This window comes from Lonchura striata, chromosome 4 (genome assembly GCF_046129695.1).
Source record: "Lonchura striata isolate bLonStr1 chromosome 4, bLonStr1.mat, whole genome shotgun sequence".
Lineage (NCBI taxonomy): Eukaryota > Metazoa > Chordata > Aves > Passeriformes > Estrildidae > Lonchura > Lonchura striata.
This window is the reverse complement of record NC_134606.1, coordinates 680,969-1,813,001: the sequence shown is the minus strand read 5'-3', so window position 1 is coordinate 1,813,001 and position 1,132,033 is coordinate 680,969. Positions and strand designations below refer to the sequence as shown.

The window sequence follows — 1,132,033 nt, the reverse complement described above, 5'->3', positions numbered from 1 at the left end:
ATCCCATCCCATCCCATCCCATGGATCCCATCCCATCCCATCCCATCCCATCCCATCCCATGGATCCCATCCCATCCCATCCCATGGATCCCATCCCATCCCATCCCATCCCATGGATCCCATCCCATCCCATCCCGTCCCGTCCCGTCCCGTCCCGTCCCGTCCCGTCCCGTCCTGTCCCGTCCAGTCCCGTCCCGTCCAGTCCCGTCCCGTCCCGTCCCGTCCCATCCCATACCATGGATCCCATCCCATCCCATCCCATTCCATGGATTCCATCCCTTCCCATCCCATGGATCCCATCCCATCCCATCCCATCCCATGGATCCCATCCCATCCCATCCCATGGATCCCATCCCATCCCATCCCATCCCATCCCATCCCATCCCATGGATCCCATCCCATCCCATCCCATCCCATGGATCCCATCCCATCCCGTCCCGTCCCGTCCCGTCCCGTCCCGTCCCGTCCTGTCCCGTCCCGTCCCGTCCCATCCCATCCTGTCCCATCCCATTGCATTTCCTCCCCATCTCATTTTGTTCCACCCCGTTTCATCCCAATTCCATCCCATCCCAAATCAATCCCAAATCCTCCCATCCCAATTCTGTTCCATCCATCCATCATATCCCATCCCATCCCATCCCATCCCATCCCATCCCATCCCATCCCATCCCATCCCGTCCCCTGGCGGGTCCCGCTCACAGCAGACGCGCAGGGTGACAGCGGGGGACACGCTGGTCCCCGCGGAGCCCCGGGCCCGGCAGTGGTAGAGCCCGGTGGCAGCGCTGGTGGCAGGGGACAGCACGAGGACGCTGTCGGGACCCTCCTGGAGCCACTTGCTGTCCTTGTACCAGGAGTAGATGGTGTCACCCGGTGGCTCTCCGGCCACCTGGCACATCAGGGACACGTTGTCACCTTCCAGCACCTCCGAGGACGGTGAGATCAGGACTCGGGTGGCTGGAGCGGGGACAGCGCCAGCTCAGAGGGGACAGGGCAGAGCTCGGCACTGCCGGTGTCCCCTCGTCACTTCCGTGACCTGTGGGGTGCGATATTCCCACTCTGTCCAAGGATTTGGGACAGCTCCGATGCAATATTGGGGCTCCCTGTCCCCTTAGGGTGTCCCCAGCTCCTCCTGGAGATGCCCAGGGCTGAGGTGTTGGAATATGGGCAGGGGGTGGCACTGGGGGGGACCTGGTGGCACTGGGAGTGCAGACGTGATCATTCCCATGGGAAAGGACGCTCCGATCCCTGGGTGGGATCTGGTGGCCTTGGGAGGGATCTGGTGGCACTGGGAGCATGGACATGGTGTCATTCCCATGGGATGGGTCACTCCAATCCCTGGGTGGGATCTGGTGGCCTTGGGAGGGATCTGGTGGCACTGGGAGCACAGACATGGTGTCATTCCCATGGGATGGGTTGCTCTCTGATCCCTAGGAGGAATCTGGTGGCATTGGGAGCACAGACACGTGGTCATTCCCATGGGATGGGACACTCCGATCCCTTGGAGGGATCTGGTGACCTTGGGAGGGATCTGGTGGCACTGGGATAGATCTGGTGGCACTGGAAGCATGGACACGGTGTCATTCCCATGGGATGGGTTGCTCTGATCCCTTGGTGGGATCTGGTGGCACTGGGGGAGATCTGGTGTCACTGGGAGGGATCTGGTGGCACTGGGAGCACAGACACGTGGTCATTCCCATGGGAAGGGATGCTCTGATCTTTGGGTGGGATCTGGTGGCACTGGGAGTAGATATGTGGTCATTCCCATGGGAAGGGACGCTCCGATCCCTGGGTGGGATCTGGTGGCATTGGGAGTGCAAACTCGTGGTCATTCCCATGGGAAGGGACGTTCCGATCCCTAGAAGGGATCTGGTGGCACTGGGAGCACAGACATGTGGTCATTCCCATGGGATGGGCTGCTCTGATCCCTGGGTGGGATCTGGTGGCCTTGGGAGTGCAGACACAGTGTCATTCCCATGGGATGGGTTGCTCTGATCTGTGGGTGGGATCTGGTGGCACTGGGAGGGATCTGGTGGCATTGGGAGCACAGACATGTGGTCATTCCCGTGGAAAGGGACGCTCCGATCCCTGGGTGGGATCTGGTGGCACTGGGAGCACAGACACGTGGTCATTCCCATGGGAAGGGATGCTCTGATCCCTAGAAGGGATCTGGTGGCACTGGGAGCACAGACACGTGGTCATTCCCATGGGAAGGGACGCTCCGATCCCTGGGTGGGATCTGGTGGCATTGGGAGTGCAAACTCGTGGTCATTCCCATGGGAAGGGACGCTCCGATCCCTGGGTGGGATCTGGTGGCATTGGGAGTGCAAACTCGTGGTCATTCCCACGGGAAGGGACGCTCTGATCCCTAGAAGGGATCTGGTGGCACTGGGAGCACAAACACGTGGTCATTCCCATGGGAAGGGACGCTCCGATCCCTGGGTGGGATCTGGTGGCATTGGGAGCACAGACACGTGGTCATTCCCATGGGAAGGGACGCTCCGATCCCTGGGTGGGATCTGGTGGCATTGGGAGTGCAAACTCATGGTCATTCCCACGGGAAGGGACGCTCCGATCCCTGGGTGGGATCTGGTGGCACTGGGAGCACAGACACGTGGTCATTCCCATGGGATGGACCGCTCGGATCCCCGAATCCCAGTCTCCCCACCTTGCACGCGCAGGTAGAGCCGTCGCTCCGCGGAGCCGTGCGCGTTGGCGGCCGTGCACCGGTAGCTGCCGTCGTCGGCTGGCGTCACCTCCCGCATCTCCACCCGCAGCGAGTTGGGGACAGTGGAGACGCTGACCCGCGGGCTGCTCCCGCCGGCGCTGGTGGCCACCAGCTCCTGGTCGCGGAGCAGGGCCAGCCGGGCCGGGGGGTTGCTGGCCACGGAGCACTGGAAGATGGCCAGGGAGCCCTGCTCGGCCTCCAGGAAAGCCGCCAGGAGAGGGTCCCGAGGGGGGTCTGTGGGGGGAATGGGGTGAGAGGCTGGGAACACCACCGGGAGAGGGGTCCTGGGAGGGGTCACTGCTCTGGGGGTCTGGGAAGGGTGGGGGGAGAGGGAAAGGGAAAGGGAAAAGGGAAAGGGAAAAGGGAAAAGGGAAGGGGAAAAGGGAAAAGGGAAAAGGGAAAAGGGAAAAGGGAAAAGGGAAAAGGGAAAAGGGAAAAGGGAGAAGGGAAAAGGGAAAAGGGAAGAGGGAAAAGGGAAAAGGGAAAAGGGAAGGGGAAAAGGGAAGGGGAAAAGGGAAGGGGAAAAGGGAAAAGTGAAAAGGGAAGTGGAAAAGGGAAGAGGGAAAAGGGAAAAGGGAAAAGGGAAAGGGAAAAGGGAAGGGGAAAAGGAAAAGGGAAAAGGGAAAAGGGAAAAGGGAAAAGGGAAGGGGAAAAGGGAAAAGGGAAAAGGGAAAAGGGAAAAGGGAAAAGGGAAAAGGGAAAAGGGAAAAGGGAAAAGGGAACAGGGAAGGGGAAAAGGGAAAAGGGAAAAGGGAACAGGGAAAAGGGAAGGGGAAAAGGGAAAAGGGAAGGGGAAAGGGAAAAGGGAAAAGGGAAGGGGAAAAGGAAAAGGGAAAAGGGAAAAGGGAAAAGGGAAAAGGGAAAAGGGAAGGGGAAAAGGGAAAAGGGAAGGGAAAAGGGGAAAGGGAAAAGGGAAAAGGGAAAAGGGAAAAGGGAAAAAGGAAAAAGGGAAAATGGAAGGGGGAAAAGGGAAGGGGGAAAAGGGAAAGGGAAAAGGGAAGGGGGAAGGGGAAAAGGGAAGTGGAAAGGAAGAAGGAAAAGGGAAAAGGGAAAAGGGAAAAGGGAAAAGGAAAAAGGAAAAGGGAAAGGGGAAAAGAGAAAAGGGAAAAGGAAAAAGGAAAAGGGAAAGGGGAAAAGGGAAAATGTAAAGCAAAAATGGAAAAGGGAAAGGGAAAAGGGAAAAGAGAAAAGGGAAAAGGAAAAAGGAAAAGGGAAAGGGGAAAAGGGAAAAGAGAAAAGGGAAAAGGGAAAAGAAGGAGAAGAAGAGAGGGAAGGAGAAGGGGAAGGGGAAGGGAAAGGGAAAAGGAAATGGGAAAAGGGAAACAGAAGGGGATGGTGAAGGGAAAGAGAATGGGAAAGGAAACAGAAAAGGGAAAGGAAAAGGAAAAATAGGAAATTGAAAGGAAAATGGAAAAAGGGGAAGAGAATGGAAAGTTAAAAAGGAAACAGAAGGGAAGTGGGGAGGGAAAAGAGGAAATTGAAAGGGAAGGGAAAGGAAAAAGGGGAGAAGTGGAGAAGGGGAAGAGAAGGGAAAGGGGAAAGGAAGGGGACGCACAGAGCACGTCCAGGAGGACGTCGGGAGAGCTCCGGCTGCCACTGGCGGTGCTGGCCTGGCACCGGTACAGCCCGGTGTCCCCGCTGCGCACCGGCCGCAGCTCCAGCGACGTGGCCGAGCCCGTGGAGATCTGCTGCCCGTTGTGGTACCAGGTGACATTGGGGACAGCCATGGAGCCGCTGCTCAGGTGACAGGTGAGGGTGGCATTGTCACCCTCCAGCACGTGGCGGGAGGGGGACACGGTGACATTGGCAGCTGTGGGCAGGAGGAAACGGGGTCTGGTGTCAACGGTGGGGTGACAACCCCTCAAAGCCACCAAAGGACAGCGTGGCTACCCCAGCGGGCAAATTGCAGCTGATCCCACAGTGCCATGGTGGAGACAGCTCTGAGGCTGGAACTGCCACCAGCCCAGGGACATCCCTTGGCCACGTTTTGCTCGGTGTTCCTGTCACACAGAGCCAGGGAATCCCCGCCAGGGGCTGGAATGTCATGGGGGAGCCACCATGTCTGGGTTTTGTGGACATGTGGCATTGCCATGTCTGGATTTCATGGACATGTGGCATTTCCATGCAACATTTCCATGTCTGGATTTCATGGACATGTGACATTTCCATGTCTGGATTTCACAGACACGTGGCATTGCCATGTCTGGATTTCATGGACATGTGGCATTTCCATGTCTGAGTTTCATGGACATGTGGCATTTCCATGCAACATTTCCATGTCTGGATTTCATGGACACGTGACATTTCCGTGTCTGGATTTCATGAACATGTGGCATTTCCATGTCTGAGTTTCATGGACATGTGGCATTTCCATGTGGCATTGCCATGTATGGATATCATGAATGTGTGTCATTTCCATGTGGCACTTCCATATCTGGATTTCATGGACACGTGTCATTTCCATGTCTGAGTTTCATGGACATGTGGCATTTCCATGCAACATTTCCATGTCTGGATTTCATGGACATGTGACATTTCCATGTCTAGATTTCATGGACATGTGGCATTTCCATGTCTGGATTTCATGGACATGTGTAATTTCCATGTCTGGATTTCATGGACATGTGGCATTTCCATGTGGCATTTCCATGAATGGATTTCATGGACAGGTGGCATTTCCATGTCTGGATTTCATGAATGTGTGTCATTTCCATGTGGCACTTCCATATCTGGATTTCATGGACATGTGACATTTCCATGTCTGGATTTCATGGACACATGGCATTTCCATGTCTGGATTTCACAGACACGTGGCATTGCCACATCGGGATTTCATGGACACGTGGCATTTCCATGTATGGATTTCATGAATGTGTATCATTTTCATGTGACACTTCCATATCTGGATTTCATGGACATGTGACATTGCCATGTCTGGATTTCATGGACACATGGCATTGCCACGTCTGGATTTCACAGACATGTGGCATTGCCATGTCTGGATTTCATGAATGTGTGTCATTTCCATGTGACATTTCCATGTCTGGATTTCATGGACATGTGACATTTCCATGTCTGGATTTCATGAATGTGTGTCATTTCCATGTGGCACTTCCATGTCTGGATTTCATGGACATGTGACATTGCCACATCTGGATTTCATGGACAGGTGGCATTTCCATGTCTGGATTTCATGAATGTGTGGCATTTCCATGTGGCATTGCCATGTCTGGATTTCATGGACAGGTGGCATTTCCATGTCTGGATTTCATGAATGTGTGTCATTTCCATGTGGCACTTCCATATCTGGATTTCATGGACACGTGTCATTTCCATGTATGGATTTCATGGACATGTGGCATTTCCATGTCTGAGTTTCATGGACATGCAACATTTCCATGTCTGGATTTCATGGACATGTGACATTTCCGTGTCTGGATTTCATGAACATGTGGCATTTCCATGTCTGAGTTTCATGGACATGCAACATTTCCATGTGGCATTGCCATGTCTGGATATCATGAATGTGTGTCATTTCCATGTGGCACTTCCATATCTGGATTTCATGGACACGTGTCATTTCCATGTATGGATTTCATGGACATGTGGCATTTCCATGTCTGAGTTTCATGGACATGCAACATTTCCATGTCTGGATTTCATGGACATGTGACATTTCCGTGTCTGGATTTCATGAACATGTGGCATTTCCATGTCTGAGTTTCATGGACATGTGGCATTTCCATGTGGCATTGCCATGTATGGATATCATGAATGTGTGTCATTTCCATGTGGCACTTCCATATCTGGATTTCATGGACACGTGTCATTTCCATGTATGGATTTCATGGACATGTGGCATTTCCATGTCTGAGTTTCATGGACATGCAACATTTCCATGTCTGGATTTCATGGACATGTGACATTTCCGTGTCTGGATTTCATGAACATGTGGCATTTCCATGTCTGAGTTTCATGGACATGTGGCATTTCCATGTGGCATTGCCATGTATGGATATCATGAATGTGTGTCATTTCCATGTGGCACTTCCATATCTGGATTTCATGGACACGTGTCATTTCCATGTATGGATTTCATGGACATGTGGCATTTCCATGTCTGAGTTTCATGGACATGCAACATTTCCATGTCTGGATTTCATGGACATGTGGCATTTCCATGTCTGAGTTTCATGGACATGTGGAATTTCCATGTGGCATTGCCATGTACGGATTTCATGAATGTGTGTCATTTCCATGTGGCACTTCCATATCTGGATTTCATGGACACGTGTCATTTCCATGTATGGATTTCATGGACATGTGGCATTTCCATGTCTGAGTTTCATGGACATGCAACATTTCCATGTCTGGATTTCATGGACATGTGGCATTTCCATGTCTGAGTTTCATGGACATGTGGAATTTCCATGTGGCATTGCCATGTACGGATTTCATGAATGTGTGTCATTTCCATGTGGCACTTCCATATCTGGATTTCATGGACACGTGTCATTTCCATGTATGGATTTCATGGACATGTGGCATTTCCATGCAACATTTCCATGTCTGGATTTCATGGACATGTGACATTTCCATGTCTAGATTTCATGGACATGTGGCATTTCCATGTCTGGATTTCATGGACATGTGTAATTTCCATGTCTGGATTTCATGGACACGTGGCATTTCCATGTATGGATTTCATGAATGTGTATCATTTCCATGTGGCACTTCCATGTCTGGATTTCATGGACACGTGGCATTGCCACGTCTGGATTTCACGGACAGGTGGCATTGCCATGTCTGGATTTCATGAATGTGTGTCATTTCCATGTGACATTTCCATGTCTGGATTTCATGAATGTGTGTCATTTCCATGTGGCACTTCCATATCTGGATTTCATGGACATGTGACATTTCCATGTGACATTTCTGCCCCTCCTGCCACCATCTCCTGAGCTCGCCTCCTTCCCCAGCATTCCCTTCCCGTGCTCCCCTCCCTCAGAACATTCCCAGATGCCACAATCCCGTCCCCTGTCCCCTGTCCCCACTCACTGTCCGCCTTGAAATCCACAGTGGCACTGGCGCTTCCTTGGGAATTCCCAGCCTGGCACACGTAAATCCCCTCATCCTCCACCACCACGTCCCGGATTTCCACCTTCAGGCTGTTGTAGGACCTGGTGACGAGGACTCTGGGGCTGGTGGCTTGGGGACAGCCCTGGGTGCAGGCGATGGCATCGTCCCCTCTCCGGAGGGTGAGGTTGGACTCGGGATCGCTCTCTACGGAGCACTGGATGATGCCCAGGTGCCCACCCTGGCTCTGCAGGAACGAGCTCAGCACCGGCTGCCTCGGGGGGTCTGTGGGGGAGAAAAATGGATCCGAGAGGTTGGGAAAATTCCCAGAATCCAAGGGATTGATGCTTCCAGCACTGCCTGATCATCCAGGTTGGATGGGGTTTGAAAGAACCTGGGACAATGGGAGGTGTCCCTGCCAAGGGAAGAGGGCTTGGAATGAGAAGGGCTTTGAGGTCCCTCCCAACCCAATCCGGGGACAAAACACCACTGGATCCATTGGGAAAACCCTCAGAATCCAAGGGATCGATGCTCCCAATGCTGCCTGAGAAACTCTCGGACATCCACGTTGGACCTGGTCTAGTGGGAGGCGCCCCTGCCCATGGCAGAGGGGTCAGAACGAGATGGGTTATGAGGACTCCCAAGCCCAAACCATTCATGGTTCTCTGAGCACCTATTGTTCTTGAAATTCTTGGGAAGGTGGGAATTCTCCAAATTCCTCCTCCCACAAAGCACCCAGATTTACCCGCCAGAGGGAATTTTTCACCCTCCCCACATTCCCGCCCAAGAGCTCCTTGGCTGTGGCTGGTGGGGATGGGGGAAACCTCAGGGTGGGAGCACCCCCAGCTCAGGACCCTTTGGAATTCCCACGGGACACTCACAGAGCACTCGGAGCGGGACAGCCTCTGACGTGTCGCTGCCGTTCCTGCCCCGGACCTGGCACTGGAAGGCGCCGGCGTCGTCCCCGCGGACGGACGGGAATTCCAAGGTCGGGAATGAGCTCTCCTGGAGCCTCCGGCCATTCCTGTACCAGGTGTAGAGCAGCTCCTCCTCCATGTCCCCTGTCCCCACGCAGGTCAGGGTGACCGCGGTCCCCTCCGTCACCTCCGCCGAGGGCTGGACCAGGAGCCCTGCAGCTGGAGGAGAGGTGGGAGAGGGATTTCAGGGAAGGAGGGAAATCCTTCCCATGGATCCATCCAGATACAATTCCTTGCTGGGCTTCCTTGAGTCCTCTTCCTCACCGGAGCCCGTGGGGTCTGTGGGTTTTTGGGGAATGACATTCCCTGGGAACACTGCACAGGCAAATGGGGCCTTTCCTGACCTTTTCCCATTTTTTCCAAGTGCCAGGTTCATCCAGGTGACTTTTTCCCAGGACAGACCCTGTCCCCTTTTCTCACTGGCTGGGCCTTGTCTGACTGCCAGCTCCCCACTGGGACACACAAATCCAGGTTTGGTTTCTCTGGAATTGGACTTTGGTGTCTCTTTTGGGCTTTTTTTTTTGGGATCCTAAAGGATTTTCCTCTTGGACGTGGATCTTTTCTCTCCTTCTGCTGCCTCTGTCACCCCAAACAATCCAGACTTGGGGGGCAGGGGACAGCGACTGGTGGGGACAGATGGGTGCAGAAAAATTTGCATAAATTTACTGATTTTTGGCATTTTGGGAAACAAAACCCGGGAGCCTTTCCAGCTCCCAAAGCAGCTCTGACCCTGCTAAGGAGGGGGCACCACACAGCCCCCAGGACACCGATGTCCCCCAGTGCCACCACAGGGGTCCCGCAGCTCTGTGGGCTGCGTGTCCCCCAGATTTTGGGGGGTTCATCGCCACCCTGACCCCAGGAGCAGCCGCGTCACCGCGGGACTCACCGCGGGTCACCAGGACCTTGGTGGCGCTGGCGTTGCCGTGGACGTTGGTGGCGGTGCAGCCGTACTTCCCGCCGTCCCGGGGTCCTGCATCCCGGATTTCCAGCCGCAGGGAATTGCGGGAGGCGGTGACACCGAGGCGCTGGCCCAGGGCCACCTGCGCCCCGCTGGTGGCCAGCACGGTGCCATCGCGGCCGATGGCCAAGGTGGCCGGAGGGTGGCTGTCCACAGTGCAGCGGACAATGACCAGCCGGCCACCCTGGGTCTCCTGGAAGAGCGTGAGGGTGGGAATTCGGGGTGGATCTGTGGGATGGGAGAGGGTGCTGAGGTTGGGATGTCCTCGTGCTGTGGTCACGGGGACAATCCCGGAGCGCTTTGAGTTGGAGGGGACATTAAATCCCAGCTGGTGCCATGAGCACCTTCTACTAGCCCAGGTGGCTCCAAGCCCCATCCAACCTGGCCTTGAGCACTTCCAAGGATGGGAAATGTCCTCCCACTCAGCCTGGATGTCGCAATCTGCTTGTCCCGTGTGTCACCGGGTCAGACTTACCCCAAAATTGTCACAACCAACCCGTGGCTGGGTTATTTCCCCCCCCGAAAACCTCCTGAGGTGTTCTTATTCTGCTGGATTCTCCATGAAAAACCTCCCCAGATCTTACGGAATGGAGGAGATTAGTGGGAGATGCTGCCATGGACACATCCCAAATGTCACTTAATGTCACCTTCACACTTGCCTCATGGCCAAAATTTGTTGTATTCCCATAAAATTTAACCAGCAGGGTTGACCCCCCCCTCATCTACCCTTGGGGTGCTCAGAAAGAGGCTTTGCCATGAATTTTTTGGGGGGATCCCCTGGATTTTGGGGGGTTTGCACGGCCCCGTGTGGCAGGAGCTGGTGGCACTCACACGTCACGCTGAGGCTGATGGCCTGGGCCGTGTCGCTGCCCTGGCTGTTGGTCACTTGGCAGGAGTAGTAGCCGGCGTCAGCGGCGGCCACCGCGGGGAAGAGGAGGGTGTGGGCCGGGCCCTCCTTGAGCCAGGCGCCGTTCTTGTACCAGGTGTAGGTCAGCTCCTCGGGATGTCCCTCCCGCCCGGGCACGTCGCAGGACAAGGTGGTGGCTGTCCCCTCGCGCACCTCGGCCGCGGGGCTGGCCGAGATCTCTGCGGCTGAGGGACAAGGGGCACGTTCGGGATGGCCCTGGGGACGGGAGAACTGAGCGCCCGCCCCAAATCCCCCGTTGCAGAGCCTGGGAGAAGATGGAAGCCCCAGCGACAGAGCTGGGGGACATTTGGGTTTGTCCCCTGCCACCAGCTGGGGACACCTGGATTTAGAGCAAAGCCCCGAGGGCCAAACTCATGGTGGGTGGGGAAGGGTCTTTCACCCCTCAGGGTGAGATCAGGGGGAATTTGGGGGGAGAACAGGGACCCATCTGGGGGGAGATGCTCCCTGTGGGGCTCCAGCTCAGGCAGGGAAGGCTGGGATTTGTCTTGGCTGCGAGAGCTGGTGGGAAGGGGCTGGGCTGGAATTCCCAGAGAAGCTGGGATCCCTGGAAGTGCCCCAGGCCAGGATGGACATGGCCTGGATCCACCTGGGATAGCGGGAAGTGCCCCTGCCCATGGCAAGGGTGGGAATGATCCCTAAGGTCCTGTCCCACCATGGCTCTGGATCTCCACGAGCTCCCAACCCCTTCCCAGCTCTGCTGCCTGTCCTTGGCTGGAAATCCCTCCCTGTTTTCTGGGATCGCAGAGACAAGGGACAGAGGTGTGGCACAACGGGGCCACCACCCTCCTCCTGCATGGACACCCCAATTCCCGAACCTTCAGCAGCACTGGCCACCTCCACCCCAGTCCAATTCCTGAACCTCCAGCAGCACTGTCCACCTCCATCCTGGTCCAATTCCCAGACCTCCAGCAGCACTGGCCACCTCCAACCCAGTCCAATTCCCAAACCTCCAGCAGCACTGGCCACCTCCATCCCAGTCCAATTCCCGGACCTCCAGCAGCACTGGCCACCTCCATCCCAGTCCAATTCCGGGACCTCCAGCAGCACTGGCCACCTCCAACCCAGTCGAATTCCCAAACCTCCAGCAGCACTGGCCACCTCCATCCCAGTCCAATTCCCAAACCTCCAGCAGCACTGGCCACCTCCATCCCGGTCCAATTCCCAAACCTCCAGCAGCACTGGCCACCTCCATCCCGGTCCAATTCCTGGACCTCCAGCAGCACTGGCCACCTCCACCCCGGTCCAATTCCCGGACCTCCAGCAGCACTGGCCACCTCCATCCCAGTCCAATTCCTGAACCTCCAGCAGCACTGGCCACCTCCATCCCAATCCACACCACCCCAGCCTGGGACACTCAGCGATGTCCCACCCCGGCGGAGCTGCTGTGGCACTTACAGAACACGTGGAGGGTGACAGGAGGTGACACGCCGGTGCCGAGGGCGTTCTGGGCCTCGCAGTGGTACCGCCCGTGGTCCTCACGGCGCACCCCGCGCAGGGCCAGCACCCGCTCGGTGGCCACGGCCACCCCGTCCTTGTACCAGCGGTAGCCCGAGACCGGGGGGTGGCTGCTGCCCACCTGGCAGCTCAGGGTCACCGTGTCACCCACGCCGATGTTCCCCGAGGAAGGGCTCAGCGACGCCTGCGTGTCCTTGGGGGCATCTGTGGGGGACACAGAGGGACGTGGTGGGCGCAGGGTGCTGTCACCACCCCGGGGGCACGGAAAAGGGGAGGTGCGTGACAGGAGGTGGCACCTAAGGGACAGATGTGGCCAGGGAGCAGGAAAAGGAGGGAGAAGCGGGAGGAAAATGCTGCAGGGAAGGAGGGGGGTGGCAGGAGTGGAACCTGGCTGCGGTGGCCGTGACAGAGGTGTCCTCTGTCCCCACCCCACGTACGCCTGACCCGCAGCACCACCTCCGTGCTCGCCCGCTTGGATCCGTCGGAAACCTCGCAGAGCAGCTTCTTGGAATGGTCCTTCCAGGTGAAGGAGCTGGTCAGGGTCACCTGGTGGCTGACCCCGCTGGTGTCCAGCTGGACGTGGCTGGACACTTCGGACACCTGAGGGTCGTAGCCCTCCCAGCGCAGGACGGTGTCACCCCTGGGACAAACGTAGGGCGTGGAGCACTCCAAGGTGGACCTTTGTCCCTCGGTCTGCTCGTCGCTGCCGGTGACACTGGGACGCTCCAGATCCTCTGGGATGGAGAGCGGAGGGCAGGATGACCGCACGGAATGGGCAAGAAGGGAATTTTTTTGGGAATTTCGGTGTTTTACCCACCCGAAACGCTCAGGGTCACATCCCGCGACGCCGACCAGCGGTCGCCGTTGATGATCTCGAAGCGGAACCTGTAGAGGCCACTGTCCCCCGGCGTCACCCCCTGCAGCAGCAGGGTGCAATTCCGGGCCATGGGGTCCCCCAGGAGCTGGGCACGACCCCCAAAATGCGGATCCACATCCTGGGGGCTGGCGGAGTGGAACACCAGCGTCCGCTGGCCGTCGTAGTCCTTGTACCAGATGGCCACGATGCCGTCGGCGGTTGTCACATCCGCGGGGTAGCTGAAGGTGCAGGGGACAACCAGGCAGGACCCACCACTGGCCTGCAGCGACTCGGGGTAGGAGACCCCCCAGGAGCCGAGGGCTGTGCCAGGGAAAATCGGGATCAGGGAGCCAGAAGTGTCCCTGCTTCCCCCAGGACACGCTGGGGACGCGTCACCTGTGCTCGGTGGGGAAGGTGGGAGAGGAGGCGGGATTTGGGATGAACCCCCCACCCAAAAAGGAGGTTCTGGGGTGGAGAAGAGGGAGATAACTGGGAAAAGCTGGATCTTTTGGGCCTAAATAACGAGGAAAAAGGGAAGGCGACCTCCTGGCCTCCCGAATTTATTTTCTCACAGTGGCGCCTTGTCCTTGCTCCCATGGCCTGGCTGTCCCTTTGTCACCCCATCCCTGCCCGTCAGGAGTGTGGGATCGTGGCAAACCCCCCAGGAGCAGCCTTGGGATCCCCCGAATTCCCGCCTGGCTCCTGCTCCCACCCACTGGGGCCAGTCCCGGCCTCCAGTCGCAGAGGGGACAAGCCCCAGGGTGTCACTGTCCCCATACCTGGCGGGACGAGGCTGGCCAGGAGCACGAGGCAGCGGGGCAGGCGCATGGTGGCACTGCTGGGGGACACCGGGGACGCGGGGTCACAACCCTGGGGACAGGAGGAGGTGGCTGAGGGCCTCGGAATTGGTGGGATGGATCCCTGCGGGATGAATCCTGCTGGAATCGGGACAGGCCTCAACACGGATGGGGGGAAAACGGGAAGGGAAAAGGGAGGGGAAGGAGGAAGGAAGGAGGGAGGGAAGGAGGGAAGGAAGGAAGGAAGGAAGGAAGGAAGGAAGGAAGGAAGGAAGGAAGGAAGGAAGGAAGGAAGGAAGGAAGGGAGGAAGGAAGGAGGGAAGGAGGAAGGAAGGAGGGAAGGAAGGAGGAAGGAAGGGAGGAAGGAAGGAGGGAAGGAGGAAGGAAGAAGGGAAGGAAGGAAGGAAGGAAGGAAGGAAGGAAGGAAGGAAGGAAGGAAGGAAGGAAGGAAGGAGGAAGGAAGGGAGGAAGGAAGGAAGGAGGGAAGGAAGGAAGGAGGGAAGGAAGGAAGGAAGGAAGGAAGGAAGGAAGGAAGGAAGGAAGGAAGGAAGGAAGGAAGGAAGGAAGGAGGGAAGGAAGGAAGGGAGGAAGGAAGGAAGGAAGGGAGGAAGGAAGGAAGGGAGGAAGGAAGGAGGGAAGGAAGGAAGGAGGGAAGGAAGGAAGGAAGGAAGGAAGGAAGGAAGGAAGATGCAAGAGGAAATAAAGAAAAAGGAAAAAAAGAAAAACAAAGAAAAAAAGGAAATATAAAAAGAAAAGAGAGAAAGAGGAAAAGAAGAAGAAAAAGAGAAGAAGAAAAAGAAGAAGAAAAAGAAGAAAAGAAAGAAAAAGAAGAAAAAGAAGAAGAAAAAGGAGAAGAAAAAGAAGTCAAAAAAGAAGAAAAAAGAAAAAGAAAAAGAAAAAGAAAGAGAAAGAAAAGAAGAAAAAGAAAAAGAAAAAAGAAAAGAAAAAAGAAAAAGAAAAAGAAAAAGAAAAAGAAAAAGAAAAGAAAAAGAAAAAGAAAAAGAAAAAGAAAAAGAAAAGAAAAAGAAAAAGAAAAAGAAAAGAAAAAGAAAAAGAAAGAAAGAAAAAGGAAAAGGAAAAGGAAAAGGAAAAAAGAAAAATAAACCAAGAAAAAAAAGAAGAGGAAAACAAAGAATAAACAGAATTATTGAAAACATTTTACAGCTTTTTGCAGCTCCAGGCAAACTCCTGACATTCCTTTCCGTTTCGTCCCTCGTCGCTCCATGACAAACCCGAATAATTTCGCCCTGAACTTTTCCCCGATATCCCGAAAATCAGCGACGGGATTGCCTGAGCTCCATCCTCCTCTGCGGCCTGCTGGGTCTCTCCCTGAGGAGCGAGGCCTCTCCCAGCCCCCTCTCCGGCCTTTCCCTCTCCACCATTCCCTCCTTCTCCCATACCTCCTTTTCCCACATCTGTATCCAATTTCCTCGCTGCTCCTTGGATTTCGGGGTGGATTTCCCGCTCCGGAGAGCTTTACTTGGGATTTTTTTTTTTTTTTCCCAGACTGTGAGCACAGAGGATGGCCGGGATGGCTCCTGGGTGTCGATGCTTGGAAGGGGGGGGACGATGTGAGGCCACAGATTGTCACGGGATTTGTGCCGGAAGAGGAAGGAAGAGCCGGGATCCAGGCTCCGACTCGTGCTGGTGCCAAGTTTCGTTTCTTCTCCGGGTTTCTCCCGGTTTCGATTCCCGAGGGCCCCTGAGGGATCCCTCGGGATGGGAACCCAGCAGGAACAGCGGCCCGTGGTGGGGCCCTGCTGCTCGGAATTCCAAGGGTTGCAAGGATTTCTAGGAAAACACTTTTGGTGTGGGGCTGGATGGGGCTTGGGGCCACCTGGGATGGGGATGTGTCCCTGGTGTCCCTAAATGGGATTTAAGGAATGGGTTGGGATGGGAGGGATTGAAATCTCATCTCATTCCCATGGGCAGGGACATCTCCCGCTATCCGAGGTGGCTCCAAACCCTGTCCAACCTGGCCTTGGACATTTCCAGGAATGGGGCAGCCACAGCAAATCTGGGAATTCCATTCCAGGACCATCCCACCCTCAGAGGGAGGAATTTTTTTCCCAATCTCCCACCTATCCCTGCAGTTCAAAAGTCACTTTTTTGGCGCAGGAATGAGCACGGGGAGGGGACATTCCCAGTGTGGGACCCTTCAGCTCCATCACATCCCAAAAAACAGAGAAACAGGGATGATGGTGGGGGGGGTGTGGGGGGGTGGGACACCATTCCTTGGGATAAGGGATGGATGTGACCCCCCTCCAAGCCTGCATCTGATTCCTGGAATTCCAGGCACTTCCCTGGCTCCTGGCAGGAGATGAACTAGGCTCATCCCAAAGGGATCCCCCACGAGCCTCCCCCACCCCTCATCCCAGACCTCACCCCCTGTCCCCAGAATTCCCGTCCTTTCCCATCCCTGGAGAACCACGGCGGTACCTGGCGGTGGTGGCGGCTCCGGCAGTGCCACCTCGGGAGCGGTGGCATCGGGAAGCCGCCTGTCCCCGCGCTCAGGGACGTCCCTTTATGGGCTGGGGGAGGAGGGTGAGGAGCCCCAAACCGCAGAACTTCCCCTTCGGTGTCCCTGCTCTCATTTTTGGGAAGTGGCGACGGCGGCAGCTTTTCCCTAATTCCGTGTTTTTGGGGCCAGGGTGGGTTTGGAGCACGCCAAGGTCTCCGGGTTTAGGGTCCTGCTGGTGGGGCTGGGGCAGGGTTGGTGTTGTTCCCTCTGGGAACGGTTTGGGATTTGTGCTGATAACTCGGGAATGTTTTTTGTTGTGGCTTGGATGGAATCGAGGGCGGCTCTGCTCTCACCCTGCCGGGAAGGGGTTGGGGTTGTAACGGGAATTGGGGGTGACACGGCTGGGAAAACCAATCCCAACCCACCCCCAGGATATCCTGGATCGTGGGGCTCCAGGATAAATGGGAAAAGAAGGAAAGGGGAATGTTTGGAGTGATGGTGTTTGTCCCCTGGATCACCAAAATGGATCCTGGTTGTCCTGGGAATGCTGAACGCTCCAAGAGCTGGAGCACCTCAGCTCTGGGAGAGCTGGGAATGTTCCCCTGGAGAAGGGAAAATTCCAGGGAATGCTCAGAGTGCCTGGAGGGGCTCCAGGAGAGCTGGAGAGGGACTGGGGACAAGGGACAGAGGGACAGGAGCCAGGGAATGGCTCCCACTGGGAAAGGGGAGCTTGGGCTGGGATCTTGGCAAGGAATTCCTGGCTGGGATGGAATTCCCAGATTTGCTGTGGCTGCCCCTGGATCCCTGGAGTGCCCAAGGCCAGGTTGGACATCGGGGTTGGATCCACCTGGGGTGGTAGAAGGTGCCCCCAAAGTCAGGAGAGATCTCTGCCAGCGGAAATCCCGAAGGAATTCTCAGCTGGACACCGCGGCTCTGGGGATGCAGAGGCTGATCCAGATCTAAGCTCTGCCACCTAAAGACACCCGGGTGGTGGCACTGGTGGCCCGTGGTGACCACTCGGGGTCAATGCCCGACCTTGTGCCCCGGGAGTGTGGGAAAGTGCCCGGCCGGACCCCGGCCGTGCCAGCGGGGTGCTGAGTCAGCAGGGAGATGCCCACGGCCCCCCGGTGCCCCCCCGGCTGCGCTGCCCACCGGGAAACGGTGCCAGACCCCACTGGGAACACTGGTGTGGGGCTGTGCCACGCCTGGGGATCCTGGATTTGGGAGTTCTGCCAGGTCTGAGGGATCCTGGATTTGGGAGCTGTGCCAGGTGTGGGGGATCCTGGATTTGGAGCTGTGCCAGTCCTGGTGGGCTCCTGGATTTGGGAGCTGTGCCAGGTGTGAGGGATCCTGGATTTGGGAGCTGTGCCAGGTCTGGGGATCCTGGATTTGGGAGCTGTGCCACACCTGGGGGATCTTGGATTTGGGAGTTGTGCCAGGTTTGAGGGGTCCTGGATTTGGGAGCTGTGCCAGGTGTGAGGGATCCTGGATTTGGGAACTGTGCCACACCTGGGGGATCCTGGATTTGGGAACTGTGCCAGGTCTGAGGGATCCTGGATTTGGGAACTGTGCCACACCTGGGGGATCCTGGATTTGGGAACTGTGCCATGCCTGTGGATCCTGGATTTGGGGGCTGTGCCACACCTGGGGAATCCTGGATTTGGGAGCTGTGCCAGGTCTGGGGCATCCTGGATTTGGGAGTTGTGCCAGGTTTGAGGGATCCTGGATTTGGGAGTTGTGCAAGGTCTGAGGGATCCTGGATTAGGGAGTTGTGCCAGGTGTGAGGGATCCTGGATTTGGGAGCTGTGCCAGGTCTGAGGGATCCTGGATTAGGGAGTTGTGCCACACCTGGAGGATCCTGTATTTGGGAGCTGTGCCATGCCTGGGGGATCCTGGATTTGGGAGCTGTGCCATGCCTGGGGGATCCTGGATTTGGGAGCTGTGCCAGGTCTGAGGGATCCTGGATTTGGGAGCTGTACCAGGTCTGGGGATCCTGGATTTGGGAGCTGTGCCAGGTGTGAGGGATCCTGGATGTGGGAGCTGTGCCACACCTGGGGGATCCTGGATTTGGGAGCTGTGCCAGGTTTGAGGGGTCCTGGATTTGGGAGTTGTGCCAGGTCTGAGGGATCCTGTATTTGGGAGCTGTGCCAGGTCTGGGGGATCCTGGATTTGGGAGTTGTGCCAGGTCTGGTGGATCCTGGATTTGGGAGCTGTGCCAGGTTTGAGGGGTCCTGGATTTGGGAGCTGTGCCAGGTCTGGGGGATCCTGGATTTGGGAGCTGTGCCAGGTCTGAGGGATCCTGGATTTGGGAGTTGTGCCAACACTGGTGGGCTCATGGATTTGGGAGCTGTGCCAGTCACGGTGGATTGTTGGATTTGGGAGCTGTGCCAGTCCTGGTGGGCTCCTGGATTTGGGAACTGTGTCAGTCCCAGTGCTCCTGGATTTGGGAGCTGTGCCAACGCTGGTGGGCTCTGGGATTTGGGAGCTGTGCCAACACTGGTGTGCTCTGGGATTTGGGGCCTGTTCCAACGCTGGTGGGCTCCGGGATTTGGGAGCTGTGCCACACCTGGGGGATCCTGGATTTGGGAGCTGTGCCGTCCCTGTGCCAGGAGCCCCGTGCACTGCCCTGGCACCAGCAGAGCTCCGTGCCATCCACGCCGGGGCCATCCCAGCCCTGGGCAGGAAGGGCTGGGGCAACCTGACCCAGCTCCAGCCGCTCTCTGCCCCCGCTTCCGGAGCCTCCCCTTCCCTTCCTCGTGCCCGCGGTGCCCTGGCACTGTCGGGGGCCTGCGGTTGCCCTCCCTGGAGCTCTGGGTGCTGCCAGCTCCGGATGGGACCCCTGGATCTCCTGGCATTCCCGTGGTGGGCAGCAGTGGGATCCAGATGGAGAAAGGCTCATCCCCGTCCCTTTCCTTGGATACCTGCACCCCTTTCCAGGACATCCCAGAGTCTCATCCCATGCCAGGTTGACAGCCCACATTGTCCCAGCTCCAGAAAAGCTCGGGAGCTTCTGGAGCTCTCCAGCCCTGGGCTGTGCATGGCCCTGTCCAGTTCCTCTTTCCAGGACCTGGGTGGGACCAGCAGGAAAAGGGAAGCTAAAATCAATGGAATATCGGGGAAAAGTCACACAGGGATGGAAAACCACGTGGGTGCCTCCTGCGGAGGGAGGGATGGCTGTGCCATAGCCTGGGGATCAGATCCCTCCTGGGGCCAGCATGGTCCTGAGAACCAGGATCCTTCTGGGAATGAGAAACTTCCTGGGAATGAAAGCTTTCCTGGGAACCACCATTCTCGTGGGACCAGCATCCACCTGGGAATGAGAACTTTCCTGAGGACCAGCATCCTCCTGGGACCAGCATCCACCTGGGAATGAGAACTTTCCTGAGGACCAGCATCCTCCTGGGACCAGCATCCACCTGGGAATGAGAACTTTCCTGAGGACCACAATTTTCCTGGGAATGAGAACCTTCCTGGGAATGAGAACTTTCCTGAGGACCACAATTTTCCTGGGAATGAGAACCTTCCTGGGAATGATGACTTTCCTGGGAACCACCATTCTCCTGGGACCAGCATTCACCTGGGAACGAGAACCTTCCTGGGAATGAGAACTTTCCTGAGGACTAGCATCCTCCTGGGATCAGCATTTTCCTGGGAATGAGAACTTTCCTGAGGACCACAATTTTCCTGGGAATGAGAACCTTCCTGGGAATGAGGACTTTCCTGGGAACCACCATTCTCCTGGGACCAGCATTTCCCCGGGAATGAGAACTTTCCTGAGGAGCACCATTCTCCTGGGACCAGCATTTCCCCGGGAATGAGAACATTCCCGGAGACCAGCGTTTTCCTGGGACAAAGCCCCGCCCTTGGCCCATGGTGTCCCCACGCCGCGTGTCCCGCTCTCATTCCCGGGGCGGGTGGAGCGAGGTGCGGGAGGCCGCGGCTCATTCCATGCCCGGGAGGAATGTGGGATGGGCGGCGCGCCGGAGAGATAACCGGGAATTCGGGTGTGCGAGAGGAAAACAGCGATGGGAAGAGTGGGAATAAATCACTCGTGCTTTGGCGGGTGTGGGCCGTGCCAGGGACTCCAAATCCAGGGCAAAATTCCCTCTTCCCGGGAAAACCCTTTCCACTTCCCAACACGGAGCGGCGGCCGTGGAGGGAGCGGGAGGAAGAGGAGGCAGCGCTGCGGGATGGGGCCGATTTCCCTCCAGCCCCTCCCGCATTCCTCCCTTCCCTTTCCTGGCGTGAAAAGTTGAAGGAAAAGGACAAATCCGATAAATCTGGGCTCGGGCGGGGACACCGCGGTGACAGCCGCGTCACCGTCCCGGCGCTGGCACCTGAGTCAACACAGACCGGTTTGCTTTGGCTGGGAGGACTGGGAAGCGCTGTGGGGCTTCGAACCGAGGGGAAAACTTGGGAATTCCGGCTGCTGGGACATTCCCGAGCGCCCCATTGCCGCTTCTCAGCCCCGGGCAGATGTTGGGGACAGCGTACCCCGAGCACATCTGGATTCCCTGCGGCTGGAATGCGCGGGGGTCCCAAGGGTGGGTGGCAGGTATGGAATTGTCCCGTCCCCGCGGCCAAGGGTCACCCAGGCCTGGGAACGCCGCTCCAGGGAAATGTTTGCTTTGGCACGGCGGAGGCTCCCGGCTCCCCTCGGCTCCTCCCGGATCCCGCTGGGCTCCTCCAGCTGCCCCAAATCCCCTCAATCCCCTCCCAATCCTCCCAGTTCATCCTCCTGGCTCTCCCAGCTCTGCCCAGTTCCTCCCCCAGCCCAGTACTCCCAGTTCGCCCGTGCTGGTTTCTGCTCTCCCCCCACAGCTCCCCCTGGCTCCAACCCCTCCCAGTCCTCCCAGTTCCCCCAGTCCCCTCCTGCCCTCTCTGGTTTCCCCCCCAGATCCCTTCAGCTCCTCCCAGTACTCCCAGTTCCACCCAGTTCGCCCTGCTCGTGCTGGTTTCTGCTCTCCTCCTCCAGCTCCCCCTGGCCCCAATCCCCCCCAGTTCCCCCAGTTCCCCCCCCCCAAATCCCCACCAGTCATCCCAGTTTGCCCTGGACCTCCTGCCTCCTCCTGCTCTCCCCAGCTCCTCCCAGTACTCCCAGTCCTCCCAGTTCCCCCAGTCCCCTCCTGCCCTCTCTGGTTTCCCTCCCAGATCCCTTCAGCTCCTCCCAGTTCCCCCAGTTCCCCCAGTTCTCTCTGGTTCCCCCCCAACTCCCCTCAATCCCACTCCAGTACTCCCAGTTAACCCTGGCTCCCCTTCACCTCCCCCAGTTCCCCCCCAAAATCCCCACCAGTCATCCCAGTTTGCCCTGGACCTCCTGCCGCCTCCTGCTCTCCCCAGCTCCTCCCAGTACTCCCAGTTCCTCCCAGTTCACCCTGGCCGTGCTGGTTTCTGCTCTCCTCCCCCAGCTCTCCCTGACCCCAATCCCCCCCAGTTCCCCCAGTTCCCCCCCCCAAATCCCCACCAGTCATCCCAGTTTGCCCTGGACCTCCTGCCTCCTCCTGCTCTCCCCAGCTCCTCCCAGTACTCCCAGTTCTCCCTGGTTTCTGCTCTCCCAATTCCTGCCCAGCTCCCCTCGACTCCCCCCAAATCTCCCCCAGTTTCCCCTGCCCCATCCGTCCCCAAACCCCCCCACCACCGCCCATGGCTCCCCTCAATCCTCCCAGTCTTCCCAGTTTCCCCTGGCCCTGCTGCCTCCTCCTGCTCTTCCCAGCTCTCCCTGGCTTTTCCCAGATCTCCCCAATTCCCTCCAGCCCCCCCAGTCCCTCCCAGTTGCCCCCAGTCGTGGTCCCAGTTCCCCTCAGCTTCGCCCAGCTCCCACCATCTCCCCTGGATCTCCCAGTCCTCCCAGTTTGGGTTCCACAGATCCAGAGGTGGATCCCACACTGATCCCTCCCCATCCCAGGGGTGTCCCAGCCCCGCTGGTGTCACCGCGTGTCCCCAAATCTGTCCTGGGGTGTGACTCAGCCCCACGGTGTGGGAAGAGAGGAGGGAATGTGGAGTGGGGGTTTTGGGGTCCCTGGGATGGGATGGGATCCATGGGATGGGATGGGGGAAGGAGCTTCCTCAAATCTGGGGGAGCACAAGTCCAGCCCAGTGTCCTGGGGGTGTTTGGGACCCCAAAATCTGGGGGTTCACAACCCCCAGCTCCAATTTCCACCCTGGGAATGTTTGGGAGCCTCCGAATCCAGGGATTCACAACTCCTAGCCCCAATTTCCACCCTGGGAATGTTTTTGATCTTTCAAATCCAGGGATTCACAACCCCCAGCTCCAATTTCTACCCTGGGAATGTTTGTGACCCTCAAAATTCAGGGGTTCACAACTTCCAGCTCCAAATTCCACCCTGGGGATGTTTGGGACCCTCCAAATCCAGGGATTCACAACTCCCAGCCCCAATTTCCACCCTGGGAATGTTTGGGAGCCTCCGAATCCAGGGATTCACAATTCCCAGCTCCAATTTCCACACTGGGGGTGTTTGGGGCCCTCAAAATTCAGGGGTTCACAACCCCCAACTTAATTTCCACCTGGGAATGTTTGAGATCTTTCAAATCCAGGGATTCACAACCCCCAGCTCCAATTTCTACCCTGGGAATGTTTGGGACCCTCCAAATCTGGGGGTTCACAACCCCCCACCCCAATTTCCATCCCAACTCCTGGGCTTATTCCAGCAGGAATTTCAGGCTGAGCTGGTGCCCGGCTCCAAGGAACCATTTTGGGTTGGATTCCTCTCATCCCGGAGCCTTGTCCACTCCCACGCGTGGGAGCTTCCAAGCAGAAAATCAATCCCTAATGCACAAACCTGACTTTTACATTTCGGGAATGCCAGGATGGAGCGGTCTCGAGCCACTGATCCCAAACGCCTCATTAGCTCCGGAGCGAGCCGGGCTCCCCGAGGAGGAGCGGGACGTGAATTATTCCTGCGACACCGGGGGCGATTACGGTCCGAGGTAATGGGATATGACACGGCCCCGCTCCTGCCGCGCTAATTCCCGATTCCCTAAATGTGCTGCAGTGCCGAGGCCAGGCAGGGACACTCTGGGGATGGCAAGGGACCGGTGCCACCATTCCAAAATCCCAGGGTTTGCTTTTCCCGATCAGTGTCTACCTGGACAGAGGTCCCTGTCCATGAGGAGATCCCAAATCCAGCTGTCACAGCCCTACCCGGGCTTGGGATGATGTTCCAACTTCCCAGATCTGGAATGATGACAGTCCCATCCTGGCTTGGGATGATATTCCAACTTTACAGATTTGGAATCATGACAGCTCCACCCGGGCTTGGGATGATGTTCCAACTTCCCAGATCTGGAATGATGACAGTCCCATCCCAGCTTGGGATGATGTTCCAACTTTACAGATTTGGAATCATGACAGCTCCACCCCAGCTTGGGATGATGTTCCAGCTTCCCAGATCTGGAATGATGACAGCCCCATCCCGGCTTGGGATGATGTTCCAACTTCCCAGATCTGGAATGATGACAGTCCCATCCTGGCTTGGGATGATATTCCAACTTTACAGATTTGGAATCATGACAGCCCCACCCCAGCTTCGGATGATGTTCCAACTTCCCAGATCTGGAATGATGACAGTCCCATCCAGGCTTGGGATGATGTTCCATCTTCCCAGATCTGGAATGATGACAGCCCCATCCTGGTTTGGGATGATGTTCCAGCTTCCCAGATCTGGAATGATGACAGCCCCATCCTGGCTTGGGATGATGTTCCAGCTTCCCAGATCTGGAATGATGACAGTCCCATCCCAGCTTGGGATGATGTTCCAACTTCCCAGATCTGGAATGATGACAGCCCCATCCTGGCTTGGGATGATGTTCCAACTTCCCAGATCTGGAATGATGACAGCCCCATCCTGGCTTGGGATGATATTCCAACTTTACAGATTTGGAATCATGACAGCTCCACCCGGGCTTGGGATGATGTTCCAACTTCCCAGATCTGGAATGATGACAGCCCCACCCCGGCTTGGGATGATGTTCCATTATCCCAGACCTGGATCCAGGACAACTCCATCATTCCTCAGGGTGATGTTCCATCTTCCCACCCCTGGAGCCACAAAAATCCCGCCTCCCTCAGGATGATGCTCCAACATCCCAAAGCTGGAGCCAGGATGTCCCTGTATTTCCTTGGGATGATGTTCCAACTTCCCAGACCCAGGGCCATGACATTCCCAACCTCCCTTGGGATGATGCTCCATCCTTCCACACCCAGAGCTGTGACATTCCCATCCTGGTTTGGAATGAAGCTCCATCATCCCAGCCCTGGAACCACAACATTCCCATCCTGGTTTGGAATGATGTTCTATCTTCTCACCTCTGGAGCCACAACATTCCCATCCTGGTTTGGAATGTTGCTCCATCATCCCAGCCCTGGAACCACAACATTCCCATCTTAGTTTGGAATGATGCTCCATCTTCCCAGCCCTGGAGCCACAACATTCCCATCCTGGTTTGGAATGATGCTTCATCCTTCCACACCCAGAACTGTGACATTCCCATCTTGGTTTGGAATGATGCTCCATCTTCCCAGCCCTGGAGCCACAACATTCCCATTGTGGTTTGGAATGATGTTCTATCTTCTCACCTCTGGAGCCACAACATTCCCATCTTGGTTTGGAATGATGCTGCATCCTTCCACACCCAGAGCTGTGACATTCCCATCTTGGTTTTGAATGATGCTCCATCATCCCACCTCTGGAACCACGACGTTCCCATCCTGGTTTGGAATGTTGCTCCATCATCCCAGCCCTGGAACCACGACATTCCCTCGGGATAATGCTCCATCCTTTCCGGAGCTCCAAAGGCATCCTGAGGAGCATTCCAGGAGCTCCAAACACCCTCCAGGTTCCATGCAGGGTGACAAAGGCGCTTCGGAATGTTTTGCTCCAAGGCCTGGGGTCGGATATGGGCTCACTCCACCCTCACAGGCAGAATCCGGCTTTTCCCAGCTCCGGGGTGGGACTTGGGTCGGGAATGCGGGGATCCCAACCACTCCAGCATCCCTCAGTGCTGGTTTTTGGTTTCTTTCTGCTGAGATCGGCATTGAAGGCACTCGAGATGGTGTTTCAGGTTCAGGCTCGGGTGTTTATTTTTTCCTCTCTGTGCTGCAGTCTCGCGGCCGTGAGCTCTGCAGCATTTCCCCAGCAAGGCACAAAATGTCCAACTCTCTCTTGTTGCGAGGCCTTTCAAGGCTAAACTGTCCATTCCAGAAATGACACCTAAATTATTTTCACTTTTAACCCAATAACTGATCACTCGAAATCCGCAATGGGGGCTTTTTTATCCAATTACACAAAACCACCCAAACCCATGGAGAAGGTGAGGAAGACTCCGTCTTGCACCCTGTATATCGGTATATTCTAAAACCTTAAACTTTACATTTTCCACACACTTCCCATCAACTCCACACCCACAATCCCAATTCTATCATTCAATTTTGGAAGCCTTCTCCACAGCCTCAGGTCAATGCACTGTTCTCCTGGGGGTCAGTGCCTGGCAGCACAGAAAATCTGGAATTCTCAGCATCCAGGACTCCAGCACCGCAGGCCATGGAATTCTGGAGCACAGGGGTGCAGAGCTGATTTTGTTCCATCCCGGCCCCAATCCTGAGGGATCAAAACCTCCTCTCCCAGCTCAGCTCCAGGGGGACATTCCCATCCTCTGGAGATGTCTGGCACCACCAAAATTCCCCCTCGCTCCCACTTGTGGTGCTGCTGGGATGGGATTTTCCCATTGGAAAATCATCCCACAGACCCAAGAATTCGTTTCTTCTGGGGGTCGTGGCTCTGTCCCTTTTTCCCACCCACCGGACCCCCAGGAGCCGCTTGGGATCCTTGGGATGAGCCCCTCGGTGCCGAGAGATCCCGGTGCGGCGATTTGGGAGGCCGAGGGATGGAGCGTGGGATGAGAAATGGCTTTTCCCATCCGTGGGAGGTTCGGCGAGGAGCAACAACAGCAGCTTTGGGTTGGGAACATCGCAGTCTGGCAGGAGAAGACCGTTCCTGCCAAAACTCCTGGCAGGAAAACCGCGGCTTGGAACTCCCGGCGCTCACGGGGGAGTTCAGGGAAAGCAGCTTGGCTGGGAATGTTCGAGGCGTCCTCCCTCATCCCGGTGTTCCCTGAGGAGTGCCCAGCTCCAGGGGGACACCCCAGGGCTGTCACCCCGTGGGACACGGGGACATTTTTCCCCTCCCAAACCCCTCTCCAGCGCTCGGAGCCAAAACTTTGGGAATCTTTGGCTGCTTGCGGGAGAAGGTCCAGGATGTTCCTGGCTGCTCCCACCCCCTCCTGAACATTCCTGGGATAGGGATGAGGATCCCAAAGTGCAGGGTGTGTTTAACATCACTCAGGGATGGCCGCTGTCACATCGATGTCCCCAACACCGCTCTCACTTCCAGCACTGCCGGGAACGGGGGAATTGCGGCGGCTGATCCACGCCGGATCCGTGTTGCCAATCCGTGTTCCCGCTTCGCGACATCGTTTTGCATTTTGCTCCTCATTTTTGCACTTTTCACGCTTTTCAGGACCTGAACCATCAGTCCTGGCAGCTGGAGGCGGCGGGAGCTCCCCCCTTTTCCTGCCGCAGCGATGTGAGGGAATGGGAAGAGCTCTTTTACTCCCAAATCCTCAATTTTCCTCCCAAAGGAGTGACTGAGAGGGGCTGTGCGATCCAGGGGGAATTCCCGGCTCCCCAAATCCCTCTGGCCTCATCCAGCTGGAGGGATCCCTGAGTTTGGGGTGCTCCAGAGGGGCAGGGGCACAGGGAACGCTTGGGATAGCAAGGAGTGGGATATGTGGGAAATGGGAACGCTGCTGTGGGGTGGCAAAGCCACAGCGGGACAATGGGGACAGATCCCAAACAGGGTGGGGGTCACTTTTCCCTCCCTCATCTCCAGGATGGGAATTCCTGGATTTAACCCCTCACAAGAGGTGATAAAGATCCCTGATTTCCAGGCTGCAGCCCCCACTGGCTCCTCCATTCCCAAATCCCGGCTCCCGGTGGAGGGAAGGGTCCCAGCGCAGCGCCCAGGGGTGGCTTTGCCGGGTCAGGGACAGCGGGGTGGCGACTGTCACCGCGGAGACACACCTGGGCACACCTGGGCACGGCGAGGGTGCCCTGGAGACCCCAATCCCCCCCCAGGTGGGGACCCCACCGAGGCAGCGCGGCTGCAGCCCCCCCGTTCCGCGCCCCTCACGGTTTGTTTTCCTTTCCCGGAGAACTCCGGCTGACCCGGGGCCGGGAAGAGCCTCTGGAGCGGGGGGAGCCCGGCGGGACCCCCGGAGCAGCCCCGGCCTCTCGGTAAAGGTTCGCAGCTGCCTCCTCCTCACCTTCCTCTTCCTCAGGAGGGGCTGGGGGACACCACGGCACGGCCAGGGACACCCCGGGAGGGGACACGGGGACCGGGGGGGCTTGGGGACATCATGCCACAGCCAGGGACACTTGGGGAGGGACACGGGGGGCTTGGGGACACCACGGCACGGCCAGGGACACCCCGGGAGGGGACACGGGGACAGGGGGACAGGGGGGCTTGGGGACATCATGGCACGGCCAGGGACACTTTGTGAGGGACACGGGGGGCTTGGGGACACCACGGCACGGCCAGGGACACCCCGGGAGGAGACACGGGGACAGGGGGACACTGTGGCACGGCCAGAGACACCCGGGGAGGGGACAGGGGGACACCACGGCACGGCCAGGGACACCCCGGGAGGGGACACGGGGACACGGGGACAGGGGGCTTGGGGACATCATGGCACGGCCAGGGACACCCGGGGAAGAGACATGGGGACACGGGGGGCTTGGGGACATCATGGCACAGCAAAGGACACCCGAGAAGAGGCACGGGGGCAGGGGGACACCGTGGCACGGCCAGGGACACCCCGGGAGGGGACACGGGGACAAGAGGGTCTGGGGGACACCACGGCACGGCCAGGGACACCCCGGGAGGGGACACGGGCACCGGGGGGACAGGGGGGCTTGGGGACATCATGGCACGGCCAGGGACACCCCGGGAAGGGACACGGGGACACGGGGACACTGTGGCACGGCCAGGGACACCCGGGGAGGGGACACGGGGACAGGGGGCTTGGGGACATCATGGCACGGCCAGCGACACCCCGGGAAGAGACATGGGGACACGGGGGGCATGGGGACATCATGGCACAGCAAGGGACACCCGAGAAGAGGCACGGGGGCAGGGGGACACCGTGGCACGGCCAGGGACACCCCGGGAGGGGACACGGGGACAAGAGGGTCTGGGGGACACCACGGCACGGCCAGGGACACCCCGGGAAGGGACACGGGCACCGGGGGGACAGGGGGGCTTGGGGACATCATGGCACAGCCAGGGACACCCCGGGAGGGGACGGGGGGGCTTGGGGACATCATGGCATGGCCACCCCGGGAGGGGACACGGGGACACCACGGCACGGCCAGGGACACCCCGGGAGGGGACACGGGGACAGGGGGACACTGTGGCACGGCCAGAGACACCCCGGGAGGGGACAGGGGGGGCTTGGGGACATCATGGCATGGCCACCCCGGGAGGGGACACGGGGACACCATGGCACTGCCAGGGACACCCCGGGAGGGGACAGGAGGGGCACCAAGAGGGGAAGGGTGGAGGTGTGTGTGCCCACGGCGCGCGTGTCTGTGTGTGCACACGTGTGTGTGTGTGGGTGCACATGGCTGCGGTGTCCAGGTGTGTGAGCATGTGTGTGCACATTGTGTGTGCACACGGGGTGTATGTACGTGTGTGTGTGCGCACACGTGTGTGCACATGGGTGTACGTACACGTGTGTGTGTGAGCACATGGTCTGTGTGTGTGCACATGGGCGTGAATGTGTGTGTGCACATGGTATGTGTGTGCAAGTGTGTGTGCACACGGTGTGTGTATGTACACGTGTGTGTGTGCACATGGTGAGTGTGTGTGCATGTGCACGTGTGTGTGCTCACGGCATCCATGTGAACACATGTGTGTGCACTGTGTGTGTGCAAACGGGGGGTGTGCACACATGGAGCGTGTGAATGGGTTTGTGCGTGTGCGTGTGTGCACATGGAGTGTGTGAACAGGAGTGCATGTGCATGTGTGCATGTGTGGGAATGGGCGTGTGTGCACGTTTGCATGTGTGTGCAGGTGGAGTGTGTGAAAGGGTGTATGTGCAGTTGTGTGTGTGTGCACACACGTGTGTGAATCAGTGTGTGCAGATGTGTGTGCACACAGGTTGTGCACATGTGTGTGTGTACACGGGATGTGCACAAGTGTGTGTTTTATGTGTGCACACGTGTGTGTGTACACGGGGTGTGCACACGTGTGTGTTTGTATGTGTGTGCACACGTGTGTGTGTATACACGGGGTGTGCACACGTGTGTGTTTGTATGTGTGTGCACAGGTGTGTGAGTGTGTTTGCATGTGTGCGCATGTGTGTGTGTGCACATGTGTGTGTACACGTGTGTGTGTGTTTGCATGTGTGCACGTGTGTGTGTGTATACATGGGGTGTGCACACGTGTGTGTTTGTATGTGTGTGCACAGGTGTGTGAGTGCATGTGTGCGCATGTGTGTGTGTGCACGTATGCGTTTGCATGTGAGTGTGTGTGTACACGGGATGTGTACATGTGTGTGTTTGTATGTGTGTGCACACGTGTGTGTGTATTTTTGCACGTGTGTACATGTGTGTGTACACGGGATGTGCACACGTGTGTGTCTGTGTGAGGTCATGGGCTGTTTGTGCAAGACCCCGTGCGTCTGCAAGAACCCATGCGTGCATGTGTAGGGCTGCGGGCATCACGCGTGTGTGTGTACACACGTGTGTGTACACGCGTGTGTGTGCAAAGGCGAGGGGAGCCGAGTCCGTGTGGGCGTGCAAGAGCGCCCGCGTGTTCCGCTGGGCGTGCAAGGGGCCGTTCTGAGCGCGTGTGCAAGAACACGCGTGTACACGAGACCCGCCCCGAGGGGAAACTGAGGCCGGCGCGCGGTGCCCGCGGGTGCCCCGGAGCTCGGGGCTTTCCGGGGGCTCCCGGGGCTTTCCAACCCCAAAATCCCCCAAATTTCCCCTCGCCGGGAACAGCGCCGGGGTGGCTGGGGAGGGGACAGCGCGGGGAGCCGGGCGGTGTGGGAACGGCAGGTTTGGGATGGGACGGCGGGACGGCCGCCGGGAATTTGGGAATTCGGGTGGCACCGCGTCGCCTCCCCGCTGGCACCGCGTCCCCGCGGGCGCCGTGCCCTTGGCGGGGCGGGGGAAGGAAGCGATCCAGCCCTTCCCGGGCTGGCCGGGATCCAGCCCTGCTCCCGGAGCTCCGGGACCGGGGCTGTGGGCGGGTTTTTGGGGGGTGTGTGGGGGGGGCTGCACCCCCCTCCCCGCGGGGTCCCCTCGGCCTTGGGGTCACCTCGGTGTGGTGGGGGGGGACAATGTCCCTCATCCCGGTTTATCCAGCTCTGCCAGCTCCGTGCGGGACATGCGGGATGGGAGTGATGGTGGTGGTGGAGATGATGATGATGGTGATGATGGTGATGATGATGATGAAGATTCCCCTCAGCCCGTTGCGGGTCCCAGCCCGGGAATGCCCAGTTTGTCCCCAAAAAAAGCTGGGAAGGAGCAAACTGGGAGCACTGGGCGGGACGGGAGGGGCTGTCCCCACGCTCTCCCCAGCTCCCCGGTTGGGGACGCGATGCCACCCCCGTGTCCTGGTGGGGGACATCGCTGTCCCCACCGGCTGTGGGACTGGGCTGGGCCCCGGCCTCGCTTCCAGCCCCGTTTCTCCGTCCTCATCCCGGGTTTCCTGTCCCCGCAGCACTTCCATGGGCCGGGCCTCAATTCCCGGAAAGCGCTACCTCATCCCTGTCGGGGCGCCAGGGACGCAAACACGGGCGGAGCCCCCGCCCTTGTCCCTGTCCCCCCGCTGCAGAACCTTCCCCGGCTCTGGACAGCGGTGCCAGGCAGGGCTGGGGGGGTTGGATGCCCAAAAAATCCCGGTAGAGCCCTGGGATAATCCCAAATTCTGCTCCAACATCCCGTGCCTGTCCCCTTTGGGGTCCGGAGGTCCCCTGGCTCAGGAGGTGACCCTTTGTCCCCTCAGCGGTGTCACCCCCGTGGTCACAGCTGGCACGTCCCGCTCCAGGCCACCGCATTCCCGGCCAGGGCCTTCCTGACCTTGATCCGAATGGTCCCAGGGCCTTGATCCCAATGATCCCAATGATCTCAGTGTTCCCAGCAAACGAAATGATTCCAGCCCTCAATGATCCCAAATCCCCAATGATCTCAGCGATCCCAATGAGCCAAATGATCCTAACGATCTCCGTGATCCAAATTATCCCAATTTTCTCAACATCCCAAACGGTCTCGCTGATCCCAATGTTGTTACGGATCCCAACGACCCCCAATTATCTCAGTCGTCCTAAAAATCTAAACAATCCAAATTATCTCAGCGATCCCAGCAATCTCAGCAACGCCAAAGATCCAAATGATCCCAATTATCTCAACCATCCCAATTATCTCAGCGCTCCCAAATACCTCAACTCAATGATCCCAAATATCTCGATTATGGGGAACGATCCCAAATATCTCGAATACGGGAACAATCCCAATGTTCTGCCCGTGCTTTTGAGGCTCCCACGGGTGAATTCTTCCCATTGTGGAGATTTTTGGGAATGACAGGACAGACCCTTTGTGTGCTTCCTTCCTTTGGGGTCCCACAGATCTGATCCCAAATCTGGATCCCAAATCTGGGATCCCTCGGCTCTGATCCCACCCTCAGGATCTCCCAGCTCTTATCCCAAATCTGGGATTTCTGGATCAGATCCCACTCCTGGGACCCCCTGGCTCTGATCCCAAAACTGGGATTCCAGGATCAGATCCCAAATCTGGGATTTCTGGATCAGATCCCACTCCTGGGACCCCCCGGCACTGATCCCAAAACTGGGATTCCCCGATCAGATCCCACTCCTGGGACCCCCCTGGCTCTGATCCCAAATCTGGGATTCCAGGATCAGATCCCAAATCTGGGATTTCCAGATCAGATCCCACTCCTGGGACCCCCCGGCTCTGATCCCAAATCTGGGATCCCCCGGCTCTGCTTCCACCCTCGGGACCCCCCAGCTCTGATCCCAAATCTGGGATCCCCGGCTCTGCTCCCACTCCCGGGACCCCCCGGCTCTGCTTCCCGGATCCAGGATCCCCCTTTGGGAATGGGAACGGCGGCGGGGAGGAGAATCCCGGGATAACCCCGAGCTCTGCAGCCGGGATGGGGCTGGATGTGGGGACAGAGCCGATGTCCCCCGGGACACGCGCAGCGACAAACCCGGCAGAGCGATTGACACAAATTCAGGGGGGACACTTGTGGGGGTGGCGTGTCCCCCATCCCGGCCGGCTCGGGACCCTTGTCCCCCCTCAGTGGCCGGGCGGGGAGCGGAGGTTCCGCTGCTGCGGGACTGGGGCTGGCCCTGCCTCCTCCTCCTCCTCCTCCTCCTCCTCCTCCTCCTCCTCCTCCCGCCGCTCCCGCTCCCACATCTGCAGCTGGAATTGCAATTTGAGGCGCTGCCTGGGCCGGGACAGGGAGTGGGAGGAAGCCGGAGCGCGGGGGGCTGCGCGGGGCCCCGACGGGGACGGAGCCGCGGGGACGGAGCCGCGGGCACCGCCCGGCGGGTGACACAGCGGGGGCTGCACCGAGGTGTCCCCAAAGCCCGTGTGCCCCCAACAGCGGTGAGTGGCCGGCGGGGGTGGCGGGAGCCGGGCGAGGGGACGTGGGGAGCAGCCCCGAACCCTGGCCGAGGTGAGGGTGGCATCGTCCCTGGGGTCTCTGCCCGGTTTGGGGACACCGGGGTTGGGGGGCGGTGGTGCCAGGATTCCGCTGCCTCTTCCCAGTGGGAATTGGGGGGGCTGTGGGCACGGTGGGGAGTGGGGATGGACACTCGGACACTCGGACACTGTCCCCGTGTGTCCCGTCCTGGGGGACACCGCTGGGACCACCGGGGACACCGCAGGGACGGTGCCACAATGTGCCAGCACCGTGCAGGGGACACCTCTGGCTGCCTCCTGTGTCCCAGTCACGGATGAGAGGACCGGGAAGGGCTCCAGGGAACCCCAACAGCTTCCAGGGAGGATTTGGGGGGTCGCCAACCCCAGAGCCATGCTCAGCCCTGGCACAGCGGGGATGTGGGGACAAACAGCTCCGTCTGTCCCAGCACAGCTGGATCGGAGCCCCACAGCTGCCCTGAGCCTCCCAGGTGTCCTGCGGGGTCACCCCGAGTTTGTGGGGTCACCCCGAGTTTGTGGGGTCACCATGCCCGGTCAAGCGGGTGTCCCCGTGCCACTCCTGGCCGTGCCACAGCCCCGGTGTCGCTCCTGGCTGCTCCACCCTGATCCCGTCCCAAACTTTGTTTCCTCTCCCCGTTTCCGTGAGCCCCCGTGGAGACGGAAATGGTGGAAAATCCTCAAAATCGCTGCTCCGGCCGGAGGGAGCCCGGGAGCCACCGGGATCCTGCCCCGGGAGGGACCCCCAGAGTCGGGGGCTTCGTCCTGTGTCCCCTGGGTGACCACAGCGTGGTCACTGCCCGGTGCTGGGGGACACTCGGGGGCTTGAGGCCACCCACCCTGCTCGCCTGGGAGGGTAATGGCACCTTGGGGACAAAGGTGGCTGCTGGTCACCCCCTGCCAGGCCTGGAGAAGGAGGATTTTGGCCACCTGGAACCTGAGGGTCAGCACAGACCCCAGAGTGACCCCCTGGACACCCCCCTCCAGGGACAGGGAATGAAGCCACCGAGCCACCAAGGGCTGGTGTGTCCCTTTCAAACCGCGGGGCTGGGGACACTGGGGACATCCCTGCACATCCAAACCACAACCCGAGCCCCAGGCAGCTGGAAAAGGACACAAATCCCAGAGCTGGGGGCTGACTTCCTGCAGGAAAACCTCCTGAGAAGCCCCATTTTGGTGGAAAAACCCCATTTTGTTGGGAAAAAACCCCTGGACCACCCCCAGGACCCCCCCGTGTGTCACCCCAGGGCCACCAGCATGGCCTTCCCTGCCCACAGCTCTGGGGTGGCCAGAGCTGGACCCCCCATTCCAGGGAAAGGCTCCCCACCTGCCGTCGGTATCCCGAGGGGGATTTTTTTGGGAAGAGGGGAGGCTGTGGGGCCGGCAGCTCGTGGGTGGGTTTGGCTGGTGGCGAGGCCTCTCCCGATGAGCTCAGCCCTATCCCGAGCCTCTGAATTTGTGGGATGAGAGCGGCCGGCGCGGGCCGGGGGGCTCGGGGGTGGTGGGAGGCTGTGGCCTCGGGAAGGGAGCCAGGAGCTGGGGTGTTATCCCGGGAAGAAGATTTGGAGCTGGTCCAGGCCGGGTTATAATCCCTGGGAAGAGCTGGGATCCCTTTGGCCACCGCGCTTCCATCACGAAAATCAATTGGGATTTTTTCCAAAACCGAAAGGGCTTTGGTTGAGGGTAAAAATGTGCAGGAGCAGCGATTTCCAGCCTGCACATCTGCATCCTGCACATCTGTCCGACCTGCTTGGTGACAGGAACTCGGGTCCCTGTCCCCGCAGTGGTTGTGACAGCCGGGGACACCCTGGACGGTGACAATCGCATGTGCCCCAAACGGGGACAGCCGCACCCCATCGCGAGCTGGGATTTGGGGTCCCCTCCTGCCAACCCTACGGATCTCAGCCTCATCCCCGGTGCGTTTTTGGGGCGGTCAAGGCTGCAGTGACACTGAGGGGACACCGTGGCCACCGAGGGGACACAGGGATGGATTTTGTCCCTTCCTTTTCCAGGCGGGCAGCGAGGCCATGGCGATGCTGCTGGAGCCCGGGATGCAGAGCCTGCGGATGGGTGAGGATGTCCCCGGGGGTGGCACGGGCTGAGATGTCCCCTGGCCCCCCCTAGATGATCACTCCGTGTCCCTTGCTGTCCCCTCTCTGTGTCCCCTCCACAGCTCCTGTGCTGGGTGAACCAGAACCAGCTGTGGGAGGAGGCTTGATCCCACCATCCCAAACTTGATCCTGCCATCCCAAATCTGATCCAGCCATTCCAAACCCAATCCCACCATTCCAAACCAAATCCCACCATCCCAAACCTCATCCCTCCATCCCAAACCTCATCCCAAACCTGATCCCACCATCCCAAACCTCATCCCTCCATACCAAACCTCATCCCACCATCCCAAACCTGATCCCAAACCTAATCCCTCCATCCCAAACCTGATCCCACCATCCCAAACCTCATCCCAAACCTAATCACTCTGCCCCAAACCTTATCCTGCCATCCCAAACCTGATCCCACCATCTCACACTCAATCCTGCCATCCCAAACTTCATCCCGCCATCCCAAACCTCATCCCAAACCTCATCCCACCATCCCAAACCTTATCCCAAACCTGATCCCACCATCCCAAACCTCATCCCAAACCTAATCACTCTGTCCCAAACCTCATCCCGCCATCCCAAACCTCATCCCGCCACCCCAAACCCAGGAATGTGGAGGCTGTGGCAGGATTTACCCTCCCGACCCCGATCCTTCTCCGCAGGAATGAGGTTTCATGTCCGAGGCTCTCCAGATCTCCCGGGGGGCCACCGCTCCCGCCGGCTCTGTCGCACGTGGAGGCGGCGCAGAGCCCGTTTCCATTTGTCTGGGATCAAATATTTATGGGACAGACACGGATACAGGGAAAGGCACTTACGGAGTGGGCGTAGGGGACAGCAGAGGTGTCACCAGCACAGCTCTGGGGTGGGGGGACACGGCAACCGCTGTCCCCAGCTCTGTGATGTGGCTCTTCCCCAGACATGGAAAATCGGGATCAGACTGATCCCAATCAAATCTGAATCCCAATCCAAATCTGAATCCCAATCCCAATCCCACAGCTGCTGCTGCTGAGGGATCCCAGAGCATTCCCTGGGGCTCCTGAGCTTCCTGAGGGTGTCCCAGTGGCTGTCCCAGGGCAAACTGGTGGCACTGGGAGCCAGGGTGGGTTTGTCCGGACACTGGTGAAAGAGAGATGGAGTTTTGTTATTCCTGGAGGATCCTCTGCTGTTCCCAAATCTGTCCAACCACGGAGTCTGATCTGTTCCCAAAACTCTCCAACCATGGAGCCTCCTCTTTTCCCAAATCTGTCCAACCATGGAGTCTGATCTGTTCCCAAAACTCTCCAACCACGGAGCCTCCTCTGTTCCCAAATCCCTCCAACCACGGAGTCTCCTCTCTTCCCAAATCTGTCCAACCATGGAACCTCCTCTCTTCCCAAATCTGTCCAACCATGGAGTCTGATCTGTTCCCAAATCTCTCCAGAGCCTGGCTGGGGGCGGGCGCTGCTCATCCCTGCTCCCACAGCCCTGATCCCGGCAGGATCCCGGCTGGATCGGCAATCCCAAAGCGCAGGTTTTAGAGCCGACAGCCCCTTCACCTCGCCGGAGTCACCGCCCGGACCCCACAGCCCCTTCCCAACGCTTCACCCCATCCCAATCCCTTGGGAAAGCCGCTCCGTCAGCTCCCCCAGATCCTTCCAGCTGGAGCCGCTCCAGCGGCTCTTTCGTGGGCGGTGATTAATTAATGCCGGCTGCTAATTGGAGCCAGGTGCCCGGGGCAGCGCGGCCGGGACAGCCCCGTGTCCCCGCTGTGGGGTGGGGACTCTGGGGCTCACCCCATCCCGATTCTGGGATCATCGGGGGTCCCCGGCGCTGGAATTCTGCTGCTGGAGGGGACAGGGATGTGGTGGCTTCAGGAGGAGAGAAAATCTGCTGTGGCCATGATCCCCACCCCCAGATTTTGGGATTACCACGGGCTCACGCAGGAGCTTCCAGGGTCTCCAGGAAACAGGGATGTTCTGGAGCGTGGCCAGGGGTCTGATCTGGACCCACCCTCCCTTTCTGGTTCTCCATGGATTTCAACCACAGACACTTCCTTTTCCTTCTTTCCAAGTTTTCCCTCATTCCCACTGAATCCAGACCTTCCAGCTGCTGGTCCCGAGCAGCTTCCCCTGGAAGTGTCCCCTTGGACACATCCCTGGAAGTGTCCAAGGCTGAGTTGGATGCACCTGGGATAATGGAAGGTGTCCCTGCCCATGGACGGGGTGGCACTGGATGGGATTTAGGGACCTCCCCAACTCCAACCATCCCACAATTTCATGATTTTAGGAACTCCACTTCTGGAGACCCCACAGCGACTCTGTCCCCTCCTCCACCACATCCACCCTGGATCCGTCTCCAACGGGATGTCCTGGGTGGTCTCTCCTTGGGGAAGGGTCTTTGGGAAGGGCTGGGATCCCTTCCCACCTGGATACATCTCCAACGGAATGTCCCAGGTGGTCTCTCCTTGGGGAAGGGTCTTTGGGAAGGGCTGGGATCTCTTCCCACCTGGATCCATCTCCATCGGGATGTCCTGGGTGATGCCTCCTTGGGGAAAGGATTTGGGAAGGGCTGGGTTCCCTTCCCACCTGGATCCATCAGGATGTCTGGGGTGGTCTCGCCTTGGGACAGGGTCTTTGGGGTCCCCCAGACTCTCCCATCCGTGTCCCCAGGTGCCAGCGGCGAGCGGTTCCCGACGCCGTCCCCACCCGGCTCCCCGGGGACACCCCACGACAGCTGCAGCATCGCCCCACTGACGCCTTCCCAGTCACCGGTGAGTGCGGGACCAGCGGCACCAGGGCGGGACCAGTAAGGCCAGTGTGGGGTTCCCAGTAAGGCCAGTGTGGGGTTCCCAGTAAGGCAGCTTTGGGGTCCCAGTAAGGCAGCTTTGGGGTCCCAGTAAGGCCAGTGTGGGGTTCCCAGTAAGGCAGCTTTGGGGTCCCAGTAAGGCCAGTGTGGAGTTCCTAGTAAGGCCAGTGTGGGGTTCCCAGTAAGGCCAGTGTGGAGTTCCCAGTAAGGCCAGTGTGGGGTTCCCAGTAAGGCAGCTTTGGGGTCCCAGTAAGGCCAGTGTGGGGTTCCCAGTAAGGCCATTATGGGATTCCCAGTAAGGCCAGTGTAGGGTTCCCAGTAAGGCAGTTTTGGGGTCCCAGTAAGGCAGCTTTGGGGTCCCAGTAAGGCCATTGTGGGGTTCCCAGTAAGGCAGCTTTGGGGTCCCAGTAAAGCCAGTGTGGGGTTCCCAGTAAGGCCAGTGTGGGGTTCCCAGTAAGGCAGTTTTGGGGTCCCAGTAAGGCCACTGGGGTCCGTCCCCCTGTCCTTTCCCCCTCTGGTCCTTCCCCAGTTCCTTCTCTCCTTCCCCTCCACTCCCCTCCAAGTCCAGCCTCCATTCCCCCCCAGTCCCACAGGATGGGTCAGTCTATCCCCAGGACCTCTATCCATGGGATTTTTGGGATGGAGGTGTTTTCCAGCTCTGGAATGACCCACCAGGAAAAGTCCAACCCCCACAATACTCCTGTCCTCCTCCGGGGCTGGTGGGTGTGGGAGGCCGCGTTCCAGAGTCGGATCCTCCCTGGAGTTCCTTGTCCCTGCACATTCCTGCGCCGGCCGCCTCTTCCCTGCTGATCCCGGCATTTTTCCCGGCCAGCTCGTGTCCACATTTAAAACTGGGGACATTAAAAGTTAACGAGGCTTTTGGCTTCCTGTGGTGACATGGGGACAGGGCCTCGTCACATCCTTACGGATTCTTCGGCACGAGGAGGGAGGGGACACGGAGTGGGGACAGGAAAAGTGTGGGAGCAGTGGTGGGAACATCCCAAAATGCCTGGGCCAGGGGGATTTCCAGCTGGGCAAGCCTTGGGGACACCTGGGACAAGGTGAGATTGGACACAGGGAAGGATTTTGGCTGGGTGACCCTGGGGACACCTGGGATGAGGTCACCTCGTCCAAGATGAGGAGCAGGGAATGGTTTGGATTCAGTGACCCTTGGGGACACCTGGGACAATGTCCCCTGGAATGAGACCGGACACAGGAAGATATTTTAGCTGGGTGACACATGGGGACACCTGAGATGATGTCACCTAGTCCAAGATGGAGAGCAGGGAATGGTTTGAGTTCAGTGACCCTTGGGGACACCTGGGACAATGTCCCTTGGAGCAAGACTAGAAACTGGCAAGGTTTTCGGCTGGGCGACCCTTGGGGACACCTGGGACAATGTCCCCTGGAATGAGACCGGACACAGGAAGATATTTTAGCTGGGTGACACATGGGGACACCTGAGATGATGTCACCTAGTCCAAGATGGAGAGCAGGGAATGGTTTGGATTCAGTGACCCTTGGGGACACCTGGGACAATGTCCCTTGGACTGAGACTGGACACAGGGAAGGATTTTGGCTGGGTGACCCTGGGGACACCTGGGATGGTGTCACCTAGTCCAAGATGAGGAGCAGGGAACAGTTTGGGTTCAGTGACCCTTGGGGACACCTGGGACAATGACCCTTGGAGCGAGACCAAACACAGGCAAGGTTTTTGGGAATCTTGGCTCCAATTTCCGGGTCCAAGTGAGGGGGGCTCAGCACAATAAAAACAGGGGCCCCCAACCACCCTGGCTGCTCCCATGGGCACCAATCCCCTTCCAGGGCTGCCCAAATCCCTGCGTCCCATGGGAACCACCTTTGGGAACGACCACAGCCACCCCGTGGGACATGGGAGATGCTTTTCCCAATGAGCTGAAGATGTGTAAGGAGAATCACTCATCAGAAATCATCAAACTGAGTGAAAATCCAAGAAAAATCCTGAAAATCCTGGGGAAATGAGCCTGTTCCTGGGGTTTTTACTGCTTTTCTGGAATCGCCCAGTCCCAGCTGAGTGCTTGACCCCATTCCTTGCCTTCCAGCGGAGTGAGGCGCGTTCCAAGCAGACCCCGTCCTTCTCTGTGGTGGTGGCCATCGACTTCGGCACCACCTCCAGTGGTTACGCCTTCAGCTTCACCAGCGATCCCGAGGCCATCCACATGATGAGGTGAGGACCTGCCAGGGGCCTCGGAGCTGGGAAAGGACCTTTATGGCCCCAAGATGGTCAGAAGTTGGGTTGCTGGGAGATGGTTCCTGGAAGCGGTGGTTGGGAGGTGTGGGGTGAGGATACTCCAAGGGCTGGAGCCCCTCTGCTCTGGAGCCAGGCTGGGAGAGCTGGGAATGTTCTCCTGGAGAAGGGAAAATTCCAGGGAATGCTCAGAGTGCCTGGAGGGGCTCCAGGAGAGCTGGAGAGGGACTGGGGACAAGGGACAGAGGGACAGGAGCCAGGGAATGGCTCCCACTGGGAAAGGGGAGCTTGGGCTGGGATCTTGGCAAGGAATTCCTGGCTGGGCTGGAATTCCCAGATTTGCTGTGGCTGCCAATGGATCCCTGGAAGTTCTCAAGGCCATCTTGGATGGACCTGGATTCACCTGGGATTGGAAGGGATGGTGGCACTCAGTGGCCTTCAAGGTCCCTCCCAACCCAACCCAGTCTGGAATTCCATGATATTCCTCAGAGGATGGAGCGGGATCACCCCTCCTCCTCCATCCTCCTTTAAGGTCCTTCAGACCACGCCCACAGAAATTAATTAAACCTGGCAGGACCCATTCCCTGGAAGTTCACCTGCTCCGGCTCCTCTTGCAGGAAATGGGAGGGAGGGGACCCGGGCGTGGCCAACCAGAAGACCCCCACCAGCCTCCTGCTGACCCCGGAAGGGACATTCCACAGCTTCGGCTACACCGCCCGCGATTACTACCACGACCTGGACCCCGAGGAGGCCCGCGAGTGGTTCTACTTCGAGAAGTTTAAGATGAAGATCCACAGCACCAGTGTGAGTCGCTGCTCCCATCCTGACGTTCCTGGTGTTCCCAGGGGGATCCTGGCCGGGCTGGGAATTGAAATTTTGGGAAAAATTCAATTTTAGCCCATTTTAGGGGGTGAATTTGAGGTTCTTCCATCCGAGCTGCTCCGGGGTGGGTGGATGTGGTTGCACAAAGCTTCATGTGCTGGAGCAAATTCCTGAGATCTGGTGATGGATCCGGCCACCTCCCAGCCCCTCGTGTGATCCATTTGCTGCTCCCGGCAGGATCTGACCATGAAAACCGAGCTGGAAGCTGTCAATGGCAAGAAGATGCCGGCGCTGGAGGTGTTCGCCCACGCGCTGCGCTTCTTCAAGCAGCACGCGGTGCAGGTGGGGCCACCTCCATCCCTCCTCCTCCATCCCAAATGGAATCCTTGGTGTCCTCCTTGTGCACTCCATGTGAGGGTGGGGAGATCCTGGAATGGAATTCCCAGATTTGCTGTGGCTGCCCCGTCCCTGGGAGTGTCCAAGGCCGGGTTGGACACTGTGACTTGGAGTGACCTGGGATCACGGGAGGTGTCCCTGGGTGGGACTGGATGGGATTTAAGGTCCCTCCCAATCCAAACCATTCCGTGATTCACCGGGAGCCCTCAGGTGTCACCTCCTGCTTGTCCCCTGGCAGGAGCTGAAGGACCAGTGTCCGTCCCTGCCCGAGAGCGATGCCATCCGCTGGGTCCTCACCGTGCCCGCCATCTGGAAGCAGCCGGCCAAGCAGTTCATGCGGGAAGCGGCCTACAAGGTGGGGGGACTCCAGAGGGTGACCACGTGGTGACCCTCGCAGTGGTTGTGGTCTCCGGGGCATCCCCTTCCTCCCTCAAACGGAATTCCCACTGTCAGAGGGTAGCGTTAGGTGGGATCTTGGGATGGAATTCCTGGCTGGGATGGAATTCCCAGATTTGCTGTGGCTGCCCCTGGATCCCTGGCAGTGCCCAAGGCCAGGTTGGACATTGGCGATTGGAGCAACCTGGGATAGTGGGAGGTGTCCCTGCCCGTGGCAGAGGGTGAAATGGGATGGGATTTAAGGTCCTTCCAACCCAAACCTACCAAAAATTGTTGGGTGAGCAGGTGGATAATTTGCCAGGTGGGTGGTTAAGTGGATGGTTGGGTGGTTGGTTTGGTGCTAGGTCATTGGTTGAGCAGTTCTCTGGTTGAGTGGTTGGGTTGTTGGTCAGTGTGTTGGTTGAGTGGTTGGTTGGTTGGTTGAATGGGTGGGTCATTGGTTGGGTGGCTGGTTGAGCAGTTCAGTCACTGGTTGGGTGATTAGTTTGGTGGTTGGGTCATTGGCTGAGCTGTTGGTTGGTTGGTTGTGTGCTTGGTTTGGTGTTCAGGACATTGGTTGGGTCATTGGTTGACTGGTTCATTGGTCGAGCAGTTGGATGATTGAGTAGGTGATTGGTTTGGCAGTCAGGTCTTTGGATGTGTGGTTGGTTGGACGTTTGGTTGGGTGGTGAGGTCATTGGTTGGTCAGTTGGGTGGGTGGGTGGTTTAGTTGGGTGTTTGGTTGGGTGGTGAGGTCATTGGTTGGTTGGATGGTTAGTTGGCTGGTGAGGTGGTTGGTTGGTTGGGTGGTTGGTCTGGTGGTCAGGTCATTGGGTGGTCAGTTGGGTGGTTGGTTTGATGGTTGGGTGGCTCTATGGCAGGTTGAGTGGTTGGATTGTCACCTGCACGCTTGGGCTGTTGGTTGAGCTGCCGGGTCACGGGTCGGGCGGCTGATTGGTCGGTTGAGTTTCTGGGTGCACATTCCCATCTTGGCGAGCGTTGGGTCCTCCCGCGTTCCACAATTCCAGATCCGCGTGAGCACCGAGGGGACGGGGACACCCCTGGGACCCCCCCCCATCCCCTGTCCCCTCCCCGCCCTGTCACCGCGTGTCCCCGCAGGCCGGGCTGGTGTCCCCGGAGACGCCGGAGCAGCTGCTGATCGCGCTGGAGCCCGAGGCCGCCTCCATCTACTGCCGGAAGCTGCGGCTGCACCAACTGATCGAGCTGAGCTGCCGCCCCCCGGCCGGCGGGGCTGAGCCCCCCCAGCCCATCGACTCCAGCTTCCGGCAGGGTGAGGGGTGGGAATGGGGAATGGGGAATGGGGTGGGGACAGGGCCGGGGGCTGGTGGAGCAGGGAATGGGATCCGGCCCCGCGTGCCAGGTCTGGAGGGTCCATCAGCTGCCGTGGCTGGGAAAGTCCCCGGAGACCCCGTTCCCAGAGATCCCCTGTCCCCAGAGATCAACCCTGTTGCCAGAAACCCCATTCCCAGAGATTCCCCATTCCCAGAGATCATCCCCGTTGCCAGAAACCCCATTCCCAGGGATTCCCCATTCCCAGAGATCATCCCCATTGCCAGAAACCCCGTTCCCAGAGATTCCCCATTCCCAGAGATCATCCCCATTGCCAGAAACCCCATTCCCAGAGATTCCCCATTCCCAGAGATCATCCCCATTGCCAGAAATCCCATTGCCAGAGACCCCATTGCCAAAAATCCTATTTCCAGAGACCTTGTTGCCGAAGATCCCAATCCCAGAGATTTCCTCGTTCCCAAAGACCCCCTGTCCCCAGATATTCTCGCAATTGCCAGAAACCCCATTCCCAGAGATTCCCCATTGCCAGAGACCCCCAGTTCCCAGAGGCTTCCAACCCTCACACCCCCATTCCCAGGGATCTCCCATTCCCAGAGATCCCCATCCCCAGAGGCCCCTTATTCCCAGACCCCCTCATTCCCAGATCTCCCCATTCCCCGAGATCCATCATTGCCAGAGACCCTCCCTTCCCAAGGACCCCATTTCCAGGTTCCCCCATTCCCAGAGACCCCATTCCCAGACCCCTCATTCCCAGAGATCCCCCGGCTCCAAAGACCCCATTCCCAGACCCCCCATTCCCAGAAACCCCATTCCCAGACCCCCCCATTCCCAGAAACCCCATTCCCAGACCCCCCCCATTCCCAGAAACCCCATTCCCAGAGATCCCTCAGCCCCAGAGACCCCATTCCCAGAGACCCCATTCCCAGACTCACCATGCACTGGTGGCAATCCCAGATGGAGATTTGGGATCCCATGGGGGATTTATGGGGTTGCTCGAGCAGATCCCAAGGATGAGGAATTATCCACACATGCCAAAAATATCCCAGGACAACCCCACCTTTCCCAACTCATCCCGGCCCTTCCGGGCGGCTTTGATGTCCCTGGGATGGGGGGAGCAGAGGAAACCCCACCCGGGCTGTGGGGTGTGAGCTGGAGGTGGCATCGCCCAGGGTGGGCACAGGGTGATCCCATGGGATCCGGGGGGATCCTTTGGGATCGCAGCAGGGCAGAGGGAAAGCTGGATCAGCCCATCCATGGTGGAGCTGGGTCATATTGGGGTCCTGGCTGGAGAAGGGCGGTCACCAGTGCTCCCAGTACAGACCCCACAGTGGGAATGGGATGGATCCTGGGGAATGGGGTGGGTACCATGGAAATGGGGTGGATCCCACGGAAATGGGCTGGATCCCATGGAAATGTAGTGGATCCCATGGAAGTGGGGGGGATCCCACGGAAATGGGCTGGATCCCATGGAAATGTAGTGGATCCCATGGAAGTGGGGGGGATCCCACGGAAATGGGCTGGATCCCATGGAAATGGGTTGGATCTCATTAATGTGGGGGGGATCCCATGGATGTGGGGTGGATCCCATTAATGTGGGGGGGATCCCACGGAAATGGGATTGATCCCACAGAAATGGGGTGGATCCCATGGATGTTGGGGGGAGGATCCCACGGAAATCTGATAAATCCCATGGAAATGGGATGGATCCCATCAATGTGGGTGGGATCCCACAGAAATGGGATAGATCCTATGGAAATGGGGTGGATCCCGTGGAAGTGGGGTGGATCCCACAGAAATGGGGTGGGTCCCATGGATGGGGGAGGGATCCCACGGAAATCGGATAAATCCCATGGAAATGGGGTGGATCCCATGGAAGTGGGGTAGATCTCATGGAAGTGGGGTGGATCCCACGGAAATGGGGTGGATCCCACAGAAGTGGGGTTGATCCCACAGAAATGGGGTAGATCTCATAGAAGTGGGGTGGATCCCATGGAAGAAGGGTGGATCCAATGGAAATGGAGTGGATCCCATGGAAATGGGGTGGATCCCATGGAAATGGGGTGGATCCCACGGAAATGGGGTGGATCCCACGGAAATGGGGTGGATCCCATGGAAATGGGGTGGATCCCACGGAAATGGGGTGGATCCCACGGAAGTGGGGTGGATCCCACAGAAGAAGGGTGGATCCCACGGAAATGGGGTGGATCCCACGGAAATGGGGTGGATCCCACGGAAGTGGGGTGGATCCCACGGAAATGGGGTGGATCCCATGGAAGTGGGGTGGATCCCATGGAAGTGGGGGGGATCCCATGGAAGTGGGGTGGATCCCATGGAAATGGGGTGGATCCCATGGAAGTGGGGGGGATCCCACGGAAGTGGGGTGGATCCCATGGAAATGGGGTGGATCCCATGGAAGTGGGGGGGATCCTGGCCCCGCTGCCGACCCCCGGCTCTGTCCCCCAGCCCGGGAGCAGCTCCGGCGATCCCGGCACAGCCGCACCTTCCTGGTGGAGTCGGGCGTGGGCGAGCTCTGGTCGGAGATGCAGGCAGGTACGAGGCTGGGGACACGGGTGAGGGGTCCCCCCTGGGGATTCCCAAATCCCGGGGTCCCCCTGGATGTCCCCTCCGTGTCACAGCCACCCCCAAGCACCCAAAGGTGACACGGTTGGGGTCTGTCCCTGACCACACACAAGGGACGAGATCTCCGTGCCACCATCCCATCTCTTTGTCTCTCCGCCCGCCCCGATTCCCGATATTTTGGGAAAACGCAGCTCTGGGTCCTCACGGGTGGGTGTCGTGGGGACCGCCACCCTGTCGCTGTCCCCCCCCCGCAGGTGACAGGTACATCGTGGCCGATTGTGGCGGGGGGACGGTGGATCTGACCGTGCACCAGATCGAGAAGCCGCAGGGGACGCTGAAGGAGCTCTACAAAGCCTCGGGTGGGATGAGCATTCCTGGTCATCCTTTTGTCCCCCGCTCCGGGACCCTCCTGGGACCCCAAAGCCGGGCAGAGACCCCAAATCCTGGCCGGGACACCAAGCCCGGGCTGGGACCCCAAACCCTGGGTGGGACCCCAAATCCTAGCTGGGACCCCAAACACCGGTGGGGACCCTAAACCATGGCTGGGACCCCAAACCCCAGCTGGGACCACAAATCCAGGCGGGGACCCCAAATCCTGGCTGAGACCCCAAACCCCGGCTGTGACCCCAAATCCGGGCTGGGACCCCCAAATCCCGGCAGGGACCCCAAATCCGGGCTGTGACCCCAAACACCGGCTGGGAGCCCAAACCCGGGATGGGACCCCAAACCTGGGCTGGGACCTCAAATCCGGGCTGTGACCCCAAACCTGGGCTTGGACCCCAAACTTTGGCGGGGACCTCAAACCCGGGATGGGACACCAAATCCTGGCTGTGACCCCAAATCAGGGCCGGGACCCCAAACACTGGCTGGGACTCCAAATCCCGGCTGGGACCCCAAATCAGGGCCGGGACCCCCAACACCGGCTGGGACTCCAAATCCCGGCTGGGACCCCAAATCTGGGCTGGGACCACAAACCCGGGCCAGGACCCCAAATCCGGGCCGGGACCCCAAACCCGGGCTGGGTCCCCAAACCTTGGTGAGGACCTCAAACCTGGGCTAGGACCCCAAACCCGGGCTGGGACCCCAAATCAGGGCTGGGTCCCCAAGCCTGGGCAGGGACCCCAAATCCCGGCAGGGACCCCAAACCCGGGTAGGGACCCCAAGCCCGGGCAGGGACCCCAAATCCCGGCAGGGACCCCAAACCCGGGCAGGGACCCCAAGCCCGGGCAGGGACCCCAAACCCGGGCTGGGCCCCCCCGCCCCACGAAAGGGTGGTGGGTGGGGCTGTGGCTCCACCTGGTGGCGGCGGGGGGAAGTGCAGAGGGACGGGGGACAGGGGACAGAGGGAAGGGGGGACGGGCTGGGGGGACAAGGAGGGACAGGGGTGGATTAGGGGGACAAGGAGGGACAGGGGTGGATTAGGGGGACAAGGTGGGGCAGGGAGGATGGGGAGGGTGGGTTTGGGGGGACAGAGGGACAAGGAGATGGGGTGGAGGGGACAGGGGCGTGTGGGGGACTTGGGGACATGGATGCCACAAGGACATCGAGATGGGGGACATGGGGACATGGTGATAGGGGTGCCTCGGGGATGTGTGGGGACCTGAAGATATGGGGGACATGGGGGAGACAAGGACGTGGGGATGAAGGACATGGGGACATGGGAATATGGGGATATGGTGTGGGGGGGACATGGGGGATTATGGGGGATGTAGGGGTGTGGGTGCCATGGGGACATGGGGACAGAGGGAAGGGGGGACACGGGGACATGGGAATGTGTGGGGCATGGGAACGTGGAGATGTGGGAGAACGCGGTGATGGGGGACATGGCTACCTCAGGGTCACCTCCTGACCCCACCCTGGTCCCTCAGGAGGTCCCTACGGGGCCGTGGGTGTGGACCTGGCCTTTGAGAAGCTCCTGTGCCACATCTTTGGGGACGATTTCATCACCACCTTCAAGGCCAAGCGTCCGGCAGCCTGGGTGGACCTGACCATCGCCTTCGAGGCCCGGAAGCGCGCGGCCGCCCCGAGCCGCTCCAGCCCCCTCAACATCTCCCTGCCCTTCTCCTTCATCGACTTCTACCGCAAACACCGCGGCCACAACGTCGAGACCGCGCTCCGCAAGAGCAAGTGAGGGGTGACGCGGGCTGGGGACGCCTTGGGAGCATGGGGACACGGTGGGAGTGACTTTGGGGTGGAAAGGGCAGGAGAGGGGGGAAAAGGTGGCATAGGGGTGGAGGTGTGGGAGCGGAGAGGACAGGGAAGGACCAAGTGGGAGTTCCGGTCACCCTCGGGTCCCCTGTCTGTCCCCAGTGTCAACCTGGTGAAGTGGTCGTCCCAAGGGATGCTGCGGATGTCCCCCGAGGCCATGAACGAGCTGTTCCAGCCAACCATCACCCACATCATCCAGCACATCGGTGGGGCCTGGGGGCACGCCCATCCATGGGGAACCCCTGTCCCTGTCCCAACCCCGTCCCTGGGATCACTCCTCGTCCCTGGGACCTTCCCTGTTACTGGGAGCCCTCCATTCCTGGGATCATTCCCATCCCCTGGGGGATGCCCCCCGTTCCTGGGAGCTCCTTCATCCCTGGAAGCGTTCCTGTCCCTGGGACCATCCCTATCCCTACGAGCCCCCCATCCTTGGGACCATCTCTCCCTGAGACATCTCCCTCATCCCTGGGACAATCCCACACCCTGGGATCCTCTTTGTCTCCATGACCCCACTCCTGTCCCTGGGACCCTCCAATGCCTGGGACCCCCCTCTTCATCCCTGGGACCTTCCCTGTTCCTGGAACCCTTTTTGTCCCTGGGACCACTCCTGTCTCTGGAACCCACCTTGTCCCTGGAATCCCCCATTCCTGGATCCCCCATTCCTTGTCCCTGGAACTCCCTGTGTCCCTGGAAACCTTTTATCCCTGGAATCACCCTTGTCCCTAGGACCAGACCTTGTCCCTGGAACCCACCTTGTCTGGGAACCCCTCTTGTCCCTGGAACCCTCCCTTGTTCCTGGAACTCTTCCTTGTCCCTGGAACCCCCATTGTCCCTGGAACCCTCCCTTGTTCCTGGAACTCTTCCCTGTCCCTGGAACCCTCCCTTGTTCCTGGAATCTCATTTGTCCCTGGAAAACTTTTATCCCTGGAACCCCCCCCTTGTCCCTGGAACCCTCCCTTGTCCCTGGAATTCCCCTTTTCCTTGGAAACGTTTTATCCCTGGAACCCTCCCTGTCCCTCAGCCCCATTCCATCCCTGGAACTGCTCCCATTCCTGGGCTCCCCTCATCCCCGGCCCCCCATCACCCCCATCCCTTCCCCACACCCCTTCCTCCACCATCCCAACCCTCCAAACCTCCCCTTTCTATCCCCGCTCCAGACACCCTCCTGAAGAAACCCGAGGTCCACGGCATCAAATTCCTGTTCCTGGTGGGCGGCTTCGCCGAGTCGGCCATGCTGCAGCGGGCGGTGCAGGCCGCCTTCGGCCACCGCTGCCGCGTCATCGTCCCGCAGGACGTGGGGCTGACCATCCTCAAAGGGGCCGTGCTCTTCGGCCTGGACCCCGGCGTGGTGCGGGTGCGCCGCTCCCCGCTCACCTACGGCGTGGGGGTCCTCAACAAGTTCGTGGAGGGCAAGCACCCCCGGGAGAAGCTGCTGGTCAAGGAGGGCAAGAACTGGTGCACCGACATCTTCGAGAAGTTCGTCACCGTGGACCAGTCGGTGGCGCTGGGCGAGGTGGTCCAGCGCAGTTACTGCCCGGCCCGGCCCGGCCAGCGCCGGACCATCATCAACATCTACTGCTGTGACACCGATGACGTGGTGTACATCACCGACCCCGGCGTCAGGAAGTGCGGCACCATCAGCCTGGAGCTGGGGGACGCGGGGGACGCGGGCCCGGCGCGGGGCCGGCGGGAGATCCGCACCAGCATGCAGTTCGGGGACACCGAGATCAAGGTGACGGCGCTGGACATGAGCACGGCGCGCAGCGTGAGGGCCACCATCGACTTCCTGTCCAACTGAGACCTTCCTGGAGACTCCACCATTGAATTAATCTCCAACTGCGACCCTCTGCCATCATGGGGACATGCTCAGGACGTGCCACCATCGACTTCCTGTCCAAATGGGACTACCCAGGATGTGCCACCATTGACTTCCTGTCCAACTCAGACCTTCCTGGAGACTCCACCATTGAATTCATCTCCAACTGTGACCCTCTGCCATCATGGGGACATGCTCAGGATGTGCCACCATCGACTTCCTGTCCAACTGGGACTACCCAGGATGTGCCACCATGGGGGACTACCCAGGATGTGCCACCATTGACTTCCTGTCCAACTCAGACCTTCCTGGAGACTCCACCATTGAATTCATCTCCAACTTCGACCCTCTGCCATCATGGGGACATGCCCTGGATGTGCCACCATCGACTTCCTGTCCAACTGGGACTACCCAGGACGTGCCACCATCGACTTCCTGTCCAACTCAGACCTTCCTGGAGACTCCACCATTGAATTCATCTCCAACTTCGACCCTCTGCCATCATGGGGACATGCTCAGGATGTGCCACCATCGACTTCCTGTCCAATTGGGACTACCCAAGATGTGCCACCATCGACTTCCTGTCCAACTCAGACCTTCCTGGAGACTCCACCATTGAATTAATCTCCAACTTCGACCCTCTGCCATCATGGGGACATGCCCAGGAGGTACCACCATCAACTTCCTGTCCAATTGGGACTACCCAGGATGTGCCACCATCAGCTTCCTGTCCAACTGGGACTACACAGGATGTGCCACCATCAACTTCCTGTCCAACTGAGACCTTCCTGGAGACTCCACCATTGAATTCATCTCCAACTGCGACCCTCTGCCATCATGGGGACATGCTCCGGATGTGCCACCATCGACTTCCTGTCCAACTGGGATAACCCAGGATGTGCCACCATCGACTTCCTGTCCAGCTCAGACCTTCCTGGAGACTCCACCATTGAATTCATCTCCAACTGCGACCCTCTGCCATCATGGGGACATGCCCAGGAGGTACCACCATCGACTTCCTGTCCAATTGGGACTACCCAGGATGTGCCACCATCGACTTCCTGTCCAACTGGGACTACCCAGGACGTGCCACCATCGACTTCCTGTCCTACTGGGACTGCCCAGGATGTGCCACCGTCAACTTCCTGTCCAGCTCAGACCTTCCTGGAGATTCCACCATCGAATTAATCTCCAACTGAGCTCCTCTGTCATCATGAGGACAATCCCAGGACCTGCCACCATCAACTTCCTGTCCAACTGAGGGGCCCTGGCATTGTGGGGACATCCCTGGAATCTGCCACCATTGAGTTCCCGTCCATCTGAGACCCTCCTGGAGATGCCACCGTGGACTTCATCTCCACCTGAGGGATGCTGTGATTGTGGGGACACCCTTGAGAGATGTCACCATCAACTTCCTGTCCAAATGAGAGTCCCTGCAATTTGTGGGGGCAATCCCAGGACCTGCCACCATCAACTTCATCTCCAAATGAGAATCCTGTCGTTGTGGGGACACTCGTGGGAGCTGCCACCATCAACTTCCTGTCCAAATGAGACCTCCCTGGAGATGCCACCATGGACTTCCTGTCCAACTGACATTGGGACCACCATTGTGGGGACCACTGGGAGATGCCACCACTGACTTCAACTTCAACCGAGGCCATCCTGGGATCTTCCACCACTGAATCCCATCCAACTGAGAGTCCCTGTCATTGTGGGGACATCCCCAGGAGCTGCCACCATCAACTTCATCTCCAGCTTAAAGCCTGCCAACATCATGGGGACCTCTGGAGATGCCACCATGGACGCCTCGTCCAACTGTTACCTTCCTGGAGATGCCACCATGGAATTCCTGTCCAACTGAGATCTTGCTGGAGATGCCACCACGGAATTCCTGTATAACTGAGACCTTGCTGGAGATGCCACCATGGAATTCCTGTATAACTGAGACCATTTTGGAGATGCCACCATGGAATTCCTGTCCAACTGAGACCTTCCTGGAGATGCCACCATGGAATTCCTGTCCAACTGAGACCTTCCTGGAGATGCCACCATCAATTTCCACCCCAGCTGAGACCTCCTGTCACTGTGGGCACCACACCAGGACCTGGCACTATCGATTCCCTCCCAGACTGAGACCCCCACCCTTATCCTGGGGACCCCAGTCCCTGCCCCTCACCCTCTCCCAGCCCCCTTTTAACTGGAATTTCCCTCATGATCCCTTCCCATCCCCCATCCAGGACTATTTGGGATTGTCCACCCGGGGTTGTCCCCTGTCCCTCTGGGCAGGTTCATGGAGGGGTTTTGGCTCCCAGCCCATTCCCAGTGGGATTTTCCTCCTTCCCGAGGTGGGATTTTGTACTTTAACCCCCCCCCCCCCCCCAGGCATGTAAGATATCTTTATATTTAAATATATATATATATATATATATATGTAGGCACATAAAACTTCCTGAAACTGCTCCTGGTCCTTGTACCACGAGGAAAAAAAAAAATGGGAAAAGAGGGGGAAAACCCCAGGAAAAATCGGAGAAAAATCGGAGAAAAAACCCAAAAAAGAGGCGCTGGCAGCAACACGAGGACACGGCCGTGGGACATGGCCCCAACCCCGAAACCACGGGGGACTCCCCACTCCCACCCCACATTCCACGGGCAAAATTCCTCACCCACCCCAGAGAAGAGGAAGATTCCCACCCCAAGAGGCACAATTCCCCCAAAACCCCCCCCCGGGGCTGCGGGGTGAGGGCGAAGCAGCGGCAGCAGCAACAAGGGGGTGCCCCCCGCCCGCTTTTGGGGACAGTCCTTGTGCTTTTGGGGACTTCGGGGTCCCCCGGGGTGGGGTTTGGGGTCAGTCGAAGCCGTGCCAGTCGCTCTGCTCCGAGTCGTATTCCAGCTCGGCTCCCACGCAGCGCACCCCGTCCAGGAGCATCGGCGTCCCGTGGTGGCGGTCTGGGGACGTCGGGGGACAGGGCTCGGGGACAGCTCGCTGTCCCTTTTGAAGGGGTTTTGGGGGGTTTTAAGGGGTTTTGGGGGGTTTTTAGGCTCGCAGGGGTTGGTTCATCCCAGCAATGTTGGGCCCGGGTGGGTGGGGGATGTGCTGTCCCTTGTGTCACCGCTGTGGTGACCATCTCGGGGGGCTGGGGGTGGCTGGGATATGGGGTGGGGGACACGGGGAGCAAGGGGGTGTTGGGGTTTTTAGGGAGGGTCCCAGGGATGGGGGAATCCCAATGAAAAAGGGGTTCCAGGGACAAAGGGGACATCCCAGGGACAAGTTGGGGGTCCCAGGGACAAACCCAGCCAAGCACAGGGACCCCAGGGACATTGGGGTCACCCCTTACCCCCTCCCTTCACCCCTTCCCGGGGCTCTCCTCAACCCCCAGGCTGGGGAACTTTTGGGATGAAATCACCCGTTTTAGGCAATTCCTCAGCAGGGACAGCGCCACGCCTGAACTGGGACAACTGGGAAGAGTGGCTGGGCCTGGGGTGGGGAGAAGGGGACAGGGAGGGACCCCGGGACCCCCTCCCAGAGCCCCTTACCCATGACCCGGGCCTGGACGGTGACCTTGATGTGGGTGGGGCTGTGTCCGGCCAGGAGCAGCTCCTCCTTCAGCACGCCCTCCTTGTGCGCCGTGTACTCGCAGCGCACGTTGTGCCCTGGCACCGGGGACACCCAGAAGCTGCCGGAGCCCTGCCCGTGCCCTCCTCACCCTGCCCGTGCCTTCCTCACCTGGTCCGTGCCCTCCTCACCCTGCCCGTGCCCTCCTCACCCTGCCTGCACCTTCTGGAACCTTCCCTGAACCTTCTCTGCCCTGCCTGTGCCCACCTCACCCTGCCGGCACCTTCTGGAACCTTCCCTGAACCTTCCCTGCCCTGCCCGTGCCCTCGTCACTCTACCTGCACCTTCCAGAACCTTCCCTGAACCTTCCCTGCCCTGCCCGTGCCCTCCTCACGCTGCCTGAACCTTCCAGAACCTTCCCTGAACCTTCCCTGCCCTGCCCGTGCCCTCGTCACTCTACCTGCACCTTCTGGAACCTTCCCTGCCCTCCCTGAACCCTTCCTGTCCTTTTCTGCCTATGCCTTTCCTGCTCTCCCTAAACCCTCCCTATCCTTCCCTGCCTGTCCCTTCTCTGCCCTGCCTGTGCCCTCCTCACGCTGCCTGAACCTTCCGGAACCTTCTCTGCCCTGCCCGTGCCCTCCTCACCCTGCCCGCACCTTCTGGAACCTTCCCTGAACCTTCTCTGCCCTGCCCGTGCCCTCCTCACCCTGCCTGCACCTTCTGGAACCTTCCAGAACCTTCCCTTCCCTGCCCTGTGCCCTCCTCACGCTGCCTCTGCCTTCCTGAACCTTCCCTGCCCTCCCTCAACCTTTCCCACCCTGCCTGGGCCTGCCTGCACCTCCCGGAACTTTCCCTGCCCTCCCTGAACTCCCAGCTGCAATCCCATCTCCAATCCCGATCCCAGCTCCAATCCTGATCCCAGCTCCAATCCCAATCCCATCTCCAATACCAATCCCAATCCCAGATCCAATCCCGATCCCATCTCCAATCCTGATCTCAGCTCCAATCCCAATCCCAGATCCAATCCCGATCCCAGCTCCAATCCCAATCCCGGCTCCAATCCCAATCCCGGCTCCAATCCCGATCCCGTCTCCAATCCCGATCCCAGCTCCAATCCTGATCCCAGCTCCAATCCCAATCCCAGATCCAATCCCAATCCCAGCTCCAATCCCGATCCTGGCTCCAATCCCGATCCCGGCTCCAATCCCGATCCCATCTCCAATCCTGATCCCAGCTCCAATCCCCATTCCGGCTCCAATCCCGATCCCAGCTCCAAACCCTATCCCAGCTCCAATCCTAATCCCAGCTCCAATCCCGATCCTGGCTCCAATCCCGATCCCAGCTCCAATTCCAATCCTGGCTCCAATCCCAATCCCAGCTCCAATCCCAATCCCATCTCCAATCCTGATCCCAGTTCCAGTCCCAATCCCAGCTCCAATCCCGATCCTGGCTCCAATCCCAATCCCAGCTCCAATCCCAATCCCAGCTCCAATCCTGATCCCGGCTCCAATCCCAATCCCAGCTCCAATCCCAATCCCAGCTCCAATCCCAATCCCAGCTCCAATCCTGATCCCATCTCCAATCCTGATCCCAGTTCCAATTCCAATCCCAGCTGCAATCCCAATCCCAGCTCCAATTCCAATCCCAGCTCCAATCCCAATCCCAGCTCCAATCCCGCTCTGATCCCATTCCCGGTCCAGATCCCAGCTCCAATCCCAGCCCCAATCCCGGATCCCCATCCTGGTCCAGCCACCCACCCCTGATCCTGCTCCTGATCCCGATCTCGATCCCAACCGCTGTTGGGACTCTCCAAACAAACCCTCAAGCTTTTTTGGGATGGAGCCAGTGGCGGGTGGGAAAAGCCCTGCTCCCACCCTGTCCCCACCCTGTCCCCACTGCCGGGAGGTGACACCGATGGCCCCGAGGGGACAGGGATGTGGGACAACTGGGATGGGACCAAGGTGGCCTCGGGGACCTGCGGTGTCCTCGGAGCGGAGCCCGTGTCCCCAAGGAACTGCCACCCCACCCAGGGTGACACTCAGCTGTCCCCAGGCTCCGGGATCCCGTGGATGGATGTGGCAGCGCCCAATTGTCCCCAAAGTGGAGGGTGGCACCTCTTGGAGCCATCCCTGTCCCCCCGGGAAAGGAAAATCCCAACAACAACAAAAAAAGCGGAGCTTGGGGACATCAGGGACCTTGAGGAGAAGGAATTGTCACCTCGCCGAGACACTGAGGGGACACCTGGGGGTGGCCTCGGCCCGTTTGGGGACGTTGGGGACAAGGAGGGGACACGGTACCTTCCGGCAGGGAGGTGACGCTGATGATGCGCAGGTTGGGGTTGGGGACAGGGAGGGGACAAACGTCCTTGCCCAGGTTGGGCACGGGGGGCAGCTGGAAAGTGATCTCGTACTTGTGGAGGATCTTCAGGAATCCCACCTGGAAAAGCGGGATATGGGGGTGACACCACGGCTGGGGTGTCATTGTCACCCCCGCCTTGGGGACAAGGGACACTGGAGAGTCCCCAAGGAAAGTGAGGACCACACCTGGAGAGGGGGAATTGTATCCTAAACATTCCCCCGCTTACATCCCTGTTGGAGGGAAGGGATTTGTGCCCTAAAAAAATCCAGGAAATAGTAAATAGGAGATAATTTAGGGAATAATAGGAATGATTTAGGAAATAAATCAGGAAAAGGTGATTTTGCCCCCAAAAAAACGCTGTAAAAATATGGAACATGGACAAAATTCTGGGAATAACAACCCGTGGATGTCACAGGAGCAGGGAGAGCTTTTCCAGCTGTTCCTGGAAAAGGCTGGAGCGCCTCTTCCCGTGGAATTTTCCTGCTGTCATGACAAAAAGCAGAGCCCTCCAGAGCCTTGGAAAAATCCATTTTGGGAAGGGAGAGAGCTGGGAACGATCCCTGAGGGGAAAAAAAAAAATCCGGGGCCAGGATCCGGAGGGTGGAATTCCCAAAATCCCCCCGGGGCTGGGATCATCCCAAAGAGCTGGAAAAGGATCCGGGGAGAACCTTCCAGAGCTTCAAAAGGCTCCAGGAGAGCTGGAGAGAGACTGGGGAGGACAAGGACACAGGGAATGGGGACATTTGGGGTGGGATTTTGGGAAGGAATTGGGCTGAAATTCCCAAATTTTCAGTGGCTGCCCCATATCCCTGGAAGTGTCCAAGGAACCGCGATGAGCTCCAAGCTCTTTCCCCACTCCCCCCCACCAAAAACCATGCTGGGGATTGATTTTAAAGGGATTTATCCCTTTAAAATCCCGGGAAAAAACAAACGGGATCTTCTTTTCCCAACGCCACGGGGGACCCGTCCCCGTGTCGCCGTGGGTGGCACTGCCACCCCCCTCGTCATGCGGTGGGAAAACAACGGGGGCAGCGCCGGATTTGGGATGGAATTCCGGCCACGAGGCTCTGACTCAGCTGCAGGTGCCACACGTCGGTGGCACCGCGGGTGGCACTTTGTCCCCCACCCGCTGGCACCGCCCCCGGAGCCATTCCACCCGCGGGATAACCGGGAAAAGCTGGGAATGGCCCTGCTGGCATCCGGAGCGGCCCCAGAACGGGGCGGAGGGGACAGTGCCACGTGTCCCCCGTGTCCCCAACACCACCCAAACGTGGCGCTGGATTTGGGGGACAATCCGGAGTTGGTGCCCTCAGGAGTGGCCCTAGGGAATGACATGGAATTGTGGCGTGGGAATGCCTCAAAATCCGGGAATTTTGGGGGAGCTGGCAGCCCCGGAGTGCCCAGGGGACGGTGACACCCCCCTGTTGTCCCCCTGTCCCCCACCTTGACCAGGAAGTGGCCGTCCTTGTCCTGTGTCACCATCACGGCCGAGTCGTGCAGCTGCTCCTGGAAGTGGACGTGGCCCTGTGTCCCCTCCTGGGGGTGGCCCTGTATCCCCTCGGTGGTGAAGCGCACTCCTGTCCCCTTCCCCTTGCTGCCTGCAGGTGACAAAGGCCACCCCGGTCACCGCCGTGTCCCCAGGGGAGGTGGCCTCGAGGTGGTGGCACCAGGAGAGGCTTCCCTGTCACCCCCTCCCTGTGTCACCTGGGACACGGGGGACCTGTGGGGACAGCCAGCTCCTCTCCGAGCAGAGGCCTGCCACTGGCTGATGTCCAGAGGGTCCCCAAGTGTCCCCAAGTGTCCCCAAATGTCCCCAAACGTCCCCAAGTGTCCCCAGGCTTGGCAGACTCCGCTCCCTCCTGTGAAGCCCTCAGGACAGGTGACACTGGCTGGGGACATGGGGACATGGGGCAGGGGACAGGTGAGAAGGGAGGAGAGCATGGAAGTGCCACCAGATGATGTCCAGAAGGTCCCCAAGTGTCCCCAAATGTCCCCAAGTGTCCCCAAGTGTCTCCAGACTCAGCAGACTCTGTTCCCTCCTGTGATGTCCTCAGGACAAGTGACACAGGGACAGAGGGACACAGGTGACCAAGTGACCACAGCCAGCTTCCCTCTGAGCAGGGGCCAGCCACCAGCTGATGTCCAGAGGGTCCCCAAGTGTCCCTAAGTGTCCCCAAGTGTCCCCAGGCTCAGCAGACTCTGTTCCCTCCTTTGATGTCCTCAGGACAAGTGACACTGGCTGGGGACATGGGGACAAGGGGCAGGGGACAGGTGAGAAGGAGGAAGAGCATGGAAGTGCCACCAGCTGATGTCCAGAGGGTCCCTAAGTGTCCCCAAATGTCCCCAAGTGTCCCCAAGTGTCCCCAAGCGTCCCCAGGCTCGGCAGACTCCGCTCCCTCCTCGGGCTGCGCCGGCGAAGGTGACACAGGGGAGGTGACAGGGCTGTGACAAGGCCAGCAGGACAGGCCAGCAGCTTGGGGACAGCGCTGTCCCCACGGAGGCCCAGATCCCGTGGGATTTTCCACGTGCGCCGCTTCCATGGAAAATCCTCCCCTTCCTCCTCCTCCTCCTCCTCCTCCTCCTCCTCCTCCCGCCGAGCCCCGCTCCCAGCTGGCAGCAGATTGTCACCGCTGCCAGCAGCAGATTGTCGCCTCCCTTGTCGCCTGAAGAAAAGGCTCTTTGTGCTGGCAGCGCCGGCAATCCCGGCCTTTAATGAGCCGGGCTTTAATGAGCCGGGCGTTAATGAGCCGGGCGTTAATGAGCCGGGCTTTAAGGTGCCGTCGCTGTTCGGCCCCAAAATCCGTCCCGCACTCCCGGGGGGACAGCGAGGGACACGGTGACAGCGTGGGGACACACGCGGGGACACGCGGGCCACTCTGCGGGGCGGCGCCGCGGCCATCCCGAAGGATCTGCGTGGATCCCAAATCCCGAGCCCAGCCCGGCAATCCCGATCCCGAAGCCCTGATGATCCCAAAGAAGCCTTTGGCGCCCTGGTGGCACTTGGGGACATTTGGCCGCCCCCTCGCCGGGCGCGGAGCCCCCGGGGAGAGCGGGATGGGAGCGGCGGGAATGGGGGACTCGGGATTTGGGGATTGGGGGATTTGGGGACAGCAGGGACAGGCAGGGGTGGCAGCCAGGGATCCGCTGGATCGGGGATTGGTGGGGTCTGCTGGATCTGGGATTGGTGGGATCAGGGAATCCCTTGGATCTGGGATGTGTGGAATCCGGGATTTGTGGGATCTGGGGTGTCTGAGGTTAGGGAATCCGCTGGATCTGGGATTTATGGGATTAGAGAATCCATTGGATCTGGGATTTATGGGATCTGAGATATATGGGGATCAGGGAATCCCCTAGATCTGGGATTTATGGGATCAGGGAATCCCTGGGTCTGGGATTTGTGGGATCTGGGATTTCTGCTATCACACAATCCCTTGGATCTGGAATTTATGGGATCTGGGATTCCCTTGGATTTGGGATTTCTGGGAGCAGGGAATCTCCTGGATCTGGGATTTCTGAGATCGTGGATTTCTGGGATCAGAGAATCCCTGGGTCTAGGATTTGTGGGATCTGGGATTTGGGGGGATCTGGGATTCCCTTGGATTTGGGATTTCTGGGAGCAGGGAATCTCCTGGATCTGGGATTTCTGGGATCAGGGAATCCCCTGGATCAGGGATTTATAGGATCAGGGATTTGTGGGATCAGGGACTCCCGTGGACCTGGGATTTCTGGGATCTGGGGTTTCTGGGATTTGGGAATCAATTGGATTTGGGATTTGTGAGATCAGGGAATCCACTGGATTCGGGGCTTGTGGGATCTGGGATTTCTGGTATCACAGAATCCCTTGGATCTGGGATTTATGGGATCAGGGATTTGTGGGACCAGGGATTCCCATGGACCTGGGATTTCTGGGAATCTGGGATTTGTGGGATCTGGGATTTCTGGGATCAGAACCTGCTGGACCCTTGGGGTCACCGCGTCCCCCCAGGGGGTCTCAGGGTCCCCTCCAGGATGTTCCCAACTTTTTTTTTTTTCCCGGGAATCTCCTGAGGCTCTCTCGGCCTCATCCCACCGGGAAGGAGCCACCCCCGGACCCATTCCCAGGGAAATTCCCGGAGCGGAATCCCACAAAAATTCCTTGGTATTTGTCTCACCCCAACTTTTGGGGTCCCTCAAATCCCTGGAGAGGCTCAGAGGACCCCAAAAGCTCCGGGAAAACCCCAAATCCCGGGATCCGGGGACAGGGAGGGGATTTGGGGACTCACCCTTGCCGGCTGTCGCCATCTGTCCCCTGCGATGTCGCTGTCCCCAATGTCAGCGGCCGGGGGGCATCGTCCGGGAATTCTGCGGGAATGGGATGGGAATAGGGTGGGAATGGGAAGGCGCCAATTCCGTCCCGTATTCCCATCCCATTGCGGCGACAGTGGTGGCCCCGAGGTGGCCGCGATGCTGGCGGGGAGGAGGAGCCAGCGGGCAGCGCCAGGCCTGGAATGGGCGCCGAGCCGGAATGGAAGGGGTGTGGGGGAAAATCCCGGGATCTGATCAAGCCACACCGGGGGACAAGCAGCGCTGTCACCCAGGAGGGGACACCGCGCCCGCCGCTGTCCCCGCCCCCCTTTGCCGAGCGCTCCCAGCCGCGTTTCACCTCCGCCATCACCCGCGGCCCGCCAGCCCCTCCGCGGGGCCGGCCCGGTCCCCTCTGCCACCCCCCGGGTGTCCCCGGTGTCCCCCGTTGTCCCCCGTTGTCCCCCGGTGTCCCCCCGGTGTCGCCGCGCCCCGCTCACCCCGCCGCTCCCGCCGCCCGCTTCCCGCTGCGGGGACACGCCCCCGGGCTCCTATTGGCCGGCGCGCCCACACCTCGCGCTCCCATTGGTGGGCGCGCACGCCGGTCACGCCTCCAGGCCACGCCCTCAATGGGCGTTGCTAAGGGGCGGGATCGTTGCTAAGGGGCGGGGCCAAAGGCGGGGCACCAATGAGGGAGGGCGCGCGCGCGGCGGGGCGCCCCCTTGCGGGCGGCGGGGAAAGCGCGGGGGCGTTGCCATGGGAACGGGGGTAGGGGAGGGGCCTTTCCTTTCCTTTCCTTTCCTTTCCTTTCCTTTCCTTTCCTTTCCTTTCCTTTCCTTTCCTTTCCTTTCCTTTCCTTTCCTTGCCTTGCCTTGCCTTGCCTTGCCTTGCCTTGCCTTGCCTTGCCTTGCCTTGCCTTGCCTTGCCTTGCCTTGCCTTGCCTTGCCTTGCCTTGCCTTGCCTTGCTTGCCTTGCCTTGCCTTGCCTTGCCTTGCCTTGCCTTGCCTTGCCTTGCCTTGCCTTGCCTTGCCTTGCCTTGCCTTGCCTTGCCTTGCCTTGCTTGCCTTGCCTTGCCTTGCTTGCCTTGCCTTGCCTTGCCTTGCCTTGCCTTGCCTTGCCTTGCCTTGCCTTGCCTTGCCTTGCCTTGCCTTGCCTTGCCTTGCCTTGCCTTCCTGCCTTGCCTTGCCTTTCCATTTCATCTCATCCCAATTGCATCAGATTATCTAATCCCGAATTATCCCAATTCCTTCCTGTCCCATCCTAATTCCTTCCCATCCCATTTTAACTCTGTCCCATCCCATCCCATCCCATCCCATCCCTCCATCCTCCATCCCATCCATCCATCCATCCAATCCATTCCCCCCCCCATTCCCCGTGTCCTTCCTGTCCCCATCCCAAGCTCCGTGTCCCTTCCCACGGGGACAGGGAACGTTCCCATCCCATCGGGACGCGGCAAACGGAGCCAGTTCCCATCCCGAGATTGTCCCCCGGGAATGTGGGGGGACAGCGGGGTCAGGGGACACGTGAGGGACACAGGGGACAATGCCACCCCCACTACTCCAGCTGCTGGAACGCTTAAAATCCCGGGATCCGCATTCCCAGAAATCTGGGATCCACGTTCCCAGCGGTCCCCAGAGCCCCGGCGATGTCCTTGTCACCACCACGGTGACATCACAGCCGGCTTGTCCCCACGGGAGGGGACACCAGGGCCCGGCTTGTCCCGACGGGAGGGGACACCAGGGCCCGGCTTGTCCCCGATTCCCACATCTTGCGGAAATTCCATGTTTTCCCTAAGAAGCCACTCTGGCACAGGGACGGTCCCCAGAGCCACCCCCGGGCGTGTCCCCGTGGCTGGGGATGTCACCTGGGGGTGGGGACACCGGGGATGTCGCTGTCACCTCCCAGCGCCGCCGCCGGGCGCGGATTTGCTCCGGGATTACGAAAACAACGGGATTTGGGAAGGGATTAAATCCCGGCGGCCACCGGGCAGGAGGAGCAGCCACCGCGTCCCCAGGGTGTCACCATGGTGTCCTCAAGGCATCCCCACCGTGTCCCCATGGTGTCCCCATGGTGTCTCCATGGTGTCCCCACAGCAACCCCAGAGTTGTCCCCACATGTCCCCATGGTGTCCCCAAGACATTCCCAGAATGTTCCCAGAATGTTCCCATGGTGTCCTCAGATTGTCCCCAGAATGTCCCCATGGTGTCCTCAAATTGTCCCCAAGGTGTTCCCAAGGCATCCCCATAGTGTCCCCATGGTGTCCCCACGATGTCCCCCATGGTGTCCCCATAGCAACCCCATGGTGCCTCCATGGTGTCCCCAGAATGTCCCCATGGTGTCCCCATGGTGTCCCCAGAATGTCCCCATGGTGTCCTCAGATTATCCCCATGGTGTCCCCAGAATGTCCCCATGGTGTCCCCAGAATGTCCCCATGGTGTCCTCAGATTGTCCCCATGGTGTCTCCATGGTGTCCCCAGATTGTCCCCAGCATGTCCCCATGATGCCCCCATGGTGCCTCCATGGTGTCCCCAGATTGTCCCCATGGTGTCCCCAAGGCATCCCTATGGTGTCCCCATGGTGTCCTCAAAGCATCCCCACGATGTCCCAAGGTGTCCCCAAGGCATCCTCACAGTGTCCCCATGGTGTCCTCAGTGTCCCCATTGTCCCACAGTGTCCCAGGTGCTGTCCCCACAGTGTCCCCATGGTGTCCCCAGTGACCCTACAGTGACCCCAGTGTCCCCACAGTGTCCCAATGTCCCCAATGTCCCCAATGTCCCCAGATTGTCCCCAATGTCCCCAGTGTCCCCACAGTGTCCCAATGTCCCCAATGTCCCCAGTGTCCCCAATGTCCCCAGTGTCCCCAGTGTCCCCAGTGTCCCCAATGTCCCCAATGTCCCCAGTGTCCCCAATGTCCCAATGTCCCAATGTCCCCAATGTCCCCCGTGTCCCCTCAGTGCCACTCTCTCCCCGCCAAGATCCAACCCTTTAATTGCAGCCGTGCGGGACTTGGGGCGAGCTAGGCCACACCAGGGCCACCAAGGGCCACCAGGGGCCACCAGGGGCCACTGGGAACAACCGGGAGCCACCACGGCGGTGCCACCCCGCGGTGGCGACGGTGTCCCTGTCCCGGGTCAGGGGCGGGGTCCCTGTCCCGGGTCAGTGTCCCTGTCCCTGTCCCCTCTCGGGCTCGCTGTCCCTGTCGCCGGGGCCCCGCCGCTGCTGCAGCCGCCGGCTCAGGTCGTCGATGCGGAGGTTCTTGAGGAGCAGGAGCTGCTCCAGCCGCCCCACCTTGGCCTGCAGGATCTGCGGGACCGGGATTGGGGAAAAAATCCCAAATCCTAAACCCCCTAAATCCCCCAAATCCGAAAACCCCAAAATCCCCAAATCCCGAACCCCCAAAATCCTGAAATCCCAAAACTCCAAAATCCACAAAACCTAAAATCCCCAAATCCCAAATCCTAAATCCTAAAATACTGAAATTCCAAAATCCCCAAACCCCCAAGCCCCAAAACCCTGAAATCCTGAAATCTCAAAACCCCAAAATCCCAAAATCCCCAAATCCCAAATCCTAAATCCTAAAATACCGAAATTCCAAAATCCCCAAACCCCCAAGCCCCAAAACCCTGAAATCCTGAAATCTCAAAACCTCAAAATCCCAAAATCCCAAAACCCCAAAAGCCCTAAATCCCCAGAACTCCAAAATCCCCAAATCCCAAAATTCCTGAACTCAAAACCCCAAAATCCTGAAATCCCAAAACTCCAAAATCCGCAAAACCCCAAATCCCCAAATCCCAAAACCACAAAATCCTGAAATATCAAAATCCCAAAATCCCGAAATCCTGAACCCCCAAAATCCTGAAATCCCAAAACCCCTAAACCCCAAAATCCCCAAAACCCCAAATCCCAAATCCCAAATCCCAAATCCTATATCCTAAGATACCGAAATTCCAAAATCCCCAAACCCCCAAGCCCCCAAACCCCGAAATACTGAAATCTCAAAACCCCAAAATCCCGAAATCCCCAAACCCCCAAATCCGCAAACCCCAAAATCCCCAAATCCCCATACCCTTGTCCCAGGAGGACGAGGAAAATTTTAGGGAAGGAAGGACTGGGATAAAACAGGATTGGGGGGGAGGGAGGAGGGGGGGCAGGGAAAAACCGGGAAAAGCTGGGAAAAACAGGAAATTTTAGGGAAGAAGGGACAGGGAAAAGCCGGGAATAGGGGACAGGGAAAAGCCGGGAATAGGGGACACGGAAAAGTTTGAAAGGGGAACAGGGAAAAGCCGGGAAAAGCCGGGAAAAGCCGGGAAAAAACTGGGAAAAACTGGGAAAAACTGGGAAAAACCGGGAAAAGGGACAGTGGAGAACAGGGAAAAGACAAGAAAAACCGGGAAAAGCCGGGAAAAGCCGGGAAAAATAGGGGAAGGGAACAGGGGAAAACCGGGAAAAGCTGGAAAAAAAACGGGAAAGGAGACAGGGGAAAACCGGAAAAGCCGGGAAAAAACGGGAAAAACCAGGGAAGGAGACAGGGGAAAACCGGGAAAAACCGGGAAAAATAGGGGAGGGGAACAGGGGAAAACCGGGAAAAACCGGGAAAAATAGGGGAAGGGAACAGGGAAAAACCGGGAAAATCCGGGAAGGAGGATAAAGAAAATTTTAGGGAAGGAGGAGCCGGGAAAAGCCGGGAGAGGGGGACGGAACAAACCCGGGACAAGGCGGGAAGGGGGGACAGGACAGTGCCACAGTGTCGCGCGTGTCCCCCGGGATGTCGCCGCGGATCCGGGATTTGGGATGGGCTCACCTGGATCGTGTCCCGCGCCAGCTGCAGCGCCTGCTCGCGGTCCGCCAGCTGCTGTCGCATGTCCCCAGGGCCACCCCCGGGCTGCTGCGCTGGCACTGCCACCGCCCTGCCGCGGGGACACGGGGGGACACAGCGCTGAGCCCTCCCTGCGGCTCGGGATGTCCCCAGATCCTGTCCCCAAATCCTGTCCCCAAATCCTGTCCCCAAATCCTGTCCCCAAATCCCGTGGGAATGTCCTGATCTCCCGTGGGGACAGCGCTGAGCCCTCCCTGCGGCTCGGGATGTCCCCAAATCCTGTCCCCAAATCCTGTCCCCAAATCCTGTCCCCAAATCCTGTCCCCAAATCCCGTGGGAATGTCGTGATCTCCCGTGGGGACAGCGCTGAGCCCTCCTTGTGCCACCCCCCGAGGGGATGTCCCCAAATCCCATCCCCAAATCCTGTCCCCAAATCCTGTCCCCAAATCCTGTCCCCAGATCCCACGGGAATGTCCTGATCTCCCGTGGGGACACCCAGGGGACACCCAGGGGACACTCGGGGACACCCAAACCCCAGAGTGAATCCCTGACCCACACAAGGACCCCAAGAGCCAAAGGGGGATGCCCTGACCCCCATGGGGACACCCCAAACCCTCACAGTGACACCAAACCCCCATGGGGACACCCCAAACCCCACAGTGACCCCAAATCATCACAGTGACCCCAAACCCCCATGGGGACACCCCAAACCCCACAGTGACCCCAAATCATCACAGAGACCCCAAACCCCCATGGGGACACCCCAAACCCCACAGGGACCCCCCCAAACCTTCACGATGACGCCAAACCCCACAGAGAAGCCAAACTCCCATGGGGACACCCCCAACACCACAAAGGTCCCGTGACCCCCCTCAGGGACCCCCAAAACACGGCAGTGACCCCAAACCCCACAGGGACCCCAAACCCCACAGTGACCCCAAAATCCACAGTGACCCCAAACCCCACAGGGACCCCCTGACTCCCACAGTGACCCCAAACCCCACAGTGACCTCAAAACCCGCAGTGACCCCAAACCACCACAGTGATCCCAAACCCCACAGTGACCCCAAACCCCAGAGTGACCCCCCCAAACCACCACAGGGACCCCAAAACCCCACAGTGACCCCCCCAAACCCTCACAGAGACCCCAAACCCCACAAGGACCCCAAACCCCACAGAGACCCCAAACCCCACAAGGACCCCAAACCCTCACAGTGACCCCAAACCACCACAGGGACCCCAAACCCCACAGGGACCCCCTGACTCCCACAGTGACCCCAAAAAGACCCCCTGACCCCAAAAGGGCCCCGTGCCCTGCCCAGCCCTCACCTGTCAGCGCTCTCCTGGCTGCAGCCCCTTCCCAGATCACTGTGGAGCTTGGGCTGGCCTGGAAAACCCAACGGGATGGACGGACGGACGGACGGACGGATGGATGGATGATGGATGATGGATGGATGGATGGATGGATGGATGGATGGATGGATGGATGGATGATGGATGATGGATGATGGATGGATGGATGGATGATGGATGGATGGATGGATGATGGATGATGGATGGATGGATGGATGGATGGATGATGGATGGATGATGGATGGATGATGGATGGATGGATGGATGATGGATGATGGATGGATGATGGATGGATGGATGGATGGATGGATGATGGATGGATGGATGGATGGATGGATGGATGATGGATGGATGATGGATGATGGATGGATGGATGGATGGATGGATGATGGATGGATGATGGATGGATGATGGATGGATGGATGGATGATGGATGGATGATGGATGGATGGATGATGGATGGATGGATGGATGGATGGATGATGGATGGATGATGGATGGATGATGGATGGATGGATGGATGATGGATGATGGATGGATGGATGGATGGATGGATGGATGATGGATGGATGGATGGATGGATGGATGGATGATGGATGGATGATGGATGATGGATGGATGATGGATGGATGATGGATGGATGGATGGATGATGGATGATGGATGGATGGATGGATGGATGGATGGATGATGGATGATGGATGATGGATGGATGATGGATGATGGATGGATGGATGGATGGATGATGGATGGATGGATGGATGGATGGATGGATGGATGGATGATGGATGGATGATGGATGGATGGATGGATGGATGATGGATGGATGATGGATGGATGGATGGATGATGGATGATGGATGGATGGATGGATGGATGATGGATGATGGATGATGGATGATGGATGGATGATGGATGATGGATGGATGATGGATGGATGATGGATGGATGATGGATGGATGATGGATGATGGATGGATGATGGATGGATGATGGATGGATGGATGGATGATGGATGATGGATGGATGGATGGATGGATGGATGGATGATGGATGGATGATGGATGGATGATGGATGATGGATGGATGATGGATGGATGATGGATGGATGGATGGGATCACCTGCCCAGACACTTCTGTCCCCTCTCAGGGACCCCAAAAAGTCCCAGTTGGGGATTTGGGGATCCTTTACCCCCCATCCCTTACCTGTGTCCAGGTACCCGCCCTCATCCAGCGCTGCCGGCTCCGCTGGGGGCTGAGGAGAAGCAGGAAAACCCCTGGGACACACCTGGGACACACCTGGGACACACCTGGGACACACCTGGGACACACCCTGCCACCAGCCCCGGTGACCCCAACCTGGCCTTGGGCACTCCAGGGATCCAGGGGCAGCCCCAGCAAATCTGGGAATTCCAGCCCAGCCAGGAATTCCTTGCCAAGATCCCAGCCCAAGCTCCCCTTTCCCACTGGGAGCCATTCCCTGGCTCCTGTCCCTCTGTCCCTTGTCCCCAGTCCCTCTCCAGCTCTCCTGGAGCCCCTCCAGGCACTCTGAGCATTCCCTGGAATTTTCCCTTCTCCCGGGTAACATTCCCAGCTCTCCCAGCCTGGCTCAGATCAGAACCCAAGAATTATTTCTGTTGGGAACAACCCTAAATCCCACCCATGGATCATTCCCCTATCCCATCCAGAACCCCGATATCCAACCTTTCCCGGGATTCCCATTCCCAGGAATTCCTCATTTTTAGGATTTCCTCACCATTTTTGGGATTTCCTCACCTTCCCAACGCCTCCCTTGGTGTTCCTCTGCTTCTGGAGGATTTTGGCCCTCAGGAGCTGCAGGAGCTGCTCGGCCGTTCCCGGCCGGCTCCGCACCAGCGCCTGGATCATCTCCTCCGGGAGCCGCAGGTTCAGCTTGCTCAGCACTTTCCTGGAATTTGGGATCGATGGAACACCCGGGGAGGTGACACAGGGACACAGAGGGACACGGGGGATGGAGGGACACAGTGGGACACAGGGAGATCCAGCACCTGGATCATCTCCAGGCGCCAAAAATTCAGGTTACTCAGCACTTCCCTGAAATTTGGGATCAGTGGAACGCCCGGGGGAGGTGACAGAGGGACACAGAGGGACACGGGGGACAGAGGGACACAGTGGGACACAGGGAGATCCAGCACCTGGATCCAAAAATTCAGGGAACCAAGAATTCGGGGAGCAAAAAATTCAGGTTACTCAGCACTTTCCTGGAATTTGGGATCGATGGAACACCTGGAGTGGTGACACAGGGACCCAGAGGGACACAGGGGGACACAGGAGGATCCAGTGCCTGGATCATCCTTGGGAGCCACCTTACTCAGCACGTTCCTGAATTTTGGGATTGATGGAACAGCCGGGGTGGTGACAGAGGGACACAGGACACAGAGGGACACAGGGGGACACAGGAGGATCCAGCACCTGGATCATCTCTGAGAGCCAAAAATTCACCTTACTCAGCACTTTCCTGAAATTTGGGATCGATTGAACACTGGGAGTGGTGACAGAGGGACACGGGGGGTCACGGGGGGACACAGGGGGACACGGGACACATGGGGACACAGAGGGACACTGGGGGATACAGGGAGATCCAATGTTTGGATCATCTCTGAGAGCCAAAAAATCAGCTTACTCAGCACTTTCCTGAAATTTGGGATTGATTGAACACCTGGGGTGGTGACAGACAGACACAGGACACAGAGGGACACATGGGGACACAAAGGGACACAAGGGGACACATGGAGATCCAGTGCCTGAATCATCTCCAGGCGCCAAAAATTCAGGTTACTCAGCACTTCCCTGAAACTTGGGATCAGTGGAACACCCGGGGGAGGTGACAGAGGGACAGGGGACACAGGACACAGAGGGACACAGGGACACAGAGGGACACGGGGGGACACAGGGGGACACCAATCCCCACCCGCAGCCCGCCACCGTGGCTCTGTGGCCACACGGAGCTGTCGGGTGGTGACAAACAGGGGCGACACCGCCCGCAGGACAGGTGGGGACAACCTGGGGCCACCCCAGATGGGCCGTGGGGAGTGACACGGAGCTGGTGGCACCCGTCCCTACCTGTTGAGGTGGCCCCAGTTGGCGACTTTCTGCGCCGTGGAGCTGGTGGGGACAAAGCTGTGCATCTCCACCAGCGAGGGGAAGAAGAACTTCACCACCTCGGCCGCCAGCACTGCGGGGACAGCGGGGACACGCTGCGGCTGGCACCACGGCCACAGCCCGCCCCGGCCACCCCGCCGCGTCCCCTCAAGGCCAACCCCCGTCGCTGAAGTCGCGGGCGATGTTCCTGCGCGGCCGTGACAGCGGCACCGTGTCCAGCCAGCGGTACAGGGACACCAGCGACGAGTCCGGGCCCGGCTCCGGCCCCTCGGCCGCCATCAGGGCCCGGCCGCAGCGTCCCCGCTGCCATGGCAACGGGGGCGGGGCCTGAGCTGAGCGTCCGCACTGCCATGGCAACGGGGGCGGGGCTTAACGGGAGCGTCCCGTTGTCATGGTAACTAGGGCGGGGCTTAACGGGAGCGTCCCGTTGTCATGGCAACGGGGCGGGGCTTAACGGGAGCGTCCGCGCTGCCATGGCAACGGGGCGGGGCTTAACGGGAGCGTCCCGTTGTCATGGCAACGGGGGCGGGGCTTAACGGGAGCGTCCGCGCTGTCATGGCAACGGGGGCGGGGCTTAACTGGAGCGTCCGCGCTGCCATGGTAACGGGGGCGGGGTTTAACGGGAGCGTCTCCGCTGCCATGGCAACGGGGAGGGGCTTAATGGGAGCGTCTCCGCTGCCATGGCAACGGGGGCGGGACCTGAGCTGAGCGTCCGCACTGCCATGGCAACGGGGGCGGGGCTTAAGGGGTGCGTACCGCTGGCATGGCAACGGGGCGGGGCTTAATGGGAGCGTCCTAGTTGTCATGGCAACGGGGGCGGGGGCTTAACGGGAGCGTCCCGTTGTCATGGTAACGGGGGCGGGGCTTAACGGGAGCGTCTCCGCTGCCATGGCAACGGGGCGGGGCTTAAGGAGAGCGTCCCGTTGTCATGGTAACGGGGCGGGGTTTAACTGGAGCGTCCGCGCTGCCATGGCAACGGGGGCGGGGCTTAACGGGAGCGTCCTGTTGTCATGGTAAAGGGGCGGGGCTTAAAGGGAGCGTCTCCGCTGCCATGGCAACGGGGGCGGGGCTTAATGGGAGCGTCCCCGTTGTCATGATAATAGAAGTGGGGCCTGCGGGAATGCGTGCTGTTGCCATGGAAATGGGGTGGGATATGAACACCGGGATGGGATACCAGCTTTGGGGTGGGATATGGACGCTGGGATTGGATACGGACAGCATGGGTGGGATATGGACATTGGGATGGGATATGGACATTGGGATGGGATACGGATACTGGGAATGGGACATGGACACCATGGATGGATATGGATATTGGGATGGGATATGAACACCATGGGTGGGATATGGACACTGGGATGGGATACGGACACTGGGATGGGATATGGATACTGGGAATGGGACATGGACACCATGGATGGATATGGATATTGGGATGGGATATAGACATTGGGATGGGATATGAATACCATGGGTGGGATATGGACACTGGGATGGGATATGGACATTGGGATGGGATATGGACACTGGGAATGGGACATGGACAGCATGGGTGGGATATGGATATTGGGATGGGATATAGACATTGGGATGGGATATGAACACCATGGGTGGGATATGGACACTGGGATGGGATATGGACACTGGGATGGGACATGGACCCCATGGGTGGGATATGGATATTGAAATGGGATATGGACACTGTGGTGGGTTATGGACATGGGGATGGGATATGGACACCATGAATGGGATATGGAGACTGTGGTGGGATATGGACACTGCGGTGGGATATGGACACCATGGATGGGGATATGGACACCAGGATCAGATATGGACATTGGGATAGAACATGGACAGCAGGGACAGGATTTGGACACTGGCATGGAATATGGACAGCATGGATGGGCTATGGGCATCATAGATGGGATGTGGACATTGGGATGGGGTAGGGACACCATGGATGGGACATGGACATCATGGATGGGTTATGGACACTGCTGTGGGATATGGAGACCATGTATGAGATATGGACATTGGGATGGGGATATGGACACTGGGATCAGATATGGACATTGGGATAGGACATGGACACTGGCATGGGATATGGACACTGGGATAGGATATGGATGCCATGGATGGATATGGACACTGGGATGGGGATATGGACACTGGGATGAGACATGGAGGTGACAGTGACCCCTCAGACCAGGGCCCGGTTGTTATGTTGGTGAATGTGACCCCCCTCAGGAAGAACCGCCCCTCCCCTGCACTTGTGGGGGTTCTCAACTCCCACCCCCTCCTTGTCCCTTCCCCACCCATGTCCCCCACCTTGGCTGGGCCGTGTCCCCAAAATCCCCCCTAAAATATCCCCACCACTTCCTCCCCCTTCGCCCCCCGCGCCTCGCAGCGCGTTAAGCCCCGCCCCTTCCTATAACCCCGCCTCTCTACTCCATTCCAGCCTCCAATTGGCTGCCCCTCCCGTCAATCATCCGGCCCCGCCCCGCTCTCCTTTAGCCACGCACCGAGTACTTCCGCACTTCCTCCAGCTCCACCCTCCTCGCTCTCCTATTGGCTGCATACCCCGCCAATCACCTTTTTAACCAATCACCTTCCGCTCCTCCCTATCCCCGCGTTCCCATTGGCTGGCACCGCCTTCAGTTTTTCATAAAAGCAGCGGCCCTTTTTAGTCCCGCTTTTTTAGTCCCCCCCTTTTATTTCCTCCCTTTTATTTCCTCCCTTTTCATTTCCCCTTTTTAATTTCCCCCTTTTTATTCCCCCTTTTATTTCCCCCCTTTTTTCCCCCTTTTCCCTCTCTTTTGCCAACCCTTTTTTCCCTTTTTCATCCCTTTTTTCCCCCCGTTTATTCCTCCTTTCCCATTTCTTTTTCCCTTTTCTCCGTTTTTTTCTGCCCTTTCCCCCCCATTTCTTCCCCCTTTTATTCCCCCCTTTTTATTTCCCCCTTTTTTCTTCTTTCCTCACTCCATTTTAGGGGTATTTTAGATTATTTTGTTTCTTTTTTTTTTTACTTTTTTTGTTTCTTTTTTTTCTTTTTTTTTCCCAGCTATTTTGGGGTTATTTGGAATTGGTTTGTTTTTTGGTGTTTGTTTCAGGTTTGTTTTTTTTTTTTTTTTTTTTTTTTAAATTATTTTTTGGCTATTTTGTGGGCTGTAGGGAGTTATTTTGAAGTTGTTTGAGTTTGGTATATTTTGAGGGGATTTGAGGTGTCTTGGGGGACTATTTTGGGCCTCTTTGGGTTTTTTTGGGTATTTTATGTTTTTTTATTATTATTTAGGGGTGATTTTGGCCTTGTTTGGATTTGTTTTAGTGATTTTTATGGTTTTTTTTGGGGGGGGTTAGTTGAGGAATATTTTGGGATTATTTTGGGTGTAATCTGGGGCAATCTGGGGATTATTTTGTTGTATTTTTGGGGTTTTTTTGCCTTCTTTTTTGTTATATAAAGCCATTTATTCTCTGCTCAGCCGTGCTTAATTTGAGGGGGGCGTCCCCTATTTGGGGGTGGGGGGGGGAGGGGACACTTCAGTCGGGGACAGATTTGGGGTCATGGCGGGGGTGACACCGGGATTTGGGACAGGAGAAAGGAGGGGTGATCCCAAGGGATAAGGGGGATAAATCCCACTGGATTGGGGGATGAGATCCCACTGGATTGGGGGATCAATCCCACTGGTTTTGGGGGATAATCCCAGAGGTTTGTGGGGATGAGATCCCTGGATCAGGGGAGATGATCCCAATGGTTTTGGGGGATAATCCCACTGGATTGGGGGATAATCCCACTGGTTTTAGGGGATAAATCCCACGGGTTTTGGGGGATAAATCCCCCTGGTTTTGGGGGATAAATCCCACTGGATTGGGGGATAATCCCAGAGGTTTGTGGGGATGAGATCCCTGGATCAGGGGAGATGATCCCAATGGTTTTGGGGGATAATCCCACTGGATTGGGGGATAATCCCACTGGTTTTAGGGGATAAATCCCACTGGTTTTGGGGGATAAATCCCACTGGTTTTGGGGGATTGATCCCCATTGGATTGGGGGATAATCCCAGAGGTTTGTGGGGATGAGATCCCTGGATCAGGGGAGATGATCCCAATGGTTTTGGGGGATAATCCCACTGGATTGGGGGATAATCCCACTGGTTTTAGGGGATAAATCCCACTGGTTTTGGGGGATAAATCCCACTGGATTGGGGGATAATCCCAGAGGTTTGTGGGGATGAGATCCCTGGATCAGGGGAGATGATCCCAATGGTTTTGGGGGATAATACCATTGGATTGGGGGATAATCCCACTGGTTTTAGGGGATAAATCCCACTGGTTTTGGGGGATAAATCCCACTGGATTGGGGGATTGATCCCCATTGGATTGGGGGATAATCCCAGAGGTCTGGGGGGATGAGATATCTGGATAAGGGGAGATGATCCCAATGGTTTTGGGGTATTGATCCCTCAATAGGGGCAATGATTCCACTGGATTGGGGGATAATCCCACAGGTTTTGGGGGATAAATTCCCTGGATATGGGGGATTGATTCCACTGGTTTTGGGGGATTGATCCCACTGGTTTTGGGGGATGAGATCCCACTTGTTTTGGGGGATGAGATCCCTGGATAAGGGGGGATGATCCCAATGGTTTTAGGGGATAAATCCCACTGGTTTTGGGGGATAAATCCCACTGGACTGGGGGATAATCCACAGGTTTTGGGGGATAAAATCCCTGGATATAGGAGTGGTGATCCCACTGGTTTTGGGGGATTGATCCCAATGGTTTTGAGGGATGAGATCCCAATGGATAAGGGGGGATGATCCCACTGGTTTTGGGGGATGAGATCCCACTGGATTGGGGGATAATCCCAGAGGTTTGGGGGGATGAGATCCCTGGATAAGGGGAGATGATCCCAATGGTTTTGGGGGATAATCCCACTGGATTGGGGGATGAGATCCCACTGGATTGGGGGATAATCCCAGAGGTTTGGGGGGATGATATCCCTGGATAAGGGGAGATGATCCAAATGGTTTTGGGGGATCGATCCCTCAATAGGGGCAGTTATCCCACTGGATAAGGGGGATGAACCTCTTGGATGTGGGGGATGAGATCCCTCAATAAGGGCAATGATCCCACTGGATATGGGGAATGAGATCCCTGGATATGGGGGATGAATCCCCTAAATAGGGGGAACAATCCCTGTGGATTGGGGAGGGGGGGTGAGATCCCTAAATAGGGGGGATGATCCCACTGGATATGGGGGATGGTCCCACTGAATATTTTTGGAGGGATCGTCCCATTAATTTTTTGGGGGATTGAGCCTCTTAGATATGAGTGGTATCATCCCACAGTTTTGGAGGGATCATCCCACAGGATGGGAGGGATCATCCCGCTGATTTTTGGGGGATTGAAGCTCCTGGATCTGAGGGGGATCATCCCACAGTTTTGGGGGGATCATCCCACAGTTTTGGAGGGATCATCCCACTGATTTTTGGGGGATTGTAGCTCCTGGATAGGACTGGGATCATCCCACAAACCACTGATTTTTGGGGAATTGAACTTTCTGGATCCGAGTAGGATCATCCCACAGTTTTGGAGGGGTCATCCCACAGGATGGGAGGGAATCATCCCGCTGATTTTTGGGGGATTGTAGCTCCTGGATAGGACTGGGATCATCCCACTGAATTTGGGGGATTGAAGCTCTTGGATCTGAGTAGGATCATTCCACAGTTTTGGAGGGATCATCCCACAGGATGGGAGGGATCATCCCGCTGATTTTTGGGGGGTTGAACGTCCTAGATCCAAGCAGGATCATCCCACAGTTTTGGAGGGATCACCCCACTGATTTTTGTGGGACTGAACCTCCTGGATCTGAGGGGGATCATCCCACAGTTTTGGAGGGATCATCCCACTGATTTCTGGGGGATTGAACCTCCTGGATAGGACTGGGATCATCCCACAAACCACTGATTTTTGGAGAATTGAACTTCCTGGATCCGAGTAGGATCATCCCACAGATTTTTGGGGGATTGAACCTCCTGGATCCAAGTGGGATCATGGCATTCTTTTGGAGGGATCATCCCACAGGATGGGAGGGACCCTTCCACTGATTTTTGGAGGGATCACCTCACAGTTCTGGAGGGACCATCCTACAGTTTTGGAGGGATCATCCCATAAAATCGGAGGGATCATCCCACTGAATTTGGGGGATTGAACCTCCTGGATCTGAGTAGGATCATTCCAGAGTTTTGGAGGGGTCATCCCACAGGATGGGAGGGATCATCCCACTGATTTTGGGGGATGGAACTTCCTGGATCCAAGGGGGATCATCCCACAAGATGGGAGGGATCATCCCACTGATTTCTGGGGGGTTGAACCTCCTGGATACGAGGGGGATCATCCCACAGTTTTGGAGGGGTCATCCCACAGGACGGGAAAGATCATCCCACTGATTTTTGGGGGATTGAACCTTTTGGATCTGAGTAGGATCATCCCACAGTTTTGGAGGGGTCATCCCACAAGATGGGAGGGATCATCCCACTGATTTCTGGGGGACTGAACCTCCTGGATCCGAGTGGGATCATGGCATTCTTTTGGAGGGATCATCCCACAGTTCTGGAGGGATCTGCGCCCCCTGGACCCAGGAATCACCCAGGATTCACGGGATCACCCCACAATTCACAGAAACCCCCCAACCCCCCGTCCCCCAGCTCTCCTCGGGGCGGTGGGGACGCTCAGGGGGCGCCGAGGTCCCGCTGGCACACCCAGGGGAAGCTGAAGTTGCAGTTGTGGTCGTTCCAGAGCCCCGAGCCCACCGGGTGGATCTGGGCGCAGCTCTCGCCGCCCCAGCGGCCGTGGTCCGTGCTGTCCGGCTGGCCTGGCGCCCAGAAACTGCCCCCGAGGGCGGCGGTCAGTGCCGGCGCCCCGCGGGAATAGCGGGGTCATCCCGCGGGAATAGCGGGGTCATCCCGCAGGATTAGCGGGGTCATCCCGTGGGAATAGCGGGGTCATCCCGCGGGAATAGCGGGGTAATCCCGCGGGAATAGTAGGGTAATCCCGCGGGAATAGTGGGGTAATCCCGCGGGATTAGCGGGGTCATCCCGCGGGATTAGCGGGGTCATCCCGCGGGATTAGCGGGGTCATCCCGCGGGATTAGCGGGGTCATCCCGTGGGAATAGCGGGGTCATCCCGTGGGAATAGCGGGGTCATCCCGTGGGATTAGCGGGGTAATCCCGTGGGAATAGCGGGGTCATCCCGTGGGAATAGCGGGGTCATCCCGCGGAATTTAGGGGATCATCTAATGGGATTAGCGGGGTCATCCCACGGGATTAGCGGGGTCATCCCGCGGGATTTAGGGGATCATCTCATGGGATTAGCGGGGTCATCCCACGGGATTTAGGGGATCATCTCATGGGATTAGCGGGGTCATCCCGCGGGATTTAGGGGATCATCTCATGGGATTAGCGGGGTCATCCCACAGGATTTAGGGGATCATCTCATGGGATTAGCGGGGTCATCCCACAGGATTTAGGGGATCATCTCATGGGATTAGCGGGGTCATCCCGCGGGATTAGTGGGGTCATCCCGCGGGAATAGCGGGGTCATCCTATGGGATTAGTGGGGTCATCCCGCGGGATTTAGGGGATCAACCTGATGGATTAGTGGGGTCATCCCACAGGATTAGTGGGGTCATCCCGCAGGAATAGCGGGGTCATCCCGCGGCATTAGCGGGGTCATCCCGTGGGATTTAGGGGATCAACCTGATGGGTTAGTGGGGTCATCCCACGGGAATAGCGGGGTCATCCCGCAGGATTAGGGGATTATCTCATGGGAATAGCAGGGTCATCCCGCGGGATTTGTGGGGTCATCCTGCGGGATTTAGGGGATCAACCTGATGGATTAGTGGGGTCATCCCATGGGATTTAGGGGATCATCTCACGGGATTTAGGGGATCAACCTGAGGGGTTAGTGGGGTCATCCCGGGGGATTTAGGGGATCATCCCATGGGATTAGTGGGGTCATCCCATGGGATTTAGGGAATCAACCTGATGGGTTAGTGGGGTCATCCTGCGGGATTTAGGGGATCAGCCTGGTGGGTTAGTGGGGTCATCCCATGGGATTAGTGGGGTCATCCCGCAGGATTTAGGGAATCAACCTGATGGATTAGTGGGGTCATTCTGCGGGATTTAGGGAATCATCCTGTGGGATTAGTGGGGTCATCCCGTGGGATTTAGGGGATCATCTCACGGGATTTAGGGGATCAGCCTGATGGATTAGTGGGGTCGTCCTGCAGGATTTAGGGAATTAACCTGCTGGGTTAGTGGGGTCACCTGATTGGGTTTAGGGGATCCTCCGAATGAATTAGTGGGGTCCTCCTGCTGGATTTAGGGGATCAACGCACTGGGTTAGTGGGATCATCCCACGGGATTTATGGGATCTTCCCAATGGATTAGTGGGGTCACCCCACGGGATTTAGGGGATCAACCTGCTGGGTTAGTGGGGTCACCCCATTGGGTTTAGGGGATCACCCCACTGGATTTATGGGATCCCCCCAGTTGGGTTAGTGGGGTCACCCCATGGGATTTAGGGAATCTACCCACAGGGTTAATGGAGTCATCCCACTGGTTTTAGGGAATCATCCCACTGGATTAGTGGGGCCACCCCGCGGGATTTAGGGGATCATCCCACTGGATCTGGGGGAGATGAACCCTCTGGATAAGAGGCATCATCCTACAGGACGGGAGGAATCATCCCGCTGATCTTTGGAGGGATGCGAGTGGGATCATGCCACAGGATTAACGGGATCATCCCATTGATTTCTGGGGGACTGGACCTGCTCAGGGACAGTCGTGTCCCCAGGTGTCCCCAGGTGTCCCCAGGTGTCCCCACCCCGCTCACCTGTGCTCGGGGGAATAGGGGGTCCCGTCCGACCAGCGCCAGGAGCGCCCCGGGCCTGTGGCCGCCAGCCCGATCCAGTAGGTGCCACCTCGGGCCTCCCGCGCCAGGTAGGCCTGGGGACACGGGGAGGGGACAGGGGACAGCTGAGGGGACAGGGGAGGGGACACGGGGAGGGGACAGGGGAGGGGACACAGAGGCAGCTGAGGGGACAGGGGACAGGGGAGGGGACACGGGGACAGGTGAGGGGACAGGGGAGGGGACACAGGGACAGGGGAGGGGACACGGGGACAGGTGAGGGGACAGCTGAGGGGGACAGCTGAGGGGACAGGGGACAGGTGAGGGGACAGGTGAGGGGACATGGGGGCAGCTGAGGGGACACGGGGACAGGGGAGGGGACACAGGGACAGGTGAGGGGACAGGAGAGGGGACACGGGGACAGCTGAGGGCACAGCTGAGGGGACACAGAGGCAGCTGAGGGGACAGGGGACAGGTGAGGGGACACGGGGGCAGCTGAGGGGACACGGGGACAGCTGAGGGGACACAGGGGCAGTGAGGGGACACGGGGAGAGGACATGGGACAGGTGAGGGGACACGGGGACGGAGGAGAGGGCACGGGACAGGGGAGGGGACACGGGACATGTGAGGGGACACGGGACAGGGGAGGGGACACAGGGACAGCTGAGGGGATGGGAGGGGACAGCGGAATGGGGGACAGGGGAACAGATGGGATGGGGTGGGACGGGGGACAAGTGAGACAGAGGAGGGGACACGGGACAGTGTGGCAGGGGACACCGGACAGGTGGGGGGACGTTGGAAGGGGTGGGCAGGAGGGTGTGAGGGTAGGAGGGGTGGGGGACGAGGGTTGGGGACAAGCACGGGCAGGGACAGGGGCACAGGATGGGGCTTGGGGACAGGACAGGGTTTGGGGACAGGATTTGGGGACAGGACAGGGTTTGGGGATGGGCTGTGTGCAGGATTTGGGGACAGGACAGGTGCTGGGGACAGGATTTGGGGACAGGACAGGGTTTGGGGATGGGCTGTGTGCAGGATTTGGGGACAGGATTTGGGGAGAGGGTCTGGGCCTGGGATTTGGGGACAGGACAGGATTTGGGGACAGGATTTGGGGAGAGGGTCTGGGCCTGGGATCTGGGGACAGGACAGGATTTGGGGACAGAGGCTGTGTGCAGGATTTGGGGACAGAGGCTGTGAGAAGGATTTGGGGACAGGATTTGGGGACAGAACAGGGTTTGGGGACAGGGGCTGTGAGCAGGATTTGGGGACAGGACAGGATTTGGGGACAGGATTTGGGTACGGGACAGGATTTGGGGAGGGGGTCTGTGCCCAGGATTTCGGGACAGGACAGGGTTTGGGGACAGGGGCTGTGAGCAAGATTTGGGGACAGGACAGGATTTGGGGACAGGACAGGATTTGGGAACAGGGGCTTTGAGCAGGATTTGGGGACAGGATTTGGGTACGGGACAGGATTTGGGGAGAGGGTCTGTGCCTGGGATTTCGGGACAGACAGGATTTGGGGACAGGGGCTTTGAGCAGGATTTGGGGACAGGATTTTGGGACAGAACAGGGTTTGGGGACAGAGGCTGTGAGCAGGATTTGGGGACAGGACAGGATTTGGGGACAGGCCCCTGCAGGTGCCCAGGCAGACGCTGCTCAGGTGGGAGGGGACAGAGCAGGACAGGACAGGCGTGGCCGTCCCCGGGGGTGTCCCCAGCCTCACCTGCTCCTCGGCGCTGGTGACAGAGGCCAGGTGCGCGTGTGTCACCGCGCAGGCGGCCTCGGCCGCGGCCCAGGGCTGCCGCTGCACCGAGAACAGGTAAATCTTGCCGCGGTGGTAGCGCCAGCCCAGCGCCAGCGCCTGCAGCCACTGCCCTGCGCGGGGACACGGCGACACCGCTGTCACAGCCCCTTGTCACCACCCCTGTCACTGCCCTTGTCACCACCCCTGTCACTGCCCTGCCACCGCATCTGTCACATCCCTGCCACCGCCCTTGTCACACCCTTGTCACTGCCCTTGTCACACCCCTGTCACTGCCCTGCCACCGCATCTGTCACATCCCTGCCACCGCCCTTGTCACACCCCTGTCACTGCCCTTGTCACCGCCCCTGTCACACCCCTGTCACCACCCTTGTCACACCCTTGTCACTGCCCTTGTCACACCCCTGTCACTGCCCTGCCACCACATCTGTCACATCCCTGCCACTGCCCCTGTCACACCCCTGTCACCACCCTTGTCACCTCCTCGTGCCCGGTTCCCCAAAGCCACTGCCCTGCGCAGGGACACGGCGACACCGCTGTCACACCCCCCTTGTCACACCCCTGTCACTGCCCTTGTCACACCCCTGTCACTGCCCTTGTCACCACCCCTGTGCCTGGTACCCCAAAGCCACTGCCTTGTGCAGGGACATGGTGACACCGCTGTCACACCCCTGTCGTCGCCCTTGTCACACCCCTGTCACCGCCCTTGTCACCTCCCTGTCACCGCCCTTGTCACCTCCCCGCGCCCGGTTCCCCAAAGCCACTGCCCTGCGTGGGGACACGGCGACACCGCTGTCACACCCCCTTGCCACATCCCCGTCACCGCCCTTGTCACTTCCCCGAACCCGGCACGCGGTGACACCCCTGTCACCTCCCCGCTGTCACCGCCTTTGTCGCCTCCCCCTGTCACCCACCGAGCCGGTCCTGCCGCCGCTGCGCCGCTGAAGGGATGCGACCTGTGGGGACACGGGGACAGGGACGGGAGTGGGGTTTGGGGACAGGGGGCACGGGCTGGGGACCGCGGTTGAGAACGGGACTGGGGGACAAGGGCTGGGGACAGAGTTTGGGGACAGAATTTTTGGGCAGGGCTGGGGACCGGAGCTGGAACAAAGTTTGGGGACAGGGACTGAGGGCTGGGGACAGTTTGGGGACAGGGGCTGTGAACAGGATTTGGGGACACGGGACAGGATTTAGGGACAGGGGCTCAGAAGAGGATCTGGGGACATGGGACAGGGTTTGGGGACAGGGTTTGGGGACAGGACAGGGTTTGGGGACAGGGGCTGTGAACAGGATTTGGGGACACGGGACAGGATTTAGGGACAAGGGCTGTGAACAGGATTTGGGGACAGGGTGCAGGATTTGGGGACAGGAGGCAGGATTTGGGGACAGGGGCTGTGTGCAGGATTTGGGGACAGGGGGCAGGATTTGGGGACAGGGGACAGGATTTGGGGACAGGGGCTGTGTGCAGGATTTGGGGACAGGGGACAGGATTTGAGGACAGGAGACAGGATTTGGGGACAGGGGCTGTGTGCAGGATTTGGGGACAGGGGCTGTGTGCAGGCTTTGGGGACAGGGGCTGTGTGCAGGCTTTGGGGACAGGGGACAGGATTTGAGGACAGGAGGCAGGATTTGGGGACAGGGGCTGTGTGCAGGATTTGGGGACAGGGTGCAGGATTTGGGGACAGGGGGCAGGATTTGGGGACAGGGGCTGTGTGCAGGATTTGGTGGCACGGAACAGGATTTTGGGACACGGAACAGGATTTGGGGACAGGGGCTGTGTGCAGGATTTGGGGACAGGGGGCAGGATTTGGGGACAGGGGCTGTGTGCAGGATTTGGTGGCACGGAACAGGATTTGGGGACAGGGGCTGTGTGCAGGATTTTGGGACACGGAACAGGATTTGGGGACAGGGGCTGTGTGCAGGATTTGGTGGCACGGAACAGGATTTGGGGACAGGGGCTGTGTGCAGGATTTTGGGACACGGAACAGGATTTGGGGACAGGGGCTGTGTGCAGGATTTGGTGGCACGGAACAGGATTTGGGGACAGGGGACAGGATTTGGGGACAGGGGCTGTGTGCAGGATTTGGGGACAGGGGGCAGGATTTGGGGACAGGGGGCAGGATTTGGGGACAGGGGCTGTGTGTAGGATTTGGTTGTACGGAACAGGATTTGGGGACAGGGGCTGTGTGTAGGATTTGGTTGTACGGAACAGGATTTGGGGACAGGGGCTGTGTGTAGGATTTGGTTGTACGGAACAGGATTTGGGGACACGGGACAGGATTTGGGGACAAGACACAGGCTGGGGACAGGACGGGAGTTGGGGACAGGGGCTGTGCATGGCATTTGGGGACAGCGGCTGCAGGCAGGCTTTGGGGACAGGGACCGGTGACAGGTTGGGGACAGTGCCCGTGCCGGGGGTCCCTCACCGTCGGGGTCGGGCCCCAGCGGGTCGGTGGCCGCTGCCAGCTCCGCCCGAGCCTCCTGCAGCTCCCGCCGGCTCTGCGCGTCTGGGGGAGGGGACAGGGGAGTGACAGGACCCCCGACCCTCCCCGGGGTCCCTGCCTGGGGTCCCTGTCCCCTCCTGACCCCATCCGAGGTCCCCCGACCCTGCCCGGGGTCCCTGTCCCCTTCCTGGGGTCCCTGTCCCCTCCTGGCCCTGCCCGGGACCCCCCAACTCCTCCCGACCCAGAGACCCCCGCCCCTGCCCGGCCTGGCCGTGCCCATTTTGGGGTGGGGACAGCGCTGGGAGGGGACCCCCGACTCCTGCCCGGGACCCCCGCCATCCCCTCTCAGACCCCTTTCCAGCCCTTTTCCCAAACTCCAGCCCTTTCCCAACCCCCTTCCCGGCTCCTCTCTAAATCCCAGCCCCTTTTCCAATCGTTTTCCCAAACGCCAGCCCCTTCCCAACCTTTTTCCCAGCCCCTTTCCCAAAACCTAACCCCTTTCCCAACCCCTTTCCTAAATCCCAGCCCCTCTCCCACTTCCAGCCCCTCCTAACCCCTTTCCCGGCCCCTTTCCCGAACCCCAACTCCCTTCCCAATCCTTTTCAAAGCCTTTTTCCCAAACCCCAGCCCCTTCCTAACCCCCTTCCCGACCCCTCTTTAAATCCCAGCCCTTTCCCAACCCCTTTTTCCAAACCCCAGCCTCTTTCCCAGCCCCTCTCCAAACTCCAGACCCTTCCCAACCCCTTTTCCCAGCCCCCCTCTAAATCCCAGCCCCTTTCCCAACTTTTCCCAAACCCCATCCCCTTTCCCAAATCCTTTCCCAATCCCAGCCCCTTTCCCAGCCCCTCTCCCACTTCCAGCCCCTGCCAGGCCCCTTTCCAGCCCTTTTCCCAAACTCCAGCCCCTTCCCAACACCTTTTCCGGACCCACTTCAAATCCCAGCCCTTTCCCAAATTTTCCCAAACCCCAACCCTTTCCCAAACCCCTTCCCAGCCCCTCTCCACCTCCAGCCCCTCCCAAACCCTTTTCCAGCCCCTTTCCCAAATCCCAGCCCCTCTCCAGCCTCTTCCAACCTCATTCCCAAAACCTCTCCCACTTCCAACCCTTCCCAACCCCTTTCCCAGCCCCTCTCCACTTCCAGCCCCTCCCAAACCCTTTCCCAACCCCTTTCCCAACCCCTTTCCCAGCCCCTCTCCACCTCCAGCCCCTCCCAAACCCTTCCCAACCCCTTTCCCAGCCCCTCTCCACTTCTAGCCCCTCCCAAACCCTTTCCCAGCCCCTTTCCCAGCCCCTTCCCCAACCCCCAGCCCCTGTCCCAGCCCCTCTCCAGCCTCTTCCAACCTCATTCCCAAAACCTCTCCCACTTCCATCCCTTCCCAACCCCTTTCCCAACCCCTTTCCCAGCCCCTCTCCACTTCCAGCCCCTCCCAAACCCTTTCCCAAACCCTTTCCCAAACCCTTTCCCAAACCCTTTCCCAAACCCTTTCCCAAACCCTTTCCCAGCCCCTTCCCCACCCCCCAGCCCCTGTCCCAGCCCCTCTCCAGCCTCTTCCAACCTCATTCCCAAAACCTCTCCCACTTCCAGCCCCTCCCAACCCCTTTCCCAGCCCCTTTCCCAAATCCCAGCCCCTCTCCAGCCTCTTCCAACCTCATTCCCAAAACCTCTCCCACTTCCATCCCTTCCCAGCCCCTTTCCCAGCCCCTTTCCCACCCCTGCCGCCCCTGTCCCCTCTGTCCCCACTCACAGAGTGCCCCCAGCGCCGCCAGGGCCGCCACCAGCAGCAGCAGCGCGGCCGTGCCCAGCGCCCGGCGACACGCGTGACACCGCGGGGACAGCGCGGGCGGCGGCGCGGGGTCCCCGCGGGCCCGGGGGGGCGGGTACCGGATCTCCAGGGTCTCGTACAGGTCGGGGCTGTTGGCCATGGCCCCGGCGACACGTTGGGGACAGGGACGGTGCTGGCCCCGCTTCCTGCTCCGTGCCAGCCGGGGGAACAGGAACCCCGCTGATGCCACCCGCCCGGCGTCACGCGTGTCCCCACGCCCCCAGGGGACAGCCAGCCCGCCCTGGGGACGGGCAGGGGGTGAGGGGCTGGACCCCGCGGCCAGCCCTGTGTCCCTGAGCGTCCCTGGTCCTGTCCCCATCCTTGTCCCCAGTCCTGAGCCTGGCACTGGACTGGTCCCTGAGTGTCCCTGGTCCTGTCCCCATCCTTGTTCCTCTTCCTGAGCCTGGCACTGGACTGGTCCCTGAGTGTCCCTGATCCTGTCCCCATCCTTGTTCCTCTTCCTGAGCCTGGCACTGGACTGGTCCCTGAGTGTCCCTGATCCTGTCCCCATCCTTGTTCCTCTTCCTGAGCCTGGCACTGGACTGGTCCCTGAGTGTCCCTGATCCTGTCCCCATCCTTGTTCCTCTTCCTGAGCCTGGCACTGGACTGGTCCCTGAGTGTCCCTGATCCTGTCCCCATCCTTGTTCCTCTTCCTGAGCCTGGCACTGGACTGGTCCCTGAGTGTCCCTGATCCTGTCCCCATCCTTGTTTCTGTTCCTGACCCTGGCACTGGACTGGTCCCTGTGCCTGATCCAGTGACAGGGTCAGGACTGGGGACAGTGACAAGGATGGGGACAGGATCAGACAGGAACAGTCAGCTCCCATCCTTGTCCCTGATCCTGTCATTGGACTGGTTCCTGTCCCCGAGTCTGTCTCTGATCCTGTCCCCATCCTTGTCCCTGATCCTGTCACTGGACTGGTTCCTGTCCCTGATCCTGTCCCCATCCTTGTCCCTGTCCCCTGTCATTGGACTGGTTCCTGTCCCTGAGTCTGTCCCTGATCTTGTCCCCATCCTTGTCCTCGATTGTGTCCCCAATCCTGTCCTTGTCCCTGACTCCGTCCCTTGTCCCTGTCCCCAGTCCTGACCCTGTCGCTGGACTGGTCCCTGTCCCTGATCCTGTCCTCATCCTTGTCCCTGCCTGTCCCTGATCCTGTCCCCATGTTTGTCCCTGTCCTTGTCCCTGACTCTGTCCCTGTCTGATCCTGTCCCCACCTTGTCCCTGCCTGTCCCTGATCCTGTCCCCATCCTTGTCCCTGTCCTTGTCCCTGACTCTGTCCCGGTCTGATCCTGCCACATCCTTGTCCCTGTCCCCAGTCCTGACCCTGTCACTGGACTTGTCCCTGTCCCTGAGTCTGTCCCTGATCCAGTGACAGGGTCAGGACTGGGGACAGGGACAAGGATGGGGACAGGATCAGGGACAGGCAGGGACAAGGATGGGAACTGACTCTGTCCTTTTCTGATCCTGTCCCTTGTCATTGGACTTGTCCCTGTCCCTGGGTCTGTCCCTGATCTTGTCCCCATCCTTGTCCCTGTCTGTGTCCCCAATCCTGTCCTTGTCCCTGACTCTGCCCCTTGTCCCTGTCCCCATCCTTGTCCCTGTCCCCTGTCACCGGACTTGTCCCTGTCCCTGGGTCTGTCCCTGTCACCAGACTTGTCCCTGTCCCTGTTACTGATCTTGTCCCAGTCACTGTCCCAGATCCTGAGCTTGTCCCAGTCCCTCTGTCCCCAGCCCTGTCCCCGTGTCCCTGAATCCCTAAATCCATCTGTCCCTGTGTCCCTGTGTCCCTGAATCCCTGTGTCCCTAAATCCCTCTGTCCCTGTGTCCCCGTGTCCCTGTGTCCCTCTGTCCCTCTGTCCCCATGTCCCTCTGTCCCCGTGTCCCTCTGTCCCTGTGTCCCTCTGTCCCTCTGTCCCTCTGTCCCCGTGTCCCTCTGTCCCCGTGTCCCTGTGTCCCCGTGTCCTTGTCCCCACTTCATTCACTTCTCCCACCCTCAGACACCGAAATCCCAGAGAAATCCCGGAATTCCAATGGGCCAGTGACCCCAGACTGGCCAAATTCACCCCAAACCTGGGTGAATTCAAACTGGGCATGGGCAGCACAAAATGGGGAAAATTCACCCCAAAAATGGATCCAGTCACCCCAAAACGGGGAAAATTCACCCCAAACCTGGGTGAATTCAAACTGGGCATGGACAGCACAAAATGGGGAAAATTCACCCCAAAAATGGAACCAGTCACCCCAAAACGGGGAAAATTCACCCCAAACCTGGGTGAATTCAAACTGGGCATGGACAGCACAAAATGGGGAAAATTCACCCCAAAAATGGATCCAGTCACCCCAAAACGGGGAAAATTCACCCCAAACCTGGGTGAATTCAAACTGGGCATGGACAGCACAAAATGGGGAAAATTCACCCCAAAACGGGGAAAATTCACCCCAAAACTGGGTGAATTCAAACTGGGCATGGACACCACAAAATGGGGAAAATTCACCCCAAAAAATAGATGAATTCAAACTGGGCATGTACAGCACAAAACAGGGAAAATTCACCCCAAAAGGGGAAAAATTCACCCCAAACTGGCCAAATTCACCCCAAAATTGTGTGAGTTCAAACTGGGCATGGACACCACAAAATGGGGAAAATTCACCACAAAACTGGGAAAATTCACCCCAAAAAATGGATCTGGACACCCCAAAACGGGAAAAAATCACCCCAAAACTGGGTGAGTTCAAACTGGGCATGGACAGCACAAAATGGGGAAAATTCACCCCAAAACGGGGAAAATTCACCCCAAAACTGGGTGAATTCAAACTGGGCATGGACACCAAAAAATGGGGAAAATTCACCCCAAAAGGGGAAAAATTCACCCCAAACTGGCCAAATTCACCCCAAAATTGTGTGAGTTCAAACTGGGCATGGACACCACAAAATGGGGAAAATTCACCAAAAACTGGGAAAATTCACCCCAATTGGGAAAAATTCACCACAAAATTGGATGAATTCAAACTGGGCATGGACAGCACAGAACAGGGAAAATTCGCCCCAAAATTGGAAAAATTCACCCCAAATGGGGAAAATTCATCCCAAAAATGGATCTGGTCACCACAAAATGGGGAAAATTCACCCCAAAATTGGGTGAATTCTAACTAGGCATGTATACCAAAAAACGGGGAAAATTCACCACATAATGGGAAAAATTCACCCCCAAATGGGAAAAATACACCCCAAAAATGGATCCAGTCACCCCAAAACGGGAAAAATTCACCCCAAAATTGTGTGAATTCAAACTGGGCATGAATAGCACAAAATGGGGAAAATTCACCCCAAAATTGGAAAAATTCATCCCAAATGGGGAATATTCCCCCCCAAAATGGATCTGGTCACCCCAAAACAGGAAAAATTTACCCTAAAATTGGATTAATTCAAACTGGGCATGTACACCACAAAATGGGGAAAATTCATCCCAAATGGGAAAAATTCACCACAAAACTGGGAAAATTCACCTCAAAAATGGTTCTGTCACCCCAAAACGGGGAAAATTTATCCCAAAATTGTGTGAATTCAAACTGGGCATGGACAGCACAAAATGGGGAAAATTCACCCCAAATGCAGAAAATTCACCCCAAAATTGGGCAAATTCACCTCAAAAATGGATCCAGTCATCCTGAAATGGGGAAAATTCATCCCAAACAGGGAAAATTCATCCCAAAACTGGGCAAATTCACCCCAAAACTGGATCTGGTCACCCAAAATGGTAAAAATTCATCCCAAATGGGGAAAATTCACCCCAAAACTGGATCTGGTCACCCAAAATGGGGAAAATTCATCCCAAATGGGGAAAATTCACCCCAAAACTGGATCTGGTCACCCAAAATGGGGAAAATTCATCCCAAATGGGGAAAATTCACCCCAAAACTGGATCTGGTCACCCAAAATGGGGAAAATTCATCCCAAATGGGGAAAATTCACCCCAAAACTGGATCTGGTCACCCAAAATGGGGAAAATTCATCCCAAATGGGGAAAATTCACCCCAAAACTGGATCTGGTCACCCAAAATGGGGAAAATTCATCCCAAATGGGGAAAATTCACCCCAAAACTGGATCTGGTCACCCAAAATGGGGAAAATTCATCCCAAATGGGGAAAATTCACCCCAAAACTGGATCTGGTCACCCCAAATGGGGAAAATTCATCCCAAATGGGGAAAATTCACCCCAAAACTGGATCTGGTCACCCAAAATGGGGAAAATTCATCCCAAATGGGGAAAATTCACCCCAAAACTGGATCTGGTCACCCAAAATGGGGAAAATTCATCCCAAAATGGGGAAAATTCACCCCAAAACTGGATCTGGTCACCCCAAACTGGCCGAATCCTCCCAACCCGGGGAATTTGGGGTGCGGGGTCCCCCTGGGAGCACCCCGGGATCCATTTGGGATCTCCCGGGATCCGTCCCCGGCCGGGAGATCCCGTCCCCGCCGCGTCACCCCCCGTCCCCATCCTGGCCTTGCGCAATTCCCGTTTCCTTCCCCATTCCCGCGGGCCCGGATATTGGGGAACGTCCGGCCTGAGTCACCCCCGGTGCCTCCGGAACCCCCCGAGGTGCCCCCGAATCCCTGGGAATTCCACGGGGGAAACGGGAAAAGTCCCGGAGTTCCAGCCGGGATTTGAGGGTTTGGGGTCCTTTTTATGGATTTTTTTCCCCAATCCATCCTCTGGGATGACGGGGTTGGTGAGAAGCTCCATCCCAACGGTCCTGGAATCTTCAAGGGGTCGGTTTGGGGGGAATTCGTTCAGATTTGGGGTGGGTTTTCCCAGCTTGGAGTGAATCTTCCCAATTTGGGGTGAATTTGTTTAGTTTTGGGATGAATTTTCCCAATTTGGGGTGCATTTGCTCAGTTTGGGGTGAATTTGTTCAGTTTGCGGTGAATTTGCTCAGTTTTGGGGTGAATCTGCTCAGTTTTGGGGTGAATTTGCTCAGTTTGAGGTGAATTTTCCCAGCTGTTGGGTGAATTTTCTGAACTTGGGGTAAATTTTCTGAATTTGGGGTGAATTTTCGTAATTTGGGATGAATTTTCGTAATTTGGGGTGAATTTGTTCAATTTGGGGTGAATTTGCTCAGTTTGAGGTGAATTTTCCCAGCTGTTGGGTGAATTTTCTGAATTTGGGGCAAATTTTCTGAATTTGGGGTGAATTTTCCCAATTTGGGATGAATTTGTTCAATTTGGGGTGAATTTTCCCTATTTGGGACAAATTTGTTCAAATTGGGGTGAATTTTCCCAATTTGGAATGAATTTTTTCAGTTTCAGGGTGACTAGATCCAGTTTTGGGGTGAATTTGTTCAATTTGTGGTGAATTTGTTCAATTTGGGGTGAATTTTCCCAACTTGGGGTAAGTTTTCCAAGTTTGGGGTGAATTTTCCCAGTTTGGGTTGAATTTTCTGAATTTGGGTTGGATTTGTTCAGTTTTGGGGTGAATTTGTTCAATTCTGAGGTGAATTTTCCCAGTTTGAGGTGAATTATCCCAATTTGGGTTGAATTTGTTCAGTTTTGGGATGATTTTTCCCAGTTTGGGTGAATGTTTTCACTTTTGGGATGACTGGATCCAGTCTTGGGTGACTCCGTCCAGTTTTGGGGTGAATTTTCCCAATTTTGGGGTGTTTTTTCCCCATTTTGGGGAGAATTTTCCCAGTCTGGGGTGACCAGATCCAGTTTTTGGGTTTCCATGTCCAGTTCTTGGGTGTCTGCTCCCCGTTTGGGGTGAATTTGTCCAGTTTTGGGGTGCCCGGACCCATTTTGGGGTGAGTGGACTGAGTTTTGGGATGAATTTTTCTAGTTTGGGCAAATTTCCCCAGTTTGAGGTGACCTGACCCAGTTTGGGTGTAACTGTATCCATTTTTGGGGTGAATTTTCCCAGTTTGGGGTGAATTTTCCCAGTTTGGTGTGAATTTTCCCAGTTTGGGGTGAATTTGTCCATTTTTTGGGTGACCAGATCCAGTTTGGGGTGACCGGATCCACTTTTTGGGATGAATTTGCTCAGTTTTGGGGTGAATTTGCCAGGTTTTGGGACGCATTTTCCCACTTTGGGGTGTCTGTGCCCAGTTTGGGGTGAATTCACCCAGTTTAGGGCAAATTCACCCAGTCTGGAGCGTATTTGGCCAGTTCTGGGGTTCAGCAGCCAGTTTTGGGGTGAATTCTCACATTTTGGGATATCAGTGCCCAGTTTGGGGTTTTCTGTGCCCATTTCTGGACATTGGGATGGACAAATGGACACTGGGATGGACAAATGGACACTGGGACGGACACAGGGATGGACACCAGGGTGGACACTGGGATGGACAAATGGACACTGGGATGGAAACATGGAAGTTGGGATGGACAAATGGACATTGGGACGGAGACTGGGATGGACACCAGGGTGGACACTGGGATGGACAAATGGACACTGGGATGGACAAATGGACACTGGGATGGACACTGGGATGGACAAATGGACACTGCCATGGACACCAGGGTGGACACTGGGATGGACAAATGGACACTGGGATGGACAAATGGACACTGGGACGGACACTGGGATGGACAAATGGACACTGGGATGGACACTGAGATGGACAAATGGACACTGGGGTGGACACTGGGATGGACAAATGGACACTGGGATGGACACTGGGATGGACACCAGGGTGGACACTGGGATGGACAAATGGACACTGGGATGGAAACATGGAAGTTGGGATGGACAAATGGACACTGGGACAGAGACTGGGATGGACACCAGGGTGGACACTGGGGTGGACAAATGGACACTGGGATGGACAAATGGACACTGGGACGGAGACTGGGATGGACACCAGGGTGGACACTGGGATGGACAAATGGACACTGGGATGGACACTGAGATGGACAAATGGACACTGGGGTGGACACTGGGATGGACAAATGGACACTGGGATGGACACCAGGGTGGACACTGGTATGGACAAATGGACACTGGGATGGAAACATGGAAGTTGGGATGGACAAATGGACACTGGGACGGAGACTGGGGTGGACACTGGGATGGGCAAATGGACATTGGGGTGGACACTGGGGTGGACAAATGGACACTGGAGTGGACAAATAAACACCGGGATGGACAAATGGACACTGGGACGGACATTGGGGTGGACAAACGGATGCTGTGATGGACAAATAGACACTGGGATGGACAAATGGACACTGGGACAGAGACTGGGTTGGACACTGGGATGGGCAAATGGACATTGGGGTGGACACATGGACACTGGGACGGACACCGGGGTGGACAAATGGACATTGGGACGGACAAATGGACACTGGGGTGGACACTGGGATGGACATTGGGGTGGACACTGGAGTGGACAAATGGACACTGGCATGGACACTAGGGTAGACAGATGGACACTGGGGTGGACAAATGGATGTTGTGATGGACACATGAACATTGGGATGGACACTGATATGGTGAAATGGACACTGGGATGGACAAATGGACACTGAGATGGACACTGGGGTGGACAAATGGACACTGGGATGGATACTGGGATGGACACTGGGATGGACAAATGGACATTGGGGTGGACAAACGGATGTTGGGATGGACACATGGACACTGGGATGGACACTGGGATGGACAAATGGACACTGGCATGGACACTGGGATGGACACCAGGGTGGACACTGGTATGGACAAATGGACACTGGGGTGGAAACATGGAAGTTGGGATGGACAAATGGACACTGGGACGGACACGGGGGTGGATACTGGGATGGGCAAATGGACACTGGGGTGAACACATGGATGGACACATGGATGGACACATGGATGCTGTGATGGACAAATGGACACTGGGGTGGACACTGGGATGGACAAATGGACACTGGGATGGAAACATGGAAGTTGGGATGGACAAATGGACACTGAGATGGACACTGGGGTGGACACATGGATGGACACATGGATGCTGGGATGGACAAATGGACACTGGGATGGACATTGGGGTGGACAAACGGATGTTGGGATGGACAAACGTGCACTGGGATGGACAAATGGACACTGGCATGGACAAATGGACACTGGGATGGACACCAGGGTGGACAAACAGATGTTGGGGTGGACAAATGGACACTAGGGTGGACACTGGGGTGGACAAATGGACACTGGGGTGGACAAATGGACACTGAGACACTGGGGTGGACAAATGGACACTGAGACACTGGGGTGGACAAATGGATGTTGCGATGGACACATGAACATTGGGATGGACACTGGGATGGACAAATGGACACTGGGATGGACAAATGGACACTGAGATGGACAAATGGACACTGGCATGGACAAATGGACACCGGGGTGGACAGGGTCACGGATGGTTGGACATTGGAACAGGTGGATGGATGGACATGGCAGATGGACACTGGGATGCATGGACGGATGGACACTGGGATGGACAGATGGACACTGGAATCAATGGGTGCATGGAGGGATGGATGGACATGGGGATGGACAGGGGGACAGAAGGATGGACGGAGGGATGGACAGATGGACGGATGGATGGATGCTGAGATCAGTGCAGCAGTTCTTGAATGGACATCAGGGTGGACAAGGTCATGGACAAATGGACACTAGGATGGACAGAGATGCGCACAGATGGATACTGGGATGGACACCAGGGATGGACAGATGGACACTGGGATGGATGGGGACAAGAATGGATGGACACCAGGATGGACACAGGAATGGACAGACGGACACTGGGATGGATGGATGGATGGATGGGTGGATGGACAGATGGACACTGGGATGGATGGAGGTGTGCACAGATGGATGTTGGGATGGACACCGGGATGGATGGACACCAGGACGGACAGATGGACACTGGGATGGATGGGGACAAGAATGGATAGACACCAGGATGGACACAGGAATGGACAGACGGACACTGGGATGGATGGACGGATGGGTGGATGGACAGATGGACACTGGGATGGATGGAGGTGTGCACAGATGGATGTTGGGATGGACACCGGGATGGATGGACACCAGGACGGACAGATGGACACTGGGATGGATGGGGACAAGAATGGATGGACACCAGGATGGACACAGGAATGGACAGACGGACACTGGGATGGATGGACGGATGGGTGGATGGACAGATGGACACTGGGATGGATGGAGGTGTGCACAGATGGATGTTGGGATGGACACCGGGATGGATGGACACCAGGATGGACAGATGGACACTGGGATGGATGGGGACAGGGATGGACAGAGGGACACCAGGATGGACACTGGGATGGACGAGGACATGGACAGGGGGAACCCCTGGGACCTTTTTGGGATCACCCCGGGGTGTCCCTGGGGACACACTGGGGTCACCTTGTGCCATCCTTGGGGCTGGTTTGGGGTCACCCTGGGGACACACTGGGGTCACTTTGTGCCACCCTGGGCACCCATTTTGGGTCACCCCGGAATGTCCCTGGTGCCCATTTGGGGTCACCCCGGGATGTCCCTGGGGCTGGTTTGGGGTATCCCTGGGGACACATTGGGGTCACCTTGTGCCATCCCCAGCACCCATTTGGGGTCACCCTGGGGACACATTGGGGTCACCTTGTGCCACCCCTGGCACCCATTTGGGGTCACCTGGGGACACATTGGGGTCACCTTGTGCCACCCCTGGCACCCATTTGGGGTCACCCTGGGGACACACTGGGGTCACCTTGTGCCACCCCGGGCACCCATTTGGGGTCACCCCAGGGTATCTCGGGGGACACATTGGGGTCACTTCCCGCTACTCCCGAGCCCCATTTGGGATTTCTCCAGGGCCTCTCCACGGCCTCATCGGTCCCTCCCGGGGGTCTATCCCGGGCGTCCCTCCCGGGGGTCCATCCCGGGGGTTTCTCCCGTTGGTCCATCCCGTGGGTCCTTCCCGTGGGTCCATCCCGTGGGTCCCTCCCGGGGGTCCCTCCCGGGGGTCCCTCCCGTGGGTCCATCCCGTGGGTCCCTCCCGTGGGTCCATCCCGTGGGTCCCTCCCGGGGGTCCCTCCCGGGGGTCCCTCCCGTGGGTCCATCCCGTGGGTCCATCCCGGGGGTCCCTCGGGGGTCAATCCCGTGGGTCCATCCCGGGGGTCCCTCCCGGGCGTCCCTCCCGGGGGTCCATCCCGGGGGTTTCTCCCGTGGGTCCCTCCCGTGGGTCCATCCCGGGGGTCTCCCCTCGGGGGTCTATCCCGGGGGTCCATCCCGTGGGTCCCTCCCGGGGGTCTCCCCTCGGGGGTCCATCCCGGGGGTCCCTCCCGTGGGTCCATCCCGGGGGTCCCTCGGGGGGTCAATCCCGGGGGTTTCTCCCGTGGGTCCCTCCCGTGGGTCCATCCCGTGGGTCCATCCCGGGGGTCCCTCCCGGGGGTCCATCCCGTGGGTCCCTCGGGGGTCAATCCCGGGGGTCTCCCCTCGGGGGTCTCTCCCGTGGGTCCCTCCCGTGGGTCCATCCCGTGGGTCCATCCCGGGGGTCCCTCCCGGGGGTCCCTCCCGTGGGTCTATCCCGGGGGTCCCTCCCGTGGGTCCATCCCGTGGGTCCCTCCCGTGGGTCCCTCCCGTGGGTCCATCCCGTGGGTCCATGCCCGGCGTCCCTCCCGGGGGTCCATCCCGGGGGTCTCCCCTCGGGGGTCAATCCCGTGGGTCCCTCCCGTGGGTCCATCCCGGGGGTCCCTCCCGTGGGTCCATCCCGTGGGTCCCTCCCGAGGGTCCCTCCCGTGGGTCCATCCCGTGGGTCCATCCCGGGGGTCCATCCCGGGGGTCCCATCCCGCGCGTCCCTCCCGGGGGTCCCTCCCGGGGGTCTCCCCTCGGGGGTCCATCCCGGGGGTCCCTCCCGTGGGTCCATCCCGGGGGTCCCTCCCGTGGGTCCCTCCCGGGGGTCAATCCCGGGGGTCCCTCCCGTGGGTCCCTCCCGTGGGTCAATCCCGGGGGTCCCTCCCGTGGGTCCATCCCGGGGGTCCCTCCCGGGGGTCCCTCCCGTGGGTCCATCCCGGGGGTCCCTCCCGGGGGTCCCTCCCGTGGGTCCATCCCGGGGGTCCCTCCCGGGGGTCCCTCCCGTGGGTCCATCCCGGGGGTCCCTCCCGTGGGTCCATCCCGGGGTCCCTCCCGGGGGTCTCCCCTCGGGGGTGCCCGGCGCCCCCCTCGCTGCGCGGGGAGGGACCGCTCCTCCCCGGAATGATGTCAGCCTGGCCGGCCGCGGCCCCCGCCTCCCCCGGCGGCTCCGGCCCTGCCTCCCCGGGGAGGCGGCGGCGGCGGTGCCGGGATGGCCCGGGCCGGTGCGGCGGCGGCGGCGGCGGGGCGGCGGCAGCGAGCGCTGCTGCTGCTCATGGTGCTGCTGCCCGAGCCGGGCCGCCGGGGCCGGGCCGGGGGTCGGCGGAGGCGGCGGGGAGAAGGCGGTGACGGCGTTCCCGGGACCCCCGGGCCGCCCCCCGCTCGCCCGCTGCTGCTGCTGCTGCCGCTGCCGCCGCCGCCGCCGCCGCCCCGCGCCGCCGCCGCCCGCCCGGTAACGGAACCGAGAGCCCCCGCCCCCGGCCGGGCTCCCCCTCCCGCCGCCGCCTCCACTCCTCCCCTGCGCCTCGGCCCTCCCTCCTTCTCCCCCTGCATCCCTCCGGTGCCGCGCTCCATCCCTCCCCCGAGCCTCCCTCCATCCCTCCCTCTGCCGCGCTCCATCCCTCCCCCGAGCCTCCCTCCATCCCTCCCTCTGCCGCGCTCCATCCCTCCCCCGAGCCTCCCTCCATCCCTCCCTCCATCCCTCCCCCGAGCCTTCCTCCGGCCCTCCTCTCCCTCCCTCCCTCCATCCTTCTACTCCTCCTCCGGGCCTCCCTCCCTCCCTCCATCCCTCCCTCCATCCTTCTACTCCTCCTCCGGGCCTCCCTCCCTCCCTCCATCCCTCCCTCCATCCTTCTACTCCTCCTCCGGGCCTCCCTCCCTCCCTCCGCTCCTCTGAGCCTTCCTCCTTCCCTCCCTCCTTCCTCCCCATCCCTCCCTCCACTCCTCCCTCCCTCCCTCTCCCCCCGCGCCTCCTCCCGCCCCTTCCCCTCCCCTCCCGCGGCTCCGGGGCTCCTCCAGCTCCAACTTCTCGGGCTCTGCCCCCTCCTCCCTCCCCCCGACACCCCCCCGGAGCCTCCCCCTCCCTCCCCCTCCCCTCCCTCTCCCCTCCCTCTCCCTCCCTCCCTCCGCAGATGCCGCTTCCCCGGCGGCCGGGACGGCGGCCCCCGGCACCTGCCCGGTGCTGAGCGCGGGGCTGGGGGCTGGGGGGGTGCGGGGGTCCCCCTGAGCCCCCGGTGATGTTCTCGGTGCAGGAGGCGCTGCCCCGGGGGGGGGTCCCCATGAAGGAGGAGCCGCTGAGCGCGGGGCTCCCCGCCGGCCGCTGGCTGCAGGGCACCGGCATCCTGGACGCCAGCACGGCGGCGCAGAGGTAAGGGGACAGCTCGGGGACAGCTCGGGGACAGCTCGGGGACACATTTGGGACACATTCGGGACAGATCCGGGACGACCCGGGGACAGCCCGGCGGCTCTGGGGGTTGCGGGATGGATGCAACCCGAGCTCCGTGGGTCGGTGCGGGTATCCCGGGTTCCACGGGAATTCCAGGGGCTGTGGGCATCCCGGTTCTCTGGGCATTCCAGGGCTCTGCACATCCTGAGCTCCTCGGGTATCCCGGCTTCCGTGGGCATTCCAGGGGTGCGGGCATGCCAGGGGCTGTGGATGTGCCAGGCTCCGTGGGCATCCCAAATTCCACGGGCATCCCTGGCTCCGTGGGCATCCCAAATTCCACGGGCATCCCTGGCTCTGCCAGATATCCCAAATTCCACGGGCATCCCTGGCTCTGCCAGATATCCCAAATTCCATGGGCATCCCTGGCTCCGCGGGTATCCCAAATTCCACGGGCATCCCTGGCTCTGCCAGAGATCCCAAATTCCATGGGCATCCCTGGCTCCGCGGGTATCCCAAATTCCACGGGCATCCCTGGCTCCACAGGTATCCCAAATTCCACGGGCATATCTGGCTCTGCCAGAGATCCCAAATTCCATCGGTGTCCCTGGCTCAGTGGGCATCCCAAATTCCACAGACATCCTGGGCTCTGCAGAGATCCCAAAGTCCCAAATTCCACGGGCATCCCGAGCTCTGCAACCCTCCTGGGCACTGCGGGCATTCCAGGGGCTGTGGGCATCCTGGGTTTTGGGAGTGTTCTGGGATCCACGGGAATTCCAGGTCCTGTGGGCATCCCTGGGCATCAGCTGTGGGAATTCCAGGGTATTCCATGCCCCGTGGGCATTCTGGGCTCCTGGGTCCCACGGGCTCCAGGGGCATTCCAAGATGTGCCCCCCATTTTTCCTGGCATTCCTTGGGCCTCTGGATCCCCTGTCCCGGTGCCCTGGGCATCCCGGGATCCCGGTGGGTTTCAGCTGCCAGGGGTTTGTGCCACCGGGAACGGGATCTGTGCCCATCCCTGCCTTTTCCAGGGGGCTCAAATCCCATTCCTGCCTTTTCTGGGGGGCTCAAATCCCATTCCTGCCTTTTCCGGGGGGCTCAAATCCCATTCCTGCCTTTTCCGGGGGGCTCAAATCCCATCCCTGCCTGTACCAGGGGGTTTAAATCCAATTCCTTGCTCTTCGGGGGGGCTCAAATCCCACTCTTTGCTCTTTTGGGTCTCAAATCCCATTCCTGCCTTTTTTGGGGGCTCAAATCCCATTCCTTGCTGTTTTGGGGGGGGCTCAAATCCCATTCCTGCCTTTTCTGGAGACCTCAAATCCCATTCCCTGCCCTTTTGTGGGGCTCAAATCCCATTCCCTGCTCTTTTGGGGGGGCTCAAATCCCACTCCTGCCTTTTCCGGGGGGCTCAAATCCCATTCCTGCCTTTTCCGGGGGGCTCAAATCCCATTCCTGCCTTTTCCGGGGGGCTCAGATCCCATTCCTGCCTTTTCCGGGGGGCTCAAATCCCACTCCTGCCTTTTCCGTGGGGCTCAAATCCCATTCCTGTCTTTTCCAGGGGGGTTAAATCCAATTCCTTGCCCTTTTGGGGGCTCAAATCCCATTCCCTGCCCTCCTGGAGACCTCAAATCCCATTCCTGCCTTTTCTGGGGGGCTCAAATCCCATTCCTGCCTTTTCTGGAGACATCAAATCCCATCCCTGCCCTTTTGGGGGGCTCAAATCCCATTCCCTGCCCTTTTGGGGGGCTCAAATCCCATCCCTGCCCTTTTGGGGGCTCAAATCCCATTCCCTGCCCTTTTGGGGGGCTCAAATCCCATCCCTGCCCTTTTGGGGGCTCAAATCCCATTCCTTGCTGTTTTGGGGGGGCTCAAATCCCATCCCTGCCCTTTTGGGGGGCTCAAATCCCATTCCCTGTCCTCCTGGGGACTTCAAATCCCATTCCTTTCTCTTTGGGGGGGCTCAAATCCCATTCCCTGCCGTTTTGGGGGGCTCAGATCCCATTCCTGCCTTTTCCGGGGGGCTCAAATCCCAGTCCCTGCCCTTTTGGGGGCTCAAATCCTATTCCTGCCTTTTCTGGGATGCTCAAATCCCATTCCTGCCTTTTCCGGGGGGCTCAAATCCCATTCCCTGCCCTTTTGGGGGCTCAAATCCCATCCCTGCCCTCCCTCAGTGTCCCCTCTCCCCTGTCCCTCTCTCCCACATGTGCCCAGAGGGGTCAGTGCCACCCCTGTCCCCTGTCCTGCTGTCCCCTCTGCCGTGTTTGGGGTGTCCCCAAATGGTCATGGCGGCTCCCTGGGGTCCCCCCAAAACTTCGGGGTGCCGGAAAACCTCAGGGAACACCCCCAAAGGGACTCCAGCACGGCCACCACCGCGGTGACAGCCACCCCCGGGGGTGACAGTGTGACACAGCTGAGGGACGGCAGTGCCAGCCTGGGATTCCCAGGGAGCTGCTGGCCTTGTCCCGGTGTCCCCAAAGGCTCCGCGGGACACAGGGACACAGCGGGGGCTGGCAGCGGTGACAGGGACGTGTCACCCAGCGGAGCCCTGGCCACTTGGGGCTGTCCCCTCCCGCCCTCCTTGTGCCACCCTGGTGGCAGCTGGGCGTGTGCCACCACGCCTGGGGACACCTGGCTGTGGTGGTGGTGGTGGTGGTGGGTGTCACCAGCGTCCCCAAGGCCACCGCAGTGTCCCCAAGGGGTTGGCACCCAGCTCCTGCAGGTGCGGGGTGACCCCCGCCGTGTCCCCGCGGTGGGGTGGGGGTCCCCAAGCCCCCCGAGCCCCCCCCCCCCAAACCCGGGCTTTCCTGGAAGCGCCGGGGCCGCGGCTGCTTGGAAATGCTTGATTGCCTTTAATAATTAATTAACGCGGCGGGCGGGGCTGGCGGCGCGGGGGGGACACGGCGGGGGACAGCGGCGACAGGCAGAGCCACCCCCGCCTGTCACCGAGGCGGTTTTGGGGGGCGCGGAGGGGAATTTTTGGGGTTGGAAGGAGCCGCGGGCGCCGCTGTCCCGTTGTAGGGGGGGGACAGAGAGGGGACAGAGGTGTCCCCGCGGGGTGGGACCCGGAGGGGACAAGGGACACGCCGCGGTGGCCACGGCAGGTGTGGGGACATGGTGTGACCCGTTTGTGGTGGCCGCGCACAGGTATTGTCACCTCGCCAGGTGACCCTGGGGACAATTTGGGACCCTGCCCGTGTCCCTGGGGACAGTTTGGGACCCCTGCGGGTGACCCTGGGGACAGTTTGGGACCCTGCCTGTGTCCCTGGGGACAGTTTGGGACCCCTGCGGGTGACCCTGGGGACAGTTTGGGACCCCCCGAGTGACCCTGGGGACAATTTGGGACCCTGCCCGTGTCCCTGGGGACAGTTTGGGGCCCCACGGGTGACCCTGGGGACAATTTGGGACCCCCCGAGTGACCCTGGGGACAATTTGGGACCCTGCCTGTGACACTGGGGACAATTTGGGACCCTGCCTGTGACACTGGGGACAGTTTGGGACCCCACGGGTGTCCCTGGGGACAGTTTGGGACCCCCGCGGGTGACCCTGGGGACAATTTGGGACCCCCGCGGGTGACCCTGGGGACAGTTTGGGACCCTGCCCGTGTCCCTGGGGACAGTTTGGGACCCTGGGGAGCAGCTGAAGGATTTTTTCCTTGGGGAAATGTCCCCAGAGTGTCACCAAGGTCCCCAAGGGCTGGGTTTGTGCGTGGCTGTGGCGGGGGGTGACACTGGGGACCCGCTCTGCTGCTGCCAGGGGGACACCGAGGGGACAGGGGCCACCAGGGGGTGGGGACACGGTGACAGTGGCGGGGATTGTGCTGGAGCCGTCGTCTCTGAAGTGGCTCTGCTGTCACCGCGGGTGTCGGGGCAGGGACAGCAGCGGTGACAGCGGCGAGCCCAGAGGTGGCACTGGGGGATGGCAGCGCGGGGAGGGCTCAGGGGTGTCCCCCCTGTCCCCTCGTGTCCCCGATGTCAGGGGCAGGGTGTCCCCACCTGTGTCCCCTACCCGGGACAGGGAGGGCCCCACGGAGGGGGTGTTGGGGACAGGCTGGTGGCCTTGGGGACAGGCTGGTGGCCTTGGGGACAGGGTCCTGGTGGCCTTGGGGATGGAATCCTGGGGGTCTTGGGGACAGACTGGTGGCCCTGGGGATGGACTCCTGGGCATCTTGGGGACAGGCTGGTGGTTTTGGGGATGGAATCTTGGTGGCCTTAGGGACAGGCTGGTGGCCCGGGGGACAGGGTCCTGGGGTCTTGGGGACAGGCTGGTGGCCTTGGGGATGGAATCCTGGGGGTCTTGGGGACAGACTGGTGGCCTTGGGGATGGAATCCTGGTGGCCTTAGGGACAGGCTGGTGGCCTTGGGGACAGGCTGGTGGCCCTGGGGATGGACTCCTGGGCATCTTGGGGACAGGCTGGTGGTTTTGGGGATGGAATCTTGGTGGCCTTAGGGACAGGCTGGTGGCCTTGGGGACAGGGTCCTGGGGGTCTTGGAATCAGGCTGGTGGACCTGGGGACAGGCTGGTGACCCTGGGGATGGAGTCCTGGGCATCTTGGGGACAGGCTGGTGGTTTTGGGGACAGGCTGGTGGCCCGGGGGACAGGGTCCTGAGCATCTTGGGGACAGGCTGGTGGCTTTGGGGACAGGCTGGTGGCCCGGGGGACAGGGTCCTGGGGGTCTTGGAATCTGGCTGGTGGCCCTGGGGATGGAATCCTGGTGGCCTTAAGGACAGGCTGGTGGCCCTGGGGATGGGGTCCTGGTGGTCTTAGGGATAGCCTGGTGGCCTTGGGGACAGGCTGGTGGCCCTGGGGACAGGGTGCTGTAAGTTTTGGGGGTGCCAGGCCCGGGTGCCGGGGGTCCCGAGGACTGGATTTTGGGATTTGGGGATTTTGGGATTCTGGGGACATGGTGCTGGGGGGTCCCATGGAGGAAGGTCTGGGGGTCCCGGTGCTGAGGTTTTGGGGGCCCCAGTATTGGGGTCATGGCAGTCCCCAGGATGGGACGCTGGTGTCCCATGGAGGAGATTTTGGGGGGTCCCTGGGACGGGGTGCTGGGGTTCGGGTGTCCCATGGAGGAGATTTTGGGGGTCCCGGGGTGAATTTTTGAGTGTCCTGGTAATGGGGTGCCGGGGGTGGGGGGTCCCCAAAATTTGGGTTCTAGGGGATGGAAATCCTGGCAATGGGGTGCTAGGGTGTTGGTGTTCCATGGTTTTGGGGTTCCTGGTAATGGGGTGCTGGGGGGTCCCTGTGCCAGAGTTTTGGGGCTCCCAAGGATTTGGGTTCTTGGGGATGGGGATCCCAGGGATGGGGTGCTGATGATCCCGGTGTTGGGGTTGCCCTGGACGGGTTTTGGGGGTTCTGGGGCTGGGGATCCCCAGGTGTGGGGTTCTCGGGGATGGGGATCCCAGGGAGGGGGTGCTGGGGGTCCCCGGGATGGGGCACTGACGGTCCCAGTCCTGGGGGTCCGCCAGATGGGGTTTGGGGGTTCCCGGTGCTGGGGATCCCCAGGGTTGGAGTTCTGGTGCTGGGGATCCCCAGGGTTGGGGTTCTTTGGGATGGGGATGCCCGGGATTTGGGATTTTGGTGCTGGGGATCCCCAGGGTTGGGGTTCTTTGGGATGGGGATGCTCAGGATTTGGGTTCCCGGTTCTGGGGATCCACAGGTCTGGGTTTTTTTGGGACAGGGATCCCCAGGATTTGGGTTCTTTGGGATGGGGATGCTCAGGATTTGGGTTCCCGGTGCTGGAGATCCCCAGGATGGGTTTTTTTTGGGACGGGGATCCCCAGGATTTGGGTTCTTTGGGATGGGGATGCTCAGGATTTGGGTTCCCGGTGCTGGGGATCCCCAGGATTTGGGATCTCAGGTCTGGGTTTTTTTGGGATGGGGATCCCCAGGGTTGGGGTTTTCAGGCATGGGGATTTTTTTGGGATGGGCATCCCCAGGATTTGGGATCTCAGTGTTGGGGATCCCCAGGATTTGGGTTCCTGCTGCTGGGGATCTCCAGGACTGGGGTTTTCAGGGATGAGCATCCCCAGGATTTGGGTTCTTGGTGCTGTGGGTCCCCAGGGTTGGGGTTCTTTGGGACAGGGATCCCCAGGATTTGGGTTCCCAGTGCTGGACATCCCCAGGATTTGGGATCTTGGTGCTGGATATCCCCAGGATTTGGGATCTCGGTGCTGGACATCCCCAGGATGGGTTCTTTGGCACAGGGATCCCCAGGATTTGTGTTTGGGATCTCGGTGCTGGACATCCCCAGGATGGGTTCTTTGGCACAGGGATCCCCAGGATTTGGGCTCCCGGGGCTGGGGATCCCCAGGAGTGGGGTTCTGGGGGCTCGGCGTCGCGGCCGCGGGCGGTGCCGGGGTTGTGGCCGCGGCGCCGTCGCGGCTGTCCCCTCACCGTGGCCTGTCGCAGCGGGGTGTCGCTGGCCCGCGCTCACTTCGAGAAGCAGCCGCCGGCCAACCTGCGCAAGTCCAACTTCTTCCACTTCGTGCTGGCCATGTACGACCGCCAGGGCCAGCCCGTGGAGGTGGAGCGCACCTGCTTCATCGACTTCGTGGAGAAGGAGCGGGTGAGAAACCCCCAAAAAACCCAAAAAACCCCCAAAACCACCCCAAAAAAACCCCCAAACCACCCCAAAACTCCCACGGGGCCGCTCGCAGCGGGGAAGAGCAGCCACGGCCCAGCCCGGAGCACGGGTGAGAAACCCCCAAAAAACCCCAAAACCACCCCAAAACCACCCCAAAAAAATCCCAAAACCACCCCAAAACTCCCGTGGGGCTGCTCGCAGCGGGGCAGAGCAGCCACGGCCCAGCCCGGAGCGTGGGTGAGAAACCCCCAAAAAACCCCAAAAACCCCCAAAACCACCCCAAAAAAACCCCAAAACCACCCCAAAAAAACCCCAAAACTCCCATGGGGCCGCTCACAGCGGGGCGGGGCAGCCCGGAGCGCGACCCCAACTCATGGCACGAGTGGCCCCCAGGTGGGGTGGGAGGGACACAGAGTGACCAGGAGGGGACACGGAGTGACCAGGAGTGGACACGGAGTGACCAACTGACCCCTGGCCGTGAATTTTGTCCCCCCGCCTCAAGGAGCAGAACGGGGAGAAAACCAACAACGGGATCCACTACCGGCTGCAGCTGCTCTACAGCAACGGTGGGCGCGGGGTTTTGGGGGGCTGCGGGTGGCTTTTGGGGTGTCCCCAAGGGGAGGTGACAAGCGGGGTGACCCCTCCGCTGTCCCCGCAGGGCTGCGCACCGAGCAGGATTTGTACGTCCGCCTCATCGACTCCATGTCCAAGCAGGTACCGAGACCCCAAATCCCGCCCCCCAAATCCCCGCCGGGAACATCTGGATGTCGCTGCGGCCACATCTGGGCGGGGCGGGGAGGTGGCGCAGGTGACAGGGCTCGGGAGCGCCTCCCCGGTGCCACCCCGGTGTCGCCGCTGTCCCCTCGGTGTCCCCTCCAGGCCATCATTTACGAGGGGCAGGACAAGAACCCCGAGATGTGCCGGGTGCTGCTGACCCACGAGATCATGTGCAGGTGGGCTGGGGACAGCCGGGGGGTGACACGGGTGTCCCCAAGGTCCCTTCAGGGCCCGCTCGTGCTTAACGGCGCCGTGCTAATTAACCAGCAGAGCCAGCGCCGCTAATTAACCCCACGGCAGCGGACAGGCCACCCCCGGTGTCCCCCGCTCGTGGTTGGGGACTGCGGGTGGCCCTGCTGTGTCCCCTGGGGGTGACACGGAGCCCCGGGGTGGGTCCCCAACCCCTTCAGAGCCACCCGGGGGTGACACGGAGTCCCCGGGCCACCCAAATCTGTCCCCAACCCCATAAAGGGGCGGAAAAGTGACACCCCTGGGTGTCCCCTCCCCGCCCTGTCCCCTCCCTGGTGTCCCCTCTGTCCCACCCCTGTGTGACGGCACGGTCCGAGGGTGGGACACGAGGACCTGGCGCGTCTCCCCGTGGCGTTTGGGGGTCCCTCAGGCCTCGCTGTCCCCTGATGTCACCTGCTGTCCCCGTGTCCAGCCGCTGCTGTGACAAGAAGAGCTGCGGGAACCGCAACGAGACCCCCTCGGACCCCGTCATCATCGACAGGTGCTGGGGACACCGGGGACACTGGGGACATCAGGGGACACTGGGGACGCTGGGGACATCGGGAGACCTCGTGGCCACCTGGAGGGGGTGGCAGCCACCGGCGATGTCCCCAGGCTTGGGGACATGATGCTGATGAGACAAGGGACAGCACAGGGCGCTCCGGGTGTCCCCAGGGGGTGACAGCGGTGACAGATGTCACATCAATAATGGAGGTGGCACTGGCACGCTGGGGACACCTCAGGGTGGCTGTGTCCCTGTCCCTGAGGCCACCGTGGTCCCTCTGTCCCTGTCCCCACCGGGGTCCTCCTGCCTGTCCTGGTGTCACCTCCCTGGTGTCCCCAAGCCAAGCCCAGGGTTGTCACTTGTTGTCCCCTTGTCACTGCCACTGTCCCCGTGTCCCCTGTCCCGCAGGTGTCCTGGGGCTGTCCCCACCATGGCGCTTTTGGGGTCACAGGACCCCCCTGGGACCGGTGTCCCCGTGGGAGGTGACACCCCGATGGTTGGTGGCAGTTTCCTAAATGTCCCAAATGTCCTGAGCCCCCTGACTTTTGGGGTGTCACCCAGTTTCAGGCATGTCCCCAGCCCGCCCCAGGACTTTTGGGGTGTCCCCAACCCTCATCCCCATCACTTCTCCGGGGGGTCACCCACTTCCAGGAGTGTCCCCAACTTGTCCCTCAGCCACAGGACTTTTGGGGTGTCCCCAGTCCCCTCTCCCTTTTCCCAAGACTTTTGGGGGTCACCAGTTCCAGGAGTGTCCCCAACCCACCCCAGGACTTTTGGGGTGTCCCCTGTCCCTATTCACAACACTTTTGGGGTGTCCCCAACCTGCCCCAGGACTTCCAGGGTGTCCCCATTCGCAGCACTTTTAGGGTGTCCCGTGTCCCCATCCCTGTCATTTTTGGGATGTCCCCAACCCACCCCAGGGTTTTTGGGGTGTCCCCTGTCCCCATTCCTAGGACTTTTGGGGTGTCTTCAGTCCCCTGTCCCCATCCCTGTCCCTTTCAGGGTGTCCCCAACCTGCCTCAGGGCTTTTGGGGTGTCCCTGTCCTCATCCCCATCACTTTTGGGGTGTCCCCAACCTGCCTCTGGGCTTTCGGGGTGTCCCCTGTCCCCATCCCTGTCATTTTTGGGGTGTCCTGTGTCTGCTCTCCTCACCCCTGTCACTTTTGTTGTGTCCCCTGTCCCCATCCCCAGGACTTTCGGGTTGTCCCCTGTCCCTGTCCTCAGGACTTTTGGGGTGTCCCCAGTCCCCTGTCCCCATCACTTTCGTTGTGTCCCCTGTCCCCATCCCTGTAATTTTTGGGGTGTCCCCAACCTGCCTCAGGGCTTTTGGGGTGTCCCCTGTCCCCATCCCTGTCACTTTTGGGGTGTCCCCTGTCCCCATCCCCAGGACTTTTGGGGTGTCCCCTGTCCCCACTCCTATTACTTTTGGGGTGTCCCCAGTCCCCTGTCCCCATCACTTTCGTTGTGTCCCCTGTCCCCATCCCTGTCACTTTTTTTGTGTCCCGTGTCCCCATCCCTGTCACTTTTGGGGTGTCCCCAACCTGCCTCTGGGCTTTCGCGGTGTCCCCTGTCCCCATCCCTGTGTTTTTTGGGGTGTCCTGTGTCCCCTGTCCCCACCCCTGTCACTTTCGTTGTGTCCCCTTTCCCCATCCCCATCACTTTCGGGGTGTCCCCTGTCCCCATCCCCGTCACTTTCGTTGTGTCCCCTGTCCCCATCCCCAGGACTTTTGGGGTGTCCCCAGTCCCCTGTCCCCATCATTTTCGGGGTGTCCCCTGTCCCCATCCCCGTCACTTTCGGGGTGTCCCATGTCCCCGTCCCCGTCCCTTTCGGGGGGTCACGCAGGGCCAGCCGTGTCCCCATCCCTCCCGCGGGTCCCCCCCTGTCCCCCGTGTCCCCGTGTCCCCCCCCGGGCCAGCCCCGCTGGTTTGAGAGCGCGCTAAGTGCCCCTCTCGCGGCGTTAATCAAATTACCCGGCAGCGAAAATTGACGCTTCTCATTAATTAGCCACGATTATGCTAATTGCGCATTCAAATTTATGCGCCGCGAGCAGAAGGTGCTCGGCAGCGGCGCCGGGCATTTGCATATTCAATGGTAATTAGCGATGCTAATTAATGCGCCGGCCCCGTATTTTTAACTCGCGGGGGTTCAGCCCCAGCCCCCCTACCTGGGGCTGGGATTTGGGGGATTTAGGGGGATTTTTGTGGGGTTTTTTTGGGGGGAGGTTTGGGGTCCCCCCGGCCGCGCTGTGCCGGGGATGGCGGGGCCGTTTTCGGGGTGGTTTTTGGGGCGGTTTCCGGCGTTTTTGGGGCGTTTTTGGGGCGTTTTCCCACCCCTTCCTTGCCCTGAATACCACCCGGGAATGGAAATGGGAATGGGGGGAATGGGGGGACCCCCCCTTTTCCTGTGTTGTCCCATAAGGTGGGACCCCCTTTCTGTGGGGTCGGGACCCCCTCAGTGTGAGATCCTTTTTAGTGGGGTCCCCCTTTTCCATGGGGTCCTAGAAATGAGACCCCTTTTTCTGGGATCCCCTTTTTCCATGGGATCCTATAAATGAGATCCCTTTTTGTGGGATCCCCTTTTTGTGGGATCCCCCTTTTGTGGGATCCCTCTTTTTTTGGGATCTCCCCATTCCATGGGATCCTCTCTCCTTGTGCCCCCTCCTTCCATGGGATCTAATTTTTGTGGGATCCCCCTTTCCATGGGATCTGCTTTTTGTGGGATCCCCCTTTCCATGGGATCTGCTTTTTGTGGGGTCGCTGCTTCCTGGGATCCTCTTTCCCTGGGATCCCCACACCGTGGGACCCCCTTTCGCCAGGATCCCCTTTCTGTGGGACCCTTTTTCCATGAGATCCCCTTGTTTTTTGGGATCCCCTTTTTTTGGGATCCCCCTTTTCCATGGGAATCCCCTCTCCGTGAGGCCCCTTTTCCATGGGATCCCCTTTTTGTGGGATTCCCATTCCCTGGGGCCCCCTTTCCATGGGATCCTGCCCTCCATGGCAGCTCCTTTTTGTGGGATCCCTTTTTGTGGGGTCCCCTCGTCCAGGGTGCCCCTTTCTTGTGGGATTCCTGGGACACTTTTTTCTGGGATCCCCTTTTTGTGGGATTTCCTCTCCCTGAGACCCCTTTTCCATGGGATCCTCTTTTTCTGGGACCTCCTTTTGTGGGATCCCCTTTTTTGTGGGATCCCCTTTTTTGTGGGATCCCCTTTCCCTGAAAACCCTTTTTTTTGTGGGATCCCTTTTTTTTGTGGGATCACCATTCCCTGGAATCCTCCTCCATGTCCCCCCAGCCTGACCCGGGGGTGACCCCACCTGGGGTCCCGCAGATGTCCCCAAACCTCCGTGTGACGATCCCGGTGTCACCTCCAGCGGGATGGGGACGGGGAGGGACACTGGGATGGGACATGGGAATGGGGACACTGGGATGGGGACAGGGAAGGACACTGGGATGGGGACGGGGAGGGACACTGGGATGGGAACAGGATGGGACACTGGGATGGGGACACTGGGATGGGATGGGAACAGGGTGGGACACTGGGATGGGGTGGGACATGGGAATGGGGACACTGGGATGGGAACAGGGTGGGACACTGGGATGGGATGGGAACACTGGGGATGGGGACAGGGAGGGACACTGGGGTGGGACATGGGAATGGGGACACTGGGGATGAGGACAGGGTGGGACACTGGGATGAGGACACTGGGATGGGATGGGGACAGGGTGGGACATTGGGATGGGGTGGGACATGGGAATGGGGACACTGGGGATGGGGATGCTGGGATGGGAACCTGCGTGTCTCCCACCCCATTGTCCCCAACAGTGTCACCTGTGCCACGGCAGGGGGGACATTGGGATGGGGACACTGGGATGGGATGGGACACAGGGATGGGGACAGAGCAGGACAGAGGGGTGGGGACAGGGTGACATTGTGGGATGGGGATAGGAAGGGACAGCTGGATGGGGACAGTGGATAGGGACAAGATGGGGACACTGGGGTGGGGACAGGGTGACATGGTGGGATGGGGACAGTGGAAGAAGGACAAGATGGGACATTTGGATGGGGACACTGGGATGGGGACAGAGCAGGACAGGGATGGGGACAACGGGATGGAGACAGGATGGGGACACCAGAATGGGGATGGGGAAGAGGAACTGCAGAACAGGGACAGGATGGGACATTGGGATGGGGACAGGATGGGGACACTGGGACAGGGACAGGATGGGACATTGGGATGGGGACATTGGGACAGGGACAGGATGGGACATTGGGATGGGGATGGGGACATTGGGACAGGGACAGAATGGGGACACTGGGATGGGGACAATGATGGGGTGATGACAAGAAGGGACAGCAGAACACAGACAGGATGGGACACTGGGATGGGGACACCAAGATGGAGATGGGGACAATGACGGGTGGTGACAAGAAGGGACAGGATGGGACACCAGGATGGGGACACTGGGATGGGGACAGGATGGGGAACACTGAGTTGGGGATGGGGACAATGATGGGATGGTGACAAAAAGGGACAGGATGGGGACACCAGGATGGGAATACTGGGATGGGGATGAGGACAATGGGATGGGGACAACGATGGGGTGGTGACAAGAAGGGCCAGTAGAACAGGGACAGGACGGGGACACCGGGATTGGGGACACCATGGGGACACGTTTGTCCCCTCTTTTTTTTTTTTTTTTTTTTTTTAATTTTTTTTTTTACCCCATTCCAGGTTTTTCCTCAAGTTTTTCCTCAAGTGCAACCAGAACTGCCTGAAAAACGCCGGGAACCCGCGGGACATGCGGCGCTTCCAGGTGACACTTGGGGACATCACCTAGAGGGTGGAGGGGACACCAAAAAGGGGTTCAGGTGACCCCAAAAAGATTTCCCCAAAGGGGTTGAGTGGAATCGAGTCCCCAATTCCCATAGATTCCTTTGAAAAATCCTAAATTTACTGCCATCCCAAAAAATCCACCACCACCCTATAAAAGGTGACACTTCCAGGTGGCATTTGGGGACATCATGGAGAAAATCCCAAAAAGGGGTTCAGGTGACCCCAAAAAGATTTCCCCAAAGGGGTTGAGTGGAATCGAGTCCCCAATTCCCATAGATTCCTTTGAAAAATCCCAAATTTACTGCCATCCCAAAAAATCCACCACCACCCTATAAAAGGTGACACTTCCAGGTGGCATTTGAGGACATCATGGAGAAAATCCCAAAAAGGGGTTCAGGTGACCCCAAAAAGATTTCCCCAAAGGGGTTGAGTGGAATCGAGTCCCCAATTCCCATAGATTCCTTTGAAAAATCCTAAATTTACCGCCAGCCCAAAAAATGATCGCCACCCTATACGAAACCCCAAATTTTGACCCCAAAAAATGGGGGGTGAGGTGCAGGCGACCCCAGAAAGATTCCTCAAAGGGGTCGAAGGGAATTGGGGACTCGATTCCCCCCGTTCGGGGGGAATCGAGTCCCAATTCCCTTCGACCCCTTTGGAAAAAAAATCCCAAATTTACCGCCACCCTATAAAAAAAACCCCAAATCCGGCTTGGAAACCCTAAAATCTCCGCCCCCACCCCTCAACCCTCCACCCCCCCTCGGTCGCAGCTGGGTCCTGGCCCCCCCCGAAGTTCATCAGGGCTCGGTAACGAGATGTTAATTATGACATTTCGGTGATTAACGACCCCATTTGCATCGCGGCATCGGCGGCGGGAGAGCAGCGGGGAAAAGTGGGGGGGGGGTTTGTGGGATTAGGGGGGGACGGGAATTTGGGGGGGGGGTTTCCTTTTAGGGGATGGGGGACTGGGGGTGGTCCTAAAAGGGGTTTGGGGTCTCCTGGAGGGGTCTCAAGGGGGTTTGGGGTCCCCTGGGGGAGTTTGGGGGGCTGGGGGTGGCCCTAAAAGGGGTTTGGGGTCCCCTGGGGGAAATTTGGGGCACTGGGGGTGGCCCTAAAAGGGGTTTGGGGTCTCCTGAAGGGTCTCGAGAGGGCCTCAAGGGGGTTTGGGGTCCCCTGGGGGAGTTTGGGGGTGACCCCAAAAGGGGTTTGGGGTCTCCTGGAGGGGTCTCAAGGGGGTTTGGGGTCCCCTGGGGGAGTTTGGGGGGCTGGGGGTGGCCCTAAAAGGGGTTTGGGGTCCCCTGGGGGACATTTGGGGCACTGGGGGTGGCCCTAAATTAGGTTTGGGGTCTCCTGGAGGGGTCTCAAGGGGGTTTGGGGTCCCCTGGGGGAGTTTGGGGGGCTGGGGGTGGCCCTAAAAGGGGTTTGGGGTCCCCTGGGGGACATTTGGGGCACTGGGGGTGGCCCTAAAAGGGGTTTGGGGTCTCCTGGAGGGGTCTCGAGGGGGCCTCAAGGGGGTTTGGGGTCCCCTGGGGGAGTTTGGGGGTGACCCTAAAAGGGGTTTGGGGTCTCCTGGAGGGGTCTCAAGGGGGTTTGGGGTCCCCTGGGGGAGTTTGGGGGGCTGGGGGTGGTCCTAAAAGGGGTTTGGGGTCCCCTGGGGGACATTTGGGGCACTGGGGGTGGCCCTAAAAGGGGTTTGGGGTCTCCTGGAGGGGTCTCAAGGGGGTTTGGGGTCCCCTGGGGGAGTTTGGGGGTGGCCCTAAAAGGGGTTTGGGGTCTCCTGGAGGGGTCTCAAGGGGGTTTGGGGTCCCCTGGGGGAGTTTGGGGGGCTGGGGGTGGTCCTAAAAGGGGTTTGGGGTCCCCTGGGGGAAATTTGGGGCACTGGGGGTGACCCTAAATGAGGTTTGGGGTCTCCTGGAGGGGTCTCGAGGGGGCCTCAAGGGGGTTTGGGGTCTCCTGGGGGAATTTGGGGGTGACCCTAAAAGGGGTTTGGGGTCTCCTGGAGGGGTCTCAAGGGGGTTTGGGGTCCCCTGGGGGAGTTTGGGGGGCTGGGGGTGGCCCTAAAAGGGGTTTGGGGTCCCCAGGGGGAAATTTGGGGCACAGGGGGTGACCCTAAATGAGGTTTGGGGTCTCCTGGAGGGGTCTCGAGGGGGCCTTAAGGGGGTTTGGGGTCCCCTGGGGGAGTTTGGGGGTGACCCTAAAAGGGGTTTGGGGTCTCCTGGAGGGGTCCTGAGTGGGCCTCAGGGGGTTTTGGGGTCCCCTGGGGGGAAATTTGGGGCACTGGGGGTGGCCCTAAATGAGGTTTGGGGTCTCCTGAAGGGGTCCTGAGTGGGCCTCGAGGAGGTTTTGGGGTCCCCTGGGGGAATTTGGGGGTGACCCTAAAAGGGGTTTGGGGTCTCCTGAAGGGTCTCGAGGGGGCCTCAAGGGGGTTTAAGGTCCCCTGGGGGAGTTTGGGGGGCTGGGGGTGGCCCTAAAAGGGGTTTGAGGTCCTCTGGGGGGAATCTGGGGGATTAGGGGTGACCCTAAAAGTGATTTGGGGTCTCCTGGAGGGGTCCTAAGGGTGCCTCAGGGGGTTTTGGGGTCCCCTGGGGAGGAATTTGGGGCCCTGGGGGTGATCCTAAAAGGGCCAGGGGAGGTCCCTGAAGGGGTGGCCCTAAATGGGGTTTGGGGTCCCCTGGAGGGGCTGGATGAGGGAGGACCTGGGGCAATTTGAGGGGCTGGGGGTGATCCTAAAAGTCATTTGGGGTCCCCTGGGGAGGAATTTGGGGTGGTCCCAAGGGGTTTTGGGGGACTCGGGATGACCCAAAAAGGGGTTTGGGGTCCCCTAGGTGAGGCTGGGGTGGGGTTGGGGGTGGCCCTGAGGGGTTTGGGGTCTCTGGAGGAATCTCAGGGGGGTTTGGGGTCTCTTGTGGGACTGGGCTGGGGTTGGGGATGGCCCTAAAAGGGGTCTGGGGTCCCCTGGGTGTCCCCTGGGTGTCCCCTGGGTGTCCTGGGGGAAGGAGCTCGGCAATCTGGGGGTCCCCTGGGTGGGCGGGTGACCCCAGGCTGTGGGGGCCACCCCTGTGACACCGTGGGGACACCACAGCTGGCCCCTCCTGTGGTGTGACAGGGCTGTGACAGGGGTGGGGACATCGTGGGGACATCTTGGGGACACCACACACAGTGTCCCCGCGATGTGACAGGGCTGTGACAGGGGTGGGGACATTGTGGGGACACCTCGGGGCCAGCACAGGGACGGCACACACAGCGTCTTTGTGGTGTGACAGGGCCACGTTAGTGGAGGGGACACCTTGGGGACACCACACCCAGTGTCCCTGCGGTGTGACAGGGATGGGGACATCATTGGGACATCTTGGGGACACCACACGCAGTCCCCCTGCAGTGTGACAGGGATGGGGACATCATGGGGACACCTTGGGGACACCACGCACAGTGTCCCTGCGGTGTGACAGGGATGGGGACATCATGGGGACATCATGGGGACACCACACCCTGTCCCCCTGCAGTGTGACAGGGATGGGGACATCATGGGGACATCTTGGGGACACCACGCCCAGTGTCCCTGCGGTGTGACAGGGATGGGGACATCATGGGGACACCTTGGGGACACCACACGCAGTCCCCCTGCAGTGTGACAGGGATGGGGACATCATGGGGACACCTTGGGGACACCACACCCAGTGTCCCTGCAGTGTGACAGGGATGGGGACATCTTGGGGACATCTTGGGGACACCACAGGCAGTGCCCCTGTGGTGTGCCAGGCCAGGGGACAGCGCGGGGTGACCGTGTCCCTTGTCCCCGCAGGTGGTGGTGTCCACCACGGTGCACGTGGACGGCCACGTCCTGGCCGTGTCCGACAACATGTTTGTCCACAACAACTCCAAGCACGGCCGGCGCGCCCGGCGCCTCGACCCCTCCGAAGGTCAGGGGACACCTGGGGACATCTTGGGGACATGTGTTGGGACCCTGCCAGTGTGGCCTGGCACCCCCCGGATGATCCCTGTGTCCCCACCCTGCTGTCCCCAATGTCTGGTGGCCCATCCATGGGTTCCTCGCCATCTGTCACTGTGGCCACCTTGGGGACATCTTGGGGACAAATTTTGGGAGCCCCCAGCCGGGCCTGGCACCCCCAGGGTGATCCCTGTGTCCCCACCCTGCTGTCCCCAAGTGTCCCCATCCAGGATGGGTGTCTGTGAGTGCCTCTGTTTGTCCCCACCTGTGTCACCATGGTCACACGTGCATGTCCCCAGCCATGTGCATGTGGCCACCTGTGTCCCTCCCCAGCCATGTCCATGTCCCTGTGTCCCCGTATCTGTCCCCATGTCCCTGTGGCCACCTGTGTCTGTCCCAGTCCATGTCCGTGTCTGTCCCAGTCCGTGCCCTCGTGTCCCCACGTCTGTCCCAATCCATGTCTGTGTCCCCATCCACGCCCATGTCCCCATGCCTGTCCCCACATCTGTCCCACCCCATGTCCTTGCCCCTGTGTCCCCATGCCTGTCCCCGTGTCCCCGTGCCTGTCCCCACATCTGTCCCACTCCATGTCCCTGTGTCCCCATACCTGTCCCCATGCCTTTCCATGTCCATGTCTCCATCCATATCCATGTCACTGACTGTCCCCTTGTCCCCATGCCTGTCCCTGTGTCCCCATACCTGTCCCCATGTCTGTCCATGTCCATGTTTTCATCCATATCCACGTCACTGACTGTCCCCGTGTCCCCATGCCTGTCCCCTTTTCCCTGCTCCCACCTCACTGTCCCTGTCCCACCCCTCTGTCCCCACCATCGCTGTCACTGTCCCACCCCTCTGTGTCCCTGCCATCACTGTCCCTGTCCTGCCACCCCTCTGTCCCTGTCACCCCTGTCCCCTCCACCCCTCTGTCCCCACCATCACTGTCCCTGTCCTGCCACCCCTCTGTCCCTGTCACCCCTGTCCCTGTCCCAACCCTCTGTCCCTGTCACCCCTGTCCCCTCCACCCCTCTGTCCCCACCATCGCTGTCCCTGTCCTGCCACCCCTCTGTCCCTGCCACTCCTGTCCCTGTCCCACCCCTCTGTCCCCACCATCCCTGTCCCCTGCACCCCTGTCCCCACCATCGCTGTCCCTGTCCTGCCACCCCTCTGTCCCTGTCACCCCTGTCCCCTCCACCCCTCTGTCCCTGCCATCGCTGTCCCTGTCCCCTCCACCCCTCTGTCCCCACCATCCCTGTCCCCTGCAACCCCTTGTCCCCACCATCGCTGTCCCCGTCCTGCCACCTCTCTGTCCCCACCATCCCTGTCCCCTGCACCCCTCAGTCCCTGCCACCCCTGTCCCCTCCACCCCTCTGTCCCCACCATCGCTGTCCCTGTCCTGCCACCCCTCTGTCCCCACCATCCTTGTCCCCTGCACCCCTCTGTCCCTGCCCTCCCTGTCCCTGTCCCCTCCACCCCTCTGTCTCTGTCACCCCTGTCCCTGTCCCGCCTCTCTGTCCCCACCATCCCTGTCCCCTCCACCCCTCTGTCCCCACCATCGCTGTCCCTGTCCTGCCACCCCTCTGTCCCTGCCCTCCCTGTCCCTGTCCCCTGCACCCCTGTCCCCACCATCGCTGTCCCTGTCCTGCCACCCCTCTGTCCCCACCGTCGCTGTCCCTGTCCTGCCACCCCTCTGTCCCCACCGTCGCTGTCGCTGTCCCCTCCAGCAGCCACCCCCTGCATCAAGGCCATCAGCCCGAGCGAGGGCTGGACCACGGGCGGTGCCACCGTCATCGTCATCGGGGACAACTTCTTCGATGGCCTCCAGGTGCTCTTCGGCACCGTGCTGGTGTGGAGCGAGGTACGGGCCCGGGGGTGGCTCGGGGACAGCTCGGGGACACCGCGGGCCAGGCTGAGGCCGTGTCCCCCCCGCAGCTCATCACCCCCCACGCCATCCGCGTGCAGACCCCCCCCCGCCACATCCCGGGGGTCGTGGAGGTGACACTGTCCTACAAGGCCAAGCACTTCTGCAAGGGCGCCCCGGGACGCTTCGTCTACACCGGTGAGGGACGGGGAGAGGGGACAGCGGGAATGGGACAGCGGGAATGGGACAGCGGGAATGGGGACAGCGGGAATGGGGACAGTGGGAATGGGGACAGCGGGAATGGGACAGCGGGAATGGGGACAGCGGGAATGGGGACAGTGGGAATGGGACAGCGGGAATGGGACAGTGGGACTGGGGACAGGGGGAATGGGGACAGCGGGAATGGGGACAGGGGGATTGGGGACAGCGGGAATGGGGACAGCGGGAATGGGGACAGGGGGATTGGGGACAGGGGGATTGGGGACAGCGGGAATGGGGACAGCGGGAATGGGACAGTGGGATTGGGGACAGTGGGAATGGGGACAGCGGGAATGGGGACAGCGGGAATGGGACAGCGGGAATGGGACAGTGGGATTGGGGACAGCGGGAATGGGGACAGGGGGATTGGGGACAGGGGGATTGGGGACAGCGGGAATGGGGACAGCGGGAATGGGGACAGGGGGATTGGGGACAGCGGGAATGGGGACAGCGGGAATGGGACAGCGGGAATGGGACAGTGGGATTGGGGACAGTGGGAATGGGGACAGCGGGACTGGGACAGGGGGAATGGGGACAGCGGGAATGGGGACAGCGGGAATGGGACAGCGGGAATGGGACAGTGGGATTGGGGACAGTGGGAATGGGGACAGCGGGACTGGGGACAGCGGGACTGGGGACAGCGGGAATGGGGACAGCGGGAATGGGACAGCGGGACTGGGACAGCGGGACTGGGGACAGCGGGATTGGGGACAGCGGGAATGGGACAGCGGGACTGGGGACAGCGGGAATGGGGACAGCGGGACTGGGACAGCGGGAATGGGAACAGTGGGATTTGGGACAGCGGGACTGGGACAGCGGGATTGGGGACAGCGGGAATGGGACAGCGGGAATGGGAACAGTGGGATTTGGGACAGCGGGACTGGGACAGCGGGATTGGGGACAGCGGGACTGGGACAGCGGGAATGGGAACAGTGGGATTTGGGACAGCGGGACTGGGACAGCGGGATTGGGGACAGCGGGACTGGAATGGGGACAGCGGGACTGGGGACAGTGGGACTGGGGACAGCGGGACTGGGGACAGCGGGAATGGGGACAGTGGGACTGGAATGGGGACAGCGGGACTGGGGACAGTGGGACTGGGGACAGCGGGACTGGGGACAGCGGGAATGGGGACAGTGGGACTGGACTGGGGACAGCAGGAATGGGGACAGCGGGACTGGGGACAGCGGGATTGGGGACAGTGGGAATGGGAGCAGCAGGATTGGGGACAGCAGGACTGGGGACAGCGGGACTGAGGACAGTGGGACTGGACTGGGGACAGCGGGACTGGGGACAGCGGGAATGGGGACAGCGGGACTGGACTGGGAACAGCGGGACTGAGGACAGTGGGACTGGACTGGGGACAGCGGGAATGGGGACAGCGGGAAAGGGGACAGTGGGACTGGGGACAGTGGGATTTGGGACAGCGGGAATGGGGGCAGCAAGATTGGGGACAGCGGGAATGGGGTGGGGACAGTGGGACTGGGGTCAGCGGGAATGGGGACAGCAGGATTGGGGACAGTGGGATTGGAGACAGTGGGACTGGGGTGGGGACAGTGGGACTGGGGAGGGGACATCTGGGTTGGGGAGGGGACATTGGGATTGGAGTGGGGACACCTGAGAATGGGATGGAGACATGGAGATTGGGGTGGGGACATCAGGACTGGGATGGGGACATTGAGACTGGGATAAGAACACCTGGGATTGATCTGGGGACATTGGGAATGGGGTGGGGACATCAGGATTAGGATGGGGATACTTGGGAATGAGATGGTGACACCCAGGAATGGGATGGGAACACCTGGGATTGAAAAGGGGACACCCAGGAATGGGATGGTGACACCCAGGAATTGGATGGGGACATTGGGATTGGGATGGGGACACTTGGGAATGGGATAGAGACCTGGGAAGGGGACACATAACCCCATAAAGTGGTAGAGACCCCCGAGAATGGGATGGAGAATCCTGGGAATGGGATGGAGACACCTGGAGTTGGGATGGAGACACCCAGGAATGGGATGGGGACACCCAGGGATGGGATGGGGACACCCAGGAATGGGATGGGGACACCCAGGGATGGGATGGCGACACTGGGGATTGGAATGGGGACACCTGGGGACACCTGGATTTGGGATGGGGACACCTGGGACACCTTGGATTGGGATGGGGACACCTGGGGACACCTGGATTTGGGATGGGGACACCTGGGGCCGTGACACAGTTGGTGGGATGGGGACGCAAACCCCAGGAAAGGAACGCAGACCCCGGGAAGGGGACAGAGCCCCCTGTGACAGTGACACAGACACCTGGGACAGCGCCCCAACCCCTTGGGACAATGTCCCCGGCCCCGGGCCACGGTGGCAGTGACGGTGACGCCGCGGTGTCCCCTGTCCCCAGCCCTGAACGAGCCCACCATCGACTACGGCTTCCAGCGGCTGCAGAAGGTGATCCCGCGGCACCCCGGGGACCCCGAGCGCCTGCCCAAGGTGGGGGACAGCGGCACCCCCGGGGGACAGCGGCACCCCCGGGGGACAGGAGGGACACCCCAGGGACACCGGGGTTCCCTGGCAGTGCCCCGGGGGCAAAGGGCAGGGAGGGGGTGACAGTTCTTGTGTCCCCCGGGTATGGCAGGGCTTGGGGCAGGGAGGGACAGAGGGGGGGTTTGGGGACACGGGGGGGTCATTGGGGACACAGAATGGGGACATGGTGGGGGTCATTGGGGATACGAGGGGGTCATTGGGGACATAGAATGGGGACACGGGGTGGGGACACACAGGGGTCACTGGGAACACAGAAAGGGGACACAGAATGGGGACACAGGGGGGACCATGGGGACACAGAATGGGGACACGGGGGGGGGTCATTGGGGACACAAAATGGGGACACGGGGGGGGGGTCATTGGGGGCACGGGGGGGTCATTGGGGACATAGAATGGGGACATGGGGGGGACCACGGGGACACAGGAATGGGGATACGAGGCAGGTCACTGGGGACACGGGGGGGGTCATTGGGGACACAGGATGGGGACACGGGGGGGACCATGGGGACACAGGATGGGGACACAGGGTGGGGACACACAGGGGTCACTGGGGACACAGAATGGGGACACAGGGGGGACCATGGGGACACAAAATGGGGATACAGGGGGGACCATGGGGACACAGGAATGGGGACACGAGGCAGGTCACTGGGGACATGGTGGGGTCATTGGGGACACGGGGGGGTCATTGGGGACATAGAATGGGGACACGGGGGGGGTCATTGGAGACACAGAGGGGACACGGGGGGGACCATGGGGACACAGAATGGGGACACGGGGGTGACCATGGTGGAGAATACAAGAGGGTCATTGGGGACACAGAATGGGGACACGGTGGGGACACAGAATGGGGACACAGGGGGGTCACTGGGGACACAGGATGGGGACATGGGGGGAACACAGGTGACACGGGGGGGACCATGGTGGAGAACACAAGGGGGTCACTGGGGACTCGGGGGTCACTGGGTGGGGACACGGGGTGGTCATTGGGGACACAGGGTGGGGATCACACGGGGTCACTGGGGACACAGGGGGGACACAGAATGGGGACACGGGGGGGGGACACAGGGGGACACAAGGGGGTCATTTGGGACACAGAATGGGGACACACGGGGGTCATTGGGGCTGGGCTGGGGGCGCAGCACCCCCCGACCCCCCTGTCCCCTGCCCTGTCCCCTCGCTGTCCCCAGGAGGTGCTGCTGAAGCGCGCGGCCGACCTGGTGGAGGCGCTTTATGGGGTCCCCCACAGCAACCAGGTGTGCGGGGACCCCTCTGGGACACCCCGAGACCCCCCTGGCACCTCCCCAGGACCCCCCAACCTGGGACAACCCCGGGGACTCCCCAAATGTCCCCTGGGAACCCTCCAGACCCTTCCAGGACCCCCATCGTGGGACACCTCCCTGGGACCCCCTTGGGGACACCCCTGGGACACCTGGAGGGTCCTGGTCCCCTCCCCAGCCGTGTCCTGGCCCGGGTGTACCCCGGGAGGTGACACCAGCTGGGACAGTCCCTGGGAGGTGACACCAGCTGGGACAACCCCAGCCACCCCTAGCCCATCCCATGGTCACCCCAGGCTCTGTGGGTGGTGGGGTGACACTGAGGGTGACACCGAGGGGTGGCACTACGGGGCACCACCGAGGGGTGACACTGTGGGGTGGCATCGAGGGGTGACACTGTGCCGGAAGGTGACTTTGTGGGGTGGCATCGAGGGGTGACACTGCGGGGCACCATCGAGGGGTGACAAAGAGAGGTGACACTTTAGGGTGACACTGTGGGGTGGCACTGCAAGGCACCGTCAAGGGGTGACAATGAGAGGTGACACTGAGCATCACTGAAAGGTGACATGCTGTGCGGGAGGGTGACAGGATGGGGTGACACCGAGGGGTGACACCGAGGGGTGACATGATGGGGTGACACCGAGGGGTGACACTGAGGGGTGACACTGAGGGGTGACATGATGGGGTGACACTGAGGGGTGACACTGAGGGGTGACATGATGGGGTGACACCGAGGGGTGACATCGAGGGGTGACATGATGGGGTGACACCGAGGGGTGACACCGAGGGGTGACACTGAGGGGTGACACTGTGCCGGAAGGTGACTTTGTGGGGTGACATCGAGGGGTGACAGGATGGGGTGACACTGAGGGGTGACACTGAGGGGTGACACCGAGGGGTGACATGATGGGGTGACACCGAGGGGTGACACTGAGGGGTGACACCGAGGGGTGACACTGTGCCGGAAGGTGGCTTTGTGGGGTGACACTGAGGGGTGACACTGCGGGGCACCATCGAGGGGTGGCAATGAGAGGTGACACTTTAGGGTGACGCCGTTCTTGACGGTGACACTGCGGGGTGACACCGAGGGGTGAACCGTGAGGTGACACTCCGAGGCGGCACCGCGGGGTGCCACCCAGAGGTGCCACCGAGCCGTGCCACCCTCCCTCGGTGACGCCACTGCCGTGTCCCCAGGACGTGCTGCTGAAGCGGGCGGCCGACGTGGCCGAGGCGCTCTACAGCGTCCCCAGGGCCCCCGCGCATGTCACTGTCCCCTCCTTCGGCGGGGGACAGCTCGGCCTCGCCATGGGCGACTCCCCGCAGGGCTCCGAACAAGGTGCGCGGTGGCCTCGGGGTGGTGGGAGGGCTTTTGTCACCTCCCGGGCAGGTGTCACCTGTCACTGTCCTCTCAGGGCTCTGACCAAGGTGCATGGTGGCCTCATGGTGGCGGGAGGGCTTTTGTCACCTCCTGGGCAGCTTCCACCATGTCACTGTCCCCGCAGGGCTCTGACCAAGGTGTTCAGTGGCCTCATGGTGGCGGGAGGGCTTTTGTCACCTCTCCTGGAGGTGTCACCTGTCACTGTCCCCTCAGGACTCTTACCAAGGTGTTGGGTGGCCTCGGGGTGGCCTCAGGGTGGCCGAGAGGGCTTTTGTCCCCTCTCCAGGAAGAGCCACCATGTCACTGTCCCCTCAGGGCTCTGACCAAGGTGTGCGGTGGCCTTGGGGTGGCCTCAGGATGGCCGAGACGGCTTTTGTCCCCTCTCCAGGAAGAGCCACCATGTCACTGTCCTCTCAGGGCTCTGACCAAGGTGCATGGTGGCCTCAGGGTGGCTGGGAGGACTTTTGTCACCTCCCGGGCAGGTGTCACCTGTCACTGTCCCCGCAGGGCTCTGACCAAGTTGTGCAGTGGCCTTGGGGTGGTCTCGGGGTGGCAGGAGGACTTTTGTCACCTCTTTAGGAGGTGCCACCATGTCGCTGTCCCCTCAGGGCTGTGACCAAGGTGTTTGGTGGCCTCGGGGGGTTGTGTCCCCTCTCCAGGAGGTGCCACCATGTCGCTGTCCCCGCAGGGTTCTCGCGCAGCCCCGGGACGCCCCCGGCGCGGGGGTTCGGCCCCCCGGGCTCGGCCCCCCAGCAGGGCTTTGCCGGGGCCACCGGCGGCTTCGGCGGGGCCACCATGGCCGGGCTGGGGGTCCCCGGGTCCCCTCCGAGCTTCCTGAACGGCTCCACCGCCACCTCCCCCTACGCCAGTGAGTGACACCTCTGGGGACACCCCTGGGGGGGGGACTCGGGTTTCTAGGGGGGTCCCCGAAGCCGTGGGACAGCACTGGGGGGGAGTCCTGGAGTCATGGCCCCTCCCAGGGGGTCCCCAAAGTCATTGTGGTGTCCCAGGGAGTCCCCAGAGTCATGGGCCAGCTCTGTGGGGTCCCCAAAGCCGTGTGACAACCCTGGAGTGTCCCCAAAGCCATCAGTGAGGGCAGGAGAGGGAGCGGGGACATGGCCAGCAGAGGTGGGACAGCCCTGTCCCTGTCCTTGTCCCCATCCCTGTCCCTGCCCATCATTGTCATTGTCCCTGTCCCTGCCTCTCTCCCTGTTCCTGTCCCTGTCTTTGTCCCCGGTCCCTGTCCCAGCCCTATCCTTGTCCCCTTCCTTGTCCTGCCCTTGTCCCTGTCCCCATCCGTGTCCTGGCTCTGTCCCTGTCCCCATCCCTGGGACCATCCTGGCCCTATCCTTGTCCTTGTCTCTCTCCCTGTCCCCATCCCCGTCCCTGTCCCCTTCCCTGGATCCATCCTGTCCCTGTCCTTGTCCCAGTCCCTGTCTCTGCCTGTCCCTGTGTCCCATCCCCGTCCCATCCCTGTCCCCATCCCTGTCCCCATCCCTGTCCTTGTCCTATCCCCATCCTTGTCTCTGTCCCCATCCCCATCCCTGTCCCATCCCTGTCCCTGTCCCTTCCTTGTCCCTGTCCCCATCCCTGTCCCCATCCCTGTCCCTGTCCCCATTCCTGTCCCATCCCTGTCCCTTCCTTGTCCCTGTCCCTGTCCCTATCCCTGTCCCCATCCCTGTCCTGTCCCCATCCCTGTCCCTGTCCTATCCCCATCCCTCTCCCATCCCTCTCCCATCCCTGTCCCTGTCCCCATCCCTCTCCCATCCCTCTCCCATCCCTGTCCCATGTCCCCATCCCTGTCCCCATCCTTGTCCCCATCCCTGTCCTGTCCCCATCCCTCTCCCATCCCTGTCCCCGTGCCACCTCCCGTCCCCTCGCGGTGTCCCCCGCTGCCACCCGAGCCGTGTGTGTCTGTCCCCTCAGTCCTGCCCGCCAGTCCCCCGCTGGGCGCCTCGTCCGTCACTGTCACCTCGGGCCCGGGCACGGCCACCTCTCCCGGTGGCTTCTCCTTCTCGCCGGTGACGATGATCTCGGCCGTGAAGCAGAAGAGCGCCTTCGCCCCCGTGCTGCGGCCACAGGGGTCCCCCCCGCCCGCCTGCGCCAGCGCCCTGCAAGGTCAGACTGTCCCCAAGGCCACCGAGGCCACCAAGCTCTCTGACACCCCGCCCCGGGTGGCCCGTGCCCCGTGGAGGGTCCCCGCTGTCACCACACTGCTGATGTCCCGTACCTGGCCGTGGTCGGCTCTGCCCTGTGCCACCCTTGTCCCTCTCTGTCCCCAGTGTCCCCAGTGTCCCCGAGGTCCCTGACATCTGTCCCCAGCCCCATGAGGGTCCCCGGTGTCACCACACTGCTGATGTCCCGTACCTGGGCATTCAGGTCGGCCCTGTGCCACGCTGGGGCCTGTCCTCAGTGTCCCCATGGTCCCCACAGTCCCCGAGGTCCTCAATGTCCCCAACACACACCCCAGGTCTCCCTGCCCCACGGAGTGTCCCAGATGTCACCGTGCCCCCTTCCTGATGTCCCTGCCCATGTGACACCCATACCTGGGGTTGTCCCGTGCCACCCACGTTCCTGTCCCCAATGTCCCCAACACACACCCCAGGTCCCCCCTGCCCCACGGAGTGTCCCTGGTGTCACCATGCCACCTTCCTGATGTCCCTGCCCATGTGATGCCCATACCTAGGGTTGTCCCATGCCACCTGCATCCCTGTCCCGCTGTGTCCCCAATGTCCCCAACACCCACCCCAGGTCCCCCTGCCCCACAGAGTGTCCCTGATGTCACTGTGCCCCCTTCCTGATGTCCCTGCCCATACCTGGGATTGTCCCATGCCACCCACGTTCCTGTCCCCAGTATCCCCAATGTCCCCAGTGTCCGCAACACCCACCCCAGGTCCCCCTGCCCCACGGAGTGTCCCTGGTGTCACCATGCCCCCTTCCTGATGTCCCTGCCCATACCTGGGGTTGTCCCATGCCACCCACGTTCCTGTCCCCAATGTCCCCAGTGTCCCCAACACCCACCCCAGGTCCCCCCTGCCCCACGGAGTGTCCCTGGTGTCACCATGCCCCCTTCCTGATGTCCCTGCCCCTGCGACGCCCATGCCTGGGGTTGTCCCATGCCACCCGTGTCCCTGTCCCGCTGTGTCCCCAGTGTCCCCAACGTCCCCTGGCTGACGCTGTCCCTGCCCTGCCCAGAGCCGGCTTTCGAGGACTCGGACAAATTCCACGCTCCGGCGCGGCCGCTCCAGGGATTGGCCTATTCCTAAGGACGGCTCCGGACCCCCATCCCGCCGGGACAAGGACTGGGGACATCCCTGTCCCCTGGGCCCTCCCCTCAGAGATGGGTGGGGCCACCAGGAGCAGCGGGACCAGGGGACCCGGCCCCACGATGTCCCCACCCCGGGTGGCCCCGGCCTGGCCCGGCTGAGGAAATCCTGGAAGGAGCCAAAATTCCCGGGTTTGGCCTCGGGAGGAGGTGGAGAGAGCCGGGAATGGGGGCAGAGGAGGGAGCGGGGTGGAGGTGCCGGGATGGGCGGGAGGGGTGGTCCAGGATGGGAAGGATGGAAGCTCTGGAAAGGGATGGATGCTCCAAGGTGGGATGGAAGCTCTGGAAAAGGATGGATGCTCCAAGGTGGGATGGATGATCCAAGATGGAATGGAAGCTCCAAGGTGGGATGGATGATCCAAGATAGGATGGAAGCTCCAGGTGGGATGGATGTTCTAAGGTGGGATGGAAGCTCTGGAAAGGATGGATGCTCCAAGGTGGGATGGATGTTCTAAGGTGGGATGGAAGCTCCAGGTGGGATGGATGTTCTAAGGTGGGATGGAAGCTGTGGAAAGAGATAGATGCTCCAAGGTGGGATGGATGATCCAAGATGGGATGGATGATCCAAGATGGAATGGAAGCTCCAAGGTGGGATGGATGATCCAAGATAGGATGGAAGCTCCAGGTGGGATGGATGTTCTAAGGTGGGATGGAAGCTCTGGAAAAGGATGGATGCTCCAAGGTAGAATGGATGATCCAGGTGGGATGGAAGCTCCAGAATAGGTTGCATGATCCAGGTGGCATGGATGATCTGGGATGAGATAGATGCTCCAGGTTGGGATGGATGTTCCAAGGTGGGATGGATGTTCCAAGGTTGGATGGAAGCTCTGGAAATGGATGGATGCTCCAAGGTGGGATAGAAGTTTTGGAAAAGGAAGGATGCTCCAAGGTGGGATGGAAGCTCTGGAAAATGATCCAGGATGGGATGGAAACTCCAAGGTGGGATGGATGCTCCAGAATAGGGTGGATATTGAGGATTAGAGGGATGATCCAGGAAAAGATGGATGCTCCTGGGTAGGGGGAACAATCTGGATGGATGGATGGATGATGGATGGATGGATGATGGATGGATGATGTATGGATGATGGATGGATGGATGGATGATGGATGGATGGATGATGGATGATGGATGGATGGATGGATGATGGATGGATGATGGATGGATGGATGATGGATGGATGGATGGATGGATGGATGATGGATGGAAGGATGGATGGATGGATGGATGATGGATGGATGGATGGATGGATGGATGGATGATGGATGGATGGATGGATGGATGGGTGATGGATGGTTGGATGGATGGATGGATGGGTGATGGATGATGGATGGATGGATGGATGGATGGATGGATGGATGGATGATGGATGGATGGATGGATGGATGGATGGGTGATGGATGATGGATGGATGAAGGGATGATGGATGGATGATGGATGGATGATGGATGGATGATGGATGGATGATGGATGGATGGATGGATGGATGGATGGATGGATGGATGATGGATGGAGGGATGGATGGATGGATGGATGGATGATGGATGGATGATGGATGGATGATGGATGATGGAGGGATGGATGATGGATGGAGGGATGGATGATGGATGGATGGATGGATGGATGGATGGATGGATGGATGGATGATGGATGATGGAGGGATGGATCCATGGAGAGATGGAGGGATGGGTGGATGGATCCATGGAGGGATGGATGGATACTCCAGGGCAGGATGGATGATCTGGGACAGGATGGATGCTCCCAGGAGAGATGGATACTCCACGGTGGGACGGATGCTCCAGGTGGGAATATCCTGGATACCCCAGGATGGGACGGATGCTCCGGAGGGACCCGGCTCCTTCCGCCTTTCCCGGCTCTCTCCCCACTCCAATCCAGAGCTCACCCACAATTCCAGAATCCGATCCCAGAATCCCGGGTCTCTGCCTGTCCGGGATCAGGATCCTGGTGCCACCCGGGGCGTGGGGACACCGCGGTCCCTGTCCCCTGCCATTAATTATCGCCATTATTATCGATATTAATTATCAGAATCATTTTGCCCACAGGGAGGGGGGAGGTCCCTGAGTGTCCCCTCCCCCAGCCGGGAATTTTGTACATAAAGCGGGAAGAATTCCCACCATTCCCCCTTTTCCCCGCTCGGGGGTGGCTCGTGTCCCTCCCTCCCGTGTCTGTCCCCTCTCGGTGTCACCGCGTGTCCCCCCCACCCCGGGCTGGGGGGTGACCCTTGGGGACAATGTCCCCCCGCCACTCGCGGAGGTGGCGCAGGGCCTGAGTAGGAATTAAAGACCTCGTGGAAAAGCCGCGACTCCTCCCGGGATTTGTCACCCGCCTCCCCGGGATGGTGACACCGGTGTCACCCCGCTGTCCCCACCCCTTGGGGACACAGCGGGGATGTCCCCGTTCCCGTGTCCCCTCCCTGCCCAGGCCACCCCCCTGTCCCCTCCAGCTGCGGTGTCACCTCCTGTCACCTCCCCCCGCCCCCGCGCCGGGATGAGCGCAGGAGGAGCTGGAATTAATTGCGTTAATCAAGAAAGGTTAATGAGGAGGTGGCGGTGCCAAGGCGCGGGGGAGTGGGGGGGTGGCACAGCTGGCACCGGCGCGGGGATGGTGACACGGGGCTGGCACCGCGCCTGGGGACACCGCGTGGGCCCCGTGGGGACGGGACACGCGTGGTGGGGACGGGGGTGACACCGAGACCAGCCTGGGGTGGTGGCACCGTGAGTGAGCGCGTGCAGCACGGGTGGTGGGGACAGTCACGGGTGTTGGGGACAGTCACGGGTGTTGGGGACAGTCACAGGTGGTGGGGACAGTCACGGGTGTTGGGGACAGTCACGGGTGGTGGGACAGTCACGGGTGATGGGGACAGTCACAGGTGGTGGGGACAGTCACGGGTGATGGGGACAGTCACGGGTGATGGGGACAGTCACAGGTGGTGGGGACAGTCACGGGTGATGGGGACAGTCATGGGTGATGGGGACAGTCACGGGTGGTGGGGACAGTCATGGGTGATGGGGACAGTCACAGGCGTTGGGGGACAGTCACGGGTGATGGGGACAGTCACAGGTGGTGGGGACAGTCACAGGTGGTGGGGACAGTCAGGTGTTGGGGACAGTCACGGGTGGTGGGGACAGTCATGGGTGATGGGGACAGTCACGGGTGTTGGGGACAGTCACAGGTGGTGGGGACAGTCACGGGTGCTGGGGACACACGCAGGTGTTGGGGACAGTCACAGGCGTTGGGGGACAGTCACGGGTGGTGGGGACAGTCAGGTGTTGGGGACACACACGGGTTGTGGGGACAGTCACGGGTGATGGGGACAGTCACGGGTGTTGGGGACAGTCACGGGTGTTGGGGACACACACGGGTGATGGGGACAGTCACGGGTGTTGGGGACAGTCACGGGTGGTGGGGACACTCAGGTGTTGGGGACATAGACAAGTGTTGGGGACAGTCACAGGTGTTGGGGACATGCGCAGCTGTTGGGGACAGTCATTGGTGATTGGGACAGTCACGGGTCTTGGGGACATGCAGAGGTGTTGGGGACACACGTGGCACATGTAGGGGGACACTGGCATGGCACTTGGTGACACACACAGGAGTTGGGGACAGTCTCAGGTGTTGGGGACACGCAAGTGGCGCATGCCGTGGGGACACTCCCAGGTGTTGGGGACAAGTGGTGGGACACACATGTGACACGCTGAGGTGGCACTCACAGGTGCTGGGGACACTCACATGTGGTGGGGACACACATGTGACACACCGAGGTGGCACTCACAGGTGCTGGGGACACTCACATGTGTTGGGGACATACATGTGACACGCTGAGGTGGCACTCACAGGTGCTGGGGACACTCACATGTGGTGGGGACACACAGGTGGCAGAGACATGGTGGGAACATGCACATGGCACATGTGATGGGGACACACTCAGGTGTTGGGGACACGGAAGTGGCACTTGGTGTGAGGACGTGCAGAGGTGTTGGGGACACACGTGGCACCTGTTTGGGACATGCACAGGTGTTGGGGACACACAGGTGGCACTCATTGAAGGGACACACGTGGCACTTCCCATGGGGACATTGACAGGTGGTGGGGACATGAGGTGGGGACATGCATGTGGCACAGGTGGTGGGGACACACATGTGGCACATGGGAACATGCATGTGGCATGTGCTGTGGGGACACTCCCAGGTGGTGGGGACAAGTGGTGGGGACACACATGGCACTTGTCATGGGGACACTCAGGTGGTGGGAACTTGTCCAGGTGTTGGGGACACGCGTGTGACACGCTGAGGTGGCACTCACAGGGCTTGGGGACACACGTGACACACTGAGGTGGCACTCACAGGGCTTAGGGACATTCCCACGTGTTGGGGACACATGTGTGACACGCTGAGGTGGCACTCGCAGGGCTTGGGGACACACGTGTGACATGCTGAGGTGGCACTCACAGGTGTTGGGGACATTCCCACGTGTTGGGGACACACATGTGACACACTGAGGTGGCACTCACAGGTGTTGGGGACACTCACATGTGTTGGGGACACACACGTGACATGCTGAGGTGGCACTTGCAGGGCTTGGGGACACACATGTGACACGCTGAGGTGGCACTCATGTGTTGGGGACATTCCCACGTGTTGGAGACACACATGTGACACGCTGAGGTGGCACTTGCAGGGCTTGGGGACACACGTGTGACACGCTGAGGTGGCACTCCCAGGTGTTGGGGACACTCCCAGGTGTTGGGGACACACATGTGACACACTGAGGTGGCACTCACAGGTGTTGGGGACATTCCCACGTGTTGGGGACACACGTGACACGCTGTGGGGACACTCCCAGGTGTTGGGGACACTCGCATGGCACAGGGCTTGGGGACACGCGCCGCTGGCCCTTCCCATTCCCGTGGGCACCCTCGGCTTTGACCCCTCCCAAATCCCAATTTCCCCAAATCCCGAATTTCCCCCAAATCCCGAATTTCCCCCAAATCCCAAATTTCCCCCAAATCCCAGGTCCCAGTCCCAGCTCTGTGTGGTTTGGGATCACGGCCAGTCCTGGGATTTTGGGCTGGGAAAAGCAGGAATGGGATAAACCCAAAGAGGGAAAAGTGGGAATGGGATAAACCCAAAGAAGGAAAAGTGGGAATGGGATAAACCCAAAGAGGGAAAAGGAAAGAGGTGATGGATCAGGGGGATATCAGGGAAAAGGGGGATCCCAGATCCTGGATCCCATCCCAGTTTGGGGTGGGATTGGGATCCCAGATTCCAAATCCTGGATCCCCAATCCCATTTTGGGGTGGGATTGGGGATCCTAGATCCTGAATCCCAGATCCCATCCTGGTTTGGGGCGAGATCAGGAATCTCAGATCCTGGATCCCATCTCGGGTTGGGGTGGGATCAGGAATCCCAGATCCCAAATCCTGGATCCCATCCTGGTTTGGGGCAGGATCTGGAATTCCAGATCCCGAGTCCTGGATCCCATCCCCATTTGGGGTGAGATTTGGGATCCTAGATCCCAAATCCTGGATCCATCCCGCTTTGGGGTGAGATCGGGAATCCCGGATCCTGGATCCCATCCTGGTTTGGGGTGAGATTGGGAATCCCAGATCCCAAATCCTGGATCCCATCCTGGTTTGGGGCAGGATCTGGAATTCCAGATCCCGAGTCCTGGATCCCATCCCCATTTGGGGTGAGATTTGGGATCCTAGATCCCAAATCCTGGATCCATCCTGCTTTGGGGTGAGATCAGGAATCCCAAATCCTGGATCCCATCCAGGTTTGGGGTGAGATTTGGGATCCCAGATCCCAAATCCTGGATCCCATCCCCATTTGGGGTGAGATCGGGAATCCCGGATCCTGGATCCATCCCGCTTTGGGGTGAGATCAGGAATCCCAAATCCTGGATCCATCCTGCTTTGGGGTGGGATCGGGAATCCCGGATCCCGGATCCTGGATCCATCCCGCTTTGGGGCGGGATCGGGAATCCCGGATCCTGGATCCATCCCGCTTTGGGGTGGGATCGGGAATCCCAGATCCCGGATCCTGGATCCCATCCCGCTTTGGGATGAGATCAGGAATCCCGGATCCCGGATCCTGGATCCATCCTGCTCTGGGGCGGGATCTGGAATCCCAGATTCCAAATCCTGGATCCATCCTGCTTTGGGGCGAGATCAGGAATCCCAAATCCTGGATCCATCCCGCTTTGGGGTGGGATCGGGAATCCCGGATCCCGGATCCGTCCCGCTTTGGGGTGAGATCAGGAATCCCAAATCCTGGATCCATCCTGCTTTGGGGCGGGATCGGGAATCCCGGATCCTGGATCCATCCCGCTTTGGGGTGGGATCGGGAATCCCAGATCCCGGATCCTGGATCCATCCCGCTTTGGGGCAGGATCGGGAATCCCGGATCCCGGATCCCGGATCCATCCCGCTTTGGGGTGAGATCGGGAATCCCGGATCCCGGATCCTGGATCCATCCCGCTTTGGGGTGGGATCGGGAATCCCGGATCCTGGATCCCGGATCCATCCCGCTTTGGGGCGGGATCTCCCGGAGCCGCTTTCTGGGAAAGGCCCGGGCTGGAAAGAATTCCCAAAAATAGCCGGGGCGGGGCCGTTCCCGGCTGTTCCCACCGGGAATGGGAATCCCAGAGCGCGGCTGGGGACCCCCAAATCCCCCTGGGGACACCAAAAGGGAGTTGGGAACCCCAAATTCCCACCCCAGGGAAAACTGGGGGGGATTGGGATCCCAGCATTTCCTTCTTAGGGACAAGGAGGAGATAGAGGACCCCAAAATCCTTCCCGATGTCCCCAAAGCGGGGTGGGGACCCCAAAATTCCCTATTTTGGGACAATGGGGGGGTGGGGACCCCAAAATCTCTCACAATGTCCCCAAAGGAGAGGTAGGGACCCCAGAATTCCTGCTTTGGGGACACTGAGGGAGTGGGGACCCCAAAATTCCCTTTTTGGGGACAATGGGGGGGTGGGGACCCCAAAATCTCTCTCAATGTCTCCAAGGGAGAGGTAGGGACCCCAAAATTCCCTTTTGGGGGACACTGAGGGAGTGGGGACCCCAAAATCTCTCTCAATGTCTCCATGGGAAAGGTCGGGACCCCAAAATTCCCTTTCGGGGGACACTGAGGGAGTGGGGACCCCAAAATCGCTCCCGATGTCCCCAAAGGAGGGGAAGGACCCCAAAATTCCCTTTCGGGGGACACTGAGTGGGGACCCCAAAATTCCCTTTTTGGGGACAATGGGGGGGTGGGGACCCCAAAATCTCTCTCAATGTCTCCAAGGGAAAGGTAAGTACCCCAAAATTCCCTTTCGGGGGACACTGAGGGAGACGGGAACCCCAAAATCGCTCCCGATGTCCCCAAAGTGGGGTGGGGACCCCAAAATTCCCTTTTTGGGGACAATGGGGGGATAGGGACCCCAAAATCTCTCTCAATGTCTCCAAGGGAGAGGTAGGGACCCCAAAATTCCCTTTCGGGGGACACTGAGGGAGTGGGGACCCCAAAATTCCCTCTGGGGGACAATGTGGGGCTGCAGTGTCCCCAAAATCCCCGCAATGTCCCCAAGGGGCGGTGGGGGACCCCAAAATCCCCCTCAGGATACAAAAGAGAGGCTGGGGAACCCCAGAATCTCCTCCTGGGGACAACGGGGAGTTGGGGACCCCAAAATCGCTCCCGATGTCCCCAAAGTGGGGTGGGGACCCCAAAATTCCCTTTTTGGGGACAATGAGGGGGTGGAAACCCCAAAATCTCTCTCAATGTCTCCAAGGGAAAGGTCGGGACCCCAAAATTCCCTTTCGGGGGACACTGAGGGAGTGGGGACCCCAAAATCGCTCCCGATGTCCCCAAAGTGGGGTGGGGACCCCAAAATTCCCTATTTGGGGACAACGGGGGGTTGGGGACCCCAAAATCTCTCTCAATGTCTCCAAGGGAAAGGAAGGGACCCCAAAATTCTCTTTCGGGGGACACTGAGGGAGTGGGGACCCCAAAATTCCCTCTGGGGGACAATGTGGGGCTGCAGTGTCCCCAAAATCCCTCCCGATGTCCCCAAAGTGGGGTGGGGACCCCAAAATTCCCTTTCTGGGGACACTGAGGGAGTGGGGACCCCAAAATCGCTCCCGATGTCCCCAAAGGAGAGGTAGGGACCCCAAAATTCCTGCTTTGGGGACACTGAGGGAGCGGGGACCCCAAAATTCCCTTTTTGGGGACAATGGGGGGGTGGAAACCCCAAAATCTCTCTCAATGTCTCCAAGGGAGAGGTAAGGACCCCAAAATTCCCTTTTAGGGGACACTGAGGGAGTGGGGACCCCAAAATTCCCTCTGGGGGACAATGTGGGGCTGCAGTGTCCCCAAAATCCCCGCGATGTCCCCAAGGGGCGGTGGGGGACCCCAAAATCCCCCTCAGGATACAAAAGAGAGGCTGGGAACCCCAAAATCTCCTCCTGGGTACAACGGGGAGTTGGGGACCCCAAAATCGCTCCCGATGTCCCCAGAGTGGGGTGGGGACGCTAAAATTCCCTTTTTGGGGACAATGGGGGGATAGGGACCCCAAAATCTCTCTCAATGTCTCCATGGGAAAGGTCGGGACCCCAAAATTCCCTTTCGGGGGACACTGAGGGAGTGGGGACCCCAAAATTCCCTTTTGGGGGACACTGAGGGAGTGGGGACCCCAAAATCGCTCCCGATGTCCCCAAAGGAGGGGAGGGACCCCAAAATTCCTGCTTTGGGGACACTGAGGGAGTGGGGACCCCAAAATTCCCTTTTTGGGGACAATGGGGGGGTGGAAACCCCAAAATCTCTCTCAATGTCTCCAAGGGAAAGGTCGGGACCCCAAAATTCCCTTTCGGGGGACACTGAGGGAGTGGGGACCCCAAAATTCCCTCCAGGGGACAATGTGGGGCTGCAGTGTCCCCAAAATCCCCCCGATGTCCCCAAGGGGCGGTGGGGGACCCCAAAATCCCCCTCAGGATACAAAAGAGAGGCTGGGAACCCCAAAATCTCCTCCTGGGGACAACGGGGAGTTGGGGACCCCAAAATCGCTCCCGATGTCCCCAAAGTGGGGTGGGGACCCCAAAATTCCCTTTTTGGGGACAATGGGGGGGTGGGGACCCCAAAATCTCTCTCAATGTCTCCAAAGGAGAGGTAGAGACCCCAAAATTCCCTTTCGGGGGACACTGAGGGAGTGGGGACCCCAAAATCGCTCCCGATGTCCCCAAAGGAGGGGAGGGACCCCAAAATTCCTGCTTTGGGGACACTGAGGGAGTGAGGACCCCAAAATTCCCTCTGGGGGACAATGTGGGGCTGCAGTGTCCCCAAAATCCCCCCGATGTCCCCAAAGTGGGGTGGGGACCCCAAAATTCCCTATTTGGGGACAATGGGGGGTTGGGGACCCCAAAATCTCTCTCAATGTCTCCAAGGGAAAGGCAGGGACCCCAAAATTCCCTTTCGGGGGACACTGAGGGAGTGGGGACCCCAAAATCGCTCCCGATGTCCCCAAAGTGGGGTGGGGACCCCAAAATTCCCTTTTTGGGGACAACGGGGGGTTGGGGACCCCAAAATCTCTCTCAATGTCTCCAAAGGAAAGGAAGGGACCCCAAAATTCCCTTTCGGGGGACACTGAGGGAGTGGGGACCCCAAAATCTCTCTCAATGTCTCCAAAGGAGGGGAGGGACCCCAAAATTCCCTTTTTGGGGACAATGGGGGGGTGGGGACCCCAAAATTCCCTCCAGGGGACAATGTGGGGCTGCAGTGTCCCCAAAATCCCCCCGATGTCCCCAAGGGGGGGTGGCGCCGCAGCCCCGCCCCTCCCCCACCCCGGGGCCGGGTCCCTTTAAGGGAGGCGGAGCTTTGGAGGGGGGAGGGGGGAAAATCCCGGGATTTTTTTTTTTTGGGAAGTGGTGGGGGGGGGTGGGATGCAGAGGGGTGGGGAAGGGGACGATGCTCCGGGTCTTCGTCCTGCGGGCCGAAAATGTCCTCACGGGCGACAGCGACATCAGCGACACCTACTGCTCCTCCGCATTCCAAGGTGGATTTGGGGCGGTTTTGGGGCATTTTGGGGAGAATTTCGGGGAGGTTCGGCCACGCCCGGCTCGGTCCTAAAAGTTGGGATGAGGTTGGAAGAGCCGCGGGTCCCCCCCTGTCCCCGTTGTCGCCGCCACCCCTTTGGTGTCCCCTCCCCATTCAGCTCCAGAGGGGGAAAAAAAAATCGGGATTTAGGGGAATTTTGGGGAATTTTGGCGGTCCTAAAGGTTGGGATGGGGTTGGGAGCGCGGCCGGTCCTCGCTGTCCCCGTTGTCACCGCCACCCCTTTAGTGTCCCCTCCCCGTTCAGCTCCAGAGGGAGGAAAAAAAATCAGGATTTATTGGAATTTTGGGTTTTTTTTCGGAGGGATTTGAGGGAATTCTGGCCCGAGAAGTCGGGATGGGGTTGGAAGAGCCGCGGGTCCCCCCCTGTCCCCGTTGTCGCCGCCACCCCTTTGGTGTCCCCTCCTCGTTCAGCTCCAGAGGGGGGAAAGAAAAAAAATCAGGATTAATTGGAATTTTGTTTTTTTTTTTCGGAGGGATTTGAGGGAATTCTGGCCCGAGAAGTCGGGATGGGGTTGGAAGAGCCGCGGGTCCCCCTGTCCCCGTTGTCGCCGCCACCCCTTTGGTGTCCCCTCCCCGTTCAGCTCCAGAAGGGGGAAAGAGAAAAAAAATCAGGATTTATTGGAATTTTGGGTTTTTTTCGGAGGGATTTGAGGGAATTCTGGCCCGAGAAGTCGGGATGAGGTTGGAAGAGCCGCGGGTCCCCCCCTGTCCCCGTTGTCGCCGCCACCCCTTTGGTGTCCCCTCCCCGTTCATCTCCAGAAGGGGGAAAGAGAAAAAAATCAGGATTTATTGGAATTTTGTTTTTTTTTTTCGGAGGGATTTGAGGGAATTCTGGCCCGAGAAGTCGGGATGGGGTTGGAAGAGCCGCGGGTCCCCCCCTGTCCCCGTTGTCGCCGCCACCCCTTTGGTGTCCCCTCCCCATTCATCTCCAGAAGGGGGAAAGAGAAAAAAAATCGGGATTTATTGGAATTTTGGGTTTTTTTTTCGGAGGGATTTGAGGGAATTCTGGCCCGAGAAGTCGGGATGGGGCTGGAAGAGCCGCGGGTCCCCGCTGTCGCCGCCACCCCGGTGGTGGCATTTTTTGGGGACCCCCCTAAAGCCACCCCGGTCCCCGCGCGGTGCCGGCGCCGCGGTTATTTTGGGATTTTCCGCGCGGGGGGGGAGGGGACGATCCCAAATTTGGGAATTGTCCCTTCCCGGGGTCCCTTCCCGCTGGGGACAAAAGCGACACTGAGGGGACAAAGGGCAGTGACGTCACGGGTTGGTTGGGATATATATTTTTTTTTTAAATGGGAAAAAAAGCGGTTTTTTTGGGATTCCCCGGGTGTTCCTGGATGTGGGAGCGTTCCCGGTTTTCCATGGAATTCTCCCGGTGTGGGTGTGGCATTCCCGGTGTGCTGCTCGTCCGGAATTCCCAGGTTTTGGGGTTTTGGTGCTCCCGGAATTGTGGAATTCCCAAATCCCGGTATCCCGGGGCTGGGGCATCCTCAGGCCGTGTAGGATCACGAAATTCCCAGGGATTTATTTCCCATCCCTGAGGTTCCCAGTATTCCCAAATCCCGGGGTTTGGGGGATCCTTGGGGTTCCCAGCATTCCCAAATCCCGGGGTTTGGGGGATCCTTGGGGTTCCCAGCATTCCCAAATCCCGGGGGTTGGGGGATCCTTGGGAATTGCAATTCCCTGGGAATTGGCAGCATTCCCAAATTCCTGTGCTGGGTCATCCTCAGGCCTTGGAGCATCCCTGAATCCCAGGGGTTTATTCCCCGTTTTTGGGGTTCCCAGCATTCCCAAATCCCGGTGCCAGGTTATCCCTGGGGTTTCCAGAATTCCTGAATTTCCAATTATTAAATTCCCCATCCCTGGGAATTGCAGGATCCTCACATCCCAGGATTTTATTCCACATCCCTGGGGTTACCAGCATTCGCAAATTCCGGTGTTTGGGTATCGCTAGGATTCCCAGCATTCCCAAATCCCGGTGTTTTGCCATCCTGGATATTCCCAGCATTCCTGGCTCCCAAGGATTTCATTTCCCACTGCTGATTCCCTGGATGCGGTGATTGATTCCCCATTCCCGGGATTTGCAGATTCCCTGGATCCCGGTGCTGGGGTATCCTCGGAATTTGGAGCATCCCTGAATCCCAGGGATTCATTCCCCATTTTTGGAGTTCCCAGCATTCCCAAATCCCCGTGTTTGCCATCCCTGGGAATCGCAGCCTCTCCGAATCCCAGGGAATTATTCCCAACTCCCGCCCTCCCCATCTCCCCCCAATCCCAGCTCTCCTTCCCACGATCCCGTTTTTTTCCCAGCCCCTCCAGGGGCGTTCCCGTGCTGGGAAGGGCCGGACCGGGAAAAGGGGGTGGGAATGGGATAAGGGAGCGGATCCTTCTCCCGGCTTTCCCGATCCCGGCTTTCCCGATCCCGGCTTTCCCGATCCCGGCCATGCTCCGCTGCCTGCTCCAAAGAGCTTCCCAACTTCCCAACCTGGAAAAACGGGATAAACAAAGCGATCCCGTGGCCAGCCTGACATTCCGAGGTGAGGGAATCCCGATTTTTTTTTTTTTTTTTTTTTTTTTGGGAAGGAAGGGAGGGTTTGGAATATTTTTGGCTGCTTTGGAAGAAGCTCCCAGGAAAATCTGGGATCTGGGAATCTCCTAAAACTTTGGAAAATCCTTTGCTTTGCAGCTTTTATTCCCCTGATCCCAAAGTTTTTTAAACGCACGCCAGAATATCCCTGGGAATTCCATCCCTTTAAATCCTTGGATTCTGCACTGGGATGGATGTGAATGATCCCGCATGGAGCGGGGGTTATCCCATTCCCGAGGGATGGATTTCCTGGGAAAACGGAGGGGTTTGCACTCCCAAAATTCCCGCTGGAGGACGGCGCTGCCCTGGCATTCTCCTGGAGCACGGGAAAATGGGAAAAATCCCAAATTTTAACAAACATTTGGGAAAAGGTCCAGGTTTTCCATTCGGAATTGGGGGTGCTGCTGATCCCATTCCCGCCGGGATCCCTCGGGAGAATCCCGGGAGCTCCATCTTCCACCAAATCCCGATCCAGGGCGATTCCAGGGCTCGGAATCCCGGGGAAAATCGGGAAGGAGATGGGAATGAACCTCTGGATGAGGAAAAGCAGCGGGATGAGTTTTCCATCTTCCCAGAGCCGGGCAGTTCGGCTCTTCCCGATCCCAAATGGGGAAGGGGTCACTGAACGGTGGGAAAAGAGCGGAAACCCGGGAATATTTGGAATATCCCGGAGTCTCCCGGGATTTGAGTCACCTCCATTGTTTGGCCTTTTCCTCTTCCTCTTCCCGCGGGGGTCCCTCCCTTGGGATGCGGCGACATTCCAGGAGGGATGAGGGGGGCGTGGCTTTGGGAAGGGGGTGGGGTCTCTCCCCCCTCACGCCCCTGAAGCATTCCCAGGGTTGGGAATGTTGGATCTGGGGGAATCCCGGGATTCCCACCCACGGCGCTTGGGGAAACTGAGGCAGAATCCCGAAGTTTGGGAGTGGAATGTTTGGGATCTCCCGTGGCTCTTCGCACCCCGAATTCCCAGTCCTTGGAAACCTTTGGGTGCTCCTGGGGAAACTGAGGCACAGAAAAGAGGGAGTCCCATGGGATTTTCCAGCCTGGAACGGTTGAGGATCCAAGTGGGATCGTGGATCCAATCTCTGCATTCCCAACCCTGCTTGGGAACAGGGAATGGGGCTGGATCCTGATCCAGGGAATTTGGGAATCCCTGGAAGCTCAGCTACCCTTGGGAGCAGAGAATGGGATTCAATCATTTTTCCTAGGAATTCTTGGAAGTTCAGCTCCAGCTGGGAGCAGGGCATGGAGCCTGATCCTGGTCCTGGGAATTCTGGGAATCCCTGAAAGCTCAGCCCCAGCTGAGATCCGAGTTTCATTCTGGAATCCTGATCCCTGGGAAGCTCCCGATCCCCGGGAATATCCCAATCCTGATTTTTCTCCTTCCAGGTGTCAAGAAGAGGACAAAGGTCATCAAGAACAACGTGAATCCTGTCTGGAATGAGGTGAGAATTCCCAATCCCTGGATTTATCCCTGTTCCCAGAGGACACCTGAGTCCAGGTGACTCCCTGGAGCTTCTGCCCCCAGGAAGTTTGGGATCGTTCCCTTTCTTCTCTGGAATTCCAGGTAGAATTCCAACCTCTTCCCCTTCCAGCAAGGTCTTATCCTGACTCAGCATGAACGTTACAAGAAATTTCCATGGAATGGGAATTTTTCCAGCACTTTCACCCTTCCAACCCTGTCCTTGTGGTCCTATGGGCCGAAATTCCAAACAAAAAAAAAAGGGAATTTGGTGGGAAAACGGGCACAGATTTGGTGCTGGAGCAGCTCCTGGGATTTGTTCTTTCCTGGTAATCCATGGCCAAGAAAAACTTTTCCCCAAGGCAATCTTCCCGGTGGACTTGCTGGGAAATTTGGCTTTGGGAACGCTGTGATTCCGAAGGGGTTTGGATTCTCCACTTCCAGGTGCTGATCCTGGCCTCTCCCTCCTCTTTTTTCCAGGGATTTGAGTGGGATCTGAAGGGAATCCCCCTGGATCCCGATGCCGAGCTCACCGTGGTGGTCAAGGACCATGAAACCGTGGGAAGAAACAGGTGGGAAAAATTCCGGAGCCGGACACGGCCCCTTCTCCCTTTTCCCATTCCCGGGATTCATCCGGCTCTTCCCAGACTCCGCGGATTCCCTCCGTGGGATGATGGCCGTGGGAGGCTGGAGCCGCATTTTCGGGCTGCTCCGCTCGGAATCCGCGGGGAAATTCCAGCGTTGGAGGGTTGGGAATACACGGGGGGGTGGTTGTCTGGGGATGGACACTTCGGACGCTTGGCCGGGATTTGGGAAGCGTTGCCAAGATCATTCCCAAGGCACCGGCAGTGCCGGGAAAGGCGGCGGGAGCGGAGCCTCCGGTTTCCTTCCTCCGGCTGATCCCGGTGCCTCCCCATTCCAGGGGTTCCCCCGCGGATTGGGGGCTCCTGCTGGGTGAGGAATGCGGGAATTCCGGTGATTCCCAGCCTTTCCCGGCTCTGTGGGGTGGGAGAACTGCTTGGAAGAGGGAAAAAATAGAGGAAGGGATTTATTTTTAGGGGTAAGAGGTTGGGAATGCAGCCCAGGGAGGGAAGGATCCTGATTCCAGGGCTGGAGCCGAGGCTGGAATTGCTGCTGGGCTGAAATCCAAGGGAACTGGAATTTGGGGCTGCTCCAACTGCTGGGTGCCCATAAATAGCCACGGGAAAATGGGAGGAGGGTCCTGGATCCCGGAGCAGGAAGATTCTGGCTGACACCTCCCAGGCTGCTGCAAGCCCCATCCCAACCTGGCCTTGGATATTCCCAGGGATCCAGGGGCAGCCACAGCAAATCTGGGAATTCCATTCCAGCCAGGAATTCCTTGCCAAGATCCCAGCCCAAGCTCCCCTTTCCCAGTGGGAGCCATTCCCTGGCTCCTGTCCCTCTGTCCCTTGTCCCCAGTCCCTCTCCAGCTCTCCTGGAGCCCCTTTAGGAGCTCCGAGCATTCCCTGGAATTTTCCCTTCTCCAGGGGAACATTCCCAGCTCTCCCAGAGCAGAGGAGCTCCAGAATCCTGGAATGGTTTGGGTTGGAGGAACCTTAAATCCCATCCCAGCAATTCCACCCCATCCCTGTTCAGGGACACCTCCCACCATCCCAGGTGGATCCAACCCCAATGTCCAACCTGGCCTTGGACATTCCAAAGGATCCAGGGATTCTCTGGGAATTCCATTCCAGCCAGGAATTCCTTGCCAAGATCCCAGCCCAAGCTCCCCTTTCCCAGTGGGAGCCATTCCCTGGCTCCTGTCCCTCTGTCCCTTGTCCCCAGTCCCTCTCCAGCTCTCCTGGAGCCCCTCCAGGCACTCTGAGCATTCCCTGGAATTTTCCCTTCTCCAGGGGAACATTCCCAGCTCTCCCAGCCTGCCTCCATCTCTGTGTCCTCCTCCAGACTCCCATCCCTGGCTCTGGAACGGTTTGGATGCCCTTGGATCAGCGCTGAGCCCTCTCCCTGTTTCCCACAGGTTTTTGGGAGAATCCCGGGTGCCGCTCCGGGAAGTTCTGGGCTCTCCCAGCCTGGCGGCCTCGTTCAACCTTCCCCTGCTGGACTCGCGCAAGGAGAGCACCGGGGTGAGCGCCCGGCTCCCAGTTTGGGACCAGTTGGGGCTCCCAGTTTGGGCTCCCAGTCCCAGACCAGTAAAAGCCGTGGGATGGCCAGGGATCTTCCCAGTTTGAGACCAGTAAAAGCCACAGCATGGCCAGTTTGGGCTCCCGGTTTGGGACCAGTCTGAGCAATGTCCCTTCCAGTGGCAGCTCCCGGTTTGAAACCAGTCTGGATCCCTTCCTTCCCAGTTTGATCCCAGTCTGAGTCACATCCCTCCCAGTCTGATCCCAGTTTGAGTCCTGTCCCTCCCAGTCTGATCCCAGTCTGAATCCCATCCCTCCCAGTTTGATTCCAGTTTGAGTCCTGTCTTTCCCAGCTGGATCCCAGTTTGAGTCCTGTCCCTCCCAGTCTGATCCCAGTTTGAGTCCTGTCCCTCCCAGTCTGATCCCAGTTTGATCCCAGTCTGAATCCCATCCCTCCCAGTCTGATCCCACTCTGAATCCCATCCCTTCCAGTCTGATCCCAGTCTGAATCCCATCCCTCCCAGTCTTATCCCAGTTTGAGACCAGTCCCTCCCAGTCTGATTCCTGTCTTTCCCAGCTGGATCCCAGTTTGAGTCCTGTCCCTCCCAGTCTGATCCCAGTTTGATCCCACTCTGAATCCCATCCCTCCCAGTCTGATCCCAGTTTGAGCCCTGTCCCTCCCAGTCTGATCCCAGTTTGAGACCAGTCCCTCCCAGTCTGATCCCAGTCTGAATCCCATCCCTCCCAGTCTGATCCCAGTTTGAGTCCTGTCCTTCCCAGTCTGATCCCAGTCTGAATCCCATCCCTCCCAGTCTTATCCCAGTTTGAGACCAGTCCCTCCCAGTCTGATCCCAGTTTGAGCCCAGTCTGAATCCCATCCCTCCCAGTCTGATCCCAGTTTGAGCCCAGTCTGAATCCCATCCCTCCCAGTCTGATCCCAGTTTGAGCCCAGTCCCTCCCAGTCTGATCCCAGTTCTGCCACCCCAGCCTCTCTGACACTCATTCCCTGTTTTCCAGGCTTCCCTGTTCCTGCAGGTGTCCTACATCCCCCCTCCGGGCGCCATCCCGCTTTTCCCAACTCCGGCGCCTCCGGAGCCGGCCCCGGCTGCAGCCGAGCTGGACACGGTCACCGGTAACCACAACCCCTCCCCATCCCGGACTTTGGAATCCCAACCAAACCAATTCCCAAATCCAAACCCATTCCCAAGCCCCACATTTTCCTTCTCCCGCTGGGCAGAGACGGCCGGGGAGGAGGACACGGAAGATCCGGAGGCCACGGGGGACACGGAGCCCTCGGCGTCCTCGGGAGCACCGGGCTCGGAGCCACCCTCATTCCCAAGGAAACCGTCTGGGAATCACATCCAGGGGGTGAAGAGAAGGAGGAGGAGCTCTCCTAAAAAACCTTTATCCAACAAACCACAGGATTTCCAGGTGGGAGGAGCTGTTCCCAAAAAATCCTGCAGGTTGTTCTGGTGATTCCTTGTCATCTATCCCATGGGATGATCCCGGTGATTCCCTGTCCTCCATCCCATGGGGTGATCCTGGTGATTCCCATCCTGGTGATTCCATGTTCTCCCATCCCATGGGATGATCCCGGTGATTCCCTGTCCTCCATCCCATGGGATGATCCTGGTGATTCCCATCCTGGTGATTCCATGTTCTCTCATCCCATGGGATGATCCCAGTGATTCCCTGTCCTCCATCCTGTGGAATGATCCTGGTGATTCCCATCCTGGTGATTCCCTGTCCTCGATCCCATGGGATGATCCCAGTGATTCCCTGTCCTCCATCCTGTGGAATGATCCTGGTGATTCCCATCCTGGTGATTCCCTGTCCTCCATCCCATGGGATGATCCCAGTGATTCCCATCCTGGTGATTCCATGTTCTCCCATCCCATGGGATGATCCCAGTGATTCCCTGTCCTCCATCCCATGGGATAATCCTGGTGATTCCATCTTCTCCATCCCAGATCCTGGTGATTCCCTGTCCTCCATCCCATGGGATGATCCCAGTGATTCCCATCCTGGTGATTCCCTCGATCCCATGGGATGATCCCAGTGATTCCCATCCTGCTGATTCCATATCCTCCATCCCATTCCAGATCCGGGTGAGGGTCATCGAGGCCCGGCAGCTTCCCGGGATCCAGATCCGGCCGGTGGTGAAGGTGACGGTGGCTGGACAAACCCGGAGAACGCGGATCCGGAAAGGGAACAGCCCCTTCTTTGATGAGGTCAGCGGGAATTCCCACTCCGACAATCTCCAGGGATCGGGATGTGGGAATGTTCTCCAAGGGGAAAACTGGGATAATGCCTCATCCTCATCCTGGTTTTCCACAGACTTTTTTCTTCAACGTCTTTGAATCCCCGTTGGAGCTGTTCGATGCTCCCATTTTCCTCACGGTGAGTGTTGGGAAATTCTGGAATATTTCCCAGGGAAACCCCACCCTGTTCCCCAGGATCCTCCATCCCAGCAGGATTTGGGTTGGATCACCCATTTTTTCCTCATTTTCAGGTCGTGGATTCTCGATCGTTCCGCACGGATTCGGTGATCGGGGAATTCCGGGTAAGATCCCATTCCCCTTTTCCTGGTGTTTCCCGCTCTGGATGAACTCTGGAATCTCCTTTTCCTTTAATCCCGCAGATGGATGTGGAGACCATTTACTCCGAGCCAAGTGAGCCTTGGGAAATTCCTTTGGTTTTTTTTTGGGAAATGCGCCCACACATCCCAGCTCTTCCATAGAGGAACCCCAAATCCATGACCATGGAATCCCGGAATGGTTTGGTTGGGAAGGAACCTTAAGGATCATCCGGTTCCATCCAGGGAGAAATTCCATTATCCCAGGTGGATCCAAGTCCATCCAACCTGGCCTTGGGCACTTCCAGGGATGGAGCATCCACAGCTTCTCTGGGAATTCTGTTCCAAAGACCTCTCCCTCTTCCCTGGTCCCTTCCTAGGAAAGGAACTGGAATATTCCTGTATCCCATTCCATGATTTTCATTTAAACCCCACCCAGGAGCATCGCCAACCACCCTGCACATCCAAGGAGTAATTCCCAGTTTTCCATGTTTTCCCGCAGAACACGCTTTCCGCAGGAAGTGGCTGCTCCTCTCGGATCCGGAGGATTTTTCCGCGGGAGCCAAGGGCTACCTGAAGGTCAGCGCCTGCGTGCTGGGGCCTGGAGACGAAGCTCCCGTGAGTATTCCCACTGGGAATGGGGGGGACATTCCAGCCCTGGGACATTCCAGCCCTGGGATATTCCAGACCTGGGATATTCCAGATCTGGGATATTCCAGACCTGGGATATTCCAGCCCTGGGATATTCCAGCTCTGGGATATTCTGGCCAAGAGCCACCAACTGCCACGGCCATTCCCAGGGAAGCCACAGCTTGGATTTTCCTCTGTTTTGGGGGAAAAGTGCTGGATTTTCTCATGGAATCCTGGAATGGTTTAGGCTGGGGAAGATCTTAAATCCTGTCCCATTCCCACCCAGGGACACCTTTCCCAATCCCAGTTGGATCCAAGCCCAGTGTCCAACCTGGCCTTGGGCACTCCAGGGATCCAGGGGCAGCCCCAGCAAATCTGGGAATTCCAGACAAATCCCAGCCAGGAATTCCTTGCCAAGATCCCAGCCCAAGCTCCCCTTTCCCAGTGGGAGCCATTCCCTGGCTCCTGTCCCTCTGTCCCTTGTCCCCAGTCCCTCTCCAGCTCTCCTGGAGCCCCTCCAGGCACTCTGAGCATTCCCTGGAATTTTCCCTTCTCCAGGGGAACATTCCCAGCTCTCCCAGAGCCGAGGGGCTCCAGAATCCTGGAATAGTTTGGTTTGGTTAAATCCCACACAATCCATGTTCAGGGACACCTCCCACTATCCCAGGTGGCTCCAAGCCCCATCCAACCTCACCTTGGACACTCCCAGGGGTGGCAAATCCACCCAGCCTGTGTCTTTTGGGATTCTCCTGCCCATTCCCGAATCCAGGGTGACTTTTCCCGTTGTCCTCTTCCCACAGCTGGAGAAGAAGGAGGTGGCTGAGGACAAGGAGGACATCGAGGCCAATCTGCTGCGCCCCACCGGGGTCACCCTCAGGGGGGCCCAGTTCTGCCTCAAGATCTTCAAAGCCGAGGATTTGCCCCAGAGTAAGTTTTCCCTTCGGATCCCTTGGAATCACGACGTTCCGGGCAGGAATTAGGGCCCAGAGAAGGGAGGGATCCATATGGTAATCCAAGGATATTGGGCAGTTTTATGGAAGAGGAGGTTCTTACTGGTCCAAACTGGTTTTATCCCCCTGCCTTTCCCGCCTGGAGAGTGTCTGCTCCATGGGAATGCTTGTCCCACTGGTGGGACAGCTGGGACCCTCTGGATGCTGCGGAATTCCATGGATTTTGGCATCTCCCTCTTTTCCCAGTGGATGACGCCGTCATGGACAACGTCCGGCAGATCTTCGGCTTCGAGAGCAACAAGAAGAACCTGGTGGATCCCTTTGTGGAAGTCAGCTTTGCCGGGAAAACGGTCAGCGGAGCGGGATGCTCTGGGATCCCGGGAATGGCAGCGGGAGGAACCCGGGATTGGGATGGCAGCGGGGTGCTCCTGGGGCTGGGATAACAGTGGGATGATCTTGGGACTGGGAATGGCAGAGGGAGGACTTTGGGATTGGGAATGGCAGCGGGATGACCTCTCATGGTCCTCAGGGTTGGGATGGCAGTGGGACATTCCCGCCCAGGTCTGCGGGATTGGGATTTCAGTGGGATGTCCTCGAGGCTGGAATGGCAGTGGGACATTCCCTGTGGATCCCCAAGCCTGATCCTGGAACGAGGATATTCGGTCTTTGAATGGAGGAATTTGGTCTTGGATGAGGGAATTTGGTCCTGGAATGTGGGAATTTGGTCTTGGAATGGGGAAATTTGCTCCTGGAATGAGGCAAATGTGATCCTGTGGGTCCCAAGGTGGGAAGATCCCTTGGGAAATCCGAAACATCCTCTGCCTCCTGCACTGGGAGGTTTAGGAACCCCGTGGAATTGGGGGATGGATTTTAGGGAATCTGAGGCTGGACTTTGTGGAACCTGAGCCTGGATTTGGAGGAATCTGAGTCTCAAGTTTAGGGAATCTGAGGAAGAATTTTAGGGAATCTAAGGCTGGATTTTAGGGAACTTGAAGCCAGGTTTTGAGGAGCCTGGTTTTGGGATTTTGGGAACCTGAAGCCGGATTTGGGGGAATGTGAACCTCAACTTCTGGGAATCTAAGGCTACATTTTGGGGAAACTGAGGCTGGATTTTAGGGAATCTGAAGTTGGATTTGGGGGAAACCTGAGCCTCAATTTTTGGAAATCTGAGGCTGGGTTTTAGGGAATCTGAGGCCAGATTTTAGGGAAGCTGAAGCCGGATTTTGGGAAATCTGAGGCTTCCCAACTCCATGAACTGGGCCAGCAGCTGCTTTCCTGGGACGACCCCAACTTTTCCCTCTCCCCATCCCTCCCTTCCAGCTCTACTCCCGGATCCTGGAGAAGAACGCCAACCCCCAGTGGAACCAGTGCCTGACGCTGCCGGCCATGGTGAGCACTGGTGTCCCCGAGGTCCCCTCCCGGTGTCCCCAGCACCACTCACCCTCTTCCCGTATCCCTTTTCCCAGTTCCCTTCCATGTGCGAGCGGATGAGGATCCGTGTGACCGACTGGTGAGCGGGAAGGGGCATTCCCAGTGCCCGGAGAGGCGGGATGGGCATAGGGACATCTCTTCCCCCCACCACGGTCCCCAAAGTGACGATGTCGCCTCACAGGGACCGTCTGACGCACAATGACGTCATCGGCACCGCTTTCCTCGGAATGTCCAAGATTTCGGCCCCTGGCGGGGAGCTGGAGGGTAAGGGTGGGAAGCAGGCCGGGATTTGGGATGCATGGCCTTGGAGGAGCTGCATGGCGTGGCTGGAGGTTGGTGGTGGCTTTGGGGAGGTCACAGCGGTCACCGTCCCCGCCTGGGGACACGGGATGGGGCGCTGTGGTCACTCCGAGCTCTGCCCCATTCCTGGATGGATCTAACCCCTCTGGATTTAGGATTTGGAGGATTCTCAGGAATGGGGGAAGGAAGTTGCAGGTCCATGGCATGGCTGGGAGCTGGTGGTGGCTTTGGGGAGGTCACAGCTGTCACCACTGCCACCTGGGGATGTGCGATGGGGTCCTGGGGTTACTCTGAGCTGTCCCCCATTTCCAGATGGATCCAACCCCTCTGGATTCTTGGGATTTGGTGGATTCTTGGGAATAGGGCCTTGGAGGAGCTGCATGGCATGGCTGGAGGTTGGTGGTGGCTTTGGGGAGGTCACAGCGGTCACCGTCCCCGCCTGGGGACACGGGATGGGGCCCTGTGGTCACTCCGAGCTCTGCCCCATTCCTGGATGGATCTAACCCCTCCGGATTCTTGGGATTTGGTGGATTCTTGGGAATAGGGCCTTGGAGGAGCTGCATGGCGTGGCTGGAGGTTGGTGGTGGCTTTGGGGAGGTCACAGCGGTCACCGTCCCTGCCTGGGGACACGGGATGGGGCCCTGTGGTCACTCCGAGCTCTGCCCCATTCCTGGATGGATCTAACCCCTCTGGATTTAGGATTTGGAGGATTCTCGGGAATGGGGGAAGGAAGTTGCAGGTCCATGGCATGGCTGGGAGCTGGTGGTGACTTTGGGGATGTCACAGCAGTCACCACTGCCACCTGGGGATGTGCGATGGGGTCCTGGGGTTACTCTGAGCTGTCCCCCATTTCCAGATGGATCCAACCCCTCTGGATTCTTGGGATTTGGTGGATTCTTGGGAATAGGGCTATGGAGGAGCTGCATGGCGTGGCTGGAGGTTGGTGGTGGCTTTGGGGAGGTCACAGCTGTCCCCACCTGGGGATGTGCAATGGCGTCCACTCGCTCCAAGCCGTGCCCCATTTCTGGATGGATCCACCCTCTCTGGATTGTTAGGATTCTTGGGATTTGATGGATTCTTGGGAATGGGGTATGGAGGCTGCAGGTCCATGGGTGCTGGAGGTCGGTGAAACGTGGTGCTGGTGGCACCGCTGCTGGCAGCCACGTCCCCCCAAGGTGACATTTAGGGGTCGTCACAGGGTAGGAATTCCCATCCAGCCCATGCTGTTCCAAATCCCGGGAATTTTCGGAAGGACCCACAGGCATGGCAGTGTTCAGCCGGGTGTCACTGTCACTGGTGGAAGGTGGGAATCTGGGACACGGCTTTGGAGCTGCTGAGGGCTTGGAGCTTCCACCTGCATGAGCTTTTCCTGCTGCCAGCGCTTCCATGGAATCCGTGATCCCAGCGTGAATTCCACACTTGGCTTTGTGACCTCCCCATGAGCTGGAGGGACATGGGATGGCCACGTTGGAAAAAGCTTGGAGCATGCAGGGATGTGTCCCTGCCCATGGAATGGGATGAGCTTTAAGGTCGTTCCAAGCCATTCCATGATTCCATGGATCAGGGCACGATCCAGAGGCTCCACCCGTGTCCCACCCCTGGCACTGCCCAGTCCCCTCTTCCCAATCCCAACACAAATCCTGGGATGGGCTGGAGAGAGACAGAGAGGGAGGATGGGAGTGGTGAGATCCAGGGCTGGCATCTCCCTTCCCACCGCTGGCATCTGCTTGATCCTGAGGAAATGCCTGGGAATGCAACGCAGGGACGCTCCAATCCTGCTCCACCCCAATCCCACAGCCTCTGGAATTATCCAAGGCCAGGCTGGACAAGGCTCAGAATGACCTGGGATAGTGGGAAGTGTCTGTGGATGAACCTGGATGGGCTTTAAGGTCCCTTCCCACCCCAGCCATTCCATGATTCCTTGATTCCATAATTCCATGGTTGCATGAAAAGCCTCTCCCTTTCTCTCTCTGTCTCTCCACACCCAAACCTGTGGGAATCTCCCCCCTCGTTCCCATCTCCATCCCTTTTCCATGCTCCTCTTCCAACCTTTCCCAACCTCTCTCCCTCTCTTTGTGCCTCAGATGAGTTTCCTGCTCCTGTGAAGCCTCTGAAACCCTCGGATCGTACGTTCCCAGTAACATCCCAGTTTTCCGGCACCTCCCGGGACTGGTTTTACTGGTTCCGCTCTCTGGACTGGGGGAGGATCAGCTGGGATGAGTTGGGCACCTTGGGAAAAGGGAATGGCTCCGGTTCGGTCCTTTGGGGATTCCCGGGATGCTGTCGTGTCGGGAATGTGGAGCCAGCTGGATGCACGGAGCTCAGGGCAGGATTCCCTCTCAAAATTCCATAAAAATGAGTGGTTCTCCTCATGGAATCACGGGATTGGAAAATCCCTCTGATCCATTGGCTGCCAAGGCCACCCCGTATCCGTGTCCCCAAGTGCCACATCCGCAGGGATGTTCAGTCCCTCCAGGGATGGGGACAGCCCTTTTCCTGGAAGGAATTTTCCCAAAAATCCAACTTAAACCTCCCTTGGCACATCCTGAGGCTCTTTCCTCTCTCCTGTTGCTCTTACTCTTGTCCGACCCCTCTCTGACCTCGTCTTTTTCCATGGAGACTTTTCCTGGGATTGGGAATTCCCAGGATTCAGCACCATGCCCTCTGTATCTTTCTCCTGCTCCAAGGTGAGGTTCTGGGGTTCAAAAGGGGTGGAAATTCCAGGATTTTGGTGGCCTTCAGCTTTGTGATCCCTGGGATCCTACAGTGAGCGTGACACATACCCAAGGTGCCTCCAGGAATCCCTAATCCCGCTTTTCCCTGACATTCCCAGTGGATGACGGGCTGGGATTCCTTCCGACCTTTGGACCCTGCTACATCAACCTGTACGGCAGCCCCCGGGAATTCACCGGTTTTCCTGATCCCTACGAGACGCTCAATTTGGGAAAGGTGACATCGGCTGCTTCCCGGCACATCCCAAAATAACCTCCGGCTCCTCTTTTCTCCCAAAAAAAAGCTGCTTCTAACCCAACCTGGCTTTGTCATCAGGAGCCCGCGCTGCGTTTCCCGCTCCCGGTTATTCCTGCTAACGCCTCCCGATCCCGCTCTGCTCCCAAAAATTCCACCTTGGAAGCGCCAGCTGGAATTCTTTGCCTGATCCCGCTGCTCCGCGATGAAGCTCCTTGGAAAGAAAGGCAGAGCTTGGCCTTGGGATGGGATTTCTGGGATCCTGACTCCTGTTCCTGGTCTATCCCAAGGGCGAGGGGGTCGCGTATCGGGGCCGGATCCTGGTGGAGCTGGAGACCAAACTGGTGGAGCACATGGAGCAGAAGGTGGAGGAGATTCCTGCCGATGACATCCTGAGGGTGGAGGTATTGGGATTTCTGGAAAATCTCTGGGATTGGCACGTGGGACACTATGGAAGGGATGTTGGCCATGGGTGGGGGTTGTCCCATGATCCGTGAGCTCCTGGAGGAGTCTCCTGCTGGATTTCCATTCCAAAGTGTCCAGGTTGGTCCATCTGAGCTGGTCCTGGTGAGCTTGGAATTGTGGGGTCATGGAATGGTTTGGCTGGGAATGGATCTTGAAGTTGATCCCGTTCCATGGGCAGGGACGACTTCCCCTATCCCAGGTGGATCCAAGCCCAGTGTCCAACCTGGCCTTGGGCACTCCAGGGATCCAGGGGCAGCCCCAGCAAATCTGGGAATTCCATCCCAGCCAGGAATTCCTTGCCAAGATCCCAGCCCAAGCTCCCCTTTCCCAGTGGGAGCCATTCCCTGGCTCCTGTCCCTCTGTCCCTTGTCCCCAGTCCCTCTCCAGCTCTCCTGGAGCCCCTCCAGGGACTCTGAGCATTCCCTGGAATTTTCCCTTCTCCAGGGGAACATTCCCAGCTCTCCCAGAGCAGAGGAGCTCCAGAGTCCTGGAATGGTTTGGGTTGGAGGAACCTTAAATCCCATCCCAACAATTCCACCCCATCCCTGTTCAGGGACACCTCGCACCATCCCAGGTGGATCCAACCCCAATGTCCAGCCTGGCCTTGGACATTCCCAAGGATCCAGGGATTCTCTGAGAATTCCATTCCAGCCAGGAATTCCTTGCCAAGATCCCAGCCCAAGCTCCCCTTTCCCAGTGGGAGCCATTCCCTGGCTCCTGTCCCTCTGTCCCTTGTCCCCAGTCCCTCTCCAGCTCTCCTGGAGCCCCTCCAGGCCCTGCCGGGGGCTCCGAGGTCTCCCATGACATTGTGGGAGATTTTCCTCCATTCCGGCTCTCTCAGAATTCCTCCTTTTGCTCCTCTTCCATGAGAAGTTGCAGCCTCCTCTTCCATCTGATTTTCCTGAAATTCTCCCAGAATTCCTGTGCTTCAAAGTTTGTTACTCCCCCTGCAAGAAAATTCCCATCCTGGGATCACTGAGGTTGGAAAATCCCTCCAGGATCATCGAGTCCAATCTGTGCCCAATGCCCACCTTGGCTCTGAGTGCCACATCTGGGAATTCCTTGGAAACCTCCACGGATGGGGATTCCAAAGCTCCCTGGGCACTTCCAAGGCATGACCACCCTTTCCATGGGGAAATTCCCGCCGATGTCCAATCTGAACCTCTCCTGGGACGACTTGAGGCAATTCCCTCTTTTCCTGTTGTTCCCTGGGATCAGATCCCAGCTCCCACCTGGTCCCAATATTTCAGGCAGTTGTGCAGAGCCAAAAGGGCCCTCTGGATCCTCCTTTTCTCTGGAATGAGACCCTTTCCCAGCTCTCTCAGCTTTTCTTGGATCTCCAACCTCTTCCCAATTCCCTAAGCTTTTCCTGGTCCTTCCCAGCTCCCTCAGCTTTTCCTGGATCTCCAACCACTTCCCCACTCCCTCAGCTTTTCCTGGCTCTCCAACCACTTCCAAGCTCCCTCAGCTTTTCCTGGTTCTCCAATTCCCTTAGCTTTTCCTGGATCTCCAACCACTTCCAAGCTCCCTCAGCTTTTCCTGGATCTCCAACCACTTCCCCGCTCCCTCAGCTTTTCCTGGTTCTCCAACACCTTTCCAACTCCCTCAGCTTTTCCTGGATCTCCAACCACTTCCAAGCTCCCTCAGCTTTTCCTGGATCTCCAACCACTTCCAAGCTCCCTCAGCTTTTCCTGGTTCTCCAATTCCCTTAGCTTTTCCTGGATCTCCAACCACTTCCAAGCTCCCTCAGCTTTTCCTGGCTCTCCAACCCCTTTCTAACTCCCTCAGCTTTTCCTGGATCTCCAATCCCTTCCCAACTCCCTCAGCCACTCAGGATTTACCCTCCAGCCTCTTCCAGCTCCACCTGGAAGATCATTAGCAGCATCTCCTCACGTCGAATTCCCGTTCGTATTCCAGAAATACCTGCGCCGACGGAAATATTCCCTCTTCGCCGCCTTCTACTCGGCCACGATGCTCCAGGGCGTGGACGGCGCCGTCCAGTTCGAGGTCAGCATCGGGAATTACGGCAACAAGTTCGACACCACCTGCCTGCCCCTGGTCTCCACCACCCAGTACAGCCGGGCCGTCTTCGATGGTGAGCACGGCACGGATTCCATCCTTTGGGATGATCCAAACCCGGCCGCTGGAAGAGAACCCTGGGATTATGGAATGGTTTGGGATGGAAGGGGTCTTAAATCCCATCCTGGTCCAGCTCAGGGACAAATTCCATCGTCCCAGGTGGATCCAAGCACAATGTCCAACCTGGCCTTGGACACTTCCAGGGATCCAGGGGAAGCCGGAGGTTGTGTCCAGGGGATCCCGCTGAAGGTGTCCCTGCTTGGACCAGACAACTCCAGAGAGTTTTCCTGCCTCAAGCGTGGGGAATTTTTGTCTGGGAAGGATCAGGGAAGCCAGGACTTCTCTTGTCTCCATGAGGTGGTTTTTGGGGACATCCTTCCCTGCCTTTCCCTGGCTTCCACCTCATCCCACCAGGAATGCTGAGCTGTTTTCTGGCCTCACTGCCAGAGCCATTGGTGGTATCTCAAGGATTTGGGAGACACCACTCCCCTCTTTCTCCCAGACGCCTTCCAAGGGGAATTCCCACCCCAGTCACGCTCTTCCCCCTTCATCCCCACTGCCGAGGGGCGGATCCCGTTATCCCAACATCCCAAGGTGATGCCCTGCTGTCCCCCCCAGGCTGTCACTACTACTACCTGCCCTGGGGGAACGTGAAGCCGGTGGTGGTGCTGTCCTCCTACTGGGAGGACATCGGCCACCGCATGGACGCCCAGAACCTCCTGCTCCACGGAGCCGAGCGGCTGGTGAGTGACCGGGGACATCCCTGGGGACACCGGCAGGGGACAGAGGCCACCCCCAAGCTGAGGAGTGTCCAGTGACACCTCTGGGGACATCCCTGGGGACACCAGGAGGAGAGAGAGGTCACCAGGAGTGTCTGGTGACGCAGCCGATGTATCCCCTGGATAAGGAACTTCATGGAATCATGGAATGGTTTGGGTGGGAAGGGAACTTAAATCCCCCCCAGTTCCACCCCATCCATGGGCAGGGACACCTCCCACTGTCCCAGGTGGATCCAACCCCAACGTCCAGCCTGGCCTTGGACATTCCCAGGGATCCAGGGGCAGCCCCAGCAAATCTGGGAATTCCAGCCCAGCCAGGAATTCCTTGCCAAGATCCCAGCCCAAGCTCCCCTTTCCCAGTGGGAGCCATTCCCTGGCTCCTGTCCCTCTGTCCCTTGTCCCCAGTCCCTCTCCAGCTCTCCTGGAGCCCCTCCAGGAGCTCAGGATTCCCTGGAATTTTCCCTTCTCCAGGGGAACATTCCCAGCTCTCCCAGAGCGTTCATTCCATCCTGGAGTGGTTTGGGTTTGGAGAAACTCTAAATCCCAACCCATTCCATGTTCAGGGGCACCTTCCATGATCCCAGGTTGCTCCAAGCCCTGTCCAACCTGGAGACAATTCCAACCATCCAGGGGCTGTCCTTCAGCTCCTGTGAGTCGGAGATTTCCCTTTGGATTTCCCTGTTGGTTCCCCTGAACCTCCAACCATTTGGATGCAGATCCCTGGAGGGACCCAGAATGGAATCTCTGACCCCTGGGAATTTTGGGAATTTCCCCAGCCTCTTGCTGGGAATATCCTGGAAGCAGGATGGGATCCCTCAGCTCCTGGTCTCCGCTTTTCCTGCAGGAAGCAAACCTGGAGAAGGTCCACGTGGCTCTGAAATCCAACCGCTCTCCGATCGAGCTGGAGGCCCTGGGATCCCAACTGCTCGAGGACGTCATCGCCGACTGCAGGTACTTCGGGAATTCGGGATGGGAAACCTTTCCTGATGTTTCTTCTTCGTCTTGGAAGGATCCACAGCCTCCACTCCTCTTCTCCTTTCTTTTCCCCCTTTTTCCCCTTTCCCCTCTGCCTTTCCCTCCCCTTTCCCCCTCTTTTCCCTCTTTTTTCCTCTTTTTTCCCATTTTTCCTTTTTTTCCCTCTTTTCCAATTCCCCCCCCTTTTCCCCCTTCTATCCTTTTTTTTCCTTCCCTCTTTTATTCTCACATTTTTTCTTTTTCCTCTTTTCTCTCCCTTCTTTCCCTCTTCCCCCTTTCCCCCTTTTCCTCCCCTTTTCCACTTTCCTTTTATTCACTTTTTCCCTTTATTTCAGTTTTTCCTTTCTCCCTTTTTCATTTTTCCCCCTCCTCCCTTTCTCCTTTTTTGCTCTTTTCCCTTTCCCCCCTTACCCCTTTTTTAATATTTTTCTTTTCCCTCTTTTTCCCCTTTTTGTCCCTTTTTCTCCCTTTTCACCTTTTTCCATTTTCCCCATTTTCCCTCCTTTTCTACTACTCCCCTTTCTTTTTTTTTTTCCCTTTTTTTCTGTTTTCCCCTTTTCCTCTTCCCTCCTTTCCCCCCTTTTTCCTTATTTTCCCCTTTTTTCCATTTCTCCCAATTTCTCCCTTGTTTCTCTTTTTCCTGTTTTTTTCCCTTATTTTCCCTTTTCTTCCATTTCTCCCAATTTCTCCCTTGTTTCTCCTTTTCCTGTTTTTTTCCCTTATTTTCCCTTTTCTTCCATTTCTCCCAATTTCTCCCTTGTTTCTCTTTTTCCTGTTTTTTTCCCTTTTTTTGTCTTTCCCCCTTTTATTCCCTTCCCCCTTTTTCCTCTTTTTGCCTTTTCTCTCCTTTTTATTTTTTCCCTTTTTTCCTTCCCTTCCCTTTTTTATCCTCGCTTTCTTTTTTTTCCTTACTTCTTTTCCCTCTCCTTTTTTCCCCTTTTCCCACTTTTTCCCACCTTTGCACTGCTCATTCCCCCTCACTCCAAATCCTTATCCCTGGAAGTGTCCAGGGCCAGGCTGGATGGGGTTTGGAGCAACCTGGGATAGCGGAAAATCCCAAACCATTCCATAATTCCATAATTCCATATTCTCCCTATTTACCTGCAATAAAAAATGAGATTTACAGATCCCAATTCCCGAGGTGGGAATGTCGCATCCTTAAAAACCTCCTTCCAAACCTCTCCTTGGCCTAAAAATAAATTTATCTTTGGCTCCATCTATTTTTTCCGGAGGAAATCTTGATTTGTGTCTCGGGAGCTGGGAGCAGGAAGTTCATTTATAGCTGCGGATCCATAAATCCTTGAATTTTACAGGAAAACCTCCCAGTTTGGCACCTGATCCATTTTTCCAGGAACTTGGATAATGGATATTAAAATGTGGGCGTGGCTCATTCCCATCCTGATTCCAGGGGGAATTCCGGCTGTGGTTGGAAGCTCTGTTGCTCTTCCTGATCCCAAATATCTTTGGTGGGTTCTCAATTCCTTGGAAACTCACAAAAACTATGGAAAAACCATTAAAAAAAGGCCGGAAAATCCCACAAGAAGCTGGATGAGCTATTGGGGGTGGATTTGGGATGGGTTAATGATAACTAATGATGATTAGTGGCTATTAATGACCTGTAATGATGATTAATGACCATTAATGACCATTAATGACCATTAATCACCATTAATGATGATTGGTGATCTTTAATCATCTTTAAGACCTTTAATGAAAATTAGTGACCATTAATGACCTTTAATGATCATTAATGAACAATTCATGATGATTGGTGACCATTAATAACCATTTATGGCAATTAGTGACCCTTAATGACCTTTAATGATCATTAATAACCATTAATGATGATTGATGACCATTAATGATTGTTAATGATCAGTAACAACCATTAACAGTAACAACCATTAACCATTGATGATGATTGGTGACCATTAATGACCACTGATGACAATTAGTGACCCCTAATGACCATTAATCACCATTGAAGATAATTGGTGACCATTAATCACCATTAATGATCATTAATGACAATTAGTGACCACTAATGACCATTAATCACCATTGATGATGATTGGTGACCATTAATGACCATTAATGACAATCAGTGATCACTAATGACCATTAATCACCATTGATGATGATTGGTGACCATTAATCACCGTTGATGATGATTTGTGACCATTAGTGACCATTAATGACAATTAGTGACCACTAATGACCATTAATCACCATTGATGATGATTGCTGACCATTAATGACCATTAATGACCATTAGTCACCACTAATGACCATTAATCACCATTGATGATGATTGGTGACCATTAATGACCATTAATGACAATCAGTGACCACTAATGACCATTAATGACAATTAGTGACCACTAATGACCATTAATCACCATTGATGATGATTGGTGACCATTAATCACCGTTGATGATGATTTGTGACCATTAGTGACCATTAATGACAATTAGTGACCACTAATGACCATTAATCACCATTGATGATGATTGCTGACCATTAATGACCATTAATGACAATTAGTGACCACTAATGACCATTAATCACCATTGATGATGATTGCTGACCATTAATGACCATTAATGACAATTAGTGACCACTAATGACCATTAATCACCATTGATGATGATTGCTGACCATTAATGATCATTAATGACAATTAGTCACCACTAGTGACCATTAATCACCATTGATGATGATTGGTGACCATTAATGACCATTAATGACAATTAGTCACCACTAATGACCATTAATCACCATTGATGATGATTGGTGACCATTAATCACCATTGATGATGACTGGTGACCATTAGTGATCCCTAATAACCACTAATGACCATTAATCACCATTAATGATCACCAGTGACAATTAACAACCCTTAATGACCTTCAAGGTCCATCCTGATCCACCCCATCCCTGATTCCCGCCTATCCCTGCAGCCTGAAGCTTCCCGATGTCCTGGGAAAGGCATCCAGCACCCACCTGGATCAGAGCCTGTTCCGCTTCCGGAGCGCCCACCTGGAGCAGATCCTGAAGGTGGCCCTGAGGCTCAAGCACGACAATTCCGACCTTTCCCAAATCCTGGATCAGGCGGAAGATTGGCTGTGCCGGCTCCGGGCCATGGCGGAGGAGGTGACTCTTCCCAGTTTTCCCATCCATGTTTTGGTGGGAAGCAGGGGTGTTTTTCCATCCTGGCTCCCAAATCCATGGATTCTCCCATGGCGCCAGGTTTGGCTCCGATGGTTGAGGTTGGTCTCGCTCATGGATGGGTTGAGGTCAACTCATGGATAGGGAGCAGCCCTGGGAGAAGGACTTGGAATGTTGGTGGGTGGGAAGCTCCACGTGCTCCGGGCTAATGCCACAGAAGGAAAAGTGGGAATTCTGACCCTCTGCCGTGGAGCCAGGCTGGGAGAGCTGGGAATGTTGCCCTGGAGAAGGGAAAATTCCAGGGAATGCTCAGAGTGCCTGGAGGGGCTCCAGGAGAGCTGGAGAGGGACTGGGGACAAGGGACAGAGGGACAGGAGCCAGGGAATGGCTCCCACTGGGAAAGGGGAGCTTGGGCTGGGATCTTGGCAAGGAATTCCTGGCTGGGATGGAATTCCCAGATTTGCCTGGGCTGCCCCTGGATCCCTGGAGTGCCCAAGGCCAGGCTGGATGGACTTGGATCCACCTGGGATCATGGAAGTTATCCCTGCCCATGGAACTGGGATGAGCTTTAAGATGCCTCCCAACCCATCCCAGTCCGTGATTTCACAATCCCATTCTGGGCTGTGCTGGTGGATCCCTCCTAAAGGTATCCTATGGATTTGTGTTTTCCAGCCCCAGAACAGCCTCCCGGACATCATCATCTGGATGCTCCAGGGGGACAAGCGCGTGGCTTTCGCCCGCATCCCGGCCCACCAGGTCCTGTATTCCCGGAACATCTCCAACTGCTGCGGCCGGAACTGTGGGAAGCTCCAGACCATCTTCCTCAAGGTACTTTTGGAAGCACGTCCAGGTGGAATCTTGATTTTCCAAACAGTTTTCCCACTAAAAAGAATTAAAAAGATGGAAAATCCAGCAGGGAAAGCTCAAATCCCAACACAATGTTCAGCTTCATGGAATTGTGGAAAGTTCTGGGTTGGGAGAGACCTTAAATCTTTGACCTGGTCTGTGTTCCTGTCCTTGTCCTTGACTTTGCCCATGTCCCTGAGTTTCTTCCTGACCCTGTCCTTGTCCTTTTCCCTGGATTTGTCCCTCGTCCTTGTCCCTATCCATGGCCCTGACCTTGTCCATGACTTTGCCCATGTCCTTGAGTTTCTTCCTGACCCTGTCCTTGTCCTTTTCCCCGGATTTGTCCCTCGTCCTGTCCTTGTCCCTATCCATGGCCCTGACCTTGTCCATGTCCTTTTCCCTATCCCTGTCCATGTTCTTGTCCCTGTCCCTGACCTTTCCATCGCCTTGTCCTTGTCTCCGATCCTGTCCCCGATCCTGTCCCTGATTCTATCCCTGGTCCTGTCCAGGACCACTGGAATTCCGAAATTCCTCAAGGTCACCTGGTGTCACATTTTAGGGATGTCGATGGTGCCATTGGGATGATCCTGAAGGTCTTTTCCAACCTCAATTCCATGATCCCAAAGTGTTCCACCCATTCCTGACTTTATCCCGTGACTGCGCCATGTCCCACCTTCCCCATCCAGGGATCCTCATTCCCACCCTTCCGGCCTCCCAGAATTCCTGTTAATCCCTTCCCGGGGACCTTTTCCTTGGCAGTATCCGCAGGAAGAGGTGGCGGGACCGCGGATCCCGGCGCAGATCCGCGTGCGGCTCTGGTTTGGATTGGCCGTGGATGAGAAGGAATTCAACCAATTCGCCGAGGGAAAACTCTCCGTCTTCGCCGAAACCGTGAGCATTCCCGAGGGATCTTCATCCTGGTGGGAAAAGGGGTGGGCTGCACCTAAAACCTCCTCGTTCCCTAAAAACTGTGGGAAGGAGGAGCTGTTTCCACCAGCTCAGCCTGGAATGCTGGGGGGAAAGTTGGGAATGAGCCATGGATGTCCCTCACAACGGGAAAATCGGGATGCCGTGGAATGGGTTGGGCTTTTCCCAGGAAGTATGTCCCTCTGCAGGGATTCTTCACGGGATTCTGTGGGATTATTCATGGAATTCTGTTATTCCAACCCCAAATCCATCTTTTTTTTGGCTCTCCCAGTATGAGAACCAGACCAAGCTGGCGCTGGTGGGGAACTGGGGCACCACCGGCCTCACTTATCCCAAATATTCCGACGTCACCGGCCGGATCAAGCTTCCCAAGGACAGCTTCCGGCCTTCCGCAGGATGGACCTGGGCTGGGGATTGGTTCATCTGCCCGGAAAAGACGTGAGTGTGGCTTTTCCACCAGGAATTCCCGGGAATCCCGAAATCTGATGGCAAAATCTGGGATGCCTCCGTGTTTCCTTGCCTGTGCCCACAGATGTGATTCCCGCTTATTCAAATCTTGGGATGTTCCAACACTGAGGCGCTTTGGGGTGGGATTTTCATCCTGGGTTGGGTTTTTCCCGAGGAGGAACTTTCCTTGGAAGGGTGGGAGAAGTTTGGGAGCGCTGAGGATGGCACAGGAGGAAGGTGGGATGTAGAATCCCTGATTTTTGGGTATTCCCGGGATTCAGGTTGTTGCACGACGTGGACGCCGGACACCTGAGCTTCGTGGAGGAAGTGTTTGAGAACCAGGTCCGGCTTCCCGGAGGGCAGTGGATCCACATGACCGACTCCTACACGGATGTGGTGAGGGAAAACTGGGAATTCCGGGAGCCGGGCTGGAATCCCAGGGGAAATTTAGGGATCGGTTTGGGTGAGAATTCCCTGCGTCCCACAGAACGGGGAAAAGGTCCTGCCCAAGGATGAGATCGAGTGTCCTCCAGGCTGGAAGTGGGAAGATGTGGAATGGGACACGGATCTCAACAGGGCTGTGGATGAGAAAGGTACTAAAGATGGAATTTTGGGATCTGGGATTTCAAAATTTTGGGGACGCTGGAGTTTTGGGATCTGGGATTTGGGAAGTTTTGGATTTCTTTCCATGGTCTGTGGATCAAAACATTCCCATGGCTGTGGGAACTGGGTCAGGAGAAGGGATCAGGCTCTGGGGGATCCTTTGTCTCTGCCTGGAACTGTGGGATGGAAATTCCCAAAGGCAGTGCTGGGATAATCTGGGAAGATCCTGGTGGAAAAGAAACAGAAAACACCAGGCTGGAGAGTGATGGGATGGTCCTGGGGGCTGGAATGGCTGGAGGGAAGGCGGGAAGAGCCTCCAGGGTGGGATTTGGAGCCAAGGACACCACGGATCCATCCCTGGGCATTCCAGAGGGATGGATTGTCCCCTAAGGAAGGAAATCCAACTGGGAAGTTTTGCCGGATTCAGCCACACCTTCACTGTTGGAAATTCCTGGTGGGAGCCAAGGTGGGAGGGGAGGCTCTTCTCCCACCTCCACCAGGCGTTCCCTTCTTCCCAAGGCTGGGAATACGGGATCACGATCCCGCCGGAGCGCAAGCCCAAGGCCTGGGTGCCGGCGGAGAAGATGTTCCACACCCACCGGCGCCGGCGCTGGGTGCGGCTCCGCCGGCGCGACCTGGAGCACATGGAAGCCATGAGAAAGGTGGGATTGGCCGGGAAAAGGTGCCACCGGATCGGGATGTGGCCCTGAACCCTCCGGGTGGGTGCCTGGCTTTGGCAGGATCTGCTTTTCCTTGGAGGTTGAGGGGGGCTCATCCCGGTTTCCACTGGAAAATGCCACATTCCCAGGGGTGGAGGACATTCCAGAGGGATTGACTGGGATGAGGGGTGGGATGGGGACATCCAGGGGAGTCCCCGAGTGTGGGAAGTGGGAGAGGGCCGATGTCCCCAGCCTGTCCCTATCCCGATTCCCTCTAGATGGTGCCATTGGACCGGGAATGCCGCTTCCGCTCCTCGGTCCTCCCCGCCGCTTCCCAAGGCCATTTGACTCCCTTCCCAAAAAATTTTCGGGATAACTGTAGCCACTGTCACCCCATTTGCTGTGGGAGTCACCGGGAGAAAAACCTTCCAGGATTGGGGTGGATGATCCAGGGAGGAATTCCAGAGGTGGCAGAGCCATGGGAGGGGTCGGGATGATGGGAAAGGGAAAAGCGGGATGGGAAGCGGAGCTGCTGGAGCTCCACGGGCCTGGGCAGGATCTGGCCCCAGCCCAGCGATTCTGCTCCGAGTGGGATTCGCGCCAGGGATTGGTGGAGGGCCGCATTCCCAGTGTGGATCCCATAGCAGCAGCGATAATGGTTGGATTGGGAGACTCCAGATCCATCCTGGGAATTGTCCAAGGCCAGGTCGGACACTGGGGCTTGGAGCAACATGGGATAGTGGGACATGTCCCTGAACTTGGATGCGGTGGAATGGGATGGGATTTAAGATCCCTTCCCATCCAAACTATTCCAGGATTCTGGAGCCCCTCTGCTCTGGAGCCAGGCTGGCAGAGCTGGGAATGTTCCCCTGGAGAAGGGAAAATTCCAGGGAATGCTCAGAGTGCCTGGAGGGGCTCCAGGAGAGCTGGAGAGGGACTGGGGACAAGGGACAGAGGGACAGGAGCCAGGGAATGGCTCCCACTGGGAAAGGGGAGCTTGGGCTGGGATCTTGGCAAGGAATTCCTGGCTGCAATGGAATTCCCAGATTTGCTGGGGCTGCCCCTGGATCCCTGGAGTGCCCAAGGCCAGGTTGGACACTGGGGCTTGGATCTATCTGGGATAGTAGGAAGTGTCCCTGGAATTGGCTGAGCTTTAAAGTCCCTTCCATCCCAAACCATTCCATGATTCCATGACAATCTCCAGGGCCTTTCCCAACTGAAACCAAATGACCTCAGAATCTTTCCCAACCTGAATATTCCTACGATTCCCCAAACAATTCCGTGACCCCATTCCATTATTCCAACCTGGACGAGACACAGGGAAAAGCTGAAGTGGAACAACCATATCCAACAACATCTTGCAAAACCTAAATCCAACTTTTGGGTCAATCCTGGCAAACCTGATCCCTGTGATCCCTGTCCGGCAGCACAAGCAGGAGGAGCTGGATGGGGATGGCTGGGAATACGCTTCCCTCTTTGGCTGGCGCTTCCACCTCCAGCAGCGCCGCTCCGACTCCTTCCGCCGGCGCCGCTGGAGACGCCGGATGGAGCCTCTGGAACGCACCGGCCCCGCTGCCGTCTTCGCCTTGGAAGGGGCTCTGGTAGGGAACAGCTTCTCCCATTCCCAAATTTCCACCTGGGAATATTATCAGCCGCTCGTGATCTGCTTCCCGTTATCCACCCTGTTTGTTCCCTGCTTTCCCTCTTTATTCCCGGCTTTATCCACACTCTGGATTTCCCAGCCACCACTTTTCCAACGATTCCATGAGAGCCAAAGCAGCACAAAGCTCCCATTCTGAGTTTTTATGGAATTCTTTTCCTCTCCTGTTTGGCTTTCCCCCCGCTTTTTCCTTGCCCTGCTTTTCCGCCCAATCCAGAGTTGATCCCTTTGGAATAAAAGCGGCTCCGTGGCGTTTTCCATGAGCTGTTCCCATCTCAGGGCATCCTGAGTGCTTCTCACCCCCAGAGCTCTCGCCGGGATTTTTCCCTAGTCCCTTTTTCCCCACGGGATCTGCAATTGGAAACCGCTCCTTTTCCCGCAAATATTCCAAAGCAAATGGGGAATTAGGAGAACCTGGGAATCTCCAAGAGCTTTTCCAATCTAAATATTAGGATTCTGGGGAATTATGAAGACCCAGACTCCTCTTGGACACCTCAGAGAATTCCATCCCAGTGAGGAATCCCGGCTCTGGAGTTGATCCTGTTATCCCGACTTCCCATTGTTTTCCTTGCAGGGGGGAGTGACAGATGACAAGAGCGACGACGGAAAATCCGACGGAAAATCCGCGTCCACCCTGAGTTTTGGAGTCAACAGGCCCACGATCTCCTGCATTTTTGACTGTAAGGATCCCAGGGGAGCAGGAAAGGCGTTTCCCATCCTTTTCCCAGAAAAAGATGGAAAAAAGAAAGGTGGAAAAATGGTGGAGGGGAGGACAGTGCTTATGGGAACATCCACAGGCTCCAGGATTGGAGCTTGGGATATCCTGGGGGGATTAAGCTGGAATTCCCTCAGATGGGAGACTGGGAGTGATGGAATCACATCCCTGGGATCTTTTCCATGTTTCCCGTTCTTCTGGCAGCCGGGAACAGATTCCACCTGCGCTGTTACCTGTACCAGGCGCGGGATCTCATGGCCATGGACAAGGACAGCTTCTCCGGTGAGTCTGGATCCACACCGGCATGGAATTCCGGGAACAGAGGAACCATCCATGGGCCAGGACATCTTCCCCTATCCCAGGTGGATCCAACCTGGCCTTGGACATTCCCAGGGATCCAGGGGCAGCCCCAGCAAATCTGGGAATTCCAGCCCAGCCCCTCCCCACCCTCCCAGCCAGGAATTCCTTGCCAAGATCCCAGCCCAAGCTCCCCTTTCCCAGTGGGAGCCATTCCCTGGCTCCTGTCCCTCTGTCCCTTGTCCCCAGTCCCTCTCCAGCTCTCCTGGAGCTTTTCAGGCTCTGGAATTGGCTCCAAGGAATCTCTGGAGCCCTCCTTTCTCCAAGCTGTCCATGATGGAGCACAGGGAGAAACTTCCATGGGATGTGCCCAGGGAAAATTCCAGAGGGTGACAGGATTTAATCAGGACCCCAGCACAGTCCGGCCCCTTCTTCTCCAGCATCCTCAGGAAATTCCTTGTTGGATTCGATCCAGTGGAAGGTTCCCAGCCCATGGGGATGGATCTGGATGATCCCTAAGATCCCTTCCATCCCAAAACAATCCGTGGTTCCATGATTCCATAATTCCTTAGCATCCCCCTTCTCCCAGCTGCACAGGGGCCAGCAGTCCCTGGGGTTTGGGATTTAGGGGGGGGAATTTCCATGGAAAAAATGGAATCCAGGTGGGAAACAGGGGCTGGCCTTTGTGGAGGAGTTTTCCATGTCCTTCTGCTCCATCCTCTCCCAGCATAACTCCAGGGATTTCTGAAATTCCCAGGATTGTGCTGGTGTGGCTGGGACTTTCCATGCTGGGTTTTTTTTAGGATAGGAAAGAAGTTGGAATAGGAGAAATCCTTTTATCCATGGGATTTCCATGCTGGAGCTGCTTGGATGGTTGGATGCAGGTGGAGCATCCCTCTGGAATGTGGTTGAGAGGGGGATGGAATGACTGGAATTTTCCCAGCAGCCGAAAAATCCCACGTCCTCATCCCTGGAGGCTGGGCCATCCCAGCCAGGTATTCCCAGTAATGCTTTGGAGCTGGAAAAGCAGGAAAAGGGAATGTCACCTCCTCTGGATCAGAGCTGGGATAATGTAGAATGTCCCAAATCCTGGGAAAAGGGTCCACTGGCGTGAGAGATCCAACATCCCTCCAGGGCTATCCCTGCGTGATTCCCATGAGAATTTACAAAGGGATTCGGGTGGGATTTCCCTCCAAATTCTGGGATTTAAACCCCACTTGGAACAACACATCCCGGGAATGATGGGAAACGGGGACAATCCCAAAACTGGGGAAGCGGCTGGACCGTGATCCCAAGGGAATCCTGCTTCTCCCAGTAGCTGGAATAATGTGATTATTGGGAATAAACACCCCAGAGCATCCAAAAAAATCCCCCAGTGCCTGCTCCCACCTGGAATTCCCACAAAAGGCTCCTTGTCGGGATGAGGAGGTGGGAGCGAGGTGAGCTCATGGCCCGGGAGGGGAGTCCAGAATCGTTTTCCTTTGGAAAAATCCCGGCCAAGGACAACACGAGCAGCAACGTTCCACAATGTGGGATTGTGATTCCCGCTGCCGGGAATAAAGGAGTTCATTAAAGGGGCTCGGCAGTTGGAAAAATAAACATTCCCTGCTCCCAACAAAGGGGCTTTAGAGAGGCTTCCATGAAAAAAAAAAAAAGGAGGAGAAGGGAGGGAAAAATGGAGGGAAAAAAAAAAAAAAGGAAAAGCAGCTCCAAATCCGGGGGTTTTTGTTTATTGTAATGGATTTGGATGAGGAAAAGTGGGAAAGGCTCTTCCCACTTGGGAATGTCTGAGTGGTCCTGGATTGTTAGGTGTGGATAGAGGGGGAAATCCAACCCCTGGTGCCCCAATTCCTTGGAAAAGGGGGGGAAAAGGGGGAATGCTGCTGGGATCAGCTGGCCCTGCTTCCAGGGGGTGTGGGATAATCCTGGGATATCAATCCAGTGGGTTGTGGGATGATCCTGGGATCTGAATCCAGGGATGTGGGATGTTCCCGGGATCTGAATCCAGGAACCTGGGATTTTCCTGGGATCTGAATCCAGGGATACGTGTGGGGTGTTCCTTGGATCTGAATCCATGGGGGTGGGATAATCTTGGGATCTGTACCCAAGGATTTGTGGAATAACTCTGGGATCTGAATCCAGGGGGGGTGTGGGATTATCCTGGGAGCTGCATCCTTTGATTCCCACGGAAGCCCTCAGGGATGTGTGGGATGTTCCTGGAATCTGCATCCAGGGATGTGTGGGATGCTCCCCACCCTCCCAGCCAGGAATTCCTTGCCAAGATCCCAGCCCAAGCTCCCCTTTCCCAGTGGAAGCCATTCCCTGGCTCCTGTCCCTCCATCCCTTATCCCAAATCCCTCTCCAACTCTCCTGGAGCTCCTTTAGGCCCCAGAAGTGGCTCCAAGATTTCCCTGGATCTTTAGAACAATCCCAACTCTCAGACTGAGCCTTTCCAGCTGGAAAACCACCTGGAAAACCAGGCAGTTCAGGCTTGGAATAACGAATTCCAGGTGGGATAGACTGGACAGCTTCTTCCTCCTCAAGCAAGACCTGAGGAACCTCAGGGTGAGATGGAGCGAGCTGAGAATTCCCAAATTCTTTGGGAACTGGTTCTGGATGGAGCTTGGAATTCTGGGAAGAGCCAGAGCTGGGATCCATCCCTGAATCCCAGTCCTCGAATCCCATTCCCACAGATCCCTACGCCATCGTGTCCTTCCTGCACCAGAGCCAGAAGACGGTGGTGGAGAAGAACACCCTGAATCCCACCTGGGATCAGACCCTGATCTTCTACGAGATCGAGATTTTTGGGAATTCTCGGGATGTGGCCGAGTCCCCTCCCAACATCCTGGTGGAAATCTACGATCACGACACCTATGTGAGTGTGGCAATTCCCGCCGGGAATTCCCAGCCTCTGGAATGCGGTGTCCGGCACCTCTCAGTGGTTCAGCCTTTGAGGTGGACATTCCATAGGGGAAAAATTCCAGGGAAAATCCTGTGGTGTCCTTGAGGTTCCATTCACTGAGCTTCCTCATTGCCATATAAAGTGGGAAAAACAATGGAGTTTCCTCATGGAAAAACCTTGGGATAAAGTTGGACACAGTTGTGGAAGTAGGGAAATGCCCTCTGCTGTTTGCCGTGTCCAAAGGGCCTGGGAATTTATGGAATTCTGGGGGGTTGGTGGCAGGAACTCGAGGTTGTTCCCGGAAAAACCAGGCTGGAAAAAAAACCAACCTAGAAAAACCAAGTGCAGGAGGGAATTCTGTGGGAAAACACTTGGAATGCACCTCGGGAAGGGCTCGGAATTATCTCAGGAATCTTTTTCCCTCTCTCCTGCTCCTTCCCAGCAAGAGGCAGGAAAGATTCCAAAGATCCCAGTGCGGAGCAGGGAATGGGATTTTTAGGAGCTGCCAAAGGCTCTGAGCTCCTGCTCTGGAAAAACTGGGATAGAAATTCCTAAAAATGTGTTTTTCTCCTAAAAAAAGTATTTTTCCAGCCTTTGGAATTCCTGGGAAAAGTTGGAAAACTGGAGGCTCCATGGGCACCAATCCCATTTGTTTTCCCTGCCCCGATCCTATTACGGGATCATCCCTTGCTCCCAATTTTTGGCTGAGGCGGGGAATGGAGTTGTCTGGGAAAAGGGATCGGAAGGATGATCGCAATTCCCATGGTTCCCAATTCCCTGGAATTGCCTTTCCAGGGTGCGGATGAATTCATGGGACGCTGCATCTGCCGGCCCAGCCTGGAGCGCTCGCCCCGCCTTTCCTGGTATCCTGTCCTCAAATCCGGCCGGAATGTCGGGGAGCTCCTGGCTGCCTTCGAGCTGATCCAGAGGGAAAAGGTGAGATCCACCCCTGAGCCTGGAATGCTCTGGAATTCCGGTTCTTCCCCAGCATCCAGCTTTTCCAGGTATTGGGTTTATTCCATTGGTGCCTTTGGAGCCTGCGGATAGCCAGAGGGATTTGGGATTTATCCCTTTTTGAGGGATAATTCCATAGGATGAGGTTTTCCAGGTGGGAAAAGAGGTGGTTTAGGGTTGGTCTGATGGAAAACTGCAGAATTCCAGGTGGGATGAGCTGGATGGATCCTTCTCTCCTTGGACAAGTTCTGGGTGGGGTCTCAGAGACATTGAGGGAGCTGGGAATTGCCAAATCCCTAAGGAATGCTGCCCTTTCCTTGGAATTACTTCTGGAGGGGGTTTAGGAGAGCTGAAGCCATTCCGGCTTTTCTAACAGCTGTATCCCAGATGTGCCAGGCAAGAGGGATGGGCTGGAAAGATCAATCCCTGTATCCCATTCTTCCTTCCGAGCCCCGAGGTTTGTCTGGGAATGGGAATCCTACAATTCCCTCTTCCCTGGAAATCCCAGCCCAAACACCAAGACCAGGCCCAGATATCCACACGTGGCCTCTTCCTCCTCCCCATTCCCTCAGAACTGGGTGGGAAAGGCCTTGGAAAAGCCTTGGAATGAGATGTGCTCCTGGAGGAGCTGTTTGATCCTAGTGGGAATCATCCGGGTGGATTTGGTGCTTCCCGGCTGGATGAGAGTCCAGGATTTTTGGAGCTGGGAACTGAAGGGGCTGAAGTTTCCCTGCTGGAAAAAGAGGAATTAGCAGTGGGAATGTTAATGGGAATTGTGTTCTTTTTCCCTGCAGCCGGCTGTTCATCACATCCCTGGATTTGAGGTAATTCCTGACTCCTCCTTGGAAATCCAGCACCATTCCCAGCTTTCCCGGGGATTTGGAGCCCTGCAGTAATCCCTCCATCCTGTCCTAGGGAATTCTTTCAGGATGAAGGGATTCCCGCATAGAGATTCCTCTTTTCCTCAGCTGATAAGGAAAACTGGGAATGGGGCAGCTCCTTCCTGACAGGGCAAATTCATCCCATTCCAGGATCCAGAAGATCCCATGGAGATGCTCCAAAGGTTCTGGAGCCAGGCTGGGAGAGCTGGGAATGTTCCCCTGGAGAAGGGAAAAATCCAGGGAATGCTCAGAGTGCCTGGAGGGGCTCCAGGAGAGCTGGAGAGGGACTGGGGACAAGGGACAGAGGGACAGGAGCCAGGGAATGGCTCCCACTGGGAAAGGGGAGCTTGGGCTGGGATCTTGGCAAGGAATTCCTGGCTGGGCTGGAATTCCCAGATTTGCTGGGCTGCCCCTGGATCCCTGGGAATGCCCAAGGCCAGGTTGGATCACCCTGGGATGGTGGGAGGGGGTGCCCCCGGATGGGATTTAAGGATTTTCCCTCCCCAGACCATTCCGGGATTCCCTTTGGGTGTCAGCTGCAATTATAAACCTTGGGATGGGTTTAGGGATGAGAATTCCTCTAATTCCATCCTCTCCTCCTCTTTCCCAGAGTGAGCTCTCCTCCAGCCTGGATGAGGTGAGTCTTTGGGAATTCCTTCTTTTTCCTCTTGGAATTGTTCAAATTTGCTTCCTTGGGCAATCCTCTTTATCACGGATGGGTCAAGCCAAGAGCATCAGGATTTTGGGAATGTGAGTGAGCTCCGGCTGGATGGGCTTCTCCTTGTGGCTGGGAATGTTGGGATCCATTTACCCTCTGGAATGAGGTGTCCCATCCTTTCATCCCAGGCGTGCCAGAGCCGGAATTTTGGGCTGCCCTTGGGAAATCCCAATTCCAAACTTTCCATAGGGAATTTGCCATGAATTGAGGATGTGCTGGACTGTTCCCGTTGTTCCAAAGGAGATTTTCATCCCTTGTCCCGGGAAAAATTCAGGGATATGTTGGACGGGGCTTGGAGCAACCTGAGATAGTGGAAGGTTCCCTGCCCATGGAATGGGATGAGTTTTCCAATGGAAACTATTCCATGAGATTCCATCATTCCCGTGACTCTGATTCCACACCTGGAATCCCAAGACTATCCTTGTGCATCCCGTGGGGCCAATCCCAGTCTGAACCAAGAGTTGGGATCTTGGAAATCTCCAGGCAGGGAAAGGGAACAACTCTTGGAATGTTGTGGTGGCCCTCAGAGCCATCAATCCCAAAAATCCAGGAGATGAGCTAGAAAACACCGAGCCACATTCCCAGGAAAGGTTGGATCGGGTGGGATAAACACATTTTTCCAAGATTTTTTTTTCCCACCCAACCCAAGCTGCCTTTCCTTGGGAGCTCATCCTGCTGTTCCGTGTGTCCATAATCATCTCTTTCCTCTTTTTTCCTCCCACCGCCGGAATTCCGGGATGGGGCATTCCACAGCTCTGCATCCCTGCCTTGTTCTCTGAGGGGCTCCTCCAATGGGTATCACTCTCTTCCCTTCCCTTCTCCCGGAATCCAAGAAAATCCCGGCAGAGCCTTCCAGGGCGAGCAGGATTGCAGGAACCCCATCCCAACAAAATTCCTGAGGCTGCATCCCAAGGATTGGTGCCGGCCAGAGCCTCCGGTGCCTCATGGATGCTCCTGAAGGACCAGGCTGGCTTCATCCTTGTCTACTTTTTCTTGGGAATGGCCTTTTGGGGTTCAATTCCCACTGAACTCTGGGATTTATCTTTGGATCACATCCCAGCTTCCATAAAAACTGGGAATCATTTCCAGCCTTTATTTATTTATATTTTTTTTTGGCCTCATCCATGTTGATTTTCACTCATCCTGGATCCAAATCCGGGTTGGAATCCATCATCTCCAGAGCTCCTTGCCACCTGGATTCCCTTGGATTTATCCTTGTTCAACCCATCCTGGCTCCCAGCAGGATTTTCATGGATTTTCCTCCCTCCAGGCGGCTTTGCCCGGGAATTCCTTTTCCCCACTCCCATCCTGATCCTTCCCTGCTCCTGCCTCATCCCCAGCATTCCCTGCTCATTCCCACCCATTCCAACATTCTCTCCTCTGACATTCAGCTGGAAACCAGGAGAACACCCGGAAAACCACTGGGAGAGCAGCAGGAAGGACTTTAAAAAACCCGGAATGACGCAGGGTTCAAATCCAGGTTGATCCTGGAGAGGATGGATGGGGCAGGATTTCTTTCCCAAGGACTTCCCATTGGATTTGCTGAAGGATTGATCCCTAAAATCCCTTTCAACCCAAACCATTCCATGATTTTAGGCCTGAACAGCCTAAAATGAGGGTTTTTTTGGGAATTAGAGTTCCAGAGGTAACCCAGGGAATGTGGGAATTCTCTGCAGCTCTCCCTTCTCCTTCAGATTATCCTGGATAAAATTCCCGCTCCCTGCCAGCACTAACCGCGCTGGGGGCAGGTGGATCATGGGATGGAGTTGTGGCTGCTCCATGTGGGAATTCCAGGCACCTCTTCCCACATGGAATTCCTGAAAACCTTCTGCTAATGAGCAGCTGGACTCAGGAACCAGCAATTCCCAAGGAAAATTAAGTTTTATTGGGAATTTTATGGGAAAAAAATTGGAATTTTATGGGAAGTTGAGGTAGTAATTGGATGATCCTTAAGGCTCTTCCCAAACCCAACCATTCCACGATTCCATCTGGAAAATCCCTTTGGACAGCCAATCCCTCACCCACACATCATTGAATCCAATAAAATTCCAGCTGGGAGAGAATTCCATGCTCCTGGGATGGATTTCCAGAGATTTTGCTTTCATTCTGGCTTTTCTGGGGGCTCTGGGAGATGCAGGAAAAGAAAAGGGGAGGAATTCTGGCTCCCACTTTCCTCCTCCAGAAAGGCAAGTTGAGAATTCCTTGGCTGCCTCCCGGATTTGGGATGATCCCAATGGAATTCCCGGGTATTTTCACCCGAGCTCTATCCCACGGATTTCTGGATTATCCATGAGGTGTGGGATGAACCACAGCCCCTTCCCAGATCCAGAGGTGTTGCCGATCCCCATCCCACGGTGCTGCTCCCACTACATTTTTTGGGAATCGCCCAACTACTGATCCTGCTGCTGCTGCTGCTTCATCCCTTTCTTCATCCCGCTGTGATCCCGGCATGGGATAGAGGCGGTTCCATCCCGTCATTCCCTAAAAAAGGTTTAACCTTGGAGGGCAGATTCCTGGGAAAAGCTCAGGGATGTCGGATCTTCTCCAGGGTGGATTAAAGAGGCAAAACCACTTTTCCGGCACCTCCATCCTGACTTTCCTCTGGCTCTCCTGGATTTCCTGGGAGAGATGAGTCTGGAAAGGATGGAGATTCCGGGTGGATCCAACATGGAGAGGGGGTTGATGTCCCATCCTGGCGCTTCCTGATGTTTTCCTTTCCCTCTCGGCTCCCGCAGTCCGCGGATTCCGACCTTCCCTACCCGCCGCCGCAGCGGGAGCCCAACGTGTACATGGTCCCGCAGGGAATCAAACCCGTCCTGCAGCGCACGGCCGTCGAGGTGAGCCACGGATCCGGGAGCGGGAGCCGGGAATGGGATCCCAGCTGGATTCTGGGCTGCGATTCCAAAGAAAACGGAGGCTCCAGGGGGAACTTGTGGCTCTTCACAATTCCCTGACAGGAAGGTGGAGCTGGGGGGGTTGGGGGTCTGCTCGCAGGGAACCAGGGATGGGATGAGGATGAAGCTCAGGGAAACAAGGAATGGGATGAAGATGGAATTTAGGGAATGAGGGATGGGATGAGGATGAAGTTCAGGGAACAGGGGATGGGATGAAGATGGAATTCAGGGAATGAGAGATGGGATAAGGATGAAGCTCAGGGAAACAAGGAATGGGATAAGGATGAAGTTCAGGGAACAGGGGATGGGATGAAAATGGAATTCAGGGAATGAGAGATGGGATAAGGATGAAGCTCAGGGAATGAGGATTGGGATCATGATGAAGTTCAGGGAAACAAGGAATGGGATGAAAATGGAATTTAGGGAATGAGAGATGGGATAAGGATGAAGCTCAGGGAATGAGGATTGGGATAATGATGAAGTTCAGGGAAACAAGGAATGGGATAAAGATGGAATTCAGGGAACAGGGGATGGGATGAGGATGAAGCTCAGGGAAACAAGGAATGGGATGAAGATGGAATTCAGGGAATGAGAGATGGGATAAGGATGAAGATCAGGGAAACAAGGAATGGGATAAGGATGAAGCTCAGGGAATGACGAATGGGATGAAGATGAAGTTCAGGGAACAGGGAATGGGATGAGGATGAAGTTCAGGGAAACAAGGAATGGGATGAAGATGGAATTCAGGGAATGAGAGATGGGATAAGGATGAAGATCAGGGAAACAAGGAATGGGATAAGGATGAAGGTCAGGGAACATGGGATGGGATAAGAGTGAAGCTCAGGTTGGATATCAGGAGGAATTTCCTCATGGAAAGGGTGGTCAGGCATTGAAAGTGCCCAGGGAGCTTTGGAATCCCCATCCCTGAAAGTGTCCAAGGAACTCCTGGTGTGGAGACGGGGGTCGGTCACAGGTTGAACTCCATGACCTTGGAGGTCTTTTCCAACCTCAGGGGTTCCATAATTCCCACCACTGCTTGTCCTACATGGTTGAACCTCCAGGTTCTCCTCCACTGCTGAGGAGCTCCATGGAAACCTGGAAGCAGAGCTTTGGATCAGGATTAGGTGTCCCCTCATCCCACAGATCCTGGCCTGGGGGCTGAGGAACCTCAAGAGCTTCCAGCTGGCCAGCGTGACCTCGCCCAGCCTGCTGGTGGAGTGCGAGGGGCAGCGCGTCCAGTCCGGCGTCATCAAGAACGTCAAGAAGAACCCCAACTTCGACGTCTGCGTGCTCTTCATGGAAGTGGTGAGGTCCAACGGGACTGGGGTGGTGCGGGGGGAAGGGAAGGTCCTCAAAAATGGGGGGAAGGACCTTAAAACCTATAAAAATGGATCTGGTGAAGGACCTCCAAGTCCCATAAAGGGCCTGGAGGTCCCATGAAAATGGATCTTGTGGTGGAGGACCTCAAAGTCACATTAAAATATATTTCGTGAAAAACCCCAAAATCCCATAAAAATTGATCTTTTGAAGAGTTTAGAGGTCCCATAAAAATGGCTCTTGTGGTGGAGGACCTGAAGGTCCCATAGAAGTGGATCTTGTGGTGAAGGACCCCAAAATCCCATAAAAGTAGATCTTGGCCTGAAGGACCTTGAAGTCCCATAAAAGTGGATCTTGTGAAGGACAGTCCTATGAAAATGGATTTTACGGTGAAGGACCTCAAAATCCCATAAAAATGGATCCGGTGAAAGACCTTAAGACCCCATAAAAATGGACCATGTGGAAGTGTCATGAAATGAGTTCTTCTGATGAAGGACCTCAAAATTCTATAGAAATGGTTCTTCTGGTGAAGTTCCTTCTGCCCCTGGTTTTTTGGGGGTGGTGCAGAACCTCTGCCCTCCCTTTCCAGCCTCATTCCATCTTCCCTTCCCTCTTCCTGCAGCGTCTGCCCAAGGAGAGCCTCTACAGCCCCCCCATCATCCTGAAGATCATCGACAACCGCCCCTTTGGCCGGAGACCCGTGGTGGGACAGTGCACGGTCCGCTCCCTCCAGGAATTCTACTGGGATCCCTCCCAGCAGGACACGGGGGCACCCCAAGAGCAGCCAGGTACGTGGGAATGTTGGGATTGGTGTCCTTCATGGAGTCATGGAATGGTTGGGTTGGGAGGGAACTTAAAGGTGACCCTGTTCCACCACATCCGTCGGCAGATGGACGTGGGCAGTGGGACATCTCCCACTGTCCCAGTGGATCCAACCCCAATGTCCAACCTGGCCTTGGGCACTGCCAGAGATCCAGGGGCAGCCACAGGAAATCTGGGAATTCCAGCCCAGCGCCTCCCCACCCTCCCAGCCAGGAATTTTTTCCCAATATTCCATTGAAATGTCCCCTCCTTCAGTTCAATCCATTCCTCCTTGTCTTGGCACTCCATATCCTTGTCCCAAGTCCTTCTCCTGGCTCCTTGAAGCCCTGGATGGGATGGGGATCATGGGATTGGGATCTTGGAGATGAGCTTTGGGTGGTGAGTAAAGTCTGGATGATGTTGGGATCATGGAGATGAACTTCATGTGGTGGGAAGGATCTGGGAGATGTTGGGATCGTGGTGATGAACTTTGGATGTTGGGAAGTGTCTGGGATGAGTTTGGGATTGTGGAGATGAACTTTGAATGATGAAAGAATCTGGGATGAGTTTGGGATTGTGGAGATGAATTTTGGATGATGAGAAGTGTCTGGGATGAGTTTGGGATTGTGGAGATGAACTTTGGACGATGGGAAGTGTCTGGGATGAGTTTGGGATTGTGGAGATGAATTTTGGATGATTCTGGGATGAGTTTGGGATTGTGGAGATGAACTTTGGACGATGGGAAATGTCTGGGATGAGTTTGGGATTGTGGAAATGAATTTTGGATTATGGGAAGTGTCTGGGATGAGTTTGGGATTGTGGAGATGAATTTTGGATGATTCTGGGATGAGTTTGGGATTGTGGAAATGAACTTTGGACGATGGGAAGTGTCTGGGATGAGTTTGGGATTGTGGAGATGAATTTTGGATGATGGGAAGTGTCTGGGATGAGTTTGGGATTGTGGAGATGAACTTTGGATAATGGGAAATGTCTGGGATGAGTTTGGGATTCTGGAGATGAATTTTGGATGATGAAAGAATCTGGGATGAGTTTGGGATTGTGGAGATGAATTTTGGATGATGGGAAGTGTCTGGGATGAGTTTGGGATTGTGGAAATGAATTTTGGATGATTCTGGGATGAGTTTGGGATTGTGGAGATGAACTATGAATGATGACAAGTGTCTGGGATGAGTTTGGGATTGTGGAGATGAATTTTGCATGATTCTGGGATGAGTTTGGGATTGTGGAGATGAACTTTGGACGATGGGAAATGTCTGGGATGAGTTTGGGATTGTGGAAATGAATTTTGGATGATTCTGGGATGAGTTTGGGATTGTGGAGATGAATTTTGGATGATGAGAAGTGTCTGGGATGAGTTTGGGATTATGGAGATGAATTTTGGATGATGAGAAGTGTCTGGGATGAGTTTGGGATTGTGGAGATGAACTTTGAATGATGAAAGAATCTGGGGTGAGTTTGGGATTGTGGAGATGAATTTTGGATGATGGGAAGTGTCTGGGATGAGTTTGGGATTGTGGAAATGAATTTTGGATGATTCTGGGATGAGTTTGGGATTGTGGAGATGAATTTTGGATGATGACAAGTGTCTGGGATGAGTTTGGGATTGTGGAGATGAGCTTTGGATGATTCTGGGATGAGTTTGGGATTGTGGAAATGAACTTTGGACGATGGGAAGTGTCTGGGATGAGTTTGGGATTGTGGAGATGAATTTTGGATGATGGGAAGTGTCTGGGATGAGTTTGGGATTGTGGAGATGAACTTTGGATAATGGGAAATGTCTGGGATGAGTTTGGGATTCTGGAGATGAATTTTGGATGATGAAAGAATCTGGGATGAGTTTGGGATTGTGGAGATGAATTTTGGATGATGGGAAGTGTCTGGGATGAGTTTGGGATTGTGGAAATGAATTTTGGATGATTCTGGGATGAGTTTGGGATTGTGGAGATGAACTTTGGATGATGAAAGAATCTGGGATGAGTTTGGGATTATGGAGATGAATTTTGGATGATGAGAAGTGTCTGGGATGAGTTTGGGATTCTGGAGATGAATTTTGGATGATGAGAAGTGTCTGGGATGAGTTTGGGATTGTGGAGATGAATTTTGGATGATTCTGGGATGAGTTTGGGATTGTGGAGATGAACTTTGGACGATGGGAAATGTCTGGGATGAGTTTGGGATTGTGGAGATGAATTTTGGACTATGGGAAGTGTCTGGGATGAGTTTGGGATTGTGGAGATGAATTTTGGATGATGGGAAGTGTCTGGCATGAGTTTGGGATTGTGGAGATGAACTTTGGATAATGGGAAATGTCTGGGATGAGTTTGGGATTCTGGAGATGAATTTTGGATGATGAAAGAATCTGGGATGAGTTTGGGATTGTGGAGATGAATTTTGGATGATGGGAAGTGTCTGGGATGAGTTTGGGATTGTGGAAATGAATTTTGGATGATTCTGGGATGAGTTTGGGATTGTGGAGATGAACTTTGGATGATGACAAGTGTCTGGGATGAGTTTGGGATTGTGGAGATGAACTTTGGATGATGAAAGAATCTGGGATGAGTTTGGGATTGTGGAGATGAATTTTGGATGATGAGAAGTGTCTGGGATGAGTTTGGGATTGTGGAGATGAATTTTGGATGATGAGAAGTGTCTGGGATGAGTTTGGGATTGTGGAGATGAACTTTGGACGATGGGAAGGGTCTGGGATGAGTTTGGGATTGTGGAGATGAACTTTGGATGATTCTGGGATGAGTTTGGGATTGTGGAGATGAACTTTGGATGATGAGAAGTGTCTGGGATGAGTTTGGGATTGTGGAGATGAATTTTGGATGATTCTGGGCTGAGTTTGGGATTGTGGAGATGAGCTTTGGATGATGAAAGAATCTGGGATGAGTTTGGGATTGTGGAGATGAGTTTTGGATGATGAGAAGTGTCTGGGATGAGTTTGGGATTGTGGAGATGAATTTTGGATGATGAGAAGTGTCTGGGATGAGTTTGGGATTGTGGAGATGAACTTTGGATGATTCTGGGATGAGTCTGGGATTGTGGAGATGAACTTTGGATGGTCTGAGGGTTCTGGATGGGATTAGGATCATGGCGGCGGTGTCTGGGAGAAACTGGGATCACTCCTGGAGGTCGATCCCAAGGTTTTTGGGCTCTGGGATTCCCAAATCCTGGGATCATGGTGCCGCTCCACTCCGGTTGCAGATGACGTCAGCCTGACGCCCAGGGACGACGTCCTCATCGACATCGATGACAAGGAGCCCCTGATCCCCATCCAGGTATGGAAAACGCGCTGGGGAGGTCCCGGATTCTTTCCGCACTCCGGTGGATCGGGTGAGGATGGATCCAAGGTGCCGATGTGAGGATGGATCCGGTTGGATCCATTCTTTTCCAACTTCCATGTGTTTTCCCTCCCTCTCCTCACCTGCACAACCCTGAACTCCTCCTCATTCCATAGGCTGGGAATGAGGGGCTGGATTTGCTTTCCCGATGGAGAGAAATCCATGTCAGGTTCTTCCCAAGGAAGGCAAAAATTCCCTGAGGCTCCGTCGTTCTCGGTCCATGGCCGGGTCTCCTTTTCCCAGTTTGGCTCCTGGCTTGCTGGAATTTTACTGGACTGGGGTTGCAGAATCCCAAATCCATGGTGGTGGGAGTGGTGAGTTGGTGCAGTTCCAGTGATTTTGCGGGATCTCAGCATTCCTTTGGGAATGGATGAGGAATGGCCACATCCCTGGAGCTTCCGTCTTTCCAGTAACTTCCCGTGTCCACAGCCCTCGGGCAATCCCGGTGCCTCTGGAGCAGCTGGGAATAGTGTCAGGAATGTTCGGTGGATCTTTTCCTGGTCTCCCATCCCTTGGTTGGGATGTCAGGGGTTGGGATTTCCCTCCTGCCTATTCCTGGATGCCACAAGGCTGGAAAAGCTGGAGTTTCCAGAAGGAATCAGCCTTCCGAGTGTTTCCTGCCTCAGTTTCCCTGGCCTTGAGCGGTTTCAGCGATGGAGGAGCTGCTTAATCCGAGATGTCCAACTTGGGCATGGATCCTGCTCTTTATTCACGTCCTTGGTGCTCCTGGGGCTTTCTATTCCCAGGGATTTTCTGGTGCTTTTGGATATTTGTGGTGCATCCCAAGCCAAGCTCGTGCTGGGTCCCACATCAAGCTGGGAATCAGGAATTTGGCTAATTCCCAAAAAAAAAATGTGGATGTGGCCCTGCTCATTCCTGCTCATTCCAAATCCTCATCCCTGGAAGTGTCCGAGGCCAGGTTGGACGGGGCTTGGAGAAGCCTGGGGTAGTGGGAGGTGTCCCTGCCCATGGAAAAGGTGGAATGGGATGAGATTTAAGATCCTTCCCACCCAAATCATTCCATGATTCCGTGATTTTATTCACAGCTCTGTTGGGATCTTGTCCTGAAACCCTTCAGCCTCCACTGGGAATGGGACAGGAGAACTGGGGAAAGTTGGCTCCAGTGAAAAGTGTAGAAAGGGAAAAGCAGCTCCCGAAAATGCTCCTGATTGGAGCATTGGGAAATTGGGAGAGCAGCCTCATTCCCTCCTTTTTGCTTCCCATTTAACGATTTATCCTTAAAATTTACAGCTGGGCTTTGTCCTTTATCAGGGAAGTAACTGGAGCTTGTCCATGGAAAACATGGAATTTAGGAACGGGACTTTTTGTAATAAAATCCCCCTTTTTTAAGTCCAGGACAGAGAAACTTGGGAGAAAACTGAGGGAATAATGTGGGAATCTCTGGGATCCCAACTTGAGATGTGGAGCTTGATCCCAGTTTCCCATGACCCGGATACGGGGTTTCCCATGATCTGGAATCAGGATTTCCCATGGTCCAGTGCAGGAAGTGCTTGGACATTCCCACTGGTGGGATTCCCAGTTTTTCTGAGTGGTCAGGATGGGGGAACACCCTGGGAAGTCCAGAGTGGGATTGGCCGTACCCGCAATTCCCTGGAATCCTCTGCTCTGATTTCTATGATTTATTAATGGAAAACCGCATTGGTGGCAAACCTGCTCCCATTTTTTCCTTTGGGAATAAAACCTCTGGATAGAGACACACCTCCCTTTATACCCCCTGGAGCTCTGGAAGCTGCCCCCGGGAATGCAGGATCCCATCCCAAAGATTCCAGAGGAAGGAACAAGAGGGAGCTTTGGAATCCTGGAGCTTCGTTCCCTGGGATAATTTTATTGGAAACGTCTCCAAACTCCGATCAAGTTTAGGGGGGAGTTTAAACAGCAGGAAAAGGGGGAGACAAAACCATTCCAAGGTGGAAAATTCCAGAATTTTTTTTCCTGGAAAAAAACATTTCCCAAACAATCCCCCTGCCACCAATGGAGTTCTTCAGTTTGACCCCAGATTTGTCCTTCTCCATTTGTTTCTTTCCTTGTTTTTCCTGTTATTTCGGGAAAGGAGGGAGCTTCTTCCTGGGAAGCCAACCCAAAATTCCCACCTCGGAATTTTGGCCCTGCAAGCTCCTCCTCTCCTGGAGGTGGACATGGATTGAGGCATGGATGGACCACTGGGATCATTCCACCCATCCAGGGCCAGGTTTAGCAGGTCGAGGAGCAATCCCGGCCCGCAGGGACCATCCTGCTCCACTTTCCCGGGAAAAGGGACGGATCCCAAGCCAGCAGCTCGTGCTTGGGGCTCTTCGGAAGCGGGAGCCAGCATTTTTCATGGATGCATTTCCTTGTGTGGCTCCGGAGTTTTTCTCCCTCCTTGCCAAGCCTGGCTTTGGTCCCTGCTCCGAAGGATTGTTGGAACAAAGGATCCCTTTGTGCTTTCCCTGGAAAATTGGGAAAGCAACGAGAGGTGAAATCCCTCTGCTCTGAGGTTCGGGAGCGCATTATCCATCTCATCCAAGCGGGATCAGGAGTTCAGCCGGAGTTTAAAACCAGTTTGAATGCATGGGAATCACAGCCCGGTCACCCAAAGTGAGGAAAATCCTAAAAATCACAGAAAAGAGATTTTTCCTGGCTAATCCCATCTAGTTTGGTTCTTAGGGAAAAGGACATGGAGTGGGGTTTGGGAAAGGTGGAATTTGTGGAAGAGGCTGCTGGATCAGGCCTTGTCCTGCCTGCTCTGCTCCCGGTGTTTTCCGAGGGTTCATTCCCATGGGAAGAGGCTCGGGAAGGACTCCCACGGCTCCATGGGATTTGTTCTGTCTGCTCATGGATAAACCTGCTGGGAAGGAGCTGTTCCCGGCGACTCTGGGAGCCGCGAGGGAATCCTGGTGGAAAATGATCCTCAGGGAATTGTTTTCCTGTGTAACAGCTGGAAATTGTGGAGTTTGGCCCAAGGATGCTGGTCTGGATCTGCTGGGATCACAGCAGGGTTTTGGGAACAAGCCTGAGCTGGAAAACCGGGAATACTGTTGGGATTGACCTGATCCCCAAACCTGGCTGTTTTCTGGGAAGAACCTCTCATTCCTCCCCTTTTCCACATCCAAGGGATCCTTGGAATCCTGGAGCAGTGCTGCTGCTTCCTGCCCACAGAAAGGATCCTGGGTTTTGGTTTGTCCAGGGCGAGCCAGGCTTGGACCTGGACCCTGATCCTGAGAATTCCCAATCCTATTCTAAATCCCCCTGGCTCAGATCCTTCCCTGGATTCTGGGATAACTCCCTGAGTTTGCAGCCCTCGATATCCAGGGAAAAGCTTCTCCTCCTCTGGGAATTACTAACAGCTTTTCCATATTTTTCCCCTTTAATATCCCATTTTTCCTCTACCTCATTCCAGCTGTTTGCCAAACCTCCCTAAAAACAAACCCTGCGCTGATCCCAAATTTGCCTCCTCCTGGGAAACCCCAGGGTTGGGAATGTTAGTTTGGATTAATCCCTTTAATTGTTGCTTTCGCTGCTGTGTGTTCATCCTGGTTCCTGGAATTCCTTGGATAACGGATCATTTTAATTTGTAGCTTCCTGAGGGTTTGACGAGCTCAGCACTAATTAACATCCCGGATTCCCGGGCCCCGCCTCATGTAGGTATCGCTTCCTTTCTAATTGCTAATTAATCGCTTAATTAATTAACTGCTTAATTAATGACCTGAGTCCATGAGAATATGAGGATAAAGATGGAAGGAGGCGTTTTCCTTCCGGGAATGATCCTGCTTGCTGCTTAGGAAAATGGCAATTCCAGCTGGCTGCCAGTGTCTCCTTGGGTTTTCCATTCATTCCAAAGGGAATGAGGGTGGTTTTGAAGGAATTCCGTCCCCAGCTCTGGGATCCCAGCACAGAAAGGACATGGAATTGTGGGAGTGATCCAGAGGTGGCACCAGGATGATCAGAGGAATGGAGCAGCTCTGCTGAGAGGAAGAGCTGGGAGAGCTGGGAATGTTCCCCTGGAGAAGGGAAAATTCCAGGGAATGCTCAGAGTGCCTGGAGGGGCTCCAGGAGAGCTGGAGAGGGACTGGGGACAAGGGACAGAGGGACAGGAGCCAGGGAATGGCTCCCACTGGGAAAGGGGAGCTTGGGCTGGGATCTTGGCAAGGAATTCCTGGCTGGAATGGAATTCCCAGATTTGCTGTGGCTGCCCCTGGATCCCGGGCAGTGCCCAAGGCCAGGTTGGATCCACCTGGGATAGGGGAGGTGTCCCTGCCTGTGGAAAGGGTGGAATGGGATGAGATTTAAGGATCCCTTCCCTCTTCCTGCTCCCTTTGTGTCTTTTCCATAAGAAAAACAGATATTGGGATTTTCCCGGGTTTTATAGGGAGGGCAGTGAAGCTGCTTCGCCTTCTCAGGGAAAAGCTCCAGAAGAGCAATTCCCTTCATCCCAAATTCACCCTGACCAGATTCCCCATGGAATCATGGATCGGTTTGCGTTGGAAGGATCTTAAATCCCATCCCATTCCACAGTTTCCATGGGCAGGGACACCTCCCACTATCCCATGTTGCTCCAAGCCCATTCCAGCCGGGCCTTGGATACTTCCAGTGATCCAGATATTGTCCAGTGAATTGATTTTTCCATCCCAGAGAGGTGGCAGTGCTGGGATCCTGACTTCGGAAGCAAAAATTCCTGAAATAACCCCCCCATCCAGCTGTCCATCTGTGGTTTTAATTTCCATGGATATGTTTTTGGTTTAGGACAAAAAATCCAGGGGGGAAAAAACAAAGAAGGAAAAGCTGCAGAGCGTTAAAAATCAAATGACAGGAATATTAGGTGGGAATAAACCATCCCATTGTCCAGATTTTTCCAGGATCCTCCAGGAATGGGAGACAATGTGATAAGCCCCAGTTTGCAGAAAAATGGGAATGTTTCCTTGGGAAAACCATCCTGGTTTGGAGAACTAAGTTCCCATCTTCCTTCCCAGCTCCTTCTCCTTTATGGCTCAGGAGCTCTGTGCAAAAGGAGGAGCTGGGAATGAGGCCCAGGGGCTGCAGCTGGGGAAATCTTGGAAAAAAGCTTTTTCAGCCAAAAAAATCCAGCTCCGTGAGGAGCGTGTGAGGGAGGTCCCGGATTTCACTGGGATCTGCCTCCGGCTGGTGCGTTAATGATGAGAGGGAAGAGTTTAAACTGCCCGAGGGCCAGGACGGGTGGGATTTTGGGATGGAATTCTGCCCTGTGAGGGTGGGGACGGGCTGGGCTGGAATTCCCAGATTTGCTGTGGATGCCCCTGGATCCATGGAAGTGCCCAAGGCCAGGATGGATCCACCTGGGATGGTGGGAGGTGTCCCTGCCCATGGATGGGGTGGGAATGCAATGGGATTTAAAGTCACTTCCAACTCAAACCATTCCATGATTCTGGAGCCCCTCTGCTCTGGAGCCAGGCTGGCAGAGCTGGGAATGTTCCCCTGGAGAAGGGAAAATTCCAGGGAATGCTCAGAGTGCCTGGAGGGGCTCCAGGAGAGCTGGAGAGGGACTGGGGACAAGGGACAGAGGGACAGGAGCCAGGGAATGGCTCCCACTGGGAAAGGGGAGCTTGGGCTGGGATCTTGGCAAGGAATTCCTGGCTGGGATTTGTCTGGAATTCCCAGATTTGCTGTGGCTGCCCCTGGATCCCTGGCAGTGCCCAAGGCCAGGTTGGACATTGGGCTTGGATCCACCTGGGATAGTTGGAGTGTCCCTGGATGGAAGTGGATGATCTTTCTTGTCAATTCCCATTCCATAATTCCATGATTCCTGGGTACATCCCAGAGGAGAGGAGCTCAGGAGGAACTCTCGGACACCTCTGCTCCTGCATTCCCTTCTGAGGAGCCCTACAACGCGGTTACTCCGCCGTTACTCCAGCTCATGCTGCTTTCCAAATCCCCCATCCCGGGACATGTCAACGCAGTCGAGCGGAGCCAATTCCAGCTGATCCATGTCTGTAAACCATTTGGGATAATTGGTTGTTTGCTCTGTTTGCTCCGTCCAAATCCAAGCCGACATTTTACGGCTTCTCCGGTTACTGCTCCTTGGAGGAGCTCTGGGTGTTGGATGATTCCTCCTGGGAATGGTTCCCATCCCAGCACTGACCCCCCATCCCCAGAATGTTCCTGATGGTTTTGATATTCCCAGTTGGGATCCAGCCAATGGCACTGCCACCAGGGGACGGGGTGGGGGAAGTATTCCCGGAGAAAACTCCAGGATTTCCACAGCTGGGGTTTGTAGGATCATGGAATGGTTTGGGAGGGAAGGGAATCTGAAAGCTCATCCCAGTTCCATCAGCAGGGACGCCTCCCACTATCCCAGGTGGATCCAAGCCCAGTGTCCAGTCTGGCCTTGGACATTCCCAGGGATCCAGGGGCAGCCCCAGCAAATCTGGGAATTCCATCCCAGCCAGGAATTCCTTGCCAAGATCCCAGCCCAAGCTCCCCTTTCCCAGTGGGAGCCATTCCCTGGCTCCTGTCCCTCTGTCCCTTGTCCCCAGTCCCTCTCCAGCTCTCCTGGAGCCCCTCCAGGCACTCTGAGCATTCCCTGGAATTTTCCCTTCTCCAGGGGAACATTCCCAGCTCTCCCAGCCTGCTTCCAGAGCAGAGGGGCTCCAGAATCCTGGAATGGTTTGGGTTGGAAAGGACCTCAAATCCCATCCCATTCCCACCCCGTCCATGTTCAGGGACACCTCCCACCATCCCAGGTTGCTCCGAGCGCCAATGTCCAGTCTGGCCTTGGACACTTCCTGGGATCCAGGGGCATCCACAGCAAATCTGGGAATTCCATCCCAGCCCCTCCCCACCCTCAGACCCAGGAATTTTTTCCATAGAGGAGAAATTCTCCTTCCTCCAGCCATGCTTTGTTGCAGGAACTGCTGCAGCTCCTGGAATGATGGGATTGGGTCAAATGATCCCGTTATTCCCAGGATATCCAAATGATGGGTCCCTCTTGGGAAAAAGGTTGGAATTCTAGGGTGGTGAGAGGGAAGAGGGATGGAACAGAGTTAGGGAGACAGGAAAACTCTGGATAACCATGGCAACAGCTTTCCAGGTGGGAATAAGCTTCTTTTCTGGGAAAAAATCAGGATTTGGTCACTTGAGGTTAAATTTATCCAGAAGGGATTCTCACCCGGGGGCTGTGTCCAGTGGGATCCATGAAAAAGCTGGAAAGGGAGCACAGATTCCCAGTCTCAGAGATCATCTGGGCCATGGATAAACCCCTGGAGATTGTTTGGGATACCTGGAGGGAATTTTCTCCATCCCCTGGATGAAGGAAATTCCTCAATCCATCCTTTGCCGATGCATTGCTTTCCATGGCTTTCCCATTCCCAAATGGAGTCATATCCAGCACCATTAACATTCCAGCCACTCCCCTCCCCTCCTTTTGATGTTTTCCCTGTTTTTCATTGGAATATTGGTCCAAATCCATGAAAATCTCTAATCCAGCTCTTTCCCTTGGGGCTGCAGAGGAATCTGTGGGTAAGTCCTGGGATGAATCCAAGCATTTTCCTTGTATCCCAATACCTGTGGAATGTCACGATGTCTGAATGGAACCATTGAAACAATAAAATGGGAAGTGACAGAAGGAAAATTGGGATTTCCCCCCCATAAAAAAAGGAGGTGGCAGAAGCCTCGGAGTGAATTTCCAGAATATTCCAATTAAAGCCAATATCTGTCCATTAAATCCCGTGCCGTTGGCTTCAAATATAAATCCAATAAAACTCCATTTGGAATCCTCCGTGAGGTCACCGAGCTGGAATTCTGCAGCCTCCTAAAAGGAGACCCCAGGATTTTCCAGGAATTTTTCATGGATTGCCAGCAAAGCGGTCTCAAAAACGCGATTCCTATAAAATCCATGGAATATTGAGCCGGCGTGGTCTGGTTTTCCTCCTGGAACGGTTTACACTGGGAATAAGGAATAATGGGAGTTAGAGCAGAGGTTTTGTGGGATTTTCCCGTTTTTTTTCATCTGAGGCTTGTGTTGTTCCAGAGACCTGAGCACTGTTGGGTTTTAATGGAAAGATGGGAATTGCATGGATTTATTCATTTATCCACAGGTTTTGTTGGGATGGGGAGGTTGGGAGGTGCTGGGATACAACCAGGAAGTCAATCCCTGTCTCCCAAACCCCAGAAATTTCCAGGGAAATTTCTAAAATTGGAGCATTTCAAGATGCTAACATCAGAATTTTTGGTTCATTCCCTGCATGGAAATCCAGGAAAATCACCCCCTGAGGCTAAAAAATTCCCTAAAAATGCTCCAAATTCTTGGAATGTTCTTCTTGGAAGGCTTATCTTCCCATGAGGAATAATCCTTTTGGGATTATCCCCAGTGGCTGTAACACCCATATTTGGGCTGGGAGCATCCCAAAAACCCTGGAAATCAGGGATGGGGTTGATGCAGCGTTTGCTTCCCAGATCTGGGAGCTGATGCTGTTTTCCTGGGATTTTTTTTTTGTGGAAAATGAGTAACTTTGGGATCTCTGGCTGCAGGAGGAGGAATTCATCGACTGGTGGAGCAAATTTTACGCTTCCACGGGAGAGAGGGAAAAATGTGGATATTACTTGGAAAAGGGATTTGACACCTTGAAGGTGAGAGACTTCCATCGGGTCTGGATCTTTGGAATTCCACTCTCCATGATTTCTTTGGGATTTTCAGCTTTTTTTTCCATCCGGGTGCAAAAAAAACCAGAACATTTTCCCCAGGTGTGGAAAATTTTGTTTCCCTTGGAAAAACCTTTTGGGAAACTTCCAGAAATTTTCCCTTGGGAAGTGGTGGAGGGAGTGGGGAACTGTCATGCTGGGAAGGGTTTGGGAAGGAGGGAAGTCAGGGATTTCTCAGGGAAGAGGGAGATTAAGGCACAAGAAATGCTAAATTGAACACAAACTCCCAAACAGGGAAGATTTTCCTCGGTTTTAAGGAAAATATTCCCAGCTGTAAGATCTCTATCCATGAAAAAAACACCAGGAGACTTTGGATTTGTCTGGGTAATTGGGATGGGCTGGAATTTATTGTGGGATTCCCAAATTCTCCTCACCACTCCGGAGGGAAATAAAGGGGAAAATTCCCAGAAATTTCTCCCTGTGGGATGAATTTTCCCAGGATTGAGGAATTTGGTTGGAATTTTTTTCCCCGCTCCATCTTTTTGTCCTCAGGTCTACGACACGGAGCTGGAAAACATTGAGGAATTTGAGCATCTCTCTGACTTCTGCCACACCTTCAAACTGTTCCGGGGGAGATCCCAGGATTCCAACGACGACCCCTCGGTGGTGGGGGAGTTCAAGGTGGGATGGGCCCTCTCCCCATGGACTGTGTCCATAGGGGTGGGAATTGTGGGATCTTTAAAGTCCTTTCCAGCCCAAGTCGTTCCGTGAGTCCAGGAATTGTGGGAGTTGTGGAATCCTCATCCATGGAAGTGGCCAAGGCTGCTTGGAAGGGGCTTGGAGCAACCTGGGACAGCGGGAGGTGTCCCTGAACATGGATGGGGTGGGAATGGATGGGATTTAAGGTCCTTCCCACCAAAACCATTCCAGGATTCTGGAGCCCCTCTGCTCTGGAGGCAGGCTGGGAGAGCTGGGAATGTTCCCCTGGAGAAGGGAAAATTCCAGGGAATGCTCAGAGTGCCTGGAGGGGCTCCAGGAGAGCTGGAGAGGGACTGGGGACAAGGGACAGAGGGACAGGAGCCAGGGAATGGCTCCCACTGGGAAAGGGGAGCTTGGGCTGGGATCTTGGCAAGGAATTCCTGGCTGGGATGGAATTCCCAGATTTGCTGTGGCTGCCCCTGGATCCCTGGAGTACCCAAGGCCAGGTTGGACACTGGGCTTGGATCCACCTGGGATTGGGAAAGGTGTCTCTGCCCATGGAATGGGATGAGCTTTCAGCTCTCTTCCCACCCAAACCATTCCATAATTCCATGATTCATTCCGCTCATTCCAAGCCTGCTCCCGTCTCCGCGTGTTCTTCCCTGAATTCCCGTGTCCTTCCCAGGGTTCTTTCAGGATTTACCCCCTTCCCGACGATCCGCGTGTCCCGGTGCCTCCCCGGCAATTCCAGCAGCTCCCGGCCAGGGGACTCCAGGAATGTCTGGTCCGGGTTTACATCATCCGCGCCTTCGACCTCCAGCCCAAGGATTCCAATGGGAAGGTATCCCGCTGGGAAAGCTCCGGGTTGGCTCCTGTGGTGGATTCCTGCAACAGGCTAGCCATTATTGCTCAAAATTGGGTTAAAATTTGGGCAAAATTTGTCAAAATTTACAAATTTGCCCTAAAATGTAGGAATTTGTTCCTGTTTTCTTCCCCGTTGGAATATCTGGGAATTCTGGGAGGAAACTCTTCCTTTGTCCACTGGGATTTTTCCAGATTAGTTCCATGAGTTTTGAGTTTGGCTTTATCTTGGTTTTTTAGTTTGTTTTTTTTTTTTTTTTTTTTGGTTATTTTATTGCTGAAGGGCATAAAATCACATTTTCCCCAAAATTCCTTCTTGCAAAGGTTTGCTGGTCTGGAAGGGAAATTTTGGGAAAATGGGAATTGTGTAGGTCCAAAACTCCCCAAAATTCAGGGAAGGGGAAAATCCTTTAAAATTATCTTGGTTCCACTGGAAAAAAAGGGGAAAATTTCAGGAATACTGTGGGAAATACACGAGAAAATATCTAAGAAAGCTAGATGGGAAAATAGTAAATACGCATGGAAAATTTATGGAAAAATAATGAATAGAGATGAAAATGTATGGGAAAACATATGGAAAAAAGTATATGGAATATGGGAAATATATATGGAATATATGGAAAAATAGATGCAGAAATTCCAACAACTTTTGAATTTTCCCCATTTTTTAAAATGGATTTGGAATGGAAATGTTTAATTCCTAAGAAATCCCCCATGAGTAATTCCTGAGGATTAAAAAGAAGGAAAAAAATGTGGGAGTTTTTCCATTTAAAACCCCAAACCTACCAAAACTGATCCCAGATTTCCCCTGGGATGGGAATTTTACGGAGGCTGATCCCAGCCCAAGGAATATCCGGGTGCTCATTCCATTCCCTGAGCGCTGTTTCCCATCCATTCCTTAAAAAACAAATCAGCAGGAAAAGGAAAATCTGGGAGAAGTGATGAGAAAACTTGGCAGGGGCATTTTTTCCAGGGAATTCTTGGATGTGACTGGGATGGTGGATCCCTGTAGATCCAGGTAAAATCTTTTAGGTGGAATTGGATCTTTCCCTTGAATTTTTTCCCTTGTCCTGGCAAAAAACCCAACTTGATTTAAATTCCCCGCTTTTCAAGTTGGAGCCGAATTCCCAGAATAATTTTATCTGGGAGAGGGATGGGATTTGGAACAGCCTACGGAAAAGGGTGGGACTGGAATCCCACGGGATTTTTGTGTTTGTTTCCGTGCCCACCTCCAGTGTGATCCCTACGTGAAGATCTCCGTGGGGAAGAAATCCATAAATGACCAGGAAAATTACCTTCCCTGCACTCTGGAGCCTGTCTTTGGGAAGTAAGTATGGATTCCGTTTGGTATCCATGGAATTTCTTGGATGTCCTAGTGAGGGAATTGTGCTGGGCCAACTGGAATTTCCCATTCCAACAGCCAATTCCAGGTTGGAGCAACCTGGGATAGTGGGAAGCATTCCCTGCCCATGGCAGGGATTGGGAATGGGATGGATTTTAAGGTTTTTCCCATCCCAATCTATTCCATGATTCCCTTGGCTCTTGTTCATCAATCTGTGGGATTTCTGAGGTGTGGATTGGGGAGCTGGAATTCCATAGTGGAGGAATCTGGATCATCCCATTGTTGGGAAAGAGTTTAGGGAACTTCTCCTCATCCAGGACTTTTGATCTAATGTCTGAAGGGAAAACGTGAGGAATGGGAAGGAATGGGACACATCCACATGCTCTGGAATAGGATTATCCATGGATAATTGAGTTGTTTCCCTCAGAAATGGGATAAAATTCCAAGGATAATGGTTTGTTCAGGGAAAAGGTGTTTGGCAAGGCTGGAAAAGGAGCAGGGAAACTGAGGAAAGCTCAATTCCATGGGGTTTTGTTCTCCCAGAAAATCAGAGTCATGGAATAGCCTGGGTTGGACAAGACCCGTAAGGATCATCAATCCGACTCCTTCCCAGGACAATTCCAACGATCCCACCCAGTCCCTGGGAACACTGTCCAAATGCTCCTGGAACTCTGGCAGCCTTGGGAATGTGGCCATTCCCTGGGGAGCTGTTCTGGTGCCTCACCACCCTCTGGATGAGGAATCTTTCCCTGATTTCCAACCTAACTCTCCCTGGAGCAGCTCCAGCCATTCCCTGGGCCCTGTCCCAGAGATCGGAGCTGCCCCTTGGGATGAGCTCCAGGCTGCCAAAATCTGGGACTCGGGGCAAAAACAGGGATGGAATCCCGCTTCCCATAAAATCCATCTGATCTTCCAAGGCTATTCCCACCATTCCACACCACCAATGCCGGGATACCTTCCCAAAAAAGCTACAGGGAGAGGGAGATGAATTTAAATGGGATCTTGGGAAGGAATTCCTGGCTGGGAGGGTGGGGAGAGGTTGGGTTGGAATTCCCAGATTTGCTGGGGCTGCCCCTGGATCCCTGGAGTGCCCAAGGCCAGGCTGGATCCACCTGGGACAGCGGGAGGTGTCCCTGCCATGGATGGGGAGGAATGGGATGGGATTCAAGGTCACTTCCAACCCAAACCATTCCAGAATTCTGGAGTCAGACTGGGAATGCTCCCCTGGAGAAGGGAAAATTCCAAGGAATGCTCAGAGTGCCTGGAGGGGCTCCAGGAGAGCTGGAGAGGGACTGGGGACAAGGGACAGAGGGACAGGAGCCAGGGAATGGCTCCCACTGGGAAACGGGAGCTTGGGCTGGGATCTTGGCAAGGAATTCCTGGCTGGGTTGGAATTCCCAGATTTGCCGTGGCTGCCTCTGGATCCCTGGCAGTGCCCAAGGCCAGGTTGGACACTGGGCTTGGACCCACGTGGGATCATGGAAAATGTGGGATGAGAAGGTCATTAAGGCGTCTCCTGATCCAAACCATTCCATGATTCCATGATAAGCGAAGCCAGCACAACACCGCTGTGGCCTTGCTGGATCAAGATGATGCAGCAGCTCAGGAACTCTGATCCATCCCATCCCCATTGGGTTGGGATGGGCTCCATTCCCATGGAATTCCAGCGGCGTGATCCTCTTTTCCCAAGCATTTCCCCATTCCCTTTCCCAGGATGTTTGAGCTGAGCTGCACCCTGCCCCTGGAGAAGGACCTCAAGGTCGCCCTCTACGACTACGACCTCCTGTCCAAGGATGAGAAGATCGGCGAGACCGTCATCGATCTGGAGAATCGCTTCCTGTCCAAATACGGGGCTCGCTGTGGCCTCCCCCAGACCTACTGCGTGTAGGTTCCTCCGTGCGCTTGGAATGTCCGTGAATCCTGGGATTGGGAGGCTGAGGTGGCCATGGGATCACAGCAGGGTTGTCCTGGGGGACTTGGCTGGAGCGGTGCTTCCCAGAGTCCTGGTTTTTATCCAGGGAGGTCCTGGTCCATCCCTGGTGGCTCCTGGTGACCTCGGGCTGAGGACACCCCCACAGATGTGGCTGTCCCATCCCAGGAATGGGAGGTTGGGGTGGGATCTTGGCAAGGAATTCCTGGCTGGGAGGGTGGGGAGGGGCTGGGCTGGAATTCCCAGATTTGCTGGGGCTGCCCCTGGATCCATGGGAATGTCCAAGGCCAGGTTGGACACTGGGCTTGGATCCACCTGGGGCAGTGGGAGCTGTCCCTGCCCACTGCACTGGATGAACTTTAATGTCTGTCCAACCCAACCCATTCCACAATTCCATGATTCCATGATTCTGTTCGGTTTCAGCTCCGGCCCCAACCAGTGGCGAGACCAACTCCGCCCTTCCCAGCTGCTCCACCTCTTCTCCCTGCAGCACAACTACAAAGCTCCCACCTACAAATCCGACCGGATCATCTTCCGGGATCAGGAGTACGTCCTCTCCGAGCTGGGTAAGATGTCAGGGATGCTTTGGGATAGCAGAATTTTCTTGCTCCAGAGAAAGGGATGGAGCTGGATGTCACGGAGACGTCACCAGGATTGAGTGATGGCATTGTCCACGTCCTCCTCCTCTCTGTCCTCTTTGGCTCTGAGCCATTCCCAAACTTGGCCGTGCTCCAAATCCTGGGATCGAGCCCAGACCTTCAATACAGGAATGTTGACCTTGGGTTTGTGGGAAGCTCCAAACTGATGTTCCGAGTGCATGGAGACATCATGAGGAGCATTATGGAGGCTGGGATTGGGTAGTGGATGTGTCCTCCTCCTCCTCCACACTGGCCGTGTTGGCTCTGGACTATTCCCAATCTTGGCCGTGCCCCAAATCCTGGGATTGAACCCAGACCTTCAATCCAGGGGCATTGTCCTTGAGTTGGACCAAACCCAACATCCCTGGATTGGGAGTGAGAAGCTCCAACCTGATAATCCAAGTGCCGCCCGAGCCAGAAGAGCAACTCTTCCATTGGAATCTCATTTTGGGAATGGTCACTAGAGGGAGACAATATCCCACACACAGACCTGGGAATTCTTTTGGGATTTGGAGCAATCAGGGAACAAAGCCAGCTTCTACAAGGAGGAGAAAAGCTCTGGACTTTTGGGCAGGAGTTTTTTGTGTGCCCATGGCACCTCCCCCTGACCCAACATTCCTGAGGCAGGAGGTTTTTTTTGGGAAAACGCTGCTTTAAGGCACAAAAAGAGTTTTAGTCCCAGGAGGAGGTGAAATCCAACCGGGCCTGGCCCAGGAGCTGCAGTTTGGAATCATGGAATGGTTTAGGTTGGGACCATAAAGATGATCCCATTCCACCCTCTCCATGGGCAGGGACACCTCCCATTATCCCAGGTGGATCCAACCTGGCCTTGGATACTTCCAAGGATCCAGGCGCAGCCACAGCTTCTCTGGGAATTCTCTTCCAAGGCCTCCCCACCCTCAGAGCCAAGAAATACCAATATCCCACCTAAATTTTGGTTGGAATTTTAAAGCCACCATACCTAGGATGTCACCAGAGACACAGAACAGGGCACAGCCCGGGGCGATCCCTGTCTCGGGAAACAAAGCGCAAATCCCTTCAGGAATTCCAGTTTTCCCCCGGGGCGAAGGGAAGCAAGGAATCCTCCTGGAAAAGTTTTCCTGGGAGAGCTGGGGAGGTGTTAAAATGTGTCCCCGCCGTGGCAGCGCCTGCTGTCACCTTCTGTGGCTTTAACGGCAGCGAGTTCAAAGAGCAGAACAAAGCCCGAGGCTTGACCCAGAGCAGATCTGGAATCCAGCTGGGAGCTCCAGAGCCGGACTGGGAATAAACCGGAGCCGTTAAACACGAGAGCCGGGATTTTACTAGCCCCTCCCCCCGGCCCGTTATTCCATAACTCCCAGATTTTGTTGTTCTCCGAGAGGGGCTCGTTCTTTTCTCGGCACATAAAGCCACACGTGTGTGCATGCGCCGGAATTCCAGGGTTTGGGAAACGGTTGGGAATTAGCCCTGGCGGCTGGAGTTCAGTGTGTCCTTGCCGAGGAAGGAGCTGGGATATCTCACCGGGATTTGGTGGAGTTGGAATGATATTTATGGAATGATATGTTATGAAATTATATTTATGGAATGATATTTATGGAGCATGTTGTGTTTCAATTGTCCTGGAAGGTGCACGACCAGAGTGGGGTGAAGTCCACCAACCCCAGCCTGGGATTTTGGGATTGTTGGGGTCGGAGTCAGAAAATCAGGGAATCTTTTAGGTTGGAAAAGACCTCGAATGTCCTGGAATCCCAGAATTCAGGTTGGAAAAGACCTCCAAGATCGAATTCAGCCTTGTCCAAATTTCCTGTTCGGTTGTTCTTTGGACACCTCCGGGAGTGGGGACTTCACTGCATCCCTGATATCCAAGGATAGGGAATCATGTCCCATCCCAGGAATGGGATGCGGAGGCAGGAGTTGGACATTGGCTGTAGTGGGATGGATGATGGATGGATGGATGATGGATGGATGGATGGATGATGGATGGATGGATGGATGATGGATGGATGGATGATGGATGGATGGATGATGGATGGATGGATGGATGGATGGATGATGGATGGATGGATGATGGATGGATGGATGGATGGATTGATGGATGATGGATGGATGGATGGATGATGGATGGATGGATGGATGGATGGATGATGGATGGATGATGGATGGATGGATGGATGATGGATGGATGGATGGATGGATGGATGATGGATGGATGGATGGATGGATGGATGGATGATGGATGGATGGATGGATGGATGGATGGATGGATGATGGATGGATGGATGGATGGATGGATGATGGATGGATGGATGGATGGATCCAGACCAGGAAGAGAAGGCAGAAATGTCCATTATTGAGGAATCTTGGCCCATGTGTGGCAGGATCAGGGTCTGGAGATAATTCCAGGTCTTCCATGGATGAAGAACCACAAATATCCTGGTGGGACTGGAGCAGTGACTTGGACCAGAGTAGGAACATGGAGCAACCTCCAAGCTGTACTGGTGGTGTCTCCATGTCCTTCCTCCTCATACTCCCATTCCCGTCTTTCACCCCAAATCCCACAGAGAAGAAATGGGATCCCACTGGGACCTCATTCCTGTCTGCCCAGCTGAAGATCCTGGATGGATTTAAACTCTGGGATAAACTGTTGGGAGTGGGAGCATCGGCAGAGGATTGATGGGAATCCTGATTTCCAGGACTTTAGGAGAGCTGGATTCATTGGATTCTCCTTTCCATGGGATCCAACTGGATCCTTGCCATGCTTCCCTGGCTGTGATTTGTGAGGTGGCTACACAAGGGTCTCCATAGGTTTTCCCACTGGGAATGGTATCCCTGTGCCCAGCAGGGTTTGCGGTGATGGATTTGTGAATGGAGACTGTGCTGCTCCAGCTCTTCCTGGCGAAAATCCATCCCCGTGGGATTGACTCTTCTCTCCTCCCTATGGCAGAAGATGGAAAACCCCCGAATCCGCACCTGGGGCCGGTGGAGGAGCGGCTCGCCCTGGCCGCCCTCCGGAAGCAGGGATTGATCCCGGAGCATGTGGAGACCCGGCGCCTCTACAGCCCGCTCCAGCCGGACATCGAGCAGGTGGGTCCTGGAATGTGGCCGGGATGTGCCCAGGAGCGGCATCTCCTGATCCAGCCGTATCCAGGGAGAGGATGCTGCTGGGAACATCTGCCCTGGAATTCCGGATGTTCCCAGGGAGGGGAGGTGGTTGTTCCCTTTGGCATGTGCTCCAATTTTTAAATTGAATTTAACTTAATTTAGTTTAATTTAATTTTAAATTTTTGGTCTCAAAGTCCTACTCAGAATTCTTCTCCCAGAATCCCAGGATCACTGAGGTTTGGAAAAGCCCTCCAAGGTCATCCGCTCCAAGCTGTGTCCGATGCCCACCCTGGCACTCAGTGCCACATCCAGGAATTCCTTGGACACCTCCAGGGATGGGGATTCCAAACCTCCCTGGGTGCTTCCAAGGCCTGAACACCCTTTCCATGAGGAAATTCCTGCTGGTGTCCAACCTGAGCCTCTCCTGGCACAGCTTGAGGCCGTTTCATTTTTTCCTGGTATTCCCTGGGATCAGATCCCAACTCCTACCAAGTTGGGATCAGATTCCAGCTTTCAGGCAGTTGTGGAGAGCCAGAAGGTCACCCCGATCCCTGTTTTTTCCAGGCTGAGCCCTTTTCCCAGCTCTCTCAGCTTTTCCTGGTGCTCCAGCCCCTTTCCCACCTCCCTCAGCCGCTCCTCAGGATTTACATCCACCAACACATTTCCAACTATTCCTCAAATCATTTAAAAATAACTTTTAATGCTCCCCTCCCACCCAAGGGAGCCTCCCTGGGGAGGTTCAGGTGCTCCAGCTGGAATCTCCCAAGGTTTCAGGGCTCTGTTTTTCCATGCAGGGAAAGCTCCAGATGTGGGTGGATCTGTTTCCCAAATCCCTGGGACATCCCGGCCCCCCCTTCAACGTCACTCCACGCAAAGCCAAGAGGTAACTTCCCATTTCTTCCTCATCTTTTCTCTGGGAAAGGAGTTGGGAACGCTTGGAAGCCTCAGGTGGGGATGGATTCACCCACCTGGATGAAGGACAGGTGTGGAATCATCTCCAGGGAAACGGCTTCCACAGGGAAATTCATCAGTGGGACAACCGGGCTTCCAGGTGGATGAGTTTTCCACCTTGTCATGGTTTTATTCCCGGGATTTTCCAGGTTCTACCTGCGCTGCATCATCTGGAACACCAAGGATGTGATCCTGGATGACCTCAGCATCACCGGGGAGAAGATGAGTGACATCTACGTCAAAGGGTGAGTGTCCCGCTCCGGAGCCTCCCAGATTCCAGAGGCTGGAGGTGCAGGAGCAGCCGGGAATGAGTTAAGGTGGTCCTTGGATTGGTATTGCTGGGATAGACTTGGATTCTGCTGGGATAGTGGGACCATCATGGCTCCCCAGTTATGGATCCATGGATTTCCAGCTGTGGATTCATGTCTTCAAGTATGGATCCACACCTCTCCAAGTATGGATCCACACCTCTCCAAGTATGGATCCACACCTCTCCAAGTATGGATCCACACCTCTCCAACTATGGATCTACCTCTCCAATTAGGGATCCACCTCTCCAATTAGGGATCCACCCATCTCAAGCTGTGGATCCACACCTGTCCAATTATGGATCCACACCTCTCAAATCATGGATCCACCTTTTTCCAGCCATGGATCCACACCTTTCCAATGATGGATCCACACCTTTCCAGCCATGGATCCACACCTGTCCATCTCTGGATCCAGAGATGGAGATGTGTCTTTTTGGAAGACAAGTCTCTGCGGAGCTCACAACCTTTTTCTTCACACTTCTGGGATGATCCCATGGCAGTATTTTTCCTTGGAATAATTGGATGTTCCCGTAGTGGGATAAGATTGGGAGCAGCCCGGCCATGGGGAGAGGAGCTCACTGCCTGCTCATTCCCAGCTCCTTTCCCAGACTTTTCCCATGCTCATAGGTTGGATTATTTTCATGGCTGCTTTCTCTGGAATTCCCTTTATTCCTGGAAACAGCCCCTCTGGTCCCTTCCCTTCCCTTCCCTTCCCTTCCCTTCCCTTCCCTTCCCTTCCCTTCCCTTCCCTTCCCTTCCCTTCCCTTCCCTTCCCTTCCCTTCCCTTCCCTTCCCTTCCCTTCCCTTCCCTTCCCTTCCCTTCCCTTCCCTTCCCTTCCCTTCCCTTCCCTTCCCTTCCCTTCCCTTCCCTTCCCTTCCCTTCCCTTCCCTTCCCTTCCCTTCCCTTCCCTTCCCTTCCCATCCCGTGTCCAATGGTGCAATCCCAGCCAAGGGAGTTCCCTTTTTTGTGCTTTTTTGGGATTTACAGGCAGGAAGAGGCAGGATTTGGGAGCAGACTGTAAATCCCTGGTTTACAATCCTGGTTTCCCCCCTGTAAATCCAGAATGCCATGCACTTTTCCTGGTATTCCCATCAAGTCTGTTGTTACCAGCTCCAGTTGAGCTGTTCCGTGTCTTTTGGGGCTCCTTAACGTTGTGCTGCTGGAAGAGTGGGATCATCCAGGGGTTGCTGAGATCCCTTTCCCATTTTTTAGCATCCAAGAGAATCCTGCAAGGCTTGAAATGAGTAAAATCTTGCTCAGCTTCCATATCTTCCAGCCTGAAGGGAAGTCATCCTGAAAAACCCTATTGGGAATGGGTGAAGTGATCCTTTTTGTGCCTCAGGGTCTGCCTCTGGATCGGGAATCCCGTGGGGAATGTTCCTTCCATCCATTGCTGCCTCTGGAACAGGGGTTGGAACCTGCCTGTCCTAGATTGGGTATTAGGGAAAAAATCTTCATGGAAAAGCTGTCGAGCAGTGGAAAGGGATTCCCAAGGAATGTTCAGGCTGGGAGAGCTGGGAATGTTCCCCTGGAGAAGGGAAAAATCCAGGGAATGCTCAGAGTGCCTGGAGGGGCTCCAGGAGAGCTGGAGAGGGACTGGGGACAAGGGACAGAGGGACAGGACCAGGGAATGACTCCCACTGGGAAAGGGGAGCTTGGGCTGGGATCTTGGCAAGGAATTCCTGGCTGGGATGGAATTCCTAGATTTTCTGTGGCTGCCCCTGGATCCCCGGCAGTGCCCAAGGCCAGGCTGGATGGGGCTTGGATCCACCTGGGATTGGCAAAGGTGTCGCTGTCTGTGCCTGGAGTGGGATGGGATGATCCTTAAAACCCTTCCATCCCAAACCATTCCATGATTCCATAGTTCTGGACTTGCTAGCCCCAGCACTGATTCATCTTCCAGCTCTGGGATTGCTGCATTCCCTCTCCCATCTCCAGGTTTTCCCCACCCCCAGCAGCCACCGGGACTGGGAATATTCCATTTCCCACTCACGGATGTTGTGACATCGGGCGAGATCCCAAATCCTTGCCACGATCCCGATTTTCCAAGGGCTCTGTTTCTCCCTGGCAGGTGGCTGGTGGGACATGAGGAGAACAAGCAGAAGACAGATGTCCACTACAGATCCATGGGAGGGGAAGGGAATTTCAACTGGAGATTCATCTTTCCCTTCGATTATCTCCCAGCGGAGCAGATGTGCCACGTGGCCAAGAAGGTGAGTGGTCCTGGATGCAATTCCTGCATCCTCATGGGAATTCGGGGGTGAAATGGGAATTTCAGACTTTCACAAGCAGAGCTGTGCAAAGCTCAGCTTTTCCGTGTTGTTGACAGCGAAATTTTGGGAATTTTGTTAAAAAATCCACATTTGGAAGCAAAATGGGGTTGGAATTAGAGGTGATTTTTTTTGGAGAGACTCATTCCTCCAGGAAAGATTCATCCAGGCTGGAGCAGGAAAATCATTGGATCAAGTGTGGAAATGCTCTTGGACGACAGGGATATTCCAAAGCTGGAGATGGCAATTCCATGGGAATGGTTTGGTAGGAACCTCTGTTTTTCAGCATGGAATAATGAGCGTCATGCTGTGTAAAAACTTCCCAAAAATGCTAAAAATGGGGAAAGAAAGGAGCTGACTCCAAAATCCTGATGGGAACATGGGTTGGGATGTGCCACTGGAAGAAAAGCTTTGGATTCAAGGAGGTGATTGGAATGGGAGTTGAAGTGGATGGGGATTTTTGGATGGGATTTTGACCCCCTTGTTCCTCCAGCTGTTCCAGGTGTTCCTTGGATCGGTTCATGGGAATTGCACAGATGGAAGGAAACAGGAATGGGGTTGGGATGGGTGCTTGGAATGCAGGGGAAAATTGGATGATGGAAATGATGTGAATTAGGGAAAACTGGACACCAAACCATGGAGGAGATCAATTAATTTAAATTTCTTTCACCTGGAGATTGAAAGGATTAAGAGGAACAATCCAATGGAAATTCCCTATCCATGTTAGGGGGTGGAACTGGATCATCTTTAAGGTCCCTTCCAACCCAAACCATTCCATGATTCTGTGATTTTTGGCTCTTTTTGGCCTGTGGACAACAGGGAAAATCCCGGCTTCCTGTGGCGCCTCCCTGGAGGCTCAAAGTCCTTCATCCACCTCATCCTGATCCTTCATCCCTTGAGGATTTGGGACACCAGCAGGAATTTCCCTATGGAAAGCGTGGTCAGGCCTTGGAAGTGCCCAGGGAGGTTTGGAGTCCCCATCCCTGGAGGTGTCCAAGGAATTCCTGGATGTGGCACTGAGTGCCGAGGGGGGCATCGATCCCAAGATGAACTTGATGATCCTGGAGGGATTTTCCAACCTCGGTGATCCTATGATCCCTGCTCCCTGCTTTTGCTCAGCCTCAGTATTCATGGGATACGAGGTGCCCAGAGATTCCTGCTTGCAATGGGACCATCCCCAAAACCAACTGTGATCCCCAAAAATCTCCTGTGATCCCCAAAACCCACTGAGATCCCCATCCCATCTTATTTTCCATGGAACCAGCGCCTCGGCTGGGAAGATGCTGAGCAAATCCCCTGTCCCAGACAATTCCCGACTTCCAAAACCCTTCCCGGGCAGTTCCAATGATTGACAGAATCCCAGCTGGGCTCATTTCACGCTTCATATCCCACAAATCCCAAGTACAGGGTGTACTACATCCAATTATCCCTCTTGGAAAAAGCCAAGACCCCCTCCATAAACCCCTTTAAGCAAATCCATCCCGCTGCGCCGATCTGGAATCTTTTCCCACCACATGGCTTCCAACGCTGGATCCGAAAATAAACACCTTGTAAAAGCTCTCTGTAAAGGCCGGAATAATGAAGGAAAAGCCGGGTGGAGCATTCCGGCCCCGGGAATTTTTTGATCTCGCCATGTGCTGTTTGAACTCCGGCTTGGTTCCTGCAGCCGTAAAAATCCCGGCTGGAAAGGCGGGCGCTGGAAGGTGGAATTTCAATCAAGGGTTGGGAGCAACGGTGGGGAACTGGGAGCTGCTCAAAACCACCTGTGCCCAACCGGGCCGGGAGGGAAAGAGTTTTCCAGTGGCTCTCCTTTGTTTGCTCCGTGCCGGAGCTCCCAGGAGCGTGGCCAGGTGGATTAGGAATCATGGAATCATGGAATAATTTGGATGGGAAGGGAGCTGAAAGATTAGCCAGTTCCATCCAGGGACAAATTCCACCATCCCAGGGGGATCCAAGCCCAGTGTCCAACCTGGCCTTGGGCACTGCCAGGGATCCAGGGGCAGCCACAGCAAATCTGGGAATTCCAGATGAATCCCAGTCAGGAATTCCTTGCCAAGATCCCAGCCCAAGCTCCCCTTTCCCAGTGGGAGCCATTCCCTGGCTCCTGTCCCTCTGTCCCTTGTCTCCAGTCCCTCTCCAGCTCTCCTGGAGCCCCTCCAGGCACTCTGAGCATTCCCTGGAATTTTCCCTTCCAATTCCAGCAATCCCAACTCTCCCAGCCTTTCCCACAGCAGAGCTGCTCCATCCCTCTGATCATCCTGGTGCATCCTCTGGATTGCTCCAAGAGCTCCAGGTCCTTCCCATGCTGGGAATTCCAGAGCTGGAATTCCTGTAGGTGAGGACTCCGTGGGTCATCCCAACTCAGGTTGCAAATACTCTCTCCAAAAAAAAACAAGGATGCCTCTGGATAAGATGGTGTCCATGTTATTTCGGTCTGATAGGAAAGCCTGAGGTGCTTGGGAGCCTGGAAATCCAGGGAAAACCCAGGGAAATCCATGTGCCACTGTTTTCCTGCTTTTCTGAACCTTCCAACCACTCCAGGATGGTTTTCCATAACATTCCTGGCTGGAATAATGTTATTAAGATTTTTCTTCTCCTTATGAGAGGGGAGTTTCTCCCAATCCAAAATTCAATTTCTCCCAATCCAAAATTCCCAATCCAAAAATCCTAATCCCAAATTTCCAAAATATTTCCATGGAAGGGAATTATTGCCATCTTTAGGACAGCTCTTCAGAAAGCATGGAAATGCTTTTTTTAATGCTTTTCTCAGCATTCCTTTCAAATTTCCATCTTTGTTCCCACTTTCTTTTTGGTGCCATCTTTCTCTTCCAGCCCTGTAAAATTCAAACCACGTTGGTTGCATGGGAAGAGCACATTCCCAGGTTTTTGAGTCCTGCAGGAAAATAGTTCCTGGGATGGAAAATGAGAAAATCATGAAATGATTTAGGATGGAAAAGCCTTCTAACATCACCAGCTCTGCCAAGGCCACCACTCTCCACATCCCCAGGTGCCACATCCAGAGAGATTTTAAATAATTCCAGGGATGGACATTCCATCATTTCCCTGGGCAGCCTCTGCATGGCTGGAAAACCCTTTCCATGAAGGAATTTTCCCTAAAATCTAGCCTAACTTGGAAATTTAAACTTTGGATTCCCAGTTAAGCCTGTTACCGGATGGGTCATGGGACAACCAGAACCATCTGAGGTCACCTGGATGTGGATCCCATTTTCCCAGGCATCCGCCCGGGAAAAAAGCTCAGCTCCCATATCCCACAGGTGCCACAGGGTGGAAAATGCATGGAATTGGTTTTGGAGCGTTCAGCTTCCTGCGCCAATTCCAGCAGCAGCTGGATTCGGCTGCCACATCTGGATCTGGGAAGTTCTTCAGGGTAGGAAAGGGTTTGCCTGGAATGTCGGAGCAAACGGCATTTCCATGGATGTGCCGGGTCTGGTTTTGGGATTCTTACGGACATGGAGGGGCTGGAGCATGTCCAGGGCAGGGAACAGAGCTGGGAAGGGGCTGGAGAATTCCTGAGGGAGATGGGAAAGGGGCTCAGCCCGGAGAAAAGGAGGATCCAGAGGGAACTCCTGGCTCTTCACAACTTCCTGGAATGTTTGAACCAGGTGGGAGCTGGGATCTAATCCCAGGGGAAAACAGGATAAGAGGGAACGGCCTCAGGCTGTGCTAGGGGAGGCTCAGGGTGGACATCAGCAGGAATTTCCTCAGGGAAAGGGTGGTCAGACCCTGGAAGTGCCTGGAGAGGTTTGGAATCAGAATCCCTGGAGGTTTCCAAGGAATTCCTGGTTGTGGCACTCAGTGCCAAGGTGGGGATAGGACACAGCTCGGACTGGATGATCCTGGAGGGATTTTCCAACCTCAGGGATGCTGCGACATCCAAGGGGAGTCTCCTGCATATCCAGGACTCCCAAATTCCTGCAGGATGCACCTGAAATGGGACGTTTTGGGAGCAGACTTCCTCTCCTTCCCAAAAATCAGGTTTCCTGCTTTGTTTTCTGGAGCACATCCACAGTCCAGGAGAAATGCAGCCCTGTCAACACTTTCCTGGGAATCTGAGACGATTTTTTCCCCACTGCTTTATCCACAAAAACTCATAAAATATCCCAGAGCCTCCCCTCACTTGGAAAACAAACCCCCAAACAATAATTCCAGCCTTTTTTCCCCGTGGCTTGGACAAGGCCGGGATATAAATTTCGCACTCCAGGTTGTTTTTATAGGGAATGTTCGGAGCTCGATTTAATCATGGAAGCGAATTTCACGCTGCCTTGAAAGGGACCCATAAACTTCACTTGGCATTGAATTCCCCCTTCCCAATTCCCTGTTCCTTTTCCTGCCTTTCCAGGGGAGGTCTGGCTGTCCCCAGCTGGACAGGGCTCAAAGCAGGGAGGTTTTGTCTCCAGCAAAGTGATATTTTATGGTGTTTTTCCAAAAAAAAAAAAAAAAAAAAAAATAGGAGAATTTGGAGAGGAGCATTGAATTCCCGCCTGGAAACGCTCAAGCCCCACCTGAATTATCCCTGGAATGCTGGGATGTTGTTCTGAGGGATTGGGATGCAGAAGGTTTTGCTCCCTTTTTCCTTGGACATTGCAGTGGGAAGGATAGAAGGAGGGATCCCAAAGTCTGCAGGGTTTGCCGGCAGTTCCATGGAATCGTGGAATGGTTTGGAATGGGAAGGACCTTAAAGCCCACCCGGGGACACCTCCCACTGTCCCAGGTGGGTCCAAGCCCTGTCCAACCTGGCCTTGGACACTTCCAGGGTTGGGACAGCCACAGCAAATCTGGGAATTCCATCCCAGCTCCTCCCTATCCTCCCAGCCAGGAATTCCTTCCCAATATCCCATCCAACCTTTCCTTCAGCTTCATTATCCCAAAGGACACGGATCCAGTTGGGATAGGTGGGAGATGATCCCATGAGGTTTTCCTCAGGTTTGGCTCCACGTGGATGGGATGGGGCAATGGGAAATCCCAATCCTTGGGAAGTTGCACCAACCCAAAAAGGACCGTGGGATGCACCTGGAGCATGGACACATCCATGGAATGTGGGAATGATGGGATGGACCTCTGAGCCAGGAATTCACTGGGAAGAAGAGGCACCTGGAGGACATGGAGCTCGTGGAAGTTTCCTTTACAGGGAATATTCCAGCTGGGAAATGAGGTGGTCTCGAGGGTCCCTTCCTGCCCAAACCAGTCCAGAATTCCATATATTTCCCACTTTTCCAAGCCAACCTTAGATGGGTGTCTGGATTTCTCCTGGAAGGGACAATCCGAAGGAGCTGGTGGTGTTCACCTTGGAGATGGATCTTCTGCCACCTAGGAATTTTCCAGCCCCTCCTGAAGTCATCCCATCTTTGTTATCCATGGATCCGTGGCTCCTAGATCCCCATGGATCCCTTCTTTCCCCAGTTTCTGGGAAAGGGAAGAATCAACATCAACTCTTCCCCTTTTTTTAGCAATTTTAATTCAAAACAGCTGGAAAAGCTGGGAGAGATCCCCCTGGATAAACATCCATCCCAACCCACTGCAACCAGCGCAGGGGAGAGAGGGAATTTTCCATGGACTTCCTTTGGGATTTCTCGATTGTCCAATATCTCAAATGCATCCATAAAATGCTCCAATGCAAAATTCCTGGCACATTTTCCCAAAGCCGGGCAGGGAACAGAGCAAACTTGAAACAGAAACATCCAGGGGGATCTCTTAAAATGAATCCAATGGGATTGGAGTGCCCACGGACTCCCAGGCGGAATATTTGTGTTCCTATGGAATGTGACACGTTTTTCTGCCTTTTTAATAATATTGGATGAAATCATGAAATTGAGTCTTGGGGTGAATTTATGGAGCGATGGGTGAATAACGCTGGAGTTTCCTGGTTTTAATTAAATCCCGTCATTTCTGACACTTCCAGGAGGAATTGCCACTGGAACACTCTTGGAGGGGTGTCAGGAATCCTGTTGGGATTTTCCTGCTCTTTGCTGGAGCCAGGAAATACAATCCCAACAATCCCTCAGCTTTGGGTGGGATTTTGTCTTTCTCCTTTATCCCAACATTTCTTTTTGGACATCAGGTGGAATTTTTTTAATGGAAAGGGTGGAAGTGCCCAGGGAGGTTCGGAGTCCCTATCCCTGGAGATGTCCAAGGAATTCCTGGATGCTGAGGTGGGGATTTGGCACAGCTTGGACTCGCTGATCCCAAAAGGCTTTTCCAACCTCAGGGATTCTGGGAGTCTTAATCCTAACTCCCAGGCACCCCAACAGTGGTGTTAGATCCCTGTTGAAAAAAATTCCAATTTTCACACGTGAAAATAGTGATTCCGCAGATTCCGCTTCCCAGGCAGTGGATATTCCTTATTCTGGGGTGCAGAACTGATGGATAACTTGGGAATGTTCCCCTGGAGAAGGGAAAATTCCAGGGAATGCTCAGAGTGCCTGGAGGGGCTCCAGGAGAGCTGGAGAGGGACTGGGGACAAGGGACAGAGGGACAGGAGCCAGGGAATGGCTCCCACTGGGAAAGGGGAGCTTGGGCTGGGATCTTGGCAAGGAATTCCTGGCTGGAATGGAATTCCCAGATTTTCTGTGGCTGCCCTGGATCCCTGGAGTGCCCAAGGAAAGGTTGGACACTGGGGCTCAGAGCAACCAGTGTGATACTAGCGGATTCCTGGGATACCATGGAATCATCGTTTCCATGTCCATGTTCCATAATAAATCCAGGAGCCATGGATGGCCTGAAGCTGGGACTGGCATTTGATGGTCTCAGGTTGTCCCACTGCCTGTGACAGACCTGGGAGAAGATTGAAGCCATGGTGGATCTGGAAGGGAAGGAATCCTTGGGAATTCCCTGCTGGAAGTGCTGATTCAGGCATCAATCCCATATTTTTCCATTTTTAAGAGGAAGGCGAAGTTTGGCAGCACCACCACTCAACACTCATTTTTCTCTTCCCCTTGGAGATTCAACCTCGTTGGAATTGTGGGAATTTCTGTTGCTCCTAAGAATCCTGTTTGGGATCCCATGGAGCCATTTCCTAAATTACATTAAATTAAATTAAGTTATTTAAATAAAATTGATTACATTTACTTAAATCATTAAATTAAGGCATAAGTTTTTGCTAACACCTTCCAGACGCATCTTGGGCTTCCCACTGGTTATCCAAGACTTTTCCAGAGCCTGTGCTCCTGCAGATCCACAGCAGGGCACCCCAGGAATTCCAGGATTTCCGGAGCCCAATTCTCCCAATCAATCTTTAATTTTCCCCCGGTTTCTTTCCCTGTGTGATTTTAGGAACACTTCTGGAGCTTGGACAAGACGGAAAACAAGATCCCGCCCCAGCTGATCTTCCAGATCTGGGACAACGACAAGTTCTCCTTCGACGACTATTTGGGTAAGTTGGGAATTTTGGGATCCATCCCAAAAAAGGGAAAACATGACTGGCACAGGTTGTCTGGACAAGCGGTGGGTGCCCCATCCCTGGAAGTGTCCAAAGCCAGGTTGGATTGGGATTGGAGTCACCTGGGACAGTGGAAGGTGGGACTTTAGATTTGGACGGATGGGGCTGCCCAAACTCCATGGGATCAGGGAGAATTCCATCTTTTAAGGATTTTCCTGCTGAGGTGTCTCACCTGGAATGTTCTTCCTTGCAGGTTCCATCCAGATGGATCTCAACAGGATGCCCAAGCCTGCCAAGACGGCAGAAAAGTGTTCCTTGGATCTTGTGGATGATTCCCTGTCCTCCAGCCGCTTTGTGTCCCTCTTTGAGCAGAAAACCGTCAAGGGCTGGTGGCCCTGCGTGGCCGAGCAGAACCAGCAGAAGATCCTGGCGGTAAAGTGACCTCTCCATGTTTTCCCTTGGATCTTTCACTCCAGTTCCCATTCCTTCCCAATCCAAGCTGTTCCAGAATTCCCTGAAATCTTCGTTCAGTTCAAGCCAGGGCAAGAAATTCCACTTCCAACTGGAGATTTTGTGGTTCCAGCCAGACCAGCTGCTGTTGGCTGGAAGTTTTCCGGCAACATGCAGAGGAATGATCAGTTTTGTGGGATTTTCACCCCGGTTTTTGGAATTTGATACCAAATTTGATTCCGTATCATGACAATCCCCAACAATCTTGTGTCCTAAACACCAGGGAAAAATTCCAGCTGTTCCCAAAGATAGATTTAAATGTGTCTGGGACCCTGTTCCAGGTTTTGGTGGATTGAGGGAATCCAGGAAGGGAATTGGGTCATTCAGCCAAAAAACCCCGAGCTGGTTCCAGGGAAATCAGGAATCAGGGAATTGGGAAAGACTGGATGTGGCAGTCAGTGATGATCAGTCACAGCTTGGACCTGATCCCAGGGGGTTTTCCAGCCTCAGCAATCCTGGGATTCTGTGGTTGCCCAAATTTGGGTGTCAGCGAGATCCGGAATTTCCAGGAATATCTCCAGTGAAGGGTGAAGGATTTCTGGGATCCTTGTGATCATTGTTGGTTTTGTTCTGCTCAAAGCATATTTTCTTCCCCTAATCCCTATTTTCCATCCCACGTTCATTCCCCACCTTTCCCTCTGTTTTTTTGGGATAATAAATAAGTTTTTGTTTAACCCATCCAGGGAAAACTGGAGATGACTTTGGAAATCGTGGCAGAACAGGAGCATGAGGAGCGTCCGGCCGGGATGGGACGGGATGAGCCAAACATGAACCCCAGGCTGGAGGATCCCAAGTAAGAACATCCCGAATGGAAAAACAGCCACTAGGGCATGGAATTCTTGAGGACCAAGTGGGAATTCTGGGTTTCCAGCTGGAAAGAACTGGGCTGAACTGGGTTTGCAGCTGCGCAGGATCCACTCTGAACTGGTGGGGACTGGGAGGGAGGTCTGGAGGAGCAGTTCTGTGGAATTGGGAAGTTGGTCTGGACCCTGAATCCAGTGGGATCTGGAAACTGGTCTGGACCATGAATCCAGTGGGGTTTGGAAACTGGTCTGGACCATGAATCCAGTGGGACTGGGAGACTGGTCTGGACCATGAATCCAGTGGGATCTGGAAACTGGTCTGGACCATGAATCCAGTGGGATTGGGAGACTGGTCTGGACCATGAATCCAGCGGGATTGGGAGGCTGGTCTGGACCATGAATCCACTGGGATCTGGAAACTGGTCTGGACCATGAATCCAGTGGGATCTGGAAACTGGTCTGGACCATGAATCCAGTGGGATCTGGAAACTGGTCTGGACCATGAATCCAGTGGGGTTTGGAAACTGGTCTGGATCATGAATCCAGTGGGATCTGGAAACTGGTCTGGACCATGAATCCAGTGGGATCTGGAAACTGGTCTGGACCACCGGTTCAGTGAGATTTGGGAGACAGGTCTGGACCAGCAAGATGGACACTGATAGGACATCCCCAGAGGGATGAGGAGCTGACACATTCCAGTGGGATTGGGAAGCTGGCCTGGATCACCAATCCAGTGGGATTTCGAGGCTGGTCTGGGACCAGCAAAGCGGGTGGGATTGGGGATCCAGGAGGATGAAGTTCTGAGGTGACCTCCTCTCGGTTCCAGGCGTCCCGAGACCTCCTTCCTGTGGTTCACGTCCCCGTACAAGACCCTGAAGTTCATCCTGTGGCGCCGCTACAAGTGGGTGCTGATCCTGGCCATCCTCCTCTTCATCCTGCTGCTTTTCCTGGGAATCTTCGTCTACGCCTTCCCGGTACGGAGCGGTTGGGAGAGGACAGGGATTGGCTGAGATCTGAGGAGTGGTGGATTCAGGGGGATGGGAAATTCCGTGCTGAGGAACACAACAGCTTCAAACGGGACTTTTTTGGGTTTGGGATCCTCATGGGAAAAATATGGAGGGGTTGGAGCATGTTCAGGGATAGGAATGGAGTTGGGAAGGGGCTGGAACACCAGGAAAAGCTGAGGGAAAGGGGCTCATCCTGGAGAAAAGCAGGATCAGAGGGGACCTTCTAGCTCTCCACAATTCCCTGAAAGTTTGGCGCCAGGTGGGATTTGGGATCTGCTCCAAGGGAGCAACAGGACAAGAGGGAAAGGCCTCAGGTTGTTCCAAGGGAATTTCAGGTTGGATATCGAGGAAAATACCTCATGGAAAGTGGTGTCCAGCCCTGGAGCAGTGGTGGAGTTCCCATCCATGGAATTATTCCAGAAACATTCAGATGTCACATTTGAGGACAGGGATAATGATGAATTTAGGGCTCTTTTCCAACCTCAACAATTCCGTGATACCAGGAATAGTGGAGATCCCAAAAAAACATGGGAAGGTCATTCCTGGGCTGTCCTCAGCGACACAAAGTGCTGGCACTGGGACAGATCCCAAAGTTTTCCAGGATGCAGAAGGAAAAAATTCTGGGATAGCTTTGCCTGTTTGGCAAAAGGCAGGCTTTGCTTTGCCTTTGGCAAAATTCCATGGAGCTGCTGCCTGGATTTGCCCTTGGAATAAATGTGGATGGGGCAGGGCTGGAGGAGCCTCTCCCTGCTGGAAAGCTCTGCATTCCAGAAAATTCCTGGCACAGCTTTGGGAATGCTCCAGGACCCCTTTCCAAAGGGGCAGAACTGGTGATGTGCCTGTAGGAATACACAGCCGGGAGTTGGGTGGTGAATCCATGAGATCTTTGGGAATCCCAGAGGATGGGAAGCAGCAGCAGGATCCAGAGGAGAGGAGGAGGCTCCAGCAAATTAAGGAAAACTGGGAATGCTTCCCACCAGTTGGACGCTGGGATGGGGCTGGAGGGAGGGGCCAAATTTAATCCAAGGGTTTGAAGGGGTGGGAATTTATCTTAAAAAATTTTGGGAAGAGCAACTAAAATACAGGAATGACTCCTGGTGCTTATCAAAATCTTCCAATGATTCCCTTATTTTTCCAATCATTCCCTCATTCTTCCAGTGCTTCCCTCATTTTTCCAATGATTCCCTTATTTTTCCAATGGTTCCCTCATTCTCCCAATCACTCCCTTATTCTTCCAGTCATTCCCTCATTTTTCCAGCAACTTCCTCATTTTTCCAATAATTTGCTTATTCTTTCAATGATTCTTTTATTTTTCTGATGATTCCCTCATTTTCCCAGTGATTCCCATGTTTTTCCATCCTTCCAGAACTACGCTGCTATGAAACTGGTGAAACCATTCAACTGAAGCTGCTCCCTTGCCTGCCTGGGAACTTTGGGAAGGAATTTTGGAAGTGGAGAAGGAACAACCTCATCCAGGCCTCCAGCTGCTGCCAAAGACTCCACTTCCCTTTGGAATTCCACCCGGGAAGCGTCACCTAACCAAAGCCTGCACCAAAATATTCCTGGTTTTCCAGCCTTCTGTGTTTTGTTTGAGTTTTCCTGCTGCTCTGGTTGGTAAATCCCAAATTCCAGTAAAAATCTGAGGAGGGAGCGGGAAAAGGACTTTTCCATCCATAAGTTGGGAATGTGCAGAGGATCCTCAGGGCAGGATTTAGGATTTGTCAGCCTGTGCAAATCCCACAGATTCCAAGTACTTTTTGCTCTCTGATCCAGCCTCGGTTTCACTTTTCCCGGTATTATCCCATTTATGTATTGTAAACCTATGGAAAACGTGTTGGAAAACCGGAATGCCTGGGATGACACGTCGCCTTCCTAAAGCTGAAATCATGGGAACGGGAAAGACTGTGGTGAAAAACCTGGGATTTGGAGCTGGTGCTCCACAAAATCCTATTTTCTCTTGGGTGTTGAGGCCTTTGCATTCCATCATGGAATTCCGGAGCTGATTTTCCCTTGGAGCTGCTCCACTATCCCACAGGTCTCCCATTCCAACTGGGAGAGGAATCCTGGGAGCAGCTGGGCTTTGATTTCTTCTCACGCTGTCTCCCAGCCACTTTTGTGGGAATTCTTGGTCTTTTTAGTGTCAGTATTTGCAGAATCCCAGAATCCCTGGGGTTGGAAAGGAACTTCGGGATCAAGTCCAAGTTGTGCCTGATCCCCACTGAGTGCCATATCTGGGAATTCCTTGGAAACCTCCACGGATGGGGATTCCAAAGCTCCCTGGGCACTTCCAAGGCCTGATCACCCTTTCCATGAGGAAATTCCTGCTGGTGTCCAGCCGGAGCCTCTCCTGGGACAACCTGAGGCCGTTCCCTCTTTTCCTGTTGTTCCCTGGGATCAGATCCCAACTCCCACCCGGCTCCAAATCGTCAGGGGGTTGTGCAGAGCCAGAAGGTTCCTCCTGATCCTCCTTTTTTCCAGGCTGAACCTCACTGATATTCCTTCAAAATCAGCCGTTTTCCCTTTGTATTCCCAAAGATTCTTATGGAAAACATCCCAACCCATACTCGCCTCTGCCAGGCATTAATGGAGCAAAAAACCTGTCCCGGGCGGGATTTGTTTCCTAAACAAATCCATGATCCACAACCTGCTCAGCCTCCCACAGATCTGATGGGAATGCTGGGACATTCCCGCTTTTGCTGTTCCCTCCTTCTGTCCCTGGAGCAGGATGATCCCATGGGATGTGGCACTTGGGGAATTGTGATCTTGGTAGGGTTGGACTTGAGCTCAGAGATCTTTCTCACCCCGGAATGGTTCCGTAATTCCAGGATTCCCGGGGTTTTCCAGTGCTGGGAGGATGTTAATCCTCAGATTCTCATCCCGCAAGGAATCTTCTCCCGTTCTCCCACCAGAAAAATCCCATTAATATCCGGCTGCTCCGACACCTTTGCTGATTTGGGATCTTCCCATCCTCCCTTCAGCAGGATGAGAGTTATCCTTGGTTCCATGTTTTCCTTGGAGCTGTGGCTGCTCCAAACGAGCGAGGAGCCGGGAAAAGTGATCCCGAGGAATCAGTTTCCCGGGAAAAACTGCTGATAGCAGCTCCTGCCCCGCTCTGGCTGGGATTTTAAGCCAGTGCTTAAAAAATTGGGAAAACAGTCCAAACTGCTTTGTTGGATGGGGATATAATCCATGGGGGATTAAATCCCGGGATTCTCTTTGACACATCTCCCGGAATGCACAGGGCATCTCCTTCTCCGTGTTTTCCGCACAGAAAACACACAGCTTTGGGATTTATAGGGATTTATAGGGATTTATAGGGATTTATAACCCCATCCCTGCTGCCGAGCTTTGGCTGATCCATGGCCCCTTCCCAAAAGTTGGAGCGGAGGAATCGGCTCCGGATTTGCACATCCCAGGGCGGAGGTTTCATTTTCTGTCGTTAAACGCTTTGTTTTCCTTCCGTTTTTCCCTAAAAGCTTCCCAACTCCATTTCCACCCCCATCCCTGTTTATAGCCACCATCAAACCACCAGGATTCGCTCCAATTTTCCAGAGGTTTTATTATCCCAAAGGATCTGAGGAGCCGAGGACAAAAGCTGCTTCTGTTTGGCCCTTGCTGGGATTGGGAATTTGGGTTTTATGGGAATGTTGGTCCTGCTCCTTTCCCACCAGGATCCAGCTGTGCCAGAGGGAATCTGGAATTCTCTGAGCGCTCTCCTGGAATCCACAGTGGGAATTCAGGTCCAATATCTCTGGGTTTGCAGCGATTCTGGGATTTTCCATCCTGGTGTAACTCCCCGTGATCCCAACCCCAAAATTCTGGAGCCATGAGCCCCAAATGGATGTGTGATCCATGTTGGAATGCCAAGTGTGGGATGCTCATCTCCTATCCCATCAGGAGCACCACTGTCTATCCCAGAAAAACAAGGAATGAAAATCCATCCACGGGTTTCCTTTGGAATGTCCAAGGCTGCCTTGGATAAGGATTGGAGCTGCCTGGGATTGTGGAATGCCTGGAATGGGATGGGCTTGAAAGTTTGGGATTCACTCCAGAGACACTTCCAGTGGGAAATCCCATTTTATTCCCAGCATTCCCCTGGCAATCCTGGGTCAGCAGCGATGGGAGGGAAGGATCCAAGGCATCCGATTCCATAAAGACAGGAATTTCCAGAAGGAAATCCATGTTCCCAGTCCAGTTTTCATGCCAAGAAGATCCTGGTGGGTAAATTCAGGTTGGAGCATCTGGAAAAACCGACTCCATCCCATTTTTTTTCCCTGAACAGCCACATCCAGCTCCGGGCCTGGTTGTGTCTCCTCCAAATCCAGGTGGGAGCTGTAGAAAGAATTCCCTGTGGCTTCTGGTTATCCAGGGAATTGGACGGAATTTGTTCCGGATCACCTGTGCCTGCCTTATCCGCAATAATGCCCAAAACACTGTGATTCCCAAAGAAATGCTCTGAAACATTCCTGTTCCCGGTGTTTTGATTGTGGGGATGGAATTGTGGCTCCTCTTTGGAGTGGGAATGGGAAAATCGGGATTGTGGAGCAGGGATGGATCCAGGGAATGCTCGGAGCTCCTGGAGGGGCTCCAGGAGAGCTGGAGAGGGGCTGGGGACAAGGGACAGAGGGACAGGAGCCAGGGAATGGCTCCCACTGGGAAAGGGGAGCTTGGGCTGGGATCTTGGCAAGGAATTCCTGGCTGGGATTTGTCTGGAATTCCTAGAGAATCCCTGGATCTTTTGGAATGTCCAAGGCCAGGCTGGACATTGGGGTTGGATCCACCTGGGATGGTGGGAGGTGTCCCTGAACTGGGATGGGGTGGAATTGCTGGGATGGGATTTAAGATCACTTCCAAGCCAAACATTCCAGGACTCTGGAGCCCCTCTGCTCTGGGAGAGCTGGGAATGTTCCCCTGGAGAAGGGAAAATTCCAGGGAATGCTCAGAGTGCCTGGAGGGGCTCCAGGAGAGCTGGAGAGGGACTGGGGACAAGGGACAGAGGGACAGGAGCCAGGGAATGGCTCCCACTGGGAAAGGGGAGCTTGGGCTGGGATCTTGGCAAGGAATTCCTGGCTGGAATGGAATTCCCAGATTTGCTGGGGCTGCCCCTGGATCCCTGGGAATGTCCAAGGCCAGGCTGGACACTGGGGTTGGATCCACCTGGGGCAGCGGGAGATGTCCCTGGATGGATGGGGTGGGAATGGGATGATCCTAAAATTCTTTCCATCCCAACCCATTCCATGATTCCAGGGCTCCCTGCCCATGTATGGAAGATAATTTCCAAATTTTCCACTGCTTGAGCTCTTCCCTGATCCCAGATTTCCTCAACCTGATGCCAGGAGTAATTCCAGCCTGGAATTCCAAAGTGTGGAGACACCTTTGGGACCATCTGCACACAACACCCCTGCTGTGTTCCCATTCCCTCTAGGAGCTGGAGGAGTTGTAAAACTTCCATCCTGCATCGGGGCTGAATTCCCTAAATCTCCAGCATCCATCCCAAAAAAACTGGGAATGAGCTGGATGGATTTTGCTCCCCAGTTTTCCGGGCAGTGCCCAGTTTTATCCGCTCCGAAGGGAGCGTTTTCCATCCACAAATGCGGATTTTGCCGGAGTGGTTGGAAAAGAGGGAGTCAACGCAGGGAGAGTGGGATGAGAAGTGGGATCCAAGTCAAGGCGCTTCCATAAATTTTTTTGGGAGCTGTTGGCAGCTGGATTTGTTGGCTTAACCCCTGCAGATGGGACCTGCCGTGGGTTCTGCTCATTCCTGGGAACACAGATCCAATGGGAGCACTGATCCAATGGGATGTTCCCTAAAAAAACCGTTGTGGCCTCCAGGCTCCCAAGTCCATGAGTTTTCTGATGGGAAGCTGGAGATTTCCCTGGATTTGGGTGACGTGACACATTTCGGCCTTGCCTTGAGGATTTCCCAGGATGGTGATTCCCGATGCTGGAATTTTCCCCCTGGAAAACGCAGTTGTGGAAAAGGTGGTGATGAATTGAAAGGTGGATTGCTAACCTGAAATTCCTGAAATTAGCTTTTCCCATGGATAACTCTGTATTGTGGGACAGCTGCAGTCGGGATTCATCCCAGAAAAGCTGAAACCCCGGAGACTGAGGGATGATTTATGGGGATCTGCAGGAGACTCCCAAGAAATGAGCCGTGAAAATGCCCTGGGTTTGTCTCCATCTGGAATCTGCTTCCAGAGGAAAATTAGTTGAATTTGTCCTGTGTGCTTTTTCCATTCCCATCCCAGCCTTCCTGAATCCCTGGAATGTGCCAGGTATTTTTATCCCTTGTTAAAAAAAAATAAAGGAAAAGGCACTGGATGCATCAGGGGTTTTATTCCAGCTGGAGCAGCAGCTGAGGTTGGATTTGGCCTGGATCTCCCCTCAAGGCTGGAACCTTTTCCATGATCCCTCATCTTCCCAAGATTTCCCAGAATCGTGGAATGGTTCAGGAAAAGGACCTCAAAGCTCCTCCCATTCCATGCGATCCATGACCTTTCATCTTCAAGCCACCTCAGGCCATGGAATTCTGACTTTTGAGAAAGGTTTGGTGGATATTTGGGATATTGAATCGTGGAAATCATGGAATGGTTTGGGGTGGAATGGACCTTAAAGCCCATCCAGAACCTTCCCCTATCCCAGGTTGCTCCAAGTCTTGTCCTTGGACACTTCCAGGGATAGGGAATCCAAACGTCCCTGGAAAACAGGATTTTGAAGGTTGGATTTGGAGATCTTTCCCAACTTTTAGGATTCCCCGAGTGCTTCTCTTTGGCTTTTGGGATGATTCCAGGGAGACTCCCTTGGCCGCTTCATCCTTGTCAGCATTCCTTTTCCCATGGGCTGAACATCAGGAATTTCCATGCTTGGCAACCTTTTTCATGAAGGAATTCTTCCCGATATCCAATCCAAATCTCTCCCGGTGCCATTTCCCTTTGCTTTCCTTTCTTTTTGGACTTTTCCCCAGTTTTTCCTCCATCTTCTCCACCTTTTTCACTTGTGGTTTTTATCCAGGTCCTGTCCAAGTCCAGCATCCCAGGAAAGGGTTGGGAATTACACCCTCACAAATTCGGGAAGTGGCAGCTCTCCCAAATCCAGCTTATTTTCCCTTCCTTTTCCTTCTTCCCAGAACTCATGGGAATTAAATTCATCCCTTCCCTCACCCCAGTGTTGGGATCTCCTGGAGGTTTTCCCTGGAAACAGCCTAACCCCATGTTTATGGAAATCACGGAGCCAGGACACTTTATCTGGATGGAATTGCTGGGGCTGATGGAGGAGGGAGGAGCCTCTTCATCCCGGTTTTTTCCACCCTTTGGAACAGATTCCAAAGGTTCTGCTTCTGTCCCAAGCCAACAAAGACAAATAGGATTTGTTTGATATGGAAAAGTGGGGAAAAGAAATCCCAGGATACACCAGAGATTTACAATTCCTCTTTGCCAGTGAAAACAGCGGGAAGAGTCATCCGCTGGCAAATCCGTGACTGGAAAACAAAGCCTGGATTTGTTGTCTCCCTCTATGGAAAACAGGGAATAATTGGGATGAGTCACCTCCAAAGGGTGGGAATGGCCTTGGAGCTTCCCAGCGACTCCAGAGGGACAGGAAGGTCATTGGAGAGGTTTGGAGTTCTCCATGCTGGAATACCGGGAAGAGCTCATCCCTCTTTTCACCCCAGGTGCCTCCAAATCATTCCTGGTCTTTTTTTTTTTTAGGAATTATGCAATCCTAGGGAAAACAAACAGGACAATAAGTCAAATGCAGGTTGGATTTTATTTCTCTTTTCCAGTTGTCTGAATAATCAGGGATTGGGAATTCCATTATTTCATTTGCAATGATAAAATCCTAAAAATACTCATATTCCCATAGGATAATGGAAATTTCCTTCAATTTCAGCACCGTTTTTTAAAGGAATACCAGAAATCCCAAATTTTGCTGGCAATGGAGATATCTGGGATCATCTCCCTCCAGTCTGAGGTCCAGAAATCCCAGAGGTGTTGAAGACTTTAATCAATTTATTAATTATAAATTAATTTATGATTAATTAATTCATTTTATCCAGTGGAGTTATTATTAATTAATTTTTAAAGTCTCAACTCGATCCTGAAAAATTAACTTGGACAGGATCATTCCCTCTTTTTTACCTCTCCCACCTCCATCCCAGCCAGGAATTAGCACAAAACAGGGATTTGTCCCGAATATTTAATTTTGGGAAATTCCAGCCTTTGCACACAACTGGATGGGAGGGACTTGGACAAGGAAAAAAGCTGGAAAAAAAGACAGGGAAGAGCTCTGGGATATCTGGGAGAAGGGAGACTCCCATCCATGTGGGATGAGATTGGAATTCCCAGGCTTGTTTATCCCATCAGGAACCAGAAAACAGCCGGGAATAAATCCCAGCTAAGCAGGAAAACCAAAAATTGGGATCAAATAGAGAGGAAAAGGCTGTGGATGCATCCCGGATTTTATTCCAGCGGGAACAGCAGCTGAGGTGGGGTTGAGCCTTGACCTTCCCTCGAGGTTGGAATTTTTCCATGATCCTCCATCTTCCCAAGCTGCAGGATCATGGAATCATGGAATGGTTCTGGGAAAGGACCTTAAAGCTCATCCCATTCCATGAGCAGGGACACTTCCCACTATCCCAGGGTGCTCCAAGCCCATTCCAACCTGGCCTTGGACACTTCCAGGGATGGGGAGCTGGAAGTTCATGGAGAACCAAATCACCAAATCCCAGATTCCCATGGTTCAGAGCTCCGCTGGTGAGGACAATTTTCCATCCTCTCCTCACCATTGGGAAAATTCCCCTTGGACAACTTCTGGGCTCCATGGAAAAATTCCAAACCTTTGTGTCCAAGTCCTCCCTGTGTCGAGGAGAAGCCGAGGCTGGAGAGGGTCTGGAGTGGGAATTCCACTCCTGGTGTGCCACTGGGTGGATGAGACATTCCAGGCTGGCTAATTCCAAGAGTTCTGCTTCCCATTAAAGTGCCGACGAGCAGCTGGAGCTCTGGAGTCCATTAAATGCCACTTTTTGGGAATGGGCTTGGATTCCAGCTGTTTATTTTTATATCCAGGGAGCTGAGCACTGGATGCTGAAAAAGGAATAAAAATGGATAATGGGATGTGGGATGGAAAAAACCATCGGAATATCAAACATGGATTCCCTGCTCCGACATCCCAGGCATGGAAAAACCCTTTTAGAAATATCCTCATCCTCAGCACCCAGAGGTAATGGAGAATCCAGAATTCCGGGATTGGAATAACCAGAATTTGTACAGGGAAATGTGGTTCTTAATTTCCCTGGAACGGATTGCCTGGGAAGAGGGTTGGGGATCCTTCTTCCAAAGGTGCAGCTGGGGAGACATAAAAACTGGGAAAAACGGGATGGAATGAACAGAAATGGTTCCAAATTCTTCATTTAGGAAGGAATTCCTGGCTGTGAGGTGAGTGAGGGGTTGGAATGGAATTCCCAGAGAAGGTGGGGAAGTCTCATTCCTGGGAGTGTCCAAGGCCAGGTTGGACACGGGTTGGATAAACCTGGGATAGTGGGAGCTGTCCCTGCCCATGGATGGGGTGGGATTTAAAGTCCCTTCCCACCCAAACCATTCCAGGATTTTGGAGCCCTTCTGCTCTGGAGCCAGGCTGGGAGAGCTGGGAATGTTCCCCTGGAGAAGGGAAAATTCCAGGGAATGCTCAGAGTGCCTGGAGGGGCTCCAGGAGAGCTGGAGAGGGACTGGGGACAAGGGACAGAGGGACAGGAGCCAGGGAATGGCTCCCACTGGGAAAGGGGAGCTTGGGCTGGGATCTTGGCAAGGAATTCCTGGCTGGAATGGAATTCCCAGATTTGCTGTGGCTGCCCCTGGATCCCTGGGAATGTCCCCAGGCCAGGTTGGATCCACCTGGGATTTGGAGCTGTCTCATTCACCGTGCAGCTCCCACCACATTCCCAAACCAATCCCTTGGATCAGGTGGTTCTCCGCTGGACCAAATCCAGCATTTCTCTGCTCCAAGGATCCCACCAGCAGCCAGGAATTGGGACAGCTCCGCTTTTCCGCACCCCACAGAGCCAGAGCAAACGCCGGCAGCCGCTTTTCAAATAACAGTTTATGGGAAATCCATGGATTTACATCAAAGGATCTCTCCCGGCCAGGTGGAAAGGCCGAGCTCGTAACCTTTTATTGCTCCTGCTCCAGGGAATTGTTGTCCCACTGCTGAGCCATGGACATCGGGAATGTGTTAAATCCAGGCCCCTCTGGAGCACCTTCGTCTCCCTACCCCACCATCCCATTTACACAGGAGCCAGGGAATGGCTCCCACTGGGAAAGGGGAGCTTGGGCTGGGATCTTGGCAAGGAATTCCTGGCTGGGAGGGTGGGGAGGAGCTGGGCTGGAATTCCCAGATTTGCTGGGGCTGCTCCTGGATCCCTGGCAGTGCCCAAGGCCAGGTTGGATCACCCTGGGATAGAGGGAGGTATCCCTGCCAATGGATACGGTGGGATCTCTGGGATTTAAGGTCCCTTCCCATCAAAATCATTCCAGAATTCCAAGTCAGAGCTCTCCCAGGTGCAGAATTCCACACCTGGAAGGGACTTTGGGTCCTCCCAGAGGGAACAGGGGGATGCGATCCAAGGTGGCTTCCCAGGGATCATTCAGCACCATCCTCAGGGGAGTTATGGAAAACCAAAGAATCCTAAAATCCCAGACTGGTTTGGGTGGGAAGGGACCTTAAATCCCATCCCATTCCACGGGACACCTATCCCAGATTGCTCCAAGCCTTCTCCAACCTGGCCTCCTGAACTCCTGGAAGCCTGGATCCATCAGCTGATGGTGACATCACAACCCCGAGCCGTCAGGACATTCCTGACTCCCAAAAATATCACTTCTCCAGAGGCTGGGAAGCAGCAGCAACCCATCCATCCTGTCAGCACGGCTATTCCCAGTTTTTTTCTGGCTCTGGGAACACAGGGAGGGTGGGAAGTGTGAGGGAAGGGGGGGTGGTGGCACATCTGGATGCACTCGGAGCCAGGGTGGTGGCAGCTGTTCCCTCATCCTGGTCGCTCTGGGTCTGGAATCAATTTCCAAGGGGTTTTTCCTGCCTAAATTGGAGCCCAAAGTCTGCTTGGCTCCTTCTCTCCCGGTTTTCCAGCTGGGATTTTATTCCTTAGCCTCGGGAGGCTTAAAAATAGAAGGGGTGGAAAAGGAGACTGAGCTGCTCTTCCAGAGGGAGGGAAAGGAGGGAATTCTGTGCTCCTTGGAGCAGGGAAGGGGAGAAATCCCAGCAGGAGATAACCCTGAGCCGGGTTATTCCCAAAGGGATTGAAAATCCAACTTTCCTGATTTTTGCTGGAGGTCACTTAAAGTGAGGTCGAATTCTGGAGGCGAGATGAAATCCAGGATTTTTCCTTGGGAAAATGGCAGTCCAGGCTCTGCTGATGGAGCCCTGCGCTCCAGGGAAAAATCCGGGATGGGATTTGTTTAACTACATCAGAAATTTGTCCGTGTAAATCCCCTGGAATTCCAGGGGGTTCCCTTGGTGTAAAAACTGGGAAAGGGGCACACAAAAGCAGATTTTTGGGAAGGCGGGAAAGGATCTTTGTGTCTGGATTCAGGTGGAATGTGCAGCTTTATGGGAAAAGAGCTGATTTATGGGATTGTAACCAGTGAGGGACAGGAAAATTTGGAATGGCTTCCCACTGGCTGGAAGACAGAGTTGGGTGGGATATTGGGAAGGATTTTTGGGAAGTTTGTCCCAAAAAAGCACCAAATCCCAGGTGGTTTCACAGGTTTTCCATATCCACTGGTCAGATTCTTGCTGGGAATTTATTCCATGGATCCTTCTCCAGCCCCGGGAGAGGGATTCATCCCAATAGGGCTGGGAAGAATCACCTGGAGCTCATCAGATCCGGAGCATCCAGATTTTGGGATCAGGAGCAGCTCCCTGGTGACATTCACTCCTCTGGAGAGGTTCTTCCATCCCAGGAGGAAAAAAAAATGGGATTATGGAATGAGTTGGGATGGGATGGACTTAAAAGCTGAGCCAGTTCCATCCAGGAATAGCTCCGACTATCCCAGGTGGATCCAACCTGGCCTGAGGACATTCCCAGGGATCCAGGGGCAGCCCAAGCAAATCTGGGAATTCCTTTCCAGCCAGGAATTCCTTGCCAAGATCCCAGCCCAAGCTCCCCTTTCCCAGTGGGAGCCATTCCCTGGCTCCTGTCCCTCTGTCCCTTGTCCCCAGTCCCTCTCCAGCTCTCCTGGAGCCCCTCCAGGCACTCTGAGCATTCCCTGGAATTTTCCCTTCTCCAGGGGAACATTCCCAGCTCTCCCAGCCTTTCCCCCAGCAGAGCTGCTCTGTCCCTCTGATCATCCCGCTCCTAAAAAAACTCCTGGAGCCGTCCATGGGCAGCCACTCTAAATCCTGACCTTTGCTCCTAAAATATCCATCAGGAGCCTTGGGAAAAGCTTGGCTGTGGAGAAGAGTTTTTGGAAGTGCTGATGGATCTTGGTATGGATTTGGGATCTTCACATTCCTGCATAAGAGAAAAATCCCTACCAAAAAGCCCTCCCAAAAATTTCCAACAAAAAATTAGGTGGAAATGCTGGAAATCAAAGGATTTTCCACTTCTTCCAACATTCCAGCTTTCCCTCCAGGAGTTATGGATCCACATCCCATTTTAGGGCCTGAGAAGGGAATTCCCAACAGCACCCAATCCTTATTCCTGCACATCCAAGTGCGGGAATTCCACCAGAAAATCGAGATTTCATCCCAAAATCACTGGAAAGGACAGACGGGATCCTTGTAATCCTTAGGAAAACTTGGGATCTGTGTGACAAAATCTGTGTGGAACAAAAAGTTATTTTTAGCCGTGGTCAGGCTCCATTTGTCCCTGGCAGATTTAGGATTTAAAAATCCAGGACCTCTTTCTATCCCAACTCCTCTCTGGAATTCCTAATTTTTTTTTTTTTGGCTGAAACCTCGGCTTTCCCAACAACCTTTTCCTGGTTTTTTGCCCCCAGTCCTGCTCCACTTCTTCCTCAGGAAGAGTTTTCCCGTCTCTGCTCCGCTTTATGGGATTTCCATGCCCTGACGCGACCCCCATTAATTCCCAAATAAAAAATCCGGCTGAAGACAAGAACTCTTCCGGCTTTTCCACCTTTTTTCCCCCACTCCAATCCTTCTGTTTCTGGGCTCATAATTTTTTACGAGCTCGGTGATTCCGAGCGATTTCATTTCCCAGCTCCCTTCATTATTTCCATGTTGGGAATTTTATTGGCGGGGAAGGTAAACAAATAACATTTGTTTTCCCTAAAATCCGCATTCCTCCCTTGTTTTCCTGGTTATTCCCAGTCTGGCTTCTGTTTGTCTCATATCCTGTGGCCACATGGAACGGATGGGGATGTCGGAATATTTTGGATCCCTGTTTTCTTGGGTAAGGTTTGGGTTTGGAATGAGGGGGTTAAAAAAAAAGGGGTTTGGGGGAAAAAATGTTTTTGGTGGATACATGGTGAAAAATTCCCAGAGAAATTTTGGATGTCTCATCCTTGGAAGTGTCCAAGGCCGGGTTGGATGGGATTTGGAGAAACCTGGGATAGTGGGAGGTGTCCCTGCCCGTGGAGAAGGTGGAATGGGATGGGATTTAAAACCCTTTCCCAACCCAAAGCATTCCATGATTTTATGAGGGATACGAAAAATTCTCCCCCAGCAGCTGAACTCCCAAAAGGAAGCAGCACATCCAGGGAATCCCAGAATTCCCACACCGAGCTGGAGCTGTGTGCACACCCTAGAGCAGGACCTGTCCATCCCATCCCATCCCATCCCATCCCATCCCATCCCATCCCATCCCATCCCATCCCATCCCATCCCATCCCATCCCATCCCATCCCATCCCATCCCATCCCATCCCATCCCATTATCCCATCCCATCCCATCCTACCCCATCCCAGGATGGGCAGGGAAAAGCTCCCCATTCTCAGCATCATCCTATCCCAAAAATCCAGATCCATCCCTGGGAAGCGGGAAGGGAAAACTTTGGAGCACGGAACACTTGGAGAGGGTTTCATCGAGCCGCCCCCGTTCTGTTGGCTGGAAATAAATCCATGGAGCACAAAAACGCTCTCAGGGACTCACAGGTGCTCGGAGCCTGTTGAAATTTTCCGGGACTTGCTTTTTTTTCCCATGAAAATGGGATTCAAATCCATCCAGGGCATGGAAGAGCCCTTGAAAAACACCCACGGAGCGGAGACATCCTGCCCTGAGCGTGGATGAAAAGTCCTTGATTGGAGGTTTCTTCCCATTTTCCCTCTTGATCCGTAGGAAAAGCGGCTCCTTTGACGTGGTTGTCAATGCCTCGGGAAGAGGGAATGAGCGCAATTAGCTTGGGAATTGTTGCGGAATAAAGGTCAGCTCGTTAGCGCACGGAATTAATTCCCAAGTGGTTTTTTCCAGGAGGCTCTCCAGGCCCTTGGGAGGCTCAGCCAGGTGAGGCAGGGGAAGGAGGGAATTGTGGCTTCTCCGCTGCCTCCGGCACGAAACAGATCCGGAATTTTCCTCTCGAAGCAGCTGCGCAAGGCAGCACCGGGGGCAGCTATGGGGGTGCAAAAATATCCCTGTTTTCACAGAATCCCGGGAAAATTTGGGATGGGATGGATTTAAAGTTCAGCCAGTTGCAGGCAGGGACACCTCCCACTGTCCCAGGTGGATCCAACCCCAGTGTCCAACCTGGCCTTGGACATTCCCAGGGATCCAGGGGCAGCCACGGCAAATCTGGGAATTCCATTCCAGCCAGGAATTCCTTGCCAAGATCCCAGCCCAAGCTCCCCTTTCCCAGTGGGAGCCATTCCCTGGCTCCTGTCCCTCTGTCCCTTGTCCAGTTGTTTCCAGTTGGATTCTGCCCGGGATCCAATCCCAATCCCTGCTGTCCTCATGGTTAACTGCACCTGCCTCTCAAAAAATGGAAGGAGCTTTATTCCCTCCTGGAATTCTGAGTGGAGCGCATTCCTTTTTTATTCCCAGCTTTCCCACCTGTTCCGGCTGGGCTGGGACAGGATCTAATCCCAGCTTAAAGCCAGGCCTAACCTCCCGCTGGCCTGCATGGAAATTCCATGAGCTGTTCCCTCATACCTGTGAAATTCCTGCTTGGAATGGCCCATCTTGGTGTCAGAGTCCTGGAATTCAAGTTCCGACAACATCCAGGGATTTTCCAGCCACAAAGAAGAAGTTTAACCTTTCCCTCACCTGGGGAACTGGGACAGGGAGCAGGGAACAAAGCTGTAATTCCTCATTTTTGCTCCATGGATTTCCTTTCTGGCTTTAAGGAACTTGGAATCGCTGTTTTCCGACAGACCACGGGGACAGCTGAGCAGAATTCCCTCCAAATTCCAGGAAATGTTTTTCTGGGATGGAGCTAAGAGTAAGAAAGCAAACCCCTAACCTCGGAGTTACCCGGGAATCTTGTCCTGAACTCCACCAGTGATTCCGGCTCTAGAGTGGCTCCTTTGGGATTTGCTGGCAGCAGGTGGGTGTGGATGTTGGGAATTTGGGATTTTTCCTGCGGGGCATGGATGCAGCCTTTTGGGGATTTCACGCCCACCTCGGAGCTGGAATTCCCATGAGACTGTGGTGTCCAAGTTTTCCTTGGATTTTCACTGGAGGAACAACCACACAAGGTTGGATAAGGCTTGGATAAACCTGGGATAGTGGGAGGTGTCCCTGCCCATGGATGGGGTGGAATTGGATGTGATTCAAGGTCACTTCCAACCAAAACCATTCCAGGATTCTGGAGTCAGACTGGGAATGTTCCCCTGGAGAAGGGAAAATTCCAGGGAATGCTCAGAGTGCCTGGAGGGGCTCCAGGAGAGCTGGAGAGGGACTGGGGACAAGGGACAGAGGGACAGGAGCCAGGGAATGGCTCCCACTGGGAAAGGGGAGCTTGGGCTGGGATCTTGGCAAGGAATTCCTGGCTGGGAGGGTGGGCAGGGGCTGGGCTGGAATTCCCAGATTTGCTGGGGCTGCCCCTGGATCCCTGGGAATATCCAAGGCCAGGTTGGACACTGGGGTTGGATCCACCTGGGATAGAGGGAGGTGTCCCTGCACATCCCATTGGAATTTAAAGTCTTTAAAGTCCCTTCCCACCCAAACCCTTCCATGATTCCATGCATCCCAAGCTCTGCCTTTTGCTTTTCCACCAAAACCCGGGGTTGTTCCCTCCCTTTCCCAGAAAAACTCCATGGGGGTACTGGGCAAAACATTCCCTCCTAAAATAGCCGGGAAGGGGCCTGGGAAGCCGCAGGGATCAGAGGTGCTCCAGCGGAGGAGCTGTTGGGATGGATGTGTCCCAGATGTGGAAGGGAACGGCTCCATCCCAGGAAAATTCCTTTTTCCCTCCCAAAACCGACCTGGCAAGGGAGGATTAGTGAATTCCCACTGGATTTTGTTGTTTGTTTGTTTCAGCTTTTATTATTATTTTTTTAATTATTATTATTATTTCTTAATTAAGTTTGTCCTGGTTGCAAAAGCAAATGGAAAAACCTGGAATTCTGGATGGGTCCAGGGAACGGAGCACTTGGAGAGGTCTTGGAAAAATCCTGTTTAACCTGGGCAGGGAGAAATGTGCTGGATGAGAAAAAATTCCATGATTATGGCTATGGATGGGACTGGGATTTAAAAGACAGGAATGGGATAATTCCCATGAAGGTTGTTCTGTGGGTGAACTGCAGGAGGGGAAAATCTTCCATGAAATAATGGAATTCCAGAGTGGTTTGGGTGGGAAAAGAACTTAAATCCCATCTGGTGCCATCCAGAGACATCTCCCACTATCCCAGGTGGATCCAAGCCCAATGTCCAACCTTGGGCACTCCAGGGATCCAGGGGCATCCCCAGCAAATCTGGGAATTCCATTCCAGCCAGGAATTCCTTGCCAAGATCCCAGCCCAAGCTCCCCTTTCCCAGTGGGAGCCATTCCCTGGCTCCTGTCCCTCTGTCCCTTGTCCCCAGTCCCTCTCCAGCTCTCCTGGAGCCTCTCCAGGCCCTGGAAAAGGCTCCAGGTTTTCCTTGGAATCTTTGGAGAACACTTTTATTTGATGATCCTTTTGCTGGGCACTTCTCTTGTCCCTGCATCCCAAAAAAACCTTGGATAACTCCTCATTCAGGGATCTCCTTGATCTGCAGGTTGGCCTTGGAGATGATGCCGTGGCCATGGAAGCAGCTCTGGAACGTCTCCATCCCAAAAATCCTCTCTGGAGCTTTCCCTCATTTTCCAGAGGGAAAAAAGATGCAGGTCCTGTTGGAAAAGGACAGGGATGAAAAAAAAAGCTGGATTCCAGGTTTGGTACTGGGATATTTCCCGACTCGGGCTCCCACCTCAGCGGGCATGGATAAAATTCCCTGGATGGATTCCAAGCATGGAAGTCCATAACACTCTCTGAGGTGGGGATCACTGCCCTGCTTTCCCCGGGAATATTCACCTGGGATTTTCGAATTCAGAATTTTGGGATTCAGGATTTCAGCCATTCTTGGGGTGTCCGTGAAGATCTGGGATATTCTAACGAGGAACTGGATGTTCCTGACTCTAGAAAAGAATTGGGATGAGCTTTGCCCTTTCCCTCTGGAGCAACAAAGGTGATTTTCCTGGAAAAGAGCGAGGGGAAAAGGAGAAAAAAAAAGAGAAAATTGGGAATTGCTGGTGGCACCAGAGGGAGCTCTTCCATTGCAGATGAGGCCAGGATCAGTGGAATCCTTAATCTCCCATTCCATGTTTTTCCAGGATCAGATCCCACCTGGAACAGCCGGAGCCCCTTCCCGGTCCCTGTCACCCGAGGCTCTCAAAAAACTTTATCCCGATATTCCTGGAAAATGTCTCCACCTCTACCCCTTCAAATTTCCTCTCCCTATTCCCTCTAAAGCTTCCACTCCAAGGACATTCCCAGGTTTTTTGATTTTTTTTTTTTTTCCAGAAGGATCCTGGAAAAATTCCTCCCAATGGGACAACTGGAGCCAAAAGGATTCCAAGGAGAAATTCCCATTCCCTGCTGATCTTGGAATGTGAGGTCATGGATTCACTATCAGGGAATAGCCAGGGACAGGTCCCCATGGAATGCCGAGTGCTTGGATCCCTCAGGGCTTTTCCAGGGATTCCCTTTCCACTGTGGAGACATCCCATAATTTCCTCTTGGCTCTTTCCAAGTAATTAAAGGGAAAAAGGATCTAAAAAAAGAAAGGAGAGGAGATCCCTCTTTTCCTTTAGGATTTGAAAAAACTGGGATCTGGTAAATTTTCCCAGTGGCTCAAATATTTGGGACCATTCCATGGATTTCTTCAGGTGTTTCCCGAAGAATTTCCTTGGGAAGGGATGATGGGGATCCCAGAGCTTTTCCTGCTCCCTCTGGAATCCCTGCTCCATATAAAGGAATTTCTGAGCTCTCCCAAATATTTATCCGGGTGTGGATCCATTTGAGGAATATTTTTACAGGGATTTTTCCAGTTTCCCTCATCCTAAGATCATCCTGAGTTCCTCTCTCCAGCCTTTGGCTTTCCCAAAAGCCCCAATTCCTCGTTTCCCTGTCCTTTTCCCGATCCCTGTCCCAGAGCCCTTTCCCAGCTATTCCGAGTATCCCACATTTCCTCTTCCCAGCCCACGGATTGGTTCTGGGTCTTCTCCAACCTCAGTAATTCCAAGATTTTATTCCTCACCTGAGTTATCCCTCCTCAGATCCAGCTGCTCTCACTGGATCTGCTCTTCCTTAGCAGGGAATGTTTGGAACAATGAGCCCTTCCCGAATTTGGGAATTTCAGTGGATTTGGAGCATCCTGGAAATTTGGAATACTGGCCAAAGACATGGAGAAGTGACCTGGAGGAGCAGGAAAAGCAGCCCAGATTCCACAGGCTCATTCCAAAGGGAAACTCCCAAAGAATCGCCTGTGGGTGGGATCAGGTGGGAACAGATCCAGGCAGGATGTGGGATACGGAATCCGTAGGGAATTGCTCCATGTTGGATTGGGGTCATTCCCAGCTCCCTCGCTGTTACATCTCCTGGGCTGGGAATTCTCCGGGGAATGTGGGAAGGTGCTCTGTGAGGTTTAGGATAATGGAAAGAGGGGTCACATCATCCCCAAAAAATCAGGGATGAGGGAGGGATTGGTCTCCAGATTCCAGAGGGAGCAGAGACAGGATGTTCCCATTCCCATGGGAAGATGTGGCTGCCAAAGGGCGCAGCAAATTCCAGGGGCTCCAGGAGAGCTGGAGAGGGTCTGGGGACAAGGAAGATCCAAAGATCCCGCATGGACCATTCCCACGGGAATCCAGGAGCAGCATTCCCTGCTCCGAAGGCTGTGGAATCTCCGTTAACAGTTGGTCTGAATTTTAGGAAGGAAGTTTCTCCCACAGCTTCCAACAATCCTTCAGGTTAGATCCAACCCTTGGAATACTCCAGGAGCAACATCTCCTCTCCCAAGTTTTCCCTATTCCTCTCCTCATACGTGTACTCCCAAACTAAGGAATTGCAACCTGCCAAAATTCCCCAGTTCTCTTCCTGCTGTTTTTTCCAGGGATAGAGCGGGACAGCGATGGGCGCCTTCCACTGCCATCCCCTCTCCCAAAACCTCCCATCTTCCCAGAAACCAGGATAAAGTCCCTGAAAACCCGACATTTTCCGCATCAGCCACTTGAAAGAGCCCAGATCGCCTCCAAGTATTTTTATGGAAGGAGTTTTCCTCTTATTCCCGATTGTAAATCCCTGATGTTTTCCAGCTGTTGGCTCCTCCTCCAGGGGTGGAAGGTGTCGGAGCAGCTGCACCGGGCAGGTGGCGGCCACGGGGAAGCTCCACAGCTGCTGGAATAGGAAGAACTGGAAGCAATTCCCGATCCTAATGGAGACGGTTCCTCATTAAATGGGAAGCTCCGTGGGCCTGGAGCGGATTTGCTTCCAGAGGTAATTCCTGCCCAGATTTTTGGAAGCCAAAAGGGAGACAGGGGGATTTTGGGGGTCAGGAAGGGATGGGAGGCAGCACCGGAGGGAGGTTTTGGGGTGGATTTTAGACACAAATCCATGGATGAGGGAAAACTGGGAAGTCTTTTCCAGGCCGATGGAAGATGATGGAAGACACGAGTGAGGGACTGAGGATGGGATTGGGAATGAGGAGAGGGGAAGGAAAATGTTCCTTCAGGCCGGGAGAATCCAGGTGCTAAATTCTCTAAATCCCACCATGTCACAGGATGATCCCAGCCCACGCCAACGGCTGATTCCACTTCTCCTGCACTTCCTGATCCTGAGATTCAGGACCCAGCAGAATCCTGGAATGGTTTGGAAGGGACCTTAAATCCCATCCAGTTCCAGCCAGGAGCATCTCCTCCTGTCCCAGGTGGATCCAACCTGGCCTTGGGAACTACCAGGGAGGGATCCAGGAGCAGCCACGGCAAATCTGGGAATTCCAGACAAATCCCAGCCAGGAATTCCTGGCCAAGATCCCAGCCCAAGCTCCCCTTTCCCAGTGGGAGCCATTCCCTGGCTCCTGTCCCTCTGTCCCTTGTCCCCAGTCCCTCTCCAGCTCTCCTGGAGCCCCTCCAGGCACTCTGAGCATTCCCTGGAATTTTCCCTTCTCCAGGGGAACATTCCCAGCTCTCCCAGCCTGGCTCCAGAGCAGCTCCATGGCCATCTCTGGATTTGCTCCAGCAGTTCCATGTCCTCCTGAAGTTTGGATCTGGCAGCTGGGATCCACCTTCAGATCTCTGCAGGTGGGCTCTCACCTGAGGGCACAGGGACACAATTCCCACCTTTCCTTTGGGATCTGCCCAGGGCACAGATGAGTCTGGGCTTGGCCATTCCAGCCTCATCCACAACATTCCAAATCCTTCTCCCAGGGTTGCTTCCCATCCCGTGCCGTGGTGGGAAGACCTCGCTGAGCTGGTGGCGCTGTTTCCCATCGGGATGAGATTCCATGCCGGGAAAAGCTCTTCCAGAAAAATTGGCTCCCACTCACCCTTGTGATTCCATAAAAAATGTTGTGTCCCTGTCATTCTCTAATAACCATTATTGGGATTATCCCTAATTAATGAGATCTATTCCCATGGGTTTCCCAGGTCTTACGATCCCAAAATCTTTTAAATATTAGGATTTATCCTCTGTTCCCCCCCCGTCCTTCCCAAGGACCCAGGGGATACCAGGAGATAGGGAAAACCCCTTTTTTTGGGAATTGCTGCCTGGGGCATCCTTGAGGGAATTATAAATTGTAATAAATCCTATTTATGAGTTTCCAAGGTTTCCTGAAGCCACAGGTTTGGATGGAGAGAGCCGGGAAATAATCCCGGGATAGTTAAATCCATACAGGGAAAAGAATTCCTGGTTTGGGATTCAGTGGGATTATTTCAGGTGGAGAAAAAAAGAGGGAAAAGGAAAATCCAAAAGTGAAATCCCGTGGGAATTCCATGATTTTAAAAAAAAAAGTGACCCTCTGGTAGTGGAAGCCATTCCCACTTTTCCTGTTGCTCCAAAGCCTTTTCCAAAGTCCCCCTCCCGCTCTCCAATTAATCCCACCCACCACCACATCCCTTCGTTCCAGGAGATGGGATCTTCCCACAAAACCATGGAAGCTGCAGCTTCCACAAGGAAGCAATGGGAATTCCCCACTTTTGGATTTGCTGTCCCACATCAGCCACTTGGAATGACCTCGGAATTCCCAACTCAGATCATTCCCTCCATTCATCTAAGATCTGTGAAGGAATCCAGGGGAATTTTTTTGGAAAAAACAGAGATTCCATGCGGTTCTTGGCCTCCCAGGAAGGATTTGGCTCCTTTGGGAAAGGTTTGGAACCTTGGCAGCCTAAACCAGTGGGAATTCCATGGGAAATTCCATGGGAAATTTGACTTCCTGGGTTTATTCCTGCTCGACTTGCGCCCGGACAAATGTGGAGAAACTGGGAGAAGGAACGATAACGGAAGTGCTTTCTTTGGGAAGAAGGATTTCCATGGATCTTGTGCTGGATCCTGGATTTCTGGGATTTTGCTTGGATGGGAGATCCCAGATGAAGCTTGGATGTGATAATGGTTTAAAAACAGGGAATGTGGAGAGGAATGTCATTCCAAGCATGGAATTAGGGGTTCGGAATAATGGGGAATTTTGCTCATCCATGAAATCCATTGGGCTTGGAATGGTTTCCAGGGGGGTGGGGTGGGAATGGTTTCCGGTGGGGTGAGAATCCATGGAGACATGGAAGGGATGATCCAATTTGAATGTGTTTGATCCCTAATTTTTTATTGATTTTCCAAGCCAGGGAATAACTGCAGGGAATCGGTGGGAATTTTATCCTGAGGCTTCCCAAACCACTGGGAATTCTTTATATTTTTTTGCCTTTTCCCCCTTTTCCAGCTGGAAAAATTGGGGATAACTGGGACATGAAGCAGTCCAGTTTTTGGGAAATCAGGAAATTAACTTGGATTTCATCATCACCCACTGGAGACGGGGATAAAAATCCCACAACTCATCCCAATTCCTGCCGCATTCCAGAGGGAAGCATCTCTTTCCTCATGGCGGGGGAATAATCGGGACAGGAATGGGAAAATACAATCCTGAAAAAGCAGCGATGCCAAGGACAGAGATTTTTGGGATAGGAGAATTTGATCCCATAATTGGTGACATTCCCTGCTCTTGCATCCCTTGGGGTTTTTGTTTTTTGGGAATGTCTTTGTGGAATCCAACAGGTGCATCGGATTTGGAACAGATTTTTCCCATTATCTGCTGGGGGAGCTTCAAGTTATCCCAGAGATCCGTTGGAGCTGGCGGAGGTTTCCAGGGAGTTTCTGGATGGAATTAGCTGCAGACTGGGGTCAGTGCCAGTGGCCTCTCCATGAACTTGGAATCCCGGACTTGGAGCAGCAACTGGGAAAAATCCATGAGAAGCTCTCCCATTTTTCTTCCTACTTCTTGGGAGATCCATTTTCTTCTCCCTTTTCCTCATTTTTGTGTTTTCTTCCTGAAATGAAGCTCAGGAATTAGGTGGGAAAGAATCCTTGGAAAGAGACGGAGCTGGAATTCCTCTTTGGAGGATTTTTCATCTTACATGGAGTTGAAGAGAACTTGAAACAAATCCTGCTGAGGGATGTCGGGAATCAGAGGGAATTTTCCCATGGAAAAGGTGATTAGATATCGGAATGAACTGCCCAGGGAGGTTTGGGACCCCATCCCTGGAAGTGTCCAAGGAATTCCTGGATGTGGCACTCAGTGCCGAGGTGAAGATCGGGCACAGCTTGGACTGGATGACCTTGGAGGGATTGTCCAGCTGAAATCTTTCCGGGATTCTGGGATGTTTTTCCCTATGAGTGTGGGGCTGGGCTGGAATTCCCAGATTTGCTGGGGCTGCCGCTGGATCCCTGGCAGCGCCCAAGGCCGGGCTGGATCCACCTGGGATGGTGGGAGGTGTCCCTGGCTGGAAGTGGGTGGGATTTAAGGTCCATTCCAACTCAAACCATTCCGTGATTCCATGATCCCACAATCCAGACACTGAGTTTGTTCAGCACCTAGAGATATTTCCACACTCAAATTGGGAATAAGCCACCTGGTTGAGATGGGGAAATCATGGAATTTCTCCAAATTCTGACTTCTGTGGGACAAAATGGATTTGGGCTTGCTCACGTGAATTTTGGCCCAGGGCAGCTCTTGGTGAATCCCTGTATCCCAAAATTCCACGTGGGATTTCTATGGGCCCTCTCCTCTGGCTCACCCAGAGCTCAGGGTAGCTCCAGGGTGTTTTCCATCTTTTCCTTGGGATGAGACCTCAGGGCGTGAGCCGAGCCCTTTGTTCTGAGACACCTCCACATTCCACAAGGATCCATCACAGGATCCAGAGTTAAGCGATGAGCTGAACATGGGACAACTGGAGAAGAGGTGGAAAATCATCAATCTCAATTTATCCATGGAAAAAGCGTGTTTTAAGTAATCCTGGTCTGTTTTGTTTAGAAGGAATTCTCTGGGAATGGCAGAAGCCACTCAGGAAACCATGGATGAAGAGACTCCAGGGTGGGGCTTTGATCCTTGAGGTTCCTCCAACCCCAAAATCAGGAACGGTTTCCTTCATCATCCCATGACTTCATCATCCCTCCCCTCCTTTGCCAGATTCCAAGGGAAGTTGTGGATGTCTTCCAGCCCTTTGGGGTGATGGAAGAACTGGCACATCCATGACGGATCCATAAAATGAGCTCATCCCGGGAATGTTTGCTGTGGTTCAGAGGAGTTCAATTCCCTTTTCCCGCTCCCTTCCTCCCTCCTCCTTCCCATTTTGTGGCTTCTTTGGTGTTTCCCGGCTCCAGCTGGGATCAAAAGCAAGAAGGGGGTGTTGGAAGGATGGATATTTCAGCAGGACAAGGAAAAATGGGGTTCTTTTGGGAAATCTCAGTCAATCCTTTCCCCACAAAATCAAAACCAGGGATGTCTTGGAGCAAGGGATGCTTCCCCTGAGCTGTTGTTTGGGAAAGATCCAGGAATTGAATGTTTTGTTCATTGATGAGCTGAAGGTTGGATTAATCTGTTCCAGACTGGCTTAAAAAGGCCGGGATTAGATCCAGCCCCTTTCATTCAGGAGATATGGGGGGTCCCGATGGATTAGGAAAAAAAAAATCTCAAAGGAAAAGATTTCCAAGGAGAGATTCACCGGAACCCTTTAATGGCACCTTAATTTTCCCAGGTTTTCTGTGGCTGCCCCTGGATCCCTGGGAATGCCCAAGGCCAGGTTGGACACTGGGGCTGGATCCACCTGGGACAGTGGGAGGTGTCCCTGCCCATGGATCAGGTGGAATGGGAATGGATTTAAGATCCCTTCCCAACAAAACCATTCCAGGATTCTGGAGCCCCTCTGCTCTGGAGCCAGGCTGGGAGAGCTGGGAATGTTCCCCAGGAGGAGAGAAAATTCCAGGGAATGCTCAGAGTGCCTGGAGGGGCTCCAGGAGAGCTGGAGAGGGACTGGGGACAAGGGACAGAGGGACAGGAGCCAGGGAATGGCTCCCACTGGGAAAGGGGAGCTTGGGCTGGGATCTTGGCAAGGAATTCCTGGCTGGAATGGAATTCCCAGATTTGCTGTGGCTGCCCCTGGATCCTTGGGAATGTCCAAGACCAGGCTGGATACTGGGCTTGGATCCATCTGGGATAGTGGGAGGTGTCCCTGGATGGAACCGGATGATCTTGAAGGCCCCTTCCAACCCAAATCATTCCATGATTCCATGGACAATCCAAAAACCAGGGTAAATTTTTGCTCCCAGGGCGGATCATCTACTCCTCCCCATCCTCCCCATGATCCTCATGGGGAACAAAACCTCACCTCACCCCAATCCTTTGGGAGCCACAGCTTTGCCAGGAATGCTGGATCAGGGATCGACCATCCATAGTTCTTTAGGAAGAAAAGTTGGAAAACTTCACATGTTTTACTGTAGAGTGAAACCCAAAGCAGAATTAAAAATTCCAAACTCAAAATAATGGAGAATTTATTTCTTCATGTTCTGGTTGGAGTTGGATTTGCCCAGGGGACACCTCCAGGACGACTAATCCCCGGATTTGCTGAGGGCTCCGTGCATCATGGAAAAGGCTCCATGGAGAGATTTATTGGGAACAAATCCATTTCTTTCTCTGGATGCCAAATTTGCACCTTCCCTGGAGCAGCCACTGAAGTGGCTTCGATCCTTTTAACAGCCCAGAGTGTTTGGAGAGTGAGAAACAGGGAATTCAGGCCCGGAATTCAGCTCCTGGCAGCCGAGGGATCACCAGGAAGCACTGAACATTTCTAGGAAAAAAAAAAATTCCGTAGTGTTTCCAGCTCCATTTTGGCTAAAAGGGATTTGATCCAAACAGAGCCCGATCCCAAAGAAAATAGAATTTATGGATGTTCCCAGACAGAGGTGGCACCTCTGTGTCCCCTGAGGGAACTGGGAGGTTCATCCCGTTTTTCTCCTTGAGGGTGAATGTGGAATTATGAAATGGCTTGGGATGGAAAGGACCTTAAATCCCATCCCATTCCATGGGTAGAGACATCTCCTATGATCCCAAACGGATCCAAGCCTGAGTGTCCAGCCTGGCCTTGGGCACTGCCAGGGATCCAGGGGCAGCCCCAGCAAATCTGGGAATTCCAGACAAATCCCAGCCAGGAATTCCTTGCCAAGATCCCAGCCCAAGCTCCCCTTTCCCAGTGGGAGCCATTCCCTGGCTCCTGTCCCTCTGTCCCTTGTCCCCAGTCCCTCTCCAGCTCTCCTGGAGCCCCTCCAGGCACTCTGAGCATTCCCTGGAATTTTCCCTTCTCCAGGGGAACATTCCCAGCTCTCCCAGCCTGGCTCCAGAGCAGAGGGGCTCCAGCCCTGGAGCAGCTCCGGGGCCTCCTCTGTGTCTTTCCTCTCTCTGATCCATCACAGACATCACAGGAATTCCAGGATTCCATGAATCTTGGAGAGCTTCCGCCTGGTTGAGGAACCAGATTCGGGTTGGGTCCACAGCTCTCAGGGGGCTCCGGAGTTGCCACCGGGAACCCAAAATTCCAGTGGTGAGCTGAGGAAAATTCCAGTTTCCGATTGCAGAGCAACATTTCCCGAGTGTCCGGAAATCAGAAAAGGCCTTGACTTGGAGAGGGACTGGGGACAAGGGACAGAGGGACAGGAGCCAGGGAATGGCTCCCACTGGGAAAGGGGAGCTTGGGCTGGGATCTTGGCAAGGAATTCCTGGCTGGGAGGGTGGGGAGGGGCTGGGCTGGAATTCCCAGATTTGCTGGGGCTGCCCCTGGATCCCTGGGAATATCCAAGGCCAGGTTGGATCCACCTGGGATAATGGGAGATGTCCCTGCCCAAGAAAGAGGGTGGAAGGTGATTTCCATCCCAAATGACTCTGGAATTCCATGACTTGGAGCTCATCTAAGATCAGAATTGTTCTGACCAGGTATTTTCCATGAAGACTGCACAGAAAATGACGCTCCGAAAAACATGGAAAAGCAGCAAAACCACCCTATCCCAGGGGGAAAACTTTCAGGACAGAGGTGCAGGAACAGGTTAACACCTTTTCCTTGGAAAAAAAAAAATAAAACCAGAAAGGAGAACTCCGGGTACCGTGTGGAGCCTCTGGAGCTGGGACAATGCCTTTTTCTGTCTCCACCATTTCTCTCTCCGGTTATTCCAGCAGCACATGGAATTCTGCCACCCATTGAGTCACCGACGCCACCTCCCTGCTCCCTTCCCAACGTGCCCGGCTCCTTAATTATCCAATAAATCCACAAGAGCTTTCCTGTCATGCCGGGGCCGCGCTGGGAACGGCTCAATTCCGTGTCTGAGTGTGACTGTGGCTCCTGCCAAATTCCAGGGGCGGCCAAAACCGCGGGAAGGCTGCAGTGAGAGGGAATAGGCTCGGAGCACGAGCAAATCCATGGATTTTGTGGGAGGTGATGTTCGCTGCTGTCTGCAGGGTGGCTTTTCTGCCCTGGAAGAAGAGGGACTTTTGGGTGCAAAGCCTGGGAATTTCATCCCTGGTTTTCCATAGGTGTTTAGGTCTGGGATTTGTCCCTTGAACAGGGAAGGGTCTGCTGGTGCCTCTCGTCCTCCCTGATTTGCTGCCGGATGATTAAAGGTCAGGAGAATTCCTGGATTCAGGAATTTTTCTCGGACAGGACCATGTTTGGGGCCTGGAGAATGGTGGAGGCTCCTGGGTGACAGCTTTGATTGACAGCTCTTCATCCCCCTGATCCCAAAGTCTGCCTCATCCCTGGAAGTGTCCAAGGCCACGTCAGACCCTGGGACTTGGAGCACCTTGGAATACCGGAAGGTGTCCTTGAACATGGATGGGGTGGAATGGGAATGGATTTGAGGTATTTTCCAACCCAAACCATTCCAGGATTCTGGAATGCCCCTCAGCTCTGGGAAAATTTGGAATGTTCCCCTGGAGAAGGGAAAATTCCAGGGAGTGCTCAGAGTGCCTGGAGGGGCTCCAGGAGAGCTGGAGAGGGACTGGGGACAAGGGACAGAGGGACAGGAGCCAGGGAATGGCTCCCACTGGGAAAGGGGAGCTTGGGCTGGGATCTTGGCAAGGAATTCCTGGCTGGGCTGGAATTCCCAGATTTGCTGTGGCTGCCCCTGGATCCTTGGGAATGTCCAAGGCCAGGATGGACACTGGGGCTTGGATCCACCTGGGACAGTGGGAATGGGATGAAATTTAGGTTCCTTTCCCACCCAAACCATTCCGCAATTCCAGGATCCATCCTGATTTCCGGACAACACTGAGGAGCCCCCTGGATACAACATCTCCAAGACAAACTTCCAGGGTGTTGTGTGGATCTTTCGTCTCCTCCATGATGAAATGGAGGCTAAAAAAACCCTGGAAGTGCTGGAGGAAAGAAGGATCATAATCCAAAGCCCTCCTCCCAACCTTTTTGTGCCCCAGGATCCTGGACACGCCTCCAAACGGAGAACGGGGCCTTCCCATTCCTTGTCCTTTTCCAACTCTTTTTCATCCCGAAGCGTTTACAGCAGGAGCATTTCTTTTTATAGCCTCTTCCATCACCGGATGCGGGAGACGTTGACACATCCAATTATCCCGTGGTTTGGGTGGCCCGGGGACACGAAGACGGGAGTGGGAATTTTGGAGCAGGGAAAGAAACCACTTCCATCAAAGCGTTCCCGGGATCCTGCCGACGGCACGTCCCGGCTGCTCCGTGGGTAATGGGAAGGGCGGGAGCTTGGGAGTGTTCCGAGGTGGCCCCGTGTTTCATCCCACGTCTCCTGCCGACCTTCCCGAGGGTGCTCCGAGACTTTTGGTTGTTCCTCTGCTCTTCCCTGGTTGTTTTCCCTGTCTCTTCTCTTCCCTGCTCTGGCTGGAAACTCCGGAATTCGTGCCAAGGAAGTCTTTTCCCATGGTGTCCTGGTGCTGCCCTGTGAGATTCCTGATTTTATCCAAGGGTTTGTCCTGCTTTCAGTCTGGAATTGGGAATAACTCAAGGAATGGAAGATTTTCCCTCTCTTCTCCTGCCCCCGGGGATTCCCTGCAGATCCCACCTCTCTGCTTGGAGCATTCCCAGTGATTCCATTTTCCCGGTGCTTCCCAGATGCTGGATGTGTCCTTGGCTGGGGTTTGTGGCGGGCATTGAATGATGGAACGGTTTGTTTTGGAAAAACTTCAAGGATCATCTCATTCCACCCCTGCCGTGGGCAGGGACAAATTCCACCATCCCAGGTGGATCCAATCCCAAATTCCAGCCTGGCCTTGGGCACTTCCAGGGATCCAGGGGCAGCCACGGCAAACCTGGGCCGAGATCCATTTGGATCCGTGGTGGACACGATGCTTCCCACCTGGAATGAAGGAAGGCGACTTCAAGTGTCCATTCCAAGTGTCCATGTGTTTCCTGGGAATAATTCCCTTGGGAAAGGCTGAGGAGTGGCACAACAACAGCATGGAGTGGAGCGGGGAAGGTTTTTCCATTTTTCCTGTAATTATCCCAAGATTTGTCAAATATTGCCTCCCGCAGGGATTTGCTGCTCTCTTCGAAGTTTTAAACCCTTGGGGTTTGTTGTTCTCCTGTTTTTCCATTGCTAAGTGCTGCGTCCATAAATCCCAAATATTTTGTGGGTGTAGCTCCATTTCCATGAAATTCTGCACAAAATTTGTCCAAACCCCCCTCCCCACCTTGAATTTGCCATTCCGACTTTCCCCTTATTTTTAGGATTGCCCATGGGCTCATTCCCATTTTTTTTCTCGTCTTGTAGGAATTTTTTGAATTTTAGGAGTTCCTTAAATATTTCATTTTCTGGGATGGAAAAAAATTCCTATATTTTAAAAATCAGATCTCCAAGATTGCCTAAATCCAATGTTATTAAATCCAAATATTCCCACCATAATGAAATCAAAGAACTCCGTACTATCCACAAGGAATATTCCACTATTCCCAACTGGAGTTTTTTTGGAAATTCCATTTCCCACAAAGCTTCAGATTTTCACTTCTGGCTTCCAGTTGGGAATTAAAACACAAGGAAAAATGCTGGCAATTTCCAAGAATTCTTGGGAATATTTTGGATTGGAATTATTAAAAATGAGTGTTCAGCCGTAAAAATGGTAGAAAAGGAAGGAATTCCAATACGGACTTCCAAGGATTTTATTTCCCTCCTCCGGACCTTTTTATGGATCCCAACATTCCTTTTTTTTTCCACGGGCTGGAATTTTTTGATGGAGATACTCTGATCCCGATTATTCTTCAATTAACTGGGAAAAAGCTGCTCTGATCCCAAAAATGGAAAAGGATTTGGGTGGAAAACCGGCCTGGAATTTGATTTCTTGGCAAAACACAGCAGCAAATTCCATAACTGCATTACTTTTTGGGATCATGGAATAGCCTGGGTTGGAATGGATCTACAAGGATTGTTGATCCAGCTCCCAAAAATTCCAGGCAAAGTTTTGATTCGTTTTCAGGTAAAAAAAAGGGAAAAGAGGAATGAATCCACCGGGAATATCCCAAAACATGCATGACTGGGCTGTGTCCAGGAGCTCTGGAATTGCATTTCCAACCCTCTGGAATTGCATTTCCAGCCCTTGGAATGATCCATCCCAGAGGATGCCAGAGGGCCTGTTAATATCCCTTTAATTCCCAACAAAACAGGGCTCCCAGAAAAATCCGGTGTTTATTTGACAACACCAACATTGGGAAATGTCAGCGGTCAGAGCCGGAAAATTCATGGATGGAAACAAACAATGGATTTAATTTGGGATTTCAACACCCGGCTGGAATTTGGTGGGGTCGGATCCGACCGGTTTTTTTCTGGGAATTAAACATCTGGGTTTTTTTTGGGATTAGTTGGATTGCCGCTGAACCCAGGCTGGATCCAGCTCCAAGGGGGATGAGATTCCGTCCATCTTTGGGATTCTTAGGGATTTAATGTTCCCTAATCCTATGGGAATGGCTTCTGGAGTGAGTCCTCATCCAATGGGGAATGGGGATAAGAGATTCCTTGTTTTCCTCAGGAATATCCTGTCCCGAAGGATTCAGATTCCCTGTTTTCCTCAGGAACATCCAGTCCAGGTGCAGGAGAACACAGATTATTGGAATTCCGTCTTGCGTTCCTGTGGGAAATATTCCCATCTGCTTATGGATCTTAAGGAAGATTATGGAAAAAGGTTTGGGGTTTTTTTCCTTCCTTTTATTTGAATGGCAGAAATTTCCCATAGGAAAAGTTCCGTGTTCCCCATGGATAAAATAAAACAGAATAAAACAGGATAAAGTAAAATAAAATAAAATTTAAAAATAAAAAAAAACATTAAAAATAAAACAAAGTAAAATAAAAATCAAAATCAAATTAAATTAAATTTTATAAATAAAAAAATAAAAAAGAAGTAAAGTTAAAAGAAATAAAATAGAATAAAATATAAAATTAAATAAAATTAAAAATATAAAATGAAATAAAATAAAATACAGTTAATTATAAAATAAAACTGAACCAAAATAAAATAAGATAAAATAAAACCCCAAAAATAAAATTACATTAAATTGAATTTTAAATTAGAAAAAATAAAAATAAATTAAAAAAATAAAATAAAATCAAAATTTCCAATTTATAAATCAACTTCCATCAACTTCCAGGTCCTGGAAAAATTATTTAATCCATGTTTTTCCAAACAATTCTGCCACATTTAATGGATCTTGTCCTTTTTTTGGCAGGAAAAAAAAGCGGAGATGTTCATGAGCAGCTCCCTACCTTCAAGGCTGCGTAAATATTCCCTAAAAGTCTGGAAATTAAGGAAATCCCATCAGCAAGTGGGAAAATTGGGATATGGGAAGGGAAGATGAGGCACAAACCCAAGAACCAAAGGATTTGGGGGCAGGGATAAAACAGGACAAGGAATTTTCAACCTGCTGCCCATGGAAAGGAGCAGGAAGCAGAGGACAAATCCTGGGAGCTGCCAACATCTCCTGGATTTTCCATGCCAGGGACATCCAAACAAAACCCCAGTCCCGAGCTAATGGAGCTCTTTCCCATAATTCCAGAGGGAAGGGAGAAGGGAAAACCTCGGCTCTCCTCTGGATGTCAGAGCAGGGCTGGAGGGAGCCAAAATTAACGGATCGGGAAAAAAGAGGGATCGTTGATCCCGTGATCCCGCTGTGCTCCGATGGATGGTTTGGAGGCGGAAGTGCTGTTCATGACATCATCCATAAAGGGATTCGGGATGTCACCTCCTGGGTCATCCCCCCATCCCGGATCGTGGAAAAATCTTGGATTGTCAGGAAAATGTCCCAGGTTGGAGAAAAATCTGGCAAAATTCCCGTTTTGTTTGAAAAGGGGGAGAAACGGAGCTAGAGTTGCTGGAGAATTCTATGTCCCAAAATCGATTGGAATTTCAACAAGAAATACAATCCCAGTTTGGATTTTGAAGGTAAAATTCCTGTCTGGGATTAAATGAATTTATCCCCATTTTCTCCATCCATGCGTCCCCGAGTCTGTAAAGGCAGCGAGTGAATTCTTTCCAGCACTTTTGGTGGAATCTGGGATTCCAAGAAAAGTCCCTTCAAGAAGCAGAATTGACTCAGAAGACTCTTCCAGGAAAAAGGCGATCCCGGTGGGATTGCCGAATGTCCGGCATGCCCATCAGGAATGTGATGTCAGTGACAAAATCCTGATAAGTGGGAATTTTTGAGAGGCGACTCAAAAGAGTGGGAAAAGGGCCAAAAACCACAGAGCGCCAAGGCTGGCTTGGGATTGGCTCCGGAATGGGATGTTCTGGGCAGAATCCAAGGGAAATGTGGAGAAATCCCATAAAACGGAGAGATTAGAAAAGGGGATTTCACATCAAAGGCCTGGATGGGACAGAGACGGAAAACACCGCGGTGTCCTGAGATTGCTGTCAGGATCGAGCCTTTCCGAGCAGAAAGGCCGCAAATCCCAAGAAACAAACGGAAGTTTGGGATGGGAAATACAGGTGGAGCGGCCAGGAGAAACTCAGTGGGCAGAGCAGGAGAGAGGAAAGTCATGGAGCAAGGAGATTCCCAGAGAAGCTGCGGCTGTCCCAGGATCCCTGGGAGCGTCCAAGGACAGGTTGGATCCACCGGGGATAGTGGGAGATGTCCCTGCCCATGGAATGGGGTTGGAATGGGACAGGATTGAAGGTCCTTTCCCACTAAAACCACTCCATGATTCCTTGGATTCTACTGGGATAAGAGCTGCCCGGTGTGACCCTGTTTGTTCTCCAAAATCCAATCCAGCTATCCCAAATCCCAATTCCGCTCCCTCAAATCCAATCCCACTCTCCAAAATCCAATCCTAGTCTCCAAAATCCCAATCCTACTCCCCAAAATCCCAATCCCACTCCCCAAAATCCCAATCCCACTCCCCATAGTCCAATCTCGCTCTCTGGAATTTTTTCCCTCCACTCCGGACCACTTCCCCCTTTCCATATTTTTTGCCTTTCCCATGGATTTTTTTTCCCCAGATTTATTCCCTCCCGGGTGTTTTCCAGCCCTGTTTATCCAGGAGGATCAGCTCCACCTCTTCCCTGCCCTGCAGCACAAATGAATCGGACACTTTGTTCCCGGGAATGCTCCAGGGAGCAGCAGGACATTATTTTGGGAATGTTTGTCCATCGGATCAGCAGGTCCAGCAAACACCCACAGGCTGGAAACCCATCCCAATTTTTTTCGGAGGTGTGGGGTTGTTACTTTTTTCTCCCTGCTGGAAACAAATCTGGTTGTTATTAATCCCGGGATTTCAGCGGGGATGGCTCTGCTGCATCCCAGAAATTGTGGGAAGAGGTTGGATCGTGGGGTGGAAGTGAGATCTTGGCTCCAGGGATTTTTAAGTAGCTCGGATCCTCAAAGCTCCTTGTTCTCCATGGACAAAGTCAATTTTGGAACGATGATCCCAGTGGGAATATTTATTCCAGATATTCCCACCCACCGGAGTTCATCTTCTCCTCACCCTTCCAAATTCCAAGAAAACAAAGGGAATATTTCTGTTAGAATAAAACCTGGAGAGAAATACTAAAAAATTAATTTGTTTTTTATCCTCTCGGATTTTGTCCTATTTCCCCATTATTTTCATCTTTCCATTGGTTGTAAAATATCATGGCATTGGAGATTCATGGAATGGCTTGGTTGGGAAAATTCCATCGCATTCCAAGAGCAGGGACACTTCCCACTTTCCCAGGTTGCTCCAAACCAGCTTTGATGGAAAAACCAAACCTGGGAGACACCGGAATTCCTGTCCAGGCTTCCTTGGTATTGATCCATTGGGCTCTAATCCCGATCCCTTGGGATTCTCCTCATGGGAGGATTTAGATTCCTTGTTTGTAGGTGGTGCAGAGGAATCTGATTTTCGGGATTTGGGAAAATGGTCTGTTCTGGATTTACATGGATGAGGGAAGGGAAGGGAAGGGAAGGGAAGGGAAGGGAAGGGAAGGGAAGGGAAGGGAAGGGAAGGGAAGGGAAGGGAAGGGAAGGGAAGGGAAGGGAAGGGAAGGGAAGGGAAGGGAAGGGAAGGGAAGGGAAGGGAAGGGAAGGGAAGGGAAGGGAAGGGAAGGGAAGGGAAGGGAAGGGAAGGGAAGGGAAGGGAAGGGAAGGGAAGGGACAACTCCCACTATTGCAGATGGATCCAAGCCCAGTGTCCAACCTGGCCTGGGGACATTCCCAGGGATCCAGGGGCAGCCCCAGCAAATCTGGGAATTCCAGCCCAGCCCCTCCCCATCCTCCCAGCCAGGAATTCCTTGCCAAGATCCCAGCCCAAGCTCCCCTTTCCCAGTGGGAGCCATTCCCTGGCTCCTGTCCCTCTGTCCCTTGTCCCCAGTCCCTTTCCACAGTTTTTTGACCCTTTATCCCAGATCTCCCAGAAAAATGGTCCAGAAATATTCCCACCGTACCAACAATCACATTCCATAAGGGGGGCTTCCCAGCAGATCCGGATCTGGATCCAGATCCTGACCCTAATCCAGATCCATGCTCGCTCTTACTGATACAGAGCAGAATCCCAAATTTCAGGAAAAAAGGGGCAATTTAGTGGGATTGGCCTTCAGTAAACAGATGAAAAAAAATGGGAAGATGAACCCTTCCATTGTATTCCTTCCCTGGATTTGGAGCCAAAGCAGAACCTGGGTGGTGTTTGTTTGACCTCCTGAATCCAAAGGTTTTTATTCCCAGTGAATCAGCTTCCAGCTGCTCCAGGAATTCCCGGGAGGGGAGAGGCTTCATCCGTGGGTGGGCTTTTTTTGGGATGAGTTTCTTATTTTGTTGTTTTTATTTTCCAGGACTTTGGCCCGTGGATTTTCTGGGATGTCCCAAAATGCAAGGAGTTGAGGTGAAAGGAAAATGTGGAGCGGGAAATGTTTATTCCAACTTTTCTAAACCTGGAATGAGGTTTGGGACGGATTCGCTCCATGTTATCCTCAAGTGCTTCCTTCCCAGCTTGGAATATTCTGGGATTTTGGAATAAAACCCTTTCAGTTCCTCCGGACACAGGAAGGGCTTGGATCTGGATCCTGAAAGAATTGGGTATTGTGTTTTCCACCTGGAATTTCCCAGTCCTTGGAAGCTGCTCATAAAGCCCCCATAAAAGGGAGATGGTCAAGACACCAAAACCTGTGAATTCCTTAAATAAAACTTGGAAAAAAGGAGTTAAAGGTGAGGAAAATCCCTTTTTTCCTGGGGTGAGGAGACCACCAAGAGTCCCAAAACGGGGAAAATTAATGTTTGGAGATACTTTAATGGGATTTTTAAGGAGGAATTGCTACCGAGTGGAAAAATCCATTGGCCATGGAGTGATTCCTGTTTGCCAATTCCGATGAGTCATTCCCGAGTCAGGAATAATCGGACAAAAGGGACCAAAAGTGGCCATGTCCTGCCAAGGATTTCTTAGGGAATGGATTTAAATCCTTAACGGGAGCTCTCGTCCCGGAAAGCTGAAACCACAGCTCTCCATAGAAAGGTCAGGAGTGGATTCCAAAGGAATTTTGACAAAATGCTGGATTTGAAATCTTTCAGCTTTAGCAGTGAACAAAAGCAGGGAAAAAATATTTTAAAATATTTTAAAAAAGGGATTGGTTTTCATCCCCCAGTTTGTCATGGGGGATCCCTGGAGATCCTAAGGACCAGGGAGAGTTTGGGAACACCAGGAGTTGCGACTCCTGAGGGAATGGGAATTAATTATCCTCACTTTTTTGGGAGATTGGATCCATCCATCATTCCAAGCTCCCTGGAGAAGGAGCAGTTGTAGTGGGCAGGGAATCATGGAATGGTTTGGGATAAAAGGGATGGAAAGATCCCATTCCAACCCTTGCCAGATTCCAGGGAAGCCGGGAGGTTTCTCCCAGAAATCTGGGGGGATGGAGAAGAATCCACTCTTGGATCATCCTGATCTCCCAGGATTCCTGGGAAATCCAGCCCCAGAGCCGTGGGAGAACAGGATCTCACATCTCCAAGAGGAGTTGGTCCATGTCCATCCGTGCCTCAGTTTCCCTTCCCTTCCCTTTCTGGAGAAGTCTTCCACTGTTTCCTTTGGAATGGGACATGGCTGTACATGGGAAAGTGGGATAAACTGGGATTCACTCAGGAAATTTTCCCAAATCTCTTTGGATTCCACAGGAATTAAGGAACCATTGTGGAATCCACAGGATCAGCGACTCCTTCACTGATGTATGACAAAAAATTCCTTGGAGGATGTCTTGGAATTCCGCATCACTGCTATTCCTGAAAAATATTGGATGATTGGTGGTGATGGAAAATGGATCCATCAGGGATCAGGAGGTCACGGAGAGGAGGCAGCCAAGGGGCTCCTCTTGGGATCAATGGATTTAAATGGAAATGAAGTAGGAATAGATGGGAATTTTGGAAGGAATTCCTGGCTGGGAGGGTGGGGAGGGGCTGGGCTGGAATTCCCAGATTTGCTGGGGCTGCCCATGGATCCCTGGAGTGCCCAAGGCCAGGTTGGATGGGATTTGGAAAAACCTGGGATAGGGAAAACTGTCCCTGTCTATAGAAGTGGTGGGAAATGGGATTCCAAACCAAAACATTCCAAGATTCTGGAGCCACTCTACTCTGGGAAAACTGGGAATGTGCCCCTGGAAAAGGGAAAATTCCAGGGAATGCTCAGAGTGCCTGGAGGGGCTCCAGGAGAGCTGGAGAGGGACTGGGGACAAGGGACAGAGGGACAGGAGCCAGGGAATGGCTCCCACTGGGAAAGGGGAGCTTGGGCTGGGATCTTGGCAGGGAATTCCTGGCTGGAATGGAATTCCCAGATTTGCTGGGGCTGCCCCTGGATCCTTGGGAATGTCCAAGGCCAGGTTGGATCCACCTGGCATTGGATCCACCTGGGGTGGCGGGAGTTGTCCCTGCCCATGGATGGGGTGGGATTGGATGATCCTTAAAATCCCTTCCAACCCAAACCATTCCATGATTATTACAATGCTGGAAAGGTCACAGGAGAAGCAGGACCCACAGGGATGTTGTGGCTGGATTTGTGGTGGTTTTCCCAGCTGGACACATTCGAGATCCTTCATTTTAGAGGAAAATCCTGGGAGAAGTTCAGGCCCTGCTGGATCATCCTGGGCTGGTGGTGGCTGAACAAAAAATTCCCTTTCCTCACAGTAAAATTGGAATTTTCCCTTTTTATTCCCACATTTTCAACACCTGAATCCACCTCTTAAGCACCTGAAATTCCAAAATCCTTTAAAAAATGGGTAATTTCAAATGCTCCGATCAAATAACTTCCTATCTTTAAGGATTTCTTTTCCAGCATTTATAAAATCCCTTCTTTTCCTTGCCGTTTTTATCCAAACAACATCCCAGACACTTCAACCCCATCCAGAAAAATAATTCCGTGTCTTTCTACAGCCCTTTGATTCCTCGGGACGCATCTGGCCTGCAGGAATATGGACAGGCTGCAAAATTCCCTTGGAGTGCCGCAGCATTTTATGGATTATCCGGACAATGGGAACCAGGAGGTTTTCGACACCTCGTAAATCCCGAATCCCGCGGGGCCGCCCCGCGCTGACACATTCGGAGCTGGAAAAGGGGGAATTTTAATCACGGGACTGATGGCACGACACAGCCACGGGAATTCACGGCCTGGGATGATCCCGTGGCGTGGGCAGCAGGAAAGGTGGGAATTCTGTCCCTCTGTCCCACTCGGCTGCACAGATCCTGCTATTCCATGGATCAGGGATGGACACAGATCCTGTTATTCCATGGAATATCAGAGATGGGCAGAGATCCTGCTATTCCATGGATCCAGGATGGGCACAGATCCTGTTATTCCATGGATCAGGGATGGACCCAGATCCTGCTATTTCCTGGATCAGGGATGGACAGAGATCCTGCTATTCCAGGATCAGGGATGGACACAGATCCTGCTATTCCATGGATCAGGGATGGGCACAGATCCTGCTATTCCATGGATCCAGGATGGACACAGATCCTGCTATTCCAGGATCAGGGATGGACACAGATCCTGCTATTCCAGGATCAGGGATGGACACAGATCCTGCTATTCCATGGATCAGGGATGGACACAACTCCCATTGTTCCTGGATCAGGGATGGACACAGATCCTGCTATTCCATGGAATATCAGAGATGGGCAGAGATCCTGCTATTCCAGGATCAGGGATGGGCACAGATCCTGCTATTCCATGGATCCAGGATGGACACAGATCCTGCTATTCCATGGATCAGGGATGGACACAGATCCTGCTATTCCAGGATCAGGGATGGACACAGATCCTGCTATTCCATGGATCAGGGATGGACACAGATCCTGCTATTCCATGGATCAGGGATGGACTCGGATCCTGCTATTCCATGGATCAGGGATGGACACAGATCCTGCTATTCCATAGATCAGGGATGGACACAGATCCTGCTATTCCTGTATCAGGGATGGACACAGATCCTGCTATTCCATGGATCAGGGATGGACACAGATCCTGCTATTCCATGGATCAGGGATGGGCACAGATCCTGCTATTCCATGGATCCAGGATGGACACAGATCCTGCTATTCCAGGATCAGGGATGGACACAGATCCTGCTATTCCAGGATCAGGGATGGGCAGAGATCCTGCTATTCCAGGATCAGGGATGGGCACAGATCCTGCTATTCCATGGATCCAGGATGGACACAGATCCTGCTATTCCAGGATCAGGGATGGACACAGATCCTGCTATTCCAGGATCAGGGATGGACACAGATCCTGCTATTCCATGGATCAGGGATGGACACAGATCCTGCTATTCCATGGATCAGGGATGGACACAGATCCTGCTATTCCATGGATCAGGGATGGACACAGATCCTGTTATTCCATGGATCAGGGATGGACACAGATCCTGCTATTCCATGGATCAGGGATGGGCACAGATCCTGCTATTCCAGGATCAGGGATGGACACAGATCCTGCTATTCCAGGATCAGGGATGGACACAGATCCTGCTATTCCATAGATCAGGGATGGACACAGATCCTGCTATTCCATGGATCAGGGATGGGCACAGATCCTGCTATTCCCTGGATCAGGGATGGGCACAGATCCTGCTATTTCCTGGATCAGGGATGGACACAGATCCTGCTATTCCATGGATCAGGGATGGGCACAGATCCTGCTATTCCCTGGATCAGGGATGGGCACAGATCCTGCTATTTCCTGGATCAGGGATGGACACAGATCCTGCTATTCCATGGATCAGGGATGGTCAGAGATCCTGCTATTCCATGGATCCAGGATGGACACAGATCCTGCTATTCCATGGATCAGGGATGGACACAGACCCTGCTATTCCTGGATCAGGGATGGGCAGAGATCCTGCTATTCCAGGATCAGGGATGGGCACAGATCCTGCTATTCCAGGATCAGGGATGGGCACAGATCCTGCTATTCCAGGATCAAGGATGGGCAGAGATCCTGCTATTCCATGGATCAGGAATGTGTCCACATCCCGCTCTTCTCCCATGGATCCCACACCCACCCACCCCCTGTTAAATGCAATCCCGGGATTTTCCCCAGCCTGTTCCCCAGACGAGCCAATTAAACAGAAAATTCCACTTTTCCCGCTCATTTCCCACCCTGACACCCCGCCTGGCAAAGGATGGGATTTTCTCTCCCTCTTCCCGCCCTTCCCTTTCCCAAGCCTTTTCCAGACCCTCATCCCGTTCATCCTGGGCGATCCCGAGGTCTCCCCATGCGTTTGCCTGTTCCCCATTAAATCCCAACCCCGGCTTGTCTCATTAGGGAATGAGGGCTGGAATGACTTAAATTCATGGAGCAGTTCAATCCCACATCCCTGGCTGCAGGATCCTCAGGAAAAGGGGGAATTCTTCCTGCCTGGATACACCAGACCCTGCTGGATTTCAGACCCTCACACTCCAGGGATGTGGCTAAAATTGGGAGCAATCCCTGAATTCCTGTATTTATCTGTCACAAACCCTTGGATTGGGTTGGTGGTTCCATTTGGGAATGCGATGATTCCCCTTTCCCACCTTTCCCACCTTTCCCACCTTTCCCACCTTTCCCACCTTTCCCACCTTTCCCACCTTTCTCATTCCCATCAGCATTCCAAGATCTCCCTGGCACCACAGGGATTTAACAAAACCTGTTCTTTTCCATGATGGAATATTCCATTCTAATTTCCCTGTTCCCATCCCACTCATGGGCTGCCACATTCCCAGAATTTCGGGATACCTCACATCCCAGACATTCAGGAATCCAGGCGTGGGTAAAAAATCTGTGACTTTTCCAATCATTTTGGCAGGAATTTCAGCTGGATCCGAGCTCCTCTTCCAAGCCGCATCCAGGGAGTGAGCAGCTGGATTCCAGGGATTCACAGCCGGCCTGGGACCCACCTGGGACAGTGGGAGGTGTCCCTGCCCATGGAATGGGGTGGAATTTAAGGTCCTTTCCCACCCAAAGCATTCCATGATTCCATCCTGTAATTTATTTTATTTCTAAGGAATTTTGGCCCTTCCAGATCCCTGGATTTCTGTCGCTCCAGTGAAATCATCCCCATCCCGCTCCAGCCTCGGCACCACCCTCGATCCCTGGAAAAAATCATCAGGTTTCACGGAATATTGGAATCAGAAATCAGGGAATGGTTTGGCTTGGAAGGGACCTTAAAGCTTCTCCTTGCTTTGTCCCAAGGAAAGTTTTCAAGGATACTCCATGGAATAAACACCATTTACCAGAGTCCTTAATCCCAAATTATCCACACGAGAACATGATTGGGATGGGAATTCTCATTTTTTATCCCGATATAAATCTTGGGTACTTCCAAATCTTGGGGTTTCTCCCAGTGAGGGAACTTTGGAAAACTTTTTAAGGGAAAAAACCCATCAGTCTTGTGGCTGCTTCACTCCCATGGAATTGGAATTTGCTGGGTTTCTTCCATGGGAAAAAATTCCTGAGGCTGGGAATTGAAGAGCCAGATACATTCGGGAATAACGCCACAAAATTCCCTCCTTGGGAGGGATCCTGGTGTGGGATCTCTGTTTTTCCCGGGATCCGGAGCTCGTGGAGCTGTCCGTCAGCTGCAGGCCGGAATTCCCACATAAAATGCTTGGAATGTTTTGAGGAGAGCCGTAATCCTTGGAAAAATGATGTCCTTGGACACTTCCCACCTGTAACGGGATAAAAGCTCTCAGCGGCAGCCTGCGGCTGCTTCCCGGGAGTAAATCATCCCAACCCCTCCTGCCAGGAATTCCAGGATCAGCCCCAGCCATAAATTAGGAGCAAGTGGGAAAATGGGAAAAGCTCCACTCCTGAATGCCGGGACAGGCTTTGGATGTGGGAAATACCCTGGAGGGAGCTGGAATTTTCATGGATCCTCCCGCTCTGGATTTAAACAGGAGCTGCTCCTCCACCGAACATTCCCAAATTCCTCTGGAGAGGATTTGTCCCACTCAGCCCCTGGGGGTGTTCCCAGATCCATAAATTCCCAATGCTTGGGAAGTGTTCACCCATTCCCTTTGCAGGGGAGGTGGGAAAACACTTCAAGCCTTTCTTTTTTTCCTTTATTTTTTCCTTTCTTTTCCCTTTCCCCCCCCTTTATTTTTCCTGTTTTTCCCTTTCTTTTTTCCTTCCACCCCTCCCTTCCTTTTTCCCTCCTTTTTCCTCTCTGGAATATTAGGAAGGTGCTTGGAGTGACTGGCACCGCCTACTTGGAATGCGGGGAGATTCCATGTGGAAAAATTCCCAGAATTGCTCATTTATTATTACTATAAATGATCAATACTGATATTATTTAATTAATATATCATTATATTAATTGATCTATTAATGATTTAAAATAACAATTAATATTAACAACAATAATTATAATAGAATCACTGGTTTGGGTGGGAAAGCTCATCCCATTCCAACCCTGGGATAGCTCCCACTGTCCCAGGTGGATCCAACCTTTCCTTGGACATTCCCAGGATCCAGGGGCAGCCCCAGCAAATCTGGGAATTCCAGCCCAGCCCCTCCCCACCCTCCCAGCCAGGAATTCCTTGCCGAGATCCCATCCATCCCTGCCCTCCCTCTTTTTAGGGAATATCCCGATCCCCTTTTGCATTCCTGATTTTGCAGCCCATCTCAAATATCTAAAAATCCAGGAAGAAAACAATTCCCAAAAATTCAGCCACGCTGAGTAACTCCTTGGGCTCTGTGAGCTTCCTAAAAAATGGAAAACTTTAATATCTTCCTGTGAACATTCCCAAGTTCCCTTTGCTCTTCCCATAATTAAGAAACTCCTCATCCCTCCCCTTTCCCTGGATTATTATCCGTGTCCCTGGAATATTCCGCTCCAGCCTCCCGGAACATTATTAACAACCCCAGCAATGGAGAGAGCCGTAAATCCCGGCATCCCCCGGAATTTTACTGCGCTCCGAAGGGTTGGTGTCGTCAGGCTCCACAAATCATCGGGATAAATCGGATTTCTGGGATGGTGTTTCATCAAAATATTTTATGGCTCTGCCACTCCGAGCTTGGATTTACGGCGGCGGTGGCTCCGCATGGAAATTCAGGGAAAAAAGGGAAAATAACTCCGAGGCAGCTCTGAGTTGGAGAAGTTTAAAGAATTCTTGGTTTTCTTTCCCAAACTTTCTTGGGAAAGGTGGGAGTTTGGGGATCTGTGTGGGTTTGGCTCATCCCGGCTGGCTCAGTGTTTGTTACCGGGAGAAATTGTGGATTCTCCATCCTGGGAATTGTCCATGGATAGGTTGGAGCCACCTGGGATAGTGGGAGGTGTCCCTGCCCATGGATGGGGTGGGAACGGGATGGAATTTAGGGTCTCTCCCACCCAAACCATTCCAGGACTTTGGAGCCCCTCTGCTCTGGGAAAACTGGGAATGTTCCCCTGGAGAAGGGAAAATTCCAGGGAATCCTGAGCTCCTGGAGGGGCTCCAGGAGAGCTGGAGAGGGACTGGGGACAAGGGACAGAAGGACAGGAGCCAGGGAATGGCTCCCACTGGGAAAGGGGAGCTTGGGCTGGGATCTTGGCAAGGAATTCCTGGCTGGAATGGAATTCCCAGATTTGCTGTGGCTGCCCCTGGATCCCTGGAGTGCCCAAGGCCAGGGTCTTGGATCCACCTGGGATAGAGGGAGGTGTCCCTGCCCATGGAATGGGATGGGATTTAAAGTCCCTTCCCACCCAAACTGTTCCATAAATCCATGGAATTCTATTTGAAAAACAATTCCAGGGAAAGTCCAAACCTCTCCTGGAAATCTGAACCAGTTCCTCAGAATAAGGAGAGGATTTCCTGTTTTTTTTTAATTATTTCCTTCTCTTTCTCATTTCCCCGGATCCTGGACACATGGACTCCTCATCCCAGGAGATATTCCAGGGAATCCCCAGGCTCTGCTCCCACTCATTCCCACTCATCCCACTTTTCCCTGCCCTGTTTCACCTTCTCCCGGTGTTTGGCCAGACACACAAAGCCCACTGTCCCTCTTTTCCTGCTTTTCCAGCCCTGATGCACTTTTATTCCTAGAAAACCACATTAGGGGATTTTTTTGGGATCCTTTTTCTCTTCCTCATCCCATCCCATCCCTGTCAATCTCTGTGATTTCCCCTTTTCCATGAGTTTCCCTCCTCTCCAGCACTGGCATGGGATAAAATCCCAATCCTACCTGAAAAGTGGGATGGGAATCCCATGGAAATTCCATCTGTGCCTGGCACAGACTTGGATGGGAGAAGATTCCAGAGGCAGATTCCAGAGGTAGCGACAGCACCTTGAGACCCATGATGGGCGGAATTCCAGCATCCAGCACCCTCTGGAATTCCATTGTTTCATGGGAGAAACCAGGACGGGAGCAGGAAGGACATGGCAGAGCCTGGGGAGAAAATTCCAGAATTTTCCCACATCTTTGAGGGAGAGGGAGAAGATGATGGGAATAAAAGGCTGGAATTATCTGAGATTTAATTTAATTAAAACCGGAGCTTCCTGGGCTAAGCCAGACCTTAGTCCTGGGTGGAGCTGGGTTTAATCTGCCCTTTCCCTGTTTTCCCTGTTTTTCCACACATTCCCGCTTTTCCCAGGAGCCGGGAATCCATGGGCTTAATTACCCCGTTAATTATCCCTGTTAATTATCAGGATACACAACAATTCCCGGGATTCCTTCCAGTATTCCCTGCAGGGTTAAAATCCCTGGAAATGGGGGAAAACCCTTTGGAAGCAGCGCTCCAGGACAGGCTGGGATTTGGGGATCCCAGAGGACTTTTCCAACCTTAAAAATCCTTGGATTTGGGGATTACTCTTCCTTCAATCCCAGCTGGAGGTTGAGCAGAGTTGGAGAGGTGGAGTTATTAAAAACTCCAATTTATAATTTAAAAAAACAGGTTTATCACCATTAAAACCAGATTTTGTCATTTAAAATCAGGTTTAGCCTGATAAAAACTGGGTTTATCATTAAAATCTGGGTTTATATTATTAAAAACCAGGTTTATATCACTAAACTCCAGGATTTAGCATTAAAAACCAGGTTCATGCTGAAAAAACAGGTTTATTGTTATAAAATTTTGTTTTGTCATTATCAAAACAAGGGTTTATCATTATTGAAACCAGATTTTATCATTTAAAACCAGGTTTATCTTTAAAAAAACAGGTTTATTGTTATAACAACCAGGTTTTATTGCTTAAAACCAGGTTCATCATTATAAAGAAACAGGTTTGTATCATTAAAAAAACCAGGTTTATATCACTAAAACCAGGGGTTTAGCATTACAAACCAGGTTTATCTTTATTAAAACCAGGGCTTAACATTAAAAACCAGGTTTATCATTATAAAAACAGTGGTTATCGTTATTAAAACCAGATTTCATCATTTAAACCTGAGTTTATCCTGATAAAACCCAGGTGTGATCCTTAAAAATCAGGTTTTTTCATGACAAAAACGGCATTTATCGTTAAAAACCAGGTTTACATTATTTTAAAAAATGTAGGAGAACCATAGAAAGGAGATTGGAAAATTATGGAAAGGAAAAGGGAAAAGGAGGAGGGAAAACCATGTAAAGGAAGAAGAAAAACCATGGAAAAGAGCAGGCAAAAGGAGGAGGGAAAACCATGGAAAAGAGGAGGGAAATCCATGGAAAATAGGAGGGAAAAGGAGGAGGGAAATCCATGGAAAAGAGAGGGAAAAGGAGGAAGAAAAATCATGGAAAGGAAAAGGGAAAACCAAGGAAAAGAGGAGGGAAAAGAGGAGGGAAAACCATGGAAAAGAAGAAGGAAAACCATGAAAAGAGGAGGGGAAAGGAGGAGCGGAAACCATGGAAAAGAGGAGGGAAATCCATGGAAAAGAGGAAGGAAATCCATGGAAAAGAGGAGGGAAATGCATGCCTATGTCTCCTGCCTTTCCAAGATCCATGTTATCCCAAAAACCAATCCCTGGCCAATTCCCTGCCCTCCAAGGGAAAAGCAGAGCACGGAGTCACTTCCGGAGGCTCCCTGTCCCTTTTCCTTCCAGGGAGAGTTTTCCAAGGGCACTTGGAGCTGGAAATCTCTTGGCTTGAAAAGCTGGGAGTCTCAACCAAACCAAGTTTCCGGCTGGAATCTCAACTCACTCCCATTCCAAGTTGGGAATAGGTTTTTTGGGATCCATCTGCCAAGGAACGGGAGAGAAAAATCCCGGAGGCACCCGTGTGTCCTGTCACATTGCTCCAAGGATAGGCCTGGGAATGTCTGGAATAGGAAGGAATCTTGGATCCTGGGAATCAATCAGGAGCCGGAGGTGCGTGGAGTGGCACAGGTTCCAATATTGGATCCATATTTTACGGTTCCTGGCTCAGCCAAAAGAGGGAATATGGATTTTTTTCCATTGGGATGAGCAGGGATCACATCCATGGGCAGGGACAGCTCCCACCCAGTGTCCAACCTGGCCTTGGGCACTCCAGGGATCCAGGGGCAGCCGCAGCAAATCTGGGAATTCCAGACAAATTCCAGCCAGGAATTCCTTGCCAAGATCCCAGCCCAAGCTCCCCTTTCCCAGTGGGAGCCATTCCCTGGCTCCTGTCCCTCTGTCCCTTGTCCCCAGTCCCTCTCCAGCTCTCCTGGAGCCCCTCCAGGCACTCTGAGCATTCCCTGGAATTTTCCCTTCTCCAGGGGAACATTCCCACCTCTCCCAGCCTGGCTCCAGAGCCGAAAAGCTCCATAATTCTGGAATGATTTGATTTGGAATTGTCCTTAAATCCCATCCCATTCTCACCCCATCCCAGTTCAGGGACACCTCGCACCATCCCAGGTGGATCCAATCCCAATGTCCAACCTGGCCTTGAACATTTCCAAGGATCCAGGGGCAGTCACAGCTTCTCCTTCCCAAAATCCCATCTATCCCTGCCCTCTTTCCCTTTAAAGCCATTCCCAGAGCACAGAATTCCCATAAAACCCTTCTCCAATTCCCAGGTTTTTTCCAGGCCGGCAGGAATCCGATCCCAGCCCGTCTGATGAGGTGAGAGCCGAGCCAGGCCCAATTCCCAAGGTGTGAACTCAAACCAGACAGCGCCGGATCCGTAACGAGGCCCAGCTGCTCCCGACATTCCCGAGGCAGAAAATTCCCGCTCCCTCCGTTCATCCGGCTGGGATGTGTCGGGAACAGGGCAATGCCTGCCCCGCACATGGGATGCAGCCATTCCCATAAAAACGGCATGGGATGAGGGAATGGCTGGGATGGGAATGGCTGGGATGGGCTTGGGACAGCAGCTCCCAGTTAAAGCTCCGGTGGATCCTGGGAATTCGCGCAGTGGGATGGGCTGAGATCCCATAAAACCCATCCCAGCAAAGTTGTGTCCCATGGGAATCTTATCCAAATCCTGGCCCAGGAACTGGGCTGAGCCCAACCTTGGCAGGTGCAGAAAGGTTCAGTTGGAATTTTGGGATGTCCATGGAGAGGAGGAGATCCTGTGCCATGGAGAGCTGGGAATGTTCCCCTGGAGAAGGGAAAATTCCAGGGAATGCTCAGAGTGCCTGGAGGGGCTCCAGGAGAGCTGGAGAGGGACTGGGGACAAGGGACAGAGGGACAGGAGCCAGGGAATGGCTCCCACTGGGAAAGGGGAGCTTGGGCTGGGATCTTGGCAAGGAATTCCTGGCTGGGATTTGTCTGGAATTCCCGGATTTGCTGGGGCTGCCCCTGGATCCTTTGGAATGTCCAAGGCCAGGTTGGATCCACCTGGGATGGTGGGAATTGTCCCTGCCTGTGGCAGGAGGTGCAGGTGACGCTTTCACCTTCAGGACAATTAATTGTCATTAATGAAGGACATTCATTAATAAATTCAATCCCATTTAAGGGCATTTCCTACTCCTTTGATTTGCTTCTTTTCCAAATTTTCCGCTCCCACCGTTCATCCCAAGCTTTTTCCCTGTTTCTCAGCCATGCTTCCCGTGCTCCTGATAATGCCAATGCTGGAAAAATTCCCATCAGAGATCCCAGGAATCAAATTCCCCTAAAAGTGCAGGAAAACCCCCAGTGACAACTCCAGGGATAAAACTAATAAAAATTGGGAATTTTTCAATGAAAAATAGGATATTTTTCCCCCAAAAACTTCACAGGGACCATCCCAAAATCCCACAGATCTCCGGTGCTTGGTGCCTGAAATTCCCGGGTTGGGGGAGGTTAAAGTTGCCACAAATCCCATTTGACCTCCTGAATGGAATTAATGAGCCGGAAAACTTCCCGTGGATAATCCAATGAGGTGGATAAAAAGGTCCTGAACTCCTTGGCATGAAGTCAATTCCAAGAGAATTCCCTTTCCCACTAATCCCTGCCCGCAGAAAGGCCCAATCCTGCTTTTTCCTGGAATTTTAGTGCATTCCCAGCCCTGTGATCAGATTTTTCTGTGGTTTTTTTGGGAAGCAAAATTAATAAATTAATAATGAAATTCATTCCATGCCGATAAGGAGGAAAAATTCCAAGAAAAGGGAGAATTTTGTATTCCTGAATTTATAAATTCCTTGTTTTTTATTCCAGTATCCATCAGGAATCCTTAATTTAGACTGGGATTTGTTGGTGCCAAGTTTAACCCAAATTTAAGCCACTTCAAGGCTTCGGACTGGGAAAATCCTGAATTTTATCCCTGTTTTTAATTGGTTTGGATCTTATAAACTCCATAAATAAATGGAGCCTTTGATGAACTTCCAGGATTTTCTTCCCATCCCAAATCCAAAGAAATCCCTCAAAAACTGGGATCTGCCTGCTGGGTCTCAGTGGAATTTTACACCGGAGAGTTTAATTCCAGTTTGGAATTGTTGTGGTTTAAGCAGGATTTACCAAAGTTTGGGAATATCCTGGGAAAAATCCCTAATTCCAGCTGTTTTTCCATGCTCCTGGAAAAACTGGGATAGAGGATTGGCTGTCTGGGGTGTGATTCCTACAATTAATAATTATAATTATAATTATGATGAATTTTAATTAAAGAATACAGAATTATTGCAATAGATCCTAAAGTTCTCCAACAATCCTAAAATCCATGGAAAATCCCATTATGGTGTGGCGATGCCAAATCTTCCAGGTTATTTTTCCCAGGGATTGATTCAAAATTAATTGGATCAACCCTTAATTAACTCCTACTTAATTAGAATATGCAAATCACCAATAATTAGGAGGGTGGGGAGGCCCCTGGCAGAGCTTTTCCAGAAATTCCGTGGGTGCCTCATCTCTGGAATTGTTTAACCCAGGCTGGGATAATGGGAAAGGTGGGAATGAGGGGATGGATCCCAATCCAAACCGGGAATCATGGAGCTGAGGGAATCATGGAGCAGGGAGGGATGGGAGGGTCTGGAATTCCGAGGTGACATCACCTGGGAGCAGAATTCCATCTGGGAATAATTCTCCGAAGGGGAGGCAGGAACTGGAGTTAAAGGCCGACGTTGGCATGGGAATAAAGGGATGGGAGAGAAATCCCATGGGAATCCGGGAGTTAATGGGAAATCCTGGAAAGGTTCCAGCCAGGAAAACTCTGGGAGAGGTTTGATTTTTGGGCATGAGCTGATCCCAAAGGTTTTTCCCAACCCAAGCCATTCTGGGATTCTGGGATTTGGGAATGATTTGTGCATTACACGGTCCTGGAAAGAAGGGATCTGGGATAATCCCTGTCTATCCCAAATCCCAATTTTTGCTTGGAGAAAGAGCATCAGCACCAATCCTTCCCTAAAATCAGATCTTGGGAGGGAGTTCCTGGCTGGGCTGGAATTCCCAGAGAAGCTGTGGCTGCCCCTGGATCCCTGGAAGTGTCCAAGGTGAGGTTGGATCCACCTGGAATAGTGAGAATTGTCCCTGCCCATGGACGGGACTGGAATTAGACGGAATTTAGATCCATTCCAACCCAACCATTCCATGATTTTTTGCTCCCAAGGATCCCGCTCCATCTTTCAGTCCTTCACAATTCCATGTGCTGAGTCCAGCCCCCCCTCCTGAAACTGCTCCTGCTTTCCTTGTTTTCCGTTGTCAGCTTCCCAAAATTCCAGGATCATTGTCATTGCCCACGGATAAAACCTTGGAGCTCTGGGATTTCGTCCTTCCACGGAATCTGGAAGTTCAGGACCCTCAGGTTGCTCCAGAGGAGGTTTAAGTTGGATACTGGGATAAATTCCCTCATGGAAAAGTATCTCCATGCCTGGCACAAGGATTGAATTCCCATTCCCATTTCTTTGACCCTTCATTCCAGCTCTTCTCTCCCCTCTCTTTTCTTCCTCCTTTTTTCCCCTTTCCCCCTTCTTTTTCCTTTTTCCCCTTTTCCACCTTTTTTCTTTTTACCTCTTCCCCTCTTCCCCTTTTCCTCCTTTCCCCCCTTTCTTCCGTATTTTCCACACTTTTCCCTTTTCTCCCTTCCCCCCTTATTTTCCCTTAGTTTTCCCTTTTTTCCCTCCTTATTTCCCCCCTTTTTTCTCCTCCTTTCCCCCTTTTTTCCTCCCTTCCCCCCTTTTTCCCTTTTTTCTTTTATCCCCTTATTCCTTTCCCCCAATTCTTCCATATTTTCCCCCTTTTCCCATTTTTCCTTCCCCACCTTATTTTCCCTTATTTTTCCTTTTTCTCCTCATCCCCACCTCCTCTTTTTCTCCTCCTTCCCCCTTTTTCCTCCCTTTTCCCCTTTTTTCCTTCCCTCCCTTATTTTCCCTTTCCCTCCCCTTTCTCCCATGATTTTTTTTCCATTTTTATTCCCCTGCTTTGTCCCTTTCCCCCCTTTATTCCATATTTTCTCCCCTCGTCCCATTTTTCCTTCTCCCCCTTATTTTCCTTTCCCCTCTCCCTTTTTTCTTCCTTTTCCTCCTTTCTCCTCTTTTTTCCTTTTCCCTCCCTAATTTCCTTGTTCTCCCCTTTTCCCCCATTCCCCCCCTCTTTTCCCTCTTTTCCCTCGGCATTCCCGGCTGGAAAAGCTCCTCCAGCATCGTTTGCTCCAACACATCACAGGTGAGCAGGGAAGTGGAAAAACCAGGAATGGGACATCCCGGGATGGATCCTGAACCGCCCCTGACCTCCGGCTCCCGGAATTCCGTGCTCATCCTGGCGGATGGCCGGGAATGTCCCCACGGGGTCCCCAAGGGTTACGCAGGGGTGGCTTCCCAATGTGCAAGGATTTGGGATCATTCCGGGAGCGCTCCGAATCCCGGACCCGGAGCCAGGTGTGGAGGCGGAAAATGGGAATTTCACCTCTCCCAGCCCCACGGGAATGTGGTTTGGGATGAGTTTTGGGAGATGGGATTAGGCAGGATCCCAGCATGGTCCCAATTTAATTGAATTCCGTGTCCTGGCGAGGAATTCCTTCAGGAATTCCTGAAGTTCAAGGAGCACTGGCCCAGAAGTTGTTCCCGCGGAAAAGATGGATTTGGGAAAGCCATGGGAGAAGAGGTCATTAGGGGGTGACCTGTCACCTCCGATCCATCACCAACATTCCCAACCAGGAGAAAACCACGGGAATATTCTCCTTTACTGGTGGAAGGAAATTATTCTGTTTGTTCCATTTATTCTGGGATTTATTTATTAGCACCGATTTCAGTGGAAAATGTGGGAATTCCTGATTGATATCTTGGCAATTCCCTGTCTCCAGGAACATTCCCATTTTTCCTAGGAAAGGGAATATCCCTGTGTCTCCTGGGATATCCAGAGTGCATCCACACCATTCCCATTTTTCCTCAGGGTCTTTCGATCGGAAATCCAGCCATTTCCCAAGGAAATCCAGCCATTTCCCAAGGAAATCCAGCCATTTCCCAAGGAAAATCCCCATCCCTCCATGCCATTCACACGGATATTCTCCGAGGAAAGTTCTTGTTCCATGGTGTGATCCTTGGCCTTTTCCCCACTTTTCCAAGTGTGGAGATTCCTTTAGCAGGAATATTCCTTCTCTCCCAGTGCTTCATCCCAAAACCTTTGGAATTATTTCTCCCATTCCCATTTCTTCCACTCCTTTTTTTCCCTTTCCAACAGCTATTCCAGCATTTCCAATGCCAGCACTCAACCCCGTCCCTAATCCAAATTTAGGCTGTTCCCAAGTTTTCCAGGTATTTCCTGGAGTGAGAACCAAATCTATTTCCAAAGGTTTTTCCTGCACTACAAAAAACTGCATTTCTCGGCTCCTCCCTAAATCCCCAAAAATGGGAATGTCTGGGAAATGTGTCCTGGGAATTTCTTTTCTTACCTGAGGAAAACTCCAAGGAAGAGATGCTGGAAAAATATGGGATAAAGATTGGAAAATTATAAATGTTGGGAATTAAAAAAAAAAAAAAATAAATTAAAAATACCAGGAGCTCAAGGCTTCCCAGATTTTGTGGCTGGAGGAGAATTCCAGAGGGTTGGAGGCGGCTGTGCTTCCCTAAATTCTGTTAAATCCCAACACGGATCTGCTCTGAATCATGGGATCCGACCGGATACTCCCGTAAATTTGGGAAGCCCTGATTCCATGGAATTTGTCAGGCTGGAGCTGGGGCGGATAAATTTATCCGGATGGAGAGTGATGTCAGCTCTGGAGATTCCGTTTCCCTTCTGGAATTTCCCTCTTGGGAAAAAACGTTTGGATCCTGCTTTTCGTGTGGGTTTAATGTGGAGAGTGCAGCATCCCAAGAATTTCTGTCATTCCATCTTTTTCCTGGATGTTGGCGCCATTCTCAGCAGTTTTTGGGACAACATCCGTCCCACTGGGCCTCCCTGAGCTCCTCCAAAGAAAAAGCAGGAATTTTTGGGAGACTTGGAGAACTTTATTTTCACCCTGACTCCTCCTCATCCATAGACATAGGAAAAAGGAAAGGAAATTCCTTTGGAACGGGATTTAGGAGCTCCCTGGATCCTGGAATTTTGGCTCTGGCTTTTTATGGATCAACTCCCCAAACCCCAACACATCCACTGTATCCCCACGGGATATTTTCCTGGAATCCCCATGGAGTTGCCCGGTTGGGAAACACATTGGGAATGTCGTTGGGACAGGCCAAATTGGGAATTTTTTCCCACCTTTCTCCTCATTCCCAAATTTTCAGTCTTTCGTTCCAGCTCTCTCTACAAGGAGCATCCAGTGACTGGGATAATGGGATATTTATCCAAGGATTCTTGGAGTCACCGCCAGAGGAAAAACCACCAGCAGAGCCCAGCGCAAACCAGTAAAACACAGTACAACCCAGTATAAAGCAGCACAAACCAGTACAAACTAGAAAAAACCAGCACAAACCAGTAAAACCCAATACAAACCAATAAAACCCAGTAAAAACCAGTAAAAATGAGTATCAACCAGTACAACCCAGTACAATCCATTATAAACCAGTAAAAACCAGTAGAAACTAGAAAAACCCAGTAGAAACAATTAAAACCCAGTAAAACCCAGTAAAACCCAGCACAAACCTATAAAACCCAGTAAAAACCAGGACAAACCAGTAAAACCCAGTAAAACCCAGCACAAACCAGTAAAACCCAGTAAAAACCAGGACAAACCAGTAAAACCCAGCACAAACCAGTAAAACCCAGTAGAAACCAATAAAACCCAGTAAACTCAGTAAAAACCAGCACAAACCAGTAAAACCCAGTACAAACCAGTAAAACCCAGTAAAAACCAAAAATCAGCACAAACCAGTAAAACCCAGTACAAACCTATAAAACACAGTAAAAACCAGTAAAAACCAGCACAAACCAGTAAAACCCAGTACAAACCAGTATAAACCAGCACAAACCAGCACAAACTAGAAAAACCCAGTAAAAACCAAAGATCAGCACAAACCAGTACAACCCAGTACAACCCAGTATAAACCAGCACAAACCAGTACAAAGTAGAAAAACCCAGTGCAAACCATTAAAACCCAGCACAAACCAGTAAAACCCAGTAAAAACCAGCACAAACCAGTAAAACCCAGTAAAAACCAGTACAAACCTGTAAAACCCAGTACAACCCAGTATAAACCAGTACAACCCACCACAACCAGTACAAACCAGTACAAACCAGTAAAACCCAGTACAAACCAGTATAAACCAGTACAACTCACCACAACTAGTACAAACCAGTACAAACCAGTAAAACCCAGTACAAACCAGTATAAACCAGTACAACCCACCACAACCAGTACAAACCAGTACAAACCAGTAAAACCTAGTACAAACCAGTATAAACCAGTACAACCCAGTACAAACCAGTATAAACCAGTACAAATCACCACAACCAGTACAAACCAGTACAAACCAGTATAAACCAGTACAACCCACCACACCAGTACAAGCCAGTAAAACCCAGTACAACCCAGTATAAACCAGTACAACCCACCACAACCAGTACAAACCAGTACAAACCAGTAAAACCCAGTACAAACCAGTATAAACCAGTACAACCCACCACAACCAGTACAAACCAGTACAAACCAGTACAAACCAGTACAAACCAGTACAATCCAGTACCAAAAGAGTTCTTTGCTCTCTACTGGGAGAATTTTCGGGATTATTTTTAAACCCCTTTTTTGGGGCCAGGCGGTCACAATGCCGCAGGGATCGGGATTCCCAGTCTGGAATAAAACCCGATGGAATCGGGGGAGGATTTTGGGAATCGAGTCGTGCCACAGGAAGAAAAAACTTCCCAGGATGCTTCGGGATTGTTCAACCCGGAGAAGAAAAACTTTGGAGTGACGAAACTGGGAAAATCCAGGGCCTGAAGGGGCTCCAGGAGAGCCGGAATTTGGGACAGGGAATGGCTCCCACTGGGAAAGGGGAGCTTGGGCTGGGATCTTGGCAGGGAATTCCTGACTGGAATTGAATTCCCAGATTTGCTGGGGCTGCCCCTGGATCCCTGGGAATGTCCAAGACCAGGTTGGATCCACCTGGGATGGTGGGAATTGTCCCTGCCCATGGATGGGTTGGGAATGAGATTAGAGGTCCCTCCCAGCCCAACCATTCCATAATTCCATGGCTCTCTGATTTTCTAGGATGGGGGGAAAGGAGGGAAAATATTTCTGAGGAGGTTTAGAGGCTTTTTGATCTCAAATCAGTTTTTCCGGGGAAGAGGAACCCTCATCCCTGTTGGGATCCAAAAGGAAAGCATTGGACCATGGACCAGGATCTGCTCCACAGGACACAAGGAACGGGCAGGAACGGACCCCAGGAAGTCCCGCCTGGACAGGAAGAAGAAATCCATGGAACACATCCTGGAGAAGACGCTGTGGTGTCACCTCGCTGGGAATATTCCAGATCCATCTGGACAAAATCTTGGGATGGCCCCATCAGAGCAGGGAGGGGGACAGAGGAACCTTTCCATGAATCTCCTAAATTAGGAATTTTTTACATCCCAGAGAAGTCGCTGATGGACCCTTGGGATCACCTGGATCACAAGTGTGAAATCCTGGATTTTATGCTCACAAACTGCAGCAGCAGCAGCAGGAACAAATTTTCATGGAATTTTCCAGAGAAAAGACAATTTTCTCAAGCCAGCCCCATTTTTCCAAGGTCCTTTCAGTCCATAGGAATTTGTCACTTCCCGCATTTCCTGATCCCATGGTGAATATTAAGAAGTTTCCCTTGTGAGTCAAGTGGAGGGAAGGAATTCCTTTGGATCAAGAAAAGAGGGATGAATTAAAATGGAAACATCCGGAGGCAGCTGGGACAAGTGTCCTTAATAAATTTTACGCTCCCGACATTCCAGAGAGATTCCCTGGGAAGGTCAGGCTGCTGTGAAACCTGGAAAAGAAGGATTTTATGGATGGAATTCCACCACTGCCCTGATCCCCTTTGGAATCTTCCTGGATGCCGGAGGGAGATGGAGAAGGAGAGAACTTCAGGAATGATCCAGGCGGGATAACGTGAATTCCACCAGGAATGTGTCCCTAGGGATTATTTCCTGAAATTCCAGGGAATGGCAAAGAATACCTGGGAAAGAGGGGCCTGTTCCCAGGACCTGACAGTGGAAGAACAAGAATTCTGTGGGAACATAAAATCCAAGGAATGTGGGGCTGGAAGGGATTTCTTCATCCCTTTCCTTTTGGATACAAGTTCAGGGACAGCTCAGGAATTCCTGCCAGGTTTCCACCTGGCATATCCATAAAAAATCCTGGGAAAATCCTTTAAAGAGAATCCTTATCTCTAAATCCTTCAAGTTCCTTTTTTCCCTCTCAAACCTAATCCTGCTTTTCTGGGAATAAAAGCAGGAATTCTTCATCCGCCTGGAGCCAACAGGGACAAGAGATGGTTTCTCCCTTTGGAGATGAATTCCATGGGTTTGAATCCCAGTGTCCCATCTTTGAATCCTGTTTTCCTGGCTTTCCTCAGCTCTACAAACTCTGGAATAAACAGCTCCAGTCTGAACCTTAATTCCAGTTGAGGTTCCTCTTAAAACAAATCACATGGAATTATGTGGAGGTATGTGTAAAAGATTATTTGAGTACATGGAATCATGGAATCATGGAATGTTTCAGGTGGGAAGGGACCTTAAAGCTCATCCCAATCCCATCCCAATCCATGGGCAGGGACACTTCCGTCATCCCAGGTGGATCCAAGCCGCAGTGCACTTCCTTGGGCATTCCCAGGGATCCAGGGGCAGCCCCAGCAAATCTGGGAATTCCAGACAAATCCCAGCCAGGAATTCCTTGCCAAGATCCCAGCCCAAGCTGCCCTTTCCCAGTGGGAGCCATTCCCTGGCTCCTGTCCCTCTGTCCCTTGTCCCCAGTCCCTCTCCAGCTCTCCTGGAGCCCCTCCAGGCACTCTGAGCATTCCCTGGAATTTTCCCTTCTCCAGGGAAACATTCCCAGCTCTCCCAGCCTGGCTGCAGAGCAGAGGGGCTCCAGAATCCTGGAATGATTTGGATGGAAAGGAACCTTAAATCCCATCCCATTCCCACCCCATCCATGTTCAGGGACACCTCCCACCATCCCAGGTGGCTCCGAGCTCCAATGTCCAACCTCACCTTCGACACTTCCCGGGATTTTAGCCCTGCCCAGACCTCCTTTGGTGGGAACAAACCCCAGCCCATCCAACTCAGAGTTAATTCCAACCCTTCCATCCTTCCCACTCCATCCCAGCTCCATTATTTATTTATTTATCCCTCAAGGGCCTCCTTGAAGCTTTTCCAACCATCCCAAGGAGGGTTAAATCCCGGGACAATGGAAGGAAACTAAACCTCGGGAATGTTTAACCACTGAGGGCAACAGAGGGATGAGCGTAAGCGATTCCTGATCTGGAAAACCTCATCCCTTCCCAAAAAAATTCCATCACTCCTTTCGCCATATGAGGGCACAATCTCCTTATTTTTTGGATTCCAAGTGGATTCCACAATGGATATTGTTTGAAGTGCTTTTCCCTGCGGGAATTCACAGAGGAAGCAGAACAGGATCCAGGGAGAAAAGGACCCCTAAAGCTGCGTGGATATTCCCATTATTTAAGGAAAAGCACTTTCCCATGGTTGGATTGCAGGGAATGTTGGGAATAACAGGAGGAAACAACCATTCCCTCCAAACCTTGCTTCCAGAGCAGGTAAAATTGGGATTTAAATGGATTTTCAAGGAAAACTGTTGGCACAGGTGGTTGGTTTGTTCCCTTCAGATCCTGGAGCTGCTCCACAGGTTCCTGAGGTTGGAATTCTTGGACTGTCCCTAAAACTTCGAGTTTAAGGTCATTCCATAGCTCCTCGCTCAGAGGAATTCCAGGAATAAGCAGAAATGTCCAGGTCCTTTTCCCATCCCTCCGGAATCTCCCACTCATTCCTTTGTCAATCATTCCTTAATCCTCTCCTGTTGTTTTTTTTTGGTTTTTTTTTTCCCTAAGGATGTTCCAGTTCTCCTTCCTGCAGGAATCCTTCATTCCTGATATTCCCAACATCTGGCCCAGGGTCTTTTTCCATGCTTTATCTCCTTTGGGAAGAGCAGCACTTCCCACTATCCCTTCCCCCCTCATTCCCACTCATCCCGCTCTCCACATGGAATTTTAACCCCATTTGAAGCAGCTTTGGGCAAAGACGTAGCATTAAATAAAACCACCCTGCTTCATCCCAAAAAATCCCCAGGAATGGTGTAGGTGCTGTTTTTCCACCATGGATTTGGAAGAGGGCAGAGGGAAGAAGCAGAAATGGGGATAATTTATAGGATTGGGAATTTGCTGCTGGAAATGGGAGATATCTGTGGGGATCACCCCTGTCCCTGACAATTCCCATGCCCCAAATGACCTTTTAATTCCACCCCTCTTCCCGTTTTTTTTTTTTTTTTTTTTTTTCTTTAACCCATCAAAGAGGAACCAGGGAATAAAAACTTCAGGAATGAACCAGGGGAAAAAAAAAAAAATCCTTCCCAGATTTTCCACCGTGCCTGCACTGCGGAGTGAGGTCTAATTTTCTTTTCATTTCATTCTTCGGGAACAGAATTAAATCAGAATACGTCACTTTATTTTTTTTTTTTTAGGATCGTTGCACATCCTCCTCTTTCTCTGGGACGGTTTGTTCATCTCCAGGAGCTCCTCCTGCACCCTCCTTGGAAAAGTTGGAATTCCGGCTACTTTTTGGTGGCACTGGGGTGGTTGCACGTGGAAAAGGTCAGGAGGGACGGGAACAGTGAGTCAGGCAGGGAGGGAAAGAAAACCGGAGCTTTTCCAACTGAAATCCCGCCACAGATCCCGCATGATTCCAAAGGCAAATCAATCCCAGGCGTTCCGTGCTGCTGTTGACATTCCCAATCCCAGAGGGATTTGAGGCTGTGGAGAAGGCTCACGTTCGAGTCAAAGTGACCCGAGTGCCCTGAAAAAAGATGGAAGTGGGAATCTTTTCAGGATGAGTCAGCAGCCATGGCTTCCAGAAGCCGTGTGGTGAACCCAAAATATTCCACGGGAACAGGCCGGCTTTTTTAAGGAACGCTTTCATTCCGGAGAGGTTGGATCCAGGGATAAATTTAAGCTCCGAGCCCTCCGCGGAATGAGAACGGCCATTCCTTGCCGGGCTGTGGTGGGAGCTGGGAATTGCTGTCCTGCCTGGAGATGAATATTCCAGCCCTGCCCAGGGAGCTTCTCCGATGGATTTTTCTGCGTTCCCGATGCTCAGGCCTTCCTGATCCCAGCTCCTGCATTCACAGGAACATGGAATGGGGTGGGATAGATCTTAAAACTCACCCCATCCATGGCAGGGACACTTCCCAATATCCCAGGTGGATCCAACCTGGCCTTGGACATTCCCAGGGATCCAGGGGCAGCCACAGCAAATCTGGGAATTCCATTCCAGCCAGGAATTCCTTGCCAGGATCCCAGCCCAAGCTCCCCTTTCCCAGTGGGAGCCATTCCCTGGCTCCTGTCCCTCTGTCCCTTGTCCCCAGTCCCTCTCCAGCTCTCCTGGAGCCCCTCCAGGAGCTCTGAGCATTCCCTGGAATTTTCCCTTCTCCAGGGGAACATTCCCAGCTCTCCCAGCCTGGCTCCAGAGCAGAGGGACTCCAGAATCCTGGAATGATTTGATTTGGAATTGTCCTTAAATTCCATCCCATTCCCACCCCATCCGTGCTCAGGGACACCTCCCACTCTCCCAGGTTGCTCCAGTGTCCATCCATGTCTTCCCTAATCCCAATTTTCTGCTCCATGGAAAAGGGATTGATCCATTCCCAAGGGTTTCTGGGTCCTCAGCTGGGATGGTTCCCACTGAGTTTCATCCAAAAAATCCCAAAAGTTTGGAGCAGCCTCGGATCCTGTTCCAAGTGTAGAACTGAGGAACAAAGAATATTCTTCCCTCATGGAGAACGTGGATTTTCCTGGAAAGGAATTCCCAGGGAAGTGAATGGCATCTGCAGCTGTTTTCCCATTCCCAGAAAAGGTCTGGATGCTCCATCCCCGGCAGTGCCCAAGGCCAGGTTGGATGCTGGGGCTTGGATCCACCTGGGATAGTGGGAATTGTCCCTGGAGTTGGATCCAGGTGGGATTTAAGGACTCTTCCATGATCCTGCTCCTCATTGCCACTGATTTTCCATGGCCCTTCCAGGAGGGAAAGGGTTTTCTTTGGCTTTTTTCTCCCATCCAGCAGCATTTTGGTTATTCCACCACATCCCAAATGGAATTCCATATCCAGCCTCAGGGATATGAACCTTATCCTCAACTTCTCAAGGCATGGGAAACAGCACCTTGGAATTAGGGCTGGAAATGCTGGAGTGCTCCCTTCCTTTCCCATTTCCCAGGAAAACACAGGTGTTCATGGTATGATGTCCAGTTCCTGATCCAGAAAATTAAGGAAAATCCGGAATTTTTACTCCTGGCCAAGATCCAGGTGCTGATTTCGCCTGGACACAAGGAAAGGGATAAGGAATTTGTCATTCCCAAATCCCAGTGTCTTCCCAGCCTTGCAACAGCTCCTTATCCTGCGGGGCAGGTTCTGGAATTTGACTGGAGTGAAACTGCTCCTAATTCTGGGATTATTTCTGCTCCCAGAATGGCAGAGAATTCCAGACGCGGCCTTCGGAGCCCACGGAGCTCAGGGATCCATGGAAACAGCCAGGATCCATCCGGAGGCAGAGATGTGACCCTCAGGAATAGGATGTGACCAGGAATGGTGGCCAAGGTGTCTCCCAAATCTTCCTTTTCCACTGGATCTTGGGAAACAACATCTGCCACTTCCATGATTTTATTCCCTAAATTTGTTGCTTTCTTTGCCCTGCTTTAATTCCAGATAGATCCCTTTTCCTCCATCTGGAATTGGGAATTGGAAGTGGAGACAGCTTATTCCCACTTTTCTCAGCTTGGCTTTGCCATTAATTAGGGGTAGAACACTTAATTGTTAATATTAATTAACTAATAATTTATAATTATTCACCAAAGAGGGAACAACAATCCGGATAAAATTCCAAACTAGGGAAAGTGAGGTGGGAGAGACTCCAGGAAGAGAAGAGTCCAGAAATCTTCAGGAATAGGTGGAAGAATGGGAGAGAAGTCAAGGAAAAATATCCTGGCAGATTTGGGGATGGGAAATAGGGAAAATCCAAAGGGAAGGGTTTCAGTAGGAAAAGCATCTGGATAAAATTAGAGCAGAAAAGTGCTTGAGAGAGGGAAAGAGAGGAACAAAAGTTTTATAGGATTCACCAACAAATCCTGCTCTGTTTTTTTAGGAAAAAAAAAAAAAATCCCAAATCCAAGGGTTATTTTTATCCTCCTTCCCCAGATGAAAGGAGTGAAATTCCAGAAAAAAGCCCAGAGAAAAAGAAGCAGAGAAAGTCTTTCCTTTCTCCTCAACTCCTGTGGAAAAATCCCCCCTGATCCCAACTTTATGAAGCCATAAAAAAACTTGGAAGTCTCCCCTGGCAGATGCCGGCAGGGCCGGTGCTGAAGGCTCAGATTTTTTGGGATGAGAGGGTTTGGAAAAGAGCTCGGCTTTGGAATTGTTCTTAAAGGTCAGCGGGGTGGAGAAGGGAAAAACATGGAGCCGGGAGCTTTTCCTGCTGGATGGAGCCAGGGAGCTCCTGGCGACATCTTGGAATGATGTCTCCTGTGGAGCAGAGAATTCCAGGATGTGCTTTTTCTGGGAATAGCCAAACCAAGGGTTTCCCTTTCATCCGAGGTGCCTAAATCCATAAAATTGCACCATTTAGTTGGAATTCCAGGCCAAATTCCCTCTGGCTTCTCCTTAAATCCAAGCCTGAGGAGGGAGAGCCCAACCTCATTCTTCCCTCTCCAAGAGCTTTTGGTTTTCCCTTGGAAAGAGAAAATTCCCGATTTTGGTGCCTCACGGCAATTCCAAGGTGGAATTCCACAATTTATTCCACACTGCCAATGGATCCCATGTTGCTTCTCCCTAAAAATTCCTTTGGAAAAAAGGAGGAATCAAACCAGAGCCAGGAAGTCACACCTGCGTAGAAACAATTCAGCTCTGGGATAGGAATTCCCAAATTCCAGTTATTCCCAACACTCCCTGCGGAGCCATCCTAGGGAAAGCTGAGGTGGAACTCATGGAGTGGTGAAAGATGGGACCACCACCCAAAATTCCAAGGAAAGTGTCCAAAAAGGGTAAATCCAAGACACTCCAGACTCTTTCCATGCTTGGAGATGCAGGTTTGCTCCTCCAAGGAATCGGGATTTGGGGAACTCCTGTTTTTAGGGAAAAAGGGTGGGAAAAAGAGCTGGAATTCCTGAAATTGAGATACAGACCTGACCTAAGTCTTGTTCCTGATTCCAAGCAATTCCCAAATTCCTGGTTGTGTCCTAGATCCAAGGGAAGGAGCACAGGTGCCTCCCCATGGGCATTATAGAGGAATTGTCCTTTTTTTATCCTTTTTTGTCCTTTTTTCTCTCCTTATTTCCCATTTTTTCTCCTTTTTTTTTGTCCTCTTTCCTCCTTTTGTTCTCTCCTATTTTTCTCAATTTCCCCCGCTTTTTTTCCTCCTTTTTCATTTTAAATTAAATCCCCCCAATCCTAACAGCTCAGACCATTGTGTCCCCTCTTTTCCAAAATTCCATCTGCAATTCCCACAGAAATCCAGCTGCCCTCGCCTAAATCAGAGGCTTTAGGAAGATTTTGTTGGATAAACCCATGGACTGGGTTTGTTGCCATCCTGATGGTTTTTGTCAGGGACACTGGGAATCGTTTTCTCCTGGAATGACTTTTCCCTGCCGAGGCCACTCTGTGCCCTTTTCCCATGGATCCCACAGCCTTTGGGAGTCTCTCAGTGGAGAATCCCATCCCAACCTGGCCTTGGGCACTCCAGGGATCCAGGGGCAGCCCCAGCAAATCTGGGAATTGCAGCCCAGCCAGGAATTCCTTGCCAAGATCCCAGCCCAAGCTCCCCTTTCCCAGTGGGAGCCATTCCCTGGCTCCTGTCCCTCTGTCCCTTGTCCCCAGTCCCTCTCCAGCTCTCCTGGAGCCCCTGCAGGCACTCTGAGCATTCCCTGGAATTTTCCCTTCTCCAGGGGAACATTCCCAGCTCTCCCAGAGCAAAAAGCTCCAGAATCCTGAAATGGTTTGGGTTGGAAAAGACCTTAAATCCCATCCATTCCCACCCCATCCATGGACAGGGACAATTCCCACTGTCCCAGCTGGATCCACCTGGCCTTGGACATTCCCAGGGGCAGCCCCAGCAAATCTGGGAATTGCAGCCCAGCCAGGAATTCCTTGCCAAGATCCCAGCCCAAGCTCCCCTTTCCCAGTGGGAGCCATTCCCTGGCTCCTGTCCCTCTGTCCCTTGTCCCCAGTCCCTCTCCAGCTCTCCTGGAGCCCCTCCAGGCACTCTGAGCATTCCCTGGATTTTTCCCCTCTCCCAGTTCTCCCAGCCTGGCTCCAGAATCCTGGGAGCAGCTCCGGGGCCTCCTCTGGATTCTCTCCAACTCCTCCATACCCTTCCTGTATTCCCCCATCTCCACTCACGACCTCCATAAAAAACCAGGAATTGCAAGGTGGGATTCACAGGTGCCACTGGCTGGGAATCTCCTCCAAAACAAACTCCACCATCAGGAGAACCAGGCTGGAAAACCACGCCGCAATTCCAAGGCCACGATCCCAAATGCCAGGGGCTGGAGTGAGGTTAAGGAGGCTAAAAAATGCCTGGAGGGTGGCCGGAAATAGCCGGAGGGGAAGGATTTGGGATGGTTGGGATGCGTCACAGTGGGAATGAGTCAGCAGCATCCTGCTGCTGCTCTATCCCAGGATTTATAAACAAATTCCTGCTCCCAAGTACACAGAGGGAACTTTTCCGCTCTGGAGCTGGGACAGGATTGGTTGACATCTTGTGGACTGGGGACTCCGTGTCCTTTCCCAAAAAAAAAAAAGGAAAAAATAATAAAAAAAAGAAATACTACAAAATAATTTGAATAACAAAACACAGCCCATGATGAGCCAGGTGTGGTTTAACCCAGAAAGGGAAACAAAAAAAAGGGAAATGAGAATTTTGGGATTTGTGACTTTGCTGTCCTTTTACCGCGGTTTTTGTTCCATTTGTGATGTTTGAATTCCTTCTGATCCATAAAACACATGGAGATTTCATGCTGTGACGTCACTCTGGCATTCCCGCATCCCAGATCCTTGGGATTCCTGCATCTCTGCTTCCTTCCTGCTGTAGGAATTTGGAAAATATCCCTGGAAAAGTCTTGTAGAGGTCACATGGAATCATCCCCGTGGGATCATCCCGGTGTCCGAGGCCTCTTGAGGGTTTGGATAATCTGTTCTTAAATCTTGGAATTCCATCCCTGAATTCATTGCTCTTTTTCCACCTTTCCACAGGATTTGGTCCATTTCCCTGTGGAATACACAAAATCCTTAGAATGCCTTAAAAACTTGGGAATTTTACCCAAATAAACGCTCCAGGATCCTGGAGCTGCAGCTGCCTCCGAGCCTGTGAGGACAGAAATTGGGAATATGTGAAATATGGAACAATTCCCTTCCTTCCTTGCAGGATCCCAGCTTCCAGGGAAAGGACAGGGCCCAGGGGCAGAACAAATCCCAGGGAATGGGAATTCCTGGTGGGAAGAATTCCAGGCAGGGAGAGGAGGGATTTTGTTCCCAGAGAGATTGCAGGACACCTGTGCTGGATTGAGCGGGTGATGGGAGGGACTGGGAGGTGTGAAATAGGGCAGGGGATTCCCAGTGGGATGGGAATTCCTGCCTGGATGTTGCTCCAGGTGCCTGCAATCCATGATTTTGAGTTATCCCAAAAGAAGAAGGAGCTGCTGGAAAAATCCAGAGGAGGCCCCGGAGCTGCTCCCAGGATTCTGGAGCCCCTCTGCTCTGGGAGAGCTGGGAATGTTCCCCTGGAGAAGGGAAAATTCCAGGGAATGCTCAGAGTGCCTGGAGGGGCTCCAGGAGAGCTGGAGAGGGACTGGGGACAAGGGACAGAGGGACAGGAGCCAGGGAATGGCTCCCACTGGGAAAGGGGAGCTTGGGCTGGGATCTTGGCAAGGAATTCCTGGCTGGGATTTGTCTGGAATTCCCAGATTTGCTGGGGCTGCCCCTGGATCCCTGGAATGGGATTGTTCCTCTATCCCAAGGATTTTCTGGAAGCTGGGATAACCTGGAAGGATCCAGAGATCCCTGGAGCGGGGCTGCTGCTCCTGCCCTGGGATTCTCACACTCTTTGGGAATTTTCCAGGCTACAATCCTATTTTCATTCTACCGGGATTTGCCTCCCTCATCCTCAATCCCGACTTCCCCCCACTCCCGAATCCTCCTTTCCATCCTGATTCCAACCCCTTCTCCCCATCCCACTTTGAGCCGAGTGTGCTTTCCTTCAGGAATCCGCAGCCTAATCCAGGGCAAACGAAACATTCCCACAAAATCTCCAACTCCATGAACTCCTGCCCCGGCCTTGACCGCGCTCCCTCCTCCCTCTCTTCCCAACCCCCATCCCAATCCTGGTTTTCACCGGCTCCGCTGAGGTTTCCAGGACGTTTTTTCTCCCTGATGAAGGATCTTGCAAAAACTCTGGAATTTTTGCGCAGCTGCCGGAGCTGGGATTGGACGGATCCGCCTGGATTTGGGAACAGTGGGGTTGGAGCTGGATTTTCACGCGCCGCGCTGGAGGTGGAGAAAATCCCTGGAAAATCAAGAGATCCTCGTTCCTGTGGATTTTAGGGGTGGAGCTCTGTTGCAGGGAACAGCTGGGTTGGGATTGGGAGGATGAGAAGAAAATTGGGAAGAGGCTGTTGGAACAAATCCCAGGATTCCAGTGGCTCCCAGGTCCCTTTTCCAGCATTCCTGAGGAATCGCTGAGCTCTTCCTTGTCTGTTCTTTTGGATAAGGACCCCCACAGACCTTCCCAAATCAAATCCCAAAAATGCTGGGACTGGGGAGGGAGTGGGGAATGTTCCCTTTCCCACTGGGATTGTCATTCCTGGGCATCTCAGCTGGGAAATGGGCCAGGAGAATTTGGAAAGGGCTCTTCCAGCTGAATCCAGGGAAACACTGGGTGGTGAGGATGAGGAGAATCCTCTGCATTCCAGAGGTGTGTCCTGAGAATCATGGAATGGTTTGGGTGGGAAGGGACCTTGGAATTTATCCTATTCCATCCCTCACCTCCCACCATCCCAGATTACCCCAGCCTGGCCTTGGGCACTGCCAGGGATCCAGGGGCAGCCCCAGCAAATCTGGGAATTCCATTCCAGCCAGGAATTCCTTGCCAGGATCCCAGCCCAAGCTCCCCTTTCCCAGTGGGAGCCATTCCCTGGCTCCTGTCCCTCTGTCCCTTGTCCCCAGTCCCTCTCCAGCTCTCCTGGAGCCCCTCCAGGCACTCTGAGCATTCCCTGGAATTTTCCCTTCTCCGGGGGAACATTCCCAGCTCTCCCAGAGCAGAGGAGTTCCAGAATCCTGGAGCATTTTACCACCTTCACAGCGACCTATGGATGAAATGGGAACAGCCTCTTTTTCCAGGAGAGATAAATTTTCCTGAAATTCCAGCCAGATCCACAGCAATTCCCAGATACCGGAATATCTTTGAAGGTGATGTCGTGGGACTGGGGGACTCTCTTCCCTGTCATCCCAGTGGGAATGTGATGTGGCATTCCCACCTCTTGCTCATCCCTGTTTTCCCTCTGGCCATGCCTGAGGTTTTTGCCAGGATTTGGGATTCAGATTCCATCCTGAAACTCGTTTCCCAGCCAAATTCAAGATTCCTGGATTTGTCCAGCCAGGATTCCAGCTGGGAATGCTGCTCTCCCTAAGGAGGCTCCAGATTCATCCCTGAACGGATAAAATCTGGGGAAGCACCAGAAGCCCAGAATTTCTGTTGGAACCATGGCAATGTTGGAATTGCTTCCAGGAATTTTTCACCCATTTCAGGATGGAATGGAGGGAGGGAAAAAGGGAATTTTTCCTTTGTCCTGGCATTTCCCACATGGATCCCAATCCCTCTCCCAGACCCCATTCCCACTGGGAAGCCTCCCAGCCTTTCCCTGTCAGGGATTCTTCCGATCTTTACCGTTCCCAAAATCACAACCAGATGGGCCCGGAGCTGCTCTGACTCAGTCTCCGACATCACCATCCCCAAAATCCGGCTCCCGGCAGGAATTTTTTCCCCCCAGGGACCTCATCCTGCATCTATAAGGAGGTGACTCATGATGATCCATAGGCTGAGCCAAGCACGGATCCGGGCAGGATGAGGCCAAAGGGCATCCAGAGTTCTCTTTTCATGGGAATTCATCCCTTTTTCTCTGAAATCCATATTCTTGGAAAAGCCGGAGTGTTCCCCGTTAGCAGCCGGATTTGACATCCCAAGGGTTGTTCCTTTCATATTTCCATAAATTCTTCTTAATATTTTAAGTTCTCCTTTCTTTTTCTTCCCCCTGTTTTTAACAGTCTCTCCCAAGATGCATTTTCCATTAAATAAAGCTCAGGATAATTTTCCCTGCTTCTAAAAACCAGGGATGGAACTCCAGCTCCTCAACCTTGACCTTAGCTCAGGGAACTCATCCCAGCTCCAGGGCTTTTAGTCCAGGAAGTTTTCCCAGCAAAGCCCTGACTTATTCCTAGAAATCTGATGATCCAAGTCCACAGACAGAACATAAAATTAGGGAATCATGGAATTATGGGTTTGGTTAGGTTGGAAAAACCCTGAAAATCATGGAGTCCAACATCCCTTCCCTTCCCTTCCCTTCCCTTCCCTTCCCTTCCCTTCCCTTCCCTTCCCTTCCCTTCCCTTCCCTTCCCTTCCCTTCCCTTCCCTTCCCTTCCCTTCCCTTCCCTTCCCTTCCCTTCCCTTCCCTTCCCTTCCCTTCCCTTCCCTTCCCTTCCCTTCCCTTCCCTTCCCTTCCCTTCCCTTCCCTTCCCTTCCCTTCCCTTCCCTTCCCTTCCCTTCCCTTCCCTTCCCTTCCCTTCCCTTCCCTTCCCTTCCCTTCCCTTCCCTTCCCTTCCCTTCCCTTCCCTTCCCTTTCCTTCCCTTCCCCCCTTGGAATTCCACCAAAATATCAGCATTTGAATCCAAACATTTCCAAAGCTCCAAACTTTGGAGATTATTTCCTATCATTTTTTTCCAAGGGTGGGGGATTTGGAAAGGGAAGGGACAATGGGATTCCCTCTTTTTTCTCCAATTTAATCCATGGATTCTTCTCTATGGGAGAGACGTGTGATCCAAGATCCAGTCGGGAGTGCTGGATCCAAACAAAACCCTTCTCCTGCTTATCAGACCACCCAAACTCATCCATGCCAAGTTTCCCAGCACCTTTTTTTTGGAAAACCTTCCCACGGCTGATCAGGAATTGCCAACTCTGGTATCCAGACTCCAGCTCCGACATCCACCAGTGATTCCCTGTCTTGATTCCCTTTGTGGTGTCCTCATGGAGACAAAACTTTCCAGGAGTTCTGGGATTGTTGAGGGTTCATCCCGAGTTTTGTCTGCATCCCTTGGAACTCATCCCAGCTCCTGGAAACCCGGGAGAGCCTCGGCTACCTCTGGCTGGCTCCAGTTGGAAGTGAGGGAATCAGGGAGGGTTTGGAAGCACCGGGAAGATTGGAAGGCCCTCAAATCCAGCAGGATTTGACTCTTGGTCCCGTTTTTCATGTGGATCATCCTCAGAGGGCAGAATTCCAGCAGGATTGGGATCCGAGCCGGAGGGGAGCTCCCAATCCAATAGGAGAAGGTCAGTGCTGCTCTTCTGCCGAGTGTTTGGAGCTGAGGTATCCAGAAAGGAAATGAATCCAAGATGAGCTCAGGTTTTGGTAGAGATCCATGAAAAAAAAGGGAGAGGGAAGAGCGGGAGTGTGGGCAAGGAAAGGCCTTTTCACTTGGATTCGTTATCCAAAAACAGGGAAGAAAATGGAATAAACCTTCAAATCAGAATGTGGGGACTCTGCAAGGCCAGGTTGGATTGGGACTGGAGCTCTTTGGAATAGTGGGAGGCGTCTCTGGTCATGGATTGGGTGGAATGGGATGGGATTTGAGGTCTTTCCAACCCAAAGCATTCCAGGATTTTGGAGCTACTCTGCTCTGGAGCCAGGCTGGGAGAGCTGGGAATGTTCCCCTGGAGAAGGGAAAAATCCAGGGAGAGCTCGGAGCTGAAAAGAATGGATAAAGAATGGAATATTCCTCCCAGCTTCGGATATTCTGGGATTCCATGATCAGAGAGTTGTCCCTTGAACAGGATGGATAAACCTGGAATTTCTTTCCCAACTCCAGATATTCCGTGATTTTGTGATTAGAGAGCCGTCCTTGAAAAGAACGGATTGACCTGGAATAGCCTTCCCAACTTCAGATATTCCAGGATTCCCTGATCAGAGAGCTGTCACTTAAAAAGAATGGATAAACCTGGAATACCCTCCAAACTGCAGATATTCCATAATTCCATTACCTCCCCTTTGGAGCTGTCCTTGAAAATGATGGATAAACCTGGAACATCCCTCCCAACTCAGGATCTTTGGGGATTCCATGACCAAAGAGCTGTCCTTGAAAATGATGGATAAAGCTGGAACATCCCTCCCACCTCGAGATATTCCATAATTCCATGTCCTGCCCTTTAGAGCTGTCCCTGAAAAGAACAGATAAACCTGGAATATCCTTCCCAGCTCCGGATATTCTGTGATTCCATTACGTCCTTGAAAAGGATGGTCAAATCCGGAATCCAGGAGAAGTCACTCGGAAAAGTCTCCCTAGAGCTCTGAAATCCAGAGGCAGAAGGAGCCCTTCACTCCATCCAGCCCCAAGCCGACTCCTCATTTACAGGATGAGGTCATTCCTGGAGGATGGGGATGGGATCCCTCCAAAAACGGCCTTTGGAAGCTTTTCCTCTTCCAAGAGAAACGTGGGACCTCTGTCTCCTTTTCCTGGAGGATTCCAGAACTCCAAACAAGCCGGGAGTTGGCTCCGTGCTCCAGCATTACTCAGGAAGCCTGGCAGGAGGGAAAACCAGCGGACACTCCAACAAAATAAAAAGGAATCAGAATTCCTGGTGTTACAACGAGTCCATTCAGTGGGAAAATCCCAGGCCAAGGCCATTATCCCGTGCCAAGAAGATCCAAGTCAGGTAAATCCATGGCTTTGTTTTCCGGGCACTTTGGACTGGGGAGGAATTTAATAGGGATGGATTTGGAGCCGAACTTCCTTCCCTCATCCCGGATCATCTGGGATCCAGAAAAACACTGGGACTGGGGCAGGTAGGGAGAGGAGGAACGACAGGATTACCTGGATTGGGAGCTTTTCCAAGGGTTTATCCCTTTGGATTTTCCAAAGGGAAGAGAGCAAATGCTTTGCTGTTTTAGGGATTATGGAAGGAAGGGAGAGAGGCGCAGGATTTTCGGGAATGGGTGGATTTCCCCTGCATTGGTGGGGGGTGTGGATTTTGATGGAAAAAAAAGGAAGGAATGGCTGATGGTGGATCCGGAGATGTTTGATCCGAGGTTTTTATGGAGTGAAAACAGAAGTTCCACATCCCAAAATTCTCTGGGATGGGTCAGCAAAGCTGTGGAAAATCCCAGAGGGAGGAGCAGAAGGGGCATTGTCAGAGCAAGACTTTGGCCATGGCCACAAATCCAATTTATCCCAAAATTTCTGGATGTTGAGGGAAAATCACAGGGAATAAGGCAAGGAATGGCAGACAGCAGCCAAGCAATGCAGGTTTTTGGGATGGAGGTGTTTGGATTTGTGGGATGCAGCAGGTCCGGATGGTTGATATCTACCTGTGGAAGCTGTGCTGGGATTGGGAATTCCCAGGGATAATTTGGGCAGGAAGGAATCTCAGGAAGTGTCTGGTCCAGCTTCCGAAAACAGATTTCCCAGGGATTTATCCAGCCTGACCTGGAAAACTTCCAAGGACAGGGACTGCGCGACGCCTCTGGGAACATTCCATGATTCCTTGGTTCTGCTGGGATGGGATGGGATGGGATGGGATGGGATGGGATGGGATGGGATGGGATGGGATGGGATGGGATGGGATGGGATGGGATGAGCTCTCCCCAAATATTTCCTGGGAACCTGGGAGAGTCGTCCTATCGTCAGTCTCAAAAATCCTGAGCAAATTCCCATTTCTGCCAGAGTAGGAGGAGCATGGGATTCCTTCATCCCGCCAAATTCCATCGGCATCATTCCCTGGTCCTCACCTCACTTGGCCATTTCCGTCTGATGGGATTTTGTTCCCAAACCCAGCCCCAGAGCTGGGATTAGTCATTCCCTCTTGGGAAAATGGGAAAGGGGCTCAGCAGTGCCTTGGGAATGCTCAAACCTGGAATAGCAGGATAAAACATTGGGATATCCATTCCTGGCTGGTGGCATCCAACAGGATGAGGAAGAGAGGATGAGTGGATGGAAATGGGAATTGGGATTGGGATCAGGATTGGGATAGGAAGAGCCCAGATTTATGGAGTTTTCCACAGCTGATCTCCCCTTGGAATGGGATGTTTGCTCCATCCTGATCCCACAAATCTCTTCTTCCTTATTCCACAGGGATCTGATTCCCACTGGGAGTTCTGGGCTGCCCCGCTGGGCTCTTCCAAACTTCCCAAAATCCACCCAAACTCACCCATTCCCAGCCTCATCCCATATTTGATCTAATCCAGCATTAAGGACTGATTTCCTTGTGGAGCAGGATTTGGGATTCAGGGATTGCTCCTCCAGGATGGCTGGGATTGATCCCATTCATCCAAGACTCAGCTTAAGGCTGAGCCTTTCCTAAAATGGGATTTAACAGGACAGAGCAGCTGCCTCACCATAATTCCTGGGTCAAATATTCCTCAATCTCCAACCTTGGTATTCCCGGGAATTCTTAATCCACCAAATCATGCCTGTGGCTGTGATGAGTGGGAATCCAGTTTGGGATTTGGGACCATTGCACAAATGGATTTTCCCTGGTTTTCCCATGTTTGTGGTGCCAGGGCGGAGAAGGGGATGGAGACATTCCAGCAGCTCCTTCCCTTCCCTGTGTCCGGCTCTGGGGCTGGAAAAGCTGGCGCTCTCTCGGATTCTGCTGGAATTCCTGAGTTGCAGGTTTTTCATTTTCTTTGCCTGTTTCTTTTTTTTTGCAGGATCGTGTTAAAAAAACCCTCCAAACAAGCAGTCATGGAATAATGGAATTTGGGAATGGTTCAGGTGGGAAAGGAATTTAGGGATTATCCCATTCCCACCCCATTCCATGGCAGGGACACCTCCCATAATTCCAAATGGATCCAAGCCCAGTGTCCAGCCTGGCCTTGGGCACTCCAGGGATCCAGGGGCAGCCACAGCAAATCTGGGAATTCCATTCCAGCCAGGAATTCCTTGCCAAGATCCCAGCCCAAGCTCCCCTTTCCCAGTGGGAGCCATTCCCTGGCTCCTGTCCCTCTGTCCCTTGTCCCCAGTCCCTCTCCAGCTCTCCTGGAGCCCCTCCAGGCACTCTGAGCATTCCCTGGAATTTTCCCTTCTCCAGGGGAACATTCCCAGCTCTGCCAGCCTGGCTTCAGAGCAGAGGGGCTCCAGCCCTGGAGCAGCTCCGGGGCCTCCTCTGGGCTCTCTCCAGCAGCTCCACGTCCTCCTGGATTTGGGATCCGGGAGCAGGAGCAGCTCTGCAGGTGGGCTCTCACCTGAGCAGAACACAGGGACACAATTCCCACCTTTCCCGCTCCCCATGCTGCTTTGGAGCAATCCCAGTGGGAATTCAAATCCGTGGGAAGGCTCAGAAGTTCCTGAGTGGGATGAAGGAGAAGTTTTGGCAGGGGAGCCCTGAGCTCACAAAACCCTTTTGTTGGGAATTATCCCAGAACAGCCAACAGCTCCCACCCAATCCTCGGGAAAAGCCACAAGGAGAAGACGCATTAGGATTGAATTGTTTTCCTGTCAAAACCTCCCGTTCCTCCAGGTGAGACCATTCCCCCTTCCCAGAAATCCTGACGGATGGGAAGCCTCTCCCCAGCCAGGCTGATGGCTCTTGGAATAAAAATATCCCTGGAAAAGAGACAACCTGAATGTCAATGAGTGGAAATGACCTTTCCCTGCTGAGGCTCTGGGTATCCACTCAAATTTCCGGATCCAAGAACAAATCCAAAGCCTCGGGAAGGTGAATCCAAAGAAGTGTCCAAAATTTGGAGGTGGCACTGAGTCCTGGCTGCGGCTTCCAGCCTGGATTTGCTCCGTGAGACTTGGAGGCACCAGGATTCTGTGTTTGGGTCAGGAAAGAGCCTCGGAGAAAAGGGGGCTTTGTTTTATCCGTGTTGTTTTTATGGAAAGGGAAGGGAAAAACAGATTAGGGTGGGAAATGAGGGAAGTGGTTATTTCTGGAAGCAGCTCCCTGCCCAGCGTTCCCTCTCTGGGAGGGAAGAGGCGTTTTCCCCGCAGGGCTTGGAAAGGACAAAAAAAAAGGGGGGAAAAGTAGCCATCCCAAGGGATTTTCCAGTCTTTTAGGGGTTGGGATTAGATCATCTTTAAGGCACCCTTGACCCCAAACCATTCCACGATTCAAGAGGAGATTCCAGAGGGACGCAGCAGTGGGAAAGGGAAGGAATCCGTGTCCCGGAGTAATTCCAGAGAACGTCACAGGCTCCTTTCCCAGGTTGTTGTCAGCATCTCCAGGATAATTCACCTCCAAGGTGGGACAACTCCCTGACAGTTCTTGATCCCAGTATCCCTGTTTGGCCAAAATTTCTGGAATCATGGAATGGGTTGTCTTGGAAGGGAGCTTAAAGATGATTTAATCCCAACCTGCCACGGCAGGGACACCGCCCACCATCTCAGGGTGCTCCAAGCCTTCTCCAGCCTGGTCCTGGACATTTCCAGGGATCCAGGGGCAGCCACAGTCCCAGCCCTTTGCAGGAATTCTCCTGCCCTTTTCCAGCCAGGACTGGGAGGAGATTCCAGCTCCAGTCTCAATACTGTGGACAATTTTCCTGGATTTTTCCAGCAGCAGAATAAAATCTGAGCATCCCTGGATAATGGAAGGTGTCCCTGCCCCTGGGATGATCCTGAAGATCTCTTCCAAACCATTCCGTGATTCCTTGTTTTTCTGAACCAGGATCCTGGGAAGTTTCCTTAAAAAAAAAAAACAACCCATCCATCATCTGTATCTGTTCCTTTTCCTCCTCCCAACTTCCAAACCTTCCCAAAATGAGACAAATGAGCCCAGGGATGCCCAGACCATGGAATAAAGCAGCTGGTGCTTATGTTGAAATCAGGGAAAAATTCCAAGGCCTAAGGAAAGATTTGGCTCTCGGGGATAAACAATTTTCCCCTTTTGTTCTGGAATTGTTTTCACCCCATTTCAGGGCCGGGTGTGAACATTGCACCTCATCCGAGAACAAAGGAGTGAAATGTGGGAAAAAAGGGAGAATGAAAAAAAAAATTAGGGATGATTTTTCCAGGGAATTTCTCCAGCAGAGCAGAGCTGTGCTTGGCATGGGGCTGGGCAGAGCTGGCATTGCCAGGACCTCCAGAGTGGTCTCCAGGGAATCCTAAATTGTGCTCACAGCTGGGATTAGCTCCCTCTGGGAATACTCTGGCAGCCAAGGATCCCCAGGGTCTGGTGATTCCCAACTTTGCAGACATGGAGGAGCCCATGGATCATGGATGGTGTCCGGGAGGAGCCCATGGATCAGGGATGGAGCCTGGAAGAGCTGGAGAGGGACTGGGGACAAGGGACAGAGGGACAGGAGCCAGGGAATGGCTCCCACTGGGAAAGGGGAGCTTGGGCTGGGATCTTGGCAAGGAATTCCTGGCTGGGCTGGAATTCCCAGATTTGCTGGGGCTGCCCCTGGATCCCTGGGAATATCCAAGGCCAGGTTGGACACTGGGGTTGGATCCACCTGGGATGGTGGGAGGTGTCCTACCCATGGATGATGAGGTGGGAGTGGGATCATCTTTCCGTCCCTCCCAACCCAAACCATCCCATGGTTCCATGATCCCATTTCCACCAGGTCTGCCCTGCTCCCTCTCACAATTCCACATGGGATACAGGGAATTGGAAGAAATATTCTGCTGCAAAGGGAGTAAAATTCCAGTTATTTCTGGGACAGCTTTGGCATAGACACAATTTCCCACCTGCATTCCCTCCTGAGGTCCTCACCACCCACAACCCCACTGCAAAATTCAACTTTATCTTGAAAATTCCACAATTTTCCCAGCAAAAAAATGGCCAGACCTGCAGCTGAGCTGTCCAAAAAAAGCCCAACATTTTTCCCTGTTTTTCTTGTGAGGAACAAAGGACTCTGGATTTTGGATCCCAAAGCAGCTCCGAATGTTTTGTTCCACTCCAAGGTGCTTTGTTTTGCTTTCAGCTCCTTTAATCCTCCCCAGGAATTGTTTAAATTCCAGGAATCATTTCCACACCGAGCATTTTGAAGGGCTTCAGTATTGTACTTTTAATTTTTTTCCCAAAAAGGCCTCAGTGCTGGTTTTTTTGTTTTTTTTTTTTTTTTTTTTTTCTCCTCACAGAGGAAAATTCCCTGAATTTCTGTATAATATAATCCTGGAGAAAAAAAAAAAAAAAAAAAAAAAGCCCTGATCTGCCCCTGGAAAAATTAACACCAGATGTGGCTGAATCCCAAAGTGTCTTCCCATTGGATTGCCCTTAGGAAAGCACCTTCTTTCCTGGAATTCTTCCATCTCTGAGTGCATGACATCCTCACTATCCCAGAAATGCAGGAATGGCTTTTAGAGGGAGGAGAAATGAGATACAAAATCTTGGAGGTAAGGGCGTGGAATCATGGAATGGGTTGGGTGGGAAGGGACCTTAAAGATCATTCCAATCCCACCCCATCCATGGCAGGGACACCTCCCACTATCCCAGGTGGATCCAACCTGGCCTTGGACATTCCCAAGGATCCAGGGGCAGCCCCAGCAAATCTGGGAATTCCAGCCCAGCCCCTCCCACCCTCCCAGCCAGGAATTCCTTCCCAAGATCCCAGCCCAAGCTCCCCTTTCCCAGTGGGAGCCATTCCCTGGCTCCTGTCCCTCTGTCCCTTGTCCCCAGTCCCTCTCCAGCTCTCCTGGAGCTCCTTGATGTTTCCAGCTTTTCTGGTTTGTTGAACACTCCCAAGGATGGAGACTCCACCCCTGCCCTGGGCAGTTCCAAAGTTTAGTCACCCTTTCCAGGAAGGAATTTTCCTGATATCCAGCCTAAACCTCCCCTGGCCCGGCCTGAGGCCGTTCCCTCTCCTTCTGTCCCTGTTCCTGGGAACAGATCCCAAATCCCCCCGGCTGTCCCCTCCTGGCAGGAGCTGTGCAGAGCCACAAGGTCCCCCTGAGCCTCCTTTGCTCCAGGCTCAGCCCCCTCAGCTCCTCAGGAACTCTCCATTCCCTTCCCAGCTCCTCAGGAACTCTCCATTCCCTTCCCAGCTCCTCAGGAACTCTCCAGCCCCTTCCCAGCTCCATTCCCTGCCCTGGATACACTCCAGCCCCTCTGTGTCCTTTCCATGGAAAAATGTCCTTTTCCTGGCCCAGAATGTTGGGTGTGTTCAGATCAGAGGAATTTCACTAAGGTTTTAGCAGAGGACCCTTAGGACTTGCAGATCTCCCAGGAATATTCCCACCAGCCTTTTTTCCCCTCTGGGATATTCCTGGATGCTGAAGAAAAGGGATGCACCTCATCCATGATGGCTTTTTCCCTCTGAATTTGTGTTCCAGGACATCCATTGCTCTAAGAAACAGGATACAGGAGGGGAAGCTCCAAACTGCTCCCAAAACTGTCCCTGGAAAAATCCTGATCCACCAGCAGGCTCACATCTAATTTAACAGGGATGAAGCCTTTCCCAGTTCCAGGAAAGGTGGGATTCTTTGGGAATGCCGAGTATTCCTGAATTTACAATTGTGTGTCATTCCTGTTTTGGAGCTTATGAAGAGATGGAGCTGGTCTGCATTTCCCAGCCTGAGAAACCTCAGGAAACCTTCGGAGCCATTCCCGAGCATCCACGATGGGGAAAACCGAGGGATTGGTTTGAACTTTCTGGCACGGAAGAAGCGGAGAAGGGAAGAGCCCAGGAGTGGGATTGTCTCCGCGTCCAGAGAAGAAGGAGCTGGAAGCAATTCAGAGCCTCAGCCGAGCTCCAGAGGCCCTAAAATCCCGGCTGGAATCCCAGAGCTCATATCCCGCTCATTTTCAGGAGGCTGTAATGGGAAACAGCAGCCACGGATAAGTGGCTGTGGCCACGTTAGCTCCAGGCTGGGACAATCCCGAGGTTCTCGTGAGCTACTGCTCTGGCAAATCCCTGCTCCCAGGGGCACCAGAGCACGGCAGTTTCCCTGGAAGCGAGAGCAGAGCAGCTGGAATGTTCGCAGAGAGGTGGATGCAGGGATGGAGAGGGGCTGAGAGATCCAAAAGGGAAGGAATGAAATCATGGATCTGACAGCGGGTGGAGTGGGAAGCCTGGAATGGTGGTGGGATCCTCCAGATGCTCCGGCAGCTCCATGATCCAGAGCTCCAACCTTTCCTGCCTGGAATCCCTCCCCGATGTTGTCCATATGGAGCTGAGGATGGAGGAGGTGAAAGGATGGAGCTGGGAAGGACCTGGAGAAATGTGGGAAATCGGCCCAAAAATTGTGAATTTGCATGGATGGGCCCAGAAAAAAATCTCCAAGTACCTCCATGAGTTGTGGCTGGGAACTCGCCTGGAATGTCGCAGTCATGGAATCCTGGAATGTTAAGGATGGGAAGGGAATGAAAGATGATCCCATTCCACCCCATCCATGGGCAGGGACACCTTCCACTATCCCAGGTGGATCCAAGCCTCGATGTCCTACCTGGCCTTGGGCACTTCCATGGATCCAGGGACATCCAGAGTCCCACTCCTCACATTCCTTCCAAACCCGGGTTTTATGGAATTGCTGGCTCGGCCACCAATTCCATGGAAACTCAGCCATGTGTGGTGCAAACCTCGGGATGTAGGTGCAGGATTCCGGCCAGAAGGATGGGACTTGGGAAAACCTGGGATAGTAGGAGGTGTCCCTGCCCCATGGCAGAGGGTGGAACTGGAGGATTTTTAAGGTCCCTTCCCACCACAAACATTCCAGGATTCCATTAAATCTGCATCCAGGCTTTGCCTGGGAAGGAATCTCCAGCCCAGGGAGAGGAATTTTCTGGGAGGTGTTCCCGGCCCAGCTGGATGCAAGGAACATTTCCAGAGGAAGCCTCATTCCATGAACTTTACATGGTTTTGGTGGCATTCCTGGGATAATCTGGGAAGGCTTGGTGCGGGATGTTTGCTATGGATTTGAAAAATTGGATTGGATTCAGAAGGATCTGATTCCATGTTTTTCCATGTGAATCCATGTGTTTCTACCCAATTCCACGTGATTCCATGTGTTACTACGTGATTCCATGTGTTACTACGTGATTCCATATGATTCTACGTTTCCATGTGTTTCCATGTGATTCCATGTAATTCCATGTGGTTCCAACTCTGCTGAATGGAATGTGGAGAAGTTTGCTCCCCGTGCCTCAGTTTCCCCTGGGAAGAAGAACCTCCCTTGGCAGTTGTTCTCTGTTTTCCAAATTAAAGGGAAAATCTTGATTAAAATCCACATGGATTTTAAATCCCTCCAGGAATGGGGTTAGGACAGCTGTTTCTGGGCTGGACAGCCCTTTCCATGAAAGAATATTCCCTAATTTCCAGTCTCAACCATCCCTGGCACAGCCTGGGGCCGTTCCCTCTCATCCTGTCCCTGATCCCAGAGGTCTCAACCCCCGTCAGCTGGGAATTTCAGAGAGGGAAAAGATCCCTCTGGATCCTCCTTTTCTCCAGGCTGAGCCCCTTTCCAGCTCCCTCAGGAATTCTTCAGCCCCTTCCCAGTTCCATTCCCTGCCCTGGACATGCTCCAGCCCCTCAGGGTCTTTGTTGGGAATGGCTCAAACTGCTCCCGGGATTTGGAGTGTGGCCTTGCTGTCATGGGATAGGGATGGGATGGGATGGGATGGGATGGGATGGGATGGATGGGATGGGATGGGATGGGATGGGATGGGATGGGATGGGATGGATGGGATAGGGATGGACGGAACACGATAGGGATGGATGGGGCAGCAGCACTTTGTGTTTTCCATGAATTCTCTGCAGATGATCTCACACCCTGGAGCTTTCCTACCCAAATTCTGCTCCCAAGGGCAGTTCCAGAAGTTCTCTGGATCCACCAGGAAGAGCCTGTGGATGCACCAGCCCAGGACCTTCCTGTGGGGCACGGAATTGGGAGTCCCACCTCAGTGAATTCCTGGAGCGAATTCCTTGCGCTGCCATTCCCGCCGGAGTTCCCACCGGTGGGCACAGCGCTGAGATTCCAAGGGAAAACCACAAATCCTTGGAAGGGTTTGGGTTGGAAAGGGACCTCACCCAATTCCAACACCTCCCACTATCCCAGGTTGCTCCTCCAGTGGATAATTGCACCTTTCATCCCTCCACCTTCCCGTTCCTTCCCATTCCCTCTTTGGACACGGATCCAGCATTCCAGGATCCTCTCCAGCGTTCCCATCCCTTGCTCTTCCCAATGGGAAGGACCAGCAGTGTCCAAGCCAGCCCCGAGCATGATCCACGAGGTCCTGAAGGAGTTGCTGACAGGGGAAGTCCAGAGATCTGAGGGAGCCGCGGGCACTGCTGGATCCAGGACAATTCCCCAGATTTGTCCTGGATCCTTCTCCCGGGGAGTTTTGTTCCCCCATGGGAATTTATGGCTCAGCCAGAGGAGGGAATCCTGTGCCAGGATTTTAACGAGGCCTTCCTATAAATATTTCTCTTTTAGCTTAGGATCAAGGCTGGGTCTGCTCCGATGGAAAGGAGGGAAAAGCCGGGAAAATCCATTTGTTTTCCCGTTTAAGCAAAACCACACAACCCTGTAATTATAAGCAGCATCCCCTGGCAAATATATCCCTGTTTTTTTGCTGGAATTATTTATGTCCTGCAAGTGGGAATTACACAGGGCCTGGTGCACAGTCCCCAGCTCCTGGGCTGCGAAATGGTTCCCATTTGTGGCTAAAAAAGAAGGAAAACGACTGGAAAACAATTGGATTTATGGTTTGTCCGAACATCTGTAGGATTACACTGGAGCTGGTGGTTGGAAAAGGAATTTTTCCCTTTTTTCCCCAAATATTTGGTTTATTTTAGGGGTGATTGTTCAGTGAGGGGGAGTTGTTGTTCTGTTTTGTGGGGTTTTAGGGTTGGGTTTTTTTTCCTGGAAAATCCAACCGGTGCAGAGGTGGCTCTGGGAAAACTCCAAGAAGAGGATAAGGATGGATATTGTCAGTGTGTAATGTGTGCGAGGAATTCAGGGAGGAAAAATCCATGGAAAAGTAGAGATATCCACAGTGCTTTCCCACAGGATATGAGAGCTGGTGACAGGAACATCCCAGAATCCCGGGAAGTGTCCAAGGCCAGGTTGGACATTGGAGCTCGGAGCAACCTGGGACAGCGGGAGGTGACCCTGCCCATGGACGGGGTGGGAATGGATGGGATTTAAGGACAATTCCAAATCAAATCATTCCAGGATTCTGGAGCCCCTCTGCTCTGGAGCCAGGCTGGGAGAGCTGGGAATGTTCCCCTGGAGAAGGGAAAATTCCAGGGAATGCTCAGAGTGCCTGGAGGGGCTCCAGGAGAGCTGGAGAGGGACTGGGGACAAGGGACAGAGGGACAGGAGCCAGGGAATGGCTCCCACTGGGAAAGGGGAGCTTGGGCTGGGATCTTGGCAAGGAATTCCTGGCTGGAATGGAATTCCCAGATTTGCTGGGGCTGCCCCTGGATCCCTGGAGTGCCCAAGGCCAGGCTGGACACTGGGCTTGGATCCACCTGGGATATTGGGAGGTGTCCCTGGATGGATGGGGTGGGATTTGAGGTCCCTTTCTACCCAAAGAATTCCATTAATCTCCAAAGTCCTTTCCAACACCCCGGTGTGGCTGCAGCAGCAGCACTTACTGTTGGCTCTATTAATTAACCTGTTAATTATTTAGACATTGTAATTAAATGATTATTTTTGTTGCCAAATTCCAATTTCTCCACATCCATATTTTTTTGCAGACCGTGTTGACTTTGGGAGAGTTTTCCACAGCAAAAATATTTAAAAATAAGAGCAGTCTTTTTCCTTTTCCATAAAAAGATTAATTTCATTCTCTGCTCCCAAGTGTCATTTTCTTGGAATTTATCCCAATTTTTAAAGAATTTTTAAAGAATCTCTAATTATTCAAATGAAATTCCATAGAATCCAATTCATTTTCCCAACAAGTTTGCAATTCCAAATAGTTTTGGAGATTTTGCTTCATCTCAAGTGAGAGAAACATTTCAATATCCTGAAAATTTTGTCAGGAACTGGGAAAATCACCTCTTCCACTGCCCCTTTTCCCAAGGGACAGAGACGCATGTTATCCAAAGATTCCTAGGAAAAATTCCCAGTTTTGTGTCCACAGCTCCTTCTCCTCCATCCCTGTTTGCCGGATCCTGTGCCACGGGGACCTGGAAAATAGATGGAAAAGTCTTGGATGAGCTGTGGATTTTGACGACTTGCTGGAAGTGCTGAATGTTGCGGGAATTGCAAGGAACGGGTTCTGAATTCCAGCTGTTTATCCCTAATCAATACATGGATTGATCAGGGATAAATCCCGGGATCTGTGCCTTTGGCAGCTGCATTCCATTGTAAGGAAATTCCCTTTCCTTCCCAGAAATTCATGCTGTGGATAATTCCTGAGGGCAAGTTATGGGAATTCCCTGTGGGAATCACTTCCCCTCTCTGTGCTTCACCTCCCTCACCTGAAAACTGGGATTGAATCCATGAAAAGTCTTTCCTGAGGGGTTTGGAGTGATGAGATTTGGGTTCCTTATCAAGGAAAGAGCAGAGAGGCGGAATTCCAGCCTGGAATAATCAGTGCCAACATCCCGGCCGTGAGCACGGATAATGTGGGAAATGCGCTCCAAGTGAAGTCACTTCCCACCTTTCCCTGGGAATCATTGCCCAGGCGGGAGGCAATGGGAAAACATTCCATGACCTCACTCCGATGGGATACAACAGCCCTGGATCCCGAGGTTTTCCGGGAATATCAGTGTTCCCAAGGGCCGGGAGGTGTGACCACATCCGTAATTCCAGCACGGAGAGTTGGCTCCTGGAAAAGACCTTAGGGCATGCTTGGAATTCTTTTCCTTCGGAAACGCTCCATGGCCAGAAGTGCTTCGATTCCTCTTTCCCTGGAATCCAGTCGAGTTCGCCTTTGGATGTGGGAATCTCTTCCATGAACATCAATCACTTCCCAAAGAAAGTCTGGGAATGGGCAGAGCTCCCAAACAATCCAAAGGTTGTGTGTGCTCTTCTTTTCCCAGGAAAAGAGCAGCGGGAATATGAATCCAGCTGTGGGGTAGGTCAAAGCAGGTGGAATTTGGGAAGGTGGCGTTGGAATTGGAGAGGTGCTGGAAGGAGGTTTGGGATCACTTGGAATTTTGGTGCCCTGGAGTAAAGTAAAGGCTAGGAATCCTGGTGGAAATCCCTGGAATTGTTCAATCCGGGTGTCCCCGGCTGTGCCTTGTCCAAATCCAAACGGATCCAGGGCTGGACATCCTCGGCCCGATGGAGTCACCAGGTACAAAGGGATGTTTGGGAATGCGATCCCAAAAAAGCAACCTCATCCCGCTGGGAATTTCGGGTGGATTAACCCACCACGGCCACCGGATGCTCTCACTCAGAGCGAGGTTTGTGTGGGACAGGCAGGGAAGGAATCCCAGAAAAACCAAAAGCCTGGATTTGGAAAAATTCCCTGGACTTCATGAAGGAATTCTGGTACAGAGGGATAGGATGGCCCATGGGTTGGAGATTCCAGTTTATCCTGGATGGATCCCATCAATTCCCCTCCAGACACAACGGCTCCGATCCCAGGTGGTGTCCAAGGAATTATCATAGATAACATTATTATTATTATTATTATTATTATTATCATCATCATTATCATTATCATTATTAATAATATTAATAATAATAGTAGTAGTAGTATTGATATTAATATTAATATTGGTATTGGTATTGGTATTGGTATTAATATTGGTATTAATGTTAATGTTAACAATCTATAACATTTTTATTAATTATAATAATAATAGTAGTAGTAATAATAACATTCTCATTGTTATTACTATCATTATTGCTATTAATGTTAACTTATTATTGATAACCACAGATAACATTATTATAATTATTATGACTGTAATGGATATTATTATTATTATTACTACTACTATTATTATTATTATCATTATTACTAAAAATTCTAATATTAATATTAATTCTAATAATATAATATTAATTTTAATGATTCCAATAATAATAACAATAATAACAATGGCAATAATAATAATAATAATAATAATAATAATAAAATAAATAGGCATTTCTACCTGGAATAACTAATCATAATATTAATATTCCCTTCCAGGATCACTGGGAATATCCCATTCCACCAATGGATATTTGCTCCTGCTCTGGCAAATATCTCGGGATTTAGCCTGTGCTCCTCTTAAAATCCCTGGAAAACATTGTGGCCAACCCCTCAAGTTTTCCTGGGATTTTCCAGGCCCCATTTACAGTGATTTTTTTTTTTTTCCCAAGAGGTAAAATTCCTCCTAAACTCCCAAAATTGTTTTCTCATAGAAAAAAGAGGGAAGATGTGATGATATTTTCCACAGACTTGCCCTTGTTTGGAGCTGGGAGGGCTCTGGAGCTAGCTGGAATTTTGGGATGGCAAATTTTAACAGGAAAAATGAGAAATAATTGGAATTTTGAACAGAAGGAATCCTCACAATCCCGGCTCAGGTTTTCCAGGGAATTGGGTTTGTGGTCCTGCACCTTCATCCCGCTTCTCTGGGATAAATTCAGGGTTCTCCTTTGAAATGACCCGGGAAAACCCATCCTTGGAGACTTTGTTCCAAGTCTTTGACTCCATGAGGAAATCTGGGATCCAGGTAGTGCTGGGAGCAACTTCCATGGGGAAGAGAGACGGGATTTGGCTGAAGATTCCAGAGGGAATTCCTTCATTTCCAGCCCCAAAATCTCCCAGAGAGGAAAAGCTTCCATTCACTTCCAAGCCCTGGCGTGTTCCCAGAATTCCCGGATTTTGCTGATTCCTTATTCTGTGACTTCCACTTATTCCTAAAACCTGGAGAGTTTTGGTGTTTCCCTGCAAATCACAGCCTTAAATCCCATCCCATTTCCATCCATGGGCAGGGACGATTCCCACTATCCCAGGCGGATCCAACCTGGCCTTGGACAATCCCAGGAATCCAGGGGCAGCCACAGAAAATCTGGGAATTCAATCTCCGTCCCTCCCCACCCTCTCAGCCAGGAATTCCTTGCCAAGATCCCACTGATGGTGCAGAATTCCATCCTCGACATCCCAAATCCATGGAAGAGAAGGAATTTCCCTGCTCTGTTTCCTGATGCCGGAGGACAGACTCCCTGTATCCCACCTGGAGCTCAGCCGGGATTTGGAATCCGCCCTTCCACGTCCAAACCGACGTTAGAACAACAAATCCTTTCCTCATCTCTGATTCCCGGGATTCCATGAGCCCTCCTTGTCTAAACTCCTTGGGAAAACATCCAGGGCATGGCCCTGGCCGCGCTTCCGAAGGGATTTGTAGGATTGTGTCGGACAGTTCCGGGCGAGCCGAGATCAAAGGTATCGGGTGGCAGGTTCAGTGAATCCTAACGGGATGCGACAGCCGGGTCATTCCATGGGTTTGAGCTGCCAGGATGGATTGGAGGAGCTCTCCCATTCCAGAAGGTTATTCCGGGATGAGGACAGAGGACGCTGCTGCGAATTGTCCTTAGGGAATATTAGAAATAGAATAAACAGGAAGGGAATTCAATGCGGGGCTGGGAAGGTGAAGGAGACGGGAATTTTGATATTTGGAAGTCCAGATGTTTGGAGGAAGGATGGACTGGAAAAGGGATTGGAAAAGGGATGGATTGGAAAAGGGATGGATTGGAGGAGGGATGGGTTGGAAAAGGGATTGGAAGAGGGATGGAATGGAAGAAGGATGGATTGGAAGAGGGATGGAATGGAAGAAGGATGGATTGGAAGAAGGTTGGAATGGAAGAGGGATGGATTGGAAGAAGGATGGATTGGAAGAAGGATGGATTGGAGCAAGGATTTTTCCCAATGCATCACCTCCGTAAAAGTGACACTTCCAGCCTCAGTGACAGGGCCCAATTTAGGTTCAAAAATTAAAATTAAAATCATCAATTAATAATCAATTAAAATTTAAATTAAATCATTTAAACGTTTGCTACCCAGGAAATATTTTATTACCCATTGCCATCTCCAAAAAATCCGAGGGATGCAGCAGACAAATTGGAATCTTTGCAAGGAATAACAATTTTATTCCCAGACCTCCAAGGCACCAACAACACCTGGAACCAGCGGGAAAGGATTTGGGATGTTGTGGATGAGATCAGACAGGACCCAGCCCAGGATCCCCCCATGCCCCGGGCTGATCCGTGGAAGTTCTTTCCAGAAATAACCAAACCATCCCTGTGTTCCCAAGGCCAAATCCAGCCCGAATCCCAAACAAATTCCAGCTCCTGGGAGGAAAATTAACTCCAGCCCAAACCCCCATTTTTTGGTGGGCCAGGAAAAGCCTTTGGGATGTTCAAAAATCCCAAATTATGGATTTTATCTTATGTGGTGCCACCATGGAGTCTTCCAAGGGAAAAAAGCCCTGGAGAGGATGATCCAAATCCAGGATTTTGGCTCACGGCAGCTCGGGAGCCAAACCATCACCCAGCATTCCAAAATCCAACGGGAAGCTGTTGGTTTGTGAGGAAAATAAGCCAGGAATGAGATTCCCAGCAGTTTCCAGCTCCAGGATTCTCTTTTAGAGAGGAAAAGGTCACCAAAGGTGAATTTTTCCAAAAGGTGAATCAAGACTGGAAAGAATTCCAAGAGGAAATAATCTCATGGATCATGGCAGCTGCTGATAGTCAGGAGTTGGATCCCTAAAAACCAACAGCCCACGGATCCAGCTCCGGCTCCTCAGCTCCCTCTTCTTTTCCACCTTTCCACCCAGATGTGAGGAAAATCCACCAGAGGAGCAAAGATATGCCGGCGCTTTGGGGAGTTAATTCCTTAGGAAAACAAAGCAAACCCCTGGGATTAAATGGAATGAGCTGGTGAGAAATCCTGGGATTCCTCAAGGTTTTGACAACCCCTGATCTCCGTCGGGATGCGACGGAGCGATGGGAAAAACACGGAGTCGGAGCGGCTGCCACAGCAGGTGGAGAAAAGCAGGAAAGGAATTGGCTGGAAAAATGCAAATATCAAAAAAATCCAGATGATTCTGGAAAAAATACAGGAGGAAAGGATAAGGAGGACACGGAGAGGGCAGCAGAGGGAAGCGAGAAATAGAGAAGCTGTTTTGGACTTGGAATTTTCCTCTGTGGTTCCAAAAAATTTGTGGCCAAGAGCCAGACTTGAGGAATGACCTCACTGAGGCCTTCCAGGACCTAAGAAGGAGCAGGAAAAGGAAAAAAGAGGGAATTTTAGGTGGGATGGAGGGACAGGAGCCAGGGAATGGCTCCCACTGGGAAAGGGGAGCTTGGGCTGGGATCTTGGCAAGGAATTCCTGGCTGGGAGGGTGGGGAGGGGCTGGGCTGGAATTCCCAGATTTGCTGGGGCTGCCCCTGGATCCCTGGGAATGTCCAAGGCCAGGTTCGATCCACCTGGGATAGTGGGAATTGTCCCTGCCCATGGAATGAGATGAGTTTCAGGTCCTTTCCCACCCAAAGCATTCCGTGATTCCATGGTTTTCTTCCCTGTGGTGAGCCGTGCCAGAGGAGCCCGGAGCAGTTTGAGGGATGTTTCCACACAAACATTTCTGGAGCGGTTTTAAAGCCAAGCCAACCTTTTCCTGGCTTTTGGAACCGCTTTGAACTTTCGGAGCCACTTTGGAGCACCAAAACCGCAGCGATTCCGGAGCTCCACACAAAACTGGGTGAAGAGAAATCCCAAAAAAAGCTTTTTTGGAGGAAAACCAGCTCCATGTGCCCAGCAGTTTGGGAAGGAAGGAGCTGCCAGCCAGACCTGGAGAGGAGGATCCAATCCAGGGAAGAGCAGCTGGGATTCCATGGAAATAACTCAGCCCCATCCCCAGGTGATAAAACAGCTGAATTCCAGCCCAGCTGATCCCGGAGCAAGGAATAAATCTGGGATGTTCTCACTCCCTTTTTTTTTTTTCTGTGCTGGGGGTGCAGCTGAGCCTGAAAAAAGGGAAGATTTTTTTTGGCAAGGAAGGAATTTTTTCCCTTTTTTTTTGCTGTTGAGAAGAAGCCAAAGGCTGAACATCTCCATCCACAGCAGAGCTGGAGCAGAAGGAGAGAGGGAAAAGGAAGGGAAAGACAGAAGGGAGGGAAAGGAGACCCAGGAAAAAAATGAAATAAAATCTGGGATGTGTGGAAAGGGAGAGAAAAGTGAGGGGGGAGGAATTAAAAGAGGGAGAAGATGGGAATGGAAAGGTAGAAAGGAGAAGGAGACTCCGGAAAAAACCTGGGGGATGGGAAAGGGAAAGAAAATGAGAGGGAAGAACTTTAAAGGGGAGATGTGAAGGAAGAAAGGGAATTGTGGAAAAAAGGGGGAGAAGCTGGTTTGGGGATTGTGACAGGGAAAATGGGAAGAAACTTGTTTGGGAATTGTGGGAAGTGAAAAAGAGGGGAGAAATTTATTTGGGAATTGTGACAAGGAAAAGAGGGAGAAACTGGTTTGGGAATTGTGACAGGGAAAGGAGGGAAAAAATGGTTTGGAAAAAATGAATTGGGAATTGTGACACGGAAAAGAGGGAAAAACCGGTTTGGGAATTGCGGGAAGTGAAAAAGGGGGAGCAGCTTGTTTGGGAATTGTGACAGGGAAAAGAGGGAAAGACAGGTTTGGGAATTGCGGGAAGTGAAAAAGGGGGAGCAGCAGGTTTGGGAATTGTGGCAGGAAAAAGGGGGAGCAGCCTGTCTGGGGAAGATTTGAGGTTTCCAAAGAGGAATTTCTCCCGAAAAATGTGGAGAAGGGCACAGGGAAAAAAGCGGGAGGAGGGAGCGAGGAATCACAGAATCCTTTAAAAACCCTGGAACATCATCCAGCCCAATCTTGGAACAACCTGGGGAAGCAGCGGGGCCGGATCCTTCCCCTCCTTGGGAATGAGGAGCAGCTCCCTGGAGGATTTCCTTCCAAAATCCCCTTTTCCTCACGGCATTCCCAGCTCTGCTCCAGAGGATCCCGATCCCAGCCCTTCCCTGCCATCCACGTGGAGCTGTTTGGAGAGCAAACAATTCCCGAGCTTCGCTGCCCTGCCTCGCGCGCGTGCGAGGGCCCCCGGGAATTCCTTCCCAAACAATCCCGGGATCGTGTCCTTTGGCTGCCCCGGAGTGACCCCCGGGAGCAGTGGAACGAAACCCTTCCCATCTTTTCCACAGACTCACTCCAAGGGGAAGGGAAATGTGGAAAAAATTGCCGGGAGCGGTTGGATGAGGCTTGTCCCCCAAAAAAAATCCAAACCCCCACCGGGATATCTCCCTCCCTTGGGGTCAGCATCCAAGTGGGAAAAAATGTTCCTGCTGGGATCATATCCAGCTTGGAAAAGCCATTATTTATAGGACACAAACATCCAAAGGAGGTTTTGTTTGTTCTTTCCAGCTGTCCTCAAAATCCAGCCGGGAAAGGGATGTTCAGGGCACGGGAGGGGATGGGGATTTGTGGGAAAAGCAAAGGGAAAGGTTTTGTTATCTGGGATTTGACCCTGGAAGAGGCCGCAGAGGTGGAAAAGGTTTTTCCAAACAGGTGAAACCAATCCCTGCCCATCACATCTCCCTGAAAAAGGGCTTCTCCTGGATTTTTTTCTCTCTTCCAGGATCTGGATAAAACCAGACCTCCAGGAAAGCGTGGAAATCTCCAAGTGAGGAAAAAATTCCTCTGTTTCCTCTCCGAGTCCTTCCCGTCTTGGGAAATTCAGTGTAAAAGGGAAAAAGATGGAAGCCGAGGGATAAATTCCCCTTCTTCCTGTGCCTTGCCTTGGAAAATTCCTCCCTCTGTCATGGGAGGTGAAAATTCCTCATGGAAAACTGTTCTTGCCTCATGGAAAACGAGTTTGGAGCAAGTTACCACTGCAGGATCTTGGAATTAGGGGGGAATCACTCAGGACCAGCCTCAGGGACATTCCCAAGTTTCCACGACTGCTCGCTGGGATATTTCCAGGTTTTTTTCTCATGCCAAAACCTTTCCTGGTGCAGCAGGAAGAGCCAAAACCTGGAATTGAGCTGGAGGTTACAAACTTTAAGGAAAAACCGGCTCCAAATTTCTGCTAAAACTCTGGATCAGTTGGAATCCTGCAGAATTCCGGCGGCTGGAGGGAAACTCTTCCCAAAGGGCCAAGGAAATACTTCCCATAGATACTCCAAGGTGGAAAAAGCAGAAATTTGGGAGTGGTTTTAATTTAAAAAAATCAAATCTAAATTCTGCTTTCAGGGTCCAATTCCCAAATCTAGTGCAGGTTCCACTGAAATCTGCGTTTCCATAAGAATAAAATAATCCTGGAATTGTTACATTTGGGAAAAGACTCCAAAATCATCAAATCCAACCCAATTCCCACCACATTCACCACGAATCTTCCCTCAAATACCACATCCGTGAATTCTTTGGACAATTCCAGGCATTTGGATTCCACCACTGCCCTGGGCATTCCAATCCCTGACAGCCATTCCCATTGATAAATTTTTTCCCTAATATTTATTGACCTCCGACAGTGTTATCCTGGGAAAAACAGGCTTGGCTTCATCCCTTTCCTGCAGAAATGACTCTTGGATTGTCCCGTTTTTCCTGTCTGAGGTGGTTCCTCCATCGCGAGGAATTCCAGGGGGGGTATAGATTCCAATCCAAATTAAATCAGCCCAAATAATTGGATTTTTACCACAAATCTCTTCCCTGAAGGATTTTTTTTTTCCCAGGAGAAGCCCAGGGTGGACATCAGCAGGAATTTCCTCATGGAAAGGGTGGTCAGGGGTTGGAATTTCCCAGGGAAGTTTGGAGTACCCATCCCTGGATGTGTCCAAGGGATTCTTGGATATGGCACTCAGTGGCGAGGTGGGGATTGGGCACAGCTTGGACTCGATGATCCTGGAATTCCAAACTCAAGGATCCTGGAATTCTGTGCCAGCGGTGAACCCTGTGGTGGTTCCAGGTGTGGTTGTCCCATCCGACACCTTTGCCAAAGTTTAAACTCCTGCTTTACGTTAGATTTTAAGGAAAATTCCTTCATGGAAAGGGTTGTCCAGCCCTGTCCAGGCTGCCCAGATCCCCAAGGCAACACCTCTGAGTATCCCAAGGATTTATCCCAGCTCCATCAGGGATTGCTGGTTCCTTAAATCTCACAGGAAATCTCCTGCTCCCACACAGGAGGAAAAATCTGCCACCTCCACCTTTTCCTTCCTCTTCCCAAGGCCCACAGAAATCCTGGGAATCACCCGAGCCAACCCCAACTCCTGCCAGCTTCTCCCTTCATGGAATTCTTGTCCCTGCTGCGACAGACAAATCAGAAAATTTGGGCTGCTCTGTGGCCAAAAAAATTCCTCCCTGGAGCCTTCCCTCCTCCGGGGACATTCCCGATGAGCCAACACGAGGAACCACAGGGAGCAGGCTGGAAAATCCCCCCCGGATTTGATGTTTCGCACATTCCCGGCCACTTCAAAGGCCGCATCCCCAAGGGAATTCTTCTGGCCAGGCCTTGGTGACCCCGCTCTGGTTGGGAAATGTTCATTCCAAAGGAAACCTGGATGTACTGGGATAACTCCTGACTCAACTTTCTGGGAGCCAGTGAATCTCTTTTTCCCCAGGAATATGAGGAATGTGGGAATTTTTTTGTTCCCCGGAGCAGTGGTGCGGTCAGCAATTCCTTAGAGGAGCTGAGCAGTGCAGGGAATGTTTGATTTTCCTGGAGAATTCCGGCTTTGCTGAGCAGATTCAGTATTTATCCATTTGAATACTGTTTTATATAAAGACAAGAAAAACATGGGATCGTGGAATGGTTTGGGTGGGAAAGGACCTTAAATCCCATCCCAATCCCACCTCATCCATGTCCAGGGATATCTCCCACTGTTCCAGGTGGATCCAAGCCCAGTGTCCAACCCAGCCTTGGATACTCCCAGTGATCCAGGGGCAGCCACAGCAAATCTGGGAATTCCATTCCAGCCAGGAATTCCTTGCCAAGATCCCAGCCCAAGCTCCCCTTTCCCAGTGGGAGCCATTCCCTGGCTCCTGTCCCTCTGTCCCTTGTCCCCAGTCCCTCTCCAGCTCTCCTGGAGCCCCTCCAGGCACTCTGAGCATTCCCTGGAATTTTCCCTTCTCCAGGGGAGCATTCCCAGCTCTCCCAGCCTGGCTCCAGAATCCTGGAATGGTTTGGGTTGGAAGTGACCTTAAATCCCATCCCATTCCCACCCCATCCATGTTCAGGGACACCTCCCACTATCCCAGGTGGCTCCAATCCCAGTGTCCAACCTGGCCTTGGGCACTTCCCGGGATGAGGAATCTACAGTCACTCCGGAAGAGCCCTCAAACTCCTTATTCCCACTTTTCCACGCTCTCTGGATTTTCACACAGACCTCCTTCATGGAATTGCCATCCCTATCCTGTCCCAAATCCATCACAGAGGTTCCATGGAGTGCTGAGCAGTGGCAGGACCCAAAGGAGCCATCCCTCTCTTTTTGCCATATTCCCAGAGATTTTTTTTTTTTTATTGCTGTGTATTCACAGAGCTTCTTCCTCAGAAAACATGGAATTATTTCTTCATCTTTCAGGAGAGGTTAGGACCAAGCTGACATGAATATTTCGGGAATGGTTCCTGCCAACCTCGGTAGGGGGAAAAGCCACCAGAACATTCCAAACCCCAGCTCTTTCCCAAGTCCTCCTCCGGCTACAAACACCAAAGCCAAATATCCCAGATTTTAAGTGCCGCTGGAATTGGTGGTGCCCCCAGCCAGGCTCCCAAATTGTTTGTGCATTCCCTGAAATAATTTTGGGTGTAGCAATCCCAGCTGGGGGTCGGGTGCCGGCTCAAGCTGGCTCTGGTTGGGATCAAGCCATGGTGTTGTGAGGGAAATTACTTGGAAGCGCAACCCTACGGATGGAATCCATCAAATCTGTCTGGACTTCGGCGCTTGGGGATGCTCCACTGGTCTTTTCATTCCAGAGGAATTTGCGGCCTCGCTGTCTCCAGGGAATCTTTGAAGCTTTTCAGAGTCTGGCTTGGGGATGAGGGATTTTCCTGAGGTGACAAATGGGAGCAGAGTTCTTCTGGTGGGATTAGAAAGGGTTTCACCCGCGGAAAGAAGGAAATTAAAACAGGAACACCTCCCACTGTCCCAGATGGATCCAACCTGGCCTTGGGCACTTCCAGGGATCCAGGGGCAGCCCCGGCAAATCTGGGAATTCCATTCCAGCCAGGAATTCCTTGCCAAGATCCCAGCCCAAGCTCCCCTTTCCCAGTGGGAGCCATTCCCTGGCTCCTGTCCCTCTGTCCCTTGTCCCCAGTCCCTCTCCAGCTCTCCTGGAGCCCCTCCAGGCACTCTGAGCATTCCCTGGAATTTTCCCTTCTCCAGGGGAACATTCCCAGCTCTCCCAGAGCCGAGGGGCTCCAGAATCCTGGAATGGAAATGAAAGGAATCCAAAAGAAGTCACCGAAATAGAGGGATTCTGGAATGCCGCCACAGCTGGAGAACAAGGGAATCTTTCCCCCTGGAGCCGAGCAGAACCTGATGAGAACCAAATTCCTCTTGGTAAGGAATTTAAGGGATAAATTATAGAGAAGGAAAAGGCCTGGATACACTGAGGGGGATTCTGTGGGGAAGAACAGATGGGATAACTCGGGATGATCCAAGATGGGCTGGACACAATGTTCCAACCGCTGGAAAAGCACCCGACTTCCCCCTTACCTTCAACACCCCACTGAAACCAATTAATTTTCATTAATTACCTTTGAACTCACCAATTCCCAGAAAAAAAAACCAAACCAAACCAAACCAAAAAACATTCCTTTTGTCCATTTGGATTGAAAAAATGGGAGACTTCCTTGGGAAGCAGCTAAAAATCCCAAAGTTCCCTAATTTTTTTCTCCACCTCCGATATTTATGCTGGAAATGTTTTTCCTTGGAGTTCCCTTTATCCTCTCCAGGAGCATTTTTTTCCTGTTTGCTCTGAAAGTGCTACAGATGCATTAAAGCTCAAAATCCAGGGAATAAAATCCTTTTCCGAGCTGTTTGCAGGGAGCAGTGACCACATCCCAGGGGGAGAAGGATAAAAATTTGGGATGTGAATTCACCGGGAAAAAAAGAATTTTGGGTTGTGTCCCCATCTTGTGCTGGTCCCAGGTGGGAAAACCATTTGGGATGTGGTCCAGGTTTAAATCCTGAATTTGGAGATCGCAAAGCCCATCTCTTAATCCAGGCCCAGGCAAGTTTAGGGATGGGATTTAGTTCCAAATCCATCCTTCTGAAAGAGGGAAACTGAGGCACAGCTAAGGATTCTTTGGTTTCACATCTGTGCCCAAAACTTTGGAGCAGTTTTTCCAAGGAGTTCGTTTGTTAAAATCCAAAGTTTTCCACAGCTTCCTGGATCTTTTCCAGGCCTGGACTTTAATAAAAATGCTCCATAAAACAAATAAATCCATGGAAAAATCCATGGAAAAACTCCCTCAAGCCCTTTTCTGGATGATCCCGAGGAGTGGAAATGTCACAGCTCCAGCACTGGAGTTTTCCTCTGGTTGGATTATCCTGATCCAGGCTCACTATTCTTCTGGGAATTCTTCCTGGTCAGAGCCTCTGTGATTTCCTGACCTCATCCAGGGATCTTGTGCCCTTCTTTTCCTTGGAAAAGCTCCTTGGTGAAGGGATGCTGAGCTGCGGTTGGTTTGATGCTGCTCCCAATTAGTCTCTTTAAAATTATCCAGAAGATTCCAGGCAAACGGCGTCTTCTGAATTCCATGAATATTTTTTCCAGGAATGACGAATCCTGTGAGTTTATCCGTGCTGTAAATTCCCAGTACAATAAATTCTGATTAACTGTGATTAATTACGATCAGTTGTCTCATGAGCTCCTACCAAATATTTAGTTGTTTAGTGGAAAAAACCAGGAATTCCTTGGAATATTTGTCATAAAAATCCATCACAGATGCTCGAAGGTTGAGTTTGGAGGTGGAGGAGGGACCATGGAGCTCTGGGTTTCACCCCGCGGGGTTTCATGGAAATCTGGGATTGATGGATTATTTCCAAGGAATCTCCGAAGTTTTCAATCCTAGAAAAGCAATTTTGTCTGTGCTCCTTGGAGATTTCCATGAGGAAAATTCCCTCGGGAAGTCGCAGCTCCACTGGGACACCTCTGGGGATCCAAAAGAATTAAAAACCTCGGGAATAAGCAGCCAGACCTCGAATTCCAGGGGTTCTCCCTTCCTTTATCCCAACACAAACCTCATGGAGATCCTCCATGTGCTGAAGATCTTCCAAGAGGAGACCCAAAATCATGGAAAAGGGGAGGGGACGCCCCTGGATTAATCCCCAGGATTGGGAATTTCTGACTCCCCGCAGCAGAGGGCAGCAATGGCCCACACTCCATAGCCAGGCAATTCCAATGGGATTTGGGAAAAAGACCCAGGCGGAAAGTGCCTCGAAAAGAACAAAACCAGAGGGAAAATCCCCTCATCTCCAGGAGAAAGAGCTCCAGGTCCAGGGATTTGCTTCATTTTTGAGTGATTCCTTTAACATCCAAAAAAAATAAAAAGTGGGAAGAGAAAAAGGATGGGATGCAAAAAAAAAAAAAAAAAAAAAAAAAGGATGTGGGTGATCCCGATGGAAAAATGACCCGCAGCCATCCATTGGATCCTTGTGGCTTTCCTGGAGGGCTTGGAATTAGGCACAGCCCTGGGAAAGACTTCCAGTTTCCTCCTACTTCATCTGTGGCTTTGGAAAACTGGATTCTCTTTGGGATCTCCATCCCAACTATCCTGGGAATAATGGAGCCTTGGGGATCCAGCCCAAGCTGTTCCAGGTGTATTTCCTGGGAAAGTGCTTTAGAAGCACCTTCTGGCTGTTTATTCCCGAGGTTTTTAATCCTTTTGGATCCCCAGAGGTGTCCCAGTGGAGCTGTGACTTCCTGAGGGAATTTTCCTCATGGAACTCTCCAAGGAGCACAGACAAAATTGCTTTTCTAAGATTGAAACCTTTGGAGATTCCTTGGAAATAATCCATCAATCCCAGATTTCTGTGGCCCACGGGGTGAAACCCAGAGCTCCATCCTCCCTCCTCCACCTCCAAACTCAACCTTCGAGCATCCGTGATGGATCTTTCCGGCAAATATTCCAAAGAATTTCCGTTTTTTCCGGATGTATCCACTAAACCATGAAGGATTTTGTAACATCCAGGCAGGGCTTGGGAGTTAATTCCTTACGATGAGGAAAGTTGGGATAAGGGGACCAATCCAAGGATAAACATCGGCATGGAGAGAAACCAAACTGGGAATTCAGCTGGGCCTCTTCCCATATGGAAAAGCCAGGGATAACCCTGTGGATGGATCCTCTTGGTTTAGAGGGAGTTTTCCATGTGGATGTTTTTCTCTGGATCATTGGATTGTGTTTCTTCACGGCTTTTTTGGGATGGAAAACAGCACTGGGACATCCAGGCCCAGAGGTCGGGATGTGCCTCTGGAATGACTCCAGAGGTTCTGAGTGAGGGAAGCTCCACTTGGATTCAGGAGCTGCTGGAGAAGATGACATTCCCTTCTCCCAGCCAGCCTGGGAAAAGCTGGGAAGCAGATCCCAGTCTGGGAAAGGGCCACCATTCCCTGCCTGCTGCTGGGAAATGCAGCACCAAAAGGGAACAGAATGGAATTCCTGGGAATAAAAAAGTGCTTGGAATTGGGGGATCAATACCTGAGCTCTGCCTGAGGGATGCAAGGACATGACAGCACGGAAAGGGTTAAAAGCAGGATGCTGGGAAAAGGTGAGAAAAGTGGGATGTTGGATGAGGCCAGGAAAGAGTGGGATCACGATATTCCAGCAGGATGGGTTTTGGGAGCCATGGGTGGTAGCTGAGCTCTGGAAGGGTCGGAGGAAAAGGATAATGGGAATGTATTCCAGAGGTGATCCTTGTTCTCCCCTCTCTGCCGGGATGTGGAACTGGAGGATAATCCCAGTGCTCCGGTGGCAGACAAGGAGCTGCACCTTAAACTTCATCTGAGATGAGAATGTGAATCCCGCAGGAAAATTTGGGATCTGGGACTCTATGGAGAGGATGATGAGGCTTGTCTGGCTCTGGGGCTGTAATTCCCTGATGGTTTTCCATGTAGGAAACAATGTGGATGTGGAGACCTGACTCCACAGGTGATGGTTGAGGGCATGGAATTGTGGAATCATAAATTGATGGAATGGGTCGGGTTGGAAGGGACCTTAAGGATCTTCTCATTCCAACCCCACTGACAAGGAAAACCTTCCACCATCCCAGGGAGCTCCAGGTGAACATGGATGGGGTGGGAATGGGATGGGATTTAAGATCACTTCCAACTCAAACCATTCCAGGATTCTGAAGCCAGGCTGGGAGAGCTGGGAATGTTCCCCTGGAGAAGGGAAAAATCCAGGGAATGCTCAGAGTGCCTGGAGGAGCTCCAGGAGAGCTGGAGAGGGACTGGGGACAAGGGACAGAGGGACAGGAGCCAGGGAATGGCTCCCACTGGGAAAGGGGAGCTTGGGCTGGGATCTTGGCAAGGAATTCCTGGCTGGGATGGAATTCCCAGATTTGCTGGGGCTGCCCCTGGATCCCTGGCAGGGATCCACCTGGGATAGTGGGCAGTGTCCCTGCCTATGGATGGGGTGGGATGGGATGGGATGGGATGGGATGGGATGGGATGGGATGGGATGGGATGAGTTTTAGGTCCTTTCCCACCCAAACCATTCCATGAATCCATGATTTTAGTGTCCAGGACTAGACTGGCTCTGGAAGCTCTGGCAGGTGGGACAGAGCAGTGGAAGGATGGAGCTGTCCCTCCATCACTAAATCCGGTGCTCATCCAGCCCTAATTCCCTGGAGCAGAGCTCAGGACTCCTGGAGCTGTCAGATCCCGAAGATCTCCAAAGGAAAAATCTCTGGGCGTTTTTAGGGATTTCTCTCCATCGAGAGAGGAACCATGGAAGGAAACTGGATCATCCCGCCTTTCCCATCTTCTCCTGTCTTCCAAAGGAGCTGCTTTGCAAATTCCATTTCCAAGATTAAATTCCTGGGGTTCTTCCAAGTCCTGCTGTCATTCCAAGGGCCTCTGTTTATTTATATTTGAATTTTATTTCGCCCTATCCGACATCTTCATTTCCAATCCCATTAATTGCCAATTAAACGCCTCATCCCCGATTCCCGGGGATGGGATGACCTTATCCTGGCATTTTATCCCTGCCTTTGTTTATCTGGAATTTTGGAAAGACATCAAACCTTAATGCAAAGGCCTCAGCCTATGGAGCAGGAGGCACATCCCAGGGGAAGCAATTCTAAAGGATTCATCCTTCTCTCCAGGAAAAAACTTCCAAAGTTTTTTTTTTTTTTTTTTTTTTTGTTTTTTTTTTTTAAATTTAACCCACAGCTGAAGGAATTCTGGTTCTTTAAGGGAAAATCCAGACTTGTTGGAATGTTGGAAGCAAAATCCCTGATTTTTATGGAGAGATTCTTCTTTGTTTTTATTGGCATTTAAAGATCTTAGGTGGACACATCCTAAAGATATTATTGGGATCAGGATTTTGGTTATATAGGATAAATCTTCCTTTTCAATCTTTTAAACATCATTAAATGACAAAATTTCTCATTTTTCCTTTTTTTTTTTTTTTTTGAAAATTACAGGGTTTGAGAAGTTTTGTTGGGAAAAAAGTGGAAGAAAAAAAATTTCTCCCATTTTTGGTGGATTGCCATCCAGCTCTAATTCCAAAGGGAACACACAACTATGGAATTATTCATCCCAAAATTCAGAGGAAATAGGAATCTTTTCCCAGCTGACATACCTAAGAATGCACAGGAACTGGGAAATCTGGGATTACAAGCTCCTCTGCACATCCCACTTTTCCTCAATTGTTTTGGGAATGGGCCAGCACTGCTTCCTTCTTTCCTTTCCTTTCCTTTCCTTTCCTTTCCTTTCCTTTCCTTTCCTTTCCTTTCCTTTCCTTTCCTTTCCTTTCCTTTCCTTTCCTTTCCTTTCCTTTCCTTTCCTTTCCTTTCCTTTCCTTTCCTTTCCTTTCCTTTCCTTTCCTTTCCTTTCCTTTCCTTTCCTTTCCTTTCCTTTCCTTTCCTTTCCTTCCATTCCACGATCTCCTAAAGAAAAAAGTAATAAATGAGGGATTACAACCTTGGATTTTCTTCCATCCTTCCCTAGAAAGGCTATGACCAAGGAATCCTGGGAATATTTGGGTTGGAAAAACATTCCAAAGCCATCGAGTCTAAGGTGTGCCCGATGCCCACCTTGGCACTGAGTGCCACATCCAGGAATTCCTTGGACACCTCCAGGGATGGGGATTCCAAACCTCCCTGGGCTCTTCCAAGGCCTGAACACCCTTTCCATGAGGAAATTCCTGCTGGTGTCCAACCTGAGCCTCCCCTGGCCCAGCTGTTCCCTCTTATCCTGTTACTGAGATTAGGATCAGCTCAAACGCAAACTGAGATTAGGATTGGCTCAAACTCAAACTGAGATTAGGATCAAATCAAACGCAAACTGAGATTAGGATCAAATCAAACACAAACAGATTAGGATCAGATAAACACAAACTGAGATTAGGATCAGATAAACGCAAACTGAGATTAGGGTCAGATAAACACAAACTGAGATTAGGATCAGATCAAACACAAACTGAGATTAGGATCAAATCAAACACAAACTGAGATTAGGATCAGATAAACGCAAACTGAGATCAGGATCAGATAAACACAAACTAAGATTAGGATCAGATAAACGCAAACTGAGATTAGGATTGGCTCAAACACAAACTGAGATTAGGATCAGATAAACACAAACTGAGATTAGGATCAGATCAAACACAAACTGAGATTAGGATTGGCTCAAACACAAACTGAGATTAGGATTGGCTCAAACGCAAACTGAGATTAGGAACAGATCAAACACAAACTAAGATTAACATCAGATCAAACCAGGCCAGGCCTTGGCCAGCAGAGCCTGAAACCCCCATCTTTGATTTGCTGCTAATCCCTCTCCTTAAATCACACATAAATTCCCAGACTGGTTTGGGATGGAGGCACCATGGAGATTTGGGATATTTTATCCCAGATCCCAGAGATCCAAACCCTCCTCACTCCCATCCCTCCCTCAGGTAGCCCCTTCCTCCCCAGGAAGGGAATTGGGATGAACAATCCCATCAATCATCCCAGGAGAGCCTGAAATGGCTGAACAGAATCTGGGCTGGGCTTAGGGTCAGGGTCAGCTCAAACCAGGTCAGGCCTTGGCCAACTGATCCTGAAATCCCGGATTTGGATTTGCTGCCTCCTCAAAACTTTCACAGAAGCCCGACTGGTTTGGGATGGAGGCACCATGGAGATGTTGGGACGTTTTGTTTGATATCTGCAGAGATCCAAACCTTTCCCATGCTCATGTCTCCCTCAGGCAGCCCCTTCCTCCCCAGGAAGGGAATTGGGATGAACAATCCCATCAAACATCCCAGGAGAGCCTGAAATGGCTGAACAGAACCTGGGCTGGGCTTAGGGTCAGGGTCAGCTCAAACCAGGTCGGGCTTTGCCCAACTGATCCTAAAATCCCTGGAGCTGCTCCCAGTGCCCCTCCTAAACCTTTCACTGGTTTGGGATGGAGGCACCATGGAGATTTTGGGATGATTTATCCCAGATCCCAGAGATCCAAACCCTCCTCACTCCCATCCCTCCTTCAGGCAGCCCCTTCCTCCCCAGGAAAAACTGGGATGAACAATCCCACCAAACATCCCAGGAGAGCGTGAAAAGGCACGTCCCTGTGGAACCGACGTGTTGTGGCGCAGTGACAGTCGAGGTGGGCGCAGGCACAGCGCGTCACCGCACAGCTCCGACGGCTTCACCCACACACGGTGACAGCGCACGCCGCAGGAGCTGCGGGGATCTGCCCCTCCTGCTCTCCAGAACAGCTCTGGTCCCCGCGGCTCCACGCCCTGCCCTCTGTGCCCTGTGGGCCCTGTGAGGTTGGTTGGGAACGTTCCAGAGCCTTCTCCTGCCTCTGCTCCAGGGAACGTTCCAGAGCCTTCTGTCACTGCTCCAAGGAATGTGCCAGAGCCTTCTCCTGTCCCTTCTCCAGGGAATGTTCCAGAGCCTTCTCCTGCCACTGCTCCAGGGAATGTTCCAGAGCCTTCTCCTGCCTCTGCTCCAGGGAATGTTCCAGAGCCTTCTCCTGCCACTGATCCAGGGAATGTTCCAGAGCCTTCTCCTGCCTCTGCTCCAGGGAATGTTCCAGAGCCTTCTGTCGCTGCTCCAGGGAATGTTCCAGAGCCTTCTCCTGCCCCTTCTCCAGGGAATGTTCCAGAGCCTTCTGACACTGCTCCAGGGAATGTTCCAGAGCCTTCTGTCACTGCTCCAGGGAATGTTCCAGAGCCTTCTCCTGCCCCTTCTCCAGGGAATGTTCCAGAGCCTTCTGTCACTGCTCCAGGGAATGTTCCAGAGCCTTCTCCTGCCCCTTCTCCAGGGAATGTTCCAGAGCCTTCTGACACTGCTCCAGGGAATGTTCCAGAGCCTTCTGTCACTGCTCCAGGGAATGTTCCAGAGCCTTCTCCTGCCCCTTCTCCAGGGAATGTTCCAGAGCCTTCTGTCACTGCTCCAGGGAATGTTCCAGAGCCTTCTCCTGCCTCTGCTCCAGGGAATGTTCCAGAGCCTTCTGTCGCTGCTCCAGGGAATGTTCCAGAACCTTCTCCTGTCCCTTCTCCAGGGATGTTCCAGAGCCTTCTGTCGCTGCTCCAGGGAACGTTCCAGAACCTTCTGTCGCTGTTCCAAGGAATGTTCCAGAGCCTTCTCCTGCCACTGCTCCAGGGAACGTTCCAGAACCTTCTGTCGCTGTTCCAAGGAATGTTCCAGAGCCTTCTCCTGCCACTGCTCCAGGGAATGTTCCAGAGCCTTCTCCTGTCGCTGCTCCAGGGAATGTTCCAGAGCCTTCTCCTGCCACTGCTCCAGGGAACGTTCCAGAGCCTTCTGTCACTGCTCCAGGGAATGTTCCAGAACCTTCTGTCGCTGCTCCAGGGAACGTTCCAGAGCCTTCTCCTGCCACTGCTCCAGGGAATGTTCCAGAACCTTCTGTCGCTGCTCCTGGGAATGTTCCAGAGCCTTCTGTTGCTGCTCCAGGGAACGTTCCAGAGCCTTCTGTTGCTGCTCCAGGGAATGTTCCAGAACCTTCTGTCGCTGCTCCAGGGAACGTTCCAGAACCTTCTGTCGCTGCTCCAGGGAATGTTCCAGAACGTTCTGTCACTGCTCCAGGGAATGTTCCAGAACCTTCTGTCGCTGCTCCAGGGAATGTTCCAGAGCCTTCTCCTGCTCCTTCTTCAGGGAATGTTCCAGAGCTCTGCTCCTGTCACCACCCCAAGGAACATTCCAGAGCCTTCTCCTGCTACTTTTCCAGGGAACATTCCAGAGCCTTCTGTCACTGCTCCAAGGAACGTTCTAGAGCCTTCTCCTGCCACTGTTCCAGGCTGACCTCCTTTCCCTGCTCCCTCAGGAGTTGTCCATCCCCTTCCCAGCTCCATTCCCTTTCCTGGACACTCTCCAGCCCCTCCATGTTCTTCTTTCCATGAGGAGTGCAGAACCAGAACCAGGATTTGAGGTGTCCCAGCTGTGCCCTCATTCCCTGGTCCTGCTTCCACTCTATTTTGGATAAAGTCCAGCATGCCATTGGAATTCTTGCCCATCTGGGCTTGTAATCAATGGAAAACATCAAGGAGAACCTTGGGAAAACTGACCAGACTTGACCTCTCTTTGGAGATTAAAAAAAAAAAAAAGAAAAAAGAAAAAGGATGGAAAATCAGCCATTGGAACATTTCTGCTTTAATTTTGGTCTTCTGGAAAAAATCCAGTTGGGAGAACATGATCCCACGGCATTGTTAAAACAGAAGGTGAGAGGAGGGAAAAGCATGGAATAAAAAAAAAAAAATCAAATAAAAGGAATATCAGGCAGCCTGGCAGAATTCCAGGATAGTAGGCTCGTGGGATAAAGGGGTAATTAACTGGGAGAAAGGAGTTTGGCACAGGAGGAATTCTAGCAAGGGAAAGGCTGGGAGGAAAACAAAAATATGGGAAACACCAGGAAAATCCATTCTGGAAGGGGACTGGGAGTGATTTTCCCGAGGGTGAGGGAGCTGAAAGGGCACACAAAGGTAATTCCAGGGTAAGTCAGGGAGGAAAAAGGAGGTGGGAAACTCCGAGCGGGAAGCAACAAATAAGAATGCTCCGAGGGGAAAGATTCCAGCCTTAGCTGGAATTCAGGGATAAGCAGCTTAAAAACGTGCTTCGAACAATGTTTCGGGAGAAAAAGGAAGGGCAGGCCACTGGGAGAGCTGGAATTCCTCACAGCATTCCATCAGCAAGGAAAAGAGGCAAACAAAAACAAGGAGGGAAAAGAAAGAAGGGAAATATGTTTGGAAAATCAGGAATTAACCTGTAAAAGTAGCTCCTGGTATGGAAGAAGTAGGGAAATATATCGGAAATTGGATAGGAAGTGGGCTTGGAATAGGAGAGTTACAAGGGAGCAAATTGGATTTCCAAATCTGAGGAAGTGGGGTGAGAGCAGGAGATCTGGGAAAAGGGAAAGCTGTGCCAGACCTTCCAACAGCCAAAAGAATGGGAATCCTGGGAATTCCCATCAAGGGATTGAGAGTTGTGACTCCGGAGTAATACTTGGATGAGTACGAAGGGAAAGGATTTGGGAGTGAACCTGAAGCAGGAAACTGAGATTAAGCATCCAGGAAATCTTCCTGGAAATCAGGAATGTCACCCTCTGGAATAACCATCCCATGCAGAAACAAGGGAATACCAGGAAGTTGTGGCTGGAAGTGTCCAAGGCCAGGTTGGAAATTGGGGTTGGAGCACCCTGGGATAGTGGGGTGTGTCCCTGCCCATGGAATGGGATTGGAATGGGATTTAAGCTCCTTCCCAACCCAAGGAATTCCAGCAGGGATGATGAGGATCAGCATCTCCAACTCTGCTCACGGATCTCCTTCTCCATCTCATCCTGATTTTTCCTCTAAAATGATGGCTCAGTTCATGAGCTCAGTGATGATGAGGCTGGAAAACAAATCCCAGAGTGCACAAGGCTGGAAAATTATAGGAATTTCCCATGGGCACAGCAGCAGCTCAGCCACAGGAAGGGGATGGTGAGGGGAAAAACCTCAGGAATAAGCAGAGTTCCCAAGGAAAAGTGGGATCTGGGACACAGGGAGGATGATGGAGGTTGTCTTTGATCCTGGGAAATATGGGTCCCTCTGTGGCAGCAATCAGGTGGGAATCTATTCCCACACAGTATCCCAGGTTCAGGTGTCACATCCCGGCCTCTGGAATAAACATTCCCAACCCTCCAAGCAGCTGGCAGCCCCACGGATCAGGTAGGACACAGGCGGCATTCGGAGCAACACTGACGGTGCTCCAGCTGTGGTGTGTGTGTGGGGAGGGGGGGGAAATTTGGGAGGTCAAAAAGCCGGGGTGACAAAATTCCATTAAAAAGCCAAATCCTTGTTCTCCGAGCGGGAGAGATTTCATTGGAAGCTCACAGGCAGCCCTGGCAGCGAGCTTGGCCGGAGCAGCACATTCCCTTTCCATGGCTGCATCCCTCACAGCTTTCGCCCATTCCTCAAGTTCCTTCTCCCTGCTAAGCCGTGGCACTCCTGCCTTCTCCAGCCGGAGCCGCCGCGGGATCCTTCTCATCCCGCTCCCTGCGGCGGCCTGGCCTCGGGAAGCGCGGGGACGGCTGCGGCCCCAGTGTTTTTGTAAGGATTGTTTAGCGTTTACTCCTCCGGAGCACTTGTGTATTTTTCTTCCAGCCCACTCACGCTCCCAGCAAGAAAATTCCCGGGCCAGGGCTCCACGCGGGCCCTCGGCACCCCAGGATTCCCCGGCTTTATCCCAAAACTGCGGGAGGCGGCTGTTATTGGAAAAGAAAACAGCCGTGTCAGGCCGTTCCCCACTCCCCTGCCCCAGCCTGAAAGTCCCAACTCTGTGTCCCGAGTCTTTCTTGGAGAGAGGTTTCGCATTCCGGAGCTCAGATCGCTCCCGAAGATGCCAAAGGAATTTGGTCGCTCGGCTCGCAAGGAAATACTTGGAAATTAGGTGTCCACGTATCTCCGATGGCTCTAGATATTTCCACCGATAACATTTTCCGACAGATCCTTCCTTCCCCAGGTTTGCCAGGGGAAGTTTGGCCGTCCCAAGAAGCCACTGGAAAAGCGGGATGTTGAGGAATTGAGAAGTTCCTTTGTCCCGGCATATCCAGGCAGCAGCATTCCCACAGATCCTGGCGGGAAGAGGAGTCGAGGTCATCCCAACCCTCATCTGTTTCCCACCAGAAAATGAGGAACTGAAGGAAAAGGAGAAATTTGTAGGAGAATTAAAGCTTAAGTATAAAGTTGGTGATGTCCCATCCCTGGCAGTGTCCAAATCCAGGTTGGACGGAGCTTGGAGCCACCTGGGATAGTGGGAGGTGTCCCTGCCCATGGATGGCGTGGGATGAGATGGGATTTAAGGTCCTTCCAACCCAAAATATTCCATGATTCTCTGATAAATTCCAGTTTCTCAGTGTCATCACTGTGAGGTGATTCCTTTCATATCCAGGATTTTATTCCCTGTCTGGCCACTGGACTTCGCTGGAGAGAGGGGAAAGGCCCAGGGTCCTTTCCATGGGATTTTTTTAGCAGAACATCCCACTCCTGGGAATGCCATTCCCAGAAAAGCCCCTCACTGCTTCCAACAACCGTGGCCTGCCCTCGGAAGAGATTTGTAGGGAAGGAAGGAGGTCCCTCCACAACCTTTGTCTGCTCCAAAGTCATGGATCACAGGGAATGTGACCCAACCTTAAACAGACACCCACACATCCCAAGACACCCCTGACCCCAAACCTGTGGAGGTGGGAGCAGAAGGAATTCCAAGGACGAGGGTCTCAAGAAGAAATGAGGCAGAAAAAAAGTTGGATGCACTCTCAAGAAAACATTTCTGAGGGAATGTGTGGAGCTTTGGAATGGTGTCCCCATGGGAGTGGTGGAAGGGTGGAAGCCCCTTGACTTGAGGGCTTCCAAAACAGGACAAAGCCCTGGGGGCCGGAGAGTCCGGAAAATCCCTGGGTCAGCGGATGGACCGAGCGACCCAGCGGGATAGGGCCTTTCCATCCCTGATTCCAGCGAGTCTCTGGGAACCCTCCGGACTTTTGGGAGCCATGGAGCCGAGGAGCCACGGACACAAATCCCACAGCAGGAGGTTGATGTCATTCCAGACCTCTGGTCCCTTTGGCAGCACGACCGTCGGAGCTGGGATTCCCTCCAGCGTCTCCCCCGGTGCCTTTAAGGGCTCTGAACTAAATCCTGATCCAGAAGTCTCTGTGCAAGGGTGGATCCAAGAAGCAAGTGGAATAAAAATTCCATAAATTGTTCTTACCCAGTTCATTCCGTGCCTGAAAATGGAATTTTGCCATTCCCACCTGGTGACCTGTTTGGATACTTGAACATATTTGTGGAAGACTCAGGCAGGACTGATGTTTCCTTCCCTTCTCCTGTTTGGGGCAAATTCTTTTGGAATTTTGAGAAGATTTAGTGGAAAAAGGGGTGGAAATCGCTGAGGCCTCCGTGTGGGAAAAATCCCGTTTGTAACAGTGTTCGTTTGTTGCTCTCCTGAGGAAATCCAAGTTCCACAAGGCTGGAATGACAAATGGATACAGTTTGGAATTGATATCCCAAAGGATGATTATTCTTGTGGGGAAAAGGCTCCTTCTAAACAGGAAAACTCCTTGAAAAAGACACCTGATCATCTCAAATTTGAGATTTTAATTTTTTTTGTTGTTGTTGTCTGTATTAATCAATATATTCCAAAGATTTCAGTGATTAGGATTTGTCATTTTGGGAAGCAGAACTCTGTAGAAAAGGACTGAAGTTTTCTGAAGTGTTTGAGGTGAAGCTTTAAAATTAAAAGGAACTGGGAATTTTGAAGTGAAAGCGCCTAAAAATGTTGATCATTTTGGAATATCTTGGTTATCCCTGCATATCAATCCCAAAAAAATATCTCTGGCTTGGAATGAAACTGAGGTAAAGAGCTTTGGAAATTTCTGTTTGGAAAATCTGCTCCCGCACAATTTGCTCAGCTCAGAACATACACCAAGATTTGGAGAGGAGGGAATAATTATCCAGGCAGGAATGAGCCCTGGATGTGTCACAAGAGTCACATCTGGAACACTGAAATATTCCCATGATAGAATTTCTCAGCCTGCTCCAAGGAGGTGAAATTTGGGATTGAAGGGATTAAACTTGGAATGGAAAGATAAGAAGATGTTTCAGCACTACTGAGGGAATAAAATTCACTGCGACCAGGGGAGAAAATGCATGATGTCCAGACTGCCACATCCATGGGAAATAATCATGGAATTGTGGAATGGGTTGGGTGGGAAGGTACCTTAAATCCCATCCAATCCCACCCCATCCATGGGCAGGGACACCTCCCACTGTCCCAGGTGGATCCAACCCCAGTGTCCAACCTGGCCTGGGGACATTCCCAGGGATCCAGGGGCAGCCCCAGCAAATCTGGGAATTCCATTCCAGCCAGGAATTCCTTGCCAAGATCCCAGCCCAAGCTCCCCTTTCCCAGTGGGAGCCATTCCCTGGCTCCTGTCCCTCTGTCCCTTGTCCCCAGTCCCTCTCCAGCTCTCCTGGAGCCCCTGCAGGGACTCTGAGCATTCCCTGGAATTTTCCCTTCTCCAGGGGAACATTCCCAGCTCTCCCAGCCTGGCTCCAGAGCAGAGGGGCTCCAGCCCTGGAGCAGCTCCGGGGCCTCCTCTGGGCTCTCTCCAGCAGCTCCACGTCCTCCTGGATTTGGGATCCAGGAGCAGGAGCAGCTCTGCAGGTGGGCTCTCACCTGAGCAGAACACAGGGACACAATTCCCACCTTTCCTTTGGGATCTGCCCAGGGCACAGAGGGGTCTGGGCTGGGCCATTCCAGCCTCATCCAGAACATCCCAAATCCCTCTCCCAGGGCTGCTCCAGCTCTTCATCCCACCCTGGGTTAATTGTGGACCAGCACCAAGGATCTGCCAAAGTTTGGAGCATGAGACCCCACCAAAGTCCATGAACATCCTGGGTCTGTGTCCGAGGATCAGGAATGCTGCTCCTGGATGGAGCAATGGATCGTTCTTGTCAGTCTCATAATTTTCTTGCTTTTCCAGAGACAATTTTTTTGCCTTTTTTTTTCTGTCAGGCTATGAAATGTTTTTGGGGCCTTTCTGCTCTAAATTTTCCTCTCTCGATATCCTGCTCCGAAGTGGTTGTAGCTACACCCAGGAGTTACACCCTGAGTAGTCACACCCAGCAGTTGGTAGACCCTGAGAGTGCAGAACCAAGCAGGTGAGGATTCCAAAAGCCTGGAACCTCTTCCAAGCTGGGAGGAGGAGACCAACCCATCCTTGAAAAACTTTCCCTAAAAATTCACGACTTACACTGCTCGGATTCCAGAGGAATTCAGCAAAGGTGCATTTTTTTGGGTGGGATTTTGGGGTGGGAACTTGCTCTGCACGCCTTGGATTTTCCAGAACGTGGAATTAAGCAAAGGAGCATTTTCTGGGTGGGATTTTAGGGTGGGAAACAGTTCTGCATAAATTAATTTTTCCAGGAAGTGCCGTCAGTGATTCCATAGAAACTCCTCTCCTCTGTTTGGGCTAAGTTTGTTTGTCAGGATTCATTTGAGGGTCTTCCTTTTGGGAAGATATGAACTGAAATTCTGGTGGCCGCTTCCAGTTATCCAAATTCTCTTTTTTTTCCTGAAAAAAAGGGAGGTGGAAGCTGCTTTCCAGGCCAAAATCTGATTCATCTTTTGCCTTCCCACGCTTATTTTTCCTGTAATTTTTACTGGACACGGTTCTTCCCTTGGATCCAGTATTCTTCTTCCCTTCCCATGCCTATTCCTTCCTAAAATTGTGCTGGATTGAATAAGCCGAGGTTCCAGAAGCTGAGCTCAACTGAGAGACTCTATTTTCTGGGAAATTGGGAAAATTGGGATTGAAAGGGCAAGGAGGGATGAGGGAAAGCCAATTTTTGGGATGGGTGGAAGCCGTGAGTCACAAAGGACCAGGGATGGGAAGACAAGGAGGAGGAAAGGCTGCTCTGATGGGTCATTTTCCATCCCCACATGGATTTGGGAAAGTTGGAGTCACATCCCTCAGCTTCTTTTCTGGATCAAAAGTGGTCACTCAAAATGAAGAAATTCCAGGATTTCGGCCCCTCCTTTTAACCACGCCGTACTGGGAAGCATTCCTGATTTTTTTTGCTGCTTTTCCGCCATCTCCTCACCATCTTCTTTCATTTAACAGGAATATCAAGTTAGAGGCTCGTTAAGCCTCAGGCTCATTAGGAGAAACCGAAGCTCCTGGAGTTTGCCTGGAATAGTTGGGATCTGATGACAGAAGCTGACAGCAGATTGTTTGGGAGTTCTTAGGATCAAGGAGAAATCAGCTGGAATCCTGGGATGAAAGAAATTGGAAACCAGTCGGGAAGAGGCAGCGGTTTGTGTCGGGAAAGGGGAGCTTTTCCTAAAAAAAACCCACAAAATTCTCTGAACTAAGGAATATTTTGTCATTTACGACAAGAAGAAACGGCCTCAAATGTGCCAGGAGAGGTTTAAGTTGGATATTTGGGAAAATTTCTCCCTGGAAAGGGTTGTCTAGGCCTGGAAGAAGCTTCCTGGGGTGGGAATTCCTGGAGGGAATAAAATCCATGTGGATGTGGCACTTTGGGACTTGGGTCAGTGGTGGCCTGGGCAGTGCTGGGAATGGTTAGACTTGGGCTTGGAGGGCTTTTCCATTGTGAATTATCCCGAGATTTCCCGGATTTGTGATGTCACAAGGGGCAGAGCGCAGGTCCTGTGATACCGGCGATTGGAACATTCAGCGATTCCAGCTGGGAAAGGCAATTCCAGGGAGGCCCAACCCAACATTGTCCCCAGTCTTGCCCAGGCCAGGCCCTTCCTCTCCTTCCCTTACATCCAGAAAATCTAGGTCCTGCTTTTCCCTCTGTCCTCCGAGGGATGGATAATCCATCCCCCTGGGAATTTCCACCTCCCTGGAAGTTCAGGACTGCTCCTGATGGAATCAGCACAGCAGGGCCTTATTTCTGCCCAAAAAACCTCCTTTAAGAGGGAAAAACCTTCGGAGCCTTGTCCATCCATGGAAGCTGCGTTTCCACTGCATCCCAGCTGACATTTGCCTGCCTCTGCCTCCACCAGGAATGGGCTCCAGCTTTTCTAATTTTTATTTTCCCTCCTCTCCCCCTTGCTTGTGGGGCTCCCATCCAGCCGACCCAAAACCCAGCTCCCGAGCTCTGAGAGCCCCTCGGAAGGAGGGAGCAGCTGGAGCCGGCAGCCGGAGCAGCACAGGCACGAAGGTCATCCTTTGCATAATGTATTTATCTTGGAAAACGGGATCTTATTCAGGCTATCCAAGAATCCAAGTGCTGAAACCAACACTAAGTCAACAGCACTTAGAGTAATGAAATAAATTCTTCAGGACAATCCAGCCCAAGGAGTTGACAAGGAGGGGGGGACCGGGGTTGTTTTTATTAAAATTCCTTCGTTCCTGCAAACCGGCATTGTCTGTATTTCTTGGATGCGGCCTGCGGAGAGACACCGCGCAAAGCCTAGGCCGGGGTTTATTTAGTCTGCTGCCTGCAGCAAAGGAAAATAAAAAGCTTAATAAAAGATTTCCTTCTGTGGGAGCCCCTGCGATTCGCAGATTGGAAGATAAGGGGGCTGTTCGGAGGAAGGGATAATTCTCCATCCCAACAGCGATGGCATTCCCAAGACAAGGGAATGGGAATTTATTTCCAGCCTCTGGTTAACCACAGGCCTGAGTGAAAGCCACCAGGGCTGAAAGCTTAAACTGTTCTTAATTGTGCTGTAAAGCTCAAAGGAAAATATTTTTGATGCTCCGGCTTTTTAATCTAAATATGATTTAAATTCGGCTGTGCCCGTTCCCTCCCGACAGCACTACATCAATCCTTGATTTCATGACCTCTCGCGTGGAATTCTGCCAGGAATTCTGTCGAATTGGAAGCTGAATTTGGAGCCTAATTTCCACTGGCCCTAAAACTTCGGGATTCGGTTACGCTGCAGCTGCAGCAGCAGAATGTGGTTCCACTCTGATCCTTTCGTTTACCTGGAGAGAGGTTTCATCCCGTTATTCCAAGACATTGTAGCCATTGTTCCTTTGCTCAGGAATTTTGTCTGTGTGGCAAATATTCCAGGTCCTGAAGAATTTTTTTAAGACCTTCAAAATGGAAAATTCCCTTGTTTTTGGAGTTTTCCCCTTCCAGACCTCCCAACCTGCCTCTCCCACCCTGTGGTTCCTCACAAACCAGGGATCCAGAATTCCATAGATCTTCTTCCCCCAGCCCCCACCAGCCAGAAAGTCTCCAGGATTTTGCAGTCCAAAACAACGAGGAGGAAAAGAATTCCCAAATCTTTTCCCACCTTTTTTCCAGCAGGGAAACAAAAGCAGACAGAAGATTCTTTCCACAGATGTCCTGCACAAGGACAAATCCAACCAAAGCCTTTGCAAGGAAAATCCTGTGGAAAATCCAAGGAGATCCCTCCATTTTCCTGCATCCCACAATCCCATTTTTTTCCATAAATCCATGATGCATTTGCTTCCCCATCCTCAAAATGTGCAAGTCAGCGTCTCCCTAAATTCAGGCCGAGATTTGCAGCCTGGCTAAACTTCCAAGGGCTTTCATGGCAAAATCCTTGGAAATTCAAAATAGAGGAAAATTATCCCTATATTTCAGCAGACCATGGATAGGATTCAACCAAATTCCTATGGTACCAAACTCTGGATTAATTTAGATAGGAATATTTTCCCTAAATCCCTCAGGTTTGTTTTTTTTTTCCTTTGTTCCACCTGGGAAGGAATTTGGCTCCTGTGTTGTCTCCAAACCCACAATGGAATTGATGTGGAATTGCTGGCTGTTCCAGAAAATTCCAGGCAGTTGGCCTCCATCTTGATTGCCATTCCTCCCCTTTCCCTCTCTTCCATCTCTCCTTTAGGAATGGGATTCACGCAGTGTAAAATCCCTACCATCGGGGCCATTTGGAGTTGATAATTCCATTTTCCCTTTTTTTTTTTTTTTTGGGGAACAATTTTGGTATCTGTACCTGCTCCAGGCACAACCGGCCCACAGGTGACCTCATTCCCGGAATTCCGGTGACCCCAAGTTTGGATTGGTCCCCTAATCCAGGCCTAGAGGAAAGGTTCTGTCCTTAAAGACTCCATGGGAAAATTTCACCCCTGGATAACTGGAAATTCCAACTCTATTTTATGGAGGAATCTTGTTTGGATTCTCCTGGAAAGTTTGGAGTTTATTCACCTTGTGGAATCTCAGGATGGTGTGGGACAGGATGGGATGGGATGGGATAATGGAATGGGATAATGGGATGGGATAATGGGATGGGATGGGATGGGATGGGATGGGATGGGATGGGATGGGATGGGATGGGATGGGATGGGATGGGATGGGATGGGATGGGATGGAATGGGATGGGATGGGATGGGATGGGATGGGATGGGATGATCAGGCTCTGAGCACCTTATCCTGAAAAACACCAGAGCCTTGAACACAGTTTGAAATTAAAAATTGGGAAAAAATTCCTCCCTCTGAGGGTGGGGAGGGGCTGGAATGGAATTCCCAGATTTGCTGTGGCTGCCTCTGGATCCCTGGATGTCTCCAAGGCCAGGCTGGATCCACCTGTGATCATGGGATGTGTCCCTGTTCATGGCAGAGGGTGGAATTAAATGATCTTAAAATTCCATGATTCCATGATTTTATGATCTCGACTCTCATCCCCCAGGATTTCTTCCCAGAACCCCAGGAATAAATTTCATTTCTATTTTTAGAGGGAAAAAAAAACCCAAAAAACCCTTTGTTTTCTTTCCAGGGCTTTTGTTTTTCCCCAGAGTTTTTTCTTTCCATAGTCTCCGCTTCAGGTAGGACTGTTTTAGGAATTTTGGGGGGTTGGATGAGGCAGGGGCCAGCCTGGGGTAGGAAAATTGGGAGAAGTGGGTCTTGTTCTGGGACTTTCCAGCCAGGACACACCTTTGGATCTGTGCTCCAAACAAACCCAGGCTCCTGGAGTCGGAAAAACTGATGGAGCTGCAGGAAAACTGATGGAGTGAAGCTGCCTCGACCACGGAGCGCCGGGATCCAGCGTGAGGCATGAAAAGCTGGGGGGAAAAGTGAAGGAAATTAATGATTGGATAATGGATTCCAAATGTTGCCGTTCCGAGTGAAATCCTAGGAATACAGGCACTTGAGGGGACACGGCGCTCCAAACCGGATTGTTTTTCAAGGCAGAGCTGCAGAGAGGAGGATGCTGGGTAATGCTTCCCGAATTCCCAGAAAGGTAATAAGGTGAGGATTCAGCTCCATCCAAGCTCCGTTGGCTCCCGTGCGTGCAGGAACGATGGCGGAGCGCTCTTCCCAAGGCTTTGCATCCCGCCCGGACTGTTAATCCCGGTGGCAGGTGGCCGCCGGCCATCTGGAATCTCTTCATCCATTAAGATTCTCCCAAGGAAGAAGGGAAAGAACTTCCTCAGTAGCCGGGCCAGGTTTGCAGGGAGAGCTTCTGTACGGCGGCTCCAGGTCAGCGCTCCCACTCGGATCGTTGGCTCCGACCGCTGGCTCGGGGAACGGGACTCGGCATTCCCCTTCTCCAAACACGGCGGCTCCTCCCAGAGCCTCGCTTCACCTCCTCCGTGAGCTTTTCCTCAAGTTTCCACGGGGCCAAATCTGGGATTGTTCGATGGGGAGGGATGGCATGGAATGACGAGATAAAGGGAATGGCCTGGAGCTGAGGAGGGCAGGTTTGGGTGAGACATCCAAAGGGGTGGAATTATTTGGATAAAGCTGGAACAGCAACGTTGTGGCTGCTCCTGGATCCCTGGAAGTGTCCAAAGCCAGGTTGGACACTGGGGCTTGGATCCACCTGGGACACTGCGAAGTGTCCCTGCCCATGGATGGGGTTGGAACTGGGTGGGATTGAAGGTCCTTTCCCAGCCGAACCGTTCCATAATTCCATGATTATTCCAATGATTATTAGGATGTCCTATTCCCAAGCACTGGCAGAGGGGTTAAACCCCATCCGTGTTTCCTGCTTGGCTCAATCCCAATCCTTCCTCAAAGATCGTTGAAAAAAAACAGTGGAGACAGTTCAGTGACAGCTCCAATTGGAGTAAAAAACGAATGGAAAAATCCCTAAGGAATTTCTTAAAGTGGGGGATTTGTAACATTGGACCCAAGGACAGGGAAAACAAAGGAAAAATTTCCAACATGAGACTCGTTCCTACTGCAGAAAGAAGAGCGAGGCCGTTGGACAGCAAAATAGCCTTTCCCTACTAATCCTATTTTTTGGGGAGGATAATTGCAGTTGGGAGATGTCTCTCCCATTTTCACATGGTCCAGATGGGAATAACAGCATGGACCAAGAGCCCTGGATAACTTGGGAATTCCACAAGGCCGCCAGAAGAAACAGCGTCAAGTTTTCCAACCCAAAATCCAAAACATCCATCCGGATCCCAGCCCCTTGGATGGATCCAGCTCTCCGTGACCCCCAGCGGGGATCAGCTGGGGATCAAAGGAAGTGGCCGGAGTGTCCGAGTGTGTTTAGCAGCATATTTGTGGTGAGAATTATGGAAAAAGGGACTTTTCCTGAAGGGGAAAGTCTAAGCAAGGAAAGGATGGGATGGACATGGATTCCTGATCCTTTGCTCTTCCCATGGGAATACCAAGTGGACACACAGGGATTGCACCGGGGCTGATCCACTGCAAATCACCCCATGATGACCCTAAAGTCCCGGTGAGCTTTGGGATACTCCAAAACTTGGAGAATTTACTGGAATTCACCCTTTGGAATGGGTGTCACTTCTGGATAAACTCCGACCACCTCTCCTTGTGTCCCTCTGGTGACTTCCCCGTGTCGCCGTTGTCCTGCTGAATTTTAGAGAATCCAAACTGATTTTGGAGGGGCTGGAGCAGAGGAATGTGGATGAATCTCCCGGTTTAAACCTTTTTCCAGCTTTTTGGAATTGTGTCACCCTCGTTGGCGCTCTGCTCTCGGCGGATGTGGAACGACGTCACAGGGATTCAAGAATTCCCAGAGATCATCCCTGTTCCTTCAGCGCATGGAGTTGCTCCAGTGCTTAGCATTTTACAGGGTCTGGTCAGGAGGAGGAAAATCCCACAATCCCAGAATCACAGAGGATGAAAAAGCCCTCCGAGGTCATCAAACCCAAGCTGTGCCTGATCCCACCTTGTCACCATCCTGGGAATGCCACATCCCACCCCAGTCCTGGGATCTTGGATCAGGTGGAAGATCCCGGATAAGCACCTGAACCCCGAGATGTGTCCCTGGAATGCTCCCAGACCTATCCGTCTCACTGACAGCCTGTAGAAATGATTCCAGCTAAAATCAGCAGACTTCCAGGGATCCTGAGCATTATCCTGGATAATCTGGATGGGAAGGAGGGGGAAAAATGCCGGGTGGAAAAATCAAAGGTGCCAACTCTTTTCTACGACGTATTTCTGCTGCCTTGACACGGCTCTGCTTCCTCGCACCATTCCTTTATATCCGGTTGACGGATATTTTTCCATAGAGCGGGAATGCTGATCTTGGCAGGGGCTGAGAGCAAATATAGAAGCTCTGATGCGTGCCCGGAGAGTTCCAAGCCATCGGGAAAGCTGCCGGGAGCAGCAGGAGGAAACAGCGAAGAGCCGGAGGACTGGAGAGGGCTTGTTCCGCATCCACAAATCCCGTGGGATTTGGGAAGGTGAGGGGAACCCCGCCATCCCAAACGGCAGGAGCCTGCCAAGGAACACCGCTGGCAAAATTCCGCCTCAATTATTATCTGGTTTCTTTTATTCCTGCTCCTGCTCCGGATCCTTGGCTCCCATCCTTACAATATCCAGCCCCCCGCTGTCCTTAATATCTTCATCTTTTCCACATTATCCAGAGTGGGATCCTTGCGCTGATCCTTGGATTACGGGAGCATAAAAGGACTGGAGAGGCCCAGGTTTAGGATTTAAAACTTGAATTTTCTTTAAGTCAGGCTTTGGAACCCCAAGATCAAATCTCCATCTCCCCACTTAAGGGCCATTCGTGTGAGCTTTATTTTGGGATGGGAAATTCCAGCTAGCTCCTGCTTTTTGGGAATTGCTGGAGCAGCCCCTACTGCTTCAAGCCATGTTCCTTCCTGCTCCAGGGACATCTCAGGGAGGGAATTGCGGGATGTGGTTGGAAAGAAGCTGCTCACTCTCCTGCAAGGAGATCTTGCCTGAAGGGAGCCTCAAAAAAGACGGGGAGGGACAATTCCCAGAGGCCTGGAGGGACAGGACACAGGGAATGGCTTCCTCATGCCAGAGGGCAGGGAGAGATGGGATCTTGGCAAGGAATTCCTGGCTGGGAGGGTGGGGAGGGGCTGGGCTGGAATTCCCAGATTTGCTGGGGCTGCCCCTGGATCCCTGGCAGTGCCCAAGGCCAGGCTGGACATCGGGGTTGGATCCACCTGGGACAGTGGGAGGTGTCCCTGAACATGGAATGGGTTGGGAATGGGATGGGATTTAAGGTCTTTTCCATCCAAACCACTCCAAGATTCTGGAACCTCTCTGCTCTGGAGCCAGGCTGGCAGAGCTGGGAATGTTCCCCTGGAGAAGGGAAAATTCCAGGGAATGCTCAGAGTGCCTGGAGGGGCTCCAGGAGAGCTGGAGAGGGACTGGGGACAAGGGACAGAGGGACAGGAGCCAGGGAATGGCTCCCACTGGGAAAGGGGAGCTTGGGCTGGGATCTTGGCAAGGAATTCCTGGCTGGAATGGAATTCCCAGATTTGCTGGGGCTGCCCCTGGATCCCTGGAGTGCCCAGGGCCAGGCTGGACACTGGGGCTGGATCCACCTGGGATAAGAGGAAGTGTCTCTGCCTATGGAGTTGGAATTTGATGCTCTTTAAGGTCCCTTCAACACAAACAATTCCATTATTCCATGCAGGTCTTTCCAGGGGCATCTTTCAAAGGAACACAAGCCAGGACCACCTTCCCAAGCCATGCTGAGCAGGGCTGGATGAGGCAACGATGTCCAGGTGAAAGGCCATGGATCTCGCTCCCAAGCTCTGGAATCTCCCAGTTTTCCCTCTGTATTTTACCATCAGTCCTTGGACAAAGATGGAGCATTTTTTTTTTTAAGGAAAACTGCCAAAACTTGAATGTTCAACCATCCAGGGATGGGGGAGGAAAAAACCCTTAAAAAAACAAACTCTGGACCTTCCAATGGTTTATTTTTGGAGTCCAGAGAAAAATGTCCTTGGATTTATTTTTTTTCATGGATCTATTTCGGTGGAGTTTTTCTTTCTTTTTTTTTTTTTTTTTTGAAGATGGAACTGATGACTCCTTTCTGCCAAAAAAAAAAGTAATTCCTGTCTCCTTCAGTGTTTCCAGAGGCCTTTTCCAGAGGTTCTCACACCCACACAGGAGCCTCTCCCAGAGCCTGGCCCAGACTCTGGGTGACCCCTCCATAAATCCCAGTAATTTATGGATGAGTATTATTATTATTATTATTAATAGCAGGCAGAAAAAATCCCAAACTCCTAGACTTTCTCTTCTTGCTCCTCCAGAAGAAATCCGGGGGTCTTCATGGAGCTTCCCTCGTGTGCTGTGGGAAGTCTGAGAACTTTTCCATGCTTAATAAGGAGAGTGGATTTAGGGAATAATGACAGAGGGAGTGTGGCAGCTTATCCCTGTTATCCCTGATTTATGAGCTGCCATTCCCAGAGGTTTGGAAGGAGGCTGGGATCAAAGGAATGGTGTGATCCCAAGGCCATACCAAAGTGATGGAGCGGTCTGGACTGAAATCCGCTTCTGGAATTCCAGCTATCCCAAACAAACTCATCCTGCTTTATTCCATCCCTACCAGACCCAAAGTTGGAGCCCCTCTTGAAGCAGCTCCATGGAAAATAAATGGGACAAGCATTCCAAAGTGTGTCCTTGCTGGAATGTTGTCAGCTGGGAAAACACATCCTGATGGAGCTGCCAGGTGTCCAGGGAAAAACCTGGGTGGGAAAACATGGAGAAACTGGGAGAAGGTCTTAAAATGCAGAACGGTCACATTTAAATTCCCAATTGTGGAGGGGATTATCCATGAAGACAATGCTTCATCCCGGATGAACATGGAAAAACTGATGTTATCCACCAATACAGGGGGAAAGGAGCTGGAAGAATTCTACAAAAGGGATATTTTCCTAGGATATGGGACTAACCAGGAGCAGGAGCCTGGAAGTGTCCAAGGCCAGGCTCCACCTGGACCAATGGAAGGTGTCGGGGTTGGGATGGGTGGGGATTTGATTCCATCCCAACCATTCCACAGTTCCACGATTTCCTGGATGTTTCTTCTGAGTGAGACTCTCCACCCTTCCACGAGCCACCGGCTTTTCCCAGATTCTCTCCATGTTTTCTGCTCCTTGGAGAGGGAACCGCTCTCCTTGATGACCTGCGCCTCATCAATCCATGCATGAGCTGATGGAAACTGGGAACATCCCAGTTTTTGACCTGTGGAGGAGCAAGCATGGAAATTCCATGGATTGCCACAATTTCCTGCCCATCAGGGACTAATTCCCAGCTGTCCCCTCCACCTTGTGAGCAGTCTCCTCCATCCCGATGTTCCCTCTATCCCGCTCTTCCCTTTTCCCATCCCACCCTGCCTCCCCACGTCCCCCTGGAACAGCCACAGCTGCTGAATCCATCTGGAATTCCCTCCTTCCCATTCCTCCTGGCTGCCCTTCCCATTCCCTCTCCTCCTGGGCCACCCCAAAACTCCGGTGGCCAAAACCAAGTTTCAGAGACGGCTTTTTTTCCCGAGGCTATGGAAAGCCATTCCTGCCCCGCTCCGGTCCCATCACGCTCCGGCCAAGTGGGATGATGATGACACAGCAGGGCCTGGGTAGAATTTTTCCTCTTCCTTGTCCTGCTGCCAACATCTTTGACCTCTGGATGAACTCCCCAAAAATTGCCTTTGGAGCTACTCCCGCCGCTTTGACATCCGCGACCGGTTGGAATTAAAATTCCTTTTTTTTTTTTTTTTTTTTGTGGGAGAGAAGGAATGAGAGAGGAGTGAGGAAGGGTGAGAGTTAAAATGGAGGAAAAAAATAATTTAAAAGGAAAAAAAAAAAAAAAAAGATGGATGGGAAGAAACCAAACCCAGAACTGAGGGAAATCTTGTGGTTGGAAAAAACTCGGGAAAGAGTGGGATAAGTCAAGAGTTCAGAATATACGGATCTCTTTGTTCCAAGAAAACAGTGGGAAAAGGTAACAGGGCCTTATCTGGAGTCAGTTCCTGCTTCCCACGTTCCCTGGCAGGGTCATTCCCAAGCTGGGAATGGTGGAAATGTCCCTGGCTGAGACTCTGGAACAGCCGAGCTCCAGCCACGTGTCCAACCTTTGGAATCATCCATCCATCACCTCTGGCTGAGCTGGCGGAGCCCAAACTCCGGAATTTTGTTGCTCAAATGCCTCCAACAAAAAGCCAAAATTCCAGCAACACCTGGATTGGGATGGACTGGAGAAGCAAACGGTAAAAAATTGCTGGAAATGGGAAAATTGACTCGATCAGGATAAAATTTTTTGAAGGGTCAACAGTTCCTTCCCAGAGCGATCAGGAAATGATGCTTGGATTCCACTGAATTTATTTAGGATTTGTTTTCACAAAATTCCAGAAAAACTGCACCACATCCAGCAGGAATTCCATGGGATGTGGAACTTCTCGAAATTCTTGGGCTTTTCCTAATTTATGTTCTAACAACGACCTGTGTAAGAAGAGCTACAAATTCCAGTTCAGTCAGAAAATCCTACACTTTCATTTTTAAAGGGTTTGTTCCTAAATGAAATTAAAAAAAAAAAAACCAAAAAACAACCTTTCTGCTCCAAAAATATTTTGCTGGAGACAAAAAAGAGTCCAAATGCTTTAATTTAATTTTGGAGTTGTTTTTTGGGGGAAATTTTGGGAGATGAACAAAGGGAGACCTGGTGGGGTGGAAATTTTGAAGCCTCACAGATTTCCAGGGGGAAACTTCAGACTCTTCACCTGAAAATGGAGGATCCCAAATGCCAGAGGGATCCTGGAGCTCTCCGGAGGCTCCAGGATCCCAGCAGGGTTTCCTAGAGGCTGGAAATCATGGAATTGTGGAATGGTTTGGGTGGAAAGGATCCTCAAAGATGATCTAATTCCAACCCCAACACTTCCCATTATCCCAGGTGGATCCAAGCCCAGTGTCCAACCTGGCCTTGGGCACTCCAGGGATCCAGGGGCAGCCCCAGCAAATCTGGGAATTCCAGCCCAGCCCCTCCCCACCCTCCCAGCCAGGAATTCCTTCCCAATATCCCACCCCAATATCCACTTTTCCAGTTGCCAACCTGGAGTTTTGGAATTTGCCCTACCCTGCTTTGATCCGAGTTTGGAACAGGGAATTTTTGCATCGGAGCTACACTTCCCCTCACCTGTTTCTCCTTCTCCAGTTAATTCCAGACATTCCCAAAGGAGGGGAGGAAAATCCTGCTGCACTCCTGGTGTTTCCTTTATATGGAGAGGGTGGGATTCAAGATTATCCCATTTTCCAGAGGGCAAAAGTTATCTAGTCCTGTGTAGAAATGCACAGGAAAATTTGGGAGACCTTAAACTTGGGAGCAACAAAAATAGCTGGGAATTCAATGGCGCAAAATCACCGAGGGACCGACAACAGGAATAGCAGTGGATTCATCCACTGGGAACAATGGAATTCCAGGAGAAGGACATGGATAGTGTGATAAAATTATGGAAAACCAGGATGGAATAGGTGCACACAGGAAAAAAACTCTATTTATATATATTCCAACCAAAGAGTTGGATTGGAGCTTCCCAGATGGAGCTGAGATTCCAGGAGTTCTCTTAGGACAAGGTTCTGGAGAAGTAGCGGGAATGTCGCTCCTTGGAGCACCGGCCGCGCTCATCCCGGCCGGATTAGTGCCAGGGAAATTCCTGCAGGGATTTGGCTCTTCCAGCTGGAAGGGGAATCTGGGGATTTGTGGAAAGGGGGAACTGGGAAATTTTGGAAAAGTGGGAAAATAAAATACAGGAGTGGAATGGGTGGAGAAATATTCCAACCAAAGAGTTGGATTGGAGCTTCCCAGATGGAGCTGAGATTCCAGGAGTTCTCTTAGGCCGAGATTCCGGAGGAGCAGTGGGAATGTGGAATGTCGCTCCTTGGAGCAACAGCCGTGCTCATCCCGGCCGGATTGGTGCCAGGGAAATTCCTGCAGGGATTTGGCTCTTCCAGCTGGAAGGGGAATCTGGGGATTTGTGGAAAGGGGGAACTGGGAAATTTTGGAAAAGTGGGAAAGTAAAATACAGGAGTGGAATGGGTGGAGAAATATTCCAACCAAAGAGTTGGATTGGAGCTTCCCAGATGGAGCTGAGATTCCAGGAGTTCTCATAGGCCGAGGTTCCGGAGGAGCAGCGGGAATGTGGAATGTCGCTCCTTGGAGCACCGGCCGTGCTCATCCCGACTGGATTGGTGCCAGGGAAATTCCTGCAGGGAATTGGCTCTTCCAGCTGGAAGGAGAATCTGGGAATTAGTTTAGGATTATGGCAGATGGGATTATCCCTTCCCTGATCCCAGATTTGCTGTGGCTGCCCCAGGATCCCTGGGAATGTCCAAGGCCAGGTTGGACACTGGGAGCAACCTGGGATAGGGAAGGAAATAAAATCCTCAATTTTGTAATTCTATTAAAAATTGTATTAAAAATTATATAAAATATACTTCAAATTATGGTTGAAATATATTTTGAGAATTGCATTTAGAACCACATGCAAAAATGTATTTTCAACTAGATTAAAATATATTCAGAATCGCATTTTAAATATATTCCAAATTGCATTTAAAGTTATTTCAAAAAAATATATTTTAAAATTTTATTTCAAAATATATTTTCAAGTATATAAAATATATTGAAAATTATACTGAAAATTTTATAAAAAATCATACTTAAAATAAGTTAAGAATTATATTAAAATTATAATTTTAAATTACATTTAAAATTATTAAAAAACCCTTTAAAATTATATTGAAAAGTAGATTTAAAATGATATATTGAAAATTCTATCAGCATTATATTGAAAATATATTAAGAATCATATTTAAATTATATTTTTAAAATTACATATAAATTATATTAAAAAATAATATGTAAAAATATATTCAAATGCTATTTCTAAAAATACATTTAAAATAGATTTAAAAATATATTTAAGTTATCATTTAAATTATATTTGAAACTATATTTAGAATTATATTTAGTATTAATTAAAAATACTATAAAGAGATATTTTAATTATATTTGAAGTTATATTTGGCATTTTACTTGAAATTGTATTTAAATGACATTTAGAATTATAACAAAATGCAAATTATATTGAAAATTATATTCAAAACATATTAAATATATGTTTTATATGTTTATAAATATATGTTTTAAATATATCTTTAATATTAAAGTTATATTAATATTACAATTACATTGAAATTATGTTTAAAATTACAACAGAAATTCCATTTAAATTACATTCTTGATTATGCCTGAATTTTATTTAAATGCAATTTAAATGTTATTTAAAATTTAAAATTTATAGTAAAAATAAAATGTTGGTAAAAATATATATTTTTAAAAAATAAAATTTATCTTATTCATAAAAAGAATTTATATTAAAAATAAAATATTGGTAAAAAGATATATTTTAAAAAATTAAAATTTATCTTATTTATAAAAAGAATTTGTATTAAAAATAAAGTATTGGTAAAAATATATATTTTTTAAAATTAAAATTTATCTTATTTATAAAAAGAATTTGTATTAAAAATAAAATATTGGTAAAAAGATATATTTTAAAAAATTAAAATTTATCTTATTTATAAAAAGAATTTGTATTAAAAATAAAATATTGGTAAAAAGATATATTTTAAAAAATTAAAATTTATCTTATTTATAAAAAGAATTTGTATTAAAAATAAAATATTGGTGAAAAGATATATTTAAAACAATTAAAATTTATCTTATTTATAAAAAGAATTTGTATTAAAAATAAAATATTGGTAAAAAGATATATTTTTAAAAATTAAAATTTATCTTATTTATAAAAAGAATTTGTATTAAAAATAAAATATTGGTAAAAAGATATATTTAAAAAAATTAAAATTTATCTTACTTATAAAAAGAATTGATTATAAAAATAAAACTTTGGTAAAAATCTCACAACATTTTCCAGGCTGCTCCTGGATAACCGTTCAGGAGACCAGGACCTCCCGAGCCACCCACTCCCCCTTTTCATTCGGATATCCCACCCAGCTTTTGGGAATGCAGGACCAATCTTGGGAGTTGGGAATTTTTCCTTTGGAAAACTTGGGAATGGGCCCCAGCCCATCCCGGATTTTTGGCAGGCACCCCGGGACAGGAGGTGACAGCCAGGCCTGGTGGCGTCACCGAGCGCTCCCGGACATTTTTCCTTGGGAAGAGCCGAGCTCGGGATCGTCACCACCAACAAAGATTCCCTACAAAATCCGGGAGCGGGGACGTGCCGGCCCTTTCCCTGCCTGCATTCCCGGCGCTGTTTGCGCAAAGGAGATCCCAATTAGTCCTTCCTTAATGAACTCCTGGCTCACGGGGCCTGCCTGTTAATGAGCTCCCTGCTCCAGCCTCCTTCGCCTTGGAAAACACCGGGAAGAGGAGCCAGGAATTCTCACCCAGCTCCGGCCGGCTCGGCAGTGGGAATTGTTGATCCCAGAACTGGGAAAATGGGAGCTCCAGTGAAGGGAAAACAAGGATTCCGAAGGTGCCACCTAAAGTGAAGGACCCACTGATTCCAGCTCGTTTTTCCATGCCAGTTCTCCCGGGAGCATCCAGCCCCTCTGGAAACAGGATTTTCCCTCCGAATTTTGGCAGATTTTACTGGAAGTGTCCAAGGCCAGGTTGGAGCAACCTGGGATAATGGGAGCTGTCCATGCCCATAGAATGGGATGATCCTTAAGGTCCTTTCCAACCCATTCCAACATTCTGGAATTTTAGGAAGTGTGGGATCAACCTGCGTGCTCTGCTTAAGGCAAATTATTATTCCCACTTCTGGAAAACAGCCCAAAGAATTGGGAAAAAAAAAGGAAAAATAAAGAGGCTGCAGGAATTATGGATCTGGAATTAATTCAGGATATGGAAAAGCTTGGAATCTGGGAATGTCTCTGCCTGTTGTGCTGATAAATTCCGAAAAGCCCAACTTCGGGATCTTTGGTAGAACCAGACGTGCCACAGTTTATCCTTAAAAACAGAGCAGGGAGAATCCCAAAATTAATTCCATTGCCCATCCAGTGATGCATTCATCCCACCTCGACTGGGAAAAGTAGGAAAATCCATTTGGAACTGGTCCCAAACCCTTATTCCAGGTCCCAGTGGGTTCATGTCCCTCCAAGGAAAATTATTCCTTGGGATTTGTGGGATTCCCTCTGGGAGCCACGGGAACACCTTAAATTCTCACAATATTCCCCAGATCCTGATCCAGAGCCCAAATCCAGCTCTGGAATAACCCAAAATCCACATCCCAAAGAGCCATGTCCTCCTCTCAGCTCATTCCCAGCTTTCCTGCTCTTTTCCCGAGCCTGATTTTCCTCCAGTAGTTCAATCCCATTTATTAGGAATTTATAGTTCTCCATAGGGTTTTTATATTTAGCTGCCTCCCCTGGAAAACCACATTTTTATGGATCTTGGATCCCACCCTTTTCCCTGCGGCTCCTCCAGGAGGATTTTCCCCCATTTTTTTTGTGTTTATATTCCAATTTTGGAGCTTAGCACTGGCTCGCGTCCGTCCTTTATTCCCATTCACCCATCCCAGAAATTCCTTATCAACAGGTCGGGTTGGAAAGGCTGCAGTTTTTCCGGGATTGGGTCATCCTTGGCTCCCGGCGCTGTTTGGCTCCAAGAGAAAAGTGGGAAAAGGAATCGGTTTACAGCCTGCTAAAGGTCAGCTGTGCTGCTCCTGCTTTTTAGAGGGGGAGACGTGAAATCCGCAAAATATCAGGATAATATCCCTAAAAATAAAACCTTGCGAAGCCTGATCAGCTCCGTGCGCCAGCAGATTTTCCTCTGGGATGGGCAGGATTGATCCGAATCCCAAAGTTCTTGGGATTGATCCGAATCCCAAAGTTCTTGGCCCAAAGCCAGAGGAAACCCCTGCCAGTCAATGATTCCCTGCATTATCTGGTTATTTAAAGCTGGATTTTCCATGAGGAAACCCAGGGGAGAGAGGCCGAGGAATCAATCCCTGTTCGATTCCAGCAGGAAAATGGGAATGCAGAGCAGCTCCAGCCTCTGTGCCAAGGGTTCCAGAGCTGGAATTAAGGGGAAAATCCCGTTGGTTTGGGATTTTTTTTTCAGGAATCAACACAAATGCCAACTAAAAGGATGGGAATGACCTCGCTCCATCCCTTTGGATGAGATTTTCCAGAGGAGGTGTGGATGCCCCATCCCGGGAGGGATTTAAAGACGGAGATCTGGGAAAACTGGGAAAGGTGAGTTAGGGATAGGTTAAAAAGGTGGAAAATCAAGCCAAAATCATGGAAAAATCTTTATTTCCTTCTACCCACCCACAAATTCCATGGATTTTTCTAGGATCCCCGCTTGAGAAAAACTTTTCTGGGAATGAGAGAGGATTGGAGCTTCCCAGCTATCCAACATGCCAAGGATTAAAGCAGAAAACTTTGGGATTTCAGCATGTCCCACCGTTTATCTCCTTGGGGAATCATCCTAATTGTTTGCATTTATTTGTAAACACGGAATTACGGCCAGATAAGGAGTTGGCAGTGTGCTTATTAGGGAATATCCATGGAATTCCAGGATATTTTGGTGACCCGGATTTTAAGCCCCATACAGGCAGGCTTGTTCTAATCATGGAATAATCTTGGTTGGAAAAGTTCCTGGAATTTCTGCTCTCACATTCCCAAATTCTCCAAATTTGGAGTCAGATCCAAATTCAAATTGGGTTCCAGGCGTGGATTTTTCCCACTCTGCACTTCCACAGAATTCCATTTGTGGGTGAACTATTTAATGGGGCTCCTAACTTGTTGGTGATTCCCTGAAAAATGGGAAATCAGGAATTTTAGGAGATCTGAAGGTTCTGTCAGGGATGAAAGGGTGAAATTGGAAATTTGGAAATAAAATCCCAGCAAAACTTAGGAATAAATCTGGGTGATGAATTTAAATCCATATCTCTTTTCCCATGATCCATTTTTCTTCCTGAGCCATTCCTCATGAAAGGAAAAAATGGCTCAAAACTATGGAGAAAGTGGAATTTTCTGCTGATTATCCAAAAAAAATCCACCCAGGCTTCTCCAATTTTGTGCATAAATTAGCATAAATTAACTCCAACACCATCCCATGGCTACAAAGAGCCCGAGGATGGTTTTGGAATGACTCCTCCAAGCTGGAAATTTTCAGGAATTATTTATCCTCCAACACATTTCTCTTTTTATTCAAAACCTGGATCTGGGTAAAGATTTCACATCCCATTAATGGTTTTGCCCTTAATTAAATAAACCACCAGCAGCTCATTAATACCTCATTAGGAGGTGAGAATAAAAGAACTTTGGGAAAAAGAGATGGAAAATCCAGCTCCTCCCAGGTAAAATTCCTCAATAATTTATCAGGAAAGGGCAAATCTCCTCATTTTTGGCTCACACACAGTGGCTCCTTTATTTAGGATGAGTCAGCCTGGAAAAATCCTATTTATTCCCAAATTTTGGCAAAACTGCATCTACCAGGCTCGGAAGTGATACCAGCCACATTTCAGGATTTCTAATTCCCGGGAAATTTTGGCATTTGGACATTTGCTTTTTGTCGGGGTTAAGAAAACAGAATTCTTTTCTCCGTTCTTGCGTTGGACCGGAATTTCTGACTCAAAAAAAACCCGGCTTTGGAAATGTTGACCTGGGATCATTGTTCCCATCCATGGAAATGAGCGGGGTTTGGAAGGGAGAGATTTTTTGGAGCAGAACCAAAGCTCCTTCAGGGATGTTATTCCCAATTTTTATTGCTCAGGAGTGTTTTTCTTATCATGGGATATAAAAAATATGGATTTTTTGAACACGTGGGAAGATGAAGGAAAAGCAACAGGAAGTTCCAGCAGGTTTTGGTGATGAATCCTTGGTGTTTTGGGGGTGACATGGGAATGTTCCCCTGGAGAAGGGAAAATTCCAGGGAATGCTCAGAGTGCCTGGAGGGGCTCCAGGAGAGCTGGAGAGGGACTGGGGACAAGGGACAGAGGGACAGGAGCCAGGGAATGGCTCCCACTGGGAAAGGGGAGCTTGGGCTGGGATCTTGGCAAGGAATTCCTGGCTGGAATTTGTCTGGAATTCCCAGATTTGCTGGGGCTGCCCCTGGATCCCTGGGAATGTCCCCAGGCCAGGTTGGATCCACCTGGGGCAGCGGGAGGTGTCAGGGTGGAACAGATGATCTTGAGGATCCCTTCTCTCCCAAACCATTCCATGATTTTCTGTTCATCTCCTGCACCACTCCAGAGTCCTGGTCCATGCTTGCCCAGGCTCCCTTTGAGAGGAAAACACTTATTCCTGATTTCTCTTTTAAGAGAAAAATTCCAGGCATTCCTTCCCAGCCCACCCCTGGCACAGGGTGTGGACACATCCTGTTGCCCAAGCCAATCCTCCAACCTGATCCATCTGGATTTCCCCATCCCACCTCCCACTTTCCATCTTCTTCCCTACATTTGGAGTTTCTCCCAGGGCATGCAACACCCACAGTGCTGCAGAAACTCCTGGGTGGGAGCTCTGTCAGAATTCCAGGATCCGAGTTGTCCCTGTCCCTCCAGGAAACCACGAGGGATGAGTCAAGGTCATGCCCACAACGAGGATTTTGGGATGGAGATTTCAACAATCCAGCCCAGTCTGACCATGGTGGTTATGGACCAGTCTGCACCAGTCAGCCCAGGGATGAGTCTCCTTCCCCTCCTGAATCCCACAAATCCCAAATTTCCAGCCTCACTCCCACAGCCTGGCTGCAGGACCTCCATGGGGTGCAGGCAAACCTCATTTCCCTGGCAAATTGTGTCTCTGCCACTCGCCCAGGGTTGCTCAACAAGCCCACGGCTCGGATCCAAGGTATCCGTGCCCCAAACCACCGGGAAAAGAGCTGGACTGGGTTTCTTCTCCCACATTTCCCAACTGGAGCAGTGAATCCCACACTTCCCATGGCAAGGGAAGCGAAGCCGAGACAACTTCAGAGAAGGAAAGTGGCCAGAGAGCCACAAAAAGATCTGTTCCTGGGGTGGTTTGGGTCATCCCAAAACAATCCAGAGTTTTCAGCTGGCAGGAGGCAGGGCCAGAGCCAGGAATTCTGGAAAAGCAGGATTTCTGGGATAAAGTCGGAATGAGATCGACCACGCACTCACCGTGCTTTGCTCTCCCTGTGAACTTGGCCCTTGCAGGACCCAGATTTTTGGGTGTGCTGAGGGCTGATCCTGGTCCTTGTTAGTCCAGACCGCTTAAACTCGCCTTGTTCTGGGCGAGGGATCCCAATCCAAGGGGAAATGCATCCCAGGATGTGCTTTCCAGAGGTTTTCCCATGGCTGAAGTGCTTCTGCGGGTCAGGCTGGAGAAAAGGAATTTCTGGTTCTCCACAATTCCCTGGCAGGAGGGAGGAGCTGGTGGGAGCTGGGATTTATTCCCAGGGAACAGGGACAGCATGGATCCTTCCCAACATCCCATCTGTCCCTTCCTTGGGAAGCCATTCCCCCTTGTGAACGCAAACTTAGGGAATGAGAGGAGAATCAACACGTCCCCTTCGTGACCTCATTAATCCCAAAAAATAGATGCAGATCCAGGATTTTCCTTGACCCGAAGAAGCTCAAATTCCAACCAACCATTTTTAGAAGCACATTTTAATTTTGGAATTTCCAGGGAAAGATGGAAAGCTTCCATTGTCCTGACAGGAACCAGCTAGGTCCTGAAATCCAATCCTTTCCTTCTTGTTTTCCAAGCCAATTCCAGGCTGTCCTTTCACTGACCAGACTGGCATCAGGAATAAACTTAGGAATATTGCCCTCCTCTGGAAAACAGCCAGGATTTGGGAATCTCTTGTCCTCGTGGAAGAAAATAAAGGAATCCTGGTGCTGCTGTTCCTGGAGCAGAGTCCTCAGCAAAAGTGAGAATTGTGCTCCAGGGGGAAGATTTCCAGCTCCAGGAGTGGATAAATAAATCCAGGAATAGCTGGGAGAAGAGACCATTCCCACGTGGCTGCACCCTCCTGTCAGGGAATTTCAGAGAGTTCCTGGAGATACTCTCAGAAAATCCCTGGAAATGAGAGATTGGCTCTTGGAGAATCCCTGAAATTAAGGGATTGACTATCGGAGAATCCCTGGAATTGAGGGATTGGCTCTTGGAGTATCTCTGGAATTGAGGGATTGGCTCATGGATGATCCCTAGAATTGAGAGACTGGATCTTGGAATATCCCATCTTGTAATATCCCTAAAAATGAGGGATTGGCTCATGGAATATCCCCAAAATTGAGGCATTGGCTCAAGGAATATCCCTAAAATTGAGGGATTGGCTCATGGAATATCCTTAAAATGGAGGAATTGGGTCATGGATTATCCCTAAAATTGAGGGACTGGCTCTTGGAGTATCCCTGGAATTGAAGAATTTGCTCCCAAAGTCCCAGCTCCACCAGCAGGGAGAATAAGGGGCTTCAAAGTGAAAGCCCAAAAACCAATTTAGGGACAGAGGATCCACTTGGGATCTCCATAAAAAGCACACAAAGGGCCGGGAAAATCCCTCAACACCAGGAAAAATTCTTCCCTGTGAGGATGAGGAGGCCGTGGCACAGATTCCCGGAAAAACTTGGTGCCACATCCAGAGAACTGAGTGCCACAGCCAGGGATGGCTCCAGGGATGGGGACTCCACCATTCCCTGGGCAATTCCAATGCCTGGCCACCCTTTCCATGGAAAAATTCCTGCTGATGTCCAGCCTGAGCCTCCCCTGGCACAGCCTGGGGCCATTCCCTCTTTTCCTGTTGTTCCCTGGGAGCAGATCCCAAATCCCCTCCTGTCAGGGAATTTCAGAGATGGAAAAGATCCCTGTGGATCCTCCTCTTCTCCAGGCTGAGCCCCTTTCCCATCTCCTCAGGAACTCTCCAGCCCCTTCCCAGCTCCATTCCCTTCCCTTGGAAACATTCCAGTCCCTCCATGAATGGAGGGACCCAGAGCTGGACACGGAATTCCAGGTGCACCCGGCGCGGAGGGACAATCCCTTTCCTAAGGATAAGACATAGTGGAAATCCCTTTTAAACCTGGAATTTGGAATACCATCCTGCTCGTGCAATTCCAGCCCTTCATCCATGCTGCCTCTTCTGCAGCTCCGGGAATGAGCTCCAAGCCCTCATCACCTGTATCCAAAGTATCCTGGAATGATCCAAGGGAACCAAGAAGTTCAGACTTTACTGGAGCAAAATCTGTGGGGTGGGAGATCTGAGGGACAAGGAACCAGAGGAGAAGGGAAAGGAACCACTTGGACAGGAGGGATGCACAAAACCCACACAGAATTCCCTTCAGACAGCTCCCAGGATCCCTAAAATTGGTGGGATTTGGGCAAAGCCTTCCTTCCCCTCAGTAAAACTGATTCTGAGGAGGCTGGAGGAGTTCATGGCACAAATTCTGGGAAAGGGGGGAAATGCCATGGATGAACCACTGCCCGTGACTCACTCCGGTGACTCATCGGAGCAGAGCCGAGGTCAGGGATAAAGAAGGGAAAGCTGCCGCCTTTCCCTGCTCCTTTTCCCGAGGTCTGGCATCCAAAGTGTTGAGCATTCCCAGGATTTCTGCCCTGGAAGTGGCATGAAATGGACACTGCGGGTGTTATTTCTGGACACTGCAAGGAATTTCCTCCAGCTTCCATGGAAAGAACTTCCCTGTCCTGGCTGCTGCTGCCATCAAATCCCCCAAAAAAATCCCAAATCTGTAGCACAGGGAGAACCCACCTGGGTTTATGTCCCCATTTTAGAGATGGTAAACTGAGGCACGGGGTGGTGGTGGTGGGGTAGGGGTTTGACACAATTGTGAGCCGCTGGCAAAGCCAGGAATCCCACCTGGAATACTGTGGAAGTCGGTGCCTGGAGCAGCTGCTGGAAGCGCCTTCGGATGGTGTTGCAGTGTTCTGGGAATATTACTGGGATTAGTGCATCCCGCATGCCTGGAAAAGAGGAATTCCAGCAAATTGGCTCAATCTGCTGCTCTGCGCCTCCCACCACAGCACAGAATTCCCAGGATCTTCCATTGCTCCGGCCATTCCCATGTGGGTACCTCGGCACAGGGAACTGGATCCTACCCCTCATCATTAACGTGGAATCAGGGAATCCCAGAGTATCCTGATCCATGAGCACCACTGAAGTCCAATTCCTGGCATAAACACCCAGGGATTCAGGGATCAAAGCCTTCCCAGGATGAAAAGAAAGGAAAAAGCAGGAATGCCATCACTTCCTAAACTATTCCCAAACATGGATCTCATCTGGCTGTTTCCCTTGGGAAGGTTTGCAGGGATGGGAGGTTTGTGCTCCGAGGTGGGAACTGAGGAGATCCCAACCACGGTCAGAGAGATTCTGGGAAAATCTCCCCTTGGATCACTGGTTGTTAATGGAAGGAAAATCCCTTCTTCCATCAAAACCTTCCCATGGACAATTTTCCTACAGAGCTCCTGGAAAAACCCTTCCCTCCTTTCCTTCTCCTCACATCCCCGTCATCCCAGTGGCTCAAGGGCTGAAGGAATAAACCATATTCCAGCCAATCCATGAGTTTATGTTCCTCCTATTCCATAATTTGTGCCCTAAAATTGCTCCTGTTCCAAGGAAGAAGTCACAACTTCTGCTCCGTGGATCGGCTAATCCAGGAAAAAAGAGAGAAACAGGAAAGTTCTTGTAGACACCCCTCGTTCCCAAGGGAGATTCCGGCACTTTTTTTCTGGATAAAAACTTTTCCAGGCCTCTGACCTTGGACTAAGTAGCTCTCCAGATGTTGGGACACGATGGCTCCAGCAGGTCTTGGCCTTCATGTGGCCACCGAGCTCCAGATGTTGGCCCCGAAAACTGCCTTTGGAGTCATTTCCTGGAGGAAAAGAGGGAATGGGTATTGATTAGGATGAGTCAAGCAGGGTGTGGAGCGGGACAGAAAAGGAATGTGCATCCAAAGCTGCTTTTATTGCCTCGGCACATGGGCTTTGTCCTGGTTGGACACACGGGTGGAAGTTCAGCCCTCCCGATGGATCTTGGGAAGTCCCTGTGGCCACGAGCCTTTGGGCCAAAGGAGTTTTGGGAAGAGCATTCCCTGGCTGCGTGGAGCTGGAAAAGCTACAAAGATTTCCGCCCTTTGGCTCCCATCTTCCAGATTTTTCTGGACGGGATGGACCCGACCCAGGGGCAGGGACAGGGCGAGAGGAAACGGCTTTGAGCTGGACCAAGGGAGGTTTAGGTTGGATACTGGGGAAAATTTCTTCATGGAAAGGGATCTCCAGGCCTGGCAGAGCTGCCCAGGACAGGGGTGGAGACCCCACCCGTGGGGCTGTTCTGGGGCCAGGCTGGGAGAGCTGGGAATGTTCCCCTGGAGAAGGGAAAATTCCAGGGAATGCTCAGAGTGCCTGGAGGGGCTCCAGGAGAGCTGGAGAGGGACTGGGGACAAGGGACAGAGGGACAGGAGCCAGGGAATGGCTCCCACTGGGAAAGGGGAGCTTGGGCTGGGATCTTGGCAAGGAATTCCTGGCTGGGATTTGTCTGGAATTCCCAGATTTGCTGGGGCTGCTCCTGAATCCCTGGCAGTGCCCAAGGCCAGGTTGGATCCACCTGGGATGCTGGGAATTGTCCCTGCCTGTGGATGGGGTTGGAACTGGATCATCTTTAATTCTCTTCCCATCCAACCTATTCCATGATTCGTAAACTCTCCATAGGCCATCCTACTTTTCCCTGCTCCAGGCTGAGGATCACACCTCGGCCTGGATTTCTTGGGAATGTGTGACAGCACTGAAGTTTTAGTTGATTTTCTGTTCCCGATTTTCCTCTTGGAACAGCAATGGAAATATCCCAGTGCCAGCTCCAGGTTAAAAATAGAGGCCTGGGATGTATGGAAAAGAGTTCATGACCCTACTGGGACAATTCCCACCCTGGGCAGGTTTGAAATTACAGGGAACAGCCTGAAATTTTCCTGGTTTTTGTTGGCGTAAAGGCAGCGAGTTCTATTTATACCGGAGTTAAAAAAAAAAAAAAAAAAAAAAAAAAAAAAAGGAAGGGCAGGAAAAGAAGGAAAACGGGAGACGTGGAGCTCCCCACCATGTCCTGGGTGGAATCGGTCACGCTGAGGTCACACACTGGTGTCCAGGACAGGCTGTGTTTTTCCTGCCTGCTGGAAAAGTCCACTTTGGAGGTGGGAATATCCATGCGCCAGGCTCTGGAATTCCTGTTCCCTCTTCTTCTGGATTGTCCTGAGGTGGTGGCACATCCCACGGAGACCCTGCTGTCACCCCCACCTCAGGCTCTGCTCCTGTAAATCACCCAGCCGGGAAAAGTTTGCATCCCAGCTCCTGGACTGCTCCCATCCCAGTCTCTCCCAGCATTCCAGGGTTCCCAAGTTCTGGGATTGGATCCTGCCCCCACACAGGGATCCAGGAGCTCCTGGGAAGGAAAGACATGGAGCTGAATACCTGGGATGCGTTTGGACAGAGGTGGATCAGTCCAGGATCCACTTCCCAGGTCCATTGGGAGGTCAGATCCCTTTTCCATGTGCCAGAGGTGTCTTCCAACACCTTGGAGTGGGAATTCCATCCACAAGATAAAATATTCCTTTCTCCTGGCATTTCCAGTCAGCCCCTTTGGCTCCAGAGCTTTTTCTCACGGCAGTGGAGATTCGTGGAGATGGAAAAACAGAGGAACAACTGGATTTTCTCAGGATCCGGTGGCTTCCTCCAGAAATGGGAGAGGTTCTTCCTCTTGGATATTATCTTGGATTTTTTTTTTCCTCAAGATGCAACGGAGCAACCAAGGAAGGCTCAATCCATGGAAGGCTCCACATCCATATTTTCCTGAAAATCAAACTGGGATCTGGTTGTCCAGAGCTTGCTTGACCTGTCCTTGACTGCTTTTAGTGCCAGGCCAGCCAGACGTTCACCAGATATTTGTCATTTCTCTCCATCTTTTCCAAAATTTCCCGGGATTTCCGGCACCCCATGGCTCCGAGGGTGGAAAATGTGGCAGTGAGGGGCTGAAATGTTCTGCATCCTCCTGAGTCACCGGCAATTTCCTGAAGCTCCCTGAAATATGGCCTGGATTCCCCGTGACCTCCCAAGGGAAACATTAAAAAAAAAAGAAAAAAAAAAAAAGGGAAAAAATAGGGAAAGAAAAAGAAAAAAAGTTTGAGTAAATGTTTCTCATCCCAAGCCAAGGAGAGGGAGAGGGGAATTCCCCTGGTGAGTGTCAGGTTTTGGTTGCAAAATGAAAACAAATGGGAACTTCAGGGACACCTCGGTCTTCCTGTGACTTTTCCATGGAAAATTACTTGCAGGCAGGGTGGCAGGGACAGCACTTGGCTGCCCGGGAATGCCCACTTCCATGGGATTGTCCCTCGGAATCAGCAGTGCAAAAGAATTCTAGGAGATCTTCCAGTTTGTCCTCCCATTTTTCTTTAGATATTTTTCATAGATCCAGCATCCTCTTAAAGCCTGGAGTGATGGAGATTCCAACTTTTCTTTGGAGCTTTGCCTTCACCTCAGGAAGGTGAACCTAAATTCCAACCTAAGTTTCATTTGGAAAACTTTTAGGCATAAATTATTTCCTTTCTCCATGTAATTCCTGATATATTCCAAGTCTTCAATTGGATTTTCATTCACCTATTTCTTTGGATTCATGCAAGTTTTACTTCCGTGTCATCTCTTTGATCATCCCTCTCATGTTCCAAGGGAAATCTCCAGTTTATCCATAAATTTCGTGCCATGGTTTAGCCAATCCTGAACTGTTTTATTCCATTGGAAGGATATTTTCCTAATCCTTTTTCTATACAGCACCAGGAATTTCTTGATTTGGGATCAATTTGTAATCCATCATTTCCCCCTCCAAAGATCCAGAGTTCTTCTCCAGCTGAGATTTATCCAGGCAATGAATCTTCCTCAAAAATAGTCCCTGCACATGATTCCTTGAAATATTCCCTGCTTTTTCCATCCAGGTTTTTACTGCTTGGCTACGGATTCGCTGCCTGGGCCAGGAGAGGCACAAATTTGGCTCCCAAATTTTCCAGGTTCTGTGGCCTTTCCTAAAAAAAAAAAAAATATACAAAAAAATATACTGCTCAAAATGAGCGGAGCAATCCAGCCTCTCTCTCAGGGCTGATATTCCAGGTGGAATAATAACATCATTCCCAAGTTTTCTTCACTTTACCTAGACGGGTTTTGTCATAAAAATGTGAATTGAACTTCGCGTTAGGATTCTGTGTGATCCATTTGTTAATAAATGGATCTTTTCCCACAAGGAATCTCCTCTGATCCAAAGGAAATGCTCATTCAGAAGGAAAAATTCCTTTCCACCGGAAAGTATCGGGCTGGACAGGGGGAATATCCGAATGTGGGCAGGGAAAATCTGGGAAATTCCCTGTGTGAGGGTGGGGTTTGCAGGAAGTCGCCCAGGGCAAATCATGGATTCATGGAATGGCTCAGGTGGGAAGGGACCTTAAGGATCATCCCATTCCAACCCTCCTTCCACGGACAGGGATGCCCCTCGCTATCCCAGGCTGGTCCAAGGCCTATCCTTGGACATTTCCAGGAATGGAGCAGCCAGGAACTCTCCAGGCCACACGTTAAATTCTCAAAGTGTTTTCCTGCTGGTGGCAACCCAGGAGCAGCGGTGACCCTGCCCTGACTCCTGAATTCCTGAGAAGAATGTGGAAAACCTTCCTTAGGAAGGAAGCACCTTTTTCCTCGGAGACAAACCCCTCCCAGGTCCCAAAATCCCCCGTCGCCACACCCACACCACTTTCACGGAGCCTTTTCTCCTTGCCTGCTTCCCAAAAAACATCCTGGTGGCCAAACCCCCAAATCCCGGAGCCAGCCGTGCTGCCGTGCGTATTCCAAGATGTTTGTGGAGTTAAATCCCAACAAAAACCTCCCCGCTACCTTCCAAAGGCCATCCCCAAGTTAAAAACAGATGGAAAACGCTGGCAACAGAGGGATGGCTTTTCTTTAATCCCCTTTTTTTTTTTTTTTTTTTTTTTTTCCATGAATGATTCAGAAGGCCAGGAACAGCGGCCTAGGCCTGGTTTAGGCCAGGAACAGCGGCCTAGGCCTGGCTTAAGGCCAGGAACAGTGGCCTAGGCCTGGCTTAGGCCAGGAACAGCGGCCTAGGCCTGGCTTAAGGCCAGGAACAGCGGCCTAGGCCTGGCTTAGGCCAGGAACAGCGGCCTAGGCCTGGTTTAGGCCAGGAACAGCGGCCTAGGCCTGGCTTAGGCCCAGGAACAGTGGCCTAGGCCTGTCTTAGGCAGGAACAGTGGCCTAGGCCTGGTTTAGGCCAGGAACAGCGGCCTAGGCCTGGCTTAGGCCCAGGAACAGCGGCCTAGGCCTGGCTTAAGGTCAGAAACAGTGGCCTAGGCCTGGCTTAAGGCCAGGAACAGCAGCCTAGGCCTGGTTTAGGCCAGGAACAGCGGCCTAGGCCTGGCTTAGGCCAGGAACAGTGGCCTAGGCTTGGCTTAGGCCCGGCACATCCTGTTGGGTCATGGCTGATGTCTGCACTCTAAGCTTGGTCTTATTAGGACTTGTCAGCCAGGCCTGGCTCCCAAAATATCCCCCGGCCTGCCCTGGCCCAGGAATTCCAGAATAAATCTTCACCCCAGGCACGGCCAGGAGCGCGAGGGAGGTCTCGGGAGGGCCAAAGGCCACGGATGGGAGGCAGGAAAACACATGGATCATTCCTTATCCTTTCGCCTGTTCTCACTTAAAGAAAAAAAACAACAAAAAAAAAACAAAAAAAAAAGGGCTAAAAAAATGTTGGTTCAGCCAGAAAAAGAGACTTTGAAGTCCCAGCATTCCCAGTTCCAGGCCTGTCACTGATTTTTTTTTTTTTTTCCCCTCAGGATAACGGCAGGAATTTTATCTGCCACTGGGTGATACTCTCTGCCCACGGACACCATGGGAATTAGGGAATGCTGGGGATGGTGATTAATTAAAATCCATCAGATTCTGGAGTGTGTTTAAGTGGCTCTTAACCTTTAATGTGGTCATTTGCTGATCCTGAAAGTATTCCCAGTGGCAGGAAAAGGCTCATGTCCAGCAAATCCAGGCCTTTCTCTGGCAACACTTCCCATTCTCAGCTACATTTTTGGAAATTCCCAAGAATCCCTGAATTTTCCTGCCTGTCTCCTTGCAGAAATCCCACATTTCACCCTGATGTTGATGGACAGATAAGGATCCAAACAGAACGTGGGGATGAGCTGAACTTTAGATTCCCACTGGAAGACTTCCAGGCAGACCCTCCCCACTTCCCAAAATCCCCAGATGGAGGATTTGGGTTGCCCTGGGTTATCAAGATAAAGCACATTTCCCACTGCAGATCCAGCCTGGAGATCAAAACGTTGACGAAAATTCAGGAATGTTCCGATTTGCGGCTTTGATTCCAATCCACATCCAGCTTTCAATGGGAAGATGAAGGGAGATCACTCCAAGATAGCAGCAGATCCACGGATTTGCCCAGGCCTCTCCTATTTTTTGGGCAGTAGCTGAAAGCCTCTGAAATTTCCCTTTCAAAGCTCCGGAGCACTTAGTACTTGGAAATTTTTTCCCGGTGAAACGCTGGGATCTTCGCCACCGCTTTCAGCCGAGCTTGGATTCCCTCCTAAACGTTTAATCCGCCAGATGGGGGAAGGATTCTTTTCCAACTTTTTTTTCTTTTTTTTTTGTGGATGGGGGGGAAAAGGAAAGGAATCGCGTGGGAGCAGCTCATCCCAGGCCACAGCACGGTCAAGGAGAACTCCCGAATTCCTTGTGCCAAGCCCCGGGCTTGGACTTGGTGCCACAGTTTTCCTGGAGGAGAGGACTCTGGAGGCCACACACGGAGAATGTTCCAGCTCTCTTTTCCCTGCTTTCCTGCATCTGGGAGAATCCCAGGCCCCCTGTGTCTTCTCCAGGGTGCAATCCACCCCTCCAGAATGTGCACTGGGACAAAATGTGTCCTCAAATTCCTTGGGAAATGTTGGAGAGTCCCTTTGGTTTTTTTCAAATAAAACTCAAAATTGGGATGCACTGGGATCAAAATTGGCTGGAACTCAGCATCCAAACAGTTTTTTTTTTTTGTTTGTTTTTTTTTTTTTTTTTTTTTGGAAAAACTCTAAGGTGGTGGATGAGATTCTGAAAGCCCAGCGTGCTCCCTGTTTTTCAATCCCAAAATTGTTTTCTGGAGGTGCCCAGTCCCTGCTCCATCCACCAGGAAAATCTGGGAGAGCCCAGCACCAATTTAAGCATTCCAGACAAGCACTGGGAGAGATGGGATGAATCCGTAGCCTAAAAATAGGGATGTGGATGCAGCCCAGTCCATCCCCTGGAATTTGGGAGAGAGGGAGAGACCTAGCCCAAAAATCCTTGAATTATTTTGATCCATTCATCACAAAATCATTGAATAATTTGGGTCAGAAGGGAACTTTAGAGGTCAAATAATCCAAAACCCCTGCCATGAGCATGGATAAGATTCCCAAATGTGTCTTAAGTCCCATAAGAAGGAACCTCTGGAATACTCCAGTTATTTAGGGACAGGGAAAGATAAAATCCTTGTGGATCAGGCTTTATCCCAGACATATTCCAGGAAATTTTTGGGAATAAAAGCAGCTTGCACAGTTAGGCAGGATCCTAATAATGAACCTTTGGATCTCGCTGCCAGGTGTCCCTGGATCCCAGTGGGATCTGCATCCATGGAATACAGAGTTGAATCCATTTGGGAAGGGAAACAGTGCTCCAGAATCCAGGAATGTTTTGGGTGGGAAAGGATCTTAAAGCTCCTCTCATTCCATGTTCAGGGACACCTCCCGCTATCCCAGGTTTCTCCAATTCCCAATATCCAGCCTGGCTTTGGACACTTCCAGGGATCCAGGGGCAGCCACAGCAAATCTGGGAAATTCTGCGATTTCTTGGAATTTGCCTTCACCATGGCATTTTTCCTTGGATCAGTGATCCATTTTAACCTCTTCCTAGAAGCTCCTGTGGGATAAATATATTTGACAGATAACATTTATATTTTATAGGTTTTTATATTGTATGGATATTTTATAGGTATTTATATTGTATGGATATTTATATCTTATGTATATTTATATTTTATGGATGTTTTTCCATTCCCAGTCTAAATTCCTCCACTGTATTAGCAGCAGCAGGCAAGGAGCAAACACCTCCATTTCCCAAAGAATTCCTTGGATTTTAGAAGAGGCCCTGCGATCCCCAGCATCCCAAACTCCCCCATGATCCAGCAGGAAGGGAGGGAGCCTCTCTCCAGGACCTCACTCCGATTCCAGCTCGCTCCCGCTGCTCTCAGGTGGGATTTCCCTGCTCCAACCCTATTTATAAACCTGAACTGTTATCCGGGAGCGACGAGCCGAAAAGGAGCGGAGGAAACTTTCCATGGAATGGTCGGGAAGCGGCTCTCCATGGGCAGACAGAGCGGCAGCCTCTGAAGGAGCCTCCCGGGAAAAATGAGGGATTTCCCACTCCCGAGTCGGGCTTTGTTGAGCTGGACACGGGCACCAACATCCGGGAGGGGAGGTTCTGGAACGGCGGCGAAATCCATGGATTTGGAAGGGTGCTGGCAGAGGATTCACCATTCCAGTTTCCTAGAAGTTCTAAGGGAAATTCAGTTTAATCCTGTCAGCAGCAAGGACAAGCTCAAGACTCACCAATTTAAGCAAGAAAATGGGGTAAATCCCAGGAATCCAGAGGAATTCTGTTTCCGTGTGGGAATCGCAGGCAGACAGGACACAAATCCCTTAAAAGCTTGGATGGGTAAAGGAAAATCTACTTTTCACTGGATCTGCTTTATTTATTTTCATCCAATTAAAAGCATTTAATGCAAATTAAATTAATTTGTATGCTGGGCACTGCTGAGGTCACACCTGGAATTTCTGTTCCCTGGCAGGACATGGAAGGGCTGGACCATGGCCAGGGAAGGGAACAGAGCTGGGAAGGGCTGGAGAATTCCTGAGGAGCTGGGAAGGGAATTGAGAATTCCTGAGGAGCTGGGAAGGGGCTGGAGAGTTCCTGAGGGAGCTGGGAAGAGAATGGAGAGTTCCTGAGGAGATGGGAAGGGGCTGGAGAATTCCTGAGGAGATGGGAAGGGAATGGAGAGTTCCTGAGGGAGCTGGGAAAGGGGCTCAGCCTGGAGAAGAGGAGGATCCACAGGGATCTTTTCCATCTCTGAAATTCCCTGACAGGAGGGGATTTGGGATCTGCTCCCAGGGAACAACAGGAAAAGAGGGAATGGCCCCAGGCTGTGCCAGGGGAGGCTCAGGCTGGACATCAGCAGGAATTTTTCCATGGAAAGGGTGGCCAGGCATTGGAATTGCCCAGGGAATGGTGGAGTCCCCATCCCTGGAGCCAGCCATGCTGTGGCACTCAATTCTCTGGATGTGGCACCGAGTTTTTCCGGGAATCTGTGCTGCAGCCTCCCCATCCTCACAGGGAAGAATTTTTCCTGGTGTTGAGGGATTTTCCCGGCCCTTTGTGTGCTTTTTATGGAGATCCCAAGTGGATCCTCTGTCCCTAAATTGGTTTTTGGGCTTTCACTTTGAAGCCCCTTATTCTCCCTGCTGGTGGAGCTGGGACTTTGGGAGCAAATTCTTCAATTTTAGAGATGTTCAATGACCCAATCCCTTAATTTTAGAGATCCTCCAAGAGCCAATCCCTCAATTCCAGGGATATTCCAAGAGCCAATCCCTCAATTTTAGGGATATTCCAAGAGCCAATCCCTCAATTTTAGGGATATTCCATGAGCCAATCCCTCAATTTTAGAGATTCTCCAAGAGCCAATGCCTCAATTTTAAGGATATTCCATGAGCCAATCCCTCATTTTTAGTGGTTCTTCAAGAGCCAATCCCTCAATTTTAGAGATTCTCCAAGAGCCAATCCCTCAATTTTAGGCATATTCCATGAGCTAATTCCTCACTTTTAGGAATTCTCCACCCTGGGAACAATAAGCACCTTGGAATCAGGTGGATCCTGTCCCTCAGGCTTGGGTGATCCGTAGAGATCGGGATAAGGATCCATTGCTGGGAGATGGATTTAGGTGGAGCTTACATCCATTTCTATGGAAGAATTTGGGGAAAGTGGCACCTGGAGCAGCCTGAGGTTGAATTTTGCTGTTGAAAACGTCAGCTCTGGATCCATGGATGATGAAAAACCTGGAGAAATCCTTGTGGAGAAAGGGAAACCTTAGGGAAACCAGGAATCTTAGGATGCTGATCAGTGCTGGACTCAAAATGTCTCAGTCAATGGATTGTAATTAATTCCATGCAAGGGAATTCCCGATCTTCCTTAATATCCGCCTTTAGATTCCTTGTCCAAGGTTAATTGGGATAAAAACACCACTTGGGATATTTGTGGATACGTTTGGAGGAAAATCTATGTAATAATCCAATGAAAATGAAATCTAACAACTACAATCTAACAAAACCATGGAATTGCAGGATATTTAAAGTCGGAAAAGCCCTCCAGGATCATGTTCCCGATTCCCAAACTTCAAAATCACGGGAATATCAGTGTTGGCCATAGCAACGAATTTATTTGTTGTCACAAAACTTCTCTGTCCAAGAGCTGTTGGAAACAACTTCCGACCTTGGACCTGGTGCCATGGAATGTTGTGGATGTTACTCAGCCCCTGGAATTGCCCAGAATTTCCTGGAAATTCTGAAAGAATTTCAGGAAGCTCAGTGGACAATGTGAGTAATTCCTGATTATTTTTACGATTATGGTTATGAATTTTTTGCGTGGCGGCAAACAAGGGGTAAAAAAATTCCACAATGGTGGAAGAAACTTCTTGGAATTGGGGATTTTCCCAGGTATCCACCAGGTTTGCTCAGCTTGGTTAAGCTCGGCTTGTTTTTGGCAGCTCAGATCAAAACATCCTCCAAGGCCAGGCCAAGGAACTTGAATCATTTTTGTTTATTCCCACATGGAGAAATCCAGGAAATCTGCGCTCCTCAGATCTGCCCCACACAGCTCCAGGGGCTGGTTTGCCTCTGGAATGAGCAAGGAGGAATCCAGGGGGATTTGTGGCATTTTGCTCCATCCTTGGAAGTGTCCAAGGTCAGGTTGGACACTGGGGCTTGGATCCACCCGGGACAGTGGGAGGTGTCCTGGCCTATGGAAAGGGTGGGAATGGGATGGGATTAAAGTTCCTTTCCATTCAAACCATTCCAGGACTCTGGAGCTCCTCTGCTTTGGGAGAGCTGGGAATGCTCCTCTGGAGAAGGGAAAATTCCAGGGAATGCTCAGAGTGCCTGGAGGGGCTCCAGGAGAGCTGGAGAGGGACTGGGGACAAGGGACAGAGGGACAGGAGCCAGGGAATGGCTCCCACTGGGAAAGGGGAGCTTGGGCTGGGATCTTGGCAAGGAATTCCTGGCTGGAATTTGTCTGGAATTCCCAGATTTGCTGTGGCTGCCCCTGGATCCCTGGAGTGCCCAAGGCCAGGTTGGACACTGGGACAGAAGGGTTGGAAAAGGTATTTGGGGAAACTCTGAGGGTCATAAACTGGAGTCAATCCATAAAATATTCCTGAAATCCTGTTCTGTTCTGCACTGGACATTCAATACCTTTGGATTTTGAGTTTCCAGGAATTTGGGAAAATGGGGACATCAATGGGGACCTCGTGACCTTAAGGCTCCTCCCAGAGCTGTAACGAGGGATGAGCCCCTGGATATCGGAATGGGGCTTCCCAAAACTAATCCAGGCTACGGAAATCTGGATTCCCAAATTCACTCGGAATGACCAAATCCATATAGGGTCTGAAATCCCAGTGAGGAGAGTTTGTCCAGGGTGAGTCTGTCAGGGGAGGGGTGGAAACGGAATGAATTTAAGGAAAAGGGAAATTTTGACTGAATCTCAGGAAGAGTTTCGTGACAGTGAGAAACACAAGGATGTGATGGATCCCCCAGGGAAACTCTGGGAAGAGCTCGGTTGGAGCTGGACAGAGCAGCAGAGAATAAAAAGGGAAGGAAAAATCCGGGATTGCTCCCGTGGGATCCCAGAGGTGACATCAGAGGTGTTCTTTCCATCTCCATGATCAGTCTGGGAGTTAAGGAAATGTGGGATTCACACCCTACGGATCCTCGGGACAGAAATTCTTCAGATGCTGGAGGTGAGAATGGGATAATTCCAAAGAGGGTGGGAAGGGGGAATTGCGACAGGATTGCAGTCCAGCAGCTCCTTGTCCTGGAGCACATGGGAAAGAAGGAAGTTAAGGAAAAAGGAAAAAAAAGGAAAAAAATAGGAAAACGGAAAAAAGGGAAAGGAGGAAGGGAAAGGGAAAGGGAAAGGGAAAGGGAAAGGGAAAGGGAAAGGGAAAGGGAAAGGGAAAGGGAAAGGGAAAGGGAAAGGGAAAGGGAAAGGGAAAGGGAAAGGGAAAGGGAAAGGGAAAGGGAAAGGGAAAGTCAATCCCTGGAATTGTCCAAGGCCAGGCTGGAGCACTCTGGGATAGTGGAGGCTGTCCCTGGCCATGGCACGGGGTGGGAATGGACGGGATTTGAGGTCACTCCCACCCCAAACCATTCCATGATCCCACGATCATTCCTTGTCCTAAGTCCCTCCCAGCACTTCCTTAGAGGATTTGTCCCTCCTTGAAATCCCATCCCAGCCTCCAGGGAGCTCCTGAGGGTCCATTTCCCAAAATCCAAGGCACAGATCCATGGATCCATCCTCTCTCGGAGGAGGAGAAACCCCCACAGCCAGACCTTAGGAGCATTTCCTGGGAGTTTTCCACAGGGAATCTGAAGAAGGAACACAGCTGGATTTACACCTGGATAATAATAATTAAAAAAAATATTAATAACACTAATAACATTAACAACATTAACAACAACAACAACAACAACAACAACAACAACAACAACAACAATAATAATAATAATAATAATAATAATAATAATAATAATAATAATAATAATAATAATACTTCTGCCTTGTGCATCCCATTATTTTCCAACCAGCAGGAAGAGAAAACCTTTCCCACGGATCAGGGAATTACACCCGGATCAAGCTGGAGCCTCTGATCTTCATTCCCTTCCCAGTTTGAGTGAAGTGTTTGGGGAGAGGGGAGTTTGGGAAGTTTGGGATTGGGAAGGAATCCTGGAAGCCAGGAGGGGATGTGGATGGGGCAAGTGAGGAAGCCAGGGCATCCAGGAACCGGGCACCTCTTTGGAATATCCACAGCATTCCCGATGCTCTCCCTGCCAGGATTCAGGAGCCAGGCAGCCCCACCACATCCCAGCTAAAATCCTGCTGATTCCCTGGATTCACCTTCACCTCCCGGAGCCTTGGCTTCGCTCCAGGAATTCGGGATCAGACCCAAGGGAGCCGGGCAGATGCTCCGTCCTGTGCAGCCTGAAATTCCCTCCTCTCCCGCTGCCTCTCAGCTGGATCAGCAAAAAACAGGGATTTTGCCTTGTTTTGCTTCCCAGAGAGGCTTGGAAAACTTTCATCCCAAGCACGCGTGGTTGTTTTCCTTTAATTCCGTGGGATGCTGCTGGTTTTGAACTCTGCCTGGCTTTTCTTTTCCTTTTTTTTTTCCAGGGATGTTTTAGTGCTCTCCAGTTTCCTTGTTTACGGAACAGCCGGAGAGCCGGGGCTGGGGGGTGCCATAAAAACCCGATCCAGGATTCTGATGATCCTGATTGTTTTGTTGATTCCGTGCCGGCTGAGCCCCACGCGAGGCAGGAATGAAAAACCTCCGGGATATGTCAGGAATGGGGAGCAAACAGAGACGCTCTGCGGCATTCCCTGAAAAAAAACAGGGATAATAAACCAAGATATCCTTTCAAATCCACTCCCAGTTGGTTGGGAAAACATCTGTGTTTGTTTTATCCCGTGGTGGCAGAGATAAGGATCTGGGACAGGGATAATTTTCAAGGAATGTGTTCCTAATAATCAGTTGATATTTAAACATACGATAACTGTCCTATTAAACCCCTTCCCATCGGATTTATTGGATAAGGATTTTCCTGGGCTGCCATTCCTGGGTTTTGAGGATTATCAAAACCATCCCAAAGATTAGCAAGGGGTTTTTTATCATTCCCGCGTTCCCCTCGTTAATCCTTAATAAATCTGCTTCCAATAATCAGCTCTAAATAAGCAACCGCAGTTTTCTGACTTTGGAACACGGCGACAATTCCCGTGGGAATTGCAAAGCCGGCAGAGCTCCTGTCAGGAGATCCCAGGGAAGGTTGGGATTGTCCTGCTCACCTGTTTGGAAGTTGGTGTCACCTGCAGAACAAATGGGATGGAGGCGGAATTTTGACAGGACCCAGGAAATCTCTTCCCACTGGGAAAGGGGAGCTTGGGCTGGGATCTTGGCAAGGAATTCCTGGCTGGGAGGGTGGGAGGGGCTGGGCTGGAATTCCCAGATTTGCTGGGGCTGCCCCTGGATCCCTGGAGTGCCCAAGGCCAGGCTGGATCCACCTGGGACAGTGGGAGGTGTCCGTGCCATGGATGGGGGTGGAATGGAGTGATCCTTAAAATCCCTTCAATCCAACCCATTCCAAAATTCCCTGACACTGCAAGAGGAGCCAGCTGGGATTATCCCTGTGCAGATCCATGCTGGCAGGACAGAGGGAAGCCAGGAGACCAGGAGAGGCTGGAATTCCATGGGAAGACAGGAGAGCCTCCTGGGGCTCTTTTCCCATTAAATCCAACCCCAGTCAGAACAGAAATTATGGAATTCAGCCACAGAGCCGTGGTGGATGGGGGCGCAGAGCCGGAGTTTTCCATCCCAGACTCTCGGATTGGATTTCCCAACGATGTTTCCCAGTGGAAACCCTCGGGAACAATAATTTTTCCGGCAATCCATGAGCTGAGTGCTGAAGCCGGGGGTTAATTGCAATTAAGTCTCCACACTGGCGGCTCCCTCCGCCACCTCCAGGCCTTTGGAATTCGCTGCTGGCTCCACTGGGATATAAATTATCCTTTGTTTTCAACCCTCTGGAAATCCTCTGGTGGGATTTTGCTGTGGCTGGAGTTATCCAGGGAGAATCCTTAGGGAATATCCTCAGGCAGGCTGGAGGGACCCTGTATCCTCCCTTCCTGGGGAATTTTAGGGATCCAGGTTTTCCTGTCAAAGCCAGGCCTTTAATCCCAGCTCCAGCTGCAATTGGAATTAACAAATCCATCACCAAGAGGAATAAAGGAGATCTCCAGCCTCCAGCCCAGGAATATCTGGAGTTTTTCCCAGGAACAGGAGCAGGGACAATTCCAGTGACAAATTTCAATCCTGGTGACAATTCCATGGCTCCCAGGGGACCCATCTGCAATCCCAGCTACAACCACAACATCCTTCATCCCAGGATTCGCGGGTGATGATCCCTGGGTTTTCAGGGAAGCAGAGGTTAATTGGGAATACCAGACCTTCCTCTCTAGGTCAGCGTCAGTTTTGTCAGGATTTTTTTCCGTGGGTTTTGGGATTGGTGGAGGGTTTTGCTGGCAGTGATCCGTTCCCTGGGAGCCACACCATGGCAAAGGAAAAGGATGGATTCCACGTGGATTCGTGGATATTTGGCACCCGATTCCAAAGTGGGAACCCGGCTCTGCCGCCTCAGCCCAGAGCTGGGTATCCAGGATTTTTATGGGATGAGCCGAGCGTCCTTTGGAATAACTTTATGGGAAAAGGGGCCACAGCTGTAAATCCTTCCCTCCCTTCCCTGTCCAATCCCAAATCCTGCTCAGGGATCACAGGATCATTCCCACCAAAAGGACTGTGAGTGCCAAATCCTCTGGGAATGAATCATTTAATTCCATCAGGAAACACGTGAGGAAATTTTCCCGTCCCTTTTTTCCTGAAGTTCTCGGCCCTCAGAGAGGCCTGGTTCGAGGAACTGGAGAAATCCCTAAAAATTCCTTAATCCAAAAATGAGGGAATTCTGCTGAAGCCCCATTTCTCATCCAGGCTTAATGAGGTGCCCAAGATTTTTCCAGATTTTTGCTGGAAAGAGGACGGATAGTTTGGATTATTTAATATTAAATCCGCTGCATTTTTACCTATTACTTATAATAATTTGATTATTAATTTTAATCCCAGTTTTTATTCCTTTCACTCCGGAATGGAGCAGCCTAAAAGGATTTCTCCCAAGGCAGATTTAATTCCTGGAATGTCAGGATCTAGAACATCCCTCTCCTGCCAGGAGCACCAAAGAATTCCAGAAGAACGGGAAGAACCAAGAGCCAGATCCTACAAACAGGAACAGGTTTTTTGGGAATTATCTCTCCTTTGCTATGAGATTTTTTGATATTAAAAATCCCAACAAATCAGACAAAAAAAAATTCCCATATTTAATATTTTTTGGGGTTTTCCATGTTTTTTTCAGCTCCTGGGGAGACTTTAGGGAATTTCTGTGGATTGGGCACTGTGATTAATGAGGGGGAGAAAGGGCTTCCTCCCACTTTTCCTGAGGAAAACTGGGATTAATTAGAGAAAAACTGGGATTCATTAGAGCCGGATAAATTGGATTAATTCCCTCATTTTCTCAGCTGGGATTGGGCTCCACCTCAGGTGTTCAAAGCACAATGAAAAAGGGTTAATTAAAAAAAATTCCAGTAATTAAAGACAAAACCCCTAATTAATTAAAGGCCAAAAAACCAATCAACTAAGGAAAAAAAAAAAAAGACAGCTAATTAAAGATAAAACCCCAATTAATTAAAGATAAAACCCCCAATTAATTAAAAAAAAAGCCCCCAATTAATTAAAGATAAAAAAAGACAATTAGATGCAAAAACCCCTCCAGAACCTCTGGAATAAAACTCTCCCAGACCTCAGGGATGATCCTTCAGGAATCCGGTGGGGGAGCAAGAAGGGTTTGGAAAATTCAGGCTGGCTCCTCTGGTTGGGATCTGGCCAAGGAATCCGATCCCAAACCCCCTGGAGCTCCACAGCCTCTGGATTCGGGAGTTGGGAATGTTCTCCTCGCTTTTCCATCAATTCCTGCCCGGCTGCAGCATGGAGTCAGGGAATGATCCATCCCAGGATTTCCTGGAACAAGGAGGAAAATTCGTGACCTGGGAGATGGGAATGAATGGATCGATTCCATCATGGCAGGGTCCGAATTCCCACTGCAGAATATTCCAGGCTTTTCTGGAAAACTCCCGGCCTAGCCCGGATTCCAGTTGTCCTGCTGATTTATTAACCTTGGAATTCTGGAGAGGATTTTTCCGGAAAGGACTTTTCCGGTTAAACCAAGTCTCGGCAGGAGAACTTCCAAAGGCATCCCAACATTTTTGGTTTAAAACCAGAGTATAAAAATTCCTTTTTTTTTTTTTTTTGGGGGGGGTCTGAATTCCTGCCCAGCACAGGCCAGGGAATGTCATCCCATAATTCCTGTGGCTGAACCTTGTCCTTGGAAAACTGTCCCAAAGTGTGGGATTCACTGAACGCTTTTCCTTCTGCTCCGGTGTTTTCCTTGTTTATTTGGATGGCCGAGGTTTTTTTGGATGAAGTTCAGACAAAATTCAGACACTTTGGAGGAAACTTGATCCTGGTGTTTCCCGTGGTTGGTTTATTAGGAAAAATCTGCTCCTTGTTTTTTGGAGTCATGGCCTGGACAAATATTTGACCTCTGGAATCCTTCACGTTCCGGATTTGACCTGGGAGCGACCAATTTTTACTGGAAATTCTAGAAAAATCAGGGATTTGTTTTGGAATTCCTGAGCCACAGCTTTTTTTTTTGCTTTTGGAGAACCAAAATAGGAAAAAAAAAAAAAGTTTTATTCTGGATTTGAATTGTGGAATTCAGATGGATTTGAAATCTTTAAAATTCAAATGGGAAAAAGAATTCCAAACTGACTGGAATTTTGAGGGAAAGCAGAATTAGGAATTAAGAATTTGGGAGTTCTGACTTTTTAATTTATTTTTTTTTTTTTTTTTTTTTTTTTGGGATGAGTTAATTGGTGGCACTGAGAGAATTCCCTTGAGCTGCCGAAATTGTAGGAAAAAATTCTGGATTCTTCTGGCGCAAATTTGTACCAAAAATTCCTGTGCCTGGCAGCTTCCCCAGGGAATTCACATTCCAGCCTGGATTTCTCCTGGAGGAAACTTGGGAATGTCCTTTCCTTTCACAAATTCCTTTTTTGTGCCAGCCGTGGAATTTCCTGCTTTTCCATGTGTTTGTGCAATCCCAAATCCAAGTCTAAAGGCCTGATTGGAAATAGGGATGGAACATTCCCAGAGTTGTTGGATGTTCTGGGAAAGTTTCCCTTTTTCTTCCCACTGCTTGGGATTGGGCGGGAAAAAAAAAAAAAAGGCTTGGAGCAGTTTCCCAGGGATCAGCGCTTTCCTGGAGTTAATTCCCTACATTTTAGGATCCTAAGGAATTTTGTCCAGTTGGACAATGAAGGCAGGAGCTCATCCAAGCCCAGCAACGTGGAAAACTCCACTCCGAAGGGTGAGAATTCCCATGTAATTGTTCTAATCCACCAACTTGGATTTATATCCCAACTTGGGACAACTCAAGATTTCCATTTTTTTTTCTGGAATAAAAAGCAAAAGGCACTTTTTGATGGAGCAGCAGGGTGACCTTTCCCAGAAAATCAACCCTGGGCAGCTCCGGTGACATTTCCGAAGCACAAAGCTCCAAGAAATCCGTGGGGAGAGGAGCTGGAATGACGCTGATTCCTTTGGAAAGACCCTGGATCACCGCAGGCCCTTCCCGCTGACAGAGCTCTTCGTCACCTGCTCCTTTCCCAATTTTTTTGGCAGATTTTTTCCCTCCAGATCCGCAGAAAAGAGAAAAACTTTGGAAAACAGGGGTTTGGGGAGGGAAGTGGATTTTCTCCTCCTTCTCGGCTCTCTTTACTCCTTAAATCTTTGATTCCTCCTTTTCATCTCTGCCTCAAATCCTGGGATTTTGGTGGGTTCTCAGGCGAAAAAGTGGCACCCACTAAAATTTGAAAAATTTCAGAATTCCCTTGAATTTATGGAAAAGAGGGGAGTTCTTCCTCTCCCTGAAATCCATGAAATAATGAAATAATTAAAGACCAAAAAAACAAAAAAAAAATTCCACAACACCCAAAAAAGGGGGAATTTTGTCCTGAAAACTCCTAAAAGTTCTTCAGTCTGGAGCTGATTCCAGTCAGGAAAACACCTGGGAAAAGCACTGATTTTTAGGGAATGGTGATTTCTGCTCATTTCCAGGGGGAATTTGGCATCACAACAGATCCCAGAATTCTCCTGACACTTTGGTTTGCCTGCTGTCCCTCCAATTCCAGCGAGGAAAAACGGGATTGGCTCCTTCCCAGGGATTTTCTTTGGGAATGTGTCATCTTCCCCAGGTCTTCCCTATCTCCTGGTGTTATCCAGCCTGACCGGGAACGGCTCGGCTTAGGATTGGTCTTGCTCCCAGCAGGAATAAAAACATTCCAAAGGGATAAGTTTGTTCTACCTAAAAAAAGAAATTGAATTGGAATTTCAGGAAGGCGCTGGAAGCTGGGAAGGGGCTGGGATCCCATCACAATTTTCCTTTGATCAATCCATGGATGGGGGAAAGCAAGGGTTTATTACATTTGCTGTGGAGGACATTTCTGGGAAGTCTCCTCTGCTTAATCCGATAAAATCCGGGCAGGGAATTCCCAGTTTAGCAGAGCCACAGACATCCCATTCCCAGCCCAGGAAAGGGCTGGGAAAAACCTGGGATAGTGGAAGGTGTCCCAGCCCATGGGTGGATGATCCTGAAGGTCCCTCCAAACCCAAACCATTCCAGAATTCCAAGATTCCATCCCAATCTCAGCCTGAAACTCCTTTGGACAAGAGGAGGTTGCAGGAACACTTAAAAATCCCTTTATTTGCCTTTTTTTTTTTTTTTTTTTTTTTTTGGTGGGATCTGGACCATTCATGGAATTAGAGGATAAGGAATCTCTGAAAGGTGGATTTTTGCGGAAAGAAAAAGGTGGAATGGGGTTTTCACCTCTCTGAAATATTTTCACTGGAAAGCATCCTGAGAGGGGAGTGATCCCAAATTTTTGAGCAGTTATCCCAAATTACTGAGCAATCATCCCAAGCTATCAAGCAGTTATCCCAAATTTTTGTGCAGGTATCCCCAGTTAATGATCAGTTATCCCAAATTTTTGAGCAGTTTTCCCAAGTTATTGAGTAGTTATCCCAAGTTATTGAGCAGTTATCCCAAATTTTTGAGCAGTTTCCCAAAGTTATCGAGCAGTTATCCCAAGCTTCTGAGCAGTTTTCCCAAGTTTTCAAGCAGTTATCCCAAATTTTGGAGCAGTTTTTCCCAGACAAGAACTTTCCTGTCCCTTCTCATTTCAGTCCGTCCCAGTTCCTCGCTGCCGTCTCCCAACCAAATTCCCATTTTTTTTTTGTTGCTCTTCCATGGAAAATCCACACAAAAAGCAGGTGGAATGTTTTCCAGGATCATGGAATGACCTCAAAGCCCATCCCCCATCCATGGGGACACCTCCCACTATCCCAGACTGCTCCAACCTGGCCTTGGGCACGTCCAGGGATGAAGAATCCACAAATTCGCTGGGAAACCTCTTCCAGGGCTGGAATATAAATCCACAGACTTGAGCTCTAGGTTCTGCTTTTCCAGGTGGGCGGAATTTGGGACACCCCCTCAATTCCTAAGTGGGAAAAGGGATTTTTTCCTAGAGGTTTTTCCCTGTTTTTTCACCATCTCCACCTCCAAAACCACATTCCAGACCTTCTTCCAGCAGAAAACCAGGCAGAAGTCTCATCCAAGCTCTCCGGTTCTGCTTTGGGAACAATTCCTCATGAATTCCATGAAGATCTCCAGGACCACCAGGCTGATCCCGGCTGGGGAATTCCTGGGAAAAACACAATTCCAAGAATTCCCAGGGAACAAGTGACAGGATAACGGGAAACGGCCTCAAGTGGCACCAGGGGAGATTTGGGTTGGATTTTTCAGGAATATTTCTTCACCAAAAGGCTTGGAAAGCCACGGGAGGTTGGATTTTTTGGAATATTTCTTCACCAAAAGGCTTGGAAAGCCACAGGAAAGGCTGCCCAGGAAGCTGTGGGAATCTTGGACCCCCTGGAAATCTTGGATCCACTCGGAGACAGGGTTTGGTGGGCTGACCTTTGTTCTTGGTGGTCCTGGAGTCTCCTTTCCAAAATAATTCCATGATTCCAAAATAAAAATGAAACTTTTTGCCAATATTCCGAGGTGGAGGAAATTTGTGGCTCCTTCCACGTTGTGTTCAACCCGCTAAAAACCCAAAGGGAGTCCAAAAGGATCTGGGAATTCCACAGGATTCACCCAGGGATAATGGCGGGTTCCGGATGGGAGAGATGGAAACATTTTGGGGAACCAAACAGGAATTTTTTTAAGGAAAATGGGATTCCCTAAGGTTGAGAAGCCTTTTCATGGCGAGAGACATTTCCATGTTCCGGGGAGAGTTTTGGAGCTTTTTCCAGTGGGAATTTTCTCCATGGGGGGTGCCTGGAGCCAGTTTTTCCATCCATATCCATCCATATCCAAGAAAGATTTGGAACTGAGATCTCCGGCCTCGCTGGGTGTCAGGAAATCCTGACTGTCAAATAAATCCCGGGAATAATTATTTTCCATTGAATTTATTTACATTCGATTTTTTTTTTTTTAAAAAAAGAGGGATGAACGGATTCCGACGGCTCTTGGAATTCGTTGAAGGCAACTCCACAACCACCCCAGGAACAGAGACTCCATTGTAATTCCTGACAAATCCCGGCCCCGGAGCCAAAAGCAACAAACAGGATGTCAGGGAATGGATGTGGAAAGGAAGCCATGGAAATTGGCGGGAGAAGCAGCCGGAGAACGATGGGAAGGGAGGCTTTGGAGTCAACTTTTTGTTGGGAAGCAGGAAAAATGAGCATAAACTCCATCGGTTTTGGCTGGATTTTGAGTGTAAGGAAGACCAAAAAATTGTGGATTGATTTTTTTTTTTTTTGGCTAAAAATGACTTGCTGGATTTTTGGGAATGGCACATTCCAGAGGTGGGGAGATCCCGGCTGGAGACACACAAATCTCCGTGTCCCGTGCTGGTCCCCATCACACATTTCCTATGAAATTCCACGCAAAGAGGAGATGAAGTAGCTCCGCTTCTTTTCCTGGATGGCCATTCCTGAAAAGGGCAGGAAAAACGGGAATGGAGGAAATCCCAACCTCATTTCTTGTTTAATTCCAGATGGGAGCTGAGCTTCAGCACCTTGGCCGTGATGTCATTTTATTCCAGCAAGACAATCCCAAAAAGTGGGAATATTCCAGCCGGGAGGGTTTTGGGTTGGCTGTTTGGGAATATTTCTGCGTGGAAAATGTTCCCAAGCATTGGAAAAGGATCCCAGGGCAGGGGTGGAGTCCTCATTCCCAGAGGGATTTAAATCCATGTGGAACACTGGGGACAGGGATCAGTGGTGGCCTTGGACTCAATCCCAGAGGTTTTTCCCACCCTTAACAATTCCATAATTCCAGGATCATGGAACCAAATCTTTCCTTTGGACCAGCATGGAGGGTTTGGTGTCTCTTTAATTCCTGGTTTTCCCACCTCTTCCTCTCCCTAAAAACTGACTGGTTCTTCCAGGAACATTCCACAGGATTTCCCAGATGGATCCCAAACAATTGTGGGCTCCAGCTCCATCCTGGGGGCAAAACAAATCATGGAGCAAAGGAAAAGCGGGAAAAGCTGGAAAAAGCTGGAAAGGAGAAAACTTTTTCTTGGACATAAGGGAGGACGCAGCCAAACTCAATCCTGAGGGAATATTTCCAGGGATACCAAGGTGATTTCTGTGATTTCAACTGGAAAAATGTGGATTTTTTTCCCTGTGCAGGCCAGGAGCTCATCCTAAAGGATATTTAGGCCACTTTTCCAAGGTTTTTCAGCTCTCTGGGGGTTTAAGGGCAGTGAAGAAATTCAGGAATGAAGGAAAATTTCATTTGAGGAATGGGAGAAATCCTTTTCGGGCCTCTTGGATGAGGGACAGCTTTTCCACCTCCACTTTGGAATTCCGTGTTGGCAATTTCTCCTTCATTCCAAAGGATTTTCCTGACTGAAAACTTGAGTCTGGTTTATTAAAACAGGGAGAAGGATAAACATTCCCCCCCAAAACTAAGTGGAATTTTTTAAAGGAAGAAAATCCCAGAAATTGGGGGATAATTACAAAAAACGGGACCTTTTTGTTTAAACAAAGCCGTTTCATCCCGATTTATCCCTTATTTATTTGTCTTTGGGAAAAGGGAAGAGATTTAATGGAAGAATTCCAGGCACATTCCAAGCTTTTCCCGTAAGTATCCAGGAGAAGCTCTGGGGAGTCACTCCCCTGCAAAGGGGGAAAACATCCCATGTCCGTGGAATTCCAAACCTTTGGAACAACAAACGGGATAAATTGGACCTGAGGGAATGAAATTCCCCAGGATGAGGGAACCGAGCACTTCCAACTTCCAAGGAGCTCCAAAATCCTCCCAAAATCACAGCCCTGACCCCAAACTGGTGGAAATCATGGAAAAATCTGGGGGAATCTGAGGTTTTTACCCCAAAATTTCCTTCCCTGGAATTCTGGGATGAACAATCTCACTGCTCCTTTGATTTCTAGATAATAGGGATAAATCGGGAACGGCACCCGAAATTCCTTCTCCCGCTTCCCATCTTTCCGTGGGATGGCTCCAGACGGGATAACTGGAAGTAAATCCTGCTCTTGTCATTGGAATCACGGCCTGGAATCCCACCTGGAATCCATGGATAACAGCAGGGAGATGCCTCAAGTGGGGGTTAATCCATCCCATTCCCGGCTCCCTCATCCCATTGGTCCTATCCAGGCTCTGGGCTTTATTTTTAACTCCTGTGGAAAGCTCTGCTTTCTTTTCCTCACTGCTCCGAGATGAAAGCCGGAATTCCGGCCTTATCCGCTGCCAGCCTGGGATGCAGTTGGATTTTTGAGGGGCATTTTTCCCTCTCCTTTTTCTCCCGCTTGAGGAATTCCTTCCCAATCCTCCCAAAGTGGAAGCAGTCCCGGTTTGTTCTATCTTTGGAAAAAGAAAACTCCCAAAATTCCAGCGTTATCCGTGTTCAGCCTAGGATACAGTTGGATTTATGAGGGGTATTTTTCCTTTTCCTTTGTCTCTCAGTTGAGAAATTCTTTCTAAATCTTGCAGAAGTGGAAATATTCCCAGTTTCCTCTTTCCTTGGAAGAGGAAAAATCCCCAAAATTCCAGCGTTATCCACACAGTTGCATTTTTTGAGGGGCATTTTTCCCTTTTCTCCCAGCTGAGAAATTCCTTCCCAATCCTCCCAAAGTGGAAGCATTTGCCACCCTGCTCTTTCCTTGGAAAAAAGAAAAATCCCAACAATTCCAGCATGGAATTCAACTGGATCCAATCTCTGAGTGCACTGAGGAAACAAACCCACACCGCACGAGGAAAAGATGGAAAACATCCCTGTTTGGGGTGAGAAGCTCCCCAAAATTTCCTTTGTCCCCGAAAAACCTGGAGTTGGGTGGAAAACATGGAAAACATCCCTGTTTCTGGTGAGAACCTCCCCGAAATTCACGTTTTCCCTGAAAAACCTGGAGTTGGGTGGAAAACATGGAAAACATCCCTGTTTCTGGTGAGAACCTCCCCGAAATTCACGTTTTCCCTGAAAACCTGGAGTTGGGTGGAAAACATGGAAAACATCCTTATTTCTGGTGAGAACATCCCCGAAATTAATGTTTTCCCTAAAAAACCTGGAGTTGGGTGGAAAACATGGAAAACATCCCTGTTTCTGGTGAGAACCTCCCCGAAATTTACGTTTTCCCTAAAAAACCTGGAGTTGGGTGGAAAACATGGAAAACATCCCTGTTTCTGGTGAGAACCTCCCCGAAATTCACGTTTTCCCTAAAAAACCTGGAGTTGGGTGGAAAACATGGAAAACATCCCTGTTTCTGGTGAGAACCTCCCCGAAATTCACGTTTTCCCTAAAAAACCTGGAGTTGGGCGGGAGGCACGGCGCGTTCCCGCCACACAGGGCTGGGATCCGGGCACAAAGGGAGCCGTTTCCTGGATTTTTTTCCCTGGATTTCAGGACAGGGTTCAGGCAGGGGCCAAGGCATGGATGTGTCAAAATGAGGGATGGCCTTGGGGGTCACCTCTCCTTTGGACTCCAACGCCGCTTTTCCGTAGGCTGGAAAATTAAGAGGTGGGAAGGAGATTTATTCGTCCCCCCGGCCCGGTAGTTCCTTGTTAGGTTAAATTCCCTGATTTCCGGCTACAAAAGTGCTTGTTAAAATAATCTCCCTGGAAAAATCCCCCCGGGAGCGCTCCATCTTCCCCAGCCCAACGTTCCTGGGGAATGGAAGGGGCGAGGTGTGACGGATTTGTGCAACATCAGATGAACCCCCCCAGAAAAGAGGAGCTCGTTCCCAGGAATTTTTGGGAATTTGGCTTGTTCTGGGGTGTTTCGTGTGGAATTCCAGGATCCCAGCTCGATGCATTCTGTTTCTCTTTTATCCGCAGGGATATTCTGCCTTTCCCACCCTCCCTTTTCCACAGGTAATTCCCACTAATTTTCCCTGGCTTGGCTCCGTCCTCTGTCCAAAACTTCCATCAGGCTTGTCCCAAAGAGGCAGCAGGAAAATCCATGCGCTCGACATTCCCCCTTTTTTCCAGGCTATCAGATCTCAAAACTTCTTTTATCCACATCCCTCAAACTCCAGTGGGAATTCTGAGCCAAATCAGCCACAAATCCCACCCCAAAACTGGGGGTTCCTCCCTATGTCTCCTTATCCCAGAATCCTGCCAGCCCCAAATTCCTTCTTCCCATTTTCCCCAAAATTCCCAAAATCCTCTTTCCCATTTTTCCACCTTCCATGATCCCATTTTCTCTCATGCATCCCACAAAACCCCCCAGTTGCTCTGAGGATATTCCACATTCCTTATCCTGCTCTCCCTTCAACCCAAAATTCTGACCCCATTCCCACAACTCAATCCGGACTCGGCCCCAGGAATTCCATGGGAGAGATGGGACCTGAGGAGCCCAGCCAGGATCAGCCAATCCAGGAGATCGGGATCCCCTCCATGGATATTTGGGAAAGGGAGTGGCACAGCAGCGCCCAGATTGGGATCTCTGGCTTTCAGCAGTCCAGACTTTTCCATCTTTTTCATGGAATCATGGAACAGTTTGGTGGGAAAGAGATTTAAGATGATCCCGTTCCACCCCATCCATGGGCAGGGACACCTCCCACTGTTCCAGGTGGATCCAACCTGGCCTTGGGCACTGCCAGGGATCCAGGGGCAGCCCCAGCAAATCTGGGAATTCCATTCCAGCCAGGAATTCCTTGCCAAGATCCCAGCCCAAGCTCCCCTTTCCCAGTGGGAGCCATTCCCTGGCTCCTGTCCCTCTGTCCCTTGTCCCCAGTCCCTCTCCAGCTCTCCTGGAGCCCCTGCAGGCACTCTGAGCATTCCCTGGAATTTTCCCTTCTCCAGGGGAACATTCCCAGCTCTCCCAGAGCAGAATCCTGGAATGTTTGATTTGGAAGTGACCCTGAATCTCATCCCATTCCACCCCATCCATGGGCACCTTCCACTACCCCAGGTTGTTCCAAATCCCGCCCAACCCAGCCTTGGACACTTCCTGGGATCCAGGGATGAGGAGGAAGCTCCTCAGGATTTTTGCGCACAAACCCTTTAACCCTTTCCCTTCCCTTCCCTTCCCTTCCCTTCCCTTCCCTTCCCTTCCCTTCCCTTCCCTTCCCTTCCCTTCCCTTCCCTTCCCTTCCCTTCCCTTCCCTTCCCTTCCCTTCCCTTCCCTTCCCTTATCCCGCTCCCCCCCGGGGATGCCTGGAACCGACCCCTCCCTCCAGCAAAAATCCCGGCGGCGAGGTTTTAGTCCGGAGCTGGGACAAAGCTCCCATTGTGCGCCTGGATGATCCCGGCTGCCGCAGGAGGGAAAAATCCGGGAATGCCGGAGGATGCTCGGAGAGGCGGGAGGGAGCAGCGGGCGCATCCCCAGCGTGCCCGGTGGGAGAGCGGGAGCGGAGCCCGCGGCACCTCCAGGGAGCTGCTCTTTCCCTGGGAGCGGAGATTGAGGAGCTGCCCGGAGCTCTCCAGACGTTACCTCAGCTCCCACCTCCTTCCCGGGGCTCCCGGGGCTCCGCTCCCGGGACCCGGAGCGGATCCTCCCCGCCGCCGCCGCGGCCCGAGCCATCAATCACGGCCGGCTCGCTCCCGACCCCGGGAAAGGGGGAAGCGACGGGAGGGGCAGTCCGTGTGCTGCGGGCGGAAAAAAGGGGATTTTCCCCGTTTCCTTCCTGTTCCCCCTTTCCCTTCCTTTTTCCCCTTTCCTTTTCCCCCTTTCCCTTCCTTTTTTCCCTTTCCCTTCCTTTTCCCCCTTTCCTTCCTTTTTCCCCTTTCCTTTTTCCCCTTTTCCTTCCTTTTCCCCCTTTCCCTTCATTTTTTCCCTTTCCCTTCCTTTTTCCCCTTTCCTTTTCCCCCTTTTCCTTCCTTTTTCCTCTTTTCCTTCCTTTTCCCCTTTCCCTTCCTTTTTCCCCTTTCCCTTCCTTTTCCCCCTTTCCTTTTTCCCCTTTCCCTTCCTTTTCCCCCCTTTCCCTTCCTTTTTTTCCCTTTCCCTTCCTTTTTCCCCTTTCCTTTTCCCCCTTTTCCTTCCTTTTCCCCCTTTTCCTTCCTTTTCCCCCTTTTCCTTCCTTTTCCCCTTTCCCTTCCTTTTCCCCTTTTCCTTCCTTTTCCCCCTTTTCCTTCCTTTTCCCCCTTTTCCTTCTTTTTCCCCTCTTTTACCCTCCTTATCTCTCCTTTATCTCCCCCCTTTTGCCTTTTTTTTCCCCTCCTCCTTTTTCTCCCTTTCTCCCCTTATTTCCCCCCTTTTTCTCGTATTTTTCTTTTTTTTTCTTATTTTCCCTCATTTTTTCTATTTCTTCCCCTATTCCTTCTTTTCCTTTCCCTTTTTCCTCTTTTTTCCCCTTTTCCTTTTTCCCTATTCCTTTTTTTCTCTTTTTTCCTTTTTCCTCTTTTTTTCCTCTTTCTCCCTTTTTCTCCCCTTTCTCTTTTTTCTCCTTTCTTTATTTTCCTCTTTTTTAAGCCTTTTTTCTCCTTTTTCTCCTTTTTTACTTTTTTCTCCTTTTTTACTTTTCCCTTTTTTCTCCTTTTTTTTCTTTTTTCTCCTTTTTTCCTTTTCCCTTTTTTCTCTCCTTTTTCTCCTTTTTTTTTCTTTTTTTCTCCTTTTCCCCTTTCTTCTCCTTTTTCTCCTTTTTTTTTTTACTTTTTTCTCCTTTTTTCCTTTTCCCTTTTTTCTCCTTTCCTCCCCTTCCTCCACTTTCCCCCCTTTTCCCATTTTTTCACCTTTGTTCCACCCCTTAGCCCTCTCTTTTCCTCCCTTTCCCCCTTTTTTATTTTTTCCTTCCCCTCCTTCTTCCCCCTTTCCCCCTTTGCTTTATACCATTCCCCATTTTCCCTTTTTTCTTCCCCTTTTTCTCCCTCTTTTCCCTTTCCCCCTTTTTCTTTCCCCATTTACCCATTTCTCTTTTTTTTTTTTTTTTTCTTTTTCCAATGAGGAACTCAGTGATGATTTTCCCTTGATGTTTTTTTTCCCCTCCTAGTTTTTTCTCCTTTTTTTCCCGATAAAACAAAATTCCCAGCTCCCTGATTTTAGACCCAGCTGCACTAAACATGAACAGACTCTGTGCCACGAAGGATAAAATTCATCCCAATTTTGTCCCAGTTCTGTCCCAATGCTTTTCACAATTTGTTCCAAACTTTTTCCCAGACATGGAAAACCAGCACATCCCGGCCCCTCCAGGGCAGGAATGGAACCACGGGAATATTTTACCCCCATTCAGGATAATTTACATCCCATTCACAACTGAGAAAAACAGGGATTGCCCCAGGATCCTGCGGGGAGCAGAGGGGTGCTGGGAATTGCATCCCTGGTTTCCAAAACCATTCCAAATGGAAGGAGCTGCTGGTGGGGCTCCAACTGGGATCTTGGTGGCCTTGGGGACTTCTCCAGGGTCACCCGTGCCAGGAATCCTCTAAAATCCCATCTCTGCCTCCTTCCACGGGGACAATTCCCAGGATTCCTGGGTGCTTCCAGCTCCCCAGGAGAAGCAGCTTCCCTGCTTCCTGTAGCTCCATCCCCACCACTGGAAAACCTTGGAAAACCCAGGGATTTCACCCCAAAAGTGTTTTTTTCCAAGTTGAAAAGGTGAAGGCTGTGGAAAAGGATCCATTAAGGAAGTTTAATCTTTCCCTGAGGTCCTGTGGTTTGGGAAGAAGGAGGAGGAGGAGGAACGCTCTGGTTTCTGCATAGATCGGGGCTGGTTTTTCCCATCCGTGCATGAAAAATTTAGGAATAAACCCAGGATTTGCCTCCAGCCCCCCTCTGGATGTTCCATCATTGTTCAGATGCCCAGCGAGCATCCATCAGGCTTTGTCATTCCCAATCCACGTTTTTTACCAGGAAAAACAGCAAATAAATTACTCCGGCTCCTCCCAGATCCTTCTCCACCCCTGTTATTTAAATGAAAATAAATCAGATTTTGGTGCTAAAATCATAGGTTTGGGGTTGTTATCTCCCATGGAAAGTGCTGATTTTGGGATGAATCCTTGTTTTCCTTCATCCCTGGAAGGAAGAGCTGCCCAGGATCCCTTGAAGCAACATTTCTTTACAGACACAGCTCTGAACAATTCCCAGTTCCTTCAACATTCCCAAAGGAGATTGGGAAGCTTCCAGAGCTTCCAAGAACCTCTTCCTCCAAGGATAAATTTGGAGGGAATTCTGGGGCTGGCGTTGGAAACAGCCTCCCCAAAGCTGCCCCAAAAAGCAGGAATTCCTTACGGATAACACCCCGGGGATATCGGGGATGAGCTGCATCCCTGGCCTTTCCCTAATCCGCAGCGGTCACCAACCAGGCGGCTCGGAAGGATCCGTCGGAATCGCGGCGACTTCCAAGAGGAAGCGTTGGGAATGGCGCCAGGAGCGCAGCCTGTTCCGTTTCTCCCGCTTTCCCTCGCTAATGAGGGTGATCCGTGCAGGACAGGAGGCCCCAGAAGGGGCCGGCACCGCCTGGAATCCCGGATTTTTAAAGGACTCTACGGGGATGAACTTCCATGGCTGGGTGGGTCAAGGAAGGGCACATCCTGGGAAAACGGCCGTTCCGTGATTGGTTTTTTTCCCTTTGGAAAGGGGATGGACCAGGAGATCCAGAGGGGATTTGTTCTACCTGGTGGAAGTTTGGGAAATCCTACAAAAAGCCCTAAAAATGCAGCCAGGGGAAATGATGTTGACACCTCTGAGGTGTCTCTGCTTAAGGAACCCCCAAATCCTGGGAATTTGGAGTTTTTAAGGATCTGTCCCAATCCCAGCCAGCAGCTGGATCCCACCAATCCCCTCACTCTATGGATTGGAATGAAAAGAGGGGAGGAACCCCCAGCGCTGCTGACTATGATGATTTTATTGGGAATTTACAATTTTCCATGTTCTTTCCATAAAATCCCAGCTGTTGTGTTCAGGAGATGGCATGGCAAACATCAGGTTTTGGAAAAGAAGGAAAAGGAAGAAAAAACATCGAAAGGAGAGGAGGAAAATTGTGATTGGAACAGGAAGAAATCTGAAATGAAATTAATTTTTCCAAGCTACAAATCTTAAAGAAAAATAGGAGCTAAATCTGGGAATTTTAGGGGAAATCTCAGGACTGGGAGAGGATCCCTTGGCTGGATCATTTCATTCCAAGGACAGGGACACCTTCCACAATCCCAGGATGCTCAGGAAGCGCAGGGGAATTTTGGGATGCAGCTCGTCCCGGTGCTGAGGCCTATGGCATTCCCAGAGGATGGAGACCTGGAGAACACCAGGTGTGTCCCCTTCCTGCCCTTTCCCTTTGAGATTTGTTGGAAACCTGGAGCGAGGGGAGGGGCCGGCGGCTTCGGCAGGTGGCGCTCCTGCCCTGACTAACGCTGGCAATTAACAAATTAACTTAATTAGGCAGCGACTGGGGCCCCATTGAGCGGGAGCTGCCCTTTCACCCCAAGCGTGGTCGGAGCAGCCACGAGAATTCTGGAGGGAATGGAGGGATGATCCAAAGGCAATCCAAAGCAAACACCGGGAATTTTCCTCCCTCACCATTGGGAATTTGCTCTGGAATGATTTATTCCAGCCCAGCCTCCCTGCTGATCCCATGGTTGTCCCGTTGGGATCCCTGCTCAAGGCCAGACTTTCCCCAGCAGGATCCCAATGTTTGGTTCCTTGAAGTCCTTGGATTGTGGTGCAGTGACACCACCACAACCTGAGCTGATGCCTGCAGGGAGGGTCCCCATCCAAGGATTCCCTGGAATTTTGTACCCTTGTTGTCCATGCACCCCTTCCTGTGTTGGATTTTGAGCTGGGATCTTCCCATTGGATACTCCGGACTGGGATCTGGCACTGCAGGGCCCATTCCCGGCTCCTTCCCCTTGTTCCTCACCCATTCCCACCTGGCACTCTCAGAAAATGGGATCAGCTGTTCGGGAATTCCGGAGCTGGAATGTGTGGAATGGAAGGAAATGGTTGGAGCAACTGGGAATGAGCTGGGAATGGGTGCATGGACTGGGAGGGTAACAAATCCCAGTGCCCGGATTTGGGATTCCCAGGTTATTCCTGGTGGCTCCAACCATTTCCTTCCATTGCACACCAAACTCCGGAGTGAATTCCCAAATGGCTGATCCCATTGTCCCAGATTCCAGGTGGGAATTGGTGAGGGATAAAGGGTCACAGAGAGCTGAGCTGCTCCAATGCTCTGATCCCAAAGGAATTGCCCCCATTCCCCAGCAGCTGATCCCATTGTCCTGACTTCCAGGTGGGAATGGGTGAGGGATAAGAGGACACAGGATAGGGTGCTGCTCCAATGCCCTGATCCCAAAGGAACTGACCCCATTCCCCATTCACTGATCTCATTGTCCCAGATTCCAGGTGGGAATTGATGACGGATAAAGGGTCACAGAGATCTGAGATGCTGCTCCAGTGCCCTGATCCCAAAGGAACTGACCCCATTCCCCATTCACTGATCTCATTGTCCCAGATTCCAGGTGGGAATTGATGAGGGATAAGGGGTCACAGAGAGCTGAGCTGCTGCTCCAATGCCCTGATCCCAAAGGAACTGCCCCCATTCCCCAGCAGCTGACCCCATTGTCCCAGATTCCAGGTGGGAATGGGTGAGGGATAAGAGGACACAGGATAGGGTGCTGCTCCAGTGCCCTGATCCCAAAGGAATTGCCCCCATTCCCCATTCCCCAGCAGCTGATCCCATTGTCCTGACTTCCAGGTGGGAATGGGTGAGGGATAAGAGGACACAGGATAGGGTGCTGCTCCAGTGCCCTGATCCCAAAGGAGCTGCCCCCATTCCCCGATCTCATTGTCCCAGATTCCCGGTAGGAATTAGAGAGGGATAAAAGGGTCACAGAGAGCTGAGCTGCTGCTCCAGTGCCCTGATCCCAAAGGAACTTCCCCCATTCCCCATCCAGGATCTGGGAACCATCCCTCCCTGGAGAGGGCATGTCCCTGTGCCCTGGGCAATGTCCCCGTGTCCCTCTCCTCCGCGCTCATCCTCCTCCTCCTCCACGCGCATTTGGAGGCGAGCTCTTAATGGCTTGCTGTTAATTAGTGTGAACTCTGATTGCCCCGCGAGCACGCCCTTGCCTTTGTCAGCTAATTGGCCGGGCTTTCTCATCTATTATGTAAATAGCCCCGGTCTCTGCGGCGCGGTGTCGTAACGCTCCGCATTCCTGGGAGCCTGCGCTCCCGGTTCATGGAATTGTGCTCCCGGGCGAAAACAGCCGCGACAACAACAAAAAGCGGGCGAGCCTTTGGCTGGGCTTTGGGAGGCTCCAGAAATGAGTTCCAGAAGAAAGTGTTCCGGGCAGGAGTTCAGGGCATGGACAGCGGGAGGAGGCAGCGGGAAAAGCTGGATAATCCTGGCCTTGCGTCACCTCCCGCGGCCACACGTGCACAGGTAGGGCTGGGAACGAGTCCAGAGGTTGTCCCGTGTCACATCCCCAGGGAAGGAGCGAGCGAGGAGCAGCTTGGCGCTTCTCTCTGTGCCGGGCACTGCTGGGGCCACAGCTGGAATTCCGTGTCCAGCTCTGGGTCGCTCCATTCGGGACACGGAGGGGCTGGAGCGTGTCCAGGGAAAGGAGCGGAGCTGGGAAGGGAATGGAGAGTTCCTGAGGAGCTGGGAAGGGAATGGAGAGTTCCTGAGGGAGCTGGGAAGGGGCTGGAGAATTCCTGAGGAGCTGGGAAGGGAATGGAGAGTTCCTGAGGAGCTGGGAAGGGGCTGGAGAGTTCCTGAGGAGCTGGGAAGGGAATGGAGAGTTCCTGAGGAGCTGGGAAGGGGCTGGAGAGTTCCCGAGGGAGCTGGGAAGGGAATGGAGAGTTCCCGAGGGAGCTGGGAAGGGAATGGAGAGTTCCTGAGGAGCTGGGAAGGGGCTGGAGAGTTCCTGAGGAGCTGGGAAGGGAATGGAGAGTTCCTGAGGAGCTGGGAAGGGAATGGAGAGTTCCCGAGGGAGCTGGGAAGGGGCTGGAGAGTTCCTGAGGGAGCTGGGAAGGGAATGGAGAGTTCCTGAGGAGTTGGGAAGGGAATGGAGAGTTCCTGAGGGAGCTGGGAAGGGAATGGAGAGTTCCTGAGGGAGCTGGGAAGGGGCTGGAGAGTTCCTGAGGGAGCTGGGAAGGGGCTGGAGAGTTCCTGAGGGAGCTGGGAAGGGAATGGAGAGTTCCTGAGGAGCTGGGAAGGGGCTGGAGAGTTCCTGAGGAGCTGGGAAGGGAATGGAGAGTTCCTGAGGAGCTGGGAAGGGAATGGAGAGTTCCTGAGGGAGCTGGGAAGGGAATGGAGAGTTCCTGAGGGAGCTGGGAAGGGGCTGGAGAGTTCCTGAGGGAGCTGGGAAGGGGCTGGAGAGTTCCTGAGGAGCTGGGAAGGGGCTCAGCCTGGAGAAAAGGAGGGTCCAAAGGGACCTTGTGGTCTGCACAACTCCCTGAAATGTTTGGACCAGGTGGGAGTTGGGATCTGATCCCAGGGAACAACAGGAAAAGGGGGAACGGCCTCAGGTTGTCCCAGGGGAGACTCAGGTTGGACATCAGCAGGAATTTCTCTATGGAAAGTGTGGTCAGGCCTTGGAAGTGCCCAGGGAGCTTTGGAATCTGAATCCCTGGAGGTTTCCAAGGAATTCCTGGATGTGGCACTGAGTGGCAAAGTGGGGGTCAGTCCCAGTTTGGACTTGATGGTCCTGGAGGGATTTTCCAACCTCAGTGGTCCTTGTGCAAGGACTGTGCCTGGTTTCCCTCCTGTCCTGGGATGAGCAAAGCTCCTCACCCCATTCCAAGATCCCCCATTGCCTTATCCATGGGAGCTGTAGGTTTTCAAGGAAAACTTGGATGTTCTGGGAGCCAAGGAGTTGGTGAGGCAGGGAATTGATCTGCTGGAGCAGAGCAGCCAAGGTCTCTCTTCCCACCCACCCCAGGAGATGCTACAGCAGGAGGAGGAGGCACCACCCAGTGCCAGGAGCAGGGAGGAGCCAGAGGATTGCAACAAGAGATCCACAGGCCTGGATTTTCCCAAATTTTGGGGCTGGAGATGGCCTAAATGGGTCTTTTTCCAGTGATCCATGTCCTGCAGCCAGCACAGTTTAGGACAGGAACCCCAAATGTCCTGGCCAAGCAGTGAGCGAGGTGCCTCCTCGGAATATCAGCTGCTATTTTCCATGAGGGAGAAAAGCTTCCAAAGAATATTTATTCCACAGACAGGCCGAGCTGTAAAACAAATGAGCAAAGTCCCTGCTCCGATAAATCCACTTAGAAATCCAAACCCAGTAGCAACAGGATAATTTATGTCCCACGGAGAGAGGTCCAGAGGAAAATTGATGGAGTCTCTTATTTGGGTCATAAATCAGATTCCATTAATGGAACCCATCCACAAATTTATAAACACAGCCCGGGGCCCAGGCTGGTCCTTCAGCTCCTGGGAAGGAGGGACTGGAGCAAAAAGGGGGCTCTGATCCATAAACTCCTTCCTGATAAATCCAGGAAGACAATCTGGGAAAAAATAGCTGGGCCCGATTTATGGCACCTGAAAGGAAGCCAGGGGGGAATAAATCCTGTGTGTGCCGGCAGAAATAAATCTGGGAATGCTCTCCTCTTCTTCCCTGTCTGGAGAGCCACTCGCAAGTCCAAGAGCGTTTCCAAATCCTCTTTGCTTTGGCCTTCCTGCCTCCAGTCCCAGGAATGCCGAGACTTATGGGATTATGGAATGGGTTGGGTTGGAAGGGACCTTAAATTCCATCCATTCCCACCCCATCCACGGCAGGGACAGCTCCCACTGTCCCAGGTGGATCCAACATGTCCTTGGGCACTCCAGGGATCCAGGGGCAGCCACAGCAAATCTGGGAATTCCAGCCCAGCCAGGAATTCCCTGCCAAGATCCCAGCCCAAGCTCCCCTTTCCCAGTGGGAGCCATTCCCTGGCTCCTGTCCCTCTGTCCCTTGTCCCCAGTCCCTCTCCAGCTCTCCTGGAGCCCCTCCAGGCACTCTGAGCATTCCCTGGAATTTTCCCTTCTCCAGGGGAACATTCCCACCTCTCCCAGAGCAGAGGGGCTCCAGAATCCTGGACTGGTTTGATTTGGAAGTGACCCTAAATCCCATCCCATTCCACCCCATCCATGTTCAGGGACACCTCCCACTATCCCAGGGTGCTCCAAGCCCCAAAGTGGCCTTGGACAATTCCATGGATTTGACAGCCGCAGCTTCTCTGGGCAACCACATTCAGCAGATCCAGAACCCTTCCACCCTTCCCAGGGCAAGGGAAGGTGTTCAAATCCATGAAATCCATCAGAATTCCTTGCCCATTCCCCCACAGCTCCCGTGCTGAGCTCCCCAGGATCCAAGAGGAGAATTCCAGCATGTTCCACCCAGCAGGGAACATTCCCTGGCAGAGCTGCTGCCGGCTTTGCCATCCTCTTTCCAAACCCAACTTGCAGCCACTCCACGGGCTCCTCTGGAATGGGGCAGATTGGGAAATGATTTTGGCCTCAGGTGGAAATTTGACTTCACTGGAATGCAATCCCGACAGGGCACATGGGATCAGCTCCTGCTTTTCCCCAGGGATAAAAATTCCTGTGTTCCTTTGTGGGTGCCGCTCTCCGGGACACCAAAGGCAAATTCCGACAGCGGAATAATCCAGAAGTAGGGGAGTCTGGGAGCGACGAGTAAGGATTAAAATCTCCTTTGAACAGGAATTTCATCACCAAATCCCTGCCTTTCCCAGCTTAAAATCCATCAGGGATTGTCTGAAAAGCTTTGATGAGGTGCCCTCAATTGGGCTTGGAATTCTGGAGGCATTACCTGGGATAAAGGTGATGGAATTGCACAAAGAGGTCGGAAAAATTAATTTGGATTAAAATTTGACTTCCTTTTTTTTATTTTTCCCACAGCTTGGTGGAGCTGTGTGAATATTTCCCTTTATTCCAAGAAATTCCCTTTATTTCCCTTTATTCCAAGTTGTGTGAAGATTATTCCTTTATTCCAATGGAAATTTTCCATTATGTTCCCAAGAAAAAAAAAAAGGCAGAAATGTTTTGAGAGATATGTCTTGAAATTTTTATATATTTTAAATTTTTAAAATATTTTAAAAAATATTTAATTTTAAATATTTTAAACACATCAGCTAAAAAAGAGAATTGCATAAGGGAAGGAAATAAAGGGATAATGATGGAAAATCTATCACTTTATCATGGAATGGTCTGGGAAAAGAACTTCCTGTTTTAAAAAATACTGTTAAAATATTTTAATGCTAGTAGTATTATTCAATTATATTAAAATATTAATAATATTATTATTAAGTAATTATAAAACAATTAAAATATAATAATGAAAATCTGTCCTTTTCCAAGAGATCCATGATTTTCGTGCTCGTTATTCCTCATGGATATAAAAGAGGCAGATTGAAGCCAAATTTGGGTCCTGAGAGGAATTTTGAAGCGCTGGGATGGAGCAACCGTGGCTCCTTCCAGATCTCAGACCTGGTTATTGAAGATCATCCAAAAAGTGAAGATTATCCAAAGCCGGGCTTAATCCCTGCCCTGATTTTGGAGGGATATCAGTGACTCTATCCCAGAAAAACTCCGCAACAGCTCAGCCTTTCCCAGCTTTCCTCAGCTCCTCCAGGCGCTGCTGCCCTTTCCCGCTCCGGCGTCTCCCGCCTCTCCCGTTCCCTGTTCCCAGCTCCATCCAGCGTTTCATTGCTGGAGTTTGGGTGGTTTTCACAGGACCATCCCATAGCCAGGAGGATTCCAAGGATCTGGCGGGGTCAGGGATGGGATGAGGGTGGGGTTGACCTTTCCGGCAGCTCGGGATTAGGGAAGCTCAGCCAGTGGTGGGATTCCAGCTTTGGAATCTTTGGGGTGCAGCAAGGCCCCTTCTCAGGGTTTGAAGAGTGGAGGTTGGGAAGCACCAAAACCGTGGAATAATGGAATTGTTTTAGTTGGAAAAGCCTGCTGGGATCAAGCAGCACTGCCCAGGCCACCACTGACCCCTGTCCCCAGATGTCACATCCACATGGATTTTAAATCCCTCCAGGAATGGGGAACTCCAGACTTCCCTGGACACTTCCAAGGCCTGACCACCCTATTCCATGAAGGAATTTTCCCAATGTCCAACCTGAACCTCCCCTGAGCATCCTGATTTTCCCTGGGATCAGATCCCAACTCCCACCTGGTCCAAACATTTCAGAGAGCTGTGCAGAGCCACAAGGTCCCCTTGGATCCTCCTTTGCTCCAGGCTGAGCCCCTTCCCAGCTCCTCAGGAACTCTCCATTCCCTTCCCAGCTCCCTCAGGAACTCTCCATTCCCTTCCCAGCTCCTCAGGAACTCTCCATTCCCTTCCCAGCTCCCTCAGGAACTCTCCATTCCCTTCCCAGCTCCTCAGGAACTCTCCATTCCCTTCCCAGCTCCCTTGGGAACTCTCCAGCCCTTTCCCAGCTCCTCAGGAACTCTCCATTCCCTTCCCAGCTCCTCAGGAACTCTCCATTCCCTTCCCAGCTCCTCAGGAACTCTCCAGCCCCTTCCCAGCTCCCTCGGGAACTCTCCATTCCCTTCCCAGCTCCCTTGGGAACTCTCCAGCCCTTTCCCAGCTCCTCAGGAACTCTCCATTCCCTTCCCAGCTCCTCAGGAACTCTCCATTCCCTTCCCAGCTCCCTCAGGAACTCTCCATTCCCTTCCCAGCTCCTCAGGAACTCTCCATTCCCTTCCCAGCTCCTCAGGAACTCTCCATTCCCTTCCCAGCTCCCTCAGGAACTCTCCATTCCCTTCCCAGCTCCCTCAGGAATTCTCCATTCCCTTCCCAGCTCCCTCGAGGATTCTCCAGCTCTTTCCCAGCTCCGTTCCCTCCCTGGACATGCTCCAGCCCCTCCGTGTCTCTCTTGTCACCCCAAATTTTCCCGGATCCGAGGTGTGGCCGGAGCAGGGCAGTTGTGACCCTGTAGCCACCCAAGGGTTGGTGCAGATGAATCCCACCCTAGGGAAAGCACCAAAAATTGGGATTTCTGCTCCGGTCCGGGATGCCGGGGTGTGTTTTCCAAGATTTGTTGGAAGCTTCTCCTCTGCCTGACGTTTCTGCTTTGCTGGTGCAGGGACCAAATTTCCTGTTTTCCAAGGTCACCAATGTCCCAGAAATGTCCCTCTGACTTTGAACCATGGAGCCAATTCCTTCCGAAAGGACAAAGAAACTTCGGGATACCTCAGAAACCCACAAAATCCAGCTGTGAGGAATAGTTGGAGGTATTTTTAGTTTTTACGTATCCTAGAATTATAATTGGGAATATCTGGAGACACTGAGGGTTGAGATTCAATCTTTAAGGTCTTTTCCCAAATCATTCCATGGTAAAAATCATGGATTTTCCAATATTTCTTTCCCTTATCAATTCCTTTTTTTTTTTTTTTAAGTTGATGTGTTTAAAACATTTGAAAGCCAAAATCATGGAATACTGGAATTGTTTTAGTTGGAAAAGGCCTGGCCACCACCTTGTCCCTGATGTAGGGGCAGAGCAAAGCTCAGGCTGAGGAATTTTCTTTACTATTCCTTGGAAAAGTTCATGTTGGAAAAGTCGGGGAATGGAAGAGTTGCTCACAGATGTGAGCAATGGGGGGCGGCTGGAAGTGAGTTAAGAGCTGTAATTTTTTAAAAACAATATTCTCAAATATAATTTTATCTTAAAAACAGGACTGGAACCGTTTCTGGGTGAACACCACCAATAGAAAATTATCTTAATTCAAATATTGTTTTAAACTTTATTTTAACTGGGAAATGAAACCCTGAAAATCCCAGTACTTTGACGTTCAAGGGTTGTTTCAATAAACCTGATTTTGGCCAAAAAAAGGTTCAGGTCAAATTTGTGAGCATGAACCTGGCAAGAAACGGGATGAAAATTCATCCCTGATTTAAAAAAATGAGAAGGAAAAATTGTAGCCAAGAAATTAATAGAAATAATGAATTAATAAAGGAAATAATACATAAATAGTAATATAAATGATAAATACATATATATAAAAATACTTATAAATATGTAAGTGTATAGAAATATATATTAATATAGAAATAGAAATAGATATAAATAAATATATAAAAATATTAAAATATAAATTTATATTACAATATTGTAAATATAATATAAATATAATGTAGTAAATATAAATATATAGATATAATATGATATAATACATAAAATATATACAAATATATATAAAATATACGCACAAATATATAAAAAATAAATAGTATATATAATATATTATATAGTAAACATAATAAATATATAAATATAATTGTTATATAATACATACAATATATGAAAATATAAGAATAATAATAATAAAATAATATATACACAAATATATAAAAACATATATACAAATATATATAGAAAAAAATTTTAAATATATAAAAATATTTTAAAATATATATAAAATAAATAATACTAAGAGGCAGTGTGGCAATTTCCTTCTGGAGTGTTGCTCACGTGCCTCCCGTGACTCAGGCAAACATTTTTCCACCCGGTGGGGTCTGTCCATGATCCAGCGCCCGTTTCCGAACGATTATCCCGAGGAAAACACGGATTTCCAGGCGCGGGGAGGAAGAGGCAGTTTTGCAATGCTGGCAGAGAGGTCCAGCACGGCCAGGGCAGCTCCGGAGGTGCCGGCGGGGCAGCAAATCCTCCTTGGATTGCGCTGGAGCGGCCAAGGACAACTTTGGACTTCTTAGGGAAGGCGGCAGAGCCTGGGAAAGCTCGGGATTGAGAGAACGTGGATCCAAATCCTTGCAAACAGCCGGAATTCCCTCAGCCGGGGTGGCTGCGGCAAGGACAGAGCACCCGGAGGTGAAACGGGGATGAGCTTGAAATCCTGGGACAGATGGAATTCGGGGAATTTCCACCCTGGAGTCTGGGATGCCTTCAAGGACAAATTGTCCTGGAGAAATTCAGCTGAGCTCTTCTGGATCCTCTCTGGGCTTCGAGCTGGATTTGCCTCTGGAGGAGGAGGAATTTTTTTGGTTTGGAAAGGTTTTCTTGTGCTTGGAGGAATGAGGCTTGGGAGTCCGAAATCCAGTTTAGCCAACGGAAGTGTCCTGAGAGAACTTCCCAGGGATTTTGGGAATACCGTAGGATTTACGTCCTCTTGGAACCATGGAATATCCTCAGCAGGAAGGGACCCACAGGGATCATGGATCCAACTCCTTCCCCGCCCAGGACATTCCCAACAATCCCACCCTGTCCCTTGGGAGCCTTTTCCAAACGCTCCTGGAGCTCTGGCAGCCTTGGGAATGTCGCCATTCCCTGGGAAGAGGTTCCAGTGCCCCACCACCCTCTGGATGAGGAATCTTTTCCTGATCTCCAGCCGAACCCTCCCTGGAACAGCTCCAGCTGTTTCTCCCTGGAAAACGTAAGGTTTCCTACTCTTTTTTTCATTTTTTAAGGAATATTTTCCTTGAGATGCCCAATACATCCAGGTGTTTTTCCTTTTTTCCCCCATTTTTTTCACACTATCTCAATGTCTTGGTTTATTTTTTTTTTTTTTTCCTTTACTGAAGGTAAAAACCCTTTCTGGCAGGGCCTGTCCCAGTAAATTATCCATAAAATTTCCATGTTGGAAATGGATTTTCCCCCATCCCTCACTCCACCAGGCCCGGGGCAGGAAATCTCCCCATTTTTGGCCTCTTGGGGTTTTTGGGGATTGTTCCCTGCTGGGATCCAGAGGATTTGGAGCCACCTCATGATGAGAATTGAGCATTAGGATTTGTCATCTGATTCCTGAGGGAGTCATTCAGGGATTTAATTTTTTAAAAAAGAGGGGAAAAAAATCATCCTGGATTGACACGGATCCATTTCTCAGCCATGCACCAGCAGAGGTATCCCTGGGAATCTTTTATTGAGGAAAAAAATCACCTTTTTTGGGGGGAATTTTGTGGTTTTTGGGTCAGGCCCTTATCTGGTCTCCAATGCTAAGAAATTTTCCTGCTTTTCGCCAGCTGGGATTCAGGCCAAGGATGTGGAATTGCTCCCTGCTCGCTTGTGCTGGTGGAAAAGAGATTTGAGGATGGATTTGAACTCCTGCAGGTGTTTAAAAAAGGAAAAATTGGGATATTCCCTCTCTCTGGAGCGTCGAGATTCTGGATTTGTGTGGAGACAGTGGGACAAAGTGGATCTGAGATTATGGTGGGACAAATCCAGGGAAAGGTCGCGTTCAAAGGCAAATTATTTAGGATTTGCAGATTATTTCCACTTTTTCCAGTGGAGTTCAAGCCTAGCAGGAATCATTGCTGTCCCATTTTCTGAGACAGTGGCAGAGCAGCCAAAAATTTGGGATGCAGCATCTCCTTCCTCCAGGGCCTGGATGGGAATCTTGAAGGAAAATGGAATTTCTGCAGGTCCACCCCAGTTCCTCAGGGTTTCCTGCCTTCCTGAAGGATGATCCCAGAGCCTTTGCTGATCCTGGGGAAGCAGCTGGGTCTGTGTAGGAATTAATTTGTGATTTACACCCATTTTTGGGGTGTTGGGGCCTGATTTTTGCAACCCCAAATCAGCGAGAAGTGGAGATTCGGGGCCTCGAAATGTGAATTTTACAGGAAAGAGGCCAAGAAAAAGCCTAAAAATAGATGAGCAGATAAATCCTGACAGACCAGGACCTGCTGGAAGATCCGAGGGCTCAAGGGCTCCTCATCGAGGAACTCATTAAATGCCAGATCCGTTCGCTGTCATTCCCACTCCTGCTATTTTGGGACACGTGGAAATATCAGGGAAAAAAAGGTCAGAAAAGCAAGGGTGGCTCTGAAGCGCTGCTGGAGCCGGGGCAGAGCAGCTCCAGGGGATCCAATCCCACGTCAGCAGCAACAGGCTTGTCCTGGGACGCCTCCACAGGATGTGTCCCAGCTGGACGTGGATTTGGGATGAGTATCTGGTGCCAGAGATCCAAAAAAAAAAACACAGCAGGGCTTCCATTTCCAACATTCCTTCAGCTCTGCCCTCGAATTCCGAGGCAGGGACACCTCCCACTATCCCAGGTGGATCCAAGCCCAGTGTCCAACCTGGCCTTGGGCACTCCAGGGATCCAGGGGCAGCTCCAGCAAATCTGGGAATTCCATTCCAGCCAGGAATTCCTTGCCAAGATCCCAGCCCAAGCTCCCCTTTCCCAGTGGGAGCCATTCCCTGGCTCCTGTCCCTCTGTCCCTTGTCCCCAGTCCCTCTCCAGCTCTCCTGGAGCCCCTCCAGGCACTCTGAGCATTCCCTGGAATTTTCCCTTCTCCAGGGGAACATTCCCAGCTCTGCCAGCCTGGCTCCAGAGCAGAGGGGCTCCAGAATCCTAGGAGCAGCTCCAGGGCCTCCTCTGGACTCTCTCCATGGCCAAAACCCCTTTTTTTAGGGACATTTTCCTTGTAGCTCAGCGTGGCCGTGCCGGGCCTCCCTGCAAACCCTCACCCTTTGATTTGGGGGATTGAAAGGACTTTTCCAGGTCCTCCAGAGCTGGGAACAGCCCTTTGCCCTGGGGCTCTCCCCACCAGGCCTTGGCCACCGGACCTGGCTTCTGCCAAGGTCCCAGGAGATGATTCCTGGTTTCTCCTTTCTCCTGGAGCTGCTCTGACTCATCCGCAGACACAACTTCCTTGGTCCCATTCCCACCGCAGCAACTGCTGCCTCTGGCTTGGCTTCAAAAAGGCTCCGGAGGTGCTAAAATCCCAGAGAACTGGCAGAGATAGGAGCCCAAAATGGGTTTTATTTTAGAGCTGGGTCTCTGCTCTGAGGCTCTGTCTTGTTGCTCCTGGCACAGGTGGGAGGCTCTGAAGGCTCCGAGATTGGGTTTTTTTGGGAAGGAAGAGAAGAGGATCTATGTGTTGTGTCTCCCAGCTGGTTTACCAGGCTCCAAACAGACTCCGTGAAATTGCTGTGGCTTTTCCTGCTCCGAGCGGGGCTGGGTCACTGAGATGAGTCTCGCTCGATTTCTTTCCTTGGCTGAGGATGGAAAACTCATTTTCCTGGTTTTAGGGAGGGATCCAGCGATGGAAAGTTGCTCTGCTTCATCACCAGATCTTCCCTTCTTTTTTTGGGGGGGTCAGTCTTCAGGAGAACAAGCTCCTGGTCTGGCACAGGGATGGATGAATTCCAGGAATCTCCTGACAGGAGGGGACAGCCGGGGGGGTCGGGCTCTGCTCCCAGGGAACAGGGACAGGAGGAGAGGGAACAGCCTCAGGCTGGGCCAGGGCAGGCTCAGGGTGGACACCAGCAGGAATTTCCCCATGGAAAGGCTTGGGAAGCATTGGGAATGCCCAGGGAGGTTGGGAGTCCCCAATCCCTGGAGGTGTCCAAGGAATTCCTGGATGCGGCACTCAGTGCCAGGGTGGGGGTGAGGCGCAGGCTGGACCTGATGACCTTGGAGGGCTTTTCCAACCCCAGTGATTCCATGAACCTCTGTGTGATCCACACGTTGTTCCTGGGACATGGTGGCCTCCAAGATCTTTTTCTTTTCATGGCCTCATTCCATGGCAGCAGGGAAGGAGCAGTGGGGTTTGGATGGTTTCCAGCACCGGGTACGTCCCTTCCTGAGGAAACAGCACCGGGACACCAATCCCGGATCGCTGAGACGACTTTGCTGCGTGAGGCCTTCTCAGAAAGGAGAAATCTGGAATTAGAGCTGGATTTAGATCTAGAAAAGACCGGGTTTCAGATCTGAGAGGCCTGGTTTAGCGGGAGGTGTCCCTGCCCTTTGCAGGAGCTGGAACGAGATGAGCTTGAAGGTCCCTTCCAAGCCAAACCGTTCCATGATTTTTGTTTCAAGGTCACGGCCTTGTTTAGAAATCTTGCCCCAAAGTAAGCGAGGAGAAAACTCTCGTAGTTTATTTTCCCCTCACTTTGAAAAGCAGCTTGTTTATTTTATTTTATTTTTTTTTTTTTCCTTCAGCCAACAAGGCCAGCAAGGAGGGCTTGGAGGCGCCGTTCCCCTGCCGGGGAAGGGACGGATCAGGGAACACCAGCAAGGAGAAGGTGAGAGAAACAGCAGGAGCTGCTGTGCCACAGCCAGAGCCCTGGAGCCCTGCCCATCTCTGAGTAACACATCCAGAGTTATTTATTCCTCCCCGGAACCAGGACCTCCCGCGGGAGCCTCCATGGAAACGATTTGCAGGAATTCTGGATACCTTCGCCCAGCCATGGGAGTCTATCCCATGGGGGGCTTGGCTTGGGCTCCTCCAGGTCCCTCGTGTCTTCCTGTTAGAATTAATTCCGTTTTCCCCCCCTGTTTTAAATCCAAAGGGATGTGGATCCCTCAGGAACACCTGAGGACTGGCAGGGAGCTGATTTTCCAGCACGCTGGGAGGGCTTGAGGAGGCGTTTGCCAAGCTTGGATTTGGAGATGGAGGATGGAGAGATCCAAACCTGGGAGAGACTCATCCGTGCAGAGCACAGGGAGCAACATCTGGAGCCAGCCACCCTTCCAGCTGTGCCTGGCTTCCAGCTGTGCCTGGCTTCAGCTTCATCCCACAGGATGCTCAGCCCACGGAGAGGCAGGAAGAAGCTGGTGGAGTTGGGATGATGAGGACCATGACCTAGGGGGGGTTTGCTGAGCCATGGGTGCTCGAGATGGTGGTGCTGGACGGTTTGGGTGGTGTTGGTGGACGGTTTGGATGGTGGTGGGTCCTGGTTGAAGTGGTGGTGGATGGTGATGGATGGTGGTTGATGGTTTGGGTGGTGGTGAAAGATGGTTCAGGTGGTGGTGGTTGATGCTTAGACAGTGATGGCAGATGGTTTGGGTGGTGGTGGTTGATGGTTGAGATGGTGGCAAATGGTTTGGATGATGGTGGTGAACACTTTGGATGGTGTTGGGTGGTGGCGGTGGATGTTTAGACGGTGGTGATGGATGGTTTGGATGATGGTGGTTGATGTTTAGACAGTGGTGGCTGATGATTGAGATGGTGGTTGATGATTTGGGTGGTGGTAGTTGATGGTTGAGATGGTGGTGAATGGTTTGGATGATGGTGGTGAACAGTTTGGATGGTGTTGGGTGGTTTGGGTGGTGGTGTGGATGTTTAGACGGTGGTGATGGATGGTTTGGATGATGGTGGTTGATGTTTAGATGGTGGTGGCTGATGTTTGGATGGTGATGGATTGTTTGGATGGTGGTTGATGATTTGGATGGTGGTAGTTGATGGTTGAGATGGTAGTGAATGGTTTGGATGGTGGTGGTGAACAGTTTGGATGGTGTTGGGTGGTTTGGGTGGTGGTATGGATGTTTAGACGGTGGTGATGGATGGTTTGGATGGTGGTTGATGATTTGGGTGGTGGTAGTTGATGTCCGAGATAGCAGTGATGGATGGTTTGGATGGTGGTTGATGATTTGGGTGGTGGTTGTTGATGGTTGAGATAGCGGTGATGGATGGTTTGGATGCTGGCGATTGATGATTTCAACATTCCAGAGGACACCTAGAGCTGGCAGGCACCTCGGGGGACTGTCCCAAACCTTTGGGATATTCTCCGTGGTGGGGCTGAACACCCCCACCATCCCAGCTGCAAACACACCCAAAACCCCAAACCAACCGACCTCCATCACCCCGCTCCGTCCTCCTCCTCCTGCTCTGAACCCGCCCGCGGTGTCACCGCACGGGGCACGTTGTCCCGAGGGATTCCTGGGAAGAGGAGCTGTTCCCGAATTCCCGAGGGATGAGGAGCCGGGAGGTCTCTCCCAGCTCCGGGGCTGTGTCTGTTCTCCCGGGCACGGCCCTGATCTCTTATCGGCGGGCGGTTTCCTTCCCCACATGGAGCACAGCCGGGGCAGGAGCCTGAGAAGCGGGAGGCATTTCCCGCTGCCCCGGCACGGCTCGGGAAAAGGGGAGGCAGAGGGAATGGGATCCAACGTGGCGAGCTCCAGCCGCGATTCCCGAGAAAATCAATTAGCCAGGGAGCGGCGGGGGCTCCTTGGAAAACCGCGGGACTGGGAGGAGAACTTCACAAAAAGGGGGCGGGAGTTGGGAGAGTGTGGATTTGATCCTGGGAGGTGTTCCCAAAAAATTCAGCTGGTAGGGAAAACTTGGGATTTGGGAAGCAGGCTGATAATTAGGGAGATAGGAATGAGTGGCTTTGTTTGTAGGAGATGTTCCTGAAAGTTTCATCAGGAGCTGGTAGGGAAAGCTTAGGATTTGGGAAGCAGGCTGATGACTAGGGAGATCAGGAGATGGGAATGAATGCATTTTTTCCTGGGAGGTGTTCCTAAAAGTTTCAGCAGTAACACCAGCAGGGAAAACTTGGGATTTGGGAAGCAGGCTGATAATTAAGGAGACGGGAATGAGTGGATTTGTTTGTGAGAGATGCTCCCAAAAGTTTCATCAGGAGCTGATAGGAAAAAACTGGGATTTGGGAAACAAGCTGATGATTAGGAGATGGGAATGAGTGGATTTGTTAGTGGGAGATGCTCCCAAATGTTTCAGCAGGAGCCAGTAGGGAAAACTTGGGATATAGGAAGCAGGCCAGTAATTAGGCATAAAGGAATGTGTGGCTTTGTTTGTAGGATATAGTCCCAAAGGTTTCAGCAGGAGCCGGTAGGGAAAAACTGGGATTTGGGAAGCAAGCTGATGATTAAGAGATGGGAATGAGCGGATTTGTTTGTAGGAGGTGTTCCCAAAGATTTCAGCAGGAGCTAGGAGGGAAAAGTTGAGATTTGGGGAGCAGGCTGGTGATTAGAGAGATCTGGAGATGGGAATGGGTTGATTTGTTTGTGGGAAATGCTCCCAAAGGTTTCATCGGGAGCTGGTAGGGAAAACCTGGGATTTGGGAAGCAGAGGACCACACTCATCCTGTGGTGAAAAATATCAGCCAGGACTTGTGGTCTGTGGTGGCAAAGGTTGGGAAAAATCCACATTTGGAATCTCCTCAGCAGTTTGGGAACTCCGGTAGTGTCAGATGGAGCATTTGGGGTAATTTTTTTCCAGGCTTCAGTTCCCTTCCCAGAGTTTGGGAGCCCTGAATTCTGCATCCTGCTCTTTTGGGAATGTGTCCAGAGGGTGCTGTGTTCCTGCTGTTATTCCATGTGGAAATGGGGCACGTGGCGAAAGCCCTTGGACGGACACTCAGCACGGTTGCAGTTGGATTTAGGGATCTTCCCATCTCTTCCTTCTTAGAACGGGCAATTGTTTGAAATTAAATAAATTTTTGGATTCAGGTCCCTGCGTTCCCAGTCACATTCCCAGTTTGGAAGAGTTTCTACCTCCTGTTAGGAAGGAGCGAGGTGTTTTTGGGATATGACTCTCCTTCGGGAGAAGGGCTGCTGCCGACAGGGATTATCCTCATGGAATGTCTCATCCCACAGAATTTGGGGCTTGTATGGAGAGGTGGATTCGGGAAAACCTGGCCTTGACCTCGCCCTTGTCCTGCCAGGGTTGCTCTGGCAGAATTTTGGGAATTTTTCTGCTGGCACAAGGTGAGGAATTTGATTGAGGGTCTGTGGGACACCTGATGATCCCAGATACCAAATTCCCACTTCCCAAACCAACCTGAAGGGAAAACTGAGCTGGGATTGGTGCCAGAGGAGTGGATCCCACTGTTGGGGGGGTGGGTGGGTCACACCTGTCACCCTGAGCCCTCCTTCCCAAAAAAAGGGAATTTAATCCCCTAATCCCCCCTTCCTTGGGAATTGCTCAGAGCAGGTTTGGGGTTTCCTCTGGTTTCTCATTCCACTGGAACAGTACGTTGGGAACAAGGGTGGGAGGGAGCTCCAGGACACTGGGAAGCTCCAAACCCTGTGGAGCTCTGGAGAGGAGGGAGGCTGGAAGAGAGGCCTCAGCTCCTGGGCTGGCAGCTGTGTCCCGGCAGGAATTTTGGCTTCCTTGGGCTCTGGAGCAAGGTTTGAGCATCCATCCCAAGCTGGAAAATTGGGAAGCAGCCCCTCAGGACTGAGAATATGGATCAGCTTCTCTGCCATCCATGTAGGAATGGTGGCCACGTGCATGGGAGAGTCCCCATGCCTAAATCTGTATCGTTATTCCCAAAATATCTTTCCGTGATTTCTCCTGTTGCATCCACCCAGCTTGGAGGATTTGTCTGGTCTGCTCATTTTCACTCCGAGCTTGTTCCTATGATTCAATTCCCCTGGAACTTTCTGTAAGATCTTCCAAATTGTTCCTCTAAATTCCCCAAGAACTTTTTCTAGGACCTTCCCAATGTCTGGTGGGATGGTTCCTCTTGTTAAATTCCCCGAGAACGTTTCCTAGGATCTTCTAAATGGCTCCCCTTGTTAAACTCCCCATGATCTTTTTCTAGGATCTTCCAAACTGCTCTTGGAATGGTTCCCCTTGTTGAATTCTCCTGGAACTTTTCCTAGGATCTTCTGAGCTTCTTCTTGGATGGTTCTTCTTGTTAAATCCCCCTGGAACTTTTCCTAGGATCTTCCAAACTCTGCTTGGATGGATCCAGGGAGATGAACCTGCTGAGGAGAGGGACCTGAGCCAACACTGGGGCAGAAGAAAGGGGTAAGTGTTGTGCACGTGGCTGGGAGAGGGAGAGGATTTGGGAATGAGATCCCGATGCCGCGATAGTGTCCCTGTGGGAGACGGATTGGTCCGGGGGTGTGAGAAAGGAATATTTGGAAGTGTGTAGGTGTGAGGTGTGTGTGAGACTGTGCCTGCTTTTCCCTCCCCACACTCTGAGAACGTTTTTGGGGTGTTCACACAAGCCCCAGCTCCCGAAATAATCCACCCATCCCAAAAAATTCCGGAGTCTGCAGCCCCCTGGAGGAGAAGGATTTGCTCCTGTGCCTCGGGATTGATTTCCCTCAGCTCATGCTGGAAGTCAGGGCGGGTGTCCAGGGGTGTTTGGGGTATCCCAACCCTTCTCCTCGCTCCTTTTGCCATCTTCTGAGAGATGGAGAGGTGGAACATCTCCGATCTCTCCCCACCACTTCCCATTGCGCTCCCGGAAAGCCATGGAAGGGGAAACCAAACATCCACGGGCTGGGGGTGATGTCACAAATGCCTGGAGAAGAGCGGAATCATCCCGATTTTTGTGTCACTGTGACAGCCTTGATAATTATCCCCTTCCAGAGTGCTCCTAAACCCTGGAGCCCTGGACTTTAAGGCAAGGGCACCACATGGAGCACGGAAACCCTTTTGATCCCAAAAAGTGAGTGGTCTGGGATTCTCCTGCTGTCAGCAGCTCCCCTCACCAGCCCCAGCAGGTGGGAAATGTGGGCTCAGGTCCCTTTTCCCTCAGGAAAGGACCAAACCACATCTCCTGCCCTGAGCCCACGTGGTGCCAGGTGCCTCCTTGCACCTTTTTTCCCTACTTTGGGAAAGCCATCCTGCCTGGCAGAAGGAAAACCGGGATTCAGTGGGTCAGCAAGAAAGAACAAGCAAGGCTGGATGCGTTGGCGCTCCGGGAAATTCACCTGGGAGCCGGCGGAGCTCCAGCTCCTGCTCCAAGGACTGTTGATGTTTGGGAAATGAAACAACCCCTGGTGCTGGCGACTGGAATTCAGATCTCCCCACTCCCAGGGGAGTGTCCTGATCCCAAGGCTCTGGAGTCATGCTCACTCTTGCCCTCTGGAGCTTCAGGCTTGGATTTGATGGATTTTTAATTTTTTTTTTTTTTTCCCTTGATGAGGAGTTTCTCCAGAAAAAAAAAAAAGGGGGTGTGAGCACCTCTCCAGCTCTGCTGTCGGGAAGGGCTGGCAGGATTTTGAGGATGGGGTTTTCCAGATCCAGGGAATTCTTGCTGGCATTTCAGTTGTTATTTGGGCTGGGCTTGCAGGAGTTTTGCCTCCTACTCCTGCTCGTGATGGGAACCTGCATATGGAAATAATTATGGAAATTATGGGAGGTGTGGAGCACGGAATGGAAACACCCACAGACCAGGCCTCGGTGGTGTCACCAGGCAGGGACACAGGACATGGACTGAGACACCTCCGACTGTGTCCTGATGCTTTGGGCTTGGGAATTTTCACTAAAAATGGAGATTTTCCATGGATTTTGTTGCCCCCGGGGTGACACAGCAGGTGAGCCAGGGTGTGAGAGTGAAATCTTGGACATCCACGGATAAACACGCTGGATTTGGCCGTGCAGACCCTCGTGGGAGAGTATTCTTCCCGGTGATTTATCCTGGCAGTCTCCAAAGGCAGCCAGCCTCCGGAGAGGCCCCTTGGAAAGCAGCAGGGCCTGGAGCCTGGCAGGAAAATCCACCAAACAGGAAAGCTTTGATATTCCTGGTGTTAGGAATGGCCAGCAAGGAGAGGCTCTTGTGCAACTCCCACTGAGCTTGGTGCTCCTACATCCCCTTCTGGTTTTAAAACCAGAGTTTTGTTTTTAAAAGCTTTATCACCGACCCTAAATCCCTTAGGATTCCTCTCCTGCCCCAGCCAGTGCTGAGCTCCCCTCTGGAATCCCGGAGGATCCCCAAATCCACCGCCGCTCCCCCAAGTCCTGGTAGGGTCCCGAGCGTTGAGTTGGTGCCTGTGGGCAAATCACTTCCACCTCTGTAGGATCTGGCTGTAAAGCGAGGTTAATAACCCCAAATTACCAACCTGTGAGAATTAATGAGCTCAGCCCAGCGCGGCCCTTTGAAGGCAGGAGGCATTACAGGAGCACCGGGCCATTATTGCCGAGTGTGGTTTTAATCTGGGCCTAGTTTCACTTACAAATTGGAGCTCTGCTCCCTTTGGACTGCACGGCACTAATTAGACAGGGAAGGGAGGAAATAAAGGTTTCCAGTGTTGGAAACCAGTTAATTTTAGGGTGCTTTGCTTTAATTGCGTCTGCGAAGACATTGGGAAAATGTGTAATGAGCTGAGAACGCTTGAACTCGGCTTTTATTGGTCCCTAAACCCTCGCTTCTGCTAAGTCACAAAATGCTAGTAAAAGAGTGGAGAGTTCGACCTTTTTTTAATTATTATTATTATTATTATTATTTTGGGGGAATGCTGAGGTGAAATCATTCCTCCTTACCCCGTTCCACGTCGCCCTCCTCCTCCATAAATCCCGGAGCACTTCCCAAGAGCGGGTGCAGCCTCTCCCCTCTCGTTTGGGAAACACAGAGCAGAGGGAGGCGCCGGGATTTGCCCAGGGTCACGTAAACGAAGCTTTGGCTCTGTGAGAAACATGTGGCAATTTATGAAAACAGGTGGAAAACACGCTGTGGACACTTACCTCATTTTCGTGTTTTCACTTTGTCCAACTCCTATCGATTTAAGCCGGTTTGGGGTTTAAAGCGAAGCTTTGCCGTGGTTTGTTTGGACTGGGATCTGTCTGGCTTCGGCACAGGAAGGATGTGGAGCTGCTGGAGGGATCCAGAGGAGGCACCAGGGAGGTCGGAGGGATGGAGCAGCTCTGCTGGGAGAGTTGGGAATGTCCAGCCTGGAGAGGAGAAGCGTTGGGGTGACCTCACTGTGGCCTTGCCGGGCCTGCAGGAGCTGCTGGGGAGAAATCTTGGACAAGGGATGGAAGAACAGGACTCAGGGAACAGCTTCCCACTGCCAGAGGGCAGGGAGAGATGGGATATCGGGAAGGAATTCCTGGCCGTGAGGGTGGGGGATGAAGCCGTGAAACCCCAGGTGGAATCTTTGGGGAAAGCACCCAAAACAGCAGGACTGGGAGAGCTGTGGTTGGGTTGGTTTGAGGAGGTTTTGGGGGATGAACTGGGGGTTGGAAAAGTGCTGGATGCGGTTCTGGACACGGGCTGTGGGCTGGGGAGCATTGGAGATCCAGGGAATGCCGTCCTCCCTCAGCCTCCAGGAAGATCTGGGAACACCTTTGGGATCTGATTGCTGGACCAGTTTGCCTGGGAGCTGCTTGGAGATGACGGTTTGGCTGTGACAAAGGTGAAGAAGGGAAGGCTTTGGGGTGGTTTATAGGAATTTGGGGATCCTGAAGATCTGGGGTTTTTTTCCCAGCTCTTCAGAGAGTCCTGAGTGACCAGAGAGTGTTTGTCTTGTGTGAAGTGGGATCATGGAATGGGCTGGGAGAGACCTTATAGCTCATCCAGCCCCACCCCTGCCATGGGACACCTTCCCCTATCCCAGGTGGATCCAGGCCCTGTCCAACCCGGCCTTGGACACTTCCAGGGATTCAGGGACATCATGTTCTAAAAAGGATTTGCACAGAAATGAGGGGAAATGAAGATGTCATCAGATCTTCCCTTGCCTCTCCTTATCCTCTGGGAATCTTCCTTTGGGGTGGGGAGTTCCCACGCTGGCTCTCCTGGGACAATCCTTGAGGAACAGGGTTAGGGTTGTTGTCCTTGGGGACTGCTCCCCTCGGCTCTCCCTTGCTGGCCTCAGAGACCTCGGCTGTTTTATGCACCACCCTCACTCCCAGTTCAAATATTTAATAATCCCCCACTGAGAATTCAGATCCGGGGACGTTCCCAAAGCAGCTCCAGCTTTCCGTGTGTGGGAAGTGTGATTGTTTAATGGGAATGGTTGTGTTGTCAGGCTTTTCCAGGAAAGCCGCCTTGCTTTTGGTCCTGAAACAAAGCTCCTCATGACACTTTTTATGGTTTGGGGTGTTTCAGGAAATTATTGCATTTTTAAGGCCCCCAGAGCAGATCCTGGTGAGAATTCACCAGCTTGTTCCACCTGGAGAAGGGAAAATTCCAGGGAATGCTCAGAGTGCCTGGAGGGGCTCCAGGAGAGCTGGAGAGGGACTGGGGACAAGGGACAGAGGGACAGGAGCCAGGGAATGGCTCCCACTGGGAAAGGGCAGCTTGGGCTGGGATCTTGGCAAGGAATTCCTGGCTGGAATGGGATTCCCAGATTTGCCGGGGCTGCCCCTGGATCCCTGGAGTGCCCAAGGCCAGGTTGGACACTGGGCTTGGATCCACCTGGGACAGCGGGAGGTGTCCCTGCCGTGGATGGGGTTGGCACTGGATGAATTTTGAGCTCCCTTCCAACCCATCCCGTTCCAGGATTCAGGAACCACGGTGGCCTGAGAGCCAAGCACTCAGCTTGGGGAAATCCCAGCAGGCCGTGCACTTCCCAAGGAAGGTGCCATCCAGCTCCTGCCTGCCTTTGGGAATCCCGGGAAGGGAGCTCAGCCCTGCAGCAGCCCCCGCGGCTCGGTACCATGGACAGCGCTGGCACGGCCCCAGCCCCGTCCCCAGCTCCCGCTGTTTCCTTGTCCCTCCTCTGCTCCAGCTCTTCGGAGGTTTTCCCGCAGTGGCAGCTGTTGTTTGTCCTGGATTAGCTGCGGGAAATCCCTGAAACCCACCCGGATTTCAGAGGGTAGGTTGGTTGTACACCTGACACGGGTACGAGGGGGGTTCTCTGTCTGCCGCAGGGAAAAAAAGGAGTTTTTCCTTCAAAAGCAGGGATTTTGACATCTTAAAAGCCCATAGGGATTGGTGTCCCTGTATCCCTGCAGGCATGGGGAGAGTGAGGAGGGAAAAATCCATAATAAGACGGATTTTTTGGAAAGGGGATTCAGCACAACCAAGGAAGTTGTGGCTGCTCCTGGATCCCTGGAAGTGTCCAAGGCCAAGCTGGATGGGGCTTGGAACAACTTGGGATAGGGGAAGGAGTCCCTAACCATGGAGTGGGGTGGAAGGAGAAGATCTTCAATGTCCCTCCAACCCAAACTATTTTATAACTCTACAGCTGCTTTCTGGAGGTGGGAATTTCCTGGGAATTCTTGCTCTGAAGGTTCAAGGACAGGTCACGGAGTTCATTCCAGGAGCAGAGGGAGGTTCCCTTCCATGGAATCCCCTCGGCTCAGCAGGACAAAGGATTGCTGGGAGCAGATCTGTGACACCTTTCAGGTCCAACCCCTGTAATTTAATGTGCGGAGCAGCTCCACCTTTGAGCCTGGGGAGCAGAGAGCGGCTGGAGATTTAAACCCGGCTTAGCGGAGAGCACAAAACAACTTAAGCTGCAGAAAGGGAGCTTGTTGCAAAACCCCCGGTGAGGATCCCACCTCTGAGCGCTGCTCTGCTCCAGCTGGGATCAGGACATGGGTGCTGAGCACGGGGAATTTGGGACATCAAAGCAGCAGCTCTGCATAACCCAGGAGCACTGAGATTCCCGAGGAACTCGTTCAGCTCCTCGGGAACACGGGAGGGACAAAAGAGGTGCCAGGTCCTCAGCGAGGCTGTGGGGATCACCCCAAGCTCACCTGTGCCTGGTGGGTTTGAGGCTGTGGGTCTGGGATGAGTTGGACTTTTAGCACCAGGTGGACACTTGGCCACCAGCTCGGTGCTGTTGTGGGGGTGTTTCCCAGTGGAGTCAGATTTAAAGGGAAATTTGTGGGTTTAAAGGGAAAACCAGCAAAGGGAAATCAGTGGTTGTGGGATCTGATGGTTTGCCATGACCAGATTTCTACTCCTGGCCACACCAGCCTTGTCTGCAGCTTTAGTCAGGGTGGAGAGTTGGTTCTAAGGCCCAGGATGGCCATGGGGGATGGACAAGGTGATTTTGGGATGTGTCAAGGCAGTGGATCGAGCACTGAAAGGATGCAGGGCCATGGAACAGTTTGGGTGGAAGGGACCTTAAATCCCATCCCATCCCTTGCCATGGGCAGGGACACCTCCCACCATCCCAGGTGGATCCAAGCCCAATGTCCAACCTGGCCTTGGGCACTCCAGGGATCCAGGGGCAGCCCCAGCAAATCTGGGAATTCCAGCCCAGCCCCTCCCCACCCTCCCAGCCAGGAATTCCTTGCCAAGATCCCATCCAAAACCATCCCATCCCTGTCATCTCTTGTCCCGCCTCTACAATTCCTGACAAAGATCCCGTCTCCATCCTCCCTGGAGGCCCCTCCAGATCCTGGAAGGAGACCAATAAATATTTCATCTGTATTTTGGGAGTGTCCAGAGGTTCCATCATGGATAACATGGAATGTCCTAATTCCAGACCTAGTGGACAGTGTCCCTGCCCATGGCAGGGGTTGGAACGAGATGGTCTTCAAGGTCCCTTCCATCCCAAACCATTCCACGATTCCCTGGTCATGGCCTTGTTGTGCTGGGGGCTGGACAAACACAAACTCCTCGTCCTGAGAGGTTTGTGATCCGCAGGGGGATGGAAGGGCTGGATTTTGGATTATTCCCCTTCTCCGTTGGGAAGTGATTTAGGGTTTGAGATACCCAAACTGAGGGATGGAGGAGGAGAATGAGCTGGATCTCACGATCTGTTGGAATCCTGGACCCTCTGGATTAGGACAACCAGAGCTGTCCAGCCTTCCTGAGCCGTGCATCGGTACCGGGAGAAGCTGCTCCTGGAGGGATTTCCTTCCTGTGTTTGACACCTGGATGGTGGAGCAGGGATGAGAGAGGAGGTGGCGATTTGGGGAATGATGATTTCTTGGATTCTTCAATTCTCTGGAGCTGAGGGAACCATCAGGGACTCTGGGAATGACGATTTCTTGGATTCTTCAATCCTCTGGAGCTGAGGGAACCATCAGGGACTCTGGGAATGACGATTTCTTGGATTCTTCAATCCTCTGGAGCTGAGGGAACCATCAGGGACTCTGGGAATGGTGATTTCTTGGATTTTTCAATCCTCTGGAGCTGAGGGAACCATCAGGGACTCTGGGAATGATGATTTCTTGGATTTTTCAATCCTCTGGAGCTGAGGGAACCATCAGGGACTCTGGGAATGACGATTTCTTGGATTCTTCAATCCTCTGGAGCTGAGGGAACCATCAGGGACTCTGGGAATGACGATTTCTTGGATTCTTCAATCCTCTGGAGCTGAGGGAACCATCAGGGACTCTGGGAATGATGATTTCTTGGATTTTTCAATCCTCTGGAGCTGAGGGAACCATCAGGGACTCTGGGAATGATGATTTCTTGGATTCTTCAATCCTCTGGAGCTGAGGGAACCATCAGGGACTCTGGGAATGACGGTTTCTTGGATTCTTCAATCCTCTGGAGCTGAGGGAACCATCAGGGACTCTGGGAATGACGATTTCTTGGATTCTTCAATTCTCTGGTGCTGAGGGAACCATCAGGGACTCTGGGAATGATGATTTCTTGGATTCTTCAATCCTCTGGAGCTGAGGGAACCATCAGGGACTCTGGGAATGATGATTTCTTGGATTCTTCAATCCTCTGGAGCTGAGGGAACTGTCAGGAATTCGCCCAGGAAGACAGTAGGGAAAAGAGATGTGGAAAACCCAAAAGCAGGAAGGTCCTGGGCCTTCCATGGAAGATTCTCCCATCATCTCCTTGCCAAGGAGGCTCCCAATTCCTCCCAATCCATTGGCTGCTCTTCTGCGGTTCCAGAGCTTTTCCTGGGTCCCACCAGGTGCTGCTCGGGATGAGGCAATCCTGGATCTGCCACTTCCATGGGACTTTGGGGACAGGCTCCCTGCGTGCCATGACACGCCGCCCCAAAATTGTTTCTCCGTGCGACTTTCCCACAGCCAGAGGAATTCCTTGCCGGAGCCACACCTGCAGTGAACTGGTTTAACACCAGTTTGTTAAATGGGAGAAGCCGATCGGGACTGGAACCCACTGGAAAACACCCGGCCCAGCCCAAGCTGAACATCTGCACCCTGAGCAAAATTCCCTCTGAGGAGAAGGTGACAAATGTCACCCCCAGCATTCCCAATGTGCCCGTTCCATGCTGGGAAAGGGAGCTGGAATCCCATGGAGAAATCCCAGTGGTGGCTGGAGGAACTCTGCAGGAAGGGGGTGAAAATCGTTCCTCGGTGGAGAACTGGGATGAATCCGATCTCTGAAGCCCCTCTGGAAGTCTTGGGTGGGTTTTTTTTTTGGCCGTGTTTTCCTGGCAACAAATCCGCCCTCCTCGTTTTTCGCTCAGAACAAGTTTTTCCAGGTCTGGAAGTGTCCCAAGTGACAGGATTTAAAAAAAAAAAAATCTCTCTTCTTCTAAAAGGCTCCTGGGAACGCATTTGAGAGGTTTTGATATCGGTTATGCTGAGCCTGAAAACAAAACCTGGGCTGGTTTTGGTTTTAAACCAAGCCTGACATTTAGGGCAACGGGATTGAAGAGAAATGGAAATTTTTAGGTTCAAAATCTTCCTCTCAAGACATGGTTTAACCTACAGGATCCAAAAATATTCCTGATGATGGGTTGGGAAAATAGAATTAAATAAATGACACTTTCCTTGTCCCCTTTTCCAAGTCAGCTTTTTCCTGCTTAATTCTTCAATTTCAGATGAAATTTTTAGATTAAATTCCAATCTTTCACAAGGGCTGAATTTTAAGAATTGGAATTAAGGATTTACTTCAACTTCTCTCTGGGGTCTCCATGAGATTATTTTCCCTTATTAATTTTTCCGCTTGAAAAATGGAAGAGGTTGGGTTATATGGGTTTATTTTTAATCCTTTTGTCTGCAGAGCAGAAGAGTCAGGTCCTGTTGCCATTTAGGGCCCTGACATGAACTGGTCTGGATTTGGGCTGGTCTGGACGGTTGAGTTGCACAAGATCAGGTTCAATTTATGCTTTGAAAGGGTTAAAATGTACAAACCCAAATTTCAAGTTTCCTGAACTACCTGTTTTGTTTTTTTTTTTAATCCTCATTATTTACTGAAAGAGAAGACAGAAAATGTTGCATTTTTGTCTTCCACATCTCTTGGGATTTTTCCCTCCCTCTTAACCTGTTTCAGCCCCTCCTTGTCCATCCTGGTGTCAGCATTGCTGGCTGCTCCCCCTTTATTTACCCAGAACACGGATATTCCCAGTCCAGCTCAAACTTCCCGGCTTTTTTTTGTCTCCCAGGTGACGCCAGCCAGGTGTCAAATCCCTGGAGTCAGCAGAGGTGGGACAATGGAAGGGACAGAAGCCAGGGAATGGCTCCCACTGGGCTGGGATCTTGGCAAGGAATTCCTGGCTGGAATGGAATTCCCAGATTTGCTGGGGCTGCCCCTGGATCCCTGGAGTGCCCAAGCCAGGTTGGACACTGGGGCTTGGATCCACCTGGGGCAGTGGGAGGTGTCCCTGCCATGGATGGGCTTTAAGGTCCCTTCCAACCCAAACCATACTATGAAAATCCTGTGATCCCTCTGTGATCTCCATCAAGATTCCTTAGGCTGTGGGCAGCCAAAAACTGGGGAAAGGCAGACAGGGAATTTTTGTTCTGCAGCGTCTCTTCTTAGTTTGGAGGAAGCTTAAATTCCTGCTTTAACCAAAAAAAAGTGTTTTTTAGGAAACATGGAAAAGGACCTGGAGTTTTCCTGATGGCTGAGGAATGAGTGGACACAGCAGGGAATTGGACAATTCCTCATCCTTCATCCCAACAAACCTTCAGCCATTTGAGCTGGGGACAAATCCCAGTGCTCCCACTCCTTGGCTCCCTTCATCTTTTCCCAGAGCTTCCCTCCCTGGTTTTGGGGCAGCGTTGGGATTTTCCACCTCCTTTTCCCCTCGGGAGCTGGAGGAGGACTTTGGGGTGATCCATCTGGGAACAGGCCCTTCGGCTGGGCTGGATTCTCTCTCACCTCCTCCCACCTGTGCAGGTGAAACTCTCCCTGATTTTGGCCCGGGGCCACCCGAAACCTCCGAGTGGCAAAACAGAGGAAAAGTCCCGAGTGGAATCCCATGGGAACGAAAGGGAACACCCGGTGCGAGGTCCGGAGCTGCGCAGGGCAAGGCATGGAGATCCAGAACAAGGATTTGGGGTGTAGGTTTTGGCAAAAGCTCCTGGAATTCTGCGGGATTTTAGGGAGACGGGAGAAGCTTCCGAGCCTCGGAGCTGCGGCTCCTGGAGCCACCTGCGTGTGCAGGTTTAGGCCTTGCTCAGATCCAGCTGCTGGGCTGAGTCACGATCCCAGGTGAGTTCCCTGAGCCAGGTGGGAATCTTCCCTTTCCCCGTTTGCAGCTGGATCGGGAATGTGTCACTGATGAACCCTCCTGCAGGTGAACGCTCAGCCCTGGGCTTCACCTGTCCCTGGAAAATGAGTAATCCCAAGATTTGAGAAGCTTGGAATTGCTAGGGGCGGTTTTGTGTCCTTAAGAAAACCTCTGGAATTCCAGAGTTAGTGCCAAGTGGGCTGGATACTGGAGGAGGCCCATATTCCCACTCCACATGGAACAAATCCCATCTCCCACCAGGCTGGATCAGGGAATTCGAGTCAGGTTCAGCGTGGTCGTGTCCATGATCCATCCATCAGGAATATCATTCCATGGAAACACCAGGGAGGGATTCACAGGCGTTTATCTCCACACCCACAGTGTGGACACCTTGTAGGATAAGTAGGAAAGTACTTGTGGAACTTAAGCCAAGTCTTGCTCCTGACCCATCCCGGTGGATTTGGGAATGGTGCTTGTACCACCCAGAAGCTTAAAACCCCCTCAGGGGTCAGATTTAATCATTTCTGGATTCACCTCCCTTGCTTTTCCGTGACCCTTTGGAATTCGAGCTCGCCCTGGCTCTGACTCATCCCTGTCTGAGCTGTGCCTGAAACTGGGTCAGGCTGGCAGAGAGGTCCCCACGTTGCTTTCCCTCCTCCAAGCTTTCTGTGGGGAAAAAATCTGGATCAGGGGTCAAAACCCAGGGATTTTTTACTGGAATTGGGACCCCAGAAAATATTCTAATGTTTAAGAGCAAACAGAAATCCTGCCGGGGCGAAGGAGGGGAGGATGGAGAAGAGGAAGGGAATCATGGAGTGGTTTGGGTGGGATGGATCTTTAAACCTCTGCTGTTCCAGCCCCATTCCATGGGCAGGGACAGCTCCCACAGTCCCAGGTGGATCCAACCTGGCCTTGGGCACTCCAGGGATCCAGGGCAGCCACAGCAAATCTGGGAATTCCATCCAGCCCCTCCCCACCCTCCCAGCCAGGAATTCCTTGCCAAGATCCCAGCCCAAGCTCCCGTTTCCCAGTGGGAGCCATTCCCTGGCTCCTGTCCCTCCATGCCTTGTCAAAACTCTCTCCATCTTTCCCGTGTTTCCCTTCAGGTCCTGGAAGGCCACAATCCACTCAGAGCTCTCTGAGCAGGGTCTTTGCAGCTAAACTGGGGCTCCCAGGGCTTTGGGAATGGCTTGGGAAGGAGGAAAAGCCCCTCAGGAACTGAGAAATCTGCAAAATTCCGGAGTTCCCCAGGAGCTTTGCTGGCCCCTGGTGCCATAAGCAGGGAGAAGAAAACATGGATGGTTTTAAATTTAAAAAAAAAAAAAAAAAAAGGTTGATTTGGAATAAATAAGGAATAATTTCTTTCCAGTGAGGGTGTAAAACCCCTGGGAGATGTCCCTTAGAGAGGTGGCGGCCATCCATCCCTGGAAACATCCAAGGCCAGGCTGGATGTGGCTCTGAGCAGCCTGATCCAGTGGGAGATGTCCCTGGGGCTGGAATGGAGGAGCCTCCAAGATCCGTCGCATCCCAAACTATTCCATGATTCCCAGCACCAGACAAGCTCTGCTAGATTCCTCCTGGAATTATTTCCTCCCGCCTGGAGATGATCTTACCTCCCAGCCCTTCAGGCCCAGCTCTGCTGCTGGAGGTCGTGCCTTTGGGGACAATGGGACCTCGGGATCACCTCCTCCAGCGGCAGGAGGAGCCGGCCGGGCGGGAACACGGGTTGGGAGAGCCTTTGGGAATCGGGAAACCAGGAATGGGCTGACAGCAGACCCTGGTTTGGATAGAGCCGAGCCCGTGGAAGCCGAGCCTTGCTCCGTGTGGGATCTGGGCCTCGTGTCGGAACGTGCCTTGACCCCGGGCGCCTCCAGGGAATGCTGAGTCCGGGAACTCCGTGGGTTTGAGGCCCAGGGAGGCCGGGACCCACCCTGAGATGCATCAGATAGCGAGAGCGAGCGAGACCAAGACCTGACGCAAGAGCTGACCTCGGAGGGTGCTGGCTTCCCCAAGGATTTTTTCCTTTTTTTCCTCATTTTTCCCCTCTCTTTGATGGTTTCTTGCAAAGCTTTCCCACAGCTCAGGGTAGGTTTGGTCGCTCTCTAAATGCCCCAACTCCAAATTCGTGTCCTTAGGATGTGTGGAAGCATCAGAGGGATTTCAGGAGGTTTGGGCAACACTCAGAAACGGGGGATTTTTGGGCAGCGAAGGATTTGGGTTGGATGACCCCTGGGGAGTCCTTCCCACTCGGGATATTCTGGAATTCTGTGAGAGAAATGTCCTGTGCCGAAAGTGTGTCCTTGGAATGCGCCACACAAAAATCCGCTCACATTTAGGGCCAAAAGGAGAAATCTGGGGAAGTTTTCTCCTGGTTTGCTGTGGGCCATACTTTAATAGGATATTCTTCCATGGATCACCCTTTTTTAGGGTATTTTTCTGTGGATCACCCTTTTTTAGGATACTGTAGAATATCCATTTTTAGGGTATTTTTTTCTGTGGACCATCCTTTATTAAGATATTTTTATGTGGATCATCCTTTACTAAGATTTTTTTTTTTTGATCATCCTTTTTTAGGGTATTTTTCTGTGGATCACCCTTTTTTAGGATACTGTAGAATATCCATTTTTAGGGTATTTTTTTTCTGTGGACCATCCTTTATTAGGGTGTTTTCTGTGAATTATCCCTTTTTAGGGTATTTTCTGTGAATTATCCCTTTTTAGGGTATTTTTCTGAGGATCATAATTTTTTGGGGTATTTTTCTGTGGACCATCCTTTATTAGAGTATTTTTCTGTGGAGCATCCTTTTTTTGGATACTGTGGAATATCCATTTTTAGGGTATTTTCATTGGATCATCTTTTTTTAGGATATTTTCTGTGGATCATAATTTTTTAAGGAATTTTTCTGTAGATCATCTTTTTTTTGTTGTTGTTTTGGTTTGGTTTTTTGGGGTTTTTTTTTGTTTGTTTGTTTTGGTTTTTTTGTGGAGCATTCTTTATAATTATAATTATTTTGCTGTGGACCGTCCTTTTTTCGGGTATTTTCTATGGATCATTCCCAGTCCCCATCCCTGGAGGTGTCCAAGGAATTTCTGGACGTGGCACTCAGGCCTCTGGGCTGGGGACAAGGTGGGCATTGGACTCGATGATCCTGGAAGTCTTTTCCTCGGTGATCCCGGGATTCTGGGATTGTGTTAAATGGGATTTGAGGGAAATTGTTCCCTGTAAGGGTGAGGAGACCCCAAAATGGAATTCCCAAATTTGCCCCTGGATCGCTGGCAGTGTCCAAGGCTACCCAGGGTCCCTACCCATGAATGAGGCTGGAATAGGATCAGCTTCCAGCCCAAACCATCCTGGAATTCTGGGAATTCTCTAATTCCTCAGCTGCAGCTCCTCTCTTCACTTCAGGGGCAGCAAATAATTAAAAAATAAAATAATGACAACAATCACAACCCAGACCTGATTTCATCCGTGGCACTTGGCGAGCCGGGAAGCGTCTCCTCACGGCTCGGATTTTATTCCCTGTGCATTTCTGCTGGAAAAAGATCAGGAGCCGGGTCGGGTTTTATGGATGTCTGTCAGCAAAGGAAAGGAATGAAGCCATCGGGGGCGGCTCCACCCGGCCGTAAATTTTTTATGCATTGGGAGAGGAAGCCCAAACAACATGGGATTTGCAAGTCCGGAGCCGTGCCAGAGTGGGATCTCGCTCCTGTTTTCCAGGGCAAGCAAATTTTGGGGTTTGGAAAGGTCAGAGAGGAGACGCCGAGCCTGAGTGCTTTTCTTGTGGGAAATGTCACTGTCAGGGCGCTCCCCGGGTTTTATAAAGTTGTTTCTTTCCCTTAAAAGCATCTTTAAATCCCGGCTTTTCTTCTTCATGGGGATTTGTGGGTGCTGGTGCAGGGGGAAAATGAGAAAACAGGGATGGAGCTGGGATTCAGGGAATCGTGGAATCGTTTGGGTGGGAAAGGATCTTGAGGGTCCTTTTATTCCACCCCATCCGTGTGCAAGGAAATCTCACAATAGCCCAGATAGATCCAACCCCAGTGTCCAACCTGGCCTTGGGCACTCCAGGGATCCAGGGGCAGCCACAGCAAATCTGGGAATTCCAGACAAATCCCAGCCAGGAATTCCTTGCCAAGATCCCAGCCCAAGCTCCCCTTTCCCAGTGGGAGCCATTCCCTGGCTCCTGTCCCTCTGTCCCTTGTCCCCAGTCCCTCTCCAGCTCTCCTGGAGCCCCTCCAGGCACTCTGAGCATTCCCTGGAATTTTCCCTTCTCCAGGTGGAACGGTTTGTGTTGGAAAGGGCCTCATCCCATCCCATTCCAACCCCAATCCCTCCAATGATCCCAGGAGGATCCAACCCAGCCTTGGGCACTGCCATGGATCCAGGGATCTGTCCCAACGAATTCCAATCCATTCCTAGCAAATGTGTCCTAATCCATTCCCAGCAAATCTGGGAATTCCATCCCAGCCCCTTCCCACCCTCCCAGCCAGGAATTCTTTCCCAAAATCCCACCTGAACCCTTCCCTTCTTCCTCTTCAATCCCCCTGCCCGTGTCTGCCCCCTCAGGAAAATTCCCTCTCCAGCCTCCTCCGGGCACCGCGCGCTCTCCGCGCTCCCAGAATTTCCAATCCTCCGCGGAAAACCGGGAATGGGGATCCTGTCCTCCCTCGCCCAGCTCTGCGGATTTACGGTCCGGCGGGATCCCGAATCCCTCGGGCGGGGCAGGGGCGCACCCGGGGGGCTCTGGGCACCTGGAGCTGCCGAGGTGGGGGCGCGACCCCCGGTGCCGCCGAGTCTGGCGCATGGAAATCGGGAATGCGGGGCTCGGGATGGGACCGGGATGTGCCCGCTGGGGGGGACAGGGCTGGCAGAGGGGGTTTAGGGGCACAAAGGGGGTGGCAGAGGGGGTTTAGGGGCACTGGGGGTGGCAGAGGGGGTTTAGGGGCACAAAGGGGTGGCAGAGGGGGTTTAGGGGCACTGGGGGTGGCAGAGGGGGTTTAGGGGCATAAAGGGGTGGCAGAGGGGGTTTAGGGGCACTGGGGGGTGAAGAGAGGGGGTTTAGGGGCATAAAGGGAGTGGCAGAGGGAGTTCAGGGGCACTGGGGGTGGCAGAGGGGGTTTAGGGGCACTGGGGGGTGAAGAGAGCGGGTTTAGGGGCACTGGGAGTGGCAGAGGGGGTTTAGGGGCATAAAGGGGTGGCAGAGGGGGTTTAGGGGCATAAAGGGGGTGGCAGAGGGGGTTTAGGGGCACTGGGGGTGGCAGAGGGGGTTTAGGGGCATAAAGGGGTGGCAGAGGGAGTTTAGGGGCACTGGGGGTGGCAGAGGGGGTTTAGGGGCACAAAGGGGTGGCAGAGGGGGTTTAGGGGCATAAAGGGAGTGGCAGAGGGAGTTTAGGGGCACTGGGGGTGGCAGAGGGGGTTTAGGGGCATAAAGGGGTGGCAGAGGGAGTTTAGGGGCACTGGGGGTGGCAGAGGGGGTTTAGGGGCATAAAGGGGGTGGCAGAGGGGGTTTAGGGGGAAAAAGGGGGTGGCAGAAGGGGTTTAGGGGCACTGGGGGGTGAAGAGAGGGGGTTTAGGGGCATAAAGGGAGTGGCAGAGGGAGTTCAGGGGCACTGGGGGGTGGCAGAAGGGTTTTAGGGGCACTGGGGGGTGACAGAGGGGGTTTAGGGGAAAAAAGTGTTACAGAAGGTGTTTAGGGGCATAAAAGGGGGTGGCAGAGGGGGTTCAGGGGGAAAAAGGGGGTGGCAGAGGGGGTTTGGGGGCATAAAGGGGTGGCAGAGGGGGTTTCGGGGAAAAAAAGGGGTTACAGAAGGGGTTTGGGGCATAAAGGGGGTGGCAGAGGGGGTTTAGGGGCACAAAGGAGGTGGCAGAGGGGGTTCAGGGACATAACGGGGGTGGCAGAGGGGGTTCAGGGGCACTGGGGGGTGGCAGAGGGGGTTCAGGGGCACTGGGGATTGGCAGAAGGGTTTTAGGGGCACTGGGGGGAGGCAGAGGGGGTTCAGGGGCACAAAGGGGGTTTGGGGTGCCCGGGACACTGCTGAGGCAGGAGGTGCCCGTGGTACTGACAGAGATTTCAGGGAAGAGGGAAAAGGTCCTCCAGCCCCTCTCCTTGGGAAGATTCCCCCTGCTGCAGACAGGGAAGGCGAATCCCAGCCGTCCGCTCCTAAATCCACCTCTCCCTCTGCTCCTGGGGTTTTGGGGGAGTCCATCCCTGGGGAAATCCACTCCTGAATCCATCTCGCCCTCTGCTTTTGGTGTTTTTGAGGAGTCTGTCCCTAAATCCATCTTTTTCCAAGCTTTTGGTAGTTTTGGGGAGTCTGTCCCTAAATCCACCTTTCCCTTTGCTTTTAGTGTTTTGGGGGATCTGCTGCAGATGGGGAAGGTGAATCGAGCCATCCATCCCCAAATCCGCCTTTCTCCCTGCTTTTGATGGTTTAGGGGAGTCCATCCCTAAATCCACCTTTCCTTCTGCTCTTGGTGGTTTTGGGGGAGTCCATCCCTGGGGGAGTGAATTCCTAAATCCATCCCTAAATCTTTCCCTCTGCTTTTGGTATTTTGGGGGATCTGCTGCAGATGGGGAAGGTGAATCCCAGCCATCCATCCCCAAATCCACCTTTCTCCCAGGTGTATTTGGGGAGTCCGTCCCTAAATCCACCTTTCTCTTTGCTCTTGGTGTTTTAGGGGAGTCCGTCCCTAAATCCACCTTTCTCCCTGCTCTTGGTGTTTTAGGGGAGTCCGTCCCTCAATCCACCTTTCTCTTTGCTCTTGGTGTTTTTGTGGCAGTCTGTCCCTAAATTCACTTTTCCCTTTTCTTTTGATGGTTTTTGGGGTAGTCTGTCCCCAAATCCGTCTTTCTCCCAGCTTTTGCCGTTTTCGGGGAGCCGCTCCCCGGCGATTTTGGCGTTTTTGGGGAGCGCAGGAGGGTGTTGGGCGAGGAAGGAGCCGCAGGTGGCACAGGAGCTAAACAAAACAATTAAACTTTTACTTTTCCCTCCCGTAAACGGAAGCGGGAGCCGAGGCCGGGCTGGAATGCGGCTCCCGATTCCTGTTCCTTAATGAGCTCGGGGGCGGAGGTTTGACAGAGCTGCCCTTGGAATGACAATTCCCACCTTTTACCTGGATAAACATCCCGGCCGCTCCTGGCAGCGGGAGCCGCGGTGTTCCTTTGATCTGCGCGAGGGCTGGGAGCCGCGAGATAAGAGCGGAGATAGCAAAGCGCGATCCCGGCAAGGGCAGGAGCCGCGGATCCGTGCCCGGGACTCGGCCGAGACCTCCCGGCGGTGGCTGCTCCGCCTTCTCCTCGATCCCGACCGCTGGAAGCGGCTTGGGATGGTCCCAAGGATCTGCTCAAGCAGACTTCTGTCTTGTCAAACCAAGACAAAGGGATACAAGGATCGTGGGATGGTTCAGATGGGAAGGGACCTTAAATTCCACCCCATCCGACCCCATCCATGGCAGGGACACCTCCCACTCTCCCAGGTGGATCCAAGCCCAGTGTCCAACCTGGCCTTGGGCACTGCCAGGGATCCAGGGGCAGCCCCAGCAAATCTGGGAATTCCAGCCTAGCCAGGAATTCCTTGCCAAGATCCCAGCCCAAGCTCCCCTTTCCCAGTGGGAGCCATTCCCTGGCTCCTGTCCCTCTGTCCCTTGTCCCCAGTCCCTCTCCAGCTCTCCTGGAGCCCCTCCAGGCACTCTGAGCATTCCCTGGAATTTTCCCTTCTCCAGGGGAACAGTTTGTGTTGGAGAGGACCTCAAAGCCCACCCCATTCCAACTCCAACACCTTCCCACTATCCCAGGTTGCTCCAATCCCCAGTGTCCAACCTGGCCTTGGACACTTCCAGGGATCCAGGGAGAACTGTGGGACCCAGATGTGGCGGGGCTCCCTGGAGCGGGGCTGAGCTTTTGGCTCACTGGGGTCACTTTGCTCCCTGCCCTCCTTCCCTCGGTGCTCCCGGGGGTGGCAGCACCTCCCAGGGCGCCCAAAATTCAGCCGTCACCTCGTGGTGACCTTCTGGCCCCGGGTTTGTGGCGGGGGTGTGGCAGCTGCCAAGCCGGTTCCGGGCAGGATCCGGAGCAGGAGAAGATGGGAATGGCAGGGGCAGGACACAACCTGGTGGCGCCTGAGCCAGGAAAAATCCAGGGAATGCTCAGAGTCCCTGGAGGGGCTCCAGGAGAGCTGGAGAGGGACTGGGGACAAGGGACAGAGGGACAGGAGCCAGGGAATGGCTCCCACTGGGAAAGGGGAGCTTGGGCTGGGATCTTGGCAGGGAATTCCTGGCTGGGAGGGTGGGGAGGGTTTTGGTTGGACTCAGGGTTTCTTTGGGGGGTTCAGCGCTGGTTTTGTCTCCTCGGAGCCCCACCAGGAGATGTTCCAGCACATACAGACATTTGCGTGGTAGAATCAGTGAATCATGGAATGGTTTGGAAGATGATCCAGTGCCACCCCCATGCCGTTTTCCCAGGGTGCTCCAAACCCCAGTGTCCAACCTGGATCCAGGGATCCAGGGGCAGCCCCAGCAAATCTGGGAATTCCAGCCCAGCCCCTCTCCACCCTCCCAGCCAGGAATTCCTTCCTAATATTTACCTTAAATCCACCTTTTTCCACTTTAAATGCATTCCCTCTTGTCCTGATCCCAAGGAATTCCAGCTGGGAGTGTGCAAGCCCGGCTGGGCCCCTCTTCTTCCCAGCCTGAGAGTTTTCCTCAGAAATTCCTGGTGGGAGATCTTGGCCTGGTGGGAGGTTTCCCTGCTCATGGCATGGGGTTGGAATGTGATGATTCTTAAGGTCCATCCCAACCTAACCCCAATTTCCAGGATTGTCCCATGCCCCCAGCGCTGTGCAGATGTTCTGAAGCACCAACAGCTGGAATCCCAACACCTTTGCTGGGATTCCACCTGGGAATTGCAAGTTTTCACCTGAGATCTCACTGCCATCCCTTCTGCCGCTAATTCCACAAGTTATTCCAGGATTTTTCTGAGCGATCTCAGGGATGTTCTCCCAGCGGGATGTTTGGCATTGCCAAACCCGCCAGGGTGGGAATGCCACCCTTGGGATTCATTCCATGCCACGAGGGGCTGGGTGAAACCCTGGAAACCTCACAACTCCCAGAAATTCCCAGCTTTCCTTTATCCCAATCCATGGGGAACCAGGAAAAAAACCTTCCCCCCCCCTTTTTTTCTTTTTTTCAGGTTTCAACACATTTCTTATCACTCGGGGGAAGCTCGTTAAGAGCTTTTTAAATGAAAGATTAAATGGGTTGAATCCCTGACTAATTTTTCTGGTTGCTGGATGGGATCATAAATAGTCGGGGTGTTTATCTCAGAGACAGGGGACTCCGTGCTGGGAGAGATCGGATCTCCCGGAGCGCTCCTGTCCCTCCAGGCATTCTTTGGAAAAAGGGAAAAAAACAAAAAGAAAAAGAAAACCCAAAACAAACAATCAAAAAATCCCAAACCAACCAACCAAAAACAAAAGAAAAAAAAAAAACAGAAGAAAACAAAAAATAATAATAAAAAAGTTATTTATTTCAATCTATTTGTAATCCCTGCCTTAAGAAAAAAAACCCAAATTTGCCTCGGGATTTACAGCTCCAGGTCCCTCCCACTTTGGGAAAAAGCCAAGGAATGCCGGTGAAGGGTGCTGCTCTTCCCAAAAATGTGTGTGGAGTTCTCCTTCTGCTCGGGGTTAATCAGGGACCTGCCACATCCTGGCTGTTGGACACTGGGGATTTGGCACCGGTTTGGAATTTTGGTGGGAATTCTGGTGAGGTTGGAGTCCCTCTGTGACCTCGATCCGTGTTTTTACGCCACTTCCCATGAGAATTCCACTGTTAAAGTTGGCGCTGGTCACGCCAGGGTCACCCCTGAGCTCCGGGCTCTGCCCTTGGTATTGGAGAACTTGGAATTTTTTGGGAAGGACTGCGGCAGATAGGACAGCGGGGAATGGTTTGAAACGGAATGAGGAGAGGTTTGGATGGGATGTTGGGAAGGAATTCCTCCCTGTGAGGCCCTGGAATGGAATTCCCAGAGAAGCTGCCCCTGGATCCCTGGGAGTGCCCAAGGCCAGGCTGGACACTGGGGCTTGGATCCACCTGGGATGGTGGGAGGTGTTGGGGTTGGAATGAAATCATCCTTGAGGTCCTTCCAACCCAAACTATTCCATAATTCCATATCCTTGGCAGGCCATGGATACTCCCAGAACCAGCACTGAGCATCGCGTTTAAATTTTTCCCCCCTAAATTTGAGGGATTGAACCTGGAGCGGCTCCTGTTTCCTTCTGGATTAATGCCAGGACTGGGGATAACGAGTAGGAATGTAATCCTAAATTAATTTCTGTACCTGATGTCCATGAAGTGTTTAATTAATAATAAAACTAGGAATTACTTCTTGGATTTACAGAAGCTGGGATATTTCTCCTTCTGGGAGACAGCTGAGGAGAAGCAGAGGTGCCACCCCAGCCCAGTGTCAAAAAATTCCTCCAAAAGAGGGAAAAAGCAGCTCCTTCCACAGAAACCTTTGGGTTTCCTCTGGCTCGTTCCTCTCGCAGGTGTGGGCTCCAAAACTCTGGGAACGGACAAGGATCTGCATCCTTTGGAGGTAAAAAATATCCCAGGGAGGGTTGGGAAGAGCCAGAAGCAGCCCCAAAGTTTTGTGTCTGCAGGGGATTTTTGAGGTGGGTCAGGGCCTCTCCTGACATCACCTGGAGGAGTGGGACCACCAGCAGGGAAAACCTGCCCCATCCCATTGAATCCTGAGGGGCACACACCTGGAAAAATCTTCCAGACAGGGTTTAGTTTGCATGGAGGGCTTGGAAAGCACTGGGAACAAGGAAGTCCAGGAATTCCTGGTCCATGTCCCCTTCAGGTCCTGGAAGGTCACAGTTTCATAACCCCGAAGCTTCTCTTCTCCAGGATGAACATTCCCAATTCTTACAATCCCTTCCCTTCCCTTCCCTTCCCTTCCCTTCCCTTCCCTTCCCTTCCCTTCCCTTCCCTTCCCTTCCCTTCCCTTCCCTTCCCTTCCCTTCCCTTCCCTTCCCTTCCCTTCCCTTCCCTTCCCTTCCCTTCCCTTCCCTTCCCTTCCCTTCCCTTCCCTTCCCTTCCCTTCCCTTCCCTTCCCTTCCCTTCCCTTCCCTTCCCTTCCCTTCCCTTCTTTTCCTTCCCATTTTCCTTTCCTAGGAAAATCCAGGAATTCCAGGTCCTTGAAGAGCTCCTGACTCGGATTCAGGATAGTCCTGAGCCTGGGATTATTTTTAAGCCTCTCCTTAATCCCTCCCTGCACGTCTGGAAGAGCAAATTGGACAGAGGGAGGAAAGTTCCGGGTGGGAAATAAACCCCTGGGAATTGGGAATAAATGGGGGAAATTGGGAAAATAAAGGGGGAAATTGGGAATAAATGAGGGAAATTGGGAGTGTGTGTGCTCTGACAGGTCCTAAAAAGGAAGAGGTTCACTAATAATTGTTATTAATATAATGATTTGATCACTAATCATTTGGAATAATTCCAGCAGAGTTGCTGGCTCTTTGCTCAAGGCACTGGGCTTGCAGTCAAGTTCAAGACTAATTTTATTATTTTATAAAGTTTTCTTGGTTTTGTTATATAAATCCTTATGTGTTAGTATTTATAATTTTTTATTACATTTCTCTTGTTTCTATTTTATCCAGAATATATTTTATATGTTATTATTTAACTTTTCTTACTGTGTTTATATTATTTCTATTATTAATGTTTTCTATATATATTTTCATATATTATTTTATTTTAATTTTATATTATTTATATTTTATATCCAGTGTATTTTATATATTACTATTTATAGCTTTATTATTTAATTTATATTTTTTTCTATTTTATTTTCTATATAGTATATGTAATATAATATTTATCTTTTTATTATTTTGTTTATATTATTTATATTTTATATCTATTTTATTAGTTATAGTTTATAATTTTACAGTTTCATTTATATTATTCGATTATTTGTGTCTATATAGGATATAGAAGATATATTGTTATTTATATTTCTATTATTTTATTTCTATTATTTCCATTTTACTATTTATTTTATTCTATCCTTTACATTTTATATCCATTATGTTATGGATTATAGATGTTATATATATTATTATATTGTTATATATGTTATTACTTATATTTTTATTATGTTGTTAATAATATTTTTCTATTTATGTTTTATATTATATATAATTTTATGTTTATGTTACATTTGTATACATATAATTTTCTTTTTTATATGCTATGTATTTTATATATTTTTATATATTTTTATTTAAATTAATTATTATCGCTATAATTATCCATTATCTATATAATTAGATACACTATTATGTTATTTTATTCAAATTAATTATTATAATTATTTAAATTTAATAATTTTTATAATTTTATTCCTATCATTTCATTCTTTCAGCATCTTTAATTTTCCAAGGACCCGAAATAGGAAATTCCTCCAGAACTGGAGAATCCAAACCAGAAATTGTGGGGGAATCCCCGCAAAGACTTTTGATAATTTCAAATCTAAATCTCATTTATATCCCCAAAAATCCATATTTTCCATATTAAATGCACATTTATATCCCTAAACTCCAGGCAGGATGGATTTGGATCAAGCACAGTTTGGGGAAGGATAAATTGACCCAATCCTGCTGAAATTTGGGATCTGTATCCCAGATGATGCCAAACCAACTGGGACAATTTGGGATCCAGCGGATCCACCTCCCCCCGGAGCTGCAGCGCTCCCAGGAAATCACGGAATGAGGGATTGGTTTATTTTATCCATGGAAAATCCACCTTTTTCCCCATTTTTAATTTTATTTTTTTAGGTAAATCTGGAAATGCCCCTTCTGGATAACGAGGATTCCCAATCCCTTTGCCTTTGTCTGGGGAGCCACAAAATTTGGGATGGATCCACGCTCCATGACAGGTCCGGGCAGGAAGCGGGGAGGGATCCATGGAAACCTTCGGGGGAATTTCGGGAGATGAAAGGTAATGAACGCCGGTTGGAATTCGGCCGGGATTCCAGAGCTCTGCTGGGGGGATCGGGGATAGGATCTGAATCATTCCGGCTCCCTCATCCCAAACTTGGGATGCAAATTGGGATCCTCAGGAGGAGGACAATGGAATTTGCTTGGCAGATTCCAAGATCTGGCCAAGGAGGTTGGGAAAAAGCAGCTTCCCATTCCTTATCTGGCTGGTTCCTCTCCAGAGGAAGGAAATGGAGAAATTCCTTTCTGGAAATAGAAATAAAAAATATTGATATAAAAGGTGGATAATGAATTTAGGGGGGAAATCCCTGGAAATCTCATGGAATAAAAAAAAAACCCAAAAAATAACAATCCAGTTTTCTGCAGTGTTTTTTCCAAAACAAGGATTTTTTCCCTCTAAGTTTGTTGCTATTCCCATAAAAAGTGGGACTGAGGGAGCAGAGGTGGGGCTTGTTTGGGTTTGGGAGGGCTTGTAGTGCTGGGATCCCCTGGATCAGGGAATTCTTCATTTATTCAGGAATGCCCTGAGCCCATGAACACCAAACCAGACAAAAATTCCGGCGGGATCACGGATCTGCTCCAGATCCGCATCCCAGTGTCCTGGTGGGTTCTGCCTTCCTCGGATCCGCAGCCCAGCATGGAGCGGGGCTTTTCTGGGATGAGGGGCTCAGACAGCTCCAAGAATTCCCCAAACTGTAGGAATTGGGAGTGAGAGGGAAACCCAGGGGTCACTCAGTCCGGCTCCTCGCCCCGGGGCAGGATGAGCATTCCCTGCGTCATTCCTGATCCTGTCGAAATCATTCCCGAAAACCCCCAGCAGCGATGGCTCCCTCACCCCTTCCCGCAAATCCGTCCTTTATTCCCTTATCTCTCTTTTTCCCCCTCCCATCCGTCTCTCACATTGAAATTCCAATCCCGAATTCCTCATCCCAAGGAGGGAGCAGTGATGGGATCATCCTCTTCCTCGCCATCCCTGTTTCCTTCACCCTTTCCATGCTCTCCTCCTCACCCTGGATTTTCTCCTGGCCACCTCCAGGGTGGAATTCCAGGGTCACATCCCCTCATCTGACTGCTGCCACCTCATTCCCGGGGATGTGGGCACAAATCCCCGTCTCCTGCTCCTTCATTCCCACTTTTCACCTCCTCCTGCCCTGTCCATCCCTCCTGTCCATCCTCCAAGGATCCTCATCCCTGTTCCCTCCAGATTCCGGTTGCTTTGGGGAAGGATATCATGGAGCTTTATTTTTTTGTTTTTTGGGGATGAGGGTGATTTTCCAAGGATCAAGGAGCCGCAGGAGCCGGAGATAAGGATCAGAGAAACTCGGGCAGGGTGTGGGAGGCGGCTCCAGCCTTAATCTTGGCCTCTGTGAGTCAGACCCAGCCTCTGCTCAGGTCAGGTTAGGCTTGGATTCAAATCCAGCCTGGTCCGGGGGCACCCAAGGGTGTCCAAGCCATGCTTGGGTCCTGGAATTCTGTGGTGGATCAGGATGTCTGAAACTTTCTGCAGTTAAACCTGGCCTAAAGGAGCAAAAATTCCATGAACTTCACTCCAAACCCCATTCCAGGACCATCCCCATCCCCATCCTGCTGTTTCTCAAGGACAGGGCTGGAGGAGGCAGTTCTGTGTCCTGAACCCAAGTCCCCCTTATCCCATGGGATGTTGGAGCCTCTGATCCCAGGACTTTAGAGCTCCTCTGCCCTGGGAGAGCTGGGAATGTTCCCCCGGAGAAGGGAAAATTCCAGGGAATGCTCAGAGTGCCTAGAGGGGCTCCAGGAGAGCTGGAGAGGGACTGGGGACAAGGGACAGAGGGACAGGAGCCAGGGAATGGCTCCCACTGGGAAAGGGGAGCTTGGGCTGGGATCTTGGCAAGGAATTCCTGGCTGGGATTTGTCTGGAATTCCCAGATTTGCTGGGGCTGCCCCTGGATTCCTGGGAATGTCCTCAGGCCAGGTTGGACATCAGGGATGGATCCACCTGGGAGAGAGGGAGTGTCCCTGCCCATGGATGGGGTGGGATGGGATGGGATAGGATAGGATTTAAGGTCCCTTCCCACCCAATCCATGATTTTATGTCAAGATCTGTGTGGTCCAGAAAAGGCAAAAAAAGGAATTCCCTAAACTGGGAATTTCGTGGTGTTGAATTCAGGGAACTTCCCAACCCATCTCATCCCCCTTTTCCCCTGGATCACTGCTCCTGGAGCAGCACAGGGACCCCTTTGGGTGGCACTGGAGTAGAATCCCTGGATGAGGCAGAAACCCCAATTTTGGCCACTTCTGCAATAATTCCAAGTGAGGATTTTGCAAGAGTGGGTGTGGGACCCCTGGCTCTGCTCCAGCTCTGCTGATCCCATGGAAGCCTGCAAAAGCAAAACCCCAAATCCAAACAACACCCCCCACCCCCTGCTCCTGCAATTTGGGATGCATCCAGGCATCTTCCGGAGCTGCTGCACTGTTGATTTTTTAGGAGTGGATGAGGTGATTATCCAGGCGTTAATGAGATAAGAATTATGGATGAATATTCCAGCATTTTTTTAGGATTTTGCTGCTCTGAGTGATGGGAGGATGGATAAGCTGGGCTTTGCTGAGCTCCTGGCTCTGCAAATTCCCACAATTTTTTGTGCCAAGCTCTGGGATCAAAACTGCTTCATAAATTTGAGTTATTAATAATCGTAATTATTGAATGTTGGAAAATTGGTGCTGGGTGTTTTCCCCTTAAAAAATAAAAGAAGAGGGATAGAATTTCAACTTTTTCCCAGGAATATTAAGTTCATTTATAAAACAATACTAAGGAGTTGCCTCAAGGAGCCTGGAATTTGGGGTTATTCCTGGGGATTTTATCTTGCCTTGAAAACAATTCCCAAGCTCAAAGGGGGGAATTTTCAGGAGCAGGAATTCAATCACAACTTATAATTCCTGACATTTGCGTTGCCCCTTTTCACCCCGACGGATCATAAATCATTTTTCCAGAGCAGGAACGGAGGGATGGGGGTGCTCCCCTCCCATGTGGACGGGGTGGAACTCAGGAATCATCCTGTGCCAGCGGGATGAAGCAACAGCTCGTTTGGGAGGTGAAGTCATGGGATCACAGGAATTAGGGCTGGGAAAAAGCTCATTAAGGAATTTGCTGCATCCCTCTCGCACTACGTGCTCGTGGCTCTGTCCCGAGCTTTGTCCGGACTAGTTGGGAACATCCCAGGGGAGCAGGAGGAACAACTCCAAACGAAACTGCAGCGGGAGCAGACGGAGGGGCTGAAGCCCAGCCAGGAATGGGAATGTTCCTCCTGGAAAAATAAAAAAAAAATTAAAAAAACCCAAAAAATAAAGCCATGGAATCTCCTGTCTGCCAGGCTTGGAATGAGCCTCCAGCAGCACAAGTGTTAAATCCCAGGATCTTTCAGGTCGGAAAACCCCTCTAGGATTGAGTCCAAAACAGCCAGATCCACCGCTGGCTTTTCCTGCAGATTTTCTCTTCAGATCCCGGCCAATCCCATCATTTTTCCATGTGGAAACGGCGCTGGCAGAGCGGCTGTGAATTCCAGGGGGAGCAGGAATGCTGGAGGATGCACGTGCACCTCAGGAATGGTGTCCACCAGCCTGGAGCGAGCGCTGCTCCCACAAAGGTCATTCCAGGTCAGGGGAGCAGCACAGGTTTGGAGATCCATGTGGGAAGCTGTGGAAGTGCTCTTATTGGAATATTGTTCAAAGCAAGGCTGGAAAAGCAGATTCCAGCATGGAAAAGTGTCCTGCATGTCCATGCAGGGGGTGGGGGAGCCAACTGGAGCCCCCAAAATCCAGGATGTGTCGGGCTGGGAAGTGCTGGGGGAAGGACAAGGGATTCTATGTCCACGGAGAATTCCTCACCCTTTCATGCCTCTGGAATGTCACAGAGACAGCAAATCCGAGGCGCTGCTGTTCCCTCTGCCCTCAAATTCCCAGCAAAAGCCCAGCCAGGCCTTTTCCTGGACAAATCCTCCTGCTCTCCCTCACCCTTCCCTTGGTTAAACTCTCCCTGGCCTCAGTGGCTGCTTCCTCCTTTTCCACTCAATTCCAGTGGATTTGGAATTCCCTTGCCCCAAATTCCCAGCAAAAGCAAATCCAGGCCTTTTCTTGGATAAATCCACCCTTTCTCCCTGAGCCTGCCCTTGGCTAAACCCTCCTGGCCTCAGTGGCTGTTTCCTTCTTTTTCTCTCAATTCCAAAGGACTTTTTCCCTCTGGGATGAGCCAATTCCCCAGGCTCCATTTGGGATCCTGGCTGCAGGGCAACTCTTTGGAAATCCGGGAACGAAATTTGGAGTTTTCCTGGAAAAATCTTCCCATTCTTCCCTTGGCTAAACCCTCCTGGCCTCAGTGGCTGCTTCCTCCTTTTCCACTCAATTCCAATGGATTTTTTTTGCCCCTGGGATGAATTTGGTTCCATTGGGATCCCGGCCTCGGGGCGACCCTTTGGAAATCCGGGAATGAACCGCGGTGTCCGGGCGGGATGGGAAGGAATCATCCGTCCAACGCCAGTTTTTTGGGAATGCTGCCTTGCCTCGCTCCTGGACACACCCACTTTTTCCAGGATCAACCTTCCCGCCTCGGGATATTCCACGCACGATGGTTGGCCTCGTTTTCCAGACAATTATGGGGAAGCGGCATCGGAGCCACATTCCGGCTCCTTTGATCCCGGGTGACTCCGGGGCGCTCAATGACAGGACACGGAGCAGGGGAAGATCCTCACCCTCTGGAATCATCCCCGTTCCTGCAGCCTCATTCCTTTCTCCATGTATTTATAGGTAGGATTTGATTCCCTCCCAACAGCCGCTGGAGCTGTTTTGAGCCTCGTTACTCCAGGCCCTTAATTAAAGCGTTAATTATCTCCGGGGACACTCCTTTGGCAATTATATGTTGGAAGGTGAGGATGGCTGCTCCCATTATCCAAAGGCTTGGGAGATGTTCAGCAGGATTGGTTGGGGACTTGGGATTTGATCCTTTTCCATAGTTAATCCCACTTTTTTTCCCATATTCTGTGTTTTTTAGGGATGCAGAAAAGCTCATCCCGGGGCTTTTTTCCTTTTCCCTGTGAGCAGCCAGGTGGAAAAAATCCATTGGTTTTAGGGGATCCATTGGTTTTCAGTGGATCCATCACCACCTGGATTATCCAGGGGAAATCCATGGATTTTTAGTCCATCCATAGATTTTAGTCAACCTCCAGAATACCTTATTGTTTAAATAATTATTCAATTATATAATTAAATAATCCCTTAATTAAACAAACAATAAATGAAATAATTTATTCCTTAAATAACTAAATAAATCCAGTCCTTAGGAAGGGGAAACTTCGGGGCGATATCAGGACAATAAAACAACAGAATGATAAGTAAAAATCCCATAAATGAAATAATCCAATAAAATATTAGGCACGGGATATATTTATAAACTTATCTAGAGGAAAACATCTGGAATATTTGGAGGAAAAAATTCCTGTCTGGGGACAGAAATTGATTTATAAAATTATTGCTTTATGGGATTGTTTATTTGGAGAAGGGAAATGAAATGGCTTTTAAGGACTAAAAAAAAAAAGGAAGGATTTAAATTTTTCCCTGTGTCCGCAGTGGACAGAAGAAGAAATCCTGGATGGAAAATTTGGATTGGGAAGAGAATGGATGGGATTGGGAAGGAATCCAGGTGGGGTCCTGGCACTGCTTGAGCTCCAAGATCCGTTTGGTTTCTCCTTGTCTTGGAGGTTAATGGGATGGCCTGGAGGAATTCAAATTCCAGGCGGGAGTTCCAGAATTAGTTTGAAATTCCCTCCTGGACTTTCTCCCGAGGGAATTATCTTGGAATTCTGTTGTGGGAATTGCGGGGCAGAGGAAGAAGGGGAGGTTGGGGATGGGATTTGTCGCCTTGAGAGGTTTTTCACTGCCCAGCTGTGGAGCTCCCTCTCCATCAGGATTTCAGGGATCAGCTCCCGGGAATTTAGGAGATGACATTCCCTCTTAATGGGCCCAGCTGGCTAAAAAACTGGAATTCCACTGGAGTTATCTGATAACAAATGCCCGTATTAAAAAAAAGTGGTTTACTTTTAACTTTTATTTTTTTAAAAAAGTGTTTTTATTAATCCAGGATGATTTTTCTTTACTTTTTACTTTTTACTTTTTACTTCACTTTTTACTTTGCTTTTTACTTTTAAAGAAAAAGTATTCCTATTAATCCAGGATGTTGTTTTTTTTTACTTTTTACTTTTTCTTTTTACTTTTTACTTTACTTTTTACTTTTACTTTTAAAGAAAAAGTATTTATTTTAATCCAGGATGATTTTGCATTACTTTTTCCTTTTTCCTTTTTCCTTTTTCCTTTTTCCTTTTTCCTTTTTCCTTTTTCTTTTTTCCTTTTTCCTTTTTCCTTTTTCCTTTTTCCTTTTTCCTTTTTACTTTCTTTTTTCTTTTTACTTTATTTTTTACTTTTTTACTTTTTCTTTTTCTTTTTACTTTTTACTTTACTTTTTACTTTTACTTTTAAAGAAAAAGTATTTATTTTAATCCAGGATGATTTTGCATTACTTTTTACTTTTTCCTTTTTCCTTTTCCCTTTTTTCTTTTTACTTTATTTTTTACTTTTTTACTTTTTCTTTTTTATTTTTACTTTACTTTTTACTTTTACTTCTAAAGAAAAAGTATTTCTATTAATCCAGGAGGATTTTTCTTTACTTTTTACTTTACATTTTATTTTTTACTTTACATTTTACTTTACTTTTTACTTTTACTTCTAAAGAAAAAGTATTTCTATTAATCCAGGATGATTTTTCTTTACTTTTTACTTTACATTTTATTTTTTACTTTACATTTTACTTTACTTTTTACTTTTACTTTTAAAGAAAAAGTATTTCTATTAATCCAGGATGATTTTCCGTTAATCCAGGGATCTCCGGGAGTGGGTGATCTCTGTGTCCCCTTGGATTTCTTCTCCCTCATTTATCACTTCTCCGTTTTTGTCCCCCTCCCTGGAGGATTCCTGTGTGTCCCTACATTTCCTCCTGAATTTGGGATCACGTGTGGATCCCGAAGTTCATCCCTCGGGTTTCCTCTGGGAGCTTTTCCTTTTCCCTCCGATCTCCGGGAGAGGCTCCGAGCTCAGGAGCTGAGGACAACCCCAGTGCCCAAACCTGATTGCAAATACAAACCGGAATCATGGAATTATGGAATATCCTGAGCTGGAATTGATCCGTAAGGATCACCTGAGCCAGCTCCTCTCACCCCTCCATCCCTGGAAATTCCATCAGCTCTAAGATCCAGACTGATTTTTCCCGGTGGAAGACATTGGAGAGGGCTCAGGAGAACCCTCAGCGCCGTGTTTCCCTGTTTATTTGTGGGTACGAATCCCCAGTTGGTAATTCCATCCCTGTGGATAGGGAAGGGTGGGAATAACTGGTCCCAGCTGTTGATCCTTTGTTTTCCAGCCCTTTTGAGGTGTCCCGGGGGTCTGGAAGTCCCCGAGCACACGTGGACAGTCGGGATGAGCAGGGAATTACCCCAGGGGCTGCCGCCGTCACTCAGGGCTGGAATTTAGGCTGAGAAAACTCCCAAAATGGGATCCAGGACACAATGGGATTAATTTTCCTTTTTGCTTTATTTTTTTTCACAGTCTGGGATGGATCCGCCCTCTGGAACTTCGTTGTCCCTGTCAATTCTCCCATTCTTTCGGGACAATGAGCTCTTAAACTCCTGACACCGGGGGAAATCCCGACGGCTTTGCTTTGAGCTGCTGACAGAGGCTGGGAGATGAGATGATGATGAGGATGAGGATGATAAATTACTATTGTTGTGGTGACAAATGGTGGTCCTTTCTTCATTCACCTTCTCCAGGACAACTTTGTCCAGACCTCTGCTCTATTCCCAGCCAGGATTTGCTTCCCAAGTTCTTCACCCCAAAGCTCTTCAGGCTTGGAATCACCTCAGGTTTGAGGACTCTTTGCTTTCATCCCCTTGGGTTTGGGGACCCTTCCCTTTCTGCTCTGGATCTTCTGCACCAGGAGACCAGCAGTGCACTCTGCAACCAAGCCACAAATTCCCTGTGCAATACACATTTTAATTTTTTTTTAAATTATTTTATTTTATTTTATTTTATTTTATTTTATTTTATTTTATTTTACTTGATTTTATTTTATTTTACTTTACTTCATTTTATTTTATTTTATTTTATTTTACTTTATTTTATTTTATTTTATTTTATTATTTTATTTTATTTTATTTTATTTTATTTTATTTTACTTTACTTTATTTTATTTTATTTTATTTTATTTTACTTTATTTTATTTTATTTTACTTTACTTCATTTTATTTTATTTTATTTTATTTTACTTTACTTTACTTTATTTTATTTTATTTTATTTTATTTTACTTTATTTTATTTTATTTTACTTTACTTCATTTTATTTTATTTTATTTTATTTTATTTTATTTTACTTTATTTTATTTTATTTTATTTTATTTTATTTTATTTTATTTTATTTTATTTTATTTTATTTTATTTTATTTTATTTTATTTTATTTTATATTTTATTGTATTTTATTGTATTTTATTTTATTTTAATCCAATTCTCAGCATGACCGGCTCCAGGTTACTCCCTCACAGGGAATTGCGGTGCCCTCACTCCCAGAGGCGTTTTCGGGTCCATCCCAGAGCCACGGACACATTCCCAGGGCTGAGCGAGGAGAGGGAACCTCGTGTTGTATCCGTGTGTGTTTGTGGAGGACGGAGCAGCCCAGACTTCCAAGGCATCATCCTGGAGAAATCCACTCCTGGATCTGCTGGAATGGGACAATCGGCGCTGGTCTCACGGCCAAGGCTGTCCAGGTGTGGGATGGAGACCCTGAGGGGCTGGAATTGGGAAGTTTTCCCAGCAGGGCTATCTCAGGAGGCCTCCGAGTTCATCCCTGTCCTCCAGACAGGATTAAACCTCTGGAAAACTCCAACGGATCCCCGCCGGCTCCATCCTGTGGAGCTTCATCCCAAAATCCAGGCTGGCATTCTCCTCCTTGGGCATTATTGGAACTAAACTGGGAAAAAGTCACAGGAAGTTTTGGTTGGAAGGACCTTGAGGATCATCCAGTTTGGAACAATCCTTCCTTCCCAGGAGAATCCGTTTTTCCCTGGGTCTCCCTGCTTGTTTTGTGGTGTTATCCCTGGAAAATTTTTGTATTGGGTTTGGAGATGATGCAAAGGGTTTTTTGGGCAGAGATTTAGAACCAAAGGCCAGGAGAAGACCCTGGGTCAGTCTTTGGATCTTAGAGATCCTCTGGATGTAGGAAAAATTCCTGGATCCACCAGCTCCACCCCACTGATGGGAACTGGGGACATGGAGTATGAAGACCTCTCAATCTTTTTTTTTCCCAACATGCAAATCCACTAATTGGGAATATTAAAGTGAGGGAAATTTGGAGTGGAAGTCACCGATTGTCCATGCTGGGGGGGGTTCTGACCCATTTCCAGAAAATTATCAAATATTTATCATTTATTGACTCAGCCTCCAAGGGATTCTCAGCTTTTCCACCAGGTTCCAGCTTTTCTTGGGAGCTGGGACATGCTGGATACCCAGGTTGTGTATTCCCAGATTTTGGGTCCAGTTTGGAGTGTCTTGGGCAGGCACACAGGGGTTTTCCTGGCATCCTTCGGGGTTTAGGACTCCATAATTTGTTTATCCCAGAAATCACCTGGCTGAGATTTTTTGGGCCCTGGAGTCCTCCTGCGATTAGGGAATGTCATTTCCGGAGGATAGAAGTGTGCCTTGCTTAACCCTGGCAGGGACAACACAACAATTTGGGTTTCCTTAACTTTCCGGAAAGGTTTCAGGAATTCCAGCTGGGATTTCAAGGCATATAAATCCCAGACATCTCTCCCCATTGCCCGGTCCCATTCCTCCTCAGAATGTGAGCCGGGGCAGTGCTTTAACCAAACCTTCTCCCTTTGTTCTTTCCATTATCCATCATTCCATGAGGAGGAACAGCCTGGAAGGAACCTGCGCCTCCAGTGCTGTCCCAGTGCTGGCCCCTCAGCTTGGGAGGACTTGGAGATGTTTGAGCTCATCCAGAGGGGCTGGAGAGGGGCTGGGAGCACAAGCCCTGTGAGGAACCCCTGAGGGAGCTGGGGGTGCTCAGCCTGGAGAAAAGGAGGCTCAGGGTGACCTCAGCACTCCCCACAGCTCCTGGAAGGTGCCTGTGCCCAGCCGGGCTTGGGCTCTTCCTCCAGGCACGGACAGAGCCAGAGGTCACAGCCTCGAGCTGCACCAAGGGAAGTTCAGGCTGGAAATCAGGAAAAAGTTCTTTCCAGAAAGGTGATCGAGGTCTGGAGTGGCTGCCCGGGGAGGTGGGGGAGTCCCCATCCCTGGTGTGTTTGACAAAGCCTGGATGTGGCTCTGGGTGCCAGGGCTGAGCTGAGGTGCTGAGGCTGGGCTGGACTCGGTGGTCCTGAAGGTCTCTTCCAGCCTGGTGGTTCTGTGAATTCTGGGAATTCTGTGCTCCAGCATCCCCCATTTTGGAGAGGCTGCAGTTGGATCCGCCCGGCTTGACATTGTTTGGGAAGCTCATTGATTCCAGGTGCGGAGCCACCGAGGGAGACAGCCCCTCCTAGGAATATTTCCAGCGTAATCCAAAGCAGGATGGTCGGTTTAGATGGGCCGTAATTGCTCTAATTTGGGCAAGATGGGACTTGCTCAGCTCTTAAATCAAAAATGAGGCTTCACGTTTCATCCAGACACAACTCCGGTCATCCCAGGGCTCTTAAATCCATGAGTTGTTGATTTGGGAAATAAACAAGGGGTGGGTTTGAACCAAACACAAGGTAAAACAGAGTTTCTCAACCACCCAAACTCCTAAAATTCCCTTTCAGGACAAATGGATTTCATCCTTTGACCGAGAGGAATTACAGGAGGTTTTCAGCTATAAACATATTCCCATAATTAAATTTCAGGAGGGGAATAAAATCCCAGGCAGGAAAATTCCATCATTTTGCTTGGTTTTTGTTTCATTCCTCTGACTTAAAAAAAAAAAAAAATAAAAAGGGAATTAATTACCTCAAGCAGCTGAAATAATGGACCTGAATTTAATATATTTATGTATTTTTAAAATGTATTTATTTTATTTTGTTGCAAGTCAAATAGTCCCCGAGGGAATGAGTGTCCCAGAGTTGGAGAAAGGATCCCTCAGGATTCCTGTGGCCTCTTTGCTGTTTTCCCTTGGTTTGGATTTTCAGCCTCGTGTCCTGTCCTGCATTCCCTGGATGAGTCCTTGCAGGGAGAGGTGGGAAACGGGGGAGAAATATTCCGGTTTTCCCCTTTCCTTCTGTTGTCCTTGACCTGGCACCACGTCCTGCCCTTTCTCCCGCGCGGATTGCCCAACGCTCCGAGGCCTCTGGCGTTGCTGTGCCTCCCACACCCCGCGCCTCCACACCCTTTTCATCACAATTCCACACCTCCTCCACTTCCCCCGGATCCTTCCCCAGCCGGAGCCGGGAACTCTCCTTGTTTTTCACCCCTTTCCTCACATTCTTTGCTCGCTGCATGTTTGGGACAAACTCTTTCTTCACCTGCCCTGCCTTGACTTGTGGGTTCCTCTCGGCACTGAAATCCCTTCCCACTCCTGCCAACACCTCTGGAAAAGCCATTTATCATGGAATTGTGGAATGGTTTGGGTTGGAATGGCCTTAAAGATCATCCAGTCCAACATCCCACGGGCAGGGACATCTCCCACTGCCCCAGGTGGATCCAGACCCAGTGTCCAACCCGGCCTTGGGCACTGCCAGGGATCCAGGGGCAGCCACAGGAAATCTGGGAATTCCAGCCCAGCCCCTCCCCACCCTCCCAGCCAGGAATTCCTTGCCATGATCCCATCTAAATCTCCCCAATCTTCCCCATTTTTTGGTTTAGAAGCACGAAGCCAACCGGGATTGGTGTCCTAGAAGAAGACACAAGGACACCATTCCTGTCCCAGAGGTTTTCCAGTCAAAGCAAAAATCCTTTCTCTTGGATGACACAGCAAATCAAAATATCCCAGATCCCAGCCTGCGCCAGGAATTTCATTATCCCAACACTGTCCATGGCACCACAGGAGATGATTCCAACACAGTGGTGGCATCTCCACTCCCATCCTGGAGCAGTTTAGGAATCTCATTTCATTCCTCAGCTTCCACATGGACACTCCAAACTGACCAATTAGGTGGCCAGCGTGTGTTCATTAATTAATTAATTAATACCTATTAAGTGTTTTGAGTCACCTGCAGCAATCCCAATCCCACAGCACTTTTCCCTTGTGAATTCCCCGGCTGCAGGGAGCTGGAGTTGTCCTGCTGCTCCATTAAACAGGAAAATTGAGCTGGCAGGAGTTCCTCTCCTGAAAGGTGAGCAAATCCCAGGCTGAAATTCAGGGATTTTCCACTTACTCATCCCCAGTCCAGCCTAAAGGTCCTTACTCAGCTTTTACCACCTGCAAATAAATATTAATGACAGCAGGGGATTCCCTGGAAAGAGGAGAAATCCAGAGGAAAGGACAAAAGTGCAAAGCCTGGTTCCTTCCCAAAAAAAAACCTGGATTGAGGTAAAGCTTCATCCTCCATGGCACAGACCAGGAAGGTTTCCAGGTGTCTCCAGAGCTTGGGGTTTGGAATTTGGGTGGCTCATTTTCTCTTTCATCCCATCCCGGAGAAACAAGGGAAAGGGGATGAGGACGGCTCCGTGTTTGCAGCTGGTGAGTGAGGCTGGAAAAGTCCTGAGCGTTCCCTTGGAGGACACACTGATTTATGTCTGGATTTTTTCCACCCATCCATTGCTTTTTACAGAATTCGGGCACAGCTGATATCCTTAGGATTCCCTTTTCCTGCAAAAAAAAAAACGGGAATGCATGGATCTGGAAGCAGCTGCTGGGTGTTGGCAGGGGAGGGAAGGGATTTCAGGTCCAGCAGGAATCCAGGCACACGTCAAGGAAGAGAAAGTGAAATAAGAGTTGTCCCAAAGTGGAGATGGGACACACAGAGAGCAAAAAACCTGGGGAAAGGGCTGGAAAACAAGGCAAATTCAAGGAATTTCTCCATGGAAAGGGTGGCCAGGCATTGAAGGTGCCCAGGAAGCTTTGGAGGCCCCATCCCTGGAGGTGTCCAAGAAATTCCTGGATGTGGCACTCAGTTCCAAGGTGGGGAATGGTCCCAGGTTTGCCTGGATGATCCTGGAGGGCTTTTCCAACCTCAGTGATCCCGGGATTCTGGGAATTTGATGGTTTTTTTCCAAAAGTGACATCTGAGCTTCACCTGAAAGTGAGCACAGCTGGGTTAAAAAAAAATATCCGGTGTGTTAATTCATGTAAGTGGATGATGCGAATGCATTTTCCCTGTTCTGGGAATCTTGGGGGTTAAAAATCCACTTTTTATTGCTATCCTGTCCAAGAAAGGCATCTTAAACTACCAGAGGGCAGGAGGTGTCCCTGCCCATGGAACGGGGTGGGATTTAAGGTCCCTTCCAACCCAAACAGATTTGGGATTCTGGGAAGGACGCTCAGGATGATCACCCCCAAATTAAACCCGAGGTGATCCTGGATCCAAAGAAACCAAACGGGTGCAGCACCAGGGATCGGGACGGGAAAAGGAGCAGGATAACTGCAGCCAGGCTGCTCATGGAAAGGGGAATTTAGGCACCATCCATGCTGTATCCTGACTGGAATGGGGGTCCAGGAAAGCTCTCGTTAGCCTTGGCAGCCCCATCCCAGCTCTCCGCACTCCAGGGAGCCTTGGGGTGAACCCCACAGGTCCCAGCTTCCCCAGATCCACTAAAACCCCAGCAGGATCCAGAGGCAGAGCTCCAGTGGGGCTGGGCTTAGGAAAAACAACAACAGAACAACACAAATTCCTTTGGGAGCACGGGAGAAAGCACAGATGGGCTGGAAAAGGGAGGCTGGGATCACTCCCCGCCTTCCCCAGGGCTTGGAGCATCCCTCAAATTCTTCCCGAGCCAGGACTCCACATGGAGCCCAGGCCTTGGCAGAGGAGGGAGGATTAATGGAGTCCCACACCTGCGGGCAAAGGGAATTTGTTTATTTGGAAACAAAAGTTGTTTTTTCCATTTTTTTGGGGTTGTTTTGTGTCAGCCTCCAGGCCCTTCCAGTCGGAGCCAAGTCAGGGAGCAGGAGGCCTGGTGGGGTTTAACTCTGCTCCTGCTGCTTCCTGACAAGTGCACGAGAAATAAATTTTTCTAGGTATTAAATCCAGAAAAGACTCTTTAGGGTGCTGTCAAATCCCACCAACAAGGGATTCCCTGGAAAAAAAAAAAAAGGAGAAATCCAGAGGAAAGGGTGAATGTGCAAGGCCTGGTTCCTTCCCCCCCCAAAAAAAAAAAACAAAAAACAACAAAAAAAAAAACTGGATTGAGGCAAAGTTCCGTGGCACAGACCAGGAATATTTCCAGGTGTCTCCAGAGCTTGGGGTTTTGTGTGGTTCATCCCATAGAAAAGAGGGAAAAGGGATGAGGATGGATCCATGTTCCAGGCAGGAAATGTCCTGAATTTTCCCATAGAGGATCCTTTCCCCTTTCCCTTCCTTTCCCTTCCTTTCCCTTCCTTTCCTTCCCTTCCCTTCCCTTCCCTTCTCCCTTCTCCCTTCTCCCTTCTCCCTTCTCCCTTCTCCCTTTTCCCTTTTCCCTCTTCCCTCTTCCCTCTTCCCTTTTCCCTTTTCCCTTTTCCCTTTTCCCTTCCTCCCCTGGCTTTTTTCCACTTCCCAGATGAGAATTTTTTGGGGTTGTGTTTCCTCCTCTGGTGTCTGAGATAAGATTCCCTGAAAAATAAATATTCCCCCCCAAAAAATCATTTGGTCCTGGGAAGTGCATCTTGAAAGGAAAGCAAAAAATTCCATGAGCATTCCAAGGACAATTCCGTCACCTGATCTGCACTTGCACCAGGTTCATGAGCCTACAAAGCAAGGTCTGGGCTTGAGCTTAAAATTTCTGGGAGCCAAAAGCTGAGGGAAGAAGGATATCCAGGTAAATATCCAGGATTTGTAGATCCCTATGTCTAAGGAGTTGAAAATCCAGGGAAAGCTTTGCCACAGTGTTCAGTTTTCCAGGGAGATCCCGTTTTGCTGCTCCAAGTCAGGAATCAGAGGAATATCAGCCGTGCAGGGGCTTTTTTTGGGATGTACTCCAAGGAAATACCAAGTCCCTCATGGAAAATCAAAACTCAGCTCATTGAACAACTAATGCCCAGGGTGAGCACCCCAAAACATCACTGGAAAACATTCCTGGCTGGAATGCCGAGCTTTTGGCTCATCATGTTGCTTTTTAAGGATCTGCCTCATGACTTGGACTCCATTTGTCCCTTCAGGAGATGGGAGGAGAAGGTGAAGAGAGGCCGAGTTCCAAGGCCAAAATCAAAGGAATTCTTTCCGAGGAAGGGCTCTCCGTGGCATTGCTTCCAGGTTGGAGTCTTGCTCCTTGCCAAGGTTTCAGGAAAAGGAGATGGAGCTCTGGGAAATGTTCTCATTCCGGAAGGGAGAAGAGGGATGCAAATTTTCCCTTTTTTCCTCCTGTAGTTTCCAGTTTGTGTCGAGGAGAACACAGAGGAGACCAGGAAAGGTGTGATGAAAAGAGACATTCCATGGAAAAGCTGGATGCAGCACAAACCTCATGTCCAGGTGAGGCAAAGTCTTGGGAATGTCAGTTTTCCTCTACTCCCAGGTTTCACCCAATCTCTGGATCTGGGATATCACCACAAGACCAAAGGACCGCGATTCCTCCGGCGATTTCCAGTGTGGATGAAGCAGCGGACACAGGGAATGCCAAGGACAAAGGGATTTATTAACAGCGCCTTTGAGCTTTTTTTCCTATCAAAACATGGAGACAAAAAGTTCCAAATGATCAGGAATTCTGCCAAGAGGTTGCACAACCTGTGCTGAGGCAACAAAGCCAAAAGTGCAGCTCCGTTGGGTGGGAATTTCTCCCGACCATAAGGACTCCAAGCCCTCCCAGGAAAGGTGGTGAACTTCTTCACCAGGAAGAGGAGCCACCAGGATATTTTAGGAAGAGAAACTGGGACGGAGGTCCCAGCCAGGTAGAAGATCCAGGAGCCAACTGGCTGCTCCGCTGAGCTGGAATTGCATCCGGAGCGGAATGGGAGGGAAGGAAGTTTTTTAGTCCATGAGATGTTTCGGTCTGGGAGATGGATGAGGCTCCTGGGGTGCTCCAGAATATTCTGGAAAGGCTGGGGGTGTCTAAATCCACCCAGTCCGGCCTTTAGGCCACTGTGGAGGACTAAAGGTGGGTGATAAACCTGGATCAAGTTCACCTGGAATGTTCTCCCACATTCCAAGGGAAGGTCAGAATCACTTCCTCGTGGAGAATCCAGGTCACAGAAGTCACTGAAGGTCACCCTGACTCTGGCTGCTTCTCCAGGGAAAACCAGACTCCGGTAAATTGTGTTTTATCCACCGGTCTCTTGGAGATTTCTCCGATAATTTATGGTCGGAGAACCACGGAATTATGGAATGGTTTGGTTTGGAAGGGACCTGAAATGGATCCATCCCCAACCTTCCACTATCCCAGGTGGCTCCAAGCCCTGCCCAACCTTGGATGCTTCCAGCCAGTTTCTTTGGGAACACCCGTGCCAGGGCCTCACCCTCATCCTGATTCCTGGGCTCTGGGATCCCACACATTCCAGAGGAGTCCCTGCCCATGGGAAGGGATGGAGCTGGATCATCTTGGAGAACCCTTCCCACCCAAACCATTCCATGATTTCAAGGAAAACAGCATCTTAGGAGCTTGGATTCTCCCTGGAAGCTCCAGGATGCCCCTAGATTGATTGACTCCTGCATTCCACGGGGATGGGAACACTGGGAATCTGTCCCTGGAGGATTTAGGAGAAACCCAAAAGCTCAGCCCAGCAAAGCGAGCCATGCTCAGACTCGGTATTAAGGGCAGGACTTATCCCAGATTGTCCCAAGGACAGCCCTGGCTTGGCTTTGGATATTCCAGGAGCTGCCCACCCTGGTGAAACCCACTTATCCCAACATTCCACATCCAGTTCTTTCCCTAGGCTGGACTTCGGGCTCGGCTCCAATCAATTTTTAAACGATTTTAAACATTTGGGCTCCTTTAACACTTTTTCCTGTTTTTATTGTAAAAAAAAAAGCCTTTAACACTTCCCTTTCCCCTGATTTATTCCATAAAAGTGTCTAGTGGAGGGGTCCATGATTTTTGGGTCAGGACTTGCCGTTCAAGGGGCAACAGGAAGATGAAAACAGCTGGAATTTTTCCTGGGAACAGCTGACTTAGGGCACCTCTCAGCACCGTTTTTTGGCCAGGAAGTTCCAAAAAGATGCTTGGAAAACCTCTGCCAAAATAATTCCTAGCTTTTCTGGACATGCCACAATTCCAGAGTTTCTTCATGGAAAGTTAGACATTCCAGGGAAAGAACTGGAGGAGATGAATTTCAGAAAATAAGGAAAAAAGGCCGGGATTGTATTTTAGATTTCTGCGGCGTTGCTTTATTTGTGTTGCTGAAATTCCAGAGGAATAATTCTGATCATTTTCCATGGATTCATCAGGCAACGTGACTCAGGCTGCCGTGACTGACACACGGAAGCATTCCCTGATTTCCTTTCTTTTGCCTTTTCCAATCATTCCAGGCAAATCTCCCTTCGGAGATCAAAGCCTGCCCTGTTTGTGCTGTAATTAATCCGTAATGAAGCACCTTAATTACAACAAAAACAGGAGCTCCTTTGATCCGGCAAGGAAGAGAAGGAATTCTTGGAGGCAGCTGCGCTCGGAAGGATTTGGGGAAAAGAAAATAAAAATGGGATTTTGGAAGGATTTCAGGGCATTATGGGATGCCAGGAACACCTTCCATAACATAGGGAGAAACATATCATGTAATGTAATATATATTATAAAATAAAATTATAAAACTGTAACATTTTAATATATTATTATATGTCATTATGTTTATAAAATTATTATATCAAATATATACAAATCATAATATAAATATTATTAATATAAATCTAAACATCAATATCACCTATATATAAAATAAAATATTATAAAATTATAATATTATAAAAATATAACATAATATAACATAATATAACATAATATAACATAACATAATATAACATAACATAATATAACATAACATAACATAACATAACATAACATAACATAACATAACATAATATAATATAATATAATATAATATAATATAATATAATATAATATAATATAATATAATATAATATAATATAATATAATATAATATAATATAATATATTATGTTGTGTTATGTTATGTTATGTTATGTTATGTTATGTTATATGATATGATATGATATTATTATATTATATTATATTATATTATATTATATTATATTATATTATATTATATATTATATAATATATAATATATTATGTTGTGTTATGTTATGTTATGTTATGTTATATGATATGATATTATTATATTATATTATATTATATTATATTATATTATATTATATTATATTGCATATTAAAATTATAAAATATAAATATGAATGTAAATATAAGTATAGTTAATATATATAATATATACATATATACATATATAGATAATATATAAATATTATAAAATATTCTGAAATGCTCTATAATAACATAAAATATTATTTTAATCCCATAGAATAACACAGGAATTCCTTGAACTCTGTTTTTGGAGAGAAAAATTCCTGGCGGTTTCCGAAGGCGTTGGGTTTGTTCTGCTCCCAAGGGAAAACAGGAGAAAATCCTTGGAAAATGGGAATGTGGAGCATCAGCCTGTTGGACGAATCCCGGGATTAGGAGCTGCAGCTTCTCCCGTTCCCTTCCATCTTCGGATTCCTCCGCGGGAGCATCCCGGAGAATCCTTCGGCCGGCGGGAAAAGCGGATCCCTGGAAGATCCCTTTAGCCAGGAATGCCTTTGGGAGAAGCTGGAAAAGTGGGATCTCTGCTCCGCTTCCCTCTCCTGAGGGTGCCGAGGCCTTTTCCAGCCCCGGTGATTCCATGAATCCACGGTTTGGGAATGATCAGCGCTCCCTACAATGTAGAAGCGCCCGCAGGAAATTCTTCATCCATCACTCGCAGGTTTCTTCAAGAATTCCAAGAATTTTTCTGGGAATAAAAATTTTCCAAGGCAAGAAGAAGCCGGGCTAAAACCAGTTAGGCCAATCTTTCATTTTTTTTTTTCCCTACAACTTTGATAATTAAACTAATAATGAACTATTCGTTAAACAAATAATATATAATTTTATTATTTAACATTAATTTCATTAATAAAAAATTATTATATTAATTTTAGCTTTCTAAAATGTGAACTATCTCTATAAAACTGTCATATTTATATGAATATCATGAAGTTTTATGAATGCAATAATCATAAATAATATAGATAGATAAATTACAAATAAATTATAATTATAAACTACTTACAGATACAATTATATAATTATAATTCACTTTTTATAACTATAATTATTATGATTATGCAATTATAATACTAAATAATAATAAATGTTATTTACAATTATAATTACATAATCGTAATAATTATAATTATATGTAATACTATATAAAAACATAAACTATATTTAAATACAATAATAAAATTTTATGTGATTATATAAAAATACAGCTATAGAAATTTTATTTAAATTAGATTATTTTATGTTTTTTTTTTTTAAAAGGGGGAGGAAATTAGGAGGGAAAAGCCCTCAAGGCTTTTAATTTAAAATTAATAAAAATATTTACTTTTTTTCTTAAAATGGCATTAATTAATGGCAAGATAATTCCACTAACAACTTCCTACCTTGGATTTTCTCATCCAGCTTGATTTCTTTTGGCGTTCCTTTGGAGGAGCAGATCCATGATTTTATCTATTCCCTGCATTTTCCTTAACACTGGAATTCTTCCAATTCCCACCTCCAACAGAACCTTTGGAGAGGGACCCTTGGGGACACGGGCTGGACCTGGTGACCTTGGAGGTCTTTTCCAGTGTCCAGCATTCCATGATTTTCTGTTCCGGTCCCAGCTCCTTTAGGAAGATCTCCTGCAGGCCCGGAGTTATCCGAGGTCATGGAAAGGACTCTCCTTGGGGGTTTCTGCCAGGATTCCCAAGGATTTTCCTCCACGTTCTCCTGATTGTGTTTCCTCACATTCCAAAGGCAGAGCCATTGGATTTCTCCGTCATCCCAGGAAGCTGAGGATGGTTTTGCTGGGAGAACCAAGTCCTGGTCCCACATGGATGGATTTGCTGGAAATTCCCCCTGCGGATGGAAGCCAAAAAAAAGCTATTTCTGGATATTCCTTGGATCCCGGGTTCCTTCCTTGGATCCCGGCCTCCTTCCTTGGATCCCAGGTTCCTTCCTTGGATCCTGGGCTCCTTCCTTGGATCCCGGGCTCCTTCCTTGGATCTCGGGTTCCTTCCTTGGATCCCAGGTTCCTTCCTTGGATCCCGGACTCCTTCCTTGGATCCCGGGCTCCTTCCTTGGATCCCGGGCTCCTTCCTTGGATCCCAGACTCCTTCCTTGGATCCCGGGCTCCTTCCTTGGATCCCGGGCTCCTTCCTTGGATCCCGGGCTCCTTCCTTGGATCCCGGGCTCCTTCCTTGGATCCCGGGCTCCTTCCTTGGATCCCCGGCTCCTTCCTTGGATCTCAGGCTCCTTCCTTGGATCCCAGGTTCCTTCCTTGGATCCCGGGCTCCTTCCTTGGATCCCGGGCTCCTTCCTTGGATCCCGGGCTCCTTCCTTGGATCCCGGGTTCCTTCCTTGGATCCCGGGTTCCTTCCTTGGATCCCGGGCTCCTTCCTTGGATCCCGGACTCCTTCCTTGGATCCCGGGCTCCTTCCTTGGATCCCCGGCTCCTTCCTTGGATCCCCGGCTCCTTCCTTGGATCCCCGGCTCCTTCCTTGGATCCCCGGCTCCTTCCTTGGATCTTGGGCTCCTTCCTTGGATTCCGGGCTCCTTCCTTGGATCCCCGGCTCCTTCCTTGGATCCCAGGCTCCTTCCTTGGATCCCCGGCTCCTTCCTTGGATCCCAGGCTCCTTCCTTGGATCCCCGGCTCCTTCCTTGGATCCCGGGTTTCTTCCTTGGATCCCGGGCTCCTTCCTTGGATCCCGGGCTCCTTCCTTGCATCCCCGGCTCCTTCCTTGGATCCCGGGCTCCTTCCTTGGATCTCAGGCTCCTTCCTTGGATTCCAGGCTCCTTCCTTGGATCCCGGGCTCCTTCCTTGGATCCCGGGCTCCTTCCTTGGATCCCGGGCTCCTTCCTTGGATCTCAGGCTCCTTCCTTGGATCCCCGGCTCCTTCCTTGGATCCCCGGCTCCTTCCTTGGATCCCGGGCTCCTTCCTTGGATCCCGGGCTCCTTCCTTGGATCCCGGGCTCCTTCCTTGGATCTCGGGCTCCTTCCTTGGATCCCGGGCTCCTTCCTTGGATCCCAGACTCCTTCCTTGGATCCCGGGCTCCTTCCTTGCATCCCCGGCTCCTTCCTTGGATCCCAGGCTCCTTCCTTGGATCTCAGGCTCCTTCCTTGGATCCCGGGCTCCTTCCTTGGATCCCAGACTCCTTCCTTGGATCCCCGGCTCCTTCCTTGGATCCCGGGCTCCTTCCTTGGATCCCAGGCTCCTTCCTTGGATCCCGGGCTCCTTCCTTGGATCCTGGCCTCCTTCCTTGCTGCTGCATTTGGGAAAGCCAGAACTCCTGAAGATGAGCCTTGGGAAGAGGGAGGAAAGCAGGAATCTGGGAATGTGTGCTGATCCCAGAAATGGCTTTGTTTGGCTTCCACCAACAAGGGGAATTTCCAGCCATCCATCCAGGTGGGACCAGGACTTGGTTCTCCCAGCAAAACCATCCTCAGCTTCCTGGGATGATGGAGAAATCCAATGGCTCTGCCTTTGGAATGTGAGGAAACACCATGAGGAGATGGAAGAAAATCCTTGGGAATCCTGGCAGAAACCCCCAAGGAGAGTCCTTTCCATGACCTCGGATAACTCTGGGCCTGCACGAGAACTTCCTAAAGGAGCTGGGACCGGAACAGAAAATCATGGAATATTCATGTGGATCCATCTGTTGGCAAAGCTCAACTCCTGGCCCAGCTCAAGGACGCTTTTCCCTGGAATTGTCTTTGTTTCTCCACGTTTGACCTCACAAACTCTTCTTCCCTATTTGTTTTCTTTTTCCCGATTTTTCCCCCTCCTCTTGCGCCTTCCCGTTTTTCCCTTCATGCCACCAGCATGAAACAGCTCCAGGCTGGATTGGAAAACCAAGGAGCGGCAAGGAATCAAGCTGGATAATGGGAAGAAAGGCTCAATGGCTCTCCCGGGATTTCTCAAGGTCTCTCTCCAACTGTTTTCCACGGAGTCGAAAGTTCAACCTCCCATTTGCTGGAAAGGAAGGGAAAAAAAAAAATTAAAAAAAAAAAAAAAGACAAAGCAAACCAAACCAAAAAAAAAAAAAGGAGAGAAAGAAAGAGGACAAGTCGTGATGTGGGAATCTTTGGCCTGGGATGAAAATGGAAGGCGCCACTCGGAAAAGCGGAGCTCTTCCAACGAGATCCAGATGTTCCTCGTGTTCCTAAACACATCCAGGCCGTTTCCAATTAGCCTGGAATTAGAGCAATAATGGGAAACAAAACAGGGGCGGAGCTTGGGGTTGTTTTCCCTCGCTCTGCTCCGTGTCCTTCCCGCTCTGCCCCAGCTGGATCGGGAGCGTTCCTCCAGCTGCCATCTCCTTCCTGGAAAAATCCCCATCATCCCAAATTCCCCTCATCCCTCCTTGCCTCATTTTGTAGGACCAGCCCCACAGCTCGATGGGAACGGCTCGTTCTGCTCATTTTCTGCTCGTTAGGAGTTCCTACATAACAAATTCTGGGGAATTTTTATGGAATTTTCGGGATTTTTTTGGTTTTTTTCCAAACCAAGCCTTGAACAAATGTCTTTTCTCTGCTGTGGGATTTGCCTCCAAATATTGGATTTTTGGGATTCCTCATTTGGGCAAAAATCAGGGAGGGATTTGTCCCCAAATATTGGATTTTTGGGATTCCTCATTCGGGCAAAAATCAGGGAGGGATTTGTCTCCAAATATTGGATTTTTGGGATTCCTCATTTGGGCAAAAATCAGGGAGGGATTTGTCTCCAAATATTGGATTTTTGGACTCAGAAATTGTCCTGAACTGCTTTGTTTCCTCAATTTCTTTTTTCCCAAAGAAATCAGGAATTTTGTTGAGGATTTTTGGGTGCTCAAGACAAGTTAGGAGTAAAAACAATTTGAAAGTATCCCAAATCCCACCCCTCATTCCCAACTTCCCCAATTTCCTTTGGTAAATCCATATTTTAAGTGTTTTCCGTGTGTTTTTTTAGTGGAAGGTTCCATGTCCAAGGCAGGGAATTGGAAGGAGATGATCCTTAAGGTCCCTTCCAACCCAAATCACTCCATGATTTTGTGATTTTATGATTTTTTTAGTCGGCAAATTGTTAAAATAGCTAATTCATGAAAAAGAAATAATGTGAGGTAAATAAATAATACCAACTAAAATAATAAATAATAAGAATAAATCATAGAAATCAATAATAGAATAAAATTAAAATGAAATATAAATCTAAAATATAAAAATCAATTCAATTAAAATAAATAATAAAATAAAAACTAGAATTTAAATAAAATATAAATAAATAAAATCTAGATAATAAAGAGATAATAGGTGTTGATAATAAAATATAGATAATAAATAAGCACATGGAGGAAAACATTGGGAATTTTAGGCCAGGAATTCCAGACTCCCTCACTCCCTTAGAAAATCCAAAGGAATTGTCCCAAGCCCCAAGGACAAGGGGCAAGCAGAGGGTCCCACACGAGGGGAGGAGCTCTCCCAGGTCATTCCCACCCTTGGGAATGTGCCGAGGGATGTGGGCAGGGTACCGAGGTGGGAACGGCAAGAGCGGGACGCGGAGCCATTGAACTGATTTCCTCTCCGTGGAAAGTTGGACAGGAATGATGGGAGCCACAGCCACATTCCTGAGGCTGGGAAGGGTCGGGAGTTTTCTGCCAGAAACCTGGGAAGAGTGATGCCTTCTCCAGGGAAGGGGACGGCAGAGCAGGATTCTGCCTCCCAGACCAAGCCAGGACCGCCTCCACTTCCAGAAGGAGAATTCCGTCCTCTCCACACCTCTGGATTGGGCAGGATAGCACACACCACGTGAAACCCCTCAAATTCCACATCCATAATGTTCCCGGCCTGTTTTCCATGGCTCTTCCCATGTGGCCACATCCGCTCCCCTTTCCCCGTGTTCCTCAGGCAAGAACTGAGGGCAGGCGCCTCCCGAAATCCTCGTTTTCCCTCCCTCCCATTCCCACAGAGGGGATCCAGCTGGAAGCTCCCTGTGGAGCATCTCTGGCCTTCCCAATCCCAACCCTCATTCATCAGGAGCTCAATCCCATTTTTTCTTTCCCATCCTCTCCTTCCAGAATCCATTTACGGGAATTCATGGCCTCCACATGGATATTGTTTATTGTTTCCCCCTTTTTGGTTTTTTTTTGTTGGTTTTTTTTTTTTTTTTTTTTGGAGCTTCCTTTATTTCCCTGGAGATTGTTCCAGAAGACAGAGAAATTAAATAAAACAAATGGATTCTGGGTTGTTTACTTTGATTTTTTCCATTTTTGTTTTGGTGCCGCAATTTGTGTGTTCTAATTAAGGGAAGAAAACCAAACAATGGGATCATCCCATTAGCTCCTAAATGTGATGGATGGGATGTTCCTTGTGGGAAGACGTCTCCTTGTAGGAACAAACATGAAACTCCCTGGGGAAGCCACTTCCATGAAAGCCAACCCGGGACATCCCAGTTTGTCCTGGTGCAGGCCAGAAGGTTCAGGTCCAGCTCCATCCCAATCCCACGATCCCAAAGCATGGGAGGGTTTATTCCCTCCAGGATGAGGCACCTGGATACCCTCCAGCAGGCCCCAATCCAGGTGGCTCCTCTTCTCCGAACTGCAATTCCCGGTTTTTCCAGACCTGGCTTAGCAAGGACAGGATTAACACGGGCCCTGGATTTGCTGGGTCAGCTCCACAGCAGAGCTGATCCATGCTCTGGAAAACCTGGAAGCTGTGCGTGGACCTGCCCAAGCAGCAAAGCTGGGGGGTGCTCCAGGCTCCTGGAGATGTGTCCTGGCTCAAGGAAAATCCCAGTTTGGACACATCCAGGGATAGGTTGTGACCCCAGAACTAAGGATTTGCCTCCTCAGGCTGCTGGAAGATCCCAGGACAACCCACCTGGCTTGTTCCCACATTTCTCTGAGGGACCAGAATTCCTCCTGTGCTGCTGGAGGAGATTTCCATGGGACAGACCCAATTCCAGGTGTGGATCAAACCTTGGACACTGCTGGCTTGGACAAGGAGCCAGGAGATCCTTCCTGAGCTCCTGCACAGCCCTGGGAAGGACACGGATGGGCTGGAGCACGGCCAGGGAAGGGAACGGAGCTGGGAAGGGACTGGAGAATTCCTGAGGGAGCTGGGAAGGGAATGGAGAGTTCCTGAGGGAACTGGGAAGGGAATGGAGAGTTCCTGAGGAGCTGGGAAGGGAATGGAGAGTTCCTGAGGGAGCTGGGAAGGGGCTGGAGAGTTCCTGAGGAGCTGGGAAGGGAATGGAGAGTTCCTGAGGAGCTGGGAAGGGGCTGGAGAGTTCCTGAGGAGCTGGGAAGGGAATGGAGAGTTCCTGAGGAGCTGGGAAGGGAATGGAGAGTTCCTGAGGAGCTGGGAAGGGGCTGGAGAGTTCCTGAGGAGCTGGGAAGGGAATGGAGAGTTCCTGAGGAGCTGGGAAGGGAATGGAGAGTTCCTGAGGAGCTGGGAAGGGGCTGGAGAGTTCCTGAGGGAGCTGGGAAGGGACTGGAGAGTTCCTGAGGAGCTGGGAAGGGGCTGGAGAGTTCCTGAGGGAGTTGGGAAGGGACTGGAGAGTTCCTGAGGGAGCTGGGAAGGGGCTCAGCCTGGAGAAAAGGAGGATCCAGAGGGACCTGCACAACTCCCTGAAAGGTTGGAGCCAGGTGGGAGTTGGGATCTGCTTCCAGGGAATAACAGGATAGAAGGGAACAGCCTCAGGCTGTGCCAGGAGAGGCTCAGGTTGGACACCAGCAGGAATTTCTCCATGGAAAGGGTGGTCAGGCCTTGGAAGTGCCCAGGGAGCTTTGGAATCCCCATCCCTAGAGGTTTCCAAGGAATTCCTGGATGTATCGCTGAGTTCCACGGTGGACATCGGTCCCAGGTCTGCGTGGATGATTCTGGAGGATTTTCCAACCTCAGCAATTCCATGATTAGGGCAATCCTCCCCTGGCTCCCACTGCTCCCAGCTGGGCTGCAAATCCATACCTCCGAAATTCTTCCAGGTCAGGTCAGAGCCGCAGCAGGGCAGCACCAAAGCTGCTTCCACAAGTTCTGGAACAATCCCCAGCAGCTCCATCCTGGTGATGAGCAAGGAGAATCCCGATTTCCTTCCTCCCTGCTGTTCAAACCTCTCGTCGGAGAGCAGCAGGAGCTTGGATTCCTCCCACAGCCTGTCACACTCCGGCAGCCCGGGAGGGAAAAACGACCTTTGGAGCTCCACGGGAGCTGAGGCTGAGGAGCCCCTCCCGATCCCGCTTCCCACCCAAGCTTTCAGCTCAGGCACATTCCCGTCAGGAGCAGCGGGGTCGGAGCTGGCGTGAGAAGGGCAGGCAGGGCTTGCAGAAAGTCTCTCCAAATCCAAATCCGAGTCTTGAAGTTTAAGGCTTGCCTTGAGCGGGAAGTGATTCCAAACAGGAGAGGGGTGGGGGGGGATTCCCGGCTGGAATCAGGTCCCTGGTATGGGAAAGGCTCAGCACGAATTGTGAGTTTTATAAATTACTGCAAATTGAGGATTTTAGGGGGAGAGATGGGAGTATGGAAATGAGCCCTGCTCCCCAGTTAAACCCTCTGGGAGGTGGATTTGGAATGGGGATGAGGTGAAGTCCTGGAGTTTTCCAGAGGCTGGGTCTTCCCCTTGGATCCTTCATTTTCCCAACAACAACAGGAGAGGCCGTTGATCCTTTTAACATGGAAAAAATAGGGATATTCTCTTCCAGCCTTAATCTTTAGGACGTATTTAAAGTTCAGTTTGCCCTTTGTAGGGATCAGAAAGTCCAGATTATTAATTTGCATTTTGATCAGAGATCCGGGCCCAGCTGCACACACAGATCAAGGAATATCCGGAATAACCGGGTCCAGCTGGGATCTTGCAGCATGGAAACAAACAGAAGGAAAGGAGAAAAAGAGTGAATTTTTTTCCTGGAAATTTTCTGTTATCTTAGAGAAGGAAAGGAGAAAAAGGATGAAAGTTTTTCTGGAAATTTCCTGTTATTATACAGATGGAAAGAGAAAAATGGCAGAAGTTTTTCCGGAAATTTCCTGTTGCCATCCTTAGGAGAAAGCGTCTATCTTGGATAGATCCACCTGGGAACCAAGCCCATCCTGATTCCCAGGATTCAGCTCCAAGCTCATATCCAGCTCCTTACAGTCCTGTGGCTGGGAAGAAGCAGGTGGAGATTTTTGGAGAAGGGCATCAAAGTCGGCCCCTTCCATCCCTTGGAATCCTCTTTGCACCACAAAATCCACGGATTCTTTGTCAGTTTTCAACTCACCTGGCATGGGATGCCGAGATGTTGTGGATTTCCCATCCCTGGAAGTGTCCAAGGCCAGGCTGGACAGGGTTTTGGAGCCACCTGGGATAGTGGCAGATTCCCTGCCCGTGGAAGGGGCTGTAACGAGATGATCTCCAAGGTCCTATCCAACCCAATCCCATTCTGGAATCGTTGCGTTTAAAAGTCCTGCGCCCACATTTTCCCCACCTCAGTTAGGAAAAGGATTTGGAGTGAAAGGAGCTTTTCTCAAGGATAAATGGAGTTGCTCAGAGCCTTTTAAAATCATTTTCCAGCTGTAGAATGTATTCCAAGGAGAGTTTAAGGAGGGATCGCTCCTTGGAATCTAAATAAACCGGGAATGAACGTCTCAGCTCAAACAATGGACAGCACAGGTGACCAATGGGCCCATGAGGAGAATCCAGCCTTTTCCCAACCATCTCCTGATCAAGGGACCGTTATCAGCCCTCGTTAATCCCTGTGCTCCAGCCCTGCCTAATTAATCCGTTGGAATTACTCCAGGCACCTCTTCTGAGAGTTCGGCTCCTGGTGCATCCTGGGGGAGCAGGAAGAGGAGAGAAAAGAAGGATAAATTCCAAATTAAATCCATCAAGAAGAAGAAAACCTCAAAAGGACTCCCCAGCCGAACATCCCCAATGTCCCGTCCCTGCTGGGAATTCATTCCCGTTGCTCCTGATTTACAAGGGACATATGGAGGGTTGTTTACATTCTGCTCCTGGTTTATGTTCTTCCAGAAAGGAGGAATTCCTCCAGTAGGATTTGATTGCTTTCCTGTATCCCTCTCTCCCCCCACCCTCTGGGATCTGGTTTCGCTTAATGTGCCCAGAAGTTTCCGGAACAAAACAGCTCCTTGGATATTTTTCCCCCCCCTTCTTAATGGCTAAACAAAAAGTCGGCTCTTTATTCCAGGAAGGTTCAGGCTGAGTCCCATTATGTGGATCCATGATTCCAGACTCTTCCCTGTTTTCAGGGAAGCAACCATGGCTCCATGTGGCACATGGATGAAGAGCTCCAGTCTGGAACATCCCGACAGAAACCGTTCCCACCCGTTCCTCTGGGAATTTTGGGCTCTCCAAGCTGAGCAGGACACCTGGCCTTACACTCCTGCTCCACTGATTCCAAAGCTTCTGTAGAACAAGGAAAAAAATCCAAAGGAATATTGTTCACACCACAAGGAAAAAAGAGGGATTTTTTTTTTTTTTTGATTTCCAAAGGATCCGCACCAGAGCTGAAGCTCCTCCAAGATTCCCTGAAATTCAGGTTGTGTTCCTGTTCCATGGATAATCCATGGTCAAATTGTCTACCCAGTTTTTCCCTAAATTCCCGGAGAGAGAGGACTTACCGGTGCGAATTCCAATGCTGTTCCCACAGGATTTGCATCCTGGGCTGGATCCCAGGATGCTCCAAGCCCCATCCGACCTGGTCTTGGACACTTCCAGGGATGGGGAGGTCACAGTACGGATGATCTATGAAAAATTCCCAGCTTTTGCCAAGGGGACTCCAAGGAGCCATGAAATTGGAAGACGTCATGGATAATGGAAAATGTTTTTGCTTTGTGGAATTTTGGGATCCCTGTTCCAGGTCAGAGGAACCAAGGCCATGCAGGGTTATGATTCCATGGCCTTTTCCATGAGTTTGGCTCCTCACAACACAGGAAAACACCTGGAAACCTCAGCTTTGCTGAGCCAGACTTATCTGGGAAGGAACAGATCCTTTTTTACATGGATTTTTCCCAAATAGGATACCGTGAGTTTAAATTCAATCCCAGAACCACCCCTCAATTCCTGGGTGCAAAATGTTACACTTTGGACACATTAACCCATAAAGTTACAATTTTTTAAGGAAAAAAAGATACTTTTTGGGTGGTTCAATCCCTGGATACAGCTTGGCAAAGGAGAGGGAAAAGCATCCTGTCCATCCCTGGATAAGATCCTGCTCTCCAGGTGGGAATTCTCCAACACAGACCTTATTTTGTTACCAGAGTTCTTATCTGGTGAGTTTGAGGCTTTGGGAACACACCAGGACCGTGATAAATCCATGGGATCAGACATTCCAGCAGAGCCAGCGAAACACTGGAATTCAGGCCAGGTAACGCTGAAGTCCTGCCTATGTAAAAAACACAGGGAATGACCAAAAAAAGGGATAAAACCCCACTGAAATTTAGGGTAAATCGGCTCCTTTCAGAAAGAGGTGGCCCAAGAATTCAGAGTTCATATAAATAAGGAACAACAAGGATGGAATTGCATCTCCTTGGCTTGTCTGGTTTTTATTTACCCTTCCTCCCTTCCTTGGAAAAGCATCCCAGAGCAAAAAACAAAGGGAAACGAGCCCGATAAATGGACCATCAAGAAGAATAATTAGTCCAGAAAGGAAAATTAAATAGGGGCAGCCACTAATCAGCTGCTCCTGCTGCAAGGAGGAGGCTGGGAAAGGAATTTAATTCTTGGAGGAACCTCTGAGGTAGAGTGGGAAGTAAAAATCCAGCTGGGCAGAAATTGGAGCGAGTCAGGGAGCACGGAACAGGTGGAATTGGTTAGGGAAGAGCTCCCTCCCGGCCGGCTTTTCCCCCCTCCCTTTCCCCTCCTGATTTTCCCTCCTGGTTGGCAGCTCTGGGAGCTGGGAAGGAAAAAAAGTCTCCGTCTCCGAGCTGGTGAAGCTGATCCAGCTGGGAGAGGTGCTGGGAGTGCCCGGATCCAGAGGGATCCCAATCCCAATCCTGCTCCTCCAGGCTGGTCTCACAAGGAGAGGGGAACTCAGCATCCCCAGAGCCCTGATCCTGATCCCAATCCTTCATTTCTGAGGGGAATTCAGCAAGCCCAGAGCCCTGATCCCAATCCCAATCCTTCTAGGCTGAGGGGAACATAACACCCCCAGAACTCCAATCCCAATCCTTCAAAACTGAGGGGATCCCCAGAGGGCAGATCCCATTCCCAATCCCTCAGTGCTGGCCTCATTAGGAGGGGAGAACTCAGCATATCCAGAGCCTTGATCCCAATCCAAATCCCACCCACGATCCTTCAGTTCTGAGGACTGGGAGCACAGAAGGCTGATCCCGATCGCAATCCTTCAGTGCCGAGGGGAATTCAGCACCCCACAGCTCCAGTCCCATCCCGTTCCTTCAGTTCTGGCCTCACACGGAGAGGGGATTTTGGCTTTCCCAGAAGGCTGATCCCATTCCCAACCCCATTCCTCCAGTGCTGGCCTCTCTAGGAGAGGGGAACACCAGGGCCCTGATCCCAATCCCAATCCTGAATGGAACACGACACCCCCAGAGCCCCGATCCCAATCCCAATCCTGAATGGAACATGACACCCCCAGAGCCCCAATCCCAATCCCAATCCTGAATGGAACATGACACCCCCAGAGCCCTGATCCCAATCCCAATCCTGAATGGAACATGACACCCCCAGAGCCCCGATCCCAATCCCAATCCCGATCCTGAATGGAACATGACACCCCCAGAGCCCTGATCCCAATCCCAATCCTGAATGGAACATGACACCCCCAGAGCCCCGATCCCAATCCCAATCCTGAATGGAACATGACACCCCCAGAGCCCCGATCCCAATCCCAATCCTGAATGGAACATGACACCCCCAGAGCCCCGATCCCAATCTCAATCCTGAATGGAACATGACACCCCCAGGGCCCTGATCCCAATCCCAATCCCAATCCTGAATGGAACATGACACCCCCAGATCCCTGATCCCAATCCCAATCCTGAATGGAACATGACACCCCCAGAGCCCCGATCCCAATCCCAATCCCAATCCTGAATGGAACCTGACACCCCCAGGGCCCCGATCCCAATCCCAATCCTGAATGGAACATGAGACCCCCAGGGCCCCGATCCCAATCCCAATCCCAATCCTGAATGGAACATGACACCCCCAGGGCCCCGATCCCAATCCCAATCCCAATCCTGAATGGAACATGACACCCCCAGGGCCCCGATCCCAATCCCAATCCTGAATGGAACATGACACCCCCAGAGCCCTGATCCCAATCCCAATCCTGAATGGAACATGACACCCCCAGGGCCCCGATCCCAATCCCAATCCCAATCCTGAATGGAACATGACACCCCCAGGGCCCCGATCCCAATCCCAATCCTGAATGGAACATGACACCCCCAGAGCCCCGATCCCAATCCCAATCCTGAATGGAACATGACACCCCCAGAGCCCCGATCCCAATCCCAATCCTGAATGGAACATGACACCCCCAGAGCCCCGATCCCAATCCCAATCCCAATCCTGAATGGAACATGACACCCCCAGGGCCCCGATCCCAATCCCAATCCCAATCCTGAATGGAACATGACACCCCCAGAGCCCCGATCCCAATCCCGATCCCGATCCTTCAGTTCTGGCCTCTCAAGCGGAGGGGAACTCAGCACCCCTGGAGGGATGATCCCAAACCCAAGGGAAGTCTTTCCTGGGAAAACCAATCCTGGATAATCCCAACAGCCCATCCCAGTTTCTCAGTCTCCCAGGAGATGAACTTTGTAGGATTCCACTGAGGCAGCAGGGAGCAGCTCCAGTTTCCCCGCCCAAATTCCCTTTGGCTCCGGGATCTCCCTGTTCCTCTCATTTCCATGAGGAATTCCAAGCTGGGAATTCCTCGGGGAATCTGACCACCTGGAGAGGCCACCACGGACAGCAAACCAGTGTCCCAAACCATGAAAATCCCGAAAGGAAATTGGGATAGAGGTTTTCGAACGCAAATGGAATTCCTCACCTCAAGGAAGTTCGGGATCCTCATCTCCCATTCCATGTGGGAATCTTCAGCTGCCTGAAGCCCAGGGCTAAGCAAACTCCTGTCTCCAGGAATTCCAGAGCTGGAACATCTCCAGTTATCCCAATGCTAATAGCGTTAGCTCCCAAAATACCTCGGGAAGGTGGGATCCGGGTTTTCCAGGGAATGGTGAGGGAGAGGGTGAGGGAGGGACACAAACCCCACTCATTCCAATTCCACGCGGGAAAATCAGCTTCTATCCCATCCATAAGGAACAGAGGTTTGAGCTGCCGCTTGGGCACCAAGACCAGTGGAATTTTCTGGGATTCAGGAGAAAAGAGCTGGAAAATTTCCCTTTTGTTTTTTTAGCTTTCTCCCCACATTTACCCAAGTAGGAATCGTCAGGTTTCCTTCCCTCACAACATGTAAAACAATGGATCTATGACTTGGAAAAAAGAAAAAAAAAAAACAAACCAACCAAACAAACAAACAAAAAAAAACCCCAAACCTATTTTTTTTTCATATTTTAAGTAATTTTCTCCTCACAATTTACCCCAGTAGGAATTTGAAGTTTTCCTTCCCTTCCCATATGTGAAATCATGGATCTAGGACTGGAAAAATTTTTAAAACCCTCATATATATATATATATATATATATATATACACACACACATATATATATATATATATATATACACACACATATATATATATATATATGTATATATAATTTTTTTTCATTTTAAACACCAGAATCCGGATTTTTGTCTACCTCATCCAGCATTTCAGAAGTTCATCCCAGGTTACATCTGCCAGTGCTCAAAAATTGGGAATTCCTGCAATCCTTCTCCTCTTTCCTAAGGAAAGATAACCTGGCTCCAAGCCTCACTCCAACCAGGAAAAAAAGAGCCTGGAGAAAACCAGGGCCATCTTTTAGAGAGGAATTTTTTTGCAAAATCCAAGGTTTTCCCATAGAAAAAGTCCAATTCCCACCCAAAATAAAGTTGACTCCCTCTGATTTATGGACTGGAATTTTTTGTGTGCTCCTAATATTGGAGAGAACAGGAAATGGGATTTTCCAAGGGAAGGCCACGGATTTGTTTTTCTCTTCTTTTTCTGGAAGATTTTAAGATTTTTTTTTTTTAGTTTTTTCTTGGAAATATTAAAATTTTGGGAATGTTTTATCTTCATCACAATAATCCTGATATATTCCAGAATAATCTGAAGGAATTAAATGTGTTAGGGATTATATTTAGACACGGAATGAAGGGCAGGAAGAAAGCGACCAATTTAAAAATCAAAATCAATCCCAAACCGGAGGATTTCAAATCAAAATATTCCCAATTTTTCAGGTTTTTCTGAAGAAAACAAATCCAATTATTCCTGTAGCAGGATTGAGGATTCCTCCTGAGATTGTCATGGGATGAGATAAAGAAACACACGCAGGGTGGGGTTTCCAATGCCAAACCTTCCATGACTCCGTAATTCCATGACTCCATAGTTCCACGATTCCACAATTCCACAATTCCACGACTCTGTATTTGGAAGACACAGAGTGTCTTCCATGATTCCATGATTCAATGACTCCACGATTCCATGATTCTACGACTCCATGACTCCATGTCTGGGAAGAGGTTTCCCCAAGGAATTTCCAGTTTTGAGCACAGAAGGCCTGTGAGAAATCCCAAGACTTTCTCCTTCAACCTCCCACCTTTTCCCAAATGTTTTAAACTCATGTTATTTGCCACGGAGGGTGTTCCATTGTTAAATCTCATTTTTTGGGATGCCGGGGCGTTTTTATCAATGAAATGTCGTCAGTTTTTGGGAATTTTAATTCCCGTGTTGGTGGCACATGCGTGTTTACCTTGGAAAACGTTTTTGGGAAAAGGTGGGAGGTTGGAGATTGGAGCAGAAAGTCTTCGGATGGCTCACAGCCCATCTGTGCTTGAAACTGGAAATTCCTTGGGGAAAGCACTTTTTCCGAACACGGAATCATGGAATCGTGGAATTGTGGAATCATGGAATCGTGGAATTGTGGAATCGTGGAATCATGGAATGGTTTGCACTGGAAACCCCACCCTGTGAGTGTTTCTTTATCTCATCCCATGGCAGTCTCAGGAGGAATCCTCAGTTCCATTGCAGGAATAACTGGATTTGTTTTCTTTGTGGAAAAAAAAAAAAAAAAATTCCTAATCCCTTAAAAATATTTTCAGGCTTTGGGTGGAAAATATTCCCCAAGTCTGCAAATATTTTCTATTAGGAATTTGTTGGAGTTCTGGATGTTTTCCAAGGTAAACATGCACGTGTCACCACGTGGGAATTAAAATTCCCAAAAACTAATGGCATTTCATTGACAAAAACCCCAACATCCCAAGAAAGAAGAGATTTAACAATGCAACACGCTCCATGGCAAAGAACATGCCCTGAGTTTAAACAGAAAATCCCAGAATTCCATGGATGGGTGACTTCATCCCAAAAAAAATCCCAAACGTGGCCCAGACAGACGTAACAAACCTGGGAGTCATCCCGAGGCCGAACGGGGGAATTAATCCGAGTGGAAAAGATCAGTAAAAGGAACTCAAGGTTTAGGATCTGCCTCGAAAGCTCCGGTCTTTCCTACAACAACATTCCTGAGCAGTCAGGACGAAATCCAGGATCATCCCAGGGTTTCCAGAGGCAGCTCAGGCAAAAGGAGAGGAAATTCGCGCTGCCACGGGAGAAAACCACAAAAGAAGCGCTGGATGTTTCTGTTATTCCTTGAGCAAATATCGGGAGCCAAAATATTCAGGTTTTGGGTTCAAACGTGGCCGAGGTGGGTGAGTATTCCAAGCATTTTCAGCTTTCCTGGGATAAACGGCATCTGCACAGGAGGAGGGAATTTAGGGAAATTCAGATACCCCTGGCTCGGGTCAGCATCAAGAGCTGGATCCTGACACAGCATGGGAGATTTGGGATGAATAATTCATTCCCTGAGGGATAAGAATCTTCAAAAAATTCTGTGTTTTGGGCCCACCAAAAATATTTGAAGATTCAGGGAATACTTTCCACCCAAAACTTGAAAATATTTTATGGAATCAGGATTTTCTTAGACTTTTTTTTTCCGTATTTTTTCACTCCAATCTCTCTGCTTGAAACAGAATTTTTGGGCTGAACTTGAGTTTAAAGCAGACTGATCTTAAAGATGATCCCATTTCCCAGTGAACACCGTGGGCCAACCCCAAGAATTTGGGATTTGCACAGCTCCAGCAGGAACTGCTGATCCCACTGGTTCCCAGGGAAAGGCTGGATCCGGGATCAGAAGTCCCAGCTCAGGGAAAGCTGCTCCGTGACCTGGAACAGGGAAGAGGAAGAACTTCTGGGCTACAGAAATGTTGATTTGGGCTACTCGGGAGCCCGGGAACAAGGAAAACCTTGGAGGAGGTGGGAAGGAGCAGGAAGGAGTCCAGCTTGGAACTCCAAGGGAAGAAGATATCCCTGGAAATAAAAATCCACCGGGAGCAGAGAGATCCTGGAGGAATCAGCTCAGGAGAATTCTCCAGGTACCTTGAAGTCCATCAGAATTCCTTCCCAATATTCTGTTTAGATTTTCCCTTTCCCAGAGCCATTCCCTGGCTCCTGTCCCTCTGTCCCTTGTCCCCAGTCCCTCTCCAGCTCTCCTGGAGCCCCTCCAGGCACTCTGAGCATTCCCTGGATTTTTTCCTTCTCCAGGATGAACAAGATTCATGCTGAGATTCCATCCCAAAACATTCCCAGTTATCTCCTGCTTGGGGATTCCCTAAACCAGAGGTGCCATCCCTAAAATCAGCAGCCCTTGATGGAGATTTACGGCTTTTTCCTGCTTGGGTCCATGCTGGAAATAAAAAAAACCTACCTGGATATAACCCAGGAATTGTGTCCTCAGTGCGTCTCTCCGTCCTGTTGGGAGCTTGCTGAAGGAAATTAAATCCCATTTTGGATATTCAGGAACTCTGGTCACCATCAGAGACACTTTGGCCATGTGCAAACAGCACCAGTTCCCAAAAATTCCTCAATTCCTGGAAGGCAGGGACAGACCCCATCAATCAGGTGCCGGGGTGTTTGTCCTTATTCCATGGAGAATTCTCAGAGAATCCTGTAGGAAATTCCCAGCTGAGTTCCAGACCTGGAGCTGGGGGAACCGGTGAGGAACCGCAACAATGGATTTTGGAGTTCCTGAGACAGGATTGACGCTCCTGGAATTCTGCACAAATGTTTCCCTGGCAGCCAGAGGTGGAAACAGGGAAAGATCTCCTCGTGGAGGCACCCTGAGGAGAGACTCGAATTCCCAGAGGATTTGGGAGCAGGTGATGGATCTGTAGATCCATCCCAGCCTGTCTCCAGCAGCTCCTGGAATCTATTCCCTCTTTGGAATCTCCTCTGGCAGCACCATCAATTCCTGGTCTCAAATCCTGCTCACCAGTCCTGATTTCACCTTTTCCTGGGGTTTATCCTGTGGAACAAACTGCAGGGAGGGAGGACAGGACCTTAAAAAGCTGGAATTTAGCTCAGGAGCATGGCATTGTCCCCAGATCCAGGGAGAACAGAGCCCTGGAGTTCCTGGAGGATTTGGGAGCTCCATCCCAGCCTGTCTCCAGCAGCTCCCAGAATCTCTTCCCTCTTCGGAATCTCCTCTGGTGCCACCATCAATTCCTGGTCTCCAATCCCATACACCAGTCCTGATTCCAGCTTTTCCTGGGGTCTCAACCCTCCGGCTGGGCTGGGAATGCCACCGAGGGGTCTGGAGGTGTTTCTGGTCACACCCAGCCAGGTCAGAGATAAAACCTCTCCACACAGATGCATTCCACAAAGGAAAACACTTGGGAATGTTAAATTTTGCCCATTCCCAGATTTTACTGACACATGCCAGGAGTCACCTCCCCCATCCCAAGGCTACCAGAGGTGACCCCAACCCAAAATCTGGGATAGGGACTTAACTCATCCCAAATTTGGTGCTCACCTCAAACGCCCCTGGCTGGGAAAGTCATCCTTGAGCTGTCCCCTGGGTCCCCATCCCTGCTGGAGCCACTCCTGGAGGGCTCCCGGAGCAGGGAAAAGAAAAGCATGGAGCCACAGGTGAAGTTTCTTGGTGTGGGGGGAGGATTGGGGTTGGTGACAAAGGGACAGTTTGTCCCAGTGCCACAGAGAGGCCCCATGGCACCGATTCCCACTCGAATCCCGGGAGCAGAGGCCTCTGGAGCCTAAATCCAACCAGGAGAATGAGTCAGGCACCTGGCAGCGCATTCCAGGGATATTTGCCAAGGCAGGTTTATTCCCTGCTCCTTTCCTTCCTCTTCTCCTCCCCTTTTCCCCGCCTTGTGTGAGTAACCGGAGGCAAATCCTTCAATCCCTGACTCTGGCACAGCCCTGGAATTGGCAGGAAGCTGCTCAGGTGAGGCAGGGCTTGAACTTTGACCTTTTCACGCCTTTCCCGAGCTTTTCTCCCGGAATATTTCAGATTAACCCAGGAAAGCTCCCAGGTGTGTTATCCAGCTCTTCTCTCATCCACAGGGAATGGGGATCCAAATCAGGCAGGATCCCACTTTTTCTCCCCAAGCTGTTTAGGGTGGATTCTGGCACGAGGAGCTGGGGATGAGATCCCAGCTCTGCCCTGACAAGTCCTGACAAAATTCCTCCCCAACCCAATTTTGCCACGCCGGATTCGCGCTCCAGCTTGGCTCCGTGCAGGGGGGACATTCCTAGTGTCCCCACATCCCTGCCAGCAGGTCCCACTGGATGAATTCCATCCAAACCAGGGAGATGCCCTTTGGGAGGAGTGGTAAACACAAAATCCATGGAATTGTAGGAGTTAGAAGCATCCCAAAAAGATCCTAGCCCAGCTCCTGGTCCTGCACCAGGACAGATCCAAGAATCCCCCCCTGTACTTGGGAGTGTCCCAAACCTCTGGCAGGTTTGGGAATCTGAAATTCCAATGGGCTTTCCCTCCCACTGCCCCAGGTGGATCCAAGCCCAGTGTCCAACCTGGCCTTGGGCACTCCAGGGATCCAGGGGCAGTCCTAGCAAATCTGGGAATTCCAGCCCAGCCAGGAATTCCTTGCCAAGATCCCAGCCCAAGCTCCCCTTTCCCAGTGGGAGCCATTCCCTGGCTCCTGTCCCTCTGTCCCTTGTCCCCAGTCCCTCTCCAGCTCTCCTGGAGCCCCTCCAGGCACTCTGAGCATTCCCTGGATTTTTCTCTCCTCCAGGGGAACATTCCCAGCTCTCCCAGCCTGGCTCCAGAGCAGAGGGGCTCCAGAATCCTGGAATGGTTTTGGTGGGGATCATGTCATTCCACCCCGTCCATGTTCAGGGACACCTCCCACTATCCCAGGTTGCTCCAATCCCAGTGTCCAACCTGGCCTTGGACACTGCCAGGGATGAGGAGCAGCCACAGCACATCTGGATTTATCAAATCTGCTCTCATCCTGTGGGTCAAAACCACAGATACGCCTTGGCCTCAGGACCTGAGGGCTTTAATTTATTTCCTGCCACCACAGACGGGAAAATCCACAGGCAAAACTTCCCAGAGACCCAGAAGTCCTTCCTGCGGGGCCAGGACAAACATTGGCAGGAGGTGACAAAGCCCAGAGGCACGTGCGGCGCAGGGAAGGGCTCCGGGAGCTGCCTCCTGACTCATTCCCAGCGCCACGAGCCCTCGGCTGGGTCAAAAGTTGAAGGATTTTTCTCCTTTGTTTGCCACCTCCGTGGCCCAGGTGGGAGCAGGATTTTCGGGAATCTGGGAATCCTCCCTGGAGATGCAGGCATCGGGAAAGCTGGGCTGCTTTGTTGTGCCTCCTGACTAAACCAACACAGCTGACACCGATCCCTGCACGGTTCAGCAGCTCTGAAAGGCGGCAGGAGGCTGGGCCTTAATCCCTTGAGCCTTTCATCCCTCGGAAAAGCCGGATATTTTTCCTCTTGTCGTGGCTGGAGTTGAGCCGGAGGTTCCTCCTTGCCAAGGTGCAGCCCCACAGCTCCAAAAGTCACAGCCCGGGGCTGTGTCTGTCCTTGAGGGACACCTGAGCTGCCTCTTCCCTCTGGAGGCTGGGATTGAGGAGCCAGAGCCGGGATCTGTTATCCTGGTTCCATGCTGCTCCATCCCCGCTGGGTCCTTCCAGGGCTTTCTCTCAGAATCCAGCTAAAATTTTATCCCTCCTGGATGATCCTCCCCCAGCCCCATGGGAATTCAGGGGTGTGAGGCCTTTTCAGCAGCAGTTTCTGGATCAGGAAAGAGGAAAATTCTTGGAATTCTGCACAGGCTGAAGAACCTGGATGTGTTATCCTGGTGTTGAACAATCCCTGCTGGATCCCTGTGATGCTCAAAATCTTGTTTTCCCTCAAAATCCAGCTAAAATTTTCTGATTTGAGCCACCCCAGCCCCATGTGGATTTAGGGGTGTGAGGCCTTTTAGGCTGCCGTTCCCAGAGTAGGAAGGAGGAAAATTCTTGGAATTCTGCAGAGGATATAGAGCCAGGATCTGTTTATCCTGGTTCCATGCTGGACAATCCTGGCTGGATCCCTGTGGTGTTTTCCCTCAAAATCCAGCAAAAATTTTACCCCTCCTGGATGATCCCACCCAGCCCCATGTGGATTTAAGGGTGGGAGGCCTTTTAGGTTGCAGTTCCTGGATTAGGAAGGAGCGAAAATCTTGGAATTCTGCAGAGGCCAAGGAGCTTTGCATGAGGGAATCATGTCCCAAACTTTGGCATGAAGTTGGAAAATATTGGATTGCTGCTCCGGGCTTTTCCACTGTGCCCTCAGGTGGGACTTGGGATGGGATTTGCTGATCCTGCCTTGCCCTTTCTCCAGCAGGGAACAACCAGGAGCTGAACTTTTCCATGGAATGCACAGGCACAGGCTGGGCTCAACCTGCCCCTGGCGGAGCCTCCATCCTCGTGCCAGGCCGCTGTCACCCTGAGACATGGAATTACCTGGGAAAACAGGAGTTTTTCCTCATTTTTAATCCATGTTATCCTATCCCAATCCTGCGTATGACTCTGAGCAACTCACTGCTGGAAAGAAATGGGAATTTCAATGTCCACCCTTTTGTTCGGAAACACTTGGAAGCTTGACTGAAGATGCCATAAATCCCCTCGCATCCCATCCCAAACTTTTCCCTCACCTTTCCAGACTTCTGAAATGATTCTGAGAGCGTGGAGTATCTGCTCTTCCCACATTCCCATCCTGTCCTGGCACTGCTTGTGCAGAACTGCTGGGAAGGAGCTCGGAAGGAATCACAATTCCTTTTCACAACAGCAGGGCTCGAGTTGGTTTTCACCTGGAGGGTTTTAACTAATTAATTAAAAGTTTAGGCCTGTATTTAACAAGGGGGATCATTCCCAGCTGGGATGTGGACAACCCCACAGTCAGCACAAAGAGAAATTCCAGTAGAAGACACCAGCTCATGGAATTTTGTGCTGCTTCTTGTGGGAAAACTCTGCCTTTCCCCCTTCTCTTGTTTTTCCCTTTCATTTCCCACTCCTTCCAAGTGTCTCCCAGTGCTCAGAACTTTGGGAATTGTTCTGATGACCTCGGTGTCTTCCCTGCATTTCTCTTCTCCAGCCCAAGACAGGAGCTGGATTTTAGAAGCATCTCCTTGGTTGTTTTCCTGACAGGTGGCAAAACTCCCTTCTGGAGCCACTTTTTAGGAAGAAGGGAATACTTTTCCAAAGCAGCTTATTGAAACTCTGGATTAATTATATTTACTCCTGTAATTAATACACTCCTTCCATTTTTTGAGGATTCCTGCCCTGCCAGTAAATATTCCACATTCCTTAAACCCTGAACAAGGAGCTTCAATGACTTCATGGTTGGGAAAATTCTTCTTTCTTTATTTTTCTTTTATTATTCTTCTTTCTTTATTTTTCCTTTTTTTTTTGTTTTGTTTTGTTTTGTTTTGTTTTTAATGGAGGCTGAGGAGGAATCTGGAGGTCTTCGAGAGGTTTCTGTGAAACTGCCCCTGTCACTTCACATTCTTGGCATTTTTCCTTGTCATCGGAATTGTGTCCAGGTAACGTCACCTCTCTCCAAGGTGGAGTTGAAGTTCCCTGGAAGGGATCAATTTTCCCTCTCTGAAAATACTTCTGGAATGACCTCACCCATTATCCTGTGGGAATATGAATTTGTCCTCCTGGGATGCCACACAGAAACAATTCCCAATCCTTCTCTGGGCTGCCCTTCCTTCCAAGAATTTAATCCACTCCCTCTCTTTTCCCTTTGTCTCCCGACTGTTGAGATCCCAAGTTTGCTGATGCTCCTGGGATATTCTTTTCCAGAGCCATGGGATATGGATATTCTTTTCCAGAGCAATAATGGCACTGGCGATACCCAAGGATTTTGCCAGCACCTGGAATTTGAATACTTTGGAAATGGATCAGAAACCTTCCCTGACTTCGACACTCAGAATCTGCTTTTCCCATTACTTAGAGATTTCTGCTTGGAATTCATAGATCACAATGTTGTATCCTCAAAATTCTCAAAATAAACCATGTGACTGGACCCAAAGTGTGGGAGATGTCCAAAATGTGGACATAACCCTGGAATTTTTGGGGTTGAGTAGGCTGGAAATGAGGAGGGGAAAATCAACCCAAAGAGTGACCAAGGTTCCCAACATTTTGATTCCACCTAAACCAGAAGTTTTGGGGTTTCTTTTGGATTTCTGGAGTAAAGGAAATGCGGATTTGGGATCGTGTAACCAGGAAAATACGGATGCTTCCACTGCTGTGCCATGGCTGGATAACCAAGGAACCCTTCTGTGTTTGTCGGGGGAAAAAAGGAATTTATTCCCTACATCCCAAGAAATGAGGTGATCCCAGAAAATGAAGCCCAGTTTCGAATGGACTTCCTAATTAATGGATTGCTTCTGGAAAAGCTGGGAAGCAGATCCCACTTTTCCATCAGTAAGAGCAGGAGGAACTAGAGCAGTAATGGTCATCTCACATCCATCCGTTTTTAGGGATGTGGGAAGCTGGAGCAGGAATGCCCATCCCATTATTCCAGAACTCTTTTAAGGGAGCTTGGAAAAAGGAGGGAGAGGGACAGGAGCCAGGGAATGGCTCCCACTGGGAAAGGGGAGCTTGGGCTGGGATCTTGGCAAGGAATTCCTGGCTGGGAGGGTGGGGAGGGGCTGGGCTGGAATTCCCAGGTTTGCTGGGGCTGCCCCTGGATCCCTGGAGTGCCCAAGGCCAGGTTGGACACTGGGCTTGGATCCACCTGGGACAGTGAGAGGCTTGTAGTGGAAGGGGTTGGAACAAGATGAGATTTAAGGTTCTTTCCAAACCATTCCATGATTTTATGTTTCCAGCTTTTCCAAGCATCCCAAGAAATCTCCAAGGAGCTCAGTTCCCTTCTTTACCCCAACAACAACAATTTTACGTGGCGGCGATCAGGCCATGGTTATGTTGAATTTTGGGTCACCCACATCCCAGAGGGGCAGGGGAAACCCCTTTCCAACTCTGACCGGGGTCAGGGTTCGCGGGAAGATCCCCAGAGTTTTCCTAAATGGATTCTGAAGGCTGCAAAGCTACGGCTTATCCCAAAATCTCCCTGAAGCTGGTTTTGCTTCAGCTGCACATTTGGTGTTTGGTGGTGTCTGGTCCCAGGACGTTGCCAAAGCTGCCTTTGAAGTGGGGCTTAGACAAGAAGCCCTGAGTCACCTCCCGAGGGGCCTCCGGGCAAGTGACATCTGCCAGGCTTAATCCTGACCTCGGGAACAATGGGTGACTCACAAAGCTGAACTTTACCTCACTCCCAGATTAGCCCTGGCCACCTCCTTGGAGATCCCAAACATCAGGGAGTTCCTGCCCGGGATGATTCAGAGCGAAGATTAGCGCGGGAGAAAGCCCCAAGCCAAGCGGAATTATTGGCCAAGCTGAGTTCAGCAGGAAATGTTTGCCTCGGCCAGCCGTGACTCCAGGATCCCATTATCCCACCATTATCCAGCCCTTGGAAGCTTTTCATCAGCGTGGAAAGGGCAGGAAGGACAAACAGGGCGGTGATTGGAGCTCCCATGAGATAAGAGGTGTTCTGAACGCTCTGGGTGAATCACTCAGGGAAGCTGTGCCCTGGTGACCTCTAAGCCAAGCTCTGCTAATCTGAGCCTAAGAGCCGGCTCCATCCTGGACCAGGCCCCTCCTGATTCACCAGCAGGAGCCCCACAGTGAACGCCTTGTTTTAATCAGTGTTTTCCAGAGAAACACTGAAGGAAAAGGAGTTCTGGACTATTTCAATCTTCCTTGACAAGGAATGAAAAGGAGAAGGGCCCAGATCTTCCAGGAATCCAAATTTCCAAGTGCTTCCCTCAGTTTTTACCTTACAGCAAAAACTCCAACTTTCTCAAAGGCAGATTAACAATAATTTACTCAACTTTTTAATCCTTCATGTGGGAAAAAGCCCTCACGCAGCACAAAAATCTCCATCCTTGCCTTCATCAGCTGCTGCCATCACCCCATCCCTGACTCAGCTCTCCTGGATTAAAAAAAAACACCCCACACAGCTGCAAATAAATTTATTCTTTCTTAATAAATCCCTTTAGAAACAAGGCTGCTCATCCCCCACATTAATTAATTGCACCCGAGGTCTGCCCTAATTAGCTGCTGCTAATGAGACAGTCTCACCTGTGCTGGGTTGGAGATTTACCTGCCAGGAAGGGACACCTGGAAGCCAAAAGCTCAGCGAAATCCAGCTCGGACCTGCTCGTCCTGTTCCACATCTCCTGATCCAGAGGGATTTGCTTTGTGTAATTCAGGTTGTGGGGAGGAGAGCTTGTTATTCCCTTGATAATTCCTTGGGATAGCAGGGCTGGAAAGTCGTCACCAGGAAATGGCAGCAGATGTGATTTGGTGGCAGTGGCCAGGGGGAAAAATATCCTTGTCTTTTTGAGGAATCACTCCTTGGCCACTCCCTTCTTTCCCTGCATCCAGGCTCCTTAAAATTCCAGTTTTCCCTGAAAAACAGCTGAGCTGGCTGTGCCCTGCCTATTCCAAGGATTTGGAAGTGCCCCAAGCTGCAAGTTGCTCCAGCCAGGTGAATTTTATGGTCCCGGTGAGGTCATTCCCAAATCCCTGCAAAGGTGATTCCTGCTGCCTCCTCCTTTTCTCCTCCACCCAAAAAGAACCCACAAAATCAGCACAAATCATTAATACGATCAAAAACGCAACTGGAATCTTCTCCACAAAAAAATCCCTGGAGGTCCCTGGGTAGCAGGATCCACAGGGCTTGGAAATTTATGGAGATCAAGGAATTACTGAGGTTGGAAAAGCCATCCAGGGTCAAGCTGTGACTGATGCCCACCTTGTCCCCAGCCCAGAGCACTGAGTGCCTCATCCAGGCATTCCTCGGACATGGATGGATCCATCCATCACCTTTGGATGTGACTCCAGCTTAGATCCTTCTTTTTGCTGTACTGATCCCTGCTCCCAGCATTCCGGGTGTCATCCAAAATCCCTGAGGATCCAGACTCTCCTCCCAGGAACAAGTGACAGAACGAGAGGAAGTGGCCCCACGTTGTGCCCTGGGAGGTTCAGGTTGGATATTGGGAATTTATTTATTTATTTTTCTCAGGAAGGGTTTTCCAGCATTGGAACAACCCCAGGGAATTGATGGACTCACCATGCCTGGAAGTGTTCAAAAAAATATGGGAACGTGGCACCTGAGGATGTGGGTTAGTGGTGGCCATCTCAGAGGTGCCTCTCCAAGCTTAATAATTCCAGGATTCTGTATTTGGAATAAAGAGACATGGACAGGGATCATCAGTGTCCTGAAGTACATGGAATTATGGAATCATGGAATGGTTTGGGTGGGAAGGGACCTTAAATCCTATCCCATTCCCAACCCATTCCATGTTTAGGGGCACCTCCCACTGTCCCAGGTGGATCCAAGCCCAGTGTCCAGCCTGGCCTTGGGCACTGCCAGGGATCCAGGGGCAGCCTCAGCAAATCTGGGAATTCCACCCCTCCCCTCCCCACCCTCCCAGCCAGGAATTCCTTCCCCAAATCCCACCCAAACCTGCTGTTTTTTGCACCATTCCCACTCGTCTCCACACAACCAGTCCAGCCTGAGTCTCCCATTCTGAGCCTTCAATCCATGGCTCTGCTTGGGTGTCCCCCAAATGACGAGGAGCAGGGACAGGAAACCCTTGGGAATCACTGACCCTTGGCTCCAGGCGAGTTCATTCTCCCTCAGGAGGCTCCAACCACCTCACACAGCCCTGTGGATCCATGGAATGCAGCATTTCCACAGTGAACCTGTGCCAAAATCCCGCTTTCTCCCTGCTGGTGACTCCGTAGCCCCAGCTCAGCCCCCACGGAACCACAGCAGGACAACCCGCGGCCACCCCCCGTCCCCTCCTCCCTTCCCAGGAGCTCTGGATTCTATTCCCGGCTTCCCCGGGGAGCAAACAGTCGTGGCCATCGGATTTGTTTTAGGGTTTGCTGGAATTTCCTGGGGTTGGAGCGAGGTTAACCACAGCCAGCTCTTGTGGCCACGTCCTCAGCGTTCCCCATTGTTCCCTGCTAAGGTGGCTGGGCCTGGTTTCCTTGGAAAAGCGGGGTGTTGTTTGGTGTTCCCGGCTCGGCGCTCCACGGTGACGGAGAGGAGGAAGGAGAAGGAGCAGCTCTTCCTTTTTTAGGCCTGTGGCTTTGAGAGAGGGCCTGGTGTCACCGGGAGGTCACCCCGGGCTTGCTGAGATGGGACTGGGGACAGCAGGAGGCTGGAACCAGCTCCCTGCTTCCATAGGATTCCCTGGAGACACCCGGCGGAAAAATGTCCGGAATCTCCCACTTCTGCCTCCTTCCATCGGGGTGTTCCGAAAGGCTTTTTCTCCCGAGAAAAGAAGGAGAGGACAATTCCATAAAAAGCTTTTCCCTGCTGGGACGGGATCAGCCACTTTCATGCTGTGTCCTGACCTTTTGCTACTGGAAAGTGGAATTTCCTCGGCTCTGCCAAGAGTCCATCCCCGTCCTGGCTGCCGGCGGTGCTCCCTGGTGGGAGGACACGCTCCCTCTCCAGCCACAGGGACACAAATCCTGCCCAGCTCGGCTCCGGCCGTGCCTCAGAGGGGAAACTGAGCTCATCCTCATGGATACACCCCGGAGCCAAGGGCAGGGCTCGGATTCATGCTTGGAGGGAAGAGCAGGAGCTGAGCACGACTCCCTTGGCTCCACCAGGTTATTCCGAGGAGCCAACAATGGGAACTGTGTGATCCAGTGCTTAGGACACCGGACAAGGAATGAGGGAGTCTGGCTGCTGGGTTAAATAATGGAATCATGGGATGGTTTGTTGGGAAGGGGCCATAAATCTCATCCCATCCCGTTCCAGCCCCTGGATACCTCCCGCTGTCCCAGGTTGTTCCAAGCCCCATCCAACCAAGCCTTGGACACCGCTCACTCCCTTCTCTGGGATCCACCATCTCACAGAGGTTTTATCCCTCCTTTCCACCCTTTTCCCAGGATTGTCCACCCAAAGTGGAAACCTTGGATAGAGTTACTCACCCACAGCTCGTGGATTGGAGAGGGAAAGATCCGGAAGGAACGAGGTCACCTCAGCCCAAGGTTGCTGCCTGGCATGGTTTGGAGGAGGTGACACACACACGCACGTCGTTCTTGTGGCCTTTCCAACCCTTTGATGGATCCCTCCCCACTGGAGATATCCGATAATTCCGTGAATGAATTACCAGAATAATTAGGAGAGCCTAAAACTGACAGATGAACAGATGAACCCAGAAGTTCCACAGGGGCTGTCAGCAGAGCCCTGGAGTGGCAGGAGGTACCTGAGTATCCCGTATTTAACTTTCCAGTGGTGGGATTTCATTGGAATGGTGGAATTTCACTGAAAAATTGGCTGGAAAGGGATTTCATGGAGTCATAGAAAAGTTTGGAAAATAATTTAAAGTTCATCCAGTGCCATGGGCAAAGACACTTTCCCCTATCCCAGGGTACTCCAAGCCCCAATGTCCAGCCTGGCCTTGGACACTTCCAGGGATCCAGGGGCAGCCACAGCTGCTCTGGGAATTCCAGCCCAGCCCCTCCTCACTCTGAGTGAAGCTCTTCCTAACATCTGGTCTAATCTGACTTTAATTATTGTAGTTGTCCTGACTTTCATTTAAATTTTATCCACCTCCCCTTCCCCAAAGTCCACCATCACAAGATTTCCACATTCCTGGCTGATGGGACAAGGGGCTTCTGCAGCCAGGCTCAGTCGAAAACTTCACCTGTTGGGAACAAATTTTGTGGAATATTTGGATGCCAGGCCCAGGAATTTCTGGCCTGCGGCGGCTCCATTTCCAGCAGGATCCACAGGATGATAAAAGAGGGAGCGGCACAATCCTGAAGCCTGGCCAGCAGAAAAAGGGACGCTTCAAAAAGCCCGAGTCCCCCTACCAAAATCCCAAAAACCCCAAAACCAGCCAGGAGTGAAGGCTGTCCCTCTTAGAGGACACCACCAGCCAAACCTCGCTTAAAAACCTTTTCCCTTTCTCCTGCTGCTGTGTCCCGCTCCTGGCAAGAGGCAGGGAAGATTTCTGCGGCTCAGCCAGGCCACGATCCGGGATAAAAATGGCTCTGGAAGCGAAGGGGATGAGTCACCCGTCCCAAAGTCCAGCAGTCGTCAGGCCTGGCCCCGTAACGAGCTGTTGACACCACTGGGAAATGACTGTGATCAAGAGCAGCCTCTTGTCTCTGCCTCGAGCACCCTTGACCTCGCTTTGGGATGTCACGAGTGGCCTGCGGGACACATGAATCCAATTATTTTCCCCTCAAATCTCCCTTCAAGGGCCTCGTTCTGCTGTCAGCCCCCACCCTCGGCCCAGCTTCCACAACAAAATCGGGGATTAATCCCATCCCAGCAGCGGTGGCAGCAGCAGGAGCAGCGCAGCTCATTATCCCTGTGGTTAATTAGCCCCCGGGATGCTCCGGGAGGAGCCAGGGAAGGTGGGACACAGAAGGGACCCCACATGTGAGGGGAGGTTGGGCTCAGCATCATCTCCTGCAGGGTGGAGATGCTCCGAGGCGTTTTTGGATCCTCCTGTGGGGAGAGGAAGGGAATAAAGAAGGGGGAAACAGGAATGGGAAAACCACTGCAGAGAGGAGGAGGAAGGAATCCGAGCAGGCGCCTCCTGTTCCAACCCAGCCCCAGGAGCTGCCGCAATTTCACAGAAAACTGGGAAAAAAGGACTTCCCTGCTTTGTTGGCTCCCCTGCTTTGTTGGCTCCCCTGACAAAGCCTTTCCCTCCCTGCTCCCACAGCATTCCCAGTTGTCCCAGTCTGGTCTGGTTTCGCCCTCCGGAGCAGCTTTGGGCACTCCAAGTGCTGCCTCTGGCCAGGGCTGGAAACCATCCCTATTTTTGGGCAGGGAAGTGGGGCTGGAGCACCCTGGGCCAGGCTGGGAAGAACCTGGCTGAACATCAGGAGTTTGGGCCAAGGAGGTCAAGGCAGGGCTTGACTTGAGCTCCAGACAATCTGAGTGTCCAAAACTTCCTGGGCAGCTCACCTCCAGGGCTGGGAATTTGTTGGGAATTTTTTTGGGAAGAGCAGCTCCAGCAGGAAGGAGGAAAGTCCCAGTAAGGAGCTTCCAGCTGTCCCAGTCTTGGTGTGGTGAGGTCTGGATGCCCCATTCCTGCCTCTCTCACTCTCCAAAATGTGCCAGGAGGATAAAATTAGCCCTGAGCTGTCCAGGAACATCCAGAGCTTTGCTGGGATTTGCCAATGGGATCTTCACACATCACCCGAGCAATTTCCAGTACCAGCAGCTCATTCCCAGTTCCAAACTCCTGATTTTCCAGTTCTGGTGTCTCATTTCCAGTTCCAAACGCCTCATTTTCTGATTCAAACAGCTCAAACCCCTTCCAAACCCCTCATCTTCCAGTTCCAAGTCTCATTCCCAGTTCCAAACTCATTTTCCCATTCCAACAGCTCAAGCACACTTCCAAACTTGTCATTTCCCAGTTCCAGTAGCTCATTCCCAGTTTTAAACCCCCTGTTTCCCAGTTCCAAAAGCTCATCCCTATTTCAAGCCCCCCATTTTCCAGTTCTAACAGCTCAAACCCATTCTAAACTCCTCATTTTCTAGTTCCAAAGACTCATTCCCAGTTACAAACACCCCATTTCCCAGTTCCAGCAGCTCATTCCTTTTTCAAGCTCCCCATTTTCCGGTTCCAACAGCTCAAACCCATTCTAAACTCCTAATTTTACAGTTCCAGTAGTTCATTCTCATTTCAGACTCCTAATTTCCCAGTTCCAAAGGCTCATTCCCATTTCAAACTTCCCATTTCCCAGTTCCAACAGCTCAAACCCAGTTCCAAACTCCCCATTTCCCAGTTCCAGCTGCTCATTCCCATTTCAGACTCCCCATTTCCCAGTTCCAGCTGCTCATTCCCATTTCAGACTCCCCATTTCCCAGTTCCAACAGCTCAAACCCATTCCAAACTCCCCATTTCCCAGTTCCAATAGCTAATTTCCAGTTCCAAACCCCCATTTCCCAGTTCCAGCTGATCATTCCCATTTCAGACTCCCCATTTCCCAGTTCCAACACCTCAAACCCAGTTCCAAACTCCCCATTTCCCAGTTCCAGCTGATCATTCCCATTTCAGACTCCCCATTTCCCAGTTCCAACTGCTCATTCCCATTTCAGACTCCCCATTTCCCAGTTCCAACAGCTCAAACCCAGTTCCAAACTCCCCATTTCCCAGTTCCAATAGCTAATTCCCAGTTCCAAACCCCCCATTTCCCAGTTCCAATAGCTAATTCCCAGTTCCAAACCCCCATTTCCCAGTTCCAACTGCTCAAACCCATTCCAAACTCCCCATTTCCCAGTTCTAACACCTCATTCCCAATTCCTAACTCGTTCTTTCCCACCCTGTGCCGGAGATGTGGCCAAGCTGTGCCACAGCCAAGCAAGGGACAATTCCTTGTCCCCCAGGAGCCTCAAGTGACATCGGCAGGACATCACTGACCCCTGGATGCCACCAGCCCCAGGGACCACATTCAGGCACCACTTCCACCTGAAAAAATTGGGGGGAAAGGGGAAAAAATGATGGAAAGGAAGAATTTAAAAAGGGAAAAAGGGGAGTGAGGACAATAAATAAATAAATACATAATTAAATAAATAAATAAGTTCTGGAGTGTGAGCTGACAGTGACCTGTAAGGAAAATGTTGCATCCAAACTTTCCTGTCGAGCCCTGGAAATTTGTTCCCTCTTAAAGAAAGAGGGGGTGTATCCAGTTCAAAGGAAAAGCTGGAGTGGGGAAGAATTCCGTGGTGGGTTTTTTTTTCCCATTTGCTTCCTTGCTCCCTTCCTTTCCAACCCCGATTCATTCTGAATCTCCCAATTCCTGTCCAGTGCAGATAAAAAATATCAAAAAAAAAAAACCCCAGAACCAAAAAAACCAAAACTGAAAAAAAAAAAAGAGATAAAAGTCATGGGGGAGGGAAATCTCCAATTTGTGGGAACTGCCGGGGCTGAAGTGGGAATGCAGGGAGGGGTTTGGATTTTCCCAGGCTTGGAGCTCAGAATTCTATTTTTACAGAGCACGGGAGAAAGGGTGGGGAGAGGGATTAAAGCAGCGTAAAAGCAGGAAATAAATGGAAATGCCACAAGTTTCGAGAGCTGTTATTATTATTTATTATTTGAATCCTATTTATTCCTTGGGGGTTCCACAGTAGCTGGAACATGGGGACAAAAAAAAACAGGAAAAATAAAAAGGGGTCAGAAGGAATTCTAGGACACTGATGGGGTTTTCTGGTGTGTTTTGCCTCAACGAGGTGGAAATTGTAGTGGAGAGATTAAAAAAAATGATAAAATCATCCTGGAATTCTGCAGGGAATATCCTGGACACCGCTCACCTGAGCTGAACCTCCAAGGAATCATGGAATGGAACTGGCAAAGCTGGAAAAGGCCTCCAAGATGACCAAATCCAACCTTTGAGCCAGCACCACCTTAATCAATTAAACCCCAGCAGAAAACGCCATGCCCAGTTGTTATTAGAGGAATTTGGATTGCCCAGGAAAATCCCTGGATTTGCCATAAATGCTCAAAGGAACAGAGATGCTACTGGGAATGCTGCAAATTCTCCCAAAAAAAACCCTCCCTGTGGAGGATCTGGGCTTCAGGAGATGCTTGAAGTGCACCACGTCCTCAGGGAGAGCCCAAAGGCAAATCCGTGGCTCAGATCTTCCTCTGGGAAAGCAGGATGGGCAGGGATAGGAGCAGAATCTATCTGTAAACCCAAAATTCCAGCAAAATCCTCGCCTTGTATCCAGGCCCAGCCAGCAGCAGATGCTGAAGGAATACCTGAAAGCTGGAAAATCATGGAATTCTCCCAATATCCATCCCTCTGCTCACTTGACCATGCCAAAACACCTCCCCAGACATGATCTGGATCCATTTGATAATTCCTGACCCACACTCGCCGTGCCAGAAGGAATTTCTGGATTCCCACAACTCCTCTTCCTCCAAAATTCACTTATGGCTGCTTTATCCACAATCAAAGATTCCAGAGTGACTCTGGGCACTGCAAAAAAAAACCCTGAGGACAAATAAATGTGAGGGAAAAGGTGGGAGGAAGAGGCGTTACCTGGGATAGAGTTTTCTCTTTGTTTCCAGGGAAAAAGGAAAGAAAACTTCCATTGTTTGGTTGTCAGATAGATGAAAATGTCAGAGCTCGATCCACTCTTTATCCTCTTCTCTGTGATGTGGGAATTGTCCTCCTTCATCCCAAAAGTGGGCCAGGCTCAGATAATAACCTTATCCTGACATTCATGGAATCATGGAAGGGTTTGGGTGGGAAAGGACTGGAAAATTCATCCCATTCCCACCCCATCCATGGGCAGGGACACCTCCCACTCTCCCAGGTGGATCCAGCCCCAGTGTCTAGCCTGGCCTTGGGCACTGCCAGGGATCCAGGGGCAGCCCCAGCAAATCTGGGAATTCCATTCCAGCCAGGAATTCCTTGCCAAGATCCCAGCCCAAGCTCCCCTTTCCCAGTGGGAGCCATTCCCTGGCTCCTGTCCCTCTGTCCCTTGTCCCCAGTCCCTCTCCAGCTCTCCTGGAGCCCCTCCAGGCACTCTGAGCATTCCCTGGAATTTTCCCTTCTCCAGGGGAACATTCCCAGCTCTCCCAGCCTGCCTCCAGAGCAGAGGGGCTCCAGAATCCTGGAATGGTTTTGGTGGGAAGGGACCTTAAATCCCATCCCATTCCACCCCATCCATGGCAGGGACACCTCCCACTGTCCCAGGTGGATCCAATCCCAGTGTCCAGCCTGGCCTTGGGCACTCCCAGTGATCCAAGGGCAGCCACAGCTGCTCTAGGAATTCCATCCCAGCCCCTCCCCACCCTCCCAGGGAACAATTCCTTCCCAAATCCCATCTAAATCCATCCTCTTCCAGCTTGGAGCCATTCCCACTTGTCCTATCACTCCATGCCCACGGATGTGTCTGTGCCAGGAAGAAGCAAAGTTTCCTTGGAAGAGCTAAATCCCACTTTTTCTCTCCTTGCTCCTGCCAGATTATCCAGGAGTCCCACGGGAGCTCAATTCCATCTGCTCCACTCCAGTGGGTGGGAGAGGAACAACACAGGCTTGGATCCAGCCCCTGGAATGGGGTCTCCATCTGGGAGAGCTCCCGGGATTTTTGCTCTTGGCAGCACCGGCTCCACAGGGAACTGATGTGATCCCACCTCCTCCTGCCTCCAGCTGCATCCTCGGAGGAAAGCGGAGCTCGGGATGCGCCAGCTTGGCTGGGCTGGAGTAAATATTCCACCCAGGAGCTGTGTTTGGGATTTGGGCTGGATTTGGTGTTGGAAACACAGGGATGGTTCCGTTATTTTTGGGAAGTGCTTTCACGGATCCAAGGTCTTTCCTGCTCCTCATGCCAGGGGAGAAGTTGGGAATTCAGCAGGAGCTGGGAAGGGCCGCAGCCATGGCCATGGGGATATTCCAGAACATGGGACACCACCCTCAGCAGATAAACCTGGAGAAAAAGAAGGAATGTGGGGGCATTCCAAGTGACATCATTTTGTCTTCCCAGGTCATCTCATCATTCCTGGGATGGAGCCTGGTTTTCCCAGGCACAGGAAAACACCTGCCTGGGATGAAAACCTGGGAATGAATTCCTTGTTTTCTTTTTTCCCCTGTGGATTTTCCTCCCGCTATTCATCTTTATATCAGCCATGAGTTTTCCCACCTTTTCCCTCCCCCATCCCACTGTGGATTAATTCCCAGTGGAGGTTAAACCATGGAGCTCCTTTTCATCCCAGCTTTCCTTTCCTTCCTCCAGCTCCCTCAGCATTTCCCAAATTCCCACTGTCTGGATGCAAGATCCAGTTCCTTGGAAGCAGGAGGATATGGGAATAAAGATGGGACGTGCACAAAAGAGAAATTCCTTGCTGAGTCAGGGCCTGGGCAGCAAAAATAGATAGGAATAAAAAAAGCGGTTTTTGTTTCTGTTTTTTTTTTTTTTTTTAGGAAAATGTTTGTCTCTCTATTTTTAGGAGAGGCTGTTGTTTCTCTATTTTTAAACCAGGCTGGAGGAGCAAAATGAGAGGTTTTGTTCTAAATCCAAAGAGGAATTTTCGGATGGGCTGGGCTACAAAAAAGCTGCAGTTTTGGGACAAAGCTGTTTCGGCTACGTGAGCTTTGCCATGATTTAAAGCCATTCTGCCCTCGGAATTCGTATGGAGGAAGCTCAGGGTTGCTCCAGAAATAGGGAATTTCTTCATCTGCTCAAGGCTTCAAGCCTCTGCCCACTCACAGCGCTGTGGGGAGATGGTGGAATATCCTGACGGGAATAATCACAAGGATCATGGATCCAGCCCCTTCCCTGCCCAGACCCTCCAACAATCCCACCCCGGGCACCCCTGGGAATGTTGTCCGTGTGCTCCTGGAGCTCCAGCAGCCTTGGGGCCGTGCCCATTCCTGGGGAGCATAAAGGGTTTGGAAAGCTTGGGAAAGGAGCAATTCCATCCCTCCAGAGCCCTAATCACCCTCGGCTCCTTGGGGTTTCATTTATCTGTGTGGAAAGCAGAGTTTGGAGTGACAGGATTGTTTGGATGTGCTGAAAACCTGTTTTTCATGGAATCGCAGGGTGGGATGGTTTGGGATTGGAGGGGATTAAATCCCGTCCCATGGGCAGGGACACCTCCCACTGTCTCAGGTTGATCCAAGCCCCAGTGTCCAACCTGGCCTTGGACACTTCCAGGGACGGGAACACACAACTTCTCTCCCGAACTTTGTTCTTCCTACTTTTTAAGGAAATGTTGGAGAAGGTTTTCCTGCCCTGGATTAGCAAACACTTCAAAGCAGCCAAAGAAAACGAGGTGAGCACCAGCCTTGGCCGGGCACAGAGGCACGGAAAGAAACTTCCTTTGTTTTTCGGCAGTGAAAGGATCCCAAAGGAAATGGAAAAGGGGGTCTGGGATTTTTCTCCATCAGGACACAGCCAGGTTGTGCCATTTGATAGGGAATATTCGTGTTCCTTTATCCCTGCTTTTCCTGGGCCCAGCCCTTCCTCCTCACCTCCCAGTATCTCTCCACGACATCGACGAAAAATAACCCAGCAGAACATCAATCCTTGGCTGTTCCCAGTGCCTGCATTCCATGGAATACTTGGATGACATGAGCCAGGTCTCACAGGGAACACCAAATCCCTGTTTCCACCCCCTAAAAAAAAAAAAAAAAAGGGATTTTCCCATAAATAAAGCTTTTCTGCTAAGCTCCTCCTCAGGGGATTTGATGTGCTCCCGGTCACCTCGGCAGCACTGGAATTCTTGGAGAGAAGTCCAAGTGGGACAGAATGAAGCGGCTGGAAGGATGGACTTATGAGGAGAAAAGCTGGAGGAGCTAAATATGGATAGTTTGGCTGGAAAACAGGGAAGGAGGACAACTGTCTATGGACGGACAGAAATATCCGGGAGAGGGAGGGGTTGTTTGGGTCAGACCGACTGGGGAATAACCCGGAATCACAAAATGGGATTGAGGAATGGAAAATGAGCGCTGGCCATCAGGGGAAACATTCCGACCTCTAGGATTGGGGAACATCCGCCCTCCCCCGGAGCTGGGGTGGGAATCCTGCTCCTGGAGATGTTTAAGAATGGTCCGGAGTGCTCTTGGGAATGATCCTTGGGATGGGGATGGATTGGATGCGGGCAGGGTGATCCCTGCAGGAAGAAAAACGCCTCGAGCATGGGAAGGGGTTCAGGGAGCGCGGGCTGCCCAAATCCAGGAAAATCCGGGAATGGACTCACGGAATCGCCAAGTGGGTTGGGTTGGAAGGGACTTTAAGGATCATCTCATTCCGTGAAGGACACCTGCCACTATCCCAGGGTGCTCGGAGCTTTATCCAACCCGGCCTTGGACTTTTCCGGGGATGGAGCATCCAGAATTCCTTGGGATGTAAGGATTGCCCTCCATGCTGGCAGTCGCTCCTTGAGGGTGTGGAAAATTAGTTCCTCCCCTTCTCCCTCCTCTCCAAGGCACCTGGAAATGAGGGAGCGTTCAGATATAAATCTGGGAATTTTGGGGAACAGTGATAGGAATTTTCACCACCAGGACTTTTCCGTGCCTGGAGTTCAGACACTGCAGTCATCCCAGTTCCTGGAAAAATGTGGGAATAGCACCGTGGATCTTGATTATCAGGGAGATTCCAATATCTGGGATGCGCCGTGGATTATCCCACCTGGAGGCCTGGCCTGAGGTTCAAACAGGCTGTAAAAAGTCATTTATGGCCTCAAAATCCATGCCAGGGCCTGGAGCATCCCGGAGCTCAGGGAAATGAATCCAAACAAGGAAACAGAAGGGAATAAAAAAAATCAACAGCAAAAACTGGGGAAAAAACAAACCAAAGAAAAATAGGAATAAAGTAGGAATAAGGTAAAGAGAAATAAAATTAAAACAAAAATAAATAAAGGCGAAAAATAAAGGATAAAAATAAAGGCGAAAAATAAAGGAGAAAAATAAAGGAGAAAAATAAGGGAGAAAAATAAGGGAGAAAAATAAGGGAGAAAAATAAAGGAGAAAAATAAAGGAGAAAAAATGAAAAATAGAAACAAGATTAAAATTAGAACAATTCAAAAGAGAAAAAATAAAAGAGGAAAACAATAAAAAAGAGGAAAGATGAAATAGGAAAAAATAAAGAGGAAAAATTAAAAAGATGAAATAACAAGAAAAAGGGGGGGGAATAGAGGGAATATAAAATAGAGGAAAAAATTAAAAAGAGGAAAAAATTGAATAAAATACAATAAAGATTAATAGATGAGAACCCCACTGATGTGAGTAGAGCCAATTTTCATCCATTTTTCCTTGAGGATCTCTCTCCAAGCCCTCCTGGTGGCAACAATCCTTGGCCTCAAGGGTCAGGACAGATACAGACAGCTTGGAATTCCAGAATCCTGAAATAATCCATGCTGGAAGGGACCTCCGGGGGTCTCCGGTTCATCTTCCCGCTCCAAGCAGTGTCAGATCAGAGCAGGTTGCTCCGGGCTTTTCCAGGCTGATCCTAAAAGGTCTCCAAGGATCCCCTTGTGTCCTCCTCACCCTCCCCAGCACCTTCTCCAGGCCCCACCACTCTCCCCAGTTCAGGAATACTTGGCTGAACTGGGAGAGCGCCAAACCAGGCACATTCCCAGGAGGAAGTCCAAAAAATACTGAATAAAAGAGGTTTTAGGAGTAGACCTAGGAATATCTGCAAAGTCCAGCTCCCTGTGAGGTTTCCACCCAAATCAGAGGAGAATCATGGGGATAATCACGGAGAGAAGGCCTTGGAGCTCTCCAGGGAATGGATTTTCCCACTCTATCCTTCCTTCTCCTTTACCTACCAAGATGTGGCCGTGGGGGAACCTTCCCACCACTCTGGACTTCCAGATGACCTGGAGATGTTTGGGTTTGCTCTGCACAGGACAAAATATTCCTGCCTTAGGATTCCTCCTCCTGCTCATCTCTTCTGGGGTTTTCCAGCTACAACTTCCATCCCACGTTCCCATCCAGGAGGGCATCGGAGCAGAATCAAACTCCAACCAAATCCAGAAAAAAAATTAATAAAAAGGAGGGTTTTTTTCAGGCCTTTTAGTCAATTTTTCTCTCTCCTGGGACACACTCCACCCCTCACCAGGACCAGCCATCTCCTCCTGTCCCAGACTCCTGGATTTGGTGTCTGCAGTGGGCTCCAGGAGCAGGTTCTCCTCCTCTTTTCCCCAGTCCCCTTTTACACACTCCCAGCAAATCCCTCTGCACTCATCTCCCCTCCAGACTAAACAATCCCAACCCTTTCCGTCCTTCCCTGGAGGCCGTGCTTGCCGGACCTCTGATCATTCCTACTGCTCTCCCCTGGACTCCTTCCAGCTGGCCTTGCTCTCCCTTGGAATGCCTCATCCCGGACTTTTGGGCTCCATCTGAAGCCTTTTGGGACTCCTCAACTCGGAGGTCTCATCTCAGCCCATCAGAGAGGGAGATTAAAGTTCCTCAGCCTGGATCTGGTTCCGAATCCGCGTCTCCTCCGTGCCGGGGATGGCTCTGCTGTTCCCACCAGGGACTGTGGGGAATGTAAATTCCCAAATGCTCCAGGATTTCAGAGCCAGCCCTGGGTGCACACAAAAGAGATGGGGTGGAAACTCTTCCCAAAGGTCCTCAAAACACAGAACACCTGGGGACTTCCCAGCTCCATGTGTGGGATTTGAGGTGGGATGAAGGGAATTCTGCTGCACCCAAATATCCTTCTTTTTACCTGGGAAGGTAGGGATAAGACAAAGGGAAATGAGTTTAAACTGAAAGAGGAGAGATTTAGGTGAGATTTGGGAAGAAATTCCTCCCAGTGAGGGTGGGGAGGGGCTGGGATGGAATTCCCAGATTTGCTGTGGCTGCCCCTGGATCACTGGGAGTATCCAAGGCCGGGTTGGACACTGGGGCTGGATCCACCTGGGACAGTGGGAGGTGCCCCTGAACATGGATGGGGTGGAATGGGATGGGATTTAAGGACAATTCCAAATCAAATAATTCCAGAATTCTGGAGCTTTTTGGCTCTGGAGGCAGGCTGGGAGAGCTGGGAATGTTCCCCTGGAGAAGGGAAAATTCCAGGGAATGCTCAGAGTGCCTGGAGGGGCTCCAGGAGAGCTGGAGAGGGACTGGGGACAAGGGACAGAGGGACAGGAGCCAGGGAATGGCTCCCACTGGGAAAGGGGAGCTTGGGCTGGGATCTTGGCAAGGAATTCCTGGCTGGGATGGAATTCCCAGATTTGCTGGGGCTGCCCCTGGATACCTGGCAGTGTCCAAGGCCAGGCTGGATCCACCTGGGACAGTGGGAGGTGTCCTTGCCCACGGATGGGGTAGCAATGGGTGGTCCTATCCATCCCAAACCATTCCATGATTTTATGGTGTTCCCAAATATCTTGACACTCGTCTCTCTCTTTTGCTGCCAGGCTCTACAGCTGCAGCTCCATCTGTGGACTTGGAAAAGAAGTCCAAAATCCAATCAATCCAACCCAAAGATGTTCCCACTTCCCTTCATCCATAACAAGATTTGTTGTTCCTCAAAGAAAACCCAATTCCAAAAAAAACCCATTTATTAACGGAACCAAATTGACACTAATTAATTTTTAATTAATTAATGATTAAACACATTAGAGCCCCTCCAGGACTCAGTGAAATGCAAGGGGGAACAAAGAGCTCCAAGGATGAACCAGGAGATTCCCGTAAAATCCTTTCAGCTCCGTTCATGCCAAATGTTTCACAGGAGAATTCCAAGCAGACGCATTTTCTACCCTGGCAGAGCCTCCCTAAATAATCCTATTTCTTATTAAAGCAAATAATTAATTAGCTACAAACCCCAATTTGATTTATTTGTCCTTTTTTCTCCCTGTTACATATTAGCAGATCCCAAAATGCAATTATTTGGTTTTTTTGCAATTAAGAGCTGCTAAATCCTTGTCTGCTTGGGCAGTTCATAGTTCCAGCTGTAATTTCAGTGCTATTCTAGTCTTCTTGCTTTTATTCTCTGCTTTTTATTCCATGTTTTTTTATTCCATGCTTTTCATTCCCTTGCCCTTATTCTGTGAAAATGGAGGAATGCAGGGTCAAGCAGGAATAAAAAGTAATTTTAGGGTAACTCCAAGCCTTCCACACGCCCTTCCTGATGGGATGATCCCAAAGACGACATTAGGACCTGGCTGGAGCCATCTCCAAGTGGCACTGCATGGATAATCCCCGTGGGAATCACCCTCTCCACCTCCTTCCTTTCCCTTTTATCCACATTCAGCTCACGTCTCCCACTTTTTCCACGGATTCATTGGAGAAATCCATCCCTGCCTTATCCCAGCTGGAGTTTTTCAGGGAGCTGCAACACAGGCAGGGGTTGTTATCCTGGTGTGGAATAAGCTCGTATTCCCGCACACCTGGAATGGGACCATGGATCCCAAAGATCCCTGCAGCAGGTCAGCGTTTCCTGGGGCAATTCCCAGTTTTCCCACCAGCCCTGCCCAGCCCAGCTCCCAGGGCAGGATCAGGAATCCCACTGGCATTTCCATCCTCACTCCACGGGCGACTTCCCCTCCCACTCCTCTTGCTCCCAAGGAATTTGCTGAGGGAACACCGCATCCACTTCCAGCTGGGATAATGCTCATGGATCAAAGCCTGTGGATAGCTGGAAAACTGGGACCAGTCTAGCAAATGCTGTCCTATGAATTTAGGCCGAGCCTAACCACCTTCCTGGATAAAAGGAAAGGGCTGGGAGGGGATTGTGGAATTTTGTCTTGAGGATTCATCCCAAAACTCCACAGACTGTGACTCATGAGTGACCTGAAGGGAACAACGCATTTCCCAACCTTTGGAGCAAGCCCTGGGAAGGCTGTGCCGATGTTTTACCAGGAGAGGTGATTTCACCGGGATGGCTCTGCCTCTGGATGAATCCCTGCTCCTTTTCCCCAGTCACCGGAGACAGGCTGGCAATTCCAAGCAATCATCCCGCTGGGAGCCAGATGTCTGAGCCAGATTAGGTGATTCAGCTGCTGGAGGGCCTGGAGGAAGAGCCTGGGATCAGACACCCCACTGGAATTTGGATAAAATTATCCCAGGTGGCACCGCTCCACCTTTCCGATAATTGCACCGGCAGCCAGCGTCAGTCCATGTTTTCCATGGGAAATGGGCCTGACCTCCTCGCAAAACAAGGAATTCTGCTCATCAAAGAGGCTCTTTTCCAGGAAGAACCAAAACTTCCACGTGGCGCCGGAGTTCGCGTGGCACAAACCCGAGGTGGAACAGCTTCTGCTGCAGGAATAAACCCTGCACCCCCTGGATCGGGATTGGGACTGGGAGGGAACTGGGAGCCGATATTCCAGTGGGGAAGGAGGTTTGGTGGGATCTGCTGCCTCGCCCATCAGCTGATGGCAGCTCCTGAGGTCGCAGGGGGTGGCAAAGTGAGAAGGAGAAGGAGGGCAGGATTGTCCAGCTGCTGAGTGCTCCCCCTCCAATGGAATTTTTAGGGAATAAAACCCAGCAGAACATGCAGAAAACAGGGAAAATCCAACATCCCTAAAGAGCAGGACAATGAGTCTTGAGGGCTTGAATATTTAAATGACGACCAAGTTTCCTTTGGTTTCTTATTTTTTTGAAGGCTTGAATATTTAAACGGGGAAGAAGAACAGCTTAATTTTATGTAAAAAGTGATAGAAAATAGGATAAACCAAGAATTATTACAGCGCAGAAACGCCTGAAAAGGCAGAGACTGAAATATTGGATATAGATTGTCAAAAAGCTGTTGAAAAGGTGGATAGATCCAAGGAAAATCCAGGAGAAAATGATGTGGTGGAAGAGCTCGGAAGCTCAGCCTCATGGAAAAGGATGAAGGCATTAAAAGTGGGATTTACCTCACTGCCCTTTAGGAGTCCCAGAGGAATATTTGGCTTCCTGAAGAACCAGTGGAGAGGGAATTCCATTCTCAAAGCCCAATCTTCACTCTCCGAGTTGGATTCTCCAAGGGGATCAGCACCACATTTCTGACCTTGGCTTTACAAAGTTTAGGAGAGAAAAGAGCAATTTTAAGGCTGCTTTTTTGCATATCCAAGTCCTTTGGGATAATTGTCCCAGTGAAAATCTCTCTTCTCCAGCCAGAGGAGCATCAGGACATCAAACAGGAGATCCGTGAAGTTCCAGTCACCAAAACTTCAAGATAAAGGATTTGTCTGCTTGGAGAAAAGGAAGACAAGATATTCCTATATATTTAAGCAGGAATTCCATGTTTTTTTGCATCCTTACAGCATCTTTAGCTCTACTCATCCAATCTCCCTCCCAGCCATCAGTTTGGGAATATTCCTCCCTCATCCCAAGATCTCTGTTGCATCATCTCAACCATCCTCCCAAAATATTGCTCACCATGAGGTCAAGGAGCAGCAGCTGCCCAGGGGTCCCTCTCCAGGCTGGTCCCAGTTCCCAGGAGAGGTTTGCTGGATCCGGGATGGAGAGGGAATTCCCACAGGGGACAAGGGACAGGAGCCAGGGAATGGCTCCCACTGGGAAAGGGGAGCTTGGGCTGGGATCTTGGCAAGGAATTCCTGGCTGGGAGGGTGGGGAGGGGCTGGATGGAATTCCCAGATTTGCTGGGGCTGCCCCTGGATCCCTGGAGTGCCCAAGGCCAGGTTGGACCCACCTGGGATAATGGGAGGTCTCCCTGCCCATGGATGGGGTTTTAGATCCCTTCCCATCCAAACCATTCCATGATTTTTTGTTTTTATGGTTCCCCAGCCAATCCAGACCTTTTTTACCACTGGAGGAATAAAGAACTGTTCCTTTCTATCCTTCATCCCGCATTATCCCACATTACCTGCATTGACCATGAACACTCTTCTCCAGAAGTCTCCAAATTCATCCAGATTTAGGCCAAACTCTCAGATGTTGAGAGGTTCTGGCCTGGTTTAGCAAGACGGGGCTTTTAGGCTGTGCTCTCCAATAATGGAGACCTCGTGGTCCAAAACACTGGATTCTGGAGTATCATAGTTGACCCCTGAGAGAATCCAGGGAAATAAATATTGTTGGGAATGCTGTGCCACGGGAATTCGGAAGAAGGACATCTGCACATGTAGATGGAACAAGTAATCCGTGTTTTAGGAGAAATTCCAGAAGGGATCCACTTTTTGGGAGAAACTCTGGAAGGGGATCCGTGTTTTAGGAGAAACTCCAGGAGGAGATCCGTGTTTTAGGAGAAACTCCAGGAGGGGATCCGTGTTTTAGGAGAAGCTGTGGAACTGGGAGCATAATTTGCCTTCATTCCCTGTTTCTGCCTAGCTGGAACAGCCCAGGCTGGAGGAGGGAGGTGGAGGAAGAGTCGGAGGTGCTCTCCTGACCACGTGGGAACACCAGATTGGTGGGAAAAATCCTCTGGCTGCCAAGGAACATCGGGAATTACAGCATCAAATGTGTCATGGTGCGCAATTATGGGAAATTAAGCTCCACAGGGGCATTCTAAGATCAGAAATGTTTCTATCCCGACACATCATGAACTGGCCTCCTGCTTCTCATCCTGGCTTCCTTAGGCCAGGATTGAAACCAGATTGGAAAAGTCATTCCCGTGCTTTGATTCCCTCGTTAAGCTCCAGGTGGTTCATCCCTCCGTGCTGTGGATATCACGGGATTTGCTTTTCCGCGTTCCTTCTGGTGTGTCAGCACTCCGCACCCATCTCCTGAGGATTTCCCAGGGAATTCCATGGTGGTTCCCTCTCCCTGCCCATCCGGGTTTGCGGTGCTGGAGGAGCACAAGGATTCCTTAGACAAAGTTTGCTCTGTGGGCACAGGAAACTCCAGGATAAGTCCTGCTCCTAAATTAAGTCATAAATTACAGGACCACTCAGGCAGAGGAAGGTGAGGCAGCTCCAGCCAAAAAAAAGCAGGAAAATTTTCCCAGTCAGGAAAAAACCCAAACTAAGGTGCTGGGAATCCACAACCATTGTGCTCATCTGTATGAGGTAACACCACAATTTTATCAGTAGAACTTGGAATTCGGGATCATTTTGAAGTTGAAAATGGTTTTTCCCCAAAAAACGGTGATTTCTCAAAAAAAAAAAATCTGTTTCTGCTCTCATTTTTTCACCAAAATCCCAATAAAATCCCAGAGCGCCAAAGAAGAATGGAAGAAAATCAGCAGCACTTGAACAATTACAAATCATGGAACAATGAACACACCATGGATTTGGATCTAAAGGATCTTTGAGGTCTTTCCCAATCCAGACCATTCTGGGATTCTCCAGAACAAAACCCACAAAAGAGAAGATTTTTGGTTTTTCTGAAAATGTTGGCAGAAAAGTGCCCAAACAAGGGCAGAAAATTACCCTTTTAATCCATGGAAAGCCTTATTTCCAATTATTTTAACCCTCAAGGAATTCCAAAATCCACCCTTTCCAACCCAAATGAAATCCAAAATCCACCCTTTCCAACCCAAATGAATTCTAAAAGCCACTCTCTCCAGCCTCAATAAAATCCCAAAGCCACCTTCTCAAACCCAAAAGATTTCCAAAAACCAACTTTTCCAGCCTCAAGGAATTCCAAAACCCATCTCTTCCAACCCTCAAGGGATTCCAAAAGCCATCTTCTCAAACCCTAATGAAATCCAAAATCCACCCATTCCAGCCTCAAGGAATTCCAAAAGCCATCCCCTCAAACCCCAAGGAATTCCAAAAACCATCCTTTCCAGCCCCAAAGAATTCCCAAAGCCATCCCTTCCTTCCTCAAGTGGTTCCAAAGCCATTCCCGTCCCCCCAAACCATCCTTTCAAACCCCACTTCAGGGAGAAAAAGGTGAGGCAGCATCTCCTGCTTTAAAATCTCTCTCCCAAGCACTGAGTGGAAAAATCTGGGGAAACTGGGAATTTCCAGAGGTGGATTATCCCACTGCTGAGGCCATCCCCTTCCCAGACATCCCCTGCTTACATGATCATCCCAAAAACGTGCCGAGGATATTGTCCGGCTCTCCACGGATAACCTGGCACGTGCCAGGAGCAGAGTCCCCACGGAACTCATTTAGGAATGACTGAGAGCATTCCTCAGGATTCCATTTGGGAAATCAAACTTATGAATGGCTCCTCTTCCAGCCCTGGCCAAGGCCGTGGTTTTCCGTGGATCAGGGAGGAGGAGACGCAGACCTTTGGAATGGTCTCCACCGATGGGAATTCACGCGGGTTTGTTTTCTCAAGGCACAAATCCTTTTAAAGTCATGAGGCCTGGGAGGGGTGGGGAGAACAGGGAATGATTTGGGTTATTTTTGGTCGGAGAGGAACAGTTCCGAAGTCATTCCAATCCCATTAAGTGAGTGCTTGGAAAGACAAAACCCTTTGGACTTTTCCACTTGGTGACACTCAGAAGAAGCAGAGGGAAGAAAAGGTGTCCCCCTGCTCCGGATGTTCCCTCCAATCCCACCATCCTAAATCCTACCCCAGGATCCCCAGAGCTTGCAGTATTTTGGGAAATCTGAGGGAATTTGCTCTTTTTTGGAGTTTAGTTAAAGAATGAATAAGGGAGCCCCTCAGCTGAACATTCCCTCACCTCCCTAAATCCAGCTGTGAGCAAGGTGGGACTCCAACCCCTCACCTTGCCAGGTGTGACACATTCCAGGGCTGTGGAGATCAGCCAGGGAGCGAGGATCTGACCCAGCTTTAATCACCCACCTTCCCCACCACAAACCTCAGGAATATTTCCCCCCAAAAAGGAGCTGATCCAAACTCCTGCTGCTCCGTTCCCGTGAAGCCCAACAAACCCTCTTTCCATAGATCCTGAGGGAACAGTTTCCATATCCATACCCGTAAACGGAGGCTCCATTGAAAACCGGCTTCCTCCAGGTGTGTCCTGTTCCTTATGGAGCAGCTTCCATGGACCCTGGGAGCTGGAGCAGCTTCCATGGACCCTGGGAGCTGGAACAGCTTCATGGAGACTTCTTGGCGCATCAGGAAGGGACTGGGACATCATCTCCTACTCCACAGCGGGATTTATCCACTGGAGAGTGCTTGGCAGCTGGAGCTGGTGGTTCCCCAATATTCCCTGGGATAAACTCTTCTCCATGGGATGAGTTTTTATCCCAACCTTCCTCCTCCTGCAGGAAATCAGGAGTGTGGAAAAGTGAAGGGATGCAGTCAGAAAAGAAACCAAATATTGGATCATCTTGAACTGGGAAAACTGATCTGGTGTGAGGTCATGGAATCATGGAATGGTTTGGGTGGGAAGGACCTTAAAGCCCATCCCATTCCACCCCATCCATGGGCAGTGACACCTCCCGCTGTCCCAGGTGGATCCAACCCCAACATCCAGCCTGGCCTGGGGACATTCCCAGGGATCCAGGGGCAGCCCCAGCAAATCTGGGAATTCCAGCCCAGCCCCTCCCCACCCTCCCAGCCAGGAATTCCTTGCCAAGATCCCAGCCCAAGCTCCCCTTTCCCAGTGGGAGCCATTCCCTGGCTCCTGTCCCTCTGTCCCTTGTCCCCAGTCCCTCTCCAGCTCTCCTGGAGCCCCTCCAGGCACTCTGAGCATTCCCTGGAATTTTCCCTTCTCCAGGGGAACATTCCCAGCTCTCCCAGCCTGGCTCCATGAGAATCCTGGGTTGGTTTAGATGGAAAAGGACCTTAAAGCCCATCCAGTGTCACATCCTGCCACAGGCAGGGATATTTTCCACTATCCCAAGCAGCTTCAAGCTCATCAAGCCTGGCCTTGGACACTTCCAGGAATGACTGGTGAGTTTTTGGGGGGCTTTCTTTGGAGCAGAAAGTCCAAAAAATTTTTTTAAAACTGAAAAAAAAAATAAAATTCATAAGCCACAATCCCAGACTTAAAAACCATTTTGGTTTTTTTACCATTATTCTTGAAGGTTTATCCATTAAAATAAATGGGAGAATCTCTCCCAAACCCATCCTCATGGTTTTTTTTTGGACCAAGCTGATATAAATTGGAGCAATGTGGAATAACAGAGGAAAGACAATGTTGATTTCCACGGTCATTTCAATGGTTGTATGAGCACCAAAAACTCCTTAAATCCAAAGACTCCAACCTCCTACAAAAGCCAGGCCAGAAAATCCCACCCGGGTGTCCCTGCTCCGACCACAACTCCCAGATAATTTATGGGATCTGTATCCCAGAGCCTCCCAACCCATTTTAGACACCTGAAACACCCCTGGACTGAACAACCTCAGATTTCTGTCTGGATGATCCAGCAGCTCCCAAGAAAAAACTTGGAAAACACGATCCCTGGAAGCTCCAATGGGATCTGAGGGACATAGAGAGATCCTGGCCTCTCTTACCAATTTATTTTTTTTTCTCCCAAGCTGTGCCTTGAGGCAAAACCTTCTCGGGAGTATTTTCGCAGTGAACGGGAGATGATTCATGCCAGCTAGATCTCTCTGGAATTCCCAGGAAAGCTCCCGGAGGTTGATTCCCGTGTTTTGGGGCCCGAAGCCGCGGGATGCCGATAATTGCTCGGTGAATGACCCCTTGTTCGGGCCGCGCCGCCGTGGCCGGGGGCCCTTCCACACGTTTGGAGCTCGCACTTCCTGACATCTGCTTCCAATCCAATCCCCGTGCCTGCCGCTGGAATTCCAGCGACCTCTTACCTGGGCAAAGGTACCAGGGAGCCGGAATTGCCCTCAGAATTCCCTCCGCGGCCGTTTGCGTGGCAAACTCATCCTTCATCCCAAATCGTCCACCCCGGACCCGGCGTTTCAGGCTCTGTCCCTCCTTTTGGCAGCTGTGTCCTCTCTTGGAAGTGGAGAATTTAATTAAAATTTATGAATGATTAATTTAATTCGCTTTTTGGTGCTTCTTTGCTTCCCATCTCCCTTGGATTAACGGGATCTCCCCGGATCCGAGCAGGATCTGAGACCCTCCATGCAGGGGCACCAGCAAAGCCTCAAACAAGAAAAACTAGGGAATTTTGGGAACTTCGATTCCATCCATCAGCTCCAAATACCCTGGAGAAGTTTGGGAATTCAGGATTCCTCAACTACCAGCTTGGAGGATCCGATCCAACCATGTGTCCCAGCATGGCATCCATGCTTTTCCAGAGCCCAGGGAAGAACACACAGGGTCACGAAGCAGGGAATCATGTAGATTTTTCCACAAAAACGTCCTTTCTTCTGTTTTTTTCCCACCTTGACCCAATCTACAACAAATTCCAGCCGCTTCTCCACCCCGCTGACTCCTTTTTTTCAGCCATGACCTAAAATTCCCATATTTTCTGCTGTTTGGTGTGTGAAGGAATCACAAACCAATTCCCTCTCCTGCTTCTCCTTCTGCTGACCCATCTGCTCCTCCTGTTTAGCCTCGGGTGCCACCTCCCACATTCCCAGTGGGAATCCCTCCAGTGGGAATCCCTCCAGAGGGAATCCACGGCCTGCCGAGCAGAGCTGTGATACTCGGCCGCCAAAAATTCCCATGAAAAGGAAAACATGATCCGTGCAACCCCAGGAACCAATGCAGGACTCCAGGCCCTAGAAGGTGGAATCCCCCAATCCTCCAAGTGGGATTTTCCCATCCCAGTGGAGCCCAAAACACCTTCCAGCTCTGAGGTGTTTTCACTATCCAGAGCTGTCACAGTCAAATTTCATCCCAAATTTTCCCACCTTAGAGCTACTCGGCTGCTGTGGAATTTTGTAAAAGGCGGCTCTGGGAAGCAGGGCTGGAGCTGGGATTGTTCCTGGAAATCTCAGAGTGATCCTGCCTCTCACTTAAACTCGGATTTTCTGGGAAGTGCCTTTGCCACCTCGTTCCCACCCTGCCACTGTTGGGATAACCTTGGCAAAGCCCCAGCTGAGCTCAATTTTTCCATTTGGACACTCGGGATAATTGCAAAGCTCCTTTCTCTAACAAGGTGTTTCCAAATTCCCAGGGAAAAGGCCCTGTGGAATTGCAGAACTCCTGGATTTGGGGTGTTTGGAGATTCATTGGATGCCAAATCCAAACCCTGCCCAGGAAAATGAAGTGTTGGAGAACCCGGGGGTGGGGAGGGTTTCAAGTTTTTCCTTCTTTTTAAGGTTTGCATTTCCTCAGTGCCTGCAGAACCCAAGCTGCCCCTGGAATTTTGTTTGGGCTCCTCTGGATCCCATCCAATCACAGCCTCTGGAAGTGGAGCTAAGAAATATCCTGGACCAACCCAGATTCCTGCTGTTCCGGGTCGAGCCCGGGTCGGGATCAGATGGAAGGGTGGATATTCTGAACCAGCCCAAATTCCAGCTCGGGCTCTTGGGCCAGGACAGATTTCCCAGGAAGGAAAAGGGAGGGTGGAGTGAGAGCAGGGACCTGGATTTACCCAGTGGAGAGAGGGAAGAGGGGAAGAGAAAGCTCCAGTTCCAGTCTGTGCAGGGAAAATCTTCCCAAACAACACTGGGAATTGCCTGCAGTGAGACTTACACAGAGAATTGGGATTTTCCGAGGAACTGGAGGGAATTTCTGCAGCTGGATGAGCTCCTGCATCCCTGAATTCCTCCATGCTCTCCCACCCAGCACAGATCCCTTCAGGAAGCATCTCCCAGGCACCTCCGCTTCCAGAGCCACTCCTGGGCTGACTCACATCCATCCCACACGCTCCTCCAGCGGCAAAAAGCCATGGAAAAACTGCCCGGGAATGCTGCAGGCGCCCTTTGGCACAGCTGGCTCCGGCTGCTGCCCCAGTGCCCGGCTGCCCTCGGAGTCTGGCTGCAGCGGAGCGCGGTTATTTTGGGATGGCAGGAGCTGCAGAGGAGTGCAGTTATTTTGGGATGCTGGGATGGCAGGAGCTGCAGCGGAGCGCAGTTATTTTGGGATGCTGGGATGGCAGGAGCTGCAGCGAAGAGTGGTTATTTTGGGATGCTGGGATGGCAGGAGCTGCAGCGGAGCGCAGTTATTTTGGGATGCTGGGATGGCAGGAGCTGCAGCGGATCGCGGTTATTTTGGGATGCTGGGATGGCAGGAGCTGCAGCGGAGCACGGTTATTTTGGGATAGCAGGAGCTGCAGCGGAGCACGGTTATTTTGGGATGCTGGGATGGCAGGAGCAGATCGCGGTTATTTTGGGATGCCGGGATGGCAGGAGCTGCAGCGGAGCGTGGTTATTTTGGGATGCTGGGATGGCGGGAGCTGCAGCAAAGCACGGTTATTTTGGGATGCTGGGAGCTGCAGCGGAGCACGGTTATTTTGGGATGCTGGGATGCTGGGAGCTGCAGCAAAGCACGGTTATTTTGGGATGCTGGGATGGCAGGAGCTGCACCAAAGCACGGTTATTTTGGGATGCTGGGATGGCAGGAGCTGCAGCGGAGCGTGGTTATTTTGGGATGCTGGGATGGCGGGAGCTGCAGCAAAGCACGGTTATTTTGGGATGCTGGGAGCTGCAGCGGAGCACGGTTATTTTGGGATGCTGGGATGCTGGGAGCTGCAGCAAAGCACGGTTATTTTGGGATGCTGGGATGCTGGGAGCTGCAGCAAAGCACGGTTATTTTGGGATGCTGGGATGGCAGGAGCTGCAGCAAAGCACGGTTATTTTGGGATGCTGGGATGGCAGGAGATGCAGCGGAGCATGGTTATTTTGGGATGCTGGGATGGCAGGAGCTGCAGCGGAGCACGGTTATTTTGGGATGCTGGGATGGCGGGAGCAGCCTGAGCCAGGTCAGAGCTGTTTTCCTGGGATACGGGATGGGCTGAGCCCGGACACCGGATCTGCAGAGGGCAGGAAGGCAGCACAGCCATGGAATGTGCTTGGTCCCGATGCCCAGTGCCAGGATCTGGCTCCAAGAGCTCTTGGATGGGTGCAGTCAGGATCGGGATTCAGTAACATCCCAAAAAGCCATGTCCACACCTGTGTCCAGCCTCAGGTGCCCCCTTCCCACCCTCGTGTTCCCTTCCGTGATCCCACATCCCAGTGGGGTGGGGCTGGGCAGCCCCTGCTCCCTTGCGCTTGGATTCACAGCAGCAATGAAACTCATCCCACAGGGAAACACCTGAAAAATTCCTCTCCCCATCCCCACATCACAGGGATACCTTGGGAAGGTGTATCCTAAAAAAAATACGGAGTGTGGGATGGGGGAATCCTGATCCAGGATCCTCTCTCTGCCCCGGCACCTGGACACTTGGCCCCGGCACAAATATTCCCACAGCAGCCATGGAACAGGTGGAAATTCCCTTTCAGTCTCAATCCTGGGATTTATCAGTGCAGGAGGGTGGGGAGACTTTGGAATGGCATTCCCAGATTTGTTGTGGCTGCCCCTGGATCCCTGGGCTGGCCCAAGGCCAGGCTGGACACTGGGCTTGGAGCCACCTGGGACAGTGGGTGCTGTCCCCGGGTGGAACTGGATTGGCTTTAAGGTCCCTCCAATCCAACCCATTCCATGATTCCGCAATTCCTAAGGAGTAGCCAATGTACAACCACTGCTCTAGAGGGACCTGCAGGAATTTTGCCAGCAGGATCCTGTCCTCTGGATGTATCCTCGCATCTGGAGCAGGAGCATCCCAAGGGGCATTTTTGGAAACCACATTCCCTGCCCACTGCTGACATTCCTAAAGCAGCTCCCTGCAGGATGCTGGAGCATCCTTGAAAGTCTCTGCACAGAACTTCAGAGGGAACACGGAGGGTCTGGAAACCCTGGCTGGAAGTGGGCTGGAATATCCTCTAATGCCCCAAGCTCATCCCTGCCTGGAGGAAGTGGGATTGGGCCGCTCAGATCCTGCAAACACCTCAGATGTGGAGATAATGTCATGAAATCCTGGAATGGTTTGGCTTATAAAGGACCTTAAAGACCCTGTTCCACACCCATCCATGGCCAGGGATGCCTCCCACTGTCCCAGGTGGATCCAATCCCAGTGTCCAACCTGGCCTTGGGCACTGCCAGGGATCCAGGGGCAGCCCCAGCAAATCTGGGAATTCCAGCCCAGCCCCTCCCCACCCTCCCAGCCAGGAATTCCTTGCCAAGATCCCAGCCCAAGCTCCCCTTTCCCAGTGGGAGCCATTCCCTGGCTCCTGTCCCTCTGTCCCTTGTCCCCAGTCCCTCTCCAGCTCTCCTGGAGCCCCTCCAGGCACTCTGAGCATTCCCTGGAATTTTCCCTTCTCCAGGGGAACATTCCCACCTCTCCCAGCCTTTTCCCATAGGAAAGGTAATCAAGCCCTCTAATCCTTTCCAATCATTCACATTTTCCTCTGAAAAATCCTCTGGCTCCTGGTGCTGGGAAGTTTGTCCCATTTTTCCCGACCTCCACAGTCAAGGTCACTTGTGGAGCCTCAGGAGGGCAAGGCCGGCCTCGAAGCCCCAGCGTGCAGCCAGGAGAAAATGGGTGATCCAAGAGCTCCCGTAGCATCTTTGATCCCACACCAGTGCCCGTGCGGGATTCCAGGCTGGAATGGCATTCCCAGACCCACCAAAGCTGCACAGCCACAGTCCAGCTCGGCGGATCCCAGCTTGGGCAGCCTGGACTTCACAGCAACACTAAAACCTGGGTTTAAAATTACTTGGAGAGGTTTTCCTTTAAAATAAAGTAAGGAACTCTGAGAAGTTTGGACAACCTGAATTGTCACAGCTCTCCTGACTAAACAGAGCTGTTGGACACATGGAACATGGAATGTCTTGGATTGGAAGGATTAAAGCCCAGCTTATCCCACCCCCCGCCATGGGACTCATCCCACCATCCCAGGTTGCTCCAAACCCCCTCCAGCCTGGCCTTGGACACTCCCAGGGATAGGGCAGCCACAACATCTCCCAAAAAACAGGTTCTCCAAGATTTCAGATTGTGAGGATGGGTCACGTCACAAGGCTGGGAGAAGTTAAAACGGAATGAGATCTCCAAAGGCGGATTTTGGAGGCAGATGGATTCTCCTTGGTGGTTTCCCCACCAGCAGGATGGATGAGGGAAATCTGGGCAGAGTTTGTATCCCAGACTTTTTAAAGGAAGATGAGTTAAGGAATGATTCTTAGGAAAACAAGGAGAAAATATTCCTGAGGCAGCTCAATAATTTTTGCTCAGTTTATCAAAAACGGGACCTGGCTTGATCCCATCCCACAAACTCTATCCCAGGAAGTGAAATCCGGACCCCGGTGGTGAAAGGCAGAGCCGGAATGAATGTCTGGGAATCAGAAAAATTCCAAGTGGAACAAACCAAGAGGGGGATGAAGCGGGGAAGTGATGGATTCTCCTGACTTCTTCAAGATGGGAATTTTCCCTGGGAAACTCCAGGAAGGGACAACGACCCACAGGAGATGGAGAATTTTGGGGTGGGACAACGACCCACAGGAGATGGAGAATTTTGGGGTGGGACAATGATCCACAGGAGGAGTTTTGGGGATGGGACAACAATCCACAGGAGATGGGGAATTTTGGGGATGGGACAACGATCCACAGGAGACGGGGAATTTTGGGGTGGGACAATGATCCACAGGAGGAGTTTTGGGGATGGGACAACAATCCACAGGAGATGGAGAATTTTGGGGTGGGACAACGATCCACAGGAGATGGGGAATTTTGGGGATGGCAAATTCTGGGGATGAGTGGGACAAAGACATTAATTAATCCCCCCTGGGGCCTCCAGGGCCTTATCAGCAGTACCTGATAACGGCTCTTGCTGAGACCCCAGGGGTGACTCAGACAATTCCAAAATTCCAAATCCTGTAATCCCTAATTAATTGATCCCAAGAGCCTTTCCTATAAATCAACCTCCCCCATCTCAAAGAGCAGGATGGCTCTGGGGGCTCTCTGGATCCATTTTTCCTGCTTTTCCTTGGACAAACACTGGTTAATTTTCTAGGAGTAACCTGATCCATCGATTTCCTCACTCCAGATTTGTCCAGAGGCCCCTTTCCCGCCCCATGGAGTGCATCCACCCAGGGATGAATGTCCAGCAGAGGAAATGTTCTGCTTTATTAATAGACGCAATAATGGCTTAATGAGGCTCCTGCAAAAGCCATTCTGGTGCTCCTGGGTTTAAACAAACTCCAGCAGGAGAAGCTCTGGCTCAGCCAGAGGCGGAGCTTTGGAATGGGAATGCCGGAGTGTCCGAGCCCATGACGGGAGCCCAGGACACCCACGACATCCTCCCCTGGGACCGGGACGAGGCTTTGTGGTGACAGCCCAGCCCTTGGAGCGAGCCCGGCTCAACCCACAGCGCTGCCAATCCCAATCCCTCGCTTTTCCAACCTTTTCCCTCCTTCCAAAGTGCTTTCCAGCCCACGGCACCGGGAGAGAAGATCCCGCTTCAGTTGGATTAAAAGTTTTTCTCAGTTTATCAAAAAACAGGACCTGGCTTGATCCTATCCCACAAACTTTTTCCCAGGAAGTGAAATCCAGATCCTGGTGGTGAAAGGTCCTTCCTGGGCAGACGAGGGGATCACTGCAGATCCCTTCCACTCCAAATTATCCAATTATTCCCTCCAAACTGAGTTTATCTGGGAGCTGCTCCCCTTTCCCATCTTTCCTGCTGGGTTCTGATCCATCCCCAACTTTGTGTGCATAAACTCCACTTTTTCCCAGGATCAGGGATGGGTCTGTTTTAACCCCACACAAATGTGCATTTATGTGGGAAATCTTTTCTTCCACACAGGAATTGTGTGGGACACACATCCCACCTGGATTTACCTGGGGGCTACGGAATAATCCTGGTGCTCCACCAGGCCAGGACTTCTCAACCAACCCCTAGACCCGGCCTAAGGTTTAGCTAGGAAAGGTTTCCATCTCTGCCTCCCCTATTTTTTCCAAGCTTTCTTGGAATAATTTGGGTTGAAAGGGGATTATCTGGTCCAACCTCAAAATGCACAGAATCACTGAGATTGGAAAATCCCGCTAGGATCATCGAGTCCAAGCGGTGCCCCATCCCCACCTTGGCACTGAGTGCCACATCCAGGAATTCCTTGGACACCTCCAGGGATGGGGACTCCAAAGCTCCCTGGGCACTTCCAAGCCCTGAGCTCCCTTTCCATGGGGAAATTCCTGCTGATGCCCACTTTGAGGTTCCCCTGGGGCCGTTCCCTCTCCTCCTGTCCCTGTTCCTGGGAACAGATCCCAAATCCCCCCGGCTGTCCCCTCCTGGCAGGAGCTGTGCAGAGCCACAAGGTCCCCCTGAGCCTCCTTTGCTCCAGGCTGAGCCCCCTCAGCTCCTCAGGAACTCTCCATTCCCTTCCCAGCTCCTCAGGAACTCTCCATTCCCTTCCCAGCTCCCTCAGGAACTCTCCATTCCCTTCCCAGCTCCTCAGGAACTCTCCATTCCCTTCCCAGCTCCTCAGGAACTCTCCATTCCCTTCCCAGCTCCGTTCCCTGCCCTGGACACGCTCCAGCCCCTCCATGTCCTGCACTGAGTGACCCAGAGCCAGACACAACCCTCCAGGTGTGGCCTCAGCAGTGCCTGGCACAGAGGGACAATCCCTTCCCAAATCCTGCTGGACACCATTCCCAATCCAAGTGCCCACCTGGCTGACCTTCACAGACCCCAGGATATTCCCGTTCCCTCCCTGCACATTCCTGGCCGTGCTCAGAGGCAGGAATTCGCTCCAGTGGGACACCAGAGGATCTCCTGCATTTCACGGATACCCAAGGAGCACATCCACTTGTTTGGGGTCGTTCCCTGCAATCCCCGCCAAGCACGTCCCAAAAATCACCTTTGCCTCCCAAGCCAAGTGAATCCGTGAAGGGCAAATATTGTTCAAGGAAAAGGGATCTGGAATGTAGACTAAACATGGCTCCCACGCCAGAGAAAACTGCTCCTCACCCTGGAAAAGGAGCTCTCATTCCATAACAAACGCTCCAACTCGATACCTCAGGACAAATATACAAAAATATAGATCCCATCTACATTTATAATAGAGGAAAAAATGCATGGGAAGGCCTGATCCAGCTTCCAGCACCAGAAAAAAAGACATCCATTGCCTTCGTCCAGGACTGGAGGAGGACATGGAATTGAAACGTGACCTGGAAGACCCTGAGGAGGTTGTTTGGATTATGGGGTTTGATTATTGAAAGGGAAGTTTCAACTATTGAAAGGAAATTTTCGACTACTGAAAAGGGAAGGGATTGTTTAAGCTGCTGCCTGGAATTCTCAGGGAATGCTCGGGTTTGAGCTCGCAGGGATCAGCGAGGGATTCAAGGATGCAGCCAGAGGACGGGATTGTCCTGCCCTGGGGCAGCTTTGGGCACCACCATCCATGAAAGGTCCAAAACTCCTGGAGAACTCCCAAAGGAGGGACACAAGGATGGGAAAAGCCTGGAGGAACCATGTGAGGAGCAGGTGAGGGCACGTGGAATGTTCAGCGGGAGAAGAGGAGCCAAAGGTGATCCATTTGGATCGGCAGCTCCCATCGCTGCTCCCTGTGGCAGGGATAGAATCCAGGGAATGGCTGGAGCTGCTCCAGGGAGGGTTCGGCTGGAGATCAGGAAAAGATTCCTCATCCAGAGGGTGGTGGGCCACTGGAACACCTCCCCAGGGAATGGCCACATTCCCAAGGCTGCCAGAGCTCCAGGAGCGTTTGGAAAACACCCCCATGGACAGGGTGGGATTGTTGGGAATGTCCCAGGGTAGGAGTTGGAGCCACGATCCCTGTGGGTCCCTTCCTGCTCAGGATATTCCAGGATTTTTTACCTTAAGGGAATGTCACATCACCTCTCCGTGTTTGGGAATTCCATGCTGACCAAGACCTTTCCCGAGGTCTCCATCGAGGACCTGGCCTTGCAGCCTCTCGGATCTTCCCGGTCTCTGGGAAGCCCAAGCCAGCGTGGAAGGACCAATACCTGTTTTTCACATGGATAATCCATGGTATTCCTCCCCGTGGCAGGGGCAGCTGGAATTTGGGGGGTTTTAAGGTCCCTTCCATCTCATGCCATGTTTTTATGAAGATGATTCCATGAAAACCTCAGGAACCTCCATTAAACCACCACCAGGAACAAACATGAAGCCTCACAGGGATGTTGTAGCCTAACCCACCCCTCATTCCCTAATTTTGGGTCTCTCCAATGCAGATTATTCCCCAAAAAAAAAAAAAAGCCATAGAAATCCTTCAGCCACAGCCTCCAAGCTGCCCTGACCCTCCCTTTCCCACATTTTTCCATGCAAACCTTTCTCATTTGTGTTTTATCCCATCAAAAAATCCCACATCAGCTGTTAAATAAATGATCATGGAGATGATTCCAAGTCAAGATTTTGGGGTAATCATCTCTCGTAAAGGGATATTTTCATTTGTAGGCTGGAATAAAATCAAAATCCTTCATTCCAAGTGCAGAGGGAGACCTTGAAAAGGGAATGTTTGCCAGAAATCCATTTGCCATTCCAGCACTTTACATCCTGTTTGCTGTCACAGTTTATCATTTTTAAAAGTCCAGATGGAGCACTGAGGCCATCCAGGTACTCTGAGTTATTACCCCAACACTCTGGAAGATTTATTAGGATCTATTTTAGGGTTTCATCCAGTTTTTCGCAGGATGTCAGCAGGGAATTGGATGCACAGAGAATTCCAAGCTCCTTTCACCCCAGGAGTCCAAAACTGGGGGGAAGTGAATTCTCCATGGAATTATTTGGGTGGGAAGGGACCTTAAATCCCATCCCATCCATGGCAGGGACACCTCCCACTGTCCCAGGTGGATCCAGCCTGGCCTTGGGCACTCCAGGGATCCAGGGGCAGCCCCAGCAAATCTGGGAATTCCAGCCCAGCCAGGAATTCCTTGCCAAGATCCCAGCCCAAGCTCCCCTTTCCCAGTGGGAGCCATTCCCTGGCTCCTGTCCCTCCAGGCCTTGCAAGGGGCTCCGAGCTCTGCCTGGATTTTTTTCCCTTCTAGAATATTCTGTTTTATTCAATTTTGTTTTCAATTCCATGTTTTAATTCCAGCCAGGACCAGAGCACAAGGTCCACCAGGGCTCCTAAAATATTCTGGAGAAAAACAGTGCCAAGAAACCACCTGGAAATCCACCCCTTTCTCCCATTTCTCTCCTTTCTATAATTCCTGTAAATGTTATTTAAGGACACTGCAGGATTTTAGCTGAGCTCTACCTTGGAATGGCCTGAGCCTGGAGATTTTCAGGTTAAATCTACATTTTAAGAGGAGACGAGACCACTCCAGAATCCCATTTGATTTTGCAGGAGCCAAAACTCCCTTTTGTGTTCAGAAGGGGGAAAAAAAGGAGATGAAAACAGGGGCAAAAAAAAAAAAAATAAAAATCCCTGGATGCATTCACACACCTTTCCTGTACTCTCATACACAACCTTTAAAAAGAAACTTTCCAAGAGTTCAGCTGGAGTTAAAAACCAAGGGAGTAACGTGAGCCCTGGAGCCGGCACCAAGTGGAAAGAACACGGAGTCCGAAGGACCTGAGCCGGGATCCAGCTGCTCCCGTGAGGCCATCCCAAAAAAAAAGCCTCTCCCTGCTTCTGCTGGAGCACAGCGAGACACTCATCCCACTCCAGGGGTGGTGCAACTCCTCGCCGACAGCCATAAATACCAATAAATTACAAATCAATCCTAGCAAAGGGAGGGGTGCAAAGAAATCCCAAAAGGAAATGACCTGCCCTGCTCGGGCAGGGGTGACAGACGGGATCTGTGGGGTTTGGACGGGACAGAAAGGACGGGAGGTGCCACCCTGGGCTGGGAATGGGACGGGAGCGGCGATGAGCACGACCCAAGGGTGGAGTTTGGCCAAGGCCAGGACAGAGGCGGCGAAAGCCTCGTTGGCAGGACGCATCCCGAAGTAGGGAATGAGCGGCCACAAAGCTCCGAAGGGAGGGAGAGGAGCCTCGGAGCCTCGGGCTGCTCCGAAGGGAGCCGGGCCGGGGCTCCACGGTCACATTTTCCAGCCAAAGCTCCATCCATTCCCGCACTTGCCTTGGGATGTCATCGCTGGAAGCAACATCCTGTTCTCCACCGCTCCCACCGCGGCCAGGGCTCCGTCAGCGCTCTATTTATGGGGAAAAGAGGAAGGAGACAGAAGCCAATTACTTCACTAATTGCCTAATTACCCTAAGCACTCGCAGCCCGCCCGGGCTGCGCTCTGCTGCAGCTGCGGCTCCCACCAGGAGCTTTGTCCTGGCACATCTCACCACCCAGAGCTCGTGTCCCACCAGCCGCGGCCAGGACTTCCTAAAATATTGATGGGTTTAAAATATGATTGGTTTTAAAACGTCACAGCAGCCCCAGCTCCCCAGAAAACTCCGTGATTCGACGGGCAGGTGGAGTGAGTCTCCCTGGAACCCAAACGGGAGATGATGATCACCTGGTGCTCATCATGGGGGCCGTTCCCACCCTGGATGTGAGAAATAGATTTGTGAAGAATTGTTTAAAGTTTGATAGGATATTTTAGGATTTTTTAGTAGGATTTTATTTTTAGGATTTTTTTTGTTTGTTTTGTGTCTTTGTATGTAAATACTGAGATGAGGTGTGATGGTTTAGGAAGGTTGTGGAATAGAGGTGATATTGTCAAGAGAGAGATTGAACTAGGAATAAGTAAGTTTTAAAACATAACTTTGTAAAAAGATTAGGTATTTTAGAGAATTAGCATTGTAAAAGATGCATTGCACTAGGATTACGTGGGGGGAAAATACAAGTGATTAATGTTAAAAGTAATTAGTATTGGGTAGGAAAAGTTAATAAGATGAAAAATATCTATAAAGCATTGTAACTAAGAAATAAGTTCATTTTTGATAAAATAGCATTGAGTTTATATCTCACCCTTCATCGAGACTGATAATATAATAATTTTTTTTTAACTTAAAAACAACAAATGAGAAATAGATTTTTAAAGAATTAAAGAATTCTCATTCCTGAGAAAACGGCAGTGGGGAGCAGGACGCACACGCAGCTGGAGCATTTCCCTTCCCTTCCCTTCCCTCCTTTCTCCTTCTGGGAAGAGAACAAAACTCTGGCCAAAAAGGGGAAATTCTGGTGCTCCCAAAAACTCGGCATGGGTTGGACTCAGAGCTGTGACACTTGCTCAGATCCATGTCCAATCTCCAGGGAGGGAGACTCCAAACCTGTCCCACTTAATTCAATGCTTGACCGTAAAAAATTTATTTTATATTTTTATTATGGAGTTTCCTGTATTTGGATCTGTATCAGCCAGGATTCACCTTAGTCCAGGTCTACAGGACCACATCCCATCTCCAGAGGTGGAGACTTGAAATCTCTCCCACTTGATCCAAGTTTTGACAATTTTCCCCATAAAAAGATTTTATTTTCATGATTTTATTTTATTCTATTTTACTTTATTGTATAATTCCCTGTATTTGGATCCATATCAGCCAGGATTCACCAAGGATGGAGACTCCAAACATCTCCCACTTGATCCAAATTTCAACCATTCTCCGCACACAATTAATTTATTTTTATTTTCTTTTGGCATTTCCCACACTTGGATTCATATCAGGGTTCAGCTGGGTGCTCAGGACCATGTCCAGTCTCCAGAGATGGAGACTCCAAATCTCTGGACATCTTGATCCAACACTTGACCATCCTCCCTATAAAAATATTTAATCTTTTGGGGTTTGTTTTTTTTTTGTATTTTGAAGTGGAATTTCCTGTGCTGGATCCCCTGTCAGCCGGGATTCACCTTGGACAGGTGGCTCAGGACCTGTCCAATCTCCAGGGATTCCCAGTCTCTGGAAACTCGATTCATGGACTTGACCACTGTCCCCATGATTTATTCTATTTTTAAGTGGAATTTCCACTCTTTGGGTCTTTACCAACCAGGCCGTGGAGCCAAAATCCCACTTTATCCTAATTTTTGGGATGGTTCTCCCTGAAACCCGGAGGCCACAAGGCCTTCAAAGGAGCAGCAGCTGCAACACGAGACCAAAACCTGGGAGCTCCAACACCTTTTTATTCTGGAATTCTAGAAAGGAGCCACATGGATGGGGTTTTTTTTTTTGTTTTGTTTTGTTTTATTTTGGGATCACAAAATACACAACATTCATTTTAATATGGGACACAGAATATTCTGTACATATTCAAACCCACATGACTGCAACACAACCGCACACGGCACCAATTCCCGAACGAAAAAACCCCACAAGTGCTTTTTTCCTTTTTTTTTAATATTAAAAACAAATAGGATAAAACATTAATATTTTTTCCCAGACGACGTTTACAATAGAGGAAAAAAAAAATCATATTTTTACTAAATAACAAATATTTAACAGCACAACTTTATCCTAAATATCTATTTTTGAATTATAACAAAAATAGCACTTATAATAGTTTATAAAGACAGACCAAAAAAAAAAAAATTGTGTATAAAATAATATTATAGCAAATTGGACTGTGCTAATTAAAAAAAAAAAAAAAAATCTGAGATTCAAAGTGCTTTATTCTGCAAACCCACTGCAGCAACTTTATTTTTTTAGTCAAGTTATATTAGTTAGGACTGGAACAACAAAGCCTGGCTTATTTCAGCCTGGATTAAATACTCCCCCACACAAACACTGTATATCCACGGGATGTTAATGGAATTTCAGGGATGGCTGCAGCTCCCATTCCCGTCAAAACTCACTCCAGAGCAGGTTTGGTTCTCACTTTGGAACAACATTGGAAGTTAAAATTGAAATTTCAGGGAAAAACCCTTCCCTGATTCCCTGTGAAAAGAAGGAGGGAGCCCTTCCAGAAAAGTCTATCCAAGAGATTTTGCCCGTCTATCCGAGGGATTTGTCCTTCCATCCTGGCTGTCCGCCCTCTCTCCAGCTTTTCCCTTTCCCAGCCCACTCATCCCAAGCACAGATCCCAGATGGAAACGGGGCTCCTGGAGGGCACCCGCTGGGTTCTCACCCGCCTTCCATCCCCATCCCCAAGTCCTGCAAAAACCACAGACACCTCCCTGTGCCCGGCGCCTCTCCCGGGATGTTCGTCCGTCCCTGGGAGACTCCCATTCCCACCACAGCCCGGTTTGTGTTCTCCTTTGCCCTTTGGGATTTGGATTTCCACTCACGTTTGGGAACGTTTTCATGGACAGGGAAACACCTGGGATCCCAACAGGGTCTGAGCTAGTGGTGTTCCATTTAAAAATTCCAGGCTGGAAAACTCTGAGCCTCTGCTCCAGGGGTCCTGAGACCTTCCTGAGGGGTTTGGCACATTGGTCGCCACCCAGGAACAAGACCGGGATCAGAACAGGAATGGGGAACCCCAGAAGACTGGGAGTTCCATTCCAGCTTAAATCAAGCTGTGCACCCCCGTGGGAGGGACCACCATGCCCTGGGATGCTCCGGGGGGGGATTTTTGGCAGCTTGGCTGACGGCATTCCAACCTCACGTGCTTCCCTTGGCTCCAAACCTGCCTCCCTGCTCCTTGCCCCCGCCAGCGCGCGCCGGCCAAGGCGGCCTCGCCTCCGCTCGCTTCACACTTCCCACCGCCTTCCCAAGAGGCACCTCTTGCCAAAGAGGCAAAGGCACAACCTGCAAAGCCACCTGGTGAGCCACGCCTGCCCCTTCTCCTTCCCTGTTCCAAGCCCCCAAACTTCTCTGGACCCCTGCGGAGCTGACAGCCAAGCTGCCCCGCCAGCGCGGGATCGGTGCCCGTCACCGCTCTCGGCCTCCTCGTGTCGTCTGTTCCACCTCGGAGGGTTGGGATGGGACAGGAGTGGGGCTGGGTGGGCTGGAAGAGCTGCCCCAAGTCATGGAGGGATCTCCCAAGCTAGCGTTTGGCTCTGGTTGGAGCCCAACACCTGCCCATGTGCTCGGGGAGCTTTTGCTCCACACCCTCCACACGCAGCCCCCCAAATCTCCAACTCAACCTAAAAGCCTCCTGCATGCAGAAAACCAAAATAAAATAACCCCCCCAGCAAATGGAAGGCAAAGATACCTCTCGGTGGCTGCTGGCTTGTGCTGGGGAGGCTCTGGAATTCTCCTGGGATGCGGGGTGGAAGATGACACGGAGCCTTCTCCTTCCTGCTGAGCTCTCCCGTTGCCAAAAAAAACCCCAAACACGAGACAAACAAATGCGTGCGGCGGCTTAATTCGAGAGATCACCTTTAATGCAAATGCCCCTGGCAGGAGCAGCCCCGGCGCCCCCAGAGCCGTGCTGGGGTCAGGGGCTGGTGCCAGCACCTTGAGGGGACAACACAGGCACCCAAATGTCCCCAGAGCCGGGTGCGTGTGCCCAGGGCTGGCGGGGGGCTGCAGAGGAGGGGGTGCTCACGGGCCGTGTAGCAGCAGCAGGAAACTCAACGAGAGGGGAAAAAAAGGGCATCCCCCTCCCCAGAGCGCCAAAACATCTTGGAAAATGCAAATCTGCCTTTCCCTTGGGGGCCTCGGGGATGAGCCCTGGGCAAGACACCACAGGAGGGGTTTTTTGGGAAGCAAAACGACCCCTCCTCCTCCTCCTCCTCCTCCTCCTCCCCAGCCTGCCCCGGCGCCAGCGGGAGAGGGGCTGGGGATGGGCAGCGTTGTCTCCCCCCCCCGGCCAAGGAAAGGCTCCAACGCCCCGGAATAAACAACACAACCAAACAAATGAAACAAAAAAAACAAAACAACCAAAAAAAAAATAAAAACCACCTCGAAAAACATAAAAACACTGTTATCACCAGCTAATTTAACACTGTTAAAAACAAAAAGGTCAGAGGTCACCCCAGAGCTGCCCCGGGACACCAGACCTCAGATCCTTGGCTGATTCCCAAGCCTTTCCCGCAGTCGGGCCTTCTCCTCCTGGCAGCAGAAGTGTTTTATAGATATTTATATATATATATTTATAATAATTAGATACTGTGTATGGTCAGCCATCCCAGCTCGACTCGGCTTTTGCATATCTTCCTCCTTCCCGATGAAACAAGGCGCCGCCGCCCCGACCTTCTCCGCGGGAAGAGCAAAATGCTTTTGGCAGCTTCCCTGCTGGAAAAGCAGTCCCGATCCGGAGGTGAGCGCCGTGGAGAGCTCCTCATCCCTCTCTCCTCCCCTCCTGTCCATCCCCTCGCCCCCACCCCACCCCTGCATCCCCCGGCCGCCCGTCCCTGGTGCCACCGGCGCGGGCTCTACACGGTGGCCCCCAGCATGGCATCTGTGCCCGTCAGGATCTCGTTCTGGTTGGAATCCAGTCCGAAGAATTTGACCTTGAGTCCGTCAACCGGGTGGACCACGGGCACCAGCGTGATTTTGGGGAAAGTCCTGGTGGCCAGCTCGAAGCGGCTGGTGCTGGCCAGCTCGATGGCCAGAGCCTTGAGGAAAAGCTTGGCCAGGTGCTTCCCCAGACAGGTCCGTACGCCTCCTCCGAAGGGGAGGTAGTGGAACCTGCCATCCTTGTCTTCGCTCCGGCCCTGCCCGAAGCGGTCAGGGTCGAAGACGTCCACGTCCTTGAAGACGGGGGCGGTGTCGTGGGTGTCCCGGATGCTGTACATCACGCTCCAGCCCTTGGGGATTTGGAAACCCTGCGGAGAGGCAGGAAGGGGCGGAGAGGAGAGCAGAGGAGGTCAGTCCTGCTGGAGAGGGAGCAGGGGGACGAGGTACAGGAATTTTGTTTCCATGGAATGATGGAATGGTTTGGCTTGGGAGGGGTCTTTAACTGATCCTGTCCCACCTCCCTCCATGGGCAGGGACACCTTCCATTGCCCCAGGGTGCTCCAAGCCCCATCCAAGCTTGGACACTTCCAGGGATGCAGCATCCACAATCCCTGGGCAATTTGGGCCAGGCCACGGCACCCTCCCATTTTTCCCTGCTTATTCCCATTTCTTTCGGGTTTATCCCTCAAGTGTGATGCAGATTTAAAGGAAAGCCAGACAGCATAGCACAAAGAGATGCAAATCCTGGCTTTATTCCTCCCTCCGTCCCAAGGATTCGTGGGATGATCGATCCGTTTATTTGCTTTGTGGTCACTGGCAGGAGCTGCCTACCAGGAGCCCCGTGGTGCCGAACGGGGGAAGCAGCCCCACACATCAGCCAGCCCTTCCCAGAGCATCCCAGAGGATCCCTCAGCATCCCTCAGCATCCCACACCCCGCCGCCTGTCAGCACCACACACCCAACACCCACGCCGGGGCCTGGGCGATGAGAAATGGGGTGGATTTATCATCCCCTGAGCACTTTAAAAGGTCTCTGACTCAAACCACTGCATTAGGAGGATTTACAGTGACAAGGCAGCTCCCGAGATTTTGTTTTGCTGGGAGGAAATTCCAGCCATGGCGGTGACTAATCCGCCTGTCATCCGGCAGCCCGGAGATGCCCTTTGCCGTAAACCTTTCCCCTGTCACACCCCAGCTCAGAATTTGGCGTCGCTGTCACGAGCTGGGCTTTGAAGCATCACACCCGTCTGCTCTTTGACAGCTTCACGCATCCCTTGCTCCGCATCCCATCGCTGCTGGATCTGGAGCAAATCCCATTGCCAGAATCACAGGATTAATTAGGCTGGAAAAGCCTTTGAGATCATCGAGTCCAAGCTGTGAGCTAACACCACCTCATCCACTAAACCGTGGCACCGAGTGCCACATCCCGGCTTAAACCCCTCCAGGGATGGTGACTCCACCACCTCACCCCATTCCAATTCCCAGCCACTTTTTCTGGGAAGAATTTTTTCCCTAATATCCAGCCTAAACGTCCCCTGGTGCAGCTTAAGGCTGCGTCCCTTTATCCCACCACTGGGACAAGGACTTAATTAGGCGGGGCTTCGTTTTGTCCCCTCAGAGGTCTCCTTTCAAGCAAACTGGGCTGTTCTGGGGAGCTCGGGGTGCAGCACTACTCACGTCCAGCTCGAAGGTCTGCAGCACCGTCCGGTAGCCCCCGGAGATGGGGGTGAAGAGCCGGAGAACCTCCTTGATGACGCAGTCCAGGTACTGGAGGCCGTTGATGTTGTCCAGGCGCAGGGAGCCCTCGCAGATGCAGCCGTTGTGGAGGATCCCTTTGCTCCGCAGCTCCTCCCGCAGCTTCTCCAGCACCCGCGGGTGTTTGAGGAGCTGCATGATCAGGGAGGTGCTGGCGCTGGCCGTGGTGGCGTAGGCGGCGAAGATGAGCTCCAGGGTGCCATCCTGGGGGGCAGGAAAAGAGCCAGGGTGAGACACAGGGGTGGGGCAGAGGAGCCACCAACTTCAGCACGTCAAGGTGCCACAGGGTGCTCTTCTCCCCAAAAAGCTTTCCAGCCTGGCCTCAGGACCGTGGGATGGTTTGGGTTGGATGGAAGTTAAGGATCGCCAACCCCAGGAACACATCCCGCCGTCCCAAGGTGCTCCAAGCCCTGTCCAGCCTGGCCTTGGATGCTCCCAGGGATGGAGCAGCCACAGATTCTCCCCCAAAAAACAGCCGTTCCAAAGGTTTAAGATGCAAAGTGACCTGAGGAAGGATCACATCGCAACGCTGAGAGAGGGAAAAATGGAATGTGGCCTCCAAAGGGAGGTGGATTCTCCTGGGTGATTTCCCACCCACCAGGATGGATGAGGGAAATCTGGGCAGAGCTTGTGTCCGTTGTTAATGGTCTTGGACACCTCCAGGGATGGGGCAGCCACAGCCTGGTCACGTTTAACTGGAAGGTCACTCCTTGGACAGCCACCGCGACGAGCTTCACACAGAAGCTCTGAGGATCAGACAAAAAGCCCAGGAGATGGCTCCTGGCATGCCGTGACCCAGCTGCAGATAAGAACCTGCTGAGGGCCTGCAAAGCAGGCACCAGGAGAAGTGGAAAGGTCAAGGGAGGCAGCTGACCAAGGCTTCTGCTGTGACCAGGGCGGTTCAGGTTGGGGATCAGGAAAAATGTCTTTCCTGCAAGAACAGCAAAGCGTTGGAAGAGGCTGCCTGGGACGGTGATGGAGCCACCATCCCTGAAAACGTTCAAAAACCGAGTGGATGTGGAGTGTTGTGGTACGGTTTGGTGGGGATGGAGGCTGGCCTTGATGATCTTGGAGGCCTTTTCCAAGCTTAATGATGCCATGGAACGCTTCGTAGAAAGGGCTGGGCACAACCAGCAAATGAATAAAGCAACTGGTTTGGATCCACCAACACATCACGGTCCCCCAACTCTCAGGTCCGCCCCAACAACTCCTCCCTGGAGCATCCCTCACTTTTCCCTTCCGGAAGTCCTTGAGCAGAACAATCCCAAGGTGATCCCGGGGAAGAGCTTTACCTTCAGCTCCTGCATGGTCAGCTCCTTGCCGTGCTCCTTCCCGCTCTCTATCAGGATGTCCAGGGCGTCGGCGTAGTCCTTGCCCTGCGTGTTCTGCAGCTTCTCCTGGATGGCTTTTTCCAGCCCCTTCTGCAGCGTCTCCCGGGCCCGGATTCCCTGTGGAGCAGGAAGCGCTCAGACCACGCCACCAGCAGCACCTTGCCCATCCCAGGAGCTGCAGACGTGCCCAGGACAGGTCCAAGCCATAAAAGCAGAGGCTCAAAGGAGGGTGTGAAGATGCTGGAGGTGTCCCCTGGGCAGGAGGAGTAAAGCCGGGGTGGGGGAGATCACAGGCGGAGTAATCAACACCTAGGTGTAAATGACGGGCCTGGGCTGGGAGCCCCTGTCCGGCACCGGTTCACAGCCCCCGGCTCCTCCTGGGATGTATGGAAATCCCTGGGAAAATCGTCCCTCAAAGGAAAGCCCATTCATCCCAAAGAATCCTCTTCCCCAGCAATTTGATCACCTGGTCCCAGTAAAGCAATTCCTACGGGAGTGCAGCTGCTCGGGGCTAACCTGCTGCTGGGAATGACTCTGGGCTCCGAGGGGATGGAATCGTTCCCATGGGCAAATAGCAATTAAAAAAAAAAAATAAAATGCAGGGATATCGCAAAAATAAATTTTGAACCCCTGTATGTTGAGTTGTGTTTTCAAAATTGCCCATGGGGGAAAAGAAATTATTTTATGTCTATTTTTTGTTATGTTTTCATTTTGCACCATTCATTAAAAAAAAAAAAATGCTTGGAATACTCCAGGAATTAGAAGGACCTGTTTTAGTTTTGGGAATTACAGGGATCTGTTTTAAATCCCGGAATTACAAGGACCTGTTTCGCTCTGAGGACAAGAGGGTATTAAAAGGAGAAGGGTCCCACGAACTCAAAAAATACAGGCAAATTGCCAAATGAGGGAAAATATGAATTAAATCTGGGCAAGTCCTGACTATTTCCTGTTGTCAAACCACTCCAACCACCAAGGAACACATTTTCCTCTGCCTTCTCCACTAGATCAGGAACTGTGGCCCAAAATGGACTCCTTGAGGTCAGGAGGGTGAGAAACCCCACCGAGAATGAGGAAAGGCGTGGATTAATCACCACCCATTAATTAATTGGCGTTATCAGCGTAGAGAACCCGGCCCAAATCTCACCCTCCTGTAGCCGCTGAAGGGCAGATCCACGGGCAAGGAGAAGACGTTCTCCACGAACTGCTGGTAGACCTCGAAGAGGCGGCCGAGCTCCTCGTCGGGGATGCGGAAGCCCAGCAGGACGCGGATGGCCATGCGGAACGTCAGCTTCTGCGCCTCGTGGTACACGTTGATGGGCTCCGTGTTGCTGCTCCAGGCCCGCAGGGTGTCCTTGATCACCAGCTGGATCTTGGGGAGATAACTCTCCAGAGCCTCGTGGCTGAAAATCTTGGAGAAAACCTACGGAAAACAGCGAGGAGGGGTTTGTCCACAGCCACAACGCCTCTGGTCTTCTCCAAGGTGTCCTCCGGGGAGTTGTTGCCTTTCCAAACTCTTCATCCAGTTCCTAAAAAGCTGCCAGAAACGCCAGCTCCTCCCCGAGATTCCCACCACGACCATCGCAAGTGACAGAGAATAACGGAGCAAACCAGGGATGGGAGGAATTCCTTCATCCCAGGTGTGGCAGGAGCCGGCTTTCCGTCTCCAAAGGATCCCAGCTCTGTTCGTCCCGTGGTTTGGGTGTCACTTATGCACCTTTTCCGCGGGGATTCTCCAGCGTCCCACACAGACACAATGGGAAAATGCAGCTCTCCCGACGGGAAGCACGGACAATTCCTCCCACCTCTCCACCACCTTTGGTTTGTTTTTTTTTTTTCCTTTTTTTTTTCATGGATGCAAAACGAAGCAAAATAATTATTTTGGAGCCTTTAGGATCTCTGTGGAATCTGGCTGAACTCCGACAGGGGTTCAAGCAGGGAAGAGCCGCTGCACGTACGCAGAGGCCGCGATCGCCCTCGGCTCATTTCCTTGGGAAACCAGGGGAAAAAAAAATTCCTGATGTCAGCAGCCAGCGTTAATTTAAGCTCTGCGAGTAAACAGTGAGCAGGACTGGGCCTCCCCAGGTCCCCCACGCTAACGGCTCCTTACTCCAATTTTTTTCCTCCAATTTGGGCCCGGGCCCGCTGGAGGAGCTCAGCAATGCCAGGAATGTCCCTTCCCGGCACAGCAGCGCTTTCATTCGGCATTCCCGCCGCATCCCTCCCCGAGCAAGGGGGGAAAGCGCTGTTTGTTTATTTTTTATTAACCTACACACACGCACGGGGCAGGACGCACACGCACCGCAGGCCTCCAGGAAAATCCAATTAAAGCAGGATTCCAAGGAGGGAGCTGCGCGCCGGAGCCTCCACCGGTGGCCGCTTCCCGGCGGGAATGGAGGCGAGGTGGGGGGGCTGCCAAGTTATCAACCCACCGGGAGAGGAGCGAAATCAAAGCCGCCCCCTCTTTTCCATGAGCGCCGGGCTCGCCGGAGCTGTAAATGTGAGAATTTCCTCCGCAGTCAGCACTCCAAGGGAAAGGTAATATTTTCCTGGCTGCGACCCCTCGTTGCTAATGCCCGGCGTTCCCTGGGAGTTTGTTTGGTGAAAAAACACCTCTGTCCCCTCGCAGCTCCGGGCAGGAGGCTCCGGAGCCTCCGCGAGAGCCGCTTCACGGCGCCCCGGGTTGAGCCCCCGGTAAAAACCCGGAGCCGCCCGCGGGAATCCCGGGAGGGCAGGATGCACAGGGAAGGGAATCCGAGCCTGGGGACAGGGAGCCATCCCTGGATGGCCGCACGGAGCCGAGGCATGAATGAATGAGAGGAGGAATCAATGAATGAATGAATGAGCAGCAGGGAGCGAGAGCGCGGGACGGGGCGGCGGCGGCCGCCTCCTGCCTGCATCCAGAGCCGGCAAGGGCAGCGGCGTTCAGGCTTTTTCTGCTGGAAAAAAGCAGCTGGAAAAGCTGGAGGGGGTAAAGCCGAGACCCTCGGCTGCGTGGGGAAGGGGGGGAGGAAGTGGGGAAGGTGGGAAGGGAATAGAGAAGGTGGAGAAGGAGTGGGGAAGGTGGAGAAGGGAGTGGGGAAGGTGGGAAGGGAATGGGGAAGGTGGGAAGGGAGTGAGGAAGGTGGGAAGGGAGTGGGGAAGGTGGGAAGGGAGTGGGGAAGGTGGAGAAGGAGTGGAGAAGGTGGGAAGGGAGTGGGGAAGGTGGGAAGGGAGTGGGGAAGGTGGAGAAGGAGTGGGGAAGGTGGGAAGGGAGTGGGGAAGGTGGAGAAGGAGTGGAGAAGGTGGGAAGGGAGTGGGGAAGGTGGGAAGGGAGTGGGGAAGGTGGGAAGGGAGTGGGGAAGGTGGAGAAGGGAATGGGGAAAGTGGGAAGGGAATGAGGAAGGTGGGAAGGGAATGGGGAAGGTGGGAAGGGAGTGGGGAAGGTGGGAAGGGAGTGGGGAAGGTGGGAAGGGAGTGGGGAAGGTGGGAAGGGAGTGGGGAAGGTGGGAAGGGAGTGGGGAAGGTGGGAAGGGAATGGGGAAGGTGGAGAAGGAGTGGGGAAGGTGGAGAAGGAGTGGGAAGGGACGTTTCCTTTGTCCATGAGCAGGACACCGGGTTTGACGCAGAGCCAGGATCCATGAGCTCTTCCACAGGGATGGGACAAGACCCACCCGGGTGAAGGGACATTGCTGTGTCCCCATCCAGCTCTCACCTGCCCTGCATCCATGCTGAGGAGCTTGGGATAAGGATAGAGGCTCCTGGTCAATGTCCCAAAGTATTTCCCATGCCTCAGTTTCCCTGCTGGAAGCAGGGCCAAGGAGGGAACAGCTCTGCTGTAGGAGCACCGGGTCTACATCCCTGCTGAGCCACCACCCCACTGGAGGTGGCCTTTGGGGACTCCTGGCCTCGTCCTACCCCAGCATCTCCCACAGGAGAAGCACCTGGGCACCCCCTGTGCTCCCTGAAGAAAGGACAGCCCCAGATGTGCCTCTGGTCCCAAAACAGCTGCCGCGGTGCGGGGGGCTGGATCCACACCCCCGGATCAAGCCAGGCTCCCAAGAGGAAAGATCCTGTCCTAAGGCTTGGTGTGAACAGAAGGGGGGATCCTTTGGAAGAGAAAACCGAACCCCTCCCTCCGGGGTCAGCACAAACCTGACAAGGGCGAGGTTAAGCGCTGGGGGCTGAGGGGGATTTTGTCCTTTCCCTGCAATTTTGGGAGCTCTCCTCGTGCCAGGAGGCTCCTCCAGCCGGCTGCTCCCCGGAGCTCCCAAGCACGGCCCGAGCCCGGCCGCGCTGCTCCGTCCCGGCCGCCGCTCGCACCGCCTAATCCCACATGTCAGCAGATCCTTCCCGGCCAGACACAAGTCTGGATCCCCTTCCAGTCACCTCCAGTTCAACCCTGCATCTTTCCAGTTGATTAAAAAGGAGGAGAAGGCAGCCAACTTTCCCCGACGAGCCCCGGCGCGTTCCTAGCCTAAAATTCCTGCGCCCTCTAGTGAAGTGGAGCCGAGCGCCTCGGCCGCTCCAGGAGCGCGTCCAGGAAAACCGAGGAGAATCGGGGCAAGGAGAAGTTGTCCCAGAGCTGCCCAGAGGCAAAATCGTCTCTAAGCTCAGCTTTGTTAACCCTGAGATGCCACAGCCCGGCTGCGGTGGCAGCCAGCCACGAGGACTCACAGCAGGGCCGGGATTTTTTGGGGACGCTGGAAAGAGTTTTTCCACGTTGGGGTATGTCCCAAAAGAGCCAAATCTGGGAATTTGCTCCATCCAAGGGCGCTCATTTCCACCATACACCCACACCGACTGAGACCCCACCACCCAGTGAGCCCGGCTGGAACCTTCCCGCTCCCCCCTCATGGAAAAAGGATATTTAAGGATTTATGGATTTCCAAAGGCAGAAAATGCCTTCCCAGTGCCTCAGCTGCAGCTTCGCGTGACAGCAAAGTGCCCTCAATCCCAGCTGGAGAACGCCCCAGCCCCATCCTTAGTCCACGGCCAAGGAGAGGGAATTTGAGGGAATTCTGTGAGCTCCAGCAGTGATCCCACACATGGTCTGGGTGTGGGGAACCACGTTTTCTGGGGTTTCTCCTTCCCACTCCAAGCACCAGCACCAATCCCTGCCTTTTGCCATCCCTGGTTTGCAGGCCCCTCGCTCCCACCTGGCACGTCCTCCCCAAAGAGGGAACGGAGCTTTCCGTTCCTCCCCTCCAGGAGGAAAACTGAAATTTTGGGATCAGCCACCTGCATCCCATCCAGCCTAGAGCCGCTGGCCTGACCAAAGTGAGGCGGGATGAGCCTGGAAATGTTTTCAGGAACCAATTTGGCACCTGCCGGAGGTTTGGCCGACAGGAGACGTCGGGAAACATCCAAAGTAACATCTCAACCTGGATTTGTCCTAATTCTTCCCACATTTCCAGAGACCAGGCTGTGTTTGTCCCAGCCCCGTCCCATCACCACATTATCCTGGATGTCTGCCCCTCCCCAGAGCCCATTCCCATGCTCCAGCGGGCTTGGAAACCGGGATATTTTTGGAGGTGGTTCATGGGCAAGAGGCCGTCATGGTACTGGGAGCATGAACAAAGGGAAAACACAGCAAAAATGTTGGAAAGGCACCGCAAAAGGAGAGAAAATTCCAAAAAAACCCTATTCCTGCCCAGACACTGTGCTTATAAAATGTTCAGCCTTTGCACACAGCAAAGAACCGATTCCTTTTGTCCCCTTTTTCCTCTGGAAAATGAGGCACGTGGAAGGCTCCATCCTGGAGGGATCCAGGCTCTCGTCAACGCTCCAGCCTCCAACTGGAGTCTGGGAACAGGAGCTGGAGCCTCCAGGCTGGAAGGAATGATGTGCCCTTGCCAAAGGCTCTTGAACAGAAATTCGAATGCTTCCCCAAAAGAATCTGCTGGGAAAAAATGGAAGGATCATTTCAGATCCTTGCATCATGTCATGATGCACCTTCAAGGGTTGTCCCTACCTGTGATTTTTCTGTGTTTAAAAAAAAAAAATTATGAGAAACTCCAGCATTTCCAGTCAGATTCGGAATAAAATTAAGCCCAAGATGTGCATTTCCCCACAGCTCAAAAATCTCCATGTTCAAGAATCTTTCCTACAAATCCCCCACATGGCATGGGAGGATTTTGACCCCAAACCCTTTAAGGCCCTGCTTTAAATCCCCAATTTTCAAGGCTGAGTTGTTAAATGGGGCTGTGGGGGAGAGCCAGGACCAAGCAGGACCTGCCCCAGCAGCCCCTCTGCAAAACTGCCTCAGTCTCCCAAAAATTCCACCCCCAGCAAAATTCCATCAAGAAATTTCACCTTCTCGCCCAAATTTATGGGGATACCGAAAAACACTGGGATTCATCAGCTTTGGAATGCTGCTCCAAGCGTCCTCTCCCTTTTTATTTATGGAGAAAGAGGAGAATAAAATTCACCTTATGCTCCTCAAGGAGGGAGAACGATCCCACGTCCATGGATGTCGCGGGAAAGAAACGGGAGTTGTTCCAGAGAAAAGGGATCAGGAAGGTGGGATCAGCCAGCCGGGATCCTGCTGGGATCCCTGTGGATGGAGCCGTGGGGAAGGAGAATCCCACAAACCCAGCGGGCACGGTCGGAGCTCTCATTGCTCAGGGAATGCTGGAACGGTTTGGGTTGGAAGAGACCTAAAATTCCGACCCCTGGGATGGGCTATCCCGACTGGGGATGGATCTCTGCCTGTGGTGTGAGCGTGAAGAATTCCCGGGAGACGAGGAGGAGGAGAACAGCTTCCACAGGGAACTGGTGGAAGTGAAATATTAGGAGGAAAATCCCAGTTTTTACTGAGCCGATGTGTTTCCCTGGAGCATGGAGAGAGGACAAAAGGGAAGGATCCCTGTGGATTTAGAGCAGGGATTCTCCGAGAGACAAAGCCAGACTTAAAAATAAACCAGTCCTTGGTCCTGCCAAGAACTCCAGGAACTGGGAACAGCGCAGAGCGAGAGGTGGCCACGCTCAGAAGGGGATGAGTGGGAAATTCCCAATCCATGGTGCAGCTATTTCATCCTGAAGGAATAAAAACCCCTTCCGGAACATGCACGGTGGCGGGAATAAGGGAAAATATCTTGGAAAAGGGATTCCTCCAAGGAAATCCCGAGGATTACAAGATCTCCATGGAATGAGCGAACACCTGAGGAGCTTCTGCAGACCAGGCGAGGATTAAAGCTCCTCCAGGGAGGTGACAGGGGCTGAGGTGACCCCACAAGGTGATCCCAACTTAAGGCCACCCTACAAGGAGAAGGAAGCTGGAGAACCAGCAGCTGAGGGAGATTCCATGGGAAAAATCCCACCTGGGAAGTGACGGAGAGCTTCCGTTACCACCAGAGGGATAAGTGCAATGTCACAAACCACAACTGAGGAGGTTCCTTGAGCCGCTTGGGAGGATGGAGGAGGATGGATGGGAAAAACAACGGTTCAGGATGGATCTTGACTGCCTGACATCCCTGGGATTCGCTGCTGGTCCCTCACATCCCTGGGATCAGCTCCCCATCCCTCTGGAAGTGGAGCCTGGGTTGCAGTTCCACCCAGTTGCTGCCCAAGGAGGGGCTTCACCTGCTCTGTGCCTCCAGGACAAGCAAAAACTCCCACCCTGGATGGCACAGGAAGGTGGAAAAGCCAATTTTGGGGATGTCCAGCTCCCAGGGTATCCCACAGCCACAATCCTGCTCCGCTCACACAGCGGGCCCGGAGCTGGCGGGGAGTTTTGGGCTGGAAGGCACCGTGAAATCCCCCCAAATTTGGGTTTCAGCCACGAGATCCTCCATTTGGCTTTTTTTTTTTTTTTAATCCTTTGGATTAAAAGTGGTACATTTTTTTTAATCCCCTGGATTAAAACTGATTAAAGTAATTGAAATTACTCTGGATTTACACCCCTGGAGATGGCAGCACTGCTTGTCAAGGAGACAACCCAGCCCAGGAATTCTTCCCCCGGAATGGGAACAGGAGCCGTCCTCCATCCATGGAAGATTTTCCCCACTCCAGAGGCTTTTGCCCATGGATTCAGGCTCCCTGGGCATGGAGAAGGGGCTGGAGCTGGTGGCAGCTGGAATTCAGCCTGTTTGATACAATTTCGGGAGCTAGCTCCAATGGATTTGGAATGGTTTCTTTTCCACCACGAGCACACGGAACAGGCTGGGAGGGTTGGACAGACATGAAAAATAAAATCCTAAAAACCCTAAAAAAAAAAAGAAAAAAAGCCCCTCACAACAACCTCAGTCCAGATCTTTTTGTAGGAAAAGATCCATTCCTTCCACTTCCCATCCCTCCTTCCTCCTCCAGCCCTCTCCCGCATCCCGATCCTGATCCTTCCCTCCCCCCGGCAGCTGGTTTATATTTGGCTGTAAATTTATGGCCCCTTTTGTGCTCTTAATCCCCTCGCAAACGATATGAAAGCCTCGGACCTTTCCTCTCGGTGCTAATGAGCTCAACACTTGCGTGCCTCGGAGGCAGAGCATTAATTGCGGTGTGTTAATGAGCGATGGAGCTTTGGACACTGAGACAAACCAGGGCCCGCTCCACTCCCTGCTGCTCCCTCCTGGAATCTCTGGATGTCTCCCCAGCAATCCCATGGATTGCTTTTATTTTATTCCATCTTTGCCTTTTTTTAAGGGTTTTTTTTTATTTTTTCCCCAGCTGGCTGTGCCTATTTTGGGATGGCTCTGCTGGAAGACGAGTCCGGCGCTCTCCTGCCAAGATGATCCCGAGGAAAGTCTGATCCCACCTTTCCCTGTGGATCCTGGGAATCTCCCTCCTGGCCCTGGGCACTGCTCAGATTTGACCTAAACCCTAAAGGCCGCATCCTGGTCGTTCCCAATTCCCATTTCCTTCTTCACCGGGATCCCTTGCAGGCACAGGAGAGCTGAATTCCCGCTTCCCGCTGGAATTGGATCCCATGAAAGCAGAGGAGGCAGGACCCCTAAGACCGGGTTTGTTTTGCCCTCATTATGGCTCCTTTCACCCCAGAATCGAGGATCCCAAAATCTGGAGTTTTCCAGGTGGAAATGGGAATTGATGAGGTCGACAAGGACAAGGTGGGATCAGATGGGACAAGGATGGAGGGAGGAGCCGGGGTGGGACAAGAGCAGGATGGGGAGACCACCAGAGCATGGAGCAGGAGCTGGAATGATCCCACCAACCCTTCCCAGGGAGTTCCAGTGGGAGCTCCAATCCCAAGGAATGACATTCATCCGTCATGGGGTGGGCAGGGACAAGAATCCGCCACAAAAATCCCAGAGCAAAGACCCTGCTCAGCCACCGAGGTCACTCCCGTGAGGAACCTGGAGGTGATTCCAGACCAAAATTCCACTGTGGAGCTCTGGCTCCAGCAGGGGTGGCCCAGATCCTTCTCCAACATCAACACAAACTCCGTGATCCAGCAGCAGGGACAGCCTGGCTGGGATAAATATCCCAGAAAAGTGGAAGAGGAGTTTGGAGCTGCCGTTGTTGATTCCTTGTAAACTGCTCTGCCCACCCAGCTCTGCCCGAGGCCACGGCCAGCACCGGGGACATCTGCCATGAAGCCATTCCACGGCGCAGGAATTTGCCCCGTTCCCAGCCCTCCATCCTGCCCCTCATCCCTACTCCAGGCTGACTCCAAACCCTCGCTGTAACCCGAGAATTCATTTCCCAAAACAGGGACATTTTCCTCAATTTATAGGAATTTTCAGTGCCAGTGACATCTGCAGTTGAAGGCATTCCCTGCTGCAGGAATTCTCTGTTCCCAGCCTCCCGTGCCTGCCCCAAGCTGATTCCACATCCCGCGATTCCCTGTCTATAACTGGAGAGTCCTTTTCCCAAAACAGGGAATTTATAGGAATTTTGACAAACTCCTAGAGGGGAAATTTGATAAATTTGGGATGGGAAAAGGCAAAGAGCTTCCATAGGGTTAGGATTGGGGTCCTCCTGAGCACCTCCTGCATCCCAGGATCCTTTACCAACACCGACAGGATCAAAACTTCCGGATAGTCTATATGGAATGGGATAACAAATCCATAAAGATCCCGAAAAACAGCTGGGACATGGAAACAGGAAAGAGAGAAGAGCTCCAAAACCTGGATCATCCCACCCTATCCCTGGTCCCATGCGAGCCTCCTCCAGTGGGAATTCGCTGATCCTGGAATTCCACCGAGGAGCTGAAATTCCTTGGAAAGCTCCGCCGAGCAGCTGATCCCTGGCGGGATCCCAGAACCCTCCTGCAAGAACATGTTGGGTTTGGAGCTCATCTCCACATGCCGGTGACAATCTGGAGAGCACGGATCGCCTGCCAGGGAATGCTGGAAGAGGAGCTGCTGGAAATAAACACAGCTCCGGGGCTTTGGGGAAGATGAGGGGGAATTATGGCCTTGGATAAGAGCTGGAGATGATCCCGAATGGTTGGAAGGGCAGCAGAGGTGGTGGAAGGGCAGCTGCTTTTCCTCATTTTGGCCAAAATCCCGCTCCAGGTGAGGAATCCCACCTCAATTCATGTCAGGATCAGGGAATTAGGAAGGGACAAGGGAAGGTTCGAGGTCAGAGATGAAGAAAACCCCGGAATCCGAGAGGTCACAGAATACCAGAAAACCCCGTAATGTGGGGAAAACCTCTGTCATCATCCACCAGAGAGGTTTCCCAGGAAATCCTCTCTCCACAGAGCTTCCAGCTGCTCCAGATCACTCAGTGAGCCTCTCAAGAGCACTGTGGAATCTGGGGGATTCCATGGAAAATCCTGCCTTTTCCAAGCTCTTTCCTTGGTTCCCTGGCGGGTCAAGAGAAGAACTCGGGCTCGGTTTAAGATTTAAGCTCATCCTAGGTCCAAATCCTTTCTCCTGAGAGCTCGGTTTAAGATTTAAGCTCATCCTAGGTCCAAATCCTTTCTCCTGAGAGCTCGGTTTAAGATTTAAGCTCATCCTAGGTCCAAATCCTTTCTCCTGAGAGCTCGGTTTAAGATTTAAGCTCATCCTAGTCCAAATCCTTTCTCCTGAGAGCTCTCCGAGTTTCAGGGTGGGGAGAGCTCGAGGTTGGAGCCGTGAAACAACAAAAACCCGGGATTGAGGAGCTCCAAAGAGGCCGCGGCTGAAGGAAGGAGCTTTAATCTGCTCCTCGGAATCTTGATAAGAGCAGATCGATTTTAGCCCCATTAGAGCAGGCTCAGCTTATCTCCGTGTGCAGCTCGGGGATGGGTTTTAGGGAGAAGAGGATTCCCTAAATCGGGATCAGCCCAAGGTGGGTGAGGTGGGAGGTGCTCGATTAATGGGAGATGGAGTGAAGAAATGAGGCTCAAGCGCCTGAACTCCAGAGCTGGGCACGCTGGACTCAATCTCCAGCTGATGAAAGGGAAAACTTAAAAAAGAAAGAACTCCCACAGTGCCCCAAATCCCGGGAAAAGAGTTTGTGGGATCTCAAAGAGCAGCAAGGAGAAGGAGCCAGGGTTATCCTGGGACAGGATTTTGCTGGAGTACCTGAACTTGGGAGGCTTTTGGCCACCCCTGACACAGGAATTAGGACAGGAATAAATTAGGAATTGGGATCCTTGTTGGCTTGGAATCACAAGTGATGCCAAAAATCATGGAATTGTGGAATGGCTTGGGTTGGAAGGGACCTTGAAGATCATCAATTCCACTCCCTGTCACAGCCAAGGACAGCTCCCACCAGTCCCAGGGCGCTCCAAATCCCATCCCAGCCTGGCCTTGGGCACTGCCAGGGATCCAGGGGCAGGCACAGCAAATCTGGGAATTCCATTCCATCCCCTCCCTACTTTGACAGGACACAATTCCTTCCTAACATCCAACCAGGACGCAAAAAAGGGTTTTGAGGAGCACAATGGAGATCTTTAGGACTGAGAACATCCCAAAATCTTTGGGTTTCAGTGGAGATCTTTAGGACCAAGAACATCCCAAAATCTTTGGGTTTCAGAGTTTCGTGTTGGCCACGTGGTTTTCCTCAGTAGGAAAAATGCAGGAGTGAGAACACCAGGAAGAGCCGTGGAGGAGAGAGGGAACCTCTACCGGGTGCCCAGCCCAGCCTGGTGCCAATCCCAAACCCACCAGGATCCCACAGAGGTCAGGCCTCCCTTTTCCATGACCCCATAACCCACGCTCCCTGTGCCCGCTCCCAAGGCCGGAATTCCGTGGTTTTATGCAGACAAGAAAAGGCCACTTGAGATGAGCAAAAAATAATCCAGAGGTTTATCTGATCCCGCTTAAGCCTCCCAGGATAGGGATTAAACTTTCCTTGGATAGGGAATAAACCTGCCCTGGATGGGGAATAAACCAATTTTCCTCCTGGATGGAGGCAGCCCCATCACCATCCTCCTTGGTTGGAATAACATCTCCATTTTTGGGGAAAAACCCCAGAACTGGAGGGGCTGGCACCCCAAATCGGCTGCCCTGGGAGTGTCACCTCAAGGTGACACAAAAGGGGCTCTGCACCCCCAAATCGACTGGCCTGGGGGTGTCACTTCAGGGTGGCACAAAATGGTCCCAGCACCCCAAACCAGGCTGATCTGGAAGTTCTAAGGTAATACAAAAGGGGTCCCAACACCCCCAAATTTGCTGCCCTGGACGTGTCAAGTCAGGGGGACACAAAAGGGTCCCAGCACCCCAAACCAGGCTGATCTGGGGGTTCTAAAGTGACACAAAAAGGGGCCCCAGCACCCCCAGACTGGCTGCCCTGGGGGTGACACCCCAGGGTGACAAAAAAGGCGTCCCAACACCCCCAAATTTGCTGCCCTGGGGGTGTCCCCTCAGGGTGACACAAAATGGCCCCAGCACCCCAAACCAGGCTGACCTGGAAGTTCTAAGGTGACACAAAATGGGGTCCCAGCACCCCAAACCAGGCTGATCTGGAAGTTCTAAGGTGACACAAAAAGGGGTCCCAACACCCCCAAATTTGCTGCCCTGGACGTGTCAAGTCAGGGGGACACAAAAGGGTCCCAGCACCCCAAACCAGGCTGATCTGGGGGTTCTAAGGTGACACAAAAGGGGTCCCAGCACCCCCAAATTTGCTGCCCTGGGGGTGTCCCCTCAGGGTGACACAAAAGGGTCCCAGCACCCCAAATCAGGCTGATCTGGAGGTTCTAAGGTGACACAAAATGGTCCCAGCACCCCAAACCAGGCTGATCTGGGGGTTCTAAGGTGACACAAAATGGTCCCAGCCCCCCAAACCAGGCTGATCTGGAAGTTCTAAGGTGACACAAAAAGGGGTCCCAGCACCCCCAAATTGTCTGCGCAAAAAGGTCTCAGCCCCCCCCCAGCCACCGCCTCACCCCGGAACCCCCACCCTCATCCCAAATTCCCTGAAATCCCAGGAAGTTCTCAGCACCACCCCTCCACCCAAAGCCCCTCGGGGTGTCCCTGCGGTTCGGGTGGGGGGTGACAATCCGTGGGGAGCCCCCCCGTGCCACATTTCCCTTTTAGGAGCCCTCCCCGCCGCCCCTGTCACGCGTGTCCCCATCGCGGGGGGCTCGGGGCGACACGCGTGTCCCCCCCCCATCCCCATCCCGATCCTCCTCAAAATTCCTCAAGGGATCAGGGGGGGAAAGGGGATAAAGGGGCAAAAAGGGAATAAAATGAAAGAAATGGGGGCAAAAAAAGGGGGGGAAGAAAGGGCGAGGAAAGGAGGGGGAAAAGGAAGGGGGAGGAAAAAGGGAAAGGGGGAGGAAAAATGAGGGGAAAAAGGGAAAGGGAGAGGAAAAATGAGGGGAAAAAGGAAAGGGAGAGGAAAAACGGGGCCGGGGGGAAGGAAAGGGCGAGGAAAGGAAGGGGGGAAAAGGAAAGGGGGAGGAAAAAGGGAAAGGGGGAGGAAATATGAGGGGAAAAAGGAAAGGGGGAGGAAAAACGGGGCGGGGGGAAGGAAAGGGCGAGGAAAGGAGGGGGGGGAAAGGAAAGGGGGAGGAAAAAGGGAAAGGAGGAGGAAAAAGGGGAGGAAAGGAGTGGGGGGAAAGGGAAGGGGGAAGGAAAAATGGGGGGAAAAAGGGACAGGGGGAGGAAAGGAGGGGGAGAAAAAGGAAAGGAGGAGGAAAAAGGGAAAGGAGGAGGAAAAACGGGGGGGAAAGGGAAAAGGGGAGGAAAAAGGGAAAGGAGGAGGAAAAATGGGGGGGAAAGGGAAAAGGGGAGGAAAGGAGGGGGGAAGGGAAGGGAGAAGGAAAAATAGGGGGGAAGAGGGGATAGGGGGAGGAAAGGAGGGGGAGAAAAAGGAAAGGAGGAGGAAAAACGAGGGGGGGGAAGAAAGGGGTGAGGAAAGGAGGGGAAAAAAGGAAAGAGCGAGGAAAGGAGGGGGTAAAAAATGGAAAGGGGGAGGAAAAACGGGGGGAAAGCGGGGCCACGGACCTTCCTCTTGTGGCGGTGGATGTCGCCGATGGAGTTGGCCACGGTGTTGGGGCCCAGCAGCATCCGCGTGCTCCGCGGCCACTCGGTGCTCACCAGGTGGTGCTCCCCCATCAAGATCTTGCGCACGTTCTCCGCGCCCGTCACCCGCACCAGCGGCCGCCCCAGCAAGTGCGTCTTGAACACGTTCCCGTACTTCTCCCGCCGCGAGGACTGGAAGCAGGAGCCCTGCGGTGGGAATTGGGGCACAAATTTTGGTTTTGGGGGGGAAGGGATGGGGGTCACCCCGTGTCCAGCCTGTCCGCTCTTCCCGCAGCCCGGCGGGGGTCGGTGCCTTCCTTCCCCCCCTTCCTCCTCCTCCTTCCCTCTGCTTCTCCCCTTACCTCCCCTGTCACTTTTAAACATATTCCTATTTTTTCTCATTTCCCCCCTTTTTTCTTCCCCTCCTTCACACCCTCCCCCCTTTTTCCCCCCCCTCGCTTTTTGCCTCTTTTTTTTCCCCTTTTCTCTCCCCTCCCTCCCCGCTCAGGCTGATTTTACTCGAGGAAGGCAGCGCTTTGCCTAAGTAAATCTCCAGATTTCAGGGACTTTAATAACTTTCCCACATGCTCCAGGGGCTGTTGTCGGCGGAGAGGCGGCCGGAGCCGCAGCGATAGCGGGGGGGTCCCCCCAAAAAACCCCCCTGGCGAGCGGGGAGAGGCTGCGAGCGCCGCGGCCGCGCCGCCGGGCGGGGAGCGCGGGTGTTTATTTTGAAACAAAAGCGCGGTTGTGAGGTTCAGATGTTCAGGTGACCCTGTTTCTTGATCTGCGTAAATATAATTAAAGTCCTTTTTGTGGCATTAATAAAGAGTTATTTGTACACCATTTCCAGGGCAGCACAAAGAGCACCTTTATGCGGCGCAAGTTGCGAATGGAGTCCAATTTATACAAAATTTTTGTATTTTTAGCCCTGGACTCTGTTTGGACGGAGCCTGTGGAAAAGCGAGAACCCTTTTCTGGTCCCCCTGTAAAAATCTGATAAATTTCTTTAAAAAATAAAGCCCTATTGAGAGCGTGCCGTTAACCCCTTCGGCGCCGGGCGGCGGAGCGGGGCCGCCGTGGCGGGGCTTCCCCGGCGGTGGCGGGGGGACACCGGGGACGCCGCCGCTGTCCCCGCCGGGACCGGGCTGTCCTGCCCCGCCGCCGGCCGCGGCGACGAAGGGCGGGAGCATCCTCCTTTGATTACTATAATTAATTTATTTTTTTTCCCAACTTTTTGCTGCTGGGAGGAGAGAGGGGGAAACCCTGTGCGCGGCTTCGCCTCGGGGGTTCCCTCCCGGGATGCTGCGAGCCTCGGGGCGCCCCGAGCCCTCCCCGCGGCTCCCCCCGGAGCCGGGCACCCCCCCGGCCGCCTCCCGTGGGATTTTTCCCCCTTTCCCCCCGATTTTTTTTGGCAGCCGCCCCGCGGCGCGGGGGGATCCCGCTCCGCCCGCCGCCGTTGGGCGTTTAGCGAGGTTAATCCCGGGTTAATCTCCCGATTACCTCGGCGGGCTTCCCCCGCCGCGGGAGCCGGGCCGGGAGCGGGGAAGGGACGGGACACGAGCGGCGGAGCCCCCGCGCCCACCCGGGCCGCCTCCGCCCGCGGCTCCGGCGCTGGGGCTCGCAGGTTTTGGCAAGAACCGAGGCTCGGGAGGGGAGGAAGAGAAGGGGTGGGCAGCGCAGCGGCGATGCCGAGCCCGGTGCCCCCGCGGCCACGCCGCTCCCCCGGCTCCGGCTCTCCCTCCCCGGCCCGCCGAGAAGCCGCATGATGCAATCGGAAGGGAAAGAAGACGTGGGGGAGAAAAAAAAAACAAAAATACGGCGGGGAAAAGCCCTAAAAACACCCTAAAAAATACCGATTAAAAAAAAAAAAAAAAACAAACCACCAAAAAAAGAGAGAAAAACCCGCCGGTCCCAACCCAGCTTCCAGCGAAGAGCGGGGAATCCTCCTTACCTGCAGGAGCCAGTGGAAGGTCTCTCCGATTAAAGGGAATCCCATGGAGCCTTTGGGGATTGGTAGCTTGCAGGTTTTGTCGCGGGTGGCAGCCCAGCGGAGCTGCCACAGCTGTTGGGACACGGCCAGCAGCAAAGTCAGTGACACCAAGCACGCGGCGAGGGTAGCCAGTGCCGAGACGAGATCAAAACTTGCAAAAAGCATATTTGGAAAGAAGGGAGGAGGAGGAGGGTGGGGAGAGAAACAGCCCCTTGACAGGCACCGCGCTCGCAGCCGCACACACGCGCGGAGGGACGGCGAGCGCGGAGCGGCCGCTCGGCGCTGCTTTGGGGGGTCCTGGGGCGAGGGGCGCCCCGGCTCGCCCCCCTCGGCGCCAGCGGCTTGGGGGAGCGGCGAGGGGAAAGAAGGGGAAAGGAGGAAAAAGAAAAAAATTAAAAAAAAAAAAAAAAGTAATAAGATTAGGTGTCGATGAGGGGGGGAAAGCTGTGGTTGCTCTGCCCCTCGCTGCGAAGTTTGGGCTTGTTTGGGGTAAACTTGACGGGGTGACACGGAGAAAAAGCACCACGCGCGCACGGGGAGAAACGGGGGAAGGGAGAGGGAAAAAAAGGAAAAGCAGCGCGTCCCCCACCCCCTCCAAAAATAAAAAATAAATGGGGTGGGGGTGATGAGGAGGGGGAAAAATTGGAGAAAAAGCAAAAAAATAAGGAGAAAAAAGGAAAAAAAAAAGGCAAAACCTGGAGTGGCGGAAAAAAAAAAAAAGACCCCAAAAAGTCCAACTGCAGATGCTCTGGCTCTCGCTCGCTTGCAAGGCAAAGCCACACACGCCAGAAGGAGGGAGGAAAAAAAGGAAGGAGTAAAAAGGAAAAGAAGAAAAAGAGGGGAAAAAAGGTAAAAAAAAAGGGGGGGGGGGGAAGGAGCGAGATTAAAAAGAAAAAAGTTTAAAAAATCTTAAAATAATTCAGCCACGAGCTGGAGAGATGGAAGAATTAAATAGCTGTATATATGTAACTACACACACGGAGCGAGCCGGTTCGGTTTATAGCTCTATCTCTACATATATATATATAAATATCTCCCTATAAATACAGATCTCTCGCGACGCCGCTTATTTGGGAGCCCCAGACTTTTCACCAGACTTCTGTAAGGAGGAGGAAGAGAAGAGAGAGAGAAGGAGGAGGAAGAAAAAAAAAAAAAAAAAAAAGAAAGAAAAAAAAAAAAAAAAAAAAGGGAGGCAGGGCTGCTGGGCAAAGCCCCTCTGCACTGTTCGCTTTGAGGCAAAAGAAAGTCAAATGTGTGTTTATATAGAGGCGGGGAAGCCGGGGCTGGGCCGGCCGCCAGCGCCGCCGCTCCCCCCGCGCTCCGGCGGCTCGGGGGGGCCGGGCCGGGCCGGGGACGCGGCGCTGGAGCGTGCGAGCCCTGGCCAGGAGCCCGCGGCTCGCTCACGCCGCTCCGCTCGGCCTCATCCTCCTCCTCCTCCCGCTGCTGCTGCTCTTTCTCCTCCTCTTCTCCTCCTCCTCCTCCTCCTCCTCCCGCCGGCCTGCGGAGAGACGAGCGCGGCTCAGCCCCGCGGACCCCCGCCCGCGTTAACCCTTGGCGAGGCGCTGCTGGCAGCGGGAGGATCCCCCCAGGAGAGGGTCTCCCCGATATCGGATCCGGGATTGAGTGCTCAGCCTTGGACCCGAGATCGTTCCCCCCTTGCTACAACCCCCGCAGGGATCCCCCTGGGATTGTTCCCCCAGTATTTAATCCTTGATCCTTCTCCTTCCCACAACCCCCCCAGCGATCCCCCTGGGATTGTCCCCCCAGTATTTAATCCTTGATCCTTTTCCCTTTGCCACCCTCCCCAGTGATCCCCCTGGGATTGTCCCCCCAATATTTAATCCTTGATCCTTTTCCCTTTGCCAAAAACCCTCCCCAGTGATCCCCCTGGGATTGTCCCCCCAATATTTAATCCTTGATCCTTTTCCTTCCCACAACCCCCCCAGGGATTCCCTCGAGGTTGTCCCCCCAATATTTAATCCTCGATCCTTTTCCCTTTGCCACAAACCCCCCTCGGTGATCCCCCTAGGATTGCCCCCCCAGTATTTAATCCTTGATCCTTTTCCTTTTGCCAAACCCCCCCAACAGTGATCCTCTCGGGATTGTCCCCCCAATATTTAATCCTCGATCCTTTTCCCTTTGCCACCCCCCCAACAGTGATCCCCCTAGAATTGTTCCCCCAATATTTAATCCTTGATCCTTTTCCTTTTGCCACCCCCCCCCAAAGTGATCCCCCTGGGATTGTCCCCCCAATATTTAATCCCTGATCCTTTTCCTTCCCACAAACCCCCCTCAGGGATCCTCTCAGGGTTGTCCCCCCAATATTTAATCCTTGATTGTTCCCCCCTTGCCACAAACCCCTCCGTCCCCAGGATTTGATCTCCCTGGGATTGTCCCCCCAGTATTTAATCCTTGGTTGTCCCCCCAATATTTAACGCTCGATCATTTTGCCCTGGCAAAAATCCCCCCCATTTAACCCCTTTGTCGTTCCACAACACCCCCAAATGTTTAACCCTGACTCCCCCTCGTGATGCTCCCCACAAACTTAACCCTCGATCATTTCCCCCGATGTTTGATCCCTGATATTTCCCCCGTAATGATCCCCCCATATTTAACCCTTCACGACTTTCCCCCCCATATTTAAGCCCCAATCCCTCTCTTCGCCCCCCCCCCCCCGCAAAAATTTCATCCCACAGGAATTCCCCCTTTTCAATGACTCCCCTACCCAAATTTATCCCCTAATTATTTCCCCCTTCCGTGATTTCCCTCTCTGCCCCCACCCAGGCACAGTTTTACCCCCACACCTGACATTAATTCACCCCAATCACCGATTTCCCCCCCCCAATAATTTCTCCCTGCCTATTGATGTTCCCCTTCCCTCATTTCCTCCTGGGAATAATTTCCCTCCCCCTTTGATGATCCTGACCCCCCCCCTCCTTTTCCCATTATTTCCCAGATTTCCCCCATTACAGAATTGCCCCCACCAGGACCTGCAACGACCCCCCCACCACAATCATTTCCCCCTTTGCATTAACCCTAAGCACTCCCCACTAATTACCAGTGACAATTAACCTCGCGGTGATTTCCTCAGCGCCCCCACCACATTTTGGGGTCTTGCTCTATTTTAATTTATTGGAGGGGGGGGAATTTTCCTGCTCCCCCTCCCCGCTGCTCCCCAGGCCAGCTTTGCCGGGTGCCGCCGCTTTTCCCAGGGGTGTCCCCATTGTCCAGGAGGCTCCAACCCCCAGAAAATTCCCTTTCCCCCCGCGGGGATGGCAGCAGGTACCGGGGCCGCCCGCTCGCAGCCACGCATTTGCTTCAGATTACAGGAAAAACAAAAGTTCTTTGAGTTCCCCCGTTCCCCTGCGCCCCCTCCCCGCCGCTCCCCGCCTGGCTCCGCTCTGTTCCCGCTGGGAGCGCAGCGAAGAGAGGGCGGGGGTGCCCCCCGCTTTTTATTTTTGGGGTGACCCCGGGGGGGAAGCCAGGCTGGAGCCCCTTCCCCGCCTCCCCCCTGGGGCGGGATCCCCCTGGAGCATCGCAATTCCCGCATCTTCCATCGCCAAGGATACCCAGCCCCGCGCCCCATTCCCGGCGGTACAACCCCCCAACCCCATCCCACGGGAATTCCCGGCACCGCCACGGCGCATCCGCTGCCGGGACTGCTCCTCTCCCCGCTGCCGGCCCCCAGGGTTGGGGTGCCCCTGTGTGGAGCGGGGACCCCTCCCCGGGGCTGGCGCATCCCGGCCCGGAGCCCCCCGAGCCCGGCCGGGCCCCGCGCCCCGCCGCTCTCTGCCGGCCCCACGGCCCCACCCGGTGGCGGCCGCGGGCACTGCAGGGCCGGCAGGTGGAGGCACTGTCCCCTCCTGTCCCCTCCTGTCCCCTCCTGTCCCCTCCTGTCCCCTTCAATGTCCCCTCCTGTCCCCTCCTGTCCCCTCCTGTCCCCTTCAATGTCCCCTCCCCTGTCCCCTTCAATGTCCCCTCCTGTCCCCTCCTGTCCTCTCCCGTGTCCCCTCTCTGTCCCCTTCAATGTTCCCTCCTGTCCTCTCCTGTCCCCTTCAATGTCCCCTCTCTGTCCCCTCCTCTGTCCCCTCCTATCCCCTCTCTGTCCCCTCTCTGTCCCCTTCAATGTCCCCTCCCCTGTCCCCTTCAATGTCCCCCCCGTCCCCTCCTGTCCCCTTCAATGTCCCCTCCTGTCCCCTCCTCTGTCCCCTTCAATGTCCCCTCCTGTCCCCTCCTCTGTCCCCTTCAATGTCCCCTCCTGTCCCCTCCTGTCCCCTTCAATGTCCCCTCCCCTGTCCCCTTCAATGTCCCCTCCTGTCCCCTCCTGTCCTCTCCCGTGTCCCCTCTCTGTCCCCTTCAATGTCCCCTCCTGTCCCCCTGTCCCCTTCAATGTCCCCTTCCCTGTCCCCTCCTTTCCCCTCTTCTGTCCCCTTCAATGTCCCCTCCTGTCCCCTTCAATGTCCCCTCCTCTGTCCCCTTCAATGTCCCCTCCTGTCCCCTTCAATGTCCCCTCCTCTGTCCCCTTCAATGTCCCCTCCTGTCCCCTTCAATGTCCCCTCCTCTGTCCCCTTCAATGTCCCCTCCTGTCCCCCCGTCCCCTTCCTGTCCCCTTCCCTGTCCCCTCTTTTCCCCTTTTCTGTCCCCTTCAATGTCCCCTCTCTGTCCCCTCCTGTCCCCTCCTGTCCCCTCACTGTCCCCTCACTGTCCCTTCCTGTCCCCTCCCTGTCCCCTTTAATGTCCCCTTCAATGTCCCTTCCCTGTCCCCTCACTGTCCCCTCTCTGTCCCTTCCTGTCCCCTCCCTGTCCCCTTTAATGTCCCCTCCTGTCCCCTCCTGTCCTCTCCCATCCCTTCAATGTCCCCTCCTGTCCCTCCCTGTCCCCTCCTGTCCCCTCCTGTCCTCTCCCATCCCTTCCCTGTCCCTTCCCCGTCCCCTCCCCTCCTCCCCACTGGGTGTCCCTGGGCTCGGCCCCAGTCGCTTCTCCAAAGCATCTTCCCAAAAACCATTCCCAAAGCCTCTTCCTGAATCTCTCACACAAATCTCCCCATCCCAAAGCATCTTCTCAAAAAAATCTTCCCAAAAAAATTCCCATAAAAGCCTTCCCAAAGCCTCTTCCTGCATCTCTCACACGCGTGCTCCCATCCCAAAGCACCTTCCCGAAAAACATTCCCAAAAAAATTCCCGAAATACCTTCCCCAAATTCTTTTTCAGAGTCCCATAGCGTCATCCCAAAATATTTGTCCCAAGTGGCTCCCAGAGCGCCTCGTGCTGTCCCAGCTCCCCTTCCCAAAGCATCTTCCTGAAGCCCCTTCCCAAAATATCTTCCCAAAATTCTTGCCCAAAGTGATTCCCAAAAGGATCTTCCCAAAGTACCTCCCAGTCTCCCAATGCACCTTCCCAAAATGGCAACCCAAAGCGTTTTCCCAAAAACTGTTCCCAAAGCATCTTCCCAAAAACTGTTCCCAAAAACTGTTCCCAAAGCATCTTCCCAAAAACTGTTCCCAAAGCATCTTCCCAAAAACTGTTCCCAAAAACTGTTCCCAAAGCATCTTCCCAAAAACTGTTCCCAAAGCATCTTCCCAAAATGCCAACCCAAAGCATCTTCCAAAAAACTGTTCCCAAAGCATCTTCCCAAAAACTGTTCCCAAAAACTGTTCCCAAAGCGTTTTCCCAAAAACTGTTCCCAAAGCATCTTCCCAAAATGGCAACCCAAAGCGTTTTCCCAAAAACTGTTCCCAAAGCGTTTTCCCAAAAACTGTTCCCAAAGCATCTTCCCAAAAACTGTTCCCAAAAACTGTTCCCAAAACACCTGCTCCAGGCACCTCACGCCTTCCCAAAATGCCTTCCCCAAAAACCTTCCTGAAGCCCTTCCCCAAAGCATCTTCCCAAAATTCCCGCTCCAAGCACCTCACTTGGGAAACCCCTTCCCAAAACTCCTTCCCAAAACGATCCCTGACCCCAGTGGAAAACACCCCTGGAATTCCCAGCAAGGAGGCCTTCCCTCCTCCTTCCTTTTCCATGGAAAAATCCATCCCAGGGATGCTCTTGGCCTCCCCAAAGCAGCAGAATTCCTGTCCCAAAATCTTTCCAAGCGTGTGGAAAAGCCCTTCTGGGGAGCAGGGAAAGGGGCAGGAACAAGCCACCGGCACGGAATTCCGTAAGAATTTTATGGAAATGCCCAATATTTCTTTTCCTACTACTGGGAATTCAAGGAGGAAGTGGGAAAGCCAAAAAAAAAAAAAAATTTGTGGGGTTAAAAGGGTTTCTCTTGGAGCAGATTCCCACCCCCTGGGGTAAATCCAGGCTTTTCCAAGGTCAGACCCGGAGCTGAAGCCGAGTCCGTGGGGATGCAGCCGCGGCATTCCCAACTTTTCCTGGAGCCTGGGGAATTTTGTCATCCCCAGACAAAGCCAAGGGGCCGTGACACCGCAACCGGGGTGGAGAAAGCACCGGGGGAGCGACAATTCCAGAGGGGAGAGGGGCCGTGGATTTCCCTTTGGGAATGGGAATGCCGGCGTCTCATCCCCCCAGGATGGGACTGGGGCTGAACCGCTCCCAAATCCCGGGGCTCAATCCCGCTTTTCCCACGGGGCTGGATCCCAGAGTCCAATTTCGCGACACAAACGAGACCCTGAATTCCAAACCTTGGGGAAAAACAGGGAATTCCGGTGCCAGGAGGAAAAGCTCCCTCCAGGCTCTCGCTCTGCCTGGGCCACCAAGCGCCAAAATTCCCTTTTTTCCCCAAATTCCCTGGGATTTGCCGTGCCAGGAGCGGGCAATGCCCTCCCTGCAGCTCCTGGAGATCCCAGCGCTGTTCCGTTCCAGCTGGAGAGAGCAGCAGAGTCCCGGAGGTTGCGCCCGGAGCAGCATTCCCGGGATATTCCCGGGATATTCCCGGGATATTCCCCATTCCCAGGGAACCTGGGGGAGCTCTGCCTTCCCAGGGCATCCCAAAAGAAGCGCTGGATCTCTCCCTGCACACAAAAACTCCCGCTGGGAATTTCCCTTCCCTGTTTTCCACAGCTGCACCCCCTCGGCCGCGCAGACAGATCGGATTCCCCGAGAAAATTCCAGAGGCGCTTCCAGGTAATATTCCTTTTTAATTCCTTTTTTTTTTTTTTTTTTTCTTTCCCAAAATCCTTTCTAAAATCATCATTTATTTCTCTGAGGCTTCCTCATATCCTTTCCCCTTTTTTTTTTTTCCAAACCCCAATTCCCCTTTTCCTTATCCAGGCAAAACATTCCCGAAGGGCAAACCGGGAAAAACTTGGAAGGCAGAGGTGGAATTTTCAATGTTGGTGTCTCACTCCATGACTTTTTTTTTTTTTTTACTTCATCTTGTATGTAATTTCAAAAATATAATTAAAAAAAAACCCAACCTAATTCATCCAAATATCTTTCATTTCCCAGCCAGGATTTCCTGATAACGATCCATTAGGAATGTTGATCCCGTTTTTTCGCTTTGATTGTGGGGTTTATTTCCATTAATTAATATTAATTAACGGTTTCCGAGCTGATTTAATTATAGGGATGCACCACAAGCTCCTTTCCCGCTCTCATCCACCTGCAGAGGTGGGGCAGAATCCAGGGAATTTTACATTCCAGGGGAATCCCAGCTCCAGCCCCTTTGGATTTGAACCTCTGCCCCTTCCAGGCTGATAACGAGGAGCAGGGAAAACCCATCCCAACCCTGACATGAAAATCAGGGAATTCCAGATTGGAAGTGACCTGAAACATCCCATTCCCATCCCGTGCCCTGGGCGGGGACAACTTCCACAATCCCAGGGATGTATATCCAAAAATATTTCATTTTTTAACTCCTCCTCCAATTTTATTGAATTTTTGCTCCCAAATCTCCAACTGGATTTTTTTTTTTTTCATGCAAACCTTCAACTTGGAATTTTTGCATCCAGACTTTCAGCCTGGTTTTTTTTTTTTTTTTTTTTTTGCAGCCAAACTTCCAGCTGGAATTTTTTTTTGCACCCAAGCCCCCCATTGGAATTCTTTGCAGCCAAATTCCAACTTCTCCCCCTTACCTCCCCCAAACTTCCCAATCAATTTTTGCTCCTTCCTCAATTTTGCTCTTTCCCCCCCAAAAACTCTGCTGGGGTTTTGGGAGCCGCTTCTCCCGCTGGAAGCGGAATTCCACCATTCCCGCAGCTGGGAATAGGCCTTCGCTCCTCGTTTGGGACTTTGCTTCCTGAAATATTTTTCAAACCGGGCGCCTTTCCACCCCTGCACCGAAATTTGGGAATTGTCATCACCGCTTTTCCCACCCTCTGGATGAACAAACAACCACCACCCCCTTGGGAAATCCCGTGGGAAGCGGCGTGGATATTCCAGGATTTCGGGCGCGATCGGATGCGGCAGCATCCCAATCCCCAAACCCCCAATGGGGAAAAATCCCCGGGAAGAAAATCCGGATTCTTTTCGCCACTCACCCAACCTCCAAGTCCAAGTTGGCCCCGGCGGCCGCTTCCCACTCCCGGGAAAAGCCGGAGCGATTTATAGCGTGGGAGCCGCGCTGCTCCCCGCCCCCAGCGGGGAAAGCGCCGCTGGAAAATGAGGATTCCCAAGGATTTGGGGATGATGACAACGTCAAGCTTCCCTCCCCGAGACTCCGGCATTGGCTCCATCACCCCGCTCCCAAAATAAAATCCCGCTTTTGAAATTCCAAGAGATTCTCCCCCACTCCTACCCCTCCTGAGGGTTTTCCTTCTTTTTTCCATTTTTCTCCCTCTTCTCCTTCTTTTTTTTTTTTTCCCCTCTTATTTTCATTCTTTTTTCCCCTCTTTTCCTTCTTTTTCCCTTTCTTGTCTTTTTAAAAAATTATTTTCCCCTTTCCCCTCCCTAATTTTTGTCCCTTCTTTTCTTTATTCTCCTTAATCCCCTTTTTCTTTCTTCTTTTTCCCCCTCACTTTGTCCCTTCTTTTCCTTCTTCTTTTCCCCTTTATCTATTTTTCTTTTTTCCTTATTTCCCCTCCTTCTCCCCTTCATTTTCTCCCTTCCTCTTATTCTTCTTTTTCTCCCTCATCACCTTTTTTCTTATTTCCCCCCTCATTTCTCCCTTCTTTTCATTCTTCTTTCTATCCTTTATCTTCTTTTCCCCCTTCATTATTTGATCACTTCCCCCTACTTTCTTCTCCTTTCCCCCCTCGTTTTTCTTTTTATTTTCCCCTATTTTCTCTCATTTTCCCCACTCTATTTTTCCCTTTTTTCTCCTCTTTTTTTTCCCCTTTTACCCTCTTCTTTTCCCCCTTTTCCCACACATTTTTACCTTTTTTTTTTCCTTTTTCTTTGCCCCCTTTTTTTCCTTTTTTTTTTTTTTTTTTTTTGTTTTCTGAAAAGCCTCCGAAACCCAAATGTTTCTGCCTGGAGTTTATCAAATTACATTTGGGGACAAAGAGCTAAAGTGCATTTTCTTGAGGGCTTTGACAATTGGGGGAGCCAGCAAGGAAATGAAAAGAATGACAGAAAACCAAAGGCTTTTGTCGGATGCAGATCGGGAAAAGCCGCCCTTGGGGGGCCTTTCTTTCCCTTTTCCTTGGATTTCCTTCCCACTTTCTTTTCCCAGGTGTTAAACTCGGGGCTGTGGGGAAAAGCACGGAAAATCCCTTTGGATTGCGGGGCTGCGTGGGGGTTGGAATGACTGAATTCAGGTTTTTTCCTCGTTTTTTTGTTTTGTTTTTCTTCTTCTTTTTTTTTTTTTTTTTTTTTAACAAAATGCCAGTGTTTCAAAGGAAAATGAAGCCCCTTTGGAAATGTGAAGCTCCGAGATAATGACCGGATCGCTCCAGGACTGGATGGGAACAGGTGATGCTTTTTTCCTTCCTTTCTTGTTCCCATCTGTCCTTTGTTCCACGGGAGACCGAGGAGAGACAGAAACGAGATCATTTTGATATTCCCCCTTTTTGTGCATCCGACTTTTCCCGAGGAGCGCGGACGCGCCTTGGGCCCGCTCCAGGCGCCGCCGGAGCGGGGATGCGGAAAAACCCCTCTAAAATCCCTTTAAAATCCCACCAAAAACCCAAAACTCAACTTTTGATCTCTTGAAAATCCCAAAGTGGCCGGGCTGGGGCTGCTCCGACCCCAGCTCCGGATGGGCCCCCAGGAAGATGCTCCAGGGACAGCCCGACCCAAATCCAAAGAAATCTCTCGAAAAACGGGATTTTCTGCTGGGTTTCAGTGGAATTCTACTCCAGGGGGTTTAATTCCAGTTTGGGACTTCACCATAAATGGAGCCCAACCCGATTTATCCCCATTCCCAATCCCTTCTCCTGCAATTTGTGACCGCTCTCAGCCTCTTTCCTCCCCAAATTCCTTCAATTCCTCCTCCAAACCCAATCCCAAGGCAACAATCCCCTCGGAGAATCCCAAATCCCAAATTCCCGGCAGAAATCCCCGTGGGGGCTGCACAGGGAAAGATTTGAGCTTCTGTTCCCATTTTTTTCCCCCCAATTAGGAGAATTTGGGCAGGATTTCCCCTCACTTCTGTGTTGGATTAGCAATGATGGAATTGGGAATATTTCCTGCAAATAATCCCAGGTATCCAGAGTTTTTCCTTAAGGTCTCTTAGTTTGGAAGTCTCCTCAGGAAGAAGAGATCCTTTTCCTGAGTATCCCATTTTAAAATTTATTAAGTTATTTATTTAGTTCAGATCATTTATTTGATCTCCCTTTCTCTGCCAAATATCCCCCCCCAAAAAAATCTCCTTTAAGTCCCAACCTGCCACCACTACCCGGGATTTATCCTGGATTTCCAAACAATCTTCCTTCTTTTTTTTAAATCTGCTACCAGCAAAGTCATCCTCCCAAATTTCAGCCCTTTTCCCAACCCATCCAGCTTTTCCCTGGCCTGGATCTCCCGACAATTCCCAAGAACAGGTGAGGTGTGAGGGGTTTGTGCATCCTTGCGAGATTCCAGCCTCCACTCTTCTCCAGGCCATGGAGAAAATTCCAAAGGCACAACGAGAACCACTTTTCCCTGCTCCGGAAAGAAAAGAAATCCTCGGGAACTTTCAGCCTTCAATCCCAACACAAAATTCCAGGGAATGCAAGATGGGGAAATCCATCCCCAAATATCCACATATATTTTTTTAAAAATGGGATTTTGGACTTGTGGTTAAAACATTATTTATATCCCAAATATTTGAATATAAAACCCGGATGAGGAGGCAACTCCAAGGACCTACAGAATGGGAATATCCCAGTGTTTGTTCTCTCCAAATCCAGGATTTTCTCCCTGAGAAGACGGCTGGGATTTATCCCATTATCCTGAATTTCCCTCCTTCTCCCTGTGCTGGAGATTTCCACCTCTCTGCTCCCATCCCTCTTCCCAACTCATCCCAAAATCCTTGGAAAAAGAGGTTTTAAATCCCAGGATAATTAGTGGAGCAGGGATTCAAGGCTGGAGCCGAGCCTGTTTCTCCTGCCCGTGGCTCCGCTCTCATCCCTGAATCCCAAGAGTTTTCCGTGCTGAACACATTTGGAAAACAGGGAAAAGGGACGAGGAAAGAAAGGAAAGAAGCCAAGCCCCAAATGCCAACCTCATCCAGAGGAAATTCCAGGTGGGATTTGCTGCCAAAGCAAAGGGCTGGGTGCCCTTGAACACCAGCCCAGGGCTCCTCTTTCCTGAAGAACTCCCAAAATTCCACTTTTCCTTTGGGATCTTTTTAAAATTCCCTTTTTTTTTTGGCTCAAACAGTCAAAATTTTGGGCCCATCCTGGGTGAGGGATGCCCCACCCACACCACGGAGCCTTAAAAACAGGGAAAACCTCTGGAATGAGGCCCTGGAGCAAGGATACCCCTCTTAGGACAAGAGGTGGCCCAGAAAAGTGGGATTGGGAAGGAATGGGAGCCTGATCCATGTGGAATAAGTGGGAGTTTTATCAAAGCAAGAAGGGATTTTTTTCTCCATTCCCAGAAAAAAGTGAGGGAAGTTTGTGAGTGAGGAAGGAACTGGGGAAGAGGAAGAAAAAAGAGTTTTCCAGATCAGATTTTTCCCGGTTTGGGGAAGTTTTGGGGAGTTTTTCACTTCCCTTAAGGATGCGGAATGAAGCTGAAAGCACCACAGCTCCGTTCCTTCCCGAAATCCTTCATCCCCTTTCCAACAGAACCACTCTGGATCTTCCAAACCACTGATGGGGCCTCGTGGATCCAAGGAAACACGACGGCCCCATGGAAATCCGTGGAATAAATTGGGATATCGCTCCTGCCTGATGCTGGCTCCAAGTGTTGCTCCACATCCCCAAACACACCGGAAAGGTTTCTCCAGGTCATCCTTAGGATCACCAAATTCCAGGGAGGTTTTCCCATTCCTCTCACAGAGTTTAGTTTTCCTTTCAGGAAAACTCACAGAAACTTCCCTTACTTCTTGGAAAACTCAGAAATTTCTATTCTTTTTAGGAAAACTCACAGAAGCTTCCTTTCTTTTAAAGAAAAATCACAGAAACGTCATTTCTTCTTTGGAAAATTTCCTTAAAATCAAAATTGATCCATGCTCCCAGTTAAAACTCAGGAAAATAAATTCATATTTAGTTTGAGCCATTTTCAGGATTTTTACAAGGCAAAACCCATTATCCCACATGGGATATCCCAGATTGAGGATGGGAAGAGGAACCAGGAGATTTTTAGGAGAAAATCCCCATTTTCCTGCATGGAATATCCTGGATTGAGGACAGGAAGGGAAATTGGAAGTTTTTCTAGGAGGCAAACCCCATTTTCCTGCAAGGAATATCCTAGATTGAGAACAGGAAGGGAAATGTTTTGGGAATATCCCAAATTGAGGACGGGAAGGATTTTAAGGAATGAGTGGGGTGCTGGTGTGGGATAACCGAGGGTGTTGCCCCCTTTAAACATCCTCATCCCGAATAAATCCCCAAATGAGCCTCAGACACTCCGGATGAGGAGACCTCAGGACGAATCCTTCGCCCAGAGATTTCCAGGGATCCGGGACCTGGGCAGGAAGTTGTTAACATTTGGGAATGGGGATGTACCTGCTCCTCCTCAACAAACCTCCCTGGCCAGAGCTCATTTGCATTCATTAGGAGCCCGGGGTGATTAGCAGAGCCCTGCCCGCTCCCATCCCCGAAAGGTTCCTCTCTCGGCTGGAGCTCCGGGATTGAGGCTGATCGGGTGACAGAGCAAAGAATTCGCTCTGAAAGAAGATTCATCCCCAGGGTCCGGCGCGGAGGCCTCGGAAGAGGCGGCTCCGCGCGGATTTGGGAGGCTCCGCCGCACCGGGACGTGCCCAGGTTCTCCCAGTTCCTGCTGCTGCCCGTGGAGCGGGAGATGGGGATGATTCCCGGGATGATCGGGAATTTCACCCTCCCTGTTGTGTCCTTCCTGCTTTGGTGTGGGAAACGGGGCGTCGATGTCAGGTGTCTGCTCCCCGAGGCCATCCCCATTACTGTGAAGCTGTTCCCGACTCCATCCCTGTGGCCCTGAGGCCATTCCAATCTTCTTGAGACCATTCCCATCTCCCTGAGGCCATCCCTGTCTCCCCAAGGTCATCCCAGTTTCCTTGAGGCCATTCCCATTTCCTTAAGACCATTCCTTTATCCCTGAGGACATTCCCATCTCCTTGAGTCCATCCCCGTCTCCCTGAAGCCATTCCCATCTCCCTGAAGCCATTCCCATCTCCCTGAAGCCATTCCCATCTCCCCAAAGCCATTCCCATCTCCCCAAAGCCATTCCCATCCCCTCGAGGCCATTCCCGTCCCCCTGAAGCCATTCCTATCTCCCCAAAGCCATTCCCATTTCCTTGAGGCCATTCCTGTCCCCCTGAAGCCATTCCCATCCCCCTGAAGCCATTCCCATCCCCCTGAAGCCATTCCCATCCCCTCGCGGCCATTCCCATTTCCTTGAGGCCATTCCCGTCCCCCCAAAGCCATTCCCGTCCCCCTGAAGCCATTCCCATCTCCCCGAAGCCATTCCCATCTCCCCGAGGCCATTCCCATCTCCCTGAAGCCATCCCCATTTCCTTGAGGCCATTCCTGTCCCCCCAAAGCCATTCCCATCTCCCCAAAGCCATTCCCATCTCCCCAAAGCCATTCCCATCCCCCTGAAGCCATTCCCATCTCCCTGAAGCCATTCCCATTTCCTTGAGGCCATTCCCGTCTCCCCAAAGCCATTCCCATCCCCCTGAAGCCATTCCCGTCCCCCTGAAGCCATTCCCATTTCCTTGATGCCATTCCCGTCCCCCTGAAGCCATTCCCATCTCCCTGAAGCCATTCCCGTCCCCCTGAAGCCATTCCCATCTCCCTGAAGCCATTCCCATTTCCTTGATGCCATTCCCATTTCCTTGATGCCATTCCCATCTCCCCAAAGCCATTCCCGTCCCCCTGAAGCCATTCCCATCTCCCTGAAGCCATTCCCGTCCCCCTGAGGCCATTCCCATTTCTTTGAGGCCATTCCCGTCTCCCTGAAGCCATTCCCATTTCCTTGATGCCATTCCCATCTCCCTGAAGCCATTCCCATCTCCCTGAAGCCATTCCCATCTCCCTGAAGCCATTCCCATTTCCTTGAGGCCATTCCCGTCTCCCCAAACCCATTCCCGTCCCCCTGAAGCCATTCCCGTCCCCCTGAAGCCATTCCCATTTCCTTGATGCCATTCCCGTCCCCCTGAAGCCATTCCCGTCCCCCTGAAGCCATTCCCATCCCCCTGAAGCCATTCCTGTCCCCCTGAAGCCATTCCCGTCCCCCTGAAGCCATTCCCGTCCCCCTGAAGCCATTCCTGTCCCCCTGAAGCCATTCCCGTCCCCCTGAAGCCATTCCCATCTCCCTGAAGCCATTCCCGTCCCCCTGAAGCCATTCCCGTCCCCCTGAAGCCATTCCCGTCCCCCTGAAGCCATTCCCGTCCCCCTGAAGCCATTCCCGTCCCCCTGAAGCCATTCCCGTCCCCCTGAAGCCATTCCCATTTCCTTGATGCCATTCCCATTTCCTTGATGCCATTCCCATCTCCCCAAAGCCATTCCCGTCCCCCTGAAGCCATTCCCGTCCCCCTGAAGCCATTCCCGTCCCCCTGAAGCCATTCCCGTCCCCCTGAGGGCCTCCAGGAGGGCCAAGATGCTTTCCCAGATCCGGGATCAGGGATGGGAATTGCCGCCGGCGCTCCCCGCTCGGACTCAGCTCCGGGATACTCACAAAGCACACCGGCCCAGCGATGGGGGATTTAAAACCAGGTCCTGATCCCAAATTTCCAGATCCCAGCGTGGATGTGGTGGGACCGAGGCTGGACCCACGGACACTTCATCCCCTGGGATGAAGTTGGGAATTGCCAGCAGAACTCCCCGCTCGGGCTCAGCGCCGGGATGCTCACAAAGCCCAGAGACGATGGGCTGGCACTTCCAGGGATGGATCCCAAAGCTCCGAGCTGCCGTAAAATCCCCGGGATGTCCCTGTCCCATTCCATTGTCCACCTCTGGCACGAGACGGTTCTCATTAAGGCCCACAATTGATCTCCTGGCTTTGAAGGAGACAAGAAAGGAGGAACAAATCCAACGGGATCCTCCTTCCTCCGGCCCAGGGGAACAAATCTGGCTTTAATTTCTTTTCCTTTTGTCATTCCAGTCAGGATTTCACTTTAACGACGCTGCCATCCCCATCCCTCTCCTTCTGCTCCTCGAGAAACAGGGAAGTCTCCCCTCTGCTTCCCATGTTCCCTCCCTTTGTTCTCCACGCTTGATTTATGAAAGGACTTTTCCCTCCCCAAATCCTTCATTTTGGGAGTCAAGGACCCCCAAAATCGGTGGTTCCCACCCCGGAGTTCAGAAGAGCCACGCTGGGACTCGCTCAGATGTTCCTGCCTGGCTCTAAATATTCCAGCTCAGCTGGGAAGGTGCCGGAGGGCCACACCTTCGGAGCCATCCTTTGGGAAGGAACCGCGGATGGATGCTCCGGGATGGTTTTGATTCCAGCTCTTCCTGCAGAAAATCCACTCCAGCCCAGGAATAATTCCCACCCAAACAGGTAAGGATAGGGATGCAGCGGGACTGATTTCTCCAGGATTGATTAAATCCTGCATGGAAGCTCTGTGGAAAACCTGGGAGAGACAACAGAAGTCACCTCCTTTCCCTGACCTCACTGGCACAAATCCTGGTGGTGCCCACGGAGAAGCTGCTGGAAAAAATGGCAAGGATTTAGGGATTAAGGTGGGAAAAGGCATGGAGCATAATGGTCTTTAAATCAGCAAAGAGACCAAACTCAAGGTCTTTTAAGCAGAAAATGTTTTTTTTTTATTTTTTCACTTGGCACAGGCATCAAAAAGTTATTAAAAGGGCCTGGTTAAATATCTCATTAATGAAGATGAACGAGGCCCCAGATTTGTTTTTAAGCACTTCAAAGCCGGTTTTTTTCTGACCTCCCAAAGTGTGAGTGTGTAGGGGGATCTCAGTGCCTTCAAATGTTCCTTTTTTCTGGAATTTTACAGCAGCTTTAACCGATTTCAGCGCTGGAGCTGCTGCTGCTGCTCACCCTGGGAGGGAGAGCTCGGGTTGGGACATGAGGAAAATCCGTTTGGTGGTGCAGGAACATCCCAGGGATCTGAGGGGCTGCCCTGCACATCCCGAGGCTCCATCCCACGGGAGATGGATTGAGCTGGGATGGAGCCGGCTCCTTCCTGCTGGGAGCACCTGGGAGAGCCTGGGAAGGAACGGCTCTGGGGGATGAGGGATCTCAGCCCCCTAAAATTCCAGCTGGTCCTTCCCCACATGGAAAACTGGGACGGAAGCAAGTTATCCCACCATTCCATGATCCAGGAAATCCAGTCTGGGACAGACTTGCCATGGAATCATGGACTGGTTTGGGTGGGAAGGGATCTTAAAGGCCTGCCATGGCAGGGACAGCTCCCACTGTCCCAGGGTGCCTTGGGCACTGCCAGGGATCCAGGGGCAGCCCCAGCAAATCCGGGAATTCCAGCCCAGCCAGGAATTCCTTGCCAAGATCCCAGCCCAAGCTCCCCTTTCCCAGTGGGAGCCATTCCCTGGCTCCTGTCCCTCTGTCCCTTGTCCCCAGTCCCTCTCCAGCTCTCCTGGAGCCCCTCCAGGCCCTGCCAGGGGCTCTGAGCTCTGCCCGGAGCCTTCCATTATCCTGGGGAACATTCCCAGCTCTCCCAGAGCAGAGGAGCTCCAGAATCCTGGAATGGGTTGGGTGGGAAGGGACCTTAAATCCCATCCCTTTCCATGGGCAGGGACACCTCCCACTGTCCCAGGTGGATCCAATCCCAGTGTCCAACCTGGCCTTGGGCACTCCAGGGATCCAGGGGCAGCCCCAGCAGATCTGGGAATTCCAGCCCAGCCCCTCCCCGCCCTGACAGGGAAGAATTCCTCCCCAGATCCAACGTAAGTCTCGGCAGTTCCCGTTTACCTCTCCTTGTCCTGGCACCAGGTCGAAGGGGGCGAGCTCTGAGCTCGCATTAACGTGGCCAAAACCTTGGGCTGCCCCTCAGATCCCCAACCCCAAACCAAAAGGATCCCGAGCCCCAGGTACGAAACACCCCAGAGCCTCGAGCCCAAATCAAAAAACATCCCAGAGTCCTGAGCCCAAATCAAAAAACACCCCAGAGTCCCGAGCCCAAATCAAAAAACATCCCAGAGCCTCGAGCCCAAATCAAAAAACACCCCAGAGCCTCGAGCCCAAATCAAAGAACACCCCAGAGCCTCGAGCCCAAATCAAAGAACACCCCAGAGTCCCGAGCCCAAATCAAAAAACACCCCAGAGCCTCGAGCCCAAATCAAAAAACATCCCAGATCCTCTAGCCCAAATCAAAGAACACCCCAGAGCCTCGAGCCCAAATCAAAAAACATCCCAGAGTCCCGAGCCCAAATCAAAAAACATCCCAGAGTCCTGAGCCCCAGGTACGAAACATCCCAGAGCCTCGAGCCCAAATCAAAAAAATACCCCAGAGCCCCGAGCCCAAATCAAAAAACACCCCAGAGTCCCGAGCCCAAATCAAAAAACATCCCAGAGTCCCGAGCCCAAATCAAAAAACATCCCAGAGCCTCGAGCCCAAATCAAAAAACACCCCAGAGTCCCGAGCCCCAAAATGAAAATCATCCCAGCTCCTGCCACGGCCGGGCATGAGAGGAGCCGGGTCCCAGATGGGATTTTGATACACAGCCCCGGAGAAGCTCCTCGATGCCTTGTTTGAAGAAGGATGGCGTTAAAATCACCCTCCCCATTACCCGACACTAATGGGGCTCAGTGCATTATTCCTATCAAAGTGCAATTTGCATTTACAAAGGGATCCCGGGAAGTGATGGATGGGGAAGGAATGGAGGAAGCCTTGTAAAGCCTTGGAGCGTGCTCGCGGTGGAGGAACTTCCCGGCACCAGGCGCTTTTCCCCGCACCTTCCCCTCCACCCCAGCCCGTGACGTCGGCTGGAATGAACATTCCGGCCCTCGCCTTTCACCCCACAGCCCATCAATAAAAGCTGGAAGAGCTGGAGGAGTGGGAATACTCATTTATCTTCATTAGGACTCTGGCCAGCTCCTCTGATCACCACGTCGGCGTCGCCGGGGAGAGAAAAAGCTACTGTTCCTTTTTCCCTGGATTCCCGGCCCACACACCCGAGCAGAGCGCTGGGATCCCGCTCAGCACCTGCCCTGGGTGGAGGGAAAATGGGATTTTGGGGAGATTTCCCTTCCCTCTGCTCCTTCACGGAAGAGAGCAGTGGGGAGAGACAAGGAGAAAACAAATGAATGCCAGGAGATCCCATCAGGGAGGGCGATGAAAGAGGAGGAGCCCTGGCAGACTGGGAGAAGGTGGAATGGGAGTCTTGGGAATGATCCTGGGCAGGACCAGGAGTTGGACTCGATGATCCCTGGGGTCCCTTCCCACTCAGCACATTCCATGATTCCGTGATCTGTGGCTCAAGGATCTTAAAGGGATAAAGGAAGTCCTGGCCCCAAAGCTCAGCCCCCATCCCAAATCCCCACATTCCCAACGTGCATTGCCTGTTTAAAGCTCCTATTTTGGATAAGGGGGATAATTTTGGGAAAGGCACTTCATCCTCCCTGCCCTTCCCAAGGTTTCCTCCCAGGGACATGCGGAAAGTCCCCTCAAGTCCCCTCCAAACCTTGCTGAGGGACAGACCCAGCTGCTGCTGTCCTCAGGGACGTCCCACATCCTCCCTGGACACTGTCCCGCCTCTTCCCATGAAGGACATTCCTGGGAGATGCTCCTGGGCTCACGGAATGACCAGAGGTTCCAAATTCCTCCCAAAAACCATCAGCAGCTCCGGGATAATTCTCCCAGTGCCAATCCAGAGGGGTTGTCTTGGCATCTAAGTGACGTCACCTGGAAGGGGACAGCATCTTTGAGGAAACCTGATGGAGAAGTGACACAGGGACCCCGCTGCTGCCGGGGCGGGGGGGTCCATCCCACCCGCGTGGATCCATAAATGAGGCATCTGCTCCGGGATGGCTCTTTGGGATTCCCTGGAACTCTCGGAGATGGAGGCATCTCCTCCCGAGGCTGAGGGCTCAGAGGGGCAGGAGCCGTCCTCCATGGAAGTGATCGTGCCTTGGGATGGCATGGACCTCCTGGAAGTGCCTTGGGATGGGACGGATCTCCTGGAAGTGCCTCGGGAGGGGATGAATCTCCTGGAAGTGCCTCAGGATGAGAGGAATCTCCTGGAACTGCCTCGGGATGGGACAAATCCCCTGGAAGTGCCTCAGGAGGGGACGGATCCCCTGGAAGTGCCTCAGGATGGGATGGATCTCCTGGAAGTGCCTCAGGATGGGACGGATCTCCTGGAAGTGCCTCAGGATGAGAGGAATCTCCTGGAAGTGCCTCGGGATGGGACGGATCTCCTGGAAGTGCCTCAGGAGGGGATGGATCTCCTGGAAGTGCCTCGGGATGGGACGGATCTCCTGGAAGTGCCTCGGGATGGGACGGACCTCCTGGAAGTGCCTCAGGAGGGGACAGACCTCCTGGAAGTGCCTCAGGATGGGACGGATCTCCTGGAAGTGCCTCAGGATGGGACGGATCCCCTGGAAGTGCCTCGGGATGGGATGGATCTCCTGGAAGTGCCTCGGGATGGGATGGATCCCCTGGAAATGCCTCGGGAGGGGACGGATCTCCTGGAAGTGCCTCAGGAGGGGATGGATCTCCTGGAAGTGCCTCGTGGCCTGGCACAGCCCAAATCCATGGCAGTAGGAAAGATGAGGAGGGATGAACTTGGCTGCTCCACTCCGGGCTTGGAGAAGGGAGTGGAGACTGGGAAAATCCCTGGCTGAGCCAGGCCATTCTCTGGGAAGACACCGAGATTCCCAAACATTTCTCCTGGCTGGACACAGACATTTCACCTGTCCGGGCTTCCTCGGTCCCCTCACCCTGACTCGACCACCCAAAATCCCAGAGGTGAATCCCAGGTGGGAGAGTCGCCGCTCACCTTCCAGCTCTGGGAAGAATCAAGGGATCTAAAGCTGCGTGGGATGAATCCCTCACCCACAATTAGAGGAGGAGGCAGGATTTGGGGTCCTCAGAGCACCAGCTTCCCAAAAATGAGGGAATTGGGTGTTTTTTCTTCTCATCGTAACTGTGGGATCATTTTTCTACGGTGTTTTTCCCCCTTGGTTTCATTTTGGCGCCCTTGGCCACGCTCCAGGCTCCAGCCCCAGCTGAGGTGGCAGAAGTGTGGAGCCAGGGGTGACCCCTCAGCCCTGTCCCCAGCAGCAAATCCACCCTGGAGAGCAGCAAACAAATCCAGCAGGGAATTCTGGCACTAAAAATGATGGATTGGGAGCAGCGCTGCTCTCCCAGCATTTTACAGGCTGCTCCCACAGGAGTTATTGCCTGGATTTTCCCTGGTTTATGGGATTAACAACCACATCAGCTCTGCCCTTCCCACCCCTCCTGGTGCCTGGCAAGGACCTTTTTTTGTCTAATCACCCAAACAACGTCGTTCAGTCTCACTCGGCCACCCTTGGCCGGATCTGGGCTCTGCTCTGGACTCACAAAGGTCCCCAGACCCAAAAACGTCCAAATCGCAGAAGATACTCGCAAAAAGTCCTTCCTGTAGCTAAAGCCTCACTGGGGGCCTGAGAAATGGGAGAGAACAAACAAAAAACCCAAAAAACTCCTTTTCCTCTCACCTGCCCTAGCCATGGGAGCTGCAGAAGGTCCCGCAGGACGCACGAGGACTCCACAGGGTTTTCACGGGCTGGAGCTGGGGCTGGGAGGTTCAGGCTGGATTCCAGGGAAAGGTTCCTCATTCCAGCCAATTCCTGGTGGGCACAGAGAACATTCCAGAAGCCGGTGATGGATTTGGAAGCTGCTGCAAAACGTTTTCCTCACCCAGCCACTGCAGACTTTCAGATCTTCCCTCCCTGGCCCTTCTGGTCTCCCAGTATCCCAATTCCAGGCTGGCTCCAGCACCACAGCACAAAATTTGGGATCCCTGGCACCAAAGAAATGGGATGGTGGGAGCATTCCCAGTTCACGCCTTCCCTATTCCATCGTTTTTGGTGTTTCCCTCAGCCTCGCCCCCAAACAAACCCCTTCAGCTTTCCTTGGGAGGAATTTCCCCTGGAGGATCGAGGGAGAGAGAGGCTGGAAAATCACATTTAGGAAGGATGGAGGCCGGGAATCACGATGGAGGCTTTTCCAGTGCCAGCTGACACAGGAACTGTGGGATCACAATTTCGGGACAGAATCAGTTTTTATGGAATGGTTTGTGCTGGGAGGACCTCACAGACAATCCATGGGAACGGACACCTTCCCCTAGACCAGGCTGCTCCAAACTCTCCTTTTCCAGCTGGAAATCAGTCGGGAAAACTGAGGGATTCTCAAAAAAATAAAGAGGGATTCTCCCTGTCTTTGCTCCAGGAATGACAATCCCAGCTGCTCCAGGCACAGCCTTAATTTGCAAAAAGGAGCCTTCTGGAAATTAAAAAAAAAAAAAAAAAGAAAAAGAAAGAAATTAAAAATAAAATAATGCAAATTAATATTTGCAATTAGAATTAATGACCAAATGACCAGATTCACTTAGGAATTTGGGGCTGCACGTTTGGAAATGATCCAAGCTGGGAAGACCTGAGTTTGGGAAAGCTGAGCCTGGCTGGCCATGGCACATCTTCTCCGGGATCATGGAAGAGCCTGGGATCATCCCCCAGCCCCGAGGAGACCTGGTGAGGCCAAACCTTCACCCACTGGATGACCTCCACAAAACCAGGGAGCCAAATCCATCCTGCCCCTCGGGAATTCTCCAGGCACAGTCCAGAGTCGTGCCCGAGAATCACCTGGGCAATAATTTAATAATTAAACCGTGAGGATAATTGGTGTCTGAGCCCTGGAACTGCTTAATTTGCTGGGATAGACACAGCCCCGGGGCTTTTGCTCCAGCCCATCCCCAGGAAAGCATCCCAAGGCTGGGAATTATCCCAGCAGGTGTGAATCGGGGTCAGGGCTGAGGGTTTGGGCTGGGGAAATCTCGCCCTGGTAACCCCACAAGGCCAGCCCCGACACATTCCCTGCTCCGCGCCCGAGCCCGGGATGCGTTTCCAACGAAACCAGAGGAGGATGAGTCACGGAATTCGGGTTTGGGGTGGAAAGGACCTGCAAGATCTTCCCATCCCCAGTCTCCTTCCAGCAGCTGGGAGCCAGACCCCAGCCAGATCCTATCGACCCCTGCGTGTCCCCGCAGGCCCCGGGCTGCTCCCAAACCTCTCCCGAGTCCAGGAACACCGGAGCCGGGCGGGAAGACTCCCGGGGTCTGGATGCGCGGGATCACGCCCGGGGTTTTTCGTTCCTGGGGATTTTCTGTCTCTGCTGGCGGCCACGGGGGAGTTTTGGTGCCGGAATGTCCAGGAGATGGCTTTGAAAGCTGTGTGTGCCCAGCGTTCCCTTAGGGATGAGCTGGAGCTGCCTTCTGGCAGCCATGGAATTGTGGAATGATTTGGGATGGAAGGGACTTTAATCCCATCCCATTCCCACCCCTGCCGTGGCAGAGACACCTCCCACTGCCCCAGGTGCTCCAAGCGCCTCCAGCCTGGCCTGGGGCACTTCCAGGGATGCTGGAATTGGATGAGGCGAGTCCAGGCCCTTGGAAACAAAAGGTTGGATGGGGCTTGGAGCACCCTGGGATGGCAGAAGTTGTCCCTGCCAGGGGGTTGGGATCAGCTGGGCTTTAAGGGCCCTTCCAGCCCATTCCATGAAGAAAACAAAGGTGGATCGTTCACCCCTGGCTGGCTGCAGACACCTTCCCCTGGGAATGGCTGCGCTTCCCAAGCTCAGACACCTGAGGGATTGCAGCCTGGGAATGCTGCCGAGATCCCTCCCGAGATGGACCTTCCCCCTCAGCTGAGCTACGGATGGTCCAAAGGGATCCAAACTCCAGGGGCCGGGACACTCGGATCACCTCCTCAACCCCCAGCTGGACACGGGGTTTGACCCCGTCAAACAGCAAAATTCCCAACCAATCCCACCAAGGAGTGAATTCCCCACTGGGGTCTTACATCCCTCAAGCCATTGCCTTTCCATAGAGAGGAAGATTCCTTGGAGCAGGGTCTCTCCGAGCAGGGAAGGAGATGGGGATGGGCATCAAGGAAACTCAGGGGATGCTCAGCTCAGGTTCTCAGGCTCTTGGATCGTGCTCTGCCCCAAAATCCCATTTATTCCAACTTTTCCCTACATCCTGCCCTCAGAACAGATGGACTTAAGGGGACTTATCCCAGGTTTATCCCAGTCTGTTCCCAAAAAGAGGCACTGGAGGGGTTTCACAGCTCAGGCTGCAATGCCAGGGCCAGAAGAAAGGAAATTTCCACCTAGGAAATTCCAGCTGGGAATTTCTGCCTCCAACAGCCACAGCTCCAGTCCAGGGACACTGAGGCAGCAGCTGCTCAGGTTCTTCCCCCAAATTTCTGCTTTCTCCTTTTCCAGTGGAACCAAGGGCAGGGGAAGACCGGGATAAAGCTCTCTCACATCCCAATCCCTGGGAACCTCAGCCAGGATTTTCTTCTTCCCATCCCAGGCAGAGGTGTCTGATTCCCACCAAAAGAGCTAATTTGTGCAATAAACCTGAATTTTCCATGATCACGCCCTACAAAGCGAATCCCACTGCCTCAAAAACCCCAAAGCTGCATCCCAACAAGGAAAAACGCCGGATTCAGGCGCGTTGGGAATGCTGGGGGAGGAGCAGCCCCTCCTTGGCAGAGGGCTCATCCCTCAGAGTGGGCAAAATCAAGGATATTCACCCAAAAGCCACTCTCCCCCTTCTCTGCGGGCTCCTTCTGCTCGGAATCATCATCCTGTGGAGAAGGGGAAGAGGCAGAGGTGGGAGAAGAGGGAAGACCTGTCCCGACAGGACAGCCTGGAGGATGCTGCCTGGAGCGTGCCTGGAGATCCAGGGCCTGCCTGGAAAACCCGGGACCTGCCTGGAAAACCCGGGACCTGGGCTGGAAAACCCGGGACCTGGGCTGGAAAACCCGGGACCTGGGCTGGAAAACCCGGGACCTGGGCTGGAAAACCCGGGACCTGGGCTGGAAAACCCGGGACCTGGGCTGGAAAACCCGGGACCTGGGCTGGAAAACCCGGGACCTGCCTGGAAAACCCGGGACCTGGGCTGGAAAACCCGGGACCTGGGCTGGAAAACCCGGGACCTGGGCTGGAAAACCCGGGACCTGCCTGGAAAACCCGGGACCTGCGCTGGAAAACCCGGGACCTGCGCTGGAAAACCCGGGACCTGCGCTGGAAAACCCGGGACCTGCCTGGAAAACCCGAGACCTGGGCTGGAAAACCCGGGACCTGGGCTGGAAAAACCGGGACCTGGGCTGGAAAAACCGGGACCTGCGCTGGAAAACCCGGGACCTGGGCTGGAAAAACCGGGACCTGCCTGGAAAACCCGGGACCTGGGCTGGAAAACCCGGGACCTGCCTGGAAAAACCAGGACCTGGGCTGGAAAACCCGGGACCTGGGCTGGAAAACCCGGGACCTGCCTGGAAAAACCAGGACCTGGGCTGGAAAACCCGGGACCTGCCTGGAAAAACCAGGACCTGGGCTGGAAAACCCGGGACCTGCCTGGAAAACCCGGGACCTGCCTGGAAAACCCGGGACCTGCCTGGAAAACCCGGGACCTGGGCCGGGAAGTGCCCGGTGGGGCCGAGGGAAAGGTCAGAGCCGAGGATTTGAGGAGGAGAGGAGCCCAAGGCTGCCCATCATCCAGGGATTTTTGGCACTAACATTCCCGGAGGAGAAGAAGGAAGGAAATTTCCACCTAGGAAACTCCAGCTGGGAATTTTCACTTCCAACAAGCCACAGCTCCAAGCCAGGGGCAGCGAGTGAGCAGCTGCTCCCAGGAATTCCTGCTCTCTCCCGCTCCTCCGGTGGGCACGGAGCATCCCGTGCCCTGCACAGCCCCGGGGCCACCAGATCGAGCCTGGAGAGAGGGAGAGGAGAATTCCAGGCTCGCTCCAGGTGTCCCGGGACGTCGGGATGGCTTTTCCAGGGGTGTGTCCGCAGGACCAACGCGAGCACGGGGACAGCAAAGCCCCGGGGCCACCGGGCGAGGAGAAAGGAGGCGGCAGCGGGGAGCCGAGGAGCGGCTCGCTGCCTCCTCCGACATCTGCAGCGGTGGCTAATGAATACAAACGAGCGCCCCGTGCCCCGCCGGGGGTCTTTAACACTTCGCACGTCCCGGTGACAGTGAGCGATGGTCCCCGCCGGCAGCGCCCGCATCCCGGGCGGCCCCTCCGCGCCGGGAGATGAACGAGCGCCCGGCAGACGCGGCAGCGCCGTCGTTTGTCATCCGCCCCTTCCTTTCACCTTTCGGGAGCAAATCCCCTTCGGGCGCCTCGGTACCTGCGAGGGCCCCGCTGGGTCAGGGAGGGGCGGCGGTGATCGATGCCTCCTCCCGGATAATCGCATCCAGCGCCGGGCAGATATGGATGGGCTCCCGCCTTTGATCCAATCATCCAATTAGTGCCCCCGCGGAATGCAATTAGCGCGGCTGGAGCCACGTGGGGCGCGGGATGGGGCATGGAGGAGGGCGATTCCTGGATTCCTGTCTCCTGTCTGCCCACCTGGGATGCGCCGGGCAGGGAAGGAGGAAAGTCCTGTTGGTCCAAATCCTGATCTCACCCCACCGCCCTCCTTTCTGGACCGTCCTCAGCCTCTCCCGGGAGCTGGTTTCCTGACCCGGGACCCGGTTTCCCGGCCCGGGACCCGGTTTCCCGGCCCGGGACCCGGTTTGCCAGCCCGGGACCCGGTTTCCCAGCCCGGGACCCGGTTTGCCAGCCCGGGACCGGGATTCCCGGCCCGGGACCCGGTTTCCCAGCCCGGGACCCGGTTTCCCAGCCCGTGCCCGCAGTTCTCGCCCTGCACGCCACGCTCCGCGCCTGCTGGACCCCATCCAGCCCTCCCCGCCTTATCTCGGCCTTATCTCGCTCCTTATCACCGGCCAGCCTATCTCGGATCGGCTCACCTCCTTCTCCCGGCTCCTGCGGTGACGGCTGGGGCTCATCAGCTCCCTCTCCCCCGGGATTCTCGCTCCCGGGAGCCCTGGTGGTCCTGGTCCGGCGGCCACCTGCCCATCCCTTCCACTGCAGGTGTTTTCGGAGCGGAAGAAATCGTGGAATTACAGAACGGGTTGGGAAAGGAGCTTAAATCCCATCCAATCCCACTCCATCCATGGGCACGGACACCTCCCACTGCCCCAGGTGGATCCAGCCTGGCCTTGGGCATTCCATGGATCCAGGGGCAGCCACGGCAGATCTGGGAATTCCAGCCCAGCCCCTGCCCACTCTCCCAGCCAGGAATTCCTTCCCAAAATCCCATCCATCCCTGCCATGTTTCAGTCCAGGACAGCCCTGCCCGTGGCACACGATAGGAAAAGGCACCCCACAGGTGCGTGAGGGCATCTCCCAACGTCCCAAACCTTCTCCTGCCGCATTCCCGGGGCTCCCTGGAGGAGGCGAATCCCACCTGGAGGAGTCAGACTCACCCGGCAGCTCCACTTCCCGATGATCCCAGCGGGAAGGCGGTGAGGAGGTGAAGCGAGGTCAGGGCTCGGGAGCAGTGCTGAGAAATATTTGTCTCGCCTGGATCAGGGAAAAGCAGGAGGAACGGAAAACCTCCCTGCTTGGGGTGGCTTGTGGGGTGGTTGGGTGTCCTGGGCAGGGCCAGGAGCGAGGCTGGGTGATCCCTGGGGGTCCCTTCCCACCTGGATATTCCCTGATTCCATGGTTTGGTGAAAAATGGGCTGGCAAGGCATCCCTGGGGCTGGAACGGCGGCTCAGGGCTGGGAGGGCACGAGGGGTGACAGTGAGGACACGAGGGGTGTCCCAGGGACATGAGGGGTGACAGTGAGGACATGAGGGGTGACAGGAAGGACATGAGGGGTGTCCCAGGGACACGAGGGATGTACTGAGGACACGAGGGGCGACAGTGAGGACACGAGGGGTGACAGGAAGGACATGAGGGGTGTCCCAGGGACACGAGGGGTGTCCCAAGGACACGAGGGGTGACAGTGAGGACATGAGGGATGACAGTGAGGACACGAGGGGTGTCCCAGGGACACGAGGGATGTCCCAAGGACACGAGGGGTGACAGGAAGGACACGAGGGGTGTCCCAGGGACACGAGGGGTGACAGTGAGGACACGAGGGGTGTCCCAGGGACACGAGGGGTGACAGTGAGGACACGAGGGGTGTCCTGAGGACACGAGGGGTGTCCCAGGAACACGAGGGGTGTCCCGAGGACACGAGGGGAGCCCCGGGGCCCCGCTGAGGTTTGGCCCCGCTCCGGGCACAGGTTCAGGGCCTGGCCTCACCCAGGGGGACATCGGTGCCACCAAATCCCTGCCCCAAAACCCGCCCATGCTGCGCTTCCTGAGCCCTGAACCGGGAAGGACTGAGATCCTCTGAGCCAGGATTGTCCAGGATCCACAGGATTGTCCAGGATCCACTGATCCAGGATTATCCAGGGTCCACTGATCCAGGATTGTCCAGGATCCACAGGATTGTCCAGGATCCACTGATCCAGGATTATCCAGGATCCACAGGATTGTCCAGGATCCACTGATCCAGGATTATCCAGGGTCCACTGATCCAGGATTATCCAGGATCCACAGGATTATCCAGGGTCCACAGGATTGTCCAGGATCCTCTGATCCAGGAAGGTCTGAGATCCATCAATCCAGGATGATCCAAGATCCTCTGATCCAGGATGTCCCGGGATCCTCTGATCCAATAAGATCTGAGATCCACTGATCCATGGTGACCCGGGATCCTCTGATCCAGGAAGGTCCAGGATCTGCTGATCCAGGATGATCCCAGATCCCTTCCCACCCTCTCCCACCGGGGTCCCACGGTGCCGGACCACGTCCTGTCCCCACATCTCCACCTCCCACCTGGAGCATCCCAAAATTCACCAGGAAAGGGGATGGGGTGGCACAAAGGTCCTAAACCCTGGCAGTGGGGGGTTTCCTGGATTTTTGGGTCCTGCCTTGGGAGGAGATGGAATTTTCCCCTTTTTTCCATTACCAGGAAATGCTCAGAAGTATCCTGGTGAAATCTGGGAGATTCCCACCCTCCTTTTTCCCTCCCTTGTAGGGAAAGGCCCCTGGCAGAGGTGGAGCCACCAACAATTCCAGGGAATGTTTTCCTTCCTGCTGCTCCGAATTAACACCTGGGAATGCCCGTGCCAGGATCTGCCAGAACCCAGCAGGGATAAAGGGCTTCAAAAAAGGGATTTGGAGGAATTCATGGAATAGAAACCATCCAGGAATCTCTGCCATCCCATGGATATTCCCTAAATCCTTCATCCTACACAAACACCACATCACCTGCTTGAGCCATCCCGTGAAATCTCCACATCTCCAGAATCCTGGAGTGGTTTGGGTGGAAAAGGGACCTTAAATCCCAACCAGTTCCATGGGCAGAGACAATTCCCACTGTCCCAGGTGGATCCAACCCCAGTGTCCAACCTGGCCTTGGGATCTAGGGGCAGCCACAACAAATCTGGGAATTCCAACCCAGCCCCTCCCCACCCTCCCAGGGAGAAATTTTTGGATAGAAACCAATTAAAATCCCCCCAAGATTTGGGCAAAACTTGGTTTCTGCTCAGGACAACGAGGAAAGGTGGAATCCAACGCTCATCCAGGGATTTTCTTCTCCTTGGATCCCCCATAAACCTGGGTGTTCCAGCAGCCAGGTGTCCGAAGGGGATGTGGAATTTTATCCTTTATGGGATTTAGGGGTCAGTTTTGCCCAGGGGCACACAGAGCCAGGCGAGGCGTTAATGAAACAGTTAAATGCTGTATTTGTTTAATTGGAATTACACCAGGATAAATGTCCAACATGCTAATTTCTAACAGAATTGAACCTGTAAACCATGCAGACCTTTCTCCAACCATTCCAGCTCTTTTTTCTCATGGAATCAGTAGCTCTGCTAGCGAGTTTTAAGGAAAAAAAAAAAAATCAAAACAAACAACAAAATTCCCTTTAAAGTTAAACCTAATTTGCTAAATTTTCCCCTTATTGTGCAACGACTTGTGCAAAAAAAGCTGTTTTCACCACCTCGATTCCCAAAATCAGGTCCTTCCACCCCAAAATCAATGGGAAAAGGCAACCCCGGCGGGCAGGGAGGGATGTGGGATGGGAGTGTGGGGGGTTTTCCTGGCAAAATCTGAGGGATGAGCCAAGGCAGGGAGCAGCTTGGATTGGACAGGATTCCAGAGCTTCCCAAGGAATTTTCAGGAAGCTGCAGGTGGGGATGGATCCCAGCTCTGGGAAAAGCTTCCCAAATCCAGCCCTGGGGGCGAGGGAGGGGCTGGAGATCGGAGCAGCAACTTTGGGGTGATGCAAGGCCCCCCCTGAGCTCCCCCCCTCCATCCCGGCGTTTTTGGGGTGAATCCCAGCCAATCCCGGTGTGTTCGGGTCGCTTCCCTCCATCCCGGCGTTTTTGGGGTGAATCCCAGCCAATCCCGGTGTGTTCGGGTCGCTTCCCGCCGATCCACGGCGTTCCCAGAGGACAGCAGAGCTGGGATCATCCCGGACTCATTTGGGATGGGGTTTATGGGATTTGTGTTCCCTTGGAGCTGCCAGCAGTGGGATAAATTATGGAATCGTGCCGGGGGGGGATACGAGGGGTCTCCAGCCCTGTGGAGCTGTAGGAAAAATGGGACAGAGACCCCAAAAATCCTGGGACACGAATCCAGCCGGAGCGTGGGACGGTGTTTGGATGCTCCAAACCCCTCCAAGGCCCTAAAAAGCACCAAACCCAACCCAGAACTAACGGGAAAAGCCTTGGGAGACACCCAAGGGTGAGGAATCTCTGCCTAGGATTTGGATTCTGGCTGGAATTTGATCCCAAAATTTCGGCACGAGGGCAGCGATGCCCCCGGAGCAGCCCCAGCTCCATCCCAGCCTCGCTTCCAAGGAATCTGGGGCCACCACGACCATTCCCACAGCTCCTGCCCGAAATTCCACCTTCCCCAAAGCCGCCAATCCCAAAACAGCATCATCCCAATTTTTCCTGTCCCCATCCAAGCGGGAGCTGGGATTGGATCTGGAACAAAGTGCAAAAATCACTGGGAGCATCTGGCTTGAGCTCCAGAACTCCAGCCCCAGGAATACCCAAAAAATCCCAGGAAAACCCCTCCTTTCCCACCTCCCATGTGCTGATGGCTCAGGGAGAACATCCTATGGATGGGTTGGGCTGCACATTCCCACTCTGGACACCTTTTATGAGATTATTCCCAACTCCTGGAATGCCTGACAACTCCTGAAGAAGGAGAGAAGCTTCTTAGGAAGCCAAATTTGGGTTTTAATAGAATTTTTCCCACTGGTGCTGGAATATATTTGCTGGAGCTGCGAAAAATTATGGGATAATCCAATTTCCTTTTGTTAAAAAAATAAAATCCACTAAGGAATGTTCAGTGGATGTGGAGGGAGGTGTGAGAGCAGCATTATTTATTCTTGGAAGATGGAAATCTTGGATTTGGGTCCTGACCCCTTTCCCACCCCCTTTTAAATTCCCTGCAGTGACTTTTCCCTCCTAAGCAATTCCATCCGTGTCGGAGGACACCCATCATTAGGAAGAGACTGAGAGGGGATTTGGGATGTCTTCCAGGGATGGTTTTTTTTGGGGGGGCAATCTGTTTAAAAGATTAATTTTGTTTGGAAGTGATGGAACATCTCTTGGAACAAAAAGTTAATTGGGACCAGAGTCCCAAAATCCCATTTTTCATCCCGGGCTCTGACTTGCGGTTCCGGCTCTTGACCTCCCGAGATCAGGAACTCCCAGAATCTCTCCCCTGGCCGGATTTGACTTTCCCAGCAGCAAATCCTGAGTGCCAGGAGCCAGTCTGGAGGATCCCAATCCTGGTTTCTCCAAAAGGAACCTGAAGGAGCGGGAATGCCCATCCCAGGTCGCCGCTCCTGGAATTACAGCTCAGGGAGATGGGAAGGAGAGCCCAGCGTGGATTTGGGAAGGGCGGGAGCTGCCTGGGAAACGAGACCTTGCCTCGGCTGTGCTGGGGATTTTTTGTGGGAATACCTCGTGGAGTGAATTATAGGAGAGAAAAATGGAATTTCAGGATGGCAGCACAAAATCCCTTCCCCATGTCCCGGAGTTTCTGCTCCTTGTCCATCCCACTCAGAATTCCCATCCCTGGTCCCTCTCTGGGTCACTTCCAGAGGTGTCTCCAACGCCGATCCCTTTCTGGCCACGCTGACTCCAACCTTCCTTCACCTGCTGCTTTTCCCGTCATTCCTCTTCCATGTCCCTCCAGGAGGAGCTCACAAGGAACCCCTGATCCCTCTCCAAACCCAAGGAATTACAAAATTTCCCTCTTATTAATGAAAGCAACCCCTTGGTCCCTGTAGCTGGAGATGGCTGGCAGAGCCCAAGAGCTCCAGGGGGTCATTCCTGACCGAGTTCCCGTTTCATTTCGGGACTGAGCCAAAGGAAACTCCTCCAAATGAAAACCAAGCCCAAAATATTGCTGAGGAGCAAGGCGGGAAGGCAAAACCTCTGGATTAGTGCATCCATGGGGTTGGGAATGGGCACAGGAGCAGCAGTTCAGGGCTGCAACAACCACCAGGGAGATCGGAATTCCCTTCGCGGGTTTGGGAATGTGGCTGGACAACGTGAGGAATTAGAGGCAAAAGGGTGACAAGATGAGAAGGGTGAAAATTCCCCTCTGGAACTGGAATCCTGGGATTAAATCCTGCTGGTGGCCACCTGGTTTGAGCAGAGGATTTCCGGGGGCCTTGGGAACAGGGGGAATTTTATCCACAGGCACTTTGGAGCAGCACAACTCCATGGGGGATCTCCTGCTGTTCCAGGAGATTCCTGCTGGTCCAGCTCCAAAACTTCCTAGGGAAGTTTTCCCCATGGAACCACCAGGAGGAGAGGGAAGATGGGACACCAGCAGGGAAAAGAGAGGGAAAAACCCTTCCTGGACACCGGGAGATCCCAGTGTCCCTTCCCACTCCCCATCCATGGAAAAACCCTTCCTGGACACCAGGAGATCCCGGTGTCCCTTCCCACTCCCCATCCATGGAAAAACCCTTCCTGGACACCGGGAGATCCCGGTGTCCCTTCCCACTCCCCATCCATGGATGTCTCCAGCAGCATCCCAGCCCTGGAGCGCTGCCACAGGACACATTCCCAAATTATCCTTCAGCTGTCCCTTCCCAAATCTAATCCAGGTGGCCACTCCAAACCCTTCTCCGTAGTCCCACAGCCCCTGGCAGGTCCCGGAGTGGAGCTCAGGGATGGGAAAGGGTCGCAATTCCAGGGATTTGCAGTCTAATGTGGGAATCAGCTCATGGAGGGGGAAAAGAGGAGAAAAAAACCCTGGGAAATCCCTTTTTCCTGCCTAAATCCAAACCACAGGACACACCCAGGGTGACCCTCCTCCCTCTTCCCAGAGAACCCACGGCTCTTCCCAGATTTCTCAGTTGTCCAAGGGAATAAATTAACAAAAGGAAGGCAGGATGATCCCTTCAATTTGGCTTTGACAAAAAAAAAAACCCAAAAAACAACAAACCAAACAACCCAATCCGGGTGTGAACTTCTCCCAGGCTCCAAGAATTCCCATCGCTTCCTAAACCCCTGAAAATAGGAGTTTATCCAGGAGACTCCTGCCACCACCTCTTTTCCCGGGATTGTTCCGCCGGGAGGGTTTTGCCGCCGGGGGGAGGCTCCGCGGAGACTTTCCAGGCGAATAAAAAAATACAAATCTTCTCTCCCAACGAGATTCCCGAAGTCCCGGCTGCGGGAAGGGGATCCCGAGCCCCTCAGGAGTGGTGGCTGTTGATGAGGCCGCGCAGCTGCTTGGCCACGGTGTCGATCAACTTCTGCTTGTCCCGCTCGTTTTTCCGGAATTGGGCGAAAACGTTGTTTTTCCTGCTGGTGTCCCGCATCCTGCACGGAGCACAGACAGGTGATGGAACAGGGATTGGGAATGTCCATTGGTCTGAGAGGAGAACATGGAATTTCAAGCCTCTACACCAATTTTTGGGGCATTTTTCAGGCTTAAATCCCTCTAATCCCAAACAATGCCACTTTGGAGTCTCCCAATTCCCAGTAATTTTTCTGGAATTGGGGGAAAACGTTGTTTTTCCTGCTGGTGTCCCGCATCCTGCATGGAGCACAAACAGGTGATGGAACAGGGATTGGGAATGTCCAGCACTCAGAGAGCAGGACATGGAATTTCCAGGCTCTACACTAATTTTTGGGGCATTTTTCATGCCAATCAACGCCACTTTGGGATCTCCCAATTCCCACTCATTTTCCTGGAATTGGGGGAAAACATTGTTTTTCCTGCTGGTGTCCCGCATCCTGCACGGAGCACAGACAGGTGATGGAACAGGGATTGGGAATGTTCAGTGGTCTGAGAGGGGAACATGGAATTTCCAAGCTCTACACCAAATTTTGGGGAATTTTCCATCCCAATCAATGACACTGTGGGGTCTCCCCAATTCCCACTCATTTTCCTGGAATTGGGTGAAATGTTGTTTTTCCTGCTGGTGTCCCGCATCCTGCACGGAGCACAGACAGGTTATGGAACAGGGATTGGGAATGTCCATTGGTCTGAGAGGAGAACATGGAATTTCAAGCCTCTACACCAATTTTTGGGGCATTTTTCAGGCTTAAAACCCTCTAATCCCAAACAATGCCACTTTGGAGTCTCCCAATTCCCAGTAATTTTTCTGGAATTGGGGGAAAACGTTGTTTTTCCTGCTGGTGTCCTGCATCCTGCATGGAGCACAAACAGGTTATGGAACAGGGATTGGGAATGTCCAGCACTCAGAGAGCAGGACATGGAATTTCCAGGCTCCACACTAATTTTTGGGGCATTTTTCATGCCAATCAACACCACTTTGGGATCTCCCAATTCCCACTCATTTTCCTGGAATTGGGTGAAATGTTGTTTTTCCTGCTGGTGTCCCGCATCCTGCACGGAGCACAGACAGGTGATGGAACAGGGATTGGGAATGTTCATTGGTCTGAGAGGAGAACATGGAATTTCAAGCCTCTACACCAATTTTTGGGGCATTTTTCAGGCTTTAAATCCCTCCAATCCCAATCAAGGTCTCCCCAATTCCCATTAATTTTTCTGGAATTGGGGAAAACGTTGTTTTTCCTGCTGGTGTCCCGCATCCGGCACGGAGCACAAACAGGTTACGGAACAGGGATTGGGAATGTTCAGTGGTCTGAGAGGGGAACATGGAATTTCCAAGCTCTACACCAAATTTTGGGGAATTTTTCATCATCCCAATCAATGCCACTGTGGGGTCTCCCCAGTTCCCACTAATTTTTCCAGAATTGGATGAAAATGTTGTTTTTCCTGCTGGTGTCCCGCATCCTGCACGGAGCACAGACAGGTTATGGAACAGGGATTGGGAATGTTCAGTGGTCTGAGAGGGGAACATGGAATTTCCAAGCTCTACACCAAATTTTGGGGAATTTTCCATCCCAATCAATGACACTGTGGGGTCTCCCCAATTCCCATTCATTTTCCTGGAATTGGGTGAAATGTTGTTTTTCCTGCTGGTGTCCCGCATCCTGCACGGAGCACAGACAGGTTATGGAACAGGGATTGGGAATGTCCATTGGTCTGAGAGGAGAACATGGAATTTCCAGGCTCTACACCAATTTTTGGGGCATTTTTCAGGCTTAAATCCCTCCAATCCCAAACAATGCCACTTTGGAATCTCCCAATTCCCAGTAATTTTTCTGGAATTGGGGGAAAACGTTGTTTTTCCTGCTGGTGTCCTGCATCCTGCATGGAGCACAAACAGGTTATGGAACAGGGATTGGGAATGTTCAGTGGTCTGAGAGGGGAACATGGAATTTCCAGGCTCTACACCAAATTTTGGGGCATTTTTCATCATCCCAATCAATGCCACTGTGGGGTCTCCCCAATTCCCACTAATTTTTCCAGAATTGGATGAAAATGTTTTTTTTCCTGCTGGTGTCCCACATCCTGCACGGAGCACAGACAGGTTACGGAACAGGGATTGGGAATGTCCAGCACTCAGAGAGCAGGACATGGAATTTCCAGGCTCTACACCAAATTTTGGGGAATTTTTCAGACTATAAACCCCTCCAATCCAAATCAACGCCACTTTGGGCTCTCCCCAGTTCCCACTAATTTTTCTGGAATTGGGTGAAAATGTTGTTTTTCCCGCTGGTGTCCTGCATCCCGAACAGAGCACAGACAGGTTATGGAACAGGGATTGGGAATGTCCAGCGCTCAGAGAGCAGGACATGGAATTTCCAGGCTTTACACCAAGGTTTTTGGTTTTTTTTTTATTTTCATGCGTTTTTGCTTTAAACCCCTTTAATCCAAATCAATGCCACTTTGGGATCTCTCCCTAATTCCCAAATGCAGGAAATTCTAAATCCTCCCTCTTCCAAACAGGGAATTTTCCATCGCCATGTCACCTCCTGGGGCGGTGATGGAATTTGAGGAAGGAAATTTGAAAATCAGCACGGAATTCACAGAATTAAGGCTTTTTACTTCAAACTTGCACGCACGAGATGCAGCTTTAGGGGAGGCTGGGAAGGTCTGGAGCTGTGAATTTAAATTTTATAAAATATTCCAGGGAATCGCAGAATGTTTGGGTTGGAAGGGACCTTAAATCCCATCCATTTCCAACCCCCTGCCCTGGGCAGGGGCACCGTCCACGATCCCATTTTTTAACCGATGAATAAAAAAATATAAATTATATAAATGTATATAATTTATATTAAATGTAACACGGAATAATTGCCATTCCAGGAAGGAATCCAGCTGTTTGGAAGGAGCACGGCGTCTCCAGGAGGTCTCCATAAATCCAGAGCCCAGCAGAGCAGGAGGTGGGATGGGGGCAAAGCTGGGGGGGGTTATGCACTCCTGCATTCCCAAATCCATATTTTGGGGGGGAACAGGGCTTGGGACACTTCCCAGGGGTGCTGGGAAGGGAAGAAGATTCCCACCAGGATCAACCTTCCAGCAGCTCCTGAAGGCACAACCTCCCAAAATCCAACCAGCCGAGGCTCGGCTCTTCCAAATTATCCCGATTTGTAAAAGATTTCCTGGGTAAATCAGACCTGGCAGAGGCTGAGGGCTTTGGATGCATCCCATAATCCCAGTTTTTGGCTGAGGGGACCTAAAGGAAGCGTTGAAGTGACAAGGACATGGTGCTGATGATCCGTGGGAAGCTGGCACTGGATCATCCCGAGGGTCTGGAATCAGCCGAGCACAACCCCAACCTCTCCAAACATCCAAAGTTTTCCAGGCTTCCGCTTCCTAGAAAGAGCCACAGGGAATCTGAAATGCTCCCAAAAAATACCAGGCTTGGAACTGGAATCCAGGATAACAACTTTATCCAAAGGGGAATTTACTGGGGTTAGCAGGGATGGAGCTGCTCTCCCAACAGGAGCAGGAGAGCTTGGAGCACTTCCAGTCATCAAAAAATCGGGATTTGTTTGTTTTTTGCTATTTTTCAGCTGGAGCAGGTTGGCAGCTGCTCCTCCAGGAGAACCAGGGAGCGATTGTGCCAGCGGGAAGCAGAGTTTGGAGCCGCCCAGGTCCTGCTATAGTGGATTTGGGGATAATTATCCTCCCCTGCAGCTCCAAACAGCTCCAGGAGGTCTCCAACCCTTCCCCAGGAAGGCTGGGAGCTCTCCCGGGTTCCAGAGGGACTCAGAGGTGCTGGAAGTTGATCTGTACCTTTGGAAAGCTCTTCCCAGCCCTTCCACACCCTGGGAATTTGGAGCTTTTCATCCCGGCACCTCTGGGGCCATCCCCCACCCCATGGGAGCTGCTCAGGTCCATGGAATGTTTTGGAAGCAGCGCACATTCCGTGCAAGAAAACCTTGGGGTGCGTTGGGATGATTGGGAAGGAGCTGGATGGATAAACCTCCGGATCCGGAGGGAAAGGGATTGAAAAGCTGGAGCCCTGATCCCACGACAAACCCACACAAGTGGATCTGGAAAAGTCTGGGAGCTGCTGGAATTTCCAGACACCATGGGAAATGTGCAAGCACTGAGACATTAAGTATTATTAATTAATCAAACTGCCTATAGGACAGAAAATCCCGCAGGATTCAGGTTAGGCTGTGTAGATCCACAGTTTTTTTCCCTGAGCAGAGCTTTGGAATAACTGGGAGCGCTATTACAAAACCCAGAGAAGTGGATGTGGAAAAGTCTGGGAACATCTGGGAGCTGCTGGGATCTCCAGACACCACGTGAAGATGCAAACACTGAGACATAAAATATTATTAATTAATCAAGCTGCCTACAGGACAGAAAATCCTGCAGGATTCAGGCTGGCCTGTGCAGATCCATGTTTTTTTTTTCCCTGAGAAGAATTTTGGGATAACTGGGAGCATCCACAACAAACCCACAAAGGTGGATGTGGAAAAGTCTGGGAACATCTGGGAGCTGCTGGGATCTCCAGACACCACGTGAAGATGCAAGCACTGAGACATTAACTATTATTAATTAATTAATTTCCCTACAGGACACAGAATCCTGCAGGATTCGGGATGGGCTGTGCAGATCCACAGATTTTTTCCTGAGCAGAGCTTTGGGATAACTGGGAGCATCCACAACAAACCCACAGAGGTGGATGTGGTGAAATCTGGGAGCTGCTGGGATCTCCAGACACCACGTGAAGATGCAAGCAGCGAGACATTAACTATTATTATTAATTAATTTCCCTACAGGACATAGAATCCTGCAGGATTCAGGCTGGCCTGTGCAGATCCACAGATTTTTTCCTGAGCAGAGCTTTGGGATAACTGGGAGCACCACTAACAAAACCCACAGATTTGGAGAAGTCTGGGAGCTGCTGGGATCTCCAGGCACCACGTGAAGATGCAAGCACTGAGACATTAACTATTATTAATTAATTAATTTCCCTACAGGACACAGAATCCTGCAGGATTCAGGCTGGCCTGTGCAGATCCACAGATTTTTTCCTGAGCAGAGCTTTGGGATAACTGGGAGCACCACTAACAAAACCCACAGATTTGGAGAAGTCTGGGAGCTGCTGGGATCTCCAGGCACCACGTGAAGATGCAAGCACTGAGACATTAACTATTATTAATTAATTAATTTCCCTACAGGACACAGAATCCTGCAGGATTCGGGATGGACTGTGCAGATCCACAGATTTTTTCCTGAGCAGAGCTTTGGGATAACTGGGAGCATCCACAACAAACCCACAGAGGTGGATGTGGTGAAATCTGGGAGCTGCTGGGATCTCCAGACACCACGTGAAGATGCAAGCAGCGAGACATTAACTATTATTAATTAATCGAGCTGCCTGCAGGACAGCAGATCCCGCAGGATTCGGGATGGGCTGTGCAGCCCCCCTGCTCCATTTCTGGGAGCAGAGCCTCGGGATAACCGCGGGTTTGGATGCCGGGCCCAGGATGAGGAGTGAAAGGAAGGGAAAGGCGAGCTGGGCGCTGTCCCCAGCCCTGTCAACAAACACCACCTCGGAGAGAGCCGAGCTTTGTCTCAATTAATCCGGGAGGGGCAGAAAGCAGCGGGGTAAAAGCTCCTCTTTTAGCTCTAATTAGTGCATTTGGGAGGATCGGGTTGCGCAGGGCCCCGCTCCAGAGGCACTTTGCGTTTCCAGCGTTTCGGGCTCCATTGAGAGCGGACAATCGGGCCCGGCCGGGCGAGGGTGAAAGCCGGAGCGAGCGCACACTTACACCCGGGACATCCCGGGACAGACGCTCCGCGGTGGGAAGGGACACAGCTAACCAGGAGAACAGCTGACAGCCCGGCCGGCCCCGCTCAGAATTCCCCGCGGAATTCCCGGCGGGATGGGAGGCAGTGCCCGGAGCGTCCGGAGAGCTCGTGGGGGATGGACAGGGACCCTCAGAGGGGATCCCTGGCACTGGCCAAGGCCAGGATGGACACTGGGGCTTGGGGCAGCCTGGGACAGTGGGACGTGTCCCTGCCCATGGATGGGATGGGAATGCGATGATCCTTAAGGTTCGTTCCAACCCAACCCATTCCAGGATTCTGGAGCTCCTCTGCTCTGGGAGAGCTGGGAATGTTCCCCTGGAGAAGGGAAAATTCCAGGGAATGCTCAGAGTGCCCAAAGGGGCTCCAGGAGAGCTGGAGAGGGACTGGGGACAAGGGACAGAGGGACAGGAGCCAGGGAATGGCTCCCACTGGGAAAGGGAAGCTTGGGCTGGGATCTTGGCAAGGAATTCCTGGCTGGGAGGGTGGGGAGGGGCTGGGCTGGAATTCCCAGATTTGCTGGGGCTGCCCCTGGATCCCTGGCAGTGCCCAAGCCCAGGTTGGACACTGGGATTGGATCCACCTGGGATAGTGGGAGGTGTCCCTGCTCATGGATGGGGTGGGAATGGGATCATCTTTCAGGCTCCTTCCAACTCAAACCATTCCATGATTCCATGACTTTATGGAGTGAGCCAGGCTGGGGGTTGGAGCTGCTCTCCTGCTGTCCCACCACCTTCCCAGCCTCTGCCATGATCTCAATTCCCCGGCTCTTCCAGGAGCTGCATGGCCGAGCTCCCAGATTTTGGGCGTCCCTTTATTTCAGCATTTTACCATCAGCTCTGAGTAAACCTCTCTCATCTCAGACACTGGGTCGTGGATTTGCCGTGTAACACGGAATTATTCCGGCTGGAAGAGCCCTCCGAGGTCACCAAATCCACCCATCCCCTGGCATTTCCACCCCACGGCCCCGGATCACCCAGAGATAACTCAGCCCATCAAACAGCAGCGTAAAAACAACGCCACGAGGTGTGCGAGTCCTTTTAAACCCAGCTTTGTGCCCGTGTCCCTCCCTGGTGCCCTCGGGGTGTCCCGAGGTGCCGGGATATCCGTTCTTCTCCGCTGGTGGACAGCAGCTGGGCCACGATGACACAGAGGGAACCCCGAAGTTCACAAACACCCCAAGGCCACTCACAGAATCAGAGATTCAGGAAAAATTTGGGTTGGAAGGGACCTTTGAAGCCCATCCAGTGCCACCGCTGTCCCAGGATGCTCCAAGACCCGTCCAACCCGGCCTTGGACACTTCCAGGGATGCAGCTTGGTTTGGATTAACCACTGAATCAGAGCGTGGGGAGCAGTTTGAGGAGATCTGGGGTCTCTCCTTCTCCTCGAGGAGGGGGTGATGAGTTTAGGGTTGGGGCCACACTTCCAGAAGAACATCCAAGGCGCCCGGATCCCTGGAAGTGTCCAAGACCAGGCTGGACAGGGCTTGGAGCAGCCTGGGATAGTGGGAGGCGTTGTGCCCACGGATCTGGATGGGCTTTAAGGCCCTTTTCCCACCCAAACCATTCCATGATTCCACGAGGATCCCCTCTCCTGCCCGCTCCTCCACACAGGACCCAGCAGCGCGGCGCCCGTGCCGGGAGCCGCTCGGAAAACGCCAAATTCCCACTTTTTGGCTCGTTCTCTGGAAAACGGCCTGGGAGGTCTGCCGGGAGCGGGAGCAGGGTGGATCCTTCCCAAGCCAGCTTGGAGCTGGACCAGCGGAGATCATCTGGGAGACCCACCACGGGCAGGGGTGACAGGAAAAGCAAATCCCGCTTTTCCTGCGGGAAAATCCCGCGGCGTTCCCGCAGAACGGGCTCAGCCCCCCGGGAGCCACCCCGGAGCCCCGGGAGCCGTTCCCGGCTCCGCTCCAGGATTCGGGATGGAGCCGTGCGGAGCATGGGAAGCGTGGCCCTCAAAGGATGGATCGAAGGTTCTCCAGAGGCTCCTCCGGCCCCACGGGATCGGGATTCGGGATCTCCGGGATCCCCGTGGGAGAAATGAGAACAGGAGTGAATGGGAATAGAGGGAGATGGAAATAAAAACGTGGGGATGTGTAGAAGTAGAAAGAAATGGAGATAAAAATATAGAAATAAATAGAAATATGGAAATATAGAAATATGGAAATATTGAAGTATGAAAATATGGAAATATAGCTAAAAATACAGAAACAGAAATAAATAGGAAATAAAATATAGAAATAGAAATAAAATACAGAAATAGAAATAAAAACAGAAATAGAACTATAGAAATAAAAAAATCTAGAAATCTAGAAATCTAGAAATCTAGAAATATATAAATATATAAATAAATATATATAAATACAGAATTATAGAAATGTAGAAATATAGAAATACAGAAATGTAGAAATAAAAATACAGAAATAGAAATAAAACCAGAAATAAATAGAACTATAGAAACAAATAGAAATAGAAATATAGAAATGTAGAAATATAGAAATACAGAAATGTTGAAATAAAAATATAGAAATAGAAATAAATATAGAAATAAAAATACAGAAATAGAAATACATAGAGAAGTAAATAGAAATAGAGATACCAAAATATAAACATATAAATACAATTCAAAATACAGAAATAGAAATGAAAATGGAAATGTAGAAACAAAAAGAAATAGAAGTACAGAAATACAGAAACAGAATGGGATAAACCAGAATATTCTCAGGTGGAGGGGAAGCTGCAGCAACGTGGTCCAACTGCCCAACCACTTCATGACCAAAAGCTGTTCATGGCATTGCCCAAACGCCTCCCAAACACTAAAAAATTCGGGATAGCCACTCCTGCCTGCAGCCCAGCACATTTTAAGGGATTTTGGAGCCGGAGGTTCACCTTTACAGCGAAATTTTCCGGTGGGACAAGGAAAACCGCTTAAGAGCCAATAAAAGAAAGACCCGCAGCCAAGCCGCTGGATTTGGGTAACGCGGGAATGGGGTCAGCGGGATGAGATGGGATTTTTCCATCTGAGCTCCCTCTGTCCACCCAGAGCCGAGATCTTTGCTCCCAGGGGTGGAAAATGCTGCTAGAGCACGAGGAGGGTGGGAATTCCCTCGGGATTTGGGGGCACACTCACTTTTCCAGCAGGATGAGGGCTGTGGTGGGGTTCACGCGAAGGTATTTGCACGTGGGCTGCCCGTAGTCGGCCAAATACGTCGACCAATCCCATTGGATGAACAGATCCAGGAGCTGGAAAGGATAAAACAAACGGGGTTTGAAAAAGCTGGAAAAGGGAGCGGGTTTTTCCCTGGAAGCTGGCAGAGGTCCTGGGCAGGTGGAGTTATCCGTAAAAAAATGAGCGCAGGCTTTATTAATTTGTTTAGTATTATTCTGTTAACGTTTCATCATTCGCTTGGTTGTACTTCGTTATTAATTTAGGAATAATTAACATTGATTAATGCAGGGCTGTATTAGTTTAGCCATTGAGCATTCCTGCTCTGTGAACCCTGATTTTGGGGATTCGAGGGGGATTTGAGGTCTGAGGCACCTCGAGGACGTGGGTGACAAACAACCCCAGTTCCCTGATGCTCTCAGCTATGGCAGGAGGAAACTTTTGGGGTCAAAGTCACCACAAACTTGTTCCAGCATCATTCCAACCGTTCCCCACGGATTTCTCATCACCCTGGGTCCATCCCAACGCCCTCCAAGGGCTCTGGAAGTGTCTCCAATGCCCTGAGGAGCTCGGGGGGTTATTCCGGGTGAGTGCAGCTCCCGGAGCTGGGAGTCCCAGGTGCTTTCCAGACGTTGGTGAGAGAAACCACCAGGCCTTGGCAGCAGGGGAAGGAAAAGGGATTAACTCGGCCATCCGTGACCGCCAAAATTCCCACCTGCAGCCCTTCGTGTCCACAAACTACCCCGCTCCTCCCAGCCAGGTGAGGCACGGGCAAACAACAGCCCAGGTCGCCCCAATGTCCTCTTCCCACACCGTTCCCATCCTTGTTTTCCTTAAAAACCAGGAGCTGCCGTGCCCTCCTCACATGAGGATCTCCTCACCTCAGAGGGGATTTGGCCTCTCCACCCACCCACGAGGGCACGGGTTCGCTGTGTATCGCAGAATTATTCCGGTTGGAAGAGCCCTCCAAGGTCACCAAATCCAATCATCCCCCAGCATTTCCACACCCATCCCTGACCCACGGGCCAGGGATGTTCTCTAAATGCCCAAGTTCCCTAAATGCCCTCTTCCCACACCGTTCCCATCCTTATTTTCCTTAAATAACCAGGAGCTGCCGTGCCCTCCTCACATGTGGATGTTCTCCTCTCAGTGAGGACTTGGCTCCTCCACCCACCCACGAGGACACAGTCCCAGTTCCCTAAATGGCCCCTTCCCACACCATTCCCATCCTTGTTTTCCTTAAAAACCAGGAGCTGCCACGCCCTCCTCACATGACGATCTCCTCCATCAACGATGACTTGGCTTCTCCAGCCACTCATGAAGGCACAGTCCAATGGCCTCTTCCCACACCATTCCCATCCTTGTTTTCCTTAAAAACCAGGAGCTGCCGTGCCCTCCCCACATGTGGATCTCGATGAGGACTTGTTTTCTTCACCCGCCCACGCCGGCACGGCCCAGCATTCCCGGGATTTCACCTTCACCTCTGCCCCATCCCCAGCAGGTTAATTAAGAGCTCCTGCCGTTCCCCCCTGCCAGAGATCCCGTCTTGGAGCGCCGCTGTGACCGCTCTATTTGGGGACGGGCTGCCAAGCGCGTGGACGTCTTCATCGCCCGCTCGGCGCGTCCCGGTGCCCACCGCCGGAGCCGGGACAGGCCGGGCCCGTCCGCGGCCAAGCGGGGCCCATAGAGGCCTCATTGTCCCCGCGTCTCCATGGTTTTCCTGGAGGCCCCGGCGCTGTTTAACAACGCGTCCTGCCCCGCCAAGAAGGGGATTTAGCTCCTCCGAGACCTCCAGATACAAAACAAAAATGTGCAACAAGATTCTTTTTGACTATGTAGGTCAGGGCAAGGAAAACAAGCTGTCGGGAACAATCCCCCGGGCTGGCGGGGGGGATGGATTAGCCGGGACCTAAGAGGGCTTTTCCAGCCCGGGTCCCGCTTGGCTTTGTCCGGCGGGGCCTTTGTGTTGAGCTACAAACCCAAGCTGAACATCACTGGCGGGAGGTTTTGTTTTTTTTCTCCAAGGGGGCACCTTGGAGAGAGACAACCTTAAATATGATTTCACAGGCGCTTTTCAGGCCGAGCGCCGGGGCCGAAACGCTTCCGCGGGGCTTGGCGGCTGCTGGGAGGAGTCGCATGGATGTAGAGGCTCAAAGGGAACCCCACAAGGCACCAAAGACCTCTTGCTGGTGGCCCCCGGGAGGCTGAACGTGCCTCGGGCAAATCCCGAACAAAGCCCGAACACTCTCGCCACGGAGCCAGGTAGCTGTTGGTGGGGAGGGGGAAAAAAGAGCCAGGAGGAAAGGGATGAAGGGAAAATAGAAATAAAAAAGTGAGGATTAGGAAGGGGGTTTGAAGAAGATGGAATTAAAAAACTGGGAGTTGTCCTGGAACAGGCTTGGGAGCAGTGCAGGAGCTCAAAGGGACATGGAGCTGCTCCAGGGCTGGACCCCTCTGCTCTGGAGCCAGGCTGGGAGAGCTGGGAATGTTCCCCTGGAGAAGGGAAAATTCCAGGGAATGCTCAGAGTGCCTAGAGGGGCTCCAGGAGAGCTGGAGAGGGACTGGGGACAAGGAACAGAGGGACAGGAGCCAGGGAATGGCTCCCACTGCCAGAGAAACTCCAGTGACCCCAAACCATTGACAGCAGCTCCACACGAGCCCAGGTGTGCCCGGGTGGCCAAGCAGGCCAAGGGCACCTGGGCTGTGCCAGGTCTGGGGTGGAGCAGGGCCAGGGCAGTGCCCTTGTCCCCAGGGCTGGGGCAGATCCGGAGAGCCCCGAGGGGCTGGAGCCCGGCCAGGGCAGGGAACGGAGCTGGGAAAGGAATGGAGAGTTCCCGAGGAGCTGTGAAGGGAATGGAGAGTTCCTGAGGAGCTGGGAAGGGAATGGAGAGTTCCTGAGGGAGCTGGGAAGGGGCTGGAGAGTTCCTGGGGGAGCTGGGAAGGGAATGGAGAGTTCCTGATGAGCTGGGAAGGGGCTGGAGAGTTCCTGAGGAGCTGGGATGGGAATGGAGAGTTCCTGAGGAGCTGGGAAGGGAATGGAGAGTTCCTGAGGGAGCTGGGAAGGGAATGGAGAGTTCCTGAGGGAGCTGGGAAGGGAATGGAGAGTTCCTGAGGAGCTGGGAAGGGAATGGAGAGTTCCTGAGGAGCTGGGAAGGGAATGGAGAGTTCCTGAGGAGCTGAGGGGGCTCAGCCTGGAGCAAAGGAGGCTCAGGGGGACCTTGTGGCTCTGCACAGCTCCTGCCAGGAGGGGACAGCCGGGGGGATTTGGGATCTGTTCCCAGGAACAGGGACGGGAGGAGAGGGAATGGCCTCAGGGGAGCCCCAGGGTGGATATTGGGAATATTCCTCATGGGATGGGCTGTCCAACGTGATGGAGTCCCTGTCCCTGGAAGGATTTGAAGGATCCACTTGGGGACAGGGGTCAGCAGTGGCCTTGGCAGTGCTGAAGAAAAGCTGGACTCCATCTCTGAGCGCTTTTCCAACCTTATTGATTCCGCGACTCCCAGCGCTCCCACCTCAGCCTGGACCTTCCCGGAGCTCTCGCAGAGCCAGACCACCCCCAGGTGGCTCCCGACAGTGACGGATGGGCTGTGTGTTTTCCAACTCCTTGCCCACATCCATCTTTTTGGCTCGGCAGCTCCGCGGACGGTCGGGGCCAGCACCTTTGGCCCCGGCTGCCGGCGCTCCCGGCCCGGCTGCGGGTCGCGCTCCGGAGGAGAGAGGTCCTGCAGGAGGAAGCCTCCAGACGATTTATCTGTCACATAAATGTGGTTTTATTGGTTTTACTGCTTCAACTTTTCACCTCTGCTGCTAAATCTGAACGGGCCGGGGGGAAAGGAAGAAAAGGGAAGAGGAAAAAAGAGCCGGCGGCGCGGGGCTGCCGCGGGTCTGCCAGGGGAGTTTCCAAATCAAATATGCAAATGCCATTAATTCTTTAAACTGGAGTCTCCCTTTCAAGGCCATAAATCAAACTCGACAGCGCATCCACTGGGAGGCTGGGGGGGGAAGGAAAAGAGAGGAGCCGAAGGGGAAAAAAGAGGAGGGAAAAATTAAGAGGAGCTTTCACCAGGGTGATGCGGGAGTGGGATAAGATCAGGAAGCTGCAGATGTGCTCGGGGCTGGGGATCTGCAGCTTCCCAGGGTTCCAGGAACACCTTGAGGAGGAGCAGGGAGCAGTGCAGGTACAGCTTCATAAAAATGGAGAAGTGGAGGATGGTTCGAAAAAAATGCCAGAGAAAATGTATTAAAAAGTACTAAAATTGGTTTTATGCACACACAGGAGCTTGTATCCAAACTGAAGTGCAGAATTCAAGAGAAGGAAAGGCTGGAATGAAAGAATTAAACTGGGAGCCAGCTCCCAGCCCTGTCCCAGGTTCCCCTAGGAAGAACTTTCCCCCCATTTCATGGAATCATCACGGAATCATTTAAACTGGAAAAGACCTTTCACATCATCAAATCCAACCACCAGTTCTACCTCAAAACCACTTCCTTTTCACCCCCCTTGCAACGTCACCACCTCAGACTCTTCAAAAACCTCCTTTTTTATCCAGGCAGACAGATTTTTATGCCCCTCACCTCAAGCAGAGGGCGAGGGTGGCTGGAAGGTCCCTGCAGGAGGAGACCAGGCCGTGGCTGGGCTCCGCATCCCCCTCCAGATGGGAAGGAGAGCAGGGACAGTTTGTTCTGTCTGATGACAGCGTGGAATCTGGATGGAATCCTCCCGGCCAAGCCAGGAGCGCAGGAATGTGAATCCAAACTGACTCCAAACACGGTTTGCGAGCCCTGCCAGAGCTCCTGGAACCAGATCTAAGCCACCACCGGCGTTCGCACGCTCGCAGCCGTGTCACTCTCATGGAATCATGGAATGGTTTGGGTGGGAAGGGACCTCAAAGCCCACCCAGATCCAACCCCATGGGCACCTCCCACCATCCCAGGTGGCTCCAAGCCCCAGTGGCCAGCCTGACCTTGGACACTCCCAGGGATGGGCCCCTGACTGCCCCATCTGGCCCAGCATCCCCCAACAGGGAATTGCACCAAAAGCTCCTGACCTGCAGGAAATTCCCATGGAAATGCGCCAGTTTTCCCAGGAAAAGGGGCAGGATCTGATTGCATAAGAGACATCCCCTCATCGTGGTTTTCCAGTCCTTTAGGGGTGGCTACCCGGAGGAGGAAGATGTCTCTTCACGAGGAACCCCATGGAGAAGATGAGGAGCAAAGGCTCCAAGGTGACACACAAAAAGTTTGACCTCCACACAAGAAAAAATTCCTTGGAGTGAGACCCACCTTCCACTGGACAAGTTTCCCTGGATGTGGTGGAGACGCCACTGCTGGAGGTTTTTGGGATGCACAGGACAGGGCTCCTTCCATCCATTCCTTCCCCACACCAGGCTGGACCAGAGGAGCCCTCAAGGTCCCTCCTAACCAGGCTGGTTGTGTGATTCCATCCCAGAAAAAACCTTCCCTCTGGCCCACCACCAGATTTCCTCCCAGGGACAAGGCGGAGCACCAAGACGGATTTGGTGGGATCGGATGGATTTGGATTCCACCATGATGGATTGGAGAGGACTTTCCTCTGGCAGCACCATTCCCAGCAGATAAAATGGCGCCAGGGTTGATGGGAAACATTCCACGAAGAACTAAACCTTTCCTTCAAAAAAAGCCTGAATTGGGGAATTCAGTCCCTGTTTCTGCAAGCACACTCAGCTGGGTCGAGGTGGGGCAAAGTCTTCCTTGTGGTGGGATTCTGGGGACACTCAGATCCTCACGGGAGTGACAGCGATGCCACGTGGTCATGGCCAAGACTTTGTGCTGAGTTTTATGTCTCCAGGGCATGGAAAAGCATGAATTGAGTCAGGTTTGGTGTTTTCCCAGCTGGAAGCAGCATTCCTGCCCTGAACCCTGCTGAGGGCCACATCCATGAGCTGGGTCACAGCCCCGAGTGCCCACTCTGGTTTTCCATGGAAGAAGGGGGAAATATTTTCAGATCCAAGGTGAAAACAACTCTCAAAAGCTCCATTATCCCTCCTTATCCTCACAACTGCTGTCTGATGTTCCTCTTCCCAGGGTTTTTTTGGACCTGGAATGAACAACCTTTGACCCAACACCGTCCACAAACCAGCTTTGGTTCGTAAGAGATCACACCCTGAACTTCTAAACCTCGGGAGAAATTTCCTTTAAAAAGCTCCTTTCCCTGACTGAACACCACAGCTCCTCAGGAGAGGGGACAGCGAGAGGCCGCACTTGGGTCCCACCTGGAGGACGGGACAAAGTGCTCCCATGGGATCAAAAACCCGTGGTGACACCCAGTCCTGCTGGGGACTTCCATGAAAAACACAAAACTACGGAAAACCAGTGGCAATTCCCAGGTTGTCCACATCCATAACCCATCCCACTGCTGGTGGAGCAGCCCCTTTCCACCATCCAGCAGGGAATTGTCACGGATTACACAAATCCCGAGGAGCTTCCAGCAGCAGCAGCCACAGTCCAAGCACAGTCCAAATAATTTATTTTGGGGAGGTTTCAATAACGCCTCGTGGGAAAGGAATACTGAAAGAGAAAGAAATATTCCAACCCCTGGGAAGACGTGGGGTTTGGACAATAGCGTTCCCAAAAAGAAAAGGCGCCGGGAATTGGAACATGATGTTTGTTGTTGAATTTGCGAAAGGCACGGAGGGGGAAATCGTGACCTAAGTGAAAACAGGAGCGGATTTGTCACTGGTTTCACTGGCAAGGAGGATTTGCTCTGGGAATTGGGTGTCCTGGGGGTGAGGGGTTGGAAAGCACTCACAGGGAATTGGTGATGGACGAGGAAAAGGATCAACACACGGAGCAAAGGGAAGGAAAATCTTAATTTAGGTGCTCCCCTAATTACCTGGATTTCTGGGAATTAATACAGATCCAAGAGTCCTGCTTGGACCTCTCTGTGAGACACAACCACCCCAAGTGACTGCTCCACATCTCCTGGGATGTCCCATCCATGGATGTCCTCCTGGAGAGAGGAGAACCAATTCCAAGCTCCTCACCTCACATTTAACTGGGTTGATCTTGCCAGTTAAAAGCAGCAATTTAATTTTTTTTTTTCTCTTTCTATTTGAAAAAGTTGAACAGTTCCTGGAAAAAAAACCCAAAAAACCAAAACAACAAAACAGGAGAGGAATCTGGGAGGATTTATGGCAGCCAGGACAGTTTGTAACCGAGAGAGGTTTGAGACCTACAAAACTCAAATCTGTCCAGCCTGGATTATTTTCAGCTTCACATTATTGCCTGTTTATAGGTTCTTGTATTCCTGATAGCCCAGATTTCCAGGGAAAGGGCTCCACAAGGCTTTTTTTGCACAGAAAGATCTCCTGGTTTTCCAGCTGCGAACGTTCATCATTTATTAGGAGGAAAACCTCTGGCTTTCCACCTCTGGCTTTCCACCTGCTTTGCAGCCACGCTGGAATTACACGCGGTTGACTTTTCTCCTCTTCCCGAAGGAATTTCTTCCAAGGGTCTCGTTACAAACCTAGCAGGATTTTACCTCAGAAAACTTGTGTTTCTGAGCCCCAAGAGTGGCTGAGGGAGCTGGGAAAGGGGCTCAGCTTGGAGAAAAGAGGGATCAGGGGGACCTTGTGACAACTCCCCGCCAGGAGGGGATAGCCAGGGTGGGGATTTGGGATCTTATCCCAGGGAACAGGGACAGGAGGAGACGGAACGGCCTCAAGTTGTGGCAGGTTGGATATTGGGAAGATTCCTGGAAAGGGCTGTCCTGGATCAGCACCACGTGTGACAAGGGGTGACAGCCCTGGAAAGTCCCCCCAAGCTGTGCTCAAGGCCTGGCTTTAGTCACCCACTGGATCCTTGCCCGCAGGGAAAGCTCTGCTAAATTCTAGGGAAATCCCAAGTTTCCCTCACCCACGGCACAGCCCTTGGAAGATAAAAACACACCAGGCCTGAAAATTATTTGGTGCAAAACCCCTGGGATTTCAACGTTTCAGGATGGAGTCGTTCCCAGCGACAGCAGCCGGACTGGGGAATTTTATCAACGGCCACGGGAGCAAAGGCAAGCGGAACTGCTGGATTTAGTATCCAATTTGCACTCCTAAAAACAATCCTTTGGGCTCATCCCGTTCTCCAGGCAGGTTCAGGAGTTTGCAGGGAAGGCTGGGCCCGGAGCCGGGTGGATTCCCACCCTCCGGACCCTCACACACGGGGACAATACTGGGCGGGAGCCAGGAGGAATGAAAGAGCCTCGGAAGAGCGTTCCGCAGGGAATTCCACTATTGAATAACGCTTGGCTTTTCCATTGAAGCGTCACAAAGGGGGATTCATTCCCCAGGAAAAGATGGCTCCTGTGGCAGCATCCCCCAGATCGGGTTCTGGTGGAGCTGCACCCAGCAAGGACGGGGCCGGATAAACCCTCCGGGATCAGCATCCGACACTGCAGCGGAGAAAATCGGGATGTGATGCTTGGAAAGCGCTCAGGGTGCCAATCGTATTGATACAACATTAATGCTCTTTATCTTCTAATTATTTTATCCCAAATTAATGTAATTATTTCTGATTTATCCCGTGCTTTTTCTTTGGGAGGGCTAGCATCTTGCCCACTCTCATGGGCATGAGTACTTCAGCGCTATGTTCCTCCTGATTTTAGGATTAGAAATTAGCATCATGTGCCAACACTTTTTATAAAGGGAAAGGAATACACTGTAATTTATGTGCATGTTTTCTTTGGAAGACACATTTGGAATACCCTGAAAAAATCTCTGCAAGTGTGAGATAGATATATATCTATACAGAACTATATATATATATACACTGGTGTATGTACACACATGTGTAAATACTCCTTAGAGGCTGCTTTGAAGGTGTTTTGGGGAGGAGAAGGTGGATTTTGGGAAAGCTCCGTGCTCAGGTATCCCATTAATACAGAATTCCCTTTCCACTGCTGCCTTCCAGGTGTTCACGGCCTTCTGGCTTTCCCTGCCTGACCCACACATGCAAATCAGTGGCTCCAAAGAAAACATTAGGGAATAACGTGGAAAATTCCAGTATTTCAGCAGCAGAGGATCCTTTAGTCAGGGAAAAGTGACCATGAGCAGAAAAAAAGCACAAAACCCCTAAAAACAGGAAAGGGGGTTGAGAGGGGAGAAATCGGGAGTTGTCCAAATAAACCTAGAGGAAACACCTCCAGCATTGTACAGCTGGTAAAAAATCATCCCAAAAAAGGGGAAAAAAATCACTCTAACGCCACTTTTCCAGGAAGGAGCATTCCCAACTGATGGACGGAGCAGCTCTGGGGTTGGGAGGGGTCAGTGCTGCCCACCAGGGCAGCTGCAGGGAGCAGGTGACACCGAGCCACGTTTTGGGACAGACAGAGCCCAGCAAGTGCCACCAGCTCCGGGCTGGGACACCCAGACCCCACCAGCAGCCGGGAGCAGGGATGGGGAGCAGCAAATCCCGAGGATTCCTCCTTTCCCTGGTGTCAACACCCCGTGGGATTTGTGCTGTTTGAACCAAACCTTCCCGACGTCCCCAAAAACCACCGGCATCACCTCCCCGAGCCCCACGGGGCCAAGCACTCCACGCTTCCCTTTCCTGCTGCCGCTCGGCTGATGCCAAATCCTCGGAGGAACTGCAGCTTTTTCTTGTGTTGACATGTTAAAAAAGGGGCTAAAAAAAAAAAAAAAAGGAAAAAAATAGAAAAAAAAAAAAAAAGAAAAGGAGGTGACCTCTTGCTCACCCCGGGCAGGCTGTGAGGAGCCGCCGCTGCCTTCACCTCCGGCTGAACTTCCAGATTATCTCAGCCAAGATTCACCTTGCACTGAACTTGTACCCAGAGCACGGCACAGTCACGGAGCCCTGATTAAACATTGCAGCGCCACGGGGCCATAAATTTATACATTTAATGAGGATTAGCAGCGCTTCCTCCCGCCCTCCTCGGGCTGGGGACCGGTGGAAGCGCTCCCCAGCGCGGGTTGGACACGGAAAAGCTGGGAATGAGCAGGAGATGGAGCAGCTCCTGTGCTGTTCCCTGTGTATGGAGAACATGGCAAATCCAGCGGGACCAACCATGGGATGACCCTTGGAGGGCCTGCACCGCTTCCCACCCAAAAAACCCCAGGAAAAAGCAGGAATGCTGTGGGACACGGCGCTCCAGGAGCCCGTGGGTCCCTTCGCCCAGAAGGAAACCATCCGCAGGCCGTGGCCTCCTAAACTCTGGCTGCCCTCTTCCCACCGAGCGCCGCATCCCAGCGCCGTCCTCCCGTCTCTATTCCAGGACGGACGCGTGACGGGAGGCAGCGGCGGCTGCCTCCTCCTTCTCCTCCTCCTCCTCCTCCTCCTTCTCCTCCTTCTCCTCCTGCTGCTGCTCCTGTCCCAGCTGCCACGGAGGGAACAGGAGATCTCCACGCTCGGCGACGCCGGCCGGGGTCACTCGGCCGCGCCAGGGGAGAACGTCTGGGCGGCGAAATGGATCCGCTCAAGTTCAAGTGCTTGGAATGCCTCCCTCTTTTTTTTTTCATTCCCCCCCTCTCTCTTCTTATTTTTTTTTTTTTTTCGAAGAAACGAAGCTAATACATCCCTGCTTTTCCTGATAACTTCCTCCTTTCCCTCGGAGGTTTTGTTTAGCAGATCCATTGTTCTCGGCCAGCCTTGCCCTGGGGTCCAATTTGAGAGCGTTCTCATTTTTCCCCCCTATGTAACCGATGCTTATTTCTTTAAGCTCCACTGTAAACACAAAGCACACGGCAGAGCCCTGGCCCGGCTTTGCAGGAGGCAGCCTCAGCCCTGGAACTGCTCTTCCGTGGGGTTTTTTATTGGAAACAAAAGGATTGGGTCTCCTCGCTCCAAGGAGTCAAACACCTGCGGGATGCGGGGACCCGCGGGTGGTCCGGCGGCTCCGTGACCCTTTTCTGCTTCCAGAAATGCGGCTTTGCTAATTAAAGACTTCTTGATTGTTCGTTAGGGGCAGGGGTTGAGGCAGCAGGACCCCTTGGAGGTGGCCTGAAGGTCCTTGGGGTGCTCAGGGTGAAGGAGGAGCCACCAGAGCATCCCCTGGGACGAGTGGCACAGGGGGGCAAATATAAACTGAAACTGAAAAGAAATCCTTGGAAGAGGTGAGAGGATCTTGGATGGTCCCAGAGACACGCTGGGAGATGGGGATTTGGGAAGGGTGGGTGACGAGGCCACCACTGACCCCTGTCCCCAAGAGTCACATCCACAGGGCTTGGAAATCCCCTCAGGGATGGGAACTCCAAACCTCCCTCGGCACTGCCACGGCCTGAGCACCCTTTCCATGTAGGAATGTCCCCAGTGTCCACCCCGAGGCTCCCTGAGGCCGTTCCCTCTCCTCCTGTCCCTGTTCCTGGGAGCAGATCCCAAATCCCCCCGGCTGTCCCCTCCTGGCAGGAGCTGTGCAGAGCCACAAGGTCCCCCTGAGCCTCCTTTGCTCCAGGCTGAGCCCCCTCAGCTCCTCAGGAACTCTCCATTCCCTTCCCAGCTCCTCAGGAACTCTCCATTCCCTTCCCAGCTCCCTCAGGAACTCTCCATTCCCTTCCCAGCTCCTCAGGAACTCTCCATTCCCTTCCAGCTCCCTCAGGAACTCTCCAGCCCCTTCCCAGCTCCTCAGGAACTCTCCAGCCCCTTCCCAGCTCCTCAGGAACTCTCCATTCCCTTCCCAGCTCCTCAGGAACTCTCCATTCCCTTCCCAGCTCCTCGGGAACTCTCCAGCCCCTTCCCAGCTCCTCAGGAACTCTCCATTCCCTTCCCAGCTCCTCAGGAACTCTCCAGCCCCTTCCCAGCTCCCTCAGGAACTCTCCATTCCCTTCCAGCTCCCTCAGGAACTCTCCATTCCCTTCCCAGCTCCTCAGGAACTCTCCATTCCCTTCCCAGCTCCCTCAGGAACTCTCCAGCCCTTTCCCAGCTCCCTCAGGAACTCTCCATTCCCTTCCCAGCTCCCTCAGGAACTCTCCAGCCCCTTCCCAGCTCCCTCAGGAACTCTCCAGCCCCTTCCCAGCTCCCTCAGGAACTCTCCATTCCCTTCCCAGCTCCTCAGGAACTCTCCATTCCCTTCCGAGCTCCTGGAAAAGGTTTCCCAAGGTGGAACTGTCCCAGGCCAGGTTTGGAGCCCGCTGGGATGGGGAAGGTGAGGAATGGGGTGGAACCAGGTTCTTTAAGGTCCTTGGCCACCCAACCCATTCCATGTTCTGTGGTAAAATAGGAGGATTTAACATTCCAACTCACTCCAAGCCTGCCTGGGAGCATGGCCAGCCTCTTTCCCCCCTCCACAAACCTCCTGTGGAGAAAGCCCTGAGTTTGTCTGAACCTGTTCCCTTTTTGGTGGATCCAAACCATCTCAGGGATTTGGAATTTGCAGGGAACAAAAGCGTGGAGCCAGAAAATCCAGCGGAGAACGTGCCACGCTTTTGGCAACCTGGAAAAACTCCTGGATGACCCAAATCTGGCTCCTAATTAATTCCAAGCCCCGGATCCTGTAGGACACACATTCCTGGGATTAAAATGATGCTGAGCAGGAGCTGAGGCAGGATTTGATCCCGTGGCTGCATCCGCCAGACGGCCCCGGGCACGGGGAGCCGCGGCAGGATTTATGGATATTTGTTGGAGATAAAAGCAACCCAAGAACCTCTGGGAAACAAAAGCCAAGGCTTTTTCCTCGGAGTGTCACAGTAACCCCTGGACGGCCCCGTGCTCATTGCACAGCCCTGGAAAGGTACAAACTAAGGGAACTTTGGGTGCCAAGAGCTGGAGCAGCCGGGAGAGGCGGCAGAATTCCCTGCACGGCCACTTCCAGGGCAGAAATCCCTGGAAAAGACGGTTTGGGATGTGCACCAGGAGCTGTCACCCCATTCCAAAGCGATTCCCAGGGGGGAAAAGGAGAGCAGAGTGCTGGGATTGGGGGATTGGACAGCAGGGCAAAACAAAAAGTCCCTTTTGGGGTTAAAAATGGGCTTAAAGGGTTTTAATGGGGCTGGAAAGGGAGGGTTTGGGGTTGCTAAAAAATGGGATTGGATCCCAGAATTGCTGTCCTGGTTATGGAGAGGTTCCACAGGTGTTCCCTAAATCTGATGCTCCTCCCGCCCCAAAGATCAGCAGCTTCCCCAAGGAAGGTGTTTTCCAGAATTTTGGGGAATTTGTAATGGGAGAAAACTGCTCTGGGGAGGTTGGAGTAAATGTGGAATGGGGGAAAAGGGAGAAAAATGAAAGTAAAGGGAATGGGGGAAAAGATAGGAAAACAGAAAGTAAAAAGAAAGAAGTGAAAAGAAAGAAAAAGTAAAAAGAAAGAAGGGAAAAGAAAGAAAGGAGAAAGAAGAGAAAAGAAACAAAAAGAAAGATAAAAGGTAGAAGAAAAGTTAGAAGGAAAAGGAAGAAGGAAAAAAAAGAAAGACAAACAAAAATGAAAAAGTAAAAAAGCAAAACAAAGGAAGAAAGCAACAAGAAAATGAAAGACAGAGAAATGAAGGGAGGAAAGAGAAGGAAACAGAGGAAAAGGAAAGGGAAAAAAGGGAAAGTAAATTAAAAAATTAAGAAAGGAAAAGGAAAAGAAAGGGGAAAAGAGAAGACGGAAATAAAATTAAGAGTAATGAAAAAATCCAAAGAAATTTGATGTAGACAGAATTTCAGAGGAGGAGGATTTGCCAAAGCAGATCCAAACTCATCCATGGAACCCTTATCTCACACCTGGATTTGGGCACCAAATCAGGGATCTAGCACTGGGATTTGGGCACTGGAATCAAGGATCTGTCACTGGGATTTGGGCACTGGAATCAGGGATCTGAGCACTGGAATCAGGGATCTGGGCACTGGGATTTGGGCAAATCAGGGATCTGGGCACTGGGATTTGGGCACTGGAATCAGGGATCTGCCACTGGGATTTGGGCACTGGAATCAGAGATCTGGGCACTGGGATTTGGGCACTGGAATCAGAGATCTGGGCACTGGGATTTGGGCACTGGAATCAGGGATCTGCCACTGGGATTTGGGCACTGGAATCAGGGATCTGGGCACTGGGATTTGGGCACTGGAATCAGGGATCTGAGCACTGGAATCAGGGATCTGGCACTGGGATTTGGGCACTGGAATCAGGGATCTGCCACTGGGATTTGGGCACTGGAATCAGGGATTGCCACTGGGATTTGGGCACTGGAATCAGGGATCTGGGCACTGGGATTTGGGCACTGGAATCAGAGATCTGGGCACTGGGATTTGGGCACTGGAATCAGAGATCTGGGCACTGGGATTTGGGCACTGGAATCAGGGATCTGCCACTGGGATTTGGGCACTGGAATCAGGGATCTGGGCACTGGGATTTGGGCACTGGAATCAGGGATCTGAGCACTGGAATCAGGGATCTGGCACTGGGATTTGGGCACTGGAATCAGGGATCTGCCACTGGGATTTGGGCAGTGGAATCAGGGATCTGAGCACTGGAATCAGAGATCTGGGCACTGGGATTTGGGCACTGGAATCAGGGATCTGCCACTGGGATTTGGGCAGTGGAATCAGGGATCTGCCACTGGGATTTGGGCACCAAAGTCCCGGTTCCAGGTCTGACAGAGCCACCAACTCCCACCTCCTTCACCCACACTGGACAAAACCCCCAAACCCGCCAAAGCCCCTCCATGATTTGTCACGTAACCTCGGTGAATTCAGCCTAAACTAAGCCCAGCTCAGCTTTAAGCCCAGCCTAAGCAGCCTGGCTAAGCCAAACCCCCTTTTCAGGGCATTTTCCACCCAAACCGAGTCCTGTGTGCTTCCACCATGGTCCCGTTGCCTCATCCCCCTCTTCCCAGAGTGTTTTCCTGGCAGGAAGGAGCAGCGGCCGGGCCAAGCCGTCTGCTGGCCCTTCCCTGAGCTCCAACAGTGGTGTTGGAGACAAATAAATTTGTCTTTATTTACCCCAAAATGTGTTTATTTTCTCCTTCCCTTTTAATTTTCATTATTGTTTGATAGGAACATAAAGCAGAAGCCCCGATCGATGCCAGAGGCTCCCAACCCAAGGGTTCCTTGGAAACTTCCTTGGGGTTGTCGGAACATTTCTGAGGGGTTATGAACTCCTTAAACAAACAGCTGAGGTCATTGTTAGTCACAAAAAGACAAAAAAAAAAAAAAAAAAAAAAAAAAGAAGAAAAGGAATTATTTCAGGAAATAAAAAAAAAAAAAAAGCAGGATTAAAGTTACAGTCAGAAGCTGCTCCCAGAGAAAAGAGCTGGGAGTGGGGGATGGCAAAATCCGCAGTAAAACCAGCAAGGAATCACAAGCCTGGCACTGGTTTTCCACTGGTTTTCCAGCTGCCATTCCAAGCCACTCTCTCCACGTTTTTAAGATGTCAAATCCTCATTAAATTCTTCCGCCAGGACTCAGAGATCCCAACCTCCAATTCCAAGGGTCACTGTTCAGGGAAGAGGAACTTCTGGTGGCGATTTTGGTGGCTTTTCAACCTCTGGATGGGGTGCCACAGGACAGGAGTGATTCCGGAGTTCCAGGAATGGAATGAAATGGGAAAAGGAAAAAAGAGGGAAGAGGGAAGAGGGAAGAGGGAAGAGGGAAGGGAAGGGAAGGGAAGGGAAGGGAAGGGAAGGGAAGGGAAGGGAAGGGAAGGGAAGGGAAGGGAAGGGAAGGGAAGGGAAGGGAAGGGAAGGGAAGGGAAGGGAAGGGAAGGGAAGGGAAGGGAAGGGAAGGGAAGGGAAGGGAAGGGAAGGGAAGGGAAGGGAAGGGAAGGGAAGGGAAGGGAAGGGAAGGGAAGGGAAGGGAAGGGAAGGGAAGGGAAGGGAAGGGAAGGGAAGGGAAGGGAAGGGAAGGGAAGGGAAGGGAAGGGAAGGGAAGGGAAGGGAAGGGAAGGGAAGGGAAGGGGAGGCTCCATCAGAGCCATTGGATGCAGGGGTGACCCTATCAAAGGGTACATGGATACAACACCTGGATATCCACAAATTCAGGCACAGGGAAGGAGCAGGATCGGAGCACATTGGAAAGCAAAGGACAAAGCCTCTTATCCCACAGATTCACAGTCACAAGGAAGTGTCTGCCTGGCTGCCTCTACCCCGGCCCCTTCCCATCTCCTGACCCGAGTGGGATGGAATTCCATCCACCCCAGAGGCTCCACTGGTTCCATTTCCAGTACCAGGGATACCACGATTCCCACTGGGCAGGGTTGCTCCCACTCCTGAGGGAGCCTGGGAGGTTTGGAGATCCTGGAGCTCTGCTGGGCTCCGCTTCCCACCTCCAGCAGATCCAGTGGGCCATCCCAAAAAGCCAATCCCAGGGTTAGCTGGATGCACGGAGCTTCCTGCACCCCTGAAAGCTCCATGGAGTGGAGAAATTCCTGTTTTATCCTGCTCTCATCCCTCCTGGCTGCTAACGAGGCTCTCTCCAGCCTCATTTCTCATTCCTGCTTTCTCCCGCTTTTCTTCCAGCTTTGTGCCTCCCTTCTCTGTCTGATCCTATTTTTTCCTTAAAAAAAAAAAAAAATCCCTGTTTTCTGCACAGCCCCAAAATCCCCTGAGCCTGCCCAGACAGAAACATGAATAAAATACAGAGGGAATTCAAAAAGAGAGGGAAAATTAAAAATAAATAAAAGCCAAGCAATCTCCTGGCAGGTGCTGAACTCTCCTTGTGCTCCAAGAGGAATTTTTCATGACGTCCCATCACTTATTTAGGCTGTGGCTCCGTGACCTCCTGCATTTCCCTGCATTCCAACGAGGCATCAGCAGCTCCTCTGCCCACCTAAACCCCAGCCCAGACCTCAACGTGGAAAGAAAAAGCTTCCAGGAAAGGCAGGAAATAAAGAATATTTAAAGAATTGATTGTACAACTGGTCAACGGGAATGCCGAGTTTAGGAAAAACGCAAAGGAAAAGGGAAAATCCTTGTGGAGGAGATGCCAGTGGAAGTGGGAATCCAATGGGTTTTTAATCCTCTGCTTGGTCTGATGCCGAAAGCAGCAGGGAAAAGATGGGACGGGCAGGAGGGAAAAGGAAAGCTGCTTTAAAATCACGGAAAAGGGCTGGAAAAGATCCTTCAGACCACGGAGTCCAACCATTCCCTGCACTGCCACGACCACCACTGCTCCACGTCCCCAGTGCCACATCCCCAGGGCTTTGGATCCCTCCAGGAATGGACATCCCATCACTTCCACGGGCCTGACCACCCTTTCCGTGAAGAAATCGCCCTAATTCCAGCCTAAAGCTCTTGAGGCTGTTTCTCCTCGTTGTGTCCCTCGTTCCCCAGGAGCAGAGCCTGATTCCCACCTGGATTCACCTCCCTGGCATCCCAGAGAACCTCTCAGACCCAGGGACGGAGCTGCCCCCGGCGAGCCCAGCCCTGAAACGCTCCAGGAAATAAAGAGGAGCAAAACCAGCCCAGGAAATGCAAAAAGAAGCAGAAATAAAATCCGAGCAATAAAGATGAGCAAATAAAACCCAGATCTGATCTCAGAGGTGCTGAAAATCTGCATCTTCATTAAGAAATAAACTCATTAGAACCCATGGGAATAAAGGGCTAAGTGACTTCCAGAGGCATCCTGGGGCTCCTAAAAGCCACCAAGCCCTGAGACAGAGAAGTGCTCAGTGAGCACCAAATTGTGGTTTTATCCGAATTTCCATCTCGTGATCAGTCCCCGATCCAGGGATGGGCCAACCTTATCCCATCTGAACCCCGTCCCATCTGGGAACTCCCTTCCTGATGGATTCTTGGGGAGCAGCGAGGCGTGAGCCCCTCTCCAGGGGCAAGGCTGGACTTCCCCTCCTCTCCAATTTCCATGGAACTGGGAGTAATTTAAGAACCCTCCACCCTTGGTGGGATCGCAGTGAACTCCAGAAGTGCTGGGAGGAGCTGAGAGGGAAAAGCAGGGACAAAGCTCCCAGGCCATGGGAGCCTGGGTGTCCATTTCCTTCGGAAAGGATTTGGCTGCGTACAGGATTAAATTAGATTGGCTGCACTGTGTTATATGTAACAATTATATAGAACTTTACATGGTTACACGTTATATTAGATAATGTTGTTTATGGGGTCTATTATCTTATAAACTCATTAGACATCATGTGTTTTATTACATGGAATCATGGAATGGTTTGGGTAGGAAGGGACCTTAAATCCCACCCCATGGGCAGGGACACTTCCCACTGTCCCAGGTGGATCCAACCTGGCCTTGGGCACTCCAGGGATCCAGGGGCAGCCCCAGCAAATCTGGGAATTCCATTCCAGCCAGGAATTCCTTGCCAAGATCCCAGCCCAAGCTCCCCTTTCCCAGTGGGAGCCATTCCCTGGCTCCTGTCCCTCTGTCCCTTGTCCCCAGTCCCTCTCCAGCTCTCCTGGAGCCCCTCCAGGGACTCTGAGCATTCCCTGGAATTTTCCCTTCTCCAGGGGAACATTCCCAGCTCTCCCAGCCTGGCTCCAGAGCAGAGGGGCTCCAGCCCTGGAGCAGCTCCGGGGCCTCCTCTGGGCTCTCTCCAGCAGCTCCACGTCCTCCTGGATTTGGGATCCAGGAGCAGGAGCAGCTCTGCAGGTGGGCTCTCACCTGAGCAGAACACAGGGACACAATTCCCACCTTTCCTTTGGGATCTGCCCAGGGCACAGAGGGGTCAGGGCTGGGCCATTCCAGCCTCATCCACAACATCCCAAATCCCTCTCCCAGGGCTGCTCCCACTCCCTTCCCACACAGATCCCTGCAGGTTTAAGGAATTAGAATCCGGCTCATTCAGGGAACCGAGAAGGTGCTGCTCTTGTTGCCACAGCTGCAGCCTCAGCCACTGAGACAGATTTATTGCAATAATTAGCAGTAATTAAAATCTAGGATCAGAAACTGGATGAATCCCATTTCTGGATGAATCCCATTTTTAATACTTTTTTTTTTTTTTTTAGGAACAACTCCCTTAAAATCAGCGGGAAAAAGAGAAAGGACAAAATCCCTAATTTGAGAGAATCCATTCGGAATCTGAGCAAGGCTGGAATCAGGGAATCAGGACAAAGATCCGAGCCATCCTTTGAGGTTTATGGAAGCTGGGAGAGCTGGGAATGTTCCCCTGGAGAAGGGAAAATTCCAGGGAATGCTCAGAGTGCCTGGAGGGGCTCCAGGAGAGCTGGAGAGGGACTGGGGACAAGGGACAGAGGGACAGGAGCCAGGGAATGGCTCCCACTGGGAAAGGGGAGCTTGGGCTGGGATCTTGGCAAGGAATTCCTGGCTGGGAGGGTGGGAGGGGCTGGGCTGGAATTCCCGGTGGAGCTGGGAAGAGGGCCCGGCTCCCGGCTCCCGTTTCTCTGCCCCCCAAGGCCTCGGCTGGCAGTTTACAATTGAATTTTCTGCAGTGGCAGCGCGGAGCCCTTTGTGTACAGAACGTCTGGTGGAAACGGCCTTTTTCAAATTAACCTGGAATTCGGGCAGAAAAGCCTCCATGTGTTTCTGTTTCATTAGGGAAGGACATTTGGAAAGGAAAGAACGCTCGGGGAGGGCGACGGGGCTGAGGCGGCGGGGACGCGGGGCGGGTGGGAAACTGGGATCTCCTGCCAGAAACAGCGTTGGAATTCCTCTGGGAATGGCTTTGGTCCTCATGGAATTCATCAACTCCTTCCTTGCAGCCCTCCCTCCCTCTCCCCCCTGGCTCCCGGCTGCCCATCCCGAGCCCTCGCGCTCCCAAAGTTGGATTTGGTGGCTTTGGAGGGCTTTCCCAACCTACTGATTCCATGATTTTGAGGGGAAATGTGGATCTGGTGGGTAAGTCACTCTCCAGCCTTCCCAGCTCCTTCCTCTATGGGTTAATTCCTCAGGAAAACGAGGCTTTCCTGGATGTTTTTGATTTGGTTTAATACCTAAAAGGGTCAATCCTTTCCCTAAAATCCAAATGGGAAGGAGAAGGAGAAGGAGAAGGAGAAGGAGAAAGAAGGAGAAGGAGAAGGAGAAGGAGAAGGAGAAGGAGAAGGAGAAGGAGAAGGAGAAGGAGAAGGAGAAGGAGAAGGAGAAGGAGAAGGAGAAGGAGAAGGAGAAGGAGAAGGAGAAGGAGAAGGAGAAGGAGAAGGAGAAGAAAGGGAATGAAATGAGACCAGATTCCCTACGGATGTCATTCCCAGGACAGTGATACTTCTCACCTCAGGTATTTTAAAATATGTGGGAAAATATTGAAAAAATATTGAAGAAGACTGAAAAAAAATACAGAAAAATATTGGAAAACAAAACAAAAACAAATTTGAAAAAAAATGTAAAATATTGAAAAGCATTGAAAAAATATTGAAAAATACTGAAAAAGTATTAGAAAAAAAGTTAAAATATTATAAAAATATTGAAAAGCATTGAAAAAATACTGAAAAATATTGGAGAAAATTTGGAAAACAGATTGGAAAAGACGCCCAGCAAATCCGCCGTGCATCTTCAACAATCCAACCCTTCTCCAACCCGGCTCCCTCTGCCTCTTGGAAACCACTTCCCTCCCCACTGTTTTTTGGGATTCACACTTATTATTCTTCCTCTCCTCTCCTTTGTTATCACTCTGCTCTCTCCCTCCAGGCTTTTCCTCAGCCCTGTTGCTTAATTTTTCTAATCCCTGCCCCTCGGAGGGAGGAAGCCGTCCTGTTTTCCTTATTAATCAGGAATTCTGGCGCTGGCCGCGAGGAAAGGCTCCAGGAGCGCGGAACGTTCCGGTTCAGCGCATTCCACCCCAACGGAGCTACCGGCACGCAGAGCCCATGGAGCCTGGCCCTTTTCCCCGGAATTACCTTCCAAAAGCACGGCCCAAAAAAAAGGGATTTGGCTTTTTAGGAGCCGTCGCAATTCCTCACAAGTGCCGGGTTGGATGTGGGGATGAGGCTGAGCTTTGGATGCTGGCGGGGCCGGGGAGGGAAAGCGGAATGGTGTTCCCAGCGGGATTTTGGATATCCATTGGAATGGGGTTTGGGAAGGAAGTCCATGAGCAGTGGCACCAGCCCACCGTGTCTGCTGGAAAACTCCTACCAGGGTGGGGTTATCCCGCTCTCCTGAGATCCCACCTGGAATTTCATGCCCAGGTCTGATGCCCCCAACACAGGAAGGACACGGAACTGCTGGAGGGAGCCCTGGAAGGGTCAGGAAAATTGGAGCCAGGCTGGGAGAGCTGGGAATGTTCCCCTGGAGAAGGGAAAAATCCAGGGAATGCTCAGAGTGCCTGCAGGGGCTCCAGGAGAGCTGGAGAGGGACTGGGGACAAGGGACAGAGGGACAGGAGCCAGGGAATGGCTCCCACTGGGAAAGGGGAGCTTGGGCTGGGATCTTGGCAAGGAATTCCTGGCTGGGATGGAATTCCCAGATTTGCTGTGGCTGCCCCTGGATCCCTGGAGTGCCCAAGGCCAGGTGGGACACTGGGATTGGATCCACCTGGGACAGTGGGAAGTATTAATTACGAGCCTTTCACATTCCCAGAGAGGTTTTCCCATCCTAAGCCTCCCAAGTTCAGCCATCATCATCATCCATCCCTTCTTCCAGCACCACAATTACATTCCAGCTTTTTTGGGTTTTTTTCCCGCAGTTGATTCAGTACCTTCCCCACACTGGAGAAGAGCAAACTTGTGTAACTGGGCTCTCCACTGCTAAGGAATAAAAAATAATTTAAAAAAAAATGAAAAAATGAAAAAAATAATGAGAATTCAGCAATTCCTGAAGAAAGAGGAGAGAAACAAGGGATGGAAATGATGGAGATGGAGAAGGAGATGGGAAGAAGAGAAATATTTCCCTACCAATCCTGCAGTGATACTGAGACACAACAGCCCATAAACAGCCAAAATCGAGGTTTACATTTACCTGTATCTGTTTATATCTAAACATCCATAAATCCCCTTATCTGTCCCTACATCCATCCCAAATCCCTCCAAAATTTAAGGGCCTAATAAAGGAGGAAAGACAAAAAAAACCAGCATCCACATGGACAACTGAGGCTCAAATGTTCCCAGCTAACAATTCCACACATTCCCAAGGCGTGGGGCCTGAAATCATCCAGAATCTTCCTAAAATATTTTTTAAAATCTCCTTTGACCTCATTAACTCCTCGGGAGCACCATTCCCGTGGCCTGCAGAGAGGCCCAAAAAATTAAAGGCGTTTTCCCCATGGAATGCTGAGAGACTGTCATGGTTTTTAAAAGTTCGGATCCAAATCCTGAAAAATTTGGTTTCTTTACAAGGACAGCAAGAACAAACCCCATCCCAGCGGTGCTTCCCTGCAGCTCCGTTCAAAAATTCCCTCCTCACCTCCTCCCTCAGACACTTTCCTCCTCTGCAGCCTCCCCAGGCATTGTGAACTCGCCATTCCCAAACCTTCCCAGCCATTCCCAAACTCACCATTCCCAAACCTTCCCAGACATTGCCAAACTCACCATTCCCAAACCTTCCCAGCCATTCCCAAACTCGCCATTCCCAAACCTTCCCAGCCGTTCCCAAACTCGCCATTCCCAAACCTTCCCAGCCATTCCCAAACTCGCCATTCCCAAACCTTCCCAGCCATTCCCAATTTGTCATTCCTCACCCCAGCCATTCCCAAACTTGCCATTCCTCACCCTTCCCAGACATTCCAAACTCACCATTCCTCACCCTTTCCAGCCATTCCCAACTTGTCAATCCTCACCCTTCCCAGCCATTCCCAACTTGCCATTCCACACCTTCCCAAACATTCCCAAACTCGTCATTCCTTACCCTTCCCAGCCATTCCCAACTTGCCATTCCAAAGCCTTCCCAGCCATTCCCAACTTGCCATTCCAAAGCCTTCCCAGCCATTCCCAAACTCACCATTCCCAAACCTTCCCAGCCATTCCCAAACTCACCATTCCCAAACCTTCCCAGCCATTCCCGAACTCGCCATTCCAAAACCTTCCCAGCCATTCCCAACTTGCCATTCCAATCCCTTCCCAGACATTCCCAATTTGCCATTCCAATCCCTTCCCAGCCATTCCCAACTTGCCATTCCAACCCCTTCTCAGCCATTCCCAAACTCCCCATTTCTCCCCTGTCCCAGACAATCCAAACTCCCCATTCCTGAAAACCCATCTTGATTTAACGACCCCTTTGGCCCAGCAGGTTTCACTGTGATTCAAACCCAATATTTTTATTAAACCCAGTACTTTTATCAAACCAAATATTTTTATCAAACCAAATATTTTTATCAAATCCAATGTTTTTATCAAACCTAACTTAAAAAAAAATTAAAATCCTAAAATAAGATCAAGATGAAACTAAAAATTTAAAGTAGGACCAGGTCAAGGAGAAATTGAAAAATCAAAATAAAATCAGGCCAAGAAGAAATTAAAAAAGTAAAACAGAACAAGGTCAAGAAGAAACTAAAAAAAATAAAGTAGAACCAGGTCAAGGAAAAATAAAAAAAAATTTCAAGAAATTAAAATACTAAAATAAAATCAAGGAGAAATAAAAAAATATTAAAATAGAACCAGGTCAAGGAGAAATTTAGAAATTAAAAAATTAAAACAGACCAAGGTCAAGAAGAAACTAAAAAAAAAATTAAAATAGAACCAGGTCAAGGAGAAATTAAAAAATTAAAATAAAAAATAAAATAAAAAATTTAAAAAATGAAATGTGATCAAGGAGGAATTAAAAAATTAAAATAGAACCAGGCCAAGGAGAAATGTAAAAATAAAACCAGAACAAGGTGAAGGAGAAATTAAGAAAACGTAACCAGGCCCATGCTGGTGGAGCTTCCACTGACACCAGGGAGCTGCAAACGCTGGGATTCAGCTCCATGTGGAGGTGAAGCCCGGACCACCTGGGGGTTAAAGCCCCGGGGATCCCCTCCAAAAATCAGGATTTGAGTTGCTCTCCTGCCCCCCACGGCTCAGCGCCCCGTCGGGGAGGACCCTCGGCCTTCCCGAGCATCGCTGGCTGCTCCCGCGCCCGCTCCGCTCGCCCCGCTCCAAAACTCTGGAATACAGACCACCTTGGCAGCAGGCATGGAAAGGCGACCGTGGGATAACTGAGCCGAGCCCCGGGCGGGATGGGTGCTGCCAGGAGGCAGAGCTGCCGTCGCATCCATGTCCGGGGGCAGCCCGTTATCCCGGCGCTCCCGGCTGCTCCTGGGAATCCTCCGGCCCGGCCGCTGCAGCCGGGTGACATTGGAGGTGAGCGCTGAGGGGTGCAAGTGTTTCCTTTAGGGCACTTCCCGGGACATCGGAGCGATGGGAGAGCTCCCAGATAAGTTTCACTCCCCACCATCCTTCGGGGAGAGTTTTTCCACCCCTGTTTTTGCCGTCCACCAGGACAAAGGGGCTTTTATGGCATTTTTTAGCCGGTGTGTTTATTTAGTGCATATTGTGGCTGAGCCGCTGTTGGAATATCATCCATTTCCCTCCCCGGGGAGATATTCCAAGGAGCAGCGAGGAATCAACTTTAAACAAAAAGGCCATCTAAATATACAAACCGAGGAGAACAATGGCAGCATTAATTATATCCCAGGCAGGAGGGGATCCAGGGGGAGTTCAGGGGCAGGGAAGTTCTTTCTGCACGATTTATTTCCCTCTCCGGGCGCTCGGAGAGCGGAGCCGTGGCCGGGGACGGAACGTGAGGATGGCGGGATGGGGAAGTGTCCAACAAACTGGGACCCAGACAGGACAAAAGAAGAGGAGCCATGGGATTTGGAAGCTGGAAAAGAGGATCAGGAGCCAGGTCTGGCTTGGATGGGGCAAGGAATCAACAGCAAAGGCAGGGATGTGTCCCATAGCTCTGGAGAAAAGGGGATTGGGTTTAGAACTTCCAGAAGACTTAAAATCCTCCCTGTGGGGGATAATATGGAATCATGGAATGGTTTGGGTAGACCTTAAAGCCCATCCAATTCCACCCCATCCATGGGAAGGGACACCTCCCACTGTCCCAGGTGGATCCAACCCCAGTGTCCAACCTGGCCTTGGACACTGCCAGGGATGCAGGGGCAGCCACGGCTGCTCTGGATAACCAATGGTGTTCCTTATCTCCTTTTCAACCTTATGAATTCTTGGATTATTTCTCCAAGGAACACATTCTAGTTGGTCAAAAACTGTGGGAATATTTGTGTGGGAATGAAGGATTTGGGGAACACAATGGAAAACCTGGAAGTCTGAGTTCAGGATATTAAGTAAGACATTCAAATGAAAAATAAAAGGGACTTAGAGGGAAAAATTATTTAATTTCTGCTGAGAAAGAGCAGAAATAAGGAAAAAAGGGAATAATGGAATCATGGAATGTTTGGGTTGAACGGGTACCTTAAGAATGATCCAGTGCCACCCCATCCATGAGCAGGGACACCTCCCACTGTCCCAGGCAGTTCCAATCCCAGTGTCCAGCCTGGCCTTGGGCACTGCCAGGGATCCAGGGGCAGCCCCAGCAAATCTGGGAATTCCATTCCAGCGTCTCACCACCCTCACTCCCGCCCCAGGGAGGAGCAGGGAATTCCTGCTGGAATTAAAACCAATTAACGCTGTGGCAGAGCTCTGGTGGCAGCTGGGACAGACGATGCCACCACTCCGGGCGTGTTTGAAGGCCAGGGTGGCCAAGGATTGTCACCTGGTGATGGTGGCATGGGTGAGGGACATGTTCCATCAGAGGGACCTCCCTGCACCCCTCGTATCCCTGCTTGGGTTGGGTTGGTCACTCAGCCATTCCCAGGGCTTTGAATTCCAGGGAAAACCAAAAAGTGCCTCTTTCCCAGCACTTGGAAGAGGAGCTCATTCCCAGCACAAACCAAGCTCAAGGCACCAGATCCATAAAACCTTCAAAGGCGCCTCTAAAAGATACCAGGCTCTCTTTCTGATTTTTTAAAAGAAATCTTGCTAAATCAACTGAAAAATCCTCTTTCCATACAAAACATCCTCCTTGATGAAGGGAAAAATGGGATTATTGAAGGAAATCCAAAGGATTTGGCCCTAACAGAGACAGAATCAGAGAATTATGGAATTGCTGAGGTCGGAAAAGGTTTTTAAGACCATCGAGTTCCCCAGAAATGCCAATCCCACCATTAAACCACATTCCCAAGTGCCACATCCGCAAGGATTTTGAATCCACACTGCCCTGGGCTGGAGAACCTTTTTCTTGGAGAAATTTCCGTAAAATCAAAACCTAGCACGGAATCAATACATTTGCACCCCTGTCCAAAGACCTGGAGACTTTGGGCCCACCTCCTGCTGAGGAAGCCCCACAAGGTGGATCCGAGTTTCAATCCAGGAGCTTTTGTGGCAAGGTGGCCTCATGGAGCATCCCATGGGATCACCAGGATCGCCTGCTCCACCAACAATCCCACCCACAGCTCCCACCCAAAACAACAGAGGAAATCCATATTTAAAAATCAATTTCCAGGAAAACTTCACCCTAAACCTCTCTAGTGCATAGGTAAGGATTGGAAATGCGTGTTTTCCATGGATTTTTCAGGATAAACCACAAAACCCTGGATTTCTCGACAGTTTATCACCAGATCCCTCAACTGGAGTTGATGGGACTTGGAGCAAATCACTTCAAGCCTGGTTTAGGTTTCTGGAATATTTAGGAATATATAAAAACTGGAGATTTTGCAGCAAAAAACTCAAATAACTTTATAGAAATAAATCTCTTCGTTCCCCTCAGCTCTGTAAATAGATTTTTTAAAAGATTATCAAACACTGCTTTAGGGCACAAATCACCCATTTTGGGTTTTTTCCCCTGGAAATTTTCTTGGGTTTTGCCCCGGAAATTTTCTTGGTTTTTCCCTGGAAATTTTCTGGCACCTCAGAGCAGTGTCAGGGTGCCAGGCCTGCCCTGAGACACCCAGTGCTGGGACAGCCCAATATGGCCATGGAGCAAATTCCAGCTCAGTTTTCCAGCTCCTTCCCCTTCACGGACACAGACTGGTGGTGGTTGATGTTTCCCTTCGATTCATGGAATCCTGGAATGGGAATTTCAAGTTGGCTCCATAGCCATCATGAAACCCTTCCCTTGGAGGGTCTCACTTTTGTATTCCTAATTTTTTTCTCATCCTCATTTCCCTAAATATCCCTTTTCCCTTTTTTTAAATTTTTTTTTTTTGACTAAGAACATCTGGGCCGTGCTGCTCTGCTGTTCCTGAGCCAACACCGGGTTAATCTCGACCCCATTCCCACTTTTCAGCTTTTTTTCACCTCCACCTGACCTCACCTGCTTCACTTTCTAGAATTTTTTCCCCCTCTCTTTTATCTGGGAAGCCGAAATTTCTGTCAGCCCACCTTGGGGGCCAGGCAGAGCTCAGGGCCACCACTCCCATTCCTCAGCAGGGTGCCCAGAACCAAACCCCAACCCCAACCCCGAACCTACAGCAGCTTTCAATCCCCGAAATTCCAAACCCCAGCCTGGCAAAGCACGGCTTAGCTGCGCCTGCAAGGCCGAGTTCCGTGCTCCACGGAGCCTGGAGCACCTCATCCGTTGGATATTTCTGTGGTGCTTTAATTGCGGGAACAAAACCAACTCTTTCCAAGGCCAGCACATGTGGGATTTGGAAATCCTGACAATGGGGGCTCTCGGCATCATAAATTCCACTTGTCCCCTTCCCGGAGCCAAAGGAACACGTGGAGCGAAGCTCCTGCTGGCAGCTCCCTCCCAGGGGTTTGTTTAGAGGGAAAATCACAGGGGTTTAGAGGGAAAAACAGAGGGATTTATAGGGAAAAATGCAGGGATTTAAAGGGACAAATATGAGGATTTATAGGGACAAATACAGGGAGGGGGTTGTGCACTGCCTCAGGTACTCTGGGCAAAAAGGTGCCAGACATCTCCTGCCTGGTGCAGGAGATCGTGGAATGATTTGGGATGGCAGGGAACTTCAGAATCATCCCATTTCCCCCTGTTTTCTCCTTCTTTTTTCCTCCCTCTTTTCTGTTTTTTTTTTTTTTTTTTTTTTTTCCCTTTTTTGGAGGGTCTTTTTTCATTACCTGCATTCTATTTTCTATTTTCCCTTATATCTTGACTTTCCTTCCTCCCCATGCCTTTTCTGCCCCTTTTTTCTTCCCTTAATTTTTCGTTTTTCTCCCCTTTCCCTTTTTTTCTATTTTCCCCCTTTTTGTCTTGTTTTTCTCTTTTCCCTCCCCCTTTTTTCTTTTTTTTTTCCTTCTCCCCTTTTTCCCTTCTCCTCTCCTTTTCTTCTTTCCCCCGTTTTTTATCTCCCTTTTTTCCTTCCCTTCTTCTCTCTTTTTGCATTCCCCTTTTCTGATTTCCCCCCTTTTCCTTTCCTTTCCCCTCCCCTTTTTCTTTCCCCTATTTTTTATTATTTTTTCCTTTTTTCCCTTTTTCATTCCCCCTTTTTCATTTCCCCCCTTTTTTCATTTCTCCCCTCTTTCCCTTTTCTTTCCCTTCCCAATTTTTCTCTTTTCCCCCATTTTCTAATTTCTCTCTCCCTTTTCCTGTTTTTTTTTTTTTTCCATTTTTCTTCTTTTTTCATCCCTTTTTTTTTCCCCACAGGGCAATCCCTAGAGCTGAGGGCATTACCATGGAGCAGAAATAATACCCAAAAAAGATTCCTGGGTGCTCCCATCCCTGTGACTTAATGACCTTTGCAGCTCATTAATACTTATTAATACTAAAGTTGCTCTCTTGCCTCACATTCCCCTTTTCCATCCATTTTTGGCTTCATTCCCCCCTTTCCAAACTCGTGGTGGGAGCACGAGGCTCTGGGACACCCATCAATAATTTTGCAGGGTTTCTCATTCCCAAAAAATTGGTTATTTGGGAAAAAAAAAAAAAAAGGAATTCCACTGAGGAGCAGGGAGGGTTATTAATATTGCAAAGTACGAGAGGTGAGAGCGCGTGAAGCCAAACTCCTCCAGAGCCCCAACAGCTGCAGCACTCCGGAGGAATAAATCATCCCAAAACAGGATCAAAACAGCACATCTCCACGTTTCTGCATCAAAAAAATCACCTGCACCCAACAGCGCCATCAATTCCATCAAGGAATTCCACTGGCAGAGCGGGAAGGTGGCAAGGAACCGAGGAAACCTTTCATGGCCACGCCGTGCCTTGAGTTTGCCATGTCCATCCTCATCCTCATCCTCACCATCCTTGTCTACCTGGCAGGTTTCATGGAATCTGGGGATTCCCAAGGCACCAGAAAACACCTGGGAAGTGGTAAAAGCTGTGTTTTTTAAGGGAACGTTGGGAATTTCCATGTTGGCCGCGAGTTGCGACTCTCCGCGGGTGACGAATCCAAGGAATCTCAGCGCCGCACCCCGGATCTGTGACTGCGCTGTCCCCCGGCCTTCCCAAATGGAAGCACATCACAAGGCTGGGTTTTCCAGCAGCATTCCCAGCCCCTCTTCCCAAGCCAAGGGGTCCCAGGCTCCCTTTGATCTGCTGAGCTCTCCAAACCCGGCAGGGAGAGGAGCGAGTCAATAATTGATGGAGGTTTGCTGGCAAGAGGCTTGGCTGTCGGAGTTACCTTTCCCAGACCCCTCAGAAGTCATCCAGAGACACAAATCCATTGTTTTCGCCTAAAATATCTCTGGGATAAGCCTTAAAGTGAACTGAATCCATGAGCCAGGGTTTGCTCGCTCCCGCTGATGGGAAATCAGAGCAAGGAAAGGACGTCGGGGAGCATTGCTGGGTCCTGAGGCAGAGCTGATCAACCAAAAAAACTCAGAGAATGGAAAATTCTCATGGAGCCATGCTGGGAGAACTGGGAATGTTCCCCTGGAGAAGGGAAAATTCCAGGGAATGCTCAGAGTGCCTGCAGGGGCTCCAGGAGAGCTGGAGAGGGACTGGGGACAAGGGACAGAGGGACAGGAGCCAGGGAATGGCTCCCACTGGGAAAGGGGAGCTTGGGCTGGGATCTTGGCAAGGAATTCCTGGCTGGAATGGAATTCCCAGATTTGCTGTGGCTGCCCCTGGATCCCTGGCAGTGCCCAAGGCCAGGCTGGATCTACCTGGGACAGTGAGAGGTGTCCCTGAACATGGAATGGGGTGTGAATGGCGTGGGATTTAAGGTCTCCTCCCACCCAACCCATTCCATGATTCCATGATAAAAACTGGCAAAGAGGGGCAATTTTGGGGTTTGTGAGATGTCCATGAGTGTTTCCAGGCGGAAACTGAGGCTCTCTGGATCAAGATGTCTCACTGAAAGGCACAACGGCACCGAGACGACACCACCTTAGGTTGGTTTCTGAAGATTGCACCATTATCCCTCTGCCCACCCACAGACATCACCAGAAATCCCTCAACGAACTCCTGGCCTGGGTTTCTGACCCCACCAACAGCAGGAAAAGCAAAATCCCAAATATTTTTATCCTACAGCTTCAGCCCATGGATCCCAAAACACTTTGCGCACACCCCAGACTCCCCACGAGGCCCTGGGGGTTGCTGGTGTTACTGGGAGCTCTTGGACGGAGACCCTGGCCACAAACTGCCCCCCACGACCCCTCCTGGTCCCCCCGTCCTCCCTGGCCATGTCCCACCCCGTCCTTGTGGTGCCAAGGCTGGTTCAACCCTAATTGACATCATGTGTGTGCCGGAGACTCCCAGGGCACCGAAAAGCCGTGGAAAAACTCAGTGATCAACCCCAAAAATCGCCTTTTCCCTCCCCGCTCCGGCGCGGGGCCTGTGCGGGAGCAGAACGCGGCGTCCGCCCGTTGTTAGGCCCAGTTTAAATATAGATCCAGCTCTGAACAGATGAATAATTGCGGTGCTTAAAACGTCTGGCTAATCTTTAGCAGAGCTGCAATCAATCACCGGTGTCAGACTGGGACGCATTTCTCAGTTTCATACACAAAACCTTCCTTCAAATGCAAACTATATCCACTTTCAGGGCCTGGCCCGCCTTCCCCATCTGATATTAATGGAAGAGCTCCCGGCATGAGGAGGCTCCGGGCGGAATTGATTTGGATTTTCAAGGGAAAAAAAAAAAGAAATTAAAAAAAAAAGAAAAATTCGTTCAGTCGGGAATGACAGTCCTAGGAAAAAAATACCCTGAGCTGCTGAAGGGGGGATTTGGATGGGTTTGGAGCTTCGGGAAAGAAAACACAGGGAACACGTTCCGCCGATCCCGCTCTCTGCTCACCGACAGAGCAGCGAGGAAAAGCCAAGTCTCCGGCTCAGCCGAAATCCCTGGAGCACTCTGTGTCCTCCAGCCTTATGGTCTCTCCCCTGGAAGTGCCTCAAAATGGTGGAATATAAAGTAAAAATTACTGAATTGTTGACAAATTGGACATTTTTCTTCATTGGCAGCTGATATTCTCTAATTTGAGGGTCAATGGCCTGCTCTGGTCCTGGTCCTGGCTGTCCCAAAGCACTGCCCATCTCTTGGTGGGCAATAATCCATGTCCAGCTTTCCCAGGAGAGCATTCCTCATGTTTTCCCCATTTCTAGAGAGCAGCCGCAGCTTCTCCTGCAGCACGGAGCTCACATGTCCCTCCTCGGATGCAAGGAAGCCCTAACCAAGTAATCCTTTAATCAAGTTAATTAAACTGAGCTCTGGCTGACTGACCACGGCTCCACAGAACCATGAGGGATGGAAAAGACCCTCTGGATCACCGAGTCCAACCACTGAACCAGGAATTACACATGGATTGAGCACAGGGATCCACCTCAGAGCCATCTTCCAGAAGAGCCCACTCCGCTCCTCCAGGGGATGGAAGAGCTCAACCAGGAGAGCCAGCTCCAGTCTCCTTCTCCCCACCAAGATTTGGAGAACTCCTGTCAGACCCTCCTGAGCTCTCAGAGAGTGAAGCACACCAGTTATTCCAGTTTTACTGCCAGGATTATTCTCCCATCTCATTACGGCCAGGACAGAAGGGTCCTGTCACCGTTTCCCAAATTAAATCAGAAAACCCCGGAGCTGGCAGCAGAGGAAACAGGAATTGTGCTGGCTCCTGGCACCAGACCATGGTGGAACCCAAGTTCCATCTGAAAATCTCTGCCTGATAAAGTTCAATGAGTGTTTTGAAGCTGTCAAAACCCTCCAGGTTGGCTTGAGATAAGAAGGAACCCGATCTGATCAGACGCTGAAGAGCTCAGAGGGGTCATGGGCAAGCACAACCCTCCACAGGCACCTCCTGCCACTTCTTTCTCTCCAGAATTTAAGATTGTTTTTACCATTTTTTCATTTATTGGGTTTTTTTTTTGTGGGCAGACTCCGAAAGGCAGAGAGCTGACATCTCCCAACAAGACCACGGGCTGCCCCAAAATTAAAACGTGCGAACACTGAAGGTGGTGATGGTATCTGGGGGCCCTTCGGGGGTGGAAAGTTGATAAAATCTGGTGAGTAATACCTGGATTTTTCATCAGCTGCCATCTGAGCACGAGGGGAGATGTGAGGTTGAGGTTTGTTCCTCCAAACACGATGTTTGACTCATAAAACGCTGTTTTCTTTCCTGGCTCAGCAGCCTGGCTCTCATCACCTGGGCACGGATGTGCCCCTTCGGTGAGGTCAGGAATTCCTGTCTCCCGATGTTCTCCGTCGCTCCCAGCCCATCCCCTGCCGCGCTCACTGAGCTGCAACCCAGAGTCAGGCTGATTTGGGTCATCTCAGGAGATAAAATGAAATACAGGAAGTCACCCGAGCTTTGGTTTGGTCGGTGGACAGCTGCCTGTGGGGTTTTGGAGCAGGTGGGAGAATTTTTGGGAGTCCCTCTCAACTTGGAGCGTTATTTTATGGAATTCCTGTCCATTCTCCATCCCTGGAGAGTTCCAGTGTGAGGTTGGACAAGGCTGTGGGCACACTGATGCTGCCCTGGCTTGCTGCAGGCACAGATGGCCTTTAACCCCTTTCCAACACAAACCATTCCATGATTCCACAACCATCCTTGTTCTTATCCCCACCAGCAAACCAGGGAAACACCAGCACTGCCACAAACCCAAGGAAAACCCTTGGACGCTCCAGGAACTGCCACCACCAAGATGTCCCTGATGTTTGATATTCCCAACCGCAAACCCAAGCTGAGAACACCGGGGCCAGCGGTCCCAGATTCCGTGGTCGGCGCAGCCCGAGCTGCAGCCGACCCGTGGAGGATTCGCTCTCCAAAAAAAAACGTTGGCTCCTGTTTTTGGCTTCCCCTCTCCCTCAGGCAGGTGTGAGCCTCCCCTCGGAGACACCCCACGGTGCGGGAAGCACTGGAGGCTGCTCCCTTTCCCCGCGGATCAGATAAGTCCTTGTGGGAATTTTGGCAGCGGATCTCCGAAGATGAGCTTGGCTCTGCTCCAAGCAGTTGGAAGCACCTCCAAGGCAGGATTTGTCTGATAAGGGATCTCTGGCTTCCTCCTTCCCTCTGCCCCAGCACGTCCGTGGCTTTGCTGATCCCGTCACGCTCTCGCCCCACAAGGTCAGCACCAAGGACGTGCCGCTGGAGCCGCCCGTGACCCCGAATCCGCGCGTGGCTGACGAACCCCACAGCTCTGGAAAGGACATTCAGGATCATGGAATGGCTTGGGTTGGAAAGGACTTTAAACGCTGTCCAGTCCCACCCGTGCCATGGGCAGGGACATCTCCCATCATCCCAGGGTGCTGCAAGCTGGGTTTAGACACTTCCAGGGATTCACGGGCAGCCACAGCTTCTCTGGGAATTCCATCCCACACCCTCCCCACACTCACAACCAAGAATTCCTTACCAGTATATAATTAGGAAAGTATCCCTGGGAAACAGATAAGGATTTATCCCATAAAGGTTTAAAGGATCAGGATAAAGCTCATTTGTTGCTGGAGGTCTCAGGAGGACTTTGCCACGCATCACTGAGGTTTCTCACCGCGAGGTGAGCCGAGGTTTGAGGAGGGTGAAATGACCTTCCCAAGGCAATGGCAGCAGAGCAAATCCAGAGGAAGAGCCCTGTTCTTCTGTGTTTGGAAGGAACTGGAGGACCAAAACCCCCAGAAACCAAAGATCTGAGTGATGAATTCAGGGATCTGATCAACAAATCCCACCTGCAACGGATGATCCAGAGAGATCCCCCCCACACACCACTCCGTAGATTCTCCTGGATATTCTCGCTTGAAATGCAGGGCAAAGAGTGGGTTTGTGCCTTTTGAAGATTTTGCCACCTGAACTTTCTGATTTGGGGCTGGTAGGAGGTTTGGGATGCCTCTGGAAGAGAAGATCTGAGGGAATCCAGCTGAAAGATCCCTAGAAGCTTTTAACGGATGGTAGAAACATTTTCCTTCTCGTGCGAGAAAGGGACACTGGGATATTAATCACGGATTCCTGCAGCATCAATTACTGGGGTTGCAATGCTCAGGATCAAAATGAAGCAAAACCTGCCAGTCAAAACACTGAAAACCTAAAATTCCTCCTGTCTCTCGTCCTTCACGATGATCCGGAGCTACTCCAAGCTGACACCGGCGATTCCTCCAGGCTGTAATTCAGCAGCTCGCTCTGCAGCAAGGCCTCATTGCTTTGGAAAAACAGAATTTATTAGGAAGGCTCCCAGCCATCCATTCTTTGCCAGCATCCAAAGGGGAGAGCAGATTCTGCAGGGAAAGGTCTGAAATTTTCTCTCTCCTGTGGGAAGCCAAGCTGGGACATAGGAAAAACTCAGGGTTTGTGAGCTTCAGGTGGGTGGGTCACAGGAAATTTGCTTTGTGGGGGGATTTTCTCCGGCTGCTGCCATGGAATGTCTCTGGCTGTGGAATGACTGTCCCTGGAGAAGCTCTGCTGGGCACAGATTGCAGATAGCTGGAGGAAAACAGGCTGGAAGTTCATGAAGAGGTGGACAGTGGGATCCAAGAGGGTCCAACCCCCATTTACCATCCAGTGTGGGGCAGCTGGCCCTGCCCATGGAATCAGACGATTTTGGGGTCCCTTCCAACCCAAACCAGGCCGTGATTCCATGATTTCATGAGTCCATGAACACCCAAAGGCACCCAAAGCTCACGAGCCGAGGCTCCCTGTGCTGGCGCAGCCTGCTGGAAACGCCGGCGTGCTTGAGGTTGAACTTGGAGAACTCTTTGCACGCAGTAAACACGAGGAAATTAGGGCAGGATGGGAGCTAACAGATTGTAAATCCCGGCTCTGGTTTGCTCCCTGCTCATCACCCCTCACAAACGACCCCTTTCATTGCCACTAAAACCGTTTGCCCAATTGTCAGCAGCAGCAGGCGACTCGTGGTGCAGAATTCCTGAAAAACCAGCAACAAAAACACGTCGACAGCAAGAGGCCTTCGGAAATCTGCATTTCTGGGGAAGTTTCCACCCCGTAAACGCCACGGGAGTTCGATCAGGCCCGGAATTCTTCTGCTTTCTGTTCTGACTTAGTTCTTGCGCTTGTGCCAGTTGACACAAGCGAGGGAGCGTGGGATGAGGGGCAGGGACATGGGGGTGCAATCCTGGAGCCACTTTGCTGCCCTGGACCGGAGAAAATCCCTCCAGGAACCGCGGCTCTTGCCCAATGCACCCACAGCGTGCCCTGACACCTTCCTGGAAAGGTGCTACAACCCCTTTTGTCCTTCACTGTCACACGGACCTTAGGAGGAGCTGAGGCCAGGAGCATTTTTAAACCTGAGACGAGCATTTCAACCTGAACCCAGAGGAGCATTTCAAGCCCTGCCACCTGGGAATGTGCTCGGGTCACTCCTGAGGGATAAATCCGCGGCACGCCCGGGGCTGGCTCGGGGCTGGGGATCCCCGCGGGTGCCAGGCAGGAGCTGTCACGAAGCCGCCCAGATTTCAGCTCTCCACGGCCACCCTTCCAAGGGAGGATCCGCGGCGTGGCCGGCGGCCAGGTGGGGGAACAAAAGGCGCCTGCTGGGTTTTTCCTGCCGTCATTCAATCCCGGCTTCGCCTCCTCGGCTCTCCGCTGACGGACGCTCCGTGCCCGGCCTCGAGGGTCTCACCTTCCCGGGGCCGCCTGTTCTCACCTCCGCGCTCCCGCAGGCGGCCCAGGCCAAAATGTGATGTTCCTTACATTTGCCGCATGAGAGCGCGTTAACAGGCGGATCTTTCGGAGCTTTCCCATTCTTCTCGTAATTTATTGATGAAAGGATTCCTCGCGGGTTAGGCAATATCCCCGCGGATGAAAGCCTGGCTTAGGTTCTCTCCTTTCTTCCCCCTCGGTAACGTACACCTCCTCTCGGAGGGGCCCTGATGAAAAATTCCCTGCCGGCCTGGCTGTGCTGCCAGCGGTGCTGCTGATGGATCGCGTTCCTCTCTACCTGCTCAGATTAATCAGGTTACAGCTCCAGCCTGCCAACAAAGCCTGGCCTCACACCTCAGGCCAGCCCCCAAATCCAACATCTGAGTCGGGTGAGGGCTGCCCCAGCGTGAAACCCAGCCTAGGAGTCAGCAGAGGCCTCTGCCATCACTTCAGGTGAAAAGAATCCTTCATTTGCTCCACGTCCTGCCTGTAAATCCTGTTTAAACCTCCAAACTGCGAGGCACGGCGCAGAGTGCCAGCCAGGCTGGGACTGGAGATGGAGGAGCTCTGCTGCTCTAAAACACCATCAGCCTGTGAGCTGCCAGGCTGTAAAACCAGCAAAAGCTTCCTCTCCCTCTCAGGCAGGGCTGCCTGGAAGTTTAATTTGCGTTTTTAATGACCTGAGACACTCCTGAGTGAAAGCTGGGAGAGAAACACTCCTAAACACGTCACAAATGCAGCGCCTGACCAGGCAAAGTTTATCACTGGGAGTAACTCTCATCTCACCAGAGGACAAGGCCCATAGATCTCCTCGGTGGTTAAACCCAGCTTAGTGGTCCTGAGGATTTTACTGCAGGGGAGTAAATCCTGGCCGTGAACTTGTCTGCTGGAGCACTTCCATCACCCCGTGCCCAACCAGACAGCTCCAGTTGGGACCGAGTGTCACAAACCTGCTTCAAAAGATGGTTTAAAACACAGGGAACAGGCTGACACAGAAAAATGGATCCAGGGGGTTTTAAACCAAGGAGCTGAGGTCACCGTGCTGCCACAGACACACAGGCACAGACTGGGGTATGGATCTTGGAGCTGGAATTGCTGGGGGCTGCTTATTTGTAAATTTGGTTCAAACCAAGGATGTCCCAGCCCTGGGACCAACAGCAGGAGGACGTGGAGCTGCTGGAGAGAGCCCAGAGGAGGCCCCGGAGCTGCTCCAGGGCTGGAGCCCCTCTGCTCTGGAGCCAGGCTGGCAGAGCTGGGAATGTTCCCCTGGAGAAGGGAAAATTCCAGGGAATGCTCAGAGTGCCTGGAGGGGCTCCAGGAGAGCTGGAGAGGGACTGGGGACAAGGGACAGAGGGACAGGAGCCAGGGAATGGCTCCCACTGGGAAAGGGGAGCTTGGGCTGGGATCTTGGCAAGGAATTCCTGGCTGGAATGGAATTCCCAGATTTGCTGGGGCTGCCCATGGATCCCTGGAGTGCCCAAGGCCAGGTTGAATCCACCTGGGACAGTGGGAGGTGTCGCTGCTGTGGTAGGAGTGGCACTAAGTGGGATTTAGGATCCTTTCCACTCCAAAGTTTTTCAGATTCTGTTCAATGCTGATGCTGGACCATGGGAAGAACATAACCGACTTCCCACAAATCCCAGCTTTACTTCATCCCCTCGTTTTGCTCCAGCCAGAACCGATTGTCCAGCTTCTCTTTCCTGGCTTAACCTTCAGCAGACAACCAACTTCTGGTGAAATGAGGTAAGGGTTTCACCTGTGGGAACCACAGGCAACTTCTGCAGCCAAATTCCTCAGCAGAGCAGCTCCAGCAGCGTAATTGCGTTGTCACTCATCATCAATGTCACGGAGATTATTCAGCAATTAACACCAACTCCCGAGAATTGCAGCCCTGAGACAAAACGAGGGCGTCTGGAAAGGCAGAGATTTTTAACTCATTGCTTTTCCAAAAAAAATTCAGAGGCCATGAAGCTCAGGCTACAGTACTGAGATTCAAGCTCAAAGACTGAAATAGGTTGTAATAATAATAATAATAATAATAATAATAATAATAATAATAATAATAATAATAGCTGCAATAATAAAAAATACAGAACCAACAAGTAGGAAGCACTCCATGCTTTGCATTTTCTCTGAAAGAAAACCAGGAACTTCTTAAGGAATTTTCTTGAGCAATTCTGGTGGGTTTGGAGCAGGGTTGAGACTCGCAGCTCTCTGCTCACAGGTGAAAATATTTCTTCCCATGTTTAGAGTTATCACAAAATTCAAATGTACTGGTTGGCAAAAAAAATTCAAATGTACTGGTTGGTCCTGGCCTCTTTGTGGTATTTCCCTATCAATTTATGTGGCTGTGGAGTTTTTTGGGGCTTATTTTTTAAGAGCTGAACCAGAAATCAACAGATGAACTCGAATAAAGCCTCAAATCCCACGAGGTAGGACACGCCCTCCAACAGCTCTACAGAAATCAAGGGCAAAACTTGCCCAATATCATCCAACCCTGGAGCTTCCCAACTCCCAAAATTATCTGTGGAAATTCCCTCCCTTCCCTCTCCCAAGCACCGCTGGGAGAACTCTTGGAAACGAGGTTGAAGGAGGTTCCTCCATCGTTTCTTCTGCTCCTCGGCTCTGCCGCGGGACCTGGGGTGGTCGCGGCTCTCCCCACTCTTCCCCCCAGACCCAGCGCTGCAGTTTGCTGCGAATTACAGCTGGATTTCCATTCTCCTGGAATGCCCAGAAGTAACAGATTAACACCGGCCAGGATTCCCCGCAGGAGCAGAGATTCTCCGAAAAGCTCCAGCAATGAAAGGAATGCGCACGGAGCGACGGGGAGAAGGAGGAACGACTTAAAGGAAAGAAAAAAAAAAAAACCCAAAAAAAGGGCCATAACATCTGGCTTAGTTTAGCCCAAAGCTACAACCAAACCACAGTCGCCTCGGCTCCACCGGCACCGCGCTCGGGAAAAATCCCACAGCTCTGGGATGGCAGCTGGGAGTCGGAGCGGCAGCGAGGAAAGACCGCTTGATGAGGTGTCAAGGAAAACCGTCCTCGCTGAAGCAGAATTGATGGCACGGGGCTCGGATCCCCTGGGAACGGCATTCCACAGCACAACTGGATGGTTCTGGTCAAGGTGAACGTGTTCGACCCCTGCAGAGACGTGGTGGAGCTCTGAGGTGTTGGCTGAGAACCTCCGAGGCCGAGAGGTTCTTCCGAAAATTCACGTTCTTTGTCTCAGCACTCCTTTTTTAACCCCTTTTCCCAGCAATTACATGGGAAAAACTCACAGGAAGCAGCTCCACTTGCCGACATGTCACAGAAGCATGGAATGGGATGGGTTTGAAGGGACCTGGAAGATCACATTGACCCACCTCATCCCATGGGCAGGAACACCTCCCAATGACCCAGGTGGATCCAAGCCCCAATGTCCATCCTGGCCTTGGACCCTCCCAGAAATCCAGGGGCAGCCACAGCAAATCTGGGAATTCTGTTCCAGGGCCTCCCAACCCTCACAACCAGGAATTCCCTCAATTTAAATCTCCACCCTTTCACCTTAAAGCCATTCCTGCTTCTCCTTGGAAAAGTTCCTTCTCCAGCCTGGGTGTGATCTCCTTTCACACCCCAGAAGATCTCCTCTCCTCCAGGCTGAGGACCCATGCCTTGGAAAACACTTCCCTGACTCAGGGCATGGAAGCCAGAGGAAAACAAGGCCACTGAGGTCACCAGAATCATGGAAGTGACACAAAACCACTTTAATTCACTCACTTTTAAGGCAAAACTCACAGCTGTAAAAAGATCAGCTAAATGATCTGGGGTTTAACTTAGTTCCAGCCTAATTTAAGATGTCATAAAAACAAATTCAGGCTTCAGGAGCAATTTTGGCAGAAGGAAACTGCTCCTGAGGTCATCTCTCTCAAGATGCTGTTCACACCTTGAAAGGCGACAGGAAAACATGGTTTAATATTGACAGATTTGATGATGTCACTATAAAAACGGCCAGAGCGACCCAAACATGTTGACAGAGGCTCCAGCCCAGGCAGGATGAATGTGGCACTACGGGGAAATTTGGGAAGCACAGGAGAGCTCCTCATTGCCCCAGGCACCGGCGAGGAGAGATGGAGCAGAGCTGGAGGATGCGGGCTGGGAGATGTTATCCCCAAAAAATCCCTCCAACCCATCCGGCGTTTCTGCCGTGTTTTCAACGCGGCATTCCCAAGGGTGTTGGTTCCTCTGGAAGGCAGACTAGTGGTGCTGCCCTTTCCTTGGAAAAACACCATATTCCCGGGATTGCTGGGATTCTTCCCAAGCCGAGAGGGTGGCAGTAGTGGTGTGACACCTTGTGTGAAGTGAGCACGGGGTGGTGGTGCTGGGAGGGCTCTGGGAGCCTCAGGCACCTCCCAGATCCGGCTTTTCCCTGATCCTGCTGGTGGCATCTCCAGCTGCCCCAGTCCTGCTCCAAAGCTCAGCTCCCAGGGAATCAGGGAAACAAGGAATGGTTTGGGAAGGATCTTAAAAAATATTTGTTTCCTTCATTCCCACCCCATCCATGGGCAGTGACACCTCCCACCATCCCAGGTGGATCCATCCCTGATGTCCAACCTGGGCTTGGGCACTCCAGGGATCCAGGGGCAGCCACAGGAAATCTGGGAATTCCATTCCAGCCAGGAATTCCTTGCCAAGATCCCAGCCCAAGCTCCCCTTTCCCAATGGGAGCCATTCCCTGGCTCCTGTCCCTCTGTCCCTTGTCCCCAGTCCCTCTCCAGCTCTCCTGGAGCCCCTGCAGGCACTCTGAGCATTCCCTGGAATTTTCCCTTCTCCAGGGGAACATTCCCAGCTCTCCCAGCCTGGCTCCAGAGCAGAGGGGCTCCAGAACCCTGGAATATCAGACTGGAAGCTCTTGCAGCACATTCCTGCCCTCCGCCAGGGCTGCACCTGCAGCACCGCTGGAATTTGGGACAATTCCAGGGACCAAGGAGCAGCCACAGCTTCTCTGGGCACGCTGTGCCAGGGCCTGCCCACCCTTCCAGCCAGGAATTCCTTCCCAAGGGTCATTTGGGGCTCTGAGATCCACAGGAGCCTCTCCAGAGGCAGCAGCACTCCCATGGGATGGACTCATGTCCATGAAATCCGAATGCCATCACACACAGAGTAATTTCCAGCCTTTTTGATGGAAGACAGATTTGAGCTCCTGTGCCGGAGCCAGGCTGCTGCATCCAATCCTTCCCCACCCCCCAAAAAGCTGATTTCATCAAGAGATCCGATTGCAACCCTATCGTATACCCAAAAAAAAGAGAAAAAATAAAAAAAAAAGGGTGAAAAAAAATCCCTTCAGCGTAATCTACTTAAAAACCCAAATCTCATTTGTAGGTTATTAGAGCTGCTCCCGCCTGTGACATCCGGGCACGGAGCTCCCAGGAATTCTGAGGAGTCAGAGCTGGTTTTACTGGAGTGTTTGGCCACGTTTCTGAAGGGCTCCTCAGCTGCCGTGGCAGCCGCAAACAGCTTCCCGAAAAGACAGTGGAAAATCTGGGAATAAAAACCCAAATAAAAGCGACGGCCCTAACGAGCTCTGTGCCGGTTTTGGGGCCGATCACTCAGCTCGTTGTCAGCTCCAGCTCCAGCCTCCATCCATCCGTGTGTTTTCCATTTATCCCAGGCTGACAGGAGCAATAATCCCGGCTCTGCTGCTCCGTGCGAACCACCCAGCGCACTCCAGGGGTGGTTGGCCATCAGCAGCCAAAACGACCCTTTTCCATCCCGAATTTTCAAGGATGTTTTAGAAGAGGAGTTTCCAGTCCCACAGGAGTTCACAAGGAGAAGTTTCACTCATTAAAAGGAAAAAAATCCACCTTTTTGCTCCCCGATTACTGCCTGTCTTTCTCTCATCCCACAAATATCCGCCGTTTTCATGGCGGACAGGAGGAAACTGAGGCACGGGGACTGTGGCCAAGCGTGGAGCACCATTCCCGCCAGCTCCATCCCAGTCCCGGGAGCCTGGATCCCATTAGTGGCTTTGGCAGAGTCCTCGGGCCGGGCTCTGCTCCGGGGACTGGAACACGGGACTTTCCTGCTCTACGGTTCACATTCCAGCCCAGCAGCGCTGCCACGGCCGGGGTCAGAGATTTGGGAACGTCTGAGAGATGGGAGCAACGGGATATCGGGAGAGGAGCAGCCTCTGCTTCCCAGAATTCATTACCAGGAACAGCGGTGATGAATTTTTCAGGATTCTGGACCTGCGCACCAGGTGGAAGCTCATCCCGAGACACTTCCTTGCGACGAGAAGGAAAAGCTTGGCCAACCAGCAGGGTTGGAATGTTTTCCCAAACTTTTTCAACCCAAAGCCAACACAAATCTTCAAAATGACCCTCAGGAGCAGGTGGATCCCATCCCTGGAGCAACCTGGGATAGTGGGAGGTGACCCTGGGGCTTGGAATGGGATGAGCTTGAAGGTCCCCTCCAACCCAACCCATTCCATGGTTCTGTGACAATCTGGCCACGTGGAACCTTTTCATTAAAAAAAAATTTAAATAAAATGCAATCTAATAATTAAAAAATTACATTTTCAGGGCCACGATGGTCCCAAACCAAAAGCTGAAGTTTCTGAGTTTGATTTTTGGGACCTTCCAACTCAAAGGCAACTCCAGAGCAAAGAAAAGGCTCAGAACCTTCTCAAAGTGATTGGCGAAAATACAGGGAAAAAACACCATTTCCCAGTGGGAAAAAAAAGTGGGAAAGGAGTCCGAGAGGCTGGGGGGTGTCTGGAGAAGCTCCTGAGGAACCTGGTCTGTCTGGGTCTTGAGTCGTGCTCAGGAGAGAGGTCCAAGGGCCCTTTGTGGCCAATGCTTTTCATGGGCATCTTCTGGAATATTTATTTTTCCCAGAGAAATCGGAGTTACTCACATATCGCACCCTAAGGATCTCACTGAATCTGGGATCTGTTTCCTTCCTGCTCCTCAAGGAACTCCAGGGATTGCAAATGGGATGGAATGAGGCAGGGATGAGTAAGGAAAGAAGAGATTTGGGGGAAGAATGTGGTAAAAAAAGACAAAACAAGGACAAATATGAACAGAGAGAGATGAGTCCAAAAGTATTGGAATCTGCTTGGAATTGGGAAAATATCCCAGCATTCCCAACTAGAGTACAAGTTCCCAATTAGAGTAGAAGTTAAATGCAGCTAAACAAAAACCACCAAGAATTTAATTAATATCAAGGGCCAGATTCTGCGCAAAACTTAAAAAAAAAAGCTGTCATTGGCTCCATTTGGAAATTCCCACCTGGATTTTGGTTCCATTTGGAAATTCCCACCTGGATTTTCCATTCCAGGTCCCCATCTTTAAGCCAAGATCAAAGCTCACCGTTGTTGGTGCTCACTGCCACCGCATCCGGCCTTAGCCAGGATGCGGAGCTGGGAAAACCTTCCTGGATCTCTTCCTGAGGGAATTCCTGACAGAACCTGCATTCCACGTGTTCCCCAGAAAGCAGCACGAAGGGAACCCCGCTCCTGCCTGGAGCTGCCCTGCTGGGATCCCTCCTGCCTCTTCCCAGCCTGGAGGAGGCCTCAGATTCTGATTAAAGGAGAACGAAAAGGTTTATTGAAGGGAAAACCACCCCAAAGTGATTTAAACCCAGCAGGCAGATCCCTCAGGGAATCCAAAGGAGCTTCCCAGCCCTGGATCCGAATGGTTTCCACTCGTGGCGCGTTGTGCCAACGCTTGGCTCCCATCCTTCAGGCCGATCAGCAATCCCAAAGCTGCAATTCCAGGCTCAATTCCTGCCTGGGCTCCCCACCCTGCTCCAGTCAGACCTGGAGCGTGAATCCTGGCACCCTGAGCTCCGGGTGGGATGGGAGGGAACTCCCAAATTCCATGGGGCAGGAGCAACCTCAGCAGAAACCCCTCTGCTCTTCACCTGAAGCGTCAAGCAACAAAACCCCTGTGGGAATTTCCTTCTCTTTCTCGTCCACATCTCACCTGGGGATGAGATCCGCAAGTTCAGAGTGAGCAATAATTGACATTATCCCCCCAAATCCTGCAATGGCTGGATTGGCTCCACAGCTTCAAAATGCAGGGAAAGATTCCCTGATCGAACTGTCCCGTTCCCAAACCCCAGCTTGGATTGGGATTTGGGATACCCAGTGAAAAAGGAAGCAAATCCAACTCGTGTCAGTCAATAACTGGAGTCAAACAAGTGCAGAACGTGAGGATTCCCTTGCAGCAAAGCTCTGGGGACTGGAATGCAGCAAATCCCACAGGACAAATGAGGGAATTCAACCAAACCCTTCCCAGTTCACATTTTCAGCACTCATTTCTTTCCCATTTCACTTCCCGCGGCAAGGAGGCAACTCAGCCTCGGGAGATACAGAGCTGGTGCTTGAGCAAACCAGGAAAAAATCCATTAATCATGGAATCATGGCATGGGTTGGGATGGAGGGACCTGCAAGATCATCCTGATCCCACACACAGGGACACCTTCCATGATCCCAGGTGGATCCATCCCTGATGTCCAACCTGGCCTTGGGCACTCCAGGGATCCAGGGGCAGCCCCAGCAAATCTGGGAATTCCAGACAAATCCCAGCCAGGAATTCCTTGCCAAGATCCCAGCCCAAGCTCCCCTTTCCCAGTGGGAGCCATTCCCTGGCTCCTGTCCCTCTGTCCCTTGTCCCCAGTCCCTCTCCAGCTCTCCTGGAGCCCCTCCAGGCACTCTGAGCATTCCCTGGAATTTTCCCTTCTCCAGGGGAACATTCCCAGCTCCCCCAGTGGGAAATGTTGATGGGGAGCTGCAGCAAACGAGGGAGCAAATTACAGCACTGCACGGACTCTGCTTCCTCCAGTCTCCCCTTCTCCCATTATATCCTGATTTTCTGGGCTATTTTTTACTCCTGGCCCTGCCTAACGAGCTGCTGACTGGCTTGGCCACCTCCAAGCCGTGACAGATGGCTCCACACGCTGCTGTTAATGTGCTGGAAAACACCCCTGGATGGATCCAGCCCTGCCCGACCCCAGCGCGCAGCTCCGGGGAGCCTTCCCAGAGTGGGTTTCATTTCACTGCCTTGTGCCTTTCCCCACTATTTATATCCTAAGCGTGATCAGATGAGAGCAGGAATATAAAAAATATTCTTTCCACAGCCCATGACATCACCTTTTCCTCTTGGAAAAGTCGGTAACTCCATACGTTTTTATGCACGCAGCCCCACACGGGCTCTGCTCTCTCCTTACAGCAGCAGAACATTCTCGTCCATGAAAATTAAAGGATAATCTATAGGAAAAATGTGCTACTGGAGAGAAATTTGTGCTGGAGGCTTCTCTGCTTTCTATTAAGGGCCCTTTGGAAGGAGTTTCGAGTGGCTGAAAGGCAGAGGGATAATTAAATGGCCTAAATTATGGCTTTAAACAGACAGAGGGCAGGGTTAGATGGGATTTTGGGAAGGAATTCCTCCCTGTGAGGGTGCCGAGGTCCTGGCAGAGAGGTTGTGAACTCCTCACCCCTGGAAGTGTCCAGGCCAGGCTGGATGTGGCTTGGAGCAACCTGGGGTAGCAGGAGGTATCCCTGCCCATGGCAGGGGGCGGGATGGAATTTGAAGTCCTTTCCATCCCAAACCAATTTGGGATTCTGAGTTCCACAGGGATGAAACAGGAGCAGAATTTCCCCCAAAGTGGGGACGGAGCCGTGCACACTCATCCCATCAACCTGCCGCCAGGGCCAGCCAGGGGGACGAGGTCTGACAGCAGCTTTGGACCCCAGTCCCTCCAAACACGAATTCCCACCTCCATCGGGGCAGGAGGGAAAGGAGCGTGAACTCGGGGTGACCTCCAAGAAATCCCTGAACCTAAAAATATGACAGACAAACTGTTTCCACAGAGAGCTGCTATATAAAACCACCCCAGCTGAAAACTCCTCTGGAGCTAACCTCAAACACGAGGTGAATTCCAGCCTCGCTGTTTTCCTCTGGCATCCCGGAATGTTCGTCTCCAGGACAGAACTGGCTGTTCAAGCGAGCCCCCGCTCCTGCAGAAGTGATTGTTTTCAAACACTTTGGAAAAGCAATCCCGCACAGGGGCTGCATTCCAGGCAGGATTCCCTCCCCCCTCCAGGTTTTAAGCATTAAGAGGAGCAGAGCAAGAACAGACTTTGTCCACTCGGCTTCCAAGTCGCCGCAAATTAAAGGGAGAATAAAAGACATTTTTTGGTTTCTTTGCAGCACTGAGGATCTCAGATTCATCTAGGTTGGGAAAGATATTCAAGACCATGGAATGGTTTGGGTTGGAAGGGACTTAAAAGATGATGCAGTGCCATGGGCAGGGACACCTCCCATCGTCTTAGGTGGATCCCAGCCCCAGTGTCCAACCTGGCCTTGGGCATTCCCAGGGATCCAGGGGCAGCCACAGCAAATCTGGGAATTCCAGCCCAGCCTCTCCTCACCCTCCCAGCCAGGAATTCCTTGCCGAGATCCCAGCTGAACCTCTCCTCTTTTCCTTTAGAACAGTTCCCTCGTGTCCTGCCCGCGTGGGAAGCCTCTCCCTCTTTCCCTTCAATCCGCTCTGGGCACTGAAGGGCTGCGGGGAGCTCCGCCTGGAGCCTTCCCCTCTCCAGGCCGGACACCCCAGCTGGGAGCAGTCCAGCTGAGGATTCCCTTGGATCCCCCGGAGGCCGACGACAGATGGGAAGGAACGGAGGCCTTTGCAGCAGGGTGTCTGTTCGCTGCGCGTTCGGAGCCGTGACTCATTTGCGGGACCATTTCTGGTCACGGGCACGGCCCGGCGGGGCTCGCAGCTCTCGGGCTCGCTTGAGCTGCGCAACAAAAGATCCCAATCTCCCGTGGCTGTCAGTGCCCGCCTCGTTTCCCCATCAGCAGCCCTCATGTCAGCAGCCAAATTAAGGGATTACAGCCGGGAACATTTAACGAGATTAGATCGCGGGAGTGTTTGCTCTTCCAGCGAGGCTGCGAACAGGAGGATGGGGAGATGCCAACAGCCTCGGTCACACCTACAGCTCCTGCCCTGTCTGTCTGTCTGTCTGTCTGACACCACGCGAGACAAAAGGCAGACTTTGTTTCACGGTGTTCAGCACATCAGGCTCCAGCCCGTGCTGAAAACACACACAAGGGCTTTAAATAAAATTCACGGATCTGCGGCAACCGGAATTTCCAACACCAGGAACTCCCAGCCCCACCCCAGCCCAGCACGCAGCACTTTATGCGATCACAGAGGAGCTTGAGCTGGAAAAGACCACAGGCAGGGACCCTTGCACCCCACCAGGCTGCTCCAAGTTCATCCAACCTGGCCTGGATTCGTGGGAAGATCCCAAATAAAAACCCCAAACGAAAATCACAGGAATTAAAGCGCTGCTCAAAAGAGCTCTCACCCCAAAACACACAAACCCCGATTAAGCACCACAAACAAAATCTCTGTCTGGCCAAACCAAGCCCAAATTTTGACCAATTAATCAGAAAAGACATGAACAGAGCCAGGGAGATGAATTATCCTATTTAGGGAAGTCAGGGTTTGCTCAAGCAAGAGGAAGGCTCGGGGTGACTCACAGGACCCAACCGCTGCCATCCCCGCAGATTATCCAGAAAACACGAGCTGGGTCAAGGAAGTTGGGCCATTTAACACCAACTATTCCAGTATTTATTTATTTTTTTATGGGCCAGTTAACACCAGCTATTCCAGTATTTATTTGTTTTTTTGTAAGTCGGAGCTGGTGCACAGCTCTCAGCGCTGGGGATGGATTCTCACAGCAGCATTTTCAAAGTTCAGCCAAAACAACTCCCATGTCTCCTCAAAACCTTCCTCCCTCGGATACGGATGGGAATCGGGGATTAAACCTCAGAATCTCCCTGTCATTCCTGCACCAAATCCATGCCGTGTGCTGCTTTTCCCAGGGACTCCCAACTGCAGCATTTTTGGGACTCATTTGGCTTCAAAGCAAGAAAATTCTCAAAGCAGTGGAAAGCTCATCCCAGTGCTCTGCAAAGAGCTGGAGCCACAACAGCTCTGGAGAAGGGGAAGGCCAGGACTTTCTTCTCCCTGGGATGGGATTAATGAGGCAATTGTGGAATCATGTAATCTTTTGGGCTGGAAGAGACCTTAAAATCAACTCATGCCCACGCCATCCATGGGCAGGGACACCTCCCACCATCCCAGGTGGATCCAAGCCCCAACGTCAAACCTGGCTTTGGACACTTCCAGGGATCCAGGGGCAGCCACAGCAAATCTGGGAATTCCAGCCCAGCCAGGAATTCCTTCCCAAAATCCTATCCACCCCTGCCCTCAGCCGCTCCTGGGGCTGCAGCCCCTTCCTGAGCCTCTCTCCCTCCGCATTGCCTGGACAGTCCTGGAGCTCAGGAATTCCTCCTGGTCCCGAGGAACGTGTCCTCACAGCTTCACCCCGGTCCCCCAGCAAACCCCACGGCACCCCTCCCTGCTCTGCTCAGACCACCTCCATCTTCATCAATTAAAACCTGGGCCCGATGGTCCCAGAGGTCTTTTCTGACCTAAATGATTCCATGATTCTGCAATTAAAGCCCATTAGGCTAATTGCTCCCCTCCTCCCTGTGCACCCAGCACATGGAGCCCTCTTGGCACTCGGCTGGTCCCACCACGGAGCTGCTCAGGATTTGTACAAAAACAGGGAATAATGAGGGTATTTGTGCCAGTATTTAGTCCAAATTGCACTCAGAATTTCTGAACTTGTTTAAAAAAAAATCTTTCTTGTTAAATCTGTGATGCTTTGGTGAATTTGTTCAATTTCTGGGATGAAGCGTTGTGTTTATCAAAGGGCAGGATACAAAGTCAACCTGAAGGACAGAAGCTCAGCCCAGGACATTCCTGGCTGGTTCATTCTGGGTGTGAAGAAACACAGCATCATGGAATTACTGAGCCTGGAAAAGTCCTCTCAGATCACTGACACCCAGCTCTGCCAAGGCCACCACTGCCCCATGTCCCCAAGTCCCACAGCCACAGGGCTTGGAAATCCCTCCAGGGATGGGGACTCCACCTCCATGCCAGTGGTGAAAAACCCTTTCCATTTAGAATTTCTCTCTAAAATCCATTCTAAATGGGATGTTCCAATCCCTGGCACATCCTGAGGCTGTTTCCTCTTGTCCTGTCCCACGGGGAGCAGATCCTGACCCCCACCTGCCCCCACAGGAACGGCCTTTTGGAGACCCCATTCCCAAACCTCAGCCCCCCAAAACGGCAGAAGCACGTTTAAAGCTGGGAAGTGTTTAAAGCTGGGAAGTGTTCCAGCTCACCTGGACTGGAACAAACCCCTCCTCAGCTCTGTCCATCCCCTGGGAGCAGCGCTGGGACCTCACAGCTCCTCTCCCTCAGGACAGGCAGATGTGGACACGCATCCGATTAGCCACCCGTCACTCACAGCCAGCGGCCCCGCTCCTCCAGCCAAGGGGCTGGCGCCGTTTCAGGCCCCGAAAATCATCCACCAGCTGCTGCTCCAGCGGGACACAAATCCCCTGGAAGCCCGTGTCCCATCCACTCATCCTTCGTGGACAGCCGGGACGCCTCCGGGCCGCTCCAACGGGGCATTGACACACCTGGGCAACCACGGGATCATCTGGGCTGGAAAAGCCCTCCAAGATGAGTCCAACTCCTCCCCAGCACTGCCCAGGCCACCACGGCCCGTGCCCCCAAGTGCCACATCCGCAGGGCTCTGAAATCCCCCAGGGATGGGGACTCCACCCACCGCCCGTGGAAGTTTTGTTCCGATGCTTGACAACCCTTTCTCCTATAGGAATCCTACAGGAAACCTGCGCCTGAACACTGAAATGGATTTAGAGCCAGAGCACAAAACTTCCCACTCTCACCAGACCAACCTCGAAACTCTCCGAGCAGACCCAGCCTAAAAATAACCCATTTATGCATTTATCGGCAGCTAATCCAAGCCCACACGCCCTGGAATCGGCAGAACCTCCAGGAATGGAAATGACCATTTTTATCCCGGGATGGCGGGGAGCTAATTAATTGAAAAACCATCCCGTGATTCCGTGAATCCAACGGGAAGGTTGGAATTGATCCCGGCGCGATGTTCCTGGCTATACAGTGCCACCTTGCTGTCAACCCATCAATGAAATGACATCTGGGAAGGGTGGGATGTGCAGCACCTTCACCTCGAGTGACCCGGGAATTCTGGGCTGGAATACGACATTAAAATCCCCTTAATCCCAATTCTTAACCTATTCCAAGTGATCTGCTCTCCGATGGACTCTCCCATCATCATTCCCAGAATTTCTCTCTGCCCCTTGAGGCATGAAGAGGTTGATCTCCCTCTCCTCCCCTGCCCTTCCTCACTGACCTTATCTCATCGATTTCTCTCCTAATCCACGTGTCCAGCGCTCCGTAAACGCTGCTCAATATTTGCACTTCTGGAATCCAACGGGAAAAAAATCAATGGGAGACTCCAAGAACAGATTGCTGTGGGATGGCGTGTCTGGGAAGGAATTAATCCCTCATTCCTGAGGGACACGGGGGCCCCAGGCCCAGGTCAAAGTCACCTTGATGGGGAAGAGCCCCAGCAGTCCTGTCCCTCATCCCATGGCGTTATCCCAGGAAGTTGACTCCTTGGCTGGCAGAACACCCCAAGGTTTTCCAGGAGCTAAAGTTTCCCTGCTCTGAAATGATCCAGCTGCCCTCGAGAGGTCACAAGGAGGAGAATGACAGGGATGCACTGGGATAAAGTTTCCCTACGGCTTCAAAGGCACGAGAGCTCCACGCAACTTCCCTGACCACCCACCGCGATCCGTCCGGGGGATCCCATTCCAGGGAAACCCGGCAGCCACAGGAGCTCCCAGGAGGGGAACCTCACATGGCACCAGGTGGAGGTTGGATGAATGAAAGGCAGCTCCATAAAAGCTCCTTTATGGACAGCTCCTCCTTATCCCCCCGGAGCGGCAGCTCCCGGATCAGCGGAGCGGGTTTGGTTTCCCAGCCGGGGGTGTGGAGGTGAGGGGCACCCACCTCTGCTCCCCTCTGTTCCCGTCAGTCCCGCCCCAATCCGCGGGATAAAGGGAATGTGGGCCCTGCAACTCCCACTGGTGTCTGTTTTCCCAGCTGGATGAGAGACTGCAGTTACAGGGAAGGAATCTCGGGAAGGAGATCCCGGCTCCAGGGAGGGTTGGCCAGGGGCAGCCAGAGGGTCTGCAGAAGGAGCCAGAGGCTCCAGCTGAGTCTTGGAGGAATAAAACCCAATGGAAACACGTTCCTGGCCCAGTGCAAGGTCCCTTGGGATGAGGTTCTCCACGGAGTCCCTGGGAGTGGCTCCTTGTTTTGCCATAAAATTCCATTAGGCCAGGCTGGAGTCACTCCTCACCCCTGGAAGTGTCCAAGGCCAAGCTGGAGCACCCGGGGACGGTGGAAGGTGTCCCTGCCCACAGCGGGGAATGAGAGGATCTTTGGGGTCCCTTCCAATCCAAACCATTCCCTGATTCCATGATTTAATGTGGGAAAGGTCTCTCCCACCTCACCACACCCACACCCGCCCCGTGCCCTGCCCGCACGGGCACCCCGAGGAATTCAACCCCCAACCCACCACGAGGTCCCAAAGCCTGCTCCTCACTCTCCAGCTCATTTCCTCCCTTTATTCCCTTTGTCTGTAAGGCTCCCAGTGACAGAGGATTTGATTGTTTGTTTGCTTTTATTGTTCCAGAGGGCCGAGTGTCGACAGGCTCCACAATTCCCAGCGCCCAGAAACGCCGGCAGCGCTCCCCGCCGCCCAGAAGTGCTAACAGGACGTGTTTGCGCTCCGGGGGTTTTCTTTTTGGTTTGGAGGCTCCATGGAGCATCCCGGCACTTTTAAGTCCTCCCCGTGCCACTGCATCCCTCCTGGATGGGGAGTGATGGCCCCGGAGCCTGAGCAGCCGAATGGGAGAGGGATCCGTGTGATTTTAATGGGATTGAACCACAAAAGGCTGGGTTTAAAGCAACACTAAGACCGGTTTAAACCCACCAAGGCAGGAAAAATCAGAGTTAAGGTTCTAAATCTGCTCTCTGAGCTCCTGCTTTTGTGTTTCCTGCCCTCTTCCCATCCCTTTTCCGCAGAGCACGGCGAGAGGCAGCTTGGATTTCCAGCCCAAACTTTGGAGGATCCTTCCCTTTGTGAGTCAGGCAGTTAACACTGATTTAAAAACAAATAAACCACTCCATGTGCCCTTCTCCAACACTGTTAGGATTTGGGCACTGGGGGAAAAAAAAAAAAAAAAAGTGCCCTGAGCCTGACAAAGAAGAAACAGAGTGGTTTGGCCAAGGTTCTGGAATGTTCTTCCTGGAGCGCCGGGCTGGCCGCAGCCCGAGGGATCCCTGCCGGCTCCCTGGGCACTGCCTGCCCAACAACCCATGGCTGAGCACGCGGATCCACGCTGGGGGCAGGAAAAACAGATTTACAGCTCATCTCTGATGGGCCTCAACGCGGAGCAGCATTCCCAATGGGAATTCCGGGAAGGATGAGCAGCACCAGAGGTGTGGGACGCCGGGAAGAGCAGGGCTGTGGGCTGGAGCTCAGCCTGAACTTCAGGAGGTCCCAGGAGAGTTCCCTAATATCTCTTGCTGCTTCTTAGATGTCTCCCAGCTGCTCTGGGACAGGTTTTGACCCGGATCCCGTTGGTTTTCCAGGGAAAATTCCTGGTTTTGGTGTCACTGCCTGGGGGTGACACGCGAGCACCGAGGCACAAGGATCAGGTGGCATTGGGAGCAGGAAATAAAGGTGAGAAAGGGCCCCTCACTGAACTTCTGCGGGTTTGGGTTTGATCATTTTGGTTTCCCTCCATCTTCTTTCTGTTTCTTCACCTAGCCCAAGTGTTTTTAGGGAGCCATGGGGCGGGAGAGGGATGGATGGAGACAACACTTTAACAGGGAATGGTCCATTCTCCCAAGTGAAAAGGCAACAGGAAAAGAGGAAACGGCCTCAAGTTGTGCCACGGGAGGTTCAGGTTGGCTGTTGGGGAAGGTTTCTTCCTGGAAAGGCTTGTGCAGCCCTTTAACTCAATAAATCTGCAACATCACAGATTTTCAAAGGTAAATTAATTCCAATTGTGGATTGAAAACACAAATCCAGGCATTTCTGGAGAGAGAAATCCAGTGTTGAGGTGGTTTCTTTGTGTTAACGAAATGATTGACGTCCCCCTGCCGATGACCTTGGAGAGGACACTCAGCCACACCTGAGGTCCACCAGGAATTAACTGTGGCTTTGGCTTCCCCAGGCAACCTGGCATTCAGGAAAGCCGGGATAATTTGGGTTTTTTGGAAGTAGAGTGGTGGGACAGAGGATGAAGGCGATAATATTAATATTAAAAATAATAACAACAACAACTTCTGGGAAGCTGATGTGGTTATAGATGCCTGGAGAAGACTCCATCGCACTCAGGGGTGTTAGGAAACAAAATATCCTTTAATTAGCAGTAATTAGCTCAGCTGGAAGTCAGGCACCTGCCCTTGCTGCTCTCCATTATCTCCTCAGACTCTTCAGGCTTCGTGTTCGCACAGGAAGCAGCAAAACGGGCACTTTTCAATGGCCTGTGGGCACCACCTTAATGAAGGTGATTAATAACGCTGGATAAATGATCCAGGAGATATCAGCCGGTGCAAGGAACTTGGAGAGGAGCCACTGAAGTAACTAAGAGCCTGGAGATAGGATCTGAACAGCAAAATCCTGGATTTAAGGGTGATGATCCAACCAGCTCCAACCTCTCCTCGCTGGGAAATGAGGAATTAGGGCTGACACTGGAACCTGTGTCTTCACACCTCTGTTTCCTGAGTGCTCCAGGTGTTTGCCAGGAAAGATTTAACGGGATTCTGGAATTCAGCATTTCCCTTGGCACGTCTGGGAGCTGCGGGTGGGGATGCAGAGCTGGAAAAGGGCTTTGGGTCACGGGGCTGGTCAGGACAATGGGGCAGAGGCCGCAGAAAAAGTGGTGGAAGAATTCAGGGGGTGTTAAGCAAGGATAGGACCCACAGGAGTGAAGGATGCAGGAAAACAGGGAGAATGGGTGAGGCTGATGGCTGGTTGATGATCTTGGGGGTGTTTCCCAGCCTGAGTGATCCTTTGCTGATTATAAAGTAAAAAAGATGCCAAATGCAAATGTTGTCTTTCCGTGGTAAAAACCTCCCCTGCAAAGAGCCCTAAACACTGAAGGTGAGCAGAAACCCAAAAGTACAACCTGGATTCTCAAAATCATGGAATGAGCTGGGCTGGGGACCATGGAGATCATCCAGTTCCAACCCTCTGGGATGGGCAGGGACATCTCCCCGTGCCTCAGGGGGATCCAGTGTCCAGCCTGGCCTGGGACACTTCCAGAGATCCACAGCTTCCCGGGACCAAACCCAGCACTCAGATCCATCTCTGGCCAGAGCAGAGCGAGAGAATTCCAAGATCTGGAATTCAGAGCTCAGCTCAGAACTCGAGCTCTGAGGCTGAGGCCGGGCAAGGCAGTGGGGGAGGGGGGCTGGAGCCAAGGGAACAATTTGGAGATGAAAAACAGCGACCGAAACGAGCTGAAAACCCCTCGTGAGTCACCTTTTCATCCCTGCCCTCCTGCATCCAGTGACTAACGTGGCAACAAAGCCGTGGGAGCTGCTCTCCCAGCAGAAACCCTGGAGACACAAGCAGGGACATGCGGGAGGAGACACCTTGGCGGGAGAGTTCGGTTAATTGATCACCCCCTGCGTGCGGCTCTCAGCTTCTGCTCCATCTCCCAGCTAAACCAGCTGGGAAGGATCAGCCAAACCAGTTTGCTGAGCAGGATGGCCCTGGGCTCACCCAAAGTCTTGTTTTTGCTCTGCTCCCCAAACATCTCCTGGCATCGCACAGGGCTGGGGAGCCACACTTAGCTGTAAGATACAAAAACAAGGTGAAAAAGCAGCTCAGAGCTCCCTGCCTGGTGGGAATGAACCTTCAGGGCATCCTGGATCCTGCCATGGAGGGATTGGGGGGACTGGCTCCACCTTCCCACCACCAAAATGGTGACAGAGCTGAGTGGCCAGGGCCACCAGCATCACACCAAGAGGACCTTCAGCCCAAATTCCCAAGGGATTTCCCTCAGGCACCACCTGGGGATGGAAGCCCTGGAGCACATGGAAGCAGTAGGAGACAGGGATACATCTCATGGGAGGTCCTGAGTGGAAAGAGATCCACCAAAATTGAGTCCAACACCTGGGACACCCCAAAATCCCATCCTGGGCACCCCTGAGCGCATTGTCCCAACGCTCCCGGAGCTCTGGCAGCCTCGGGAATGTGCCCATTCCCTAGGGAGCTGTGCCAGTGCCTGACACAAGGACACAATTCCCGGCCTCCCAGTGTCCTTAGAGCAGCCACCAAGCCAGCCAGAGGGGGTTCCCAACACCTGATTTATCAGCTGGTATTTGATAAGGAGCCAGGCTGGAAGCCCACCATTCCAGCACAACTGGAGTTGTGACCTCCCACCGGCTGCTCCCTCCAAGGCAGCAGGTGGTTCCTTAAAACCAGGCACAGAGCCCAGGAATCCCAGCTCCTGGAATGTGAGGCTCAGGGATGAGCTCACGCTGCAGCTTTGCTTCCTTATTTTTAGATAAGAAGGTGTAGGGCTGGAGAAAACGGGAACATCTGGTGACTGCACAGGAAGGAGCAAACCTGGGAGAAGTTAGGGATGCCCCTGGACCCCTGGAAGTGTCCCAGGCCAGGTTGGACATGGGCCTTGGAGCAGCCTGGGATAGTGGGAGGTGTCCCTGCCATGGCAGGGGTGGAATGGGATGGGATTTAAAGTCTCTTCCCACCCAAACCATTCCATGATTCTACCACAGAGCAGGGATGGGAGGGAATTGTGTCTCTGAGGGGATAATTAAGCGCCTCTATCAGGGCTAATAAGAGGAAAATGAACACGTTGGAGGGAGACTTCCCATTCCCAGCTGGCCGGGGTCCAGCAGGATCCCACAGCTGGATCCCAATGCAGGGAAAACACACGAACAAAGCACTTCCCATGGGACGAGCGGAGTCATGGAATGGGTTGTGTTGGATGGGACCTTGAAGGGACACCTCCCACTGTCCCAGGGTGCTCCAAACCCCATGTCCAACCTTCGGCACTGCCAGGGATCCAGGGGCAGCCCCAGCAAATCTGGGAATTCCAGCCCAGCCCCTCCCCACCCTCCCAGCCAGGAATTCCTTGCCAAGATCCCACCTTGCCTGTCTTAACCCCGCGGACAGGGTTTGAGGAGCAGAAACTCAAACCCACCAAGATTGCACAAAGCAAAGCAGAACAGTGCTGGGGGAGAAGAGTGGAACCTCCCTGTGCCCATCCCGTGGACATGCAGGTGCTCAGTCCAGGTGAGTTCCCACCTGCCTTGGTCCAAGCTTCCCTCAGAGCTCAGGCTGGCACTTGCAGAGGAAGCTGAGCACTCGGGATTTACAACTGGCTGGACAGGAGCAGGGGCTGGGAGGAGGGAGCTCTCATCACTGAGTCCATTCCCTCCCTGGAGCCCAGAGTGGGATTCCTCAACTGCTGGAGACAGATTTTCCTTGGAAGGAGGCCACGAGCACTGATCTGGCTTCTAGGAGAGATCGGCGTGGCCAGGGATCGCAGGGACCTCAGAGACCGGCACAAAACCCTCCTCTTGCACCAACGTCCTCACAACAAACCCATGAAAACCAAAAATTAAAACACTTCCTGCTGTGGGGAAAACAGGGGATGATTCCACACGTGGGCTTGGGAATGACCTGGGAGCACCTGGAGCTCTCCAGTGGTGTTTGGTGACGATCCAGAGGAGCTGGTTATTTCAAATTTCAGCAAGGTTATTCATGGGACTAAATTTTTTTTCTTTCAGATTTCTAAAATACAGCACTGAGTGTGTAAGAGCAATGTTGGAAGTGGAAGGGGAAAGGCAAATATTCCTTCCTTGTAAAACCTTAATTATTTGAGTCCCACTCCTGCAGAAAGACTTGAGATGGGAGCTGGCTTCCTTTATCACTTCATTAAGGGTATTTATGGAATTAGAATTGTTCCAGAATAGGAAATCAAGCCCCATTTCACATTTCTGCCTGCTCAAAATAGTGATTTTGATTCTCTGGGCTCAGCTCTTCCTCTTTTCCAGTCAGAGATGGAATTGCTCCTGATTTCCTTAGGCATGAGGGGAAAACCAGGATTTTGATGTACAAAACTTGAGTCTGCTGCTCTGAACAAGGACAAACTCTGATGCCTTTGAACAGTGCCATCTTTCTAGGGTTTATTTCTCACTACAAGGATCTGCACCAAGGCACAAAGCAAGTCACCACATTTTCACATCACTTCATATTTCATTAATTTCGGTCATTCCCTTAATCATCCCCCATTACATTGAAAATCTTCTCGGATTTACAAATGTTCTGCAGCAGCTCCGACTGAAATATGTTGGGAAGGGAAATCTCTTTAATTTCCCTACTTTGGTGAATTCTTGCCCAGTCATTTTTCCTCCCTGGGTCATTCCACTTAAATCAACATTGTGGTGACATTCCACAGAATCTTGGACTGGTTTGATCTGGAAGGGATCTTAAATCTCATCCCACTCCATCCCCTGCCATGGACAGGGACACCTTACACTATCCCAGCCTCAATGTCCAACCTGGCCTTGGACACCTCCAGGGACCCAGCTGCTCTGGGAGACCTTGGGCTCCATCCCAGTCCCTCCCCACCCTCACAGAGAGGAATTCCTTCCCAATATCCCACTTAATCTACTCTGCTACAGTTTAATTTCATGGCTTCAAAGAGAAAGAATGCCAAGTCCAACAAGAAAAATTTCAAGACAACTTGAAGAGCAACCAAAGCCCTTCATCCATGATGTCCCCACCTCTCCCTGCTCCCAGCTGGAGCTGCAGGCCAACAAGAAGTGCTGGGAGCGTTGGAGGCGTGGTGGCCACAGAGTGGCCCCCAGAGCCTTGCTTGGATGGGCTCTGGTGGCACATTCCAACATGCCACCAGAGCAGCTCAGCGACAGGAGCAGGGAGGGGGAACTGCCTCACCTTTCCGTGCTATGGGTAAGTCAGGGATGGGTCAGCTCCTCTCCACTGTCTGTACAACACCTTGATTTTCCCCTCATCCATCATCGTCCACTACCAGGAGATCCAGGACTTCCCATCCTCACCTGGCACCTGCATCTCCCTTTTCCTCTTTGCATATTCACAGGATCCTGGAAAGGTTTGGGTGGGATCTCAAAGCCCATCCAGTCCCACCCCCTGCCATGGCCAGGGACACCTCCCACTGTCCCAGGGTCCTCCACTCCTTGTCCATCTCGCTTTGAGATTCAGAGGTGCTGCTTTTAGATGCAAGAACAAAACCTGGAGCACCTCTTGGGACAAAGATGAAACCTCCATGCCCAAAGACACCCATTGGACAGAGGAGGAAGGACTGAGGAGGCTCCTGCTCCTCCTCCTCCTCCTCCTCACCCAAGCTGGGTCCCTCTGGCTGCGTTTTGCGCTCACAAACCACACAAATGTTTCACTGTCTCGGCCTCACTGAGCCATTTCCAGGCGTTTCACTCTTCCAAGAGCCGCAGGTTCCCTCTCCAAAATCCCCACATTCATGGCCTGGTGCTTGGGAAAGGCCCAGGGCCTCCACATTTCCTCACACTCAGGAGGCCGCGGGCGCGCCGAGCGCCGCAGTCAACAAAGCGCCAAGCAGCTAATGAAGATAAAAGTGTCAACACAGCCCGGTGCTAACGCACACCTCTCCCATGGAGCTGCTGGGACCCTTTTGCAAACAAATTTGGCAGTTCCTGGCGGGCCCGGGCCCGAAAAGCGGCGTCCTGATGTTATTAAAGTTAACAGAAGTGTCATGGGATGACAGATGGCTCCCCGCACATCAATTGGATTCTGAGGAGTTCTCAAACCCTGGCGGGTTGAAAGCAGCTCCAGCACGAATCAGAGGCAGGGGCAAGATCATCGATACAAGGGATTATGCAGATTTAAGAAATACCCTCGGCACCCGAAAGTTTTCAGAATGCAAACTACGTCAACCCCGCGAACAAGAGGCACTGCATCATGATGGCAGCAGGGACAAAGCCAGGGGGGTTTAACAGACAAAAAAAGATTGTTTTAATAGGAGAGAAGCATCAGTCATTGAGTCTTACTTCATTCAGACTTTCTCTCCAACCCATCCATCTTCAGTGCCAAGAGATGACAGGACCACCTCACTTTTCCCCCCGGGCCTAGTGTATCAATAATGCCCATTTCTCCCCAAACAAACGACTCCCCAGAATGGCCCTTTTCCCAAAATTGGCTGCCAAGCCCCACAAAGGCCTCAGTACCTGCTATGGTCAACTTGGCTCCAACGGGGCCCCCTCCAGAGGTGGCCACCGACGGGTGGAGCCTTCCCCAACCATCTTCCCCAAGAGCCACTTTGTCATTCCTGGCCGGGGAGCATCTGCGGAAAGGGGATGGGGCGGGGGGGCGGCCGAGGGACACAGGGAGGGACACAGAGAGGGACACAGACGGGCACGGACACAGGGGAATGCAAATCCCTCCGCCCTCGCAAACGCCTCCGTGGGCATTCTCTGGGAACAAAGGTCCCCGAGGCGGGCGGGCTCTGCATCACTGCTCTCTCTGTTCCCAGCACCTGCTCGGCACCGGCCGCGGAGTCGCCGCGGTCCCTCCGCGCCGCGCCCGCAGAAGCCAACGGCAGCACAATGGCCCCGGTGGCCAGGGTCAGGCCTGGCTTTCTTCCTCGCCCCCTTCCACCAGCCCTTTTCACCTCCACCATCTCCAGGAGCGCTCGGAAAGGAGGTGGCTTCGAGCGACGAGAGGAGGAGGAGGGGGGAAATATAGGTCTCTGGCGTAAATCACTGACGCCGTTTCCCCTCCTCTCCCTTCCCTTAAGACCTGATGGTCTTCAGTCACACATCTTAAAAGCAAAACAAAAAACAAAAACACAAAGACTTACTTGTCTCAAGTCGATGAAGGCCAACTGCAGCGTGTCCCCTTGGAACCCAGGCACTGGGCCGGATCTGGCAAACTCTGTGGGAAAGAAAAGAGGATAAAAAGCGCCTTTAACTAACCATGGACAGGGAGATTGGCAGACGGATGACAGGGAAGACAAGAGAGGCTGGGGGAGAGGAGGACCGCGCTTCTAAGGAGTCATGTCTCCCTCCCTTCAGCGTCTTTGTTCGCCCTTCAAAATTCGTGTCATCAAAACACCATTAATTCCACCGTCCTGACAGCAAGGAAACTGTACTAATTCGACCTGAAATTTATTCCCATGAGCCGCACTGGGCTTCAGAGTATTTGTTTTGTGAACGGACAAACAACTCGCCCAGAAGAAAGGGGGGGATGGGGGTGGAAAAGTTTTTCCTCTCAACACAATAAAATCTTCAGCTGTGAAACTCTTTTCAGTTCCGAAAGCTATTTATATTTTAGGGCGCTGAAGGAATTTTCTAATTTCACGCCTGTCACCAGGCTCCATGAGCATTCATCAAAAAAATATGCCCGGCCGCGTCATTAATTATCAGGCAGCAGATTATTTGCATGATCTGGTGATGGCGCCTCTTGGTCAGCCCAAACGCGGAGAACCGCGGCCGTTGGGTGGCATTTTTATTTCTGGTGGATGAAGACATCTGACAACTGAATAACGTTGGCTTCTAAAGCGAAGAGAATATTTCCAAGGCCACATTTATCTCCTTCCAGCCTAATCTGGCCAAAATTTCATACTTTGGTTGTTCATTTTTCTCCTAATCCATTCTTTAAACCAAACCTAAAACCGCTGGAGCGGCTTGAATGGATCCATGTTAGAGGACCTGGGTTCTTCCATGGCATTTAGCAGCTTTTCCTTGGGAATGCTCACGAAGCCGACGCCTGCACACATCCCAGGGTGTCTTTTGAGGTTGGTTCTGGCCAACTTCATTTTCACCCTCTGCGGTTACAGCTTCATCTCCGCTCTCCTCACAACCTCTCGGCACTGAGGGGACCTGGGCTGTGAGGCCACAGCTCAACGCCACCAAAGGCTCGAGGGGGAGCACCTGCCTGGGCTTGAGCTGTGTGGCTCCTGCAGGCACTGGAGGTGCTGGAGGAATGAAATGTTTTCTTGGGATGAAGCCAGGTGTGATGGAAAAAGGGGAGAAAGGAGGGAAAATATACACCAAATACAGATTTTTCAGTTACATGGCCCATTATCGCCCATCTATCCTGGTTTTCACCCTACAGGAACCCTCCAACAGCTCCTAAAGCGCCACAAAGATGAGGATTAGGGATGGCTGGGCAATATGGAAGGAGGATTTTGCCTTTTGTCTCCCTGACTAATCGGAGGCACCAATGGACAAAGTCATTTCATGTCAGGTGGTCTTTGCCTTGAACACTTGTCCTCCCAAAAGTTTTCCTATTTCCAAGCCAAGGCCACAAAATCAGGAACATAAATCATCACACCCCCGTTTCCAAAGCTTTCCTCGAGCAGCCCAATCACGGAGCAGCCCCTTGGCTCTAACAAGAAGAGATTAATGAGTGAAACACCAGGACTCAGTCCTGTCCCTCAACCGCCTCGTTTCGGGGAAGCGAAGCAGGGTTATTAATCAGCTCCCTTGCTCCACCTTCCATTAAAACCTTGGGATGGAGAACATCCTTCAAGCCAGACACAGGCACCTCCAGGGGCACGGGGGAGACTTCTCAGACTCTGCTTTTTAATAGTCTCAGATGCCAGAAGAGCTTTGAGATTGAAACCATCGCTCATCTTTGCAGCGATCGCTCAAGTGACAACCCCTGCAGGACAAGAGCAAACACGGCTGGGAAATCATTGCTTTCATCTGAAGTTATGAGTCAAAAGGAGCAATGAGCAAATAAAAACAGAAATTACGGATGTGGCTGTTCATATTTAGATTTTGGATAGAAAAAGCACAAACCGAAGTCAGCAGGAACCATCCATGTTTGTGCCTTTGGAGTTTTCCACCGGATGGGACTGGACAGGGATGAAGAGGAGGAAGTTCTTCCCCTTCCCTGGGAGGGTGGGCAGGCCCTGGCACAGGGTGCCCAGAGAAGCTGTGGCTGTCTGGAGCTCTGGAGAAGCTCACAGGTGGGAAAAAGTGAGAAATGTTAGGAAGGAATCGAGGCAATGCCTGGATCCCTGGAAAAGTCCCAGGCTAGGTCGGACATGGGGACTTGGAGCACCCTGAGACAGTGGAAGGTGTCCCTGCCCATGGCAGAACATGGGGAACGAATGGGAACTGGATGATCTTGAAGGCTGCTCCATCCCAAACCATCCTTGAGATCAGAGCTGCTCAGCTCCAGCCAATTCCACTGACCAATCCTGCAATATTCCGGGTGCAAAGAGCCCAGAGGGACTTCACATGTGTCCCTCAAATGCTGTTTTAATTAATCCTAACTGCAAAGGCATTTTAATGTAGATTTGCTATAAAATTTGACTGCAGCTTGCCCGAGTCAGCAGGGAGGGAGGATCAACACAAACCCTCTGACTCTGATCTGCAAGGGATAAATCATCTTTACACGTTCCCTCTACACCCCACTGTCCCATCTGGAACAATTATCCCAAAAGCCACATCAATCCTAAAACCCTTTGGAAAAGCACAATACCTGAGAAACTAAAAATGTTTAGAAGTGAGAAATGGGACTCGAGCACCTTCTCAAGAGGTGAAACACCTCTGGGTGGCTCAGGGTCAGAGATATCCCCAGGCTGAGGAACCCAACCACGATGTCCTACCCTCCAAGGGTGGGGTCACCTCATGTTCCTGATTACGCTTGGAGAAATCCTGGAAAAGAAAGCCTGGAAGGACTGCGAGGAAAGCGAGTTTCTATTTTGGATCAAGGGCCTCACAGCTGTTCAGCATCTATTTAGGAGCACACACGGAGTTGGGAAATTTAAGCTCTTCCCCAAAGCATGAACTTCAAAACCCTCATGAGAAAATGCCTGTGATTGTGAATGTTCTCACAAGGCTGGTGGATTTATCACCCCTGTCGGCTGCTTGTGAGAAACCCAAGACAGATTCCATCCCAAGACAGATTCCATCCCAAGACAGATTTCATCCCAAGGCGGATTTCATCCCAAAACAGATTTTATCCCAAGACAGACTTCATCCCCAAAGAGATTTCATCTCAAGACAGAGTTCATCCCAAGAGAGATTTCATCCCAGGACACGGCTGCTCCTCAGCAGCTCACCTTTTGCTGTCTCTGCCCACTGTCCCTTCCCACAGTTCCCTGCCCATGGAAAGGTTGGAACTGGATGGATTTTAAGGTGTTTTCCATCCTGAACTAGATGGCTTTTAAGGTCTTTTCCACCCTAAACTGGATGGCTTTTAAGGGCTTTTCCATCCCAAACCAATCAGTGATTCCTAAGGAACCCACTGGAGGAAGGCTGGGAGAGTTATGGAATGACACTGCCCTTCGAAATTTAGGATGTTGCACATGGAGCCAACACTGATTTAAGCTGCAATTTTCACCAAAATACTGAATGAACAATGCTCTGGAACCTTCTAAGGAAAGGTGTCCATGCCCACGGCTGGAATGAGATGGTCTTTAAGGCCCCATCCATCCCAAGCCAATCTGTGACTCCTAAGGAAGCTCCTGGATCAAGCTGGGAGAGTTACGGAGTGACACTTCAAAACTTAGGATGGTCACACACTGAGCCAACACTTAACAGCAATTCACATCAAAACATTAATCAACACTGAATTAACAAAGATCTGGAACCTTCTAGTACAAGGTGTCCCTGCCCATGGCTGGAATGAGATGCTCCTTAAGGTCCTTTCCAACCCAAATCCTACAGTTCTGGGATTCTATGGTTGACACCCAAGCTGATATTCTCTGTGTCCCAGAAGAAATAATGTAGAGAAAAAATAATGTAGAAGCTCATATTCTCTGTGTCCAAGAAAAAATAATGTGGGAACTGATATTCTTTGTGTCCAAGAAGAAAATTATATAGGAGCTGATCTTTGTGTTCCAGAAGAAATAATGTAGGAGCTGATATTCTCCGTGTCCAAGAAGAAATGATGTAAGAGCTGATATTTTTCATATCCCAGAAGGAACGAGAACAGGAATTCGGCGCAGACACTCGGAAAAGCTGCAGAGGAATGAATGCAATGCTTCCCCTGGGCTGCCGGAGAAGGAGCTGCACCTCCTGTAATCGCAGGTCACACTTTACATACCAATGCCACCAACCCATTCTGAAGGAGGAATGAACAAAGTCTCGGAGCAAAAAAGGAGAAACAAAGAGGAGAGCGGAGCTTTAGAGGAGAGACACAGCCAGTTCTTCTTGGGTTTAATCTCTTCAAGCAGATTTCAGGACAATTTCCTCGGAACAACCGAGCGCAGCGTTGGCCTCAGTACTGTCGGATTCCTTTATTGTACTGTCTTCACGACCAAGGCAAGTGGCAAACATAGCAAGCAACCTACAGAGCAGCCCCTTGAGCAGAAAATCACCGGAGAATAGAGCAGATCAGTATGCGGCTGTTTGTACAAAGCATTTAGCCAGGCTAAAGGTTTGAGGGGTTTGTGTTCAGGCCAAAAAAGTAATGTCTTTGCAAGGTCTACAGGCTTGGGCCACCCAGGGCAGGTCACAGGGGGACTCCAACCTCTCTTCCAAAACATTTCACTGATGAAAGAATCAAGGAACAGGAACCGTTAAGCCCTTTACAATGGACAAAGAATAAAGAGTTCAAAGGCACGGCAGAAAAGAGACATCCACTGTAAATTAATTAATTACAGCCAACGGGGGGATCTCCCTGTGCCCCCAGCGCGGCTGCGCACGCGGGGACAGGGCCTTGCATGGATTGAGCGGTAAAAATCCCTCAAAAACATCATTTGAGGGCAAGATTTCCTCTGAACTACGCGGGATTTGTGATGGCACCTGCGAGACGGAGGCTGAAGCAGGTCCCAGGGAAGGGAACATGGACCAATCTGCTCGTGGCCACACAAAACATCTGGGTAATCAACCATCTCAGGATTCATCGAAGAAGGATGGGGACCTTGAAGCCATCTTCCTTGGATAAAGCCTTGGAAGGCTGTCCTGGAAAAGCCAAGTGATGGGACCTCCTTGGATAAAACCTTGGAAGGCCATCCTGGAAAAGCCAAGTGATGGGACCTCCTTGGATAAAACCTTGGAAGGCCATCCTGGAAAAGCCAAGTGATGGGACCTCCTTGGATAAAACCTTGGAAGGCCATCCTGGAAAAGCCAAGTGATGGGACCTCCTTGGATAAAACCTTGGAAGGCCATCCTGGAAAAGCCAAGTGATGGGACCTCCTTGGATAAAACCTTGGAAGGCCATGCTGGAAAATCCAAGTGATGGGACCTCCTTGGATAAAACCTTGGAAGGCCATGCTGGAAAATCCAAGTGATGGGACCTCCTTGGATAAAACCTTGGAAGGCCATGCTGGAAAAGCCAAGTGATGGGACCTCCTGCTGCGTATCCCCAGGAACAAAGTGACACTTTGAGGACACTGAGGCTGAAGAACAAATCCATGCGTGGAGTCTGGAGAAGCTCACAGGTGGGAAAAGGTGAGAAATGTTGGGGAGGGATCGAGACAAGAGGAACCGAGAGAAGATCCCAATTCCCACACGGAGCGTCTCCTTCACCCCGTTTCCATACTGAGCTTCTCCTTCTCCCACACCATTCCCACACAGCCCCGCTCTGAAGCTGTTCCCCATTACAGCCCGAGCTCTCAGAGCTCATTCCCATCTGGGTAGTTTCAGAGAGCTGTGGGAAGAGGGAGGAGTCACCCAAAACACTCTGAACTGGGTCAGATTAAAGGAAAACTTCCCTCCCTCCCCATCAAACGTTCCTCTGATGGAACAAAGGCCTGGCGTGCTGGCCCTGCAGAGCAAGGAGTGTCCCCGTCATGGGACACTGGCTGGGCTGAGGAGCACCCACAGCCCAGGGAGGGACGCCTCAGGGCCTGACCACGAGATGTTGTTCAAGTTGAAGAGAAGGAGCTCTTTGGAAGGATGTTGGAGACGCGTGCCAAGAAATTTGGAACAGAATCCACTGGACTGGCTCAATCTGTAAGAGTTGGGCCACGGATCTCCACGGGTTCCCAGACCCGAACCCAAGGTGTGCAGTGGATGTGTCCTGGCAGATGTGAAGTTCTCAGATCGTTAAACACCAACACCAGCAAATGTGAACCGTGCCCATCCCACCATCAGCTCAAGAGGCTGTGGAATTTCCATCCCTGGAAGTGTCCAAGGCCAGGCTGGGGTCCAGCTTTGCCTTCCAGGGATCCATGGGCAGCCACAGCTTCTCTGTGCAACCTGGGCTAGGGCCTCCCCACCCTCTCAGCCAGGAATTCCTTCCCAAGATCCCATCCATCCCTGCCCGCTGGCAGTGAGGAGCCATTCCCTGCGTCCTGTCCCTGTTCCTGGGAACAGATCCCAAATCCCCCCGGCTGTCCCCTCCTGGCAGGAGCTGTGCAGAGCCACAAGGTCCCCCCTGAGCCTCCTTAGCTCCAGGCTGAGCCCCCTCAGCTCCTCAGGAACTCTCCATTCCCTTCCCAGCTCCTCAGGAACTCTCCATTCCCTTCCCAGCTCCTCAGGAACTCTCCATTCCCTTCCCAGCTCCCTCAGGAACTCTCCATTCCCTTCCCAGCTCCCTCAGGAACTCTCCAGCCCCTTCCCAGCTCCTCAGGAACTCTCCATTCCCTTCCCAGCTCCCTCAGGAACTCTCCATTCCCTTCCCAGCTCCCTCAGGAACTCTCCATTCCCTTCCCAGCTCCTCAGGAACTCTCCATTCCCTTCCCAGCTCCTCAGGAACTCTCCAGCCCCTTCCCAGCTCCTCAGGAACTCTCCATTCCCTTCCCAGCTCCTCAGGAACTCTCCATTCCCTTCCCAGCTCCCTCAGGAACTCTCCAGCCCCTTCCCAGCTCCTCAGGAACTCTCCATTCCCTTCCCAGCTCCTCAGGAACTCTCCAGCCCCTTCCCAGCTCCCTCCGGAACTCTCCATTCCCTTCCCAGCTCCTCAGGAACTCTCCAGCCCCTTCCCAGCTCCTCAGGAACTCTCCATTCCCTTCCCAGCTCCGTTCCCTGCCCTGGCCAGGCTCCAGCCCCTCAGGGTTTCTCTGGTTGGGAGGTGCCCAAATCTGACCCCAGGACCTGCGGCACATTGAGAGATCAGCACCTGTGGGGTGGACATTCCTCTCCTGATCCATTCTGCTTAAACCTTCCCATCTCTCCACGACAACATTCTCATTTCCCCCCCCAAATCCAGGTTTTTCCCGGTGCACTGCCGCAGGACTGACACCAATTTGGGATATCCTAACTCCAGGAGATCGCAGGTTGGAAGAACACCTCGGCGTCCTTGGAATCGCGCCAAGGGAGAGGATGACTCCAGCATCATGGACAAACCCTGGCACTTCCCCCAAATCCCAGGATTTCCACATGAGAAATTCCCAGTAAGGCAGCAGGGAGGAGGTGTGGAAGGGCTGTGCTGGATTCCAAGTGGGCACATTTTGGGACAATCTGGAGGGATGGAGAATTCCTCAACCCAGCAGGGACATCTGGGTGTGCGCCTGGCTGGTCCCCAGGAGAGGGGCCGACTAAAAATAGGGCGTTTGACGGAATTTGAAATATAAATTTTTAGGGCGATTTTAATTTGCCAAGAAGCAGCAATTAAAAGAGTTTGGGGATTACGGAATTGCTCATTTTATGATCCGAGGATTGTAAAAACCCCTCAGCCACTGCTGGAACCCGTTATGGAGATGGGAAACGCTTCCTAGGACGAGAGCAGCCCCGTTTCTTTGGGATTTTCCGTCCGTCATCTCCAAATCTGGGTTGTTCCATTTGATTCCCACTACGTCTGAGGTAGAGGGGAAATGGAAAAATTACATATTTATCAAATAATATATTTTTATATGGATTTATCAGTTCAAAAAGAGCAAAGTGGGGCATGTAGAAGTTAAAAAAATCCCATTGCATTGTTAAATCTTGGGATTATGCATGCATTCTGGGAGACAAGTAAACCTCTGAAAAAAATGAATTTTCTTTTCTGAAAAAAAGGGAATTTACATTTTCCCCAGAAATCTTTGGAGCTTTTTTCCCTCTCCAGGGTTGGTTTTTTGGCCTCTTTTTAACCCAGAAGTGTCTCCTAAACTGACACACAATGAGATGTGTCCCACGGAGCCTTTCTAGGCAGTTCCTTTAAGCTGTGCCTTAGTCCAGGTTTAAAAGGGGGTGAGAGAACCTCGCCATCCCAGCACCCGCCCAACAACACATCCCAAATCCACCCCCAGCCCTTCCCTGGAGTCCCTGTGCCATCCAAGCACTCAAATCCATGGAAGGATGCTCCAAAGCACCTCCAAGCACCTTGGGAAACGCCTTCCTGCTGGGAACACCAGAGGATGTTCTCCCTGACCACTCAGCACCCTGCATCTCCCCCAGGATTCGCCCAGCTGGACACTCCATGGGCTCAGCAGGATAAAGCCATGGAAAACAGCTGGGATTTTCCCCAGGTTTATCCCACCACAAGCAACCTAAAAGGATTTTTACAACGTGGCTGCTCTGCTCTTTTCACCTCTTTCACACCAAAAATGATGCTGATTATAGGGATATTCACGTGAGGAAAACATGGGAGATCTGGCTCCTGGTGTCTGTTTAATTCACTGCTTTTCCTCAGTCCTACAACAGATTCATTTTGGAAAATCAGAAAATTAATAAAAATGAATAAATTGCATTTTCTGTGCTTTGAACACACCAAAAAAACCCCAAAGATTTAAGGAAGGGGGAGATTTAAAGAGCAGGTGAGGGGTCCCATCACAACCTCATCTTTCTGCCAAGTATCACAGAATCTCAAAATCCCAAAATCCCAGACTGGTTTGGGTGGGAAGGGACCTTAAAGAGCATCTTCACCCAACCCCATCCATGGACAGGGACACCTCCCACTGCCCCAGGTGGATCCAACCTGGCCTTGGACATTCCCAGGGATCCAGGGGCAGCCCCAGCAAATCTGGGAATTCCATTCCAGCCAGGAATTCCTTGCCAAGATCCCAGCCCAAGCTCCCCTTTCCCAGTGGGAGCCATTCCCTGGCTCCTGTCCCTCTGTCCCTTGTCCCCAGTCCCTCTCCAGCTCTCCTGGAGCCCCTGCAGGGACTCTGAGCATTCCCTGGAATTTTCCCTTCTCCAGGGGAACATTCCCAGCTCTCCCAGCCTGGCTCCAGAGCAGAGGGGCTCCAGCCCTGGAGCAGCTCCGGGGCCTCCTCTGGGCTCTCTCCAGCAGCTCCACGTCCTCCTGGATTTGGGATCCAGGAGCAGGAGCAGCTCTGCAGGTGGGCTCTCACCTGAGAATCCCCCTTGGCCACCTGGACTTGCACCTCCCTGGTCCAGCAGCCACTCCCCTTTTTATGCCTTTTACGGGACAGAAAATCGGTGATCCCAAAAATCAGGATAATTAATTTAGCAGTGTTTTGTTTTCAGTCTAAACCCCCACATTTTTCACCTCCCCTGATGTCAATTGTGTTTATAAACAGCTTTCCTTCTAATGTGTATTGGACCTGCTTCTAACACAGAGAAAATTATCTTCACCACCTTCAAACTATGCTTAATATACAATAAAAAAATTTCCTTAATTCATCTCACCTCTCTTTTAACTGGATTATTTTTTCAGCATTCACAAACAAAACCTTAATAGATTCCAGCATCAGAACTCTGCAGTCCCATTGCCTCATCATGGCACTCACTGGAAGCACTCCAAACAGACAGAAAATCAGATTTTAATGTCTAAGTGCAAGATAAAACTGCTGGATTGGGCAAGGTTTGGGAATTTGGAGGGAGGAAGAGGACAGAGGCAGAGGCATGAACTGGTACTGTGAGGATGTCGAGATTCACACCTGTGCTTTCAGGAACAAAAAAAAAGATTAAAAAATCACCAAAAAACCCAAGAGTAAACCCCAGCCTTGCAAACTGAAGCTTATTTTCTGAATGCACCCCTTCCCCCTTGGAACTGGCTCATCCCAAAATTCAAACCTTGATGGATTTCTGCTCCAAAATAACCAAATTAAAGCGATTTCCAGGCGCAGCAGAGCCACCAGACGGACCCGTGGGAATGAGGGGCAGAGTTTTGCTGCTGGAAAGGAGAAGGATTTTGTCTGCTCGGGGCTGACGGTGATGGATGGAGAGGCTCCAGCTCCAGCATCCATCTCCATTCCCTGCTCCCGTGGCACCTCGGGACGGGGCTGGGGACAGGTCCCTGACCCTGCTGCCGGCTCGGCGTCACCTGCTCCGGGATGTCTGAGCGCTCCCGGCTCAGGCTCCCCAGACACCTGGAATTTAAGGAATTGTGCTTTCCAACCTGCTGTGAAATCCCATCCGTCTCCCTTGGCAGCAGCAGCTTTTAGGGAAGAGCTGCTGCTCTGTGATCCACGTTACGGATGGGGCAGAAAACTGCCAGGTTTGGAGCGTTTGCAGCCAAAAAAAAAAACCCCAGGGAATTCTTAGGGATGATAAACGCTTCCCATTATTCCCAGCTCCAGCACCCGTCCCTTGGCAGACACCCTTGGGAGCAGAGCTGCTCCCGAGGCATGAGGGGGCACAAATGGGAGTCAGGAATTCGGGGATCGAGGCAGCGCCAGGAGGAAAATCAGAGTGCAGAGTTACGATTCCCTGAGTGGGAATCATTAAATTGGGATCCTTCTCCCAGGCTGATCAGCTGAGGGCTGGAAAATGGCAAGTGGATGTTAAAAAAAAATGGAAAACCCGTGCTGGGAACAGCAGAATTCCTACTGGGGTATTGTTCCCAGCAGTAAATGTAATCTCAGCGTTGATGGGGGCAGCAAAATGTGGTCAGGAAAATGTTGGATAAAGGGTGGAAGAACTTGTCTTGGTAATGGGAAGTGCCAGGGGACGATGAAACCAACAGCTGATGTCACTGAGTCACTCCCCTGGATCCTTGGAAGTGTCCAAGGCCAGCCTGGATGGGGCTTGGAGCACCCTGGGATACTGGGAAGTGTCCCTGGATGGGTTTTAAGGTCCCTCCCCACCCAAAGAATTCCAGGATCCCAATCTCCACCTCAACCAGGAAAGCCAAAATGTGGATATTGGGGGAAAAAAAATCCCTAAAATCCCCTAAAATCAAAGATCACCTGGGTTCCTTAGGAGTCCCATCAAGCTTGGGGACCTCAACCATGGTGGTCAAGAATCCATCCTGGGATGAATCCAAGAAATTCATCCCAGGGTGAAGCCAACAGATCCATCCCAGGATGAATCTCAACACACCACTTCCCTCAGAGGGAAGAAGATCCTGTGTAGGGGTGTAAAGCTCTGCCTTACTTTAGTTCCAAAACCAGGACTAAAAAGAGCATTTTATCTGCCCTGGGCTCAGGTTTTTAACCCTTTCACTGACCAGGACAAGCAGCAACTTGAGGGCAACCAGAGAATTCCAGCCCTAATTCAGGTGGGCGCCCGAAGACCCAAAAGGAGCAGGTTTGGGAGCAGAGCCCTGGGGGTGGCACCACAGCGTTCCTCCCCTGAGGAGCTGCTGTCCCTTTGTCACCTCCTCTCCACCGCTCTGACCTGGCACAGAGCTCACTTCAAGGACAAAGTTCCCTCAGAGAGGATCGGAACTGGTGAAGAACATCAACTCCTTCAGATGCCCCAAGCCCCATCCAACCCTGCCTTGGACACTTCCAGGGATGAGACAGCCCCAGCTTTTTAGAGTCATAAATAAACTGATTTGTGATTCATGTACTCCAATCCCTCCTGGTTTTAAAATACTCCATCCCAAAAAGCAGGGATGGTCTGGAGAGCATCAAGGCAGCGCTGAAGAGGAAAAGGAGGAGCAAAACTTGGAATTCTTGGAATCCTGCGTGCTGAGGATGCTCTGGGTGAGCCCTGTGAGCACCCAGACCTCGGCACTGCCACACCCCTGACTGGGACCCCAAACACCACGGGGCACAGCAGCACTGCAGGGTTCTACCCCAAACTGGGGATGCTGCTTTGGGGTTGCTCCTCTGGAGGCTGAGGGAAAGGACTCCGAGTACACTGTGGTCATTTTGGTGGGAGGTTCCATTTGATTCCTAATCTATCCCATTCCATTTAATTCCTGATCTACCCTATTCCATTTAATTCCTAATCTACTCTATTCCATTTAATTCCTGATCTACCTTATTCCATTTCATTCCTAATCTCCCCTATTCCATTTAATTCCTAATCTACTCTATTCCATTTAATTCCTAATCTCCCCTATTCCATTTCATTCCTAATCTCCCCTATTCCATTTAATTCCTAATCTATCCTATTCCATTTGATTCCTAATCTATCCCAATCCATTTAATTCCTGATCTACCCTATTCCATTTAATTCCTAATCTACTCTATTCCATTTAATTCCTGATCTACCTTATTCCATTTCATTCCTAATCTACTCTATTCCATTTCATTCCTAATCTCCCCTATTCCATTTCATTCCTAATCTCCCCTATTCCATTTAATTCCTAATCTATCCCATTCCATTTAATTCCTAATCTATCCCATTCCATTTAATTCCTAATCTCCCCTATTCCATTTAATTCCTAATCTACTCTATTCCATTTAATTCCTAATCTATCCTATTCCATTTGATTCCTAATCTATCCCATTCCATTTAATTCCTAATCTCCCCTATTCCATTTAATTCCTAATCTACTCTATTCCATTTAATTCCTAATCTATCCTATTCCATTTGATTCCTAATCTATCCCATTCCATTTAATTCCTGATCTCCCCTATTCCATTTAATTCCTAATCTACTCTATTCCATTTAATTCCTAATCTCCCCTATTCCATTTCATTCCTAATCTATCCTATTCCATTTAATTCCTAATATATCCTATTCCATTTAATTTCTGACCTACCCTATTCCATTTAATTCCTGATCTATTCCATTCTTTTGATTCTTCATCTATCCCATTCCTTTTGATTCCTAACCTATCCCATTTATTTTTCCAGTATAAATATATATATAAATACTTTAATGTCACACATAATTTCATGCCGGGCACTAATAATTCTTTTTGGTTTATACCCTGTAGTAACTTTGATTAAAACTTTTTCTCCTGTCTGGTCAATAAAATACTCATTTTACAAACAGAGCTGATCCACCACCCTTAAAACTCGTGGGCCAAAATCCCATTTTATGTGTGGGCCACCTCGAGTTAAATCCTCACAAAGCCCAGAGGCAGAGCAGGAATTCCCCTGGATCTGTGACAAGGATGAGGACGAGGACAAGGACAAGGACAAGGATGAAGATAAGAACAAGGACAAGGATGAGAAGGAAGAGGACAAGGACAAGGACAAGGATGAAGACAAGAACAAGGACAAGGATGAGGAGAAAGACGAGGACGAGGACAAGGACAAGGATGAGGATGAGGACAAGGACGACGACGAGGATGAGGATGAGGACAAGGATGAGGACAAGGACAAGGACAAGGACAAGGATGAGGACAAGGACGAGGACAAGGACAAGGACAAAGATGAGGACAAGGACAAGGACAAGGATGAGGACAAGGATGAGGACAAGGACAAGGACAAGGATGAGGACAAGGACAAGGACAAAGACAAGGACGAGGATGAGGACGAGGACAAGGACGAGGACAAGGATGAGGACGAGGATGAGGACGAGGACAAGGATGAGGATGAAGACAAGGACAAGGACAAGGACGAGGTTTGGGCTCTTACGCTCGCACTCCTCCACGTCCAGGTTGAACTGGTGCAGGGCCCCCAGCGTCAGCTGCCTCACCTCGGCCTCCAGCAGCAGCTGCAGCAGCGACGTCGAGAGGTGCTTGCAGGCCGACATGCAGGCGGTCTGGGCCACCTTCCCCTGCAGGACAAACGGACACGGTCAGTGACACCGGCACAGAGAGCCACCAGCACGGAGACATCAGCAAAGAGAGCCACCAGCACGGAGACACCGTCACGGAGAGCCACCAGCATGGAGACATCGGCACAGAGAGCCACCAGCGTGGAGACACCGTCATGGAGAGCCACCAGCATGGAGCTTCTGCAGAGCAGCCCAGCCCCCCCCAGTAAAGCCACCAGCACAGCCAAAACCCCTCAGTAAAGCCACCAGAGAACTTCTCCAGCTCAGTTAAAGCCACCAGAGAACTTCTCCAGCTCAGCCAAACCTCCTCAGTAAAGCCACCACAGAACTTCTCCAGAGCAGCCAAACTTCCTCAGTTAAAGCCACCAGAGACCTTCTCCAGAGCAACCCAACCTCCTCACTTCAATCCACCAGAGAATTTCTCCAGCTCAGTCAAACCCCCTCAATAAAGCCACCAAAGAACACCTCCAGAGCAGCCCAATCTCCTCAGTGAAGCCACCAGAGAACTTCTCCAGAGCAGCTAAACCTCCTCAGTTAGAGCCTCCAGAGAACTTCTCCAGAAGAGCCCAACCTCCTCACTAAAGCCACCAGAGAACTTCTCCAGCTCAGTCAAAGCTCCTCAGTAAAGCCATCAGAGAACTTCTCCAGAGCAGCCCAACCTCCTCAATTAAATCCACCAGAGAACTTCCCCAGATCAGCCAAACCTCCTCAGTTAAAGCCAGCAGAGAATTCCTCCGGAGCAGCCCAGTCCCCCCAGTTAAAGCCACCAGCGCAGAACTTCTCTAGACCAGCCCAAACTCCTCAGTTAAATTCAACAGAAAACTTCTCCAGCCCGGGCAGCCTCATCAGCATGTCCCATCTGTGATGGGATCTTCCCACAGCGCTCAAGGTCACAACCACCATCTCCCAAGGGAATCCCCTCTGGAAGTGCCCATGGCTGCGGGAAGGGTTAGGCCTTGTTGGATGCAGCTGGAGAAGCTCCAGTCCAGGAGATCTTTGGGGTGCTCAGAGCTCAAAGTGTGCTTGTCATCTCCTAACGTGGGCAAGACAACATCCCGTTAATTATCAGGGAATCATGGAATGTTTGGGTGGGAAGGGACGCTAAAGCCCATCTCATTCCATGGCCAGGGACACCTCCCACTGTCCCAGGATGCTCCAAGCCCCATCCAACCTGACCTTGGACATTCCCACCCACTCCCAACCTCAACCTCACTCTCTCTACAGCAGGTGGGTCTGCAGCAGGGACTAAACCCATAAAAACGGGGCAATCCTTTGGGACAAGAGCGGGATTCTGTCCAAACCCTCAGGGAACGATCCCGATGCCTGCGTGTGCAATGCCACGAGGGAGGTTTTGGATCATGGTGCTGCCCTGAAAACGGCTCCAGCAGGAGATTATCTTCTCAAACACTCACAAAAGACTCTGAACACGCTCTCCTGACACCAAGGCGTGGCTTAGGAGCTCTCACCGACTCTCAGACGCGCTTTACAAGCCGTGTTTAAACTGGAATTAAACTGGGATTACGCCGCGTTTCCAGCTCGGCATCGCCGGTTTCGTTGTCGCCGCACGGCAACGTTTGATGCCTGTGCTGGGAAGGGTTTTCTCCCAGCTCTGCAAAGTTGGTTTGGATCTTCAGGCCACATCCATCTTCAGCAGGAGGGGAAAAATGGGTTTTTCATTTAAAAAAGGAGCCGAGCCGTGCGTTGCAGGGCAGGGTGCTCCATCTCCGGCTCGCCGCCGCTCCCAGGCTCCGGAGCGTCCATCACTCACCTCCCAACAAACACCTGCACCAAAATGAAGACGAAGCACGGCAACCATAAAGTTTAGCAGAGCTCTGGGCTTTTTTCTTTGCTTTCCATCATTTGTTTGTGCTTTCCTGACACACTGGGTTATTTAAAACCCCGCTCGTGCCAATTGCTCATCTCTGAAAGCCGCGGGAAGCGCGGCGCTGCCCGGCTGTGATTTTTCTTCATTACTTCCAACAGACACTCGAGTTTTTGCTGTGGCCGAGGAGTTTTGACAGAATCAGGGAATATCCTGAGCTGGGAGGGACCCACAGGATTGTGGATCCAAGCCCAGGCCCTGCGCAGACACCCCAACAATCCCACCCTGTCCATGCCAATGTGTCCAAACGCTCCTGGAGCTCTGCCTGTTCCCTGGAGAGCCTGGGCAGTGCCAGCACCTCTGGATGAGGAACCTTTCCCTGAACTCCAGCCTCAGCCTGTCCTGGCCCAGTTCCAGACCTTCCCTGGGTCCTGTCCCTGTCACAGCTGCCCCTCGGGAGGAGCAAATCCCAAAGAGTCTCCCCCGTGCCTCCTCTGCTCCAGCTGGACTTTCCAAGTGCCCTCAACACCTCCATGTGTCATTGGGATGTCCCAGATGGAAGCAGAGGATGGGAAATCAAAGCTCTGCAGCCAAGCCCTGGGACCCTGCTGAGGACACGGGAGGGGCTCCTGATCCTTCCTGAAGAGCAGGAGAAAATCCCTGGAGTAGCTCATGCTCCCCATCAGCGGGAATTTACAACCCTTGGAGAAACCTGGGAGGTTCCGACTCCCAGGTGAACCATGGAATGGGTTGGATCTAAAATCCCATCCTATTCCACCCCATCCATTGGCAGGGACACCTCCCACTGTCCCAGGTGGATCCAATCCCAGTGTCCAACATGTCCTTGGGCACTGCCAGGGATCCAGGGGCAGCCACAGCAAATCTGGGAATTCCAGACAAATTCCAGCCAGGAATTCCTTGCCAAGATCCCAGCCCAATCTCCCCTTTCCCAGTGGGAGCCATTCCCTGGCTCCTGTCCCTCTGTCCCTTGTCCCCAGTCCCTCTCCAGCTCTCCTGGAGCCCCTCCAGGCACTCTGAGCATTCCCTGGAATTTTCCCTTCTCCAGGGGAACACCCTCAAGATGAACTCCATGAGCTTCCCCCGTGCTCACCTCTCCAGCCCGCTCATGTCCCACCGGATGCCCTCCTTCCCCACACCACACAAAGGAAAAACCCCAGGAAGGTTTTTCTGTCCCTGCTGACCAACATTTCACAGGAACAACCCCGTTTCACCCCAAGCAAGGGTCAGATCCACCTGTGGAGGCACCTGAAGGGTGACCCACACCTGCCCTGGGCACCTTTCTGGTCAGGAGAGAGTGAACGAGGAGTCACACCATGAGCAAGTGAAAACCAGCAAGGAATTGAGATGAAATGTCAAATAATTAAGTCTAAAAAGGGGAAAATAGGATGAGAAAATAAATTTCATCATCAGGGCTTGGCAGCACCACAATGCTGAGAGGCTTCCCTGAGTGGAAGGGCACTTCAGGATGTTCCTTATGGGAATGTTACCTCAGGACTTGTTGCAGAGATGGCAAAGGAGATCCAAACAAGCCCAGAAGCAGCTTCTGGCTCAGCCTTCCCTCCTTCTGCCTTTTCCACACCGGATTAGGCCAGGCCTAAAACTGTTTCAGGTGCAAATGTCCACTGTCCTCGCTCTGAACCTGAATCCTCTCAGGCCAGCTGAGAACACGACCTTTAATTACCATTATTCTTGAGGCTTTAAACACCTAAAAATCTTTTCTTTAAAAAACACTCAGTTTTCCCTCTCACAGAACACATGGATGCCTCACACTTCAGAAAGCAAAAGTACATGGAATTATTTTTTTTTCTGCTTTTTAAGCCTGAATCCCTTTTCCCCCCACCTTATATTTATTATCAGAGAACTCTGAGATGCCACGGGGGTTTCAATCACGGTGTTAAATGTCTGCTCAGAGAACACAAGGTACCACCAGGGATGAGCAGCAGCTCCTGCCCTGGGCACTGAGATTTAAAACCCTCCCAGAATTTATGGGTTTCACTCCTTATAAATAAGACCCAACTTAATCCTTTCCTGCCTCAACCCCGCGCTCCGCGAGTTACAGCAGCTCCTTATAAAGTCAGCCGCGGCTTGTGAACATCAATTCCAGGCCATTTCCCCGGGAATACAGCGGGAAATCTGCTGGATAAGCAGCTGCTGCTGACAGGAGACAAACGAGCGCGCGGCCGCTGATATATCAGCACTAATAAGCTGCTGCTGCAGCTGAAGGTTGTTTGTATTCCCGCTCGGAATGGCTGGGGCTGGCAGGAATCGAGCACATCCTCCTGCCACAGATGCCCACCTCGCCTCTGCGGAGCTTATTTACGGTAGAGTTTCGCTTCACGGCGTTTTTGTTTGTTTTTTTTTCTTTTTTCTCGGTTCTTTTTTTGAATTTTCCTGCAGCGCTGGAAGAGCCGGACTCGCCTCACCCGGAACGCACGGAGCCGAGTCTGGCAGGGACGTGTTTGCCACAGCCCCAACCCTCCCGAAATTGTTATCCACCCCAACCCTCCTGGAATTGTTATCCACCCCAACCCTCCTGAAATGGTTATCCACCCCAACCCTCCTGAAATGGTTACCCTCCCAAAATTGTTACCCACCCCAACCCTCCAAAAAATTGTTACCCTCCCAAAATCATTACCTACCCCAGCCCTCCCAAAATCGTTACCCACCCCAACCCTCACAAAATCATTACCCACCCCAACCCTCCTGAAATGGTTACCCTCCCAAAATTGTTACACACCCCAAACTTCCCAAAATCGTTACCCACCCCAACCCTCCAGAAATCCTTACCCACCCCAACCCTCCTGAAATTGTTACCCTCCCAAAATTGTTACCCATCCCAGCCCTCCCAAAATCGTTACCCATCCCAGCCCTCCCAAAATCATTACCCACCCCAACCCTCCTGAAATCCTTACCCTCCCAAAATTTTTACCCACCCCAACCCTTCTGAAATGGTCACCCTCCCTAAGCCTCCCAAAATTATTACCCTCCCAAAATCATTACCCACCCCAGCCCCCCCAAAATTGTTACCCACCCCAACCCTCCCAAAATCATTACCCACCCCAACCCTCCCAAAATCGTTACCCACCCCAGCCCTCCCAAAATCGTTACCCACCCCAGCCCTCCCGAGATGGTGCCCGCCCCGCCCTCGGCGGCGGTGCCAGGACTCGTGCCTTGGCACGGGGCGGGAAGCTCGGAGGTGTCATCGCGGTGGGAGCGCTGCTCAGAGGAGCCGCCGCGCTCAGCCGGGATGGCTCCGGCCCCGCACTAATTCCCTGATGATTTTTGGGAGTGTGGCAGAAGCGGGGGCACTCCCAAAGGCTGTTCCTGTGCCAGCGCCCCGGGCAATCGCCGGGGACGTCCTGGTCCTGCTCCCCAGAGCGGCTCCAGCCCAGCTCTGGCCCTGTCTGGGTTCCAGGAACAATTTCTCCAGGGGAACACCCTCAAGATGAACTCCATGAGCTTCCCCCTTGCTCACCTCTCCAGCCCGCCCAGGTCCCACCGGATGCCCTCCTTTCCCACACCACACAAAGGAAAAACCCCAGGAAGGTTTTTCTGTCCCTGCTGACCAACATTTCACAGGAACAACCCCGTTACACCCCAAGCAGGGGTCAGATCCACCTGTGGAGGCACCTGAAGGGTGACCCACACCTGCCCTGGGCACCTTTCTGGTCAGGAGAGTGAATGCCAGGACACCCCGGTCCCTCCAGCTCAGGAACAATTTGTCCGAAGAGCGGGATGAGATCTGGGCAGGGAGCAAAGAACGGGAATGCAACCCTGAGCTGAGCTCTCTGCAGGGAAAGGGGAAAACAAACACCTCAAAGGCACCAGTGCTCATTTACCAACGTGGCAGAAAACTTAAGAGCTTCAAACTGCCCTTAACAATCCCAGGAATAGCTCTGTGCGGTCACTCATTAATTAAGACCTTCACAAATCCCACCAAAACCTGGATTTGCACTGGGAAGAACAGGGATCACAGGTGAAAGTTGAGAGATCTTCATGGCCAAGATGCCCAAACCTCTCCTTGGTCTGACCTCAGTCAAACCAAGCCATTCCAAGGGTGTTATCCCACCAAAATCCGTGGATTTATTGTTTTGTGGCTCATTCCTGGCAATGAATCCCTCTGCCCACAGCTCCCGATGGAACCTCGGGGTTGCCGTGACAATTCCATGACTCCCAAAGTGACACTGCCCTCCCTGTGCCACCCAGGATCCCTCTGGACACGCGGGAAGGATCCAGAAGGTTCCCTGATCATTCCAAGCACTGAAAGGGAGGAGCCAAGCTCCAAAGCTCTCCCAGGGATGCAGCCAAGGGGTTCCCAGCAGAACACAGCACCACAGGATCCCTGAGGCTGGAAAAGCCCTCCGGGATCACCGAGTCCAGCCTGTGACCGAGCCTTGTCCCCATCCTGAGCACGGAGTGCCACGTCCAGCTGGCACCTCCGGGTCTGGGGACACCAAACCTCCCCGGGCAGTCCCAAAGCCCAGTGTCCATCCCATTTTGGGGATCAGCCACGAAATCCTCTCTTCTCATCCCGATGCCATCCCTGGGCAGGCAGGGAAGGCTCTGGGCTCCCGGGGGCAGCCCCGGAGCCGGCCCCGCTGCCGGGAGCGTTTGTTTAGACACGGCCAATCTGTTACCAATTAGGGAGAGGAAACGCCAAGAGGCTGCCTTGTTAATTAAGGAACTGGCTATCAAAGGACTCATTAAGAGCTACTGAAATGGAATGGTTGTTCAAATAAATACCCATTAATCTTAACGTGCAATCAGGAGCTGCCAGTCCCCACCACCCTGCAGGAGCACCTCTGGCTGCCAGGGAAGCGTGGAGTGGGCTGGGTTGGACCCCAGAGATCACCCAGGTGCACCCTTGGAGCAGCCTGGGACACCTCCCACTGTCCCAGGCTGCGCCAAGCCCTGTCCAGCCAGTCCTTGGGCACTTCCAGGGCTCCAGGGGCAGCCACAGCTTCCCTTCACCTGCTGGTGCCTCCCGCACTTCCCCTGGCCCAAACCAGGTGGGATGCGGTCCCCGAAATCCAAACCCAACTCCTGCTGCAGCACGGAGAACCCTCCCAGCGGCTCTCCGAGGAATTAACGCGGCATTTCCATGGAAAACAAAGCCTGACAGGCTCCAAGTGCTCTCAGAGTTTCCAATTATTTTTTTTAGCTACCAGCAGAATTCCTTCTTCGCCCGCAACGAGCATCGGGGTTGATGCGATTAAGGATATTTAGACGTGCAAAATCCAGGGACTTCAGACAGCAGAGAAGCCGGCCAAAAATTGGGGATTCTTTGGTATTAAATGTACGATTTTCTATAAACACCACAAGTTGCCCCCGTAATTTCAACACTGAATTTCCTGGCTTTCCCAATCCATACGGCAGCACTGGGATGTTTTGCAGAGGATGGAAACGTGATGGGGAAATAATGAGCAATTGTTTGGTAGCACAAAGCCCAGGATAATCCCAGTGGTTCCTCTCTCTGTGGCCACAGATGGAGACTTCAGACCCTGCAGACCTCCCAGGGCTCATCTCCTGCTCCAGAAGCTTCTGGATCCCCTGGCTGCCTCAAATCCCCCTAAACTGGGGGCAAATTCAATAAATCAGCACTGGAAATTTTTCCTGTCTTGCCTGTCCTGTCCTGATTTGCCTTTTTTTTTTTAAACAACAGTTCTGCACTCACTGAAGGTGGCAGAAAAACCCCAAACCATCACCCAAAAGCACAAACGCTTCCCCAAAGCGTCAAAACAAATGAACGACGAGTACCTGCAATTGTAAAAAAATATTTTTAAGAGGTTTACTTAAAAAATAAACCATTCATTGATTGCCTAAAGGTCAATTTTCAACTGGACCAAGTGGGTTTTCATGGGGATTTTTTGTTTCTTTTTTTTTTTTTTGGTTTGTTTTGGGTGTTTTCAGCTTTGTTTTAGTTTAAGAAACCACAAAAAAACCAAACAAAATCCCTACAAAAAAAAGAAAAAAAAAGAAAAATAAAGAAAAAAAGACAACCCAAAAGCTGTGGGTCTGCACTCAAAATCCTTCCAAGAAATGGGTGTCCAGGACAAGGAGATCCAAAGGAACAAGGGACAGGCCCAAGGAAGGACACCCCAAGCCCCACTGAAGTATCTGGTTGGTTGCCAATGTCACCCCAAGCTTGGTGGCCTCCAAAGATGTCCCCACAAGGCCGGAGCTCAGCTGGCACCGATCACCACCGTGGCCACACCGACCCCAAGGGCTGCGTCCCAAACAAACCCAGCAGGTATCCAAAACTCCCGGTTCGTTAATTCTATTTACTCAGCTTTGCAGCAGACTCATTAAGAACAAACCCCGTTTTTGTCCCTAATTTTTTTTTTGTTTGGAATGGAAGGAGGACAGGAGCGGAGCAATTCCTGGTTTCCAGCTGCGGGCCGGGCTCTGCCACTCCGCGTTGACGTGACACGCGTGGGGCACGCAGCGGCCGAGGTGTGGCCACTAACGGGCCCTGAGTGACTTCAGCCACCGTCAGACCCGGATTTGATCTCTGGCTCCGTGGAGTCATCCCAGGAGCTGAACACTGGAGCCACTGTGTGGATTTATGGAGCTGGAAAAAGGGGCTGGAGCCAAGTTAGGAGGAGTCGCTCACGTGGGTTTGGGATTTGCCAAGGAAAAGAAGAAGGAGGGAAACCTTCCAGCCAAGGCTGACTTGTGGGTCAGGGCTCCTGGGCATGGGGGAATGGCTGCTGGAGGGAGGGATACTCCTCAGCCTTGGATCCATGGAATACTCCTCAGCCTTGGACCAATGAGATGCTCCTCAACCTTGGATCCATGGGATGCTCCTCAGCCTTGGACCAACAGAATGTTTCTCAGTCTTGGATCCATGGGATGCTCCTCAGCCTTGGATGTTCCTCTACTTTGGACCAATGGGATGCTCCTCAGCCTTGGACCAACAGGATGTTCCTCAGCCTTGGATCCATGGAATACTACAAGCCTTGGACCAATGGGATGTTCCTCAATCTTGGAGCCATGTAATGCTCCTCAGCCTTGGACCAACAGGATGTTCCTCAATCTTGGATCCATGGAATACTACAAGCCTTGGACCAATGGGATGTTCCTCAATCTTGGAACCATGTAATGCTCCTCAGCCTTGGACCAACAGGATGTTCCTCAATCTTGGAACCATGGAATACTCCAAGCCTTGGACCAATGGGATGTTCCTCAATCTTGGATCCATGGAATACTCCAAGCCTTGGACCAATGGGATGTTCCTCAGTCTTGGAGATATGGGATTCTCCTCAGCCTTGGGCCAATGCTCCTCAGCATCCCGTTGGCCCAAGGCTGAGGAGAATCCCATGGGATCCTCCGAGCCTTGGAGCTCCTGACGCCCACACTCAAGAAAAGAGAGGTGATGTCTGCACACACATTTCCTTGGGAAGCGTTTTGGATTCCATCCACACTGGGACACACGGAATGGCCAATGCCACCATGACAGCAACGTCCTTTCCAACAGCCCCGGCATCCACTCCCAGCCTGATTTTCCAGGAATGGAGAGGTCCTCTTCTGCCCTGGATCTGCCATTCCAGAAATGATCCCACAAACCAGAGCTGCTGGTCTGGGAGCAGGATGGATGCTCTGGAGGGATGAACCTTGTGTCACCCATGGAAGAGCCCTCGGTGCCATCAGCAAATCACCAGATTTCAGCACAGTTTCCCCTCTGGAGCTTTTCCTGAGTAAAACTGGGATTTTGGCCTGGGCTTTGACCACCCTTGTCTCAGTTCAGGAGACAACATCTCACAGAAGATCTCAGGTTCACCATGGAAAACCTACGGAGAGCAGCACCAATTAACACAATTCCAAGCGGGATTTGCCTCCTGCAAAGACCAACTCAACTGGAAAGCTCCAAAGGTGAAGCAGCTCCAACCAACCTGGAAGGCCCCATCCCCTGCCTAACCCGGGATCTCTCCCAAATTCCTGCAGAAGCTGACCCTGTTTCAGGGGCTGCATTCCAGAGGTGTGGAGAAAACTCCACGGGGTGTCCTTTGCCAGAGGTACACATTTCCCACCTGGATGATATTTTGGGAAAACGGGATCCAGCAACAGGACCAACACATGGCAGAGCTGAACTCCCACCAGAAGCTCAGGGACAACCAGAGAAACAACAACAACAACAACAAAAGAAAAGGAAAAGAGGGAAGAAAAGAGAAAATCAAATCCAGCAATTATCCTCACCACACCAAAAATAAACCAGCCACTGCAGCCCGATACAAATCTCTGACATTCCAATAAAAGAGGAAGAAATCCTTGGCTGTGCCCAAGATGCCCAAGGTCAACAGCTGGAAGTGTTTTGGCTGGAGACGGGGGAAGCTCAGGGAAGAGGGAAATCACACTGGGGGTGATGGTCACAACCAGCTCCCGCAGCCAGGGCTGAAAGGGGCTTTTATTAAAAATATTTAATGCTGTTTTATTCGGTTTGGGGCTTTGTTGGGGTCTTTAATAGTTTGTGGAGTAACCAGCTCCATGGAAGGGTTTTTCCTCTGAAGGAATCAAGAGGTCTTGGAATCATGAGAAGCCTGAGAAGCAGAAGCAAAAACACCCAAGAGCAAAAGCACAGCCCAGGAAGGTTGGAAATCATGGGATTCGGGATATCAGCGGCTCTGGGATACGAGCAGGCACAGGAACACAATTTGTCCCTCTGTCAGAACCACAGATCCTGAATCTCTGCTGCAGGATTTTTGGGAAAATAAATACACAGAAGGAGGGCAGGTCGTGGGGAAGGGAAGCTCCTCGGGATGCAGCTGCCACGGCCGAGCCCAGGGCAGCTCCTTTGGAGCCCCAAGGAGCCCAAAGTGGGCAGAGATGTCCTCTGGAAGCTCCAGGGATTGCAGCAGAGCCGGGAAGCGGCTGGGGAAATTTGGATACACGCATATGCAAAAATCCAAGGAAACAGAAGATTCCATGATCTCCCTCTTTTTCCTTGTTCAACATCCAAAGGCAGGGCAGGGCATCTTTAATTAAATGGTTTCTGGGAGTCAAGAACATGGGAATTGTTGGGTGCAGAACCTGGATCACCCAAAATCATCTGGAGCATCTGGCTCCAGTTTGGGGTGGGACAAGGTCACGCCCTCAGAAACTCCAGGAAATACTTTAGGAATTATTGTAGGAATTATTCTAGGAATTACAGCCGTTATCCTGGTTTGCCACTGGGTTTTAGCTGCAGGCACTCAAAAACCACAGAACCACCTGATCCCAACTGTCCCACCAGGCTGGAAATTGAGGCTGGCATCAAAATCACAGAATCCTGGACTGGTTTGGGTGGGAAGAGACCTTAAATCCCACCCCATTCCCACCCTGCCACGGGCAGGACACCTCCCACTACCCCAGGTGGATCCAAGTCCCAATATCCAACCTGGCCTTGGACACTTCCAGGGTTCTGGGGGCAGCCACAGCAAATCTGGGAATTCCATTCCAGGGCCTCACCACCCTCACAGGGAAGAATTCCTTCCCAATATTCCATGTAAATCTCCCCAGAGCCACAAGGTACACAAGGAACATGAAGCAGCCTTCATTTTTTTGGTCCTGTTCGTGTCTCCCGAGGCTCTCTCCTGGTCCTCGTGCCCAGGATCCGAGACTTTCCCAGTTCCTTGATGGAAAGCAGAGCCATGGCCCGGCCACGATCGGAGCGCACGGCTCCAAACTGGAACAAACGAGACCAAAAAAAAAATGGACATATTTCATCCTCTTCTTTTGTGGGTTTTATTTTCTTTTGTATTTGCTTTGGGAATAACATTCTTTCCATTGGGAAGAGCCTGATTTTCCATTAAATACAAAGCAGCTGCCATCTTGGAAACAAAAAGCTGATTAAATGCAGATTCTTTTTTTATTTTTTCCCTCGCTTATGAAGAGCAAGAACCACGTTTGTTTCTGCTGATTTATCGGGGCAGAGCTGCCAATTACGGCAGCAGGAAAACTTAAAGAGAGGGACTTGAATCGCTCCATCATCCCGAAATAATTTTGCAATTATAATTCAACGTCGGAGAAAAAAGGAAAGATCCAGAAGTTTGGAGCGCTCGTCCTCCCTCTGGGACAGCGACCCCGGGGGTTCCTCACCCCCTGCACACACAGGGATGCTCCAGATCCCCCGTTTACGCAGATTCCCGCCCGTTGGGATGCGGGGGAAGGCTTGGAGCGCGGGGGTGACGCGCGGCGCCCGGAGGAGACGCAACCACTGCCCCACTGCGGCCCAGATGGTGAACAGACTGGAAAAAAGGATGAGCTCCAAGGACAAATCCCAACCCACCCACTCCATGGCTACTCCCTGAGCCAGCAAAGCTCAGGCCAAGAGGTTTTTCCAAGCAGACCCCAGTGACCAACAGAAGAGGCATCCGAACCTTCGGCTCGTTCTGTCTTTTCCCAAAATCTGAATCACAGCTTAAATTTCCATTTGGAAATTGAGGTGTTGTAGCTAAAAACCAGGCAGAAGATGGATGAAACAGAGAGATGGGGAAAGCTGTAGGAATTAGTGACTGGTTTTCCATTAACCCTGCAGGTTCTTCTCATTTCTTGTTCTTCAGGAAACCCAACAAAAAACTCCGGAGGATGATGAGAATTCCATAGGGATCTGTGCTTTGAGATGTTTTTCCCACTCCTGCTATTCCATCTATCCAAGGCTGTAAGATCCAGGGAAAACATTTGTGGAAAGGGACCCTGTGATGGTCACGAAATCCTCCTCACCCACGCTGGTGACATCAGCCATGGCTGGTGGCTCCAAGCGACGATGCCGAGCACCCAACTTCTCTGAGCACCCTCAAGTGTGCCCTGCACAGGGACCCCCCAAAGGCTTGGGCTCCCCCAGGGCAGCCGGGGCTCCTCCCGTGGATGGGTTAAGGGAGGTGTGGAGAGCTTTGGAAGCTGTCCATGGATGTCCCTTTCCACATTCCCAACTTAGGAACCCTTGGAAGAGCAGCAGGTGAAAGAAGAGGAAAGCAGGAAATTGTAAATTCTATGATTTCCCCTCCATTTCCTGAAGGGTTAGAAGAACCCCAACCCAAACTTCATCTCCTGGTAGGATTTTTGGAAGGTCCAGGCTGAGGCTCTGGAGCAGGAAGGAGTAGACACGTTTGGATTACATACAACAGGGCTGGAATTTCGGCTGCAGGATTCCCCGTGCCACACATTCCTTGTGGATGGAGGTGCAGGCAAGAGAAAACATCCAACAGCTTCCTCAAGTTTGGAAAACCAAATTCCAAGCCAGACATGCCGAGGTGACGCCACAGAAGGAATGATACCTACGGAAGCACGCCCTGGTTTAACGGATTTATGGGACTGGGCATTTTGGCTTCCATTAATTTTCCAACTGCTGAAAGCAGACAAGGAAACTTTGGAATTCCAGATAACCCAGTTTAGCCAGGCTCGAGTTTACAGAGCTCCTGGGTAAATCAGGGGTCAGCCTGCCCAATCCAGCACTACCAAATCCATGGGATTTGGACACTATGCTCCTTGCTTTAAAGCACCACCAGCTCCTGTTTCGACCCCTCAATCCTGACAAATATTTGGGAAACCGGGAATGGACTGCTCCAGCCACCAGTCCATCCTCTCCCCTTCACGGCATCCCTGTTTTATAGGAATTTTGCTGAACATTAATTCAGGCCAAGCAATCCCCTAAAAGATTTGGATCACCTCTGGAGTGGAAAGCCCCAGACACGGAAGATTCTGGATGCTGCTCACGCCCTGTCCATGTCTGCATCCCACTTTTTTTTAACTTCTAAACTTCCAGGATCAGCCACAACAACTTCCCACCGGCCAAATTAAACTCTGCCAGAATTCCTCCTTTGTCTTGCTACTTTGCGTGATCCCATCTTTATTTTCCCCGCTTTTCCATGATTTATTCCCGCCAATTAATCCCAACTAGGCAGAGAACAGAAAATTAGGAGGGATAAAAGGAAGGAAAATTGGGATTTGTTGCCGTTAAGAACAAGCCTGACTAAGAGCAGGCTGGCAAAGCCCCTCCATATAAAGGGATTACTCCATCCCTGACCCTTTCCAGGGGAGCTCCAGGTATTATTTTCCACTGATTTACCTTAATGAAAGTAATGCCCCCCTCTCCGTAGGAAGCTGACTCCAGAGCTGTCTAGGCACTGGATCCAATTAAAGAAATAAATACATCTGGCTTCCAAACAGCTCCAAGCCTGGAAAAGCCAGAGGGAAAAGGGCTTTTTGCATCTCTCCCTCTTGGGCTACGCCCTGAGGACAGCACGGAGGATGCCTGGCATCCAAGAGCGCTCCTGGAAACCCCCGGCTGCAGGGAATGCCTGGAGCATCCCGGCTGCTCCGCGGCTTTGATGGGAGCCGGCCTGGGACGGTTTAACGAGGCTCCCTCTCTCCAGGAGCTGGCCTTGATCTGAGCCTCCGTGTTGGCTTAGAAACCCCCCAGGTGCCCGGAGCCTGCAAATAGTCCAGGCTTGGCCAGGCTTGGTTTCCAGGGAAAGGGGCACAAGCATCCCACCGGAGCAGGGAATATCAGGATTCCCATGAAGAGCAGGGAACGCAGGCTGGAGAGCAGAAGCAGGGTCCAGGCTCTGGATGTGACGACCCCACAGAATTCCCAGCTGGGTTTGCAGCCGTGGGAATAGAGGAAACAAGGTGGCTGCAGAGCACTTTGTTTGCCGCCCATCGCTGGAAATGCCGCGGGTTTTCCTCCCGCACATGGAACAAGCGGAGGTGACAACAATCACAGGGGGTTGCTGAACCAGAAGGAAGGTCTGAGAGCCTCCTTGGCTTTATTTTGGTACTAATTGGCCAAATCCAAACTGATTTTGGGAGATGGCACATGTCAAGAATCCGCATTATATTCTGGAGAAAACCATGGAATCCCAGAGTGGTTTGGGATGGGAGGGACACCTTCCACCATCCCAGGTTGCTCCAAGCCCCATCCAGCCTGGCCTTGGACATTTCCACCCCAGTCTGAGGAAAGGCTTAGTGCTCCAGTCCCTCAAACCAGGAGGAATTTCCAGCTGGAATCCCCATGGGGAATTTCTCTGAAAAAGGAGCATGGCTTTTACAAACATCTTTTCTCCTGTGAGAATCCAGGTTTCCTTAATATCAGGCATTCCCCTTAATTCCCTGCAGATTTAGGTATTCCAGGGTGATAAAAGGAGCCATTTCAATGCACTGAAACCAACAATTTAGAGACCCACTGGGAAGGAAACCCTTTCCTTTGCTCTCTGATTTATCCCAGAATTATTCATCCCATCGATCTCGACTTTCAATCCACCTTTTCCTTTCCTCCTGGCTGACACAAAGGACCTTTTCTGGTTCAACTCCCCCCACGAGCGTGGAGGTGTGAGCGGAGCAGAGCCAAGGCGCGGGATGCAGCGTCCGGTACTCACCGACATGGTAGAGTGGACATCTACCTGCCCCTACAGAGGACAACACAGGAGGTCAGGGTCAAAGGCAGAACAGAGCAGAGCAACAGGACAGAGGCAGAAAGGAGCCCAAAGGGCATCAGAGGTGCCCACCACCCCCAGAGATCCAGCAGCAGCTCCCACGTTGGCAAAGGATTGGGAAAGCAAAATGCGGGTTCCTGGGAGCGGCTTGGAGGAGAAGGAGGAGGAGAATAAAGTGCCACAAGAGCGGTTTTGTTGTCATTCTGTCACAGATTCCTGGAATGGGTTGGGTTGGAATGGACCTTACAGGGCAACCTGATTCAAACATCTCTCACTGTCCCAAGTGGATCCAAGCCTCAATGTCCAGCCTGGCCTTGGGCACTGCCAGGGATCCAGGGGCAGCCCCAGCAAATCTGGGAATTCCAGCCCAGCCCCTCCCCACCCTCCCAGCCAGGAATTCCTTGCCAAGATCCCATCCATCCCTGCCCTCTGGCAGTGGGAAGCCATTCCCTGTGTCCTGTTCCTCCATCCTGAGTCCCAGGTCCCTCTCCAGCTCTCCTGTGTGCTCCGCACGTCCCCATCCCTGTTCCTCAGCAATCCCACCTGCAAGAGGTGATGGATCCCAAACCCTGGGAGTGACAGCTGGGATCAGCTCCAGCAGGGCTTGCTCAGCTCTTCCAAAGGCCAGGGGAGTTATTTAAGCACAGACTGGACTTGTGCAAACCCAGAGGTGACTCTGGTGCTCCTGAGATGTTTTCCTGATGGTTATTTTCCACTTGGGTCCCTCCCAGCGCGGCCGAGGCTGTGGTTGGTGCAAAGTTCATGGCATTTCGCTTCCATGCACAGGGCCTTGGCTCATAAATATTCCAGAGGGATTTGACTTTTCAAATAAAAACACAGGCAATCGTTCTCTTTGGAAAGAAAATAAACACTTGCAAAGCTCTTTCTACCAGAGCAAGAGCTGCCGGGGCCGTTCGTTTGCAAGGGGGGAAGAGATGCCAAGAGAAGGCAAGAAACCATCACGGCTCCAGCTGAAATCTGTGCCTGCCATCTGGCAAAAATAAGCAGAAAAGGGGAAAAAAAAATAGGGAAAAAAAAAAAACCAACTCTGCAGAGGGTTCACACTGAAGTGCTCAACGGCAGAGGTTGGATTTGTTGGATCGCTGAAAGATTGCTTCCCCTTCCCAGGTCAGCCTCACCTCTTGACCTGCCCCGATTCCCTTCCAAAGGAGGTTATCGAGATACAAGACTAACAGAGGATTAAAGGAAACTGAAAATAAAAACAAAACACCCCCCCCTTCCCCCAGCCCCGCTCCCCTCCCCCAAGAAAACATCCTTGCTTTGTTAACCTGACAGTTCAGGGGAGGTGTTGACACAACCCTCCATCTCTGAGGAGCTTAATGTCAACAAATCAGTGTGTTTGGAGTAGCCCTGTCAATGCCATTTACATTAACTTGTCCAACAAGAAATAAAAACAACAATCAGCCATCAAAGACAAAAGGCTTTTTCAGTCATTCTTTGCAAAGTCTTACGCTGGAAATGTTCATTTTTGGAGGCTGTGGCCCTTTGCTTGCTGAAAACCAGAAACCGCTTTTTTTTTTCCTTTTTTTTTTTTAAGGCCTAAAATACTTTTTGTTCTAATTTTTTTTTATTTTACCCTTAAAAAAAGAGGTTTTTCTTTTAAAGGAGACCCGAGCATCCCATATTAATGAGCTCCACAGCAGCAGCAGCAGGAACCGACTCTCCCTGGTTAACGCAGGAAGAGGGCGGCCTCGGGAGCCAAATGTTAATTATGCTTTGATTCCCATCAGCGTTTTATTTGCTCGGAGACATTTTTGGGCACTTAGTGGAGCATTCTGGAATTGTGGCTCCAAACCACCATGACCGTTTCATGCACAGCACTGGCATGCACCAAAACCCCGGGAAGTTCTCCGTGAACTTTTCCTGCCCCCCGGCACACGCTGTCCCCACGGCACTGGTGAGGGCTCAGCGTCCCCCAGAAAACTGCAACGTGCAAATAAATTCCAGGAATTCCCCAAAATCAAGTGGTTTTCATCATCTCCCACAATGCCTCCTCCAAAGGAAAAATCTGGGATTGCAGGGCCTAGAAAAAGTGGAGGCTCTTTAGGCCGCTGCACCAGGATTTTGGATTATTTTTGGGTTATTTTTGCTGGCTGCCCACAGAGGTGGTGGAGGCCTCAGCCCAGCAAAAATCCCAGGCCATGGCTCTGGACAGCTTGATCCAGTTGAAGATGTCCCCCAGAGAAGTGCAACGTGCAAATAAATCCCAGCAATTCCCAAAATCAAGTGGTTTCCATCATCTCCCATAATGCCTACTCCAAAGGAAACACTAAGGACTGAAATTCCTGCTTCAGGCCTAGAAAAAGAGACTTTAGGCCAATCCACCAGCCAGGATTTTGGGATTATTTTTGGGTTATTTTTGCTGGCTGCCCACAGAGGTGGTGGAGGCCTCAACCCAGCAAAAATCCCAGGCCATGGCTCTGGACAGCTTGATCCAGTTGAAGATGTCCCCCAGAGAAGTGCAATGTGCAAATAAATCCCAGCAATTCCCAAAATCAAGTGGTTTCCATCACTCCCACAATGCCTACTCCAAAGGAGAAATTAGGGACTCAAATTCCTGCCTGAACTCCAGAGAAAGATGAGACCCTTTAGGTTAAAAATCAGGATTTTGGGCTGGGTCCGTTTTGCTGCTTGAACTAGGTGCCCACAGAGGTGGTGGTGGTCTCATCCCTGGAAAAATCCAAGGCCATGGCTCTGGACAGCTTGATCCAGTTGAAGATGTTCCCCAGAAAATGGAACGTACAAATCCCAGGAATTCCCAGTAACCCAGTTTTCATCATCTCCCACAATGCCTACTCCAAAGGAAGAACTAAGGACTGAAATTCCTGCTTGAGGCCTAGAAAAGGAGATTAAAAAAGAGACTTCAGCCAGGATTTTGGGCTGGCTTATTTTTGCTGGATGCCCAGAGAAAAGGTGGAGGCCTCACCCTTGGAAAAATCCAAGGCCAAAGCTCTGGATAACCTGATCCAGCTGAAGATGTCCCAAGCAGGGGCTTGGAGCAAGGTGACCTTTAAACCCAAACTGTTCAACACAATAACGCTGGGATTCCCAAGAAACACAGGAACATTCAGCCTAAAGAGGGAAACATAAACCCTAATCCCAAATCCCAGCTGAGATTCCTTTCAGCTCCACTTTCTCCAGTGTTGAATCCCAAGGATATTCCAAGGCCACTTGAGCTGCCCTGGGGCCGGCTGGAGCCGTGACCTGCAGAGGTTTTCCTGCGGCTCCCTCGGGACAATGGGATTACCCAGCCCTGCCACAGTGCGTTTCTGCAGCCTCAGGACTTTGGGATCCGTTTTTTTTTTTCCCTGATGGGGCTTTTTGGAGGTGGAATTTTAGCCCAGGAACTCCGACACGCCCGGGCTGAGGTTCCGTGATGGGCAGGTGGAGGTGTCATTCCAGCTGGGACAAAAAGTGGGGGAGCAACAAAACTGCACCTTCCAACACCAGGAGAACACCTTTCACTGGGCCAAAATCCCATAAATTCAGTCGGAATCAGCTCTGGAAGATGGGGGCATTTCCAAACCAGGCAGGAGAACAGGAACGAAGGGGCTCCAAGGACACTCACCCCAGGATGGGGCACAGTCCTGGAGCTCCAGGCAGCGTGGAAATCCTGGATTTTATGGGACCAGGCTGAAAACTCATCTCAAACAGGGCAGCAGCTCCTGTCAGACCCCAAAACTGTTGTGCTTTATTTCCAATCACACCTCTCATGCTGTTGGATTGGGATGGGTTTGGATCAGCTCCACCTTGTCACCAGAACCCTGAATTTCCTTCGAGCTGGAATTCACCCTTTTGGAAATGTTCCTTCACCCCTCTCACTCCTTCCTTCCCCAGCTGATGCTCATCTCACATTTTTGGTGCTTTAACAAACGCCTCCATCGTTTTTTACATGGATTTGGGCAACACTTTTATCTCCTGCACTTCAGTAGCAAAGCCCAGGAATTTCAGTGTGCTCCTAAATCTGGAAAAATTCCCTGAACCCTACAGGGATGAAAAACCTTGACACCAGAGGATGTGGAGGCCTTTGGGATGCAGCCTGCTCCTTCCTGGCTTGCTCTCACCCACCATTTGGGCGATCCATCAGCAACAAAAGGAAAAAAAGCTGCAATCAATATGAAAAAATCCCGAACCTGCAGCTCCCACAAAGCTTTGAACCAGACCTGCAGCTGCCCAAACCAGGCTGAGGTGCCTCCCCTGTCTCCCCAGGCTTTGGGGAGGCTCTGGAGCTCAGGGGCTGCCCAACAAACCCAAACTTCTCCTCAGCTGAGGCTTTTCTAACCCGGTTCTGGAAGACAAAAGGCTGCCTCGATCCATCCTGGTGCTTTTTAGACCAATTTAAGTCTTCCCAGCCTCCAAACCAACCCTGACTGGCTCCAAAAGGAAACATTAATATTTAAGGAAGATAAATCACTCCTGGCCCACCTCATAAATCACTGTGGGCATCCCCCCCCAGCCCATCTCTGCTGCTTCATGCTCTGCTGCAGAGACCAATCTCCCTGTCAAATTCCATTACTGGCTCCTGAGCATTCCCAGCGTGATGGGTGGAAGCCTCCAGGTGCTGAACCAACCCACAGCTCCTTTTTTCCAGGAGGAATCCACCCATTTCCAGCATCTCCTGGCTGCAGGAGGCACCTGCCACAGGACACCTGCCTGGGGACAAACCTGGGACAAACCTGGCTGGGGAGGTGGACCCAAGTCCTGCCCACCTCTCTGCTCAACGCTTTATCAGTCCATTTCCCAGTTTGTCCCGCTGATAACAGAGCTGAGGATAATTTCTCCTCAACACAGGTGCGGAGGAGCAGGGAAGCCACTTCCAGTCCCCTTTTGGGGGCTTCTCCCCCACAGCAAATCAGCCAGAGCTCCCCCCTGCTCCCAGATCTTCCTGCTGGGATGGGGATGCCCAAAGACACGAGCCAGTCTGGGGGTGTGACACCTCCCAGAACTGCTCTGCAGGGTGGGACCTCCTTCCAGAGGAGAACTCCAGGGCACGGACAGAACGAAGGAAGCTGCCACTGGGGAATATTAAATCTTCCCTTCCTGTTTACTCCCAGCTCGTGAAAGCAGCAAATAAATCCCAGTTTTGTAAAGAAAGAAAGATCTGAAGTTGCTTTTAGAACAACCGCAGAGTTCAGGGGATTTGCTGTTTCAAAATACCTGCTGATCCCAGCTCCTCCCGAGAGTGCATCCACACAGCCCAAAACAAATCCCATTTAGAGGAGGGAAAAAAGCTGCTGGAGCAAAAAAGGAATCTCCCTGGCGATTGGGTTTTTCCTACCAATGAGACACCACTCAGCCAACTGCAAAAAGCAACATAAAGCACATTTCTGATGGCAACAGCAGCATAAACACAGGGACTTCAGACAGCAGAGAGAAGAAAGAAACATATGGTGCCTTCCAAGGGAGCAATACTGGGATGGGAGGCATCAGGGACTTGACAAACACTTGGAAACGCAGCTGTAGCTCCAGTAAGGAGCCCATAGGATGGATTTTCTGGGAAAAATAAAAATCCTGGATGGGCATTAACTGCAAGTTAAAATATCTAAAATACAGGTGGGGAATAAATTACCATCCTGCTGGTACATGGTGGGCTGGGATGGAGCCCCAATCCCACAAAAGCAGATTTGCAAATAACTGGGAGAGTCCTCCCGCAGCCCAGCTCGTGGAGACATGTGAAACACGTTCCTTTAAAGCCAGAACTTCTCCTAGATCCTCCAGCAGCAGCAGGCCCTGTTCCCAGCACAGCCCACCACGCTGGAGCTGCCCGGGAGCAGGAGGGAGGGAGGCTCACCGGGAGGTGGGTGAACACGGCGAAGGTGCTGCGCAGGAAGCCGATGAGATCCACCAGGTAGTCGCTGGCCCGGCCACCCGGCTCCGGGGCCATCCAGTCGTAGTCGGCCAGCTGCAGGAACTGGTCGATCTTCTGGTTGAGGTTGGTGTAGATCTCCTCCTCGGCGGCGTGCCGGGCATCCTGGGAACGAGACAGGACGTGGGATGGGGGAAAAATCCTACATGGGACGGGGGAAAAATCCTACATGGGATGGGGGCTCCACCAAAATCCTACATGGGATGGGGGCTCCAAACCACCGAAATCCTACACGGGATGGGGGCTCCACTCCACTGAAATCCCACATGGAATGGGGGTTCCACCAAAATCCTACATGGGACGGGGGGAAAATCCTACATGGGACGGGGGAAAAATCCTACATGGGATGGGAGCTCCACCAAAATCCTACATGGGATGAGGGCTCCACACCATCAAAATCCTACATAGGATGGGGGCTCCACACCACAGAGACCCCACATGGGATGGGGGCTCCACCAAAATCCTACATGGGATGGGGGCTCCACTCCACTGAAATCCTACATGGGATGGGGGCTCCACCAAAATCCTACATGGGATGGGGGCTCCACTCCACTGAAATCCCACATGGAATGGGGGCTCCACCAAAATCCTAAATGGGATGGGGCTCCACACCAGCAAAATCCTACATGGGATGGGGGCTCCACCAAAATGCTACATGGGATGGGGGCTCCACCAAAATCCTACATGGGATGGGGCTCCAAACCACCGAAATCCTACACGGGATGGGGGCTCCACTCCACTGAAATCCCACATGGAATGGGGGCTCCACCAAAATCCTAAATGGGATGGGGCTCCACCAAAATCCTACATGGGATGGGGGCTCCACACCAGCAAAATCCTACATGGGATGGGGGTTCCACTCCACTGAAATCCTACATGGGATGGGGGCTCCACCAAAATCCTACATGGGATGGGGGCTCCACCAAAATCCTACATGGGATGGGGGGAAAATCCTACATGGGACGGGGGAAAAATCCTACATGGGATGGGAGCTCCACCAAAATCCTACATGGGATGAGGGCTCCACACCATCAAAATCCTACATAGGATGGGGGCTCCACACCACAGAGACCCCACATGGGATGGGGGCTCCATACCAGCAAAATCCCACATGGGATGGGGGCTTCACACCCATGCTGTGATGCTATATGGGATGGGGGCTTCATACCACTGAGACCCTACATGGGATGAGAGTTCCACACCACCCTCTAACCGTGTGGGAGCTCTACCCAACCTTTAGGCTGGGATTTGGCACCATCCTCAAGCTCAGGGCAGCAGCCACGAGGCCGCTGCAGCCTCAGGCTGGTGGGACAGGGACCACCAGGCTGTGGTGGGCAGGACCAAGCTGGATTCTGCCCCCCGGCGTGATGTGAGGACAAATCCGGAGGAGATGGAGAGAGGCTGGCTCCAGTGGTGGGATCCTGGTGTTGGTAACACCAAGGTTGTGGTTCCACCCCGGAATGGAAATAATCCCAGAATCCTGGCTGGTGGATTGGCCGACAGTCTCCACTTTTTCTAGGCCTCAAACAGGAATTTCAGTCCTTAGTTCTTCCTGTGGAGTAGGCATTGTGGGAAATGATGGAAACCACTTGATTTTGGGAATTGCTGGGATTTATTTGCATGTTTACTTCTCTGGGAGACATCTTCAACTGGATCAAGAGCCATAGTCTTGGATTTTTCCAGGGATGAGACCTCCACCACCTCTGTGGGCACCTAGTTCAAGCAGCAAAACTGACCCAGCCCCAAATCCTGATTTTAAACCTAAAGGGTCTCCGTTTTCTCTGGAGCTCAGGCAGGAATTTGAGTTGAGGGTCCCTGTGCGTTCCTACAGCTCGGAACACCCCGTGATTCTGAGATGGGAGAGGAACATCCCCTATGGAAACCCCACCTAACCCAGCGCTGGGCTGGGGGTCAGGATGAGGGCAGGACACTCAGCTGCTGCCCAAACAGCTGGAAAAAGCCAGGATGGACTTCCCTGGGGACACGAGACTGAGCCAGCCCAAGGCAAAGCCTCACCAAACCCATTCCTGCTGTTCCCACCTCTGGATCTCCACGGACAGAATTCAGACACCCCACACTGGGCCCGACCAAATCCCACGTAAAGCACCTGGGGGAGCACTCCTGGAGTGGGATTTAAAGGCTGGAAAATCTGGGAGTTTCTGCCAGCCCTGGTTTTTAGGGGATAATGCTAAAAGGAGCGGAAAGATGGAGAAATATAAATTCTGGAAGTCTTTCTCCTGGGTGGAAGAGGAACCTGGTGTCCGTGACACAGTGCTGCGACAGCAAATTGAGGATTTATTTAAACAAGAAATAAATTATCAGGTTTTTTTTTTTCAAGATCCCCTTAATCCTTTAGCTAATTAGGGCTGCAAATTAAGGACAGAAACCTCCCACGACGTCGACAGGAGCAACGCTCCGAAGGACAAACCCGAAGCGATGGCGCAACCTCTGCAGGAGGGCACAGACCCATCCTGGGGCTCAGCCCAGCCACCCCCAGCCGGGGCTGGGACCCCCGCCCCGCTCACCTTGAAGGTGGTGGTCCCGTAGAGCTTGGTGGTGTGGACGGTTTCGGGCAGCACGTTGGTGATGTTGGTGATGAACTCCTCCAGGAACTTGCAGGATTTCTCCAGGTGGGTGGTGTTGATGATGATCTGCACCAGCTGGGAAGGCAAAGAAGGGCTGCAGCCCCGCTGCCAGGGGAAGCCGTGCCAAGCCCACGCCACCCTGGCGTGCAAAGCTGGCGCTGTGCAAACACCCCGAGCTTTGCCACGGGCTCCAGGCTCCCCTCCTTTAGCAACACCTAAATCCAAGATAATTTTTTTGGGGGGGAAGCAATTCCCATGACAGACACTAATACCACAGGAGGCGATTTTGTCTTTCTGAGGACTTTCCTACATTGAGCTGTCACTCAGGGCTCCCCAAAAATCTGCCAGGACACATCAGGAGGCTCCCGGCTGCCACTGAACCCGAAAAATAACCCAACGTTGAGTGACACCGAGCAGCATCGCACGGGCCCTGAACAAAGGAACCGCGAGGTTTGGCTCTGGAGGTGTGGGGTGAGCAGATCTCTGCCAGCCCCCGGGGCAGCAGAACGCCCTGGGTTGGTCTCATGTCACTGCTGGAGCGTGGTGGGGCTGTCTGGAGCCACCTCCCGTGCAGGAAGGGCTTGGAAGCGCTCCCAGATCTGAAGGAGATGGGATTCATCGGTGATTTCAAAGGTGCGGGTGCAGAAATTGTGAAGGGACACCACAAGGATCCCAGCACTGGTGCTGGTGACACCTTGGGAGGTTCAGCCTGGGCACCAGGAAGGAAAAGAGACACTGGAAAGGTGCAGAACTGGAACTGGGTGTCCACAGAAGCTGTGGGATGTCTGGGAGAAATGAGAAGTTGGGAAGGGAAAGCCTTGGTTAGCACAATGCAAGGCAATAATAATTAAGTAAACAATTAGTAACTCCTTTTTAGTACCAGCAATTAGTTACACCTTGTTTAATACCCAGAGGTCCCACCTGTCCTGGGGACCTGCAGATTTACATGGATTAAAATCATCAGAAACCTGATTTTGCACAAAAGAAAAGAATGGACCAAGGAAAGAAAATCCCAAACTAGGGTTTGTGCTGCAGCAAAGTGCTGAAGCCACTCGAACACCACCAGAAAATGTGGATTTCTCTCCCATTCCCCTCTTGGATCATCTCTGGTCCTCTCTGAAGTCCTGTGACTTTAAATCAAATTTGTAACATTGCCCAAAATGTAGAGGGCAAAACCAATAGCACAGAAATCTCTTCACTTTCCCACAAGCAAAGTTCCTCGTTTTGTACAACTCTGAGCAGTTTTCCAGGCAAATATTTCATGGAATGCTCCAAAACGCCTGAAGGTGTCTGAAGGAGCACCAAGGGATCTCCTGTCACCCTGTCTTGGAATCAAAAAATCCAGGAAAGGTTCGGCTTGGAAGAGACCTCAAAGATGATGGAATTCCAACCCCAACACCTCCTGGATCCAACCCCTGTGTCCAACCTGGCCTTGGGCACTGCCAGGGATCCAGGGGCAGCAAATCTGGGAATTCCAGCCCAGCCCCTCCCTGCCCGGAATTCCCTGCCCAGATCCCATCCATCCCTGCCCTGTGGCAGGGGGAATCCATTCCCTGTGTGCCGTGGCTCCATTCCCCAGGGAATCCACATCCCACCTCCGTCAGGCCGACGTTTTTCCTCTTGATGACGTTCTGTAAACAGTTGCTCAGGGTCCGGGTCAGCAGCAGGTTTGTGGATTTTCTGATCATGTCGTCGACTTCTGTGGAGCTGCGAAGTCAAAGTTAAAAAGCAATTTTAAATTTGCCTGTTTGAATCAGAATAAGAGAATCCCAGAATGGTTTGGGTTGGAGGGAAACGTACACATCATCTCCATCCTTTAAATTTCATGGCTGAGAAATGGGTGTGGAGCATCTTTTTTTTTCCAAGATACTCCATGGAAAAAAAATCCCTGGGAATTCTCCTCATCCTCCTCCCTGACTGTCCCCTGCCTCACCCCTGAGCAGCGCCCACAGGAGCTGATGTTTGCAATGCATCAAAACACAACAAATTCAGGCCTTTTTATCCATGTTCCAGGAGGAAAGGTGAATTAACACCGGCAAATCCCACATTCCCCAGCCTCACATCCACGAGGGGCTGGTCCAAGGAAGAGCTGCCCATGGCATCAGCACAACCCCAACACTGGGGATTTTCATGGGAAATAAAATCCATTTACAAGGGAAAAGATCTCCAATGGTGAAACCCCAAATGAAATCCCCCAAAATCCCTCCGTCAGCCCTTCCTGGGCTCTCGGACACAATTACAGAGCCACGGGATGGTCTGGGCTGGAAGGGATCTTAAAAGGAAATGGGAAAAATTGCAGAGTGAGCGAGGTCACAGGGAATGGGCTCAGGAGGACACACTTCCAGTGATCCCTGGATTTCCACACAGGGGCTCCTCAGCACAGCACAGCTCCCATCTCCCACAATGGCTTGGGTGGGAAGAGACCTTAAATCCCATCCCATTCCCAACCCCATCCATGGGCAGGGACACCTCCCACCATCCCAGGTGGATCCAGCCCCATTGTCCAGCCTGGCCTTGGGCACTGCCAGGGATCCAGGGGCAGCCACAGCAAATCTGGGAATTCCATTACAGCCAGGAATTCCTTGCCAAGATCCCAGCCCAAGCTCCCCTTTCCCAGTGGGAGCCATTCCCTGGCTCCTGTCCCTCTGTCCCTTGTCCCCAGTCCCTCTCCAGCTCTCCTGGAGCCCCTCTGGGGTCTCTGAGCATTCCCTGGAATTTTCCCTTCTCCAGGGGAACATTCCCAGCTCTCCCAGCCTGGCTCCAGCCCTGGAACACCAGACTGGAAACTCCTGTCCCCATTCCTGCCCTTTCCCAGCTGTCTGGAATGGCAGCACTGCTGGAATTTGGGGGTTCAGCCCCTCTGAGGTGCTCACGGTGCCACCTCTCCTTTCTCCAGGAGGTTTTGCCAACCCCCCCTGCCAGAGGCTCCTTGGATCTGTGCTCGGCTCTGGATTAGCCCTGACAGCACCGGGAATTGTCTCCTGCAGGAGGGGCAGGAGAGGGAATTCCCCACGGGAAGGCCGGGCCGTAACTCTGCTCCTCCTGGTAAATTGAGCCCCTGACCTTCGGCTCCTTCTGCTGCTCCACCTGACAGAGGGGCCACGGCACAAAGCTGGGACTGACGTGGGAAACAAAAACCAGCCTTGAGTTATCCCGGGAGAAAGCTGGGGGACGTCGGGATGCTGCAAGGAGGGGTGGGAATGGCTTGGATGGGATCTTGGCAAGGAATTCCTGGCTGGGAGGGCAGCGAGGACCTGGAGTGGAGTTCCCAAATTTGCTGTGGCTGCCTCTGCATCCCTGGCAGTTCCCAAGGCCGGGCTGGATGGGGTTTGGAGCAGCCTGGGATAGTGGAAGGTGTCCCTGCCCTTTGCATCCCAAGTTCTTCCAGGATTGGGGCTTTGTTTGCAAAAAAAGCCCCAAGCCAAACCCAAACCCAAGCCTTGGTGGATTAGAGCTGATCATCCTTCCACCCACTGCTTCCCAGAGATACTCCCTATTTTCCAATGGGAAATTCCACTGGAAAAAGCGAGGGGGTTCTTTTAAAGACAACCTGATAAACTCAGCGTGTAAAAAGGTGAAAGTGCTGCGGAGATAAAGGAAGTTTTCCTGCTCTAATCCAATTAATAGTGCCGATAATAAAATTCCCAAGCCCTACGAACCCACCCGGAGCTCCAAACTTTCCTCAAGTGAAATAACTCCCACAATAAAGGAGAACCCTCCCATCCAACAAACACAAGGAGCCGCTTGAACGAAATAATTAGGGGTGGTGGTGGCGGGGGGAGGGAAAAAAAAGAGAAAATAAAAATGGGAGCTGCACTTTGTGCCACGGGCAGGAAAAGGCTCGAAGGGAACTGTCTGGGCCGATGACAGCTCCTGTCCCGGATCCCCTGGCGGCTGCGGTGACCTCGGGCCCCTGTGAGTGACGGGCTGACCCCTGGCACCCCGGGGTGCTCCCTAAATGACAGGGCCAGGGGAGAAAAGAAAGGGAAGAGAAAAGGGAGCTGGCTGCCGGCTTTGTAGCCAGGCTCCCTAATAAAACCTAATTCAAGCTGTCAGGGTGAAATGAAGAAAGTGTCAACAGGGGTTTGCGGAGAAATATTCCAAATGTTTGGCTCCGAGAGAGCTGGAGCGGGGCTCCCTTCCCCCCCCCCACCCCCAATGCTGCTGCTCTGAAAGGGCTGGAAAATCCAATGTGGAAAGGAATTTTAATAACAGGTCCAGAGGGAGCCCCGGGAGGGACCCACGGGGACAGAGGCAGTGGGGAGCAGCACCCACGGGGAGAGGGCTCTGGAGGAGAGGGGCCACGGTGACCCCGGGGTGAAGGGCCTGGGAGCCACCAGAGAGAGAGGAGGAGCTGCCACCACGGCCAGGCCGAGGTGGAACACGGGGGAGAAACTCCTGAGCTCCCACAGCGGGGAAAGGGCCTCTCCAAACGGGCATTCCTGGCTCCAAGGAGAGCAGGAGTATCCTGGAGAGCCTGGGGCAGGCACTGGAACGGCTGCTGAGTCCCCAGAGCTGTCCCAGCTCCAGAGGAGCCACGGGGCATCCATGGGATGGGATGGGATGGGATGGGATAATGGGATGGGATGGGATGGGATGGGATAATGGGATGGGATAATGGGATGGGATGGGATGGGATAATGGGATGGGATAATGGGATGGGATGGGATAGGATGGGATGGGATGGGATGGGATGGGATGGGATGGGATGGGATGGGATGGGATGGGATGGGATGGGATGGGATGGGATGGGACGGGACGGGACGGGACGGGACGGGACGGGACGGGACGGGATAGAAGAGAACTTAAATCCCATTTGGATCCAAGTCCAGGAAGAGAACTTAAATCCCATTTGGATCCAACTCCAGGGATGCCTTCCATGATCCCAGGCTGATCCAACCCCACTGTCCAGCCTGGCCTTGGGCACTCCAGGGATCCAGGGGCAGCCCCAGCAAATCTGGGAATTCCATTCCAGCCAGGAATTCCTTGCCAAGATCCCAGCCCAAGCTCCCCTTTCCCAGTGGGAGCCATTCCCTGGCTCCTGTCCCTCTGTCCCTTGTCCCCAGTCCCTCTCCAGCTCTCCTGGAGCCCCTCCAGGCACTCTGAGCATTCCCTGGAATTTTCCCTTCTCCAGGGGAACATTCCCAGCTCTCCCAGCCTGGCTCCAGCCCTGGAGCAGCTCCCTGGGCTCTCTCCAGCAGCTCCAGTGTCAGGTCATGGCCAGGATACGAAGCTCCCAAGGAGCTGGAACTGCCCCCACCCCAATCCAGCCTCGTGTTTCCCCGGGAAGGGAAGGAGGATGAATCCTCCCAGCCAGACTCTTGTCCTTCATCTCCAAACCTCCCCGGAGCTGCCAACGCTGCTGAGGCAGCAGCAAAGCCCCAGCTCCTGGCAGACCCCGCCGGTTTTCAGTCTCACACACGTACACATGGGTGAAACGAGCATCAAAGCACCCCGGGATGGAGCAGGGAGGGTAAACACATGGAATATTTTGCAGGCTCTTTTTAAAATAAAAAAAAAAAATCACATTATTTGTATATAAACTCCCCGAAGAAACAAGAACAAAAGCACGAAACCAGCAGCTGAAACTCGTTCCTGACCAAAAATCCAACCCTCAGAGTGCTCCTGACAACACTTCCATGGAGCCACGGGATTCCCATTCCTTGGGGAGCAGCAAGGGGAGCCTGGGGGATCACAGATGGTGACGAGTGGCCATCAGCTGCTCTCCAGACACCCACCTTCATTTATTTATTAAAAGAACAAGACACAAACATCTCGGAGGAAACAGCCCCAACTGGGATCATCCTGGGAGTGTGGAATTCCCTGGAAGTGTCCAAGGCCAGGCTGGAGGAGGCTTGGAGCACCATGGAAGGTGTCCCTGGGATGGGTTTGTGGGGGAGTCCAGGGAATCCCTCTGGCTGCCCTGGGACCCTGGCAGGGTCAGGAACCCCCTGGACAGAGCCCCCAGAGACACTGGCTGTGATCTCTGGCCATGGAAAAGAGTTTTCAATCTTACAGGATCAATTACCAGCTCTGAGTGTTTGATATCAGTAATAATTAAGTGTGGCACAGGTGCAAAAGTAAAATTTTAGGATTCTAGATTAGGGATCCAAGGGGACAAGATGGAGGAAATTGGGTGTGCCTGATCTGTGTCCATGGAAAAGAGTTTTCAATCTTACAGCATGAATTACCAGCTCTGAGTGTTCAATATGAGTAATAATTAAGTGTGGCACGGGTGCAAAAGTAAAATTTTAGGATTCTAGATTAGGGATCCAAAGGGGACAAGGTGGAGGAAATTGGGTGTGCCTTGTCCTTTTTCTCCTTCTTCATGCCCTCCATGTCTCACTGTGGTGTTGGCATTTTTCTGTTGGTTCAGGCTGGGGACACACTGTCCAACGTAGGTGACAGATATTGGCACGTTCTTGTAAATGCAGCCCAGGGAGTTTCTGGTATTGAATGTTTGTCACATCCCACTGAGGGCAGAGCCCCACACGCTGCCCTGCAGGACAGAGCTGGGCAGGGCAGCAGAACATGTGAGAGAGAAACAGAATAAACAACCTGGAAACCAGCACAGACCAATTCTGGCTTCTGCTTTGGCAGAGGGGCTGACAGACAGAGACTTTCTACAATCTCAGAATCATCAATAGCTCAGATTCCAACAGGTTTGGGGATGATCCCCAAAGGTCCTCCCATCCCAAACCATGCTGGGATCTCGCCAGCCAAAATCCCACTGCTCCAGAGGCACTTCCAGCCTGGGCAGGCTCCATCCAAAGGGAGAGGATCCATGTTTGAACTCGGCTGAGCTCTCTCAGTTTCCCACCTGAGGTGCAGGTCCTCGGAGAACTTGAGGCAGGCGTAGATGAACTCCTTGATCTGGCTGTAGACCTTGGGCACGAACTCCGAGAAGGGGAACTTCTTTGGGAAGGGTTGCTGGAAAACACGGGGGAGAGCTCCAGAGGGAGAGCAGGGACAGCAGGGAGGGCTCTTCCAGCCAGGCAAAGCAATTCTGGGATTTATCCTGGATTTTATCAACGCCTCAGCCAAGGGCGAGAGCAGATAATCAAAATGGCACCTGGAGCAGGAGGGGCTCGGGGCCATTCCCTCATTCCCTCTCCCAGCTCCCTCCTTGGGAACACCTGGAATTCCTCCCCCACCATGCACAAGGTGTTTTCCTGCTCACCTCCCCCAGGGGCTGCCCAACGACCCCAAAAACCAGGAGCAAACGGATTTTCCAACACCAAATTCTTCCGGTTTTTACTCCCCGCACTCAGAGCTGGGAGGTGCAGTTGAACCCCAGGACGGAATTTTGGGGCAGGACACAGAAATTTGAACACCTGACTGGGATCACCAGGGCTGGATTTGCTGCCTGCCAGGTGTGGAGGACGGGGCCAGGCAGGATTTAGGATTCAGGAGACATCTGGACACGTTTGCTCCTGCAACGGCCAAGATCCACAACTTTTCTGAGCTCTTTTTCTCTAAATATGAGACTAAAACCAATAAAGGTCAATCCCAGGGTCCAAAAAATGGGAATAAATACCACTGGAAATGGATATTTCCACCTGTGTGACAGAACACCCTGAGAGGAACACAAACCCCACTTCCCTCATCCACACCAGGAGAAATGCATCCCATGGGAGGAATATTTGTTCTTTCCCATTGTTTTCCTTACTCTTTTATGGTTGATTTGGGCTGGGGGGTTGATTTAGGGGTTTTTTGGAGCCTTGCAATGCCCACAAAGGGCGTGAGGTTCTCCTGCCCGAGCGGCCAGGCCAGGCCGTTCTGCTCATTCCAGGATTTACCTTTTCAAGTTCAGCATCCTGGAATGGGAACTGCCCAACGATTTTCCTATAAACTTCTTCATTCGACACCGGGATGGGGCTGTAGTTATCCGAGTCAAGGATGGTTCTGGGAAAACAAAAGAAGAGTTAGGGACACAGAGGGGAAAGTTTTCCTGCTGGGCCAGGAGATTCCCAGGGGCTGGTGCCAGGCTAAGGTGTGATCCCAAATTCCTGCAGCAGCAGCCAGGGACAGCCCAAAGCAGGCAGAGCTCGGTGATGGAGCAAGGGCACAGAACCGTGGAATGGTTTGGGTGGGAAGTGACCCTAAATCCCACCCAGTGTCACCCTGTCATGGCAGGGACACCTCCCACCACCCAGGGTGGCTCAAAGATCCATCCCAACCTGGCCCTGGGCACTGCCAGGGATCCAGGGGCAGCCACAGCAAATCTGGGAATTCCAGACAAATTCCAGCCAGGAATTCCTTGCCAAGATCCCAGCCCAATCTCCCCTTTCCCAGTGGCAGCCATTCCCTGGCTCCTGTCCCTCTGTCCCTTGTCCCCAGTCCCTCTCCAGCTCTCCTGGAGCCCCTTCAGGGACTCTGAGCATTCCCTGGAATTTTCCCTTCTCCAGGGGAACATTCCCAGCTCTCCCAGCCTGGCTCCAGCCCTGGAGCAGCTCTGGGGTCTCCTCTGGATTTATTCCAGCAGCTCCACGGCAGGGGTGGCCCTGGATGGGCTCTACAGCCCCTCCCCACCCAACCCATTCCACGACCCTACAATTGATCCCCCAAAAGCTTCCACGGAGGGGCCGGAGCCCCTCAGCGAGGAGTTCCAGGAGGTTCTGTGGGAGCCTCTCACCTGAACACCCCTGCCCACTTCTTCAGCAGGGTCTCGCTGTACTGGTCCTGGATCTCCAGCAGCATGTCGAAGAGCTGGTTCACCGGGAAGCCGTAGCCCTGCAGAGCAGCAGGGGAGGGAATGAAGGCACCACCGGGCAGCCGGGGATCGTTGTCTGCGTTTATCGGGGGCAAATCCTCGCCCGGCACCACCCCTGGTGCAGCTGGAGGGGTTTAGGGGCTGACTGACCACGGGAGCAGCACCCAGCGCTGTCCCAGGCCTGGCTGAGGTGGCCAAGCCCGGTCCTTGCACAGACCAAACCAAGCTGTCCCTCTGGCCATCCACAAAAACGCCCAAAAAAGGAGCTTGGCCAGCCCAGCTCAGGCGCCAAAGCCCTGCTGGGCACACTGGGAGAGGCCCCACGTACCTGCAGCGTGTCGGCGAAGAGCACAATGAGGTTCTTCAGGTCCAACACCAGGCTGGGGTCGGAGCAGTAGGACTGCAGAGGAGGGCAGAGAGGAGAACACGGCCGTGACTGCGTGGCACAGCCCTGAGCCCAGCCTGTCCTCTCAGTTCTCAGATGAGAACTGCCCAGGAGCAGCAGCTCACCCCCAGCCCGCCGCGGCTGCACGGGGCAGGGCCGATAAGGCTGCCGGTGCCCTCCGGGCTGGAGAAGCCTTTGGGCTGCCCCAGAGATACCCGAGGTGTGCCCAAAACCGCCCAGGAGCTGCTGGGCAGCCAGAGGAGATGGCTCCCACGACGCGGGACGAGGACAGCGCCTCTCATTTAAAATTTACCGTGTTGTGTCTGACGGTAATGAAGCATCTCAGCCCGGGGCTGAGGGAAAGTGCGCCGGGTTCCAGCCCCAGCACGGGGATTCATCCTGCTCCAAACCCCCCAGACACAGCTCAGCGTCCCCAGGGCCCCCCCAGCCTTCCCGAGAGAGGCCAAAAATGCCTCCCCGTGCTGAAAAACGCGAGGTTTGAGACAGAGGCTGCCCAAATATAGATTGGAAAAGGAGAGGGATTTTGAGCCCGCTGGAAACTCCAGGAGGAACGGCTCCATTAATCAGCAGGAAGCACTGGGAGACACACGTTTTCCATCTCCCTGTCCAAAAAGGAGAGTCAGGAAGAAAGATAATGCCCTGAAGCATCGCAAGTGATTAAAGATGTCCCCGCCTGCGGTGAGGAGGAAAATCCAGGGATAAATTTGTCTGCCTTGGAAGGGTGGAAATAACCTCAGCAAGGGGAGACCCTCCCTCAAATCCCAGTTAAGAGCTGCAGGGCACTGGTTGGACTGGGAGTGCTCAGAGCAAACGGTGGTGGCCACAGGGTTGGGAAATCACGGAACGTTTCGTGATCCTGACAAAGCCTCCCCTGGCAGCCGCTCCGTGCGTTCCTCCTGGCACCACTTGAAACAACCTGCGTGGCAACAAAGCTGGGAACACCAAAAAAAAACCCCCGTGGCTGGGCCTGGCTCAGCCTCCTGCTCCCAGCTCGCAGAAAATCCCACTGGAAACAAAAACAAACACAGGTTTGCAGCCCGGGGCGGGCTTGGTGTTTATCCCCTCTGGTAGCACAGGAGCTCGGGGGGAAGGAGGCAACTTTGCAGTCAGCTGGATGGGGATGGAGAACACCAGGAATCCTCTGGATTCCCTCATCCCAGAGAGATCCGGGCTCATCAGAGAGATCCCATCTCTTCCCACCCAAGGTGCTCCTGGCTCTCTCCTGAGGTTCTGCCTCCCTGGATTTGGGTTTTCAGCCCATTTTTGGGCCGTTTTCAGCCCATGTCACAGCCATGAAATTTAAGGGATCAAGATGATCTCTAAGGTCTCTTCCAACCCAAACCACTCTGGGATTCTTTGATCTTGTGTGACAAAAAGATGCTTTAGAACCCCCCAGTTTTTGGGGGAAAAAATCAACTTTCCAGTAATCTGGATGGGGATGGAGAACACCAGGAATCCTCTGGATTCCCTCATCCCAGAGAGATCCGGGTTCATCAGAGAGATCCGTGTCCATCTCTTCCCACCCGAGGTGCTCCTGGCTCTCTCCTGGAGTTCTGCCTCCCTGGATTTGGTTTTTCACCCCATTTCTCAGCCCATTTTCAGCCTATTTCCAGCCCATTTTCAGCCCATTTTCCAGCCCATTTTCCGCCCATTTCTCAGCCATGAAATTTAAGGAATCAAGACAATCTCTAAGGTCCTTTCCATCTCAAACCACCCTGGGATTCTCTGGTTCTGCATCAAACAATGTCATGTTTTGGTGCGCCAAAAAGATGCTTTAGCTCCCCCAGTTTTTCTGGGACAAATCACCTCCCTCTCCCTCAATAATTCCGAATGAAACAACGATGAGAACACAAACCCGCCGTTTTACTCTTCAAAATACTGAATTTGGCAGGGAAATGCGTTCAACCAAGAGGCTGAAATCGCCGGAGAAGGAGACTTATCTGTGTGTCTGTGTCTCTCTTTTAAACACTCATTGGAAAAGAGGGAAAACAAAGGATCCTGAGCGGAGGAAAAAAGAAAAAAAAAGGAAAAAAAAAGAAAAAAAAGGCAATATTGCAGCACGTCAAGGACAGTCAAGCAACAGCTGAGCTCTGCCGGGCTTTTACTCACGGAGTGGGTCCTGAGGGCCGCGATGGTTTTGGACAGGGCCATCTCCCACAGCTCATCAATATAGGCCCGATTGACCAGGCCCTGGGTGGTGTGCAGGATGTGATCCTCCACCACAAAAAACCTGAAACGCAGAAATCACCACCAGAACGTCACATCTGAGGGGTCCAAGACACCCCCGAGCCCCCCCGGGTGAGGCTGGGGTGTCCACGGGTTCTGGGTTTGAGGGATCTGTCAAATCCAGGCAGCTCCAAGAGGTTTATTCCCTCGTTTTTAATTTCGCTGGGTTGGAGGAGGGAGTTGAGCCCTGCTGGTGCTGCTCTCTGTGTGTGCACAAAGGCAGAATTCCCCCTCCACGCCTTCTCCACCTCGGTATTCCCACAGGAACCACGGAATAAAGTCTGCTCCAGCCAGCAGCAGTCCCACCACAACCGGGGAAAACGCTCTGACCGCAGGGAAAGCTGTTTTACCTGCGGTGAAAAACGCTTTATCTGCAGGGAAAAGCACTTTATCTGCAGGGAAAAATGCTTTATCTGCACGAAAAACACTTTATCTGCAGGGAAAACTGCTTTATCTGCAGGGGAAAACGCTTTATCTGTAGGGAAAACTGTTTTACCTGCACGAAAAACGCTTTATCTGCAGGGAAAACTACTTTATCTGCAGGGAAAAACACTTTATCTGCAGGGAAAAATACTTTATCTGCAGGGAAAAACGCTTTATCTGCAGGGAAAACTGCTTTATCTGCAGGGAAAAACACTTTATCTGCAGGGAAAAATACTTTATCTGCAGGGAAAAACGCTTTATCTGCAGAGAATAATGCTTTATCTGCAGGGATAAACACTTTATCTGCAGGGAGAAACGCTTTCTGTGCAGGGAAAACCACTTTATCTGCAGGGGAAAATGCTTTCTCTGCAGGGAAAACTGTTTTACCTGCACAAAAAATGCTTTATCTGCGGGGAAAACCGCTTTGTCTGCAGGGAAAAATGCTTTATCTGCAGGGAAAACTGTTTTACCTGCACAAAAAACACTTTATCTGCTGGGAAACCTGCTTTATCTGCAGGGAAAAACACTTTATCTGCAGGGAAAAATACTTTATCTGCAGGGAAAAACGCTTTATCTGCAGGGAGAAACGCTTTCTGTGCAGGGAAAACCACTTTATCTGCAGGGCAAAATGCTTTATCTGCAGGGAAAACTGTTTTACCTGCACGAAAAACACTTTATCTGCAGGGAAAAACACTTTGTCTGCAGGGAAAAATGCTTTATCTGCAGGGAAAACTGTTTTACCTGCACAAAAAACACTTTATCTGCACAAAAAACACTTTATCTGCAGGGAAAACTGCTTTATCTGCAGGGAAAACTGTTTTACCTGCAGGGAAAACTTCTTTGTCTGCAGGGAAAACCACTTTATGTGCAGGGAAAAACGCTTTATCTGCAGGGAAAACTGCTTTAAGTACAGGGAAAAATGCTGGAAGTGCAGGGAAAATGCCTGAGCTGCAGGGAAAATCCTCCCTCCCTCCCAGCCCTTTCCAGGCAATCCATTCGCTCCCGTCTCCAGTTCCACTCGGCTGCTCCAGAAGCGTTTTCCAGGGAATGAGGGTGGGAGTGGCATTTCAAATGGCGACACACGAATTTCCAGGTTTTCCCAAGGAAATCCAGGCCAGGAGCAGGGAGCTGCACGAGGGAGCAGCACACGTGGGACTTGTGGTGGTCGTAATTAGGTGTTGAAATTAATCTCATTATTAGCTGAAGAAAGAACAAATCCCATCCCATTTTCGTGGATCAGCAGCCTTTGGAATTCTCCTCTCGGAGCTCAGTTTGGGAGGATTTTTGTTCAAATTTGAGAGTGACAAAAACAAGCAGCTCTGGGGAATGGAGAAACACCTCCTTCAGCAGGAAAATTATTAAAGATTAATTATTCCATTCATGTTGTTAGTGGGGCAAGAAAATGCACATAAAACACAGGGATCATTTGTCCTCAAATCCACAGAAATTAATGGAAATTCCAAGAAATTCTACTAAATCCCCAAAAATTCCCAGAAATTCCCAGAAATTCAAAGAAATCAATAAAAATCTGTAGAAATTCCCAGAAATTTGTGGAAATTCCAAGAAATCCCCAGAAATTCTAAGAAATTCACAGAAATCCCCAGAAATTTCTAGAAATTCACAGAAATCCACAGACATTTCTAGAAGTTCCCAGAAATTCATGGAAATCCCAAGAAATCCCCAGAAATTCCAAGAAATTCACAGAAATCCACAGAAATTTGTAGAAATTCTCAGAAATTTGTGGAAATTCCAAGAAATCTCCAGAACTTCCAATAAATTCCCAGAAATTCACATAAATCCACAGAAATTTCTAGAAATTCAGAGAAATTAATGGAAATTCCCAGTAATCCCCAGAAATTCCAATAAATTCCCAGAAATACGCAGAAATTTCTAGCAATTCAGAGACATTAACGGAAATTCCAAGAAATCCCCAGAAATTCCAATAAATTCCCAGAAATTCCCAGAAAATTGTAGAAATTCCAATAAATTAATGGAAATTCCAAGTAATTCACAGAAATTCCGATCAATTCCCAGAAATTTGTAGAAATTCACAGAAATTCGTGGAAATCCCCAGAAATCCCAAGAAAGTCCCAGAAATCCACAGAAATTCAGAGCTTGCCAAAAGAGAGCTGGCAGGTCCCTCCCCGCTCCGCACAGTGACGCAGCAAAGAGGATAAAATTCACTTTACAACACTTAAAAAGCAAAATCCATTTTTTTTCTTGGTTTTTTTTTTTTTTGGTCGTGTTCCAGCTTCGAGGACCACCAAAAATCCCGACATTCCCTCCTCTCCCAGTGTCTTTTTTTGGGCTCCTCGGCAGCGCGGGACGCCCATTTTTAGCGGGGCCGTGTATAAAAGGAACACCTACCCTACAATTTGATTGAAATACTTCCTGTAGCCATCTAAAGTTTCGTGCTGCAACAAAGAGAGAGGAGCAGAGGTCAGAGCCCAGGCGGCCGAGGGCAAGGCGCGATTCTGGGGGCGCGGCGGCGGGAGCCCCGGGATGACATTCCAGGACAAACTGACCATGTTGGAGGGAGGCTGCAGCACCAGCCGCGCTTGTTTTCTCCTCTGCTTCCTGTAGTAGCTCTCAAAGGTCTCCCGGGCTCCCTGGAAAACAGGAAAGGGTCACTGCAGTGGCCAGGATGTGCAGGAAGAGCGCGCTTGGGAATGTAAATCGTGGAATCGCTGAGGTTGGAAAAGCCCTCTGAGATATGGGAGTCCAACCATGCCCCAATCCCCCAGGGCCGCATCCACAGGGCTGGGAAACCCCTCAGGGATGGAGATTCCAAACCTCCCTGGGCACCTCCAACTCCTGACCCCCTTTTCCATGGGGAAATTCCTGCTGGTGCCCACCCCGAGGCTCCCCTGGGCCGTTCCCTCTCCTCCTGTCCCTGTTCCTGGGAACAGATCCCAAATCCCCCCGGCTGTCCCCTCCTGGCAGGAGCTGCGAGAGCCACAAGGTCCCCCTGAGCCTCCTTAGCTCCAGGCTGAGCCCCTTCCCAGCTCCCTCAGGAACTCTCCATTCCCTTCCCAGCTCCCTCAGGAACTCTCCATTCCCTTCCCAGCTCCCTCAGGAACTCTCCAGCCCCTTCCCAGCTCCTCAGGAACTCTCCATTCCCTTCCCAGCTCCTCAGGAACTCTCCATTCCCTTCCCAGCTCCTCAGGAACTCTCCAGCTCCTTCCCAGCTCCTCAGGAACTCTCCATTCCCTTCCCAGCTCCTCAGGAACTCTCCATTCCCTTCCCAGCTCCCTCAGGAACTCTCCAGCCCCTTCCCAGCTCCTCAGGAACTCTCCATTCCCTTCCCAGCTCCTCAGGAACTCTCCATTCCCTTCCCAGCTCCTCAGGAACTCTCCAGCCCCTTCCCAGCTCCCTCAGGAACTCTCCATTCCCTTCCCAGCTCCTCAGGAACTCTCCATTCCCTTCCCAGCTCCCTCAGGAACTCTCCATTCCCTTCCCAGCTCCTCAGGAACTCTCCATTCCCTTCCCAGCTCCTCAGGAACTCTCCATTCCCTTCCCAGCTCCCTCAGGAACTCTCCATTCCCTTCCCAGCTCCCTCAGGAACTCTCCATTCCCTTCCCAGCTTCTCAGGAACTCTCCAGCCCCTTCCCAGCTCCTCAGGAACTCTCCAGACCCTTCCCAGCTCCGTTCCCTGCCCTGGCCAGGCTCCAGCCCCTCCAGGTCTCTCCAGAGCTGCTTTCCAGCTGCTTTGGCCATAATTTCAACAAATATGTGATTTATTGATCCATGAGACAACCAATGATGGCACCAGCAAAGAGAACGGGGTGGGGCAAAAGACACCAAAGACACAAAGAAGGGGAATTAAAGGCCAGGTTGGAGAGGGCTTGGAGCACCCTGGGATAGCTGAAAATTCCCGACCCATGGATGGCCTTTAAAGGTCCCTCCAGCGGAGCCCTCCTGAGATCCTGCGAATTCCAGAATGTGTTTGGGGTTCAGAATTCCAGAATGTGTTTGAGGTACGGAATTCCAGAATGTGTTTGAGGTACAGAATTCCAGAATGTGTTTGAGGTACGGAATTCCAGAATGTGTTTGGGTACGGAATTCCAGAATGTGTTTGGGTATGGAATTCCAGAATGTGTTTGGGGTCTGGAATTCCAGAATGTGTTTGGGTACAGAATTCCAGAATGTGTTTGGGTACAGAATTCCAGAATGTGTTTGAGGTACAGAATTCCAGAATGTGTTTGGGGTACAGAATTCCAGAATGTGTTTGAGGTACAGAATTCCAGAATGTGTTTGGGTACGGAATTCCAGAATGTGTCTGGGGTACAGAATTCCAGATTGTTTTTGGGGTACAGCATTTCCCAAGACAACTCCCATGGCACCGGGAGAAATAAACTCGAGCTCATTTTTCCCAACTTTTCCGCGGCTCCGAGTGTCCAGAGGATTTCCACCCCTCGGCAGCCCTGGGCTGGGCTCCGGGCTGGTTTTCGCACCAAGCCAGCTCCAGCTCAGCCTCCCCATCCCGGAGATCCTCAGGATCCAAGGATGAGCTCCAAGCCTCGCCTCCCGCCCCGGCCCCGGGGCCATCCAGCCCTGGATGTCTCATCCTCCCTCCTCCACACCCGCCCTGTTTTCTGTCTGAAACTGGATCACAAACATCTCAGGGAAGGGACAACGTCTCGCTTTGAACTGTTTGGAGCCAAGGGAGAGAGAGAGAAAAAAAATAAATAAATAAAATAAAACCAAACCGACCCAACTGCACCTCATTTAGAATTCACAAAACAAACAACATGCAACAACAAATATCACCTGAGCGAGGCACCAGCTGTCAACCTGCTCCTCTCCAGAAAATAAATTAATTAAAAGCAAAACCTGATGGTAATTTAATGATTCTCCAGCTGTTGTGGCATTATACAACCAGGCTGCCTCGGGATGCCCTCAGCTTCCAAGGGCTTGTGAGGAGCCATAGCCTGACTTGCTCCTTGTTTTTTCCAAGTGCAGCTCCCGGCTCCGGCAGGAATCAGCCCAGGGATGTGCCCAGAGCTCTCCCACCTAATTTTACCCTTCCCAAAGGTGTCAAAATCCATGCAAAAAACCTTTTCAGGTGCTAAAATCTATCCAAAAAACCCTTCTTAGGTGCTCAAATCCATCCCCAAATCATCTTCGGTAAAAAAAAATCCATCTCCAAAATCTTCTTAGGTAGAAAAATCCATCCCCAAAACCTTCTTAGAAAAATCCATCTCCAAAACCTTCTTAAGCAAAAAAATCCAACCCCAAAATCTTCTTAGGTAGAAAAATCCACCTCCAAAACCTTCTTAGGTAGAACAATCCATCCCCAAACCTTTTAAGGTCCTATAATCCATCCCCTAAACCTTTTAAGGTCCTAAAATCCATCCCCAAAATCTTCTTAGGTAGAAAAATGCATCCCCAAAACCTTCTTAGAAAAATCCATCTCCAAAACATTCTTAGGTAGAAAAATCCACCTCCAAAACCTTCTTAGGTAGAACAATCCATCCCCTAAACCTTTCAAGGTCCTAAAATCCATCCCCAAAAAGTTCTTACATGCAAAAATCCATCCCGAAAATCTTCTTAGGTGCAAAACTCCATCCCCCAAAACCATCTTAGGTGCTAAAATCTATTTAAAAAAACTTTTTTTAGATGCTCAAATCCATCCCAAAAACCTTCTTAAGTCCTAAGATCCATTTTAAGAACCTTTTTAGGTGCTCAGATCCATCCCCAAAAGCTCCTTGCCGCTGTGCAGGTGCACTGCAAGGGGATGTGGAGATTCAGGACGTGGATTTTGTCCTTGAATTCTGCTTTTTGTCCTGGCTGAGTCTCAGGGGGGCTCCGGATGAGCAGCTCCCGATCCACATCCAGCCCCCCTGGAGCACCAATCCCAGTTTTTCCCCTGTAATCAGGCTCAGGACCAACCTGAATCTACCAGAAATTTGGTATTTTGGGAGAGATTATCTTAGAAATGGAAACTGTGACTCAACATTTCCCTGTCAGGGCTTCCCAACACTCCCGAAAGCCGTTTCCCTCAAGAAAGGGAAGGATCCCGAGGCAGAAATCAGGGAGAGACCCAAAAAGAACAGGATTATCACAATTTTATCAAACCAAGAGACCAAACGAGGCGGTGCCTGAAGTTAATAAGTGATAAACTCAATGCAGGGAGGAGTGACCTCCCTTTGAGCCCCTCTCCAAGGCCTCAAGTTTGGTGATTCTCAGGATCCTGGTGTTGTCCACGTCCTCTCCACCACAGGAAAACCAAGGAAAAAGGGATTTTCCCACTGCCACCCCACCGCTGAGGGACCAAACCAAAGGGATTTATTAAATCCTGCTGGCCCTTGGCTCTCCAAACCTCCACGAGCAGCACAAACCCCCCTGACCATCTCCATCCTCATCAACCCAGCCCTGCTGGCATCACTGACGCCCTGGAGTGGAGCCCCTCATTAAGCTGAAGGAAATTCCTTAAATAATTGATTTTTGGGGTGATTTAAAGCTGAAGGTGCATTTTTTTCAAGCATTTCTTTAATACATGAATGTGTGGCACCATCAAAGGCAGGAGCACAGCGAGGCTGAGCCACCACCACCACCACGGCTGGACACTCACACCAAACCCCTCGTTCACGGTGCCAAAATTAACGAGTAATTAGCTAATCACTGGGCTGGCAGGAGCTGCCATTTCCCCAGTGTTTTGTGGTGGCCTCAAGGACTCGTCGGGCTCTCCGAGAGCGGCCCACCAGGAGCAGGAGGCCTCAGAGCAGCTTTAGGAGCAGATTTTGGAGGTTTCTGCTGAGACTGCACCAAGCCCGGGCAGACTGGGATCATCCCTCATCCCCCAGCTCCAGGACCCTCCCTGCCTGCTCATCCACACTTCTCCTCAGGAAAGAAAGGACAAGGAGCCACCCTGCACCCGGCTGCTCTTCTCCTGCCCCACCACGGCCGTGTCCAACCCAGTTCCACAGAATCCCAGACTGGTTTGGGTGGGATCAGGAGATGAAAGAGCTCCTCGTTCCACCCCATCCATGGCAGGGACACCTTCCATGATCCCAGGTGGATCCAATCCCAGTGTCCAGCCTGGCCTTGGGCACCTCAGGGATCCAGGGGCATCCCCAGCAAATCTGGGAATTCCAGCCCAGCCAGGAATTCCTTGCCAAGATCCCAGCCCAAGCTCCCCTTTCCCAGTGGGAGCCATTCCCTGGCTCCTGTCCCTCTGTCCCTTGTCCTCAGTCCCTCTCCAGCTCTCCTGGAGCCCCTCCGGGGACTCTGAGCATTCCCTGGAATTTTCCCTTCTCCAGGGGAACATTCCCAGCCCTCCCAGCCTGGCTCCAGAATCCTGGAGTCTCCTCCGAGCTCTCTCCAGCAGCTCCCCCCATTCCCATGGGGGGATTTCCCCACCAGCTCCTTGGGAACACCACGGGATTGGGAAGCTCCCCAGCTCCTGGGGCTCAGGGAAGCCCAGGAACCAAAATTCCCAACCCCACGGGGACAATCCCCCGGCCAGGTCTCCATCCCGGTTTTACCGATGGCTCTGAGGAAGGTGAAGCACCTGGACCAGCTTCACCGCAATCTCTGAATGTTAAAATTTCTTTGGAGTCTCTTCCAGAGGAAAAACGTGTTTTCCACGGGCAGGAGAAGCAGAAGTGACCGGAGCTGGGCTGGAGCTGCCACAGGAAGACCCCACAACAGCCTGGCTCCCATCCTTGGCTGGATTCTCCTCAGCCTCGGAAGGTTTTGGGTGCCGCCTCCTCGCTCCAACCCAACCAAGGGAACTGCAGAGGAAGGGCAGGAGCAGCGAAGGCCTTTGAAACCATTCCCAAAGAGAAAATCAGAGAATCCTATTCACATTTTTTAACAGTTTCCCCAAAATTTATGGCCCAGGGACCTGCCAGCGTGGCCAAAGCCATCCCCTCACGGCACTGCTCCCCGGGTTCTCCCTCCTGAGCTGTTTTTGGCCACCCCAGGAATCAGGGACGCTCTCACAAGAGCTCCCTCCAACAAAAACCTCGTCCTCCCCACAGCCCCTCTCGTGACCCTGCTCCCATTTTTCATCCTCCAGTTCCATCCCTTTCTCCTAAGTGCATTCCTCCCTCATCTCCTCAGATATTCCCATTGCTGCCACGTTACATTCTCCTCCAAATGGAAAATATTTCTTCCTCTTTGTGGCAGCTTGAGCTCAGACCACCCAGTTTCCCACGTTTGATCCGTTCAGGACTATTCAGCTTCTCAGGTCTCCAGATAATCCATTACTCCTCTGAATTCCATGCTTGAATCCTATTTTCCTCTGGATAAAAAACCCAAAAAAAGCAAAAAAAACCAAACTAACACATCGACCAGACCAAGAATATTCCAGAGCCAACCAGGAGATCCTGAGTTTTCTGGGCTACCCAGCTGAAGCTCCAGGTGGGGTTTGTGTTTTAGGGCTGCTCCTCTCTCACAGTTTGAGGGAGAGGACAGGAGGAAACAGCCTGTTGGGAAAGTTTAGGTTGGATTTTTGGGAAAATTCCTTCATGGGAAGGGTGGTCAAGCATTGGCAGCGCCCAGGGAGGTTGGGAGTCCCCGTCCCTGTGGATGTGGCACTTGGGGACACGGTCAGTGGTGGCCTTGGAAGAGCTGGATCCGATCCTGGAGGGCTTTTCCAACCTCAGCGATTCCAGGGAAGGCAGCCCCGGTGCTGGGCAGAGCAGCTGCTCCTTTTCCATTCAGCTCTAATTCCACCTTCACCCAGCTCCCAACCCCTCCGAGGGAGCAGAGGAATCCAAAGGATTCCTGGCTCCCAAAGGACCCATTCCTTGTAATCACCGGTCCAGGAAAAAACCTCAATAACGCCTCATATTTGTAAAATTACCGGGCAGAGCTCTCCTGCTCAAATTAGCCCCGGAGTTCACAGAGTTGGCAGGGAGAGGGGGATAATTACCAGCGGGGATGAACACCACAGAAGGGAAAACAGAGGATAATCACAAGAAAGCAAAAACAGCAGCTGAACAAACCCAAAAATGTTTCAGGATTCGGGAGCAGCGCGGAGCTGAGAGCCAAGCGAGCTGGGATTGCACCAGGAAGAATGTGCTCCTGGTTTTATTCTCCAGGAATCATTACAATGCCCAGGGAAATGGGACTTTGGGAATTCGGGTGACAACGGTTCGGAGCACAATTTCTCCACAGATTTCGTGTGCACTTCACGTATTTCCTACCTGGATAACACAGGGTATCCATAACCCAACATTCCCGTGGGATATTACTGCCTGAGCCATCCCAAACCCTTCCATTAATCATTCCCTAAAAATCAGTGAATCCTCTGAACTCTGCCATTAAAATCCCATCACAACGACAGCAAGGCAGGGGGTGTGCTGCACGATCTGCTGAGAAGATTCCTCCTGGGACAACCCAGCTTGTGCCAGTCCACCGTGGATCTACAGACACCAGGGAAATCAATCCACAGAATCCATGGACACAGACCAAATTCACCAGAACAGCCCAATTTTACACCCACTGGAGGAAGTTTTTGTACCCCCCACCCACAGGGCAGCTCAGTCCCATCACTGCAGCTCTGGTTCAAATAATCAGGGATGAATCCAGATTTAATTCCATGCTTGGAGAATCCTAAACCCAGCTGGATTTATCGACGTAACACCGCTAAAATCATGGAGCCATGGAATGGTTTGGGTGGGAAGGGACCCCAAATCCCACCCAGTGCCACCAATCCATGGCAGGGACACCTCCCACTGTCCCAGGCTGCTCCAAGCCCTGTGTCCAACCTTGGGACAACCAGCAAAGATTTCCATGGGGCCCACGACCAGTGGGATTGGGAATAACAGGAATTCTGACCGAAGACCGGCAGGAGCCCTGGACAAGGAGCCCTGGGCAAGGTCTCTCCACTTTATGTCCCCAAATTTGGTGAAAACTTGACAGACTGAAAGCAGGGTCAGTGCCTGGAGAGGTGTGGGCAGGCTGGAGGAACAGCCCAAGGAATTTGTCCTTTTGACATCCAAAAGGACAAAATTCCAAACATCCCTCATGGAAAGGGAGAAACCCTGAACCCCTCACAAACTGGGGATCACTGCTTTGGGAGTTCCTCTGTGGATAAAAATGGGAATTCTGGGTAGGCAGGAAGTTTTTCCACAAGGAGAATAGAAATCCATGAGATTGTCTGGAGCAGGGTGCTGATAACACCAAGCTGTGGGTTTCGATCCCTGGATGCTTCCCTCCACAACTGGATCCTTGTGAGTCCCTTCCAAGACAGAATATCCATGAAACAGCAGGAAAAAAATCACAAAGCTGGATCCCAGTCTCCATCCTTGGAACCCTTCCAGGCCAGGCTGGACAAATCCCTGAGAAACCTGGCCTGATCTCCAGCTCCAGGCAGGAGGTTGGACTGGAGCCCTCCTGAGGTCCCTTCCAAGCCTGGTGGCCCTATCCTGGGACGTGGTGGCCCCATCCTGGGAGGTGGTGGCCCATCCTGGGAGATGGTGGCCCATGCTGGGAGGTGGTGGCCCCATGCTGGGAGATGGTGGCCCATCCTGGGAGATGGTGGCCCCATCCCAGAAGATGGTGGCCCATCCTGGGAGGTGGTGGCCCATCCTGGGAGATGGTGGCCCCATCCTGGGACATGGTGGCCCATCCTGGGACGTGGTGGCCCCATCCCAGAAGATGGTGGCCCATGCTGGGAGATGGTGGCCCCATGCTGGGAGATGGTGGCCCCAGACTGGGAGATGGTGGCCCATCCTGGGAGGTGGTGGCCCATTCTGGGAGATGGTGGCCCATCCTGGGAGATGGTGGCCCCATGCTGGGAGATGGTGGCCCATTCTGGGAGATGGTGGCCCCAGACTGGGAGATGGTGGCCCCAGACTGGGAGATGGTGGCCCATTCTGGGAGATGGTGGCCCCAGACTGGGAGATGGTGGCCCATCCTGGGAAGTGGTGGCCCCATCCTGGGAGGTGGTGGCCCATCCTGGGAGGTGGTGGCCCATCCTGGGAGATGGTGGCCCCATCCTGGGAGGTGGTGGCCCATCCTGGGAGATGGTGGCCCATGCTGGGAAGTGGTGGCCCATCCTGGGAAGTGGTGGCCCATCCTGGGAGGTGGTGGCCCCATCCTGGGAGGTGGTGGCCCATCCTGGGAAGTGTTGGCCCATCCTGGGAGGTGGTGGCCCATGCTGGGAGATGGTGGCCCATCCTGGGAGGTGGTGGCCCCATCCTGGGAGGTGCTGGCACATCCTGGGACGTGGTGGCCCATCCTGGGAGGTGGTGGCCCATCCTGGGAGGTGGTGGCCCCATCCCGGGAGATGGTGGCCCATCCTGGGACGTGGTGGCCCATGCTGGGAGATGGTGGCCCCAGACTGGGAGATGGTGGCCCATGATGGGAGATGGTGGCCCATGCTGGGAGGTGGTGGCCCATCCTGGGACGTGGTGGCCCCATCCTGGGAGGTGGTGGCCCATTCTGGGAGGTGGTGGCCCGATTCTGGGAGGTGGTGGCCCATCCTGGGACGTGGTGGCCCCATGCTGGGAGATGCTGGCCCCATCCCGGGAGATGTTGGCCCCATCCTGGGACGTGGTGGCCCCATCCCCTCACAGCAGGCTGCACAGAGCTCTGCAGCCCCTGAGCATCCTGCACAGCGCTCATCCCCAGCCTCCAAGTGCCCTGAGCACCAACCCTCTCCCATGTTCTGCGAGGAGGAAGGGCCAGATCTGGGGCCAAAGTGCCATTTCTGAGGGGTTTTTGTCACGCTTTAGGCAATTCCAGTCTCCTCCCAACAAAAATCAGGATTTCCTTCCCCTCACACCATCAGCAGAGCCCTGGGCTGTGTCACCCTCACCTGCCTGAGACAGCCCCAGCTCAGGGCTCCATTTTAATTCGCCTGCAAGTGCCAAACACCACGTTCATGCTAAAAACCCACTCGGTCCAACCTGGATCCCATCCCTGCTCCCCCCTCCTAACCCTGGAATTCCATGGAGACGCCCCAAACCCAACCCCAATTGCCCAACAGCTCAGCGCAGCAGCTCGGATGAGACACATCTCACCAAAAGCAGCACAGAGGCTTTAAAACCTTACAAATCACCTTTTTTTTTTTTTTTCACCCCAAAATCAGCTGCAACAGGCAGGAGGTTTTTTTAGGGTCCAGCAACTTCACCAAACGCCGGGAGCTTCCCGGCCGTGAGGAAAGAGCCGCCAAGAAAAGCAGCTCAGGAAAAAACGATCCCGGCGTGATCCGTGCAGATAAAGAGGAGCCCGGTGGCCACGAAGGAGGCACGAAGAGTCCGACTCCCCTTGGATGCTCCGCTTGGAAAAACCTAAATATCCCCAAGAAATCTCACGGAGCGCATGGCCGCGCTCTCGCAGGTGCTGGCCGGGGAAAAGCTGGGATCAAAACCAGGAGGCTCCCGTTTGTTGACTGTAAACAGCGCCTGGGTAGCGAAAACACGGAGATGAAGCGGGGCAGGGATTGCGTGGGGGGAAGCGAGAGCGGCTGGCACAGGCGCCTGCTGCCAGCCGGGCAGGAGCCGCTCTCCTCCACCAGCCCTGACCCTGCCCTGCGGCCTGGGAGCAGCAGCAGCGCCCGCTCCCTCTCCGAGGGGTCAACCCCGAGTTTCACGGGGAATTCGGCGTCTTTGGGTGAGGCAGAGTAAATGTAACGAGAGAAAAATCCATCTAGATTCGGGTAAAATGTGCCACTTTTAGCTTGCTTAAATACATTTGTATTGTTTAATCTAGTAGCTGCAGCCCTAGCAAAACTGCCCCAGCTAAAGAGAAAAAATATAAATTTCCACATTAAAAAATAAGAAAGACTCCTTAGACCTTAAAACAGACAAGGCAGAGTAACCCAAAAGTTCTTTCTATACTTTCTAACAAAAACCGAGTACAAGTGTAACTAGCTATAAATGCAATGTAAAATCAGCAAAATAAATATGCATTAACCTATTATAAAATTCTATGCATATGAAAATTAGTAAGAGTAATAAAAAAAAGAATCAAGAGTTCTCAGAAGTACACAAGTTCATTAAAAGGCAATAAATTCCAACATGTGTCCACAGAGCTATAAATATACATACCCATTCCCTACAAATCTTTGTTAAAATTATAAAATTTAATTTTTCATCCGCGTTTCATGGGCATTTCAGGGCTTGGATCCCTCCTGTCATGCGCTTAAAAATGAATTATTTGGGAGCTGGTGAAGAGGAAGGAGGGCAAGAAGCACAAGCAAAGGCGATCCCAAAGGAAAGGAGTCTCCAGAGGTCAGGAGAAGTTGTGGCTCCCATCCCATCAGTGTCCAGGGCCAGGTTGGACAGGCCTTGGAGCAGCCTGGGACAGTGGGAGTGGCACTTGGCTTGGCTAAATTCATTTAAAGAAAATTTGAAAGCAACAAAAATTTACAAAAAAAAAAAATTAAAAAAAAAAATAAAGGCAAGAAGGGGGGAAAATAAAAAGTCCGAGCTCCTGGCCAGGCCTGCTCGAGACAACAGGGAACACGTGGACAAGGAACACAGGGAAAACAGGGAGCACACGGACACCAATATATCAGGGAATGGTTTCAAACCCCATTTTCTCCAGAGGGAATGGTTTCAAACCCCATGGAGAATTGTTTCAAATTCCATTTACTCTGGGGGAAATGTTTTCAAACCCCATGGAGAATTGTTTCAAACCCCATTTTCTCTCTGGGGGGAATGGTTTCAAAGCCCATTTTCTCTCTGGGGGGAATGGGTTCAAACCCTGTTTTCTCTTTGGGGGGGATGGTTTCAAATCCCATGGAGAATGGTTTCAAACCACATTTTCTCTTGGGGGGAATTGTTTCAAACCTCATGGAGAACTGTTTCAAACCCCATCTACTCTGGGGGAATTGTTTCAAACCCCATTTTTCTCCAAGGGGAATAGTTTCAAACCCTATTTTCTCTTGGGGGGAATGGTTTCAAACCCCATGGGGAATGGTTTCAAACCCCATTTTATCTGGGGGGAATGGTTTCACACCCCATGGAGAATTGTTTCAAACCCTATTTTCTCTTGGGGGGAATGGTTTCAAACCCCATGGGGAATGGTTTCAAACCCTATTTTCTCTTGGGGGGAATGGTTTCAAACCCCATGGAGAATTGTTTCAAACCCCATTTTCTCTCCAGGGGGAATATTTCAAACCCTATTTTCTCTTGGGGGGAATGGTTTCAAACCCCATGGAGAATTGTTTCAAACCCCATTTTCTCTTGGGGAAATGGTTTCAAACCCCATTTTTTCAGAGTAAGATGCCGGATGCTTTGCCTCAGCTCTGCTGCAACAGGCACCAGGCTCCTGGCTCAGCTTCTCCCACTCCCCACCGGCCACGGAAGAGTTAAGCACGAGGGAAAAAGGTGAGATTCCCCCTTTTCCCCCTTCCCCTCTGCTCCTTCCTCCCAGCAAAGCAGACCATTACCCCGGCTCGCAGCCACAGCCCCATTGTTCCCAGCCCTGGATATGGGAAGCAATATCCATTTTCCATTTAGACCAGGGCAAAGCCTTTCATTTCAGCCTCCTGCCTGCAGCTGGAGTTCCCTTTCAACTCCTGGGCCGCAGGAGTGAAGACAGTTTTATATGGGGGGAAACGCTGCAAAGGCCACTTTAATATGGTCACATGTGGGAAGGGGGAGCTTTTCCGAGGGCCCGGTAATGAGGGGCAGCGGGATATTGCACTTCCCATCTGGCTGCTCTGCGCAGCGGGGAAAGGCTCTCCTGGCTTTTTAAGGACAGGCCCCACTGCAGTAAAACAAAACACGCCAAAAATAAGCAAGAAATGAAAGCGTGAGGAGGAGATGCCCTCTAATGTTGGAGCCCGGGCAGCACATCCCGCGGAACTGGGGGGGAAACTGGGGAATTGGGCAGGGATGAGGCAAAGCGTGAGGGGTTTGGGGTATCCCGGAGTTTTGGGGTCGCCCCACACCTGGGACAGGTTCCCCACACGCTGAGGGGTGCCAGGGCTCAGCTCCTCGGCCAGGGCCACCTGTGTTTGTGTTGGTGTGGCCACGGAGCCCTGCAGAGACCCGGGAAGGTCCTTCCCGTCCTGTCTCTGTCCCTGTCCCTGTCCCTGTCCCTGTCCCTGTCCCATCCCTGTCCCGTCCCTGTCCCATCCCTGTCCCTGTCCCATCCCTGTCCCTGTCCCTGTCCCATCCCTGTCCCTGTCCCTGTCCCGTCCCTGTCCCTGTCCCTGTCCCGTCCCTGTCCCTGCCCCTGTCCCTGTCCCTGTCCCATCCCTGTCCCTGTCCCATCCCTGTCCCTGTCCCTGTCCCTGTCCCATCCCTGCCCCTGTCCCTGTCCCATCCCTGTCCCATCCCTGTCCCCGTCCCTGTCCCTGTCCCATCCCTGTCCCTGTCCCTGTCCCATCCCTGTCCCATCCCTGTCCCATCCCTGTCCCATCCCTGTCCCCGTCCCTGTCCCTGTCCCTGTCCCATCCCTGTCCCATCCCTGTCCCATCCCTGTCCCCGTCCCTGTCCCATCCCTGTCCCTGTCCCTGTCCCTGTCCCATCCCTGTCCCTGTCCCATCCTGTCCCTGTCCCTGTCCCTGTCCCTGTCCCTGTCCCATCCCTGTCCCTGTCCCATCCTGTCCCTGTCCCGTCCCTGCCCCTGTCCCTGTCCCTGTTCCATCCCTGTCCCTGCAAACAACTGTTGGAACCTCATTTCACTGAAAATCAAGAGCAGAAATGGAATTTCTCCACCAGAGAAAGCCGGGAGAGCTCTGAGGCAGAGCAGAGGGTGCCCAGGAGCCGTCAGGAGCCACCCCCTGCCCTGCCCGCAGCACAAATCCATAAATTCCCGATTGTCCCGGCAGGAACAGCCAGCACCAGCCCAGGTGCTGCTGAAAAATAACACAACAATGGCCTGGACAGGGAATTCCAGCTTTTCCAGCATTGTTCTCAGCAAGTCCTGGAGTGAGGACGCCCCGAGCCACAGGACAGGTTGGAATAGCCTTGGATGGATTTTATTCCATAGGTTCATCCAAAGGTTCCTGCGCTGTGTGAACTCCTGGTGTCCACAAGAAGTTTGTCAAGAACTCAGGGAGAACGGGGGCAGGAGCAGAACAGGCTGGGAGTCCTGGAAAACCACAGGAATGGGTCCAACCAGGCCTGGGCAGATCCCAAAGGAAAGGTGGGAATTGTGTCCCTGTGTTCTGCTCAGGTGAGAGCCCACCTGCAGAGCTGCTCCTGCTCCTGGATCCCAAATCCAGGAGGACGTGGAGCTGCTGGAGAGAGCCCAGAGGAGGCCCCGGAGCTGCTCCAGGGCTGGAGCCCCTCTGCTCTGGAGCCAGGCTGGGAGAGCTGGGAATGTTCCCCTGGAGAAGGGAAAATTCCAGGGAATGCTCAGAGTGCCTGGAGGGGCTCCAGGAGAGCTGGAGAGGGACTGGGGACAAGGGACAGAGGGACAGGAGCCAGGGAATGGCTCCCACTGGGAAAGGGGAGCTTGGGCTGGGATCTTGGCAAGGAATTCCTGGCTGGAATGGAATTCCCAGATTTGCTGGGGCTGCCCCTGGATCCCTGGGAATGTCCAAGGCCAGGTTGGACACTGGGCTTGGATCCACCTGGGACAGTGGGAGGTGTCCCTGCCCATGGAACTGGATGAGCTTTAAGGTCCCTTCCATCCCAAACCATTCCAGGGCTCCATGGTGATGAACACAACGCTCTGAATTCCAAATTTTCCTCACAAAAACCCCGTTAGTGCAACAGGGCTGGAATCAGTGACTCGCTGTGGTTCAGAGGCGTTAAAGCCCCAAAAAGCTGCAAAAAAGACAAAAAAGGCAAAAACTCCCTCTGATTGACCCATTGGAATGAACGAACCCTCCAATGAGGGTTCAGCTTTTTGGGGCTTTAATCCCAAATCTGGGGCTCCCCCACACCCTGGATGACCCCAGAAAACTCCGGCTCAGGTGCTCTGACCTCCAAAGCCAGAGGGAGCCCAGGGAAAACGGAAAACCGCAGGACACTGAGGGATTGGCAGCTCGGCCCTGGCTCCCTGAGACCCCAAAAAAGTGAATTTTGGAGCCAGCAGAGACTTTGTGGAGCCCTGGCAGACCCCAAAATGCAGCTCTGGAAGGAATTCCACCCATCCACAGCCTGATCCCTTCCCAAGCACCAGCGGAGGGGGAGGGTGGGATGGAGAATGGATGCTCCACGCTCTAGCCCAGCAGGAATTCCATGGATGAAGACAGAGAGAACATCAGGATTGGGATCTCCATGCCTGAAACACAGGGATGCTCCTGTCCACTCCTACCTTCCATGGAATTTTTAAAGTGACATCACACCCAGCAGACCTGGTTCCAAGAACTCCCATCTCTCTTTTTCCTGGTTCCAGGAACTTCTCCCATCTCCCTTTTTCCTGGTTCCAGGAACTCCTCCCATCTCCCTTTTTCCTGGTTCCAGGAACTCCTCCCATCTCCCTTTTTCCTGGTTCCAGGAACTTCTCCCATCCCCCTTTTTCCTGGTTCCAGGAACTCCTCCCATCTCCCTTTTTCCTGGTTCCAGGAACTTCTCCCATCTCCCTTTTTCCTGGTTCCAGGAACTCCTCCCATCTCCCTTTTTCCTGGTTCCAGGAACTCCTCCCATCTCCCTTTTTCCTGGTTCCAGGAACTTCTCCCATCCCCCTTTTTCCTGGTTCCAGGAACTCCTCCCATCTCCCTTTTTCCTGGTTCCAGGAACTTCTCCCATCTCCCTTTTTCCTGGTTCCAGGAACTCCTCCCATCTCCCTTTTTCCAGAGCCCCACAGATTCCAGGGAGCTCTGCAAGGATAGAAGGGACAGCAGTTGTCCCTCCCAAGTTCCTTTCCCTGCTAAGAATTTGACCTCTGGAAAAGCCAACAATGAGCTTCCAGGAGAAAGTTTTCCACCTTTGAGAGCAGAACTGGGAGGAGACACAGAAGATCCAGGACCTCCAGGATCCCAGGGCAGAGCATTTTCTGGGAAGGAACAAGGAGAGAAGCTCTCCAAGGAAACACAGAACTCCTGGACACAGCAGAACCCTGCTGGTGGAGCAGATGGGAATGAATGTTCCTCGTCCTCAGGGCACAAGGAACACTCTGGAACAGGAGACGCTGCTGGCCAGAGCCCACCAGGATCAAATTCCAGCCTCTTCTGGGATCATGGAATCCCTAAGGCTGGAAAAACCTGCGATCATTGAGTCTGACCATCCCCAGCACTGCCAAGGCCACCCCTGTCCCCAGGTGCCACATCCATACGGATTTTAAATCCATCCAGGAATGAGGACTCCAACCCCCCCTGGGCAGTTCCAATGCCTGAGCACCCTTTCCATGAGGAAATCGTTCCCAAAATTCCAGCCTGGGGCTGTTCCCCTCACCCTGTCCCTGCTCCCCGGGAGCACAGACTGACAGCATTCCCTGTTTTCTGACCTGGTCTGTCCCAATTCCGGCCAAGCTCCGGCATCCCAGCTGCAAGGGAAGTGTCTGTGTGGAGGCACAAACTTCCAAAGGCAGGGAATTTTGGGGATTTTCAGGCTGAAGGAAGCTCTAACATCACACACAAGTGGCCACGGCAGATCTTCCGAGCAATCCAAGATGCGAATTCCACTTGAGTGCCATCTATGAGGTTGCAGTGTGAACAGGGATGTGTTTTCCCTGGAATAGCAGGAAGGAAATTCCATGTCCTGGGTGCTGCTCAGTTCATTCACGAGGGCAGGGGCTCAGTCTGGATCGTTCCTTTTGTTCTTCCGCTCAGCCAGAAGAGCTTTTCCTCAAATTAGCCCAAGCCAGGAGTGCTCCCAATCCACGATGGATTTCCCACCCCTTCATCCCAATTCTTGGATCAACACCGGACACGCGGCCATCCTTCAAACCACGGAGTTGGGATCTATCACCCCAGTTCTCCGGAATCCAAAGAGGTTTGCTCATCCAGCAGGAGCAGAACTGCTCCAATCCTCCCCAGGATTTCCCTCAGGGGCCTTTTGGGATGCTCCAACTTTTGAACGGCCGGAGGGAAGAAGGGCTCGGGAAGAGCTGGGCCACGCCAGAGGGACACAAAACGTCTCCGGGGTGACAGCTCCAGCTTTCCCAGCCACTGCTGCTCCAGAGGGTGGGAAAAGCACGGGAACAAAGCTTCTCCCAAGATCCAGAGCCCTGGGGTTATCCGTGAGGAGCAGCAGCCAGCGGAGGGTCCCCGGCAGGGCAGGGACACTGGGGACCAGCTGAGGATCCGTTCCTTTTCCCGGTTTTCCATGGCGTGGATTTTGTTTTCAGCTGGAAAAATCTGTCAAGCAGCAGTGGATGTGTCCAGAGTTTATGGAGATGAGCAGGAGCAGGCGAAACGGGCCGTTCCCGAATGGAACAGCTCCTGCCACTGCTCCAGGGAATGTTCCAGAGCCTTCTCCTGTCCCTTCTCCAGGGAATGTTCCAGAGCCTTCTGTCGCTGCTCCAGGGAATGTTCCAGAGCCTTCTGTCGCTGCTCCAGGGAATGTTCCAGAGCCTTCTGTCGCTGCTCCGGGGAATGTTCCAGAACCTCCTGTCACTGCTCTAGGGAATGTTCCAGAGCCTTCTGTCACTGCTCCAGGGAACGTTCCAGAGCCTTCTGTCACTTCTCCAGGGAATGTTCCAGAACCTTCTCCTGTCCCTTCTCCAGGGAATGTTCCAGAACCTTCTCTTGTCACTGCTCCAAGGAACGTTCCAGAGCCTTCTCCTGCCACTTCTCCAGGGAATGTTCCAGAGCCTTCTCCTGTCAACACCCTAAGGAACATTCCAGAGCCTTCTCCTGCCGCTGCTCCAAGGAATGTTCCAGAGCCTTCTCCTGCCCCTTCTCCAGGGAATGTTCCAGAGCTTTCTGTCACTGCTCCAGGGAATGTTCCAGAACCTTCTCCTGCCACTATTCCAAGGAATGTTCCAGAGGCCTTCTCCTATCCCTTCTCCAGGGAATGTTCCAGAGCCTTCTGCCACCACTCCATGGAATGTTCCAGAACCTCCTCCTGCCACTGCTCCAAGGAATGTTCCAGAGCCTTCTCCTGCCACAAAGAAGCTTTCCCACATCACCTTCATTCCTGCTGAAAACCTCCCAGCAACCTGAGCATCCCCAGATCCATCTGTCCCACCCTGATCAGCTCTCCCTGCTCCCAGATTTCCCTGTGGGAACGAGCTGGGCCTCAAATCCTCATGAGGAAAGGGCAAGGAGCTCCTGGGCTCCCGGGCCAGGTTGAATCTTGCAGCTGCTGCAGTGACAGAAAAGCTCAGCCCCTCGCTGATCCGGCTTGGGGTTACCCAGGATTAGGCCCCTGCATCCCAGAGGCCAAGAAATTCCCAAGGAAAGGGGCACTGATCCCAGGAGAAAGATCCTAAAAAGGGAGATAGCAGCTTCCTAAAGGGGCTCCAGGAGAGCTGGAGAGGGGCTGGGGACAAGGGACAGAGGGACAGGAGCCAGGGAATGGCTCCCACTGGGAAAGGGGAGCTTGGGCTGGGATCTTGGCAAGGAATTCCTGGCTGGAATGGAATTCCCAGATTTGCTGGGGCTGCCCCTGGATCCCTGAGGTGCCCAAGGCCAGGTTGGACATTGGTGCTTGGATCCACCTGGGATAGTGGGAGGTGTCCCTGCTGTGGATGGGGATGGGGATGGGGATGGGGATGGGGATGGGGATGGGGATGGGGATGGGGATGGGATTTAAGGCCCTTCCCACCGAACCCATTCCATTACTCCAGCACCTCTCAAAAACACCACACAAGATCCAAGCTGTTCCCAGGGAACATCCCCCCAAGCATTCCCGGGAGCCGGGATTGCATCCCCAGAGCAGCAACCTCCCGTGTTAGTTCACACCCAGCCTTTCCCTCACTGCAATCCCCCCAAGGGACCCAAATCCCTGGATCTGGAGCTCCAGCCCCTCCTGCAGCTCCGGGGGGAGGCTGGGCCCGGCCGAGCCCCGCGCCCGGCACCGCTCCGGAGGATCCCGGCGCTCAACAATGGGGGATCTGTCAGAGCCCGGCCCGGCACCGGCCATCATCTGTTTCCCATAACTCCAGCTGACCTAAACTGCACGGGCTGAACAAGTAGCCTGTGTTTTTCATCTGGAAAACTCCTCGGAGCCGTTCCCGCTCCGGCCTCTCCCTCCCCTGCCGGAGCCAGGCTTTGGAGAAGTCACAAAGTGACGATGTCGACAGAGATTTCCCCGTTACCCCCTGTGGCAAGCACATTTCTGTCCCTCTCAGGATTTTTCATAGAGGTGCACAGAGAGAAATGAAAAAGAAAACAATTTCTAGTCCTGCTCCTTGTTTTCCCTATGTAGAATGTATTTAGAGAATTGTTTACCTAGAGTGCGTGCTTAATTAAATTCTGGTGAGGATTGTTTGAGCCTGGTGGTCAATCCAACCCACCTGGGGCTGGACTCTCAGAGAGGGTCACGAGTTGTGTTAGAGTCAGAGAAAGTAGTATATAATTTTAGTATCCTCCTTTCATATAATATATTAATGTATTTTAGCATAGTTAAAATTAATAAATCATTCAGCCTTCTGAATTGAGTCAAACATCATCATTTCTTCCCATTAAGTTCACCTACATTTACAATAACCCCCAGCAGAACACCCAACGTTTTCACGCTGGGTTTTGGGTCTCCTGCCACCCCAGGAGCCCTGCAAGGCTGAACACACCTGGATGTGCCTTTCTCCTCCACCTCTCCCTCCCCAAGGAAAATCCCACCCCGACGCTTCCTGGCGGAAAAACGAGCGGAGCGTGATGCCGGCCCCGCGCCTGTTTCATGATAAATTTAAAAATCCATTAAAACTTTATCAGGAACGAGCTGCCAGGGAAAGAAACAGATTCAGGACGAGCCCCACAGGGTCTTCCAGGCGAGGCCACCGTGTGGAAAAGCCCTGGAGGACACTGCTGGTGGGGAAAGCTCCGTGCGCGGGCTCCAGGGGAACGGAGCGCCGGGAATCGCTCACGAGCCTGGCAAGGCAGGATCCAACCCCCTGGTCAGGGCTCCCATCCATGAGGGGCAAAAAATTCCAGCCTCCAATTAGAGGAAAAGCAGGATGAGTCCTTGAGGAGGATGAAGGGCAGGTCCAGGGGGAGGAGGAAGGAAAATGTAAGGAAGAGAACACAACCTGCAGCAAATCCCGCCTGTTTTCCACAGTGCTGTGGGGTTTGGGCTCCCCGAGAGCCGAAAAGATCCCGAAATGGGGAAGTTTCCATGGGATGATGTGAGGTCAAAGCCCTTTGTTTTCCTCCTGTCCCAGGCAGGAGCCTCAGCTCACTCGCACAGCTCCGCCGTGAAATGTTTGGGCTGGAAAAAAATCACATTTGCATCTTTATTATTGTGTTCTCCCCTGGCAGAACAAGGGGGGAACGCTCAGAGAGCAGGGAGAAATAAAAACAGGATAAAAACTCGTAAATAAACCTCCTGTTCCGAGCACACCCAGCTTGGGCTGCACCCTCTGCACCGGGACAGGAGTCAGGTCCAAGGAGCCCTTCTCCAATCGGGTTGTGCCCCTTTTTGAGGCAATAATCCGTAAAAACCTGATCCAAACAGAAAATTCCAGCTAAAGGGATGCTGCAGAGCCCACAGAGCCGCACAGGTCGCACCCCAGGAGTGGAAAGCACATCCTGGATGTTGGGAGGGGAATGGCCACGGAATGAGAGGACTCTGGAAGGGACAGGACACCCAGAAAGACACAGAGAGGTGGGACAGTGGAAACCTCAGGAAGGTCAAAAATCCAAGTGAAAGGTCTGGCAGCAGGGTCGAGGCAATCCCAGCACAAATCCAGGCTGGGAGGAGAAAGAAGGGACTGGGAGCAGCCCTGGGAGAGGGATTTGGGATGTTGTGGATGAGGCTGGAATGGCCCAGCCCAGACCCCTCTGTGCCCTGGGCAGATCCCAAAGGAAAGGTGGGAATTGTGTCCCTGTGTTCTGCTCAGGTGAGAGCCCACCTGCAGAGCTGCTCCTGCTCCTGGATCCCAAATCCAGGAGGACGTGGAGCTGCTGGAGAGAGCCCAGAGGAGGCCCCGGAGCTGCTCCAGGGCTGGAGCCCCTCTGCTCTGGAGCCAGGCTGGGAGAGCTGGGAATGTTCCTCTGGAGAAGGGAAAATTCCAGGGAATGCTCAGAGTGCCTGGAGGGGCTCCAGGAGAGCTGGAGAGGGACTGGGGACAAGGGACAGAGGGACAGGAGCCAGGGAATGGCTCCCACTGGGAAAGGGGAGCTTGGGCTGGGATCTTGGCCAGGAATTCCTGGCTGGGAGGGTGGGGAGGCCCTGGCACGGGGTGCCCAGAGCATCTGTGGCTGCCCCTGGGCTTGTCCCAACCAATTCCAATGAGTTCCAACCAATTCCAACCATTTCCAACCAATTCCATCCAGTTCCAGCTGGACCCGGACAGTGCCCTGGTTGTCGCGGTGTCCCAGGGCCCTTTGTGACACGGGGCTGTGCCGTGCCCGGAGCCCTCTGTGACCCTGGGGACACTGCCAGGAACGGCGCTCCCTCAGGAGCCCGCACTTCCCGGGATCCCTCAGAGCATCCCCAAGCCCCCTGAGGCTCAGGACCACGGAGATGGCGGAGAAGGCAAATCCCAAATCCCAGCCCAGGAAGGGGCAGGCGAGCCGCCAGAGAAGGGGCCAGGTGAGGGAGGGGACAGGAGGGGACACGGGGATGGGATGGGATGGGATGGGATGGGATGGGATGGGATGGGATGGGATGGGATGGGATGGGATGGGATGGGATGGGATGGGATGGGCCAAGGACTGCTCCCCACAGCTCCTCCTCCACACCATAACATGGGGGAATCACAGGTGGGACACAGGGAACAAACCACAGGTGAGACACGGGAAAAAGAGACAGGACACAGGGAATAACAGGTGAGGACACAGGGAATTTCAGGTGGGACATAGAGAGCGGGACATATCCCACAGTTTCACGTGGGATATAGGGAACTGTAAGTGGGACACTGGGAATAACAAGTGGGACACGGGCAGCCAGAGATGGGACACAAGGAAACAACCACAGGTGGGACACAGGGAGGTAAAGGTGGGACACAGGTACAGGTGGGACACAGGGAACAAAACAAGTGGGAGCCACAAGCTGGACACGGGAACTGCAGGTGGGACATGGGGAATAACCAGAGATGGGACACAGAGAACAACCAGAGATGGGACACAGAAAACAACCAGAGACGGGACACAGAGAACAACCAGAGACGGGACACAGAGAACAACCAGAGATGGGACACAGAGAACAACCAGAGATGGGACACAGAGAACATCCAGAGATGGGACACAGAGAACAACCAGAGATGGGACACAGAGAACATCCAGAGATGGGACATGGGGAACAACCAGAGATGGGACACAGAGAACATCCAGAGATGGGACATGGGGAACAACCAGAGATGGGACACAGAGAACATCCAGAGATGGGACACAGAGAACATCCAGAGATGGGACATGGGGAACAACCAGAGATGGGACACAGAGAACATCCAGAGATGGGACACAGAGAACATCCAGAGATGGGACACAGAGAACATCCAGAGATGGGACATGGGGAACAACCAGAGATGGGACACAGAGAACATCCAGAGATGGGACACAGAGAACATCCAGAGATGGGACACAGAGAACATCCAGAGATGGGACACAGGGAACAACCAAAGATGGGACACAGAGAACATCCAGAGATGGGACACAGAGAACAACGAGAGATGGGACACAGAGAACAACCAGAGATGGGACACAGAGAACATCCAGAGATGCAACACAGAGAACAAAACCACAGGTGGGACACAGGGAACAACCAGAGATGGGACACGGGGAATGGCAGGTGGGACACGGGCGGCTGAAGGTGGCACACAGGGGCAGTGGGACACAGGGCCAGTCCCCCATGGGATGAGGCAGCCCGCAGAGCCCGTGGGACACTGGGAGCCACCACGGAGCCCTTGGGACACCCCTGGAGATGGCATCGAGCACCTTCCCCAGGCCAGGAGCTGCGACGGCAGCCGGGCCCAGCCTCACTCGCCCTCTGTCCCCTGCAGGTGGCCGTGCCCCGCGCCAGGCTGGCCCAGCGGGTGACAGCGCCCACCAGGCCCATGTGTGACCCCGCCACCGGCCACCGGCCCCTGGGTGCTCCCGGCCGGAGCGGGCCGGCCCGCGGCCACCACCCGCGCGTCCCCAGCGTCCAGGACAGCCCGGGCACGGCCACGGCCACGCAGGGCCGGGCAGGGGACCCTGGGGACAGCACGGAGCTGGCCCAGCACAGGGTCAGGGTGGCCCGGCTGACCGAGGACGGGCTGAGGCAGCTGGGGGGGATCTCCAGGTACCAGCGGATCCTGGAGTGGCTGGAGAGCACCTTCGCCAGCAGAGCCGAGATCGTGGCCGAGCTGCAGAAAGAGCTGGATGAGTTCTGGGAGCTCCAGGAACGTGAGGAGCATTAGGGTGGAAAAGGCCCCCGAGATCGTCGAGTCCAAGCGGACTGAACTCCCCCAGGGCCACGTCCGGCCCGTCCTTGGACACCTCCACCACTCTGAGGGATAGGCACCAAAGGGGGAGCTGAGAAGGCAGAGCCAGACCCTGCTCAGGACAAGCTGAAATACAGGAATTCCCACGGGAATTCCCAGGAAAAGCCCTGTTCCCTGGGAGGATGACCCACCGCTGGGACAGGCTGCCCAGGGAAGCTGTGGAGCTCCATCCCAGCAGGACACGGACCTGAGAACCTCCTGTAGCTCTGTGGGGAGCTGGACATGGTGATCTCCAGAGTTCCCTCCGTGGTGCTGTGAGGATGGGGACACCTTCCCTGTGCAGCTTCTGGATGTGCTCCAGGGACCACAGAATGCCTTGGGCTGGAAGGAACCTTGAAGACCACCCAGTTCCACTCCCTGCCGTGGGCAGGGACACCTTCCATTCCCCAAAGTTTCTCCAAGCCCCATCCAACCTGGCTGTCAGCACTTCTAGGGTTTAGAAACAAAACTAAGATGAACCTTCCCACCCAACACCTGCAGAAAACACCTCCTGGAGCATCCCAATAAAGAGTTTTTACACAGATCCGCCCTTGTCCTTTGGTTAATAGCTGAAACCATGACAAGATGCAACAGGAGCAGCTTTTCAAGCCTCTGGTTTTCCCAACAAGTTCGTATCCTGAAGGATTCCGTGGGGTTTCAATCCCACACCGCAACCACGGCCGGGGCAAGACGGAGTCAGGAGAGGGGATTGGAGGGAAGAGCCAAACCCCTGCTCCCCACACAGCCCCCGTGGGCCGCGCCGAGGCCGCCAGGAGGTGACTCAGCCCCCGCAGAAAGGTGCAACCCGAACATCAGAAGTCCCCCAGACCTCCAGCTCCCACCTTCAAACCATAAAAGAGCTGCTTTTCTCCACAGCCAAACCCCGTGGATTCCAAAGGATCCACGGAAAACCCTCTCCGAGGGCAACGCCGCCCTTGGGAACGTCCCCAGCCTCTGTGTACAGCGATTTCGGAGCTTTCCCATCCCTTTCCACACAACACGACCCCGAAACCCCTTTTTTTTGTGGGAGTTTCTCCCATTCCCGCTGCTCCGGCCGCTCCCGGAATGCGACGGCAGCATTTGTTCATTGTGCAGATCCAGCCTGGCTTCCAGGTTTTCCTGAACAAAGGACTGAAACAGGGGGGAATATGCGTCAGAAGCCCGTCCTGGACGTTGCTCACCCTTTTTCCCTGCACAAATATTTGTAAACACGTGGAGAATTCGTGTCCAGCCGGCTTCGGGACCCTTCATAAAACCAGGGATTTATTGCAAACAGGATGGGAATCATTTCCCAGCTCCCGGTGCTTATAGGGCTTTAGGATGAGAAACATAAAGAGCAGGAAAAGAGCGGCTGCAGCTGGGCTCCGAGCCCTGCTGGAGAGGGATGGGATGGGGGCAGCGTGGATTTACAGCTCCAGAGACCCCCTCAAACCCCCTCCCAAAAAATAAAATAAAGGCTGGAGTTTCTGGGCCGCACAGGAGAATCCCCCAGGGTTTATTTATGGATGGAGATTCAGGGATAGGCTGAGCTCAGCTGAGCTGAGCCCAGGGATCTTCCAGGAAGATCCTTGGAGATCTGGATCAGCCTGGAGCAAAGGAGGCTCAGGGGGACCCTGTGGCTCTGCACAGCTCCTGACAGGAGGGGACAGCCGGGGAGGGTCAGGATCTGCTCCCAGGGAACAGCAGGAGAATGGAAACTGCCTCAAGCTGTGCCAGGAAGGAGAAAATCTGGGAAAATTCCTCATGGAAAGGGCTGGAGTGCCCACCCCTGCAGGGATCTCCAAGCCCTGTGGATGTGGCACTTGGGGACATGGGACAGCGGTGGCACTGGGTGACCTCAGAGGGCTTTTCCAACCTCAACAATTCCATGATCTGATGATCCGAAGGCTCTCCTCGCAGTCTCGGAGTTCCTGTCTGACACATCCTCATTTCCCACGCAGAGGGACAGAACCCTCCCAGCTTTCCTTCCCTCCATCCTTCCCTTCCCTATTCCTGTCACTTCTCCATGATTCCCACAGCTGCAGCCAACGCCGCTATGGGCAAGACCTCACATTTCTAGGGATAATCAGGAAAAACTGGAACTGCTCACCAGGGTTGCATTTGGGTCTTCAATGTCCCCAAGACAGAGAGAGACTTTGGTTCATTTTTAGGAGCCAAAATAAGCCCTAAATGTGGAATATCAGCATCAGTGCAGCGGGACTGGCACAGCTGGGGAAGGAGAGGAGGGAGAGGCTGAGGAAGCACATCCAATCCCGGATTCCAGAACAGATGGATCCAGGATCCTCTTGGAAACCCTCGGCAAAACAGAGCAAGGGACAAAATGCAAAGGGAGGAATTAAAATCAATGAAATGGGAAAAAAACTTCCACAGAGGGTGGGCAAATGTTGGAGCAGAGAGACTGGGCAGGCTCCAGCCTTGGAGAGCCTCAAAATTTACATGGAAAAGGCTCGGAGATTCCTGATTTTACTCCAAATTCAGCAAATTTAGACTTGGACCAACTTTTCCAAAAGCTGTTCCAGTCTGAATTGGGTGCCCCTGCCATTGGGATTACATGGAATTTAATGTCCCTTCAACCCAAGCCGTTCCATTGTGGTTTGAATCCACAGCCAGAGGATGAGAAAAAAGTGGGAATTCACCATTTCCCTTTGTGCTAAACTGAGTTTTACCTTAGAACACAAACGTTCTCCAGGGAAATTCCTTCCAAATCACTTCACTTCCGCCCCTATCACTTGTTATTTTTGAGATATCTCCCTTCTGGACCCCACCACAGAGTCCTCTGGGGCAGCTGAGGCGTTTTCCAAACATTCCTGGGACCCTCCTGAGCCCCAAAGCCAGGAAACAGCAAATCTTGGGAAAAGCCTTCCCACGCCTGCAGGAGCGGGGCTGGAATTCGGGGTGGTTCAGCTGGACCCCGAACAAGGTGAACATTCCCAACAAAATCCCCGTGGCTTTGGAGCTCCCTGCACCCAGCAGCTCCAGAGTGGCTAAAATTCCTTCAAAAACACCTTGGAAACGAGTGAGGAAAGGTGAATGTTGCAGTAAAGGCTGAAAAAATGGTGGGAGGAATTCCAGAACTTTCAGTCCTTGAGCTGAGTCCTCCTGGGGCAGAATTCCAGGAGAATGGAGGAGAAGGGGAGTGGGGAGAACCAGTACATATTTACAGGAATTATGCCAATGATGTGCTGGCACAGCAGGATTTGGAGATCCTGGGAAAGCAGAGGGTGTCCCTAACCTTAGCCAGCACTTAATTATTTTAATTCTTAAACTATTTCTTTTCCACAATATTCCCAAACCTGAACGTGGATGTCCCTGTATGGATGAGGCACAGCTGGATAAACAAATAAATTAGCGGGGTGGTCAGTTCCAGAGGGTTGGGATCGAGGAGTTTAGGGAGTCACCCCAAATGGAGCTGGTGACAAGCTGGGCCAGTCCCGGGACACGTCCCGGTGGCAGCGACCTGCAGGAGCCACGGGGCAACTGCCAGGAGCTCCTCAGTGACTCCAGCCACAAGGGAAAAGTCCCAGGATCATGGAAGGATTGGAAAAGATTGGAAAAGGTCTTCAAGATCATTGGGTCTGACCATCCCCAGCACAGCCAAGGCCAGCACTGCCCCATGTCCCCAAGTGCCACATCCACAGGGCCCTGAAATCCTGCAGGAATGGGAACTCCACCCCTGCCCTGGGAAGTTCCAAGGCCTTTCCATGAGGAATTTCCCCAATATCCACCCTGAGGCTCCCCGGGGCCGCTCCCTCTCCTCCTGTCCCTGTCCCTGGGAACAGATCCCAAATCCCCCCGGCTGTCCCCTCCTGGCAGGAGCTGTGCAGAGCCACAAGGTCCCCCTGAGCCTCCTTTGCTCCAGGCTGAGCCCCCTCAGCTCCTCAGGAACTCTCCAGCCCCTTCCCAGCTCCTCAGGAACTCTCCAGCCCCTTCCCAGCTCCTCAGGAACTCTCCAGCCCTTTCCCAGCTCCCTCAGGAACTCTCCAGCCCCTTCCCAGCTCCTCAGGAACTCTCCAGCCCCTTCCCAGCTCCTCAGGAACTCTCCATTCCCTTCCCAGCTCCTCAGGAACTCTCCATTCCCTTCCCAGCTCCATTCCCTGCCCTGGCCAGGCTCCAGCCCCTCCAGGGCTCTCCAGAGCTGGCCCAGCACTGGGGGTGCCCCAGCACAGGGGACAAGGGCAGGGCAGGACAAGTTCTCAGAGAGGTTCTGGACTCTTGGAGGTTTTCAACACAAGATGGGATAAAGCCCTGAACAGCTCTGGGCCGATCTCAGAGCTGCTTCCATGGAATCATGGAATGGTTGGGGTGGGAAGGGACCTTAAAGCCCATCAGGGACACCTCCCACTGTCCCAGGTGGATCCAAGCTCCAATGTCCAACCTGGCCTTGGGCTCTCCAGGGATCCAGGGGCAGCCACAGAAAATCTGGGAATTCCAGCCCAGCCCCTCCCCACCCTCCCAGCCAGGAATTCTCTCCCACCATCCCAACTATCCCTCATTCCAAGAGGTCAGAGCAGAAACCCCCCAATCCCTCCCCAGGGAGTGATCCATGAACCACCAAACAGATTCCATGAATTTCCCCCGGTCGGGCCACTGCGAGCAGGACAGGATTGGGGGAATGAAACCATCCCTAAATCCAAACCCCAGGATATTCCCAGCCCTGGGAACGCTCTGCTGCTCCCCCTCCCCTCAGCTGACGAGGAGTCTGCATCCGGGCTCTTGCAGGAAAACCTCCCTGGCTCAGGGTGGGTTTTTTTTCATTTTTTCCCCCTTTTCCACAAATGTTTTCCAAGGGGAATATTTCAAGCCCTGTGATCCTATCAGGCCGGCCTCGAACCAACACTGATTTCTCCCGCCGCCGCTTTGATCGCAGCCAAGCGCTTTTCTCCAGAGGAAAGAAACAACAAAAAAAATTAAAATAAAATAAAAAATAAAATAAAAAAAGGAGGTCAGGGGGTTAAAAGAGCGCTGTGAGAATCCCCAAAGTTCAGCGGGCTGCCAGCAGGGCCAGGCGCGGGCCAGGCTCCATTAGCACGTAGGACAGGGTGGTTATCACAGGTCACTGACACGGGCCCGCTCTAATGGCTTTTCCTGTGGCCTTATCAATGCCGTGCACAAAGTGGCTCCCCCAGCCTTCCCCTATGATCTCAGAGCTCTGTTTACAGCTATCTCCCCGCACCAGGCACCAGACACGGCTGAGAAATGCCAGGACAGGGCCACGGGACAGGCTGCAAAGTGCCTGAGATGAACAAGGAGTCACCAGAGAGGGATTTTTTTTTTTTTTTTTTTACCCACTGTGTGCCCCGCTCCTTTCCAAAAAAATAAAAATAAAGTTTTCGAGTTCCCAAGGAAAACTCGGACAAGCCCCAGCTGTGAAACAGAAGAACCACAGAGTTTCCATGGTGGGGTTTGTGTTGCGCTGGGGAATAAAAGGAACAAGTGGTGCTACAAAGAGAAGAAAGGTTTGGTTTCATCTGAAAGGCAGGGCTGGGTGGCTCTCCTCGCTGGAGCTGCGGTTCCTAAGGAGCCTCCCTCGTGCCTTGAAAGGAGAATTTCAATTGTTTTGCCCCCTCTGCAAGCACAAATATTTTTGGTGGGGATGCTGAGCCCCTGAGAGGGTGGGGAGGCAGTGGGAGCCCCAACCCCATGGATGAGCTGAGCCCCCCTTCCCAACCCCATCCCCAAAAAGCAGGAAAAGGAGGATTCGGGCAGGCAGAGCATCCCACCTGCGAGAGGAATGAAAATTATTTCAGTGCAGGGCTGGGAGGAGAACCAGGATCCACGGGATCCCCCGTTTCCAATGGAATCTGCTCCAGGTGGGAATTCCACAGGTTCACCTTGAGCCCAGGGACCCCTGAGCAGCTCCCGCAGCAAAACCTTGTGATTCCAGCCATAATCCCAAAAGAAAACCTTGTTTCTCCTCCCAAGGCTGTGCTGGCTGGGCACTAAGAGATACAAAACTCTCCCCCCAAAACTCCTTCCCTAAAATTCCCAAGGAGAGCTGTTCCAAAAGGATACAGACTGACAAGATATCCCTACGTGGATAGTCTGCAGTAAAATAGGGGGGGTTATTATTAGCTGTACTCTTTTTTTTTTTTTTTTTTTGTACCTTTTTAATGCATTTTGTGCATCAAAGCAGCTCGAGGGTTGGGGGAGAGGCAGCACAGATAAAAATGTCAGCGGTGAGATAGGACAAATTTATAGTAAATCCCTGTCAGCTCCCATTTATCTAAATTATCCAGCTCTGGATTCTCCAGAAATCCTTCAGCAGCTCCAGTCTTTAAGGCTGTTTTTACCTCAGGATCCGCTCCCTTTTTCTCTCTGCCTTGCTGCCTCTGTTTTTGGACACTTGTTCTTTCCCCTAAAATGACCCCTTTGTAGCTGGGATCAAAGAGCTGGGAGTGTCAATCCCAGTGTCTTCAGGAACATGTGAAGAACCTCAAAGTAATTGGGAAGCAATTAGCACAGAGCTAAAAAAACCCACCCCGCCGAGGCAGAGCCTAAATGAGCACTAACAGGCACCAGCCCCACTCAGGGAAGAGTTTAAGGGACTTAAATCACCCTCAGCTGCCTCCTGACAACTTTTTGGGAGCACCTTCAGCGCAGCCCACTCTGCCTTGAGTTTTTTTTGCCTTTTTTGGTTGTTTTTTTATTTTTTTTTTCATTCCTTTCTGCTTTGGGTTCACCCTTTGCTCTCTGCCTTGCTCGCAGCTTAGGGGAAACATGAAACACAAAACTGCTTTTCATTTTTCTGTTGTGTAAAGCGAAGCCATCCCATGTCTTGGCCTGGAAATCCAAGCAGCCAGCAGCTGCTGAGATGCTCCTGCAGATAAACCAGCTGGCCCGGGCCTCGCCTCCCCTCCTTGATTTTGGAAATCCATCAAAGCAGCCCCGGCGTTACACAGCCTTTGGTCAGAGGCAACATAAAAGATCGAGCCACCAGTGGTGAAATCACGTCCTGGGTTTGTTCTTTAGGTCACAAAATTGGGATTTTTCCACAGCTCCTCTGCTGGGAGGGGATGGAGCTGAGGGACCAGCCCAGGCTGCAGGTGGATGGGCTGAGAAAGGCCAGGGCTGCTGAGCCGGGCTTGGGCTGGGTTTGGGGCTCAGGATCAGCTCAAACCTGGCCAGGCTTTGCCAAACTGACCCTAAAATCCCTGGAGCTGCTCCCAGTGCCCCTCCTAAACCTTTCACTGGTTTGGGATGGAGGCACCATGGAGATTTGGGTTGATTTATCCCAGATCCCAGAGATCCAAACCCTCCTGACTCCCATCCCTCCCTCAGGCAGCCCCTTCCTCCCCAGGAAGGGAATTGGGATGAACAATCCCATCAAACATCCCAGGAGAGCCTGAAATGGCTGAACAGAACCTGGGCTGGGTTTGGGGCTCAGGGTCAGCTCAAACCAGGCCAACTGACCCCAAAATTCTCATGCCTTAGACTTTCTGCCAGTGCCCTCCTTAAATCATTCACAGACTCCCAGACTGGTTTGGGACAGAGGCATCCTGAAGATTTTGGGACATTTTCTTTGGTATCTGCAGAAATCCAAACCTTTCCCATGCTCATGTCTCCCTCAGGCAGCCCCTTCCTCCCCAGGAAGGGAATTGGGATGAACAATCCCATCAAACATCCCAGGAGAGCCTGAAATGGCTGAACAGAACCTGGGCTGGGTTTGGGGCTCAGGATCAGCTCAAACCAGGTCAGGCCTTGGCCAACTGATCCTGAAATTCCCATCTTTGGATTTGCTGCCTCCTCAAACCTTTCACAGAAGCCCGACTGGTTTGGGATGGAGGCACCATGGAGATTTGGGATATTTTATCCCAGATCCCAGAGATCCAAACCCTCCTGACTCCCATCCCTCCCTCAGGCAGCCCCTTCCTCCCCAGGAAGGGAATTGGGATGAACAATCCCATCAAACATCCCAGGAGAGCCCGTCCTGCCCCGCCGCGCCACGCCAAGGTCCAGCTCTCAATTAACCCCCGCCTGACCTTCCTTCACTTTCTTTCCCCCTGCTCTGCCCTTCCTGCCAAAGTTCAGCGTTTCCTGGAAAAGTCTCTGTGCCTGTTGGATGTTGTCCTTCGCCTTGGTTGCCGAGGGAAGGATTTGCAGGATTTACAGGTGCCTGGCCCCCTCTGGAAGCCCATGACCGCGGGCTGACCCCCCGGTACAATATGTGAACTCCTGCCCTGCTGATAAGGCTGCCAGATAGGAGCAGGAGTTTGCAAATAATCCTTTGGGAATTTATAAGCAGCGCAGCCATAAAATCGAGGTGACTGGAAGGTCGATTTCACTAAAAATAATAAATATCTCAATGTTTATTCAACGTGGGCCTTTTTAACTGCGGGCCAAGCTCTGAGATAACGCCATTGTAAATGACAAATATTGGGAGTTTTGGGGAACTATTACATTATGATCCTTCCGGGTGACACTGCCGGCCGGTCCCTCGCCCTGTGCAGGATCTCCGACCCTGCTCCACCCGAGCTGGCCCAGAAAGCCCGGCCAGGAGGGCCCGGGTCAGCAGAAGGGCAGCTGGTGCTCGGGGGCTCTGGCCCCTGCTCCCGGCTCCCTGGAGCGCCTTCCCGAGAGACGAGCCCCCATCCTGCTCCATGGGAGCTCCCGGCTGCTGGCGCTGCGCCGGGATGGGCAGGAGGAACGGGAGCAGGGGCAGGAATGGGGAGATGGGAATGGGGGAGACAGGAATGGGGGAGACAGGAATGGGGGAGAGGGGAATGGGGGAGACGGGATTGGGAGCAGGGACAGGAATGGGGAGATGGGAATGGGGGAGACAGGAATGGGGGAGACGGGAATGGAGCAGGGACAGGAATGGGGGAGACAGGAATGGGGGAGACGGGAATGGAGCAGGGACAGGAATGGGGGAGACAGGAATGGGGGAGACGGGATTGGGAGCAGGGACAGGAATGGGGAGATGGGAATGGGGGAGACAGGAATGGGAGAGACGGGAATGGGGGAGACAGGAATGGGGGAGACAGGAATGGGAATAGGGACAGGAATGGGAGCAGGGGCAGGAATGGGGAGATGGGAATGGGGGAGACGGGAATGGGGGAGACAGGAATGGGAGCAGGGGCAGGAATGGGGGAGACGGGAATGGGGGAGACAGGAATGGGGGAGACAGGAATGGGAGAGACAGGAATGAGAGCAGGGACAGGAATGGGAGAGACAGGAATGGGAGCAGGGACAGGAATGGGAGCAGGAACAGGAATGGGGAGACAGGAATGAGGGAGACAGGAATGGGGGAGATGGGATGGGAGAGACAGGAATGGGAGCAGTGGCAGGAATGGGGGAGACAGGAATGGGAGGAGGGACAGGAATGGGAATAGGGACAGGAATGGGGGAGACAGGAATGGAGCAGGAACAGGAATGGGAGCAGGGACAGGAATGGGAGCAGGGACAGGAATGGGAGAGACAGGAATGGGAGCAGGGACAGGAATGGGAGCAGGAGCAGGAATGGGAGAGACAGGAATGGCAGCAGGGACAGGAACAGGAGAAGGATCAGGAAAGGAGCAGGGGCTGGTCCCAGCTCAGGGTGAGGACAGAGCTGCTGGCACTGAACTCCTGCCCTACTTGAACCTCTCTACGGAATCCCTGAGGTTGGAAAAATCCTCTGGGACTGAATCCAACCATCCCCAGCCCTGTCCTGCATCCCCAAGTGATGCTCAGGTTTTGCTTTTCTATTTTTCAGGTTCTGTGCTGCTTTAGTGTGCAGGTCTGGGTTTCATTTTAGGGACTGATGAGCTCTCATCAGAAAGCAGGGACAAAACAATTCCTGCTCCAGCTGAGCACCAAGGACAATGATCCAAACCTCAGCCCAGGAGCACAAACACCGTGGGCTGGAGAGAGAAAAACAAGCAGGGTGGGACTGATGGGCTGGAGCTGGAATGGGACAATGAACTCCAAGGTGCCAATGGAGCAGAACTGATCCCAGGGAGAGCCCCGGGAGCGCTCGTGCATTTTGGGACCATTTTGGGTTATTTGGGTGCAGCCCTGGCTGGGCTCTGGTGCAGCCCAAGGTGGATCCATGAGGAGATCCTGGAATAAATCCCTGCTTTGTTCTTTAATTCTGTCCATTGGGGAGATCAGATCCTTTAATGAATCCCTGCTTTATTCTTTAATTCTGTCCATTGAGGAGATCAGATCCTTTAATAAATCCCTGCTTTGTTCTTTAATTCTGTCCATTGAGGAGATCAGATCCTTTAATAAATCCCTGCTTTATTCTTTAATTCTGTCCATTGAGGAGATCAGATCCTTTAATAAATCCCTGCTTTATTCTTTAATTCTGTCCATTGAGGAGATCAGATCCTTTAATAAATCCCTGCTTTGTTCTTTAATTCTGTCCATTGAGGAGATCAGATCCTTTAATAAATCCCTGCTTTATTCTTTAATTCTGTCCATTGAGGAGATCAGATCCTTTAATAAATCCCTGCTTTATCCTGTGACTCTGCCCAGCCCCTGCTCTAGGGCAGCCTGCACAAGGCATCACAAGGGCCACATCCCTGCAGGGATGGGAACTGCTGGAAAACCCTTTCCACCAAGGAATTTTCCCAACACCCGACCTAAACCTCCCTGGCCATTCCCTCTCATCCCATCCCATGTTCCCCCCATCCCTTGTAGGGACACCACCTCCAGAAGGAGACAATCCCACCCAGATCCAGCCCATGGGTCTGCTGCATCCCCCGACACATTTCTGAGGATCAATCCCTCTTTCTGATTAAAAAGTGAAGCAGCAAGGCAAAAAAAATCCCCAATGCAGAAACAAGCCCATTTCTGTAATGTGAAGCAAAGCAATTCCATGTCTTGGCCTTGAAATCCTTGGAGTGCAACCATTTGGAATGTTGAAAACTGCCCCATCCACCAGCAGGAGCTGCTGACCCTCCTCAGAACACCTCTGTGGACAGTCACACCAGCAAATCCACAAGAAATCCAAATTAAGTCCATAACAAATCCATATTAAATCCAAATTAAATCCACAATAAACCCATATTAAACCCTTATCAAATCCATATCAAGCCTTGTGTCAAACCAAGGCCTGGCAGTCCCTCCCATGGGATTCCCAACCTCACCATCCGTGGTTCTCCCTGAAGTTTCCCCAAATAAAGTGGCACTTTCAGCCCTGCCCCCCCCAGCCTTTCAGCTCCCTCTTAATTCCCAATTAACAAACTCCTGCTCCAGCTCCCAGCTCCGCCTGGAGCTGGGATATTCCTCCAAGACAAACACAGCCACACATCTTGGGGAGGGGAGCTTCTCATCCCGAGAAAATCTCACGGCAACGTGGCCAAATGACCTAATTATGACCAGATGAGGGGCACAAGAAGATGTTTTCTAGGAACGGGCTTTCCGACAGTTCTTTTCCTTCGGCAAACCCGTGTGGACACGCCGGGAACTGGGAAACAATTCCCTCTCCAGGCTGGCAAGGGAGCAAAGCTGGCAACACAGAGCTCCTTTCATCTCCTGGGTTTGGGCTGCCCCACCACAGGGGAGGAGCCCCACGACAGCTCCTGGGCTCCAGCAGCCCTGGAAAAGGGATGCAGGATCCTTGGAATGGCAGAATCAAAGTCCAGATGCTGCTGGAAGCTGGAACCCAGAGCTGGAGCATGAGTTCCAAAGGTCCCTGAAAAGGGATGAGGCTCCACAGGTTCCTTGGATCAAGAAATTCAAGGCTCAGATGCATCCCCAAAATTAAAATTTGGAGGGTGAGCTCCCAAGACTCAGAAAAAGGGAAGAGACTCCATAAATTCCTTGGAATGGCAGATTCAGGGCTTGGATGCTCCTGGAAGCATCCCGAAAATTCAGGGTTGGAGGGTGAGATCCAAATGTCCCTAGAAAGGGATGAGACTTCCACAGGTTCCTTGGATCAGGAGACTCAAGGCTCGGGTGCTGCTGGAAGCATCCCAAAAATTCCCAGTTCAAAGCTGGAGGATGAGCTCCAAAGGTTGCTCATAAATCAATATTTTAAGCCATCAGTGCACTCAGAATTCCCAGGAGCCAGCCTGTGGGATCAGGAGCTCCCTGGGACGGCTCCAAGGAACCGTTCCCAGTGAAAAAAGAAACTCCTGGCACAATCTGCGGGAATTTTCCCCTCTGGAATCTCAGAGTGATCCGGGCAAGGGTGGGTTTGGGGATGGCAGCAAATCATCCATTTCTGAGGAATTCCTGCCCAAAACTCCTCCATTCCCATGGAACAGCAAAATTAACTGTGGCCAAAGAAAAATCCTTGGAGCGAACAGCATCAGAATCCAACCAATTCCTGCCCCAAACTCTCCCATTTCCAAGGAATAATGGAATTACTGGATCCAAAGAGGAATTCTTGGAGAAAACAGGGTCAGAATCCAACCAATTCCACCCCAAAATTCTCCCATTTCCATGGAAAAATAAAGTTAAGGAATCCAAAGAATTCTTGGAGCAAACAGCATCAGAATCCAACCAATTCCTGCCCCAAACTCCTCCATTCCCATGGAATAGCAAAATTAACTGTGGCCAAAGAAAAATTCTCTGAGAAAACAGGGTCAGAATCCAAACAATTCCACCCCCAAACTTTCCCATTTCCATAGAATAATGAAGTTAACAAATCCACAGAATTCTTGGAGAAAATGGAATCAGAGAATCCAACCAATTCCTGCCCAAAACTCTCCCACTCCCATGGAATAATGAAATTCCTGCATCCAAAGTGGAATTCTTGGAGAAAACAAGGTTGGAACCCAACCAATTCCTGCCCAAATTTCTCCTATTTCAATGGAATAATGAAGTTAATAAATCCAAAGAATTTTGGAGCAAACATCATCAGAATCCAACCAATTCCTGCCCAGAACTTTCCCATTTCCAAGGAATAATGGAATTACTGGATCCAAAGAGGAATTCTTGGAGAAAACAAGGTCAGAATCCAACCAATTCCACCCCAAAATTCTCCCATTTCCATGGAAAAATAAAGTTAAGGAATCCAAAGAATTCTTGGAGCAAACATCATCAGAATCCAACCAATTCCTGCCCAGAACTTTCCCATTTCCAAGGAATAATGGAATTACTGGATCCAAAGAGGAATTCTTAGAGCAAACAGGGTCAGAATCCAACCAATTCCACCCCCAAACTTTCCCATTTCCATAGAATAATGAAGTTAACAAATCCACAGAATTCTTGGAGAAAATGGAATCAGAGAATCCAACCAATTCCTGCCCAAAACTCTCCCATTCCCATGGAATAACGAAATTCCCACACCCAAAGAGGAATTCTTGGAGGCAAATCCAACAAGTGAGAAATGGAAACAGATAAAAAATTCCGGATTTGGGACAGCAGGAGAAAATTCCCTTTGCATTTCCGCGCCCCGCACGAAGGAATTCCACGGATTTTCCCCAAATCCGTCCACCCCTGGCTGTTTTCCATCCCGGGATGAAGGAGCAGAGCAGATCCATGGAATTCCCAAGGCAGGAAAATCCCGGATGCACTCACCAGCACCGAGTAGATGTGGAGGCACCGATAGACCGGGGAGAAATCCACCAAATCCTGGGCTCCGGGCACCTGAAACAGGGAGAAAATCCATCAGAAATGTGGGAAACTCCCCAAAAATCCAGGGACGAGGAAGCAAAACCGCAAAAAAATTTAATTGTGGGGAAATGGGGCACTAAAATATCACAGAGACAAAAGAAATCCTATAAAAATCACATTTAAATGAGCTTGTCGCTCAAAAAAATCATGTTTAGGTGAACTAAAATATTCAAAAAAATCAAATTTAATTAAGTTTGTCACTCCAAAAAATCACATTTAGGTGAACGAAAATATTTAAAAAATCAAATTTAAGTAAGTTGGTTGTTCCAAAAAATCACACTTAGGTGAACGAAAATATGAAAAAAATCAAATTTAAGTAAGTTTGTTGCTCCAAAAAATCAAATTTAGGTGAACTAAAATATGAAAAAAATCAAGTTTAAATAATATCACTAAAAAATCCCCTCTGGGTGAGTGAAATTGTAAAAATGCATTTAAAAGTAGAAGTGCAAAATATTTAAATATGGGTAAGTGGGGCACTAAAATATCACAGAGAGATGAGTGAAATCCAATAAAAATTACATTTAAATGAGTTTGTCGCTCTAAAAAATCACATTTAGGTGAATGAAAATATGAAAAAAATCAAATTTAAGTAAGTTTGTTGTTCCAAAAAATCACATTTAGGTGAACTAAAATATTCAAAAAATCAAGTTTAAATAATGTCACTAAAAAATTCCCCTCTAGGTGAGTGCAACTCAAAAAATTCATTTATAAGTAGAAGTGCAAAATATTTAATTATGGGTAAGAGGAGCACTAAAATATCACAGAGAGACAAGAGAAATCCTATAAAAATCACATTTAAATGAGATTGTCGCTCCAAAAAATCACATTTAGGTGAACAAAAATCACATTTATATGAATTTGTCATTCTAAAAAAATCACATTTAGGTGAATGAAAATATGAAAAAAATCAAATTTAAGTAAGTTTGTTGTTCCAAAAAAATCAAATTTAGGTGAAATAAAATATGAAAAAAATCAAGTTTAAATAATGTCACTAAAAAATCCCCTCTGGGTAAGTGCAACTCAAAAACTTCATTTATAAGTAGAAGTGCAAAATATTTAATTATGGGTAAGAGGAGCACTAAAATATCACAGAGAGACAAGAGAAATCCTATAAAAATCACATTTAAATGAGTTTGTCATTCTAAAAAAAAATCACATTTAAGTGAACAAAAATACTAAAAAAATCAAATTTAAGTAAGTGTCACTAAAAAATCCCATCTAGTGAGTGGAACTCCAAAATTTCATTTATAAGTAAGCAGAGCTGCAAAAAATCTAAATACGGGTAAGTGGAATTCTAAAATGGGCTGGGAGAGCTGGGAATGTTCCCCTGGAGAAGGGAAAATTCCAGGGAATGCTCAGAGTGCCTGGAGGGGCTCCAGGAGAGCTGGAGAGGGACTGGGGACAAGGGACAGAGGGACAGGAGCCAGGGAATGGCTCCCACTGGGAAAGGGCAGCTTGGGCTGGGATCTTGGCAAGGAATTCCTGGCTGGAATGGAATTCCCAGAGAATCCCTGGATCCTTGGGAATGTCCAAGGCCAGGTTGGACATTGGGGTTGGATCCACCTGGGATGGTGCGAGGTGTCCCTGAACAGGGATGGGGTGGAATTGTTGGGATGGGATTTAAGGTTCCTCCAACCCAAACCATTCCAGGACTCTGGAGCTCCTCTGCTCTGGGAGAGCTGGGAATGTTCCCCTGGAGAAGGGAAAATCCCAGGGAATGCTCAGAGTCCCTGGAGGGGCTCCAGGAGAGCTGGAGAGGGACTGGGGACAAGGGACAGAGGGACAGGAGCCAGGGAATGGCTCCCACTGGGAAAGGGGAGCTTGGGCTGGGATCTTGGCAAGGAATTCCTGGCTGGGAGGGTGGGCAGGGGCTGGGCTGGAATTCCCAGATTTTTGGAGGTGTCCCTGCTGTGGAATTGATGATTTTTAAGATCCCTTCCATCCCAAGCCATTCCGTGATTCCCTGGAATTCTCCCTCTGCCCGGATTAACACATCCCACAGCGGCCCTGTCTCACATTCACAAATTCAGGTGTTCATCTCCCATTTCGGTACTCAGAGAAACCTAAAAATTCACTGAATTTAGCACCGAACTCTGCCTGCATTGCCTGAGCCAGAGCTGCCCTGCCCCACAACCCCCAAATCCCTGATTTTTGGGATGTGCCGATGCCCCGGGAGCTCGGGCTGCCCCAGGCCAGGACGGATGGCTCCCCTGGCACCCCCTCGGCCCAACCCCGGCCTTTTTGCCTCTTGGTTTCCAGAACAAGGCGTTCATCCGTCTCGTCCCAAAACTTCCCACCCCACGCAACGCCCGCCTCCCAAGCTCATTCCCAAATCCTGCGGCACGTTCCCGGGGCTGGGAGCGGGCCGGGGCTCGGGAATCGCCCGGAGCCCTCCTGCAAGTGGGGCTCAACAACAGCACCTGTAACCCCTGGAAGGGGAATTTTCCAGGGAAACCTGCAGCCCTGGCTGCCACCAGCACAGGGAGGGCGCAGAGTTCAGGGAAGCTCTGCTCTGGGCTGGGGTCATTTGGGATACGAGGGTTCATTTGGGATAGGAGGGTTAATTTGGGATGTGAGGGTTAATTTGGGATAGGAGGGTTAACTCGGGATGTGAGGGTTAATTTGGGATAGGAGGGTTAATTCGGGATGTGAGGGTTAATTTGGGATAGGAGGGTTAATTTGGGATACGAGGGTTAATTCGGGATGTGAGGGTTAATTTGGGATATGAGGGTTAATTTGGGATAGGAGGGTTAATTCAGGATGTGAGGGTTAATTCGGGATGTGAGACTTAATTTGGGATGTGAGGGTTAATTTGGGATATGAGGGTTAATTTGGGATGCAAGAGTTAATTTGGGATGTGAGACTTAATTTGGGATGCGAGGGTTAATTTAGGATAGGGGGGTTAATTTGGGATACGAGGGTTAATTTGGGATGTCAGGGTGAATTTTGGATTTGAGGGTTAAATAGAGATATGAGGGTTAATTTGGGATTTGAGGGTTAATTTGGGATAGGAGGTTTAATTTGGGATGTGAGGATTAACTTAGGATAGGAGGGTTAATTTAGGATTTGAGGGTTAATTTGGGATACTAGGGCTAATTTGGGATATGAGGGTTAATTTGGGATTTGAGGGTTAATTTGGGATACGAGGGTTAATTTGGGATTTGAGTGTTAATTTTGGATTTGAGGGTTAATTTGGGATTTGAGGGTTAATTTGGGATGTGAGACTTAATTTGGGATGCGAGGTTTAATTTAGGATAGGAGGGTTAATTTGGGATAGGAGGGTTAATTTGGGATACTAGGGCTAATTTGGGATGTGATAATTAATTTGGGATGTGAGGGTTTGGATCTCAGATCCTGGGTGGGATTTGGTGGAAAAGCAGGACACGAGCACAGGTTCTGTCCCTCAGTGAGGGTGAGAACCAGACTGGAGCACCGGGAATTCCGGAGGAGCCAAATCCGGGGATTTGGGAGCCATCCCGAAGTGCCACTGATGGGAATCCATGGGTGGGCTGGGACAGAGGGACAGAGGGACAGAGGGACAGAGGGACACGGGATACAGAACTCCAGGGCAGGGCAGGGAGCAGGGGGGGACTGCAGGTGCCACCAACAGGAATTGTCCCCAAAACCCCACGGCTGCCACAGCGACGGCTCCGCTCCAGCCCAGCTTCGGAGTCACCAGGAAAAGGATCTGGAGCTGCTGGAGAGAACCCCGGGGACATCCGGGAGCTGGAGCCAGGCTGGGAGAGCTGGGAATGTTCCCCTGGAGAAGGGAAAACTCCAGGCAGAGCTCAGAGTCTCCCTGAGCCTCCTTTGCTCCAGGCTGAGCCCCTTCCCAGCTCCTCAGGAACTCTCCATTCCCTTCCCAGCTCCCCCAGGAACTCTCCATTCCCTTCCCAGCTCCTCAGGAACTCTCCATTCCCTTCCCAGCTCCTCAGGAACTCTCCATTCCCTTCCCAGCTCCTCAGGAACTCTCCATTCCCTTCCCAGCTCCTCAGGAACTCTCCATTCCCTTCCCAGCTCCTCAGGAACTCTCCAGCCCCTTCCCAGCTCCCTCAGGAACTCTCCATTCCCTTCCCAGCTCCTCAGGAACTCTCCATTCCCTTCCCAGCTCCCTCAGGAACTCTCCATTCCCTTCCCAGCTCCTCAGGAACTCTCCATTCCCTTCCCAGCTCCTCAGGAACTCTCCAGCCCCTTCCCAGCTCCCTCAGGAACTCTCCATTCCCTTCCCAGCTCCTCAGGAACTCTCCATTCCCTTCCCAGCTCCCTCAGGAACTCTCCATTCCCTTCCCAGCTCCTCAGGAACTCTCCAGCCCCTTCCCAGCTCCTCAGGAACTCTCCATTCCCTTCCCAGCTCCTCAGGAACTCTCCATTCCCTTCCCAGCTCCTCAGGAACTCTCCATTCCCTTCCCAGCTCCTCAGGAACTCTCCATTCCCTTCCCAGCTCCGTTCCCTGTCCTGGCCATGCTCCAGCCCCTCCAGGTTTCTCTTCCCATGTGGAGCCCAAAATTGGAATGGCTCCATTTCCACCTGAGAGATTTTTTTGGACAATAAATAAATTATTTTCTTTCCAAAAAGGACAAATCTCCAGGAGGATTCCCTCTGGTGACCCGGGACAGGACATGGGGATGCTGGAGCTGTTCCAGAGCAGCTCAGGCTGGATTTAGGGAAAGGTTCTTCCCCAGAGATGTTGGCACTGCCCAGGGAATGGGCACGGCCCGAGGCTGACAGAGCCCAGGATCCTTTGGACAGCGCTCCAGGGATGCCCAGGGTGGATTTTGGGCAGGGACAGGGCTTGGATGGATGATCCCTGTGGATCCCTTTCCATTCAGGAGATTCCCTGATTCTACATGGGGAACTCAGAGCTGATCAGGAACAAACTGCTCGCTTTTCCCTCCTCCATGGGGGCTCCTCCATGGGATCTCCCCCATGGAATCTCCTCCATGGGATCTCCTCCATGGGATCTCCCCCATGGAATCTCCTCCATGGGATCTCCTCCATGGGATCTCCTCTATGGAATCTCCTCCATGGAATCTCCTCCATGGGATCTCCTCTATGGGATCTCCCTCATTGGATCTCCCTCATTGGATCTCCTCCATGGAATTTCCCCCATGGAATCTCCCCCATGGGATCGCCTCCAAGGGATCTCTCCCATGGAATCTCCTCCATGGGATCTCCTCCATGGGATCTCCCCCATGGGATCTCCTCCAAGGGATCTCTCCCATGGAATCTCTCCCATGGGACCTCCTCCATGGGATCTCATCCATGGGATCTCCCCCATGGGATCTCTCCCATGGGATCTCCCCCATAGGATTTCCTCCATAGGATCTCCTCCATGGGATCTCCCCCATGGGATCTCCCCCTTGGGATCTCCTCCAGGACACCTGGCCAGGTGCTCCCGGGGGTCCCGTGGCTGCTGCCCCTCGCTCACTCTGCTTCATCACCACAGACAGTGGCCACTGCCCCTCCTGGGACCGGGGCGGGGGTGGGACAGCCCCTCCTGCCCCTCCCCAGCGCAGGGTCACCTCCTGTGAGGTCACCAAAGTGCCACCACACCCAGGGACGGGATTCACCTGCCCAAGATTGGCCAGAACCATGGAATCCTGGAAAGGTTTGGGTGGGAAAGGACCCTTAATGCCATCCCCACCTGTCCCAGATGGATCCAGCCTGGCCTGGGACACTGCCAGGGATCCAGGGGCAGTCCCAGCAAATCTGGGAATTCCAGCCCAGCCCCTCCCCACCCTCCCAGCCAGGAATTCCTTGCCAAGATCCCAGCCCAAGCTCCCCTTTCCCAGTGGGAGCCATTCCCTGGCTCCTGTCCCTCTGTCCCTTGTCCCCTGTCCCTCTCCAGCTCTCCTGGAGCCCCTCCAGGCACTCTGAGCATTCCCTGGAATTTTCCCTCCTCCAGGGGAACATTCCCAGCTCTCCCAGCCTGGCTCCAGCCCTGGAGCCTCATTCCATGCTGCTGTAGGAACACGGAGCCCACCCAGAGGGTCCCAGATCAGGGCCGGGAGGGCTCAGGGCTGACCCCACCATTCCATTGCTGTGGCCTCCCTCTGCTTTGGATGCACAGCAGCTGTGGAAGGGAGGGAATGGATTTTCAGGGGAGAACAGAAATCCCAGAACCGCTTGAACAGCCCCGAATCCGAATTTCCAGCCTGTCCTTGGTCCCCTCCCTGGCTGCTCCGGGGCTGTCGCGGTCGGGTGACAAACACCCCAGGCACTGGCTGTAGCTGAAAGGATCATTTTCCTGACAAAACAGGATGACAAATGGGACAAAGCATCCAGAGGGGCAGACAGGACTTCCCAAAAGCTCCAGGACACGGCTGCATCCCAAGGAATGATGGACACATCCAAAGGCTCGATCCCCAAATCCTGCACTGCAGGTCTGGACCTCTGAGCTGCCTTTCCTGAGACACGGGGCTCTGTTCCATGGGAAACATCCCAAATCCCAGGTGAAGCAGCACTGGGAGGAAGGAAAAACTAACTGCATCCCCAGGTTATGGTTTGTGGTTCCCAAAATCCTCTGCCAGGTCCTGGGAAGGGAAGGGAAGGGAAGGGAAGGGAAGGGAAGGGAAGGGAAGGGAAGGGAAGGGAAGGGAAGGGAAGGGAAGGGAAGGGAAGGGAAGGGAAGGGAAGGGAAGGGAAGGGAAGGGAAGGGAAGGGAAGGGAAGGGAAGGGAAGGGAAGGGAAGGGAAGGGAAGGGAGCACACCAAGGAATTCAAATTTCCAACTCCCATCCCAACACAACATTTTATCCAAAGAGAAACTAGGACAGAGGAGAAGGCCAAAAATCGGATTGTGGAGCAATGTGTCCATGAGGGATGGATGTTCTCCAGCCGCACCAGACTGAAGTGGGCAGTTCCCAATCCTTGGCCTCTGTGCTGAGCCCAGCAATGGGAATAGGGATAAAAACACAAAATAACCAAATTTGGAGACACATCCCACATTCTCCAGCCTCTTCTGCACCTTCAGGACTCTCCCATGAGCAAGGAGCAAACCCCTTGAGACACCACAGCCACCCCACACTGCCCAGTGTCCCTGCTCTGGTGTTTACCTCTTCCTCCTCATCCTCATCCTCCACATCCAGGATCCCTGAATCCTGCTCCGACATGGGGCTGGTGTTCTTCACCTCCAGCTCGGAGCTGGCACTGAATTCCTTCTTGGATTTCTTCCCCCCACTAATCCTGGGCTGCTGGGACACGATGTTGTCCAGGTTCCTCTGCTGCTGTGCCTAGGAGAAAACACAGATTCCACCCGGGATTTAATTTGGTTTTCAGGCACGAGGCGCAGCCAGCCCCGCAAGGGGACAAAGGAGGCCGAAGGCGCCGCGCGCTCGGCGGAATTCCGACACGTCGCCTTTTCCCCAACCCAGATATTCCCAGATCCATTTGCAGAGCAGGCCAGGGATTATGCAACAATCCAAACGCGCTCCTGACTCCTTCCAAACCCCAACGCCGCGGCCCCGTGCTGCCACATTGATCCGTTTACGGCCCAGCTGCGGCGGCGCTCGCCCGCGGGCCATGTGGTGACTGTCACCGGCCGCGCGCGGGGACCTCCTGAACCGCTGGATCTGTTCCTCTTTTCCAGCCCTGGAAAGGCACAAAACATTCCACATCTGGACCCCAGAGGTTCCTGAAAGCATTTTTGTGGGAGCCCAGGAGGGTTTAATTGCACATTGTTGATGTGCGGAACGAGCTGTAAAAGGTGCTCAAGGGAAACGTGCTGGAAGCGGCGGGATGGAGGGGTGGGAACACGCCGAGTTATTCCAGGGATTTTGGGGTTGTCTGGCAGCTGAGGTCACGCTGTGCCCTCCTGCAAAGATTCCATTGTTTTTCCTTCGATATGGAGCACAATAATCGACAGGAAAAGCGGTTCAGCCCCACTTGTTCAGGAGTTGAGCGAGTTCAAACCGAAGGGCGAGGAATGGAACAGCACGAACACACAAGGGGTCTCCAGGGCCAAATCCCAGCCAAAACCAGGGAAAAAAAGGCCAATCCCACGGATGTGGCGGTGCTGGACACGTGGGTTTGCGTGCTGGTGTAACTGGGAAATAAACACTCGGAAAACCTGGAATTCATACAGATTTAGACACTGATTTAGAGGATTCCTCCCTGTATTATGCGGTGGATTTTTTACGTATCAGGAGAAAGCTGTGTGGGAATCATGGAACCACAGACAGGATCTTCAGGATCCTCTCATTCCATGGGCAAGGACACTTTCCACAAGGCCAGGTAGCTCCTGGACACTCTGGAATTCCAGGATTCTCTGAGGTAGCAAAAGGCATTCCCTATGGGAATGTGGCAGCCTGGATTTAGAAGGAAGCAGGAAAACCATTAAACCTATTGGAGATCCAGCTGCCAGCGACACCAAGGGAGAATTAAAACATTGTTAATTACTATTAAAATACGCCAATTATTAATTACTTTTGCTACCTGAACTGCAGAGAGCACAAAGTGTGCTTAATCTGTGTGCAAACCTCCCAGATTATTCCCTTTTCAAAACTTGGAAGTTTTAACATCCTCCCAAAAAATAATTCAGGAGCAGCTTTGATTTTTTTGCCAGCCTGAAATTCTCTCTGGAATCTCCCCTTGGGAAGCAGAACCCCACCGAGCACTGGAGTAACTCCCACATCTGAGGACTACTGGAATCCAAGCATGGCATGAAGACCCCATTCCTTGGAAAACCCAGGCATGGACATCCCATTCCTTGGAAAATCCACCTCAAAGTGCTCCTCACCTCAGAGCACACACAATCAGCTCTGAATTAACTAACGAGCTGGGTAATCTATAAAATTCCGTGTACAAAGCTGCCCCTGGAGGCGGCTGCAGCGGGAACAGGAGCGAATCCTTGGATCGGGAGGAGAATCCTTGTGGGATGTGCTATCCCACAGCACAACCTTGACCTCTAGTGGTTGGAAAGCAGGAGTAGCCCTGGAGTTTATTTACTCCGAGCGCTCCTCCCAGCTGAGCCAGGGGACTCCCAACCCCATCCCTTTACAGAAATCTCTTCGGGGATTAATCCCAACAATGGGAATTTTTGCAACAAAGCCCCAGAGGGAAAGGTCTGGGCGGACACTGCCCAGGACCAAGTTCTGCTCCCGACGTCAGGACGCGAGGCCGTTGGGGAGAGGGGCGTTTTTGGCACCGGGATTTTCGGACTTCAGAGGCAGCACTCCATGGAAAGGCCTTGCAACATCCCATAAAGGGAATTAGGACTTCAAAAAGGGGCGGGAGCGCTCGGTCCTTCAGAAGAGAACACAACAAAGGGTCGGGGCTCGGGCCCACCCGGCGCTGCCCTGAGTTTCCCAACCGGGCCCTAACGAAGTTATAACCCCAAATCCACTGGAAATTCCCCCAAAAGCAAGCCCAGTGCACTCATTAAACCCTCCACTTTATGTAATCCTTCTCCTTCCGCAGAGGGGAGAATCAAAGAGTGGGAAAAGGCGAAGTTTTGGATGAAGCCCTGAGCTGGACACGGATCGTTAAGCAGGGCGGAGCGGGCCCAGAGCGCACAGGCGGTCATGGGAGAGGGAAATCTGGGATAACGAGCTGGAGGATGCTGCTGCCAGCCCTGGACTCCTCTGCCCCAGCCCTCGGCATGAAACACGTGGGATTTCAGCCTGGACACGGAACCGGAGTCACCAAGGATCCACAGAAGTGCCCTGCGAGATCACCAACCTCGGTCCCACCTGTTTTCCAACAGGGATTGATCTTCCCTGTGTGGGAGCACAGCAGGACGAGGCCAGGTGTCAATATTGATGAGATCCAAACCAAAAGTTGGTAAGACCTCCTAAATTCCAGTTATTTAGAAATCAAGGAAATCTGTCCCTCTGGTATCGCTCCAGGACAAGGAGCCCCACATGGAATTTACCCCCCCGAGCTTTGATTGTGCACTTTTAATGCAAATAAACCGATTTGTCAAGAGAAGAGTTTTGACCTGGATTGCAAACCAAGCACCAGCTGAGAAAAATCACAGAATCCAGGAACAGTTTGGGTTAGAAGTGACCATGAAGCCCATCCCATTCCACCCCCGGAGACACCTCCCACTATCCCAGGGTGCTCCAAGCCCCAGTGTCCAACCAGGCCTTGGACACTTCCAGGGATCCAGGAGCAGCCACAGCAAACCTGGGCAACCTGTGCCAGGGCCTGCCCACTCTCTGGATGGAAAAAAAGGAAAACTTTTTATGTCTCAACTCCCAAAGATCCTAAAAAGCAGGATGCTCCCAAAGGCACAAAAGGTTTCTAGCCCACCAGGAGCAACTCAGACCTCAGAGGAATCTTCACCTTTCAGGATTTTTGTGGGGAGAGTTTTAAATTGGACAGGATTTTCCAGGGATTTCTGCCTGAACAGCCTCACATTCAGTCAGTGGAGGTTTGTTCTCATCCCCTTCTGGGAACACCGGAGCAAATCCCGACCTGTGATGGGCACAACATTCCCACTGCAGCAGGAACAGGAGTGGCCAAATCTGGGAACACCGCAGCCAAATCCCGACCTGTGATGGGCACAACATTCCCACTGCAGCAGGAACAGGAGTGGCCAAATCTGGGAGCACCGGAGCCAAATCCCGACCTGTGATGGGCACAACATTCCCACTGCAGCAGGAACAGGAGTGACCAAATCTGGGAGCACCGGAGCCAAATCCCGACCTGTGATGGGCACAACATTCCCACTGCAGCAGGAACAGGAGTGGTCCGAGGCTGGAATGAAGGAGAGATGCTGGAGCCAGGCCCTGCACACGCCAGGAGGAATGGGAATGGCTTTTCCATCTCCACGAGGGCATTCCCAACCCTCCGCTCCCGGCAGGAAACGATCTGGACTGAGGTGACCTAGAAGTGAGAAATATCAAATTTTCTTCGGCTTCATGAAGTCGGCGAGGTTTGGGTTTCACCGTGAGGGAAAGGCAGGGCTGGGGGAGGCCCAGAGGAAGCAGCTCCGGAGAAATTCGGGATTCTCCTACGGAACACCCCGCTCCCACCCCCAGCTGATTCCCAGCAGCAGGACAACCCTTCCATGGATTTGCTGCGGCACAGGAAGGATCAAACCCGACCTGCAGAGGAGCACTGGGGGGTTTGGGGGTTCTGTTCCCCACAAAGGGAACGGGTCCCACATCATTTCCGAGGGTGCCCTCGGAAAACCGACGGAAGCGGGGCTGAGGGAGGCCCAAAGCCCTCAGGAGATGACAAATCCAATCCAAAATCCCCTTTCCATGAAAGTGAGGCCACTTTGGGGTTATCCTGTGGAATTGCCTCTGTTATCCAGGACCACCAATCCCAGCTCACTCTGCTCCATGGGAACATAAAAAAAGGCAGGAGAGCCAAGGCCTGGTCACAGCTGATGTGGCTTGTAGGAATCAGACACAAAGTGTTGGGATTGTGGAGGTGAAGTTTCCTCCAAGCACAGCCACTTCCCTCATCCACAGCAGCCTGGGAGAGCAGGAGCACCCCCATCACTCCATCAGGGCAGAATTCCCAGCTCCTGACGGGAATTCTCTTTCCAGACTGGCTGGGAGGACACAAAGGCACCTTTCCACCTCCAGGGCCAGGCCCACGTCAGTGGCCCACGTTTGTGGACTGAGGTTGTCAGCAGGCAGTCCAGAAGACTTTTGGGAGACCTGGGGCAGTGGGAGATGTCCCTTCCCATGGCAGAGGGTGGGATGGGATGGGATTTAAGGGCCCCAAACCATCTTGGGATTATCTGATGATGTAAATCCTGTCTCCTGCACATCCTTTCAATCAAGGGCTCGACCCTGCACGTCAAGGCTTTGGGGGTTTCTCTTCAAACCCCAAAATTCCCAGAGAGGTGTGGACTCCTCATCCCTGGCAGCGTCCAAGGCCAGGCTGGACAAGGCTTGGAGCAACCTGGGATAGTGGAAGGTGTCCCTGCCATGGCAGGGTGGGATGGGTTGATTTTTAAGGTCCCTTCCAACCCAAACCATCCTGAGATGCAAAGCCCTCAACAGGAAGGACATCCCTCAACATTCCAGGATCCATCCCAAAAAACTCCCACAAGCTTGCGAACAACAACCCCACCTTCCCCACCCCTCACAACCAAACGGGCCCAGCCCAACCAAGCTGGGGCTGAGTTTTTTGTAGTTGAATTTTTCAGAGTCAGGTTTTTCAAAGCAACTCCACTCCTCGAGACCGAGTGACCCCGGCCACAAACCTGCACCCCAGATCCATGGAGGCATTCCTGCTGCCATGGGATCATTCCCAACGCCATGGGGTCACTCCCAATGGCATGGAGTCATTCCCAACACCATGGGATCATTCCAAACTCCATGGAGTTATTCCCAGTGGCATGGAGTCACTCCCAATGCCATGGAATCATTCCCAATGCCATGGGATCATTCCCAACACCATGGACTCATTCCCAGTGCCGTGGAGTCATTGCCCAAATCATGGAGTCATTCCCAATCCCATGGGATCATTCCCAACACCACAGGATCATTCCCAGCACCATGGGATCATTCCCAATGCCATGGGACCATTCCCAATGCCATGGAGTCATTCCCAATGCCATGGAATCATTCCCAGCACCATGGAGTCATTCCCAATGCTACAGGATCATTCCCAATGCCATGGGACCATTCCCAACACCATGGGATCATTCCTAATGCCATGGGACCATTCCCAATGCCATAGAATCATTCCCAGCACCATGGAGTCATTCCCAACACCACAGGATCATTCCCAATGCCACAGGATCATTCCAAATGCCACAGGATCATTCCCAGCACCATGGAGTCATTCCCAACACCACAGAATCATTCCCAACACCACAGGATCATTCCCAGCACCATGGAGTCATTCCCAACACCACAGAATCATTCCCAACACCACAGGATCATTCCCAGCACCATGGAGTCATTCCCAACACCACAGGATCATTCCCAACACCACAGGATCATTCCCAATGCCACAGGATCATTCCCAGAGCTGGCCAGGGGCTCCTCCAGGCTCTGCCCCAGAGCCACCCTAAGGAAAAGCTGTTCCACCAGGCCCAGGGGAAAGGAGCTCCCTCAAATCGCCAAAATTGTTATTTCTGTAACTTCACCTTGTTTTCCGCAGCCCTTTGCAAGCACTCGAGTCTCACCTCCCCTCACCTCCACCACCAATATTTACTTTTGAGCAGATCTAATTAGGCTTTTCCTGATGAGACACGAGATAAGGCCCGGGGAGAAGGGGATGATTTAAAGGCTGGCCTCGGCAGCTTTGATTAGTTCCTGCTGTGATGGTTTTACAGACCCTCTAATGGGCTGAGACACCGAATTTTCAAATATCATTTCTTAATATCCCTAGGAATGGGATACATATTCCTTAAGCAATCTTAGGGGGAAAAAAAAAAGGGGAAAAAAAAAAAACAAACCAGCAAAGCCGACTGGCTACGGGGGTGGGAAAAAAAGAACGTTAATAAAAAATGACAGTAGGGCTGGAGCCCTGCCAGAGAGCCATTCCAAAGTTATAAAATCCCCCTGGGATCAGATAAAAGCAGGGATTATTATTGCAAGGTGTAAACTCAACACACGGCCGCAGCTCCTGCTTTGAGTTTGCCCGCGGAGCCGGCGCTGCCGGGACCAGGAGCGGCTCGGCCTCTCCCGTTCCCGGTGCTAACTCGTTATCAGAGCAGACAATTTGTTGGAGGTTTGGCTGACAAAGTTCTCCCTGGGCTCAGGAAACCAGGCCCAACAACGGGAGGGTTTTTTTGAACTCCATTCCAGGTCATTAAATAAAAGGAGTTTGGAAATGCAGCGTTGGACGGGTTTGTTCTCCCCAGACTCAGCCTCAACCCCTCCCCACTCCTCATTCCCTAAAAAGTCTTTTCCACCTCAGCCCATCCAGAGCTAAAATCCTCCTCGGCTCTGATTTTCCTAAACATCAATTCTCCTCAAACACAAGTTTTTGGCATCGAGTGTGTGAGGAGGAAAATGCAATTCCCCCTCTGCTTTGCTCTCACCCCATGATTTACCCTCATCCCCCTGCTCCTTTTCCCAACCTGGATTTAATCCAGACCTAATTCCACAGATTTTACAGTTCAATATTCCCTGGCGAGGACAAGGGCACTGCTGTGGCAGCAGGACCCAACTGGATTCCAAATAATTCCTGTTTGTGCTGCCCTGGATCCCTGGAAGTGTCCGAGGCCAGGCTGGACACTGGAGCAGCCTGGAATAGGAGAAGGTGTTGGGGTTGGAATTAGATGGGATTTGAGGTCCTTTCCAACCCAAACCATTCCAGGATTTTGGAGCCCCTCTGCTCTGGAGCCAGGCTGGCAGAACTGGGAATGTTCCCCTGGAGAAGGGAAAATTCCAGGGAATGCTCAGAGTGCCTGGAGGGGCTCCAGGAGAGCTGGAGAGGGACTGGGGACAAGGGACAGAGGGACAGGAGCCAGGGAATGGCTCCCACTGGGAAAGGGGAGCTTGGGCTGGGATCTTGGCAAGGAATTCCTGGCTGGGATTTGTCTGGAATTCCCAGATTTGCTGGGGCTGCCCCTGGATCCCTGGAGTGCCCAAGGCCAGGTTGGACACTGGGTGGGAGCTGTCCCTGCCCATGGATGGGATTAAACCCATGGGATGAGCTCAGCCATATTTCGATCCTCAGAGTTCGTTCCGTAATTGGGTTAATTCAGCTTTTCACACAAAACCCATTAAACCTCAGCCTTTTTGGGGGAAGAGGCTGCTCAGCCCAGCACTGCGAGATGGGAATGATCCAGACTCTCCCTTCCAAGGAGGAATTTATCACACGAGGATTGATAAAAAGCCTTGGGCAACCACAGCCTCCGGGTCAGCCGCGCAAAAAAAGCCACTTTTGAAGAAGCCCTTTATGGCCCGAATGTTGATTTACACTTCTGTGGGATCCAGATCTGCGGGCAGCTTCAAAGGGAGCTCAGTGGTGCGATTACAAAGTTTATTTATCACATTTACACAGCGGAGGAGCCAGAATGAGCTCAGGGCACTGAAGGCAGCAGGAGGAGGACGAGGAGGAGGAGGAGGAGGACGAGGAGGAGGAGGAGGAGGACGAGGAGGAGGAGGAGGAGGATGAGGAGGAGGAGGAGGATGGGTGTTCCGCAGGGAATTTCAGACACATGCAAGTCCTCGTCCTGACAACTCCACAGCTCAGGGCTCTGCTCTAGCAGCCCAAGCTCTTGGGCAAGAAAAATGGTTTACAATTTATCTGAAGTGAGTGGAATTGGGATTCTTTGATTCGCTTCTACCATCCATTTAAAATTCCTGCTCCAACCATTTAAAATTCCTGCTCCGGCCAGGAGCACCCCTGGATGGAACCCCCCAACCCTGGGAGCTGCTGTGACCCCAGGGCTGGTTTAACCCTGCCCAAGGAGGCACAAGCACGACTCAAAGCTCCACTGGAAACTCCCACCCGTCCCTTTAACCTCTCCTCACTCCTAACTGGGAGCCAAGCAAAGCCCTGAGTAAGGGAGGCAGAGGAACCCCAACCAAAACTGCTCGCAGGTGAGGGGGTCTGGAATGGCTCAGGAGCACCCGAGCGTGCAGGGCCTGCCTTTGGGAGCTCTCTCGGGGAATTGGGATTGTTTTCCAAGCCAGGCTTTGCTCCAGCACGCTCCCTGACCAGCCAGGCATGGCACAGGGAACAGGGTTCAGGGTTGTTTTGGCTTTTTTTCCTCCCAGTGAAACTGTTAAAAAGGAGAAATCCAGGCAAAAGGCTTTGTTTCCTCAGGAATAAAAAACAGAGGAAAAGGGAATGAAGCTGGAAAGTGGGGAATTAAAGGGACAAATTCAGGCTTTGACCTCAGGACATTCTACCAGAGAATTGCAGAATTATAAAATTGGGCAGTTCGTGGAATCACAGAGAGGTTTGGGTTGGAAAAGCTCATCCCATTCCAGCCCTTCCCAGGGCAGGGACACCTTCCACTACCCCTGGGTGTTCCCAGCCTTTCCCTGCCCTTCCCTGGGCTCCCCCAGTGCACCTCTGGGGCTTGGAGCGAGCCTGGAGCAGCAGGAAAGCTCCTGCCCAGCCCAGAGGCACCCAGTGAAATTCCAGTCCCAGCATGGGAATAATCCCAGCTCCAGGAGCTCCTCAGAACCCCTGGGGACTCTCCAGGGGTTGTCCCCACCTCTGTCCCTCACCCCTCTGGATATTCAGGAGAAAAGCAGCCATGGATTGGATCTCACCAAGGGGGGAAGGTGTTGGGCTGGGCTTTCCAGGGTTTGATCCAGGGGGAATTCTGGAAGAACCATCCGAGCGTGCTCGGCGTGGAGCTGCCCCTGCCCCAGCTCTGACACCACACAGGGCCCTCACTCCAGCCTGATCCCAACATTTCCCAACATTTCCTCCCGTCTTCCCTTCCCACCCGCTGGGAAGCTGCTCCTTTCCTGAGGAACAGCCTGCCTGTCATCCCTGTTTTCCATGGCAGGAACTGCAGCAGGAGCTGCTCCCTCAGCCGTGGAGCAGACAGGAATTATCACTCATGGATGCTCCATCTTCCCTTGACCTCACAAAGTTCCCCAGGGAGTTACCCCGGCCTGGCCTGGGATGGAATCCTGGTATCCCGTGGGAGTTCCCAAAGTTCTGCTCCACACGCCTTCCCTGCCTCTGGCATTTGGAGATAAGGTTCCTTTCAAGATTCCACTTTTGTTCCCATTTATCAGCCTGGGCTGGGTTTTTGAAGGATTCTCAGGGACTGGCCATGGTCAGAGCACCTCCCTGGGATGGGCCCGATTCTCCTGGAACAACAGGACTCCGTAAATCCCAGGAAAAGCCCAGCGTGCTCAGGCCTGGACAAAACAGGATTTTGGCTTTTCCACGGGACAGCCTGTAAGTGTTTAAGGGAAATGTGGGAAGAGCTGCAGAGATCCTTTGGGTCTAACTCAGATCCCAGCCCTGCAGGCAGAATATCCCCAGCCATTCCCACAGAAATCTGGGATAACAGGATCCCAGCGGGACACGATCCATGCTGGGATCTGGGAACACGCTCGGTACCTGAGGGACAGAGATGGGACCTGGAATGTTCCTTGAGTCTGGGAAGAACCTGCTGGACCAAGGCTGCCCCAACATCCCCGAGATCCTGTTTTCCATGGGACAGGAATGTTTTCCCTGGGATAGGCCACGGCTGCTGCCCCGAAGTGCCGAGTGCTTCGGAGCTGGGGACCAAAGTGAAATCCTCATGGAATGGTTTGGGTGGGAAGGGAACCTCAAAAACCACCTCGTTCCAGCTCCCACTGAAACTGGTGGATCCAATCCCAGTGTCCCACCTGGCCTTGGGCACTCCAGGGATCCAGGGGCAGCCACAGCAAATCTGGGAATTCCAGCCCAGCCAGGAATTCCTTGCCAAGATCCCAGCCCAAGCTCCCCTTTCCCAGTGGGAGCCATTCCCTGGCTCCTGTCCCTCTGTCCCTTGTCTCCAGTCCCTCTCCAGCTCTCCTGGAGCCCCTGCAGGGACTCTGAGCATTCCCTGGAATTTTCCCTTCTCCAGGGGAACATTCCCACCTCTCCCAGCCTGGCTCCAGAGCAGAGGGGCTCCAGCCCTGGAGCAGCTCCGGGGCCTCCTCTGGGCTCTCTCCAGCAGCTCCACGTCCTCCTGGATTTGGGATCCAGGAGCAGGAGCAGCTCTGCAGGTGGGCTCTCACCTGAGGGCACAGGGACACAATTCCCACCTTTCCTTTGGGATCTGCCCAGCCCTGGGGAGGTTTTTTGGGCTGGGCCATTCCAGCCTTATCCAGAACATCCCAAATCCCTCTCCCAGGGCTGCTCCATCCTTTCCTTGCCCACCCAGCCTGGATTTGTGCTGGGATTGCCCCAATCCTGGTGCAGCCCCAGCCCTGCTGAGGTTCTGTCCCAGCTCTCCCAGAAGATCCCCGTGTCCCTCTGTCCCTCCCTGTCTGTCCTGCCCACAGACAGGGAAGTTTTGGGGGAATGAGCCAAATGCTGTGCACAGACCCCCGTGGATCATGCCAGTGCTTTCTCCCTTTTCCACCAAAACCTTTGGAGGAATCTGGGGAGGATCACAGCGAAAAGCTGAACCCCAAAACCCAAAGAAGCCCCACACATCCTGCCCATCCCAGGAGCAGCAGCACCTCCACCTTCAGGAGATTTAAAAAACACTATTTAAAAAAAAAAAATGGATAAATCCTTGTTGGAACAAAGCCCTTTTCATTCTGTTTGGGAATAACCCCTCTGGTTTTTTTGATGAGAAAGCCACAAAGCAGCTGCCAACGGGGCTGAGCCACAAAGAGCGGCTCAGCTGGGGGAGAACAAAATGGCTTTTTCAGGAATAATCATCTTCCCCAGGATCCCTGAGCTTCGGGGAGCAGCAGAAGAAAGCAGAACATTATTTGGTTAGTGCTGGTTTTAATTAATCACAGAATTAGCCTCCCCCAGCACAGTGACTGTAAGGAATATTTAATCCCGATATGAAAAGTTTCAACTTTACAGAAGAGCTTCAATTTCATTTCCTTGCCTTCACTTCACAAAGATCCCTCTGATAATGTGAAATATTCTGTTGATAAATACATTTCTTTCCTAAGCGCTGGGGCGTGAGGGTTGGGGACTTACAGAAGAGATTACGGCAGAGAAAAATGAAATTATACATTCAGCACTCAGCACTGCTCTCCAAAACCAACTCTCCCAACTGAAACCGCTTTTTGTGGTCTTTTTTAACATAAAAATGAACTTAGTCAACACATTACATAATTCTCCTCTCCCACAGTATGTTCCCAGGACTTTTCTCCCTGCATCCATCACTAATATTTCACTCACACCACAAGTTTTAGGACCGAGCCTAAAAAGATTTTAAGTCTGCAACGATAAATCAAAACCCGATCTCATCTCGCTGCTGTAAATTCACTTCATGGTCACCCTTGAAAGCACCACAAGTTATTGCAGAATTCAAATTATGCTTTAAAAAAAAAATAAAAATAATAAAAAAAAAAGAAATCTCTCCAGGTTCTGAGTGCTCCAACCTCACAAATCCAGACCAGGAACATCGAGCTCCTCCCAGATCCGTCATTCCCTGGACGTGATCTGCCCTCTAAAGGCGTCTGGGAAAAGTACAAAAAAGCTTTTTTAGCCATAGCAAATGCCCTGGAAGGGTTTGGTTTTCCTTTTCTTTCCCACTCTGGCTTCTCCCTCTGCCTCAACCCCACTGGAGGGTCCCAGGCTGAGCTCACCCAGCCAGGTCCATCCTCAACAGAAACCTCCACAGGCAGAGCCTGGATCTCCCTCCTTGGACACTGAGGGATGAGCACCGTGCACCAACAGGATTCAATCCACGCCTAATTCCATGGATCTCCCACTTCAGCATTCCCTGGGCAGGACAAGGTGCTGCTGTGGCAGCAGGACCCCAACGCTTCCCGTCTGCGACGCCCGGGATTCCCAACAATTCCCATTTGTCCCGCCAGGGATTCCCAACAATTCCCATTTGTGCTGGCCAGAATTCCCAACAATTCCCATTTGTGCTGGCCAGAATTCCCAACAATTCCCATTTGTGTTGCCCGGGATTCCCAGCAATTCCCATTTGTGCTGCCCAGAATTCCCATTTGTCCCGCCAGGGATTCCCAACAATTCCCATTTGTGCTGCCCGGGATTCCCAACAATTCCCATTTGTGCTGCCCAGAATTCCCATTTGTCCCGCCAGGGATTCCCAACAATTCCCATTTGTGCTGCCCGGGATTCCCAACAATTCCCATTTGTGCTGCCCAGAATTCCCATTTGTCCCGCCAGGGATTCCCAACAATTCCCATTTGTGCTGCCCGGGATTCCCAACAATTCCCATTTGTGCTGCCCAGAATTCCCATTTGTCCCGCCAGGGATTCCCAACAATTCCCATTTGTGCTGCCCGGGATTCCCAACAATTCCCATTTGTGCTGGCCAGAATTCCCAACAATTCCCATTTGTGCTGCTCTGGGAGTGTCCAAGCAAAGGCTGGATGGGGTTTGGAGCACCCTGGGACAGTGGGAAGTGTTGGGGTTGGAATGGGGTGGGATTTGAGGTCCCTTCCAGCACAAACTGTTCCACCTGGAGAAGGGAAAATTCCAGGGAATGCTCAGAGTGCCTGGAGGGGCTCCAGGAGAGCTGGAGAGGGACTGGGGACAAGGGACAGAGGGACAGGAGCCAGGGAATGGCTCCCACTGGGAAAGGGGAGCTTGGGCTGGGATCTTGGCAAGGAATTCCTGGCTGGGTTGGAATTCCCAGATTTGCTGGGGCTGCCCCTGGATCCCTGGAATGCCCAAGGCCAGGCTGGATCCACCTGGGACAGTGGGAGGGGGTGGCAGTGGATGGGATTTAAGGTCCTTTCCCACGCAACCCATTCCATGAACATCCCAACCAGCAATAAGTCGGGATTTAGGTAGATCCCAGAATCCCATAATCCTTAAAAAGGATTGGGAAAGCCCTCCTAGACCCTCCAGTCCCACCCGTGACCAAAATCCTTCATCCCAACGCCGGGGTCGCTCCCAGCAGGAACAGCCTGGCCGTATTCTGTGGATGCTACAACGAAATCCTGGCTCAAAAATAACTTCAAAAATATTAAAAGAAGAAAATCCAAACTATCCAAACCCCACTGCCAAGGACAGGATTCACAGGATGCAAATTCCAAGAAGAATCAGCAGAGCCACCCCCGGCCCTTCCCTGGCCACCAGTCTGGATCCTTCCCACCCCTCCTTGCCCGAGGTTTGAAGCTCCCAGACTTCCAAATTACAATCCCAATTTTTAAGAGCCCAAAACAAGCAGCAGATTGTACCAGGAAAAAAAAAAAAGTAAAAAAGGGCAATTAGAAAGTCAGAATTCCTCCAAGTTCTCGTTAGTAAAAGTTTTATATCCCTCCAACATGTGGCACTCCAGGAGAAAACCTGGCAGAGGGAAAAATGCCCTGGCCCACCTTTCCTGAACACAGCCACGTTTCAGCCTTGGCCAAGGTGGTTCCTATTAGGGGCTTTTTTCCATTTGAAATTTACTGGTTAATTTTATGGAAACAAATCAAGGGAGCTGCGTATTATAAATCTATTAAGGATAAAAAAAAACCCAACTCTGCAAATAAAAGACCCCCGGAAAAAAATCTCACACCTCCCCTCCAGCCCTTTCCAATTTTCGTTTATGGGCCTTTTAAAAGGGAAAAGTGGAGGTGGGAGGTCCTCGTGGATTCCCACACGTGTGGCATCCCTGCCCAGCCCTCAGGAATCAGCAGCTTGATGGAGCCATCCCCTTCTCCAGGTTACCAACTCCACCTGCTGCTGGAACAGGAAAAAAAAATCCCTTTTTTTACAAGGAATTCTGCTCTCCCCACGGAATGGGGTTGGGAAGCTGAAGGAGAAAATTCCAAAGGGTTTTGACTGCTCTGCCTCCATCTGGAGTTAATGGGGCTGCACCTGCTTTTCACAAGGTGTGAACGTGACCCCCCAAAGAGCTCAGAGGCTCCAGCACAGCCTTGATCCAAGGGAACAGAGGGGAGATAAATCCAGGTGGGAAAAGGTTTGGGAGCAGAACATGAAACCCTCAGGGGTGGGCGAGTAAAAGGCCACGGGGTTCAGCCAGGCCAGGGCTGGGGCTGCACCTGGATGGGGCAATCCCAGCACAAATCCAGGCTGGGTGGGCAAGGAAGGGATGGAGCAGCCCTGGGAGAGGGATTTGGGTGTTCTGGATGAGGCTGGAATGGCCCAGCCCAAAAAACCTCCCCAGGGCTGGGCTGATCCCAAAGGAAAGGTGGGAATTGTGTCCCTGTGCCCTCAGGTGAGAGCCCACCTGCAGAGCTGCTCCTGCTCCTGGATCCCAAATCCAGGAGGATGTGGAGCTGCTGGAGAGAGCCCAGAGGAGGCCCCGGAGCTGCTCCAGGGCTGGAGCCCCTCTGCTCTGGAGCCAGGCTGGGAGAGCTGGGAATGTTCCTCTGGAGAAGGGAAAATTCCAGGGAATGCTCAGAGTGCCTGCAGGGGCTCCAGGAGAGCTGGAGAGGGACTGGGGACAAGGGACAGAGGGACAGGAGCCAGGGAATGGCTCCCACTGGGAAAGGGGAGCTTGGGCTGGGATCTTGGCAAGGAATTCCTGGCTGGGATTTGTCTGGAATTCCCAGATTTGCTGTGGCTGCCCCTGGATCCCTGGAGTGCCCAAGGCCAGGCTGGACACTGGGATTGGATCCACCTGGGACAGTGGGAGGTGTCCCTGCTATGGATGGGGTGGAATTGATGATTTTTAAGGTCCCTTCCATCCCAACCCATTCTGGGATACCTTTGGATCCCCAGGAACACAGGAGATAAAATAACAAGGTCAGCCAAGGTCAGCACACCCAACCTTGAGAGTTTTCCACCAGTTTCAGTGGAATTTTTTCCAGTGAAATCCCAGCTGCCTTTGCTGAGCCACAGCCCCTGCAGGGACAGGGATGTGTCCAGAGCAGAGGCTCTGGAGCAGCCTGGAACAGCTCCATCCACGGCTCCTGGCTGACCTGGGCATCGTGGATGTCCCAAATTCCTCCTGGGAATTGCTCCTCACTGCAGGACAACCTGACCACGGGATGGGACAAGGGGCAGAGATGGCAGCAACTGCAGGGAATGGGGAAAAAGGGGGGAAAAAGGGAAAATCCAACATTCACCTGCCAATGTGTGAGCTCCACCCAGCGCTGCCAAGGGCAGGAACAACCCCCAAAGCCTTGGTCACATCTGGGATCAAAGGGAATCAAAACCCCTGAGCTCCACTGAACTCCTCCGTTCAGCGTCCTCAACTTCATTCCTTATTGGGAGAGGAAAGAATTCCCTCAGCTCCTGGGGATTTTACCGGGATAGTTGTTCCCTGTTCACCTCAGAACCACAGAATTCGGGTTGTTTTAGGCAATCAGGTGACAGCTGATTAAGGAAATGACAGAAGAAAACTGCAGGCAGCCCCAAAATCACCTTCCTGCCTCGTCCCAATCCACAGGCGGCACTGCTGGAACTGCCCAGAGCTCCCAGGAACGGATGCAGGGAACAATCCCACCTAAAAATGTCCTTCTTTTCCCCCAGCACAGTGACTGGGAGAGCCCCTGCCAGAACAACACCAAAGATTTGCTTCTGCAAACAATCAGAAAAATCTTCAAGGACCTGGAGCCTCCTCATCCTCCAAATAAATTCCAAGCTGCCTTTTTCTTCCCTTTCCAAGTGGAGTGGAAAAGAGAGATCCTCCCTTCTCCCAAACTCTTAATAATGTTCTTCAAACACTTTGGAGATGCTTCAAGAGAAAGCACTGAAGAAATATTAACCAGGATTTCATCCCAAAGCCTTGGAGCTCATTTCAGAGCTGGCTCCACATTCCAGCCTCATTCCCTGCTCCCAAATCCCTCCTGCTTTAAGGTGATGGGCGTGTGGGTGCTTCAAAAAGTTGGGAACCTCAAGAGCATTGTCCTGCAGGGTTTATAAATCCCTTTTTTCCCTGCTTTGTGAGTGGAAGCAGAGGTTTTCCACAGTCCCAGAGGGATATTCAGGAAAATCTGGCCGTGGATGATTCCCCTGTCCCCAGCCCGGAGCCTGCGAGCTCCTGGAGCTGCTGGGGCTGACACTAATGAAAAATAAGGAGCTCCCAGCACAGCTGCCATGCGAGGAAACACCAAAAATGTGCTCCTAATTTCTTGCTCAGCTCCAAAGATTTGTGAGGACTTTGTGGAGCTACTGCAACGAGTTAGGAATGATGAAGTGCAAGGCTCCGGCTCGGGCCAAGCGGCGGAGGACGCAGACACTGCCTCGTTACTGCCCCGCTAATTGAGGTCCTGCTCGGCCCGGAACGCCGAGGGAGCAGCAGGAAAACGTCTGGGACCTTTCCCTTTTCCAGCCATCCTTTAAAAAACACTTTCTAAAATCCCACCGTGCCGCAGGAGCCAGCCCGGAATGAGCAGGGGGATTCTCGGCCGGCTCTTTCCTCCCGAAAGTTGAAATATAAAGTTCGGGGAGCATTTTGGATACCTGGATTTAGGAGAAACAAAAAAAAACACGGGATGTGGGAAATAATGGACTTTCCAAGTGCACCTTGGAAACCAGGCGCTGGTTCTTGTCGTGCCTCCGGGAAAGGAGGGGCAAGGATGGGTCCAGTTAAATGTTGGGAGAGTGGGAAAAGAGCTCCTGGAATTCTGTAGGAGACTTGAAGGACTTTCCCAAGGTCTGGACAGGCCTTGGAGCACCCTGGGAGAGTGGGAGGCGTCCCTGAACATGGATGGGGTGGGAATGGGATGGGATTTAAGGTCCCTTCCAACCCAAACCACTCCGGGATTCTGGAGCCCCTCTGCTCTGGAGCCAGGCTGGCAGAGCTGGGAATGTTCCCCTGGAGAAGGGAAAATTCCAGGGAATGCTCGGAGTGCCTGCAGGGGCTCCAGGAGAGCTGGAGAGGGACTGGGGACAAGGGACAGAGGGACAGGAGCCAGGGAATGGCTCCCACTGCCAGAGGGCAGGGATGGATGGGATATTGGGAATTAGGAATTGTTCCCTGTGAGGGAGAGAAGAAACAAATCCCTGCTTCTCTAAATGGATCCCATCTTTTTCCAAAGACTAAAGAAGTTCTCCTCAGCACTCCACAGCCCAGGATTTTCCCTCATTCTCTCGTATCTTTAGCCCTGACAATAAAATCCTCCAACCGTTCCATTTCTACCATTTCCATGGATCCCTTCCCTGATTTTAGGAATCCCCCCCTCAGTCTATTCCCAAGAGTTTCATGTCAGGGAAGAAAAGCTTCCTCAAAATCTTTACAAAGAGACCTTCACCCCATAGATGTGAAGGAAAACTCTTCTTCCCAATGATTCCTTTTGGTGTTTAAGGCAATCGCTTCCTGGAATCAGGATTTCACCCCTGGATTTCATGGATAGCTCCCTTTCCAAGAAGAGCTTTGCAGCTCACCCTCACTGCACGAGGATCCCCAAATGTTATTTTTGTGAGCTGAGAGGAGAAACACCAGAGAGGGACAGGAACAACATCCCACCAAAAAACTCCTGCAACTCCCTATCCTGGAAAAGAAAAAAAAAAACAAACCAGGAGAATCTGTTTGCAACTGGGAAAGCCAAGATTGGAAAGAAGAAAATTCCCAAGAAGTAGCAGCAGCAGCAGCGGAAGAAAAAGAAGATGATTCCAAAAAGAAGCTTTCAAAGAAAAAAAAACAACCATTCCAAAGGAGAAAAATAAGGCTCCAAAAAAGAAGAAGATGAGGATTCCCAAGAAGAAGATGATGATTCCCAAGAAGATTCCAAAAAAGAAGATTTCAGAGAAGAAGATTCCCAAGAAGAAGATTCCAAAAATAAGATTTCGGAGAAGATTCCCGAGAAGAAGATTCTAAAGAAGAAGATTACAGAGAAGATTCCCAAGAAGATACCAAAGAAGATTCAGAAGAAGATTCAGAACATTCAGAACATTCAGAAGAAGACGATTCCAAAGAAGAACAAGAACAAGATTCCCAAGAAGAAGCTTCTGAAGAAGATTCTGAAGATTCCAAAGATTCCGAAGAGATTCCCAAGAGGAAGAAAAGCCTGTGGAAGGACACTGCCCCTGACCATTCCCAAGGGACATGGAATGCTGCTCCTAAGCCTTCTTCCAAGCATCCCTTGGGACACCAAACAGGATTCCTGCCCCTCCACGGCAGCTCCTGCCCTGCCCAGGCTGGAGCCATGAGCTGGAGTAAATCCAGGTTTAAAAACAACGCAAGAACTGGGAGGGAGCTTGGCTGCTCTCCTCACAGGGGGAGGGATTTCAAATTCCAGAGTGGGAAATGTGGGACAGAAGGAAAACTGGAGCTCCTGGTGCTCCGTAGGGGCTGCTGAGGGATGGGATCAATGATCTCTCCTGAGGGCACCAAAAAAAGCCTGGCTTAAGGAGCAATTCCCTGAGCAGGGCTTAGGCCTGGCCTAAGGGAACGGGGAGGCCTGGAGAGAGGGAAAAGTGGGAATGTGGAGTGGTGCACGGGTGAATCCACACATCAGCCACCACCAGGGCCTGGCAGCTTGTGGGGACAGCCAGGAATGGGAGCTGGAGCTCGAGAGGACACCGAGGCCACCGGGGGAAGCCCTGGAAGGAGAGGAAAGATCAGGGCTTTCATCGGGAGGGATGGAAAAGCCACGCTGAGGATGGGAGATCTCCTCTGGAAACAAGGGAATTTGGGACTGGAAGGCGAATAAAAATTGGGAAAGACCTAAAATGCTGAGCAGAAGAAATATCTCAACAAGTGTGTGAATTCCAGAGGAAGGAGAGATGGGATTCATCCATACCCCACACACAACAGCTCCAGCAGGAACGGTCAAGCACCATCGTTATCCCAGGAATTCAGGACCTCTAAAAAACATGGTCAAAATCTCCAGTTAGGTCTTGGAATATCACGCTCTGAAGAAGACAGCCTTGAGAAAATTTGGAAAAATTCCTTATTTCATAGAATCCCCAACTGGGCTGGGCTGGAAGGGACCTACAAAGGTCCTTTAGTCCAAACGCTGCCATGGGCAGGGGCATCTTCCCCTGAATCACATCCAGTCCAACCTGGCCTGGAATGTTTCCAGGGATGGGGCATCCACCCCTCTCTGGTAAATCCAGGGATTTCCCACCCTCACTTTGCGGAAGTTACTCTTTAATTCTCATTTAAGACAACTTTGCTGCAGTTGGAGCCCTCAGCCCTGGTCCCTCACAACAGGCCCTGCCATAAAATCTGCCCCTGTTGATGAGGATACAGCAATCCCTGCTCCGGATCTCCGGACTGGGAAGTTTCAGGGCTGGAGTTTGCCTGCCTGTGGGCAAACTGGGATGGAGTTTGATGGGATCCCGGGACCCCACGGGGCAGTTTAACACGAGCCGTGGCTGACTCTGGTAAACAACTCCTGTGGTCTGTATTGAGAACAGATCTGGGAGCAGGAGAAGAGGCCCAGCAGGGGGGATTTGATCTGATCCGTGACCAAAACCATTCCCATGCCCCAAGCCAGCCCTTCATGGGCTGACCAGTGAAGCAATCCCCCACAATTTACTCCTGCCATAAAGACAGCCTGTTTTCCCACAATCCTGGAGCCACCATATCTGGGATCAATAAACGTCCTCAATAGCCACATAAAACTCCTTTCATCCCTTCTCCCCTCCAGAAAAGGTGGCAACTGCCACTCCAAATGGCCAATCCCACTGGCCAAAGGGGCCCCGTGCCCACGCCTTGGGATCAACTCCCAGCCCCACCACGAAGTCCCAGAAAACAAGTGACTGCAGCTCCTCACCCCAAAAGCTGTGGCTCATGGCCTCGGCTTTGTAGGTCCTCTGGAAAGAGTTACCAAAGATAAAACAATCTTTCCATCTTCTGATTTAAAAGGGACTTCTGGGCAATGTCTGTCCTAAAACTCAATATAAATTTGCATTTCTCCCTGGAGGCTCCTCGTTCCAAAGGGTTCCCATTGGGCTTTAACAATGCCACTGCCCTTTTTTCGGGGAACAATGACAAATCCTCGTCCCCTTGATGGATGCTCGTTCCCTACAGAAGTCAACAGCAAAAATGTGAAAGGGTTCGGAGCATCCACGATGTTCCTACCAAATTCCTCAGGCTCCCCAGCCAGGCACGATCAAGGACTCGGCACAAGGAGCGAGGATGTGCTGAAAGAGATCCCAATCTCACCAGAAAAGTCATCCCGGGTTCCTGCCAGCCCAGCAAAGCGGGGCTTTGCTCTTCTGGGGGGCTTTCAGCAGAGATTCCATCCCGAGTCTGGCAAGATCCGCCCACTGCAAAGGGGGAACTCCAGAGGGAAACAATGAAAGGAAAAAGGGAATGGAGTTAAGGCACTTCGGAGCCTAACGAGGCACTGAGCTGTTGCTCAGGCGAACTTCAGAAGACCATTCATCTTCTGAGGGAGCCACCAGCAACGGCCCTGCCGCGGCTCTGGAACCGCTGCCATCCTGGTGGGAGGTCCTGTCACACTCCCAGGATTTACAGAGCCGCGGGAAGATAACGCCGAGCGCTGGGATCACCATGGGGAACGATTGTCTTCCCAACCGAGGAGCAAAATTCCTCCCAGGCCTGGCAGCTCAGCCTGTCTAAAGCTGCAGGTGGCACCTCACTTCCAAACACCCTCCCGAAGAGATGGGGAGGCTCCCGGAACAGAGGAGAAATTCCTACAGACCTGCAGGGACTTCCGAGGGATGAGAGGTTCTGCAGAGCCTCCAGTGCCAATCCCAAAACCCTCCCGGAACAAAGGAGCTTTGGGCCTCAGCAGAACCAGAATGGATTGTGCTGGACCCTCACGAGTCATAATTAGTATCTGTTGATAATTACAGACACTTAACGAGCTGATTAAAACCACAATTTCTAATGAAGGAGACACAAAGCCAAGTTTCTGGTCTCCTCTGGAATAGGTCGTGTCCTCCTGAGGACTCAGCCCAAGATTCCCACTTTGCCATCCCTGTCCCTCAGGAAAAATGAAACCTTGTTAAAATCCAGCAGAAACTTCCCTCCCGTAACCGCCCATCCCAAACATCCATGGAAAACGGACATTTCCAAAGGTTTTCACACCTTCCCACACCAGAACTGCCCTGGAGCAGCTGAAAAGCCAAACAATTCCATGGATCTGTCCTACCAAGGGCTGGGATGGGTCACTGGGAGCAGAACAAGCTCTGACCCCGGCCATTTCCCTTCCTGCCTTCGGAAGCACGGCAGCGACTTCCGTGGTGAGGATGTCACTGAGACCCGTGCTGGCCACCAGCTCCAGGAATTCCGTGCCTTGGGCAGCTCTTCCCGGCCAGGCCATCCCCCAGGAGAGCTGGAGTGGCTCTGCTGGAGGAGGGGATGGCCGGAACCACGCGGGACCCGGTGGGAACAAAGCTCTGCCCCCACAGCAGCGGCCGCTCCTGGCCAAGGGCTCTGGGAAGGTCCAGGCAGGAAGAATTCCCAACTCCAGCAGCTCAGATCTGCCTCTGACAGAGGGCCAACACGGAAATCCTCCCAACCAACATCCACAGGGAATCCTGGAACGGCCAGCGTGGGAAGGGACCCTAAATCCCATCCATTCCCACCCCATGGGCAAGGACACCACCTGCTGTCCCAGGTGGATCCAACCTGGCTTTGAGCACCTCCAGGGATCCAGGGGCAGCCCCAGCAAATCTGGGAATTCCAGCCCAGCCCCTCCCCACCCTCCCAGCCAGGAATTCCTTCCCAGCATCCCATCTAAACCTATTTTTTTCCACTTTGACCCCAAAACCTGGACATCTCACCTTCCACCCTGCCTCCCCAGGTTTAGATAACTGGCTCATCCCAAGCTGAGCAGACACCGAAATGATCCATGGAAAACCCAAAAGCAGAACAAAAATGGATAAACTCCACATTTTCTCCTCTCATCCAGTTTTTCTTTGCACCAGCAGCAGGTTTCCCATCACCATTTGTCCCAGCACCTGGTCCTTTCCCCAAAGAATGATTTTCCTTGGACACCCGGCATTGCAGCAATACCCTGAAATATTCCTCAACTCCCAGCTCACAATAAAAAACTTTAAATACTTAACCAAGGCACCTTTACTTGCTAGTTATAAACCAAAAATTACAGCTTTTGATGCAAAACTTGGAGGTTTTTGTTCTTAGCTGTGGGTTGGGCTTTTTAGGACAGCAAATAAAGATCCCACCAGGTAAGAATAAAACAATGAAATTCCCAATAAAATAAAAAAATGACGACCCCAAGGAGTGATGGGGATGGAAACTCTGCCCGGAAAAAAGGAATTTCTGCTGCTCCCGCTTTGAAGAGTCGTTCACATCCCTCTCTATAGGATCAGAGCACTCAATTTATATAAAACAAATGTACAGACAGGCTGGGAGAGGCTTTGGGAAGCGCTGGGAGCAGAAAGGAGGAGTTCCCACGATAAGGCAAACGGGAGAAGCCATCGGACACGGCGACAGAGGGATTCTGACACTCCATGTGCAGTAGGTTTTAATTATATTGTAATAAGGAGCTATATATGTGCATTTCTCATTATTTACTAGATGGCTTCTTTAAATTCTAAGCCAAGCTGTGTTTTTTGGTTGTGTTTTTGTTTTTTTTTTTTTTTAAGAAAAAACCCTCCGTTTTTAAAAAAAATAATTAAAAATAGAAACGGTGCTGCAGAGAACATTTGGAAAATTTTTCAGAGCCGATTGTTTATTGGGACTCCAACTGATTTTAATGAAAAATATGGTTATAATTTGAAAAAAAGCAGCACTTTTATGTTTTGCATAAGGAAAAGGCCCTACAATGCAACCTCCGGGGCACTTCTGGAATCAAAAAAAAACCCCAAATCTCCAATGGTCGCCGGGGCTCGCCGGCCAAACCCCCCCCCTGGAAACCCCAAAGATGTGGGTTCCAAAGTATTCCAAGCATCCACAACAAGTGAAACTGGATGTAGGGAAGTATGTTCCCAACATTTCCTTCTGTTTCTGGTGAAACTGGAACCAGATGACCCCGGGCAGCGCATTGTGTGGAGGGGTCACTAAGCAGCTGCAGATGCGCCCCGCGCTTCCAGCGCGCTCCGGGGAAAGGTCATCCCGGGGGGAACGCGGGATCGTCCCGGCCCTCGCCGCTCTGGAGAGCTCAGCCTGGAGGTCTCCGGGTGTCGGAACCCAGCACACCCCTCTGGCTGCCCTGGCTGGCCCCACACCCTGGCAGGGGGCTCGGAGACCTTGGCACCAAGTCACAAACACTTGTGGCTTCCATTTTCGCCCGTGGAAAAAACTGCCAAGTCTGTGTGAGGAATTAGAAGCCACAAGGGTTTGAGTGGTGTGATATTTTAACTAAAACAGAGTGAAAAAAGTGTAATTTTTGGGGTTTTTAGAATGGGGTTCAAGATGGAAGGATTTGGGCACGTCCTGGCCTTCTTCTCCTTCTTCTTGCCCTCCATGTCTTGGTGTGATGGTGACACTTTCCTGCTGGTTTAAGGTGGAGATTCACAGTCTAACATGGGTGATGGGAATTGGTAATGAACTGCAGGCAGACACGTCGTTTTGAGTATATAGGGTGGGAGCTGCTCGAGGTGAGAACGCCACGGCCTCCTTGCTAGGCAGAGATCGGCAGGTCAGAGAAAGAATGTTCAGATAAGAGAAGAAATAAACAACCTTGAAAACACAACCAGAAGCATTCCAGGCTCCTTCTTGGGCTAAGGGAAGCAAAGAGTCTTTTTGATCTCTCGGGGTCACCCTGACCACAGGAACCCCGAGAGAGGAATCCACATCTGGGGAGCAATCCCAGGGAGAGGCGCAGGACACCTCGCTGGGGCCGGGATGATGGAGGAGACATCCGGGTCCTTCTCCCGCTGGGAGCAGGCCCAGGTCTCTCTCCTGTGGGAATCTTGGTTTTCCCAGCTCTTACAGAGACTGAGAGGCATTTTAAAAGATTTCTTTCCATTATCAGTCTCGATGAAGGGTCAGACACAAGAGATGTAAAACTCAACGCCATTCCATCAGAAGCCAGCCCATTTCCTGGTTACCACACCTTGGAAATGTTTTTCAGCCTGTTAGCTTTTGCCACAAAATGCTGCTGAAATCCTCCTAACACCAACCACCAATATTTTTACCCCACGTGGTCCTGCTACAATGAATCTCTCACAGTTCTAATCCCCCAAAATATCGAATCTTTTTGCGAGGCCATAGTGTGAAACTTGTTCAGAACTTGCTTCTAGTTCAATCTCTCCCTCAACAACGTCACCTCTGTTCTGTGGCCTTCCCAAATCAACCTTTTCTCGTGTTTGCACACAGAGGTACGAGGCTGTGTGAGCTTTCTGTCGGGTTTTGAGAACTCTTCACAAATCCATCCATGGGTGGTTCTCCCATATGGCCTTTCCCTGCTCGTTCCACCTCAGCAGCCATCCCAGTTTGGTTCCCTGGCTCTGTGAGGTCACAGCAGAGGCCTCCAGGTGACCCTGCTGGGACTTGGCCCAGCCTGAAGTTCCCCAGGAACTTGGGCTTTCCTCCCCTTTTCCAGTTCGTTCACAGGAAACCAGGACACTTGTGATGATTTCTCCACGGAAAGGGCACTCAGGACTTGGAAGTGCCCAGGGAGGTTTGGATTTGCCATCCCTGGAGGTGTCCAAGGAATTCCTCCCAGGTGGGGATCAGGCCCAGCTTTGCCTCGATGATCCCGGAGGGCTTTCCAAGCTCAGGGATCCCGGGATTCTGTGGCTGTGGTAAGATGGGATATGGAGGGGAAATCCTCCCCTCTGAGAGAGGTGAGGCCCTGGCACAGATTCCCAGATTTGCCGTGGCTGCCCCTGGGTCCCAAGGCCAGGTTGGACACCAGGGCTTGGAACCACCTGGAATGGTGGGAGGTGTCCTTGCCTGTGGAACCAGATGATCTTTAAGGTCCCTTAGCACCAAACCATCCCATAATTATCTGATCCAACATGCCACACCAAGTTCAGCAGGAGCTGAGGCTCTGCAGACATCAAAGGCTTGGAGACCTCACCCCTTCAGTCCAGAGCCACCATCCCCTAAATGCCACAAACCCCAAAATCAGCACCCCCTGGGCCAGTGCCCACTTGGAAAAATTCAGTTTTACAACCAGCAGCCACTTTATCTCCCACTCTTTCTCCCACTTTGTCTCCCACGCTTTCTCCCACTCCTTTTTCTGACAGCTGAAACTCAAATAACCACAACTTGATCATAACTGTGAAAAAAAAAAAATATATAAATATATAAAAATAAGGAATAAACCAGCGCCACCAATAGTCCACACAAACGCAACATCTTAAAGAGGACCAGTTCCATCAAGCTGAAAATAATTAGGAGGCAAATCAGTGGGGAGAAAGAACGTAATCAGAAAAATATGAAGCCTAATTGAAAATTGTTTAAGAACATTTTAACGAGATGCTCCAGAAGCCACAATCCCACAACTGAGCGGGGCGGCCACGCTGGTTAAAAGGCAAACCTGGCGCAGATGGGAGTTAAAGAGGCCATAAAAAAACAGGGAAAAAAGAAAAAAGGGGACATGACAAATGCAATAAAGGGAAAAGCTCGGGTTGACAAAGGGAAATCTGGTGTTGGGATGTGCAGGGGCTGATATGGGAAGCAAGAGATGCACGGAGAAATAATGGACTGGTAAAGTTTATCCTTGGTTTGTTTTTTGGGAACACTGAAACAATCCAATGGTTTCTTCCTCTAAAAGGGGAATTTTTGGATGTGTTCGAGGCCAGGTTGGATGAAGCACGCTGGGATAGCAGAGGTGTTCCTGCCCGTGGCAAGGGGTGGAATGAGATGGGATTTATGATCCCTTCCAACCCAAACCACTCAGGAATTCTATTAATTTAATTTTTTCCCCGAAAAACTGGAAAAAAAGATCTCAGTTTTGTGAACAGCTGAGGGAGGCCATGGAATCACAGCCGTGGGGATCACAGATCCCTTTGGATTGCAATCCAGTGGCAGCTAAATCACATTTTGGATGAACAGATTGTCCAGGTCAGGGGCACAACCACGGAAATGTTGGCGTGACTCCACCTGAAAGGCTGGACTCTGTTCTGACACCAAATCCCAAAGGTTTGCTGGAAAACCTCTCGTTTCAAACCCCAGCAGATGCCCAGACTGGAAAACTGGGAGATTTTCCATCGGGAAGCTGGTTTATAAGTACAGCAAATGTTAGTGAGGTGTAAGTCCTCAGATTCGCAGTTTAGCGCCACAAAATTAACCTCAGGAGGCCAGAGAAAGCCAAAAATGTGGGAATTAGGTCCGGGTTATTCTCCAGGAGAGGGAATTAGTGACCAGTGCAAAGTACCTGAACGTTTGGAGGGAGCAGGAGACTGAAGAATATCCTGGCAATTATTTTCCACTGATTGAATCTGCAATCCTTTAGGGAACGAAGGGAATAAACATTAATAAAAGAGGGAACAGCAACAAAGCAGAGAGACTGCTTGGATCCACCTGGGAACAATTGGAGCTGTTCCTGCCCATGGATGGGATTTAAGGTCCCTCCCAACCCAACACATTCCATAATTCCATGAAATGCCAGAGTTTCAAGGCCTAGAGATGAGAAAATCATCATTGTTACACCTTGAGTTGTTTCTGCCCCTGGAGCAAACCCAGAGCACAGAACTGACACCGCTGGGCCCTGGCTGGGCTCAGTGTGCTGAACTCTCAGACTTTGTGAACACTGAAACCTTCTCATTTAAAGTGAATTTTCCTGTAAAAAATCTTGTGCCTTTCAAGCTGCCCAAACACCTCGGTCTGGAGTGAGAACAGAGAACCCTTAACCCTGGCAATGGTTTGGTGAGGAAAAAAATATAAATATACAGAGGAACAAAGAGCAAAAATCAGAGAGGGGCACCGAGGCCATGTCTCATCCTTCTTGGCCCCACAGCTGATACCAGCCGTGGGATCATTCCCAAAATAAATCCATGCCCGAGACAACCAAAAAACACGTTCTGACTCAGCCAAGCCAAGGCCACCCTCTCCCCCAGGGTCAGGCTCCTCCCTGAGTCGCAGCTTGATTCCTTTTCCCGTAACACAGCAAGTTCAGCACTCCACGAATTTCCAAGTTCCATCAAAATCCATAAACACGTTTTACTCCATCCAGGAGAACATTGAACTTGGCGGCACCGAGCACCGCAGCCGTGGCCGCGAGTCAAGAAAAATCCTCTTTGGAAGAGTCAGAAACATCTCCCAGGAGCGAAATGAAAGAGGTCTGGAAAATGGGCACCTCCCCTGAACGCAGCCACCCTTGGTCATAAACAAAATATCCATAAAAAGCCGGCAATTATTCCCTATTTCCGTTAAGGGCCTGTTGAAAGCGCCCGGTTCCAGCGGGAGCGCCGAGCTCCCGCACAGCTTGGCACAGGGAGGCGCCCCTGGATTAACAGCTCACCCAGGGCCACACAAGGAGCCTTATCAGAGCCCAAATCGCAGCTCCCAAATCCTTGGCTGCCCCAGCTGGAGCTCGGCTTCCCTTTCCCTTTCAGCTCCTCCCGGCTTTTGAAATTTGGTCTTCGCCACAAGAAGGAAAACAAGTTGGAATGCGCTGTTCCTACGTGAGGCTGGAGGATCAGGGAGCGCAGGTAGGGCTGGATCCCAAAGTGCAGACGAGGAGCTGCCCACTGAAGAGTGCCCACCTCGAGGTCAGGGGCTGTGGTTGGAACATTGGGTTTTAGGGAAATGACTCGCTGGGATTGCCAAGGTTCTCCAGGGATGACGCAATGGCCACCACAAGCCTGGATGGATCATCCCTGGAGGTCTTCGCTCCACTCCCAAACCCTGACCTAGCTTTGACCTTCAGCTCCTCACACAACCCCCGGCTGCTTGTTTTAGACAGCGGCTACAATCAGTGTTCTCCAAACGCAAACCCAAACCCACTTCTTGGATCAATCAAATAAATCCCTCAAGCCCCACAGATCCTGGTTCCAACACCAATAAAGATTCCAATCTTTGTCCAGTTCCAGCAAGGTGAGGACAACCCCTGCACAAACCCCAGTGCCCAAAGGTGAACACTCTGTGGCCTGAAGTTCTGCAGGTGGAGCCAAACCAACACCTGCCACGAGGACATTCCAGAGGGATTGCTCAGGACGTGGCTCCCTTGGAATCTTTTTCCTGAACTGCTCCATTCCACATCCTAAAAGGTGCCACAGCTCAGGAGGAAAGGTAAAAAGACTTAAAAATTTGATTTGGAAGCTGCCCCTCCCAGCAAAGGTGAGAGAGGAAAGCAGCTCCCTCTGTTCCCGTATGGATTTTGGCCATAACAAAATCCATTCCTTTTGGACATCCTAAATCCACTGGAACTGATTTCACATCAAAACTTATTTAACTCCATCCTGCCCAGACACTGTGCACCCTGAGGTGTTTCCAAGGGATCCTGGCAGAGGTTTTCCAGAGAAGCTGTGGCTGCCCCTGGAAGCTGTGGATCCCTGGAAGTGTCCAAGGCCAGGCTGGACATTGGGGATTGGAGTCCTGCCCATGGGATGAGACGATCCTTAATGTCCCTTCTGACCCAAACCTCTCTGCGATTCCCTGGATTCTTCCTCTAAAAGGGGAATTTTTGGATGTGCTCAGGGCCTGGTTGGATGGAGCACTCTGGAGTAGCAGAGGCGTCCCTGCCCGTGGCAAGGGTTGGAATGAGATGGGATTTATGGTCCCTTCCAACCCAAAACACTCAGGGATTCCATTAATTTTTTTTCTCCCCTGAAAAACTGGAAAAAAAAAAAATCTCATGAAGTCTGCAGATGACAGGCTGTTCCACACCCAAACCAGGGATATCCCACGTTCCTGGTGCTCCAAAGCCACCAAACAGCATTTTTTGGGATCAGGTACTTTGCAGCTGTCTCAGGGGAACATCTCAGTGCCCCGTTTGTTATCAATCCTGGTTTCCTACAAGAAAAACCCAACATCCAGGAGGTCCCAAGGGCTCTGATCCACGTCCATCCCAGGCAGCTCCTGGGCACGGGGAGCGCTCAGATCTCCATGAGGGAAAACCCCGATCCCACCCGTCCCTCCTTGGGAATGGTCAGGAATGAGCTCCCCTTTCCAATAATCCCACTGAAGCCCAAACCTTTCCCTGGAGACCTGCACAGGTTGGGAGGAGGGGTGAGAACAGAGCAGGGCCCTCCCTGCCACCCCAGCAGAGGGTCCCACCCAGGGGACACCTGGAGATGGGAGCCAATTCCCTAAAAATCAATTAATTTCCATTTTAACCTGATTTTTAGGATCTCAGGGGAGCAACCTAAGATGGGATTTCTCCAATGACATTGTCACCAACCTTGATGTGGAATAAATTCCTGAACCCAATGTGAGCCACCTTCACCTTCTAAAATTCTGAGGATTTGGTGTTTCTGGCCCCCATTTATGTCCCAGCCTCACCTCATCCCAAATCCCGCCAATTCCCAGCAAATATCCAAGTGGTAAATCAGGAAAACGCAAATAAAACCAACCAGCAGCAACAGTTCCAGGTGATCAGAGCCCTCATTAGGTCCAGGGGTAACTTTCCATGAGGTCCATGAGCGACTCCTCGGTGGGTGCACATGAAAAGCTCCTCACCAAGGGCAGAAACACCCCAAAACCAACCCGTGACCTGCAGAGCACGCAGCATGAGGGCGGGAGGACAGCACCTCGTGGGCTGCTTGCAACGGGTCCCTCCTGCTTCTGGTGGCACAAAGCCTCAGTGGGCCAGTGCAGGCCACCACGGCCAGCTGGTGTGCCACGGTCCGGGGGACAAGGGGCCGTGAGGTCAGAAGCTGCACTCAACCATCTCGGAGGTCTTTTCCAGCCCAGTTAATTCCATGATTCCCTGGGATCCTGGAGATCTTTTCAAGTCCAGTATTTCCCTGATTCCATGTGATCCTGGAGATCTTTTCCAAACCAGTTAATTCCATGATTCCCTGGGATCCTGGAGGTCTTTTCCAGCCCATTTCATTCCATGATTCCGTGTGATCCTGGAGGTCTTTTCCAGCCTACTTAATTCCATGATCCCACGTGATCCTGGAGGTCGTTTCCAGCCTAGTTAATTCCATGATTCCATGTGATCCTGGAGGTCTTTTCCATCCTACTTAATTCCACGATTCCATGTGATCTTGGAGGTCTTTTCCATCCTACTTAATTCCACGATTCCATGTGATCTTGGAGGTCTTTTCCATCCTACTTCATTCCATGATTCCCTGTGATCCTGGAGGTCTTTTCCAGCCTAGTTAACTCCATGATTCCATGTGATCCTGGAGGTCTTTTCCATCCTACTTAATTCCACAATTCCATGTGATCTTGGAGGTCTTTTCCATCCTACTTCATTCCATGATTCCCTGTGATCCTGGAGGTCTTTTCCAACCCTGATCATCCGGTGAGAAGCAGTGCTGAGGGCAGCAATGAGGTGACCCCCCACACCAGGCTTCACCAAATCCCAAAAGTCCAAAATAAGTTCTGGAAAACTTCCTGCCTGGTTTGGTTTTCCATCCGCTGCCAAACAGAGCCCAGAGATTTCTATTTGCATCCTGTTAATTGGCAAGGGCAAGGAATATTTCCTAGTGGGAAAATTTAAAAAAAAAATAACCTTCCATTCACATTGAAACATCTCCTGGACATCCCTGTGGGCCAAATTCCCAGAATGCCGAAATCCAGACCTGGAAAAATACTCTGATTACCTGCCAGGAACCTCAGGAGGGGCAAGCCAAGCCCTAATAACAGCCTGTGCTCCCATCTGGCCTCCACAGAGCAGCTGGGAAAATGTCCCTGCTCGGAGCTGGACCGGCTCGTCACGGTAATTGCCTCGGCATTAATTAAATGTTCCTCTCTGCAGCTGCACAGAACGTTCCCGTGGATCATTCCCTGACTGCCCTGATGATTTTCTGGAATGGATGGCACCACCGGACCCAGTTTCATGAGAGCTGGATTCCATGATCCTTGTGGGCCCCTTACAATGCTCTGTCTGTGAAGAATTTGCATCTAAATATTCTTTTTTTAGGCTAAAATTCTGAATATTCGTTTCAGAATTGTGAAGGCAAACTCACAGCATGAGTCTTTAACCCCTCAAAATTAAAATACCAGCGGGGAAGAATGGCTTCCCACTGCCAGAGGGCAGGGAGAGACGGGATTTTGGGAAGGAATTCCTGGCTGGGAGGGTGGGGAGGGGCTGGGCTGGAATTCCCAGATTTGCTGGGGCTGCCCCTGGATCCCTGGGAATGTCCAAGGCCAGGTTGGACACTGGGGCTTGGATCTATCTGGGAGAGTAAGAGGTGTCCCTGAACGTGGTTCGGGTGGGATGGGATGGGATGGGATGGGATGGGATGGGATGGGATGGGATGGGATGGGATGGGATGGGATGGGATGGGATGGGATTTAAGGTCCCTCCAATCCAAACCATCCTGGGATTCTGGGAGATGGGAGCTGTGCTTGGCTGAGGAGCAGCTGTGGGTGGAGATTTGGGGATGTTCCAGAGGTGGGAATGTGTCCTTCTGAAGCCACTCCCCGTGACCTCGTCCTCCTCTGGAATTCTTTCACGGTTCCTTCACGTCTCAGCTGTGACTCGGAGCAGGGCAGTAAAAAGTGGAACTTTTCGCTCTAAAATTGAAACATTTTTGCCTAATTAAAGCAACTCCTGGTGCTTATGTAAAACCCTGTCCTGGGCCTTCAAACGGGTTCCTCAGCGCCGGCTCCGCTCGAGCTCCGTGCCCAACCACCCCTGGAAGGAGCAGGAGCTGCGGGTGTTGACGGGGAACAGCTCGAGCTCGGTGGGCGCTGAGACGCGCGGGGAACACGAGCGCGGCTTCGGTCCCAACGCAGCCCAACCTCCCCCAGCTCGGGACTCACCCAGGGCGCCGAGCAGGAGAGAAACGAGGTGTTGGAGACACTTCAGAGCTCGTGGCAGCGGTGTCGCAGCTGTCATCTTCTGCAACCCCAGCTCCGTGGAATTCCCGGAGCAAAAATGGGATCCAGGTCAGCAAACCCCTTCCCTCTCATCCTCAGAACCTCCTTGGGTCCTTCAGCTTCTTCCAAACTGGGTCACTCGAGGAAGGCAGTGGGAGAACAGGCTGAGGTGCAGCCAATGGAGTGTGGAAAGGATTTGGGGCCCATGGAAGCATTGGCATGCTCCTCATTTTCTCTCAGAAGGACAATGTGGAGATGGAGCTCCATGGAATTCCCAGCACAAAAATGGGATCCAGGTCAGCACAATCCCTTCCTTCTCATCCTGAGAACTTTCTGGGGTCCTTCAGCTTCTTCCAAACTGGGTTACTCAAGGAAGGCAGCAGAACAACAGACTGAGATGCAGCCAAGGGAGCATGGAAAGGATTTGGAGCTGATGGAAACCTTGGCATGCTCCTCATTTTCTCTCAGAAGGACAATGTGGAGATGGAGCTCCATGGAATTCCCAGCACAAAAATGGGATCCAGATCAGCACAACCCCTTCCCTCTCATCCTGAGAACTTTCTTGGGTGCTTCAGCTTCTTCCAAACTGGGTCACTCAAGGAAGGCAGCAGAACAGGCTGAGGTGCAGCCAAGGGAGTGTGGAAAGGATTTGGGGCCGATGGAAATCTTGGCATGCTCCTCGTTTTGTTTCAGGATAACGTGGATGGAGCGGCACAACTCACAGGGTAACCAATGTCACTTGAGGTGTCCTGGAATTCTTTTAAGCCAGGCTTAGGACACGACCCAAACCTGTCAGAAACTGCTGAGAGCTGAAAAACCAAGCGGGAGCTGCAGCAGTGGTGGATTTGGTTCATGGATAAAAGTGGGAATGTAAATATAATCCTGATCATAGTTCCTCATGATCTTTCGTTCAGGTAGGGTGGCTTTTTGAGGAATAATGACTCTCCTAACCCCACCAGGAATCTACAGGAACTCCAGTGATGTCACGGAGTTACTGCACACTCAGATCCCTTGATCAGCTGTTGATTTTATGTTTAATATTAATTCATTCTGGTTTAACTGGGCTGAGCAGGATTAGCAGCAGAACATCAGGAAAATGAGGGGTGGCTGGAGACGCACTAAATTATTCCTTAGGCTGGGCCAGGGCACGTGAAGGGGGGCAAGGACCTGGAACTGGAGCGTGCCAGGGAGAGAGAGGTGGAGGTGGTGGAGAAGGAGGAGGAGGAGGAGAAGGAGAAGGAGAAGGAGAAGGAGAAGGAGAAGGAGAAGGAGAAGGAGAAGGAGAAGGAGAAGGAGAAGGAGAAGGAGAAGGAGAAGGAGAAGGAGAAGGAGAAGGAGAAGGAGAAGGAGAAGGAGAAGGAGAAGGAGAAGGAGAAGGAGAAGGAGAAGGAGAAGGAGGAGAAGGAGGAGAAGGAGGAGAAGGAGGAGAAGGAGGAGAAGGAGGAGAAGAAGGAGAAGAAGGAGAAGGAGAAGAAGGACTGGCTGAGCATCTCGTGGATGTGCCTGTGGCAATCAGAGAACCCCACAATGGTTTGGGTGGGAAGGACCTTAAATCCCATCCCGTGCCACCCCTGCCATGGACAGGAACAGTTCCCACTGTCCCAGGCGGCTCCGAGCCCCACCCCACCCTGCTCTGAGCCATTTTAAACTCTCGGTTCAACCTTGGATGGATCAGTCATTGATCCCCCTTCCCTGAAGAGGCACAGGAGATCAAACAGGAGCTGCTGAGACGGGGAAGCCAAGCTGCTCTCCATATGCCCGAGGAAAGGGCCCTCTATAAATAGCAGAGTGGGAAGCGAAGTTCTCCTTTAGGAACATCGCTGATACGAAGCTGGGCTTGCTCCCAACTTCAGAAGTGAGAAGCAGGAGGAGGAACAAAAGCTGATTGCAATCTGATGGACGCAGCTCTCTTATCTCCTCATTCCCAGAGCGGCTTCACGTGAGAGCAGCTCCGCAGCCCTGTGGAAAACACCAGCTGAGCTCCCACCCCGGCCTCAGGGACCTCCTCTGGCCCAGCTCTGCTAGAAATCAACAGCAGAGCTGCAAAACCAGGATGGAATCCTAGGAGATTCCAGCCCTCTGCTCCTCCTTGTGCTTCCCGCTGTGTCCTGCTCCATCCCAGAACCTCTCCCACACCCACACACCTCCAGGCTTTTCCAGAGTGACTCCCTAGGGAGGTTTGGAGATAAAGGCTCTGCAAAGCTCTCCTGGACTCTTCAGGAAGGACGTCTGGTGGGGGCTGGAATGGCTCCTCAGGGAATGGGCACATTCCCAAGGCTGACAGAGCTCCAGGAGTGCTTGGACGACGCTCCCAGGGACAGGGTGGGATTTTGGGGTCAGGATCAGGAGCTGGACTGATGATCCTTGTCATGGATTCTCCTCATGGCAAGGGTTGGAATGAGATGATCTTTGAAGTCCTCTCACCCCAAACCATTCCACAATTCCATGATCCTTGTGGGTCCAACTCGGGACATCCTGCCCAAGCTTCCCACTGCTGCACATGGAAAACCTTTGAGGGAGAGAGCTCCTGGGTGAGGGGAGTTCTCCAGCGGAGGAGCTCACCTGCCGCACCTGCGTGAGCAAAAGCAGAGCTGAGATTCAGAGAATCCCGAGGCTGGACCCCTAAAATCAGCAAATCCAGGATATTCCAGAGGTGCTTCATCTCCCGGGATGGGGACTCACCCACTGCTCCCTGGATAAGGAGCAGGAGACGTTTCCATCACCCCAAACTCCCCGTTCCGGAGCGATGGGAAACGCAGCGGGAGCGGAGTCCACGTGGGCTCAGAGAAACGCCCGGGAGGAACTGAGAGCTGGGGAAGAGGGAAAACCAGGGAGAACACAAACCCCACAAACCTTCGGGCTCAAAAAGGCAGCCGGGCAGCTGGAAAGCCACAGAGAGACAAAAATCTGCAGAGCACCTCACTGCCCTTTCCCTGCGCAGCCAGAGGCGGCGGGGACGGTGGGAAGGGGAGCAAATCCCTGGAATTTGGGGCTGGAGGGATGAATTCCCCATCTCAGCTCCTGCCTGTCCACTGAACAAAGATGGAGAGACAGGGAATTGTTTTTCCAAGGAAGCTGCAGCTCTGGGAAGCGCCTGGAAGAGGCTCCGTGTGTGGCACCATAAACACGCAGGGATGCCCCTTGAAGTGAGATCCCACAGGGAATTCTGCTCCTAAAAAACACGGAATGAGGAGACTCCCCGTGGCTTCAGCTGCTCCTCCGGGATGGATCTCGTGAGCCGCCCTCGAGCCTGGATTTGATCTCTTTTCCCTGTGGAATGTTTTCCTTCAGCATCCCAGGTCACAGGCAGAGGCAACACCAAGCCCAGAACTCTGTGTGGACCAGACAGGGCTGATCCCAGGATGATGGAATTCCCTGGATGAGCCCCTTGGAAAGGCAGGAATGGTGACCCCAGACCCCGTTAGGGCTCCTGGGAGCAATCCCACCCCTGCTCCCAAATCCAGGGGCTGAACTTTCCCTGCAGACACGGGGCTGGTGAATCCCAGCAGGAATTCCATGCAGCAGGAGCCCATCCCGAGCATCTGGATGCCCCCCGCGGTGCCAGCACAATAAAATCCATCCATCCATCCCATCCACGGGACACTCCCCTTCCCAAATATTCCCAAATATTCCCAAATATTCCCAAACATTCCCAAATATCCATCTCCTCTCCCCCTTCCCCTCCCAGCTCCTCGGCAGCTCTGTAACATTTCAATTTGGGAAGCTCCGGGCTCCCAAATCCAGCGGCCGCTGCCACTTCCCATCCTGTGACAGCCCCGGCTGGGTTCCTGTAAACACCTCCCCAGTGCAGCCATTCCAGGGGGGTTTTCTAAGTGAGGAAAACCCACGAGGGAAACTGGAATCCTCCAACCCTGGCCAAGAGCTGAGCGGGAGCTTCCCGAGGCTCCCGCCGCCCGCGCAGGGAAGGGAGCAGGGATGAGGGCGGGAGGTGGAAGGAAAGGCTGTTTAATCTCTCCTCGATTCCCAATAATTATTTAAAGCTGCCAGGGACCTTGTTTTGAAAATCCCACTGTGTGCACTCCATATATCCCGCTCACACTGACACGAGGAATTAGAAAATTCCAGCTCCATCAAAACGGCTTTCGGGCGGATTTCGCTGCTCTGGACTTTCTCAGGCTGCAGACAATGCAATAAAAGCTCTCCCTAAAACAATATCCCTCCGTATTTTAACAACACTGGGGGAATATTTCCTCTGTTCTGGCTGTTTGCTATGACAAACTTCCCGGCCAATGCCAAATCTCAGCTTCAGCTTCCCAGCCAGGCTCGGGAATTCGGGATGCTGGGATCAGCAACGAGCTCTGAGCAAACCCAGCTGTAAGCCTGTGCTTGATTTCCCCTGAAGGTGACTCGGGCACGCTGAAGGCCTTTCCTCAACAGGCCTGGTTTGCTCGATCAGGGCATGAAAAAGAACATAAAAATTGAAAATACGCTTTAATAGCGACCGAGGGTTTCTCTCGGAACCGAAAATGAAAAATTAATATGGATGTGATGGTGTTTTCCTTGGTCACTGCTGTGTTTTTCCAGGCCTCTGTGTGTTATTCCAGGCCATTTTATGGAGAGGCATTATTTGCTCAGCTGAATTATTCCCAATTTATCCCCTCTGATTCAGACATTGGTTTGATTTCTGGACAATGGCGGCTCCTTGTCGGAAATCAGAGAGGATTTATGGAGATTTCTCCGGAAAAAGTCGTTTTTGCCAAGGTTGAATTGACCTGAAATTCTTTTTTTTTTTTTTTTTGTTTAGTTTGTGGACTCCAATCCCTGGAAGTGCCCAAGGCCAGGTTGGATGGAGATTGGAGGAACCAGGAATCCCCAAATTAGGAAGTTTTAAATAAAAATATTGGGGTACTGAGCAAATCAGCCTCATCAGAGAGAATCTGCACCCAACAGTGAGTCACACCTTACATTGCAAAGTAGGAATTCTCCCAAAAGCCACCCTGAAATCCTCATTTAAACTCAACTGCTCCTTGAAACCCCTGAGATTACACAGAATTAATTCACTGGGAGACCAAGAATGGAATTGAGCGCTGCAGGAGCGGTGCTGCTGCTCCATCCCTGTGCTCCAGACACACCTGGGAGCAAGGAGAAGGCTCTGACACCATTTCCTTTCTCTGAAACATCTCAGAAAATGTCCTGAGCCAAAGCTGAGCCTGATCGACATCACAAATTCCCCAAGTTATCCCTGCCCAGTTATTCTTGTCTCCAATTCCACCCTCACGTGTCGCTTTTTCCCTTCACCTGCCATTTTTACACCTAAAGAGAGGAAAAAGCAGCTCAGATATCAACAGTTCAAGCCCTGCCCCTTCTCTGTAGACTTCTGCTCTTCCCAAACCTTCTGTCACATTCCCTGTTCCCTGTAAGTTTGCTCCCAAAAATCCTCATCATTCCCCAAGACTTGGTTTAAACCCCACAAATCACCTGGCAGCACCAACAGAGGAGGAGGAGGAGGAGCAGATTTCCAGGAGGACATTCCCAGATTTCACCACAGTCCCTGAGGAGGGGTTGTCCTGGAGGATCAGCTCAGATCCCAGAATCCCTGAGGCTGGAAAATCTCTCCAGGATCACCCAGTCCAAGCCATGCCTGATCCCACCACTGAGTGCCACCTCCAGGAATTTCTTTGGAAATTCCACCTCCAGGGATGGCCACTCCAAACCTCCCTGGGCACTTCCAAGGCCTGAGCGGCTTTTCCATGAGGGAATTCCTGCTGGTGTCCAACCTGAGCCTCTCCTGGCACGGCCTGAGGCCGTTCCCTTTTGGCAGCTTCATCTGGTGGAGCTGAGACAGGCCAACACCTCATCCCCACGGCTGCTTTTCCAAATTAATTTGGTTTTCCCGCAGTGGCACAAGACAAGGAAAGCACAGCAGGAGACTGGGCTGGAGAATAAGGAAAATTTCTCCATGGGAGGGAGCTGGACAGGGCAGGGGTGGTGTCCCCACTACGGGAGGGGTTTCAGCCCCCTGGATGTGGCACCTGGGGACAGCTGGGGCAGGGGTGGCCCTGGCAGAGCCGGGGGTGCTGGGGCTCCGTGATCTCCAGGATCTCAGAGGGCTTTTCCAGCCTCAGCCACACCACGGCTCCAGCAGCATTCCCAAAGCAATCCCATCCACCTCCTGCCCACGGACACTCCCAGGAGCTGCCACTTCCATGGAGGAAGCCAAGGGATCCCCCAGGAAGCTCCAGGAATCTGGGCCAACAATAGGAATGCTGGAGAATCCCTGGGATCACCCAGGGCCTGATTTTCCATGCGCTTCCCAACGGCTCCTCCCTGATGCCAGGCCAGGAGCTGCTCTCTTCCCCGGCTCTGTCATTCCAAAAGCTGCTCTGGAAAAAGCCCTGGTGCTTCCCAAGGATGGACACATGTGGAACAGGGCCGGGGGCACCCGCTAATTTGGCTCCTGCTCGGGATCACCAAGGTCAGCAGCAGGAACCCAGAGGAAAATGTCAACAATCCCGGCCTTCTCCGGGGGGAGAGGCCTTGGAAAGGCTTTTTTTCCCCTGCCATGTGTCTGGTTTTACACTGTTGGTTTTGGCTCTTCCGAGGAAGGAAATTAAATGAGCAGCTTCTTTTTTTATCCTTCTGGAATCCTCCAGAGGAAGAGAGGCTGAGCTGGAGCTGCAGGAGGACGCCGGGGCCTTTGCTCTGGCCACACAGTTTTTGTCGGGGCTGGTGTAGAATTCCCAGTCCCTCCAGAAGGATTCCCAGCAGCTGTCATCACCCGCACACCAGGTTCCCAAAAAAGGCTCCAGCCACAAACCTCCCTGTGGAAAGAGCACGAGGCCGTGGGTGCTGCAGGCTGGGAAGCAAAGGGCAGGAGGACGTGCCTGAGTCCCACCCTCCACGATGCTCCCTGGGGCCTCACCTCCTTCCCAGGATCACCAAAGCTGGAAAAGACCTCCAGGAGCACCAATTCAACCGTTATCCCAGGATTCCAGCCTGCTCTGCTGACACAATTCCAGTCCCAAGCCCGTGGTTTAAACCCCAAGGAGGTTCTGCCCCAGTTCTGCTGCTCCCCTGCAGCCACGCCCAGGGAATGCTGCAGGTTTTCCTGCAGCGCGGAATTCCTGCTGCTGGCACGGCTGCAGCAGATCTTCCCAGCTGCCTGGGCCCACTCCAAGAAAAAGCTGAGTTAAAATTTCCATGCCAAGAAATTCAATTCTCGCTCCGGGACCGCAATAAGAACTTTCAAAGGTCTGAGATACGCGGAGGAAATGGTGCAAAGACAGGGAAAAAAGGGAATAGATGGGTGAAATTCCTGGGAAAGCAGGAGATAGGCTTGCTTTCCAAGCTGGAGTTAAGAGGTCTGAGCTACCAGAAGTCATCAGAAGCAGCAGGGAGCCAGACAAGGTGCAGAACAACCTTCCTTGGACAGAGAAATCCTTCTTTTTCCAAGCGAAATCCAACGGCAGCGGCGATGGCTTTCATTTAGAAGCCACTCACCTCTGTGGGAGCCAAGGCAGACACAGACCCTGGGATTTAGGAACAGCTCCCAGCTCCCTAAAAACCCCCGGCAGCCTTCCCACTCTCTCATTTCCCCCTGCTCCGCCGTGGTTTCTTCTGTTCTGGCCTCTTTCCTCGCCCTTGCCCTTCCTAAATCCCAGCTCCTCATCCCCTCGTCTGCCACCTCTCCTCGTCTGGCAATTCCTGCTGGGATTTCTTCCTTCCAGAAGCCCAGAAGGACGGGGCTGTTTCACCTCTAAATCCACAATTGTTACGTAAGTGCCCCTGGCAGGAGCTCCGTGCTCCGTGCACGGGGTCGCTCGCAGCAATTTGGGATTTTAATAGACATCAAAACAGGAAAACATTCCCAGTTATGCAATTCGGGGCCGTGATTGAAACCAGAAGCAGCCACCAGCTCCCAAAAAAAGAATTGGGAGCAGCCAAGTGGAGTTCACACAGCCCAGCATTGCTGCTCCCTCCCTCTCCATCCCAGAATTCCCACCACTTGTCTGGAAGCAGATCCAGCTCCCTGGGACAGGACCTCTCCTGCTGCTCTGCTCAGCAGCTGCTTCCTCATGGAAGCACCTTCCAAGGTGCTCTTCCAGCAGGGACCTTCCCACACCCCCACCTCTGCTCCTCCCAAACCCTCCTGCAATATTCCTGCACTTTTCCATGCTCCAGGAATAATTTCTGAGGTTTAAACCTTTCAAATTCAGGGCAGGAGCAGCCCAGGAGCTGATGGTGACCTCATCCCTCTTCTCCCACTGCCTAAGCTCTAGTTTCCCAACCAGGAAATTCTGTCTCCATGATTTCCACTGCTCCATCCCAGAATTTCCACCCTTTGCCTGGAAGTCAACCCAAATCCCTGGGTTGGGACAGGGTTTCTCCTGCTTCCTCATGGAAGCACCTCTGAAGGTGCTCTTCCAGCAGGGACCTTCCTGAGTCACCTCTGCTCCTCCCAAACCCTCCTGCAATATTCCGGCATTTTCCAGGCTCCAGGAATGATTTCTAAGGTTTAAACCTTTCATTCTCAGGGCAGGAGCAGCCCAGGAGCTGATGGTGACCTCATCCACATCCTTCTACCATAACCTGAGGACAGCTGAAAAGCTCTCATTTCCTCAGCACCGGGGATTGTCTCCCTAATCCCTGCTCTTCCAGGCTCTCACCACTGCCAGGACACTGCCCGGCCTCCCTGAGCCACGGCACACAGCAGCTGGAGCAGCCACCAGCAATTCCAGGCATTAAAGGAGCTCTCTGTGTTTCAGAGGCAGCAAACGTCAGCAAACACCAAAAATCAGGGAAACCAACAAAAACCGGTGGAGGAATGGGATGAAAGTGCAGGATTGCCTCCGTGGCTTCTTCCCACGGGGACTGAAACAGGAACAGACCGAGGCAGGAAGGTCGTTCAGGGGATGAGGAGGTTTGGAAAAGCCACAGGAAGGGGACGACGAGCCGAGGGCAGCAGATCCCAGCGTGCCACAGCTCGGGGTTGAAAACAGGGATCAGCACGAGATTCCCAAAGCCTGGGCTCAGCAGGATGAGCTGCTCAGAGCCTGCAGGGTCCCAGGGAGCAGCAGGACGAGGGGAGGACGCCGTGGCAGGAGCCCAAGTGCCACCTGAAGGTGACACCAAGCAGCTGCCAGGCCCGTCCCAACCCCCTGGGACACGGAATCGTGGAGTCATGGAATGGTTTGGGTGGGGAGGGACCTTAAGGATCATCTCATTCCACCCCCCAGCCATGGGCAGGGACACTCTCACCATCCCAGGGTGCTCCAGCCTGGCCTTGGACACTTCCAGGGATGCAGAGGCAGCCACAGCTTCCCTGGAAAACCTGTCCCGCCATGGATATCCCCAGCTGAATAATTCCACCAAGGAAAACCAAGCCTGAGAACTCCAAGAGATCCCAGAAAGTTGTGGCTGACGGGGGAATCCCACAGTGCAGGAGCCAGGAGAACACCAGGGCTCAGAACTCTTCCAGTGCTCCCTGGAGTATCCCAAACCCAACTTTTGGATGGGTTTTCCATCTCCTGTTGAAGCCACAGCCAGGAGTGATCAGACCCAGCCCCTGCAGGCAGCACATCCTCGGGTGTGTCCCTCACTCCTTAAATAAAAGCTGCACTCAATAATTTTCTCAGGTTATTCCCCTATTCCCATTATCCAGCAACATAACACAGAATTCCAGGGAAAAGTGTTTTTCACCCAGCTGTGCCCTGCAGAATTTAAAAGGAAACACCAGGAGCTCTGCTCAGAGCCAGCTGTACCCCAAGCCTGCCCCAAACTCTCCTGGGACCCGTCCTGCAGGTTGTCACCCCCTCGGTGACCACACAGGGACACTCTGAACGCCACCACAGCACAGCCTGCCCCGAATTATCCCTGCAAGCAACCCGCAGGAATTTCGCAGGGAATCAACAACAAACGAGGAGAAAATCCAATGATTCTTTGGGATTGGAAGACGAAGGTTGGGGTGGAAGGGTTCAAATTAGCAGAGCCATGGTGCAAAAGCTGCTCAGGTCGTGGTGTTGTGCAAGAGATGGCGGGAGAGCCGATGTCCCCAGAGCATCAAATGGGTTCCTTCTGCTGCAGCCCAGCCTGTAAACAAGCTCAGTATGCTGCATCTCCAGAGGAGTAAACAAAGAGCTGGCATCTGACAGCAGAGCTCTTGCACAACCTCACCCAAACTCCTGCCCGGTTCCGCGGGTGCTGCGAGGCCTCGTGGTAACGGGGACAGAGTGGGGACAGAATGGGGACAGTGTGGGGAGAGAACGGGGACAGAACGGGGACAGCACGGGGACAATGTGGGGACAGCACAGGGACAGCACGGGGACAGAACAGGGACAGCATGGGGACAGCACGGGGACAGAACAGGGACAATGTGGGGACAGCACGGGGACAGCACGGGGACAGAACAGGGACAGCACGGGGACAGCACGGGGACAGAACGGGGACAGAGTGGGGACAGCACGGGGACAGTGTGGGGACAATGTGGGGACAGCATGGGGACAGAACAGGGACAGCACGGGGACAGTGTGGGGACAGCGTGGGGACAGTGTGGGGACAGCGTGGGGACAGCACGGGGACAGTGTGGGGACAGATCGGGGACAGAACGGGGACAGAACGGGGACAGAACGGGGACAGAACGGGGACAGCACGGGGACAATGTGGGGACAGCACGGGGACAGAACGGGGACAGAGTGGGGACAGTGTGGGGACAGCACGGGGACAATGTGGGGACAGCACGGGGACAATGTGGGGACAGTGTGGGGACAGCATGGGGACAGTGTGGGGACAGCATGGGGATAGGACGGGGACAGCGTGGGGACAGCACAGGGACAGAACGGGGACAATGTGGGGACAGAACGGGGACAGCACAGGGACAGAACAGGGACAGAATGGAGACAGAACGGGGACAGTGTGGGGACAATGTGGGGACAGAACGGGGACAGCGTGGGGACAGTGTGGGGACAGCACTGGGACAAAATGGGGACAATGTGGGGAGAATGCAGGCACACATCAGGGACAGCATGGGGAACACCTTGGGGCCACCACAGAAACACCACAGGGACACCTTGGGGACAAGGCGGGGACAGCACGGGGACACCTTGGGGACAATGTGGGGAGAACACAGGGACAGCATGGGGACACCTCAGGGACAGCATGGGACACCCTGGGGTCAGCACAGAGACACCGCAGGGACATCTTGGGGACAGTGAGGGGAGAACACAGGGAAAATGTGGGGACACCTTGGGGACAGCACAAGGACAGCATGGGGACACCCTGGGGACACCACAGAGACATTACAGGGACACCTTGGGCATAGCACGGGGACACCGTGGGGACGCCTTGGGGACAGTGAGGGGAGAACATGGGGACAGTGTGGGGACACTGCAGAGACACCATGGGGACAGCACAGAGACACATTGGGGACAGTGTGGGGACACTGCAGAGACACCACGGGGATACCTTGGGGACATGGTGGGGACACCTTGGGGATAACTTGGGGACAGTGTGGGAAGAACGCAGGGACACCTCAGGGACACCATGGGGACACCTTGGGGACAGTGAGGGGAGAACATGGGGACAGTGTGAGGAACACCTCAGGGACACCACGGGGACAGTGCGGAGACACCTCAGGGACAGTGTGGAGACAGCACAGAGACACCTTGGGGACAGTATGGGGACACCCTGGGGACACCACGGGGACATGGCAGGGACAGCACAAGGACACCGTGGGGACAGCCAGGCCCGGTGCTGCTGGATGTGCCACCAGCAGGAGCTTCTGAGCCCCTCCAGGCTGGTGGTGGCACCAAGGCACAGCGCAGGGCCACCATCCCACTGCCACCATCCCACTGCCACCATCCCAGTGTCACCATCCCAGTGTCACCATCCCAGTGTCACCATCCCAGGGCCACCATCCCACTGCCACCATCCCACTGCCACCATCCCAGGGCCACCATCCCACGTCACCTCCTGGGCCACAAGCCAGCCGTGGCTGATGAGCACCAGAGGAGCGAGGAGCTCCTTGGAATATCCCAAGCACGGAATACCCCGAGCTGGGAGGACCCACAGGGATCACCCAGCCCCGCTCCCGGCCCTGCAGAGGAACCCAGCAGCTGAGGGTGCAACCAAAGCAACTCCAAGGGCAGCTGTCCCACAGCGTGACCTCCCTGCCACGTCCCTGGAGCACCTCCTCGGCCACACACCCCGAGTTCTGGTCAGAGCTGGCCCGGGGTTCCGGGATCCTGCCGCTCCCGTGGGATCTCCGCCACGTTCCCATCCTGAACGGCAGGATCCAGCCGGATCCCAAACCCACCCCACAGCACCTGCAGGGATCGGCACAGAGAATTCCCAACCAAGGGATTCTCCTCGGGGCTGGGCTGGGCTCTCTCAGGGTGAACCTCTGCATTGTCCTTCGGTCACTGAACAAAATCAACTCTGCCTCCATCAATCCACTGGTCGCCATGAGCTGCTGCAGGACCCCCTGGAGCCCCTTCCTCAGCTTTTACTCCACGGAAACACCTCCAAAGTTCATTCCCTGGGAATTCCTCCCGACTATTGCCGGCTTTTCTCCACTTCACCACCCACGAGCAGGAAGGGGGCGGCTGTCACCCATCCCAGAGCAGGAGAGGGTTCAGTGTGGCTGGGCAGGGACACCTCGGGCACTGGGACTGCTCTGGGTGGGACAGCATTCCCAGATTTCCGCAGTGCCCCGCGTTCCCTGCGCTCACCCCACGGAGCGGGCAGCCCGCAGAGCCCAGCAGCCGTGTCAGTGCCACCTCGGTGCTTTTATGGCAGAATCCCCTGGCACAGGACGGAGAAAGGGAATCCATGAGGAGGAAACTTCCTCCTCCTGGGCCCACATTTCGCTGCCAGCCCCCCAGTGCCGTTGCTGCAGCTCGGGAGCCTCCAAGGATGCCCGAGGAGGGGATGGGACAGGAACCCGTCCCAAAAAAACCCCGCTGGCACCAAAACCCCACAGAGCCAGCCAGAGGTGACAGAGCCTGGTCATTCCCCCAGCCCTTCCCAAGCTCCGTGGGCTCCGTCCCGGGGCGATTCCCTGCTCCAAGCCCCGGCCATCCCAAGCTTTCCCCGTGAGAAAGGGAGCGGGAGGGCCGCGCTACCGCCCGCGTCCCCCGGCAGCCCCGCGAGGTTCTTTATCTCCTTACTCTAATGCAAACAGACTTCTGTGAGCTCTTTCACATCCAAAATTTCACCATTGCGGCGACCGCAGGCCTGGCAGCCTCTCCCCGGCCTGGAAAGGGAACAAACTTCCCAATCATTTCTAAATAACCATTTCAAGAGCACAGCTTTTCTTCTTTCATCCCACAAAAGGCAGAAATTTTGCTCGGGACCGCAAGCTGTCAACTTCCCAGCAAACCCCAAATCCCACTTAACTCTCTATTGTAAACAGTGTAGTATTGCGCTCCCACATCAATAAATAACATTCCTGAAGGAATTATTTCTGTGTTTGATTCACATTTGTTCTGCATATGCCGCTGAGCCCAAGGTATTCACAGCGTTCAGCTCCTAAAAGCCTCGGCTTTCAAAAGGGCCGCGCGCGAGGCGCTGGGGCGAGCCCTGCCCGGGGGATTGTGTGAGCCGGGATGAAATCCCAAACCGAGGATGTCATTTGTGCCCCACCCCCCCACGGCTCCTTCAATTCGGGATAGAAAAACCAAAAATGAAACGGCTCCAAAGTGCCTCTCCGTGGGGTTGTGGAGCTTCGGGGCCCAGATGGGGCTGGCAGGGGGAGCCTGGGTGTCCCACGGGGTGTTGGTCCTTCCTGGTCTGCTCCAGAGGGACCAGGATCCCTCTGGACCAGGAGAAGAATTTGGGGTGTTGTGGATGAGGCTGGAATGGCCCAGCCCAGACCCCCAGCCCAGGGCTGATCCCAAAGGAAAGGTGGGAATTGTGTCCCTGTGTTCTGCTCAGGTGAGAGCCCACCTGCAGAGCTGCTCCTGCTCCTGGATCCCAAATCCAGGAGGACGTGGAGCTGCTGGAGAGAGCCCAGAGGAGGCCCCGGAGCTGCTCCAGGGCTGGAGCCCCTCTGCTCTGGAGGCAGGCTGGGAGAGCTGGGAATGTTCCCCTGGAGAAGGGAAAATTCCAGGGAATGCTCAGAGTCCCCGGAGGGGCTCCAGGAGAGCTGGAGAGGGACTGGGGACAAGGGACAGAGGGACAGGAGCCAGGGAATGGCTCCCACTGGGAAAGGGGAGCTTGGGCTGGGATCTTGGCAAGGAATTCCTGGCTGGAATGGAATTCCCAGATTTGCTGTGGCTGCCCCTGGATCCCTGGCAGTGCCCAGGGCCAGGTTGGATCCACCTGGGACAGTGGGAGGTGTCCCTGCCCATGGATGGGGTGGGATTGGATGGGATTTAAGGTCCCTTCCCACTCAACCCATTCCATGATTCCACAACCACAGATGGACAAAGAGCAAAGCAGATCCTGACGGCTCTGAAAGACTTCAGCATGAAAAGCTGCACCAGGAGAGAGGGATGAGGTGGGAAATGGGAGTAACTTGGGTTGTGAAACCCAGAAATCATCCCAAATCCCTTTCCATGGATGGGCAGGAGGCTGCTGTGCTTTCCCACAGGTGCTCCCCCACCAAACCTCCAGGGAAGCTGCTCCAGAGCCATCCCTGCATGAGCAGAAGCCTCAACCCCACACCAGTTCCATCCCTGCCCCTTTTCCACTTTGGAATTCCCAAACGTGAGCAGCACGGGGATTAACCCCGTGGAAGTGAGGAATCCCTTCAGCTCCCGCTGCAGATCCGCCATCCCCGGCACCGGGATGGGATTTGGGATTTGGGATTTGACCATTTCAACTCTCCACAGTGGGCGTCTGTCTTGCTGCACTAACAAAGAATTCCTCGGGAAGATTTCGGAAACAGAAGGATTATTTAGCCACCCACACACAGGCAAAATTAACCAGTCATGGAAATTCAAGATAATAAATGCCATAATTTTGCCTTTAACTTCACAATTTTTTTTTTTTCCCCCTAAAAGTGAATGTTTCTAATTTATGGAGAGAGAGAAACAGGGGGGGAAGAAAAGAATAAAAAAACCCTTTCATTACTTTGTTTTTCCATGGATCAGAACTCCCCAAATATAAGGAATTAACACGCTAATGTAAACACCCGTCTGCTCGTGGCGCTGGAACAGATTTACCCAGGCACTACAAAAGGCTGCCCCTCACTGATTACCAACCCCAACTGGAGACTCGTTGTACAAAAACAACCCCATAAAGCCTTTTTTCATCTCAATGAGAACGTGGCCATGCTCCATTCTTCCCAAAAAAAAGCTGGAAAGGATGAGCTGCACCTCCGGAGATCACAGGGGTGGGAAAGGTGAGGGAACGTGGAAGGGACGTGGCACCTCACGCTTCAGCCAGGCTCTGACACAGAAAGTGGGGATGGGAAGGAACTGAGTGAGGGATTTGGGACCATCGGAGCTGCCGGGGGGTTTTCTGAAGGATGGGAGGCTCCTGACTCCTGGATTTTGGTGTCCAGGACAAGCCCCAGCAGGGCAGGCCTGGAGCAGTTCTCCAGCTGCTAAGAACAAACTTATTCCATTCATTTCCTTCAGCTACAGCTTTCCAAAGGCTCCCTGGGCTTCCCACAGAATCAGGAAGGTTGGGATCTTCTCTGAGATCATCGAGACCAAGTTTGGACCGAGTACCCCGTCCCCACTCACGCCATCCCAAAGTGCCACATCCACATGTCCCAGGGATGGTGCCTCCAGCCCTGCCCTCAGGAGCTGCTCCAGAGCTTGACCACTCTTGTAGCAGAGCAATTCCTGCTCAAACCCACCCCCTCCCCACTGATCCCTTGGAATTCAGCCTCCCAGGAACCCAAACGTGGCCAAATCCCGTGGGATGGCCACACGAGGGACACCAGAGCCCCTGACTGCCACATCCATGTCCTGCACCAGAGGATTCCCCCAGGACACACTCCTGCCTTTCCTGCTTCCCTTGCTCATTCCTGGGAAGTGCTGAGCTCACAGCAGGGCCATCCCCTTCTCCCCACCTGGCTGGGAATTTGTGTGATTGCACCACCAACACCATCAGTCCCTTTCCTTTCCTTTCCTTTCCTTTCCTTTCCTTTCCTTTCCTTTCCTTTCCTTTCCTTTCCTTTCCTTTCCTTTCCTTTCCTTTCCTTTCCTTTCCTTTCCTTTCCTTTCCTTTCCTTTCCTTTCCTTTCCTTTCCTTTCCTTTCCTTTCCCCTTTTTCCTTTCCCCTTTCCTTTCCCCTTTCCTTTATCTCCTTTCCTCTTTCTCCTTTCTCCTTTCTTTTCTTCTTTTTCCTTCCCATCCAGGGCTTCTTCCTCATCCTGCAATATCCAGAGTGACGGGAGCCAAGGGAAGAGCAAAGCTCCTGGATGAGAGTGGAAAACCAGCAGGAAAAGGAGCTGAATTCCAACAGACATCAGGAGGGAAGGAGAAACCGCCTCGGGATCGGCCACAGGATGGTGTAAAATAAAATAAATCCTGGCTCCAACACAAAGCCCAAGTTTGCCTCCAACTCGAGGTCTCCCAATCCCAGCCCCCTTCGCTCTGCCCGTAACTCAAAAGGAGGAATGATTTAAAAATTGTTTTTTACAAAAAAAAAAAAGAGTTGATTCAGCCCGAGGAGTCGGTGAAGGGAAGTTCAGCCCTGGATCTCCAGCGGTTCGGGACATAAGGGATTGATTGCTCCAGCTTGGATAATCTCCACGGCTCCCAGGCCCCACTGAAGTGGTTTCCAAGAGCTAAAGCCTTGGATCAGCCTGTCAAACCCTGGGAAAGCCACAGGGAACGTGCTGGAAGTGGGAGCGGGCCCTGGAACCCCAGAGCCTGCACACACCAAATTAATAACGCCGCGCCAACCCCGAGCTGCTCCTCCCAACCCGCAGCCCCTTCCCCGCAACGAAAGCCCAGGAGAAAGGAAAATCCCGGGTGGAATCTGATTTTTCACGCTCTTGGGTGCACTGAGGATCAGAGTTGCTTGGTCGTGGTGATCAAATCCCTCTTTTCCAGCGCAGGAATGTGGTCAGAGCACCTCCCATGGGAACAACCCCAGCACAAGGCCTCGAGCTCGGCCGGCTCCTCCAGCTCAGCTTTGGAATCAGCTGCACCTCAGGCAGGGACAGCCTGTCACCTGCTGGGTGCCACCTCCTTGGCCTGGCAGGAGAGCCCAGGGCTGGGAGAGGAGCTCTGGTCAAGAAGGGCATTTTTGGGTCTTTCCTCTCTTTAGTTCTGCACCTGTGGAACCCCAAACAACGGAACCCCAACCAGCTGGAATCCCCAACAGCTGGAATCCCAACAGCTGGAATCCCCAACAGCTGGAACCCCAAACAGCTGGAACCCCAAACACCTGGAACCCCAAACAGCTGGAACTCCAAACAGCTGGAACCCCAAACAGCTGGAACCCCAAACAGCTGGAACCCCAACCACCTGGAATCCCAACCACCTGGAACCCCAAACCAGCTGGAACCCCAACCAGCTGGAATCCCAAACAGCTGGAACCCCAAACAGCTGGAATCCCAACCAGCTGGAATCCCAAACCAGCTGGAACCCCAACCAGCTGGAACCCCAAACACCTGGAATCCCAAACCAGCTGGAACCCCAAACACCTGGAATCCCAAACCAGCTGGAACCCCAAACCAGCTGGAACCCCAAACAACTGGAACCCCAAACCAGCTGGAACCCCAACCAGCTGGAATCCCAAACCAGCTGGAACCCAAGGCCAGGCTGGCCCTGGGGCTTGGAGCACCCTGGTCCATGGGAGCTGTCCCTGCACTGGATGAACTTTCAGGTCCCTTCCAACCCCAGCCTCTCCACGGTTCTCTGATTAACTGAAGAAATCGCTGCCTTTTAAGGAACTTGACCCAAGTTGCTCTTTTTTTATTTTTAATCTTCTGCTCCTGATGACTCGGGAAGGGCTGGAGGGAAACCAGAGGCACCAGCAGCTGGATCCCCCTGGGGAGGAGCATCCCCTCCAAAGCCCACCTACCAAAGGCCTGCTCACCCTAAAAACGGATTTTATCCAATTTCCACACTAGGGACACGTCCAGCCTCCAAGGAATCCTCCCTCAGCCTTCCTAAAGCAAACCTGGGACAGCAAAAGCAGAGTCTGCACCCAAGCCATGCCCCAAACCCACAATTTACCACCTGCCACTTCCTTCAGAATGCAAACAAGGAGTTTTTGGGGCACCGGGAGCAAAGAAAATCCCACATTCCTTCACCAGGAGCACAGTGCTCCAAGCTGACCCCAAGCAGCTCCCTCAGCTCCTGCTGCAGGAAAATGAGGCAAAAAGGGATTGCTGGAAGCCCAGCTGCTCGGAATTTCAGACTTTAGGTCTGTGAAAGGCACACGCCCTCAAGAGAACGCTGCATTTGACCCGAGAGCATAAAGAAAGCTTCCAAAATTAATTGGCAACACCAGGAGTAGGAGTGTATAGCTTGAATGGAAGTGTGTAAAAAAAACTATTTAAAAAACTTAGTTTTAAAATTAGCAATATATATAAGACAAGATGCAAGTTTTAGAGCAGAAGCCAGCCCTTCTTCTTCACAAGTAACATTTTATAATTAGACCAAAAAGTCCACATGACGAGACATAAATAATTAGCTATTAAGTTAAAAATAAAACTAATGTATCATTTCTTAATTAGATGGTTTTTCCTTAAAAGACCTTATCAAAATAAACAGAGAGACATTTTATGACTTATTAGTAAAATACTGCAAAACTCACAGCTTTTAAGACTATAATATAAATTTCAAAAATAGTAAAATCCAAAACCAAAATACCATCTCAAACACTTTCAATCCAAACCTGAACAGAAAAAAAGAAAAAAACACCAAAAAAAAAAAGCCAAAAAAAAAACCCCAAAGAATAAAAATAAAAAATCAGCCATGGGCAAATTCTGGAGGTGTCCAGGGATGAGGTAACCACGATGTTCCTGATCCATCTCCATTTCCATCTTCACCACCACCTCCATCCCATCATGTTCCCTGCTTGCCTCAACCCCCATTCCCTTGGGAATGCAACAGAAGTGTCCAGGAGTGGGAACTCCATCCCAAATTTCAGCCATGGACACAACCTGGAGGTGTCCAGGGTGAGGTGACTGAGATGTCCCTGCTCCATCTCCATCTCCATCTCCACCTCCATCTCCATCTCCATCTCCATCTCCATCTCCATCTCCATCTCCATCTCCATCATCTCCATCCCATCATGTTCCCTGCTTGCCTCAACCTCCATTCCCTTGGGAGTGTCCAGGAGTAGGAATTCCATCCCAAACTTCAGCCATGGACAAATTCTGGAGGTGTCCAGGGATGAGGTGACCAAGATGTCCCTGCTCCATCTCCATCTCACCATGTGCTCCCTGCTTGCCTCAACCTCCATTCCCTTGGGAATGCAACAGAAGTGTCCAGGAGTGGGAATTCCATCCCAAACTTCAACCATGGACACAACCTGGAGGTGTCCAGGGTGAGGTGACTGAGATGTCCCTGCTCCATCCCCATCTCATCATGTGTTCCCTGCTTGCCCCAACCTCCATTCCCTTGGGAATGCAACAGAAGTGTCCAGGAGTGGGAATTCCATCCCAAACTTCAGCCATGGACACAACCTGGAGGTGTCCAGGGTGAGGTGTCCGAGATGTCCCTGCTCCATCCCCATCCCACCACATTCCCTGCTTGCCCGTGGGGATGGTGGGACAGGGCTGGAGCTCCACAGGGCTTTGCAAGCCGAGGTGGGACCAGGGGACGTTCCTGAGCTTTCCCTGCTCTTGGAGCTTGTCCAGCCTGGAAAACCTCGGCCTTTCTCACCCCCCCATTCCCTCTGGAGCCAAACTCATCCGGCAGCCCCTTCTGGAAGCTCTCCAGCTCCCACCAGAGCCACTCCTGAGCCTTCCAGACACATCAGCCCCACCTCGAGAGGCAGAATCCCAGCCCTGGCTGCCAACATTTTCCTCAGAACCCCGAAAAGCAGCAAAAAGAGCAAAAAGCATCTCCAAAGGCATGGAAGGCTCCCGTTCCCTCGGCAGAGGGGAACGTGGACCTACAAACAACGCCTCGGAGGCATTTCAGCAGCTCCCTCTACACAGGGGCCGTTGTTTTACGGCCATTTTTTAAAAGTCAATCAAAAATCCGGTGGGGCCAGGAAGCCATAAATTGGATTTAAAAGGGAGAAAAGCAAATAAAAGCTTGGAGGAAGGGGGTGGGGGGAGGAGAAACGGGAATCACTGGAGGCTTCCAGAGCCTTGTTTGTTTGTGATGAAGCTCAGCTGAACACAAGCTGTCCCCGCCGGGCTCACGGTGACGTTTCCCCGAGCAAGGGGGTCTGTCGGCGTTTTAGCAGCAGCAACTGCTCCCAGGGCTTCCCGAGGCACAGCAGCTCCTTCTCCTCGGCCTCGTGCAGGGATGGGAAGGCTCTGGGATTTAAAAACTGCATCGCACAGAGCGGGGTTTGGGAGCGGGGAGGGAAAGGGGAGAGGACGTGGCACCCAAAATCTGGAGTTCTGAGGGGAAAACGCATCCCAAAAAGCTCCTTGGGGTATTCGGAACAAACTGGGGAGTCCCAGCGTGGATATTTAGGCTCCATAAGCCAAGAACTGATAAAATGAGGGAAATAATCCAATTAGCCAACTCATCCTGCCCTTATTTCTACATCAAGTAAAAGCACAGCGTAAAATTAAACCTTAAAGACTCCAAGGTGGGCAGAGCTTTGCAGAGAAAATCCCTGGAGAGCAACAGGAGAGGAGGAAGATGGGATTCATGGGATAAAGAGCCTGCAGTGGTGTCCAGCCCTTGGCCACGATCCCACAGGAGCTGCAGGGGTGAGCTCCAGTGCCTGGGGACACCCGGGAGCACTCCCAGACTTCAGAGGTAAAACAGGGAAGAGCCAGAGCCGGGGCTGGGCCACGTGCACCCTCCATAAATCCCATCATCCCTCCCTGGGGGATGGAATTTTGTGGTCCCTGCTGGTGGAAGAGCTAATCCAAGTCTCCCTGGATGGGATGAATCCGCATTCCAGGACCGTGATCTCACGGAAGGACCTCCCCGTGTGAGGCCCTGCACACAAAGCTCGGGCCATGGACAGGAGACCTCAGCACCTTCACCAGACCCCAAAGCTCCCCAGCACGAGTCCTTCCCTGCTCCCTGCCAGGCTGGAATTCCCAGAGCAGCTGTGGCTGCCCCTGGATCCCTGGAAATCTCCAAGGCCAGGTTGGATCCATCTGGGATAGTGGGAGGTGTCCCTGCCACGGATGGGGTGGGAATGAGGGATTTGAGGGATTTCCACCCAAAACATTCCAAGGTTCTGTGAAGTCTCCACATCCCAAGGACCCCACGGAACAGTGCTGGGATCCCCTGGGACAAGGACAGCACTGCCCAGGTAGGGCAGGGGGGAGCCGTGATGAGCTCAGGGGCTGGAGCATCCCCGAGGAAAAGGCTCCTGAAAGGACCTTCAGTCCCCACGGGAGGTCACCAGGAAGAAAACACGGCTGGTTCTCGCTGAAAACCCCCAGAGGCTCTGCAGCCTCACCCACGCAGGTTTCTGAGGCAACACCCCAAGAAAAGCCTGACCTAAAGGAGGTTAAATGAGACCCCCCTGGCCGTGCCCTACAAACCAAACCTCACGTTCCCCGAGGGACCCCCCAGCTGAAGCTCCAGTGCAACACACGGGGCTGGGCAGCACCATGACAAGCGTGGAATGGTTTGGGTGGGAAGGGACCCTGAACCCCACCCATGAGCAGGGACACCTCCCACCATCCCAGGTGGATCCAAGCCTGAAGTCCAGCCTGGCCTTGGGCACTGCCAGGGATCCAGGGGCAGCCACAGCAAATCTGGGAATTCCATCCAGCCCCTCCCCACCCTCCCAGCCAGGAATTCCTTGCCAGGATCCCAGCCCAAGCTCCCCTTTCCCAGTGGGAGCCATTCCCTGGCTCCTGTCCCTCTGTCCCTTGTCCCCAGTCCCTCTCCAGCTCTCCTGGAGCCCCTGCAGGGACTCTGAGCATTCCCTGGAATTTTCCCTTCTCCCGGGGACCATTCCCAGCTCTCCCAGAGCAGAGGGACTCCAGAGTCCTGGAATCATTTCCACGACCTCCTCTGGGCTCTCTCCAGCAGCTCCCTTTGCATTTTTCACCCCAGGCCGTGAGATGCCTCCAGGCAGAGCACACGGAGGGTGGAGGCTGCTCCAGCCCTCCAGGTTTGTGTCCAGCTGCTGAAGCCCAAGGAACAGCTCCTCTCCCTGTGCACTTTCCCCAGTCATTTCTCCCCCGGGATCACCCCAGAGTCCACCCCTGGCCCCACACGAGCTCCCTCCCCAGAGGAGACGCGCAGTAGCTGCAAACACAAACTCTGCCAGCTGCAGCCCCAGCCCCACTGCCCCGGAAGGGACTTGTGGAAAAGTCCCGTTGGCGGGGCCAGTGCCCCTCTGTAAAGCAGAGCACAGGTGGCTGATAAAAGCTCACTTGAACAGCCACGCTCACAAAAGACGTTTATGAGCGTGAGCAAAGCTCACAGCCTTTTAATGGCGTGTCAAACGCCGCGCTCCGAGGACTGAACCACATTCCTGCAGGCTGTGCCAAGTGCTTCCAGATATTCCCCGTCTGGAGCGGACCCCGCAGCTACCAAGGGGTTAAAACTCAGCTCCGAGGCCAGGGAAGCTTGAAGGCAACGCCACCAACCCTGAAGGAAAGCAGAGAAGGTTTCTGCCAGCTTTGTTCCAAATAAAAGGTTATTAAAAACAGCCCCAGCCGCTGTTAACAGGAACGGCCCGACAAGGAGACGTTTACAAAGCAGCTGAACTTGTAAATAAATGGAATTAATACCCAGCAAATTCCTTTGATCCACGGGACACGAATTCCCTTTCCCTGCAGAGCTGCTCATTAATAGTTCCATGTTCCACTCGTGCCACTCGCCAGCCAGCCCCAAGGAAAACATTTCAACTCACAAAGATCTCCAGGTTCTGCTGTGTCAGGGTATTTCTGGTCATGGAGATCTCCAGGTTCTTCTGCTCCAGGTTCTTCTGTGCCACTGCATTTCTGGTCATGGAGACCTCCAGGTTCTGCTGTGCCAGGGCATTTCTGGTCATGAAGTTCTCCAGGTTCTTCTGCTCCAGGTTCTTCTGTGCCAGGGCATTTCTGGTCATGGAGATCTCCAGGTTCTCCTGCTCCAGGTTCTGCTGTGCCAGGGCATTTCTGGTCATGGAGATCTCCAGGTTCTGCTGTGCCAGTGCCTTTCTGGTCATGGAGATCTCCAGGTTCTGCTGTGCCAGGGCTTTTCTGGTCATGGAGATCTCCAGGTTCTTCTGCTCCAGGTTCTTCTGTGCCACTGCATTTCTGGTCATGGAGACCTCCAGGTTCTGCTGTGCCAGGGCATTTCTGGTCATGGAGATCTCCAGGTTCTGCTGTGCCAGGGCATGTCTCGTCATGGAAATCTCCAGCTTCTCCTGCTCCAGCTTCTCCTGCCCCAGCTTCTCCTGTGTCAGTGCATTTCAGGTAACAGAGAGATCTCCAGGTTCTCCTGTTCCAGGTTCTCCTCTGCCAAGGGATATCTGGTCACAAAGAGATCTCCAGGTTCTCCTGCTCCAGGTTCTCCTGTGCCAGTGCATTTTTGGTCACAAAGAGAGCTCCAGGTTCTCCTGTGCCCATGGATTTCTGCTCATGGAGATCTCCAGGTTCTCCAATGCCACTGCATTTCTGGTCATGGAGATTTTCAGCTTCTCCTCTGCCAAAGGATTTCTGATCACAGAGATCTCTAGCTCCTCCTGTACCAGTGGATTTTTGGCCATAGAGAGATCTCCAGGTTCTCGTTCTCCAGGTTCTCCTGCTCCAGTGCATTTCTGGTCACAGAGATCTCCAGGTTCTCCTGCTCCAGTGCATTTCTGGTCACAGAGATCTCCAGGTTCTCCTGCTCCAGTGCATTTCTGGGAAGTCCTGGGAGAGGCTGATGTGGAGCAGCAGCAGCAGCAGGAAGAGAACACTGCTGGAATTCTTCACTCAGAAGCAGGAGAGGCCCTGGAATGGATGCCCCGAGCAGCTGAGGCTGCTCCATCCCTGGAGGTGTCCACGGCCAGGCTGGAGCACGCTGGGACAGTGGAAGGTGACCCTGCCCATGGAATGGGATGCACTGAAGGCCCCTTCCAGCCCAAAGCACGCCAGGAATCTGGGATTCCTCTCAGCAAGGCGCTCACAGGTATGGAACAGTCAACATTCCCCGATGTCCCAGCCACCCAACGCTCCAGACACAGAGCAAAGGCCTCACAGCTCCCTGGAGCACCTGGAGATGGGCATCTGCCCTTGGCATCACTGCAGGAACTCTGCCCCACGGGTTCTCCTGCAGGAACTCTGCCCCACTGATCCCAGCAGGACATCCTCAGGAGCACCCCGGGGCCTCTGCAGACCCCAACACACCCAACCCCCCCAGCTCCCTCACAGCATTCCTGGGATACCTCTGGAATCATGGAGAGCCCAGGGAGGAGGCACCAGGAGAGCCCTCGTCCCAGCTGATCCCAGTCTAGGCTGGGCCAGAATTCCAGAACCATTTTGTTGTTTTCCTCCTTCTCTGCGCTCTGAGGTGGAAGGGGAGGGACGAGGACACGGCACCAGTAAGTTCAACCAGGCCTGGGTGCACAGAGAGGTGACCTGGCCACCTTCTCCTGGGAGCCAGCCACAAATCCCTGGAGAGGAGCCAGCCCTGCCTGCAGGAGAGGAGCACAGCCACGTCTGGGCAGGTTTCTCTGCTCAGAACACAAGGAACCGAGCCACAGAGGTGGGAAATTCATCCAGATTTCTCCATGCTGTCACACTCCCCAGCACCTGCTCCTCCCGAGGATCACGAGGCAGAGAGGGATTTTCCAAGGTTTAATGAAACGTGGACGGAAAGGAACAGCAGAGGCTGCAAAGAGGCAAAGCAGAACAAAAGGAGAGGAGAAAGCTAACCTGGATTAAGTTGGAAAGAGGGGAAAATGTACTGGAAAGAGGAAGAATCTGGGAGATGTGAACCTTCATGGACACATCAGCAAGTGGAGAAGGGGGTGTTGGTCTAGAGGGCAAATGAAGAGGAGGGACAAGTTATCAGAGCAGTAATTATCACAGAATCATGGAATGGGTTGGGATGGAAAGGATTTTAGGATCACTCCATTCCCACTGCATCCAACAACAGGGACACCTCCCACTGTCCCAGGTGGATCCAATCCCAGTGTCCAGCCTGGCCTTGGGCACTGCCAGGGATCCAGGGGCAGCCACAGCAAATCTGGGAATTCCAGACAAATCCCAGCCAGGAATTCCTTGCCAAGATCCCAGCCCAAGCTCCCCTTTCCCAGTGGGAGCCATTCCCTGGCTCCTGTCCCTCTGTCCCTTGTCGCCAGTCCCTCTCCAGCTCTCCTGGAGCTGGGGACTCTGAGCATTCCCTGGAATTTTCCCTTCTCCAGGGAAACATTCCCAGTTCTCCCAGCCTGGCTCCAGAGCAGAGGGGCTCCAGATTTCCAGAATGGTTTGGGTTGGAAGGGACCCTAAAGTCCATCCAATCCCACCCCATCCATGGCAGGGACACCTCCCACTGTCCCAGGTGGATCCAACCTGGCCCTGGGCACTCCAGGGATCCAGGGGCAGCCACAGCAAATCTGGGAATTCCATCCAGCCCTTCCCACCCTCCCAGCCAGGAATTCCTTCCCCATACCCCATGGAAGGTTCCAGTTCCCACAGCCCGACTCAGACAACCCCAAAGCAGCCCAGGGTAAGAACTGCTCCTCTCCTCTTCCTTTGCTCCATCCAGGACTTTCCACAGCCTTTGGAGAGGTTCTCCTGAAGGAGAAGGCCACAGCTGGGACACCCAGAGCTCGGTCCCCAGCAGGATCCCGAGGATGAGGCGACAATCCCAGGAAACCCCAAACACTCGGTGCCTGGGACGGGCTCCCATCCCTGCCTGGGAACTCTGATCCCCAGTGCCAGGCAGGAACAGCTTCCCAAGGCCTTCCCAACTGCTCTGGGAAGCTGAAAAAATGGGGGAAAAACCAACCCTGGAGCAGAAGATGCTCCAAGAGGAAATGTCTGCTGGTTTTTAGCGGGCACACCAAGGGAAGGCTGGCTCAGGGGGGAAGGGGATCCGTGGGGAAGCAGCAGAGATGGAATTTTGCCTGCACAGGGAAGCACAGCTCCCTCGGCCTTCAGGGAGGAGGTTAAACACCAACACCTGCGGGGACCTCCTGCTCCTCCCTCCCTGCCCACAGGAGCAGGAGCTGCCCCAAACCTTCCCCCTCCCAGCCATGCCAGCATCAGCCACAGCAAACCCCCCGAGCCAGCTGCATCCCACAGCTTCTCCTCTCCCTTTGCCCAAGATCTGGCTTCAGTTTTCCCCTACAAATGCTTCTTAAACCCTTCCCAAATCTGCCAGAGGCACGGGAAGGCTCTGTGCCCTCTGCTCCTGCCAGGGAAAATCCCTCCATTCCAGCAGGATCTCCTCCAACAGGCTGTTCCCACACAGCCATATCCTGTTTGAATGGTTTTTTGCCGAATTCCCAAGTTTTGGAAGACCTGAGATGCCCAGAGGAAGTGCCTGTGGAAGGTGTTTGCAACAGTAGGAGTGGGAACACATCAGGAGCCACACTTCCCTCCCAAAGCTGCAAAGGAAATGGGGGAAGCCCCATCCCTGGGGGAATCCAAATCCCTGGGGATGTGGCACTGCGGGACAAGGGGCAGTGGTGGCCTGGGCAGTGCTGGGCTCAGATCTCACAGGGTTTTCCAAGCAGAACAATCCCACGATCCTGAGGCACAGGTGAGCTTGGCCCAGGTCAACAGCCACCAGCAAAATGCAGAGATTTGAAATGAAAACCTCAAATCCCACCTTCCCTGAAAACACGGGAGCAGGGAACATCCCTGGTGCTGCTGGAGCTCCTTCACCCTGCTGGATCCCAGAGGAACCAGAAGTGAGGAACCCAAATCAAAGCCAGCGGGGTGTCCCAGCCACCTCCTCCCTGTCCTGCTCCAAAAAACCAGGAAAGGGGAACAAAGCAGCTCCTCCTGGCCTGGAGGAAGCAAAGGACATTTTCCCCGAAATTAAAGCTGTTCTAAATTTGCCATAGATGGGAATTGGAAGAATATGTGGAGAGGTTTAAACGACCTGAGCCTGGCAGCAGAACTTGGGGGTTTTGCAAAAAGCCTTGGAGGGGAGGGAACCTCGGGCTGCTGCAGGAGCCCCTCGGTGGCTGCTGCAGCACCTGGCTGCAATTTGTCCCTGAGTGTCACAGGAAGGGCAGGCAGCTCGGCACCGTTCCCTGAAAATGGAGCCACCATTCCCTGAAAAATGAACCAGCAATCCCTGAAAATGGAGCCACCATTCCCTGAAAAATGAACCAGCACTCCCTGAAAGTGGAGCCACCATTCCCTGAAAAATGAACCAGCACTCCCTGAAAATGGAGCCACCATTCCCCGAAAAATGAACCAGCACTCCCTGAAAATGGAGCCACCATTCTCTGAAAAATGAACCAGCACTCCCTGAAAATGGAGCCACCATTCCCCGAAAAATGAACCAGCACTCCCTGAAAATGGAGCCACCATTCCCCAAAAAATGAACCAGCACTCCCTGAAAGTGGAGCCACCATTCCCCAAAAAATGAACCAGCACTCCCTGAAAGTGGAGCCACCATTCCCTGAAAAATGAACCAGCACTCCCTGAAAGTGGAGCCACCATTCCCTGAAAAATGAACCAGCACTCCCTGAAAATGGAGCCACCATTCCCCGAAAAATGAACCAGCACTCCCTGAAAGTGGAGCCACCGTCCCTTGAAAGCAGAGCCACAAGTCCCTGAGAACAGAACTGCCATTCCCTGAAAACTGAGCTACCATTCCCTGAAAATAGAGCCACCGTTCCTTCACAATTGAATTAACATTCCCTAAAAACAGAGCCACCATTCCCTGAAAACCGAGCCACTGTTCCCTAAAAACAGAGCCACCGTTCCCTGAAAACAGAACTGCCATTCCCTGGAAACAGAACCACCATTCCCTGAAAACAGAGCCACCATTCCCTGAAAATTGAATAAGCATTCCCTGGAAACAGAACCACCATTCCCTGAAAACTGAACCACCATTCCTTGACAATTGAATTAGCAGTCCCTAAAACAGAGCCACCATTCCCTGAAAACAGAACCGCTATCCCCTGACAATTGAAATAGCATTCCCTGAAAACAGAACCAGTATTCCCTAAAAATGGAACCACTGTGCCCTGAATTCCCTGGGATCGGTCCCAGCCCCAGGGTGAATTCCCTGGGATCGGTCCCAGCCCCAGGGTGAATTCCCTGGGATCGGTCCCAGCCCCGGGGTGAATTCCCTGGGATGGGTTCCAGCCCCGGGGTGAATTCCCTGGGATCATTCCCAGCCCCGGGGTGAATTCCCTGGGATCATTTCCAGCCCCGGGGTGAATTCCCTGGGATCGGCCCCAGCCCCAGCCCCGGGGTGAATTCCCTGGGATCAGCCCCAGCCCCAGGGTGAATTCCCTGGGATCATTCCCAGCCCCGGGGTGAATTCCCTGGGATCATTCCCAGCCCCGGGGTGAATTCCCTGGGATCATTCCCAGCCCCGGGGTGAATTCCCTGGGATCATTTCCAGCCCCGAGGTGAATTCCCTGGGATCATTCCCAGCCCCGGGGTGAATTCCCTGGGATCATTTCCAGCCCCGGGGTGAATTCCCTGGGATCATTCCCAGCCCCGGGGTGAATTCCCCTTTCCAGGGGAAGGGGATGGCTGTGAGCACCTCCGAAATTCTGACAGCGACACCTCCCCATCCATCGTTCCTCCAGTGGACACATGCCGGGAGCCTCTTCCCAAAATCCTGCAAGCCCAGCCCGTGGCTGCCCACGTCCCTTCCCATCTCTCCAGCCCCAAGGATGCATTTCCTCTCCTAAGACTTTAATATCCCAAGCAGACAAGCAGCAGGAGCGAAGATTAAGAAGGTCTCGTTCCTAAATTCGACTGGAAAATCAAATTCCTGCTGCCCAAACCTGCCCAGGAGCAGAAACCCCATCCCATTATCCCCACGCCGCTGTGGAAATCCTCCCAGCCACCAGAGCGACCTTTCCAAAGGCTCTTCCTGCTGCATCCAAGCCTAGAAAATTCCCATTTTTTAATAACCAGCCTTATTTTGACTCGTTAAGGCAAAGCCCCGGAAAGGGAGCTGGAAGAAGTGGAAGTTCAGCTCCGGGGGTGCCTCTGGAAGTCCTGGGGCAGGATAAAGCCCGGCCCCCGCCGAGCAGGAGCTTCCAGAGGCTCCAGCTGAGCCCAGCCCTGGCACGGGCATGGCACAGATCCCAGCCGGGCTCTGGGACCTCTGGAAAACACGGAATGCCAGCGGAGAGGTGACACCCAGCACGGGGACATTCCCTGCCCGGGATCCAGCTGAGCCCAGGACGATTCCAGCTGCGCTGCCCAGCGTCACCCAGAGCCCAGAAACAGCAGGGATTGTCAGGGTCACGGGGATGATCAGGATCACTGGGATTGTCAGGGTCACTGGGATGATCAGGATCATTGGGATTGTCAGGATCATTGGGATTGTCAGGATCATTGGGATTGTCAGGGTCACGGGGATGATCAGGATCGTTGGGATTGTCAGGATCATTGGGATTGTCAGGATCATTGGGATTGTCAGGATCATTGGGATTGTCAGGGTCACTGGGATTGTCAGGGTCACTGGGATTGTCAGGATCATTGGGATTGTCAGGATCACGGGGATGATCAGGATCATTGGGATTGTCAGGATCATTGGGATTGTCAGGGTCACGGGGATGATCAGGATCACTGGGATTGTCAGGGTCATTGGGATTGTCAGGATCATTGGGATTGTCAGGATCATTGGGATTGTCAGGATCACTGGGATTGTCAGGGTCACTGGGATTGTCAGGATCACTGGGATGATCAGGATCATTGGGATTGTCAGGGTCACTGGGATTGTCAGGGTCACTGGGATTGTCAGGGTCACTGGGATGATCAGGATCACTGGGATGATCAGGATCACAGATGATCAGGATCATTGGGATGATCAGGATCACTGGGATGATCAGGATCATTGGGATTGTCAGGATCATTGGGATTGTCAGGGTCACGGGGATGATCAGGATCATTGGGATTGTCAGGATCATTGGGATTGTCAGGGTCACTGGGATGATCAGGATCACTGGGATGATCAGGATCACTGGGATTATCAGGATCATTGGGATTGTCAGAGTCACGGGGATGATCAGGATCACTGGGATTGTCAGGGTCATTGGGATTGTCAGGATCACTGGGATGATCAGGATCACTTGGATTATCAAAATCATTTGGATTATCAAAATCATTGGGATTATCAGGATCATTGGGATGATCAGGTTCATTGGGATTATCAGGGTCACTGGGATGATCAGGATCACTGGGATGATCAGGATCATTGGGATTATCAGGATCCTTGAGATGATCAGGATGATTGGGATTATCAGGATCATTGGGATGATCAGGATCACAGATGATCAGGATCATTGGGATGATCAGGATCATTGGGATTATCAGGATCCTTGGGATGATCAGGATCATTGGGATTGTCAGGGTCATGAGGATTGTCAGGATCATTTGGATTATCAAAATCATTTGGATTATCAGGATCATTGGGATTATCAGGATCATTGGGATGATCAGGTTCATTGGGATTATCAGGATCCTTGAGATGATCAGGATCACTGGGATGATTGGGATCATTGGGATGATCAGGATCACTGGGATGATCAGGATGATTGGGATTATCAGGATCACAGATGATCAGGATCATTGGGATGATCAGGATCATTGGGATGATCAGGATCCTTGGGATGATTCGATCATTGGGATGATCAGGGTCAGTGGGATGATCAGGATCCTTGGGATGATCAGGATCATTGGGAACACGACCCAAAGTGCCTTTTTGGAACGCTGTTCCAGGCCAGCCAAAGGCCACCAGGCAGTGTCTGGAGTCTGGGGAATGTCCCTGTGCCCCCTGGAGTGTTGGGAAGCGCTGGCTCTGGAAGGGGGGAAATGTGGTTGTGTTTTGTCCTCCCCAGGGAGGGCCAGGATGTCCCCATAACACTGGAATCGCCTCCTGCCACGTGCCAGGGATCCCAGCATTCCCAGGAAACAGCTCCTCGTGTTCCACAGCCTGGATCCAGCCACCCCCAGGGGGACAGCAGCTGGCATGGGATAATGGGATAATGGGATAATGGGATGATGGGATCCCTGCCCAGAGTGGGAGATGTTCCCACTGGAGAGCAGGAATCAGCCTCACCTGGAGCTCCAGGATGGGATCAGAGCAGCAGCTCCTGGATGAGCCTGGGAAACCTTCCCACCCTGAGGGATCTGCTGCCCTTCCCAGCACCCAGCCCCTCCTCAGCCCCCATCCCCTTCCCCCAGGAGGAGGAGAAGAAAGACAAGAAGGAGGAGAAGGAGGAGAAGAAGAAGGAGGAGGACGAGGAGGACGAGGACAAGGAGGAGGAGGACGAGGAGGAGGATGAGGAGGAGGAGGAGGAGGAGGAGGACGAGGAGGAGGACGAGAAAGAGGACGAGGAGGAGGACAAGAAGGAGGACGAGGAGGAGCAGCAGACTCTCCCACTTTTTCCTGCTAAGTCTCTTTTTCTTGTTTTCATTTGAATGTCGGATTTAACATCCTGAACTCGGATTTCCAGGTTTTCCATTGTGTTCCCCAAATCCTTCATTCCCACACAAACATTCCGATGGTTTTTGACCAAGCAGAATGTGTTCCATGGGGAGATAATCCCAGAATCCTGAAGGCTGGAAAACACAAGGATCACCACTGGTTATCCAGAGCAGCTGAGGCTGCTGCTGGATCCCTGGAAGTGTCCAAGGCCAGGTGGGACATTGGGCTTGGATCCACCTGGGACAGTGGGAGCTGTCCCTGCCCATGGATGGGGTGGGAATGGGATCATCTTTAAGATCCTTCCCAATCCATTCCCATCCCAGGGGGATTTTGGCTGCCAAGGAGGGAACAGGAACTGACCCAACCTCACATGGCGCAGCCCTGAGGGGACACAAACACCCCCAGCTGCGGCACGAGGAGGAAACATCACCTTCCACCCAGCACAGCTGGAATTCCGACTGCTCCAGCTCCTCCTGCTGCACCGAACTCATCCTGGATCGACCTATTCCAATTCATCCTGGATCGACCTATTCCAATTCATCCTGGATAAACCTATTCCAATTCATCCTGGATCGACCTATTCCAATTCATCCTGGATCGACCTATTCCAATTCATCCTGGATCGACCTATTCCAATTCATCCTGGATCAGCCTGTCCCAGTCCATCCTGGATCAGCCTGTCCCAGTTCATCCTGGATCAGCCTGTCCCAGTTCATCCTGGATCAGCCTGTCCCAGTCCATCCCGGATCAGCCTGTCCCAGTTCATCCTGGATCAGCCTGTCCCAGTCCATCCTGGATCAGCCTGTGCCAATTAATCCTGGATCAGCCTGTCCCAGTCCATCCCGGATCAGCCTGTCCCAGCTCATCCTGGATCAGCCTGTCCCAGTCCATCCTGGATCAGCCTCTCCCAATTAATCCTGGATCAGCCTGTCCCAGTTCATCCTGGACCAACCTGTCCAATGAATCCTGGACTAACTTATTCCAATTTCTTCTGGATCCAGCCTGTCCCAACTCCCCCTGATTCCAGCCTGTCCCAGTCCATCCTGGATCAGCCTGTCCCAGTCCATCCTGGATCAGCCTGTCCCAGTTCATCCCGGATCAGCCTGTCCCAGTCCATCCTGGATCAGCCTGTCCCAGTTCATCCCGGATCAGCCTGTCCCAGTCCATCCTGGATCAACCTGTCCCAATTCATCCTGGATCAACCTGTCCCAGTTCATCCTGGATCAACCTGTCCCAATTAATCCTGGATCAGCCTGTCCCAGTCCATCCTGGATCAGCCTGTCCCAGTCCATCCTGGATCAACCTGTCCCAGTCCATCCTGGATCAGCCTGTCCCAGCTCATCCTGGATAAACCTGTCCCAGTTCATCCTGGATCAGCCTGTCCCAACTCCCCCCAATTCCAGCCTGTCCCAGTCCATCCTGGATCAGCCTGTCCCAGTCCATCCTGGATCAGCCTGTCCCAATTAATCCTGGATCAATCTGTCCCAGTCCATCCTGGATCAGCCTGTCCCAACGCCCCCTGTCCAAGCCCAGCTCAGCTGCTGCATCCCGGTGATTCCCATAAACAAGCTCCTGCTATTCCTGCCCTCTGGAAAGGCAGCGGGGCCAACTCCTGGCTGTCCCAGCACTGGATCCATGCCTGCCTTTGGCCTGGGCTGGTTTTGGCCCCTGGCTCGCAGCAGCTCCATCCCCAGCGGCCTCCTCAGCACATTCCAGCCTGGAGAGGGATAATAAAGGCCGGGCCGGATATCGGCACGTGTTAACGGGATGTAATTCAGGCCTGGAGCTCAGAGCCCTGTAAAAACCCCACCAAAACCCAAACACACACGCAGGTTCACGGGCCAAAGTCCACGCGGAGTTCAAGTGCGCGCAGCTCCCTTCATCCGCGCCAGGCCCCACAATTAACAATTAACAACGAGATCTGGAACGCGGCGAATTCCCCCGGAATTTAGGAAATGAAACTCAGATTGGGATACGAGCCAGGAGGGAAGGAGGGCAGGGAGAGCTGCTCGGTGGGAGCGCCTCGCCGGGTCCATCCCGCGCTGCCGATCCCGGGAGCGCGGCCGCCAGATCCTCCTGATTATCACCAAATGAAACGTTCGGCCCTTGTCGGCCTCGCTTCTGCAGCCTCACAAAAACCCCATTTCCTCTCCCGTTGTAGCGAGGCCTCCTCCGTTCCCGCTGCTGAAATCAAACAATTTTAAAGGAATTTATATGATCCTAATTTAAACCGAGTGGAGGCGGCTGCCAATCGCGGCTCCCCGGGCCTCCCGCCAGCTCCGCTCCTTTCCACAGCCCTGAGCACATCCAGGGAAATCACCCAGCCATCCATACTGGTCAGACTGGGAGGGACACGCTGCCCCGCTCCTCCTGCCCCGTCCCCGGGGCTGAGGGACGGACACGGCCCCGAGCTCCGGCTCCAGATCGCTCCCAGTCGGATTTTCCGAGGGAAAGGGCACGGGGAGCTCCCTCCCCAAAGCACAGCCTCCAACCTGGGGATGGATCTGCTCCCACAAACCCTCCCGGAGGCTGCACATCGCTCCCAGGAAACACTGGGAGGCTGGGATTTGGGGAAGCTGGGAGGTGCAAAATTCCCTCTGTCATCCATAGGGAAATGAAAGACAAGGGGCTCCAGGAGAGCTGGGAATGGTCCCCTGGAGAAGGGAAAATTCCAGGGAATGCTCAGAGTGCCTGCAGGGGCTCCAGGAGAGCTGGAGAGGGACTGGGGACAAGGGACAGAGGGACAGGAGCCAGGGAATGGCTCCCACTGGGAAAGGGGAGCTTGGGCTGGGATCTTGACAAGGAATTCCTGGCTGGGAGGGTGGGAGGGGCTGGATGGAATTCCCAGATTTGCTGGGGCTGCCCCTGGATCCCTGGAGTGCCCAAGGCCAGGTTGGATCCACCTGGGGCAGTGGGAGGTGTCCCTGCCATGAATGGGGTGGAATGGGATGATCCTCAAGGTCCCTTCCATCCCAACCCATTCCATGAACACCATTCAGAGCTGCTCCCCAGCTCTGTCCCCCACAGGACGAGGAACCGACTTCCCTCCATTATTTCCAGGGAATTTTAGTGCCCCCCATTCCAGGCTGCTCCCACTCGCTGCCCCCATCCCTGAATTTGGGCAGGGCAGGAGCAGCCAACCCCCAGCACGCCCAGAGCTGGGAATACCAGGAGGAGGAAGAGGAGGAGGAGGAGGAAAGGCTGGAATTAATGAAGAAAACCCCAGGAGAAGCCACAGGATTCCCTCAGAGTGACAGACGGAGAAGCATTTTGGTTTTGTATAAAAGACATTTATGGAAGTGATGTGAAGCTTTTAGAGATGTGATCTGAAGGTTTTGTTCTAATTTTTATTTTTTTTTCCTTTAGTTCCTGTCAGTAAAATTTTCTTTATATCCTTTAAAAATTTTAAACCTACTTTACTTTTCTCCTAACCCCTCACAGCAAAAAACAAGTGCACTAATAATTAACCAACACTAAACCCACCATACTCATTAATACATTAACCAAAAATCCCAAAAGCAGCAAAATTCCAAATTAGCAAACAAAAACCACTACAAGAAGGAATGGAGCCACAGGAGCAGGAGGGGCGGGAAGAGCAGTGCTGTGGGTTGGAAATAAAATTATAGAAGTTTCTCCGACCAGAAGAGCAAAAAAGGTGCTGAAATGATGGAAATTTCTTTAAATTTTTCACCTAAAATCCACATCCCTCCTCATCCATCAGCACAGAGCCAGGAGATTGGAATCCTCTCCCAGAAACCTGAACATGGAACTGGAAGCTACCAGACAACACCTCCACCCTGTGATGTCCCAAAAATTGACAAATATCCTTCAGGGGATAAAAAAGATAAAATAATTCCATAAAGTGTTCACTGCATTAATTTGACACCAAAAAGAAATGGAATTCCAGTTCCTTCCCTGCCGTAGGGAACAAGGAAGGCTCTTCCCAAAGCTCTGCCTCCACAAGGAACTGAAGGAGAATTTTTATAGGGAATTCTGCCGTAGGAATTGCTGCCTCAGGTAAATCCAGCACCTGGAGCCCTCCCAGGCACCACCCCCGTGCACAGCTGGAAGCACATCTGGATTGGGAAGGGTTTCTGCACCTTCAGGAAGTTTAATCTGAATAAAAAGTTTCCTGAACTCTCAGGTGCCAACTGACCCCTCCCCACAGCTCCATTCCATGAGGGAAGGCCGGGTTTGCTTTCCCAAAAAAAAAACAGGAAGGGGCTGGAAGATAAAAAAGGCACTGAAATACAGGGAATTTAATTAATTCATAAACTCCTCAAGTCAGGCTGTTTCAGGGAAAGGCTGGGGTTTTTAAGACACAAAATTGAATTTGTCCCTGCCCACAAACACAACAGCAAAATCCCAGCAGCTCCTGGAGAATTCCAGCCAAGTCCTTCCCATAATTCAGCATCCATCGGCAGCAGGGAAGGATCTCGGTGGCCCTGGCAGGAACAGCTCCCTGCCCTGCTCCTGAATTCCAGCAGAGCTGCAAAACCTCCTCAACAGCAGCTCCAGAGCCTCCCCCTGCCCTGCTCCCGGCTGGGGTGAGATGAAATCCAAATATTCCGCGGGAGTGGGAAAGGCAATTCCTGGTTTAAGGCACAGCCAGGGAGGTTCAGTTCATCAGCTCATCCTTCACAGACACAACCACAGAAAAGGCAAAGGAGGCACCAGCCAGGTTTGGACAGGATTTAAAATCAATTTGGGATGCAAAATTAATGGAATTGCAGTGCATAAACTCTTTGCTTTTTTAATCCCAAAACTGGGGAATCAACCCAATGTCTCCAGGTCTCCCAGCAGCACCAATTCCCTATGCAGGGAAGTGGAAAATAGGAGTGGAAAATGGAGTTATGGGGAGTTGTGATGCCTCAGGGTTAGTTTTTACATTTTTCACGTTCTGGGCTGCTTTAGTGTGTGGGTCTTTTTATATTATGGGATGCTGAGCTCTCTGCACAGTGCAGGGAGACAAAACAATTCCTGCTCCAGCTGAGCACCAAGGACAAATGATCCAAACCTCAGCCCAGGAGCACAAACACCGTGGGCTGGAGAGAGAAAAACAAGCAGGGTGGGACTGATGGGCTGGAGCTGGAATGGGACAATGAACTCCAAGGTGCCAATGGAGCAGAACTGATCCCAGGGAGAGCCCCCGGAGTGCTCGTGCATTTTGGGACCATTTTGGGTCATTTGGGTGCAGCCCTGGCTGGGCTCTGGTGCAGCCCAAGGTGGATCCATGAGGAGATCCTGGAATAAATCCCTGCTTTGTTCTTTAATTCTGTCCATTGGGGAGATCAGATCCTTTTAATGAATCCCTGCTTTATTCTTTAATCCCATCCAGCCTCTGCTCTAGGGCAGCCTGCACAAGGCACCAGTTCCACCCCAAATGCACCTCCCAGACTGCCACAAAACCATGGAAAACTCAGCAGGGAGGAGCCAAGGACACAAGGGCTCCTCACTTCTCAGCAGCCGAAAACCCAGGATAAAACTCCAGGATAAAACTCCAGGATAAAACTCCAGGAGCAACCAGGGAAGGAACAACCATTCCTCACCCAGCAAGAGAATCCCAAATTCAACCCACAGCCCTTGCAGAAACAGAACTTCCACACGACGAGTGAACCTCCAACCTCTTCCCAAAAAATTGGCAATTCCCACCAAAGGGCCCCAAATCCCACCTGTTTCATGGCAGTCTCACCAATCCTGATTCCCAAAAATTGGCCCCAAATCCCACCTGTTTCATGGCAGTCTCAATTCCCACCAAACGGTCCCAAATCCCACCTGTTTGATGGCGGTCTCTCCAATCTCAATTCCCACCAAAAGGTCCCAAATCCCACCTGTTTCATGGTGGTCTCTCCAATCCCGATTCCCAAAAAAGGTCCCAAATCCCACCAGTTTCATGGTGGTCTCTCCAATCTCAATTCCCAAAAAACGGCCCCAAATCCCACCTGTTTCATGGCAGTCTCAATTCCCACCAAACATCCCCAAATCCCACCTGTTTCATGGCAGTCTCAATTCCCACCAAAAGGTCCCAAATCCCACCTGTTTCATGGTGGTCTCTCCAATCCTGATTCCCAAAAATTGGCCCCAAATCCCACCTGTTTCATGGTGGTCTCTCCAATCCTGATTCCCAAAAATTGGCCCCAAATCCCACCTGTTTCATGGTGGTCTCTCCAATCCCGATTCCCACCAAACGGTCCCAAATCCAACCTGTCTCATGGTGGTCTCTCCAATCCCGATTCCCACCAAACGGTCCCAAATCCAACCTGTCTCATGGTGGTCTCTCCAATCCAGATTCCCAAAAAACGTCCCCAGATCCCACCTGTTTCATGGTGGTCTCTCCAATCCTGATTCCCAAAAAACATCCCCAAATCCCACCTGTTTGATGGCGGTCTCTCCAATCTCAATTCCCACCAAACATCCCCAAATCTCACCTGTTTCATGGTGGTCTCTCCAATCTCAATTCCCACCAAAGGGCCCCAAATCCCACCTGTTTCAGGGTGGTCTCTCCAATCCTGATTCCCAAAAAACGTCCCCAGATCCCACCTGTTTCATGGTGGTCTCTCCAATCCTGATTCCCAAAAAACATCCCCAAATCCCACCTGTTTGATGGCGGTCTCTCCAATCTCAATTCCCACCAAACATCCCCAAATCTCACCTGTTTCATGGTGGTCTCTCCAATCTCAATTCCCACCAAAGGGCCCCAAATCCCACCTGTTTCAGGGTGGTCTCTCCAATCCTGATTCCCAAAAAACGTCTCCAAATCCCACCTGTTTCATGGCAGTCTCTCCAATCTCAATTCCCACCAAACAGCCCCAAATCCCACCTGTTTCATGGCAGTCTCAATGCCCACCAAAAGGTCCCAAATCCCACCTGTTTCATGGTGGTCTCTCCAATCCTGATTCCCAAAAAACGGCCCCAAATCCCACCTGTTTCATGGCAGTCTCAATTCCCACCAAACGGTCCCAAATCCCACCTGTTTCATGGCGGTCTCTCCAATCCCAATTCCCACCAAAAGGTCCCAAATCCCACCTGTTTCATGGCGGTCTCCCCGATCTTGTCCGAGTGCTTGCGGATGCTCTCCAGGAAGTCCTTGAGGTCGGACATGGAGAGCTCCTTGATCTCCTCGCGCAGCCGCGGGATGTTGTCCACCATCACCTTGCAGAAGCGGTAGTGGCTCACCTGGGGCAGGAAGGTGTGCTCCAGGTGCTCCAGGGTCTTCAGGGCCGGGTAGTGCCTGGGGGAGCAGGGAGATGGTGTAAATGCAGATGAACCCAGAGGGAAGAAATGCTGATGTCTGACTCAGCTCAGCAGGCGGAATGATTATTTATTATAACTGTGCTACAATACATTAATACACTAGTTAAAGGAGATACTAAAACTACAAACCTACTTGTTCTAACCCCCAAATCTAACTCACAACTCGTGACCCTCTCTCCAGACTCCAGCCACATTGGATTGGCCACCAGGCTCAAACAATCCTCACCAGAACCCAGCCAAGCAATCACCCCAGGGAAACAATTCTCCAAACACATTCCGCATGGGAAAACAAGGAGCAGAAGCAGAAATTGTTTTCTCTTTCTTCTCTCTGTGCTCCTCTATGAAAAATCCTGAGAGAGAGAAGGATGTGCCTGCCACAGGAAAGGTCGGGAGCAGCTGGTGGAAGCCTGGTCCTGGAGCACAGGGAATATTTCTCTGCCTGTCCTGAGATGCCCAGGAGAACACTGTGTGGAAACCCAAGGCACTGGGAATATTTCTGTGCCTGTCTTGGGCAGCTCTGACTCCCAGGAAAACACTGACTTTGACCCTCATTCATAGAGAAAACTTCCAAAGCCTCAAGGTAAACCAGAAACCACAAATATGTGAAATAGATTGTAGAGAGTAGTGGAGAATGTCACATGGCTGAGAAATTTAGGTTTTAGGATTTTTAGGATGTTATAGATGGTTTCAATTTGGAGGACACAGGGTGTTGTCTCCAGTTCCTTTCTTCTTTCTTCTTCTTCCTCCTTCTTCTTGGGCTTAGGTGGTATCTTGTAACGGAGCAGAAAAATCTGCATTGCGGGTCTTTAGGCTCAGTTATTGGGTTGGAAAGGAAAATAATTCAGGTGTCACTTCTTAATTGGGTAGTTTACTTTTTGATTAGACTTAAAAAGACTTTGCAGCACGAGGTCGTTGGCCATTTCTGTGCTGTTTTTCCTGCACGCAGAGCCTGAAGTTTTGATAAGGTAACAATAAACAGAAGCTCAATACCACGAAAATCCAATGTGCCCCTCGTTCCTGACACAGAACTGCTCCAGGAGGGTCCCCCCTGCCAGGGGAGCCCCCGGGGAGTTGCCCAGTTTGGGGTCTGCAAACTCACAACACTGTTTTTAACCTCCGCCCACGGGGAAAGCTTCCAAGGCTCGGGGAGGAATTGGAACCCACGAGCGCGTGAAATACAGTAATAAACTTGATCATGAAAAGCTCCAAATTTGGGGTTTTTATATGGAGGTGGGTAGGAGACAAGGCGGAGGATTTTGGGCGCTGTCTGACCTCCTTGTTCTTCCTCTGCTCCATTTTCTGCAGTGTTGGTGGCATGGGTGATTGGTTAGGAAGAACCGCGATGCAGATGTTGCACGGACAGACAAATAATGAGTTTTTGGCAGAAAGGTAGAAATAAAATACGTTCCAAGAGTTAATTGAACAAAATAGTTTTTAAAAACCTTAAACCTGTGTGTCTTGTGGCTTTTTTAGTGCCTCTCTCTTTGTAGGCTAAGTCTGGTATGTAGATAAGAGAAAAAATAAGCAACAACCTGAAAAGTGAAAAAACCAGAAGTCCTGTTCATCTGTCAATTCTAGCATAGAATTTTTTAAAAGTCTCCCCAATTCCAGCACTTTCTTTTAAAAAGTCTCCCCACCAAGGGGACCTCAGGGGGAGTTCTCACAGTTTTGGTTCAATATGTGATTTTGGCAATTTTGAGATTTCCCAGCCCAATGCCCCAAGGAGTGTGGCAGGTTCAGTGCTGGCCAATTCCTGCTGTGAGGGAGGATCAGGAGAAAGGCAAAGCAGGCTCAAAACCATAAAAAAGGGTATAAAGAAAAATTTATTATCAGTAATTTCATGATCAGCTTTGCATCACCTCCCTAAATGACGCCTGGTCACTGAGAATTTTAGGCTTTCTGTGCTAACTGACCCCCAAGAAAACACTACATTTAACCTGAGACCATTAAAAAAAGCTTCCAAAGTTAAATAATAAAAATAAAATTCTAAGTGTGTTGTTTAAATAGAAGTATGTAATATCACATAGAATTTAAAGTTTTAGAATACAGTAAAATATATAAAATGAGATAAAAGTTTTAAAGCAAAAGCTCATCCTTCTTCACCTTCTTTTTTGTATGTTTAAGTAGTATTGTACAATTAAATAAAAACTCCCCATTACAAAGCCCAAGTAGTTAATTACTGAGTTAAAAGTAAAAATAATTGAAGTGTCATTTCTTAATTAAACAGTTTATCCTTCAAGCACCTTGGAGAGGGAGAGACACAACCCCATTTTTCAATGTGTCACATGAAGCACGACAAACCTCACCGTTTGCGAGACTGCACTATAAACAAAACCTCCCCAGGATTCCTGCCAAGATCCCAGAGTTTTCATCCCTCAGCATCCCAGCAGATGCAGGGTGGGGAAACTCCTGGAATTACAGCCCGGCATTCCCGAGGCACCAAGTGCTGAGGAATTATTCCTACAGCAGAAGAAGTTTTCTCCCCAACTTCCACCCCCCGATGTTTCCAGCTGTTTGCACTCCCCATACATTCCCTGGGATCTCCCAGGCTGGATTAAGATTTGGGTTGTGGCATTCATGGAATGAAATTCAGTTGGTAACATGCCTTGGTTCCATGCACAATATTGAGCTTCCATAAAAAAACAAGGAACATCCACCTTAATTCCCAAAATCTGAGCCTGCTGCCATCCCCATTCTCAGCTGGACCACAGGAGGCTGAGCAGGACTGTGAGGAAAAGCAGCCAAAAACCAGGAAATTTAACCTGGAAAAGCTGGTTTTGAACTGCTGAGATTCTCCTTAAATTGCCCAGCACCAAACAATTCCTTGGAGTTTTCCCCTCAGACCCCAGCTCAGCCCAGATTTACCTCTTGGATTTCATCTGCTCCCGCAGCTTGCTGTACATCTCCAGCACTGGGAAGAGAAGGAAAACACAGCTCTGAGACAGGAGCACCCAGCTGGGAATCCAAACAGCTCCAAAAAGGAAGCAAAAAATTGGGAATTCCACCAAAGGGCTCCAAAAACGAGGAGGTTCCTCACCGGGGAGACACAGCGTGAGTTTATCCACCGTGGCCGAGATGTTCCTCTGCTGCAGCCGGCACTGCCTCAGCTCCTCCATGGCCAGGATCAGCTGGAAAAGCAGGAAAAGCTCCCTCAGGATCAGCAAACACCCCTGGGTCCACCCCAAAAACCCCGCTCTGACATCCTGAGCTCGGGACGGGGGCGGCTCCAGGGGAACTTCCCGGAATTCCCTGGATCTCAAACAGGGAGCAGCAAAACCAAAGGCATCGAAGCGGCCTCGGAGCACATCCTGTGGATTCCAAAATGTTATTTCCCCTTCCCGTTTTAGGCAGCTCTTCCAAGGTTTTGGGTTCTCAAAGGCAGGATGTGGCTGCTCGCTCACAGGGGATTCTCTCATCCCAAAGTTAACAGGGATTCCATGAGGCTCAGGAGAAAACCCTGGGGGTGTGGGAAAGGGGGAACAAGGATACAAGGCCAGGACAGGGAATTCTCACATCCCAAAGTTAAAAGGGATTTCTCAGGGCTCAAACTCCAAGAGAAAATCCTGGGGATGTGGAAAAGGGAAAATCAAGGGGGGAATTCTCACATCCCAAAGTTAAAAGGGATTATTCAGTGTTCAGGCTTCAAGAGAAAAATTTGGGATGGGGACAAGGGAAAAGCAAGGATACAAGGCCAGACTGGACAGGGAATTCTCACATCCCAAAGTTAACAGGGATTTCTCAGGGCTAAGACTCCAAGAGAAAATCCTGGGTAAGTGGAAAAGGGAAAATCAAGGAGGGAATGCTCACATCCCAAAAATATCAGAGATTTTTGAGTACTCAGGTTCTAGGAGAAAATCTAGGGATGTGGAAAAGGGAAAACCATGGACACAAGGCCAGGCTGGACAGGGAATTTTCCTCATCCCAAGCTGAATCTGATTTGTCAGTGCTCAGGTTCCAGGAGAAAATGTGGGGATGTGTAAAAGGGAACACCAAGGATACAAGGCCAGGTTGGAAGGGGAATTATCACCTCCCGAAGTTAACAGGGATTTTTCAGTGCTCAGGTTCCAAGAGAAAATCCTGGGATGTGGAAAAGGGAACACCAAGGATACAAGGCCAGGTTGGAAGGGGAATTATCACCTCCCGAAGTTAACAGGGATTTTTCAGTGCTCAGGTTCCAAGAGAAAATCCTGGGATGTGGAAAAGGGAACACCAAGGATACAAGGCCAGGACAGGGAATTCTCACATTCCAAAGTTAACAGGGATTTTTCAGTGCTCAGGTTCCAGGAGAAAATGTGGGGATGTGTAAAAGGGAACACCAAGGATACAGGGCCAGGTTGGACAAGGAATTCTCACATCCCAAAGTTAAAAGGGATTATTCAGTGTTCAGGCTTCAAGAGAAAAATTTGGGATGGGGACAAGGGAAAAGCAAGGATACAAGGCCAGACTGGACAGGGAATTCTCACATCCCAAAGTTAACAGGGATTTCTCAAGGGCTGAGACTCCAAGAGAAATCCTGGGTAAGTGGAAAAGGGAAAATCAAGGAGGGAATGCTCACATCCCAAAAATATCAGAGATTTTTGAGTACTCAGGTTCTAGGAGAAAATCTAGGGATGTGGAAAAGGGAAAACCATGGACACAAGGCCAGGCTGGACAGGGAATTTTCCTCATCCCAAGCTGAATCTGATTTGTCAGTGCTCAGGTTCCAGGAGAAAATGTGGGGATGTGTAAAAGGGAACACCAAGGATACAAGGGCAGGTTGGACAGGGAATTATCACCTCCCGAAGTTAACAGGGATTTTTCAGTGCTCAGGTTCCAAGAGAAAATCCTGGGATGTGGAAAAGGGAACACCAAGGATACAAGGGCAGGTTGGACAGGGAATTATCACATCCCAAAGTTAACAGGGATTTTTCAGTGCTCAGGTTCCAAGAGAAAATCCTGGGATGTGGAAAAGGGAACACCAAGGATACAAGGCCAGGTTGGAAGGGGAATTCTCACCTCCCGAAGTTAACAGGGATTTCTCAAGGCTCAGACTCCAAGAGAAAACCCTGACAATGTGGAAAAGGGAACACCGAGGACACAAGGCCAGGCTGGGCAGGGAATTCTCCCTCCCACACCAGTCCAGGCTGTAATTCCAGGACTGGATCCATCACTTACTTCTTTCCCTTCGTTCTGCAGCTTCCGGTTGGTGTCTGTCACTTGGTTCTGTGGGAATATCGGGAAAAGCACAAAGCACATCCCATAAATCAGGACAATGTTCTTCCCACCAAAACAAACTGTCCATAAACACCACCCCTCCCCACAGCTCCCGTTCCCTGGAAAAGTTGTTTATGGCTGAGTTAACAGCCACTGCCACTGGGGGACAAATCCAGGGATTTTCCTCTTTGCCACTGGAGAAAAGGGAAAAGCAATAGGAATTAATTCAGAGGAATAGAAGCCTCAAAATGCCGGAGTTCTCATGGATCCAGTTTGGAAAACTCCAGTTTTCACCTGAGTGAGGGAGGAATTAATTCCCTTCCACATCAGCAAATCAAATCCATTTAGGTTTTATCTCCTTCATATCCCAGCAGGAAATGATTCTTTACCAGGAGCTTTCCCTAGAAATAATTATTTATATTTTTATAGAAATCCTTATAAAACTTCCTTAAGGATTTTCATCTTCCTCTGGATGGATCTTTGCTCCTGCCTGGTGTAAGATATTTTTATATACCTGGGATAAAAAAACTCTGTATTTTTTCTGGATTATCCCACCAAGCTGGGGCTCAGAGCTGCAAATTTTCCCACTTGGCAAAGCTGAGGATTCCCTGGAGTGGGAACAGCCCAGCCCTTCCCAGCCCACAGGAGAACAAAGGGGATTTTGGGGCTCAGTAGGATGGAAAATCAGGAGTTCTCCCATTATTCAGCCAATGAGTGGGAAGACGACTTTGGGAATTCTCCTGAGTTCAGACTGGGACAGCTGGAAAAACCAACACAAACGTCCCAGCCAGCATTCCCAGCTCCAGATCTCCAGGGAATCCAGAGTTCTGAGATTTCACATCACTCTCAGATTTCTATGCCATAAAACCCCTTTTTTCCCCCCAAAATCTCCTTCTGCAGCTCCTAAAGCTGGAAATGTTCATATCCAGGCTCATTCCTGTAAAAGGTTTATTTTTTTTTAATCCAGGCTCTCCCCACAGTGGGAGCTGCTGCTGCATTCCTGCCCCATTTCAGGAACAAATTCCTGCCCGTTTTCCTGCTCCTTCTGGAAGCAAAACCTTTCCCAGAGCTTGGAAAACACCACGAGGTGGGAGACAGAGCCCTCAAAGGATTTCCAGGAGTGGGAGAGCTCACAGAACCACCCGAGAGATTTCCCTCGTTTGGAATAATCATGAAAATGAGGAATTTTTAACTAATTTCACCCCAGGGAAGGAACAGCACGTGGGGCTCTCCCAATTTCCAGCAGAATGGGGATGGAGGAGCAGGAGGAGCTCCTGAGGGGGATTAGGAAAGTAAAAAAAACATCCTGGAGCAGAAATCCAGCAGGAAACAGCTGAGAGAGCTGGGAAGGGGCTGGAGAGTTCCTGAGGAGCTGGGAAGGGAATGGAGAGTTCCTGAGGAGCTGGGAAGGGAATGGAGAGTTCCTGAGGAGCTGGGAAGGGGCTGGAGAGTTCCTGAGGAGCTGAGGGGGCTCAGCCTGGAGCAAAGGAGGCTCAGGGGGACCTTGTGGCTCTGCACAGCTCCTGCCAGGAGGGGACAGCCGGGGGGATTTGGGATCTGTTCCCAGGAACAGGGACAGGAGGAGAGGGAACGGCCCCAGTGGAGCCTCGGGGTGGATATTGGGAGGAATTTCCACGTGGGAAGGGCTGCCCAGCATTGGAAGGGGCTGCCCAAAGAGGCAGTGGAGTCTCCATCCCTGGAAAGGTTCAAAACCCTGTGGATGTGGCACTTGGGAATGGGCTTCAGTGGGAACGTGGTTGTAGCTGGACTTGAAGATCTTGAGCAACTTTTCCAACCTTACCAATTCCATGATCCCACAATCTCTGTCCTTTTCCAGCTCACCAGTCCACACAGAAGGGAACTTTGGGTTCATCCACATCAAATTGATTCAGGAGCTGGTTTTTTCCCTACTGGAAAAGCTCCTGGGCCACCACCACGATTTCCCCCCTGGCCCAGCCTCCACCAGGAAGGTTTGTGGCAGCAGAACCACCCGACCCCGGAGCTCCCTTTCACTCCCACACCAGCCATGGCACTTCCCAAACTTCCCAGGGTGCAAGAAAGGAGTTCTCCATGATTTCCCCTCCAGCATCTGCATCCCATCTCTCTCCCTGCTGCAGCAGCTCCGGCTCTGCTGGCTCCCTGCCCTCCCCAAAACCTGCTCATTTCCTTTATGATGTACGGAGCTTTTACGAGCAGGAGCCCAGCATCTCTTCCAAAGATTATTTGATTTGCTCAGATCCCGAAAATCCCACCAGGAAAACGGAATCCGTGTCGGGTAATTGAAAACCACTCCTCAAGCGACGCCGGCTGGAGGGCTTTGCTGTTACAATTACTCAGCTCCAGGGAAAAGCAGGAGGGAGCAGATCCCTGCACGCTCCGGGGTTTTTGGGGGACAAGGGGCCGTGTTTGGGATTGTTCCTGGAGTCTCCTGGATGAAAAGAGGGATGGCTGTTTACACAGACCCCGTGCAGCTAAGCTGGGCTTTGCAGAGCTGGGGTTTGCTAAGCCAGGCCAGACACCCGGAGGGGACAGCCAGGTGGCACGGGAGGGACGAGCACCGGGAGCGCTCCGGGGATTTGTGGGATTGTGGGAATCCAGGGAATCCCTCTGGCTGCCCTGGGACCCTGGCAGGGGTCAGGAACCCCCTGGACAGAGCCCCCAGGACACTGGCTGTGATCTCTGCCCATGGAAAAGAGTTTGCAATCTTACAGGATCAATTACCAGCTCTGAGTGTTTGATATCAGTAATAATTAAGTGTGGCACGGGTGCAAAAGTAAAATTTTAGGATTCTAGATTAGGGGTCCAAAGGGGACAAGATGGAGGAAATTGGGTGTGCCTTGTCCTTTTTCTCCTTCTTCATGCCCTCCATGTCTCACTGTGGTGTTGGCATTTTTCTGTTGGTTCAGGCTGGGCACACACTGTCCAACGTAGGTGACAGATATTGGCACGTTATTGTAAATGCAGCCCAGGGAGTTTCTGGTATTTAATGTTTGTCACATCCCACTGAGGGCAGAGCCCCACACGCTGCCCTGCAGGACAGAGCTGGGCAGGGCAGCAGAACATGTGAGAGATAAACAGAATAAACAACCTGGAACCAGCACAGACCAATTCTGGCTTCTGCTTTGGCAGGGGGGTGACAGACAGAGACTTTCTACAATCTCAGAATCATCAATACCTCAGATTCCGACACGGGATGGCCAAGCTGTTCCTTCACCCTCACCCCTGGAACAGGGAGCAGGGGGCTCACAGAGTCCTTGGGATCATCCCAGAGCAGCAAGGGGGGCTGGAGAGGAACCCTGGGAACAGAGCCACCTCTGGATGTGTCCCTGTCCCTGCTGGTGACTCCCACCGCCAGCCACCGGAGCCATCCTTCATGCTGGAATCCCAAAAACTGCTCCCAGCACTCTTCCCTACACATGAGGGGGAATTCCTTCACCAGAAGTGTTGTCCAGCCCTGGCAGGGGTGGACTCCCCATCCTTGAGGGATTTAAAGTCATGGATGTGGCACCTGGGGACACGGAGCACGGGTGGCCTGGGCAGGGCTGGGAATGGTTGGACTCGATGAGCTCCGAGGGATTTTCCAACCTGAGCAATTCTGGGATTCCATGAAGTCAAGAAGGAATCACCTCTGGTTTATGACTGACAGGTCAGAAAGGACCTGGCAGCCAGGTGAGCTGAGATTCCTGGAGGAAAGGGGACAGTCCCACCTGGGACAGCACTGGGTGAGGAGGGATAAAAATCCACCAGGAATGACACAGCTGAGAGGGAATCATGGAATGTTTGGGTTGGAAGGTTGGAAGAGACCTTAAATCCCATCCAGTTCCATGGCCAGGGACACCTCCCACTGCCCCAGGCTGCTCCAAACCCCAACGTCCAAACTGGCCTTAGACATTCCAGGGATCCAGGGGCAGCCAAAGCAAACCTGGGAATTCCATCCAGCCCCTCCCCACGCTCCCAGCCAGGAGTTCCTTATTCCTAAGATCCCACCATTCTGTCCATGCCATGAGTGTGATGGCAGCTCTTTGCTGAGCCACAGCAGGGCAGCTGGAAATCACAGAATCCCAAAATCATCACGGCTGGAGAAGACCATCCAGAGTCCAACCATCCCCACTGCCCCACATCCCCAAGTGCCACATCCACAGGGCCTTGAAACCCCTCCAGGGACAGGGCCTCCATCATGCTGGACAGCCCTTTCCATGAGGAATTTCCATGAGGCAATTGCATGAGGCAATTCCCCGAGGATCCCTGAGGCCGTTCCCTCTCCTCCTGTCCCTGTTCCTGGGAACAGATCCCAAATCCCCCCGGCTGTCCCCTCCTGGCAGGAGCTGTGCAGAGCCACAAGGTCCCCCTGAGCCTCCTTTGCTCCAGGCTGAGCCCCCTCAGCTCCTCAGGAACTCTCCATTCCCTTCCCAGCTCCTCAGGAACTCTCCAGCCCTTCCCAGCTCCTCAGGAACTCTCCATTCCCTTCCCAGCTCCTCAGGAACTCTCCATTCCCTTCCCAGCTCCTCAGGAACTCTCCATTCCCTTCCCAGCTCCCTCAGGAACTCTCCAGCCCTTTCCCAGCTCCTCAGGAACTCTCCATTCCCTTCCCAGCTCCTCAGGAACTCTCCAGCCCTTTCCCAGCTCCGTTCCCTGCCCTGGCCGGGCTCCAGCCCCTCGGGGCTCTCGGGATCTGCCTATCCCTGGGGACAAGGACACTGCCCTGGCCCAGCTGGCACAGCCCAGCGGCCTCTTGTCCACCTCCGGCTCGTGTCCGGGCCGCTGGCGCTGCAGGAGCCGACATTCCCCAGGGAATTCCTCCGCCACGCAGCGCCCGGGCACGAAGATGTCGGGCGAGGCTGTGCCCGGCTTTGCCTCGCTCGGCGCAGCCCGAGAGCCCCGGCGACGGCAGGTGACACACGCAGGGCAGCACAAGGGACATGTGTGCTCCAGGGCGGCCCCAGAGGCAGGAGCAGCGGCGAGCAGGGCGGCAGCAGCCGCGGCCCCGCCGCCATGGAGCATGAATGGCTGGAACCGAAGCCGCCCTCAGCGCTCCGTCCGCAGCCGCTTCCCCGGGGAAAGCCTCACAAAGAGGGCTCGGCCTCTCCGAAAGGACTTCCCGGGGATGTTTGTGCCATGTGCTTGTCTTTATGGATGGCGCAGGCCTGGAAATCAAGGGAGATCCTGAGGGGACAGGGACGGACTTCACAGTGAGCCACCAACAAAGGGGCTGGTGGCAGGATGGGAACCAGCTCCCGGCAAACAAACAATGTGCAATTCTTGGCTGGAAACAATGGCTTGATTGTTTTGTTTTTTTTTAAAGGGAAAAAAGGACTTATTTCACAGTAATTCTGTGGAATTCATTCATCCTGCAATGAATTGATGGATGAATTCTCCTCAGGACATCCCTCAGGAAGGTGTTCCTGAGAGGAAACCCCTTTTTGGGATGGGGATTTGGATGTGTCAAATAAAGACCCTGCTGGGAAATGCCACAGGTAGCTTTAAATCAATAAATAAATGTGTTAAAAGCAGCAGTCAGCACCCTGACTCCGAGTTCTTCCCTTTTCTCCACAAAAATTTGTTTTTTTTCTGACAGATTCTGTGATTTACAGCTTCAGCTTTCCCAGTCTCCCTCACTCTGAACACCAGGACGGTTCCTCCTCAATTCCCAGGAATGTCCTTCCCACCAGGACAGGCTCCACTCAGCCAGAGAACCTCCCTGAGCTGCTTCCTGGGGACACCCCACACCTTTTTGGGAGCCCCATTCCCCAGGTGCCTCTTCTGGGAGGGATTTTTGGATTTCCAAGCCAGGTCCCACCTTGTTCCTGCAGGAGGGGATGGCCCAGCCGCCTCTCCTGGGTTTGTGGAGGAAAACCAGGAAGGTTTTGACACTCGTGTGCTCCCCAAATCTGGAATATTTGTATTTTAAGGCACAGGAACCGAGCTTGAGCCCCAAGCCCAGCTGACCCCAGACACCTCCAGCCTCCTGGTCCCTTTCCCTGAAGCATCTCCAGTTTCCTTCCCGCCTCTCTTCCAAATTCTCATCCCACAAATGGCTTTTTCCACACATGACTGAGCACTTTTCCAAGAACTGGGTAAATCCCACCTTTCCCTCAGCTTTCTGCACAGTTTTAAAGGCCACGAGACTTAATATAGCTCAAGAAACTGGGATGAGATCCATGAGGAAAAGCACTTTTCCTAATGAAAACAGGCTTGGCTTTAAGTTCCTTGCTGCTTTTAATGCACCACACTTGTCCAGTTTGGCCAAATAATTGCTAAATTTTTGATAGCCAATCCATTGCTCCAGGAAGAATTAAAATAAATAGTTATATTTTAATTTTTTTTTAAATAGAAATGTCTTGGATAAAAGGAGATAAGATTGATGTGGTTCTGAGAATCCCAGAGTGCTCGAGGTGGGGCCACCTAAAAAGAGCTGCTCAGGGCAGGATTTCTACAGAACCACCAGGCTGGAAGAGACCTTCAGGACCACCGAGTCCAGCCCAGCCCCAGCACCTCAGCTCAGCCCTGGCACCCAGAGCCACATCCAGGCTTTGTCAAACACACCAGGGATGGGGACTCCCCCAGCAGAGTGAACTGCAGAACTTTATCACCCTCAGGTTTAGGTTTTACATTTTTCACGTTCTGGGCTGCTTTAGTGTGTGGGTCTGGGTTTCATTTTAGGGGATGATGAAAAGTAGGGAGACAAAACAATTCCTGCTCCAGCTGGGCACCAAGGACAATGATCCAAACCTCAGCCCAGGAGCACAAACACTGTGGGCTGGAGAGAGAAAAACCAGCAGGGTGGGACTGATGGGCTGGAGCTGAAATGGGACAATGAACTCCAAGGTGCCAATGGAGCAGAACTGATCCCAGGGAGAGCCCCGGGAGCGCTCGTGCATTTTGGGACATTTTGGGTCATTTGGGTGCAGCCCTGGCTGGGCTCTGGTGCTGCCCAAGGTGGATCTATGAGGAGATCCTGGAATAAATCCCTGCTTTGTTCTTCAGCTCTGTTCATTGGGGAGATCAGATCCTTTTGATGAATCCCTGCTTTATTCTTTAATCCCATCCAGCCTCTGTTCCAGCTCAGCCTTCCCAAGGCACCAGCCCTTCCTGCAGAACACTTTTCCCTGGCATCCACCCTGTGTTTTCTCCCACCTTGAGTTTCTGGGCCTCGCCCCGGACCTTGAGCAGCTCAGTGATGGAGTCCACGAAGCCCTGGTAGTGGAAGTTGCACATCTTCTCGATCTCCCGGTCGTGGTTGCGGATCCGCGCCTCCAACTTCTCCATGAAGCGCCCGTGCTCCTCGCCGTCGTACACGGACCTGTGGGGACAGCCAGAGCAGCAATCCCAGATCAGCATTCCCAAATCTGCATTCCCAGCTCAGCATTCCCAGCTCAGCAATCCCAGCTCAGCATTCCCAGCTCAGCAATCCCATCTGAGCATTCCCAGATCAGCAATCCCAGATCAGCAATCCCAGATCAGCAATCCCAGATCAGCATTCCCAGCTCAGCAATCCCATCTGAGCATTCCCAGATCAGCAATCCCAGATCAGCAATCCCAGCTCAGCATTCCCAGCTCAGCAATCCCAGCTCAGCAATCCCAGCTCAGCATTCCCAGCTCAGCATTCCCAGCTCAGCATTCCCAGCTCAGCAATCCCAGATCAGCATTCCCAGCTCAGCAATCCCAGCTCAGCATTCCCAGATCAGCAATCCCAGATCAGCAATCCCAGCTCAGCAATCCCAGCTCAGCATTCCCAGATCAGCATTCCCAGATCAGCAATCCCAGATCAGCATTCCCAGATCAGCAATCCCAGATCAGCATTCCCAGCTCAGCAATCCCAGCTCAGCATTCCCAGATCAGCAATCCCAGATCAGCAATCCCAGCTCAGCAATCCCAGCTCAGCATTCCCAGATCAGCATTCCCAGATCAGCAATCCCAGATCAGCATTCCCAGATCAGCAATCCCAGCTGAGCATTCCCAGATCAGCATTCCCAGATCAGCAATCCCAGATCAGCATTCCCAAATCTGCAATCCCAGCTGAGCATTCCCAGCTGAGCATTCCCAGCTCAGCAATCCCAGATCAGCATTCCCAAATCAGTAATCCCAGATCAGCAATCCCAGATCAGCATTCCCAGATCAGCAATCCCAGCTCAGCATTCCCAGATCAGCAATCCCAGCTTTGCTGCCAGGATGAGCCAAAATCTGACCCCAAAACTGTCCTCTGGACACCCAGCTCAGCATCCCCAGCTCTGCTGCCAGGATCCAGCAGGAACATCCAAACAAAGCATGACCCCAAAAGGAACAAAAAGGAATGTTCCTCACCCAGGAACATCCAAAACTGACCCCAAAAACGCCCTCTGGACACCCAGCTCAGCAGCTCCAGCTCTGCTGCCAGGATCCACTGGGAACATCCAAAACTGACCCCAAAAACGCCCTCTGGACACCCAGCTCAGCATCCCCAGTTCTGCTGCCAGGATCCAGCAGGAACGTCCGAAGCATGACCCCAAAAGGAACAAAAAGGAATGTTCCTCACCCAGGAACATCCAAAACTGACCCCAAAAACAGCCTCTGGACACCCAGCTCAGCAGCTCCAGCTGTGCTTCCAGGATCCAGCAGGAAGGAACAAAAAGGAATGTTCCTCACCCAGGATCATCCAAAACCTGACCCCAAAAACAGCCTCTGGACATGCCAACTCAGCATCCCCAGTTCTGCTGCCAGGATCCAGCAGGAACGTCCGAAGCATGACCCCAAAAGGAACAAAAAGGAATGTTCCTCACCCAGGATCATCCAAAACCTGACCCCAAAAATCCCCTCCCGGGACAAAGGGACAGCTCGTAAACCAGACATCAAACTGGGTTTTAAAATGTTTCTATTCCAAGTTTTCTTTCCCTTTTTCCACCATTCTGGTGTTCCCTGAGAAACCAGAACAGGCCTGAAATGTTTCTATTACAACTTTCTTTTTTTCCCCTTTTTTACCATTTTGGTGTTCCCTGAGAGACAAACCAGGCTCAGAATGTTTCCATTCCAACCCTTTTTTCCCTTTTCCCACCATTTTGTGTTCCCTCAGAGACCAGAACGTGCCAGGAGCACCTGAAACAAAGGTTTGCTTTTGAGCTGAGCCATCCCTGATCCCCCTGCCCGGAAATCCTGCCTGGATAATCCTCTGGATGTTCCCTGGGCTCCGAGGGCAGGAGGGACAGAGCTGCCCAAATCCCCTTCCCTTCACTCCCCAAATTTTGCCAGCCCAGTTTTAACCCCTGATGATAAAAGAACAACAGAGCTGAAGATGGGCAGGGCCACCACAGCCCAAGAAATCCGGATCCAGTACACGGAATTTTTCTAGTGTTAAATCATGGAATTCCAGGATTGCTTGGATTGAAAGGATCTTCAATCCCATCCCATGGGCAAGGACAGCTCCCACTGTTCCAGGTGGATCCAACCTGGCCTTGGGCACTCCAGGGATCCAGGGGCAGCCCCAGCAAATCTGGGAATTCCATTCCAGCCAGGAATTCCTTGCCAAGATCCCAGCCCAAGCTCCCCTTTCCCAGTGGGAGCCATTCCCTGGCTCCTGTCCCTCTGTCCCTTGTCCCCAGTCCCTCTCCAGCTCTCCTGGAGCCCCTCCAGGCACTCTGAGCATTCCCTGGATTTTTCCCTTCTCCAGGGGAACATTCCAGCTCTCCCAGAGCAGAGGGGCTCCAGAATCCTGGAATGGTTTGGATGGGAAGGGACCTTAAATCCCAGAAATTCCCATTCCATCATGGCAGGGACACCTCCCACTGTCCCAGGAGGCTCCAGAGCCATCCAACCTGGCCTTGGGCACTCCAGGGATCCAGGGACAGCCCCGGCAAATCTGGGAATTCCAGCCCAGCCCCTCCCCACCCTCCCAGCCAGGAATTCCTTCCCAAAATCCCATCCATCCCTGCCCTCCCTTCAGCCTAAAACCAAAATACCAGGATGGAAGTGAAAACCAAATTTCCATCCCTCCAATGTTTCCTTGGTCCCAAGTCCCACTCTGGGAATTCCGGGGTTGCTCTCCTGGTTTTTTACAGCAAAACCAGGGATTTCTAATGGATTGTGGCAATCCCACCCTTGGCCCTGCCTTTGAGAAGTTTTGGGTTTTGGGAAAAGCTGAATTCCCTCCTAATCCGAGAGTTAAGCTTGGAGTGAGGTCCATGGATCTGAGCTTGGGTCAGAAATTAATTAGGGATACAGAGGATCCCAGGCAGCCTTTGGAGAGAAAAAATGGGAATGACCAGAGAGGAAAGATGGGAATGACAGACTGACCAAGCTGTGAGATTAAAATATTAAAAAATCATTAATGACAGCAGCAAGGAGCTCCAGAAAGATCCAGGAGCCCAGGAATGCAGGTGGACACAGGAAATCCTTTTTCCTGCTCTTCCCTGTGGAGAATCCCATCCCTGCAACCCAAGAAACAGGAAAAAAAATCCCAAGACAGAGCTAAAAACTGGAGAAAATTTGATTCCTATCTAATTCAATTACTATTTAATTCTAATACTATTTAATATTTAATTACTAATACTATAATACTACAACTATAATACTACTAGTAATGCTATTTAATATTTAAATACTATTTTTAGTATTTAAATACTATTATTTAATTACTATTTAATACTAATATTTCATTACTATTTAATACTATTATTTAATAACTATTTAATACTGTTATTTAATGACTATTTAATACTATTATTTAATAACTATTTAATACTATTATTTAATGACTATTCAATACTATTATTTAATGACTATTTAATACTATTATTTAATTACTATTTAATGCTATTATTTCATTACTATTTAATGCTATTATTTAATTACTATTTAATACTAATATTTCATTACTATTTAATACTATTATTTAATAACTATTTAATGGTATTATTTAATGACTATTTAATACTATTATTTAATGATTATTTAATGCTATTATTTCATTACTATTGAATGCTATTATTTCATTACTATTGAATGCTATTATTTAATACTGTTATTTCATTACTATTGAATGTTATTATTTCATTACTATTGAATGCTATAATTTAATACTATTATTTCATTACTATTGAATGCTATTATTTCATTACTATTGAATGCTATTATTTAATACTATTATTTCATTACTATTGAATGCTATTGTTTCATTACTATTGAATGCTATTATTTAATACTATTATTTCATTACTATTTCATTACTATTATTTCATTACTATTGAATGCTATTGTTTCATTACTATTGAATGCTATTATTTAATACTATTATTTCATTACTATTTCATTACTATTGAATGCTATTATTTCATTACTATTGAATGCTATTATTTAATACTATTATTTCATTACTATTGAATGCTATTGTTTCATTACTATTGAATGCTATTATTTAATACTATTATTTCATTACTATTGAATGCTATTATTTCATTACTATTGAATGCTATTATTTCATTACTATTGAATGCTATTATTTCATTACTATTGAATGCTATTATTTAATACTATTATTTCATTACTATTTCATTACTATTCTTTCAGGCCCCCTGAGTTCTGCAGCTTCAGCAGAAGGTTCTCAGCGTGGCAGAAGAAGAACCCCAGGCTTGTAAAAGCTCTGCAAACTCAGTGTACAAGAGGCCAGAGCAGGCGGCGGGAGGAAAACCTCCTGGGATTCCTTTTCCTTACGTTTTCCTGGAGTTTTGGCCGCTGGGATGTGAAATTTGGAGCCCGAGTGCCACCTAGTGCTGCAGGGGCTCGGTGACTCCAGAGGGGCCTGGCCTCAAAAATGAGAATTCCCATAAAAACATAAAGGTGGGGCAGTTGTGTTTGCATTCAGGGATAACCCGAAACAATAAAAACCCGCAGCAGCAACGACGCGCTCCTGTGCCAAGGCAAATTTGGGATTCACATCTGAAAATGGGGAAAAAACACCTCCAAAATATTTCAAATGTCCAGGGAAAATTCCCTTTGGAGGTGGCAAAGCTGAGAAATAAATGCCTGATGGCTAAGACCCTTCGGTTATTGGAAATTCTGTTCTTTTGTTCATATTTAGGCAAACTTTAGTGTGGAAAAAATAAAGTTTGGTGTCAGACAGGAAGGAAACACCAGAATATGATGGGAGATCTTCCCTTGTGAGCTCTCCTGATCCTCCAGGATCTTTTTCCAGGAAAATCCATCCCTGGGTCTTCGCTCCTGAGTTCTCCTGCTCCTCCAGAATCATTTCCCAGGAAAATCCAGCCCTGATCCTTCCCCTTTTGTGCTCTCCTGATCCTCCAGGATCCCTTTTCCATAAAAATCCAGCCCTGATCTTTCCCCTTGTGAGCTCTCCTGCTCCTCCAGGATCATTTTCCCAAAAAAATCCAGCCCTCCTGAGCTCTCCTGCCCTTCCAGGATCCTTTTCCAGGAAAATCAATCCCTGCCAGGGGCCAGAAAATAAGGGAATAACAGATCCATGGGGATTGTCCAGCCAACCACAGGCACCCCAAAATCCACCCCTGACAAGGGTCAGAAAACCATGGAATATCCTGGGATCCACAGGGATCGTCCATCCAACCCCTGGCACTGCCAAGCACCCCAAAATCCCACCCTGTGCCAGAGGTCAGAAAATCATGGAAGAAACCAAGGTCCACAGGGATTGTCCAGCTCCAGGCCCTGCCCAGACACCCAAAACCCATCCTGTGCCAGGGGTCAGAAAGCCATGGAGCCATGGAATATCCACAGGAATCAGGGATCACACCCCTGGCATTGCCAAGCATCCCAAAATTCATCCCTGCCAGGGGTCAGAAACCATGGAATAGCCACAGGGATCATCCCTTCCATCCCTGGCACTGCCAGGCACCCCAAAATCCACCCAGTGCCAGGGGTCAGAAACCATGGACTATCCTGAGATCCACAGGGATCATCCATCCAACCCCTGGCATTGCCAAGCACCCAAAAATCCACCCCTGCCAGGGGTCAGAAACCATGGAATAACCTGAGATCCATGGGGATTGTGCATCCAACTCCTGGCCCTGCACAGCCACCTCAAAATCCATCCTGTGCCACGGTCAGAAAATCATGGAATATCCTGAGATCCACGGGGATCATCCATCCAACCCCTGGCATTGCCAGGCACCCCAAAATCCGCCCAGTGCCAGGGGTCAGAAACCATGGAATAGCCACAGGGATCATCCATCCAACCCCTGGCACTGCCAGGCACCCCAAAATCCGCCCAGTGCCAGGGGTGGCTGGTGACCATCCCACCTCCATCCTGCCCCCAGGGCCCTCAGCGCCGCCCGGGGCCCTCGGCCACGACTCCACCTCTGGGGACATCCTCCTCTCTCTGGACTTTTCATAGAGCAGCACAGAGAGAAGAAAGAGAAAACAATTTCTGTTTCTGCTCCTTGTTTTCCCATGTGGAATGTGCTTGGAGAATTGTTTCCCTGGGGTGTTGCTTGGCTGGGTTCTGGTGAGGATTGTTTGAGCCTGGTGGCCAATCCAACCCACCTGGGGCTGGGCTCTCACACGAGTTGTGAGTTAGATTTGGGGGTTAGAACAAGTAGGTTTGTAGTTTTAGTATCTCCTTTAACTAGTGTATTACTGTATTGTAGCACAGTTATAATAAATAATCATTCAGCCTGCTGAGCTGAGTCAGACATCAGCATTTTTCCCACCACGTCCACCTGAATTTCCAACATCCACCCCCAGCAGCCAACACTGGGGGAAGAGGGGAGATTTGGGGGGCAGAGCCCAGAAAAAGCCCAGAGACGCCGAGCTCGGGTAGAAATCTCCTCCAGACACGGCCAGAGGCAGGAGGGGACAGTCCCAGGGGGGTTTGGGTGGGAAGGGACCCAAATCCCACCCAGTGGGGATCCCATCCCATCCTGGAGCAGCAGGGACACTCCCAGTGTCCCAGGCTGTCAGAATCCGAGGTATTGATGATTCTGAGATTGTAGAAATTTTCTGTCTGTCAGCCCCGCTGCCAAAGCAGAAGCCAGAATTGGTCTGTGCTGGTTTCCAGGTTGTTTATTCTGTTGATCTCTCACATGTTCTGCTGCCCTGCCCAGCTCTGTCCTGCAGGGCAGCGTGTGGGGCTCTGCCCTCAGTGGGATGTGACAAACATTCAATACCAGAAACTCCCTGGGCTGCATTTACAAGAACGTGCCAATATCTGTCACCTACGTTGGACAGTGTGTCCCCAGCCTGAACCAACAGAAAAATGCCAACACCACAGTGAGACATGGAGGGCATGAAGAAGGAGAAAAAGGACAAGGCACACCCAATTTCCTCCATCTTGTCCCCTTTGGACCCCTCATCTAGAATCCTAAAATTCTACTTTTGCACCCGTGCCACACTTAATTATTACTGATATCAAACACTCAGAGCTGGTAATTGATCCTGTAAGATTGAAAACTCTTTTCCATGGACAGAGATCACAGCCAGTGTCTCTGGGGGCTCTGTCCAGGGGGTTCCCAGGGCAGCCAGAGGGATTCCCTGGATTCCCACCCCAGGCTGCTCCAGGCAGGAATTCCCCATCCCTGGAATGGCCAAGGGCAGCTGGGACAGGGCTTGGAGGTGTCCTGGAAGGGCTGCGAGGTCCCAAAGCCTCCCCTGATGCCACCGCTCGGAGCCCAGGGCTGAGCCAAGGAGCCCAAATAAAGCCAAATAAAGCCAAATAAACCCAAATAAACCCAAATAAACCCAAATAAACCCAAATAAACCCAAATAAAGCCAAATAAACCCAAATAAACCCAAATAAACCCAAATAAGCCCAGCTGGGAGTGCAGAGGGGGAAATCTGCGGGGAGGGAGTGGAAGGGCTCGGGGACAATGCAGGGAGGACAAGCTGGGGACAGCGCAGCACGAGTGGCTTTTGTTTCCAATTAACAGAGGAACAAATTCCTGAGTCTGCTGCCGACTCCGATTTTCCTGTTTTATTTTCCCCTTTTCTGAACCTTCTGTAGTGGTTTGAGTCCCTCCGAAGCATTTTCTTCCCATTAAGCGACATAAAAGCATCAGCAGTTTGTTTAATCTCAGCCTAACTTTGGTAATAAACAAATTAATACCGAGCACGGCACGGGAACAGCAGAAACAGCCCCACGGAAAAACGGGAAATGGAAGGTTGGGAATGAATCCCTGCCCAGGACGGAGCTGGCAGCATTGAAACCTCCTCATTCCGAGCTTTATCCAACCGGCACATCAGCCAAAATCCAATAAAAAACTCCAAATTTTCCTGCCGAGGTGGCGACACCTCGGCTCAGCCGGGGGGAAAAGCGAGGGGAGAATTCACTTCTTGTTTTCCTCCTGCCAATCGGGCAAGAACTGATCAAAGCCCAAAATTTAAACCCAAAATTTAAGCTTGAAGTCTAAGAGCAAAAGTCTGAAACCAAAACTTAAGCTCGACATTTAAATCCTAAATTTAAGCCCAGAATTTAGTTAAGGCCCAGAACTGAAGCCCAAAAATCAAGCGCCAAAATTTAAACCCAAATTTAAACGGCAAAATTTAAGCCCAGAACTAAATTAAAGCCCAAAATCAAGCCCCAAATTTTAAACCACAAATTTAAGCCCAGATCTGAATGAAAGCCCAGAACTAAAAGCCCAAAACTTAAGCTCAGAATTTAAATCCCAAATTTAAGCCCAGAATTGAATTAAGGCCCAGAACTGAAGTCCAAAATCAAGTCCCAAAATTTAAATCCCAAACTTAAATCCCAAATCAAACTCAAAATTTAAGCCCAAAATTTAAACCCCAAATTTAAATGGCAAAATTTAAGCCCAGAACTAAATTAAAGCCCAAAATCAAGCCCCAAAATTTAAACCACAAATTTAAGCCCAGATCTGAATGAAAGCCCAGAACTAAAAGCCCAAAATTTAAGCTCAGAATTTAAATCCCAAATCAAACTCAAAATTTAAGCTCAAATTTTAAACCCCAAATTGAAGCCCAGAACTGAATTAAAGCCCAAGATCAAGCCCAAAATTGCAGCTCAGAATTAAAGCTCAAATTTTAAACACAAATTCCAAGCCCGTTCTCCCGTGTCCCGTCACCCACACAGGTCCACACTTGGACCAAAAACACAGAAAAACCAATTTTTTTGTCCTTTCTGGCAGAAAAAGGACAAAAATATAAAAGATATTTAATATAAAACCCTCAATCCCAACTACCTGTAGTTACCAGCACTGAAACCATTCCCAGGTGGATTTGTCCCACTCCTCCTCCCCATCCAATTCCCAGGTCCAGCAGAAAGCTTCCCAATCCCCAAAATTCCACAAAGCACCAGGGACAGCCCAGGACTGCCAGGTGCAAAAGGGAGCAGGAGAGAAGCACCACAGATTCATTCTGTCACTGAGGATGATAATAATAATAATGACAATTTTGGTAATAATGGTGGTCATAATTATAGAGAGGAAGAAGGGAAGAAGAGGAAGAAGGGGGAAAAGGGGGAAAAGAGGGGAAAAGAGGGGAAAAGAGGGGAAAAGAGGAGGGGAAAAGAGGAGGGGAAAAGAGGAGGGGAAAAGAGGAGGGGAAAAGAGGAGGGGAAAAGAGGAGGGGAAAAGAGGAGGGGAAAAGAGGAGGGGAAAAGAGGAGGGGAAAAGAGGAGGGAAAAAGAGGAGGGAAAAAGAGGAGGGGAAAAGAGGAGGGAAAAAGAGGAGGGAAAAAGAGGAGGGAAAAAGAGGAGGGAAAAAGAGGGGAAAGAGGAATCCCAATAATAATCCCACCTGCACACAGGTGGAAAACAAAGCAGGAGAACACCACTAAAGTTGATTTTTGTCAATCAATAATAATCATCATCATCACCCCGGTTTTCCAGCTGGGAGCACCTCGGGAGGAAGGCAGCACGGAATTCCCACCAGCCACACCCCCAAAAACCAGCCCGAAGGCACGGGACTGGTGTGGGCCCGGCCAGGAGCAGCTCTCCGGCACGGGGTGGCTTCTGGAGCTCCCCAAAATCCCCAAATTCTCCACAGTTTCTGCTCCAGGAGAGCTGGAGCTCTGTGGAACCCCCTGACCTTTACCAGATCAGCCCTGAAAGAACGCTCTCACTCCAGCGATCAAATCCTGCCAGCTTTTCCAAGGATTTCTGAGGACCCAACTCAACTTCCACTGATGGCACCAGACAAATCCCCATTTCCCACCCTGGCACAAGATCCGGCCTTAGAATCATGGAATGGGAGCTGAAGGATCATCTCATTCCACAGGCAGGGACACCTCCAGTGTCCCAGGTGTGTCCAAGCCCCATCCAGGCTGGCCTTGGGCACTTCCAGGGATCCTGGGCCAGAAAATCTGGGAAACCTGGGCTGGAAAAATATCCCAAAGGGAAATATCCCAAAGGGAAATATCCCAAGGGGAAATATCCCAAAGGGAAATATCCCAAAGGGAAATATCCCAAAGAGAAATACCCCAAAGGGAAATAGCCCAAAGGGAAATAGCCCAAAGGGAAATACCCCAAAGGGAAATAGCCCAAAGGGAAATAGCCCAAGGGGAAATAGCCCAAAGGGAAATAGCCCAAAGGGAAATATCCCAAAGGGAAATATCCCAAAGGGAAATAGCCCAAAGGGAAATACCCCAAAGGGAAATAGCCCAAAGGGAAATACCCCAAAGGGAAATAGCCCAAGGGGAAATAGCCCAAAGGGAAATACCCCAAAGGGAAATAGCCCAAAGGGAAATAGCCCAAAGGGAAATATCCCAAGGGGAAATATCCCAAAGGGAAATATCCCGAAGATCTCCTGAAGAGCTCAGGGATGACAAGAAACCACTTTCAGGCCATAAATGGGTGGGAAAGCAGAGCTCCCATAAATCCACAGGCACCTCCGGGATGGGCTCCAGCTCTTCCCCGCCAGACAAGACTCCCAAGGAAATGAGGGATAATTCCCCTAATTAACACCCTAATGGAACGACCCCATTAAAGAAGGAATTTCGGATGCTCCAAGGCATTAGGAAGAGCTGGAACAAATCCCAACCAGCCTCCAGAAAACAGAGGGAACATCCCCAACATGGGGAAGCAGAGGACACCCAAAGGATGGGGAGAGGTGGCCACGAGTCCCCTCCTCGGGAGGACAATGGGAACAATTCCCGGGAACAAAAGCGGGAAGGACACTTGATTTGAGCCATGTGTAGGACAGGAACGCTCCCTCCAGGCTGGGGAGCATTAAGGCAGGGATGAATCATCCTCACAAAACCCTAAAAAACACCGCGAATCCCAAAAAGATCCCAAAGAGTGCCCGGGACACGTGGGGCGGAACGGGTGGGAATGGGGGAACGGGAGCATGGTGGGGATGGATGGAGCACCACAAAGGTTCTGCTGAAGGTCCCAGCATGGTGGGGATGGATGGAGCACCACAAAGGTTCTGCTGAAGGTCCCAGCATGGTGGGGATGGATGGAGCACCACAAAGGTTCTGCTGAAGGTCCCAGCATGGTGGGGATGGATGGAGCACCACAAAGGTTCTGCTGAAGGACACACAGGAATGGGATCAGCTGTGGGGTTTGGGACACGGGAATAGGATCAGCTGAGGGTTTGGGACAGGACACACGGGAATGGGATCAGCTGAGGGTTTGGGACACGGGAATGGGATCAGCTGAGGGTTTGGGACACGGGAATAGGATCAGCTGAGGGTTTGGGACAGGACACACGGGAATGGGATCAGCTGAGGGTTTGGGACACAGGAATGGGATCAGCTGAGGGTTTGGGACACAGGAATGGGATCAGCTGAGGGATAGGGATATGGGAATGGGATCAGCTGAGGGTTTGGGACATGGGAATGGGATCAGCTGAGGGTTTGGGACAGGACACACAGGAATGGGATCAGCTGAGGGTTTGGGACACAAGAATGGGATCAGCTGAGGGTTTGGGACACGGGAATGGGATCAGCTGAGGGTTTGGGACACGGGAATGGGATCAGCTGAGGGGTTGGGACAGGACACACAGGAATGGGATCAGCTGAGGGTTTGGGACACAGGAATGGGATCAGCTGAGGGGTTGGGACAGGACACAGGAATGGGATCAGCTGAGGGTTTGGGACACAGGAATGGGATCAGCTGAGGGTTTGGGACACGGGAATGGGATCAGCTGAGGGTTTGGGACACAGGAATGGGATCAGCTGCTCTGCTCCGGGGGTTCCCCCTGACCTGCAGTGGAATTCTGCCTTTTCCAGGCAGTGACACCACAGCCACGTCACCTTCATGGGACCTCGGATGGGAAGGAAATTCCAAGCCCAGAGCGCCGGGCGGGCAAATCCCAGGGGGAAAATCCTCCCAGAAAATCCCACGCTGGACAAACCACCTTGGACAGGCTGGGCTCCATCCCTGGGGGCTTTTCCAGCCCAAAATCCAATTTCTAATTCCATGAACCCCCAAATCAAACAGCAGCACGAAGAAACAGCTTCTGAACAGGGAAAACCAGAATCAGGCTGTCCTAATCCTTATTTCCCAGCACTGCTGCTTCTCCAAGGAGGCTCCCGAAGGAAAAAAAATCCCATTTTCCAGCTGCCACCTGCACAGGGAAAGGGGGAAATGCCCTTGGCAAGGCCCAGCTGCACTAGAAGTGCTGGGGAGACCCTTGGGAGCAGCGGATCCAAGGATTTCCCTCCTTTTCCTTCCCCAGCCTGCAGGAACGCGGGGCCAGGAGCTGCTGGGAGCCCTGGGCAATTCCCTTCATCCCCATCCCATGGCAATGGTCACCTCCTCCCATTCCTCCATTCCTCTCAGGGAACTCAAGGTCGCTTCTTTTTTTTTGTTTTTTTTCTGTAGTGACCAAGAAAATTGATAATTTTAACCAAGAGTTTGGGGGAGAGAAAAATCATCCACACCCAGTAGGACAGCACAGGGAAAACTGGGAAAATAAATAAGATTTCTGTGCAAAAACCTCAGCAGAACATCACGGATTGTACTGGGAGAGGGGCCTGCTCACCTGTGGGTTTGCCACAAACTCTTAATTTCTGTGCCACAAACTCTTAATTTCTGTGCCACAAACCCTTGATTTCTCTGTCACAAACTCTTAATTTCTGTGTCACAAACTCTTTAATTTCTGTGTCACAAACTCTTAATTTCTGTGCCACAAACTCTTAATTTCTAACTGTGTCACAAGCTCTTAATTTCCCTCTTAATTGCCTTCATCTAATTAAAGAACTTCATTAGCCCAGTTTTGGCTCTCATTAAACTCGGCCCTTTTTTTCCCCTCATCATTTTTGTGCCGTTTTAAAGCCTTGGGAAAAAGAGGGAAAAGGGGGAAAAGAGGAAAAAAAAAGAGGGAAAAAAAAGAGGGAAAAGAGGAAAAAACCTTCAGTTCTCTCCACAGAGCTGGCCCAGTGCAGAGTTATAGATGTATATATATATTTGATATATATATATATATATAATATATATCTATTATATAAATATTATGTAAATATAAGATATATATATATATATATATAAATATTGCATTCAAAGAGCATTTGGGGGGCTGAAGGCTGTGGATACAACCAGGATCCACTTCCCATTTTGGAAGTGGAAATTTCCCATTTTTGGAAATCTCCCACTTTTGGAATTTTCCCTTTTTTTTTTTTAATTTTCCCATTTCTCAAAATTTCCCATTTCTCAAAATCTCCCTTTTTTTTGAAATCTCCCATTCCTGGAAATCTCCCATTCCTGGAAATCTCCCACTTTTCCCCTCTCCAAACATCCCAGCCACTGCCACAGCCCAGCTGAAGAAAAGAGGATTTTTTTTGCAGTTTTCCCTTTTTGCTGAGCCTCTCCAGGGAAATTCCCAGCTGGGGGATTTGGGATGCAAAGTCAGGCAGAGCTTTCCATGGATTACTGAGAAACCCTGGAGCTGCTCGGGAATTCCCGGAGGAGCTGGAGCCTGGAGCTGCTCGGGAATTCCAGGAGGAGCTGGAGCCTGGAGCTGCTCGGGATTTCCAGGAGCTGCTCGGGATTTCCAGGAGCTGCTCGGGATTTCCAGGAGGAGCTGGAGCCTGGAGCTGCTCAGGATTTCCAGGAGCTGCTCGGGAATTCCAGGAGCTGCTCGGGAATTCCAGGAGCTGCTCAGGATTTCCAGGAGCTGCTCAGGAATTCCAGGAGCTGCTCGGGAATTCCAGGAGCTGCTCGGGAATTCCAGGAGCTGCTCGGGATTTCCAGGAGCTGCTCAGGAATTCCAGGAGCTGCTCAGGATTTCCAGGAGCTGCTCAGGAATTCCAGGAGCTGCTCGGGAATTCCAGGAGCTGCTCGGGAATTCCAGGAGCTGCTCGGGATTTCCAGGAGCTGCTCGGGATTTCCAGGAGCTGCTCAGGATTTCCAGGAGCTGCTCGGGATTTCCAGGAGCTGCTCAGGAATTCCAGGAGCTGCTCGGGAATTCCAGGAGGAACTGGCCTTAGAACAGGACAAGGGGTCGGGCCAGATTTGCCTCCAGCCCGTCCTGGGAAATCCAGCTTGTCCCAGCGCTGAGAGCAGGGAAAACCCCTTGGGAAACAAGGAAAGGAGTGGGATTCTCCAGCTTGGAAAATAATAGTAGTAGTAGTAGTAGTAGTAGGAATAAGAATAAGAATAAGAATAAGAATAAGAATAAGAATAAGAATAAGAATAAGAAAGAATAAGAAAATAAGAATAAGAAAATAAAGAATAAGAAAATAAAGAATAAGAAAATAAAGAATAAGAAAATAAAGAATAAGAATAAGAATAAGAATAAGAATAAGAATAAGAATAAGAATAAGAATAAGAATAAGAATAAGAATAAATAAGAATAAGAATAAATAAGAATAAGAAAATAAGAATAAGAAAATAATAATAAGAAAATAAGAATAAGAATAAGAATAAGAATAAGAATAAGAATAAGAATAAGAATAAGAATAAGAATAAGAAAATAAGAATAAGAAAATAAAGAATAAGAAAATAAAGAATAAGAAAATAAAGAATAAGAATAAGAATAAGAATAAGAATAAGAATAAGAATAAGAATAAGAATAAGAATAAATAAGAATAAGAAAATAAGAATAAGAAAATAAGAATAAGAAAATAAGAATAAGAATAAGAATAAGAATAAGAATAAGAATAAGAATAAGAATAAGAATAAGAATAAGAATAAGAATAAGAATAAGAATAAGAATAAGAATAATGTCCTGTGGAGAATTTCGGTTCTTTAAAATGCCCAACACTGATTTCCCTGGGATCGCCAAGCTTGGCATCAATTCTGTTAGAGGAGAGGCTGGGAAAACAGAATTTATTGGGATGAAACAAGATGCCAACAGAAAGATTTTGGGATTGGTGTGAGGAATAACTGGGAGGCAGCTGCCCAGGTTCCTAAATCCAGGCGGATCCAGCTTTTCCCTGAAGCACTCCCCAAAACCCAGCAGCAGGAAAATGAGACCCCAAAAGGGCCCTGGACACCCCTCCCTGCTCCAGCTGGAGCTTCCAGCCGCAAATTCCAGAGTTTGGGATCCGCGCCCTGCTCCGCCCCAGAGCACGGAGACAGCAGGGGAGAGCAAACCCCAGCCTGACTGAAAAGGGAATTTTGGTCCCAAAAAATCTGCTTTGCTGCAGTGCGAAACCCGGGATCGCAAAGCGGCGTTTCCCGAGGAAATCCCAAATTTCCCCGGTGGGGAATCCCGTCTCCGTCCCGCCCAACGCGGGGTGCAGGTGGGGAAAGGGCAGCCACGGTGCCACTTTGGGTCTTAATTAATTGGGAATTAAAGCTTCATTAAGCGAAGGGATTCCGAGGGGTGCAGGATCTGGGATGGTCCGGCGGGATTTGGGAATTTCCGTCGCCCTCAGCTCCGCTGGGATGGGACCAACCTGCAGCCGCTGCTCCCGAGAATTGAAAGCCTTGGGAAAAATTACATCATGGCAATTAACTGAAAACCCTGGAAATTAACTCAAAACCATGGCAATTAACTAAAAACCATGGCAGTTAACTCAAAACCACGAAAGAAAAATTGGAAACTGTGAAAAAAAAATGAAAATAATGGAAAAAAAAGTGAAAAACATGAAAACAAATTGAAAGCCACGCAAAAAAAATTGAAAACCACGAGAATTATTTGACAGTCATGGCAATTAACTAAAAGCCCTGGCAATTAGCTCAAAACCATGAAAGAAATTAAAATCATGGAAAAAATTGGGAATCGTGAAAAAAAATTGAAAACCACAGAAATTAATTGATAATCATGGAAAGTAGCTGAAAACCATGGCAATTAATGGAAAACCATGAAAAAGATTGAAAATTGATTGTAAATCGTGGTAATTTATTGTAAAACAGGTCATTAATTGAGAATCATGGGAAATAATTGAAAACCATGGGAAAAAAATTGAAAATCATGGAAATTAATTGAAAACCATGTCAATTAGTTGAAAATCATGGAAAAAAATTAAATCATGACAATTAATTAAAAAACATGTGGGAAAAAAATTAAAAACATGGCAATGAACTAAAAATCATGGCAATTAACTGAAAACCATGAAAAAAATTGAAAACCGTGGCAATTAATTGAAAACCATGGCAATTAGTTGAAAATCGTGGAGGAAAATTGAAAATCATGACAATTAATTAAAAATCATGGCAGTTAACTGTAAAACATGGAAAAAAATTGAAAATCATGGCAATGAATTGAAAATCATGGACAAAAAATGAAAATCATGGTAATTAATTGAAAACCATGAAAAAAAATTGAAAATCACGGCAATTAATTTTAAATCATAGCAATTACTTAAAAACCATGATTTAAAATTTGAAAATCATGGCAATTAATTTAAAATCATGGCAATAAAATTGAAAGTCATAGCAATACAATTGATAACCATGGAAATTAATTGATAACCATGGAAATTATTTGAAAACCATGTTGGAAAAAAGTTGAAAATCATGGCAATTAAGTAAAAACCATGGCAATTAATTGAAGACCCTGGTGATAAAATTGCTGGACTAAATCAGTGCATGGGATTAATCAGGAATGAAATGGGAAGAGGAGATTGACTGGATCACACTGCACAAAGCAAATTTATTCCCGATATTCCTGCCCTTCCCACAGCCTCCACATCCCAAGGGATGCTTCAGCATCCTTCCAAGTCCTTCTATTCCCAAATTTCCTCTGCTCAGCCCGGGAATGGCCCCGATCCCGGATTTTGCCACTGGATGGCACCAGAGGAAATCCTAAAATTTCCAGGATTCAGAACTCCGGGAAAGCAAAACCCAAATCCCAAAAGGAAGAGCCCACGGGAGGGTTTGTGGAAGGAAAATGTGGATTTGTTGGAAGGAGTCCAGAGGAGGTTCTGGAGCTGGAGCCAGGCTGGGAGAGCTGGGAATGTTCCCCTGGAGAAGGGAAAATTCCAGGGAATGCTCAGAGTGCCTGGAGGGGCTCCAGGAGAGCTGGAGAGGGACTGGGGACAAGGGACAGAGGGACAGGAGCCAGGGAATGGCTCCCACTGGGAAAGGGGAGCTTGGGCTGGGATCTTGGCAAGGAATTCCTGGCTGGGATTTGTCTGGAATTCCCAGATTTGCTGGGGCTGCCCCTGGATCCCTGGAGTGCCCAAGGCCAGGCTGGATGGATTTGGAACCTCCTGGAATCACGGAAGGTGTTCCTGCCTCCCCGGATCACTGGATGGGATTTAGGGTCCCTTCCCACTCAAGCCATTCCATGATTCCATGGAAAAACACGAGGAAATCTCCAGGATGGAGAAGCCCAAAAGCCCGGTCCTCCCCCTGCTCCAGCACAAAATTCCCTCCTCTTTATCCCGAGCAATTGCACCTCCAAATTCTGAGCAATCAAGAGCCTGGGCTGGCCACAGAACAGGGCCAGAATGAAAATACTGATAATAATGACAATAATGATGATAATGATAATAATGATGATAATGACACAAATTATAATTAATAATGATAATAATTATAATAATGATAATAATGACAATAATGATAATGATGATAATAATGACGATAATGATAATAATGATGATAATGATAATAATAATGACAATAATGATGATAATGATGATAATTAATAATGATGATCATGATTATAATAATGATAATTAATAATGATAATAATGATAAACAGCCAGGTCTGGGTGTCCTTAAACACAGCCCGTGGCAGGAAATGCTGGGATTTGGCCCCACAGGTGAGGTGCCAGACCCCAAAACAGCCCCTCCACCCCGGGGACAAGGGAACCCAAATCCCGGAACCCAAATCCCGGAACCCAAATCCCAGAACCCAAATCCCAGAACCCAAATCCCGGAACCCAAATCCCGGAACCCACGGCGGGCTCGCTCTGCATGCCAGGAACGGGCTGGGCTGGGAGGATGGAGCACAGCAGGGTCTGGGTTATCCCAAGGTTCCTTCCAGGGAAACCCAGGGGCAATCCAGCCCCAATCCAGCTCAAATCCAGCCCCAATCCAGCTCAAATCCAGCCCCAATCCAGCTCAAATCCAGCCCCAATCCAACCCCAACATAACCTCAATCCAACCCCAAATCCAACCCCAGCATAACCCCAAATCCAACTCCAAATCCAACACCAAATCTAATCCCAACATAACCCCAAATCCAACCCCAAATCCAACCCCAGCATAATCAAATGTGACTCAAATCCAACCCCAGCATAATCCCAAATCCAACTCCAGCATAACCCCAAATCTGACTCAAATCCAACCCCAGCATAACCCCAACATAACCCCAAATCCAACCCCAAATCCAACCCCAGCATAACCCCAAATCCAACTCCAAATCCAACCCCAGCATAACCCCAAATCCAAATCCAATCGAACCCCAGCATAACCCCAAATCCAACTCCAAATCCAATCCGAAATCCAATCCCAAAATAACCCCAAATCCAACCCCAACACAACTCCAAGCCAATCCCAACTCTAACCCCAGTTCCAATCCCATCTCCAACCCCAACTCACTCCAAGCCCAACCCAATCCAACCCCAAGCTCGAGCTGATCCCGCCCCGTGGGGCTTCCGCAGCCCTGGGGACACGGCCAATCCCATTCCCAATCCCAATCCCTGGATGATCCCAAACCTCCCCAGGCACCTGGAGCAGCCCTGGGACACCCCAAGGGCACAGAACTGCCGGGACAGGGCTCACCCCGGCCATAAATCCGTGGGGATGGGGAAGGAATTCCTTCCCTTCCCTGCGCTCCGGAAAACTCCCCTGGCACTGCCAGCCTGGATTCTCCAGCCCTCCCTGCTGCTCCACCAAAGCCATCCCAGCTTTTCCTTGGCATCCCTGCCAGCAGACACAAGTGCCAATCCCCAGCGGGACGCGTCCCTAAGGAGAATCCCCGGAGCCACATCCACATTTATTTCTGCTTCCCGCACACCGCCTCTTCATTCTGAGCAATTAACAGGGCCAAAATTCCCGGAGACTAATTAAAAGCCAGGTCCGAGTGGCTTTAAACACAGCCCGTGGCAGGAAATGCTGGGATTTGATCCACTTGTGCCAAGTATCAAGAAAAAAGGATTTCCTCATTGGTTTGAAGGTCCCACGAGTGCCAAGAGCATCCAAGAGGATTTTCACTCCAATTTATCCCTGCTGTTATTCTCCCAGACAGCCTCACCACTGCAAGTCTTCACTGAAAACCCCTGCTGCAAATTCCTAGCACAAATCCAAAGGCAGCTGGACTCGGCACAGGCTGGGATTGGCCACAGCCTCCATCTCCAGGGAATCCCAAATCCTCTGCAAACGGCAGGAAGCCCCAAAAAACAACGGGATTTTCCCACAGGGAGCCAGGGCTGGGGAGAGCTGCTCCACGGATGGAGGCTGTGCTCATCCAGGGCTTGGGAATGCAGGTGGCTGTGACTGCCCGGGAAGGATTTAGGGACAATGACAGGTAAATGATATTAGGGTAATTTAGGGCAGTTTAGGGCTTGGTTGGTTGGAGGGTTCAGTCCCAGACTGAGCCACTCAAGAGCAGGAATTGATCCCTGAGGTCCCTTCCAATTCAGAATATCCCATGCTCTGGAAAGAAATAGGAAATATCCCCGTGTCCACAGGCAGGGAATGTTGGCTTTAAGCACTGAATGAAATCATTGATGGAGCCCTGGATTGGATTCATGGAATCATGGAATGGTTGGGATGGAAGAGACCCTAAATCCCATCCAGTGACACCCCATCCATGGCAAGGACAGCTCCCACTGCCCCAGGTGGATCCAGCCTGGCCCTGGGCACTCCAGGGATCCAGGGGCAGCCCCAGCAAATCTGGGAATTCCAGCCCAGCCCCTCCCCACCCTCTCAGCCAGGAATTCCTTGCCAAGATCCCAGCCCAAGCTCCCCTTTCCCAGTGGGAGCCATTCCCTGGCTCCTGTCCCTCTGTCCCTTGTCCCCAGTCCCTCTCCAGCTCTCCTGGAGCCCCTCCAGGCACTCTGAGCATTCCCTGGAATTTTCCCTTCTCCAGGGGAACATTCCCAGCTCTCCCAGCCTGGCTCCAGAGCAGAGGGGCTCCAGCCCTGGAGCAGCTCCGGGGCCTCCTCTGGGCTCTCTCCAGCAGCTCCACGTCCTCCTGGATTTGGGATCCAGGAGCAGGAGCAGCTCTGCAGGTGGGCTCTCACCTGAGCAGAACACAGGGACACAATTCCCACCTTTCCTTTGGGATCTGCCCAGGGCACAGAGGGGTCAGGGCTGGGCCATTCCAGCCTCATCCACAACATCCCAAATCCCTCTCCCAGGGCTGCTCCTTTAAATGAAGGGATCCTTTCACCTCCACAGGTGATCCCTCCCAATCCCAGCAGCTCCCCAAAGCCAGACCTGGATCCCCCAAACAAATCCCAGCAAACCCATGGATGCTCCCCACCGCTCTGAGCACCCACAGCCAGGATCCCAAACTGCCCCTGGCCCACCCCAAACTGCCCCTGGCCCATCCCAAACTGCCCCGGGGCCCATCCCAAATTCCCCCTGGCCCACCCCAAACTGCTCCTGGTCCATCCCAAACTGCCCCGGGCCCATCCCAAATTCCCCCTGGCCCACCCCAAACTGCCCCTGGCCCATCCCAAACTCCCCCTGGCTCATCCCATCCCAAACTCCCCTTGGCCCATCCCAAACTGCCCCTGGCTCATCCCAAACTCCCTTTTCCTTAAACCCCCTTGTCTGGCCCAAAAGGGGCTCCTCTGTGGGCTGGAATTCTGCCTTCAGCCAGGGAGAGCAGCTGAGGGGTGCTGAGAGCCGGGATCGGCTCCGTGGGTGCTTTGGGATCAGACGGAATTCCCTGGGAATGTCCCAGCATCCAGGAGAAGGGAATTTCCAGCCCCTCTTATCCCGGGGTTTTCCCCCAAAGCCAGGTCATCTCCAGGCACCCACAGCAGGAGCCTGAACCAAGGGAGTCCCACAGAGGAATTCAATCCCCCCAAATCCCATCCCAGGTGGAGGGAATCCCAAAATCTGTGAATTCATCCTCCAAATCCCATCCCAGGTGGAGGGAATCCCACAAACTGTGAATTCATCCCCCAAATCCCATCCCAGGTGGAGGGAATCCCACAGAGGAATTCAATCCCCCCAAATCCCATCCCAGGTGGAGGGAATCCCAAAATCTGTGAATTCATCCCCCAAATCCCATCCCAGGTGGAGGGAATCCCAAAATCTGTGAATTCATCCCCCAAATCCCATCCCAGGTGGAGGGAATCCCAAAAACTTGTGAAATAAGTTCCACAAGCCCTATCCCACAAAAACTGTGAATTCATCCCCCAAAGCCACATCCCACAGGGAGGAAATCCTCCAAACCTATGGAATTCATCCCTCCAAGCCCCATCCCACATGCAGGTAATCCCAAAACCTGTGAATTCATCCCCCAAATCCCACGTGGAGGGAATCCCACAAACCTGTGGAATTCCTTCACCCAAGCCCCATCCCACATGAAAGGAATCCTATAACCTGCGAATTCATTCCCCCCAAATCCCATCCCACATGGAGGGAATCCCATAAACTGGGAATTCATCCCCCAAATCCCATCCCCATGCGGAGGGAATCCCATAACCTGTGGAATTCATTCCCCAAAGCCCAACCCACATGGAAGAAATCCTACAAACCTATGGAATTTGTTGTTCCAAGCCCCATCCCATGTGGAGGAAATCCCACAAACTGTGAATTCATTCCCCAAGCCCCATCCCACAAACCTGTGAATACATTCCCCAAATCCCATCCCACATGAAGGGAATCCCAAAAACCTGTGGAATTCATTCCCCAAAACCCCATCCCATGTGGATGGAATCCCATAACCTGTGAGTTCATCCCCCAAATCCCATCCTACATGGAGGGAATCCCGCAGGCTGTGAATCCATCCCCCAAATCCCACAGGCTGTGAATCCATGAATCCATCCCCCAAATCCCACAAAATCTGAATCCATCCCCCAAATCCCACAGGCTGTGAATCCATGAATCCATCCCCCAAATCCCACAAAATCTGAATCCATCCCCCAAATCCCACAGGCTGTGAATCCATGAATCCATCCCCCAAATCCCACAAAATCTGAATCCATCCCCCAAATCCCACAGGCTGTGAATCCATGAATCCATCCCCCAAATCCCACAAAATCTGAATCCATCCCCCAAATCCCACAGGCTGTGAATCCATGAATCCATCCCCCAAATCCCACAAACTGTGAATCCATCCCCCAAATCCCACAGGCTGTGAATCCATGAATCCATCCCCCAAATCCCGCAGGCTGTGAATCCATCCCCCAAATCCCACAAAATCTGAATCCATCCCCCAAATCCCACAAACTCTGAATCCATCCCCCAAATCCCGCAGGCTGTGAATCCATCCCCCAAATCCCACAAACTCTGAATCCATCCCCCAAATCCCACAGGCTGTGAATCCATGAATCCATCCCCCAAATCCCACAGGCTGTGAATCCATCCCCCAAATCCCACAAACTCTGAATCCATCCCCCAAATCCCACAAACTCTGAATCCATCCCCCAAATCCCACAAACTCTGAATCCATCCCCCAAATCCCACAGGCTGTGAATCCATGAATCCATCCCCCAAATCCCACAGGCTGTGAATCCATCCCCCAAATCCCACAAACTCTGAATCCATCCCCCAAATCCCACAAACTCTGAATCCATGAATCCATCCCCCAAATCCCACAGGCTGTGAATCCATCCCCCAAATCCCACAAACTCTGAATCCATCCCCCAAATCCCACAAAATCTGAATCCATCCCCCAAATCCCTCTGGCCCCAGTGCCCTTGTGAGCAGCTCCGGAGCTTTGCTCCAGAGGAAAAAATAAACTCGGGATTTTCCTGTTTGGGAAGCGGGCAAAGGGAAAAACACGGCGGGCCGCTGCTTCCCGCTGGGAAAAATCCCAAAAAAGGCCCGGCCCCGGCACAGGATGTGTAAAAATAGGGCTGCTGATAGGATCGGGACACGGAGCAGCCACACCTTCCTGCCCGGCCCCGCAGGCACGGAAAGGGATTTGGGAAAGGGACTTGGGATAGAGGGATTGGGGAAAGGGATTTGGGAAAGGGACTTGGGAAAGGGACTTGGGAAAGGGACTTGGGATAGAGGGATTGGGGAAAGGGATTTGGGAAAGGGACTTGGGAAAGGGACTTGGGATAGAGGGATTGGGGAAAGGGATTTGGGAAAGGGACTTGGGAAAGGGACTTGGGAAAGGGACTTGGGATAGAGGGATTTGGGAAAGGGATTTGGGAAAGGGACTTGGGATAGAGGGAAAGGAGAATGGGATATAGGGAACAGGGGGAAAAGGGATTTGGGGAAATGGGGAAAAGGGATTTGGGAAAGGAGAATGGGATACAGGGAACAGGGAGAATGAGATTTGGGGGAAGGAGAATGGGATATAGGGAACAGGGAATGGGATTTGGGGAACAGGGGGAATGGGATTTGGGGGAAGGAGAATGGGATTAGGGGGAAGGAGAATGGGATTTGGGGAAGGAGAATGGGATACAGGGAACAGGGGGAATGGGATTTGGGAAAGGAGAATGGGATATAGGGAACCGGGAAAGGGATTTGGGAAGGGGGAGAATGGGGCATAGGGAAAAGGGAGAATGGGGTTTAGAGAAAACCGGAAAAAGGGATTTAGGGAAAGGGAGAATGGGATATAGGGAACAGCAGGAAAAGAGTTTTAGGGACAGGGAGAATGGGGTTTAGGGAAAAGGGGGAAAAGGGATTTAAGGAAAAAGGGATGTAAGGAAAAGGGGAAAAGGCAATTTAGGGAAAAGGGGAAAAAGGGTTTAAGGAAAAGGAGAAAAAGGGATTTAGGGAAAATGAGAAAAAGGATTTAAGGAAAAGGGGAAAAGGGGATTTAGGGAATGACCCAAAGCTTTGGAAGGGCACAGGGTGATTAACTCAGTCATTAACCCAGACAAGCAGGGATTAATTGCAGAGGTACAATTATCACCTCCAGGGATATCGGGGAAATTCCAGCAGATTCCAGGGCCTAAAGGGGCTCCAGGAATAATTTTTTTTTTTTTTATGATTTTTATGTGTAATAGATCTAGTCATCTTTTTATATATGTTATGTTTATAATAAATTTAATTTGTATATCCTGTGTATATATATTTATTTCTTACTCATATTATATATTAATATTTTAGTTTACATTGCTTATATGTTCCTATTTTTATAATTTTATGCGGATTGTTTAAATTTCTATTTTTATGTAGAATACATACAGTTCACCCCTATTTAAATATATTTTTATATATATTAGATACAACAGCTGGAACACACCAAATTTGGAGACTACCCTAATTAATCATCAGCTAATGAAGAAATGAAAACCAAAACAGGAAGGAGAGGAGGAGGAAAAGTTCCCACATGGAAGATCAGCAGAGCCTAAAATAATTTGTATAAATTAAAAATTCAGCAGCATAAATTAAAAATCAGTTGAGTAAATTAAGAGAATGGGTAGAATAAATTAAAAATCAATTGAATAAATTAAAAATCAGCAGTGTAATTTTAAAAACAGATGTATAAATTAAAAAGAGCCAGGCCCAAGCCGTGGAGTCCAAACCCCTCCCGGAAAAGGAAACCTCCAGGAGCAGGGAAATGCCTGGAATTCCTCGGGATCCGGAGGAATCGCTGCTAAAAATAAAAACTCATCCAAAATGCCCTGAACCCCTCTGTGCTCCCAGGGACTGAATCCCACATTTCACAGGGAATCCTGGAATGTGCAATGGGGAAAATTCCGTATTCCATCCAGGAATCCTGGAATGTGCAATGGGGAAAATTCCGTATTCCATCCAGGAATCCTGGAATGTGCAATGGGAGGAATTCCATATTGCATCCAGGAATTATGTAATGTTCCAAAGGGAAAAATTCCATATTCCATCCAGGAATCCTGGAATGTTCCAATGGGAAAAATTCCACATTGCACAGGGAATCCTACAATGTTCCAGAGGGAAGAATCCCACATTCCACATGGGAATACTGAAATATCCCAATGGGAAGAATTCCATATTCCACACCAGAATCCTGCAATGTACAACAGGAAGAATTCCATATTCCACATGGGAATCCTGGAATGTACAATGGGAAAAATTCCATATTGCACAGGGAATCCTACAATGTTCCAGAGGGAAGAATTGTACATTCCCCATGGGAATCCTGGAACGTCCCAAAGGGAAGAATTCCATATTCCACACGAGAATCCTGCAATGTACAACGGGAAGAATTCCACATTCCAAATAGGAATATTGAAATATCCCAATGGGAAGAATTCCATATTCCACACGAGAATCCTGGAATGCACAATGGGAAGAATTCCACATTCCAAATAGGAATCCTGGAATGTCCATATTCCACACCAGAATCCTGCAATGTACAACAGGAAGAATTCCACATTCCATGCAGGAATCCTGGAATGTACAACGAATGTCCCAACGAAACTAAAACCAGAAGAAATTTTTAAAAACATCTCCCAGTTTCCCCAGCCCTAAACCAAAACTAAATCCGGATCCAGCTCCTGAGCGGCACAGGACGATCCCACAAAGCCAAATGTCCCCGAGAGCTTCGTCCAAACAAATCTTCTCCAGCTGCAGCTGAAGATTTATTAAAGGAGGTTCTAAGGAAAGCACAGCCACAGGAAATCCTGTGCAGCCCGGGCTCCTGCATCCCGATTTTCCAAGGAATTCTGGCCCTGGGAGCGGGAGCAGCTCGAGCAGGGTGACAAGGGACAGCACTGGTGGTGGCACAGGACAGGGAGCTGGGACAGCGGCCCCATGGACGGCACAATCCCTGGGGCTGGAAAGGATGGAAGGTCCTCCAGCCAACCCCGGATGGAGCAGCGGCACCGGGGCCACCACTGCCCACTGCCCGTGTCCCCAAGTGTCACATCCACGGGGACCTGAGACCCCCAGGGACGGGCACCCCAAACCTCCCTGGGCACTGCCCCGGCCGGAGCACCCTTCCCATCAGGAATATTCCCAATGTCCACCCTGAGGCTCCCCGGAGGCCGTTCCCTCTCCTCCTGTCCCTGTTCCTGGGAACAGATCCCAAATCCCCCCGGCTGTCCCCTCCTGGCAGGAGCTGTGCAGAGCCACAAGGTCCCCCTGAGCCTCCTTTGCTCCAGGCTGAGCCCCCTCAGCTCCTCAGGAACTCTCCATTCCCTTCCCAGCTCCTCAGGAACTCTCCATTCCCTTCCCAGCTCCCTCGGGAACTCTCCATTCCCTTCCCAGCTCCTCAGGAACTCTCCATTCCCTTCCCAGCTCCTCAGGAACTCTCCATTCCCTTCCCAGCTCCTCAGGAACTCTCCAGCCCTTTCCCAGCTCCGTTCCCTGCCCTGGCCAGGTTTCCCACAGGATTTCCCTGCCCGCAGTGGGAAGTGCTGCTCCTCCATCCTCCGAGGTGTTAACGTGGGACAAACACCCAGAGCTGCTGGGGTAAACTGTGAGCAGCCCAGATCCCAGGAATTCCTGCCGTGTGGGCTCCCAGCCCATCCCTTCCCAAAAAGGGAATTTTGAAAGGAGCAGCTCAAAGCGATAAGTGCTGGTGGGTGGCAGCAAAGCTGCTCCCGAGGCATTTCCGTGCCCTGAGGTAACTCTGCAAAGAGAATTTCAACGTTCAACCCCCCCTTGGCAGCAGAGGAGAATTTCAAGAAATAAAAAGACAAAAAAAAAAAATCCTACCCTGGAAAATTCAAGAGGATGGATTGCAGCTAAGCACACGTGCAAAATTAAAATTATCCCAAAGCGGAGCCGTGTGAAGAGCTAATTAGTTAATATCTGAATAATGAGGAGCTTCTTCAAACATCAGGAGCAGGAAAGCTGCCAGAGCAAGGGAGTGGGAGTTCTCCTTAAACTCCTCTACATGACTGGGCAAAGTAGAAATAGGGATTTTTTTTTTTTTTTTTTAATAGAATAGTTAATAAATATGTAAAAAGCACAATAGAGCAAAGGAGACCAGAGATTCTCTGGGTGGCATTCCCACATTTCCTTCACCAGGACCCTTGGAAGGAGCCAGACTTGTTAACCAGGGGGATGCGAACACCCAAATTCACTCAGATGTTGAAAGCGTTGTGAAAATTCCAAAACAAAACCAAAATAAAAGGTGCTAATAAATCTGTGCTCCTCCAATGCAGTGGTTTTCCACGGGCAGGAACACGGAGCTGGCACTTTGCAGAGGACACAGAACCCTGGGATGGGCTCCCAGAGCTGCCAGCCCGGAGGGAGGAGCAGGTGACAAAGGGACAAAAGTGGCACAGGGACACTCGGAGGGGACAAACCCTTTTTAAAACCTTTTTAAAACCTTTTTTAAAACCCTTTTTTAAAACCCACAGCTCCGAGGGAAGCAGCCCGGGGCAGGGGGACAGCAGGGTCCCAGCTCAGCCGGCAGGAGAAGGGAACACAAAGCAGGAAACGCCCCCGTGCCCCTGCCCACCCTGCAGAGAAATCTGCATTTTAAAATATAACGATATATATGAAATAAAAGTGTTAGGACAGAGACCAGTCCTCGCTCTTGACCTCCCTCTGATCCTTCCAGAACCTTCCCTGAAGGTGAGAGCGGAGTGGGGAGGGCAGCAAGAGCAGCGGCAGGGCCGAGAGCCACCCAAGGAAAACGGGAATTCCGCAAAAACCTCGCCTTGGGAGGCAAAAAACCAAATACGAGCGAGGTAAAACTCCTCCTAATCCTCCAGGACAGCCCAGAGCTGGTCCTGGGTCCTCTGGGACAGCCCAGAGCTGCTCCTAACCTCTGGGACAGCCTAGAGCTGGTCCTAACCTCTGGGACAGCCCAGAGCTGGTGCTGGGTCCTCTGGGACAGCCCAGAGCTGGTCCTAACCTCTGACACAGCCCAGAGCTGGTCCTGGGTCCTCTGAGACAGCCCAGAGCTGGTCCTAACCTCTGGGACAGCCCAGAGCTGGTCCTAACCTCTGACACAGCCTAGAGCTGGTCCTAACCTCTGACACAGCCTAGAGCTGGTCCTAACCTCTGACACAGCCTAGAGCTGGTCCTAACCTCTGACACAGCCCAGAGCTGGTCCTAACCTCTGAGACAGCCCAGAGCTGGTCCTAACCTCTGGGACAGCCCAGAGCTGGTCCTAACCTCTGGGACAGCCCAGAGCTGGTCCTGGGTCCTCTGACACAGCCCAGAGCTGGTCCTGGGTCCTCTGACACAGCCCAGAGCTGGTCCTAACCTCTGACACAGCCTAGAGCTGGTCCTAACCTCTGACACAGCCCAGAGCTGGTCCTAACCTCTGGGACAGCCCAGAGCTGGTCCTAACCTCTGGGACAGCCCAGAGCTGGTCCTAACCTCTGGGACAGCCTAGAGCTGGTCCTAACCTCTGGGACAGCCTAGAGCTGGTCCTAACCTCTGGGACAGCCCAGAGCTGGTCCTAACCCCTGGGACAGCCTAGAGCTGGTCCTAACCTCTGACACAGCCTAGAGCTGGTCCTAACCTCTGGGACAGCCTAGAGCTGGTCCTAACCCCTGGGACAGCCTAGAGCTGGTCCTAACCTCTGGGACAGCCCAGAGCTGGTCCTAACCTCTGGGACAGCCTAGAGCTGGTCCTAACCTCTGGGACAGCCCAGAGCTGGTCCTGGGTCCTCTGGGACAGCCCAGAGCTGGTCCTAACCTCTGACACAGCCCAGAGCTGGTCCTAACCTCTGACACAGCCTAGAGCTGGTCCTAGGAAGCCAAGGCACCACCTCCCAAGCCTGCAGGAACCCCAGATGTCACCACCCCGAGCCCAAGGGTTCCAGTGGGGCACAAGGATCCTTGGGAAGCTCCTGGCCGGAGAACCTCCAGCCCAAGCCGAGCCCAAACGCAGCCTGGAGGTCCCTGGGAGCCCTGGAGCAGCACCACTCATCCATCCCATGGCAGGAGAACCCAGGAAAGCTTCAGAGCAGGAGAATTCCTGGGTTTTGTCCTCCAAAGTTCTGCAAATCAGCTTTGTGCCTGCTGTCCCCAGCTGAGGATGGAGGGACGGATGATGGATGGAAGGATGGATGGAAGGATGGATGGAAGGATGGATGGAAGGATGGATGGATGATGGATGGATGGATGATGGATGGATGATGGATGGATGATGGATGGATGAAGGGATGATGGATGGATGATGGAGGATGGATGGAGGATGGATGGAGGATGGATGGAGGATGGATGGATGATGGATGGATGAAGGATGGATGAAGGATGGATGATGGATGGATGATGGATGGATGATGGATGGATGGATGGATGATGGATGGATGATGGATGGATGATGGATGGATGATGGATGGGTGATGGATGGATGGATGGATGAAGGATGGATGAAGGATGGATGATGGATGGATGATGGATGGATGGATGGATGGATGATGGATGGAAGGATGGATGGAAGGATGGATGGAAGGATGGACGGATGATGGATGGACGGATGATGGACGGATGATGGAGGGACGGATGATGGACGGACGGATGATGGACGGATGATGGACGGATGATGGACGGATGATGGACGGATGATGGACGGACAGATGATGGACGGACAGATGATGGACGGACAGATGATGGACGGACAGATGATGGACGGATGGATGGATGATGGATGGATGATGGATGGATGATGGATAGATGGACGGACGGATGATGGACGGACGGATGATGGACGGACGGATGATGGATGGATGGATGATGGATGGATGGACGGACGGATGATGGACGGACGGATGATGGACGGACGGATGGATGATGGATGGATGGATGATGGATGGATGGATGATGGATGGATGGACGGATGATGGATGGATGGATGATGGATGGATGGACGGACGGATGATGGACGGACGGATGGATGATGGATGGATGGACGGATGATGGATGGATGGACGGATGATGGATGGATCACAGAGTCTCACAGAGCTCTCAGAACCCCAGAGAACCCTCACAGAAGTCTCAAAAGAGCTCTCAGAACCTCACAGAACCCTCACAGAGCTCCCAGAATGTCACAGAACCTCACAGAGGTCTCACAGAACTCTCAGAACCCCAGAGAACCTCTCACAGAGCTCTGAGCAGCTCCCGGAACGCCAGAGAACCTCACAGGAACCTCACAGGAACCTCACGGGAACCTCACGGGAACCTCCCAGAGCCACCAGGCTGGAAGAGACCTTCAGGCCCACCGAGTCCAGCCCAGCCCCAGAGCCACGTCCAGGTACAAGTGTAACCAGCTGTAAGTGTAACGTGCAATCAGCAGAATGAATATGCATTTACCTATTGTGGAATTCTATGCATATGAAAATTAGTCCAAATAATTTAAAAAGATCCAAAATTCTCAAAAGTACGCATGTCCATTAAAAAACATTAAATCCTGACATGCATCCACAACACTATAAATAAATATACCCATTCCCTACAAATCTTTATTAAAATCATAAAATTTGATTTTCATCCATGTTTCACCTCTGGGCTGTGTACAGAACCTCAGGAGAACAGAAATTATCCATAAAATCCGGAATAATTTCAGGATATCCCTTCAGGCAGAGATAACACATTGAGCCAGACCAGTCCAGATCATAAATATTGATTATTTCCCAGGAAAAACTCCCGATATTCCTTCAGGAATTGCAGCAGGGATGGGAGAAAAGGGAAATCTGGGAATTACAGGGATTCTCATCTCAGAGCTGTGTACAGAACCTCAGGAGAGCAGAAATTATCCATAAAATCTGGGATAATTTCAGGATATCCCTTCAGGTAGGGATGCCAGTGCTCCACACATGGAGCCAGACCAGTCCAGATCATAAATATTGATTATTTCCCAGGAAAAACTCCTGATATTCCTTCAGGAATTGCAGCAGGGCTGGGAGAAAAGGGAAATCTGGGAATTACAGGGATTCCCATCCCAATCCCTGGGATCTGTCAATCACCCCAGACACAAAACCCATAATCCTAAATAAAAATAAAAATCAAGGAATGAGGACCTCGAGCTGGCCTGGGAACGATGCTGGGATGGCTCATGGAAAACACCCTGGAGCAGCTGGGGCAGGAATGTGGGAGCTCAATTTAATTCCAATTAATTGGGAGCTGCTCCCTGAGCCTCCTTTCACTGCCCCAGCCCTGCAAACTCACAATTCCAGCTTGTCTTTCACACCTCCAGAATCCTGGGAGAAATCCCATTCCTGATTTTCCTGCAGGGCACTGGGAGGACTGGGAAAGGCTGGAGCAGCCTGGAAAGCAAACACACACCTGGGAGGGGAGAAAATCCAGCAGGAGCTGTTTGCACAGGACACAGGAGTCAGGGAATCAGGCAGGGAATTGCAGGAATCACCTGGAATTATTGCCAGGGGACACAGGAGTCAGGGAATCAGGCAGGGAATTACAGGAATCACCTGGAATTATTGCCAGGGGACACAAGAGTCAGGGAATCAGGCAGGGAATTGCAGGAATCACCTGGGAATTATTGCCAGGGGACACAGGAGTCAGGGAATCAGGCAGGGAATTACAGGAATCACCTGGAATTATTGCCAGGGGACACAAGAGTCAGGGAATCAGGCAGGGAATTACAGGAATCACCTGGAATTATTGCCAGGGGACACAAAAGTCAGGGAATCAGGCAGGGAATTACAAAAATCACCTGGGAATTATTGCCAGGGGACACAAAAGTCAGGGAATCAGGCAGGGAAATACAGGAATCACCTGGAATTATTGCCAGGGGACACAGGAGTCACCAGATCAGGCAGGGAAATACAAAAATCACCTGGGAATCATTTAAAGAGGGCAAAAAAAAAAAAAGGCAGGGAATTACAAGAATCACCTGAAATCATTGCCAGAGGACACAGAAAAGGCAGGGAATTACAAAAACCACCTGGGAATCATTCAAAGAGGGCAAAAAAAAAGGCAGGGAATCAGGCAGGGAAAAACAAGAATCACCTGGAAATCGTTTGAAGAGGACAAAAAAGCCACAGAATTAAGCAAGGAGTAACAAGAATCACCTGGGAATCATTTAAAGAGGGCAAAAAAGGCAGGGAATTACAAGAATCACCTGAAAATTGTTTGAAGAGGACAAAAAAGCCACAGAATTAAGCAAGGAATAATAAGAATCACCTGGGAATCGTTGCCAGAGGACACAAAAGTCACAGCAGCAGGCAGGGAATTACAAAAACCACCTGGAAATCATTTAAAGAGGGGAAAAAAAAAAAGGCAGGGAATCAGGCAGGGAAAAACTAAAATCACCTGAAAATAATTTGAAGAGGGCAAAAAAAAGGCAGGGAATTACAGAAATTACAAAAAGAGCTGGTTTTAAGCTACAGCTTCTCTTCCCCTAAAAGGTTTTCAAACATTTTTTTGTTACAAACTCTTTTTGCAATATATAATACTACAACTATTTTAAAATATATAAATCTATTATTTAGAATATATATATGCAAATATATAAATATATTAGTATCTAAAATGTAGTAATATATATAAAATGTAAATAAATATATATAAATATATATTTTAAATCTATTTTTAAATATTTATTAACATATATATATAAATACCAAACGCAGCTCAAGGGGACAGAAAGAGCAACAAACTTCAATTCAACACAATAAAAATGAAAGCTCTTGGGTACCACAGTTAGCCAAGAGCTGGTTTGAAGTTATAATTTCTCTTCCCCTAAAAGGTTTTCAAACATTTTTATTATAAATATTTTTTGCAATATATAATACTAAAAATATGTTAAAATATATAAATACATAAATAAATATTCATTATATAAATATATACATAGGTATAAATAAATATATAACTATATAACTATATAAATAAATGTATATATTTTTAAATAAACTTTATAAAATATATGTGTTTATATATATTTGTATATAGAAATACAAAGTGCAGCTCAAGGGGACACAAAGAGAAACAAATTTCAGGTCCCAGTGCCCCGAGTGCCTCCCTGCAGGGCTGAGAGGAACCCACAGAGGCACAACTGGGCACCCCTAAAATCCCAATTCTGCACCTCTGAAACCCCAATTCTACAACCAAAGGGGTCAGGAACAAAAAAAACCTAATTCTGCACCTATAAAATGCCAATTCTGCAACCAAAGGGGTCAGGAACTCCTAAAAACTCAATTCTGCAAACCAAAGGTACCAATAAAACCCAAATTCTGCACCAATAAAAGTCCAATTCTAGAAATCAAATGGGTCAGGATCTGATAAAAACCCAATTCTGCACCTATAAAATGAAAATTCAGCAACCAAAGGGGTCAGGAACTGATAAAAACCCAATTATGCAAACCAAACGAATCCTAAAAGACCAATTCTGCACCAATAAAAGCCCAATTCTGCAAACCAAAGGAACTGATAAAAGCCAAATTTGGCACCAATAAAAGCCCAATTTTGCACACCCAGGGAATCAATAAAAGCCCAATTCTGCACCAATAAAAGCCCCACTCTGCACACCCAAGGAATCAATAAAAGCCCAATTCTGCACCAATAAAAGCCCCACTCTGCACACCCAAGGAATCAATAAAAGCCCCACTCTGCACACCCAAGGAATCAATAAAAGCCCAATTCTGCACCAATAAAAGCCCAATTCTGCACAGCCAGGGAATCAATAAAAGCCCAATTCTGCACCAATAAAAGCCCAATTCTGCACAGCCAGGGATCAATAAAAGCCCAATTCTGCACACCCAAGGAATCAATAAAAGCCCAACTCTGCACACCCAAGGAATCAATAAAAGCCCAATTCTGCACACCCAAGGAATCAATAAAAGCCCAACTCTGCACCAATAAAAGCCCAATTCTGCACACCCAAGGAATCAATAAAAGCCCAATTCTGCACCAATAAAAGCCCAAATCTGCACACCCAAGGAATCAATAAAACCCAATTCTGCACAGCCAGGGATCAATAAAAGCCCAATTCTGCACACCCAAGGAATCAATAAAAGCCCAATTCTGCACCAATAAAAGCCCAATTCTGCACACCCAAGGAATCAATAAAAGCCCAATTCTGCACCAATAAAAGCCCAATTCTGCACACCCAAGGAATCAATAAAAGCCCAATTCTGCACCAATAAAAGCCCAATTCTGCACACCCAGTGAATCAATAAAAGCCCAAATTTGGCACCAATAAAAGCCCAATTCTGCACACCCAAGGAATCAATAAAAGCCCAATTCTGCACACCCAGGGATCAATAAAAGCCCAATTCTGCACAGCCAGGGATCAATAAAAGCCCCACTCTCCACCCCAAGGCCGCCCGGGGCTGAGCTCTGGCAATGCCGCTCTGGAAGGGAACCAGCCTGGCCCCTGGACACGCAATTATTCCATGATGCCACAAGAAATGAGTCACCTTCCATTAAAAAATAAATGAAGAAAGTTTCCAGCGTCCTCTCTTCCTGCCTGTGGTGTTTCCCTGCGCCGGGCCAGTTGAACTCTGCCGTCCCTGCTGAGCGTTAATTAGAATTAATCGTCCAGGGAGGGAACAAAACCCAAACCCCTCCCAGCCCGGACACTGAGCGCTTCTCCCGTGGAAATGCAAAGCTCCGCATCAAACCCACCTTTAATATCAGGCAAACGAGATCAGCTGTGCTTTTTGTCCTCTGCAATGGAAAAACCACCCACACTCTTCACCCTGGCAGCTCCCACCCCTCCAAAGGAGTTTTTGCAGAATAATAAATCTGATCCTGGCGTCTCCCGCTGCTCAGTTTACCTCGAGAAGCCTCGGGGGAGAACTGCAGGAAGAAAACCACGAGAATTCCAAAGAAACGAGGGAATGGGCAGTGCTGGAGCCAGCCCAGAGCTCTGCTGCTCCACAAATCCCAGATTTCCCTTCCCCAGCTCCTGCCAGCGCTGCAGCACCCCAGAGCTCCGAGAATTTGGGAACAGTCCCAGAGCTCCGAGCCCTTGGGAAGAATCCCAGAGCTCTGAGAATTTGGGAAGAGCCCCAGAGCTCCGAGCCCTTGGGAAGAGTCCCAGAGCTCCGAGCCCTTGGGAAGAGTCCCCAGGAGCTGCTCCAAACCTTTGGGAAGAGGAGCCCTGGAGCTCCAAGCCTTTGGGAAGAGCCCCGGAGCTCTGAACTTTTGGGAAGAGTCCCCAAGAGCTGCTCCAAGCCCTTGGGAAGAGTCCCAGAGCTCCGAGCCCTTGGGAAGAGGAGCCCCGGAGCTCTGAACCTTTGGGAAGAGTCCCAGAGCTCCGAACCCTTGGGAAGGGTCCCAGAGCTCCGAACCCTTGGGAAGAATCCCAGAGCTCCGAGAATTTGGGAACAGTCCCCAGGAGCTGCTCCGAGCCCTTGGGAAGAGGAGCCCCAGAGCTCTGAACCTTTGGGAAGAGTTCCAGAACTCTGAGACTTTGGGAAGAGTTCCAGAACTCCGAGCCCTGGGAAGAGGAGCCCTGGAGCTCCAAGCCTTTGGGAAGAGCCCCAGAGCTCTGAACTTTTGGGAAGAGTCCCCAAGAGCTGCTCCAAGCCTTTGGGAAGAGTCCCCAGAGCTCTGAACTTTTGGGAAGAGTCCCCAAGAGCTGCTCCAAGCCTTTGGGAAGAGTCCCCAGAGCTCTGAGCCTCTGGCAAGAATCCCCAGGAGCTGCTCCAAGCCCTTGGGAAGAGTCCCAGAGCTCTGAGACTTTGGGAAGAGTCCCCAAGAGCTGCTCCAAGTCTTTGGGAAGAGGAGCCCCGGAGCTGGTCCGAGCCCTTGGGAAGAGAAGCTGCAGAGCTCTGAGCCTTTGGGAACAATCCCAGAGCTCCGAGCCTTTGGGAACAATCCCAGAGCTCCGAGCCTTTGGGAACAATCCCAGAGCTCCGAGCCTTTGGGAACAATCCCAGAGCTCCGAGCCTTTGGGAAGAGAAGCTCCAGAGCTCCGAGCCTTTGGGAAGAGCCCCAGAGCGGCTCCAAACCTTTGGGAACAATCCCAGAGCTCCGAGCCTTTGGGAAGAGCCCCAGAGCTGCTCCAAACCTTTGGGAAGAGGAGCCCCGGAGCTCCGAGCCCTTGGGAAGAGTCGCCAGGAGCTGCTCCGAGCCCGGATTTGGGAGGTTGGAGGCACAGAAAGGCAGGGCAGGCTGCAGCCCTCCCTCCCCGCCTGGGGATGATGCGGATTCCCAAATTCCCCTCCCGGCAGGCACCGAGGTGAGCGCGGAGCTAGCCGCGGCTTAACGCGAGTTTAACCCCAGCTTAGGGCGAGTTTAAGCCGAGCGTTTCGGTGACCTCGCGGTGATCGGGGGCTCGGCAGGAGGTGGAAATACCCTCCGTCCGCTGGGAGCAGCCCTGGCCCGGCGCTAACACACACAGCAAATCCGGGAGCCCCGGAGCGCCGGCAGAGCCTGGGCACCGCTGGCAGCGCGGGGAAGGGCGCACGGAGGAATTCTGCGGATGGATGGGGCGCAATTATCTCAGCGCCTCAGGGCAGCGATGCCGACCTGCTCCGGCGAGACACAGCAGGGCACACATGCGGATAATTGCTCTAAAATAACGACGTTTTCTAAGGAATCGGGAGATTCCCCATGGGATGCAGCTTTTAGATGTCACAACCTCGGGTGCCCCGAAAGCAGCAAAGCCCGACGGAGCGGCGGCTCCGCGGCGACGGGAAGGACGTGGCGGAGCAGGGAAGCGGCGAGCCCCGGGGCCGGAGCCGGGCTGTCCCGGGGGGCAGGGGCGGCACGGAGAACAAAGGAGCCGGGGCAGCCCCGGGGCTCTGGCGGCGAGCCACCGAGGGACACGGGCTGACAAAGGGCACGGCAGGCGTCCCCAGGGCCGCCCGGCACAGCCCTGCCCGCCGACACGCCGAGCCGCCCTCCGCATGCCCCGCAGCTCCGAGGCGCGGGATGCCCGGCGCCCCCGGCGGTCCCCCCGCGGCTCCGGGCGGGGCACGCACCTGAGCGTGGGGCCGATGCAGGCCGTGTCGGTGCTCTCGATCTCGCGCAGGATCCGCTCGTGCTCCGCCGCCGTCTCCAGGCTCTCCAGCTCCGCCATCTTCGGCCGCTCCATGGGCGCCGCTCCACCGGCGCGGCCCGGCCCGGCTCGGCTCGGCTCGGGCGGCGGCAGCGGCAGCGGCACCGCCGGGGCTGCTCGGCGCCGCTCCGCGCGCGGCGCCACGGGAGATGTAGTCCCGGAGCGGGGCCGGGCCGCGCGGAACCACGGGAGATGTAGTTCGGGAGCGGGGCCGGGCCGCGCGGAACCACGGGAGATGTAGTTCGGGAGGGGGCCCGGGCCGCGCGGAACCACGGGAGATGTAGTTCGGGAGGGGGCCGGGCCTGCGCGGCCGCTCCGCCCAGGGAGGCAGGGACGGAGTGGGGCGGCCCCGGGAATGCGGGAGCGGCGGGACATTGAGTGGGGGTGGTGTCGGTGTCGTAACCCTGAAGGGGACACAGCCCCCTGTGCTCCGCTGAGAGGACACAGCCCCATGGCTTGGACACCTCCGTGAATGACACAGCCCCATGGCAGTCCCAGTTCTGTACCCAGGAGAGGACACAGCCCCATGCCTTGGACACCTCCGTGAATGACACAGCCCCATGGCAGTCCCAGTTCTGTACCCAGGAGAAGGCACAGCCCATGGCTTGGACACCTCCTTAGGGGACACAGCCCCCTGTCCTCCCCTGAGAGGACACAGCCCCATGGCCTGGACACCTCGGTGAATGACACAGCCCCATGGCAGTCCCAGTTCTGTACCCAGGAGAGGACACAGCCCCATGGCTTGAACACCTCCATGAATGACACAGCCCCATGGCAGCCCCCGTGTTGTACCCAGGAGAGAACACAGCCCCATGGCTTGGACACCTCGGTGAATGACACAGCCCCATGGCCTGGACACCTTCTCAGGGGACACAGCCCCGTGGCACAGTGCCTGTGTTGTACCCAGGAGGGGACACAGCCCCATGGCAGTCCCCGTGTCACAGCCCCGTGTCAGTGACACCCTGTGACATCCCAGCAGGAGAGAACCTGTGTCCCTGCCCCGAGCACAGGCAGCCCCCTCTCCTCCTGCCCCATCCTCAGCCCCATAAAGGACGGGAAGGTGGCTGCGGTCCCGAAGTGCCTGGAAAACCCCGCACGCTGTGGAAAGCCGGTGTCCCCAAAGGAGAGAGGAGTCCTGCAGCTTTACTGGGATAAAGGCAGAGCTCACCGGGCACAGCCTGCGGGGGTTCCTCTCTCCAGGTTTCGGAGGGCACAGCCTCAGTTTTATCCCAAACTCCCGGCCGGCCACTCCCTCTTCCTTTCCCCATTGCTGAGGAAGGCGCAGCCTTCCCCAGCCGCCTGCTCCCTGCCCCCTTGAACCCGGCATTTTACCACAAAATTCGGAAACTCCCGCTTGTGCAGCCCCCCAAAGTTCGGAAACTCCCGCTTGTGCAGCCCCCCCAGAGTTCAGAAACTCCCTCTTGTGCAGCCCCCCCAAAGTTTGGAAAATCTCGCTTGTGCAGCCCCCCAAAGTTTGGAAACTCACACTTGTGCAGCCCCCCAAAGTTTGGAAAATCTCGCTTGTGCAGCCCCCCCAAAGTTTGGAAACTCACACTTGTGCAGCCCCCCAAAGTTTGGAAAATCTCGCTTGTGCAGCCCCCCCAAAGTTCAGAAACTCCCACTTGTGCAGCCCCCCAAAGTTCAGAAACTCCCTCTTGTGCAGCCCCCCAAAGCTCAGAAACTCCCGCTTGTGCAGCCCTGTCTGCTTCAGGAGTCAGGATGTCCAGGCTCTGTGACAAACCCTTGAAATTAACCCCAAATCTTGAAATTAGCCCCGGAATTCAGGAGTTCCCAGTTGACTGTTTCAGGAATCTGCCCGGCTCTGTGCCAAAGCCGCTGCCCAAAGTCGCCGCGGGCATTAAGCCCGATGTGAAGGCGCTCCCAGCCGCGGTCTCCCCCGGAATTTCGGGAAGGACGCTCGCACACACCTTGCCCGCAGCAGGGACACCGATCCCAGCCCTGCCGGCGGCGGTGCCTCCCCGTGAGCCGTGGGATCCAAGGACACGGCGGATCTTCCTCCGAAAACAGCGGCAGGATGTCCCGCAGGAGCACCCCTGGGCGCCAAGGTCTCCTCGCGGCCGATGCGGCTCCCTTCGGCAGCGGCTGCCTGTTCCCGTTATCAGTTTTTTGGGAAAACAGCGCTGGAATGTCCCGTTCCCAGCACACCTTATCAGGTGCTGTCCTTCAGGGGAATGCCAGAGCGGGATGGAGAGCAGGGTTCCCAGGCTGTGACACCACCGAGGTGTGATTGTGACCTGCCTTTGCTTTTTGGAGATAGAAATGAAATTCTCCAGCTGCGTGAGCACACCTGGCCTCCCTCAGCGCTGCTTGTGCAGGTGGCACGCTGCTGGCTTCCATACCGTGGAATCCTGGCATGGGAGGGCTTGGAAGGGACCCTAAAGATCACCTGGCTCCAACCTCCCTGCCAAGGGCAGGGACACTTCTATTGTCACTTCATGGAATGAGAAGGGGATAAAAGAAAAGACTTTTAGGATCCCCAGCACTGCCACCACTCACTGACCTTGTCCCCAAGTGCCACAGCCACAAGGCTTTGAAATCCCTCCAGGGATGGGGACTCCAGCCCTGCCCTTCCCATGAGGAATTTCCCCAGTGCCCACCCCGAGGCTCCCCTGAGGTCGTTCCCTCTCCTCCCGTCCCTGTTCCTGGGAACAGATCCCAAATCCCCCTGGCTGTCCCCTCCTGGCAGGAGCTGTGAGAGCCACAAGGTCCCCCTGAGCCTCCTTTGCTCCAGGCTGAGCCCCCTCAGCTCCTCAGGAACTCTCCATTCCCTTCCCAGCTCCTCAGGAACTCTCCATTCCCTTCCCAGCTCCTCAGGAACTCTCCAGCCCCTTCCCAGCTCCTCAGGAACTCTCCATTCCCTTCCCAGCTCCCTCAGGAACTCTCCATTCCCTTCCCAGCTCCTCAGGAACTCTCCATTCCCTTCCCAGCTCCCTCAGGAACTCTCCATTCCCTTCCCAGCTCCTCAGGAACTCTCCATTCCCTTCCCAGCTCCTCAGGAACTCTCCATTCCCTTCCCAGCTCCCTCAGGAACTCTCCATTCCCTTCCCAGCTCCTCAGGAACTCTCCATTCCCTTCCCAGCTCCTCAGGAACTCTCCATTCCCTTCCCAGCTCCCTCAGGAACTCTCCAGCCCCTTCCCAGCTCCCTCAGGAACTCTCCATTCCCTTCCCAGCTCCCTCAGGAACTCTCCATTCCCTTCCCAGCTCCTCAGGAACTCTCCATTCCCTTCCCAGCTCCTCAGGAACTCTCCAGCATGGTGTCACTTTGGATGTGCCACCAGGGAGGAAACGTGTCCTCTGCCGGTGGCACCGTGGGGATCTGCAGAAGCTTTCCTGGGAGCAAGAATCGAAGAGACACGTCAACATTGGAGAAAATGGGAGTGAAAATCCCAGGGTGGATCCTGACCTGGGGCTGGATCAGGAGCTGTTCTCAGGGAATCACTGCAGCTCCACAGGCAGCACGGGGACAATCCCCGGGGAGGAGAGCTCCCAGCAGTGCCCCTGGAAGCACGGGGACAATCCCTGGGGAGGAGAGCTCCCAGCAGTGCCCCTGGAAGCACAGGGACAATCCCTGGGGAGGAGAGCTCCCAGCAGTGTCCCTGGAAGCACAGGGACAATCCCTGGGGAGGAGAGCTCCCAGCAGTGTCCCTGGAAGCACAGGGACAATCCCTGGGAAGGAGAGCTCCCAGCAGTGTCCCTGGAAGCACAGGGACAATCCCTGGGGAGGAGAGCTCCCAGCAGTGTCCCTGGAAGCACGAGGACAATCCTTGGGAAGGAGAGCTCCCAGCAGTGTCCCTGGAAGCACAGGGACAATCCTTGGGGAGGAGAGCTCCCAGCAGTGTCCCTGGAAGCACGAGGACAATCCTTGGGAAGGAGAGCTCCCAGCAGTGTCCCTGGAAGCACGGGGACAAATGAGGATCTCAGGAACTGGATCTGCTGCGAGGAGGCTGCTCAGCCCAGGAGACTGTGGCACAAAGGGCTTGAGCACAGAGGTGGGAATTTCAATTCACTGAGGTGGGAATTTCAATTCACAGAGGTGGGAATTTCAATTCACTGAGGTGGGAATTTCAATTCACCGAGGTGGGAATTTCAATTCACCAAGATGGGAATTTCAATTCACCGAGGTGGGAATTTCAATTCACCAAGATGGGAATTTCAATTCACCGAGGTGGGAATTTAAATTCACCGAGGTGGGAATTTCAATTCACCGATGTGGGAATTTAAATTCACCAAGGTGGGAATTTCAATTCACCAAGATGGGAATTGAAATTCACTAAGATGGGAATTTAAAATCACCAAGGTGGGAATTTAAATTCACAGAGGTGGGAATTTAAATTCACCGAGATGGGAATTGAAATTCACTAAGATGGGAATTTAAATTCACCGAGGTGGGAATTTAAAATCACTGCACGGTTTGGGTTGGGAAGACATTAAATGCCACCCAGTGCCACCCCTGCCATGGCAGGGACACCTCCCACTGTCCCAGGTGGATCCAGCCTGGCCTTGGACATTCCCAGGGATCCAGGGGCAGCCCCAGCAAATCTGGGAATTCCAGCCCAGCCCCTCCCCACCCTCCCAGCCAGGAATTCCTTGCCAAGATCCCACCTAAATCTCTCTTCTTTTAGTTTAAAACCATTTCCCTTGTCCTACCACGATCTGCACATATAAAAACTTGCTCTGTTTTTTTCATTTAGTTTTTTCCTAGTAAAGAACTGTTATTCCCATAGCTTTGCCCGAGAGCCTTTTAATTTGGAAATTGTGGTAATTCAGAGGGAAGGGGTTTACCTTTTCCATTTCACAGGAGGTTCCTGCCTTCCTTCACATTCTCTTTCCAAACCAAGACACCAGTCCAGCAAACGCTGCCCGTTCCCAGCTCCGTGTGGTGCCAGGCTGGGAAGCAGGGCAGCAATCCCGATGGATGCAGGGAACTGGAGCTGCAGAGTGGGAACTGCCAGTGACTGAAGCAAGTTCTGCCATAAGAAGCGACTTGTGAAAAAAAAATACACATTTGCTGTCTTATTTTGCTGCTGATGATCTTAATTTCGCCGAATGTGTAAGATTCTTTAGCAAAACAAACAGCGCTCTTGGTTTTTTGCCACGCCATGAATTTTTAATGCTTTATTAGAGTGCTGCAGGGTTCCAGCCCAGTCTGTGGCTGCTTCACTGAGTGAAATCCTGCTCCATTACCTGCCCCATCTGGCCTGGCATGGAACAGCTGGGAATCCCAGCCCTGCTGCCAGCTTGCTCCATACAAACCAGGTATTCCTTGGGAAAACCCTCCCTGAAAGTTTCCTGCGCCTTCACGCGCAGAGGTGTTTATTTTTGAAAAGGATTTTAGGGCTTTTTGTGACCAGAGAGGGTTTTTACTCCCTGGTGTGAAAAACACCAATCACTTGGCTTTTTTCAAATTTTTAAAAGTTTAATAATAATAAAACGATTATCAAAATAGTAATGAAATTAGAGTAATAAAATCTAGAGTTAGGAGAATTACAAGACAACAAAAAGCAAAGAATTACGGACGTCCGGATGTTTTTGGACACTAAGTCAAGAAAAGCATGCCTTGTGGACAAAGGAATAACCTTAAAAGCAACAGCCTGTTTCATACTCATATATCTCATACATGAGGCATAAATTCCTTGCAAATTAAGAAATTTTCTGGTTTTTGTCAACAGAGAGAAGCTGGAAGAATGTTTGGGTTTTTTTATAAGGAGACTAACTTTTTATGGGCCCCCTTCACTGACATCTCTGTGTGAAGAGTTTCTTGATTATCTCATCTTCGAGCTTGTAACAAATTCTATATTGCAGAGTTTCTATTTTAATGTTATGCTGTAACCTAAAACTACATTTATCACACTGATAGTAAAAAGGTTTTAAAATCATGGGGATTTAGGGTTCAAAGGAAAATTAAGCTTAGTGGGCCCTGAAAAAAATACCCTGGGAACATGTAGGGCTTGTACCTTGCTAGAACTGCACCTGTGTAGCTAGTATGTGATAAATTATATAATTGTTAGATGTGATGATTGTTTAGTAATTAAATATAATTACTGTTTAATCATAAGAATAATCACGAGAAACGGTGGTCAGAAGCTTGAGAAAGATCACGAGAAACTCATGTCAATGTATACAATAGAACAATATAAGTTTAATAATTAATATGTAAGTGATATAAGGATAGAATATAAAATATGTTCAGCTTGAAAGCTGTGCGGGTTTGGGTCTGTACCCCTGATCCCAGAGCTCTCAATAAATGCATATAATCCACATATAATCATATCCTGTGCGCTCCTGAACGCTAAATAAACTACTTAAGAGAATTAATACAGAATCACTTTCTAACATGACACATGCAACATTCGTTGTAACATTTGCGAAAAGGCAAAAATGAAATAAGGTGGAGCGGCAGGGCTGGGTGCCAAAGCCGGGGCTGCAGAGGGAAAGGGAATTGTGTCCTGAGGGAGCGGCGGTGGGGACAACAACAGGGAATTTACACCCCCGGGGGGGAAAAAATGTGTTTTTTAAAGCGTTAAAATTTTTATTTAAAAATATTTGGGAAATATGTACATGGAAAAATCGTAACGGGGGGAAGGCCAAGGGCGGCCGCGCTGGGGGCAGGGACGCAGCCGCATTATCAGACCTGGTCGTGCTGGCGCTCGTAGCCGGTTCGGATGCCGGTCCCGTCGCTGTTCCGGGTCCCAGGCTCGTTCCCGGTCCCGTTCCCGGTCCCGGTCCCGGTCCCGGTCCCGTTCCCGGTCCCATTCCCGTTCCCATTCCCATTCCCGGTCCCATTCCCGGTCCCGCTCCCGCCGCTCCCTCACGGACGCCGCCTCCCCTCACAGCGGCCGCAAGGGGGCGCCCCGCCCGGCCACGCCCCTGGCCACGCCCCCCGAGCGCGCAGCGGCCGACCAATCAGAGGCGGCGGCGCTGCCCGCGCGCTCCCAGCGCCCATTCACCGAGCGGCGCGGTCATGAATGGGGCGGGTCACGTGGGCAGGCGCGTTCCCACGCCCCCTCCGCGGCGTTCCGGGATGGAGCGGGCACCGGCAGCGGCACCGGGAACGGGACCGGGAACGGGAACGGTACCGGTACCGGCAGCGGGACCGGGAACGACACCTGCAGCGGCACCAGGACCGGGAGCGGGACCAGGACCGGGACCGGCAGCGGGACCGGGAACGGCACCGGCAGCGGGACCGGGAACGGCACCGGCAGCGGGACCGGGAACGGCACCGGGAGCGGGGCGCTGGGCCGCCACGGCCTGCGTGATCACCGGCGCTTCCCGCGGCTTCGGGCGCAGCCTGGCGCGGCTGCTGGCGCCGCAGCTCGGGCCCGGCTCGGCGCTGCTGCTGCTGGCGCGATCCGCGGCCGCGCTGGCCGAGCTGGCGGCCGAGCTGCGCGCCGGGGCCACCGGGAATGACACCGGGAGCGACACCGGGAGCGACACCGGCAGCAGCGAGCTGCGGGTGCTGTGCGTGGCCGCTGACCTGGGCTGCCAGGAGGGGCTGCGGAGGGCGGGCGCTGCCCTGCGGGAGCTGCTGCAGGACGCGTCCTTCGGCCGCCTGCTCCTGGTCAACAACGCCGGTACGACACGGCTGAACCCTCCTGTCCCCCTCCTGTCCCCTCCCGAACCCTCCTGTCCCCCCCTTGTCCCCCCGTGGTCCCCTCCTGTCCCCCTCCTGTCTCCTCCTGCCACCCCCTTGTCTCCTCCTGCCACCCCCTTGTCCCCTCCTGTCCCCTTCTGTCCCCTTCTGTCCCCTCCTGTCCCCTCCTGTCCCCTCCCGTCCCCCTCCCGTCCCCCCCTTGTCCCCCTGTCCCCTCCCGTCCCCTCCTGCCACCCCCTTGTCTCCTCCTGCCACCCCCTTGTCCCCTCCCGTCTCCTCCTGTCCCCCCCTGTCCCCTCCTGTCCCCTAAAGGAATTCTTTGGGGGGCTGTCCCTGGCAGTGCTGTGCTGCTCCCAGGGTTTGGCTGGGCCATGGGAACACTTGGTTGCCCCTCGTGCACCTTCTCATCACCTGCTCCCCAAATCCAAACCTTCAGAGAAACTTCCAGCCCTCCTTCCTGCACCTTCTCATCGCCTGCTCCCCAAATCCAAACCTTCAAACTTCCAGCCCTCCTTCCTGCACCTTCTCATCGCCTGCTCCCCAAATCCAAACCTTCAGAGAAACTTCCAGCCCCACCTCGTGGGTCCTTCCTCGTGCCCTCCATGCCTTGGGTGCCCTTTTACCCATTTTGACTGTAAACCACCCATGCTGTTCCATAGGGGCTCCAGGATTCCATAGGGGCTCTAGGATTCCATAGGGGTTCCAGGATTTAGGGCCTGCAGGAAGGCCCGTGCTGTTCCATAGGGCTTCCAGGATTCCATAGGGGCTCCAGGATTCCATAGGGGCTCCAGGATTCCATAGGGGCTCCAGGATTCCATGGGGGCTCCAGGATTCCATAGGGGTTCCAGGATTTCGGGCCTGCAGGAAGGCCCGTGCTGTTCCATAGGGCTTCCAGGATTCCGTGGGGGCTCCAGGATTCCACAGGGGTTCTTCTGGGATTTTGGACCTGCCGGAGGGCTGATGGTGGCCCCGGGGACAATGTGCAATCCCCACCCCAAACCATTCCACGTTTGCCATTCCCAGGCTCCTTGGGAGACGTCTCCAAATCCTTCCTGGACCTCACCGACCTGGAGGAGATCAACACCTACTTCTCCTTCAACGTCAGCTCGGCGCTCTGCCTGACCTCCACGGCCCTGAGGGCCTTCGGGGCGCGGGCTGGCAGCAGCAGGAGCGTGGTGAACGTCTCGTCGCTGTGTGCCCGGGAGCCCTTCCCCAGCTGGGCTCTGTACTGCGCGGGCAAGGCGGCCCGGGAGATGCTGTTCCGTGTGCTGGCACGGGAGGAGCCCGCGCTGCGTGTGCTGAGCTACGCCCCGGGTGAGCAGAGAGCACCCTGACCCTGTCCCAGTGCTGCTGAACTTGGGAATGGGCATTCCCGGGGAGCAGAGAGCCCCCTGACCCTGTCCCAGTGCTGCTGAACTTGGGAATGGGCATTCCCGGGGATCAGAGAGCGCCCTGACCCTGTCCCAGTGCTGCTGACCTTGGGAATGGGCATTCCTGGTGAGCAGAGAGCCCCCTGACCCTGTCCCAGTGCTGCTGACCTTGGGAATGGGCATTCCTGGTGAGCAGAGAGTGCCCTGACCCTGTCCCAGTGCTGCTGAACTTGGGAATGGGCATTCCTGGGGAGGAGAGAGCTCCCTGACCCTGCTCCATTCCTGCTTCCCTTGGGAATGGGCATTCCTGGTGAGCAGAGAGCCCCCTGACCCTGTCCCAGTGCTGCTTCCCTTGGGAATGGGCATTCCCGGGGAGCAGAGAGCCCCCTGACCCTGTCCCAGTGCTGCTGAACTTGGGAATGGGCATTCCTGGTGAGCAGAGAGCTCCCTGACCCTGTCCCAGTGCTGCTTCCCTTGGGAATGGGCATTCCCGGGGAGCAGAGCTCCCTGACCCTGTCCCAGTGCTGCTTCCCTTGGGAATGGGCATTCCCGGGGAGCAGAGAGCTTCCTGCCCTTGGGAATGGGCATTCCCGGGGAGCAGAGAGCCCCCTGACCCTGTCCCAGTGCTGCTTCCCTTGGGAATGGGCATTCCTGGTGAGCAGAGAGCTCCCTGACCCTGTCCCAGTGCTGCTGAACTTGGGAATGGGCATTCCCGGGGAGCAGAGAGCGCCCTGACCCTGTCCCAGTGCTGCTGAACTTGGGAATGGGCATTCCTGGTGAGGAGAGCTCCCTGCCCCTGTCCCACTCCTCCTGCCCTTGGGAACGGGAATTCCTGCAGCCCTGCCCTGCTCCTGCCCCTGCAGCAGAAGTGGGAGGCCGGGTCCTGTTCTGGATGAGGCAGCTGGGCTCAAAGCTCATCTCCCAGCCAGCTTTTCCATCAGGATCATGGAATTCCAGCTTGGGTTGGGGGGAAAGGGACTTGGAAATCCATCCCATCCCATCCCATCCCGTCCCGTCCCGTCCCGTCCCATCCCATCCCATCCCATCCCATCCCATCCCATCCCATCCCATCCCATCCCATCCCATCCCATCCCATCCCATCCCATTATCCCATCCCATGGCAGGACAGCTCCCAGTGTCCAGCCTGGCCTTGGGCACTCCAGGGATCCAGGGGCAGCCCCAGCAAATCTGGGAATTCCAGCCCAGCCCCTCCCCACCCTCCCAGCCAGGAATTCCTTGCCAAGATCCCAGCCCAAGCTCCCCTTTCCCAGTGGGAGCCATTCCCTGGCTCCTGTCCCTCTGTCCCTTGTCCCCAGTCCCTCTCCAGCTCTCCTGGAGCCCCTCCAGGCACTCTGAGCATTCCCTGGAATTTTCCCTTCTCCAGGGGAACATTCCCAGCTCTCCCATCCTGCCTCCAGAGCAGAGGAGAGAACAAGCCCTGGATTTTCCTTTCTCCCTCAGTGATTTTTGTGTGGTTTTTCCCTTTTCCCCAGGCCCTCTGGACACGGACATGCAGCTCCTGGCCCGGAGCAGGACAGGGGATCCCGGGATGCGCCGGCACTTCCAGAGGCTGCAGGAGGAGGGGCAGCTCATCGACAGCTCCGTGTCAGCCCAGAAGCTGCTCCGGCTCCTGCAGGAGGATTCCTTTCCCTCCGGGGCTCACGTGGATTTCTTTGACATCTGAGCTGCACCTTCGCCCCCCTGCTCTGCTCCTTCTCCTGTGCCTGCAGCAGGACCTGCTCAAAGCCTGGATTTGGGAAGATTTTGAGATAATCTGTGTGCCTTGCAAACAGCCCTGGTGCCTTTTGGGGCAGGGGAGCAGCTCCTGCTGAATTTGGGGCAGGGGAGCAGCTCCTGCTGAATTTGGGACAGGGGGCAGCTCCTGCTGAATTTGGGACAGGGGAGCAGCTCCTGCTGAATTTGGGGCAGGGGAGCAGCTCCTGCTGAATTTGGGACAGGGGGCAGCTCCTGCTGAATTTGGGACAGGGGGCAGCTCCTGCTGAATTTGGGGCAGGGGAGCAGCTCCTGCTGAATTTGGGGCAGGGGGCAGCTCCTGCTGCTGAGCCCTCCCCGGCAGGGGCTGCAATCCCTCAGGCCCCAAATCCCAAATCCCTCTGCATCCCAAGTCAGGGATTTGGGACACGGGTGGCTGTCCCCGTGCAATGGCCCTGGAAGGTTCAGGCTCAGGAGTCCGAGGGGTGCCTGGCACAGGGGGGGCACTGCCAGCCCCACCAGCCACAGCCGGGCTGGAGCCGTGTCCCGTGGGTGTCCCCGTGGGTGTCCCCGTGGGTGTCCCCGTGGGTGTCCCTGTGGGTGTCCCGTGGGTGTCCCGTGGGTGTCCCCGTGGGTGTCCCATGAATGTCCCCGTGGGTGTCCCGTGGGTGTCCCCGTGGGTGTCCCCGTGGGTGTCCCGTGGGTGTCCCCGTGGGTGCCCGTGGGTACTCCGTGGGTGTCCCGTGGATGTCCCATGGGTACCCCGTGGATGTCCCTGTGGGTGTCCCTGTGGGTGTCCCCGTGGGTGCCCCGTGGGTGCCCCGTGGATGTCCCATGGGTGTCCCGTGGGTGTCCCCGTGGGTGTCCCGTGTGTGTCCCATGAGTGTCCCCGTGGGTGTCCCGTGGGTGCCCCGTGGGTGCCCCGTGGGTGTCCCCGTGGGTGTCCCATGAATGTCCCCGTGGGTGTCCCCGTGGGTGCCCCGTGGGTGCCCCGTGGGTGTCCCCGTGGGTGTCCCAGTGGGTGTCCCATGAGTGTCCCCGTGGGTGCCCCGTGGGTGCCCCGTGGGTGTTCCCATGGGTGTCCCGTGGGTGTCCCCGTGGGTGTCCCCGTGGGTGTCCCGTGGGTGTCCCTGTGGGTGCCCCATGGGTGTCCCGTGGGTGTCCCATGAATGTCCCCGTGGGTGTCCCGTGGGTGTCCCGTGGGTGCCCCATGGGTGTCCCGTGGGTGTCCCATGAATGTCCCCGTGGGTGTCCCGTGTGTGTCCCATGAGTGTCCCCGTGGGTGTCCCGTGGGTGCCCCGTGGGTGTCCCGTGGGTGTCCCGTGTGTGTCCCGTGGGTGTCCCCATGGGTATCCCATGAGTGTCCCTGGGTGTCCCGTGGGTGCCCGTGGGTGTCCCCGTGGGTTACCCATGGGTGTCCCGTGGGTGCCCCGCGGGTGTCCCCGTGGGTGCCCCATGAGTATCCCGTGGGTGTCCCCGTGGGTTACCCATGGGTGTCCCGTGGGTGTCCCCATGGGTATCCCATGAGTGTCCCGTGGGTGCCCGTGGGTGTCCCCATGGGTTACCCATGGGTGTCCCGTGGGTGTCCGGTGGGTGTCCCGTGGGTGCCCCGCGGGTGTCCCGTGGGTGTCCCCGTGGGTGTCCCTGTGGGTTACCCATGGGTGTCCCGTGGGTGTCCGGTGGGTGTCCCGTGGGTGCCCCGCGGGTGTCCCGTGGGTGTCCCCGTGGGTGTCCCCATGGGTATCCCATGAGTGTCCCGTGGGTGCCCCGCGGGTGTCCCCGTGGGTTACCCATGGGTGTCCCGTGGGTGTCCGGTGGGTGTCCCGTGGGTGCCCCGCGGGTGTCCCCTTGTCCCGCGGGAGCGCCCAGGGAGCCCCTCCCGGCCCTGGGCTGCTGGTGTCCCCGCTCTGTCCCTGTCACCGGGGCTGGGCTGCCCCGAATTCCCTGAATTCCACAGTCAGGAGCAGCAGAGCCTCTCCCGCTGCTTTTCCCACCAGGAGAGGGAGCTGGCCTTGGAGGGGTTGGGAATTTTGGGAGCCTGGGGTCTGCAGCTCTCAGAAACCTGAGAAAGACACAGCGCTGAGTTCCTGCCCTGCTCCCACTGCAGGTTTTGGGTCCAAACCTTACTTTGGGGCTTCAGCCCCTTTTAATTATTTGTGATTTTCTTTTTTTTGCTCATTTTCCCGTGAGATTCCAGCAGGCACAGACACACAGAGGCTTTTCCTCTGCAAAGCTGATGCAGAAAAGTTGTCTGGAAGCCCTGTGTGCCCTGGAAATGCCCAGTGCCCCTCTGTGCCCCCTCCACCTCAACCCCGCCGCTCAGATTTTGTCCCCCTGGCTCTCCAGTAGTGAAAATTCCAAAATCATTAAAATCATGAAGCGTGTCTGCTCTGGAGTTCCTGCTGTGTGTTGGAGGGTGGGTGAATTCCTGCCAGGGAGGGAGGGAGTGGGGTGCTGGGTTAAGCACTGGATTCCCCCAAAAACCACCAGAATTCCCCCCTGGAGCCGTGTCCTCCCCTCCCTGAGCCCTTTCACCCATCCCGTGTTCACTCCATCCTGCCCAGCCAGCCCTCCTCCTGCCTGGGAGGAAAAATCAGCAAAATTAGCAAAAAAATTAGCAAAAATCCCTCTGCAGCTCCCGGCCCTGCCACTGGGAATGCTGTTCTGGGATTTCTGGGAATGTCGTTCCGGGATTTGATTCCTGCTGGGGTTTATGGGGCTGGGAAGCCTCCCTGGGCTGGTGCTGCTAAAATATCCCACCCCCCTCTCCCCACCTGCATCCCTGGGGGTTTTTCCAGCCCCTCTTGGGCAGGGATGTGCTTTTGGGATCTGGCTCTGCAGGAAATCACCTCAGAGCTTCCCAAGGTCCCATCCCTTCCTGCCCTCGGGGCATTCCCTGCCTCCTGTCCCTCTGTCCCTTGTCCCCAGTCCCTCTCCAGCTCTCCTGGAGCCCCTGCAGAGACTCTGAGCATTCCCTGGAATTTTCCCTTCTCCAGGGGAACATTCCAGTCTCTCCCCTGACCCTGCTGGGACAGCTCCGTGTCCCCTGTGCTGGCCCTGGATCATTTCCAGGTGCCAGCATCCCCTGGGTGCCAGCATCTTTGGGTACCAGCATCCCTTGGGTGCCAGCATCCCCTGGGTGCCAGCATCCCCTGGGTGCCCGGGTTCTCCGGGTGCCAGCATCCCCTGGGTGCCAGCATCTTTGGGTACCAGCATCCCTTGGGTGCCAGCATCCCTTGGGTACCAGCATCTCCTGGGTGCCCGGGTTCTCCGCGTACCAACATCCCCTGGGTACCAACATCCCCTGGGTGCCAGTGTTCTCCGGGTGCCAGCATTCCCTGGGTGCCATCCGAGTTTTCGTGCCCTTTCCCGGCGTTTCCAGCCGCCAGCTGAGGGCGTCCCGAGACCGGGGAACGGAGCCCGGCTGGAGCCGGGAATTCCTCTGGAAAAGCCGCGGGATGTCGGAGGGGATGGGGCGGGATTCCAGCCCCCCCCTGCCCCCGCAGCGATCCCTCGGACGCTCCTTTAATTACTCATTTAGTAATCACGGATCGCCGGCGGCTCGAGGAGGGGAAACACGAAAGGGCGTTGGAAAGAAAGGAGTTGGGAGCCCTCCGGAGCTCCCCTAATTCCCGCAGCTCACCTGGGCAGGTGTGTCCCCGAGGATCCGCGGCTCCCCGCGGGGGGATTTGGGCAGCGCCGTGTCCTGGGCTAGGGGCGAACCCTGCAGGGAGCCCCCCCAAAATGCGGCACCTCTCCTGCATCCCGGCCAGGGCCAGGGCTTCTGCCCTCCCTGCTGGAACCCAGGGCAGCTTTCAAGCCCAAAATCCCTCCAGCCCTGGGGTGTCCCCCCCGGCAGTTCTGATTTCCCCATTTCCCCCCAAATTCCACAATTTGCCACCCTGCCTCCCTGCAGCAAAACCCTGTGCAGGGCATTTTCTCCCTTTTCCTGCTTTTCCCCTTTTCCTGCCCCCCGAACAGGGGGATGAGGCTGCAGCAGGAGCTGTGCAGGTGCCTCCTCGGCTGAAATCCCAAAAAAATGCTCCAGAAAGTCCCGCGACAGCCCCAAGAGCAGCTTGGGGCACGAGGGGAGGGGTCTGTGCAGAATTTTGGGGTGACATCGCCCACCGAGGCAGCCCCAGGTCCCCGGGTCCCCTCCCCGCGCTGGGCACAGGAGAGCTGGAGAGGGACTGGGGACAAGGGACAGAGGGACAGGAGCCAGGGAATGGCTCCCACTGGGAAAGGGCAGCTTGGGCTGGGATCTTGGCAAGGAATTCCTGGCTGAGATGGAATTCCCAGATTTGCTGGGGCTGCCCCTGGATCCCTGGAGTGCCCAAGCCCAGGTTGGACATCAGGGATGGATCCACCTGGGGTGGTGGGAGTGTCCCTGCCGTGGGATTGAGGATCCCTTGGCTGGGTCAGGCCCCGTTAATGAGTGACGAGGCCAGCGAGGGGCTGGGGGATTAACCCAGGGCAGGAGCAGAGCTCTGGGCTGAGCTGTCCTGGCCCAGAGCTTCCCTGCTTTAATGAGTAATTAGTTACTTTGCTGGGGGGTTAATTTGTGAGGCACTGCAGAAATGATCTGTGATTAATTAAACCACCCTGAGCTGCTCAGGCACAGCAGCTGAGCTGGGATTAGGCTAGATCCAAACTGGAATTAGAGCTGGATCCAAACTGGGACTGGTGCTGGATCCAAACTGGAATTACAGCTGGATCCAAACTGGGACTGGTGCTGGATCCAAACTGGAATTACAGCTGGATCCAAACTGGAACTAGAACTGGATCCAAACTGGGAATGGGGCTGGATCCAAACTGGATCTAGGGCTGGATCCAAACTGGGACTAGAACTGGATCCAAACTGGGACTAGGACTGGATCCAAACTGGGACCCAGCATGGAGTTCAGGCAGAAAGGGAGAGAAAACCATGCCTGTCCCTCCTGTGCTGATAATCCCAGCGAATCCCTGTCCTCCCAGGGATTTGGGGATGCCAGCAGGCTGGGGAAGATGCCAGCTCCGAGCCCGGGCACAAAGGGCGATGCCCCCGCGCTGCTGCCCCCGCAGCGGGATCCCTCGGGACTCGCAGCCGCTCTCCGTGCCCGGGGCCGGGGCTCTGGGGGGCCGTGCCCGGGACCGTGCCCGTGCCCGGGCTGCTCCGGGGCTCTCGGGGGCCGTGCCCGGGGCCGTGCCCGGGGCTGTGCCCGTGCCCGGGCTGCTCCGGGGCTCTCGGGGGCCGTGCCCGGGGCCGTGCCCGGGGCCGTGCCTGTGCCCGGGGCTGCTCCGGAGCTCTCGGGGGCCGTGCCCGGGACCGCTCCAGGACTCTCGGGGGCCGTGCCCGGGACCGCTCCAGGACTCTCGGGGGCCGTGCCCGGGACCGTGCCCGTTGCCGTGCCCGTGCCCGAGGCCACTCCGGGGCTCTCGGAGATCCGTGCCCGTTGCTGTGCCCGTGCCCGGGGCCGCTCCGGGGCTCTCGGGGGCCGTGCCCGGGGCCGCTCCGGGGCTCTCGGAGATCCGTGCCCGTTGCCGTTCCCGTGCCCGGGGCCGCTCCGGGGCTCTCGGGGGCCGTGCCCGTTGCCGTTCCCGTGCCCGTTGCCGCTCCGGGGCTCTCGGGGGCCGTGCCCGGGGCCGGGCGCGGAGCGGCGGCGCTCGGGGCCGGCAGGCGCATTCTCATTCCTGCCGCGAGCGCACTTGTCAGCCGAGCTGTCAGTGCCGCCGTGATGGGGCCACGGCGGTCACTCGTGTTGGGAGTAAACACAGCCGAATCGGAGAAAACAAGAGCAGAGCCCCGAGCTCCCGGCACGGCGGCAAAGCCCCGCCGCTCCCGGGGCGGCGCCGGGCTCCCCCCGCCGCTCGCCCCACAGAGCCCCGGCAGGGGTGGGGGGCGCTGCCCGGGGGTGCCCGGCACCCCTGGGATGTGTCCGGAGGTCTGGCCTTCCAAAGGGACACGCGGGGAGGGATGGGGACATCGCTGGCCTCGGGGACACGAGGCGGTGGGGCCGCAGCTCGGTGACTTCCAGCATGAACAGCCCCGGCCGCGGCCGCAGCGCTTGGTTCTGTTTTATTTTGGGTTTTAAAAAATGGAGTTTTGCACAGGAGCTCCGCTGAGCCTGTTTGGAGGGAGGCTTCAGCCCCCCTGTCACCCTCCGGCATCCCCCGGGGTCCCCTCAGCCCTGCGCTCCTCCTGCCACCCCCGGGTGTCACCAGCACCGGAGGCGACACCGGGGCCCGGCGGGACCGGCTCGGCAGCGGCGCGGAGCGGTGGGGCGGCCCCGAGGAGGAGGAGGAGGAGGAGGAGGAGGAGGAGGAGGAGGAGGAGGAGGAACAGCCGCTCTGGGAACCGTCAGCGCCGCTTCTTCGTTTGGGAATATTCCCGCAACTTCCAGACCCTCCCAACAAAGGGGCGGCCGCGCTGAAAAGCCGCGGATTTGGGACAAAGGGGGGCACGGGGCGCCGAGGGCAGAGCGGGCACAGCCCCAAGGGCTGCTCCATCCCTCAGCCCCGGGCCGGGCCCTGCTGCTTCCCCCACTCCCGGTCCCCGGCGCCGTTCATTCACGGGCACAAACCCTAAAAAAAAAGCCGCAAACGCCACCGAATATTTCCTGCGGGCGGGGAGGGGAGCGGGCATTTTTTATCCTCCTCCAAACCCGACGCGAAATGTTGGGGTCGCTCCTCCTTTGAAATCCCCCGCGGCCTTTCTTCCCATTAAGCTCCCGGCTCAGAAGTTTCTTCCCCACCCTCCCCCCTCCACGTTTTTTGGTCTTTTTTTTTTTTTTTTAATTTAATAATAAAGCATCTCAGATCTCGGAGCTGCAACTCATCTCACACCTAAGCGAGGTTGCGTTTTGCACAAGCCTTTCAGCTGTTTTCTCAATCTCTCCTCTGTCTCACTCTCAATTCAGGCAGTTGCTATAGGTATGTTTTAATCCCCAGCATGGTAGATTTTAATTAGTCTTTGTACAGATGGCCAATTAACATTCATTACTTTTGCCTTGAGCGATTAATTATGAGTTTGGATAGAAGGGGAGATGCAGACAGGAAAGATGGGCAGGTGAATAAAAAAAGGGGATTTTAATCAGAGTTTGGGAATTTTTCTTTGCTTTCTGGTTTATATATACACACACGCACATGGGAAGAGGAGGGAAAAGAGGCGACACGGTGCGAGTGACATTCCCAGCGAGCCATTGCAGCCCTGGAGCCGCGGGAACGGCACCTCCAGCCGGGGATGCTGCAGGGTTTGGGGCCGCAGGGACGGAGCAGGCGAGGCAGGGAGTGCCTCGGCTCCCTGTGCCCGGCCTGGGAACCCGCAGCCCGGAGGATCTGGGTGCCGGGCACCCCGCCCCGGCGGCTGGAGCGGTGCCAGGGCGCCGGGCACAGCCGGGGCAGCGGTGGCTCGGAGCCGCGGCTCCGTGCGCAGGACGGGCCCGCGATTGTCCCCTCGCCAGCCCCGCTGACACGTCGCTAATTCTTCCTAATTGATTTTTCACGCCGCTGGGAGGGAGACGGTGACATCCAACAGCAGGGGCCTGATGTCGCGGCTTTCTGCGGCGTGCAAGGCGCCGGCGGCTCCTCCTGCGGCCAGGACGCCTCCGCCGGGGCTGGGCAGCCGTGGAGAGCCGGAGATGGCCCGGCCAGAGGAGAGGAGAGGAGAGGAGAGGAGAGGAGAGGAGAGGAGAGGAGAGGAGAGGAGAGGAGAGGAGAGGAGAGGAGAGGAGAGGAGAGGAGAGGAGAGGAGAGGAGAGGAGAGGAGAGGAGAGGAGAGGAGAGGAGAGGAGAGGAGAGGAGAGGAGAGGAGAGGAGAGGAGAGGAGAGGAAAAGGGAGAGGGGAGAGGGAGAGGGGAGAGGAGAAAGGGGAAAGGGGAGAGGGGAGAGGGGAAAGCAAAGAGGGGAAAGGAGAGAGGGGAAAGGGGAGAGGGGAGAGGGGAAGCAGAGAGGGAAAGCAGGGATCGGGAACTCGGGAGGGGCAGGAGCGACCGGGGCCCTCCCGGCGCGGCAGGGATGTGGCTGCTGTGTCCCGTGCCTGGGGAAGTGGCACCTGCACCCTGCCATGGCCTGCGGGTGGCTGTGCCACCTGCGTCCCAGGGCAATCCCTGGGTCTCGGTGTCACCTGGATTCCAGCGTGTTCCATGGGTGCTGTGCCACCTGTGTCCCAGGGCAATCCCTGGGTGTCGGTGTCACCTGGATCCCGGCACAATCCCTGGGTGTCAGTGTCACCTGGATCCCGGCACATTCCCTGGGTGTCGGTGTCACCTGGATCCCGGCACATTCCCTGGGTGTCGGTGTCACCTGGATCCTCGCACAATCCCTGGGTGTCAGTGTCACCTGGATTCCAGTGTGTTCCACGGGTGCTGTGCCACCTGTGTCCCAGGGCAATCCCTGGATGTCGGTGTCACCTGGATCCCGGCACAATCCCTGTGTCTTGGTGTCACCTGGATCCCGGCACATTCCCTGGGTGTTGGTGTCACCTGGATCCCGACACAATCCCTGGGTGTCGGTGTCACCTGGATCCCGGCACATCCCGCGGGTGCCTCCCCACCCTGGCAGTGCCCATGAGGATCCCCCAGCGGTGCCTGAGCACTGACCCAGCTCACCCCACCGCACAGCTCTGGGCAGGGCCGGGTGCCCCGGAGCCCCAAATCCACGCCGGGCACCCCCAGGGCCGCTGCTGCTGCCACCCACCCCCTCCCGGAGCCGATGCCAGCTCTGCCAGCGCGCACGGCCCGGCCGGGCTGTCCCCAGCAGCTCCGTTTGCCAGGCGAGACCCAGGTGGGACAGCGAGCAGGGAGGGCACCCACCCCCTGCGGGCACCCCGGGGCTCCCTCCCGGCGGGGCAGAGGCGGGGGGAGCCCGGCAGGCTCCGAACCCACCTGCAGAGCCGTGGCAGGGTATGGCCCTCTGGGAGCGCGTGCCATGGAAATGTGCACATTTCCTAAAAGCAATATGGAACAGCTAAATATACTGCTCACAAATCTGTTTACACTAATAATGGCTGGGAGCCTGCCATCCATATGACTGCGCGGAGCCATCCATTCAACAGAAATTCGCTGCGAATTCCTTGCAGGAGGAAGAAACTCACGGCGCTTTATATTTCCATTTATTCCCCCTTGTTTTTTTATTTTTTTTTTTTTTTTCTTTTTCTCCCTGCTTGCCGGGGAAGGGGGAGCAGGGATAAACCCAGGAACACAGTGGGATAAACCCGCGAACACGGTGGGCTAAAGCCACAGACAGCGGGATAAACCCACGAACACGGTGAGATAAACCCGCGAACACGGTGGGCTAAAGCCACAGACAGCGGGATAAACCCACGAACACGGTGAGATAAACCCACAGACACGGATAAAACCAGCCCCACGCTGGCAGCAGCTCCGCCCGTCCCTCAGCCCCTCTCCCGGGGATCGGGATCCTCAGCAAGCCGGGATTTGGGATTTCCCAGCGCAGCTCCAGGCTCCGGAGCTGCCTCCAGGGCTAAATGAACACAATATTTACCCATTTCCCACCCAACGGAAGGGTCCGAGGCAGCATTTTGGCGCCGCGCTCGTTCCCGATTTTCAAAAAAAAAGGGGAAAAAATAAAAAAAAAAGAGGGGAAGAAACCCCCTCCGGAATTGGCAGCTCGTGGTGTATTAATGGAAAAGCTGCAGACTTGGCTCCCGCTCACCTCCCCAACATAATGTTAAATGGCAGCAAGGCACTATAGCAGTCATTTACATATGGTGCTTATAGACGCCAAACTTATTAACACAATAAAACTGCTGCGCCAGGAGCTTTCCTGCCTATTTTTCTCCTGGAGAATGTCAGTGTTGGAAGCACCTATCCGCCTCGTATGGAAACACCCGGGGCTGCCTTTCATATGGCACCGGCAAAATAAATAAATGGCTCCGCCAGGGGCCCCCTCCGGCCGCTCCCCGCGGGAGCAGCGAGGGAGACCCGCGGGTGCGGGGCTCTGGGGCTGGGGGAGACGCCGGCAATTCGGCGGGATCCGCCAGGAGCCGGCAGCAGCCCTGGAGAAGTTCGTTTCCTCCTGCTTTGGGCAGCTCCGCGCCGGACCGGCCTGAAGCCCCCCGCTCCGAGGTGTCCCCGAGGTGTCCCCAGAGCTGGAAGGGCCACCCGGGCCATTTCCAGCTGGGTTTTCCTGGGAAAAGCAGCCCGGAGTTTCCATTAAAGGTGCCCAGGTGCTTCCAGGAGGAAAGCGGGGAAATTCCCAGCCCTGCTTCGGGCCTGCTGGAGGCTCCGTGTCCAAAGTGACATTTGCGGTGGCCGCTGCGGTGTCCCAGCGCCGTCCGACGGGACTGGGGCAGCCGGGCCGCTGATGCGCCCGGCTGTGAGACCACCGGGGGGTTCTGGGGGGACTCCCGGGGGTCCCGGCGGCCGCGGCTCCTCTCGCCGGGGGTCCCGGCCCTGCCGCGGCTCGGGGCACGTTCCCATCCCGGCTGCCGGAGCGGGGCCGCGGGGACGAGGGGGACGCGCTCCGGTGCCACCGGGAGCCCCGCGGCCTCCCCGGGCTGGAGGTGCCCCTGCCCCGGGGAATGCCCCGGCTCCCCAAAAAACGTCCCGGAAGGAATGGGAATTTCCGAGCCCCGGCTCCCCAAAAAACGTCCTGGCTGGAATGGGAATTCCTGAGCCCCGGCTCCCCAAAAAACATCCCGGAAGGAATGGGAATTCCTGAGCCCCGGCTCCCCAAAAAACGTCCCGGAAGGAATGGGAATTCCTGAGCCCCGGCTCCCCAAAAAACGTCCCGGAAGGAATGGGAATTCCTGAGCCCCGGCTCCCCAAAAAACGTCCCGGAAGGAATGGGAATTCCTGAGCCCCTGCTCCCCAAAAAACGTCCCGGAAGGAATGGGAATTCCTGAGCCCTGGCTCCCCAAAAAACGTCCTGGCTGGAATGGGAATTCCTGAGCCCTGGCTCCCCAAAAAACGTCCTGGCTGGAATGGGAATTTCCGAGGTGGCACCTGGGATAATGATCTTCACCCCAAAAGCACCAGGGAGCTCTGGTGGACACCAAAGATGGTGTCCCCGCTTTTCCAGAGCTGCCAGGGGGATAAAGCAACACGGACATGGCAGTGCCACACGGACATGGCAGTGCCACAGGGCCTGGCAGTGCCACACGGACATGGTGGGACAGGGGTGACAGAGCTGGCCCTGTCCTGTGTCACTGCCATCCATCCATCATCCATCCATCATCCATCCATCATCCATCCATCCATCCATCATCCATCCATCATCCATCCATCCATCCATCCATCCATCCATCCATCCATCCATCCATCATCCATCCATCCATCATCCATCCATCCATCCATCCATCCATCATCCATCCATCATCCATCCATCCATCCATCATCCATCCATCCATCCATCATCCATCCATCCATCATCCATCCATCCATCCATCCATCCATCCATCCATCCATCCATCATCCATCCATCATCCATCCATCATCCATCCATCCATCCATCCATCATCCATCCATCCATCATCCATCCATCCATCCATCCATCCATCCATCCATCATCCATCCATCCATCCATCCATCCATCCATCCATCCATAATCCATCCATCCATCCATCATCCATCCATCACCCATCCATCCATCATCCATCCATCCATCCATCCATCCATCCATCCATCCATAATCCATCCATCCATCCATCATCCGTCCATCCATCCATCCATCCATCATCCATCATCCATCCATCATCCATCCATCCATCATTCATCATCCATCCATCATCCATCCATCCATCATCCATCCATCCATCCATCCATCCATCCATCCATCCATCCCTCCATCATCCATCCATCCAGCCATCATCCATCCATCCATCCATCATCCATCCATCCATCATCCATCCATCCATCCATCATCCATCCATCCATCCATCCATCCATCCATCCATCCATCCATCCATCCATCATCCCTCCATCCATCCATCATCCCTCCATCCTCCATCCATCCATCCATCATCCATCATCCATCATCCATCATCCATCATCCATCATCCATCATCCATCATCCATCATTCATCATCCATCCATCATCCATCCACCATCCATCCATCCATCCCTCCATCCCTCCATGCAGCAGCTGACAACCCACCCTGCTGAAGGCCATGTGGGATGTGTCAGGAATTCCCTGCTGGAAGCTGCTGGCTCCGGGGACGATTTATTCCGACCCGGAATATTCCTGAGCCCAAGCAAATGTATGGAACCAAGGAAAGGAGAAGCCGCGGAAGCAGGAGCAGGACCTCAGTACCCCCAGCCCTGAACAGGCCCCGCTGCCCATCCCCTGGGAGGTGCCCTGGTTGAGAAGGGCCGGGCCGGGCAGAGCCGAGTCATGCCAGGCAGAGCTGGGCTGGGCAGGAGCCGGGCCGGGCAGAGCCGGGCCAGGCAAAGCTGTGCCCGCAGCAGGAGCCTGCCTGGTCAGGAGCCATGCTGGGCAGGAGCCGGGCTAGGCAGAGCTGTGCCGGGCAGAGCTGGGCAGGAACTGAGCCGGGCCAAGCCGTGCCCACGACAGGAGCCGGGCCGGGCAGGAGCTGGGCAGAGCCGGGCCGGGCAGAGCTTTGCTGGGCAGGAGCCAGGCAGAACCGTGCCTGCGGCAGGAGCCGTGCCGGGCATTGCCAGGCCGGGCAGGAGCCGGGTCGGGCCAAGCTGGGTCGGGCCGAGCTGTGCCAGGCAGAGCCGGGCTGGGCAGGGGCCGGGCAGGAGCTGGGCAGGAGCCAGGCCGGGCAGAAGCCGGGCAGAGCTGTGCCGGGTATTGCCAGGCTGGGCCGAGCCGTGCTGGGCAGGAGCCGGGCAGACCCGGGCTGGGCCAAGCCATGCCCATGGCAGGAGCTGGGCAGAGCTGTGCCGGGTATTGCCAGGCTGGGCCGAGCCGTGCTGGGCAGGAGCCGGGCAGACCCGGGCTGGGCCAAGCCATGCCCATGGCAGGAGCTGGGCAGAGCTGTGCTGGGCAGAGCTGTGCCCGCGGCAGGAGCCGGGCCGGGCCGAGCCGTGCCCGTGGCAGGAGCCAGGCAGAGCTGTGCTGGGCAGAGCTGGGAAGGAGCCGGGCAGAGCCAGGCCGGGCAGGAGCCGGGCCGGGCCGAGCTGTGCCCGTGGCAGGAGCCGTGCTGGGCAGGAGCCGGGCCGAGCCAGGCCGGGCAGGAGCCGGGCCGAGCCGTGCTGGGCAGGAGCCGGGCCGAGCCAGGCCGGGCAGGAGCCGGGCCGAGCTGTGCCCGTGGCAGGAGCCGTGCTGGGCAGGAGCCGGGCCGAGCCAGGCCGGGCAGGAGCCGGGCCGAGCCGTGCCTGCGGCAGGAGCCGGGCAGATCTGTGCCGGGCAGGAGCCGGGCCGGGCCGAGCCGTGCTGGGCAGGAGCCGGGCAGATCTGTGCCGGGCAGGAGCCGGGCCGGGCCGAGCCGTGCTGGGCAGGAGCCGGGCCGAGCCAGGCCGGGCAGGAGCCGGGCCGAGCCGTGCTGGGCAGGAGCAGCCGGGCGAGCGCAGGAGGAAATGAAGCCGCTCTTTCAAGTCCGCTGAAGTTTGAACGCGGCGGCCGAGCCGTGCCCGCGGCCGCGCTCCGGGCCCGGGGCCGCTTTTCCCCTCGGTGCCCTTCGGTGGCGGGGCCGCGGCGCTCCCGATTAACGAGGGGACAGCAGGTGCCGGGCCGGCCCGGGGACCCCGCCCCGCTCCGGGGCTCAGATCCGGGGCTGCGATGGACCCGAGCCCCGCCGTCCCTCTGCCACCCACGAACGAGCCTCCACCGCGACCCGGAGTTCGGTGCCCGTGCCGTCCCTCCTTCCCTCTCCTTCCCTCCCCTTTCCCGTGCTCCTCGCAGGACGCCCCGGTTGGGTTTTCCAGACCCCCCGGTGCCCCCGGCTCCCCCGGGCCCGGAGCAGCCGCCCCTGCCCGGCCCCTGCGGGCCCTGGGCTGCGCTCGCACGGCCGGCGGCTCTTGGCTTAAAAAGGAAAATGGCTTTTTTCCCTCGCCGGGGCCGAGGAATCCGGCCGGAATCCAGCCGGAATCCAGCCCGGCTCCCCTCTCTGGGCATTCCGAGGGTAAAGTTTTCCTCTCGATAAACCAGGGGCACCTCCGGCCCGAGCAAGACCCCCGCTCGGCGGGTGCGGGTTTATTCCCGAAGGGATAAAAATCCTGCTTGAGCTATCCGGAAGCTGGGAGCAGGCCTGGCAGCAGAGGGGAAAAGGAAATTTAAAGATAAATTTGAGGTTTTCGGTGGGTTTCAGCGTAGCAGCTCCCCGGTTCCCTTCGGAGCATCCGAGCCGCCTCGCCTGGACACGGAGCCGGCACCGGAAACCACCGGGGCGAGTGGAGGGAAAAACCAAAACCAGGTGAAAATTTGTAAATTCCCGAGAGGGCGATTCGGCCCCAAACCGAAGCCGCTCCCTCCCCAGAACGTTCCTCGGGAGCCGGGGCGCCGAGGGGAGCTGCCGGCGGCGGGGATCCCGCGGGGAGCAGCCGCAGCCCGGCCGCCTTTCCCGTTTTCCTCCCTCGGGAGCTGCTGGAACCGGGGAGATCCGCACGAAACGAAATCCCGGCCCCGCGCCGCGCTCCGGGGCCGCGCATCCCGCAGCGCCCGCTCCGCTCCCGCGGCCGCCGCCGGGCAGCGCCGGAGGGGCCGCGTCCCCCCGCCGGCCCCGGGGGCAGAGAAAAGGTCGAGGGGAAAAAAAACAAACCCAGAGAGAAAAAAAGAAATTCAATTTAATTCAACGGATTAAATGGATTGAAATGAAATTCCACGAGCGGTCCGGAGCCGGGCACAGTTTCCGCCACTGAGCCGAGCTGTCCCCGTGTCCCCTGCCCCTGCCCGATGCCATCCCTTCCCCTCCGTCCCCATCTCTGTCCCTTCCCTCCTTCCCCATCCCTTCCCTCCCATCCCCGTCCCTCCGCGGCTGCTCCCGCTCCGCTCCCGCTGCCCTCTCCGCCAGCTCTCTCACCCAACTCCTCTTCTTTATTTCCACTTTTCCTATTAAAAAATAAACGGAAATATATGTTTGAAAATCTATTTATAAAATATTTCGAATGTCGATTATTTTTTTCCTCTCTCTCTCTCTCTCTCTTGCGGAAATGAAAATAAAAATGAAAAGAAAAAAACCGCTTTGCCAACGCTCTTCGCTCCATTTTTAGGCTTTCACTTCTCTGGGATTTCGTGTAATTTCGCCTTTCCTGCCCCCATCCTTCTTCCCGCAGCCTCCTGCGGGAGTGTTTCCGCGCAGAGCCCGCGGGCGCGCAGCAGCGCTCTCCTCTCCGCGGGGGGAAGGATCCCGCGCGGAGTATTTCGATCCAGCCAAGTGGAAAATAGACTTTCAACCCCCTTTGTGCGGGAGGGGAGGGCTGGCCGCCGCCTCCGCGGCCCGACAAAACTCCGAGCAGAGCCAAACTGCGGAGTGAACTCGGGAGCGGCCCGCGCAGGGGCTGCGCGCCCGCGCATCCCCCGCGCCGGGGCAAAGCGGCCAAAATCGCCGCTTCGTGCGAGCTTTGGGATTTTTATTATTTTTTTTTCTTTTTCTTTTTCATTCCCGGCGCACGATCGGAGCGGTGGGAAGAGGTTTCGGCCGGGGGGAGGTCCTGCCTTTGGAAGGGGACGCGGAGGGGAGCGGAGCTTGCGCGGGGGGCGGGAGCGGTGGGGGAGGCTTCACCTGTGCTCCCCCCGCAGCTCCGCTCCGCCGCTGCTTTTTTATTTAAATAGGAAAAAAAAAGGGGGAGAAAAAAGAAAAAAAAAAATAAAAAAGAAAAGAAAAAAAAACCCCAACAAAATAAGAAGAAAAAAAGAGGAATTTAAAAACATTTTTTTTTCAATTTTTTTTAGAAGACGGAGGGAAAGCCCCGCCGCAGCCGGAGCCCCTCCGCTGCAACTTCGCGGCGCGCCTGCGGGAGCGGCTCCAGTCCAGTTTTTCGGGCGCTCTCTGCGTCCTTTTGCCTCCTCTGCCTCCCCTTCCTCCCCTGCCTGCCCCTGCCTCCCCTTCCTGCCCCATCTCCCCCTGTCCTCCCCTGCCTGTCCGTGCCTCCCCCGGCCTCCTCGTGCCTCCTCTGCCTCTCCCTGCCTGCCCTCCTCCTCCTCCGGCCTCCTCTTGCTCCCTTTTGCCTCCCCTGCCCATCCTCACCCCCTCTGCCTCCTCTTGCCTCCTCTTCCTCCCACTGCCCGGCCCTGCCTTCCCCTGCCCTCCCCGTCCTCTCCTGACCCATCCCTACCTTGATCCGCTCTCCCATCCCATCCCATCCCTGTTTCCCCTGCTTTTCCACCCGGCTCTGCCTCCGCTGGCTTCCCCACCCCGGCCCTGCTCTCCTATCCCATCCCATTCCTACATTCCCTGATTTCCATCCCATCCCTGCCTGCCCCTGCGCTCCCCATCCTGGCCTTGCTCCCCTATCTCATCCCACCCCATCCCCACCTTCCCTGACCTCCCATCCCATCCCATCCCATCCCATCCCATCCCTGCATTCCCATCTCATCCCATCCTATCCCATCCCTGCATTCCCATCCCATCCCATTATCCCATCCCATTATCCCATCCCATCCCATCCCATCCCCGCATTCCCTGCTCTCCCATCCCATTTCATCCTTACCTTTCCTACTCTCCCCATCCCGGCCCCGCTCTCCCGTCCCCTTCCCACATTCCCGGCTCTCCCATCTCGGCCCCGCTCTCCCGTCCCATTCCCACATTCCCGGCTCTCCCATCCCATCCCCGCTCTCCCATCCCATCCCATCCCCGCTCTCAGGTCCCATTCCCACATTCCCGGCTCTCCCACCCCATCCCCGCTCTCCCATCCCATCCCCGCTCTCCCACCCCATCCCCGCTCTCCCATCCCATCCCCGCTCTCCCACCCCATCCCGGCTCTCCCATCCCATCCCATCCCCGCTCTCCCATCCCATCCCGGCTCTCCCATCCCATCCCGGCTCTCCCATCCCATCCCCGCTCTCCCGTCCCGTTCCCACATTCCCGGCTCTCCCGGCCCATCCCCGCTCTCCCGTCCCATTCCCACATTCCCGGCTCTCCCATCCCATCCCTGCTCTCCCGTCCCGTTCCCACATTCCCGGCTCTCCCGGCCCATCCCCGCTCTCCCGTCCCGGCCCTGCCTCGGGGCTCCCCGCCGGGCCCGGGGCTCAGGTGAGGCGGCCCCGCCGGTGCCGCCCGCCCGCGGAGCGGCCGCCCGGGGCCCGGGGCTGCGTGGGCGCCCGCGGGTGGGCGGCGGGGCGGGGGCGGAGGGAGGGAGGGGTGCGGGGCGCGGGTCCGCGTGTGTGTGCCGTGCCCAGGGGGAGGTTTCTTGCACACGCACGCACACACACACCGCACACACGCGCGCACCCGCAGGACCGGCCCCGCTCCGGCCCCCCCCCCGCTCCCGGCTCACACCATGTTCCAGCCGTCCGCGAAGCGCTGCTTCACCATCGAGTCCCTGGTGGGCAAGGACGCCCCCCTGGGCCCCGAGGACCCCCCGCGCCCCGCCGCCCTCGCCTACCCCGGCCCCGCCGCCGCCGCCGACGCCGCCGCCTTCGCCCCCGGCTTCCAGGGAGCCGCCGGCCGGGCCCTGTACGGCAGCGCCGAGCTCGTCTTCCCCGAGGCCGTGGGGCACCCGGCGCTGCCCGTCGGGCCGCCCCAGCTGGGGGGCTCGGCCCTGCCGCACCCGCACCCCTTCTTCGGGCCGCAGCACCGCGACCCGCTCAACTTTTACCCCTGGGTGCTGCGGAACCGCTTCTTCGGCCACCGCTTCCAAGGTGAGCGGGGCCGCGGGGGGCGCGGGCCGGGGGCTGCGGGGCCCCGGGGGCTGCGGGGCCGCGGGGCTCCTTCCCGGGGCTCGGGGGCCCGGCTGACGGCCAAGACCTGTTGCTGCCGTGCCCGCACGCACGGCCGCGGCCCCGGGCGCTCCGCGGCGGGGCCGGTGCCTCCGAGCAGCCGGTGCCTCCGAGCAGCCGGTGCTTCCGAGAACCCGGTGATTTCGAGCACCCGGTGGTTCCGAGCATCCGGTGGTTCCGAGCAGCCGGTGCCTCCTAGCACCCGGTGGTTCCGAGCACCCGGTGCCTCCTAGCACCCGGTGTTTTCGAGCACCCGGTGCCTCCGAGCACTCGGTGCTTCCGAAAACCCGGTGGTTCCGAGCACCCGGTGCCTCCGCACGCCCGGTGATTTGAAGCACTCGGTGATTCCGAGCACCCGGTGGTTCCGAGCACCCGGTGCCTCCGCACGCCCGGTGATTTGAAGCACTCGGTCATTCCGAGCGCTCGGTGCTTCCGAGCACCCGGTGCCGGTGCCTTTGCCCAGCCGCGGCCGGAGCGCTCCCGCAGCCCCGGGGCCGGGGCCGGGGCCGGGCAGAGCCCCGCAGAGTCCCGGCCGAGCATCGCGGAGCTCCGGGCGACGGGACCGGCGCCGCCGCCTCCGTGCGCAGCCGAGCCGGGAATTTGGTTTTCTCCTTCCCGGGAACGAAGGGAAGGATTTCGGTGCGGCGGATCTCGGCTCCGCAGAGAGATGTTGTTTGGTTCCGTAGATTTTCTTTCGATTCCTTTTCTTCTCTTAATTTCTTTCTTCTCTTTCTTTCTTCTCTTTCTTTCCTTCTCTTTCTTTTCCTCACTTTTTTGTTTTGCTTCTTTCTTTCTTTTTCTTTCTTTCTTTCTTTCTTTCTTTCTTTCTTTCTTTCTTTCTTTCTTTCTTTCTTTCTTTCTTTCTCTCTCTCTTTCTTTCTTTCTTTCTTTCTCTCTCTCTTTCTTTCTTTCTCTCTTTCTCTCTTTCTCTCATTCTCTCTTTCGTTCCTTCTTTCTTTCTCTTAATTTTCTCATTCTGTCTCTATATCTTGTATCTTTATTTTCTTTCTCTCCGTTCCTTCCTATCCTCTTTATTTTCCTTTCTTTAGCTGCATCTTTTCCTTTAGCATTTTCCTTTTTTTTTTTTCCCTCGTTTTTTTTTCCGCCCCGTTTTTCTTTTCTCTTTTTTTGCCTCTCCGTTTCCCCGGCACCGCCGTCGCCTCTGTCCCGCCGCGGTGCCGGGGGGTCCCGCAGCCCGGATTAGTTTTATCTGCTCGGCACCAACCCCTCGTTTGTCCCCGGGGCTCCGCCGGGGATTGCGGCCGCTGCCCGGAGCTCCGGCCCCGGGAGCGGCTCCGGGTCCCGCACGGCCCCCGAGCCCGGCCCGCCGCTCTCCCGAGCCCTCCCTGGGTCCTGCCTTCTCTCTCCGCCTTCAGTTTTCCTTTTCTTCTCTTGCTTTCGTTTCTTCCTACCTTGTTTCGCTCGCTTGCTCTGCAGCTTTCCTGCTCTCGTTCGTTATCCTTTGCTTCTTTCCTTCCTTTTCTTTTTTGCTTTCCCACTTATTGTCTCTTTCTTTCCGTCTCCTTTCACTTTCTTTTCCTTCATTTTTTCTTCCTCTTTCTTTCCCTCTTTTTAAAATTGCTTTCCCACTTTATTCCTCTCTTTCCTTGTCCCCTTCCCTCTTTCTTTCCTTCTGTCTTCCCTCCACATTTTTCTTTCTCAGTTTTCCTTCTCTATTTTTTCCCGTCACTTCCTCAGTCTTCCTCCTATTTTATAATTTCTTTTTCTCTCCGTCTCAGTTTTTTCTCTGCCTCCCACCTCCTTTTCCTGCTGCTCTCTCCATCCATCCATCCATCCATCCATCCATCCCTTCTCCCTCTCATTCTTCCTTTTTCTCTCCCTCCCCTCCCTTTGGCGCCGCGGGGCTCAGAGCATCCAGGAGGGAGAACGCGGCACAACCGCCGCAATTTCGGAGCGGGGAGCGCTCCCCAAACCCCGCAACTCCCCTCCCGTGTCTCGGGGCCGGGAAGCCGGGCCGGCAGCCGCCGGGGCCGCGCTGAGCTCCGCGTGTGCCCGCAGGGAGCGAGGTGTCCCAGGAGAGCCTCCTGCTGCACGGCCCCTTCGCCCGCAAGCCCAAGCGCATCCGCACGGCCTTCTCGCCGTCGCAGCTGCTGCGCCTCGAGAGGGCCTTCGAGAAGAACCACTACGTGGTGGGCGCCGAGCGCAAGCAGCTGGCCAGCAGCCTCAGCCTCTCCGAGACGCAGGTACTGCCCCCGGGCCCGGCCTGGCCCACCTGGGCCATCGTGTGTCCCACTGTGTCCCCACCCTGGGCCATCGCGTGTCCCACCCTGTGCCACCTGGCCCATCGTGTACCCCACTGTGTCCCCACCCTGGCCCACCCTGGCCCATCGTGTGGCCCACCGTGTCCCATCATGTGTCCCACCGTGTCCCATTGTGTGTCCCACCGTGTACCCCGTGTCCCACCCTGTCCCACCTGTGCCACCTGGCCCACCGTGTCCCACCTGGCCCATCGTGTACTCCCCTGTGTCCCCACCCTGTCCCACCGTGTCCCACCATGTTCCACCGTGTCCCCACCCTGTCCCACCTATGCCACCTGGCCCACCATGTCCCACTGTGTCCCACCATGTCCCCACCATGTCCCCACCCTGTCCCACCATGTCCCACCGTGTCCCACTGTGCGTCCCACCATGTCTCATCGTATGTCCCACCTTTGCCACCCTGTCGAACCCTGTCCCACCATGTCCCACTGTGTCCTACCTGTCCCATTGTGTGTCCCACCGTGTCCCCACCGTGTTCCATCGTATATCCCACCGTGTCCCACCGTGTCCCCACCGTGTCCCCACCGTGTCCCCACCTGTCCCACCCCGTCCCACCGTGTCCCGGCCCTGGCAGCGGCACCAGCCCCGCTCAGCGCTCCTGTGTGAAGCCCCGGCCGGGATTGCCCAGCACCCCCAGATGCTGCGGCTGTTCCGGGCTCCTCGGGGCGGGTTTGGGGTTTTTTGGGGCAGCTTTCGGGTGTTCCAGAAGCTGGGGCAGGTTTGGGGCTGGGGATGCGGCTCTGGCGCTGTCCCGGCTCTCCGGAGCGTTTTCCCGGCGTTGTTTCTCGCTGGTTTGGGGTTTTTCCCTGGGAGCAATTTGTGGGTTGGAAAATCCTGCGTGGAAAGGAGCAGCAGCCCGGAGGCTTCCCCGGAGAGCTGGAAACCCGTGGCTGAGCCGAGCGGCTCCGGGGCTCTGCTCCAACACCCGGAATTCTGGATGGGTGTGGAGACGGTGCTGCCGAAGGGCGCCGGCTTTGGATGAGACTTTCTGGGATCAGAATCCCCAGGAATTGAGATGTAAGGAGACCCAGGAGAAGCAGAAGGATGAAAGGAAAAGTGCACAGAGCCGGGGGAGAACGTGGGAGCTGGGGCTGAGCATCTCTGTGTGTCCGAGCTGGTGTTCCGGTGAGCGGCTGTTCCCAAACGCTCCGGGAGAAGGAGTTTTATTTCCCGGGATATTCACCCAGCAGCTGAGCGGAGTGAGAAAGTTTCCCCCAATTTCTGGTGAGGCGGTTGGGCCTGTGCGCTGAATCAATTGAATTTTTAAGCTTCCATTTAGTTGGGAAATGAAGCTGGAGCCGTGGGTGTTCCCAGTGCCCGCCTGGCCCGTCCTCGCCCCGGCTCTGCCAAGCAAAAACCTCCAGACGCGCCCCTGGGAGCGGGAAGCGCCCGGGAGGAAAATGTCCCCGGCACGGGGACAGCGGCGAGGAGCGGCTGGGGATGCGGGGAAGCAGGGACGGAGCCCCAAAACCCCCGGCTGTCGGGGTCCCGGGGGTGCTGCTGCCCCGAGCCGCAGCCCGCCGCTCAGCGCGACCCTCCCGGCACCTCCCGGGCTGGAATGGAGAAAAAAGGGGAAAAAAGGACAAACCCCAAAGGTCAAAGAACAGCCGGCAACTTGTCGGGGTGGAAAGGGCAGCTGCGGGATGCCCCAGGGGCAGCTCACCATTCCCCAGCACTGCCTGGAGCCTGAAGGCAATAATTCCATTTACTGGGGAAATGCGGCATCCAACCCCAACCCCGGGGAGGTTTCAGAGCGCCAAGAGGCCGCGGGGATATTTGAAATGTTGGTTTTTGTCTGCTGCAGCCTGTTTGGTGGCGCGGTGGTTTTGGCATGGTTTTGGGAAGCTGCTGCTGCTGGCCGGGACCGGGGGAGGCGGCGGCGGGGCCGGGCAGGGCTCCGGCCGCGGGGGCTTCAGGCAGCGCGGAAACGCTTTTCCCTTCTGTTCTGTGGCTTTGCAAAAATCATTTTTTAAAGAAAAATTTGTTCTAATTACCTGGAGGGAAATAATCGCAGTGTGCCGAGGGATGGGAGACACCCGGGTATTGGGATGGAGGAGCGGGACAGCCAGGGGCCGGTGGCTGTGCCAAACCCAGGATATTATTACTGTTATAATCATTATTAATTCAATATTCGGTGATAAATCCTGCAGGGAATCAAATTTCCACGGAAAACCAGCCCGCTTTACCCACGACACCCATCCTGGTGTGCCACAGGTGTGTTTTCACCTGGGGCTCCACACCCAAAGCCACAGTTTGGGGGGGTTTGCCGTTTTTTCCCGGATTTAACAATTCCCAGCCGGGCTGCAGCTCAGGGCTGTGCCTGGCCCTGCTTCCCAGCGGCTTTTCCCTCTGGAAAAGGGAATTTTGCCCCGCGGGCTGTGCCAGCTCCGGGTCCCCAGCCAGGGAGCAGCACCCGGAGCAGCCCAGGGGAGGTGAGAGGGGCTCGGGTCCTGCCCAGCATCGGGAAATGTTTTGGGATTTGGGTGGGGGGATGGCGCCGGGGTTTAACCCCTTCCCAGCCGCTGTGCTACGAGGAGCTGCATGAATTCGGGGTCAAATTCGAACAGCAGGCCCGGAAGAGCAAAATCAAAGGGGCTGGGGGAGCAAAAGGCAGCTCGGGGCCCGGAGGGAAATCCAAAAGTGGGATGGGCAAGGCGCAGAGAGGGCTCCGGAGGGAGTGTGGGACGCTCTGAGCCAGGGGAGCCACCGGGGGGTTTGGGTGGGATGGGGACACGGGTGTGACCCAGGGGGCATCGAGAGGGGTGTGGAGGGGGTTCTGGGCAGGGTGGTGGATGTGGGATCAGCAGGATCCCAGCCCTGTGCTGGCACTGAGATCTGCAGGATCCCAGCCCTGTGCTGGCACTGAGATCAGCAGGATCCCAGCCCTGTGCTGGCACTGGGATCAGCAGGATCCCAGCCCTGTGCTGGCACTGGGATCAGCAGGATCCCGGGCACTGTGTGGGATCAGCAGGATTCTGGGAACTGTGGTACTCTGGGATCAGCAGGGATCTGGGCACTGTGTGGGATCAGAAGGATCCCGGGCACTGTGTGGGATCAGCAGGATCCTGGGCATTATGGTACTCTGGGATCAGCAGGATCCTGGGCACTGTGTGGGATCAGCAGGATCCCGGGCACTGTGGTACTCTGGGATCAGCAGGATCCCGGGCACTGTGGTACTCTGGGATCAGCAGGATCCCGGGCACTGTGGGATCAGCAGGATCCTGGGCACTGTGGTGCTCTGGGATCAGCAGGATCCCGGGCACTGTGATGCTCTGGGATCAGCAGGATCCCGGGCACTGTGGGTGCTCTGGGATCAGCAGGATCCCAGCCCCTCTGGTGCTCCAGGATTTTGTGCCGGGCTGGGATCTGAGCTGTGTGCTGGGAATGGGACGTGCCGTGTCCTGCCGGGGTGGGCACGGCTTGGCAGTGCCAGCGCCGGGGGCACCAGGTCACTTCCCCTGCCAGGGGAGCAGCCGGGGCTGGGAAGGCGCTTCCCTGGATTCCCCTGGCATCCGGAGCCAGAATTCCCAGCAGAGCCGCTCCAGGCCCGGCAGCTCGTGGGGCCAACCCCACCTGGGACCCCAAATCTGCATTCCCAAAGCAGAGACCTCCCCCGGCTCCTGCAGAGGGAACTTTGGGGTGCTTGTGGGGTCTCCAAGTGTCCTGGTGTCCCCTCTCAGCTTTGGGGTGATTATGGAATTACTGGATATCCCAGTGTCCCCCTCAAAGCCTTGGGGTGATTATGGAACCCCTGGATATCCCAGTGTCCCTCAAAGCCTTGGGGTGATTATGGAACCCCTGCATATCCCAATGTCCCCCTCAAAGCTTTGGGGTGATTATGGAACCCCTGGATATCCCAGTGTCCCTCAAAGCCTTGGGGTGATTATGGAACCCCTGCATATCCCAGTGTCCCTCAAAGCCTTGGGGTGATTATGGAACCCCTGGATATCCCAATGTCCCCCTCAAAGCCTTGGGGTGATTATGGAACCCCTGGATATCCCAGTGTCCCTCAAAGCTTTGGGGTGATTATGGAACCCCTGGATATCCCAGTGTCCCTCAAAGCTTTGGGGTGATTATGGAACCCCTGGATATCCCAGTGTCCCTCAAAGCTTTGGGGTGATTATGGAACCCCTGGATATCCCAATGTCCCTCAAAGCCTTGGGGTGATTATGGAACCCCTGGATATCCCAATGTCCCCCTCAAAGCCTTGGGGTGATTATGGAATTACTGGATATCCCAGTGTCCCCCTCAAAGCTTTGGGGTGATTATGGAACCCCTGGATATCCCAGTGTCCCTCAAACTTTGGGGTGATTATGGAATTACTGGATATCCCAGTGTCCCCTCCTGGAGCTGCCCCTGCAGGGACAGAGCAGCCCCGGCCAGGGGCTCGGTGCTGGCTGTAATTAATAATTAATAATTAACAGAGCAAATGCCTGGGAATCACAGGAGGAGAAAGATGCCCAGATAGAGCAGAGCGGCCCCGTGAGAAGCCCCGGGCCGGCAGTGTCCCCTGAGAAGTGTCCCCAGAACCAAACCCGGGAGGTTCTGGGGTGTTTCAGGAGGAGAGTCCCCGCAGGGACAGCAGGACAGGCGGGGGTGCAGCGCTGGCCCGGGCCGGTGGCACTTCGGGGGACAGCCAGCACGGGCGGTGCCACCGGGGCTGGTCCCTCCGTGCCCCCTCCAGCCCCACCGCGGTGCCCGCAGCCCCGGTGGCTCTTAGCTGTCCCCGATGTCACCTCGGGGCCGGCGCTGGCTCCCGGTGCCATCGGCGCTCCCGGGGATGTCCCGGCGGTGGCCCTGGCGGCCCTCGGGCGCGGCACGGGTGGGAACGCGCCGGGAAGCGCGGCTGGGAGCCGGGCTTGGGGACGGGACGGGGATGCGGGAGCCAGCCCGGTGCCACCAGCCCTGTCCTGAGCAGCAGCCCGGGCCGGGAGGCGACCCCGGGGACAGAGCCGGCCGGGGGTGGCGGCGCCGGGAGCTCGGCACGCTCCGGCACGAGAAGGGTTAATGTGGCACGGGACAACACCCGGGCTCGGGGCTTGGAGCGGCTCCCCCGGAGCGCGGGGGCGGCACGGGAGGGCCGGGGAGCCCCGTCCCGCAGGAATGCCGGCCCAACCGGGCCGAAGCGGGCCGAAGCGGTCCGAACCGGGCTGAACCGAGCCTGGCAGAGCCGGGGTGGGAATGGTGATCTGGGATGGGAATGCTGATCCAGGATGGGAATGCTGAACTGGAACAGGAATGCTGATCTGGGATGGGAATGCTGAACTGGAACAGGAATGCTGATCTGGGATGGGAATGCTGAACTGGAACAGGAATGCTGATCTGGGATGGGAATGTTGGCCTGGGATGGGAATGCTGATCCAGGATGGGAATGCTGATCCGGGATGGGAATGCTGATCTGGGATGGGAATGCTGATCTGGAACAGGAATGCTGATCCAGGATGGGAATGCTGATCTGGGATGGGAATGCTGATCCGGGATGGGAATGCTGATCTGGGATGGGAATGCTGAACTGGGATGGGAATGCTGAACTGGGATGGGAATGCTGATCCAGGATGGGAATGCTGATCCAGGATGGGAATGCTGATCTGGGATGAGAATGCTGAACTGGAACAGGAATGCTGATCCAGGATGGGAATGCTGATCTGGGATGGGAATGCTGGCCTGGGATGGGAATGCTGATCTGGGATGGGAATGCTGAACTGGAACAGGAATGCTGATCTGGGACAGGAATGCTGATCTGGGATGGGAATGCTGATCTGGAACAGGAATGCTGATCTGGGACAGGAATGCTGATCTGGGATGGGAATGCTGATCTGGAACAGGAATGCTGGCCTGGGATGGGAATGCTGATCTGGGACGGGAATGCTGATCTGGGACAGGAATGCTGATCCGGGATGGGAATGCTGATCCGCGATGGGAATGCTGGCCTGGGATGGGAATGCTGATCTGGGACGGGAATGCTGATCTGGGACAGGAATGCTGATCCGGGATGGGAATGCTGATCCGCGATGGGAATGCTGGCCTGGGATGGGAATGCTGGCCTGGGATGGGAATGCTGAACTGGAACAGGAATGCTGATCCGGGATGGGAATGCTGATCCGGGATGGGAATGCTGATCTGGAACAGGAATGCTGGCCTGGGATGGGAATGCTGGCCTGGGATGGGAATGCTGACCCGGACAGGAATGTCGGCCTGTGCTGCCGCGGGGAGGCTCCGGAGCAGGAGCAGGAGCAGGAGGTGCCTGTGGCCGGTGCTGAAGGACAGGGGGAAAAGGGCTGAGGATCCCGGGATCAGCCCAGTGCCAGAGGCTGCAGGACCCGGAACGGCGGGACAAGGCTCAGCCTGGGCTGGGCTGAGCTGGGCTGGGCTGAGCTGGGCTGGGCTGGGCCGGGCTGGGCTGGGCTGGGCTGAGCTGGGCTGGGCTGGGCTGGGCCGGGCTGGGCTGGGCTGGGCTGAGCTGGGCTGGGCTGGGCTGGGCTGGGCTGGGCTGGGCTGAGCTGGGCTGGGCTGGGCTGGGCTGGGCTGGGCCGGGCCCGGGCCGGGCTGGGCTGGGCTGGGCCGGGCTGGGCTGGGCTGGGCTGAGCTGGGCTGGGCCGGGCTGGGCCAGGCTGGGCTGGGCTGTCAGTGCGGCCGAGCAGCGGCACCGAGTGCTGCGGGCCTGGGAGCCAGGCAGGGTCTTCACCCTGCCCAGGGCATCCTCATCCTGCCCGGGGCATCCTCATCCCGCCCGGGGCATCCTCATCCCACCCGGGGCATCCTCATCCCGCCCGGGGCATCCTCATCCTGCCAGGGGCATCCTCATCCCACCTGCAGCCTCCTCATCCCAGCTGCAGCCTCCTCATCCTGCGCCGCTGCCTGCAGTGTCCCATTCAGTGCCATCCCCCATCGCACCCACTGCAATCTCCCATCCCACCCCAGTGCCATCCCTCACCCCCTGTCCCTGCCTGCAGCACCCAGCACTGCTCCCTGCAGCATGCCAGCTGCAGCAGCCCTCACCACCCCAACTGCCACATCCCGCATCCCATCCCGCATCCCATCCCGCATCCCATCCCGCATCCCATCCCGCATCCATCCCATAACCCTGCCTGCAGCATCCCACATCTCTTACCCCATCCATTCTGCTTCCTGCAGCATCCTGCATCCCTCACCGCTGCCACCAGCATCCCTCCTCGCTGGCATCCCCCATCCTGCATCTCTGCATCCCTGCATCCGTACATCCCTGCATCCCTGCATCCGTACATCCCTGCATCCCTGCATCCCTGCATCCCTGCATCCGTACATCCCTGCATCCCTGCATCCATACATCCCTGTATCCCTGCATCCGTACATCCCTGCATCCCTGCATCCTTACATCCCTGTATCCCTGCATCCCTGCCTGTGCCATCCCAAATCCCTGCCTGTGCCATCCCAAATCCCTGCCCGTGCCATCCCACCCCCCTCCATGCCCCAGTGCCCCTGTGGGTGCCCTGAGCAGGCCAGGCTGCCCCTGGCCCTGCCCAGCCCTGTCCAGCCCTGCCCAGCCCTGCCCAGCCCTGTCCCCGCTCCCAGCGCTGCAGTCCAGGACCAGGCCTGGGCCAGGACTCTGGGGAGGGAGGCGGGTGGGACCCCCGGGATGGAGACTCCAGGTGTTTGGGACCCCCGGGATGCAGAGTGGGACCCCCGGGATGCAGAGCGGGACCCCCGGGATGCAGAGTGGGACCCCCGGGATGCAGAATGGGACCCCCGGGATGCAGAATGGGACCCCCGGGATGGAGACTCCAGGTGTTTGGGACCCCCGGGATGCAGAGTGGGACCCCCGGGATGCAGAATGGGACCCCCGGGATGCAGAATGGGACCCCCGGGATGCAGACTCCAGGCGGGTGGGAGCCCCGGGATGCAGAGTGGGACCCCCGGGATGCAGAATGGGACCCCCGGGATGCAGAGTGGGACCCCCGGGATGCAGAGCGGGACCCCCGGGATGCAGAACGGGACCCCCGGGATGCAGAGTGGGACCCCCGGGATGCAGAGCGGGACCCCCGGGATGCAGAACGGGACCCCCGGGATGCAGAACGGGACCCCCGGGATGCAGAGTGGGACCCCCGGGATGCAGAATGGGACCCCCGGGATGCAGAATGGGACCCCCGGGATGCAGAGCGGGACCCCCGGGATGCAGAGTGGAACCCCCGGGATGCAGACTCCAGGCGGCTCCTGGGACAGTTTGTCACCAGCCGAGCCCAGAGCTCTCCTGAGAGCTCCGTGTGCTCCGTTCCGGGTGGATAATCGGAATTCCGGTCCCGGCTGGAGGGCGGGGATGGCTCCCAGCGCCATCCCGGTGGCACCGGGCCACGGGCGCCGTGCTGTGGCACCCTGGCTCGGCTGGCACGGCTGGCACGGCTGGCAGCTGGAGCAGGGCTGGCCGCGGGAGCCCGGCCGGGCCGACGGGCTCGGGGAGCTGCGGGAGCGTCACCCCCGCGCCCCTGCCCCGTCCCCGGGTGTCACCGAGCGCCCTCCACCCTGCGAGGCACAACCGCACCTGCCCCCGTGTCCCACCTTGCCGAGGGAAACTGAGGCACGGCGGGGCGGCTGTGGGAGCGCTCCTGGAGGGACGGGGACAGGGACAGGGACAGGGACGGGGACGGGGACAGGGACAGGGACAGGGACGGGGATAGGAACAGAGACATGGATATGGACAGGGACAGGGACAAGGCAGGGATGAGGACAGGGACAGGGTTAGGAACAGGGTCAGGATCGGGGACAGGGACAGGGATAGAGGCAGGTACAGGGACGGGAACAGGGGCAGGGATGGGGATAGGAACAGAGACATGGATATGGACAGCGACGAGGATGGGGATAGGGCAGGGATAAGGACAGGAACAGGGATAGGGACAGTGACAGGGACAGTGACAGGGACAGGGACAAGGACAGGGACAAGGATATGAACAGGGACAGGGACAGTGACAGGGATTAGGACAGGAACAGGGGCAGGGACAGAGACAGGGACATGGGGACAAGGACAGGGACAGGAACAGGGATGGGGCCAGGGATAGGAACAGGGGCAATGACAGGGACAGGGACAATGACAGGGACATGGACAGTGACAGGAACAGGGACACGGGTGGCAGGAACAGGAACAGAAGCAGGGGCAATGACAGCACCAGGGACCGTCGGGCCGCTCTGCCGGGCATCCCGAGCCCCCGGGGCGGCCGGAGCCCATTGCGCCGCGTCCCGCCCGCAGGTGAAGGTGTGGTTCCAGAACCGGCGCACGAAATACAAACGGCAGAAGCTGGAGGAGGAGGGCCCCGACTCGGAGCAGAAGAAGAAGGGCTCGCACCACATCAACCGATGGCGCCTCGCCACCAAGCAGCCGAGCGGAGAAGACATCGATGTCACCTCCAACGACTAAGGCGGAGCCGGGCTCCTGGCGCCGCCAGCACGGAGAGCAGCCCGGGCCGGGCAGGGGGCGGCCGGGCGGCCGCAGCCCCCGCGCCGTAGGGACCCCCGCCCCGCCGCCTTCCCGGGGCGCGGGGCCGAGCCCGTCCCGCCCCCGGCGCCCGGGGGTCCCTCGGAGGGGCTTTGGGGGCGCTCCCAGGAGGGACAGGAGGCTGCCAGGGCGGCCCCGGGGCGCGCATCCTCCTCGGCGCTGGAGCCGGGCAGGTCCGAGCAGCGCGTCCCACCAGCAGCTCGATGCTCCAGCCCTTCTCCCTTTGCCTTTTTATTCTCCTTTCCCACCCTTTCACCCCCTCCCCTCCAATTTGGTTTCATCGTTTGGGGTTTTTTTATGACGGTTTCTTTTAATTTATTCTCTCTCTCCCCGTGCCCGTGTGCGCGCGTTCCCGCCCGTGGGCAGCAGCTGGAGCGAGCGTTTCCGCGTGGAAATAAAAGAAAAACGCGCTGGGAACTGCCCCGGGCACCCGCGGGCACGGCGGCCGGGCTGGCACCGGGGAAACTGGGGCACGGGGGGCACTGGGGGCACTGGGAGGTGCTGGGAGCACTGGGGGCACTGGGGGCACTGGGGGCACTGGGAGGCACTGGGGGCACTCGGGGCACTGGGGGCACTGGGGGCACTGGGAGGTGCTGGGGGCACTGGGAGGCACTGGGGGCACTGGGAGGCACTGGGGGCACTGGGGGCACTGGGGGCACTGGGGGCACTGGGGGCACTGGGAGGTGCTGGGGGCACTGGGGGCACTGGGGGCACTGGGGGCACTGGGGAGTACTGGGGGGCACTGGGAGGAACTGGGAGGAACTGGGGGGTACTGGCAAGCACTGGGAGGCGCTGGGAGGCGCTGGGAGGCACTGGGGGCATTGGGAACACTGGGGGCACTGGGAGCTACTGGGGGGCACTGAGGGAAACTGGGGAAAACTGGGAGGCACTGGGAGGCACTGGGGGCACTGGGGAAACTCAGGGGCACTGGGGGCACTGGGAGGCACTGGGAGGTGCTGGGGGGCACTGGGGGTACTGGGAGGTGCTGGGAGGTGCTGGGGGCACTGGGGGCACTGGGGAGTACTGGGGGCACTGGAGGTACTGGGGGTACTGGGAGGTGCTGGGGGTACTGGAGGCACTGGGGGTACTGGGGAAACTCAGGGGCACTGGGGGCACTGGGGGTACTGGGAGGTGCTGGGAGGTGCTGGGGGCACTGGGGGCACTGGGGGTACTGGGAGGCGCTGGGGGAAACTCGGGGGCACTGGAGGGCACTGGGAGGTGCTGGGGGGCACTGGGAGGTGCTGGGGGCACTGGGGGCACTGGGGAAAACTGGGAGGCATTGGGAGGCACTGGGGGCACTGGGGAGTATTGGGGGAAACTGGAGATCACTGGGGAGCACTGGGGGAAACTGGGGGGCACTGTGGGCACTGGGGGCATTGGGAACACTGGGGGGCACTGGGGAAACTGGGGGGCACTGGGTGGCACCGGCAGAGAGGGAACAAGCAGAGTTTGGTGGTTCCATGGCGGTGGGTGAGGACAGGGGGGTCCCCGGGGGTCCCCCAGGTGGGACAGGTCCGGGGGGGTCCCGGGGGTCCCCCAGGTGGGACAGCTCTGCCATCCCTGCGGGTCCCTCGGGAATGTCCCCGCAGGGATGGGACACCCAGGGCTGCCCCCACCGGGACCCCCCGACAGGACAGGAGGGATTTGGGGGAAAACACATATCATCATTTTATATATATATATATAAATATATATAAATATATATTTATATAAAAATAATAAAATTAAAATATAATATATATATATAATTTTTATATAAATATATAAAAATAAATTATATAAAAATTATATATATATAATTATATATAAATTATATATATGTACTACATATATCAATCATATATATAACTAAAATACCTACATATAAAATATAAAATCACATATAAAATACAGCACATATACACACATATGCACATGAACAGAACATACACATACCAATGCGTATATACTGTGTATATTGTATTTTATAATTTATATTTTATATATATTTATTCGCACGCACGCCGTAGATTTTGGATGGAATACGTATATATAAAATATAGATTGTGCTTCCCGAGGTCTATATTATATATAATGATATCTAATTACATATTCTAAAATATATCAACTGGCTTATATATTTTATTATATGTACTAGATGAAAATTATATATATTATGCCTATAACTATACATATTTTTAAATTCTAGCATTATACAGATTCTGTCATTATTTCTGTATAATTATATACGGACGCACAAAGTTCATAATTCCGGCTGTTGGGAAAGCCCCCCCTCCCCACATCCAGGGAAAATCATTCCAAGGAAATTCCCATCCCCGGCAGCCGCTGCCTGGCGATCCATCCCATAATAAGCACGTGCTGTGCCTCCCAGCATTCCCGGGAATCCACACAGGGCTGGACCCCACAGGGGCTGGGGTCCCACACGGGCTGGGGGCCCGGCAGCCTCCAGCCTCTTTTATTTTTTATTCTCTTTTGTTCTTTTATTACCCCAGGCTCACACGGGAGCCGCAGGCGGTGGCCACCGAGGGGTTAAAAACAGACGGAGCCTGCGGGTCCCGGGGGTCCCGGGGTGTCCTGGAGGTGTCCCAGGGGTGTCTCAGTGTGTCCTGGGGTGTCCCAGAGGTGTCCTGGGGTGTCCCTGGGTGTCCCAGGATGTCCCAGGGGTGTCTCAGTGAGTCCTAGGGTGTCCTGGAGGTGTCCCAGGGGTGTCTCAGGGTGTCCCTGGGTGTCCCAGGGGTGTCTCAGTGAGTCCTAGGGTGTCCTGGAGGTGTCCTGGAGGTGTCTCAGGGTGTTCCTGGGTGTCCTAGAGGTGTCCCAGAAGTGTCCCAGGGGTGTCTCAGTGTGTCCCAGAGTGTCCCAGGGTGTCCCAGGGTGTCCCAGGGGTGTCTCAGGGTGTCCCTGGGTGTCCTATAGGTGTCCCAGAAGTGTCCCAGGGTCTCCCAGGGGTGTCCCAGGGGTGTCCCCGGGGTGTCCCAGGGTGTCCCAGGGGTGTCTCAGGGTGTCCCTGGGTGTCCTAGAGGTGTCCCAGAGTGTCCCAGGGGTGTCCCAGGGGTGTCCCCGGGGTGTCCCCGGGGTGTCCCCGGGGTGCCCGGGCTCCCACCCCGCTGGAGGACGCCGGTGCTGGCAGCTGTGCCCCGGCATTCCCGAGGGATTCGCTGCCAGGCTGTGCTCAGCTCCATGTGGAATAATCCCGAAAACCAGGGAAGAACCCAAAATGGTGTCTCCCAAAGGGACCTGGGGACACCAGCGGGAGGAGCAGGGAAGGAGCAGCAAGGACAACGGGAAGGAGCCGAGCCCAGGCTGGAGGTTGGGGACATGGGGGACACCACCCGGGCTCGTCCCCCGGCCGGCTCAGGGATCCACCCTCCAGGAGAGGATCCACCCTCCAGGAGAGACTCCCAAAACTTCTCGCCAGCACCTTTTGCTACAACCTGCTCCTCATTATTCCTTAATTAACACAGCCCAGAAATCAATTAGGTGCGACATGTCTAATTAAATACGCCGGGAGAAGATCGCCTCATCGTCACTCTGTGCCGAGGTGAGGGGCTCCATGTCTGCGCGCCCCCCCGTTGTTCCTGGCCCCCCCAATTACAGGAAACCGGGAATGCAAATGCTCGGGGTCGCTTTGTGCACGAGGAGATTAATTAGTGATTAGTGAACGTGCAGAACGTTGTCATTAGCTGGGAATCTTCCCGGCACCGTTTGCTGTCCTAAAAACCAACCGGCCCCGTGCCTGGCCCCAGCACCGCTGGAAGGGCTGAGAGGGACATTCCCAGCTGGAATTCCCAGGTGGGACACTCCAGTGTGGGACATTCCCAGCTGGAATTCCCATGTGGGACATTCCCATGTGGAATTCCCATGCGGAACATTCCCACAAGGGACGTTCCCAGGTGAGACATTCCCACGTGGGACATTCCCATGTGAGACATTACCATGTGAGACATTCCCATGTGGAATTCTCAGGTGGGACATTCCCAGCTGGAATTCCCAGGTGGGACACTCCAGTGTGGGGCATTCCCACGTGGGACATTCCCAAGTGGGACATTCCCATGTGGAATTTTCAGGTGGGACATTCCCATGTGGGATTTTCCCAGATGGAAAATTCCTATGTGGGACATTCCCATGTAGAATTGCCAGCTGGGACATTCCCAGGTGGAACACTCCCACATGGGACATTCCCAGGCGGGACATTCCCATGTGGAATTCCCATTTGGAACATTCCCATGTGGAATTCCCAGGTGGGACATTCCCACGTGGGACGTTCCCAGGCGGGACATTCCCATGTGGAATTCCCAGGTGAGACATTCCACGTGGGACGTTCCCAGGCGGGACATTCCACGTGGGACGTTCCCAGGTGGGACATTCCCACATGGGACGTTCCCAGGCGGGACATTCCCATGTGGAATTCCCAGGTGAGACATTCCCAGGCGGGACATTCCCAGGTGGAACATTCCCACGTGCGACGTTCCCAGGCGGGACATTCCCGGGCGGGGCTGGGTGGAAGTGCCTTTGGAGACCCACGCCCCGAGGTTTGGGGCTGCTTTGGGATCAAATCCCCTCGCTGGGTGAGCGGAGGTGTCCCACGGGCGGGATCCCATCCGAGCCCGGCCCTCGCTGGGATGCAGGGACACGTCGGCTGGGATCACCTTGTGGTGCTCCTGGTGTCCCTGGGCTGCCCAAGGGCCCACGGGGCCACCACAAGGTGCTCCTCACGCAGATCCCTCGTCCTGCTGGTCAGCGAGCCGGGACGGCGAGGGGAAGGATGGATCTGCAGCATCCCGGCTCTCCCGGGGGTGCGCGTGGCTCTGGGAGCTGTGGGGACAAGTGCCAGCGTCCCCAGGGCCACCTCCCAGCCCAGAGCTGCCGGGACCGTGGATGGAGCTGGAGCACCCCGCTCTGGGAGGTGGCACAGCCCTGGCAGGGCTTGGGATGGGATGAGGTCCCAGGACCCTTCCAACCCAAACCATTCCAGGTTCCGTGCTGCCAGAGGAGGCTGCAGGAGGGAACCGAGCCTGGTGCCTCCCCCAGGAGCTCCTGGGCGACGCTTGGAGCGGCGCTGGGACAAAGTTTGGGTCGGTGCCCGGGAGCGCCTGGCGGGGCCGGGATGTTCCACCGCCCAGCCGAGCTGAGTCCCATTCTGCTGCCACACGAAGCCAAACAAGTGTGCGGGGTCTGTGCGGGCAGACGACAAATCCAGACTCCTTTGGGCCCTTTGATTGTCACCCGTGTGAGGGAGCGGCTGCCTTGGAGCCGAGCCGCGCTCCGGCACGGCTCCTCCGACATCCCCGAGCTGGTCCCGGCGCCGCCCGCGGGATCTGCCCCTCTGCATCCCCTGGAGCCGCCTGGCTTTAATAAATCCCCATTTTCTGCTCCGAGCCCTGCTGATGAGCCCCGGATTAGCGGGACGGGCACCCCGCTAAGGAGCTGTGATCCCCGCAGGTGATGCTTGTGCAGGAAGAGCGCCCGCAGGGCAAAACGGGAGCCGGCTCTTTCCCGAGGCAGAACTTGGTCAATCCCTGCTTTTCCTGAGGGCAGCAAAGCCCAGCCTCCTTTCACCCGCTGGAAATTCCCTGCAGGTCAGCCCAGCTCTGACACACACCCCGGCTCTGCGATCCCCCACAAACGCAAACCACCGCAGCCTCCATCCCTTCCTCCTTCCCCCTCCTCCGAGCAAAGCCGGGATGAGCTTGGGCAGAGGCCACGGGAGGGAGGAAGGATGCTCCAGACAGGCACCCGAGCCAGGAGCCTTCTCCCTGGCAGCGAGACGGGAATTCCGGCCTCAGAGGAGCCTTTCCCTGCTCCACACCCCCCATGGATGCCGTGCCAGGGGTACTGCACCCCCAGCACCCACAGATCCATGGAAAAGGGCTGGATGTGGTTCCAGGGGAACTGCACCCCAAATCCCAACACCACAGATCCATGGAAAAGGGCTGGATGTGGTGCCAGGGGAACTGCACCCCCAAATCCCAGATCCATGGAAAAGGGCTGGAAGTGGTTCCAGGGGAACTGCACCCCAAATCCCAGATCCATGGAAAGGGCTGGATGTGGTTCCAGGGGAACTGCACCCCCAGCCCCATGGAAAGGGCTGGATGTGGTTCCAGGGGTACCTGCACCCCCAAACCCCCCAGCCCCATGGAAAGGGCTGGATGTGGTGCCAGGGGAACTGCACCCCCAAACCCCCCAGCCCCATGGAAAGGGCTGGATGTGGTTCCAGGGGTACCTGCACCCCCAGCCCCATGGAAAGGGCTGGATGTGGTTCCAGGGGTATCTGCACCCCCAAACCCCCCAGCCCCATGGAAAGGGCTGGATGTGGTTCCAGGGGTATCTGCACCCCCAGCCCCATGGAAAGGGCTGGATGTGGTTCCAGGGGAACTGCACCCCCAGCCCCATGGAAAGGGTTGGATGTGGTTCCAGGGGTACTGCACCCCCAAACCCCCCAGCCCCATGGAAAGGGCTGGATGTGGTTCCAGGGGTACTGCACCCCCAAACCCCCCAGCCCCATGGAAAGGGGCTGTTCCAGGCTCGCAGCTGCTCGCCCAGCCCTGGGGGCTGCCAGCATCCCTCTCCCCTTCCCTGGGCTCCCCGGCTGCTGCAGGAGTTATCCACTCCCAGCGTGCTGCCAGCGGGACAGGAGGCCATGGGAATGTCCCCAGGACAGCTGGCAGAGCCCAGCCGGGGGGATCCTCCTCTGGAATGGACATTCATCTATTCATCTCATCTCGGGCATGAAGGGAACTCCACCGGGCCCAGTCCCGCTGTGCTGGCCTGCTGTAAAGCCAGGGCAGCCCCAGGGTGCACGGGGCCCGCTCCGGGTTCCCAGCAGAGTTTGGGACCAGGAGCTGCCCCACAACAGCACCTACAAAGGGTTGGCCCCTCCTGTCCTGCCTGCCGATGTGTAAATCCACAGCATGGATCCCTTTTGTGCAATTACTCCTGATTTACACCAGGCCAGGGCCCTGAGCTGCCCCAGTGTGTGGCTCCCGTTCCTGTGGCTCTGACTCCACACCTGGGGGGCTCAGGCCTCCCAGTTCCAGGCATTGCAATAAATCCATCAGATACATTCTGTGTCAGTGGTGATTCGGTTTCCCCTTTCCCCGGCCTCCCCAACCCCACAAGAAATGGGCATTTGAAGGGTGAGAGCCTGTGCCACCCCAGCAGCACCACGGTGCCCTGGCCACGGCCATCCCGCAGGTGGCTCCCACAGGGACGTCCTGCCTCTGGGATGTTCTGCTGGTGGCCATGCTCCAAATGAACCCGAGGGACTCCCTCTGGGGTGAATTTTGGGGGAATTTTTGTTGAATTTTGTGAGATACCAGAAAGCCAAACCGTGGCCCCAAAGCCAGGGAGGGCCTGACTTGGTGCAGGGTGGGGGTGACTCAGCCCTCCCCTTTCACCACCCCGGAGCAGAGCCCTGGTAGGACAGACAGACAGACAGACGGATGTCCCCGGAGGGCAGTGTCCCCTCGGAAGGTGCAGTGTCACAGCCATCAGCTCAGCGCAGCTGCCAGGACCTGCCTTGGGTCCTCTCTGCAGCAGCACAAGGCCTCGGGCAGGGTCGGCTTTGCTGGGTGGAGGGGCTGGAAAAAGTGGGGGAGAGAAGAGGAAGAGGAAGGAGAGGAAGAGAAGGGAGAAGGAGAGAAAATATAGAGAGGAGAGGAGAGGAGAGGAGAGGAGAGGAGAGGAGAGGAGAGGAGAGGAGAGGAGAGGAGAGGAGAGGAGAGGAGAGGAGAGGAGAGGAGAGGAGAGGAGAGGAGAGGAGAGGAGAGGAGAGGAGAGGAGAGGAGAGGAGAGGAGAGGAGAGGAGAGGAGAGGAGAGGAGAGGAGAGGAGAGGAGAGGAGAGGAGAGGAGAGGAGAGGAGAGGAGAGGAGAGGAGAGGAGAGGAGAGGAGAGGAGAGAAGAAGAGAAGAGAAGAGAGAAGAGAATTCCAATTGGAAGGGGCCTGCAATGTTCCTTGTCCAACTGCCTGCCCAGCTGGGGATTGATCCAAACTTAAACCACATCCTGTCCTTAGACAAAGCGTGGCTTAGCCAGGCACCTCAGATCAGGAAGAGCCCTGTCAGAGGGTGCTGGGTGGGACAAAGCCCCCTGAGGGCTGTGCAGAGGAACAGAGCAGCTCCAGCACCATTTCTACTCCAACACTCCACCTCTGGGCACCTTGGCTTTCCAGGACCATGAAACCCAGGCAAAAGCCCCTGTGGAATTGCAGGGCTGGGATCCAGGGCCAGCCAGTCTCGCAGTGAAGGGCAGGATGCCACCAGCAGCGTCTGCAGGAGGAGGAGGAGGATGAAGGGTGGAGGGGCACAGCCGGGCCCTTGCTGGGCACATGGAATTCCTCTTCAGAGCGCGAGTGCTGGGGCAGGATCAGCAGGAAATCCACGCTGGGCATTCCCAATCCCCTGATCAATCACATCCACGCAGCCCTTGGTCTGTGCAGAGCTGGTGCTGTGCAGCAGCAGTGGACTGAGCTCCCATGAGCACGAGATGTGACGTCTGCGTCGTGCAGGCAGCTCTGACCACGCCAGCTCGCCCCTGAGCTCCCTCCACGCGGTGCCAGCGATTCTGAGTTTCGTTAGCTAGTTCTAAAGTGGTTCGACGTGATTTTATTTGTTGCAGTTGCTGTTCCTGTTGCTAAGTTAAAACTTTTAATATTAATCTTTCGGAGTGGTGTGAGGTGTCAGTTCTCTGCAGGTGTTAATTCGCTCCCGGGCTGCCGGGAGCGGCTCCTACCACTGAGCTCTATTATTTCATCTTCTCCTTGTTGGTGTTGTTTGCTTTCTCCCAGGCTGGAGCTTCCCCTCTTCCCCCCCAGACTTTCCGGGCTGGGATGCTCCTCTTGCACTCACAAGCCTTTGTTGTAGACCACGGTCTTACTGCTGGTGGCCATGGCGATCTCGGGCTCCAGCTGGGACGTCTCGATCTGCGGAGGCAAAGAGCAGCGGGATGAGAACCCACGGCTGGGCCGGCTGCCGAGGAGGAGGAGGAGGAGGAGGAGGAGGAGATGGGAACCGTTCCACGCCACTCACGCCTTCCCTGGTGCCTGGGTGCCGAGCTCCAGCCCCAGCCCCCCCGAGCTGGGTGGGTTTGCAGCGCACGAAACGCCGCACGTTCCCTGCCTGGCAGCGCTCAATGAATTATAGAGTGTCTGAGGCTCCGACGCATCCCACCCATCCCAGCTTTCCATCCCTTCCTTCCCTTCCCTTCCTTGCAGCTCCCAGAGCCTCAAGCCGGACCTGGCAAAGCCCAGGTGCTGCCAGGAGGGAAGAGCCTCGCTGGGCTCCACCTTCACAGCCCAACCCTTCCTGCCCCTTTCTCCATCCCCATGAAATCTCCATCCCTTGCCTCGTTTTTCCCCTCCGCCAGCTTCTCCCGAAGCTTTCCCTTGCTCTGAAATCCCTTGGAATCTCTGCATTCCCGGGAGGGATCCGCGGCGCTGATCCCCGCTCCCAGCCGGGCCACGACACCTGGGAAAACCTGGAATTTTCGAAACCCTCCCCACCGAACCCACGCCGGTGCCGACACAATGCGAGGAACCCACGTTAAAAATCGAAATGCTTTTGAAAATGTTTAACCTAGTTAGACAAATTAGCAAAAATTTGTGCAAAACAATTTAGGTATTTAAAATATTCAATGTTTTTAAAAACTGGAAAAACTGTTCTTAGCTTTCAGCTGCAAAAACCCAACAAAATATAACATCAAAGCAATCTTAACATGAGGTGCAACATAACCCTTCAGCAAAGCTGTTAAACAGCTACTGAAGCATCATGGGAAATAGCACTTCATTTATTCAAATGCACATATGTCAGGTTTTTGCACCATATGTCATTCCAAGCTATTTACAGTAATAATTAAATCTTAATCAACGTTTAACCTCTGTAAAATGTTTGAAGGGATCTAATCACCCTTCAGACTGCACTAATGAAGGAGAAATATATAAACATAAAAAGAAAATGATGCATAGATAGCACACCAGAAAGAACAGTAATTGCAAAATTGTATTTCTTTTAAATATAATCAGCAAATTATGTAAAGTAAAGCCAACGAGTATTTTAAGTGAAGACATCTTGGGTGTCAGAGGTGTGATCAGCTAATTTTGTACTGCTATCCATAACAGATGTAGCATATTTTCTTTTAGTGCCATTATTAGCAACTTCACCATTCCTTTCAGCGCCGCAGCACAAAGTGAAGCATTGTGCCGGGAGAGCACCGGGAAAGGTGCAGGAGCTCCGGATCCGACGGATCCCTTTCGAGGCAGGATTAGCTCTGCTCTGCCTGCTCTGACGCAGCTTTTCCTCCCCTTGCCAGGGGGTTTTTCCGCCAGGGACACGCGGAAAAGCTCCGGGGTTTTGGGGCTGGGGGGGTTCAAACGAGGGAAGCGGAGTGGCCAGCCTGGGGCCCAAGGAATGGCAGGATGGGGCGATGCCACGCTGCTGCCAAGGTGGGCATGGGGTCGCAGGGTGGGTTCTGGCATCTCAGAGGGCTTTTCCAACCCCAGCGGTCCTGGATTCAGTGCCTTGAAACAAATCCCACCTGGAATCGGGAGGGTCAGCACCGGCCGGCCGGCAGGGCTGGGGAAACGGGGCAGCTCAAACCCAGCCTGCCCCTGGGGAGCTCCACAGAAACCCAACGGAGATGCTCCCCAGTCCCACCCTCTCCAAGGGCTGGGAGAGGGAAGGGAGGAAGGAGCAGTGTTGTGTTCACGCTCCCTTGGGACACAATTCAAGAAGCAGCGAGCACAATCCAAGCTGAACAGCAGGAAGAGTATCCTGGTGGGAAGAGCAAAATATCGCAGCCGACTGCTCAGGGAAGGTGTGGGGCGTCTGTGGTGGGAAGTTTTCAGCACAAATTACAGGGAACCCAGCAAGAATAGTTTAGGCAGAGCTGAGCTTGCCTTGGCGGAAGGAAGAGATGAGATAATTGTTTGTAGATCATTCCAGCTTCCATCCCCTGGTCCAGGGGGGAAACAGCTCCTTTCTCGGCACGGGGAACGGGTCCTTCGTCCATGGCAAGGCTGCACAGAAGGGTCCGAGGTGGGTTCAGGGAGGTGGGATGGAGGTGGGATAGTTCTGGTGACTGAGCAAAGGACTTGGAATTCATGCCTCAGGTGGGAGTGCTCAAAAACCACACGGATGTGGCACCTGGGGACATGGTCAGTGGTGGCCTTGGCAGTGCTGGGTTGGAGCGGATGGGCTCTGAGGGCTTTTCCATTTTAACCATTCCATGGTTCTCGTGCAGGATGGGCACCCAGTCAGGGACCCCTGTGACACCACCAGTCACAGACACTGGTTTGGCGCTGTGATTCCAAACCCAAACACCTTCCCGAAGCTGGGAAGATGTTGGAGAAACTGGGGGTGACTGGTTGAACTGGAGCCTCATCTTCAGGTCTTTTCCTGGCTGACTTTAATCAAGGAGGGACTAAAATCTGCTCTAGAGCCTCAGGAGCTCCAAGGGGTGCATCTGCACCAAGGAAAAATTACAGGAAATTGGGAAAGCTGCTCGGAAATCCATCAGGAGGAACCTACTCCTCCCACCTGGAAATCAGATGGAGAAGAACAGGGAGATGGTGGTGGGTTACAGGTATCAAGACAACCTTAAACCACAACCTTGCTGTGCACCAGTCTTTGGCTCCCTTGTTGGTGTTTTTTGTCGGGAAGTGTAGTTTCACTCATTTTGGGGTTTTGCTGTCCCGGCTGTCCAGAATCCTGGACCTGCTCAGCCAGCTGGCTGCGGAATTGTGACATGTGGAGACCACAGCTCCTGGTCACCATTTTGGTGTCTCAGTGCCAAGGTGACCCCGATGATGGTCAGGGCCATGCTGGGAACCCTCCTGTGAAGGAGCAGCTGCCTTGGAGGGTGCTGTGAGGAGCAGGTTGGGCCTACACTGATGGGACTGTCCCACTGTCCCACTCAGGGGACTTGGTCCCTTCAGGCCAAGTGCCCACCACGGGACTGGGATCATGTCCATCCTTTCTTCCCGGTTCTGCCTGTGCCAGGGCAAAGGAGGGATCCCCTTCCTGCCTTTGGGATGATGGCACTGGGATTCCTTCACCAAGGAATCCAGCAGAAGCCCAGGAGGGACAGAAGCTCCCAGCAGCCCTGAGGGAGCCAGGGTGGGAAGCAGCACTCCCAGACAGAGCTACAGGGGTTTTTTTTGGGGGCAAACCCCAGGATTTGGGGCTGATGGCTGCGCTGACAGCTCGGTGTCCGACATGGGAAGCTCTCCAACGAGGCTGTGGGAGAAGCAGGAATTCCTGCAGCGCCCTGTGAGGCCGCTGGAAGCTCTGCCACAGATCCAGGGAGATCCTCACTGGGGACAGCACCAGGCTGCACCTCCCAGCTCGCCCAGGAACGTGGCTGGGATGAAGCACAGCCCATCCCAGCCCCTGGGAGCGGGTGAAGCCTGAGGATGCTCCTTTCCCTCTGGCAGACAACCAAGAGCACGAGGGGAAAAAGGGGGAAAACGCCGAAAAACTGCGTGCCCTGAAGCCCATGGAGCACCTGCTGACGGGCCGGCACGGCTCAGGTAGCCCCGGCAGGGTGGCAGCGGTGCCCCTGACCCGGTGCAATCCCTCCCTCCCTCCCAGGGAACAAAGCTGGGAATCGCCTCCCGGGTAGCCGCGGCTCCCCAGCTCTCTTCCCCCCATCCCTGCCTTGCAGTGGAAGCCTCTCTCCTCTCATCAGCTCAGACAAGGCTAATTGGGGTGATAAAGAACTGGCTCCGAGTGCTGGCGTGGGCTGGAGGAACAAATGGTGCGGTGGTCACAGCTGGTGCTGCGGAGCGGCGCGGGGGAGCTCCCGGCGCCCCGAATCCCCCCAGATCCCCCCAGATCCCCGCAGATCCCCCCAGATCCCCCCAGATCCCCGCAGATGCGGCTGCGGGCGGGGGCTGTGTGTGTTTTGCGTGGCTGCTGACACGGGCGCGGCGTGCAGGCGCGGCCGGTGAGGCAGCAGCAGGCAGAAAGCAGATGCTTTTTGTTTGGGGTTGATACTCATTTCTATCCCAGCTCGGGAAAAGGTGTAGAAAGGAATGTGCTCCGGAGAGTGCAGGGAGAGAGATAGGTCCAGGCTCGCTGCCAGGGATCCTGGAACGCTATGGAAGGCAGCTAGGGGAGACAGGAGCAGATGGATTTGGCATACAGCTCATCACTCAGCCAAAAAAAAAAAAAAAAAAAAAGAGGAGCGGGGAGAAGAAGGGAGAAAGCAGCCAAATTTGGGAGGAGGAGGGTCATGGGGACCGACGGATGCTGCTCCGGGGTGGGGGAAGGGAGGGCCGGCATGGTCACTGTGTCTTCTGCTGCTGCCAGCGGGGAGAGGTGGTGGTGGCTCACTGGGAGCCTGGGAAGGGTCTCCATGAGCTCTTCCTTCCCTCCCCCAGCTCTCCCAGCCCCTCTGGATGGATCCATCCCGTCCCATGGATTCGTGGGTGTCGCAGCAGCATTTCAGTTCATTGACCAGCTCCCCTCGGATTATGGGACTTGGAGCACCTGGCCTAGTGGAAGGTGTCCATGGAAGGTGTCCCTGACCATGGAAGGTGTCCCTGGCCATGGAGAGTGTCCCTGGCCATGGAAGGTGTCCATAGAAGAAGGTGTCCTTGCTCATGGAAGGTGTCCTTGCCATGGAAGGTGTCCCTGACAATTGAAAGTATCTATGGAAGGTGTCCCTGCCCATGGAAGGTGTCCTTGCCATGGAATGTGTCCCTGGTCATGGAAATTGTCCTTGGAAGGTGTCCATGGAAGGTGTCCCTGCCCATGGAAGTTGTCCCTGGCCATGGAAAATGTCCCTGGCCATAGAAGGTGTCCCTAACCATGGAAAGGGTCCATGGAAGGTGTCCCTGCCCATGGAAGGTGTCCCTGCCCATGGAAGGTGTCCCTGGAAGGTATCCCTGGCCATGGAAGTTGTCCTTGCTCATGGAAAAAGTCCCTGACCATAGAAAGTGTCCCTGACCATGGGAGGTGCCCATGAAAAGTGTCCTTGCTCATGGAAGGTATCCCTGCCCATGGAAGGTGTCCATGGAAGGTGTCCCTGCCCATGGAAGGTGTCCACAGAAGGTGTCCATGGAAGTTGTCCCTGCCCATGGAAGGTGTCCCTGCCCATGGAAGGTGACTGGTGGTTCTCCTCAGCAAGGCAGACTGCTGCCTAAAATGTTGGTGTTAAAGCTCTTTTCTGACACCTTCCCAGGTTTTCCACCCAGTTGAAATCCCGGCGTGTCCCAAAGCTGGACACACTGGTTGAGAGAGGTTCTCAAGGCTGAAGTACAAATTAATGATTCATGAATTATTGATAGTCAGTTTTCTTCCCAAATACAAAGTTGGGAGAAAAGGGTTTTGAGAGAAACCTGAATTTTGTGAAGTTTTCCTTCAAATTAATAATAAAAATTGAATTTAAGAGGTGACCAGAACAGTTCTTTTCATTTTAGGTTTCTCTCAAGTCTTTTTGACCCCCGTCTTTGAAAGAAATGTTCAGTTTTCATAATAAAAATTAATGTTGTATTCAATCAGAGTGGTTTCCACAAAACCATGGGAAGTCTCCTGGCAGCTCAAGATTAGAACCATGGAATGGTTTGCTTGGAAGGCACCTTAAAATTCCTCTCATTTCTACCCTGTCCTACAGCAGCTGGAGGTGGGTGCTGGTGGCCAGAGCCTTCATGGCAAAGAAAAACCAGAAAATTCTGGAATGGATAAATCTCAGGAGCCAAATATCCCAAATTTACTCCTTCTCATTGCTCCAAAGAAGGGAGAAAAGCTGGAAATGCTCAGCCTGTGACGGGACCCATGGTCAGCACCTTCCACCAGAGCTGGTCAGGGCTGCTGCCTCACCCTGGGCTGGACACAGGGGAGACAAAGAGCACCAGAGCTTGAAATTAAAGTTTTCTTTAAACAATGAAAATGGAGGAAACTTGGAATATTTGGCCGTTCTGAAATATTTGGTAGTTCTGGAATATTTGGCTGCTCTGGCTCCTGAGATTTGTCCATTCCAGAAGATTTTTCTGGGCTTTTCTGCCATGGGTGTTTTGGTCACCAGCACTCACCTTCAGCTTCCTGTAGGACAGAGTAGAAATGAGAGGATTTTAAGGTGTCTTCCAACACAAACCATTCCATGATTCCATGATTCTACACCTGAGCTGACAGGAGATTTTTTTTTGGATGTTTTGACTGCATCCACCTCCCTTCTGCCTTCCCAGAACATCATTTTCAGACAAAAAAAACCCAAAAAACAAACAAACAAACAAAAAACCCCAAAACACCAAAAACCCCAAAAAACAAAACCAAGCCAACAAACAAACAAAAAAAACCCCACAAAAACCCAACCCCCCACCAAAAAATAAAAAAAACTAACAACAACAACAAAAAAAAGAAAAAAAAGAAAAAAAAAGGAAAGTTGGAATATTTGGCTATTCTGGAATATTTGGTTGTTTAGCTTTTGAGAATTATTAAGTTCAGATTTTTTTGTCCTGGAATATTTGGCTGTTCTGGAATATTTGGCTGTTGTTGTTTTGGAGGTTTTCCATTTCAGGAGACATTTTGTTTGCCAGGGATGCTCTGCAGGAATGTTCCTGCCCTCAGCCTAAATGGGAATAACCTGAAGCAGAGCAGATTTTGGGATTTTGGGACAGCTGTGGGATTGCAACTTCCCCCACTTCACTGGCTTGGGCAGTGCTGGCTTCATGGTTGGAGTTGATGATTTTAAAGGTCTTTTCCAGCCTAAATGATCCAGTGCTTCTGTGGTTTGGTGGTGCTGGGTTAATGGTTGGACTTGGGGACCAAAAAAGTCTTTTCCAAATTAATTTCATGATTCCACAATCAAGGCTGGGAGTTTTTAATCTCACTTTTGGGGAATTACCAAGGCACAGCTTCTCTGAGGAAAAATACTGAGCAGAAACATGTTTAATCAGGTGGGAAGAAGGGAAACGTGGGTGTGGGGGAAGGAAAAGGAAGGGAATTTGGCAATGTGGATTCGTGGCTGGAGCAGGGAGCTGCCCTCGCCCGGGGTGCCTCTGGAATGATGATAACAGCGATGATAAGAGAGCAGCAGGTGGGATGAGAGCCCCACAGCTGGGGAGTGACCCCCGTCCCTGTCCTGGAGCAGCTCCAGCCCCGGGCTCACCCCCAAACCATCCCCCAGCAGCTCTCTGCTCTCACCTCCACTGCCCAGGGACCCTGCTGGCTCCTCAAGGTGACCCCAGGGACATCTGGCAGACACGAGGAACTTCTGGCCTTGCTGTTTTGTGGGAATCCAGGGAATCCCTCTGGCTGCCCTGGGACCCTGGCAGGGTCAGGAACCCCCCTGGACAGAGCCCCCAGAGACACTGTCTGTGATCTCTGGCCATGGAAAAGAGTTTTCAATCTTACAGGATCAATTACCAGCTCTGAGTGTTTGATATAAGTAATAATTAAGTGTGGCATGGGTGCAAAAGTAAAATTTTAGGATTCTAGATGAGGGGTCCAAAGGGGACAAGCTGGAGGAAATTGGGTGTGCCTTGTCCTTTTTCTCCTCCTTCATGCCCTCCATGTCTCACTGTGGTGTTGGCATTTTTCTGTTGGTTCAGGCTGGGGACACACTGTCCAACGTAGGTGACAGATATTGGCACGTTCTTGTAAATCCAGCCCAGGGAGTTTCTGGTATTTAATGTTTGTCACATCCCACTGAGGGCAGAGCCCCACACGCTGCCCTGCAGGACAGAGCTGGGCAGGGCAGCAGAACATGTGAGAGATCAACAGAATAAACAACCTGGAAACCAGCACAGACCAATTCTGGCTTCTGCTTTGGCAGGGGGCTGACAGACAGAGACTTTCTACCATCTCAGAATCATCAATACCTCGGATTCCGACCCTGTTTGAAATCTCACAGTTTCTAAGCCTTTCTCTGGGGTTTTTGGGGGTTTGGTTAACACTGAGCTCTTCGACTTTCAGCAGGGCACCACCTCCAGGTCACTGCAGAGCTGTGAGTTTGGGTCTTCTGGGAAAGATTCTGAGAAAGAACTGGGGGTGAAAAGCCCCATGGAAGTGGGAGATGCCATGGTCCAAAATGTTCTTGGCTTTGCCGCACTGGCTCCACCTCTCCTGGGCAAGAGGAGTTTCAGCTGTGCCAGGACACGAATCCGAGGGCACTGCAGGGAAGAGCTTCCAAAGGAGTTTGGGCAATGAGGGCGGCCCTGGGACAAGGCAGTGCTGCTCCTGTGGCTGCCCACAGCACCAGAAACCTCAAGTGTTACACCAAAACCACCAAAACCCCCCACAGAAAAGCTTTGGGACCCTAAGATCTCAAACAGCAAGGTCAGAAATCCTCCCCTGTGTGTGTCTTCCAGAGAGAGGAGACACCCACGGCCTTTGGGGGAGCTGAACTGGAGGTTTGCTCAGCGTGGGAGGGGTGGGATGGGTGCCCTTCATGGGGTAAACCTGAGTTTACCACAATAAATTCATTTCAGCAGCTCCAGAAAGGTTTTAGGCAGGCACAGAAGCAGCTGTGTGGTGACCTCAGGGCTCATGGCCTTGCCAGGCCAGGTTCTCCCTCAGGAGAGGGCTGAAGAAACTTCTCCCTGGGGTTTTTTGTTTGTTGGTTTGGTTTTGTTTTTTGGGGTTTCTGGTGTTGTTTTTTTTTTTTTTGGTTTTTTGGGGTCTTTTTTTTTGTCTGAAAATGATGTTCTGGGAAGGCAGAAGGGAGGTGAATGCAGTCAAAACATCCATGGTAAAAAAAAAAAAAAAAAAAAAAAAAAAAAAAATTAGGTTTCTAGGCAGTGGGAAAATCAAAGGGAAACCAGGAAACCACCTCCAGCATCATTTCTCAGATGCCCCATGGGGGGTGGGTCACCATGGGGTGACCAGTGGGCTGCTCCCATGGGCGATTTCCTGGAAGGACCCTCACATTGCAGGATGCAGATTTTTTTAATTATTATTATTTATTTGGAACAGCCGAGCCAGTGGATTGTGGAAAATTCACCAGCACGCTCCAAATAAGGCCTTGAGAGCTCCCAAAATTGCACTTTAATGCAATGCCTGATCCTTGCTGGAATGAAGAGCACCTACACCTACAGACACTCAGAGTTTCTCCTTTCTCGGAAGAAAAAAAAAAATCCTACTTTTAAACGTGGACATTATTAAAAAGTTTTGTTTTGATGAAAATGAGCTCTTAGGTCCATTTCAGCAGGAATTCCTCAATCAGCTCTGTCGAGGAAGAAGGAATTTGCTGCTCTTTGCTGAAGACATCGACCCCTGAATTCTCTCTCTGTGAATTCTCTCCCTAAATTCTCTGCTCTTCAGGAGGAAGAGCACGATGGAAGAGTGGGATTTAGGGATGCCCTCGGTGCTTTAGGGAAGCTGAGCAAATCCCTCAGGATCCCAACCTCCAGCACATTTCCTTCTCTTGCAGACCACCAGCCTCACTAGGAACAGGAAATTTAAAAGGCAATTACAGATAATTATATATGGGAGATGTGATTAATAAGGCATTCTCAGCCCTAAGCAGGCAAGTCTGGACAAATGATCGCCTTCCTTTGCATCCTGCACCTCTTGGAGTAGTCAGAGCTGCTCCAGATGAGCCAAAACAACTCCAAATCCACCGAAAAGGACAAATCCAAGCCTGTGTGACAAGAGAGGGGCAAGGCAGGAGACGGGCAGGGAAGATCTGGGCGAGCACCAGAGGAAGAAGCCTCCGACCAAGAAGTGTTAAAGGCTTTTTCTGATTTCAGGATTCCTGCGTGGGGCCAGGAGTCAGTGATCCTTGTGGATCATCCTCATTCCAGCTCAGGGTTTTCCAAGATTTCCAGTGAGTGGCCGGGGTGCTCAGGGTGGGCTGAAGAGGGGCAGGGATTTGGTTTTCAGGCCCAGAATAAAGCAGCAAAGCCCAGGAGCCCCGGGAGGGTCCAGGGATGGCCAGGGCAGCGCAGGAATCCCGGGGGGAGCCCCTCTGTTTACACTAGGTGCTGCTGAAAGGTGTCCTGAAGAAAGACAGCAATTAACAGGCCTGCGAAAAAATGGCTTCTTTCCACAAAGAGCCTTTTAAGTCTGTTTTTTGAGCCACTTTAAGGGTTAATGTTTAGCTGTTTATCCGGACTTGTCGGATGTCAGCTCTTTCTTTTGACTCCTAATGGCTTATAGCCATCAGGAGGTGAAGACTCCTCAAAGGAGCTGGTGTCAGGAATGTTTTTTATGCCCACCAGCACCCACACACCTGCAGCAGCCTGCGCTTGCAGGGGGATAGTTTACATACTTGAACCTGTCTCCCAGGGGTATAAACATGAAACCAGATCCGTGTCTGCCAGCCCCGAGCCCCTGGGCGCTCCAGAGGGTCCCACACCCACCCCATGGCCACAGAGCACAGCCCTGCTGCCAGCCCTGCCGCTCCTCCCTGGCTTTTTGGGGGCCCTGGAGGATGTCCAGCGCCTTTGGGAGGCCAAACAAAGGAGCGCTCCCAGGAGCAGCCAGCAAAAAGCAGCTGGGTCACAAATCAAAGGCTCCGGGAAGGGAGAACAAAGGCACAGCCCCCACTGCACCAGGGCTCTGCTGGCTCCTGACCTCCCCTGGCCCTCCGGTGTCACCGAGACCAATAATCACCCAAACAGGCGGAGCAGGTGGAAATTCAACCACCCTGAAGTGGCCCAGGGGCTCCGCCACCACTGCTTAGGAGCCCCTTCCCCCTGGAAATGCCCCGTCCCTGGAAGTGTCCAAAACCAGGCTGGACGGGGCTTGGAGCAGCCTGGAGCGGTGGAAGGTGTCCCTGCCCACGGCAAGGGGTGGAACAAGATGAGTTTAAAGGTCGCTTCCAACCCAAACCATTCCATGATTGCAGGATTTTAGAGGAGCTTTGGCTCCTAGAAGAAGTGACTGAGATCTCCAGAGCACTGGGGAGCAGTAGGGAAATGCTTTGATTTTGAGATTCTGAGAAAGAACTGGGGGTGAAAAGCCCCATGGAAGCGGGAGATGCCATGGTCCAAAATGTTCTTTGCTTTGCCACACTGGCTCCTCCTCTCCTGGGCAAGAGGAGTTTCAGCTGTGCCAGGACACGAATCCGAGGGCACTGCAGGGAAGAGCTTCCAAAGGAGTTTGGGGAATGGGGGCGGCCCTGGGGCAAGGCAGTGCTGCTCCTGTGGCATCAGCACCGTGGATTTGCAGCTGGAATTCCACCAGGTGGAGCAGGCGGAAGGCAATTACCGGGACACAACATCTGCTCCATGCCAGAAGGAGAACCTAAGAGAGCATCATCCCATGGTGGTGAGACAAAGTAAAGATTTAACAAGGTAGAAATCCATTTAGATTCAGGTAAAAAGTGCCACTCTGAGCTTGCTAAATCTGCTGTTTAGTCCAGTAACTACAAGACTAACACAACTACCCCAGCTGAAGAGAAAGAATGCAAATTTCCACATTAAAAGATAAAAGATAAAAAAACTCCTCAAACCTTAAAACAGACAAGGCAAAATAACCCAAGAGTTCTTTCTGTGCTTTCTGACAAAAACTGAGTACAAGTGTAACTAGCTATAAGTATAATATAAAATCAGCAAAATGAATATGCATTAACCTATTTTAAAATTTGATACATATAAAAATTAGTAAGAATAATAAAAAAATATTAAAAGTTCTCAGAAGTATGCACGTCCATTAAAAGGCAATAAATCCTGGCATGCGTCCAAAGCGCTGTAAATAAATATACCCATTCCCTACAAATCTTTATTAAAATTATAAAATTTAATTTCTCATCCACGTTTCTTTGGGAATGAGGAGTTCCCATACAAAAAGGAGAACCTGGGGCTCCCCAAAAATCTCTGCTGTCACATTCACCTGGAGTTTATCCCATGGAGGATCCCCAAAAAGCTCTGCTGTCACATTCACCTGGAGTTTATCCCATGGAGGGTCCCCAAAAAGCTCTGCTGTCACATTCACCTGGAGTTTATTCCATGGAGGATCCCCAAAAAGCTCTGCTGTCACACTGACCTGGAGTTTATCCCATGGAGGCTCCCCAAAAAGCTCTGCTGTCACATTCACCTGGAGTTTATCCCATGGAGGATCCCCAAAAAGCTCTGCTGTCACATTCACCTGGAGTTTATCCCATGGAGGCTCCCCAAAAAGCTCTGCTGTCACATTCACCTGGAGTTTATCCCATGGAGGATCCCCAAAAAGCTCTGCTGTCTCACTGACCTGGAGCTTATCCCATGGAGGATCCCCAAAAAGCTCTGCTGTCACATTCACCTGGAGTTTATCCCACAGAGGATCCCCAAAAACTCTGCTGTCACATTCACCTGGAGTTTATCCCACAGAGGATCCCCAAAAACTCTGCTGTCACATTCACCTGGAGTTTATCCCATGGAGGGTGACCTGACCTTGCAAGCTCCAAAGCTCCAGGCCTGTTTCTGTGGGTGGAGATGAAGCCAGAGGGAGAAACTCCAGGTGGGAGCAGGAGCTGGGGCAGACCCCTGCAGCCAAGAGCCCGGCGTGTCCAGGCGTGGTTCCACCAGAACTGTGGGGTGACAGCTGTGTCCTCCACGTGTCACTCCAGCAGCAAAGCCTGAGGAGGATCCTGGTCCTCTGACGTCAAAGCTCAGCTGAGATAAATCTCACCAGCTTTGGGAGAGCCCAGGACAAACCCTCCCAGCACAGCTTCTGAACACTGACCTATGGACAGGGGCCTCCAGCTAATTAAAGTTGAAAAGTGGTGTGTTTATTACAGCGCTGGGCAGAAGTGCAGTAATTTTTAAAGACATGTGCACCCTTCAAGAGTCTAAACTCTTTCTTTGTCTCCTGATTTGTTGCATATGCATTATTTTTTGTATGCAGATTTATTTCTTATTAGTCTTTGTGCGGAGAGCTCTCTGGCTGTCTCCTGCAGCTTTTAGTTTTGGTTTAGTTCTTGTTTCAAAGGTTAAGGAGCTTTTCTTATTTTCTTCTAGCTTGGAAGTTCACATTCCTTTCTCCTTGTTTGAGGCAGTTTTGTTTTTGTGAGCACAGGTTTTTTACGAGCACAGCAAATTAACAGACTCTAGAGACGAAACAATTCAAAGCAGCACACTTCACCTGAATGTGAAATGGATTTCTGACTTCATTCCTAACCCCACATCTCAACACCTGCAGCGGGCCAGGCGGGGCTGTGGCTGTGGGAATCCACAGGGACACCAGGATGGAACAGTCTGTGTCCACCCACCAGGGCAAATCTTCCCATCCAAAGGGAGCTCCCCTGGCAGCAGGACCCTGCAGGACCAGCTGGGAAACCCAAACTGCTCCAGGGAGGATGGGGACAATCCACCAGCCATGGCCAGAGCCACAAGCTGTGCTCGGATCCTGCTGGGGCTGGAAGCACAGATGGAGTTCAGGACCTCCTCAGGCCATCATTTCCTACCAAAGATGGGCTGGGAGCTTCCACTGGAGCTCTGTGCAACCTGCTGTCCCCAGATGTCACCTCCTCTCCTGGGGCAGCACGATGCTCTGGAAGGGTCACTCATTCTCCAGCCTCTGACAGGAACGAGTCCATCCTCACTAGGGAACTCCAGACACCTCATCAACACCACCACCCTTCATTGGAAGGCTGGAAAGGGGCTCAACACATTCCCAAATACCTCAGATTTTCCCTCAAGTCCTACTTGAACTGTGCCAGTGCTCAGCCACTCACTGCCACGTAAATCCTGGGGGTTCTGCTCAGATCCATCAGTTCATGGGCATTAAAGAAGCCCCCTGGGACCACCTCTTCAAACAAAGATACTCTTGCCTTTGTCTGCAAGGGAAAAGCAAGAAGATAAACCAGAGGATAAGGCAGGAGATAAACCAGAAGATGAGCTGGGTCAGCACTCAGGAGAGGAACCTCGGATGAACCTCCCGGTGCTCCCGAAGCCACGGGCGGAGCAGGAGGAAGCGATCTCTGAGGCACAGCTTGAATCCTCTGCAGGCTTTGGGAGACGCTTCCCACTGAGCTCCCAGCCTCCTGCCAGCCCTTCAGGACCTCGTGCCACTTCTTTGCTGAGAGGAGCTCCTTCCAAGCCCAGCCTCCATCCCAAGGGTTCCCAGACTCCCAGGGAACCGTTCCCCAGCCCCAGAAGCAAAGCAGAACTTCTCGCTTCTCCAACATTTTTCCCCATGGCAGCTGGCAAATCCCTTCCCTGGTTTCTCATCCAACTTGGACAAAATTACTGCAGAGAATCCCTCCTGCTCCCCTCCCCCTCCGTGCAAAGCAATCCCAAGGGAGGGATGGTTCCATGGGGACCCCCTGCTGGATTGCATCTGATTTTCCTCCTAAGTATGGAATGGGGAAGCGTCTCGAGGGCTATGGCTGTGACCTCCATACAGCTCTTTTGTCAAGTGCCATTTCATTAAAAAATCAGCCTTTTAACTGTGGACACATTTCAACCTCACCAAATCTGCTAATTATTGACAGTTGGTGAAGAGGAGATTTCACTTGTTCCTCCTGTTAAACTGCATCTAATTAGTAATTACTGGTTCACTGTCATCTTTACTGCAATAATCCCACTGCACATTGGCTCATTAACCTTTTGCTTTTCTAAAGCAGCCTGCCAACAAGATGAAGGCTAAAACAGATTGGAAAACAATAGCTCAGCCTTGGATTTTAGGCTGTTTATTCCCCTTGTCCTGGAGATCCAAAAGGAAGATTATTTTTAAGGAAAGGCTGAAACCGGCCTTATTCTGGAAGATGCATTGAGCACCACCCTAAAAAAACCCTTTGAACTTCCCCCAGGTGAGGACAGCAGTGCTCGGGTGGCTGAAGGCTTCTCTGCCGTTCTCCAGCTCCATTTCTCCATTCCTCACCTGGCCCTGCCCACCTTTACCCCCGCGATCCCGCTGGGCACGGGCGGCAGGAGCTCCTGGTGGACCTGCTGGAGGAACGCCCTGGAGGAGCAGGGCCCACGGGGCAGAGAGGCAGCGGAGCAGCCCCGTGGTTCTTTCTTCTGCTGCTACACTGAATTTCATTTGCACAAGTCCCATTTTCGGTTTGGAGCTGTCACAGCTGTTTCCATTGGCAGTGCATAGCTGAGTAGGAGTTGTCAGTGGGGATGCTGCGGGATTGGGAGAGGGAAGAGATTCCCCGGGGGGCATGGGAGGCAGTTGGAGGTTGTGGGCTAAATGCATTAACGACATGTTTCTCCTAAACTTAACAGCAGCGAATTACTCAATGCATATTGATGGGTTTAGGTACCACAGTTAACGCTGTGCTGGGATGACAAGAACGTTTCTCAGCAGCTCCAGCGTGAGTATTCCCAAGGATCCATGGTTTCGTGGCTGATACGAGCGGTTTATTTTTATAACCTTCTCTTTAAAGCCATAATATCCAGAAACGAGCTGCGATTCTGCAGGAATCCAAGTGGAATTTCATCCCTGCAAAACGCAGGGCTTGGCTAGGCTGGATATGGGCCCAAAAAAGGCTCAGGGTGCGTCTACCTTCCCAGCACGTGGAGGTTGCTCACCTCCAGAATTCCCTTTCCCTGACTCTGCAGCCAGAGCTGAGCTCTGATTTCACTGCAGCTGTTGTAACACAGGAGTAACCCTGGAGCAGCTACAGCTGATGGGACAAGGCGGCTCCATTAATTCATTAAACCTTGAGCAAGGCTTCAGTTCTGCTGGAAAACCAATTGTGAGTTTGAGCCCCGTTAGGAGGGAGGATCAAAGGTGGCCACGCAAACTCCTGGCCCAAAACAAGCACCCCGTGGCACATCAGCCTCTGTGCTTGCTCCTGACTCACTAAAGGCTGTGAGGGTGGGACTGAGGGCAGAACGTGGCTCGCCCAGAATCCCTGCAGGGCTCGCTGCTCACACCACAGCCCTGTTTTTGGAACAGAACACGTCTCCTACCCCTTGCTGCTGATTTGCTCCCCACAGTGCTGGGTACAACAGCGTGGTCCTGTCCTGCTGTACCCCTGACCGAGGGAAAAAGCAAAGGCATTCCCACAGAGATCAGTGCTTAAACACCTCTGAATTCCTCATCTGACAGGACAGAATCACGGAATCATTCAGGTTGGAAAACACTCCCAGGATGTCAAGCCCAAGCCACTGAAGTTCAGGGTCTGGTGATGAGTGCCCAAAAATCCACTTCCCGCAAAGTCACTTGGATTTCCCATCCAGAAATGGATCCAGAGGGATTTTCCAGGTAAAACACTCACTTTACTCCCTTGAGCATCCCCACAGAAACCTCCAAAGAGATTTTGGAGGACAGGGGGAATGTCCTGTGTAAACACTCACATGTTTATAGAAAATGCAAACATGATGGGAAAATAGGCTGGGAGAGCTGGGAATGTTCCCCTGGAGAAGGGAAAATTCCAGGGAATGCTCAGAGTCCCTGCAGGGGCTCCAGGAGAGCTGGAGAGGGACTGGGGACAAGGGACAGAGGGACAGGAGCCAGGGAATGGCTCCCACTGGGAAAGGGGAGCTTGGGCTGGGATCTTGGCAAGGAATTCCTGGCTGGGAGGGTGGGGAGGGGCTGGGCTGGAATTCCCAGATTTGCTGGGGCTGCCCCTGGATCCCTGGAGTGCCCAAGGCCAGGCTGGACACTGGGGCTGGAGCAGCTGGGACAGTAGGAGCTGTCCCTGCCCATGGAGTGGGGTGGGAATGGGGTGGGATTTAGGATCCCTCCTGATCCCCACCAGTCTGGGCTTCTGAGACTGATCAGCCCTGGCTGCCTGTGGAGTCCTGAGCCCGGGGCGTGAGCAGATGTGGGATCCAGCTGTGCGGCAGAGCTGGATGCCAGGGGCAGAGCCCGGGCAGGCTCTGGGAGGGCTCCTTCTCCCTGGCAGGGCGCGTGGGCAGCGCTCCTCATCCCGTCGGAGCCCCAAGCAGAGCTGAGTCACGTCTGCGCTGCTGGGAGCAGCTCAGCTGCCTTTAGAGGGGCGCTCCCGACGGCGCCGTCATCCCAGCATCCCTGCAGGAAAACCAGCCCTGAATCTCCCCTGCGGGTTAGAACTCGTTCCACTGCTAAAATCAACGAGATTTTCCCTGCTGGAATATCAGACACTGCACAGGAGAAGTTATCTGTCACCCCAAAAGCCACAAGTCCAGTGGGATGTGTCCCTGGTCATGGCAGGAAACGAGAGGGTCTTGAGGGTCCTTCCAACCCAACCCAACCCAACCATTTTAGAATTCCAGGATTTTGGAGGAACGCTGGCAATGTCTCCTTTGGGATAACTGAGGTTGGTGGTACCTGCTGTGGTCTTGGCTCCCCTGATTATCCTGAAAGATTTTTGCTGGAAATAGGGAGGAAATTGGAAATTTCCAGGAAAATTGCACCAGGGAAGGCTTAAACTGGATATTCAGGAAGGAAGGAGGAACAGGAAGGAGGAACAGGAAGGAATTCTTCCTGGAGAGGGTGGTCAGCGTTGGAAGGTGCTGCCCGGGCAGGGGTGCAGTCCCCATCCCTGCAGGGATCTCAAAGCCCTGTGCCTGTGACACCCGGGGCCGGGGTCAGCGGTGGCCCCGGCACTGCTGGGGGAGCAGTTGGGCTCGCTGATCTCAGCGGGCCCTTCCAGCCTTGAAAGAGCTCAGATTCCCTGGAAAAGGAGCAGAAGGGACGCTGCGTGCCCCAGCTCCTTCCCACGGCAGGCTGGACGTGCTCCAGGCTCCACCTTGAGCAGGTGCCGGACCTGGCACCGCTCCTCAGCCTTTCCCCAGCCCAGCCCCGAGCAGAACTCGGGATCAGGCACAGACTGATGGCCTGGAGCTGAGGCTGAGCTCCTGCCAAAAGCCCTGCCAGGCTCTGGGGATGCTCAGAGCCCAGGAGAGGCAGGGAAATCACATTGCTCCTGCAACTGGGGCTTGTGCAGCTTCTGACTGCAATGCTGTGTCTGCTCCTGATGGAAGGGCTCCAAAAACGATGTTGACTAATTAGAAAAAGTTTAAGGAAGAGCCATATGAATCATTAAAGCTTCAGCAAACACGTCTTTTAGCAAGAGGCTCCAAGACTGAGATAAATTCAGGTTCTTAGAGAGAAGGGACAGTTTTGTCTCAGCCTGGAGACAGCAAGAAGGACAACAGAGAATTCCCAACGTGTTCGTCAGTCAGCACACAAGTGTACAGCAAGATTCCCTGGCTGGGAGTCATGGATAAACCCACCCAGGCTGACAAAATATGAATTCACGTGCAGACAGTGATACAGACTCCTGATCCAGCTGACAGGAGAAGAACCTTGTGAGAGAGTCCTTGTTTGACAGAGGTTTTCTCCCTTAGGCATAGAGACCTTCTCTGGACATGCACGGATTTAGAACCAGGAAAAGCTCCAATCACCAAAATTAAAGACTTAAAATAAGCCCACCCGAGCAATTTGTTCAAATAAATTGGTCTGAGTGCCTGCATTATCATTCCCCGTTTCCTTGGTTGGTTTTCCTTTGTGCAGCCCCAGGCTGGGCCTTGCCAGGAGATGAAAAAGCAAAAGCCTTCAGAGAGGCTCTGGGGAAGAACATCCCCCTCCAATGGTGGTCCAGGCTCTTGGCCTCATGGACAGAGCTTGGGTTCCATATTTTAACTCCAAGGAAACCCCAGTGTGAGGGAGAGGGGCCTTCCCCTGCCTGGTGAAGCTGTGCTGTTCAGGAGAGGAATATTCACAGAATTCACAGAACCACCAGGCTGGAAGAGACCTTCAGGACCATCGAGTCCAGCCCAGCCCCAGCACCTCAGCTCAGCCCTGGCACCCAGAGCCACATCCAGGCTTTGTCAAACACACCAGGGACGGGGACTCCCCCACCTCCCCGGGCAGCCACTCCAGACCTCGATCACCTTTCTGGAAAGAACTTTTTCCTGATTTCCAGCCTGAACTTCCCTTGGTGCAGCTCGAGGCTGTGACCTCTGGCTCTGTCAGTGCCTGGAGGAAGAGCCCAAGCCCGGCTGGGCACAGGCACCTTCCAGGAGCTGTGGGGAGTGCTGAGGTCACCCTGAGCCTCCTTTTCTCCAGGCTGAGCACCCCCAGCTCCCTCAGGGGTTCCTCACAGGGTTTGTGCTCCCAGCCCCTCTCCAGCCCCTCTGGATGAGCTCAAACATCTCCAAGTCCTCCCAAGCTGAGGGGCCAGCACTGGGACAGACTCGAGGTGTGCCCTCAGCCGTGCCCCGTGCAGGGCAGACACCAGCTCCATCCAGGAACGGAGGAGGACCCACAGGACACCAGAGGAGCGGGGCAGGCACCCAGGAAGGTGATGAGGCCGTGGTTTGTCCCCCCGTGAGAGCCCCCGGGGCCGCACTGACCTCGGACATCTGCGGGAAGAGGCTGATGGCCAGGGGCAGCGCCAGGCCAAAGGCAGCGAGGCACACGAGGCTTTGGACCGGGAGAATCATCCGGGGCCGGGACCTCAGGAGCGAAGTTCTGCAAGGGAAAGGGCAGAGCGAGAGGCTGGGTGAGGAGCAGGGCTGCAGGAGAATCCGAAATGCACCTCGGTGCACCCAGGATGTTACAGCAGCCCCGGGTGACAGCCCTGCCTACCGCTGCCAGCTCCAGCAGACAGGCCTGCAGACCCTTTAGTTTTGGTTGCAACACATTAGATATTTTTCTTTGCTGAGCATCTTAATACACAACAACCAATCGACACCTTTACTACCACCTGTAGCCTGTCATAACTACCACCATTACCATCTTGTGGTCATTACTGTCCAACCACATGAGTTAGTACGCTACAGTTTAAGCTTAAAGTTCTTTTACACTTTTCTGGCCATGGAAAATCCTCAGATCCTTTTTCTACTTGCCACATCAGCATGTTTGTTTGCCTGTGGTATCTGCTCTTCCTAAGACCTATTTCTTTTCGTGGTCAACATATCCTTTGTTCTAGTCATAAAACCTCCTTCCAAGTCGACTTAACCTTTGCTTTCTTGGTTCTCCAGTAAATGTCATGGCAATGGCTCAGCAACTGTCAATTTACACATCTCTTTGTTGTTTTATATCAAAACTTGCTCCCACCTCTATCCTGGTCTCAGGTTCCACACTTCTGGCATGCACACAGATCTGTGAAACTTCCTGGGCAAACCTTCACCGTTCCCAGCAGGACATCCCTGCACGGACACCGCTGCTCACCGGCCCCCTCTGCTCCCTCCGACAATCATGCAATGGGTTGGCTCGGAAAGAGCCTTAAAGACGATCCAGCTCCTGCTCCTGCCACGGCAGGGACACTTCCCCGGGTGCCAGGCTGCTCCCAGCCCTGTCCAGCCTGGCTGGGCAGCTCTTCTTCCTCAGCAGGGCACCGCCAGCTCCCCGCGGGGCAGGCAGGCGGGGTGAGCTGCCAGGGGCACACAGCACCACGGGATGTGAGTCCAGGCAGGGGCTTTTACTGGGGGCTCTGGGACCAGGGGTGCAGCCCCAAACCCGACTCCACACGGCTTTCCAGCTGAACCTATTGCATACTCTATCCTTGTATAACCTACATATTAATTAATAAACTTATATTGTTCTACTGTGTACATTGACATGAGTTTCTCCTGATCTTTCTCAGGCCCCTGACCACACTTTCTCATGATTATTCTTATGATTAAACAGCAATTATATTTAATTACTAAAAAAATCATCACATCTAACAATCATATAATTTATCATGTACTACCTACCCAGGTGCAGTTCTAGCAAGGTACAAGGTCTTCATGTACCTAGGGTATTTATTTTTCTTTTCAGGGCCAACTAAGCTTAATTTTCCTTTTAACCCTAAATCCCCATGATTTTAAAACTCTTTTACTATCAACCCCACCCCAGGTGACACCTGCTGATGCCCAGGGAGCAGAAGGAAATCAGGTCCTGGGAGCTCTGGGAGCTTTGGAAAAGCCACTGGAGGAGGCACAAACAGCTTCGTTCACAGGGTAATAAAGCCACAACATTGACAATCCCTTAATTTGTTAAAATCCAGCATCTGCAGAGGGTGACAAAGATGTTTGAACATTCCTGTTCCTGGGGGAGGTTTATGAGCTCCAGATTTGTTAACAGCAAACTCCTGAAGATACCTGCAAGGCCAGGTCCTGGTAATGACCCAAAAGTGACCCTTCTGATGGAATTAACACCAGAAAACTGGGACATTTGGCTGGTAGAAGCTGGTAGATGATGTATATTCCAGGATATGGGGCCTCAGGCAGTTTACCAATGTTAAAGGGGAAAATATAATTTGTGAAGGATTTATTCCAGAGCCATTTACAAAAAGGATCCCTATCATTCAACTGGAAAAAAAAAAAAAAAAGGAAATATAAATCAACACCAGGACAGGGAGTTTTATTGGAAAGTTCAGTGTGTGTGAGCAATGTGGAGAAGGAGTGGATTTGCTGCTGGGTTATTGAGAACACGGAGAGCAGCTGGAGATGGAGCAGAGCAGGTTTAGGTTGGATTTTAGGGAAAGGTTCTTCCCCAGAGGTGCTGGCACTGCCCAGGCTCCCCAGGGAATGGGCACGGCCCCGAGGCTGCCAGAGCTCCAGGAGCCTTGGACAGCGCTCCAGGGATGGCCAGGGTGGGATTTTGGGGGTCTGGGCAGGGACAGAGGTTGGGTGGATGATCCCTGTGGATCCAGCTCAGGATATTCCATGGTTCCATGATCTCCTTCCCCCTGGGGCAGTCACGGGAGCTCTCCTGGGCCAGGGAAGGTAGAGGAGATGGCACCAAGCCCTGATCATCCATCCCTGCGGTGCCATCACCGGGATTGAACCCCTCCAACCCTGCCAGGTGCCAGGCAGCCCTTCCCAGCCCAGGGCTGCCCTGCCCTGCCTCGGCACGGGGCTGCAGCCGGGGGACCCCAGGTCACCTCACCCCTCGCTGCACGCCCAGCGCTGCCTCCAAACCACCCGGGGCATCTGACGAGAAGGAACTCGTGCCCTGTGTGCTCCTGTCTGGGCACACTCAGCCTCCTCCCCCTGGCTGAGAGCTGCCTTCATCTCCAGGAGCTCGGGGAGACGTGAGCAGAGCAAACACCAGAGTTGAGCTCCTCCAGGAGCTCAGCTCCTCGCTAATAAGCTCTCGAGGCAGAGTTGATCCTATCAGTTTGTGCTGTGAAAATCAAGCTTCTGTTCTCCAGGGCTGAGCTGCTCGGTGCTGCACAGAGCACGGCTGCAGCTCAGAGACTCTCGGGGGAGCCTGCAGGGCTTGGTCCCAGCAGGACAGCAGGTCACCTGTGCCAGGAGGAGAGCAGGTCACCTGTGCCAGCAGGACAGCAGGTCACCTGTACCAGGAGGAGAGCAGGTCACCTGTCCAAGGAGGACAGCAGGTCACCTGTCCATGGAGGAGAGCAGGTCACCTGTGCCAGGAGGAGAGCAGGTCACCTGTGCCAGCAGGACAGCAGGTCACCTGTCCATGGAGGAGAGCAGGTCACCTGTCTGAGCAGGGAAAGTGACCTCTCCAAGAAGGAAAAGTCACCTGTCCAAGCAGGAAACATGACCTGTCCCTGCAGGGAAGGTGACCTGTCCAAGCAGGGAAGGTGACCTGTCCAAGGAGGAGAGGTGACTGTCCCTGCAGGGAAGGTGACCCATCCAAGCAGGAAAGGTGACCTGTCCAAGGAGGAAAGGTGACCTGTCCCTGCAAGAAAGGTGACTGTCCCTGCAGGGAAGGTGACCTGTCCCTGCAGGAAAGGTGACCTGTCCCTGCAGGAAAGGTGACCCGTCCAAGGAGGAAAGGTGACCCATCCAAGCAGGGAAGGTGACCTGTCCCTGCAGGGAAGGTGACTGTCCCTGCAGGGAAGGTGACCTGTCCCTGCAGGAAAGGTGACTGTCCCAGCAGGAAAGGTGACCCATCCAAGCAGGAAAGGTGACTGTCCCAGCAGGAAAGGTGACCCATCCCAGCAGGAAAGGTGTCCTGTCCCAGCAGCCCCCCAGCTGCCCTGCTCACCCTGTAACACCTGCCCCGAGTCAGGATGCCGTGGATGAGCTGTGCTGATCCCTGCATGCACAGGGGCAGCTCCTGGAGCAGGTTTTTGTCCCTCTGAAGCTGCTGTGATCCGTGGGAGCCCTGCTGGGACAATCCCAGCAGCAGCAGCCTCGCCGCCTCCCTGGGGCTCAGTTTAGAGCCAAGGCATCGGTGCCGACACCACGCCTGACATCTTAATTTGGAACTGCACCCTCTGTAATTACTGCCCTGTCGGGGACCTTATAATCACCCAAGTAAGACCTCAACCAATTCCAAACGATCCCGGGTCCAGCCCCCAGGTGTGACTTCCAGGGGTGCTTCCAGCCCAGGCCAGTTCAAATTACAAGGGCCGACCTCCTAATTAGGAAGAGTTATGGCTCGATTTAAAAAGGAGAGCAGACTAATTAACACATGTAGTGTAATGTCTTAATTGGGATTCAGATCGGAGAATTTGTGCAGTTCAGAATAAATGACTCATAATGAGCCAAGAGGTCCAGTTTTCTCCTGTCCCTGGGATCCCTGCTCCCGACGCCGAGCTGGGGAGGAAGGGCAGTTAAATATTGCATTTTGTGAGCTGTCAGCTGCCCTGCAAATCCCTCTTTGCACCCATTAACCCCCCGTTGGAGGGGAGCAATGAGGAGCTTCCAGAGGGTTTCGCTGCAGAGGATCAGCACAGATTGAAAAGAAATTAATAAAATAAAACATCCATGTGGAAATAAAATTAATATCCACGTGGTGAAGAGGGATTTCGTTCACACCACTGCCCTGCGTGCTCTGCCAAAGGGTGGGGTCGGGGAATGGGGAGGTCTGGACCTTCAGAGCCCCTGACAGCCCAACTCTGGCATCTCCTGGAGCCTAAAACCCCAACCTTACTCCCAGGGTGAGTAAAGGTTGTGAGGGAGGTCCCCTGGAGCCCAGAATTCAGGATTGTGTCCAATCTGAGTCGCTCAAAAGATACTCAAAATAGAATTAGAACTGAATAAAATAGAATAAAACCTGAATTAAAACAGAAAATAGAATAAAAACTGCATTACTGAACATCTCCAGAGATGCTCAAAAAGCAGAGGAAGGAGCCTGATTTATTCACAAGCGCAAACCCCATCCCACCCACCATAGCCCTGTGGAAATATAGGAGCTGTTTCACAGGAGAACAGGAGTTTTAGGGACCTCACTCCATGCACAGGACAGGAGCAGCTCTGGAATTAAACCCTGGCTCGGATTATTCAACAAGGGGTGGGAAAGTTTGCACCAAGAGGTCTCCCCCTGGAAATCTGCAGGACAAGGGAATTGTGGAATCATGGAATGGTTGGGGTTGGAAGAGACCTTAAAGCCCATCAGGGACAGCTCCCACTGCCCCAGGAGCTCCAGCCCCAGTGTCCAACCTGGCCTTGGGCACTCCAGGGATCCAGGGGCAGCCACAGCAAATCTGGGAATTCCAGCCCAGCCCCTCCCCACCCTCCCAGCCAAGAATTCCTTGCCAAGATCTGATCCAAACCTCCTCTCCCTCAGCCTGAGACCATCTCCCCTTGTCCTTCCAGTCCCTGCTCTTGGGAGAAATCCCTCTCCAGCCTTTCCTAAGCCCCCTTTAACATGTTCATTTGACTGTCCCCAGTTTCCCAACCCAACACTCCTGCTCTGTCTCGTTGGCCCAACTGCTCCACGTCTGTCCGCTGACCTTGGGATGGCAAAGAACGGGAAATTTTGCAACACCTCCCTCCTCCTCTTTCTCTTTTTCTTCCAGCTTTGCTCCTTTACCCCTTCAAACCCCCCAGTGGCTCTTCCTCCTGCGATCTCCCTTTGGCCCTGTGGTGGTTTCGGTGGGGTTTTTGTGCCGGGCGGGCAGGGGGAGGCTGGGCACGTTCAGCTCCGGAGGCAGCCGAGCCCACGGCTCCCGTGTCCGTAGGTACCAACACACAGACAGTGCATCTGCTGCGCGGAGACAGCGTGCTGGAGCTCTTGTAAATACACCTTCATTCAACTTTCATCACGGCGTTCATTAGTGCTTTAAATTTTGCATAATTTGGCAGCTGCCTCTGGCGTTTTTCAGGAGGTGCTGTAATTTATTCCATATGGAAGTCAGGCGCTGCACTCCGAAGGAGCTATCGGGAGCGCTGAACCAGGGCTGTATTTGTCGGGGAGGAGGTGTCAGATGCTAAACCAAACATGACAGGAGTGAACCCGAGTCTCCCAGCTGACAGATTCCCTGGGGTTCCTCTGGTGTTTGCTATAAACAGGTTCAGAGGCAGCGCAGACACCGCGAGACGGCGGCGGCGCCGCGGGGAGCGCCGGGACCCTGAGGGACCCTGGGGGACCCTGAGAGATCCTGAGGGACCCTGAGGGACCCTGAGAGATCCTGAGGGACTCTGAATGATCCTGAGAGACCCTGGGGGACCCTGAGAGATCCTGAGGGACCCTGAGGGACCCTGAATGATCCTGAGAGACCCTGAATGATCCTGAGGGATTCTGAGACCCTGAGAGACCCTGAGAGATCCTGAGGGACCCTGAGGGACCCTGGGGGACCCTGAGGGACCCTGAGCGACCCTGAGAGATTTTGAGAGACCCTGAGGGACCCTGAATGATCCTGAGGGATTCTGAGGGAACCTGAGGGACCCTGAGAGATCCTGAGAGATTCTGAGAGACCCTGAGAGACCCTGAGAGATCCTGAGGGACCCTGGGGGACCCTGAGAGAACCTGAGGGACCCTGAGGGACCCTAGGGATCCTGAATGATCCTGGGGGACCCTGAGGGATCCTGAGGGATTCTGAGAGACCCTGAGAGATCCTGAGAGATTCTGAGAGACCCTGAGGCACCCTGAGGGATTCTGAGGGATTATGAGAGATTCTGAGGGATCCTGAGGGACCCTGAATGATCCTGAGGGACCCTGAGAGATCCTGAGGGAGCCTAAGGGAGCCTGAGGGATTCTGAGAGATACTGAGGGACTCTGAGGGATCCTGAGAGACCCTGAGAGATCCTGAGAGATTCTGAGAGATCCTGAGGGACCCTGAAGGATTCTGAGGGATTCTGAGAGATTCTGAGGGACCCTGAGGGACCCTGAGGGATCCTGAGGGACCCTGAATGATCCTGAGGGACCCTGAGAGATCCTGAATGATCCTGAGGGATTCTGAGAGATTCTGAGAGATTCTGAGGGACCCTGAGAGACCCTGAAGGATCCTGAGAGATCCTGAGGGATCCTTAGAGATTCTGAGGGACCCTGAGGGACCCCGAGGGATCCTGAGCCACCCCAGACTCTCATAACTCCCCTCTGATGCACCAAGGAAGTTTGGGATCCCCAGGTCCCCGTCCTGCTGAGCCTGTCTGGTCTCTCGGCTCCGTTCCCTGGATTTTCTCACCCGTTTTGGGTCATTTTGGGAAATCTGAGCCCTGCCAGCGACCAGCAGCTCTGCTGCCCCACGCAGCCAGGCCACCGCTGTCCTCACCCCGCGGCTCCAGCCCCGAGCCCCTCCAGAGGACACAGCAGATGCCAAAGGAGGGAGGCTGGGGGCTTTTCGTGCTTGATTGCCACCATGAAAGGAGCAGTTTCCGTGTTTGCTCCGGGAGCAGCCCCAGCAGTTGAAGGTGCCACTGCTGAGCCCAAACAAACCCCACTGAGGCTGGCCTGGACGGGCCTCGGGAGGAAAAGCACCTGTGGGGACATCCTGCTCTCAGGGCAGGAGAAGGTCTCCAGGGAGGAAAAGCACCTGTGGGGACATCCTGCTCTCAGGGCAGGAGAAGGTCTCCAGGAAAAGCCCGCGAGGCCAGGGAGGCCTCCTGCCTCAGCCCAGCTCCGCAGTGCCAAAGGAGGCTCGAGCAGAGCAAAACGCCCTTACAGCACCCCACGGCGCCCGCCAGCCCCCAGGAGATCCATTCCTCCTGGTGCCACCGAGTCAGCTCAGCCAGAGCCGCCCTGCAGCGTGGATCCAGCCTGAGAGCATCCTGGTTTTCTGGGATTTACAGGAAAGCAGCCCTGGGAAGTGCTGCATGAGGAGGATTTGGAGATGAGGAAGAGCAGAAATGCTCCCCTTCCATGGACACAACTGTTCTGCTCCCACTTCTCCCTCAGCTCCTGCCTGTTGCCAGCTTTGTCTCCTCCACAGACACTGCCCAGCCAGCTCCAAGGCCTTCTCCAGTGCATCCTGACATTCCCGAGCTCCTGAGACCTTCTCGGCCCTGCCCTGTGCTCCAGACCCTCTGAGAGGTCTCTGAGGGGCACAGAGGAGGTTTAAGGTTGCAAGAAGAGCTCAGGTTCCTCACTCTCCGCTCAGAGATCCCCCAAAGTGTCCCCAGCAGGCGCTGGTGATGGGCTGAGCTCCTCCAACCCTTGGCCAGACCACAGGAGCCAAAAATTTCTGCTGTCCCACCACGGAGCTCAGGCTGAGGCTGCACTTAGAGCTGGCCTGCCCCACGCAAACCAGCTGCAGCTCTGCAGGGAGCTGCACCAGGAATGCTGGCGAGGCCTGGCACGGCGGCTGGGCGCAAACAGCTCCAGCTCCCAAATTTCATCCTAACAACCAAACAAAGCATTCCCAGAATAAAGGGAATAAGGGACACGGGGATGAAGAGCCCGACTTCCCGCAGAGGACACTGATGCCCCCACACCTGTGTGACACGGAGGAACCACAGAATTCCCTGTTGGTCGCCCTCATCCCTCAGACACCGCCCAAGCAATATTTTTCCGCATCGGAAGTTGCCAGCGCGGGTATTATTTATAAAACCTCAATGGGAATACATCTGCACGGAATAACTGACACCGTGTTCCCTGCGTGGCATATGCAGGCTGAAAATAAACATTGGTTCTATATGTTCACTGCTCCAGCAGAGCGTCCAAGCAGCAGGAAATGCATGAAACATGGGGAAGAATGGGAGCGCGGCAGTGGGAGGGAGCATGGAATTGCTTGGAGAGCAGAGAGGCGGCCCCGGGAGTTAAAATACACAGCAGGCAAAGAGACGAGAGGAGCCAAGAGAGCTGAAAAAAATGGCACAAGAGACGAGAGAGGCAGCTGGGGGAGTTAAAACATGCAGATGGAGAGATGGCTGGGAGAGAGGAAAGACCTGGATCCGAGCAGAGAGACGGCGGCCGGGAGCTGGCCACTTAAAATAAACTTTGGGAGCAGCGAGGTGCAGAGGAGCTGGGGAGAATTCCTGGGATCTGGAGCCCTGCTGGGGGCAGGGGCTGGGTCCTGGAGGGGTGGGAGTCCCACCCAGCTGAGCACCATCACCCACCTGCACCCGGGATCACACCAGGCATGGGAACCATCCTCTCCTTCCCATATCCCAAATTCAAACTACTCAGAGGGGTCACTCCCTTCCCACAATCCCAAATGCAAATCCATTGGAGGAATTCTTCCTTCCTTTCCTTCCTCCTTTCCTTTCCTTTCCTTTCCTTTCCTTTCCTTTCCTTTCCTTTCCTTTCCTTTCCTTTCCTTTCCTTTCCTTTCCTTTCCTTTCCTTTCCTTTCCTTTCCTTTCCTTTCCTTTCCTTTCCTTTCCTTTCCTTTCCTTTCCTTTCCTTTCCTTTCCTTTCCTTTCCTTTCCTTTCCTTTCCTTTCCTTTCCTTTCCCTTTCCCTTTCCCTTTCCCAAATTCAAAATACTTGGAGGAGTCACTCCCTTCCCCACAATCCCAAATGCAACTCCATTGGAAGAATTATCCCCTCCTTCCCACAATCCCAAATGCAACTCCATTGGAAGAATCAACCCCTCCTTCCCACAATCCCGAATGCAAATCCATTGGAGCATCCAGATTGTGGCTCCTGATCCCAGAGCGACACCTTCATCCTTCCCATTTGCAGCCCCTGTAGGGATTTCTATAAATAAATGGATAATGCCTGCCTGGATCTCACCATTAAAGCCACCCTCCTCAAGCTCAAATCCTGCTACATTTATAAAGTTACACTTTCCCCAGATGCTCCAAAGGTTTGGTTTTTTTCCCCAAAATGAGCTTCCAGCTCTGCCTGAGCCCTCGAGGAAGCAGTTTTGAGATCTGGGAGTGAACTTCAGATCCCCCAGGCAGGGACAGGGACGTTCCCGTGTCCCAGGGCTGCTCCAGAGCTGCCACCACCTCCAGCAGCGTGGCCCAGCCACACCTCACTCCCCATCCCTGCTGCTTCTCACTGCCAGCCTCCCAGGAATCCGAGGATGTCTGATGGAAAACGAAGCAGGCACAGAGCTCCGGGCAGAATTCAGGCAGGCAAAAGCAGAGCCCGGATATTTTTATACCCACGGAGTTTTGTGGCAGTGAGAAAGAGAAATTTTCTCTCACAAACGTGAATTAAAGCTTTCAATAAGTTAAAATGATGTTTGTTTGTTTTTTTTTTTTTTGAGGGCAATCTCCTCTAAGTTCACAGATAAAATCAGTTTTAGTAGTGCCTGCACTGAGCACAGGTGCATTCAGCAAAACTCACATCAACCCGAGGATTTATGATGCCCCCGAGGACAAAGAAATGATTTATTGGTTTTATTTTGCTGCAAAGGATGGAGCAAATTTCACCATCAGGTTTTTTTTCCCCAGGTGCCAATCCAGTTTTGCTGACAGGTTTACTTCAGCTTGGAGATGACCCAGGATGGGCCCTCAGTGTGTCCTGCTGGAGACAATAATTTATTAATTTAGAGAGGAGAAATTTTCTACAAATTTCTCCAAATTTTTTTTTGCACATAAAGGATTTTATCTGTGGATACCCAGCAATAAAATCATTTCAAGCAATAAAATAATTTGTCCTGGATGTTGATTTTTGTTGGATGGTTAGATGGGGACCAGTTCAACCAGTGGGAGCACAGAAAACCACCTCAGTGCAAAGCCTCAGTTCTACACACGACTTGGAGTAAGCCCTGAGTTAATTACTCCAGAGTAAGGCACAACCACTCCCAGGCACATTCCCAGCAGATCCTGCAGGTAAATCCTGGCTCGGAGACCGTGTGGGTGACAAAGGACTCGGAGCAGGGAAGAGGCTGCAGAGATTTTGTCCAGAAGGAGAATTAAATAAAAGCCAAATGTTTTGCACAAAATTAAGGGGGCTGGAATCTGTTCCTCCTTGGAGTTAGATGGTCTTTAAGGTGTCTTCCTACCCAAACAATTCCATGATTCCATGATAATGAACACCAGCCAAGCCCTTTTAATCTCTAATTAAACTCAGGGACAGTTTTCCACTGAATTCAGGGGATTTTGTCTCACCCTGACCTTCCACGAGGGGTTATTCGAACTGCTGGGCTGCCAGGGATGAGTTAAAATAATCACCTCAATATAAAACTTCAACAAGGCGGACGTTGCCCCTAAATGATGGGACATGGAGATGTAATAATAAAAAAAATAAAAAATCTGTTTGGTGGATGAAATGTGAGGGGGGACCTTGTGGCTCTGCACAGCTCCTGCCAGGAGGGGACAGCCGGGGGGACGGGCTGGGAGCAGGGACAGGGACAGGACGCAGGGAATGGGATGGATTTGGGGAGAATTCCTTCATGGAAAGGGTTGTTCAGCATTGGAACGGGCTACTCGGGGCAGGGCTGGAGTCCCCATCCCTGGGGGGGTTTCAAAGCCTGTGGGAAATGGATTTATAGAAAATTCCCAAAGCCTGTGGGAAATGGATTTATAGAAAATTCCCAAAGCCTCACAGGGGGCTCACACGGTGTACATCTATGTGCAAACCTTGAGATAAGAAATGCTGACTCAGAAATGCCATGGAGTAAGAGAGAAATTGTTGAGGGAGAAATTAAACTAGAAAGAAGTTTCAAAAGATAACCTTACAAAAAAGACTAGATGCTCTAGAGAAATAGAAATATGGAAGATACATTGTAGTAAAACCCACAAAGGGTAAATCCAAATAATGTTTTAAAAACATTTACAACACAGTGGAGCTAAAACTAATAAGCCAAGAAACACTTACAGTGTATTATAAATAAGAAATAGCTTCTGATTGGAATAAGATAACTTATCTGTATTTTCTCATCCTTCACATGAGACTAAAAATACAATAAAAGCTTTTAAAACCCCATCTCTAAACCAGAATAAAACATAATCCAACAAAAGCCCTGTGGATGTGACCCTTGGGGACATGGGACAGTGGTGGCAGTGCCGGGGATGGTCGGACTCGATGACCTTGGAGGACCTTTCCAACCATTCCATGATTCCATTAAATGGTTGGACTCGATGACCTTGGAGGACCTTTCCAACCATTCCATGATTCCATTAAATGGTTGGACTCGATGACCTTGGAGGACCTTTCCAACCATTCCATGATTCCATTAAATGGTTGGACTCAATGACCTTGGAGGACCTTTCCAACCATTCCATGATTCCATTAAATGGTTGGGCTCAATGACCTTGGAGGATCTTTCCAACCATTCCATGATTCCATTAAATGGTTGGGCTCGATGACCTTGGAGGACCTTTCCAACCCAAACCATTCCATGATTCCATGAAATTATTGGATTCAATTACCTTGGAGGACCTTTCCAACCCAAACCATTCCATGATTCCATAAAATGCTTGGACTCGATGACCTTGGAGGACCTTTCCAACCATTCCATGATTCCATTAAATGGTTAGACTCGATGACCTTGGAGGACCTTTCCAACCCAAACCATTCCATGATGCCATAAAATGCTTGGACTTGATGACCTTGGAGGACCTTTCCAACCCAAACCATTCCATGATTCCATTAAATGATTGGATTCAATTACCTTGGAGGACCTTTCCAACCCAAACCATTCCATGATTCCATTAAATGGTTGGACTCAATGACCTTGGAGGACCTTTCCAACCCAAACCATTCCATGATTCCATTAAATGATTGGACTCGATGACCTTGGAGGACCTTTCCAACCCAAACCATTCCATGATGCCATAAAACATCCGAGCCTGGCACCCTCTGAGGCCCCTCCCTCCCTTCCCCGGGGCAGACTCACTTCTCCAGCACGGACATGATGATGGGAGGTAGAACCAGTATAGGCATGGGCAGCACCACTCTGGTCAGGGCTGTTTCCAGCAGGGCCTGCAGAGCAAACAAACAAACACGTCCAGACATCCCAAACAACCCCAGGAGGGACCTGCCGGGCTCGGGGTGGCTCTGCTGGTGGCACTGAGCTGTCATCCCAGAGCCTGCAGCCCTGATCCACCTCACATCAGTAGAGAATCGGGAAATCAGGCCTGGATAACGATTCTCCAAGCTCACTCTAAAAGCAGGTTCAGCTGCCATCTACAGAGGGCCAAACTGCCGAGCCAAAGCACTTGAACCCTTTCTGGTGCAGAGAAGATCTGGGTTTGTGGTCAACCATCCCATCCGAGCAGGGCTGGAGCTTGGCCAGAGCCTGAACTCCAATTGCTGGGTGCCACTGATGGGAATGAGATGGGAATTTTTTCCCCCAAAATGAGCTTCCAGCTCTGACTGAGCCCTTGAGGAAGCAGTTTTGAGATCTGGGAGTGAACTTCAGATCCCCCAGGCAGGGACAGGGACGTTCCCGTGTCCCAGGGCTGCTCCAGAGCTGCCACCACCTCCAGCAGCGTGGCCAAGACACACCTCACTTCCTGTGGGATGAGAGCAATGCCACATGTCACTGGTGGGAAGGGGATGGGAATCACTGGTGGGAATGAGATGGGAATCACTGGTGGGAATGGGATGGGAATCACTGGTGGGAATGGGATGGGAATCACTAGTAGGAATGGGAGGGAATCCAGGGCTGGAGCCAGGCTGGGAGAGCTGGGAATGTTCCCCTGGAGAAGGGAAAATTCCAGGGAATGCTCAGAGTGCCCAAAGGGGCTCCAGGAGAGCTGGAGAGGGACTGGGGACAAGGGACAGAGGGACAGGAGCCAGGGAATGGCTCCCACTGGGAAAGGGGAGCTTGGGCTGGGATCTTGGCAAGGAATTCCTGGCTGGGAGGGTGGGGAGGGGCTGGGCTGGAATTCCCAGATTTGCTGTGGCTGCCCCTGGATCCCTGGAGTGCCCAAGGCCAGGTTGGACACTGGGATTGGATCCACCTGGGACAGTGGGATGTGTCCCTGCCATGTCAGGGGTAGCACTGGATGGGATTTGAGGTCCCTTCCACCCAAATATTCCATGATTTTATGTCACAACCAACCCTCACACAGGGACAGCTGTGTCACACTGAGGACCTGCCACGTTTCACATGACAAAAACCAGGATTAACCTATCCAGGAAGAAGCGCTGGGATTGGATGGCAGCTGAGCAGAAGTTCCCAGAACTCCCAGATTTTATGTTGAAGCTCCACCTACATCGCTCTCACAGCGCCTTCGCTTTAAATCTTCATTTTCTCTTTCAACCATCAGGATGGAGAGGGGAAAGCGGGTCCTGGAGCCAGTTAATGGAAGTGAGGAAAACTGGCTCCAAGAAGTGTCTCTGAGCCCTTCACCAGATTGTTTTAATCCCCCTGTTAACCAACAATATGGAGAGGAATTCGAGATCTCCCCGTTCCTGCCGAGGACTGCAGAGCTGTACATTAATTGCTGTCTCTGGAGTGCCTTGGACAGAAGGAGGGAGGGAAATGCCAAGCATTATATTATTAACTCCTGTGCCTGGGCGTGTGCTCAGCACAGCTTCACATCTCACTGAGAGCCCACTTGGAAACAACAGCTCAGGGGATGCTCAGGAGCCAGAACTGCACCCGGGGATGGCAAGGGAACAATTCCAGGCAGACGGCACAGAGTGGGTTACAGGGAAAGCAACCCGGCTGTTCACGAGGTAAAAACATCTGGCTGCCCTCAGCCAGCTTTGGGTGGCAGTTTTTAGTGCAGGTTTGGCAGGGAAGGGTTGAAAAGCTGCTCAGCTCCGAGCCCGAGTCCTCCTCATCTGGTGTGAGGTGTGAGGGATCTTTGCTGGCTATCCCACAAGGAATTTCTGTGGAAGCACCAGGCACAGGATCCGTCCTGTCACTGTGCCCTTCCAAACCAGCAGGGCCAGCCCCCAAACGTCCCTGCAGGACACAAACCCGTGTTCTCTGCATCTCCTCCCTTCCCAGCTCCTAAAGCCGTGGATTCCAGAGGCCGTGGGATGTGCTGGGCCTGGAATCAGCTGTGTCCCAGCTCTCCCAGCTCCCGTACTCACGTGTTTGGCAGCAACTCTGGAAGAGCCGACGATGTTCCCATTATTGTCCAACACATCGATTCCTTCCTCCAGCTCCGTGTGCCTCATCAGGACCACGTTGCAGATGTTGGCACTGGCTGAGGAGGAGAAAGGCAGGAGGATCAGCCCTGCTCAGTCCCACTGGCAGCTTCTGTTCAGCCCCCCAGATCTCCTTCCCTCAATCTGCTGAGGTGATCCTCAAAAAAAGGTGGAATTCTCAAGGAGAATAAGTACCAATATTTTTTCCTCTGGGGCGACAAGGGAAGGTCTAGCACAAGATGTCCTTTCCTGTGGTTGGAACTAGATGGTCTTTAGGTCCTTTCTAGCCCAAACCATTCCATGATTTCACACATTTTAGGGGGAAAATGACTCCATCCACCAGGACCCTTTAATCCCTCTCTCTTGCCCAGCCTTTTGAGGCCTCGAGGTGACCCCAAATTCTGTCTCTCGATTCTGACCAAGAGCTGGGGTTGAGCACCACCCTCCCACGTGCAGCCCCTCCCCTCGCCCAGGCACTTCCCAACTGCTCCCAGAGAAAAGCTGCTCATTCCCACAAAACTTTTGGGCTGATCAAGTGGCATTTCCCAGCACCCCCCACACCACATTTCCCTGCAAACTTTCCACCCAGAACTGAGACAAACCCACTGTTGCTGCAAGTACCAGTGCCTTCCAAAAATGTGTTTCTGCACTGCTTGATGGGTTAATATTCGCTAATTAATCTCAATTCATGTCATATAACAAATGTCTAATTTTTTGAGGGTGGTGGGTGGGTGAGCCCTCTCCGAAGGCAGCTCTGTGCAATCAAGGATGATTTGTGGTGACAAATGCTCCTTCCACTCGAGAGGGAGAGGAACACACACACACGCACACTCTGTCTCTCTCTTTAATATTCCAACTACCAGACCACTCTTCCCATCTATCAAAATGCCCGTGTTCCCAACCCTTCAGCTCCTGAGTCCCAGATAAAAAACAAAACAAGGCCTTTCATTTAGAGAAAGTTGAGCCCCTGGGGTTTTTTTCCATTTTCGACACTCGCCCGCCCCGTCCTTCTCGCTGTCAATCACAAGCGAGCGGATCAAACAGCCCGGCAGAGCTGCTTTGGCCAGGGATGCCCTGGCACAGGGCTCCTGACAGGCTCAGGGTGGGGTGGCCAGCCCTGATGCTCCCACGACGCTTTTCCAAGGCTCTGGATTCCCTGACCTGGTCCCAAACCCAGGAGCTGCTTGCAGCCCGTCTGCCTGAGGAGCCGCTCACGTACCCGCTCCCCTTCTGCTTCCTGAGAGAGCAGAAACGCCGCTAATTATGGCTAAACTTGGATTTCATGGACGTCTCCAATGCACGAGGGTGGGGGGGCGAGAAATAAATAAATATATCTGCAGACAAAGTCATCTGCAGGATTTGGGAAGAAATTGTGATAATGGAAAGTGTGGCTGTGAAAGCACCCTGAGGAAACTGGGCTCGGGCTCCAAACCAAGGCACCACCCCACTCCTGGGTGTTTGTGGGGATTTTTTTCTATCCCAGGGTGCTTTCCACACTCTAAATCTGTCCTTGGGCATCACCTAGACACAACCATTTTAACCACACAGACACAAAAAAAAGCCCAAGGAGAAGAAATCCTTCCTCTCTCTCTCTTCTCTCCGTTGAGAATATTTCCATCGGCTTCAATTTCCTTCAGATCAGGTTTGGGATGGGATTTTTGGGGTTTTCTGAGGTTTTTTGGCCATGAACATCTCCAGTAGAAAGCACACCTTCACCAGTGACACCCTGGCCTTGGGGCCAGCTGTTCACACCCAGTTCTGGGGCAGAAAAGGGTGAATTGGGTTCCTTGAACTCCCCTGGGCACCGAGATCCTCCCCCTCCTCACCTCTGAGAAAGGATCCAGCCCCTCCCTGCTCAAATCAGGCTCCAAGACCTCCTTCCCTTCCCTGCTTTTCCATGGAGCCCCTTCACCCCCTGAGGATGCCCCAACCCCAATCCCAAACCCCTTTTCCTGCTCCCCTGGGTTGCTTTCCTGGACCCACCCCCTGCTCCTGAGCAGGATTTTTTGGACAATTTGGGGTTTTCAGCTGCTAGAAATTAACCTTGGAGGGGGGTGAGGGCAGGGCCTGACCCAGCAGTGCTGGTGTTAAAGGTGTCCTCCATGCAGAGCTGCTGCAGGTGGGCGTTCACTGACTGCAAACACAACCTTCACATGGCCTGGAGAAGACACACACCTCTCTGAGGGCACCAAGGCTTCCCCCAGCACCCATCCCAGCTTCCCAGAGCTCCGTGGAGTCCTCAGGAACATCCTGCTGGACTTTGGGCTGCCTTCCACCCCAGCAGCAGCTGCAACTTGGGATGGGACCCTCCAGCTTGGATGTCCCTGCAGCTTTCCAGCTGCCCCCACCAGCACAGCTCTGGAGGTCAGTGCAGAGGGAGGCGAGGAAGGGATGGGGAAAACTCTTTAATTTCACAGAATCACAGAGTTATTAAGGCTGAAAAAGACCTCTAGGATCATCAAGTCCAACCATCACTGCCAGATCCACCACAACCCTAAACCCCATCCCTGATGACATCTGTGGGGCTTTTGGAGCAAGAGCTTTACCCCGGTGTTTGTCTTTCCATGTAGAAATAGAGAATTTCTGCCTTTCTGCTGGGGGCTGGAGGTTCAAAAGGAATTGGGAGACACATCTTAATTAAGGTTTTGTCCAGGTCTGCAAACCACAAACCAGCAATTAGTGGGAGGATCCCTGATGTCCTGGCTCATAACGGAGCAAGACAAATAAAACATTAGCTGGAGAATTAATTACAGGCTAAACAAATTAATTACGGGTCCTCAATCAATGCCAACACAAACACCTTTGTGTGAAAGCAGATCAACCCTGCAGCAAGGATTTCCTGAGTGTCTCTGACTCAAACACTCCTCAGAGCTGCCTCCTGGGGCTGGAGCTCATCCCTCGTGCTCTCCGGTTATAAAAACCCAAGGGAAGCTGAATCCCCCTAAAACAGATCCCAGAAAGGTCCCAGGAAAACAACAACAATGCCCACAGAGCCCTGGTGTACGAGGAAAATGCTCAGTGCAACCCCAGAGCACAATCCCTGCCCCTCTGCTCTGCAGGCACATGCTTTTGTGGCAGAAAAGAGGAAAAAAAATCCAGCAGCTCGAGAACTGAGGGCTGGAGGGACACACAACCAGTTCTCTGCTAAAAAAGGAGCAGAAATGCCAAAGAAAGTGAGAGCAGCACACAGGTAAAGGGGCTCAGGAGAGCTCTGAGGATGTGGCACTTGCACAGCAAAGGGAAAACCTGAAAGGAAAATTTGGCATTATATGCCTGAAAAAAGAACCTTTTGGAACAGGGAGCAAACCCCATTTTTTTTTTTTTTTAGTGATTTCCTCCATGCTGGGGCAATTTTTGCACCATCTTTGTAAATAAACAAGCTTACACAAAAAAAAAAATTACCCCGAAGCCACTGGTGATTTCTCCAGGGCTAAAATAACTCAGCACCTGCTGGAGGCTGGAAGCAGAGGCCCAGCAAAGGCTGAGGGCAGAGCCCTCAAGCACAGGGCTGATAAAAGCCCAATGAAATGCTCCACGGAGCCAGCAGCAGCCTCAGCTCTGCACACACCTGGGGCTGCTCCCAACCAGCGGCTCTCAGAAATCTGCACATTCGGAGCAGAACCATTTCTCTGCATTTTACTGCAAAACAACCCCAGTGCTGCTGCTGACGGGAAGATTTGACACAGCTCAACCCACATCTGGCAATTGGAACGCTCTCGGGTTGGAATGGTCGAGGAGCACTCAGTGCTGCTCACTTCTGAAGCTGCCTCAGAGTGCAAAGTGCAGCTGAAAAGCCCGAGGAGCCTTCACCAGCAGCTTTGCAGCGTTTTTTCTGCCGAAATTCTGCTTTGCAGAGTCCCATCCCTGCCTGCCCCAGCTCAGGGAGCACCACTGAGGGGACACGAGCAGGAAGGGAGGAGCCGTGTCCATCCCAGTGGCTTCTGGCCAGCTGCAGGTTTGCAGCCACCTCTTGGAATAGAAAGAAAAGGAATTTTTCCTTACCGACAGCAGGGAATGGCACGAACCTCTGGATCAGGAGCCGAGTGGCCGGGGTAAACTTGTTTGCTCTCTGGATCAGAACATTAAGGCCCACCTTGGAATGGAGAAAAACAAACCAGAGAAGCAGAGAGTTAATGACCAGGGGCAGGGCAGATGGCACACCCTGGGGTTCCTCCCCATGAAAAGGCGTTTGGGAACTAAACCTCCCCCAGGTGCAGGGTTTGGCTGTGTTGGGATCAACCCTTTAGGCAATACAAGGTTAAATCCAGTTGTTGAGCTTAAAACAAGGGTTGAACTCAACCTTTGGGCTTAAATCAAGAGTTGAACCCAACTTTTGGGTTTAAATGAAGGATTGAACCAAACTATTTGGCTTAAATGAAGGATTGAACCAAACTGTTGGGTTTAAACAAAGGGTTGAACCCAACTCTTAGGTTTATATTAAGTGTTGAGCCCAACCATTGGATGGAACCCAAACATTTGGCATAAATTAAGGATTGAACCCAACCCTTGGGCTTAAACCAACTCTTGGGTTTATATGAAAGGCTGAACCCAACCACTGGGTTTAAATGAAGATTTGAATCCAGCTGTTGGGTTTATCCAGCTGAACTCAACCACTGGATTGAACCAAACCACTGGGTTTAAATGAAGGGTTGAACTGTTGGGTTTAAATGAAGAGTTGAACCCATCACCAGGTTTAAGTTAAGGATTGAACCCAACTATTGGCTTTACACAGAGTGTTGAACCCAATGGTTGGATTAGACCTGGGTTTAAATGAAGGGTTGAACCCAGCTGTTTGGTTTATATGGAAGGATGAACCCAACTATTGGGTTTATATGAAAGATTGAACCCAGCTGTTGGGTTTAAATGAAGGATTGAACCCAGCTGTTGGGTTTATATGAAGGATTGAACCCAGCTGTTGGGTTTATATGAAAGATTGAACCCAGCTGTTGGGTTTATATGAAGGGTTGAACCCAGCTGTTGGGTTTATATGAAGGATTGAACCCAGCTGTTGGGTTTAAATGAAAGATTGAACCCAGCTGTTGGGTTTAAATGAAAGATTGAACCCAGCTGTTGGGTTTAAATGAAGGATTGAACCCAGCTGTTGGGTTTAAATGAAGGGTTGAACCCAACCATTTGGTTTAAACCCTTCCCAGCTAAAAGACAAGCCAGAAACCACTCCAACACCATCCAGTCCTTCTGGAATTGCCCTTGGCTGGATTTTTGCCCAGTTCACCATCATCTTCCCCATCACCACAAAGTCCTTGGGACTGGCAGTCCTCAGCTAGCTGGGACAACCCTAAACTTCAGTGGTGGTGGTGGCCCAACACAATGAATTCCTTCTCCAAGGGTCTGGACTACACAACCCCAGTGCCAACATTTGGGCTGTAAAGTTTATTATAACCATGGATTTATTTTTGTTGCCTTGTCCAACCCTTGAATAATGCAGAGTTCTCCCCAGTTTTTAAAGGATCTGGGTTGTTGTGGATGTTCATAGAAACAGCCCAGAGGAGTCACTGCCTCCTTGCATTGATAATGCTGAAAGTTGGGAGAATTTCCATCAAAACTGGCTTTGTGCACATGTGGGGTTAAAAATGAACCAAATCTATTCATGGGGAATGATTTCTGTCTTTAAATCACTCTTCCTCGCAATATTTTCTCTTTTTCATCCCCTGCAAAAAAAAAAAAACCCAAATGCACAAACTAAACCCACCAGCTCCAACCTGGGAATTTTCAGCTGGAAATGGGAGCCTTGAGCAACATGTGGCTGAAATATTTTGAGCCCAAAATGCAGCAAAATTAAGGAAAGAAAAAAAATTCAGCCAAAACCAAAAAGCTGCCAGAAAACAGCAATTTTTTTACTTTTTTTTTTTTTTTTGGAGGGGGATTTTAAAAAGCAAAGGGAAGCCTGGGAGATCATATTTTGCAGGCTGCTACATTACACATGCACATCCCAGCACATCCCGGCGTGCCGGCGCCTGGGAGGAAGAGGAGGAGAAGCACAACTGCTGGGTAAGCCCTGCATGAGCACAGGGCTGCTCCTCCAGCCCCAGGAAATATTCCCCGAGGTTTTCACCCAGACCCCCAGCAGGAATTCCTCCTCTTGCCCTCAGCAAACGCAGCCCCACAGCTGAGCCCAAGAGCCCGTGGTGATTCTGCTCAGTCTGGGCAGCAGTGAGGGCTTGTCTTGAACTTCTTCCCCCTCAAAAATGGCTGAATTATTTCAGGGTTTTTTTGTAGTTTTCCAATGGTTAGGATGAGTCTTTTCAAAGTCTGAACACCTCCAGAAACTGTAACACAGTCTAAAATATGTGGCTTTAAGAAAAGCCATTTTAAGCCTGGCTTTGCTGGTCTGCCCCATGGATTCAGGTATTTAGTCTGGATATGGTTAATCCGTGTCTATGACAAATTTTGTTGGGTTTGCAGCCCCTGCTTGGAGGTTTGGTGGAGGATTTGACCATGAAGTGGAAGAGCAGCAGCTTTTGAAAGAGAAAAGCTGAGTCTGGGAGAGCCACCACTGTGAGGGCAGTGAAATAAAAGCATTTTACTTCCCGATTTAATGCAATGAACTCAGTCCCCACTCACAGCAACCCTCCTGCTGGGAACATGAAATTAAATGTTGCCAGAGAGTAAATCCCATCTCCCAAATCCTCAACACAAGGGCTGGATATAGGAAACTAATGAGGGTTTGTTTTCTACAGTTTGGAAATTGCTGTAGCTGATCTGTGAACTCCTTCCCACAGGCCATGAGGTGGGATGAGGGAAAACAGGGCAGGAACTGCTCAACCTCAGGCCACCAAAGCCAAAGGGTCATCAAGGAGATGTTAATGAGTTTAATTACCTGGGATTGGCCGAAGGATGCTGTTGAGGCAAATTCATCATTAAAGACCACCCCAGGTTTATTGGCAGGATCTGCAGCACTGGTGATGGGAACATGGGACAGAACCAGGGGGGATCCACCTCACCCAGCCTGGCACGACCACAGAGTCACTGAGGCTGGAAAAGCCCCCAGGATCGAGTCCAACCATTCCCAGCACTGCCACCAGTGAAATCCCCCAGGGATGGGGACTCCACCCTGCCCTGGACAGCCTGACAACCTCTTGGTGAAGGAATTCTTCCTGATACCCAACCTGAACCTTCCCTGGCACAGCCCAAAGCTGCTTCCTCCTGTCCCATGGCTCCCTTTGCAGCCCAACTTCTCTGGACAACCTGCTCCAGAGGTTGACAGAATCCCAGGATGGTTTGGGTGGGAAGGGACCTTAAAGAACATCCAAGGCAGGGACACCTCCCGCTGTCCCGGGGTGCTCCAAGCCCCAGTGTCCAGCCCGGCCTTGGGCACTGCCAGGGATGAGGAGTTATCCGAGGTGCACATTCCATACTGTGACCCAGCTCAACTCCAGCGTTTTCCAATTGCCTCCTTGGCTGAGGTTTCCTCCTCCAGAGCACTCCCTCGGTGGGGCTGAGGGAGCCAGGGGGACACGGGGACACGGGGCTGGACACGGGGACACAGGAGTGGACACAGGGACACATGAGTGGACACAGGGACATGAGTGGACACAGGGACACAGGGCTGGACACAGGGACACAGGGCTGGACACAGGGATATGTGACAGGATACAGGGACACGGGGATACCTGGCTGGACACAGAGACACATGAGTGGACACACAGACACCTGGCTGGACACAGGGACATGAGTGGACACACAGACACACAGCTGGACACACGGACACATCGCTGGACCCAGGGATATGTGACACCAACTCTTCCTAACATCCCTTGACACGAAACCGGGATCAAACAGCACCAGTGGGAGAGAAACCTCAGCCAGGCTCTGCTGTGCCTCTGGCAGCACTCTGCCCTTCCTCCTCCCTCCTCCTCCTCGGGTGCCAGGAATTCCTGCCATTTCTGCAGCTCCCCGTTTTGTTCACAGCAATTCCCTCAGCAGAATGTTGTGACCACCTCACTTTGAAGCAGAACCATCAGGCACTGTCAGAGACCAACGTTTCTGATTCCTTTTCTTCTCCTTCTTGCCCCTCAAAGTTCTGACCTCGTGTCTACCAAGACACCAATTCTAAAACCACAGGAATTTTTTAAAAATCCCTGTTTTTTTCTGCCTTTTTATGAAGATTTTTGAAGCCTGAGAGATAGTTTTGAATGCCTGACACAAGCCCACACCTCTTAAACACGGCCTAGAGCAGTAAATCCATCCAAGGAGTTATTTCACTTCATGCTGGGAGGGAAGTTTTATAAAATTAAGGAATCTCAGGAGTCCAGCAAGCATTAGCTGGTAGATGACACCACCCAAACACTGCTGAGCCACTCTCCAGACTTCATGGACTGTGCTGGAGAAATCTCCACTGATTTAGGGCATTTAACTCCAGGACATCCCTGAGCACTGCAGCTGGAGCTGGGTGTTCAAGGGACCTGGAAAGTCAACAGGGAAAGAGGGACTGGCTCCAAAGGAGGTTATCCCTCATCCCCCCAGTCACCAGATTGGATTAGAACTAATTGGATCTGATGAGTCCCATTCAGCCAAGCTGGAGAAAAGAGCATTAGGAGAAGGAAGGAAAAAACTCATTCATTAGGGCTGGGAGGTGAAGATGGAGGCAGAGAGATGGAAAACTGGGCTCTTTCCCAACTGGAGCTTTCCCAAGCCAAGGAGAACAGAATGGAAGAGTCTAAGGGAAGGGAAAGCAATGAGGATCCGAGTGGGGAAGGAACTTAGAGAGGAGCAAGAGCAAGGGAAGGAGGAAACGTCACTCCCAAGGCAACTCCAGCAGGGATGAGCACAGCAGCCTCACAGCTGGATGCTTCAAGGGAAGAGAACGGTGTAGTGTGGATCAAGGCTGGAGAAAAGTGGGATTCATGCCGAGACCATGACAAACTTGGTGTGGGAGGTGGTGGAGCAAGGAGGATGAGGGGCCATGCCCAAAATGAGAGGGTGTTGTCTCGCACCAAGTTTTCCATGCACCTGGATCCTGTCCAGAGGCAGCAGCACTGCTGGGATCGTGGGGATGGGCTGGGGCAGAGGGAAAGGAAGGGATGAGAACAAACCTGCTGGAAATGGAGACATCCCAGCGGAATGAGAGAGCAAATGCTGCAGAGAGGCACATGGAGTTTGGGAGGGGACTCACGGAATCCCGGAGCAAACTGGGTTGGGAGGAACCTTAATCTTCCATCATCCCAGGCTGCTCCAGGCCCATCCAGCCTGGCCTGGGACATTCCCAGGGATGGGCTTGGTGGGACCCAGCAGGTGCCAGGTGCTCCTCACTGCAGGGACAGGATGATGATGGGCACTGGGAGCTTCCCAGAGAACCTCATGTCCTTGTCACCCAGTGCAGCCAAGGCTGTGCCTTTGGGAATGGCTGCTCAGCTCCAGCGATCTCTGGGCTCCATGGAGGGACTGCGGGGCTGAGAATGAACAGAGAAAGGGATGTGCAGGAACAGCTTTGGAGCAGAGAGACGCAGACTTTAGAGCCAGGCGTTGCTTCGTTGCAAACTTAAACTGCATTTACAACAGAAGCTGGCCAGCAGCTCCTCGCGTCCCTGGGATTTTCCCCCTGCTCCCATGGAGGAGGGAGCCGGGCCACGCTCCATCCCCTCCCGTCCCTCTGCCGACCTCGGCCAGCCCCTGGACGGCTCCCGCTGCCCGAGCAGGACAGCCCGAGGCGGCGGGAGGGCTGCAGCTCGCCCGGCTGATGATGGACATCACACCCCATTCACAGGCTGTCAGCGCTGCCTCGCAGACAATTATCGGCACCGGGGAGCGGGATTGGAAAAATCCACAGGGGCACCTCCACCTGGAGAGGAGAGCGAGAAGTGGAGTGGAGAGGCCGCGGAGGGAGCGGGGAGGGAGGAGCAGCCCCGGGACGGAGCAGCCCGGGCACGGGAAAGAGCGGGGCTGCTGGAAAGGGAAAGATTGGGGCTGATGGAAAGGGAAAGATTGGGACTGATGGAAAGGGAAAATTGGGGCTGCTGGAAAGGGAAAGATTGGGGCTGCTGGAAAGGGAAAGACTGGGACTGATGGAAAGGGAAAGATTGGGGCTGATGGAAAGGGAAAGATTGGGACTGATGGAAAGGGAAAGATTGGGGCTGATGGAAAGGGAAAGATTGGGGCTGATGGAAAGGGAAAGATTGGGACTGATGGAAAGGGAAAGATTGGGACTGCTGGAAAGGGAAGGGACCGATGGAAAGATTGGGGCTGCTGGAAAGGGAAAGATTGGGGATGCTGGAAAGGGAAGGGACCGATGGAAAGATTGGGGCTGATGGAAAGGGAGGGGATCGATGGAAAAGGGAAAGAATGGGGCTGATGGAAAGGGAAAGATTGGGACTGATGGAAAGGGAAAGATTGGGACTGATGGAAAGGGAAAGATTGGGGCTGCTGGAAAGGGAAAGATTGGGACTGATGGAAAGGGAAGGGATCTATGGAAAAGGGAAAGATTGGGGCTGCTGGAAAGGGAAAGATTGGGGATGCTGGAAAGGGAAGGGACCAATGGAAAGATTGGGGCTGCTGGAAAGGGAAGGGATTGATGGAAAGGGAAAGAATGGGATTGCTGGAAAGGGAAGGGACCAATGGAAAGATTTGGGCTGATGGAAAGGGAAGGGATCAATGGAAAAGGGAAAGAATGGGATTGCTGGAAAGGGAAGGGACCAATGGAAAGATTTGGGCTGATGGAAAGGGAAAGATTGGGGCTGCTGGAAAGGGAAGGAGTGGGGCTGCTGGAAAGGGAAGGAGTGGGGCTGCTGGAAAGGGATGGGATCAATGGAAAGGGAAGAAATGGGATTGCTGGAATGGGAAGAAATGGGATTGCTGGAAAGCAAAGGATTGGGGCTGCTGGAAAGGGAAGGAATGGGATTGCTGGGAAGGGAAGGAGTGGGATTGCTGGCATGGGAAGGAGTGGGATTGCTGAAATGGGAAGGAATGGGATTGCTGGGAAGGGAAGGAATGGGATTGCTGGGAAGGGAAGGAATGGGATTGCTGGGAAGGGAAGGAATGGGATTGCTGGAATGGGAAGGAATGGGATTGCTGGGAAGGGAAGGAAAGGGATTGCTGGGAAGGGAAGGAATGGGATTGCTGGGAAGGGAAGGAATGGGATTGCTGGCTGAGCCCCTTTCCCAGCTCCCTCAGCTGCTCCAGGTGCTCCAGCCCCAGGATCCAAGCACACCAGGACACTCAAACATTCCTGCTCCTCTCCAGCTTTCGGCTGGTTTGGCTCTGAACACGCTCAGGTGTGAGTGCCCAGCCTGGCACTGTGGCACCCACTGGGAGAGCCCAGGGCAGCAGGAAATCCCACGGGCAGCAGGAAATTCCACGGGCAGCAATGGGATTTTGCTTCTGTTCCCCACCTCCAGTGGCTGCTGCAGAGGCAGGATTTGGGGTCAGGAAACAACAAATCACTTCCACAATGAAGAGCTCTGGGTGTGCCCGTGAAGAGCTGCTTTAAACCCTCTCCTGGGGGGCCAGCAGTGAGTCCAAGGTGAGGAATCGCAAAATCCTGGAATGGGTTGGGCTGGAAGGACCTTAAATCCCCTCTCATCCACCCCTGCCACAGCAGGGACACCTTCCACTGAGCCTGGGTGCTCCAACCTGCCCTTGGACACTTCCAGGGATTGCCCAATTTCCCCGGGCGAAAGAAACCTACTTCCACATAGAAATAGTAGAATTGTTATTCATAATTATTATCTAGATAAAATTATAATATCTAAAAAGTGATTGTTGCCAATAAAATCAGCTCCATGTAGCTTTTTTAATCTTCTAAAAGTGTGAAAAATAGCAGAGTAAGGGTGTGTGTGTGTCAGCTGGAAAGAGTTTCTGTCTAATCACAGCCCCCCTGATCTGTGCAGCTCTTGGCACTGGAATACTGGGGGAATAAAAAATTCCAAACATTTGAAACATGCTTGGTCTTTCTCAAGTCTTTTTACTTCTCCCTGCCTTTGTTTGCCTTGTTTAGGAAAACCAGCTGGTGTTAATTGCACTTCATGCACCACCAGCATGAACAGCAGCCAGATATCAGGAATTGGAGCCTAATCCCAGGAATCCACTCAATTGTTTGGGAAAAAAAAAATTACATTATCACTCTTCAGAACAGCGGTAAAATGAGGGAGCAAAAGAAAAGGCAGGAAAGAGACTGGTGGGGGGTGAATGGGATTAAAATAAACTACAATGATAGAGAAATGGAGATGTTAGAGGGTGGACTTTCAAGATTTGCTGTATGCATCCCTGGAGTGCCCAGGGCCAGGTTGGACACTGGGGCTTGGATCCACCTGGGGCAGTGGGAGGTGTCCCTGCCGTGGCAGGGCTGGAATGGGATGGGATCTGGGATCTCTTCCAGCCCAAACACCTTTCCCAGCCTTATCTCAAGTGATTCCTTCACCTGAGTCATGCACAGGAGAAAGGATGAAATTCTGGGCCTGGCACAGCTCCGTGCTGTGACTTGGGTTGGGATGGGAGCTGGAGAGAAAAGGAAATAGGAGGAGAAAAATATGGAATAAAAAATACTGATTTCCTCACCCTGTAGGGCTGGAAATGAGGAGCTGTGGTTGTAGGAACTCCTCTCTCTGTATAAACAGAAGAAAATCAGGATATTTGCGAAGATTTCCCATTTAACTGCAGGACAATGAGGCCAAAATCTGCTCCCCCAGCCCCTGATGGAGCAGCGTGCCTGTCCCTGGTGTGAGGACAGGGAGGCACAAAGCCACTGCTCTGTCCTCTCCGGACTTCTCCAGGCCCTTTTCCCCTGCTCACGGGGAAGGGTCTCCCCCTAAAGACTGACCCCACGTCCCAAAGCCTCCCTGCTCTGCAGGGCTTTCTCCAGGCTGGTGGGAGTGTTCAGGGGTTCCGGGACACAGGAACACAACCCCAGGAGTGTTCCCAGCTGGGATGACACAGAAACCTCGCTGCACACCCCCTGTGCCATCCCTGCTCTGCTGGGAAGGGTCCAACAGCGGAGAGGAGAAGAACCTCTGAAGGTTCCTCTGCCCTTCACGTGGAGAAAACCTCTTCCAACATCAGGAACACACACCTGTGAAGGTGAAGGCTGCTGCTCTCCGTGCTCTGCGTGGAGGGAAAGCTCCCACACCCAGAAGGAGAAGAACCTCTAAAGAAGAACCTCACACGCTGCTCTTCGTGCTCCATGTGGAGGAAAACATCCCAACACCCAGAAGGAGAAGAACCTCTAATGGCTGCTGCCCTTCATGTTTCACGTGGAGGAAAACCTCCTTCCAACATCAGGATAGAAGAAGAACCCTTGCAGGTTTTTGCCCTTCATGCTCCACGTGGAAGAAAACATCCTAACATCAGGATAGAAGAACTACTGAAGATTTTTGCCCTTCATGCTCCACGTGGAAGAAAACATCCCAAACATCAGGATAGAAGAAGAATCCCTGAAGGTTTTTGCCCTTCATATTTCACAGGGAGGAAAAGTGCCTTCCAACACCAGGATAGAGAAAAAACCCTTGCAGGTTTTTGCCCTTCATGCTCCACGTAGGAGGAAAAGCTCCCAAACATCAGGAAGGAGAAGAACCTCTGAAGGTTTTTCCCTTCTCCACCCCAGACCATCCTCAGCTCCATGGGAAGCTCCTGCCTCTCCCGGGGCACTGTTCTGACCCCTGAGCACCAGAGCTCTGAGCCAGCACTGTTCCACACACCCGGGCATGCCGGTGGGATGCCAGCCGGGGGGACACGCTGGCACTGCCCAGGAGGGAGCAGCTCCTCCCTGCAGGGAGAGCTCTGCTTGCACGAGGCTGAAACACCCGGATTTTACTCCCTGCACACCTCAGGGAGCTTCCCGCGGGGCCTCTTGGCACAGGGGTGTCTCCCAGGGCAGCCCCACGGCCCCTCCTGCACCCCGGGGCTGCCCCTGTGCTCCAGCTGCTCTGCGGGCTCGGGCAGCCCAAGGAAGGGCAGGTTCCCAGGCCTGCACCTCCTGCACCTCCACACCCCACGGGGTCCTTACCAAAGCCTCCCAGCTGCTCGGGGGACAAAGCTCTGCCAAGATCCTTGGCCGTGTGTCCTGCCCCTCTAATCTGCCCCTGTTCCAAGAGGGAGAGCAGCATTAATGCCAAAAACAGGGATCAGGGGCTGGCGGGGGTGGGGGGTGAGTGGCAGCAGCACATCCAGCTGGGGACTGTCACCTCGGGGACTCACAAGGTGACAAAAATGCTGGCCCAAGCACTGAGGAGCTCAGGGAAACCATCCCATGCTTCCCCAGGGAGCCGGGGATGGAAAACCAAAGCACTGAGGTTGTTAGGATGGGGGTTAGGGTTAAAGTTGAGCACAGCTCTGTGGTGATGGAGGTGGGAGCTCAGGGGAGCCAGGCTGGGCTGGGGGCTCACTCAGGTGAACCAGGCTGGGCTGGGGGCTCAGGTGAGCTCTGCAGGAGGGGACAGAAGAGGGGACAGGAGCAGCAGTGCCCAGCACACAGACTGAGACGCGGCAAACCATCCAGTACAGGGGTACCCAAAAATGTGGAGTTTTCCCTCAGAACCTTGAGGCACTTCAACAACTCCACGCCCTTTGGAAAATGGTCTGGCAGCCACACAAGGAGCAAGAGTAAATCCTCTGTGACCTGAAGAAATGGGGAAATGTCTTGGCCAGAGGGGAAAATACCAGCTGCTGTGGATCTTTACTGTTCCAAAGGAGAAGGTACAACCACTCATTCGGGGTTTATTTGAAACCCCGGTGTAAGGAATAACTTCCCCAAGTTGCTCCTCAAAAGTGTTCCTGTCCCTGTGGGAAGAGCTGATCCTGCTCCTGATGCCAACCTGTGCTCCTGGGAATGTATTAAGAGCCACAAGAGCTCAATTTTAGGAATGTTAAAGGTTCCTCTCTCACAGATTATTTCACACAGAACTGCAGAGGAGGCCCCGGAGCTGCTCCAGGGCTGGAGCCAGGCTGGGAGAGCTGGGAATGTTCCCCCGGAGAAGGGAAAATTCCAGGGAATGCTCAGAGTCCCTGGAAGTGTCCCCATGGCAGGGGTGGCTCTGGGTGGGATTTGAGGTCCCTTCCCACCCAACCCATACCAGGGTTCCATGCCGTGACCTGAACTCCAGCTCCAGCTTGAAACACATCCACAGGAGAAGAGATAATTCCATCCCAGGAGAACATTCCAGAACTCTGCCTCTCCTCTCCTGCCACCCTCGAGGTCTCTAAATTAGCCCTCCAGCCTCGAGGTCTCCAAATTAGCCCGGTTAATTAATTCCCCACCAATGAATGCACGAGGGGGAGTGGGAGTTCACAGAGCAGCCAAGCTCAGCGCAGGAGGTGCTGGATTCTGGTTCTGTGCAAAGCTGGGGCATGCAGGGCCAGCCTCATCCCAGCTGACAGCATTTGCTGGTTATCAGGACGGGGTTGAGTCAGTTAAAGATATAAACATGCTCAGCAATCCAAAAAACATCTCCCAAGCAGCTCCTTAGCCATCAAATCCAGAGATATAAAGAGTTACCCACTGCAATTGAGACAGCACTTATGACAGCTCCCAAGTAGCCCTGGATGAACTTGGATGTCGGAGAAGGCTTTGGGAAGAAAAACAAAACATATTTTCAATAAACAAACTTCTGGTTATTAACATTCAACCCATTTTCCCCCCCCATTTTTGTTTGTTTGTTTGTTTGGGTGTATTTGTTTTAGAGCACAGACAGGTTTAATTTCGTCATATTGTTCTGTGACACATGGGCTGTCATCCCAAGAGGCAAGAGCGAGGAAATCGTGGCCTCCTGAGCAAGGTTACAGGGAATGGAAAATTATTTGGCATCAGAAAATTACAATAATAGCAGCTCAAAGGAAGGATGTGAGTGAAATTCAGCAAATGGTAGCAAATTAGCATTTCTAGCCTCGAGTGCTGAACCCCAAACTCACCACAGTCAATATTTTATCTGTGAAATGTGTTCTCAGTGAGCTGGATGGATTCCAGCTCCGCTTCCCACATCCCAACACGGGATGGAGGGAGGCTGAGGAGAAGGAAGGGGAGCAGGGACAGCCCCACAAGGATGGAGCAGGGACAGCCCCAGCACTTCCCACTGCCACCAGCATGAACAAAACCCTTGGGAGATGGGATCGTGGAGCTTCCTCCCGCTCCCCCAGCCCAGGCACCATTCTGCTCTGTGCCCCTTCAGATCCCAGTTCAACCATTCCAGACCAGCTGGGACCATGGATGGTTCAGCTCAAAGTCCGTGAGCCTCGTGTCTGTGCCTGGAGTGATTCCTCATGCTGTTACACTGCGTTTAAACACAGACAATGGCCACTCTAGAAATCCCCCGGTGGCCACCCAGAGGTTTCATGGCCAGGGAAGAGGCAGGATTGGTGTTTCTGTGTGGGAAGGCCCCGGGGCAGGCCCACGGCTGCCTCGTGGCTGCGCGTGGGAATTGGCCAAGTTGTGACTCAAAATCAGATGGATTTTACCCCAAAAAAACCAGGAGTGAGTTTCAAGCCCTGGGAGTTGTGTGTTAACTTAGGGTGAACTTGAGAACTCCCCCAGAAGCCTCCTAAGCAGTCCAAGTCCTGCTCCCCTATTGGCTACACCCTGTTGTGTATCCCCCATAAATTATGCTAAATCCTGCTCCCCTATTGGCTACACCCTGTTGTGTATCCCCTATAAGTTATGCGAAATCCTGCTCCCCTATTGGCTGTGCCCTATTGTGTATCCCCTATAAGTTATGCTAAATCCTGCTCCCCTATTGGCTGTGCCCTGTTGTGTATCCCCCATAAATTATGCTAAATCCTGCTCCCCTATTGGCTACACCCTGTTGTGTATCCCCTATAAGTTATGCTAAATCCTGCTCCCCTATTGGCTGTGCCCTGTTGTGTATCCCCTATAAGTTATGCTAAATCCTGCTCCCCTATTGGCTGTGCCCTGTTGTGTATCCCCTATAAGTTATGCTGAGTTCTGCTCCCCTATTGGCTGTGCCCTGTTGTGTATCCCCTATAAGTTATGCTAAATCCTGCTCCCCTATTGGCTGTGCCCTGTTGTGTATCCCCTATAAGTTATGCTGAGTTCTGCTCCCCTATTGGTTGCTTGTTTCCCTATCTGGTTGTTGTTCTAGAGGCTTCCCCTTTGTCCAGGGTCTTTGGACCCTGCCCCTTGTACTGTGCTCAGCTTCTCCACGTTTGTTCTTTTTAAACAACAAGAACATTATTGTTGCCCTGATTCTTAAGATTTCCTAAAGCTTTCTGAGTTTACATTCTTGTAGAGAAATTCCTCACACAACTTTCTGTAAACAATCTATTGTTTACCATTCTACATAGAGGTGGAGAAATTTGATGTACTGGTGGTTTGTCCAATGTCATTGGAGAGGTGGCACATTCACCCTCCAATCCACTGTCACTTTTGGAAAAGTATAAATGCTGGAGTCAGAAAACAAACTTCCTTTTTTTTCACCTTTGCAATAGGAGCAGCTCATGTCATGCTTTCACGTGTCCTATAGCGACATATTATTGTTATTGTTATTAAAGTTCTTTTTGGGCAACTTCATTGAACATGTTCCTTTTCATTTTCACCACTCTCACTGCCCTGGAGTCAGGGACCAGGGAGGTTTGTCACGGTCACCCTCACCCAGGGAGGTTTGTCATGGTCACCCTCACCCAGGGAGGTTTGTCACGGTCACCCTCACCCAGGGAGGTTTGTCACGGTCACCCTCACCCAGGGAGGTTTGTCAGTCACTGTCACCCTCACGGCAGCAGCTGGCTCACCTTGCTCGCGTTGCGGTTTGCATAGTTCACACAGGCGTTGTGGCTCTGGTTCAACCACTGCGGGACAGAGAGACACAACATCAGCACGAACCCACCAAAATCAGCACGAACCCACCGACATTGGCACAAACCCACCGAAATCAGCACGAACCCACCGACATTGGCACAAACCCACCAAAATCAGCATGAACCCACTGACATTGGCACAAACCCACCAAAATCAGCACAAACCCACCGACATTGGCACAAACCCACCGACATCAGCACAAACCCACCGACACCATCACGAACCCACCGACACCAGCACAAACCCACCAAAATCAGCACGAACCCACCGACATCAGCACAAACCCACTGACATTGGCACAAACCCACCGACATCAGCATGAACCCACCGACATCAGCATGAAACCACCAACATCAACACAAACCCACCGACATCAGCACAAACCCACCAAAATCAGCACAAACCCACCAAAATCAGCACAAACCCACTGAAATCAGCACAAACCCACCGACATCAGCACAAACCCACCGAAATCAGCACAAACCCACCAACATTGGCACAAACCCACCGGCACCAGCACAAACCCACCGACATCAGCACAAACCCACCGAAATCAGCACAAACCCACCAACATTGGCACAAACCCACCGGCACCAGCACGAACCCACCAAAATCAGCACAAACCCACCGGCACCAGCACGAACCCACCAAAATCAGCATGAACCCACCGGCACCAGCACGAACCCACCAAAATCAGCTCCCCAGCCCTGCAATCTCTGGAGCTGCTCCTTATCTGTTGGAACTCCAAATGTCTCTCAGACATTTTTAGAGGTTCCAGGCCTTGGTCAGAAGCATTCTAGACCCCAGCAGGCAGCTGGAAACAGCTGTGATTTTGGGTTTGAGCCATGGGATGAGTTACCAACTTTGGAGGTGGAACAAGCAGTCACAAAGGGTTAGATGGGATAGTAAAAGTAGTTACAAAATAGAGGGGAACATTTTTTAGTATTGTACAGGGGGGTTTTAGCACTTGCACAGGGGGTTTTTACTTTGTACATGGGGGTCAGAAGTTCTAAGATGGAGGAAAGTGGGCTGATCCTGTTCTTCCTCCTTCTTCTTCCTTGCCTCCATGTTCTTGGTGATGCTGGCACTTGTGGATTGGTTTAGAGTAGAAAAGCACTTTGTAATACAGGTAGTAGGTATTGGGGAAAAACTATAAACATGCTATATGTAATATATCATATAAAAGATAGCAGCAGCCCTGGGTGGGGAGGGAGAAGAAGACAGCAGACAGAGAGGATGTCAGGGTGTGTGTGTGCCTCTGTCTGAGCTCTGAGCAAACCACAGCAGCTCAAGGAGAAAATCTTTTAGATAACTCACAATAAACTGCCTTGAGACCCAACAACAGAGACTGCTGAGTTTTCTTTGGAAGCTTGGGCTGGAGGAGAGGCTTTCCCACCACACGAGACCCCAGAGCAAGCCCGGGGCTCTCACAGTGAGTGGCCTCCAAAGCCCCGAGTGGCTCAGGGTGTCCCCAGCCACCCCTCCTGTGGGGCAGCTCCCAGCCAGAGCCAGCAGAGCCCAAATTCCCGGCATGGAATTCCGTGCTGTCGGCTGTCCCGCCGTGCTCCCGGCTCCGCCGCCTTCCCCACGCTGCAGGCAGATCCCACCCTGCTCGGAGCCTTCCTCCTGCACAGCTCCATCCCCGCTCACAGAGCAGACAATAAAAAGGCATTTGCCACAGAAAGGAGGCTGAAAATAACTCCTTCCTTCCTTTCAGCTGGCGACGGAGTCGCACTGGTGGTGTGTTTACTATGGATCTCTCCTTCCCGTGCCTGCTTCCTCCCCTTACTCTTAATTCCCAGAATTTTAACGGGAAATCACGCCAGCACCTCCCTACACACGTATTGTTTTCCCCCAGAGTTCCTGCAGCAGACTCAATGCAGGAGTCCTGGGCTTTGCCACGTACACCTATTCCCAAAATTCCTGGCAGCAGGGCCTCCCATCATCCCCAGCCCTTCCAACATCCTCCCCCAAGAAAAATCCCAGCCCCTCGTCCTCCCAAAGGCAGATGGGCGAGTTCAGGGCCAACACCACCATGGATGTGCACATGGAAGAACCGTTTGCACCCAGACCAAACGGCTCCAAAAGCTGATTTTTGCCGTGGCACAGGAAGGTGTGGGATGAAAAGGGGAGCCCGGATTCGTTTCCAGCCCCTTGCAGGCACATCCTGCCCCTACAGCCACAGCACCAGTCTGTGCTCTGGGCAAAACCCAGCTCCTCCCTCCTCCCTGGTGTAGGGTTTGGGTGTGCTCTGTTTCACCTGCCAGGGGTGGGCAGGTACCTGTTCACTGGGCAGTTTTCTTTATCTCTGCCACAGCCCATCCTGCCTCCAGGAGATCTCCTCTGTCCATGGGCCATTAATTATTAATTATCTCCTGTTCATGGCCACTGAGTGTCCCTGCATGGCTGAGAAAATTCCATCATCCATGGGGAGATGCTCTGCCCAGGGGAGGAGCCAAACATTCCTACCTGGATCCAATCTGACCTGGGAACAGCACAGCAGCCTTTGCCCCCTGCATTCCCAGAGGAGCAGCTTCCTTCCCCCTGCATTCCCAGAGGAGCAGCTTCCTTCCCCCTGCATTCCCAGAGGAGCAGCTTTATCCCCCTGCATTCCCAGAGGAGCAGCTTCCTTCCCCCTGCATTCCCAGAGGAGCAGCTTCCATCCCCCTGCATTCCCAGAGGAGCAGCTTCCTTCCCCCTGCATTCCCAGAGGAGCAGCTTTGTGCCCCACTGCATTCCCAGAGGAGCAGCTTCCTTCCCCCTGCATTCCCAGAGGAGCAGCTTCCTTCCCCCTGCATTCCCAGAGGAGCAGCTTTCTTCCCTCTGCATTCCCAGAGGAGCAGCTTCCTTCCCCCTGCATTCCCAGAGGAGCAGCTTCCTTCCCCCTGCATTCCCAGGGGAGCCCAGGCCCATCTCCCCCAGCCCTGGAGCTCCAAGGAAAACTCCCCCCTTGTGCAGATCCTGCTCCAGCAGAAGCACAGCTGGCACTGCAGGAGGGCTGAGCCCCCCTGGGATGGGGCTGAGCCACCTCCCTGACCCACAGGGGACAGGGCTGCTCTGACTCTGGCACTGGTTTGTTTGTACTATTGCATTTGTATTTTCAATTTTCCTAGTAAAGAACTGTCATTCCTATTCCTCTATCTTTGCCTGCCAGCCCCCTACTCTCAAAACGATAATAATTCAGAGGGAGGGGATTTACATTTCCCATTTCAGGGGAGGCTCTGCCTTCCCCAGCACACACCTGGCTTCTCACACCAAGGGACCTCCCCACATTCCCACCCTCGCCAAGGAGCCTCACCTGCCAAAACACAGTGGAGGCCAGGGTCTGGTTGGGCAGGAGGAGACCAACAACCTGCAAGAGGAGAGATTCTCTCATTATTAAACATCCCTGGTTTGCTCGCCGTGCTTTTCCAGGCATGCAAACAGCCAAGCTGATTTCCAGGGACTTGAATAAATTATCCTCATTTCTGGCTTAATTTCATTCCCGTTATTTTTGGCATCCCAGTTGTTATCAGCCTCCTGTCTCTCCGCTTTCCAGGGGTGGAACTGGCTGATGCTGCTGCCCCTGAAGGCTCTGCACCTTTAATTACTGCTCGTGGTGCACCCTGAAAATCCCCTGGCAGCTGACACTGCCCGAAGATCCCATTAAAACCCAAACAATTCCCTAATCCAGGAATTTCTGGAGGGAAACACAAACCCTGCACGGAGGCAAAAGTTCAGAGCTGGCACTACTGGCAGTGAACGGGGGGTTCTCATCTTTTCACTCTTCCTTTGGCACATTCCCTGTTTGGGGCAGCAGGAGAAAATCCCACCGGGACATCTGAGGGCAGCAGAGCCACCTGGGAGCACTTTGCTCCTGTTTGGGAGCCTGGGATTCATTTTAATCAAATTTATTTTGATTAATTCATGTATTTTGGCGTGTCACCGACCTCCCGAGGCTCGGGGCAGCCCGGCCCAGCACATCTGGCCAGATGTTCCCTGCTGGGACCTGCACTGGGTGCCAGAGGCCCTGCAAGGTCACCCCTGGCAGCACCCGAGGCCACACGGGCGTGTCCTGGGCCTGAGGTGTCCTCAGGGCACCACGGGGACCCAGCTCTGCAAATCCCATCTCTGACACACACAGCGCCTGCCTGAGGGCCAGCTGGCCTGCTGTAAGGCCCTTTGGCTTCTTTTAGGGCCAGCTTTCCTGGTTTAAGGCAGTTTTTCTTCTTTTTGGGCCATTTTTTCTGGTTTAAGGCAGTTTTTCTTTTTTAGAACCATCTTTCCTGCTTTAGGGACATTTTTCCTGTTTTAGAGCCATTTTTTCCTGTTTTAGGGCCATTTTACCTGGTTTAAAGCAGTTTTTCTTTTTTAGAACAATCATTCCTGCTTTAGGGACATTTTTCCTGTTTTAGGGTCATTTTTCTTGTTTTAGGGCCATTTTTCCTGTTTTAGGGCCATTTTACCTGGTTTAAAGCAGTTTTCTTTTTTAGAACAATCATTCCTGCTTTAGGGACATTTTTCCTGTTTTAGGGCCATTTTTCTTGTTTTAGGGCCATTTTTCTTGTTTTATGGTCATTTTTTCCTGTTTTAGGGTCATTTTTCCTGTTTTAAAGCAGTTTTTCTTTTTTAGAACCATCTTTCCTGCTTTAGGGACATTTTTCCTGCTTTAGGGACATTTTGCCTTTTTTAGAGCCTTTTTTTTTTTTGTTTTAGGGCCATTTTTTCCTGTTTTATGGTAATTTTACCTGGTTTAAAGCAGTTTTTCTTTTTTAGAACAATCATTCCTGCTTTAGGGACATTTTTCCTGTTTTAGAGCCATTTTTCTTGTTTTAGGGCCACCTTTCCCTGGTTGCAGTCCATTTTTCCTGCTTTAGGGCCCCATTTCCTGCTTTGGGGCCAATTTTTCCTGGTTTAGGCCATCAGAAGCTGAAGAAGGGACGCAGGCAAGGGGAACCCAAGGACCAGCCCAACAAACACAGCCAGGACAAAGAATTCCCAGCGGGAATCAGGCAGGATGAGGGAACGCTGCCATCCTTCCCTCCCTCCCTGAACCCCCCACCAAGTTCTGGAGATGTTTTCTGGTGGCCAAACCCCACGGAATTAAAGGTTGAGCAACTCTTTAACTCCATCCATTTATTCCCCGGCCACTCGTGAGCTCATCCCCACGCCCAGACCCTCCCCAGCGCTTCCTCACAGTTCATTCCCAGGAATTTGGGAAGGAAGGGAAGGAATCCTGTGCCAGGGCTGGGCTGGGGCCATCCCCACGGGCGGATCTCCACGCGGCCGCAGAGAATCGACACCCAACCAAAGGGGACAGGGCTTGGGCGGCCTCGTTCCATTCCCAGCTCCTCTCCCTTCTCCTCCTCCTCCTCCAGCTTTTCCTCCCACTCCCGTGGAGTTGCAGGGACTTTGTTCCCTGGCCCCGAGCCAGCTCCCACTAATTTACGGCTCCGTTCCCCCACGCGGAGCTCGGCATTAATTAACGCGGCCCCAAACGGAGCCCCCCGAACCCCAAGCCCAAACCCCGGCGCCCCAAAACCAGCGGGGTGGCGAGGCTGGGGAAGAACGGGGCCAGGCAGAGGCTGGGGCTGAGCGCCGGGGGAACATTCCGGCGGGAAAATAAATAAATAAAGGAAAAAAAGAGCACCCAAAATCTGTATGACTGAAAGAGGCACGTTTAAATGCAAACTCTCCATATGTGCAAGAGTCTGTCAAGAAATGTACAATTTCACTTTTAATTACCGTCAGGGGAAAAAATAACTAAGAAGGAAAACAAAATAAAAAAAAAAAATTTAAAAAGAGCTCCTAAACACTGGCGAAGTGTCAGCGACAGAATTTAATTGGCGATCAGGTGTGGAGGGCTCTTGGTGGCCCTGAAGCCACCCCGTGGACATCAGGGAGCTCCAACCCCAAATCCTGCCTGCAGTGGGACAGTCCCCAAATTCCCACCTGGCTCTTCAGAGCTTCTCCAAAGGCTCAGCCAGACCCGATTTTGGGTGGCTGGGGGACACCAGGTGCTGACAGCTGTGGTGGCAATGGGGCTCTGCCCTCATGGGCAGGTTTGAGCTGAATTTCCTAAATGTGGATAAATCTTCCCGCGAAGGAGGAAAGGCTCCAGCCCGGGGAAGAGGCTCCAGCCCGGCAGCTGCTTTGCAGGGTGAGAATTCCAGGGGCTGGAGCTCTCTCCCTGGGCTGGAAATGGGGAAAAGGGCAGAGCTGAGCCCCAAAACCCACCCAGAGCCCAGCCTGTCCCACTCAGCCCCAAACCCACCCAGAGCCCAGCCTGTCCCCCTGTCCCCCTGTCCTCCTCAGCCCCAAAACCCACCCAGAGCCCAGCCTGTCCCACTCAGCCCCAAACCCCACCCAGAGCCCAGCCTGTCCCCCTGTCCCCCTGTCCTCCTCAGCCCCAAAACGCACCAGAGCCCAGCCTGTCCCCCTGTCCCCCTCAGCCCCAAACCCACCCAGAGCCCAGCCTGTCCCACTCAGCCCCAAACCCACCCGGAGCCCAGCCTGTCCCCCTGTCCCCCTGCCCGGCTCCCAGCCTGTCCCCCTGTCCCGCTGTCCCCCTCAGCCCCAAAACCCACCCAGAGCCCAGCCTGTCCCCCTGCCCAACTGAACCCCAAACCCACCCAGAGCCCAGCCTGTCCCCCTGCCCAACTGAACCCCAAACCCACCCAGAGCCCAGCCTGTCCCCCTGTCCCCCTCAGCCCCAAACCCACCCAGAGCCCAGCCTGTCCCCCTGCCCAACTGAACCCCAAACCCACCCAGAGCCCAGCCTGTCCCCCTGTCCAACTGAACCCCAAAACCCACCAGAGCCCAGCCTGTCCCCCTGTCCCCCTTAGCCCCAAAACCCATCCGGAGCCCAGCCTGTCCCCCTGTCCCACTCAGCCCCAAACCCACCCGGAGCCCAGCCTGTCCCCCTGTCCCCCTGTCCTCCTCAGCCCCAAAACCCACCCGGAGCCCAGCCTGTCCCCCCTGTCCCCCTGTCCCCCTCAGCCCCAAAACCCATCCGGAGCCCAGCCTGTCCCCCTGTCCCACTCAGCCCCAAAACCCACCCAGAGCCCAGCCTGTCCCCCCCTGTCCAACTGAGCCCCAAACCCACCCGGAGCCCAGCCTGTTCCCCTCTCCCCCCTGTCCCCCTCAGCCCCAAACCCACCCAGAGCCCAGCCTGTCCCCCTGTCCCCCTGCCCAACTGAACCCCAAAACCCACCCAGAGCCCAGCCTGTCCCCCTGTCCCCCCTGTCCCCCTCAGCCCCAAACCAGCCCCGAAAGGACGGAGAGGCCAAGGCCAGGGCAAGGGACATGGCCGGATTTGGGCTTTGGAGGTGTCAGGGGAGCCGCTGCCAAGATCCCATTATTCCCCCAAACCTTAATCCCCTCCACAATGAGCTACCCCAGACTGGATTATTGTGCAGGGGCTGCGGGGGGCACGGCCCTAAACTGCTCATCCCCACCCCGCTCACGGCTCGGGGCGTCGCGCTGACCCCAAACCCCAGCTGGGGACAGGGACAAATCCTCCTCGGGGACGAGCCCGAGCCTCTCTTGAGGAAATCCCATCCCCCTTTGTGGAATACAAGACTCAAACTGTTTTTATGCTGGAGCAGGCTGCCAATTTTGTCACTAAATTTCACAGATCGATTGGCATAAATGTTACATTTTAATTTTAACATTTGAAACGTTTGGGTTTTTTTTTTTTTTTTTTTTTCTAAATGACAAGAGGTTCCAGTTTATCCTTTACAGCTCCTGAAATTGGGCTCATCTGACAGCTCTCGGCTCCTCTGACAGCTCTGGATTGGGGCCGATTTCATTGTCAATTTGATCGTTAGCTCGTTTTTGTTTAACCTTTTCTTTTAAAATGCCCCCCACAAAGTTCCCACCGAAGCTTTGCCCACCACAACAAACAGCAGCAGCCCCGCTGATCCCCTCCTTTGGGGTCACCAGCCTCTTTTTTGGGGTCACCACCTCCTTTTTGGGGTCACCAGCCTCCTTTGGGGTCACCAGCCTCTTTTTTGGGGTCACCACCTCCTTTTTGGGGTCACCAGCCTCCTTTGGGGTCACCAGCCTCTTTTTTGGGGTCACCACCTCCTTTTTGGGGTCACCAGCCTCCTTTTTGGGATTAACAGCCTCCTTTGGGGTCACCAGCCTCTTTTTTGGGGTTACCAATCCCCTTTTTGAGGTTTCCAGCCTCCTTTCTGGGGTTACCAATCCCCTTTCTGGGGTCACCAGCCTCCTTTTTGGAGTCACCACCTCCTTTTTGGAGTTACCAGCCTCCTTTGGGGTTACCAGCCTCCTCTGGGGTCACCAGTCTCTTTTATGGGATAACCAGCCTCCTTTTTGGGGTCACCAGCCTCCTTTGGGGTCACCAGCCTCCTTTGGGGTCACCAGCCTCTTTTTTGGGGTCACCACCTCCCTTTTGGGGTCACCAGCCTCCTTTATGGTTACCAGCCTCTTTTTTGGGGTTACCAATCCCCTTTTTGAGGTTTCCAGCCTCCTTTCTGGGGTTACCAGGCTCCTTTAGGGTTACCAGCCTCCTTTTTGGAGTCACCACCTCCCTTTTGGGGTCACCAGCCTCCTTTGGGGTCACCAGCCTCCTTTATGGTTACCAGCCTCTTTTTTGGGGTTAGCAATCCCCTTTTGGGGGTCACCAGCCTCCTTTGGGGTTACCAGCCTCCTTTGGGGTTATCAGCCTCCTTTATGGTTACCAGACTCTTTTTTGGGGTTACCAGCCTCTTTTTTGGGGTTACCAATCCCCTTTTTGGGGTCACCAGTCTCTTTTATGGGATAACCAGCCTCCTTTTTGGGGTCACCAGCCTCCTTTGGGGTCACCAGCCTCCTTTGGGGTTATCAGCCTCCTTTGGGAAGGGAGACGACCCCGAGCCAGACCCTGAGCACCGCTGGGTTTAAGGAAATTAAATTTAGTGTATTTTGCCCCTTCGACTGTTTTAATGGACCAAGAAGCTGAAGCAGGAGCTGGTGGCCTTGGGGATGAAATGCCTCTCGACTCCAGTTTTTGGGGAAAGTGTGCCTCAGTTTCCCACAAAGCTGGGCTGAATGAACCCTTCCTGTTTGGAGGGGACAGCTCAGCAGGAGGAGAACAGGCAGAATTCTCTCCCTTCTGCCTTTGGCCACGGAGAGCACCCAAACACTCCCAAAATTCCCAAAAACAAGGAGAAATCCCCCTCAGCCACAACCTCAGGAGGTTAATTAACCCAGCCTCGATTCAAAGGTATTTATCTATTAACATATTGAGCTTATTTTTTATTAAATATCAGGTTATTGATGAATTAACCCAGCCTCTGTTTGAGGTTATTTATCTACTATCGAGGTTATTTATTTATTCATCTGGAGAGTTTATTTTTTATTGTCTATCAGGTTATTATGAATTAACCCAGCCTCTGTTTAATTATCTACTACTGAGGTTATTTATTTATTCATATAGAGAGGTTATTTTGTATTAAATATCAGGTTATTGATGAATTAACCCAGCCTCTTATTTGAGTTTTTTATCCATTTAACATCATTCCCACAGCCTCCTTCAGCACCTTCATCTTTCCCCTTTCCTCTTCATCTTTTTGGGTTAATTAACCCAAACGAGAGCACCCAGCACTGCCTGGCCGAGCTGGAGTGCCTTGAACCACAGAAATGCAAAATAAAAGTGCCCAAAAATGCAATCTGAGCGTTGCAGGAGTTGCATTTTTGCCAGCAACAACTTCAGCTTTCCAGAGGGAAAGATGAAGGTGCTGAGGGAGGCTGTGGATGCTAAATGGATAAATAACCTCAAACAGAGGCTGGGTTAATCCATCAATAACCTGATTTTTAATACAAAATAACCTCCCCATATGAATAAATAAATAACCCCAATAGTAGATAAATAACCTCAAATAGAAGTTGGATTAATTAATCAATAACCTGATAGATAACAGATAAATCAAGTTAATATGGAAAAAAATAAATAATCTCAAGAGTAGACAATTAACCTCAAACAGAGGCTGGGTTAATTCATCAGTAAGCTGATATTTAACAAAAAATAACCTCAATATATTGATAGAAAAATAACCTCAACAGTAGATAAATACCCTTGAAAGGAAAGGGTTGGATTAATTCATCAATAACCTGATAGCTAATAGATAAATAACCTCAATATATTGATAGAAAAATAATCTCAATAATAGATAATTAACCTCAATCAGAGGCTGGGTCATTTCATCAATAACCTGATATTTAATAAAAAATAACCTCAATATATGAATAAATAAATAACCTCAATAGCAGCTAAATAACCTCGAACAGAGGCTGGGTTAATTCATCAATAACCTGGTAGATAATAGATAAATAACCTCAATATATGAATAAATAAATAACCTCGATAATAGATAAATAACCTTAAATAGGGGTTGGATTAATTCATCAATAACTTCAATAGATATAAAAGATAATAACAGATAAATAACCTCAATATATTGATAGAAAAATCACCTCAATAATAGATAAATAAATAACATCAGAGGTTGTGTTAATTCCTAAATAAGCTCATAAATAGGAGATAAATAACCTCAATATATTAATGGATAAAACCCCCTTAATAACAGATAAATACCCTCAACCAGAGGCTGGGATAATTCATCAATATTCTCATACAGAATCGATAAATAACATCAATATATGAGCAGCTGAATAACCTCAGCAGGAGAGAAACAGCCTCAAGCAGAGGTTGGGTTAATTCACCAATAACCCGATAGGTAATTGATCAATACCCTCAGAACACCAATAGATCAAAGCCCCTCAATAAGAGGAAATGTGAGTGTGCAGAGCTGCTCAGAAATCATTTCCTGGTGCCCACAAGCAAATACTTACAATGGGGGTTCCAAAGGGGATGTAACCTGCGGGGGAAAACAATCAATTAATGAATTTGAATGAATGTCCCAATTTAGGGACCCCTGGTGCCCCCACTGCCACCACCCTGGGACACCCTGAGCAGCCAAGGGCTGCAGCACCCTCCTGCTCTTCCCATCCTTTATTTGCTTTGCCAGCTCTCCAAAGCCTTCTCCTCAAATTTCATTGAGCAGCACAAAAATCAGACGCTTCACATCTTCCCCTGCTGCGGCTGCCAATTCCTGTGCTAATTATAATCCATCTCTCTGACTTCCACGAGAAGGTCTCGGAGCTTTTTCCCAATATTACCGAATTCACTTCCTGCATCCAATTTACAACCCAAAAGGGCAAAGACCTGAGAGGAAGCAAAATGTGGGAGACAAACATAGGACAAGGCAGCGAAGCAGAGGGACCTGGCTCCTCTTCACCCTCAGCATCATCCCCAAACACTGAGCACAAACCCCAACCCTGAGTTTTCCCTGTGCCCGGATCAGCCGAAGGTGTTGCACCCCAACCCATGGGAAAGGTCCTGTTTGTTGAAATAAATCTCCTGGAAAAGCACCAGGGCCCCACTGGCAGCCCCAGAAGAGCTGCTGGGGACCAGAGCATGGGTGGGAAACCCCAGAGAGGGTTTTAAATTTCATTTTTAATCATTAAACGGCTCATTAAGGCGCAGAGAAGCTGATCCTCCCCAGAATCCCAGTGCTGGGCTATAATATATATATATATATGGAAAAACAGGGATCATCCCAGTCTTTCCTGGGGAATGAACCCCCCCCCAGCCCCCTCCTCTTCATCCAGTGAGGATGGGTCACTGCTGACCTGCATTTTACAGCCCTGAAGTTGTGGAAGTTTTGCCATTTACTGCAAAATTTAAATGCTCCCAATGGTGACAGATCCCTCAGAAATGCCAGAAAAGGCCCTGGCTGGGGTCCAGTTAAAATAGGAAGTGCCTGTCGCCTCCATGAGGAAGGGAAAGAGGAAGGAGAAAGGAGAAAGGAAAGGGGAAGGAAATGGGAAAAAAGGAAAGGGAAAAGGAGAAAGAAAAAGGGAAAAAAGAAAAGGAAAAGGAGAAAGGAAAAAGAAAAGGGAAAAAGGGAAAAGGGAAAAAGGGAAAAGGGGAAAAGGGAAAATGGACAAAGGAGAATGAAAATGGAAAAAGAAGGAGAAGGAGAAGGAGAAGGAGAAGGAGAAGGAGAAGGAGAAGGAGAAGGAGAAGGAGAAGGAGAAGGAGAAGGAGAAGGAGGAGAAGGAGAAGGGGAAGGGGAAGGGGAAGGGGAAGGGGAAGGGGAAGGGGAAGGAAAAGGAAAAGGAAAAGGAAAAGGAAAAGGAAAAGGAAAAGGGGAAAAGGAAAAAAGGAAAAAGGAAAAAAGGAAAAAGGAAAAAGGAAAAAGGAAAAAGGAAAAAGGAAAAAGGAAAAAAGAAAAAGGAAAAAGGAAAAAGGAAAAAGGAAAGAGGAAAAAAGAAAAAGGAAAAAGGAATATTAAGCACTAAATCTCATGGTGGAATTTAGGATCGTCATTTTCCTCGCCTGCAAAGGGATTTTGGTGTTGGAATTGCTTCCTGATCTTGGTCTAAATGTTGGCGAGGTTCAGTTCACACAGAGGAGACCCCCCGCCCCTCGGTATTTTCTCCGGATTCCAAGAGAAGAGGCCGGGCCGCTCCTACCTGACATTCGGAAAGGCATGAAGATGGTCTCGTTAGTGTCGGGGTGGATGATGGCCTGCAAAAGTGTCCCCGGAGAGCCCCAGTGAGGGCACCGGGCACAGCAAAGCCACCCAAAAACCCCCCGTGAGCACCCAGCCCCCCAATCTCCCCCACCGGGACCCCCCTCGCTCTCACCAGAGGCACTCGGGGCTCAGCAGCCCCCCAGAACCCCTCCCCGGCAGTAATCAATGCAATCCCATCCCAAATTTACGTTCAGGAGCATCGTGTCATCGGTTAGGAGGAAACAGTTGGCCCTCACGTACAAAGAGTGGCCTTTTCTTGGCGCTGTGTCCCCAAAAGCCACCCACAGCTGTACCTGAGCCCCAGGAAACGCAGCCTGAGGAGGCAAAAGGAGAAGGATTTTCTGGCCCTGCCTGTTCTCAGCACCTCCACCGAGGCTGAAATGTCCTGAAATGTCCTGAAACGTCCTGAAATGTCCTGAAATGTCCTGAAACGTCCTGAAATGTCCTGAAACGTCCTGAAACGTCCTGAAATGTCCTGAAATGTCCTCCACCACATCCTGAAATGTCTTGAAATGTCCTGAAACGTCCTGAAATGTCCTGAAATGTCCTGAAACGTCCTGAAATGTCCTGAAATGTCCTGAAATGTCCTCCACCATGTCCTGAAATGTCCTGAAACGTCCTGAAATGTCCTGAAATGTCCTGAAATGTCCTCCACCATGTCCTGAAACGTCCTGAAACGTCCTGAAATGTCCTGAAATGTCCTCCACCATGTCCTGAAATGTCCTGAAACGTCCTGAAACGTCCTGAAATGTCCTGAAATGTCCTCCACCAGGTCCTGAAATGTCCTGAAATGTCCTCCATCACGTCCTGAAATGTCCTGAAATGTCCTGAAACATCCTGAAATGTCCTGAAATGTCCTCCATCAGGTCCTGAAATGTCCTGAAACGTCCTGAAATGTCCTGAAATGTCCTGAAATGTCCTGAAATGTCCTCCACCACATCCTGAAATGTCTTGAAATGTCCTGAAACGTCCTGAAACGTCCTGAAATGTCCTGAAATGTCCTGAAACGTCCTGAAATGTCCTGAAACGTCCTGAAATGTCCTGAAATGTCCTGAAATGTCCTCCACCACATCCTGAAATGTCTTGAAATGTCCTGAAATGTCCTGAAACGTCCTGAAATGTCCTGAAATGTCCTGAAACATCCTGATATGTCCTCCACCACATCCTGAAATGTCGGGTAGGAAAAAGGGAAAAGCCCTGGCCGTGGCAGAGGGATGGGGAGGGTGAGGAGAAAAATCCCTTTATCCTGCAGGGGAAGCAGAGGGGTCACAGCAGAGACCCCAAAACCCCCGAGGCCAAAACACCATTGGGGGGTTCAGTTCAGAACCTTCTCCCACTGCGGGTGTTGATCCCATTCCAGAACCTTCTCCCACTCCAGGTGTGGATCCCATTCCAGAACCTTCTCACAAAATGGATCCCATTCCAGAACCTTCTCCTTCTGCAGGTGTGGATCCCATTCCAGAACCTTCTCCCCATCTCCAGCTGTGGATCCCATTCCAGAACCTTCTCCCCATCTCCAGGTATGAATCCCATTCCAGAACCTTCTCCCCCCTGCTCCAGCACGAGCTGGGACACCAACAGGCAGGTCCAGCCCTCCCTGGATGGCCCCATAGGGGACACCCAAAAAACCCCACACAGGACCTGGGGAATTTCAGGATTTCCCAGGAATTCCAACCTTGATGTGCCCCCACAGCTCCTCAGCCAGCCCTGGTGCCTCTGGAGATCCCAACCTCCCCAAAAAACCTAAATCTGCTTTACTGATCAACAGCAGCAACGCTCACTGGGCCCATTTTCAGCACATTGCCCCCCACATTTTCTGCCAGGCCCAGGAGGCTGCACTGGAATTCACTGGGAAGGAGAAATCAATTCCCAAGGGATCTGGGAGTGCAGGGAGGAAGGTACAGCACAGGCACAAACCTTCCCAAGGAACTGTCAAACTATTTGCAAAAAACTGGAGACAAGAAAGCTCTTGACTAGACAGGAAGGAGAAAATGAAGACATCAAAATATATAAATATATATAAAAAAAAATCAGGCTCTTTGGTGGCAGAGTGTGCTCTGCATTTACATTTCCATGGGAAGACAAAACAGCAACTGGCAAAGGGAACGAGGGAGGACAGGAAAAAGCAGCAACACTTGAAAATAATAAATATTGAAAATATTTTTTAAAGTGTATTACCTGTTTGATTTTTTGAGCTCCCCACAGCTGGAAAAAAACAAAAGAGAATATTAAATGTAAAAAAAAAAAAACACCAGTGTAGTTTTATCCCAAATATTCATCTTTTAACTGCTGTTATAAACAAATACAAGGGATTGAGATAAAAATCTCATTTTCTGCAGCCCCCCGGGATGGATTTAAAGACTCTTTACACACCTGAGCTCCCTCACACCTGCATGGGCAGCGAGGCCAGCGAGCCACGACATTAAACTTGTATTAAATGGGAAGAAAGAACGAGAACAGCCAGACCTCAGAGCTTTACAAACCCCGAATTCTCTGCTGCACGCTGATCTCAAGGTAAATTTAGCACAGGCTCTCCCTGGATGAGCTTCCTGCGGAAATCCAGTCCCTGCAAAGGTGGGACAAGCCCTGCAGAGAACACGAGGAGCTCCTCAGATAAACCCCGGCCTTCCAACAAACAGAACAAACAGCCACCAGCTCTCGGTTTTAAATGCGCCGAGAAACGCGCACAGGGAGGAAAAATCTGGTTTAGAACCCTCCCTGCTGCCTCCTGACAGCTTCAAAAGCCCCAAATGTGGCTCCACGAGTGGGGCTGGAGGAGGAAACATCCCCGGAGAGGCGCGGGAGGAGGAGACCCCGAGCCCTGAGACCCCCGGGCACAGACAGAGCCCCGGGGCTCGCCCTTCCTTCCCCAGGGCAGGGGGGATTCCTGCACGGGTGACCCCTAAACCCGAATTATCACCCCCAGCCCAGCGGAGGATGATGTGCATCGCTCAGAGAGGGTGGGAACCAGGCTCTGCAGTGGCCCAGCACTGCTGGGTTTTGCTGTCACAAGCTGGTGTTCGGCCCAGACCTCAGTCGGGGCCTGTTCTGCCCTCAGGGAGCTGCAGAGCCACCTTTAAGCCCCATTTCCATCTTGAACCCACAATTTCCCTGCGAGCCAGGAGCCTGGCTGCCTCCCTGGCAAGGCTCCTTTGCCAATCTCTCCCCACCCTCGTGGCTCCTTCGCTCCTCTCCAATTTGTCAACATCCTCTTGCGTGGAGGCCGCCAGGATCCAGGGGAATTATTCCAAGGAGAGTTGTGTCGGAGCCAATCCCGGGCCAGGAGAACCTGGGGAGTTCTGCTCCTGCTGCTGCCACAGCCCAGGATGGCGATGGCTCTTTTTGGCTCGCCGTTTCCCCACCAAAACCCACCCAGGAGCTCCACATCAGGTGTTCAGGGTGTTCACTAAGCCCCCTCCCTCACCCCGGGTTTGTTGCTAGTCCCAAATATAAATCCATTTAAATGCTGTTGGAATAAAGCAATTAACCTGCTAAAAACCACATTCATTGACCCACTGATACCAACAACCCCAAATTTCACTCCCAGTTCATGCCACGCTCCAAAATGAAGCTCTGTGATGAGCTCCACTGCCTGTGGTGAGGACCTGAGGATCGAAATGTCACACACACACAGGAGCTGTCCTGAGGAAAAATTCCCTTCCTAAGGAAAATCACCATTCCCCCTTTCCCAGGTGGAAAACAGGCTGGGGCACACAAAGGACCATCCTCGCGGGTGCTGAAGGCCAGGTGGGTCTACATCCCAAAATCCAAAGGGAAGGGGGCTCCAGGCCCAGCCAGCCAGCAGCTCCCTGCCTGCCCGCTAGCTGCAGAACTTCCAGGGGGTCGGGGGGAATTCCTGGGGCTCCCCAGCACATCCCGGGGACCCCAGAGCTGCCCAGGTCTCCTCTGCGCCGGGTGGGAAACGCAACTGCGGGATTTCCTCTCCAACGGCAGGCACTGACACCAGCAAAAAGGAAGAGGGATGGTTTCTGAGCCAGCACGAGGGCTTTTATGGTCAAATTCTCTAATTTCATTAATTGATCCCAATATTTATGCCTTTCCCTGCTGCAGTGCAAATATTGTTAGAACACGCGGTTTCATTACTTCTCCAAAGAGACTTCACAAGATGCACCTGATGAGTCACCTCAGGATTCTGCCAGCTCATTTTCACTTCTTTCTCCTCTAATTCCTGTTCTGTCTGCAGCGTTTTCCAGCAGCTCCAGCTCCCTGGCAGCCCTGCCAGCCCGGGGCTGCTCTGGGGAGCAGTCTGGGGTTTTGGTGGGATTTCATTCCCGTCCTGGAGGAGCAGCCACGCTCCCACCTCATCCACCCCGCTGGGAAACGGGGAAATCTGCTCTGGAGCACAGGGAACGGCTCCAGATCCGTGCTGGGCTTTAGATTTCACTCCAGGATGGCTGGGTATGGCCAGCCTGGACCAGGGGCTCTCCTGGCAGGGAGCATTTCCCTGGGATGGCCCAGAGCCCTGCAGGGGCTCTGCCTCTGCTCAGTTTTGGGTGCTCAGGGGTGGGATTACACCAGGAAAGACCTGAGGGTTGGAGCAGTGTTATTCCAACATCCCACTGTCCACAGAAGCAGGCAGGAGTGGCCACTTCTCTCCAGCCTGTGGCCACTGCAGCTCTCCCCAAGGTCAGGCCAGGGGGACACCGCACGGGTCAGGTCGGGCTCTGCTTCATGGAGAGATCCCTCATGGACGGGCAGGAATCAGCTCCAGGCTGTTCACAAGTGGTCTCAGACCCACCTTCTCAGGACCCATGGAAGAGATTTCCACCCGTCCTTTCCAGGATTCTGACTTTTCTACAGTTATTTTGAGGAAGAGTCAGCACTTCTGCCACCACCTGTAGCAGTTTTAAAGCCCTGAGCTCGGGGGTGCCAGCACAGGGAGGAGCTGGAGCTGCTGGAGAGCCCAGAGGAGGCTCCAGGATGATCCCAGGGATGGAGCTGCTCTGCTGGGAGGAAGGCTGGGAGAGCTGGGAATGTTCCCCTGGGGAAGGGAAAAATCAAGGGAATGCTCAGAGTCCCTGAAGGGGCTCCAGGAGAGCTGGAGAGGGACTGGGGACAAGGGACAGAGGGACAGGAGCCAGGGAATGGCTCCCACTGGGAAAGGGGAGCTTGGGCTGGGATCTTGGCAAGGAATTCCTGGCTGGGATTTGTCTGGAATTCCCAGATTTGCTGTGGCTGCCCCTGGATCCCTGGCAGTGCCCAAGGCCAGGTTGGACACTGGGGCTGGAGCAGCCTGGCACAGTGGGAGTGTCCCTGCCATGGCAGGGGTGGCACTGGGTGGGATTGAGGTCCCTTCCCAGCCCAAACCATTCCATCTTTCTGGGATTTTATGAACTCAGGAGCTGATTCAGTAACCCAGAAACATCACCTTAAATACCACGATGATGGTTAAGGCAGAGTCTCAAAGCCCAGCAGAATCTGAAGAGAACCAAAGCTGCGGTGAGGAGATGGAGACTGGAAAAAATCTTGGGAATAGATGTGATCTTTGCTTGTCAGGACATTCATTAGCAATCCTTATTTAGCAGCAGAATTGCAGCTTAGAGATAGTTTAAAAAAAAAAAAGAATTTATTTAAAGAATCCATCCAGCCCCAATCTCTTCACCAACACCTGTCACTATAAAAACAGCACGGAGGGTTCCAGTTCTCCTTAATGGATGAGCCTCCTCCTATTAAACACGGGAACATTCCACAGTCCTGCGCTCAGAGACAGGAATTTATTTGTCACCCGCTCCATAAAAATCTCCTGCCTTATTCCTAATCCAAACTAATCCTTCATCTGAAAAGCACCTGGTGCCACCCTTTGAGAACTGAGCCTAAATCCATGGGTGCCTGCTCCAGCTATGCCAGGCCAGGAATAACTGCCTGGAGAAAAGCCCTTATTGATGAATCACTCATTAATCACTCATCATGACAAGGCACAGTTATAGACAAAGAACTAATTAGGAGTCACGGGGTAGATGAGCCCAGCGTGGAAGGAAAACCCAGAGGCTGAAGTCCTGCCGAGAGCCTTCGGAGGGCTCTGCCTGGGCTGGACTCTGCCCTGTTACACAACAAAACCCCTCTGAAGGACGGGCTGGAGAGGAAATCCTTGAAAAATGAGTATTTTTAGTTAATTGATTTCATCAGTCCAGCCAGTCCCATTTCAAAAGCCGTTCCCTTCCTGCTCCACCAGCCATGTTCTCACCTTCTACCACCCCGCCTGCGCCCAGGAAACGCAGATTTTAACGAGGTAACAGCCTGGAGTTTGCACCCCGTCAGGAGCTGCCAGTGGTTTCACACTCCGGGGCTTGTGAGGTTTATTAAAGCACAGCTCGGATCACCCAGCCCACGCTGAATTCCAAATATTGGGTGGTGCAGAACGTGGGATGCAGCCAAGCTCCTCCTGGAGCGCTCCATCTCCCTTCCCAGGCCTCGGGAGGGCAGCCTCCAATCCAGATGTGCTTCCCCAGTAATCCCAGTTGTTTAATTGATGGAAATAAGGGGAAAAAACCAGCCCAGCTCCAGCTGCTCACAGATGTGGAGCAGTCTGGCATTCCTGATAAACCTGGAAAACCAGGTAACACCGTCCTATAGCTCTTCTTGTTCCTCACAGGAAATCTCCCCAGTGGAGGTTTTACAGCCCTGCTCCTCAAATCTTGGCATTAGGGAGGTTTTGGCCCTTCAGGACACAAAGCTCAACAGAGCCCACGAGTGGGATAAATCTCAAAGGCTCTGCTCATTTCTGCCCCTCCTGCCATGAAATGAGGCAGCACAGGAGGCACCTGAAGCTCTTCCTGGGTGCCAAAGCTCCTTTGCCTTTCTGAGCATTGTTGAGTCACTGAGGAGAACCAGGGAATTGTTCAGGTTGGAAAAGATTTCAGACAATCACACCCAACCATCCCCAGCCCTGCCAGGGCCACCACTGCCCACGTCCCCAAGTGCCACATCCACAGGGCTTTGAAATCCCTTTAGAGATGGGCACTCCAAACCTCCCTGGGCACTGCCAGTGCCTTTCCATGAGGAAATTCCTGCTGATGCCCACCCTGAGGCACCCCTGAGGCCGTTCCCTCTCCTCCTGTCCCTGTTCCTGGGAACAGATCCCAAATCCCCCCAGCTGTCCCCTTCTGGCAGGAGCTGTGCAGAGCCACAAGGTCCCCCTGAGCCTCCTTTGCTCCAGGCTGAGCCCCCTCAGCTCCTCAGGAACTCTCCATTCCCTTCCCAGCTCCTCAGGAACTCTCCAGCCCCTTCCCAGCTCCTCAGGAACTCTCCAGCCCCTTCCCAGCTCCTCAGGAACTCTCCAGCCCCTTCCCAGCTCCTCAGGAACTCTCCATTCCCTTCCCAGCTCCTCAGGAACTCTCCATTCCCTTCCCAGCTCCTCAGGAACTCTCCAGCCCCTTCCCAGCTCCTCAGGAACTCTCCATTCCCTTCCCAGCTCCTCAGGAACTCTCCATTCCCTTCCCAGCTCCTCAGGAACTCTCCATTCCCTTCCCAGCTCCCTCAGGAACTCTCCATTCCCTTCCCAGCTCCCTCAGGAACTCTCCATTCCCTTCCCAGCTCCATTCCCTGCCCTGGCCAGCTCCAGCCCCTCCAGGGCTCTCCAGAGCTGCCCCAGCCCTGGAGGTGCCCCAGCAGTGCCAGCACAGGGACGGGCACTGCCCTGGCCCTGCTGATTCCCAGCACCAGGAGCTGCTGCCAGATCCCAAACCAAGAGTGGGTGGAACCAGAATCGAGTCCCCACGGCTAAAATCAGCTCTGAAATAACACGGTGCAGCCTCCCAGCACTCAATAAACATTAACTAATTAATCCTCCCAGCACTCTCCTGGAAAGGCTTCAGCAGAGTGGGAATCATTCCCTGAAAACCATCCTTGCCCCAGGGCTGGTGGAGGACGTGGATGCCGCTGGAATCACGCACGGTTTGGGTTGGGTGGCACCTCTGGAGGTGCCCAGCCCCTCCCTGGGCTCCCTAATCCAGCTCGGGTTGCTCCAGATCAGATTTGTTTCCCCTCATTTTAGCCACACCGAGCTGGCGGATGCAATGGGTTCCGTGACCTGGACGTGATTTGGGATGAGCTCCCTAAATCCCGAGCTGATGGAGCAAGCCAAGCCGGTCTGGGGCCGAGCAGGAGCAGCGGGAGCAGCAGCCGGGGACCACGGAGGCGCCTTTGAGGTGCATTCGCAGCTCCCTCCGTGCCCTTCGTCCTCCAGAGATTCCTAAACCCCACTCACCTCAGTGACACCGAGAATACTCCCACGGCAGAGGTGGAAAACCCGAGCCCAACCCTTGGCCAAAAAAAGGGGCACTTTCCTGCCAAGAAAAGGGAGCAGCAGGACAAGGACACATCCCGGGTCTATCGCATCCTGCAGGAGACCAGAGGGGGGGAAAAATTACAGTTTACTGCAAATGGACCTCTTCGCTCTTCATCAACACTGTCAGGAAAAGCCATTATTCCCCAAAAGGGAGGCTCTTAGTCCCTGATGGATTCATGGTGCTCTGCTGGGCTGGGGCGGCCGGCGCGGCTCTCCCCGCTGCTAACCTGATTGAGGCAAGAACACAGCAATAACTACGTGCCCGTGGAGCCGCCGAGCCTCTTGTCGCTTCAGCGATCCTAATGGGGGAGAAATGAAAGCGCTTCGAACCAGCGAGCTGCCAAAAGTGCATTTGGAGAGGCAGCGAGTGAGAAGTCACAAGTGGCACAGCGCAGCCAAGGCGCGGGCAGGGCTGGCTGGGGAACAGCAGAGTCTGTCTCCAGGTCCTCTGCAGAGCTGCACATCACCCGGGCTGGATTATTTCATTATTTCTCATCTTTTCCCTTTTTTTTTTTTTTTTTTTTTTTTGCTCTCCCAGGGGCGAAGCTGAGGGTACGGAGTCAGCGATGGAGCTGGGCTTTGCTCACTGATGGGTGCTCCCGCATTTTGGCAGGAGGGGCAGGTGAGCAGCCACCGAAACGAGCGGGCAGGGCTCCCGCTGTGACTGCCCAGCTCCTCCCCAGCCCACGATCCTACAGCAAAGAGGGAGACGGGGATCAAAACCCCAAACCCGGCGTCTGGAGGCTGCAAGGGTTTCAGTCAGCCAAGATCCACAGCTCAGGGTGTTTATTGCTGGCTTTATCATCCCTGGATTAATTGCCAGCCTCCACTTCAGGTTTATTGTTGATTCTTTACCAATAAAGATTGTGTCTAAATAGAAACGTAATAGAAAGAAATAGAAATGCGATGGAATTGTATCTTTTATCCCCCTTCAGCAGCTCCAGCCGGCTCCTGCTCGGGCACCGCAGCCCCACCGGCCCCGATGCCCGTCCCATCCCTCCCCCTGCACGGGGAGCAGGCAAAGCTCGGGGGGCAGAGAAGGAAGAATTTTGGGAGGGGGAAGGAGCCGAGTTTTCATTAAGCTCAGCTCCCTGCAGCAGCCAGCTGTGGCGGAGCACGGCTCGGGAGGTGGCAACACATGCCGGGAGAAGGAGGCAGAGCCGTGCCACTGCTGGCACTGCCAGGGCTTCACAGCTCCCTCCCCAGAGTCTGGGCACGGAGCAAAGCCGTGCCAGCTCCAGCTGAACCGGGGCGAAGAGGGAACACGGAGCCGGCCGCGGCTCCCGGTGCCCGCGGGCAGCGCCGCCGCCAGCCCGGGCAGCGCCCGGTTTGTGACCCAGCCGTGCCAGGCTGGCTGCCACGGCCACGGGCAACATCGGCGACATTTGCCCAGCAGAGAATTAATAGAGGAGTCTATATAGATGTTTAACTGAGAGAAATATATATATCTATTTAGTAGAGAATTAATAGAGACGTCTACATAGATGCTTAATTGAGAGAAATATATATATCTATTTAGTAGAGAATTAATAGAGGAGTCTACATAGATGCTTAATTGAGAGAAATACATATATCTATTTAGTAGAGAATTAATAGAAACGTCTACATAGATGCTTAATTGAGAGAAATATATATCTATTTAGTAGAGAATTAATAGAGGAGTCTATATAGATGTTTAATTGAGAGAAATATATATATCTATTTAGTAGAGAATTAATAGAGAACTCTATATAGATGCTTAATTGAGAGAAATATATATATATATATATAGGAGAGAATTAATAGAGGAGTCTACATAGATGTTTAATAGAGAGAAATATATATCTATTTAGTAGAGAATTAATAGAGAAGTCTATATAGATGTTTAATTGAGAGAAATATATATATATTTAGTAGAGAATTAATAGAGAAGTCTATATAGATGTTTAATAGAGAGAAATATATATATAGTAGAGAATTAATAGAGAAGTCTATATAGATGTTTAATAGAGAGAAATATATATATCTATTTAGTAGAGAATTAATAGAGACATCTACATAGATGTTTAATTGAGAGAAATATATATATCTATTTAGTAGAGAATTAATAGAGAACTCTATATAGATGTATGTTTAATAGAGAATTAATAGAGAAGTCTATATAGATGTTTAATAGAGAGAAATATATATATGTTTAATAGACAATTAAGAGAGAAGTATATATATATGTATATATATACGTATATATGTGTGTTTAATAGACAATTAATAGAGAAGTCTATATATATGTATGTTTAATAGACACTTAATAGAGAAGTCAATATATATGTTTAATAGAGAGAAATATATATAGTAGAGAATTAATAGAGAAGTATATATATATATACGTATGTATATATATGTATGCTTAATAGACAGTTAATAGAAAAGTCTATATATCTAATAGAGAGAAATATATATATGTTTAATAGACAATTAAGAGAGGTCTATATATCTAATAGAGAGAAATATATATATGTTTAATAGACAATTAATAGCCTATGTATATGTTTAATAGAGAATTAAGAGAGAAGTCTATATATGTATACATGTTGAATAGAGAATTAATAGGGAAGTCTATATATATGTGTATATATAGACTATAAACACATATATGTTTAATAGAGAATTAATAACAAGAAATATATATATGTATATATGTTTAACAGAAAATTATTAGACAGAAGTTTATATATATGTAAATATGTTTAATAGACGATTAATTCTATATATGTATATATGCTTAATAGAGAATTAATAAAGCAGTATATATATGTTTAATAGAGAACTAATAGAGAGAAATATATATATGTAGCTATGTTTAGTAGACAATCAATAGAGAGAAGTATATATGTATATGTAGATCTGTTTAATAGAGAATTATCAGAGAGCAGTTTTACAGATTTACAGCTGTGATTTACCCCCTTGCATTGTTCCAGGGCTGGCTGGTTCGGGACATTGGGGAGGACATTTGGTTTGTCACTGGGGCAGCAGCCGACCTCCAGTGAAGATTTAGGGATGCAAACTCCACCACTGGGCCACGAAAAGGAGCCGAGGGACAGAACCTGGGGGGGCTAAAGGGTTAAAAGGCAAAGCCCCCATTGTGCGGGTGAGCACATGGTGGGGAAAGGTCCTTCACTCCCAGCGCTGTGATATTTTCTCTATTCTACCTTCTGTTGTATTGTTGATCAGGTTTTAATAAACCTTTCCATTTTTATTTTTTTTTGTTGAAAAGTGAGTAGCATTTCTCACAATTCCGTTAACGAGCTGCGCCTTTAAACCTGTGGTTGGCATTAAACCCCCAAAGCTCGCGGGGGAAAAGCTCCTCTCCCCTGCAGAGCCCCCGGCCCTGCTGCTGCTGCCGCCGCTGCCGGGCGGCTCTTTGCCTCTCTCTGCTGGCAGCAGCACCAGAGGAGCCAGCCCGCACGGGAACGGGGACAGGGACAGAGGGGACAGGGACAGGGATGGGACAGGGGTGGGGATGGGACAGGGTTGGGACAGGGATGGGACAGGGACAGAGGGGACAGGGATGGGGATGGGACAGGGATGGGGATGGGACAGGGATGGGGACAGGGACAGGGACAGAGGGGACAGGGATGGGACAGGGATGGGACAGGGATGGGACAGGAATAGGGACAGGGATGGGACAGGGATGGGGACAAGGATGGGACAGGGATGGGACAGGAATAGGGACAGGGATGGGACAGGGATGGGGATGGGACAGGGACAGAGGGGACAGGGATGGGACAGGGATGGGACAGGGATGGGACAGGGATGGGACAGGGATGGGGATGGGATGGGGACAGAGGGGACAGGGATGGGACAGGGATGGGGACAAGGATGGGACAGGGATGGGACAGGGATAGGGACAGGAATAGGGACAGGAATAGGGACAGGGATGGGACAGGGATGGGGATGGGACAGGGACAGAGGGGACAGGGATGGGACAGGAATAGGGATGGGACAGGGATGGGGACAGGGATGGGACAGGGATGGGGATGGGGATGGGACTGGACAGGGACAGGGATAGGGATGGGGATGGGGACAGGGATGGGACAGGGATGGGACAGGAATAGGGACAGGGATGGGACAGGGATGGGACAGGGATGGGACAGGGATGGGACAGGAATAGGGACAGGGATGGGACAGGGATGGGGATGGGACAGGGATGGGGACAGGGATAGGGATGGGGATGGGGACAGGGATGGGAAAGGAATAGGAGACAGGGACAGGGGGACAGGGACGGGGATGGGGACGGGGATGGGGACAGGGACAGAGGGACAAGGGACAGGGACAGGGACGGGGATGGGGACAGGGACAGAGGGACAGGGACAGAGGGACAGGGACAGGGCTGGGGGCCCTTGCCCTGCATGCCCTGGGCTGCATCCCATGCCTGCTGAGGTGCTGCATTCGCAGGGTGGAGCGAGTGGGGGGAAAATCAGGGCTCTGGTGCCAATTCCCAGCAGCTTTCCAGCACCCGGGGCTGCTGCCGGGCAAAACTCGGAGCACTGGTATTAAACCAGGAGCTCAGCAGCTCTTCCTGCCCCAGTTTCTGAGGCCAAAATTCAGCCTGCAAGGGGAGGGAAAGGCAGTTCAAACGTGGAACAGCTGCAGGGAATTCTAGCTGAGAAAATGGAAGTTATTTTTGAGGAAGAAGTGAACAAACCTGAGGTTCATTACGAAATCCCTGCAGTGCTGATACCCAGCTGCAAACCTCCCAAGGCGGATCTTTGGTGCCCAAACCCTGAGCAGAGCCCAGGTTCCTCAGCCTTGCAAAGGGTTTTTCTCTGGAGCACAAACCCCCCCAGGAGAAGCAGCAGTGCCACGAAGAGGAGGGATTTCAGTCCCTTGGGGCTGGCAGCCACCGAGTGCTGCTTCCCTCAACCTCCACCAGCACCAGTCTGTTCCCCCAGTCCGTGCTGGGCGCTGGGACGGGGTGGGAGAGGGACTCACGCACTCAGAGGACTCAAATCAACCCCACAGATTAGTGGGATAAAGCACAAGAGCCACACCACGATGCCCTGCGGTTGGCACAGGCTTGGCACCGAGATGCCCAAGCAGGGAAAAGGCCAGGTTTCAGCAGGCTGGCTCTGTCCCTGCCCAGAGGCTGGCGTGTGCCAGCCCCTGCTCCAGGGCAGACACCACGGCCGAGATGGAGCTTTTCCCCCAGCTGAGGTTCCCTCCAGGGGCACTCCGGGCACTGCTGCCCTGCCTGCAGCTGCAATTGGATCTGGTACGGTCTCCTCTGCTCTGCCTGCTGCAAAGTGGCTCCCAGAGCCCTCCTGTGTGCCACTTGCACCTTCCCACTCGCAGCAGCCACCGGGCCGGGGACATCCTGAGGGGCCTGGGGACATCCTGAGAGCCCCAGGAGCCACCACCAAGCCCTGGGGACATCCTGAGGGGCCTGGGGACATCCTGAGAGCCCCAGGAGCAGCCACCGGATCCTGGGACATCCTGAGAGCCCCGGGGCCTGGGGACATCCTGCCAGCTCCGGGAGCAACCACCGGGCAAGGCAGGAACGGGGCTGGCATGGGGACAGCAGGACAGGGACAGAGGGGACAGGGACACTGGGACAGGGACAGTGGGACAGGGACACTGGGACAGCTGGGGCAGGGACATGCAGGATGGGAACACCCAGCATGGGGACATCAGCCCAGGGACATCCAGGGCACAGGGACATCATGGACAAGGACAGCCAGGACAGGGAGGGACCCTCAGCACATCCCAGTCCCAGTCCCAGTCCCAGTCCCAGTCCCAGTCCCTGGGCAATTCTGGCTGGGGCACCCTGGGAGCTCCTAAAGGAGCAGCCTGGGACAGCGGGACGTGTCCCTGCCACGGCAGGGGTGGCACTGGGTGGCCTTAAGGTCCCTTCCAGGGAAACCTTCTGGGGTTCCGTGGTGAAATGAGGAGCACGAAGAGCAAAGAATGAAGGGATCTCTATGGAAGGGCAGTAACAGGGTCAGGGCTGGAGCCAGGCTGGGAGAGCTGGGAATGTTCCTCTGGAGAAGGGAAAATTCCAGGGAATGCTCAGAGTCCCCAGAGGGGCTCCAGGAGAGCTGGAGAGGGACTGGGGACAAGGGACAGAGGGACAGGAGCCAGGGAATGGCTCCCACTGGGAAAGGGGAGCTTGGGCTGGGATCTTGGCAAGGAATTCCTGGCTGGGATTTGTCTGGAATTCCCAGATTTGCTGTGGCTGCCCCTGGATCCCTGGCAGTGCCCAAGGCCAGGTTGGACACTGGGGTTGGATCCACCTGGGACAGTGGGAGCTGTCCCTGCCATGGATTGGTGGCTCTGGGTGGGATTTGAGGTCCCTTCCCACCCAAACCATTCCATGGCTCCATGAATCAAGACCTGCAGAGCTGGAACAGGGAAATGACAACTGGAGCAGTTTCTCCATCAGCACAGGTCCTCCACATTTCCTTTCCCTCCTCACCTCCCTGTTTTCGGGACAGGGGGATGAGAGGGGACGCAGGGACCAGCACCCCACCCTCTGCAGGAGCCCCAGGGGGACAGGCAGAACCAGGGAGGAGGAATTTCACCAAACCCCACAATTCTCTGGGGCTTCCCACAGCAAAAATTTCTAAATTTCCAAAACTTCTCAGCCCTGCTAACAAACACATGCTGCTTCCATCAAACCTTTCTGGATCCGCAGAGTTCCATCACCCAAATTCACCTCCCCGAGGCCATCAGGGGCTTTCTCCCCCAAATATCTTCTCTAATCCTCCTCAAATATTTAACCCAAACAACCAAGAGGGCAGAAAAGCACCCCAAACAGGTGCAATTACCAAAGATAACTTTGCATTTCAAGGAAAATTAGGAAATCCTAAGAGCCTGCCGGAGAGGGGGATGAATGACAGTGTGGGGTATTCCCACTGCACAGAATGTTTGGGGTTGGGGGCATTTTAACAAACACTCAGCTGCATATTTGATAAAAAAACAAGCCTGGCTTTTAAATATTTCAGTAAAAGCTCGAGGAGATAAGCTCAGCTGAAGAAATGGAGTGTGTTTTCTTGCTCCCCTGAATAAATACTGATCAAGCAGCTCTTTCTCCTCTGTTTTGCTGACCACATAATTGACACAGCCGGGCTGAAAATCCTGTTTTTAAAACATCTTTCTAATGTAGGAATAAGCCGCAGAGCCCCCCTCAATCAGGAGCTCTCAGCAGTGCAGCAGCTATCGACAGGTGAGAGATCGATTCTTCATTTTTGCTAATGAGGCCCCAGAACTGGCTTTTTCCCACCCTGGGTTAATGGGCACTTTGCTGGGCAGTGCGCTGCAGCTCGGGAGGAAGAGCAGGGAAGGGCGGAGGGGCTGGCAAGGGGCAGAGCTGCAGGAAACGGCGTTTCTTCTGGAAGCCACCTCAGAGATGGTCCCGGGCAAGCGCTGCAAGCACCAGCACAGCTCCCGGGAGGCTTTTTTATCTTGAGCTAGCCCAGAACCGTTCCCTTGCAGCTCAGTTGGAAAAATCCGCCTGGGAAAGGCAGCAGAGCGAGGCTGGTCCCAGCAGGGCCTGCCAGGGAGCCGCGTGCCGGGACATGGCTTCAGGCTGTGCGTTCACCGCTCCTCGTGTGCAGGAACCATCTCGGCAGGGCTGTGCTGGAGCCTGCAGCTCCTGCCACCCTCGCCGTGGGTTTCTGAACGAGAGGCGCGGGGGTTCGAGCCCTGCCAGGCGCCGCTGCAGCGGGGAGCCTCAGCCGGGAGCTCGCTGCACAGCTCTGTCAAAACAACTCGTCTGCCTCGTCCCGAGCTCTGCCTCACGGGGGGAGCTTCGCTGGAGGTGCCACAGCCCTGCCCAGGTGCTTCTGGAGCCTCCGAGGGCAGCGGGGCGCTCCGGGTGCCCAGCTCGGGGCAGGACGGGGCAGCCTCGTGCTGCCACACTCGTCCCAAACCTCCCTGGTGTGGCTCAGCACTCGTGGGAGAGAGCCCTCCGCTCGGAATGCCTCCTCCCGTCAGCCTTCTGCTGTATTTTTGATCAGGTTGCTCTAAAGCTTTTACACTTCTGAAGGGGAGCAGCGTTTCTCACGCGAGGAAGCGGTTCTTGAGGGAGATAAAGCCAATTGTCCCTCCAGACTGCTGAAGTGCCACCCAGCCCTCCTGAGGAGCAGCAGCTGCAGTTTATCCTCGCTCACACTCCGTGTTCCCAGGCCACAGCTCCAGCATCCACTCCTTGCCCACGGGGACACACGGGGATCAGCTCAGATCCCAGTCAGAGAGGGCTAAACCCCCCCAAAATCAGTCCAAAATCACATTTGCCTCCATCTGCTGGTGTCCTGCCACACGTGGCCAGCTCAGCAGTGCAGCAGAGGAGTGGCACGCTCGGTTGTCACACAGGATGTGGCTCAGTCCCTTATTCCAGCACCAATCCCCGCAGGTGTGCCACAAACCAGGCTCCTCTCCAGAGCACCCCAGCTCCCCTTCCCCAAATTAGCACCAGAAACCTGCAAATTGTTCCTGCCTCTCAGCCAGAGCCCATCCTGCAGAGTGCTGCATGGAAAAGCCAGGAAATCTGTCAGTCTCAGCTCCAGGAAAGCAAAAAGGCATTTTCCAGGTGGCTTTGGATCAAATTTGGGGTGGGGAGGATGGGAGTGAGAGGCCTGGGGCTCTGCTCCCAGGGAAGTGGAGGAGAGGGAACAGCCTCAGGGGAGAATTCCACTGGGAGATTCCATCCTGGAAAGGGCAGGGTGGAGTGGCCATCCCTGGAGGGATTTCAGAGCCCTGTGGATGTGGCCCTTGGGGACCTGGGGCAGTGGTGGCAGTGCCGGGGAACGCTGGAGTGGCTGATCTCAGAGGGCTCTTCCAACCTGAACCATTCCATGGCTCTACTGCCCAATGTCCCTCCTGAGAAACTGGGATTCACTTCCCAATTTCCACAGCCCCAGGGGCACAGAAGGACCGTCCCTGCTGCTCCAGGGACCCTTCCCCAGGTCCCCAAGGCAGCTGCAGCCACCCCAGCACCGTGGCTCTGCGTGTCCCACGGCAGCCCGGGCTCCCTGAGGTCACCTGCTGCCTGGCCCTCCATCCTCACCCCCTTCACAGTGGCTGTGGCACCCTGGGACAACTTTCCAGCCCCATTCCCCCATTCCAGCCCGGGAGCTGCCCATGGAATCGGGAATGCTTTGGGCTGGAGGCACCTTAAGGCTGTTGCAGCCTGCCACGGCAGGGACACCTCCCACTGTCCCAGGGTGTTCCAGCCCCTGTGCTGCTGGCCTGGGGCACTCCAGGGGTGCAGGAGCTCACTCAGGCCCTGCTGTGCTTTGCTTTAATTAATGCAGTTAATTAAACACAAGCCGCTCTTGCTGCAATCCCACCCAAAGCCCTCAGACACCGAAGGGAGTGGGCGCAGTTTCAGCACACACCCACTGTTCTCACGACAGAGCATTTCCCAGGAAAGGCCCTTCCCCAGCATTTCCTTCCCCTCCCTCACCTGGATCCCCTCCCAGGAGGCCTCTGCTGCCTCTCCCCCTCTGGAATTGTGAATGAACTCCGGGAAGAGCCTGGCTTGGGCGCTCTGTGAAATGTAGGTCAAAAGTCTGCGTGGTTTGTCACCAGAGAGGCTGAGTGTCATCTGCCTCGGGCAGATGGGGCTGAGTCACTGCTGCTGCCTCCTCTGCCTTCCTTCTTCCCATCCCTCCTCCTTCCCAGTCCCTTCTTCCCATCCCTCCTCCTTCCCAGTCCCTTCTTCCCATCCCTCCTCCTTCCCAGTCCCTTCTTTCCAACCCCTTCTCCTTCTGCTTCCCAACCTCCCAGTCCTTTCTCCTTCCCAAACCCTTCTTCCCAACCTCTTCTCCTTCCTCTTCCTTTCTCCTCCCCAGTCCCTTCTCCTCCCCAGTCCCTTCTCCTTCCCAGTCCTTTCCTCCTTCCCAATCCCTCCCTCCTTCCCAGGCTCTTCTCCTTCCTCTTCCCTTCTCCTCCCCAATCCCTTCTCCTTCCTCTTCCCTTCTCCTCCCCAATCCCTTCTCCTTCCCAATCCCTTCTCCTTCCCATCCCTTTTTCTTCTCAATCCCTCCCTCCTTCCCAACCTATTCTCCTTCCCAATCCCTTCTCCTCCCCAGTCCTTCCCAGCCCCTCCTTCCCATCGGATGCTGCTGGAAGAGCACAGTGACATCAGGAGAGCAGCAGGCCACTGCCTTGTGACAATTTCCCACATATTTTTTGTGGAAGCTGTTCCTCTTCCCCAGCACAGCACCTACCACACCAGCTGCCCCTTTCTGAAGTGAGCAGGAATTTTAATTTCCTTCATTTGCCTCCTGTATTTGTCTTGGATGAGAAGAAATTGTCCTTTGTAACAGGGAAGAAAGGTAAAAGAGGTTTTTTTGACCTACAGGGTGTGGGGGAAAAGCTCCCCAGCACTTCCATCCTGTTTTTTTTGGGAGTGCACTGGAACTGCTGCTCCTTACATCCCCTCAGGCAGCCCTGACATCAATTCACCTTTATAGGACATTCAGTCCCACAGAACTGATTCCTTTTGTGCTGGATGCACAAACAGAGCCGTAAAAACCCCTGGGTTGGTGTCACGGTCATGGACAGGAATAGGGAAGAGTTTGAGGTAACACCCACCAAAAAAAATTGCTGTTTTTTGTTTCAGGACACTGACTTGGAGGTAAAATATTCCCAAGCAGTTTGATTCCTCCGAAATCCTCATGGCTGCTCCCACAAGCTCCATGTGCAGGGGAATATTGGGACAAAGTCCAGGGAACAGGAGTGGCGTGGTCTTGGAGAGATCCCTGCCACAGCTGCAGCAGGGGCTGGAGCAGCCCAAACCAGGCTGGCATCTGGGCAGAAATGGAAATTACTGCACAGAAATAATCATAACAACAGGGGTAGAGGCCACACAGCTGCTGCTAGAGATCTCACAGGAGTGACACCTGAAAAAATGACATTTCCCCTTGAATTGTGCGAGCAGCGGGTATTGAGCACAGCAGCACCCTCAGCAGAGCCCTCCTCAGAGGCGCAGCAAGAAGCAGAAATGGAGTTTTCCCCTCTGACCTCTTTGTTGGTGACTCCTGGGGGCAGGGTGCCGTGCTTGTAATCCTCCAGCAGCTGCACGGCTTCCTTCAGGCGGCTCTGCAAGGGAACACAGGGAGCTGAGCACCCGAGCATGGATCTGGGACAGCACCCCGGGGTGGGCAGGACAGCACCCCGGGGTGGGCAGGACAGCACCCAGAGCACGGGTCTGGGACAGCACCCAGAGCATGGGTCTGGGACAGCACCCAGAGCACGGGTCTGGGACAGCACCCTGGGGTGGGCAGGACAGCACCCCGGGGTGGGCAGGACAGCACCCAGAGCACGGGTCTGGGACAGCACCCCGGGGTGGGCAGGACAGCACCCAGAGCACGGATCTGGGACAGCACCCTGAGCACGGGTCTGGGACAGCACCCCGGGGTGGGCAGGACAGCACCCAGAGCATGGATCTGGGACAGCACCCAGAGCACGGGTCTGGGACAGCACCCTGAGCACGGGTCTGGGACAGCACCCCGGGGTGGGCAGGACAGCACCCAGAGCATGGGTCTGGGACAGCACCCGAGCACGGGTCTGGGACAGCACCCGAGCACGGGTCTGGGACAGCACCCAGAGCACGGGTCTGGGACAGCACCCAGAGCACGGGTCTGGGACAGCACCCTGAGGTGGGCAGGACAGCACCCAGAGCATGGATCTGGGACAGCACCCCAGGGTGGGCAGGGACAGCACCCCGGGGTGGGCAGGACAGCACCCAGAGCATGGATCTGGGACAGCACCCCGGGGTGGGCCACCAGGATGGGCAGGGACAGCTCCTGCTGCCCCAGGGCACCCCACACTTTATATTATATTATATTATATTATATTATATTATATTATATTATATTATATTATATTATATTATATTATATTATATTATATTATATTATATTATATTATATTATAACATTACATTACATTACATTACACTATATTATATATTACATTGTATTACATTACATTATATTATATCATATATTACATTTTATATTATATTATTTTATTATATTATATTATATTATATTATATTATACATTATATATTGTATTACATTATGTATTACATTATATTACATTTACTATACCACATTTTTACACTATATTATTATATACTACATTACATTTACACTACATTATATTATTATATACTACATTATATGATTATATTATGTATCTATTCTATCTATCGCATTACATTATACTAACCACTATTTATATTACATTCTGTTACATCAACTACTGTTTCTATCTATAAACACAACTACATACGAGGATGCACAATTCAATATAAATAATTCTATAATTGTGCTCATTGCAGGGATGTGGTTTTGTCCCGGAATCAGTGAAATCACAGAAATCACGGAAATCACGGAAATCACGGAAATCACCCCCCCTCTCCCAGAGCTCTGAATGGAGAGCTGCAGCCAGGCATGAATGGGGCCTGCTGCTATTTTTCCCCTTCTCTTGAGGAAATCTGAGGAGTTACTATAACAACCCTGGCCAGATCCCATCTTGTTGAACGGTAACAAACAGCAAACAAAAAAGCTCGGGCGGCTTTGAAAAGCCACGGGCTCCACAAATTCCCCCTGCCAGCTCCGCGGGGACAGGGGGACTGTGGGAAACATCTGCAAAAAACATTCCCAACTTAACAGAAAGTTCACGTCCCATCTACCTGCACGCAGACTTCAGGGTAGGAAAGAGTAACTTCAAAATATATAGATAAGGCAGACATTAATGAGCGAGGAAACATATATATCTGTATGCAAACTTTAAGGGAAATAGACTAATTTAAAAATATAGAATAAGGCAGACATTGTTGAGAGAGAAAACATATATATCTGTATGCAAACTTTAAGGGAAGAAACACTAATTTAAAAATATATAGAATAGGGCAGACATTGTTGAGAGAGGAAACATATCTCTGTGTGCAAACTTTAAGGTAAGAAAGACTAATTTAAAAATATAGAATAAGACAGACATTGTTGAGAGAGAAAACATATCTCTGTATGCAAATTTTAAGGCAAGGAATACTAACTTAATATATATATAGAATAGGGCAGAGATTGTTGAGAGAGAAAACATATCTCTGTATGCAAACTTTAAGGTAAGAAATACTAATTTAAAAATATAGAATAGGGCAGACATTGTTGAGAGAAAACTAGAACTAGAGATAAGTCTCAAAAGATGGCTTTACAAATGAGATTAAATACTTTAAGGAAATAGAACTGTGAAAAATATATTGTAATATCTGCAGCAGGGAGCTTCTGCAGGGACAGGAGTGCTGCACCAGCACTGCCAGTGGGTGCTGACAAAAGAGTGGCACAGAAAGTGAACAAAACAAGTGTTAAACCGGGCTCAGGAGATCCTTCCACACAGCCCCGAGCTGCTCCAGCCTCCAAATTCCGGGAACACTCAGGGTTGCCTCCTATTCCTGCTGGAAAAGTCAAGCACGTTCTTTTAAGCGGAGCCCAGAAAGAGCCGGGAGCTGCCGGCTCCTATCCCGGATTTCGGCTCCACTCCCAGCTGCTGGCGCAGGGATTTCACTTCGGCTCCTTCCACCAGCACCCCCAGCTCTGTCTGCAGGGTTGTGCCACTCTTTCAATATTTGTGCTTGCTTGCTTTCCCTGCTGCTGTCTGTGGGATGAAGTGTCACTCGAGATTTTACAGCATCCCCGATTAAAAAAAAAAAAAAAAAAATCGCAACCACGGTTTGTTGGTTTTTGGTTTGTTTTTTTTTTTTTTTTTTCCCCCGGAGTGTCTCGTTCCTTCCTTACCCCCTTTCCTCGGAGGAAAAAAGCTCGAGCACTTCTAGCGGCGGCTGCAGGGGCTCAGCTCTCACCGCAGGGTGCCAGACGGACCATCTGCAGCGGGGATGCTCCGGAGCGCAGCCCCGCCGGCTCCGGCGGCCCGCAGCGCGGCACGGCCCGGCACGGCTGGCAACGGCTGGGAACGGCTGGGAACGGCTGGGAACGGGCACGGAACGGCTGGGAACGGCTGGGAACGGGCAGGGGGAACGGCTGGGAATGGCTGGGAACGGGTGGGAGCGGCTGGGAACGGGCAGGGGGAACGGCTGGGAATGGCTGGGAACGGGCACGGAACGGCTGGGAACGGCTGGGAACGGGTGGGAGCGGCTGGGAACGGCTGGGAACGGGCACGGAACGGCTGGGAACGGGTGGGAACGGGTGGGAGCGGCTGGGAACGGGTGGGAACGGACAGGGAACGGCTGGGAACGGCTGGGAACGGGCAGGGAATGGGATGGGAATGCGGCAGGGAATGGGATGGGAATGGGATCCAGCTGGGAATGGGCAGGGAATGGGCAGGGATTGCAGCTGGGAATGGGGCAGGGAATGGGCAGGGAATGGGATCCAGCTGGGAATGGGCAGGGAATGGGATCCGGCTGGGAATGGGCAGGGAATGGGATGGGAATGGGGCAGGGAATGGGCAGGGAATGGGATCCACCTGGGAATGGGCAGGGAATGGGATGGGAATGGGGCAGGGAATGGGATCCACCTGGGAATGGGCAGGGAATGGGATGGGAATGGGGCAGGGAATGGGCAGGGAATGGGATCCGGCTGGGAATGGGCAGGGAATGGGATGGGAATGGGATCCAGCTGGGAACAGGGCAGGGAATGGGATGGGAATGGGGCAGGGAATGGGCAGGGAATGGGATCCACCTGGGAATGGGCAGGGAATGGGATGGGAATGGGATCCAGCTGGGAACAGGGCAGGGAATGGGATGGGAATGGGGCAGGGAATGGGCAGGGAATGGGATCCAGCTGGGAATGGGCAGGGAATGGGCAGGGATTGCAGCTGGGAATGGGGCAGGGAATGGGCAGGGAATGGGATCCAGCTGGGAACGGGGCAGGGAACGGGGCAGGGATTGCAGCTGGGAATGGGGCAGGGAATGGGCAGGGATTGCAGCTGGGAATGGGATCTGGCTGGGAATGGGCAGGGATTGCAGCTGGGAATGGGATTGCAGCTAGGAATGGGGCAGGAAATGAGGCTCCAGCTGGGAATGGGGCAGGGAATGGGATTGCAGCTGGGAATGGGATCCGGCTGGGAATGGGCAGGGATTGCAGCTGGGAATGGGCAGGGAATGGGATTGCAGCTGGGAATGGGATGTGGCAGGGAATGGCATTGCAGCTGGGAATGGGGCAGGGAATGGGATTGCAGCTGGGAATGAGATAGGGAATGGCATTGCAGCTGGGATTGGGGCAGGGAATGGGACAGAGAATGGGGCAGGGCTGGGATTGCAGCTGGGAATGGGGCAGGGAATGGGGCTGGGGTCGGATTCCAGGGATGGGACAGAGAATGGGACAGAGAATGGGATTGCAACTCTGAAAGGAGCAGGGAATGGGCCAATATTGGGATTCCATCTTGGAATGGAGCAGGGAATGGGCCAGGGCTGGGATTCCAGCTGGGATGGAGCAGGCCATGGGCCAGGGCTGGTCCCTCAGCCTGGAGGTGGCTGTGCACGTGCCACCACAGCTGGGATGAGCCTCCATCCATGGGATCTCTGGTGGAGATTGGATCCAGCCCCTCCAGCCCTGTGCCAAGGGGCTCCTGGGCACAGGCTGGGGTCACTGGGGGCCAGGACAGCACCTGCAGGGACCTTCTGGAGAGGAGAGCATGGAACAAGCCCTGCCAGCTGCTGCAGCCTCACCCAGCCCCTGGTCAGCGTGAGGGACAGAGGCACACAACACCAGCACTGCTCAGGCTGGAAGAGCCCTCTGAGGCCAGTCCAACCACCCCCAGCACTGCCAGGGCCAGCCCTGCCCGTGTCCCCAAGTGCCACCTCCACTGGGCTCTGAAATCCCCCAGGGATGGGCACCCCAAACCTCCCTGGGCAACCCCAACTCCTGCCCACCCTTTGCTGCTGACGCCCACCCTGAGGCCGTTCCCTGGGAGCAGATCCCAGCTCCCACCTGGTTCCAACCTTCCAGGGGGTTGTGCAGAGCCAGAAATTCCCCCTGAGCCTCCTTTTCCTGGTGCTCAGGAGGAGAAGGAAGAGATCAGCCCAGCCCTGGGCTGCTGGCCAGCCCAGCTGGGTCGCACAGCCCTGCGCACCCCCAGGCCCGGGCTGTCACCTTGTCCCCTGGCTCAGGGCTGGCCCTGCCTGGCAGATCCAAGCCGTGCCTCCCCTCGGATGCCAGCGGGTGCCTGCACATGGCTGGGAGCAGCCTGCAGAGCCCATCTGTGGCACACAGAGCCAGGCAGGTCCCCGTGCCAGCAGCAGCACGCTGCTCCCAGCCCCAGGGCTGCACGGGGCTCTGGGGACAGCCCGGCTGTCACCCTGGGCTCACACTGCCCCTCTGGGCTCTGTGAGCCAAACATCACCACACGGCCCAGCTTTTTCCACGGCATTCACCTCCACTCCTGTTAGGCACTCATTTATCTCTTCTTTTTCCCCTTTTATTTTTTGGCCAGCATAACGCCGGGATCCCAGCTCTGCATGCCCCGAGCTCCACGGGTCCCCCCTGCAGGCCAGCGGGGCTCGGGGGATGTCCCCCAGCCCCAGGGCGGCCAGCAGCAGCACAGCTGTGGCCCTGGAGATGCAGCTGTGGCCAGAGCCCCGCTTGGGTGGTGTCTCCCTGCTCCCCGGGATGACACACGGCAGACTCCACTCCAGCTGGCCCCATTGTATTGGATCCACAGCGACAGACAACAGGAGCCAGAAACTTTTTGTTCGAGTGGAGCCAGCAGATGTGACACTGAATAAACACAGACAGTCAATCTGCTGAGTAAGAAGGTATGGCTCGTATAAATAACATACATCTAATCCTGCTTCCATCTCAGCCCCAAATATGGGAATGCAAGATGCTCCGCGGATCCGGGCTCTGAACAATGAGCTGGAGCACAGGCAGACAACAGGCAGCCCTCGGAGCTCTCCGGGCTCTGATTTCCCTCGGCATCGTTGGCACGGTGTTGGCTCCCCACAGAGTGCCAACGGCGTGCCCAGCCCGGTGCCACACGGGCTCAGTGCCCCTGGCCCAAATTGCTGCTGCCCGACGGAGCCCCTTCCTTGCACTCAATTAACAGCACCGTTCTAATCATCCTGACCCTGCCAGTGCCCGGCCCTGACCCCGCCAGGACACACCTGCCACCTCCCCGAGGAGTTTGCACACCTGCAGCTGCCCAGGGCTGCTTTTGGTGGAGGGGCAGCCCCCAGACCTCGTGCCCAGGGGGGCTGAGGCGGTGCTTGAGGCCAGGGCAGTGCTGCAGCCCCTCTGCTGTGCCCACTGCCACGGGGCAGCTGTGGCACCACATCCTTCCCTCTCTCAGCGTTTCTCATAGAGCAGCACAGAGAGAAGAAAGAGAAAACAATTTCTGTTTCTGCTCCTTGTTTTCCATGTGGATTGTGCTTGGAGAATTGTTTCCCTGGGGTGACGCTTGGTTGGGTTCTGGTGAGGATTGTTTGAGCCTGGTGGCCAATCCAATGTGGCTGGGCTCTCAGAGAGGGACACGAGTTGTGAGTTAGATATTGCAGTTAGAAAAGTAGCTTTGTAGTTTTAGTATCTCCTTTAATTAGCACATTAATGGATTATAGCACATTTATTATAAATAATCATTCAGCCTTCTGAGCTGAGTCAGACATCAGCATTTTTCCCACCAGGTTCACCTGCATGTACAACAGGTAGGTGTCCCCCAGCAGAAAAAAGCACAGGGACAACGACCCAGGGCCATCCCCCAGGATTCCCTCCTCAAGGACCCCTGGAACACAAGGAAGTTTCTAACTGGGCCAAGAATCTGCTTTATAATAGAAAGGTTAAACGAGGAGGAGAGGAGTGGCACTGCCATCCTCAGCACCCCTCAACCCCACGGGAGAGACCCCTCCATCCTCCCTGCTCACCACACAGCCACCAAAAACAGCACAGAGAACAATTTAACATCACAGAGAACAATTTAACATCACCACCCGTGGCAGGCACATTCTCCTCTCTCTCAGGATTTTTTCATAGGAGAGCACGGAAGAAAAAAAAGAGAAAACAATTTCTATTTCTGCTCCTTGTTTTCCCACACGTGGGGAATGTGTTTAGAAAATTGTTTACCTGAAGTAATTACTTGATTAGCTTCTAGTAAAGATTGTTTGAACCTAATAACCAATCCAATCTACCTGTGGTTGGACTCTTGAGAGAGTGTTACAAGCTGTTAGTCAGCTATGGTAGTAAGAAAAAACAAGTATATAATTTTAATATCTCCTTTAAATAATACATTAATGTATTATAGTACAGTTATAATAAAGAAATCATTCAACCTTCTAAACTAAAATCAAACATCATCACTTCCTCCCACCAAATTCACCTACACTTACAATAAGCACACTTCCCAGCATTTTCCACGGGATTCACCTCCGCTCCTGTCAGACACTCATTTATCTCCTGGTTTTTTGGCAGCAAGCTCCTCCAGGGGCAGCAGGGATTTGTTTGTTCCCTGGGAGCCCGGGCCTGGAGCTGCAGCCATCTGTCAGAGGGAAGGAGCTCCTGGCCACGGCTGGGGCTCAGCAAACCCTCCCTGGCTTTCGTGTGCCCCCTCAGGACCCAAAGCAAAGCAGAAAACCTCGGGGTTCCACATCTGCACACCCCAATTATTGTACACACACAGGGCGGAGCGGGCGGGACGAGCCAAAAGCAGATTTGGTGCCCCAGAAGTCACCCGGGGGATTGTTTTGCCAAGAGACTCGTGGGGACATCAGCAGAGACGTTCAGGTCTCCTGGGCATCCCTGCCATGGAATTCAAAGCCCTGGGAAATGGCAGAGGGAATTTCCCTCCCTGCAACGCCCCCAGGCCACTCCCGAAGCTCAGCCCTGCCCCTCCCAGCCCCAGAGATGGACACCAGACCTCCCTGCTTTGTTGAGCTTCACTCTGGGACCCAAAACTGCTCGCTTTTGGCCCAGGATAAAACTGGGCCACTCAGGCTTTGTTCTTTCTATTCCCTCGGTTTCACCTTCCTCAAAGAACCTCATCAGGAGCTGTCGGGAAAAATGAAGTTACACCAGCTGATCCCTCTGAATCCACATCCTTGCCAACCTCCCAAAAACCTGGAAAGGTTTGGGAAGGTGAACATGGGAAGGTGGAGAAGAGTGTGGCTGAGCCAGGGGTCACCCCAAGGGGTTCAGAGCAGGAACTGAGCCCAGAGCTCACCCAGGAGCCCAAACTCCCTCTGAACCCATGGAGAGCCACGAGCAGGAGAATTCCCCCAGGGCCAGAAGAGATTCAGCCCTTAAAAAGTGCTGGGAAGGGAATGGAGAGTTCCTGAGGGAGCTGGGAAGGGAATGGAGAGTTCCTGAGGAGCTGGGAAGGGAATGGAGAGTTCCTGAGGGAGCTGGGAAGGGAATGGAGAGTTCCTGGGGGAGCTGGGAAGGGGCTGGAGAGTTCCTGAGGAGCTGGGAAGGGGCTGGAGAGTTCCTGAGGAGCTGGGAAGGGGCTCAGCCTGGAGCAAAGGAGGCTCAGGGGGACCTTGTGGCTCTGCACAGCTCCTGCCAGGAGGGGACAGGCTCTGCTCCAGGGAACAGGGACAGGATGTTCAGGGTGGATATTGGGGGAAAAGATACAATAAAAGGGGAAAAGCAGCTGTCCTTCACTGAAATTCCCAAGTTTTCTGGGCAAAGGGCAGAGCTCCAGAGCAGGAGCAGAACTGTTCCTCCCCCAGGGCTCCCCATCAGCCTCAGTCATCACCTGATGGAAGCTGCAGTAAAGCTGGACAAGACTAAATGGAAATAAAGGGGCAGGATCCCCAAATCCTGCTGCAAACAGGGCAGGAACTGAGGAAAAACCACAGCCAAGATCTTCTGGAGCACAGCCCCTGCAGAGCTGCACCACAGCCCAGCCCCTTCACTCCCCCATGGAATTCACATTTGTTCTCTCATCCCCCCCAGCTGCATTTTTGCCATGAAAACCTGCAGGATTTTTTTTTTTCCCTGAGGACACAAAATCAGCGGCAAGTTTGCCAAAAGCCACTTGAGGTGGCTGGGGCTGTGGAGTCCCTGGTGGCTGGTGCAAGGCGAGCTCTGCAGGATTTCACAGCGCTCCTCCCTCGGGACATGGATCCCTGTGAGACACAGACAACGCTCAGGACTTCTGCTGCTCACAGCAGAGCTGGCTCGTCACCTCCAGCTGCCTCAGCACCAGCCCTGTCCACAACAGAGGATGCACACATTACCTCGCTCACAAAGAGAGTGCGGGGGTCGATGATGTCCAGGAAGTGCCTGAATCTGCCATAAAATGAAGTCTGGAAAAGAGGAGACAGAAAAAACAAACCATGTTCAGCGAGCAACTGCCCTTCAGGGTTTATTTGCTTTGCAGCGTGAAGCATCACCTGACAATGAATAACACAGGAGGGCTTTGCTGGTGATTTGGGATAGGAAAGCCAAAGCACTCCAGGGCTCCCTGGATCCCTCATTTTGCTCCTGGGAAAAGCCTCTTCAGGCTCTTTTCAGCTTTTTCATCCCTACGCAAACACAGCCAGGCTGGATTGTTCCCAAAGTGCCACCAAGAGCCAGCCCAGGCTGCTCAGGGCTCCACCCCGAGCCAGGAAAAGTCTGAGAGGAGGGAAAAGGATCTGTGGAACAGCAGGGGAAGGTCACGGGCAGCTCCAGAGGCAAGGAGAAAACAGGACTCAGCATTTAGACAGTGAAAATAAAAATATCAGCGGAGTTTGTACCAACTCCAAGCCCCAGACCAGGAAATACTGAGGGACTGGGAGCCCTTGGGATACAGGAACATCATCACTCCTGCACAGCTGGATGCCAGGATCCAGGGGCAGGTGGATTCCAGTGGGCACAGGGCGTCCTGATGGCCTGTCCCATCAGCCATCAGGGACCTGGATCATGGCCAGGGACACCAGGCAGCTCTGGGATCCTGGGAATTCTCCATCCTCATGTGGCCCATCTCCTGCTGGGCTCCTTCTGCAGGGATGGGCTGTAAATGAAGGCCTGGAGCGTGGCGAATCCTGCTCCAAGAGCCCTGTCCAGGACACTGCTGACCACCCACTGCAGCCTGACCTCACCAAACTCCATCAATCTTCCACATTCTGCACAAAAAAAAAGAAAAAAAAAACCACACACAAAAAAAAAAAAAAAAAAAAAAAAAAAAAAGGAACAAAACGGCTCCACACAACTCCAGGAAAAAAGCACAGCGGTTTTTAATTAGCATGGATCTAATTAATGCTAATTCTGGTACTTTTGAGCAGTTTTGAGCTTGGCATTTTGCTGGCTCCGTTTATTTTGGGTTTGGGGTCCCTGCAGACGGCAGCACCCCCCCAGCATGTGCCAGGGGTGGGGGGACTGAGCAATTCCTGCCCCAGGCACCCCTGAGCAGCCCACGGAGCCACAGCCCAGTGCCCATCCCACACAGCCAGGGCAGCTGGAACTGCTGCCAAACGAGCACTGGGACTGCTGCCAAACACCTGGGGTTGCTGCTAACCAGCTGGAATTACTGCCAACCAGTTGGAATTACTGCTAAACACCTGGAATTACTGATAACCAGCTGGAATTCCTGCCAAACGAGCACTGGGACTGCTGCCAAACACCTGGGATTGCTGCTAACCAGCTGGAATTGCTGCCAACCAGCTGGAATTGCTGCCAACCAGCTGGAATTGCTGCTAAAGACTTGGAATTACTGCTAACCAGCTGGAATTACTGCTAAAGACTTGGAATTACTGCTAACCAGTTGGAATTGCTGCTAAAGACTTGGAATTGCTGCTAACCAGTTGGAATTGCTGCTAACCAGCTGGAATTGCTGCTAACCAGCTGGAATTACTGCTAAAGACTTGGAATTACTGCTAACCAGTTGGAATTGCTGCTAACCAGTTGGAATCGCTGCTAACCAGCTGGAATCGCTGCTAACCAGCTGGAATTACTGCTAACCAGCTGGAATTACTGCTAACCAGCTGGAATTGCTGCCAACCAGTTGGAATTGCTGCTAAAGACTTGGAATTACTGCTAAAGACTTGGAATTGCTGCTAACCAGCTGGAATTGCTGCTAACCAGCTGGAATTACTGCTAACCAGCTGGAATTGCTGCCAACCAGCTGGAATTGCTGCTAACCAGCTGGAATCGCTGCTAACCAGTTGGAATTGCTGCTAACCAGCTGGAATTGCTGCTAAACACCTGGAATCGCTGCCTTCATCAACAGCAGCATGGGGGAATTCTAAACCCGAGTGGCCTTGACTTCCCCCCTGCCTTTATCTCTGTGCCACACGGAGAAAAGCAACCCCGAGTGGGATTCAATGGAATTGAATGGAATTATTGAATGGAATTATTGAATGGAATTATTGAATGGAATTGAATGGGTGCTTTACACCCACTGGACCATGCAGGGAAGGCCAAGGGGGGAAGGAGAGCTCGGGTTCCGAGGGGCAGCACAGAAATGTCATTTGGAGACCCCAAACCCCACTGCCCGCTGCCCGGGCTCTCCAGAGGCTGCTCCCACGTGCCAGGCGAGGCTTTGGCTGGCACTGAGCTCCTCCTGGCCAAGCTCAGCAGGGCCCAGCTCAAGGACAGGTTGGAGCAGCCCAGCCCCAGCCTGGTGCCGTGCCAGTCTCACATTCCCTGCTCCTCTCCTGGGGAGCTGGGAGAGCCCAAACCCTGAAATCAGGGAATGTTTGGGACGGAAGGACCTGGAATCCCACCCAGAGCCGCCCTGGCAGGGCAGGGACCCCTCCCGGCTGCTCCAGCCCAGTGTCCAGCTGGCCTGGGCACCCCGGGGCTCTGGGAATTGCAGTGCAGGGCAGGAAGCGTGTGGGATTTGTTCCCAGTCCCTTCCTGCTCAGGGCAGCTGGGGCTGAACGGGTTCGGGCAACTGCGATGGCTCAGGGCCTCATCTCCCCACGGCAAGAGAGCTCTGAGAGCCGGGCTCAAGTGAGAGCTGGGCTCAAACCTGAGCTGGGCTCAAGTGAGAGCTGGGCTTAGACCTGAGCCGGGCTCAAGTGAGAGCTGGGCTTAGACCTGAGCCGGGCTTAGACCTGAGCCAGGCTCAAGTGAGAGCTGGGCTTAGACCTGAGCCGGGCTTAGACCTGAGCCGGGCTCAAGTGAGAGCTGGGCTTAGACCTGAGCTGGGCTCAAGTGAGAGCTGGGCTTAGACCTGAGCCGGGCTTAGACCTGAGCCAGGCTCAAGTGAGAGCTGGACTTAGACCTGAGCCAGGCTCAAGTGAGAGCTGGGCTCAGACCTGAGCCGGGCTTAGACCTGAGCTGGGCTCAAGTGAGAGCTGGGCTCAGACCTGAGCCGGGCTCAAGTGAGAGCTGGGCTCAGACCTGAGCCGGGCTTAGACCTGAGCCGGACTCAAGTGAGAGCTGGGCTTAGACCTGAGCCGGGCTTAGACCTGAGCTGGGCTCAAAGCAGAGCCGGGCTCAGACCATAGTTGAGCTCAGACCAGAGCTGAGATCAACCCCCAGAGCTGGGCTCAAACCAGAACTGGGCTCAGACCAGAGCCGAGCTCAGCCCCAGAGCCTGGCTCAGCCCCAGAGCCGGGCTCAAACCCCAAGCCGGGCTCAGCCCCAGAGCCAGCAGGGCTCAAACCAGAGCCAGGCTCAGCCCCAGAACCAGGCCCAGCCCCAGAGCCAGGCTCAGCCCCAGAGCCAGCAGGGCTCAAACCCAGAGCCAGGCTCAAACCCCAAGCTGGGCTCAGCCCAGATCCAAGCTCAGCCCCAGAGCCAGGCTCAGCCCCAGAGCCAGGCTCAAACCCCAGAGCCAGGCTCCAACACCAGAGCCAGGCTCAAACCCCAAGCCAGACTCAGCCCCAGAGCCAGGCTCAGCCCCAGAGCCATCAGGGCTCAAACCCAGAGCCAGGCTCAAACCCCAAGCCGGGCTCAGCCCAGATCCAAGCTCAGCCCCAGAGCCAGGCTCAGCCCCAGAGCCAGCAGGGCTCAGACCAGAGCCAGGCTCAAACCCCAGGGCCGGGCTCAAACCCCAAGCCAGGCTCAGCCCCAGAGCCAGCAGGGCTCAGACCAGAGCCAGGCTCAGCCCCAGAGCCAGCAGGGCTCAGACCAGAGCCAAGCTCAGCCCCAGAGCCAGGCTCAGCCCCAGAGCCAGCAGGGCTCAGACCAGAGCCAAGCTCAGCCCCAGAGCCAGGCTCAGCCCCAGAGCCAGCAGGGCTCAGACCAGAGCCAAGCTCAGCCCCAGAGCCAGGCTCAGCCCCAGAGCCAGCAGGGCTCAGACCAGAGCCAAGCTCAGCCCCAGAGCCAGCAGGGCTCAGACCAGAGCTGGGCTCAGCCCTGGTGCCAGGCTCAAACCCCAAGCCAGGCTCAGCCCCAGAGCCAGCAGGGCCCCTCGTGCCCAGCTCCCCCCTGCCCTCGTGCCCTGCCCCGGTGCCAGCCCTGCACACAGCCTCCTTTGTGCTGCCCTGCAGCCCTGGCAGCCCTGGCAGCCCTGGCAGCCCTGCTTCCCCTCCGGAGGCGAGGGAAGCTGCCTCGCTGCTTGGCACCCCGGCCATTCCTCCTTCCCAGTTTATTCCCCTGACTGGAGGCCAAATGAAGTTTTTCAGTTCAGGTTGGTTTTCACAGAGCTGCGTACAAAACACAAGGGAAAAAAAAACAAAAACAAAAAAAAAAAAAAAAAAAAAAAAAACAAAACAATTTAAAAACCCCAAGCAGACAACAACAACAACAAAAAAAAAGCCCCAGCAATTCCCAATAATTCAGAAATTTGGAGGAAATTCTTCCCTAGGAGGGTGGGGAGGGACTGGATGGAATTCCCAGATTTGCTGTGGCTGCCCCTGGATCCCTGGCAGTGCCCAAGGCCAGGTTGGACATTGGGGTCGGATCCCACCTGGGGCAGTGGGAGCTGTCCCCATGGCAGGGGTGGCTCTGGGTGGGATTTCAGGTCCCTCCCAACCCAAACCAGTCTGGCATTCCGTGATCCACGGTGTCAGGAGATGGAACTGGGAGGAGAGGACGCAGGAGCAGCTCCGTGGCCTCCCTGCCAGCCCTGCTCCCACCCTGATGCTCTGCCCTTCCCCTCCCTGGGCTCCTCCTGGAGCAGCAGCTGCACTGAGCCGGCAGCAAAGGGAACAGCACCCATGTCCTCTGATGAGCCACGGCTATTCTGGGACCACTTCTCAGCAGCCTGCAGCACCAGGAGCTGCTGGGGAACGTGAATTCCCTTCCCGGGCCCGGCTGCTGGGCAGCACCCTGGAGCCCTGCAGGTCCAGCTGGTCCCAAAAAACACAAGGAAACACCTGCAGGGCTCCGGGAGAAGGTAAGGGGCCATTAGCGAGGTGTTCATCACCTCCAGGAGGAAAAGAATTCCAGGGAGCCTGTGCTGGGCAGCCCTGGGAAGAGCAGAGGCACGGAGAACATCAGCACTTTAATTACAGCCTGATTTTAAAGAGGATTTAATTCAGCCAGAGCAAAAAACATGCAGGCTTGGGCTTGAGCTCAAAACCAGGCTCACGTCAGCTTTACATTAATTAGAAGAGATTGAAGATACAGCAAACAAAATGAAGGCAAGTGAAGCCATGGAGCAACGGGGCTGTACAGGGCACAGCCAGGTTTGTGTCATCTGTGCGTTGGCCAGCCCACTGCAAGTCTGGGCTAAAACTGTGGAATCACTTAGGTGGCTTTAATTTGGTTTTCCAGAGTTAAGGAGCCAAGATTCCAATGGGAGAAGCTCCTGCTCCACGGGCAGGGCCAGCACAGGGCACAGGAACCTCTCAGGAGCAGGAGCTGGGGCTTAAAACTCATAGCACGGCACAAAAACCAACAAATTCCACTTTTAAATCCAGTCCTGGGTGATGGAGATGGAAAAAACAACAGCAGGAGGATGTGGAGCTGCTGGAATAAATCCAGAGGAGACCCCGGAGCTGCTCCAGGGCTGGAGCCAGGCTGGGAGAGCTGGGAATGTTCCCCTGGAGAAGGGAAAATTCCAGGGAATGCTCAGAGTCCCTGCAGGGGCTCCAGGAGAGCTGGAGAGGGACTGGGGACAAGGGACAGAGGGACAGGAGCCAGGGAATGGCTCCCACTGGGAAAGGGGAGCTTGGGCTGGGATCTTGGCAAGGAATTCCTGGCTGGAATGGAATTCCCAGATTTGCTGTGGCTGCCCCTGGATCCCTGGAGTGCCCAAGGCCAGGCTGGATCCACCTGGGACAGTGGGAGGTGTCCCTGCCCATGGGATGGGATAATGGGATGGAATAATGGGAAAGATGCAGCATGGAACGGGGAAGATCCAGCAGGAAATGGGGAAGATTCAGAAGATCCAGCAGGGAATGGGAAGATCCAGCAGGAAATGGGGAAGATTCAGAAGATCCAGCATGGAATGGGAAAGATCCAGCATGGAATGGGAAGATCCAGCAGGGAATGGGGAAGATCCAGCAGGGAATGGGAAGATCCAGCAGCTCTGGGCTGCTGTGGATAGCGGGAATGGTCTCTCCATGGGGATTGTCCCACTGCTGGGACCCACTCACACACTCACGCCCCAGGGAAGGAGCAGCTCCTCCAGGAGTCCTGCCCAGCTCTGCAGGGACTGGCAGAGGCTTTACGAGCCTTTTTGCCATCCTGAATGGTTCCACAAGCACAAGCAGTGCCCTCGGGTCAGCCACCACACCACGCACACCGCGGGTGTCAGCGGGGACCGCCGCAGTGCCCTGCTCACCTGGGCACAGGTGTGTGGGTGAGCGGGGCTGCCGGGGCAGTCACAGCCCGTGCTAAACAGCGTCCTGGGCGGCCACAGCCACCCCTCCATCCTTTGGCACCACAGCCGGGCACAGCCCGCTGGGGCTGGCAAAGCGCCCGCCTGGGGCACCCGCGGCTGCTGGGAGCCCCGCTGCTGCCAGGGCCGCTCCGGCCCTCCCGAGCACCCCGGGCACAGCCCGAGCTCGCAGCAGCGCCTCGGGGGACGGAGCCGCCCGCGCCGTGCGACACCGGGGCCCTGCGCGTCCCCGCGGGGCTCGAACCCGCCACCCCCCGGCCCCGCGGCCGCCGCGCTGCGCCCCGCGCCACAGCGACCACAGGGACCCCAGCGCGGCCGCGGGCAGGGGGCGGCGGCCCTGACTGACAGCTCGGCCGGCCAATGGCGCGGGGGCTGCGGGCCAATCGGCGCGCGGCGCCGCGGGAGGGGCGGGGCGAAGCGGGGAGCGGGGGGCTCCGCTGGCGGGGTGGGGGGGCGATGGCGCGCGCGGGGCCGGGGCGGCTCCCGCCGCCGCTCCCGGGGTTCCCCCGCCGCCTCCCGCCGCCGGCCGTACCTGCTCGAAGCGGGGCTTCCCCAGCTGGAACGGGGGATAGTCCGCCGGCTCCGCCATCCCGCAAGCGCCACTTTAAACAGCCTCCCCCGCCGCCGGGCCCCGCCCCTCGGCCGGGCGCGCGCTGATTGGCTGCGCCCAACCGCAGCTGCCGCGGGGCACGCCGGGAGATGGAGTCCGCCGGCCACTGCCGGGGGCGGGGCCGCGCCGGCTCCGCCAGCCAATGGGGAGCGCGCTGGCCGCGGGGCACCATGGGAAATGTAGTCCCGGCAGGGAGTGAGCGGGGAAAGGGAAGCCCAGAGGGGACACGGAGAGGAGAGATTCACCTCAAGTGTGCAGAGCTGAACGCCCAAAAACCTCTGAAACAGCAGCCCCGGTGCTGCCGAATGACACCCATGGCAGAAAGGACACGAGAGGGCTGGAGCGATGCCAGGGCAGGGAACGGAGCTGGGAAGGGGCTGGAGAATTCCCGAGGAGCTGGGAAGGGAATGGAGAATTCCCGAGGAGCTGGGAAGGGAATGGAGAGTTCCCGAGGAGCTGGGAAGGGAATGGAGAGTTCCTGAGGGAGCTGGGAAGGGGCTGGAGAGTTCCTGAGGAGCTGGGAAGGGAATGGAGAGTTCCTGAGGAGCTGAGGGGGCTCAGCCTGGAGCTAAGGAGGCTCAGGGGGACCTTGTGGCTCTGCACAGCTCCTGCCAGGAGGGGACAGCCGGGGGGATTTGGGATCTGTTCCCAGGAACAGGGACAGGAGGAGAGGGAGCGGCCCCGGGGAGCCTTGGGGTGGACATTGGGAATATTCCTGATGGGAAGGGTGCTCCGGCCGGGGCAGTGCCCAGGGAGGTCTGGGGTGCCCGTCCCTGGGGGTCTCAGCCCCGTGCCGGTGGCACTGGGGACACGGGCAGTGTCCCCTGGCAGCGCTGGCATGGCCGGACCGGGGCTTTTCCCGTCCCCAGGAATTCCATGGGTCGGCTCCTGGTGGAATGGCAGATCCCCGCTCAGGTCGCGGTGACCTTTGAGGAGCCGATGTGGGATGCAGGATGGGACCTGTGATAACAATTCGGGAGCGCTGATAACAATTCGGGAGCGCTGATAACGATTCGGGAGCGGGGACAAGGATGGGGGGCTCTGATATTGATCCAGGAGCTGTGATAAGGATGGGGGGCTCTGATATTGATCCAGGAGCTGTGATAAGGATGGGGGGGCTCTGATATTGATCCAGGAGCTGTGATAAGGATGGGGGGCTCTGATAACGATCCGGGAGCTGTGATAAAGACGGGGGGGCTCTGATAAAGATCCGGGAGCTGTGATAAGGATGGGCGGCTCTGATAAGGATTCCGGAGCTGTGATAAAGATGGGGGGGCTCTGATATTGATCCAGGAGCGGTGATAAGGATGGGGGGGCTCTGATATTGATCCGGGAGCTGTGATAAGGATGGGGGGGGCTCTGATAAGGATCCAGGAGCTGTGATAAGGATGGGGGGGCTCTGATAACGATCCGGGAGCTGTGATAAGGATGGGCGGCTCTGATAACGATGCGGGCACATAAAGCCAAGGTCGCGGCGCCGGGACACGCCGAGCCCTCCGCGGAATCCTCTCGCCCGGATTAGTGCGGTAAGAAGTGTCCGGACCTTGAAATTGTCGGGAGGATTAGGATCGATTCCCCGGGAGGGCGCGGGGACAGCAAACAGAGCGAGCAGGGAGGGAGGCAGGGCAGGGCTGCTGCAGGAGTGGAAAGGCAGTGCTGGAAATCCAGGAGGAGGGTTAAAAAATACACCTGAAACAAAAAAATCTGTTTGGCACCCAGGGAAAAGTGTGGACGTTCATCATTTCCTGTTTTCCTCTTTCCTTCCCACCTGCAAAAGCAGTTTCTGATTTTGGGCGAGCGCGGCACCGATCCCGTCCAGTGCACCCCAAATCTACAGCTCCGGGAGGGAAAAGGGCTCTGAGGGGTGGAAATGGAATAGGAAAGAGCAGGGAAATGGAATTTTATCATCGCTGTTTGCTTTTCCTCGGAGCCGTTGGTGCTCCTCGGGGTGACAGCTCCGTGTCCCCTGCGGGGCTGGGGGACAGGGACAGGGATGGGGACAGGGATGGGGACAGGGACAGGGACGGGGACAGGGACAGGGACAGGGACAGGGACAGGGACAGGGATGGGACAGAGACAGGGGGACAGGGATGGGGACAGGGACAGGGACAGAGGGACAGGGATAGGGATGGGGACAGGGATGGGGACAGGGACAGGGACGGGGACAGGGACAGGGACGGGGACAGGGACAGGGACAGGGATGGGGACAGGGACAGGGATGGGACAGGGACAGGGATGGGGACAGGGACGGGGACAGGGACTGGGACAGGGGGACAGGGACAGGGACCAGACAGGGACAGGGACGGGGACAGGACAGGGATGGGACTGGGACAGGGACAGGGACAGGGATGGGGACAGGGACAGGGACAGGGACGGGGACAGGGACGGGGACAGGACAGGGACAGGGATGGGGACAGGGACAGGGACAGACAGGGCATGAGCAGCAGGGTTCTGCTCCCACCCCGGCCCTGCCCTTCCTGGAGTTTGGGATTTGCTGCTGGAGGCTCCGAGCTGCCCCAGAGCTCTGCAGGGACACCCCTGGGGCTGTGGGGTCAGCCTTGACCCCAAACTCGGTCCTGACCCCAAACTCATCCCTGACCCCAAACTCAGTCCCACTCAGGCTCCTTCTCTTCCCCCCAGCTTTGTCCCCACAAGGAAAAACAAAGCCACAAACCCAACCCCAGCCCTGCCAAAAGCTCAGAGCCGCTCCCTGTTCCCCAAAGGTTCCCTGCCAGGATCTGTGAGGATGGAGCTGCCCCAAATCCCAGAGAGGATGGAGCTGCCCCAGATCCCTGTGAGGATGGAGCTGTCCCAGATCCCAGAGAGGATGGAGCTGTCCCAGATCCCGGTGAGGATGGAGCTGCCCCAGATCCGGGGGGACCATGGAACTGCCCCAGCTCCAGGGGGACCACGGAAGCTTGGCCAGCTCCAGGTGAGGATGGAGCTGCCCCAGATCTGGGGGGATCGTGGGAGCTGCCCCAGCTCCGGGGGGACCACGGAAGCTGCCCCAGCTCCGGGTGAGGATGGAGCTGCCCTAGATCTGGGGGGATCGTGGGAGCTGCCCCAGCTCCCGGGATCCCCTCCCTCCTCCCTCCCTCCCTCCTCCCGCAGCCGAGCCAGGCGCTGCCGCAGTCCCGGTGTTGACACACGAAATGTTTGGTAACAACAGAGGGGAGAGAATCTGTTTATCTCCGAGCCCATTTGGAGTGACATAAGACTATCACTTTTTTGGTGAAATACCAGAAAGAATATCAATTCTTTGGCTGATAGCAGCCCCAGCAGATCCATCCCGGCTGACAACTTGTGTTCCCCGCTCTGGGGAGGAGGGGGTGCTTCCCCACACTCAAATCATGGCTGGTTCCAATTTTTGGGTTGGGGGGGAATAACCCCCCAGCCATGGTGTGAGCTCATCCAGAAACGGGGTTTGGGTGGGGGGGCTCCAGGTGGCTCCTTGAGGAGATCCCAGAGGCTGTGACCCCAAGGGAAGATGCTGACAGAAGTCTGACCCCACAAGAAGACCCTGAAGGAAACTGAACCCCATAAGAGGCCCCTGAAGGAGCTGTAAGAAGCTCCTGAAGAAGGTCTGACCCCATGAGGAGCCCCTGAAGGAGCTGTGACCACATAAAAGCCCCTGAAGGAGCTGTGACCCCTTAAGGAGCCCCTGAAGAAGGTCTGACCCCATGAGAAGCTCCTGAAGGAGCTGTGACCCTATAAAAGCCCCTGAAGGGAGTGTGACCCCATAAGAGGCTCCTGAAGGAGACTGAACCCCGTAAGAAGTCCCTGAAGGAGATGTCATACCAAGTGGAACCCCTGAAAGAGTTCTGACCCCATAAAAAGACCCTGAAGGAGACTGAACCCATGGGAAGCCCCTGAAGAAATTTGAACCCGTGGGAAGCCCATGCTAGAGCAGGGGCAGAGTGGGAGGAGGAGGAGGAGGAGGAAGGAGGAGGAAGGAGGAGGAAGGAGGAGGAAGGAGGAGGAAGGAGGAAGGAGAAGGAAGGAGAAGGAGGAGGGAGAGAAGCATGAGGGAAATTGAGCCTGGGAAGGAAGGAGGGGTGGGGGGAAAAGTGATTTAAGACTGCAGTTTATTTCTCGTTGTCCTGCTCTGGTTTGATGTGCAATAAGTTAAATTAATAAATCAAACTGATTTATTTCTCGTTGTCCTGCTCTGGTTTGATGTGCAATAAGTTAAATTCATAAATCAAACTGATTTCCTCCATCCCTTGTGCCCGTTCCAGTCCCTGGTGGGTTCGGGGGGGTCTCTCCCTGCCCTCATCCCCAGATGGGATTTTGGTTGTATTTTCTCTCCCTGCCTGGCTGAGGAGGGCAGTGAGAGCAGCTTTGGGGGTGCCTGGTGCCCACCCAGGGTCCCCCCACCCGGGAGGAGTTTTGGGGTCCCAGCCCCGGGGGACAGCGGGTGTGGGGCCGGGCTGGCTGCGGGACGAAGTCACAGGACATTCCTGTCAGCCTCCATCTGCAGAGGCAGATTTGGAGCAAACTCGCTTCGGGCAGCAAACTCCAGCTTGGAGCAGCAAGCCGGGCCTCCTGCAGGGCTGGGAATGTTCTGAGCTCCAGGCAGGAGCAATCAGGGCTTTAATCAGGGCTTTAAATCCTCTGCTTGCCCAGAGCCCAGAGCCCAGCTCTCCCAGTGACTGCTCTGGGTGCCTGTCCCTGCAGGGATCCACTTCCACAGCCCAAACCTTACCTTTTCCTTTTCCTTTCCTTTTCCTTTCCCTTTTCCTTTCCCTTTCCCTTTCCTTTCCTTTCCTTTCCTTTCCTTTCCTTTCCTTTCCTTTCCTTTCCTTTCCTTTCCTTTCCTTTCCTTTCCTTTCCTTTCCTTTCCTTTCCTTTCCTTTCCTTTCCTTTCCTTTCCTTTCCTTTCCTTTCCTTTCCTTTCCTTTCCTTTCCTTCCCTTCCCTTTCCTTCCCTTTCCTTCCCTTTCCTTCCCCACAGCTGGCCCAGGAGCAGGATTTGGGCTGGAACTCGAGGTTCCTGCAGCATTCCCACTGCCCAGCACCCGGGGACTGGCAGGGCAGGTGGAAAAGCTGCAGGAGGAGCTGGGCACCCTCCTCCTCCTCCTCCTCCTCCTCCTCCTCCTCCTCGTCCTCGTCCTCCTCCTCCTCGTGCAGCAGACAAACAGAGATGTCACTCGGTGTCCAGGCGCCGTCAGCACAGACGCTGTTGTCAGTGAATCAGAAGTGTCTAGGAACAGCTTGAACAATTTTATTTTTTTTAAAGTGCTTCAAACGTAAATAACAAGCTCTTTATAAACATTAGTTGCAGCTCTTAAAACGTGAGACACACAGAACCCGCTTCCCGCGGACGTGAGGAACAGGGAAACCAACAGCTCCAAAAACCCCAACACTTCTCCCACCTGGGACGCTTTTCCAGGTTTTTAACCCCAAACACGGTGGTTCCCTCCCAGACTCCACATCCCCCAGCTCTGTTCCAGTTTGAGGATGAACCCTGGCGGTTCTGGCCCACACGAGGCCAGGAGCAGCAGGCAAGGGGAGAAGAATTTGGCCAAATAGAGAAAGAAAAGCACAGGCAGAGCTCAGACCCTGCTGCAGCCTCGCGGGGAACCAGCGCCAGGAGAAAGGCAAAAGCACAGGAGGGTCGTGGCTGTGTTTAAAACAGGAACGCTGCTCCTGCCCCTGGGATCCCAAATAAATCACTGGCTAGGAGATCCAGTCACTAACCACGGAGATAAATCCCAGATGGGCAAGCTGAGAACAGTTCCCCGGTTCTGTTCCTCATCCCTCCCTCGCTGAGGAAGCACTTGGGTCCTCCAGAGCGTTCCCCTGGGAAGGGCGGGTTTAACACCACCACTCCAGCTCCACCCCAGGCTGCTGGGCTGCTCTTCTGCACAGAAATCTGGGTGCGGAGGGGGAACCCAAATCTCCAGCCCAGCAGGGCGGGGAACAGAGAACAGAGACAGCAGCACCTGTCAGACACCTTTCCCAGCACAGGAGGGACCTGCTGGACTGGGACCTGCTGGACTGGGACCTGCTGAACTGGGACCTGCTGGACTGGGACCTGCTGGACTGGGACCTGCTGGACTGGGGGGGACCTGCTGAACTGGGAGAGACCTGCTGAACTGGGAGGGACCTGCTGAACTGGGAGGGACCTGCTGAACTGGGACCTGCTGGACTGGGACCTGCTGAACTGGGAGGGACCTGCTGAACTGGGGGGGACCTGCTGAACTGGGGGGGACCTGCTGGACTGGGAGGGACCTGCTGAACTGGGGGGGACCTGCTGAACTGGGGGGGACCTGCTGGACTGGGACCTGCTGAACTGGGGGCGACCTGCTGATCCCGTCACTGCAGGACAGACACGGAGCCTCCATCGCTGCCCCGCGCCTCTGCAGCCCCACTCGGCTCCAGCAGCAAGGGACCCCTGCTCAGCTGGGCTCCTGGGGCTGGGGGGGGCAGGGGTGGCTGCAAACGGGAGATGAGGGAGCAGTTCTGCAGGAGAGGCAGGAGAGAGGGAACACCACTGCAGGAGAGAGGGAACACCACTGCAGGAGAGGCAGGAGAGAGGGAACACCACTGCAGGAGAGGCAGGGGAGGGGGAACACCACTGCAGGAGAGAGGGAACACCACTGCAGGAGAGGCAGGAGAGAGGGAACACCACTGCAGGAGAGAGGGAACACCACTGCAGGAGAGGCAGGGGAGGGGGAACACCACTGCAGGAGAGGCAGGGGAGGGGGAACACCACTGCAGGAGAGAGGGAACACCACTGCTGCAGGGGCAGGGGAGGGGGAACACCACTGCAGGAGAGGCAGGAGAGAGGGAACACCACTGCAGGAGAGGCAGGGGAGAGGGAACACCACTGCTGGAGAGGCAGGAGAGGGAACAGAACAGTATTGCTGGAAAGGCAGAGGTGTGGAAGCACCCATTGCTGGAAGGGCAGGAGAAGAAGGAATAAAACAGGAATTGCTGAAAAGGCAGGAGGTGAGAGAACAAAATAGGTATTGCTAGAAAGGCAGGAGGTGTGGAAGCACCCATTGCTGGAAAGGCAGGAGGTGAGGGATCAGGTATTCCTGGAAAGGCAGGAGATGAGGATCAGGTATTCCTGGAAAGGCAGGAGATGAGGAACAGGTATTCCTGGAAAGGCAGGAGATGAGGAACAGGTATTGCTGGAAAGGCAGGAGGTGAGGAACAGGTATTGCTGGAAACAGATGAGGGAGCAGGAACTGCTGGAAAGGCTGGAGATGGAAAGAGCAGATATTGCTGGAAATGGGAGCTATGGAAGCACCCATTGCTGGAAAGGCTGGAGATGAGGGAATAAAACAGGAATTGCTGGAAAGGCTGGAGGTGAGGGAGGAGAACAGGTATTGCTGGAAAGGCAAGAGGTGTGGAAGCACCTATTGCTGGAAAGGCAGGAAAGGAGGGAACCGGGATTGCTGGAACGGGAGATGAAGGAACAGAACAGGGATTGCTGGAACAGGAGATGAGGGAACAGAACAGGGATTGCTGGAACAGGAGATGAGGGAACAGAACAGGGATTGCTGGAACGGGAGATGAAGGAACAGAACAGGGATTGCTGGAACAGGAGATGAGGGAACAGAACAGGGATTGCTGGAACGGGAGATGAAGGAACAGGACAGGGATTGCTGGAACAGGAGATGAGGGAACAGAACAGGGATTGCTGGAACGGGAGATGAAGGAACAGAACAGGGATTGCTGGAATGGGAGATGAAGGAACAGAACAGGGATTGCTGGAACGGGAGATGAGGGAACAGAACAGGGATTGCAGGGATGGGAGATGAGGGAACAGAACAGGGATTGCTGGAACGGGAGATGAAGGAACAGAACAGGGATTGCTGGAACAGAACAGGGATTGCAGGGATGGGAGATGAGGGAACAGAACAGGGATTGCTGGAACAGAACAGGGATTGCAGGGATGGGAGATGAGGGAACAGAACAGGGATTGCTGGGATGGGAGATGAAGGAACAGAACAGGGATTGCAGGGATGGGAGATGAAGGAACAGAACAGGGATTGCTGGAACAGAACAGGGATTGCTGGAACAGGAGATGAAGGAACAGAACAGGGATTGCTGGAACAGGAGATGAAGGAACAGAACAGGGATTGCTGGAACAGGAGATGAGGGAACAGAACAGGGATTGCTGGGATGGGAGATGAGGGAACAGAACAGGGATTGCTGGGATGGGAGATAAGGGAACAGGGATTGCTGGAACAGGAGATGTGGAAGCACCTATTGCTGGCAGGGCTGCACACCTGGCACAACCTGCTGAGCTCTGAGAGTAACTTTTTAAATTCAAGTGCAGAACATTGAGGCTTTTGGAGCAAAAGGAGGCAGAGCTGACTAAGGCAGAGCGGGCTGAGGGAGGCGGTGAGACACGACAGAGGAGGGAGAGGTGGGAAGGAGGGGCTGTGGGATCCATACAAACACTGGCACTTGCGTGGGGAGCACCAGCAGCCGTCCCTGCAGGGGCACAGGGCCAGGAACGGGATCTTTGTGTGCCTGGGAGCCACAGAGGGGCCCTGGCTCCCGTGGGAGGTGTTAGTGCCCACCTGAGGAGTTCCTCTCCCTCTTCCCAGTGCCCACAGCTCCTCCGGCCTGCCTGCAGCTCCCAGGGACGCAGCTGGGCACCCAGAGAGGGGCTGGGGCTGCCAGACCAGGGGATCCCATCCCAGGGGCACAGAGGCTGCTGGAGCTTTCCCAAATGGGAGCAACGCCTTCCCTTGGACACCCAGCCCAGCCCAGCCCAGCCCTCCTCCTCCTCCTCCTCGTGCAGGGTCCAGGGCTGGACAGGACCAGACCCAACTCTGTCTCCAGCTGTGATTTAGCTTGGAATCCTCAGCCTGCCCTTCCCTGCCGTGTCAGCTCCTGATCTCTGTCCCCACTTCTCTGAGCTGCTGTGAGAGCTCCTGGGAGGAGCCAAGCACCTGCTCAGGTGGTGGGGAGGCTCTGCTGTCTGCGGGTGACAATTAACTCCCTCTGCTCGGATGAGAAGGAGAACAGGGGAGGAACCTGCCCCAGGCAGGTTGTGTGGGACTGAGAATTGGGCTGCAGAGCCTTTTGGGGGCAGGAAGATGCTACTGACCTTTGGCAAAAGGCACCATTCTACAAAGTCATGGTCGACACTGAAGCAAGTGAAGAGCAGGGAGGTTTTAAAAGAGCCCAGTGATCTTGGGAGGGAGAGAAGAGGGAGAAGAGGGAGAAGAGGCCTTTCATGTTGAAATCCCACTCCAACCGCCCCTCTGCCTGCACGGGCACCTTCTCCAGCCAAAATCCTGGCAGGATGAGGGAGGGAACAACATCCTGCCTATCCCCTTCCACAGCACCTCCAGTCCAGGCAGGTAAATCAGAGCCCTTTGTGCAGAATCCTTCGAAACCTCCAGGCTTCACCCTGGAAAGATCTAGCAGAGAGAAGAGCTCCCCGTGCAGCCTCACAGCACTGATCCTCCCAGCTTGCGCTCCCCACATGCCCCAAATTCCAGGGGTTCCTGCTTTCCCTGTTTCCTCTCTGGCTGTGCTATCCCTGGTGCCAGCCTCGCCTGCCCTTTGCGCTGCCCCCGTGCCCTGTGCCTGCTGACCCAAATTTAAAATTAGGCACACCACATGGTCTTGTCTTTTGTCCCCGGCTGTCCCTCGGCGTGCTGGAATAAACCTCACTGGAATCCATCATACAAAAGGCCCTTGCTGCCTCTCTTGCCATGGTGAGCGAGGTGTGTGATGTGACTGCTTCGCCTGAACTCCTACCCAAGCACTTTCCACAGGAGATGCTTCCTGGGAGTTAGGTAGCAGCTTCCTCCTTCTAAAGCCCATGCTGCTACAACTTGGCACCCTGACCACGGGGCTTCTCCTTAGCCCTCTGAAAGCGTCTCCACTGGATTTTAAGTTGCAGTCAAGTGCTCCAGATCCCCGAGGGAAAATCCCCAATTTTCTGGGGAATTTCTCAGAGCCCCACCGACAACCCTCAAGACACCGAGGTCTGCTTGACTCAGCCAGTCTCCTGCAAGATCTTCCTCTTGAGCTGTTTTGTCCTTCTTTTCCCAGTCTGAGCACTGAGGCGCCGAGAACTCGGCTGTGCCAACGCTGACCACGAGGAAGGGCGCCGGCTCCCCGAGCACTCCCGAGGCCGTCAGGCAGGACACGGAGAACGCTGCGAGCTCCCTTCCTCCCGCGTCCGAGGGTGAAACCATCTCCAAATCCCAGCTGGCCAACCTGGACCTCTGATGGGCCAAGAGCCGTTTTCATCACAGGAAACACTGTCAACGAGTTATTCACGTGTGCTTCCAGAATCCAGCTGGTGGGGCCGATGGATGAGGTCACTGTGGCTGTCACACGTACAGAGCAGCCCTGGCATCTAAGGGCACACTCACTGCCAAGCTTTTCTTCACCCACCTGGGCTCATGTCTGGCCAGAAAATCCTCTGGGATTTTGGGCAGAGGTGCTGGGCCAAGATAGACCTCTTACAGAGTGTGGCTTGTCCAACAAAGGTGCCAAAGTTTCTCTTCCAGGGACAGATGTCACCATCACTGCTCACTCCAAGTGGCCACAGGGCTGGGAGTTTGGAGTCATCTCTGGGATTGGAGGAGCTGCCACTTCTATGTGGTGTAAAAGGCCAATCCTTATGAAAGGTCCTGAGGGTCAAACTGCACAGTGAGACCTTTTGTGGTAAAGGCACCTGTCATCCTTGGGGGCACAGACGTGTTGTCACAATGGGGAGCCAGACTAGAAATCCCTTCACGCCCGTGGGATTTCTAACTGTAGAAATCCCGTGGGGCCACTGCAGAGTGCCCCACCTCACCGCTGACACGGAAATGGGATGATCCCATTTGGGTGGAACAGTGGCCCCAGGCAGGACTCAAAATAAAGGTGCCTGAATCCCTAGTGCAGGAGCAGCTAGCTAAGGGCCACCCAGCACCATCCACTAGCCCTTGGAACAGCCCTGCCTTTGTCATTTGCAAACCAGGCAAAGACAACTGGAGGCTCCTACAAGACATCAGAAAGGTCAACGAGGTCATTGAGGACATGGGCTCTTTACAGCCTGGCCTGCCCTCGGTGCTCCTGAGATTGGAAATTGGCAGTCATTGATATCAGAGATTCCTTTTTAACATCCCGCTCCACCCCAGAGATGCCCCAAATTTTGACTTTCTGTGCCATCAATTAACAGACAAGCCCGTCTAAAAAGGTATCAATGGCAAGTTCCTCCTCAGGCGATGAAAAACTCACGAGCCATCTGCCAAGTGTTCGTTGCCCGCGTTCTCTCGCCCACTGGGGAAAGATTTCCTGATGCCACAATTTTTCACTACGTGGACGATATTCTAGTTTGCACTGAGACCATTATTTGGAGACTGCTCTCAAAGAGCAGGATTTGAGATCGCTACAGAGAAGATTCAGCACAGCTGCCCGTGCACCCACCTTGGACTCCGAATCGGCGAGAGGACCATCGGACCCCAGCAGCTCGCCCTCAAGGACAACCCTGAGGGACATCCACCAGCCCTGTGGGAGCATCAGCCAGGTTTGTACACTGCTAGGGACCAGGACCGAGGATCCGTCACCCCTTTTCAGCCTTCTGAGAGGCCCTGGTGACCTTGACTCCCCACAAACCACCACACCAGAAGCCCAGGTAGAGATCCAGAAGGTATCAGAAGCATGAGGTCCATGAGACAAGCCCACCACGCTGATCCTACCCTGCCCTTCCAATCTGCCATCCTGGGTAAGCAGCCAAGTTCCAGGGGTTTGTTTTCCAGTGGGACCCCGCTCGAGAGATCAGCTCCTGGTCACAGAGCGGGTGCTTCAGTCACACAAACCAAACAAGACCACCACAACACCCCAGGAGCTTATGGCCCAGCTTATCACAAAGGCCAGAGCTCGCCTCAGGACCCTAGTGGGGTGTGAATTCTCTTGCACAAATCTTCCAGTGACATCAGACAGTCCAGAGCCTTTATCCAAACCAATGAACACCTCCAGTTCCCTCCTGACAGCCAGCCAAGCCCCATCTCCTTCACCCAGCAAAACATGAACCATTAATGCTTGCTTTAATTTGGTCCCAAATTCATTAAACAGTAGAACTGCTCTAAAGGCACAGACTGGATTTACTGATGGCTCAGGGGGATCCCACAAGTCAGTTATGACGTGGAAGAATCCTGACACTCAGGAGTGGGAGTCTAATGTTCAGATTGTTCGAGGATCCCCACAAATTGCAGAATTAGCAGCCGCTGTCAGAGCCTTTGAGAAATTAAAACAACCCTTAAATTTAGTTACTGATTCAGCCCGTGTTGCTGGGATAGCTGAAAGAGCAGAACATTCTTTGTTAAAGGAAGTGCCAAATCCAGATCTATACAGATTACTTTAGAAGTTAATATACCTCCTCTCCCCCCGAGAGCAACCACATCTCATTGTGCCCGTGAGGTCCCACACTGACCTCCCAGGACCAGCCACTGAGGGCAGCTGGAGAGCAGATCTCCCAGCCACGGCAGTGCAGACCACCCTACCTGATTTTCAATCAGGCCAAACTGAGCCATCAGTTTTTCCACCAAAATGTGCCAGCCCTTGTCCGGATGTTTAAAATCACAAAGGAACAGGCAAGAGCAACCATGGGCTCCTGCCCCAGTTGCCAGGAGTTTGCTTTGCCCTCCACGGGGGCTGGAGTTAACCCCAAGGCCTCGAAAGTTTTCGGCTGTGGCAGATGTCACACACTGTGCACCTTTTGGGAGACAAAAATACATCCATGTGTCCACAGATGCGCTCCCTGGGGCTGTATTTGCATCAGCCCACGCAGGACACAAGACAAAAGATGTTATCCAACATTTTCTCCTGGTGTTTTCTACTCTGGGCATTCCCCAAGGCATCAAAAGAGATAATGGTCCAGCTTACACCCCAACATTTCCAACAGCTCCTAGACAGATGGGCGGGAGGTGACATTAGCATACTGGCATACCCCACTCACCAACGGGGCAATCCATTGCAGAGAGGTCCACCACACACTCAAGAGAGCCCTGGACCAGCAGCATGGGATAAGCTGGAACACTACCAAATTTAGAATGATTATGTAAGGCTCTTTATGTCATCAGCTTTCTTAATAATTCATTCACAGAGCCAAAGCCTCCCATCATCAGGCACTTCTCCAACAGCAGCAGAGCTCAGCTCACTGAGAAACCCCCTGTGCTGATCAAAGCCCCCGAATCCAAACTAATCATGGGCCCATTTCGGGATTTTTTGTAGTTTCCTGGGGGAGAGGTCATGCTTGCTTATCTACAGGATCTGCCCGAGGTGGATTGTGGCAGGAATGTCAAGCTGTACATGGAATGCAGCATCCAGAGACACTCCTGGACCTCAGACACAGCAAAGAGATCAAGCTCAGGTGGTGTGGAGGAGAAGGAAGAGGAGTGTAAATGCAGATGTTCACCACAGAAGGTGTTCTGCACTGCTCCAGAAGATGGTAAGGCTTTCTGTTGAGTTTCATTCACTTGTTACTTTGCACTGTTACCCCTCTTTAGCTGGTTTTACTGCTACCTCTCCTTAGTTTGTTGCACTGTTATTCCCTCTTGTTTTCCCACACCTTTTCTACTCAGTAAAAACTGAGGGGATAAGATGGGAAGATATGAGGGACTATTAAAGTAATATAAGTCTAAAAATCCATTTTTCCAAACTCACAGATCAACTCACCCCCAAGTATCCTGCCACATCTCAGTGGCAGGGAATCCCCAACTATTCCAGACAGGATTTGGATGCTCCTCACCTTTCCATCGGCTGGTGCATGGATTGTCCCTCAGCCCAGTCAGAACATCTGGGTCACACTGGCCAAGACCTTACAGCAAGACAACCTCTGCCTGTCCATGGGCAGCTGTCGACCTGCCTGCTAGGGGCTCCTTTAGCAGCAAATGAATGCCCATGTACAGATACAAACCCAATCTGGCAGATGCTTGGGATGGGTGGACCAAGACCCTGCCTCAAGCACCAGAGTAACCCCAGGGTCAGAGCTGCTGGGATCTTCCAAAGTTCATTACTGTGTCCAACTTCAGTACCAACCTCCCAACCAACACCTGAGCTGCCCTGAACTTGTTCTGTCTACCCATAGGAAAGATGTAACCCCACTTAACAAAAATTACACCCCCCAAATTGGTGCAATTACACCAGTCCTGCACTTTCTCCATCCTCACTCCATCCCAAAATGCTGCCCCGGGGAGCGTTCCTTATCTGTGGAGGCCGAGTACGGGCTGGGATCCTTCCAGGGGGTCCCTGTAGCCTTGGCCAGCTTTCTACCCCCACAATTGGAAACAAAAGGGAAATTGGCACGCCAAAAGAGATCATATACTGAATTTGATGAAAATTGCAACAGACAAAACAAAGAAAACAAAGTGGGAACAAAGAAAACAGTGGCGGTCTCAGGCTGCTACACTTTGGGTGCTCACTCAGGGGTCAGCAGCAGACAGAGCTGCCCCTGAGGCTGGGCACTGCCCCCGAGAGCTGATCCCAGCGTGTGGATGTGATCAGGGAGCAGGCTGGGCACTGCCCTGCCAGGATTTGGGAATTCTGGGCTGTGCCAGGAGTGTTTGGGGGGTCAGACCCCCCCAGCCCTCGCTCTGGGGGCATTTTCTGGCTGTGCTGGGCAGATGAGGCAGAGGCAGGGTGAGGCAGCTGTGAGCAGGCATTCCTTGGAATACCGAGTGGGAATTCAGTGTGGAGTCTGCACTCCCCCATCCCGCCAGGGCACAGCAGCCCCTGCTGGGTGGGCCCTGCGGAGGATCTCCTGCAGCACTCCCGGGGCCCCATCCCATGTTCCCTTTGCCTATTCCCAGTCCAGGCACGAGGCAGTGTCACCCTGGCACTGCTGCTGTGACAGAGGCTCCGACACCAGCCCGGGCCCGGCGCTGTCCCTTCGTGGAGCATCTCCCACAAGAGTGGCACAAACTGGAGTTGACTCTTCACCCTTCTCTGGGGTAACTGAGGCACGAGGGGAAGGGGCGTCCCACAGGCTCTGGTCAGGAACGTGCTGGGGGAGCCCCACTGGGTCTCGGTGTCCCCGGCGTCACCCACCAGCCCAGCAGCATCCAGCAGGCAGGGACACCACCCTCAGGGCAGACAGGAGGAGGAGTGTGGGCAGAGGAGCAGCAGCAGGATGAAGTCACTCACGAGGAGGTGGTTTCCAGCTCTCAGATGTCCAGGGGTCACTTAAAGCTCTGGCAGCAGGAGTGCCCGGGAGGTGGCACTCGGTCACAGCGACAGGAACCTGCAGAGGTGCCTGCCTCGTGGGGAGGGCTCTGCTCCTCCCCATAGGGTGCAGGCAGCCCAGCACCCTACAGCTCCCTGGAGCCGAGCTGGGCTAAGCTTGGGCTGGGAAGGAGCAGGTAACCCTTCCTGCTAGCTCTGGGAACAGAAGCCACTGGAGCCCTCGGGTGCGAGGAGGGCGCGCGGGGGTGCTGGCAGCGCGGGTACTGGGGCACGGCTGCGCTGGTGCTGCTGCCCCGGGCAGGCTCACGGGGCCTGGGCAGGCTCACGGGGCCCGGGCAGGCTCACGGGGCCTGGCCCCCGCCCAGCGGGATCTGCAGCAGCGTGGGGGACTGCTCCATGATGCGCACCAGCAGCTGGTCGATGTAGTTCTCCAGCTCGTGGATGTGCTCCTCCTTCTTGCTCAGCTCGCCCTCCTTCTGCAGCAGCAGCTGGATCAGCTCGTCGTGGGTCAGGTGGTAATACTTGGCTGACTGGTCCAGCTGGGTGGGCTCCTGCTGGGAAGCAAGAGGGACGTTCAGGGACTGGAATTAAAACCTCTGCTCCTGGTGATGTTTGCAGGATGCAGGCAGAGCGCTCCTACTTTCCATGTCTGTCTGTCTAAACTGGAGAGGCAGCACCAGGACCCACAGAGACCTTGTGTGCTCATAAAGCACCAGCTGAACTCCCTGCAGCACCCACAGGGCCTCTGAGACCCACAGGGTTGAGCTTGTCCTTCAATCAGGTGAACCCCAGCAGCATTTTCCAGGTGACACTGGGGAGGCAAACGGACCGGGAGTGGCCAAAGGGATGGAGGGGTCACCCTCACAACACCCTGTGTTCTCAGAGGTGCCACAGGAGCTTTGTTGGCCCCAACACAGCAGTGTTTGGAGTGCATCCAGGTCAGCAAAGTTCCAGGAGGGACCTTCCCCTGCCAGGATTAGGAACCCTTCAGAGCATCACTCGGGCAGCTACTACACCTACCACTTTCCATACCTTGTGGAGACCAGGTTGGAAGGGGCTTGGAGCAGCATGGGACAGTGGGAAGTGTCCCTGCCATGGCAGGGGTGGCACTGGATGGGATTTAAGGTCCCTTCCAAGCCAAGCCACTCCATGTTTCTACAGGGATTCACCCACACCCTGCACAACAGCAGCCCCAGACCAAAGCAGGTGATGGGAGAACGATGGGGTGAGGAGGTGCAGAGCCCACGGGAGAAGGGAGGCAGAGCAGCCCACGGCCTGGACCCGCACCCACCCCATGGCAGGCCTCCCCCAACCTGCAGCAGGCCTGGCACAGCCTCCCACCCTTACCTTGGGGTCGGTTTTGCCCGCCTGGCTTTGGCCGGCCGGGGCCAGGGGCTGGACGCTGCTCGTGGCCGCCGTCTTCAGCCTCTCCAGGCCATTGCTCAGCGCCGAGCTCAGGCTGGCCCTGGGCTGCTGCCTCCTCTCGCTGGAGCCCTCCTGCACAGCACTCAGGGGCTTCACGGGGTGAGGGCTGTGGGCAACAAGGGTGGCACAATCAGCACCCGCAGCTGCTCCCTCTCCCCGGCGCTGAACAGGGATGGCAGCAGCCAGGAGACTGAGGAACAGCTGAACCCCGCTGCCTGTGCCCCCCGGAGCTCTCCTGCTCCGAAGAGAGCCAGCGGGGCAGGGCAGAGCCCATGGAGCTGCTCCCACCCGGGCAGGAGAGAAGGAGCCCCGGCAGACGAGTTTGGCTGAGATGCCCGTTCCCACACCTGCACTGCCCATCCTCGCTGGGAACGCCGTGGGGCACAGCTCCTGGCTGCCAGGGGCTCAAACACAGCTCCAGTGTGACCAGAGCCTGCTGCACCCACTGCCCAGAGCAGCCTTCTGCTGCCCAGGGACCCCCAGCTTAGTCTGGGGTCACCACTGATGCTCCAGCCCAAGAGTTGAATGTCACCTGCCTGAAAGCCACCACAGAATGTGACCCCTCCACAAGGCCAAGAGGAGGGTGAGTAGCCAGTCAAGGGGGAATTAGATTTTCATTTATTTTTGCCTCACTTTTCACCCAAGAAAAGGTTCTTTCTGGGCTTGAACAAAATCCAGTTCCTTCTCAGCGGGATGGAAAGAGAAGTGACCTGATGCTCCCTCCCTGCAAGGAGCAGGCACAGCTGTGCACCATCCTTGGGATGGAAACATCCCGATTTCAATCTACTGGGATGGAAACATCCAAAAATCCATTGGGATGGAAACATCCAAATATCTGTCCATTGGGACAGAAACATCCAAACACCTGTCCTTGGGATGAAAACATCCAAACACATCCATCCATTGGGATGGAAACATCCAAACCTCCTTCCATTGGGATGGAAACATCCAAATATCTGTCCATTGGGATAGAAACATCCAAACATCTATCTTTGCGAAGGAAACATCCAAAAATCCTTCCATTGGGATGGAAACATCCAAATATCTGTCCATTGGGATGGAAACATCCAAACATCCTTCCATTGTGATGGAAACATCCAAACACATCCATCCATTGGGATGGAAACATCCAAATTTCAATCCACTGGGATGGAAACATCCAAACCTCCATCCATTGGGATGGAAACATCCAAATATCTATCTTTGGGATGGAAATATCCAAATACATCCATCCACTGGGATGGAAACATCCAAATTTCAATCCACTGGGATGGAAACATCCAAACACATCCACCTATTGGGATGGAAACATCCAAACCTGCGTCTTTGGGATGGAAACATCCAAACCTGCGTCTTTGGGATGGAAGCACCCAAACCTCCATCCATTGGGATGGAAGCACTCAAACCTACATCCTTGGGATGGAAACACCCAAACCTCCATCCATTGGGATGGAAACGCCCAAACCTCCACCCACTGGGATGGAAACGCCCAAACCTCCATCCTTGGGATGGAAACACCCAAACCTCCAGCTGGGAGCTTTGCAAAGCCTCTCACGAGTGACAGCCCCACCAGCTGCCATGTCCTCGTGCCTCAGCCATGCTGATGGGACCAGGACATAGCAAGGATGTGGAAATCCTCTTCAGCCACGATGATGCCTCCTGCTGTCCCCGTGCTGGCAGGGACAGCACTGGCAGCCACCAACCTGCTGCAACAAGCCAAAGGATCAGCTCTTCCCAAGGGACAGCACAGGGGAGCTCTGATCTCTTCCCTCTGGTGACCAGGGCCAGCACCAGGGAATTCTGGAGCTCGGCCAGAGAGGTTTAGGAGATCAGGAAAGGTTCTTCCCCAGAAGTGCTGGCACCGCCCAGGCTCCCCAGGGAATGGGCACGGCCCCGAGGCTGCCAGAGCTCCAGGAGCCTTTGGACAGCGCTCCAGGGATGCCCAGGGTGGGATTTTGGGGGTCTGGGCAGGGACAGGAGTTGGGTGGATGACTCTGGTGGGTCTCTCCCAGCTCAGCACACTCTGTGATTCTCTGATCCCTTGGCAGAGCTGTCCAAGCACAAGGACAGAGCCCAGGATTCCTGGGCAGCTGGAAAGGATGCAGAGGGATCCCACAGCCCGAGCGGGGCGTCACGGACAGTGCCAGGGCCTGGAGGAGTGGCTGCTCTGCACATGAGGCTCCAGCACTGCCCACCGGACTCAACCCTGACCAGGAGCTACAAGCACCAGGCCAGGAGTGAGGAGGGGGCTGGGGGAGCTACCAGGGCTGCTCATCAGAGCCAGGCCTGAGCCCCGGTGTCACTGTCACCTTGTGCATCCCCACAGCCAGCACTGAGGCCACAGCCAGAGCGTGCCTGGGAACCTCCCTGGGAAGCCAGTGGGAATGCTCGGATGTCTTTGACAGCAGGGGGATATTCCCACCCAGGGGTGGTCCCAGGCAGCTGCCAGCCCCACAGCCAGTGGGAACAGTCGCTGCTGCAGGGCTGGAAAAGGTACTTTTGAAAAGAAATCATTCTCCTACTGCTTCCCACGGGGTGGTGCGTGCAGGGCTCTTTGTCTCTGGGAGGATCCAAGAGCTGGAGACATTCCTCGAGCTGTTTGTCCTGGGATGGTGGCACCAAGTCCTTCCAGAGGAGCTTCACACCCCACAGCCAGGTCTGAAGGTCTGGTGGACCTGCCAAGAAGCTGGACCAGTTTCCTCTCCTGGTCCTTGAACATCACCTCCAGCCTGGAATCAGCTGCTCACCAGCTCCTAATCCAGAACTGCATCCCAAGTGGATCTGAGTTATGATGGAGCTTAAGGCCAAGGTGGAACATCTCAGGGTGACGCTAGCCCAGCCCTGTCCCAGCCTTGCCCTGTCCCAGCTTTCACTGGTGCTCCCAAGGTCACTGCAGAGCACAGGGGAAAAACAGGAACATTTCCCTCAGCACCTCCCAAAGGGAGCCTTTAAATGCTCATCAAAATGCTCCTCACAGAGAAGAAATCCAGGGAAACCCTCTCCCATGGCTGAGCTCCTGTGCCTGGAGCACCACCCAGCACCCAAGGGCCCGCTCTCCATGGAGCAAGGGTCTGGAGGAGGAAGGGGAATGGCTGGGCTTGGGATCAGCTCTCCAGCTCTGGCCCTGGGTGGCTCCAGGGGCTCCAGGAGGATCACCAAGAGGAGGTGACTTCACCTGACAGCTCATTTTCAGACACAGCAATCCTCTGCAGCCCGGCACGAGGGAGGCACAGCCCGTGCCACCACCTTGGCACCTGTGACATCCCCGCTCCTGTCACCTGCAGGTGCCACAGGATGCCGGGCCAGCCCCACATCTAAGGGAGCAGGAGCTGCACAGCTGCCGGGCCCCTGCAGGCAGTGGAGCTCCCCAGGCTGTCCTTGGGGTCCGTCCTGTCCTGGGGAGTGCCACGGCCCCAGCAGTGGAGGCACCATCCTGCCCTACCCCGGGAGCAGCAAAGGGCCCTCCGCACACCTGGGAGCTGCAGCTGATGGTCCCCTGCCCCAGCAGCCACACAGGATGACCAAAGAGCCTCTGGCCGCTCAGGAAGGGGCCGTGGGACCCCATTCCCAGTTTCCAGCTGGCTGAACCCCCCCACCCCAAACTCTCACCATCCCACACCAGGCACCCTCTCCCCTTCACCTGCAGACACTTTTGTGCCAGCCAGGACTTAATGTCCATTCCAAGTCTGAACTATTTCCTTTTTCCTTCCACCTTTTTTCTACCATCTTTCCCTCATCTTTGTGCCTCTGGCGATTCCAACAGGAGATGATCCTGGGAAGGGCAGCATGGCCGTGGGGATTGGGAAAAGATCCCTTCTAGCCTTCCTCCCTCAGCCTGGGACAGCTCTCACATCTCCCCAGTCCTATAAAGCAGCTCAGAACATCAGAGCCTTCCCCAGAGGCCTCAGGAGCTCTTCAGAGGTTCTTCAGTCACAGCAAATATCCAAAATGTGCTGGAGGAACACGAGCAGGGAAGTTCAGGAGCTCCTGGCCACAGGTCACAACAGAAACCAGCACTGATATCCAGGATATCCAGCTCTTGGATCCCAGTCACGACAGAAACCAGCACTGATATCCAGGATATCCAGCTCTTGGATCCCAGTCACAACAGAAGCCAGCACTGATATCCAGGATATCCAGCTCTTGGATCCCAGTCACGACAGAAACCAGCACTGATATCCAGGATATCCAGCTCTTGGATCCCAGCCCATCCCACCCCAGGAGCCAGCCAGGATGGATACACAGGCACGGCTGGGGATGACCACGAGCAGGTACAACCAACCCAGAGACTCCTGTACTTCCCTCAGTGCCTCAGTTACCCCTTCGGGATCACAGGACACTTCTCTTTCCATGAAACATATCAAAATCCACGTTTCTGCGCAGCATCCCTGCAAATTTTGAAGAAGGCTGGCTGCTGGTGGATGAATAATCCAATTAAAAATGATTGGAGGAGCTGGCTTAAATAAGAAGAAAAAATATCATCTGACAGACGCAGCCAGATGCTGTCTTTGCTCCCGAGATCACTTGGCACCTCATGCTCAACCCAAGAAGGGATCCTGCTGTGGAAGGACTGGAGCTCAGTGAGTTCTGCTGGCCCCATCCTCCCTCCCTTCCTCTCCCCAGGGCCACAGCCAATCTTGCTCTTGGGGCAGGTGGGATTTTTTACCATTTTGGTGCCCCCAGGAAGCTCCATCTGCCTCACGATCAGGGAGGCTGATCAATGAATCCCTGCTGGAGCTTGGTAAATCCCTTGGGCAGGCAGAGCCCAGCAGACTGGGGGAAGGAGCACCAGAAAAATGAGATGAACTGAAGGACACAGAGCAAGACTCCATGCCCTGAACTCAGCAGCTTTGCTTCACGGCATTTGTACAGACCCACGACTGACCTGGGAGGAGGAACAGCCCCTTCTTTCCACCCTCCCCATCCCCACCAGCCTCAAGGGTAAACCCCGCATGCCTCATCACCAACGGGCATCTGGCAGGAGGGAGGGGAGAGGGGCATTTCGCCCTGGTGCAAAAACTCTTTTTTTGGCTATGGAGAGAAGGTTTTCAGTACCCAACGGGCACTTGAGAGGAAAGCGGCCAAAGCTGGATGGATGGCAGGGGCAGCAGCTGTGCACATGCCACGAGGGAGCTCAGGAGAGCACAGACAGCCACGAGCTCTCCTGGCAGGCACGGGTGAGGCATTTCTCCTGCAAGCACGGGGAGGACGATGGAGCCAAAATCAGCACTGGGTGCTATGTGGGTGCAGCTCTGAATTTCCAGCCGGGCAGGTCGTGCGTGCACGGAACCCTCTGCCCTGGCCGGGGAGCACACTGGACGGCTGCGCTCACTCCCCCAGCATCCCAGAGAGCTCCCAGCAGCTGGGGCTGGGCTCTTGGGACCGGGGCAAGCTGAGGGAGCAGGAGCTGCAGCGCAGCGTGGAGCAGCCTCCCCGGAGCCAGCCCTGCCGGGAGCGGGGAGAAGGGGCCAGGAGCAGAAGGGGCCGGGGCTCCCCTCTCCCACACACACGCCCTTCGCCTCCCCGCAGTGCTCACCTGCTCGTCTGCTGGCCAAGGGGCTTCTCAGCCGGCCGTGTCTCCCTGGGCAGAGCCAGGAGCGCTGAGGCTTGTGCGTCCCCGGGCTGCGGGCACGGGCAGGGCCGGGCGGCAGCGCGGCTGGCGGGGACCCCCACGGGGGCCCGGGGGTGGCCGCACGGCTCGGGGTTAGCGGCAGCCACGAGGAGAGGGGTGGAGAAGGCCAGGGGCTGGCTGGCATGCGGGGGGGTAGCGTTAGTGGGCTGCAAGCCGTGCCCGGGGGCTTCCTCCTGCAGGCTGAGGAAGCTCAAGTGGCCCTGCTCAAGCTTTTCGGGCAGCACAGCTTGGACAGGGAGAGGGGCTGGGGGCTTCTCCACGAAGGGATTGCTCGGGGAATGCGGGCTCACTGCCAGGGTAAAGGGATTTCTCAGGGCTGAAGCTGCCCGTGCGTGCCTCTCCACTGCCCTATCTGGCTTCCAGAAATCTGCTTTCTTGAAGTCTATCCTGCTCTCTGCCCAGCGCCCCTCGGGCTCCTCGCTGGCAGGGGCCCTGCCCTGCTCTGCCTCCTCGGGAGGGGCACGGGGCTCGGGCTGCTCTCCTGCTCGCCCCTCACCATCCTGGCACGCCAGCTCCAGCTGGGATGGACTCTGCCCGCGTTCTGACCTTTGGGGCTGCGGGTGTGGATGCCCAGCTGCCTCCTGCTCTTCCAGAGCTGTCCAGCTAGTCGGCTGGCCCAGGTCTAGCTTGGAAGGTGGGTTTAGTCCTGAAATACTGAGCTCCTCAGGGAACAGCTCCTGTTTGGAGGCTGTTTCCCACTTGGCACCGTCTGTGGCCCCCTGAGGGGATAAACGGGGCTGGCTCCAGCTCTCCTCAGCACCCGACCGGTCCAGTCCATCCAGGGAGAACTTGGATGTGCAAGTCTCAAACTGCTCGGCCACATCTGTCTCATTCATCTCTGATGGGTGCTCCCCCACAGAGGTGTCCCCTGTCCCCAGCCGGCCGGCTCCTGTCTCCAGGCCAGCTGCTGAGTCCACGGGGGCAGCTCTGGCAGCCTCAGACGCTGGGAACTCGCTCCCGGCTCCAGCGGCGTCCACTCGCGGCGCGGGCAGGCCGGGAGGCGCTGGCACAGAGGGCTCGCTGCTCCCACGCCTCCTTGGCAATTCCACCTCCGCTCTCGGGCCCTCTGGCTCTTCCCGTGGCTCCCGTTTGCCCTGCTGGGCGCCGCCGGGCTCCTCGTCCTCGCTGTCCCCCACAGCGCCCGCGGCTGCGAACCGCCGGGGGGGTTTGGGGGGCGGCCCGGCCAGGCCGGGCTCCTCGGGGCCGTGGGGCCCGGCCCACGGGGACAGCACCACGCGCCTCTCGCGGATGTCGGAGCTGAACTGCAGGAGGCCCTCACCAGCCTCCAGCCGCATGCTGGCCTGCAGCCGGAACACCGAGCTGCGGATGTCCACGGCGCCCTCGCGGCCGCCCCCGGGCTCCGCGCCCGCCGCGGGGAACCTCCGGCCCGCCGCGTCCCCCAGCACCCGCGGGGGCACGGCCGCCACGGCGCCGCCGGGCCGGGCCTCGGCGGCCGGCTCCGGGGGGAAGGAGCTCCTGGGCAACACGCGGGTGGCACGGGACGAGCTCTGCGCCTCCAGGGTGCCCTCGCCCAGGAAGGGCGGGCGCGGGCCGAAGGGGCCCGTGGGAGCCGCGCGCTCCTCGGCCGCGCTCGGGCCGGTCTCCGTGGCTATGGTCATCCAGCCGTTGGGCCCCGTGCCGCAGGACTCCTCCTCACCGCTGTCCCCCTCCTCCCTGGCGCTGTTCGCAGTGCTCGGGGCCGCTGACGCCTCTTTGTCCCCGGGCTTGGCCGAGGCAAACGCGGCCGTCCAGACCGTGGGCGTGCTGCTTTTCCTCCTCCCGGCCATGGACCCCGCGGACACGGGGCTCAGCACATCCTCGATCACCGTGGCCTCCTGGGTGGTGCTCACCAGGTTGGCCCCCACGTCTAAAGCGGAGAAATTTGTCCAGGAGCGGAGAGCTGCAGGGATCTCGGCGCCGATGGGCGACTCGGCCTTTTCGAAGGCTTTGGAGCCCTTCTGGCAGGGAGGCTCCGCTGAGCTCTCCGTGGGGCTGGCTCTGTTGGGCTCGTCGATGAAAGCCATGCCCTCTGCTGCCACCGAGGCAAAGAAGTTCTCCTTGTTCCGCTCCGGATTGAGCCTGCTGGTGGCAAAGGCATCGAAGGTCTCGTCCCACTCCGAGGGCAGTGGGGGCACGGCGAGGTCGCTGTCGGCAGGAGGGAGCTCTCCCGGTGCTGGGGGAGTTGTTTCTGGCACGGGCACACCAACGCTTTGGGCTGGAGACTCCCTCTCGGGGTCTGTCTGCCTTGGGGAGGCAGAGGCACTGCAATCCTCAGAGGAACAAAAGCTCCCAGCGACCTCTGGCGCAGCACGCGGCCCAGGCGGGAAACTAGAGAGAAAGTGAGTAGGTGAAGGAGAATTTAGTACCTGGTCAGCGAGGAGCTCCTCAAAGAAGGGATTGCTCTGCAGGGAGTTGAGGAATGGGTTGGTGGGGGCCAAGCACCCGGCCTGTCTGTCTCCAGGAGCGGCAGGGAGGTTAGAGCTCAGCATGCTAGCGGGCAGGGCAGCAGGGCACGGGGCAGGGGAGCAGGGAGCAGAATGAGAAGGAGCATCTGAGCTGGTTTCTACCTGAGGAGACACTTCCAGGCTGTGGAGGGAAGACAGAACAGTCCTCCTGGTTAATGCCGTGACAGGGCTGGAAGCACACACCACACACACCACAGACGTTGCTCCAAGCAGCACAGTGACCAAATCCATGCCTGGCTCTTGTTAGGCACAGCAATGATTATGGAGTCACGGCGTGGGAAGGGCATGCACGACACCCAGGAAGGGGCAGCCCTGCTCCCGGGACACTCCTCCACACTCCCCTCTCTGCCTCAGCACGCCCAGGAGCCACAGAGGTTTCCCCACCTCCTGCAGCCCAAGGACTCGCACAGTGAGTTTGTCCCGGTGCTGGTGGCACCCAGGGCAGGTGGAGCAGGAGCAGCCCAGGCCCTTGGATCAGGGCTACTGGTACCAGTGCAGGCACACAGAGGAGTCTCTCCCAGTTCACCCCAGCGCTCCTCACTGGTTTGCCAGCACGACCAGCACGGGAGCTCACACGGAGCTGGTGCTTGCACAGGAGGCAGGGACGGGGCTGAGGGAGGCTGAGCAACAGGAGCCCAGCAGGAAGGAGCACATGGCCAGGACAGGGCCCTGTCCCCACATGCCCCTCATCACACCACTTCTGCCCGAGATGCCTGAAACCCCACGGGGGATCCCAAGGTGGGAGGGATTCAGCACACCTGGAATTCAGAATCCCACCCCAAGCGAAGCTGACAGTGTCCTGCTGCCTGTTCAAGCAGGACTGAGGGACCTTCCTTTGGGATTTCACTGATCTTCCTCTGGGAACAACTCCAGCAGTGTGGAGTCACCACCCCAGGGAGGCACACCAGGCTCAGAGGTTTGCACATCACAAAGAGGGGTGTGGCGTGGACACCCCACATCCACCTGGTGCTCTGCCACGCTCCCTCCTCCTGGGCCCATCCCCTTGCCTCACCCTTGGGAGGAGCAATCCCATCCCCAGCACAGGGGCACCTGGCCCTGCCCAACAGATCCCATGGGATTGATGCCTCCTGCACCAGAGAGCTCCAGAGAGTTCCCATCTTGGCTGGGGAGAAACATGGGCATGGGTCAGCCAGCTCTGGGCACAGCGAGGTTTAAGAGGAAGGAATAGATGAATTGCTTTGCCAAGGTGCCCAGGGTATGTCCAGCCCTGGGGCTGCACCCTGGGATTTCCCACCCAGCTGCTGGGAGGGATTGCAGGTGGCACTGCAAGATCCCAGAGTTGCTTGGACCCCCATTTCCGTGTTATTGTGCATCCACCAAACGCCTCAGAGACATTTTAAAGCACAAAATGCCATCTGGAGGCAAAAGCTGAGGCTGGTGGTGGTGCAGCTGCCCGGTCCCAGAGCAGGGAGGGCGTTGGGCTGGCAGCACCTCGGCCCAGGAGTGATGTCCCCACCGTGAGCACCCCCTGCTCCTTCTCCTGGCAGCTCCACAGCCCCTTCCCTCATCCTCCTCTGAGCAGCTCCTTGGAAGGTGCCCACTGAAGCCATCCATGCCCCCAAAGTCTCCCACCCAGTCTGGGGGCAGGGAACACTCCCGGCTCCGCTGCAGCACCCACGGGACACCACTGAAGAGACCTGGCAACCCAGGCACAAAGAAAAGCCGGAGCCCTTCCTCCTGCCTCAAGCTGGAGCTGCCTTTGGGGCACGCACAGCTCGTGGGTGCCCTCTCCTGCTGGCACAAAGCAGCCGTGGTGCCGTGCCCAGCCCGGTCCCCACGCGTCCTGCCCTGCTCCCCGGAGCCCTCAGAGTCTCCAGGAGTTTTGGGAGAGGCTGATGGACCCTGAGGCACAAACCACACCAGCCTGGCAGCCACTCTCTGCGTGGAGAGAAACCTCTCCTGGCGTTCCCAGCCAGGAGATCGCAGAGGGTTGGACCCTTTTCCCTAATCCCCCTCGAATTTGAGCTCCCCAGAAGAGGAGAGCAGCAGCTCAGCACCTGAGCCCTCAGCTGGATGAGCTCACAACGCCCACAAAGAGTTCAACAGGGCACACCATGGCAAATTTCCTTTCCCAGCTGGCAAGGGAAGGTGCCAAGGTCTGACCACCACGATCCCAGGGTGGCTGCAAGGGGCACACGGCCCTGCCCCACCTCTGCTTGTCCTGCTGGCACTGCTTCCACGATTGCTCCAGACCCAGATCCATCCTTTGTGCTGAGTAAGAGCAGCCAGGGCCTGCTCCAGCTCTGCTGGGCTCCAGCTCTAAAAGGCTGCAGAGCATTAATCAGCTGCACTCATTAACGAGCACTGGCTGCTAACGACCTGCCAGCTGCCAGAAGCTGAGTGGGTGAAGTTCCCTCCTCAGGGGTGGCTGTTGCCAGAGCTGAGGCACCTGGAATTGCACCAATCCCCACCTGCACAGCTGCAGGAACGGCTTCAAGGCCTCCTCAAAGCCCCGAGATGATTTTGTCTTCGTTCCCCAGGTCATCATGGAATATTTGGGTGGAAGGGACCTCAAATCCCATCCAGGGCCACCAATCCATGGCAGGGACACCTCCCACTGTCCCAGGAGCTCCCAGCCCCAGTGTCCAACCTGGCCTTGGGCACTCCAGGGATCCAGGGGCAGCCCCAGCAAATCTGGGAATTCCAGCCCAGCCCTTCCCACCCTCCCAGCCAGGAATTCCTTGCCAAGATCCCAGCCCAAGCTCCCCTTTCCCAGTGGCAGCCATTCCCTGGCTCCTGTCCCTCCAGGCCTTGTAAAGTCCTGGTGGGGCTCATGAGGAGCTGGGCCTGCTCATATTGGCTAAATACAGACAGAACTTGAATCCATCTTTGTTGGATTCTCATTTTCCTCCTTCAACTCCACTGTGGAAATTTCCTTTCTGCTTCTCAACCCCATTCCTGCCGGGACCCTCTGGGGTTTGTTCAGGGGCTCTTGGCTGCAAATTCCAGGCAGAAGCAGCATGGGATGTTTAGGTTGGAAAAACCCTAGAGGGTTTTTCCAACCTAAACATCCCATGCTGCTTCTGCCATCGAGTCCAACCACCCCCAGCACCGCCCAGGCCACCACTGTCCCATATCCCCAAGTGCCACATCCACAGGGCTTTTAAAGCCCTCCAGGGATGGCAGCTCCTTTACAAGAAGAAATTTTCCCAATATCCCAGCTGAGCTTCCCCTGGCACAACCTGAGGCCGTTGGAGCATCTGTGTCCTTGGGATGAACATCCCTGCTCTGGTGCTGGCAGGAGCCCTGCTCTGCCCCCAGAAAGGCCCTTCCCCACCCTCCCTGAGGAAGGAGGATGCTGGAAGTGCTGGGTGAAAGCAGGAGTGGAGCACGGCCGATTCCTCTAGAGGGAAACCTGCACTTGCCTGATGGAAGCAGCTCTGTGCAGCTCTGAAACGCTGACTCACCCTCCTCCTCCTCCTCCTCCTCCCCTCCCCTTCCCAGCACACAGCTCCGCCAGCCAAAATAAATCTCGGGTACCTCCCTGCCCTCATTTATTCGTTTGGCAGCACTTCACAGACGCCTTTGAGCCTCGCAGCAATAAAATAAAATTTTTTTTAAAGAAAAGGAAATAAAATATCGCTGAGCAACCCCCTGATGGAAAAAGGCTCTTGGAAACAGCTTGTTGAGCGCAGGGAGGTGTCTCCCTGCGGATCCCAGGGAGGGATCAGGCTAGGGCAGGGCTCTGCAGTGCCAGCCTGGCTGCAGGAGCCTGGGGACTCTGCAGCACCGGCGCAGAACAGCAGATGCAAAAGCAGCACCCTGGGAAGGGCAGGGCAGGGATGGACCCCGCGTGCTGCTGGATCCGGGACGTGCCCCCGTGCCACTCCCGGGCTGCTCCCGGCCCTGCTCTCCCTCGGGCAGGGCTCCCTGGGGTGGATGAGCACAGGATGGAGGTGCTGGAGCATCCCGCAGCACCTCAGAGCTGGCAGGGCCAGCAACCTCCTCCCAGGGCAGGATGGGGCTGGGAAGAGCTGGGAACAGCAGCCCAGGACATTTTTGTACAGGGTGGGAGCACCAGAGGGAAGGAGTCAGGGAATGAGTTTTAAATAGGAATTCCAGAGGTGGAAGGACTGGATTTCTCTCTAATAAATCACCCATAAAAACCCATATTATCTATAATAATTATCTGTACAATAACCACTTTGCTCTTCCCTTGGGCCTCACCTCTCCATCATCCCCATTCAAATGGACAAGTCTTCCTTTACAGACATTTGCTTTCAAAACCACAGGGATTTTAAAAAACAGGAGAGACCTGAGCAGTAGGAACCCAGGGAGATGCAAACTTCGAGCCCCAATTCCCACTCTCAGGAGCAGGAGTGGGGCTGTGCTTTTCCTGGACGCTTCCAAAGCACATCAGGGCTGAGCTGTGCCAGCTCTGGGTGCAGCCCCCAGCCTGCCTCGTGCCCACCCCTGGGAAAGGCAGCTCAGCAGCACAAAGAGCCTTCACCAGCCTTGCAGGCTCCTCTCACTCCATCCCTGGGGCTGCTCCGAGGCAGGGCAGAGCTGCACCCTCCTGGCCACGATCCCTGGGACCCCAGTGGCTCCCATGGATGCATCCCTGCTAGCCACAACGCCCTGCTTTCACACCGTGCCCTTCATCTCCCTCTTCCTCAGGCTCTGAAGCTTGCCAGGCTCTGCTCCCAGAGCCCTGCTGGCCTTGGAGGGGCTGCCACAAGCTCCGTGCCCCACGCCAGCACTGCCAGCCTGGCCAAGGACTCTGCTCCACCCATTCCAAGCCCTGCTCCCACTCCCAGCCCTCAGCAAAGGCACCTTTTGGGAGCACGTGAGGAGCAGCGAGGAACTGAGCCATCAATCTTTGCTGGATCCACGGGAATGGACTCTGGAAAGAGGCTTGAACCTGAAAATGGAACTGATGGCCCTCTTTTTATAGGACAGGGCACAACTCCCTCTTTCTCCTGCTGCCAGGCCTAAGATGCAGCCCTGTTTTATCATCAGGATTCTCCACAGGAAGCAGGGGCTGCAGAGCTCTGATAACACCGGAGGAAACCCTGGAAACATGGAAAGGATTGTTCCAGCCCCAGGCTTTGCCTCAAATAAACCTGCTGAGCTTCTTCCTTACATACACCCCTTAACCACTGACATTCAAAACAACACCACCCAACCAGGCTTTTCTGCAGCCTCCAAAGAGCAAACACCATCTTCCTACTGCTCCCATCAAAGCCTGAGCTGCCAGGGATTAGCAAAGCCAGGGGTGATGAGCAGAGCCTTTGGGACTGCTTCCCTGAGAAGAATCAGGGACACAGGCTGTAAATAAGAAATGCCAGTTCTGTCCCCAGTGAGAGCACAGGCAGGTTTGCAGAGCCAGCTCCCACACTGAGGGCTCAGCCAAACCCACCCAGCACACAACAAAACCCTCTTTATAAAGTACACAAAGTTAAATTTAAACCCAGCCCAAAGCAGCAGCTCCCTGTTTTGGGAAGGGTGTGTTTGGCAGAGCAAGTGGGTAAAGATGAGCTGTGCCAGGCTGGGCTTTGCTGCAGGCAAACTCAAACCATCCTTCTAATTACAGACCTTTTAACTAATTACAGGCTTCTGGGCTGGCAAAGTGACTGATTTTGATGCTTTCTCACCACGTTCAGCTCTGGGTTAAACTTGGCCTATCCAAGGTGGCCAAACAGGTGAGAAGGTGCTGCTGGCAGAAGTATCCAGAGTCAGGAGAGCAGGAGGGGAAAATCCTTTCTGCAAGTAAGCCAAGACTTAAAACTGCTCAGTTCAGAGGCTGCTTCTCTCCAGAGCAAGGCTTCATTCAGCTCTAGGAGTGACACTGCTCCTGAACAGCCACAAATGGACATCAGAGAATCTGGAATGGTTTGGGCTGGAAGGAACCTTAAAGCTCCTCCAGTGCCACCCCTGCCATGGGGACACCTCCCACTGTCCCAGCTGCTCCCAGCCCCAGTGTCCAGCCTGGCTTGGGACATTCCAGGGATCCAGGGGCAGCCCCAGCTGCTCTGGGCACCTGTGCCAGCCCCTCCAACCCTCCCAGCCAGGAATTCCTTGCCAAGATCCATCTGACCCTGCCCTCTGGCACTTTGAAGCCACCAAGACCTAAAAGCTCTTCCACAGCTTTGACCTGAATCACCAGCTTGGCCCATGAGGCTGTTCAGTGTAAGGAAGCGAGATACAATCAGAGAAATCAGTTCTGTATCATTAAAATGGATAATGATGTCCTAATGAATGGCCAGGAAAACTGAAGCACTGGGAAAAGCAGGGAAAAGCAGGGCAGAGACAAACCCTCTCCCTTTCTGCAGCAAATCAGGCTCAATCACCAAATGATTCCTGTGATGCTCCCCAAGGGCTCTCAGCATTCCCAGTGCCAAATCCCTGGACACTGGGAGGGAGAAATCCCTTCCCAGCCAGGCAGCTCCAGCATTTCCCATCCTCCAGGAGCCACTTCTCCCAGCTCCTCCTCTCAACCCCCCTGCTCCAGTTGAAGCTCATGATTTCCCATTCTCAATTGAAAGCTGCACTTAAAGCCCACTCAGATGTTCCTAAACTGCCCAAAGGGCTTCTGTGAATTCCTTCCCTGCACTCCTGCTGCCTAGGATCCATCCCTGGTTTTGGGAGAGAAAATCCCAGAAAATCCAGAGGAGCTGCTGCCACACAGCTCATCCCAGTCTCTCCTGACAGGACAGACAAAGTCCCTGGCAAGGCAGCTCCGAGCAGAGCTCGGGATTGAACTCCAGCACAGAGGGGATTTAAACAAAGCCATGGACTGGAACCTCTGGCCAGGAGTCCAGGGAGGCAGGGAGCTGTCAGAAAGCAGCAGCTCAGGGGCACTCCTGGTGATTATCCACTGGGTTGGATGGACCAGGAGCTGAATTCCAGCCGGATCTGACAGCCCACGACTGCCAAGAGGGGAAAAAACCTGCTGGCTTCTCACCCATTTCCCAAGGAAAAGGCCCAGAGAGAGATGCCAAGGGCAGCTCCATCCCATCCCATCCCATCCCATCCCATCCCATCCCATCCCGGTTATCCCGTTTATCCCATTTATCCCATCCCAGCTTCCCTGGCTGCCTCAGGCACTTGAGTCACTGCCTGGATACAGCAGGATTTCTAAGCCTTGATTTTTTTTTATTCTAGGCCTTAACCAGCAGGTTTCTTATCCCAAAATTAGAAAGGAAAAATAAAAGAGAAGATCTTGAGTGGGAATACTCTGTCCTTGCTCAAGGACAGGCTGCAGAGACTGGAGTTCTTCAGGCTCATGCACAAATCCTGTCCTGGGATGTGACACCAAACCACTGCCAGGGCTTTGAGTCTCCTGGGAGTCACAGAATCCCAGCATGGTGAGGGTTGGAAGGGACCTTAAAGCCCATCCCATTCCACATCTGCCATGGACAGGGACCTTCCACCACCCCAGCGTGCTCCAAGCCCCATCCAAGCTGGCCTTGGACACCTCCAGGGACAGGGAATGCCAGGGATGCAGTTCAGCAGCCCCCAGACCTCACCCTTGTCTCTCGTGCTCCTGGAACAGGGCAGAGCTCCCACATCCTGCCTCTCCTTCCCAGGGATGGACTTTGTGGACACAAGGATGGACACATCCCATCCAGGCTTGTGGGATGGGATATTCCTGATGTTCCTGGCCCAGGGGAGCAGCTCCTGCCTGTCCCAGTGTCCCCAGCTCTGCCTCAAGGCCACCACAGGCATGACACCTTCCTAAGGAAAGGAGCAATTTGGGGGCTGGTGCTGGAGCCAGGCTGAGGGAAGTTCTCAAACCTTCCCAGGTTTGGGAGCCAGGCTGCATGGAATAAACCAGGAGTGCCCTCTTCATTAAAGGAGGCTCAGCCTGAACTCAAATCCTTCTGCTTAATAAATGAGGTTAAAGTCAGCCCAGGTTAGAAAATCCCTCTAACAAACCAAGGCTGCAGACTGCCCCAGCTCTGAGTTATTTTCTGGTTGTTTTCTCTGGCTGACTTGAACCCCATTTCCTGCCTCTCACTGACACCACCCTCGACCTCTGGACTGCCGGCTCAGCTCCAGGGGCTGCAGGGATGAGAAATTCCTCTCAGGAACAGCACAAACACCACAAACCCCGAGGATCTGGAGGGATGAATCACCACACAAAGCAAGAACATCTAGAGATTCGTAACTGGGAGAAGGGAAGGCTGGGTGGGATGGGAAGAGGAAAGAGCAGGGCTGGGATTAGTTACTTTGGGAATATTAATGATATCTCATGTACCCAAAGTGCTGCACCCTGACCAGACCCCACAGGGGGGTGTGGGGTTCAGAACAACGTGATTATCCCACATCCCAGCCTGACTGCCAGGGAAGCTTTTTCAGCTCATTAAAGGATAATGAATCTGCATTTTGAGGCCACAGAACCACTTGGTGTGACCACACTGAGCCCCACCTCTGCAGAGGGAATCCTCTCCATGGAGGGGATCCCTCCCTTCCCTGAGAGGAAAGCACATCCCAGACCCAGCAGAAGCCAGGAGAGGATCCAGGAAAATCCCCTTCCCTTTGAGACACTGAAGAGCAAGGAAGCATTTCCCTGCTCTGCCCTTGCCTGGGCGCTCCCAGGAGCACCCAGGAGCCGCTGGAGACGGGAACTGGGGCAGGAATCAGCAGCCTGGACCTCCACACCCCCTTCCACTGACCTGGGTTTCTGAGGAGGGCACTCTTTGGGCTCCTTGGACCCAAACCAGCCGCTGCTCTTACTGCTCTCATCCCCCGCGGCGCGGACGGGGGTCCCTCTGTCCCCCTGGCCTTTGCCGCCCGCGTCGCTGCGGCCGCCCCCGTGGTGGAAGAAGCCTCCCTTGGCCTTCTTGTCCTCCTTCGCGGCGTCCTCGGGCGCTCCGTCCTTGGGTTTGCCCTCCAGGCGGTGGCTCTCCTCCAGCCTGGCCCTGCCCAGGTGGTTGCTGAGCGTCACGGCCTTGGTGGACACCTTGAGCTCTTCCTGCAGGGCCAGGCTGGGCGGGGAGGGGATGAACCTGGGCTCGTCCCTCTGCTGGGCCCTGTCCGGCCCCCGGGCCGCGTGCTGGGGCTCGGGGTGCAGCGGGGCTCGGGCGCAGGGCTGCTCCTGGCGGCGGGGCACGGGCGGGTTGCGGGGCGCCGCCGCCTCCTCGCCGTACACGTGGCTGCCGTTGACGCACAGCGACGAGCGGGACGAGCGGGACGCGGGCTCGCGGCCCGGCCCGGGGCTCGGCGGGGCTCCGGCGGGGCTGGCCCGGGACTCGTCCTCGCCGAACGCTCTCTTGTGGGTCAGCTTCGGCGAGGCCGGCAGCTCCTTCCCTGCGGGGACAGACGCACGGCGGCTGAGGCCACCCTCATCTCCTACCTTGCACCTGCAAACCCCACAGAGAGCTGGGCAATCACCCCAGCCTCCTCCCTTTTAAATTCTCGGGAATGCAAAGCACGGCTCACTGGTGGACACAAAACTGTCCCTGAGAACAGCACGGGAGCACCCCGAGAGGAGGCTCTGAAAGATGACAAACCCATTGTCTGAGAGGATCTGAGCCTGATCACAAATGCAAGGAACTCCTCAGAAGCTCCTTAAAGGGTTTTAAAGCTTCCATGTGACTTTCGAGTTTGCACTGAACAAGAGGTGATGGGGCCACTGCTCGGTGTGACGAGCCAGGAGGGTTCAGCGCCTGCACCTCCCTCCTACTGCCTTCAGGGCCAATCATCTTAGAAATCTTTTCCAACCTTAACAATTCTGTGATTCTATGACCTCGTGGCTACTGCCAATTTTTGGAGGTAAAAGTCAAGGAGGACCCAAGGAAAACAACTGAGAACTGCTCGCCCCTCCCAGCTGGAGATGCTGCTTCCTTCACAGAATCGTGGAACGGTTTGGGCTGGAAGTGACCTTACAGATCACCCAGTTCCAAGCCCCTGCCATGGGAAGGGAAGCTCCCAGTCGCTGGAAGGCTCATCCCAAGGATGATGGAACCAGGACAGGAACATCACCAGCAGAAGCCACACGGCCCCCCCAGGGACTCCCACCCACCCTGGCAATGTGCTGTCTCAGCCAACTGAACCATTTAATTTGTTTCCAAGGGAGAATTAATTCCCTACAAGGGCCTTTTTTGTTTGTAAATGACTGCCCTGGGAGTGCCAAGAGCTCAGATTGTTTTAATCACCGGAGCCAGGCCCCGTTTGGGCTTTGCCTGCGAGCCAGAGGCGGCTCAAGAGAGAGCAGTGACCCAGGGCAGGGCCAGCAGCCCGGCCCGGCCCGGCCCAGTTCAGCCCAGCCTGGCCCAGTTCAGCCCAGCCCAGCTCAGCTCATCCCAGCCCAGCCTAGCCCAGCCCAGCCCAGCCCAGCTCATCCCAGCTCATCCCAGTTCATCCCAGCCCAGCCCAGCCCAGCCCAGCCCAGCTCATCCCAGCCCAGCCCAGCCCAGCCCAGCCCAGCAGGGCTCTCCTGGCAGGGACTGCTCCGGGGGGCTGAAAGGAGCAGCCCTGCAGGACCCTCAGATCCCCGGAGCTCGGGGTGCAGGTGTGGAAAGGCAAATCCTGGATGTTCCTCCCTGCCAGCACACACACACAGCGTCTGGGGGTTGTGCAGGACTCACCCCGCAGTGACAGCCTGGAGCTAAGGAGGCTCAGGGGGGACCTTGTGGCTCTGCACAGCTCCTGCCAGGAGGGGACAGCCGGGGGGATTTGGGATCTGCTCCCAGGAACAGGGACAGGAGGAGAGGGAACGGCCTCAGGGGAGCCCCAGGGTGGCAATTGGGGAAATTCCTCATGGGAAGGGCTGCCCAGCCCTGGCACAGGTGCCCAGGGCAGGGCTGGAGTCCCAATCCCTGGGAGATTTCACAGCCCTGTGGATGTGGCACTGGGGGACACAGTGAGGGGTGGCCTTGGCAGTGCGGAGGGAACAGCTGGACTGCACGATCCTGGAGGGCTTTTCCAGCCTAACCAATTGCACACTCCTGGTCCCACATTCCACATCCCCGGAGCTGGAACAACCAGCTGCACAATTCCTGATTCTGTGCTGGGTAAGCAGGCGGTGCCCAGAGCTGCGAGGAGGCCGCAGCGGTCCCTGGCAGAGGGAGGCAGGGGAGCCCTGGGGGGATTATCCCTGATCCTCTTACCAGAGTGCTCTGCGGACAGGCTGCCGTGTCTGCTGGGGGATTTGGGCACCTCGGGGACGCTCAGGCTGGCCGAGGACACGGTGCTGTCGGAGCCCAGGGAGGTGCTGGACTGCGTCAGGGACGACTTGCGCAGCTTGCTCTTCAGGAAGAAGCCCTTGAGTTTGGACTTCTTGCCCCCCAGCTCGAAGTCGTCCTCCATGTCCAGGGCCCCCACGCTGCTGGGGATGATGGCAGAGGCCGACTCCAGCTCGTACTTCTTCTTGCCTGCCACCTTGTCCCTCAGCCTGCCGAAGGGCGAGCGCGCCTTGTCCTTGGCCGACAGGTCGAACATGCTGGCCGTGAGGCTGTTCCGCGTGAACTGGATGCTCACCAGGATCTCACCCCGCTCCTTCTCCTTCTTCCCCGCCTTGGAGTGCAGCTTGTGCCACCTGCAGCCAGGGGACACAAAAGGACAGGGCCCTCCGTCATCTCCCAGAGCCACGGGCCGGAGAGCTTGGAGGAGATGCTGCTGCTGGGAGGAAGCAACAGGGCAATCCAGCACGAGTTTCTCCAGGGAAAGGGCTGGAAAATGTTGGAACTACCCAGGGAGGTTTGCAGTCCCCATCCCTGGAGATGTCCAAGGAATGAGTGGATGCGGCACTCAGTGCTTTGGGCATTGGGCACAGCTTGGACTGGATGATCCAGGAGGGCTTTTCCAACCTCACTGCTGCTGGGATTCTAAGCCAAGCATCCCAGGTATCACCTAAACCCCAGGTCAGAGACACAAACACCCCACACGGAGGTGACACAGACCCTGACCCTCCCTGGCACACCTGCAGCTCCATCTCCATCCCTGTCCTCACCCCAAGCACTGGATAACCTGGAAACAGCACCTCACTGCCCCTGCCAGACACCCCAGATTCCCCAGGCAGAGCTGGCAGCAGTGCTCTGAAGGAGACAAAGCCACGGGCATTTTGTGCTCGTCGTTTGAATAATTTGATCCCTGTGACTCAGGGATCCTCTCGGCAGAGACTGACTCAGAACAGCAAAGGAGCTCAACATCATCCATGAAATCAACTTCCTGCCAGACCTGCTGTGTCTCGCTCCACAAAGATACTCAGCATTGCCTGCAAGTGTCCTTGGATCACTTTCTTTAAAGGGTGACGCATCCCAGGAGTTCTCTGGGGTGAGCTCCAGCAGCTGCTGAGCAGTTCCAGCCCCACCCAACACGAGCCCACCCTTCCCAGGCTGCTGATTTGGGGCAATTCCCACACCCCCACTGCAGGTTCATGGTGGCAGCTCCAGAAGGAGCCATGGGCCGTGTCCAGCACAAAGCTCCCACTGATTCCAGAGGATTCCTGGGAACGCTGCCCACTGTCCCACCCCACACAGGACCCAGAGCTGCCCGTGGAAATGGGGGAGCACTGGAAAAGCCTCCAAACCGTTCACTGCACCAGGCAAAGCAGCCCAGCCTCCTTTCAGGGGCTGATGCTGCCCCAGGGAATGGCCTGGCAGCTGGCAGGGCACGGGGCAGCCTCTGGAGCGGCATGGAGAGGGGTCTGGATTCCTGCAGCGGGGAGGAGCGGTGGCACTGGGGCACCAGAGCCACCCCTGGGCCTCCATTCCCGCGCGCCAATGGGGCAGCACCAACCACAGAACCAAGGGAACCGTTCCTTCCCAAAAATCACTTCACCCCCCCCTCCCCAGGGGCTGCCCCACCTCTGCCAGTGCAGGCACCACGTCCAGGGCAGCTGCAGCAGGATGAGCAGGAACCCAGCACAGCCACGGCCCTGATTCTGCCCTGATCCAAGTATGAGATGAATTTCTGATTCTAATTCCCCTTAACAAGGCCCTGGGAAAGCTGCAGGCTCGGGACAGATCCCGTTTCTCCACCTTGTGCTGCCTGGGAGCAACGGGAGGTGAAGACACTTCCGACATGCATTAACCATCTCCCAGAAAATAAAAATCCCAGTGGCGTCTTACATCCACCTGGAGAGTGAAGAAGAGGGACTTTTCTTCTTCACTGAGAAGAAAAAAATAGGGAAGGAAAATGATGGATGCGACGGGACAGGACAGGACGGGACAGGATGGGACAGGATGGAGGCAGATGTGACCATGCTGGAATCACCAGGGTGAGGAAAAAACTGGGAGCTCCTGAATTGCTGCCAGGGAAGTCATCACAGCCTGGATGAAGGGGGGAGCTGGGAAGGCTGGGAATGCTACACCACACCCTGGTAGTGTCCCAGGCCAGGCTGGACAGGCCTTGGAGGAGCTGGGGCAGTGGGAGGTGTCCCTGCCCGAGGGTCTGGATGCCTTTTAAGGTCTCTTCCAACCCAAACCAGTTTGGGATCCCATGAAGGGGGCACAAAATGCCCTCATTCCCTGCTAAATATCCCAGGTCACAGCTGGCAGCACCCAGGTCCTTCACCACACAAAGGCAGGAGGGCCATGCCTGGGAATTGCTGAATTAAATCCCAGTGAATCCACTGCTATTCCCACCACTCGCTTATCCCACCCCATCCAATGCCCACTGCAAAACTTTCAGTGCTCAGGTTGCCAGGCAGGAAAAAGAAAAAAAACATGGAAAAGGCAGCAGTAACCCCTTAGAGCCGAGCCCCTGCCAGGGAGCAGCAGGAGAACACTTCCCAAAGGATGGAGGGGAAAAGGCTGCTGGAACATCCCCCAGCTCATCCTGCCCTGGAATGCAGGAGCTGGAAGCAGCTCGGGAGGGCAGGGCTGCAGCAGCCTGGGGGGCTGGATCAGTGCACAGGAAAACCAAAGAACTCCTGAAAGGAGCTTGTGCACCTTACATCCTCCCACGGAAAAAGCAGCGAGAACCTGGCTGGGTTCACCCGGGGAAAGGCAGGAGCTCCCCAGGAGCAGCTGGGATGTGCCCCCAGCATCTCCCAGCCCTGGGAGCAGCCCAGGGAATTCATCTGCTGGGCCTGGGCTGCTCCAAGAGCAGCTGCTCGAGGCAAAGCTCTGCTGCTGCTGGGGCTCAGCAGCTAGTTTTGGTCCCAAGACCTCATCGCCAGTCGTGGCTACAGCTCCAGCAGGCGACGGGGCTGATTTTAGGCTGAGCTCCCAGTTTGTGGCACAGGATGAGGTTTGGGAGGATTCAGCTGTTCCCTGTCCTGTGCTTGGGTTTTTTATCAATCAGCCCAGTGGGAACAGGAGGTGCCAACCCCTGGGATGCAGCAGGACAGCGGGATGGGCCATTCCAGCAGGATAAGGGTTATTCCAGGGGGACAGGGGAATATGGGTTATTCCAGCAGGACAGGGGTCATTCCAGCAGATACAGGTTATTCCAGCAGGACAGGGGTCATTCCAGGAGGAGATGGGTTATTCCAGAGGGACAGGGGGATATGGGTTATTACAGCAGACTGGGGCCATTTCAGGAGGATATGGGTTATTCCAGGGGGGCAGAGGTTTTTCCAGGAAGACAGGGGGATATTGGTTATTCCAGAGGGACAGGGGTCATTCCAGGAGGACATGGGTTATTCCAGGGGGACAAGGGGTCATTCCAGGGGGACAGGGGTCATTCCAGCAGGATATGGGTTATTCCAGGAGGATTTGGGTTATTCCAGGAGAACAGGGGTCATTTCCAAGGAGGACTACCTTTGCCCTCTGATGGCTCTGGATGAGGTCCCCAGGATTCCCCTGCAAGCTGCAGCTCGGCTGGACCTCCTGTGCCCCCCAGCCCTGCTCAGCACACCCTGGGCACCAGGACCTCCAGTTTCCCTCCCAGACTGGTCCCAGTGCTTTGCCAGCAGGGAGTTTCCTGGGGGAGTGGAGTTCCTGGTGACCCCTGGGGCTCAGGGATGCAGAGGGGAAGGAGGCCCAGCTGGAGCATTTCTGGAGCATTTTGGAGCATTTCTGGAGCACTTCCACTTCAGGAGCTCCCCCAAAGCCTCCCAGAAGCACTGGGCACTGCCGGGGCGGGCCAGGTTCACCTGGCAGCAGCAGAAACCCTCGTGCCCAGCAGAGCAGGGAGCTGCAGTGCCACAGACACACCCCAGCCCAGAGGCTCTGCCCAGCCTGCTCCAGCTGGCAGCTCCTGCTGATTCATCCCTGCAGCAAGGCCGGCTGGCCAGAGGAGCCCCAAGCCTTGAATCAAGGATCCCTCGTGCTGCCACAGAGACAGAGCAGGGCAGGGCAGGAGCAGCAATCCAGGGAAACTGAGGCCAGCTCCCCTTGGCACAGGCCACCCCGAGAGCCGGGCACAGAGACATTCCCCTGAGCCTGCAGCTGAGGCAGCCGGGCCAGAGGAAGCTCACCTAGCTGGGAGGGGAAGCACAGGCTGCAAAACCACCCAGCCCTGGGGAATTTTGTGCTTTTTTGTCTGGCTCTGTGCTCCTGCTTCTGCAGGGCTGGCTCCCGTGCTGGTTTTGGATGGCTGATGCTGCCAGGAACACTTTGTTTTGGGACCTGAGGCTTTTCTCTAGCCCAGGATGGACAAGGGGAAGGAGGAAAGATTTAAGGAGCTGTAAAACAGTGTGGAACATTTATGTGGGGACAGCCACAGCAGGAGTCTGCTCACACTCCACAGCACCCAGGCTTTGTGTCCTCCCAGCTGCCTCCCAGCAAACCACCCTCGTGGGCAGCCAGCGACCTGAGCTGCCCAGACACCACAGGACAGGGGACAAAGTGACACTGGCAGTGCTGCTGATCCCCTGCCCTGGGCACAGGAGGCCAAAGTTAAAGCAGCAGGAGCCCTGAGCTGAGTCTGCGAGATGGCACAGCACCAGGAGCTGCTGCACAGGCTCCTGGCAGCCCCCCAGGGCACAGGGAGCACAGGAGAAACACCCTTGGCTGTGCATCCTTCCCACTGCCAGCTGGGAAAGGCACCGTGGCAGGTGAACACACAGAACCAGCACCAGGGGCTGGGGAATGGCTGTTCTCCAAGGGGACAGCAGTGCCAGGGCAGGGACAGCAGCGCCAGGGGACGGACAGCAGTGCCAGGGCAGGGACACCAACGCCAGGGCAGGGACACCAACGCCAGGGGACGGACAGCAGCGCCAGGGCAGGGACAGCAGTGCCAGGGCAGGGACACCAACACCAGGGCAGGGACAGCAGCGCCAGGACAGGGACAGCAGTGCCAGGGCAGGGACAGCAGTGCCAGGGCAGGGACAGCAGTGCCAGGGCAGGGACACCAACACCAGGGCAGGGACAGCAGCGCCAGGACAGGGACAGCAGTGCCAGGGCAGGGACAGCAGTGCCAGGGCAGGGACACCAACACCAGGGCAGGGACAGCAGCGCCAGGACAGGGACAGCAGTGCCAGGGCAGGGACAGCAGTGCCAGGGCAGGGACACCAATCCCAGGGCAGGGACAGCAGTGCCAGGGCAGGGACACCAACGCCAGGGCAGGGACAGCAGCGCCAGGGCAGGGACAGCAGCGCCAGGGCAGGGACAGCAGCCCCAGGGCAGGGACAGCAGTGCCAGGGCAGGGACAGCAGCGCCAGGGCAGGGACACCAATCCCAGGGGAGGGACAGCAGTGCCAGGGCAGGGACAGCAGCGCCAGGCCAGGGACACCAACGCCGGGGCAGGGACAGCAGTGCCGGGGCAGGGACAGCAGCGCCAGGGCAGGGACAGCAGCGCCAGGGCAGGGACAGCAGTGCCAGGGCAGGGACACCAATCCCAGGGCAGGGACAGCAGTGCCAGGGCAAGGACAGCAGCACCAGGACAGGGACAGCAGTGCCGGGGCAGGGACAGCAGTGCCAGGGCAGGGACAGCAGTGCCGGGGCAGGGACAGCAGTGCCAGGGGAGGGACACCAACGCCAGGGCAGGGACAGCAGTGCCAGGGCAGGGACAGCAGCGCCAGGGCAAGGACAGCAGTGCCAGGGCAGGGACAGCAGCACCAGGACAGGGACAGCAGTGCCAGGACAGGGACAGCAGTGCCAGGGCAGGGACAGCAGCACCAGGACAGGGACAGCAGCGCCAGGGCAGGGACAGCAGCGCCAGGGCAAGGACAGCAGCCCCAGGACAGGGACAGCAGCCCCAGGACAGGGACAGCAGCCCCAGGAGGGCTCCTGGCACAGCTGAGCTCAGCACAGGCTCAGCACCAGCTGCCCCTGCAGCAGCAGGACTCAGGGCTTTGCCCAGCTGCTGGGAGAAAACCTGGATTTTCAGGTTCCTGGAAAATCCACGTGAAGCAGCGAGCAGCCTGAGTCTGCAGCTTTTTGGGGTGTCAGAGGGTGGAGGGTGATGGGGCAGCGCTCTCAGCCACCAACACACCAGACTCAACGTGCCAGATTAGCTAAGCTGGGATCAGACTGCTCAAATACCTTAAAAACCAAAAAAAAAGCAGAATTTTCCTGCAGGAGAGCAGAGCAAGGGCCTTCAACTCCTGAAAACTGCAATGGCAGCTGGTGAAAATGGGGTTAGCTGGGCAGGTAGGAGCAGAATTACAGCCTGGGGAGCACCTGGGGCCTCTGCCCTGGGCTCCCAGCTCGGGGCAAATGCTTGCCTGGGGTCAGCTGGTCACCATGGGTGGCATCTCATCCTGGTCACCAGAGATCCATCCCATCCTGGCCACCAGAGATCCATCCCATCCTGGTCACCAAGGCTGTTATCCCATCCTGGCCACCAAAGGTGCCACCCCATCCTGGCCACCAAGGGTGCCATCCCATCCTGGCCACCACAGATGCCACCCCAGCCCTGGCTGTGCCCGTGCCCCCACAGCAGAGCCTGCTGCCCCAGTTTTTGGCAGCTCCAGCCCCTCGTGCCCTGCAGCATTTCAACACTCCTGGGCGGTTCCTGCCTCCAGCTGCGTTCTCAGCCCCAGCCATCCCAGCTCAGGGCATCCCAGGAGCTCCCTGGTGCTCCTGGCCACCTCCCAGACCCTCACCAGCCTTGCTGGGCACTCTGCCCACGGGGAAAAGGGCTCTTTGGCCCTGGTGCAAACCTCCCACCCCAAATGCAGCCCAGAGCAGCAGTTTCCTGCTGCCCCACGGCAAGGTCTCCCTCTCCTGGGCCTGAGGACAGCCGTGCCAAGGGCAGAGCTGCAGGGATTGCCTGGCCTCAGCTCCCCAGGGAGCAGAGCGGGCTCAGCCTGGCTGTGACAGTGTCCCCTGGCACAGGGAGCCAAGGCCAGGCTGGGAATGAAGATGAGGAGGTCACAGGGGGGTGGCACGGCCCCAGCGCAGCACTAAGCGTGTCCTGATCTTCACGAAACGGGACAGGGACACAGCACAGGCACAGCCTGGGCTGGCAGAGCTCCACAGGGGCTGGAGGAGGAGGTGAGAGCGGGTCCGTGCCAGGGGGAACACGAGGACAGAGCCAGGGAAGCGTTTGCCACAGCAGGGAGGGGACGGGATGGGTCCCACCAGGCCAGCAGGGCACAAGTGCCTGGTGGGGGCCCACTGAGGGCAGGGATTTGGGAGCCTCCTTGGCTCTGAGGGAGCTTCTCACCCCTGCAAGGTGCCACACACCGAGCAGACGGGCAGCACCCATCCCTGGGCAGGATGGGCCCTTCGGAGAGCCCCTGATCAGCCCTCTGCTCCTCCAGCCTCCCTGCCCACACGTGCCGGGGCCCACACCTCCTCCTCTGCTCCCTGCCTCCATGGCATGGCCCCCAGAGCCAGGGAACTCCCTGTCCCCTCCCCTCCATCGCCCCGGTGGCCTCAGGGACCAGGAAAGGTCCCTTGTGGTGAGGGAGAGCCCCGGCAGCCCCCCAGCCCCCCCAGCAGCAGCTGCCCCACAGCTGGGCAGGAAGGGGAACCACAGGAGGGAAGTGCAGCACGGAAGGGCTTTGGGGAAGTCTGAGCTGAGCTGATTCTGCAGCAGGAACAACTCCCCCAGCCAAGTTCCCCGTCGGGAGGCAGTGCAAGTCACTGCAGGAGCAGCAGAGCCAGGAATCTGAGTCCTGCTGCACCCACCGGGGCTCACACGCAGAGCCCGGCACTGCAGACCCTGGCTTGGAGCCCTGCTCAAACCCCCTCAGCCTTTCCCCTGTCCCAGGGGCTGGGAGATCTCTGGGCCAGAAGGCAAATGGAAATGGTTCAGTGGAATGGCACCCAAGGGCCACCTTGAGGCAGCCCAGGAAACCTTGAACCTCAGCTGCTTCCTGCTCAGCCCACACTGCACAGTGAGGGTTCCCAGGGGCTCCCGGCAGGAGAGGCAAGGCCCAGCCCTGCAGGTGTGCCAGGCACCTCCTGTCCCCCCGTGTCCCCTGCTCACCCAGGGGTGCTGTCACCGTGAGCTCCTGGGCACTCTGTGCCCCCTCCCCGGGACCCTGGGGCTCTGATCAGATACCCTGGACCCTCCTTCCTGCCCTGCCAGGGCTGCCCAGGTGTCACAGTGAGCCCATGGGCACTCTGTGCCCCCTCCCCGGGACCCTGGGGCTCTGATCAGATACCCTGGACCCTCCTTCCTGCCCTAACAGGGCTGCCCAGGTGTCACAGTGAGCCCATGGGCACTCTGTGCCCCCTCCCCGGGACCCTGGGGCTCTGATCAGATACCCTGGACCCTCCTTCCTGCCCTGCCAGGGCTGCCCAGGTGTCACAGTGAGCTCCTGGGCACTCTGTGCCCCCTCCCCGGGACCCTGGGGCTCTGATCAGATAACCCTGGACCCTCCTTCCTGCCCTGCCAGGGCTGCCCAGGTGTCACAGTGAGCCCATGGGCACTCTGTGCCCCCTCCCCAGGACCCTGGGGCTCTGATCAGATACCCTGGACCCTCCTTCCTGCCCCATGGGAGAGCCAGGGAAGCCCACCCTGCCCAAAGTCTGTACAGACCCCTGACATTTCCTGTTCATCCTCTTCTGCCCCACTCTCCCATGGACACCACAGAATAAAGAGAGCTGAACCAACATATCTGGGGTAAGAGCCTCTTTTGGGAATCTTTGCCATCTCCTGATGTTCCTCCCACCACAGCCTGCTTACCTCTGAGCTAGCCTAGGATATTTTGGGGGCTGTGCAGGGGGCGGAACATCAGGGTGCCACTCCTGGGCCAGAGCTCTGCACTGGGGAGGGACTGGGGACAGGGACGGGACACAGGAATGGATCCCAGCTGCAGAGGGCAGGAACGGCTGGGATATTGGGAATTGTTCCCTGGGAGGGCGGGCAGGGGCTGGGCTGGAATTCCCAGAGCATTCCCAGCTGGGGCTGCCCCTGCAGCGTCCCAGGCCAGGCTGGACACTGGGCTGGAGCAGCCGGGGACAGTGGGAGGTGTCCCCGTGGCAGGGGTGGCACTGGGTGGCTTTTACAGTCCTGCCAGCCCAAAGCACCCCGGGGTCCTCTGATCCATGCCAACCCAGCCTGGTGCCTTGGAGGGAGCCCCGTTTCTCTGGATGCCCCCCCAGCTTTCCCAGGTGCCAGCTGATGGGCTGGGTGTGCAGGGACAGCCCCTGGCTCGCTGCCACCCCGGGGATGAGCCCCATGGGGACTCCAAGGGCATTTCCTGCACGTTGGGAAGCAGAAGCAACAGCTGCCTCCTGAGTTCCCAAAATCCCTCTTTTCCTGGGCTGGACCCTGGCTTTGCAGACTGAGCACAGGACAGGGAAGGGCAGGACCAGGTCAGGGGAGGGGGTGAGGAGCAGGAGGTCCTGCCCAGGGCTCTGCATGCACAGAGGCTCAATGCAAAGGGGGAAGTGATGCTCGGGGCTTGCTTTGCCTGCCAAACCCCATCTCAGAGCTGCCCGGGCGTGGGGCAAACCCTGGGACGGCCAAAAAGGCCATGAGAGCTCCCAGGCTGCTCTTGTGCAACTCCAGGAGTGGATTTTCCCCTGGCAAAGCACTGAAATGACCCAGGCTGAGCAGCACGAGGCAGCTCGGAAGCACCCCCGGCCTCCCCTGCCCGGGGAAGAGTCCAAGTTTGACGGAACATTTTCCACCCAGCCCAAAACAAGGATAACAATTATCACTGGGGAAGTTTCTGTGCAATGAAAACCTGCAGGGAAATGAGAGCAAGGTCAGCACACTGACAAGGGATCCTCAGCCTGAGCAGGCTCCCGCTCCAGCTGGCAGCAGGGCGAGGGCAGACCCCAAAGCAGGCTCAGCCCCACAGCCCCCTTATCTCCCCCTCGGCCCCACAGCCCCCTTATCTCCCCCTCGGCCCCACAGCCCCCTTATCTCCCCAGCACAGGCCTGGCTGGGCTCAGCAGGGCCAGCGCCGAGGGTGGGAGCCTCTGTTTGTTTTGCTCTTTCTAATCTGGGACTCAAAGTTTCCTCCTGACCAAAGCTGTTTCCAGAGCTCGGAGCCGGCTGGAAGCTCCTGGACAGGCAGAAGCCCCTGAGCTCCCCGTGATCCTTCTCCCACCTGGCTGGACCAGCTCCAGCCCCTGGGATTCTCCTCCAAAAACCAGTGTGGCCCCTCCAGGCTGCAGAGGTGCCACCCACCCTCGGGGCACAGGGTGAGAGCTTCCCTCGTGTTTCCCGTGCTCGGGGCCACGGGTGAAAATGTGGTTTTAAAAGCTCCTGTGATCCTCACTGCCACAAGGGGAAGTGAATTTTCCTTATGCAAGCAAAGCTACAGGAAGGGAGGGAGGCAGACAGCAAATGCGAGAATCATGGAATGGGGCTGGGCTGGGAGGGACCGAAAGGATCATCCAATTCCATCCCTTCCCCTGTCCCAGGAGGCTCCAGAGCCATCCAGCCTGGCCTTGGGCACTCCAGGGATCCAGGGGCAGCCCCAGCAAATCTGGGAATTCCAGCCCAGCCCCTCCCCACCCTCCCAGCCAGGAATTCCCTGCCAAGATCCCAGCCCAAGCTCCCCTTTCCCAGTGGGAGCCATTCCCTGGCTCCTGTCCCTCTGTCCCTTGTCCCCAGTCCCTCTCCAGCTCTCCTGGAGCCCCTGGAGGCCCTGGAAGGTGCTGGAAGGTCTCCCTGAAGCCTTCCCAAGCCGCTGGGGATGCCCCTGGCAGCAGGAGCGGTGTCACGGGGTGGCACAGGCTGGACATTGCTCCTGGGGGATCAGCGGCCCCTGAGCAGACCTTTGAGACCAGGAGCAAGGAGCAGGGCTGTGCAGAGCTCCAGGAATCCTCTGTCCCAGGGCAAGGCTGTGCAGAGCTCCAGGAATCCACTGTCCCGGGGCAGGGCTGTGCACATCTCCACAAAACCTCTGTCCCAGGGCAGGGCTGTGCACATCTCCACAAAACCTCTGTCCCAAGGAGCAGGGCTGTGCACAGATCCATAAAACCTCTGTCCCAAGAGCAGGGCTGTGCACAGCTCCAGGAATCCTCTGTCCCAAGAGCAGGGCTGTGCACAGATCCATAAAACCTCTGTCCCAAGAGCAGGGCTGTGCACATCTCCACAAAACCTCTGTCCCAAGGAGCAGGGCTGTGCACATCTCCACAAAACCTCTGTCCCAAGGAGCAGGGCTGTGCACAGATCCATAAAACCTCTGTCCCGAGGAGCAGGGCTGTGCACATCTCCACAAAACCTCTGTCCCAGGGCAGGGCTGTGCACAGCTCCAGGAATCCACTGTCCCGAGGAGCAGGGCTGTGCACATCTCCACAAAACCTCTGTCCCAGGGCAGGGCTGTGCACAGCTCCAGGAATCCACTGTCCCGGGGCAGGGCTGTGCACATCTCCACAAAACCTCTGTCCCAGGGCAAGGCTGTGCACAGCTCCATAAAACCTCTGTCCCAAGAGCAGGGCTGTGCACATCTCCACAAAACCTCTGTCCCAGGGCAGGGCTGTGCACAGCTCCATAAAACCTCTGTCCCAAGAGCAGGGCTGTGCACAGCTCCAGGAATCCTCTGTCCCAGGGCTGTCCCAGTCCCGGGCTGCTCCCCATCCCCGAGTCTCTCCCGGGGCCCTGGGCAGTGCCCTTCCTCAGCCCCAGCTCCCAGCCCGGCGGCTGGCACGGCTGGGCTGGCAAAGCAGGAGAACACCGGGACGGTGCCAGGCCACGCCCTGCCCGGCCCGCGCTCGCCCCGGCTCGGGAGCTCTTTCCCCACGGGAGAAGCTGTCCCGGCCCCGCTGCGTGGATCCCGCGCTGCCCGGGCGGCGGTGAGGCCGAATCCTGTCCGAGCCCGCAGCTCCGGGCACCGAGCCAGCACAACCCCGGGGTTCGGGGGACGCTCCCGGAGGCACCGCCGGGTCTGCGACCGAGCCCCCCGAAACTCCTTCCCGAAGGAATTCCGGGCACAGTCCCGCGCTTGGCGAAGGCTCGGAAGCATTCGGATGTTGTGAGCCCTGCTGGGGAGGAGGAGGAGGGTCAGCAATTCCCTGGCGCACTGGGATCTGTGCTGGAGGCAGTGCCAGGTCAGGGTCTGGAGCCCCAAACCCGGCACCCACAAAGCAGGTGACAACGGGGGGGCTGCAAAGCCACCGCAGCTCTCAGGGGACAAAGCACGGAGAGACAGAGCCCTGCGGGGTGCACAGGGACCCCGGGCCGTGCTGAGCCCTGCCCAGGGCGTGGATGGGTGGGTGGGAGGATGGATGGGTGGGTGGATGGACGGACGGATGCTCCAGTGCCTTGTCCAGCACCATTCCCTTCCAAGGCCCCTTCTCCACGGTCCCTTCCTGGCACAGCCGGGATGTCCCACCCCTCCGGGCACATCCTTCTTCCCGGAGCATCCCCGGGCCCTGCGATGGCCCGAGTCCCGCAGCGTTCTTCCAGGGTCACAGGGTGAGCCCAGCCTCGGGACCCCTGCCCAGGGCACCCGTGCCACCCCTCCTGCGGCGAGCACGGCCCGCAGAAAGCCCAGATGGGGATCTGCCACACCCCAGTCCCCGTGGCATGTCCCTAGGGTGGCCATGGTGATGCCCTTCCTCCTCCAGCAGCCGTCCTGGGGACACAGGGACTCCTGGGCACACAGTGACCCAGTGACAGCCACAGCAGGGCATTGGGGTGTCCGTGTACCCACCCTGGAGCACACAGTGACCCAGTGACAGCCACAGCAGGGCACTGGGGGGGTTCATGTGCCCACCCTGGGGCACACAGTGACCCAGTGACAGCCACAGCAGGGCACTGGGGGGGTTCATGTGCCCACCCTGGGGCACACAGTGACCCAGTGACAGCCACAGCAGGGCACTGGGGGGGTTCATGTGCCCACCCTGGGGCACACAGTGACCCAGTGACAGCTGCGCCAAGACACTGGGATGTCCATGTGCCCACCCTGGGGCACACAGTGACCCCACTGCCCCTCCAGAGGTACCCAAGGACACCGTGACACCGCCCTGGGACACGGGAGGAGGGCAGGACAGCAGTCCCCGGCACACGGGGGTCCCCGTGCCCACCCTGGCACCCCGAGCTGCCCCAGGCGCTGCCGTGCCCCGCACTCACCGCTCGTCGGGCTCGCGGCCGCGCTGCCGGGCGGGCTCCAGGGCCACCAGGGCCTGGCCCAGGAACCGGTCCATGCCCACGAGCGCCCGGTGCATCACGGTGAGCAGCAGCCCCGGGCAGGCCCCGGGCTCGGGCGGCAGCTCGAAGGCGCATTCCTCCCTCCACTCGGGGCTGCCGCCGCTCTTCTCGGCCACCGAGGTGCTGTACTTCTCGCGGCCCAGCTGGATCACGGTGTACGCGTCGCTGCCGCCCGCCTTGCCTTTGCCGCCGCCCTTGCAGCGCAGCCCGCGGGCCCGCACCACCGTCACCTGGACGTGCGTGGGCAGCCAGGCCGGGCAGCCCTCGGCGGGCAGCGCGGCCGCCCGCAGCAGCGCCATGGCCGGGCCGGAGCAGCGGCGGGGCCGGGCCGGGCCCCGCTCCGGAGCCGCCGCTGCCGCAGCGCCACCGACACCGGCCGGGCCGGGCCCGCCGCAACGGCGCGGCCACGCCCTAACGGGCGGCCACGCCCACAACGCGAGGCCACGCCCACAACGCGAGGCCACGCCCCCTGCCGCTCTAATACAGCCCATATCGGCGAGGCCACGCCCACTACCGGCCTGACCCCGCCCACAACGCGCTCGGCTCCGCCCCGCTCGGCTTTAGCCACGCCCACGAGCGCCCCGCGCCTGCCCCACCCGCCTTGGCCCCGCCCCGCCCCCGCGCGCTCCCAGGCCCCGCCCCGGAGGGGGCGGGGCCTGGGAGCGCGCGGAGGCGGGGCGGGGCCGAGGTGACGCCCCCCAGCCCCGACCCGGTCACACCCGGGCCGGTCACAGGTGTGTCCCTGCCCAGGTGTGTCCCTGCACAGGTGTACCATGTACATACAAGCACACAAGTGTGTCTGTACCCAGGTGTGCTTATACCCAGGCGTGCCCATTCCCAGGTATGCCCATGCCCAGGTGTGTCCCTGCCCAGGTGTGTCCATGCCCAGGTATGCCCATGCCCAGGTGTGTCCCTGCCCAGGTGTGTCCCTGCCCAGGTATGCCCATGCCCAGGTGTGTCCATGCCCAGGTGTGTCCATGCCCAGGTGTGCCCATGCCCAGGTATGCCCATGCCCAGGTGTGTCCCTGCCCAGGTGTGCCCATGCTCAGGTGTGTCCATGCCCAGATATGTCCATGTTCAGGTGTGTCCCTGCCCAGGTGTGCCCCTGCCCAGGTGTGTCCATGCCCAGGTATGCCCATGCCCAGGTGTGTCCCTGCCCAGGTGTGTCCCTGCCCAGGTATGCCCATGCCCAGGTGTGTCCGTGCCCAGGTGTGTCCCTGCCCAGGTGTGCCCATGCCCAGGTATGCCCATGCCCAGGTGTGTCCCTGCCCAGGTGTGTCTGTACCCAGGCGTGCCCATGCCCAGGTGTTTTCACATCTAGATGTGCTCACTCCCAGGTGTGCCCATTCCAGGCATGTCCATCCCGAGGTGTGCCCATGCCCAGGTGTGTCCATGCCCAGGTGTGCCCATGCCCAGGTGTGCCCTGCCCACACCCCACACCTGCACCCCCCACACCCGTGTGTGCCCCCCGGCTGCCGCAGCCCCCCGGGCCAGGCGCCCACGGGAGCAGCTTCCCGGTGTCCCCACGGGTGGCCCCGGTGGCACCGAGCCAGCGCAGCTTCCCCCGCTCACCGCTCGCACCTGGGGCGTGTTCCCGGGCCGGTGGGGGCCGGGGGCTCGGTGCCGATGTCCATTAAACCCAGTTAAACCCCGTTAAACCCCGTCAAACCCCGTCAAACCCCACCAAACCCCGTCCGAGCCCCCTTAAACCCCGCTGAACCCCGTTGAACCCCGTCAAAGCCCGTCCAACCCCGTTAAACCCCATCAAACCCCGTTGAACCCCATCAAACCCTGTTAAACCCCGTTAAATCCCTTTAAACCCCGCCAAACCCCGTCAAACCCCCTCAAACCCCGTTAAGCCCCATTAAACCCCGTCAAACCCCATTAAACCCTGTCAAACCCCGTCCAACCCCGTTAAACCCCTCAAACCCCGTTAAACCCCGTCAAACCCCGTCAAACCCCGTCAAACCCCGTCCGAGCCCCGTTAAACCCCGTTGAACCCCGTCAAACCCCGTTGAACCCCATCAAACCCTGTTAAACCCCGTTAAATCCCGTCAAACCCCGTCAAACCCCGTCAAACCCCGTTGAACCCCGTTAAACCCCATTAAACCCCGTTAAACCCCGTCCAACCCCGTTAAACCCCGTCCAACCCCGTCAAACCCCGTCAAACCCCGTTGAACCCCCTCAAACCCCCCCAATCCCCCTCAAACCCCCCCAAACCCCGTCCAGCCCCGGGCTCGGCCCGCCGCCGCCCGGTGCCCGCAGCAAGGTCGGGCCGGGCGATGCCGCCGCGATAAGGCGCGGCCGGGCCGGGCCGGGCCGTGCCAGCCCTGCCCTATCGCGGCCATCGGCCCCGCCGCCCCCGGCGCCCCGCTCCCGTTCCGCTCCGGCGCGGGGACACGGCCCGGGACCGCGGCAGCGGACACCGGGAGGGCACGGGGAGGGCACGGAGAGGGGACACCGGGAGGGGCACTGATGGGGGACACAGAGAGGAGATACCGGGAGGGGACACGGAGAGGGGATATGGAGAGGGGACACCGGGAGGGGACACGGAGAGGGGACACGGAGAGGGGACACCGGGAGGGGACACTGAGAGGGGACACCGAGAGGGGACACGGAGAGAGGACACGGAGAGGGGATATGGAGAGGGGACACCGAGAGGGGACACGGAGAGAGGACACGGAGAGGGGACACAGAGAGGGGACACCGGGAGGGGACACGGAGAGGGGACACCGTGAGGGGACACCGGGAGGGGACACCGAGAGGGCACGGGGAGGGGCACGGAGGGGGGATATGGAGAGGGGACACCGAGAGGGGACACGGAGAAAGGACACGGAGAGGGGACACGGAGAGGAGCACGGGGAGGGAACACGGAGAGGGAACACGGAGAGGAGATACCGGGACGGGACACGGAGAGGGGACACCGAAAGGGACACCGAGAGGGGTCACTGAGCAGGGACATTGAGAGGGGACACGGAGAGAGTACACAGAGAGGGGCACTGATGGGGGACACAGAGAGGAGATACGGGGGGGACACGGAGAGGGGACAGTGAAAGGGACACGGAGAGGGGACACTGAGCAGGGACATTGAGAGGGACACGGAGAGGGGACACTGATTGGGGTCACTGAGTGAGGACACCAAGAGGGGACACTGAGGCTGTTCGGAGCAGGGACATTGAGAGGGGACACAGAGACGGGACACTGGGCAGGGACACTGAGGATGTTTGGAGCAGGGACACTGAGAGGGAACACTGAGAGGGGACATTGAGAGGGGACAGTGAGCAGGGGCACTGAGCAGGGACACTGAGTGGGGACACCAAGAGGGGACACAGAGAGGGGACACTGAGGCTGTTTGGAGCAGGGACACTGAGAGGGGACACTGAGCAGGCTCTGAGGTCCCTTCCCCATCACTCCGTGATCCTGTGTCCCTTCCCCTTGGGGACACCAAAGGGGCTCTGAGGTCCCTTCCAGCCCCATCCTTCCATAATCCCGTGTCCCTTCCCTCCCCTTGGGGACACCAAAGGGGCTCTGAGGTCCTTTCCAGCCCCATCATTCCATAATCCCGTGTCCCTTCCTCTTGGGGACACCAAAGGGGCTCTGAGGTCCCTTCCAGCCCCATCCTTCCATAATCCCGTGTCCCTTCCCCTTGGGGACACCAAAGGGGCTCTGAGGTCCCTTCCAGCCCCGTCACTCCATAATCCCGTGTCCCTTCCCTTGGGGACACCAAAGGGGCTCTGAGGTCCCATCCAGCCCCATCCTTTCATAATCCCGTGTCCCTTCCCTTCCCTCTGGGGACACCAAAGGGGCTCTGAGATCCCATCCAGCCCCGTCACTCCATAATCCCGTGTCCCTCCCTTCCCCTTGGGAACACCAAAGGGGCTCTGAGGTCCCATCCAGCCCCGTCACTCCATAATCCCGTGTCCCTCCCCTTCCCCTTGGGAACACCAAAGGGGCTCTGAGGTCCCTTCCAGCCCCGTCACTCCATAATCCCGTGTCCCTTCCTCTTGGGGACACCAAAGGGGCTCTGAGGTCCCATCCAGCCCCGTCACTCCATAATCCCGTGTCCCTCCCTCCCCTTGGGGTTCCTGCTCGCCCCGTCGCAGCTGACGGGGCAGAAGCCGCCGAGTGCAGGAGGAGCCACATTCCCCCAAAGCCTCCCAGCAGAGCCGGGAGCTGCAGCAAAGCCCGTCTTTTCTCTCTCGGGGTGTGCTGCCCCAGCCGTATGCAAATATCCCATTAAAATATGCTTGATAGGGAATAAAAACCGACCGGGAATCGCTTATCACCGAGATGAACTCCAATCCAATTATCCCTCCAGTCCAGGGCCGCTGCAGCGCCTGCCCCTTATCCCTCCTCACATCTGCTGCTGATTTTCCCTTCTTTTGATTGTTTTTCCCCATTTTTTTATGCTCTGATTATCTCGACTCTCAGCACATCTCCTCCTCTCCGCCGCTTCCCATCTTTTACCTGCATAATTGGGATTTTTTTCCATCTCCCTTCACCCTCCCTGCCCTGCTCCTATTTATTTATCTTGTATTTATTCATCTCTTTGATTTCATGCTCACCTTTGCATTTGATGCATAAGGAGGGTTTTTAATTACCCCTAAATCAATTACTGCTTTTTTTTTTATTCCATTCTGGCATCAAAGGGAACACAGGCATCCTTTGCAGCACCCTCAGCGAGCCTGGGCTGAGTGAAATTTTCCTTTAATTCTTGTTCCAACTTTAATTTTTTTTCTTTGCTTTATATTTTCCTTCATTTAATTAAATTTTTGTTTTAATATCAATTCTTGCTTTGGCTTTAATTTCTGCTGTAATTTTTTTTCCCTATTTTTTCCCAATTTTAATTTAATTTTTTCTTTTCATTTCTCCTTCAACTTTAACCATTCCTTCAATTTTTTATTTATTTAATCTTTCCTTTAATTTCTCCTTCAACGTTAACCATTCTTTCAATTTTTGAGTAATTTAATTTTTTTCTTCCTCCTCCTCCTCCATGGAATCTCCCTCCCCCAGCTCACCCAAAACCCTGGATGTGGACTCCCAACAAACGCAGCTCCCATCCTGGGAAGAAGCTGGAAAACAACACAAATACACTGACTTTTCTTCCCTTTTTTCCATATTTTTGGTCCAAAATCCCGCTCTGCATCCCAATGGGAGCAGCAGCTGCTCAGCCCAGGAGCTTCCCTGGATTGGGATTGGGATTGGGATTAGGATTGGGATTAGGATTAGGATTAGGATTAGGATTAGGATTAGGATTAGGATTAGGATTGGGATTGGGATTGGGATTGGGATTGGGATTAGGATTAGGATTAGGATTAGGATTAGGATTAGGATTAGGATTGGGATTGGGATTGGGATTGGGATTAGGATTAGGATTAGGATTAGGATTAGGATTAGGATTAGGATTAGGATTAAGATTAGAATTAGGATTGGGCTTGGGATTGGGATTGGGATTGGGATTGGGAATCGGATTTAAATTGGGATTGGGATTGGGAATGGGAATGGGATTGGGATTGGGATTGGGATTGGGATTGGGAATCGGATTTAAATTGGGATTGGGATTGGGAATGGGAATGGGATTGGGAATGAGATTGGGAATGAGATTGGGATTAGGGATGCCAAACCAGGCTTTGCTTGGGAAGGCTGTGATCTCATTCCCACATCTGGGATTCCATTCCAGGTCTGGGATCCCATTCATTCCCAGGGCTGGGATCCCATTCATTCCCAGAGCTGGGATCCCATTCCCACAGCTGGGATCCCATTCATTCCCAGAGCTGGGATCCCATTCCCACAGCTGGGATCCCATTCCCAGTGCTGAGATTCCATTCCAGTGCTGGGATCCCATTCATTCCCAGAGCTGGGATCCCATTCCCACAGCTGGGATCCCATTCCCAGTGCTGAGATTCCATTCCAGGGCTGAGATCCCATTCATTCCCAAGGCTGGGATCCCATTCATTCCCAGTGCTGGGATCCCATTCCCAGGGCTGGGATTCCATTCCCACAGCTGGGATCCCATTCATTCCCAGGGCTGGGATCCCATTCCCATAGCTGGGATCCCATTCTCAGTGCCGGGATTCCATTCCAGTGCTGGGATCCCATTCCCAGTGCTGGGATTCCATTCCAGGGCTGGGATTCCATTCATTCCCAGGGCTGGGATCCCAGTCATTCCCAAGGCTGGGATCCCATTCCCAGGGCTGGGATTACATTCCCAGTGCTGGGATTACATTCCCAGTGCTGGGATTCCATTCCCACATCTGGGATCCCATTCCCAAGGCTGGGATCCCATTCCCAGTGCTGGGATTCCATTCCCAGTGCTTGGATTCCATTCCCACATATGGAATCCCATTCCCAGGGCTGGGATCCCATTCATTCCCAGGGCTGGGATCCCATTCCCACAGCTGGGACCCCATTCCCAGTGCCAGGATTCCATTCCAGGGCTGGGATCCCATTCATTCCCAGGGCTGGGATCCCATTCATTCCCAAGGCTGGGATCCCATTCCCAGTGCTGGGATTACATTCCCAGTGCTGGGATTACATTCCCACATCTGGGATCCCATTCCCAGTGCTGGGATTCCATTCTCAGTGCTGGGATTCCATTCCCACAGCTGGGATCCCATTCCCAGTGCTGAGATTCCATTCCAGGGCTGAGATCCCATTCATTCCCAAGGCTGGGATCCCATTCCCAGTGCTGGGATCCCATTCCCACAGCTGGGATCCCATTCCCACAGCTGGGATCCCATTCCCACAGCTGGGATTCCATTCCCACAGCTGGGATCCCATTCATTCCCAGGGCTGGGATCCCATTCATTCCCAGGGCTGGGATCCCATTCCCACAGCTGGGATCCCATTCATTCCCAGGGCTGGGATCCCATTCCCATAGCTGGGATCCCATTCTCAGTGCCGGGATTCCATTCCAGTGCTGGGATCCCATTCCCAGGGCTGGGATTCCATTCCCACATCTGGGATCCCATTCCCACAGCTGGGATCCCATTCCCACAGCTGGGATTCCATTCCCACAGCTGGGATCCCATTCATTCCCAGGGCTGGGATCCCATTCATTCCCAGGGCTGGGATTCCATTCCCACAGCTGGGATCCCATTCATTCCCAGGGCTGGGATCCCATTCCCATAGCTGGGATCCCATTCTCAGTGCCGGGATCCCATTCCAGTGCTGGGATCCCATTCATTCCCAGGGCTGGGATCCCATTCCCACAGCTGGGACCCCATTCCCAGTGCCAGGATTCCATTCCAGGGCTGGGATCCCATTCATTCCTAGGGCTGGGATCCCATTCATTCCCAAGGCTGGGATCCCATTCCCAGTGCTGGGATTACATTCCCAGTGCTGGGATTACATTCCCACATCTGGGATCCCATTCCCAGGGCTGGGATTCCATTCCCAGTGCTGGGATTCCATTCCCACAGCTGGGATCCCATTCCCAGTGCTGAGATTCCATTCCAGGGCTGAGATCCCATTCATTCCCAAGGCTGGGATCCCATTCCCAGTGCTGGGATCCCATTCCCACAGCTGGGATCCCATTCCCACAGCTGGGATCCCATTCCCACAGCTGGGATTCCATTCCCACAGCTGGGATCCCATTCATTCCCAGGGCTGGGATTCCATTCCCACATCTGGGATCCCATTCCCAGTGCTGGGATCCCATTCCCAGTGCTGGGATCCCATTCCCAGTGCTGGGATTCCATTCCCACATCTGGGATCCCATTCCCAGTGCTGGGATCTCATTCCCAGTGCTGGGATTCCATTCCCACATCTGGGATCCCATTCCCAGTGCTGAGATCCCATTCCCACATCTGGGATCCCATTCCCAGTGCTGGGATCCCATTCATTCCCATGGCTGGGATCCCATTCATTCCCAGGGCTGGGACCCCATTCCCAAGGCTGGGATCCCATTCCCAGTGCTGGGATTCCATTCCCACATCTGGGATCCCATTCCAGGCCTCGTTGGCTCTCTGGATCCATTTTGGGTTGGAGCCGAAAGCCAGGACTGAGTGATGGCAGTGGGGAAGGGAAGGGAAGGGAAGGGAAGGGAAGGGAAGGGAAGGGAAGGGAAGGGAAGGGAAGGGAAGGGAAGGGAAGGGAAGGGAAGGGAAGGGAAGGGAAGGGAAGGGAAGGGAAGGGAAGGGAAGGGAAGGGAAGGGAAGGGAAGGGAAGGGAAGGGAAGGGAAGGGAAGGGAAGGGAAGGGAAGGGAAGGGAAGGGAAGGGAGAGCAGAGCTGGGAGTGCAGCAGCTCCAAGTTGGGAGAGGCTGGAAATGACCCAAAAACCCCCAGCATGGGCTGATCCCAAAGGAAAGGTGGGAATTGTGTCCCTGTGCCCTCAGGTGAGAGCCCACCTGCAGAGCTGCTCCTGCTCCTGGATCCCAAATCCAGGAGGACGTGGAGCTGCTGGAGAGAGCCCAGAGGAGGCCCCGGAGCTGCTCCAGGGCTGGAGCCCCTCTGCTCTGGAGCCAGGCTGGCAGAGCTGGGAATGTTCCCCTGGAGAAGGGAAAATTCCAGGGAATGCTCAGAGTGCCTGGAGGGGCTCCAGGAGAGCTGGAGAGGGACTGGGGACAAGGGACAGAGGGACAGGAGCCAGGGAATGGCTCCCACTGGGAAAGGGGAGCTTGGGCTGGGATCTTGGCAAGGAATTCCAGGCTGGGAGGGTGGGGAGGGGCTGGATGGAATTCCCAGATTTGCTGGGGCTGCCCCTGGATCCCTGGCAGTGCCCAGGTCAGGCTGGATCCCCCTGGCACAGTGGGAGCTGTCCCTGCCTGGCACTGGATGATCCTTTCGGTCCCTTCCAACTCCAAGCACTCCACGCGTCCATGGCACCTCTTCCCCGAGGACGTCCATCCCTGCAAACACTCCCACCACCCTCAGAGCACCCCCAAACCCGGCCACACGGACTGGGGCTGCCAGCGGCGCCCGGAGCTCCCCCAGCCCCAATTCCTGGGAATACCGAGAGCAAAGCCTGTTGGATCCCTTGGGAAGGGGGTGGTGCAGAACCCCAGCTGGGCAGTGGAACAGGGAGCGAGGGGAGCGGGGCGGTGGGGGAAGGGGCCTGAGCCGAGACAAATAAAGAGTTCAAATGGGAAACCATTAAAACTAAACTCAAGTCAAATAAATGGAAAGCGGGGGAGATAAGGCGCCGGCGCCCTCGCTGCCTATTTAACATTCATTGGATTGAATAATCAGGCCTCATTATCTCAAATTGCTGCATATTTGCCCTCAAAATGCTAATTTGAAAGTTGGCTGCGAGCGCCGTCTGCCTATTTTGACTAAAATATGATTTTGCTTTATTGTGCGGCGCTCGTAGCTCCGGGGGCATTTCCCCTGCGCCAGGCGCACCGGGAATGGGCAGGAAAAGGGGAGGACAAAATCACCCAACATTTATCAAAAGCCGGCCCGGGAGGAGAGCGGGGCCCTGCTTTGCGTAGAAATGGCATTTTTAGGCGTCGCGGTGAAATTAAAGCGTTATCAGGCGCTTTTCGGGATGGACGCTTTATCGCTCATCTCGGGAAGGGAAATGGGAGAAATAATTTGCTTTTATTCTGATTGTTTGGCGGAGCGGGGAGGGCAGGAGGCTCCTCCCTCCCCTCTCCCTTCTCCTCGCCCCCCCGTCCCCTTCACCCGCCCTTCCAGGGGCAAAATCGACGCTCCGGCCTTATCCAGCGGGTCCCACACGGAGCATTTGCCGCGTTTGATCTCGGGCCGGGATTCGGAGCCTCAGTCGCTGGGTGTGATCCCCCTTCCTGGAAGTCAATCCGCGGATACTCGGCGGGGCGAGCCGGGGCGCCCCGGTCCCGCCCGGGCGATGCCGCCCGAGGGAGGACGCAGAGCCCCCCGCGCTGTTTGCCCAGCGATTGTGTGCGGATTAAAGGGGCTCCCGGGAGGCCACGGAGCCTTGTTGACCAAGCGGGCTGGAAATCCGGCGCCATCAATTCCGCGGGCGCCTCTGGATTTGGCAATGACGCCGCTGGGACTGTCCCGGCGGGCAGATGGAGCGGCGCGACCCGCCCGCCCCGGGGCAGATGGTGACGGGAGGGTCCCCCCGGGGGGCTGCTGGCCCCGGGGAGGCTGCGAGCCCAAGGCGGCTCCAGGGACAAAGTCAGCACGCGAAGGACAAAGCTCCCCTCCCTTCCCGGTCCCACATCACACCCAAAGGCTCGGGCAGAGCTCCTGCGGGTCAGTGACACCAAAGCACGGCGAGGGGACGGCTCAGACCCCCTCATCCATCGGGACAAAGCTCTGTGCCAAACCGTGGCAGCACATTTCTCCCTCTCTCAGGGTTTGTCATGGAGGCGCACAGAGAGAAACGAAAGAGAAAACAATTTCTGTGAAAAATCCTGAGAGAGGGAGAAATGTGCTGCCGCAATAAACGTCCTGGGAAAAACCTCCTGGCACTGGGGTGTCCCACCCCGGTGTGTCCCATCCCTCTGTCCCACCCCAGTGTGTCCCACCCCGCTGTCCCCAATCCCACTGTGTCCCCATCCCACTGTCCCCATCCCTCTGTCCCATTTCGGTGTCCCCAGTTCCGCTGTTCCCATCCCACTGTCCCATTTCCATGTCCCTAATCCCGCTGTCCCCATCCCTCTGTCCCATTTCAGTGTCCCCAAGCCTGCTGTCTCCAATCCCTCTGTCCCATTTCAGTGTCCCCAATCCCACTGTCCCCATCCCTCTGTCCCATTTCAGTGTCCCCATCCCTCTCTCATTTCCATGTCCCAAATCCCTCTGTCCCATTTCCATGTCCCCAATCCCTCTGTCCCATTTCAGTGTCCCCATCCCTCTATCCCATTTCCATGTCCCAAATCCCTCTATCCCATTTCCGTGTCCCCAGTCCCACTGTCCCCATCCCTCTATCCCATTTCCATGTCCCCATCCCTCTGTCCCATTTCCATGTCCCCATCCCTCTGTCCCAAATCCCGCTGTCCCATTTCCATGTCCCCATCCCTCTGTCCCAAATCCCTCTACCCCATTTCCATGTCCCCATCCCTCTGTCCCAAATCCCTCTACCCCATTTCCATGTCCCCATCCCTCTGTCCCAAATCCCTCTACCCCATTTCCATGTCCCCATCCCTCTGTCCCAAATCCCTCTACCCCATTTCCATGTCCCCATCCCTCTATCCCATTTCCATGTCCCCATCCCTCTGTCCCATTTCCATGTCCCCATCCCTCTGTCCCAAATCCCACTGTCCCATTTCCATGTCCCCATCCCTCTGTCCCAAATCCCTCTACCCCATTTCCATGTCCCCATCCCTCTGTCCCAAATCCCTCTATCCCATTTCCATGTCCCCATCCCTCTATCCCATTTCCATGTCCCCATCCCTCTGTCCCATTTCCATGTCCCCATCCCTCTGTCCCATTTCCATGTCCCCATCCCTCTGTCCCAAATCCCTCTATCCCATTTCCATGTCCCCATCCCTCTGTCCCATTTCCATGTCCCCAATCCCTCTGTCCCATTTCCATGTCCCCAATCCCTCTATCCCATTTCCGTGTCCCCATCCCTCTGTCCCCTCCCGGCGCCGCCGGGGCCCAGCGCGGTCTGGGGTCGCCCTCTGGCGGTCACTGAGGGAACGGCTCCACTGGGACCCCACTGGGACCCAACTGGGACCCAACTGGGACCCAACTGGAATCCCACTGGGACCTTCTCAGAGCCCCACTGGGACCCCCGCTAACTGGGACTGTCACTAACTGGGATCCCTGCTAACTGGGACTGTTACTAACTGGGACTATCACTAAATGGGGTCCCTGTTAACTGGGACTGTCACTAACTGGGATCCCTGGATCCCTGCGGATCAGAGATGCTCAGCACTCCAGGTGCCTCTGGGACTTGGACCCAGAGGCTCCAAAAGGAGATTTTTTTCTCTGGAAGTGGCTCCTATGGCACCGCCAGCATCCGAAGGAGCTTGGGTGGGGAGCAGGAGCGAAGCAGAGTGGGCAGGGCAGGGCAGGAACCCCAGCAGAGCCACAGCTCCAAACCCCCAGGACAGAAATTAGAAAGATTGTGGAGAAAAAAATCCCAACTCATCCTTTTTCCTTCAGGTGCATGGAAAAAGCTTTGAACATGACATGCCCCTGCTGCCTCAGCTCCTGAAGGATCCACCCCAGCCCTGGGATCCCATCCCATTCCTGGTGATCAAACCCAGCCCAGGGGGACCTGTCCCAGTCCCAAGGGTCTCCTTCCCAGCACCCAGCTGCTGCAGGACAGCCCAGTTTGGGCTTTGGGGCACATTCAACCCCGTATCATTCAGCTATGGATGGCATTATCTGCAGAAATTCCTCTGTTGGAGCCCCCAGCTTCCGAAATCTCCTATACAAGGAGTTTCTCGGGTCAGGCAAATCTACCAGGGTTGAAACATTTCTTTTTTCTTTATTTTTTCTGCATTTTCACCTTCAAACAGCTGGGCTGACCTGTGCATATCCAAGCCCTGCTTGGGAAAATCTCCCTGGAGCTGGGTCAGGTCTTTGGAGAGAAGAAGTGGAGCTGCATATCTTAGGATGCTTAAGGGAGAGCTTTGCTCTGCATCCCAAATGCGGGTGTGAGACCTTTAATAACTGGAAAAAAGCGGATTTTCTTGGGGGTTGATGTGGAATTCCAATAAAACGATCCCACAAAGGACTAGGGTCAGGTCTGGATCCTCCTCAGCCACTTGATGGCAGCGGGTATCCGAACACTTCCCTTTTTCCCGGTAATTTCGGCTGCATTGGTAGAAAATGTCCCTTTTCCTGGCAAACTGGGAGCGTCCCGGCCCCACAGCGCAGGGCTGCCGGTCGGACAGGGGGTTTGGGGGTGAAAGGCTGCCAGAGCTGGGACGGACACGTGGACAGCCGGACAGCCGGACAATGGACAGAGGGATGCTGCAGGACAGGGGATGGACACAGAGCCCAGGGGGTCCTGGGGCTCCGGGAGCACCCCGAGCCTGCCCAGGGACCCTGGAGGCTCCATCCCCTGCGAAGCACACCCGGCCCAGGCCTAACCCGGCCCAGGCCTAACGAGCTCGGGCACTAATTAGCTCAGGAGCCTTCGGCAATTAACCCCCAAAACCAGGCAGAGCCAGCCCTGATTCACAGCCCACTTCTGGCCCCGGGCCTGCTGACAGGGGACCCTGAAAGGCTCTGTGGGCACCGACCCCTATTCCAGCTCTCCCTGCTCCTCGTCTGCACAGCAGCACCTCCCCAAATTTCTGACACCTCCCCTCCCTCTCTCCAGGACAGGATTCTCCCACCTGGAAAAGAACTGATCCAAAAAACTGCTGGGATACCTCTGCCTCCATTTCACCCCGAGTGGTTTGGATGCCAATGTCCCCTCCATTTCACCCCGAGTGGTTTGGATGCCAATGTCCCCTCCATTTCACCCCGAGTGGTTTGGATGCCAATGTTCCCTCCATTTCACCCCGAGTGGTTTGGATGCCAATGTCCCCTCCATTTCACCCCGAGTGGTTTGGATGCCAATGTCCCCTCCATTTCACCCCGAGTGGTTTGGATCCCCCCGTCCCCTCCATTTCACCCCGAGTGGTTTGGATCCCAATGTCCCCTCCATTTCACCCCATGGTTTGGATCCCCCCGTCCCCTCCATTTCACCCCATGGTTTGGATCCCAAACACCTCTGGACACCAGTGTCCCCATTTCAGCTCCCCATCCCCACGATCCCAAAGCACCGCTGGCTCCCAGTATCCCCATTTTGGCCCCGTATCACCTGGATCCCAATCCCACGGGTGCCACCAGGGTCCCACCTGGCCCAGGGACGCTGGCACCCCCACCCTGGGACCACCCGGCTCTGGGAGGGCTCCAGGGGTGTTTGCTGAGCTCCCCCAAACAGAGGAGAGGAAAAAGGGAATAAAGAAAGGGAAAGCAGCTCCTATGCAAACACAGCCGAGCCCGCCGAGAGCCTCCAGCCTTTTTATCTCCCCAGGGCCGTCATTGCGGCTCGGTGGCACCGAATCCGCTTTCATCTCTGCGGCTCGGTGGCACCGAATCCACCGTTCATCCCTGCGGCTCGGTGGCACCGAATCCGCTTTCATCCCTGCGGCTCGGTGGCACCGAACCCACCGTTCATCCCTGCGGCTCGGTGGCACCGAACCCACTGTTCATCCCTGCGGCTCGGTGGCACCGAATCCACCGTTCATCCCTGCGGCTCGGTGGCACCGAACCCACCGTTCATCCCTGCGGCTCGGTGGCACCGAACCCACCGTTCATCCCTGCGGCTCGGTGGCACCGAACCCACCGTTCATCCCTGCGGCTCGGTGGCACCGAATCCGCTTTCATCTCTGCGGCTCGGTGGCACCGAACCCACCGTTCATCCCTGCGGCTCGGTGGCACCGAACCCACCGTTCGTCTCTGTCCCTCCCGGGGCCCTTCCCTGCCCAGCGCGGTGCCAGCGGCGGCGGGAGGGGTCCCAGTGCCGCTCCCGGAATGCGGCGCCCGCCGCGGGATTTTTGGGCTCTTTTGGAGCCCAGACCCCCCCGGGGAGCTCCCGGCCGGGGGTCCCCGGTACCGCGGCTCCGGAGGTGCCCGTGCCCACGTCCATCCCCGAGGAGCTCGGTGGGCGGCTGCAGAGCAGAGGCTGCTCCCGGCCGGGCTCAGCCCCTGATGGCTTTTCCAGCCCTGCTCGGGGCCATTCCCGGCCCGGGGCAGCGCCGGCTCTGTCCCTGGGCACAGCCGAGCTGGGGATGCTGCGGGGGATGCTGCGGTGCAGCTGCGGCCCCGGCCCGGCTCCCCGGCCCATTTCCTCCCCGGTACAGCCCCGGTAAAGCCCCGGTTCTGTCCCTGGGCACAGCCGAGCTGGGGGATGCTGCGGGGGATGCTGCGGTGCAGCTGCGGCCCCGGCCCGGCTCCCCGGCCCATTTCCTCCCCGGTAAAGCCCCGGTTCTGTCCCTGGGCACAGCCGAGCTGGGGGATGCTGCGGGGGATGCTGCGGTGCAGCTGCAGCCCCGGCCCGGCTCCCCGGCCCATTTCCTCCCCGGTAAAGCCGCGGGCCCGGGGCAGCCTTTGGCCGCCCGTCCCCCGCCGCGCCGGCCGAGGTGTGACTTTTCCCAGCTCGTTAGGACAAGCTGCGGGATTTTTAACAGGCTCAGACCCTAATGAGCATCTGAATCCCATCAGCCGGGCTGGGGGTGCAGGGAGAGGCCCCCCGCCCCGCCGCTGCGCCAGCACATCCCTGGGCTCCCCTCCCCTCGCTCAGCCCAACCCGACCCTGAGCCCCCCAAAAGCGGCTGTGCCGGGGGTGCGGGCTGGGGACGCGGCTCAGGGGGCCAAGGGGGACCCCAGGGCCCGGCCCCGGGAATGTGGCGGCCTTGGGGTGACGCTGTGTGGGCCCACTGAGGAATTCAGAGCCAGTGTGGGAGGACACGGGGGGGGTCTCTGCCCCGGGGGTGGGGGGACATGGGGGGACATCCCAGTCAAGGGCGGGGGGCATGGGACAACATCTGAAATGGGGACAGGGGCCGTGGGGATATCTTCCCATCGAGGGTAAGGTGACACGGGGGGACACGCAGTCAAGGACAAGGGGACATTGCCATCGAGATCTGGGGACCCCGCGGTGGGACATCCCTACCGAGGGCTGGGGGACCCGAAGGGACACCCGACGGAGCAGGGGGAGCGGAGCGGCGCCGGCCGGGGCAGGGGCGATGCCGGCCCCGCCTCGCCGCCCCCCGGCCGCTCCTTCGGCATCGCGGCGCTGCTGGGCCGGGACCCCCCCCGGGGCTGCCCCCGGCCCCTCCGGTCTGCGCCTCACCGAGGAGCAGCTGAGCTCCACCCGCTCCTGCAGCCCCAGGGGCCGGGACTGTTCCCCAGGGGCTGGGACCGTTCCCCAGGGGCTGGGACCGTTCCCCAGGGGCTGGGACCGTCCCCAGGGTCTGGGACTGTCCCCAGGGAGCTGGGACTGTCCCCAGGGGCCGGGACTGTTCCCCAGGGGCCGGGACTGTCCCTCAGCACGGAGCCCCGGGCTGCTGATTGCACAGCTTTTCAGTTAAAAGGGTTGGTGGATGGCAGCTGGGGAAACTGAGGCACGATGTGGCTGTCCGAGAGCCAGGAACGTGTGTCCCTCTTCAGGCTGGACTCCTCCAGCACTGGCAGGTGCCGTTCCTGGAGGCAGGGAGCAGTTTTCCATCTTGTCAGGGATGGACGGGACGCTGCCTGAGCCCAGGGGCCATGGAGCAGCCGGGTTGGGAAGCCGAGCTTGACCCTTCCCTAGGGGGAATTGCTGGAATCTCCATCCTTGGAAGCATTCAGAAACACGCGTGTGGCACCTGGGGACAGGGTTGGTGCTGAGGGTGGCTTAATGGTTGGACTCAGTGACTTTCCAGACTTCATTCCATGACTCTGTGCTCCCAAGGTGAACGTCTGGCTCCAAAACCGGAGGATCAATGGAACAGCAACGAGCCAAACTGGCCAAAATGGGTTTGGGCACCCCGCAGAGGAGCCCAGACTCGCAGAGCCACCACGAGGAGGACAAGGACTTCCCAGCAGAGTCAGGGCAGGGCCAGGAGGACACGTCCTTGTCCCCAGGGTCAGCCCCTGCACAGACTGACAGAGCTGCTGAGCCACCACGGGCCTGTGCGTGTATTACAGGATGTACCATGCTGGCAATATCCAATGTATACAGGAGATACAGGCACCCCGGGGCGTGGGGCTGAAATAAATTATTTATGCAACTCCTGGCTCGTCTGTGCAGGAATAACCCCCATTCCTGCAGGGTTTCTTCCTGGGAGCTGACATGGGGCTGTGGGAGCCACTGCAGCCTCAGCTCACTCCAGAGGTGTCAGGAGCTTCACAGCCCCTGAATCCTGGCAGGATTTCACCACAACGCCCTGCTCTGCCCACAGCCCATCAATCCCACCGGTGCTGCCTTCCTCTCCAGGGATTTAGAGCCAGGACGGCAGGGAGATGCACCTGGAGGCAGAGCAGAGTGACCTGAGCTCCGGGGGGACATCCCAGCTGTGCAGGGGTCAGCCAGGCTTTGATTTTCATCGCTTGGCTCTGCTTAGGCTGAGGTGGAGGTTTCAAATCCAGCAGGTTTGGGATGGACACGGAGCAGGCCATGAGCCAAAGGTGGCATCCAGGGGAGGCTGGGGAGCTCCTTGAAGGGAGCAAAGCACGGCAGGACCTGGGATGTCCCAGAGAAGAGCAGCCGTGGCACATGGGGTGCTCAGCTGGCACATGGGGAGCTCAGCTGACACATGGGGAGCTCAGCTGGCACATGGGGTGCTCAGCTGGCACATGGGGCGCTCAGCTGGGCAGCAGCAGCTCCTGCAGCTGAGCACCAGCTCCTGCAGCCGGGCAGCAGCAGCTCCTGCAGCTGGGCTGGGTTCGTGCCAGGTTTGGAGGTGGGGGAAGAGCCTCAGGTGCAGGATTTATCTGGGCAGGGGTGAAACATGGGGCAAGGACGGGGGGCAGGCCAGGAAAGGGGGGACAGTTAAAGGGGATGGTGCAAAGGGATCAGTGCAAGGAGAAGGGGGATGGAGCAGGGAAATGGGGATGGAGCAGGGAGAGGGGACAGCACAAGGGGAGAGGGACAGCTCAGGGAGAGGGGACAGCTCAAGGAGGGGGGACAGCTCAAGGAGAGGGGACAGTATAAGGAGAGGGGGACAGTGCAAGGAGAGAGGGACAGCTCAAGGAAAGGGGACAGCTCAAGGAGAGGGGGACAGCTCAAGGAGGGGGGACAGCTCAAGGGGGGGGGGACAGCTCAGGGAGAGGGGACAGCTCAGGGAGATGGGACAGCTCAAGGAGGGGGGACAGCTCAAGGAAAGGGGACAGCTCAAGGAAAGGGGACAGCTCAAGGAGGGGGGACAGCTCAAGGAGAGGGGACAGCTCAAGGAGGGGGGACAGCTCAAGGAGAGGGGGACAGCTCAAGGAGGGGGGACAGCACAAGGAGAGGGGGACAGCTCAAGGAGAGGGGACAGTGCAAGGAAAGGGGACAGCTCAAGGAGGGGGGACAGTGCAAGGAGAGAGGACAGCTCAGGGAGAGGGGACAGCTCAAGGAGGGGGGACAGCTCAAGGAGAGGGGACAGTGCAAGGAAAGGGGACAGCTCAAGGGGGGGGGGGACAGCTCAGGGAGAGGGGACAGCTCAAGGAGAAGGGGACAGCTCAAGGAAAGGGGACAGCTCAAGGAGAGAGGGACAGCACAAGGAGAAGGGGACAGCTCAAGGAGGGGGGACCCGTGACGGAAGCTGCCCTTTGTCCCGGCCGCCGCAGGGATCAGCCGGCACACCTCAAAGAGCCCAAACTGCGCTCGTGTCTTCACGTGCCTGCCGGGAGGCCGGGCCGGGCCGGGTTTAAGGCGCTAATCTGGCACGCCGGTGCTCACTGCGCTCAGCGCCGAGACAAGAGCGCTCCCGGGGCTCTCGCAATCCCGCCCGGCCGGGGGCTGAGCCGATTGCGGTGCCGTTGTTCTCGGGACATCCCCCGGGAGCTGCGGGCTCCGGCCGGCTCCTCCCGGGAGCAGCGGGGGACCCGGCCCCGCTCCGGGGATGCTCCCGCAGGGTCTGCCCGGCTCTGCCCCCGCCCCGCGGGGAATGTCCGAGCCGGGGATGATTTAATTAAAACCGCTGGGCTTGCCCGGGTTTTTAAAATGTGCTTGTGTATGAGACGGATTAAATCACATTCCTCTGGCACCTCGGGATCTGAGCGGGAGGCTTTTGTCGCGGGGGAGGGGGTGATAACCCCGGGGGCTCAGGAGGGCTCCGTGCCCTCGGGCCAGCTGAGTCACAGCGAATTCCATCCCTGGTCCGCCTCCGGCAGCGACCGAGCCGCTCGCAGCTTCCTGGGCTGGGGAAGGGACAAAGCGGGACGGGACGGCTGCTGCGGCGGGATGGGGAGAGCCGAGCCCCCGGTCTGCCCCCGGTTTGGAGCTGGGGGCTCGCAGGAAAAGCGGGATTCATCCCGGCTGGCCCTGCCAGCCTGCGCAGGGGGCAGGAATGCAGGTTCCTTCCTCTCCGATCCTGCTGCCTGCAGCTCAGCCAGCTCCTGGCACACGGGATTGGGATCAAGGCTGGGCACTGCGGTTTGGCGCTGTGGAAAATAAGGGAGAGAGACCTTTGGGAAAGTCGAGCCGGATCGATCCGCTCGGGACACAGCCTTGGTCCTCTCATCCCCCAGGAAATCCGTGTATAAAAGAGGAAGAATAAAGAAAGAATAAGAGCTGCGTGTCCTTGCTCACATCCCCCCACATCCCAAAGACCCTGCCAGTCTCTTCCCGACCCACGGCTCTCAGAAAGACGCCGCTTTTCACCTGTCCGCAAAACCCGAGGTGGCTTTCAGTGGCAGATAATTAAAAGGAAGTGAGAATTAAGCAGCTTTATTAAGGGGATAAAGGTTATCTGCCAAAGATGCGGCGCTGAGCCCTTCCCGGCCAATCTCCCGGCCCCAGGGACGAGCGGGAGGCTGCTGGGCCGGGCGGGGATGGGAGCAGGCTGGGCCGGGCCGGGCGCTCCCCAGGGACCGCTTGGGATGGGTGCGGGGCGCCGCCGAGGTGCGAACGGGGCTGGCTAAACGGGGTGCGACCGGCGTGGGCAGATCGGAGAGAACGGCGGAGCGGAGCGCCCGGGCTCCGGGGCGCCGCTCGGGGTGCCCCCCGTGTTGCCGGGATGGGTCCCGGTTAAAAGCGGGCAGCATCCCGCCGCGCACACGGCATTTGGGACCCCGCAGCCCCGCGCTGCGTCCCGGCTGCCGGCGGCACCCGGCGCGTCCCTCCCCGAGCCCGGAGCCCCGTTCCCGTTCCTTTTCCCCGGGATCAGCGTGTCCCGAGCCGGGCCCGGCCGCCGGCAGAGGCTCCAGTGCGTGCCGCGGCTCCATCCCCTCGTGTAATCTTGTTAAATGCTCAGGGAGCGTTTCCTCTGCTTCTCCCTCCCCCTGATTCCCCAGGGAAACATCGCATGAGTTTCCCGAGGCTGCTGGGCGGCTCTGCCCGGTTTCAGTGGGAATATAAAAAAGACATCACGAGCAACGGGAGGAAACCCCACTGCGTCCCCTATTTTCCACACTCTGGCTGAATTTAGCCCAAGCTGCCCCGTACAGGGAGCAAAGGCATCACATTTTAAATGAAACTCCTGGATACGTGGCAATAAGGATGAAATGGAGTGACCTGCCTGCAAATGCACATGGGGAACCGGTAAACTGAGATTCCCCTGTGCACTGAGCATTGCAGTGACAAAAATATTCGGGTTAAAAACCTGGCTTTAAACCAGTTCCGGTGAAATGAGCTGTTAGGAAAAAGAGGAAAGAAAAAAAAAACAGAAATTTGACAATCTCCCTCTTTGCAAACGGTTTGTGGCAAAAAAAAAAAAAACCAAAAAGCCAAAAAATAAAAACAAAACCAAAAAAACCACCCTTGTCCCTGTGGCACTATCATCCCAGCACGGATGTGCCGGGAGTCCTGGGGGGAGCCTGGCACCAGCCCCCCTCTGCCTGGTGTGATTTTATGGCAAAAGCTGAACAAATCATTGAATCAAGTGATGTCTGCTGCTGCGGGATGAATTGGGGTGACCTCGGCACCATCTTTGCATGAATTCGGTTTGATTTTATTGTAGAAACGGATGAAATGGTTAAACGAGCGCGCTGACGCTGTGGGCGAGTGCGGGGATCCTGACGGGAGGGTGGGACTGGCGGGCACACAAAGCGCCTCAAACCCCGTCCGGGGGCCGAGCTGGGCGGGGAAGCCGCCGTGCCTCAGTTTCCCCGCCGTGCCTCAGTTTCCCCGCCGTGCCTCAGTTTCCCCGCCGTGCCTCAGTTGTTTCCCCGCCGTGCCTCAGTTTCCCCGCCGTGCCTCAGTTGTTTCCCCGCCGTGCCTCAGTTTCCCCGCCGTGCCTCAGTTTCCCCGCCGCAGCAGCTGGTGAGCGCGGGCCCGGCCGGCTGTGACCCCGCTCCCAGCCCGCTCCCCCGGCGAGAGCCGAGCCGGATCCGAGCCTCGGGTCTGCCCCATCCTCCCCCCTCATCTCTATTGATTTAATAAGATGGAGAGGAATTAACGGGGCCGCAGCATTGGGATAATTCAAGATGAACAAAGGGGCAGCGCTAGTAAAGATGCTGCCAGCTTTTAATGATGAGGCCGGGCGGATCCCCCGCCAGTTGTCCCTTTGGAGCGGCGATTAAGAACATACTGTTATTGTTAAGGCGAGAGATAAATCCCTGCACCGTTTCTGATGTGATCAGCCAGGGCTTCTCCCTACAATTTGTGATCCTATTGTGGACGGTGTTTGCCCTGGGCAAGGAGAGTCTGGGAACCACTTCTGAACCATCCTTTGGTCATTAGTCTCCTCATTAGGAGAGAACAATGCGGGGGGAAAAAAGATAATTGAAGGGAGCGGCGGGCTGATGGCGCACTCAGGCCCGGCCCGCCGCTGCCTCAATGCTTGGGTTGTTTATAATTCCCAATTAATTTGAAATGCGCAGGTTTGGGATGCTCCCGACACCTGGAATTGCAACCCCTGTGAGCAATTCCGGGGCCGTGCGTGACGGGAGGAGCACGGGGCGTCTGGAGCGGTAATTGATTTTTGGGGGTTCTCCCCTGTCAGCTGGATGTAACCCCCTGGAATCACGGAATTCTAGGCTTGGCAGAGGCTTTCAAAGGTCACCCAGCCCGGCCACAGCGTGGGCCCGGCTCACGCCCTGCAGACTTGCGGTGTGGCACGTCCCGCTGCCTCCCTGCACATCTGGCTGCGGTACGGGCCAGATGTGGCAGCGAGGAGCGCGACACGCAGGAAGGGTCATGGACACAGCCGGGGCAGGGCCCGGCACCGGGGATCTGTCCCGGGGCAGGGCCCGGCACCGGGGATCTGTCCCGAGGCAGGACCCGGCACCGGGGATCTGTCCCGGGGCAGGACCCGGCACCGGGGATCTGTCCCGGGGCACAGCCGGGGCAGGGCCCGGCACCGGGGATCTGTCCCGGGGCACAGCCGGGGCAGGGCCCGGCACCGGGGATCTGTCCCGGGCCACAGCCGGGACACAACGCGCTCCTGCCCCCCGGCTGCCCGGCTGGACATGCCCGGCTGATGAATCATCCCGGCTGGGGAGGGGGGGAAAGCCCCAATTGCTCAGGATGCTCGATATTATCAAGTGCTAATGAGGCCTGGATGGGCTGAGGCGCTTTGCGGGCCATTATCCCACATTACCCTGACAATGGGGCCGGAGCGGTGTCTGCGGGGCGGCCGGCTGGGTACTGCCCGGCTGTGGATTGCCCGGCTGGGTATCACCCGGCTGGGTACTGCCCGGCTGTGGATTGCCCGGCTGGGTATCACCCGGCTGGGTACTGCCCGGCTGTGGATTGCCAGTCTGTGGATTGCCCGGCTGGGTATCACCCGGCTGTGGATTGCCAGTCTGTGGATTGCCCGGCTGGGTACTGCCCGGCGAGGTGACACGAGGATGGAGAGAAGCAGCACAGACTCCTCCAGGCCAGCGTTTGGGACGAGTTCTGTCAGGCTGGCGTGTCCCCAAATTGTCCTGCCCGTCCCAGGCTGCACTGACACCGGGGTCTGGCAGGGTCCGGGGGGTGGCCTTGTCCTTGTCACCCGGAGCCCGGGGCCTGTCCTCGTCACTCTGGGGCCGTTGGGGGACCCTGCGAGGAGACTCAGCTCCTGCAGCGTGGTCTGCAGCTCTCTGCATCACCCTGCAGCTCCCTACAATGCCTGCAGCTCCCTGCAATGCCTGCAGCTCCCTGCAATCCCTGCAGCTCCCTGCAATGCCTGCACCTCCCTGCAATACCTGCAATCCCTGCAATCCCTGCAGCTCCCTGCAATGCCTGCAGCTCCCTGCAATACCTGCAGCTCCCTGCAATCCCTGCAGCTCCCTGCAATCCCTGCAGCTCCCTGGGCCCTGCCTGTGGATGCCAGAGCTGAGGCAGGGTGGTTCCTCGGCACCCACCTCCAGGTGCTCCGGGTGCACAGAGCACCCACAGCCATTGCTGGGAGCCGGGGGAATTGATCTTTTCTGGGCACTGTCCTGGAGGAAGAGGAACTTCTCCTCCTCTGGAAAACCCTGCTCCTCTTGCCACTGCAAAGAGAGATCCCCACATGGGGGAAACCTTTGTAAAAATCTCACATAAGGCCAAAACCTGGTGCTCAGGATCCCATTTTTAAGGCAATTTTCAGTAAAAGAGCTCAGGATTTCAGCCCGCTCAGGCTCTTGGTGCTGGGTCATTTATTCCAATGAGCAGGAGCACCCTCCTGGCTCAGCAGCACAGACAGCCTGGGATCCCTCCCTGATTTCAGGGAGCCTGGGATCAATCCTGTCCCTGATTCCAGGGAGCCTGGGATCCATCCTCTCCTGATTCCAGGGAGCCTGGGATCCAGCCTCCCCTGATTCCAGGGAGCCTGGGATCCAGCCTCTCTCTCCCTGATTCCAGGGATCCCGGGATCCATCCTGTCCCTGACTGCAGGGAGCCTGGGATCCATCCTCTCCTGATTCCAGGGAGCCTGGGATCCATCCTCTCTCTCCCTGATTCCAGGGATCCCAGGATCCATCCTGTCCCTAACTGCAGGAAGCCTGGGATCCATCCTCTCCTGATTCCAGGGATCCTGGCACCCTCTCTCTCCCTGACTGCAGGGATGCCCCCAATCCCGATCCCGATCCCGATCCCGATCCCGATCCCGATCCCAGTCTCAGCAGTTTCCCCTCTGGCAGGGGGGCTCCCGCCCCGATTACCGATCGGGGTACCAGATCCTGTCGCGTTTTCACATGTGCCCACTGTGTGTGCCCGCTGTGTGTGTACCCGCTGTGTGTGCCCGCTGCGTGTGCCCGCTGTGTGTGTGTGTGTGTGCCCACTGTGTGTGCCCGCTGTGTGTGTGTGCGCCCGCTGTGTGTGTGTGCCCACTGTGTGTGCCCGCTGTGTGTGCCTGCTGTGTGTGTGTGCCCACTGTGTGTGTGTGTGTGTGTGTGCCCACTGTGTGTGCCCGCTGTGTGTGTGTGTGTGTGCCCGCTGTGTGCCCGCTGTGGCTTCGGGCATTTCTGCCACCCCTCTGGCCTCGCTGGTTTGGGCATGTGGCTGGGACAGGGCTGGGAATGGAGCCGGGCAAGGGATGGGAACCAGGAACTGGGAATGGAGCCGGGAGAGGGATGGGAACAGGGGATGGAGCTGGGTGAGGGATGGGAACTGGGAACTGGGGACGGGATGGGAATTGGGAACTGGGAACTGGGGATGGGATGGGAACTGGGAACTGGGAACTGGGAACTGGGAACTGGGAATGGGATGGGAACTGGGAACTGGGAACTGGGGACGGAGCCGGGCTCTCCTCAGCGGCCACGGGCGAGGTGTGAAATTTCTCATGGGCAAACAAGTGAGAGCTGCGGGGTGCCCACGAGAAGGGGGACAGAAAAGATGAAGCGGGGAGGGGGGAATGGGGAGGAGGAGAGAAAGCAGCAGCCAGGGAGGAACAAAAATCCCTAAAGCACCAACCTGGATTGAAGACGGGGCGTTTTCTATGGGGGGATTGTAAAATGCGCTCTCTCTTTCCCCTTGGCAGGGGGAAAAAGGGCCCCCCCTCTATCTGATAGTCATTAGCATCAATTAGCCCCGTTTGAAGTAGGCAACATCTTTGTCTCTTTGCAAAAAAAAGAAATAAAAAAACCTTTCAGGGAGCCCATAATAACATCTGGAGCAGGAGAGGCTGAACCGAGTTCCCCACTTTCATCTCTTGTCGAGGGACTTGGAATGTTAATGCAGCCTCATTCTTTAATGGAGTTATCAGGAAATGCTTTTCACCTCCTTCCCTTTGCTCAGGGGGGATGTTTACAAAGGGCTGGGGGCTTTTGGGGGGGCTTTTTGGGTTGTTGTTTTGTTGTTGGGATTTTTTTTACCCCTTCTCTAAGAAACTCCCCCTAAGAGATCCCCCCCCTTTCCCCTTTTATTTTCTACACCCTTGAAAAACAAAACGGGAATAAAATATAATGAATAGAATATAGTGAATAAAACTAAATAAATAAAATAAGCAGCAGCAGAAAAGCAGAGAGGAGCGGGTCCCATCCTTTCACGCCCCCTCCCTGGAGGGTCTGGGGCCGGTGTGGAGCCGGGACAGGGGAGCTGGGGGGTCCCGGCCGGAGCCCCCCGCCCCGCCTGGCTGCTGGGTGCGACATTTCCCAAGTCATTACCAGCGGGTGAAAATTTCCAGCTTCCCACCGAAATGCATTAGCTGAGCACACAGCACTAATGGGAAACAGGACTCGTCATTAGGCTGCGGCCCCGGGGGAGAAGTGAAGGGAAAAGTCAGCCGGGCTTCGGCTGGAGCTGCAACATCGGGGCAGCCCTGCAGGAGCATGTGCATCCCTGCAGGAGCATGTGCATCCCTGCAGCTCCCTGTCTATCCCTGCAGCTCCCTGTGCATCCCTGCAGGACCATGTGCATCCCTGCAGCTCCCTGTGCATCCCTGCAGGACCATGTGCATCCCTGCAGCTCCCTGTGCATCCCCGCAGCTCCCTGTGCATCCCTGCAGGACCATGTGCATCCCCGCAGCTCCCTGTGCATCCCTGTAGGACCATGTGCATCCCCGCAGCTCCCTGTGCATCCCTGCAGGACCATGTCCATCCCTGCAGGACCATGTGCATCCCTGCAGGACCATGTGCATCCCTGCAGCTCCCTGTGCATCCCCGCAGCTCCCTGTGCATCCCTGCAGGACCATGTGCATCCCCGCAGCTCCCTGTGCATCCCTGCAGGACCATGTCCATCCCTGCAGGACCATGTGCATCCCTGCAGGACCATGTCCATCCCTGCAGGACCATGTGCATCCCTGCAGGACCATGTGCATCCCTGCAGGACCATGTGCATCCCTGCAGCTCCCTGTGCATCCCTGCAGCTCCCTGTGCATCCCTGCAGGACCATGTGCATCCCTGCAGCTCCCTGTGCATCCCTGCAGCTCCCTGTGCATCCCTGCAGGACCATGTCCATCCCTGCAGGACCACGTGCATCCCTGCAGCTCCCTGTGCATCCCTGCAGGACCATGTGCATCCCTGCAGGACCATGTCCATCCCTGCAGCTCCCTGTGCATCCCTGCAGGACCATGTCCATCCCTGCAGCTCCCTGTGCATCCCTGCAGGACCATGTCCATCCCTGCAGCTCCCTGTGCATCCCTGGGACTCCCTGTCCATCCCTGCAGCTTCCTGTGCACCCCTGCAGTTCCGTGTGCAGCCCTGTGTCTGTCTGTCCATCCCTGCAGCTCCCTGTCTGTCTGTCTGTCTGTCTGTCCATCCTTGCTGCCAGGGAGATCCATCAGCATCCCTGCCCTGCCTGCAGCTCGCCCATCCCAAACCCCCCACAGATCCTTCACTCACTGCAGCACTCTGCCATTGCTTCCCTGGCAATCACAGCACCAGCCCGGGCCTGGTAAAGAGCAGAACTCATGAATTGATGGAATAACCCTTTAATAACCCCAAAGCCCATCTAAGGACACCTGTGCTCAATCCCACCCATCCTCTGTGCCTCAAAGCCAGGAGCTGGGAATCTCCGAGGATGTTTTTTTCCCAAGGGGACTTTTTTGGGAGAGGCTTCAGCACTCGCCCAGCTTTGAAGGTGTGATGCCAATTAAGGCTGTGGTTCCAGGGCAGCAGGATCAGAGCTGCCTGTTTGGACAAGGAGCAATAAAGCTGCAGCTGTATTTATCCACTTATTTGGGAGCTGCTGGGGAAGACAGGATGCTAAAAGTCAGGAAAAAAACGTGTTTTAAAGGCAAACTTCAGGGACTCTTTTGTGTCCTGTGGGCATCCTCCTCCCTGAGGGTCTTGTAGCCATCACCAGGGTGCTTCCTCGTGAGCAGGATAATCCTGCCTGTGTATTCCCATCTACTTTGAAATGCTCAAAAATCCAGAGATTTTTATAATTACTTCTCTGCATTGTGCGGGGAAAAGGAACTTTAAATGGCATGACTCCCTGTTTAAGGCAGGATTTGCTGGATACGGCCCGTGAGCCTGTGCATGCAGGGATGCTCAATGCAGGTTATTAAAGCACGGGGGATTTTTGCTGTGGATATTTACCTGGAGACTCTGGGGTTTCTCTGTGTCTGTACACAGCCGAGTGCATTTCCAGTGAGAATTTGGTGGGATTCGAGCAGGAACCCCACCTGAGAGAGGAGTCTGTGCCATCCACAGCCCATGTGCTGTGCCCAGCCCCGAGGTGCCACACAGGGATGGCAGCAGTCCTGTCCCCAGGGCAGGGTCACCTCGCATCCTGTGCGAGCTCCCGAGTTTGTCCCGTGTCCCAGATGTTCCCAGACGTGTGGCACACCTGGACAGGCCCAGGCACCTTCCCCTGGGCACAGGGGCACAGCTGGCACAGCCTGGAACTGTAGGCTGTGCCCTGAGGAGATGCTCGGGGGGCTCCTGCGAGGCCTGGGGATCTCGGGGCAGTTTGGGAGTGGGACTGAGGTTATGTTTGTGTCCCTGTGGGTGTCGTGGGGAGGGGAGCACTGCTGAGTGAGGTGCCATCGGGAGGAGTTTAGGTGCTGGTTTGGATGCCTGGGGAAGGAGCAGGTGTTGGTGCAGGGGTCCATGAGGAAGGAACAGTTTTCCATCGGGCATCCCTGGGGAAGGAGGGAGTGCCAGTGTGGGGGTCCATGGGCAAGGAGCACAGGGCACTGCAGGGGAAGATGCAGGGCAGGTGACACTGGAGGTGACAGCAGGAAAAGAGGGGTGTCCATGGGAGTGCAGCCATGGAATGTGGGGTGGCTGTGGGGCTGTCCATGGGAACAGGGGATCCATGGGTGTCACTGTGGAAGCAGGGCTCTCCATGGATCTGTGGGTGTCACTGTGGAAGCAGATCCCTCTATGGGGGTGCTGGTGTGGAAAGAGGGGTGTCCATGGAGGAGCTGGAGGGCAAGGAGGGTTTCCATGGGAGTGTTGGTGGGGAGAAAGAGGGGTCTGTGAGGAAACCGGGGCGTCGGTGGGGTTTCAGTGGGGAAGCAGGGGTGTCGGTAGGGATGCAGAGGTGTAAGCAGGGTGTCTGTAGGGATGCAGAGGTGCACGCAGGGTGTCTGTAGGGAAGCAGAGGTGTAGGCAGGGTGTCGGCAGGGAAGCAGAGGTGCACGCAGGGTGTCGGTAGGGATGCAGAGGTGTAGGCAGGGTGTCGGGGGAAGCAGGGCTGTAGGCAGGGTGTCTGTAGGGATGCAGAGGTGTAGGCAGGGTGTCTGTAGGGATGCAGAGGTGTAGGCAGGGTGTCGGTAGGGATGCAGAGGTGCAGGCAGGGTGTCTGTAGGGATGCAGAGGTGCACGCAGGGGTGTCGGGGGAAGCAGGGCTGTAGGCAGGGTGTCTGTAGGGATGCAGAGGTGTAGGCAGGGTGTCGGTAGGGATGCAGAGGTACACGCAGGGGTGTTGCCGGCGGCCAGCGGGGTGTGTGCAGCCCCCGCCGCCCCCCCGCCGCCGCTTTGCATAGGAGTGCGACTGTCCCCGGGCCCTCCGCCCTCCATATAAGCGGCCGGGACGGCGGCGGCCGCACCGGCCCGGCCATGCTGCAGAGCCCGGCGTGCCCCCGGCCCGGGCCGCCGCCCCCCAAGACCCCGTTCCACATCGAAGCGCTGCTCGCCCGGGAGCCGCCGCGCCGCGGCCCCGCCGCCTCCGCCGGCCCCGGGCCGCCCGCCCCGCGCTGGCCCGCGGCGGGACCCGCACCCGGGCCGGCCCCGGCGGCGGCGGCGGCAGCGGGGCCGCTGCCCGGCCCCTGGGGCTGGCCCTGGCCCTGGCCCGGCGCAGGTGAGCGGGGTCCGGCCGGGCGGGACGGGAGCGGGAGCGGGGATGCCGCGCACGGGGACGGGATGCGGAGCGGCCCCGGCAGCGCCCCGCGGGGAAATACCGGGCTCGGGGTCCCCCCATACTCCCGGCCCCGGCATCGCCCCGTGGGGAAATACCGGGCTCGGGGTCCCCCCACACTCCCGGCCCCGGCATCGCCCCGTGGGGAAATACCGGGCTCGGGGTCCCCCACACTCCCGGCCCCGGCATCGCCCTGCTGGGACTATCGGGCTCGGGGTCCCCCACACTCCCGGCCCCGGCATCTCCCTGCTGGGACTATCGGGCTCGGGGTCCCCCACACTCCCGGCCCCGGCATCTCCCTGCTGGGACTATCGGGCTCGGGGTCCCCCACACTCCCGGCCCCGGCATCGCCCCGCTGGGAAATACCGGGCTCGGGGTCCCCCACACTCCCGGCCCCGGCATCGCCCCGCTGGGACTATCGGGCTCGGGGTCCCCCACACTCCCGGCCCCGGCATCGCCCCGCTGGCAGTACCGGGCTCGGGGTCCCCCACACTCCCGGCCTCGCTGCCGCTGCGCTCCCGCAGCCCCGGAGCGGCCCGGCCGAAGCCTCGGGCTGCGGCTGCGGGTCGGGGACGCGGCAGGGAAAATTTTCCTTGGAGTTTTTTCCCCTCTGGAGGTGATCGATATAGCGAGACCAAAAAGGAACTGTTTATGTGGGGGTTTTTTTGTTTGTTTATTTGTTAATTTTTTTGATATCGCGAGGCAGGTTCTAACACACCCGATGTCTCTGAACAGTTTGACAAAGAGCGTGTGGTTGATTTCTGAAGATGCTATGGGGTTTTACTAATCCATTATTCAGTCCGCAGTCCGGACCCGGGTGCAGGATATCCAAACTTGCTGCTTGCATTTGAGGTGGAGCCAGAAACCTGCAATAGCTGTAACAGAAAAGTGGGAGCGCTAAAAGCAGTATTCAGTGCCTGGGCTAGCGGAAGGTGTCGGAGGTTGGAACTGGAGGATCTTTAAGGAGCTTTCCAACCCAAAGTAGTCTGTGACTCCACGAGATTTTACGGGTGACTTTGCACACACTGGCATTTATTTCTCCTTTCATATATCAGGAAGGCACTTCACTGCCAGTTTTAATCAAAAACCTGCTGTAATTTCTCAAAGCCTCGCTCCCAAAATTAATTTCTTCACCTCTGCTTCTGTGTGGGTCCCTCTTCTCCCAAATTTGCCCTCATCTCTCTTTAATTTTGCTTTCCCCGCAATTTTTCACTCACAGAAATGAAACTGCCAAGAGTTTTGCGGCACTTGGCCGCCAAAACTCCATATTTTTATTGCAGAAGCATCTAAGGAAAATGGTTTTGTTGATCGGTGGGTAAAACTTACACCGTGGTGATGGATGATACTTCCTGATATGTCAGGATCTATTTTTACTGGAACTTTATAAGGACAACGGCCAAGTGATTTTAACAAAGTATCTCCATTCAGAGTATTTTTCTTGAAATTAGGTATTCCTTTTTAGCGTTCAGAGTGTGATCTTGCTGCTGTCCAGGCAAAACCTGCAGCCGGGCCCATATTCTCTGTGGATAAGGAACTCCAGATTTGATCCTGATGCGACAATATTCTGGCACCAAAAGCATTTGCTGATCTTTTACAAAGTACTTAGCACAACTATTTAATATATTATTTCTTTCATGAGACAGCATCAGCAGAATTGTGTTAATCTTTATATTATATCAAACATCCAGGTATGAAAACACAGTTAAACGATTTGCAGAGCAATTTCCACTCAGCGTTTCATGTTGGAAATTATACTTGCTATTATTCCAGCGTTAAAATAGAAACAAAAAGTGATGGGTGAAAAGATTTTAATGATGAAAATAGTTTTAAGTGCAATTACGGCTGTTAAGCTGTCAGGTCTCCATCCCACAAATCCTTAAACACAGGCAGAACTTACACCCAATTAATGAAAATAAGTAGGTCAAGGTGCAGGTTTGTGCCTGGAAAACGTGACAAGATCAGTCATTAAAGGAGAGATAAGTAGCAGGTGTGAATGGGGATCATTATGTGCAGTATTTCCATAAAAGCTGGAGAAACCTGGCTTGCCACAATAATTTGAAGAGCAGACATGGGGACCATTAATGGCCTGATCCTGCCGGTGCTTTCCACAGGGAAAATCCCACTGGTTGTAATTAGTGGTCATGTTAAAGTGAATCGGGTGCTCGGAGGAGCTGTGGTGGTGCCATCAGCGCTGGCCTTGGTGGCTCCTGTGGCTCCTGAACCCTTCGGGCTGTGCCATGAGCCCTGGAGGAGATCTGCAGGGCAATCAGTTTGGGCTGTGCCATGAGCCCTGGAGGAGATCTGCAGGGCAATCAGCTGGGCACGGGCTGTGCCATGAGCCCTGGAGGAGATCTGCAGGGCCATCAGCTGGGCACGGGCTGTGCCATGAGCCCTGGAGGAGATCTGCAGGGCAATCAGTTTGGGCACGGGCTGTGCCATGAGCCCTGGAGGAGATCTGCAGGGCAATCAGTTTGGGCACGGGCTGTGCCATGAGCCCTGGAGGAGATCTGCAGGGCAATCAGCTGGGCACGGGCTGTGCCATGAGCCCTGGAGGAGATCTGCAGGGCAATCAGTTTGGGCTGTGCCGTGAGCCCTGGAGGAGATCTGCAGGGCAATCAGCTGGGCACGGGCTGTGCCATGAGCCCTGGAGGAGATCTGCAGGGCCATCAGCTGGGCACGGGCTGTGCCATGAGCCCTGGAGGAGATCTGCAGGGCCATCAGCTGGGCACGGGCTGTGCCATGAGCCCTGGAGGAGATCTGCAGGGCAATCAGTTTGGGCTGTGCCGTGAGCCCTGGAGGAGATCTGCAGGGCAATCAGCTGGGCACGGGCTCCATGGCCGGGCTGGGAAGGGATTTGCAAGGATTGGGCGCTCAGCAGTGAGCAAGAACATCATCTCGATTGGGAACATCTGCTGGATGGGGAACATCGGCTGGAACATCGGCTGGATGGGGGATGAGGGACTGGGGAAGGGGAGACCTGCTCCCAGTCAGGTGCCAGGGCAGTGCTGGTGTTGGATTGTATGTTAATTTATGCTAATTGCTGTTATCCTCAGGCCACAGCTGGAGAGGAGACAGGTCAGATACACTTGTTAGTACTGCTAAATCCTCACCACCCCTGGCAACTTTACCGGGATGCAGGATGGTCCTGCATGAGAGCTGGATCCTGGACACTGAGCCTGTGTGCCAAGGGAAGGGGAAAACCAGGGGCCAGGCTGGGGTCAACTCTCTCAAGCTTTGAACATTTGTGATTCAAAGGTTCTTGAGACAAAGGTGGGATTTTTGTGTTCTGCAGCTCTTGATGCAATTCATTGTCCTGTTGCAAAGGTCCCGTGCAGGCAAAGGTCAAATCCTGCCCACCTCACTAAGTGCTGATTTCTTTGGGTCTGGCTGTGCATGTCCAGGACTGTCCTTGGTGTACCCTGAGGGTAAAACCATAAAACAGGCCCTCAAAAGTTCTTCTACTCCAGCTTTTCATGGGAAAAGCAGCCTGGATGAGATTATCTGAGTAGGGACAGGGCAGGGACATCCCTGGTGGGTTTGGTGCTTTCTCCCAGCTCCTTTAGTGCAGACCCCTTCAATTTTTGCTGCTTTCTCACAGGTCTGGAGTTGTCTCACTGTGTCGGGACCAACCCTCTGGGTCCTGCTGGGCCTTGGAGGTCGGGGGGGCCCTGCAAGATGAAGAGAGTCCGCACGGTCTTCAAACCAGAGCAGCTGGAGCGGCTGGAGCAGGAGTTCCTCAAGCAGCAGTACATGGTGGGCACGGAGAGGGTGGACCTGGCTGCAACCCTGCATCTCACGGAGACCCAGGTAAGGGACGGGGAGCTGAGCTGCTGGAACTCGTCCTGGGGCTGCTCTCTGCTGATGGCCCCGCTGGGAAGCGTGGTGGGAGGAGGACACGGTGCAAAGTGACCCGTGGGACACCCTGCTGCCAGGAGAAGAGACGGGCCTGGAGTTTGGATGGTTTTTGGGTAAGATTTCTGAATCCATGAAGTGGAACAAAAAGCATTCAGGAGCACAACCCTGCTGTGCTTTAGAGTTGGAGCTGGGTTGGTTGCTGTGTCTGCATTGTCACGATCCTCTGGAGACTGTTTCAAGTGTCCTTTTATGACACTGGATATAATTATTTCCCTGCTTTGCCGTGTGAGTTCCTGCTCCTCCCACAGTAAATTGCTTGTTTAGTGTGGAAAGTGTGGAAAGAAGGAGGCAGGTGATCTTCCACAGTGGGATCTAAATTCAGCTGGGGGAAAGGGAGAGCAAAACAAAGCCAGCTCTGGGGGGGACAAGGGATAATTACTGGGCATCTCATCATGGCCTGTGGAAACTGCAGTCCTGGGGATGGATTCCGGGGTTCCTTAGGGAGCTGCTTCCTTCACTTCCCTCGCCAGAACCTCAGTGCAGCTGCCTCCCCCTGTCCCCTGATCCTTTCCCATCACCACTGTGCCCTCTGTAGTTTCACCTCCTTCTGTCCTGGAATAATGCAGATCCCCACTTTAAGGAACTCGTGGGTTGGACAAAGGCTCCTGGAGCCTTTGGGTTAAGCTGTTGTGCCACTTCCCATGCAGGTCAAAGTCTGGTTCCAGAACCGGAGGATCAAGTGGAGGAAGCAGAGCATGGAGCAGAAGGCGGCGAAGCTGTCACAGTTCGGGGTGATCCAGCCTGCGAGCGCCGACTCCACCGACAGCAAGGACCGTGAGGAGGACGCCGTGGACGTGGAGCTTTGAACAGCCAAGAGACTGGGCTGGTTTTTGATGCCTGGGGACGTGTCTGTGCTGCTTTGGTCCAAACAAGACTGATCTGAGAGCTGGAGCTACAGGACTGAACTGCAGCTGGCTGGAAGGAACCCCCCAGGTTTCACTGGCTGCTGTTCAAAATACAGCCAAGTGCTGTAATTCCTGGGGCTTCATCACTTGATGGCAGGTGATCTCCTGTTTGCTCCTGAAGCACCAGGACACACAAACAGCTTCCAGCAGAGAGGCTAGCATGACAATCAGGGTGTCTCTGGTGCTGGGGTGAGAATACAGTGACTGACACTGGGGTGACAATCACAGGGAGATTCTGATGTTGGGGTGACAATCTGCCTGTTTCTCTGGTGTGGGGGTGACAATCAGAGGGTTACTCTGTAGCTGGGGTGACAGGATGATTTTGATGCTGGGGTGACAGTCAGAGAGTCTCTGATGCTGGGCAGGCAGTGGGATCTTTCTCTGATGGCTCTGAGCACAAGGACATTTCAAACCAACCCGAGTCACTTATGTGTGGCTGTGTGCTCCAAGGAGGAAGGAGGAGAATCTTCCTGATGGCTTTTTCTTCTCAACTTGACTCCCATGTTTGATATTCAGATCAATCACAACCAAAATACCCCAAGTGGGGACGTCCTTTGCTGCCACGCACAGACTCCTGGCAGGGTCCAACCCTGCCCTGGAGCAGAAGTGCCTCGTCCTGTCAGTGCCTTGCTGTATCTGTGCCTTTGCAGGGCTCCCCAGAGCTGGATCCAGCCCCGGTGGTGTGTCCCTGGCACTGCTCAGGGTGTGTGTGGGTGTGTGTGGGTGTTTGGGTGTGTGCTGCTGCAGGGAGCTGCCCGGGGCTGGCCGAGGTGCAGGGCTGGGGGCTGCAGTAAAAAGCAGCTCCCCCACCTTGGCTGCTGCAGTAAAAAGCAGCTCCCACCCCTCGGCTGCAGCAGTAAAAAGCAGCTCCCACCCCTCGGCTGCAGCAGTAAAAAGCAGCTCCCACCCCTCGGCTGCTGCAGCAAAAAGCAGCTCCCACCCCTCGGCTGCAGCAGTAAAAAGCAGCTCCCACCCCTCGGCTGCAGCCGCCGGCCTCTGCCCCAGGCCAGATGTGCCACCGTGGCCCCGGCCAGCTGCTGCTCTGTTCTCTCCTCATTATCCCTGCAGGTGCCCTGGGACGCAGCACCTGGAGCGCTCCGAGCACATCTGGAGCAGCCCGATGCGGTTAACAGCTGGATTTCTGGGGGTAGGGAGGGCTTTGGGGGGCCAGGACTAAGGACTCAGGCTGGCACCTTGCCTTCCTCCGGGTGCCCAGGGCAGCAGCCACCACGGCCCATCAGCTCAGGATAATTTATTCCATCTCTTTCTGACCTAGAACACTGTATACCACTTTACTCTTATATTGTTATTTATAGAAATACCTTCTTTTAGTTTGCCTTGTTTGTCACTTATTTATTTTCTTTTTCTCTTGATAAAAATGGAGTTCATTTTAAAAAGAGAGATGGAATGAGTGTAAAAACAAAAAACAGATGGAAAAACTTCCAAGTATCCACTTTAATTTTCAATTGAAAAGAGTAACAAAAAAAAACCCCCACCAAATGTATTTTCATCCTTCTCAAAAGAGTTTGAGGGTTTTTTCTTAATAAACTATTTTGGACAAAATACATACATAAGATCTTTTTTTCAATTGATTGATGACCCCATATCAAAGTAGAAAAAGGGAGTTACTGTCTCTGGGCTGGTTGCTGCAGAGATAAAACTACATTTTCTCTAAGAGCAGTCATGCCTGGTGAGTATGGGTTGCTCAGACTCCTGGAGAACAAGAACCTGAGTCTGCAGGTGGATGTGGCCAAAACTCTGCAGCTCCTGCCCTGCCAGCCTGAGGGGCTGGAGCATGGCCAAGGCAGGGAACAGAGCTGGGAAGGGAATGGAGAGTTCCTGAGGAGCTGGGAAGGGGCTGGAGAGTTCCTGAGGAGCTGGGAAGGGAATGGAGAGTTCCTGAGGGAGCTGGGAAGGGAATGGAGAGTTCCTGAGGAGCTGGGAAGGGAATGGAGAGTTCCTGAGGAGCTGGGAAGGGGCTGGAGAGTTCCTGAGGAGCTGGGAAGGGAATGGAGAGTTCCTGAGGGAGCTGGGAAGGGAATGGAGAGTTCCTGAGGGAGCTGGGAAGGGAATGGAGAGTTCCTGAGGAGCTGGGAAGGGAATGGAGAGTTCCTGAGGAGCTGGGAAGGGAATGGAGAGTTCCTGAGGAGCTGGGAAGGGGCTGGAGAGTTCCTGAGGAGCTGGGAAGGGGCTGGAGAGTTCCTGAGGAGCTGGGAAGGGGCTGGAGAGTTCCTGAGGAGCTGGGAAGGGGCTGGAGAGTTCCTGAGGAGCTGGGAAGGGGCTGGAGAGTTCCTGAGGGAGCTGAGGGGGCTCAGCCTGGAGCAAAGGAGGCTCAGGGGGACCTTGTGGCTCTGCACAGCTCCTGCCAGGAGGGGACAGCCGGGGGGGTCGGGCTGGGAACAGGGACAGGAGGAGAGGAATTTCAGGATCACTGAGGCTGGAAAATCCCTCCAAGGTCACCGAGCCCAAGCTGTGCCCAATCCCCCCTTGTCCCCAGCCCAAAGCTCTGAGTGCCTTCCCTGGGCATCTCAGGGGATGGGGTCTCCACCGCCTCCCTGGGCAGTCCCTTCCAATGCCCATTCCACCGCGTTCCATGAAGAAATATCTGAGGAAATGGCCTCAGGTTGTGACAGGGGAGGTTTTTATTGGATGTTGGGGAAAACTCATTCACAGGAAGGGCTGTACAGCGTGGTCACAGCTGCAGTGTTGAAAACCCCATCGCTGGAGGGATTTAAAAGCCTTGTAGATGTGGCACATGGGGACATGGCTCAGTTGTGGCCTTGGCAGTGTCAGGGCGCATCGGACTCGTTTGTCTTAGTGGGCTTTTCCCACATAAATATTCCATGACAACAGGAGTCACGGCAGCGCTGTCCCACCTGTGCCTTGTCCTTGTCCCTGCCATGGGTACAGTGTGATGGAGCACAGCCTGCACTGGATCCCACAGCACGGCCAGGGAGCGTGGCCCTGCAGCCTGTTTGTCCCCTGTCCCTGGCCGGGTGGCCGGAGCAGTGGCCAGTCTGGCAGCCTGTTTGTCCCCTGTCCCTGGCCGGGTGGCCAGAGCATTGGCCAGTTTGGCAGTCTGTTTGTCCCCTGTCCCTCGGCTGGGTGGCCGCAGCAGTGGCCAGTCTGGCAGCCTGTTTGTCCCTTGTCCCTGGCCAGGTGGCCAGAGCAGTGGCCGCAGCAGTGGCCGCAGCAGTGGCCGGAGCAGTGGCCGGAGCAGTGGCCGCAGCAGTGGCTGCAGCAGTGGCCGCAGCAGTGGCCGGAGCGGTGGCCGGAGCAGTGGCCAGCCCTGCGGCCACGCTGTGGGTCAGCGGCCAGTCCTGCGGCCGTGCTGCAGCCGCGGGCCCGGGCATGGAAGTGGCAGCTGCCGCCTTGTCACCGGTGCCACGAGCCGACAGTGACATCTAGTGACACCAAATGACACCAAGTGACACCAAGTGACGCCAAGTGACACCAAGTGACACCAAGTCGCTCCCCACAGCCCCGCGTGGGGAATCGCCCCCAGCTCCCAGCCCTGCTCCCCGCCTGGCCAGCGGCGAGCGGGGTGAGCGCAGCGCCGTGAATCAATAAATACAACCAAACACTTTGGGCTTTAAGGCTTTGCAGAGCCCCAGGCAGGAGGTAGCGAGGGCGGATGGCCACAGCAGCGAGCTTGGACGGCTTTTTTGGGGGAAGTTGGGGCAGTTTTGGGTGCGCAGGGCAGTGGGCGATGCTGCCTCTCTCCCCGAGGGGAGACTCGAGTGAGGGGGAACTTGTACCCTGCCTGGCACCATTAAATATCAATAACCGACCGGGGACAGGCAGCAAACTTCTGTCATTTGGGGTGGCAGCGGCAGGGCCACGGCCCGGTTTTGGGGTGGTGTGGTGGTTTTGGCTCTGTTTTGGCGCTGTTTTGGGGTGTTTTGACACTGTTTTAGGGTGTTTTAGTGCTGTTTTGTCATTGTTTTAGGCTGTTCTGGAGCTGTTTTGGGGTGGTTTAGCGCTGTTTTGGGGCGGTTTGGCGCTGTTTTGGGGTGTTTCGGCGCTGTTTTGACGCTGTTTTAGGGTGTTTTCTCTCTGTTTTCTCTGTCTCGGGCCGCTCCAGTGCTGTTTTGGGGTGGTTTTGGGTGTTTTCTCTCTGTTTTCTCTCTGTTTCGGGCCGCTCCGGTGCTGTTTTGGGGTGTTTTAGGGTGTTTTCTCTCTGTTTTCTCTCTGTTTCGGGCCGCTCCGGCGCTGTTTTGGGGTGGTTTTGGGTGTTTTCTCTCTGTTTCGGGCCGCTCCGGCGCTGTTTTGGGGTGGTTTTGGGTGTTTTCGCTCTGTTTTCTCTCTGTTTCGGGCCGCTCCGGCGCTGTTTTGTGGTGTTTTAGGGTGTTTTCTCTCTGTTTTGGGCCGCTCCGGCGCTGTTTTGGGGTGGTTTTGGGTGTTTCCTCTCTGTTTTCTCTCTGTTTCGGGCCGCTCTGGCGCTGTTTTGGGGTGTTTTCGCTCTGTTTTGGCGCTGTTCTGACGCTGTTTTAGGGTGTTTTCTCTCTGTTTTCTCTCTGTTTCGTGCCGCTCTGGCGCTTTTTTAGGGTGTTTTCTCTCTGTTTTCTCTCTGTCTCGGGCCGCTCCGGCGCTGTTTTGGGGTGGTTTGGGGTGTTTTCTCTCTGTTTTGGCTCTGTTTCGGGCCGCTCCGGCGCTGTTTTGGGGTGTTTTCGCTCTGCTTTGACGCTGTTTTAGGGTGTTTTCTCTCTGTTTTCTCTCTGTCTCGGGCCGCTCCGGCGCTGTTTTGGGGTGTTTTCGCTCTGTTTTGGCGCTGTTTTGTGGTGTTTTAGGGTGTTTCCTCTCTGTTTTCTCTCTGTTTCGGGCCGCTCCGGCGCTGTTTTGGGGTGTTTTAGGGTGTTTTCTCTCTGTTTTCTCTCTGTCTCGGGCGCTGCCCGGCCGCTGTGGCGGGGGGCCAAGATGGCGGCCGGCCCCGCGCGCCCCGCGGCTGAGGCGGCGATGGCGGGCGCGGGCCCCTGAGGGGAGCGGCGGCGGCGGCGGCGGAGGAAGAGGAGGAGGAGGAGGAGGAGGAGGAGGAGGAAGAGGAAGAGGCGCTGCCCGGCGGGTCAGGGCGGGGAAGTCGCCGCCCGAAGATGGCGGCGGCGGCGGGGCCGCACGGCGGGGCTGCGGCGGAGGCGCGGTTCATCAGCAGCGCCAAGGTGAGCGGCCCGCGGGCTCCCCTCGGTGCGGCCCTCCCTGCCCGCCCAGCCCGGGGGCTGAGGGGCAGAAACCCGCAGGGTCCCCTCGGCAGGAGGGCACGGACGGGTTCCCTCGGCTCCCGGCATGACTCGGCGTCGGGCGCGTCCCTGACCCGCGGCTGTCCCTCGGCAGGGAAAGGGCTTGTTCGCCACCAGAAACATCCGCAAAGGGGAAACGGTCTTCGTGGAGAGGCCGGTGGTGTCCTCCCAGTTCCTCTGGAATGCCCTGTACAACTACCGAGGTGAGCGGCTGGCGGCGTGGCCCCATCCCTGTCACTGTCCCGGTGCGGTGACCGCAGAGGTACCGAGGGAAGGGTTCGGGGTTCTCTCAGCGCCTCTGTAAAGGTGGCCCTGCTGCCTTTCTGCCGCCACACTAAACTCTCGACAAGTTCAGGTGTCATCTGAGGGATGGTGACTTCCATCAGCTCTGGAGGAATGTGCCAGGTGCCACCATAGAATCCTGGAATGGGTTGGAAGGGGCCTTAAAGATAATATTCCACCCCTGCCATGGGCAGGGACGCCTTGCCCCAGCCTGGGTTGCTCCAAGCCCCTTCCCCTTGTTCCTTTCTGCTGTTGGTACCAGTTGTGTTGTGTTGCCCTGTGTTCTAGTCCCTTTCCTTTCCAAAGGCTTTCCTGTGGTATCCACCTACCCATCCATCCATTCCTCCATCCATCCATCCATCCCTCCATCCCTCCATCCCTCGCTGTCTCCCCACAGCCTGTGACCACTGCCTGCGGGCGCTGGAGACGGCGGAGGAGAACGCCCAGCGCCTGCTGGGGAGGAGCTCCCTGGTGCTGCCTCACCCGGAGCAGTGCAGCATCCGGAAGGACCTGCACCAGCAGTGTCCCCGCTGCCAGGTACGCCACTGCCAGGAGGGACCATGTTCTCCTTGGGATCTTGAGTCCTTTCCATCCATTCGGGCTCTTGTGCTGTCTGCCTTTCCGTGCTGTGGGCCAAAGAGCCAGGGCTCAGCTGGTCAGGGAGGGGGCACAGGCAGACCTAGGAGCCCCTTTTCCTGCAGGCACAGGCAATGGCAGCGCTGTCCCCTCGCTCTAGGTGACGTACTGCAGCGCAGAATGCAGGCAGGCAGCTCTGGAGCAGTACCACCAGGTGCTCTGCCTCGGCCCGTCCCGGGACGACCCCACGCACCCCCTCAACAAGCTGCAGGAGGCATGGAGGTAGGGCCTGCCCCGCCTGTGGCTCCACGGCCAAGGGAGGTGGCTCTCCTGGGCTGGCTCCTTGCTGTGCATCCCTACACAAGGTGGCTGCAGGGTGGGGGTGGCTGTGGGACACTGCCCAGTTCTTTCTCCTGGTTGGGTGTTGTGGTGTTGGCAGCCCGAGGGTTTGGACACGCAGCTGAGCACTCCTTATTTTTATCCTGCTAAAGAGCTACAAAGTCCTCAGCTGCGCATCCCTCACTCCTGCAGTTTTCTGGTGCTCCTGCAGATCTCCAGGCTCTGGGAGATGTTCCTTGTGGCATCCCATGGGCTCATTTCTGTCCCTTCTTTAAAAAAAAATAGTTCCAGAGGGGATGAGCAACATCCCTGACCCAAATCTTGTCCCAAGCCCCAGCAGAGTGAGCAGGATTGTTTGTATGGGTGGAGCAGGAAGGTGGGGGCAGGTTTCTCTCCACTGCACCCCCACACAGCAATGCTGCACTGACCGTTTGGTGTGCTGGGTCAGTGCAGGCCTGACCACACCTATGGCAGCTGCCTCTGCCTCCCTCCAGCTTTTCATTCCCGTGCCAGCCCTGATCTGCTCATCTCTTCTCTATTTTAATCCCACAGAAACATGCATTACCCTCCAGAGACTTCCAGCATCATGCTGATGGCCAGGATGGTTGCCACCATCAAACAGGTATGGTGGCTGGTTTTGTTATCCCATTTTGGGTGTTATTCCCAAGGCTCTGTTTCCTTGGCCTGGCTTTCTCAGCATTTCTTCTGACAATGCTCCCTCTCCCTGGGCTGGGGAGGAAAGTGGTGTTGGTGCAATGCCTCTGCTTGATTATTTCGTCAGGCTAAAGACAAGGAGTGGTGGATCAAGGTCTTCTCCCAGTTCTGCAACAAGACAGCAAATGAAGAAGAGGAGATTGTGCACAAGCTGTTGGGGGACAAATTTAAGGTAAGACCCAGCAGCTCTTAAATTGTCTCGAGCCTTCCTTCTCCTGTCTGTGTCTGTGAGCCCACAGATGCCAGAGCCTCGTTACAGTGGGGATAGGAAACACTGGAAACTCCAGGCTTGAAGGGAGGGCCCTGACAGTGAGGAAGTGGTTGCTGAGAGGGTTTTGGCCTTGTGATGCTTTCATGGGATATGCTGCTCCTTCCTGTGGGGGAGATGTTCCTGCTGTGGGCTGGGACAGCGTGATATTTAGCTGCTGAGTAGGTGGCTTTGCTGCTAAAATGGGTGGATTTCACAGCTGTGAGGGCAGCAGCCTCCAGGCCAGGGAGCCCGAGTCCTTCTGGAGGCTCAGCCTCAGCCCGGGGCTGGCACCCCCAGCACCCCCATCCTGACCGTGCTCTGTGTCCTGCCAGGGCCAGCTGGAGCTGCTGCGCTTGCTCTTCACCGAAGCTCTTTATGATGAATATATCAGCAGGGTGAGTGGCTCTGCCTCCCAGACAGCCCAGGAGCATTGGCTAGGGCTTCCCCTGGGACTCTGCTCCTTCCTTGCTTCTCCCAAAGCTCCCTGTGGCATTCAGAGCATTGCAGAGCGAGGTGCTCTGCAGCCTGGCCTGGCCTCAGTTCCTTTGTCCTGTCCCTTCTGCAGTGGTTCACTCCAGAAGGCTTTCGATCCCTCTTTGCCCTCGTTGGGACCAATGGCCAAGGCATAGGAACCAGGTAAGGGGCTTTGTGGAGATGTGGAATGTCAGTGGCTGTGTTTAAGAGATGGGGACAGAGAGGCAGACTTAAAAAAAATCTTCATCTTGGCTGTGTCCAACCCTTTCACATCTGTCTGCCAGACCTTGGCTGCTCAGAGCCACTTTGGATCTCCTCTGTGAGGTCTCACCATGTGCTAACAGCACTATGGGAGTGTAAAAATGTCCTGCTGTTTGTGACAGCTCTGTGGGGCTGTGACAGTGTCCCACTGTGGGGCTGTGACAGTGTCCCACTGCTCCCCAGAGCTCTGTGGGGCTGTGACAGTGTCCCACTGCTCCCCAGAGCCCTGTGGGGCTGTGACAATGTCCCACTGTGGGGCTGTGACAGTGTCCCACTGCTCCCCAAAGCCCTGTGGGGCTGTGACAGTGTCCCACTGCTCCCCAGAGCCCTGTGGGGCTGTGACAGTGTCCCTCTCCTCCCTGAAGCCCTGTGGGACTGTGACAATGTCCCACTGTGGGGCTGTGACAGTGTCCCGCTGCTCCCCAGAGCCCTGTGGGGCTGTGACAGTGTCCCACTGCTCCCCAAAGCCCTGTGGGGCTGTGACAGTGTCCCACTGCTCCCCAGAGCCCTGTGGGGCTGTGACAGTGTCCCACTGCTCCCCAGAGCCCTGTGGGGCTGTGACAGTGTCCCACTGCTCCCCAGAGCCCTGTGGGGCTGTGACAATGTCCCGTTTCCCCCCAGCTCCCTGAGCCAGTGGGTGCACGCGTGCGACGCGCTGGATCTGCCCATGCTGCAGCGGGAGGAGCTGGACGCCTTCATCGACCAGCTCTACAAGGACATCGAGAAGGGTGAGGCTCTGGGAGTGCAGGGACAGGGCAGGCAGCCTCAGGATAGGAATCTTTGTCCTCCATCCCCTCCCAGTGGGAGGGAAAGGCTCTTGGGAAATCACCCTGCAGCACCCAGGCCGTGCTGGCTGTGGGTGTTTGTGTTGATGGATATTCCTTCATGCTTGTGTGTGGAAGAGCAGGAATGGACCGTGCAAACTCTAACCCCTCTCTCTGTGCTGCAGAGTCGGGAGAGTTCCTCAACTGCGAGGGATCAGGGCTCTACGTGCTGCAGAGCTGCTGTAAGTAACACAAGGACTGGGAGGAAAACAGTAGTGAGGAGGGACATGTCCCGTGCTAGGCTGGCTCACCTCTTCCTCTGGAGAAAAAGGATTGTGCTTGCCATCTGTGGGATGGGATAGGGTGGATGTGGTGGGTACTGCTCTCTGTTCCCTGGCGCTTTGCCCAGCTGTGGAATGGCCAGTCCTGCCTTGGATGCACTCAGATGTGATGTGGTTCCAGGAGCCACTTAGGCATTTAGCAGAGATTGTATTGCCCCTAGGTAACCACAGCTGCATCCCCAATGCTGAGACATCCTTCCCAGAAAACAACTTCCTCCTGCATCTCACTGCTCTGGAGGACATCGAAGCAGGAGAGGTGAGCCAGCAGGGCCTGGGTGCACCTGAGGTTACATCACACCTTGGCATCATCCCTGTGTCCCCTACATCCTCCATGGACCCCAGCCCCAAAACCTTCTGAGTCCTGCATCATGGCAGAGGAATTCAATCCCCATCCCATGTAGGGGCTGCCAGACCCCCTGCTTCTTCCTGATTATGAGAGGGACTGGGAGAAATCCTGCTGCTTTGGGATCATGGGGAGTGATTCTGAGCCCATCCCATTTCTATTTGCTGCCAGGAAATCTGCATCAGTTACTTAGATTGCTGTCAGAGGGAGCGCAGCAGACACAGCCGCAACAAGATACTCAGGTAGGGGCTGCCTGGGGGGGCCTCAGACCCCTTGACACCCCAACAGTCCATAGGGCAGCATCCCCACCCCGGGGCTGGGTGTGCCTTGGGCTGTGGCTGTGCACGGGCTGCTGAGAGCTTCAGTGGGCTCGTGGCAGGGGGTGTGTGCAGCACGTGCTGCTCCTTGGAATGTGTTGTAGCCTTGGGGACAAAGGATTGGGGTTCCCCGCCCCTCTCTGTGGGTTTACACCTGCAGACCCTTCCTTTTCCTTGTCTGTCCCTCAAGGGTAGAGGTTCCTGCTGGGGGTCCCTGTCCCATCACCCCTGTGGGGCTGAGGAATCCCCCTCCCCACCTGGGGTACCGTAACGCTGCCTGAGCCAGCAGGATGGGACCCCGGACTCCTGCGGGTGTGACACGTTTAGCCCCTTCCTGGCTGTTCTCTTCCCAAACCCTGCTTGGCAGCAGTGTAGGGTGGTACCCGTCTCCACAGCATCCCTCTGTCTCCTGCCTGCCCACCTGCCAGGGAGAACTACTTGTTTACCTGCTCGTGTCCCAAGTGCCTCGCGCAAGCCGACGACGCCGACGTGACGTCGGACGAAGAGGAGGAGGGCGAAGGAGAGACAGACGATGCAGAGCTGGAGGATGAGATGACTGATGTGTGATCCTGGCCCCGGGCGAGAGAAGAGGGAAGGGATGGGAAGGGAAGGGCCTGGAGGTTCCTCCAAGAGGCAGCAGCTTTAATTTAGAACAGGGTTGTGTTGTGGGGTCGGGGTTGTGCAGAGGTGCCGGAGCGGGGCAGCCGGGAGCCGGAGGCAGGCCCTGCTCCTACCTGTCCGTGGTGTCCCTGTGCGTGTGTGTGTGTGTCAGGCTGTCCCTGTCCTCCCCGTGAGGACAAGCTGTGAGCCAGTGGCCCTCCAGCGCATCCCAGTTCCCAGTAGGGCAGGCTGGTGGAGAGTGGGATCCAGCCAGCCCCTGGGACACCATGCTGGTCACCTGTGAGGTCACTCCCTGTGTCTGTGCAGGCTGTGGATGTGGAGGAGCTTGTCCTTCCCACCCGGAACGTGTGTGTGTGTGTGTGTGTGTGTGTCCGTGTGTCTGTGCACGAGGGTACTATTTAATGTCTATATTAGCACTATCTACACACTATGGAGCTGGGGCCCTCATGTATCCTGCATTCCATGCCTTGGCCAGCAGTGAGGGGCAGGCGGATGGATCTTGCAGGGGATGCCTTGGAGAGTGGCCCAGAGCTCAGCAGGGAGAGCAGAGCTGACCCTGCAGACACCTTCCCAGCTCGGCCCATCCTTCCCATGACACAGAGCCCAGGGCAGGACCGTGTGGGGATGGAGAATGGCCGGGAGCTGACATGGGCTGGGGTGTCATGCCAAACCCAGAAGACATTTTGGGTTTTGTAGGGACGAGGCTGTGCCTGGGGATGCAGCATGTGCTGGGTGCCTCCCTGCACCCAGTGCTCCCACATGGAGATGTGCCAGTGCAGAGTGGCCCCACTGGATGTCCCCTTGTCACCCATGCCATGCTGCCACCCTCAAGGCCACGCCGTGCTGTGCTGTCCCTGTGTGCAGACCATGTGGCTGGAGGGACAACAGCTCCAAGTGACGGGCAGCAGGTCAGGGATGCACCTGGGGTTATTTCCTTCCTCCGTGGGTTTTAGGGAGCTGCTTCCTGCTGCCGTGTCCATGGCAGCAGGACTGTGGGACCGAGGGTGGCACACCTGTGGCACTGCCATCACCATCAGCCCTGCCTCCCGCTGCTTGTCCCCAGCCGTCCCCTTCAGTGTTCCTAATAAACCGAGACTGGTGACAGCTGGGGACCTGTGCTTTGTATTGCTGGTGCTGAGTGCAGACAGGGCTGTGACCCAGGGGCTGCACCTGTGGGGACACAGGGCTGGGGCTGAGCGAACGGACACCTGTGCAAGTGTGGGCTCTGGATTTGTGACCAGCCCACCTTGGGGACAGCTGCTGGAGGCTGCGCTGTCCCATGAAGCTCTGAGCCCTGCCCCAGCTGCAGGAGGCACTTGGAGAATTATACTAGGAAAAAAATTGAGGATGAGATTTATCCCTTCATCTGCTGAGAAATAAAAGAGAAACTTCCCTTTCTCTAAAACTTACTCAGACTTCATTAGCTCAGACAAAAATATACAGACATTGGGTGAGCCCTGCTGGTAGACCAAGTGTGTATCGCTCTTCCCCCATCCCTGCCAGTCCTCATGCCTCCAAATCAGCAGCACAAGGTCAAATGTTTCCTGGGAAGTGCTGGCCTGCTCTGGGCCCTCACCTCCCTCCCACAGTCACAGGTTGGTGCCAGGCTCAAGGTTCCCCCTAGCACTGGTGCTTGGCCACACCGCGGTGCCAGCAGAAAGATCTGTCGCCAAATCCAGCGAGATCTCTGGAGCATGTTGGGATCCTTTCCTCAGACCCGGTCCTAAGGTCCTGGGATGCACCAGGAAGTCCTTGAGCAGCCTTCTGCTGCTACCAGAAGGTCCAGGGGGGCTGCATCATCTCGTAGGTGGGAATGCTGGTGACGTTGACAGGAATGGAGATGACGGCCCAGGGGAGCCCGTGCTGCTCCAGGGAGCGCCTGATCATGTACCTGGGGATGGAGGTGACAGGGTTGGAGAGCGGAGCCACACCAAGCCCAGAGCACAGCCCAGCTCCACGTGCCCCTTGACCGCCACTGAATCCACGTGGATGTGGCTGCCACAGCCTGGCAGGGCCACGCCGAGCAGCGGGCCCTCCCTGCCGAGAGGGACGAGGCTGTCACCGCTGCCAGGAACGTCCCACCCTGGGAAGCAGCCCGGGCACGTACCCGTCCCTGCCCAGCAGGAAGAGCGCGGGGATGTCGGCCGTGCGCCGGGAGCTGTCCTGGATCATCTCGATGTAGAAGCTGTCGTTGTCGTAGGCGTTGTCGGCGATGATGACGGCGCGCCCGCCGTGCTCCTGGATCACGCGGGTCTTGGACAGGAAGGAGCAGCCCCTGCCCCACAGAGCGACCACGCCGTCACCCACCTGGGGTGGCCGCAGCGAGCTCCAAAGCTTGCTCCAAAGCCTGCACCTGCCAGAGCTGGCCTGGGCACACCCAAACTAGGGATTGTCTCCCTGATTCCACACCTCCTCCAAACCCCGCTCCTCCGAGTCTGTATTTCAGCTACAAGCCACCCACATTCCTAAAAAAAAATTAAGTAAAATCCTGGAATGGTTTGGGTTGGAAGAGACATTAAAGCCCATCCAGTGCCACCCCCTGCCATGGCAGGGACACCTCTCACTGTCCCAGGCTGCTCCAAGCCCCAGTGTCTAGTCTGGTCATGGACACATCCAGGGATATGAGGCATCCAGAATTTCTTTGGGCAACCTGTACCAGGGCCTCACCACTCACAGAGAAGAGTTCTTTGCAACTGTCTAATCTAAACCTATTCTCAATCTGAACTCGGGCAGCATTTTTTCTACCTTGCCACAGGCTAAAAAATACAAGATGCAATTCTCCAGGGTAGGAACAGCCTTGCATTTTCCCAGTTTATCTATGTGGGGAAAGCCCCAGGAAGATCTGGAAGTGATGGGGAGATGTGGCCAGGGCTCCCCTCCTGCCCAGCAGGGTCCCCCAGCAGCTGCCACCATGCCAGACCTACCCCCTCTCCACCAAGGCGATCTGGTCCTGGATGAAGACCCCATTGTTCAGCTCTCCGCAGGCCTCCGGAGGATCCGCGGGGACCAGGTGGATCTGGTCATACCTTGTGTTCTCCGAGGAGACAGGCAGGGGTGAGCCGGGGGGACGGAGCTGCTCCCCCTCCCACGCCCTGCTCATCCCTGTGGGGGCTGCTCTGGGGGAGATTTTGGGTTCCCAGGCTCAGGGACGCTCAGAGCCAGCCCTGGTGCCAGTCCCTGACTCTGGCATCCTGCTGAGGCCAGGGATGCTTGTGGAAGAGCAGTGAGCTCCATTTTAATCAAAACCCCAAAGCACTGAGTCCCAGCGAGGAGCAATATTGGCATGGAGGGACCCAAAGTGGCAAATTCAGTTTTTAATACTTACAAACACGCCACCGAAATCCTTGGCTGGGGTGGCAGTGAAGATGTAGCGGATGTCTCCAGGGCTCAGCACTTGGAAGTACAAATATTCATGGATGCGTAATCCTGGGGGTGAAAAGACAGAGCTGAGGCAAGGGAAACTTAAAGGCAAAATCCCTGAAAAAAGGGAGAAGTCCGTTATCACTCCTGAACCACCGGGGAGAGAACACGCCCTCCAGCAATGCCAAATCCTGGCTGGGCCCAGGTCCCAAAATTCCCCAAAGGTTTTGGGGTGTTCCAAGGGCAGATGTGGCAGTTCCCAGGGACTGACAGGGGATGGGGATGGGAAAAGCACCGGGACTGGGTGCTCAAGGGGAAGGGAAAATGCTGCTGGATCATGGAGGGGAGAGAGGTGATAGGCACCCAGACCGAGGGGAACAGAGGGGAAACCCACCAGGATCACAAATGGGAGGGAAAACGCACTTGGATTAGGATGCAGCAGGAAATGCAATGGAGCTGGGGCGCAGTAATGGGAAAAGCACCTGGATCACAGGGAAATCCGAGGGGCTCAGACCCCACCGAGAGGAAATGCCGCAAGATTGGGGTGCTGGGTAGGGAAACTGGGTCGAGGTGCACCCAGGGAATTGCAGGAGAAACGCACCCGGATCGGGATGTAGGAGGAGAAACGCAATTAGGTGGGGGCGCACCGAGGGGAAATGAATGCCCCGTATGGGTACGGGAGATGAACGGCAACGGGACCGGAGTGTCGGGAGGGGAAATACACCGGGACAGAGACACGGGAGGGGAACGGCAAGGGGCTGGGAGGGGAAATACACCGGGACAGAGACACGGGAGGGGAACGGCAAGGGGCTGGGAGAGGAAATACACCGGACAGAGACACGGGAGGGGAACCGCAGCGGGGCCGGGGTGCCGCGAGGGGAAATACACCGGGATGGCGGGGCGCCGGGCGGGGAGGCGGCCGGCCCGGGATGCCCGGGCTGTGTGCGCGGTGCGGGCGCGGGGCCCGGGTGGTCGCGGCCCGGGTTGTGATCGCTGTCCCCGCTCCGTGCCTCCCTCCGTCCCTCACTCACCGCGGGCCGGGCAGCAGCAGACGCAGAGCCAGAGCCAGAGCCAGAGCAGCATGGCTGCGCCCCGCCCCGCCCACCGGGCCGCCCCGCGCTCCCCATTGGTGCATGGTCTTACCGCGCTCCTTCCTATTGGTCTGCGCCGCCATCAATCACGCGCGAGCCGGCGCGGGCAGCTCGCTGTCACCGCGGCGTTCGCTGCCAAATAGTGATCTATTCAATTTCCCACGCTGCGCGCCCTCTTCCCTCCCTGCCAAATAGTGCTCCTCCCCGGCCCGCCCCCGGGAAGGTTCTGGGCGGGCGCGGGGCATTGTGGGGCCGGGAGCGAGCAGCCGCCGCGATGATGGTGAGTGAGCCCCGCGCCATCCGCCGCCATCCGCCGCCATCCGCCGCCATCCCCGCCGTCCCCGCCGTTCCCGCGTCCCGCCGCGCTGCCCGGCCCGCGGGGCCCCCGCCGGCCCCCAGCGAGCGGCTGCGGCGGGCCGGGCCGGGCCGGGCCGGGCCGGGCCGGCGGGGATGGAGCGCGCAGGCCCGGCGGAGCCGCGCCCGCCGGAGCCGGGCTGCGCCGGCCGCGGGCCCTGGCAGCGGCAGCCCCCGGCCCGGCCCGGCCCGGCCCCGCCGGGATGCGGGAGGTGGATGTGTCTCCGGGCTGATTGCCCCGGGGAGGTGGATGTGTCTCCGGGCTGATTGCCCCGGGGATAACCGGTTCTGTTTCCCTTGGGATCTCCGCGCTGTGGGTGTGGAGGGAGGCTGTACGTTCTCTTCCACAGAATAGTCACGGTGGAGATCGCTCAGTTCAACCCCTGCCTATGCAGGGTCACCTGGAGCAGGTGACACAGGAGCGTGCCCAGGTGGCTTTGGGATGTCCCCAGACCCTCCCTGTGCAGCTGTGCCAGGGCTCTGTCACACTCCATGGAAAGTTCTTCTTCATGTTGAGGGGGAACTGCTTGTGTTTTAATTTATGTGCTGTTGCTGGGCATCACCAAAAACAGTCTGGCACCAACGTGTTGGCACTGCCTCGGATAGATTTGTGTGGATTGATGGGATCCCTCTCAGCCTTCCCTTCTCCAGCCTAAGCAGGCCCAGCTCCTCAGAGGAGAGATGCTCCAGACCCCGGAGATGTTTTTTGTGCCCATCAACCTCTGCAGTATCTCCTTGTGCTTGTGACTCCTCAGTGCAACAAGAACAGTTTAGTTCTGCTGTGTGCCTGCTGAGCTGGTTCAGCACTTAATTAGTTCAGTTTAGTTCTGCCTCTGAACTGGCTGTTCCGAGCCAGTGCATCCCAAATTTGGGCAGTGTTTGGACTTTGCCCGAGCTCAGCCTTTGAGATGATTGAATGGTTTGGGTTGGAAGGGGCCTTAAGACCCACCCAGTGCCACCCCTGTCATGGCAGGGACACCTCCCACTGCCCCAGGCTGCTCCAACCCCAGTGTCCAGCCTGGCCTGAGACACTGCCAGGGATCCAGGGGCAGCCCCAGCTGCTCTGGTGCTTTGGCCACTCAGACTTGTTTGGTTCCTCACTTCTCTGTAATTCCTGCAAGTTCTGTCTCCTCCAGGCCAGCATCAGATCAGCGCCTCGGTGGGCCCCGCCGCCCCAAAAACCCGTTATTTTTAAGACGATTCCTGTGTGGTCCCCGAGCCTGTGGCGGAGCAGTTGTGTGAATTCCCAGCGGGATGGGTGGTGTGGAGCAGGGGAATTGCAGCGAGGCCGTGTTTTAGGTCCTGCTCCTGCACACGGGTGCCTTTTGGGCCGGCAGGAGTTTGTTCTGGGCTGGGCTAACGGCCGTGCCGCGCTCCTCCCTGCAGCCAACGCCGGTTATCCTGCTGAAGGAGGGCACGGACACCTCGCAGGGCATCCCGCAGCTGGTCAGCAACATCAACGCGTGCCAGGTGATCGCCGAGGCCGTGCGCACCACGCTGGGCCCGCGCGGCATGGACAAGCTCATCGTGGACGATCGGGGTGGGTGCGGGCCTTGGCCCTGCGCGGGTTAAAGCGGCTTTGTGTCTGCTCAGTGCCAGCAGCCTCACCCTGCCAGGCTCAGCTCTGCCTCGGTGGCCCCTTACAAAGCAGGGCTTTGCCTGCCTGACAGCTGCCAGTCCAGCCTGAGGATTCCTGATGGCTCCCCAGGAGCTCCTGAGGAGATGCAGAGCCAGGGGGGTTGTGCTGCCTTGGGAAGGCTGGCCTAGAACAGGGGCTGGACAGAGCTGAAGATTAAAGCAGGGATTTATTCCAGGATCTCCTCATGGATCCACCTTGGGCTGCACCAGAGCCCAGCCAGGGCTGCACCCAAATGACCCAAAATGGTCCCAAAATGCACGAGCACTCCCGGGGCTCTCCCTGGGATCAGTTCTGCTGCATTGGCACCTTGGAGTTCATTGTCCCATTCCAGCTCCAGCCCATCAGTCCCATCCTGCTGGTTTTTCTCTCTCCAGCCCACGGTGTTTGTGCTCCTGGGCTGAGGTTTGGATCATTGTCCTTGGTGCTCAGCTGGAGCAGGAATTGTTTTGTCCCTGCTTTCTGATGAGAGCTCATCAGTCCCTAAAATAAAACCCAGACCTGCACACTAAAGCAGCACAGAACCTGAAAAATAGAAAAGCAAAACCTGAGGCATCAGTTGGATGCATCCAGTGTCAGTCTGTGCCAGACAGGAGAAGCAGAGAGGCTTGAACCTCTCTTCAGGTATTTTTGGTCATCTCTATTTTTAAATGAGGCTCATGATACCTGTGGAGTAACTCAGCAGTTGTGGCTGAGTGTGAGGTCAGTGGATGTTCCTGGGCTGATTTTTAATCTATTTTTTGAAGTGTGATTTAGAGATGAACTTTGTGGTCACTTTGAAAAGACTGGTATGAAGTCACCATAATAATAAATAATAAATAATAATAATTACTTACTACTTTTGTTACTGAAGGGTGGCGTAAAAAGGTTTAGTATTGTCTTTAAGTAGCTTTTCCAAGTAGGAACTGTAATAAATCCTTGTTCAAAAGGATAATTCAATTTAAATTTCTCTTATGACAACTAATATGATTTCTAGACTCTTTCTTCATGGGAGTCTCAGACTAGAATATGGTTTTATCTGTCTAGGGAGGCCTTTGAGAAGGGGGAAAATGAATTCCAAACCTTTGTTGGTGTGGAAAGTTGTTCTGCTCTCAGACTGACTTCACTGAACCTGCTCCACAAATGGGCTGACAGGAGTGAGTTCTGGTGGAGCAGAGGAGGCTGCTGAGATTGCTGAGAGCCCCCAGAGACAGGGCTTTACCCCTGCCAGTGCACAGCTGCCTTTAACTCCCTTTTCTGCACGAACCCCAGGCAAAGCCACCATCTCCAACGACGGCGCCACCATCCTGAAGCTGCTGGACGTCGTCCACCCGGCCGCCAAGACCTTGGTGGACATCGCCAAATCCCAGGATGCTGAGGTGGGAGGGCAGCCTGGTGGGCCTGGGTGGCACACGGGGCAGCTGAGTGCCACTGCTGCCCTGGGCTTGGTGTTACCTGCTGGGAGTCACTCATGGAGTGCTGGGCTTTATCCTGCCTGCTCTGCAGCCAGGCTGGGAGAGCTGGGAACGTTCCTCTGGGGAAGGGAAGGCTCCAGACACAGCTCAGAGCCCCTGGCAGGGCCTGGAGGGGCTCCAGGAGAGCTGGAGAGGGACTGGGGACAAGGGACAGAGGGACAGGAGCCAGGGAATGGCTCCCACTGCCAGAGGGCAAGGATGGATGGGATATTGGAAGGAATTCCTGGCTGGGAGGGTGGGGAGGGGCTGGGCTGGAATTCCCAGATTTGCTGGGGCTGCCCCTGGATCCCTGGAGGTGTCCAAGGTCAGGCTGGATGGGACTTGGAACAACCTGGGATGGCAGAATGTGTCCCTGCCCATGGCAGAGGGTGGCACTGGATGGGCTTTGAGGTCCCTTCCCACCCAGACCGCTCCGAATCACTGAGGAATTCAGCCACAAATCTGAGAGCAGAGACAATCCTGAGCTCTGCTTTCCCTGGAAGCTCTGGAGTGGTTTTGCAGCTGCTCTCGGGTGGTGTCTGCAGTGGGGGTGGCACAGCCTGGGGGTGGCACGGTGTCCCCTGTCCTGCAGGTGGGCGATGGCACCACGTCGGTGACGCTGCTGGCAGCCGAGTTCCTGAAGCAGGTGAAGCCCTACGTGGAGGAGGGGCTGCATCCCCAGATCATCATCCGTGCCTTCCGCACGGCCACGCAGCTGGTGAGGACACGGGACACGGGACACGGGCCAGCCACAGGCACAGGGACACACTGCCAGGGACAGCCCTGGCGAGTGCCAGCAGCATCTCCTGCTGCCTCCCTGCCAGCAGCACTGCCTCTCCCGTGCCAGGCTGCTGTACCCACCTGTACCTCTGGAGTGCTGTCACCTCCTTTGGGATTTTTCCAAGGAGGAAGGAATAAATGGGAAAACTCATTTCCCATTCTCTGCTCCTCCTGTTCTCTGCTGCTTCTTAGTAACCTGTGTGTCTCCTGGAGCCTGTTGATCCCAGTAAGCTGATTTTTGGAGGTTCACTCCTCAGTAGCCCTTTGATTCCCAGGGTCTCTGCTGAAATCAGGAACAGCAGAGCAGCTCTGAGCCTCCTCCCACTCCCCATGTATTGGTGTATTCCCTGGAATCACTGCTCTGGCAGGGGTGGAATAACTTAAACACTTGAAACTTCAGTGACGTTGAAGCAGAGAACAAAAGATAAAATACAAAGAGAGAGGCTGGAGGTCTCAGCAGCTCAGCATAAATCATTAATCCAGCTGTTCCTTTTTGCCAGGCTGTGAACAAGATCAAAGACATCGCTGTCTCCGTGAAGAAGGAGGATAAAGAGTAAGTTTCCCTTGGAGGTGACCTGGTTCTGTTCTGGGCTCCAGCTGACTGCTGTGAGGGTGCTGCTGAATCCTGTGGCTCTGGCTGACTCTCCAGGAGCTGCATCACCTGGAGCTGCAGCCCCACACCGGGGTTGTTCCCAGTTTCCCTGGAATTTCCTGCTCCTCCGGGGCAGTGCTGTGCTCCCACCTGGCTGCAGGGATGGTGTAGGGCAGTGTGTCCCAGTGCTCACTGAGGAACCTGGGCTCCAAAATAAGTGGCCTGATTTCCTTTTTGCAGCAGTGGAGTCTTGGAGCTCTTGCTGCAGTCAGTGGCAATGTTAAACCTCAGCAGTCCCCTGAGGATCAGATCCCCTTTTAGCTGTCACACACCAAGGTAGATAGCTCGTAGCAGTGATCAGCTGAGCTGAGAATACTGGAGTTCCTTTTCTCCCTGGATTTTCAGCTCTTGACCTTAGTGATACCTGCAGTTAATTAGAAATATTTCAACTTCATAAGCATCCTGAATAAACCAAAATGGGTTGTCCAAACCAAATTAAAAAAAAAATGCTGGGAAAAAAACCAGATGTGGTCCTGTGATGGGAAATAGAGTGGTTCCCATGGGAGACAGAGCCTGGCAGCTGGATCCACATCTCCCTGTGTCACCCACTGCTGCACATACACCGCCTGAGTTAGTACTGCAGGGAATGTGCTGCCTTCAGGGGGGTTCAGAAACATCTCCCTGCCTTGGCATGAAGGAAGCACCTGCTCTTGTCTGATTTTAGGTGCATAAAAGTCAGTCAGCCTTGTCAGTTAGCTCAAGCTCCAAAAAGGAGACTGAGATTCGTCAGTCTGGGATTTGTGCCTTGTTCTTCCTGTTGTCAGGAGGGGGCTGATCTTTGCCTCTGTCAGAGAGGATTTTGGCCCCTCATGACAAAACAGACCCTGAGGGGCTGGAGTGTGTCCAGGGCAGGGAAGGGAATGGGAAGGGGCTGGAGAATTCCTGAGAGATCTGGGAAGGAGCTGGAGAGTTCCTGAGGAGCTGGGAAGGGGCTGGAGAGTTCCTGAGGGAGCTGGGAAGGGAATGGAGAGTTCCTGAGGGAGCTGGGAAGGGGCTGGAGAGTTCCTGAGGGAGCTGGGAAGGGAATGGAGAGTTCCTGAGGAGCTGGGAAGGGAATGGAGAGTTCCTGAGGAGCTGGGAAGGGGATGGAGAGTTCCTGAGGAGCTGGGAAGGGGCTGGAGAGTTCCTGAGGGAGCTGGGAAGGGGCTGGAGAGTTCCTGAGGGAGCTGGGAAGGGGCTGGAGAATTCCTGAGGAGCTGGGAAGGGAATGGAGAGTTCCTGAGGAGCTGAGGGGGCTCAGCCTGGAGCAAAGGAGGCTCAGGGGGACCTTGTGGCTCTCACAGCTCCTGCCAGGAGGGGACAGCCAGGGGGATTTGGGATCTGTTCCCAGGAACAGGGACAGGAGAAGAGGGAACGGCCTCAGGGGAGCCTCGGGGTGGGCACTGGGGAAATTCTTTCCTGGAAAGGCCTTGGAAGTGCCCGGGGTAGGGGTGGCATCACTATTACTGGCAGGATTTCAGGGCCCTGTGGATGTGGCCCTTGGGGACATGGGCAGTGGTGGCCTTGGCTGTGCTGGACTGAATGATCTTTAAGTTGTTTTCCACCCTAAACCTGTGATTAACAAAGCCACATGGTGTTTGGGGCTTGTGAAAAGGTCTGACAGGTGACCAAACCTTTGTTTTTCTTTTCCTTCCCTTTCTGCAGTGAGCAGAGGAGTCTCCTGGAAAAGTGTGCAGCCACAGCCCTGAGCTCCAAGCTCATCTCCCAGAGCAAGGAGTTTTTCTCCAAGATGGTTGTCGATGCTGTGATGATGTTGGATGACTTGTTGCAGCTCAAGATGATCGGGATAAAGAAGGTGCAAGGAGGAGCTTTGGAAGTAAGTGTTGGAGCCTTCCTGAAGGGCTGGGGGACAGGGGTCCCAGCTCTGGTGGTGCCTTGGCTCTGGCAGAAGTGCAGTTTGGCTTGACAGTGCCTGTTGGGGAATTCCCAAAGTGGGACAAAGCTGTTGGTATGAGGAGGAAGCTCGGCAGGTAGGGCTGGGTTTCTTTCTTTCTGGTTTTTGAGCTAAATACATTTTTCACCTCACTGCAGCAAAAGTAGTTACTGATAGAATTCCATTTATCTCTCTGCAAATAATTAATGGTTTTTTTGTGGGAAGTCTTTGTTATTCTGGATCCAGAAGTCCTGGTTGCATGTAGGATTACTGGGAAGAATGCAAGGCAAACCTCCTGAAGCTGATTTAGTGGTGGGCAGGGCAGGTGGGACATGTGGTTTATGCCTCAGTGCTGCAGAACCTGTTGTGTCTGGGACTGGATATCTGGGAGGGGATTGATCCTGGGACAGCCCCTGTGGAGAAAGAGAGATTCAGATCTTGATTTCTTCACCCAGGAAACCAAGGAGCTCATGCCAGTGAATGGTATTGGACAGGGATGTCCAGCTGCAGAAAATCCAGGAGGTGGTGATGGAGCTTGGAAAGGCAAACCAGAGCAAAAGCCAGCCTCCAGTGGGGCTGTGGATGAGAAATACCCAACAGTTCAAAGGGGAGGAATGGGAAAGAGATCAGGGAGAGAACTGCTCATTCCTTGATCTGAAGGTTGTGTGAGGAGTTCTTGGCTGCAGAGTTTTGAGGAGTAGAGAGGAAGCTGCTCTTGTGAGCTGAAAGAAATCCTTGCTGCTTATTTCCTCTGAAAGTGGGTTAATCAGAGGAGACAGTGCTGGGAAGGCTTTGCAAATGAGGCCTCTGGAAGCAGGGGGTGTCCTGTGGGAGTTGTTATTAACCCTGTGCAGAAAGCTTTGGGGGCTGAGCCTGAGGCAAATCCCTGTGTTCCAGGACTCACAGCTGGTGGCTGGAGTTGCCTTCAAGAAAACCTTCTCCTATGCTGGGTTTGAGATGCAGCCCAAGAAGTACCAGTCCCCCAAAATCGCCCTGCTCAATGTGGAGCTGGAGCTGAAAGCTGAGAAGGACAACGCCGAGATCAGAGTCAACACGGTGGAGGTGAGAGCCACGGGGAGCCTGGCCTGCTGCCTCATCCCTGTGCCCCCTGGGGCTGCTCATCCCCTGGGGAAGGACGAGCTGCTCCAGGGATGGAGCCAGGCTGGCAGAGCTGGGAATGTTCCCCTGGAGAAGGGAAAATTCCAGGGAATGCTCAGAGTCCCTGGAGGGGCTCCAGGAGAGCTGGAGAGGGACTGGGGACAAGGGACAGAGGGACAGGAGCCAGGGAATGGCTCCCACTGGGAAAGGGGAGCTTGGGCTGGGATCTTGGCAAGGAATTCCTGGCTGGGAGGGTGGGGAGGGGCTGGGCTGGAATTCCCAGATTGGCTGTGGCTGCCCCATCTCTGGGAGTGTCCAAGCTGAGTTTAGATAGAGCTGGGAGCAGCCTGAGGTAGTGGAGGGTGTCCCTGCCATGGCAAGGGTGACCTTTAAAAGGTCCCTTCCCACCCAAACCATTCCATGATAAATGAGTTTGCCTCCTGCTCATTCCTGCCCTTTGGAAACACCTGGTGGGCTGTGCTGCCCTGTGGGAAGGAGGCTCCAGCAGCCTGGGAAGCACAGCAGGGTCAAGACATGTTTGTGAGCTGTCACTGTGCCCCAGCTGTGCTGAGCCTCCAGCTCTGGTGCCTGCCTTAGCCTCACAAGCGGCCTTGCAGGGACAGCTCACCCAGCAGAGCCTGGAGGAGCTCCTGGCCTTGGAGCACCATCTGGGCAGTGCCATGGGGCACGGCCCTGCTGCCTGCAGTGCTGGGAGCGGCGCTGGGCCAGGGCTGCTCCTGGGCACCCCTGGCACAGGAACACCGGTGCCCTGTCCTCCTGCCAGGATTACCAGGCCATCGTGGACGCAGAGTGGAACATCCTGTATGACAAACTGGACAAGATCCACAAGTCAGGAGCCAAGGTGGTCCTGTCCAAGCTCCCCATTGGGGACGTGGCCACGCAGTACTTCGCTGACAGGGACATGTTCTGTGCCGGCCGCGTCCCGGACGAGGATCTCAAGAGGACCATGATGGTGAGCTCCCCTGCCCTGGGGCAAAGCCTTTGGGCTCAGTTCTGACACCCCAGGCCGGGCATTCCCAAGCAGCTGCTCGCTGATCCCACTGCTCCTCACAAGGGTTTCAAAGGACAAGGCTGTTCCGTGGTGGGGTGAGCAGTCACACCCTGACAGCCTGGTGGTACATGTAAAGGTCTGATCAGTGCATCAGTAGAGGTTTATTTTCCTGAGTTCTCCCCTGTTCCATCATGAGTGGTTTTTTTCCCGAGCTTTTTTTGTGTATCTCCTGGGCTCTGGAGCCTGAGTCAGCACCTTGAAGCTGCACAGACTTATTTTGCTGTCAGGGGTTGGCCTGGGTCCATGAGAGGGGAGGGAGGGAGGGAGAAGGGTTTTCCTGAATCTGCAGGATGGGTTTGCACCAGCTCAGCAGCTGGGCTGTCCCTGAGGAGTGCAGCCTGCGGGGAGGGAGGCTGGTGTGGGCTGGCAGCAGTGTAATGCTGTGTTTGTCCCCATTCCTGCAGGCCTGTGGGGGATCCATCCAGACCAGTGTCAATGCCCTGTCGGATGATGTGCTGGGCCGCTGTGAGCTCTTTGAGGAGACTCAGATCGGGGGAGAGAGGTAAAAACACCAGCTGCAGACCGGGGGTGCTGTGCAAGCCCTCTCCTAGCAGGTGGAAAAGCTGGGCTCAAAGCATTAGGTCAACATCTCTCAAGCTGTTGAGATGAAAACAAGGTTGTTACAAAATGTATATTTTATTGTAGCCAGAAGCTGCTTTTTGAGGCTGGGGGAGTGGGCAGGAGCAAGATTTCATTGAGTTTTTACACCTCTTGTAAAAACTTTTAAAAGTACATGTTTATTCTGCAGCGCCTTGTAAAAAGCACAGTGGTACTGTTGAATTTGTAATGGAAACCCCCCACATTTTGGGGTTGATTGTGGCACTTCTGTGATGTCCCAGCTTGACATTTCCCTGTCAGTGCAGGAGAAGCTGGGGACAGTACACTGGGGTTCCAGTTGCTGGAGGAGCAGTCTTGTTTGGGGCTGGCTGCTGCCAGGTGCAGACTCTGTGATCCCTGCAGCAGGAAGGAACAGATTTCCCTGCGTTATCTGCAACGTCACCCGTGTGTTCCTGGCTTAGGACCCGCTGGGGCTGCAGGGCTGCCTCTGTGCCCACCCTGCCTGCCCAGCAGCAGCTCCTGCATGCCCACACCCTCCCTGTGGCAGGTACAACTTCTTCACGGGCTGCCCCAAGGCCAAGACGTGCACCATCATCCTGCGCGGCGGCGCCGAGCAGTTCATGGAGGAGACGGAGCGCTCCCTGCACGACGCCATCATGATCGTCAGGAGGGCCATCAAGGTGAGCCCGCCACCTGCCCTGTCCTGCCAGGGCTGCTGGAGCCTCCTCACACACCAGGCCTTGCCTCGGGCTCTGTGGAGAGTGAGCACAGCTCGTGGATTCCCTCAAGTGCAGCTCCTTGGCCGGCTCAGTGTGCCTTTGGCAGCGTTTGCAGCTCATCTCCAGGCACGCCTGGGTTCTGCCTGCACTTCTGTGCAGCTGCACCTCCTGCTTGCTCCATCCTCCACCCTAAAGGGAACAGTCTCCTGGCTGTGCTGGGTGCATCTTCAGGAGATGGAACAGCAGATTGATGGCACATGTGTCTCCTCTCCATGCCCATAGAGCCCCTCTCGTGGTGCCCAGTCTGAGGACATGACAGTCCCCTGGCTCTTGAGGGCGGGCTGGGGCACCAGGAGAAGTCCAGGGGCACTCTGGATGTGTGTTTGATGCTGGGTGATGCTGCCAAGCTCTGGGTGTTTCTGGGTTACACAAAAATGTGTTGCTATAGGAAAGGCTTCTGGGTAAAAGCAGCTCTGGGGCTGCATATCCTGAGGGGCTGGGGAGAAGCACATCAGGAATTGTGGAGCTGTTGCTTTTAGAAAGAACATCCTCATCTGTCTCCTGGAAAAGCGGCAGAACTGAGCTGCAAGGTGCTGCTGCCATTATCTTTAGTTTTGGATGCTTTGTGGCAGTGAGGAAGTTTCCCTGGCCCCAGCTGGCTGTGAGCTGCCATCCCTCCCTTTGTGTGTAGTGTCCCCAAACCCCCTTTATCCTCTGCACAGCTGGGCTGAGCTACTGGAGCTGCTGCTGGAGGTTCTTGGCACGTCCCTGCCTCTGCTGTCAGGCAGTCCCAGGCACAGCAGCATGAGGGACGTGGGTTGCCTTGGGTTGCCATGGGTTGCTGTGGCCAGCCAGGCCCATGGTTGCTGTGGGTTGCCGTGGGTTGCCATGGGCTGCCATGGCCAGCCAGGCCCGTGGGTTGCTGTAGATTGCCATGGGCTGCCATGCCCAGCCAGGCCCGTGGGTTGCTGTAGATTGCCATGGGCTGCTGTGGGTTGCCATGGATTGCCATGGGTTGCCACGGGCTGCCATGGCCAGCCAGGCCCGTGGGTTGCCATGGGCTGCCATGGCCAGCCAGGCCCGCGGCTGCCATGAGTTGCCATGGGTTGCCATGGGTTGCCGTGGGCTGCCATGGCCAGCCAGGCCCGCGGCTGCTGCGCCGCGGCGCCCTGACAGCCCCGTGCTGTGCCGGGCCCTGCAGAACGACTCGGTGGTGGCGGGCGGCGGGGCCATCGAGATGGAGCTCTCCAAGTTCCTGCGGGACTACTCGCGCACCATCCCGGGCAAGCAGCAGCTGCTGATCGGCGCCTACGCCAAGGCCCTGGAGATCATCCCCCGGCAGCTCTGCGACAACGCCGGCTTCGACGCCACCAACATCCTCAACAAGCTGCGCGCCAAGCACGCCCAGGTAGGGCAGGGATCCTGTGGAGAGGCCAGCTGTGTGCTGAGGAAGGCAGGAGCCTCCCCTGAGATGGGAAATTATTATAATTTGGAGAATTATTGTAGTCTTGGAATTAGGGGGCTGTCAGGCAAAGATGTGGGAATAGGAATACCAGTTCTTTACTAGGAAAATTGAAGATACCTATGCAATAGTACAAACAAACCAGTGCCAGAGTCAGAGCAGCCCTGTCCCCTGTGGGTCAGGGAGTGGCTCAGCCCCATCCCAGGGGGGCTCAGCCCTCCTGCAGTGCCAGCTGTGCTTCTGCTGGAGCAGGATCTGCACAAGGGGGGAGTTTTCCTCTGGAGCTCCAGGGCTGGGGGAGATGGGCCTGGGCTCCTCTGGGAATGCAGTGGGGAGAAAGCTGCTCCTCTGGGAATGCAGGGGGAAGAAAGCTGCTCCTCTGGGAATGCAGTGGGGAGAAAGCTGCTCCTCTGGGAATGCAGGGGGCAAAGGCTGCTGTGGGGTTCCCAGGTCAGATTGGATCCAGGTAGGAATTCCTGGCTCCTCCCCTGGGCAGAGCATCTCCCCATGGATGATGGAATTTTCTCAGCCATGCAGGGACACTCAGTGGCCATGAACAGGAGATAATTAATAATTAATGGCCCATGGACAGAGGAGATCTCCTGGAGGCAGGATGGGCTGTGGCAGAGATAAATAAAACTGCCCAGTGAACAGATACCTGCCCCATCTCTGGCAGCTGGAATAGAATACACACCCCAGGTACATCTTTCAGCCTCAGACACCGGGCATCCCAGAGGATGTGTGTGATTGCTCTCTCCCTCCTGGAGCCTGTCAGAGCCGGGGCAGCTCAGCCCAGCCCTGTTGGAGCCGGGTCCCCTTTGATTAAACGCCCTGTTCGTTTCACATCAGCTGTGGGCCTGGCACAGGTTGCTATAAATGGAAAGGAGCTGTTTTCCCTTTGATCCCAGCCGTTGGGTGACTTCCTGAGCTGGGAGTTCTGATTTGCTCCTTAAAAACACATCATTTCTCAGGAAGGAGCTGCTGTGTTAAACATTAGCAAAGCAGAGTGCAGGAGTCAGCTGAGCTGAGCATTTTGCCCAGGAGCTGCAGGCTGGAGGTCCTGAGTGCTGGTCTTGTGGAGATCACAGCTCCAGGGCTGGGAGGTTGCCCCTCGGGGTCTGTCACTCCCAGCACATTTCACCCTGCTGCTCTGGTGGTGGGGCTGGGGGGAGTGCCCCAAATGAGCAGTGGGGCAGCAGCAGAGGGGAGCCAGGCCTGGGAGGCTTCTGCAGCTTCATGGAAGGGGCTGCCCAGGGAGGTTTGGAGTCTCCATCCCTGGAGGTGCCCAGGGAAGGGCTGGAGATGGCACTCAGAGCTCTGGGCTGGTTTACAAGGGGGGTATGGGGCCCAGCTGGGACTGGATAGTCTGGGAGGGCTTTTCCTCCTTGGTGACTCTGTGATCCTAATCTGGAAGGAGCCTCCCCTTCATGAGGCACCGCTGGCACTGGTGGCTGAAAGCAAAGACTACTCAGTTTGGATTTTCTGTGTTTCCTTTAACAGCAGAATGTGGGGGAGGCTCCAGCCTTTCCCTTCACCTTGCCTGGCCTTCCCTCCCAGGCTTTCCCCAAGTCCCACACAGCCCCTGACCAGTCCCTGTCCCCTTTGTCCCCTCTGTCCTCACAGGGTAGGATGGGGCACTGATCCCTTTGCCTCTGTCCCTCTGTCCCCAGAGCAGGATGGGGCACTGATCCTGTCCCTGTGTCCCTCAGGGCGGGATGTGGCACTGATCCTGTCCCTGTGTCCCTCAGGGCGGGATGTGGCACTGAGCCTGTCTGTCTGTCCCTCTGTCCCTCAGGGCAGGACGTGGCACTGATCCTGTCCCCGTGTCCCTCTGTCCCTCAGGGCAGGACGTGGCACTGATCCTGTCCCTTTGTCCCCGTGTCCCTCTGTCCCCAGAGCAGGATGTGGCACTGATCCTGTCCCTCTGTCCCTCTGTCCCTCAGGGCAGGACGTGGCACTGATCCTGTCCCTCTGTCCCTGTGTCCCTCTGTCCCTCAGGGCAGGATGTGGCACTGATCCTGTCCCTCTGTCCCCGTGTCCCTCTGTCCCTCAGGGCGGGATGTGGTACGGCGTGGACGTGACCAACGAGGACATAGCTGACAATTTCTCGGCCTGCGTGTGGGAGCCGGCCGTGGTGCGCATCAACGCGCTGACGGCCGCCTCGGAGGCCGCGTGCCTCATCGTGTCCGTGGACGAGACCATCCGCAACCCCCGCTCCACCGTGGACGCCGGCGCCGCTCCCCGCGGCCGCGGCCGGGCCCGGCCCCACAACCACTGAGCGACGGTGACGCCGCCATGGCGGCTGCTCCGTCCCCTTCCCTGCGCTCGGCAGCCCGGGCGGGCCGCGGGCACGGCAGCTCCTGCCCCGGCAGCTCCTGCCCCGGCAGCTCCTGCCCCGGCAGCTCCTGCCCTGGCAGCTCCTGCCCCGGCAGCTCCTGCCCCGGCAGCTCCTGCCCCGGCAGCTCCTGCCCTGGCAGCTCCTGCCCCGGCAGCTCCTGCCCCGGCAGCTCCTGCCCCGGCAGCTCCTGCCCTGGCAGCTCCTGCCCCGGCAGCTCCTGCCCTGGCAGCTCCTGCCCTGGAACTGCCCTGCCCTGCCCTGTGCTGCCTTCCTGGCCTGGGCATTCTCTCCCTGGGAGTTTTCCCTCCTGAGGAGCCTTCCCTCCCTTGGGAGCCTTCCCTCCTCAGGAGCCTTCCCTCCTCAGGAGCATTGTCTCCTCAGGAGTGTTTCCTCCTCCAGACCCTTCCCTCCTCAGGAGCCTCCCCTCCTCAGGAACGGAACGTTCTCTCCTCAGGAGTGTTCTCTCCTCAGGAGTGTTCCCTCCTCAGGAGTGTTTCCTCCTCCAGACCCTTCCCTCCTCAGGAGCCTTCCCTCCTCAGGAGCATTGTCTCCTCAGGATTGTTTCCTCCTCCAGACCCTTCCCTCCTCAGGAGCCTCCCCTCCCTGGGGGTGTTTCCTCCTCCAGACCGTTCCCTCCTCCAGTGCAGGGAGGTCTTTGGGGCCTATTTATACTGGTTTGTGTTTTGTTCTGCTGGTCAGTTTGAAGCCAGGCTCCAGCACAATAAAACCAGTTTGTCTCAGTGGCAGATTGGGCTTGTCCTCTGTTCTCTGCTTCATTCTGCACGGGGAGGCCTCAGGCCTGGGGTTAAAAATGAGCTTTTCAGGCTGGTTTTTGGCCCGTTTCAAAGCAGGTGCTGTGCTGCAGAGCAGGGCAGGCTCCAGGCACGTGCCAGGAGTGCTGCGAGGATGGAGCACCTCTGTGTGTGCTTCATCTCTTGGGTATTGCTCAGTGACATTTTAATTGGCTTCTGCTCAAAGGGGCATTTTCATTTTCCATTTTGCTTCATGGAAGGAGGTTCAGGGCAGCAGCTGCCTGACAGCTCCAAGGGGCTCCAAGGATGGATCCAGGCATTTGGGGGGACTCAGAGGGGAAAATGGTGCTGGGACAAAGTGGGGAGACTTGGGTCTGGTGGGTTACAAGTGAGGAGGAGGACAGCGAAAGAAATAGAGAATCGTGGGATGGTTTGGGTTAGAAGGGACCATAAAGGTCATCCAGGGACACCTTCCACTGTCCCAGGGTGCTCCCACCCCATCCAACCTGGCCTTGGACCCTTCAGGAACCCAGGGGCAGCCACAGCTCCTCTGGGCACCCTGTGCCAGGGGTGCTCCCCCCATGCTGCCCCGCTTGGTCCCTGTATCCCCCTTTGTCCCCGTGCCCCGTGATGCCAGAGCAGTGGAGCCCGCGGGTCTGCAGAGGGGGTCAGCACACTTCCAGCAGGCCCCGAACAGCAACTGGTCTCACTGGTGTGCGCCCCCCAGGAGAGTGAACGCCCAGCTCGATCTCCAGAGTCTTTATTCAACACTGAATCATAAAATAGCTCTTTACACGCTTCGCTGGGGGTCGTTTCTCTGTAATTCTTTAAATACACATGGTTTACACTTGCCAAAGTTTCAAAGCAACAACATCAAAGTGCGTCTACAGGTGAGAGTTCCAACCAAAGTGCTGAACCCGTGGCTGCCGGCCGGAGCTGGGGCGGCTGCCCCGAGCCCGGCTGCTGCCCTGCCCATCGCGGCGCTCCCCCGGGAGCTGCTCCGGCAGCTCTCGCACCAAGGCCCGGTTTAGCATCCAGGGACCACGGGCTGGGGGCAGAAAGGGACGTTTGGTTCTCCAGACACTGGCACATCGCTGCGAAAGACTAAAATAGACCTAGATTTATAGAGAGTTAAAAAAATAACTTGGGAGGCCACGGGAACCTTGGGGGAGGGGAGGTCGCTGTACACCGCTGCCAGCCAGGGCTGTCGGGAATGATTCCAGTTCCTGATTTATATATCTCTTCTCTGCACTGATTATCTCCTCTGATTATCTCGAAGCAACTGTGCATTACCTCTTTGCATCCCAAAAACTGCCATGCGCCATTGCACCCACTTGTCCCCGGCCCCAACCTGCCTCGTTGCCCTCCACGGGGCTCAATCCCGAGGCTGCATTAGAAAATCCCTTTTTTCCCTTGCTTTTGGGCAGTTTTCCTTCCTTGCTGCTGTAGCAGCTTTTCCTCAGTGCTCTCCCACCCTCCCCAGGGATTATTTTGCCTCCCACTGATGGGGAAGGTCCATCAGCACCTACAACACCCTGCAATGCTTCAGTCGCAACAAACCACCTCTGCTTCCCAAAATCTCCCTGCTCCCTGGGATCTTTACCTTTTCAAGCACTTTCTCATTTGGCACCAATTCCCAAATGCTTTTGCTGCACCCAAACCTGCTGTTTCTCACCCCAAAATGAGGCTGAAGCAGTGCTCCAGCTCCTGGGCTGGGGCCTCCCCTAAAAGCTGAAGGAAAACATCTGTTAACCAGTTTAGGAGCCATTACCAACACTTCTGGGTTGGTTTTTGTTCTGTTTTCCCTAAATCAGCTCTTTTTGAGACAAGCCCCTGCCATGGCCGTGCCCTTGGTGGCAGCAGGGACCAGGACACACGGCAAGAAGAGGGACAGAGGTTTAAAATCCTCGCGGGGCAGAGCCAGCCTGGAGCTCCCTTTTCTTTCCCTCAGTCCCTGACACCTGGAGCCCCAAGGCAGAGGGACAAGGCAGGAGGAGGCCCCTGATCCCCAGAGCTCCTGGGGCTTGGAGTGATGGGAACGAGGGAAATCCAACACGAGGGAGACACAAGCAGGTTTTGGGATGGCTTTGGCCCCCGAGCTGCCTTTGGTGATATTCCTCTCGGAATCCCTGACCAGCGCCCAAACTCGGGTGAAGGGGAATGCTGGCAGTGTCGGCCATGGGAAACTTTGGGAAAACACCTCAGAAAAGGAATAAATCCCCAGAAGCAGCCCTGCAGGAGCCAGGCTCGGAAGCACCGTCCATCCCGCCCTGCCAGCTCTGGCCATCGCTGTGACCCCAGTCCTCTCCCGGATCCGTGGATTTTTCTGGGATTGTCATCGCAGAGCCCCTCTGGCACTTCTCCTTGGGCTGAGCTGAATGTGCTGTGTGGTTTGAAGGCTTTCCCAGGAAATTCGGCATTTCTGGGCGTTCCCATCACTCCGGAGGAAATGGGGCTGAGGCTCCGTGAGCCAGGGACAGCCTGGCCGGAGCTCCCGCGGGGATGGATCCTTGTGGGGCCACACTCCTGCGGGACAGGGCAGAGAAAGCAGCAGGGGCAGGATCCCTCTGACATTTCAGAGCTCTTAATGAGCTCGTTAACAAGCTGGGCAATTAGGAGCCACCAGGAGGGCCCTCCTTCCCAGCACTCCTGTCGCTGTGCCAGCCGCCTTCATCCCCAGCTGAGGAGGAGGAGGATGAGGAAAGGATCCATTCAAGCCCAAGCCAAACAGGGAGAAACCCCCACTTTCCATCTTCTAATCCTTGAACCTGCTCAAGGTCTTGTGTCATCCGAGGATTTTTGTAAAAAGTGGCTTTGCTGAGCTGGGATTTTCGGGAATGCCCCAAGGAGAGGTGACAGTTTGATCTGGTCCTGGGGATGCACCAAAGCTCGAGTCCAGGTGAGGGTCCTGCCGTGACTTCCAAAGGCCCGGGGGCAGCGCAAGGGTGGGGATGTCACAGTCACCAACGCCACCACGCACGCAGCGCTGACCCCTCAGAGGCCTCACAGCTCCCCCCTTTCCATCACCTCATCCTCACCCTCCCCAGGCGAGGAGCCGGAGAGCTCCGGGCACGGCGCACCCGGAGCAGCCACCTCCAGCCCGGGCCACCGCTCTGGGCCACCAGAGTCTTAAAGCATAGAGTGTAGAAACATGCTGAGTATATAATTTTCCTTTAAAATCTTTTTTTTCTTTTTCCTTCTTCTGTTTATAGAAATAAATAGGTACTTTGTTTGGTTTTTGTTGTAAAGGGAATTCCGCAGGTGGCACCGGGGTGGTGCCATCTCCGCCAGGCCACGCTCCTGCGCGGGGCCGGACGGTGCCCGGGCACCCGGCAGCTCTGCTGGGCGGCGGTTTGCTGGTGGGGGCATCCCTTGCTGCTCTTGCCCCTGGATTGGGAGTGTGCCAGGCTGCTCGGGGCGGAGGTAAACCCACGGTGGGCATGGCAGGGAGCATCCGTGGGGGTGCAGGAGTTTCTGGCAGGCATTTTCATTTTCATTTTGTGCATTCAGGGCCAGCCTTCTCCTGGAAAGCTGCATGGGAGGGGGAGCAGGGGGAGCAGGGCTGCTTCCCACGGGGGCTGTGGCCACAAAACCCTGCCCCTGTTTCACAGGCAGCGCAGGTGGGATGAAGGGTGGTGAAGGGTCTCCAGTGGGGCTGGAGGTGTGGGAGCTGCCTCCAGAGCCACGCCAGCCTCGGCCGTTTGGGGTGATTTTCCTTGTTCTGGGGGACCCCCACGGGCTGTGTGCAGCCCCAGCGGGGCAGCAGCTCCTGTGCCGTGGGTGAGGGACGTGGTGCTGCATCTGGGACGTGGTGCTGGATCTGGGACGTGGTGCTGGATCTGCAGCCCGGTCCCGCCCGGGGTGCTCCACGTGAGCCCATCGCTCCCGCAGGGCTGGGGGGACGGGCTCTGCGAGGTGTCCCCTCGCAGCCACGCCGGCCAGGGGCACCAAAACCTCCAGTGCTGGGCCAGAGAAAAGGGAAAACCCCAAATCCACTTTCCCAGCCGCTTCCTCTCCGCTCAGCCCCGTCCAAGGGCTCCGAGGACACGGGGCTGGGGCTGTGGGTGAGGCTGGGCTGTCCCCACTGCTGGCACTGCTCTGATGGGTGTCCCCAGTCCCTGGTACCTTCTCCCCAGGCTGCAGGATGGAGATGCTTGCCCCTGCTGGATGCCTTTCCAAAGCCTTTTCCCATTGCAAAAGGATATTTTGGGGATGATGATGTCCTTGCAGGCTGAGGACACTCAGAAGAAAAATCAGATTTAGAAAATGGTGGCTGTAGATAAGGGTCAGCCGGGGCTGTTGGTTGGTGCTTTTTCCAGGATAATTTCAGGACAATCTGGCCAGGGTTTCTCCTTCAGGCTGCTCGGGAAGGCAAACATGGGTGTCCCATGACAGTCTCTCTCTCCACACGGGACATCTGACCCCGGACGGAGTCCGGCTGTGGATGGTGGGGACAGGATGGTGACCCATTTCCTGGTGGGTGAGGATTTTGCAGGTGGTTTATTGCCTTGGCAGGAGGGTTTTGGTGGAGAGGGAGTGAGGCTGGAGACCTCTGGGAGAGCGCCCACCTCTCCTGTGTCCTCTGGCTCCCAGAGCCCCGAGTGCAGCTCTGCTCCTTGTGCTGTGGTGCTGCTGGTTTCTGGGACATTGCCCGGGTTTGGGTGCCCCTCTGCCACATCCCAAATACAAAGGAGCAGAAACCCCGTGGGAATGGTGGGGGAGGAGCAGCCCCTCCCCACGCCCCAGGCAGGCCGGGGCTGCGGGGTGAGCCCAGCCAAGAGCCCCGAGATGGGCTGAGCCATCCTCCAGCGCTCAGAGACCCCACAGAGAGTTCAGTGGGACCCCAAACGCATCCTTGGCCTTCAAAGCCGTCTTCCCTCCTGGGAAAGAGCTCCTGGCTCTCGGGGCAGCCCAAAATTGTCCGTGAGTAGCACCTTCTCGCCCCGAGGGCGCGCGAGGGTCTGGGGCTCCAGCCGGGGGTCCCCGCCCCGGGCTGGGCCCACGGCTGCGCCAGCAGAGCGGGATGTGCTGCGGGGTCCCTGGGGGGCTAGCAGCCTCCTTCCACCTTGATGTGCAGGATCTTGGAGAAGCCGGGTCTTTTCCTCAGGGCCTGCAAGAGGAGCAGACACGGGGCTGGGGGGAGCCAGGTGCCACTGCTGCGTGGGGAGGGGGGAATGCCCCAGATCCTGGTATGGGGTCAGAGAGGGAGAGGGGGAATGCCCCAAATCCTGGTATGGGGTCAGAGAGGGAGAGGGGGAATGCCCCAAATGAGAGAAGGAAAGGGGGAATGCCCCAAATCCTGGTATGGGGTCAGAGAGGGAGAAGGGGAATGCCCCAAATCCTGGTATGGGGTCACAGAGACAAAGGGGGAATGCCCCAGATCCTGGTATGGGGTCAGAGAGGGAGAGGGGGAATGCCCCAAATCCTGGTATGGGGTCAGAGAGAGAGAGGGGGAATGCCCCAAATCCTGGTATGGGGTCAGAGAGACAAAGGGGGAATGCCCCAGATCCTGGTATGGGGTCAGAGAGACAAAGGGGGAATGCCCCAAATCCTGCCAGGGCTGAGGGAGGGAAAGGGGGAACACCTCAAATCCCATGGAAAGGACATGGGGGGAGGGAGGCACAGGGAATGGGAAACACAAAGCACACCTCATATCCCTGCCTTGGGACGGGAGGAAGAGCAGGGAACACCTCAAATCCCTGCCTTGGGACGGGAGGAAGAAAGGGAACACCTCAAATCCCTGCCTCGGGATGAGGAAGGGAGAAGGGAATCTGCCAGGGCACGGGAAGGATGGGGGGATAGTTCCAATCCCTGCCCCAGGGAAGACACGGGGTGAGGAAGGGAGAGGGGGAGCAGCATCCCCAGTCCCTGCCTGGGGAAGGAAGGAGGGAAGGGAGGGAGAGGGGACACTTCTGACCCGTGCCACGGCAAGGACACAGGGCTGGGGGCACTCATGTGAGCTGGCGCTGGGCGCCTTCACCTGCAGTTTGTTCACCATTTCTTCAAACATCTTCCTGGCCTCGGGGCTGTGGGGCTCCTTGAAGTAGTCCACAATGCCCACCTGCACCACGATGGACTTCAGGTTCCGGCACACACCTGGGAGCACAGACAGCACCTGGGGACAGCTCCCATGGCCACCGGGGACCCCAGAGCCCACCCCGCGCCCCTCAAGGCCCCTCTCACCCTGGGGATGAGGAGGCCCGGCCGGGGTCTCTGCAGGGAGGAGCACGGGCTGTGACACAGCCCTGGCTGCCCCGTCCCAACCCGGTGTCCTCCCGCTGCCCTGGGGACCCTGCCAGCCACAGGGTGGGCTGCCAGCAGCTCCAGCACGGTCACCCGAGCCGTGAGCACCAGGACAGGTCCTCCTGGGGCTGTGCACCTCCTGCCCTGGCCACGGGCTCCAGTGAGGGCGTGAGCCAGGCTCAGGGGTGCCACAGCCCTCAGGGGTGCCACAACCCCCAGGGGTGCCACACACCGAGGCCTCCATCTCCCCAGGGACCGTGCAGGGAGCGTCCCGTCCTCCCTGCGGCCCGAGGCAAGATCAGCTCCTTGGCCCATCCCTGGTGGGGGACGTGGGATCCCCGTTCCCCGAGAGCCCCCAGCAGCTCCCAGTGCCGGCAGCCCCGCGGCTGGGGCTGGCAGGGCGCCGTGCCCCGTGGGTCTGGGTGCCAGGCCCCCGCCCTGGCACTGCTACTCACTGTTGAAGTGCAGCAGGGCTTTGGGGGTCACCGGGGTGGATGTCAGCACCAGCATCTCCAGCCCCTTGAGCCCCTCCCGGCACACCTCGGCAGCCACCTCCTGGTTGACCTCGGCCATGTGGTCCAGCTCCAGCACCTGCAGCCTCATGCAGTTCCGGGCTGCGGGGACAGAGCCGTCGGCGCCCCGGGAAGGGACCGGCAGAGCCCAGGGGTGCTCGGGGGGTGGGGTTCCCCACGGAGATCCCAGGAGCATCGCCCTGCCCACAGCAGGGCCTCTCCTTGTCCCACCCCCCGGGGAGGGTGGGGGTCCCCACCCCTGGAGGCATCCAGGGAATGCCTGGAGGTGGCACTCGGTGCCCCCGGGCTGGTGACACAGGGGGATTTAGCACACGGTGGGCTTGGCAGTCCCAGAGACCTTTTCCATGTCCACTGACCCCTCCTGTGACCCGTGATCCCAAATGCTGGGCTGGGACAAGGTGGGCACAGGGTGGGTTGGTGGCCCCAGGGACCCTTCCCAAGCCCAGTGACCCGTTCAGTGATCCGTGATCCCAAATGCTGGGCTGGGACAAGGTGGGCACAGGGTGGGTGGGTGGCCCCAGGGATCCTTCCCAAGCCCAGTGACCCATTCAGTGATCCGTGTGATCCGTGATCCCGAGTGCTGGGCTGGTGACACAGTGGGCACTGGGCACAGGGTGGGTGGGTGGCCCCAGGGACCCTTCCCAAGCCCAGTGACCCGTTCAGTGATCCGTGATCCCAAATGCTGGGCTGGGACAAGGTGAGCACAGGGTGGGTGGGTGGCCCCAGGGACCCTTCCCAAGCCCAGTGACCCGTTCTATGATCCATGATCCCGAGTGCTGGGCTGGTGACACAGTGGGCACTGGGCACAGGGTGGTTCAGTGGCCCCAGGGACCCCTCCCAAGGCCAGGGCACGCTGTGTGGGCCGGGCAGTGCCTACCTAGCGAGGCCAGGCCCTGCACGCCGCAGCCGGCGCCCCCGACGCCGAGCGCCCGCAGGTGGGGCCAGCAGCGCCCGATCATCTGCAGGCAGCGGTTGCTGAAGCGCGTCGGCTGCTGGCTGGGGACACGAGGGACAAGGCTGGGCTGGCACGGCGCTCAGCGCCCTGGCACCCCGGGACGGGAGCGCCGGGAGCTCTCCCACTCTCCCACCCACCAGCCCCGGCTCACCCTGCGGTGCCCCGCGCGGGCACCGCCCCGGCTGTGCTGCCACTGGGACGGGGCAGCTCCGTGCCCAGCGCCCCAAAGCGTGCCCAGGGCAGCTGGGGCTGCCCCGGATCCCTGGCAGTGCCCGGGCCAGGCTGGACACTGGGTTTGGAGCAGCCTGGCACAGGGGAGGGGTCCCTGCCACGGCAGGGTGGCACTGGGTGGGCTGGAGGGTCCCGCCCCACCCAAACCATCCTGTTGCAGCCTTACCAGGGATGCAGAGGTGCGACCTGCAGGGAGATGATGTCCCTGCAGCCTGCTCCGAGCGCCCAGATCACCTCATGGCCCACGGGGTCCGTGGAGCTCCTGCAACAACACACGGGACACGCCATGGCACGGCAGCAGCGGTGCCACCCTGGGCTGGGTCTGCACCCCCAGAGGTGCCAGCGTGGGCATGGTTTGCAGCCCAGCGGGGCCCTGGGCTCCAGCACGGGGCATTCCCACCTGGAACGGTGCCTGTGGATGGAACAGCAGCAGGGACAGCAGCTGGGGCCGGGGGCAAAGAGGGGCAGGAGGAGAGGCTGGACGTGGAAGGTTCTGGGGGTGAAGAGGGGCAGGAGGGATGAAGGTTCTGGACAGTTCTGGGGGTGAAGAGGGGCAGGAGGAGAGGCTGGACGTGGAAGGTTCTGGGGGTGAAGAGGGGCAGGAGGGATGAAGGTGGCATTGAACATGGAAGGTTCTGGAGGTGTCTCCTCACGTGCCAAGGTGACAAGTGACTGGCTGAAGCTGCCAGGCCGTGAGTCCCTGCAGGGGACAGAAGCTGTCCCTGTCCCTCACTGCCTTGGTGTCCCTCAGCACCCGCCTGGCCGGGATGGGGACAGTGGCAGGGGTGGAAGGACACCCCAGCCAGGGGCCGGGGCTGCTCCGTGGCCTCTCCCTGCTCTGTGGCTGTGCCCCCGTGGCTGCAGGTGGCTCTTGGCCACACGTCCCTGCAGGGTTTGCTGTGGCTCCTCCTTGGTGTCCTGGGAGGTACTGGGAAGGCCCCTGGGACGCTGCTGGAGCCGGGCAGGGACGGGGCAGCTGTGGCTTTGTCCTGAGCTGGGGTGGAGCCCAGCCCCAGGGAGAGGTGCCAGCGGGCACCAGCCCGATGCCACCAGCCCAAACGGTCCCCAGGCTGTGCCACCCCACCAGGAGCCTTCCAGGGACCGAGGCCACGCTTCCCAAGTCTGAATGTCCCACCTCAGAACCTCAGGCTAGCCCAAAAAGAAGGCTGGGTGCTATCTGAGTGCCTCACACATGTGCTGGAGCAGGTGCCAAGAGCAGCAGGTTAATCAGAGCGTGAGTGCCCGGCACAGCTCAGGATGTGCCAGGGGCGCTCGGGCTCGCTCTGCTGCCCTCGGAAGAGCCCAAGGAGCAGCCCTGGAGGTCAGGCTGGCAGCTCTGGGCTGTCTCCTGTCCCGTGGCGTGGGTCAGAGCCGGCTCTGAGCTCCTGGGGGTCACACCAGGGCAGCGAATGTGCTTTCCCTCCTGGAGGATTCTCTGTCCTGGACGGATGGGGACCAGGTGGAGCAGACACCGAGGCTGAGGAGGTTGTCTGCAGGTGCAGCAGAGCAAGGATCATCCTCCTGGAGGCTGGAGGGAAAGCCAATCCTGTCTCCACAGGTGGCCAAAACCAAGGAGTGGGCAGTGATGCCCTCCAGGACCTGTGACCTCCTCCAGGATCATGAGTCTTGTGTCTGTGACCTCAGGCAAGGTGTCCAAGCTGAATCTCAGCTGTCCCTTGGCAGAGCTGCTCCTCCCTCCCAGGAGTGAGCCCCTGAGCCTCTTGTCTCCACTAGGACCATTCATGGGGGTAACAGCCAGCTGGGACCTCACTGGGCACCTCCTCCTCGCCCCTCTCTACCAGAGCGCTGCCTCCTTGGCACAACCCCGCTCATGCTCCAGCCGGGATGAGACCAGCACTGGATGATGGGGATGGAGCTGGAAGTGCAACACCTGCATGGGAACATCCAGGCAGGGACAGGAGCTGCAGGGACAGGAGCTGCAGGGACGGAGGGACAGCTGGCACAGGGGACACCGGGCTGCAGCTGGGGCGGGTGGGCTGGGCTGTGCCAGGGAATGGGTGAGCTCGGCACAGCCCGGGGGCACTGCCAGGGATCGGGGTGAGCTCAGCACAGCCCGGGGGCACTGCGGGGTGAGCTCGGCACAGCCCGGGGGCACTGCCAGGGATCGGGGTGAGCTCGGCACAGCCTGGGGGCACTGCCAGGGATCGGGGTGAGCTCAGCACAGCCCGGGGGCACTGCCAGGGAATGGGTGAGCTCGGCACAGCCCGGGGGCACTGCCAGGGAATGGGTGAGCTCGGCACAGCCCGGGGCACTGCAGGGTGAGCTCGGCACAGCCCGGGGGCACTGCCAGGGATCGGGGTGAGCTCAGCACAGGCGGGGGGCACTGCCAGGGATCGGGGTGAGCTCGGCATAGCCCGGGGCACTGCCAGGGATCGGGGTGAGCTCAGCACAGCCCGGGGCACTGCCAGGGATCGGGGTGAGCTCAGCACAGGCGGGGGGCACTGCCAGGGATCGGGGTGAGCTCAGCACAGCCCGGGGGCACTGCCAGGGAATGGGTGAGCTCGGCACAGCCCGGGGGCACTGCCAGGGAATGGGTGAGCTCGGCACAGCCCGGGGCACTGCCAGGGATCGGGGTGAGCTCAGCATAGCCCGGGGGCACTGTGGGGTGAGCTCGGCACAGCCCGGGGGCACTGCCAGGGATCGGGGTGAGCTCGGCACAGCCCGGGGGCACTGCCAGGGATCGGGGTGAGCTCGGCACAGCTCGGGGGCACTGCCAGGGATCGGGGTGAGCTCAGCACAGCCCGGGGGCACTGCCAGGGATCGGGGTGAGCTCGGCACAGCCCGGGGGCACTGCCAGCCTGTCCCCACGCCGCAGTGGCCGTGCTTACCGGTAGGTGACGGCCTGCAGGGCCCGGCAGTAGCAGCTGGCCAGCCAGAGCGAGCGGTCGGTCAGCACGTTGGGGCAGTGCGAGATGCGCAGGATCAGCAGGTTGCTGCCCGTCGCCTTCAGCAGGGACTCCAGCCCCGCTTCCAGGCAGCCCCTGCCAGCAGGGAGCCAGGCTCAGGCACGGCGGCCCGTGCTCACCCTCCTGCACCCGCCCAGCAGGGTGACACGTCCCACCAGGACACCCAAACCCCCCAGGGGCCGGTGTGCCCCGGAGTCCGTAATGGAAACGGGAGCTGGGGCTCAGGGAGCTGCGGCGGCTCCGGCGGTGGGACGGGGACACGGGGGCAGAGGGACACGGGCACTCACCGTGTGCTCTTCATGTAATCCTCCTTGCTCTCCTTCTTGCCCCGCTGGCGCGGCTTCAGGTTTTGGAGGGTGAGGGAATGCATCTGGGTGCACCACTGGGACAGCATGGCCAGGAACTGGGGCACAGGGGGGCACTCACTGGCAGGGCCACCCCAGCACGTCCCGCACCACCCACCCTTGGCTGGGCACACACGCGGCACAAATGGGTGGGGAGGCACACACAGGCCATGGCAGAGCATGTGCCACAAAACCACGGGCGTGACCACAAAACCACGGGCGTGACCACAAAACCATGGGCGTGACCACAAAACCATGGGCGTGACCACAAAACCATGGGCGTGACCACAAAACCATGGCTGTGACCACAAATTCACGGGCATGACCACAAAACCATGGGCGTGACCACAAAACCATGGGCATGACCACAAAACCATGGGCGTGACCACAAATTCACGGGCATGACCACAAAACCATGGGCGTGACCACAAAACCATGGGCATGACCACAAAACCATGGGCGTGACCACAAATTCACGGGCATGACCACAAAACCATGGGCGTGACCACACAAGCACATGGAAACCTGTGCCGGCGTGAGCTCCTGTCCTCCAGCATTCACCTGTGCACCTGCAACACCTCTGGCACCGGAGCAAGTGCCCAGCTCCGCAGCAAGTGCCCACCTGTGTCCCCCAGGAGACCCACCCCGGCCGCAGGAGAGGCGAGGCTCCCCCAGCTCTGCCCTTCTGGAAGAGGGGCCGCGCCCCAGGCGGAGCCGCCGCTCTCCGGTACCTTGGAGGAGACCCGGGCGTTCTCCAGCAGCACCCGCGTCCACACGGCCGGGTGCCGGGCCACGAACTTCCAGTCCTTGCACACCTCGGCCGCGCGCAGCAGCGTCCTGGTGTCCAGGTAGGTGAAGATGCAGAAGAGAGCCGCCCGCATCTTGAGGATCTCGGGGCTGATGACCTCGCCGCAGTGGCCCGGGCTGCCCCGCTCCAGCCGGCACGCCTTGCCCCCGGCGCCCTCGGGCCTGGCCGCGGGACACCCGGCGTCGGTGGCCACTGGTGCGCGGGAGAACGGCGGTAAGGGAACGAGGGAAGCTCCGTCCCCGGCCCGCGGCCTCCAGCTGCCCCGGCCCGCGGCGCCCTCACCGGTCAGGCGGCAGCTGCCGGGGGCTCGGGGCGCGGCGCAGCCCGGCCCCTCCGGCTCCCAGCCCTCGGCCTCCGACTCGGTGGTGCGGGAGCCCACGTCGGACACGTCGCCCTCCTCGCCCTCGGTGCTGTTGCGGTAGGGCCGGCGGTGCCAGTTCTGGATGGCCTGGCGGCGCAGCCCCGAGCCCCGCGCGTCCCGCGCCGCGCGCGGCGGCGCCTCGGCCGCGTCGTCCGTGGGACACGGCTCCGCGCTGTCGCTGTCGTAGCAGCCCGAGCTCTGCGACACGGCCTTGGCCCGGCTCGAGGCCCTGGGGACGGGGACGTGCCGGCTCAGGGCTCGCATCCCCGTCCCGGCATCCCGCAAGGCGCCGGCGGGGCGGCGGGCCGGGCACTCACCCGGTGCTGGACGAGGAGCGCTGGTTGCACGCGCCGTAGGGACCGTGCACGGCCGCCCCCGGCCCCGGGTGCCGCTCTCTCTGCGGGGACAGGGGACGAGAGGAGCCGCCGTGGCACACCCGAGGCAGTGGGGCACGGCACCCCGCTCCCCACCGGTGCCCGCTGCGCTTGGGGGGACACCCTCCCCCGCGGGACGCGGAGCGGCACTCCAGCGTCACCGGCCCACGGAGAAACAGCTTCTCCTCGGGACCCCGCCCGGGATCACCCATTCCCCGGGGGAAGGAGATGGGGACCCCGCACCGCCCCGCTCGGGCCCGGGCAGAGGAGAGCCGGGGCCGCACTCCCGAAGACCCGGGATACTCCCGGAGCAGAGGGAGAATTCCCGACACCCCGGGCGCGCTCCGAAGCGCCGTGGGCACTCCAGGAGCAGAGGGAGAATTCCCAGAGCCCAGGATGAATTCCCGGGGCAGAGGGTCCATTCCCGGGGCAGGGGGTCCATTCCCGGAGCCCAGGATGAATTCCCGGGGCAGAGGGTGAATTCCCGGAGCCCAGGATGAATTCCCGGAGCAGAACGTGCATTCCCGGAGCCCAGGATTCCCAGGATGAATTCCCGGAGCCCAGGATGAATTCCCGGAGCAGAGGGTGCATTCCCGGAGCCCAGGATGAATTCCCGCAGCCCCGGGCGCGCTCCCGCGGCCGTGCCGTGCCTGTGCCCGCAGAGGTCCCGCTCTGGCGATGGCCTTGGTGGCCGGGGTGCCGCAGCGTGCCAGGCTGCCGTCGGGGGTGGTGCCGCAGCTGCTGCTGATGATCTGCAGCTGCTTCTCGGCGCGGTCGGCGCGGTCCAGCAGCTCCTCGATGAAGCGCTGCAGCCGCACCTTGGCGTTGGCCTCCCGCGCCGCCGTCTCCTTCAGGAACTGGTCGATCTGCAGCACCTCCCTGGCAGGGGACCCGCGGTGACACCCGGGCTGCCCACCCATCACCCATCCCCTCCCGGCCGGGGGGACGCCCCCGGCGCGCCTGGACTGTGCCGTCCCATCCCGGCCCGGCCCGGGTCAGCGCCCCAGGGCGGCCCCAGGGCGGGACAGGGATGCGGGATGCTCCCAGCGTGCGGGGGGCTGGTGCCACCTTGTTTAGGGGGAGGTGACATCCCCGGCACCTCGTCCATCACTGCCGGGGCTGGTTCAGGCTCCCGAGCAGGACGGAGCGCAGGGGAGGGGATGATGATGGTGCGACGGGGTGAGGGAGGAGGGTGGCGGTGACACCCTTAAACCCTGCTCAGCCCGGTGCTTGCAGGGCCCCGGCTCCCTCATTAACACGTCAATTAACAGGTGCTCGGGAGCTCTGAGGCTGCAGCAGGGCTGTTTCCCCCAAAACGTGTGACAGCAGCTCCGTGACCCGAGCTGGCCCCAGCCCAGCACAAACAGCCGCCGTCCTCATCCGCTCCCCAAAAGGCAGGGAAGCACAGACACAGCAGCGAGGCCACACGCCCAAACACACGTGGCCACCACAGCCCTGCACCCCAGCGTGCTCCAGGAACACCCAGGTGTGCACCAGGTACACACACACACCCACGGAGCTGCTCACACACCCACGGAGCTGCTCACACACCCACGGAGATGCACACACACCCACGGAGCTGCTCACACACCCACGGAGCTGCTCACACACCCACGGAGATGCACACACACCCACGGAGATGCACACACACCCACGGAGATGCTCACACACCCATGGAGCGGCTCACACACCCACGGAGCTGCTCACACACTCACGGAGCTGCTCACACACCCACGGAGATGCACACACACCCACGGAGATGCACACACACCCACGGAGATGCTCACACACCCATGGAGCGGCTCACACACCCACGGAGCTGCTCACACACCCACGGAGATGCACACACACCCACGGAGATGCACACACACCCACGGAGATGCTCACACACTCACGGAGCTACTCACACACCCACGGAGATGCTCACACACCCACGGAGCTGCTCACACACTCACGGAGCTACTCACACACCCACGGAGCTGCTCACACACCCACGGAGATGCTCACACACCCACGGAGCTGCTCACACACCCACGGAGATGCTCACACACTCACAGAGATGCTCACACACCCACGGAGCTGCTCACACACTCACAGAGATGCTCACACACTCACAGAGATGCTCACACACCCACGGAGCTGCTCACACACTCACGGAGCTGCTCACACACCCACGGAGATGCTCACACACCCACGGAGCTGCTCACACACCCACGGAGATGCTCACACACCCACGGAGCTGCTCACACACCCACGGAGATGCACACACACTCACAGAGATGCTCACACACCCACGGAGCTGCTCACACACTCACAGAGATGCTCACACACCCACGGAGCTGCTCACACACCCACGGAGATGCTCACACCTGCCCTCAGCACCCAGGAGCCCCTCAGGAGGCACAAACCCAGCTTTGCACGCCTGTCTGGGCACACATGACCCCGGACACCCGGCCAGGCACACCCGGCCGGGGCAGGCTGAGCACAGAAACAGCAGCACACACAGCTGACCTTGGCACCTGGTCACTGAGCTGACCCCAGAGCCCTGTGTGCACCCTCACACCAACCTGAATGTGCACACCTGGACACCAAACCTGACTGTTCACACCTCACACCAACCTGACTGTGCACACCTGGACACCAAACCTGACTGTTCACACCTCACACCAACCTGAATGTGCACACCTGGACACCAACCTGACCCTGCACACCTGGACACCAAACCTGACCGTGCACCCCTCACACCAAACCTGACCATGCACACCTTACACCAACCTGACCATGCACACCTCACACCAAACCTGACCATGCACACCTGGACACCAACCTGACCGTGCACACCTCACACCAACCTGACCGTGCACCCCTCACACCAACCTGACCGTGCACACCTCACACCAACCTGACTGTGCACACCTGGACACCAACCTGACCGTGCACACCTCACACCAACCTGACCCTGCACACCTCACACCAACCTGAATGTGCACACCTGGACACCAACCTGACCGTGCACACCTCACACCAACCTGACCCTGCACACATGGACACCAAACCTGACTGTTCACACCTCACACCAACCTGACCGTGCACCCCTCACACCAACCTGACCGTGCACACTGACCTCGGACACCTGGATCTGACCTGCTCAGAGGCACGAAGGAAAAGGAGGGGGCAGCTCTCAGTGACATCATTCCCACTGCTGGCTATCAATTACCAATTCATCACCAGTTAATTATCAATTAATTCCTCCCCAACCTGCCGCCTGCAGGCAGAGCCTGGGAGCTCGGAGGATGCTCTGGGAAGGATCCTGGAAGGGGCCCCAGGGGATTTGGAAGGCAAATGTGGAGCTGGGCAGCAGCTGTAAGGTGATGCTGATGGTTATCACCTGCCTCCCTCCCGTTCCCATGGGCTGGGTGGAAAAACACTCCTGGCAGAGGAAACGGAGCCCGGGAGCCAAAGGTCTCCCAGGAGGACGTCATGGTGTCTTGGAGCTGGCAGGGCTGGGAAATGTTCCCACTGTGTTTTCAGGGAAGGCTTGGCTGATGAAAATGATTTCTGATGACCTCCTCACATCCAGGAGAAAACCTCCTCCCGCCACCAGCGCTTCCCATGCTCTCCCTGCAGCCTCCCAAGGGATTTTGTCCCTTGGCGTGGAGGGGTTTGGGGTCTGATGGGGACAGCTGAGGGCTAGGAGGGTTTCTCTAAGGAATGGGAGGTCCAGGAGGTAGTTTTGGGGCATAAACCCAGGGTTTCAGGTGGTAACATTGTCCAGGTTCCACCAAGAGACATTTGACCCTCTATTTACCCTGCCTAGCTGTCTCCAGGCCCTGCTCCAGACTCATCCACGCTGGTGTCCATAATTCCCTCACCACACACCCCCAAGGTGCCCCTAAACAATGCCCACAAGGCAGCCCCCAAACCCCTCATTGCCTGTCCCACAGACGTGCCCCCAGACCTGGAGGTGTCCTTATCTGGCCCCAGGACCACCCCGCTCCTCAGCCAGGACATCCCCCCATCCTGGGAGCCCTGCTTCTGTGCCAGGTCACTATTTTGGAGTCAAAGTCATCCACAGATGTGCAGAGGGTGACGGGAATCAAAACAATTCCTTCAGGAATCCCAGCAGTGCTCCCGGCCCGGCCCAGCCGTGCCTGTCCCCCCCAAACTCCTCACAGACTCCCCCAGATTTGCTCAGCCCCCCGAGGAGCGAGGCCTGGTGCTGGGAAGCCCCGATGGGCAGAATGACCCAGCGCCGAGTGGGGAATATGGGGTGGAAACGAGGGTGGCAGTGCCACGGGCTTAGCAGCAAATGGAGCTGGCACTGCTCGGGCTGCCCCACCCTCCCTCTGGGACAAAAACCTGGGATTTGGCACAGCCCCGGCAGGGTGGGAACGAGGTGGGATTTGAGGTTCCTTCAAGCCAAACCAGTCTGTGGCTCAGTGGTCCCCAGCCTGGCCATGTCCTGGGAGCCCTGGGGGCCCTGGGACAAGGTCTGGCTCGCCATGACCCAGCCGTGGAGGAGCCCAGGTGGGCACTGAGCGGGTGGGAGGAGATGCAGAGCCTGGTGAAGGAGGATGATGGTGGGCATCACCGAGGGGCTGTGCCTGAGGGCTTGGTGGTGGTACTGGGCTCCTCTGGACTCATGGAATTGTTTGGATTGGAGGATACCCCAAAGCTGATCTCATTCCACCCCCTTCCATGGGCAGGGACACCTTCCACTATTCCCCACTGCTGCAAACCCTGTCCAGCCTGGCCTTGAACCCCTCCAGGGCTGGGGCAGCCACAGGTTCTCCAGGACTCCCTGCCTGGCCCTTTCCTCCCACCCCGCGGCTGGGACAGGCCGAAGGACTCACTGCTGCTTCCGGGTGAGCTCCTGCTCCTTCTGCACCAGGTCCTGCTTGAGGGACGCCAGCATCTCCACGCTGACGTCCACCTGGCGGGACAGCTCCGACGCCCGGTCCTCCAGCTCCTGCTTCTCCCGGCTCAGCCGCAGGCTCTCCTGCTTGGCCTTCTCCAGCTCCGAGCTCTTGCGGTCCAGCTCCACCTGGAGCCGGCCCACCTGCGAGGCGATCTTCTGCTCCACCTCCTCCGTCAGCTTCTCCAGCCGCTTGTCCACCTCCAGCTTCTCGAAGGCGCGGATCTTGAGGCGGGCCAGGCCCTCCTCGTAGGCCGAGTCGACGGCGGCCGGCGGGACGGGCGCGGGCGCCACGGCCTTGCCGCGGGTGAAGATCTCGGTCAGCGGGATCTCGATCTCGTGCACGTAGCGCGGCGAGGGCGACGAGGCCGGCGCCGGCTCCAGCTCGTCGGCGGGGACCAGGTCGCAGGAGAAGCGCTGGTCCTTGCCCTGGAAGGAGGTGCTCTCAAAGTAGTCCCTGCGGGCGGCCGGGCTCAGCAGGGCCCCGTCGGCGGCCAGCGGGAAGACGGCGGCATCGCAGATGCTGTTGGTCTTGGAGAGCACGTAGAGGGTCTCGTAGGTGTGGTTGTACTCCAGGTGCGCCCGCAGCGAGGACAGGCTGCGGAAGCGCTTGTGCTCGCCGCAGCGCGGGCAGCGGTAGGGCAGGTCCAGCGAGGCCATGGCTGGCTCCGCTCGGCGGCGCGCGGGGCCCGCTCACGGCGCCGCGCCCGGGCCGCGGGGGCGCGCGGGGCTGGCCGGGGAGCCCCGGGCACGGGGCCGGCGGCTGCGCTGGGACATGGCGCGGGCACGGCCCGGCACGGCACGGCGGGATCCGGCACTCCCGGGGGCGGTCAGCATCGAGCGGTGCCGGGCGCTGCAAGACACGGGCGTCAGGGACACGGGCTGGGGGGGTCCCCAGAAATCCCGCCTTGGTCCTCCTGCTGCGCCCCCATCCCGCCCTCCCGCGTTCCAACCACCCGCGTGCATCCCTTGGAAGGGCACATGGTGCTGAAGGGTGCAGAGCCCTGGGATTGTACAGAACCCTGGGATTGTACAGAACCCTGGAAATGTGCAGAGCCCTGGGATTGTACAGAACCCTGGGAACGTGCAGAGCCCTGGGAACGTGCAGAGTCCTGGGATTGTACAGAACCCTGGAAATGTGCAGAACCCTGGAATTGTACAGAACCCTGGAAATGTGCAGAACCCTGGGAATGTGCAGAGTCCTGGGAATGTGCAGAACCCTGGGATTGTACAGAGTCCTGGGAATGTGCAGAACCCTGGGATTGTACAGAACCCTGGGATTGTACAGAACCCTGGGAACGTGCAGAGCCCTGGGAACGTGCAGAGCCCTGGGATTGTACAGAACCCTGGGAATGTGCAGAACCCTGGGAATGTGCAGAGCCCTGGGAATCTGCAGAGTCCTGGGAATGTGCAGAGTCCTGGGATTGTACAGAACCCTGGGAATGTGCAGAGTCCTGGGATTGTACAGAACCCTGGGAATGTGCAGAACCCTGGGGAGGTGCAGAGCCCTGGGAATGTGCAGAGCCCTGGGAACGTGCAGAACCCTGGGAACGTGCAGAACCCTGGGAATGTGCAGAGCTCTGGGAATGTGCAGAGTCCTGGGATTGTACAGAACCCTGGGATTGTACAGAACCCTGGGGAGGTGCAGAGCCCTGGGAACGTGCAGAACCCTGGGAACGTGCAGAACCCTGGGAATGTGCAGAACCCTGGGAACGTGCAGAGCCCTGGGAATGTGCAGAGCCCTGGGAACGTGCAGAGCCCTGGGATTGTACAGAACCCTGGGAATGTACAGAACCCTGGGAATGTGCAGAGCCCTGGGAACGTGCAGAGCCCTGGGAATGTGCAGAACCCTGGGAATGTGCAGAACCTTGGGAATGTGCAGAACCCTGGGGATGTGCAGAACCCTGGGAAGCTCCGGAGCCACTGGAAGTTCCACAACCCTTGTGAAGACCCACAGCTTTTGGGAAGCTCCACAGCCCTTGGGGAGCTCCACAGCTCCTGGACTCGATGATCTTAGAGGGCTTTTCCAGCCTGAATGATCCTGTGGTTCTGCGAACCCTCGGGAAGATCCGTAACGGCTGGGAAGGCTCCCACCCCTCGGGAAGCTTCACAACCACCTGGGGGAACACAGCCACCAGGAAGGTGCACATCCCATGGGAATCTCACTCCATCCATCCGAGTTTGTCACAGGGGGTGGCAGGGGTGGCCTTTTTCTCTCTTGAGGCATCAGGGGTCCCCAAGGGCCAGGACCATCCCTGTGCCCCACACCAGGAGCAGGTGATGGGATCTCCCCTCTCCAAGAGAAGGCCGACCCACTCCTGCTGGATGAGCCCATGAAGCCTGGAAAGGGATTCATCCCAAGAGTTCCCATCCAGCCCTGGGCTGTCTGATGCAGGGGACACAGTGGCCCCTCCTGCCTGGGGGTGGTGAGGGTTCTGTGGGACCTGGTTCATCCCCCACTCACAAAATCCTCCACAGCACCACTGGGGGAAAGCCCACCCCTGTGAAATGGGATGACCCAGTGAAAATCCACCCCAGGAGGCTGCCGAGGTCCCCTCCAGCCTCGAGGGCACAAACTCACCTCAGGGCACAATACTTTCATTTTTCATTTGTCATCTTTTACCCAGGGCAGCCGTGGGTGGGAGTATCCCCTGCCCATCCCTCTGCAATATCCCCCTGAGGGCTCTTCCCACCACCCTAAAAGCCCTCAGAGCCCTCCTGCATCCCATGGCCAGCAGTGGTGAGCCCTGAACGGCCGCGGAAGCTCCATCCATCCCCGCTGGTCCCCAGGGCAGCATCCCCGGTGCCTCAGCATCCCCTCAGAGGGACAGCCGGGCCACGAGGCTGGGGAACCATGTTTTAAGGGAAAAATCAGCAACGGCAAGAACTCCACGCCAGAAATAAAACCAGGGTGAGCCTGGTTTTGTGAGGGTTTGTGACCCGCTTGGCCGCGTTTTGGGGTCGGTACCAAACACGCCCTCCCTGATGGAGCCCACCTGGCCCGGCCCGGCCGGAACCCGATCCGCGGCGAGCACAAAGCGCGTCCGGCAGCTCCGGCCGCTGCCGGGGGATGAGAAAGCGCTTTTCCATTTTCCAGCGCACGGATGGGGAGCCGTGCCGTGGTGCCTCAGGCCTGGATCCCTCCCGCGTCCCCCGGGGCGCCCGAGCAGCCTCAGCCCGAATTTCCCGGCCGAAATGCAAGGCGGGATCCGGCCCAGGTGGATCGGGAAGCGCACGGAGCTTTCCCCGTCCCGGCCGGGTCCTCCCGCGGCCGCAAACCTCTCCTCGCTCCCATCTCCACGGCAACCAGCAGGAGGGAGGGAATGGCTCGTGGAGTGATTGCTGCGCTAATGAAACCCACCGGCAGCCGGAGCCGGGAAGCGCTGCCGGCCGCCGGGGCTGCAGCATCGCCGGCTGCTCCGGCGCCGCCACCTGCCATCCATCATGGAGCCTTCCCCGGCATTGTCTAACGCTCCTCTGCCCCCCCGCCCCAAAAACACCATCGGCAGCAGCTCCCCTCCTGCCTGGAGAGGAGGGGGATGAGAGGAGAGGTGGTGGGGGTGATGGGGCTGGAGGGTGATGGGGGCTGGAGGGTGATGCCGGGTGGAGGGTGATGCCGGGATGGTGGGTGATGGGTCTCGAGGGTGATGTCGGGATGGAGATGATGGGAGGCTGGGGAGTGATGCCAGGGTGGAGGTGATGCCGGGTGGAGGGTGATGCCCGCGCCGCTGGTCCCATCCTTCCCCGGCGCTCCAGCGGGGTGGGAGCACCGTGGTGGGCGATGCCGGCTGAGGCTGAGGCACTGAGGGCTCGGGGGAGGTGGGCATGAAAATCCGGATGGATTTTTTGTGCCCCCAGCCCCTGGAGCAGGGAGCGGCGGGTCCGTCCTCACACCCCGGCAGCGGCTTTGTCCCCGCTGCGTCCCCCTGCTCCCGGGGGCCCTGGCTGAGGAGCATCCTGGGGACGAGCCACCGCCTCCCGGGGCACCATCCGCGCTCCATCCCGTCCCCTCTCGCCCCGTACCTGCTCCTGGCCGCCGACCTCCCGCGCCGGGCTCCTCCGGCGAGGGCAGCATCGCTCCCGCTCGCCCGCGGGCACCCCGAGCCGGGGCTGCGGAGGGGGACGGAGCCCGCACAGCCGCTCCGCCGCACAAAGGAGCGGCTCAGGGCTCTGCCGAGCGGCTCAGGGCTCTGCCGAGCGGCTCAGGGCTCTGCCGGGGCGGGGGGATGCGGGGCCCGGCGGATGCGGGCACAGGGATGCGGGGCAGCAGGGATGCAGCCCGCGGGAAGCATCCGGCTCCCCGCGGCCAGCACCTCCATGCCAGGCAGGCCCCGGGGAAGGAGGGAGGGAGGGAGGGAGGGATGGAGGGAGGGTGGTGGCTGCGGGGTGGGGGGAGGAGGAGGAGGCGGGGGAGGAGGAGGAAGGAAGGAGGCCGAGGCTGAAGGCCCCGGCGGGGCGCTGGGAGGGTGGCGGCTCTGGCACCCTGGGGAGGGCGGGCCCCGGGGCGCTGGGGGCTCAGCGCGGGCTCAGCATGGCGAGCGAGGGAGGGATGCGGGGATGCAGGAGGGCGAGGCCGGCAGCCGCCGCCTCCCCTGCCGCCGGAGCCGGGCTGCCTCGCCGCCGGTCCCTCCCGCACAGCTCCCTCTGCCTGTCTCCCCACGAACGCGGCTGCCACGGCAGCCCCCGGCCCCGGAGCCCCTTCCCCGCCGCCCCTGGCAGGGATTGGGGTGCCGGGTGTGTGCCCAGCTGGGCACCTGCGCTGCTCCTGCCCCATCCCGGGCCGGACACACAGGGGCCAGGACACGGCCTTGGTCCCAGGACAGTCCCTGACCATCCCGGCTCCATCCCTGCCATGATCCCAGTTGGGTCCCCGAGCATTCTGCTGTGCCCCTGGGCACCCTGGCTGTGCCCCTGCCTTGGTCCTGGCTGTGTCCCTGCCTTGGTCCTGGCTGTGCCCCTGACACCTTGGCTGTGTCCCTGACACCCTGGCTGTGTCCCTGACACCCTGGCTGTGCCCCTGGCACCCTGGCTGTGTCCCTGCCTTGGTCCTGGCTGTGTCCCTGACACCCTGGCTGTGCCCCTGACACCTTGGCTGTGTCCCTGACACCCTGGCTGTGTCCCTGCCTTGGTCCTGGCTGTGCCCCTGGCACCCTGGCTGTGTCCCTGCCTTGGTCCTGGCTGTGTCCCTGGCACCCTGGCTGTGTCCCTGCCTTGGTCCTGGTGTGTTCCTGGGCACCCTGGCTGTGCCCCTGACACCCTGGCTGTGTCCCTGCCTGGGTCCTGAGCTGGTACCTGATCATCTTGGCTTCATCCCTGGCTTGATCCTGGTCCGAGGATCAGGGGTACCCCCGAGTCCCCTGGCTCGGTTCCCAGCTTGGTGCTGCTCTGGTCCCTGAATGCCCCAGTTTGTTCCCGCTTTGTCCTGGTTTGTCCCCGGTTTGTCCCCAGTTTGTCCCCGGTTTGTCCCGATTTGTCCCCGGTTTGTCCCGATTTGTCCTGGTTTGTCCCCGGTTTGTCCTGCTTTGTCCCGCTTTGTCCCGGTTTGTCCCGCTTTGTCCCCACTTTGTCCCGCTTTGTCCCGCTTTGTCCCGGTTTGTCCTGGTTTGTCCCGGTTTGGTCCCAGTTTGTCCCTGGTTTGTCCCTGGTTTGTCCCTGGTTTGTCCTGGTTTGTCCCCGCTTTGTCCCCACTTTGTCCCCAGTTTGTCCCGCTTTGTCCCGCTTTGTCCCGCTGTGTCCCCACTTTGTCCCCACTTTGTCCCCACTTTGTCCCCAGTTTGTCCCCGCTTTGTCCCCGCTTTGTCCCCGGTTTGTCCCTGGTTTGTCCCCAGTTTGGTCCTGCTTTGTCCCCAGTTTGGTCCCGCTTTGTCCCGCTTTGTCCCAGTTTGTCCCGGTTTGTCCCCGGTTTGTCCCAGTTTGTCCCGCTTTGTCCCGGTTTGTCCCGCTTTGTCCCCAGTTTGTCCCGCTTTGTCCCGCTTTGTCCCGGTTTGTCCCGCTTTGTCCCGCTTTGTCCCGCTTTGTCCCGCTTTGTCCCGCTTTGGTCCCCAGGTGGTGCCCAAGCCCCTCTCTGCTCCCAGAGCAGTCACAGCTCACCCGGGCTGGCTCCCGGCTCTGCTCCAAGGCTGCCCCGGTTAATCCCTGCCAGGCCGGGCCCGGCTCCATCCCAGCTGCTCCCTGAGGCTGGGCCTCAGCCTGGCTGGATCCTGATGCAGCTCCCGGGCCCTCAGCCTGGCACCCCTCAGCCTGGCACCCCTCAGCCTGGCGCCCCTCAGCCTGGCACCCCTCAGCCTGTCATCCGTGCCAAGGGCATCCGGCACTGCCGTGTGTCCTCCCTGTGGGGCGGGCATGGGGTGGGCATGGGGCGAGCAGCTGTGGGGTGGCTGTGGGTGGCTGTGGGTGGCTCTGGGTGGCTCTGGGTGGCTCTGGGTGGCTCTGGGTGGCTGTGGGTGGCTGTGGGGTGGCTGTGGGTGGCTCTGGGATGGCTGTGGGTGGCTGTGGGTGGCTGTGGGTGGCTGTGGGTGGCTGTGGGGTGGCTCTGGGTGGCTGTGGGTGGCTGTGGGTGGCTGTGGGTGGCTCTGGGGTGGCTGTGGGTGGCTCTGGGGTGGCTCTGGGATGGCTGTTGGGTGGCTGTGGGGTGGCTGTGGGTGGCTCTGGGGTGGCTGTGGGTGGCTCTGAGGTGGCTGTGGGTGGCTGTGGGTGGCTCTGGGGTGGCTGTGGGTGGCTGTGGGTGGCTCTGGGTGGCTCTGGGTGGCTCTGGGTGGCTCTGGGTGGCTCTGGGGGTGTCCCAGCCCTCCCAGCTCCCGGCAGTGCTGGCCAGGGCAGCGCCGTGCCAAGGCTGGGGCGGTGCCCCTGCAGAGCCTCCGGGCCCACGTCAGCTCTGGACGACTCCTGAGGGTGCTGATCGAGGCCTCCTGCATCACCCATAGCCGGTGCTGCGGGACAGCTCGGCCCTGGGGCTGGCATCCCTGGGGCTGGCATCCCCGGGGCTGGCATCCCTGGGGCTGGCATCCCTGGGGCTGGCATCCCCTGGGGATGGCATCCCCGGGGCTGGCATCCCTGGGGCTGGCATCCCTGGGGCTGGCATCCCTGGGGCTGGCATCCCCGGAGAGCTGGCATCCCTGGGGCTGGCATCCCCGGGGGCTGGCATCCCTGGGGCTGGCATCCCCGGGGGCTGGCATCCCTGGGGCTGGCATCCCCGGGGGCTGGCATCCGTGGGGATGGCATCCCTGGGGCTGGCATCCCTGGGGCTGGCATCCCTGGGGCTGGCATCCCTGGGGATGGCATCCCCCAGGCCCTTCCCAAAGGAAACCTGGGCTCCCTTCTCACCACAAAACTGGGCTGTCCCCCCAGAAAAGGTTTTCCGCGTGTCGGGGGTCACCTGCACCCCTTGGCGTGGCCCTGGCTCAGGGTTAGGCTCCCACACGCTGGGAGGGTTCACCCGAGGGTCACGAGCACCCGTGGGTGCTATCGGGGTGCCAGATTTTAGGGACACATCTAAGGGGAAATTTGGGGTTTCCCCGTCAGCCGGGTTTCCTCCTGGCCCCTTCCCACATCCATCTCAGCTCCCAAACCCCCAAGGCCTGCCCAGCTTCCCAGCCCAGCTCCACAGGCCTTCCACACCTCGGCTCCTGCTGGGACACCCGGAGCAGCTCCTGCCAACTGGGATTTACTGGGACACCCGGACCAGCTCCTGCAAACTGGGATCCTGCTGGGACACCCGGAGCAGCTCCTCCAAACTGGGATTTACTGGGACACCCGGAGCAGCTCCTCCAAACTGGGATTTACTGGGACACCCCGACCAGCTCCTCCAAACTGGGATTTACTGGGACACCCGGAGCAGCTCCTGCAAACTGGGATTTACTGGGACACCCGGACCAGCTCCTCCAAACTGGGATTTACTGGGACACCCGGAGCAGCTCCTGCCAACTGGCATTTACTGGGACACCCGGAGCAGCTCCTGCAAACTGGGATTGACTGGGACACCCGGAGCAGCTCCTCCAAACTGGGATTTACTGGGACACCCGGAGCAGCTCCTCCAAACTGGGATTTACTGGGACACCCGGAGCAGCTCCTCCAAACTGGGATCCTGCTGGGACACCCGGAGCAGCTTCTGCAAACTGGCATTTACTGGGACACCCGGAGCAGCTCCTCCAAACTGGGATCCTGCTGGGACACCCGGAGCAGCTCCTGCAAACTGGCATTTACTGGGACACCCGGAGCAGCTCCTGCAAACTGGGATTTACTGGGACACCCCGACCAGCTCCTGCAAACTGGGATCCTGCTGGGACACCCGGAGCAGCTCCTCCAAACTGGGATCCTGCTGGGACACCCGGAGCAGCTCCTGCAAACTGGGATTTACTGGGAAACCCGGACCAGCTCCTGCAAACTGGGATCCTGCTGGGACACCTGGAGCAGCTCCTCCAAACTGGGATTTACTGGGACACCCGGAGCAGCTCCTGCAAACTGGCATTTACTGGGACACCCGGAGCAGCTCCTCCAAACTGGGATTTACTGGGACACCCGGAGCAGCTCCTCCAAACTGGGATTTACTGGGACACCCCGACCAGCTCCTCCAAACTGGGATTTACTGGGACACCCGGAGCAGCTCCTGCAAACTGGGATTTACTGGGACACCCGGACCAGCTCCTCCAAACTGGGATTTACTGGGACACCCGGAGCAGCTCCTGCCAACTGGCATTTACTGGGACACCCGGAGCAGCTCCTGCAAACTGGGATTGACTGGGACACCCGGAGCAGCTCCTCCAAACTGGGATTTACTGGGACACCCGGAGCAGCTCCTCCAAACTGGGATTTACTGGGACACCCGGAGCAGCTCCTCCAAACTGGGATCCTGCTGGGACACCCGGAGCAGCTTCTGCAAACTGGCATTTACTGGGACACCCGGAGCAGCTCCTCCAAACTGGGATCCTGCTGGGACACCCGGAGCAGCTCCTGCAAACTGGCATTTACTGGGACACCCGGAGCAGCTCCTGCAAACTGGGATTTACTGGGACACCCCGACCAGCTCCTGCAAACTGGGATCCTGCTGGGACACCCGGAGCAGCTCCTCCAAACTGGGATCCTGCTGGGACACCCGGAGCAGCTCCTGCAAACTGGGATTTACTGGGAAACCCGGACCAGCTCCTGCAAACTGGGATCCTGCTGGGACACCTGGAGCAGCTCCTCCAAACTGGGATTTACTGGGACACCCGGAGCAGCTCCTGCAAACTGGCATTTACTGGGACACCCGGAGCAGCTCCTCCAAACTGGGATTTACTGGGACACCCGGACCAGCTCCTCCAAACTGGGATTTACTGGGACACCCAGAGCAGCTCCTCCAAATTGGAATCCTGCTGGAACACCCGGAGCAGCTCCTGCAAACTGGGATTTACTGGGACACCCCGACCAGCTCCTGCAAACTGGGATTTACTGGGACACCCGGAGCAGCTCCTGCAAACTGGGATTTACTGGGACACCCCGACCAGCTCCTGCAAACTGGGATCACTGGGACACTGGGGACACTGCTGGGATCACTGGGATCACTGCTGGGATCACTGGGACACTGCTGGGATTACTGGGACACTGCTGGGATTACTGGGACACTGGGTTTGCTGGGATCACTGGGACACTGCTGGGATTACTGGGACACTGCTGGGATTACTGGGACACTGGGTTTGCTGGGATCACTGGGACACTGCTGGGATTACTGGGACACTGGGTTTGCTGGGATTACTGGGACACTGCTGGGATCACTGGGACACTGCTGGGATTACTGGGACATTGATGGAATTACTGGGACACTGGGTTTGCTGGGATCACTGGGACACTGCTGGGATCACTGGGACACTGCTGGGATCACTGGGACACTGCTGGGATTACTGGGACACTGAGTTCTGCTGGGATTACTGGGACACTGCTGGGATCACTGGGACATTGATGGGATTACTGGGACACTGGATTTGCTGGGATCACTGGGACACTGCTGGGATTACTGGGACACTGCTGGGATTACTGGGACACTGCTGGGATTACTGGGACACTGGGTTTGCTGGGATTACTGGGACATTGATGGATTTACTGGTACACTGGATTTGCTGGGATTACTGGGACACTGCTGGGATCACTGGGACACTGCTGGGATCACTGGGACACTGGGTTTGCTGGGATCACTGGGACACTGCTGGGATTACTGGGACACTGCTGGGATTACTGGGACACTGGGTTTGCTGGGATTACTGGGACACTGCTGGGATCACTGGGACACTGGATTTGCTGGGATTACTGGGACACTGCTGGGATCACTGGGACACTGGGTTTGCTGGGATCACTGGGACACTGCTGGGATCACTGGGACACTGGGTTTGCTGGGATCACTGGGACACTGCTGGTATTACTGGGACACTGCTGGGATCACTGGGACACTGCTGGTATTACTGGGACACTGCTGGGATTACTGGGATACTACTGGGATTACTGGGACACTGCTGGGATCACTGGGACACTGCTGGGATTACTGGGACACTGCTGGGATTACTGGGACACTGCTGGGATTACTGGGACACTGGTTTTGCTGGGATTACTGGGACACTGCTGGGATTACTGGGACACTGCTGGGATTACTGGGACACTGGGTTTGCTGGTATTACTGGGACACTGCTGGGATCACTGGGACACTGCTGGGATCACTGGGACACTGGGTTTGCTGGGATTTCTGGTGTTGAGGCTCCAGCCCACATGTTGACAAAGGGCTGAGGGGCCTGAAGGAATGAAACCAGGTTACCCCTCTCTCCTTCATAGTATGGCTGGGGCAGATCCCCCCCTCCAGGGCTTCTGGGGGGACAAATTCCTTCAGGAAAGGAAAGAGCAGATCGCAGCTGTGCCCCTTCCCTGCCTCTGCCAGCAAAGGAGCGTCACCCGAAATCACCTGAGCATCCATGACAATGGCCCTGCTGCCCCCGGTGCCACAGGCACCTTCTCCTGATCAACGAGACCAAAGCATCTCCCATGGAAGGACGAGATTTTGGGGTTTCGTGATTGTGACTGATTCTTAACCACCAGAAGAGGGAGGTTCTTCCACGGGAGGGACATTCCTGGCTGCAGCAGCGTCTCCTGCGCCATCCAACCCCCGGAGAGGGGAACCAGCATCCCTCTTTTATCTAAAATCCCAAAGGGAGGCAGTAAACAGCCTTTTGAGCAGGGTCCCCATCCTCTCCAGCCCTGGGGCTGAGCCAGGCTGGAAATGGGGAACGGGGACCTCATCCCTTTTCCTGAGGGAGAAGCTGGGGGAGGGGAATCCACATCCCACTGGAAGCAGTCCTGGAATGGGCGCTCTGGGCTGGGCTGTGGGGCAGGTTGCTCCAGGACTCAGCCAGCACAGGGAGCAGGGATCCCTGCTCTGCCCGGGCTGAAACCTCCTCCCGGGATGAGCTCCCACCTGCGGCCTGGGGACGCTCGGGAGCTCTGCACTGATGGATCTTTTCTCCCTGCTCATTATGGAAGCACCTTTCTTTCCCAAAATGCAGCAGCAGAGGTCAAAACCCCAACAGAAACACAGGACGGAAAGGCAGAGAGCAAGCTCAGTGAGAGCTTGGATCAGCTCAAATCTTTAATTAGAAAAATAGACACAAATCTGAAATATTCCTGATAGAGGCCTTTTCTTTTTACAAACATAATAATAATAATAATAATAATAATAATAATAATAATAATAATAATAATAATAATAATAAAGAAATGAAATCACCTTTCCTAGGGCCTGTTAGCACCGGTTGCCAGAGCCTGGTGGGGTCTCTCTCCCTGGGGAGAAAGGACGGGAGCAGCCGCGGCCGGACAATCTCCAGGCAGGAAGATCCTGCGGAGCGCTGGTTTGGGAAATCTCGGCCGGGCGCTCCGGGCGTCCGCAGCCCCAGCCGGGCGGCGTTTGCTGTCCGTACAGGGCTCTCCATCCCCTCCTGCAGCGGGAGCCGGGGCTGGCTCGGTCCCCGCGGCTCCGCTCCGGGGCCACACCGCGCCGTCCCCGCCGGGAGCGGCCCGGCCCCGGCACCGCCCCGGGGCTCCGCCGTTCTCTCTCCTCCGGGGCCCCGGCACCGCTCCGGGGCTCCGCCGCTCTCTCCTCCGGAGCCCCGGGAGCGCCCCGGGGCTCCGCCGCTCTCTCCTCCGGGGCTCCGCCGCTCTCTCCTCCGGGCCCCGGGGCGCACCGCCCCGCGGCTCTCCCCTGAGACCCGGGGCCCTCGGGCAGCGGCGCCCGGCAGCGCTCAGGCCCAGCGGGGCTTCAGAGGGTGCCGAAGGAGAGCCCCACCGAGAAGAAGCCCAGGCCCTTGAGCTTCTCCTCGGTCCGGGCTTTCTGCTTCAGGTGCACCTTGCTGTGGCGCTTCTTCTCGTCGGAGCGGGCGAAGCGGCGGCCGCAGGTGTCGCAGGAGAAGGGCTTCTCGCCCGTGTGGGTGCGGATGTGCGTGGTGAGGTGGTCGCTGCGGCTGAAGTTGCGCAGGCAGATGCGGCACTGGAAGGGCTTGTGGCCCGTGTGGATGCGCAGGTGCCGGTTGAGCTCGTCGGAGCGGGCGAAGCTGCGGATGCAGTTCTCCACCGGGCAGGCGAACGCCTTCTCGTGGGGCTTGGGGCAGAAGCACTTGGAGGAGCACTTGCCGCGCCGCGTCTTCTTCCTGGGCTCGGCCGGCGCGGGAGGGGCGCCGGGCAGCAGCGCGGGCAGCGAGGAGGGCGTGGGGTGGCCCAGAAAGTCCGTGGGGGGCACGGAGGGCGAGGGGTGAGGATGCAGGAGCTCGGCGGAGCCCATCAGGCCCGGCAGGACCTCGGCCTGCGCCAGGGAGGCGTCGAAGTCCGGCAATAAGGGCGCGGGGAGGCTGTGCATCTTGCCGTCGGCGAAGTCCCCGCGGGCGGGGAAGTTCTCCGGCTCGCAGCCGAAGCCCAGATGGGCTCCGAAGCAGGCGGCCTCCTCTGCCAGGCCGCCGAGCTCCGGCTGGCAGCTGCCGGACAAGACGCTCTCCATCTTGGAGCCCAGCGGGTGGAACAGCCCCTGGCCGCCCTCGGCGGCCGCGAAGCCTTCGGCAGGGTGGAAGGCAGCGGGCAGGTAGGCCTGGTGCTGCTGGGAGACGGGCTCCCACGGGGCGCAGGCGGCTTTGAACTTGTCCAGCGGCGGCGAGCCCGAGGACAGCTTGACGTCCTGCTTGCCGTCCAGCAGCTTGGGCTGGAAGAAGCACTGGGAGGCGTTTCCCAGCGCGGGCTGCGCCGGCGGGGGCTGAGCGCCCTCGGCCGCGGGGAAGGCGCCGTAGCCCGGCTCCGGGAACGGGGCCGGGCTGGATCCGCTCAGCTCGGCCTGGCACGACGAGTACAGGTCCAGCTGGCTCTGAGCCACCTCGGGACACGGGTAAAGAGCGTCCAGGTGCCTCTGGTGGCCCTCGGGGGAGGCGAAGGGGGAGATGCCCAGGATCCCCGACATCAGGTTGAAGAGGGATTCCTGGTCCTGCGGGTGCTCCGGTACCGCCTTGATGAAGAAGCTGCCGGTGTAGCTGAGGGAAGGGGAGGGCTGGCTGCCCAGCGGGGAGTAATCCACGGCCCCGCCGCTGCCGGGGACGCCCAGCAGCTCACCTGGGAAACGGAGGAGACGCTGGTGAGAGGGCTGGAGGGATGCGGGGCCGGGGGCGGGATGCAGGGAGCAGCGGCAGCTGTTGCGTCACCGCGAGGTCTCCGTCCCTGAAACCGCCCAGGGAGCTCTGGGATTCGGCCCCCTCCCCCTGCGGGACCCTCAGGACCCCCGCCCTGAGCCAGCGGGGACTGCTGAACGCCCAGGCCGGGGCTGAGGGCGGAGGAGGGGAAGGTTCCCGATTCCTGGATGCAGCGATCATTCCCAGCGGGGTCCCTCATCCCTGCCCGGCTCCCGCCCGCCCTTACCTCCAAGGAAATCGGCCTCTGCCAGAAGTTGCTGCTCAGGCTGCCCCAAGCCCTGCAGGTCTCCGGTTTTGATCTCGCAGCTCTCCTCGTACTTGGAGTAAAGCGGATCCGGGCAGGAGAAATCCATAACGTTGAGCATCTTCCCTGGAGACGCGGCCGGAGCGGGGGGGCAGGGCTGGGACGAGCCGGGGATGCTCGGCGAGAGCCGGGGGCGCTCGGGATGAGCCGGGGACTGCCCAGGGACAGCCGCTGGATGCTCAGGGGCGATGCTCGCGGCGAGCCCGGGGTGAGCTGGGAACGCCCGGGGCGCCCGCACGGATCCGAGCGACGCTCGGGGATGAGCCGGGCCAGGCTCGGCGAGCCCGGGGCGGTGCGGCGGTGCCGGGGCGGGGGCCGGGGACCCCGCGGTGATGCCGGGGGTGCTTGGGGCGGTGCGGGGGTGCCGGGGCGGGGGCCGGGGACCCCGCGGTGATGCCGGGGGTGCTTGGGGCGGTGCGGGGGTGCCGGGGCGGGGGCCGGGGACCCCGCGGTGATGCCGGGGGTGCTTGGGGCGGTGCGGGGGTGCCGGGGCGGGGGTCGGGGGCGCTGCGGGGGCAGGGCCGGGCGGGGGGGGCAGGCAGGGCCCGGCGGCGGCGCAGCCCGAGCGGACACCCGGCGCTCCCTCCCCGCCGCCCCCTTTATAGCGGGAGCGGGGCTGCTCCGACCTTCCGCCGCAGCCATTTCTGGAGTCCCCAGTGAGGCTGCCGTGACGTAAATGCCCATACATGGACTCAGGATGTAGGCTAGGGAGTCCCAATAAGGAAATCTCTCCCGTGACGCCATGCCCCTTCCCTCCCCCTTCCCTCCTCCCCTCCCCCTTTTCTCTCGCTCTGTTTTTCATGTCCCCCCCCCTTCTCTCTTTTTAACTAATAATCGCGATATTTTTGTCAAATCTCTGCTGCTCTGCGCGCCCAGCATCCCTCCCGCAGCCGCGGCCCCACGCGGGTGTGCACACGCGTGTGCAAGCCCCGGCCGTGCAGCAAGGAGCCTGCGCTCGCAGCCTTTGCTTTCCCCGGCGTTCGGGGCATCCCCGCGGCTCCGGCCCTTGCTCCGCAGCCTTGGCTCCCGTCCCACCGTGGGCTGCTCCTCTCTCGGATTTGCATCTCCCCAGGCTCTCCTTCGCCCTGTGCTATTTTTTCCCCGTGAATGCCTTTGGTTGCTCTTGCTCCTTCTAGAAGCGCCAAAGGTGCCGGGTTTGCTCTTCCTCCCCCTTGCCTCCCCTCCGCTCCTCTCCCGGCCGGATTTTTGATATTTTCTGCCGGCCTGTCGCGGCTGGATGCGGGGTGCGGAGCGGGAAGTGGATGCCGGCTCCTCCTGCGGCAGAGCGAGCGGCCCGGAGGAGAAGCAAAGGCTGAAAGGAGCTCTGAGCTGTGAGGAGCTCTGAGCTGAGAGGAGCTCTGAGCTGAGAGGAGCTGTGAGCTGAGAGGAGCTCTGAACTGAGAAGAGCTCTGAGCTGAGAGGAGCTGTGAGCTGAGAGGAGCTCTGAGCTGAGAGGAGCTCTGAGCTGAGAGGAGCTGTGAGCTGAGAGGAGCTCTGAGCTGAGAGGAGCTCTGAGCTGAGAGGAGCTCTGAGATGAGAGGAGCTCTGAGCTGAGAGGAGCTCTGAGATGAGAGGAGCTGTGAGCTGAGAGGAGCTCTGAGCTGAGAGGAGCTCTGAGCTGAGAGGAGCTGTGAGCTGAGAGGAGCTCTGAGCTGAGAGGAGCTCTGAGCTGAGAGGAGCTGTGAGCTGAGAGGAGCTCTGAGCTGAGAGGAGCTCTGAGCTGAGAGGCTCAGGCTGAGAGGAGCTGTGAGCTGAAAGAAGCTCTGAGCTGAGAGGAGCTGTGAGCTGAGAGGAGCTCTGAGCTGAGAGGAGCTGTGAGCTGAGAGGAGCTCTGAGATGAGAGGATCTTTGAGCTGAGAGGAGCTCCGAGCTGAAAGAAGCTCTGAGCTGAGAGGAGCTGTGAGCTGAGAGGAGCTGTGAGCTGAGAGGAGCTGTGAGCTGAGAGGCTCAGGCTGAGAGGAGCTCTGAGCTGTGAGGCTCAGACTGTGAGGAGCTCCGAGCTGTGAGGAATTCTGAGCTGAGAGGATCTTTGAGCTGAGAGGAGCTCTGAGCTGAGAGGCTCAGGCTGTGAGGAGCTGTGAGCTGTGAGGAATTCTGAGCTGAGAGGATCTTTGAGCTGAGAGGCTCAGGCTGTGAGGAGCTCCGAGCTGTGAGGAATTCTGAGCTGAGAGGATCTTTGAGCTGCGTGGAGCTGCCTCCCTGCAGCCTCAGCCTCCCGGCCCAGGGTCCCACCCAGGCCGGCGTGCGGCGGGCTCGGGGCCGGGCTGCGGAAGGCAGATCCACGCCGCGAGCCCCACCGGCCCCCAGGAGAAGCTTTCCGGGCGCGCTCGGCAGGTTCGGGAGGGATCCTGGCGGCGCCTCCCCCGCCGAGCATCCTCAGCCGCGGGGAGCCGGCCTGGCCGCGCTGCTGCCCTGCCCGGCGCTCGGCATTTCGGCGGCGATTTGGGATGCTTTGCGATGCAGGGATGCTTTGGGCAGCGGAGTGTCACCGGCCTGCGGATTGGCACGGCTGGGGCGCGGAGGGGAAGGCTTGCTCTGGGCATTTTGGCTGCTGGGCTCAAAGCCGCCGGGAGGGATGTTCAGGCAGATGTTTGGGGTGCAAACCCGCGGTTTCTACAGCGCACAGCAGCTCGGCTGAGCAGGAGCGGGGCTGTGCATGCAAAGGAGCTGGAGAAGAGGAGGGGGCCCCTCCCTGGCCTCCCGAAATGCCTTTTTCCTGCCTCCAAGTGATTGCAGCCCTGCTGGCCGGCCAGATGTGCCGGGCTGTGCCCAGATGTGCTGGGCTGTGCCCAGATGTGCCGGGCTGTGCCCAGATGTGCCGGGCTGTGCCCCGTGCCCAGGGCCGTGCCAGGCTGAGCCCAGGTGGCAGCAGCAGGTGAAGGGCTCTGCTCCCGAGCTATTCCTGGCTCCGGGATGAGTCACGGCCTCACCTTGGGCAGATCCCGGGATTTGTGTCTCGCAGCACCTCCCCTCCCTGGGGGAGCTGCTGCCTCTGCAACCGCACCCAGAGCCCCGGCACAGGGGCAAGGAGGCAGCAAACCCCCCTGGGCATCGGGGGAATGAGCCCTGAGGGTCGGGCTGGAAATGCAAGAGGGGCTGGAGAGGTGCAGGCAGTGACCAGAGGGTGGAAGTGTCCCGTGGCATCCCATTATTCCCCGTTTGTCCCTCACGGGAGGTGAGGGGAGCCCAGGGCAATGACCAGACCATGGGTTTCAGTAAATCAAAGTCAAAATTTCGCCCTGCAGTGCTCAGTGACCCTGGAATTTGGAGCTTCAGGAGATCATGGGGACCAGAATGGTGACCAGGTTGGGAATATTCCCCTGTGCCCCTGAGGACAAGCCCAGCCTGCTGGGAGGGATGTGCTGGATCCAACCAGGGCTGGACCCGCGGGTCCCGGATCTCTTCCCCCCCTCTCCTTGGCTGCAGCGTGGGGCCCCCGGGGCTCAGCCCCTCTGGCTGCTTTGGCTGTGCCCATCTGGCCCCTCAGGATGCCAGGGGATGTGCAGGCTCTGCAGTCTGGGTCTCTGCCACGCACACCCGGGGACAGCTCTGCTGCCTTCCCTCACAGGCATGGAGAACACTGTCCTTGCTCTGAGACAGCAGCACGGGAGCCTCCTGCCACGGCTCCCAAAAACCTCCCCTCACCCTCAGAGCTGGTCCTGAAACAGGCTCAGCTCCCGGGGAGGAAAATCAGCCTTCACCGTGTGGTTTATGAACCTGTGCGGGAGTGGCTGCAAGGTCCTGCCCTGGATGAACACTTCCACCCTTTAGCCCGACACAAACCGAGATTTCTGTTGAAAAGCTTTTGCTGTTTTGTTTTTTACGACAAAACCCGAACAGTTTGGCGCGACCCTCAGGGAGGGAGGGGGTGGCTGTGGAGGTGACACCACGCATGAGGTAATGGGCAAACGTGACCGCGGCCGAGCCAAGGCTGGCCAAGGCTGGCACCGCATCCCGGTGCCAGAAGTGCCAGAAGGGGCTCCGGGCTGCCGGGAGGCGGGATTGCCCTCCCGGGGGGAGCTGCTCCGTCACACGGATCAGGAGAAAATCCTCCGGGCCAGCTGCCCCCGCCGCTCGCAGCCCGGCCCAGTCGGGCACAGGGATCTGGGCTCCCGCCGTGAGCTGGGAGCGTCCGTGGGGCAGCAGAACGCCCCCAGAGCAGGGCTGGCTGTGCCCCGGGTGGAGTTGGGGGGTCTCTGGGCTTTCCGGGGGGCTCGGCTGGCTCCAGCACCCCAAAGGCTCCGTGGGCTCCCCCGGTGCTGCCGCTGCCCCCGCTGGCACCGCCCTGGGCTCCTGTCCTGCCCGGCCGGCTCCTCGCTGCTCCTGCTGGCCCGGAGCGGCGCCAGCCCGGCCCGGGCTCACCTCGGTGCTGCCAGCAGCCCGCTGCGGTGGCAGGGCAGCCTCCCTCCCTCCGGTCCCCTCCTTCCCTCCCGTCCCCTCCTTCCCTCTCCGTTCCCTCCATCCCTCTCCGTTCCCTCCATCCCTCTCCGTTCCCTCCATCCCTCTCCGTTCCCTCCGTCTCTCCCGGTCCCGTCCCTACGGAAACCCAGCCCCGGCTCTCGGCTCTGGTTTCTGCCCCGGTTTTCATCTTTGGAGGCCTGGCTCGGTTTTAGCCCGGCGGGTTTTGGCAGGGGTTGGATGCTCCCGGGCCTCCCAGCCTGTTTAAGGGAGAATCTACCATGGAAAGGAGGAGGATCATGCTCTTCCTCCCGCCTTGCCTTGCCAGAGTCGGAGAGGAGCTGGGGCATACCCGGAGTAGCTTTTCCCTCTGGAAGCGAGCCCCAGGCAGGGGCAGAGGTGGGCAGTGGCGATGTGAGGCTGGCATTCGTTTGTGCCGCGGGACGGGCTGAGGCTCGGCTGGCGGCCGGGCTGCTTGGCAGCCAGGCTGGGGCTGCGTGCCCGGAGCCCGCAGGCAGCTGGGGAGCGGTGAGACCCCGGTGCCCCCCAGGCCGGAATGCCCACGGCTCGGGCACCTCTGCAGCTCGCCGTGCCCCACGCCCGGTGCTCCTCAGGGATTTTCCCAGCGGCTCCTCTCGGAGCCCTCTCCATTCCTGTGCTGGGGGATGATGCAGGTTTTAGGTGTGAAGAAATCCCTGTTTCTGGCCTTTGGAGCATCCCGGCGTTCCCAGCCCTGCGGGCTCAGAAGAGCCTCCAGGCCACGGGTGAGTGCAGGATCCAGGCTCGGTGACCCCTCCTGGGCAGCAGAGCCCCTCTGCGCCGGGCAGAGCTGGGAAATTCCCTGCTGGGACACCGAGCCCTTCCAGGGCTCCTCCCACGGACAGCACAAAGCTCGGCCGGCTCTGAGCCGCTGCTCCTCAATGTTCCAGACGATGCTTCTGGAATTCCAAAGGGGTTTTTGGCCCTGGAAGCTGAGGGAAAGCCAGCAACCCCCGGCACTTCCCACCTCCCCAGCACTTCCATCCCTGATGGAACAGCGTCCCGTGACTCTCTGCCCCTGCCCAGGTTTGCTCTGCAGAGGGGGCTGAGCAGCCGAAGGGATTTTAAAGGAATTTTATTTTATTTTAAAGGTGTTTTAAAGGAATCCTCCGTGGAAGTGCAGCTGAATCCCCCCGTGGCACGAGGGGCAGGGGAGAGCACCCAAAGGAGCCCTGCAGCATTCCAGGCCCTGGGAGCTGGCCGTGGATGTCCCAGGCTGGTGGCACCTGGTGACAGCAGTGATTCCTGCTGGGGACACGGAGAGCTCAGGGCTGGGACACTGGGTCAGAGAATCCCGGAATGGTTGGGGTGGGAAGGGACATTAAAGCCCGTCCATGGCAGGGACAGCTCCCAATGCCCCAGGGGGATCCAAGCCCAGTGTCCAGCCTGGCCCTGGGCACTGCCAGGGATCCAGGGCAGCCCCAGCTGCTCTGGGAATCCCAGCCCAGGAATCCCTTATTGCCAAGATCCCAGCCATCCCTCTGGAGCGTGGAGCTCATCTCCTCCTGTCCCTGCCCTCCCTCCCCTGCTCCATCCGTCTCCCCTTCCCGGAGAACTTCCAGAAGAAGGCAGAGCTCGGCATTGCCATGGAAACGGGCCGGGCCCAGCGGCTCCGGTGCCGCTCCTGGCGCTGCGGAGGATGGGCCCGGGAGGATGCCCAGGGGCACGGGAGGATGCCCAGGGGCACGGGAGGATGCCCAGGGGCACGGGAGGGTGCCCAGGGGCACGGGAGGATGGGCCAGGGGCACGGGAGGATGCCCAGGGGCACGGGAGGATGCCCAGGGGCACGGGAGGGTGCCCAGGGGCACGGGAGGATGGGCCAGGGGCACGGGAGGATGGGCCAGGGGCACGGGAGGATGGGCCAGGGGCACGGGAGGATGCCCAGGGGCACGGGAGGATGCCCCAGCAGCATGGGAGGATGCCCAGGGGCACGGGAGGATGGGCCAGGGGAGGATGCCCAGGGGCACGGGAGGATGGGCCAGGGGCACGGGAGGGTGCCCAGGGGCACAGGACGATGGGCCAGGGGCATGGGAGGATGCCCCAGGGGCACGGGAGACACCCTGCAGAGCTGGGCCGGGTGTCACAGCCCCCTCCCGCTGTCCCCAGCCCTGGGCAGGGCAAGAGACGCTCCAAGGGACTTGTCCAGGGCAGCCTCAGCAGATTCAGCACGTGAGGCTCTGCGGAACGCCTGCCCAAAGGGGCTCTTTATTTTTAATTACTGGCCAGAGGCTGGAATTTCAGAGCCCGGGCCAGGTGCAGGCCAAGCTGGATGGTTATCTCCCTCCTGGTTTTAGGTTGCTGCACCTCTGCACATCCTCCGGGTGCTCTGCTGGCCACCACAGATCTCCCTGCCCCTCCAATTCACGGATTCCTTCTCCCACATCCCTGCTTTTTTACCCCAAGCTGCTGATTTCGAGGTTAAAGCCCAAAAATGTGGCTGCTGCCTGCGGTTCTGGAGCGCCACTGACCCCAGGAGTGGCAGAGCAGCCTGGCAGAGCAGCGCTCCTAAAAACTGGCAGCAGGCAGCAGTAATCCCTGCTGCCCCCAGAGCAGCAAACCCAGGCCGGAGCGACGGCCGGCGCTGGTTCTGGAGCTCAGCAGCAGCAGCAGAGGGAGCAGGAGCGGGGATCCCGTTCCCTCCTTCCCCACACCCCAATCCCATGGATTTAGTGAGGTTTTGCACACTGGGGGATCCCGTTCCCTCCTTCCCCACACCCCAATCCCGTGTTTTAGTGAGGTTTTGGACACAGGGGGATCCCGTTCCCTCCTTCCCCACACCCCAATCCCGTGGATTTAGTGAGGTTTTGGACACAGGGGGATCCCGTTCCCTCCTTCCCCACACCCCAATCCCATGTTTTAGTGAGGTTTTGGACACAGGGGGATCCCATTCCCTCCTTCCCCACACCCCAATCCCATGTTTTAGTGAGGTTTTGGACACAGGGGGATCCCATTCCCTCCTTCCCCACACCCCAATCCCATGTTTTAGTGAGGTTTTGGACACAGGGGGATCCCGTTCCCTCCTTCCCCACACCCCAATCCCATGGATTTAGTGAGGTTTTGCACACTGGGGGATCCCGTTCCCTCCTTCCCCACACCCCAATCCCGTGTTTTAGTGAGGTTTTGGACACAGGGGGATCCCGTTCCCTCCTTCCCCACACCCCAATCTCATGGATTTAGTGAGGTTTTGCACACAGGGGGATCCCATTCCCTCCTTCCCCACACCCCAATCTCGTGTTTTAGCATGGTTTTAGCGTGGCTTTAGCGTGGTTTTAGCAAGGTTTTAGCGTGGTTTCAGCGTGGTTTAGCGTGGCTCTAGCGAGGTTTTAGCGTGGTTTTAGCGTGGTTTTAGCGTGGTTTCAGCGAGGTTTTAGCGAGGTTTTAGCGTGGTTTTAGCGTGGTTTCAGCGAGGTTTTAGCGTGGTTTTAGCGTGGTTTTAGCGTGGTTTCAGCATGGTTTCAGCGTGGTTTTAGCGTGGTTTTAGCGAGGTTTTAGCGTGGTTTTAGCGAGGTTTTAGCGTGGTTTTAGCGTGGTTTCAGCGTGGTTTTAGCGAGGTTTCAGCGAGGTTTTAGCGAGGTTTTAGCGAGGTTTTAGCGTGGTTTTAGCGAGGTTTTAGCGAGGTTTTAGCGTGGTTTTAGCGTGGTTTTAGCGTGGTTTCAGCGTGGTTTTAGCGTGGTTTTAGCGAGGTTTTAGCGTGGTTTTACTGTGGTTTTAGCGAGGTTTTAGCGTGGTTTTAGCATGGTTTTAGCGTGGTTTCAGCGTGGTTTTAGCGAGGTTTCAGCGAGGTTTTAGCGAGGTTTTAGCGAGGTTTTAGCGTGGTTTTAGCGTGGTTTTAGCGAGGTTTTAGCGAGGTTTTAGCATGGTTTTAGCGAGGTTTTAGCAAGGTTTCAGCGAGGTTTTAGCGAGGTTTTAGCGTGGTTTTAGCGTGGTTTTAGCGAGGTTTTAGCGAGGTTTTAGCGAGGTTTTAGCGAGATTTTAGCAAGGTTTCAGCGAGGTTTTAGCGTGGTTTTAGCGAGGTTTCAGCGAGGTTTCAGCGAGGTTTTAGCGAGGTTTTAGCGAGGTTTCAGCGAGGTTTTAGCGAGGTTTCAGCGAGGTTTTAGCAAGGTTTTAGCGTGGTTTTAGCGAGGTTTCAGCGTGGTTTTAGCGAGGTTTCAGCGTGGTTTCAGTGAGGTTTTAGCATGGTTTCAGCGTGGTTTCAGCATGGTTTCAGCGTGGTTTTAGCGTGGTTTTAGCGTGGTTTCAGCGTGGTTTCAGCATGGTTTTAGCGTGGTTTTAGCGTGGTTTCAGCGTGGTTTTAGCGAGGTTTTGCACACACGGCCAGGGCAGGAGGGATAACCAGACCCAGGGCCGAGGCCAGGGCTCTCAGCCACACCAGGGTTTGGCTCCAGCAGAGTCAGAAATTCGAGGGGATCATTTCCTCCCCTTCTTCCTAAACCCGCCTTCTATCCTAAGAGTCTGTGTGCCTTGACAGGATGACTGGGGAGCTGCAGACATTTCCATGTCTTTCAGATTGAATGAAATGATTCATTGAGCCCCAAGAAGGTCTTTCTTCATTTATCTCATGCTGATTTTAATCACCTCTAAACAAATGGTGCATATTTTTAAATAAACCCTGTTTTAAACCAAACCACTGGACCGCTTTATTTAGAAAAAGCCCGGGGCAAAACACTGAACTTTAATATTTTAGGTTTCAGCTGAAGCTCCCCAACGAGCCCTGGGCCTCGTTAGGCTCCTAATTAGCTGCAGGCACTCAGTGCCCCCCGTGGATGCAAACTGGGCAGGGCCCAGCTGGG

The 1,132,033-nt window shown here is 53.8% G+C and overlaps 20 protein-coding genes and 1 long non-coding RNA gene across 31 annotated transcripts in view; 9 read left to right on the top strand and 12 right to left on the bottom strand.

Moving 5' to 3' along the window:
* Window positions 1–13,803, bottom strand: part of SIGLEC1 (sialic acid binding Ig like lectin 1) — an 18,510-nt gene extending 4,707 nt beyond the window's left edge. Inside the window, 11 exon segments of the mRNA XM_077782545.1 lie at window positions 700–954; window positions 2,666–2,959; window positions 4,281–4,535; window positions 7,721–8,086; window positions 8,683–8,946; window positions 9,665–9,964; window positions 10,568–10,828; window positions 12,060–12,323; window positions 12,557–12,822; window positions 12,888–13,296; window positions 13,755–13,803. Of these exon segments, the coding sequence (XP_077638671.1) occupies window positions 700–954; window positions 2,666–2,959; window positions 4,281–4,535; window positions 7,721–8,086; window positions 8,683–8,946; window positions 9,665–9,964; window positions 10,568–10,828; window positions 12,060–12,323; window positions 12,557–12,822; window positions 12,888–13,296; window positions 13,755–13,803 (2,983 nt within the window).
* A 21,219-nt stretch (window positions 13,804–35,022) lies between these two features.
* Window positions 35,023–51,991, top strand: HSPA12B (heat shock protein family A (Hsp70) member 12B). The gene is made up of 12 exons (XM_077782544.1): window positions 35,023–35,065; window positions 37,746–37,846; window positions 39,963–40,087; window positions 40,726–40,912; window positions 41,168–41,272; window positions 41,565–41,681; window positions 42,821–42,992; window positions 45,476–45,562; window positions 45,847–45,951; window positions 47,461–47,719; window positions 47,903–48,006; window positions 48,958–51,991. The coding sequence occupies exons 1-12, from the start codon at window positions 35,023–35,025 to the stop codon at window positions 49,596–49,598; spliced, it is 2,046 nt and encodes a 681-aa protein (XP_077638670.1). The 3' UTR covers window positions 49,599–51,991.
* Window positions 51,992–51,997: 6 nt separating this feature from the next.
* On the bottom strand, window positions 51,998–60,337 carry ADISSP (adipose secreted signaling protein). Its single transcript, XM_021526826.3, has 6 exons — window positions 60,309–60,337; window positions 59,790–59,868; window positions 56,971–57,125; window positions 55,467–55,605; window positions 53,151–53,267; window positions 51,998–52,562 (listed from the first exon to the last, which is right to left on the bottom strand). The coding sequence occupies exons 2-6, from the start codon at window positions 59,806–59,808 to the stop codon at window positions 52,462–52,464; spliced, it is 531 nt and encodes a 176-aa protein (XP_021382501.1). The 5' UTR covers window positions 59,809–59,868; window positions 60,309–60,337; the 3' UTR covers window positions 51,998–52,461.
* Window positions 60,338–62,779: 2,442 nt separating this feature from the next.
* SPEF1 (sperm flagellar 1) lies at window positions 62,780–69,442 on the bottom strand. The gene is made up of 7 exons (XM_077782561.1): window positions 69,274–69,442; window positions 69,077–69,188; window positions 67,751–67,901; window positions 67,181–67,229; window positions 65,954–66,011; window positions 64,610–64,715; window positions 62,780–63,111 (listed from the first exon to the last, which is right to left on the bottom strand). Exons 1-7 carry the CDS (start codon window positions 69,392–69,394, stop codon window positions 62,965–62,967), a joined length of 744 nt encoding a protein of 247 aa, XP_077638687.1. The 5' UTR covers window positions 69,395–69,442; the 3' UTR covers window positions 62,780–62,964.
* A 26,952-nt stretch (window positions 69,443–96,394) lies between these two features.
* On the top strand, window positions 96,395–126,365 carry LOC110468714 (transcription factor COE4). The gene is made up of 16 exons (XM_077782671.1): window positions 96,395–96,525; window positions 102,949–103,105; window positions 103,626–103,689; window positions 103,782–103,837; window positions 104,003–104,076; window positions 104,562–104,630; window positions 109,365–109,446; window positions 113,269–113,386; window positions 115,137–115,270; window positions 115,345–115,471; window positions 117,929–118,017; window positions 119,262–119,327; window positions 120,543–120,684; window positions 121,415–121,594; window positions 122,653–122,844; window positions 123,922–126,365. The coding sequence occupies exons 1-16, from the start codon at window positions 96,395–96,397 to the stop codon at window positions 123,990–123,992; spliced, it is 1,752 nt and encodes a 583-aa protein (XP_077638797.1). The 3' UTR covers window positions 123,993–126,365.
* Window positions 126,366–133,996: 7,631 nt separating this feature from the next.
* On the top strand, window positions 133,997–211,488 carry DYSF (dysferlin). 8 transcript variants are annotated; one of them, XM_077782667.1, is made up of 55 exons: window positions 133,997–134,099; window positions 138,134–138,189; window positions 138,687–138,778; window positions 140,206–140,311; window positions 141,326–141,440; window positions 141,546–141,739; window positions 142,411–142,539; window positions 142,646–142,708; window positions 142,821–142,871; window positions 142,950–142,980; window positions 143,386–143,501; window positions 144,314–144,440; window positions 144,710–144,813; window positions 145,784–145,852; window positions 145,930–145,973; window positions 146,076–146,158; window positions 148,279–148,320; window positions 149,028–149,143; window positions 149,452–149,565; window positions 151,544–151,721; window positions 152,324–152,448; window positions 153,329–153,435; window positions 156,422–156,614; window positions 157,302–157,457; window positions 158,235–158,366; window positions 158,674–158,840; window positions 159,131–159,245; window positions 159,337–159,442; window positions 159,972–160,114; window positions 161,539–161,712; window positions 162,346–162,451; window positions 162,691–162,768; window positions 165,477–165,658; window positions 166,481–166,621; window positions 167,434–167,463; window positions 168,131–168,157; window positions 170,974–171,075; window positions 172,276–172,437; window positions 173,072–173,237; window positions 176,479–176,552; window positions 185,115–185,213; window positions 185,778–185,906; window positions 186,610–186,765; window positions 188,021–188,112; window positions 189,841–190,011; window positions 190,481–190,623; window positions 193,619–193,758; window positions 194,571–194,659; window positions 194,877–194,972; window positions 197,111–197,252; window positions 204,600–204,699; window positions 204,959–205,137; window positions 205,899–206,008; window positions 206,845–206,992; window positions 208,392–211,488. In XM_077782667.1, the coding sequence occupies exons 1-55, from the start codon at window positions 134,012–134,014 to the stop codon at window positions 208,428–208,430; spliced, it is 6,237 nt and encodes a 2,078-aa protein (XP_077638793.1). In that variant the 5' UTR covers window positions 133,997–134,011; the 3' UTR covers window positions 208,431–211,488. The 8 variants fall into 8 exon arrangements, with proteins under 8 accessions (XP_077638793.1, XP_077638794.1, XP_077638789.1 ...); XM_077782669.1 differs by lacking the exon at window positions 133,997–134,099 and adding an exon at window positions 136,601–136,694; XM_077782668.1 differs by lacking the exon at window positions 148,279–148,320.
* Window positions 211,489–492,771: 281,283 nt separating this feature from the next.
* Window positions 492,772–512,372, bottom strand: CYP26B1 (cytochrome P450 family 26 subfamily B member 1). Its single transcript, XM_077782560.1, has 6 exons — window positions 512,169–512,372; window positions 510,200–510,424; window positions 497,032–497,307; window positions 495,849–496,004; window positions 494,479–494,760; window positions 492,772–493,170 (listed from the first exon to the last, which is right to left on the bottom strand). The coding sequence occupies exons 1-6, from the start codon at window positions 512,370–512,372 to the stop codon at window positions 492,778–492,780; spliced, it is 1,536 nt and encodes a 511-aa protein (XP_077638686.1). The 3' UTR covers window positions 492,772–492,777.
* Window positions 512,373–518,693: 6,321 nt separating this feature from the next.
* LOC116183550 (uncharacterized) lies at window positions 518,694–524,420 on the top strand. The gene is made up of 3 exons (XR_004148188.2): window positions 518,694–519,292; window positions 521,937–522,019; window positions 524,320–524,420. It is a non-coding gene; the product is annotated as an uncharacterized LOC116183550 (long non-coding RNA).
* Window positions 524,421–541,442: 17,022 nt separating this feature from the next.
* EXOC6B (exocyst complex component 6B) lies at window positions 541,443–860,343 on the bottom strand. The gene is made up of 25 exons (XM_077782659.1): window positions 860,340–860,343; window positions 829,807–829,981; window positions 827,293–827,385; window positions 792,794–792,959; window positions 785,621–785,668; window positions 783,504–783,594; window positions 783,332–783,377; window positions 780,239–780,443; window positions 721,370–721,447; window positions 709,493–709,669; window positions 702,343–702,411; window positions 666,051–666,134; window positions 665,893–665,939; window positions 662,986–663,106; window positions 660,799–660,870; window positions 660,393–660,490; window positions 659,557–659,662; window positions 658,578–658,687; window positions 653,353–653,464; window positions 651,698–651,832; window positions 649,098–649,277; window positions 627,892–628,033; window positions 614,203–614,276; window positions 554,536–554,648; window positions 541,443–545,575 (listed from the first exon to the last, which is right to left on the bottom strand). Exons 2-25 carry the CDS (start codon window positions 829,917–829,919, stop codon window positions 545,449–545,451), a joined length of 2,607 nt encoding a protein of 868 aa, XP_077638785.1. The 5' UTR covers window positions 829,920–829,981; window positions 860,340–860,343; the 3' UTR covers window positions 541,443–545,448.
* SPR (sepiapterin reductase) lies at window positions 836,568–840,628 on the top strand. Its single transcript, XM_077782543.1, has 5 exons — window positions 836,568–836,614; window positions 836,739–836,983; window positions 837,108–837,476; window positions 838,520–838,810; window positions 840,360–840,628. Exons 1-5 carry the CDS (start codon window positions 836,568–836,570, stop codon window positions 840,548–840,550), a joined length of 1,143 nt encoding a protein of 380 aa, XP_077638669.1. The 3' UTR covers window positions 840,551–840,628.
* LOC110468683 (homeobox protein EMX1) lies at window positions 857,859–870,055 on the top strand. Its single transcript, XM_021526801.2, has 3 exons — window positions 857,859–858,279; window positions 860,377–860,561; window positions 869,854–870,055. Exons 1-3 carry the CDS (start codon window positions 857,919–857,921, stop codon window positions 870,019–870,021), a joined length of 714 nt encoding a protein of 237 aa, XP_021382476.1. The 5' UTR covers window positions 857,859–857,918; the 3' UTR covers window positions 870,022–870,055.
* An 8,619-nt stretch (window positions 870,056–878,674) lies between these two features.
* On the bottom strand, window positions 878,675–978,908 carry SFXN5 (sideroflexin 5). Of its 4 annotated transcripts, XM_021526797.3 has the most exons (14): window positions 978,798–978,908; window positions 971,784–971,852; window positions 962,616–962,693; window positions 945,482–945,508; window positions 943,242–943,296; window positions 941,556–941,581; window positions 934,018–934,071; window positions 930,653–930,709; window positions 928,414–928,479; window positions 916,970–917,060; window positions 912,911–913,026; window positions 910,758–910,843; window positions 898,251–898,368; window positions 878,675–879,017 (listed from the first exon to the last, which is right to left on the bottom strand). In XM_021526797.3, exons 1-14 carry the CDS (start codon window positions 978,852–978,854, stop codon window positions 878,940–878,942), a joined length of 978 nt encoding a protein of 325 aa, XP_021382472.2. In that variant the 5' UTR covers window positions 978,855–978,908; the 3' UTR covers window positions 878,675–878,939. The 4 variants fall into 4 exon arrangements, with proteins under 4 accessions (XP_021382472.2, XP_077638786.1, XP_021382474.2 ...); XM_077782660.1 differs by lacking the exon at window positions 898,251–898,368; XM_021526799.3 differs by lacking the exon at window positions 934,018–934,071.
* LOC144246243 (uncharacterized) lies at window positions 964,801–967,611 on the bottom strand. The gene is made up of 4 exons (XM_077783095.1): window positions 966,298–967,611; window positions 965,838–965,992; window positions 965,463–965,586; window positions 964,801–964,928 (listed from the first exon to the last, which is right to left on the bottom strand). Exons 1-4 carry the CDS (start codon window positions 967,130–967,132, stop codon window positions 964,801–964,803), a joined length of 1,242 nt encoding a protein of 413 aa, XP_077639221.1. The 5' UTR covers window positions 967,133–967,611.
* Window positions 978,909–984,078: 5,170 nt separating the features above from the next.
* LOC144246102 (uncharacterized) lies at window positions 984,079–989,049 on the bottom strand. The gene is made up of 5 exons (XM_077782542.1): window positions 988,815–989,049; window positions 988,098–988,263; window positions 987,948–988,032; window positions 986,154–987,094; window positions 984,079–986,028 (listed from the first exon to the last, which is right to left on the bottom strand). The coding sequence occupies exons 1-5, from the start codon at window positions 989,047–989,049 to the stop codon at window positions 985,908–985,910; spliced, it is 1,548 nt and encodes a 515-aa protein (XP_077638668.1). The 3' UTR covers window positions 984,079–985,907.
* On the bottom strand, window positions 984,079–1,028,208 carry RAB11FIP5 (RAB11 family interacting protein 5). The gene is made up of 6 exons (XM_077782658.1): window positions 1,027,832–1,028,208; window positions 1,014,625–1,015,052; window positions 1,012,189–1,012,822; window positions 1,000,989–1,003,412; window positions 995,375–995,558; window positions 984,079–994,581 (listed from the first exon to the last, which is right to left on the bottom strand). Exons 1-6 carry the CDS (start codon window positions 1,028,206–1,028,208, stop codon window positions 994,369–994,371), a joined length of 4,260 nt encoding a protein of 1,419 aa, XP_077638784.1. The 3' UTR covers window positions 984,079–994,368.
* A 32,040-nt stretch (window positions 1,028,209–1,060,248) lies between these two features.
* On the top strand, window positions 1,060,249–1,061,342 carry LOC110481559 (homeobox protein not2). Its single transcript, XM_077782558.1, has 2 exons — window positions 1,060,249–1,060,428; window positions 1,061,184–1,061,342. The coding sequence occupies exons 1-2, from the start codon at window positions 1,060,297–1,060,299 to the stop codon at window positions 1,061,340–1,061,342; spliced, it is 291 nt and encodes a 96-aa protein (XP_077638684.1). The 5' UTR covers window positions 1,060,249–1,060,296.
* Window positions 1,061,343–1,066,491: 5,149 nt separating this feature from the next.
* SMYD5 (SMYD family member 5) lies at window positions 1,066,492–1,073,061 on the top strand. Its single transcript, XM_021550263.2, has 13 exons — window positions 1,066,492–1,066,597; window positions 1,066,770–1,066,878; window positions 1,067,355–1,067,494; window positions 1,067,694–1,067,815; window positions 1,068,425–1,068,494; window positions 1,068,654–1,068,758; window positions 1,069,169–1,069,231; window positions 1,069,402–1,069,472; window positions 1,070,193–1,070,299; window positions 1,070,521–1,070,577; window positions 1,070,838–1,070,932; window positions 1,071,191–1,071,261; window positions 1,071,765–1,073,061. Exons 1-13 carry the CDS (start codon window positions 1,066,532–1,066,534, stop codon window positions 1,071,901–1,071,903), a joined length of 1,215 nt encoding a protein of 404 aa, XP_021405938.2. The 5' UTR covers window positions 1,066,492–1,066,531; the 3' UTR covers window positions 1,071,904–1,073,061.
* A 290-nt stretch (window positions 1,073,062–1,073,351) lies between these two features.
* Window positions 1,073,352–1,076,427, bottom strand: PRADC1 (protease associated domain containing 1). Its single transcript, XM_021550264.3, has 5 exons — window positions 1,076,349–1,076,427; window positions 1,075,283–1,075,383; window positions 1,074,882–1,074,991; window positions 1,074,065–1,074,232; window positions 1,073,352–1,073,848 (listed from the first exon to the last, which is right to left on the bottom strand). The coding sequence occupies exons 1-5, from the start codon at window positions 1,076,398–1,076,400 to the stop codon at window positions 1,073,728–1,073,730; spliced, it is 552 nt and encodes a 183-aa protein (XP_021405939.1). The 5' UTR covers window positions 1,076,401–1,076,427; the 3' UTR covers window positions 1,073,352–1,073,727.
* A 211-nt stretch (window positions 1,076,428–1,076,638) lies between these two features.
* On the top strand, window positions 1,076,639–1,091,129 carry CCT7 (chaperonin containing TCP1 subunit 7). The gene is made up of 12 exons (XM_021550262.3): window positions 1,076,639–1,076,688; window positions 1,078,149–1,078,302; window positions 1,079,650–1,079,756; window positions 1,080,424–1,080,549; window positions 1,081,112–1,081,164; window positions 1,082,908–1,083,079; window positions 1,084,034–1,084,198; window positions 1,085,019–1,085,207; window positions 1,085,711–1,085,808; window positions 1,086,412–1,086,544; window positions 1,087,785–1,087,991; window positions 1,090,099–1,091,129. The coding sequence occupies exons 1-12, from the start codon at window positions 1,076,683–1,076,685 to the stop codon at window positions 1,090,321–1,090,323; spliced, it is 1,635 nt and encodes a 544-aa protein (XP_021405937.1). The 5' UTR covers window positions 1,076,639–1,076,682; the 3' UTR covers window positions 1,090,324–1,091,129.
* A 750-nt stretch (window positions 1,091,130–1,091,879) lies between these two features.
* FBXO41 (F-box protein 41) lies at window positions 1,091,880–1,109,540 on the bottom strand. The gene is made up of 12 exons (XM_021550260.2): window positions 1,108,765–1,109,540; window positions 1,104,562–1,104,790; window positions 1,103,855–1,103,934; window positions 1,103,459–1,103,766; window positions 1,103,100–1,103,368; window positions 1,102,312–1,102,427; window positions 1,101,947–1,102,099; window positions 1,099,264–1,099,359; window positions 1,098,789–1,098,907; window positions 1,097,834–1,097,992; window positions 1,097,116–1,097,231; window positions 1,091,880–1,096,245 (listed from the first exon to the last, which is right to left on the bottom strand). Exons 1-12 carry the CDS (start codon window positions 1,109,484–1,109,486, stop codon window positions 1,096,183–1,096,185), a joined length of 2,430 nt encoding a protein of 809 aa, XP_021405935.2. The 5' UTR covers window positions 1,109,487–1,109,540; the 3' UTR covers window positions 1,091,880–1,096,182.
* Window positions 1,109,541–1,120,399: 10,859 nt separating this feature from the next.
* Window positions 1,120,400–1,123,127, bottom strand: EGR4 (early growth response 4). Its single transcript, XM_077782657.1, has 2 exons — window positions 1,122,729–1,123,127; window positions 1,120,400–1,122,425 (listed from the first exon to the last, which is right to left on the bottom strand). Exons 1-2 carry the CDS (start codon window positions 1,122,865–1,122,867, stop codon window positions 1,121,095–1,121,097), a joined length of 1,470 nt encoding a protein of 489 aa, XP_077638783.1. The 5' UTR covers window positions 1,122,868–1,123,127; the 3' UTR covers window positions 1,120,400–1,121,094.
* Between the last annotated feature and the right edge of the window lie 8,906 nt (window positions 1,123,128–1,132,033).

What these genes read in the sequence shown, in the direction of transcription:
- LOC110468683 (XM_021526801.2), top strand. Translation starts at nt 857,919, where the DNA reads ATGTTCCAGCCGTCCGCGAAGCGCTGCTTCACCATCGAGTCCCTGGTG. An exon ending in CTTCGGCCACCGCTTCCAAG is followed by an intron (nt 858,280 to 860,376) that starts GTGAGCGGGGCC and finishes GTGTGCCCGCAG; the next exon opens with GGAGCGAGGTGTCCCAGGAG. An exon ending in TCAGCCTCTCCGAGACGCAG is followed by an intron (nt 860,562 to 869,853) that starts GTACTGCCCCCG and finishes TCCCGCCCGCAG; the next exon opens with GTGAAGGTGTGGTTCCAGAA.
- PRADC1 (XM_021550264.3), bottom strand. Translation starts at nt 1,076,400, where the DNA reads ATGCTGCTCTGGCTCTGGCTCTGGCTCTGCGTCTGCTGCTGCCCGGCC. An exon ending in AGGATTTCGGTGGCGTGTTT is followed by an intron (nt 1,074,992 to 1,075,282) that starts GTAAGTATTAAA and finishes GTCTCCTCGGAG; the next exon opens with AACACAAGGTATGACCAGAT. An exon ending in ATCGCCTTGGTGGAGAGGGG is followed by an intron (nt 1,074,233 to 1,074,881) that starts GTAGGTCTGGCA and finishes TCTGTGGGGCAG; the next exon opens with GGGCTGCTCCTTCCTGTCCA.
- CCT7 (XM_021550262.3), top strand. An exon ending in TCCGCACGGCCACGCAGCTG is followed by an intron (nt 1,080,550 to 1,081,111) that starts GTGAGGACACGG and finishes CCTTTTTGCCAG; the next exon opens with GCTGTGAACAAGATCAAAGA. An exon ending in ACTCAGATCGGGGGAGAGAG is followed by an intron (nt 1,085,809 to 1,086,411) that starts GTAAAAACACCA and finishes TCCCTGTGGCAG; the next exon opens with GTACAACTTCTTCACGGGCT.
- SMYD5 (XM_021550263.2), top strand. Translation starts at nt 1,066,532, where the DNA reads ATGGCGGCGGCGGCGGGGCCGCACGGCGGGGCTGCGGCGGAGGCGCGG. An exon ending in TGGTTGCCACCATCAAACAG is followed by an intron (nt 1,068,495 to 1,068,653) that starts GTATGGTGGCTG and finishes TTATTTCGTCAG; the next exon opens with GCTAAAGACAAGGAGTGGTG. An exon ending in AGCCGCAACAAGATACTCAG is followed by an intron (nt 1,071,262 to 1,071,764) that starts GTAGGGGCTGCC and finishes CCCACCTGCCAG; the next exon opens with GGAGAACTACTTGTTTACCT.
- EXOC6B (XM_077782659.1), bottom strand. Translation starts at nt 829,919, where the DNA reads ATGGAGCGGCCGAAGATGGCGGAGCTGGAGAGCCTGGAGACGGCGGCG. An exon ending in CATTTATTTTTTAATGGAAG is followed by an intron (nt 792,960 to 827,292) that starts GTGACTCATTTC and finishes CTGTCCCCACAG; the next exon opens with GTCCGTGTACGACGGCGAGG. An exon ending in TGCAGCCTCCCTCCAACATG is followed by an intron (nt 665,940 to 666,050) that starts GTCAGTTTGTCC and finishes TCTTTGTTGCAG; the next exon opens with CACGAAACTTTAGATGGCTA.
- RAB11FIP5 (XM_077782658.1), bottom strand. Translation starts at nt 1,028,208, where the DNA reads ATGGCGCTGCTGCGGGCGGCCGCGCTGCCCGCCGAGGGCTGCCCGGCC. An exon ending in CCTGTCCGCAGAGCACTCTG is followed by an intron (nt 1,012,823 to 1,014,624) that starts GTAAGAGGATCA and finishes CTGTCCCCGCAG; the next exon opens with GGAAGGAGCTGCCGGCCTCG. An exon ending in TGCCCTCCTCAGAAACCCAG is followed by an intron (nt 1,003,413 to 1,012,188) that starts GTCAGTGGAAGG and finishes CTTTCTCTCTAG; the next exon opens with TTTCCCGCCTGGGCCGCGTG.
- LOC144246243 (XM_077783095.1), bottom strand. Translation starts at nt 967,132, where the DNA reads ATGGATGGAGGCTCATCCCAGCTGTGGTGGCACGTGCACAGCCACCTC. An exon ending in CATTCCCTGCCCATTCCCAG is followed by an intron (nt 965,993 to 966,297) that starts GTGGATCCCATT and finishes GCCCATTCCCAG; the next exon opens with CTGGATCCCATTCCCTGCCC. An exon ending in GGTCCGTCTGGCACCCTGCG is followed by an intron (nt 964,929 to 965,462) that starts GTGAGAGCTGAG and finishes CTCTTTTGTCAG; the next exon opens with CACCCACTGGCAGTGCTGGT.
- FBXO41 (XM_021550260.2), bottom strand. Translation starts at nt 1,109,486, where the DNA reads ATGGCCTCGCTGGACCTGCCCTACCGCTGCCCGCGCTGCGGCGAGCAC. An exon ending in CGGGACCTCTGCGGGCACAG is followed by an intron (nt 1,103,935 to 1,104,561) that starts GCACGGCACGGC and finishes CTGTCCCCGCAG; the next exon opens with AGAGAGCGGCACCCGGGGCC. An exon ending in CTGCAGGCCGTCACCTACCG is followed by an intron (nt 1,099,360 to 1,101,946) that starts GTAAGCACGGCC and finishes GTGTTGTTGCAG; the next exon opens with GAGCTCCACGGACCCCGTGG.
- DYSF (XM_077782665.1), top strand. Translation starts at nt 136,601, where the DNA reads ATGCTCCGCTGCCTGCTCCAAAGAGCTTCCCAACTTCCCAACCTGGAA. An exon ending in GAAACCGTGGGAAGAAACAG is followed by an intron (nt 138,779 to 140,205) that starts GTGGGAAAAATT and finishes TGTTTCCCACAG; the next exon opens with GTTTTTGGGAGAATCCCGGG. An exon ending in GCCTCTGAAACCCTCGGATC is followed by an intron (nt 148,321 to 149,027) that starts GTACGTTCCCAG and finishes TGACATTCCCAG; the next exon opens with TGGATGACGGGCTGGGATTC.
- SPR (XM_077782543.1), top strand. Translation starts at nt 836,568, where the DNA reads ATGCCGGTCCCGTCGCTGTTCCGGGTCCCAGGCTCGTTCCCGGTCCC. An exon ending in CCAGGCTCGTTCCCGGTCCC is followed by an intron (nt 836,615 to 836,738) that starts GTTCCCGGTCCC and finishes CTCCCCTCACAG; the next exon opens with CGGCCGCAAGGGGGCGCCCC. An exon ending in TGTGCTGAGCTACGCCCCGG is followed by an intron (nt 838,811 to 840,359) that starts GTGAGCAGAGAG and finishes CCTTTTCCCCAG; the next exon opens with GCCCTCTGGACACGGACATG.
- HSPA12B (XM_077782544.1), top strand. Translation starts at nt 35,023, where the DNA reads ATGGCGATGCTGCTGGAGCCCGGGATGCAGAGCCTGCGGATGG. An exon ending in TGAAGATCCACAGCACCAGT is followed by an intron (nt 40,913 to 41,167) that starts GTGAGTCGCTGC and finishes TGCTCCCGGCAG; the next exon opens with GATCTGACCATGAAAACCGA. An exon ending in CCACATCATCCAGCACATCG is followed by an intron (nt 48,007 to 48,957) that starts GTGGGGCCTGGG and finishes TCCCCGCTCCAG; the next exon opens with ACACCCTCCTGAAGAAACCC.
- CYP26B1 (XM_077782560.1), bottom strand. Translation starts at nt 512,372, where the DNA reads ATGCTTTTTGCAAGTTTTGATCTCGTCTCGGCACTGGCTACCCTCGCC. An exon ending in TCCACCGCCACAAGAGGAAG is followed by an intron (nt 497,308 to 510,199) that starts GTCCGTGGCCCC and finishes TGTTTTCCGTAG; the next exon opens with GTTTTCTCCAAGATTTTCAG. An exon ending in TGCAGACCTTCGAGCTGGAC is followed by an intron (nt 493,171 to 494,478) that starts GTGAGTAGTGCT and finishes GCCTCTCCGCAG; the next exon opens with GGTTTCCAAATCCCCAAGGG.
- ADISSP (XM_021526826.3), bottom strand. An exon ending in ACGGCCACTTCCTGGTCAAG is followed by an intron (nt 55,606 to 56,970) that starts GTGGGGGACAGG and finishes CCGCTTTTCCAG; the next exon opens with GTGGGATTCCTGAAGATCCT. An exon ending in CGTCCAGGCCCGGGTCATGG is followed by an intron (nt 52,563 to 53,150) that starts GTAAGGGGCTCT and finishes CGACGTCCCCAG; the next exon opens with ACCGCCACCACGGGACGCCG.
- SPEF1 (XM_077782561.1), bottom strand. Translation starts at nt 69,394, where the DNA reads ATGGCGGCCGAGGGGCCGGAGCCGGGCCCGGACTCGTCGCTGGTGTCC. An exon ending in CCGCGACTTCAGCGACGGGG is followed by an intron (nt 69,189 to 69,273) that starts GTTGGCCTTGAG and finishes CTGTCCCCGCAG; the next exon opens with TGCTGGCGGCCGAGGTGGTG. An exon ending in TGGCGCGGGACACGATCCAG is followed by an intron (nt 63,112 to 64,609) that starts GTGAGCCCATCC and finishes CCGGTCCCGCAG; the next exon opens with ATCCTGCAGGCCAAGGTGGG.
- LOC144246102 (XM_077782542.1), bottom strand. Translation starts at nt 989,049, where the DNA reads ATGGTTTCACCCTCGGACGCGGGAGGAAGGGAGCTCGCAGCGTTCTCC. An exon ending in CCCGTGCAGGCAGAGGGGCG is followed by an intron (nt 988,033 to 988,097) that starts GTTGGAGTGGGA and finishes CTCCCTCCCAAG; the next exon opens with ATCACTGGGCTCTTTTAAAA. An exon ending in AATGGTGCCTTTTGCCAAAG is followed by an intron (nt 987,095 to 987,947) that starts GTCAGTAGCATC and finishes TGCCAGCAATAG; the next exon opens with GTGCTTCCACATCTCCTGTT.
- SFXN5 (XM_021526797.3), bottom strand. Translation starts at nt 978,854, where the DNA reads ATGGCGGAGCCGGCGGACTATCCCCCGTTCCAGCTGGGGAAGCCCCGC. An exon ending in CAGGAGTCACCAACAAAGAG is followed by an intron (nt 945,509 to 962,615) that starts GTCAGAGGGGAA and finishes GTTTTTTTCCAG; the next exon opens with CTGTGGGGAGCTCAAAAAAT. An exon ending in CATGCCTTTCCGAATGTCAG is followed by an intron (nt 941,582 to 943,241) that starts GTAGGAGCGGCC and finishes TTTCCCCCGCAG; the next exon opens with GTTACATCCCCTTTGGAACC.
- LOC110481559 (XM_077782558.1), top strand. Translation starts at nt 1,060,297, where the DNA reads ATGAAGAGAGTCCGCACGGTCTTCAAACCAGAGCAGCTGGAGCGGCTG. An exon ending in TGCATCTCACGGAGACCCAG is followed by an intron (nt 1,060,429 to 1,061,183) that starts GTAAGGGACGGG and finishes CTTCCCATGCAG; the next exon opens with GTCAAAGTCTGGTTCCAGAA.
- EGR4 (XM_077782657.1), bottom strand. Translation starts at nt 1,122,867, where the DNA reads ATGCTCAACGTTATGGATTTCTCCTGCCCGGATCCGCTTTACTCCAAG. An exon ending in AGAGGCCGATTTCCTTGGAG is followed by an intron (nt 1,122,426 to 1,122,728) that starts GTAAGGGCGGGC and finishes TCCGTTTCCCAG; the next exon opens with GTGAGCTGCTGGGCGTCCCC.
- LOC110468714 (XM_077782671.1), top strand. Translation starts at nt 96,395, where the DNA reads ATGTTCTCGGTGCAGGAGGCGCTGCCCCGGGGGGGGGTCCCCATGAAG. An exon ending in GCAGCTGCTCTACAGCAACG is followed by an intron (nt 103,690 to 103,781) that starts GTGGGCGCGGGG and finishes CTGTCCCCGCAG; the next exon opens with GGCTGCGCACCGAGCAGGAT. An exon ending in CCCGCAGGGCTCCGAACAAG is followed by an intron (nt 120,685 to 121,414) that starts GTGCGCGGTGGC and finishes CTGTCCCCGCAG; the next exon opens with GGTTCTCGCGCAGCCCCGGG.